Below are 1,153,433 nucleotides of genomic sequence, written 5' to 3'. Positions count from 1 at the left end.
ATATCTGTTATGATCTAATTTTTTTAAAAGGAAATAAGTAAATAAATATTGCAGATGTACTAGGTGGACATAGAAATTTTATCACACACTAAAAAATAAAATGTCAATAAAATCAATATTTTTGATTACAGATAATGCATTAGCAGGTAGTGCCATGTAGGTAATTTATTCATCTAAAACAAAAAAAATGAAATAATAATAATAATAATAATATCTAAACATTACCTTGGTTGCACATAATCTATACTCACTTCAAAAATTCATTTCGGGTCGTGTGCTTCAAAATTAGAATCCATGACAAAATAGAAGCGTACCAGTTTATAACAAAGATGTTACATTAACTTTTATAAAATTAAAGCCCCAAATAGCATCTTGAAATTAGGAATTTAATTCATGTTATAAGATGACAATATCCTTAAGAATGTTATAAAATTAATGAAGAATGGAGAATCATGTGCTTTTAGTTTGTTATTCTGAGTTTTCCCATTATGCTAAACAGATTATTTAAAATACAGTTTTCGTTAACTACAAAGAAAAGCTCCATAAAATAAATCTGTTTGGGATATGTAATTGGGTGTGGTGCTAAACAGCAGCTTTATGTCTTAGCATAAATTGTGAAATGGGTGGTAATGTCCACTGACCACACCAGTTGTACACAGAAGTTTTGAAAACTAGGATAAAAACATACGATTTCACTTTAGGTGGAGTACTATTCTTGACCCCGCAGGCAGGCTTTACCTTGCCTTTCATATTAGTATAACTTCCTGAACAGATAGTGTTTCAGGTAAATTATTTTTGTAAATAAAATGTAACATTCTTTAGATGAATCATTCTTGTATGCTGGACTTTCTTGAGAAGTTACGAAAAATTATATTTATAATTATTAGAAGGAAATTTTTCTTAAAATTCTGTGACTTAGTGGAAAGTAACACTCTTCATAATTTACAATCAAAGTGAAAATTTAGCTAAATTTATTTCCTTTGTGTAGTCTAAATGTCAACCCAGGAGGATCAGTAACAAGTACTGGATTGTTATAAGAAGATTACTGAAGAATTGGTATTTCAATAAAGTAATTCCAAATTTTGTTTTATAATAATAGCATGAATAATTATTATATATCCATAACACATACCAAATTCATATGTTAATACTTGGATTATATAAAAGCCTACCTGAGATTGTTGTCCTGTACTGTATATTGTGATCCTTCTTAGTCACTTATTTTATATTTGTTTATATAGTTTATGTAAATAATGTATTTGAAATATTTTTCATTTCTTTTGAGTTTATGGATTGTTACTTGTGTCAGGGTTGGAAGATTTCCTTTAAAGGTAAAATTATACTAAAACAAAAACAACGAAAAGACTATGTTAAAAAGTTAAGTCAATTGGCTTTTATCATTCTCACCTTTAAAAAGAATAGAATCTTGGAAACACAAATTTAAGATTCTCATAGAACAAAAGTCCCTCTTTATTTAGAGACTTACTCGAAGAACATTATGCAGTATCTATATATTTTTTTTCTGATATTTTCATGGAAATCTCTTGGGTAAAGTTTTTAACTTTTCCAATACCATTTTAGAATTAAGCCATTTTTGGAATAACCTTTTCTGTGAATACAGTGATACTTTAGTAACAAGTTAAGATCTCTAATTCTCTGTGTTTCTCTATGGCATGCACTTGTATGTAAATAGATTGGAAGTTTGGGGGATTGCATTTCTTTTTCTGATATTTCTCTCTTAAATAATATACTTATATGCGCTTTATCACCCATTCATACATTTAACCTTTGCTTATTGGACATCTGTTGCTTATTAGGCATGGTGCTCAATACTGGGTTTATAAGAGTACACGTGATAGACATGGTACCTGCTCATGAAATTTAGAGTATGCTATGAGAAGTAATGTGAATGAGGATGTATATGTTGTTCTGGAAGGACATGGGAGGGACACTGGCCTGGACTGGGAGGGTCATGGGAAAACCTTCTAGAGGAAATTATGTTAAAACCTAATGAACAGGATGATAAGGATTAGGGAACCAGGGAGGTTCAAAGAATGCTTTAGGAAAAAGAAAGATCCTATGTATTTGTGAAGACTAGAAGGCAAAAGACCTAGACTTTTTAGGGAACTCAGAGTATTTCATTGTGCTCAGTATACAGTTTGGAAGTGGCAATGTGGTAGGAGTTGAGGTTGGAAATGTAAGCAAGTGCCAGACTATACTGGATTGTTTAAATTGTGGGGTTTGGACTTTATCCTGAAGAGAATTAAAAACCATTAAAATAATTGAAGGGAAGGATTCCCACAATCATAGTTGTTTTACAAAATATATTGCTTGGTTGTGCTATGGAGGATGGATTGGTGGGTCCAAGGGACATTGTGAAATGTAATATCTGACTAAGGCAATCTGAGCATTTCTTTTTACTTTCCATGCTAAGTAAAAACAGGTACTGCCATGGGAACACTGTATCTCCCAGAGCCCTATCAGGTGGTGGCTTTTTTCTTCCATGTCAATTGAAACAGTGGGTCTAGGGGTGAAGTAAATGGTTTCTTTGCTTTTCACTGATGCCTGAAGTCCATTATCTCTGGTTCCTCCACTAACACACTCAACTTTGGATCTCATGCCATAAGACTATTTCAAACACTACTCCTCACAGTTGTCCTCCTATTGGCTACCAGGATATGCTCCCTCATTTCTTAATGATCTGTAGCTCCTGGCTATGTTCATTCTACCTACTACCACTCTTAATTAAATTCTGGACAATTTTGATATGCATGGATATGTTCTTTCCATATCTCTGGATTACTCTCCTCCAATGATCCAGCCCTGTAAACTACCTTGACGCTTACTCCCAGAGATATATCAAAGACCTTTGTCATTACCATCTAACTGGCACCTTCAAGTTCTCAGTTTTATACATTCCATTTTATGATCACCACCTGTTATTTTATGGGTTTACTACCTTCAGTATCTTAACTATAACAATATTTCCACTATACCATGGCAAAGAATTGGTGGACTATTTGGCCTATTCATTATCTTTATATCCTTGGTGTCCCCTTTTCCCTCCTTATATAGCTTAAATCTCATGGCCAACTGTTGTAATAACCATTTTATATGGTTTGTATTTTTAACTCTTTTACCTCCTTTACTTTGTCCTGGTGCCTTGCAAACCCCCAACCCTGGTTAATTCTGAGTCCTCACCTATTCCATGTCTGCACCTGATAGGAATATGTATAGAAAAAAAAGCAAAACAAAAACAAAACAAAACAAAACAAAAAACCCATGCCATCCTGGACTCATTTCACTTCATATTCATGATAAAGAAATGCAGGTCGGTTCTTCACCTTCCTCAGAAACCATTCTGCCTTTCCTATCCATTCTCTCTCCCATTCTTCCAGATGATTCTTTTATTACATCTAGCTTCTACTCAAACTGTAAATAGCACCTCTACATCTTCATTCCTAGACGATAGTCTTACTTTTGGTTTAATTGTCAAAATTGAAGCCATTAGGAAAAATGTTGGCAAACTCCTACATACCAGCATTGGTATATCCATTCCCTGCCACCTCTTTAGTCTGAGAAATGTACTTTCTTTGCTCCTACCCAGGCCTTTGCTTTTAAGAAGACCTCTCCCTTTCTAATTTACCCACATCTATCACTCCATCAATTCTCTTTCTATTCCACACTGTCTGTTTTCCTGTGTTACAGCTGTCATCTCAAAACTAATGACAACCTAATTTTTGTTCTTGGTCCCACAAATGACTGCACTTTTGTCACATTTAATATCACTGCTTTTCTAATCTGTTCTTACGAAATTGATCAATGACTTCTACTGAATCCAGTGACTCTCTATTTTATCTTTCTGTAGCATTTGACATAGTGGATCACATCCTTTTCCTGGAAACGTTCTCCCTACATGACTCTCTGTATGCCACAGTCTCTTGGTTTGTCTTCTAAGTTAGTGGTTCCCTCGTCTCATTCTCTGTTGCTGATTTTTTCTTTTCTTTAAACAACTTAAACTTGGAGTGTTCCAGCACTCAGCCCAAGGCCCCCTCCTGTCTCTACATTTGCATCTTTGATTGTCCTGTCCAGCCTCACAGTTTTAAACACCTAAGTGCCTGCTCTCTGAACTAATGATACCACAGGACTGATACAACACTTCCAGCTGGATGTCATGACATTTCAGGTGTCACGTGTCCTTGATTGAGTGTCTGATATTCACCCCCTTCTCACTAAAAAGCAAAACAAAGCAAAACAAAACAAACTACCCACCCCCACACAGGTTTCTCTATCTTGGTTGTTCCTGCCCAAACCCTTGTAGTTATCCTGAGCCTTCTTTTTCTTATACCCCATATATAATTAATCTGAAATTCCTGTTGGCTGAAGCTTCAAAACATAACCAGAATCCAACCACTACTCACCACTTACCCTATCACTCACTCTGATTCAAGTCACCGTCATCTCTCACCTAGATTATTGTAATAGCCTCCTAACTGGTCTCTTTTATTACTTATTTTGATCTCCCACCACTTATTCTCAACACACAAGCCAGTACAAAACTATTTAAATGTTAACCCTTAGCCTGTCACCTAGTGCAAACCCTCTAATTAATGTCTCTCCATTTCACTCAAAATCTCATAGGCCTTACAATAGCTTATAAGTTCTTAGGTAACTTTTTTCCCCCTCACTCTCTTCCTTGCACATTCAATTCGAGCTGTGCTGTCTCCTTGCTAGTCCTGGAACATTTTGGTTACCTTCCCACTTTAGGAATTTTTTTTTACTCTTTGCTTCTTGTGCCCCAAAGCCTCTTCACCCTGAGAACCACATGATCATGACTTTTGAACATCTTGTTAATCAGAGCTACATTGATGTTTTAGTTACCTGTTGCTGCACAACATTGTCACAAATTTAGCACCTTACAACAACACACATTTATTGTCTCAGTTTCTATGAGTCAAGAGTCTACCCATAGCATAGCTTTTGTGCCCTGCAAGATTGCAACAAAGTTGCCAGGGATGCAGTCACATCTGAAGCTTGACTGGGAAAGGATCTGTGTCCTTGTTCACATGGTTGATGACAGCAGTCAATTCTTGATGAACTGTTGTTCATGAGAACGAACAGTGAACTGTTGCTCATGAGAGAGACTCCGTTTCTTGACTGAAGTCTGCCTTCAGCTCCTTTCCACTTGGGCCTTCCAGACATGGCAATTGTCTTCCGCAAAACCAGAAGTAGAAAGCCATCATAATCATTTGTAATGTGATCACATAAATGACATCCTGCCATCTTTAGAATACTCCATTTATTATAAAGTCACAGATTCCACCCATACACAAAGAGAGGAGACACATCACAAGGTTTAGAGTATCAGAAAGTAGAGATCATGGGGTCTCTCTTAGAGTATGTATATCACACTTGAACACCATATTTAATGTTATAACCACCTTGACACATCTTCCCTTTATTCCTCCAACCTAGGGATGTAGTAGCTTCCTTTAGTATTGATTCACTTTCTCCCATTTGGCTTCATAGCTCTTTAATCACAAATGTGATGAACTTCCTGCATTAAATTCCCTTTGTTTTAACTACCCAGGATAGTTTTTATTTTCCTGGTTGATACCTGATTGCTACGTACCCCCAGTCTCTGATTGAGTTCAAATTTCCAACTTCCTTTGAGAGACTCGAATTGGCTCATATTTGTTTAAGTGTCCTTCCCTGAATTTGTCAGCTATAAGCAAAGAAACAGGGCCATACAGTATGAGAATGACTGAGGAGAGCAATGAAGGGCCATCTCAAAGAATTCATAATTCAGTTATGAATTGGGCAGGGGTATTTAATATTCTAACTGAGCTATCAAGTATCATATCAATATGGTCAAGTAAAACATACTTGGATCAAAGGCACATAGGTATACATATGAAAAAAACTCTCCTGGTTCAGAAACAATTTTTCTGGGTAAGGCATTCACACATAAATTTTTCATTTCCTCATCTGACTGTGCTTTGTCTGTTTGACCCTATAATAAAAATCAGAGGTGAAACTTCAAATGTTTTCAAATGGTCATCTCGAGAGTTTCTTCAACTTCAGATTTATATCTGCAAATCAATTCAGTGACATAAATCAGTGTGTATGTCATTCAATTTCCTTTTAGGCTCATTTCCGTCTGAGCCTTGTACTTACTGGAATATATTATCAAAGCATCAGACATTATGAATAATGCTTGAATGCTACCAGACTGTAGTTCTACCTATTACAAAATAAACAGATCGTTATTTTTTTTACATCTAGTGCATAGTTCACACATGCAGAATGACTCTTCTTTAACACTGTGTGCTTTAACTTTTCAAGTGTATGAGTCTGATTCCTTAACAAGAGAATCCTATTCCACTCCTTGAATGTCTTAGTGTTCTTTCTCTAATACTGGGAATATCCTAATAAATACTTTTTGGCAACCAACTTGATCATTTAGCAAAATTAGTAGATCATGATGGTTTAAAACATAATTTCACAGACATTGTTCCCCAGAGATCATCTAAAGGAGCCTGGGTCAGCCAAAGAATATGAATGTTGAACTTTAGTTAATAATCATTTTACAAAATGTGATAACTCAGCACAATGATATTAAACTGTTGAAAGCTTCAACTACAGTTACTAAAAGACTGAGCACTAACCTATGAGTGGAATACAATAACTTGTTTCCTAATCTGGAATAAATAGTGACAGATGCAAACTTGTAAAAAAGCTGTTTATCAAAATATATGTTCTAATTCAGAATTTAAAACCTTTCCTTTGGACATTTCCACAAGAGAAAATGTTATATAAGTCTAAAGTTTCTCAAGATAAAATTTAGAAACCATTAAACCTATGATAATAGATCATAATTCTTGCCTAATTTAACATCTGGAGAAAAAGTATGTAGAGAGGGACTTTCCCACCCCTTTCTCAGGCCCGAGTGTGGCTTTGGGAAATTTTGCAAAGTAGATGGAGCTTATCTCTTGCTTCCCTAACACTTCCTTTCTGTTCTCCCCTTCACATTTCCAAATTCTAAATATCCATGGGCTTCATACTAACCTAAGGTTTGTTCTAGCACATTGTACTCAGGTCTACTTTCAGCTGAGGATGGTGTTTCATGCAAAAATGTGTCCTGCTCTAGAATTACTTTTTGAAACGTACTTTCATCCTGATTAAAACTATCATCTCTTCCACACAAGAGGTACAGGCTGGCAGAAAAGCGATTACAAATTAGAATACTGTACATTTGACAGAACTAAATATTTTTGCATCTTTCTATGGGTATCCCAATCTTAAGGAGATCCTTATTAGGTCACATATTCTTACCCTACTATTTTTGTGTTCCTTTAGCTGCCATTATTCCTCTTACCATACCTTCATACAAGAATAAGAAGTCACCTACTCCTTCACTCCTAAACCCACTGCAATTTGAATTTCACTAATATGTCTTTATTGACGTTCTGCCATTAAGGCCAGCAAGAACTTTCCAAATGATGAATTCTGTGGCCATTACTCAGCTGTCTACATGACTATTCTGAAATTTTTGGCACAAGTACTAACTTTCCTAGAAACAGAATCTCTCTTCTCTTGATTTCTGTAACACCTAATGCTCATCTTATTTCTCTGAACAGTTCTTCATAGCATGTCCTAGTCTTCATAGTGTTAGAAGTTCCATGATGTCTTAGTTTTTTTTTTTCTTAAATGCTGGGAAAAAAACCCTCATCAAAACTCACTAAGTTGAACTTTTCAGTGAGGATACAGAGATGTATTTCTTTGTTATCAAAGAGCTTAGTCTAGTGACGAAATCAGACAATAACATAAGACCTTTTAATACAATATGTTGATTATTGTTATAGAAATGGGATTATCAACCTGTGCCCTTAAAGTTTTTTTAATGCCTCTGCGTTGTACTCAAGACTTCTGTGGGTAGCAGAAAGCACTTGCAGTAACATTTACCTATTCATTGAACATCATATCCTGCCACTCCCCCAAATTCAGCCTATGTTGTGGCCCAGAAACAGCTATAAGACAAGTCTTACTTGTCACCACTCTAAAATTCAACATCAGTAACAAGTATCACCAATTGCTTGCAGCCCTCAGTCCTTCTGAAACTGTGTCAGAAGCAGCTACAAAATTTCTCCATTTCGAGGTTGGAATTAAAAGCTCCCAAGCCACCCTTTGGCCCTACTATGTCTTTATGACATATTTAAGCTCTCTTTGTCCCCATATAAGCTAATGATTCCTGTCCAATCTTGCATGGGCTACATTCATACATAGGATGTTTTATGTTTGCAACATTTATATATTCTTTTGCTTGGATAATTCCTTCCTTCTTTTTAAGAGTTCATTCCTTCAGTTCCTCTAAGAAGTTTTCCTCAACCCATTCTCTGGCTAAGAAGGTAATTTATTCTCTGCCCACTTTATCCGCTCTTCTATTTAAGCACGTTTTGACTTGTCATTTATACCTGTGCCTCTACCACTAACCTCAATTTAACATATTTTGTCACTAGTGTCTAGTATAGTTTGGCTTAGGTAGAGATTTTTATTGAATGAAATAATGAGTAATTGAACTTTTAACTGACAATGTAAAAAGTAATAAAGTGACAATATTTGGTCAGGTTGGGAAAAATATTTTGCTATTTCTTTTCAGGATACACCCCTTTCTTTTTTTGTGTATACCTGATATATTCCACTTGCAATAGAAGTGTGTAAGTGTGGTTGTGTCAGTGTATTTTGAAGATAATTAGAATATGGCTTTGGTGGTGAATGGTAATGAGAGTGGCCATTCCCATGTGTGAAAGGGTAAATTGACAAAACGTAACTATAATTATAATTTGAGGACTATCATTGTTTTATCATATTTCATATTTTCAACATTTGAAATTTTAATGAATTTTAAAGAAAAATATTTTCCATTTCAACAAAAGGATATATAAAGGGATAATATTCTATCTAAATACTCTAATTGCCACTTACACTTTTCTGCTTTCTAAAATTGGGTCATATATCGGAATATATGGTAGTGGTATTTTCTCTCTAGATGTGATAGATATTAGGACAGATCACATAGTAATTAGGCACACAGACTCTGGAGTCAGATTAGGTTCAAGACCCAGTCAATTATCTGTATGACCTTGAATAAGTTAATTGATCTTTCCTTAGCTCCCTTTCATCATTTTTAAAATAGGGATAATGGTACTGACCTCAAAATTTGTTATGAAGAACATATAACTCATATTAAGGCTTTAGAACAATATTTTCACATATTGCTCAATTAATTTTAGCTAAATGTAACCCAAAGAATGTATACTTATGACCTTGACTGATAGCTCTCATAACCATGCTGTATTGATTTCTTTCCTCTACCATCTCTTGAAGACTGTGGTTCACAGTGTAAAATTTTCCAAGCCTTTCATTCCAAAACTTTTATTTTCAATTCTATTCAATATATAAATTAAGAATAAGAGAACATTATGAAACAACAACCTTCCCATATTTCATTAACTTTTGAATATCTGTATGAAGTGAGACAACAATCTGTATTCAAGTTAATAAGCTCAAAGTTCCAAATCAAACACTCACTACTGTGTTTAATTTATTCACATATGAACACTTTTGCAATTATTTTAATTATTTTTCTCATCTGGAAAAAATAATGCTTTCTCGTAGAATTTTTTTTAATTGAAACAGTCTTTAAAAATCATCTGTAGTTCCACCAACCAGATAAAACAGCAGTCAACACTTGTATGCACAACCTTCTAAGATTTTATGTGTTTGTACTTACACGTTTATAGACACTCATTTTATAAATAGTAAGATTATACTTGACATACGGTTTTATAATCTGGCTTTACAACTTGAAAATATGTTAAAAATATAGGTACATATAATTGCATCATTTTAAACAGTTGCCTATCATTTATTTAAGCTATATTTTGGGGCACTTGGGTGACTCAGTCGGTTAAGTGCCCGACTTTGGCTCAGGTCATGATTTCACAGTTCGTGAGTTCAAGCCCCGTGTCTGGCTTTGTGCTGACAGTTCAGAGCCTGGAGCCTGCTTTGGATTCTGTGTTTCCCTCTCTCTCTCTGCTCCTCCCCACTCGCATTCTGTCTCTCTCTCTCAAAAATAAATAAACATTAAAAATTTAAAAAAAAAAAGAAAAGAAATTTTAGAAAAATAAAATATAAGCTATATATATTTCTCTACTATTGGGCATTTAAATTGTTTACCAATTTCCTTAATATAACAAGTGCTAGGATATGAATATCCTGAAAATAAACTATTTTTTTTCTTAGCCTTTTCTTTCCCTTTTCTTTAGGCTTTTGAAACACTTTGCTAAATTTCCTTCTGGAAAGATTTTTTTCCCCACTAGCAATGTATGAATTCTTTTCCTTTTAAATTTTATAAGAAATACAATATAAATCATATTTTAATATGCATCTCTTTAATTACCAGTGAATTTGCTTTTTTTTTCTGAGAAAGAGAGAGCACAAGTGGGGGTGGAACTGAGGGAAAGAGAGAGAGAGGCAGAGAGAGAGAGAGAGAGAGAGAGAGAGAGAGAGAAAGAGAGAATCACAAGCAGGCTCCACACCTGGTATGTAGCCAGACACAAAAGCTTGATCCCATGATCCTGGGATCATGACCTGAGCTGAAATCTAGTGTTGGATGCTTACGTGACTGAGCCACCCAGGTGCCCTTAATTAGCCGTTTGTTTTTAAGTGTATATTTGCCCAAGAAGATTGTATCACAGAAACTAAGGGAATAAAGTTTCAAGGAGGATATTTTTAGAAGTCACATAGATAAGGATTGCAAGGTGACCAGGGGGCACTGGTGACACATCCAGGAGAAGTTTAGAGGAGTGATGGGAAAATATTCCTGTTTGGGGTTGAAGCAGGAATGAGAAGCCAGAAAGCAGGTCAATGAAAATGGAATAAATGTTTTAGAAGCTTGGCTTTCAAGGGTAGGGAAAGTTGTTAGCTAGGAGGTGGACAAAAGGGAAAGTTTAAAGAGTGTTAACCTATTTAAAGGTAGAATCAAAAATTACAAGCTCTAGACTAAAAAGAAAATAGAGACATTTGATATTCAAGTAGGTATGTAAAAGAGGAGTTGGATATTGGGTTCAAAATACAGGAGAGAACCCACCAACTAGAGATCACCATACCATGGAAAGTGGAAATACGACAGTAAAAATATAAAAATATAAAAAACATTAATATTATCGGTAGAGATGGGAGGCTGGAAGAATTTGAGAAAGGTCTGCTTTGTAGTTTTTACCTTCTGTTGGAGAAGAATGTAGCAAAATTTCTGCAGAGTGAACAAAACTTCAAGTTATCATCTATTAACTGATGTTTTAAAAAACCTATTAAAGAATGTAAGAAATAAGATTCCATTACTAGTTTTATATATAAAACTCAATATATAAAACATATTTTAGGGGCTGTTTTAATTAATGGCAGGTGGCATTTACTGCCACAGAAACAAATTTATTCGTTAGTTAAGCTTCTACTGAGTACCAAATGAAGCATACTTAGTTTTGAAATGCTTATCTATTTTAACCACTGGAAGCGGTTTTGTAAAACCAACATCCTTAGAGAGCTATTGCTAGAATATGTAATCATTTTGGCATCAAACTTAATCCCCAAAAATGCAGTTTGAATTATGGCATGATTTCTTTATCTTTAGTAAGGATTTGTGATGAAACAGATGAGCCATTTAATCAGCTTTTAAAAAATACTTTGTGATATGTTCTAGGGAAATGGCTCTATTTTCTATGGTAAGACATCTCTTAATCATACTGGACAGTTTCATTGTATCTGCAATAAAGGAAATGAACAATGGAAACATTTATGTAGTGTCTGATTGTCTGGGGATGATGATCTATAAGATGCAGACCTATTATTTAATGCTTTGGGGATTCTCTTCTCTTCCTTCATCATTCCTTTGAGCTCTGGTTTCTGTACTAACCTAGGGAGAAAACATAAGCATTTATGTTATTTCTGGATGGGAAAATTAGACTTGTAGTAAATGGTTAAATAATATTCTTAATTAACTAAAAATAGATTTGGTTAAATTGCCATGAGTAATCCTTGTGGCATTTTCCTCCTTTTTAGTAGAGAAAATGATCCGTAACTCTGGGCACTCAGGACATGTATATGAAACCCTTCCAACTTGTAGGTTTGTGATTCTAGGTTTTGAATATTTATGGTGCACTATACCTCTATGATGGTGATTTATTTTTACTGAGCCTCATGGGTTGCACATTGTCTTGCCAAGTTGGGGGAGGATCAGAAGAGGAAAGGACGGCTGCAATGCTATTTTGTTCCCTGTTGAGCTAATTAGGAATCTAGGGCTTATTTAGAAGGCTGCAAATCTCAGACTCCCTCTCAGTCAATTTGTTTAGCCCAGGCTCTAATTTAGACTATATTTAGTGTCTCCCCAGGTCAAAGGGGAAGTAGGGGCATATTCTAAAGTCTGAAACCTCAGATAAAAAAAAATTTTTTTAAAGATTAGGTAGTGGTGACACCGGGAATCTGGTGGAGTGGAAGACTAGTTGTGAGGGAGGACATCTTGCATTGTTGTAAAGTAAAAGGAAATGAAGGATTTGAAACAGAATGTGTCGTATGGTAATACAATATCCTGGTCTACTAGACAGCTAGAGCTTCCGTGTGATCAAAAATACTCAGATCACTTATTATTGACATTGCTGTTCTTGTAATCCACAGATTAACCTTTGTTTTCCATTTCCTAGACTCCAAGATGCCTTGTAAAATAGTCTAACAATGGTATATACGATTAGCTTCAAGATGTAAATAAATTAGAATTCGTTCTATTTTCATCTCTTTAAAATCAGTGAATAATTTGTTGTCTTTGACTCAAATAGGAAAGAAGTTCTGGTCCCATCATCAACACGTTAATGGTGTAACCTATTACATCCACAAAATGGGCAAATTTGGTTTCTTTGTGTCAAATTTTTATTTTATTTTTTAAAATTTTTTAACATTTATTTATTTTTGAGACAGAGAGAGACAGAGCATGAACAGGGGAGGGGCAGAGAGAGAGGGAGACACAGAATCTGAAACAGGCTCCAGGCTCTGAGCTGTCAGCACAGAGCCTGACGTGGGGCTCGAACTCACGGACCGCGAGATCGTGACCTGAGCCGAAGTCAGACGCTTAACCGACCAAGCCACCCAGGCGCCCCTCTTTGTGTCAAATTTTTACCAGCTTTTGTTTCGTGATAGCTTTTGCTCCTAATGGAGCAAGTTGGGAGGCAGGAGTCTAAGCAGTGCCCTCATGAATACATGATACAAGATCAGGTAAGAGATAAAACAGATGAACAATGTATAGCCTCTGTTCTAGGAGAACTTACCAGAAATAAGGAAGAGAATGTTCATAAACAGTGACAAAAGGTGATCTTTTTTATGTTTGAGTACCTCTTTGAACGTATAATCACCTGGTGCAAAAAATCAAGTTTATCGACAAAAGGACACATTGAAAATGTTTATTCCTTCTCACTTTTTGTGTTTCTTGTATATTCTTTTCACTATTTCCTTATGCAAACATAAATATGTGTGTTTCCTCCTTTCTTATATACATAATTTACTATTTACACCCCTTTGTTCCTTGTGCAAGATTTGCTAGGAGCTGTGAGCAAAATAGTTTAAGAGGGGGAAAAGAGGAAAATTTCTTTTGGCGAAGAAGAGTGGAAGGGGGTTTCAAAGATGAGTTTTTGTTTAATTTATGACCTAAAATACAGTGATGTTGGGTGAAAGCAATTTATAGATACATAGAATATCAAAATCCCAGCTGCCAGAAAGTGGGCGTTTAGGGAATGAGTAGGAAGTATCAAGCGTTGACTGCTGTGTAAGTTGTGAGAGTCGTGGAAGACAAAACCAGATGAACGGTTTGGGGGAATTGGTATGTTTGCCTGTTGTAGCCTTGAAATTATCCATGCTTTGGAAAATATAAACAGATCATGCATTCACGGAGTTGGTGTTTCTCTGGATTTTGGTGATTGCTAAAATCTCCACGTTTGAATAAACAATTCAATGGTTTTTATATTTAACTACTTAAAATATTTAAAAATCCAATTTAAAGTTTAATTGGCATATGTTTTGATAAGTATGCAGCTTCTCTCTTTGAAATTCTGCAGCCCCAGTCACTGCAGACTCTTCTCAGCCTAGTGTCAAATGTCGTTTATGCTCTTCACAGCTGTCTGTCACGGGCCAACACTGGAGAAGGAAACATTCTTTCAAGTCCCAAACAGAGAATAAAATAGATAGATCTGGATTGATTTAACTTTTTGCTTTATCTTCTTGGGAAAAATATAGCTCATAGCGTTTCTCTGTAGCCAGGGTCCATCTATTTTAACCAGATGCACTTCTGGGTCTCCAGATGATATCATAATGATAGGGTAGCTTAGAGAATAATAATGCTGTAGCTGCTTAGGAGAACAGAGAAACTTTGATGCATGTTTACCACCCAACTCTAAAAAGATACTTTGCTTAAAGACAGTTTGAAGATTACTCTCCTGATGATTTAGATCTAGTGAGTAGGATTGTAAAGGCAATCCCTTGAGATCTGACCATTCTATGCATATTAAGACTCAAGAGGTTTTTTTCATGTAAATTTCTATTTAAGTATATAAAAATGTAAATACTATATGTTAGAGTGGGCTTTTAAAGTGATAATAAATCATTTTCAGGTGCGCCTACATTCTCTCCCCACTCCCCCTCTTTCCAAACAATGCTTGTTTTGGGGTTTAAAGTTTTCCTTCCATCTTAGATTAGTGAATGGTAAAAGACTGTAGTAGTGTCTATCATCTTCAGCTACTGTCATTTACTTTATTTCTATAATTGGCAGATGAAATAATTTTTTTTAAAAATATAGGTAAGATAATATAATTGTCAGGTGATATATTTTCTGTTCATTATTTGACATATTTATCTTATACTGTACTTACTTGGCTTATCATGTATTTTTCCTTAAAGTTTTCTTATTCTACACTGGGGAAGGTAGTAATTATGTAAATATTTAGGTCCCTGTCTAATCCAAACTTAGTTTTATTTGTTAGTCACATAAATTCTTAACTCCCTTTATATGATGTAGGCTCTAACTCAGTTGGTCGATTAAGTTCTCTTTTCTGGTCTCTGGAACTAATATGCACCCAGGATAGAGATTAGATCTTTAGAACCATCAGTTAGCAATTCACTCTTTTTTTTTTTTTTAACATGTATTTATTTTTGAGATAGAGAGAGACAGAACATGAACGGGGGAGGGCCAGAGAGAGAGAGGGAGACACAGAATCTGAAACAGGCTCCAGGTTCTGAGCTGTCAGCACAGAACCTGACGTGGGGCTTGAACTCATGAACCGCAAGATCATGACCTGAGCGGAAGTCGGATGCTTAACTGACTGAGCCACCCAGGCACCCCAACAATTCAGTCTTATCAGTGTTTTGTATGCTTTCCTCCAGCATTTAATTTTAAGACTATTGGTATTACCAATTACTACATGATAATTTATTCTAAACACTGTGATCAAGAAATACATTAGTGCTAATATCTGATTTTATCCTTACATAAGTTTATGATGTAAAATATTTGTCTATAGACAGGGAATTTGAATCCTATTCTTCCTCTTTAAAAAAAATGCTTTCAAAATCACATGTGGTGATGAGACTGTAAATCAGCTAAGAGTGTTCATACCAAGACTAACACTTTTTCATCAAGTCTCACTTACAATCCAAAAGCTGCACCCAACAATCTAAAACAATTATTTCACATGAATTTTTCCCAATTCTAAATGTCCTCTGCCTTGACAGACTCATTTTAAAATCATCTGGCCTGGGCCAAAAGACCCTGTAAATATTCTTCTCTGATATTCCTTTTCTTGACACTGCTAAGATTCTTAGGTTTCTTTTGGTAGTTATAACCCTCCCTGAAGTACATCTGCTAAACTTAGTTTTGCTTGATCAACAAGTTTTTCTGATGATTTTCTGAGGGAACTGATAGTGAACAGATAAAGAGAAGAAAATTCTGTGAGTCCAGTTAACGCCTCCATCTTGGACCTATCATATGAGTTGTCTTGTTGTTGTTGTTGTTGTTGTTGTTCTTTTAGGGCGAAGGGAAGGGCACAGCAAAGTCAACAAAGTCTTGCTTTTCCCATGGATGTCATCCTTACCTAAACACTGTTCTCTTGACATCCATAAGGTTTACTTGCCTGCTACATGTTATCCTGGTGACTTGATACCAGGACCAGTCCTACCAGAGTGAGCACATTATGTCTCTAGGGGGGTGTATTTCCTGATGGGGACTCGTTGACCTTCCCTGGTATAGATGATTACGTTTTGGGGGGCACCATTTTTGGCAGTTAATTCAAGCTGATTGCAACCTAGATCCAGCTGGTATGCTGGACAAAATACGGTTAATAGATAAAGATATAGTTAGGGGCACCTGGGTGACTCAGTTGGTTAGGCATCCAACTCTTGATTTTGATTAGGTTATGATCTCACAGGTCATTGAGTTTGAGCCCTGCATTGTGCCCCATGCTGACAGTGTGGAGTCTGCTAGGCATCCTCTCTTTCCCTCTCTCTCTGCCCCTCCCCTGCTCGCTCTCTCTCTCTCTCTCTCTCAAAGTAAATAAATAAACTTAAAAAGTAGTTGTTTATTTCATTAAATTGTCTCTTCAAGGTAGTTTAATCATCTGTTTGGGGAAAACATGTTTTTTCTTTAAAAGTTTCTCTTGGAAGCAGCAGTTACTCCTTCATAATTGATTGAAACAATAAAAACAAAAGAAAAAAGGGAAAAAACCAACATACTTACAAGTGAAAATGTTAGTTTCAAAATGGATGCTTGAGAAATTACACATACGAAAACCACCCTGTTCTTCAATGTCCTAGACAAAAGTCTAAGGTTTGTTTTTAAGGCTCAAAACCAGTGGGGCTCATTAAACAGTTTTATTCAATTCAACAAGGTGTTCAAAATATGTTAATTTGTAGAAACATCTGCATAGAATTAAATGATAGCTAATTGCATGATTTATAAAACACTCTGATTAATTTACAGATCATCCTGATTGCTTTATTAACATAAATGGTGCCTTAAAATCATATTGATATGTTAATCTAAGAAAGTTAATTTATTTGACAGTATACTTCTTTCACAGAAAAACATAAAATGCTTTGGTGTTCTTTTAAATGATGTAGAGAACCTAAAATATATCTGCCCACCTCCAGCGTGGACAGTGAGGACCTATTACCCTAACTCTGGGGCTTACTGTGTACATTCACATGACTTTACTATTGCATTGCCGCCGCCTTCCTCCTCCTCCTCGTCCTCCTCGTCCTCCTCGTCCTCGTCCTCCTCCTCCTCCTCCTCCTCCTCCTCCTTCTTCTTTTTTGTATAAACCTATACATTAACAATTGCTTTCTATAGTCCAAGGGATGACATGTTGTTGTTTGTTTTTATTCCTTCTCCTGTTGGATTAGTTGTTACACAATAAATTTGAATTACAGGTGCATTTTTTTAATCAAAAGGAGGATACGGTGTTTTGAAATGAATTGCAGAATCTCCTCCAACCCAGTGTTTAATTTTAATATGCAAATATATTTGCCAGAACAAAAATATAATGTCTCTGTCATCTTTCTAACAACTTAGCTTGAAATGTTCTTTGAGATTCCCAAAAGCAAAAAGAATTATTATTCTGAAGTAGATCAAGTCTCCTTGATTTAAGTTTCCCTTTATATACAGAAAATAAGAAGAAAAAGAAATTATGCATACCATTTCATGGGAAGATCCACTCTACCTTATCAGTTTAGGTTTTACCAGTTACACTGCATCTGCTTGCTACTTGTGGAAAAATGAATTATTACATAGGGCTGTGATATATATACATTTTAATTTATACCCCCTTCACCCATTTCTCCCACACTCTGACTCTGGCAACCACAAATCTACAAGCTTGGTGTTTTACTTGTTTGTGTTGGATTCCACATATAAGACAGATCATAGATCATCTAGCATTTTTATTTCTCTGCTTTATTTTACTTACCCTAATGCCTTTGAGTTTCATTCATGTTGTAAATGAAAAAAATTTCATTCTTTTTAATAGTTAACTAATACTCCATTGTGTGTGTGAGTGTGTGTGTGTGTGTGTGTGTGCGTGAGTGTGTTTCTTAATCCATTCATCCATCAATAGTCATGTAGGTTCTCCTAATTCTTTTTTTTTTATTTTATTTAAATTTCTTTTTTTAATTTTATTTATTTTTGAGACAGGGAGATACAGAGCATGAACAGGGGAGAGGGAGACATAGAGAGGGAGAAACAGAATCTGAAGCAGGCTCCAGGCTCTGAGCTGTCAACACAGAGCCCGACGTGGGGCTCGAACTCAGGGACCGCGAGATCATGACCTGAGCCGAAGTCGGCCGCTTAACCGACTGAGCCACCCAGGTAGCCCTCCTAATTCTTTATCCATTCATCCATCTATGGCAATTTAGGTTGTTGTCATATCATGGCTATTGTAAATAATTCTGCAATAAATGTGGGGGTGCATGTATCTTTTCAAATTAGTGTTTTTATTTCCTTTAAGTAAATTTCCAAAACTGGAATTTCTAGATCATATGGTATATCTGTTTTTAATTTTTGGAGAAACCTCCATACGGTTTTCTATAGTGGCTGGACCAATTTACATTCCCACCAACAGCATGTAAGAGTTCCCTTTGCTCCACATCCTTGCCAGCACTTATTATTTCTTACCTTTTTTTTCTTACTTAAAGGTGCTTTTATTTCCAAAGGATAGTGTCCAAAGAATGAAATCAATCAAGTGATATGTGCACCTTCACTTGCAAATGCTTTTTTCCTATTCAGTAGGTTGTATTTTCATTTTGTTGATTGTTTCCTTGGCTCCTTTGCTGTACAGAGCTTTTTTATTTTGAGAGAAAGAGAGAGACAGAGACAGAGAGAGACAGAGAGAGACAGAGAGAGAGAACAAGTGGGGAAGAGGGACAGAGAGAGAGAGAGAGAATCTTAAGCAAGCTCCACACTCTCAGGCTCACCGTGGAGCCCAACACAGAGCCTGAACTGAAATCAAGAGCTGGACACTCAACCAACTGAACCACACAGGCACCCCAAGTGCAGAGCTTTTTAGTATGATGTAGTCCTACTTATTTAGTTTTGCTCTTGTTGCCTTTTCTTTGGTGTCAGATTCAAAAAATCATCACCAAGACCCATGTCAAGGATCTGTTTTCTTCTGGGAATTTTATGGTTTTAGGCATTTTATTCAAGTTTTTAATCCATTTGGAATTACTTTTTATGTAGGGTGGAAGATAGTGGTCCAGTTTCATTCTTTTGTTAATGGCTGCATAGTTTTCCCAAATAGCACTTACTGAAGAGACTGTCCTTTTCTCTCTGTATATTCTTTGCTCCATTGTCACAAATTAATTGACCAGGTATGTGTATGTATGTTTATTTCTGGGCTCTCTTTCTGTTCCATTGATCTTTGTGTCTGTTTTAATGCCAATAGCATACTGCTTTAAATGACAATACCATACTTTTTAAAAGAAGACTACTGTTTTCTTGAGCATGACTTTAACCTTGGCAAATCACTTAACATTTCATACACATCTAGATTGATCCATCTTCAACAGAAAGCAGTGACAGTTTGTGCCCTAAATTCATTAAGCCTTTTGTCTCAAATATCTTCAGCTTACATCCACCAATCCTACACTGTTGTATCTGGATCTTTATCCAATCCCAATTTAGTGGTAACCCCTTTGTAAGACCTGCCTTAAACTGGACTTGGAATTTTTAGTAAATTCTGGCCCTTGATTCTCTCAGGGACACCACTGAAATTCTGGAAGTGATGGTCTCCCTTAAGGCAGTAAGCAACAAACTCACCTTTGTCACATCAACAAATTATATCGGTGAGGTGCCTGGGTGGCTCAGTCAGTTAAACCTCTGACTCTTGATTTTGGTGAGGGTCATGATCTCAGAGTTGGTGGGATTGAGCCCCACGTAGGGCTCCACACTGACAGAGCAGAGTCTGCTTGAGGTTCTCTCTCTCCCTCTCTGCCCCCCCCTACATACACATTCACGTACACTTTCTCTCTCTCTCTCTCAAAATAAATAAAAGTAAACAAACAAATTATGTTGATGACATTGGGGGAGTTGGCCTACAATGTTAATGGCACAGATCTAGAACCAGACTTCCTGAGCTCAAATCTCAGTTTTGCTATTTATTACTTGTGTGAGCTTGGGCCAGTTATTTAACCTCTCTTCGTCTCAATTTCCTCATCTATGACACAGGGGATAATAATACCTATTTCATAAAGTCATCATGTAGATTAGTACATTTATATATGCAGATAACTTTAAACAGTATCTGGTATATAGTAATGCAGTTATATATTATGAAATTATTAATGTAATTGTTAGCATTTTATGTGGTTTAAATTAGTATAATACTAATTATTAATATTATCCAAGTAGTAGATATTTAAAAGATTTAAAAATGTGTATGTCTGTGCACATGTGTGTGTGTGTGTGTGTGTATTATAAAAGAAAAAAGTTCTAGATACTTAAAAATGGCAGAGGAGACTTTATTTAAGAATATTGCAGTCGAGGTCCATGCTACCTCAATAAGGAAGAGAAAGTGAACCTAACTACATTGAAACAAAAGGTGGGAGGATATTTCAGGGCTGGAGTGAGCTAATGGAAGAGTTTGTGAGGATGTTAGTAGGAAGGTTGGCTGGTGTGATTAGGATATCTGTGTTTGACAGTTGACTTTTATCAAAGTTGGGCTTCTATGCTCCCACAGAGGTTGAGAGACAGAGTCCTATCTGTCTTAATAATCATATTTATAAAGAGATGAATCCCAGTTCCTCAAGAAAGACATTTCTGGGTTTTAAAACTGATAAAAGGCGGGACGCCTGGGTGGCTCAGTTGGTTAAGCATCCAACTTCGGCTCAGGTCATGATCTCACAGTTCCTGAGATCAAGCCCCACGTCGGGCTCTGGGCTCACAGCTCAGAGCCTGGAGCCTGCTTCAGATTCTGTGTCCCCCCCTCTGTCTGCCCCATCCCCACTCATGCTCTATCTCTCTCTGTCTTAAAGTAAATAAAACATTTTAAAAAATTCAAACAATAAATAAAACTGATAAAAGCCCAAAAAATTTACATCTCAAAAGTGCAGAGAAATAGTTTACAATTGCAAGCTTTCTAAAGTAAATATTCTGGGGCACCTGGGTGGCTTGGTAGGTTAAGTATCCAACTTCAGCTCAGGTCATGATCTTGCAGTTTGTGGGTTCAAGCCCTATGTCAGGCTCTGTGCTGATAGCTTTGAGCCTAGAGTCTGCTTTGGATTCTGTGTCTCCCTGTCTCTTTGCCCCTCCCCCATCCATGCCATCTCTCTCTCAAAAAATGAATAAACATTAAAAAATAAGTAAGAAAAATAAATAAATAAATAAATAAATAAATAAATAAATAAAGATTCTATGAAAAGGGAAGTCAGAGGCCTGTGGTCACAAAGAAGTCTCTAAAGTTTAGTCAGATGAGGAAAGTCATCTGACTAAATGGCCATCCTGGTCACTAAATACATATATAACTATTATTTAAAGGACAACTATGGATATCCTACACCTGCAAGAAGAATTTCCATCCTAAGTTTTTCTTTTTATAATAGCATTTCTTTTAGTTTCCTCGCCTTCTCATATCCCATGTCCTGAAAGAGACTTTAAGTTGTGTAGACTTGTATGGTCAGATTTCAAATGTAAATTATTCTTTTTTTTCAATGTTTATTTACTTCTTTTGAGACAGAGTACATGCAAGCAGTCAGGTAAGGGGCAGAGAGAGAGCAGGAAAGAGGGAATCCCAAGCAGGCTTCATGCTGCCAGTGCAGAGCCCGATGTGGGACTCAAACTCATGAACTGTGAGATCGTGACCTGAACCAAAATCGAGAGCTGGATGCTTAACCAACTGAACCACCCTTTGCCCCTGTAAATTATTCTTCACGCAAGGAAAAAAATTTTCTCTAGAGCTAACCCAAATATGCTATACAGACATTGTCACAGAACTGTAGACAAGATGTTAAATACCAAGGAGATCTATTCCTTCATTTCACAAATGAAGAAAATACAGGAACAGTATAGGGGAAAGGAAGCTTCATGAGCATCTTCTCTCCCTTGATGTTACTTTCATCTTTTGTGTTGAAAATGTCTTTGAAAACTCTGACATAAGCCTGACCTTCTAAATTAGAAAGAACATGCAGCGTTGGTAGACACAATTTCTCCACCCACATGCTCTGGATCTCAGCTGCTGCTTCTGGAAGCTACTTCCCCTTGTTCTTTCTCCATTGTCTGGTATGAATATGTGCAGAAACAGAGCTTCATAGCAAAATAATCTTTCAGGAAGTCCCAAAACTTACCAGGCAAATTTGAGGTTGATTACACAATGTTTATGGAAGAAAAGCATTCAAAGACTCTTTCTTTGCCTTAACCATAAAGATCACTTCACTTTTTATACTGAAGGTTGTATATTTTATGTTTCTTAAATGACTATTTCTTAGTTGCTTAGGTTTCAGGTAATGGTTATGCTTATCATGCCCTTCAGTTTAGTTTGCTTGTAATTTTTTCATGTGGGGATTTTTTACATTAATTTTGGTGATAAAATAGGTTCAAAAATCTGAGGTATATAAAAAGGCTCAAGTCAACTTATTGCTACTAATCAGTCATTGGACTCCAATTTCTTTTTTAATTAGAGCAACTTTCAGGAGATAACAAGAGAGCAACACGCTGAATCTTTTAGTATTTAAATTACATATTCCTAACTCACATCTGGGCTGATTGTATCACTTCATTGCACCTGCCAATTATGTCTTCTATAGCTGCCCCTTTACACTTCCGAATTACACACTTCACTCCTGGGACTGATTATTGTTTTCATACATATTTCTTACATCCAAATCAAAGTAGAGATCTCAGACCAGCATTTCCATATTTAAGATCTGATATAAATAATTCAAGAATCTTTATCTCCTTTTGCCATACTTACCTATCAGAAGCTGTTTCCTTTTGTTCACTAATTTGTTAATAAACATATTCTCTATTCTCTAACTTTATGAAAAATACAGTAACAGGTTATTTATAAACAGCATACGAGCATAGATTTTAACAAGATCTATAAAATCATATCTTAGGACATGCACAACATCCTGCTAATTATATCCAGAGAGAATATTATCCTTAAAATCTTCATAATAATTGTTTTCAATTAAGGAATCACTTCAGTGTCTGTCTTTACATATTTATACACTGCTAATGTTTTACAATGTGTAGTAACTAAAATTCCTTAAACTTGCTCCGCTTGCTAATAACATAGAGAGAGTTATCTTATTGTCCCTTATTTAATATTTTCACTGTTTGGCAGCTGTTATGAAGTTGTTCTTTCAGGTTCCCATCCATTAATAATGCTTTTAGGAATTGTCTCCTAAAGAATACCATAAGGCAGAAAAGAATAAGTGACCTTTTTTGTGGAATTTCTTTACTATCTCCTGACTTCGCCTTGAGAAAATCACACAGATTTTTCATTCCAAAATTCAAAATTGCCTTGTTTACCAGTTTGTTAGTTTGTTTTTAAAAACAAATGTTTTAAGTTACTTTCCTCAGTGAATTATTTCCGCTTTTTATTCAAAGAGAGTGTAACTGACAAAAAGCCACCAGTGTCATTTCTCAGCATTTCATCTACAGGTCCCTAAGGGTCCATGGCTATTGGTGGTGACAGTGATCTCAACCTCTATTTTTCTTCGTTAGGATCTGTTTTCCAAAACAATAATTAATTCGTCTCTAGGAAAAACAAAACAAAGGAAAACAAGAGGGAACTTATTTCTGATTGTAGCTCTACTAACAGGAACCACCCCTCTCTAGTAATTGCAATAGTGGTCGGTGAGAGTCTCAAGAAGGGTCTCTTGGAGCAGGCGTTTGCAGAATTCACAGAAGAAAGAGAAGTCATCCCAGGCCAAGGAAAATTGTAGCAAATAGCATGACACACTCTGAGAACAGTAAGTAGCTCAGCCAACTAAACCATAGGTAAGAGTGGAGGATGCGGAGACATAAGATCAAAAATGAAAATGGGGGCCAGATCTTAGGCAACAGGTTTGTAACTCAGGGGTCTGCACTCTGCCTTTTTTTTTTTTAATGCCTGAAAGCTAATAAATGGTTTTTATATGCTTAAATAGTAGAATAATTGCCAAAGGAAGAATATTTTGTGACACCTGAAATTATATGAAATTTAAGTTTCAATGTACATAAATAAAGTTTTATTGGAACCTCGCCACTCCCATTTGATTACACACTGTCTATGGCTGCTTTTACATAGGGTGGCAAATTGAGTGGCTGTAACAGAGACCATATGGCCTGCAAAACCTAAAATATTTACTGTGTGTTCCCTTCCAGAAAAATTTTGCTGACCCTTGCTGTTGACCAAAGACTTTAAGAGTTTATGCTGTAAGAGAAAAAAAAAAAAAAAGCCATGGATGGGTTTTTAAAGGATAAAGTGTCTCATTATGAGCTGTTTTGTAAACTGTTTTCTTGGGTGGCATATTTTAAAAATGGGTTGAGTGCATACAAGACCAGTGTCCAACTAAGGCGTCAGCAGATTAGCAAATCAGGACATTTTTGGGTTCCTTACTGTGCTATGAAAATGAAGATATGAAGTATGATACTGACCTTGGGAGAGATAGATAGTCATAAAGAGTAAAATACTCCAAGATGGCAAGAAACCAACGCCATCCTCTGTGAGGCAGGAAGTAAGGAGACTCACATTGGAAGATTCAAGTCCTAATTTATTTGATAAATATAAATTCACCAGTGGTCTAAAAAAATAAATGGATGGAAGGACTGTTTTTAATCATTTTCCAGAGGTTGTTGTTAGTGGCTGAGTTTTAGGTAAAGATTTATTTTGACTTTTTTTCTCTAATAAGTTTTATAATTTGGTCAGCTCCTTGTAATATTTTTGATCAGATTCCTTTGAGATGTGCCCAGCTACACTGTTGGTGGTGCATGTTGTGTGTGGGTTGCTGGCCTGTTTCTCTCACATCCATTTCCTGCCTTTTCTTTGTTCTGCTCTGGATTACAAGGGACTGAATCCTGAAAAATTTTCTGGGCTCCTTAACCTCTGTCTTCCTCCTCCTTCTGGCCACTTAGGGCAGCAATAGGAAATTGACAGGAGGAAGGCAGAAACCAGAGTATTTCCTCCTCTGACCGTTTTGGGCAGCAACTTCAGCAGTGGTTGTGTCTCCCTTGTGATTCCAGTCCTGCTGGAACGCTGGCTGTCAGACTCTGGTGATCCCATTTTCCCTCCCCTGGGCTCTCCAGCCAAGGCAGCAAGGGCTTTTTGGTTCATCTGTTGCTCTTGTTAATCTCGAAATTGCTGCCCTATCTCCCTTTGGTTTTTATGCTCTACCATCAATTTTGGTTTTTGTGTTTTTGTTCTGGACTTGGTTTGGTTTAGTTTTGTGTCAGCTGCTTCATCACTTCTTTTATTTTTAATCATGGTAAAATATGCACAACTCAAAGTTTATCAATTTGACCATTTCTCAGTGTACAATTCAGGGTATATTAAGTCAGCATTTCAAGTGTAGATGAATTTCAGTGGCATCAGGTTACATCACAATGTTATGTAACCATCACCACTATCTATTTCCAAAACTTTTCCATCACCCCAAAACAGAAAATCTGTAATTATTAAGCAATGATTCCTTCTCCAGCCTCTGGAAACCTGCATTCTTTGTATCACTTTTGTAACAGGTTCTCCATACTCAAATCTTTCCTTCAAGCTCTTTTCTTGCCTGCACCTTCCCTAACACATGTTGTGATTCCAGGAAAAGTGTTTCCTGACATCCAGCCAGATAAGGGTGTACAATACCAAGGGTGGTGCATGGATTTATTTTACCTGATACATTTTACCATGCTTTCCATCAAACTTCTTCATAGTAGTCTAAAACTTAAAAGTCATATGTTTGTGTAAAAATCTGTAGATGTGGAGACCATCCTTGCCTTTTCTTTTTTCTTGATGTCCTCAATTTTTCTCTTTGAGTTCTTCTTCTTTTTTTTCTTTTTGAGAGAGTTGATATGAATAAAAAATAATGTTACAGGGGACAAAACATAAGAGACTCATAAATATGGAAAACAAACTGAGGGTTGCTGGAGGGGTTGTGGAAGGGGGGATGGGCTAAATGGGTAAGAGGCATTAAGGAATCTACTCCTGAAATCATTGTTTCACTATATGCTAACTAATTTGGATGTAAATTTTAAAAAATAAACAAAATTAGAAAAAGAAAAAAATAATGTTACTATTTCTTTAGAACAATAGTCTGACATTATAAGGATAGGAATTGTGATGTACAACTACATCCCTGCTACAATTTGCTTTTTCATGAACTCTATTTACTTTTAAAATGCTTTCTTCACTTTTATTTATTTATTTATTACTATTTTTAATGTTTATTTATTTTTGAGAAAGAGAAAGAGAACAGAGCATGAGCAGGGGAGAGGCAGAGAGAGAGGGAGACAGAATCTGAAGCAGGCTCCAGGCTCTGAGCTGTCAGGACAGAGCCCCACGTGGGGCTCAAACTCACAAGTTGTGAGATCCTGACCTGAGCCAAAGTCGGAAGCTTAACTTACTGAGCCACCCAGGTGTCCCTGTTCAATTTTCTTTTAGCACTTCTCTGTTCTTCCTTCTCCTCCTTCCATCCTGCCTTTAGATGCTGTTGCAAACACTGCCTACTTACTGAATCAGATGGAATTTTGGTAGATTGTGTGTGTGTGTATGTGTGTGTGCGTGCGCATGTGCGTGAGTGTGTGTATGTGTGGTTTGTACATTTAAAGCTAAATATTGGTGTAATTACTGTGTTTTTAAAGAGTACTGGAGTGTGGAGCTGTTTGGGCAATTTTTTTTTTATATAAAACTTCCTTTGATCTGGTTTCTACTCATTGGTAGATTTGTTTTTTCATTGCTCTGTAGCGCACATTCTTCAAATCATAGCAGAGACGTTCCAAGTTATAAAGGCAGAACTCTTCTCTCCACAAAAATACTTTGATATTCATTAACTAATCACTCCTAGCTCTTCCACAATCCTCTTGTCCATCAAGTGAGCAGTGGTGCAAGAATTGCTTTTATGCCTTGTGTATTGACATGTTGATGTGTGATTAAGGCTGTTTGGCTTATTAAAAGAGAGCACTGGGACAGGGATGGTGGGGAGGACTGAGGGAGAGAAGGAGGAGAAAAAAGTGAATGTTAAAAGTTTCATTTACAAAATCTGTGACCTTGTGCAAGTCATTTAGCTTTACAAATCTCATTCCCCAAAAGTATGCGGACTCTCAACATCTCCACCTCCCATGCTAATGGGGAGCAGTTGGTTATTACCAGCTAGAAGCTTAGGCAGTTGCTGCACTGAGTGAGCAAATGAGTACTGGGGAGGGTAGAATGCTTTTTGTTAAAGAGATCAGTCTGAAAGCTGAGGAAAGGAGAAGAAAACATTCAGCAGGTGGGAGGATGAAAAAGAAAAAAAAGAAAAATCACTTTGGAGATTTTTGTGAGGGAGATTGAGAGCAGATACACTTAACATGACAAATACGACTTCGGAGGGAAATGGTGAAAAGGATTTTAAAGACCTTTTTATTTTATGTGCATAACCCTCCCCCCTTTGGCATTTTTGTAAGAGTCTGCAATGAATATATGTATTACCTTTCCATCATTTTTGATTGCCATGGTGTTACTTTGGCCATGATGCCATGCTGTGTCTGGACCACAGCTTTTAAACCAATTACATGTGAAAAGAGGTGCAGAAGAAAGAGACAAAAACAGGCGTTGAAGACAACATTATTTCGTTTTATCCTCACAGAACCCTGCAAGAGCAGTGACATTATCCCCACAGATAATTCAGTAATGCCTGGAAGATCTAAGTTCCTAACCCAGATCTGACTGACTCCATTAGCTTTTGCTTTACAAAATGGAATATGCATATCCGTTAAGTTGGGTCATTTATTACGCAAAGCTATTGAATAAACATGGATATAGACTTTCTTCAATGACATGATGTTTAACACATTTTTACCTTTGAACAAACCAGCATCAGTAAATGTAACGCAAATTTTGCAGTATGTTAAATTCAAAATGGGAAAAAGAGAAAGCTCATGATGACAATTTGAAATATGTTTTCAGATAGGGTGGGAAAGGTTGAGGGCCAATACACTCGCTTGCATTGCTGGGGTCATGACAGATTAACACAGAAGCAGCGTCCTTCAAAGTGGCTTATTTAGAGATTTTGATTGTAAAACAAAAAGGACAAAAAAGGTATTAAAAGTTGAGCAAGCATCCCAGCGTGACAATGTAGCGGTAATCATACTCCCGTCCTTCTGTAAACTCTGCTTGCCCTGTTATAACCATCAAACTGATATATTCACGAATTAATGAGAACTTAAGGGGCTCACACTTCATATTTTGTGATGCTCTGAAAAGCCCCTTCTTATGATGTTTTAAGTTGTAAATGAGTGAATTTTGATCATTATTATTGTCTGCGACTGACTAGAGCTGGGAGCGAGCGAGCTGACCTGCCAGGTGCCAGAGTCACTGATTAAAGCTGCGAGCCAGATATGATGAGGCCTCTACTACTGCTTGGTATAAGCAGGGGTCTAAAACCAGAGGAAGCACCAACTCCTCCCATTCCATTTTCCCCACACAGGTGAAGGGTGAGGTACATCAGCACAGATGTGAGAGTCGCTTCTCACTGCCGAGGGAGCCCCAAAGAAAATGCTTCAGCAGTTTTATGGGCCCTGGGTTGGGGAAAGAGCGAGATGGAAGGGCTAGGAGTAGAAAAGTACTTTGTACTAAATCAGAGTAGAGTCTTCAAAGTTTCCCCTACTTTCCCCCTTGGTGGGAGGGAGTCTCAGTAGAGGCATCTGAAGAAGCCCTCTGCCCAAGGCTCAGATACAGAGGCAGCAATGAAGTTGCCCGGGCTAAGAATGTAAGTATGTGAAAGAGCGTCTCCGTATGTGAAAATACTGATCTCCCGACCGCACATCCCTCCAGACTGCAGCAAGGCTGGGGTGACGCCTGCCAGATCCGGCCTGGAAAATAGCATGTCAGATTTTAAGCAGGCACTAGACCCTCCCCCCATTGCCTTTATTGTGAACTTTATTGACCTTTAATTTTGCAGACTACCAATAAGCTTATAATTGTAAAGGGGAACACGTGAGAACGTTTGTACTCTTGCAAGAAAAAGGAAAACACTGCTCTAGCTATTAATTTTTTTTTTGCTCCTTTCTTGACACTGGCTCCTCAAAACTTGTGCAGCCACGCCACCCCTAAACTACTGCTATGCCACTGCTCCTTCTCTTCTCTCCTCCTCCTCCTGCTGCTTTTTGTCAACTTTTAATGAGAGGAATCATCATTTTGAAAAATTTGGTTTAAAATGGGCCTGTGTGTAGACAGTTTTTTCTAATGAGAAATGAGAAATGTATGGAAATTGTATAGCATTTTAAAATGTGAAATTAAGGTGAATTGTATAAATTAGAACATTAACTAGGGTTTCATGAATTAATAATGGGAAATGTGGTTTGTATTTAACCACGTATAGTGTCACTGGAGGCACAATACTCTTGTCAAGTATCAAGAGAATGTTTCTAATTCCCTTTTCAGGGTAGCATGTAGAATATTTTGGACTCGGCAGTAGTGAGTATCTTATTAGAAGACACGAGCACTACGGTTTGGTTTGCAAGACACACATAATGATTTGGTTCAAATCATGAGCAATGTATATATTAAATTTTTTAGAGTGCCTGGCTGGCTCAATCAGTAGAGCATTCTACTGTGGATCTTGGGGTCATGAGTTTGAGCCCCACATTGGGGGTAGAGTTTACGTAATAAATCTTTCATTTTTCCATAAGCATTGTCACAGTAGAATGCATTCTTTTCGATTTGACCTTGAAATGAGTGCAGGTATTGTAAAATTGGCAAAATTCTCACCATTTTGCCCCATGCTAGAACTACTGTTTCGAGGGTTGTTTGTCTTTTTTTCTTCCTTAATTTTTATTTTTGGAATCACAGGGAGAATGTGTCAATGAAGAGAAGGAGTGAGGCAGTAGCAAGACAAAAATTCCACTCTGCTGGGGCTAACCTTTCTTTTTTTTCCCTAAAATTCACCTTTAATTTTAAATATGTTATCTATACTGGAATGAACACTGTGTGAAGGAATTCTGCAAATTGAATGTGTGCCACGTTCACATACAGTGTCTCTCCTTGTAAACATGATGAGATTATCAATGAAACTCCCTGATTTGATCCTGAAGTGAAGGGATGTTATCCAATGAATCATTTGTGTTTGTAGCTAACAGTGCAGGAATGGGACCCAGATGTTTTCTAAAAAGTGGGTTGCACCAGAGGCAAGGAGCGTTACCTAAAGTGGAGGCGGCCATATGGAAGTGAAGGTTGGAAACATCCCATTACAAGTCATATATCACTGAGCTGACAGCAAGGGTTTCAGCTTGTTTTTATTTAAATCATGAAAGCAGCTGCTCAGCTGTCTAGCTGTATTAAATTTAACCCCTTTTCCTGGCAATTGAATTCAGTAATTTATGCAATTTTGATTGGACCACTGCATAAATATCATTTGGAGAGCGTTCAGTTATTCTTGTCCCTTAAATTCACATCCAGACCCATGATTGGCTAATTTTTCTCCTGAATGAACATGCTTACAGATAATGCACCTGGCTGAGTCTATTAAGGTGAATCGCAGAGGAATACTGTAATTTCGGCTTTGGCAGATAATGGCTATGGTAAAACATGAATAAATGCCAGATACTTTTTTTAAGTGATCTTTTCTAGCTCTTGGTGTCTTTTACTTATTTTCCTTTAGTTATTTTGCTTCCTTCCTCTTTTCCTCTTAGTGTCTTGCTCCTTCATTTCTCTGGCCAGCGTGCATTGTCAGTATGTGATTCTGCCTAACTCCTTAAGATTTTATTTTCTAGTTGTGCCTCTTGGCTGTTGGAGTTAACCCCTTCACAACTTCACCACCTTTTTTTCTTTAGTCTTTCTTTGCTTCTCCTTGCATGTGTTCCTCGTTCCTCAAACTCTGCCTTTCAAAAGCCCTTTCCCAGCTTTATAGCTTGCAGGGTTGGTTTTAATTACCTTTTCGTGAGCTCTATGGATCTTTTGGGATGTTCCTTGCCTTCCGTGAAGTGTGTTTTGTCAACATTTGGAAAGCCTTTAACTCAGATTTTGGCCACATGTGCCTCAAACTACCTGTTAATTTAAGATATATTTTATCACTTGCCCACCAAAGTAGAGACTTGTACTATTACCTGTTGGAAAAGTATAGACTTTAATTTCCTGTGCAAAGAAACACTATGGAAAGAAATACAAGTTTTACCCAAAACAATGGGAGAAACTAGCACAATAGGGATAAGCTGATTCTAGGAAAACAGATGAGATTAAGGCAAGAGTTTTGCATTTGTCTGGATTTTTAAGGTAATTACTCAGGTAATAATTCAACATTCTTCCCTAAATGTAATTAAAGCAACTTGCCTTTCCTCTGCTAGATGATATTTTGTTTGAGACACTTAATCTAAGGGATGCGTTTCTTAGTCTTCCGTTTTGTTGATTTTATAATGATGTTTTCTGTTTAATTATTTTTCATGGATATGAAACTCTTTAGAAAGTGACTACAATAGTGAGTTATATCCGCAATGATTATGATCCAATGTTTTTCCCCTAAAAATAAGTTGGAAATTAAGGTTTGAGAGTAACTTAGTGGGCTATTAGGTGCCAAAATGATTTGCTTTGGGTCAGTGAGCAAGCTGACATTCTCCTGGGTTGTTTTCTCAAGGGCTGATAATAAAGTAAAGGTCCTTAGTCCTATGCAGAGAGGATTTTTTTTTCTCTCAAAAGCCAACTCTGCCTGAACAGAAATTCTGACCCCATATTTCCACTCTTTAAAAATGTAGCTTGGCTCAATAAGTTAAACAATGAACCGGCACATCAAGGATCCTTTGTTAAAGTGGGGCCTGTAGAAAATTATGTTGTGATTAATATATTTCCCTTTTTTCTTTTTGAACATCAACTCAAAATGTCCTTCTCAGAATTGATGTCAGAAGCTAACTGCCATCTCACAGCTTAACTGAATATTCTAAGGTTACATCTGATATGGCCAAACAATGTAGTGTCCCTGTAATCGAAGAGTAAACTGGTCTTCCAAGGCAGATCATCTCTTTGGCATGTCAGCCGGAGTTAGACATGAACATAGTCCACTGATATTTAAAGAGTGCATTATCAGATATTATAAAGAGGTAACATAGAGCTCAAAGTTATGCTTTTTGGATATCCTCCAGACCCAGGTTTGATAAGTTGTTAGCCAATAAAATCTGATGTGAGAAAGGCTGGTTTTTATTAGGGTAGAGGATAAACAGGACTAGAGCAAGTAAAGCCAGGACAAACTTTGGTCATATTCACATATGTGAAACGCATACACAGAAGAGGCTGACTTGTTTCTTTCATTCATTTGATAAATATTTGTTGAGAATTTACCAAGATTTGAATAGTGAGAGGTGCCTAGATGCCCAGGTGAGAAGAGATCTGTGAAAAAAACTGTCAAGGAAAAGCCAAGTTTCACATAATGAATATAAGAATTTGGATAAATCCATTTAAACAGTACTCAAATAATTAAGAAGATGTCTTAGGATATTTGCTAGGTTTGTGCTTGTCCTCCCTGAATTTTTCATAAACCAAGACATACTTATTTACTCATTTGAACAAGAAATAGTCTTAGGGATTAGCACTGAGTTTTTATTCTGACCTAGTATGAGTAACAACTTTAATAGGAACTGAGTCACCTTAGCAATGGCTAAAAAAAACAAAAATCATTAAGCTGACTTTTCATCTCCCAGATTTACATGTTTGTTTAATGTTTTATTTTTGAGAGAGACAGAGCATGAGCAGGAGAGGGGCAGAGAGAGAGGGAGACACAAAATCCAAAGAGCCTCCAGGCTCTGAACTGTCAGCCCAGAACCCAACACAGGGCTCGAACTCACAAGCTGTGAGATCATGACCTGAGTCAAAGTCCACGCTTAACTGACTGTGCCACCCAGGTGCTCCTAACGCATATTTTTAAAAACATATAATACTAAGATTGATATGAGTATAATGAGATGCATATACTCAAACTTTGGGTAAGATTACATATTTTCAGACAATTTTACAAAGGGCTTTGGCAATATACTTGAAAAATTTAGAGTATTTGTAGTCTTTGACACAATAATTCCAACCACAACAACATGCCATAAGAAAATACAAAGATTAAGAGGTGAGGAAGGTATGAAAATCAGGAGGAAGAAAGGAAAGAAGAAGGAAGAGAGGGACAAAGACAGGGAGGGGGAAAAAAAAAAGAAAATACAAAGATTCGCTGAAGGATTATTGTAGAGAGATTACCATCACCTTATTATTTCTTAAGGCAAATTATCAAGAGCAAATGGAATGCTCAGTTTCAGGGGAATGGATAACAATTGTCAATAATAAAATGACACAACATTGAGAATCTTATTTTTGAAAAATATGTAATCACATAGAAAATGTTTACATTGTGTTAAATAAAATGCATATCAAAGTATTTAGTATGATTTTAGCATGCATTGAACAAAAACAGAAAAAGAGAGAAACAGAAAAAAATTGAAGGAGTTAGGCCAACTGTCGATAGTGTCTCCCCAATTATTGCCCCTTACTCGTCAATCAAGATTATTTTTATTTTCTTTATGATATCCCTACTTTCCAATATTTCTATGACTAATATATATTTTTATCACAAAAATTAAAGTTTAGATTCTTCCCAATATTTCTAGATGCATAATATGAAACAAAAGTAACTTTTTAAAAATGTTGTAGATATAATTGGACCCTGATACTAATACTGCCAAAACTGGTTTGATCCTATTCATGGCCCAAACCACTATGTCAGATTTCCTATGGGCAGTCCTATCTAATTACCTAGTGTTGGGAAAGGAAAGTGGTACTCAGACAAATAATCACGTACAGAGTTCCAGGGGCATGGGATGATGTCCTCATGTGTAAGATAATGAGAGGTCAAATATTTGGCCACAGTACATACACATAGTTCCAAAGAATAGTGAGTCTCTATGAAATCTTTTTCTTTTTTTCCTTTTAGATTGTTCTTTTTGTAGAACTTTTTGGAAGGACTTGATAGGGAGGTATACTATATACCTCCTTAGCAAGACCAGATCTCTGACTTCTGCAGTGAATTTAAATCTGTTTTATTCTCATTACCCGCATGTAATAATCCTGACACACATCAACAGGAGTAAATATTATATATCAAAGTTTCATCAAAATGTTACTTCAAATAATAGAGTTTCTATTTGACAGCCTGAAGGTGTGATTTTTCTACCATGTTTGCTTAGAGCATGTACTTGCAGTACATTTCCCAAAAAACTGCTAATGAAAATACTTTGCACACTTGCATGTTTATAGTTTATTTTATCCTTTATCAGGAATCAAGTAATTGTACAGATCTCAATAATACAAATGCCATAGCATTGCTGTTCCTTTGAAGTTAAATGTAGTCATCATCATAATAAATTCTAAATGGGAAGGGATAGGCATTAATCAAGGATATAGAAAAAATGTGTGCTTCAGTGAAAAACTATACATTGTCTAGACTCTTAGAAAAGACCTTTTCAGGTATCAGATTCTTATTCTAGGGAAGCTATTTTACAACCCTACAAATTATAGATAACTGATAGCAATGTAAAATAATTCTTATCTGTAGACATGTAAATTGTGTTCTGTCCAGTCTCTCTAACCCACATGACAAAAATAAATTTTGTCTCCTATTGCAATTCATTTTAATGCTTTGTAAATGTGCCTGTTTTTAACATTCTTCTTGAACCAGTTATAAGACCTGCATGGTTTCCTCACCAAATACGATCTCTTAAAAATGTCCAATTCTTCTATTTATTTGAGATTCACTTTTTTTCCTGAAAATTTTCTTTTTTATAAGGATAATAGAATAGCCACTTTCCACTTGAAAATTTTGTGATGAATTTCAGTATGACATAAAGGTATTACTGAAACTATAGTTTTTATCAAAATTCTTATCTTCTAATTGTATCATGGGTATCAAATAATAACATTTCTAGTAAACCTTAGTTTCAATACTAATTTGATCAGGAATAATGATCCAGTTAGAGATCCCACTTACTATGACATTTTAGATTTTCTTCACATCTTCTAGATTTTGAAAGAAACTGGATTTCAATATTTTCTTTAAACTTCCTTTTGGTCATTCATTTAAAATTTACAAGGTTATTGGATTCTAACAATTATGCTTCCTCTGCACCCTTAAGATCTTAAAGTGTACCTTGCATTAAATGTAAAATGTAATCAGATGCAATGCTTGATCCCTGAGTATTTATGGGTTCCATACAGACCCATGTGTGTGCATATGAAATTAATGAAATGGCACAATATACATTTAGCGATCACCTGCTAATTCATAGATCCTGCAGAAGAGGTAAAACTGTGTTCCTTGTGTGGAATTTCTCTCCCGAGGGAGGGCAAGTGGCTATTCCTTGAAGGAAGCAGATGCTGAAATTTAATTTTATGGATAGCATGTTTAACATTCAATTGCACAACAGTTTTATAAAAAAAGAGCTCCCATATGTTCGTTCTCCCTTTAAAAGGAGCTGTACAATTCCACTATGCCTGCAAACAAAGGCAAGGTAGCATATACAACTCCTCAGCAAGGCAAAAAAAAATATCAAAGTTGACTGCTATGAAATCAAGACTCCGTGCTTGATTTTTTTTGGGGGGAAAGAGAATTATGTGTATGGCTGCCACTATTGCCCTTTGTCTCAGCAAGGGAAATAAAGAATTCAAGAAGAAAAGCAAGGAGGAATCTTTTTTTTTTTTTTTTTTTTTTTTTTGATCATGACATTTCCCCCCTCTCTTTCTGTGATTATGATGCAGGTAAAGCTGTTATTTCATGAAAGTCACCTCTGCCGCAGTCAGCATTATCAGCCAGATCCAGAGATTTGATAGATGACTTATAAGAACTGAGCTCTGGCTCAAGGAATTGACAGATGAACGTTACTTCCAGAAGGGTTGGAATAGATTCATGGAAATCACCCTGTAACTCTGATCCGACACACATGTCCTCAATATCCAGAAGCCAAATAGAGGCCAAATGATTCTTTTACATTTTCTATTGGCCCAGTACCAACGAGGCACACTGATTCAGAAAAATAAAAAATAAGTTTATCCAATTTGCCTCTCTTTCCTTCTAATCTTGGGGGGGATAAATCAAAAATTTTAATGCCATTATTTTGTTTTTCCAAATGCTCTTATGGTTTTCATTATTTTATAAGATTTATGACTATCATCAGAGAGAATAGCATCATTATAAGCCCCCATATCACTTTGGGCACCTACTTTTTAAAAAAAGTAGACTGATTTTATTTCTTTCAAGGAACAGATATTAAAAACCACATATGATAATAATAACTATTATCATATATTGACATCAGTCAATAGCCAGTTTTAGACTTGGTTTTATAACCAGCTCTAAAATTTAAACACTTCTAAAATGAAATTAATTTTCTATTGAAATAAGTTATAAATCCATATTTAATGAATTATTTCTGGGTTAAGGTGACATGTTATTAATGTATTAATACATTGTAATGTATTACATTTAAAGACTAACTTTGATATGCACAAAATACTATGTCAAGTACTTTAGAGGAAAATAAATTGACTTTGGTATTTTCCCTTCCCTGAAAACACAGCCAGGTAGGTACCTAAGATATACAGTAGCCATCCTACCTAACAATATATAGTAAACACAATTAAGAGAAATAAGAAAACGAAATTGGTGGTTTAGAGGAAGTGGAGATTCTGTATTTTGGAGAAGAACTGCGATCACAGAAGATTCCATGAAGGAGGTGACACTGAGGCCCACCTTGACCATGGGATGTAAAAATCCAGGACTGGAGGAGAAGAGAGTCGGAGGGAGTGAGTGTTAAGAGCTGTACAACAGGAAAGATCTGGGCTGTATTCAGGAAACATGTAATGAGCTGTCTGGTTTGTCTGGAAATATATTAGGGGATTATCAGGAGAGCATAAAAATATTTTCTTATGTCTATGCTCCTTGGAGAACACATTCATTCTCATGGTTTAAACCCCTAAAATTCCTTAAATCCATCTTTTTCTGTCCTTCCCCATAGCCAATAGTACTGTAGTTCTGGCCACTGGCCGCTGTCATCATCAGCTTACTGAACAGTGTCCTAACAGCCCTCTTGTCCAGGTTGCCAGGCTCCATGCCACACCACAGCCAGGTGCTTATGAACAAATCTCTTCCTATCACCTGTGCTGAAAACCTCTTGGTTGCCTGTGCTGTCTCATGCAAGCCTCATCTCTGTGTATTCTCTTCTTGCACTTTTGCAGTTCGACCTCTCCGATCATCTCTTAATTCTTCCAGGGAGTCACTTTTTTTAACTCCCCTGATTGTTGTCTCTGTACCCAAAATTTTCCCTTTTTTCATCTAGCAAACTCTCCTTTATAACCTAATGTCTCATTTTAAAAATCTATTTGATTCAATCATGCATTCATTTATTCATAGCTACTTAGTTGAGGAGATACTGTGTTCCAGGCACTTTATTCTTTCAAAATACATTCCTTGTTCTCCTATATTGTATTGGGTGCCCCTGCTACACACAGCACCCTGTATTGTTATTATCTGTGCCGTTGTCTGTATTAGCTGTTCTAATTCAACCCTCATAAGGGTAGAAATGGCCTGGTTGATGATTGATTCAAGATTAATAATCATTTGCTGAATAAATGGTTTAGTTATCACCTTTATGTGGATGAATGTTATATAGATAACCCATGCACAGAGGTCATCAATAAAAATTTGATCAATAAATTAATGAATTTACTCTTTTCATATCAAACATTATTCTGCCAGATTTTCCTTTTTTTGTTTGTTTAGATTTTCCTGTTTTGATTAATCTCCTCAATTTATCGCACATTTTTAAAATTTTTGTAGTAGTATTTTACAAAAGCATCAAATGAGATCTTCCTACTTCAGTTTGGTTTTGAATAGACCCGTTCAATCTTAATTTAACTCTCAATTATGTTCAAAAAGAGTCTGGCTGGTCCCCTCTACGACAAGCTTGACTGTGAACCTCACACTTGAGTTGTGTTAGCCTTTCTTTATACTTCAGGTCCAATCCAGTACTTAAGCCAGCAGAAGTACCACCTCTGTCTACTCTGAAGCTACCCTGAGTTTGGATCTTGCTGCATCTCTCATTTTTTTTAATTAAAAAATTTTTACAGTACGATTAAAAAAATTTTTAATGTTTATTTATTTTTGAGATAGAGAGAGACAGAGCATGAGCAGGGGAGGGTCAGAGAGAGAGGGAGACACAGAATCTGAAGCAGTCTCCAGTCTCTGAGCTGTCAGCCCAGAGCCGGATATGGGGCTTGAACTCATGGACCATGAGATCATGACCTGAGCCAAAGTCAGACACTTAACTGACTGAGCAACCCAGGCCCGCCTCAATTTTGTATTTTAGATTGATCCACATTGGAATATAAAACTGTAATTAATTTTTTAATTCAGCTTTTACCTACTTTTTATCTACCTTACAGTATTTAATTGGCTGAATATATCAACCATATATTCTTTTTGATATATTTAAGTCTATTAATTCCTTTATATGATTTTAGATGCCTCTCACAAATTTGATACGCAGTATTTTTATTGTCGTTTAGAGGTATATGATAATTCCCCTTCTAAATTATATATATAACTGACAGATTACTTATCAATGTTATTTATATCCCAAATATTTGATTTTCAGTATATTTATTTATTCTATTTTTATTCCTTTTTGATCAGAAACTGTGGTCTGTATATAATTTTATTTTAATTTGTTATGAGACATCATATATATATTATTAGTAATGCTTAATCTTCTTATTAAAATTTTACTTGGTAATCTGTACATTTTTAAAAGAGAGATATTAAAATCTCCAGCTATATTTATGGACTTCAGTACTTCTTTTTAGTAATTCTATCATTTTTCTTTTTTGTGTTTTAAGATTAACTTGTTTGGTACATCCAGATTCAGCACTGATACATGTTTACAGTGAATTGTTCATTTTATAACATTAAGTAATACCTCTCTATCTTTAAAACACTTTCCCTTAAAGTTTACTATACCAAATGTCACTACTCTTAATCTTCTACTTAATCGACTTTATATATAGTGTACTATTTTTTTCTTTGAATCTTTCTGTATCAGCAAGTGTGAATATATATGCACACATAATAAACATAATGAGTGGATTAAAGTTTATCTCATCAGTTTTAATTTGTCATATATTCTCTATGCTTCTTTCATCCTGTTCTTGCCCCATAGTGTATATTACATTGACTATGATGTGTGTGTGTGTGTGTGTGTGTGTATGTGTGTGTTTTACAAAATTTATTTTACTATCTTGGGTATTATATGTTTCAGTTCTTTTAGTGCTTAGTCTTACATTGTAATGTTGGTTTAATAATGCTTTGAATCTTACCATTCTATCTCCAAAGTTGTTATTAACTAGGATTTAATTCTAACTAGTTTTAAACCTCTTATTTGTTATTGATGAATATTATTTAATTTATTGTAATAAGCCAGTGTTCACTTGCTTTTCCAAAATATACCTCCCTTGTTGGTCTTTCTTTTTCCCGTTTTAAGATTGCCTCCCATATTTCCTCCTTGCTTTAATTTGATTTTTTCTGAAGTATAAGATATAAATTTTGGGGATTTTATAACAATGGTTTATGATTAGTAAACATTTTTCTTTATTTGAAAATGATTTCACTTTACTTTCTTTTTTATTCTTTTTTTTTTTTTTTTTTTTTTTTTTTTTAGTCTACATCCAAGTTAGTTAGCATATAGTGCAACAATGATTTCAGGAGTAGATTCCTTAATGCCCCTTACCCATTTAGCTCATCCCCCCCCTCACAACCACTCCAGGAACCCTCTGTTCTCCATATTTAAGAGTCTCTTATGTTTTGTTCCCATCCCTGTTTTTATATTATTTTTGCTTCTCTTCCCTTATGTTCATCTGTTTTGTATCTTAAAGTCTTCACATGAGTGAAGTCATATGATATTTGTCTTTCTCTGACTGACTAATTTAGCTTAGCATAATACCCTCTCGTTCCATCCATGTAGTTGCAAATGGCAAGATTTCATTCTTTTTGATGGTCGAGTAATACTCCATTGTGTGTATACATATATATATATATATATATATATATATATATGTATATATATATATATATGTGTATGTATATGTATATATATGTATATACATATATATATACACACACACACATATATATATATACATATATATATATATACACACACCACATCTTCTTTATCCATTCATCCGTCGATGGACATTTGGGCTCTTTCCATACTTTGGCTAATGTTGATAGTGCTGCTATAAACACTGAGGTGCATGTGCCCCTTTGAAACAGCATACCTTGTATCCCTTGGATAAATACCTAGCAGTGCAATTGCTGGGTTGTAGGATAGTTCTATTTTTAATTTTTTGAGGATCCTTCACACTCTTGTCCAGAGTGGCTGTACCAGCTTGCATTCCCACCAACAATGCAAAAGAGCCCTCTTTCTCCGCATCCTCACCAACATCTGTTGTTGCCTGAGTTGTTCATGTTAGCTGTTCTGACAGGTGTAAGGTGGCATCTCATGGTGGTTTTGATTTGTATTTCCCTGATGATGAGTGATGTTGAGCAATTTTTCTTGTGTCTGTTGGCCATCTGGATGTCGTCTTTGGAGAAGTGTCTATTCATGTCTTTTGTCCATTTCTTCACTGGATTATTTGTTTTTTGGGTGTTGAGTTGGATAAGTTCCTCATAGATTTTGGATACTAACCCTTTATCTGATAGGTCATTTGCAAATATCTTCTCCCATCCAGTCGGTTGCCTTTTAGTTTTGCTGATTATATGCTTCACTGTGCAGAAATTTTTTATTTTTATGAGGCCCCAATAGTTCATTTTTGCTTTGGTTTCCCTTGCCTCTGGAGACATGTTGAGTAAGAAGTTGCTGCGGCCAAAGTCAAAGAGGTTTTTGCCTGCTTTCTCCTTGAGGATTTTGATGGCTTCCTGTCTTACATTTAGGTCTTTCACCCATTTTGAGTTTACTTTTGTGTATGGTGTAAGAAAGTGGTCCAGGTTCATTTTTCTGCATGCCTCTGTCCAGTTGTCTCAGCACCACTTGCTGAAGAGACTGTCTTTATTCCATTGGATATTCTTTCCTGCTTTGTCAAAGATTAGTTGGCCATACTTTTGTGGGTCCATTTCTGGGTTCTCTATTCAGTTCCATTGATCTGAGTGTCTGTTTTTGTGCCAGTACCAGACTGTCTTGATGATTACTGCTTTGTAGTACAGGTTGAAGTCCAGGATTCTTATGCCTCCTGCTTTGGTTTTCTTTTTCAAGATTGCTTTGGCTATTTGGGGTCTTTTCTGGTTCCATACACATTTTAGGATTGTTTGTTGTAGCTCTGTGAAGAATGTTGGTGTTATTTTGATATTTCATTGAATATGTGGATTGCTTTTGGTAGTATGGACATTTTAACAACATTTCTTCTTCCTTTACAGGAGCCTGGAATATTTTTCCTTTTGTGTGTGTGTGTGTGTGTCTTCTTCAGTTTCTTTCATAAGCTTTCTATAGTTTTTAGTGTATATAGATTTTTCACCTCTTTGGTTAGATTTATTCCTTGGTATTTTATGGGTTTTGGTGCAGTTGTAAATGGGATCAATTCCTTGATTTCTCTTTCTGCTGCTTCATTGTTGGTGTATAGGAATGCAACCAATTTCTATACATTGATTTTATAACCTGCCACTTTGCTGAATTCATGGATCAGTTCTAGCAGTTTTTAGGTGGATTCTTTTGGGTTTTCCATATAGAATATCATGTCATGTGCGAAGAATGAAAGTTCGACCTCCTCCTGGATGATTTGGATGCCTTTTATTTCTTTGTGTTGTCTGATTGCTGAGGCTAAGACTTCCAATACTATGTTGAATAACAGTGGCGAGAGAGGACATCCCTGTCTTTTTCCTGACCTTAGGGGGAAAGCTCTCAGCTGAGAGCTTTACCCATCACTTTACTTTCAATATTAAGTGACAGGTTAGCTGGCATAGGGCTATTGGTTGACAGCCAATATTTAGAGATTTGCTGAGATTTGAAAATAGTTCTTTACTGTTTGACCAAAAGTCTGATATATTTATATTTTTCCTCTTAACCTAATATATCTTTGTTTCTGGTTCCCATTAAGATTTTTGTTGTTGTCATTAGTCTTGTGCAGTTTCACTAAAATGGTATAGTTTGTTTCTTTGTTTCTCTTTACCTTTCATGGGCTTCATTGTGGTTTCTCAGTTGAGGGATGCAATGGCTTCTATTTTTCCTTCTCTCCTGAAATATTATCATCCATTACCACTTCTAGTGTCACCTCCTCACCATTCTTTTTATTTCCTCTTCCTTAACTCCAATTCTACATGTTAGATTTCCATGACACCAACTCTTTTTCATATTTTGTTTCCAAAACTCTGTCTATGGCATTTCCATCATCCAGTTTCCTAATTTTATTTTCTTCTCTATGTAATCATTTTTTTACCAGCTTCGTTAGATTTTTAAATTCAATAGCTATGTTTGTTTTAAGATGTTTTTATTTGCCTTATTTGTAAATTTATGTATTTTTTAGTCCCTTGCTTAAAAATTATTTATGCTATTTTTTTCAGTTCCTCTATTACTTCTTACATTTGTGATATAGATTTTCCATTTGCTGAATATGTTAAAATCTCCCTCAGAATTTTTTTTTGAAGTGTGTGTGTGTGTGTGTGTGTGTGCGTGCATGTGCGCGTGCGCACACACACACACACACACACACACACACACACATTTAAACTTTTACTAGGAACCCTTTATCAGTGAAGATTGTTATATCCCTGGGCTTCTCAGGTGCTTTGGCATTTGAAAGCATCTCTATGGTAGTCAACATGTCTTTATTTGGGGGGCTCAGCAATTTCATGTTATTTATGTTAAGTTCTCTTCTTTGGATATTTGAACCACATTCACTTGTAGAACAATTTTGGCTTTTCAGTTTCTTACAGAGCACTTTTATTTTCCTTCACCTCTAGAATAGAGGTGAATGGAATAGAATAGAAACCCCAGAACTAGACCCACAAACGTATGGCCAACTCATCTTTGACAAAGCAGGAAAGAACATCCAATGGAAAAAAGACAGTCTCTTTAACAAATGGTGCTGGGAGAACTGGACAGCAACATGCAGAAGGTTGAAACTAGACCACTTTCTCACACCATTCACAAAAATAAACTCAAAATGGATAAAGGACCTGAATGTGAGACAGGAAACCATCAAAACCTTAGAGGAGAAAGCAGGAAAAGACCTCTCTGACCTCAGCCGTAGCAATCTCTTACTCGGCACATCCCCAAAGGCAAGGGAATTAAAAGCAAAAGTGAATTACTGGGACCTTATGAAGATAAAAAGCTTCTGCACAGCAAAGGAAACAACCAACAAAACTAAAAGGCAACCAACGGAATGGGAAAAGATATTTGCAAATGACACATCGGACAAAGGGCTAGTATCCAAAATCTATAAAGAGCTCATCAAACTCCACACCCGAAAAACAAATAACCCAGTGAAGAAATGGGCAGAAAACATGAATAGACACTTCTCTAAAGAAGACATCCGGATGGCCAACAGGCACATGAAAAGATGTTCAACGTCGCTCCTTATCAGGGAAATACAAATCAAAACCACACTCAGATACCACCTCACGCCAGTCAGAGTGGCCAAAATGAAGAAATCAGGAGACTATAGATGCTGGAGAGGATGTGGAGAAACAGGAACCCTCTTGCACTGTTGGTGGGAATGCAAATTGGTGCAGCCGCTCTGGAAAGCAGTGTGGAGGTTCCTCAGAAAATTAAAAATAGACCTACCCTATGACCCAGCAATAGCACTGCTAGGAATTTATCCAAGGGATACAGGAGTACTGATGCATAGGGGCACCTGTACCCCAATGTTTATAGCGGCACTCTCAACAATAGCCAAATTATGGAAAGAGCCTAAATGTCCATCAACTGATGAATGGATAAAGAAATTGTGGTTTATATACACAATGGAATACTACGTGGCAATGAGAAAAAATGAAATATGGCCTTTTGTAGCAACATGGATGGAACTGGAGAGTGTGATGCTAAGTGAAATAAGCCATACAGAGAAAGACAGATACCATATGGTTTCACTCTTATGTGGATCCTGAGAAACATAACAGAAACCCATGGGGGAGGGGAAGGAAAAAAAAAAAAAAAAAAAGAGGTTAGAGTGGGAGAGAGCCAAAGCATAAGAGACTGTTAAAAACTGAGAACAAACTGAGGGTTGATGGGGGGTGGGAGGGAGGGCAGGGTGGGAGGGAGGGCAGGGTGGGTGATGGGTATTGAGGAGGGCACCTTTTGGGATGAGCACTGGGTGTTGTATGGAAACCAATTTGACAGTAAATTTCATATATTAAAAAAAATAAATAAAAAAAAAATAAAAAATAAAAAAAAAAAAAAAAAAAAAAAAAAATAAAATAGAATAGAGGTGAGATCCTTATATAAGGATATATATATATTAGCATATATAATCTAAGCTTATATAAGCATAGATCCTTAATCCTCTAGCATAGGATTAAATCTTCCTTGCCACTTCTCTGGGCTATTACTTATTTTTTCTAGTATCTTTTCATGGATTGGGCATCATTTAGAAGATTATCATTTCCAGCTCACAGCCCCCAGATTGAAGGCCACATTTCATGCCTTCATTCTACCTCTGGCCTTGTATTCCCTCCCTTTTCTGTTCTTTTCTCTTAACATTTAATCTTCTCTTTCTTTCTTTTGAGATAAGCTACATGTTAACTTTCTAAATGGTATATTTATCCAGAATTCTGTTGTATTCGTTGAAGAGAGTTCTGTATCTGTGTAATACGTCACTCTGCAGAAAGTCCCAATACCTTGTGTATTACATTCTATCTTCTCTGTATATTATTATCTTATATTATTTTTTATCACTTTGTTCTTACACATATATAGAATCATGATGTATGGTCAGCCAATATATGTTGATCTGTTGATCCTGACATTTCCAACTCTGTGGTGTAATAAGCAATTCTTAGTTTTATGTTTTATATTTTATGTAAAAAATGGCCTAAACAATAATATACTTGATTTTATCTGGCATATTCTGAATTCAATATGCAATTTGACCATTTTTTTATATTGTAACTTTTTTTTACCATTAAGAAAATTTATTATTATTGTTTAATCTTATTATTGCTACTATTTATAAGTGATGCATATAGAATTTCATTCCAAAGATTTGGCTTATTCTTTCACCATAAATGTATAATTGTTATGGTGTTAATGTCAAGGCTTCTGAAATTTAGAATTACTCACAAGTATGTTCATTCGTGGCTACAGTTAAAAAGGAAAGGGAAAGGGAAAGGGAAAGAAAAAAGAAAAAGAAAAAAGAAATCCTGTAAGTCATCACAGAGAAAGTATAGTTTTCTAACTCCCATTTAAAATTTCCTCAGGAGAGCAGGCAAGCCCTTCATGGACTTGAACAGAGTTGGGGTTTGATCACAAAGCCATAAATTCTCTTTCTGATTGCTATTTGGCCTGAGGGCTTGTTGGAAGCATCACCGTCCTAGTTAGACTGTTTTCCAGCTTTTAAATATACTAGAGTATGATCGTATTATGTGTTGACCCTGATTTATGTTGAAAACTCAGAACATTTTTTCCAGAAGAAGTGCTTTGTGTATGTGTGAGCCTTTGAGGCCTGGCCCCATCTGAGAGTTGACTGGCTCACCTCAGTGTACTGTTCATTTATTCAGATGGCTGGACTCTAAAGGAGGAATCTTTAAATATCCAGTGGTATTTCAGTGAAATAAATATTGTGAAGCAGATATGGGTTGTTTAAAACATATCACTATGATGTAATATGTCAATGCTCAATTATACATTTGCATGCACCTTAAAAAATTCTGTCTCCAGAGAAAAACTGATTGTCATAATACTGCATTTCAATTAAACCCACATCCTAGGCATTCTGAGGTCCAAATTCCTGCAACCCTCAAGTTAATGTGTTCCATGTTGTGGGGTTAATTTACATAAAGTTCTGGAGCTCCTGCTGCACTGTTTCAAATCTTGGTAGCTTTGATATTCTCCATAGTGCTATACACAAATATTGTAAACTAGTTTTCACAGAGACAAGTTATGATTATCAGCAGGAATTAGTTTCATACAGTGATCTCTAACCATATTGTACCAGAACATTACCCAGACCCCCTCACTTCTGAACTTCATTTTTCAGTCCCTATAAAACACATCTGTTCCACTGTGTGTGTTTTGAAAATTAAATATACTAATATCATCCTGACTGACCCGGCCACCAAACTCATGTGGGAGAAATCCGGTCCACAACCCAAGCTGTGTTGAGTCTTCAGGTCTTGTGGGAGCTTGTAACTCACTTCACCACAGCAAAGAAAAAAAAAGTAAAGCAAGAGAAAAAGAAAAAAAAAAGAAGCAAAACAAAGAAAAATAACATTTCTAAATATGCGTGCTTTCTTCTGATAAGAGCATAGAGAAACTTAGTCAATTACAAAGCAATTTAGCCAATATTCATATTCATCCTGGTGAAATTTTCAAGGTCACAACAGTCATCATATCCTAGGATTTTGTAAAGTTTCTCTGTAAAACTTTTACTTCATAACAAAAGGAATCCCAGTACTAAAAACTCTGGTGAACTAGTTCATTACAGAGGGTCAGAATTAGGTCAAGAGAAAAAGTAGTGTTGAAATCAAAATACAGTTTAATTATAACAGAAAAACTTAGTACTTAGTACAAATGAGTACATCTCATTTGTTGTGACAGAATTTATACTGGATTTATTCATTTGAAAGTTTGAAGTAAAACTGGGGCCTTTGGAGTTTTTATAGGATTATTGCTGTCAAAGATACAGTTAGAAATAGCAAAGGACACAAAAAGTTGAGGATAGTTAAAACATGTTAAAGCAAAATTTTTATGTCAGAAAACCAAACTAAATATTCTCCTGTATATTAACGTAAAGTGAAGTGATGTCATATGTACATTCAAGCTGGTTTTAGAATGTGGAATTTACTGCCAACTCCAAGATATACTCTGCTGTCTTATTTGATTCTCACAAAAGCAAACACATCCATTTAACATGTACTAGAGTGACAAAGGCTCAACATTAAAAATTAAAGGAGGTAAGGGGCCCCTGGGTGACTTCCTCATAAGCATAGGACTTTGGCTCAGGTTATGATATCGTAGTCAGTGACTTTGACCCCCCCACCCCCCCCTCCCACGCGTCAGGCTCTGTGCTGACAGCTCAGAGCCTGGAGCCTGCTTGGTATTCTGTGTCTTCCTTGCTCTCTGCCCCTCCCCCACTTGTGTGCGTGCACCCGTGCACTCTCCCTCTCTCTCTCTCTTTTTCACTCTCAAAAATAAGTAAAAATTAAAAAAAATTTTTTCAATTAAAGAAGGTAAACTTACAAATAACCAGAAACGATTTATACCTCATCATCATCTCTCTCTCTCCCTCCCTTTCTTCCTTTCTTTCTTTCCCTTTCTTCCTTCTTTTCTTCTATTCTTCTTTCTTTCTTTCTTTCTTTCTTTCTTTCTTCACTAAGTTTTGCCATTTAATCAAAGGGCAAGATTGGTTTAAATTATCAGACGTCTACCTAGAGACTTTCCTTTGTTAATTTCTTCAGTCTGGCAAAATAGTTCTCAAACATGAGCGTGTGAAAGAATTACCATTAAGGGTTTGAATACAGAAAACCATGTGTATTATACTACAGGGGTTATTTAAGGGATTTCCTAGAGTAATTTTAACTCTGGACAACTTTTGAAGCATGTGCTAACTTCAGAAGCTAACCAGGGAGGTTCTATTTGCCCTTATTTATGAGAATTAGTAACATATTTCTCCAGAATCCATAAAATATATCTTTTGACATAATTATAAACATATTGTAGATACAAAGATATTTTCTGAAAACTCATACTGTAATAAAGTGTAATTTTCCCCTTATCCAATATTTGATATTGGTTACAAGCTTCACCCTTAATTTTTATCATATAATAATTGTTTTTAAGGATCTTCCCTCTATCCTCATTCTCTCTCAATGAAGAGAGAAATAATCAACAATTAATTTTGGACTAGATAAAAACTAACAGTTTTGAAGTTTTTGTTTTATAACTCGATCTAGACAATAGAGTAGTGGCCAAACTGTATTTCTTCCCCCAACCCCAGACTTACTGAGATATAGTTGTATTTCTTGAACTATAAATGAAAACAGGCCAAGTATTTTGCCTCTGAAATTTCTTTTGCTCTTAAAACCCATCAAGATTTACCGATAATCCTGATTTGCCAATTTACACTTTGGTGATGTCCACTAAGTTATTTTTCAAAGATGAACCTAATGTGTATTAACATTAAAACTTTTATGTGTCAGAGTGCTGGGAGAACAGATTATGGCCAAGGTGAAGATAAGGGATTTTGATTTCGAGAAATGGATGTTTTGGGATCCATCTCTGCCATCCTTTGCCAGTATTTACATATATTTCACATGTGTGGAAAACAATTTGGTGGGGGGAGTGGCTATTTTATTTTATTTTATTTTATTTTATTTTATTATTTGAGTAGAGTCAGCACACAATGTTACATTAGTTTCAGGTACACGACATAGATATTCAACATCTCTGTGCCATGCTCACCACAAGTGTACCTACCATCTGTCACCATGCAACACTATTACAATATCATTCACTGTATTCCCTATCCTGTGCCTTTTATCCTCATGACTTACTCATTCAATTACCGGATGCCTGTTTCTCCCACTCCCTTCACCCATTTTGCCCCTTCCCTCTGGAACCATTAATTGGTTCTCTAGAAAACTGATATTTTTAAGGCTTTTCGCTTGTCATCCCCTCTGTTATTTCAATTACCTTATGGTGCTAGTAATTAGGGCAAGATGAAGAAGTATTTCTGATGTATACTTTTTATTAAAAACTTAATTATTTTGGGAGCTATCCTCAGACCTTTCTCGCATTACAATATTGTGTTGGCCAATTCTGTTATTTTTTTCAGATAATAGAACAGAATAGACCTTACAAATTTTCTATTTCCACCCTAATTGGACAGAAAACGAAGCTAACATCCAGAGAATATGAAGTATTTGATCATTTCATGACAAAAGGGACAAGAAATCAGGTTTAAAGTTTCTCAGTGTTTTTTCCAGGACACTGATTTGGAATTTTGAATGCTTCTTTTTCCCGTGATTGTGATTTTCAAAAGTGATAGATGAGGATACAATGGGATGAAAGAAGTAAAAATTAGAATTTCTATTTACAGTTGCTTTATCTCATCCTTCTTTTAAAAGAAATGCCTTTTTTATGAAGTTTATAATACACAAATAATAATTGAAAAATTTAAAGGCTAAATGAAATGGGGGGAAGAACTGTAATATTTTCATAGTAAATTTTAGAAAACATTGCTGTAGAAATTGACCTAATATCAGTAGTAGCAATAATAACAAAATAGCATCAACTTAAACTACTGATATTTGTTGAGCACTTGCATATATGAAACCCCAAGTTTTTATGTCCATTCTTTCATTTAATTATTTCAGCTACCTTGTAAGATAATCCATATTTTTCAGGTAAAGGTACTGAGATATAGCAGCACTAAATAACTTCCTCAAGATGGAATTATCATTGAAAGCCACTTCTTTTGTATTCAAACATACAATTTCAAAACACTGAGTTATGAGTACTTGAGGAAACACTCTATCTGCTGAATGAAGATGATTTATCTCTTATTCATATAAGAATCCTATAAGGTAGCTATGGCAAATAATCATTTTACAAATAAGCTAAGTCAGTGGGAAATTTAACATATCTCTGTGATTGACCTCATTTTAGTAAAACATTTATTTTATTTAAAATTTTTTTTTAACATTTATTCATTTTTGAGAGTGAGAGAGACAGAGTGTGAGCCAGGGAGGATCAAAAAGAGAGGGAAACAGAATCTGAAGCAAGCTTCAGGCTCTGAGCTGTCAGCACAGAGACCGACGTGGGGCTTGAACTCACGGACTACGAGATCATGACCTGAGGGGAAGTCCAACCCTTAACTGACTGAGCCACCCAGGCGCCCCAAACATTTTTTATATTTAACCACAACATTGTGAAGATAATTTTACCTGAAGATTTAAAAATAAGATACATACAAAAATACCAGTCCTTGGGGCGTCTGGGTGGCTCAGTCGGTTAAGCGGCCGACTTCAGCTCAGGTCATGATCTCGCGGTCCGTGAGTTCGAGCCCCACGTAAGGCTCTGTGCTGACAGCTCAGAGCCTGGAGCCTGTTTCAGATTCTGTGTCTCCCTCTCTCTGACCCTCCCCCGTTCATGCTCTGTCTCTGTCTCAAAAAAAAAAAAAAAAAAAAAAAAAAAAAATTAAAAAAAAAAAATACCAGTCCTTAATAGATACTTCACGAAAAACTGTGTAGATCTAAGTGTGGATTCAGGGGCTATATTGCTTACCAGTGAGTTCTGTCAGCAGTGGACTGCCTGACGTGAAACAAGAGTGTGATATATATGTGTATAATGAGTACAACCTAATGGGGACTGGCTCGATGCAATTTTTTGTGCTTGTGTTTGCCTTTGAGGTAGGTCCCATGCTATTTTTTCTTATGGGTGCCATACCTAGCACTAAATAAATAATGAATAGAATAATATGGGTATTTATTTTTAAAGACTATTATTTTAGTGGTTGTGACTTTAAGATACTAGATTTTACTAAATTGAATCTATACTGAAAATTTTGAAGGCTTTTCAATTGTTTTGATTGTCTAGCAGGATGCTTTACAATAAAGCAAAGGTATAGAACAGTAATTCCTTGCTGGCATTTTACTATTCTTCCTCCATTATGTCCTTTAAATTTGGCCCCTTCCTTTACATTATATTGTCAGTCTTAGTCAAAAAAAGTTATCATGCCATCAGCTTAGTTCCACTTAGGATTGTCTTGACTCAGTTTTGCTTAATATATATATATATATATATACATATATACACACACACATATATATATATATATATATACACACATATATATATATTTATTTGTCAAAGAATATTTCAAGAAATACTACTACTAAAAAATTGTGTCTATTGTAGAATTTTCATGGAAGACTATTTCCATTATATTGCTCAGCATCCCCCTGGAATAATATCTGTGTATTATTAAACAAGTATATAAAACAGTTATTTTTAACATAATTTTAGATATGAGTAGGAAATTGGGCACCTGGGTGGCCCAGTCGGTTGAGTGTCCAACTTTGGCTCAGGTCATGATGTCATAGCTTGTGGGTTCAAGACCCACATCAGGCTCTATGCTGACAGCTCAGAGCCTGGAGCCTGGTTTGGATTCTGTCTCCATGTCTCTCTGCCACTCCCCCACTTGTGCACGTGTACATGCTTGTTCTCTCTACCAAATACAAATATTAAAAAAAAGTAGATATGAGTAGGAAATTTAATTAAATATGAAGGATCAAAACAGTATTTTGGTGACAGAAGTGGGAATGAGGATCATTAGAAACTATTATTTAGTCTATATTTTTTGTCATAAAAAGGAATTAAAATTAAAAGTATTTTAAGACACAGAAAGATGTATTTGAAGGTTGGCATCATAAAAACTCATCAAGAACATTGAACTCCATGTTTCACAACAGAATAGAAATACTTCAAACAATGATCAATCTATAATTGTACTTACCCACTAAATTCTTACTCTACTTTGTAAGATAATTATATTTTCCCAACAATAATTATGTATTCACAGTTTTAAAAGCATCTTTATAACTTAGGACCATCCATCTGAGAAAGCTGGCATTATTGAAAACTGTCATGTTTCAAACTCTACCTATCATTTATATCTCCTTATCTGTCACTCTCTGTTGTCACCTTTAGTTTACTGAATCTTTTTAGCAAGAAAAATAGCACACTTTAATTGTCTATCCTATATCTTCATAGAACTTTATATTTAAAAAAATAGTGAATATTTATGATAAAGTTGTGAAAATTATGAAGCTATTATCCGTATTTTATAGAGGCAGAAACTGAAATTCTGAGTAACCTCTGGAGGCAAAAGAATTTGTGTTGACTTGGGACAATCTGATCCTCTCATTCTTTTTCCAGAGTTCTTCCAGTTTGACTAGGTTTCTGAACCTGATCTTAATATAAACAGAAGACCTTTTGCAATATTTTATTAATGTAATTTCTTGTATGTTTTACATAAAATTGACCATTGAATAATGTGGAGGTTAGAAGCACCAACCACCCATGCAGTTGAAAATCTTCATATAACTTTTGACTGCCCCAAACTTAACCACTAATAGCCTACAGTTGACCAGAAGCCTTACTGATAACATAAACAGTTGATCAAGACATATGTTGTATGTAATATTATTATATGCTGTATTTTTACAATAAAGGAACCTATGGAAAAGAAAGTATGATTAGGCAAATCATAAGTAAGAAAAATACATTTACGGTGCTGCACTGTGTTTATGGAAAAAAAAAACTGCACTCAAGTGGCTGAGTGCAGTTCCAAACTGTGTTGTTCAAAGTTCAACTTGTATATTAAGAGTTTAAAATAATATTTTTAAATATATGTGAATGAAAAGAAAAGTGTGCTATAATGCAAATGGATGATGTAACAGCTGATTGTTTTTTTCCTGACTTGTGGGAAAACTAAGACATCAAGTGAATCAATTACATATTTTGACCTCATTGTTTCCTAAGGGAAAAAAATATATTCTTGCCCATGAAATGTGGAAATTTCACATCTTTCCAATTCTTGTATAATTTGAGCTCTTTCCCAGCAGTTCAAGATATCATGTCTCCTTTAATAATCTTGGCTTTCATAATTAAAGCTCTAATTATCATCATCATCAGTATTGGTCATTATTGTAGTTATCACCCTGGTCAGCATTATCATTATTTGGAGAAGAGGAGATATAAGGTGTTGGTACAGGCTCACACCTTTTTTATAGCTTAAAAGCTAGAAAATATGCTCTTTGAATGTTTGTAGTGTTTATGTAATCAGTACCTACATTGCCAAGGCATATTGAAAACAGCTGGATGCCTGCTGCCTGCCTTCCTCTTTGTTGGAACTTTTGCCAGAACAGGTAGTCAGAAATGGAAAGTAAGGGAAAATTCAGGCATCTGGGGTGTCTCTCAGGAAGGCAGCTGTGGCTTCCTTAGGAAGCAGTCATTGTTTGCCATCAGCCAAGACTCTGTATACCCTTGGGTCCAGTTCTGGCATGGCTGGCCTAGTAGGATGCAGTTTATGACTTAGGACTTACGCGAGAAACCATTTGGGCAGTCCCATCTCTGGCAGAACTTTGAGAGAAATCCCCCAAGCTGCAAGCCATATGTGGGATGTTGGCCTTCTATTTAGCCTACTCTGGAAGGTTCCCATTTACTGGGGCTCTAATCATCCCTTTGACACAAGCAAAAACAATACAAAGAGATCTTTTCAAAACACATCCTTCCAAGATATACTGTTGTGTTTTAAAAACCAGACATCACTATTATTTCTGTAAACATGGCATTTTTTTCCTAAAAATAAACTCATTTGTTAAGAGACTTCCTTTGTTTCCTAGATAGTGGGCAAGTACAAAGAATTTCTTTTAACAGCACACTGGAAGTCCTGGACTAGCAGTGTTGGATGGTATTCTGCATTTGCGAGCATATGGTCTTTCATATATAAATTTTTGTACACCAAGTATTAAAATTTGCCTCCATGGGAGAAAACGTAGGCTCTGATTGATGTCTGGGAGATGCCAGGAGCTGGCCTTCGTTATGTACACTACACTGAAAATCAATCTGCTGTTGTGATGAGATTATTTGACAAGGTAAATAGGTAGGTAAACTAGGTAGGTAAATAGCAAGGTGAATATTGGTTATTATTTGGCAAACAAACCACCCCTCATTCACCATGAAAATTACATTTTGGTAAGCTAGACTTGAATGGTTGTCTTGATAATTTTTGTTAAAACAGAGTTTTGATTTTAGAATGTGAATGCCTTAAATTTCAGGAGTCAGAAATAAAAGGGAATTAGAAAGGTGTAGTACTTTGAATTTTAGATTAAGTGTCATGTTTTTCCCCATTACAAAGAGTTCTGTTAGGATACTTAAGGACCATGATTAATCCAGCAACATTTTATTAAAATATCCTCAGTTTTGGGGCGCCTGGGTGGCTCAGTTGGTTGAGTGACTGACTCCGGCTCAGGTCATGATCTCAAGGTTTGTGAGATCAAGCTCTGCATCCAGCTGTGTGCTGACAGCTCAGAGTCTGGAGCCTGCATCGGATTCTGTCTCCTTCTCTCTCTCTGCCCCTCCCCCGTTCACACTCTGTCTCTCTCTCTCTCTCTCTCTCTCTCTCTCTCTCAAAAATAAATAAATATTTTTTAAATATTTTTTAAAAATCTTCAGTTTCAAACATGCTGTATATGAACCAAATAATTTTGTGCCGATGTTAGGCATACTCAGGAAAATTAAATGAAATGTGGTTTTAGTTGTAACCGGAACTTATTTTCAGAAATATGAAGTTAAAAAAAGAAAGAATTTTTAAATTCCCTGAACTATCTTCTTTTTTAAAAAAAATTACAGTAATAGTTTTCAGGGCAGGGAATCAGGCTATTTTTTAAACTTTTTTAAAGTTTATTTATTTTTGCGAGAGAAAGAGCAAGCAGGTGAGGGGGCTGAGGGAGAGAGAGAGAGAGAGAGAGAGAGAATCCCAAGCAGGTTTCACACCATCAGCACAGAGACTGACACAGGGATTTAACCCATGAACTGTGAGATCATGACCTGAGCCGAAATTAAGAGTCAAACCCTTAACCAACTGAGCCACCCAGGTGCCCCAGCATCAGGTTATTTTTAATGCGTTGTCCATTACTAGTTTTAATATATAAGAATGTCTCAGGTCAGATTAGGTAATGTTCATCGAGTGACTTATTTTTCCTACTCTTGTTTTATTCCCAACTTCATAAAAACTAAAATAGACTATCCTTAGAATTTTTCACTGCTCTGATATTTTTTTTCATTCTCACACCTAAAAAGGTAAAGAATGTGAGGCTCCATTGTAAGTACAAGAAGAAGATTATGAGTGTAAACAGATGCTTTTTATAATGTACGCCTTTGCTAAGATATTTTTCTGAAAGAGTGGTCAACGTTTAACCTAACATTCATTCTTACAATTGATATTTGGTTCTTTATTAATTTGACCTTATTGTAACTTTCTCTCTGTATCTCCATATTGCTTTTTATCCAGCATTTCAAACTAAAAAGTTATAAAAAAATTTTTACCCTTCTTCATTAAGAATTTTGATGATTAGAAAAATATAAAGTCAGGTTTCAGTTTTGACAAGACACATGTTTTGACCATTTTATGAATATAAATCATATAATCAACTTTGGTTGTCTCTTTAATTTTTCTCCATGCTTTAATTGTGGTAAGCTTGACATTTCCTTTTACCTGTCATTTTGACAAACCTGAAGCTGGGGGCGGAGTACTAACCTGGAAAAAAACTAACTTGGAAAAAAAATTGAGAATGAAGGCTGTAAATCTAGACTATGTATATTAAAATATTTATAAGTTTTCCAGGAAATGAACATAAATTGAAGATGTATCATTGTGTATGAGGGAGAGCAAGAATGTAATAAGTAATCAAGGGCAATTTTAAAATCCCTATTACTGGATGGTAATACCCTCAGAACAAGGGTTGGTTATATTGAAAAATTTTAAAGTCTTGTATCTATAAAGACACTGTATTCATAATTTAGAATTCAAAGATGAAAAATCCACAGATGTTTTTGAGAAATGTAGCATCTATTTTCACTTTATGCTAATTACAGTTTATACAATTTTGACCAGATAGGTTTGCATACACAGTAGCTAATTCATGACAACTGTCTTCAAGTATATTCTCTGAATTGTAGGTAGGTCTTGGAGAACTCCAAGAGATCTCTAATGTTCTTATTGATATTTGTGGTTTTCACATGTTATCATGATAGCTCAAATGTGGTATACATGAACAGTAGATATTCCATAGGGGTATTGTTGAAAAGGATATACACTTTCTTGAGCTATGTGGACTCTTAGAATAGTGAATAAATTGTGATACCCAACAGGAGATAATCATCTCTGGGGAGCTGAAGAAATGGTTACAAATGAAGATTCTGTATTTGTTATCTAAATTAACTTAGTACTTTTTTGTCACTGAAATTAGAGTCCTTTGCCCCCACTGAATAGTAAAATGCCTGATTTTTAAGGTTTTCGAATTCAGCTTAATTATTTAAACTTCTGTTCTAATGTTTATTTTGAGTTTATTTTTTTTTATAAAAACATGATCATGGTATGTTTAATATGTTTGAAAATTTATGTCAGAATATATGTAATGATTGAAGGAAATATATATTCTTTTTAAATAAGGCATTGTTATCATGTGCATTCATATAAACTTTCTTTTTATATTGTTTTTCCCTCAGTTAAGAATTTTAATACATATTTAAAAACTAATGCAAAACAATAATGTTTGATTTAAATCTTGATAGTAGTAAATCCGATAAGACCACATATTAAAGATAGTGGTAATTGTATATGCTTTGAATAGGGTCAGAGAGAGAACACAAGACTTCCAAGTAATGGTTGCAAATAGTTGGAAATTATTTCTCTTAAGCCTTTATTTGTCTGTGCATGACTCCTAGTATTTTAGTCATATATAGAATGTACTGGAAGTTAAATCAGGAATTCCCAATTTCTCTGGAGTTGGCATTTGTCAAACTGTATCCTTAAAAATTCAAAGAAAAAAAATGTATCATTACCTATTATCTTTCTGATGTTTTCATTTCAGCAGGACTTTCAGTCTATTTGGCTCCAAATTCTGGTCTAGATTTGTTTGTATTTATTTGTCTCTTGCATTAATAGGAAATAGAGATACTTTTAAGCAATTTAGGTTTGAACTCTGTTTTAAGTTCTTATCTGTTTATCTGTAGAGCAGAAAATGGTCCTCTCTAAAAAACCAAAATATTATGTCAAAAAGTATATTTAACAAAGAATTAGTTTTATTTTATCCAAATAATTTAGTAAAAACTTCTGTATATTTAATGTGTTGCTCTTAAAACAAATGGTTGCTATTTTCATTGTTATAGTTGTGAATAAATAGTCAGTGAATTGTTATTTTATGAACCTCATCAATGTCAGAGAAATAATTTTTAGGTAAAAATATATTCTTCCATTTAGAGGCAGGATATAATTTTTTAGACATAAAACATAGGTATATCCATTCAAGGGGAATTTTAGGAAATCAAGACAAAAGTTGTACACAAAAATGTACACAGTGAAATAAAGAGTAATATATTTTTTTTAATTACGAAAAGTGAGTTTGTAATCACTCATCACAAAAATGCTACTTCAAGTTTCTTCCTTGTCAAGGTAGAATTTATCAGGCAGCTTTACCCATCATTTATAAAATGACTTAGATTTTCTAACTTGCTCGTGCAATTCTCTAGTGATTCTGTATACGTAATTACATTGCCACTGTGGATAAGCATAAAATTAAATGAGATGTTATCTCTCAGCATATTCTATTTAAGTATTTGTACCAATAGATACAAGTTTGAGAATCCAAGTAAATTTCAGCTATCTCAGAGATTTTGTTTCTCTTGTGGGTAATTTTTCAAGTACTTTAAAACTTTCTCTTTTTTTTGCAATTTATCTGAGAGTTCAATGTTTTGAGAAGTGTGGGGTGTTGCTGGCTAGTTCTAATGGAAATAGTCCACTACCTAAGATGATATTTTATTTGCTTCTCAGGTCATCTATTAATACATTTGGTAGGCGGATTCAAACCAACAGAGACAGATATGTACATAGGTGTAAGAATGATCCACTAGCTGTGTAATTTGAGGGATAGCAGTTTGAGGAGATGTCACATGCGCACAAGTACCTCTTCTGATACTATTCTGTCTCCTTTAAGATTAGATGCCTGATTTTCTCATAAGTAGAACCATTTTTAATAAGGCCTCTTAAAACACAGACATAACGGGGAGGGGCAGTAGAATAACTCATCGGTTCCCACTGGTGTTTTAGTATGGGTTAGTGGTTCAGATTAGCCACCTGTCAATTGATGCACTTTTTTGGAAAGAGTGAAGGAAACATGGAGAGCATCTGTACAGGCCAAAGTTCAGGCATCGGAGTCTAGGGCCCTGGGAAGTCAAGGAAATAGCCTGAAGACAAGGGCCACTAATGATGTGTTAGCTCAAGGAGGGCTTGACACCAGGAGTGAACTTCCTCTGTTTCATATTTTGAATCCAGCTGTTAAAATCTTGGGACTTGGATAAAATAAGTGTTCATTGAGTTTGTACATATCCAGAAACATCAGATCTGTGATTAGAGAAGTATGTTGCAAAAAACTGGCTTTGGTTGCCATTTAATCTTATACTAGCCTAAGTAGTAATTCTCCTGTCTTCCTTGAATAAATACTTGATTGAGAAATATGTTAATCAACAGTCATTTCAAAGGACACATTTAATCTAATCAATTATGGAGAACCAAAATGGACAGCTTGATAGAAAAATCAAGAGAAAGTTTGGACAAGAGAAAATTAAAATGGCATGACTCCAATCATCAACTGGTTTATTGAGTCCATGTTAAATAATTTTCCAGCCTAAAATTATATATTAAATATATATTTAGGATACATATGCATACACATTAAAAAGTACAAGAGAAAATCTTTTTTTTCCTACTTATTTTCTAATGCAATTGAGTGACTATTTCAAGGTCATGCATATTTTGAGAAGGGCACATTCATTGTATTAATTTTTATGATTCTGTGTCAATCTGGTTTTCATTATATATAAAAACTCCAATTTATGTTTAAAACATTGATTGTGAAAAGTGTCAGAAACCTAGCAGTTACTGACTCAAAAATCATTAGGCAAGTACAGATCACTACAAAAAAAGAGGAAAGAATTCACTACTGATGTACATATTCACTGAACTGACATCCTAGGATGTGTAGTTAGATTTTCTGAGAGATGCTATATAAACAAACACCCATATCCCAGCTCTGATATTTAGTAGTTTTGTGATTTCTTGTTAAACCACATAAATTCTAGGTTCCCATTGCCTCATGAGCAAATTGGGTACCAATCTGGCAAAGTTTGTGATGAGATTTAAACATCATAATCTAATAAGGCACCTAGGACAATGGCTAGTTTAATCAAGGGTCTCACTGCACATTAATACTGAATCTGAGTTGGATTTCTATGCATCATCAGTTCCTCACCCCATGTTTTGAAGAGATAATAAATGGGGCCAAAACCTGCCAAAGAAACAAAACAAAACTATAAATTGTTAAATATCTCATTTTTTTAAGGAGCTGAAAGCATTTTAGATAATTGGAAAAGATAAAATCCTCATGTTTTAGTTAAGGATGGGTCATTAAGGAAATAGGACTTGATTTATAGTTTCAAAAGCAGAAAGATTTAGTTGGGAAGTTATGGGTTAACAACAAAGGCATGAACTGAATTGAACTTTTTTTTCATTCTCTCATTAGGTCAGAAGTTGTTACTATTTCTAGGATCCCAGATGGAAGTATAGATAGTCTAGTGGGTGGGGAGTAGGGAAGAGGAGAATCATGACTTACCAGAAAAATTTTACATATAGTTTAGAGGTTTCCTTCTCCCTAACCTTCACCCTTGGAATCCTTGTGACCCGAAAAACTAAATTGAAAACCAATAAAAACTTCTTTTTTTGAGAGAGAGAGAGACAGAGAGAGGGAGAGTGAGAGAGGCAGAGGGAGAGAGAAAAATTTAAACAGGCTCTTCACCCAGCACGGAGCCTGATGCTGGGCTTGATCTCACAACCCTGAGATCATGACATGAGTGGAGATCAAGAGTCGGAAGCTCAATCAACTGAGTTACCCAGGCACCCTGAAAAACCAGTAAAAACTTCTATTGCCAAATATATTTCGGGTTCATAAATGTTATGGATCTGAATTAAACTGTTTATACTGATATTATGCATTTTTCATCTCTGTCCCATTTGAAAGTTCTCTTTACAGCTAGCCCTCTGTCAACATTACCCATCTTCGTAGACTAATTCAATTCATTGCACAAAGGGCTTTCATAAATACTCTTCACCTTGATATTATTTTGCTTGGCACCATCACAAGAAATCCCATGAGGTCATTTTTCTTGAATTAGAGTCAAAAGAAACAAAATCAAAACCAACCTCTAAATATATTGTATTTGATTTCTGAAGCAACTCCATAATGTTAATATTATTCTTGACTTCTGCTTCAACATAACTGTAGATTTCATTTTTGATATATATTTTTTTATATTGTGCATATTATAGGCTGAAAGGAATGCATGTATTGGAAGAAAACTGCAGAGTGACTAATGTGAAGGATCATGGTTCTCTAGAAAGAACATATGAAAGTTTCTATATGAAACAGAACAACCTAGCCGTGAATCTAATACCATGGTTTAGGAAGGTGTTGTTGTTGTTGTTGTTGTTGTTGTTGTTGTTGTTGTTTTCATATTCAGGCTTTCACAGCATAATAACCACAATTCAAGCTATTTTCTTTGAATTGATGGCTGGCCTCAGTTAATGGCCTTGGCTTCTCCCCAGTCCATCACCCCAGAATGTTTCCCATGCCTGCATCTTATTACTTAAATTTGCTCCTTTGTATATTTTTGTGGATCTTTCAGGAATAGTGGTTCTTCCTGGGGAGAAGAACTGGTCATATTTTAGTAGTTTGGAGAGGAGCTTTGCACAATTAAAAAAAAAACATATGGAGAGACTCTTGCATAAACCCATTTGTTTGGGCTTTACTCTTTTTTTTATCATCATACAAATAACACCTAAAATGGAGATCATAAAGCAACCTTGTAGCTTAATGTTAGTGTATAGGTAAGAGTAAAGGGAAAAGTTAGCTTAGGAGATCTCTGATGGTGTAACGACCATGACTAATGCTTGGATTTTACATCAAGAGAAGAGAAGATATGTGTGTTATGGCATTATGGCATTTAGATTACACATAATAAAAAATTCTGCAACCATGAGTTCTTACTGAATGACTATATAATCCTTATTGCTAGGATCATCAGAAATCAAGTTATTTTTGGCTAATTTGGAGTGATTTGTTGGGAATGTGTGATATTACTTGAAAGCAGAGAAGTAAACTCAATGAACTCTGATGGCTGCTTATTATGAGTTAGTTATGGCATGAATCTTAAAGAGAATTTTGCAGTACAGTTTTTCATACCTGTAAGATCACCAGAGTGAGAAGGTAAATCAGTAGTGATGTTTAACATTTAATTCGTGTTGGGTAAAGTTCATAACATGTTAGATCACATTGCCCCAGAGAGGAATGATTCTTTATAATGTTTTTATTTCTCCTTTTCCAAATGCTTCTTAAACTATATAAACAATGAGATCATTTCATACAGTACATTCCACATGCAAAATGCCCAGAGGCCAGAAGAAAGTTCTGTTTCATTCAGTATCTAAGTTTCATAGTCCCATCCCTAGAAATGACCCAGATTTGAGAGTATAAAAAATAAAAGGCAAACACTAACTAACTTGGATGTAAAATAAATAAATAAGTGAAATAAGTAGATAAATAAATAAATAAATAAAAATAAAATAAAAGCCAAAAAAACAAAGCGTTTTACTCCCATTCTTTTCTCCGACGTAATGTGTTTTAAGTTGGGTTGGCTAAATTCTATCAGTGAACAACTGCTAGATTCAATTTGATTAATTTATAGTGTCTAAAATGCTGATGTTCATTTTCCCCTTCAAAGACATTTTAACTCAGTTGAACAAAAGTATCGATTCAATTTTGAATTCTTTTTCCTCTTTGTGTTTTATTTCTTCAGATTTTTTATTCCATCTGCATTGCTTTCTGGGGAGTCAGAAGCATAAAACAACTTGCCTCCGGCCCTTGGAAATAAGTTTGTACTCAATTCTCTTGTTTTAATCAGTAGTCCACAACCACAGTATATTATGACTGTCTGTGGAAATATAATTATCTTATATAATGATTATATGAACCATTTTTTAATGAAAGTTGAATATGCTTATCTACTTTTGCTTGCTTTCCATATGTTATTTTCTATTAAAATTAAAGTGTGCTGCAATTACTTTCCTTTATTGATGGGTTTGAAAACAAGTGATATCAAATACAGTCATGTTATATTCACTTGTAGCATCTGAGTCAAAGAGTATGAGAAAAGGAAGGGAGGAAACTTAAAAAGAATGAAGATTTCATTTGCATTTTTTGACAACATTTTCTTTGCTGCATGCTAAAATTGTGCTTATATCAATATTTGTTGTCATAAACATGTGTTACATTAGTTGTCTGCATAAGGCTATATTTACCTTTGAAAACCACATAACCTAAGTAACTACATTACAGAAAAAGACATCATGGAAGTGAAAATGAGTAGAATTTACCAGAATTTGTTTATACAACAGATCAATACATATGTCTAATATGTTTGGTCAGTTTGTTTTGGCAATTTGAAGAGTATGCAGTCAGACATCCTTTGTTTTTTGAAAGCTTGTGTTATGCTTTGCTTTTACGTATTATGAAAGACCTCCATTAGTACCTATTTTTACTAACTGAAAGAAATGTTCACTTTTACAAAAAAAAAAAAAACAAAAACAAAACCTCAGGTCTTTCACAAACCTGTAATTTCAGAAACCTTTAATTCTCTGTTTTGGGTTTCCCCTGCCACCTGAAAGTAGAGCCTTCCTATGAAATCTTTCATCAGCCAAAATGGTACAAATTGAAGAAGCAATTACCATTAATTTATATGGAAAACATTAAAGCATTCCCAGACCACCCCCCCCAACCGTCCGAAACATCTCTCATAGGTTTTTCTGATACCGTAAGACATATCTTGCTAATGGATGAACAAAATAACTCAGAATAAAGCACAGATGCTCAGAGACACAGTTCAAAACCATGGCAGCTTGACACTGAGATGCTGAGTGTGGTTCCATGGGAAGGAGCCTGGCCCTGCAGCTCTTGCTGCTTGAGGTGTGCACAGCCTCTATAACTGCTCACTGTGAAACAAACGCTGAGTGTATTTTTGCTTTTCACCTTTTTTCATAGAAAGCAAAAATTCTCTTCATGTTTCTTACAGGTTAGGGAAAATGGGTACTAATTAATAGGTTTTTTGTAAAAGTGAAGTGGCTTCATTAATGCAAAACTTTGAAAAGTAGGAGATACTTGTATTTTAAATAGTCACAATAATGTTAATAAACATTTCTAAATAAATTTATCCTAAGTGTTGTGTGTACATTATTCATTGGGACTGTAAAAATCTGCCAAGTGTTTCTTATGTAGGAACTGACATGAAGTAGCCGGATACAGTTCAAAATGGCAGGAGAAGTTGAAAGTAGTTGGAATTTTTTCCTTCCCTCCTTCCAGTATTCCTTCAATTTAAACTTAGAATTTAAGTACAACAGCCCACGCTTATCCATAGTTTCGTTTTCCATGGTTTCAGTTACCTGCAGTCAACTGGGGTCTGGAAGCTGATGTACTGCCAGAAGGTCACTAGTAGCCTAATGCTATATCACAATGCTTAGGTCATTTGCCGATCTTCATCTCATCAGGTAGGCATTTTATCTTGTCACATCATCATAAGAAGAAGAAGGGTAAGTACAGTACAGTAAGATATTTTGAGAGAGAGACCATATTCACATAATTTCTGTCATAGTATATTGTTATAATTGTTCAATTTTATGATACTCTTGTTAATCTCTTACTGTGCCTAATTTATAAATTCAACCTTATCATGAGTATGTATGTAGAAGGCAAAACATAGTGTCTATATAGGACTTTGTACTGTTTGCAGTTCAGGCATCCACTGGGAGTCTTGGAATGTATCCCTTGCATATGAACGGGGACTACTGTAATCAAAATTATATGCACTAAAACAATTAATGTTCTTCTTCATTGAGCTTTGCCTATATACATCTCCAGGATTAAGACACTGATCAGTCCGTTAGTCTCATCTTTAAAATGTGTCAGTTAAGCTGTGAACAGAGAAAAATGTAGATCTATTAGAAAAATCAGACAGCAGGTGTCTATGTGGACTCATGATGCAAAATTGAAGCACATTTGGTTTTCAAACTAGTAAACCAGAGCAAGATTAAATTTTGCATGATGAAACAATTAACAAATTATATCTCTAGCGTCAGAAGCAGAGACTTGGCTTTGCTTCATTCATCTTTTTAAACTGCTTAATGTACCACAGTTAGAGCAAATACTTTAAGCCCATAACAAACATTAAACCCTGCTTTGGTTCCTTAACAGCAGTTCGTGCTGGACTTTGCATATATAGGATCATGTCAAAGCAGGGAGCCCTCTGCTGGCTTGAAATTGCTAAATTCATCGCATAAATATCCTGAATATTCATATTCTACATCTTCAAGACTTCAGTAAAAAGGTTATATCCTCATGGACTGGCAAAGAAAAGAGAGGTTTCACAAATCTTTAAGTAAGTTTTTGGTGTGTCCAAATAGTTAGTTTGTTTTCCCCATGGGTCGTGTGTGTGTGTGTGTGTGTGTGTGTGTGTGTGTATGTGTGTGTGTGTGTGTGTGTGTGTGTATATATGAATTTATAGGAATGACCTAAAAATGGGAATAAAAAATTCAAAAATGATAAAAGATATTTTCATGGGAAAACTCAGTTTTCTTGAAGTAAATGCAAATGTATCCATTCTCTCGTTTCTCTCTTAGCTACCCTCACCATCATTATAAATGATTCTCTTTTTAGAAATGCAAATGTTTTCAAGCTACAAATTTTCCAGATAAGTAGTGTTTCCAGGGCCTGTGTGTGTTACCTGGGGCACTTTATTCTTCGCCTTCAACCTTGCTAATTTTCCAGCCCAGTTTTCTCTTGCTGAGTACTAATACATGATGACAGATCATATAACTACTATAAATGTTGTGAATTAATCTTGAGTGATGCCATGTAATTTATGCTTACTCTTGACTGGAAGCCCTTTACCTCTCTCTCATTCTCTCAAGAGGAAAGGCACTAAAAATAGGACTCATCAATTACTTGCCACTTCCAATGGGGAGTTGTAAACCAACTTGGCAAATAATTATGAAGATTCTCAGATTTGCTAACGTACCATAATGAAGGATAGAGATATGGAAGCTACATTTGTTTGTTGAGTAGTACTCAGTTAGAACTATTTCATTTAGTCTCTAAAATCTTGGGACTTAAGCACTGTTAATACCATTTTACAGAAGAAAATTGTGAGGCTGACAGAGGTTTAAAAACTTGCTCTGGCCTGTGAAATAGAATGGGTGCCCCTGCCAAATTTAAAAACTCTCAATTCTGACAGTGAAGTCTGTGATGTTTCTCCTTTCCATGATGCCAGATATCCATGGCAAATCTTTAGAAGTATAGACTCAGGATTTTAAGTTCAGTGTAGCTCCTATTCAATTTGATGCTCCAAAGTACAAAGTAAAGTTTGGAGGGTAAGAGGCTTAGTTATAGGATTGATTCAGTGACTAAATGGATGACTGCAGAATTTCTAATCACTCTAAGAATGATAAGGCCATAGGTTTATTCATAGGATTGCCAAACGCCTAAAAGGAATCCATTCCTGTACTTGATTTTATTTGATGAAACTGCCCATTACTTTAGCTCTATTTTTTGTATCATTTACTTCCCCTTCATCTTGTTCTTCCTAATTAGTTTTGCTAAATTTAATCTAATCCTCTCATGGCCAAGATATTCAGCAATATATGGATTCGTAATTCTGTATCTGAAATTGAGTTAATCACCAAAGTATATGAACCCCTGCTATCTTTAACTTTAGCAGCTTGGATTATTGTTTCTTAGAGGTTCTTAAATTTTATTTTACTGGAACTATGCCTTTCTGTATGGAATTCTGTAAAATACAGTACACATTGTGGTGTAATGTCATTTAATAGAGCAACAGTGATTAGAAATGAGTTTCCTTTTTTATGACCCCCTCCTCTATTTTTTTTTTCTTATTTGTAGCCCAGAATCTCAAGGAAAGATAGTAAACATAGAGGCTATTTTGGTTTTCAGAATCTTGAAATATTTTTGATGTCATGATGGTCAGCAACACCAACTGGCCCTATCTCAAGCCTACCTCAGTAGAAGGAAACTTAACAATGTTTTTCTATTATTAGATTGTTTTTCCAAATCTCACTCCAGTCTGCCATCCTTTCTTCTCAACGGCATAATATATTAAACACCTTCTTCCCCAAAGACTCAATAAGGAAAAAAGTATTAGCAAATGAAGAAAATAAGCAAGCCTTGATGGTTTTCTCTCGTGAGCTGTCTTCTTTTGAAATTCCTCAACTCTAATTCCTCTGTGGTCAGACCTTCCAGTCATTCCAGATGCCTCAGTGTCCATCAATCATAAGTTTGTTCCTAGAGTTTGTTCTCCCTTTGATTTAGCAGCAAAAACTCCACAATTCGAACTTGCATAGATTTACACTACAGAAAACAAAAGGAAGTAAACTTTGTTTTTATGCATCAAGATTATCTGTGGATCTTTTTAAAAATGCAGATTCTTTGTGGGAACATTGGAATCCTGATTTAGTACAATTCAAGTAGTACCAGAGAAATTGCATTCTTCAAAATTCTGCCAATGATAGGGGTGCCTGGTGGCTCAGTAGGTTAAATGTCTGATTTCAGCTCAGGTCATGATTCCATGGCTCATGAGTTTGAGTCCTGTGTCAGGCTCTGTGCTGACATCTCAGAGTCTGGAGCCTGCTTCAGATTCTGTGTCTTCCTCTCTCTCTGCCCTACCCCAGTGACACTCTGTCTCTGTCTCTCTCTCTCTCTCTCTCTCTCTCTCTCTCTCTCTCAAAAATAAACATTAAAAAAAATTAAGGTACAGGGGCCATAACGAATCTAGAGTGAGGAAATATTTTCTAGACACTCCCCTTGAGTTTCAGAAATATACAGGACAGAGGCACTATGTCAGAGAATACTGTTCCTATAACAAAGCTTTTAATTTAAAGAAAGAGATACTAAGTAGGCATGGATATTTAAATGTGTCAAATATCAGTTTAACATGAGATTATTTTTACATATATTTTTAAAAGCCTGAAAGTTTAAAAACTAGGTTAGCATCAGTGAGATTGAAAGTACAAGGAGGTCTAGCAGGCAAAGGAGATATACTCAAAAAACATAGTTGCCATAGGCCCTGTCTGTTTGCCTCTGATTTTTCATCTTCGTTTGAAAATTTTTGTCCAGTTTATTTTATTTGTTCTTTTTTATTATTGAGGTATAGTTGATGTACAATGTCATATTAATTTCAGGTGTACAACTTAATGTTTCAAAAATTCTATATATTACTCAATATTCACCACAATAAGGGTAATTGCTGTCTGTCACATTATGATATTATTACAATATTTCTGACTACATTCCCTATGCTGTACTTTTCATCTCTGTGCCTTCTTTATTTTTTAATAGGAAGCTTGTGCCTCTTAATCCCCTTTACCTGTTTCGCCCATCCTCCAACCCTCTATCCCCACCCTGGGCCAGCAACAACCAGTTTGTTCTCTGTATTTATGACTCTGTTTATTTGTTTGTTCATTCTGGTTTTTTTTCTTTTTCTTTTTTTAGATTCCTCATATAACTAAAATGATACAGTATTTTTCTTTCTTTGTCTGATTTATTTCACTCAACATAATACCCTCTGGGGCCATCCATGTTGTCACAATGGGCAAGACCTAATTTTTTTTATTTGGCTGAGTAATATTTTATTGTATGTAGATTCCACATCTTCTTTATCCTTTCATCTATCAGCGGACCCTTAGATTGCTTTTATATTTAGGCTATCATAAATAATGCTGCGGTAAACAGAGAGTACATATATTTTTTGAATCAGTGTTTTGTTTTCTTTGGGTAAATACCCAGTTCTGGAGTTACTGGATCATATCATATTTCTATTTTTAACTTTTTGAGAAACTTCCATACAGTTTTACACAATAATCACCAAATTAAATTCCCACTAACATGTACAAGTTTCCTTTTTCTCCACGTCCTTCCCAACACTTGTTATTTCCTGTTATGTCTTTTTGCTACTAGCCAGTGTGACTGGTATAATGTGATATCTCATGTGGTTCTGAATTGTATTTCCTTAATGATTAGTGATGTTGAGCATATTTTCATGTGTCTCTTGGCCAACTGTTTGTCTGAAAAAAATGTCTACTCCTGTCCTCTGCCCATATTTAATCAGATTATTTGTTTTGATTTTTGGTTTTTCCTTTTTCCTATTTTTTTTATTTTCTTTTTCTTTTCTCTCTCTCTCTCTCTCTCTCTCTCTCTCTCTCTCTCTCTTTGGTGTTGAATTGTATAAGTTCTTTATATATTTTGGATATTAACCCCTTATTGGATATCTCATTTGCAAATATCTTCTCCCAGTCCATAGGTTGCCTGTTCATTTTGTTAATGGTTTCCTTTGCTGTGCAGAGGTTTTTAGTTTGGTGTAGTCCCAATAGTTTATTTTTGATTTTGTTTCCCTTGCCTCAGGGACAATAAATGGTGTAGGGAAAACTGGACAGCTACATAGCAAAGAATGAAACTGGACCATTATCTTGTACCATATATACGGAAATAAAGTCAAAATGAATTAAAGACCTAAATGTGAACCCTAAAAACGTGCAACTATTAAAATAAAACATAGGCAGCAGTCTTTTAGACATTGTCCTTAGCAACATTTTTCTAGATGTGTCTTTTCTGCATTGTATATTTTAGCCTCTTCTGTCCTAGATTAATTGACCATATAAGCATGTGTTTATTTCTGGGTTCTGTATCTCTTGTTCCATTGATCGGTGTGCTGCCAGATAGCCAAACAATTTTATAAATATGTGAGTCTTTGAAGAACAGTTTTGTAAGCCAATCTGTGTCCTCCAATAGTATTGAAGTACTTGGTAGAGTTTGTTAAACTTGGTTGCTTTTTGTTCAAGACTAGTTAGAAATCCTTAGGCAAATATCAATGAGTAAAGTGACACAACTTCAGCTATTGCTGCTATTAGCAAATCTCATTTATTGAAAACAGAGCTTGCAAACAGGGAAACATTGACATTTATTCCTAGGAAAGTAGGGACAACTGAACAAATTAAGTTTTAAGAGTTCAAACCTCATATGACATTTAATTTTGAAATCCTATGATTAAGGTCAAGAATATCTTTGTAGGGATTTAGAAAAATTATTAATGAAGCTCTTATTTTCTAATGGATAACTTTATATTATGTACCATAAAGGAGTAAAATAGAAAAAGCCTATAAGTTTATAGCATATAAACAATAAAAATGATGAAACAACAAAAATTAAAAAAAAGAAAGAAAAATTAGTGTGTTTAGTTTTGTAAAATACATCTCAAGCAGATCAGTCTGAATGGAAACAATAGTATAAAGTCTATCCTAATCATTCCACTTAAGCATTTATGTTTTTCAGTAAGAAAAAATACAGCAAAAAAGATTCATTTGCCATATCATATTTTTTTGAGCTCACTAGATACCTAATAAAGAACATTTTCATCATTAAAAATTTTTTACAGACAAGAGTCAAGACAATACAAGTTCAAACTATTAAGACTGTATTGGGAAAAAAATCTTCAGAGAAATACCAGTGACATGCTTACATATGGAAGCAGTTAAGAAACTAATTAGGGGTGCCTGGGTGGTTCAGTCGATTAAGCATCTGACTCTTGATTTTGGCTCAGGTCATGAATGATCTCACAGTTCGTGGGATCAAGCTCACGTCTGGCTCTGCACTGATTGCACAGAGCCTGCTTGGGATTCTCTCTGTACCTCCCTGAGTCACAAGCGTGCGTGCACTGGCTCTCTCTCTCTCTCTCTCTGAAAATAAATAAACATTAAAAAAAGAAACCGATTAAAGTATTTAATATGTATCAGGATAATTATTCTGTTTATGTTATTTTTAATATTCTAGAATCTATATAATCAGTATGGACGGTTTTTTGTTGTTAATTTGCTTTCTTCACATGGCTTTGTTATTTTTAGTTTTGAAAAAAAAATGTTATTTTTGAAATAGTTTTGAACATACTATTACATAAGTCTCCCAATATAATAAAATAGATTTTTGGTTGATACATAAGGGTGAGTGAGTGTGTGTGTGTGTGTGTGTGTGTGTGTGTATGAGAAAGAGGGAGAAGGAGAAATCATTTATATTTGGTCAGTAATTTAGACACTCTACCAATAAACACTACATAATCCATTCTTAAGTGTCCTAAAGACAGGAAATTTTTTCACATTCTTTATCCTAATGTGATCTATCCTTTGTTGAAATACTGGAAGTGGAGCTAAACCCTTTTCATATTTTAAATGCTAAACATACTAATTTACTAAATACAAGAACTAACATGTTAGTGCCTTAAAAGCCCTTACAAAGTGACAAAGATTTGATATGACGTATAAAGATCCTTGTGCTTTTGAACATTGATCACTTCAAGAGTCCATTCAGTGTGACTGAAGATTTATTTTGCAGCTCTTAGATCTAAGAGATTAGGTATTCATGCATGAAAAGGTATCTGACAAAAGCCTATATTGAGTGGCTTGATGGTAAATCTCATTTATGGTCTGACTAGGTTACTATTTCTCAGTTTGTGGGCTGACATTTATCTGCATCACAACACCCTGCTATTTCCAGGGCACCACTTCAGATATTAGGAATCTGGACCTCAGAAGATGGGTTCTGGCATCTGCATGAATAAATAGATCCCCAGTAGGATTATTTGCATTATAACATGTAAAACTCCCTGGTCTAAGGAAAGGAAGCTCGATATATTCTCTCCTATTTAGCAAGATGTCTTGTTCCCAGCAGTATTTCTGGCGACCAGAAGCTTCCTTTTAAGCTTGTGATCACTGGTCCTTGGCTGGTCTGAATTTTTTTTCCACTCTCTATAAATAAACGATTCTTTTTCTACTACTTTGAAATATGAATGTTTTGTAATATTTATAGGAGAATACCTGGGACCACATTTAAACTGTTAAAAATAACTTTTTTCACAAAAAAAAATGCCTTGATTGTTATACATGGAGATAGAAAGTGGCTGAGGAGCCTTTAGAACAAACGCCTCCAAACCCAGTCTGGCCATCTAGTGTCTCAGGCTCTTCACCACAAAAATATGAGCACTGGACCAGATCATGTCTATGGTCTTTTGTAGATCTGACCTTCCACTGAGCAGTCAGTCCAAGTTACTTCTATATCTTAAAATAATAAAACTACATTTCTTTTGAAACTCTGATCGAATTTGAACTTGAATCAATAATAAATTAATGAGGTTTTATTTCGGAGTATGTTCATTAACATCAAGTCAATGGGGACAACCTCCGAATGGAGTTATAATACAAGAAGTAAAATGCCCTTCATCCATTTAAGAATCCTAGAACAATTTACAACCTCTAATTCTTATTTTTCAAACATGATTCCCTTTATAATGCCTATTGTCTTTTCTTTGCTCTCTGTATTTTATTGTTCCTTCCGTTTCTTTCTCCTTCCTTATTTCTACTACAATTAAGTTAAAGCAATTGTGTATGAAGAGGCGTCTACCTTACCTTCTGTGTGCTTATTATGATCACCACATTTTGAATTATTACCTAATAAATTACTTCTTTGGCCTTCTTATCACTTTTTTTGGAGTGAAAAATCTCAGGGAGACCTTTAATAGGCATTTCACCTAAAATTAAAAATATATAAGCGACTGTTCACTGTGTACATAGTACTTGGGAGCCTTTAGTATAGGGACTCACAGACAGCTCAGGAAATTCAGGTCATACATGTGAGGGTGGTCAGCCCAGTGGAGCAGCAGGGAAAGTCCCAGGACACAAAAAGAAATTGCTTAGTGTATCAGGAAAATATTTGGGTTTTAAATTTATTATTAAATGTGAATGGTAAACAACATGTACTATGAAACTCTTAAAGTTTTTCAGAAATGTAACCTATCAGCTTAAAAAATGCAACAAGAAATAGCTTTTTCTGTCCTTGTATCTCTGTACTAGAACAAATATAGGATAGGCAAAGATAAAATATAAAAGTCAGCTTTATTTGGATTTATTGATAACTGGAATTCACTGCCACAACTGTGTCTCCTCATGAGACTCCAGGGTGGTATGGAAGGCAGGGAATTGAGAAAGATGCGGCCAGTAGAGAAGAGGTTGCCTGTTAACATTTTATTGGCTGACAAATTCAGCCAGCAGTGACGGCAGCACAAAGTTGGGTTCGCTTCCAGCTCTCTAATGGATTAGAGATTTGAAAATTTTATACAATGAGATCTTATTTCCATAGGTCTCTGAAAATTAAAAAAACAAAACAAAAAAACAACAATACTAAAGAAATGTCAGAATGAGTTGGCATCTTCTCTCATTTGTAAATCCTTTATGGGTCGATTTCCTCATGGCAGTTTTTACCACTCTGTGGATCTCTCCCCTAACTCCTTGAAGACTTTTACTGGTGGCTCACTGTCATTTTCTCCAATAGTCCTCTTGTAATTCCTGGCAATTCAATATCCACATAAATGATCTTCCTAGTATCCTGGCATCTCTATTCCTTGATCTCCTTGCCTGAATGACTGCCATCAGTCATATTGTCATTACCAATAACTGTAAGTCTGTCATCTTTTCAACTTCAAACATGTCATTCTCTGATCACTGCATCCTCTCTTTCCAGCTCACTACCTTGGGTAGTGAGGAATCCCTACCGCCTACTCCACTGAGGCCTAAGGCCTTCCTAGTACATTTCCTTTGTCTCTCCTTTCTTCATGTATTTACTTTGTTAGATGGTTGAATTTCATGATCAATCATTATAATCACCATTCTGGTCTTATTAATCATAAAAGGATTAAATCCAACCATAGGTCTCCTCTCTATCTGCACTCTTGTCATTGAATATGAATAAAGAAAAGCACACAGCTGTGAAACTAGTCTCACCTATCATGATTACATACCTCAGGTAAGCTCTTAATTGTGACCAGCAATGATACTATACTTCCCCAGTACTATTCATTCTTCCATTTTCCAAGATGACTATTTTATACTCTTCAAACTTTCAGCATGTTCTCAGTATGGGCTGATGATGTTCTTCCTTAGTTCACTGAAAACAAAAAAAAAAAATTAGAAGCTATCAAAGAGAGCTTCACTGACCTAGCACCACCTCCCAAATTTGTTCCCAATAATGAGCTGTTCATGTTCTTAAATAGTGCTAAACTCTGTGCTTGTATCTCAATTCCCATCTGCTTCAGTAATTCTCAGTTTTCCCCAGTCTACTGGATCATTCCTGTCAACATGCAAAAAAGCTGCTACTTTCCCCCCCAACTTTAAAAGTTTTTATTTCACTCCTCCTTTGCTTCCAGCTGGCCCTATTCATCTCCATTTACTTTACCTCAAATTCCCTTCAGAGTTGTCTATGTTTTTCTAATTTTTCTCTTCCCCTTCTCTCTTGGTCATACCCCAGCTGGGAGTCCCCCTTCCCCACTTCCCCCTCCCCCCCCCCCCATGCCCTGCCACCTCTACTCCACTGGAATTGCTCTTACCAAAGTCAGCACAATGCCCATGTTGTTAAATCCAGTGACCAGTTCATGGCCCCTACTTTATTGACTGCTCAGCAGCATATGACACCATCATCACACTGTTCCCCTTAAAATACTTTCCCCCTCTGTTTATAGAACACATAACTCACCTAGGTTTTCGCTGAAGTCATCATGGGCTCTTCTTGCTGGGGTTTTCTCATCTCCCCACTGTGCTCAGTGTTTCAGACTCAATCCTTGAATATTCTGTTTGCACTCATCCTTTAGGTACCCTTATCCAATCTCATAGTATTAACACCATCCTTAACACCATCTGTAGGCTTAACCCCCGACATGTGTATCTTTCTCTTGTAATTCTTCCCTTACTTACTTGTGTCTTATTGACTTTGCTTTTTCAATCATCACAATAGGAAAAAAAATTACACAGAGCTTACTGTGTTCCAGACACTCTTCTTAATATTTTATATGTATTAACTTATTCAATCCTTACAACACCCTTATGAGGTAGATGGTCTTATCCTCATTCTTCAGCCATGAAAACTGAAAGAGAGAGATTAACTGATTTATGCAAGGCCATACAAGCAGTAATGGTTCCAGAATCTATATTGTTATCCCCTATGACATGCTACACCTCCTCTCAAATTAGGCAGTTGAAAAGCACCCCTAAGATGGGGAGACATCATCCTTGTGAAGAATTTACCCAAGAGAGCCTAGCTGGTGGTTAGCCTTAAACACCACCAGTTTGTGGGTTAAAATGTATGAAAGCTTTTTCCTGACTCTTTTCCTCCCCTCTGCTTCAATTATGACTACACTCTAGGCTTCAGGAGAGAGAGAAGATGTGACAAAATCAAGAAAAACTAAGACTAAACCCCCGGTGCCCCTTCTACACACACACACACACACACACAGTCACTATATACTTCTCACCTACAGCAAGCCAAATTGGGATGGAGAGGGTTGCTGGAGCAGGAGAAACCCCGATTTTAGTGAAGTTCAGAGCTATTTTCAAACATAGTCATTGACATGTTAATTTTGATCTGAGAATATTTTTATGACTGAGATTACTAAAGGGGTTACCATTGCAAAGAGTACTCAAGTAAATTATGGATGCTTCACAAGATGTCAGTCAAAGACAAATGAAGAGTTGGTAGTACAGAGACAAGAGAAGGGGAGTGGGGAAAATGAAAGTGGTTCTTTTCTTTTGTTATCTATGAGCCCTGCTTTTTCAGCATATTGGTCCTATACTCTGCCATGCAAATAGGGAAGAGTATCTCTTTATGAAAATTATTTCAAATTTATGGGATACAATCTATAAAATGAATGCAGAATACACCAAAGATAACCTCATTTTCCAAGTGTTCAGTATTTTACTCCCATTTTAAAAACTATACAATTGAAATAAAATTATACAAAGTTTTCTAATACAGAATAGCCATCCCAAGACTTATGAAAGATGGCATGATGTGATTATTTGTTTATTTATTTGATTTTAAAAATTAAAATATCACTTTATATACCACCTTCCATAGCTAGCAGTGTGGGAAAGGTGAATAGGTCTAAAGTTACTTTCTTGTCTGTTTCAGCACTTTTGAAAGGCACAAAAGGAAATAAGACCAATCCAGAAATTTATTATTTCTTTCCAATTTTTCCTTTTCCCATATGAGCATAGCCTGGAAGTGCACAGACGCATTAGGGAATGATTCCACTGTGTGGGAGAGACATCTGCAGACTACGCCATGGACCACCAGACTTGGAGTGAGAAAGAAGTATGTGGGGGCGGAGGCGGCAGACAATAAAAGAAAAACTGGGAGCTGGTTGGGCCCAAACATTCAACTAAATCGCCTAACCTTCAGGTTACCTTTTGTGTTATATAAGACGTCTAAGAGCAATAACATTCATAGAAGAAACTTTTTTTTTTTTTGGGGTGGTGAAATAGAATTCATAGCTCACCCTTGAAAAAAATTTTTTTTCTGCAAGTATGGAAAATGTTAGCATTCTGCTTTAGGCATCACCCTCTGGAGAGCCTAAGCTGGGTGGTTTTCACGGGCTTCTCCCTCCTCATCCTTTGCAGCCATTTGTTAAGGTGGCTGTGCAAAAGCCCAGGAGCTACAGGCCTCTGCTGAAACCAGAGGGAAGCACAGTGAAGACAGATGAATTCTGAGTAAGTTTGTTGTAAAACATCAGGCGCAAAAAGGGTTCTGGAAATGCAAATGATTATCATTAGAAAGTAATATGCGACTACTGAAGAAACATTTGAAAGAATAATGTGGTTTCGCAAAACAGTCCTGCAGTCTGCATTCAATCAAAACTGACCAAAAATGCTTGCAATGGTTCTTTGTACAGTCGGGAGCCAAGTGCTTTCTGGAACTCATGAAGCAAGTTGTACCAAGTGGCACATTACCAACAGAATATTAGTGAAACAATAACCAGCCTTAGAGTTGACTTTTCAATAAAAGGGAGACTCTCCAACTGTAATGGCCAAGGTATTGGGAGTGACAAGAATATTGATATACCTGTAAATGCTCACAGATGAGTTTTATGCATTGGTTTGTTTTAGACCACAGCACGTGTGACTGGACATCTTGCCCACCAAATAGCTTACGCATGAGGAAAATTAAAATTCAGTATATAGAGTTTTGAAAATCATATGGGACAGGGCTATACTTAGAAAACTGGATTGGAAGTACACACACCACAAACTGTTGGAACCTGCTTAATTAATTTTGATTCTCAGCCAGTTTAATAAGTCTCTTAAGTGCAATGTTATTGAAATTCTATTAATCTTATTCTCATAGAAAACAAGACCATGTATTCTTTCTAGATTGCGGTTTTCGCTATTCACCTTTGGTTCAGAGCCTAAGGAAGGGAGCAAGCCTTTTGGGCTCTAATCTTGAAAAAGCAATTTCTAGCCCTGGCTATGATTAAATCTCTGACAAATCACCTGCCTTCACCCCTCCAGGTCCACACCTGGCCTACATGAAAAGGGCAGCCTCCTTGGGATGCAGACTGGCAGTCATAAGGCAGAAGCCCTGCTGTCTTTCATGAAAGAAATGCTTATCCTGGGGCCATATATCATATATAGCCAAAGTGCGTGGTTTAGGAGATGTCAAGCACACTCAGAAATCCTAGGCCTCATTCATTCACCTACCAGAAACAGACATATATTCACTGGTACTTTTTTTCCAACAAAATATCATCAAGTTAGAACAGTTGAGACCCAGTGTGCCTACTGCCATAAACCCGACCAAAACACTGAAAGACCATAGATTTTCTAATTTAAATACATCATGCCTTTAAGTTTGTATTTATTTTTCTAAGAGAGAGTCTGATAAAATTAGTTAAAATCAATACTCAACCAAAATGGTCCATTGAAGAATCATTGTAAATATGGTGATGAACTCTTTGAAGGTGTAAAACAGGTTGTATTACAATATGAATGTAAAAGACTTTCATGAATTTAATCTTACAGAAATATTTTCTCTTCTATATTCCAGAGAAAGCTTAAAAGAATAGATTTTATTTTATGATATAATGCCAGTACGGCACGTATAAAATGCAGTCACACATGAAACAATTTATTTGTAGCTCTCATGATTCCCTTAACCTTTGCTTCCTCCCTTCCTTCCTATCGTGCCTCCTCTTTTTTCTTTCTTTCCTTTTTCTCTGAAGAAAGATGTAATAATTCAAATGAACATGTACTAAACTAAATAAAGCAAGTCGAAACAAAACCACTACCATCAAAAAACAGATATCCAAAAGCCAGATTAAGTATAAAATAATTGTCAAAATATTCAGATTGGTGGTTATGATTAAAGACTATTTCCCCAGAAAGTGTTATTTTTAACAATGTTTTTAATTTATTAAAACATGGTTTTATGCCTAATTAAAATGTGCTTTACAACAATAATTACATTATAGAAAACTACTTGCAAAGGGGACAGTTATCTAATTTTATCAGTTTAATAGACTAAAATTATTAAAATCTCAATGTTGTCTCCATTGAGTCCCTCATGCCATTAAAGAGAATTGGATTTATACAGTTCTTCATTTGAATACAATTACTTGAGGCTGAAAGGCTTAATTCACTCTAATGTGACTGCAATTTGGCCCCCAAATGTCTCATAGAGGCTACAGAATAGCAATTTCCTGGCTAGTGGATTAACTCATTGGATTTTCACATTGTTCGTAGTAACAGCTATTATCTCCTTTTTTTCAAATTGAGGAGAGTGAGTCTTCAAGGAGCAAGCAACTTGCTAAAAGTAGTTAAACAGGAGAATCTGAAGGACAACTACGAGTGTTCAAATGTAAAATCTCATGTTTCTCACCTCTCACTGAACAAGGAGTAAGCCAGGAATAAAATCTAGACAAATAAAGGTATTTAAGTCAGGATGGTGTTGATAAAGTAGCCAGCTTTTTCAAGAAAAGTGATTCATCTAAAAGCGAGAAGTTAACATTTTACATATTGGAAATTAAAACATCAGAATTTCCTGACAGGTGATTAAAAAATATGAGCGCTTGCCAACTTCAAACACCTGGTCTGCTGTTCTCTTTCACCTGCAGAATAGATGGGCACTATGAAATGCATTCACTTGGATCTTGTTCCAACTCTGTGGGTTTTGGATATGAGAAATTTTATTTTCTCTGAAGTCAGGAAGGAACACAGGAAATATGTAAAGAGGAGAGAATACTCATCTAAAGGCAGGACCCTCCTCTACTGCTAATATATGCCATCGTGGAAAAAAAAAATAAAAATATATTTAAACTAAAGAAATACATTATCCAATATGTATTATCTTTATTCTGGTAAAACATACATAACATATATTGGCCATTTTAAGCATTTTAAGTGTGTCATTTAGTAGCATTACACTGTTGCTACATTCACACTGTTGTGTAACTATCACCACCATCCATCTCCAGAACTTTTCATCCAAAACCAAAACTATGTACTCGTTAAACACCAACTTTCCATTCCTCCCCTCCCTCCAGTCCTTGCAAATTTACCATTCTACTTTCTGTAGATTTCTGATTTTGAGTACCCTAGATATCTCATATAAATGGAGTCATTCCATATCACCATTTTGATGGGCTGATTACATTTAGCATGTTTTCAAAATTCATCCATGATGTAGCACTTTTTAGAATTTCCTACTTTTAAAGCTGAATATTCCATTGTATATATGTATCATATTTTGTTTATCCTCTCATCCACTGATGGACATTTGTTATGCTTCTACTTTTGGTCAGTATGAAAGTGCTACTGTGGATATGGGTGTACAATGGATGTTTCTATCTATAATTATAAATTTTTTTCTTTTTTTTTTTAATATATGAAATTTATTGTCAAATTGGTTTCTATACAACACCCAGGGCTCATCCCAAAAGATGCCCTCTTCGATACCCATCACCTACCCTCCCCTCCCTCCCACCCCCCATCAACCCTCAGTTTGTTCTCAGTTTTTAAGAGTATCTTATTCTTTGGCTCTCTCCCACTGTAACCTCTTTTTTTTTTTTCTTCCCCTCCCCCATGGGTTCCTGTTAAGTTTCTCAGGATCCACATAAGAGTGAAAACATATGGTATCTGTCTTTCTCTGTGTGGCTTATTTCACTTAGCATCACACTCTCCAGTTCCATCCACGTTGCTACAAAGGGCCATATTTCATTCTTTCTCATTGCTACGTAGTATTCCATTGTGTATATAAACCACAATTTCTTTATCCATTCATCAGTTGATGGACATTTAGGCTCTTTCCACAATTTGGCTATTGTTGAGAGTGCTGCTATAAACATTGGGGTACAAGTGCCCGTATGCATCAGTACTCCTGTATCCCTTGAGTAAATTCCTAGTAGTGCTACTGCTGGGATATACGGTAGGTCTATTTTTAATTTTTTGAGGAACCTCCACAGTGTTTTCCAGAGTGGCTGCACCAGTTTGCATTCCCACCAACAGTGCAAGAGGGTTTCTGTTTCTCCACATCCTCTCCAGCATCTGTACTCTCCTGATTTGTTCATTCTGGCCACTCTGACTGGCGTGAGATGATAACTGAGTGTGGTTTCGATTTGTATTTCCCTGATGAGGAGCGATGTTGAGCATCGTTTCATGTGCCTGTTGGCCATCTGGATGTCTCCTTTAGAGAAGTGTCTGTTCATGTTTTCTGTCCATTTCTTCACTGGATTATTTGTTTTTTGGGTGTGGAGTTTGGTGAGCTCTTTATAGATTTTGGATACTAGCCCTTTGTCCAGTATGTCATTTGCAAATATCTTTTCCCATTCCGTTGGTTGCCTTTTAGTTTTGTTGATTATTTCCTTTGCTGTGCAGAAGATTTTTATCTTCATGAGGTCCCAATAGTTCATTTTTGCTTTTAATTCCCTTGCCTTTGGGGATGTGTCAAGTAAGAAATTGCTGTGGCTGAGGTCAGAGTGTCTTTTCCTGCTTTCTCCTCTAGGGTTTTGATGGTTTCCTGTCTCACATTCAGGTCCTTTATCCATTTTGAGTTTATTTTTGTGAATGGTGTAAGAAAGTGGTCTAGTTTCATTCTTCTGCATGTTGCTGTCCAGTTCTCCCAGCACCATTTGTTAAAGAGACTGTCTTTTTCCCATTGGATATTCTTTCCTGCTTTGTCAAAGATTAGTTGGCTATGCTTTTGTGGTCTAGTTCTGGGGTTTCTATTCTATTCTATTGGTCTATGTGTCTGTTTTTGTGCCAATACCATGCTGTCTTGATGATTACAGCGTTGTAGTAGAGACTAAAGTCTGGGATTGTGATGTCTCCTGCTTTGGTCTTCTTCTTCAAAATTACTTTGGCTATTCAGGGCCTTTTGTGGTTCCATACAAATTTTAGGATTGCTTGTTCTGGCTTCAAGAAGAATGCTGGTGCAATTTTGATTGGGATTGCATTGATTATGTAGATTGCCTTGGGTAGTGTTGACATTTTAACAATATTTATTCTTCCAATCCATGAACACGGAATGTTTTTCCATTTCCTTACATCTTCTTCAATTTCCTTCATAAGCTTTCTATACTTTTCAGCCTACAGATCTTTTACATCTTTGGTTAGGTTTATTCCTAGGTATTTTATGCTTCTTGGTGCAATTGGGAATGGGATCAATTTCTTTATTTGTCTTTCTGTTGCTTCATTATTAGTGTATAAGAATGCAACTGATTTCTGGACATTGATTTTTGTATCCTGTGTCTTTGCTGAATTCATGTATCAATTCTAGCAGACTTTTGGTGGAGTCTATTGGATTTTCCATGTAGAATATCATGTCATCTGCAAAAAGCGAAAGCTTGACTTCATCTTTGCCAATTTTGATGCCTTTGATTTCCTTTTGTTGTCTGATTGCTGATGCTAGTACTTCCAACACTATGTTAAATGACAGTGGTGACAGTGGACATCCCTGTCATGGTCCTGATATCAGGGGGAAAGCTCTCAGTTTTTCCCCATTGAGGATGATGTAAGCTGTGGGTTTTTCATAAATGGCTTTTATGATGTTTAAGTATGTTCCTTCTATCCCGACTTTCTCGAGGGTTTTTATTAAGAAAGGGAGCTGAATTTTGTCAGATGCTTTTTCTGCATCGATTGACAGGATCATATGGTTCTTATCTTTTCTTTTATTAGTGTGATGTATCACGTTGATTGATTTGCGAATGTTGAACCAGCCCTGCAGGCCAGGAATGAATCCCACTTGATCATGGTGAATAATTCTTTCTATATGCTGTTGAATTCGATTTGCTAGTATCTTATTGAGAATTTTTGCATCCATATTCATCAGGGACATTGGCCTGTAGTTCTCTTTTTTTACTGGGTCTCTGTCTGGCTTAGGAATCAATGTAATGCTGGCTTCATAGAATGTGTCTGGAAGTTTTCCTTCCCTTTCTATTTTTTGGAATAGCTTGAGAAGGATAGGTATTATCTCTGCTTTAAATGTCTGGTAGAATTCCCCAGGGAAGCCATCTGGTCCTGGACTCTTATTTGTTGGGAGATTTTTGATAACTGATTCAATTTCTTCACTGGTTATGGGTCTGTTCAAGCTTTCTATTTCCTCCTGTTTGAGTTTTGGATGTGTGAGGGTGTTTAGGAATTTGTCCATTTCTTCCAGGTTGTCCAGTTTGTTGGCATATAATTTTTCATAGTATTCCCTGATAATTGCTTGTATTTCTGAGGGATTGGTTCTAAAAATTCCATTTTCATTCATGATTTTATCTATTTGGGTCCTCTCCCTTTTCTTTTTGAGAAGCCTGGCTAGAGGTTTATCAATTTTGTTTATTTTTTCAAAAAACCAACTCTTGGTTTCATTGATCTGCTCTACAGGTTTTTTTAGATTCTGATCTTTATTATTTCTCTTCTTCTGCTGGGTTTGGGGTGTCTTTGCTGCTCTGCTTCTAGTTCCTTTAGGTGTGCTGTTAGATTTTATGTTTGGGATTTTTCTTGTTTCTTGAGATAGGCCTGGATTGCAATGTATTTTCCTCTCAGGACTGCCTTTGCTGCATCCCAAAGCGTTTGGATTGTTGTATTTTGATTTTCGTTTGTTTCCATATATTTTTTAATTTCTTCTCTAATTGCCTGGTTGCCCCACTCATTCGTTAGTAGGGTGTTCTTTAACCTCCATGCTTTTGGAGGTTTTCCAGACTTTTTCCTGTGGTTGATTTCAAGCTTCATAGCATTGTGGTCTGAAAGTACGCATGGTATGATCTCAATTCTTGTATACTTGTGAAGGGCTGTTTTGTGGCCCAGTATGTGATCTATCTTGGAGAATGTTCCATGTGCACTTGAGAAGAAAGTATATTCTGTTGCTTTGGGATGCAGAGTTCTAAATATATCTGTCCAGTCCATCTGATCCAATGTTTCATTCAGGGCCCTTGTTTCTTTATTGGTCCTGTGTCTAGATGATCTATCCATTGTTGTAAGTGGAGTATTAAAGTCCCCTGCAATGACCACATTCTTATCAATAAGGTTGCTTATGTTTGTGAGTAATTGTTTTATATATTTGGGGGCTCCCGTATTCGGCGCATACACATTTATATTTGTTAGTTCTTCTTGATGGATAGACCCTGTGATTATTATATAATGCCCTTCTTCATCTCTTGTTACAACCTTTAATTTAAAGTCTAGTTTGTCTGATATAAGTATGGCTACTCCAGCTTTCTTTTGACTTCCAGTGGCATGATAAATAGTTCTCCATCCCCTCATTTTCAATCTGAAAGTGTCTTCAGGTCTAAAATGAGTCTCTTGTAGACAGCAAATAGATGGGTCTTGTTTTTTTATCCATTCTGATACCCTATGTCTTTTGGTTGGCGCATTTAGTCCATTTACATTCAGTGTTATTATAGAAAGATATGGGTTTAGAGTCATTGTGATGTCTGTAGGTTTCATGCTTGTAGTCATGTCTCTGGTACTTTGTCTCACAGGATCCCCCTTAGGATCTCTTGTAGGGCTGGTTTCGTGGTGACGAATTCCTTCAGTTTTTGTTTGGGAAGACCTTTATCTCTCCTTCTTTTCTAAATGACAGACTTGCTGGATAGAGGATTCTCGGCTGCATATTTCTTCTGTTCATCACATTGAAGATTTCCTGCCATTCCTTTCTGGCCTGCCAAGTTTCAGTAGAGAGGTCTGTCACTAGTCTTATCGGTCTCCGATTATATGTTAGAGCACGGTTATCCCTAGATGCTTTCAGAATGTTCTCTTTATCCTTGTATTTTGCCAGTTTCACTATGATATGTCATGCTGAAGATTGATTCAAGATACGTCTAAAGGGAGATCTCTGTGCATCTTGGATTTCAGTGCCTTTTTCCTTCCCCAGGTCAGGGAAGTTCTCAGCTATTATTTCTTCAGGTACACCTTCAGCACCTTTCCCTCTCTCTTCCTCCTCTGGAATACCAGTTATACGTAGATTATTTCTCTTTAGTGCATCACTTAGTTCTCTAATTTTCCCCTCATACTCCTGGATTTTTTTATCTCTCTTTTTCTCAGCTTCTTCTTTTTCCATAATTTTATTGTCTAGTTAACCTATTCTCTCCTCTGCCTCTTCAATCCGAGCTGTGGTCATCTTCATTTTATTTTGCAGCTCATTAATAGCATTTTTTAGCTCCTTCTGGCTGTTCCTTAGTCCCTTGATCTCTGTAGCAATAGATTCTCTGCTGTCCTCTATACTGTTTTCAAGCCCAGCGATTAATTTTATGACTATTATTCTAAGTTCACTTTCTGTTATATTGTTTAAATCATTTTTGATCAGTTTGTTAGCTGTCGTTATTTCTTGCAGGTTTTTTTGAGGGGAATACTTCCGTTTTGTCATTTTGGATAGTCCCTGGAGTGGTGTGGAACTGCAGGGCACTTCCCTGTGCTGTCTTGAATAACTTGCGTTGGTGGGTGGGGCCACAGTCAGACTGGTGTGTGCTTTGTCTTCCCCTCTCCTAGGGGCAGGATTCACTGTGGGGTGGGGTGGCCCATATGGGCTACTTGCACACTGCCAGGCTTGTGGTGCTGGGGATCTGGTGTATTAGCTGGGGTGGATCGGCAAGGTACACAGGGGCGGGACTACAATGATAAATTTTAACTACAACACCCTCAGGAGCTTTGGAAATCCCTGGGTTCTACATCATTCACCATTAACAATTTTTTATTTACTTTCTTAGGAGCTACATGTACTTGAACTAAATAAAGTGAATCGGAACAAAACCATCAGAAAACAGATATGCAATACCTGTAACTTCATTTTATAATGAGTATTAAAATAAAAGAAAAAATAAGGATTCTATTCCAATTTAACACAATATAATGAACCTACAGGTCTATCCCCGCCGCCACCAACCTAAAATTTATTGCATCAGAAGTAATGGAAGGGCACCTGGGTGGCTCAGTTGGTTAAGTGTCCGACTTCAGCTCAGGTCATGATCTCACGGTTCGTGGGTTCAAGACCCGCGTCAGACTCTGTACTGACAGCTCAGAGCCTGGAGCCTGCTTCAGATTCTGTGTCTTCCTCTTTCTCTACCCCACCCTTATCCACACCCTGTCTCTCTCTGTCTCTCAAAAATGAATAAAAACGTTAAAAAAAAAAAAGAAGTAATGGAATAAAGTATGTATCAATATAGAGAATGGGCCAGAGGGATTAGAAAGTCAGAAAGCCAATTCACGGATGAGTAATGACTGGTAAAATAGTACAACTTAGGGCCCAGTGAAGAATATGAGGAGAGGAAGATCTAGCTAAGGGAGAGGTGGGTTTGTCTCTGAAGAATTTCAAAAGATAGAAGTGGAAAGTAGGAATGAAATAAAGGAATTGACATAAGAATTCATTGAAATTTTATGTTGAAAACTTGTCTGCAGTTTGCATGAAATGCCAAGAGCCAGGCGATACCATTACTGAAAGGAAAAGATGAAAATTTTTCTCTAATAAACTTTGAATAATTCAGGAGTTGGTACCCAGGACAAAACCTCTTTCCTTTTAGTATTTAATGGTTTCAAAATGTAATACAAGACTCCTTGCTTATTCCCCTGAAAGCTAAGAATGAGAGTCAGGAATTTCTACTTGTGTACAAAGTACATACAGTCATTTTTACTACAGCCTCTTTCTCACATGAGAAGAGGCACCAAGAAGCACCAGATGTTGGAGGAAAATCAGGAAATCAAAAAAGAAACAACTTGTAAAAACAGGAACAATAACAACAACAACAACAACAGCAAGAGCAATAACAACGATAATCTGTAATCAAACACATCACCGTGAAATTACCAGGCACTGAAGGATGAAGTGTTTTTAGAAAGACAGGTCATGTAGGAAAGGGGTTTCAGACTTTTTCATAGCAATACTCTTGTGGAAGGTGGGTCTCTCTTTATACCTTCAAAGGTCTGAGTAAAAAGAAAGTTTAACCTAGAATTTTAAATTGGCCAAACCATCACTGAAGTGAGCACACAGAATAAAGGCTTTTAAACCTCGCAATGACTCAGAAAAGCTTTGCTAGGAAAATTTCTCTCTTAGAGAGTTCTTTTTTTTTGAGGAAGCACTCTGACAAAACAAGAAATAAACAAAGAAAGAAAATGGTGATCCAGGAAATAGTTTCAGCTCTTCCAAGAAGGTAGTGAGAGGATGTCCCACGATGAAGCTAACAGCCATGAGAAGATTGGAACAGGGAAGAGGTCTGCTGAGTAGGAAGTTGGGGGGAATGGAAGACATAAAGCTGATAATATGGTTAAGAACTGGAGAATAACTGAGAATTTTGGGGCATATAAAAATGAAAATTAATTTTAATTTGTGTCCCAAATATTTGCTATTCAGAGACATAGGAGTGGATACTGGACCCAAAACAGGAAGAAGTGTCATAATATAGTTAAAAAGTCTTTAGAGGCTGGGGGTACCTGAGTGGCTTAGTTAAGCCTCTGACTCTTGATTTCAGCTCAGGTCATGATTTCACAGTCATGAGTTTGAGCCCCCTGCAGAGCCTGCTTAGGATTCTCTATCTCTGTCCCTCCCCCCACCCCGCTCCGCCCCTTGTGGTTGCTCTCTGTCTCTCAAAATAAATAGATAAGCATTAAAAAATGTCTTTGTGGGGTTTTACTTCTAAGAATGGTTCTTAGGAATGGTGGACAATATATAACCATGGGTGTTGAATAAAATTTGTATGCCATCATTTTTAATTATAGAACTAGTGGTTCAGAAGACATGTAGGGAGGTGGAAAGGGATAAAGAAAAGTGGAGAGATTGGTGAAAGCTCTAATATCTTGTGTTTTACAGAGAGGGGTCAAGAGATGCTGTTAATGGAAAATGTATAAAAAATAGAGATTTAAGAAAGTCCTCTTGGGGCACCTGGGTGGCTCAGTCGGTTGAGCTTCCGACTTCAGCTCAGGTCATGATATCACAGTCCGTGAGTTCGAGCCCCACGTCAGGCTCTGTGCTGACCAGCGCCTGGAGCCTGCTTTGGAATCTGTGTCTCCCTCTCTCTCTGCCCTTCCCCTGCTCATGCTCTGTCTCTCTCTGTCTCAAAAGTAGATAAAAACATTGAAAAAATGTTTTTTAAAAGAAAGTCCTCTGAAACAGGGGGATAGATGTAAGCTAATTACTAGAAAGTAAGTGTCCATTGATCATAAGAAATCAGTAGACAATGTCTATGTTTTGTGAACCAATAAAGGGTTGTAAAAGAACATTTACATGTCAAGGTAACCATCAGTGGAATCTAAAAGCAGAATACAGAAAGATTTGCTTCAGAAGGAATAGAGCTGTTGTTGGGTTGGTAGGGGACTGTTTGTTTTTTCATGATTTTGTATTTTGCTTTTGTTATTATATAATACTTCTTACATTCTTTCACTTGTTTTTTGTTTTGTTTTCAGAGAGAGGGAGAGAGAGGGAGAGAGAAAGAGCTTGAGCAGGGAAGTGGCAGAGGGAAAGGGAGAGAGAGAATTGTAAGCAGGCTCCATGCCAAGTGCAGAGCCTGACTCGGGGCTCACCGAGGAGCTCGATCTCATGACTGTGAGATCACGACCGGAGCCGAAATCAAGAGTCGGACACTTATCTGACTGAGCTACTCAGGCACCCTACTCTTTGACTTTGTTTAAAAAACAACGTGAATATTTTTTATTATATAGAAGTACCAGTGTAGTTATATATAAATACCAGTGTATTTAAAGGAAAATAAATACCAGTGTAAAGAGATTTGTGCAAACTACAAATAACATATTTTTTTCTATTAACTCAGATATTATTTATTTATTTTTTTTACATGTTTCACTTTCATAGACCTCCCTCATTAAAAGCAATACCCTTATGCCCATTAGCCTCTAAGATTTTGGAGGGAGTTAATGGATTCCGTAAGTGCAAAAGTAACCTAGAGTCAACAAAAAATGGTTTAAAATCATTGTTTTTTTTTCCCATCACATCTGCATTATCTCTTAGTGTTTATGAAGCACTTTATCAATACCTTTACAATAAATCTAACCTGCTAGGCAAGTATGCGATGTCCAGTTGTGAAAGATTAAATGACATGTCTAAGTCATATTGTTAACAAGTGACAAGTAATAAGAGCCCATATCTCTTTGACTCAGGCAAAAAGACAAACAAAAGTGCCTCTGCATTTGTGTATGAATGCATAGCAGCCTGTAGATTCTATCAGAAACCTGTCATTTAATACAAAAACTGAATAGCAACGTGTGCTCTCTACACTCCTATATTGTGCAAAGTGTCATTTCTGATCATAAGCAAGAAATGGTCTCTCACATGTTCAGTTCTAAAGCTGAAAAATTCACACATTTATATGCTTACGAGCAAAACTGAATCTGGGGCAGATGAGAAACTTGCGCTTGGTCTGTCTCTTCACCCATCTGTGTTTCAGTCCTTGTCCTCATGCAGGACAGCAAAGCCTGAAGGAACAAGACGATGGACTTCTTTTTGATGCTTCAGCCACAGAAAAAGGAAATGTAAATAATAGAATGTATGAGATTCTTTTTCCATTTCTCTCTTGATCCCTAAAGTAGATATAAATAATGTAGTAGGCAATTAGACAAAGGTAAATTTAGGTGACTATAATGTAATGAAAGAAAATGGCAGGCATGTCATGAATTTTTTTAGCCTTTTCTCTTGATGTCATTACATCAGTTAGGACCCCATGCATACTGACAGTATAGGATTAAATATAAATTTCAGGGGGAATCCTTCCTGTTTTTAACAAAATTCCGAATTCCCAATTCTCCCCAGCCTTGAATTCTGCATATTGTTGGATGAATTAAATTGAAAACCATGTTAATCACTATTTCTTCTACATATGATGATTTGTTTAAAGTTCTACAATAGTGACAATGGAATGGATGATAAGGAATACTCATGTTATTATTACTTTAAAAATATATTGTGAATTTCAAAGATCAAAATGCCATAGGAACATAACTAAAGTCTTTTTTTTAACATAAAGTCATTTATGAACTAACACTGGGAAATGGAAACTCAAGATGAAGGTTAGATTTTATAGAGAGAAGAGAAGGAATAATAGAGCCACAAAGAAATAAAGAAACTAGGGACTGTTTTGAAATCAGTCAAATATTTCCTTATTATTCCCTTCCACTTCAAGCACTATAATCCCTACATATACTTGTCATTTAATTTACCCCACCCAAAAATATAACTATTCTGTATTTAAAAACTACGGTCCTTTGTTGCACTGCTTAGACTGGCTATAGCAATTCTAAGTACATGAAGCTGGGAAGAGGGGGTAAGAATATTCTCCTTTGTGCTACAAGACAGAGTAAACAACTATCTCTTTTCTTTTTTGATACTGACATCTATTGGAAAACAGGAGAATATGTGTATGTTGTTTTCTGAAATCAAATAAAACCAATTAAATTTAAGGCCCCAACTTAAATTAAAAATTGATTGTAAAATAGGTTAATCATCTTCCCCCAAACACAATTATATGTGTTTTCAATCGCACAAACCTCTTTTAAACCAGTAGTTGTTATTGAAAATATAATTACATATCCTTTAATACTCATGTACTCTGCGTAGATAATGTGCTCATGACTCAAACTAGTAATTGAACATTAGCTAGTGAAGGAAAAGAGTAAAGTTTAAGTTCAAATGTTCTCTATCAGGCTCTCTGAAGATTTTTCTTTCTACCATTATGAATTGATAACGCATAAAGAAAAGACAGTTATCTGAAATACTTTAATTGATTTAGTTTGTGGGCATCCCATATCCTTGAGAAATGATTTACCTAAGTTTTTCCAAATCTGTTCAGCACTTTGGCAAAAATATGTATGCCAAAAAAGCGTGTATGCTCACTGTGTAACTAGTACCTAATCTCTCTTCAAGTTAGATTGATCTACTTACTAGACCCACATGGAATGTTTCATGTCTAAAGGAACTCTCACGTATCTCCATGGAGTTACAAAACACAAAACCTGTTGGCTAAAACAGGCTATAAAATATACATTTTCTCTACATTGAGTTGGGTTGCAGACTTTGCCAAATATCCCATTATTTTTCTTTGAGCTTGTACCAATATAAAAAAAAATCAAGAATGTGATGGGGAAAAGTACTTTTCTTAAAATTTAACTTCCAAAATATAAATTTTTGTTTTATAAAATCATGAAGTATATGATTGTTGTGCAAATGCAAATAGTATATAGAGTAAAAAGTGATGATTCCTCTTTGCCCTCGTGTACAACTCTGTCCTCCTCCTAGGTAACATCTGTTAACTTTAAAAAACCTTAAAAAATTTAAAAAGGAAGCAACAGTCCCTTCACTGCTACTATCGAGGAACACTTGTCCTCAATATGAACATCATTTCAGACTTCTCACATTTATAAAGACAGATACAGGAAAGAAAGATAAAATATGGTCATACTCTTCACATTATTTCAAAGTTTCAAATGTGTTAACATGAACATGAAATTTACAGAATTAAAATAAATTGAAATAAAGCCAAAAGAGTCATTGAACTTTAAATAAAGGTTTCTTTACAGTAAAAAAAAAATAATTTGTAAAGATAGATCCCACTAACCATGCCAGGATAAATAAGAAGATAATATAATATAAATATAAATAAAAACGTAACTTTCCCTTAAACTACATTTTCAAGTTCATACAGTGTCTATTGACTCTTTGCTGTGCAAGATAAAGAATTTTGTAAACTTAAACTCCCAACTCCCTTTCCAACACTTATCCCATTTTTTTTAGCCTTATTAGTTGTACATGACCATGTTTCTATAATTTAAGTACTACAATTTAGCTGTTTTACATTTATCTATTTTGTATTTAATTTATATATTTTTATTATGTTATATTCATATTTCTTTGCCCATCACATTCATAATTTCCTTTTGAATCTCAGAGTGATGATCTATAGGCCAGATATATAGCGTAATTTCAACTTGTGTTACAGGGAAGAGATATTACTCATATTGATGTAAGAAATCAATATGACTTTAAAAAATTTTAGAGTTATTACTATAAAAGATGAAGAGATGTAACATGCCATAAAAAGAGATGACACTTTTGGTCTTCCTATAAAATGAGATATGCCAGGGGCACCTGGGTGGCTCAATGGGTTAAGCATCTGATTCCTGATTTCAGCTCAGGTCAAGACCCCAGGGTTGTGGGATTGAGCCCTACTGCAGTCTCTGCACTGAGCGTGGAGCCTTCTTAAGATTCTCTCTCTCACTCCCTCTGCCTCTCTACCTCTCTCTCTCTCTCTCTCTCTCTCTCTCAAAATAAAATAAAATAAAATAAAATAAAATAAGAAAATGATATATGCCATGATTTTTCTTTAAAAAAAATCTATACAGGGGTATCCTTTCAGTGAGCTCCTTTGCATGCACTTGGCCTTTCTGGAGACATACAAACAATTTTATTCAATAGAACTAAGCTGAAAAAAATAAAAGTCAGTAAAAAAATAAATAAATAGCCAAAGAGAAGCTATAAAGAAATATTTTACCTCTTAAGCTGATGCAATGGGACATAATTATTTCAGAAGTCCTTGTCTTTGTGATTTGCCACTCATCTAAGTTATGCATGTCTATCAATTGTGATGGTAAGATGTTTCAGATCTAAAATCTTTGCAAGATAGTGTTTGTATCTGAATGCAAAGGAGAGGAAGGCAACAGAGCACCAACCCTCTTTCCCAGTATGTCGCTAATCTGTTCCACTGCACCCATTCTGGATTCTGGATAAGTATCATTCTTCTCTCTGGTTTGTGCGGGCAGTGAGATGCTTAGCTGGCTGAGCCCTGAAAGTACGCTCCTACCATACTGGGACAAGGAATTGTGGAATTTTCCTGGATCTCTCACACTTTAAAATAAAATGTGTCTAACAACCAATGAAACTTTTAGGGTTGCAGCCTGTTAACAAATGTTGCTCTTCACTCCAACTAAGTCAAATGTATGGTTTTCTTTAGGTCTTGATATTTCAGTCAATGAAAGCACAATCAGTACATTTACCTTATTTTTTCCAAGACCTAAGAATGTCTATTGCAGTCTGACTTCTGGCACTCTCTGTAGGACTATAAGTAACCAAGTACAGTGTTCAACCTGACCCTGAAATACCTCTGGAAAAAACTTGAATTAGAATGGCTTAACCGACGCATCCCTACCCACTGATATTCACTTAGTGAGATTTGCTTGACGTTTGGCATATATCCACTGTGGACAGCTCTGTACCTCTGTCAGATGTTGGCAATCCTGTGCTCAAAGGGTAGCCACAGACACCTCCTACCTCCTCATTTCTGAGACTTGAATATCCTCAGGGCTACAATGGAGATTATAGTTTAGTTTAGGATTTCATAGCTACAAACAATTAACTAACAAATTTAATCTGCAACATCTGTGTCTCCAAGTCTTAATGTGGTAAATAGAACTCTCTGGTATGTCTTTGTGTTGGAACCAAAAAGAAGAGCACTCTTTATTGCCTTGTGAGATGTGTTATAAATTTGAGATCACCAGGCTTTCAATACTTGTTCCATATGTGGCCTCTTGTGCTTGGCCATAGAGATGATTACTTAGATATCTGGGTGTACCCCCATTTCTGAGATAGTGAATCTCTTCACTATTTCTGACATTCTTTAAATCCAATTCACAAATGTGGCATGACACTTTCCATGAATTTCTCAAGTTTCTTAATATTTATTTCAGGGTTTATAACAGAAAGCTTAAAAATTGACAAATCCCCCATGCAGAAGAATGCCAAAAAATTTATAATAGATATTCTGCCCTCAAAGAGATGGAGCGTAGCTCCCCACAACATAAATATAGGATAGTGACTTCCTTCCAAAGAGGGAAGGGAAAAGAATACAAACACTACTTCATCAAGTGAACAAGGTCAACATCAACAATGATAAGTCAAGTTAATAGTATATACCCTTGATATGCTGTGATGATGGCACTTTGCCTGTGTGATCTTCCTCCAAAATCCCCAGTCTCACTATGAGGAAAAAAAAAAGTTAGCCAAACCACACAGTGACATTATACAAAATACCTGACCAGTACTCTGCAAGACCATCAAGATCTTCAAAAACAAGGAAAGTCTAAGAAATTGTCATAGCCAAGAGCACATGACAGCTGCAGAAAATGTGATATCCTGGATGGGATCCTGAAACAGAAAAGCGACATAAGGTGAAAACTAAACAAAATAGCATACAGTTAAGGGCTTTAGTTAATAATGATATATCACGTCTGACACCCATTTTGAGTTAATTTTTGTGTGTGTTGTAAGATAGTGGTCCAATGTCATTCTTTTGTATGTGGCTGTCCAGTCTTTCAACACCATTTATTGAAGAGACTGTCCTTTCTCCATTGTATATTCTTGGCTATTTTGTGATAAATTAAATTAATTGACTGCATTTGTAGGGGGTTATTTCTGGGCTTTCTATTTTGTTCCATTTATGTATATATCATACTGGTTTCTTAATTGTGATAAATATACCATACTAATGTAACAAACTGGATATGGGTGGGGTATATGGAGAGACTGTATTTTTATGTACAACTTTTCTGTAAATCTATAACTACTTAAAATATTTCAAATGTTAAAAAATAAAAAGAAACATTGTGCTTGGTATGTCTTTGTTAATATAAAATATGTTTTCACCTATTTGTGTATATACCTAGCAAGATGTGTGGAATGACATTATAATGTGCTAACCTTGGTTGTTCCTTGAGGGTGGGCTTTCTTTTGGTTTATTTGTATTTTTCCTGTATTAGTAATTGATTGCTTATACAGTAAAATAATAAATGTAAAATCAACCTTCTGTCCCCTTGTCAGTAGCTCATTTTAGCTGTAAGCTAGAGAAATCTTATACAATACAGTGCTGTATTTTCTTTAAAAAGGAGATCCAGAGGTAAATTGGGTTCTCCTTATATATGCAAGAGAATGCTGGAAGTATTGCACTCTTTTGGCTCTGTGTCCTCAGCATGCCAACGGTGTCCTCAGGCTTGCTTCCCTCATGGCCATAAGATAGATGCCAGCATTAACTACTTGACAATATGCTTTGTTGCTCATATGCAGTGGAAGAGAGAAAAAACATCTCCTCCAACCTCGGAAAAAGATTTGAATCAACTCAGGTCACTGTGCCCACCCCTAACTAGTAGCCTTTGCCACAACATATTACTAATGTTCACTGTTTTAACCCATATTCCCTGAACCAGTCAATGTGAAGGGAGTTGGGAATCATGGTTAGGTCAAATCATGATCCATTTGGAACTGTTAAGGGAATCACTGTCTCCTGGATGCGTGGTTGCCCGGAGAGGACAAAACAGTCTATTACAGACTTCCTGCAGGAAAGTTTAAGTATGCAAATGAGATACATCTTCCCAGGTCATTGACTCCCACTGGCTAAGTGGTAAGAACAGACACCAACTATTCACAATCTACCTGCAATTGGGATCTTCAATAGCTTAGTCCTATCTACCTGATGGTATGAGCCACCAATCTGGTAAATCCATGTCCATGAAAAAAAATAAATAAATAAAGGGTGGAGCCAGAGGTCAGAAGTGCAGTTCTGACAGATGTCACTCATCAAAAAAGAAAACATCACAAGTGCGCAAAAGAAGCTCCCACCTTAACACACTAGGCTTACATTTTAACCAATACTGGGGTCAGCAATAGATGGTAGCCTACGGGCCATTCCAGCCTCTTGTAATGTTTTTGTACAGCCCAGGATATAAGAATGGGCTTCAGTGTTTTAAATTATAGAAAAAAAAATTTAAATGAATAATATTTTATAACACATGAAAAATAAATGGAATGCAAATTTCAGTGTCCATAAAGTTTCATTGGCCACAGCTACACTCATTTATTTACAGCTTGTGTATGGCTACTTTTACATTACATGTTAGAAGAGTTGGGCAATTGTGACAAAGACCATCTGGCCTGCAGAGGAAGTATTTACTTTGTGGCTCTTCACAGGAAAAGAGCCTGCCTCTGACCTGTAGTCAATCAGGGACTTTGCTACCTTCTTTAGTGGAGGTGATCAACAGTCTCTCCAGCCAGGTCTGTGCCCTCCTCCGTGAGGCTTCTCTCCCAGTATCAACCACTGCTCTTCTGGTTATCCTCCTATAATCACTGACAAGCAGATGGACTTTGACCCTAACACAACTCCCCCGGGGGCGGGTCTAAATTAGGTCAGGACAGTATATGTGTTAATCCAACTCCAAGACCACTGAAAGTGGTCTTTTTTCCCGGCGTCTAGTCCAAATAGTTTTCAACTATGTTGTTGCATACAGCCTATCAGAATTTCTGCAGAGAGTGGCATTAAAACATAAGCACCCTTGGGGTGCCTGGGTGGCTCGGTTAAGCGTCCAACTTCAGGTCAGGTCATGATCTCATGGTTCACGAGTTTGAGCCTTATGTCAGGCTCTGTGCTGACAGCTGAGAGTCTGGATCCTGCTTCGGATTCTGTGTGTCCCTCTCTCTCTGCCCCTCCCCTACTCATACTCTCTTTCTCTCTCAAAAATAAATAAACATTAAAAAAAAAAAAAAAGATGTAAGCATCCTCTTACAAGATTGGAAATTGGCTTGAAGATACTCTCAATCCCTGGGTTTATTTTAGGTGCCTTTCTTTCACATCCAACATATTTAAAGCATTTTAATTCTCCTGTTGCTTTCGAGTCATAGGTTTCAAACACCCCAAAACTGAATTGAGTGTGGGCTCCATCTAGTGACAGAGCATGCATAGTCTCCTATGAGTATTTTCAGTCCTGTGTCAGAGGAACTGTTTCCACTGCCTCTTGCTATGAAAACACTTAGGCCTAAAAATAGTCTGTCTCCTTGAGAAAGATAATTCTCTTAGGAAATTAACCAGTGAAGAGCCAAACGAAGACTACATGGTGGCGGTGATACTAATGCCTGAGGACAAGCCCTGGAATCCAAAGTTAACCCTCTGCCATTCCCTTCTTGCCTTTGTATGCATATTAACATTTGGGCAATATATGCTGACGAATCAGGTGATGTCCTGATTGAATTGAAGCTTAAGGCGTCATTAATTGCATTGCAGTTTAAAGACAGGAAAAATTGATCTAACCATCAATGTATAAAAGGCCTAAGGAGGCCCCTTTTTTAATTTTTTCTTTGCTTTTCCTAAATCCTTACTTCTGTTGTGCATGCTTATTATGGCCCTTGAGACCTGCTAGCATATGCTGACCATCTCCTCCCCCTGCAGTAGATATGCTGGGTGGAGTTTAAAGGTAAAGTCAAACTGCGCATATGTACCCTGAGGTTGCCAAAGCTAGCCAATAGCCTGTACCCTTACTGACACCAGTGCAGCTGGCATTGCTTGCTAATCCCCATGCAATGAGATCTGCAGTGAACGTCTCTGTCTCACATATGTATGTTTGCTGAGATATGTTTGGTGCCCACACCATTATTGAGACCTGTTTTGATTCAGTATGCTCCCTACATTTCTATAGAGACAGCCAGCTGCCTGTGGACAAGATCATCTTATGCTGCGATGAATGATGATGTCTACGTCTAAAATTTATTAAGATTTAGAACTGTTCCCCAGGACACAGCATTTGAACATCAGTTATACTTACATTTCTGGAACACCTTGAAAAACTATAGGATTTGGAATTTTGAATGCCTGTTATCCTGTTAAAAAGTACATCGGTTCATGGTGCCAAAACATTGATAATGCATGGTTTCTTTCTTGCCTTCTTAGTATTTAAGGTTGTAAAGGCCTTGTAAATACACAAACTTTAAAGCATGTGGTCTTTTTTTTTAATTGTACCCTTCAAGACTGGGCAGCTTATGTAAAAAAGTAATGTAGTTATAGTTTCTTTTCTCAGAATTTTCTTTTTAGCTCCTGCAGAATGTCAGTTACAATACACCTACTATCTTCCTTGATAAATCTTTTGAATAAAACATCTGAAGGAAAATTTTTACTCCTTAATTTTTAATAGACATTATATTTAATAACTGGCTTTATTAATAGAGCAATGTTTTAAGACAACATCTTATATGAGTTGTTCACCTTCAACACTGAATGTAACCAAGACTTATTAATCACTATTTCTAAATAGTGTTTTCCAACTCTCCTGAGAATATTCTTTCATATATTTCAGTGAAGGTGAAGTAACTCTTTTTTTTTAATGTTTTTTTATTCATTTTGGAAAGAGAGAGAGAGTACAACCTGGAAAGGGGCAGAGGGAGAGGGAGTCACCGAATCCAAAGCAGTTCCAGGCTTCGAGCTGTCAGCACAGAGCCCAACGCGGGTTTGAACCCACAGACTGCGAGATCATGACCAGGGCTGAAGTCAGATGCTTAACCGACCGAGCCACTCAGGTGTCCCTCTTTTTATTTATTAAATTACATTTGACATACAATATCCTATTAGTTTCAGGTATATATTGTAGAGATTTAATATTTTTGTACATGGCAAAATGATCCCCACAGTAAGTATAGTTACATCTGTCCCCCTTGTCAATGTAAATATCTCTAATAAAAGGGAAACTATTACTTAATTTCCAAAGTTTCCCCTATGCCTGCTGTTTCTCAAAAATAATCAGCTCAAGATATTCCTATGCCAAAGACACATTTTTGGGGTGGCAAATACTGCTCCCCTTCACAGGAAAATGTCATTCTTTTTCTAGGATGAGGCATAGAAGCTGAGGTAATCAGTGACTTACTATGTCTCTAGTCACATGGTGAGCCACAACAAGGACATAACTGATTCAAAATTAAGTCCTTAATCTTGGTGTATTTGTGTAGAGTGTATTCCAATACATTTCAGGAAATTTCTGGTTATTTGTATCTTTCTGTAAGAAATAACTTCAATAAGAATTAGGAGTAAAACATTACATAAACCAGGAATCAGTTCAAAATTAATTCACACCGTGACATCCGTATATATGTAACTCCTCTCATAAAGGTTTTGTTGGCTTAAAGGGCTATGGTCACTTTGTGAGTATGTGTCAAGGAATGGGTTAAGGAGAGAGGTGAATAAGAAGGAGAAAATGCGGATTTCATGACCCACTTGTGTTGACTCTTTCCATCATTGGAGGAAATGCAAACTCCTTTGCAAGGACAAAGTATAAAATTTACAGAGAATATATATTAAAATGATGGAGTTTGAGGCAGTTCACCTCAGAGTGTGCCATTTTTGCATGTGGATTATTGCGAGCTGAAGGCAATCAGGGCCCAAGGGACTCAGAAGGAACTCTTTGCCTCCCCTTTAATTGCTTAAAGGATTAAAAACAATTTTTAATTAAATTTGTAATTAAGTTTATTTATTTTGAGAGGGGGGAGGGACAGAGAGAGAGGGAGACAGAGAATCCCAAGCAGGCTCCACACTGTCAGTGCAGAGCCCAATGTGGGGCTGGAACCCATAATCTGTGAGATCATGACCTGAACCAAAATCAGGAGCACAATGCTTAACCAACTGAGCTACCCAGGTGCCCCTAATTGCCTAAAATCATTTAGATAGAGAGTCTGATTCAGGAAGAAAGCTACACCAGAGAGAAATTTCTATATCAGGGAGACATGGCAAACATTGATTCTTTCCATCTTCCTGTGGATTGTCTTCTTCCCCTTTGAAGTTCTAGATACTTCCCCCTTCTCCTTAGCTCAGGATGGCATATAAACCTCAATTGTCTGATTTTCAGAGAGCCTCTCCTGTCTTTGTGGGGCTCTCATCCATACCTAATTAAATTTGTTTTTCTCATGTTAATCTATCTTATGTCAGTTTAATTATTAGGCCAGCCAAAGAACCTAGAAGAAGGAGAAAGTTTTCCTCACCCAAAAAACAACCAACATTAGCATAATCATGAATGAGGAATGAAAGAATACTTCTGTCCCACAGAATTAAAGATCTCTAGGGCAACTTATGGCACTGTATTTTTCTTCACTTCTCCATTTTGGGAGTATGATGCAGAGCTCAAAGGGCATGTTATTTCATTCCTTCATATGAATATGCCATCTCTGTACATGCTTCTAGTGATGCTCCCAGATTCCCATGAGTTATTTTTTCTTCTGAATCACAAATTATAGTCACCATTGCATGTATATGTCAGACAAAATTGCTATTTCCTACAATTGTAGACTTTGGGAAAGGTTTTTTTCTTCTTTGTATTTTTTTCTTCCTAAAAATCAAGAAAATGTTGGCAAATATCTTTCTTTTGTTGATGAACAGCCTATTCGATAGCTTAAACACTTGCCGAAGAGATTCTAGAAATCCTTGCCATTACTGAGCGATGCATGCTTGATCACTTTGAAGAAAACTTTAGTTAAGCCTCAGTGTTTCCTATATATGAATTTTACTTCATCTACTTATATTTTTGTTCTGCTGAAAAGCAGTAAAACATAGGAAACATAAAAATACATTCAATTATGACCTTATATTGGGATAAGAACTTTTCTGGCTACACTTGCCCTAAACCAATGCTGCAGAAAACAACTTGGAAGGAGAAAAAGTACTAACAAGAATACAAAAAAAAAAAAAAAAAGAGGAAAATAACTGACATTAATTGTACTAGCCCTTGGCCCACTGATATCCTAGACAGTTCTTACACTTTTTGACTGGTCAGAATAGGGACCACCTTGCCATGTTAAGAGCATTCTCAACTTCTTAAATCCTGTGACTGCCTACCTCTCCCTGTGAAGCTGAAAGCGCCATATACATTATTTCCCAGCCTTCCTTGCATGTAGGGCACAGCTATAGGTGCTATGCTCTGCCAAACTATGATTTGGGTGCTACTGATGCAAAGAAACAAGAGCTATAGAATTCTCTCTGCAAGAGTGGTGGGCCTCCCTCTCTCTCTGCCCCTCCCCCGCTCATGCTCTGTCTCTCTGTCTCTCTCTCTCTCTCTCTTTCTGTCAAAAATAAATAAACATTTAAAAAAAATTAAAAGAAGAAAGAGTGGTGGGTGCAGGGAAGCATTTCTTGAGATAGAGTGCTGACTGTATTGACATGGTTGTATTGACAACCATGTAAAACATCTATGGCAGCCATTTTCAGCTGTGGGGGTAAAGCTTGTCCTCCCTATGGGGGCAGGCAGTGTCCTCACTAGATCAGTTCTCCAGCATAGTTCTGAGCATTATTCATTGCTATCTTTCTGACCTTAGTTCTTCATCCCTTCTCATGATGCTTTGTATCACTCAATATTCTGTGATAAATTCATTTTCTGTTTAATTTGGCCAGAGCTGATTTCTGTTACTTACAACTAAAAATACTGACTGACACAACAAGCAATTACCCTGCCTTACATAAGGAGAAATAACTTTGAAAGTCCATTCAAACCCTTTGGAATTACTTCCAAGTCAGAACACTAGAAGGATGATTACATTATGATGTGATGCCTTCAGAAAATTAGATGAAACCATTTGTATATTTAAACTTACCCCTTCTGAACATTTAAAAAAATTTGAATAGATCACCACTTTTCACATATCAGAAATAATCTGTTATTGAAAATGATGTGCTCTTTTTTTTTATTTTTATCTTTTTGTTTATTTTGAGAGAGAGGGAACACACAAGCTGGAGAGGGGCAAAGAGAGATGGAGACAGGGAATCTGAAGCAGTCTCTGTGCTGTCAGTATAGAGCCTAATGCGGGGCTCAAATTCACGAACCATGAGATCATGACCTGAGCTAAAGTTGGATGCTTAACCGACTGAGTCACCCAGGCACCCCAATGATACGTTCTTTCATGAATTGCATTATTTTCTTTTTGTATACCCCACAGCACCAAGTCCAATATTAAAAAAAGACATTTTGTACCAAATTAACTTTTCATTATTAATTTATTATTTGATTGATTGTTTTGGAAATGTGAGCAGGCAGCATGATCAGAAAATCACCATCATACCTGTGAACATGTAGTCTGTTATTCACACTTGTAAATGCCTCTCAATTTGGTATATTAGAATCATTAAATAGAAATAAAATAGAACATTTGCTATAAAATGGGTATTAAAATGTTTAAGAAATTTAGGTAACTTCTTTGGGGGCAGCACTGGCAACTGATAATGATGGGATAATGTCTTAGAGATATTTTGGCTTTATATTGTAGAAGATGCTTAGAACAAGTTTATGGAAAAAGTGAGAGATCTATTTTGAGGGTACAAAAGTATCTTATGAAAGCTAAGAATAAAAAAAATACACTGGAGGGGTGCCTGGGTGGCTTAATCAGTTAAGTGTCAGACTCTTGATTTCAGCTCAGGTCACGGTCTCATGGTTTGTGGGCTCCAGCCCTGTGTCAGGTTCTGTGCTGATAGCAGGAGCCTGCTGCACATCCTCTGTGCTCCCTCACCCTCTCTCTCTTCCCCTCCTCCACTTGCACTCTCTCTTTCTCAAAAATAAACATTAAAAAAAAAGGTACACTGGAGATTTATAATGCAAGTGAGGGAACTAGAGAATCCTGGTCATCATTCTTTTGTCTCTCTGTCTCTGTCTCTGTCTCTCTCTCTCTTTCTCGCTCTCGCGCGCGCGAGCGCTCTCTCTCTCTCTCTCTCTCTCGCGCGCGCGCGCCCGCGCTCTTTTCCTTTGGGACAATAGATTTTATTACAGCTATTCCTTTACATTTGTTACAATGTTATATCTCTAGTTCAGCTTTCCTTGTGTCTACACACAAGCTCCCCAGCTATGGAACTCTTATCTCCTCAGTACCAACTACATACAGACACCTGGTGCAAAATACCTGCTGATCTCACTTTCCATTTTACTGGAGGGAATTTGGTCAAAATTGAATCAAATGTCTATCATAAGCAACTGTGGCACAGAGAGTGCAGTCCCATGCACGGACAGCTTCCATGGACCCTTCCTCATGAGATCGTTGTTTTGGGGAATGTAGATGTCAGGAAGACAGTCACTGTGAAGTTGGGGGCTACGTCAAAGATTGTCTTCTACAGGTAATAAAAGCTTTTTCTCTTTGAGAAAAGTAAAAGACATTCCATTTTGTTCTATCAGTTGGGATTTTAAAATTTAAAATTTTTGAAGGCAAAATTACTCTTGTAATTCACAAGGCTTATGAAATAAACATAGAAATTGCATTTAACATACAACTGTCAACTTGTGCTACACTTTTTTACTTTACTGACTTCGTTTACACTTTAATCTTCCATTCAGGAACATCTTGGGAAGTAGTGGTGCAGAGGAAGTCATGGATCAATGTTTGCTTAGTTCAAATATTAGAAAAGTTTTATTGTCATTTCCCCAGGAATCAGGAAAACATCCAACTGTCCTCTGTCTCTATCATTTCAGGTTTCTATGCAAAATGTTCTTGATTTAAACATGCTAGATTAATGGGAAGTATGTTGTGATGTTGAAAATAGTCAATAAGCATTTATTACTCTAAAAATCAAAGAATATGGGTCGCCTAGGTAGCACCCTCGGTTAAACGTCCGACTTCAGCTCAGGTCATGATCTTGCGGTTTGTGAGTTCGATCCCCGCGTCGGGCTCTGTGCAGACAGCTTGGAGCCTGGAGCCTGCTTCAGATTCTGTGTCTCCCTGTCTCTCGACCCCTCCCCTGCTCATGCTGTGTCTCTCTTTGTCTCTCAATAATAAATAAATGTTAAAAAATATTAAAAAAATCAAAGAATGTGTCTTAAAGTACATAATACTATTTTCAATGCTTTTACCACCCTTATGAGATGGTAACCACATTCTAGGAGAAAAGCTGGCCTCAAGAACTGATGCATTGGGGCTGTTTTTAATGGACATGCTCTAGCAAGCCATCAACAGCTAAGCTTCTTAGAGCTCCAAAGTTCTCTGCATCATCCCACCAGAATAACCAATTAAATGACACTTAGACACACAGTCTCCTTTCCTGTATTGCTTTATTTTTGTGTATTCTGAAAATTCTATGCAGTAAATCTGATTTATAGTGTACTTTGCAGGTTTTTTTTTTTTTTTCTGAGAAGTCACAAATTAACAAAGTAATGTAACTGTACCATGAAAAACTTACAGTTGGGGTAATGGAAAAATCTCTAAAAGCACTGCCCTGCCCTGCCCCATTGTGTAGCATGTCAATATTCTATACCTGTTAGGACAGATGGAAAGTGACAGCTCTCAGATTGGTGTCCGGGACCATTTTTATATGTATTGTGCTTACTCCTTTACAGCTCTTTTGCTTCCTGTCTGGTTCCTGTTTTCCCCAGGAAAAGCAGAGATGGGATTTTTTTTTTTTTTTTTAACCGCATTCTAGCTGCGGATGAGCATAGGGAGAATGTACTAAACCTCTGTTCTTTTCAAATACTGGAAACGTGCCCTAGGAGCGTGTAGTGAGAAGAAACAGAAGAAGTAGAATCTCCACAGAAGAATGGAAAACAAAGCAATCAATCTCAAATGTTTCTCCTAGTCCTTCTTTAGACCTTAAACATTTTTTTCCAGAGTTCAACCTTTAGATATTTTGAAAAGTTTATTTCAAAAAAAAAAAAAAAAAAAAAAGAAAAGTTTATTTCAGCCAAAGTCTTCAAACTTTGATATCTTAGTTTATCCCATTTCCTAGCTCCCGCAAAAAATAACCAGAAATATATTTTAAAAATCTATCTCAAGATTTTTATTATCTCATTAAGTACAAAAAGTTATTTTTGAGGGATAACTACTTTCATAGAAATACACAGGTGCCATTGGGAATCAGACCAACAGAGAAAATATAGTCAAGAAACCATCTAATAATAGAGATAAGACATGCACATAGAAGTTATTAAGAGAATATAGTTTTGACAAAAAAAAAAAGCAACATGCAATTCTGAATATTTGCCTTTGCTCAGCATTTTGTATTTATTGTCAGGGCCAAAAAAAAATGCCTATTTACTTATATTCTTGACTTTTATCTGTAGTGTTTCTTCAGAGTCCACATTGATTAGAGCACCATTCTAAATGCTGAGATATATTATACAATTTATTTCCCTCCAGGAAGGAGATTAAAATTTAATTCAGACACAGGAAACAAATAAAAGCAAATCAATTTTATGCTAGAGCTTTATAAGCACAGCAGCCTGGGAAATTCTGCCTTATGAATGGACCTGGTTTGTCGTAACTTTCCTTTGCTTTTGGACCTTAATTCTCAGAGGGACTTGTAACAGAGATTCAGTGATTCATTGGGCTAGAACTATTTCCTACAGAAACAATGGTATTGTGATTCTACTGTAAGACCAATTCATGGAAATGTAACAAAACTTGAAAAGTCGGATGGGTCATAAGCATAAGGCATAGGGTGAGATATCTGTTGCTGTTTTGCAGGGCTAGGTTTTGTTGTTATACACTTTTTAAAAAGTGTTTCCCCACACATGTGTTCCCTTCCATTTGAAAGTTATTTTATGTTATTTACCCTTTAATGGTGTGATTACAGAGCTTCCTAGAAGTCCTGAAGTACGCATATTCTCCAGCAGTCCTTTTTGAACTTGCCTAATGACAAGAATCACCAAGAGAGGTTCCTAAAATTCATATTCCTGGCCCTTCTCCAAACCTAGTATCAGGGTTAGCTTCGATATTAGCCACAGTAGACACAGTGCCTAGGGTCCGCATACTTTTAGGATCCAAGATAGTGTTTACCTTCCTTTAAAGTTAGAAAACAGATATAATTCAGCTTAGATTGTATTTGTCTTTATACCAACACAGTTGTAAAACATGTTTAATGATTTATATGGATAAAAGGGTACAATGAAGTGAAAAGTGCCTAGGTCAGATGGAAGTCAGGATCTGGCCTGCCTAGCAATCAGAATATATATCTAAGATAGGATCCCAGAATCTGCATTTTAAGAAGCATGAACAGGGAGTTTTTGAAACACTGTTCTTGTGCAGTATTTTTTTTTTTTTTAAGTTTATTTATTTATTTTGAGGGCGTGGGGAGAGGCAAACAGATGGGGAGGGAGAATCGCAAGCAGGCTCCCTGTCGTCAATGCAGAGTACCGCCCAGAAACGATGAGATCATGACCCCAGCGAAAACCAAGAGGGAGCTTAACCGGCCGAGCCACCCAGGTGCCCCCGCAGTATACTTTGTATCACCTCTGGGTTCAGTCAGGGTTCAGTTAAGGATATGGAATCACTGCAGGCATTATGGAGTTAGACCATACATCATTGTGGAAGAAATAAGGTCTGGAAAGAGGATTTGGAGGCCAGCTCCTCTGAGTTTGAGCGTAGATGGAAGGGTAGACACTGGCAAGGGAAGCCAGGAAGGTGGGATTGTCCAGCCGAGGGAATAGGACAAGGATGGTGAAAGGAGCGGAAAAAATAATCTCAGCTGGGCTGTTGCCTCTGCATTCGGCGCGATGGGGAGTTGAGGCGGGAGTTACTGTTTGCCACTAGTACGGGAGAGTGGGACATCTAGCAAAGAACGAGGCAAGCCCGAATGCACTGGCAGGCACCTCTGTGTCGTATTCCTACCACAGCTAAATGGATGACTTTCAGGGAGTAATGGCTTCTTCCTCACTCCCACCTGCCAAATCTCCAGCAAATCTCTCCCTCTGCTGGCACTCTCCTGGGAAGCATGTGGGAGAGGGATTCTGGGAAATGTAGTTCCAGCTTAACCCAGTGGGCTGCCAATCACGCAACTTCTACATTTGTAAATAAGTTTCACCTGAGCAAGGGTGGTGTTACTTCCGCTGACCCCAGGCTGTTCTCGCCTCCCCTCTCACTCCTCGCAGTGTGACCTGGCACCGGTTGTCCGACTTCCCCAGTCTCATTCCAGTCTCGTTAGTTCCTCCTCGCACAAAACAGAGATAGGAAGAGTACCTACCAGTGAAAGACAACTGAATGAGATAAGGTGGAGTGTTTTTACCACAGTGTCTGACACAAGGTAAGTGCTAAATAAATGCTAGTTACTGCAGGCGGACCTGGTTTTACTGCCCTTTGCTTTAGTGCACTTTGCAGGTATTGCGTGTTTTACAAATTCAAGGTTTGTGGCAGCCCGCCTCTAGCAGGTCTCTCTGAACCTTTTTTTTTTTTTTTCAAAAGCATTTGTGTCGCCGTGTCACAATTTGCTAATTCTCACAATCTTTTAAACTTTTTTCATTTTCAGTATTTTTTTTTTTTTTGAGTCATAATCCTATTGCATACTTAATGGACTAAAGGATAGTATAAATACAACTTCTGTATGTACTGGGAAACTAAAAAAATTCATTTGACTCATTTTGTTTAAAGTGATGGTCTGGAATTCGATTTGCAGTATCTTGGAAGTATGCTTGTGTTATTATTAATTACACTATAAGTCACAGTTCAAGTGAGTGTAATAGAACTAAAAATTATCTCAAATCTGCATCAAATAACAGTGTTATTTGCGGTATTAAGAATTTAAGGGGCGCCTGGGTGGCTCAGTCGGTTGAACGTCCGACTTCAGCTCAGGTCATGGTCTGCAGTTCGTGAGTTCGAGCCCCCGTCAGGCACTGTGCTAACAAACAGCTCAGAGCCTGGAGCCTGCTTCAGATTCTGTATGTCTCTCTCTCTCCCCCTCCCCTGCTCATGCTCTGCCTCTCTCTGTCTTTCAAAATAAATAAATGTTAAAAAAATAAAATTAAAAAAAAAGGAATTTAATAACCCAGGGAGAAAATTCATACTACCTAAAATGAATGATCATTAGATGGTTGATTTTGTAACAGCAGTTTTTTTTTTTTTTACTTAAAAAAAATTAAAAATTTGAGTATAGTTGACACACAATGTTACATTGGTTTCAGGTGTACAACATAGTGATTCGACATTTCTATACATTATGCTATGCTCACAAGTATAGCTGCCATCTGTCATCATGCAAGACTGTTACAATACCACTGACTATATTCCCTAGCTGTACCTTTGATTCTCATGATCTATGCATTCAATTACTGGAAGTCTATCTCCCAATCCCCTTCACCCAATTTGTCCTTTCCCCTACCCCCTCCCCTCTGGCAATGGTCAGCTTGTTTCCTGTACTTGTTTGTAACAGCAACTTTGAAAGCCAATAGAAATTGAAGGAATAATATCTTTAAAATGTGCTGAGAGAAAATAACTGTTAACCTAGCACTGTGTATTCACAAAGTATCAAGAATAAAGGCAAGAAACATTTCACACATAAGAGGTCTTACCATGAAGAAATTATTTAATGGAAATTCTGAAATATGTATTTTAAGTGGAAATAAATAATTCTATAAAGAAGAATTGAAATATAAAAAGGAGCTGTAACCAAAGATGTAAAATGGATCTAAATCTAAATATTAACTGTTAGAATAATATTAAAACATACTTTTCGTAACTGATTTCCTTCTCTTACGCTTTCCCACTGAACAGGACTCAGAAGCGATTTTGTATTTGGTGTCTTTGCTGTAGCAAACAAAATTTACCTGCCTTATTTTAGTTGGTTCCTTCTTCTTACATTGGAAAGTTTGGAAATTTAGAAATCTTAAATTTGGAAAAGTTTCCAAAATTAGCTCGTGAATTTGATGCTATGAGAAGCATTCTATATTGAATAAAAGTCAAAATAATAATGTTCAATCTAGCACAAATAAAGTGTCTAAATTAAGAAAAGATTCAAAGTTTCAGGTTTTTTTAGCCATTAATTTTTTTCAAGGGGTAGACTTTTAGAATTTGTGGAAATATGACTATAGCAGAGGCTACTAGGTTTCTTCTAGTGTATATTCTTCCCTTCTTTGGTAGAGACAGTTCCTTATTTTTAATTGGTCCCATGGCCACTCAGAATAGAGACTACATTTTCTAGTCTCCCTGGTACCTAGCTGTAGCTCTGAGATTAAATTATGGCCAAGGAAATACATTACAAGGTAACGGGAGCAATTTCCAGGATGTACGGAAGGACCATACTCTGGACTGCCTGCCACACCCACTGTTTTAAGGCTAGGCTACGGAGGTGGGGGTGAGTCATTTTGCACCTAGAAGAAGGAACCCTCCTCCCCCTGCCCTGCCTGGGGATGGCAGAGCAACAGAGGGAAAGAGTCTCAGTGTCTGACACTGCAGAGCACCTTATCAGCCTGGACTTTTATACTTGTTTAAGCCACTGTCATTTTGTATCTCCTACTAAATTTTGCACACTGTAGATTTCTGTATACTGTATACGTTCCATACAAATGTATAGGTAATGTCAAGTAATAGCAAGAAGAATAGAGAATGGTCTTTTTTGGCTTTAATTTTAATGAAACTGTAATGGAGTCTCTGAACCAAGACAACTAACATATTAATAACTTTGTTTTAATGAAGAAAATTTTGTCACAGTAGCTGTTTCCTTTGTCTAGACAAAATTACTTTGTAGAATGTATAAAGTTGAGCTTCTCAAAATATTCAGAAACTATTTAGTTACATAGTATTTAAGCATAGCTTTCATGCAACTCTGAATAATTCTGTCAAGTCTTTCTTTAGTAATTGATTTGGGATTACAATATTTGAGCCACATATGCTGTTTCATGTTTCATATATAAATTGTTGACATTTTTCTCTTAAAGAAAGTGGTGTTTAAGATAGATTTATAATAAGAAAATACTGAACATTGAGATTTAAAGAATCAGTCACCAAAAGCCTGAAAATACCTATTTTTATTTGTTTAACTCGACAAGAAATGCTTATATTTTAAAAATTATATATCAGAATTAACAATGTGTTTGTATTAACTATTTATATTACACTTTTGTTATGTTTTTTCTTAAGTTTTTATTTCAGTTGAAGTGTAGTTAACATGCAGTGTTAGATTAGTTTCAGTTGTACAATGTAGGGATTCACCAATTCTGTACAACGCCCAGTGCTCATCACAAGTATACTCCTTAATCCCCTTAATCCCCTTAATCCCCATCACCTTTTTCACCCATCCTGCCACCCATCTCCCCTCTGGTAACCATCAATTTGTTTCTATAGTTCAGAGTCTGTTTCTTGGTTTTTCTCTCCGCCCTCTCTTTTTCTTTTTCGCCTTGCCCGTTTGTTTTGTTTCTTAAAAACTACATATGAGTGAAATCATATGGTATTTGTCTTTCTCTGACTGACTTATTTCACTTAGCATTATATTCTGTAGCATATTTATATATGCTTCTTCTTTATTCATTTTTTGATAGATTCTTGGGCTGCTTCCATACTTTGGCTATTGTAAATAATGCTGCTATAAACATGGGTCATATGTATCTCTTTGAATTAATGTTTATATATATATATATATATATATATATATATATATACATACATACATATATATATATATATATATATATATACATACATATATATATATATATATATATATATATATATATATATATATTTTAGGTAAATACCCACTAATGCAATTACTGGATCATAGGGTAGTTCTCTATTTAATTTTTTGAGTAGCCTCCAAGCTGGCTAAACCAGTTTGCCTTCCCACCATCAGTGCAGGAGGGTTTCTTTTTCTCCACATCCTCACCAACAGTTGTTTCCTGTGTTTTTGATTTTAGGCATTCTGACAGGTGTGAGGTGATATGTCATTGTATTTTTGATTTGCATTTCCCTGATAATGAGTGATGTGGAGCAACTTTTCATGTGTCTGTTGGACATGTGTGTGTCTTCTTTGGAGAAATGTGTGTTCATGTCTTCTGCCCATTTTTTCATTGGGTTATTTGTTTTTACGGTGTTGAGTTGAATCAGTTCTTTATATATTTTGACTCTAACCTTTTACAGGATATGTCATTTGCAAATATCTTCTTCCATTCTGTTGAGTGCCTGTTAGTTTTGTTGATTGTTTCCTTTGCTGTGCAGAAGCTTTTTATTTTGATGTAGTCCCAATAGTTTACTTTGGTTTTGTTTCCCTTGCCTCAGGAGACTTACCTAGAACGATGTTGTTGCAACTGGTATCAGAGACATTATTGGCTGTGCTTTCTTCTAGGATTTTTATGTTTCAGGTCTTATGTTTAGGTCTTTAATACATTTTGAATTTATTTATTTATTTATTTTTAATATATGAAATTTATTGTCAAATTGGTTTCCATACAACACCCAGTGCTCATCCCAAAAGGTGCCCTCCTCAATACCCATCACCCACCCTCCCCTCCCTCCCACCCCCCATCAACCCTCAGTTTGTTCTCAGTTTTTACCAGTCTCTTATGCTTTGGCTCTCTCCCACTCTAACCTCTTTTTTTTTTTTTTTCTTCCCCTCCTCCATGGGTTTCTGTTAAGTTTCTCAGGATCCACATAAGAGTGAAACCATATGGTATCTGTCTTCCTCTGTATGGCTTATTTCACTTAGCATCACACTCTCCAGTTCCATCCACGTTGCTACAAAAGACCATATTTCATTTTTTCTCATTGCCACGTAGTATTCCATTGTGTATATAAACCACAATTTCTTCATCCATTCATCAGTTGATGGACATTTAGGCTCTTTCCATAATTTGGCTATTGTTGAGAGTGCTGCTATAAACATTGGGGTACAAGTGCCCGTATGCATCAGTACTCCTGTATCCCTTGGATAAATTCCTAGCAGTGCTATTGCTGGGTCATAGGGTAGGTCTATTTTTAATTTTCTGAGGAACCTCCACACTGCTTTCCAGTGCGGCTGCACCAATTTGCATTCCCACCAACAGTGCAAGAGGGTTCCCGTTTCTCCACATCCTCTCCAGCATCCATAGTCTCCTGATGTGTTCATTTTGGCCACTCTGACTGGCGTGAGGTGATATCTGAGTGTGGTTTTGATTTGTATTTCCCTGATGAGGAGCGATGTTGAGCATCGTTTCATATGCCTGTTGGCCATCCGGATGTCTTCTTTAGAGAAGTGTCTATTCATGTTTTCTGCCCATTTCTTCACTGGGTTATTTGTTTTTCGGGTGTGGAGTTTGGTGAGCTCTTTATAGATTTTGGATACTAGCCCTTTGTCCGATATGTCATTTGCAAATATCTTTTCCCATTCCGTTGGTTGCCTTTTAGTTTTGTTGGTTGTTTCCTTTGCTGTGCAGAAGCTTTTTATCTTCATAAGGTCCCAGTAATTCACTTTTGCTTTTAATTCCCTTGCCTTTGGGGATGTGTCGAGTAAGAGATTGCTACGGCTGAGGTCAGAGAGGTCTTTTCCTGCTTTCTCCTCGAAGGTTTTGATGGTTTCCTGTCTCACATTCAGGTCCTTTATCCATTTTGAGTTTATTTTTGTGAATGGTGTGAGAAAGTGGTCTAGTTTCAACCTTCTGCCTGTTGCTGTCCAGTTCTCCCAGCACCATTTGTTAAAGAGACTGTCTTTTTTCCATTGGGTGTTCTTTCTTGCTTTGTCAAAGATGAGTTGGCCATACGTTTGTGGGTCTAGTTCTGGGGTTTCTATTCTCATTTTGAATTTATTTTGATGTATGGCATAAGAGAGTGGTCCGGTTTCATGATTTTGGATGTAGGTATCCAGTTTTCCCAATACTATTTATTGTGGAGATTGTCTTTTTCCCATTAGATATTCTTTCCTGCTTTGTTGAAGATTAACTGACCATGTAATTGTGGGTTTATTTTTGGGTTTTCTATTCTGTTCTATTGGTCTGTGTCTGCTTTTGTATCAGTATCATACTGTTTTGATCACTACAGCTTTGTAGTATAACTTGAATTCTGGAATTGTGATTCCAGGTTTGCTTTTGTTTTTTTCAAAATTGCTTTGGCTATTTGGGGTCTTTTGTGGTTCCATGAAAATTTTACAATTATTTGTTCTAGCACTGTGAAAAATGCTTGTAGTATTTTGATAGGGATTGCTTTAAATATATAGATTGCTTTGGATAATGTAGACATTTGAACAATATTCTTTCAGTTCATGAGTCTTTCCATTTATGTCATCTTCAATTTTTTTCGTCAGTGTTTTATAGTTTTCAGAGTAAAAGTCTTTCACCTATTTGATTAAGTTTATTCCTAGGCATTTTATTATAATTGGTGCAATGTAATTAGGACTGTTTTCTTAATTTCTCTTTCTACACCTTCATGATTAGTATATAGCAATGGAACAGATTTCTGTACATTGATTTTGTATCCTGAGACTTTACTGAATACATTTATCAATTATGGCAACTTTTTGGTGGAGTCTTTAGGGTTTTCTATATATATCATTATGTCATTTGCATATAGTAAACTTACTTCTTCCTTACCAATTTGGATGCCCTTTATTTCTTTTTGTTGTCTGATTGCTGTGCCTAGGACTTTCAGTACTATGTCGAATAAAGATGGTGAGAGTAGACGTACTTTACTTGTTCTTGACCTTAGAGGAAAAATTCTCAGTTTTCCTCATTGAGTATGATATTCACTGTGGATTTTTCAAAAAGGCCTCTATTATGTTGAGGTATGTTGCCTCTAAACCTAGTTTGTTGAGCTTTTTTATCATGAATTGATGTATACTTTGTCAAATGCTTTAGTTGCATCTCTTGAATTGATCATACAGTTATCATTTCTCTTATTGATGTGATATAATTTGCATTTGATGTAATTTGCAAATATTGAACCACCCTTGCATCCTGTGGCTAAATCCCACTTGACATAGTGAATGATTTTTTTGTATATTGTTACTTTGGTGTGGTAGTATTTTGTTGAGAATTTTTGCACCTGTTTTGTTGAGGATTGTTGCATCTATGTTCATCAGAGATAATGGCCTGTAGTTCTCTTTTTGGTGGGGTCTTTATCTGGTTTTGTTATCAGGGTAATGCTGTCCTCATAGAATGAATTGGGAAGGTTTCTTTCTTCTTCTATTTTTTTGGGAATAGTTTGAGAAGAATAGGTATTAATCCTACTTTATATGTTTGGTTGAATTCCCCTATGAAATCGTCTGGTCCTGGGCTTTTGTTTGTTGGGGGTTTTTTGATTAATGATTCAATTACCATGCTAGTAATTAGTCTGTTCAAATTTTCTGTTTCTTCCTACTTCAGTTTTGATAGGTAATATATTTCTAGGAATTTATCTCTTTCTTCTAGGTTGTCCAATATGTTGGCATATCATTTGTCATAATATTTTCTTATAAATGTTTGTACTTCTCTGGTGTTGGTTATTTCTCCTCTCTCATTTGTGATTTTGTTTATTTGAGTCCTTTCCCTTTTTTTGTTTGGTGACACTAGGTAGAGGTTTATAATTTTGATAACATTTTCAGGATATCTCCTGGTTTCTTTGATCTGTTCTCTTGGTTTTTTAGTTTCTGTACCATTTGTTTCTGCTCTACTTTTTATTATTTCTTCCTTCTGCTCTGTTGGGTTTTGTTTGTTGTTCTTTTTTAGCTCCTTAATGTGTGAGGTTATGTTGTTTACTTGAGATTTGTCTTGCTTCTTGAGGTAGTTCTGTATTGATATAAATTTTCCTCTTAGAAATGCATCTCACAGATTTTGGATCATTGTGTTTCCATATTCAGTTTCCATGTAATTTTTTAATTTTTTCATTGATTTATTGGTTGACCCATTTATTTTTAGTAGCATGTATTCAACATGGGTTTGTGGTCTTTTCAGATTTTTTCTTTTGGTTGATTTCTAATTTTATAGCATTGTAGTCAGAAAAGATGCTTGCTCTGGGTGTTGTATGGAAACCAATTTGACAGTAAATTTCATATATTAAAAAAAATAATAATAAATAAATAAATAAACATTAAAAAAAAAGAAAAGATGCTTGCTATGTCTTTGAACTTTTTTAATTTGTTGAGGTTTGTCTTGTGGCCTAATATCTGATTATTCTAGGGAATATTCCATGTATACTTGAAAAGAAAGTGTATTCTGCTGTTTTAGAATGAAATATTCTGAATATATCTGGTCCACTATGTTGTTCAAAGCCACTGTTTCTTTGTTGATTTTCTGTTTGGATGATCTGTCCATTGATGTCAGTGAGGTGTTAAAATCCCCTACCATTATGATATTACTATTGATTATTTCCTTTATGTTTATTTTTAACTGTTTTATGCATGTGGGTGCTTCCATACTGGGTGCATAACTATTTATGATTGTTATATCTTCTTGTTGGATTGCCCTCTTCATTTTTATATTGTATCCTTTTTTGTCTCTTGTTACAGTCTTTGTTTTAAAGTCTAGTCTGTCCAATAAATGTATTGGCACTCCAGCTTTCTTTTGGTACCCATTTACATGATAAATGTTTCTCCATTCCCTCACTTTTAATCTCCTGGTGTCTTTAGGTCTGAAATGAGACTTTTATAGCAGTGTATAGATGAGTCTTGTTTTTTTATCCACTCTGTCACCCCATGTCTTTTGATTGGAGCAGTTAGTCCATTTACATTCAAAGTAACTAGGGGTGCCTGGGTGGCTCAGTCGGTTAAGCGTCCGACTTCGGCTCAGGTCATGATCTCACAGTTCGTGAGTTCGAGCCCTGCGTCGGGCTCTGTGCTGACAGCTCAGAGTCTGGAGTCTGCTTCCGATTCTGTGTCTCCCTCTCTCTCTGCCCCTCCCCTGCTCATGCTCTGTCTGTCTCTCTGTCTCAAAAATAAATAAAACATCAAAGTAACTATTGATAGGTATTTATTGCCATTTTATTACTTGTTTTGTGGTTGTTTCTATAGTTTTTCTCTGATCCTTTCTTCTCTCGCTCTCTTTCATGGTTTCCTGGTTTTGTTTAGTGATATACTTGAATTCTTTTCTCTTTATTCTTAATATTACTGGCTTTGATTGATGGATACCATTTGGTTTGTACATAACATCTTCTGCATACAGAAGTCTCTATTAAGTTGATGGTTGCTTAAGTTTGAACTTATTCTTTACTTATCTCCCCCCATACACATTTTGGGTATATGGTGTCATATTTTACATCCTTTTATTTTGTGAATTCCTTGACTGATTTTTACAGATGTACTTGTTTTTCATACTCTCATTACTGTCTTTCCTTTCCACTCAAAGAGTCCCCTTTAATATTTCTTAGAGGGCTTGTTTAATGGTCATGGACTCCTTTAGTTTTTGTTTGTCTGAGAAACTTGTTATCTCTCCTTCTCTTCTGAATGATAGCCTTGCTGGATAGATTATTCTTGGCTGCAGATTTTTCTCCTTTAGCACTTCAAAGGTATCATACTACTCCCTTCTGGCCTGCAAAATTTCTGCTGAAAAATTCACTGATAGTCTTATGGGGTTTCCCTTCTGTCTAGCTATCTTCTTTCTTCTTGCTGTTTTTAAAGATTCTTTATCACTATTTTTTGCCATTTTAATACTATGTATCTTGGTGTGGATCTCCTTGGGTTGAATTTCTTGGGGGATCTCTGTGCCTCCTGGATCTGGATATAAATTTCCTTCTCCAGATTAGGGAAGTTTTTAGCTATTATTTCTTCAAATAAAATTTCTGCTCCCTTTTTTCTTCTTCATCTGGCGTCCCAATAATACAAATGTTATTATGCTTGATGGAATAAGTGAGTTCGCTAAGACTATTTTCTTTCATTTGCCCAGCTTCGTCAGTTTCCATTACTCTGTCTTCCAGGTCATTAATTCATTCCTCTGCTCATCTAGCCTGCTTTTTAGCCTGCTTTCCATCATGTGTATTCTTAATTTTATTTATTATGTTCTTCATCTCTGGTTCTTTTTTTTTTTAATCTTTTTATTAAGGATTTCACGGATGCCCTTCACTCTCTTCTCAGTCCCAGTAATATCTTTATGATCATTACTCTAAATTTTCTATTAGGCATATTACTTATATCCCTTTTGCTTAGGTCCCTTGCTGTAGTTTGGTTTTGTTCTTTTCTTTGGGATATATGTCTGTTTTCTCATTTTTTCTAACTCTCTCTGTCTACTTCTACATGTTAGGAAAGTTTGTTATGTCTCCTTCTATTAAAGGTAATGGCCTTATGAAGAAGAGATCCTGAAATTCCCTGCAGTGCAGTGTCCCTATTCCCCAGGACTTGGTGCTTCAGGGAGTATCTCCTATATGTGGCCTTGTGTTCTTGCCTGTTTTCCCTTCAGTTCAGTCGTCCACAGTGGCTCTCTTTGCCTGTTGTTGGAAGTGTTTGGTCCCCCGCAGGTTTAGGGTGCATTTTAAGTAGGTACACTCTGGTCTTCTTGTTAATTGAGAGCTGAAACTGCTGCTGTCAGAACTGGCCAGCCTAAGCAGATGTGCAAAGGGTGCTTCGATGGATCCTATGTTTTTAACAAGGTACTTCTCAGGCTTTTGCAGAACTCAACATTGCTGTGGCAGCTGCCAAGACATAGGCCCTGTAAAGGCACTGGTTGGGAGATACAGTGGTGGTAAGGTTTGTGTTGGTCTGCGGGAGGGGCTCTGCGGCACTGGTACTGATGCAGTCATGACTGGGGAGGGTTGATCTGCTCAGATGGTGGAGGGGGGTGGTGGTGCAGACAAAGTAGGTAGTGAGCCTGGGTGCAATGCTGGTTCCCACAGGTGGTTCTGTGTTTATGTTGAGGGGCAGGGAAGGAAATGGTGCTGGCCAGTTCCTTTGTTCCTGGAGGTCTCTCCATGATCCTTGTGTGTACAAGCCATGCTCTGTGATGAGTAAATTACTCTCCCTCCTGTCCCACCGGGTTTTTCAAACTGCTGATGTTATGAGGTTATCTCCTCAGGCTGCTTGTAGTGCTGCCTCCTTAAGGGCAGAGACTCAGCTTCCTAATGCCTTTAGGACTCTCCCAGAGCCAAACACTCCCATTTTAAGAATTTCAGGCTTTAAGTCCTGCTGTTTATAGGAATTCCCGACATTCAACCCCTTCTGCTTTCAAAGCCAATGTTATGGGGGTTTGACTTTCCTATGTGGGGTCACCACTGTGACTGTCTATTTGTAGCCTTTCACTGCAGTCCTGGCTCCCTCCTACAATGGCTACAATCCCTTTATGTCTCAAATCACTGCTCCATGTTTCTTAACTTAGTCAATGTGGTCTCTTCTCTGCTTTTGTTTGTGGAGTTCATTCTGCCAGTCTTTGGGTCTTTTTCTGAGATATTTAAGCTGATCCCAGTGTTATCTAGTTGTATCCATGGGAGGAGACCAGCTTAGAGACCTCCTTCTCCACCATCTTCCCAGTGGCCTATTTGTTAGTTATGTCCTGAGTGAAGGATTAGATTTGTGCTTTATGTTAGTTTTCATTATTTCATATATAATAAGTCAACTCTACATGAAAAATATAAAAATTTTAATATGTTGATTTTCATAAAAATGTGGGTATACAGATATTTTAACGAAAATACTTTATGCTTCTTTTCTAACATAAATTTTCCTTTGAAATCATATAATGAGTAGTACTTTAGACCATATTATCCCTAGAATTTGGAGATGAAATATAAATTTTATAATTTGTTCTACTTTGGAAGAAAGTGGATATAAGCCATAGCATTTGCTATATAGTGTAATCATGAAATAATCATTAAATTTCTCTGTTACAGAATATCCTAAACCAACAAAGGATAATAATCAGAGCATATTCTTTTGTGGGAATAATATCGTGAAGTACATGGAAAAACATGAACGGTAAGAATAGTTTAATCTGGGGGTGTCTGGGCGGCTCAGTCAGTTAAGGATCCGACTTTGGCTCAGGTCATAATCTCGCATTCTGTGAGTCTGAGCTGTCTCAGTGCTGACAGCTCGGAACCTGGAGCCTATTTCAGATTCTGTGTCTCCCTCTCTCTGTGCCTCTCTAGCTTGCATGCATGCACACGCTCTCTCTCTCTCTCTCAAATATAAATAAACATTAAAAAAAGTATTTAAAAAAAGAATAGTTTAATCTAAAATATGGTAAAAATAACACGTAATGTAGTTTTCCTTTTAAACACCACAGTTTATTGGTTTAAGAATATGGAAAATACAAGAAAGGCAATTACTCAAAATATCACTATTTAGAGATACTATCACTAATATTTTGATATATTTCTATTCTCTTATTTATTCTGAACATTTAAGCTTAGATATGTATAATATATCTACCATATAATTATAGTAGTAAACTTACATTGTATTCATACTTTGATAGACTGAGCACTTTCATATATTTTAAATAGAGTTTTTAATTTCATATATTTTATTTCATAAGATTTTTGTAAGCATTATTTTGGAGGCATTTAGGAAACAATTATATTTCAAATGCTATTAATATGAAGCAAATTGAAGATCTCAGTTAAAACAGTATTTATCTTACCTCATCTTTTTTCAAAAGTATACGGCAATAGTCATGTGATATTTTGACCCTGTTGATAAAAATAGTTATGCCATGTGTCGCATTCTCCTGAAAATAATATATAAAACTGATTCCAAACACCAGTGACTTTACACAGAACATCTTGGCACTTAAATTGTGATGATATCCAAAACTTTTTAGCCTGCCTTAAAGAAGCAGGTGCAGACAGGAATGTAAACACACCATTACAACTGAGGCATTGATGCTAGTGTAGGTAAGTACTTATTATTCCTTACTAAAAATATGCATTACCACTCCCCATGCACATATATACTAATTAGAACATTAGGGATTTTTAAGAATTAGGTACTTTTGTTTTTTGTTTTTTTGTTTGCATTTTCTTATGCTTTTATGGGTAACAGGTAAATAATCTTTTAAGGTATTTAATTAATTTTTAAAATCTTTAGTTTCTATTCTGTGAAATAGATTAGGAGGAAGCATTGTACTCTAATGTCATTTAACTAATTAAAATATAATTGTTTTTTATAAATTAAGGATTAGTGTAGACCACTGTTGAAAAAGTCAAATAGGGGCATTGGGTGGCTCAGTGCATTGAACGTCTGACTCTTGATTTTAGCTCAGGTCATGATCTCATAATCATGAGATCAAGCCCTGTGTCGGGCTCCATGCTAAGTGTGAAGCCTGCTTAGAATTCTCCCTTTACCCCTCTATTTCACTTGTACTTTCTCCCCCTCCCCTCAAAAAATGAAGTCACATAGATGCAAATCCCTTTGGATTATCTTACAAAATACTTGACTACATATTTGTGACATAGTCATCTACCTAATAACACCAATTTTAGCCCAAGTTTCCAGACTTTAAGAAAGCAGTATACATTTGCCTTTCTTCATCTGACAACAGTTTATGCATATGAAAGAGAATTATTCCTTTTAACTCTGATATTGATTTAACAATATTTTTTTATACAGGCCAAGCAATATAAACATGATTGTTCAATAGGTCAGTGATATAGCAAATACATATTTTATCATTATTTGTTTATACCATAAACTTTCCTATTGTAATATATAATTTATAGTGATACTACTTGTCAATTTTTTAAATATAGAATATTCTTGCTTTTTAATTCCTACATAATCTACCCTATTTAAGCATTTACAAAGTGAATAGTACTGGGATAGTGTTCTCCAGGATGATTAGACATTCTGAAAATCTTCTTATCGCTCCTTCCATTCTAAGAAACCATGAAATTTTAATGAGCAAGCTGTTCTATACCATCAGAAACTATCACTGTGTATGTTTTACACATTTTTAAGTTAAAGATAAATTCATGCCAATTCCCTTTTTAAGCTTTGCTTCACTAAATAGAATTGTATTTTTAAGTTACTTTAATTATACATATGGCACCAAAGACCAAATACTTATATAGTATAAATATTTACTCATTGACCAAAATGATTTTTACTGTTAAAGTACCTCTCAGTCGATTATAGACTACACATTCAATTAGTCATACCTTGACATCCAGTGGGTTGTGCTAGGTGTCTTGTAAGGGGGAGGAATGGGGAAGAGACAGGTATAGAACATAACCATATTGATGGCACTGACAAACCCCACATGCTGCTGCCACAGGCTTCTACCTCAGCTTGTCACATGTGAGTGTAGGGCAATAGCAGCAAGTTGTTCCAGCAGTTTGCAGAACATGACGTTAAGGTATTCTGGGGAATGGCTGTCTCTGATTAGGAGTTGGCCCTAGAGAAATCTGTCAACAAGAAGGTAGTGTGATTTCCATTCCTCAGTCTGAATGAAGTTCAATATTAGGAGGATTCCATATCCTTAGAGAAAACTGTCAGAAAAAAATATAGGCATCTAATACTAATTGGGATTCCTACGTGGGTAATTTAGGTAATTTTACTAGACGTGGATGTAGGAGCCTAATCAATGATCAAAGGCAGTACAATTTACATTGGGAGCATTGAGGTTTAAATCCTGGCTCTTTAGTTTCAGATCACGGGCTGTGATTTAAACTCTTTTTAGCCTTTCATAAAATAAAATAATAGTAGCTATTTCATAAAGTTGTTGTGAGAATTAAATGAGATAATTACTATAAAGTAAGTTTTTTAGTTTAGTATCGGGAATGTTCCCAGCATTCAAGAAAATATTAAATATTTGCACTAATTATCGTGGCAAGATAATCGCTTTTTTCTTTTTTCTCTGTAATTCCCTTCTCCCTCTACTCCATCGAGGGAGCCAAGATCTTTATGATTTCACAGCCTCAGGGAAAGTTGCATTGCTGGGCCAAGAGTAAAAGCAGTTTGGAAGACACATTATTTCTTGCCATTTGATGTCCTAAAAGCCTTGGGATGGAGTAATTAGGAAAAATGCTGATGAGTGTAAGTAGAGAAGAGAAGGAAAATTTGAAAGATCAAGAGAAAAGAGAGAGAGATTTCCTCTTACTTAGTAATAGGTGAGAAGGCACCAAAGGTAAAGGTTGTAAGGAGAGACTAGGGATGCTAACCATCAGAATTCCTACTCTGAGGCAGGATTCTTACTCCAAGCAAGCCATGAAAACAGTTTCTAGATCTTAAAAACCTCTTTACACATATACAGTAAATTTTTGGCTGTGACTACTATGGCTCAAATGTTAGTGGGTCTGGCTTCCTTTTCCAGACCATATTTCACTGAGAACTGGAAAGAGAATGGGGCCCTAGTTATGACTAAATGAGAATTTCCCACCAACCATGAGTGAAAGCTTAGAATCCATTTTCATTTATTTTTTTTTAAAAGATTAAAAACAGCTATTTCTTATATAATTGAGTTTGTGGATTGTGATTCACATGTTCTACGTTATAATCATTAGCGCCCCTGTGGGAGTAAGGACTCAGAGATTCGGAATATTATAAGGATTCTGAACCTTTATACTAAACTCCACTATCTACAGCGGAGCTAAGTGAATCCTTCATGGGTCAGGTAATATCTGACTATGGGGATTAGTATAAGGCAAAGAACACAGGCAAAGACACCAACCAACCTTATGGGAAGAAGAGAAATGCTGCCTGATGTGATTTTTCTTAAGAGCTTTTAACATGTCCTTTAAGGAGCTCTGTTACTTTGCAGAGAGTCCTTTCATAGTTCTAAGACTTTACAAAAACAAAAAACAAAAACAAAATGTAAAAATTACTTGGCACCAATATCAGTTTAATTTTCAAGGATGATTTTGTACTGTAGTTATCAATATTGAAATTAACCCAAATAATGTAACTACCATTTTTACTTGGAAATACATATGAGATGTTCTAACCTCCATAAAAGTCACATTTTTTGAATTTTCATTACCATTAGAATGGCTTTGAATGGCATTGGGAACACAAAACAAAACTAGATCTTGAATAACTCATAGTTTTATTATATTACTGGATTACTCAGAAGTTGGGGACATCTCCAAGGAGATAAACATAAAAAGACACAAAAAAGGAGATGGGAAGTAGAACTAGAGCCTGCCTTTAACACCCAAAGAGTGGGTTCCCCTAAGGTTAAATGCCATCAGTGCTGTAGTCCTGAGACTGGACCATGAGCTATTTGCAAGATTGAAATCCGTAGGGCTCTTTTTTTTTTAATTTTTTAAAATCGTTTATGTTTGAGAAATAGAGGCAGACCATGAGCTTCGGAGGGGCAGAGAGAAGGGGAGACACAGAATCTGAAGCAGGCTTCAGGCTCCAAGCTGTCAGCACAGAGCACAACGTGTGGCTTGAGCCCACAAACTGTGAGATCATGGCCCAAGCCAAAGTTGGACACCCAACCGACTGAGCCACCCAGGCACCCCAAAATCCTTAGGCTCTTTAATTAAGGCCAGGACTCTGGAAGGCAGATAAATTGGTGTCATTTGCTAGCTCCCCTGATTCCCAGGAGCAGGAAATATGTATCTACTCCAGAAGATCACTAACAACGTTCAACTAGCTATAGGCCTATCATCAAAGAGCATCCAACACACAAGGACACCAATGACCATGAATGAGAGTTAGCAGGAAAAAGGTATTAGTTTAGGAGCTCCAAGAACTTCAGCTACTAGAATTGTAGGAGAGGCAAAACTTAACCTTTTCCTTCTTGGGGTTTTCATCTCGGCCTGATAATTTAGTTGACATAAGACAGATTAACGGAAAAGTATACAAATAAAAGTTTTACATAACATAAGGAAAGGAAGACCCAGAGAATTGACACAAAACCTAAAACCTTTTATAGTATAGACAGTCCTTGACATATGATAGTTTGGGCTATGATTCTTCAACTTTACAGTGGTGTGAAAGTGATAGGCATTCAGTACAAACTATATTTTGAATTTTGAATTTTGTTCTTTTCCCAGGCTAGCAATAAGCTGTATAGTACTCTCTTGTGATGCTAAGCAGTGGCAGCCACAGCCCCAGTCAACCTTGTGATCACAGGGGTAAACACCTGATGAACTTAGAACAATTTTGAGCCCATACAACTATTCTGCTTTTCACTTTCAGTGCAGTATTCAATAAACTATATCATATATTCAACATTTCATTGTAAAATAGCCCTGTGTTAGGTAATTTTGCCCAACTGTAGACTAATGTAAGTGTACTAAGCACATTTAAGGTAGGCGAGGTTAAGCTGTGATGTTTGGTACATTAGGTGTATTAAATGCATTTGTGACTTAGAATATTTTCACCATGTGATAGCTTTATTAGATATAACTCCACTCTAGGTAAAGGAAGATATGTAGCTTGAACAAAGAGAAGCAATTGTGGAAAAGTTACTAAAATATATGGAGAGGCTATGGAAGATAAGAATTATTTTAACAAGGTCTGATTATACAGAATTCTCTAGGCTTTCGACTTCCCATCTTTTCCCCCTCATAGAAGGAGGCATTGTTCACATGAGAGTTTGATCTACTATTCTAAAAAGAAAAGGAGAGAAAGTATTTCCCGCATTTGCAGTTTTTTAGTACTTAAATTATTTTAGAGAGAGCACAAGCAGGGAAGAGGGGCAGAGGGAAAGAGAAAGAATCTTAAGCAGATTCCATGCTAAGCTTGGAGCCTCACATGGGTCTTGATCCCACAATCCTGGGATCCTGGGATCATGACCTAAGCTAAAATCAAGAGTCACATGCTCAATCAACTGAGCCCACCCAGGCGCCGTGTTTTTTAAGTACTTTTAACTTGAAATAATCCTTACGCCAGGGTAGCATGTCTTGGGGTGGCATATTCTGCCATTATTCAGAATCATCTTATATAAGATATAAAATAATCATACATGAATTGTTTGAATAAATTAATAAAATCATATAAAAGGAAAAATTAACAAGAAACTATTCAAAATGATCAGAAATTTGGAAGAACTAAAATAAACTTTTAGAAACAAAAACATAATTATCAAAATAATATATTTTTAATCAATGTATAGGTTGAACTATTGATTAGACAACACTGAAGACAGGGATGCATGGGTCTGGGTGGCTCAATTTTTTATTTCAGCTGAGGTCATGATCTCCTCGTTCTTGAGCTCGAGCCCCACGTTGGGCTCTGCACTGACAGCACACAGCCTACTTAGGATTCTCTCTCTTCCTTTGCTCCTCGGCAGTTTGTGTGCTCTATCTCTCTCAAAATAAGTAAATAATCATTAAAAAGACTGAAGAGAGACTGGTGAACTAAAAAATAGATCTGAAGAAATTGCAATATGGTACAGGAGAGCAAGAAAAGTGAAAAAATGAAAGCAAGATCAAGCTATTTTGAGAATAGAAGGCCTGGCATACATCTAATTTGAACCCATAAGGAAAGAATAAATGAAATGAAAGAGAGGAAATATCTCAGGAAATGATGACTGAATAGTTTCTGTTATTGCTGAAAGATGAAATAAAAGGTAACTAATACTTCAAACTAGGCAAACACAAAATGAAAAAAAATTCAATAGTAGACACAAAAGACAAATATCCTCAAAAGGTTATGACTTTCACTGACAATTGTTTTCCAACAGCAATAATGGATGTGACTGCTAATAGAAAATATCTCAAAATGCTGTTAAAATACATATAAATCTAGTTTTTTTTGTTAACCAAATCAATTTATTCATTATTACTTAATTCCTTCTACCTCAGTTTCAAGCACTGAGTGAATCACTTTTTGTTCATTTTTAGTTCTTTTTACTCTAAGTCCCTACTTTTCTTCTGTTCCCTATCATTCCCTGCCATATCCAGAGTCTAATGTAGTTAGTGAAATAATATTTAAGTGTATTTTGGTAAAATGTTAAATTAACCAATGGCAAGGATGTGAATCAAAGGCAACTCTTATACGTTGTTGGAATACACTTGAAATCATTTTAAAATATAAAATATTCATATACCAAATGATTCAACAATTCTCTTTCTAATCGGCGTCCATTCCCCACACCAAAAAGATTCCTGTACATGACCACCAGTAGACAAGAACACTCATAACAGTGTTAACAAAAATTTTTAAAAGTTGGAAGCAAATAAAATGACCATTTTCAGGACAATGAATATCATAAGCAATGAAAATAAATGAACAAAGCTGTAGATACCAATTTGTATTAAATTTAGAAAAAGGTGTGAATGGAAAAAGCAAGTCAAAGATACCAGCATACAGTATAATACCATTTTAGAAAACCAACACACAAAATGAAAAGTATATGTTGCCTAGAGTTGCATGTTATATGTGTTAAACATAAAAAAAATATGGCAAGGGAATGATAAATATAAAATTCTAGATGGTGGCTCCTTGATTGATGGTGTGCAGAGGAGCGGATAGCAAGACCCAGATAGAAGCGTGGGGTGTTGGAAATGCTCTAGATCCAGTGGTGAGTTCAGGGAGAGATTTTATTTTTTTAGTAAACTTTATAATTTACATATGTGATATGTATATAATATTTTCCTGTGTCAAATATTACCTAATAAAATTTTTAGGAATTTAATCAAAAAGTCAATTTATAATTTTTAAGATTTTATTTATAGAGTAAGCCTTTGTACTAAATTCAATTTTTAAATTATGGCTTCATGGACATTTGGTATTTATTAAAAGTGGTTTCATTTTCTGTTGATGAACTTCATTAAAGTTAACTGGCCAATTGTTATTTTACCATCCCAGGCTGTATGCTGTTTGCGAAGTCAAGTACTGAAACATTGGTATTTGGGTCACAGCAGTCTTCTCCTCTCTGCTTAACTAACTCTCAGTCGTATGTGCTATAATGTATCCCCCAGACAACCAAGTTGTTTTAAATGCTTTCAGATTAAGCATTTATTTATTTATTTATTTATTATTATTTATATGTATCTCTGCTTTTTTGCATACAATATATTTCTTACACAGGTAAATGAAATTTTATATTGTATGGCTAAGCTTAATGAATACTGATTCAACTGCTCATTGCCTCAGAATGTATAGAGTATTTAGGATGCCACGATTACAACTTATCTTGCCCAGTTGATGCAGTGGAATCAATTACAACTTATCTTTCCCAGTTGATGCAGTGGAATCCAATGACATGTTGTGTCTTTTACTCTTTGCATAAATCACACATGAGTAAGTGAAGTCATCCTATATGCAACATATACCTTGCTATTACTGCTTAACTTGGATTTCACAAAGCACATGAGTGAATGAAACAGAGTGCCCTCTCTCCAGGACTGTCTAGGGGAAGAGGGTCAGAAATAAGTAAATTTATGTAAAATAAAGGTACCAGTAATAGATATATACAAAAGAGACATACCATCAAAGGTCATTGTAACGATCAAAGGTCATTGTAACTAGATTTGGGGGACTGGTGTGGTAGCAAATGGAGAACTTGAGAGTTCAGCTGGAGTAGAAGAGGGTGTAAAATAATACCTGGTGAATAAAGAGGACAAGAACCTTAGACAGCAGGCTACAACCTGAGCAAACAGCAGGAGAGTGTGGGGGACTCAGAAGTGATGAGAAGACTGTAGTTCTCAGAAATCAAGCAAGAAAAGCACTTTTCTGAGTAAAGCCTTCTGTATTATTTCATTGCCTCTTACCTCATCTTTCTACTACCTCTTCTCCTCAAAATAGTCAGATTGGTCTTTTAAAAATACTTTGAATCATATCACTGACTCCCCAGTAAAAATATTCACTGACCTTGCCCCTCTTCATGGTAAAAGTATTTTCTGTTGTTTGAATTCAACGATCTGCTCAACATGACCATAATAGTTCTTTGAACCATTGTTCCTACTAATCTGCTATAAAACTGTTTCATCACATGGATCTGTCTACTATCTACAGTATTTTTTTATTTGCATGCTGGACTGTACTTGATTTTACATGTCTAGCACCAATACATTTCTACCCTTATGTGTCTATCTACTCCAGTACGTCACAGCTCTTGCCACCTGTTTCAAGGTACATGGCAAGTCCTCCTCCCTCCAAAATATTCCCTAAATCCCTGAAGAATTATTTTCTACTCTAGTTTCCTTACAGTCCAAACCCAATAACACAAAGCTATTAATTTAAATGACAGAAAATGGAGAATATAAGAAGGGAAAAAAGTCACAAAAATAAAAGAGAAATCTTCAGGGCTGAGTATCATGTCAGATCAAAACGATGTACCACTTTCCAAGTAAAATGTATAAAAAAATAATTGCTCCAGTATACATAATTCTGAAATTTCTGAACAGCATGGATAAAAAGTATATTCTCAAATTTTCTAGAGATCTAAGTCACTTGACAAATGGGCAAAAGTGATAAAAAAAAAATTGCTGCATACCTGCAGGCTGTGGAAGAAGGCCTCCAAGTTTTAAGAGAAAATAATGTTCAGCCTAAGATTCAAGACCTAGAAAGGTATCAACCATTTGAGGGATATGAATCATTGAATCATTCCCAATCATAATTTATTACAGCCTAACCTAATCCTGGAGCGAGGAAATGCCTACCATCATGACCTGATAACCAATAAGTTGCCGGTCTCTGACTCTATTTTGCAAGTAATTAAACACTTTTCTGCTCCCGAAAACATTGTTCTGTTGACCAGTGATAGAGACTGTTCCACAGATAAACAAGTCTCCATTTGTTGAGGGAACCACTGTTTAAGCTAAGACTCTTGGAAGGCTGTGGAAAGAAACTTCTCCTTCTGATACATCTTTCCAAAGTTGCCTCCTCTTTTATAAAAAAAAAAAAAAAAGTTTCAAGCAAAAATAATTGAAACAGAATGATATAACTAATGGCACTGAGAAGCTTAAGAGCTTTTGAAGCTTAATAAATGATTTTGATCTTTTAAAATTATTTCGCATGAACCAAGGTTCTGTGTTCAAGGAAGTTAAACATATTAAATAACACAATGGATGTGATACTCAGGAACGGAAAGCATTGCTCACTCCTGAGAAATATATGTATGTATTTAAAACTCCTACACAAAAGCCAGAAGTCATATCATTGAAGTTAAAGGATGTCATCATTTAGACTCCATTTGTTTTCATTTCTCTATTCCTCCAAGCAATATTTCAAACAAACACAAAATTCCCTTCACCATAAAACCAATGACCAGGTGTACTAATTCCAATAATTATATTTATTATATAGCTGGAATATTAATATCATGATCTGTTCCTTTGCCTTCAAGTACTCCTTTGCTTGTTCAAACCTTTTGCTATCATCTCCTGTATTACACTTAATAGCAATTAGATAATCTTTTTTTTTTATATTAGAGCATTTTTTTAAATTTCAGGCCTAATAATTTTCTTGAAAGATGAGGAAGAAATGGAGAAATGACATTGAAAATGTGGTACAATATTCATGAAAATGTTCCATTGTTCTAGACTATTATTTTTAGTCATAGGAGAGAAAACAAACAATAACAACTATAAAAAAAACAACAAAAAGATTTGACCATACACAGAAAAAAATTACAGACCATTTGTGAGTATAAAAGCCATCTCAGTTTAAACATGAGAAAAGAAAAAGAAAATAAATATTAACTGAAGAATTTCTTAAGAGTAGTTATGGTAATAAATTTGGGAATCATTGCCCAAACAATCTCAAGTGCTCATAGACCACATTAAATATTGTATGTATGCTATTTAAAAATATATGTAGTTCTAGTTTAATTCATGCACTAAATACAATAATATATTAAAATTGTAAAAGGGAGAGTCATTGTATGTACCATTTTATGATGTCCTGTTTCTAGAATGTTGTCCTAGACCCCCAACCTTTCTACAATTCAGATTTTCCAATTCTCTCATTAAATTAAACTTTTGGGATTACTCAAGCATGACTGATACACGTGGATACTATCAGGCATTCAATACACACTATGTGCCTTTGATTTACCTGACAAGTGACAACAAGGCTGTATTGAGTTAAGCACAGACACTATCACTAAATGAATATTTGCAAGACCTGCCTGTGGTTATTGTCATACCAGAACAGAGCTCTTGTTCAATATCCTGTCTAGGAAGCAACTCCTACCAGATGCTTCTAAAGAAGGGCAAACCACCCATAATGCAATTGGATGGATATGTAATTCTATACCCCTGAGGGAAAACACTTCATCTTGGTCCCAGGTGGTGAGCCTCTCCTACATACTCTGTTTGTATTCCTGTGAGGACTGGTCTTTTCAAATAATACACTTTTAAAGGACTTTTTTTAGTAGTAAAGACTTTTACCTTGGAAACACTAATAATGCATTAGTGATTTTCAGTCACTGCTGTAGAAAATCTTAAATTGGTCAAAATGGATTGCTCTTCCCCATTTTTCACAAATGTGATATGAAACATGTATCACCTTTCCCTATTTTATTCATTTCTTTATATCGTATATAAAAACTATGGTAAACTATGTAGTAGAAATACAATGAATCTATATGTAAATTGGGAGGCTGGATACAACTGAGCAATGAATGGACATTATTAAAAACAAACAAACAAACAAAAAAAAACAGAACTCTAACTCACATCTCTGTGGTAACCAGCTTGGGAAGCCAAACAATAAACTCTGCAGCAACCAATCAAAGAAGTCAAACAACACCTATGTAGCAGTCATTGTAAAATGATGACTTAGCCAAAGAATGACAGCTTCGCTCTCCTTTCCCCTTCCCTTGCCTGCCTCCAAAGCAGAATCAGCCTGAGAAAGCCAAATATGCTCTCCATATTAGCCACATAACACACCCCACTTCTAGTTGTTCCACCTCCTGCTTTCCCAGACAACCTTCGATTGGAGCATACTTCAACTTTTTCATTTTTCATTAGAAAGTTCTCCACTCCCTTGATTGCTTTTAAGTATCTGCCAAATGCAAGTGATAGTGACTGGCTCCCTAGCTAGAGCAAGTTTGAATAAACAACCACTGTTCGCATTTGGGTGGTGTCCATGTATTTCCATAACAAGTTAATGTTCTTAGAATGCGTACATGAATTTTTAAGATTTTAGGTTAATATTGGTTTTGAGATACACCTTAAACTGTTTTAAGTGGTTATGTCTGGGGAATAGATCAGATGTTATAGGTAAAAACTTCCATTTTTACTAAAAATATGCACACATATTTATATATTTTTATGTACTTGAGTAGAATTTCAAACTGATTACAAAATCATTTTAACTAGAATAAAACTTTTGTTTTCATTAGAGAACTAGATTTTATTTCATTTAAAGAGCTAAGACAAATCACGTTAAAAGGAATTATCAAGTTCCTAGTGGGTGTATGCATAAACAATAGTTTTACAGACATTATTAATTGACTACCAATAACAAAATAAAATTTGTAAAACAAATGAAGAAAAACAGAATTTACCCAAGAATAGCCTCTACTAGACTGGTGACTTTGATAACTGAATAGCTTCTTCAACTTCACTAAACTTATCCCTCCTTTTCTTTCTTTCCTTTTCCCTTAGGAATGCTCTCCCAACCCCCAGCTACATGGAGATATGGCCACATACGGCATCTCCTCTGTCTGCCCAGGGCACACTTATTATAACACATGCCATCAATCTTTAAGAAGGTTTGCCTGGGGAAAGAAGCAGTGTGAACCAGAGACAAATGACCGGGGGCAGTGTTGGGATTCGTAGTAGTACCATAAAACACAGAGGAAAAATAAATAATCAAGAAATTCATTTTAAACTCTTGTGGCATGTCTAAACTACAAGCAGTGGTTGAGAACAGGGAAGGGTAGACAAGACTATGGTTGGTAGGAATTGAAGGCTGAAGGCAGGAGTGTGTCTCCAAGGGAGAAAGGACTGAAGAGGGACGAAAACACTGTAAATTCTTGAAGATAAAACAGAAAGAAGAGAAATTACATGAATTATAATCAACCACTTTGACTACATTTCCAAGACTACAATTCCAGAAAATTAAGATCCTTAGTGGACAAATTTAAAACCACAGACCATCAGATTTAAAAGATTCTGTAGGAAAAAAATAAATGTGATTTCATTAAAATATTGACTTTAGGGGCGCCTGGGTGGCGCAGTGGGTTAAGCGTCCGACTTCAGCCAGGTCACGATCTCGCGGTCTGTGAGTTCGAGCCCCGCGTCGGGCTCTGGGCTGATGGCTCGGAGCCTGGAGCCTGTTTCCGATTCTGTGTCTCCCTCTCTCTCTGCCCCTCCCCCGTTCATGGTCTGTCTCTCTCTGTCCCAAAAATAAATAAAAAACGTTGAAAAAAAAATTTAAAAAAAAAAAAAATATTGACTTTAAAGTAGAAATACTTAAATACAAATATCAAACCTCATTGTAATTTTGAAAGAAACTATCCTTTGGAATAGTTAAAAATTAAGCCTTCAGTTTTACTTTAGCAATTTTACTTTGGGGCGATTTTTATTTTTGCCTCTAGACCAGCAAAAGTGGATTCTTACCACTCAGTCTTTTAAAAGGAGATTGTTTCCAGTCACTAGTTTGTTTACAAGACAGTCCTGTCAGTATCTCCCAATAGAGATGATTTAATAAACTTTTTCTTAATGTGAAAATATCCTCAAGACCCTGTTACATATACTGGAGAATAGGTTTTTGGCGGGATTTATTTACATGTTTTACTCATAATAATTGCCAAGGTTGAGAAAATGCCATTTCAGCACAAAAGGCCACCACAGTGCCACAACGAAAAGAGTATTTTGGAAAAGAATGTGTCTTAGAATCATCTATTTGTGTGTTTCTATTTCATTTTTAGATTTGATCACTTCAATTTTGTTTTCATATGGTATTTAGCAGGAGTACACATTCATTTATTTACCGTGATTATAAGCAGCAGCAGGCCAAAATAAGAGGCTATTACAGGAATTTAATAGATTTTGTACATGTGATTAGCCAAGCATCATGCTCTGTGAATCGTTTAAGTTTAGATATTGCATTTCTTATATCTTTGTTGCACTTCATAGCATACACTTTGTTTTATAAATATCATTCATAGGTATAGCGTTACTAAAGTTTATTACTATTTGTTTCATATCAGGAACACGTAAGCTCTAAGAGTTTAAGTATTTTTATGGGAACATACAGTTAGTAGATAAATAATGTCTAAATCAGAACTCATGGCTTCTAATTTCAAACTGATTGTAATTTCCATTACACTATTTATGTCTCACTAGAAGGGGGCTTACATGGGCCTAGTTCCCAGCTCTTTCTTATTATAGAATATAAAACTTCAGTGAGTGCTTGAACCTTGTTACAGGCAATTGTAGCATTTGCAGAACATTCATTGCTACTTAATATATTATAGAATACCTATTAAATGTCAGATACTGTATTTAGTGATTTGCAGATGTTCTCTTTCATGTTTCCAATATTTTATTTTTTAATGCTTATAATTTTAAAAAGTAGTTGATATTATCTCCATTTGTAGATAAGAAAATTGAGATTCAGAGAGATTAAATAACATATCTGAGGTCACCCAGTTGACGGAATTCACACCATGTCTATTTAATTTTATGCTTCTTCCAGGACTTCTGCTCTCTTAGAAAGAAGACACGTCTTTATTTTTATGTCACTCTATTGTTTAGTATTCTTACTTGGCTTCCCAAGGGCCTACCAGTTGGTTAATTTATATAGCCTGCCGATTTCTCTATATTATTTGTTATATATAATATATATATATTATATATATATATATATACATATATATATATAATATATATATATATGCATTGTGTGGAAGAGAAACACATGGCACCTGGTAAACATAAACATTATTACAAGAGTGTTTTAAAAAGGTTGCCTTGCCAAAAGAAGAGATTAATAACAGATACATCATTCTAGAGTTGAGGCCGAGACCAAAGATAAAATATGGCTGGGAGAGATCTTCACCAGCCATATATTCAGGGGCCCTCTTCTGTGTATGGTTCTTTATATCAAAAGCATCACTTCTTAGTAATAAGTCCTAGGTCTCTTGACAGTCTGATAACAAAAACTTACCTCTTGTTTCTGGCCCCAAACTGCAGAAACCACTCATTGCCACCCTACTCACTTGTTATTCTGTGAATAGGGCACAGTAGGAGGCCCAGGAGGCCCAGGAGTAGGAGGCACAGTGGAGGGAAGGCAACGTCTGGCCCCCAAGGGCTAGACCCAAGGCCCAACTTCCCAACCAGGGAAAAAGCTATTGAGTATGTTTTTAAAGATAAGCAAACTTCAGAGTTGTGTTTTTATAGATTGGAAAACAGATTTGAGCTTAAGCATAGAAATATCTTGGTCTTGGTGTAATGAAAATATTCCCAGTAGATGGTTCCCAGCTCATTTGTCAATTGTTTTCTGAAACCATCCTATTCAACAAATAGTTCTCTTTCCATTTTTTAGATTTCTATAGTACTTCATAATTTTATCATAACATTTAGCAAACCCTGTTTTCATGATTGATTTCTTTGCCCTTCTCTGTTCATCCTTAGCCATTACATAATGTTCTCCCTGACAGCAACTCTACTATTGACTTTCATGACTTAAGTGCTGCCGTGAGTTCAGGTTTTGTAAAAGACACTTCTCTTAGAACATTCACAGAATCTGAATCCAGTTACAAACAATTCTAGCATTTTCATAACATCTGCAGGAGTGGTTATTATTCAGAGCCTAATGTAAAATCTGATAAAGACTCTAATGTTAAAAAAATGTCTATAATTCGTTATATGTAAGAAATCCTATGATTTCTGAAGAGATGGAGAGGAAGAGAATGCCATCTCTGGCTCCTTTTTAAAGATCAGTGAATTGAACATTTTACAAGTGGGAAAATACTTTATCTGATTCCATTTAAGTGACTCTGGACTGAAAACTGTAAATTGCTCCTGTTTTTGACTAGCATCTTTCTACATCCTGGATCACATTAGGCCCAGAACAACACAGTGTAGACTGCTGGAAAATTCTGTTGTCATGATAATGGACAACCCAAACAAGCTATGGGAAAAGGTCTGAATTGTGTATATTGTATCAAACAAAAAGTGTTACCAAGGAAACACCATGGCTACCACAGAGACAAGTGGCTCATGTAAAAGACAGGGTAGGAGAAAAAGCTGGTCATTCACTAGTAGGCAAAGGATAGTACTGTTAGCTGGTTTGTTGGTTGGTTGGTTTGTTGATTGGTTGGTTTTGGTTTTCATTTTGTTCTGTCTGCCTATTATTGCCCATAACTATGTGTGTGAAACAGTGGCTTTGCAATCATTGCCTTTTCATTAGTGATACCGTATCTCTCAATATTCCAGAATATTTAACTTGTATGTAGTCAAAACCTGAACTAAATTCTTGTATCAAGCAGAATGAACAATAAATTCTAAGCAACTTGAAGATTATAGAATGATTGTTAATATATTTGTGATGTTTCCCTGATATATTTCCAAAACATAGTAAAATTGGTAGAAAAGACTATATTTAAATTTATCTTGAATTTTATAGTTAGAGCTAAAACAACAAAAGTTAAAATATTGTATTTCCCTTTAAGAGAATTGAATTACTAAGTTCATAATTTTAACATTTCCCTAATACAGCAAATTTTACAAGATCCAGTACTCTCCAAACCAATCACTATCTTTATACTTAAAAATAAACTACAGGGCACCTGGGTGGCTCAGTTGAGCATCTGACTCTTGATCAGGTCATGATCTCCCAGTTCGTGGGATCGAGCCCCATGACAGCACAGAGTCTGCTTGAGATTTTCCCTTTCTCTCTGCCCCTCTCCAGCTCCCGCTCACTCTCTCAAATAAATAAACTTGAAAAAAATAAAGTACAAAAAGAAGAATATAAACAAACCTAAAAAATGATAGAAAGCCTGCTTAGGACATTACAAATAGGACAAATAAAAGAAAAATAGGATATAAAGAAATTACATAGTGAACACAAAAACACATGAAATAAAAGTATTAAACTAATTTAAAGAGGGGAATCTAATTAAAAGTGGACTTGAATTGTTTCACATTTATCACCATAGCAGTTTTCATGGGTATGAAACAGACTTCACTTCTGGCTTAAATAGAATATTCAAATATGTGGATGACTGTCACTATTTAACATAGCTTTGCAAACACTTGGTATTTTTGTTAATTTTATTTGCATTTCATTTGGTGAATGTGTTTGAATGTCAGTAAACGTTTGAACATCATTCTTAGGCTTAAGGAGAGACTGTCTTTTACAATGGCCTTATCAGGAAAGTTAATTGGTTAAATTTAGAGAATGTATCTCTAAGGAAATTTCTGAGATATCTGTAGAAATAAGTTGTTAAGCCAAATACAGGTCTAGATTATTAACCTTAAAAATAAAACTGCCAGAGTGCCTGGGTGGCTCCATAGGTTTAACTCTTGGTTTAGGCTCAGGTCATGATCTCACAGTCCTGAGATTGTGCCCTGTGTGGGTTCTCTCCCTCTCTCTCTGCCCCTCCCCACACCCTCTTGTCTAAAAATAAATAAATAAACTTTAAAAAAATAAAATAAAATGAAACTGCCAGCTATTTTACCAGCAAAAATGGGTTTATTCAGGAATAGCAAAGAATTGCAATCTGAGACAAGCAAAGTACAACAAAACCATAGTCAAGTCTGCAAAACAAAGAAGAGATACACTCTTTTATAGAAGAAAAGGGAGAATTTGGGAGAGTGAGGTCTAAGTATAGTGGCTATTCATTGGCTGAGTTGTGACTATCTCTCATTGGCTAGACTATGGAGGGGGTGGAGTGAGAAACATTCTTCCTCCTGGTGAGGTAATAGAGTAGTATGTACTTGCAAGGTTCCTCTTTCCCTACTGGATCTACTAGGCTTGAGAGCTCCCCATCCTGGCCTTCCAACACTTCAATGGGATTACCTTTTATTAATCTTCACAAAATCAAATTGTGAGGTGTGAGAAATGGCCTTAATTTGTCCTTGGCCCACCAGGATAATAATCCCTCAGTGGGCCAGAGGCCATGTGTTTACCAAACATAGCCTCACTCAAAGTTTACCCTGAGGAGAACTCTAAAACTGTTTGCTTCATGTGGAGAGAAAATCTTGTATAAAAATTGGCTAATAATATACACATGAACAAAAAGTAGCAGAACCCAGCATGACTTCACATTTCAGAGGATCTCCTATAAAATGCATTTTTTAAACATGACCTAAACCTTAAATAAGCAAAATGAAACATTCTTTATTACTGAGAATTGAAGAATTATCCAAGAGAATTGGGTAGTTCTGCTTGTTTAGATCTGTTTGTTTGTTTGTTTGTTTGTTTGTTTGTTTTTAAGAGAGAGAGAGCACTTGTGCACTAGCAAGGCAAGGGCAGAGGAAAAGGGAGAAGAGAATCTTAAACAGGCTCCAAGTGCAGCTTGAAGTCCTACCTGGGGCTTTATCTCATGACCAGGAGATCATGACCTAAGTAAAATCAAGAGTTGGACACTTAACCTAACCGACTGAGCCACCTAGGCACCCCTACTTTTTATTTTGGATTTTAGAAGATCTGCACCAATATCTCTGAAATTTTACCATACAAATAAGGGGTTGTTCCACATATGGGTTTGACTGACTTGAGGAGTGGTCTCAAGTGTTCTCAGAAAATTTCCTAAAAATTCCAAAGGAAATACACTTTAGGAAAGAATCATATAATAGAGTTCCTTTAGATCAAAAGTATAATAGAAGATATAGGGGAGGGAAATTTTTCCTCTTCAAAGATGCTTCTCATTGGTCTAGGATTTGAATTGACACAAGACTGGAGAAAATCAAACTTAATTTTGTATACATACGGAAATGGCACACAAATGAGAGATTCAAAAGTAGAAAGGTAAAAATGAGGTATATATGCCATCCTGAGCTAAGGAATGTGATAGCCCCAGGCCCTCAAAGGAGACAAGGTTGAGTCATAGTGCAATGAGAAAGAGCTTTGGTTATTAGATGTTTGCCTGCCATACAGATGGGTCATTCAGATACAGTACATTTCTTTTAATAACTCCAATTCTGAGAAAGACTCCTAATTTAGATTCTTCTAGGTAGTTAAGGGAGGGGCAGTATTTTCTCCTGAGACTACAGAGTCTCATTTGCCTTTGGCTTAAAGTAGTCCACATGCCAAAGAACCACTTCAAAGAGTATACCCTTTGGCTTGTGTCTCACTTCATGGTCTCAGCCATTTAATGACACAGCATTTAATATGCGCCTGGCATATGGTATATAAATGCATGCTATCTATAGTGGATGTGAAAAACTCTATTTGAGGCACCTGGGTGGCTCATTTAAGCATCTAACTCTTGGTTTCAGCTCAGGTCATGATCTTGCGGTTTGTGAGTTTGAGCCCCACGTTGGACCCTGCGCTGTAGAGCCTGGTTGGGATTCTCTCTCTCCCTCTGTCTCTCTTTCTCTCTCTCTTTTCTCTGCCTTTCCCCCACTTGTGCTGTCTCTATCTAAAAATAAATAAACTTAAAAAATTGTATTTACCCCAAAGGAAAGATTAAAATGAATTTTCTTTAAAACATATCTATCACACAAGTTAAGTTTGCAGGTATGGCCTCAAAGTGATCAAGTAACTTCATAATACTTTTTTGGAAAGAAATAGTTATTTATAAAGAAAAACAGACTAATTACTTTTAGTAAGTTTACATCTGTGAAAATTAATTTTTTTACACCTGGAGAATATTGATGCCCAGCCCTTGTTTTAAGATAAAATTTTACTTTCTCAAAAAAAAATTCTCAAATCACATTATTTAAAGTTATATCAGTATTCAAGGAATATATGACTTAAAAGAACAGAGGTAATTTTTTAAAACAAAAAGTATTATTTCACAAGTATCAAAAGATTAGAAATCCTAAATTGAGTGACATCATTAAGAAGTAGTATGATTTTCTTCTTGAAGGCCCAATATGTTTGAATTGGTTCAAATAATGTATAAGACTTCTCTTTACAACATTCTGTAATCAATAAAGTTTTCATCTTGATGAGCCCGTATTTACAAATGGTCTCAGGTTTTCTAACTCCCAATCCAGGAACATTCATTCTAATATGCTGACAATGTATGACAATGTATGACAATGTCATAGATACATGACATCAAGTTAATTTCATTCCACTGAAGCATGAACCCTTGTCTTAGAGATCCATCAACTATTTTAATGTATACTTTTAAATAGAATCAATAATCTAGTTGCAAAGCAGATGTGAAGTTTAGTCACGATTTATGAGTAGTAAATGATACCTTGATTGCAAAATAATTTCATTCTGATACCCTTGATGAAAAACTACCACTAACAACAGAAAAATAAGATTATCGCATTATTAGAAAAATAAGTCAATATTATCAAAATGCCAAGAGAAAAAGCAAGAAAACATTCTACCCTTCTGAGTACAACACTAATAATACCTGAAGTATTTACATCAGCTTTGCAGTACTAAGCAAAGTTGCTTATCCTTTGTTTTCAATAAAATACATAATTAAAAACCATGCAGGGTTGAATTTGGTCTAAAGCACAATAACATTTTTGGCTTTTTTTTTTTTTTAGGTAAGGCTACATTAAGTATGTAGCTCATTTAAGCTGAAAAGTTAATAAAAACATAGGGTATATTCAGGATATATGAAAAACGGAAATCCTATGAGGATTCTTAAAAAAAAAAAAAGATACATTATGTAATTGTCATAGGAATAGAACAGTTGTGGTTGTTGCTGCTGTTGTTACCAGGTGGCGTGTGAGTTTGAATTGTACATCCTATTGGTAATATTTTTACCAGTCAAGTATTGGGAGTATGATCATTGCAATCTGAAGAAACAGTTAATAATAACCTAGGTTTGTGAGAGAGAGATGTTCAGAAAAGAGAGGAGGAAGGAGGTTTAGCTGGAAATATTGTGTATGGGTGGGCAATGGAAATTCAAATATAGATGTATATTGAAGCAAATGTGAGGAAAGCAGGGGAAAAACACGGATGAGGTGATGAGTCTGAGTCTGATCTGAGAGTAAATGTGCTTCCCCCTCTCCCTTTGGAAGATCCAAGGTAATATGGAGATGCACCAGATAAAGAAAAAATAGAGAATAAATAAATTGGAAGTTAATGGATATTAGTGAGTGGCAGGCAGTCGGAGGAATTGGGATTGGATGTATAAGTCACTGAGAAACTCTCTACAAGTTTTTTTAAACAATTTGATGGAGTGTGTTGGAGACAGTAAGATTAAGGACAATAAGAAGTCTTTATTTGCAAAAGGAATGCTGAAAAAAAAAAAGGTAGCATTCATTTTCCATCCATTTATGGTTCAGCTATGTGTGAGGTACTTCAGGGACTGGAGATCCAGAGGTACGTATAATGTATAGTCTCCGCAGTTATGAAGTAAAGCGTCTTAGAGAGGTGCACACATAACTGCAAGAGAGTGACTTGAGTGAGAGCAATATGAATGAGGTGCTTCGGAAGTACAGAAGCACACATCTAGACTAGGAGAATCAGAGTTTCCCAGGGGACAAGACAGCAGGCATTTTCCAGGTGAAGATGGGGTTGTGGTCAGATGGAATTTTGTGTTAAGCAATATTTAAACTTCTGAAACACCTGAAGTATAGTTTTCTTTCTTTCTTTCTTTCTTTCTTTCTTTCTTTCTTTCTTTCTTTCTTTCTTTCTTAACAAGTATTCATTTTTGAGAGACAGAGCATGAACAGGGGAGGGGTAGAGAGAGAGAGAGGAAGGCGCAGAATTCATAGCAGGCTCCGGGCTCTGAGCTGTCACCACAGAGCCCATGCAGGGCTCAAACCCACAAATATGAGAACACGACTTGAGCCGAAGTCGGACGCTTAATCGACTGAGCCACCCAGGCGCCCCTGATAAATGGATTCTGTTTAATGAGTTAGGTGAGGCAAATGACCCAAAGTTATATATTTATGTATTCAACTACAGAGATGTATTTTGCTGCAGATATGTTTTAAGCAGGAGAGAAACATCATCAGTTTTTGTTTAAAAATAACTACTTTTCAAAGAGTGGTAAGTCTGAAAACAGGAAGACCAGTTAGGAATGTATCATATCAGTGAAAGGTCATGAGCTGTGAATCTGATTAAGTCAGAGGAAGTGTGAATAAAGACGTAAGAATAGATTCAAAATGATGATTATGATAATGATGGTGCTGATGAGGATGGTGATGCTGTTACTGATGATGATAATTACAGGTAACAGTTTTGAGCACTTACTATTTGACAAGTACGGTGGAAAGTGTATTACATAAATTATATTGCATAATCCTTATGATAGCTCTGTAAGTTTAGGCCTATTTTTCTCTGCACTTGAAAAAAAGAGAAAGTTAATCCTTTAACAGTTTGAAGAACTTGTTAAAGATTGTGGAGGTACTAAAAATTGGAGATAAATTTTTAACCAGGCAATCCAGAGCCCCTGTTTTAGGTCCACTTTATTATTTTGTGCCTCAGTGAATATGTAGGAGTTAAAATGGTCAGCTGGATTGTGGAGGATAAGTTGAATTAGAAAAGAATTTAGAATTTCTCCTAACATGCTCATTTAGGTAAATAGGATAATGGTAGGCCCATTTATTAAGACTAAGAAGTCTAGGAAAGAATTACCTAGAGCAGATTTTCTGGAACGGTATTAGTTTGGGGGCAAAGAATAATCTAGTGAGACCTAAGCTACAAACATATTTGGTTATAGCTGCCTAGAGAGATAACCACACTACAAATTTTGTAAAGAGAGATTGTAAGATAAAAGTATTTTGCAAATATGCATAATAGGACCAGAAATAGACCATTATTACATTGAATACAACATGATATTCTTCTTATTCTCGTGGTGTATTTATTCTATTTTTTTTATTTTTCTTAATGTTTATTTTTGAGAGAGAGCCAGAGTGTGAGCGGGGAAGGGGCAGAGAGAGGGAGACACAGATTCCAAAGTAGGCTCCAGGCCTGTGCCAACAGCTCAGAGCCCTATGCGGGGCTCGAACTCACAAACTGTAAGATCATGACCTGAGCCTAAGTCAGCTGCTCAACCGGCTGAGCCACCCAGGTGCCCCTATTTGCGTATTTTTAAAATAATCTTAATTTAACTCAACATTGCTTTATGTGGAGCTGCAGAGTTAAGAACAAAATGTTATCTGAATCACAGAGACAAATATGTCTTCAAAGAACACATATTCTGAAGAAAAATGTTGTCAGCATAACAACAATAATGTCTCTTCATTCCATAATTCCACTTGAAATAAAAGAACCCTGCCCCTTCTCATCTAATTTGGATGTTCATCCATACTCTTATACTGATGAAACGTAATCACTGTGACATCTTTAACTTTCATGTGAGAGCATCTGGTCTGGTAATTACTACTCTATTTTGCTTCTTTGATGAGCACCACTTTTCATGCTTAAAAAACAAAAACAAAAACACTGAGAATATCCCTTGAAAATACCTGGAGTGCATACAATTTTCCCTGCAGCACAGTTGTAAATTATGATTTTTTTTATTGTTAAAAAATGGTGATTATTTTATAAAAGAAACAGGGCTCTATCAGATAACGTTTACATTATGTTAAAAAAAATATCGGGAGACTGATATTTAATATTAAAAGTTTCCACGGGAAAACCCATAACTCTGAAGTTTTACTTGAATGGTTTCTTGCATTTTCAGAAATTGTTCCTTTTTGGCAGTGTAGATAAAGAACTGTGCATCCCTGCAAATTTGATTATGACATTCTGTCACCAGAGAACATGCAGGTGAACCTCTCTGGTGGGGCGGGGAAGCGAAGAGAGTGTCTTATTCTAAATGGATAGCTAATGAGACACTTAAAAGCACATCCAGTTAAATGTATTACTGTAACAAGATCTATACACATTTGTTTGAGGCCTCCATTTCATTGATTTGTTTTTGGAGGTGTCTTAGATTTGTAATAGCTTTCACTGCTGTTGTGATATATACAAATTGAAGACATATTGAACACATCTTATTTGGTGAAAGTTCCTAGGGGGAATATCAAAATTAGCAGCCTCCATCAATAATACTTGAGGGTCTCTCGCTTGATTTTTTTTTTTTTTCAGGAGTAATTAATTTAATAGTAATTGCTTCTCTACTGTTGTTTACATTGCAGCCAATTCTGAATGTCAGTAATTTCCCCTGAAGAAACAAACACAAAACCCCCTGTCCTTAATGTTACCATGACTGTCCATCTCATTTATATGTAATTTAGCTAGGTCTAGACACAGAAAGCAAATAAAGAATTAGGCAGTTAAGGAGGGAATTTATATTCCACTAATCAGACTAAATCACAATACTTTTGTCAACTTTTCTCAATAATACCATTGATTCTTGGGTGCCTGGGTAGCTCATTGTGTTAAGCATCTGGCTTGGGCTCAGGTCATGATCTCACAGTTCATGAGTTTGAGCCCCACTTTGGGTGAGCACTGCTTGTCTCTCTCTCTCTCTCTCTCTCTCTCTCCATCCCTTCCAGGACTCACTCACTCTCTCTCTCTCTCTCTCTCTCTCTCTCTGCCCCTCACTCACTTGTGCCCTCTGTCTCTCTCTAAAAAAAAAAAAAAAAAAAAAAAGGAAAAAGGAAAAAAATGTAATTATGGAGTGCCTGGGTGGCTCAGTTGGTTAAGCATCTGACTTTGGCTCAGGTCATGATGTCGTCGTCTGTGAGTTCAAGCCCTGCGTCGGGCTCTGTGCTGACAGTTCAGAGCCTGGAGCCTTCTTCAGATTCTGTATCTCCCTCTCTCTCTGCCCCTCCTTCGCTCTCTCTCTCTCTCTTTCTCTCAAAAATCAACATGAAAAAATTTAAAAAAAATAATGTTGATTCTCCACTTCCATCTCCTATAAGTAAAAACACACATTAAATCTGAAGCATGAATTTATATGATATGTAATATTGTGTTTGAGCAGAGAGCTAATCAAGGTTAGAGTAGGCAAATGAAAACAACACTCCTAGTGTGGAATCAGTCAAGTTCAGCTCACATGTGTCTTTTAAATGGGGGAACTGTCAGAAAAACTGAAGGGTGTAAATATGAAAGTCACACTCCCGGTCCTGGAGGAGTGTATTATTGAGGAAAACTGACAGTTAAGCATGTATCTTCAATATAATTTTTCACTAAGTGCTAGGATGAAGACAAAAACATGCAAAAACACTCCAAAAAATTCAGTTAATTACAATGCCCCTAACGCCACTCTAAAATGAAAAGATAGAAAAATAGTAGGAAAACAATTACCTTTGCAAACCCATTTAAACACACTACATTGCTCCCTAACTGGTCAGCAAGAGAACATTTACTACATTTGCCACATCATATATATTCCACTGTAGTAGAAAATTATTAATGACAGAATAGATGAAAATTTCAGGGACTTCAAATTTTCTCCAACACATCACCATGTAATTTAACTATCACTGTGCTACCCCTTAGGTTAGGTGGCTAAAAATCTTAATGACTTGCAGTTTATAGCTGGGAGTTACAGATAAGAATAACATTAAAAAATAGAGTTATTTACAGTTATATAATCTCTGCTTCAGATTATATTGATGGAGAAAACTGGGCTACTACAGTGACTAAAAGAATGACACTGTGCCCATGCCAATCATGCTATTCTCACTTCACTCTCAGGGTCTTTGTGTTATCCTTATTATCGGATCAATTAAAGTATTTTAAAAAGAGAAATTAAAATATTTTATCCTTTATCTTAGCTATTTTCAACACAGGTATTGTGATGTCTAATTTTATGTCAATTTGACTGCACCCAAGGCTACCTAGATTAAACATTATTTCTGGGTGTGTCTGTGAGGGTGTTTCTGGAGGAGATTACCATCTGTTATTATCTGCTTTATTCTTTTTAGTTGTCTTAATTAGGGTTTTTTTTTTTTCTTAGTATTTGGTATTCAAGTAGTTTGTTACTATATTGGTTACTAATGTGAAAGATCTGAGGCTCGTCTCATTTTCTCACCCCCCTTCCTAATGTCTCTCCACTGTAGTTTTGTACATGGTGCCCTGAAAAGTCATCTCAAAAATATAGTATTTAACCAGGGTATGTCTTAATATGCATTTTTTTCCCAAAATAATCCAATAAAGATTTTAGTAATACAATATGACTTTTTAATATAGTAATTTAGTTTTTCCTTCATGTTCTTCCATTATTGTCCTTTAACATTTTTTTTCTATTCCATGTGTTGAAATAGACACAAATTATAGTGATGTTTGATCATCTTTATTTACCTTATCTGCTGTGTTCTTTTTAGTTGTCTTAATCTTTTTCCTGTATTTGGCTTTCACAGTAATTTCTTTTCTTTTCTTTAGGAGAGAGAGTACATGAGCAGGGTAGAGGGGCAGCGAGAAAGAGAGAATCTCAGCACCTCCTCCCCTCCTGCTGCCCCAATATGGGGCTCAATCGTACAACTATGATGTTATGACCTGAGCCAAAATCAAGATTGGGACACAGCCAACTGAGCTACCCAGGCATCCTTCACAGTAATTTCTTATGCCCTTTCTCTATGCCATTGATTTATTTCACCCATATTTATTCTCTTCCTTGTTTCAAACTCATTGCTTTTGTAACACTGTTGCTTAATTCATGATTTTGTTCTTCTAAGTCTGTAGACTTCCTATTCATGCAATTTTGTACTTTTGTCATTTCATATTTAATATTTGATTTCATTAAAAGTACGCTCTCTTTGGGGCACCTGGGTGGCTCAGTCAGTTAAGCAGTCGACTCTTGATTTTGGTTCAGGTCATGATCTCAGGGTTATGAGATTGAGCCCCATGTGGGCCTCTGAGCTGGGTGTGGAGCCAGCTTGAGGTTCTCTCTCTCTGCCTCTCCACCGCTCACTCACATGTGTGCATGCACTCTTTCTCTCTGAGAGGAGGATGGGAGGATGAAAGGAAGGAAGGATGGGAAGAAGGAAGGAAAGAAGGAAGGAATGTAAAATAACAGTATGCTCTCTTTGAATTCTTTGATGCAAACAACCAAACGCTAGTGTAGTTATTTTTCTGTGTCTTGAGTTTTATTTAATCTTGGAATTGAAAATTTTATCATTTTATGATTTTTACATTTTTAGTTTACCTTCTTATAGTGTCACAGATATATGCCATTCTGACTTCATTCCATTTATTTCTGACTCAAACAATTCTAACTCAAAAAGTGTGAACTATTTTGTTTTTCTGGGACAGTGTGGTTAATTTTTCTTAATTATTTGACTACATTGTCTAAGACATGTTTGTCTCCACATCTAAGATTTTACTTAAGAAATATAAATTATATGTTCGTTTTGGTTTTCTAAGAGTCTGAGAAAGAGCTTGTATTTATATATGTTTGGGGGAAATCTGGGAGTGGGTTAGGATTAAAAGTGCTAAGTCAGAAATACATTCAGTTTGAAAACTGGCAATTTGTCAGTAGTTCTGTTACAGAGTCTACACTACCTGGTTGGAATTTTTGTTACCATTTTTTGAGATACTTTTGAGCTTTGAATTTTTCCCTGGTACCTTTGGATCGGTTTGCTTCCAGAAGACACACAACCCTGATGCCTCAAATTTAATTTGTTAGTTTTTAAGAAAGGAAATGCCAAGGTCAACCATTCTTTATTCTGCCACGTCATTCAAGATGTTAGAAGGTATTATAAACATTTTAGCATTGTCAGTTCTTGAAATGCTTCAACTCATTTGGGAAGGAAGTAACATATAAATAATAAATGATAGAAATGCTAGCTCTCTATAGTGGATTCTCCCATATAAAATCTCCATCAGTAGTTTGCGAATGTGGTTTCAGTTATGTCCAACAAAATATTTTGAATGAAATTTAAAGAAAACCTATAAAACAGATTTCTAGTGTATTTTTTTCTTTCATAAGCATTTTCACTGCCTGGCAAGGATATTAGCTGGCAAGGTAATTTGTAACTATTATTGAGAGTTGAAAATTGAGTCCAACAGCTTTGGGTTCAATCTTGGGTTTGTTACTTATTAATTATGTGAGTGACTTTGAGGTATCACTTTACCTCTCTGAGCTCTAAATTCCTCTTTTATTATCTCCATCTTTGGGTTGTCATGACGTCAACTGTATGCGAAGTGCCTGGTATAGTCTATCATAGAATATGCCCAATAGCTTGTAATTATTATTATGAATTAACATTTCAGTGCTTTACTCCATTTTAATTAAGGTATAAAGTGACAGTTATATTGTGGCTTCGCTATACACATAAAAATACATAGATTTATATAAATGTTGTAGCTGCATCTTATACAGTTATGACATGAAAAATATTTTTTAAATTACAAATATTTGAAAACAAGTGCATAAATGTTTTTTAATGTTTTCTTTGTATAATACATCTGATAAGTTCAAGTAAATACCATTTTACATTAAAGGGTCAACAATTCTTTAATTTTCAGTTATTTTGAAGTTTATCTCCTAATGATGCTCATTTATTCTGTTTCTTTTCCATTTGGAGTAGTAATTTTAATTAAAAATCTCATAACAAATTTATATGCATTTTAATTTAGAAAACCAAAACATTAACACAGTTTGTCCTTTGGATACATATGCGTTCCAGCTTTTCTTCTTCTGTAATCAATTCTCTTACATCTTTTTTGGCGAGAGAAACCTCACATTGCATTTCAAAAAATGAGGAAGTAAAGTACATGAATTAATTCATGTAAATTACATTAACTCAGTAAGCTCTTCAAAACCCTTCAAGAAAATATTGAAAATAAACATATTTTGACAGACCAGTGTTTGCCTAAACAAAAAAAGTGTTTTTAATGTCATTACATTTTTCCTACTGTATTTGTTAGTTTCCTCTCAGGATAATCGGAAAAAAACATTTTTATCAACTGACTATGGGTGGTTCATGTTTTCTTTTTCACATTGATTTATAACTTCTACGTTTAAAAAAAATAAATAGAAAATATTTTTAAAACAAAAGCAAAACTAATTTAAAGCTATTTCTACAGGAAAAAAATGCTTAAAAATTACAACATTTGATTTACAGACCTTGAGAAATTTCTATCCAAAACTTTGAGTCTTGGAAAAAATGTTCTATAAATAAACCCATTGATTATATTGTTCATCTAGTGTATTATGTCAATGTTCATAGGAATTATGTCTGCCCATTATGCATTTATTGCTACATTTTGAATTGTTACTCTTTTTTTTGGATCTTCTTTCCACTTGCATATGTCAACAAATCCATTTTATATTCTTAGGCTATCCACTCAGTTATCTGCTAAACCAAATTTGAAAGAAAAACTGCTATGAAATTTTGGTGGATTTTGTTGAACTCAAACTGCCTTTTTAAAATGGCTGTGGGCCTGTGGCCTTCAGTTCATTGTGGAAACATAAATATCACTTTACATCCATGTTACACTTTTTCATAAATACTTTCCCTGAAAATAATTTATTTCTAATTAATTATGCACTCATAATGGCCTTATTTGTTATAAAGTATGATTGTATTCCATCATTTTACTGAGATACTTTTTCCCAGATTCTTATAAATGACTGTTTACATACAGAAAAGTTTTAATGGCAGTTCTTCCGTAAGTGCAGATTTCACAAAGCAAGACATCCTGTCTTTGAGTCTCGGAGAAACGATTCCATGTGATAATATTCCACCAATGCATATCACTTGTCTTCAAGCAATGAGTTTTATAAGGATGCTGTTATCTGTTGGCAAGTTTATTATTCATGGGGCAGTTGAGCTTTTCAAAAATGCAACTATTATGTGTTAAGTGGTATAAACAAAAGGATAATGCATACCTACAGATCAAGAAGGTCTTCAGACTTTTTCATTTCCTCTGACTTTGTCTCTTCCCTCAGTTTCCATAACTGTAACATGTTAAATGCTTTCTGTGGTGGAGAGATTATGAGCAGCATTCTCAACCGTTGCTCTTGACTTTAGACTTTGACACTAAGGATGAAGCTTCATTCAGTTCTTGTGGACTAAATATGATCTTTCATATCGTTTGTGTTCAGCTAAATAAACCCAAATGTATCATCAGAAAATTAATACTTGAGTAGTCCATTTTAATGCAAGAGCTGTTACCTTTTGAAGGATCAGCTAATAAGTACTTTCCTATTTCTCATCTTCCTCACGGGACAATTAAGATGTCACATGTGGAAAAACCAGACCCCTCTCTAAAATGGCATATGGCATTCAAAAATATAAATCTCTATTTTCAGGGCTTGCATGAGTCTGATGATTTTTTTTTCTTTCAAGCAGAGACTTTAATGTCTTCCTGGTGTGTTTTGCAGAGCACTGGATCAGCATCACACATGGAATATATTTGTAAAGAGACAGACAGAATTATGTCATACCCAGAGGGGATAATAATCAGGTAACAAGCCTGCATTTGCTGCATTAATCATATTTTTGTGACTAAGAGAATTAAGAATAGAGTTGGTTATTAGACTCATGATGACCTCGTTCTGAGTCTCCTGTTTTGGTGTGGCAAATCTGTTGACCTGTCTGCACATTGTGTCATTGGCAAAGTAAAGATAATAATGCATAATATGTCCTTATTGGCTCAGGGCTTTGGAAAGTGATTTCACATTTTGTTACTCGAAAATTTTTATATTATTCAGATGCTAATGGTTCTCGCTAGCAAAGAAAACTAAGGCATACTCTTTTATGATGATTTGAAGAGGATTTTAAATGAATAACTATATTAATATTTTAAGTAGATTACATATCACCTTTATATAATAGAATTTAGAGTTGTTAGCACGGGGTAAAAATTAAAATGTAGATATTAAGGGTATATTAGGATTGGAGAAAAATGATAAGATGGAATTTTTAAGAGAAGACCTGTTTTCAAGTAAGATAATGTTACATTACACCTTGTAAAAGATAACTTATAGCTAATTTTGCATATAGTTTAGCATCTATTTGCAGATGATAGTGATAGGAAATGTCAAGGTTGAATATAGGCATTTGGATAAATTTAATGGGGTAAATGTATAAAACGAGATGTGCAGGGATACTCATTTTCAATACACTATCAGTTGAACTAGAGTTACAAGCACTGCACTAATAAGATATTCATTAATATTTGTTAATTAGATCCTGTAACAGTGATGCTCATAACTGATAAAACAACAAAGAGTTTGAAAAGCAATGGCTGAAGTCTTCCTATTAAGGAGAAGGTTAGTTTCCTAAATGATACCTTGTTGCAAAGCAGATGCATGTCTGTCAGTGCCAGCTTGCATAGAGAGAAGAGTATGCAACTGGATAGAACCTTGGATAGAACCTACGTTTCTTTTTAAGTTAAATAAGGTAGACCTGACACCCATTTCTCATTTTTTGTTGTTGTTGTTGAGAGAACCCCAGTTCTACTCAGTTATTGGAAAGCCATATACTAAAGAGAAGGTCATATATTTTTAAAATGTACATCCCAGTAGCTAATTTTGATCAGCTAAGCCAATGATTGTAATTCAGTTTTCTGCCATTGGCTTTTCAAACTTATACCAATGACTGGTGTAAGTATAAGCATGTGATTGAATTCTGGCTTTACAGACATGAAGGAAAAACTGCAAGGGGGATTCTGGAAAAGACTATTATTCTCACTAATAACAAGGAAAAGCAGAAACAAAATAACAGTCTTCCCTTCTGGATTCTTTCATGAGAGTTGAAAATTTGGCAGTCATTCTGGGAACTTGAGTAATGCCAGTGTACAAGAATTAGTAAAGATACATGCAGGCCAAAAAAAAAAAAAAAAAAAAAGGAAGAAGAAGAAGAAACAAACCAAAACATAAAAAGAATAAGTCATTATGCTGTAATTTATCCACTCAGTTAACTAATCATTCTCTCTCTGAACTTCTTTTTACATGCAATATTGAATTTCTGTATTGCCAAGTTATTTTTATTTGGTTCTTCTCTTACCTGCATTATAGTTGATGCTTGAGTATTTCATACACTGAAGAACTTATTTGCATAAGACAATCTTTCTGAGTGGATTTGAAAGAACTGAGAGTCTCTATCAATGGTATAGGTATATAAGTTAGGATTTCATTTGTCTAAATTTGTCAGACTAGTTTTAGATAATACTACTAAAATTTAGAGCAGGAGAGGTCCTTAGGTAACTTTTCCACATTTTCTTTCTACCTCACCATTTTACAAAGAACACATTGAACTCCAGAAATGTTAATTGGAGGGGAAAAAAAAGAAATGTTAATTGGCTTACCAAAGATAGGCTAGCTATCTATACTTTGAAGAGCTTTATTTAAAGCTATATGTAAAACACTTGATTTGATTCCTCGTGTATTTTCCTTTCCATTATATTATGCTTTTCCTAGAAGAATTGAAACTAAATCAAATGTCTAATTTTAATTATTGCTTCAGAGCCTTGTTGTGTAGTTGACCCTTGTTTATAAAACTGGTGGTATTTATGAAATTTCCAGATTAACCAACAGATGGCCTAACAATTGGTGTTGGTGAGTCACTGTCCATGGTGCTATAGCAGTAGAAAGAAGAAAAGACATTTCTAATTATTATTTGACTCTTACTTTTTGGTAGTAGACAGTTATATCACCATGGTGTAATTTAAATAAAGTTTATATGGTAATTGTTGCTCATTTTAAAAATAATATATTCATCATATTTGCCTTCAAGTTAAGATCTTAAAATTTTCCTTATTTTTATATTATTCTGGTAATTGTTTAGATGAAAATCTTTTAGACTCTATATGGTCTGTAGTAGAATAGTTTGAAAATATAACAGGATAATATAGTCATTATGTGATTGATCTTTATTAGAAGACCCCACACAGGTGTAGAATTTGTGATTTAATATATTTTACTTAATTTTTTTTCATATATATGTCGATATCTTATAGTGCCATCACTCACCACTGTCCAGGTTAAGTCATAATGAAGAAAGATACTTTCCTCAAAGTAGAGCATTTTCCTTAATAAGTGATCTGGTGCTCCCTAACTCCTTTCATGTCCTGCTAGTCTCCTCTTTTACTTGTTGTAGCAACAGTTACCTTCTTGCTGTTCCTGGAATAAATCCAGAATGCTCCAATTTGTAGTCTTAGCTCAAATTGTTTCTCCTCCCTAGTTAACTTTTTCCCCCAGACATGTATGAACTCACTCACCTCCAGTATTGGTTAAAATACCACTTTCTCTGACTGGCAAAACAACAACAACAAATAAAATTGGTAAAAAATGTTGACAACATTATAATAATTTATAGCTGTAATAAGTATAATAAGTTATAATAAGTATATTAACAGATCCAATCAGTCCTATTCATAAGCCTCCCATATTGTTTGTATATCATTGATAATACATGCACATAAGCTTTTTTGACCCTGTTAGCGTAAAACAGCTCTTTGTAGTTGTTTATTTATCCTATGTACTGTGCTAAGAAATTTACATATAGTTTTCATTTGTACAACTTGATTTAAAGACTAATCTTTTCTCCACATTTTAGATGAAGAAAATAACCAGATAACTTTCCAAAGGTACCTGACTTATAAGTGATAGAACTGGAAGGATCCATAGTTTTAAATAACATATTTTTCAAGTCTTTAAAAATCACAATCTGCATATAAAATATTTATAAAAGTAATAATTTAATTTCCCTTCTCTTCAACAACTTTATGGGGTTTTGGTTTTGTTTTCTAAGAGCTTTCTATAGCTATTTAAAGACAGGTTACATTATTTTGCCTCAAATTTTTTTTTCTGTAAGTTATTTTCAAGAATCTCTATCCAATTACATGAAAAATTCAATAAATCATAACTTTCCCCAAAATGTAGACTTTTATATCAGCCAGATCTATAAAAATCTGTAGAATTTAAGCCAGTATTCTTGAGTCCCATGAACATTACAGCTCTCACCCTGATCCTGGACTCTAACTCAGTTTCAGATATGGTTCTCTTTCTTATAAAAGATTTGAACAAGACAATTACTTAAAAGAGAGTAGGTTGCAAGAAATCCTAGTAATCCTGAAAGTGAAGTTCAGTAAAACATGAAGATCATGTATGGGTATGACCCCAATGGATTCAAGCAAAGATTCATAGCAACATGGGAACTTTTGAGTATTTCTCTATATCATGAGCAAAGTGGTATCAGCCCAGCCAATTTAGAAACTTTCAGATGTATTGAATCAATAGACTTCTTTAAAATGGGACAAGTTAATATGTGATAACTCAACTTTGCCATTTAAATGACTTACATTAGTCTATGAGTAGGTACTATGCCCACAAATACAGTTATTTTAAACATTGTTATTTACTAATCCTGAAATGAACATTTAAAAAATCATAATTAAGAAAACTTAAGTGTTATTTTCCTAAATTCCATCATCATTTTCTCTGAGAGACAGTTAACAGTATTTTACCTATCCACCTACTTTAGTATGTTGTCTATTGAATAAGCAATTATGTGCCAAATAAGTGGTTTTCTGACCATGAACCTGATGACTTGGGTATAATTGCCCTGCCACAATTTGTTTTTACACTTCATGCGACTCTTTCGTTTTCCTGCTGTCTCTTAACCTTCCTGATGCAGTTTGTGATAGTTGCTGTCTAAAATGTCTGGCCCTAAGGACACGATCCTGAAATGAAATAAAACAGTAGGAGAATGATGCCATCAGGTAAATCAGACTCTTAATATTTGAATTGCCTCAGTCTAAATGTAATGAAGGTAGCAGCTTGTCTTATTATTTTTTTATTTAAAAACTTGTATTAAACTGACAAAAAAAAAGAAGAAAACAGCTTAAATATTCTGAGATACTGAAAGTTTGCACTAGGACATCATGATCTCTCTGTTTATTTGCATTGATGGCAAACTGACCTTCTCTTTGATGTAAGAGAGTTTTGTCGCTATTTGATGTTTCAGTTATTTATTTATTTTTTTTTTACCTGCTAACACTGAGCAGTATTCCCAGAATCTCCCAGCAATACTACAGTACTGTAGATGAGCTTGGGATAGTTACTGAAAGACAACTGACATTTTAGTAAATTCTTTAATATTGTTCAGACTTGGTTAAAAAACAAATTTTTCTATTCTTCTCTTTTCCTTTTTTTTTTTTTTTAAGTTTTACTTTGCCATGAGAAAAAGTTGAGATCACTTAAGCCCTTAAATACAAGAGCTTTCAGATGGCACTCTTGATAAAGTGGTATATACAACTGAGTGGTATATTGGAAAGACTTGAAATAAAAAATTCAGGAAATCATATTTCAAGCATGGAGTTCAGAATTCCTATAGAAAAGTACATTCTAGCTAACTGTACTTGAATTCTCTACTCTTTGTAAAGCATGTTCTTTTCACTTCCATCATCTGTCTTCCCCTGCTGCCACATATATTCCCCACGAAATACTCCACTTCCTCCACATTCTTAGTTACTAGAATTAGAACTCTTGTGTTTTGTGGTAGTTCCAAAGGAAAAAAAGAAGGGCATGGCTAGCTCACTGAATTCAAATTATATTGGCTTTTGCTGTGCAAGGAAAGAAAATGTAGAAGTAGGTTAGATTCCATTTTAACTTTTATTAAAAAAAAAAAAAAAAAAAAAAAACAAACTTCTGAGCAAATTTTCAAGATCTTATTCAGTCACACCATCATCTCTCCCCTGATTTCCATGACTATAGCTTGACACATTATATAGACACCTAGCATCTTTAAGTTGGAAGACAGATTAAGATTTATGATACTAACCTGCAAGGTCTTTTTTTGTTTTTTCTTTGATATTGACTACACATTCCACTGTCTGCATTCATCCTGTATTTCTAGAATCTCACAACATTTAAAATCTCTACGTGACTGCCAACGAACCACTCAGTACCCGTTCTTCAACAACGCCACTTTACCTAGGCCAAGACATTAGATAATTGGTTGATATATTGGAGACAGGCACTTATCTGTGGCAGGTTTTTTTATGTTCCATAGTGTTTCACCTTCTCCTCATCTCCTGTCATGTCTTCTATATTCTCTTTTCCAAAGTGGAGTAGTAATTACCACCTTCTTTTGGGTGTGGCTCCCATGAAGGTTAATGACTTTCCCTCATGATTGACATGATTGACCATTCCCTCTTTTTGCATCATTGACTTCTCTACCTTAAAGGACAGCTTTTCTGATTTTCTTTTTCTTGTACTTTTCTCTTTTACTTCAGAGTTTGCTGGTTGCTATTCCTCATTTTACCTTCTAATCTAAATATGGAATGTATTTGGAATGTTTTGGATCTTTGTCTTTTCTATATACATAATAATGCATACATGACAGTATATTTTCTCTCTGCATATAATGTATTTATATATAATGCATCTCTACATACATATCTTCTTATATACATGATAATGTATCAGTCATTAAAATGCTCCTGATAAAAGGAATATATAATTATATCAAATGGATTAGTGACATGAGTTTTAAAAAATTAGAAAACAGTTGTGATCAATTAGCATATTGTAAAATAAAGAATGTGTTCTGGGGCGCCTGGGTGGCTCAGTCGGTTAAGCGGCCGACTTCGGCTCAGGTCATGATCTCGCAGTCCGTGAGTTCAAGCCCCGCGTCGGGCTCTGTGCTGACAGCTCAGAGCCTGAAGCCTGTTTCGGATTCTGTGTCTCACTCTCTCTCTGACCCTCCCCCATTCATGCTCTGTCTCTCTCTGTCTCAAAAATAAATAAACGTTAAAAAATTAAAAAAAAAAAAAAAAAGAATGTGTTCTGTAATATTAAAATTGTTTACATTTGAGAGGTGGTGTTTTATGTATTTTACACTATATATGTATATAACATACAGTATTTATCATAATTAATATATATTTATAGACAGCAGAACAGCAAAATGTTATTCTTTTTAATATATTTTTTCTTTTCAAATTTTTATTTAAATTCTAGTTAGCTAACTTACAGTGCAATATTGGTTTCAAGAGTAAAGTGATTCGTCACTTACAAACAACACCCAGTGGCAAAATGTTCTTCTTAAAAACATATCAAATCAATGAATAAGGTAATTTTTAAATTACATATAACTTAATCCATTAATATTTACTAAATTTTTAAAGTGATTTTATTAGAGTTGGGGATATAATTATGGCATTTATGAGGGAAACATAAGAGATTAAAATATTTACCATATATATCATGTATTTATCATATAGGGTAGTTCAAATGACCAAAATTACTAACTTTAAAATATTATTTACTTCTCACTAAATAAGCTATTTCATCTATTCAACTATATTTTTCATAATTCTCTTACACTACTTTTGACTTTTCCAAAGAATTGTAATTGGAACTTTAATTGAAATCAAATCTAAATAATTTATTACTTAATATGGTGTATCAGCTCCCTTTTTTTTTTTTTTTTTTTGCACTAATGCTACATAACAAAACTCCTGAGATGGGGAGAAAGAACTCCTGAAAATGTAATGGCTTAAAACAACAAGCATTTTTGGCTTATGAGGCTGCAGTTAAGTGACTCAAACAGGGCTTTGCCTGGGCAATTCTGCTCCTTTTGACTGAGCTTACTCTCCAGTCTTGGCATTGCCTAGCTGCAGGCTGATGTAGGCTGGCTATGGGAAAACTGAGACACCCCTCTTTGCTCCATGTATCTTTAATTGTCTAGAATGTGCATATTCTCATAGTGGTGGCAGAGATTCAAAGACACAGATGAAAGCTTGCAAGTACTTTTTAAGCCTGTGTTTATAAAATTCTTGCCAGTGTTTCATTGGCCAGAGCAAGTCACATGCCAAAATCCACACTAAGAGTGGGAGAGTGCTATCTACCAAATCAGTATAACCACATTGAATGCTTCTCTAAGATGTCATAATCATCTATGGAGCATATTGTCCTTTCCATATAGAGCTTCTATCCCTTAAAAAAATCTTATTCAAAGTATATATGTGTTCAAATCCATACAGATGATTGAAATGTATAACCTGATTAAGAATCACTAACCTAATGCAATTAATACCAAAAGAAATGACATGGCAGTTTAATTGTCCTATGCAGAATATGCTTATATTTCAAAAATTGTCAAAAATGTTTACCAGGTTCAAGGCATCCGTAAAAATTTTGGGAGAGATGAGCCATGAATACAAGGGCAACTTTATTCCTTAGGTCCTGTAATTTATCTCCCTTGTACTTACTTTTCAGAATGTAAAAATTGTGAACACGAATTTATCTAGGGGTGCCTGGGTGGCTTAGTTGGTTAAGCATCTGTCCCTTGATTTTGACTCAGGTCATGATTTTGCAGTTGATGAGATCAAGCCCCATGTTGGCCTCTGCACTGAGAGCATGGAACCTATTTGGGTTTTTTTCTCTCACTCTTTCTCTGCCCCTCCCCTGTGTGCTCTCTCTTTCTCTCTCTCAAAATAAGTAAACATAAAAAATTAAAAAAGAAAAGAACAGTAATATATCTAACTTCAATAAAATGCTCCTCTTAGATTCCCTGTTTCACATTTTCACTTGGTTTTACTACCTACTGCATTTTATAATACAGTTTTTCCCCTTTATCCAGACTTCACAAAGGATCTAACTTCATTCTGTGACTTGCCATGACTCAGTGGATCATTCAAACAATAACTTAGTAATAAACACTGACTGAAGCATGTGTCACAAAATCATTTTTGTATTTAGTCTTTTAATTAGTCTTCTAATTAATAATATGAGAGCATGATTTTCCAGTTTCATCATGGGATTTTATTATAGTATAAATATCTTGGATTACCACAAATCAGGTTAAAATACAGAAATAAGAGAAATGTATACGGGGCACCTGGATGGCTCAGTCGGTTAAACATCTGACTTCAGCTCAGGTCATGATATCACAGTTTGTGAGTTTGAGCCCCATGTCAGGCTTTGTGCTGACAGCTCAGAGCCTGGAGCCTGTTTTATATTCTGTGTCGCCCTCTCTCTCTCTCTGCCTCTCCCCCGTTCACACACTTTGTCTCTCTATCTCCAAAAATAAACATTAAAAAAAGAAAAATATGTATGAAAATTGATTAATGGAAAGGCACAAATGCATACCAAGACTCTAAGTTTTAACGCAGGCAGAAATATGGCCTTACTTTTTCTCCATATTCAGTGTGCATTATTGACTGGCTTTAAAATAATTTCTCATCAAGAAACTTTAATTATTATGAAAAAATAAGTTCATTTTTGGTGGTCAAGAATATTATTGGTGTAGTCCCATTTGTCTGTTTTTGCTTTTATTGCCTATGGTTTTAATGTTATATCTATGAAATCATTGCCAAGGACCATGGCAGGAAGATTTCCTCCCTGGGTTTTCATTTAGAAGCTTTACAGTTTCAGGAGTTAAGTTTAAGTCTGTAATCACTCTTGAGTTGATTGTTGTGTATGGTGTAAGATCAGGGTCCAATTTCATCTTTATGTCTGAAGATATCCATTTTTCCTATTGCCAGTTTTTGATGAGACCATTCTTCTCCCATTGTGTTCTTGTCATCCTTGTCAAAGATCAGATGACTGTATAATGTCTGAATTTATTTCTAGGTTCTCTGTATTCTGTTCTTTTAGTCTAAAAGTCTGTTTATGCCACTACCTTACTGTTTTATTGCTGTATCTGTAGTATATTTTGAAATCAGGAAATGCAATGCCTCTAGCTTTATCCTTCCTTTTCAAGTTTGAGAATCGTTTGTGATTTGAGATCCTTTGTTATTCCATATGAATTTTAGAATTATTTTTTCTACTTCTATAAAAAATGCCATTAGAATTTTGTTAGGGATTGCATTCAATCTGTAGATTGCTTTGGGTAGTATAGACATTTTAACAATATTAAATCTCCAATCAAACAAAAAACTTCTCCACAGTAAATGAAACAATCATTAAAGTGAAAAGGCAACACACAGAATAGAGGAAAATATTTGAAAACCATATATCTGATAAGAGATTACCTCCCAAAATATATAAGGACCTCTTATAACTCGATAGGAGCAAAAACTAACAAACCTATTTAAGAATGGGCCAAGGACTTGAATAGACCTTTCTTCAAAAGATATACAAGTAGCTGACAGGTTTATGAAAAGATGCTCAACATGACTAATCATCAGGAAGATGTAAATCAGAACTATAATGAGGTATCACCTAACATCTGTTAGGATGGGTATTATAAAAAAAAATACTGTTGTCAAGAAATGGGAACCCTTGTACACTATTGGGAATGCAAAAATTGTGAAGCCTCTAAGAAAAACAGTATTGAGTTTCCTCAAAAAATTAAAAATAATTAATTTTTACTACCATGTGATCTAGTAATTATAATTCTAGATATTTATTTAAAATAACTGAAATTAAGAACTCAAAGTGAGATTAGCTGTCATGTTTATTGCAGCACTATTTGCCATAGCCAGATGTGGAAACAACCTAAATATCCATCAGTAGATGAATAGATTAGATGAAGGAGATGTGCACACACACACACACACAATAGACTGTTTTTCAGCCTTAAAAAATAAGGAAATCCTATAATATGTGAAAACATAGATGAACTCTAAGTATATTATGTTAAATGAAATAACACATCCACAGAAAGACAAATATTGCCTGATTCCACTTATGTGAAGTATTTAAAATAGTGAAACTCCTAGAGGTAGAGAGCAGAAAGGTGGTTACCAGGGGCAGCAGGGAAGGGAAATGGGTAGCTGCTCACCAATGGGTATAAAGTTCCAGTAATGATGAGCTAAATTGGTGAAAAGGATTAAGAGGTACAAATTTTCAGTTATAAAATAGATAAATTATGGGGATGAAAAGTACAGCCTAAAGAATATAGTCAGTAATATTGTAATAATTTGTATGCTAAAAGATGGTAAGTACACTTGTGATAAGTATATCATAAGTTTATAATGGTCAAATCACTATGTTGTACACCTAAAATTAATATATGTCAACTATACTTCAATAAATAAATAAAAATAGAAATAAAAGTTAAAAATGAAATTGTTTTAAAGTTCTAGTAATCCAAGTTGAATGCTGTAGTATATACTTAAAAGCTAAGTGGGTAGTTCTCTTGTTAAATGTTACCACAATACAATAAAAATTGAAAAAGAATATTATTGAGTAAATTTGAATTAAGTGCTATGTTTGAGGGAGCTATTAAAATGCATGATCTATCTATTGAAGAGTTCAGGCCTGGTTTCAGAAATTTGGGACAAAGAAACTCTGAAATGCTTGAGGCATGTTTCCTGGCACTGTGTTATATCACCTTTTTGGACTCTGAAGCCAAGACTCAGAGCTTAAAGAGTGGGATGTTGATTGTCAATGTGTTACTAATAAAAAGTTAAGCCCTCAGATTTCTAAACCAGACATATTTGCAAAAACCATTGCAATTCCTTATATTTCTTTCTGTATCGGTTATTCATCTCACACTCCTGAAAAGCAATGCATGACTTCATTCATTATGATCTATGCTTCAGTTTGAACGATTCAGGAATATTCGTCAAGATTTGCCATTAATCAGTTAAAGATGTTCATAAACAAAGCCAATGAATAATTCATATAAAATCGAGTACATGTGCTCTAATGATGAATAATCATGAACTGATCTGGAATTTGTTAATGACTTATGAATATTTATCTCTAGATGGAACTCCTGTGCAATTCATAATTCCATGAAAACTGTTTCCTTTTAGATTTCATCATGTACTTTTGCTGAAGATGCCTTTGGGACCATTAAGTATCTTTCCTAGAGGATTATGATACAATAAAAATTGTGAATGTAATGTCATCTGCAGACCTTACTAAACACACAAAAAATTTAATTTATTTCCACAGCCTGCATGTAGCAGATTTTTCTCAATAATATGGTCTTTCTCCATATGATCTTCTTACATGTGACAGGAAGATTGCTGTGTGAAGCTCCTTTAATGAGTCAGATGTGAAAATGTGAAAAAGTAAACCAAACTGAAAACCAAATGCCGGAGGTAACATTTTACTTAAGTAGTCCCTAATCTTATGCCAGGTGTGGAATGTGCTGCTCTTCTACAAATGTGTTCTTAGTGTGCCCTCCGGCCACTTGCACACTGGAAATTTCACAACAACTTTGGATTGAATATTTATATGACATGAGACACTTCAGCCTAGAATTGTCATCAGCTGGCCTTTCTCAGGATGAGGAGCATTAGCAAGCAACATTTTTGGAACTCTTCGAGTGTTCTAGTGCTTGGCAGTCATTTACCAGTTAATCCTCCTTTAAGGGAGGTCAGCCCTCTGCTTGAATTTTCACACGAAGTATTTCACACAGATGTGAAATAATCTCAAAAGGCCATTGTGCAGCAGTTGGGTGGTAATGAAATAATCATCAGATACATACCTGGACAAAATTGAGGGGCAAGTAATCTATCTCTTTGGTTGCCCACCTGGATGCTCTTTCTTAGTGCTGCTTCTAAGAAAAGCATAACTCTTACTCATTGAATCAGGAACTTTGCTACACATACTGGAGTGAATTTGTTTTTCACTATAATTCTAAGAAATGGGGACTATCATTGTCTCTATTTTACAGATGACACAACTAAAGCATACAGTGGGTAAATTAATTGTTTAGTACATAGCTAGTAAGTGACACAGCTTGGATTCAAATCCATCAGGGCTCCACACAGGACTTGTAAGCACTCTGATATGATATGCTTCCTCTGTTTCCCTGGGATGCCTCTGCTGCTCCAGTTTTGCCCTACCAATTATCATCATCTCGCCTAATATGTCTACTGCCCATAATTACCTGTAATGTACATGTCTGCCAAGTGTCTCCAGCAAAACTTGTTTTATGTCCTGTTAGTCACTGTTTTCCCCCTCTCTGGCAAGAAACTCCTAAATTATCCCTACATAATGTGTCTTCTTGATCACTGAAATATTTTGAAAGGGTAACTTTTGGAGATTAATTTAAAATACCTTGTAAGTAGATATATACTGTGTCCCTGTGTCCCTGCACAGGATCACCTGTGCATAAAAAATGTGGCGAATTTTTTTTATCACTGTTTTCTCCACAAGATTGTAAAATTTATCAGGCCTCTTAGAAAAGTGGGAAGCTTTTGCAATTAAACTCTGGAGGAGTTCGCCGCTAACCTGTTTATAGATAGTAATAAAGAGGGCAAGGTTGAACTGCAAAGTAAATCGCATGCTCTTTTAGACATTTTATTGTTTAGGCCAGGACATTTTCATAAGTACAAATGTTGTAGGGTTTTTGGAGAGGGCACAGCGCTAGTATTTGGGAAAATTACTTTGTGATTGTAAATTATATCGATGTCACTACACTGAGTGGTTAAATTCCTCAATTTATAAGGAAAGTTAATGGTTGCTATGAGGGTCAGTTTCTTTTTCTTTTTCGTTAATGTTTCTATGTTTATTATTTATTTGTTTATTTTTATTTATTTTTTAAAATATTAAATGTATTATCGAATTGGTTTCCATACAACACCCAGTGCTCATCCCAACAGGTGCCCTCTTCAATACACATCACCTACTCTCTCCTCCCTCCCACCCCCATCAACCCTTAGTTTGTTCTCAGTTTTTAAGAGTCTCTTAACTTTGGCTGTCTCCCTATCTAACCTCTTTTTTTTTCTTCCCCTCCCCCATGGACTTCTGTTAAGTTTCTCAGGATCCACATAAGAGTGAAAACATATGGTATCTGTCTTTCTCTCTATGGCTTATTTCACTTAGCATCACACTCTCCAGTTCCATCCACGTTGCTACAAAAGGCCATATTTCATTCTTTCTCATTGCTATGTAGTATTCCATTGTGTATATAAACCACAATTTCTTTATCCATTTGTCAGTTGATGCACATTTAGGCTCTTTCCATAATTCGGCTATTGTTGAAAGTGCTGCTATAAACTTTGGGGTACAAGTGCCCCTATGCATCAGCACTCCTGTATCCCTTGGGTAAATTCCTAGCAGTGCTATTGCTGGGTCAGAGGGTAGGTCTATTTTTAATTTTCTGAGGAACCTCCACAGTGTTTTCCAGAGTGGCTGCACCAGTTTGCATTCCCATCAACAGTGCAAGAGGGTTCCCGTTTCTCCACATCCTCTCCAGCATCTGTACTCTCCTGATTTGTTCATTTTGGCCGCTCTGACTGGCGTGAGGTGATATCTGAGTGTGGTTTTGATTTGTATTTCCCTGATGAGGAGCGACGTTGAACATCTTTTCATGTGCCTGTTGGCCATCCGGATGTCTTCTTTAGAGACGTGTCTATTCATGTTTTCTGCCCATTTCTTCACTGGATTATTTGTTTTTCGGGTGTGGAGTTTGGTGAGCTCTTTATAGATTTTGGATACTATCCCTTTGTCCAATATGTCATTTGCAAATATCTTTTCCCATTCCGTTGGTTGCCTTTTAGTTTTGTTGATTGTTTCCTTTGCTGTGCAGAAGCTTTTTATCTTCATGAGGTCCCAAAAGTTCATTTTTGCTTTTAATTCCCTTGCCTTTGGGGATGTATCGATTAAGAAATTGCTGCGGCTGAGGTCAGAGAGTTTTTTTCCTGCTTTCTCCTCTAGGGTTTTGATGGTTTCCTGTCTCACATTGAGGCCCTTTATCCATTTTGAGTTTGTTTTTGTGAATGGTGTAAGAAGTGGTCTAGTTTCATTTTTCTGCATGTTGCTGTCCAGTTCTCCCAGCACCATTTGTTAAAGAGACTGTCTTTTTCCCATTGGATATTCTTTCCTGCTTTGTCAAAGATTAGTTGGCCATACTTTTGTGGGTCTAGTTCTTGGGTTTCTATTCTATTCCATTGGTCTATGTGTCTGTTTTTGTGCCAATACCATGCTGTCTTGATGATTACAGCTTTTTAGTAGAGGCTAAAGACTGGGATTGTGATGCCTCCTGCTTTGGTCTTCTTCAAAATTACTTTGGCTCTTCGGGGCCTTTTGTGGTTCCATACAAATTGTAGGATTGCTTGTTCTAGCTTCGGGAAGAATGCTGGTGCAATTTTTATTGGGATTGCATTGAATGTGTAGATTGCTTTGGGTAGTATTGACATTTAACAATATTTATTCTTCCAATCCATGAACACGGAATGTTTTTTAATTTCTTTATATCTTCTTCAATTTCCTTCATAAGCTTTCTATACTTTTCAGCCTACAGATCTTTTACATCTTTGGTTAGGTTTATTCCTAGGTATTTTATGCTTCTTGGTGCAATTGGGAATGGGATCAATTTCTTTATTTGTCTTTCTGTTGCTTCATTATTAGTGTATAAGAATGCAACTGATTTCTGGACATTGATTTTGTATCCTGTGACTTTGCTGAATTCATGTATCAATTCTAGCAGACTTTTGGTGGAGTCTATTGGATTTTCCATGTATAATATCATGTCATCTGCAAAAAGTGAAAGCTTGACTTCATCTTTGCCAATTTTGATACCTTTGATTTCCTTTTGTTGTCTGATTGCTGATGCTAGTACTTCCAACACTATGTTAAACAACAGTGGTGACAGTGGACATCCCTGTCATGGTCCTGATATCAGGGAGGAAAGCTCTCAGTTTTTTCCCATAGAGGATGATATTAGCTGTGGGCTTTTCATAAATGGCTTTTATGATCTTTAAGTATGTTCCTTCTATCCCAACTCTCTCGAGGGTTTTTATTTAGAAAGGATGCTGAATTTTGTCAGATGCTTTTTCTGCATCGATTGACAGGATCATATGGTTCTTATCTTTTCTTTTATTAATGTGATGTATCACATTGATTGATTTGTGAATGTTGAACCAGCCCTGCAGCCCAGGAATGAATCCCACTTGATCATGGTGAATAATTCTGTCTATATGCTGTTGAATTCGATTTGCTAGTATCTTATTGAGAATTTTTGCATCCATATACATCAGGGATATGGCCTGTAGTTCTCTTTTTTTACTGTGTCTCTGTCTGGTTTAGGAATCAAGGTAATGCTGGCTTCATAGAATGAGTCTGGAAGTTTTCCTTCCCTTTCTATTTTTTGGAATAGCTTGAGAAGGATAGGTATTATCTCTGCTTTAAATGTCTGGTACAATTCCCCTGGGAAGCCATCTGGTCCTGGACTCTTATTTGTTGGGAGATTTTTGATAACTGATTCAATTTTTTTGCTGGGTATGGGTCTGTTCAAATTTTCTATTTCTTTCTGTTTGAGTTTTGGAAGTGTGTGGGTGTTTAGGAATTTGTCCATTTCTTCCAGGTTGTCCAGTTTGTTGGCATATAGTTTTTCATTTTATTCCCTGATAATTGCTTGTATTTCTGAGGGATTGGTTGTAATAATTCCATTTTCATTCATGATTTTATCTATTTGGTCATCTCCCCCCCCCTTTTTTTTTTTGAGAAGCCTGGCTAGAGGTTTATCAACTTTGTTTATTTAAAAAAAAACAAAAAAAAACAAAAAACAAACAACTTTTGGTTTCATTGATCTGCTCTACAGTTTTTTTAGATTCTATATTGTTTATTTCTGCTCTGATCTTTATTATTTCTCTCCTTCTGCTGGGTTGGGGGATGTCTTTGCTGTTCTGCTTCTAGTTCTTTTAGGTGTTCTGTTAGATTTTGTATTTGGGATTTTTCTTGCTTCTTGAGATAGGCCTGGATTGCAATGTATTTTCCTCCCAGGACTGCCTTCGCTGCATCCCAAAGCGTTTGGATTGTTGTATTTTCATTTTCATTTGTTTCCATATATTTTTAAATTTCTTCTCTAATTGCCTGGTTGACCCATTCATTCTTTAGTAGGGTATTCTTTAACCTCCATGCTTTTGGAGGTTTTCCAGACTTTTCCTGTGGTTGATTTCAAGCTTCATAGCATTTGGTCTGAAAGTATGCATGTTATGTTCTCAATTCTTGTATACTTATTAAGGGCTGTTTTGTGACCCAGTATGTGATCTATCTTTGAGAATGTTCCATGTGCACTCAAGAAGAAAGTACATTCTGTTGCTTTGGGATGCAGAGTTCTAAATATATCTGTCAAGTCCATCTGATCCAATGTTTCATTCAGGGCCCTTGTTTCTTTATTGGTCCTGTGTCTAGATGATCTATTCATTGTTGTAAGTGGAGTATTAAAGTCCCCTGCAATGACCACATTCTTATCAATAAGGTTGCTTATGTTTGTGATTGTTTTATGTATTTGGGGGCTCCCATATTCAGCACATAAACATTTATAATTGTTAGCTCTTCCTAATGGATAGACCCTGTAATTATTATATTAATATATTATTATTATATAATGCCCTTCTTCATCTCTTGTTACAGCCTTTAATTTAAAGTCTAGTTTGTCTGATATAAGTATGGCTACTGCAGCTTTCTTTTGAGTCTAGTAGCATGATAGATAGTTCTCCATCCTCTTGCTTTCAGTCTGAAGGTGTCCTCAGGTCTAAAATGAGTCTCTTGTAGACAGCAAATAGATGGGTCTTGTTTTTTTTTTTTATCCATTCTGATACCCTATGCATTTTGGTTGGAGCATTTAGTCCATTTACATTCAGTGTTATTATAGAAAGATATGGCTTTAGAGTCATTGTGATGTCTGTAGGTCATGCTTGTAGCGATGCTACATGCTACATGCTTGTAGCAATGTCTCTGGTAATTTGTCTCACAGGCTACCCCTTAAGATCTCTTATAGGGGTGGTTTAGTCATGATGAATTCCTTCAGTTTTTGTTTGGGAGGACCCTTATCTCTCCTTCTATTCTAAATGACAGACTTGCTGGATAGAGGATTCTCGGCTGCATATTTTTTTCTGTTCATCACATTGAAGATTTCCTGCCATTCCTTTCTGGCTTGCCAAGTTTCAGGAGATAGATCCATCACTAGTCTTATCAGTCTCCCTTTATATGTTACAGCATGTTTATTCCTAGCTGCTTTCAGAATTTTCTCTTTATCCTTGTATTTTGCCAGTTGGACTATGATATGTCATGCAGAAGATCGATTCAAGTAACATCTGAAGGGAGATCTCTGTGCATCTTGGATTTCAATGCCTTTTTCCTTCCCCAGATCAGGGAAGTTCTCAGCTATGATTTCTTCAAGTAAACCTTCAGCACCTTTCTCTCTCTCTTCCTCCTCTGGAATCCCTATTATACGTATATTATTGCGTTTCATCACATCACTTTGTTCTCTAATTTTCCCCTCATATTCCTCTATTTATCTTTTTCTCAGATTCCTCTTTTTCCATAATATTATCTTCTAGTTCACCTATTCTCTCCTCTGCCTCTTCAATCCGAGCTGTGGTCACCTCCATTTTATTTTGCAGCTCATATATAGCATTTTTTAGCTCCTCCTGACTGTTTCTTAGTCCCTTGATCTCTGTAGCAATAGATTCTCTGCTGTCCTTTGTACTTTTTTCATGCCCAGCGATTAATTTTATGACTATTATTCTAAATTCACTTTCTGTTATATTGCTTAAATCGTTTTTGATCAGTTCATTAGCTGTCGCTACTTCCTGGAGTTTCTTTTGAGGAGAATTCCTCCATTTCATCATTTTGGATAGTCCCTGGAGTGACGCAGAACTGCAGGGCTCTTCCCCTGTGCTGTCTGGAGTAACTTGTTTTGGTGGGTAGGGCTGCATTCAGACCTCCCCATTTGCATTTGGCGCTCAGATTTTTGGAGAACCAGTCTCTTCTGAGCCAGCCGGTGTTAAATAAATCTCCAATCCACCAAGATCTCCGAGTGCTGCTTGGTTTTTCTGCCAGCGTTCCAGCCTGGTTCTATAACAGTCTGGGACAGGGCTGGAATTTCCTCTGAGGAAACCCCTTTTCTTTCTCAGTCCAGATGCTTGGATCTTTCAGGTTGAGCCATCTAGAGGCTGGGAAGCCCAAGATGAAGGTGCCGACCAATTTGGTTCCCCGTGAGGCTTCTCTTCTTGGCTTGCAGATAGATGGCTGCCTTCACACTACATCCTCCAGAGAATATCCTGAAAATATTCATGTCTCAGCCCCTCTTCACTAACATTCTGAGCCACAGCTCATGAACTCAGGTTTGACTGACTCCATCACCCAAGCAGAAACCCTGTGAGTCGGTGGAGGGCTCAGCTGTGGTTAGCCACCTCTCCTTGGAGCCCTGCCACCTGGAGGAATCTTTAATGTTTTCATTTTTTGAGAGAGGGTGAGAGAAAGAGAGAGAGCACAAGCGGGGGAGGGGCAGAGAGAGAAGGGGCAGAGGATCTGAAGCAGGGTCTCTGCTGGCAGCAGCAAGCCTGATATGGGACTCGAATTCACGAACACAAGATCATGACCTAAGTTGAAGTCAGACGCTTAACCGCCTGAGCCACCAAGGCACCCTGAGGTCAATTTATATTCATAAAACCATTCCATTTTGGAGAAGAAGGGAAGGTTTACAAACTATTTTGCTTTCCTTACAGTTCAGACTATTTCATACACATTTAAGTTTTTATATCTGGACCAAGCTTGTGGGTGCATGTACATATTTTTAAAGCACTTCTCCATATACCCCTCCCCATTTCATCAAACGAATATTAAGGTTTGAAAAACCAATAATTGTTCATAAATATTAATGACACAATGGGAATTATATCTCATAGCTGCAGATAGACAATGATATATATGATACAGCAATGACAGAAAATATGAAGTCTTTTTAAAAGGCTGAATTGGAAAAAGTAGGTCCTTAGAAACATTGCTAAAATTACTCAAAATTCTGATGTTGTCAACACCTCTTTCTTTTATACATGAGCCTAGCATTTTTGCCCTAAGAGAAAATATCTAAGAGCCAATGGTCTTCTAAAAGTCTATCAAATTTCATGAAAATTACTTTAATCCTCTTCATAAATACCTTGTGTGAATTTATATCCAAATAAAATAGTCTTCTTCAATAGCATGGAAAACATAATTTATATTATTAGAATAATAACAATTTTAAATGGACTAAATGGACTAAATGATTTAATTTTCTGAATTTTTCAAATCAACTTGCTAACCCTTTGTATATGTCTTGTACATTACAATACAGATTACTTCTTTGTAATGTTATTGTGGGAGACACTTTTCTCATTTATATTTACTTTTAAAAATTGTAATGTTCCAACAACAAAGCAAAAAGGCAACCTACTAAATGGGAGAAGATATTTGCAAATGATATATATATGATAAAGTGTTACTTTCCAAAATACATAAAGAAATTATATAACTCAATACTTGAAAAATCCAATTAAAAATGGGCAGAGGACCTGAATAGCCCCTTTTTCCCCCAAAGAAGACCTATAGATGGCCAATGGACACATGAAAAGATGCTCAAAAAAATAAAGATACTCAACATCACTGATCATCAGGGAAATGCAAATCAAAATCACAACTAGATATGATCTCACACCATTCAGAATGACTAGTATCAAAAAGACAAGAAATAAATGTGGGCAAGGATATGGAAAAGAAGGAACCCTCATACACTGTTGATGGGGATGTAAGTTGGTAAAGCCAGTGTGGAAAGAAGTATGGAGATGCCTTAAAAAAAAATCAAAACAAATATCATATGATGCATTAGTTCCCGTACTGGGTATTGGCAGAGGACCTGAACAGATAGGTTTTTCCATAGACATGCAGATGGCCAGTGTACACTTGGAAAGATGCTCAGTGTCTCTAATCATCAGGGGAATGCAAATAAAAGCCACAATGAGATATTACCTCACATCCATCAGAATGACTAGTATCAAATAATAAGTCTTGATGAATATGTGGAGAAAAGGGAACCTTTGAGTACTGGTGGTGAGGTCAATTGGTGAAATCACTGTGGAAAACAGTATGGAGGTTTCTCAAAATTTAAAAACAGAATTACCATGTGATCCAATAGTTCCACTACTGGGTATTTACCCAGAGAAAATGAAAACCACTAATGCAAAAAGATGTATGCACTTCTATGTTTATTGCGGCATTATTTATAATAGCAAAGGTACAGAAGCAGCCCAGTCTATCAGGAGGTGAATTGATAAAGATGTGGTGTGTATGTGTATACACATACACACACACACACACACACACATACACACAATGGAATATTATTCAGCCATAAAAAAACAATGAGATCTTGCCATTTGTGACTATATAGATTGAACTAGAGGGTATTATGGTAAGTGAAATAAGTCAGACTGATGAAGACAAATACCATATGATTGTATATAGAACTCAAGGAACAAAACAAATAGCAGCAGGGGGGAAAGAGAGGAAACCAAGAAACAGACTCAGCTATAGAGAATAAACTGATGGTTACCAGAGAGGAAGTGGGGGGAATAGGTTTAATAGGCGATAAGGATTAAAGAGGGCACTTGTAATGAGTACCAGGTGTTGTATATAAATGATGTATCACAAAATTCTACACCTGAAACTAACATTACACTGTACATTAACTAACTGATATTTAAATAAAAACTTGGAAAGAAAAAAATAGTAATAATAAAAATTAAAATAAAATTGAAAAAAAATGATGGTTGCCAGAGGGGAGATGTATAGAAGATAGGTGAAATAGGTGAAAGAAATTAAGTAGTACAAACTTCAAGTTATAAAATAAGTCACAGAGACAAAAAGCACAGCACATGGAATATAGTTAATAATATTGTAAAAGAACCTATAGTTGCTATATAATTAAGTACCTTACATCTATTAGTGCATTCGCCATCTTTCATGCATCTTTTATCAGCTCTTTATTTTTTTTTTAAATTTTTAATGTTTTTATTTTTGAGAGGGAGAGAGCAGGGGAGGGGCAGAGAGAGGGAGACAGAGGATCCAAGGCAGGCTCTGTGCTGATAGCAGAGAGCCTGATTCGAGGCTTGAACTCAGGAACCATGAGATCATGAGCTGAGCTGAAGAGGGACGCTTAACCAGCTGAGCCACCCAGGCACCACTTTCATGCCTCTTTTAGATAGTTACCTCTATTATCTCTATTTTAAGAAGGAAAAAAAATTCAGACACATGGAAGTTTATTTAGTTACAGTTAGTAAATGGGTAAGTTCTGGTTATACATAGGCCTTTTAAATATAGAACCTGTGGCAGGTTCTCCTACACCAACTGCCTAAAAGCTGTGCTGGGATAAGTAGCAATCTCTCTTCTTCCTCTCCGCCATCTGCTTAATGGAGCAGCAGACATAAAGCAACAACCATGTGTGAGTACATCTCCAACCACATTGGCCAGGCTGATGTACAGATCGGCAATGCCTGCTGGGAGCTTTATTGCCTGGAAAACAACTTATGTTAACCTGAATAGGCTGATAAGCCAAACAGTGTCCTCCATCACTGCTTCTCTCAGATCAGATTTGATGGGCTCTGAATGTTGATATAACAGAATTCTAAACTAATCTGGTGCCCTATCCCCATATCCACTTCTCTCTGGCCACATATGCCCCTGCCTTCTCTCCTGAGAAGGCCTACTGTGAACAGCTTTCTATAGCAAAGATCACCAGTGAGTGTTTTGGGCCAGCCAAGTAAACGGTGAAATATGACCCTTGCCATGGTAATTACATGGCTTGCTGCCTATTGTATCATGGCAACATGGTTCCCAAATATGTCGGTGCTGCCATGGCCATCATTAAGACCAAACATACCATCCAGTTTGTAGACTGGAGCTCCAGTGGCTTCAGAGTTGGTATTAATTACCACCCTTCCCCTATGGTACCTGGTAGAGACCTGGCCAAAGTACAGTGAGATTGTGGATGCTGAACAATCACAGTCATTGCAGAGGACTGGGTTCACCTGGACCACAAGTTTGACAAAATGTGTGCCTAGCATGCCTTTGTTCCCTGGTATGTGGGTGAGATCATGGAGGAAGGAAAGTTTTCTAAGACCCATGAGGGTGTAGCTGCCCTTAAGAAGGATATGAAGAGGCTAGTGTGGACTCTGTTGAAGGAGAGGATGAGGAAGAAAGAGAGGAAAACTGAAGTTAAAAATGTCACAAAGGTACTGTTTTTACCTGGAAGCTTATTCTGTTTTAAACATTGAAAAGTTGTGATCTGATTATTTAATTTGTATGTAGCAGTGTATGGTCTCATATACAATTACTGACCTGTACTTTAAAATACAACAGTTGTTACAGACCTAAGCTGTCTCCATTTCTCTGATGGGTTTGAATAAAGTATTCTCTGTCTTGAAAGAAAGAGAGAAAAAGAGAGATGAAAGGGAGGGAAGGAAGGAAGGAAGGAAGGAAGGAAAGAAGGAAGAAGGAAGGAAGGAAGGAAGGAAGGAAGGAAGGAAGGAAGGAAGGAAGGAAGGAAGAAATTGCTTTGGTGTAATTGACCAATTCTTTCTTGTTTTTAAATATCCAGTGGTTCTATAAAGCTGATGATAAAAATGCCTTTTTTTGCCATCACTAGTTACTACTTTGCTTATACCTCCATCTTCCTCTTTCTTAAAAAGAAAACTATCTCTGCATCTGTAATATAACTTATAGAGCTATTTCTGGAGATTTCACTGTTGGGCATTACTTATTGACTCCTAGAAGAGGAGGATTTCACTCATACAGTTCTTCCTCCCTTTGTGACTCCACATCTATAGCCATTCTTCTAAAATACTAATACCCAGTTTCCTGGTTAACTCAAACTTCATTGTTTACATTTTTATGGTTTTTTAGATATTGCTGTCAGTTGGGCCATTGTCAGAACTTTCACACTTCATTTCTCTACTAAACACACTAACACTTCATTGCTTGTATGAGTTTTTCTTCATCCTGGAGTTACCTCATTCTCTTCAATTGCTTTTTTTCCCCTATTATTTATCAGTAACTCAAGCACCCAAATGTCCTGACAGAACTGCACAATTATTTTCGATACGGCCAGATACTCCATATGCATCTATAAGTTTCATTATTTCTCCCTTGATATATCCGGCCTAGACCTCTTTGTCCCCTGCTCCCATCTGGCCCATTTATTCACAAAGCCTACTGTACATACGGCTTTGGAAAATTACCATTTTTTTCACCATCCTGGGAATTATCTTCCCCTCTCTTCTCTGTCAGATCCTCTTTATCTCATGTCTTCTCTTTTTAGTATTTATTCTCTAATTTTGATGGAGTATATTCTCAAAGATCTCAGAAGTAAAAGATTTAAAGTCAAGCATGACTTGACTTTATACTGAATATATAGAGTGGAATTATTTTATCAGGTCTTTAGTTTCCTAAGTTGATCTTGAGGAATAAGATGCAAAATATTTTATGCATCCTTTTTTCTTCTTTGAAAGTTTCTAGGATCTGAATGTAGGTCTCAAGTGTTAATGTGATCATGTCTGGCCTGCTGTGATGGGTTTCTTCCTGTGTTATACAAAGTAATCAGTGAACCTGTGCAGTTTGGAAAACCATCTCCTTCAGGTCTGAGAAATTTTTTTCTCCCAGTATCTTTCTTTATTATCTCTTTATGGAACTCTTAATTGCTGGCTAAAATATTTTTATTATGAAATATTTATCTTTATCAAGGGTCAGTGCACATTTTCTGCAAAGGGCCAGATATTAAATATCTTAGGGTTTGGCAGACCATAGAGTACTTGACTCTACTCTACTCTACACAACTACTCATTTCTGTTCATAAAAGTTTTCATAGATTATACCTAAATGAATGGGCGTGGTTGTGCTCCGTTAAAATTTCACTTACAAAAATGATAGTGGACTGATTTGGTTAGCAGGTGGTAGTTTGCCAAACCTAATCATGATCCACATCCACTTTACTGAAATCAGTCATTAATTTTTATTGTATTCCAAATCATTGCTTTGGATTTCTACACAGAATAACTCAGATACATTATTTGCACCAATAAAAAAAACCAAAAATTTAGTTTCTTCCTTCCCATTGGTAACACACAGTTTTTATTCATTTATTTATTTGCCAGATGTTTCAAATGACTAAATAATACTATTGGCTAAAACCTTCTGATTTTAATGTGAACAAATCTATTACTATATTAGCTCTTAGTTTAAGGGGATTTCTTTTTTTTATTATTTCTAAATAACTTAATTAGGAACAGTGTGATTGAATTCCCTAATGACAATATGATTGAAATTACCAAATGGTAATTGTGAATAGTTTTTCCAGTTGCCTGGGACATAATGTAGTGATTTTATGATAATAATTATTTAATTGACAGGCTAAATCTCGTTCTTCATGATGTTTGATTTAAGTTGCTTAGAATTTATTTACAATTTTATTTAGATTTAAGATTTATATTTATTACTATATAATCTTTTTATTTATAAACTTTGGTGTATATATATGTGTAATTTTTGAGATATATAGGTATGTGCATATAAACTTATATTATTGATAGATTGAATATGTGCCCTGTGCATATGGAGCCTGTAGGGAAAAAAAAAAAAATACAAGTTCTATTCAATCTCGGTGACCAATAATGGATATTGACTTACCAAATTACTTTTTTTGTTTTGTCAGCTCTTCTCAAGAAGCATTTGAATTCAAAATTTACAAAGAGAGTGAAATTCATTAACACAAAAGTAGACTGGAAAAGCCATAAGTGGTTGGTATAAATAAGAGGTGCTAGATTAGGCAGCAGTCAATATCTGCCATGGATAGGTCAAAGTAAATGGGCCAGTAGTGCTGAATTTTATGCTGATTACCAGTTCTTATTCTTTTGTGAGGTTTGATTGTTTAGCTCTTTCATTTTTTTTAACTTCCTCGTATATTCATATAATAACTTTCTATTATCTGAATTAGGTTTTAGATGTCCTGGCAACTCAAATGAACTTTATTATTTTTTTAATGTTTATTTATTTTTGAGAGAGGGAGAGAGAGAGACAGGGTGTGAGCAGGGAAGGGGAAGAGAGAGAGGGAGGCACTGAATCCAGAGCAGGTTCCAGGCTTTGAGCTGTCAGCACAGAGCCCGATGCGGGGCTTGAACCCAAGAACTGTGAGATCATGACCTGAGCCGAAACCAGACGCTTAACCAACTGAGACACCCAGGCGCCCCATCAAAGGAACTTTAAAATGCATGCACAGATCAGAGGCATTTGAGTGGCTCAGTTGGTTAATTGTCTGACTTCAGCTCAGGTCATGATCTCCCCGTTGAAAGATATCACAATTAAGTTACTTAATCTAGAGCTTTATTTGGACTTAAGTTTTGAATTTTTCAGCATTTTTTATAGTTTTTGGTTTATTCATATTTTCTCTTTCTTAAATCAATTTTATATTTTAAATGTTCAGAAAGATCATTAACCTATTACAATTTCAAATTCATTAGCCTGTATGTAGACATAGTATTTTGTTAAGATATTCTGAATCTCCTTTACGTAATGTTGGAAATGTTCAACCATATACTCTTTTAAGTGTTGTAAGACTTGGAAATTGAGAATGACAGTTTTTATTGTCTCTGATAGTTAAAATATTCAGTCACCTGGAAACATTGGAAAACTCTTTTGAAGATTACCTGCTCCGATTACCTCAAACTTGAGGGTGGTTTCTCAATTGTTTCCTTGCAGATATAAATAGCACTTTGATACAAACCCAGACAGATATTATTTAATTGGCATAAGTACAAAGGCAATTATAGCATAAATTCACCTTGAAGACTCTTAGAGAATTCTGATGTTCCTCAACAATTTAGACATGTTTGGCAAAGTGAGCTAGGAGAGCCTTGATTTTGTTTTGTTTTGTTTTGTTTCCATGTATATTTCTGTTTCTGAATTTTCAGCACATATGGCCATAAGAATAAAGGAAACTGATTAAATAGAAACAATACGTTTCATTGCATTGTCATTCTCATACTCTTCCACATTTGCAAATACATATGTAAACTACATTTTAGCATATTCCTTTTGAAAACCACTTTTGAGTATAATTAAAATTTACTTTTGCTGTATTGTATACTTGTATTAATTTCCCCTTTCTTTTCTTAAATGGTAATCAGTTGTTTGATTTAAATTGTGCGTAAGAGAAATAAGCCTCTGTAATGCTATTTCTATATTATACATAAATAATAACTGAATTTCAAAGGAGTAAAACGTTTCACGAAAAATTTTGGGGCCTCGAAGATTATATGGCCTTTTTCCCCCCACGGGAGAATATTAATTATTAGATTCTCAAAGAAGAGTGACTCATGAAAAATTTTAGAATCACTGAATAACTTTGTGAGACTTTGGTAATGTCCATATTGCTTAAATATTTCAGCTTAGTTTGCTGTCTAGTCAATATTAGCTAACACTTTTGAGTAAATGGAAGTACTGTTAGTAGTAATTATTGCATTATTTTTTAATTAATAGAAATGTCTCTGGCTTTCACTATTTAGCATGATTTTATCATGATTACAAATTATATTAAGTAACATTCTTGTATTATATTTTACTAAGAGTTTTGTGTGTTTTGTAATCAGGAATGGATGGTGATTTCTATTATAAAAATTTGACAGTTCTCTAATTCATGATTTTTTTCCTCCTTTGAACTATGTAAAGACTGAATCATATTCATAGATTTCCCAATAAACATTCTTAAATTTCTAGGATAAAAAAATACAAAAGTCATCTTAAAGCAACCATAAAAAATGTTTTCATCAACAAAAAATAGCATCAGCAAAGGATTAGTTTTTATGCCTTTTTACATCACTCATAGTATAAAACAAACCAACCACCCACTGGCTAAATTGATCAAGAGAAAACAGAAGAGTTCATAAATATTCAAAATAAGAAATATAACAAGGAGGAATAACCATTGAAACATAAATTTAAAGAGACTCCTTCAGAAATCTCTATGCAAACAGACTTGAAAACCTAGATGAAATGGATAATTTCCCAGAGAAGGGCAGATTGCTGAAATTAACCCCAATAGAGTTAGACTGCTTTATCCAATTTCCTAATAAGGAAAATTATGGAGGAACCACCCTGGAAACACCAGTGTCATATGACATTATAGAGGAATTCTACCAAACCTTCAATAAACAAATAGTCTCATTGTTCCATAAATCATTTTAAAGCAATGAAACTGAGGGAAAACTCAAATTCCTTTAAGACAGGAAGTGTACACCAATACCATAGGATCTTCCTTCTGTCTTCCCACAGTTTTCCGTCATTTGCCTTTGTTGCCATAAACTTGTTGATGGGGTGGCAGTGACATGTTAGTGTGGAAGATCATATATTGCTAGTTGGTAGGTTATTTTTCTCTTTTACTCAAAGTTAAAGTCTCAGCATTCTCTGTGATCAAATTATAATGAGGGTGTAATTTGTGTAGAATGTAATTTTCCATTCGTACTGTATTGCTTGGTGATTTATTAGTAGATAGAGGTACATTGACTAGATTTGGGCTCATTTTCATTAGGCATATCATGTTATTTTTCCATTGTTGGCATGTGTTTTTAGTCCTTATGTCTTTTTAATACACATACGTGCTTACGTATAATGAGACTTCTTTTCTCATTTACTGCTTTTCACTTTGCTACTTTCCTTCATATTTATCATTCATCAATTTTATTTTTCATGATTTTCTTATATAGCTTTTTCTCTCCTTTTATTTTTAGGCTTTCTAGATCAGCATACCTATTTCATAAAGTTTGGTGAGGATTAAATGATTATATCTATCTATATCTATATCTATATCTATATCTATATCTGTAACTCACTTAAAATAGTAACTAACACAGGGATGCCTGAGTGGCTCAGTTGCTTAAGGGTCTGCCTTTGGCTCAGGTCATGATCCCATGGTTTGTGAGTTCCAGCCCCACATCAGCCTCTCTGCTGTGGGCGCAGACCTGCTTCAGATCCTCTGTCGCCTTCTCTCTCTGTCCCTCCCCTGCTTGTTTGTGTGTGCTCTCTCCCTCAAAAAAAAAAAAAAAAAAGTAATTAACACATAATAAGTACTTGATGTTATTATTTTCCTTCCAGTAAACAAAAAACTAATTAGATTTTAAAAGCCCTGTGTGAGATTTTTGAATTTTGTTATGGACATATCTGGACATATCTCATGCATGATGGGTGCCAGAACCCACTTGACTCCTGGTCTTTTAGCTGCTTGCTCTGCTACTGCTACCATGGCAACTAACTCCATGGGATCATGTCGTTCAGCCTGTCTGAGGCTGACACCGAGAGGCTTATGATTACCCCACCACTTCCAGATAAAATACCACACCACCTGGCAAGAAATGGACTTCCCCAATGGTTGTCAAAGGACCACATAATACAAGTTGAAAGTCAAGGATAGTAGCTTCCCATGTTGTGAAATTTGACTAGCAGGAGTTGGAGACAGAAATACAAAGAAGAAAATATATCTTTTCCATGCTTCCCAATGTAATTTTCTGAAACACAGTGTTTGCAAAGCTTGCTTAGAACTTTACAGCTTGGCTGAGCTAATGGACATGTGCCTTTATGAAACAGTGGCTCTTCATGTAAATGTCTTATGCTTTTTGAACCTCCTTGCATCCTGTCCTAATTGTATGATTTATGTTGCATGATGAATTCCTGAAACACCCATGACTTAGTACCATAATGACATGCAGCTCATAGATGGCAGTTTAGACTCATACTTACTCATTGCATGGTCAGATTATCTCCTTCTAGAAAAGGTCATGTACTGAGGGATGTTTTTTTCCAAGTCACATCTTTTCTCTATAACAATGGGCATGTTTTTGTTCCAGTGTGTCATAATCTGTAGACCGTGTGTGATGTTTTATGTCATATCAAGGAATATCAGTGTGTGGATATCTTATGACAGAAGAAAATTCACTTGAATTCTACATTGAAGCTTCACTACTGGCCTTAATGTATAAAGGCAAACTGCTTTTGGCCTCCTCATCATATTTCTCAAAAAAATTTTTTTTGCCAACTCAATTTCTGTGTTCTAATTGCTGGTGACTATGCTTATATGAGTCATTCCATATCATGTATGGCATTTTCAAGTGACATTACCATTTTGATAAGATTACGGTAGATCTTCATTATCTACATAATTTATAAGGTATTAGCCACAGGCCATGTTAGTGAATGGAAGGGGATGGAAGGGTAACTACCACTCTGAATTCTTCAATCGTTAAAAAAAAAAAAAAAAGTTTATTTATTTATTGTTGAGAGAGAGAAGAAGAGGGCAGAGAGAAAGGGAGACCGAAAATCCCAAGCAGGCACTGTCAGCACAGAGCCAGATGTGGGGCTCCAACTCATGTAGTGTGAGATCATGACCTGAGCCCAAATCAAGAGTTGGACACTTAACCGACTGAGCCACCCAGGTGCCCTTTGTTCAGTCTTTTTATGCAGGTGCACTACTAATTGATATGTTATATATTGATATATTTTATAAGTAAAACCAAATCCAGGCACATCACAACTGATTTTTACTTTAATTGTGAATGATAGTTATTTGGAAAAAAATCCTGTGACTTAAGAAGTTTGTCATATAGTTATCTCTGAAATAATAAGAGTTCTAAACAAATTGTTTTATACATTAATTTTTTGTAAGTATAATTCTTTTCAAAACATTTCATGTTTATTCTCTTGAAAGTGTTCAGAAGATAAGCTTTCATTTTTTTAAACCCTTGTCGAGTATAATATTCATCAGCAAATAACATATTCAAGTGTCGAACTTAGTGATTCACAAAACTAAATACACACAATGATGTGGTTGGCACCCAGGTCAAGAGATAGAGCATTACCAGAATACCAGAAATGTCCTTTAGCTACCTCAATACACTTAGTACTACCCCCATAAGAGTAATTGCTATCTCAGGAAAAGACCTCTCTGACCTCAGCCGTAGCAATCTCTTGCTCGACACATCCCCAAAGGCAAGGGAATTAAAAGCAAAAATGAATCACTGAGACCTTATGAAGATAAAAAGCTTCTGCACAGCAAAGGAAACAACCAACAAAACTAAAAGGCAACCAACGGAATGGGAAAAGATATTTGCAAATGACATATCGGACAAAGGGCTAGTATCCAAAATCTATAAAGAGCTCACCAAACTCCACACCCGAAAAACAAATAACCCAGTGAAGAAATGGGCAGAAAACATGAATAGACACTTCTCTAAAGAAGACATCCGGATGGCCAACAGGCACATGAAAAGATGTTCAACGTCGCTCCTCATCAGGGAAATACAAATCAAAACCACACTCAGATATCACTTCACGCCAGTCAGAGTGGCCAAAATGAACACATCAGGAGACTATGGATGCTGGAGAGGATGTGGAGAAACGGGAACCCTCTTGCACTGTTGGTGGGAATGCAAATTGGTGCAGCCGCTCTGGAAAACAGTGTGGAGGTTCCTCAGAAAATTAAAAATAGACCTACCCTATGACCCAGCAATAGCACTGCTAGGAATTTACCCAAGGGATACAGGAGTACTGATGCATAGGGGCACTTGTACCCCAATGTTTATAGCAGCACTCTCAACAATAGCCAAATTATGGAAAGAGCCTAAATGTCCATCAACTGATGAATGGATAAAGAAATTGTGGTTTATATACACAATGGAATACTACGTGGCAACGAGAAAGAATGAAATATGGCCTTTTGTAGCAATGTGGATGGAACTGGAGAGTGTGATGCTAAGTGAAATAAGCCATACAGAGAAAGACAGATACCATATGTGCCCACTCTTATGTGGATCCTGAGAAACTTAACAGAAACCCATGGGAGAGGGGAAGGAAAAAAAAAAAAAAGAGGTTAGAGTGGGAGAGAGCCAAAGCATAAGAGACTGTTAAAAACTGAGAACAAACTGAGGGTTGATGGGGGGTGGGAGGGAGGGGACGGTGGGTGATGGGTATTGAGGAGGGCACCTTTTGGGATGAGCACTGGATGTTGTATGGAAACCAATTTGACAATAAACTTCATATATTGAAAAAAAAAAAGTAATTGCTATCTGACTTCTAAGAGCTTAGATTAACTCTGCCTTCTTTTGTTAATCAATATAAATAGAATCATACATTATGTACACTTTTATATCTGTCTTTTTTGTCTCAGATTTTTCTTCTTAAACTTATCAGTCTGTTGCATATAATTGCAGATCATTTGTTCATTTTATTTAGTATCCCATTGTAAGGATATTTCATTTCAGTCTTCTAGTGATTTATAAGCGACAATAAGGAGTTGAATACCTTTTCAGATATTTATTGGCTTTTTAAATAGCTGGCATCTTCTGTGAAATGTCTGTGCAAATTTTTTTTGCATATTCTTTTCTTGGATTTTCTGTCTTTTATAATAATTTTATTTTGGATATCATTTCTTTCTTGGATGTGTATACTGCCAATATTTGCCCTATGGTTTGCTTTTGTCCTCTATTATTGGTGTATTTTGCCAAATATTAAGATGGTAATAAAAGTTTGATTAAGAGAGGAGCCCTAAAAATAATAATTACATGTACTCCCACCTCCCCTATTTATTTTCTCAAAGTTTTGATTTCATTCCTTGATATGAACATATACTTATTGTCAATTAATTTTTTAGGTTTATTTATTTACTTATTTATTTTGAGAGAGACAGAGAGAAAGAGCATGTGAGCTGGGGAGGGGTAGAGAAAGGGAGAGAGAGAGAGAATCCCAAGCAACCCCCTCACTGTCAGTGCACAGCCCCACCCAGGGGCTCAAACTCACAAACTGTGAGATCATGTCCTGAGCCGAAATCAAGAGTTGGATGCTTAACCAACTGAGCCACAAGGGCACCTCTTTACCAATTTCTTTTAAAAAGTTTTTCCAGCACTAAGTTTCCATTATCTGAATTATCAGACCAGACTGCTATGCTCAAGGAAGACTTATTTTCTTTTTTCCCATTAGGAAGACCATTTGAATACTAAGTACTTTTTTTACCAAATGGTTAAAAGTTCAAGTGTATCCATTTTTATTAAACTGGCATATTGTTGATATTGTAATCACTAATGATACCAACTAATTTCTAAATGTGAACACTTTTTGCAAATTATTTCACATCTTAAATTAGTCTTTCCAAGGGGTAATCTAATTATTTTAATTGTTTCTTCCCACTATTTTTAAATAGATGAGTTGTCAATTCTCTTTTTATTGGTAAATACATATACATATGTGTGTATCATGTAATAACACATATAACATACACATAATTTAAATAGTTATTTACTGAAAGAAAAGACACATGTTTCTGGCCTGAAGAATATTTAATTTCAGGGGTGAGTTTGACAGCATTTATTACTATGATTTGTACAAGCATGTAGGAGTAACATATAAAGGATGTTAAATTTCCTCTAAGCAAAGGCATTGATTTTAACACTCTTACTTCTATGCATACACATATAACTACGTTCCCCTTGACAAAATAAGCCAGAAAATTGTGCGAAGGGCCAACTAGAGCTATTTGCTATTAAATAGTTTAAAGCACCAACTTTTTTAAAGTTGCCTTAAGAATAACCATTATTAAACAAAATCATTTACTCATAAGTAGGAGTGAGAATAAAACAGAATAAGGGAAATAGTAATACCTGTATTATTATGATTTTGCAACCTTAAAATTCCTACAGTATTTCAAAATAGCCTAAGATTTTCTGCAGATTGCTTTGAAGTAGTTCTCCTTTGACTTCTTTTTTTAATGACTAAGTGGTTTAAGAGTAAAAATAAGCATTTCTTTGAATTAATTTTCAGTTTCAATTCATTCCTTAGAAAACATCCTTTTCTGAGACAACATCCTTCTTTTTCTTCCTCTGTTGTTTGAATTGGAAATTTTTAATTTAAAGCCAAATGTGTTCTCTAATGCATTAGTATCATATTTCCCCCCTATGTTTTTTAATTTTCTTAGATACAGATGATAAAGTCATTAAAGAATGGAGACATACTATATTTTTTTAGTATTGTCTGACGTTCAGCTACTTCTCTAAAATAGAGTAGTCCTTTCAAATAAAACTCTTATATAGCTGGAAGTAAATGGATTGCAGAAAATATACAACTTTTTATTGTCAAATTCATTCAAGTCAAATGGCCAAATGGAGCCAACAATCATCAAGAGAAATGATGGGAAGTGAAGGGGGCAGAATTAGCTATAACTCATTATGCAACAAAGCAATGGCAACAAATGGGAAATTCTGTTAGGGAGCTCCCTCTGGAGGTGAGTTAGGGGACTTGCTATCCCTCTTTTTACAAGAGATTGCAACTGGGCTTCAGTCAGGTCACGGTGCTTTTGCGGGTGGGTGTTCCCTGATTTCCATGATATAGAAATGTCTGTAATAGTGTCCTGCCAAGAAGAGCAAAGGTTTAAATGTCTAAATGATTATACCAATCTTGATATTTTTATACCTAAATATTTTTTGGACATTTCAATCTGGTTACAGGTGGCTTTATTCATTTAGTAAATGGAACAGCATATTTAAATTAATCTTAGTTTAATACCTTCTTTCTTGAAAGTTCCAAACAAGACTTTCTGCACCTAAAGGTGTATTTCGGAAACTGTATTCCTTTAGAGATAGACTAAGCTTCTTGGTGACACTGACATCTTTCAAATATCAGAACGTATTTATACTTCCAAAAACAACATCAGTGTATAACAATCTCATCATTCCACCCAGCCTACTTTTCTTTCCTAAGTCTATCCTTTGAAGATAGGATGCACAATTATTTTTTTTTCTTCAAATTCTTAAGTGCTACATAAAGACCCTTCCATAAAAGCCTGCTGGGCCCAAAACTACATTTTTTTGTAAATCTTTAAAACTTCTCTAATATCTGATACAGTTTGTGCAAACTACAAATATCAGCAAGGAAAAAAAGAATCACTGGAAAGAATTATAAACTCCTCAAAAACACAAAGCAACCTGCAATACAGTGTCTTAGTCTAAAAATTGTATTCTCTTTATTTTAACTAACAAATAACTTTGTTGCCCCAGAAAATTCATATACAAAAAAGTTCTCTTCAGTCTTACACTCACATCCCCAACAGGAATGTGGCAAAGAATAAGGTTTCTTTTCCGTTTAGTAAATCCATTCCCTGAAATAAAATTTTGATAAATCTGGTTTTAGCCATAGTTTTACTTTCTTTTCTGTCTCACCCAAAATAGCATCAAAATAAATGGCAAAGTTTCTTTCTAGGCAAATTTGGATTGATTTTATGCAACCAGGCTTCCATGGTAATATTATGGTATTTCATAGGACAAGGGCATGTGGTCCTTTCCTTTAAGAGAATTTCAGGGTATGGGTAGGAAAAGATGGGAAGAGTGGTGCTGAGTTTCTGTTTTTAGAAGTTGTGCCACTTAGCATTATTAGTCTGTTCTTCTCCATCACTCACTTGGCAGACTGCCACTATCCGACAGACCTAGTTCACATAACTTAGTAAGAGGGCATGGCCAACAGCATCAGGGAGGGTAAAAATACTTACAATTAATGCAAGAGAATAGTTGTGCCTCTGAGCACATACCTGAGATTGCTTCTGTCCACTGTATCTTGGCTCTGTATCTTAAACTTTTCAGATATATTTTGGAGGGACTTGATGCTCAATACTAAATAGCTGTGGCTGTTTTTAGATCTAAAAGAACAAAAAAAGTGAATTTCCTTGCCTTAAAATGTTACAAGTGATAATTAAAGGTACCAATCTCAAATAGCTTTGCTGTACCAGGCACAAAAATAATCTGTTTCTATTCTTTGTAACGTTTTTCTGATAACAAAGTAATATCAATGTATACTTTTAAAAAAATACAGAAATTAGAATGTCAAATTCACCTTCTGGAAAAAGTTTCTTAAATATAAAAACTTGACATATATATATACATATATATATACATATACATATATACGTATTTAATTTTCTTAGATACATGTATATGTATATATATATGGAATATATGGAATCAACATTTCAATGATTTCCTAATTCTTCAATGAAGGAACAAGTATCGGTGTTAAAGATGGTTGCCACTGCAACTAGGTGTTTTTAAGCATTTTTAAAAGCAAATGTTAGAATAAGAATTCCATTTTAGAGATAAAACTTGTTAATGTCTTATAGGACAATAACATTAAATTGGGCTTATTTTCTCTCCTGGACAGAAGTCTACAAGTTACTATGCCACTTTATAGTTTTTTGACCTTTAGTCAAACACCAAAAAGCAATGTCAAATAGAGGTATATTCTTCTAGAGAATTTAATAGCCCTTATCTGTGAAAACAGTGCTCCAATATCATATTGAAAGAACATCATGTACTTTTTTTGCCTCTTTTCCAGATTTTGAAATTTGTGTTAACAGTCCCCCCATTTTTATAAATAATCTCCAAAAAGCTTTCTTCATCACAAAGATTGAACACATTATGGTTGGATTGCTTGTTTGTATAGGTACAGGAAGAAGTATCGATTCACAGTCTGCACACAGTTTTGAACAACTACTGAGCATCTACCAACTAACCCTCGCTAGAAATTTTCATACAGACACTCAGTTTTGGGTTTTTACAAGCTCATATTATTTTTTCTTTTATACTCAGTCCAGGAAACCAAGGCCGAGAAATTCTCGCCTATAAATTTGGGGAATTTCTACTGTATGAGGTATGTAATATCTGTTAAGGTCTCTGGTCTGTCAGGAAGGGCCTTCCAGAATGAAGAAGCTGTAAGTGTGTAACAAGTACATGGGACAGTTTACCTGAGAAGCCTCTGTTAGCATAGGCACCCTGTGGACACTCGTTCCTTAAGAGTCCGCTTGGCATACTCTGATCAAATTAATAGCATTCTCATTGCGACCCTTTAGGTATGCTCTTGGGTTCACTGTTGATATCTCCAAATATATTTTAATAAGAAAACATTTTTATTTAACCTCTGCAAATAACTATATTTTCATTAAAAGTGCAGAAACTCAGTAGAAGTATTTGTTTCTGAAGCATGAGGGGTAAAAGAGACTAGTAAATTGACTTTTGACACAGATGAAGAGGAAGAGAATGAGTTTACTAACATACCCATCAGAAAATAGAACAATGAGATTAAATCCATAGTATTGCACATAAATAACCACAATTAAGTTTCCTCATTAGTTCTGTCCAAGGGATTAATTCTTTTACTGAGTCTTAGGTCATTTGTCGGTTTTTACATAAAACTTTCTACGTCTGGATTAAAAAACAAAAACAGGGGCACCTGGGTGGCTCAGTCAGTTAAGCATCTGACTCTTGATTTCAATTCAGGTTATCATCTCACAGTTCATGAATTAGAGCCCCACATGGGCTCTGCCCTGGCAGTGGGGAGCCTGCTTGAGATTCTCTCTTTCCCCTCTCTGCCCCTCCTCTGCTCTTTCTCTCTCTCTCTCAAAATAAAATAAATAAACTTTTAAAAAATGTAAATAAATTAAAAAAGAAAGAAAACTGCCAGATCACCTGATTGAGTCTCCTGGTAGGATCTGGCAGCTGTCTACATGATGTCAACTATAAGCTTCAAACTCTGTAACTGCAAGTCGACTTTTTGAAGTTATCAAGAGTTATCAGTAATTAAAAGCACCTGATATATTGCCTTCCATAAGCCTACCTTTCTTTGTTGAACACAAAAATTTATTCTATAGCCTATTAGACTTTAACAAGCATGAGAGAACAGCAAAAAACATCTGTTGATGATACTGAATGGCTGTGCTTAGTTTATCACAGAACCAATATCACTGTGGAGAGGAGTGAAGTTCTTTATTGGAGTCCAGTGAATAACCCGTTCCTAAGAATTTTTTTTCAGTGTTGTCTCTGAGAACATACTAAGGACAGCAAGGGCATTGACAAATCTTCAGGACCTTCAAATCCATTTTGCATACCGTAGAGTCTCTGATATATTTATATTATTCACTGTCAACTTGTATAAAATTATCCTTTAGTCTGAAATCTCTTCCCATGTATCTTTTATAACAGTGTTAAGTTAGATAAGAAATCTGAAGGATGTTAAATGAATCTATTATTTTCTCATATTTCTCTTTTGATAAGGTGAAAGAACAAGAGGACTTAGGATTTCCAAAAACCCTGTGAAGAATTCTAATCTTTGAGTTTAGGTGTAAAAGCCATGCAGTTTTTTCCCCCACTAAATTCAGAGCCTGATTTAGAGGAAGGCAAAATAAAAAAAGATTAGTGAAGATTTGTTCACTTGATTAAAACCAAATCTGGGTTCTTAAGAAAAAGTAATCAATGTGGCAATATAATATTTTAAATAATTCAAAGAGAAGAAACTTCAGCTCCTTTAGATACAGAAATAAATATCTTTTCATTGTTTAAAACTCAACCACATGATGAAGTCAAAACAAAGCACAGAAAATACGGAGTTCCTCTGACGAAGTATGAAACCTCAGCTGTTTGAGCATACCCATTGTTTAATACCTCTTGTTAACACATGACTAAATACTTGATTATTACCCTAATGAATAACAAATTCAGTTTTCCATTAACATATGTCACTAGAAAATTCATAAGCTTATTTTAAAATATATTATTAATCAGGTCCTCAGTACTAAAATAATACCAAATTTTTAACATATTTATTTTCTTCTCTCTACATGAATTATTTGCAAGTAGATCATTTCCAAGTTAAATAAAATTAACGTCTCTCAAGTCCTCTAAAACTTGCTAAATACACTCAAGCATTTCCCTTTATGTGACTTCTGTACACTCTGAAATGACCTGACACATTTATTTTAGGACAAAACTACTATCTTATTTTCTCTTAAAATCAGAAGCTTAATGTACAGACTTGTTTTTGCAGGCCATTAACATTCCTACTATAAGTGCAAACACCAATATTAACTATGACTTTTTTAAAGTCATATTGATTTTGAGAGAGAGAGAGAAAGAGAGCATGAGCAAGAGAGGGGCAGAGGGAAAGAGAGAGACAGCTCTCTGCCTTTGTTGGCAGCACAGAGCCTGGTACAGGGCTCCATCTCACAAACTGTGAGATCATGACCTGAGGCAAAATCAAGTCAGATGCTCAACCAAAAGAGACACTAGGCTCCCCTTAATTACAACTTTTAATCATAAAAACTCTATTGCAAGGAGAAAGCTGAGATGTAGTGATTGGCAGCTGACTGCCAATGCCAATCAGTTGACAGACCACAAAGGCTCATGAGCAAAACAGTGACCACCTACTAATACCCACATTCTTTTTATTCCTTTCTGAAGTGACTAAATAGAGATGTTGATTAATTTGACGCAAAGTATGGCCACTCTGTAACATACTACAGTAATAAGTAAAGGAATATATATATATGGTATATATCTATATAGATATATATATGTATTTGATATATATCTATATATGTATATGATATATATCTATATAGATATATATACATAAATGTATATATAAATAGAAATGCATATATATGCATGTATATATACATGTATATATTAATTAAAGTTTAGTATTCACTGTTTCTTAATGTTTCACCAGGCACCTAAATATTAGTTATCAATTACTTGGTTTAATATTAGTCTGTGTCTTTAAGGAAAGATATTGGCAGTTTTTTAAGTTCTCATGCCCAAATATCACAGAACACTTATGAATTCTTAATTAATAATTAATACATCTAAATTCATAATATACTAGCATATTTAAGGTTTCAGAAGTTTAGTTGTTTTGTTTTCCTAGGTTCCCTAATTGTTGGATTCCCTAATATATATATAACATAAATCCTAAAACAAAAATTACATAAATCCCTGATTTATGTTACCCTTGTCAGTCTCTATAGACTAATTGAACAAAGCTTATTCAGTTGAGAGATGTTATAATTCAATGTATTGATATACTACAAAGGAAAGATTTTGAACTCACAACAGTATAGGTGTTTCCCAATCAAAAACACACAGATGCATAGACAGCTAGCAGGTTTAGCTCTGGGGCGCAGCCACAAATTTAAAATAAATACAGAAGGGGCACCTGGGTGGCTGAGTCAGTTAAGTGACCGAGTCTTGATTTGGCTTCAGGTCATACTCTCATGGTCCCTGAGTTCGGGCCCTGCATCTGGCTCTGTGCTGATAGTGTCGAGCCTGCTTGGGATTCTCTTTCTCCCTCTCTCTCTGCTCCTCCCCTGCACATGTGCGCTCTCTTTCTCTCTCTCTCACTCAAAATCAATAAATAAACATTAAAAAAAATACAGAACAGCAACAAAGAAATCAGTATTGTAGATCTTAAAGCGTTGTCCCCCCCCCCGCCCCAGTGGGCAAGAAATGTTTTCTTCACTGAGTTAAGCTCACAAGTAGAAAAGGCACACAAAATAAAGAACTAAATAGCCAGATTTTGATCATCTCTTAGCTGACAAAAAAAATCTTCATTATCTCAATGGAGATTACCAAATGTTCAGGTCATAAAACCAGAATCCCAGTTATTACTGCCAGCCAGTCAGGAATGAGTTATTGGCCATATACAAATCAGAACCAGAACCAAACTTCATAAAAAACCTGAAACAAAACCAAAACAGAATTGAGAGAGAAATAAACTAAACTGATTACTAAATATTTGATGAATATCAATATTCTCATTGATTTCAGAAGCAAAGTAACTCAACAATTTATCATTGACGAATATAATAAAATGGATTTTTAAAATTTGAGCAATACAATTTATTGTTTTGAAAAATTGTAATTGAAGTATCATTAACATACAGTATTATATTCGTTTTAGGTCTACAATATAATTATTCAACACTTCTATATATTACTCAGTGCTCATCACGATCATGATCCCATTTGCATCGCAATACACCATTTATTTAAAACTGATAGACATGTTGAAGCTCACACCATCCTCATTCCAAACAATAAATGTCTTTTAATCCCCTTTATCTCACCCATTTTCCTATCCACCAGCCTCTGCTCTCTGTATTTAAGAGTGTTTTTTGTTTATTTCTGTTTTTCTTTATCTGTTTTGTTTCTTGAATTCCACATATGAATGAAATCATATGATATTTGTCTTTCTCTGTGTGACTTATTTCATGTAGGATTATACCCTCCAGGTCCATCCATGTTGTTGCAAATGGCAAGATCTCATTCTTTATGTGGCTGGGTAATACACACACACACACACACACACACACACACACACACACACACACGTCACATCACATCGCATCACATTTTTACCCAATCATCTAGACACGGTTGCTTCCATATCTTGGCTATTGCAAATAATGCTGCAATTAACGTAGGGATATATATAAATTTTCAAATTAGTGTTTCCATTTTCTTTGGGTTAATACCCAGTAGTGTAATTACTGAATCGTATGGTAATTCTGTTTTTAATTTTTGAGGAACCTCCATATTGTTTTCCACAGTAGCTGCACAAATTTGCATTCTCACCAACAGTGCACAAGGGTTCCTTTTTTGCTATATCCTGACCAACGCTTGTTATTTCTTGTCTTATTTATTCTAGGCATTCTGACAGGAGTGAGGTGATATCTCGTTGTTAGGTTTATAAAGTGATTTATTTTGGACCGAAACCAGAAAAACAAGTGCATATTAACCTGCTTCTGACTTTTGACTCCAAATTCAAGTCTTTTATCACAATAACTTTAGTTGCTTTTTTGGCACTATATTATTTATGCTGAAAAACTGTTGACGTATGCCTGGACTCAGTTCTCTTCTTCACCACCACTGCCATCTTTGTTCCCAGTTGAGAAGACATTGACCTGCTTGAGGGGCTGTGTGTGGTATATACTACACAGATATATGGAGTCCGAATTTCAGATTTGATTTTTTTCCACACTGATATTAAGAATTAGACAAGTGTTGGGGCGCCTGGGTGGCTCAGTCCGTTAAGCGTCCGACTTCGGCTCAGGTCATGATCTCGCCATCCGTGAGTTTGAGCCCCGTGTCAGGCTCTGTGCTGACTGCTCAGAGCCTGGAGCCTGTTTCAGATTCTGTGTCTCCCTCTCTGTCTGACCCTCCCCCATTCATGCTCTGTCTCTCTTTCTCAAAAATAAATAAACATTAAAACAAATTAAAAAAAAAAGAATTAGACAAGTGTCAATGTCTCTTGTCCCAATACTCTATAAAATGAAGAATTGTTCAACTACCTGTCTGTTCAGTTCCATCCCAGCTGGATTATTCTATTCTACAAATTAGTTATTACTCTACTATAAAATTGAATTTGGCAGCAAATTGATGGATCTCACTTGTCAACAGGGAGATTCCTAGTCATGGTTCATTATGGCTACCTCTTTATTCCTGCACGTTTTACTATGCAGGTAAATGTCTAAGATGTACTTAATAAAATGATAAATATTCAGCTTTGATGGGAGGTTTCAAAGGGGAAAATATTTTATAAAATCATAGCAATTAAATATGCTGGAGAATACCCTGAAATGTGTGTAGTTAGCCTAAAAGTCGTTGTTGACCTTTTGTACAAATACTATCTCCAAAACAATAAACAAGATAAATCATTTATGTGTAAACAGCTAATATGCCAAAATTACAGACTTTTATTATTTTTGTTACAAGTTTGAGATTAAAAATCCCTCAAATCTTACAAAGTTTATATTTTTAAAGTCTTGAATTGCTTGTGTTTTGGACAAGAGTATTTCTTTTCAAAAGACTCTCCTTGACATAGTGTTACATGACAAATCAAATAGAGTTAAAACATGCTTAGAAAGTTGCAGCATTTTAACTCTTCCAAAGCTTAGAAAAAAAGAGTGTCTCTCATAAAAACATAGATGTGCATATCTTAAATTTACTCATCTGTGATTTTTCACTAGACAGAAAAATAATCAATATGCCATAAATATATACACAAATCATATATAAATCGAGACATCATATTAACATTTTTTATCCGATTAAAAAAATCATCACTTACTGAGAAATTGTCCATATGATATATTTTTCATAGGAAATACAACATTTGGGAAAGGACCATTCGGGAAATTGAGTGTTTAGAAGAAAGCGTCATCAGCTGCATTCACAACATGTATACATTGTCAACAGGGATTAGTTTTCATTCCTGTTTGACAGCAAGTTAATTCTGTGGCCTCCTCAGTGCAGAGCAGTTCCATATGAAGCCAACAAAGAAATATATAAGCTTGCATTCACAAAAGATTTAGATATGATTACAATTTATTTGCCCATATTTCTAATTTATCTCACAAAGAAACTTCCATTTTGAGCCTGTATGTAGAACAGATTATATGCTCACTCTGTAACAATTCTTATTGTTTGAATATATATTTGTGATAGATTTGCTATGACCAGATTTTAGATTCCTAGAAACTCTTATCTATACTTAAGGACACAAGTTTGAAATTTGAGGACTGTTTCTAGAAATATAAAAAAGATAATATCTAAACACTTTTATAATCTTAAAGAATAAAGCAATAAGTCTTTTTAAATGTAGTTTTTAAATTTTTAAAAGAGGGAGTAAAAAGGTTCTTCTCACTACTTAACTTGTTCCTCTATAAAGCATTAGCTCCTCATGTCCTATAGTCTTGGTAACTCTGATGTCTTCAAACATTTTGAGATTTTTCAGCTTTGTCAATTTTTCTTGACAGGTAAATTGGCTTGATATTAGCTTTTCTCCCATAAAGGGTACATATGTCTCTTTTTTCAAACTTTAAACATAAAACAGTAATTATAAGATGACTTGAAGGTTTCAAATATGTCAATAAATGTGTACAGTCAAGACTTTTGTAATAATAATAGGCAAAAATGAGTAATTTATTTTTAAGTAGCTCAACTGTATTTCTAATGCACATATGGGAAAAAATATTTTTATTACTTAAAGCCACACCGTGTTTTTCTGCTCAAGGCATCTATGGATCGTAAGTGGAATACTTCATAATGGTAAAATGGAATTCATAACATTTTTGGATGTATATGCACATAGAAAAGTAATCTCAAGTACATAAATAATTTTCAAATGTTGAGTCAAATTTGAATACTTGGAATAAACCCTACTTGGTAGTGATGTAGAATTAGTTTTCAACATTGTTGGATTTCATTTGCTAATGTTTTCTTGAGGATTTTTGTATCCATGTTCATGAGAGATACTGGTCTGTAGTTTTCTTTTCTTGTAATGTCTTTGCCCAGTTTGGTTATTAGGGTAATTCTCAGCTCACAGAATAAGTTAGGAAATGTTCTCTCTACTTCTTTTTTTCTGGAATAGATGGAAAAGAATTAGTATAATTTCTCCTTTAAAGAGTTGGTAGAATTCGCCAGTAAATCTATCTCGGCATGATACTGTATATTTTGGAGAGTTATTATTGATTTAATTTTTTTAATCTATATAGGTCATGTTGAGATTATCTATTCTCCTGTGTGAGTTTTGGTTGATTGTATCTTTCAAGAAATAGATCAATTTCCTTTAAGTTATCAAATTTGTATGTGTCTTAACTTTCTCTCTCTTTTTTTAAATTAGCCTCTCTAGTGTTTTATCAAGTATATTGATCTTTTAAAAGAACTAGCTTTTAGTTTATTGATTTTATCTATCATATTCCTATTTTCAACTTCATTGATTTATGATCTAATTTTTACATTTCCTTTCTTCTGCTTACTTTGGATTCAGTTTGCTTTTCTTTTTCTAGTTTCGAGGGATGGAACCTTACATTATTGATTTTTTATTTTTCTTTTCTAATATAGGTAGTCAATACTATCAATTTCCATATAGCATTGCTTTTGCTGTATGGTTCAAAATTTATAAAGTGTATTTCATTTAATTTGAAATAATTTTTAAAATACTCTTGAGAATTGTAAAGATTGGCATGCTCAAAATCCAGGAGGAGGTGATGTTTCAGTTTGAGTCCAAAGGCGAGAAAAAACTAATATTTCGGCACAAAGATAGTCAGGCAAAGAGGAATTCCCTTTTATATGGAGAAGGATCAGACTTTTTGTTTTATTCACACCTTCAAACGATTGGGTGAGGCCCACCTACATTAGGGAGGAAAATCTGCTTTATTCAGTCTAACTATTTAAATATTAAACTCATCCCAAAACACCTTCACAGAAACACTCAGAATAATGTTTGGCCAATTATCTGGCACCCCAGATAATCCCAGTTAACATCATAATGTGCAAGTTACACTTTTTGTAATCCTCCCATAGGTCTTGGATATTCTATTCTTTTTCATTTTGTTTTTCTCTTTGTATTTCACTTTTGACAGTTTCCATTGACCTATTTTGAAGCTTACTGAATCTTTCCTTACATGTGTCCAGTTTACTGATGAAGCCATCAAAGGCATTCTTCATTCATTTCTGTTACAGTATTTTTGATATCTAGCATTTGCCTTTACTTCTTTGAGTCTTCATCTCTGCTTAAGTTACCTATCTCTTCTTGTGCGTTGTCCGTTTTTTTTTTCACTAGATACTGTAGCATATTAATCAGAGCTATCTTAAATTCCTAGTCTGATAATTCCAACATCTCTGCCATAACTAAATCTGAATCTGATGCTCGTTCTATTTCTTCAGACTGTTTTCTCGCTGTTAGCATGTCTTGTAAAATTTTGGTCAAAGGCCACATGTGCTGTATCAGGTAAAAGGAACTGCAGTAGGTAGGTTGTTAGTGCGTGGCTTTATGTTTAGCAGGCTAGGAGTTAGGCTGTATTTACTCTTCGCTTTGGCTTTGGTATCAGAGGCTAAAATGTCTTTTAATATCCTTGTTCTTATCTCCCATAATGTCTTTGGGTGTCCCTGGAGAGTCAAATAGTATTGAAACTTGTAGGGATTTTTTGTTATGTTGCAATCCCTTGTTATTATATGGGAGCCCAGTAGATGTGATATTAAGGTGTGGGAGAGGGGCATGCATTCTATAATCCTCTGACTAGGTCTCAGTCTTTTAGTGAGACTCAGTTGGATATTTCTCTTTCTCCATGTCAAAGACGAGAGAAGACTAGGTTTGTGTATTTCCCTTCCTCAAGGTAAGTTGAGGCTTGGTAAAATCGCAGTCAGTTAGGCTTCTGTAAAGTACATTCCCTTTAGGGCAGGTTTGTTAAGGAACACAGAGAGCCCTGGGTATATTTCAAAACTTACTTTTTCAGATATTTTCAACTTTTTTTCAGGTGTAAGGATAGACATGACAACTTCCAACTCCTTACATGTCGGAATCACAGCCGGAAGTCTTTGCCCAGTTTGTAATATGATTTCTCTCTGACAGTGTGCTCAGATGATAACCTGTCACTTCATTTGCTGTGCCCGGTGCTTTAACTATCAGGCCACTTGTTATTGTGAAAACCAGTTTCATTTGTTTTTGTCTGACTTTACATGTATTGTTTCCTTTACCTTGAAAACTCTATCCTCTGGTCACAGCATTAGAATTAGCTCCTACTTTTCCTTCAAAATTCACGTCATTGTAATTCTCCATGGTTCTGAGCTTTTGGTGCGCCTCCACTCCTCAACTTCTGTTCGTTGTGTATTTTTCCTAGGCTCGCACTCCCTTTTCCAAAGCACTTTCACACTATGTGGCAGTTGTCTTTCCAAGTGTCCCGTTTTAACTTGCTTGTCCCTGGCCAGACTGTTTCTGTAACGCTAGCACTTGTCACATAGTTGTTTCATCACTGATTTTAAATAACTGGGTTAATAACACATGGGACAAAAATAGACATTTTACTATTGCATTAAAAAGACAAAAAGAATAATGATAAAATTAGGGAACTTTTGAGCTTCATGGTCTGTGGATACTGTTTACCAATTCCTTTATTTTTACGGTGGAGGATGGGTGATCAGGCTGTCCACAGGAATATACACATATTTCTTACAAAACACTAAGCAATTTTGATTTAAAGTCTAATCCTGCACCTTAGTAGTAGCTGCAGTAGTGTCTTTGAACAAGCCATTTAACCTGCCTAAGCTTAAGCTCATCAATTAAAATACATTTAATAACTTGGTAGGATTTTTAACTTCATGGGATGGCCAACTTCATAGGTCAGTCAGGCTTACAGAAGACACTCCATAGGATGATGGTTCATGGTCTGCATTATTTTTATCATATTGTTTGTGATTTTTGAAGTCCTGGGTTATGAAGCTAATGAAATAAAAAGAGAACTGGAAGCTCATCTGAATCCACTTTTAGTCTTGTAGGTTTGGTTTTGGCATAGTTCTGCTTGGATCCCCATAGTTTCCTATGGGTCACAGCCTGTGGGCTGGTTGGTTTTCTCTGGCCGTAATCAAGTCTTTTCTTTTCCCCTGGCATATTACAAACAATAACCCTTTCTACTTGTGCAATAGCCAGAGCAAAGTTAAAGAGTACCACTTTATAAACTTGCCTACCCTCCTCACCCCACACTCCCAGTGATGTCCTTTCCGGGTAGTCAGAGATTTGTTTTCTTTTAACGAGGGAAAACTCAACAGGGTTCTAGGTGGGAAGTTGTGTCCCATAGGATGCTAGCCAGAGGCAGAGCTGCAGTGATCTCTTGAGCCACGGAGTCCCTCACCTACTAATGACCACAAAAATGTCTTTCCAGCTAATCCTGTGGCAGATGTGCAGGGCTCACATGGAGCTCTGAATTATAGACACCAGACTAAGATCTGCTTGATTTTTCCCTTGGAAATTTTGATATGTGGTATTTTGTTCATTTTTATTGTAAAAAGACTATAAGCTTTAAAGGGAAAAGATCTAGCCACGAGACTTGCTGCCTAAACTGAAGAGTCATATAAGGTCAGTGTGAAGATTGGACTCATAATAGATGCCTTTGAAGCATTCCACTTAGCCACAGCAGAGGCCAGGCTTCTTAAGTTACAAACTCTGTGTCTGGCAGCACTTGGTAAAGACACAAACAGGTCCACTCTTTCAGTGGTGAACAGGGTAGACCTTCTCAACCAAAATCAGAAGATTTAGTCCCCTAAACTTACATTTCATGATATGATGCTGGCAGGTCTTGAAAGACAAACATGGCCGCTCAAAAGAGGCATCAGAATCCCTGTAGTCCCAAGTGACTGAGGCCTGAAAAATCTTAAAGTAATTGCAGAAGAATATAGAGCAGAGTCAGAGGCAAACAGTTCATAGGTTTGATGAAAATGTTTAGTTTCAGAAAACCTTAAGGCTGCTTGCCCAAGAAGATGCTGAAAACAAGAGTACAAGAGTTGTAGGAACAGGAGAAAAAAACAAAGGATACGATATATCAACACACAAAGGAAATAAGAGATCACTTACAGAGAACCAGTTACAATGTCTGACTGGACTCTGTGTTGAAGATGATAAACTTCCCTGTTATCTTTAGATATGATTACACAGATAGTGAAAAGCTGGCAACACACAAAAAGGATGTCAAAATATGGAAACCAAGAGTGTCAGAGATCAATTTGAAGAAGCTCATTGATGCCGTTAAATGAAATGTTTTCTTTAAAAAAAAAAAAAAAAACTCAAAAAAGAGAAGCAAAGAGTATTTTAAAAGTTCCCAAACAGAGCAGGCATCTTTCTATGCAGTGAGAAAACGCACAGTTTGGAAGCGAGATTCAAAAGCTTCCTCTGAATCTCCAGACTTCCTGAGCTAAAACAAGAACATGAAATGCGATTTTGCAGAAAATCATTGGGGGAGGGAATTTACTGCTTAGAAATGGAGGAGACACTCCACAAAGTATATGAAAACATTAGCCTTGTATATCAAAACCTTGACTTCTACAGAAAGATGGCCAAAATCCTGGAGAAACATTTGGATATTCTGTTTCCTTCAATCCAAGATGGATCAATTCCTATGAGAAGTTAGCTTGAGAAAATTTGCCAGTTGTGATTGCAATCAAGAGAAAGCTTGATGATCTAAAGAAAGAACATGGTCACAACAGGCAAAAACTGGCTGAATTAGAGTTTGAGTTGTAACTTTTTCCAAGTGTCCCCTTTCTGCCTCCTATTTCCAGTGTCTCAAGGCAGGGTCCTAGAGAGTCAGAGCATGCCTCTCTCATCAGATCCCCGGGGCATCCAGGATGAGGTGGGAAGGTTTAAGGATCCTGGGTGATAGATACAAGTTTGGTTGAGGTTTGCAGCAGCCAACTCCCAAATATCTACAACCTCAGCAGGATATCTGATTTGTCTTCTCTCCTTAAATTAATTCTGATGGATGCCTTTTGGCTTAACTTGTTACCTAAGTGATGCAGTATTCACTCTTTTGTAGTTTTATATAATTGTAAACTCCAAAATATTGTTTCCATAATATATATTGTTTTACCATAACTTTTAAGAGTATATAATTTTACTTCATTGGAGCCTTCAGAATTAGGTAATATAATTATTATATTTTAATTTATTTAATTAGTGTACTATTACTTGAACTGTTACTGTAGTTGGACCTAACTAGTTGGACATTTGAAACGTTGAAAATCATTTCTACATGCTGTGAGGTGATGACAAATCTGTAAAAGTAATCTGATGTTTACGTTAATAAATGTTGATTGGTCTTAAAACACTGTAACAGAACAAAACAAATCAAACACAACCACATCCTCAGTTAAACTTAGTAGTATTTTTGTGTAGGCCTAATTCCATAAATTAATTTTGGGAAGTTACCATTTGGCAACCACTTGTTTCTTATTTTTTTCTTTATAATCGTTGATATATAAATTTGTATTTTGGATATTGTATCATTTACTGTTAAAACATTTCTAAATTTTATATAGTTAGAATAAAATTTGCTTCTATGGCTTCTGGGTTTCATTTTTGACTTGGAAACAGTTTCCTGAATGTAATTTAAATTTTCTCTTCCTCTCTCTGAATTTTATGGTTACAAGATTTTTACATTAAATGTTTGAACCTGCTCTGCTTTGCATAAGGAAAGATTAGAAATTTCACATCATTTTTCCCCCAAAATATCTATGCAGTTTTCCCATAGGACTCATGAGATTATCCAGGCTTTCTAACTATTTAAAATGTCACCTTTATCAAATATCAAATTCCCATATGTCTTTTAGGTCTACTAGCACTTTTTTTTTTTTAATAGTGCTCATGACAAAATCAAGAGAAATAGCAGCACAGAAGATGGTCTGGGCCACTAGTATTGCCTGAACAACATGACTCTTGTAGGACAACCTAGTACCATGCTTAATTCTCTCTGGGCTGGTCATCTTCTTCATTTGCACGAACTCCACAGTAAGCCATCCCCGGCCCATCTCCCCATGTCAGGGGTGCATGATGACAAAAACAAAAAGTCCTTATAGCTGCCCCAGGCTCACAGTAACAGCCAGTAGGTAGCTGCCATGACCAGAGAGCTCCAGCCTACTGGTTGGTAAGGAGGACTCAAGGACCAACAGGTTAAGGCACCATGTCTTCACTGCCTTTATGATGGGAACCTTACAGATGACCTGCCAAACACAGCGTGGACCTGACAGCACATCATGCTGGGGTGCAGTCAGTGAACAACAGTTCTTGTCTCAGAGATGAGAGTGTTTTAGGGTTAGAAGAGTAGGGCAACCCTTGAGACCAAGAGGAAAGTGTACACAGGCAAAAGTGCAAACCCTCCGACAGTGTCCCTGGTGGCTTGCACTCTATCTCAGAGCAGTCAGTGAGCCAGGAGCACTTACTGAAAGCTGACCAGGGCTCCTAGGATGTGGCTGAGCCATGCTATTTATTATGCCAGTTCTTTTTGTTTGCCTCACGTCCATCCCATTGGTGAGAAAGGGGTTCTACCTCAGGGTAAGGGGGGTGGCCAAATATATACCGCCTGACTCAGGACAGTTGGGATTTACAGCAGTTTATTTGGTCACATGTACTCATAGCCTGTGGGAGAACACTGCATACCATGTGGGACCACACAGAGTTTCCAGTTGGGGATGGAGGGAACAAGTAGGGATTAAGAGAGGGGACCTTTGTAGTATCAAGAAGGTAGGATGACTCCTTGTTCCAACGGATGATGTAATTGGCTCATTTGAATAATTCCATGGCCAGAGAGGGAACTGAAACTAGCTATTCAAAGATAGGTAGGAACTGTGGCTGATACCCTATCCAAGGGAACTTCTACATGGGAACAGTTAGGAGGGGAACTTGTAGTTAGGCCTTTCAAAGCCCTTTTGAATTCACCACTTATCTAGGCAGCACATAATACTGGCGTTTATTTTTAGGCGTTACACCATGTATGTGTTCTGTTTTTGCTGAATGTATTTTGAAACTCTGTTATAAGGTATATTAGCATTTAGTTCTCTTGCCTCTTCTTAGCATGGATCCCATTATCATAATATGAGCAAATCATATATTTGATCGGGGACTTGTGTCCAGAATATATAAAAAACCCTTACAACTCAACCAGAAAGACACATAACCAAATTGAAAAAGGAACAAAGGAATTGAATAGACATTATTCCAAAAAGTGGCCAATAAACACATGAAAAGACGCTCACCACCATTACTCATTAGGGAATTGTAAATCAAAACCACAAATTCAGTATCACTTGACACTCTAAGATGACTATAATCAAAACGACATATAATAACAAATGTTGTGGAGGATGTTGAGAAGTTGGAAGCCTCATGCACTGTTAGGATGTAAAATGGTGCAGCTGTTTTGGAAAACATTTTGGCAGTTATTTGAAAGGTTAAGCATAGAACCATCATATGACTCCACAAGTCCACTTGTAGGTAATAAACTCAAAAGAATTTGAAACATACGTCCAAACAAAAACTTGTATGTTAATGTTAATAGCAACATTACTCATGTTAATAAAAAATCAGAGACAACTCAAATACCTAACAATTGATGAATGATTAAATAAAATATATCCATATAATAAATATTATCTGTCAATAAAGAGAAATGACGTACTGATGCGTGCTACATTCAAGAACATTACAAACATTACACTAAACATAAGCCAGTCATGGCGCCCCTGAATGGTTCAGTTGGTTAAGTGCCTAACTCTTGATTTCATCTCAGGTCATGATCTCACAGTGGTGAGTTTGACCCCACATTGGGCTCTGTGCTTACAGTGTGGAGCCTCCTTGATATTCTCCCTCTGTCTCTGCCCCTTCCCTTCTTCCACTCTGTCTCTCTCAAAATAAATAAACCTAAAACAAAAGAAGCCAGTTATAAAAGATCATATATTTTATTATTTCATTTCTATGAAAAGTCTAGAATAGGATAATCTATATAGTTGGAAAGTAGATTAGTGGTTGTTTAGGTTTGGATGGTTGAGAATAAATGAGGAGTGACTGCTAATGGATATAGGGTTTCTGTTTATGGTGATAAATATGCGCTAAAATTGATTGAAGTGATGATTTTTCTGCTCTATGAATATACCAAACATGTTGAATTGTACACTTTAAATGAGTGAATTTTGGTGTGTGTTTTGTTTCCATAAAGCTATTTTACTATTTTTTAAAGATACAATAGAAAAAGCAGTAGACTGAAAGACTTCATTGGTGAATTCAGGAAATGATTTCTATCAAATTGACACTAGATAAAAAAAAAAAGAGGTGTTTTTCCCAACTTATTTTAGGTGGCCAGCCTAATATTGATACCAAAACCTAACAAAGACTTTATAAGAAAGGAAATTTGTAAGCTAATATTTCTCCTGACCATAAATGCTAAAATCCTAATAAACAAACCGACCCAGCAGTATATAAAAGGCATGAGACATCAGAACCAAGTTGGATTTATTTCGAGAATAAAGCCATGTGTAATAGTTGAAAATCAATTAAAGTACCTTACATTTTAGTAGGATAAAAAAGAGAAAATTTCATATAGTTTTGTTAATAGAACAAGCACTTGATAAAATTCAACAGTGAAACATAATTAAAAAAAATCCTCTTAACCAAGGAAAAAATAACCGTATGGTACAGCATACCCACAAATTTCTACAACCTGTGTACATACTGGTGAAATTTTGAAAACTTTTCCCTCCATATCTAGAAGAGTACAAGAATGTTCTCTCTTAGGGTACCTAGTGGCTAAGTTGTTTAAGTTGACTCTTGGTTTTGGCTCAGGTCATGATCTCAGGGTTGTGATCTCAGGGTCTTGAGATCAAGCCCTGCATCAGGCTCCGTACTGGGAGTGGAGCCTTCCTAAAATTCCCTCACCCTCTACCACTAATGCTCTCTCTCTAAAAAAAAAAAAAAAAAGTCACTCAACTTTCTGTACATCCTAATGTACAGATCTAGAGATCCTAATTCATTCATTAATTCCATAAAATATGTACAAATAGTAAATAAAAAGAAAGAACTCTCATAATATGTGGAAAATGTGTATATATAAAAAATTCAAAACAATCTACAGGTTATATAATTAATGTGTTAATTTGCAATTGCTACATAAACCAATATATACATTTCCAAATAATAGCAAGTAACATAAAACATTTTTAAATAACAATATTTAAATTAATATCAAAAATAGCAAATATTTTTGGATAAATATGAAAAATATGTATAAGAACTTTACAGTGGAAATCTACAAAATATTACAGAGATAAGTCAGAGAGAGCCTAAATAGGTGGCAGGACATATTATACTTCTGGTTAGAAAACTTTTACCAAAAAGGTGTAATTTCTCTCCTAATTTCTCTATATATTTATCCACTCCATATCCAAATCCTGGCAGGTTATTTTTGTGGAAATTAACCAAATATTTCTAAAATGGAAATATAAAATGAGACTGTTAGGACCAAGACCAGGTGAATTTTCATTTTATAGTCTCTTCTCTTACTATGGGGTCTTTTTTCTTTATGGCAGTACCTCATTTCCAAATCCCAGTACTTTTTTTTTTTTTTTTGGAATTTCCCACGTCAGAACATTTACATTTTATTTGGAGAGCCATACTCCATTTCTGAAGCCATGGCAAACCTAGAGCCAGCAGCTCTTAGACAAAGAAATAAGAATAGTTTTGTAACTCTTGGGAGACACCTAAGTTAACCTTTCAAGCTAGTTGCTAGTTTTGAGTTTCTTAGAATTATCAGCTCCTCAATTACCTTAAGTTTCACAATTACAGTGGACCCATTTAGTTCATAGTCCATTTCATTCACTGACTCCTTAGTCTTCTTGTTTGCTAAGTGTCTGTAACCTTGTGAGGTCACTATCACAGGTGTTCTTAATTAGTACCATGTTTATTTTTAGCATTTCAGTAGGTTTTTTTTTTTTTTTTAATTTTTTTAACGTTTATTTAGTTTTGAGACAGAGAGAGACAGAGCATGAATGGGGGAGGGTCACAGAGAGAGGGAGACACAGAATCTGAAACAGGCTCCAGGCTCTGAGCTGTCAGCTCAGAGCCCGACGCGGGGCTCAAACCCACGGACCGTGAGATCATGACCTGAGCCGAAGTCGGACGCTTAACCGACCGAGCCACCCAGGCGCCCCTCAGTAGGTTATTTTGAAAGGAGTAGAGAAAAACCTGAGTGTCCGATCACCCATTTTGACATGGATGTTTCTTTACTATGTAGGTGTTTTCCACCAGTGCTTTAACTACTATTCAAAATAATTTTAGAATAATAAGCGGGGGTGTCTGGGTGACTGAGTCAGTTAAGCATCTGACTCTTGGTTTCTGCTCAGGTCATGATCTCATGATTCATGAGATCAAGTGCCATGTAGGGCTCCCTGCTGCCAGGTCAGAGCCTGCTTGGGATTCTTTCTCTCCCCCTCCCTCTGCCCTTCCCATGCCTGCACACACTCTCTCTCACTCTTTCTCTAAATAAATAAATAAATAAATAAGAATCATAAGCAAATTCATGACACTCAACTCTTGACTAAAAGTCAATGGAGGGACAAAACAAAGAACAAAACAGCCTATGTCCTTCAAAAATCTTACTGATGATTTGTGATTGTTGAGTTTGTATAAGCCTCCCATTGAATTTTTTTCATGTTTAATAGAATTAAATATCTCATACTTTTTGAAAAGATTGTATAAAAACAAGACCTTTGATAAAAATACCTCCAATGTGTGTATCTATAGATTTAACCTCTGGACTTTATTATTAATACAGTCAAATGTAAGCGAGGCAATCCTGAACATTATGAAATGCATTTGTGCATTTTTATGAATTGGTTTATTTCTTAACTGGTTGCAGAGCCTTCCACGAAATTGAGTGCCTAAAGGATTTTAATACCAAATCATTGGCTTTCCATTCATTTACTACTAATACTACTCATTTCTATTTTCTTGGTTCTAAATAATCATAACCATAGCAGCATGTATTGTGTTGTTTTGACGTAAGTGGAAAATTGACATATTGTTTGCAGAAAGGGAGCATTAGACAGTTATATAAAAATATTGTGCTGTTTTACTATAGGTTAAATGTAAACTGTTGTATGTCCTAATTCAAACATCTTTTAATATTTTAATGTTCTTAGTTCCTTGTCTCAACTGTCACCACCTTAGTTCAGCTCCAGTTCTCTCCTTGCTAGATTCTTGCAAAGCTTCCCATCTCTTCCACCTGTATCTACCTTGCTCTTGTCCAGTTATTTTCCATGTACGAGCGGAGACATTCTAATAATGTGCAAAATAAATCGTGTCATTTTTCTGCTTAAAATTCTTCAATATTTGCTCATTTCTCTTAGCAAAAAGGACAAAATTCACCAACATAAAACACACAACATAAAACACAAGAGATTTGCAGAATCAAATCTCTTCCAAGCTTTCCACCCTCCTCGCTCTCCCTGTTCCACTCATTGTAGTTTTCTTTTAAATAGCTTCCTCATGCAGTTGAGATTCTGATGTATTCAGACTTTTTGTGTATGCTATGACCTCTTGCTTGGAAAATACTTGGTCTTTTGTTTTATAACAAGATTCATCTCATATTTACATTTTATTCTTCTATTCATTCAAGAAACGTCTACCTACAGTGTACTGTGATAATATTGCAGATAAACTTGTGAGCAAAGTTAGACACAGTCTTTGGCCCCATGGCTATTAGACTCCAAGTAGGAAAATAAACATGGAGCAAATACTTCCACAAATAACCACAAATAACAAGTAAGAAAGTACTTTGAAAGAAAAGCATGTGGCAGTAGAAAAGCATATAATAAGAGTATACTAAGGAGATTTCACCTAATTATAGAGATCAGAAGGTTTTTAGGAATGATGATTAGCTGAGCTGTGAATGAGTAACAATTAACTGGGCAAAGTGGAGCAGCATAAATGCACTAATGTGGGAGAGATCAAGCAAAAATAAAGAAGTGATTTTTACTCCCTGATTGCTATGTACTGACCTGTGCCCTCCCAAAATGTATACAGTAAAACCTTGGTTTGTGGGCATAATTTGTTCTGGAAACTTGCTTTAAATCCAGAGCATTCGTATATCAAAGAGAATTTTAAGAACCATTGGCTCAGGTGTGATCATGTGACATTCAGCATCACATACCACACACATTGCAAGATGTCGCTTGTTTATCAAGTTAAAATTTATTAGAAATGTTTGCTCGCCTTGTGAAACCCTCGCAGAAGAAGTTACTCACAATCCAAGGTATTACTGTATGTGGAAACCCTAATCCCCAGTGTGATTGTATCTCTACATGGGACTTTTAAAAGATAGCTAAACTTAAGTGAGGTCATGAGGCTCAGATACTAATCTGATAGGATTGGTGGTCATATAAGAAGGAGAAGAGGAAAGAAGGAAGAACATGGGCAAGAAGCTGGTTGTTTGCAAGCCAGGAAGAGAGATCTCATCAGAAATTGATTCTGCCAGCACCTTGATCTTGGGCTTCCCAGCTTCTGGGACTGTGAGAAACACATTTCTGTTGGTTAAGCCACCTGGTCTGTGGTATTTTGTTGTGGCAGCCCAAACAGACTAATCAACTGATGAAAGTCCTTTGTGACACGACAGATTACATGATTGTGCCCCTGTAAACTAGTTTCACTACAGCCTGCCCTTCTCTTGATCTCCTCCTCTATTTTTCAGCTCAGTTTTCCTTTTCGTGTTGCCTCCTTCCATGAACAATCTTCCACCTGTGGCTTGAGAAAAATGCTGTTCCGTATTTACTTTATGCAGGCTAACATCTAGAGCAGAAATTTCTTCCCCCTACACTCATTAAAATGTTCATAGGACACAGATTGGCCCTACTGGGTCACATGCCTGGGAATTACTGTGCAGTACTCTTGGGTGATGTGCTCACTCTGTTCCAGAGTTGGGGTCCATTGCCAGAAGGCATGTGGGAAAAAACATTTTGCAGAATTAGAAGCATTCTGCCCATGGGCATTCTGCCCATGACTGCCCAACACTATGTTTCCTCCACCACTTTTTTATTCTATCTTTTACTCACTTCCTTGAGGGTATTTTGCTTTGAAATGTGGCTCAGTCTTATTTAAATATTTAGAAAAACTTTGCACTTTAACAAAATTCTAAGAATACACTTACAATGTGAGTAGTGTAAACATTTTAAAACTTAATTTCAAGTATGTTACAATGAAATACCTGAAATTATATTGCATGTCAGAATTGAAAAGCATTTTCTATGTGCAAGAAAAACAGGAAATCAGAAGCCAGCCATTCCAGCTTTTATAAAAGCCAAACCTTTTTCTGGATTCACTAGTAAGATAAGAATTGATTGTATTAACTTTTCCATTTATATTGAAAATTATAATGTCATTTATGACATATCTCAATATCTGGCAAATTCCTCCCTTGAGAAAAGAGTATATCAAAATGAAAATACCATTCTTGACAAAATCTAAAATGGATTAAAATACAAATGAAGAAAATAAACAGTTTATAGTAAACTAGATAACTTTAGACAAGTCAGAATATTAACTGTGTTATTTTAAGAGCTGCCAATCTATGTTGCTTATAATAAATTCTAGAATCTAGAGAATGATGTTTTGCTTTATGCTTCAGGATCCCTATGAATCATTCAAGGGTACAAAGAATATAAATCCATAATCCCAAATTATCTATAGCTATATTCTTGTCTAAAATTTAAATTACACATGGCAACATTTTCATTTGATGACGGTGAGTTATTAACAACACATATTTATTGAGCACTTACTCCATGCTATGCATTGTTCTGTGGCACTTAAGATATATTGGTGAATGCAGCAAAGCTGCCTTCAGTCATTGAGTTTATGTTCTATGAGATTTTAGCAATCACTTATATTCATAGTTATGTAAAAACTTCGGATATCTCACAATGAATAAGGGAACTGGAATGGTGTGCCCATCAGACGGGCCTCTACAGATCGTCCTTTATCTTGGAGAAATCAGCTCATTTTATAGGCTAGCCTTAACCACTCACTAAAGAAAACTGATGTTGAGTATATACCAAATAGTGCTGCATCTATCACAGGTAGAATTCAGTTAACTTCACAGACACCAGTGTCTATAACAAAAGCACTGATTTACTGACCTATATTAAAATCTACAAAACCAGCTATACAGGGACTAAGCTCCTGTATACATTCTTCCTCTGAGGACAAAATCCAGGAAAGCCCATCTATAATCAGAGGATTGCTTGCAGAGCATAAAATCACGACATGGGAGTTAAAAAGAGGTTTCAAATGTTTGCAATATCAAATTGAAAAAAAAATCTGTTAAGGTCAGCCTTCTATGAAGTGTCTAACTCCAAGTTTTTGTGCAAATTATTTTGCCTTCTCTGGTATCACTCTAAAGTATACATACAGATAAAGAAAGAGAAACATGCTCATTTCTCCATGGCTGATTCTAAAACCAACTCTTTGATTGTCTAATGAGGTACATTATACCTCAGTCTTCCCATTGTTGTTCCCTCAGATCTATCTACGTGGGAAAAGAAATGGAAAAGGATATAGAAAATGTGCTGGTCTCTAGTTTACTCAGTTACATGATCTTCATTACTGTCTAGTGAACCTGCCTTAGCAAATATAATATAGGATTTCAACCTGGGAACTCACTCTTGCTTCTCTAAATATCTAGTTCATATCCTGTAATATCTAATGGATGTTTTGGGTTTTTCTTAATTATAAGCTCCCAATCTGTGATGCTCTGATTTCTGAGTTTACTCTCTGAAAGTGCATTTTGTGCAGTCTTAATAATAGTCCTCACTTTTTCTCCACCCACCACAAGTTTATTATTTCACAAAACACTCAACATCCCACTCACTGTCAACTCTACTTTAAAACTGTTGTTACATGTTCCCAGTACATTCCCTATAGAAGAGTTTATTATCTTCTCTACTGATTTCCTCATTTGCCTTGTCCTATGGCTCTGTGAACAGTTGGAGTCTGGTTTATACACATAACACAATAAACGATTCCCATAAAAGGCAATGTCATTTGTAAAAAGGTGGGGCTTTCAGTAAACTGCAATATTGGAAAAAGCATGTGTGATAGTTAATTATTTATGCATAATTCATATTCAACAAAATCAATGATGTATTTATCCTTAATGGATCCCTCTGAAAATGGTTTCTGATTCACAGGACAACCAAAGGTTCTTAAATTAACAGTAGGAGATGTGTTACTTATCCTTGTGCAAAGTTTTCATAGCATGGCCTCGAAGATACGCCTGAATTGACTTGTGATTATCAGTGTGTCGTGGATTTGACCAGGACATGCTGATTTACTAGTGGAATTATTATTGCTTCTAGAATATTTATTTATTTATTTATTTTTTAAATTCATTTGTACATTCAGTTAGTTGGTTATTTAGGTACTTAGGGGAGGCATAGAAATGCACCCCTAATATCTCCCTTCAAGCAAGGACTCTGCCTAACTGCAAACTGTTGTAACAGTGGAGACAACAGAGAGGTTAAGTAATAAATGGATCCTGATCAAAATTGGGCATATGATGGGTCCACTGGATCCATAAACCCAATTATTGGCCATTTCCACAACTTTGGGATATGTAATTGCCATATATGTATGTGATAGTTGGAGTAACTACCACTATAATGGGTCTTTAGCCTGTGCAATGTCATAGTAGGGAAAGGCAAGGAGAAGTCTCTGAATTACCCCTACAGCCATTATTTCTCTAAGGATAATAGCAGAGATATAAGCTATGCAGCGGTGGTAGCCTCTATCACATCCCCATTATATTAACAAGTATGGGTCCTTCACAAATTGGGTGGGTCCTGAAGTATGCATAGATGGCCAAAGTTCCTCCAAGTAATAAAGTTTCATCTCTGTGCTCATGTGGTATCATTGCTAGAGGCCTCAGGTACATAGTATGTAGATTCTGATTTGGTGAATGACTTCTGTCCTATCCCAATCAGGAAAGAAAATCAGTTTGTATTCACATGGAATAATCAAAGTCAGCCACTGACAACACTGTGTTACCAGTGGTTCAGAACTCTTTAGAAAGGGAGGTTTCTTCTAATTCCATGTCAGTGACCCAGGCTAGGGACATGATAACTGAGAGTTAAAGGGGATTTAGATATGAAAGTGAAAAAAGGAGGAGACATATACCAGTTTGGGTAAAACTATTAGAGTGAGTATTTTTAGTCCACATTACCATTATTCTTTTAAGTGTCCCCACACTAAGGCGGGCACACTCAAATTCTGGAGAAGGGATCCCCAAATGTGTATGGTCAAGTGGACTTACATGGTAAAAAGAATGGATGGTGACAGATATGGAGGTGTGCTGCTTGACTTTCTTCAAGAAAGGACTCACTGGCCAACTGCAAGTCTGTAGTTAGTTGACAGCCTCAGTTGCTAACTCCTTCAAGTCAACCTCCACTTTTCTACTAAGATCACACTCTTTCGGTGGCCCCAGTCACTGACTGAGAAGCACTGTGATGCCAAGGCCCAGTCATTTCCATACTAAGTACAACTCCTCTAACGGCTAATCCTTCCTCCACCTAGGAAGAATATGTAGGTTGGAATCTGCCAATTCGGTGTTATTATCTAAGGCTTCCCCTTTCCATTCCTGTTTCTACCTATTACCTTTCATTGGTATTACTTTCCAGTTAACTGTTGCACTCCTAGCTCTGTCTTGGGATGTACTTCACAGAGGACCCAATGCAAATAATTTTTTTATAAAGTGCCCAAAATTGCTTAGAAGGAAAATCAAGATTTGGTGTTTTTCTGCATTTTAGGTTGGTTTTACAGCTGGAACCGAAAATAAATAAATAAATAAATAAATAAATAAATAAATAAATAAATATTCTACTTAAACATCAAAATTAATTATACTTGGAATTTCTACTTGAAACTTTTCAAACTTTATGTACTCAGAGGAATTTCTAATTCTGGCTATGATATAGTAACTAGTGTCAGACTCACCTTTCTGCACTGAACAATTAAAAATGTATTATAGGGGCGCCTGGTTGGCTTAGTCAATTAAGCCTCTGACTTCAGTTCAGGTCATAATCTCATGGTTTGTGAATGTGAGCCCCATGTCCAGCTGTGTGCTGACAGCTCTGAGCCTGGAGCCTGCTTCAGATCCTGTGTCCCCACCACCCCCGCCCTTCCCTTGCTCTCTCTCTCTCTCTCTCTCCAAAAATAAACAAATACTAAAAATTAAATTTAAAAAAATAAAAAAATATATCAACCTTAAAATTTATATAGAATATATGCAAATGAAAAAAAAAAGAACTTTTAAATATTGGGCAATAGGCCAAGATGGGATATTTCTTACAGAGGGGAAATAAATATAATATGCTCCGTAACCACCACGGTTCCTGCCTGAAGGCACTTCTGGACCATGAAACATGGAAGGTATATTGGTTTGAATAGTGTCCTTCCAAAATTCATGTCATCTGGAACTTCACAATGTGACTGTATTTGGAAATAGGTTCTTTGTACTGAATAAGAATGAATATTAGATCCAATATATGCATATAGTATGATTCCATCTACATAAAATTTTGGAACTGAGAAAAGTGCAGTTGCCTTGGGACAATAAGGTTTTAGGGAGTAGGGGGAGAATGAGTAGAGATGTCTGGGAAGAGAAATGAGGAATCTTTCTGGGTGATAAAATTTTTCTGTATCTTGAAAGGGGTATGGGCTAACCTAACACACTGGGTGTGTGCATTTATTAAACCTCACTTAACTCTATAATCCACTGTACTTTCCAGTGTATGTAAATTATATCTCATTTTCACAAGTTTATTTAAAAATTTATAATAGAGTTTGAAAACAGAAAGCCTAAATACTGGAAATCAGCTTTTCAGGAAAGTGGGGGCTTGCTAAAGTTCTAAAACATCAGTACACTTGATTTTATCTAGGCAAATCTATCTCTTAACAGACGGACATCATGACTAATTTTTGTGTCAGCATGCATGCCAAAAATAAGTAAATAAACACAGTCAACAGGGACTATTTACAATTTCTTCATAGCTAAAGAGTTTCTTTAAAATTTGTGACATTTTTGGGGAATTTTTAAAACCTACACACATGCAGAGTTTTTTTCATGTACAGAGTTCTTATGTACAGCCAAAGAATGGTGTTTTGAGATTTGATGATTTGTAGATACTGGTTTTTACAGTTACTCTTAGAGGTGTCTTTAAAACCTCTAGAATATTGGCTGGGAAAATAGTAATACATGTACAGTTTTTCCAAGAAGACATACTTTAAGAGAGAAGTTGTGGTAAAGTTAAAATAACTCCAATCTCATCTTGGTAGATGATAGGTTTTACCATGCATTGAGGAGAAGGCACACGCTAACTCCTTTGTTCTCTCTGACCCTTTCTCTACTCCCATCCTTCTTAACATAGGATGAAGTTGCACTTTCTTCTACTACCTGCTTTTCTCTCTATTCCATCCAGTGACTTGTTCTTTACTTAACTTTTCAATCAATTTTAGATGACCCCAGTGCTCTATTTCTAAAATTGCTTTCATTAACACCAGAGAGTGAGTTCTATGTCTTCAATAATAGGCTAATGTAGTTTAAAAAATGAAAAAAATAAACTTCTAAATTAATTTTAAATTAATCATTGATTTTTTTTAAAATTCAGTCAGAATAATTTTACTGGACGGGCACCTGGATGGCTCAGTCGGTTAAGACTCCGACTTTGGCTCAGGTCATGATCTCGTAAGTTTGAGCCCAGCATCAAGCTGTGTGCTGACAGCTCGGAGCCTGGAGCCTGCTTTGGACTCTTTCTCTCTCTCTTTCTCACTCTCTCTCTGCCCCTCCCCTGCTCACGCTCTGTCTCTCCCTCTCTCAAAAATAAATAAACATTAAAAATTTTTTAATAATTTAAAAAATTTAACAAAAGAATATTTTTACAGGGTTGCTAACTATAGATAGAATTGTGAATGATTTCTTCAAACCTTCTATTTTTAGACTTTTATAATGTACTTACATTTTTGCACTTTTTGTTGATTTTTCATAGCTTATTGAATTTTCCATAATGTGCTTTTATACAGTTTAGAATTTAATAGTTAAATTTTAAATTGAACCATACATGGAAAGAAAAAGGATCAAACAGCCTTTTGAATAGATAGAAGAAATGACAGTTTTATAATTTATTGGTTACACTGTTTTAAAGAAAGAGAAACCTCAGTGCTTTGGCTGTTACTCTCAGAAACTGATAAGCAAACTTAAGATATAGAAAACTTTGATATGCAGGTTGACAAGGGATGATATAAGGAAATGGAGAAGGTTAAAAAATTCACATTAATTTGGTCTTGACATGGGAAAATGATGTCTTTTGTGTTTTCTGCATATATTTGTCTATCTATTGATTTTACCTACCAGTTCTAAACTACTCCAGTGTAATCTCATTGTATATCACCAAACTATCCTTGAATCATTGTATCAAACTTAATTTCCTTTTTAATTTTCTTTCCTTCTCTATCATTCCTAATATCCCTCTCACATTTTGTGTTTGGACCACGTATTTGACTTTCTCATCTCATTTATTCTGATCACTATAGATTTCCCTCTACAACTTAGTTTAGTTCCCTCAACACATGTGAGAAAATCTACAAAAATTAGCAGAAAATTACTGAAAATGTGGACATGTGAATCTTTTCTCTAAATTCTGGATATTCTATTTCTCTTTAGCATGTATTACTGAATACCACATAATAGTCCATAAGATTTTAATTATTTTGCATTATGCATTTTGTTTGCTATGTTTCCTTGGCCATGCCAGTCATAGGTGAAAATATTCAAGAGATAAAGTCCTTCCCTGTGATGTAGGAAATAACTTTCTAGTACTCACCACATATTTTTTATGAGGATATTATTGTGGAAGGCATACACATATTATAACTTACGTCTCTCAATGGTACGTATATTCCAACACTATTTAGGAATGTGTAATCATTGAAATGAGAATGGATAGTAAACAGAACATTTCCAAACACACTGTGAATAATTTGTTTCAGAATTTCTTGCTGTGGGAATATGCTAAACATTAAAAAGACTTGTGATAGAAGCTAAAAACAATAGAATGCATTTTTTAAAAAACAAGATTAGAGAGACCTTCGAAAATATCTTGAAATTTCATCCCTTTTTTCTTTGTTTTCTGAGAGCTGTTTGGCAATGGGAGATTTAAGCTAGACTGCAAATGTAGGCTTATCTAGTGATAAATACTGCTACGCCAGCAATCATATTAAAGTATATAAATGTACCAAAGTAACATGCTGTACACCTTGAACTTACACAATGTTATATGTTACATGTATTCAATAAAATATTTTTAAACTGTTTTAAAAATTCTGAAGCCATTTCTCATGAAAGAAATATAAAGGGAAAAATAATTACTTCCTAATGAGGATTGAAAATAAAAATGAGATATTTTGTAATTTAACAGCTAATCTTTCAAGAAATTTCAATTATTCAAATACCACTTATGATTACTTTCTTACTTTAGGTGGTTAGTTATATGGCAACTTAATTTAGAAGTTAAAAAAAAAGACTTGAGTTTAGTTGTCCCAAAGAGAATCAATTTCCTGAGCACACAGTTTTTAGAATTGTTTTTTTACAAGCTTTTCTGTACTTTAATGCACAGAAAGAATACTGCCCAATTTAGTTATTACAGCATTATTCTGTTCTTCCAAATATGTTGGTACTAATAATAACGTTTTGAACATGATATTTTTCTCTTTCATGTTTTTCTCTTTTCTCTCACCCAGTCATCCACTTGTATTCCTAATTCCCACATTGTCTGTCTCCTCCATGTCCTTCCACCTGAGACTCTCTTCTCTTTCTTGCTTATTTATTACTATTTGTTCTGCACACACTCACAGCCTCTACTGACATTTAGACTCCCTGCTCATTTAAAAATGATCCAGGTTTTTAGATTGACAGTCATATTCTGCTGGTTAATATATTACAGTGCCTTTTTTTTAAGGTCAAGTCTTCTATATCAGTGTAAGTTCTCCTGAAAGTTCAACATGAAATCTCAAGCACATTGAAGTTTGGATGAAGAAACAACACAACTCATGGTCTTTGGTGTATAATAGCTCCACATCAGGAATACCTCCCAGGGCCAGTTGTTAACTACTGCCATCACACCACAGAGTTGGTTAATGTTAACTTCCAGTTGTAGCTGAATATCTTCAAGATGATGACTCATGTGTGCCCTCTAGCCTTTGATCCATCAATGAGAACCTCACTAGCTATCTCATGAAGAAATAGTTCTATGAATTCCCGGTCTTCTTTCTTACAGAAGCAGAGTCTAAGAATTGTATACATCATCATCTCCATGTTCATCTACTCTTTCCACCCAACAACATGTACAAAGTTGGATAGTAGAGGAATAGAGAAGGTTTCTCCTCAATGCTAGCAGAAATCGAGCTACAGTTAAATTAGATATAGATTCAGTTTTTGTCTGTTTTCCACTGGACTTAAAACTCTTCTAGGAAAGAAAACTAGGTGGAGTGCTTGGGTGGCTCAGTCAGTTAAGCATCCAACTGAGGCTCAGGTCATGATCTTGCAGTTTATGTGTTCAAGCCCCACATTGGGCTCTGTGGTGAGAGCTCAGAACCTGGAGCCTGCTTTGGATTCTGTGTCTCCCTCTCTCTTTGCCCTCCCCCACTCATGTTCTGTCTCTCTCACTCTCTCTCTCTCACACTCAAAAATAAATGAGCATTAAAAAAAGAAAGCAAACTAGGATGTGTGATGCTTCACAATGACCATCAGAGCTCTGTGCTCATGTTACCCTTTTAAAATAATTTTTGATGTTGTTGACAAAAAAATTAACATACATACAGATGTCATTTGTACTTTTTACTTTGAATAAGTACAAAGATATCTTCTTTTATTTATTTATTTTTAATTTTTTAAATGTTTATTTATTTTTGAGAGAGAGAGAGAGCATGCGTGCACAAGTGGGGGAGGGGCAGAGAAAGAGGGAGACACAGAATCCAAAGCAGGCTCCAGGCTCCAAACTTGTCAGCACAGAGCCCAACACGGGGCTTGAACCCACAAACCGCGAGATCATGACCTGAGCTGAAGTTGGACACCTAACCAACTGAGCCACCCAGGCACCCCAAAGATATCTTCTTTTAAAAAATAAACCCAAGTTTTGCATCTGAAGATTAGATTTTTGTTCTTTTTTTTTTTTTTTTTTTAATTTTTTTTTTCAACGTTTTTTATTTATTTTTGGGACAGACAGAGAGAGACAGAGCATGAACGGGGGAGGGGCAGAGAGAGAGGGAGACACAGAATCGGAAACAGGCTCCAGGCTCCGAGCCATCAGCCCAGAGCCTGACTCGGGGCTCGAACTCACGGACCGCGAGATCGTGACCTGGCTGAAGTCGGACGCTTAACCGACTGCGCCACCCAGGCGCCCCAAGATTTTTGTTCTTATGAACACTTTCAAATAATAATTCAAAAACATATAGTTGATTTTCAAGAAATTCTTTCACTTGCATATAAGATATAATAATCAATGGATTGTTTTCCTTCAACAAAGGAAAAAGGGCATGATTTATATAAAAGATGAGAAAGAGAAGGAAAAATATATAGATGGCTTTGGTCCAAGTGATTTTTTTTCTTTCACATGAGCTAGCAGCCAACAAAGAAGCCAGTCAGGGTGTTCTGCCGTTGGCAGCTCAGTGGGTCATCAAAGAAAACAGTTTTAATTGTTTGTGGATTCTCAAGACAAACTTTGGCATAGACAGCATCTAACAGGCTCTCTCTGTATACTAGCTATCAAAGCCTTTGGTTAACACTTCTTTCCTAGATCTGAATGTGCTTCTTTTATCAGAATTCCCCAAACTAGAGCTGAGCATCTGATGACATAGCTAAAATTCCTTAATGAAAAGCTATACCATGTTTATAAATAACATACCCTCTCATTTATTTATTCCTTGACTCTATTTTATAAAATCAGGATGAGCTTTCCACTTCTATCAGTTTAAAGATATGGTGCCACTATGAATTCTTAGACATTTCAAACTCATGATTGCAAAACCAAGTATCTGAATGAAATCACCACCACCAATAATAATCTGCTCCTCTCTCTGTCTTTTCCATGTACAGTCTTGTTGTTGTTATTGTTGTCTCTGAAAAGAAACTTTAGAAATGTTGAATCTTTGAACTAATGGGCATATTCACTATACAGCAAGGAAGTCGGTGGACCTGAAGCTTATTTTAAATAGCAGAGCAGCAGACAAAACCCCTGCTTATGTAAGGTTTTTAGTTTTTAGGCCTTTTTTATTTTGTTTTTGTGGGGTTTTTTGTTTTGTTTTGCTTTTACTTTGGTTTTGCTTATGATAATGATGTTTGCTTTTACTTGGGTGGATTTGATATGGTTTACATTTTCACAGGATCCTTTTGCAGGGTATTGAGAACAGAAGAAAGCAAAGTAGAAAGGGTGGAGTAAGTGGAATCTTGTAGTAGGATTTATAATAATCCAGGCAGGAGTTGATTGTTGGATTAAGCACTGCTATAGAGGTGGTGAAAAGAGGTTAAATACTACATAAAGATCTACTGATAGAAAGGATGTAGAGTATGACAGAAAGATGGAAATCAAGACGGACTACCACCTTGTTATTTTGTGTGCTTTGAAGTTTCTCCTGAGCCACCTTTAATAGGATTGTGTGTCTGAACCTGGAAATATCCTAAAGACTTAGATTGACTGCGCTCAGTCAGATTTATTTTGGCCATCTAGATGTGGGGTGAATAGTGTCCTAAATAGTGACAGCATGCTCATTCTCACTTATGGTTAAATAAATGCAATTAAAGTAATATTTTTCTCTCATTGTTTTGGAAAAGCACAAAGTTTGATAGCACACAGTGGGAAGGGCATGGGAAAGCAGGAATTTTCGTATACACTATAAATGTGGAGAGTAATTTGGTAGGACCATGAAGGGTATGATATTGAAGTATCCATAAAAATTAGAAATTTGGGGTGCCTGGGTGGCTCAGTTGGTTAAGGTTCTGACTTCGGCTCAGGTCATGATCTCATGGTCTGTGGGTTCGTGCCCTGCATTGGGCTCTGTGCTGACAGCTCAGAGCCTGGAGCCTGCTTCGGATTCTGTGTCTCCCTCTCTCTCTGACTCTCCCACCTTGTACTCTGTGTTTCTCTCTCTCTCTCTCTCTCTCAAAAGTAAATAAACATTAAAAAATTTTTTTAATATGAAATGTATTGTCAAATTGGTTTCCATACAACACCCAGTGCTCATCCCAACAGGTGCCCTCTTCAATGCCCATCACCCACTTTCCCCTCCCTCTCACCCGCATCAACCCTTACTTTATTCTCAGTTTTTAAGAGTCTCTTATGGTTAGCCTCCTTCCCTCTCTGTAACTTTTTTTTCCTCTTCTGCTCCCCCATGGTCTTCTGTCAAGTTTGTCAGGATCCACATAAAAGTGAAAACATATGGTACCTGTCTTTCTCTGTATGACTTATTTCACTTAGCATAACACTCTCCAGTTCCATCCACGTTGCTACAAAAGGCCATATTTCATTGTTTCTCCTTGCTATGTAGTATTCCATTGTATATATAAACCACAACTTCTTTATCCATTCATCAGTTGGTGGACATTTAGGCTCTTTCCATAATTCGGCTATTGTTGAAAGTGCTGCTATAAACTTTGGGGTACAAGTGTCCCTTTGCATCAGCACTCCTGTATCCCTTGGGTAAAGTCCTAGCAGTGATATTTCTAGGTCATAGGGTAGGTCTATTTTTAATTTTTTTAGTAACCTCCACACTGTTTTCCAGACTGGCTGCACCAATTTACATTCCCACCCACAGTGCAAGAGGGTTCCCGTTTCTCCACATCCTCTCCAGCATCTATAGTCTTCTGATTTGTTCATTTTAGCCACTCTGACTGGCGTGAGGTGATATCTCAGTGTGTTTTTGATTTGTATTTCCCTGATGAGGAGGGATGTTGAGCATCGTTTCATGTGCCTGTTGGCCATCTAGATGTCTTCTTTAGAGAAGTGTCTATTCATATCTTCTGCTCATTTCTTCACTGGATTATTTGTTTTTCGGGTGTGTAGTTTGGTGAGTTTTTATAGATTTTGGATACTAGCCCTTTGTCCGATATGTCATTTGCAAATATCTTTTCCCATTCCGTTGGTTGCCTTTTAGTTTTGTTGATTGTTTCCTTTGCAGTGCAAAAGCTTTGTATCTTCATGAGGTCCCAATAGTTCATTTTTGCTTTTAATTCCCTTGCCTTTGGGGATGTGTCAAGTAAGAAATTGCTGCAGCTGAAGTCAGAAATGTTTTTTTCCTGCTTTCTCCTCTAGGGTTTTGATGGTTTCCTGTCTCACATTTAGGTCCTTCATCTATTTTGAGTTTATTTTTGTGAGTGGTGTAAGAAAGTGGTCTAGTTTAATTCTTCTGCATGTTGCTGTCCAGTTCTCCCAGCACCATTTGTTAAAGAGACTGTCTTTTTCCCATTGGATATTCTTTCTGCTTTGTCAAAGATTAGTTGGCCATACGTTTGTGGGTCCAATTCTGGAGTCTCTATTCTATTCCATTGGTCTATGTGTCTGTTTTTGTGCCAATACCATGCTGTCTTGATTACAGCTTTGTAGTAGAGGCTGAAGTCTGGGATTGTGATGCCTCCTGCTTTGGTCTTCTTCATCGAAATTACTTTGCGTATTCGGGGTCTTTTGTGGTTCCATACAAACTTTAGGATTGCTTGTTCTAGCTACAAGAAGAATGCTGGTGCAATTTTGGGATTGCATTGACTGTGTAGATTGCTTTGGGTAGTATTGACATTTTAACAATATTTATTCTTCCAATCCATGAGCACGGAATGTTTTTCCATTTCTTTGTATCTTCTTCAATTTCCTTCATAAGCTTTCTATAGTTTTCAGCCTACAGATCTTTTACATCTTTGGTTAGGTTTATTCCTAGGTATTTTATGCTTCTTGGTGCAATTGGGAATGGGATAAGTTTCTTTATTTGTCTTTCTGTTGCTTCATTATTAGTGTATAAGAATGCAACTGATTTCTGGACATTGATTTTGTATCCTGCAACTTTGCTGATTTCATGTATCAGTTCTAGCAGACTTTTGGTGGAGTCTATTGGATTTTCCCTGTATAATCTCATGTCATCTGCAAAAAGTGAAAGCTTGACTTCATCTTTGCCAATTTTGATGCCTTTGATTTCCTTTTGTTGTCTGATTGCTGATGCTAGAACTTCCAACACTATGTTAAACAACAGCAGTGACAGTGGACATCCCTGTCGTGTTCCTGATCTCAGGGGGAAAGCTGTCAGTTTTTACCCATTGAGGATGATATTAGCTGTGGGCTTTTCATAAATGGCTTTTATGATGTTTAAGTATGTTCCTTCTATCCCGACTTTCTCAAGGGTTTTTATTTAGAAAGGATGCTGAATTTTGTCAGATGCTTTTTCTGCATCCATTGACAGGATCATACGGTTCTTATCTTTTCTTTTATTAATGTGATGTATCACGTTGATCGATTTGTGAATGTTGAACCAGCCCTGCATCCCAGGAATGAATGCCACTTGATCATGGTGAATAATTCTTTTTATAAGCTGTTGAATTCGATTTGCTAGTATCTTGTTGAGAATTTTTGCATCCATATTCATCAGGGATATTCCCCTGTAGTTCTCTTTTTTTGCTGGGTCTCTGTCTGGTTTGGGAATCAAAGTAATGCTGGCTTCATAGAATGAGTCTGGAAGTTTTTCTTCCCTTTCTATTTTTTGGAACAGCTTGAGAAGGATAGGTATTATCTCTGCTTTAAATGTCTGGTAGAATTCCCCAGGGAAGCCATCTGGTCCTGGACTTTATTTGTTGGGAGATTTTTGATAACTGATTCAATTTTTTTGCTGGGTATGGGTCTGTTCAAATTTTCTATTTCTTCCTGTTTGAGTTTTGGAAGTGTGGGGGGTGGTTAGGAATTTGTCCATTTATTCCAGGTTGTCCAGTTTGTTGGCCTATAATTTTTCATTGTATTCCCTGATAATTGCTTTTATTTCTGAAGGATTGGTTGCAGTGAATCCATTTTCATTCATGATTTTATCTATTTGGGTCCTCTCCCTTTTCTTTTTGAGAAGCCTGGATAGAGTTTTATCAACTTTGTTTATTTTTTTATAAAAAACAACTCTTGGTTTCATTGATCTGCTGTACAGTTTTTTAGATTCTATATTGTTTATTTCTGCCTGATCTTTATTATTTCTCTTCTTCTGCTGGGTTTAGGCTGTCTTTGCTGTTCTGCTTCTATTTCCTTTAGGTGTGATGTTAGATTTTGTATTTGGGATTTTTCTTATTTCTTGAGATAGGCCTGGACTGCAATGTATTTTCCTCTCAGGACTGCCTTCCCTGCATCCCAAAGCGTTTGGATTGTTGTATTTTCATTTTCGTTTGTTTCCATATATTTTTTAATTTCTTCTCTAATTGCCTGGTTGACCCATTCATTCTTTAGTAGGGTGTTCTTTAACCTCCATGCTTTTGGAGGTTTTCCAGACTTTTTCCTGTGGTCAATTTCAAGTTTCATAGCATTCTGGTATGAAAGTGTGCATGGTATGATCTCAATTCTTGTATACTTATTAAGGGTTGTTTTGTGGCCCAGTATGTGATCTAGCTTGGAGAATGTTCCATGTGCACTGAAGAAGAAAGTACATTCTGTTGCTTTGGGATGCAGAGTTCTAAATATATCTGTCAAGTCCATCTGATCCAATGTTTCATTCAGGGCCCTTGTTTCTTTATTGATCCTGTGTCTAGATGATCTATCCATTGCTATAAGTGGAGTATTAAATTCCCTGCAATTACCACCTTCTTATCAATAAGGTTGCTTATGTTTGTGATTAATGTTTTATATATTTGGGGGCTTCTGTATTTGGTGCATAGACATTTATAATTGTTAGCTCTTCCTGATGGATAGACCCTGTAATTATTATATAATGCCTTTCCTCATGTCTTGTTACAGCCTTTAATTTAAAGTCTAGTTTGTCTGATATAAATATGGCTACCCCAGCTTTCTTTTGACTTCTAAAATTGTTTAAAATTAGAAATTCAAATCTAGCTTTTAAACAGAAATTACACTGCTCAACATTTAGAGACAATTTTAGATGTGTTTCACAGATGTATATTAGAATTTATTTTTTCTTAATAACAAAACACTGAAAGTGACCTAATTGACCTTTGGTCATTGGTTGAATAAATTATTTATCTAGTCTATGTATATCTGGTTAGTATACTACTGTGCAGTAACTTTTTAAAAGTATATCGTTTATATTTAAGTTATATTCTTAAAAAGTGAAAGGTAGAAAAATGTTTATAATTCATTCTTTTATTATAAAAATTACATATATGTATCAATATATATCTATATATATATGGTTTTAGATGCATAGAAAGTTTGTTGAAGAGTATAAAAATGGCTAACAGACCCAGCCTTTGTGAGGAGAATTTCTACCTCAGGAGAGATCCTTATGTTTGACATCTTTTGCAGTGCTGGAAGTTTCTTGGTGTGCACATATTTGTATTTAATTAATTTAGCTAAAAATGTAAAAGTTGACCATTTCAGAGAAGTGGTGTGATATATTATCGACCACATTAATCTGTAAGTGTCCATCTGTTAAATTTTGAATTATTTTAATTCTGTTTTTTCCGAAATATCTAGTATCTAACATATGTGGTCAAAATTACAGAGTAATTATTTTATTAAATATCTATTTTATATTTTGTATTTTGTTCTATTTTGTATTCCCAATGAGCATTGGGTTCTTCTCACATGTTTAGTAAGGACTGGAGTATTGCAATTTCATTGACTTCCCAATTGCTAAACTTATTGTTTGCTTTCCAACTTTGCTGTTTGATCTTATTCAAGCATTGTGTTACATTGACTACCACCTACTGGTAGATACTGCATTCCTCCTTGACTTCACAATGACTGACTACACTCTCTCTTGAATTTTTTTTCTCTCCTAACTCTTTTTTTTTCCCTATATTCTTTAGCTGGCAGCCTTTTGCCCTATGTGTCCTCCTTAATGATTAGTTCTCCCCAGGGTCCTGTCACTCCAAGTCAGGCAATCTTAGCTTGAGATTCTCAGACTTCAAAGTTCATAGAATTCAGATTGAATCTATGAACTTGGATAAGAGAGAGTTATAATTACATTTTTTTTATCTTTAGCTTAAATTTTGAATGTAAGCTGCAAACCCAAAGTATTAGCAATAGTACCTATATCTCTGTGACTAATGGAAATTGAGTATTTCATATCACATGACAGATATTACAGATACACGGCATATCATTTATACCCACCACTAGTTTGAAATTACAGTAGCTATTAGGTTTTCCACTAGAGCTTGTTATTGATTGTTGATTATTGCTGGTGAATAAGCAAATGTGTGACCATAACTCAAATATGCTTATGTTTTGATAATTATTTTAATAAATGGGTCTTTTTTGTGACCTTATATATTTACTTCTGCACATTTAATGACTTATCCAAGGGGGTCCTGGGTGGCTCAATTGATTGAGCGTCTGACTTCGCTTCAGGTTATGATCTCATGGTCTGTGAGTTTGAGCCCCGCGTTGGGCTCTGTGCTGACAGCTCAGAGCCTGGAGCCTCCTTCAGATTCTGTTTCTCCTTCTCTCTCTGCCCCCACCCACCCCCAGGTTCTGTCTCTCTCTCTCTCTCTCAAAAATAAACAAACATTAAAAAAAATTAAATGACTTACCAAAAAATGCTTTCATAGACTTTACCAGTCTATCAAAAGGGAGAATAACACAGAAAAGGTGAAGAAAGTTGAGTCTTCCCTTGGATAACCACATCACTTCCAAGACTTCAGTAATCATCAAGATCAAATGATCCTCAAATCTATATCTTCAAGAAAGCCTTCTCTCCTAACCTAGGTCATTAAGTTAGAGTCAATTCATTCTAATGAGAATTCACTCTTCCCCTTCCCCATCTCTACCTTCATATCTGGGTACCCCTGTATCCCCTGTATTTATTCATATTGCCCACATTTATGTAGTTTCACAAGCCAAATCATATAGTCATTCTTTATTCCTCTAGCTTAAATAAAGAAAAAAAATCCATCTGCCAATTTTTGTGCCAAAAGCTATTTGGGATTTGCATCCCAATTTGATTTTCTCTTCACAGCAATCCTACACACACAAAAAAGTTACTGAGCCCTTGGTAGACTGGAAAACACTAGCATGGAGAAATTAAATATTATTAAATGATCAAATGAAAAGTCAAGTCCAGTTTGTCTGATACAAAAGACCATACTTTCTATATCACATAAAGAGTCAATAGAATCCTTTATTACTTTCCTCATCTTACTAAAAACTCAAGGAAGTGGGAGCCATCCTTCCTTCCTTCCTTCCTTCCTTCCTTCCTTCCTTCCTTCCTTCCTAACTTTCTTCCTTCTTCAAACATTTACTGATTCCCTACCATACTTTAGAGGGTCTCAGTTCTGTATTAGGAAAAAAACAAAGTTGAATGAGACCTGACACCTACTCTCAGTCACCTTACAAATGATTTTTTTTTTTTTTGCAATTTAAACATCTTCAGGCAGAGTGACTTGCAAAAATTGGACAAAAGTTCCTTTAAGAATTGGATAGTGTAGTGACTAATAATACTAATTATTGGTAATGCCAACTGAAATTGTTAAGTACAGCTTCAAAACAGCAGTTACAGAATTTGTTCTACTATCTTGAATTTGATATCCAGGTACGTTCTTTTTTGTGAATACATTTTATTCAGTTTCCAGCACTGTCAGTGATAATAAATTTACTTACAAATGTGTAGACAACCAATGACAGACACTATATTTTATCATCAGTGATAAAGTCCAATTTCCCACATTTTTCTCACTGTGACCGAAACAAACAAAACTACCACACATTAGTAGGTCTTGGGAATTTCTATTATAACTGTTAAATCTATATTTAAATATTTGAATAGTGTTTTCAAAATGAACTTATTATTTTCTAAAAAAACAATGAATGCTTATTATCTAAAAACATACATGAAATCCAAAAGAAAAAAAAAAAGTAAAAGACTACTTACTATCTTATATACAAGGTAATATTAGAAATCAGATTAACCCTGGTGCCTGTGTGGCTCAGTCGGTTGAGCGTCTGACTTTGGCTGAGGTCATGATCTCACGGTTCATGAGTTCGAGCCCCACATAGGGCTCTGTGCTGACAGCTCGGAGACTGGAGCCTGCTTTGGATTCTGTGTGTGTCTCTCTCTCTCTCCTGTCCCCCCCACTCGTACTCTGTCTCTCTTTCTCTCAAAAGTAAATAGACATTAAAAAGAAATTTTAAAAAATCAGATTAACCCTGCTCCAGGCATTACTATTGTATTTATTAATAGAGGCTATATGGATAGGTAACCAGATATGTATGAATGGAATTTTTAAATAATAATTGGATTATACATGCCATTTTATTGCAAAGTATAATTTTAAAATATGAAATGTATTTTTCCTCTCTTGATGAAGTTTAATTTCTTATCTTTTCAGACAAAAATGGAAAACCTTGTTCTGAGCCTAAAAATGCATTTAATTTCTCAGTTGAGTTAAGAAAATCTGTCATAATTATTTGACAGTATTCAACATTGTTTATGAGCCATCCACTAACACCAATTAAAGAAGAAAACATTAGAATCGAGTTGGCCCTCAGTAATTGGGAGGAAGGAAAATTTTGTCTTTAGAAACAACCATAAGAGCTCTTCCATTTCAGTAACCGCCTTCAGGCCCTTCCCAGAGTCACTTTTGCTTTGAACCTGACCTTGTTAGAGGGTCTATCTCATTCTGTCTTTTACTGTGTTTACCTTCGACAATGAGGGCATGATTATCATTCCTCGATCTCTTTTCTCTTTGTGAAGACAGATGCTACCACTCGACAAGGGTCTGTCTTCTCCCTTAACTTCCTCCTCCCTTCACAGCCATGATAATTGCCTTTTGGTTAAGATATTTATCCAGAGTCTGAAAATTCACACGTGAAGAAATTAATGCATCTGTCTATCCATATACGTTATTTTCACAAACTGTATGTCCACCCTATACCAAAATGAGGCAGTTGTTGAACATAAGAAGTCCTATAAATTTTTAATGTGCTTTTTGTGCTTTGTTTCATTGGAGTTTACTAGTCTCACAAAAATTTTCAGAAGGAGATAAAGTATATGGCTCCTTTTTAAAAGACAGATAAATGTAAAGGGTGGCAGTTTAATGATTTACCAGAAGTCATAGAATGGATTATAATATAAGTGAAACTAGGAACCAGGTATCCTGGTTTCTAAAGCAGGACTTTCTCCACTACATCAAAACATACACTTTAGTAACTACTACCAGAGAAGATGTATGTGGTGTGAAATTCATAGAAGAGTACAGGGAGAATACTGCTTGTTGCATTTTAGTATATATGAACTACTGATGCTATTACAAATTTTTTTAAGCCCCAACAGATTATAGTTAATTTGATTTGGGAAAGACATTTTACTCAATTTTTTTTCATTCATTGCAGTCATTTCCTTTGACAAAGCTCATTAACTGAACTAAATATAGAAGAATAAGTTGTTCCATGTCATTTAAATTATTTGTAACGAGGTACAAATTTTTTTTCCACAGTTGATTCTTAATGGAACCAAATATTATTATGCCTGCTTAAAAAGAACTTTGAGTAGACCAATTAAGTATCTTTTTAAACGTTTTTTTAATGTTTATTTATTTTTGAGACAGAGAGGCACAGCATGTGTGGGGGAGGGACAGAGAGAGAGGGAGATGGAATCTGAAGCAGGCCCCAGGCTCTGAGCTGTCAGCACAGAGCCCGATGCAGGGTTCGAACTCAGGAACCGCGAGTATATGACCTGAGCCAAAGTCGGACGCTCATCCAACTGAGCCACCCAGGCACCCCAGTTTAAGGTCTTTAATTTGATTGACTACATTTTTATTTAAAGTTGCATTTTTCTTTCTGAGCTAAGACACTGATTTTAGAGACCTATAATTAAGTCAAAAGCTGAACAGTTTAAGTATCCATAACCTGGCAAATCATACATTCTTAGTCTGAACTCCCAATAATTAATGATTTGTCATTCCAGCATGTAAAAATAGGTTTAGAAATATTGTTCATGTAGGGAAATTATTTTATTTTTTTTAATTTTTTTTATTTTTTAAAAAATTTTTTTAACGTTTATTTATTTTTGCGACAGAGAGAGACAGAACATGAACGGGGGAGGGTCAGAGAGAGGGAGACACAGAATCTGAAACAGGCTCCAGGCTCTGAGCCATCAGCACAGAGCCCGACGCGGGGCTCGAACCCACGGACAGTGAGATCGTGACCTGAGCCGAAGTCGGACGCTTAGCCGACTGAGCCACCCAGGCGCCCCATGTAGGGAAATTATTTTAATGGAACTCCCATCTCTATTTCCTTGGTTATTTGCCTAGCTATTCTTATATGCGAGGACCTCTATGTCTGTGGTCTGGCTAACCTCCAAATTCCGTTAAGACCAAGTTATCCTCAAATGTGATGATGATTTATTTGAAAATCAGATCTATTGATTGACAGAACACATTTTCTTCTCCAGTTCTATTCATTGTGATTGCTGTGTTGAACCAATATATGAGCTAGAATAGTTCCTCATAGCTACTTAGCCTTTGGTACCTCCATACGTGGTTTGAAGCAGACTGTCGGATGAAATCTAGACTTAGGTTTCATGGCTTAATAAACTCAAAGGATTATCTCTGCACCATGGTTTTGTTTCAGGTTTATAATCCTTACAAAACTATAGACCACTCACTATTGCAGCTGAGGGACGAATCACTGGGTTTTATATAATGAATCCAGAGGATTGGAATGTCAGTGTGTGGCCTTGGCAGCAACTGGTCTTTTAATAATGGGATGAAAATGCTTCAGCAGCTCTAGCCTTAAATCTTTGGGGAAGTCATTTCACTGTAGGAATCTCACCATCGAAGTTTCTGATTTCACTGATCAAGGATGGGCCTCAGGAATTGGGAAAAGTTAAATGATCCTTAGGTGACTCTCATTTCCAGCCAAGATTAATTCCAGCCTAAACTGATATAGTCTCAGTAACGATAGATATACATCAGCTGGGTAGGAGACAGATGCCAAGTGATGCTCTAAGCTAAGACCAACTTGCTCTCTCTTTTGACAAGACCATAGCAAAGTGCACAGAGGATAAGGTAATCATATCTGCAAATGTTAGAAAAACAATTGGTGCTAGTTCTTTGACTTAGAATTATTTCTCTTGTGTTATGTTTAATTTCCCAATATAGTATGTATTCACTCCATTTACATAACCAGGATTTGGCTTGTTTTTCTGCAGATGAGGTTGGGTTTAGTGGCCATTGGTCTCAAGCACTCTTCTATACCAAAGACAGGAATAGGAATATAAATATAATAATATATAATATAATACAATATAATAATAATAATATATAAATACAATAATTTCTATTTTTTTCTGTCCTCATTTGTTTTAAGGATCAGACTACTACCAACTAATGTGAGCTTGGGCTATTTGGCTATAAGGAACTTAGTTTTGTTTATTTTACATATATATATATATATATATATATATATATATATGCATGTAAATTTTTATATGTAATATATTTTAATAGTATATTTTAATATTTATTACAAATAATATATTAATGTGCATTTCTATTATATATTAATATAATACTAATTATATTATATATTATATATAATTACTATAATACTAATTATATATGTGTGTGTGTACATATATATATATATAATGTGCATGAGAACAAAGACATGCTTTCCACGAGGTATTTTTTTTAAAGCCCCTTTTCTTATATTGGAGTTCTAGAGAATGAGATCATAAATTGAGGAAACAAATGAGAAGTTTTCAGATTTAAAGAACATTAGAAACTGGAATAATGGAAAAGATACCAAAGGGAGATAGGAAAGCAGTGGGAAAGCCAAAATGTGGTAAAGTATCTCAGTTCTCATTCTGGCTGTGCATGTGTGTGGGTTGGAAAGAAGGAAGGGGTGAATAAAGAAAGCTTTTCCAGAGAAGGAAAATATTTTGTTAAAAAGGTAATATATTATTTTAAAGTATTGGGTGAAGTATAATAATTTTGAGGGCAGCATATGGGTTGTATTAGCCCGATTTAATACAGTGAGTTATAAAATATATATTTTTGTTTAGTTAAACACAATGATCAAGTAACTGTAACTCATGTATCCTTAGAACAAAGCATTACACTCTTTTCAAATTGATATTATTGTTACTAATGCTAAATGTCTCCACCCTCCATCTCATTTCCCTAATTGGATGATACTTTATGCTAAAGAGAGGTCAACTTTTCTCTTAGTATTCAAAAGGTATAATAGTTACTGCTTTCAGTCATGTAAAAATACCTTCAACAACAACTTGTGATGATTTGCAATACTGTCCCTTATTGAAATATAATTTTAGAGAATTTTGACTAGTAAGTATACAGTTTTTCTGCATGAACTAAAAAGCTTCATATATATATTATAATGTATATTATAAGTTTGTGTGTATATTTGTGCATGATTCTCTCTCGGTGCTCCCCCCACCTCTGTCTTCCCACAAGAAGCGAGAGGAATTTCACTGATGATAGATACAACCTATATTATGATAGTGCCGTTACCTGGCATCTGGGTAGAATGATGTGAAACTAGAGAACTCTAAAGTGGTTGCTGTTATTTAGTAGTAATAGTATCGGGCATGTCATGACTATAGTAAATCCCAGCAGATGCCACTGATGAATATGTATTTGAGCATCTTTGGGTGAAGGGCCCAGTGGGGGACTAGTTTTGCCCTTGCCCATGTTAACGATTATTAGGCAACACTTTCAAGAAGTTTTAGAACAAGACTGAATACTATAGCTTAATAAACACACAATGAGAAAAAAGTACAATTTGTTCTTGAAAAACTTAACTGGATATAGATATACATGTGAATATATACATGTTCATAAATCTATTTACTTTTATTATACCTTAGGCATCATTGGTCCTAATTAGAAACTTGACTTGGTTTAAATCATATTTGTTGTGCCACAAAATGTATTACTCCAAAGAAGAAATTGTCTTTGATTTGCCCTCTATTTATCATGGAAATAGATGCTAACTCAGGAGCTTCATGAATTAATCATATGGTTGTTCCTGAGAAATCCTTTCCCTACAATGTAAAATCAGATACTGTACCAAAGGAAAGAGTTATGATTAGCTGTTTTTCTCCTTGTGTGTACAGTTCCATAGTCTAATCAATGCTGAGAAGAGAAAATTTTTTTTTTTTTCCTATTGGACAGCTGTGGATGAGCACCTGGCTTAGAATTGGAAGACCAGGTGCTATTTTTGGCGCACTATGTGGTGTCTTGGTCCCATCATTTATCTTCTTGGACTCTCTAAACGCTGATTTATAAAATGAAGGTGACAATTTGCCTCATAGAGGTATTTTAAAGGTTAAAATTTTAAAAAATCCTTTGTAATTGTAATGGACTATGCAAATAACTGCTACAATTTTTACTACAATTTATAAAGGATGTACATGGTATAAAATATGTAGCACTTCCTACATCTTACTTTGTTTTCTTTCCAAACAACTCCATTGAATAGTGTTCATGTTATCAATGACTACAAAGCAAACCATCCCACGTGAGTAGCTGAAGTCTTTCCACACAATTTTGTGCATCATGATTTTGAAAAGTCTGAGCTAGGAGGTGAGTCTCTGATCCACTGTGGTATCAGCTAGAACACCTAGGACCAGAAGATCCACTTCCAATATGGCTTCTTCACTCTCAGGTGTGTGCCTTGGTGCCCCTTAGCTTCTCTCTCTCTTTCCACCTTTAGAGCATATCCATGTGGCTTTGCCTTCTCACAGCCTGGTTATCTCAGAGTTGTCACTCTTCTGATATGGTGGCTGGCTTCCAAGAAAGAGGACCTATCAAGCCCAGTTAAGGGCTGTGCCCAGAAATGGCACAGCATCATCTCCACTGTATTCCACTGGTCGAAGCCATCAAAAGGACTGCATAGGTGCAAAGGGGAAGAAAAACAGACTCTATCCCTTCATAGGGTAATGGCCAGGTGAGCTGGGTTTTGAATCAGATCTGACTCATTGTCTTCTGTTTATGTTTTCAGATATGCATTTAATAAGTGAACACAGCTTCTTACACAACACACAAATACATACTATACACACAAAACATTATATGCAAAGCCAGCTATTACCTTAACATCTAGAAATATCCATTCACTTGACATTTGCTCTTGTTTTTGTTACATTCACAACTGATAGTTGTATAATCACCCTCAGGTGTTGAAAGTATATAGAACTACAAGGTGGAATATTTATATTTTATTTTCACTAAGCTACTTTCTGTCTGAGGAATAATAGAAGTTTAATGTCGAAGGCAGGGGATGATGAAAATATTTTAAGACATGGGTACTATGGAAGCAGCTACCTCCTCTGCATAAGACTAGTCATCTTTTTCTTAAGTTTGAAAGTGTGGAAATACATTTGTGGTATATATGATATATCAATGTGGGAGATATGACCACTTTATTCCTTAGAATAACAAGTATACCACAATCCTTCATTATGTCAGGACGGAGGGGATTTTTTTTTTCTAAAACTGTCGTGAGTTTTCCTATTAATGCTCACAGATGAATAGCATGAGCTCCACAATGGGTTTAGTAACCATGACAAAAATCTCACTGTGGCTGTCCTTCACTATTCTTAAATAGACATTGAGGCACCATTTGCTGTGTGTGTGTGTGTGTGTGTGTGTGTGTGTGTGTGTGTGTGTTACCTCATCATTTTCCATCCATTCTAGGGAAATTCCAGCATCAATTTTCCTTTGCTAACGATCCTTAGTTTTGCCTTCTTGATGCTCATATCTCTAGCTTTTTTTTTCATCTTCTGTTGACTCCCTTCCTGATAAGATCTGACCTTTCAGTACAATAAAATACACTTGGGGAAGACTCACATCATATGAAATTATCAGGACCTTGAGCCCTGTTATGGGGCCCCTTTTTGCTTCTGTCTATGTTCCCATTCTCTCCTATGCTATGAATCTGATTTATATGAAGGGGATCACAACCTCAAATACCTGTAAGTAACTCATAGTAAATCTAGATGAGTAAGATGAATAATGCAGACTAGATACAAACACAACAGGGTCTTCAAGGTTATCTTTTATTCCCTTATATCTGGTTCAGACATGAGTAAATAGAAATATTTTCGACTCTAAGAAAAAGTTTCATCAATAGCAACTGACACTCAGACTCGCTCTGGAAGAACGAGGGACAGGATGAGTAGGGAACAGTGGAGAATATGACAAATGGAAGGACAAAAGCTGTATAGAAGAGGTGCAGCCTTTACTCAGCTTCAGGTCCCTGGAGACACAAAAGAATACACAGCTAGCATTACCATATCTCATTTTATGCAAAGTCTCTTGAATTTTAAATGGTGGTGACTATTTAAAAACAAAATAAAGTTCTGTGTAAGTCAAGAAAATATTTCTGTGGGCCAGCTGTGGACCACTAGTTTATAAATCTATTCTTGGCTCTTGACTCTTTTCTTTCTTTTGGGCTCTAGATTCATACCCAGCTACTCCTATGAGATCTTTTATCAAATACCTAAATCTACATGTATTAACACATCCAAATCAGAGCTCTTACTATTTTTCCCTCAAATTTTCCTATCCTAGAAAAGCACCATCAGCTTAGCAATCTACCTTAATCATCTTATTTCTCTTCTTCCCCATAACTCAGCTTATCAACAAGTTAGGTCACTTCTGATCCCCAAAATATAGCTAGAACAACACATCTACCTCTCCCCATCTTCACTACCACTTTCTCAGTCTTTGCTCAATTTCACATTCCTGGACAACACAATAGCCTTTAGATTGGTCTCTCTGCTTCTCTTCTTCTCCCTTTTTAATCTATATTGTATCAGCACTGGAGAAATATCAAATGACAATAACAATAAAAGCATTATTCCTCCACTAGAATCTTTCAGTGACTTCCCATTGCAATTGGGGTAAAAGCCATGATCTTCTCCATGTCCTACCTCTTTATAACACCCCCACCTCATTCACTGTTCTTGGGCCATATTAGTCTTCCCGATGCCATTGAAGGGGGCAAGATCTTATCCATCTCAGGATCAGAGTGTTTGATTTGCACCTGGTGCTTTGAATAGTTGGCTTCTTCTCAATTTCGTGTCTCAGCTCAAATATCTCCTCAGAGACATTTCCTGACCATCTTATCTACAGGAGCTCCCTCCACTCAGTATCTCTGTATCACATCACCTACTTTATTTTCTTCATTAGTACACTGCTGTTATTTTATAGCTTTATATATTTCTTGACTAGCTATAACCTCCCCACTGGAATGTAAACTCTATGAAGGCACAGATTTCATGTGTCTTGTTTGCTTTAGTAGTCACAGTATGTAGCCTGGCATTTGCCAAATAAATATTTGAGGGAGCAAATGGTTTGAACACCTAGAGGGACACATTTGGCATGAAGACATCACCATTATGCAAAAAGCTTCAAGTTCTTAACATGTCCTGTGTTACCTGGGCCTACCTGCATCGATCACTACAGTTAGCACCAACTTGGCTAACTCTTTGGGAACCAGCCATGTAATTCCTCACTTAGTATTGTGATACATGCTGTTTCTTCTGCCCAGAGTGATCTTTCAACTCATATTGCTTTTAGCTATCTAGCTCTTATTTTGTTTGTCCTCACATTTCAACTGAATGTTGTTTCACAGTGAAGATTCCCCTGCCTGCCTCACATCCCACCTCCTGAGACCCCCACCTCAAATATGCTTTTATGTACTTCTCGTTTGTATCCCTTATTCCAATTGTAACCATCTCATTTTCTTATTACTTGTTTACCCTCTGTAAGGACCGAGTCTGTCTCATTTACTGCAACATCAATAGCTTTGTACAAACTTCCCAGAGCAGAGTTGCTGCTAAATAAATATGCCTTGACAAACATTTGTCAATGAGCAGCAAATGAAAATACAGAACTCACTTTTCTGCCATCTGTGTTCCCTCAGAGTACAAATTAATTAACATTAACAGAAATTAATTAACTTATCACCCTAAATTACTAATATAGGGCCTTCATTCCCTAAAAAAAGTCCTCCTCCATTATTTTTAGGAAATCTTGAGGGATTTTCATGTCTGCTCAAGAACTGCTGTCTGCGACCAGGAAGTCTGCTGTTTTCTCTCCTCCCTCCTGACCCACAGCTCTATTAATGTTTGCCATCAAAGGAGCTGTCTGAAGGTATTCTGACACTGTCCCCCAAGTTCTCAGCAAGGTAGACTTCCATTTGTTACCTTTTGGTACCACAGCTGATCTCTGCCACCCTATGTGCTACTGAGGCTCTAGAAATGTTGCGTGTTTTCAAACATTCTGTGTGGACCTACTCTGCTGAGTTACATCCAGAAAAGCGAAAAGGGCCCTCATTCTCTCTTGGATTACACCTCATAACAGTAATGACATCTTGTAGTCCAGTGCTCTTCAGATTTTTTGGAGAAGACTATGTTCGATTACTTATTTCCTTATGCTTTTTAAAGGATAGAGGTGGCCACCTCTCTTAGGGTTCAGGCACAAATTCCAATGAAGCCCTGATTCAGTGACTGTTCCATGACTTTCTCAGAGCCACTCTATCCTTCTGATAATTGAGGCTTCTGATGTGGCGCAGACACATCTTTTCATAAGAAGAGGGTCTTCTTATATCACTCACACACATAGATTCCTGGAGAACATGTCTCAGGCATTTTGCAGATTTGGAATACAGTGGAAGATCCTCAAAATCTGCTTCAAATTTTGTTTCAAGGAAGAAAACAAACAAACATAGAAGTCGGAATCTGGGATCTGTATTGAGGTCTAATGGAAAATGCTTTGCAATTCCAAGTGAGCAAAAATATTTTTTTCTCCCACCTGTCTAGGTTCTTGACTGAGACCTCCTTGTAATATAAGGCAGATTAACAGGAGAAAAATAAACAGAAATGTAATCAGATGCATATCTCCTGTATACATGGGAGGTACCCAGAAAAACTGAGTAACTTCCAGAAATAGCCCAAGCTACCACCTTAACATCTCCAACTAAAGACAAAGATGTTGAGGGTTGGGATCAGGAAGGAGGCCAGTTATGGGAGATTACTAGGAAAAGCACAGTAAAAAAGGTAAGGTTTTTATACAGATTTAAGTTCAAGCCTTCAGCATTGATAGGAATTTCTAGGGATTTAGGGGCACCTGGGTGGCTCAATTGGTTACGTGTCTGACTTCAGCTCAGGTCACTATCTCAAGGTTCCTGTGGTGGAGCCCCACATCCGGGCTCTCTGCTCTCAGCCTGCTTCAGATCCTCTGTCCCCATCTCTCTGCACCTCCCCAGGTTATGTGTTCTCTCTATCTCTCTCAAAAATAAATAAATTAATTAAAAAAAAAGAATTTCTAGAGATTTAGGGTCAGCCTTGTCTTCCTGGTACAGGGAGGCAGACACCCTTACAAATGGAGATTTTTTTTTTCCCTCACAAATGTAAATGTCTCTTACAAAAGGGTAACTTCTATTCAGTTTTCAAAGGTTTTCTAATTTCTGCTCTTTCTTAAAGATAATCCTTATACTAAAGGGGCATATTTTGAAGTCACAAATTCTCCCCTTTACAATTCTAGCATGATGAACCGCTCCATATCATGATGTATTGTGACACTTTACAAAGGCAAAATAATTAATATGGTTTCAGCATCACAGAGCCTGTAAAGGGCCTAGGTTTCAGATATATTTATAGCAAATCCATCATAATATTCAGGGATCCCAGCCAAAGCCTCTTTCCTTCTCCCTTTTCCCTTACCATCACGTAAGATAGCAAGGAATGCCATATGCATATAAAAGGGGAAAATGCTGATGTGAGACTAAAGACAGGGAATGCTATGGAACCTGCTCTTTGGCAGGGAATGTTTTTTCAATGTGTAGTGACTAAACTTTTCCTTAGAAAAATTTCTCCATTCCGATAAATCTGCCATGCTTTATGACCGAAATGCAAAACAGGATGATAGACACACGCTAGAGACGGCCTGACCTGCCTTTTACTGCCTTCCAGGAGCCAATTTGAGCTCTGAGCAGTGAAATGTGTCAATGCTTGAGAAATACAGAAACATCAGGTGACAATTCAGAAGAGGTCTGCTGTGAACAAAATAGAAATTTTACTCTTAGAAAATTAGTAGAGACAGAACAACCTGGGAGTGCAAAGGTTCAAAGCAAAAGGAATAAAACTAATTAAGAGAAGCAAAGATAGACTGAAGGAAGACTTGGCCAGTTCTTAGGCCGTGCTTGTAAAGAGAGATCAATGGGAAAGTTGAATATGATTGGAAAAAAAAAAAGCATTACTCTATACAACTTACTCTAGCACAAATTTCATATATATTACATTTGAAATATTTATATTGTGTGATTTATGAATGTGTCCACATCACGACTGACAAGAATTGACACTATGCTTTGTATGTTTTTGTTGATTTTCACTCCATACATGAAGTGATGGAAGCCAATACTTCATGCCAATGATGAGGGGGTTGTAAGGAAGTACTATTTTACAGAAGATATCTATCTGTGTATTCAGATGTGCTCGTTCTGATTCTTGTAATTAAATCAAACTCCCACCAGGGGGAGTAAGGGAATAAATCTCAAAGCCCTAAAGCCAGGCACCTTTCCAACTGAAGGTACACTGGATTCCACAGGGAACTGCTCAGTATTTTTTTCTTTTTTTTTTCTTGGTGAATCATTTGCAGCCTGCGTTTCACTGTGGGAAGTTTCTTTCAGATTTATTTTCTTTGGTTTTTCAGCTGCTTTTTTTAGTTGTAAATCCGTGCTGTGGTTGAGCAGTAAAGCAATATTCCAGCAAACTCCAGCAGGAAAATATTTTCTTACAGGATTTCTAAAACCTTGCATAATCAGTTACAACAGAGCCTTCCCCAGTGCCTTGCCAAAGGTAGCACTCTGGTAACTAAGCCTGGGGACTGGAAGAGGGAATAAAATTAGATGGGTAGGGGACCTACTGCATAGAGAAGCTCTGGGAACAGCTTAATGACTCAGAATGATGAACTGGGGAAGCAGGCAGGTCAGCACAATAGATGCAATTAGCAAATGCGATTAGCATCAGCATATAAATCCCTCCCCCTTGACATTCTCTTTTGTATTGCCACGGCAACTCTGGCAGCCTCCTCCTTTCCCACCTCCTCCATTTCAGCAGCCCCAGTCTCCCTCCCCTTCTCACTAACTGCCTCTGACCTTGGAGTTGATGTTAAACACAGTGCACCTGGATTAACATGTGTCTGGGGGTGGAGAAACAGAAAAAAACAAAAAACAAAACAAAAAAAAAACCCAAAAAACAGGCGGGGAGAGTGAGGACTTAGGCTTTGCAGTTGAGCTTTTTTGTTGTTGGTTCACACTCTGTTCAGGATATAGCCTGTGTCATTTGGGGAATGTTTTATTCCCGTTTGTTTTTAAAACTATGGGCATCAGCTGGCGTGAAACATACCTTTCTTTTCACCTCAACATGGGAGTTTGCAAACTGAGAGATGTGCATCCAAGCACTTCACTGTGTGCTCTCAGTATACCTTTTGCACATTTAAATCTTCTATGGAGCTAGTTTGTTGTAAGATAAGCAATGTATCAAGTTAATTTCATTGGTTGCTCTCAGCCAGAAATTGTGAAAAGCAGCATAGCAATTCAGGAAAATAAATGGGAATGGCTAAGTATAATATATGTGACTATATACTAGTAACATCTGAGAAGTGATATTAAAAGAAGATGGTGGGGCACTTTAATTTTCTGATTTAAACAGTTTTGGGGCACTTGGGTGGCTCAGTCAGTTGAGCATCTGACTCTTTATTTTGGCTCAGGTCATGATATCAGGGTCATGGGATCAAGCCCCTTGTTCCACTCCAGGCTCCATGCTAAGGGTGAAGCCTGTTTGGGATTCTCTCTGTCTCTCCCTTTGCCCCTCACCCCACTTGTGCACGTTCTCTCTCTCTCTCTCTCAAAAAAAAAAAAAAAAATTAAACAGTTTTGCTTTTTATTACCTAATTAAGCAAATATATAATAGTTTTAAAAATATGAAACTAACCCTCCATTTTTTAAGTCATTTAAAGATAAAGACATTCTGATCAGTTGGGGAAAAAGAAGACATAGAATTAAATGAGGCAAATATCTCCAATAATAGCAAAACCTTTACTGGCACTCTGCATGCCAGGCATATTCTAAGCACTCATGTGATTCTCACAACAACCCTAGGATGTAAGTATTTTTATCTCATATTTTTTTCAGATGAGGGAACTGAGGAATACAGCAATTTGGCCAACTTACTTCGCTCTGAAAACTACCATGCTATACTGCCTTTCATTTTCAGAATTCTCTGGCGGCACGATTTGTTTATGACAAAAGAGAGAGAGCAAAGGAAAGGTAGGCAGCTTGATAACACGAAACATATTAACCTTCATGTCAGCTTGACTTTGGTCTAGTAAAGAATCTTATAGATTTTGAAGTCAGCTAGAAATATGTGCACATTAAGACTTCACCATTTAGTATCTGGCAGGCCAGTGTCTCAGCCTCAGGATTGACAGGTAAAATCGATCTCCTGAAAGCAACCTCTCTTCCAACCTGCCCACTTTCCCTTAGATTGTCATCCTACCCTCCTGTGTCCCCTGCTAGTCTCCTCCCCCCCCCCCCCCAAGTTTTGGATACTCCCTTCCTTCCTGCCAGAGTAGAAAGGACTTGGTAAACTCCCTAAGATAGCAGCTTAGTTGCACAGTTCCTTTCCTTGCGGTATTGACCTTTTAAAAAAAAGGACCCATGTAGAAATGAAATGCTTTCTTCAAAGACAGTTTCCTTATGAAATAGTGTGGGGATGGAATTTTTACTGCAATACACTGACTTGTATTACTTGTATTACTTGCAATACAATGACTTGACCTGTCATTTGCATTTCCATTTAAGCCTCAAGTGTACTTTTCTCCACATAAGTCACAGGTATAGCACATACAGATATATAGAAATGTGGAGAGACTTTGTAAAAATACTTTGCTTACCTGCAGTGCCTCCCCATAAATGAGCTAAGGCAATGGAGCCCTGATGTACGCCTCTCAAATTTTCATGTGGCTTTCCCTTCAAGGGCCTTTTAATCAGAAAAAATAAAAGACAACTACTCATTTAGCTTTTTGTTTTCAGTTTTCTTGAACTATAATTGACATGGAAACACATGTACATTTAAGGTGTACTTAAAACGTGTCTATTAAACTATAAAATGATTACAACCATAGCATTAGATAACACCTCCATCACATCACCTAATTGCCATTTCTTTCGCGTGGCGAGAACATTTAATACTGCGTCTTTCCTACTTACTTCAAAGTTCAAGTGTATAATGCAGTATTACTAACTGTAACCACTATATTGTACTCTAGATCCCCAGAACTTATTCATTTTATAACTGGAAGTTTATACTCTTTGACTAACATCCCCCCATCCCCTCAACCCCCAGCCCCTGGTAATCACTGTTTACTATTTCTGTGAGTTCAGGTTTCTTTAGCTTCTACTCATAAGTGATATCATACAGTGTTTGCCTTTTTCTGTCTGACTTATTTCACTTATCATGATTCCTTCAAGGACCAACCATGTTATCACAAATGACAGGATGTCTTTCTTTCTCATAACTGCATAATCTGTTATATCCATCTATCTGCTTTTCATTCATGTGCTGACAGACACTCAGTTTGTTTCCATGTCCTGGCTGTTGTGAATAATGCTGCCATGAACATGGGGGTTTATATATCTCTTGAAGATCCCGTTTTTTGTTTTTTTGTTTTTGCTTTGTATATATACCCAGAAGGGAGATCACTGGATCACATGGTACTCCTATTTTTTTTAAACTTTTTGAGGAACCTCTATAGTGTTTTCCACAACAGCTGCCCTGATATACATTCCAACCCCAGTGCACAATGGTTCCTTTTTCCCTACATCTTCCCCAACACTTATTATTTCTAGTCTTTTTTAAAATTTTTATTTATTTAAGGAATCTTTACACCCCTCATGGGTCTCAAACTCATGACCCCAAGATTAAGAGTCACATGTTCTTCTGACTGATCCAGCCGGGAGCCCTTTATTTCTAGTCTTTTTCATGACAGTCATCCTAATAGGTGTGAAGTAATATCTCATTGTGGTTTTGATTTGCATTTTTCTGGTAACTAGTGATGTTGAGTACCTTTTCATGTACCTATAGGGTCTTTGTATATCTTTGGGGAAAAATGCCTCTTTGGTTCTTCTGCCTAGTTTTTAATCAAATTGTGTGTTTGTGTGTCTGTGTGTGACTGTGTGTTGCTATTGAGTTCTATGACTTCTTTATATATTTTGGGTATTAACCTCTTATAACATGCTTGATTTGTAAATATTTTCTCCCATTTCATAGGCTGCCTCTTGGCCATTTAATTTTAGATAACATACTTGAATGCATTGTTTACATGGTTCATCTCCCAGAAAAACCTGCTGCCCTTATTACAGACTCTGGGCTTGAGAGGTTGGCAACTATTATTTAAGACTAGACCATAGCTAGTTCATTGGCTAGAATGCTTGCTTTAAGCCCATGAGGATCTAAAACTTTCCTTGAGCTATATTCAGGCTACAACTTGTTAAACACTAGAGAAAAAAAAGAAAAACAAAAAAACAACAGTGGTACTCTTGTTCAGAAAGTGAATTTGGTTATATGTCCCAGCTGCTCTGTTGAGGCCATACGGTTTGACAACTTCCTGAGAACAGATTTGGGGGAGTGGAAATTTTGAATTTAGAAGAAAATCTCTCTCCCAACACACACGCATGCGCATACACACACACACACACACACACATCTCTATCTCTTTGGCTTGAATGTTTAGGGAATATTAACATTCCTAAAGGAAAGATATCTCCGCTCTGCTCTTAGGAAACATCAGCAAAATGGGAGGGGCATGGCTAGAGAGCTTCTGGCCAATGAGAATGACTTTGGCTTCACCTAAAAGAAAACCCCAACTTAAAATAGTTCAAAAAATTAATGCTTTATTATTTTTCCTTTATGAGGAGCCTGGAGATGAGCCACTCCCAGGGTGGGTTGAATTAGAGGATCAACAGTGTAATCAAGGATAGTCTCTGTCATGGTCATCACTCCCTCCTGCCAGACTCACAACTTTGGCTTTCATACTTGGAACTTTGTCCTTTGGTGAATGCAATATTATACCATACTTCCAAGAATAACATCTTCAAAGTACAACAACCAATGTCCCAAAGCAAGTAATGGTGTGTGGGGAAGAACATGTAACCTCCCTGTACACCTTTTGAACCACCCAGTAATCTTCCCAGGGGATACCTCAACCCATTTACCTCCAGCCTTCCATCGAGTTCCATGTTCTGGTTTCTGAATTTGTCACTAGCAAGAAGAATGCCAGTACCTTGATTGAAATAGATCCACCCCAGCTTAACCTGAGACAATTGCCATCAGAGGGATTTCATTAGCAAAGAAGTAATAGGGGAATGGCAGCCAATGTCTAGGCAGGAGCCTTTGAGCCAATTCAAGAGACAACCTAGGAAGCCAGTTGTAAATCATCTCTTTTCCTCTATCTCCTGTCTGTTAACCCTTGGCCTTGAGTGATGTCCTGAGAACCTCATTTAATTTTGTTGTGGGCTTCATAGACAAGGTGTGGCCAACCTGAGCCAGTGTAGTAAGTGGGAGAACATCATAACCTGGAGCCAGCAATGTTTTGGCAGCCACACTAGTAAGATCCACATGAGAAAGAAGAATCTGTGATCAGGAGTTGAGACTGTGCCATACATCTGCCCTTCCCCAAGTGTACATTTTCTGCTACCGTGTTCTCCTAGGAGGATTCACTAGGATTCACTCAATGCATTTTACCGGAGCCTGTAGCAAGGAGTCATTTTTCTAGGTACTAAGGATACATCATTGAAAAAAACAGACAGTATTTCACATCCACAGAGCTTATATTTTAGTGGAGCTGGTGAGGAAAGAAACACTAAAGACCAAAATAAATAAGTAAATCATTTAGTACATAGAAGGTCAGAGCCCTGTGAAAAAATAAAGCAGTGAAGGAGTAGGGAGGGCCAGGAACTGCCTTCAACAGAGTAGTCAGAAGTAACCTCACTGAGGGGCCCCTGGGTGGCTCAGTCGGTTAAGTGTCTGACTTCAGCTCAGGTCATGATCTCATAGCTCGTGAGTTCAAGCCCCACATCAGGTTCCGTGCTAACAGCCCAGAGTCTGGAGCCTGCCTTGGATTCTGTGTCTTCCTCTCTGCCCTCCCCTGCTCGTGTTCTCTCTCTGACTCTCTCTCTGTCTCAAAAATAAATAAAAATTTTTAAAAAAATTAAAAAAGAAGTAATCTCACTGAGAAATAACTTTTGAGAAAATACTTGAAAGAGGTCAGGTAGCCAATCATGAAAATATATTTGTGGGACAAGCTTTCCAGAGAAAAGGAGCAAGTACATAGACCCTGTAGTGTGAAGAAGCTGATATCCATGAAGGACACCAGTGAAGCCAGAGTGGGGTGATTGAGGGTAAAAGACAAAGTCAGACAGGAATCTGAGGAATGGGAACTCAGAGGTCGTAGTCGGGATTTGGGTTTAGATTCAGAGAAAGATGAGAAATTAGCAGAAGGTTGTCCCCATAGTAGAGACCTGTATTGATGTATCTTCTTTTGGAGAATGGACATAAGGAGGTAGGGTGAGAAGTACAGAGGCCAACTAGAATCAGGCTATGGCAATAAACAGGTGAACAATGATCACAGTTGGGATCAAGATGGTGGAAAAGAGGGATAACAAGGATGGTTTCTGCATAGACACACACACACACACACACACACACACACACACACACACGTAACCCCAAAAGAACTAGTTACAGGGTGAATGTGGCACTTGCAAAAAAGAGGAGCTGACTGCAGACTATATTCTTTTATTAAAGGGTTTTTTGCTTTCTTAATCATGATTAGTCAGCACTTAGCACAATGCTACATCTAAAGTGTTAAAATGGGTTAAATATAGAGAAAAACAAAGCACACCTGGTGGAGGGTCCAAACCATCACTATGAGTAGGGAAATAAAATAACCAAAGTCACAACAACAGAGAGGAAGTAACACTCTCCAAAAACACCTCTTGAAGGGCCAGGCCCTGGACAGTGTATGACCCCTCTTTAATATAGCAGTGCTCACAGGTGTAGAGCACAAAACAAGCTTTTAAAACATATAAGAGACAGAAAACTAGCCAAAGTGATGAAACGGAAGAATTCGCCTCAAAAGAAATTCCAGGAAAAAGTGACAGCTAAAGAATTGATCAAAACAGGTATAAGCAATATAACTGAACAGGAATTTAGAGTAATAGTCATAAGATTAATCGCTGGGCTTGAAAAAAGCATAGAAAACAGAGAATCTATTGCCACAGAGATCAAGGAACTAGAAATAACAGTGATGAATTAAAAAATGCTATAAATGAGGTGCAAAATAAAATGGAGGCAGTCACAATATGGATTGAAGAGGAAGAGGGGAGAATAGGTGAATTAGATAAAATTATGGAAAAAGAGGAAGCTGAGAAAAAGAGAGATGAAAAAATTCTGAATCACGAGGGGAGAGTTAGAGAACTAAGTAATTCAATGAAATGGAACAATATCCATATCATAGGAGTTCCAGAAGAAAAAGAGAGAAATGAGCCAAAGGTTTACTGGAACAAATCATAGCTGAGAACTTCCCCGATCTGGGGACAGAAACAGACATTGAAATGCAAGAGGCACAGAGAACTCCCTTCAGACGTAAATTGAATCGATCTTCTGCCTGACATAGCATAGTGAAACTGGCAAAATACAAGGATAAAGAGAGAATTCTGAAGCCAGCTAGAGATAAACTGGCCTTAACATACAAAGGTAGACACATTGGGGTAGTAGTAGACTTATCTAGTGAAACTTGACAGGCCAGAAAAGAATGGCAGGAAATCTTCAATATGATGAACAGGAAAAATATGCAGCCAAGAATCCTTTATCCAGCAAGCCTGAAAATGGATTCATTGCAACCAATTCTATAATTTTTTAAGGGACATGGTTAATAGTGATTGAGTTTTCTACTACAAAATGGGATGGGGTTCCACATTCCAATCCCTGCTCTTTTGGCATCTAATTTTGTTACCTTGGGCAAGTCACATCATCTTTCTAGATCTCATTCTGTTTCATGTGTAAAAGTAAAGTGGCTTTACCAAATCATCTGAGCTACATTTCAGATTCATCATTTTGTAGTTCTTTGTGTGTGTTATCTGGTGAGGCAAACAGTTCGTTCTTCATATGTAATTGAGAATAATTATAAACATGTCACACAGAAGATTATCAAATGACTTTCTGTCAAAATGAGCTTGAGAACTATTTTATTTCAGAAACAAAAAACAGGATTATTTTAAAACATCACTAGTCTATAAATTGTAGACATTTCTAAAGGTCTGATGATTGAGCCATAGAAATAAGATAATATCAACATTTACAAATAAGACAGTATCAATAATGTGTTTTGTAAGTTTGAATAAATTGCAATTTTTGCTTCCCCCAAGGAAAGATATATCTGTTGGTCTCTTTTGACCTAATTGTAAACCATCAAGAAGAAATGTCAGGTAAAATCAAAGGCATTAGTTTTGTTTTGCTTTTTTTCTTTCAGTATGTCTGAGCAGATTCCTATTTGTATCATCCATTAATTTAGTTCTATAATATTAATTAAAAAAATTTTTTTTGAAAGACTTAAATTTTCTGAATGTTCTGTGGTCAAAGTCAGCCCTCAATAAGTTAGTTTTCTTGTTTTTTTTTTTTTAATTTTTTTTTGACGTTTATTTATTTTTGAGACAGAGAGACAGAGCATGAATGGGGGAGGGGCAGAGAGAGAGGGAGACAGAATCGGAAGCAGGCTCCAGGCTCTGAGCCATCAGCCCAGAGCCCAACGCGGGGCTCGAACTCACGGACCGCGAGATCGTGACCTGGGCTGAAGTCGGACACTTAACCGACTGAGCCACCCAGGCGCCCCTCAATAAGTTAGTTTTAAGTAGTAGTTTTTTATCCTCCTACTTATAGAATCTGGTTACATATTTTCAAGAAACTATTTTTTTTTATAAATTATTGTTATAGGTGAGCTATTTAAATGCTATTCATTATTTCATCCATTCACTATACATCTAATGGGCCTACTATGGGTCAGACGCTCTTTTACCTGTTGAGGACAGAACTGCAAAGTCCCCAGAGCTATAGAACTTTGCTTATGGTCTACTTCATAGTCACTTTCTACATGTCAAATGGACTAACTTAGAAGAAGCTAGGGTATAATCTTGCCTAAGGGTGTTTAGAAATGTAATTCTGGTGCACCTGTGTGGCTTAGTCATTTAAGGAACCAACCCTTGATTTTGGCTCAGGTCATGATCTCATAGTCATGAAATTGAGCCCTGCATGGAGCTCTGTCTTGAGTAGAGAGTCTGCTTGGCATTCTCTTCTCTCTCTCTCTTTCCCTCTCTGCCCTTCCTCCACTGGCTCACATGCATGCATGCTCTCCCTCTCCCTCTCTCAAAATAAATTAATGGACTTAAAAAAAGAAAGAAATGTAATTCTTAAGCAAACATTGCCTCATATGTTTAAATCTAGTTATTAAGTAATATTTGTCATTTGTCATTCTTTAACTGTTAGTAGCCTTGCCTAGCACTGCTAAGTAAACTGGCATCTTTAATTTTCCATAGGCAAATGATTTTTCAGCTAGACCAATGGACCTCATTTGTGCATTTCAATAAACAAAGCTACGGTGGTTTTGAATAAAGAAAATGGATTGGGAATCAAGGCTCCAGCTCCAGCCCTGACAAGTACTGTAGAAGCAAGCAAGTTGTGCAACTTGTCTGAGCTGAGGCCTCATATGTAAAATAGAGTCTATAAATGAGTGCCTCTTAAGGTTTTCTTGAGGCTCTAGTGAAATAGTATATCATATTATTCTAAACTATTCTAAACTCTAAACGAGTATACTATCATGCTGAAGTCTAAAATACTATTCTTAGTTTTAAAAAACAACAATCAAATTTGTTGTAGAACTATAAATAATGCATCCACATTAAAGAGAGTAAAAAGATACATTGCTTCTAATTAACTTGAAAATTTTAATCCTCACATTATTTCATTCATTAAACATATCAAGTGAGAGAATTCCTGAAAATGGATCAGTTCATTTCTGTTTTCTTCAACTTGGTACTGGCAAATCAGAATAGCACACTCGAAACAGAGTGTGACAGAAAAGAAAGTGTGTTTAGCTCTGTTTATCCAAAAGAGAATAAGCAAGGGTAATCCATTTCAAAATGAGAGTTTAATGCATCCAAAACAACACAAATGACTTATGAGCATATTTTTTTTCTTATCTCTAGGGTTATAACACCCTTCAGAAATTTACTAAAGGTGACAAAGGTGTTCTGCAGGTACTATCGATTAACTGATCAATGAGATAATAAAATAAGGTACCCACTGATTTTTAGAATCTTAATAGAGAATGGAAAATGAATAGCACTAACCAAAAGTCTATTCCTACAGATAAGTTAAAATGGTCTTTTAACCTCCCACAATCAATTTAAAGACTCCAGTGGACAGAATATAAATAATGGCTATGCCCAATGTAGAATGAAGCATAGGTTAACTACTAAGTGCCTTATCACTCATCTCAAGCAGAACAAGCCATCATTTTTAACGGAATGTTAGCCTCATATTTTACTTTCTCTCTCTCTGATAACATCCTATTCTAGTGGCTTGCTAAGGAAGGTGTTTTCTTTTAAAATATAGACTTTAAATATTTACAGGGAAGCATTTTATCTTTACCTATGTAGCATTCCTCTAAATGGTTAAATACTTCATGATGATATCAGAGAAAGTAATGTCTGAAAGAAGAAAAAATATATAAATATGATGGAGTACATTATTAACTAGCATTTCTTCTTATTAAAGATCCTGGTGCCTAGTTATGTGATCCACATTAGAAAATAATTCACTAAATTCCCTTGTTTGCTTGATGAAGTACATAACCTTTATGGATCTGGGAATTGCAGCAAGAAATAGACTAACATATATCGACATTTAGGTGACATTCAAAAATTGAACAGAGGAAAAACAAACACCAGATACAAATATCATAAGTGGTTGACTTACATTATGTTATATCACCATTTAAATAAATTAATCACATAATAAGAGTCTTACATAGAAAACGAATGTATTTGGGGAAAGTTTCAGCTCATAAATTGGTATGTAATGTGTGTCTCACATAAACACCTCTAAAGCTGTTCCTTTCTTCCATACAATAGCAATTGAATATTTGATGGAAATTACTTAATAGCTGTGTTCCACTTGTCTCATGCAGCTTCCCACCAATTTTGAGTAAGGAAAAGATTGAAATTAGAACTAAATTGTTATGCCATTAACAAAATAATAGGTAAGAACTCCCCCCAAATACAGTGAAATAATAAAGACCTGAGCAAATCTGTACTGAACACATTCATTTCCACCACACAATAACCTAGGTCAATATTTCAAAAAGTAAATACAAGAGAAGAGAGGTGAAAATAATTGTTAAAATGCACCACGATTCTCTACATGCACAAAGGTGGGAGGTGATCATTTTAAGAAAGTCTTAATATTGGATTTGATAATATAGATTCATTAGAATTTCTTTCATAAATAAATCTTAAGTTAATTTACTTTGAGTATTTTCTCAAAGGTCAAATAGAAGATAATCAGATAATATGTCCTAACAGAAGTAGATAAAATTAGAAATTCACTGTAGTGGGTGCTGAGCTACACTAATCCAGGTGAGGACCAACATGCCAGTAGTTTTTCCAGTGCCTGGGAGTCTTGTCTGGCTCACAACTAAGACCCTCCCCAAGAACTGCTTTCTGCCAAAAGGAGCTATATCTCCACTGACTGGTCAAGGTGGGAGAGGGTGCAGAGGTGAATGCTTTTGCCTCAGTATGGGAAATCTCTAAAAGGAGCACCAACTCCAGAGCTTCGAAGGGATCACCTAAGTCCTCTGTGTACACTCTATTGCATTTCACCTTCTCCTTCTGCTCAGTCACACCTGCTTCCTTAACTGCCAGATGTTGTTCTGGAGAGCTCCAAATAAACCATGTTCATGCAAATGTCAGTCTTAGAGTCTGCCTCCTAGGGAATCTAACCTTGGCATTGGCCTCCTCCCTAATTAATTATATTTTGAAACTGCATACACTATAACAGGAAATTGGAAATACTCTGCATTTTATTATTACTCTACTGTAATTTTATTAAAATGCTTTGCTTATTTGTCTCAAAAATTCTTATAATGCTCTCCTTTTTTCCCTCTCCTATATTCTTCATCAAATTCTGATCACATCAAGAATATAGGACATTGACTTTTTTCTTTTCTAGATGCATGGTTTAATAAGGACAAAAATTTTGAAAGGTCATTGAATCCAGTTTTAGTTATAGTTTCAAAAGCCAATAGACTATGAACATTCTATTCAGTCCTCCAAATTAGCATTAGTCATCTCTATTTGAGACATCCCTGTCTGACAGCTCATTCAGATTTATATTCCCAGACTTGGGCTACTCTAAAAATGAAGCTTAAAAGACATAAACGAAGAGTTATATCAGGAACACTGCCAAATTTCTATTAGGTGCAATGCATATTTAAAAAAAGACACTTTAAATATACTAAAAAAAATTACCCACTATTTAATGATGCTTAGTATCTGCTATATACTACATTAGGCACTTTTCATATATCGTCCCTAAACCACACAATATATTATAAGACAGGTATTATGACTATTACATAAGGAAAAAGAAATTAGTTGACATTCATGATTTTCAGGTTCATGAAGTTCATGATTATTAAATAACTAGGTCAAAACCACATATTTAATTAGTGGTAGTTTTGAAGCTCCTTGGTGAAAGGTAGCCAGGGACATACCTGTGATCATACAATGTCAAGCTTATTTAAGTTGGTGTAGTCAAGGAAAACACTCCCCAAGCAAGCCTTCAGAGTTTCTCAAACTGAGGAAGTTATGACAGGCTTTTATAGGGTATTGAGGCTTGTTATGAATGCTTTTAAGGTGCAAAAACAGAGTATCCGTTAAGATTGATAGAAGCAGAAGATATATGCTGATTGGTTATGGACTCTCCGTAGAAATATTTTAACCAAGGAGAAATGTTTTGTATCATTTTCTTTGGCCCACATGTCTATTCGTGTGATTTATAAATTAATACCTTTAAGGGGGCCCATCAAGCAGTTTCTCAAAGGACTTAAACCCCATTGCCATTATCTGAACACCTCCAAGTATTTGGACCTGAGCCCATTTTACCTATTCAACCATATCATGCTACCTTTAACCAAGGCAAAAATTCTAGAACATAGATGGATTAGAATGTTATCTTTTACATTTGAAACTTCATTTACAGTAATATATGTCTGTCAGTATGATCCTCACCATCAGCTTTCTCTTTAACTGGGTAAGAATGTACATTTTTCCTCATTGTTTTTCCTTTTCAGGAATGGATATTGGCTACAGTTAGATCTGTAACCACCATTTTGAAGGAAAAATAAAAGAAGTAAGTTTGGGCATAGACAACAGAAAATGCTTTGATATTAATTTTATTTGTGCAATAATTAAAGATGGTCCTAACATCTAGAATCTGAGTGAGCACTTATCTCTTCCTTGAAGAGGAAAATCGAGTTGATCTACTTTAGACCAACTGAATTTGAAGTGGGTATATAGTGACAGATTTGCCCTTCTCAGTTTCTCCTAGACCTTGTGAAGCAGAACATGAATGATTTTGCTTGCTCATTATAACATTACATAGTTTTGATTTACTGTGTGAGATATTCATGTGCACAGTTCATCATTGTAGTCACTGCAGAATGATGGCAGAGGTGATATAAAGACACCCCATCCATTTTTGGAGTTGAATCTGTTGATGTGGCTTGACAAAGGAAATTTTCAAACATATGAAGTAACTGTGCTAAAGTTTCTAGATGACTTATTTAGGAGTTGTTCTGGTTACCTTATTGCTGCCTAACAAACTCCCCTAAAAGTTAGTGGCTTAAAATAACATCTACTTTAATATATCTTGTGATTTTAGGGTCATAAATTCAGGCAGTGCTCAGTTGAGCAGTCATTCTGCTCTACATGGAAATGATGAGGATCACTAGGTGGTATTCAGTTGGAGGCTAAGCTGAACTGGAAGGTTCGAGACTGCTTCACTCACATGTTTTGTGCCTTGCTGGAGGTTGCTGGAATGTTGGGTTCATCTGGGTTTCTTTTCTTTTCTTTTTTCATATTCTCTCATGGCCTTAACCTATGATTTCAATAGCAAGGTAGTTGGACTACTTAGGTGGAGGCTCAGGGCTCCCAGTGACCAAAATGGAAGCCACCCATGCTCTTAAAAGCTAAGCCCCAAACTCGAATATTTCACTGATTCCAAACCCTGTTGGTGGAAGTTGTCATAGGCCAGCCAAACTAAAATGGGCCAGGAGCACCCAACCCTTGATGGGAAGAGTACCAAAGCATTTGTGGTCATTTAATTTGCTATAGGAGTGTGAGAAGTTAGGTGATGCCTCTATCCACTGCTTATAACCTGACAGGCCCTCACCCTAAACAAGCAGAATCTGTTCACCATCTTCTGAGCACATCAACCCTAAAGAAAGCAGTGATACTTAAAATGCTGTCATCACCCATCCTGATGCCCTCTCATACTTTTTGTTAAAAAAATTTTTTTTTTAATTTATCGTGGGAAAATATATCTTGTAAACAGTTTGGAGGGCTCATACTCACCAATTCTCAAAATAACCAAGTTGAGTTATAATGTAGACTGTTGGAACTAGTAGAAATGTCTGAGATAGTGACAAACCTAAACTCTGCTTTTAATTTTTATAGATCAGGTAACCAATATATATTTTATGAAAACTGTTTGGATTTTATTTAGATAACTTATACCAACCTCAATTTTGAAAATAAATTAGATTCTTGAATAAGAATCTAAAAAGAGTAGTATTTTCCTGTTGAATATTGTTTACTTAAATGTATTTCCAAATCCAGAATCTCATTATTAACCAATGTGCACATATGAACAAAAAGGTGACTAATTTAACTGACAGGTAAATACCATATGTTCTTATTTTCAATCAACAGCTTATTAATAAGGACATCAGTTTAAATGACCAACATCTTGAAAACCATAAATTAACTGTTGTTGGTTTGTAAACATGTCACCAAGGTAAATTACCAATTATAACCTGTGTAATTGGAATTGAATTGCAGCTAGAATAAGTTGTATTTAAAGACTATAATTTCCTTTCATTTTTATAAACCTATATTTTAATGAATTATCTATATTGATTAGATGTAAAAATGCCACGGTTTAAACTGTTCACCCTAACTAGAATTGAAACGCTTTCTTATTTTCATAATTATGATAGGTCTATAAATATCTGAAATACTTTATGCTTCCTATCCTATGTATGGTAAAATTCTCTTTTGCGTACATTCTATAGATATTCAATTTTTAGAAAAAATTTTATTTTCAACAACTTTTTTCAAGTATAGAAAGTTTTGTGTAAGAGGTTTTTAAAATAAGTTATGTATATAGATTATCTTCTCACATTTTATTTATGGATTTGAGTTTCTCTCAGTCATTTATTTTCTGTCATAAATGTTGTAAAAAAAAAAAAGTATAAATTGCTGATAAGTAGTCACACCAATTCACCCCTGAGTTTTACTACAGTCTTTCAGTAGATGCTATGCATCCTTAAATATTTATTCATATATCTTTTTCAGTTAGATATGAATCAACTGTATATCTACTACTGTGTCTTAAAGAAGTATATAGAATTTTAGTATTGGTATTTAATGAAATTTATGTAGCCCCTTCATTCATTGGTAAACATTAATTGAGCTCCTACTCTTGTCACTCTTCTAGGATGACAAACAAGGCCAGCTTAACCCTCGGTGTCTTGAGGTTTTCACTGTATTAGAGGAAATGGCAATATAATAGTAAATAAATAAATATAATATTAGGTAGTCATTAGTGCCATAAAAATTTAAGTCAAGTAAAAAAGGTAGGGAATAATGGGAAAAATGGGTAGGAGGACTCTTTTAGTTCATGAAATCAGCCGAATAATTTATATGGGGGTGACATTTTTTTATGGGGGTGACATTTGACAGGTGCTACATAAAGGGAGAGTGGACCATGCATGATCCTGCCTGTGCACCCCATCATGCTACCTCTTCTTCCATAACTAAATTGTTTTATGGCACTAATTAATATTGCATATATATTATATATATGATATGTAATTATTATATATAAATGAATATGTTTTTTATTTTTATATATATGTAAAATTATTTTATTACCTGCTCCCTTAAGGACTTAAGGATGCCAGAGGTTATGTCACTTTTGCTCATCATTGAATCCCTAGAGGGAATATTATAAATATATTTAGCTTTATAGATGGGGCAGCAAAGGTCCTTCAGTGATCAGGTTTCTTAACCAAAATCATACAATCTAGTTAATAGGATGAGGAGGTAGGAAGAAGAAAATAAACATAAGTTGATGTTAATATGTGCCATGTATCATGTGTCATGATTGGTACTTTATATCTATTATCTAATTTAATTTTTTTGTTTGTTTTTAAATTTTTTTAAATTTTCTTTTTTTTTTTAATTTTCTTTTTTATTTTTTTAAATTTACATCCAAATTAGTTAGCATATAGTGCAACAATGATTTCTGGAGTGGATTCCTTAGTGCCCCTTACCCATTTAGCCCATCCGCCCTCCTACAACCCCTCCAGCAACCCTCAGTTTGTTCTCCATATTTATGAGTCTCTTCTGTTTTGTCCCCCTCCCTCTTTTTATATTATTTTTGTTTCCCTTCCCTTATGTTCATCTGTTTTGCCTCTTAAGGTCCTCATATGAGTGAAGTCATAGGATTTTTGTCTTTCTCTGACTGACTAATTTCACTTAGCATAATACCCTCCAGTTCCATCCACATAGTTGCAAATGGAAAGATTTCATTCTTTTTGATTGCCAAGTAATACTCCATCGTATATATATACATATATACCACATCTTCTTTATCTATTCATCCATCAGTGGATATTTGGGCTCTTTCCATACTTTGGCTATTGTTGATAGTGGTGCTATAAACACGGGGGTGCATGTATCCCTTCGAAACAGCACACTTGTATCCCTTGGATAAATGCCTAGTGGTAAAATTGCTGGGTTGTAAGGTAGTTCTATTTTTAGCTTTTTGAGGAACCTCCATACTGTTTTCCAGAGTGGCTGCACCAGCTTGCATTCCCATATCTAATTTAATTTTTAAAGCAACTGTTAATAGGCTGAATATTGGCCCCCTCAATATCCACATCCTCCTCCTCAGAACTTGTAAATGATACCTGATAACAAAAAGAGACTTTGCAGATGTAGTTTAGCCAAGGACTTTGAGATGAATTCAGGTGGGTCTGTGTAGTCAAAAGGGTTCTTATAAGAGGGAAATAGGAGATCAGAGAGAAAGCAGATGTGAATTTGGAAACAAGAGGTAAAAGTGGTGTGAGGAAGAGGCATGAGCCAATGAATGTAGGTGGCCTCTGGAAGTTTTTTAAAAAACAAGGAAATGGATAATCCCTGACAACCCCTAGAAGAAACCAGTCCTGTCAACATCTTGACTTTAGCGCAGTAAAACTGATTTGAGACTGATTTGGTCTCTAGAATTGAAGATAATACATTTGTGTTGTTTTAAGCCACCAAATTTGTGGTAATTTGTGACAGCACCTGTAGGAAATTCATACAGCAGCTCAGCTGGGGAACTCAGGTTAGGGTTAGGTAACTTGTTCAATAGCACAATACCTCTGTATTAGGAAGTTCAGTGTGGGGCACCTGGGTGGCTCAATTAAGAGTCCAGCTTCAGCTCAGGTCATGATCTCATGGTTCAGGAGTTCAAGCCCCACATCAGGCTCTGTGCTGACACCTCAGAGCCTGGAGCCTGTTACGGATTCTGTGTCTCCCTCTCTCTCTGCCCATCCCCCCACTTGTGTGCTCTCTCTCCCTCTCTCTCTCTCTCTCTTAAAAAATAAATAATCTTAAAAAAAAAGAAAGTTAAATGTTCTCTCCTATATTTGCAACCAGTATTCCAAAGCTTGTAATCAAGACAGAAATTGCTCCCATGTTTTAAATAGAATGTCAAGTAGCTACAAGCGACTCTATTTATAGTTCTTAATAAAATATGGCAGGGCAAGTTTTTTGCTTTGTTCTATTTTGTTGTTGTATTTGTATGGTTTGGTTTTGAAGGGAAAATATTTGTTCATTACAGGTTTTCACAAACTCAGCATCAAATACAGTTCTATATCAGAAACCAACTGCCCCAGTGGTCCAGCAGCCCTTTATTAATAAGACGTCCAGTAGCGTTCTTATCCCAAATGCTGTGTTTCTCTCTCTGCCAGACAGACCTAACACTTCCTAATCCTGCAATGATTGTATAGCAGTCACAACACTTACTGGGGCACCAAACCATTGCAAAGCCTTGTGCTTTAGGCTTGGAATGACTGAGTATTGGTGACATAGCTGAAAATACTGTGACAATTTTTAAGGGGCAGCTTAGCTGTTGTCACAGTGAAGATGTCCCTTGTCACACAAGATGGCCCACCAGTGCTGTCAGCCTCACAGGTCTTAGGTCATAAACTCACCTGCTTCAGAATTCCATGATTTGGCTTGATGGGAGGAACAGCAGAGCTGAGCTTAGCCAGGGAGCAAGAATCTTCCTGCCCAGAGCTGACTTGTGCTCCTCCTTTGTTTGCCATGGCCTAGTTCATCCTGCCATCCAAGTTTGTCATCTGTTTGAGAGACTGGTCTCCAAGATGAAAGACTTCCCCACTGTGAGGAGTCCATCAAGCAGACTTACAGCACCCAATCCACTTACATCTAGAGGTAAGTGAGGCCATGACCATAGCCCAGGGGTTTATATTTGTTGCGTCATCCTGAAATTGAACTCTTTGTCTAAGACGAACTAGCCTGTCCTGTGAATCTTCCTTGTCGCTGTTTTTGTTTGTTTGTTTGTTTTTGTTCGTTTTATCTGTTTTGTTTTGTCTTTTGGTGCTGAAATCCAGGGTTGGTTGTTTTAATTAAATAGAAGAAGCCGTACCACATGCTTCTTCATATTTCATTTCACACGGGTCTTTTGTAAATCATGCCCACAGCCCATTCAGCCTGGGTAAGCTGTAGAAGACTTTATGAAAATAGGGAATTCATCTGGGTTGTTGAACTGTGAGCTCAAAAAAAAAGGACTAGGACATGTGGGCTCTTTCTCTTCCAAGGCAAGATAATCTAAGAAAAGCGTACAGAGATTGGCAGTATCTTTACAAGAAGTAGACTGCGTCTCATACCATGATTGAATGCTTATGAGCGATAGAACCTCACAGTCTCATCTTGTGGCTTCCCTTGGAGTAGAGCACAAGACAGTGCTTAAATGAGTCTCTTGCAGGATGGAGGCATTTATGTACCTAAAGGCTTAAACCTGTTTATTGCCATCAGTTTTCTGTGGGTGGGAGTATGGCTAGAAAGGTCCACAACTGCAAAGAGACCTAAGGTGTTGAAGTGGCTTGCATCCCGCCATTGGATATGCAAGGATTCACGGGGCTGATAGATGCAGAATACAGTAGCCCAACTTAAGTCTTCCTTTATGTGCCTCACAAAACAGGAAAGCCTGCCAAGAAGAGTCCCCACAGCTTAACACCCACATTACAGTACTATGCATTGTGGAGATCTTCACCAACCCACTGGAAAAATTCACTCATATGCCCTAGGAGAGTGAGTCATAGTGATTGAAAAGGAAATAGACGTGACTTAGAGTTTATGAGATTTGCATAATGCATCATCAGGGGGCAGGGAAGCTTGATCCAAAAGGAATGTTTAAGAGGAATAGCTGGTGTAAAAGAAAGGGGCTTCCAGAATATGCTTCTATTGAATTTAGTTCACTCAATACCCCAGTTCCTGCACAAGTGTAGGACGGTGCAGCTAGAGCTTGGGACCAGACCTCCCCTATTGCTGTCAAGTTTTCTTCCTATGACAGTATATCAAGGTCTAATATCTATAGAAATCTAACATTAGAATTTAGTCTCCAGTGTCTGGTTTTCAGTGAATGTGCCTTTATGATACATTATACAGTGCACTGATGTTAGTGGTCATTACCAGTTAGTGAATCGACAAATTCTCTACAAAATTTTCCTGCCTTAAAACATCAGATAAACTTTAGATTTCCTAGATGAGTGTTTTTCATTTTTTCCTCTTAATTTTTGGTTTGCCTAACTTGCCACACTTTGTTCTTGCTTGGAAGTTTTTTCCCTTTTTTCATGTAATAGTCAAGTGGTAGAGAGACTTGAGAAGATAATACGTTAAAAGATACACTTCCAGGAGCAAATTTAGGATATTTTTGATAACCTAGGAACTATATTTTTGTGGTCTTTAGGGTTTATGATTTCAATTAAAGGAAAAGAGGGGGAAATGGAGAGCATTACTTTGTCTAAATGGTTTCTTGAGAAGTTCAGTCTCTTGAATGTCAACCATTAAAGATTGTCAATTTAAATAACTAAGTCCTTTATAGGAAATAGATGAAGAATAATAATGGGAAAGGAAAGACCTACCTTCAGTCATTAAATGACCTAAAGACATTTAGAAGATAATTAAATAAAAGCATCTCCTGAACTCAAGACCAATTGAAACACTCAGCAAAGATGTTACATAAAATTGTCTTTGAAGTGAGAAAGCTCTCTTTGTCCTGTACCACTTGGAAATTGCTAAGAACCAGCATTTCTCAATTTTTCATTTCATACTTCAGATTTTATTTAAAAAGAATAATAACCCAAGGCATTTAAGAGGAAATATGTCAGGTTTAAGGCTGGATATCTCTTTCTATTCTAATTAAATATCACATAAATATATATGTCCATCAAAAATGTTTTAAGTTTACAATAGATGTGTCTTAGAGGGCAGTAAAGGTATGTTCTTTGCACTGTTACAAAATAAAGAGTTCAGTAACAGAGTCACAGAGTTTCAGATCTGGTTGAGGTCTTAGGACTCATCTAGATGACTTCCCTCATGGTTGGATTCAGTTTTCCAAGGTTTCTCATCTAATCAGGGACAGAGTTTGAATTAGTTGCCATTTCTTCTGTCTCCTGTCCAGTGCACCCATCCTCTCTGAATAGCATTTGTAATTTTTTTTCTTGGTTCCAGTTAACACACACATTCATCCCCTTCCCATCCTCAGCTTCCCCACCTCCCCACCCAATGATACAAGATGAACTTTGGGACAAATTTTATTTTTATATTTCTTATGTTCAAAATCCAAAATCATGTTGTTTGTGAAGTACCTTTCCCCCTCCATTTTTGTCTACTTATTTTTTCTATTCGAAGTCTTGATTCCTTAATTTTTCACGCATTTGAGCCTCTTTGAACAGAGTACTGTGGGTAGGAGTTAAGGGTCAGTTTTAGGAGAATTGGGACAATCTGTATGAAGATGACAAACCAGAAATTTAGACAGTTTGACCCATTTTCTAATCACTCAACATGCTTACAGGATTTTGTTGTATTTTATGTCAAATTATATACTCGTACCAGTATGAAAACAAGATAATTCTGAACCAGTTTCCCTAATGTTTCTGCATGAGATAAAAGAGGCTACAGTGTATTAACAGTAGATTGAAAATGCAATGATGAAAAAAAAAAGGCATTTGTTTCTTTCAACCAATAGTGTAAGATAGTACTTCTCAAAATAGGAGAACGGTTAGAAAAGAAGATTCTGGAACCTGACTCTAGATCTCCTCAACCGGAAACTCTGGTACTGAGGACCAGCAATGCTTAAACAGATCCCTCAAGTGTGTCTGGTGCTCACTACACTTTGAAGTCTATGGGGCAATTTCCCAACCCAGAGAGATGTAGGTGTGTGCCGGTAAGAAGGGGTACCTCTGCTCCACCTCTTCATGCAGAGACCCAAACTGACTGTATCTCTTCCATTCTCAACATACCCACATGAAAAGGGTGAGTGCACAGAGCAGTATATTGCGAAGTTCCATAGGACAGTTATTTTGCTTCTTACATAATTTTTGAGGGAATTTCAGCACACTGTCATAGGCAACTGCAAGGGAGGCTGAGAAGTGTAAAATAGCTGATATATAAGTGTAATGTAGCTCATAATATTCCCAGTTACTACAAGAGAGGGGCAAAAGGGGTTTTGGTAGACATCTGACAGTCTCTGAAACAATTACATAATTATATTTGGACAAACAGGTTTACTGGTGATGTGTTTGGTCTCTCCTTTTCCTTACATTCCTATTGATTGTTGCCTTCAGTCGGACACTTTAATTCTAGCATTACACAAGCGGAGTGCATCTTGGAAGCTGAAGTAAGAGGGTAATTCAAGAGAGACAAAACAGTTTATAGTGTCACATGCTGCTGAGAAATCAATGAAATGAGCACTAAAAATGTCCCCTAGGGGCGCCTGGGTGGCGCAGTCGGTTAAGCGTCCGACTTCAGCCAGGTCACGATCTCGCGGTCCATGAGTTCGAGCCCCGCGTCAGGCTCTGGGCTGATGGCTCGGAGCCTGGAGCCTGTTTCCGATTCTGTGTCTCCCTCTCTCTCTGCCCCTCCCCCGTTCATGCTCTGTCTCTCTCTGTCCCAAAAATAAAAAAAAAAAAAAATGTTGAAAAGAAAAAAATAAATAAATAAATAAATAAAAAAAATAAAAATGTCCCCTAGATTCGGCAAAGTGGAGGCCATTGATCACCTTAGGAAGGATTATTCCATAAAATAATGGTACGTAAGCTGTGTTGGCATAGAGTACATAGTAAATGCATAGGAGGTGAGAAAATGAAGACTGCAAAATATAAATAACTATTTTAAGAAAGACTGACTGTGGAGTGGTGGAGAGATAGGGCTGTAAGTAAAGCCTGATATAGGATGGAGTCCTAGGAATGATTACTTATTGGTAGAAAAGATCCAGTTGAGGAGGTGTGGTTGAATACTCGGGTAAGGGGAGTTGGATAACATGGCTGAGACAGTCTAATGGGGTCCAAAAGCACAGATAGATGGGAGGAGTGACTTTTTTTAAAAAAAAAAAAATAATGTTAATTTATTTTTGAGAGAGAGAGACAGAGTGTGAGCTGGGGAAGGGGCAGAGAGAGGGAGACACAGACTCCGAAGCAGGCTCTAGGCTCTGAGCTGTCAGCACAGAGCTCGACGCAGGGCTCAAACTCACAAGCCGCAAGATCACAACCTGAGCCTGAGCCGAAGTCGGATGCTTAACCAACTGAGCCACCCAGGAGGCCCAGGAGGCATGACCTTTGATAGAAAAAAAGAAAGAAAAAAGAAATCTACTTCTAACGTTACAAAAAAAGAAGGAGATGTATAGGGAAAGGGGGGAAAATTGAGGTAATCACTGGGGAAATTGAGAGAGAAGTTTCTAAAGTAACATAGATGGATTACTGAGCAGTATTAGAGACCTATTTGAAGTCACTTTGCACAAATGTACATAAAATCGTAATAACATGTTAATGTTACATTGATTTGCTATATAATTTGAATGCTAACCAGCCCTAAAAATTACATTAATTAGTTTCTCTGTTATTTTTTTTTTCCTTTTTAAAAACTTTTAAAAACTGGCCGAGGGTAGAAAAACTATGATATTTTATTTCTGCCTAATCCTGTTTAACTAATCTGTATTGGGAATTCCCTAGTCAGTAGGTTTATTACAAATATAGCACTTTGTGAAATTCAGTAATTCTCTCAAGGCTTCACAATAAACACTTACATAAGAGGTTTTTAAAAGTTGCCATCATTTCTCTATATTTTATGGAAATTTTAGAAAATTCTGAACAGAAACTTACCAGATGAACCAGTGCAGTGCTTCCTGCTTATAAAAAATTAATTAAGGAAACTGAGTGCCTGGTTTCACATTCATTTCCTGTGTCCAGAAAACGGGCGGGGGGGGGGGGAAGGGAAATGGGCATTTCTTAATCATTAAATATACTTTTACAGGAAGTCTCTAGGTGCCTGTAAGTTGAAGTGACCCGGGTGTGTATCCAATGCCATGCTCTCACCCTTGTGGTCTATTTTGAGGCATCTGAGTGTACTGTGAACATTACTAAAACCTACCATGTTGCTCTGAAAAGTTAACATCCTTTATTAGGATCTTACCCTCTGCGCTATTTTGAACCATCCTAATTGCTCCAAGTACCAAACAATGAGGGATAGCCCCTATACTAATTATTCAAATTAGCCAATCCTCAGGGAGGCTGCAAAATCTAACTAACCCACCCTGATAGCCATAGCACCCCTACATAGCTGCCCCTACAACTCTGGTTTGCTTTTATCTATCCCTGGGTGCTCTGGTGGGCCCCATCTGGCAGCTATCTTTAGTTAGTAGATGTAACAACAACAATAACAACAACAACAACAACAACAACAACAACAACAATCAGCCTTGTATCTACAGGAGTGTCAGTATCTTGTATCCTACCATTAAAAGAATTCTTCAAATCGTAAAAAAAAACATTTGTTACTTTAGCGATAACCACTGACTTTTGTATAACTTCTTGGGAGACTGCTCTTGACTTACTAACTGGTTCCAGACCGCAGAGGAAGAGACATTTGGTGTGGAATTGAAGCTTGTGCTTTTTGTCTTGTGGCCTGCTGCTCTGTCTGCTAGTGGTTGCCAAGTCTCAGAATATTCAAAATGAGCCATGCTAATTGGCTCACCTCTGGGGGCTCACCTCTGTGGACACACCTTATACATAGAAGTGATAGGCCACGAGCTCTGCTTTATTGGGTCTTTGTTCTAGTGTGCTTCCAGTCACCCTGTGTTTGGCAGAAGCCTATTCCAGGGGTCTGTCACTTCTTTGACATTGTGTTTTTTTCATTATTCTTTGGGGCAGAACTCTCATTTGTCTATGTGTTTGATCAACTCCTATGCAGAAGATGTTGGTTGGCTCCCCCACGGTAGAGAAACTGCACCTGGGTCTCCCATTGCTGTTGCTTAGGTGGGAGTAACAGCTAACTGTTTTCTTTGCTGCTGCATACCTTGTTGCTGTCACCAGGGAACTTTACACTTTCTAGATGTTCAGGGGCCTCGTAGGCTGCATCCTTGGAGACCGGCCACACAACGTATAATCCAAAGGAGGCCTCTCAGGCAAGGAAACTAATATCTCATCCCAACAACCGCCTTTGGAATACCTGCCAATTACCCTATTAAGTATTACAAGAACCCTAGCCAGTATGCCTGGACGTTTGTAAGTGCCCCAACATAACATACAAAGGCACTGGTACTTCTGAGTGTTGCTTACTGCCCTGTCCCAAGGAGAGGCTGCTCTAGCTCTCAAGTGCAAACTCCACTCCTTTAGAGGTGGCCTGGGAAGGCTGGTGCAAGAGCCACCTGCCTACGAGGCAGGCCACTGGTCCCTTTTCCCTTTTCCCCATAATCACCTAGAAGTTTCACACTGTGAGTTATCACACAGAGACTGAAACTAAAATCACAACATTAGGTGGCCAGAAGCCCCAAAACAGGTAGAAAATAATGGAATACAAGGGAAAGAAATAAATGCAGATACAAGAAAAAAAATTAAACTATATGTATGTGTAACTAAATTCCAGCAAAGGTCCAGAATTTGACCCAGTTGGAAATCCAAAATTTACTGAAACAATGTTTGTAGCAACAAGATTTAAAAGATGCCGATTGCCTTTTTTGCCTCAATAACACAGTCTCTAAATTAACTTTGACAACTACTAAAATGTACCAATTGACAAAGCTTCAAGACTTAATCGTAGTGGGTCTCAAATTTCAGTTTTACCAGAAATCCCATTAAATTTAAACATAGAACCCCCTATAACCTTAGAAGAGTAACTAAATATAAAATAGAGGAAAAAATAGGTATTCCTCACTTGAGCTATAGCCTTGCCTAAATTTCCCATGGCCATAATATCCATTGTCCTAAAATATTCCATATTGGACATAAACACTAGGAAACCATGAGCAATTATTTGAAACTGAATAAAGACTTTGGTACTTACAAATTGGCTTGACAAAAATGAACCCCATTGACCTCCCAGTTAAAATAGTTAAGATGGCACAACGTAAGTAAAACAGCACCTTTAAGAAGTCACTAATTATATAAGACATAATTAATGAAGGAGTGATTATGCTCATTCCTTCTCCATAAAAGTCAAATTTTGCCTGTTCTTAAATTTTCAAAAATTAAAGAAAGAAAAAAGAATAGCACCTCACAGTGGATTATTGAATATTTAATACTGTGGTTCAATCTGCTAAGGTCCCCATACCCAATATCCAATATTATTAAAATTGCTGACCTCACGCAATCACCAGCCAATAAATATTTTGATAGCAGAGATTTAGCTAATATGCTGTCTTTAGTGTCTATTTCAACAGTTTCTTAGTGGCAGTTTTCCTTCACCTCTTTTTTTTTTTTTTTTTTCCTTTTGGAGAGAGAGAGAGAAAGAGGGTGAAAATGAGCGAAGAGGAGGAGGAGAGAGAGAGAGAGAGAGAGAGAGAGAGAGAAGAAGCGGGCTCACCTACAGCGGTGCTCATGTTTTTACCTGAAGCAGGGCTTGTGCTCACCCAGTGAGGAGTTTGCCTTCACCTCTATGGGAAGCAAGACATCTTTTCCAGGCCACTCTCCACAGTACTCAACAGCTTTGCCATTGTATAAAATATTTACAGACTATATCTTAACTGCATCCACCGTTCTCCATCAGCACGAGTATGACATTACAGTGGTGATATCCTCCTCCAAGGAGTTTTATTTAACACACTTATTTTTTTAAAGATACTTTTTTAAAAAGATTTTTTCCTAATTTTTAGGTAATTGCTACACCCACATGGGGCTCAAACTTACAACTCTGAGATCAAGAGTAGCATGTTCCACCAACTGAGCCAACCAGGCACCTCAACACCCTCATTAAGGACATAAAAGTCCAACGTGTTTTAGTTTAGTCCTTTTTTACATTCTGGAAGCAACATATTCCTCATTTAGAGATTCTACTTAATCTTTCTGATGCTGCTTCTTACAAATTAACCTACCTTAACTGGGATCCTCTCCAGCAAAAGGCTCTAAAATCTGCCCAAATTAAAATCAATAGGCCCCACAGGGGACAACTCCATAAAATGCAACTGGGTGACATATGGGGTTGAACCAGAATCATTCACTCTGGAAGAAGCTGTTACTGCCTGCACCTGGTCACCTCAAGTGGCGACACACATGGTTGTTTTCCTGTCCCTGCATGGGGATACCCAGGCCACTGTCTCTGACGTGGTGCCCTGTTTGATTATCAAGGATGCATTCAACTGCAAATGCCATTCACTGAGATAGTAAACAGCCCAACTCAGTCCTGTCGCAGATACCTTCACTCAGTCCTTTACTCCCATGCCCCACCCCCCCCAGGAGGCTTTTCTCACTTGACCAAACTGCAGAGCTGAATACAAGGCCTAAAAGCTAGATATGCACCTGTGCAAGGTCATAGACAAGTTCATTTGTGACAATGAAGAGTGGCCAAGCCTTCATCAGGGACTTCCATCTTTGTTGCCTCATCCTGATCTACATGGGGAAAAGGTCATTTATTTTTGTATCTAGTGGCTGTGATTAAGATTTAACACAAAATCAATTTAACACAAAGAAACATTTTGAATGCAAACATGAAAATCAGCAAAACAATATGAATGCCACTTTGAAAAGAAGGCCTTTAACCAACATCAGCAGCTGAAAATCCATCAGTGATGATAGAAAAATGAATCTGATATAATAGAATTCAAGTGAAACCATGAAAGATGTGTAAAGCACTCTGCTTCACCCAGTAGTCTAGAAGGACATGGGATGGTTCACAAGGGCTGCATGCATCAAAAGGGATGTTCCACTGTGGCAAAACATGTGAGACAAATCTACGAAAAAGGAACCAACATGGAAATAATGTGGAAAACATTCAAACCCAAGGATGAAGGTAAGCGACATACAGAAATTCATGCCCCAGAAAGAGAAATGTGTCAACACCCAAGAAAAGACTGCGGTAGAAGTTGTGCTTAGTCTCCAGATCCATGTTTTCTTTTTTTGTGAGGAAAAACACCTGTTTAAGTGTGAATTTGATGGCTATTGCAAAAGATTCGCAATGAAACACTGTCTCATGAGGCATGCTGTTGTGTATGATCGTGACAAGAAGAAAATGAAGATCAAAATAAGAACATTTCATGAGGAATCCAGTGAATATATCCCTTCTGAAAGAAAACACCAACAAAGCTTATCTTAGCCTACAAAATGAAGACGCTGAATGGTATTGATCTCAATAGTTGTAACACTTACTCTCAGCTAAATATTAGATCATATTGTTCAGAGAATGACAAACTGATGGAGCTCAGTTATTTTCTCTCAGAAGCCCATTTCTCTTCATTGAAATCCTGATTTAGAAAAATCAAAAAATTGCTGAGACTCTCCTTAGTGTCCCGAGACTCCTTCACTATAGAGGCTTATCAGCCTCTTCTCAGGCCTCCCTAGTATCAGAACATCTATGACAGCCATAGGTTGCTAGTGGGCTTTAGGTGGTAGCATCTAACCTTGGCTCTGTGCTCTACACCATTAGAGCAAAAATTGCCATCCACTTACTGGCCCTTCCTAAAAATAATGGCTCTCACAGATCTCTGAACCTATGACTCTCTACACCTAGTTGCCCATTATCCCTGGGTCATAAATGCATCATCTCTCAAGCCACACCTTGATACAAAACAGAGCCAAACCTGGGCCTTATGGCACATTATACCTAGAGGAGCATGTGATCTCTCCTGTCCTCAGTACCTTGTCAGATCTAGGATGCCGGATAAGATTATCGTTCTCCCAGACACCTTAACCACTTGGCATTCCCTTGGGATCAAATGAATGAATGACAGTGGGAATTCATACACTATATGGATGGCATTGCTACTACCAAATGGATGGAGCTCAGTTGTATGGTGTTGCTTTGTATCCCCTAACTGGTGTGTCCCTGATAAAGTACCCTGCTCAAAAGTCAGCAAATTTGCCAAACTTCAGACAGTCATCTTGCCTCTGAATGTCCTGGTCAGCAAAGTACCTCTACTATACAGTTTTTAAAGAAATTCTTGAGTCTTTGCCTAAGAGTTTTACCCTCTGTTCAGAGTATAGAACTCTGTGAGCCTGTAGTCTCACACATACCCAAAATATAAATCAAGGTCACATGTATTTCTACATATTCTGAAGCCAAATGCCTCGTCAAAACACTTCTTATCCCCTTTGGAGTTTCAGACACTTCTCAGAAAACAGTATAGGCCTACCTCTTTTTGTTGTGCTTTGCTTTATTGCAATTTGCTTATATTGCATTTATTTGTTTTTTGAAGATTCGTGGCAACCCTGTGTCAAGCAGGTCTAGCAGCACTATTTTTCCAGCAGCATTTGCTTACTTCATGTCTCTGTCATGTTTTGGTAATTCTCACAATATTTCAAACTTTTGCATTATTATTATTGTTATGGTGATCTTGATATTAGTATTGAAATTGTTTGGGGGCACCACAACCCCCCTCCCCAGGTAAGGTGGCAAATTTAGTTACCAAATGTGTGTGTTCTGAATGTTTCACTGCCTTGCCATTCCCCCATCTCTCTCCCTCTGTGGCCTCCCATTCCTTGAGACACGATATTGAAGTTAGGCCAATTAATAACCCTATAATCACGTCTCAGTGTTGAAGTGAAAGGAAGAGTCAATCGATATGGCAAACTTAAATGTTGTCTTACTTTAAGAAATTGCCACAGCCATCCCAGTCTTTAGCAACCACCACCCTGATCAGTCAAAAGCCATCAATATCCAGTCAAGACCCTCCTCCACAAAGATTACAACTTGCTGAAAGTTCAGATGAGATTTATTCTCTTTTAGCAATTAAGTATTTTTTAAATTGAATTTTAGTTAACCTACAGTTCAATATTGGTTTCAGGAGTAGAATTGAGTGATTTATGATTCACACCTCCCTCCATAAACCCTCAGTTTGTTTTCTATCACTAAGAGTCTCTTGTGGTTTGTTTCTGTCTCTTCTGTTTCTCCCCCTTTCCCATATATTCATCTGTTTTATTTCTTAATCTCCACATATGAGTGAAATTTATGGTATTTGTCTTTCTCTGGTTGACTTGTTTCACTTAGCATAATACATTCTAGCTCTATCCATGCTGTTGCAAATGGCAAGATTTCATTCTTTTTGATGGCTGTGTAATATCCCACTGTCTATATCCCACATCTTTATATCCATTCATCAGTTGGTAGACATTTGGACTCTCTCCATAGTTTGGCTATTGTTGATAATGTTTCTTTAAATATTGTGGTGCATGTACCCCTTCAAATCTGTATCTTTTTTTAATACTTTGTGTAAAAATCCAATAGTATAACTGCTGGATCATAGAGTAGTTCTGTTTTTAGTTTCTTGATGAACTTCCATACTGTTCTCCAGAGTGGCTGCACCACTTTGCATTCCTACCAGCAGTGCAAGAGGGTTCCCCTCTCTCCATGTCCTCGCCAACATCCGTTGTTTCTTGTGTTGTTAATTTTAGCCATTCTGATTGGTGTGAGGTGGTACTGCATTATGGTTTTGATTTGTATTTCTCTGACGATGAGTGATATTGAGCGTCTTTTCATGTCTGTTAGCCATCTGGATGTCTTCTTCGGAAAAATGTCTATTCATGTCTTCTGCCCATTTCTTAACTGGATTATTTGTGTTTTTTTGTTTGTTTGTTTGTTTGTTTTGAGTTTGATAAGTTCTTTATAGATTTTGAATACTAACCCTTTATCCGATATGTTGTTTGCAAATATTTTCTCCCATTCGGTAGGCTACCTTTTAGTTTTGTTGATTGTTTCCTTCGCTGCGCAGAGGCTTTTTATCTTGATGAAGTCCCAACAGTTCATGTTTCTTTTTCTCCTTGGCCTTTGGCAACATGTATCATAAGAAGTTGCTCTGGCCGAGGTCAAAGAGGTTACTGCCTGTGTTCTCCTCTCAGCTTCTGATGGTTTCTTGTCTCACATTTAGGTCTTTCATCCATTTTTAAATTTATTTTTGTGTATGGTGTAAGAAAGTGGTCCAGTTTCATTCTTCTGCATTTTGCTCTCTAGTTTTGCCAACACCATTTGTTGAAGACACCATCCTTTTTCCATTGGATATTCTTTCCTGCTTTGTCAAAGATTAGTTGACCATATATTTGTGGAAGCGATAAAATATTTTTTAATTAAAATATATTCAGTGTATTTAAACATAATGCTATTGCGCACTTAACAGAATTTGGTAGAGTATAAACATAACTTTTATATGCACTAGGAAACCAGAAATTCATTTGACCTTGCTTTTATTGTAGTACTTTATTGCTGTGATCTAGAACCAAACTTTCAGTATCTCCAAGGTATGACTATATTGGGCGCTTAAACCCATCTAATAAAACATTTCCCCAATAGATCCCAGAGGCCTAATGGGCTCCTCAAAAAACTCTCCTTTGAGTTACACAATAAGCTACTAAATGGTGTCTGTCTTACCCCAGGCGTTAGTCTGTCTCAACTCAAGGCCCTTTAGCCAATTCATACTAAACACCAATTAAAACAAAAATAAAAACAAAACAAACAAAAAACAAAACCTTCCTAAAGACCTTTCCCGTATTTAAAGGGGGAATATACCTGGCCTACATGTATATAAACACACCTTAATGGTGTCTTCTTCTATTATTTTTTATTCAGATTTTTAATTCTGCCACCATCCCATATTGCTGGAGGCCAGATCTGAGGTACATACTCTCCTGGAACCTGTTAACCGTAGGTTGTCCCATGGGCCAGGATTCTGTCCATCTGATACAGGATTCATTTGAGCCTAAATTTCTACCACTTTGAAAATCTATGTCAATATGCAGGTTATAAGGGGTGTATACTTAATTCCTACAATACTTTTTATTCCCTCCAGAAAATTAAAATTACTCTTTCAGAGCCTTTCCAACAGAGAGTGCACACTAACACAAAGGAGATAGAAAACTAGACTTCGTAAATAAGATAAAAATAACACTCAGAGATAAAATCAACACCATATCCCATAATGATAAAACAATACCTCATTGGTAATAATCAAGCCAGAGGAAAATCAACATCAGACAACAAAGGTCTGTCAAGTGCAGCTATACACCATTCTGTTGACTGTTGGTTTCATTGCTATCGGTCTGGAGGCTTCCATTGGTTTGCAATCCGGCTCAAACCCTCCAAGTAAACCACTGTTTCCTGGCTTGTCCATCACCAACCAAACCAAAAACTGAGTCAAAGCATCCATAGCAATTGGCTAAATTGGGGACCTGCCTACAGGAATAATGCTGGAGCTCCAAACACAGCCACAGATATTTTAATGGACAAACATGACATCCTATTAACTCCATGTGCCCAAATCTGGTCATATGATTTAAAACCTATCTGCAGTAGAATCTCCCTCATTACCCATCTAGACCAAACCTTGAACACTTGGGAGCCTTTAGATTTGACTACCCTTAGAGATTTAATTGTGCCAGTCAGTTTCTGGTACTTTAGTCCAGTCATGGCCATATCCTTGATACAAGCATCATCTTTGCTAGCTGTGTACCCACAAAGCCTTGACTTAGAAGATACTTATAATTCAAGCTTTCAAGCCCAACATTGCCTTCATTTTCAGATTATACAGAGATTTAGCCTTGCTATAATACCATAGATCCACAAAAACAAAGCCCCCATCAACTCAAGTGCTCATCCACTTAAAAAGGATACTCCAGTACCATATCCAAACCATATTGCCCTAGCTGGAAGCTTGCTCTTAGAGAAGACATCACTTCACATAACTTTGCATGGGACAAAGACCTCAGCATTGGAAATGACTTCGCATTCTGTGCCAGAGACAACTTCTCCCCAGACACTGAGACTACCATAACAGCAAAGCCCATGGGTTGCCTCTGTTATCCCCTAAGATGATGATAAATTGAACATGGGACACTTATTACTTTTTATTTTTTTATTTTGTATATTTTTTTAATTTTTTTTTAACGTTTTATTTATTTTTGAGACAGAGAGAGACAGAGCATGAACGGGGGAGGGGCAGAGAGAGAGGGAGACACAGAATCGGAAGCAGGCTCCAGGCTCTGAGCCATCAGCCCAGAGCCCGACGCGGGGCTCGAACTCACGGATCGCGAGATCGTGACCTGAGCCGAAGTCGGACGTTTAACCGACTGAGCCACCCAGGCGCCCCAGACTTTTTAAATTATTATTAGAAATTATATTATGTTTCCACAGCTTGCTGTTTGCTTTGTCCATGTTTATGTCCCTTGTGCTCTAACCATACTTTTATACCTGAAGGTAAATTTTATGGAGGTCCCTACTATCTGTGCCATTCTAAAGATTAATTCAGATTATTGATTCTCCCAGTAGGTAACTGCCTCACCCTTTGATTGGACCTCCTATTCCCCTCCAGAGCCTTCTCCTACTTCCCCCCTTCCTCCAGTCTGTCACCACAACCTCCCACTCACCACAGCCACCCCTTTATCCTAGTTACAAACAAATACTATTAACCTTTACACATACTTTACTGAACTATCAGCTTATAACCTCCAACAACAAAACTGCTGTACTTACCATCTTGACTCAAGAAATACACCAAGATATTATTATTATAAAAATATGTAATTCATACTTTAACAAACTTTACAATTCCACCATGATATTGTTAGAGACCCAAAAATTTCAGATCTAGGAAGATATATTATCTATTTTTTTTAACATGATGTGACTTATTTTTATTTGCTTTGGGGCAATTATAAGAAAACTATGTACAAGTAGTACCCCCTCATTATGCAGTTATGACAAACAACAGTGTCTCCAGATATTGGCAAAATCTCCTAGCCTGCATTTGGGAAGCCCTGGTCTATCATAATTTCTCAATTGGGATTGCAAAGGGACTGATAATGACTAAACCTAAATGATGCAATGCAAAATGTACGTTTTATTGAACAGTATAAATATGGCCATATATATGTTTCTATAGATGTAAATAAAACATATAAACATGCTACTGACTGTATTCATCCAATACTCCTTTTGGTCTCCAATCCCACACTTAATAAATTTGAGATGGTATGGCATAAAGTAAATATTCAGAACTTCAAATGTCAAGTCAGGGACTTGTGAAATTTTCTTAAATGGAAATAAAATCTTTTATTAACAATGAATCAAAATTAGCTCTATGAAAGCTATATTTGGGGAGGAAAAAATTCCCCTTCTACTTTGTAGGTTCTTTAGCTGGTCTAATAATCAAATTAACATAAAATAGATTAGTATCAGAAAAACAAATTCTATTATGTACGTGCAGGTGCATCATAAGGATAGAAGACCCAAAGATGAGCTGAGCAATTGAGGATTATATGCCATCTTGAGCTAAAGGATGGGAAAGGGGCCTGAGGCTTCCAAGGGGAGGAGGGCAATTAGCGCACATGACAAAGCAGCAGTTTTGGGAGACTTATTCTCACCCTGTCTTAATTAATAGAGCCCTGAATAAGCACATAATTTTTAATCAGCTGAAAGATAGTTCTTTCAATGCAGACAGATCATTACATTTGACCACATCTAAGTCACCATTTTTGAAGTAAAATTACAGGGTGACAAAGTAGCAATGCTACTTTTCAGAGTAACTAATGAGAATGATCACTGAAACAAATCTCTAAATGAAAAGTAATCCAGTTGTGATTTTCATAGTTTATCTTCCACAAACTGGTAGATTTTACACAAATCAGGTAAGTTCTGCTTTGCCCAGAGAGGCTTTATTTTAATTAGAATTAATTACTTTTAGATAAGGAATTTATCACTGGTCAGATTCACACCTTCATAAAAGGCATTAAAGTCTTCTCAAAATGAGGTTGCTCAATCAGTTGCAGTGTCCTGGATTGGAGGAGGGAGTAATTTTCTTCCAAATTTCGGCATGAGATCCCATACTTATCAACATCTATGGTTCATTATGAATTATTATTTTGAAATTCCTGTAATTTTGTATGAAAAACTCAATTATTATATCAGAGTTTGGTGTTAAAATAATATACTTATTAAAAGAAAACATTTTATTTTTTTAAATGTTTATTTATTTTTGAGAGAGAGACAAAGTGTGAGCAGGGGAGAGGCAGAGATAGAGGGAGACCCAGAATCTGAAGCAGGCTCCAGGTTCTGAGCTGTCAGCACAGAGCCCGATGTGGGGCTCCAACCCACGAACACTGAGATCATAACCTGAGCCAAAGTCTGATGCTTAACCAACTGAGCCACCCAGGCCCCAGAAAACATTTTAAATATACAAAAAGTAACCTTTTTTGTGTGTATATATTTTTCATTCTTAATGGGCTAGTGACCTAAAAATAGGGGTTCTCTGTTCAGCTCTAAGATGCTCTGACAGTGTTGTTCTCACTGCTTATTGTGAAGTCAGTCTACAAAGACATGGACGGAGAGATAATTGAACCACTAAATGTAACATCTGAAGTTTCAGTAACATCCCTTTGGCATGAAAGGTGATGCCTGAAAGTGTTTTGCCAAGACTGTGAGGGATTGAATCCAGAATTCAGGACTGTCACCCCCATATCACTCTGGGAGTCCAAAAAAAATTAAAAAGGATTTAACAAAATAATTAAACTGAGCTCATGACTTGAGGAGCTTTTGTATTTGGCAAAGGCACTTGGGAGCAGAATCTTCCTTAGCAACCGGTTAATCATGATCTCTTGGCTATGTTCACCATCATCCATTCACACACTTGTGTTTTTATCTACATTTCACAGATACATATATTCTTATGTTAGTCTATATTTTTGCATGCTTTATTTATGTAAAGCTCATTTACCTATAATATATTAAACAGTACATTGTACAGCATTTTGAAATGTAAAATGCACCAGGAATCAGCACTGATATTTTTCTCAGATAAATCGCTGCAGTGATTACCATGAAGTACATTGATGTCACTATCACTATGACAACATTATGACAAGAACTAGTCACTCTAAGCTACCTAGTAAAGGGAACTGTCATCTATATTTCTGAATAAAATATAATACATATTAGGACCTCTGCTTTCTTACATAAATTTGTACCTTAATGGTTAGGGAGTGTTGAATTACAATTGGATGAAGAAACAATTCATGTTAATGTCTCTCGAAAGGTAAGATTTGAATATTTGAAGAATGTATACTTTAACTTTTCAGTCAGTTAGAAAGGAAGCAATTGTTTTATCATTATGGTATAAGCCTATTTGATGCAATAAATGACTTCTTTTTACCTGCTTTTTTATATTTTTGCATTTAAAAAAACACAATGCAGTGATACCAACAAATATTCTAAATAGGTGAACTTTGGGATCTATTTGAAGGTTTTTACACGAAGCGATATTAGAATCTTTCAGGATACTGCATAGTTTTTAATTTTTAGCTTCTTATGAAAGAAGTGAGTCACCCTTTTGTACTGTTCCATTTTTAATTAAGCAAGGATTCAAACGCATTTCTCCTTTGTGAACTCTAAAAATCACTTGACTCTTATGTATTTTCTGTCTCCCTCCCCCTAGCCCCACCCAGGGTTGTCCTATAGAAAATAAATGAAGGCGGACTAGAACCCTAGGAAGAAAATATTAGTTGTCACAAACACCATTCATCTAGAAATGCACTGTTGCCAATATTTTTGGATCATTTATGCTCAATTTTATACTTGTTTTAGTTTGTACAGTACAGTGTCAGCATTCTGACATTTGCTGTTTAGAGAACTATATTACCACATGATATGACATGAAACAGTTGACAAATGGCAATTTTCCCAGTAATGTTTGCCTTTTTATTTGATCTGAGCCAAATCAGAAACTCTTTAGAGGAATTCCTTCCTTGTAAGATTTTATAGGTTTATAAAAAGAAAAAACAAAGGTATAATCTGTCTTGATTTTAAAAGCCTACTTTCCATTTGGGGCAATTAAGAAATATGTCTGTATTGGACATAATATGTATATATGGGCTGTAATCTTAGCGATGCACACTGTGTTCTCTTATAACTTCTTAATTGCAAAATTCTTAATGAACATGATTGAAAGGCTACTTCATTTTTTGTAATGCATCATTTGGTGCCAGAGACACTGAAAGAAAAGCAGAAACATTCTTGGTGCAGGGTATATTATTCCAAGTATATTATCTGATGCAAAACTCAATTATGTTTTTGGTGTTACTCAAGTACCTATTTAGAACAACTGAGGAAGACCAGCAATTCTTTAAAAAATTGAAAATGGATAATATTCATTATAAGCAGCCTGAGGTTTCTCTGAGAAATGATATGATTAGCTTAATATGCAATTCGTATTTTGTTGTATCAGTCTTTGTATTAGAACTCAGTTGTACCTATTCTGATTATACTATTTTTAACTAAATGTTTCTTGTTTTTCAAATTATGCTGACTGTAGGTGTTATACACCATCTAAACTAAGAAAAAAATTTCATTTCAATAGAAGACATTTTGAATATGCCTCAATTGCATTTTTGACCAAAAAATAAACATAAATAAACGTAAATATAAAGTGAAGGAATACAATAAATATTCTATTGGTAATTTAGAAGCATCAAGCAGAGAGGATGTCAACTTGTATTTTAATGAAAAAAAACTTTAAAATTGATTGCTTTAAGGGTTTTGTTTTCATAAGGCATAATTTCCTTGCAATTTGTAGTTTCTATTTTAAAATAAGCCTTTAGCTGAGCATATTGCATATCACTAAAAAAAAAATTGCTCGACACCATCCATCTAACCTATTTTTATCATGTAATAAGACAAGCATTAGATTTCCTGTGTCTTATATAAAGTTAACCTACTTTCTACAACCCCCCCCCAACCACCACATGTATACAAATGTACACTCACATGCTTTTGTGTTTATTTTTCTCTCTAATTCAAATTATATGTTTTACCATAATATCATTTTTTACATCTCTCATTTAAAATTCTTGCAGAAGTAAACAAATTTAAAATTTGGTTCCCTAAGAACAACTCTTTATTTGAAGATTTAAGCAACAGTAGATTTTTTAAAATCTTTCAGAGAACCAGGACATCAAAATCATATTCTTACAAAAGGAGTTCAAATATTAAGAAATAGTTTAGATCTAATAGAATATTAGTCAGATGTTAAATTAATCACTTTAATGTGATGATTATTCCCTCATCTAGTGTTTTAAATTTACTCAAGTTCAGTGATGTTATAGCAAGTCGGAAATAGAAGGCAGGAAGGTAATCTTTTTTCTTCTTTTGGATTAAAAAGAAATGTTTTAACATTTTGCTTTAAAAAGAAAATGTTTTTGTTAATCTGGAAATAAATAAAAATTGCTGCTTATAAATGTAGGACAAAAGGACAGCAATATCTCTTTGTCACATGGACTCTGAGTTACTCTAGTTTGTCAGTGTAATTTCAGGAGGCAGCTTTTAGAGTGCATAAGGAATCCTGACATTTCACAAGATACTTAATCTAAAATGGAAACCCTTTTTTAGTATGCATATTAAAGTAAGAGTATATATCAAGCCTTAATTTATTTGCAGTTCACTGTAAAAATGACATTTGTGAATAGAATGGCAGGGACTCCAGACACCGATTTCTATCATATCCAGATCCTAAGACAAAGTAGCTGTCATTATTTTACTAAAGCAATATCATCTTGATTTATCTTAAAATTACATTTAGTATTCTTTTATAAGCAAGTTTAGGCTGTGACTTTAAAAAAAATTGAAGGCTTTCATCAATCCAGGAATTTTTACACAGACAGTATTGTATTTGATAATGTTAATGAACTTATTTTTCCTTTCTTTTTCCTGAATAAACCTAATTTGTTTCCCAAATGTTTGTTTTAAATTTAGTTGATTCTGTGGTGCAGTTAAGATGTGGAAGATAAGCTAGATATTTTTATTCACCTACAAATCTTAACCCAAGTAATTGTTTAAAAAAGTACTATATTTAGTGTTCACAAAATATAGCTTGTGGCCAGAGTTTTTGGCCAAAAATATACCATAAACCTTTTGTTAGTATTTATGCCTAAGTGAGAAAGAAGGCAGGAAACTTTATTTTCTTCAATGTAAGTGAGGTTTTCCCCTCTCTATTATCTCAGAGTTCAGTACGCATAGGAGCCCCTTGGAATATATTTATTTATGATTACATTTTCCATGAGCCCAGTCATTCTCTAGCCTTTGAAATACACAGGCCTTATTTACTTATCTGTTAGGAAATATTTACTTATTCACTATCTGTCTGGAAATATTTTGAGTTGAACAGAAGCAGCAAAAGAATAGCTCCACCTGCAGATGCTGTTCCACTGAGAAATTAATCCTAACAATTGAAATCATCACTGAGGGAGCCCGGGCTTATATTTCTTCTCATTGTGATACGACAGTTTACCTTATTTGACTCCTTGGGATAAGGAAAGAAAAAGACTATTTTTCATTCAGATTTCCATTTAAAACTTCACTTTAGGGGTGTCTGGGTGGCTCAGTAGGTTGATTGTCCGAATCTTATTTTCAGCTCAGGTTACCCCAGGGTCATGGGATCGATCCCCATGTTAGCTTCTGTGCTGAGCATGTAGCCTGCTTAAGATTCTTTCTCTCTCTCCCTCTGCCCCCTCCCCCACTCCCACTCTGTCTATCTCTCTCTAAAATAAAAGGAATCTTTTTTTAATTTAATACTTCACTTTAGGACTTTACACAAAAATGGTTCAAGATTCCTCTACTCCCTGTCCTGTATTCTATTTCCATCCTAGTATATATGGTTGATCTGCACTCCAGACTGAGATCCATAAATGGTCTTCACGGCAGGGGGAGTTTAGGGCTACCTTTTGGAAGATAGACTCTAGGAATACTACACAGTATGTTATCAACAAGATTTGAACCCCCGTTAAAACAAGCTAAAATAAAAATATAGCCTTTTAAGGGACAATTTATAAAAAAGACAATCATGCAACTTTGGGGAATGGGCTGGAAAATTCGAGGGACAATTTTGTCTGCTTTTGTGTGTGTGTGATTGAAGATGTGTACATTTTGAGGATGATCTCTATGTATTTGCCTTTTTCTCCTCCAAATAATTCATTCATTTCCTTTTTCGCTTGTTTCAATTATTTTTTTTTCTTTTATTCATTCAACTAACATTTAGTGAGCATTGTAGCATTGTGGGCCATTTTATTTTTTATTTTATTTGCCAAACTTTTTTCCCATCTCCAGACTTTACCTTTTCCTATTATCCTAGTTGATTTCTTCACAACATTTGTCACTGCTTGAAACCATCTTATTTGTTTTTTGTTTTGCTACATTGTCTGTTTTCCTCTACCAAATATAAGCTTCCTGAGAAAAATAAGGTGTGTTGTTCAATGCTGAATTTCTCAGATCTAGAGACTTGCCTGGCATCTAGTGTTGATAGTAAATACTAGCAATAATAATACCAACAGCAACAATCAATAGGAGCTAACTTTTGCTAGAATTTTAACATGTTTGTTTAATAAATGAAAAGAATGAAAGATTGAAGTCATACCATAGGATTCCTTGAGATGAGTGAGGCCCAAATTATGTTACTGGACTTAATGTTCGATTGACCCCATAAATTTTCATTTTCAAATAACCTGGTTTCCTAAAGTCAAAGGGTATCTGCAGGCACTCATCATTATTCCTAGGGCACGTTTGTGTTGGACAGGAATTAGAATGGCATTTTGGGGGGCACCTGGGTGGCTCAGTCGGTTGGGCATCCGACTTTTAGTCAGGTCATGATCTCGCAGTCTGTGACTTCAAGCCCCATGTCAGGCTCTGCGCGGACATATCAGAGCCGGGAGCCTGCTTCAGATTCTGTCTCTGTCTGTCTCTGTCTGTCTCTGCCTTTCCCCCTCTCTCACTGTCTCTCTCTCTCTCAAAAATAAAATAAAAACATAAAAAAATTTTAGAATGGCATTTTTTGTGATATCTTAATAAAGTAATAAATGGATATTCCCTTGAGGCCTGGGCCTCTAATTATTATTCTTACATTTGCTTATGATACAAGAATCCTTAAGGAGAACTGATAGTAACACCAACATTCTACCTTTGGTTTGTCTCTGCTTCTGGTCTTGTTCCTGGTATTGTCGTTTTTGTTAACTCTTTTACAAATGGTGTTAACACTGTACAGGATAGTGAAAAGATTAGGTGAGGAACAAATGATCAAATTAATTTTGACAGTTGGAAAACAAGTCAAAATAAAGAGCTAAATTTTAACAAATATTAATGGAAACTGTTGTATTTAGGTTTAAAAACTAGTTAATACGTAATAAGAAAATGCCCAGAGTAATGGTGTTAGTGTGAAAACAAGACACATCACCTTCTTCGAATGTTGGAAATGTAAGGTGAATATGGTAAGAATGTGAAATCTCATGTGCTTTGATAAATGCGTATTCTCAAATAAAGGATACCATGGTCTGCATTTTAAGATTGATACTAAAAATTTACTTCCATTTGAAGAGGGTCAAATTAATTTATTCCATGATTTTCCAGAGCAATAAGGCCTGCATCTTGCCACAGGAAGTGTTTGGGTAAAGAATGAATGAGTCTCATTCAGTTGTAGAGAGAGTCCATGCATGGTTGGTACAAAGGGGTGGATGATATGTTTCTTCTAGGTCTGAGTTTTTTTTTTTTTGGAGTAAATTATTCAAGGCCAAAAAACAAACAAAAACGGAAAAGTGAAAAGAAAAAGAGGATCTTTTATTTCCAGTCATCAAATGTAGAACATACTAATTTTTTTAAAACGCTCTCTTGAGAACCTATTATTTTAATTTCACCTGCTCTGTTGAAAAGAGCTAAAAATGGGTAATTTATTATCGCAGATTTTTTTTTTTACTGTAAAAACAGCAGTACTACATTTAGCTTGATTCAATTAGCCACACACACAAACACAATAAATCAAAAATCTATCAAATAAAGTGTTCTAAAGCCTCAAGTTAAGAACTCTTTTGTAAATTGTTCATGCTCTAATTGAGAGCAAGCTTGTTATATTTAGTGTTTCTTGGCTAATATGACAGTAAAGTCAATGGAATGTTGTTTTTAATATCCTAATACTTTAGTGTTGAGTGGGGAAAAAAGAAGGGAGAAAAAAAGATCAAACTTGTCAAAGACAGAAAGATATAAGGAGCAGATTGTTTTTATTATCCTTAATACTTTAGTGGGTAAAAAAAAAAGAGGGATAAAAAAAGATCAAACTTATCTAAGACAGAAAAATATAAGGAAGATAATATAAATATTTATGACTTCTTTGCTACCAGAAACATTAAGCAGAAAGTGGCCAAAAGGATTTCAGTTCTGAGTTTCTCTAATATACGGAAAGTGGCTGAGTGGGCTATCACACTCCTCTCTGTGCCTTTGTCAGAAATAGGAATACTCACTGATCTCCAGAAATTATTAGAGTAGGTTATTTCTTTGGACTAAACTTCTGTTTTTCTGTCTCTGTCTCTGCATCTCTCTGTTTCTCTGTCTCTTTTTCTCATTCTCTTCCTGTTTCTTTAATACCTTTTGCTCTAATAATTTTTCTGACTAAAATTCTCCAGTAGAATTCATTAGTCTTATATACTTTACTGATTTTTAAACAAGATTGTTCACTAGCATTTTAATCAAGATTGTTCACTAGCAAGGATAATTCAAGTGTTTTAAGCCCTGCAATTACATTTATCTCCCAAATCAAGTCTGAAGTTATGCTAAAGATTTTTAAGTTTTGTTTTTAATTATGAAAGGCATTCTCCTTAAAAGAGTCAACCATGTGCCTATAAAGTTAGCAAGCATTTGTTGCTTAGAGTGTTCTGTGGATGAAACGCAGTTTGTTTACATTATGTAGGAGTTTTAAAATGCTCTTAGATTTTTCCCTGGCATATTTGGATTAATTTTGTCATCTAAATTTTTTTGTCTTTCATGTAAAAAAATCTGCAGCTAACCAGATGAAGTTGAAGTCTAAAACTAAACTTAATATTAATTCAGTAGTTTAACCAAACCGTACTTTTTATATATTATATTTTAACTTTTTTTTTGGTAATCAAATGGAAGTATTCCCTTCTCTAATTCTCAGTTATTTGTCTTTACAACATCTCTGCACTTAAGCTCACAGAAAAATAAAATTAACAATTCATTAGACTGCGTAAGGTTAATCATGGAATGGAACCAAGGAAAAACTCCAGGTAGATCTCTCACCTGCTCAGTTCTGTTGTAATAGAAGCAGCATAAGTTTAGGCAGTCAACAGTGAGGATTGAATAGCTCCTTTCAAAAGTCTACCATTCTTGGGCCCCTTTGATGGCTCAGTCTGTTGAGCATTCATCTTTGGCTCAGGTCATGACTTCACTGGTTCTCTGCATCGGGTTCTCTGCTATTAGTGCAGAGCCTGCTTCAGATCCTCTGTCCACTCAATCTCAGGAATCGTAAGCCTCAGTCATCAATCTTGGGCATCACTGATTTGGTTCAAGAAACTGTACTCTTGCCTCTTATCCATTTAATGGCCAACTGTCAATTCCTCATCAAACTTCTTTCCACACTGTTGCCAGCAAGATCTCTTTAATATAAAAATTTGATCCAAGTGGCTGGGTGGCTAAGTTGGTTAAGCATCCGAATTTGGCTCAGGTCATGATCTCACAGCTTGTGAATTCAAGCCCCGCATGGGGCTCTGCCCTGACAGTGTGGATCCTGCTTCAGATCCTCTGTCTCCCTCTCTCTCTGCTTCTCCCTCATTCGTGTGTGATCTCTCTCTCTCTCTCTCTCTCAAAATTAACCATTTCAAAAAAAGATGTGAAAATAAATAAATAAATAATAAAATAAAATAAAATAAAATAAAATAAAATAAAATAAAATAAAATAAAAGTTTGATCTTCTTACCACCCCCGGCTCACGAAAATCCTATTTAAAAATTTTGAATCATGTTAGAATAAATGCCAATATACATTGCATAATCTACAAGATCTTTCCCTTTTTGGCTTCAGCTATCCAACTCTTTGTATGTAAAAATTATCATACGCTTTACTCTGTCTGGAATATTTACAATTTTTCTAAGTACCATGTTATTCTATGAATCTCTGCCTTAACACTTCATATTCTTATTCGTAATTCAACTGTTAAACACATTAATTATTCCAAACATTTGTCAGGCATTACCTCCAGTGTCAAAATCTCTCTCTACCCCCGAATTTCCACCCCTTTCTGCAAAGGTCATCAATTTTTACTAATGAAGTTTTTTATGTAAATTTATTATGGCAAATATCATATAAATATCATAATATCATAATATGGGCATATTTAAATAAATTTATTTTACTTTTACCTCTTTTGTTTTCCTTATTGAATTATGTGCTACTACAAAGTAAGGTCTGTCCTGGATTTATCCACCTGTCACTGTTGTTGAACATAGCGCCTGCAGCATGGTAAGCTTTATTAATATTGGGTAACATAGAATATATTTCCCACCTACTGGAAATAAAACCGAAGAATATCTCAATAAATTTTAGTTGTAGAATGGGAATATAGGACACGTTAAAAACCAGGAGCTCTAGAACAAGCCCCTCTGGCAACGAAGTTTTATTCCATCACCCCCTAGTAATTGAGTCTCAAAAGGCAGATATACCACTGCTGCTCCAATGCAAATGTGAATTCAGAAACCATGCAAGCAGGCCAAGGGTTGCAAACATAAGAGAATGAGAGAGAGGTCCAGTGGACTATAAGGTCTTGATCCTGATTTCCCTGGGAACTGTAGTTTAATTCATGTGCCAGTATATTCTTTAAGGTCAACATCTTGCCCAGACTCATTTTATTTGTGTTCATATCACTTGCAATCAATAGAACCCTAAATAATATAATAGCTTATATATTTGCAGCCACGAGGGTTTGTAGGTTTGATGAAAATAATAAAATTGAAAATTAAAAATTAAATATCACTTGAAATAATCGTAGGAACATATATTAGTCTTGATGGTACTTTCTGGTTTTGCACATATGCACACACACACACACACACACACACACACACAAACATACTCACTCCTATAGCTACTTATAAAGAATTTCATAAACATTAAGGTATTCTGAGGAAGCATAGGGAGGTGTTTCATTATATACTGAAGGAGTGAAAAATAGACAAATTCTTGATTTACCAGGATCACGATAAAAGGTTTATGTTTTTTCATGTAAACACGTACTCTCTATCCCAGAATAAACCATTGTATTGCAAAACATAAAATGATAATGTGATTATGATCTTTGAAAAAGGCCTTGTTCTACTTTTGCTGGCATTGTTGCTCTTGTAGTTTTTAGATAAAAGTGTGATGTCCTTTAAAATTCTGCAACCAAAATAAAAACTGTCAATGAAGATAGCTATTCTGAAATTGGAAAGTGCCTTTTTTACTTCTAAAATTGGAAATATAGGAGAACTTAGATGTATGGATGGATGTATAGTGTTTTTTCTCCAACTTAAGGGTCTGGAAGTGCCTCATAAAAATATGTGAAACATCACACACTCAGTAATTAATTAAGCTGATGATAATTGAGGATTATAGGCTAGTGGCATATACTGTTCATACTGACAAATAATTTTTCATAGTTCTGGACAAATGGCTATATAGTTGGTAAAATTATAATTAGAAAGAACCCATAAGTATATTGCCCCACATGATATCGAGGCTGAGAGGATAAGAGTTTTTTTACTTAGTGGGTAGATATGATGATAAGTAATCAGCCTGCAGTAATTTTGTTTAGTGTATTATAATTTTTGTAATATATGAAATTTAGATCCTGTGAGAAGCAGATGCTGAGATTGAAGTTCAGAAGGGCTACCAAAGGTTATTGTGGAGTAAAACCTGTTTTAAAAAAAATAGAAGGGAGTGGAGTGGCAGGAAGGAAGAAACATGACTATGCAGCAAGAACTTTCAGACCATGTTTTGTATTTGATAAAATCTACCACCCCATCAGGGAGGCTTGGGAGAATGATTGCCTGTTAGAAGAGTCCTGCGTTAAGCAGAAATGGATCGTTAAGTATCATAGTTTGATCAGTTATCTGCTGTGTCCAAAGAGTGACCTTGGCTCAAAAGCTGTGATGAACTAGAAAGTGCTCTGAAGAGTGTGGTTGGGAATCAGGCTGCCGCTTCGTGTCACATGTCCATGACGGCCACATTAAGAAAGACAAAGTTATATCATGATGAGCTCTGAGTAATAGAATTGTTGAATCACTGTATTGTATACCTGAAACTAATATAACAGTCTATGTTCATTACACTGGGATTAAAGTTGAAAAAAACACATAAAGCTAATTAAAAAGCGTGCTCTTTGATCAACTGAGGTAACATAATTCATTGAGAGTTAGGACCATTGTCTAGAATTCCAAATTGTGTGTTTTTAATTTGGAAAGCGTTTGCTTACTAAAGAGTCTTGGGGTGCATGGATAACTCAGTGGTTAAGCATCCAACTTCAGCCTAGGTCGTGATCTCACGGTTAGTGAATTCAAGCCCCACATTGAGCTCTCTGCTGTCAGCACCGAGTCTGCTTAGGATCTTCTGTCCCACTCTCTCTCTGCACCTCCCCACCACTTACTCTCTCCCTCTCTCTCTCTCTCAAAAATGAAATAAAAACATTACAAAAAGAATCTGGGGGTTACCACAAGGGAGTGCCTGAATGGAAAATGGAGAAATGGAGACATCAAGTAAATGTTCTTTTCACTAAAACTTCATTATGTAAAAAAACAAAAAAAAAAAAGGTAATTTGCATGAACACAGATCTCCGAAACAAAGTGAACAAGATGCCAGGTTCAAAATATGGAAAAGAATTCAGAATAGAGGGAATAGAAAAGGAGTACAATTGGACACATGTCAAAAAAGAATGGGATAAGGAAGAACCTAGAAAAGATAATTTCCAGAGTGGAATACACATTAAAATAGGCTATATAATATTTGTTTTACTATTATTATTATTATTATTATTATTATTATTATTATTATTTAAAGTTTATTTATTTATTTTGAGAGAGACAGAGACAGTACAAGTGGGGAAAGAGCAGAGAAAAGGGAGAGAGAATCCCAAGCAGGTTTGGGCTGCCAGTAGGGAGTCCAATGTGGGGCTCAAACCAGTAAGCTGTGAGATCATGACCTGAGCCTAAATAGAGTCTGACTCAAACTCCGACTGGGGCACCCAGGCGCCCCCAGCTATACAATCTTTAGAGACCTCCATTCTGCATTGCTCTTAGAAAGCAGCTGTGCCTAGCCTAATTCCTGCCATAACTACCACCTCTAAGAATGAGATTGCCAGAATGTGCAAGAGAATTTGTAGTTTTATAAGATATAATATATCCTTAAATTGGGATGTTATGTTCTCTGGTAGTTGTCCTGTGCTTTTCAGCTTGAGATCTTGGGTAATGAAAAATTTATTAGTGGCATATATTTAATTTGATTTGACAGTAAGAGAAATATTTGTTGGTATAACTTATAAAATCTGGGAGGAGAAAATAAATGGATTCACAGTACTCAGTACACAGTTTTCACGTCAAGTTTAAATTGGATCAAAAAATTATGTGATTTGACACTGACAATGGCATCCCACTAGTCAGTAGCAAATGCAGTTTGGGGGAAAATCACCATTGTCATTGTCATTTTCATTCCTTGACTGGATTTGCTGTGACTTTATTATATAAAACGGTATTTGGAGAATGTATTTTCTCAAATTATAATATAAAGCTTACCTTCTTTCTACTTTTGTTTACCTTTACCATAATATGTTTCTATTGATAATACTTTTAAAATATATTTTTACATAATTAAATAATTAAAATAATACAGTTTTTAAGTCAATCTTATAAAACAAAAGAAAAAAATGAAGTCCAGGGATTGCTTATAGTTTTACTATCTAAGTGTAAGTATTGCTAATATTTTTCTTTCATTTTAAAATATAAGACAACTATTCTTTTTATAATCAAGTAGTACATACAAATTTGGGTTTCTTTTTCCTTTTACTACATCATAATGTTTCAAGCTGTTACATATTCTTTTTTAATTTTTTTTAATGTTTATTTATTTTTGAGAGACAGAGAGAGACAGAGTGTGAGCGTCTGAGAGACAGAGGGGCAAAGAGAGAGAGAAAGACACAGAATCTGAAGAGGCTCCGGGCTCTGAGCTGTCAGCACAGAGACCGACACGGGGCTGGCAGTCACAAGCCATGAGATCATGACCTGAGCCGAAGTCAGACGCTTAACCGACTGAGCCACCCAGGCGCCTCTGTTATACATTCTTTTAAGCACTATTTTGAATGGTAGCATAATATTTCATTTACTGAACCAAATGCATTTATCACATCTCAATACTTGAATCTTACTCTTCCACAAATTGACCTTTGGAGTCTGTAAGAGTCACAGATCAAAGTTAAGAGGCTGATCTTAATTATTACATATTTGTAATTTAAAGATTTTTTAATGTTTATTTATTTTTGAGAGAGAGAGAGATAGAGTATGAGCAGTGGAGGGGCAGAGAGAGAGGGAGACACAGAATGTGAAGCAGACTCCAGACTCTGAGCTGTCAGCACAGAACAGGACGCAGGACTTAAGAACTGTGAGATCATGGGGCTCCTGGGTGGCTCAGTCAATTAAGCATCCAACTTCAGCTCAGGTCATGATCTCACAGTTCATGAGTTCGAGCCCCACATCAGGCTCTGTGCTGACAGCTCAGAGCCTGGAGCCTGCTTTGGATTCTGTGTTTCCCTCTCTATCTCTGCCCCTCCCCTGCTCATGCTCTGTCTCTCTCTCTCTCTCTCAAAAAACAAAACAAAACAAAACAAAACAAAACAAAACAAAAAAAAACAAAAAAACGTGAGATCATGACCTGAACCAAATTCAGATGCTTAACTGACTGAGTCACTCAGGGACCCATCATATATTTGTAAGTTAGAAAGTAAATTAGTCTCCAAAAAACAGGCTGAGGTAGATTTCGAACTTGTAACTCATGTCTCTAGTCACAAAAGTGACTGATGATGGAGTTTGTCTTCACTTTATTTATTTTTTTTTAATTTTTTTTTTAATGTTTATTTATTTTTGAGACAGAGAGAGACAGAGCATGAACGGGGGAGGGCCACAGAGAGAAGGAGACACAGAATCCAAAACAGGCTCCAGGCTCTGAGCTGTCAGCACAGAGCCCGACACGGGGCTCGAACCCACGGACCGTGAGATCATGACCTGAGCCGAAGTCGGACGCTTAACCGACTGAGCCACCCAGGCGCCCCTGTCTTCACTTTAAAAATATAGGAAAACAGGACTCCTTGTTGAGAGGTCATGAGGAAAATGTTATGCTTTCACTCAGGGTTAAATATCAAAATCATTTTGCTTAAAGAAAGATATAGATATTTCTTAAGTATATGGTAAGTATAATAGGTGGATAGATGGATAGATAGATAGATAGATAGATAGATAGATAGATAGATAGACAGATCGACAGACACAGATATCCCTATATATACAGCTATTTTCATTGAAGTGAGAGAAAATATTTTGGGTAAATTGATTGAAAAAAGGAGAACTACTAGAAGAAACCAATGTTTTACTTTTTTGCTTTCAGTGATAAAATCTAATGTTATATGATAGAGCTTTACATTTTACCTCACAACAATGATTGTGTAGGAATTACAGTCCCCTCTCCAGACCTAAATGTTTAAATTACTGAGATTTCCAGTGACCTCTTTCAGGTTGACACACTGGAGCAGTTACTTAATCAGCTAGCCTGGCAAACATGTAATTTAGTGACAAAAATGGTTACTAGGTTACAAATGAGTTATGCTGTCTTTAGTGAACTGTAGAGCTTTGAATACACAAATTAGTTTCCTCTCCTCAAATTTAAAAATATTAAAGAAACTGGATCATGATGACAGATCGAATGAATAGAGGCATATAACTCCTCATCCATTTAAAACACCCTAAAAGTATGAAAAATATGTTTAAAAATTTGTTTACTATACTGTCAAGTGAGACAGTCATAAACTGGTTATGAAATCAGTTTGTCAAAATCAATAGCTTTCATATAAAGCAGCTATATACAGCCAGTTAGAAAATGTAACTGAAAAATATCTATAACCACCTAGAAATAAACCTATCAACAAATGCACACTCATTCTGTGAAGAAGTTTACAATATTTTAAAAGATAAAAAAGAACTGAGCAAGTGGAGACATATTCAATATTTTTAAATGTGAAGACATATTTGTAAAGATTTCAGGTTTTATCTAACTCTGCATCCTACTGACCTATAGCTCAATGCAGTCCCAAATAAAATACCAAATTAACATCAGTGATTTTTCAACCAAATGATAGAGATAAATTCCAGAAACAGTATCCAGAATGAAACTTAGGAATTATGCCGTTACATTCTTTTTTGGCTTCTGACATAAGAATCTAGATTATTTATTCAGATATGAACTGCAACATTTCCTTATGCCTAGGCTTTCAACCAACCAAAAAGATCCTTCCCCAGAGAAGCTCCAGTGGAGGAGGGAGGGACCACAGTATAACATGTGGGCACAGCACCCAGCTGTGTGTCCACCAGGTGGCAGAAACCATCATGGAAGCTCTTCCTTGCTCTGTAGTTATCAACCTTCCTCACATCAAGAGTAGGCAGGAAAAAGTCGTGCGTTCACATTTGACCTTGACTAGTTTTTCTGTTGTTTTCTACATTTTCCAGCAGTGAAATCAAACTGGGTCTTCAGCTTTTTTCCTGCTTCTTGCAGGGAAGACCGTTTTTACTATTGGACATGTTTTGTGTTTTTTTCTCATTGAGAATTTGAACCCTCTTTTGTGTTCTACAAAAATTTGGAAACATGTTTATTTTTACCTGCTTTTTATTTTTTACTTTACAGATAATATTTTTAATATTGCACTTGTGTGTCAAAATAACACCTCTCGGGGCGCCTGGGTGGCTCAGTCTGTTAAGCGTCCGACTTCGGCTCAGGTCATGATCTCACAGTCTGTGAGTTCGAGCCCCGAGTCGGGCTCTGTGCTGACAGCTCAGAGCCTGGAGCCTGTTTCAGATTCTGTGTCTCCCTCTCTCTCTGCGCCTCCCCTGTTCATGCTCTATCTCTCTCTGTCTCAAAAAATAAATAAACGTTAAAAAAAATTCAAAATAACACCTCTCACGTAAAAAATAAAAACAAAAATTTGGCCAGGGATATGCATAGTACTCTTGTGAAGATATTATACAAAGAGACTGGAGTTAAAAACTTTGACATAATGAAATAAAGTTTGCTTAAAAAAAAGGGGAAATGACATTTTTGGGAGATTTGGTCAAAACAGAAAAAAATCAGATGTTTTGGACTTAAAATACTTAGCAAGTTTGTAAAGCTTATATATTTTTTTCTATTTTATTCACATCTAGAAGAGGTGTGTGTGTGTGTGTGTGTGTGTGTGTGTGTGTGTGCACGCATGTTTAGAGGCATTGGTGGAGAGGGTGGTAATGTCATTAAACAAGAAGGCCATTAGGTTGAGGTGGCTTTAATGCCTTGGTAGCCTACCTAAGCAAATGAAAACCTAAGCCAGAGTCAGTGCAAGTGTATCTGAGAAAATTAAACGTAACAACAACCAACCACAAATAGCCAACTAGGTTTCCCCAAATAAGACAATTACTTAAGCTATAGCCAATCACATATTTCCTTGTTTTGCTTCTATACCTTCTCTGTGAAAAATTTTTTTCCCTAGCTCCTGTAGGCACAGCACTCCTAACCAGCTTTGGTTTGGCTCTGTGTTATTCAAATCAATGTATGCTCAAATAAACTCAAAAATTTTAATGTACCTAAATTTATCTTTAAAAAAAAAGCTATTTTGTTGAGTTAGGAATTGTTTGTTTTTGTTTTCAAGTAAGCTTTACACCCAACATGGGGCTTGAACTCACAACCCTGAGATCAAGAGTTCCATGCTCCACTGACTGAGCCTGCCAGGTACTTCTCAGTTGATCATTTAACAGAGGATACTTAACCATTTAGGATACCACCTAATTCAGTTTTATGTGTTCACCATCTACCATCTACTGTCTTGTCTAAAACAAAACTACCATGTCACATGTACACTTGCCTCAACTGACCACAAGACCACAAGACCTCAGCCTCATAAGACCACAAGAATCCCCTGGAAGCTTTCTTAGTTATACCACAGAGAACTTTGCAGATGGAAGGGAAACTAATGCCTATCACCACATGTATGGATGCTGACATATACAGTCATATGAGTGCCCCGGTTCACTGGATGTTGACTTAACTCTTGTGAACTGATATTGCCAAAATTGTTGGAAGACTAAAAGAACAACTTAGAATTTGCATAAGGGTTTCAAACTAATGCATTTAAATTACACATGTACAATATAACATATTCTACAGTGTAGCAAGTGCTGTAGAAGTGTTTATCAAATAATTATTTACTGCCCAAGATATATTTCTGATACAAATATTTTAAAGCAATATTCAGTTTTTGATTTTACAGTGCCATGGATGTGAATTAAATTTTGAGATTTTGCTGTGTTAGTATTGATTTCTATCATTCATTTCTAATTCTATAAACAAGATTACTTCATTTATTGTTCAATTATATATTTCAGACATTTTATATATATTTGGAGTAGGTGTTAAAAATTTGTAATATATAGAAATAGACATGGTAATAAATTGTGACAGTCTTATGTAAAACACACACACAATCAGATTTACAAGTATATATACATCAGTGCTTAGTAAAAGAAGAGAGAGTTTCAACACCATTGCTAGATGGATAAAAGCTAGTCTCAGAAAATACATTCATAATTCCTCACCAACTTTTAGGCACTTTTCTGTAGAGTCTTTCTCAATCTTCCTTAGTTGGAATTAATCTATTTCTTTTTTCTTATGCTCTTTTGTTCTTCAATGATCATTTTCAACATATTCAACTTTATGTTATAGTTGGTTGTGTAACAAACTGTCTCTAATACTAGACAACATTATTTTATCCCACCTCATGGTAGCACAGGAAAAAATAAATTTTTAAGTTGACCAAAACAACATTCTAAACCTTACTGCTTAGAACATTTCTAAGCTGCAGAAATGGTATAGTAAGAAAAATAAAGGAGAATCAGGAATTTTCAAATTCTGTCTGAGGATTGATTTCTAGAGGCATTGAACCAAGCTAAGAATTTTGTTTTGTTTTTGTGTCCTCTTTGTTAAAAAAAAAACATAAAGCCAAATACTTAATAAATAGTAAAATTAGAAACAGAAAATTTCAACTATGGAACTAGAAAACTAAAAAGCTTCACAAATTCAGATTTAGGCCTTTGATAGCCTCTGAAAAAGAGCAGCATCTGATTATAGGTTTCAGTTAGAGATTTCATTTCTTTGCAAATGAATTGTGAAGATTGCTTTAGAGCAAGGAAACCAGGAGAACAGGAAGGAAGGCTACAAGAATGTTTAACTTCATGTTAACTTCTCATTGGCCTTTTTTATACTGTTTTTTTTTTCTTTTCATGAAATGCCTTTTTCTCCCCACCCTCCACATTTTTTTTTTTTTTTTTTTTTTTTTTACCTAAGAGTAATGTCATTCTTCACACACAACCTAAAATCCTTAATGCTGATATTTCATGAGTTTCTACGTGTGTTTGCTGCACATATGGGTATGCTTCTCTTTTTCTTCTCTAAGACCCTATATAATTTTATGTAACTGAATTGGTTTGTGACATTATGATAATATCTCTTGTATACACACTGGTATGTTGCTAGAAGCTAAGAAGCTTAAGCTATAGCCAATCACATTTTCCTTGTTTTGCTTCTATACCTTCTCTGTGAAAAATTTTTTTCTGTATTTCTGTATTACTACACTACAGCAGATTTTGAATTTTAACAAAGGCTTCCTAAAATCTTTATAAATTTTGGGGAAAATTGTATCTATTTAAATCATTGCACATAGGTATGCTGGTAATGAACTTTACTGGGTACTCTTCCTTAGTCTCCACACAAATATACTAAGTCCTTTACTATGTAGATGTCAGAGTTACTGTGGGGGACAAAACTCATTCTGGTTTGGGGAAAATCTTGCTAAGTCAAGAACTGTGTTTGAAATTCTTTGGAAGGTGTAAAGTATCCTACACATGAATGGCAAAACAGTTATTTTAGTTAATCTCTCAATCCCTATTCAGTTTTATACTTCTGTCAAAGGAGTCATCTTTCTTAGAGTTACCTTTAAGAAACTGGATACACGGTTCTTAGCATACTTTGTATTTTTCCCCATATTTTGATACATCTTATTATCACTTAAGTTTTGCCGAACTTAGTTTTAAATTTCTCTTAGGACGATCATTTTGTCTCCATTATAGGTGTTATACTTCTCCAGAATACACACATCTCATACTTGCCTCTTCAGTTTAACTTCCCATAGTTCTTTCTAAATAGTGGCCTAAAAACAAATTAGGATCTGCCCACCCTTCAGAGATTTGTTCTACTTGTATTCTTTGTAGCAACAAACACTGACATGGTGATCACCTATATATTTATGATCCTATTTATGATATATTATGTAAACTCTAAAGAGAGTAGGTAAATTTATCATCTTAGCATGGTTTCAGTCAGACATTTTGACTGGCTCTCTTTATCATTGCCCTCCTGTTCCCATTGCGCATTAAAATTTTTAAGCATTTTTTTCTTTTTAAAAAGTGTTTTAATGTTTATTTTTGGAGAACGAGAGAGAGAGAGAGAGAGAGAGAGAGAGAGAGAGAGAGAGAATGGGTAAGGGGCAGGGAGGGAGAGAGACACAGAATCCAAAGCAGGCTCCAGGCTCTGAGCTGCCAGCACAGAACCTGATACAAGGCTAGAATTCATGGATTGGGAAATCATGACCTGAGCCAAAGTCTGGCGTTTAATGGACTGAGCCACTCAGGTGCCCCTTAAGTATTTTTTTTTTTCTGTTCCTTCAGCCCCTGCCTTGTTTCCTCCCAGTTGTCTCTTCTCAGACAAGCAGCTGTGGGATTTATTGAAGCTGAATATTTACATGAATATCATTAATTATTTTCCTCTAATGTCCTACATTCTTATGAAATGTTGTTAAGATATTTTTGGACGCAGTCACTTGGGACTGGAGAGATTTTGATGCCTCTTTGAGTGACCTTGACTATCCTTTAAGATAAGCCATCATCACTCCACGAAATGAAATTTTATGGGATTGGTTTTTCTGTTCTTGGCTGAGAAGGTCAACTCTATCCCCCAGGAAAAAGGTGAACCCATTCACATCATAAAGTTCTGCCAAACACAGAGTTTGTGACACCAGAGGACTATCCCCCCACTACAGGTGACTTCAGGGCTCCAAAGGCTTCCTTCATGAATCTGTTCTTCTCACTAGCTTTATGATTCTCTTCCATTGAGGTAGCAATTTTTTTGCTAGCTTATTTTCTCTCAAAGCATGTCTTTTTACTGTACATACATCAAAGCTGTACACATACCAAAATTTCCAAGGGAAACTGAAAAAGAATTGAGTCTCGTATTCATAATTCAGGCACCATCAGACTACCACACAACTGCCACAGGTTAGCTGGAAAGACATTTTTGTGGTCATCGGCAGGCCCTCATTGGCTCCCAAGGTCACTGCAGGTCTGTCTCTGGCCAGTTGCTTATGGATTGCAGCTGCCTTCCTGCAAACTCTGTGAGTGTTCTATATCAAAACCAAACAGTGCCTGGAAACCAAGACAGATAAGCTTAGAAAGGTTAAATGGCTCATTCAAGGACATGAACTATTAAATTGCAGTTAGATTTAGAATCAAAATAATCTGTCTCTGTCTATAATTGTTTTTTTTCTTTTGTAAACCATTCTATATTGCTCAATAATTTCACCCTGCTTTTAAAATAATGTTGTTATTAAACAATGTTTAATGTGCATGTATCTGTACAATTCTCTTTTCTCATCAGTATTCCTTTTGATTCTTAATCTAATAGAAAAGTGATCGTTTTTTTTGTCACATGTGCTGTTAACCCATTTAATTAACAAGCACTAATGGAACTACTCCTATACAGCAAGTACTAGGGTTACAGAGACAAGGAACTCACATTCTAGTCAAGGGGACAGACAAGCTAACACACAATTATATCTTGCTAAAAGAAGCTATACAAGCTTAGGGAGGATACCTAACCTGCAGGGCTTGGCAAGGGGATACGGCCCCAAAAGTCAGTTAATATGAGGAATTATATTGCATTGGAGTTTTGAGAGTTCAGTAGGAGTTAGTTCATGATGGTGTGGCCAAAAGATGTTTTTAAGAAAAAAACTAACAATTCATATAAAAGCAGAGATAAATAACACTGTGTTTTGGAACACTGGATGTTTTATGGTTTAAGAATTGGGCATGACAATGGAAATGACAGGATATCATCCAAACATTGTCAAGGGGCAGTGGTATTGGAAAAGTTGCACATTTGCCTATGAAATTGTGGATTTTCTCCTGGTTGCAGTGAGGAACCTTGAAGTGTTTCATGAGAGGCAGTAAGATGATCAAATTTGATTCAATAAATGCATTTAATGCAGAGAATGAGAAAGCTCCATAATGCAAGGGTGAGAGCACTGGCCTTGTCATATGGAGAAGAGATTGTGAGGGAAAGAGGCTGTGAGATTGGAAAAACAATTCAGGTAAGAAACTGCAATCATATGGATTGTACAAAACAGCCTTACATACTAATATAATACTTGGCAGAGTGGTGAGTTAGGCAAAAATCAACAGGGCATGTGCAGAATTGTATTTATCTATTGAGAAGAGTAGGAGGTCAAAGATAACTTAGGTGTTTCTGACTTTAGCGACTTAGTTGATGTTCATGCCATTATGATTACGAATATGCATGTGTGTTTGGGGTGAGATGAAGCTGAAGTATTTCAAAATACAATTCCATTTCCAGAATGGACTTAGATGAATATACCAAACCGTCTCTGAAGACAAAGTTTTGTTTAAAGAAAAGGGTATAGTTTAGATAATTTGTAAAAAAAAAAAAAAAGTGTGTAGAATGACATCTACAAAGAGGAATTCCAGTGTTTGTGAATTTAAAAGAGAATGAGATGCTTACAAAAGAGATTAAGCTTCACTAATTTTTGACAAGAATGACTCACCCACATTTTCTCGACTTCTCTTAATCACTCTGCAACTGAAAAACATCTGGTTTCTCTCCTAAACTTTTCCACTGGACCCGCTCTCCCACATGATCTTTTGTTAAGTCAAATGTGCATTTCCAAGTCCTATTTTTATTTGACATCTCAGCAATTTTTTCAATGTTGGTCTCTCCTTATTTCAGAAACTTTCTTTTTTGGCTGTTCCCAACCCCACAGCCTTCTGGGAGTTCTCCCTAACTCTTTACCTACTTTAGTCTCCTTTGTTAGCCACTCTTCTACCAGGTCTCTTAATGTTTCTTCAGGCTTATTAGTAGACTGTTTTATCTCTTTATACTCTTGCCACAGCTTTTCATGGATTTGGAAAATATCTACATACCAGTGACACTCAAATATGAACTTGAACCTCAACTTCTCTTCAGAGCTGCACACCTATATAGCCAAATATTTATTTGCTATCTCCACTTGACTATCTAGTAGCCATCTATAATTTTATGATTTCATTATACATATATCTGTTATTCATTTTTCCTTTTGGTTTTATCTCATATTCTATATCAAAAGAATTTCCTGTTATTCCTCCAGAATATATATCAAATATTTATCTTGTCACCATAACTGTAATAAAAAAAAAAAACACACCTATCTGGAGGATTCTAATAACCTCCTCAAAATATTCTAACTTGTAGTATTGCTTTCCTTGCAGTTGATTCTCAATTCAGTGGCTGATCTGATTTTTTTTTTTTTTCCTTTGAGTGATTTTTTAAAAATGCGTATCTGATTACATCTCTACACTGCTTTAGTCATTGATGACTGCCTTTAACCAAGGATAAAATTCAAGAGCCTCATGTCCCTTACAAGGCTCTGCATGATTTTACTGTGTATATTTTAGCCTCATTTCATTACACTCTACCTGACGTTTAATATATTTCTCCAAACTCTTTCATCCGCAATGCTTCCCCATCTGAAGTGCTCCCTACCCACTACTAATAGACCGGTCTCATGATCAGCACCATGGACATCAAATGCCAGCCTTTTAGAAATGCAGAATCTTAGCACATACTGCACAATTCACTTTGGTGGAGGAGTCAGAGATGACCCCCAGGTTTCTGACTTGAGCAAGTAGAGACTACATCTTCCTTCCTCTCCACATCTACTTAAATTTGAGATCTTAAAAGTAGATAAGAACTGCTGCAAAAAATCCTCCTCTGATCCTCTTAAATAGTGATTCTCCAATTTGAGAGCAACATCAAAGTCATCTGGCGAACTTAGTAAATCACAAATTGCTGGGCCCCACCACCGGAATTTCTTACTTAGTAGGACTGATGAGAAAGGGGTGAAATTCACCTGTCTAGTAAGTTCCCAGGTGATGCTAATGCTGCAGGCTTAGGCACCACTCTTTAGGAACCATGGCTCTGCTAAGTAGTCCTCAGCCTTAGCTGCATAGTAGAATCACCTGGGGAGAGTTTTTACAATCCTGATGCTGTTCCACACCGTAAGCTAATTAAATCAAAATTTCTAGGACCTTTCTTAAGGCCCTTACATTGGTGTGGCGGGTTTTACTTCAGCCTCTTCAGTTTCTTGAAGGACCTATACTGATTCTGTTTACTGATGTCTTAAGGTAAAGTGTTTTATGTTTTATATTTTCCTTGTTTCCTTTCGCTGCTAAAATTTCAACTTCATATTTGTGTGGTTGTTTTACAATTTTCAATTTCCTTTAAATTCTATTGAATCTAGTAGTGCATCAAATTCCCTGTATGTTGTAGTTATTACAGAGGCTTAATAATTTCAGCAAGGGAAGGGAAGTCTGGAGGGTGGATCTGCCAAACCATACCATACTGCTAAGTTTGAAAGACAAATTTCAGTAGAAAGTTAAGGAGGAAAAGTCAAGAATTTTCATAATAAATAAATTGAAAGTAAATTATTTTTTAGTCCATATTAGAAAAGGGGAATATTAAGACAGAAAGGGGCGGGATTAGAGTATTTGTAACCTCAATTTTGTTACTCTGATTCAGAAACTCTGATACATTCTTGTTCCTGAATCTCATTTTCTAGGCCCCATGGAAATTATTTTCCTTCTTGACAACTTTCTTTTCAGTTAAGGAAAATACAATAGTCAATATATTTTACTTAAGGTTTGTGAGCTACCTATTTAAAGAGTATTGGGGTGCCTGGGTGGCTCAGTGGGTTGAGCGTCTGACTTCAGCTCAGGTCATGATCTCATGGCTCGGGAATTTGAGCCCCACGTAGGGCTCTGTGCTGACAGCTCAAAGCCTGGAACCTGTTTCCTATTCTGTGTCTCTGTATCTCTGCCCTGTTCATACTTTATCTACCTCAAAAAATAAATAAACATTAAAAAATAATAATTAAAAAAAATAGAGGATTGCTTCAGGTGTGTTGGCTGAACAAATAACTTTATATCTTTGATTCTTTTGACCTGAGGTGTATGTGTGTGGATATTTTCTTTTTCCTTTCAATCCTCATAATATATTGGCTTTACATGGAAGCCAATAAATGGAAAAGAGTATGAATATGAAATGAATGAATATGAAAAAAAGGTGGACAAAGAAAGCAGTAGATTACTGATAAGTAGGATTACTGAGCCTATTGAAATGGAGAAAAAAATAGCAGATACTTGGACGAAAAGATTCAAAGGAACTGAGTATATATGGCTGTGTCTAGTGTAATTCTTTAACATGTGATTTTCCCCAACTTTTCATTGAACATACATGATAAAATATATATTCTATAAATTAAGATACATACACGCATGTTTTTTAGGGTTGTTTTTACAGCTCTTCATATATATAATAAACCTAAGAGTGTTTTCTTTTCTTCTATGGATATTATACAGTACACACTGTTATATGATCCTATAATTACATTAATTTGATTCCATTGTGGTCAATATAACTCATTACTTTATCTTAAAAATTTCACTTAAATATATACATAATTTCTGTATATGTCCCAAAAAGTTAATGATGCAGGGATAAATCTTATTCAGTAAAAATTTACATTTGAACAATAATTCATCCAGAAACAAGTGGAATGCCAGAAACAGAACTGAAAAGATTCATTACAGAACAGTTTTGTTTTCCATTTCTATATAAAGGCGTTTGTTTTACAAGCAAAGTAACAAATGGCTTAAAACAATCTTCTTGTTGCTAGGCTCTTAGATACCTAAACAGACCTTATACTTTTTAGGTTTGAACATAACAAACTGTAGCATTATAAAGATGCTTAGTAAAATAAGAAGGTGACTCATTACAAAAATTAGAATTTCTGTTTCCAACTAGAAGTTCTTGTATTGTGTACAACAGATACTAACTTCTTTGTTAGGTTTTCTCCCTTTTTTTCCTTAAACCTTATCTTAACAACAACCTGGCTATGTGAATTAATATTTTTTAAATAAAACTCTGTAAAATATTTTTAAATTACAGTTTATTATTGCCTGGTTGTTATAAATAGGCTGTTTTATTTTAAAACATTTTCAGTTATTGTTATCTGATAATAAATTTTTGTGAATATACAACAAATCAAGTATAATAAAAATAGATTAAGGAACTTGTTTCAAATGTTGGAAGAATCTTGCCAAGTAGTGTGGATACAATAATAAACAGTATTGAAAAGGGAGCTTGGAACTGGACTTTCAGAAGACTGAATGATATGCCTTTTGATGACTTTATGGCTGTTTGATTGTAGGCAAGTCCTGTCTCCTTTTGAGACTCCTCATCTTTCCCCTTTATATAATGTCATAGACTCCTTTGGGAGCAAAACATTGAGTAACTTGAGGGCATGATGTTGTGTGTGTATATGTGTGTAGTTTTGAAGACAGGGTGTGGATGTTGCTAATTAGCTACATCACATAAAAAGATACAGTATTAAGTACCAGCCTGTGAAATGTAGATTTAATTTTATATGCAGTATGTGTGTGTGTTGAAAGGGGAGGGAAATCAGTTTGAAGGAAAAATGATCAGTATCTGGATGGAGAGAAATAAATTAAGAAGCCAGTGTAAAAGCAAGTGGGAGTTTGGCCTAGATAAAGGTAGTAGTTAAGGAAATGGAAGGTTCTTTGATTTTTCTCTGCAATAATTGGTCCATTTTTTTTTTTCTTAAAACTATGTCAGTGTCAAACTTAAATTCTCCTGGAGATGTTTAATAGATCATGAAAAACTAAAGACACAATGCTGTAGAACCTGTATGGAAGTAAACTACAAAACCAACTGGGTAACAATATGGAAAACTTAACAAGAAAATTATTGATACTGGACAGTATATACATTCTCAAGAAATCAAAATTATAAGAGTAAGAATACCTATGTATTAACACTTTGTTAGTGGCATAATCTTATATTAGATGCTTAATACACCTTCATGCTGATACATTTGTTGGGAAAACAATTAATTCTACAGTGCCACATTAATATTAATACCAAAATATTTTCTTCTTGAAATTCAAGATTTTTCTCTCAATTTTTTAAGTTTATTTATTTTTAGAGGGAGAGAGAGAGAGAGAACATGAGTGGGGAAGAGAGAGAGAGAGAGAGAGAGAGAGAGAATCCCATGCAGGCTCCACACTGTCAGCACAGAGTCCAAATGAGGCGCTCAAACTCATGTACCGTAACATCATGACCTGAGCCAAAACCAAGAGTTGGATGCTTAACCAACTGAGCCACCCAGTTATGGATGTGGAAAACTGAAGGAAAAAGTTATAAATAGGTTACTGTAATTTGCTCACTTACCTGATACAGATGTATAACACATAGTATTGATAAGTCATCAGAGACTATGACTTCATTAATTCTTAATAATCACCAAGGTACAGGGTACCTGGGTGGCTCAGTTGGTTAAGAGACTGGCTTCAGCTCAGGTCATGATCTCATAGTCTGTGAGTTTGAGCCCAGTGATGGGCTCTGTGCTGACAGCTCAGAGCCTGGACCCTGCTTCAAATTGTGTGTCACCCTCTCTCTCTGCCGTTCCCCTGCTCACCCTCTGTCTCTCTGTCTGAAAAACAAATAAACATTAAAATAATAAGAATACCAAGGCATAAGAAATAAATATTGTAACTGGTAATTGGAATATTGATTTTTTTTAACACTACCTTGCTTTTGCATTTTTCTTCATCTATGTCTAAAATGGCTGGATTTGTATCAATAGAATATTTGTATTGCCTGTTACTTGAATCTAGAGTAGTGGAATGTTTTCAGGTTTAGTTCCTTTTAGGGTGTACATACTTCTGTTTGTGTGTGTGTTAGTGAGGTTATAAAGGAACAATCATTATAATTAATAATAATGGGTACATATAAAAGATCTGGTATGGTTATTCTTATTTGTAACCAGACTTGTTTTAGTTTTCTAAGTAATTTAGTCGATAACATAACAAGAAGGGAAAATCTTAAGTGTGTAAATCAAAACCTTGTTGAAAATTGAACACACAAATTACCAGAAAAGAATTTGAAAGCCAGGATGTTAGCAATATTTCTAAAGTTCTTCATATGCTCTCCTTCAGTTATTACCCTCTCCAGGAATAAGCATACTCCTGACATCTAACACTGTAGATTAATTTTGCCTGTTTTTTAATTATACATAAATGAAATTATGTGATCTAGACATTATTATATCTTTTTCAGTGTTAAGTTTGTGAGGATTTTCCCTGTTGTTTCACATAGTTATAGTTGACTATTTTTTATGGCTGCATAGTATCCACTATGTGATAATACAGTCTATTTTTCCATTTTTCTGTTCTGAACTGTTAAATTATTTCCATTTAGGTGGTATTATGTATGAGCTATTACAATCACGTGTGTACATATATTTTAGTAAACATATATAATCCATTTCTTCCATGTGTCTACCCCCAAAATTGTTAGGTTATTACTAGTTCTTTTCCCAGATGAGAGTGACAACATTTGGAAAAAAAAAATAGATGATGGTCATACTTCCTGAAATTTATACTTCAAACTGTATCTTCTGATAAAAGTTTTTGTTTTTACAAACAAAGAAGCAGATTTAATTTAGGTTATTCAAATCTTAGCATTATTGCCATTTTTGAATGGTAAAGTCAGTTACTGTGGGGATCTTTCCTCTGTACTTGATGATATTTAAAGGTATCCTATACTTCCATTTAAATGTATCCCTGAAATGGCAGTAGTGGCCTCCACATTGTCAACACTAACAAATGTATTAGATAATACGATGAAATATAATTTAAATGCTATTGAAAATGAGCTTGAATTCTTTATCAGCTCTCAGAAAAAACATTGTTGCAATATGGTAAGATTTAATAGCAGAATGAAGGACAGCCTTGTAGGGTGATGGGTGAATAGCCATCCACTGCTGAACAGAAAGCAGATAATACTGTGAAAGAAAATAAAGGGTCACGTGGGCCAGGAAAGAGCAAATTTGACTTAATAATGTAGTAAATGTAGTAAATCAATTAAGAAGTGATGAATCTTGAGTATTTATTATCTTTATATTTAATGTAACTTATTTAATTTCAAGTTAATTTGATTTTAATAATAGCTGTGTTTAACAACTAAATCCTAAGATTCTTGAAAATTCAACAATTGGGTCCCCTGAGTTGGTACAAACTGCCTTCAACAAATCACTGATGAACACTGAAAATACATGGAAATACATGAGTAATACATACAAATGTGCTTAGTTATCTCAAAAGCAGGCATTACAAATCAAAGTTATTTTCAACAAATGTTTGACCAAAAATATTTCTGTATTATCAAATATCTATACACCCAGGATTAAGACTCAATTTCATCATCCCATATAAATAAAAATAATGTGGATAATTTCTTCTGGCTTAGGAGTTCAAGCATTCCTTGAACACAAAAAATAGGTCTGTGAAATAACCACCTAGGATGTTCATTGTTATGAATTGTAGGCTACATTTGACTTACTGTAAGTCTGATTTTGATTTTGGATTTTTCTTTATGATGTATTTTGTATAGTGTTAGAATTCAGTAAAGAAACTAATTGGTGTACATGAACATATTTTTTCCAGTATTAAACTAGAACTATTCAACACACAAAAAAATCTGAGTAAAAAATGGGCAGAAGACCTGAATACACATGTTTCCAAACAAGACATATAAATGGTTATCAGATATATGAAAAGATGGTCAACATCACTATTCATGAGGGAAATGCAAATCAAAACCACAGTGAGATACCATCTTAAACCTGTCAGAATGGCTAATGTAAAAAACACAGGAAATAATGTTAGTGAGGATGTGAAGAAAAGGGAAACCCTGTATACTGTTGGTTGGAATGTAAATTGGTAGAGCCATTATGGAAAACAGTATGGTGGTTCTTCAAAAACTTAAAAATATAATTACTATATAATCCAGTAATTCTACTACCCAGAGAAGACAAAATACTAATTCAAAAAACATGTATGCATCCCTATGTTTATTGCAGCAGTGTTAACATATTGCCAAGATATGGAAGCAACCATATCTATAGTCTATATATGCCTATAGATAGTGTCTATAGATAGATGAATGGCGAAAGAAGAGGTGATGCACACACGCACACACACACACGAAATAGAGTATTATGCAACCGTCAAATGGATGAACTCTTGGTATTTGCAACAATATGGATGAACCTAGAAGGTATTAGGCCAAGAGAAATTACTCAGACTGAGAAAGACAAATGCCATGTGATTTCACTTATATGTGAAATCTAAAGAAAAAAAAATGAATAAGCAAAAACAGAATCAGACTTGTCAATACAGAAAACACATTGATGGTTGTCCAAGGGACGGTGGGTGGAGGATAGGTAAAATGGGTGAAGGGGAGTAGGAGATAGAGGCTTCCATTTATGGAATTAGTAAGTCATGAGAATAAAAGTCAAGTGGCACGTGGTATTTATACTTGTGGTGAGCATAGCATCAAATACAGACTTGTGAAATCACTATGCTGTGCACCTGAAACTAATGCAACATTGTGTGTTAAATACACTGAAATTTAAAAAGTAAAAAAATAAAATTAAATTAAAAACAAAATAAAAACTGAGACTTCATTAACTCTAATGATATCCACAGTTTTCTTCCATTTAAGAATATCTTATCTCAATTAAAGGAATGTGATCATGGTATTTTAAAAACACTTTTCTATATTAAATATAAAAATAAAGAAAATAAAACCAGGGTGCCTAGGTGGCTCAGTTAGGTAAGCATCCAACTCTTGATCTCAGCTCAGATCTTGATCTCACGTTTGTGAGTTGAAGCTCTGTGTTGGGCTCCACAGTGGGAATAAAAACTACCTATAAATAAATAAGCACACAAGCAAATAAATCCTACATATTTATCAGTATGCCAGCTGGTCATTCGCTCAGTATTGAGTGATCAATTCCAATGGGATCCTTCAATTATTCTAGGTATGAGTGACTTCTGGTACCAGGTACCTAGGTACCAGAAGCCTGGAGTTAGGCAGCTGTAGCATGGTTTCAAAGGCTCATTTCAGAATAGCACTAAATACCATGCAATTTTCCATTCTTTCTGATGGCCCAAGGACCACTTCTGCAGCAGTATATATAATGTCTTTGACCAGCCTAGAAAAGAAGTGGTTCTCAGTGCATGCCTCACTTCCTCATCTCTTGCTTTTTTGAATCAGGATAAAAGTATTCTATTCAAGTCCCAGTAGAAATTAGTCACTGGCAAAGAAGGACAGAATTACCCATTCTGGACATCGTTAATACAGGATCTGAGCTGGGGTAAAGCGCCCACCATACCTACACAAACAGCTTTGCCTAGTCTAAATTTTTTTAAAAATAAATCTGTGGTTTTCCTAATGAGGGAGTAGAGATTGAACAAAATTAATGATTGAGCAGGTGAACAATAATATCTGTTCACTTTATATTCCTCAATTTATTTGAACTGTTAAGTTTTTCACTCAATTGCAAAGGCAAATCTCTGAACTAAATTAGCATAAATGAGCGCAGCTCCAAAGAAACTATTACTAATCGGATTCTAAAATTGACCTCTACTAAAGTTGAGTTTGAAATAATTTAATAAACTATGAAATTATGTCTTCTTATACCTATACTGATTCTAAGTATACCTTTTCTTAAACTGTATCTTAACTATTTAGCATAATTTTTCAATATCTTTCCATTATACTGAAATCTGGAACCTATTGTAATTTTTAAATTTCTATGTTGTTTTTATTATAAGTGTTTAGGGATTGACACTTATTAGTCATGTACAGAGGGTTTTTCAGACTAAGTACCAAAAAACCCCCTAAGTTTGTATTTTATATTTTTCACCAGTATTTGAATCATTATTATTGTTTGAGGACCACTTTAAGAAATTTTATGTAAACAACAAATCATCTTCATGGTAGTTGTGTATATTTACAAATTAGGCGTAAAAATTCTAAAGTAAACACTCTCCATGGAATCGACTTAAGTAACCCATAAATCTGTGGACCATAGTTAAGATTTAAGTAAATATTTTTAAAAATCATCCATTTCTTAATTCCTCCAGCTAATTTTAAGTAGCTATATCCCATTAGGAAATAGTTTTATCCAAAATCACTTGCTGAATAATATTATGGGTAAGGTAGTCTTTTCCTAAAACATGCCACATACAATCTCAGACTAAGACTCTTTTTCATTATAAAGAGCACTTCTGTTTCAATAATTTATTATTTTTTGCAAGAGCTTGAAAAGATGTAATTTTTGTGACAGTATTAGTTCCATTTGTAATATTTCCCACTGTCAGTGCCCTACTGAGGCTATTTGACCTTTGCTTTGAGCAAGAATAAGTAATTCATCTCATAAATTTTCATTAAAAAATATATCTTCCTCACATCTAGTATTTAAATCATGGTCCCTACCATATCAAGAAATATGATCTGTATACTTTTGAGTATTCAATAATGCATTTATATTCTCACCCATCAAAGTCTTAATTCAGGCCTATGTTACTTTAAAAAAAAATCCTAAGGGATTATTAAAAATCAATTAATATCAGGCTACCAGAAAACAGAATACCTGGAATGTCATCTTACTGTCCAAAGATATACACCTAAACTGAAATAGGAATTATTGATGTCCTTAGTCTTTATAGAAAAGTAACATAAGAAATGTTAGATTTTGAATAGCAATTTTGTGTGCATGGCAAAATGTGTTTCCAGAAAAATGTGTCTTGTGGAAAAATATTTGTGTAGTTCCAGAAAAATATTTATGTACTTGTTTATACATTTTATTTTACGACAGATTAAAACAATATGGTGAAAAGGTTACTTCTTTTTGTTATGTGAAAAACTCCAGCCTCATTATGTGCTCACCTAATATAATCAGTCCATCTCAAATGTCTAACAAATGTCTAGGGGTTTTTCTTAATTTCTTTAGATTCTATTTTATCTCTTAAATACCATCTTTAAGTAGCATTTAGAAGCCCTTTTAAAACCTTTTGGAGCTGGGCAGCATGTGTATATTTTTTAAGCAGTTTGAAATTTTGTGTCTTCTGTAGAGTTCAAAATAACATGCAATATTTCCATAGTTTTCTAAGTAACTCTACATATGTGTGTGGGTGCAAACATATGTGCTGTTTGACTACTTGTGTGCTTGTATGTTCATGTTCATATACATGAAATATGGGCAGAGAAAGGCCACAAAAACAATAGAGAAAAGGAAAGAAAAGGAATAAGGTCTTATGTATTGCTTAGTATGTGTCAGGTACTGTCCAAGCATTTTATATACATTATTTCATTCAGTCTTTGCAACAGTGTTAGGAAGCTGGTATTAATCAGCTTCCCATTTTACCAATGAGATAACAGATTTTATATATATAATATAAATATAATATACATACATATAAACACACATATACAGTAATTTTCTAAAAGAAAAAGAGCAATGAACTTGGAGTTCAAAATCTACATCCATATGTACATATGACCATGGTTATCCAGTGGCTCTAGTTGATTTGTTTATATCATGCTAGGCATGTAATGTAGCTGGATTTTTGTAAAGACAGAGATGCATTATTGTCTCCTTCTTTTCAAAGGAGTATCTTTCCATTGCAGGTCTTCCCTCATATGAACTTATATTCAGTCAAGATTTGGATATACTTAAAAAATTAAGCTACGTGGGGGTGCCTGTGTGGCTCATTCAGTTGAGCATCTGACTCTTGATTTAGGCTCAGGTCATGATCCCAGTGTCGTGGGATCAAGCCCCATATCACGCTCCTTGCTCATGCTTAAGATTCTCTCTCTTTCCATCTGCCCCTCTCCCCAACTTGTGTTCTCTCTCTCTCTTTCTCTCTAAAATAAAGTAAAAAACAATTTTTTTAATTAAGCTACGTTTATAAGCATGTACAGGATTTTTTTTATTTCTTTTTATTTAAAGTTTATTAATTTTTTAAGAGAGAGACAGTGTGAGTGGGGGAGGGGGACGGAGAGAGAATCACAAGCAAGCTCTGTGCTGCCAGCACAGAGCCCAACATGAGGCCTGAACCCATGAAACTGAGATTTCGCCTAAGTCAAAACCAAGAGTCGGATGCTAAACCAAATGAGCCACCCAAGTGCCCCAGGACTTTTATTTCTATTAGTAATACATCAATAGATTTTTTTTTTCATTTCAGATATTTCAGTTTTATTTGGCAATGAAAAGCCTAAGAATGTTTTTAAAAACATATCCATAGGGAATACTCTAACCATAAAATCAATTTGTGTGATTTGGCAGGACAAATCTCAAATGTGTACTTTCAATGTATGTGACATTTTTATAATTACTATTAAAAAAAGATAACGTTAGTTGAAGTTATGTGATATACTAAAGTTGTGTGAAAGGTCTGGATGGACATATTATCTGGAATAATAACAATATGAAAAATGAGGAATAATTATAAACCTAATCCTAGAGATGTAATCAGGTTATTGCCATGACACTCAATAGTCTAAGGAAAAAGTCAAGTAAAGCTGATTTGAGATGAAAATCAATGAATCATATCAAAAGCAGTTTTTATAACACTTAAGCAGAAAGTCTATATAAGGGGATATTTAACAGTCTCCAGGGTAAATTTACATGTAAGTGGGATTCTGTTTTGTCAAATAGTCTTCTAAAACTACCTGAATTACAAAGTTGAGTGTCAGGTCATGAATTTTTGCAAACTGACACAAGAGACCCATCATTCTTGCTTGTGTTGCTCATTAATGAACATCATCCCTAATTTTAGAAAATAACTAAACCATGTATGTTACCTTTTTTTTAATCGCCCTATTACCAGCCAAAGATTTCTGAGCTATCAGGAATATTGATTGTGCTAAAATTTTCTTGAAAATTCTGAGTGTGTTAGCTTTGTCACTCTTTGAGGGGTCTCTGTTCCATTACCTTTATCCAGAATTTTTTTAATGTTTGTGTATTTTGAGAGAGACAGAGCATGAGTGGGGGAGGGATAAAGAGAGAAGGAGAGAGAACCTCAAGCAGGCTCCATGTAGGCGGTGCACAGAGCCTAATGCAGGACTCAAATTCAGAAAACTGAGAGATCAGGACCTGAGCCTAAATCAAGAGTAGGATGCTTAACCAACTGTGTGCCCCAGGTGCCCTTGCCCCTTTTTCAGAATGTGAGCATTGCATGCAGAAGAATTTGAATAAAGGAAAAATTTCTTAATGCCAAAGTTCAAAATAAAATTTTTATTTTTGGATGGGATCTTTTAACATTTCAAAACCCATTAAATATATCTTACAAATAAGTGCAAGTAGTTTTGCTATGGAGACCAATTCCATACATCATAAAGAAAAACAAGTCTGATCTATTACTATCTCTGTCACACTTTGGAAGAATATATCTTTATTGAGCAACTATGTGGTGATTGACACAGAATGAAATGCACAGGATGGAAATAAAGTTAAGATCTAGTCAAGTTTTGAAGAGCAAAAAATTGGGTGGGGAAGGTGTACATATAAATTAATTTAATGTGATTTAATGTACATACACACAATGCTAGAAGGACATTTAACTGTCGTTGGAGTCTTGAAATTACCTTTTTCAGAAGAATGAGTAAAGTACATTTCTCTATATTAAATGTGTCTCTTGGGACACCTGGGTGGCTCAGTCAGTTAAGCACCTGACTCTTGATATTGGCTCAAGTCATGATCTTACAATTTTGTGAGATCAAGCCTCCTGTCAGGCTCTGTGCTGATAATGTGAAGCTTGCTCAGGATTCTCTTTCTCCCTCTCTCTCTCTCTGACCCTCCCCGACTCACATGTACATGTGCATACACTGTCTCTCTCTCTCTCTCTCTCTCTCTCAAAAATAAATAAATAACTTAAAAATTAAAAAGTAAATAAATTATAAGAGACTGCCAAAAAAGATTGTCACTTCCACTACTTAATACTGTTTTAGTAAAGGTCCTTTTGTTGTGTAAGCAATTTTGTCCCGCTTACTTTAGAAGAAAAGGAGGATGAAAAGTAGAAGAAGTAAATTAGAATTGAAATCAAAGTTAGGGTACCTTGGTGGCTCAATCTTTGGAGCATCTGACTCTTGATTTTAGCACAGGTCATGATCCAGGGTTGTGGGATCAAGCCCCACATCAGGCTCTGTGTCGAGCATGGAGCCTGCTTGAAATTTTCTCTCTCTATCCCTCTGTCCTTGTGTCCTGCTCGGATGCTCTCACTCTCTCTTAAAAAAAAAATTGAAGGTGAGCATTCACACATTGGAAAGAAACCAAGAGCAGGGTGCTGGTGCCTCTAATTGTACCTTTGAGAAGCTTCCAGGGACTGTCTTCATCCTCTTCCTCCTTTCCATTATTCTCCTGATACAAGGGTTCCTCTTCTTTCGAGTGCAATATTTCCACTTGTGATTTTGATCCAATTTAGGCTTTTTTTTCACAAGGACTACTGCACATTGAAAGCTGTTATGCAATTTTCTTTATTCTTGTTTGTATAGTCTCTCCCTTTCCAGAGACCTCACTGGCCTCTAACAATACTCTGAAGCTTCTCAGTTGCAGAAAAAGCAGATCTTTCTTTCAACCTTGTTATCTCTCAGCCTCTTAATGCTTTTTATTTTAAAAATTACGCTCTACAGACTATGTTATTTACTCTTCCTTATTTCTTATGTACACTTTGGCATCTGATCCTGAACGCTTTACAAGTTGCTTTTAAAAAGATTTTTCTTGGGGCACCTGGGTGGCTCAGTCATTTAAATGACTGATTCTTGGTTGTGGCTCAGGTCATGATCTCTTGGTTCATGGGGTGGAGCCCCGCAATGGGCTCCATGCTGACAGTGCAGATCCTACTTGGGATTCTCTCTTTCTTTCTCTCTCTCTGCCCCTCCCCTGCATTCTCCTAGTCAAAATAAATAAATAAACTTTAAAAAAATACACAGATTTTTTTCTCTCCTTTTTTTCAGCCACTTAGTATCTGGTTGTCTTTCTGATAGCTCCTTCTCTAACTCTTCTGTGACACATTTCTTTCATTACCCACCTCCCAAATACTTACGTTGTCTGAACTCTGTTCCTCAACCATTTCCATTTCATGCCACTGTTTAGACACTGACTACATTGATAGGTATCACTCTTACTTCTAACTATTGATTAGGTATTGTCACCTATTGTCATGCTGATGCCTCAATATGGAACTCATTTTCCAGGTCAAATCCACGAATAATACTGACACCTCAATTTCTACTAATAATACTGTCTTTCTTGTCAACCGTGTTAAATACCTGCAGACATTCCTCATCCTTCAAACTCATGGCTCTGAAAAATCATTCCTTTCATTCTTACAGTGAACCTTCCCTGATCATATGACCATTATTTTTTGCATAGATTAGCATTTCTCAAAATGAGTTATTTTTTTAATATATGAAATTTTCATAAAATTGGTTTCCATATAACACCCAGTGCTCATCCCAAAAGATGCCCTCTTCAATGCCCATCACCTACCCTCCCCTTCCTCCCACCCCCCATCAACTCTCTGTTCTCAGTTTTCAAGAGTCTCTTATGCTTTGGCTCTCTTCCACTCTAACCTCTTTTTTTTTTCCAAAATGAGTTATTGAGTCTTCCTACTGAAAGTGTGGTTGACAAACCAGCAATATAGACATCGCCAGGGAATGTTTTAGAAACGAAGACGCCTCAGATCCTAGTGAATCAGAATTTACATTTTAACATGATCCTTTGTTTTGAAGTGACTTGCTTTGAGAACATGAGTTCCATGAGATTTTTTTGGAGAGGGAGAAACAGAGATAGGGACACCCAGACAGAAATGGAGAAGGAGGGAGGGAGAGAGGAAGAAGAGAGGAGGAGAGGGTAGAAGAGGGCAAAGAGAATGTAGACATGTTTCTCCTCTTGGATTTTCACAGTGCACGTAGCCTATTTCCTGCTTTATAGTGAAACAAAGAATCTTCTGCATGTAATATATATGAAAGTTCTTGTAAAGAGCATTATATATAGTACTTGTTCTATACTCACTGATTTCCTCATTTTTTTAATTTTTAAATGAAATTAGTGGTGTTACTTAAAGATTACTATAATCTTGTCATAATCAAAAGGTTGATTTCAATGCTTTTAGTCAAAATGCATATAATAATTTCATTGTATTATTTTTATCTAAACTTTTTTTGGTTAGGAATTATCTGGTGGGATGTTTTAAGAAAAATATCTTTAATAGACATTCTTATAATTGAAGTGTGTTACTGGGTCTTGGTGAGCATTTTGTATCCATTCAAAACCTATGGAGTTCATCCTGCTGTTGCCATAAGATAAATTTAACTTTGCTTCTTGATTAAAAAACAAAAACAAAAACAAAAAACAAAAACTCATTGTGACACCCCCAACCTTTCTGGCACATTTTCATAGTATACACTGTCTTCCATTTGGAAATTCCCTATTTAAAAAATGGCAATTTCACAGATCTCTAAGGCTGCCAAAGCCTCTTTACATCAGGGTCTCATTTGCAGGCTCATTAAAGCCCACACAGAGACAGCTGCTGGTCATCACTGATGTGTTGGCTGATAGGCTCAGGAAAAAGCAGGCACTTGAATGGTTTTTTGCCCAATAATACTCAAATTGGCTCTAAAGCTCGTCACAGCATTAATAACCTGCTTTTAGCACTGCAAGACTCCAAATTAGGCTGAGGTAAAATTATGACTGCAAAGAAATTCGGTTATGTGGGATCACTTTTATTTGCCTCAGCCACTGATAAAAATCATTGAATTAAAAAAGTTGGGCAGATGTCAAGTACAGATCAATATTCCACATGGGGTTTTAAATCACATTAAAGGGATTGATTGAAGCAGGCATCTGTCACCAAACACAAAGGATCCATTTCTTGGGGTGTGTCAGTCAATAGACCAGCCCAAGTCTTTTGTTTTGAGCAAAAAGTTTGTTTGTTTGTTTGTTTGATTACTGGCAACAGGTAAGTAGATAAAAAAAATAGTCGTCAAAGCCCTGTCTCCTTTTGGGTTTAGTGCAGGATGCTTTTATTCAGTGAGCTAGGGGGCAAAAGCAGGCAGCTTGATACACTGAGGAACACACATTTTGTAACTTAGGCTCTTAGGTTAGCTGTGCAGGCCTAGCATGTAACAAGCTAATACATATATTGTATGTTCAAAAAATGGCAAAAAAACAAAACAAACAAACAAAAAAAAACACCGTACTAGGAGATTTTAGGATTATAATGAGCTAAAGGTAATTTCAGGCCACTTCAGGGAGCTTTTGTGCAAGTCCTCATCTCTAGGCCCTTAGTTCCAGACTTGTTGAACTGGTTCCCGAGGGGATCTTGTGGAACACCTGGCTGTGTATCTCCTCAGTGGGAGCTGTTGTTCTGAAAAAGAGACACTTTACTGGGGGCCTGGATGGCTCAGTAGGTAAACCTCTGACTCTTGGTTTTAGCTCAGGTCAAGGTTTTCTAGTTTTGTATGCATCGGTTTTGCAAGTTCCATCAATTGATGAACACTTAACATCTGGGAACTGCATATGTGAGTAAGAAATCATTTCTACCCTGAGGGAACTTGTGAAGTGATACAGTGTTTACAACACTGTTTGGTTTTAAAAAACTCTGGGGCACCTGGTGGGTCAGTTGACTGAACATCTGGCTCTTGATTTTGGCTCAGGTCATGATCTCACAGTTTGTGCGATTGAGCCCTGCATCTGGCTCTGTGCTGACAGTGTGGAGCCTGCTTGGGACTCTCTCTCTTCCCCCTCTCTTTCTGCCCTCTCCTGCTCGTGTCCCCTCCATCTATCTGTCTGACTGTCCTCCCTCTCTCTCCCTCTGTTTCTCTGTCCCTCTCCCACCTCCCCAAGTAAATAAATAAACTTAAAAAAACAACCAGACCTATTCTTTTCCTGCTTTTGTCCCTTCCCCTTCTTCTCTTCTGTTGATAGCTTTCAGCCTCTGATCTGAGTATTCCCTACTATATCGTAGCTCATAATTCCTTATTTTAATTGCTTGACTTTCTCTGTTTTTCCTCTGCTAAATGAGCACTTATTTTGAAATATACCAAATTTGCATTATTTTTACATGATAAAATGTACTATATTAAGCATAATATATTTTGAGAGATATAAACAGTAAAAAATTATGGTGGAATATATTTAAATAGGTTTACTCTTGATTATTTTTAAAATTAGCATTTAATGATTTTTATTGCTTCCCTCTTCCTTACTTGGGAGTCCTCAATCAGCACATTCAGAAAGCAATAGTTTGATCTCACAACAATCTCACAAAAGTTAATAAATGAAAACGAATTTTTACTTCAGTGAGATTATAGATTGATGATTTATAGCATGCCAAGCACTCCTGTACTCAGAGGAGTGACAGTCCAGCAGATTCTTGACTAATTGCTCTATTTTACACATAGAATAATGTTTATTCCTATTATACATGCTTATTTAGAATATTGGTATACAAATAAATAAGGTTTGTCACTGAAATTTTAAAAAGTGGTTCTCCTCTCCTGTAAGCATTCTATTAAAATAGTAATTTTGAAGTTAGTGACGTCAAAAGAGAAAAGTAATATAAATTTTTTCTGTTGATCAAATGGAAGTTGAAATTATTCTTGATGTTGAAGCATGCACTGAAACCTTGTTTATCGAACACAGAACTAACAGGTTATTCAAATGCTTGCTTTTGCCTGAGGATATTGTTCATCTGCGGATAGAAAACAATGAAAGGGTATTCACAAAGGTTATCAGTTTTTTGCTACTGACAGTACATCCTTTTTCCACAGAGTCAAGTGGTGGATTCCAGAGTGGAATATAGTGAGATGTCGCATAGTTAGGTGGATACTCTTTCACAGTTCTTGACTTAGGTGTCATAACTGATAAAGGAAAAAATAGCAAAGTAATGCCTTGTAATTTTCAAACATCAACCTAATAGAGAAACTTTTGGGTGTTGAAAACTAAGTACATTGTATCTCTTAAATATTAATCATAATTAAATCTTAGCAAAGCATAAAATAGTAAAACTAAAGAAGTTTGTGTTCTGAAAAAGCTAAACTTTTTGCCCTCCTGAAATTAAAGTTCATATATTCATAAGGCCTTGAGTGCTTTTCTAGTTTTGTATGCATCAGTTTTGGAAATAGCATCAATTGATGAGCACTTAACATCTGGGAACTGCATGTGAGTAAGAAATCATTTCTACCCTGAAAGAACTTGTGAAATGATACAGTTTTTACAACACTATTTGGTTTTTAAAAGCTCCGGGGCACCTGGTGGGTCAGTTGATTGAGCATCTGGCTCTTGATTTTGGCTCAGGCCATGATCCCGCAGTTTGTGAGATGGAGCTCTGCATCAGGCTCTGTGCTGACAGTGTGGAGCCTGCTTGGGACCCTCTCTCTCCCTCCCCCTCTCCCCCACCAAACTGTGTGCATGCTCTGTCGTCTCTCTCAAAAATAATAAACATTTAAAAAATAAAAAATAACATAAAAAGCTAGAGTATAGTCTTTGAGGGATATACAAATGTAGATGAGACCCATAAAAATATAGATGGAAAATGTACTTCATTCTTTAGACACACAAAGTTCCCATAGAGTATGTGCCAGATAGTATGTTAAGAAAAATTTAAGTCTGGGGCTAAGGAATGAATATCTTTATAAGTAAACCAGATTTAAGAGGGGAACTAAAAGATGGATAGATACAATTTCCAGTGATGGAGGAAGAAGAGGAAATGTATTCTAGGGATACAAAAATGTATCTAGGGATACAGGGTATAATGGCCAGTTCAAGTGTGTTCAGCTGATAGAGTAATCTAATAAAGAATACGTACTGATACTTTAGTAGTAGATTAACATAGAAGCAGGGTTTATCATAAGTGGAATAAACTGTTGTGGTTATTGTCTTTCAGTGCCAGGCAACCAATTTTATAATGTGCTCTGTGATACTGGGGATGAGAGTCATTTCTATGTTTTCCTCACTGGCTGGGACGCAATGGTGTGTGACTAAAAGGTCAGAGTGGAGAAAGGACTCTGCCTCCAGCCTTCTGTCAGTCATTTCAGCATCAGCAGACAGCAGCAGCTCCAGTGCCATTTGCTTGCACTTTCCCAGGTGGCCCAACAATTAACCGTAAAGTTCCCACCATACTCCAACACCTCCTCTTTCTCCCCCCCTCCCCAGTCCCCAGCCATGTCATCTAAAATCTGCCTTGGTAGCCAACACATAGCTTTGCTGAACTCCTAGTTTCTGCTGACACTTCTGACCCTCTATTTCTCAAGACTTAGTGGCCATAACTGATTCTTATGGATCCCATTTTTACTTGAGACTTTTCATATCTGAGTAACCCATTATCTTTATTAAATGATCTGTGTCTGAAATGCCAAGCTTGTTTCCATTTCTTGAATATACCTTATTTAACTGATACAGAAAACATTTAAAGATTTTGCTCAGTGTATGTGGCATAAACAGTGATGTGCTTTTAAAAAGTATAATTTTATAGTTTGCAGGATTGATAGGATGTGTGCTAACTGGCAGTATGGCAATCATTTGGGAAGACTGTTAGTAATTCAGGTAAAGGGAAAAGAACTGTTAAGAAAAGATTGAGTGACATATTAACTATAGAATAGAAATACCAGTGGGTTGAGAACCTGAGGAAGTTAATCTAGCACATGTATATCACTATTAAAAAATATTTGGCCTTGAAAGAACACATAAATTCCATAACATCTGAAAAAATATGCGCAGTCTCTAGATTTTTTTTATTCTGACAGAGAAAATTACATACTCATTTATTTATTATTTTGAGATGCCAATGGATGAAGTAAAAATCCGAGGAAATTTTGATACAGTTAGAGTATTGCTAGGAAAACTAGGTATTGATATGGTTAACATTTTTCATGAATTTGTGAATCTTCATTTTGCTATAATTGCTACCAAATAAATTTCTACAAACTCACCCACTAGGATGGATGCAGATTTCGTGAGTTCAAGGCTGTATGTTCACTTTTGAATTACCAGTGCCTGGTAAATAATAGCTGCTCACTAAATATTTATTGAAAGAATTAATCTATATTTCAGTATATCTATTTTTATTTAACTTCTATACGAACCTAATTTAAAATAGTTTTTGTTCTAAAGTTCAAAGGTCTTCTGCAAGAAAATTTTACCTATTTAATTTCTCAAATTCCTAGCCTACTCCATTAGTTACTCTTGTTATATTATCTAGACTCTAGTACTACGAGGGATGTATTTGTAGTAACAATCTTGCCTTTTTATAAACTGGCTCAAAATTCACTGTGAATTGCCTTATAAACAAACTAGTAAACCATGTAATTTGTGTAAATTGAATCTGTACTGAGATCTTAAAATCAGGGATTTTAGAGGTTGATTTTGCAGATAAATATTTGGGAAAGAGGGAAATGCAAAATATAAACTGCTACTTAGAATTGGTAAAAATTGTTGGAAAATTTTTCTTTTTACTTTTTTTGGTTTTATTATCTGTGCTCTGACTTTTCTCTGTGAACACAGGATATAGCTTAGGGAGAAAAAGGGGGAAATTATTATTCAAAGTGATGTTGCTTTGCTTCATAGAAAGCAGGAAGCAATATACTTTTTCCAAGTAAATATAATCCTGTAGTTACATTAACCTTTATCTTAATATTTCTTAACCATGACTTCTGTGTATAATACTGCAGGAATTATGTAGGGGTTTGCCTGGAATTTTTTTATGCCTTTAAAAATTCTTATTTACAGAAGATAGAAAACAAAACAAAAAATCTAGCATGCATCCTCCTAGATTAGTATACATATTGTTTAAATTATAAGGATAGTGTATGGTGAAACAGATGTCATACTCATCTTCAGAAAACAAGAAAAAAAAGAATGTTTAAAAGTTTGTTTAAGGGTATAAATGAACTAAAAATAAAATAAACACTTAAGAGATTCAAACTGAGAGAAGGCAAGGACCAAATAGGTAAGCAGAACATTGACAAGAGCTTTCTCTGTCTTGACCACATTTAGCAAAACAGATGAACATGATTTTCAGTTTCACAGGAATACAGAAGAGAAAAGAAAAATGCCTAGGACCTGCTCATTGTGGAAGAGACCACTCAAATGGGAGAGGACTGTCCTCCCCATCCCTGCATAAAATTGGAATCCACAAAATTTAAATCATCGACACAGTGAAGTAGAAATGTTCGCCTCCCAATGACACTAGTAACAGGGAACTCTAAGAAAAAAATGCCTGTCCTGAAACTTTATGTTTGAAGTAGAGAGAAAAAAGAATCACTCCTGTGTGTTTTTATGATAAACACACTCCTTAATGAGTCTATGGCCCCATTTTTTACTAAATAGAAAGTTCAAAACCCTAAGCTCACAATTTACATTCAAATGGTCCTAGGTTGGATCTCCAATACCCTTCCAAACATATGGAAGCAAGTGCAAATATTCTATAGAGAATCACATTCAGCAAGATATCAAAGAATTCCTGTGATAAATTTTAAGGAAAATGAGCTGATTTCTAAAACTTAAAAAAACACCAACAGAAGCAGGCATTACTAGCTAGAATCAGAAGAAGTAATAGATCTCACATTCAGATGCAGAGACATTAAATACTGGCTATATCAAACATTAAATATAAAACACTTAGGATAAATATATTTAAAGTAATAAAATTAAGGATTAAAGATATGAGAATGAAGTACAAGACATGAAAAGTGACCAATCAGATGTGTCAAAATGAAACAAAAACATACAATAATGTAGAAATATGGGATTTTTTATTCCATAAAGATAGAGTAACCTTATTCTTCTCAAATCCTTCCACTTGGAACTAAAAAAAAAAAAAAATGCCTGAACATAATGCAACAAGAACAACAAAAAATAGAAAGATTCTGATAGGTGGAACAAAGGTCAGACTGTTTAGGAGCCATAGAACTTGAAAAATAAAACATTTAAACATACAATTGAAAATCATTCACACTAAGAACAAGGGAAACCACAAATTGAATGAGAAAAGAAAGTCAGCAGATGCCATCAGCAAAATAAATCATATGGTGTAGTTATCTGACCAGAATTTTAAAGCAGCCATAGTAAAAATGAAATTCACAAAGCAATTATATATCCTCTTAAAACAACTGAAAAAAATAATTCCAGCAAAGAAATAGAAATTATACAAATAATTCAATGTTAATTATAGAATTGAAAACTAAAATAAAATCACTAAAAACAGAACACAACTTGGGATGGTTTTAGTAGTAGACCAGACATGACAGCAGATAGATGCTATGAACTGAATGACAGATCAATGGGATTTACCCAGTCTGAAAACCAGAGAACATAATTTGAATAACAAAACAACAAAATTAGCATAGCCTCAGTAATCTGTAGGCCAATAACAAAAGAGCTATGTTTTGTATTCTTTCTAGAGATGGCCGCTCAAGTGTGGCCACAAAAGGAGACACAGGAGAGGCACAGGGAAACAAAGTTAATTATACTTACAGATCTTAGAGAAACAGTCACTGCATGCCCTGAGCAGTCCTTGGGGGAGTTAGCTCAACCAAACAGTTGCAAGCTGAAACAGAAGTGTAGGGTTTGTGGACAAGTGCCTTCATGGGGGTCAGGATGCAGTATACAAGCAAAAGGTGTGAGGGAAAGTCACTGACGCATTTGGATGTCACTGGGCCATAGTCAGGGGAGAGTAAGAATTTGACTCCTTGAAGCAGAGAAGAGAGAGCTGGGACTAGAAAACTATTCAAAGAAATAATGGCTGAAAACTTCCTAACTTGGTTAAATACATAAATCCTAACACTAAGGCAGGTGAATGAACTCTAAAAAGGAAAAATTCAAAGAAATCCAAATCCATACCAGGGCACATTATAATTGAACTTTTAAAAACTAAAGACAATAAAACAAACAAAAAACTCTCAAAAGTGGCCAGAGGAAAACAACCCATTGATTATAGAGGAACACCAATTTGAATCATGGCAGATTTCTTATGTGAAATTTATAGGGACCATAAGGAAGTGTATGATACTTTTCAAGTACTGGAACAAAAATGTAACCATAAAATGTTTATCCAGTGAAAATAAATATCATGGATGAAGGGGAAATAAACATATTCTCAGACAAAGGAAGACTAAGGAAATCTATTGCCAGTAAACCCACACTTGAGGAAATTTCTCTTTATTGGTAGAGAAGGTAAAGCACTTTAAAGAGAAAATTTCTAAACTTCAGTTGATGCAGTAAAACATAAATATGCAGTAGACTGTGCTAAGTTAAATGCGTATATTGTAATACTTAGAGCAACCACTAAGAAACATACACCAAGCAGTATATTGGGGGAGGGGAGCTAATTAGGTCAGGATGCAACCCTATCAAAAAAAATCAAGGCATTAACAGGAAAATGAGGAAAGAGAAAATGAGGAAACAAATTAAATACAGAAAATTGTGATATTTAACAAATGAATACTGAAAAACATATAGTTAAAAAATGGAATTAAAAGATGGAGGTTGGCAGAAAGGATTTAAAAAGGAAAAGCATAATCCTAAAATACCTAGGAATAAACCTAACCAAAGAAGTGAAAGATTTGTACTGTGAAAACTATGAAACACTGATGAAAGAAATTGAAGATGACACAAAAATATGGAAAAACATTCATTGCTCATGGATTGGAAGAAAAATATTGTTAAAATATCTCTATTACCCACAGAAATCTACACATCTAATGCAATCCCTATCAAAATACCCACAGTATTCTTCACAGAGCTAGAACAATCAATCCTAAAATTTATATTGAACCACAAAAGACCCCAAATAGCCAAAGGAATTTTGAAAAAGAAAAGCAAAGCTGGAGGCATCACAATTCTGGACTTACGATGTATTACAAAGCTGTAGTAATCAAGACAGTGTTGTACTGGCACAAAACAGACACACAGATCAACGGAACAGAATAGAAAACCCAGGGATGACCCACAACTATATGGTCAATTAATCTTTGACAAAGCAGGAAAGAATATCCAATGGAAAAAGACAGCCTCTTCAACAGATGGTGTTGGGAGAACTGGACAGCCACATGCAAAAGAATGAAACTGGACCACTTTCTTACACCATGCACAAAAATAAATTCAAAATGGATTAAAGTTCTAAAAGGGAGACAGGAAACCATCAAAATTCTAGAGGAGAAAACAGGCAGTAACTGCTTTGATATCAGTCATAACAACTTCTTACTAGATATGTCTCTTGAGGCAAGGGACACAAAAGCAAAAATAAACTATTGGGACTTCATCAAAATAAAAAGCTTCTGCACAGCGAAGAAAACAACCAACAAAACTAAAAAGCAAACTACAGAATGGGAGAAGATATTTGATAAAGGATTAGTATCCAAAGTCTATAAAGAACTTATCAAACTCAGCACCCTAAAACACATAATCCAGTTAAACATGGGCAGAAGACATGAATAGATATTTTTCCAAAGAAGACATAAGATAGATGGTCAATATACACATAAAAAGATGCTCAACATCACTCATCATTAGGGAAACACAGATCAAAACTGCAATGAGATATCACCTCACACCAGTCAGAATGGCTAACATTAACAACACAGAAAACAACAGATATTGGCGAAGATGTGAAGGAGGACCCCTCTTAGACTGCTGGTGGGAATAACAAGTGGTGCAACTACTCTGGAAAACAATGTGAAGGTTCCATGTTTTTATTTAACAAGTTAAAAACAGAACTATCATATGATCCAGCATTAAAATATTTACCCAAATGATAAAGAAAATACTAACTCAAAGGAATACATGCACCCAATGTGTATAGTAGCATTATCAATAATAGCCAAGTTATGGAAAGAGCCCAAATGTCCATTGGCTGATGAATGGATAAGGAAGATGGGATGAAATCTTGCCATTTGCAACATAGATGGAGCTAGAGACTATTGCGGTAGGCGAAATATGTCAGTCAGAGAAAAACATCTAGCATATGATATCACTCAGTATGTGGAGTTTAAGAAGCAAAACAAATGAATATAGGAGGGCAAAAAAAAAGATAGGAAAACTTCAAACAGACTCGTAATTACAGAGGACAAAGTGATGGTTATTACAGTGGAAGTGGGCAGGAAAGGTGGGCAGGGGGATGCACTAAGTAGGTGATAGGTGTTAAGGAGGGCATTTGTTGTGATGAACACTGGGTGTTGTATATAAGTGTTTAATCACTAAATTTATATACCTGAAACTAATACTGCCCTGTATGTTAACATACAGGGAATTGGAATTTAAGTAAAAACTTGCGAATAAAAGGAAAGAATCCAACAATACTCATCTACAAGAATTTTACTTCAAGGAGTAGAGGGGAGCTTCCTCAACCTGATAGAGAACATAGACAAAAACCTACAGCTAACATCATTACTTGATGGTAAAAGACTGAATGTTGAGGAATAGTCAATAATGTCTGTTGTTTCCACTCTCATTCAACAAAATACCTGAATTTCTAGCCACTGTAATAAGAAAAAGAAATAGAAGAATATATATTGGAAAGGAATACTAAAATGATCCCTTTTTGCCCTTAGCAAGATTGTCTACATAGAAAATGCCAAAAAATCTAAAAACTTTTTAACTAAAAATAATTAAGCAAATAACCTCCTAGAACAATAAGTGAGTTTTTTAATGTTGCAGGATACAAGATCAAAACACAAAATAAATTTCACTTTTATATATTAACAATGAACATATGGAGACTAAAATTTAAACACAATGCCATTTAAAATTTCTCCAAGGAAATACTACGTGGCAATGAGAAAAAATGAAATATGGCCTTTTGTAGCAACATGGATGGAACTGGAGAGTGTGATGCTAAGTGAAATAAGCCATACAGAGAAAGACAGATACCATATGGTTTCACTCTTATGTGGATCCTGAGAAACGTAACAGAAACCCATGGGGGAGGGGAAGGAAAAAAAAAAAAAAAAAAAAAAGAGGTTAGAGTGGGAGAGAGCCAAAGCATAAGAGACTGTTAAAAACTGAGAACAAACTGAGGGTTGATGGGGGGTGGGAGGGAGGGCAGGGTGGGTGATGGGTATTGAGGAGGGCACATTTTGGGATGAGCACTGGGTGTTGTATGGAAACCAATTTGACAGTAAATTTCATATATTAAAAAATAAAAAAATAAAATAAAATAAAATAAAATTTCTCCAAGGAAAAATGAAATAGTTAGGTACAAATCTAATAATGCATGCATAGGCTATGTATGCTGAAACATAAAAATGTTGAAATACAGGTGCCTTGGTGGCTCAGTCGATTAAGTGGCCAACTTGGTTCAGGTCATGATCTGGCAGTTCGTGAATTCAAGCCCTGAGTTTGGCTCTGCGCTGACAACTCAGAACCTGGACCCTGCTTCAGATTCTATCTCTCTCTGTCTCTGACCTTTCCCTGCTCATGTTCTTTATCTCTCTGTCTCTCAAAACATGAATAAATGTTAATTTATTTTAAAACATTGAAATAAATTTAAAAATACCTGAATAAATGCATACACATACCATGTTCATGTATTTGACAGTTCAGCATAGGAAACTTATAAATTCTCCACAAATTAATATATAAGTTTAATGATATTCCTACCAAAATCCAAACAAGGTCTTACATCTAGAATATATAAAGAACTCACAAAAGTAAACAATAAAAAATTAAAAACTGATTAGAAAAACATGCAAAAGACATGAAAGACATTTCATCAAAAAAGAGGCACCAATGGCAATTACTATATGACTCAGAAATTGTACTCTTAGGCAAAGAATGAAATGCATGTTCATACAAAAACTGATTCCTAAATGTCCATAGCTCCATTTAACTCTTATCGCCCGTTACCTTTTGGTCCAGTCGCTTCTGCCACCATTAAGCTGGACTCAGCTGTGGTTCTCTGTGTTTGCTTATCCCTCCAGCCTTTAGGTGACAGTTGCCCAGTGACTTCAAATTTCTGATTAATCTGAAAAAAAGTTACCGATTATCAGTTTGTTCAGCCATTTTTTAATGTGAGAATGACAGTGATGTCTTCTAATATCTTTATATGTCAGAGCTTAGAATATAAGTCAAGAAACTACCTGTTTTTCAACCAGCAAGTCATTCTTGAAAATTCTCCTCAAATGTCAACTATTCCCTGAAAAACTTCCCTGTAATTTACTTCCCATTTTTTCATGACTTACCTCAAACTCTTCTTTAGTATTTTAGCCCTACTTTTGTTAAGCTGTCACTTTTATCTGTAACCTTTAAATGGCTTTGTGGGATTTACCTATTTTAAAGTCCTTGATTTTGGAAAATAGAGGTCTTTCATCTTTGTATTTACAGTGCCCAGCACCATATCCAGCACATAAAACATGATATAAAACATGATTTTCTTGTGTAAGGATAATGGATATTACGAAGACTATAATGCCTAACCTTAAGATGTCACATGTTTTAGTAGGAGTACCAGAAAAACTCAGAGTAATTTTATATGCAGTGTGCAAAGTACAATAATTGCTGAGTGCATGGGTGCTATGAGGATCAGCAAGAAGAGAAATTACATGTTTTTCAGAGGAAAGGAGACCTCTTGTAAAAGAAAGAGTTGTTGTGAGCCAAGCAAAGCAAGAGATGGTCATAAGTGAATCAGATAGGGCATCTTGAGGAAGAGTGTGAAAGTGAGTGATAGCATGGGTTGGGTACAGATGTGCTGATCCATGTGCTGGCTGAAGCTGAGCAGAATTCTGGACATCATCACATTTCTTGATGAAGTGGAGGACCACATCATTTGCTCTGAGTGAGAAGGTTGAACAAAGTGGGAGAACCATGAAGTCTGAAGTATATTTAAAAAAAAAGAGTAAGAATAAAACTTTTTTACACAGTGAAGGAAACCACCAACAAATAAAAAGGCAATCTACTGAATGGGACAAGATATTTGCAAATGATAGATCACCTAAGGGGCTAATATCCCAAATAAAGAATGTAACATAGCTCAATACCAAAAAAAAATCTGATTTAAACATGGGAAGAGGACCTGAATAGACATTTTCCCAAAGAAGACATACAGATAGTTAACAGACACATGAAAAAATGTTCAACGCCACTAACCATCAGGGAAGTGCAAATCAGAACAACGAGATAATACCTTGCACCTGTCAGAATGGCTAGAATGAAAAAGGCAAGAAATAACAAGTATTTGTGAAGCTGCAAAGAAAAAGGATTGCTTGTGCACTGTTGATGGGAATGTAAACTGGTAAAGGCACTGTGGAAAATAGTATGGAAATGTCTCAAAAACTTAAAAAAATTACTAGGGGCGCCTGGGTGGCTCAGTCGGTTGAGCGTCCGACTTCGGCTCAGGTCATGATGTTGCAGTTCATGAGTTTGAGCCCCGCGTCGGGCTCTGTGCTCACAGCTCAGAGCCTGGAGCCTGCTTCAGATTCTGTGTCTCCCTCTCTCTCTGCCCCTCCCCCGCTCATGCTCTGTCTCTCTCTGTCTCAAAAATAAATAAAAACATTTAAAAAATGGCATTACTATATGATCTAGTAATTCCACTACTAGGCATCTATCTACCCAAAGAAAACAGAAATGCTAATTTGAAAAGATACATGCATCCCTATGTCTACTGCAACATTATTTACAATAGCTAGGATATGGAAGCAACCTAAGGATCCAGTGATAGATGAATGGATAAAGAAGAGGTGGTATAGATATACAATGGAATATTATGCGGCCATAAAACAGATATTACTAGCTTGCCATTTGTGACAACATGAATGGACCTAGAGGGTATTAAGCTAAGTCAAATAAGTAAGACTGTGAAAGACAAATACTGTATGATTTCACTTATATGTGGAATCCAGAAAAACAAAACAAATAAATAAACAAACAAATAGAAGAATAAGACTTATAAATGCAGAGAACAAACTGATGGTTGCCAGAGGCAAGGGAGTGGGGTGATTAGCAAAATGGGTGAAGGGATGTGGAGATGCAGGCTTCTAGTTATGGAATGAAGTAGTCACAGGAATAAAAGGTACAGCATAGGGAATATAGTCAGTGATATTGTAATAGTGTTGTGGCGGATGATAGCTATACTTGTGGTGAACGTAGCATAATATATAGAGATGTTGAATCACTTGAAACTAATGTAATACTGTGTGTCAACTCTACTCATTTTTTTTTTCAAAATTAGGATAATAAACTTTGACACAATAAGTAGGGGACAGTGGCTTAAAACAATGAGAGGCAACTTGAAAGGAACAGAGAAGAATTTCTTGCACAAGGCAACATGAGAGATGGTGTATAAGTAGGAAGAAGTTGTATATATGTGGGGCAATTATATGTGTGGGGCATACAGCACCCTACAGAAGAAACAGAGCCTTGAGTGGAATCATAATAAAGAGAATAGTGATGAAATAGACAACCTGACAGGTTTCCACTACAATATTTACTTTTGGCATTGGCGTTCACTTATCCTACTCAGTGGCAGCTAGGGTAAGAAACAATGATGAATTTTGTGGCTGAATCTACTTAACACTAAATACTTTTCATGTTAACTCCATTGAAACAATTCTGGCTTCTTAAGTAATCTTTTCAACAGCCTGCTGTTGGATCCTCCTGGTGTTTTTTCTCTTTTTATTCTGATACGTTCTAATCATGACCACCAGATGAATCACCCTAACCACTCCCTCGCAAAAAATTCATTCCTCTGATGAAAACTCAGAATGTTTCAACATTGCTTGATCTAGCTGCTGATGTTCTTGTTGCAGACAAGTTGAACTGACTCAAGCTACTTGATGCAAGATAGTATCATTCAAAAAATGTAAAGTGGTTCCTACACTAAAATAAGAGACAAAAGGACCAAGCTTAGAAAGGTTAGGAAATAAGTCAATTTTAATATCTATATAGAAACATATGAGGCTGTTTTTCTTGGAATTTTTCAAATCCATTAGCTTCACAGGGTTTGGGAATCTCAGCTTTCTAGGGAGAAAGTCTGGTTGGCTAAATTTAGATCCCCTTGGACTTGGGAACAAGGTGTTTTTATTTACATTGCAGCAAAATTGTATCCAAAGAAAAATTAGAGTTTGTTACAAGAAGATGGGGAACTGGACACTGAGTAGGAGTAAACAGAAGCTAAACAAGTCCAAAACAATAAAAAACTCAGGTGTGCTTTGAACATAGCCCAAAAATTTTAGCCTAATAGGCAAATTCTTTGTTGTTTTTTTCTGGTTTCTGTATACTCTTTTGGTGTCCTAAAAAGTTTCCAACATTTTGTATAAACAAGTCAGAAAATGTGTAACAAAAAATGGTCCATTAATTTAATTAATCACTTTCCTTTTTTTAAATTTTTACATCTTTGGTCTCCTATCTTGGGTAAAATGAAATATAGTGTTGCTGCAGTTTGACTTCCCTGGGTAATAGTATCCAGATGCTCTCTCTATAGCTTAAGGCTCTCATGAGAGCCTCAGGTGAACATGCACATCTTTCCCAGATGATTGAGACTTGGAAAAACCAACCTGGGTTTTGAAGGAAAACAAAGAAAAGAAAGAGGTTTGCCAACTCTTCCTGAATTTATTAATTTTATGTAGATGTGGATAATTGATCATTAAACTGGAGTGCCCATCTGCCAAGCTTCAGGCTAAGGGTTGGAGCTGTAGTGGCCAAATAAACATTTCAGAATCCTGCCCCTCATAGAGCTTACAAGTTAGTGAGATTGACAAAATACTAAGCAAATAAACAGCAAATATATTGTACAGTTAATAATTATCCTAAACCATAGGAAAGCAAACCAAAAATACTCAACAGCAGACTATTAAGTTTACATAAGGTAAGATCAACTGTTTAGAGTATTTTCAGCATTTGGACAGATCCCTATACAAACACATTTATTGATGTTGTGATAAATTTGGCAATGTTTCTTATTCCAAATATTTTTCAAAGAACTAAAGCTACAAAGGCAATTAAGATATAGCCCTTCCTTCATTGAGTTTATGGTCTAATGAGGGAGAGCCACAGAAAAACCAACCATAATAATATATCGTGTTTCACTATATATATATATATATATATATATATATATATATATATAGATAGATAGATATAGTGTATATATATGTGTATATATATATACACATTGTATAGTTATTAAAATGCATAAATTAATGCCTCTATTAATTATTCTTTACCTTGGCATGAAGTATATCTATTACAAACTATTAGTTGCAATAATTATGCAAATGCCAGAAATAGATTATAACATGAAACAATGAAAGGAATCTTGAATTTGTAGTTTAATGAGGATATTAAATTGTCAAGAATTCTACCTCTGTGTGATTTAAAGTTAATATAAATTATTGACATTTCAAGTGTTAGGTACATCAGTACTGATTAAACATAGATTAAGCAATTATCTGTCCTATTGCCATAGGCATTCTAATTTCATATCTTAAATGATATTTCTCTATGGAAAGTAGAGAGGCAGTATAGCAGAGCTGTTGAGAATATGAGGTCTGAAGTTAGCTTATGAAGATCCAATGCCTTTGCTATTCATCAGAGGTTTTGGTCCTTGAATAAATTAATTAACTGCTCTGTACTTCTGTTTCTTCATCTGAAGATTGGAAGTAACAACGGTATCTGCCTCATAAGATATTGTGACAAGTAAATAAGGTATCATTGTTTAGTAGACACTCTCAGATTAGTGGCTAACATAAAAATATTTGCTTTTCCTGAGAGTGAACATATTTTTGGTGGACAAAAAAAGGAAACATAAAGTTATTCTGAAGGTGTATGTTCTTCCAAGTTTTGGTTGTTGTATTTTTGGAATAAATCTTTCCAAGAAAAAAAAAGTATGCTACAGGCTTTAGTTTTTCTTCATTTTAAAGAATATATATTTTGTTTGCCTAAATTTTCGTGATATCACAGATTCCCAAGATTATCACAATGGGTGGCAATTTTTGCCTAACAGTTTTGACGTCAGTTCCTATTGACGTAAAAGTGCTAATGTGCCAGGGTTTCATGGAGCTATTAAACCTCAAAGTCATTTTTAGATAAATCATCCAGGGCAAATATGGTCTCTGAATTCAGGTCATGCCAACTGAGAAAAAAAGTGACTGATTTTTGAAAATATATTTAGTCATTGTCTGTTTTAATTATACAACTTATTTTTTTTCAACGTTTTTTATTTATTTTTGGGACAGAGAGAGACAGAGCATGAACGGGGGAGGGGCAGAGAGAGAGGGAGACACAGAATCGGAAACAGGCTCCAGGCTCCGAGCCATCAGCCCAGAGCCTGACGCGGGGCTCGAACTCACGGACCGCGAGATCGTGACCTGGCTGAAGTTGGACGCTTAACCGACTGCGCCACCCAGGCGCCCCATATACAACTTATTTTTAATTTGCAAGCTGACATGTAATGAAGTCCATTTGCAAAATAAAATTTTCATACTGTCTAAGAAAACTTAGTTTTAAACATTGGGCTGGGTATAGTTATAACTATTTAGAAAGTCTCCAATGAAAATTATTTTTCTTTCTATTTCTACAAATTATTAAAGTTCCTCTGAGTAATATTCTAAGAAGACCTACAAAGATGAATCTTAATAATGTAATACATACATGATATTTGCATAGATAAGAATGATGAGGGCACCTGGGTGGCTCAGTTGGTCAGACAGCTCAGGTCATGAACCCTCAGTTTGTGGGTTCAAGCCGCATGTTGGGCTCTGCGCTGACAGTGCGGAGCCTACGTGGGATTCTGTCTCCTTCTTTCTCTGTGCCTCCCCAGCTTGCTCTCTGTGTCCTTCTCAAAACAATAATAATAATAAAAAAGAATCATGAGACTATGAAAATATATAAAAAGGTTTAGAAAAAGGCAACATTAAGCAAAACACATCCTCTTTCAGGAGACCTTTCTTCATGCTGAGTTCCTTGAGAATCTGACTTTGAAAATATGGTTACAATAAGAAGACAAGGAATTATTCACTGTAGAGTGAATGAACTGGTTTTAATAGACATGTTTGGGGACGGTACAAAGTTTCATGTAGGATCACACTTTTCCTCCTTCGTACTCTTCATGCTGGATGTAGGATAATCAGTAACAAGCCACCACAAAAAAAAAAAATATATATATATATATGAGTTAAATTTTTAAGAAGTATTTACTGAGGCTTAGAAAAAGCTTCTCTACTTCGCAAACTCACTTTATTATTTTAATATTTATATTGATCTCTTAGCCCATACAGATGGAAAAGGTTAACTGAAGAAATGCATCGTCAGTTTTTCGAACTAACTTTAAGGACAAAAACCACACAGATTGCTGATTTCACAGCAGTGAATATAAAGATAATTAATCTTCCTATTAAATTTCCACAATCTTCTAGCACTTGCCTTTCCAATAAAATGGTTTGTTAAATCCACCCCAAACTAATCTCTGTGCATATGCTTTTTTAATGCATAGCGCAGGTAGCTATGATTCCTGTTACAAATTTTAATAAAGACTCTTTATTTCAGAGTACTTGCCATCCTAGAAGTTATACAACTCTATGTTTCAGTTTAATAAAAATTTACTTTAATGTTAAATCACATAAGATGTACTAGAAAGCCATTCAGCAACGCCCCACCCCCCCGCAAATAAACAAAGAAAATCCCTACCCTTTATCTTAAGGTAGTCTTGTCTAATATGTAGACAAGATGAAGCTTATTTAACCAGTTAAATAGCTTAAAGCAAAAATAACTATTTGCTTGAAATTTATAATCTGCTGTTCTAAATATTTAGCTATTAAGTGAAAATTAATTCTTCTCTTTTAAAAGACATTTAAAATGATTTTTGTTACAACTCCATATCAATGCAATCGAAAATCTTTGAATGCCTTCTCTTTGTGAAAAAAAAAAAGAAAGAAAGAGAAAAAAAAACCAAAATCTAAATTGACCTGTAAGTCCATTGAAGAGACAAACAAATGACCTCCAAAGTGTTAGGAAGAGTGATGGGATGTCATTCTAGGGTTAGAAAAATCTCAGAAGAAGAATTAATTAAATCTACCTATCTAGTTTCTTTGAAAAAAAAATAGAAAAGGTCACAACAGAATATATATGTTGTGTCTTAAAAGAAAAAAAAACAAAAAAAAAAACATTGGTCTAAATAGTAGTGAGGTCATACTATATAAATTATGGCCATTTTTAAGAATTTGTCCTGAAATTCACTATGTGGATGATCATTGCTAAATTAATTATGCTGTAATCCACATCCAACATGGAGACAGCAAATAAATGGCTGTGCTGTATCAGAGTCTGCTAATTTCCCACATAAAACTTCAACTTCAAAACTATAATTTCTCTGTCACAGACTCTGTGTTTCGTGCCTTAAACCATGTTTTGCTGCATTTTCTGTAGTTCCTTAAGTAGGTATATAGCTGTGGACTTCACATGTTGTAGATTGAACAAATGTAATTCAATAATTCGTGTGATTAATCACTGTTCAGTCAGACCTCTTTACAACACAAGTTACCTTCTTTGAAGTAGAGGGAAAATACTCTGATTGTAAAAATTGTCTCTTACTGTCAGCAGTATGCTTGCTGCCCCTAAGGGAAATCATGCAGATTCTGCCATCATCATTCAGTTTAAAAAATTAAATAACTGGAAAGTCAAGTACTTAAACATTAACCCCAGAAAGTATCACAATAATGAAGGGAAGACGTAATAGTCCTTTTGTACGTATGTGTGCACATGTGTGTGCATATGTGGATGGGAGCTTTGCTAGGCAGTGGGTTGTGTATTTTACATGTGCCGAATTCTTTGATTTTCTCAACTATTCGCTGGGGTGGATGCTATTATAGACATTTTGAGATATGGACAATTGCATTGCCTTCTTTCTCTGGCATGCTTTAAGGATAAAACCAGGTTGCCAACATTTCTCCAGAGGGAGCTTATGCACATGACTGGTGCCCCAGCTTTGATGGCTGCCGCCAAACAATGGGACACCAGATCACCTGGCTCTGATAGCCAACAGGGCTTGCTTTCATGATTCCAACAGGACTATAGTAAAGAAGTAGTTACATTTTCAAAAAATTGTATTAATTACAGCTTTATTGAGGTATACTTGACATGTAAAATGTTGAGATATTTTAAGTATACATTATGGTGATGGGACATATTGTACATTGTGAAAGGATGCCCCCCTCTAGTGAATTAACACATCTATCACCCCATTTATTTATTTCTTGAAAACATTTAAGCTCCACTCTCAGCAAATTTCAATGATAGAATATAATATTACCAACTGTAGTCATCATGTTTTACATACAATCTTCAGACCTTATTCATGTTATAGCTGAAAGTTTGTACTCTTTTATTTATTTATTTTAATTTTTTTTAACATTTATTTATTTTTGAGACAGAGAGAGACAGAGCATGAACGGGGGAGGGGCAGAGAGAGAGAGGGAGACACAGAATCGGAAGCAGGCTCCAGGCTCTGAGCCATCAGCCCAGAGCCCGACGCGGGGCTCGAACTCACAGACCGCGAGATCGTGACCTGAGTCCAAGTCGGACGCTCAACCGACTGAGCCACCCAGGCGCCCCAAGTTTGTACTCTTTTATCAACATTTATCAACATTTATCAACATTTCCCTATTTCCCCCACTTTGGCCCCTGTGAGCACTTTTCTGCTCTCTGTTTTATGGGTTTTTGTTTTTTGTTTTGTTTTGTGTTTTAGGTTTCACATATAAGTGATACTATGCAATAATTGGCTTTCTCTGGCATGTTTCACTTAATATATGTTTATATCATATATTCTTTATCCATTCACCCATTGACAGACACTTAGATTGTTTCCCTTTCTTAGCTATTGGGAATGATGCTGCAAAGAACATGAGAACGCAGATATCTCTTCAAGATTCTTATTCCATTTCCTCTGGATGTATATGTAGAAGTGGGACTATTGGACCAGACAATAGTTCTATTTTCAGTTTCTTGAGGAACCGCCATACTGTTTTCTATAGTGGCTGTACCAATAGTATATAAGGGTTCTCTTTTCGCCACATCCTCACCAACATTTATCTCTTGTATTTTTGATAATAAACACACTAACAAATGAATGGTTACACACACCTACACACGCGTGCGCACACACACACACACACACACATATATATATATATATATACACTCATATATATAGTGGAATAATAGCCTTAAAAGAGAAGTAAATTCTACCATTTGCCACTTGCAACAATATGGATAAAACTGGACTACGTTATGCTAAATGAAATAAACCAGACAGAGAAAAAATACTGCATGGTTTCATTTACATGTAGAATAAATAATTTTTGAACTTATACTAGTGGATCAGAATGGTTGTCGCCATGAGCTAGGGTGTGGGGAAATAGGAAGAGGTGGGTGAAATAATATGAACTTTGAGTTATAAGATGAATAGGGAAGATCTAGTGATTAACATAGTGAATATACTTGATAATACCATTTTCTATCATTGAAATTTACTGAGAGAGCAGAACTTAAGTGTTCTAGCAAAAAAAAAAAAATCAAATATGTGAAGTGATGGATATACATAAAATTAACTTTATATGGGAATCTTTGCACATAGTATATGCTCATCAAATCATCGCATTGTACATTTTGATTATATTCTATTTTTAGTTGTCAATTATACCTTAATAACACTGAAAAAATTATCCTTATTTTATCAATGTGAAACTAAAGTCTGGAAAGAGTTTTCCCAAGATCATAGCTAGCTATTGACACACCAAATCATAGCTAGCTATTGACCTTTTTGTGTGGGCCAAAACTTGCATATCTAACCCTGCTATTCCTAGTCAGATGGTCTAGTGGAGACTGGTAAATGACCTCAGCAATAAGCCATGGTGTTTTTGTCCATCCTATAAAATGTGAGAACTGGACTACATTAGGTCTAGCATCCTATTCAAACCCAATATTTTAAGATTTTTATTCATAATAAAATTTTTCATAAAAATTTTTTTCATAAAATTTCATATGAAAAATTTTTTTCATAATTCTTATTCATAAAAAATTTTTCTGGGCCTTTCACAATTTCTTAGCCTGCATCTACTTATTCATGGTTTGAAAGCCAGTGGAAAAGTTCCCATGTTATAATGTACTCAGTTTAAGAAGTAGCTGTGCTCTTATCATTTAAATCAAAGTTGGTGAAGATTTTAATCACATTTCATATAAATTAAGCTATTTATTTTTTTCTGAAACATAACAGTTAAATAAAAAAATGTTCAAATTATAAAGTAAGAATATGTTTTTTTTTGTGGGACCATATGTCCTTTAGAAGCAGATGCTATGGGTGATAGACTGTTTCTCTTTCCAATGCTTTGTATGTAATAAATGTTCAATAATTATTTGTTGAATAAAGTATCATGAGAAGGTGTTTTTAAGCCCCAGTTCACATAAAAGGCTTGATAAGTATGGATTTATATTTACTTTAAGTAATCTATGCTACATCGCTAATTAAGTCCCATCTTTCATAAATTGGTTTTAAGAATTATGTTGCTAAAATTCATAAAAGGTCAGTAAAGGTTACCTTGCTTATAATCCTTATTACAGGACTAAAATTTTAAGAACACATATACATAGCTGTGTAACAACTTATTTTTTTTTTCTTTCTCCTCTTCCTCCTCCTCCTTCCCTTCATCTTCTTTTGCATAAGCTTGTACTTCTTACAGATTTTTTTTCTAAGTTTTTATTTAAATTCCAGTTAGTTAACATACAATGTAATATTAGTTTCAGGTGTAGAATTTAGAGATTCAACACTTCCATGCCACACCTAATGCTCATCACAAAAAGTGCCCTCCTTAATCCCCATCACCTATTCAACCCATCTGCCCACCCACCTCTCCTTTGTTAACCATCAATTTGTTCTCTATACTTTAGAGCCTGTTTCTTAGCTATCCTCTCTTCCCACCCCCTGCCCATTTTCATTTGTTTTGTTTCTTAAATTCCACATAAGAGTGAAATCATATGGTATTTGTTTTTCTCTGACTGACTTATTTCACTTAGCATATATATATATATATATATATATATATATATATATATATATATATATTATTATGGTATTTTATATAGATAGATAGATAGGTAGATCTGGAGTACATTATTGCTAAATGAAATAAGCCAGAGAAAAACAAATACTGTATAGCTTCACTTACATGTGGAATAAAAAAAAATTGAACTTATAATGGAGAACCAGAATGGCTGTCGCCATGGACTAAGGAGTATGTGCGTGTGGGGGTGTGTGTGCACACGCGTATATGTGTGAACATTTGGGCTCTTTCCATAATTTGGCTATTGTTGATAATGCTGCTATAATCATCAGGGTACATGTATCCCTTTGAATTAGTAGTTGTGTATCGTTTCCATAAATACCTGTAGTGTAGTTGCTGGGTGATAGGATAGTCCTATTTTTAGCTTTTTAAGGAATTTCCCTACTGTTTTCCCAAGTGGCTGCACCAGGTGCATTCCTACTACCAGTGTAAGAGGTTTCCAGTTTGTACACATCCTTGCCAATACCTATTGTTTCCTGTGAACAACCTATTTTCTCAAACATCTAGCCAAGTACCCACTGAACTAGCTACAGATTTGGAAGTAAAAGTGGGAGAAACCACGCATTTCTTAGTGATGAATAGGTCTTGATGTTACTGGTTTGCAAAATTCTTAGAAAATGAGATTTTAGGGAATTAATGTTGATTGAATTCATATAGTAGAAAACCATTTTGGGCAAGTATTAGGGGCATTTATTATGAAGTTCTGTAAAGTCTATGAGATACTTTTTAGCAGTAAAGACTGGAAGAATTTAAACATCCATATTCCAAGTTCACCTATCTTCCCAATATCTTGCATCCAGAAATTAATTTATTTACTCATTCACTCATTTGTTAGAAAACTACTTACTGTACACATAGTACATTCTAAGCACATTGCTTAATGCTAGAGGCATAGGAAAGAACCAAACAGCCACGGCTTCTGCCACTGCAAAGCTTGCCATCTTTGGGCTTTTCTACAGCAAACACATATTTAGTTTGGGAATTACAGAATCTAGTTTGGGAATGCATGTTTTTTTTTTTTATTGTCTATTTATTTTTGAGAGACACAGAGAGAGCTTGGGTACATGTGCACAAGTGGGGGAGGGGCAGAGAGAGAGGGAGACACAGAATTCAAAGTGGGCTCCAGGCTCTGAGCTACCAGTTCAGAGCCAGTCATGGGGCTAGAACCCCTGAACCATGAGATCATGACCTGAGCCTAAGTCAGACACTCAACCAACTGAGACACCCAGGTACACCAGGCATACATGTTTTGATAATAAAGAGGTTTAGTTGGCAATTAAGATATTATTTATTTCTATAAACCCATAAATTGTTGGGTTTGTTGATTGATGGAAATTTATAGAACAAGTTTATTTCTCTGCCACTGTGTTTCTGAGGTTCATTAATTACACAATGATTCTTATGAATTACTAAAATCCACTGATGGATCTATGGATAAATTTGATCTTCTATATCAAATATATTTCTAAGTAGGGTGGACAACCTTTGCCTACCTCCTTACATGACATTAAATATAGGTTTGAATGTGAAGCTACTCTGGATTATTTTTTAAGATTTTTTTTAATGTTTATTTTTGAGAGAGAGAGAGAGAGCAGGAGAGGGGCATAGAGAGAGGGAGACAGAAAATATGAAGTGGTGTCCAGGCTCTCAGCTGTCAGCACAGAGCCCAGAGTCGGGCTTGAACCCACAAGCTGCGAGATCATGACCTGAGCCAAAGTCGGACACTTAACCGACTGAGCCATCCAGGCGCCCCTGGATTTTTAATAATGGTAACATATAAACAGAAATTGAAGAGGCAAAATTATGTGACTATTTGACCTTAAGTTTTATTAGGATTTTAACATTTAAATAATTCTATATACTCTTTGAATTTAGTACATTGTATGACTTTTAAAACAAAATATTAATCTATGTATTTTCTATAATAATTGTCATAAGGTTGGTTTTGGTAAATTGATAATTATTGGACAATTGATAAATGCTTTGCACATGAACTGGTCTTTTTTTTCGCTGAAAGCAGTGATTTTCTAATATAAACAGATCAGGAAAAGATGTATTACTTAATCCTTTTGGGTTCTTTTCCTCCTTTTGGATCTTCTGTTGTATTTCTGTTACGCTTCCTTCTTTTTGTATTAACATCCTCCAAATTAACCCTGATTACATAAGCCCTGGCAAGTGAGAAACTGTATGGCAAATATGAAAATTGCTCAGAGCAGAGCAGAAATAATTAATGGTGTGCATTACAAATAAAATTAAAAAGGAATTAAGTTTATTTTTAGCTTAGACAACTAAATGCTGAGAGTGGCTTAATACCACCACCAATTGGGGTGCCTGAGTGGCTCAGTTAGTTAACTGTCCAACTCTCTTGATTTCAGCCCCGATGATGATCTCATGGTTCCTGAGATCAAGCCCTGCACAGGGGTTTGTGCTGACAGCACAGAGCCTCCTTTGGATTCTGTGTCTGTCTGTCTCTCTGTCTCCCTTTCCCCCTCCCCTACTCATTCTCTCTCTCTCTCTCTCTCTCTCTCTCTCAAAATAAATAAATAAATAAATAAATAAATATTATCAATTAAGTGGTGTGCACGTGTGTGTGTGTGCGTGTGTGTGCGTGCATGCATGTGTGTCTATTTAGGAGGGGTTATTCATTGTTAGGCAGACTCTTACAGAGCAAGAACATGAAGACAAACTTGCTAGAGCAAATTAAGTTAGTTATTAAGAAGTATTCTTGTCTTTGGGGGTTTTGAGAACTTCCTTAACTTCTTAGTTCAGCTCAGCTTCACCTTATGTGAGAATAAGCTGGAGATAAATCAGGACAGAGAATGAGAAACCAATAAGGAGGGAAGGGGGAGTCCACAAACAGCAGTCACTGGTAGGTTTTCATCAGAATTTCTAGCTGACAGAAATAGTAATGCATTGAAATCAAGTGGATACTATGTACAGAAGACAGAGCCACCAAGGGATGTGTGTATATCAAGGTAGCCTGCACTTAAGCTTGTAAACACGCTCCTTAATTGTTTTTGCCCACATTTTATAAGATAGAGATGATTTGTACACAGGCTTACATTTGTATTACTCCAACGCATTATTTTACACACGTGACTCAAAATTATCCTTTTACCTGTGACCTGACCGATTACATACACAGTTTCCCTTCTAATATTCACCTGCTTTTCCCCTTGCCTTCCTAGTTTGTCGTCATCCATCCTCGAGTCACCTGCTCCCAGACTGGAATGCAGAAATAGAGTGTGCAGCTGTTAGAATTGCTAGAAGTGGGTTAGCAAGTGGTTGATGAACAATGACCCATCAAGGACTGTAGTTAGCAGAAGGGTGATGGGGAGACAGGTATCAAGTTTCCTGTTGAAGGGGAAATGTATCCTGAATGGTAGTAATTGCGGTGAATCAAGCCTAATGTCTCAGCCGCAGCCACTCATACCTGCACAGTCTCCACCCTCCTCTTATAACTGGTCCAGCAGTTAAATAGCTGTAAAGCACTGTCTCTTTCTGTCTCATTCTCCCTGAGCTCCAACAGCAATAGTAGCAACAGCAGCTGTGGAAGCGGCAGCTAGAGATAGGCAGGGCTGTTGCTCGCTGCCGCGCAGATTGCCTCCTCCTTACCACACACGCGCGCGCACACACACACAGACACACACGCACTGCACGGATTCCCAACATCACCGCGTCTTGATAGAAATGAAGGACTCAGAGAGATGAAACAAGAGCATGAGTCATGGACAACAGGTATTTCAAGCTCTGACAAATCCCGTTTCCCTCGCATGCCCCTTGGTATGGCTACCAAAATAACCGTTGGCGATGCCGGGCTTAACCGGGAGCCTGGAGGTGGCCGCGCATGGGAGGGGAAGCGGGAGTGCGAGGTGGGGAAGCGGGATGCCAAAGATGACTTTCAGGCTCTGGAAAGCCACATCGTTCAGCCTCCGCTGTTTGGGAGTTGCAAATTGTCAGGGACCGGTGGGCTGCAGGCCGCCTGTGTGTTGTGGACTGGAAGTCGATGTCCATCTCTCCGACACTAGTTAGAATGGGCCGCGCGTTGTGCAAGGGGGTGGAAGTGGAGGGGAGGAAAGGCTGCGAGCGGAGTTCTTGAAGCTCCACTCCTCTGGGGGAAGCCGAGCCGAGAGGCAACCTTCTTCCCGAGCGGAGAGCGTGCGAGCTGGAAGCGATCCCGAGGGCTGGCCGGTCCAGGCGCAGGTCCTCTCCGGAAAAGCGGTTGCCCTCGCTTGGGAGATGCGCCCAGCCTTCGCCTGCATCACACTGCAGTAAGTTAAACTCGACACGGTTGGCAGTTTGAGTGCCTTCTGGGTTTGTGCTGCGGGGGGAAGGGAAGCTGAGAAGAAATGGCGAGGAAAGTTAGAAAAGCATAGCTCTGATTCTCCTTGAGATGTTAAATCCTTTGGTCTCTCCGACTCCCGTCCTAGTTACGCTATAGTTGGTGTACTTGCTCGGCTATTTGCTGAAGGCTGTGGCTTTTTGGCGAGGTATGCATAAAGCGCTCAGTCCTTTGGGATTTTAGGCAACAAAACTGGTAAATGCGTCCTACATTTCGTTACCAGCGCGTGCTCCCGAAAGTTACCAATGGATGGCAGTTTGCCTTTGCAAAAGAAAATTCGTGAAGAGGCCAACTTGCACTTACAAATGCTCAGCTAATTGCTACAAATTTATTCCAGGCTCCTTCCTAATCTGCAAAATAAAGAAGCAATCCAGCAAACAAAATGAAGGGAAGGTCTTTGATTTACTTGGTTGAGTTAAAATGTGAAGTAGGGCTCTAGATAACTGCCAGGCAACAACAGCCTAGGCGACTCTGATGATAGGATAAATATGCAAATACTCTTTAGTGGATGGAAGTGCTGGATTCCCCCAGTTTCTTACTCCGGCAAAAAGCACCTCCACTTGCTAAGCAGTCCCTTCCTTGTGATTTCAAAGTGGTGGTTTTTACACAGATGGCTTTATACTCAGAACCAAGCAGCATTGTGGTCCCTGGCAAAATAAAATGAAGGCGAAAAAACTTTTGCAAAAGTACTTCAACTGGTTGCTCAAATTACAGATAACAAACTCTTAAAAGGAGGTAAAAACAGGTCAGTGACACAGCCAGCCCATTGTAAAGCAAATGACCAAATAAATGTGAATTCAGGCAGAATACTAAAGGTCTTTTTTAGAGAGAAGCCAGGAATAATTAATCTGGAAATGTTGGTGTATTTCTAACCAGTCCCTCTTTTACACTCACCAGAATTTTATAATGAAGAGAAAAAGAAGAACCACCATGTTTCACAAAAACTATTAGACTTAGTTACAGAATCACTGGAAAAAAATTATTCTATTACTATAGTTTTCTCCAAGAAAGATTAATGAAAAAACAGAGGTTCCCCAAAACGGAATCCAGGATTTTAAGCTGGTTTGTCTCATGTGCTGTCATAAATTCTTTAGGATAAAGAGGTGTCAAAACTTATGAAACAACTATTGTGAAATGCAAAATAATTCTAAAACTCTCCATCATTAGAAAGGAGAAAATAAGGATCACTCTTATCCAGTTATTGCAGTTTTTAATTGTGTTAAACTCCTCAAATCCACCTAATCTTCATTATCTTTTTAAGAAATAAAACATATCCCGAATGTAATTTGACTTACTTCACCTACTCATCCTAAGGATCTCCATATAATGTTCTTGTCATTATGGAAATACCCAGTTAGTTACAGGTAACCTGTTCCATATACACATATTTCTTGGTGCAAAACTCTACATATGACTTTGTAAATCACTGAGTAAAATATCATCCAGAGGACATATTGTGATAGTGCATGCATGAGGGTGGTTAAAAATTTTAGACGGCAACAAAAGGGAAAAGGAAGCATCTATACAAAGACTCAAAGAATATGGTTGGAGCCAGTTTGTAAACAACTCTAGAATAGATCGTTACTTGTATCCCAAGTATTGGCTAAAGACCAGAAACATCAGGCTGAGAGCCTGAATGGAATCACTAGGAGTTGTAGTTGAATAGGGATTTGTGAGACTATCTTTAAAGATAGAAACATAGGTGGGTGGAGTTGAGTTTGGGGAATACATTTGCTTCATATTTTGATTGTCCTCATGATAAACCTCAGGTTACACCTCATGGTATGTCCGAGGTGAAGATTTTCAAAACTGTTTTTGAAATCAATTATTTTAAGGTTTAAACCATTAGTAAGTTTTGCTGGGAAAAGCGTCTGAACTAAGCATGTATCCTATGACTCATGCTTTCCTTGAACACTATTGGAAGAAGGAAGAGTTGTAGCCAGACAAGCCAAAGATAACTGCTGGTCCCCGCTAATAATGACTATGATGTTGATGTATAGGCTTGAAATGACATTAAGAATATCCTTTCCTGGATGCTTCTCCTCCTGGCTGGCCTCAGGAACAGAACTTTACTTATGCATGCATCATACTGTTGTAATATTATCTTAAGGGTAATACTTCTAGCCTAGGAGCATCTGCCTGGAGGAAGATCTAGGCAAGAATTTAAAGAAGGCTCTTCCTGTTGCTCCTTTCCCATTCATGACATTTTCTCTCTCTTTTAAAAAGCCAACACAAAAATCAGACCTCGTAAGAATCTTATGGCTTTGTTCACCCTTGGGTATTGATTGTGAAGTAGATTCAAGCTCTTAATAGTTCTTTCATTTATGGGATAACAGCTACATTTTCTCCCATTTATCAGAAACTTAATCTCAGAGTAAATAAGCAAATTGCCTAAAGCAGTATATTCAGTAACTGGTGGGCTAGGATTAATCACTTTGCCACTTTGTTTTATTTAAATGGTACTCTACCATATCCTAGTGGAATGAGCTTGTTGTTCTATCGTTGAAGAATGTTGAGAGTGCTTGAGAAATCATCAGGAGAGAACTCCCTCCTGTACCAATAACCAAGATTGGATCCACTCAGTTTAGAATCTGAATTGACCCCAAATCCAAACTTAGCAGAATCAATGATTCCAAGTGAAGTGTCCTACTATGGTTTCATGATCCATGGGAATGAAGCTGGAAATATCTTTTCCAGGAAGGAAAATGATGGAGTTAATGTAGGAGGGAAAGAAGTTGGAAAGCCCCAAAACCAAGAGGGATAAAAGGGAACTAAGGGGAGATTGGCTTATCATGGTGGGAGACTTGTATGAGAACTTGTCCAGAGACTGTGTCCTGAGGGATGTTAAAAAACAAACTCTTTGGATGGTATGTGGGGTAGATAGATAAAGCACAGATTTAAAACAATTCTTTAAGTATTTATAAGGTCTAATTATAAAAATTAGATTAGGTTTGTCTTCAGATAATGTCCTTTACACATTTTTTAAAGAGTAAAAGTGATGATTCAAAGGAAAGTGGGGGAGAAAGGCCTGCTGATGACTGAAGAGGTAAAACAGTGGTTTGGAAATCTCACTGGTTTTTGCATAAGCACTTTCTGAAAATTTGCCAGGAAATGAAAGGCCATCTTTAACTGGTGAGGATAAAAAGAAAATGGTTCATTTAGGTAAAATCTGAAGTGTTAAGGAGAATAACATGATTACTGTCGCTTGTCTTCTTAACACAGAAGACAAACACTAACAAGGAAAAAAATGAAAATGTTGTGGGCATAATGCCAAACAATATTTTAAGATTGGTCTTTCTCAGCATGCTAAATTTAAACAGCTGAAATTCTTTTTTAAGTATTATCTGAGTCAACAATTTGAAATGAAGGATTTGCCTTTTAATAGAGAATCTGTATTGCATTGGAAGTTTGAAACAGTGTCCTTGAGTCAGTTACTTCTAATTGGCAATTTGCCAATCACTACAGATCAAGCAGCACCAAAAATAATACCTTCAAAATGAGAGTAAAAATACATATGCTGCAAAAGGAAAGTTGATGAACTTTGATGGAGCTTTGCAAATACATTTACATTATTAGCCCTGATTCTTTGTTTTGTATCTTGTCACTTGTGACACTGCAAATCAAGGTTAGAAATAGAGTTCCTGTCAAGAGTTGATTTTTGGATGTGGTGCTTTGGCTCTTTTCCCCTTAGGGTTTAAAAATAATGACAGGAACACTTACTGAGTGCTTACTACATACCATTTGCTTGTATGAATATCTTGCACATTTAATCTTGACAGTGTTACTCTTGTAGGATAATCCCATTATCGTCTGCATTCCCATTTTATAAAAGAGCACAGTGAGGCACAATAGGGTTAAGTGACTTACCCACAGTTAGAAATTAATAGTTACAGAGCTGGTGTATGAACGGGAAGTCTGGTTCTACAGCCTTTGCCTTTAACCCAAAGGCTACAAGTCTACTCTTAACTCTTACTGGCTTTTTATAACCCTTAACAGTTCATGCTATTTGTTTACCTCTTTCATCTCTGCTTACACCTGTCTCTGTCTGTAATTTCTTTCTTGACACGCAGATCCTTCTGTCCTTATTCCATTAGTGTTTTACCTTAGGATACATCTTTAAGCTTCTGCTGTAGCATCATGACCTTTCAGGATTCTATTTGGATTCCACGACTGGCCTAACTGTCCTTTTCTGTTGTTCCACTGAAACTTGTGCTTACCTTTATTATTGGATATGCCACTGAGGGTTGAAATAATCTATTTTCTAAATTGAGGAAGGAAATTAAGCTTTATTTATCTTTGGAACATTAGTGCTGAGTGTTATGTCTAATACAAAAGTAAAAATCAAAAACCATTGAATTCAAAGCTCTAATTCAATTCCCTGAAGGGATAGGTAGTTCCAATTCCAGTCTTTATCCCTGCAAAGTCTAGAAAATAATGTTTCAAATGCAAGTTACCACCTCTGAGCCAGATAGTATATTTTAATTAGTTGAACTCATAATTAGTATGAAATTACTCAAAAGATATTTGCCACCCTCTGTGGTATTATATATTTAGAATATAGGAGACAATATTTTGGAAGGTGACAGATGGCATATTCCAAATTGCAATATTGAAATTTACAATGATAACTAATTTCTGGTACTAATGTATCTGGGGGTGGGGGATATTAGAATAAATGGTTCAGCAAAAATGTTTTGCCGATAGAATGAAGTTGTGAGATGGCTCTTTTAAAAAATTGTTTCTTGAACTCATTTTCTTTGAGGAAAAGTCCTGAGAAGATTTTGATTTAGTCATAGCTGATAAATATTGAGTCATATCTGTGAGCAGATGTTAGAACCTTGACTACCACTAGAGAAAAATGAAAAAAAAAAAAAAAAAAAAGATAGTAGTGGGAAAATCAGTCCCCACTCTCCCTCCCCCAAAGAAGTATTTTCAGTTTATGGGATAAGTTGTATTTTACTTATTAATGATTTGTAAATTTCTTTCATTAAGTATTAAAACAACATAATGATGTGAACTGAATGGACATTGCCTAGGGCTGTCCAAATACAGCATTTTCATTAAAAATATCGTCTTAGGTCAAATAATTCTATTTTACTCTCCAAACCACACAAATCAGTTGTCAAATAAGAGTTATAACCAGAAGAAGAACAGATGTGATGAGATGTGTGGTAGGTATTTAAGATCCCTTTGGAGTTCCATCACCAAAGTTATCTCAGGATGAGATTACCTCAGTGAAATAGCTAGACCTTCCTTTATATTTCTTTTTTCTTTACAGAGTCTTGACTTATATCATATTTTGATTATTCATGATGATGGAATTGTGGTTTAAGGTGTGGGGAAATCGACTCCATGTAAAATTTCTCGGTATGCAAAGATGCCCATTTGAATTTCATTATTTCCTTCTTAGGCACTGTGATACAGGGGTTAACACTTACTCTTTGCATTCAAATTGCATGGCCTCAAATCTTTACTATGTGGATGACCTTGAGCAAGTAACTTAAAGTCTCTGGTTTAGATTTCTCTTTGTAAAATAGGGGTAATGAAAATGATATCCACTTTATTGAATTGAATTATTGAATTAATCCTGTGTGTAAGAGGCTTAGAACAGAAGGAACATAATAAATACTCAAAAATATTAGCTATTTGTTACTTCCTATTTACTTAGGATGTTGTCTCAGGTAAAAAGTAAAGTACTGATAGCAAAGAAAATGTTCTAAATAAAATTTAAATCTGAAAACCGTTTCCATTTTAGTTTTATATTAATAAAACATTTATGAAACTCATAAAATCTATTAAATGTTATAATAAACAGCCTCTCATTAGGGTCATCTTTACTTAGTATTTTGCCCAAAAGGTTTTTATTGAATTATAGGAAAAAAATGGCAACTGGTCACAAAGATAAATTAGATAGCACATGTAAATACTGCCAGGAGAGTGGCGGGCACATAATCAACCCTTAGAAATTTTAATTCTTAGGGTGCTTGGGTGGCTCAGTTGGTTGGGCGGCTGACTCTGGATTTTGACCCAGGTCAGGATCTCATAGTTCCTGGGTTTGAATCCCACGTTGGTCTTCATGCTGATGTTATGGAGCATGTTTGGGATTCTTTCTCTCCCCTTTCTCTACCCCTCCCTAGCTCAAGTTCATATTCTCTCTCAAAATAAAGGAAGAAACTTTAAAAAATTTAAAAACAAAGAAATTGTAGTTCTCTTCCCTGTAGCTAGAACCATGGTGAGAGGCCTTTCACTTTTCTTCCTCCACCATTCTTAAAAGGCAGTCACAGCTATCATCCATTTAATATGCAAACTGATGCTGTATTTTCATCCTTATCAACTATTCTATTTGTACCTATGCAGACTGGGAAAATTTCCTCTTGTGTGAGCAAATCTATTATTACATAAATGGACTCCTTTTGAATTATATGAACTGGAAAGGAGGAAGAAATAGAGGTACTATGGAAGAGCGTTACAGGATCCTTGACCTGAAAACAGAACTTCAAACACATAAGATGAGTTTGTATTTTATTCAGTAACTTGTTTTGCTGAGGCAGAGAATGTGAGGAAATGTTTTTTCCTGGGCTTTTGACCAAGGAATCCCTTCACTGGTTCCTTCATGAAAAGAAAGAAAGACTGGGGAATTCTCGCTTGCCTGCCTTTCATAACATTGTATTTTAGGGATTGTAAGTAACACACAGCTACCTCTGGGAAATTTTAAGGTTCATATAAATAAACACTGTTACTAAAACTATTACCTTAAGAAACAGAACTACTAACACCAGGATCCTGTGTTTTATTGTATTTCATACTTTTTTTTAAGTTTATTCTTTTATTTATTTTGAGAAAGAGAGAGAGCACATGAGCAGGGGGAGGGCAGGGAATGAGGAGAGAGAGAGAGAGAGAGAGAGAGAGAGAGAGAGAATCCCAAGCAGGCTCTGCACAATCAGTGCAGAGCCTGACACGGGGTTTGAACAAATAAATTGTGAGATCATGACCTGAGCTGAAATCAATAGTTGGACATTTCACCAGCTGAACCACCCAGGTGCCCTTATTTTATTTCATTCTTTAGTCATTGATGGGCTACTCTGTCAAGCAATATGCCAGCCTCAGGGAAGGAAGAATAAAATAAGGGACAAGTTCCTACAGTACTGAAGGTACTACAGTGAAAGAGAAAGACACAAGCCAATATAATAAACAAGGAAGCAAATACATGATTTATTGTTGTTATTGTTTTATTAAGTGCTATGAAAGAAAGAGTTGAAATAGAGAAGAACAGAGGTCCAACTTACTGAGGAACAAACTGGTTTCAAGATTTATAAGAACCATTTCCACACATCTCCCCCCATTATCATTTTTGTCATGATAGAACAAGTTTCTGGTGTTGACAGTGATGAGAGGAGGATTATGCACGTGAAGTAATCCTAAAACTAAGACTGATGAACTCATGGTGAATCAGAATTTTAGAATTATTGAGCAAAACATTTTCATTCAGTCAGAAACATGACTCCCACATTGCTTTTCCCTTTACCTTTATATTACAGGATTTTTCAGCTTGTGGCAGCTTTTAAGGATTAGAAAAACGCGAGTCCTTAATGTTGCTTAGTAACTTGTATTGCCTGTCATTTTGGGCTGCACATAAACAACTTGTAACTTCCCCACACTTGTCCCAAATTACTAGAATTGAGAAAGAGCACACAAGCTGATGAGTCACTTTGCTATCCTGTTGTTCTTAATAAGAGTTCTGGTTACCAAGATGCGTGCTTTATCGTTACATAATCTTATTTGCCACCCCATATGTCAGAACTTTCTATTTGGCAAATAGAGTTTCCTTCCCTGTCACACACTGAAAACAGTATAGCATAAAAACCATTCACGGTGGGACTATTGTTGTGTTTGGGTCCCTGGTTTTCAATGTACTGTAAACTCTATCAGAAAACATATTGTGAAGGTGAAGTGGTACAGGGTTTTCACCTTCATGTGGAAATTATATTTTGGAGCCACGGATGCTTCTGTCATTTAAGTTACTTGCATAACTGCTTGCTGGTATGTTTAGTATTCAGGTAACTATATTATCTTCGTAAGAACACTTTCAAAGCAAAGCAAAAGAAAACAATGATTTCAGTGTGGCTATAATATTGCTATTCTTTATGGTTAGACAGTGTTTTCTAATTCTTAAAATTAAATTCTTTTATAAATTCTTTTATAAAAAAGAAAACAACAAGATTCTGTTAGATTTGGTGTATATATCAATAATATGGGAGTACTATACTGATCAAAATTTCTTCTCCACTATGAACTGTCAAAGCTGTATCAAAGGAATTAGCCCCTGTGCCTTACCTTTGGGGAGAATCCTAGATAAAGAGAATGTGCATAATTTCTGTTTTTTTAACATCTGTTTTGCTGATTCTAATAAGTTAAAATCCAAATCCAAACTATGTTAAGACAAAAGGGAAAATTGTTTGGGGAATGCTAGTATGTGTGTTAAAAGAAGAAAAGGGCAAGAAAGCTTTCTTTATCCAAACATTAAACAAAATTAAATAGTTTTCTATTTTAAGGACTTCTTATAGTTCATCAGATGCAAGTGTGTGTTGGAATCTCTAGAAGTGGGATTTAGTACAAATTTCCCCGACTTTATTTAATCCCAGAATCTTTTCTTTTGGGAATATCTATTAATATCTCTTTGAAAACCCCAGAGAACAATTTATTGGTCTATTGGCACTCATTTGTTCATATAAAAATTTTTGAGCATCTCTCATACATCAGAGTAGAAAGTTCTGAGAAGAAATTTATGAATAGAACCTGGTCCTGTCATTAAGTGGCTCCTAATTTGGGGGTTAGAGGAAGACACATGAATATAGAAATTATAACACCATGGTGTCTGGGCAATGATAGAAGATAGATGGGCAGGAAGTACGTAGTAGGCTATAGTATAGGTAGATGAGAGTATATAGTAGATGAGAGTAAGATAATAAGTAATTCATTATAGATAACTTAGAATTTGAGTTGGATCTTGAGAAAAAGTAGGAATTTTTTCAAAACAAGGACAAAAAAACAAAACACAAAGTTATGTCTAGAGATCGTTATTCCTTTGCTCTCATGTGGAAACCAGTACTCTTTGCACTCATCCAAGCATAACTCTTGAGTGAATAGTGGCTACATAAATTAAGAGATACGAGCAGCAAACTGGGAAAAAGATATATAAATTTGGTGATACAGATAGTACTTGATTCCTTTGAAGTAGATAAGAATCCCTGGGAAAAGAATGTAGAGTGATAAAAAGATAATTGTAGGTTTCTTGGTCAATTTTTAGAGTATATTGGAATACACAGGATATACAGAGTGAAAATGAATTGTCACACAGGAGAAGACCAATAGCAGGAATCTATGGTATTCCAAAGACTAGGGGAAAATATCCTCTAAGAAAGACAGAATAATTATCCCTGTAGATGTTGCTGGGAGGTTGAGATGAGGAATGAAAAATATCCATTGGATTTGAACACTGGGAGATCATCAGTGATTTTAGCTAAAGATGTGTTGCCATGGTGATTGGGGTGAAACCCAGGTGAAAATGTGTTAAAGAGTGAGTAGGAGCCCAGGAAATGGAGATGGAGTGACTCATTCAAAAAGTTTGTCTGTGAAGATTTGAAAAAAAGAACTGTTTTTGCACAATAATGGAAATTTGAAGGAGCTTTTCTAAGATAGGAGTTTTTGAGCATGTTTAAATATCTATGAAAAGTCCCAGTGATCAAAAATATAAAAGTGTACTCTCCTGTTCTTGGTGGGGGTCAAGTGGGTGGTCCCCACCCCTGAAATGTATTGAGGCAGAGGAAAAGGGCTCCAACCTTCTCTGTACTATGTGTTTCAGTCCACCAGTTCAAGTGCCACAACATGGGTTCCAAAAACAAATACAAAACAAAATTTAGAAAAGTAAAGCAATGTTTGATGGGTACCTAAAAATGTGAAATTGAATAGGTTTTAAGACATGGAGTATGAGTTGACTTTGACTAGCAGTTAACACATTCTATAGAGAAAGAGGGAAGGAGGGAGAGAAAGGAACAATCTGAATAGGTATATAGGCTTTGTAGTGTTAAATTGAGGATATTTTTGGTATTTAACCTTTCTTGATAGAAATCTGAACAAAGTGAAGAAAGTTTGAAGTTTTTGAACGAGGTTGGAGGAGTTACTGACTGAGGCATTTGCTAGGATCTGGGTGATATTGGAGGAAGGGGCATTTGAGTAGGTGGTCATGACTTTACAATGATGGCATTTTATGTCAGTATGTGATTCTTTTCAACAGCTGGGAAGTGTGATGTTAAAAAATATAGAGCTCATCCAAGATGTATTGTTTTATTTCATTTTGTCTTTTATATTGTCATCGCCTACTCTCTCAGTATCTATCATCTTCTTTAGTACGTCTTCAGATTTAGAAATTTGGATCACAGTTTTCCTTTTTCTTACCTCCTGTTAGCATTATGATTGGTTTTTTAAATTTTTTTAAGTTTATTTATTTATTTTGAGAGAGAGAGATTGAGAGAGAGCGAGCGAGCACACACCGGCTGGGGAGGGGCGGAGAGTAGAGACAGAATCCCAAGCAGGCTCTACGCCATCAACACAGAGCCTGGTGCGGGGCTTGAAACCACACACTGTAAGATCATGACCTGAGCTGAGATCAAGAGTTAGATGCTTAACCAACTGCACCACCCAGGCACCCTGCATTACGATTGATTAAATTATATGGGTTGACAAGTCAATTAATAGCCTGTAGAAATTTTTAACCAAATTACCTTCATTGGTATTCTGCTCCCTTCCACGTTAACCATTGGCCAATGACTCTATTCTGAATCTTGATATTATCTGGAACTTTTCATCTTTAAAATCATCAATCACAAAGCAGTAATCTTCTTGTTCTGTCCACCTCCCACCAATCTCCAGCACCTTGACACACCTTGTTTTCTTCATGACTGTTTTCTCACTCACTTCTCCTTACCATGCAGCCAAGACCTAGTATACAACTTAAAGAATTCGTTTGCCCAAATCTTTTCTTTGTACTCTTTTCCTTCCACTTCACATCTGGCAAAATCCTTGCCCTTTCTCAATTGAGCAGTTTCGCTTTGCTTTTTCACTTGGGGTATTGAATGCTATCAGAAATCACAAAACTGTGAAAACTGGTGTCATAATAAATTTGTGATCTCCCATCTCGGTCTGACCCCAGTAATACTTCTAAGTGCCCGTGTTTTATTTACCTTTCCATTCTCTGCAACAGATATCTCATAAAACTCTGCCACACATGTACTTGGTAATTCCTTAAGAAAAGACTTAAATGTTATTACCTTCTTCCTCTTTGTGCTGTTTACAGCACAAAGAGGTATTGATATTTTGGTATTGATATTTAAACATTTTTAAAAATTTTAGATTTTAATTAAAAATTATCCATTTCCATAAATAAATCAACCTTCCTCCCCACTGTCTCCACCAACCCCCTATACCCTAGCTTTTAGATAGTTTCATAATTTGTCCCCTCTTTATCCTTGCAAGAATATATATTGCCACAGTATTCTCTTCCAATCCAATGTTTCTTTGACATTAAGCTGCTTAAAATATCCTTTCTGTCAGTGCTCCTTTCCTACCTTACTTGCACTCTCATTGTGTCTCTCATTCTTTGTTTTGTCTGTGATTACAACAGTAGCTGGTACAAAACAGGTACCAAAAAAAACCAAAAAACAGAAAACAAAAACAGAATAGCACTGAATAAATAAGTGGATTTTGAAAATGCCTCCTTTTTGATTGAGGGTGATGGATTGTCTCATAAAGCATTTCCCTCAGTCAACAATGTTTTTATCTTTCAGTTTACTCTGTTAGAATGCTAAGCGACCATCTCTGTTCTCTGAAATATACTGTCAATTTTTCAGTAAAGTTTTTTTTTTTATTCTAATCAAGTGCTTGTCTTCTATCACGTTTTCCCCTTGGTAAGTAGTAGTAATAAATACATTTGCTTATTCTGGAAATGATATTCAATCATGTTATTCTGTTTTGAGAGAATAAGATTATTCTTAATTTGACCAAATTCAGTAGTTGGCAATTTATTTTACAATATTAACTGTTTACGTTAGATTTAGGCACTTGTTTTATTTGTGACACATTTCATGAATTGATTATCAGCATTTGATTGTCAACCTGGATGAAGTGGAAGGTTCAGAGTTATTTTCAGTATCTGACAAGAATAAACACTGAGACTTTGAGGGCTTATCGGAAGTAAACAGTAGGCTAAGAGGTCACACATGTGGAGAGAATAGAAAATAATCTAGTCTACTTTCCCCACTGCTATGTCACTTTCTCAGAGTCCCATTTAAGTGATGATGTACCAATGACAACAGAAAGAAAATACTTTCCTCAGCCACATGAAACACTTACTTAAAAAAGTGTGAATAAACACAGAAGATTTTTATCATGATTTCTGAGTGTAATTCATGAGAGGATGGTCACTTGCTCAGTTTCTTGCTTTCCCATAGCCCTCTCTTCCCTCCATTCTTTCCACAGAATCAAATATCAACTAATAAAATGAATGAAGGCATTTTTAGGAGGGAAAACATGATTTATATCAAACCTTACTCTAAAAGTGAATTTATCCACAGCAGTATGCTAGTCTACTTTACAAGTGTGTGTTTTTCACTTACGTGTAGCTCTAGAAATTATAGAATAGGTTGGCTTTGGAATAGCTTTTGGATTTCTAATACAGTATTTCTTTTCTATATAGTTTTACTTAAGCAATATAAATAAGGTTAGCTGTGACCTAAAAAAAAAATACTCAGTCATTTTTCTTAGAACACAGTATGGTATGTGCCCTAATTAATTTTATTTGTGGTATAGTAAAAAGTATAACTTCAGAAGGAAATGAAAACTGTGTGGAAAGAGATGACTTTGAGGCAGGGACACTCTATTAGAGCTTATGATTGGGGAAATCCTGATAAGCTGATATATTGTTAACACTTTATATGTTTGATTTTTCCCTCTTTTTTATTTGTTCTAGACGTTACTAAAAGAGGTTAATGTATTGATGTATGATATTTTTTCCAGGCCAAACAGGAAAAAAAATGAAAATTTAATTTTTAATTTGCAGAAATGACTTTTATAGGTCTGGTTTGAAGAAATTGGAAGTCAACTTTCCCTTTGCTTTATGTTGTCCAGATTCCATTCATTCCACACTTTTTGTTTTTGTAGATTGAAGGTGGAATTTTATGTTCTTATTTCAGGACTCTTTTCTTTGTACTTCTTGCTTGAGTGTCAAGAGACTAAGTACAAAGGATTCATTGATACCTGTGAAGACTTTTTGTCTTTGTTTGTGTTTTATGATGAGCAAAACATTGGTGGCCTTTTGCTACCCAAAGAATACTCATTTTCTCTTAGCTAATAGGAATTTCTGTTTCTTAAACTGAGTACTGATTTGTGAAATGAGCTTCTTCTCCCATCTACTTAGGGCGTGGAGAAGATTTTCTAACCAGGGCTTGTGGTAGGCCATAGCCAAGCCAGTTGCACTGAAAGTTTTGTTGGTTTGATGAAGCACAAGAAATAGAGCACAGAAGTATGTATACATCTGTGGTGCAGCAAGGCTCTCACTGAAGGGAAGAGGACTGGCCCTTTCATTGTTGCTGTGGTCCCCCAACCAGATGGTTATAAAAGGCCAAATTCCTACATCTTGTACTGTGCTAACTGGGAGGATTCCTCCCTCTGCATGGGATTCTGGTAGTATTGAACTTTGGCTTTGCCTTTGTATGGAATAAAACAAAGCCTCAGGGAGCATCTACTGACTTACATTCTTAATCTTGTGTTTATTCTTTGCAAGGATTCTTTGCCAGTATAATTGTGAATCAAAGCAAAAGCTGAACGTAGTTGAGTCATGGCCCTAATTCTTGCCAATTCTAGAACCTGAACCAGCTTTTTTGTTCTTACCAGCTTAGAGTCAGTGGTGATAAAAATGGTTTTACTGGACGGACTCATAGATTCATGGCCACTTCCTGCATAGTATCAACACTTCCTGGCTTCCACAGTTGGAGGGTGTTCCTCTTTATCTGTATCTTACTTGCCAAGGTGCAATTATGTAGTCTTATCAAATGTTTTAAAAATCATTAACCTAGAAAAATTCTAACAGGCCAGTAAATATTACAGTTACCAGCTCTTACTTGTTTTTCTTCCCAATTTCAATTTCTAGATAAAAGGGCTCAAACATTACCCTCATGTAGCTGTCCTTGAAACTTAACTTCATAGCAATGTTTTGTGTTCTAAGCAATGACCTACTCTCATAACTTTCAGATATATGGCTCCTTATTCACACAGAGGTAAAAATAAAAGGTCCAGTTCTTTTAGATTTAAGGTACCCCATGGGGAAGTAGCCTCTTTAAGGGTAGGCAGATAGGTATTGAATACCTAGTTGATATAATGGTGCAGAAAATTTCAACATTGGCATATGGAGTGAAGGGAACTCAGATGTTAAGAAGAGTATCTACTCTATCATGTTTACCCTTAGGGCGTCTGTCTCTGTGCCTCCCACTTATTCTGTAGCCAATTATACTTTGCTATCAATATATACCTGTACTTAAATTGGCCTTAAAATTTATTAACAATTTCCTGGTTATCAAATTCATTTACTTTTTATCAGTTTTTTTGCTATCTTTAGCCTCTTTACAGAATTTGCCACCTTGGATAGCTTCACTCATTGTTGTAACTTTAGTCTTTGTCATTGGTAAGACTGCACTATTAGAATGTTACTTCTGTTTATTCAATGAGTCAAAAACTATTCAATGACTACCATTTACCAAGTACTTGGAAAAAATGCTAATAAAACACGTACATAGTTTTTGTGCCTAGTGAATTTATAGTTTAGTGAGCGATTGATAATAATTTATTATTTGATTTGTAAATATATTTTGAGTACCTACCTGATGCCAGGTTCTGTTCTAGGCATTAGAAATGCAGTGTAAAAACAGTACCTGGGGAAACACGTTTTCTTGGAGGAGATAGAAAGTAACAAGTACTTAATATCATTTTATATATAAGTGCCATGATGAAAAGTAAGTCCGGGCAAGAGGAAAGGAAGTGATAGAGAGTGGGTGCTATTTTTAATAATGTACTATTTTAGGGGCACCTGGGTGGCTCAGTCAGTTAAGCATCCAACTCTTGATTTCAGTCATGACCTCAAGGTCATGAGATCCAGCCCTGCACGGGGCATTAAGTTGGGCATAGAGCCTGCTTAAGATTCTCTCTCTCTCTCTCTCTCTCTCTCTCTCTCTGTCTTTCTCCTTCTGCCCCACCCTAGCTCTCTCTCTCTCTCTCTCTCTCTCAAAAAAAAAAAATAATGTACGATTTTAGATTTATTAAATATGTTCCATTCTTCCATGGACATATTACATTTGAAATGCCTTTAAATTATCTAATAGGTGCTGTTAAATAGGCAGTTGGGTACACGAGCCTGAAATTCAAGAAGTTATTGGAGGGGCACCTGGATGGCTCAGATTGTTGAGTGCCAGACTCTTGATTTCGGCTCAGGTCATGATCCCAGGGTTGTGGGATCTAGCACCACCTCAGACTCTACACTGAGCATTGAGCTTGCTTAATGTTCTCTGTGTGTGTGTGTGTGTGTGTGTGTGTTTGTGTGTGTGTGTGTCTCCCCCATGCTCTTCTCCCCTGCTTGTCGGAGACAAAAATGTGAGATTTGTGCATAGATCTAGGACCAGGAGTGATCATGTAGGGAATCAGATTAGAGAGAGAAGAATATACAATGATGAGCCTTGGAGAAAGTAAGAAAGAGCAGCAGGAGAAAGCCAGGAGAATTTCTCTGGATGCTCAGTAAGTTTGCAGTAAGAAAGAGCTGTTGAAATATGTGGCTTGTTACTGAGAGGACAAGCAAGAGGACCAGGTAGGTTAGCCACAGGATTGGGAAAGTCAGTCTTTGTTGACCTTGAAAAGGGAAATTTCAGTTGAATGGTGTAGCACAAGTTAGACCAAAGCAGACTGAAGTGAAAATTGTTGGTTTGACGTGGAGGGAAAACCAGTGAGAGAACAATACCAATAAATTGGAAATTGCACCTGAAATGAATGGCCCAAATATAACAGTATCATTTGAGTTCATCAAGAGGGTTTGAAAGGCTTCATGAAGAAATGATTTTAAACTGAGGTCAGAAAGATGAGTTGGTATTAACTAGACAATAAGGCAAAAGTAAAAAAGCTTGTAAAAAGACTAATACCGCAAGGTAAACTTGAAGACTGGAAGAAGCTCATACAGGTTGGCGTGGGTATGTATGAGTTTAATGATGGCATGAAACTGTTTTATCCTTTTTTCAAAAATTTTTAACTTTATTTACTTTTAAAGAGAGAGAAGGAAAGAGTTCACACACATGGCATGGGGTATGGAGGGGCAGAGAGAGGGGGAGAGAGAAAATCCCAAGCATGCTCCATGCAGTCAGTACAGAGGCCAATGTGGGGCTAGATCTCATGAACTGTGAGATCATGACCTCAGCTAAGATCAAGAGTCAGACAACTGACTCAGCTACCCAGGTGTCCCAAGACTGTTTTATCTTTTACCCTAGAGCATTGGGCATAATGATTAGAGGGAGATGGGGATATGTGGACAACATCATCTATCTTTTGATGAAGTTGTTCTAGCTGTACTGTGTATAGGGTATAGAGGTAGGTTGGCAAGATGGAAGTTGGATAGCTCACGAACAGGCCATCTTAGTAATTAAGGTGAGTCAAAATTGCAGCTTGCATTACAGCAGTAAAGGTGTAAAAATGGAGAGAAAGAGAAATCTGAGTGATATTTATGAAGTGAAATTGATAGTGCTTACAACAGTCTGGATAGGAGTATATGAGGAAATGTAGAGAAGTCAAGCATGACCCTTAAACTTCTGGCATTCACAGTAGAGAGGCAGTATCTTGGCATTAATTAGGAGAGAATTAGAGCAGAACTCCATTGGTTTGCCATTATTTTTGTGGGCCTTAATGGATTTAGGTTATGCATGTTGGATTAGAGGGACTTGTGAGCCATTCTCACCTGCCTATTAGACTTTTCTATCTATATATCCCACTGAGTTCTCAAAAATATTAAAACTGAGTCCATCTTGATCCCTTCAAAATTTCTCTTTCCCATCAACCCAGACTCAATCATCTTGTAATGATTTTTCTTCCTAGTACCCTCTCAGTTTCCATGTCAGGAGACTCTGATCTTTCTTGACTGTTCTCTTGCACATTTGCCCTTTTCCATTTTTACCCATACTATGCAATTTCAAACTCTTTAATTTCACTCCACTGTACTCTTAACCTGCTATGTGGTCTTTTTTTCCCCCAAATCATTCCTTGTCTGATACTTTTTTAAAAATTTTAAGTATCTATTTTCATATTTAAGATTCTGATTTTTCCCATGTCCCTACTTAAAATAATTCAGTGTCTTTCCTATTCCTTATAAATAAGCTGTAGATTGACTTTAGCTTGGAATTCAGGAAAAAAAAAATCTGTAGATTTTTCTTCCCCTGACACACTGTGGAACTCAGTAATTAGAAACTGCCTGGTTTAAATCCTGAGTTTAGTACTTACTAGTTGTGTGGTTTTGGCTGAGTTAATCACAATTTTCTATTTTTCAAATGGGATTAAAAATAGAAACTCATTTACATGGTTGTTTTAAAGTCTAAATCCATTAAATTCTCTTAGCACAGTCCCTGGCACAAAACTAGCACTCAATTAATGCAGTTTCTATTATTATTCTGTTAGCCTCCCACCAAGCCCCCTGTATGTATGCTGGCACATTTAACCACTTCGTGAGCATGCCTTTTATTTCTCTGATGTGCTGTTTTATACAACTTGCATTCTTCTGCCTAGAAGGCTTTCTCCTTCCTCTCTTGGCAGCCTTTCCCCACAACGCAATTTCTTCCTGTCTAAATTTGTTCATCTCTTCAAGTACCAGCCCTTTTCTATCCCCAGGAAACATTTCTGTCTTTCCCAGCTTGCCCCGTCCCTGGTTCTAGGTGCGGTTACCCAATATTTTTTTTTTTTTTTTTTTTTTTGTATTTTGACACCTATCTTATCAGCTCCTTGTATATAGTTAGGTATGTAGCTTTCTTGCATCTTCTACAGGGTAGGCCTTGAGTATAGGGCCATTTTTAGGATGCTATTTGCCTAATGTCTATAGTTTTTGCAATATTAGTGAACAAAAGATTGCCAGTGTTGGTGGGCAGTCCCCTCATTTGCCTGTGAATATTCTCTTGTTTTCCTTCCATGTAGACTGATTTTGGCTCTACTCCTCATCAAGAAACATCAAGTTACCTGTCCCAGATCTTTTCCTTAAGGACAAGAGCTTTCAAGTCAGCAATCCACTAAATCCGTCAGGGCTAATGTGTTTTCAGTGCTCTCAGGAACTCTAAGTGCATTTAACCAAGCTCTTCTGGCAACATTGGCCCTGTTTTTATGTTCCAAGTCGTTAGTTTTGTTTTGTTTTGTTTTTCTCAGTTACACATAATTTGAAGGAAGCAGTTTTAGGAGAGGTAACTGAGCACCAGCTTAATAGCGTTTTACTCAGAGATCTCTAATAATGGGCTTCTTTAAAATTAAAAAAAAAAGTGACATAAAAAACAATATTTAATATCTTTTCTGTTTCCTGCCTAATTGCCTCTGGTTCTGCTGGGCCATGGCCTTTGGATTACAAACTGCCACTTTTTAGGATGTTCCAAAAGCATGAATCAAGATTGATTCTTACTTTATCCATCGTTGTACTTGGTTGTAACTTACACAGCCTGAGATGAGGGTTTATTTTTCCCCTCCGAAGCTTTCAGGGATGTTTTTGTCGGGTTTTGGAAAATGTGCTCCAGAGTAATGATAAATTGAGTGCTGCCTCAGAAAGAGTCAGGCTGTCAGGGAACATATTTATCTCCACATTTGGAAAGCAGAGCAAAATAAGTACAGACCTTTCAAAAACCTGTGTGAAAACTTGCTATGGTAAGGGAGAAGGTCAATCTGACATGGCTTTATATCCACTTTATTTATAATTTATGGGCTTTATGGACATACGGAATAACCTAAAATCCATGATCATTCAAAGATGAACAATGTTTTTCCCTACAGTAATGTACTACTGAGGAAAACTTGATAGTTAAATGGTTCTGTTTCCTTCTGGTTCAAGAAAAGATATCATGATATAAGAGAAATAAATAATTGTATTTAAGAAATACTCTCCTACATTTGCCTAAAGTACAAATCTGCCTATTTTTGTACATAAAAAGTTATTGGAACATGGCTGAAGGAATTTATTACATGTTGCTTATGGCTGCTTTTGCACTACAACTAGAAGAGTTGTGTAGTTGCAACAGACACCTTTTGGCTCACAAAGCCTAACATAGTTACTCTCTGGTTCTTTACGAGAAAAGTTTGTTGTCCTCTGGCCTAGGAGGAAATTCTGTCACAAATGGAAGTTTCTGCTCTATTTTCTATAATGACATTAACAAGAAGTTTGCTTTAGTTGTAAGAGATGACAGGATTGTAATGGGAGCATCTGTTTTTTAATTGGTGGTCTTGTTCTATGGATTTATTTGTTTGTCAGGGATAACTGGGTTTAGTATAGGGCTAAAAATGAAAAGACAATAAATTAATAACTGCCTCATCCAACTAAAGCATTCATTAGGGTTTTAATTGGATATCACAGAGTTAAGTATTGTTTGCAGAGGTACTGAGTCTATTTTTGTGAGCAAAATGTCAAGTAAACCTCTAGTTTTAGGTCCCTATTCTTATAAGAGATTTCCAGAAAGGGACTCTCCAGTTTGTTCAGCATTATGAATAGTGACAGTAGTTAATGTAAAATAATACGGCTTTGAGTGTAGACTCCTTGCAAAAACTGTGAGGATTGTCTTTATCTCTACCTACCTCTATGATTTCTACCTCTATCTGTGTGTGAATATGTATGAGTGTGTATTTTTCCATCTTAAATATTTCTCTTTTTTTTAAAGTTTATTTACTTATTTTGAGAGAGAGTGAGCATGTTGTGTGTGAGTGGGGGAGGGGCAGAGAGAGAAGGAGAAAGAGAATCCCAAGTAAGCTCCATACTGTCAGTGCAGAGTCCATCGTGGGGCTCAATCTCATGAACCATGAGATCATGACCTGAGCTGAAATCAAGAGTCATATGTTCAACCAGTCGAGCCACCCAGGAACTCCCATCTTAAATATTTCTTAAAGAAATGGCAAAATCTGAATTTTTTAAATTTTTTTCATGGATCTACATGTTTTGTGTTCTAGCTATGTATCTGTGTATTGATCACTAGCACTCATTAATATTCATCCAATCAAATATTACCACTGTGCTAGGTACTAAAGGGGAGCAAAAAAGCATGTTCCCTAAGTTCATCAAGCCTTCATATTTGGTGTAGACAGACAGTTAATACAGGACAAACAAATTACATACATATTTTTATTACCTTTTTATTTGAAAAGAAAGGCACAAATAATAAATGTATGGTTTTGTGAAATGTTCACAAACTGCACAGACCCATGTAACCAGCACAGACCAAGATGCAGGACATGCCCAGCAATCCCGCTGATGTCCCTTCCTTGTCATGCCCACTCTCCAAAGAAAACCATGGCTTGACGTAAAGCCTCAGAGATTCAAACCTGAGGACTTTCTTTCTTTCTTTCTTTCTCTCTCTCTCTCTCTCTCTCTTTTTTCTTTCTTTGTTTCTTTAAGTTTATTTTTTTAGAAAGACAGCAGGGTAGGGGCAGAGAGAGGGGGGAGAGAGAGAATCCCAAGCAGGCTCTAAGTTGTTAGCGCAGAGCCTGACACAGGGCTTGATCCCTTGAACTGTGAGATCATGACCTGAGCTGAGATCAAGAGTTGGAGGCTTAACTGACTGAGCCACCTGGTGCCCCCAAACCTGAGGTTTCTAAAACATTGAGTTTCTGATATTTATAAGTCAGGCAATCTGCATTTCTGCCCTCCTTTGACAAATAATTTTTGGGGCTCTGAGCATGTGTACTCCTCCAGGCAGAGGCCTGCTGAAGCAGGAGCTGCTCCTGTCCCTGAGGGAGGGTGTGGCCTCCCAGGCCCACTTGGCTCACCTCATTTTGTTACTGGCCTGTCTGTTGATACGAGAGACACTTGCCTTTTTCTATCTCTTGATCCTAATTTTATGTCTGTATTTTTGGCCACTTCAAGCCTTTTGTACAAGATAGTATAATATTACATATAATTTTATATATAATTACATATATATAATATATAGTCCTTTTTGTTGTACTTATTTATTTATCTAACACATACAAATTTAACATGTGCCATATACAGGAGATAAAAACTGAGTTTATTACACGGGGCTGTGATATGGATAGACGAGCAACTGAAGCCTCCCCTAACAAAGTAACAATTTAGCTAAGATGAAAAGTGAGAAGTTAGGCAAAGAGGAGAAGAGAGAACATATCCTAGGAAGATACCTTTATACCATTCACAGTTACACTAAGTACTTCACTCTAACAATCTTGTCAATTGTTTTTCCTCTGTAAAGCTTGTTTTTATATGCTCAAAAATGACATTTAACTTTCCCATTCTTCTTAAAACTTCAGCCATCACCTTTTATTGAATTCGCAGATGGCCATGGCCCATATTTTATACAGATACATATGACAAAAGTACAAACCTTAAAATGGGATTCGGCACTGCCTGTCAGTCAATAAAACTATCCTGCCCACCCCTCCTTCTCTCTGCTGTTATGGGAGAGGAAGATTTGGTCCTCGGGTAGAATCTAGGAACTTAGTGTATACTCTGACCATCCAGCACTCCACCCTTCTCGTGGACTAGCTTTTCTGTTACCCATTTCATTCTTCCTCTTGCGTCTCATCCGTGATTCCTCTTTCTCCCTCATACTCTCAAATATACTCATATTTAGTTTCTTTTTACCTCCAAAGCCTACTACTCTTGATTTTCATCACTGCATTTGAGACCACCAAGGTTTCTTGCTTAGGAAACATCTGCTAAATTTGCAAATAAACTATGGAATGAATAAGTTACGGAAATAAAAGGCACAGCATGACGAATATAGTCAATGGTATTATAATGGCGTTGTATGATGACACTGGTAGCTGGACTAGTGGTGAGCACAGCATAGAATATAAAATTGTCAAATCATGATGTTCTGCACCTGAAACAAATGTAACATTTGTGTCAACTCTACTCAAATACAAAAATCGCTTTCATAAAAACACAAAATGAACACATTTCAAAGATTTTAGTCAACTCATTAATTAATGAAGGAACTATTAACATGTCAGGAATGATTCAAAAGAGAATTAGAAGATGTGATATTTATAGAGCTGATTAGTTAAAGGAATAAAGAAATGAATTTACTAAAAGATACTAAAGTGGTTGGGGCGCCTGGCTGGCTCAGTCAGTAGGACATGTGACTCTTGATCTCGGGGTCATGAGTTCAAACCCCACATTTAGGGTAGATTTCACATTTAAAAAATTGAATAAGCAAAATTGGAGGGAGGGAAGGTCCAAAGCTGCAATAAATAATAACATTTGGAGTATGGTATTAAAGTCATTGACGTCATTTCTTTTCAACAACATAATATAAAATTTTTTCAGAGAATGATCATTGGCATTTCACTCAGTTCTACAAGTTAACCTTTATTCTTAAATAGTTGCAACATATTCAAAGTAATAGTAAGTAGGAAGTTGAACAAAGATACGTGACCCTAGATATGTGACCCCCTTAAAATATCTTTTAAATAAGAAAATCTCCAGTTAGGGTGTGTCTGATACACAAATAGCCAGTTACTGTACTGAAATGGCACCTAGTAATTTCTGTTCCCAAATGCAGAGCCATGTTTATGACTTAATTGTTCTGCACACACTCTTAACCCTTAATATATTCTCTAGAAAACCAAGAATGTTCTTTTGCCAATTTTATTATATAAAAACTTAAAATGGGGGTGTCTGAGTGGCTCAGTCAGTTAAGCATTCAACTTGATTTCAGCTCAAGTCATGCTCTTGTGATTTGTAGGTTCGAGCCCCACATCAGGCTCTGTGCTGACAGTGCAGAGCCTGCTTGGGATTCTCCCTCCCTCTCTGCCCCTTCCTCTTTCTTTCTCTCTCTCTCAAAATAAATAAACTTAAAAAATAAAAACACCTTTATGAACTAAATATTTTAGTCACATTCAAATGTGAGCAATTTGTTGAGAGAAAATACTTTTTATTTATATAAATGGTAAAAGGTTAACTCCTCCAGGGTTCAAGTATATACAAAAAATTATTTTAAAAAAGATTTCAGAGTCATAGAAGCAAATCAGCAGGATGAGAACAATCAGTTTATAGAACCGATTCTAATGGGCAGTCCTGTGAAAAGATGCCCCATCTCAGTTGTCACGGAAATGAAGTGATGACCACTCACAGCCATATAATCCAAAGTTTGCCTATCAGACTGGTAACATTTAAAAGCATTTAATGGTATCCAGTATTGACAAGGCTGTAAAGAAATTACTCTCTTATAAACTATCAGCAGTTCTGTAAATGCTGTGGAATATTTTGAAAGCATTTTGCTATCACTTATTAAAATCCAAATTCCCCATCATTTTTTACCTTACAACGTCATTATTGTTTATTTATTCAATGAAGTAAAAATGCTAGAGTATAAAGATACATGATGGTGATTATTTTTATTGCAACATTATATATATAATTTATTATAGCATATATATAGTTATATGTAATATATTATAGCATACAATTGGAGAAATAATAGCAAATTAACATCATTAGGGATATGATTAAGTAAATTATACTTCCTTATTGTGTAATTCTCTGGCTATCATAAAGAATGAGTTATAATTGCCTTTATGCCTATTCTATTTTAAACTCATTAAATTATAGAAGGTGTAGCATATGATCATATCTTTAAAAAATAAAAAGTAATAGCAAAGTAATATTCTCTGTATCAAAGAGGTTGTATAAGCAGAGAGAAGTTATACACAAAGCTTTACCAGTGGGTAGTATAGGTTATGGGATTGAGATGAGGCTCCTAAAGACGTTGACAATTTTGATGCTGCACCATTTTGTTAAAAAGAACATTAATTTTACTGTTATACATATAAGTACATTACTATACCATATTATAACTGTCCATATGCTCAAAATCTCTCAAAGGGCTTATTATGGAGTTAGAGTGCAATCCAAATCTCTTACCCCCATCTGTAAGTCTCTTGGGGTTCAGTTCTTACTGCGCCAACTTGAACTTGGGCAACTCTAGCACTCCTGAGCTGCATCTGGAAACAACATCCAGCTTTTAGTTTATTTTGCAAAGTTAAAATTCTTTCTTACCTTAAAGCCTCCCCACTCACCACCATATCCCCTGTCTAGAACCACCTTTCCTGTACCCTGGCTGATTCAGTTTAAATGTCATTTCTCTAAAATTGCCACTTTGTTCCTCCAATAAAATTTAGGTCCCCCAGTTAAATAGAAACCAAGTTGATGACTTATGACTCTCAGAGTTGCTAAATGAAGTTTTTGAGTGTGCTGTGCAAAATGAGCTAGCTAAATATCGAGTAAATAAAATTTGTAAAACTAGAATTCTGTTATGAGAGAAAAGAAGGATCATGCATTCATTTGTCATTTATTAGTTACATGAAAGCATCTGGATTATTTCACATTAAAAGAATTTCAACTTGTCACACAAATATCTTATGGGATAAGATAATTTCAACATAAGGTTAACTTACCATGGAGAAAATTAATGCTCCTTCTTGATTTTTCTTCCTAGCTGTAGGAGCTGCCACTATGAAGGTTTTTGTTCGATAAAAGAAGAGTTTCACAAGTTTGTTTACTAACATACATATTTAGAATCATAGGCATATTCTTTGGACTTGATAGACCTAGGTGATTTCAGGTAGGAAAGAAAAAAGTTTTGGCCACTTGGATTAGAACCTTCCAAAGGCATAAATATTTAGATAGACTGCAAGGAGGTTCTGACAAGATTAAGTATAAAACATCCAAATAGCTTGGAAGAAGAGTTAAGTGTTTTATATTTAGGGAGCAAACTCCCAACTGAAGCAATAAAAACAGTCTATCTCTTTCAAGTGATATATTTAAGTGCATTCCTTTACTGAATACAGAGTGGAATTTTGCCACATTAAATTGTTTCAAAATTAGACTTGCCTAGCTAACAGAAACAAATCAGGTATCTAAACAGGATATCCTTTACGCCAGGTCATGAATATATTGAAAATCATTAAAATACAGATCATTTTGGTTTGTCATAATTTGGGAAGAGTTACACTACCTTGAATTGTGATGTGTCTTGATACACATTAGTTCTTTAACAATACATCAGGAATCTGTATGATATTTTGTTCTGTCTAGAACATGAGGCCAGGAGTTTATCATTGATTCTTATCAACTAAAAGCATGGGATTTTGAGAACTGAAATGTAACAATTTATAAAGCGGTAGCATTCATTTTGCTGGTGGCATTTAAATAGATGTTGTTGGCTTTTGATACAAAGTGGAATGGCCTGCGGCATATTTTTACAGTCCATAAACTAACACCTATGCAAGATTCATAATAAATTCAATAGGAGGAAAGCAAAGTTAGTTTGTGAGACATTTTAATAGATCACATGGTATAAATATTACATATCTATGTTTTTCAATTTTTTGTATCTGATAAAAATGTAGTTTGTAGGGACTTATCACCAACTTGCAAATTGGGCAGTAAAGTGCATAGTCATATAACTACTCTAGATCTGACATTCTTTTAGAGCTTCACTGAAGGGACATTAGTGCAATTAGAAAAGACAAAGATGTAGCAAAACATCATGGTAAGAGTTTTACTGCACATTACCATTATGAATGTAGATGAAATAAGGGGTGAAAGTGTTAATTTCTGGATTATTATTGGCATGATTTTTTTCTGGTTAGCTTGATGTATAGATTATATGTGAAAGGCTCAGACACAAGGAAATTTTGTTGACAGACTGTATTTGTATGTGTGTATATTTCACGGATAAAATATTGTGTGCTTTTCCCCTTCTTACGGGGCATTCCCAAAGTCACCATAAAGTAAGACAAATGAAAAATTTATTCTTGCCCTTCTGTAAAGCACAAATGTGGATTCCTTTTTGAGTACATAGTCATATAAACTAGGTACTAGAGACACAAAAAGTCATAAAATGATAATCAGTCCTCCTGTATATGATTTTCTTTAAATTCTCCTGTATATGATTTTCTCCAGAAACCAATCAGCATATTTTCTAATGCTTTAAGGGCCTACTGTTTGTACAACTCAGCACTATGGAGAGTTATTTATTTATTTCTTGGAAATAATTTGGAAAAAATTTAAAATGTGAAGTTAGCTGGAGCATCTGGGTGGCTCAATGGGTCAAGCGTCAGACTTAGGCTCAGGTCAGGATCTCACAGTTCTGGAGTTCGAGGCCCTCGTGTCTCAGAGCCTGGAGTCTGCTTGGGATTCTGTGTCTCTGTCTCTCTCTGCCCCTCCTCCGCTGATGCTCTGTCTCCTTGTCAAAAATAAATCAACATTAAAAAAATTATTTTAAAAAATGTGAAGTTACCTTAGTAAATAAACATTCATTAAGCATCTATCACAAACTTGGTTTTATGGGGAATACTCCAAAGCAAAACAAAAGTATATGTAAGTTATAAACTACTGTCATACGAAGCTGCACAAGTTGTGGGCAAGGGTGAGGGAAATGCAATCCCAGAGTTAGTGCCCCAAACGGATTGTTTCAAAAGAATATTTCAGTAATAATGAGACCAAAACTTTGACTGAATTTCAGCAGTAATATTGTAAAAGGTAAATTATACACGTGAAATCTCAGAGATTCCAGGACAATGTGTGGTACATAGTTACGAAACTTCCCCTAGCTCCCCGATACTGTTACATGAGAAAAAAAGTCTTAATGAACCATGATCATATAAGTCCTTTAATTTTTGTCACATGCAAGTGTAAAAATATTAATGTCTTTGTAATTATCTTCCCAGAACTAAGCATAGTTGTAAGCACATAAGTAGCATAGGAAGATTGAAATTGTAGACATTGAGTAATTTTTTCCCCCTGAAAACAGAATTTGGTGGTTGTTAGTAATCTGAATTAAATAACATACAGTTTATGGGGTGCATGGGTGACTCAGTTGGTTGAGTGTCCGACCTTGGCTCAGGTCATGATCTCACGGTTTTTGAATTTGAGCCCTGTTTGGCACTCTGTGCTTTCTCTCTTCCATTCCCTTTCTCTCTTCCATTCCCCTGCTCACTCGCTCGCGTGCTCTCTCTCTCTCAAAAGTAAATATTAAAAATGTTTTTAAAAATTACATACAGTTTATAAGAAAAGTAGTTTGGCATATGGGTTGAGTTTTTATTTATGATGTCATCCACTAGATTACAGACATTTATACTGAATGTACTACAGCAGTGAATTTTAAAAGATGATAGAGAGTAGATAGATAGATAGATAGATAGATTAAATAGTAGCCCAGCTAGCTGAGGAGATATGCTGTGTCAGTGAATGACAATAGAGAGAACATCATATGATTAGGGTCGAATATCAGTTGTGCAGGAAAAAAAAAAAAAAAAAAAAAGAACAAGCCCAGAAAGGCAGCTAAGTTATATTGAGTTGAATAAGTTGTAATTTATAATAACAACAACAATGTAGAACTGATATGATAGTGCTAATACTAAATAAACATTAAAACCTAAGAAACAGAAGAAAAACAGTTCAGGAAAGTTGGTTGAGTTCTAGCTTTGCTCTTCTTAGAGTTCAAGGCAAAAACGTAGACCTGATAGTTACGAGTCTTATTATTTACTCAAATGATGCACAATAGTGTGTTACGAAAGGTAGTTTCTTTTGCCCAATACTGGTCATTTTGAGATAAGATCATGTGTGCATGTGCATACACGTACAAATATACATACATACAAATCTAAGATATTTAGCATGTATGCACAGATTCATGAAAATTTCATAATGATCTTTACTGACAATTATTGAGCAGCAAGATTAAGTGGTCTTGATAGTTTCTCATAATTTATTTTTACAACTAGCTAAATAATGAGGCAAGCATAAGACATTATAACAACTTAAAATTAGCAAAAGCATTTTACAGAGGCGTACAAATTGGTATATTTCAGACTATAGTGTTAAATCATCTATATGGTTTGATTTTTTTAAAAGCATGATAACTTCTAAAAAGTGAACGTTGATTGTTTTCCTAGATTTTAACCTATAAGCAAATATGGGAAGCAGCATTTTGGTTATGAAGTAAAAGAAGTAACATTTGGCATTCATTGAGGGTGTTTGAAAAGAATAGATGGTCCTAGATGACAAATAGCTTTAGAGGAATGACATTTATTTTGTCTGTGGCTTGTAGTGGCTGCTTCCTTTCTCCGCAAACATTTCTTTTGATAGGATGTTGGTCAACTGTTATTAAATTATATTATTCTTTGTGTTCTGTCCCTGACTTTCAAGGAAATTCATCTTAACTCCATTATATCTACTTAACTTCTTAATGATACACCAAACTCCTCTCTAGAAAATAGGTATTATTTTTTAACACAGAAGAAAATCTGTTTTTTCATTAAGCTAGGAAGATGGAAAAAAAAAAGGTTTAGGAAGGGAAGATAGTATAAAGCTCTTTTTTTCTCCTACTTACTTGCGAGAAACAACCTGAAAATTTACATACAGGGGACTGTGCAATCTAAGACTTGATTTTATATCTAATAATTAAATCTATGTGGGGGGATTGATTTTGAATAATGCTTTGAAGCTCAGGATACAAAGGATTTTGCTGCAATTGCTGCTTTTTTCAGTAACAATTTAAAAAAGCAGTATTTCAGGGGCGCCTGGGTGGCGCAGTCGGTTAAGCGTCCGACTTCAGCCAGGTCACGATCTCGCGGTCCGTGAGTTCGAGCCCCGCGTCAGGCTCTGGGCTGATGGCTCGGAGCCTGGAGCCTGTTTCCGATTCTGTGTCTCCCTCTCTCTCTGCCCCTCCCCCCTTCATGCTCTGTCTCTCTCTGTCCCAAAAATAAATAAAAAAAAAAAAAAAAAAAAAAAACGTTGATAAAAAAGCAGTATTTCAGTTGACTTTAATCATTTGTATCAATACTCCTCCATTTTTGTCATGTATATGTAGTATTATATATTTTGTATTATTATTTAGTATGATATCTTAATAGCATCTTATTTACTGTACTATAAAGTAGCATAGCATTTTTTCCTCATAATTTCATGATGAGGCTTTGTAGATAAAATAATTGGCATTCTCATGGATTAAGTACATCTCCTATAGTCATATAAATGAATAAGAGCAATATATATTTATAGTATTTACCATCATGGATTTAATTTGAAATGTGGAAAATCTTTGCTGTTTCCAGTGCTAAACTATGTCAACTAATTTGCCTCCACAAAAACTGCATTATAGTAAATTTATTTCTACTGAAATGATCTATGAGTTCAATAAATCCTGAAAAAGGAAACTGGAGGAGACAACTAAAGACTCTGTGATAGATCAGAGAAACTCAGGTCCTACTTTTCTGAGGTCAAACTTTGTGATTAGTTTGTGTGTGTGTGTGTGTGTGTATGTTTAAGTGCTACCGCAGGATTAACTGAGTACACCTACCTGTTCATCTTCAATTAGAAAAATTCAACCTCTGATACATTGGCTGGACTAATAGAATATTATTCAAAGAAAGAGTACTGTTTCTAATAATGTTTAGAAATTGGGGTTGGTAGAGCATGTGACTTTTGATCTAGGAGTTGGGAGTTCAAGCCCAACATTTGTCCCATATTTTAGAAAACTCCAAAAAAGAAAAAAACAGTCTCAAGAAGTTAGTCCTATTCAATCCATTAAAAATGTTTAAGAATCACTACTGAATATTTTCATTTCACTCTTTAGGAATTCATTCTACTGTTTTTATATTTTGATTAATAAAATTATTGTTCCATATTTTTGTAATGACTGTCTATGTAATATGTTACAAATAAGTTACTGTGGAATACATAAATAGTGCCATTACTGAATTCTACCAATTAAATTTTCTTTAAAGGAAACAAATGTCTTTTTTTAAATAGAAGTATTGGTGACATACAGTATTACATTGTTTTTAGGTGTATAACAGTGATTCATCATCTCTATACATTATGCTGTTCTCACCACAGTGTACCTATCATCTATTATAATGCCGTTGACTACATTCCCTATGCTGTACCTTTTATCTCCATGACTTTTTCATTTCATAACTGGAAGGCTGTATTTTCCGGTCTCCTTCATCCATTTTGCCCATCCCCCAATTCCTTCCCCTCTGGAGACCACCATTCTGTTCTCTGTATTTATGGGTCTGATTCTGCTTTTTTGTTTGTTTGTTCATTTGCTTTGTTTTCCTTTAGATGCCAGATATAAGTAAAATCATATAGTATTGGTCTTTCTCTTATTTTTTTTTTTTTTCACTTAACACAATACCTTCTAGGTACATCTGTGTTGCTGTACATGGCAAGATTTTATTCTCTTTTATGGTTGAATAATGTCCCATTGTATATACATATACCACATCTTCTTTATCCATTCTTTTATGGATGGACATATATGTTGTTTCCATATCTTGACTATTGTAAATAATGCTGCAATAATCATAAGACTGCATATACCTTTTCAAATTAGTGTTTCCATTTTCTTTGGGTTAAATACCCAGTAGTGGTATAGTGGTTCACATGGTATTTCTATTTTTAATTTTTGAGAAAACTTCACACTGTTTTCCACTATAGTTGCACCAATTTACCTTTCCACCAGTAGTTCACAGTGGTCTCCTTGTCTCCCCATCCTCACCAACACTTGTCATTTCTTATCTTTTTGATTTCAGCCATTGTAACAGGTGTGAGGTGGTATCTCATTGTGGTTTTGATTTGCGTTTCCCTGATGATGAGTGAAGTTGAGCATCTTTTCATGTATCTGTTGGCCATTTGTATGTCTTTTTTGTTTTGTTTTTTTTTTTTCCTTTGATGTTTCTTTATTTTTGAGAGAGACGGACACAGCATGAGTGAGGGACGGGCAGTGTGAGAGGGAGACACAGAACCTGAAACAGGCTCCAGGCTATGAGCTGTCAGCACAGAGCCCAATGCAGGGCTCGAACCCAGGAACCATGAATTAATGACCTGAGCCGAAGTCAGACACTTAACCGTCTGAGCCACTCAGGCCCCCCTGTATGTCTTCATTGGAAAAGCATCTATTCGGGCCCTCTGCCCATTTTTAATCAGATTATTTGAGTTTTTTTGGCACTGAGTTGTTGAAGTTCTTTATTTTAGATATTAACCCCTTACTAGATATATCATTTGCAAATATCTTCTCCCATTCCCTATTTTTGTACTAATTTCATATGGAATATTTTACATATAAGTTACTAATAGAATACATAGGTAATGTCATTACCAGATTCTACCAGTTATATTTTTTAAAGAAACCAAATGACAAACAATTTTCATTCAGTTCAGAGACTTTCAGAAATGACTCTGTAGTTTTGGACTGTAAGGGTAACTGTCTAGAAATAATGGAACTCAGAATTAGCTATAAATTGTTGTGTATTTACTTGTCACTTAAAGCCTGTGTACACACGTATATATAAAGAATATTTATTTAGTATCTAATAAACTTACTAATATTTATTTGGTATCTACCGTAAATCAGGAGCTGTCCTAGGCATTTGAAGCATAACATAATATAAGACAGAAACTTTGTTGGTCTTTCAATAAATACTTATTCCAGAGCAGGTGATAAATAGGTTTCATTACCTATGCCAAAATTAATCAGTTGGTAGTATTTGCTTCTAGTACTGTGTAGAGACAGATTCTGAGACTGCCCCCAAGCTCAATAGGATGCTATTGTAATCCTTTATTTATGACTGAGTGTTGGGAGATCTGTGCTTAGTGGTATATTATATATATCCATATATAGAGAGATATATGTCCATATATCTGTATATACATATGTATATGTATATGTATATATATATGGATATATATCTATATACACATATGCATATAAATGGCTATATATCTATATATACATATCTCTATCTCTATCTCTATCTCTATCTCTATCTCTATCTCTATTTCTATCTCTATGCTGTACCTGCTATCCCTGTTCTAGTTTCTTATTTAGAGTCAGCATTTCATTGGAGAAATAGATGTACTCTAAAGGTAGCATAGTTATATAATGAACAATATGGACAGATGAATATATGATAAATTCTTATATTACGGTGTTCAATCTTTCATCCTTTATAAACTCATATTTATTTTTAGATCTCATGAATCACCATTTTCCCCTTTGCTTCACAAAGAGCTTAGGGGCATTAATGTTCTTGAGACTCTCAGGTTTGTCTCAATGATAGCTTTATTTCGGGCAAAGTGCCATATTGATGATAGAAGTTGTAGCAAAAAATATTAGAGAGTACTTACATTTCAAACTCAGAGGTTGTTTAAGATGAAAATATGAAAACTAAATGAGTAAACATTAAAATTTATTTTGACAATGATTGGTTAATGCCTGCATCGTGCCATCCATCTTTATATCTCCCCATAGGTAGCAATTAGCATAATAAATATGTTAATGTTTTTACCAATCTAAACAGTGCTGGCCACTTAGTAAAGGTACACTAAATGCCTGTTAATGATTTGATAAGTATGTGATCTGTGTGTTCCAAAAATTTTTTGTCAGCATTGTGCTATGAATGTTTTATAAGAAAGGAGAAGCCTAGTCCTTCTCAGTCCACATCCTAGGTAGTGTTAGCATACCAAACATCTGGGCATATTAACATTACCAAAAACAGAACAACAAGCATATTATAAATATGTGATAGGCTGTGTGAGACTGACCTTAAAGGGGGTAGATCAGAGTAGGGTGACTCATGGTAGCTAGAGATGAATATTCTCAAGATCAGTCTTAAGTTAGTCTTTGTCAGAATTTCTATGATGAGAGAAAATGAAAAAAGATTTTTATCAAAGACAGTAAGGGAAGTATTCTGCACAGAAGTCCAAGATATTTTCTAAAGAATTAACTCATTAATTCTCATATTTATTCATTTCATCTCACTCATTTACCCAGTGTGGAAAAAGAAGTTGCTTGTACACCTACGATGCAGGCTAGGAAGTTCCAAGTAGGTTAATCAGGGGAGGAAAGAGAGCATTTTATTTACAGTATCTGTAGGATACCTAGATGAAGATCCCTAGTTAATAGTTGACTCTGTAGGCTTGGATGTCAGGTGAGAATAATGGGCTGAGATAAGTTGTAGATGCATTTTCAACTGATTAACAGTGGAATGCAAAGATATGAGTGAGATCCCTCAAGGAAAGATGTGTAGGGCCAAGACTCTCAGTATACAACTTTGCGCCAAGGTGTTAAAGAAAGAAAGGTTGATAAAGGAAATTAGAAAATAGGTAGAAGAATAATCAAGAGAGAGTGTAACTAACAAAGTAAAGTGTTGGATTACAAAACATTAATATCGTCTCCTAAATCATAAACTAGATCTTCTGGTATAGTATGAACATGAGTGGGTCATCATTTGTTTGTTTATTAGTATGTCATGATCCTTTGATACTGACTAGACAGGAGTAAATTACTGTAAATGCAAAGCAGAATTAATTTAAATATATGAATATACATTGTGTATAAGATTGTTTCAAAAGACGAATTAGGCAAAGAACAGGGAAATACCATGAGTAATAAATGCTGTGATATATTCTTTATTTATGAGCTACTTTTACATAAGGAGGAATAAACTTTCAGAAAAGCTTTTATTTAGATAAGGTAGATCATACTTGTTTTTAGAAGTTAAGTGCTTAATGTTTGAAATGAATTAATTTACTTAAGAATGGGCGTTGGGGCGCCTGGGTGGCTCTGTCAGGTAAGTGTCCTGACTTCAGTTCAGGTCATGATCTTGCAGTTCTTTGAGTTCCGCTGCGTGGGGGCTCAGTGCTGACAGCTCACAGCCTGGAGCCTGCCTCGGCTTCTGTGACTACCACACTCTCTGCCTTTCCCCCACTCACTCTCCCTCTCTCTCTCTCTGTCTCTCTCTCAAAAATAAATAAGCATTAAATTTTTTTTGAAAAAAATGGGAATTAGTAATAATACTGTGATACAGCATTCAGCTTAAACATTTTCCTAAAAATGGAAAGAATATTCCCACTTTAGAGGAATGCTCTTTACAAAGTTGTAATAAAATGCATTACTTAAAAAAACTTTTAAACTTTAAAATGTACGGGAAAGTATGGATCCATTTAAACCTTAAGTGTTTAACCCTGTCAAAACATGACAGAATCTCATAGTCTCCATGAGAGGCACCAATGTGAAGTAAAATATCAATAGTAAATTTTTAATCGAGTTTCATTTTCCAAGAATTTACATAGGTTGTTTTGAGCGTTTCATTACTCATTTTGATGAGGAACATGATTTTTTTTCCTTTTTTTTTTTGTAGATAATATTCGCTTTGGCAAGATGCCATTGCTTATCTCTGTGGGCTTGGTTGTTTTAGTGATTGCCATCTCAACGTAGAATTTATAACCTTTAGTTATGAAGAATTCTGACAATGTTTAGCTTATAATATCTAGAGAGACTGTCCTTGGAGTTTGACATAAGTGTTCTATCTTTACCAATAAGACAATGAGTTCTTTTTTCTTAGGTCTTCATGGGGTGTTTTATGTCTTCATCTTCCCCGAGAAATTTAAAATTTGCATTTCTGTAAGGAAGCAAGGAACAAGCAATTTACTAACATGGATTGAGTGTTTAAATATACAACAGTAAATGTGCTAGATTCTTAGGCCTTTGATTTCACAGGCTAGATTCTTAGGCCCATTGAGGTAGGTACTGTTGTCTCTCATTATATTTAAGGGAGAAAATTCAGCCTTTTCCACTTCTACAGAGGGCGACTGGAAAGTAAAAAGAAAAAAAAAAATCAGAGAGGCTGGAGGGAAGAAAAATTGTTCAACAAAGCAAAATGGTGGGGAGAGTTAAAGGAAAGTAGGTAGGAAGGCATGAGGTTTGGGAGCAGAGCCAGAGCTATTGTGCGGAGGAAGTCTCTGAAGTCAGAATCTGTACAAGAGAAGAGAGGCCACCATGTGGGGCAGCTACTGAAGGGAGCAGGTATCGAGTGGAATTTTAAGGGGAAGTTTTGCTTTGGAACATGAGTGTAATATCTCTTTCTCCTGTATTTTACCACAAAACCTTCCATATAATCCACATTATGTTCAATGAAAGATGGAGGTTTCCACTGGGGGTTCTTGGTCTGATCAGAGCCAGGACAAGGTCCAGTTAGGTGGGGATTAGATGATGAGAGCGACACACAGATACAGAGATGTTAATTTGAATTAAAAGTCAAATCCAATCTGTCTCCAAATCTCTTACTTCTGTTACTACCTCACTTCTACAGTTTGAAATCAGCTCTAAATCCAAGGGAAATACTGCAAGAACACTGCTGTAGCTTTTGCTGATACTACCTTAGGTAATATTCCCTTTACAGTATCTACCTAGACAGCCGATTTGATTGTTTCAGCAGATACCTGTAAGGATTAGACGTCAGTCAAGGAATCGGTGCTAGTTGTTCTTACATATATATCCTGAGGATCTGTATTTCCTCCGCTCTGCTGGTAATATTTATAAAGGCAGTTCTCAAAGGAGAAAACAGAAATCTAAGTTAGTTTCACATTCTGTTAAGCGTATAGGAGAAAGTATGATTCATTTGAGATATTTATAGGGGTTAATTACATTTGCTTTTAAGAATTCATAAATATTTAGAGCTTTATTATTGTTTTCCACAAATACTGTTAAACAAATGAGTTTGAAAATTTAGTGCTCCAATTTGAGAAAACACAGTGCGTTTTTAAATTTAAAGAGTAATTTAACAAGTTCCATTTCAGTAAAAGGAAATAAAACATTTCAAGAATTTATTGTTATAAAAACATGTAAACAAACAAATGTTGGCCTTAATGTATTTTATGTGCTGCATTAAGAAGTTACTTCTGGGGCACCTGGGTGGCTCAGTCGGTTAAGCCTCTGACTTCACCTCAGGTCATGATCTCACAGTCTGTGAGTTCGAACCGCACATTGGCTCTGTGCTGACAGCTCGGAGCCTGGAGCCTGCTTCGGATTCTGTGTCTCCCTCTCTCTCTGCCCCTCCCCTGTTCATACTCTGTCTCTCTCTGTCTCAAAAATAAATAAACATTAAAAAAATAAAAATAATTAAAAAAAAGAAGTTACTTCTTTGGGGTTCCTGGGTGGCTTGGTCAGTTGAACGTCCAACTCTTGAATTCACCTCATGTTATAATCTCACGGTTTGTGGATTGAACCCTGCATCAAGCTCCCCACTCTCAGCCTGGAGACTGCTTGGGATTCTCACTCCTTTCTCTCTGTCCCTCCTTCTGCTCATGTTCTCTCTCTCAAAAATATAAGTAAATATTTAAAAAAGGAAGTTAGTTCTTTAAACCCCTTGAAACACAAAATGTATGACATTTCACAAAAACAGTTTAATTAGAAATGGGTTATTTTCTGTAACACTATTTAATGTATGTAGATGTATTAAGAAACAGGACTACTATCTTCAAATAATTAGATGACCTATGAAATAGTTACCAGCATCATAAAAATCTAATCCACCCAGGCTTATGCATAATAATATCTAAAAAGTGCCAGTTTCCATTGCAATGCTCCATAGGAGGGTTTCTCATTCTTGGCACTATTAATCTTTTGCTCCAGATAATTCTTTGGGGCTTGTCTTGGTCATTGCTGGATATGTAGCAGCATCCCTGACCTGTACCCACTAGATGTCAGCAGCGTCTCCCACACCCACCCCATGGTTGTGATCATCAGAACTCTGTCCCAGCATTGCCAAACGACTCCTACAGGGCATATAATTATCTCAGGTTGAGAACCACTGCTCTGTAGAAATTATAATTTACCTCCATTTTTTGAGGCTTAATATCTAGTTGTGTTATTCATAATTAATACAACTAATTAAAACATTTTATTTATGTTTCCTTTCTAGAAGCTTTGTATAATTGTGTAGCTCAAAAACTTAGTACTAGTACTTGATGCTATCTATCTCTGTCAATCAAAAAGATTATTTACTACGAATGAATGAATAAAAGTTGTTTTATTTTAAGAAACTCTTCAGAAGATTTAAAATAATGAGAAGTTGAGACATATCATTCGGCTGAAAACACACATTTTTGGAACTAAATACCATCCCTTTGGCCAACTCCGTACGGAGACTACACTTGAAAAAGTAATGAAGAGAGACAAAACTCATCCTTGAGGTTAATTAAAATCTGGGTGTGTTCAGTACAGAGTTCTGCATGGTCTTTGCTGGCTGTATTTGTAGAACACCCTGCCTGTGAATGGATTTATTTTGTCAATGACTGTCAAATTCAGTGACAGCTATTCTCATTTTACTTTTTAGAATGGAGTTATTATATCCAAGGAAAAGCCCAATAAATTAAAATATAACTGAAAAATTAGGTGCCATCTGTATTCTCAACTTTGTTGAAACTATTTCAAAAATATAAACCAGATTAGTTTTTCTTGGCTTTCTTGTATGAGCTAGTTTCTGTGTGGGAATTAAGATCTTGATAACAGAATACCAAAAGATAAATCCTGAATATTGATCCAAATAAAACATTTTTTTAAGTCTATTTTTCTCTAAGTCTGGACTTTTCAGTCCAGGAAGTAACCTTTCTCCACCATCACATCTCAACTCCTTCTGTCTTTATCTCTATATTTGTATTCATTTCTGTGCTTTTGCTTAAACAATTTATGTCACCAAGAAAGCCTTACTTTTCTACCCTAACTTGGGAAAATTTTTATCTTTTAATTTCACTTATTTCTGAGAGAAAGGATAAAAAAATGAAAAATAAATTTAGTGATTTTTGTGACCTGTATAATACATTTAATGCAGTTGACCTAAAGTGATTAAAATATATAAAAAAACTTATAAAGGCAAATGAGGAGTAATAACTGCATTATATGTTCATTAAAAACAAGGAGAAAAGAGGGAAAAAAAGAGGACCCTTTGTAAAGAGAAGTAATAAGACCTTTTAGTCTTTTCCAACTGATTCTTACACTTTTAAAAATATAGGGGTGCCTAGGTGGCTCAGTCACTTAAGCATCTGATTCTTGATCTTACCTCAGGTGTTGATCTCAGGGTCTTGAGTTCAAGCCCCACATTGGGCTCTACACTGGGCATGAAACCTACTTTTAAAAAGTTAAAATTAAATAAAATATTGGGGCACCTGTATGGCTCAGTTTGGCTAAGCATCTCATTCTTGGTTTCAGCTCAGGTCATGATCTTGTGTGCTATGGGATTCAGCCCTGCATTGGGCTCTGTGATGGTGCCTGCTTGGGATTCTCTCTCTCTCCCTGTCTCTCTGCCCCTCCCCTACTTGTGCTCTCCCTCTCTCTCAAAAATAAGTAAATACACATTAAAAATATATGTAAACATAAACTATTTAATCTGTGTAAGAGAAGTGACAGAACATCATAGTTACAATTCACTCAGAGTGGAATTTCCTCCATTGGACTTCGTGAGTTTGAATTCTGGCTCCATCGCTTGCAAACTGTGGTTCGAGGCAAATAACTTAAAACTCTGTATCTCAGTTTTCTTATTTGTAATATGCAAATAATAGTATTCCCTCACTCAGAAAGTTCTTATAACCACTAAATAAATATAAAAAGTTAAAAATGTACCTAGACGATAGAGTACTTAGTAATTGTTAGCTATTTTCCTGTTTTTGTATTTATTAATAAAAATTTGTTTTCGCTGTTTAAACCATATCACACATTTCTTAAATATGCATTACGCTGTAAGTCAAACATGTTAACACATATCTTTATATTATAAAATCTACTTAATATACACATTTCCTTTTTGAATGTATAACTGAGCAGAAATAACTTTGTACATTTTATTAGATGCCTCAGTGTCTGAGAAATATAAAAAATACAAATAGTGGAAAACCCAATCAGTTTATACAATTCATATACTCAGTCTGGTACTCAAATTTCAGAGGTCTAAATTTATTATACACATATGCCAACTACTTGGAAATAAAATGACTTTGTGTGAAATCATCCTGAATTTGAATTCTGAAGCTTACATTTCCCCTACGATGATGTCTTGTATCACTGCTATTAATCATTTTCTTGCTGGATATAGGTAAATATAGGGGTACAATGTGTCATTCACTGTTTATGAAGGAAATACATTTTAAATTCCCAGAAAAATCTATGATCTCAATATTTGGAATCATATAACCTTTAAAGATTGTCATGAAATTCATGAATTTCCTTTCCCAAGTGTGAATGCATATTCATGCAGTTTTGCATGTCATAAGAGGGTGCTGAAAGAGCTCCTGAGACTGTACATAAACAATTTAATATCCTGAGGGTGGAGGGGGGAACTCAAGGAAGGAGATTGTTTTATAAAATCCTGTAAATGTAAATCACATATAGCTGTACCAGTTAAAACTATAAAACTGATAAATAACTAACTGTGAAAGCATCTAATTAAAATTTTCTATACATTAATATTCTGTCGCTGAAATATTTCTCTCTCAGAATTTACATACCATCCAGTTTTACAGTGTGGTAGGAAGAGAATGGAATATCTATCTGTGGAAAATGACACCAAAATACCAATTTAAAATGATTTCCTTTTTCTTCCCAACTTATCTCAGTTTTTATCTGCCTTTCAGAAAACAATTTACTGAGAACCAATTTATTAGGCATTATGTACACATATAAAAGCAATAAACAGTGAGGGACAAATACAGATATATATGATTGTCATCAGATTTCAAATTTTGTCCAAGGAGCACTTTTGTTATGAGAGGCAATGAATTATCAAGAATGAATGACATTTGTCTTTTGAAAGAAAAGTCTTCTTTATAGATTTGAAATATAAAATATTTTTAAGTAAGTGCTATCTGTCATAAAAATTCACAATGTTTAAAGCATCAGAAATGATAGATTATATTTTAAGTATATATTATCCTGTCCTTTTTAGCCAGAGAAGTTATTTAACAAAGGAAATGCCTGGCACATTATTGTTAAAACCTATCACTTTAGGTACAAAAATATAGAACTGCTTTTTCCATTATTTCCATAGCTAGTGAAATTGTTGCTTGTTGTCACTTTGTTTGTGACAGAGAAAATAAGTAAGTAGATATTATAAACTTATTTCTTACTTCTTGGTACAGTTTTCTGATTACGTGGTTGTGTATTGAAATCACCAAAGTTTTTGCTACTAGGCCTTTGTTACGACTTTGGCTATATTGTAAGCCACATTATAATGTGGTTGGGAATCCTGGGATATAATACAACTGTCTTAAGAGGTGCATTTATTCATTCCCATTGTTTACATTTAGTTAGGAAATGATGGGAAAGGAGAAAGGAAAATATTTATTAAACAACATGAAGATTCCACAATTAAATGTCCAAAGGAAATGTTGCATCAAGAAAATATGGCAATACTTTTTAGTTGTTTGTTAGGAAGAGAATGGATTAGGAAATTTGTGAACTTGTAAAATAATAATGAAAAAAAAACCTGAAAAAGTCTTTCCTACCAGTCTTCTCTACTAGTGAACTTCTCTACTCTTGCATATTTTGAAGATTCAAATAGTCCCATGTACTTCAGCTCTCTTGGCTCACCTTCAAAGTCAAGCTTTCCTGTCTCCTTTTTGGCTTATTTAAATAGTCTGTTCCTGATTCTGGAAAAAAATTAATATTGAATGAAATAATGACAATATACTATATTTTCATGTATGACTGAGGAATCACAGTTCATCACCAAGAGTAATAAGGAGACTCTACTCGACTCGACTGTGTCTCCCTTTACCTTCTTCTTTCCTTGATATCCAGATCTCTTGTCCGAGTACAACCCTTTTTATGCAGACTCTAGTTTCTGTTCTTGACATCCACCCACAACCTGTACTCTCTGCCTGGATCACATCATGATTGCTGATGACAGTGTTTCTGCTGCCTGGAATGCCCTCTCCCAGTGAACATATAATTCAAAGTCTAACTTGGGTTGTACACCTCCTCTTTGTAGCTTTCCCTAATCTTCCCAGTCAGAATCATACTTGCACCTCTGTGCCTCTGAAGCACTCTGTCATTCACCAAACTGCCTCATAGAAAGATGAATGTATTTAAGTCCATCTTTTCAAATAGACTGGGAGATCGTTGAGCTCTGCAACCATGGGCTAATAATGTTTATTTCCCCCAGAAATTATGACAGTGAAATGTACTTGTCACTTGATGACAGTTGGATTTGAATATCTATACCTTATCTACTCTGGCTACTTTATGGAGTGACTCCCTGATCTGTTTTGTCTCTATCTCTTGGTCAATTACTGAGATTCCCTTTCCTACCTTTTGGCTCCATGCTATTCCAGTGGTGGTTCTTTCTCTTTCTCCTTACTCCTTAATCTGTTGCCATCTGACACTATTAGAACTTTATATCCCTCATGGTGCTCTGCTGCCTAACGATAATACACATCTTGCAGGCCAAGTAATTCTATTTCCTCCAAAGCTGCCACCTTGCTTAAATCTTATTTGTGTATCCAATGGAGTACTACCTGGCAATGAGAAAGAATGAAATATGGCCTTTTGTAGCAACGTGGATGGAACTGGAGAGTGTGATGCTAAGTGAAATAAGCCATACAGAGAAAGACAGATACCATATGGTTTCACTCTTATGTGGATCCTGAGAAACTTAACAGAAACCCATGGGGGAGGGGAAGGAGAAAAAAAAAAAAAAAGAGGTTAGAGTGGGAGAGAGCCAAAGCATAAGAGACTGTTAAAAACTGAGAACAAACTGAGGGTTGATGGGGGGTGGGAGGGAGGGGAGGGTGGGGGATGGGTATTGAGGAGGGCACCTTTTGGGATGAGCATTGGGTGTTGTATGGAAACCAATCTGACAATAAATTTCATATATTGGAAAATAAAATAAAATAAAATAAAATAAAATAAAATAAGTAGCTAATGTAATACATACTGGGAAAAGAGGAGGGCAATCAATTCATTGATCAGTATTATTGCAAAGTGTATTAAAGGGTATATGGAAATATTTGTCATCATTAATTTCATAACCATTCCATACTAAAGTAAAAATATAAAAAAATCTTATTTGTGTATCTCAGAGCAGGATTTTAATGTAGAGTTTATTGTCTTCTTTTTACATGCATCTTCCATTTCTTACATATATTCCTAAATCTATACATATTTTCTGTTTTTATTTTTCTCGGAAGAAATACATTTGTACCCTAAAATGAAGATGAGAAGAGTATAATCATGCTGATTTTTAGTGTTCTATTACTGCTGGTCATCAAAGTCCTTTTTATTGTAGTCATTTTTGAGCATAGAGATCTGCTGTGGGCAATCTGGCGATGGTAGTTAGACCCAAGAACAGGAACATACTGAAAAACTGGTTATTTCCAGTGAAACATGATCTCATTGACATGATTGAAAACAAAAGAAAAACGCTAAAGCATGGCTTCTGGGTATGTTTTTAAAGTGTTGTAAGTCAATATTGGAGAACAGTTTTACTTTCATATACTCATTCATCTCCTCAGTCTTGAATAGTTGTTTGTATTATGTTGAAAATGCTGTTATAGGTGACTGAGTATGAATCTTACTAATAGTTGAGAACTAGTATCCATTGAATATTGATTCTAATAGGTCAGGTCAAGTAAAACTTTATCCACATAGGAGAAGATTGATTCACTTTGGATGTTTATACTTTCTAGACTTTCTCTTTCTTGAGATACTTAGAATTGCAGGTAGTATTTAAAAGTGTGCAATAAATTATAAAAATTAGTATATTTAAACAAGGTAAAATTTAAAATTCTGACAGCAAAGATACCATCAATAACTGAAATATGCTTAAAGCAATAAATGTATATATGAAAAACTTCTATATATGGAAGAGAAAAAGAAAAAAAAAACCCAGTAGAAGCATGGGAAAAGGATATCAATGGGCAGTGCACTGAAAAAGATACCTAAATGGCCAAGGTACATGTGAAAAGGTACACTGTGTCCTAAAATCTAAAATCACAAATTAAGACAAAAATAAGGTAGCATCTTATCACCATTGTATTTTTTTCTATACCTCCTTAAATCACCACAGATGTTATAGTTTTAAACAATATTCCTTTATTATATCTTATTTGCTGTAGATAAAGAATGTGGGTGTGGTGTAGCTGAATTCTCTCTCAGGGTCTCACAAAGCTGAAATCAAGATGTCTGCAGAGCTGTCTTCCTGTTTGAAGATTTGACTAGGGAAGAATGTACTTTTGAGCTCCCTCTGGTTGTTGGCAGAATTTATTTCCCTGAGGCTGTAGACTTCATGGAAGCTTGCTTCTTCATATCTGGGAAGGGGGAAGGGCAGAGTGGGAGAGGCTTTGTTGCTTCAAGTCTCTGAGATCTAGACCCACTTTATCTATTTCTTTTAATGATTTATTTATTTTTGAGAGAGAGAGAGAGAGCAAGAGCAGGGGAGGGGCAGAGAGAGAGAGCAAGACATGGAATTCTAAGCAGGCTCCAGGTTCTGAGCTGTAAGCACAGAGCCCAAAGCTCGAACTCAAGGACTGGGAGACCATGACCTGCACTGAAGTGGGATGCTCAACCGGCTGAGCCACCCAGGCGCCCGATCTAGACCTACTTAAAAAATAATAATAATTCCAGTATAGTTGACATGAAGTGTTATATTAGTTTCAGGTGTACAATACAGGGATTTAACAATTCCATACATCACCCAGTGCTCATCAAGGCAAGTGCACTATGTAGTCACCTATTTCACCCATCCCCCACTCACAGACCCACTGTCAAAAGACTTGTTCATCTGACTAGATCAAGTCTACCAAGGTGATCCTCCTTTTGATTTACTTAAAGTCATCTAATTAGGAACTTTGATTATCTGCAAAATCTTTGTGCCTTTGCCATATAATGTAATCCGATCAAGGGAGTGACCATTGCCATATTCTACTATTTAAAAGCAAGTCGAGGGGCGCCTGGGTGGCTCAGTTGGTTAAGTGTCCGACTTCAGCTCAGGTCACAATCTCACAGTCGGTGAGTTTGAGCCCCGTCTCCGGCTCTGGGCTGATGGCTCAGAGCCTGGAGCCTGCTTCAGATTCTGTGTCTCCCTCTCTCTCTGCCCCTCCCCCGTTCATGCTCTGCCTCTCTCTCTGTCTCAAAAATAAATAAACGTTAAAAAAAAATAAAAAAAAAAATAAAATAAAAGCAAGTCGCAAGTCTTACCCACATTCAGGGGGAAAGGATTACCTGACAGTGTGACTCATTGGAGTTTACTGTTAAGAGTGTGTCTTCCACGTTCATTTTATGGGCAAAAGCTTAAGAAACTGACTAAAATAACTACATTGTAAAGAAGAATTTGGTAGCACAGAGCTAAGCATACTCTAAATTCCAACATTCTATGTATTGTTATATACCCCACAAACATATGCAAAAATGTCAATTGCATCATTATTTTTAATAATTAAAAATGACGCACAAAACCCAAGACCCATGAATAAAAGACGAGATGAATAACTTTGATACATTCATACAATGAAAACTTCTGCTCCACAGCACTGATAATGAATAAATCAGGGCCACATATGCTAATAGGTATACATCTGGAAAAAAAAAATGAGTGAAAAACAGAAGTTGCAGGAAAAAAAAGATGGGCAGTAGGATACAAATTAGGTAACATTTCAAACCATATAAAATAGTGCTATGCAGAGTTCATAATATATATTTATATGCTTATGACACTTGCAATAAAATAGTAAAGGAAACAGAAATAGCACTGTTATCATCTAGACTCTAAAAGGTATGAGTGTGTATGTGTGAGTCAAAAATATATGGTTATCAATAGGAAAAGGATCAATTGTAACTGTATACTTTTATATTTCCATTTCAATAAGAATATATCTTTTTCAAAAGATAGGTTGAGATCTCTATATTTATTCCACTGAGGCAGTATTCAAATTTTAATCTAGGATTTTTTCAACTCTTGGAAATAAGCCTCAGGAGGGTTATAATGATGAGTTCATAAATTGAAAGCTGTTCACTTATGAGTTCTTATATAAAACATATCTTGAGTGCTATTAGATTTTGTATTTGATGGAGGAATTATTTTTATCATTAAAATGGATAGAAATATATGCTTCAGAGATTCAAGTGCACTACAGTTTGAGGAAAATGTTAATTACCAATACATATATTTTCTAAATTAGTATATTTGTTATTGGTTGGAGAGTCGGTGGGGTGTGAATGGAGGTCTTAGTTCTTGGATTCCTCACAAAAAAAAAAAAAAAAAAAAAATTAAGAGAGGATCCATGCTGGAATAAAGACAGCCAGAAAGAAAGTAGCAATCACAAAGCAGTTTATTAAGGTGAAAGTACACTCTCAAGATGGGAGAATGGGCAGATTCTGGGAGGTGGACGCCATCCCGAGGGTTGTTTTGGGATTTGTTATTTCTTGTGTTTTTTTAGCCTGGGAGGAGCAGTGATGTTCAGTGGTGTGGTGTCTAATGGTGGCTGCTTCCAATCCTTTGGGGGAACCCCTCCCACAGTTTGGGACAGGGAGTTTTTGACCCTACATGGTTTATACCTGGAACCATCATGGCAGCCTTTCTCAGGGGGCGGGGTTATAACCCAGTGCAAACGCATTATAATGGGTCTAGGTGTTACCCCAGGGTAGAGGTGGAAGTGGAGAGTGCCCACTCAGCACCTGTGGCTCTCAGTCTTTAAGCCCCAAGATCTTGGAAGCCATAAGGTCAGGATGTTGTGCCCCCCAGGCTTCTAATGTGTAATCTGTTTATCCCTACCCTTGCCTCCAGTTTCTGTCTCTATCATCTCCCCATCAAGGATTTGAGACTCTACCTCAGGGTATTCCCTGAGGGTATTCCTCCAGGGCTCTTTCTAGCTTCTACCTAACATATTGACCCTTAATCCCATTACTATTACTATGAAACAATATATATATATATTATCTTTGCATACTGTACATTAAACTTTATGGTTTTTTTTATTATTTGTGCCTTATTAGGATAAAACATGTATTTTATTTATTTTATTGTTAACATTTATTTATTTATTTATTTTGAGAGAAGGAACACCCATGAGTAGGGAAGGAGGAGAGAGACACACACACACACAGAGAGAGAGAGAGAGAGAGAGAGAGAGAGAGAGAGACAGAGGGAGGAGGGAATCCCAAGCAGGCTGACTGGGGGCTCAATCTCATGAACTGTGAGATCATGACCTGAGTCATGAGTCAGTTGCTTAACTGACTGAGCCACCCAGGCGCCCCAGGGTAAAAAAAAAAAAAAAAAAAAAAAAAAAAAAAAAAAAATAGGCATCTGGTTCTTGGTTTCAGTTCAGATTATGATCTCATGGTTTCCTGTGTTCGAGCCCCACATCAGGCTCTTTGCTGGCCTGCTTGGGATTTTCTCTCTCTCCCTCTCTCTTTGCCCCTCGCCCACTCACACTGTTTTTGTCTCTCTTGAAAATAAACTTAAATACATTAAAATTTTTTTTTTAATGTTTATTTATTCTTGAGAGAGACAGAGACAGAGCATGAGCAGGAGAGAAGCAGAGAGGGAGGCAAACACAAAATCTGAAGCAGGGTGCAGGGTCTGAGCTGTCAGCACAGAGCCTGATGCGGGGCTCGAACTCACTAATTGCAAGATCATGACCTGAGCCGAAGTTGGATGCTTAACCAACTAAGCTACCCAGGTACCCCTTAAGTACAGTTTTTAATTTTTTTTTTAGAGTACACATGAGCTGCTCTTCAAAAGAGTAGAAAGGGAGTTGTATAAATAGTCATATCTAATCAACATCAAATAGGGTATTAATATTTAGAAACAAAAACAAGGACAACAAATTAAGTATGGAAAGAATCTGAGCTTTCCAAGAACATTGCGTTCAAAAAAATCTTGTGGTAAATACCTGAGACTTCACTTAAAGAGCTTAATCATTTATGACCCAAGAGGGCAAAATGCTCAATCCATCTCTGACAAAATGTGTGCATATGTGTTTTGTGTGGGTGTTCGTGTGAATGTATGCATGTGCGCTTGTGTGCGTATTTATCTGTGTTGGGTGTCAGCTATGTCTGATGTCCATGGAAATATAGGTTTACATAATCAAACTTTGAATTCTTTATGCTTTTCCATTATGTCATAGATACTTTTTTGTAACAATTATCTCAAGATTAAAACTATACTTACATGGAAGGGATATATATCCTGTCTCTGAAAGAACCTTGAAGGAATAATTTGTTAGTTCAAAGTATATCTCACAGGGTGATTGAGGCTTTCCTGGATTCCCAAGTGCTGCTCAATTTAGGCCATTCTAACCATGAGAGGCTGAGACGTGCTATTTCTCTGCTGATCTCCCAACAGCTGCTGTTCTTACTCATCTTTTTTGATGTAGACCTGATTTAAAATATTACAACCTCGTTTCACACCTTGAATTCTTAAAAAAAAAAAAAAAAAAGAATTTAATTTCAATTGCTTTTTTTTAGAAACCTACATTAAAACCTTTGTAATAATGTTTCACTTGTCAACATTTGTGTGTGTGTGTGTGTGTGTGTGTGTGTGTGTGTGTGTGTGTGTGTGTGTTTAAGGATGTCCTGCAGGCTCTCTTGAATGCATTACACCCCATTATGCTTCTGCTCAGCAATTGTTCCAGTTGAGAATTTGATTCATTTTTTTAATTCTAATTTGGTTATAAAAAACTTTTGAATGTTGTTGATGTTTTCTATAGGTCAAGTAACAAACACACTAGACTAATTTCATTAGTCAATTTGTTCTTTTGTAGTTCTATAAATAATCTTCTGCAGGAAAAGAATAAAAGCTTAACTTGTGAAAGAAGAAATTCTTTTTTCAGTTCAATATTTTCTCAAGCAGGGAAGGGCAACATTTTATACTTCAATGCTAGCAACAAATAAAGAAATCAAATGAGAAAATTACATTGTGTTTTTCTGTGGTGTTTTTGGTGAATCATGTGTACATGGAATGTTTAAGATAGTGGATTTTTCAGAGGGAAATAAAGCCTATATGACCAAAATACGTATTTTTCTATTGCTGATATCTGTCTCTGTGTCAATAAATTGAATATAGCTCTCTGGTTTTACTGTGGATTTACTGCAAGCATTACTTGTTTCTCAGAGCAGACATTGAATTTCATTTGGTAAAAAGGTCCCCAGTGTGCTGCTATAATGATTTTCCTTAGGCAGTTGTGTACTCTAACTTGAAGTTGAATAACAGCATTAGAGTTGATTATTCTCTTTTTTTTTTTAATTTTTTTTTAACGTTTATTTATTTTTGAGACAGAGAGAGACAGAGCATGAATGGGGGAGGGGCAGAGAGAGAGGGAGACAGAACCGGAAGCAGGCTCCAGGCTCCCAGCCATCAGCCCAGAGCCCGATGCGGGTCTTGAACTCATGGAAGGTGAGATCTGACCTGAGCTGAAGTCGGATGCTTAACCCGCTGAGCCACCCAGGCGCCCCTAGAGTTGATTATTTTCTAGAGATAAAAGGTTTGAAAGGTTCCTTACCAGCAATCATCAATTTCAAGGAAGTGCCTAAGACTGAATTTATTTTTTAATTAATAGAAAAAATTGTAAACACATGCATTCATAATACCGAGTCTGAATGTATCATATCAGTGGCCCTTTGGCAAAGAGTTGGGGAATTATTTTAGTGAATTTCTGCTTTCTTGAATTGGGCATGAGAAACAGTAGTGATAAACTTACAAACTTTTAATAATTAGCATTCTAGAAAACATGTTTCTTTTGAAAAAGTCCGAGGTCGAATAGATTGAAAACACTCAATGGTATTTTTCTTTAATCAGTATTTCCATATTCGGGGTGGGAGGAAGGAGTTTTCTTTTATCCTTTCACATTTTCTCTTCTTTATTCGGGATTATATTTATGTTTGGAAAATCTCTGTAAAAGACACAAACAGGCCCTTTCCCCTGATAAAACAGAACAAAACAATGGCCCACAAAATGGATCTTTTCTCTTTCTGGCTTTGAGATCTTTGCCTATTCTAAAGTATTACTCTCTTAGCCCCTTAGTTTTTTATTCCATGACTCTCATTCTCTCAACCATCCATCACTATAAAGTCCAAAGTTAGAAGGAAATCTATATTAAATATTTATACTCAACTCCCAAATACTTTATTCCTCAATTCAGAAGGAGATGGGAAATTCACAGCACTATGAGCCAGACAAGTAACGTAAGAAGGGTAAATTAAGAGTTACACACACACACACACACACACACACACACACAATTTATTCAGCATATAAAAATGCAATAAAAACAGTAAAATAATATTTTGGTACTTTTTATTTGGGTCAAATATTGTCCTAATATTTTTATTTTTACTTTTTAATAATAAAAACACAAAATAGTGCTATAACTCAACCATTTTATTGGGTTCTTGTATTCAGTGGGTCAGACTTTAGAATTTGCATAATGAGTTGGGTTGTCTCTGTTTGGCTCTATTTGGTAGCTCATCTGGGAAGACCTATAGCTTAGAGAATGGGGTTACTTGACAGCTTGGGCTGGAATCTGAAGGCATCTTCACACACATATTTGGGGGTTTATGCTGGCTGTTGACTGACACTTAAGCTGGGCTGTTGGCTGATGCACATATGCATGGTATGTCTTTGGTCTCTTCACATAGGCCAGTTTGACTTCCTTAGAATATGTTGATTAGCTTCCAAGAGCAAGTGTCCCAAGAAAGAAAGCAAGACTGAAGTGTGTGATAGTTTTATGATCTAGCCACAGAAGTCATGCTGCACCATTTCTGCTGAAATCTCTTGGTTAGAAGGTAACCACAAAGGCACTCAAAAGTATAAGGGGAGGAAACATAGATATCACTTGTTGACGGCGTTCAACAGGGTTCTACAATGGCATGTGGAATGAGTGATACTGTTGTGGCCATGGTTGGAAAGTAGATTCTTAGCATAGCACTTTACATTTAGTATTTCATATTGATAAAGGTTCTATCGCTGTACAGGATAGCCATTTCTACCTAACCCTCCCGTCTCCATTCTAAAGGGCATTCTCCTTAAAACCATGTATAAAAAGTGTAATTTTCTTAAAAAAAATGATAATCGAACTTTGAAATCATGACCTGAAAATACAGGTAATGCAGTTTGATGTATTTCCCTGTTTTGCATCACCAAAGATTTCCCTTGAATTTTTTATTTTAGATTTTTTGTGGCAGTAGAGTCCAAAGATAACACAATCATGAATCTTAGATTAAGCCCCCCACATAGTCTTCTCAAAGGTTTGTAGACTTCCAGTTTATTTCCCCTATATACATACTGTATATATGTTCACATCCTATACTGTAAATATACCTTAAATCCTTACTTGCAAAAACAAGGAAAGAATAATTTTTATTGAGAAGCTTTTATTTCTTTTGTATTATGCACTTGTTATTTCATTAGCTGTTAATACCTCTGGGAAGTGGGTGGTATTATCCACTTTTCATGTGAAAGGATTTGAAATTCAGATGGGTTAAGTGATTCACTTTACATAGGGAAGAGAGCTCAGAATTTCAATGAGAATACAGATCTATTTGATTCAGAAGTGGTGGGATAAGATTATGATTAATTGTCCTTTAGATGTTTAATTGTCCTTTAGATGTATAAGTTAATAATTTAAAACCAGGCTGTTTTAGTTCTAAATTTATGAATAGCAATGTCCCATTGGCTTTTAACTGTGTCTGCTGTTCTTACTACATGCCTTTAGTGAACTTGCTTTACAGTATTTGTAATTTTTTTGATTAAAAAAAATTCCTAAAGATTTTATTTTTTAATTTATTTTTTAAAAGTGTATTTTTATTTTTGAGAGAAAGAGACAGAGACAGAGACAGACAGAGAGAGAGGGAGGGAGGGGCAGAGATTGATGGAGACACAGAATCTGAAACAGGCTCCATGCTCGTGGATCTTGTGAACCCCGAGATCAGAACCTCAGCTGAAGTCAGATGCTTAACCCATTGAGCCACCTAGGCGCCCCAAGATTTTATTTTTAAGTAATCTCTATACCCAATGTAGAGCTCAGACTTAAAACCCTTACATCAATAGTGCTCTACCAACTGAGCCAGCCAGGCCTCCCACATTTGTATTTATTTATTTTTCGTATCTTCCCACCCTTATTTCTCTCTTCCCCCATCATTGCCTAAATAAACTCTCTGCTGATAACTACAATTTATATATCATTGAGAAAACAGAAGTCATCAGCCAAAAATCTTCCATTTTCTAACCACCAAATCTACAAAACTACTTGCATCGGTTCTCATTGTTATGATTAATTTTGGCTCTCATATATTTTCTGGAACTTATCTCCTCTTGCTAACAAGGGCTTTTATAATCCTTTTTAAAGACTGAAATACCTATCACTTCTTCTGATCCTTAAACCATTCTCGCTTTAAACCTTTCTCTTCAATTTTAAATTTTGTTGCAGTGATTCCTACAAACGAACAAACAAAAAAGCAAGCAAAATTCCTTGATTCCATATTCTTCTTGGATAGTTACTTCCAGCTTTCCACTCCTCACAATCATACATCTCTGAGAGTTAATGGCTTTCACAGCTATCCCAAGCTCAGTTCTACTCTGCAACCTGTTCCAATTTGAGTTGCTCAGCCTCAGAGAAATTGTTTTGCTAAGGTCACCAGTGACCATCATGTTGCCTTTGGGTGTTTCAGTCCTCATCTTTAAAAAATTTTTTTTAATGTTTATTCATTTTTGAGAGAGAGAGAGAGAGAGCACGTAAGGGTGCACGTGGGGCGATGGGGACGGGCAGAGAGAGAGACACACACACACACACACACGCAGACTTCGAAACAGGCTCCAGGCTCTGAGCTGTCAGCACAGAACCCGATGCCAGGCTCGAACCCACGAACCATGAGATCATGACCTCAGCCGAAGTCAGATGCTTAACTGATTGAGCCACCCAGGTGCCCCTCCTTATCTTATTTAATTGCCCAGAAACTTATGAAAAGTGCCTTCTACTCTATCCTTGAAGGATTCTTTTCTTCCTCTTTTGTTGTCTCTCTGGCACCATATTCTATTTGGGGGGGGGGGGGTCTTTGTCTACATTTTAAAATAATGTTTACTTACCCATTCATTAATTCATTTATTTTTGAGAGAGCCAGTGAGCACGTGTGCACATAGAGTGAGGGGGGAGAATTAGAGAGAGAGAGAGAGAGAGACAGAGAGAGAGAGAGAGAATCCCTAAAAGGCTCCATGCTCAGCACGGAGGCTGACATTGGACTTGATCTCATGACCGCCCTTGAGATCCTGACCTGAACTGATGTCAAAAGTTGGCCACTTAACCAACTAGCGGAGGCACCTAGGCACCCCTCTACTTCTAATCTCTAAATACAGGAACTCTTTGGAACTTTGTCCTGGGCCCTCTTTCTCACACCATATTCTTTCCTCAGATGTGCTTGATACTTCCTTATTTGCCCCTTGAGATTTCCCCTTTCCCCTTTCCCCTTTATCCCCTTCCATATTGAGCTGTGCTTCCTGAGGTTATTTCATACAGGTGGCATCAATTGTTGCCTTTGCCCTCTGACTTATGTTTGGGTTTGGTCATTGTGAGGCACTAGAGGAGATGGGAGAGTTGGAAGAGTACAAGGTTAGGGATGTCATTTCCCTCCACCTCCTGCCCAGCTAAGTCCTTTGAAAATAGGTGAATCCTGCTATCCAAGAACATGGCTCCTGTCAGATGACCCTGTATATATATAGCTACTCTGAGGTTTCTTACCTACAACATCCTTGTTCCGTTTAGGCTTAGGGTCAATAAGTTCCCAAGTTTTGCTAGATCAATATACTTCACCAGCCTCTATTAGCTCCCTAACCTTCGTCCATGTTCACTCAAAATCCTTTTATTAAATTCCTACTTACCCATTTTAAGTGTACCATCTGTTTCCTACTAGGGATCCTGACACATGGGATCCTTCACCAGGAAACAAACACCAAAATGGAGTTAGGGATACAAAGGCTTACCAGGAAATTATTCCTGTGAAAGATAAAGGGAGGAAAAGCAGGATTGGGCAGAGACAGCCTTCAAACAATGATGCAGATTTGATATCCAAGAAAAGAAAGGAGGTGGGGGTGCTGATTTGGTTATGAATAGCTTCAGATCACAATGCAGATCTAACAAAATCTCAACCGGTCCAATGGGTTGTTGTGGAGCAAATACGGATCATTACAGGAGCCCTCCATTGTACAAAAACCACATGGTCCTAGTACATCCATCATCTTTAGTCTTTGACCCCTGCCTGAGAAGAGTGTGACCTTGGTTCAAAAGCTGACTGTATTCTGAAAGCAATAAGAGCTAGAGGCTGTCAGCTACTACAGTCTTGCAGCTGAATGCACATTCTTTCTTAAAGGCAGAGCTTAGAGGCAAAGCTTTATGGCTGCTACATCAGGCAAATGTACACATGCTCGTAGCTTCAACAGTATTATCAATATCAGACAACTCACAAAATATGACCTCTATTTCTCTTTTATTAGCCCTAGGTGTATCTTACTATCTACTAGTCCTGTCAATTGAGATCTCCCTTCTCAAATTTCATACATTCCCAAACAGAATACTGATTCATCTCTTCTCATACCTGATACTCTTCCAGTAAATAGTAATTCTTTAAACTCCACCTTTCTCTATACTGTGCTCAAGCTCAAACTCTAGGAGTCATTCTTGGTTCCCTCATCCTACACACAATATATCCCATTCATTATAAAATCCTACTTCTAAAATATATCTTGAGTTTGGCCTTTTCCTTCATTTTTACTGCCATTTCCGTAGTGGAAGCCAACACCAGCTCTATCCAGTACTGGAGCAGACCTTCCACTTCGATGCTTGTCACCTTTCCATCCACTGTTTATAATGGACTTCTTAAAATATAAGTGGATCATGTTTATCTCCTGCTCAGAATATGTCAGTGGTTTCACACTTCAGTTATGATAAATCTTCAGTGTATCTTCTAAGAATCTACAAGATGTAGTTCTTATCTATTTCTCCAGTTATACCTGTCTTCTTTAGAGATCTGTTATTTTTTTTCTTCCCACTCTGAGGCTTCTGCTCATGTTTTTCTTCTCACCCAAGTTTTTAATTATTACTCAACTTTTATCATGCAGTATAAATAAAACTTCCTCTCTGAGTTGCTCTTTGAATCTCTTAATGAGGATACTGTGGTGCTCTCTCACAGAACTACATTGCCTTTTTTTTTCCATATAAGTTATTACAATTCAGAATGATTTATTTGTGTAGTTGGTTTGTAGTAATGTAGATCTTCTGCCAAAACAAAATCCAAGAACTCAGATACCATATATGTTTTGCTTTTAATATATCTCCAGCATCTGGCATAGTGTCTATCATGTTGTTCCTTTCATTAATAAATGAACAAGTACTTATAAATTACATGATAGCATTAATGTTCCATTTAGTTTCATCCTACTTTTCTTAAACACTTTTTTTTAAGAGGGAGAGAGAGAAAGACAGTGTGATCAGGGGATGGGGGCAGAGAGAGAGGGGGAAGAGGGAGAGAGATAATCTCTCAACAGTGAATGTTGATCTCTCAACAGTGAGGTCATGACCTGAGCCAAAATCCAGAGTCAGATGCTTAACCAATTGAGCCACCCAGGTGCCTCATCATCTTCTCTTTCATAAATTCTTCGGTTGATATTTTGACTCTTATATTTTTGCTATGATTTCTCCATCACTTATCTAATAATTTGGGGTTTATGAACGTTCAGACCCAGTCAATATTTTCAGTCATCATAATACCTTAAATTTGTATACATGTAATTTTCACTATGCCTTAATGTGTATTAACTTTATTCAATCATAGGAGTCATGACTTGTTGACTTTGAATAATTATCAAGAAACATACTCTGTGACTAATAAATAATGAATACAGTCCATCAAATTCATGCATCTAGATATTGCCTATAACTTCTTCATAGGAGATTGGTTTCCTTCCCTCATTGTAGAGAATATGTGTTAGCCCAAAGTAGGCCAAAGAGCCTTCTCCAATTCCTCCAACATAATTATTTCCTGCTAACGACTAAGTAAAATGGCCCATCCATTGAGTAGATGAGAATGCCAGCATTAGACTGCTTTCCAACAGCCAGCAAAGTGGATCCTCCCTGGCTTTCATTTTATGTACCTGAAGAAACCCCTTGCTTGGGAGCAGGAAATCTGTGAATGTACCATAGGGAATCTCAACTGAATATTGTCATTCTCTTTCTACACATTTATAAAGAGGCAGAGACTGTAAGAAAGTGTTGCGATCATGGGAATGCCTCTCCTGAGGCATGAATAGCTGTATGTCCTGGTTTAATATTATACATGCAACTTTTCTCTTTATAGAGAGCTGTGATACGTTAGTTCAACTAGTTTAAAATATTTGATTAGGAAAACTTTTCCATTTGCATCCCACCCTTATTTTTTCTTACTTTACCACATGTCACATCTCATTGTGAGAGTTAGCACTACCAGGATTGTAAGAAGACAAAGGCTTTACACTAGGAGAAGGATTAAGAGGAGGTTTTATTCAAGGTGTATTAGTTTTGGAAGAAACCAAATCCAAGAACCAAAGAGAATTTACTTGGAGTCCTTCAGGGCTGCCATTACTCTTTAACATCTTCTTAATAAAATGCAAATTGTATTAGATCAGTCCAGAGAAACTGTTTTTGATACAGAAAGTTGGGACTCTACCATCTGGCTGGCTCAGTTGGTTAAGAGTCCAACTCTTGATTTCCTCTCGGGTCATGATCTCACCATCATGGAGTCAAAGCCTTCATCAGGCTCTGTGCTGGGTATGGAGCCTGCTTCTGATTCTCTCTCTCTCTCTCTCTCTCTCTCTCTTTCTCTCTCTCTTCTCTCTCCCCACTCACAAGCACTCTCTCTGTCTTAAAAAAAAAAAAAAAAAAGACTAGGACTTGTGTTGATAAGATCATGCTAAATTAAAGAAAGCTATGTAATTTTTTTGTTAGATATAGAAAAATAATTTAAAGATAGTCCTGACGCTCATGTGTGTTATCATAAATTTGTAAACATTCCTTGGGAATAATGCTCATTTATATGGACTTAGTTATATTTGACAACAAAAACAATAATAAAGTACTCAAAAACTGTGTAAAATAAAATTTTTTAAAGTTCATTTATTTTATTTTTGAGAGAGAGAGTGAGAGAGAGGACACGTGTAAGCACGAGCATGGGAGGGACAGAGAGGGAGAGACAGAATCCCAAGCAAGCTCCACACACAGTGCAGAGCAGAGCCCATTGCAGGGTTCAGTCCCACAACCATGAGATCATGACTTAAGCTGTAACCGAGAGTTAGCTGCTTAATCCACTGAGCCACCCAGATGCCCCAGTCTTTTTCTTGTAAATGTAAAATTTTTGTACCTCTAACTACAACTTCTTTGCTTTATGTCTCTTGAGTTGAAGGAAACTGATGGCCCCTAGTAAGAGTGAAATCTGTAGTGACTTATATTCCTAACCCCTTTATGCCCCATTTTCTCTTTCTCAACTTGAGGAGCTCTTTCTACCTCTACTACCCAGGTCTTTCTTTATGAAAAAAGCATGTAAGTGAGTTCATACCATAATTATTTACTAATCAGCTACTACATACCAAGCATTCTTTTAAGTACTAGGAAAGTAGCAAACAGACAAAAATCACTGTCCTCATGGGACTTAGGTCTTAAAGCACAGGAGAGAATATGGTAACATAGAATCTAATACATGTGTTGGGGAGAAAGAATGTCATTTCCCCTTCAGTATTCTAACAGACTAAGAATCAAATTGACATGAGACAGATTAAGAGGAGAAAATCAAATTTAATAACATATGTATGGGGAACCTATACAGATACTGAAACTTCAAAGACAGGCAAAATGAGGCGTATATGTATCCTGAACTAAGGAGAAGGGGGGTAGTGCTCTGGGACGTCAGTGGAAAGGGATGTAATTCACAGGGTGATGAGAATAAGCAGAAGTTTGGTAATTAGATGTTTGCCCAGCCATAAAGATGGGTCACTCTGATCAAATTTATCTCTGCTAATAACTCTTATTCTGGAAAAGAGCACCCGGTGAGATTCTTCTATGTAGTTACTGGAGGGGCAAAATTGCCTTTCAGTCTATAGGGTCTCTATTGCTTTCAGTCAGAATAATTTCCATTCCAAAGTGGCCCATTTTGGGGTGGCCTGCCCTTGGCCCCTATACATACACCTGGATGAAAATCAAGGGAAAATGCAATAAGTATTTTTCCTTGTATTGTCCTTTTTGTGGAATCCTATGAGGGCTCAAAACCACTCATGTTGCCCCTAATTTGTAGCATGAGGAGCAAAGAATTACATAATATAAATAAATTAAACATTTGATAAGATATTATATTCAAAGCAAATAAAAGCATGATGGAGGGATGGTGTGTATGAAATGTGCAATTTTAAGTTGAATGACCAGGTAACATTTTACTGTGAAGACAGGATTCATGTAGAGATGTGAAGGATATCAGTTATCCAGTCATTTTAAATTTGAGTTTTTTAATATGTAAATAATTGAGGAATTTTAATGAATCTCCCAGCAAGTAACAAGGTAGAAAGCTATAATTAATTAACCAATTAATTACTATTCTCATATATTAATTAACTTTTTATTGCTAATTTATCAGACAGGCCTCTGGAATCACCTTAGTCTGTGACTGTCCATGAACTCAACAAACAGGCAACATTAAAGAAAGGTGAAGCTCAGGGGGCCAGTTAAGAAGCTATTGCCATAATACAGTGAGAGCAAGACACAAAATGAAGGCATTGGCATTTTTCTATAATGACATTTTCCCACAGGGATCAGGTTTCTGGTATTTTGGGATCTTCTACTGTTTATTACTGCCTTCAGAATAATTCCCCAAACTTTATTTAGCATTGAGATCCCTTCAAAAATTGGCCTCTTGCTGGTTCCAGTAAAACTTTATTCACAAAAAATAGGGGGATGGCCAAATCTTTCTGCAGTTAGCTGTTTGGCTTCCTGGCCTACTTTATAGGATTCTACTATTCTTTGCACATGCCTTCCATTTTATCTCAGAAGTACAAAAAAAAAAAAAAAAAACCTGCTGGATTTGCAGCCAATATGTTACCATTCCTGGTAGGAAGTTGGAGGAAGAGAAAAAAAGGTTAAAAGGTAATTTGCCAGCTGTTTTTCCCAGTAGAACCTTTCTATACACCTTATCCAACTTTATTTACATCTCACTGGTCATTTAATTATGCAAATAACCTGACGAATATAGTTTTTTAGATGGATATATTTTCATTCATTAAGATTAGAGTTCTGTTACCAAGGAAGCAAGGGAGAGGAGTAAATATTGTTTAAGTTTCTAGCAGTGTCTCTCATATTTAACCAGATTCTTATCATCCAGGGTCAGTTTCTTTGTTTGTTGAAGTCAGAGAACATTGGTTCCTCACAAAGTTATTTTGTGAAGACTGAATAATCTGACACACAAATACTGTGAGGAGAGTACCATGCATACTGTAAGCTCTCAGTAAAGCTGACACATTGTTGTAATTAACATTATTTTCATTTTGGGGGTATATTTTGATCTTTGTTGCATTTCTAGTGCCTAGAATGCTTTCTGGCACACAGAGGGGGTAAATAAACTTTCTTTAAAATGAATAAATGATCTTCCATTATCATCAGTTAAGATTTGCGGGTTGTAGGCAATAGAAACTGATTCTGATCTACTTAATGCTTAATTGAAAGAATGTTACTTGCTTCTTGAAATGACAAGATATCTGGACAGTCTAGTTCAAGCATGGACATGCAGCCAGTTATTGCTGTATCATTTAGGTACAACTATTTTCATCCTGTCCTTGAATAACTCCATTCAACATTTGAAGCCCCATGAGATGGTCTCATGTGCCAAATATGACTGAATCATCTGTCTCCCTCTAGATAGGAAAGAATAGGACACCTTGTTTTATAGTCCCCAAACTGCACGTAACTGGGAGAAGAAAGAATTAAGATGAAATCAGTGAGAAGGATGAAATCACAAAGAAGACACAAATAAATGTCCATCACATGTTCCTGTTCTTTTAGTTTGCATTATTTCCACAAAGTCATGGTTGTGATTTAAGAGCATTCCCTGGCAGGAAAAAGAGAGCTAGCAATTTGGCCTTTGTTAACACATCAGTATCTTCATTATTGCCAGTTAAATAGCAAACCATCATCCTGTAAAACTGAGTGCAGGAACTCTGAACAGATGAGACAGACAAGAATCTTTTTTAAGGCAAAGATGAAAGGATGTGACAGTGAGGTCCTGGGGTTGATAGGGAAACAAACAAACAAACAACAAAAACAGATGCTAAGAGAGGTTACACACTAATGCCAAATATAGATACTATGGCCTGAGATAATGACATCTGTATAAATAAGCTTTCCAAGCATACAGTTCCATAAACTTAAGTCATTGTTGCTAAATATTTCATTTTCTATAATGATCACAACGCCAGTCTGACTTTGAGCAGTTGATTACTGTCTTTGATAAAAAGTTGAAACCAGATGGTTTGTCATTTTGTTTGCCTTATAGATAAGGCAGTGAATGTAGGACCATGACAACCTAGGGATTTATTTTTAAGCATGATTCATAATAGTTATTCTACTATCATTACACAAGTCTGTCAGACATTTGGAATTGTCTTAATTTGGTAACTTTTATGGGTTTTACAAATTGTAAAATTAAAATATTCTGTTTATTTTATTTCTGGGAAAAATCTCTATATGACTCCCAAAATTGATTTGCCTGATTTCAAATATATGTGGTACAGTTGAGTGTCATTCCAAATCATTGTTAAAAATCTGTTATACCGGCTAATTGTATGTGTAGGGTTTAATTAGCCTCCTTTAATGATTTGCGTCTGGATTTTTATATAATAATTGCTTAAATATTAAAGGATTGATAAGTTCATAAAAATGACACCCTTGTTTGCTCTTAAAATGTGGAATTTATAAACGTGAACAACCAAAAAAATCTACTTTTATGAAACAGACTTCATAAAAGTTTCTTCATTTTATATTTTAATCATATTTATTCCTGTGATCTGGCATTAGGAAATATACATAAAAATGCAAATAAAGAATGCATAGACAATTACCAATTGAGTATTACACAAAATAGAATAACTTTGGAACACATTATTTAGAAATTAAAAATTCTTAACATTCTATAACTTGTCAATTTTTTCTTTGTGCAATAATGCTGATCTTTTCATTTTTATGTTTCTTTTTCTGCAGTGCTTTAATATATTATTGAAACTACAAACTCACATCCACATCGATTTCATGTTGACAGATTGCATATTTTGAAAGCTTGAGATATTTTGTAATGAAACATGCCATGTGGAAACTCTGAAGTATAGAATTCTGCCAAACACCTGAATAAAGAATTCCTCACCTGGTATGTAAGAGACATCACTACCACCATGACCAACCAGGAGAAGTGGGCCCACCTCAGCCCCTCAGAATTTTCCCAACTTCAGAAATATGCTGAGTGTAAGTATTCCTGTTGGTAGTATGATTTTATTTGGCATTCGTGTTAAATCAGATACTAATTATTTAGAGGTTTACAGATCCTGGTTAACGTTGGGATAGATGTAGGTATGTCTTTTGTGTTTGCAAGTAGGTCCACTTGGGACTACCTTTGGGTATGAGAATAAGGAAAAGGTAAACTTAAATATCATTTAAAAAAGAACTAGGATATTAGATGCAAAATGAAGCCTGGAAACCTTCCATCTGTACCAGAAGTAAAGCAAAAGGTAAGAGTTTGGGTTAATGGAAACTGGTGATTTGGCAACTGAGTAGAAGAACAAACAGAAGTAAAGGAGAAAAAAGGAGGGCTTTGTTGTTGTTTCCTTGTTGCTTCTTCTGTTAGTGTAACATTAGTAAAAGGACTGGGAGCAGGGAGTCACAGATCATTGTGGAGTTGGAATTAGAGGTTGTTAGAGAGACGGTATCAGGACCTTTAGCCAACTTTTCAAGTGTGTGTGATTATACAAAAGATAGACCATGGCAATCCAATTTATAGTAGGTTATTTCTAAATATGAAGTTTCTTTTCACATAAACAGTAAGATTTTATTTATAAGCAGTTTTATTTTTACCACACATTTTCAGGACCATGTTTCATGAAATGAGTTTCAACTATAAATATGAATAGCAGCTGGGTCAAGGTATTGAAGAGAGAAAAGGAAGTAACTAATAAGAGGCACCGCAAGTTGGGAAGATGATGAGTAAAGAAAAAAATAGCACATAGAGAGTGGAATAAGATTGGCAAGAATGGTGGGAATACTATGGCGATTGGAGGAAGAGAACGCAAAAAGCTTTAGAAAGAGAAAAACAATCACTAGACCCAAGAATGGAAGAGGAAGCTGGGGCTGCTTATGCAGAGAGCAGGTGTGGCATACAGGAGATACAATAAGACTTGGGAGGAGAGGCAGGGAAAAGAATTACACACAGAAGGGGAATTTGAAATAATAAGAAGTAGATAGGATAAATGAATACTAATATATTTATGGGGTACATATAAGTCAGGAACATTAATAAACAGTGCACGTTATCTGAAAAGGACAATTTCACAAATTTTCTAGAGCCTTCCTCACTTGAGGGCTGAAGTGTTCAGGGTGAGGTTGGGAGGATGTTGTTGGGTATTTTCAGTGAAGATGCAAAGCCATAAGAAAGCGTGCATTTTCTTAGTCAATAATAAAAATACAACAACTATCACTGGTCGGGGGCAGAAATTTCTGACATCGAAGTGTTCCTGATATTCGAAAACTGTTTTGAGCAGCTGAAAGCACAGATCATCCTCTTATCCCATTAAGGACATGAAGTCTAGAATGACTGCGTTCTGCATGCTCTTTGCTGTTGTGTTATATCTGATAATTAAGTAAATAGTTCTGAGCACTTTCTTTTGTTAGAGTATTCTGCTTGGTACTGAAGGAAATACAGATATGAACAGATGTGGACCCTCCCTTGAAGGATGTTTAATGAAGGCTAGAAACTAATGGATAAATGACTCTGTATCTAGGCAGAATATTTTAAGTGCCACAAAGTTGGGGGTTCTGTAGGACATTAGTATACATTTGGAGGTGGGAAAAGGGAAGTCTTCATGGAAGAAGTAGGATTTAAAATGAATCTTAAAAAATAGGTTTAAGGTAAATGGAGAAGAAAATAATATAGGTAAAAAGGAAAATTCAGCATATATTTGAGGCAGGAAGAGGAATCATATTTAGCCATACCACAAATTAAGACTGTAAGTGCTGTTAAAGATGTAAAAATGAGATGGAATTAAAATATATCATGCTAAACTTGAGTTAGACAGTGAGGAGTAACTGTAGGGTTTTAAGGGTAGAAAAACATGAAGAAAGAGTTTAATTTGGTAAAGATGAGGATGATATATGGTATGGAAAGAGGCTCGAATCTTGCCAGTGGGCTGTTAGAATAAGCTAAAAAACATGGATGACGAAAGACAACCAGAAAAGCATAGATTCAGATACTGTAGCATTAAAACTAACAGAGAGCTTGAGAAATAATGAAATTGAGAGAGAGAAAGAGAAATCCAGTTTAGTTCAAAAGATTTGAGTTGAGAGATAGGGGAATTTGGTGACATAATCACCCAGGTGAAGGAAACATTGAGTTTGGTTTAGCTTATATTGAATTTACATGGATCAGTAAAATATTTTAATGTTTCTGAAAGTACTGGCATAAAATAGGCAAATTATTGCCATAATAGCTAAATTATCACATATAATAACTTAATTCAGATATTAGAATTCCAACAGAATTTATTGTTAAAGTATTAAATATGTTATAAACTGTTACTTTCATTTTATTGACTAAGGAATATGGTGTAATAAAATGGTAATAAAAACTGTCATAAATGTAGAAGTTGTAACATATTGAGACAAAGATTAATGAGCATTCAATAAATTGGTAGTAAGAAGTGACACAGTGAGTATAAGAACATTTTAAAATTGATTTTATGGGGTCAAAAATTAACTGATTAACTGTAACAAATTAAATGATTAACTGAAAATAAAAAAATAGTGCAAATTCCATGATCTACGCTCTTTTTTAAATAAGCAAGACAATATGACTTAATCATCCATGAAGTTTCTTGTGTAATTAGGAAGCAAAGAATAACATGATTAGAATGTATCCTTGTGTAATAAATTGCCATTGTTAAATATAGCTGGAAACAAACATTATTCTGAAGATTATAAAAGTAGTATATTTTCCATGCTATTCAGTACATGTGATCGGTTTGTCATCAGCATTTAAGGATCCGGTTTTTCTTTAAAAAATGTTTTTTAATGTTTGTTTATTTTTGAGAGAGAGAGAGACAGAGACAGAGACGAATGGGGAGCAGGGTAGGGACAGAGAGACAGGGAGACACAAAATCTGAGGTAGGCTCTGGACTCTGAGCTGTCAGCACAGAGCCCGACACAGGACTTGAACTTACGAGCCTTGAGATCATGACCTGAGCCAAAGTCAGACGTTAACCGACGGAGCCCCCCAGGTGCCCCAAGGATCAGATTTTTCATGTTGCAGTGCAATGTGGACAAAGTGACATTCCTCCATAGTCGATTAGAAAATGGTATATTGGATTCACTTTCTTGACTTTGTTTTGTAGCTTTCAATAGGAAGCTGTTTATATGTATTAAATTAAAAAAAAAAAAGAGTTATTGATTTAAGTTTAAATTTGCAGCATGTTAAGATTATATGTGCTCTTATATGTGCTATATGTGCTATCAAATGAATGTTTCATATGCTTTTGGGGATGGGGTGGGGCTGTAGACCTCTTATCAAGATGAGAGAATTTGGTAAAACCAAATCACTCAATGAGAGGCCTAGATAGCACCATAAAGATCATTTCCTCAATTGATCTGATTTTGGGTTCCCTCCACAACTGCCACAATACACCCCATGTCTTGTTCTGTTTGGGCTGCTATAGCCAAGTACCACAGAGTGGGTGACTTATAAATACTGGAAACTTAACTTCTCACAGTTCTGTATGTTGGAAGTCTAAAGCCAGGGCTCCAGCATGGTCAGGTTCTGTAAGGGCTCCCTCCTGGGGTACAAACTACTACTTGTACCCTCACAGGTTGGAAAGAGTAAGAGAGGAGCAGTAAGCTTCCTAGGGACTCTTAATAAGGGCACTAATCCAACTGGGGCCACGCTGATGACTTCAGCTAGTTCTCATTACCTACCAAAGACCTTTCCTATTGGAGAGTAGTATAGCAACATGTGCATTTGGTGGGGACCCATTTAGTCCATTACACCCTGTAACAAGAAATCTTCTCTCAACTTCAAGGTTTCTCTTGTAATTAATCAAGGAAAATAGAGTGATATTGGCACAACATTCCTAGTTAGGCTGCTAGCACACCAGACAGCTTGTATTCAAATCCTGATCCTCCATATTTTAGATTTCCCATTTTGGGAAAATTACTCAACGTCACTGTGTCCCATTCTTTGCACCTATAAAATGCAGAAAACAATAAATCTGTCAAGGGTTGTAAGGATTAAATTGAATGAATTAATAATATATGTCAAATAATGATAGCAGTGTCTGGCAGGTGGTAAGTGATGTAACTTTACAATTATTATTTTAATAGGAAGGGAGTAGTGTATTATGTTGGCTGTTTTGAATATAGATGATCAGTAGAAAAGTGCCATATTTTAGAACACAGTCAGTGTCTTTTTTTTTCCTGCTGTAAGACTAGATTCTTCCCACAAGGTGGAAACTTCTGGTGTTATTGGCAGCCTCATTTCTGTGTTGTCCCCACAAATGCTGAAGGCAGCTAACGTGAAGCCTGCTGTGGCTGCCTACAGCCTGCTGAGACCATGCTCCTGTTTAGGGTTTCAGGCTGAGTCACTCCATGGGAAACATTTCCATTGATATGTGGGAGAGGAGTATAATTTTCTTTCCCACTCTTTATATAAAGTCATCCAAACAGTTGTTACAAGACAGAGAGCTCTCACTCCTGCCGTGTAGAGAATTGAGCTTATCACATTATTAGTTTGCCAGAGCTTCCTGCTGTGGTTTCATGGCAGAGCAAAGGGTTAAGATACTCCAGATCTTTTTATGGAGGACAATATTTTCTATGTAAAAGCTACACGATATTTCCAAGTGATTCATTATCTGCCCACATATTGTCACTTAGGATTAGCTTTTTATTTGCTATATATAAAGCATGTTATATAGCATGCAAATTATTTTTGAAAAATACTGTGTTATTATGGTGGGAACACTTCCAAATTTTCATAAATTTTATACTGTTTATAGCAGCTGGCATTGTTGAGAGTTACAAAATTATGATGAACTTGTTCTTTTCAACAAGGACCAATATGCCTAATGTTTAGACCTAATGTACAATTTCTTCCATGGAGAGAGGCAGGTGGCATGGCTTAGAGGAAGGAGCAAAGGATTTGCAGGTAGACTAATACTTGACAGTGTTGAGCCCCAGCCCCATTTTGTAGTTATTAGTGGTATGACCTTTAGAATATTACATAGACTACTTGTGCCTCAGCTTTTTCACCCAGGAAAGTAGAGTCCACCTCAAAGCATTGTTGTAGGATTTATTGAGACAGTAAGCATCATCATGATAAATAATACATTTTATTGTCTTACTCTACACAATGTGCAAGTGTAGAACACTTATTGTCTTATTCTACACAATGTGCAAGTGTGTTAACTCGTTTAACACAATACACCTTAGAGGGAGGCAGATGATCTCTTTCAGGCAGATTACCTAGCACACAGCCATGGCGTAATAAGTGATGAAGATCAAAACAATAATAATTTATATATGTTTCTTATGAAGATCAATATGTTAATAAATGGGTTGTTAATCATGTTTCCAAAATAGGGAAAGCTGGAATCTGGGATTCAGGTCCTCATATTTCCATCAGCCACAGCCATCTCTCAAAGGTTTTTGCATACAGGACAAAACAAAGAGACAAAGCTGCTCACTAAGGCTTTGGCCTCAATATGTCTTCCTGGTCTCTTATCATAGTCAATTGGATTGGATCATGTGTGAACCTCAATGGAGCTCTACCTAAAGAGAGACAGATTTCAATATTCCTCCTACACTCCCTCCTCCTGTCCCTGGAACCTCCCTCACGCTTTCTTTATTAAAAAAAAAAATGGGGAGAGAAAGACAGATAAGAAGAAAATCATGAAGCAATTGTAATAAAAATATGGCAAAGTTCTTTTCCATTTTAAGTTGCCTTACCCTCCTGAGAAACTGCACCCACTAGCATGATGATCTAATGTGTCTTTGAAATATGTTTTGTGTTTGATCCATACAAGATGGGACAAAGATAATGGAGGGGAGCTGACCTGACCTCTTCCCCTGTGGTTATTTAATTTATTGTTAAGCAAATTTAGATCACATATTAGCCCTCTTTCTAATTTGTCATGATGCATTTAGCTTTTGCTTTTGACCTATGCCATGTGTTAGACTGGCTTTGTGTTGGGAGGCCAAACCACTTAATGATGATTACTCTTGGTAAAATACAAAAGAATGAAGGGCAAAGGGTCATTTAGCACAGTGACTGAGAGAATGCAATTTTATGTTGCCTAAAATGAGGTAGGTTCTAGTGCTGTCACAGACCCCTCTGTTTTCTCACCCATGTCCTAGGATTGCAATGATGATTCAATGTGAAAATGCACGTAAAATACACAGGACTCAATCTGTTATTGTTATGATGAGGATTATGATGGTGACGCCTGAGGTAGTTTAATACCAAAAGAGAACTTTTTAAAGTAATTTTTTTAGGCCTATTCACCTATACTACTTAAGTGAAATGTCTTGACTTTGCCCTGATACTTGATCTGAAACTGGAATCTGCAACTCTATTTTGGATAATACATGTCTCTCATTTCCGACCCTGTTTCTTCTGATTCACATTGATTAACTCAGCAGTTCCTGGCTGTGACCCAGATTTTATTTCTGGAATGTATGTTGGCTGCATAATCTCTTTTGCCTCATTTCTGTCTCTGTTTTCTATTTGTTGTACTGTTTCAGACTGAATTTCTCCTTGGTAGCTTCTCTTGGTCCATACATGTCTTTAATGTTTTAATACACGAAGCTTGCAATGATAAAAGAAAGTAATAACTATGAGTGTCTAAATTTCTATTATTTTAGTGTTGTAATGGCACATAATTTTCAGTGATTTTTTTTTTTAGATATCTATTTTTTCAAACTTTTCAAACTTTACAAAAAAAAAAGTTTTATTAAGACTCACAGTCAAACAACCTTTAATATTGAAGTTAGGACTTTGAAGTATTGGCCATGGTGGGCCAAATTATGTCATAAAATCTTAGTGGCTTAAAGAAATAGGCACTGGTTTCTTGCTCATATTTTGTTTCCAAATCTGAGTCAGCAAATGGTTAATTTCACTTTGTCCCCACTCAAGTCCCAGTGACTTGGAATAGTCGTCAGCTTCAGAATTTGGCAGGTGCTGTGGTAGAGACAGAGAGCTTGAGAATTGGGTGCTGGCTCCTAAAGCTTCTCCCTGGCAATGATATTCTTAGATTTGTTTTGCCTAAGCAATCCGCATGACTACATCTAATTCTAAGTGAGTAGAGAAATGCATTATTTCTGTCTGCCCAGTGTCAGGGGAGCACCAAAATATTTGGTGAAAACTACTAACTGGCGAGTACACACAAGTAAAATATAATCAACCATTTACTTTGGAAACTTAGGCTTTATGCTTCTGTTTCTCAATGCTTTACGCTCTCATTTCTTTGCCTATAAAATGAGGATGATACCCCCTATCAAAAAATAACAACTGTTATTTTATCACTAATATTAATATGATAAATTTATAACAAAAGTTATCACTAAGAATCATACATATTGAATACATACTTCATCTTTAACTCGGTTATAGATTAAAAGTTGTCACTTGACAAAAGTTTCCTTTGTCATCACCATCCCCATTATAGCAAAAGTGCTATACACACACAAAAATGTGAGTACACAGACTAGAGGAACTTGCTTTTGCTCAGTGATCATTATTCACACAACAATGGTTAGTACCTTTTATTCTTAGGCATTATGTTTGGCTTTGGGTAATACAGAAGTGAATATTGTGGTGCTTTCAGTCAAAGGGTTTAGTCTATTCAGAGACTAATAATAAGGCAGATGATGATAAAGCAATGAAACACATTCTCTGAATGTTACATATATCAGAATGTTTTTTATTGAGATATAGCTACTTATAAGATTGTGTTTTTTTTAATGTATGTTTATTTTTGAGAGAGAAAGAACAGGGGAGGGGCAGAGAGAGAGGGAGACAGTGCAGGGCTTGAACTCACGAACCGTGAGATCATGACCTGAGCCAAAATCGAAGAGTCTGATGCTTAACTGACTGAGACACCCGGGTGCTCCTAAGATTATTTTAATTTTAGGTGTACAGCATAAGGATTTAATATGTATTGTAAAATGATCACGATGATGAGTTTAATTAGCATCTATCACCATACACAGTTACATTTTTTTCCTTATGGTGAGAACCTTTAAGATCTAGTCTCTTGGCAACTTTCAAATACACAATACAGTTTTATTAACTATAGTCACCATGTTGCACATTATATTCCAAGGACTTTTTTATCTTATAATTGGAAGTTTGTACCTTTTGACCTCCTTCAGTTATTTCACCAAACTCACATAATCACCCTCCATCTTGGGCAACCATCATTCTGTTTTCATATATTGGTAAGTTTATAGAGTTTTTTATATTCCACATATAAGTGAGATCATACTGCATTTGTCTTCTGTGTCTGACATATTTCACTTAGCATAATACCTCAGAGTCCATGAATGTTGTCACAAATGACAGGATATCCTTTTTCATGGCTGAATACTATTCCATTATATACTTTTGGCACATTTTCTTTATCCATTAATATGTCTATGGATACTTAGGTTGTTTCCATGGCTTGACTATTATAAATAATGCTTCAACAAACATGGGGTGCAAATATCTACTTGAGTTAGGGTTTTCTTTTCCTTTGGATATATTCTCAGAACTGGGATTGCTAGATCATATGGTAGTTCTATGTTTAATTTTTTGAGAAACTCCATGCTCTTTTTCATAATAGTTGTACCAGTTTACATTGCCACCAACAGTGTACAAAGTTTCCATTTTTTCACATCTTTTCCAACACTTAAGTTTTGTCTTTTTGATAATAGCCATTTTCATAGGTGTGAGGTAATATCTCATTCCAGTTTTGATTTGCATTTCTCTGATGATTAGTGATGTTGAACACCTTTTTATGTATGTATTGGTACATGATCTGCAAATATGCCTCTTTCTCACATACAATGGGAATTTTAGTCTGATACCTCTCCTTTGTACTCTGGGGTTAAGTCATTAAGAATGAATTCAATTTGCTATGGACCTGTGGAACCTGCAGACATAAGTCCTACTGGCCCCCAGAGCCAGACAGTCAAGGGATGCATCCTCTAGGCAGCAGCTACAGAAGCCTGGTACCAGTTGTGTGTACAAGTTCCTTTCTAATAGATACAAACAACTTGGAGTGAGGCAGAGGGAGAGTGCTAGCTTCCCTACCTCTGGGGAGTATTGCATTTGGCCCCTTAGATGTGTGTTAAGTTAGAAGGTTGTCTCTTGGGCCACAGCTTTTCCTTTTCTTCCAGTTTTATTGAGAAATAATTGATATACATCACTGTATCAGTTAAAAGCATACAGTGTGATGGTTTGATTTATATATATTGTGAAATGATTACCATAATAGGTTTAGCTAGCATCCATCTTCTCCTACAGATAAAATGAAACAAAAGAAAGGAAAAAAGAGAAAAAATGTGCTTTTTGTGATGACAACTTTTAGGATTAACTCTTTTAACAGCATTCTTATGTATCATATAGCAGTCATCATGTTATACATTATATCCCTAGTATTTATGTATCATAAAAGGGGAAAATTGTATCTTTTGGTCACTTTCTTCCAGCTCCCCCTCCCATGATCCTTCACCTTTGCTAACTAGAAGTCTTATCTCTTTTTCTATGGTTTTTGCTTTTGTTTGTTTGTTTTAGATGCCACGTATAAATGGGATCATATGGTATTTGTCTTTATTTATTTCACTTAGCATAATGCCTTCATATCCATCCATATTGTCACAAATGGATTTACTCATTTTCAATGGTCGAATAACATCACCACACACACACACACACACACACACACACAACTTATTTATCCAATCATCCATCAGTGGACACTTAGGTTGTTTCCATGTCTTGGCTATTGTAAATAATGCTGCTGTAAACATGGGGGTGCACATATCTTTTTGAGTTAGGGTTTTCATTTCCTTTGGTTATATTCCTAGAAGTGGAATTGCTGGATTATATGGTAGTTCTGTTTTCCATTTTATGAGGATCCTCCATACTGTTTTCCATAGTGGCGTCACCATTTTATAAACCCACCAACAGTATACAAGGTTTCCTTTTTCTTCACATCCACACCAACACTTGTTAATCCTTGCCTTTTTGATGGTGGCTATTCTAACAGGGATGAGATGATATTTCATTGTGATTTTAATTTCCATTTTCTTAATGACTAGTGATGGTTAGCATTTTCTCATGTACTTATTGTAATTGATATTTTTTTGGAGAAATGCCAATTCATGTCCTTCACCCACTTTTAAGTTGGGTTATTTGTGCTTTGGTATTGAGTTGTTCTGAGTTCCTTACATATTTTGGATATTAACACCTTCTCAGATAAGTGGTTTGAAAATATTTTTCCTCATCCCATTAGTTGTTTTTTTTTTTCACTTTGTTGATGGTTTATTTTTCTATGCAGAGCTTGATTAGTTTGATGTAGTCCCACTTGTTTATTTTTTTTTTATTTTGTTGTTTGTGCTTTAGGACTCATATCTAAAAATCTTGACAAGACCCATGTCAGGTAGCTTTATTTTCCTATGTTTTCTTCTAGAAGTTGCATGCCTTCAGTTCTTACATGTAAGTCCTTTTGTATTAATTTTTGTGACTGCTGTTGATATGGGCCCAGTTTCATTTTTTTTTTTACATGTGAATATCCAATTATCCCAGCATTATTTATTGAAAATACTGTCTTTTCTACATTGAGTGGCCTTGGCTTCTTTGTCAAATATATTAGTTAACTATATACATATATATTGGGTTTACATTTGGACTCTTGATACTGTTCCATCTGCTTTTACATCATTACCATGTTGTTTTGATAGTATAACTTGATAGTATAGCTCAAAATCAGGAATTCTGATACCTCCTGTTTTGTCTCAGGTTTCTTTGGCTATTCAGCATCTTTATGGTTCCTAATAAATTTTGGGAGTGTTTTTCTACTTCTATAAAAAATGTCATTGGCGTTGCATTGAATCTAATATTGCTTTTGGTATTGTTGACAGTTTAACAATAATCTTCCAATCTATAAACACCAGATACATTTATACTTATGTGTGTCTCCTTTGATCTATTTTATCAATATCTTTTAGTTTTCAAAGTAGAGATTGTTTATCTCTTTAGTTAAATTCAATCTTAAGTATTCTGTTGTTTCAATGCTATTGTAAATGGTATCAATTTCCTTATTCTTTTTTTTGAAATTGTTTTAATGTTTATTCATTTTTGAGAGAGAGAGTGAACAGGGGAGGAGCAGAGAGAGAGACACACACAGAATCCGAAGCAGGCTCCAGGCTCTGAGCTGTCAGTGCGGAGCCCCACACGGGGGCTCGAACTCACAAGCCGGGAGATCATGACCTGTGTTGAAGTCAGATGCTTAACCAACTGAGCCACCCAGGCGCCCCATCAGTTTCCTTATTCTTTTTCAGAAAAATTATTGTTATTAAGCCATAGCTTTTAAGATAAGCACATCGGCTTTTCTCATGGAAAGACTGAATGCTTTAGTCTGTTGCCTCTGAGCTATACCTGGGGCTTAGCCTCAGTGAGTCCAGGTGAGTACGTTAAGAACTGTTTCTCAGTTCACTATAGCCTGTTTCCTGGACATAAGCCCTGTTGGTTTTCAAAGCTCAATGTTTTGGGATCCATTTCTCAGGTGGAGGTAGTTAGAGTTGGGGAACTAGATGTGGGAGTCAACCCCTTTGCTTCTCAGGATGAAGCTAACAGTAATAAGTTTCCTTCTGATTCTGTGGCACTCTGGTGGGGGTGGAGTTTATGGTGATAGTGTGTGTCAGTTCCTTCTACCTGTTTCAATGTGGATTTTCTCATTTGCCTGATGTGTAGAAGTCACTGAAGTTTATGGACTTCTTTCATATGGAATTGTTCTATATGTAACTGTACATTTCTTGTGTCCATGGGTGGAGGTGAATTCAGGAGCCTCTTGGCATTGCCATCTTGAATCAAAATCTATGCAAGACACTTGGAGAGCTTTTAATTCTTCACGTAGATAGGAGTTGAGGGGGGAATGGGATTTTAATTTTAATTGAAATTATTGGATAAGAATAAGAGAAGTAGGGAAAATCTAAGCAGTTATCAAAGCATGTGCTGACACATAATATACTGTGACACATTAGGGACAGTTGGAAGTGTGTGTCGATGTATGTACACATTTGTGTAGGAGTATGTATGATGTGTGCACATTTGCATGCATATAAGCACTGAAGATAGGCTGATCAGCAATAGTAATAAAATATGGGTACATGAATGCTATTAATAAAAGATTGTCTATCAACATATACTCATCGGGAGACATGGAAGATACTAGTAGGAGGGATAGTGAAATGAAAAGATTATAATTTTTGAAAGAAGTATGTGTAGAATCACTTTGATTAAGGGAGACTACAAAAAAATATTTTTCTAGTTCAAGTTGTTGAATACTCAGGGTTAAATGAAGTTAAAGGTATTGTTAACAGAGAGGTAATTATTTATTAGAGAGTATCTAGAGGTAGAATAAACCAGATGTAATCACCATTAAGATATGAGGGCTAAGGAAGGAGGATGGTATACTCCAGCTTGAGTCAATGTGCTTTACTTAACCCAGGAAAGGAATACAAACAAACAAATTAATGCATTAATGACAGGTATAGAGAGAACTGATTTGATTTTGGACATAGTGAACCATAGTTTTGTATCCATGTTGTGATTGAAAATATGAATTAGATTCTTGGGCATACAGATCTGGAGCTCCCAAGAAATAAATCAGAACTGGATTTATATATAGAATCAGTGTGCTTTTGCATTGTGGGTGATAATCAAATCATGAGAATAGATTAGATGACCCATTGGGAGAAAATTGAACAAGAAGATGGAGATGGAATACTAGAGATCATTGTGTTTATAAGACATTTAAGATAAGATATCCATGAAAGCAATTGGAAAATAGTACCTAGAAATGAAGGAGGAAATAAGTGAATGACTAGTATTCTACAATCTAAAGAAAAGTGTTTTTAGAAGGTGAGATGTAACTTAATAACCAAAATGTACCCAGAGTTTTCATCATTTAGTGTCGCTGGTGATTTTAATGAAAATTCTTTTTTGCTTAGAATAGTAGATGCAGTGAGATGAGTGGAAAAGAAAGGCAGAGAGAATACATACACACTATTTTTTTTATAGTATCTTAGCCATGAAAAGAAAGAGAAAAATAATTATAGCTGAAATGAATACAGTAAAAAGAAGAAATTTGTTTTACATAGGAGAAAAGACAAGTTCATAGGTGCAAAAAAGGCATCATATAAAAGGAATAACTTGTGGTGGAAGCTTCTTAGCCTATGGCCAAATCTTAATTTTTGTTTTGGTTTTATTCAATTTTCTCAAGTTCATTTCTGTTTATTTTTTTAACATATTAGTTTTAGCCTTTAGCAAGTTACATAATCTTTCTAAACTTTAATTTTCTCAGCTGTGTAATTAAGAAAATACTAAAGCCTATCTCACAAGATCGCTGTAAGACTCAAATAAAATAATGTGTGGAAATGCTTTGTAAACTGCAAACCACCATATGTAAGTTAATTACCACTTTCATTGTAGTTACCATTAGAATGTTCTGAGTTATCTTTATACTATTTCTTTTCTTTTTCTGCAAGACAGTCTCTGTTTCTCCCAAATACACATTTATAATTTCATTATTTATTGAATTTTATCAGTTGATTCTATGGGATTATGTGAAAAATACCCACCTGCTCATTGTGACTTAATTTTTCATTTTAACCTCTTAGATCACAGTTTGTCTTCAAATCCTTCAGTCTCTTGCAAAGACTTTCCCAGGCATCTTCAGGAGCAAGGAATATTTTCTCATACCAAAAACTGTATTTTGTGGGGAGGAAAATTGTCAATATTGTGGTAGGTCTGAGAATTTACCCCACTCACAATTTAACAATTTAGCTTGCCACAGATTTATGATGCTGGAAGACGCAATACTCCTGGATCATAGGAAAAGGGCATTACTAACCATGTCACAGCAAACAGCATGCACTTCCTGTTCTATGTCCCCCAAGGGTTTTCACTACAAAATATCTGTGAAGTGATGGTCTGGAATCAAAGTAGTCTGTACCTCTGTTTGTAAGACCTACAGAAAACTGAAAGAAACATTGCAAATTATCCCCCAGTAAACATAAGCTTATAATAGTCATTACCACCATAGTCAGTATTCCAGAGGTTGATGAAAACACGTTTCCTATCTGGTTGCCTTTCAGTCCCTATGAGTCTCTTTGTCTTGGTTTCTGACCCTTTTTCTTTCCCTTCACTCTGCTTCTGGGTTTTCAGATTCATCCTATCAGAGCCCTACATTTTATTTATTTATTTATTTATTTATCTATTTATTTAATTAATTTTTTAATGTTTATTTATTTTTGAGAGCGGGGTGGGGGGCAGGACGAGCGGTGACCCAGAATCTGCAGCAAGCTCCAGGCTCTGAGCTGTCAGCACAGAGACTGACATGGGGCTTGAACTCACAAAGCATGAGATCATGAGCTGAGGTGAAGTCAGATGCTTAACCATCTGAGCCACCCAGATGTCCCTAGCGCCCTACATTTTAAAGGTGTCTTTCTCTCTCAAAAATAAATAAAAATTTTAAAAAATTAAAATAAATAAATAAATAAATAAATAAATAAATAAATAAATAAAATGTAGGACACTGATAGGATGAATCTGAAAACCTAGAAGCAGAGTGAAGGCAAAGAAGGAAGGTTGAGAGAAATCAGAGGTTATGAAGATCCAGGAAAAAACATAGAAATAGTTAAGATGTTGGTGGACATTTTGGATGGTTTGAATGGGAACTTTCAATCTTTCACTTTTATGAGTACTCTTTTCCCCATGGTCTGAATGTACAAAGTGGCCCCGGGCTGGCTACTGTGTGGAGCCCTTGAAGTTGCCAGAAGAGAATGAGGAGGTCAGAAAAATGGTGCATATGGACCCAGCACTTGTAACCAGACTAATGTTGCAATTCCATCTGTTTTAGGTATTGACCTGTTTTTTTATCTGATACAGGATTGACGAATTGGCATCTTATTCTTTCCTTTCTAGGAAATTGTGGACAGTAATGTCCAGAGATTGACTAAATAATAATAGTGCTGCACATTCCCCCAGACTGCACTAGTAGCAATAGGTAGGGTGTCTTTTTGAGGAAAATCCCATAGCTCCCACTACTCATAAAAGTGAGGATTGGAAGTTCCTTCCAAAATGTCCACCAACATCTTAACTTTCAGTCAGATACATTTCCTTGAGTTGGTAGAGGACCCTTGTATCTTCAGGTATTTCTGATTTTTTTCCTTGTTCTCCATAACCTCTGATTTCTCTTGACCCTCCTTGAGTTAATCGAAACCATAGGGATTTTCAGACATTTTAGGAAGATTGATGGCTGGCAGAACTTGGTCACATATTTGGGCCACATATTTCTCCTATCAGGTCTTTGACTGTGTACTGACCATCTTTTCCTAAGACCTCCTCTCTAGCATCTTGTGTAAAAACTTTCTAGTGCATCACAAAATTACCTATATTTTATCTTCTTTCCTCTAAGTGGTGAAGAAATTAGCATATATCTCTTGATACTTCCAAACCTAATGCAGATTTACTTTCTAAACTAATAGCACAGAGCTCAACAGAGGAACTGCAACTTTATCTACATTTATTCAGATTTTCCTCCATAAGCCACCTCAAAGATGACATTCTAACTTCCTTATGTTTTGCTTATATTTCAGTTTATTTTTCTGTTGTATAACTATGACTTATTTTTTTTTTTTAAAATAATGTTTATTTATTTTTGAAATAGAGAGACAGAGCAAGAGCAGGGGAGTGGGCAGAGAGAGACGGAGACACAGAATCTAAAGCAGGCTCCAGGCTCTGAACTGTCACCATACAGCCTGACACGGGGCTCAAACTCACAAGCTGTGAGATCATGACCTGAGCCGAAGTCGTATGCCCAACTGACTGAGCCACCCAGGTGCCCCAACTATGACTTCTTCAGTGGACAGTTCAAAGTTTCTTTCTCTGGAAATGTCCTAAGTATTTTGAGATTTATTGTCTAGAGATATCTTGCGGAAGCTGTGTAACTTATCTGTTATTGTCCATACAGGGTCTCTGTGTGAATGGCTGAGATGTGAAGTAGATGTCCTTAGCTATACCGTATTCCTCATGGGTCTTTATTCTCCATAAGGATCCTAATTTTCTTTCTAAATATTGTATAATAAATAGGGAATAAGTCATTCTATTGCAGGCTCTTTTACCCAGGATTTCCTTCAGGAAATTTCTTTGAGAGATCATCTTGATAAAGATACATAATATAGCTTGGTCCTGACTTTGGAGTTGAAACAATTTTCTCAAAGCTTGTCTTTCTTCAGCATGTTTACTACAGAGTCCATGTGTCTATTGTATCAGTGTCTCTCTTTCAAAATGATCTGTCCCTCTCTACTATCAGTTTAAAAGCTATTGTAGAAGCTTCTGGAATTTGCTATGATACGCTTGTATTTAGATGTGGCCATTCCACGAGTCAAAAATCCTAGGCAGCACCTTCTCTGACTGTTCCCATGCTAATACTCCATAGTGTTTTAAAGGGTGTTCAAATGCAGTCTGTCTTTCACACCAGATGTAATACTATGAGTTGCTGATAAAAAACATACATAGAGTTTAAAGCAAAACATTTGTTCATTTGTTCTATGCCTTTTTTTTCCCTCCTGTTTCCCTTTCTCTTTCTTTTTGTAGCCCTTTGTAGTGTCCTGGCCCCATCCTGCCTGAGTTCTACAAGGTCAGAGCTCATAAGACCATTATTTTGGTATCCTGTGTAGTCTAGGTCACCTGTTATTCATGGCTTCATCCCATGAGGGCAAAAGATATCTCATTGAAGAATTTGGGTCCCTTTTAGAGTGTTCAGAGTGATGTACTTTAAGGCAAGCTAAGTGTTTGCATGTTGGTATTTATTATCTCTCAGAACATATCTTGAATGTCAAATATAGTATAATATCTAACACATAAGGATCTTGTCATGAATTTATTACAGCTCATGTTTTCAAAGTATCTGTGCCTTAACTATATTGATATATTTAATAATAGCAACCCTATAATGCCAGCAATTATTATTATTGTTATTTTACAGATGAGGAAACTGAAGCCCAGACAATTTAAATTAACTTACATAAGATTATAGAGATATTAAATTATAGAGCCATAGTTCAAATCAGGTGCACTGTGTCTATAGTCTATGCATTTAATTACTGCTTTACTGACTTTTTGTTATCCCTTGGGTGATCATTAGCTTAAAAACAAAGCATAAGCCAGCAGAATTGTTTCCCAACAGTAATGAGAATAGTAAGGAGAAAATGAATAAAGGGACCAGGAAACTCCATTTTGCTACAAGTTCAAGTCATTCATAAAGGATATAAATGTTTTCTATGACTCAGACAAACTATAAAGCATGATATTTCTTGGAAGCTGCTGGGCTGAAAAATTGATGATTTCTAGTATATCCTTTAAGGTAGTTTTGAGATAGTTCTGATGGGCAGGCAGTTGAGAGTCACTTTGAGAGAGCAGTGACTCATGAGAAAATCAGAGATTAAACGGGCAGAAGCTTTGATGAAGAGATACATTTCTTCCAGCCAGAATCCATTTCCAGGCTTTAGTAGGAAGAAGCATGATGAGGTCAGCCAAGTTGTTGGAGTAAGCATTTAAGGCTTGTCTCATTTTTACTGCAAGTTTAACACTGCTGCTCTGGGTAGGCCCTGAGCAGCGTAGGCAAAATCAAATAGGCTGCCTCAGGGCAGGCAGCAGCAGTAACAAGAAATGTTGAAGGTATGATGCAATAAGTGGGCAAAAGGAAGTGTGCACTTGGAGACTTAATGCAACTGTTAAAACTGAAATGAATTACTCAGAAAGCCCAAGATGCCTCTGATTTTATGTTTCATTTAGTTCTCTACCTCACACTATGTCCTTTGTTGATAAAACATAGAGGTAAGAGTTCAGTTATGTTTTTGTTTTCAATAGGTAAGAATTCAGTTACACTTTTGTTTTGAATAGAGAGTTAATTTTAAGGAAAGGGGGAATTGCCTTGGTCATTTGTTTATATTGTGAACCTTTTTAAAAAATCTTTTTAACGTTTACTTATTTTAGAGAGAGAGCATGTGTGAGTTGGGGAGTGTTGTAAACTCTGGGTCTTAGGTTTTCTCTTGTCTAGCAAAAGAGTGGGATGCAGGATTGAAAGCGAAAGATGGCTCATGTCCAGGAAAAGGCAAGAGCCCCGAATAAGTGTCCTTGCCCCATTTTTATTAGGATCAGAAGGCTAACAAACATGGCAATGGAAGTGCACAGAGAGACAATGAATCTGTGAACATTAACTTGTGGATGTGAGGAAAAGGGTTCTTGAAGATACTTATGGTTAGGGGTTTGGGTTAATACAAAACAAAATCTGCACTCCGGGCAGTCCAGAGGAAGGTTGTTTATAGCGGACATGAGGCAGCACCTCTGTTTATCATAGCCAGCCTAGGGGATGAGACAGATAAGGGAAATAACCTCAGGGTTGACAAGGCACATTTTCTTTTGTTAACCATCTCCACTCTGGGATGCTTTGCCTGCAGTTCAGTGGTCTATAGTCCAATTCACCAATTTACCAAACCTGGCACTATTCTCCTGTGAAAGCAGCTTTCTGCTACAGTACTAAATTTTTGGGCGCTTTCACCCTGAATATCTAGGCTTGTTTGTTTCATATACCTATGTATTGGGCACCTTTGCACCATTTCTGTTTCAGGTCTTTGCCTGTCTCTATTTTGGGGGCTCTGCACCCCCTCTCTATTTTGGGGTGCCTTTGCACCTCCTTCCATTTCTGGCACCTTTGTGCCTCCCTATTCTCGGGGTGCCTTTGCACCCCCCTATTCTTGGGGTGCCAATCCGGTTTACCCAAACTCAGGTGTGAGCATTTTATGACTTTGTATTTCTTTATGCCTTGTCAACCCATTGGTGTAAGCCTGCGGATTCCTAAGCTTATCCCCCAGAGGGGAGTAGCAGAGAGGGGGAGACAGAAGATCCAAAGCAGACTCTGCACTGAAAACAGCACAGTGCAGGGCTTTAGTTCAGGAACCATGAGATCATGACCTGAGCTCAAGTCAGATGCTTATCTGACTGAGCCACCCAGGAGCCCTGTGAACCTTTTAAAATATATTTTTTGGGGGCACCTGGGTGGCTCAGTCAATTAAGCATCCAACTTTGTCTCAGGTCACAATCTCACAGTTTGTGGGTTCAAGCCCCACGTCGGGCTTTGTGCTGACAGCAAACAGCCTGGAGCCTGCTTCACATTCTGTGTCTCCCCCTTTTTCTACCCTTACCCCGCTCATGGTCTCTCTCTCTCTCTCTCTCTCTCTCTCTCTCTCTCTCTCAAAAATAAATAAACATTAAATAATTTAAAGTAAATGAAATACAATATGTTTTCAGAAAATCGTGGCATCTCCTTTTTAGCTACTAGCCAGCTAAACAGCTTAGTCCACCTGAAATTCAATCTTGCTGTAGAGAGGAACTCCTCAGTTCAAGCCTGTTGTGTACCACACCTTTCACAGCGTTTAGGAACACATACTGAACAAGAGTAAAAGGAATGCTCTTTAGTATCTCTGCCTACTGGTACACAATTTTGTCTCTAATTTAGACTCAACATGCTGTTTCTGTTGGGCCATTTATTATGAGAATCGAAAAGTGTAAAATTCTATAACTTTATAATTAATAAAAATAGACTGTTAAATGATGTTTTATTTACCTTTCTAATATGATCTTTAGTGACAAAGATGAGGCCAGTTTATAAAAGGGTAATTGTAAATGAAAACTCAGTATGTCTTCTAATCTCTGATGCAGCTCACTTTGGTTGTGACACAACGAACCATATACAATCATGTACAAAAATTTCTCCAAGTTGAGGCCAATTAAGGAACTTTTGAGAATTTTAATTTTCAGCTATATAATGTAACGTAGCTTTCTGAGTTCTGAACAGTAATACAGATACTTTGCTACTAATTTCCTTCTCCAGAGTGACTAAATTTGATGCACCTCTCACTCTCTCATTCTCAATTTGTATCTTTCTTCATTCTTTTTCTCTATTTCCCTCTATAAAACATTCTCTTTCCTTTCTTTATTATAATCCATATCCTGACTGGCATAAACAAAATACACTCTTTAACATAAAAACTGTTTATATATTGCCATTTGTTGACAGAGGGACACAAAAACAATGAGGAAAACATTATGTATCTAAAGGAAAAGTCGATGGTGATACAGGTTGTTTTAATATAGGTTGATGAGTAAGGCCAATTAAAGAAATTAAATTTTATTTTTAGAAGCCATATGTATTCATTGCAGGTAATCTGCAAAATGTGGAGAAGCTGGAAAAAAATTAATACTCTTAGTTTCACTTGCTTTTTGTTTGTTAATCATAATTTTATTGTGTTAACAAAAATTTACCTGCGTAAATTTAAAGATCAAATTGGCTTTATTTAGCAATTCATAAATTGGGAAGTATCCCATCTAGCAAATAGGAAGGACCTCCATGGAATCTAAAAAATAAAGATTTTTATGTCAAGAAGGGGGCAGTAAAAGGAAATCATTAGGAAAGAATGTAATATTTCAGGTAAGTTCTCCCTCCTAAGGGAAATTGAAGGGTTTATCTGGCAGATTATCTCACTAGTGCTAATCAGGTTGACTGGTTAAAGGTTACATACCTTGGGGGTTTAAACTGCAGTTAGGTTAGGTATTAAGTCTTGATTTGTCAATAAGATGGTTAGCACAAGTGACTCCATTTTGGGCCTCCTTGCCTCCTTTTAACAATTGTTTTGCTATTCAAGTGATTTTGGTGAGAGTTGTTTGAAGGGTAATTACTTTTTAAACATTGTGGATTTTTTTCTTAGTTTAAATATAATCGTATGTTTACGGCAGAGATACATTTTAAAATCTGACTTTATAAAGCATAGTCAACTTTAAGTTCTCTTAGTTGAAGTTAACGAAAATATACAATCTATGTCCTTGTTTCTTGTTTTTACTTTTAATAAGATACTATAATAACCATGTTTCCCTCCCAAAGGCTAATTTTTGAGAAAGCAAAAAGGTCCTATATCTAGTATACCACAGACATAAATTTCTAAAATTGAGAAAATATTTTAAATATCTGCTCACTTTAGGAATAAAAAGTAGCAATTGAAAACACAAGACATAAGAATTAATTAAAAATTATGTTATAACTTATCTACATATATTAATACTCTACCTGTTAATTGAGTCATTTTGTCTCTTACCTGTTTTAATTTTAGTTGGTACTTAGATTCCTCAATTACGGTTTTTTGACAATTTTTTGACTTAGTTTTGTTTTAATGTTTATTCATTTAGTTTGAGAGAGAAAGAATGTGATCAGGGGAGAGGGGCAGAGAGAGAGAGAGAGAGAGAGAGAGAGAGAATCCTAAGCAGGATCTGTACCGTCAGCACAGTGCCCTTGGTGGGGCTCAAAATCATGAACAATGGCATCATGACCTGAGTTGAAATCAAGAGTCAGATGCTTAACTGTCTGAGCCACCCAGACGCCTCTACTTAGTGTCCTTCTAATGTGAAAAGATACCTTGGGCTTTCTATAATTGTATGATATGAAAAAATTACATATAAATTTAATTCTTAAATTATAAAATCTATTGTTCAGAATAAAAAATATATAAACTGACTGAAATCTGTGGTGAATTCAATTGAAAATAGATGACATCATCCAACTGTGCCTAAGAAACTGAGTTGAGAAATATTATAGTTGAAGACATCCCTAATTCTTGACAAGAAAGAAAAATTTTCCCAGAAATAGATATTTATAATATGAAGTTCAAATCTTTAATATGTGGTTTTGTGCTTGTTAGAACAGTTGTGCAAGGATTGCTTTTATCTGTTATTTGGCAGTATTTTTGTTTTGTTTTGTCTTGTTTTGTTTTTTCTCATGAGCTCACTAACTTGCTTGTTCGTTGATATCAAAGACTTCTCCCATTCTGTAGTTTCTTACCTACTTTACTCTGAAGGGGAGCAGAATTTGCCACCCAAAATATGCCTCTTTGGTGTAAGAATTATCTTGAGCTAGTTATTTTTGAAAAACTGAATACACAGGAGAAATTCTAAAAACTGAGTAAAAGTTGCCCTTTTGTAAAGGACATTTCATTCATAAGAGAAATCTCCATTTGTAAGTGTGTCTCCTCCTCTATATCTGGAAGGGGAGGATGACCAAATCTCTAGAAACTCTTAACTGTGGAGAAGGCATTGAACGTAAATCTGTGTAATAACCATCCCCTTGTTTACTATGCGTTTCCTGGTAACCTCTCAACATTGGCCTCCCCCACTACATCTTTCTTTTGTCCCCAACTGGAAATGGTATGTAAGGTGGTGGCTTGGGTCATTTTGGAGAGTTAATCAGTTTTCTTGGGTGTCTCATGTATACAGGAGGTATATTAAACTTCCTTGTTTTTTCTTGTTAATCTCTCCCTTATTCTAGAACCTGGAAAGATAGAGGTAAAACTATTTTTCCTCCTTTACAACTCTTTTTATCAACCTACAAATCACCCTAGAATTGTCCATTCTATAAGAACTTTACTAAACATCTCTACATACTGTTCCATCTATCTGCCTTGAGTTTTACCATAATCAATTTGGAAACCTAAGGTTTTCATGGTCAGTATTCATTGTTTATTTTACCTGAACTCTCAAATTAATTCATTTGCATATTCAGTCATTTCTTCCTAAAGCCCACATGTCTCTTGCTTCCAGATCTGTAATTTCCTCTTTTTTGACTACCTCTGGAGTGTCCTTCTCAATCTCCTTTGTAGATTTTTCTTCTAAACCTGACCTCTAAATGTTTGCTGCTTTCAAGATTATGTTTCCTTCTAAAACTCAACTTTCATTCTTTTGTAATGATCTGTTTGAAGGCTTTAAATACCATGTATGTGACAATGACTTCCAAATGTATATTTCTAACCCAGTTCTCTTCTGTCAACTTTAGCTCTAAATATGCAATTCTCTAGTTGACATCTTCAATTGGATTCTCATTGACATTTCACATTTGACAGATCCAAAACTGAATTCTTGATTCCCTTCTGCTCCATCCAAATAAAATCAAAATTAAAACACAACTCTAACCCTCCTTTAGATTATGCATGTTGAATTTGTGCTATTATCATTCTATAACTTTGGAAGAAAAGTTAATACTCAAACTTGATATTCATCTTTCCCTCTCTCTCAACATATAAACTGTCAGCAAGTCAACCTCTAAGATAATTTCTCCATTTCTCTTGATTATGTTTCTTTCACTGTAAACCCAAACACCAATGTTTCTCTCCCAGATTACCATGGTACTCTTCTTCTTGGCTTTCCTGCATCCCCCCCAAATCCCTCTCCAAAATATTCTCTATGGAGAAGCCAGAGAAGTCTTTGGAAAATATAAATCCATCTATGCCATTCTCCTGCATAAAACTATGAAATGATACCCAATTGTACATTGAGTAAGATCCAGATTCCTTACTATTCAGTCTACGACTTGTATGAGCAGACTCTCATCTGATGTACTAAACCATCTGACACCACTCTCTTTTGCCCACTATGCTCAGCCACACTGTACTGTCATATGGTCTTCTTTTTGGGGATGTACTTCCCTTTGAATTTTTTTTCCAAGTGTGCTTCCTTTTTATCTTTCTGTTCTCAGTCTAAATGTCAACCACTCTATGAGGCCTCCTCTGGTCACTTGAAATTCTTCCTCCTTGATATTATCAACCCTGTTCATCTCCTGTTTCACAGTTAATGTGATTTGGGTTTATTCATTTGGTGTTGTTGCTGTTGTTTAAATTTTTTAAAAACTTTTTTTTTTTTTTAGTTTTTAAGTAGGCTCCACAACCAACATGGGGCTTAAACTCATTATCTACCAGCTGATAATAATTTTTTAATTATTTGTTTTTATCATTTCTAGTTTCTAAAGGTAGTTTACTTATTCACAAATATATATCCACATTGTAAACGTAGTATTTAGCACGCAGTGGATACTCAATAACTATGGATCTAATAAGTCAGTAAAACTTAAAGCAAATAAGGAAAATGGCCCTAGCCTATGTATATAGAAAGTGACATGGTAAGGTTTTCAAAGAGGCTTTAATACAAAAATGAACTTTTCTGACTTCAAGATTTCACTCTTCCTACTAATGGATATGTTACTAATTTAGATATGAGTAGCTTTTTTTTCTTTAATGTAATTAATTGTAGAGCAGAGACAAAGACTTTTCTGGAATCTGGTTGAACCTGTTCACAGAAAGGATAGAGAGCTCTAAGATTGTAAATACCTAAGATGTTTCTCAAAAGCCTGGTCTGAGATTGTAACTATGGATTTGGGTCAGAAAGTATTCAATGGACCCCCTGTAGTTCTCTAGATATAGCTTGATTTAAGTACAGAGACACACTTTGCTCCAGTTTTCAAAGTTCTAGCTCTGAGAGAAATCTCTGTGATAATTTTAGGTTAACTCTGTTAGAGTTTCTTGCCTTAAACCCAATAGAAAAGTATTATCATGGAAAGAACACTATATCCTCCATAACATTTCAGATATAATCCACTCACATTATCCCCTCTCCAATTATCCATCCAGTGATCAATTATAATTGCATTAAGAACATTTGCTTCTTTTTGTGCTTATCTTTGTTAAATTAAAACAGTATGGCTTTCAGTAAGCTTATTTCATATAATACTTTAGTTAATTGGAAACCGTAAATGATAAACACCATTTCATAATTATATGTGCAGTTAAAAATTTTTGAAATGCATTAAAATACCCAACCCAAGGAAATTTTTTCAAGTGTTATAATATCAGGCACTGCAAAACACCAATGCCAAGTTTTTTTTTTTTTTTTCTTTTTATGATGATTTTTTTTAGTGCTTGCTTAAGTAGATTATAGAAACAGCAACTATATGTTGAAATAAAGCATGGTATAAACATTTGGAAAACAATGAAATACTACTATATGTTAATGCTATATAAAGCAAAAATTACCTACATATTATTGTAGTAAAAGAGTAGGATTTTCTACATGATGTTTAAAAACAAGGGGGCACAGTTAAATTGGATTTAGGCAATTTTTTGTTGATGCAGAATCTCTATTGTTTACATAGCAGGTCACCAAGCATTTCTTAAAGCATAGAGAATCATCAGATGATTGATGATTGATTGTAACTAGGTAATTCCTTCAATGAGTTGATATCAGGCAATGTATGGAAAGAATGAAAACAAAGGTGACTTCTTGCTATATTCTTTCTACCTTCTCTTTTTTAATGAGTCTCTCTTCCCCACAAGATCCCAAACACATGGATGAGGAGAGAAGGTATTATAAAGATTTTTCTGAATATATGAACCTATACTGATCTCTAACTTTTTAGAATTTATTATATTCATTCATTATATTATTCATTTGACTCTTCATTTAGTTTTATGACTTAAATTAGTATGTTTATTTTGTGCATGTTTTTTAACTCATAAAGTGTATGATATACTAACCAGTATATCAGTATATCAGTATCTTAACCAGAACATGGGTTTAGAGGGATGCCTGTGTGGTTCCATTGGTTATGCATTTGACTCTTGATTTGGACTCAGCTCATGATCTCATGGTCATGAGATTGACCCTGAGTCCAGTGTTGGGCTCTGCACCAGGCAAGGAGCCTACATAAGATTCTCTCTCTCCCTCTCCCTCTGCTCCTCCCCTGCTCATGCCTGTGCACTCCTTCTCTCTTGAAAGAAAGAAAAAAGAAAGAAAGAAAGAAAGAAAGAAAGAAAGAAAGAAAGAAAGAAAGAGAAAGAAAGAAAGAGAACGAACGAACATGGGTTTAGAATTAAACTGCCTAGGTTTGAATTTGGATTCCACAAACGATGCAACTATGGGCAAGTTATTTCACCTCTGTGCAATGTAGAATCTGTAGAATATGCAGAATAATTACAGTATGTATGCTATAGGGATACAATGCTAGTAATTATGATTATTGTTGCCATTTGATTTTCCCTTTCCCCCAAAACAGGTTGGAACTACTGGGGAAGCCCTGTGCCTTTCCTTGGAAGTGTTTTCTGTGTTCTGTGCTGCAAAGCCAAACACTAAACCCAAGTTGCACTTTGGACAGCACCAGCTCTATTCAGTGGGCTGAGAATGCAGAAGCAGGAACTAAGTTCACAAATCCACTTCTCTGGGGTGTATCTCAAGAAGGGTCTTATGGGCTGGGGCAAAAATGGGAGAAATATGCATGAGTTTTTTCTGAATGAGTAGGTTTTTTCTAAGAATATGGTTGCCACCTCCTCTTTCTCCTTCCATGACTTTGGTTGGAACTGTTACAGTGTTGGCAGGTATGTCATCTGGCATCCTGATGTATTATAACCAGCCTATAATCAGATTTGGGGTTCTTCTATGGTCAAATCTGTTGCCATAGTCTAATTAGCTATGACTGGGTTTTTCCAGTCTCCTGCTGCCATCTTGGATCCAAACAGTTATGGCTAGTTCTTGTTTTGCCTGTAACTGAGAAGAAAAAAAGAGATAGAGCCATCTTCTGCTCAATGGGATGGGATGCAACCTTGGTAACATTACCTATTATTGTTATTGGTCAAGAGAACAATTGATTTATCCAAATGGTATACATCTGACTTAAAGGCAAGGCCTCTATGTCCATTTATCCCTTGGTATTATACACACTAGATTCCCTGTGTGTATTTAAAAAGTGGAATATATTGGGGAAAGTAAATTGAATATGGAAAGTGAATGAATCTGCGGCATGTGGAAATGACTGGGACATAAACTAAGGGAAACCAAGAGGAAGACAAAGTGGACAAAGATTAGCATAAAGGAAAAAACAAGTAGCCTAAAGACTAGATGCAATCAGTTCTTTTAATGTATAATTAAATATTGGTACCTTATATTAATGTTTAAATTGCATCTGAGTTATGCCTATTTTTGTAGTAGGGACTTATGTCTGACTGTGTTTCTCTGAACCTCCTTACAAATACCATCACCTCTAGTTGTTTTCTCTCTCGAATATTACCCTCCATGATATATAGATTTTGAGCATAGACTAACCCAAATACACTTTCCATAACAATTAATATGTTTTAATCATCGTTCTTTCTCCCCACTAGGAAAGTAGAATTAAAAGTTGAATTTCAAACCCTGATTGGTAATATAATTTGGAGGCCATTGTATTCTTTAGTTTTTCTTTTTCTTCTCCAAAGAGCCATTGCCTCTGCTTCTGTCTCCCTTACATTACAGCTATTTTATAGTTCCTTCATGACTTCTGCTTGGAGCCTTACTCAGAAGTTTTCTGACACTGTGGAAAGATGGTAGGAGGTAGAAGGGACAGGGATAATTGCAGTAGTCTAATGGGCTAAGTTTCTCCATGCTGCTGGGGAACATAGCAGGCCACCCTGCCTGCCTATTTATTGCTTTCCTTTTAGGTATGCAGGTTGGAATTCTCATCATAGCCTGCTGGTTCAAGATTGTAGAACCGCATGCATTAGAGGGGGCAGAGTTAAGTGTTTGAATTAATAAAGAATAGAAATTGGACCACCTCTGATTTAGCCATTTTATTTATATTTCTGGAAAACACCTTTAAAAGACTTTCAATAGTGCCATGTAGGAGGAGTGCGACAATGGCCCACTTTCTCTTGATATTTTTGAAACAAATGTTCTTAGTTGTTAAGGGCCCCCCTTCAATGAGCCTGTGGTGGTTTAAGTTTCTTAAGAATCCATGTTCTAATCTTCTGGAACATTGGTATTATCACAGTTTCCTAGCAGAAGTCACGATTTGTATACCTAAGAGAAAATCTGGAGTTTTTCCCAGTTGGTGTCTGGGTTGCTCTCTCGTATATCAGCACATAGTGCAGAAATTCAGAATTAGACTTGGCAGATATAGGAGACGCCTACTGATTTTTTGTTGTCGTTGTTACCAGAGTTGATTCTTGCTATCAGCATCATGCCATAATTTGTGTGCTTCTGGAAGCACATGTACTTTTGTATTATTATATTTCACTGGAAAATGATTAAAATAGACTTTACTTTGTAATATATTATTATTGTCAATATCTGTGGCAGGGATAAGGAAATAGACACTAAGCAGACAATTGGTTTTGACAATATAATCTAAACATTGTGTCATTTGTGCTTATTTTAGATGAAAACATGCATTTCCCTGTTAAGAAGGAGAAATGTATGTTAATTAAAATATCTAACTCTGATTCAGATTCTAAAAATGGGTAAACTACTGCAAAAGCATAGATATTAGATACCTTAAAAAAGAAAGTGTTTCTTAAGCTTTTCAAATTAAAATCCAACGTTTACTCAGTTTTTTATTACTATTTAGCCTCCCTTTGATAAGTTTCACTATAGTTATCCCTTAGAAGCTTTTATGTTTGTATTTCTTTTTTTTTGTTTGATTTAAAATTTTTTTTAATGTTTATTTATTTTTGAGAGAGAGACATGGCATGAGCAGGGGAGGGGCAGAGAGAGAGGGAGACACAGAACCCAAACCAGGCTCCAGGCTCTGAGCTGTCAGCACACAGCCCGACTCTGGCTTGAACTCATGAATCAGGAGATCATGTCCTGAGCAGAAGTCGGACACTTAAGCGGCTGAGCCACCCAGGCGCCCCTTTTGTTTGATTTTTAAAGATATAATGATGTCTGACTAGATTTCATCATTTTCTTTTCACATAAAAGCCAAATTTTGTACCTGGGCTTTTTGTAATTTAATTATTATAGTGGAACCTGACATGTGTTAGTATTATGATTGACAAATTAAAACTTGCAACATTTACCAGACTGTGAGATGCACTATTGGGGGCATATCACTTAAATTATCCCAATGGCATTTAGTCATATATATGTGCATGGTAGATGGAGCCATAAAGCAGTATCATCAGAAGTGAAGGTCATGGTCCCTGTGAGATTGTAATCAAATTACCATAAATTGGAGATGAACTTCATGATATCCTAAGCCATCAGTTATTTCCTGAAAGCTCAAACTGGAACTGGGTCTGAAGTTTAGCAAGGATTTGAAGGAAAATAAAAAGACAAATATTGATGCATGTTATGGGAAAGAGCATCTTATAGACAGAAAACTGTGTCAATAGTCTTTGGGCTTTTAAGTGTTAAGTGTTCCATCAGCAGCATAGAACATAAAAGCAAACTCCCCACCAGGAGTTCACACTTGAATAATATTGGCTTAGTATGTTGGGTACCTATAGGAAGCCATTGCTATTATCAGTGTATGTTGGTTCAGAGTTTTTTGTTTGTTTATTTTTGCTATTCCAGTAAAAGCATTTACAGAAAATGTAGGTGTTATCCTATCATAATAGTAGATACTTATCCACATATGTAATATTGTGCTGTATCCTTTGCCTGTATTACCTCATTTAGTCTTTATGCAAAATAAGTCTTTATGTGAAATAGCATTATTTAGGCAATATTTTAGAGCAATAAAATTAGGATATAGAGTCTTGGCATAGCTCTAACATGCTGTCAGTAGTGGAACCTGTGTGTGTCTGATTCCACAGTCCATGTTCTTTATTCACTTGCTGTTTTGACCACAATTCTTCCTGGTTAACAACAGCTAGAGTCTAATAAAAATGATCAATGACTATTTCAATAACTGCCAACCATCAACAGGGGTATGAGATCAGAAAAACCTGAGGCAAAATGGCAACTTAGTGGAGAATGAAAAGGAACAAAAAGGTAATTTCTAATAAACATGTAGAGGGATTTTGCGGCTATTTTCTACAAGTATACAATATAGGTATCTTCTATCAGCCTACAATGTAAGCCTTTCATATTTAAAATCTACATCTTTCTCCTTCAGTTTAACCTGAGGTTGTATTTTATCCATTCCCTGGTGCCCCATGTCTGGTCCAGGGAATTGTCTTTCACAATATATTCCTAATAGCTTGCTTTCTTTTTGTGATTTTGTAGTCTGTGATTTCATTACCTCTTGTTGTGCTGCTGTTGATAAAAGGAAATAACTAAGGGTTGGGGGGAGGAAAAGTTGAGCCTGCCTAGTGGGTAGTTCATGGGTGTGAAGTCCTCCCTTCCACAACACTAAAGCCAGGGACCAGGTCTCCAAGACACCACTCCGAGAGATGAATATGGCTAGAGGAAGAGAACGATACCTATTTCTCTGTTAGGATCTTGGATTAGACAATGGGCTCGGCACAGTGTCATATACCTACCTAAATAAGAGAAAAACAATCATGTGAAATAAGTGGGTGGAAAAATATGGGCAGACATCTGTTATTTTTTGTCATCACAAGGATAAGTGAGTTTCCCATGGGTTAAGTGAATTCAGTAAAACTGGCCAGGTTTGAACTCTTCCACAAGCATCACACCCTAGAGTGAGGCCTGGAAAGAGGACCTTGGAGCGAGAGGTCCACTAGCTTAGGGTCTAGAAGAGAGGATGAGGAGCCACGTTTCTGGTGTCAAAGGAATGTGCAGTGGGAGGCACTGAATGAAGATTTCATGTCTGCACATGAGACTGCTGGCATTGGCTGCCTGCCCCACAGTGAATAATGATAGCAGCAGTCCTAGTCAGATAAGAAGCCACGATCAAGATGGAAAGAAGGATAGGTGCCTGGGTGGCTCAGTTGGTTAAGTGTCTGACTTCAGGTCAGGTCATGATCTCACGGTTTGTGAGTTCAAGCCCCCTGTTGGGCTCTGTGCTGAGCCTGGAGCCTGGTTTGGATTCTGTGTCTACCTCTCTCTGCCCCTCCCTGCTTGCACTCTCTCTCTCTCTGTCTCACTCTCAAAAATAAATAAACATTAAAAAATTAAAAAAAAAAAGATGGAAAGAAGGAAACAACAAAGAAGCAAACAAAACAAAATTATCCACTTTTCTAATCTCTTAATTTTCTGTTTATAACCCTTTCTACTAATCTGTGGCTCATAAGATTTCATTTGTGTAATGTTTCATTTATAATAATATAGAACAGCAGCAAAATTTTTAATTATGAGAGAAAAGACAGTAAATATAAAGTATTTTTATATTTTTATATAAAATATAAAATATTTTTATATAAAAATATAAAAAAATATATATAAATATAAATATAAAAAATATATATATTTTAAAAAATATATATATAAATATAAATATAAAATATAAAAAACCATAAAATACTGTAATTGGAATGCCAGAATAAGGGAACAGAAGAAATCAATCATAAACACCAATTAATTATATATTAGAAGAGACTTTCTGAGCTGAAGAAGAATATGAGTCTGCTGACCCAAACAGTTAATTAAATAGAGCTAATTAAAAAAAAAAAAAACAACACTTAACATATAATACTGCCGTGATATTTTAAAACTTGAACGATAAGGAAAACATTTACAAGCCCTCAAGCAGGTGATCTCTAAAGTAAGAAAATTTGGTGTCCTTTTGGAATTTACCTCTTCAGAAAATTTACTAATTTTCGGAAGAAAATGAAGTCATCATGTTAGTTAAATGTTGGGTGGAAAATGACTCCAAAATTCCAAATCCAACCACATTTCCATTCATAAGAAAATACAACAGAGACTAATACCTAAGCTTTTATGTCAGAAATTGTGATCTTGAAAATTAAATAGTGCTTTATTAATAAAAAGTATTTCTTGAAAAATTCTTACTGTGGAGAGTATTTTCAGTCACAATAATGGAAATCCTGACTCAAAGTGGCTCCCCTCTCTTTATGTCTATTTTTCCCATGTCACATTTTTCTCACTGCTATTCATTTATGTGATAGTTTGATGTTCCCAAGAGCAGTCCTGCTTAGGGCAAATAAGAGAAATATGCCTGTGGGTATACTAAATATAAGAGTAGTTCTTCTAGTGCAATTGAAAAAAAATTAAATGTGCATTATTTACAACTGCTCATCTATATTCCTTTTCCTTTTCTACTAAGACTTGCTAAAGGAAATAGCTGGAAGTAAGGAGCACTGAACGTGTTAGAAATTCAGACAGTGAAGGTCTTTGGAAAAGTTCTGGTTATTAATAAAATTATCATGTGCTTCTCACAAGTCTTTGAACACTCTAAATACGGCGTTGAAAAAGTTAGAGAGCAGTCTACTTTTGCTGTGAACATCAGTGCTCAGGATTTCATGAGCTTTGTTTTCTTATTTTTAGATCATACTTGGTATATCACTGTTTATTTTTCTCCTTAGTTTGGATCTTGTTTCCTCAAAGCCGTATTTACTAGAGAGGCAGAAATTACAAGTGAAGGCAAGGCGAGTTGTGGATTGGGGATAAAAAGGAACTGGAGATAGAAGTACTTACTGATGTTGCAAAATTGCTAAGGTGCAATTTCACAAGGCTAAATTTAACCTAACCGAGCACACATGGTATTTTAGTTGTTGAAATTGTATTGCTTTCAAAATGAGTTTTTAATACCAAGAATAGTTCACATGTGGGAGCCGAGAGAAGAACTAATGGAGTGAAGAGGGTTGAAAGATTGAAGCCTGGAGTATGTGACAAGATAAATTCCAACAAAAATGTCAAACTGGGATAATGTATCTGAGACCCAGGTAGCTGAAGCTTAGAATCTTCTATCGATATTTTAAGAGAAATGTTAACATTTCTCCATGTAAAATAATTTAATATTACAGAGTGATGACCTTGGAAAAATATAGTAGAATAAGAAGTAGGAAATACGGGGTAGAAAAAAATTCAGGCTGTCAGGGCAATAAGTTTCTGTTCTGCTAGAAAGGAAGACTGTAGATACTGCCAGCACAAGGAGGAAAGATTTTTATTTCATTCTAAAGTGAAAGGAAAATCTGCTGCCAATTTAATGAAAAAAAAAAAAAAAGTAGAAATGATAAGGGCTTCTCAAACTCAGGACACTTAATAAGAGTGAAAACCTGTGACTTGAACAGGTGTTTGTACACCACGTTCATGGCAGCATTATTCACGGGGGCCCAAAGGTGGAAGCAACCCAAGGGTCCATCAAAGGATGCAAATATAAGCTAAATGCAGTTTATACATAGGAAGAAAAAAATGAGCCTTAACAAGAATAAAGTTCTGACACCAGCTGCTACTTAGATGAACCTTAAGGAAATTATGCTAAGTGAAATAAGGCTGTCTCAAAGGTGCAAATACTGTATGATTCCACTTATATGAGGTACCTCGAGTAGTCAAGTTCATAGGAACAGAGAGTAGAATGGTGGTTGCTGGGAACTGGGGGGAGAAGAGGATGGGGAGATAGTGTTTAATGGGTGCAGTGTATCAGTTAGGAAGAATGAAAAAGTTTTAGAGATGGATGCTGTGGATGGTTGCACAACAGTGTGAATGTACATTTAATACCACATAACTGTTCACTAAAAATGTTTAAAATGGTAATTTTATGTTCTATATATTTTATCAGACACAACAACAACAAAAAAGAGAAGGCCCTATTTTAGAAACTATGGTAACAGGAGAAAATGGTCAATTCATGGAACTTTAATTTTAGGGTATTTAAAAAAAATTTTTTTAATGTTTATTTATTTTTGAGACTGAGAGAGACAGAGCATGAATGGGGGAGGGCAGAGAGAGAGGGAGACACAGAATCGGAAGCAGGCTCCAGGCTCTGAGCCGTCAGCACAGAGCCCGACACGGGGCTCAAACTCATGGACCGTGAGATCGTGACCTGAGCTGAAGTCCGACGCTTAACTGACTGAGCCAACCAGGCGCCCCTAATTTTAGGGTATTTTAACCAATTACATAAATACTTTAAATATGTTCCCCTCAAAATAGATATGTTTTATTCATTCTCCATTTCCACTATTATCAAGAATAAATAAAAATATTAAATTTTTGAATAATAAGAATTTTATGAGAAGTATGGATTTTGATGTAAAAGACCCAAGGTTTAAAAGTGTGTACTATTCTTTATTTGATAACTCTTGGCTATAATTCTTTATCATTAAACACTGAAAACAATTTAAATGTTACTAAAATTGCCCTTACTACTTGGTTTTGAAGCGACACAATCTTGTAGTCATAGAGATTGAGAAATCTGGCTTACTTCAACTGGTCCTTTCTAGACCTCCAGAGTTCCAACTTTTAGTTAAGCCAGTAAAATCAAAGAGCATTTTAATAATCCTCAAGCTCATGGCACTTCACCTGGCACTATTTAAAGCATTTGAAACCTTAACAGTTCCAGAACTGCATTGTCTAATATGGTAGCCACTAGCCATGTGTGGCTCTTGACTATGTGAAATGTGGCAACTCCAAATTGAGACGTGTCATAAATGTAAACTGAACTCTGCATTTCTAAGCTTTCATAAGATAAAGACATTCATTAATGTTTTGAAAGGTTAAATGTTGAAATGTTAACATTTTGGAAATATTGAATTAAATAAATTATCAAAATTAATTTGACTTTTTTCTTTTTACTTGTTAAAATGTGGCTACTACAAAATTTTAGCTGGCTTTTGCAGCACACATTTGTGACTTGCATTATATTTAAATGACTGTGATTGCTGACCTAGAAAATTATAACGGAAATACAATTAAGACCAGCAATGAGAATACAAGTTCAGGATGATATACCTTCACTCAGAATATGGATTCATTGCCAGGAGTGACTTGAGGTTCACTCGATTACCAGAAACCAGACTACAGCACATTTATTTTGTTCTGAAACCATTGTGTTCTAATAATGGCCACACGGGTACTTCTACCATTTATCTCTGAGTCTAGCCTTTGCAGCCACATTTCCTAGTTTCAGACCAGTTTTTAAATATAAAAAAGAATTCATATTTGCAATATGGATACATTCTGTCAGGTCTCTAGGAAAGACTTAAATGTAAGACTAAAGGAAGTGGAATTCATGATCTCAAGGTGTTAATGTAGGATCTTAACAAGTTTAACAGTGATTTGCTTGTTCACCAGATTTACTGGAAAACAGGGAAATAAACACAGTCCTAGAAATTTTACATTGGAAATCCACAGAGAACATTTTGCAAGTTTTCATGTTAGCTTTCTCTCATTTTGCAAATGTGCCAGGGGATGCTGAATAAAGGATCTGTTGCTTACTTTCATACATGTGGCCTAAAGCAATAAGACTATACTTTTCTTGAGGAAAGATCTGCAGTGACTACTTTTAATGTTCCTCACTCCCTACTCTTGTAATACCCAAAATGCTGCTGTATTATTGACATTAAATTATTTTTTAATGTTTATTTGTTTTTGAGGGAGAGAGACAGAGACATAGTACGAGCAGGGGAGGGGCAGAGAGAGAAAGGGAGACACAGAATCCCAAGCAGGCTCCAGCCTCTGAACTGCCAGCACAGAGCCCGAAGCGGGGCTGAAACCCACAAACCATGAGATCATGACCTGAGCTGAAGTAGGATGCTCAACTGACGGAGCCACCCAGGGGCCTCGGCATTAAATTATTACATAGTTTTGATTTCAGATCTGTTTGTCAGGCATATATTCAAGTTGACTTTGGAAAAAGTATTAACTTAAAAATCTAAGAACAAAAATACTTTTTTCCAAAAAAAAAATTGCCTCGTGATGTGCATTCTTTCTTAATGAACACTCATTAGAAGATTCCAAATGTATTAGAATATTACTTTGAAAACCCTACATTTCTTACATGGGTGGAAGGTAAAATATCACCTCCATATTCTTGGGGATAATGACACTGCCCATATAATTCACAGGGTCTTTGCTTCAGCTTCAGTTGAACTTGAAGTCTTAAATCTGGTATTTCACTCACTTCTTTTGAAATGACTTTGAAAACATGGTCTCTGTTAGTATTTGACCTGGAATATTAAAAATGAAAACCACTGAACTCTAGCGGGAACTTAGTGCTTTTAGGTGAGTAGCTAATATCATTGTAAATTAAATCACAATTAAAATCATACATGTGAAAAAAATATATTTAAATGCCTAATATAAAAAATTTAGCCAGAATCCTTAAATATCTAGATAGATTTTCTTAGGAGATATTCAGATTGTATCTTTGCCTCATAAAGTAGTTTTATTACACTTTCCACAATAGTCAAAAAGAGAATGCTAGGAGAAAATTTGGCCTACATTAAAGTTATCACCTACTCAAATTTTGTTTCTAAAGTTTTCTTTAACCTCAGTTAAAAATAAATGTGTTTATGTCTGCATAATTTGAAAACTTCAAGCAACTTCCAGTACAAGTGGGGGATGGCCATTCCCAAATGAAGAGGAACATGGAGCTGGGCCTTTGTTGTCCTCTATTTTGCCCCCTTCCCTCAGTTTCCAGTGGAGGATTTTTTTTTTTCTTTTTTCAGTGGAGGATTTTGAGGACTGGGCATGTTTTCCAAGTTAACCAGTGTTACACAGCTAATTAGTGACAGGTCTGGGGTAAGGACCTGGTGTACCTGTAAGTGTAGTTATTTCCATTGTTTCTAAGGAGCCTCTTGGCCCTTTCCAACAAAATGAAACTATGAATTACAAGCAAACATTCTACCCTCATCAGTTTTCACCTGGGTTTCTGTAACAGCCTCTGTCCATGTTTTACTTCCTTTTTGCAGTCTCTTGTGCTCCATTCATTTTTTTTCTCAGTTATCATTTTCATCAAGCCTTTACCCTGTGTAAAATTCCTTCACTTTTTGCTGATTCAAGCTCAATGTGCTTTTACTATCCTTGAAATCCTTTATAGTGCAATGTCTCTTTTCTTATATTCAATTTTATTATACTTCTTTTGGATTCTTCATAGTTTTGGTGGTTGGTGATGAATATTTAGTGGGTATTAATGCTTACTTCTTGAATAGTCCAGAATCCTTCCGATAACTACCCAACACGCTAACCAGTGTGCCCTCTTCATGTAGCTAGTAACTTATTACTTTTGTGTAGGAATCCTTTTCCTTAAGAAATCATTTTCTTCATAATACTATTTTCTTTGTAGTAAATATCAACATTTTGGGGGAGCTATTTATTGAGTAATATTCAGGAAATGATAACTGATCTATTTGTTTATATAAACATCTCTCATAGAAATCTTGTTAGTCTAGAATAGAAGCTAAATAGTGATTTACAGTGCATGAGCGTAGTTTAAAAATGGAAGCTCTGAAGGGTATTCTTATGACAACTGGGGACATTTGGATATGGTTAGATACTAGATTAGGAATTGACAATTCCTTAGTAAGAGATAATCCATATTCCTAGGAGTTTCATGATGAAGAATGTATGAATAAGTGTCATGATGTCTATAACTTATTTAAAGTGACACCAAAAAATGTATATACCCAGACATATGAACAATAAACAAATATGTCATAATATTACAACTGTTGAAATTAGTCTGAAGTCACGTTTTTCATAATGTGTTTTTTGTAATTAAAACAAAGGGACCATTACTCTAAGAAGACGCTCTAAGCAGTAATGCTCAAACTTTTCCTACCATGACATATTTGTTTGATGGTGTAATTATAGACAACAGGAGTTCTTTGAAAGAGATGGGAGAATACATGTTATGAGGTATTTCCAAGACTTTCAACTCCATCCCTCTTTATGTCATTTGTATCATTTCTGATACACATCAATAGTGATCTTAGTGTAATTTGATGCCATGGTTGGTAACTTTTTTTCTAATCTCATGTTACATTTCTTCATAATGATCTCTTCTGAGGCAGAGCAGAGGGAAAATAATATTTATTTTGTGCCATTTCAAGACATTTACCTCAGAATTATAGACAAAATTATCCTTCAATTATTTTAAATTAAGGATAGCTGTAGTAATATAGCTATGAGAGCTAGTACTTACTCATTTGTGCATTCATTTTTTGTTTATTTTGAATTGGGCACTATGATAGGAAATAAATCTAAAATGATTAACGAGACATCATCATCTCTGTTCTCAAGAAACACAAATAGTGGGTAACGTAGAGGAGAGAATGGAAGGTTATAATATATGATCTGTGAGGTAAAACCTATATTCAGAGAGAAAATTAAACTCTAATTTGCTACTATGAGAGACAGAGAAAGAGAGACAGAAAAAAAAACAGACTTAACTAAAGAATTTCAGGACTGCTCTGCCTTTAGGTATAGCTTCGTTCCCTGAGGAGTTTATCACCATTTCTCAGTTCTGATTTTTCTTTCTAAGAGCTTCATTATGTTTCCTTCTTGAAGCTGGCTGACTCCAGCAGTGATGGATAAGAACCTTGCCAGTAAACAAACCTGGAAGAAAGAGCTGCCATTGTTTCTAATTGTTTAGGGAAAATCCTAGAGCTGCTGATGCTAGTGGTTTCTCAGCTCACTTGCTTATTGCTGCCACAATTGTCTGGGCCTAGGTTATATTGTCATTCTGATAGCCATGGAATAGGGAAGACCTTTGGTATAGCACAGTCTAAGAGTAGGAGCAAGGTGGATTTTTGAAAGAAATTGGTATGTTATCAGAAAGGAGAGGGCAGGAGTATCTGGGTGGCTCAGTTGGTTAAGCATCCTACTTTAGCTTAGGTCATGATCTCGTGGTTCGTGGGTTCAAGCCTCGTGTTGGGTCTGTGCCTACAGCTCGGAGCCTGAAGCCTGCTTCAGTTTCTGTGCCTCCCTCTCTCTCTGGCCCTCCCCCACTCATTCTCTGTCTGTCTGTCTCTCAAAAATAAATAAACACGGAATGAGGGAAGGAAGGAAGGGAGGGAAGGAAGAAGGGAAGGAGGGATGAAGGGAGGAAGGGAGGGCTGCTTATGAATACTAAGGAGGCAAATGTACCAGATAGTCATTATGGGAAATAAGATGTGACAATTGCAAGTACTGTGGGAAGGCATGGTGCAGACAGCATACACTAACAATGAAGATGCCTTGGGACTTAAGATCATGATCACAATGCCTTATTTTACAGTTTTCACTTTACAAACCATAGCAATGTAGGTGCTATTCATATGTTTTTATAAGGCATAGAACAATTATCAACTGTCCATTTGTGTTTACTCTTCCCTTTCTTCGGAGTCAGGTATTTACATGACTGGTAATGAAGGAATAGGTGCTGTGTTATGATCTTGACTACAAACACCCAGATAATTCTGAAAACTTAAATGTATGATCGGTAGCTGTAACATCAGTGCATATAGTATAGTGCCAGGCAATAATTCTTTATAGGATTATTTTCCAAGTGCAAATTGGAAAAAGAATATTTTCTGATCTTTCTGAACGTCATAATACAGTGTTGTGCATTAAAGGTAGCTCTTCAGGGAGGCTGCAAATTAAGCTCCAGTTACAAGAAGAATGGAAGCTAAAAGCTGCTGTGCATACCTCAGGTAGGGTAGTAGGGCACACTATGTCACTTTGTCATATAACTTTGTAAAAAAAATAAATTTTAACTATTATTGAAGTAAAATATGAGAATCTGCTTATCTTAATATCCTAGTGTATATAAAAATGATAATGGACCTATTACATGAAAAGAAAAGACTGGAAATTTGAGTAGGCTACACTGATTTGACTTGGTTTGAAGGTATTTTCTGAAATATAATTACAAATAAAGGATTCAGTTTAACTAAAAATAAATCAATATACTTTAGATTCAAATGTTATGAATTCTTGGGCACTGGCTGGCTCAGTTGATAGAGCATGTGACTGTTGATCTGGGGATTGTGAAGTTGAGCCCCATGTTGGATGTAGAGATTACTCAAAAATAAAATCTTAAAAAAAAACACCAATTTTATGAATTCTTGGTAAAATGACTTTGAGAGGAAGAGTTGTAGGCTTATAACATTGAGAATTAGAAAGAATCATGGATCATTTCCTTAGAATTCTTATCAAGATGGAATTATAACTTCATACTCTTTTATTACAGTCACTAGTGTTAATAAATTAGTTATTTCAAAACTGAAGACCAAATCATAGTTTATATAACATAATATATAGATCCCCATGGACTAAAAACTGGAGAGAAATATAAAAAATAGCATATGTAACTGAATCTATAGGCATGCTGGACTTTCCTTTTAGACTCAAACACAGGAGCTGAGATTTCACTTCCTATGTATCAAGAAGAACTAAAAGAACTCCACAAAAGGTGAGCTACCAGAAGTGTGTTCAAAGTTAGAAGCCAAGTGCTATGGTAAGTCCAACTAGTTAGTGAAAAGAAGCTTGAAAATGATGTACTTGCTGCCTTGAGCAGCATATACAGGGAAGAAGAACAAAGCAGCTGGTATCTTATAGTGATTCCACCCACTGGCTTATGACTTGTTCTGTGATATTCTCATTCCCACTCTTGGATGGTGTTTCCTAAGGCAGCGGGTTAGATGGGTTATACACAATTATATATTATATATTATTATATATATATTATATATATAACTATATACAGTTATATAGATGGGTTATTACACAATTATCAAGGAGTATCCAAATAAATGAGTCCACTGGAGTTGTGAGTGATAGCTCTATGCTAGCATTTCACCAACCTGAATCTTGTTTTTGGAAAGTGGGCTTTGGGACAGAATGGAGGTAACTATAAACTTCTTTGAAGAAATAAGAGAACCTAAAACAAGGAAGAAAATAACTTCTACTCAAAATTCACCTAAAAACTTAAAGAATGGTAACCAATAACAAGCCCAGTCAAAAGGAAAACCACCGATAAAAATTAGCTGTAAGAGAAGAATTATAATATTTTTATAATGACTAAAAATTATCAAAGAGAGAAAGAAATAGAATTTAGAAATATACAACAGCAGCAAGACATATTAAATTAAATGAAAGTGACACAAAAGCAGATGTACCTGAAAAGAGTTAAAGAAATCTTTGGAAAAGAGAATACAATCACTGAGAAGCTATAAACTCATGTAATCCATGTCAACATAATGCATTATTTCATGGAATAAATAACTATGATATTTTTATGGTTCAAAAGAAAGGACTAAAATTCTAGACACTAGTTACAAGGCAAGTGAAGAAGATATTCGCTTGTGACTAAAATATGCTAAGAGCAATTTTTGGAGCAATAATACAGATATTGAACCATAAACAAAAGAAAAATTATATTGATTATATTACACATATAAGAGTAATCACTTTTAAAAGTGGTATCTAGGGGCACTTAGGTGGCTCAGTCAGTTAAGCATCAGACTTCAGCTCAGATCATGATCTCATGGTTAGTAAGTTTGAGCCCTGTGTTGGGCTCTGTGCTGACAGCTCAGAGCAAAAGAAATGAGCAAAAAAAAATCATGGTAGACACCACGCACATGCGCGCACACACACACACACACACACACACACACACACCAGGTGATGGAAATAAATTCAATTAAAAAATTGTCATAATACATTCAAACAGATGAACTCAGTCATGAAGGGACAGTGCCTAACAAATGTGAAGGAATAAAAAACACCATTTGATGCTTTTAAATCAACCCAAAACATATAAATGAGAAACAGACAAGACAAAGTGAAAATAATAGAATGGCCGAAATATTTAGTTAAATTATAATCATTCTTCACACACACACACACACACACACACACACACACACACACAATTAGCTAGCATAGCAATATTAGATGAAAGGATTAAAAGCGAAAGCATTAATAAGGACAAAGAGGGCTCAATCCTTTTAGTGCAACATCTAAACACATGTAATAATAGATGCAGAAAATAAATCACTCTCTGTCTTCTTAAAATGTTGGCTCATGAAACTTTGTCCAAGAGGTCTACATTCATTCCTCTATTTGAATTGCAACCTACCCCCAACTCTTCCACTTCAAGCCTTCCTTATCAGCTTTATGTTTTTAGCACAATCACTTCGAAGTGTTTTCTTCATTATGTTTTCAGTTCATTTTTTATTCTATGAATGAAGATAACCTTAAGAATATGCCTGTGAGAATGAAAACTTGTACGCAAATATTAGAAAAATATTCTCTATACATTTATGGTTATATAAATGTGCAGCAAATGTATGAAAAATCAGTATGATGAAGATCCACTTCAGTTTTCAGATTGTGGTTATTTTCAGGTAGGATTGAGTGAAATGTACGCAGATTTTAGTAAATCTATAATTTTTATGTTGATTTTTATAAATGAGCTAAAGAAAACTATGACATTTTAGCAGTTGTTAAATCTACATGGTGGATTACACAGATGCTCATGATTTTACTCTCTAAACTTCTGTGCATATTTGAAATATTTCTAATAGAATGATAATTTCATCCATCATAATTTGACAAAACTTCAACATTGTTTTATAAAGTACTTATATTAAGAATGTTAACAAGTAAATCTTTTTTTAACAAATAAAGATTTTTTAAAAAATATTCATAGAAGTTCACAGAAATTAAAAAAAATATTTTGCAAAGTCTTTAAAAATAAGCTAAGAGAAGCCAAATAATACTATTGACCTTATTAATATTTAGTTGGCTAGATTTTAATGGGTCTCCCAACATAAATGCTATAGCCCCTACATTCCTAATGATTGCAATGGACTTTTGCAGAAAAATAACTGCATTTGTAAAATTAGTAACAAAAAGGAAAATGAGATAGGCAAAATAAATTATAGAAATGATTGCTCCTTAAAAATTAGATTGCCGTTACAGTAGTGGCAGTGACTTTGTAAATTAGAAATTAAGTCAAGTATAGAAATGATTAAAATGATCTTAATGGTCTTTACTTTGTAATAAAATAGAAAATTCTTGACTTAAAAGGACTATAAATCAGGGATGAAATCCTAGACCCTGACAGAAATTCTAACACTAGATGTCATGTAAGAATTTTTCATGAACATGGTTAATCTTCTAATTTTTTTTCATTTAAAGTCAAGTTATACATACACTCTCTATAAAAACTGAGGTGTCTGTATATTTCTCTGCTTTTGGCAAACAATGTTAATCATCCTCATAAAAACTCTAAAGTACTAATTAGACATAATACTTGAGTGATACTTTATGAACACTTTAATTTTTTAAAGTTTATTTATTTATTTTGAGGGAGAGAGGTAGAGGGACAGAGAGAGAGAGTGACAGGGAGAGACAGAGAGAGACAGAGAGAGACAGAACCAGAGAGAGGCAGAGAGAGAAAGGGAGAGAGAAAGAATCTCAAGCAGGCTCTGCATTATCAGCATGGTGTCCGATGCAGGGCCCAAACTCACAAACCTCAAGATCATGACCTGAACCTAAATCAAGAGTTGAACTTAACCAACTGATCTATCCAGGTACCCCTTGGGCAATATGAACACTCTTTTCTTTTTCCTAAAAAAAGTGTAAGTTTATTATTTGAGTGATACTTTAAAAAGTATATAATCTTCTCTGATTTCTCAAAGGTGAATATCCTAATGAGGCTCAGAAACCCAGACAGAGAAGGCAGAGCAGTGTCAATGTATCTGGGAAGCAGGAAAGAAATACAGTATTTGAATATCACAAGTGATAGTTGTGGGAGAAGAGGCAGGGATGTTTTCTTGGGATGGTAGTGGCGGAATGCCATGTCCCAATAAGGTAAGATAAGGAGAGGAATCCCATTTTAATAATTCTGTCTTTTCTGAATGTAAGAAGTTTCAAGTAACATTTCTTATAGAGTGAATTTCCAATACCCATTTACTAGAATGATTGCTGTTATTTTTCTTAAGATTCACCATTAATGTTCATGCAGAATCTCAATTGGTAATTTTGTCTCACATGACTTTTGTGTCTATGTGTATTTTCACATATCTGTGTTTTCCTTGTTTCCTTAATTAGGATGTTAGTGTTTCTACCAAAAGAACATTTTTCTTCAGATTTAATTTGTATCTTCTTCATCGACAAATTCAAGAAATTTAGTTTAAAGTGGAATGAATTGGCTATAAAATTTCTTTCTATAAGAGGAGTATTATGTTTCCATGTGGGAAGTTTCTCTAGTGGATTGAATTAAAAGTATCTCAACAGAAAAAGTATGAAAGGGTTAATGATAATACTATAGATATGGTGCCTTTTTCTTAAAGCTGTTTTGCAGAAAAAAACAATGAGGTGTGACTAGATTAAACAAACAAAAGTATTCTAATATTATACTTACAGTAACTTTCAAAGTTTGTTCAACAGGTGTTTAATTTCACGTACCCCTTTTGACCTGAGTATGCCCGCCTATTTTTATTATGAATATGAAGATAACTCAAGCCACCATGTGCTCATTTATAGAAACATTAGGAAAAGGTGGATTTTGCTCAGAGCATGAAACCCTTTCTTTAGTTCTGCCTATTATCATCATTGTATGACTACCTGATCTGAGACTTTCCTGGTCTCAGTGTCCTTCTTTGGGTGGCTTCCAAGAGGTATTGTTCACCCATTTCTTTCCTGCTTCTGTGATCAGAGTGGTAGAGTGAATGATGGAAATTCTTAATTCTCATCACATTTTCTATATCCAACTACTTTTTGTTCATTATTTTATTTAATTTTCACTATATTCTTTTGATGTCAGTACCATTATAATCGCAAATGATACAATTGAAATTCAGAGATGTTAAGTAACCTGCAAATATCACAGTTATAAAACAAGAAATCTAAAATTTCAACTGATAATTGTTTGACCCAGTGTCAAATCTAAGACTTTAAGCCTTCTGACCCTTTACTTGAACTGAACAATAAGTTATTGAGACCTTGTACTAGATTCCCTTTAAGATACCCTTTACCTACTACTGACCTAACTCTTCAGACTATCCAGATTGTGTTATCATCATTTTTCTCCTTAGATTAGTTTTGAATAGGTTAATTATGTATATAGTTTGAAGGTCAAAACCATCAAAAAGGGAATAATCTGAGGAGTCTCATTTCTGTAAGAATGAGAGGCTGTTCCCACCCCCTTCATCTCTTTCCTCACCTCTGGTTCGCTATTGCTATTTCTATTATTTTCTTATTTACCTTTCCATTGTCTCTTTCTGCAAAGAAAACCTAATGTATATTATTATCCTTTCACAAACAAAATTTCTCCAAGGTATATACATTCTCTTGCCTGCTGCCATTTTACTTAAACCCTGTAACGATTTTTTAGTAGTATTTAGTGAGCTTTCTCATTTTTATAAGTTTATTTATTTATTTTGACGAGAGACACCATGAATGGGGGAGGGGCAGAGAGAGAGAGAGAAAATCTTAAGCCTGTTCCACTTCCAGTGTTTTGCCAGACTCTCAGTCTCATGAACCAGTTTTCAATGTCATGCCGACTGTCACTGTCATGAACCATGAGATCATGACCTGAGACAAAATCAAGAGTCAGACACTTAGACTGAGCCACCCGGGCATCCCTCTCATCCTTTTTTTTTTTTAAGTTTATTTATTTTGAGAGAGCAAGAGGGGAGGGGTAGAGAGAGAGAGAAGGGGGACAGAGGATCCAAAGCAGACTCCCCATTATGGGGCTCAAACTCACACACCATGAGATTATGACTTGAGCCGAAGTCAGATGCTTAACTGACTGAACCACCTAGGTGCCTCCCTCTCCTTATTTCTTTATAGCTACATTGTATTCTTTATTACCTAATGAAATTTCTAACCATCCTTTGTTGACAATCCCCAAAGCTAGCTAGCAACCTAGCTAGCAGCTATACATATATTTGTTTTATTAATTGGGCAGTATCCTTCTTTCACTACTGGTAGTTAATCAAATTCATGTCATTTATCTATTATTATAAAATAAAATCTTTTAAATAGATAAAGATATAGCAAGGGGATTAAAAGAAAGTGTAGTTAATGAAAAGCTAACAAGATAACTGACACATTAAAAAATAGAGTTATATAATGATAGGTTTGGGGAAAAAATGATAGGTTTGGTAGAGAAAATTGTAGCTTGGGCTTGAGGATCAAGGACACCTCAATGTGTAGTCTTCTTTGCTGCTTACTGGACCTGTTAATGTGGATAAGTTGTTTAGTGTCTCTGATCTTCATTTCCCATCTTTGTAAAATGAGGAAAATGACATGTACCTCAGAAGACCATTATGAGAATGAATGAGGTAATTAATATAAATCTGAAGAGCATGTGGCATATAATAACCACAGTAATTATGTTTTCTTTCTTCTTTATATTGTATTGTTCAGGTTAACATTGTAAAAATAAGAATATTAACAAGTTTTCCAATTTCCTCCTCTAATTTTGTTAATGGATGGTTTAAGATGGAAATGTCTTTCTTGGCATATATCAATGTAGTTTTCTTTTGGACTATTATGTAGCCTCCACCCTTCTGTTGGGTCTCATTCTCTTTCTCTGCTAGGCTCCCAGTGATTTTATAAGAAGCATCTTAAGTGATCAAGGCCACCCACTGTTTTTAATCAGAGCCACAGCACTGAATGTAGCTGAAAAAGCATTAGAAGGGTAGCTACATGACAAGGCTGAATGCTAATTGGATTTGGGGATTAGAGTGGCATGTATAACTTGCTGTACTTCTTCATTCTCATATTTGGTGGCTGTTGGAACATTTTGCTCTGGGAAGGCAAAGCAAATGATAGGTCTAAAACAAGGTACATGACTGTACAACCATCAATCAGAATTCTGTCAAGGCTTCCTGCCTGCCATTTGTAATTAAATCTATTCCTAGAACAGTAATAACAACCCCACCCATCTAGTTGGCTATTTTAAGTAATACAGTACTGAAAACTGTCAGAATATTCTTTAGACAGTTTCAACTGGCAAGATGCCCTCCAATCTGTGATTCCTCTTACTGTTCGTTTTTGATCACTTTGGAACATTTGGCAAAGGAATAGCCGATAAGAAGATGGGGATGCTCATATTTAATCTCTAATGGAAACCATCAAATGCTTTATGTGAAGCTGAAAACAACTTCTGTGAGGCTTTCAGAAAAGCAGATTAAAGACGTAACTTTAAGATGCCAAAATAGTTTTTCTCTTTATTTAAAATATATTTGTGGATATCAGCAAAACAAAGCTAAACATTCTGCCTATACTGTGTTTCCCTTGTCTCTTTTCAAGCACTGGTTTGCACTTTCTCAGGCTCCTGAGTGTTAATCTCTCACCCTTTTGCTGTCATAACCACCCTTGTGAAGGTCATACTTCAAAACACATAGTTGCATTTTTTTCTTTATGTGTAACACGTACTCTACTTGAAGTATAAAGTTTTAAAAATCCTCTATTAGCATAGTATAGCGTATTTGTATGAGGAATATAGTAAAAGATATATGGAAAACTTATAATCAGTCCAATTGCTGCTTTACTGCCTCTTTCATACATGGCCTTGGGAAAACTCTGGTTCTCAGGGAGCCTCAGTCACATTCAGTTTAACAAAGAATAGCACTGCTACATGCAAGAGTTCATATGATGATTAAACTAGATAATGTATAAAAACATTCTGCAGAGTACTTTAGACATGTAGTAATGGATTAGCTTAGATGCTTTAAAACATTTGATTTGCAGTTTCCATCATCTCAGAGAGTTCCCTGTAACGCATTTTCAGTCAATTAACTCCTACCACACCCAACCCCTGGAAATACAGATTTAATTTTTGTCATTACAGTTTTATGTTGGCAAGAGTATCATAAAAACTGAGTCATTTAGTGTATATATTTTTTATTTTTATGTTGTTGTGTTGTTTTGTGTTTTTCCTTTTTCTGGCTCCTTTCACTTAGCATAATGCTTTTGAATGAATCCTTAGTGCATGTATTGATAATTTGTTCTTATTACTCCTATATTTCACTGTGTCAGTGTATCAAATTGTGTTTATGAATTCACCTAGTGAATTGAATGCCAGTTTTCAGCAATTATGAAAGATACTGCTTAAATATTTGAGTACAACTCTTTTTATCCATAAATATTTTTCTTTTTCTTGGCAAATAATTGTATATATACAGAAGAATATTTAAAACAACTATATCATTAATAAGGGAGGTAAATGGATGCAAAAAAGAGGTAAGTTTTCTATATTTCGCTTACTTTGAAAATGGTGAAGTGTATATTATGATAACTTATATGTATGTAGTATAATATGTAGAACAGTCATTAAAATCTGTTAAGGAGATAAACAAAAACACTAGAATAAATGAAAATGGAATTGTAAAAATATTCAAGTAATCCCCAAGAAGACAAGGAAAAGGAGAAACAAAACAGAGAGAACAAATATAAAACAAAACAGTTTGAGCCCCTAATATATGAATAACTGCACTAAATATGAATAGTCTAAGTAAGCCAGTTAAAAGATACATAGTGGCAGAGTGGATTGAAAATCATGGCCAACTCATTTCAAATATAAGGATACAGGCAGACTGAAAGTTAAAATGAGGAAAAAGAATGTAATGTGCAAATATTAATCAAAATAAAGTAGGGTGGAAAAATTAATATCATAATGTAGATTTCAGAGCAAAGAATATTTCCAGAAATAGAGACATTGTATAACAATGAGAGGGTCAATCTACTGATTAGGCAGAACAATCTTAATATATTTACACCCAACAAGAGTTTCAAAATATGTAAAACAATAGCTGAGAGAACTGAAAGTAGAAATACCCAAATCTACAATTAGAGTTGGAGCTTCCATACTCCTTTCTCAGTAATTGATAGACCACTTAAATATTTAAACAGCAAGGATATAAAAGAATTTAACAGCACTATCAACCAATAGGATCCGAACATTATTTATTTAATTGTCTACACAGCAACAGTAAAATACTTGTATGTTACTTTTCAGGTGCCCATAAAACATAAACCAAGATGGATGGTATCTTGGGCCATAAAACAGACTTTAACAAATCTCAAAGAATTGAAATCAAATAGAGTGTGTTCTTTGATCACAATGGAATCAAATTAGAGATCCATAAGAGGAAACCTCAAAATACTTGGGAATTAACATACTTCTAAATAAATAGTGGGTCAGAGAGGAAATCTCATGGGAAATAAAATATTAGTTTGAACTTACTGAAAATGCAAATATATCAGTATTTCTGGAACACAGCTAATAAAAACCGAGAGGGAAATTGACAGCAGTAAATGCGTGTAATAGAAAAGAGGAAACATCCAAGTCAATACTCTCATCTCCTCCCCCAAGAGATTAGAAAGATATGAGCAAACTAAATCTAAAGCAAGGAGTGCGCATGAAATACCAAAGATAGGTAGAAATCAACAAAATTGAAACAACAGAAACAATACATGACACAAAGAACTTGTTCTTTGAAAAGATGAATAAAATTCACAAGTCTCTGGGAAGAGTGACAAAGAAAAAAGAGAGACGCTACAAACTGGCAGTGTCAGGAATGAAATGGGATAGCACTGTAGATCCTGTACATGTCAAAGGAATAACAAGAGAATACCACAAACAACTCTATGCACAAAAGTATAATAACTTAGACCACTTCTTCAAAAAACAGAAAATGTCAAAACTGAATCAATATGAAATAGAATTGAATAGCTGTAATACTATTAAAGAAATTAAATTTATAATTGAATAGCTCGTGCAAAGAAATCTCTAGGCCCAGGTGGTTTTACTGGAATGCTACCAAACATTTAAGGAAGAAGTAATACCTATTGTACATATTCTCTTCCAGTAAACAAATAAACAAAACAAAACAGAAAGCGACAGACTAATATCCCCCCAAAATATAAAATCCTTATGAAAATATCAGCAAATAGCATATAAAAATGGAATATGGTGCTAAGCAAAGATTTTTTTAGACTGGATACCAAAAGCACATTCATAAAAGGAAAAATAGATAAATAAGATTCTATCAAAATAACATATTCTGTGCAATAGACCCTGTTAAGAGGAGAATATAAGCTACAGATGGGGAGAAAATATTTTCAAAACACATTCACTGTATGTTAGCCAACTTGACAATAAATTGTAGTAAAACAAAACAAAGCAAAAAAAAAGCAACAACAAAGTAAAGCAACAACAACAGTGACAACAAACACATTCAACAAAGGACTGCTATCTATATAATGAACTTGCAAAACTCAACAGTGAAGAACAAAACAAATATTCCTATTAGAACACAGGTAAAAGACATCAATAGGCATTTCCCTAAAGAAGATATACAGATGGTAAAGAAGCACATGGAAACCTGTTAACATTATTGCTCATTACGGAAAAGCAAATGAAAACCAAAGCAAGATAGCACTACTCACCTATTGGAATAGCTAAATAAAAAAGTGGTGACATCACCACATGCTGGAGAGGTTGTAGAGAAAGTGTCCATTGCTGGTGGGAATTCAAAATGGTGCAGCTACTCTAGCAGTCTGCTGGTTTCTTAATAAACTAAACATGTAACTACCATATGACACTGCAAATGTAATCCTGGGCGTTTGTCTTAGAGAAATGAAGCTATGTTCACACAAAAACCTGCATATAGGGGCGCCTGGGTGGCTCAGTCAGTTAAGTGTCCGACTTCAGCTCATGTCATGATCTCACAGTCCGTTGAGTTCGAGCCTCGCATTGGGCTCTGTGCTGACGGCTCAGAGCCTGGAGCCTGCTTCAGATTCTGTGTCTCCCTCTCTCTCTGCTCCTCCCCTGCTCATGCTCTGTCTCTCTCTGTCTCAAAAATAAATAGAAACATTAAAAAAAACCTGTATATAAATCTTTATTGAAGTGTTATTTATAATAATAGCCAAACACTGGAAACAATCCAGTTGTCCTTCAAATTGTGGTAGCTTCATACCATAGAATAGGATTCAGCAATAAAAATAAACAAAATAACAAATCATGCAACAAGCTGGATGAGTCTCCAGGAAATATTGCTGAAAAAACAGTCGGTCCGAAAATGTTACATAGTGTGTGATTCCATGTATGTAGTATTTTTGAAATGACAAAATTATGGGAATAAAGATGAGTGCTTGTCAGGGCTAAAGAAGGGTGGGAGCTGGAGGAAATTGGGTATGGCTATAAAAGGGCATGTGGAATCTTTGAGATGATGGAACTGTTCTGTACCTTCACTATCAATGTCACTGTTCCAGTTAGATATTGTACAATATTTTTGCAAGGTATTGCCGTTGAGGAAAACTGAAGAGAAGACAACATGAGATCTCTCTGTCATAGAGTTACTTGCATATGAATCCCATTATCATCTCAAACTTAAATATTCAATTAAAAAAATTCCTCCAGTGGGAAGCTGCAGCTGTATTGTTGTAAAGTCAGGTCTGGAATGCTGATGGATTTTTTCTCAGTATTCTTGCTGCACTGACATCATTTAGCAGACCGTCAATACCTGTGCCCTAGAGGAGACTCTGTGCTGCTTCACATCCTTCAGAAGTAGACACTGTTGTATGTTATTTTATGTAAGATGTTTTTCTATTTATTTTGAGAGAAAGAGAGAGAGGGAGAGAAATTGATGGAGTCAGGGAGGGGCGGAAGTGTTGGGGACAGAGGATTCAAAGCAGGCTGTATGCTGACAGCAGAAAGCCCAATGTGGGGCTGAAACACAAACTTTGAGATCATGAGCTGATCTGAAGTCAGATGTTTAACCAACTGAGGCACCTAGGCGACCTTGTAAGGTGCTTTTAAAAATAGCTTCTATTATTATTTAGGTATGGTCGTGTCAACAGATCATGGAGTGATTGCCATTGAGAAGGTACTTTGTTGTACTCACAGATCCTAAGAGAAGCGGCTCACCCTGCCATAGGGGACACAGGAGGGTCAGTCAGGAGGTAGACAAAGTAAGGAGAAAACATGAGCAAGGGCTTTTATTATGGTGTCTGTGTCAAAGAATGGGTGAGGCAGGATAAGCAGGCTTAGGATTTCTTAATTTAAGTAATTTCAGCAGTCTTTGGGTCATGGAAGCTGTCTCTAGTCATTTGATACCTGGCCCTGGAGTAACTGGAACAGATAAATAGTGGCTCAGGGTGTGAGAGCCTGATGAAGTGGGTGAGTGGGGTAGAAGATGTGTATTGATAATTTGTAGATGAAAAGCATGCTCAGAGGCAAGATTTTTGCTATCTTTAGAAATGAGCTAACCCTTGAAACTAGCAGTCCCTTCTGCTTGAGGCAAGGCCTCAAGGTATCAAAGCATCAGAATGCAGAAAACAAAAGGCATATTAACCTATGCATGGCTTTTGATGGGATGCAGATGGCAGTGGAGAATTTCATACTGTCTGCGGCATCCTCAGACTATGTTTCTGTAGACCTGGTCCTCATGGCTTGGGTTGTTCTCAATGTTCCTGATCTTCCTCCAAGGGTAACAGACCTCTGTTTTGTATTAGGTCAGTGCTCTGGCCATGAAAGCTTTATATGTTCCTCCTAACAACAGCAGCAAGCCTTTGCCTGGGATCAGGGTACCAGAGTCTGTGTCTTTCCCAACAGTGTCCTAATGAGACTTATTACTCAGTGCAGTGATGCTAAGAGCCCAGGGCATGTTTTCATTCTTCTTCCCCAGCTGCAGTCTTAGCCATCAACTTTTGCCAGATTTATAATATTTTAAGTGTGTGTGTGTGTGTGTGTGTGTGTGTGTGTGTCTGTCTGTCTGTCTGCATTTTCCTGGAAATTTTCTGACCTTTGCTTCCGATGAAGTTTATAACACAGGAGATCTCTGTACAATTGCTTAGAAATATCATGAAGGGAGAACGAAAGAACGAAAGAAAAGAGGAAGAGAGAGGAAGAGAGAGAGAGACAGGGAGGGAGAGACGGAAGGAAAGAAAGGGAGGGAGGGAGGAAGGAAGGAAGGAAGAAAGAAAGAAAGAAAGAAAGAAAGAAAGAAAGAAAGAAAAAGAAAGACAGAAAGAAAGACTCGCAAATGATTTCCTGCCAGAGTTCAAACACTGTTTTGTAAATAATTCTTTGAGCTGGTGGGATAATGAACTGTAATATGGCTTTCTTTTACCCTTAGATCTTTCAGCTGTTGCAAAAAAAGAAAAATCTTTCTTCTTTTCATATCTGAATGTTGTACTTTCCAATAATACTTGGATAAATTTGAATAATCCTAAATTTTGGAATGTGAAATGAATGTTTAACTTAATCTACTGTTTCAGAAATAGTCTTATTCATGACTTTGGAATGTACAATATATATATGTATTTTGAGGTTATGATTCAATACTTGATTTTCTATTTCAGAATTCAGCTTGGGAGAACAGGCTCAAGTTTCTTTGTGTCACAGTCTTCCTGTTATGTGCTTTTCCACACATGTTTTTGATGCAGGTGGCCTTCAATTTCTAGTTCAGTTCAAAGGAGACCTCTGTCCTATTTCTGATCTCCTGACAAAAAGTACAGCAGTCAATGGATTTAATATAATTTAATTGTGAATTGCAATAAGGTTTTTGCCATATATATATGCATGTGTATACATACATGTATACATGTATATATCCATGCATATATATACATATATATGTATATATACATATGCACATATATGCATACATATGTATACATATGCACATATAGACATATGTATATGTCTATATATGCAAAAGTTTTCAATGAACTACATGGAAGGAGTCAATATTTAGAGCCAAAATGTATTATTTAAAAATAAATTGAATGACAGGCAAGGTTATAAAAGGAAGAAGTGAAACCATTTATTACAGAGTTTGCTAGCCATTTTCTACACTTTTCTTGAGATACTGATAATAAAATACTCAAAATAATTTTCAGAAGCCACTTAGCTATTTCTAAACCTTTGAAATGTCATATTTTTATATCATATTACTTTTTACTTTATCTGTTTTTTCTGAGACCTTGAAAGTCTTACTTCATCATATGATGAAGTAAGTGTAAACTGCCAAGAGAAAATGGAAAATAAAGATAAAAGTCGGTCATAATACTAAGCTGACTCTTTCTTGTTCTTTTTCACGGAAAGTGCACATTTAGCTTCATCGTACAGGCCATAGGGATGTAGGACATGTTAGTCTGATGCAACCAGAACCTTAGTTTATGATGGCCATGCTCTGGTAAAAGAATGAGAGACTTTTCTTTCCTTTCTTTTAAATAACTTTTTATGTAAATTCTCCATCTAATGTGGGATTCAAACTCATGACTGCAAGATCAATAGCTGCATACTCTACTGACTGAGACAGCCAAGCACTTCTTTTTTTAATATGTATTTTTGACAGACTTTCTTTCTCATCAATGTGGCAGACTAGCCATATTGAAAAGCCTTTCAACAGTAAATATACATTAAAATATATTGTTGTTGAGCTCACAAGAAGTATGGAAAATTCTCAAAGGGCAAAAGAGAAAAAGAAAAGCTGACACAGGAGGGCTAAAGGAACAAAGAAGCCAGGTTGCCCTGAGGAAAAGGCTAATATCAGCAAACTAAAGCAATCTTAACTACATAAACAATTGTAAGAATTTCTTGTCATGACCAAAAAAGAAAAAAGAAAAAAAAAAGCTAAAATCTAATCAAAATAGCTTATGATTTGGGAGTTGAATATTGTTAAAATGTTCAATAGCTTTTTAATGGTTTAGATTTTACTAAAATTAATTTGAATAGTGTAAGTAAAATTAATTTGAATAGTGTAACCATTCAAAGAATAGATTACAGAGTGCAACACAATGGGCTGAGAGGGTGAATCCATAAGTATTAATAATTAAAAAAAATACAATGTATCTTACTCTCATTACATTTACTTCAGAAGATTTTTTAAAACTTAAAATGAAATTAATGCAATTTACAATAAAAGGTTCATGTTGAAAAAGGCATTAAGAACATTCAATAAAACTCAATGTATATTCATGATTAAAAATTCTTTGCAAACGAGAAAAAAAATGCTCAACTTGCTTAAAACTATTTAATAGGAAAGTATAATAAATACCATTTTCAATTACAAAATAGTGCAAGTATTCCCTCCAGAATTAGGAAATTGGCCGAGATGTTCATTGTCACTATTTCTATAAACATTATAATGGAGGTTCCTATAAGTAAAATAAGAAAAGAAAAAAATACATATATTAGGATTAGAATAGAAAGAACAAATGAATATGGATGGTGTAATTATCTATTTTTAACATTCACATATTGTGTGCACACATTTTGATAATTAATAGTTGAAGTAACCAGTTGCTGGTTGTAAGACCAATAAAAAAACTACTTCTGTAACTCTAAAACTAACAACTAGGAAATGTAAAAAGAAAATAAAAAGATGTTATTCAAAATAAATCTACCAAAATGTGTACAACAACCTAATGGAGAATGGTATAAAACTTGATGAAAACTTATTAAATCTGACATAAATAAAAGACACAGTATTTTATATTCATGACATGGCAGACCCAATTTTGAAAAAAAAAAGATCAATTCTCCACAAATTAAGCTTTGGGCTTAGTTAAAATTAAAAAAGCATTTTCAAGTATTATTGTTGGTGAGAGAGTTTAGAGAATGCTGTATCATAAAATAGGAAAAGTCTGTGATAAAACAAAAACAGAGATTAGCAAGACTTCTTTGAAATTAAAATAATGATGCCATCATTATAAAAAAAAAAGTTAATATTGGGATGCCTGGTGGTTTAGTAGGTTAAGCTTCCAGCTCTTGATTTTGGCTAAGGTCATGATCTGGTGGTCCTGAGATCAAGACCCAATGTCAGGGCTCCAAGCTGAATGTGGAGCCTGCTTGGGATTCTCTCTCTCCCTCCCTCTCTGCCCCTCCCCTGCTTGTGCTTGCTCTCTCTCTCTCTCCCTCTCAAAATAAATAAATAAACATTAAAAAAAAATGATTCTCAGGGTGCCTGGGTGGCTCAGTGGGTTGAGCGACTGACTTCGGTTCAGGTCATGATCTCAAGGTTCGTGAGTTTGAGCCCCGCTTTGGACTCTATGCTGACAGCTTAGAGCCTTGGGCCTGCTTCTGATTCTGTGCCTCCGTCTCTCTCTGCCCTTCCCCTGCTCAGGCTCTGTTCTCTTTCTCTCAAACATAAATAAACATTTTAAAAACATTAAAAAAAAAAGGTATTCTCACTACCTCTTTCTGCCCCTCCCCTTGGTCGCACGTGCACATTTATGCTCTCTATCTCCTTCTTAAAAAAAAGTCAATGCAATATATATAGTTAAGGAAGACCTTAATGATCTGACTGTAAACAGTGGCTCCATTTTGTACATAGGGCAAAATAACAAAGAATTGTTAGATCTAGTATTCATTTAGTAAATATCTCAGAAAAAATAAAGAAAGGCATTTAGCTACTGTGAAAAAAATCTTTGTAAGAATATCATGCTCTAAATACTATGCAAACTACAGTATGGCATGGTTTGAACTGTGGATTGACTATAAGAAAATAGAACCTAACATTCTTTTTAAATGACACAGGATTAATCTAGCTTTCAAGCTCCATCCCTCAGGGTCCAATCACACTATTTGGTTGAGCAGTAAATTATACCATTATATGCCTAGTGTTGTAAATGTTGCTATGTAGTTTTGATATTTTAGAAATCAACAAACAGACAAACTACTGAAGTGTATTTGTTAAGTGGATTAAGATGCTAAAACAGAGAGACCAGAATTTCCAAAATTTAAAGAAGATGTTTATATCCTTCCTGCAGAAAATAGTCATCTGGGGAATGTTCCACATTTGTGGATGGCTCTATATCCCATGGTCATTTGCTTTTACTTTGCTGCCCTGCCATTTACTGCACACTTAGGCTGTGTGTAGGTTTTCATCATTTTCCAGCCAGCATAAACAAGAAAGAGAAAGCGTAAAGAAGGCATATCCCCATTTAGTGACCCAACTTAGAATTAACACAGAGTACTTCCTTACATTCCATGCCCTGTTTCTACATCTAAGCTGGCCCTCTGCCCAGCTACAACATTCACTATAGAAAAAGAGGCATCTCCATCACAGAATAAAAATGTAGAAGGCAATGTGTAGTTCAGAAAAGTTGGAAAAAAGGTTAGTGAAGTAAAGAGAGTGTAGGGCAATTTTCCCAGGCTCCATAGAGAACAGAGAGCTGAAACTGAAGAATCAAGAACTATAACTAGTAATGTAAACAGTAAAATACTGAATGCATTTATGTGCACTTTGGGGGGAAGTGCATATGCAACATATGTTCTTTTATATCAGAATATCAGGTAATTAGTAAATATTATGATAATCAACAGAAATTGCTAAACAGCAGAAATGGCTAAAGTGGTCAGCTCTGGAATTTGTGGGAGCCTTTATTTTTCATTTTATATTTTTTGGTACTGATGGAATATTTTAATTAAGTTACTTCAACTGTATTACTCATAAGTGGTGATTATGATCATGGTACTTTTATAATTAAAAATGGATACTCTTTCCTGCTTTGTCAAAGATGAGTTGGCCATATATTTTTGGGTCCAATTCTGGGTTCTCTATTCTATTCCATCGGTCTATGTGTCTATTTTTGCACCAATACCATAATGCCTTGATGATTACAGCTTTGTAGTAGAGGCTAAAGTCTGGGAATGTGATGCCTCCCGTTTTGGCTTTCTTCTTCAACATTACTCTGGCTATTCAGGGTCTTTTGTGGTTCCATACAAATTTTAGGATTGTTTGTTCTAGCTTTGAGAAGAATACTGGTGCAATTTTGATTGGGATTGCATTGAAGGTGTAGATTGCTTTGGGTAGTATTGACATTTTAACAATATTTATTCTTCCAATCCATGAGCATGGAATGTGTTTTTCCATTTCTTTGTGTCTTCTTCAACTTCCTTCATAACTTTTTTATACTTTTCAGCCTACAGATCTTTTACATTTTTGGTTAGGTACATTCCTAGGTATTTTATGATTCTTGGTGCAATTGTAAATGGGATCAGTTTCTTGATTTTTCTTTCTCCTGCTTCATTATTGGTGTATAGAAATGCATCTGATTTCTGTACATTGATTTTGTACCCTGAGACTTTGTGGAATTCATGTATCTGTTCTAGCAGCCTTTTGGTGGAGTCTTTCAGGTTTTCCATGTAGAGTATCATGCCGTCTACAAAAAGTGAAAGTTAGACTTCTTCTTTCCCCATTTTGATGCCTTTTATTTCATTTTGTTGTATGATTGCTGATGTTAGCACTTCCAATGCTATGTTATACAACAGTGGTACGAGTGGATATCTCACAAATATATGGCCAACTAATCTTTAACAAAGTAGGAAAGAGTATCCAGTGGAAAAAGATAGACTCTTTAGCAAATGGTGTTGGGGAGAACTGGGCAGCAACATGTCGAAGAGTGAAACTAGACCACACACAAAAATAAACTCAAAATGGATGAAAGACCTAAATGTGAGACAGGAAGCCATCAAAACCTTAGAGGAGAAAGCAGGCAACGACCTCTTTGACCTCAGCCACAGCAGTTTCTTGGTCGACCCATCTCCAAAGGCAAGGGAATTAAAAGCAAAAATGAACTGTTGGGACCTCATCAAGATAAAAAGCTTGTGCACCGCAAAGGAAACAGTCAGAAAAACTAACAGGCAACCAATGGAATGGGAAAAGATATTTACAAGTGACATATCAGATAAAGGGTTAGTATCCAAAATCTATCAAGAAATTACCAAACTCAACACCTGGAAAACAAATAATTCAGTGAAGAAATGGGCAAAAGATATGAATCGACACTTTTCCAAAGAAGACATCCAGATGGCAAACAGACACATGAAAAGATGCTCAACGCCACTCATCATCACGGAAATACAAATCAAAACTACACTGAGATACCACCTCACATCAGTCAGAGTAGCTAAAATGAACAACTCAGGAAACTACAGATGCTGGTGAGGATGTGGAGAAATGGGAACCCTCTTGCACTATTGGTGGGAATGCAAACTGGTGCAACCACTCTGGAAAATAGTATGGAGTTTCCTCAAAAAATTAAAAATAAAACTTCCCTATGATGCAGCAATAATAGCCCTACTGGGAATTTATCCAAAGGATACAGAAATGCTGATTCATAGGGGCACATGTACCCCAATGTTTATAGCAGTGCTTTCAAAAATAGGCAAATTATGGAAAGAGCCTAAATGTCCATCAACTGATGAATGGATAAAGAATATATGGTTTATATATACAATGGAATACTACTTGGCAATGACAAAGAATGAAATCATGCCATTGGCAGCAATGTAGGTGGATCTGGAAGTGATTATGCTAAGTGAAATCAGTCAGAGAAAGACAGTTATCGTATGTTTTTCACTCATATGTGGAACTTGAGAAACTTAACAGAAGACCATGGGGGAAGGGGATGGGAAAAAAATAATTACAGAGAGGGAGGCAGGCAAACCATAAGAGATTCTTAAATACAGAGAACAAACTGAGGGTAGATGGAGGGTAGGGGGGTTGTGGGGAGAGGGGAAAATGCATGATGGGCATTGAGGAGAGCATTTGTTGGGATGAGAACTAGGTGTTGTATGTAAGCGATGAACCACTGGAATCCACCTCCAAAACCAAGAGCACACTGTACACACTGTATGTTAGCCAATTTGACAATAAATTATATTTTTTTAAAAAAAAGAATAAAGGTAAGACAGGGCATCCCTGTCTCTTAATTAAAGATGGCAAATCTCTCACAATTTCCCTCTGTTAATTTAAACAATTGGGATAAAAATAAGAACAAATGTATTCATTCTTTCCATTAAATAATTCATATTGTATTTAAAAGTTCCAAAAATTTAGTGATAGGTACATTTAAAATTCAGAGCTACCTATGTAAGAGCAAAAGTTAAAAGTCAACTCCTTCTTCACCTCTATTTTAGCTGAAGGCAAGAAGTATAAAACTGAGGTTTTCTTAGTTGACTGAATATTTCATATTAGTAAACTTTGTATGAGACCTCAATCAACTTTTTTCTCTTTACTTACTAAAAAAAATGAAGCAAATGGAAGAATGGTTTCATTTGCAGAGGGTTATAGAGCAATTAATACTGGAAAATCAATATTTCCTTTATTTTTATATGATCCTTTGAAATGAAAATGGATTAATAAGCAGCCTAGCATACTCATTTAAAAATATGTCTTAATATGATTCATGTAGCACATAAAAATGACTATTTTACACAAAGTACTTTACATGCTAGGTGCTGTGGAAAAAAAAACTAAGAAAATAAGTCATGGTCATTAGCTTAATGGAGCTTGCAGTATGGTATACGTGGTGTTTGACAACTTGAAAAGGCTTAGAAATTGCCCAATCTGTCATCTTTATTTACAGATTAAAAAAATCAGGTACAAGGAATATATTTGTTCAGCTAGTACAGGTCTCCTAACTAAATCTTGTCACATTTTCATTTCTGAGCACGTTTCTTGTTCAGTCTCTTTATCTTGATAATATTTAAGAGCATGACGCTTATATGTGTATATATGTATATGTATATACACACATGTGTATATATATATATATTTTTTTTAATTAATTAGTTTATTTTTAGAGAGTGAGAGAACAAGAGCAGGGGAGGGGCAGAGAGAGAGGGAGAGAGAGAATCCCAAGCAAGCTCTGTGCTGTCACCTCAGAGCCTTATGTGGGGCTCAAACTTATGAACAAACTGCAACATCATGACCTGACCCAAAATCAAGAGTCGGACACTTAACTGACAGAGCCACCCAGGCATGCCAAGAGCCTGATGATTATTAATTACTCTATAACAATAAAGGAAAAACAGAATTCACCAATAATACCTATGTTCACTTAATTTATTCACAGCAGTATGAAATGTGAATTAATGTGGATTTTTTTTTTACTTGAGTATATGATTATTGAGGCTAGAATACAAATATATTTGCATCATATTTGAATTATGTCCAGATTCTATACACAGCAAATACTTTCCTTATATACATTGTTATGACAAATTAAATTGGGTCAAACTTGCTGAACAGCAAATTGGCATAACGTAAAAATAGCCTTAAAACATATGAAACCTTCCATCCATCCATACTGCCTTTAGGAATTTATCCTATGGATAGAATCAAATATATTCCAGAGATGTGAGTATATTATATTTATTTACCTTTAATATCAATAAAAATTTAGCAATAATTTAAATAATTAAATAGACAAATAAATAAAATTATAGTACAACTATGGAAGGACACCTATTCAACCAATACTAACAATAATATGGATGTGTGTTTATTAACATAAAAACTTAAAAATATATATATTAGGGGCACCTGGGTGGCTCAGTCAGTTGAGTGTCTGACTTCGGCTCAGGTCCTGATCTTGTGGTCTGTGAGTTCAAGCCCCATGTCAGTCTCTCTGCTGACATCTCAAAGCCTGGAGCCTGCTTCAGATTCTGTGTCTTAATCTGTCTCTGCTCCTCCCCTGCTCACGCTTTGTCTCTTTCTCCCTCTTTCTCTCTCTCCCTCTCTCTCAAAAATAAAGATTAAAAAGTCAATAAATAAATTAATGAATTAAAATATATTAAATATAAGGGCAGCTTAAAAATATCATGTCCTCTCTCACCCCAGTTTTCATGATTTCTGATCCCAGTGTTCTAAATATGCATTTATATATACATATTACAGAAATTCTGGAAAGATGTCACTACAGTGATAATAGTGGTCATTTTCAGGTAGAGAAATTAAAGACAGTGATATCTTTTTATATTTGGGCAACTTCTGTTTTATGATTCTAATTTGTGGGCATTAAAAATACAGTCATCTTGTCACTTCCATCTCAGCAGCAGTGGAGCGCATACTATGCAATATGATGCCAATCTGGACAATAAGAGCCAGACAGATAAAGCAATCTGTGGTGGAAAGGAGACTTAGGAAAGGAGAGAAATTGGAGAATTCTAACACAAAAACAATTTTTTCTTACTCTCACAAATTTAAATAAATTTGCTGCTGGGGTGCCTGAATGGCTCAGTTGGTTAGGCATTCAACTTCAGCTCAGGTCATGATCTCACGGTTCATGGGTTTGAGCCCCACATCAGGCTCTCTGCTGACAACTCAGAGCCTGGAGCCTACTTCGGATTCTGTGTCTTCCTCTCTCTCTACCCCTACCCCGCTCATGTGCTGTCTCTGTCTGTCTCTCAAAAGTGAGTAAGTGTTGAAAATTTTTAAATAAATTTGCTGCCAATTTTACTGAGTTGTGCATCTGTCTTTAATTCGGACTTGCTTAGAAAATGTAATAGTTTGAAGAAGACCATTGCATATGACATATAGATACTTAGGTTGAAAAGAGATTATTGATATCCAATTATGATCTGATTAGATTTAAATAACACTCGCAAAGGGCCAGTTATTTAAAATGTCATAAAGCAGATCATCTAATTCAGAGCAACATTCAAGCAAAACCAGTATACTATAGCAAAATAGCAATAATAACACTATGCAAATAAGAGGAAAGCTACGATTTTTGACACTTTGTGCAGCACACTACCCCTTCTTAGCTTTTCTTTAGTTTCAGACTTTCAGTGGAACAAATATGCAGTCACTCTGAATCTCCTTTATTTTGTATGTGCTTGGATGATGTGTCTTAGGCAAAGCTCTTGCTAGGTATTAATTGGAATTTATTTTAATTTCTTGGAATTCTCTTTATTTAAAAAATTTTTCCCAGACCAATTTTGACTTTGGAAGAGATAATTTCTTATTTTTCTTGGGCTCTTCCTATGACAAAAATAACATCAAGATGATTTCTTCAAGGCTTGTCAATCTTTTCTGTGCAGTCACTCAGATACATTAAAAAAAAAAAAAATTAGAGTGTATAATCTAGGCTTCCCGACACCCCACCCCCGACACTTTGCACGGCATTCTACAAAAAACTTGTGAGGCAATACAGGTTCATGAAAATGTAACTTACATCAACACACTTTTATCATGATGTTGACAGGTCGCAATACAAAAGAATTCCTGACAACTGTTGGCCAGTATAATCATCTTTATTTATGGTCCATGTACACCTCCTGGTGATCTCATCTTTGGTCCACCTCAAAAGCTCTCCCATATTCCTTTCTAGCACTTTTAGTACAGTACAAGCATTTTGATTATGTGTTTCTTTGCTTCCATTATTGATTCTTTCACTATTTTTTTCAGAATGAACTTGAGGATATGACTCCTTATTTAGAGCAGCTGATGTTGAGGACTGTACTGTTCAGACTTATTTGGATCCTCTGATGTGCTTGGTTAAATTCCGATGCTATTTTTGGCTTTTCTCACTCTTGTCCTTTCTTCATTACCTTCTTTGTTATTCTTCAGTTACTTTCCCTGAATTCACTAACTATATACATTGTTTTTCTACTTAGAAAGTATAATGTGTGTCTCTTATAATCTGAATCTAATCTATTATTGAAAATGTGTTGACTACTGATTTTTTAATAGTAGTAGCTTCAATGCCATTATTTTTAATAGGGAAAAACGAATGCATTTGCTGCTTATGAAAACATCCAAGCAAAATTTCCCAAGTCATAATAAGTATTGAAAGACGTACATAAACCTCAACAAAGATTTTGTGTAATATAAAGCACTAAAGCACCAAATTACTTAATCATTAAACAATTACTTAGCACTTTATGAGCTTTTTGGTGCATAGGTGTGAAGTATGTAATGATACTGGTATATCAAGTATTAGATACAAATAACCTTCTGTTTCTAAGTAGAAACCTGAAGAATGAATAATATATTGGAGATTCAGTGAATGAAAATAGCCTTTAACAAAATAAAAAAAAAAGTTAAGAAACAGGGTAGTTTTTTTGTTTTGTTTTGTTTTTTAAAGTTTCATTTATTGTGAGAGAGAAAGAGAGAGAGAGTATGTGTGTGCACTTGAGTGGGGGCCAGAGAGAGAAGGAGAGAGAGAGAAAGAGAGAGAGAGAGAGAGAGAGAGAGAGAGAGAGAATGCCAAGCAGGCTCTGCACTGTTACATGGAACCCGACACAGGGCTTGATCCCATGACCCTGGGATCATGACCTGAGCTGAAATCAAGTCTGAAGAGTTGCTTGCTTAACCAACTGAACCACCCAAGTGCCCCAGGGTAGTTTTTAAAATTAAATAAACACTTGCAGACTTCCTGACTGAGGTTAATGGTGAAAAGGGAGGTGGAAGATGTAGTCAAAGCTGCTGCTGGCTGAATGGAAAAGATGAACGGGAGGTAACTGGTAAAGGGGTGAGAGAGGCAAGAATAAGTGCCTGAAGTTTGGCTGTGTCCAAGTACATGGCCATGTCCGAGTATATGGAACCAGTGGATAATTTCTCCTGTTGACTCTTTTGACTCTAGAAACAGATGGCTGTGAACTATCAACTGATGTTACAGACAGCAGTAATAGGCTCTGTAGAACTCAAATTCCACATCTATTTCCATTCATTTTGCTTGTGCCAGTATAACTGGTGATAAAGTGGTAATATGTGATGTTCATATTCATGTCTACATCACATACACTACCTACATGGTTTTTACATGAATGATCCAAAGCGTATTTGAAGATTTGCATCAGCCATCAATGCTTTCTCTTCTTCCAATTCACAATGATTAAATGAACAAATCCTTTGCTGAACTATTCTTCAATGTTTTCACTGTCCAAAGTGACAAATCTGGCTTCTATGCTGGATATAAGATGTCTGTTTGGTTAGCCCTCTTCATGAAAATTTTGGAAGTTTAGTTAAAAAAAAAGTATAGAACTGTGTAATTTTTTTCATATTTAATTTATTGTTAGGCATGAAATCTCTTTTGCAGCCCACTTGATCAATTTGAGTACCTTCTTGCTGTCAGGACCATTCGGATAGGCCTTCACAAGGGCAAAGTCATCTGCATCAGCCTCCCACTCCAGGTACTGCATCACCATAAAGTGATATGCCTTCAAGGTTGCCAGTACCCTTGGCTGTACTAATATTAGTGGTATTGAGAGACAAAAAATATCACTTGTGCATTATCTCATAATCAACAACCCTAGAAGGATATCTTAGGTATAAGTAAAGAGCTGTATTTACAAAAGTTTCCTTCTCGAACTCTTCTTGGAACTTTGATGAATGGTGACAGAAAACTTTTCAACTGAGCCTTGACCAGCTTCTCATCATTTATGCCTTACACTTGGGACTTAGTACACTGTTAATTCTGAGGCCATGCTCTCCCTGGACTGCTCCCAGGCAGTGACTAAGCCCAGTGGTGGTGAGAAACCCAAGTTCTAACAGCACTCTTTCAATGGGCAGTGTATGCTCAGGAGCTCCACATTGGCCTGAGGGAGGCTTTGTCAGAGCTTCCCGGTATCTGAAGCCTTGCGACCCAATTCTCTTCCTTCTTGTGTCTTTTTCCAAGTGTTAGATCTGTTTCATTGCCTGAAAGTTCTACCTTCTCCTGCTTCCCTTTGCCCTTCACAGATGTCTGTCCAGTTTCTTGTATATACTCCTCACAGGACCTGAACTGACATACCATTTAACCAAAAATAAACTTTACAAAATTCCATTAAGATTCTTGGGTTTTTCAGAGCAATGCATCAATACAAGTATTGGCTGAACACTGCCTTTAAAATTTCTACCTAAAACCAGTGTCTTGTGGGTGAATAGTGCCCACACCCTCCAAAAAGGTATGTCTGAGTTCTAATCCCTGGAATCTATGAAGATGACCTTATTTGTGAAAAGGATCTTTGCAGAAATAGTTAAGGATCTCAGGAGGAGTTCATCCTGGATTTAGGGTGGGCTTTAAATCCACTGGCCGATATCCTTATAAAAGACGGAAGGGAAGAACACACAGAAACAGAAGAGGAGAGCATGTGATGACAGTGGCAGGAATTAGTGTTATGTGTCAACAAGCCAAGGATTATCAAGGATTTACAGTAGCCTCCAGAAACTAAAGGAGAGGCATGGAAAGGATTCTTCCTTGGAGCCTCCAGATGGAACTAACCCTGTGGATGCCTTGCTTTCAGACGTCTGGCCTCTAGAACTGTGAAAGAATACGTTTCAGTCGTTTCAAGCCATCAGATTTGTGGTAATTTATTACAGCGGCAGTAAGAAACTAATGAACAGTGTTAGCTTATTTTTGGAGGCTTTATGTTCTTGGTAGGTTTTTGTTCTTTTGTTTTTTGTTTTCCAACATGACTGAGAATTTACTCTGTAGGAGAAGCACATTGATCAATGGACTTCCACAATTCATTTGGAGAGACTGCTGCAGCCTCACTCATTAGAATCTTCTCATTCCTGATTGTTACACTGTGCGATGTCACATGGTCCTTAAATCCCTCAAACCATTTCCGATTTGCTTTGTAACCACATTCCTTTACAAAATCATCACCTCTAATTGTTCCCTTCTTTTTTAGATCTTCAAAAATATTTAAGCAGTGTGGGACTAGCCTTTATCCTGATTACAGAAAAGGTGCATTAGAAATCCCTTCCCTCAGGATAGCCAACACATTTTGCTAGTATTTTAGAAGGTGGTTTTATTTGATGGCAAATTATGGCCAAATCTGTTGGAAGTTGTTATAGCAAATATTCCAATGTAAGAACGTAGATTGTGAGATACCATTTAATAAAATAACATCACCACTTAATTTCCTTCTGAACACCACCTAGTAGGGATATTTAGAAGAACTAAGTGACAATATCCATGTACATAATGTTTCATCTCTGGTCTACTCGCCACTCAATAATTTTTGAAAATATAAAGATGGATTGTCATTTTGTAGGTAAAGTTCTCCATTTAAAATTGTCAAGTTAAGCTTTAAGGGACCTTGATCAAAGTTTATCACTTTTCAAAGTAATAAGTATAAATCTTAATATATTTCTCATATATAATACTAGTAATATGATTAGAGGTTCAAATAACACTGGGGAATTTGACATGCCAGAAAAATCACCTCTCTGAACTGGAATTATTATTCCTCTCCTCCCTTTTCTGTTTATCAGGTTAGTGGGATTAGAAATTTCCAATTTCTTCATTCTGAACTTTATACTCCAGTGTTGGGTAAGAATTAAAGGAAGGGGAAGTATACCTGGGAATACTAGTGGGAGAATATTTAGAAGGTGTAGATCTATTTTTCTATGGCATCTGGAGATTCTTTTTTCATTTGGATCATAGAATGTCTTGGTTGGAAGAATTCTTCAATACTGGTTTTGTTTGCTTTTCTTCTGACTTCCTCAGTGTTGGAGGGAGAAATGGAGGTCCCTTTTATGAGAGGACTTTGATATACATCATCTAAGAGCCAAGGTCTGGAAGCAAATATTTCAACTAGTTTTAATTTCATGTAGAGCTAGAGGCTTCTTTTTCACAATAAAGCTTTCATGGCCCCTGGAGGCATGGTAGAGATGAGGAGATAAAGCCACAAGATAAATAGAACACATTTCCCTGCCTTGTGTTCTGAATTTAAGACCTGGGGACAGTGTTTTAGAGTTTTATGTTCTTTGAAATTATGTATGTAAGCAAATCCTATTCTTTGAAATATGTATGCCAGCAAAATAAATAGACTTCAGTTTTTCCACATTGCCTAATACTGTGTTGGTTGGTAAATATACACAGGGCTGAAAATTTTTATGGTCAGAAACAAATAGAAAACTTTGGTAGTTTTATGTTGTCTTAAAACAGGATGTCATTAGCAGTGCCACTAGAGAATACACAATTGTTGCCAGAATGTCTGGTTTCCCAGTTAAGTGTTTTGCAACCCACACAAAAAATAAATAAATAAACTTTCATCTTCTGAGCTAATGTGGGTTTAAAAGGTTTAAATAATGCACACATTCAAAATTGTAACTCATAGTTGCATTTCATTAAATATTTGATTGAAACACATAATGGCTATACTTAATTCTATTGTCCATAATAAAAAATAAAATTGATAATAAGTATAATTTTAATTTAAAACATTTTGTATTATATCCTGGTTATTGGTTTAAATAGGAAATTTAAAGCATCTAGTGAAAATGCAAAAGAAAATGAAGAAAATTGAGAATAACCTGAAATTAAGGTTATGGAACAAAAAAAATCTCAGGAGCACAGAGTCAATCTGACAGGACAGATGAGAAGAACTCATGTTGGTGAATAACTGTTATGTATCAGGTACTAAGCCCATAAAAATTACGAGGAAGATATAATTACTGTCCCCATTTACCTATAGCAGTAACATCATCACAAAAAGTTGGTAGGTAAGCAGCATTAATCAATATAAAATCTAGATATTTGGTTGAAAATGAGTTCATTAGTTTGGAGATTCTGCATGATATTTGTGAAGGATCTGCTTGAACAATACTGCATGAAGTGGCATTTCTTGCTTAATACATACTTTGAATATTTTATTTTTTAAAAAAATCTATTTTTGTGTGAGAGAGAGAGCGTGAGTGGGGGGGAGTGGGGGAGAGAGAGAGGGAGACAGGGACTCCCAAGCAGGCTTTGCACTGTCAGCGCAGAGCCTGACACAGAGTTCTTACTCCCAAACCGTGAGATCATGACCCGAGCCGAATTCAACAATCAGACCCTTAACCAGTGAGCCACCCAGGCACCACAATATATACCTTTTAAATCTTGCCTATCTTTCTGGGAAAATACAATGAGTACAATTTGTAAAGCCTCCTCCACCAAACCTAACAAATGACTCAAAATCACTTTTACAAAGAAAGAAAAAAAATATTGCGAATAAATGAGCAGTCTTTAAGCCAAAGGAACTGGAAAAAAATATGTAACTTCAACCATATAAGCTAGAAAGTGTTGTCAAGGGGCAGAAAGCCTTCAGAATCATCTCACTGTTATTTTTCAACCTCTCCAAAATGAATTAAGTGGGTGCGTGCTGAGGACGGTTAAAGCATCATCAGACAGGAAGGGAGGAGTAGCAAGCAGTGAAGTGAGGACAGGAGACTTAGAATGTGTCTCTAGAGAAATAACCTTTTTCACCACTGATAGTGATGGCTCCAGATAGAGCTAAGGTACTCGGGCTTTCTATTTTATTCTCTGGATAAGGGGGAAGGATGGAAAGACAATTTTAACAGAACTAATTGTGTCCAAATATAATTAGGTGCATTATAGAATAGAGAGAAAAAAATGAAGGAAGTGGGGGTGAAAAAAAAGCAAGAATGACTGGGGTACTGTTACCTCTTGGGGAACATATATAGAAAGCAATGTGAATTGTAGAGTTCTCTTTTCCATATCATTTTATGGATGGTAGAGAGGAGGCAGTCATCTGAGAAGGAGGTAAAGTTCTGAAAAGCACGATAATTGCCAGAAATGTTTCTCTCTCAAATGACTGGCAGAGTCACACAGTGGACTCTTCGTGAATTGAAGCCGTAATCCAAAACCCATATAACCCCCCAGAAAAAGTCATTAAAACCATCCCTCTGCTTCCTTCCTCAAGTTCCTTTCCTCCCCCTCACTGCAAATCACTTTGGCGAACAAACTATAATGGTAGTTAAATTTAACTCTCCACCTACGTTATAGTTGGCTGGCCTTCAGTGTGGCCTGGCAATCATCTCCCTTGGCCATTCCCCTTTTCTTTCTCCTGGATGGCTTTTCAAGACCTCCATATTCTCCTCAAATTTCTATAACTTCCCGTCTCCTATTTTCTCAATTGATGGTCTCTCTTCCTGCTTCACTGACTATAGTTGTCACGAGAACTTTATATATAATAGCTGGACATCTCCCTGCCCCTCAGCAAATGAACCCGTATACTCTGCCTCTCCCTTGGGTGAACTGTCCATGCCCCCCTCTGTTCTAAACCAGATCACCTGCTGTGAACAAGACTGCATTCTATTTTAGCCACTTAAAAAAGTGCCCATCTAGTGGTTTTCCATTCTTTTCCTTAATTGTTAATTTTTCCCTATCCACTGGATCATTTTTATCAGAGTGATGTTTCCTTTTCTCTTCTCTTAGGAAAGTCAGCCTGAGTCCATTTCTAGTAGTCCACCTACTGCTCAAATTGTGTGCTTCCATTGCAGCAAATCCGTTTGAATGAGCTGTCTCTATTGGCTGCTTTTGAATTCTTCCATTTTATTTTCTCTTAACTTACTCTGGTATTTTGTCCCAACTACTAAACTGAAACAGTTCTTGACAAGGACATGAATGGGTGTCTTACTAAATTTAATGATCAGTTTCTGCTCCTCATCCTACTCGACATTGTGTGACACTTTGCTTCCATGACCCATGTTTCTCCTGGTTTTCTTGCTATTTCACTAGATACTCATTCCTAGTCTCCTTGCAGATTCATCTATTTTTCTTAACATCTGAACATCTGAGAGTTCCATGTCTTAGTCCTTGGTATCTTCTCTATGTCATTCGTCCTGTGATGCTCAATTCTCTGGCTTTAAATATGAATTAAATACATAACACTAAAATCCAGTCCGTTAGCCTAGATCTTCTCCTGAATTCTACACCCATAAATAAATGCTTTCTTTTTTTACTAAAACATTCAATTGAAGTATAGTTGGCATGGAACATTAAATTAGTTTCTGTACAACATAATGATTCAACAATTATATACATGATGACATGCTCATCACAATAAGTGCACTGTCATATCATTGATTGCATTCCCTATGCCGTACTTTTCTTTCCCATTATAACCGCTTTCATAATGGCCATACTTGGATGTTTGGTAGATTTTTCAATTATAAAATGCCAAAAATGAAAGTTTTTGTCTCAAACCTGCTCTTTCTCAGTATCCCCCATTCCTCTTTGTGGCAACTTAATCCTTCCAGTTACTCAAACATAAGATCTTAGAATTTATTTGGTTTTTCAGTTTCAAAACCCACATCCTATCCGTCAGTAAATCTTTGGACTCCACTTTCAAAATGATCCAGGTTTCCTACTCTACTGCTAATACATTCATAAAAAGTCATCAAATCTCTGGACTGAATTAATGTAATAATTCCATAACTACTTCCCTGTTTTAACCTTTGTCTTCTAGAGTCTCTTTTCAATACAATAGCCAGAGCACTCCATTTAAAATATATTTTGAGGGGCGCCTGGGTGGCTCAGTCAATTAAGCGTCTGACTTCAGCTCAGGTCATGATCTCCCAGTCTGTGAGTTCAAGCCCCACTTTGGGCTCCATGCTGACACCTCAGAGCCTGGGGCTTGCTTCGGATTCTGTGTCTCCCTCTCTCTCTCTTTGCCCCTTCCTTGCCCGCACTCTGTCTCTCTCTCTCTCTAAAAAATAAAATAAAAACATAAAAAATAAAAATTAAAAAAATATTTTGAAAGAACTATAGATGCACAAGAGTTTATATTAAATATGTACAAGGAGCCCCCTTGTACCAGTTAGAGATGGTTACACATTAAATAACTACAGTGTGTACAATACCATCAGAATCAGAGAATAGACTTTGTTATAATCCCCAGAGTTTATTCAGATTTCATCAGTTGTACTCGAACAGAGTATTTCTTTTATAACTTAAATCAGATTGAAAGTTTTGCCCAAATGTCATCTGTTCACAGAAGTCTACTCTTGCTATTTAAAATTGCAGACTACATCCTGAAAGTTGATAATTTTCCTTATCATTGTTGTTCTTTCCATAGCAGTTGAAATCTTCTAATATACTACATTTGCTTATGTTTATTTTCTGTCCTCTTTCACTGGACTAAAAACCACATGAGCCAAGAATATTTTCTGTTTTGTGCCTTGATATATTCCAAGTACTTAGAACGATGCTTGTTCTAAACTCATTACATGCCTCTCAAATATTTTCAAGAATGATTGGGCAGTCACAACTGGGCCTTTTGTTCTTTCTCTTGATCTCTATTTGTTTCTAAAGATTTGTTCACTTTCCTTAAAATACATAAATATCTATGTTGATTAATTCATTAATTACTGCTCATGTGAGTGAAATATTAACATATATTCCCAACTCCACATTCATGATGCCATGCTGGAGGCTTGAAATGGCCAAGGTGGGAGGATGTTTACAACAGGTTAATCAACAAACACATAAGTCAGCACTCTGCATCCTCTATAGTAGGTAAATATTTAACAGTACACCACTGAATCATGCTAATCAATTTAGGTCCCAATTACAGTTCATTTTTGTCTTTAGGGAATCTTCATTTATTTTCAAAATAGAAAAAAAAAATTTAAATAACTGCAATTACTACCTGGGCATACACAAAACTCAGCCACAGAGAGAGAATACTAAAAAGCAATCAACTTTTATTTATAGTTGATAAAGTAAATTTTGATCCACAATAAATATTTTATCCTGTAAGCATAAATTAACAAGGTTCATAATCTACCTTCCTAGAAGAGGAAAAGAAATCTGAATGTTGATGCATTGTACTTTCTTTAGGCCTTTAATGTTTACTTATTTTTAACTACAATCTTCTCTTGCACCAAAAAGAAAATACTTTCATTAAAAATATTAAATATTAAGATGTCTTTGAAGGAGTTTTAATCTTTGGGAAATTATTTCTTTTTTGATTCCTTATGTTTTATTTGTTTACTTTCTTTTTTAAAAAATACCTTTATTTTATTTTTTAATTAATTTATTGTTTAATATACATCCAAGTTAGTTAGCATATAGTGCAACAATGATTTCAGGAGTAGATTCCTTAATGCCCCTTACGCATTTAGCCCATCCCCCCTCCTACAACCCCTCCAGCAACCTTCCGTTTGTTCTCTATATTTAAGAGTCTCTTATGTTTTGTCCCCCTTCCTGTTTTTATATTATTTTTGCTTCCCTTCCCTTATATTCATCTGTTTAGTATCTTAAATTCCTCATATGAGTGAAGTCATATGATATTTGTCTTTCTCTAATTTCGCTTAGCATAATATTCTCTGGTTCCCTCCATGTAGTAGCAAATGGCAAGATTTCATTCTTTTTGGTTGTCAAGTGATACCCCATTGTGTGTGTGTGTGTGTGTGTACACACACACACACACACACACACATATATATATATATATATATATATATATATATATATATATACACCATATCTTTATCCATTCATCCTAAAATGGACGTTTGGGCTCTTTCCATACTTTGGCTATTGTCAATAGCCCTGCTATAAACATTGGGGTGCATGTACCCCTTTGAAACAGCATACCTGTATCTCTTGAATAAATACCTAGTAGTGCAATTGCTGGGTCATATGGCAGTTGTGTTTTTAATTTTTTGAGAAAACTCCATGCTGTTTTCCAGAATGGCTGCACCAGTTTGCATTCCTGCCAGCAGTGCAAAAGAGATCCTCTTTCTCCACACCCTCGCCAACATCTCTTGTTGCCTAAGTTGTTAATGTTAGCCATTCTGACAAGTGTGAGGTGGTATCTCATGGTGGTTTTGATTTGTAATTCCCGGATGATGAGTGATGATGAACATTGTTTCATGTGTCTGTTAGCCATCTGGATGTCTTCTTTGGAGAAGTGTCTATTCATGTCTTTTGCCCATTTCTTCACTGGATTATTTGTTTTTTCAGTGTTGAGTTTGATAAGTTCTCTATAGCTTTTGGATACCAACCCTTTATCTGATATGTCATTTGCAAATATCTTCTCCCATTCTGTTGGTTGCCTTTTAGTTTTGCTGGTTGTTTCTTTCACTGTGCAGAAGCTTTTATTTTGATGAGGTCCCAGTAGTTCAGTTTTGCTTTTGTTTCCCTTACAGAGATGTGTCGAGTAAGAAGTTGCTGCGGCCAAGGTCAAAGAAGTTTTTGCCTGCTTTCTCCTCAAGGATTTTGACACCTTCATGTCTTACATTTAGGTCTTTCATCCATTTTGAGTTTATTTTTGTGTATGGTGTAAGAAAGTGGTCCAGGTTCATTCTTCTGCATGTCGCTGTCCAGTCTTCCCAGCACCATTTGCTGAAGACACTGTCTTATTCATTGGATATTCTTTCCTGCTTTGTCAAAGATTCATTGACCATATGTTTGTGGGTCTGTTTCTGGGCTCTCTATTCTGTTCCACTGATCTGAGTGTCTGTTTTTGTGCCAGTACCATACTGTCTTGATGATTACAGCTTTGTAATATGTCTTGACATCTGGGATTGTGAGGCCTCCAGTTTTAGTTTTCTTTTTCAGGATTGCTTTAGGTATTCGTGGTCTTTTCTGGTTCCATACAAATTTTAGGATTATTTGTTCTAGCTCTATGAAGAATGCTGGCGTTATTTTGATAGAGATTGCATTCAATATATAGATTGCTTTGGGTATTATTGACAATTTGACAATGTTTACTCTTCCAGTCCAGGAGCATGGAATCTTTTTCCAATCTTTTTCAATTTCTTTCATAAAGTTTCTATAGTTTTCAGTGTATAGATTTTTCACCTCTTGGGTTATGTGTATTCCTAGGTATTTGGGGGGTTTTGGTACAATTGTAAATGGGATCAATTCCTTGATTTCACCTTCTGTTGCTTCATTATTGGTGTATAGGAATGCAACCGATTTCTGTGCATTGATTTTATATTCTGTGACTTGGCTGAATTCATGGATAAGTTCTAGCCGTTTTTTTGGTAATCTTTTGGGTTTTCCATACAGAGTATCATGCCATCTGTGACAAGTGAAAGTTTGACTTCCTCCTGGCCAATTTGGATGCCTTTTACTCTTATGTGTTGTCTGATTGCTGAGGCTAAGACTTCCAATACTATGTTGAATAACAGGGGTGAGAGTGTACATCCCTGTCATGTTCCTGACCTTATGGGGAAAGTTCTTAGTTTTTTCCTATTGAGGATGATATTAGCTGTGAATCTTTCATATATGCCTTTTATGATCTTGAGTTCTGATCCTTCTATCCCTACTTTCTTGAGGGTTTTTATCAAGAAAGGTGCCATATTTTGTCAAATGCTTTCTCTGCATCTATTGAGAGGATCATGTCGTTCTTGTCCTTTCTTTTATTGTTGTAATGTATCACACTGATTGTTTTGCGGATATTGAACAAGATTTGCATCCTAGGTATAAATCCCAATTGGTCGTGGTGAATAATTCTTTTATTGTATTGTAGGATCTGGTTAGCTACATCTTGTTGAGGATTTTTACATCCACAGTCATCAGGGAAATTGGTCTGTAGTTCCTCTTTTTAGTGGGATCTTTGTCTGGTTTTGTAATCAAGGTAATATTGGCTTCATAGAAAGAGTTTGGAAGTTTTCCTTCCATTTCTATTTTTTTGTAACAACTTCAAGAGAATAGGTGTTAACTCTTCCTTAAATGTTTGGTAGAATTCCCCCGCAAACGATCCAGCCCTGGACTCTTGTTTTTTGGGAGATTTTTTATTACTAATTTGATTTCTTTGCTAGATATGGGTCTGTTCAAATTTTCTATTTCTTTATTTTTCAGTTTTTGTGGTTTATATGTTTCTAGGAATTTGTCCTTTTCTTCCAGAATCCCCATTTTATTGGTGTATAATTGCTCATAATATTGTCTTATTGTTTGTATTCCTGCAGTGTTGGTTGTGCTCTCTCCTTTTTCATTCTTGATTTTATTTATTTGGGTTCTTTCCTTTTTTGTTTTTGATCAAACTGGATAGAGGTTTATCAATTTTGTTAATTCTTTCAAAGAACCATCTCCTAGTTTCATTGATCTGTTCTGCTGGGTTTTGTTTGTTTATTGGTTCATTTGTTTGTTTTGTTTGTTTTGTTCTTTTTCAGTAGCATTGATTTCTGTTCTAATATTTATTATTTCCTGTCTTCTGCCAGTTTTGGTTTTTCTTTGCTGTTTTTTTTTTTTTCCAGCTCTTTAGATGTAAGGTTAGGGTGTGTATTGGAGACCTTTCTTCCTTCTTTAGGAAGGCATGGATTGCTATGTACCTCCTCTTCTGACTGCCTTTGCTGTGTCCCAGAGGTTTTGGGCTGTGGTGTTATCATTTCATTGGCTTCCATGTACTTTTTAATTTCCTCTTTATCTTCATGGGTTAGCCCAATCATTCTTTAGTAGCATATTCTGTAGTCTCCAAGTATTTGTTATCTTTCCAAATTTTTTCTTGTGGTTGATTTCGGGTTTCATAGCATTTGGTCTGAAAATATGCACCATATGATCATAGTCTTTTTGTACTTGTTAAGGGCTGATTTGTGTCCCAGTATGTGATCTATCCTAGGGAATGTTCCATTTTCACTCTAGATAAATGTGTATTCTGTTTCTTTAGGATGAAATGTTCTAAATATACCTATTAAGTCCATCTAGTCCAGTGTGTCATTCAAAGCCATAGTTTCCTTGTTGACTTTCTGCCCATTGCTGTAAGTGGGGTGTTGAAGTCCCCTACTATTATGGTATTATGATCAATGAGTTTCTTTATGTTGTGATTAATTGATTTATATGTTTGGATTCTCTCACGTTTGGATCATAAATGTTTACAATTGTTAGGTCTTCTCGGTGGATAGACCCCTTAATTATGATATAATGCTCTTCATCTCTTGTTACAGTCTTTATTTTAAAATCTAGATTGTCTGATATAAGTATGGCTACTTCAGCTTTCTTTAGGCAACCATTAGCATGATAGATGGTTCTCCATCCCCTTATTTTCCATCTGAAGGTGACTTTAGGCTTAGAATGGGTCTCTTGTAAATAGCATATAGATGGATCTTGTTTTCTTATCCGTTCCTTTACCCTCTGTCTTTTGATTGGAGCATTTACTCCATTAACATTTAGAGTGAGTACTGAAAAATGGAATTTATTGCCATTATGTTGCCTGTAGAATTGGAGTTTCTGGTGGTGTTCTCTGGTCCTTTTTGTCTTTGTTGCTTTGGTCTTTTTGGTTTGTTTTTGTTTTTTTGTTTTTTTCTCTCCTCAGAGTGTCCCCCTTAAAATTTCTTGCAGGGCTGGTTTCGTGGTCATAAACTCCTTTAATTTTTGTTTGAGGAAACTTTTTAAATCTCTCCTATTTTGAATAACAGCCTTGCTGGATAAAGAATTCTTGGCTGCATATTTTTCCAATTCAGCATGTTGAATATATCCTGCTGCTCCTTTCTGGCCTGCCAAATTTCTGTGGATAGGTCTGCTACAAACCTGATCTGTCTTCCCTTGTAGGTTAAGGAGTTTTTTCCCTTGCTACTTTCATGATTCTCTCCTTGCCTGAGTAGTTTGTGAATTTGACTATGATATGCCTTTTTGGTGGAAAGTTTTTGTTGAATCTAATGGGAGTTCTCTGTGCTTCCTGGATTTTGATGTCTGTGTCTTTCCCCAGGTTAGGAAAGTTTTCCGCTATGATTTGTTTACATAACTCTTCTACCCCTATTTCTCTCTCTTCCTCTCTGGGACTCCTATGATTCTGATGTTGTTCCTTTTTAATGAGTCGCTGAGTTCTTTAATTCTTATGTCGTGCTCTTTTGCCTTAGTCTGCCTCTTTTTTTCTGCTTCATTAATCTCCATAAGTTTGTCTTCTGTATCGCTGATTCACTGCTCTGCCTCATCCATCCTTACCGCCGTGGCATTCATTCCATATTGCAGCTCAGTTATAGAATTTTTTATTTCATCCTGACTAGTTTTTACTTCTTTTATCTCCACAGAAAGGGATTCTAATCTATTTTGAACCCCAGCTAGTATTCTTACTATCATGATTCTAAAGTTTTATTCTGACATCTTGCTTGTATCTGTGTTGAGTAAGTCCCTGGCTGTCATTTCTTCCTGTCTTTCTTTTGGGGTGAATTCATTCATTTTGTCATTTGGATGGAAGAAAAGGAATTAATAAAGTAAAAAAAAATTAAAAAGTTAAAAACAACACAAAGAAATCAAATAAAATATGCTAGAACCTAGGTGTGTTTTGGTCTTGTGGTTGATTGAATCTTGATAGATTAGGGAAAAAAGGAAAAGATAAGAAAAGGAAAAAAAGGGGGGGGAGGAAAACATTTGAAAGTTTGAAAAAATGAATAGAATGGTATAGAATAAAATGAAATGTTGTAAAATAGAATTTTAAAAAAATTACAAAAAAGTAAAAAAATATAGTAGAAAAAGTTAAAGAAAAATATTTTTAATAAAAATGGCAAATAATTTTTTTCCTCTTTATTCAATAATAAGAAAAGAAAAAGAAAAAAAAATTGAATGAAGGGACCAGCGAACAGAATGAAATATGATTGAAATGACATCTGGTATCCCTTAGAAGTCAAACTAAGAAGCACTTTATAGTCTGTAAACTAAGCAGGTGGAGGGACTAGTTGTGTTTCTTAAGAGTGTGGTTGGCCCATTTGGGTAGGGATTAGTGTAAGGACTCTGTTCTCCACTAGATCGTGCTGCTTAGCTTACTGGGGTGGATTGTTGTGGCACATGTAGGCATGTATATGCATGCATGGGAGGGGTGAAAATGGCATCTTTCAGCTTACACAGTCTCTAGTATTGGAACTCCATGTGCTCCCCGACCAGGAATCAAGTCCCCCTCCTTTGTGTCTGGATTTCATCCTCTCCCTGCTTCTACACTATTTATGAACAATGTGTCAGGCTGCCAGGCATCACCTCCATCCTGAGTTTTATCTCAGATGAGGCTGTGTTTCCCAATCCCTCATTTCTGAGGAACTGTGGCTTTGACACACTCAGACCATCTGGAGGAGGGTCTCGCTGAGCAATGGCCAGGTGCCAGCCTGCCCCCAGGAATGTTCACAAGATCATGGTGTTGCCAATTCCCAGAGACTGTGGTTGGGTGCCAGCCTGCCACAGAAAAAGTTTGTGTGATCGTGTAGAGGCAGCGCTTCAGCAATTATGGTAAATCACAACACATCTGGTACCAGGCTTCACCCTTTACATCCTTATTTCAACACCAGCAAATCTGGTTGTTCTCTGGGTCCACTGGGACATTTGCCTGTGGGGAGGCCTCACAGCCTCTCTCAAATGTCCTCCCAGCAGGGGAACTGCCACTCCCTGAGTGGCCCATGGAGCCCTTGGACCTTGCTCTTTGCTCCTTGGAATTTATCCTTCCCACGAGAGCACCTCCAGGTATCGAACTACGGAGTTTCAGACTCTGCACTGCCTCTGTTTGTAGAGTCTTAATAGTATTTAAATCCTCTCCTTTCTCCTTTCTCCCTTTTTTGTTCAGACACTTGTGGCTGTTGCCACTTTTGATTTTTCTCTCCAGCTGTTTTTGAAAGGGGGGGCGTGCTTTTCCTGTATTTCTCCCCCATCTCCATCCTCTCTCCACAAGCAAAAATAGCTCCCTGCCCTCTGCAGCTCCTCTCTCCCCCAGTTCACCTCTCTGTTCTGCTTACCTGCAGAGTTCTGTGGTTCAGGTTGTGAAGATTGTTGTCTTAATCCTCAAATCCGTTTTCTAGGTGTGCAAGATGGTCTGGCTACATTTCAGGGACAAGAAATGAAAAAAAAAAAACTTCCGTGCTGTTCTGCCATCTTGGCCTTTCCCTCTCAATTACAATTCTTAATTAAAATAATATTTTCAGTATCAATCCTTAGTTATTTTATAGAACAGTGGCTCAAATGCAAATGTGTATTTTCCTTAATGAATTTTCCATGTGAGAATATCTGTATGATATGCAGATCATTTCATGGGCATTTCAGACAGTATCCAGCTGGAAGACAGATTACCTGTCTTTCCAAGGAATCACTCTTATAAATATTTTGTCCAAGGCATTGAACAAGTGTACACCTCAAAAAGTTAAATATGAATAGATGAATAGGGAAAAAATAGCAAATGCAGAAAATAGTTTTAAGGATTGGTTATTTAAGAGTATTATCATCAAATAATGAATACCAAAAGGAGAAAGGGAATTTTCTCCATAGTCTCACATCAACAGTTATCTTGAAATTAAATAATTGTCTTTCCAGATAAATAGAAATAATTATTATACTTTACCTTGGAGCAAGGTGTGTAATAGTTTTCTCTAAGATAGTGTGACCATTATCTTTTCAAGTTACAAAGATCTCGAGAGCTTAGTAGAAATATGTAGAAAGGGAACTTACTCTCAGAACTACTTAATAGCTTTTTAAAACAACTCTTCCTAATGTAGCTGTACCATTAGAGTATCTTTGGGATGTTTTTAAAACTCCAGCTATATACATTTCACTTAGCATATAAACTGCTACAGTGTGACTTACTATTTTTAACAAGAGTTTCAGGTTTTTTTTCAATCTGTTTGTACATTTGTTATAATTCTCCCACAAGTAGATATGAACTTCAATGTTGGGGTGACTGGCTCTCCAAATATTTTATTCTATAATGTTGTAGGTGTTTATTTACTGCTGCTGACCACAACTTAAATAGGACATTTTTTATATCACCTTGGGATTTACATTAATAGCAATAGCAATTTCTGGATATTCTCTATTTCTAAAATACTATTTTTTGCTATTGTGACCTCAGATGCAGTTAAATCAGTTTTTAAGTAAAATGCTCTAATAAGTTTTTTTTCCCTAATAGAAGTCCCCTGAGCAACAGCTAGACTAAATATATACTTACTAAAGATTATATATAATCTTTACAATCAGGCTAAATATATATAAATTCAGATTAAAGGCTCTGTCAACCTCTTTGCGTCATCAGAGATTGTTTTTTTTTTTTCCTCCTGGAAATGCAATGTTCTCAGTGAAACAGGGACCCAGGTAGGAAGATGTAGCAGCAAAAATTTTGCTGATTAATTCTCAATTTCTTTATGCATCTCTTTAAGGATAAGAACAGTGGTTAATTCAACCTTAGCTGCATATAAAAATCATGTGAGGAGAATTTTAAAAGTTATCATGTCTAGTGGGATCCACTCTAGTGGATTCAATCATCATCACTGTGTTTTAAGCCCAGGTATCAGTATATTTTAAAAACTACCCACATGATTCTAAGATGGATCCCAGTTTGAGTATCACTGGGTTAGACACAAAGCTGTTTGGGTTATTTTGCTTATTTGAAATACTATATAGTTAAGGGAGACTTTAATTTTCACATTTAACTTTGTACTGAATACTAATATGTTATATGTGCATTAATGCTAGCTCAGTATTTAGACTAGAAAATTTTCATTTAAACAGTTGAAGCTACAAACCTTATTTCCTACAGGATTAAAATAGCCACTGCAAAGATGATTTAGATTGAGTGCATAAAAAGATTTCTAGGCCACAGATAACCTTTGTTATAAGGGGAAAATACCACGTGGGGAAGCTTAGACTTTGAAGAAAACTTTTGAAGCACTGAGTTGTGGAAGCCACCAGATGACTTTTCCATGGTCCCAAATTCAGATTACAGGCATTAGGAGCCCCTCTCACATTGTCAGAGCTGGATTATTCCTGGAAACCCAATGTCCTCACTGAAACAGGGTCCCATGGTGTTGTCTACTCAGGCACATAAAGGACTAGATGATTAATCTACAGTTGGTTATTTCAGAATTTGGTAGTTTTAAAAATAACAAATGTGCTTTGTAAGTTGGATAGTCTTGGTGTTAACAGTGGAATATGATAATCTTTTCATGGGAGTGAGAAGGCCTAGGACTACTGTTTGGATAGTAAAACTATTGGCCTTGACCTTTAAAGTATATTTACCTTGGAACAAATAAAAAAAGATTTTCTTAGGAGGTATAATGAGAATGTGTTATTTGCAAAACATTTTTAGGATTTTACTTCAGTAATTCTCTGCATTTGCTGTGACTTTCCCTTCTTAATGCACACAGGCAATTTTAATGTTTGAGATTGACTCAGTAATTATATGAAATACATACATTATGTCAAATTTACATATGTTTTAAGGTTTTCAAAAAGAATTGTATATATATTCTAATTCCATTATCAAAGAGAAATATAATCCTAAACAAAAATAAATATGCCAGAAAACACTTTAAAAATATCCATATAAGGGGCACCTGGGTGGCTCAGTCGGTTAAGCGTCCGACTTCAGCTCAGGTCACGATCTCGCGGTCCGTGGGTTCGAGCCCCGTGTCGGGCTCTGGGCTGATGGCTCAGAGCCTGGAGCCTGCTTCCGATTCTATGTCTCCCTCTCTCTCTGCCCCTCCCCCGTTCATGCTCTGTCTCTCTCTGTCTCAAAAATAAATAAACGTTAAAAGAAAATTTAAAAAAATATCCATATGACCTTTTTGTTTTGTTTTTTATATTATATATATATATAGATAGATAGATAGATAGATAGTATTCTTCACCTGTTAATTTAAGTTGGTAAAAAAGAAATAGAATGTTTCCATGTTCTAGAAAAATAGGTAATGAACTTCAGTGAACTAAATTAATGAAAACCATGGACTGCCAAGTTGATGCCTTGGCTATGATAGGAACTTCTATTTTTTTGTTTTGTTTTGCTTTGCTTTTACAAAATAAGGAAAACAGACTTGGGTCATATACCAAAGTTTGGATCACTACTTAAACCCCTTTGGGTTGTATGATTTTGAATAATTAATGGTTACTTTAACCTTGATGTCTTCATGCATTTGTGAGTCTTAAATGAAAGAATAAGATACAATGCTTAAAAAAAAGATACAACACTTTGCAATCTCTAAAACAATCTACCCATGCAAATGTTGATTAACAGTGTTAATTGTACTCAATGTGTAAATCAGGTGTAGATTCTAAGAAAGTTATTATAGGGTATTCCATAGAAGGTTAGTTGCTATCTACTGTTGTTGAAGGAAGTCTTGAGAGGTTTTATGAATAAGGTGACGGGTAAACTATGGCATGCATTATGTTTGAACTTCATTTGATATTGAAGAGAATCCCAGGCAAAGAGAACATCATGAGCAAAGGAGGGGCTCTAAAATCATGGGATATGTTACAATGAATATTAACTATAATAAGGAAGGCATGAAAAATAGCTGTTGGTAGGTAGGGTATGGATCATATTGTGACATAACTATTATGCCAAAAGGAGGAGTTTGTGCTTCAATCCAAACACAACAGGAAACTGTTGAAAGTAATGATATTTTTGAAGTCATATTTATGGTGGAACAAAGGAACAGGAATTTATTGGGCACTAGACACTCTGTTACATACAGTACTACAAGGTTTGTATCATTATTCCTATTTTCCATATTAGAAAACTGAGCCATGGAGACATTAAAAATATGCCCAAGGATATTCAACCACGAATTCTGGAGCCAGGACTCAAATCTAAAACTCTCTATCTTTTAATGTTTCCATAATTCCATGAGACCTTTGTGATTAATCTGAGAAGTGTGTGTTGAGTTTTTTGGAATGAAGAGTCAAAGAGACTGTGAAATCACAAAGGAAGTTCATTCAAGATGGAAATCACAAAGGAAGTTCATTCAAGATGTAGCAGACACTTAAGTAGATCATCAGTCCCCATATTCATTTCCTCTGTCCTTGCATATAACCAAAGCATTTGCTGAACAAAATGATCCCTCCCCTTTTTTGGTTCAGTAGCACCTTAGTGCTTAGATGATTCTGATGGTGGTAGAGCAAGTAATCTAAAATCCCATAGTCTTTGTTGTGTTTAGTAATATTAAATTGCTTCCTAGTAAAATGGATATGGTTTTACCAGGATATTACTTCCTGGTAAAATGGATATAGGGCAGTGATTTGCTTCTACTGTTCTTCTCCAAGTCTCCTGCCCTATTAGCTGAATCAAGCATCAGTGCCTCTGGAATTAGCCATGTATTTCATGTCATGACCCTCCTTTGCTTTCTAAGAGACCTTGTATTTGGTACTAAGCATCTGTCCTGATCCCTGATCCAAGGATGAAATCAGCTGTTTGAACCTGGCTGCCCTACACTTCAGTTGCCAGGCTTCTTTGATGCCAGACCTTTGTTTCATTACAGATATGTATTACCTGTGAATTGATCCCCCAGTTCACAGCTGGCTGCCTGGCTGCCTGCCTACCTAGATTTCTCAGTATTGCTCAGCCCAGAATCTGTCACTGTGCTCTCTTATTTGAAGCTCCAATATTAGCTGAAATGTGGTTGAGATTATGTCTTTCACTAACCATCTATTCACCCAGGCATCACTTATTTTATGTCTGTCTTATACTAGAGAGTAGGTCAGATTAAGTTATATGTCCTTTCTCCTCTCCACCACCCCAGTGCTGTTTGAACAGACGTGATTTAGAGTTGACATAATTAGAAAGATAAGAATGTTTATGGTGACAAGTAATAGGAGCAAATCCAGAAAAGCAGAATTATAAAATAAGTAAGTGACGTTTCGCCTTTGAAGGTCGGTAGAACACAACAGCAGGATCTTTACAATCTACTGCAGTTTGGGAATCCACACAGATATGTAGACTGTTCATATAAGGCAATTCTGATTAAAGATTAGGGGACCAAGTCAGGATATCTGGAACCCTTTGATGTTTCATACCAGAATCTTAATCTATAGAATATTGGCTGGGTAAGTCAAGGCCTCAGTGGTCAAGAGACTGGGCCCAAGAGAGGTTATTGGGACTGGAGTAGAACAACAAGATAATGTTCCAGTTCGTAAACTAGATTGTGAAGTGGAGATTGGATCATGAATATACTTTAGATATCAAGATTAAAAATGATATTTGACAATTGAAAAAGGGGTAAATAGAGTGAATGGTGATTGATCTAAATATGAATCATTGCTTGTTAAATTGTCCCTGAGCAGGATCATCATTGAAACACAGAGATTTTGCCTCTTAATTTGTTAAATTTATTCCTAGTGGTCTCCCACTAAGAACACTCTAATATAAACTATGACCAAGAAAATCCTAAAAAATGACATGAATAATTTTAAGGACTATTGCCCTCTCTGGAGCATTCATAAATGATTACTGAGTGTGTGTGTGTGTGTGTGTGTGTGTGTGTGTGTGTGTGTGTCGGGCGGAGGGGTTACTCCTATGGAAACCTGAAATGAAAAGCCTATCTTTAGGCAATGTCTTTAACGTTCTTCGGAAAGCCTAGGTATAAGAAAGCAAATTTTTTCCTCCCCCTTTCATTTTATCATGGGGCTCAGATATGGCTAAAATAGCCAGAGTCCTTGGGATATCTTATTCCAAAATTTGAATCTAGAAATGTGTACGTCTATGTAGTTGTATACAGAAGTATCTGCATCTACATCTATAAATTAGAAGAAGTAAAAGTTTTCTGCTAAGTTACAATAATGCCTTATTATTGACAAAGAAGGATTTGGGACAAAAGATTCAGCTTCATGTCTCTCTTTAGTTTTTTTAAAGTTTATTCATTTATTTTGAGAGAAAGGGAGAGAGATAGAGAGAAAGGGAGACGGCACTAGTGGCAGAGGAGCAGAGAGAAAGAGAGAGAAAATGAGAACCCCAAGCAGACTCTGTACTGTCAGTGGAGAAGCCAATCCTGGGCTCAGACTCATTAACTGGGAGATCATGACCTGAGCTACAATGAAAAGTCAGACACTTAACTGACTGAGCCACCCGGGTGCCCCTCATCTCTCTCTTTAATATAGAACCTGGTCTCTAAAGTAGTTTTAAGTTTCTGCCAAGGTAAATGTCAAAGCAATTACTGTAATTTGTTTTAATTAAGAAATAGCTTTGATCAATTGAATCACAATATTTATTGCAATTTCATTACTTCATCTTTGTAATAAATTTGAGTGCTATGTAAAAATAAAATGTACATTTTCTTCCCCAGAGCAACCTACAATCTAGCAGGAAGCAAGACGTAACAAATTAACTCTGATCACAGTACAGAAAGTGGTAGCAAAATATATACTGAAAAAGAAATATATAGGAAAGTGTAACCGTCTTCAAACATGTTACACCACACACACACACACACACACACACACACGCACACACACACACGCGCACACACACACACACACACACACACACACACACACACCAATCTCAACAGCAAAAAGATAAACAACCCCGTTAAAAAATAGTCAAAAGACTTGAATAGACATCTCTTCAAAAAAGATACACATATGGCCAATAAGCATTTGAAAAGATGTTCAGGGGCACCTGGGGGGCTCTGTCTGTTAAGCGTCTGACTTTGGCTCAGGTCACAATCTTGCAGTCTGTGAGTTCGAGCCTCACATAGGGCTCTGTGCTGACAGCTCGGAGCCTGGAGCCTGCTTCAAATTCTGTGTCTTCCTCTCTCTTTGCTCCTCTCCCACTCACACTCTGTCTCTCTATCTGTCTCTCTCGAAAATAAATAAACATGTTTTAAATTTTTTTAAAAATGAAAAGATGTTGAACATCATTAGCCATTAACAAATAACTAATGAAATACAAATCAAAAGCATTTCATTCCCTTTAAGGTGGCTCTGATAATAATTAAAAAAAAAACTAGGAAAGTATAGCAAAGATGTAGAGAAATTAGAATTCTTATACATTATTGATAGGAATGTGAAGTAGGATAGCACTGTGAAAATCTGTTTGGCAGTTCCACCAAATGTTCCACATGGAGTTTCCGTATGACCTAGCAGTTCTCCTCTTCAGTGTATACCCCTGAGAATTAAAATATGTATTTGCACAAAATCATGTATGCTTAAATGTTTGTTCATAGTGGCATTCTTCATAATAACTGAAACATGGAAACAACTCAAATGTACATGAGATGATGACTGGATAAACAAAATGTGGTATATCCATAAAATGGAATATTTTTTAGTTATAAAAAGGAATAAAGTACAGACACATACTGTAGCATATGTGAACCTTGAAGTAAAAGAAGCCAAACAAAGACAACAAATTATATAATTCCATTTTTATGGAATGTCCAGAATATGGAGGTTGTTTTTGGGGTGATGAAAATATTTTGGAATTATGTAGGGTGATGGTTGCCCAGCAATGTGAATACATTTTAAAAACCCACTGATTTGTATAGTTTAAAATGGTCAAAATAGAATCTATGTTATGTGGACTTTTTAATAATATAAAAACAATACAGTCACACAAAAAACCTCACAGAACTTACAACATAAACAAAATTGCACACTCTAAATGAAAGTATAATTCACAAAATATAGACATGATTCACTTGATGGGGATCTAAGAATTAATTTTCTGGCAGGATGCCTCAAAAGCTCATTTGTAAATTAGTATTTTTGGAACTGGGAATTATTTTATGTTACAAACATCACTGAATCTTGGGGAAATGAAAGGAGGATGATATTCAAATGCTAGGACCATACCCTTTTCCCTAATGGAAAATTAAACAGCTTCTGCTTATTTCCCACATTTCAGTTTCAGCCTTGTTTTATCACTATTAATCAAACTTGATTGAATGTTTAGATGGCTTATCGATATTAGTGGTTAGTTTTCTCTAAGTTAAGTATATTGTAAGTCTTAGATTGCCTTATCAAAATTATATTTTGATAACTATGAGAGCATTGTGTTAGTAGATTGATTGCATATATTTATATTCTACTTATTTATATTTTTCTAATATTTATTTTCTTTCATGACATTATTTCCATATTAACTCAGGATTCTTTTGTCACAATCTTAGTATGATGAACATCCTAAATTATTTCAAAATATTTCAAAATTGAAAAAGCAATTCAAAATTATTTTGGTAACATATCTAAACCTTTTTAAAAAATGTTTATTTATTTATTTTGAGAGAGACAGAGAGTAAGCTGGGGAGTGGAAGAGAGAGAGGGAAAGAAAGAATCCCAAGCAGACTCCGCACTGTCAGTATGGAGCCCAACCCAACATGGGCTCCATCTCATAAACCTTGAGGTCATGGCCTCAGCTGAAACCAAGAGTCAGATGTTTAACTGATTGAGCCCCCCCAGGTGCACTTAAACTTTTTTTTTTAAGTTTATTTATTCTGAGAGAAAGAGAGAAAGAGAACCAGTGAGGGAGGGGCAGAGAGAGAGAGGGAGGAAGAAGATCTGAAGTAGTCTCTGTGCTGACAGCAGAGAGCCTGATGAGGGGCTCAAACTCATGGACTGTGAGAGCATGACCTGAGCCAAAGTCGGACACTAAACCAACTGAGCCACCCAGGTGCCCCTAAACTTTTTTCGTGTGTTTTTTAAATTTGGAGCTATAAGTAGCTTTTCATTGAATGCTTCCTCAATGGGGCAGCATCCCTTCTGGCAAGTAGAGAGATACTTCTTCAACTTTGTTTCTTAATTTTTTTTCCTAAACTTTGTTTCTTAATTGAATTAAGCTTTAGTTTGTTCTTTGTGTATATTTAGAAAATTCCTTGTAAAACCATCTGCAAAATACTACAATGTGTACCTTGCCTCTGACTGGATTCACCATTGAGGCTTAACTACACATTTCATTCTGTTTATTTGTCCAGCAGGGTTATTCTTTGCTAATGGAGTAAAATATGTAAAATGTACTGTGTTAATTGTAAAGTTCAATAAAAAATGCCTATGTTTACTTTTTTTCTTTTTTAAATGTTTATTTATTTATTTTGAGAGAGAGAGACAGAGTGAGTGTGTGCACAAATGGGGGAGGGGAAGAAAGAGAGGGAGAGAGAGAATCCCAAGCAGGCCCTAAGCTCAGCACGGAACTTGATCTCATGACCTTGAGATCATGACCTGAACCAAAATCAAAAGTTGGAGGCTTAACCGACTGAGCCACCCAGGCACCCCCTATATTTTCTTTTTAAACTAAGCTTATTTCATGCATTTAGATGTTATGTTATCAAAATAAAGAGAAGAGATGCTACTTTTTTATATGTTTGCTCATTAATTTATGTAGTACATAGGTAATGGCCTTATTCTTGGGCAATACACTTGGAAAACATAGTATTTCTGTCCCTTTCTTTTTTGTGTGTGATTGCTTTGTTCAACCAAATAGCCTTTCGAAAATGATAAAGAACGTTTTACATGTTCATTTTAAAACTGAGTGTCTGTTGGTGATTATATTTTAATGGGTCTTTGTTTCTGAACTGGGTTATTTAACCACAATAGGCATCTACAAACAATTTGTGTGTTCTCTATTTCTTTATAGATTCCACAAAGAAATTAAAGGATGTTCTTGAAGAATTCCATGGTAATGGTGTGCTTGCAAAGTATAATCCTGAAGGGGTAAAACTTCTTTTTCATTTATATCAGTTTCATATATGTGATTGGAGAAGGGGTTTCTTAATGAAGAGTCCTTGGAAATATATGTACCATGTACCATACCATAAATGAAATAAAATTCATAATGAAATGCTATTTTGGAAAATACATAAAATAGTGTACTACTTTTTCCATTCAAAAAACGTTTGCCGATGAAAATAACATTTCTATATTGGGTGCTTGAAAGAGTATAGGTCACCTCTAATATGGTCTTAGGTTCTTTCCCTAGATGCTAAAGATACTGCAATTCTGAATTGGCTTGCTCAGGTAGGATCGGGTCAGGATTAGATAGAAGGGAAGACAAAGTGTGCTTGCCGCTCACTCTGTGACCTACACGTTTTAACCCCAGATCAAAATTCGTTGGGGACAGGAGAGTTACTCCTTTCAGAGAATGATTCCCTTGACTACAGAAAGATCTGTAATTGTAAAAGCCACTTTGGGTAAAAAAGAGGAATTTCTTCACCCTATCTTGTTTTAACCTACTACCAGTAAGCTGACAAGTCCCTGAAATTCCTTCCTTGTAAAAACTTCATGTCCCGTCGATTGCTTTTGGACACCTTGCTTGGATGAATGTCTTTCCTTTCCTAATTACTTGTTAAATAACCTTCCTTTTAATGCTACCTGAGTGATGCTACGTTTAAATGTTTGAGCACCTTTGCTGTGAGTTCTTTGGCAGTTTCTCTGAATGATAGTTGTGTTGTATGGGAGATAAAACAAATTACCCTTTGGAAAAGGCCCTTTCCCCTGGATGAATTATTTAGCCAGCTAGATAGATTTGTTTGCTGATTTAACTGCGATTTGTTTTTTGTTATCATTGTCATTACAGTTTTGAATGTTTATAAGAGCACGGTTCCTAGTTTTCCTTCAATATTACTTTTCTTAGGGATTTATAGAATTTGCGTTTTATCAAAACCAAATCTATATATTCTAACCTTAATTCATATTGTTTTATAATTTCCTTTCAGTATTTCCAATAGCTTTTTTTCATGTCATATTTTCTTATTTTGTCTATATTCTGATACATTACTGTGGCTTGTAAAGGTCTTTAATCTAAGATTTGTTTTCTTTTTCAAGTAAGTTAATATTTACAGCCTACCAATGATGGAGAAAATAAGGCAGTTTAAAGCCATTCCCATTTTCCTGTCCGAGGAACAAAAGCAGATATCCTGCGTACATTTCCCTCAGATTTTATTTTCCTGGATGCTATAGTATGAGAAAGAAAATGTTGGCAGAAAAGTTTGTAGAACTGAAAATCTCAAAGACCATAAAAACAGAGTGGGAAAGCTAAGAGGACAACTGTACAGAATTGCTGTAAGGCCCAAAAGTGTCATTAATATTTACATTTCTGACCATGCTTGAAAATGTACATGCTATCTGATCTACATACATAGATAAAACTAGGTTTGTTTTTCTCCCTAAAGATAGCTGGTAGCTATAAATTAAGTTGGAATGTAATTTTGTTTGCAAAATAGCCTTTTTGCTTCAATGATTTCTTATTTAAAAGACTCTCAAGACTTAGTCTTACTATTATATTTTTCATGAGGATTATCAGTCACTGTATACTGGATTTATTGAGGTAATTACTAGATTCATTCTTAGACACCCCTATGATGTCAGCCTATTCAGTAATGTAATAATTCTCCATAAACGTGCAGATCTGCTCTTGAAATGCATTATTAAAATAATGAATTGTTGAAAAACAAAAAGTTAGATCTCATTATGACCCCAAAGTAATTCTAATTTAAAAGCAAAACTACTCCTAATCTAACACTGATAGGTCTTTTCCCTTCAGGAAAAAAAATAAATAAAGTTTATATGACTCTTAAACACTAGTATGTATTTTACAAAAGTCAATAGGAGGTAATTAGGAATATTTAATGTTGAAAAAGAAATCTTTAAAGCCTTGAGGTTCTCTTCAGAACATGACTTCATCCAGTTTCTGAAAGGTTACTATAACAGTATGCAGAATTCACATGGGAAGTTATCACTCTCTATTGACTGGACAGGTTAATCCTAAAGTTCTTTGCCACAGATGACTACTTAATTGATGTCCCCTTATACAAGAAAATTTAGAAAAAATATTTAATCTACACTACTTTTAGAATAAATAATAAATCCTTTGTTTTCTAAAATGAACATTGCTTATGTCATCCATATAAAAGATATTTGCAAAGAAACAAAGAAAGAACAGCCTAAATACCTCTTACTTGCTTCTCCTCTTTTAAAGCTGCTTATATGGTAGGTGCACTGTATTTCTTATCACTCTTTTAATTACTGAGTTCTAAATCTTTGTATAAAGGCTTAATATAATGAATATGTGACCTGTTTAAGTGTATTTTAATGGAGAAGAAATACTAATTGCAATATATGGATGAATCTAATGGAGAATAAATACTAACTGCAATATACAGATGGATCAATTATTTTTAATTTGTGTCTTTTAAAGATCATGTAACAATCACTCTTTGAAAAAAATAAATAACCAAATCAAAAAAATATATTATTCTAAACAATGGCACTAAAGATTCCCTAAGAACAAAAATTTTAAAAAGGTCTTAAGTTTCCCAAACAGATAAGATTATCAAGTTTTTAGATAAAGTCATTATAAGAAAACTAAAATTACTTTCTCAAGATTCACAAGCTAGTTTCATGATAAGAGCCATAATTAAAACCTAATTATCTGGAATCCCAGATTAAGATTAATGCCCTTTCTTCTTCACTTTGTTGACTGGCCATAAAATGAGAAGGAAGGTTTTGGGAGATGAGAATAAGGGGAAAAGAAAGGTATGTCACGTACATTGAATGGCATTTCTTATGTAATGAGTATGGCATATTCCCATGCATGTAATTACTACTAACTCATACCTAACAAGGTAAGAGATTCTTATTAGTCTCCAACTAATCTTACATGAATGATATAATGTTAAGAGTATGATTACAGCTAGTTTTTAGTAGCCATCCAATCTCAGTGAGAAGACTCACAGTGAATATAGTCAGCATATCTCAGAAATAAATGATTCATGAAAGTAACGGAATTTGATAATATGAGAAAGAACCAGTTTGGCATAGCATTTTATACATATGTAAAATATACATAGAATATTATAGTATAAGTAATTGTGTGTGTGTGTGTGTGTGTGTATCTTTTTCCCTCCTGGATTTCAAATTCAATTCTATATTGTTCCATTGATGTTTAAAAACATGGGAAAAAATAAGTAGTACTGTATGTATGAGAAGATATTTTTCTTTAAAGGCATTGCAATGGGCTAGTTAAACATGTTATTCCAAAAGATGGAAACATTAGGAGTGAGAAATAAGTATTCATAATCTAATATATATTTATAATGCTGTTATATTTTCATAATTTTCTCTGGAAGGTTTTAAAAATCTTATATGTGTTGTTCATTATATTTATGTCTTATCAGTTAGAACTATTTGCTTATTACACTCAAAGATTGACCTAGTAAGTGATTCTCAAATTTTAGCTTGTATCAGAATCACTTGTGGGTCTTCTTAAAACACAGGTTTCTGCCTGTTCCCCTACCCTCTCAGTTTCTGTGTTTCTGGGGTAAGGCTCAAAAATGTATATTCCTATCAGTTTCCCAGTTTATGATAATGATGCTGTTTCAGGACCACATTTTGAGACCCATGGATCTAGGGTATGTTTTAAAATCAATCTGTAAAATTGACCTTTTAGTTTGTCAGCAATATGAGATAATGAGTATAAATTACCTTACATTAACACATGTATTCTTTCTTTCCTTGCATGCACAGAAACAAGACATTCTTAACCAAGTAAGACATTTTCTTTTCTATTGAAATCTGTCTTTTCTTTTTTTATTCTGATGTGAGCTATGAATTTCTCATCCATATCACTGACCTGTACTTCTGTACCATTAAGATTCATATAATATGCAAGTCTATCCATAATACTTAGTAGGTTATAATTGACTGACACTTGTTCACATCAAAGTCTCAAACGGAGGAGCAAATGTCTTAATGGATTCAAAGAAGGTCTAGAGGGTGGGCTTTAGTTTTATAGGCTCTTGAATTTAATTTTCTAATTTCACCAAAACATGGATCAGACTCCAATAAAATAATTCATTTAATGAAAGTCTTAATTTATTCTTTTACAATGGGAGGTTTATAATTGCATTTAAATGCAATTGATAGGGATTTCATTGTGGGGGGGCATCTACAGTGCTATTAGAATCTGTGAGAAAAATATAACTGAAAAGCTGTTGATCTTTGCCTTCCTGGGAAAAAAGAGTAAACCATCTGTTGTTTCAGTCACTCTCTCCTAGCAAAGCCTATTTTGTAAAGGAAGTTTGGGGTCCATAGTTCAGCTGGGTGCCTAGAATTACAACCCATTTTGGGAATCTCTAAATGGATTTTTCTATCATACTAGGAATATATCATACCAAAATGCATGAGATATTTAAAACCATAATATTGTCTCCCTTGAAAGTAATGGGTATGTATTAGCAGCTTTTTATTCACACGTTTCCCTATGGTCTCAATGACAGCAAACACTGTGATCTCATCCCCGACATATCACAGTGCAATTGGTTACATCAGAATGATCTTGATCGACTAGATACAGGTCCTCCATATTACAGTCTCCTAGGATGAGGTAGGACTGAAATGGCAACTTATTGACTGTGATGACTTTCACCAGTCTCTTTCAGAGGATAACACTTCCCTGATATTATCCCTGACCTCTATGGAAACCTACCAACCACCACCCCACCCAAGACGGACTAGATGGACTTTATGGTTTTAGGGGACAACTCTTCAGAGTAAATGGCTGCTTTTATATAGCATGCTTTAGCTATGAAAGGACATTTACTGAACACGTTGGTCAACAAACACACCTTTCTGCACAATCGGCATCCCTACCAGGGACTGTCTGAAAACTGGTGTCAAAGTGAGCCCTGCCCTTTTTAGGGTCAGTGGGATGAGTTTCTTCCTTTTCCTTGCTCAGTCTTTGTCCCATATGGAAATGTTTAGTAGGCAAGCGATTTCAGTTGCAGAATAGAAAGAATAGGTATAGCTGAGGTTAGCCAAAGGAACAAAACACAGCATGCATATTTATTGCTCTATATGAGTTCTTGGTGTATCAGTGCCTATGAGTGTAGGATTTTCTCTTTACATTTCCTGTTAGTAGATGATCCTTGGTGCAAGGCTGAGTTGTATTTCATAGTTCCCTAAGCTTCCCTTATCTTTTACTTGGTACTCTGTACTGTGGATTCTACTAATATAGAAGGTTACCCTTTACATTTAGATTAATGAGTTGCTTCATTCCTTTAAAAAGAAACCTGGGAATTCATAACTTACGTTTGGTAGTGCTGCTGCCTAATATTATATTTTAAGTGTCTTTAACAAGGATATTGACACTGATAGAATTGTTAGCAATGATATAAACACCCTTTTATTGTAAGCTATAATTGTCCTTCCAGAACCGAATTCAACCTTTGCCATTAAAGAAAGCATCTGGAAAGTATAACAGAGAAAATGTGGTCTTAGGAGTTCAACTGAACTGAGTTCAAATCCCACATCTGCCACATATTAGCAGTTCGTGTACAAATGATTAGCCTCCATTTGTTCAGCTGTCAAACAAGAGGAATACTGGCCTTATTGAGTTGTTAAAAGGGTTAAATTCTAAAGTATGTATAAAATACTTAGCTCTGTGCCTGACGTGTAGGTATTCCAGTGATGTTTAAAGACAGTGGCTGTTAGTCACACTTTAGCAACCAGCATGATTTCATACAAAATTTCTAGAATATATGTGAAAAAAGGTGGGAATATATGAGATACACCATCAGCCTATCCTATCACCTTTATTTTCTTAGAGCCTCACTTTTCTCAACTATAAAGTGAGAAAATATAACTCTGATGTCTTTTCCAACTCTAAATTGATTTCCTTCTACCATGAGGTACGAGTGGAGGACACAAGATGTGATTTGTTTCCCTGCCAAGCCTGGCGACCATCCAGAATGCTGTCCTGCTCCTAGAGTTATTGTGTCTGTTGTATCTGTTCTGCCTCCCACAACTGCATAAATGCCAGGGCAGTTAGCAAGGAATGGAAGGAACATGTCAACCAGTATTTCTGCTTCTCTTCCCTACTCCTGTCAACACAAAGGCAGCCATTTTCCTCTTATCATGCTACAACCAGAGAACAGTTTTGAAAATTTACCACCAAACTGAATAATAAAATGCCTTTGATAATTCTGTATTATTAACATCATATTCACTATGTGTTAATTATTGTTGAAATATTTGGTAACTTTCTTTTCATGATGGGGCTTGGCTTTTACACCTTGATACTCCGAGAATTGCTCTGCCCTACAAGGGAGCCATGTAAAAGTTTGAGAAGGTACTTACATAGATACTTATGAGTTTAATTAGTTACATTTTATCATAATTAAACACATAAATTTGAATAGCTTCTTACAGGTTTCTCATAAATGCACTGAGGATCCAATCTCAATATTGTAAAAAAAAATAGTATCTTGTATCTATCACAACATTTAGAATTTGTGAATGGACCATTTGCAGTACCATATCCTAAATTGAAACTTCAATGATCTATTTCAAGTGGTGAGTTGATACCTGTCACAGTTGATGTATTTCTCCCCTAATTTTCTATAATAGACATATGAGAATGTATTTTCTACTATTCGAGTCTTCCCTCACTCTTCTGCTCTCCTGCCCCTCCTCACTGGATTTTATATAAATTCCTTTAAAACAGGAACAATTTAATACCTCAGGACATTTGCACTACCTGTTTTGCCTATCTGATGTTCTCTCTCCAAATATGTGCAAAGCTATCTCCCTCATCTCCTTTATATCTGTATTCAAAGAACAGATTCTCATTTCTTCATCATAAGATTTCAAACTACATGTGCCCCTCCCAAATACATAACGATTTTTCTTCTTCATTTTCCTACAACACTTAACACTGTCAAACATTGTACATTTAACATATTTATTTCTCTATTTTCTTATATCCATTGTTAGAAGATTAGCCTCTAGTGGAAGGATTTTCGCATGTTGCAGTAGCATCTTCACCCAAACACCTGGGGCGGAGCCTCATATAAAGTGGGTGCACAGTGAACATTTGCTGAATATGAGAAAATCTCCATCCTGAAACCACCAGAATACATTAATGACAGAGCGATGACATTTATTTTCATTCACTCTGAATCTACTTGGATGAACACTAGTGTTATTTCTTTAGAATTAACTAGGACTTAAAAACAAAGGACCCAGATGGTCAGATATAATAATGAAAGGCATATAGAAATGTGTTTTGAATTCATGCCAACTTGGCAACAATATCTCAGCAGCTCCCTCAGTCTGAATTCTTTGCAGATTCTCTATGTTATCTCCCTAAATAGTCTGTGGCTGCTCCTTAAGAAAAAAAAAAAATGAAAAAGCAGCTCTCAAAATTTTCAACATCGTGTGGTCTGTGTATCTCCGAGTTTATAGCCAATTTGATTTTTGAACACTCATTCAGTTAAGTCCAACCCAACTTTTTTTTTATTAGTGTTTCCATTGATGTGCATATAAGTGATCTCATTCTATTTAAAGGTCACAATCTTCAAAAACCAATTCTAATGCTGCTACATGACAGCAGTAGAAAATAAAATACTTAAATTTGGCAATGTTCTACTGAATCACAAAATAAGGAAAATGTATATATTGAGAACAGTATGCACTTACAGATATTTTAGACAACATAGAATTTAAAAGATATTTGGAAATCTTTTACTAACAAGAAAATAAGGAGACAAGGGTAACCAGAAAAGGCATTGCAGAATAATTAGCTCTATGAATTGGAAAACTGAAACAGCTCAATTTTGGCTTTAAAGAAGTTTGAGTTTTATAACACTGTAAATTGTATGTAATGACCGAAATGTAAGGGAGGGGAAATTTGCTTCCACCAACACCGTAAAGAAGTTTGAAAGAAAAGTTTACATCAACAGTAAAACTTAAGTAATAAATGGGATGATGTCATCTCGTAGAAAACTTTCAAAACTGAGGAATTTATGATGATTCCAATAATAGACTTTTATTTTTTTAAAAGAAGATATTTGTTTATAAATGCTCACATTTTATTTTATTTAAAAAAAATTTAATGTTTATTTCTGAGACAGAGAGAGACAGAGCATGAGTGGGGGAGGGGCAGAGAGAGAGAGGGAGACACAGAATCGGAAGCAGGCTCCAGGCTCTGAGCTGTCAGCACAGAGCCCTTCGCGGGGCTTGAACTCACAAACCATGAGATCATGACCTGAGCCGAAGTCGGTCGCTCAACCTACTGAGCCACCCAGGCGCCCCTAAATGCTCACATTTTAAAAACAGTGATTTGTCAATGTTGCCTGATTCTGAACAATTATAGCAAAAGAGCTAAAACACAGAAACTGCAGGTTTGATTCGGGAAGATGTAGTGACTTTCCTGGTTTTCTGGACTAACAAAGAGGAGGGCAAATTAAGATAATAAAAAAATCCATTAAACCTCAAACCAGCACTTCCTTCTATTATTTTATTATTTCATTTATTTTATATGCCACGTGCCCAAGGGCATCTTAAGTGCTTTATGCTGATTTATTATTACATTCAGATGACAATCCTAAATGGTTGATCATATATATATATATATATATATATATATATATATATATATATCTCACTTTATATGAAAAAAAATTAAGGTTTAGAGCTGTCAGAATAAAACCAAGCTGCTTTTTGCTTACTGAGCACAGCAGAGCTGCAGCATTTAATTTTAGAATGTTTCCTGAGGACCAAGAAAGATGTACCAAGGAAGGATGCTATTCGTTTTGATTGATTATTTTTATGTATTTCATTATTAAATTACAGGCGCTAATTTCAAGGAGGGTCTACTTGGGTTATGTAAGGCTTTATAAAATACACCCACTTGAGATGTGGCAGATTTTTTCCTTAAACGAGCATATAGAGGCGCCTGAGTGGCTCAGTCAGTTAAGCGTCAAATGTCGGCTCAGGTCATGAGCTTACAGTTTGTGGGTTCCAGCTCCGCATTGGGCTTTGTGCTGACAGCTCAGAGCCTGGAGCCTGCTTCAGATTCTGTGTCTCCCTCTCTCTCTGCCCCTCCCCTACTCATGTCCTGTCTCTCTCTCTCTCTCAAAAATAAACATTAAAAGATAATTTAAAAAAATAATAAATAAATAAAAGAGCAGATAAATTCCTTGCCCCAGAACCCTCAAATAGCAAGTAGAGATATTAGAATATGACACAAAATTATTTTATTCTGAAGTTCTTCTTTCGTTTTTCTTGGTTGGTTGGTTGTTACTGTTTTCCTCTGTTATCATGTTAAACTCTTGCCTTGCAATAGTTAGGTTTTAAAATGTATTCATGTTCCAAAAGAAGATCCAGAGAATAAATGTCAATGATTCTAGTCCTTTGTTCATGTTTTGTTACCAGCTTTCTAAAACAAATATCCAAAAAGGATATTAAAATGCATACAAAAGGGGCGCCTGGGTGGCTCAGTCGGTTGAGCGTCCGACTTCGGCTCAGGTCACGATCTCGCGGTCCGTGAGTTCGAGCCCCGCGTCGGGCTCTGGGCTGATGGCCCAGAGCCTGGGGCCTGCTTCCGATTCCGTGTCTCCCTCTCTCTCTGCCCCTCCCCCGTTCATGCTGTGTCTCTCTCTGTCTCAAAAATAAATACACGTTAAAAAAAAAAATAAAAAAAAAAATAAAAAAAAAAAAATAAAAAAAAAATAAAAAAAAAAAATTTAAAAGAAAAAAAAAATGCATACAAAAACATTTAAGGTAATGTGGTTTTGAGGCTTATTCTTCAAAGACTATTTGAAATTGCTAATAGATCAAAAAGTAGGTATTATGTTATTCTTATCTAGAGATGGAAAAACTGAGGCATTGAGAGATTAGTAAATTGCCCACCTTGGCACAGCTAGAAAGTGTTGAATCTGAGAGCAGATCCAAGTAGTCTCACTTTAAAACTATGCTGTTGTCTTCTGTTATATTGGCAAACACAATGCTGACTACTTAAGGCTTAGGACACAGAAGCAAGAGTGAATATAAATAACCATGCTCCCGGCCACAGTGCCTATGAATATGTTATTTTTTTTTTACACAAAGTTCCTATATTTTTGTAATAAAATTAACTCCTAATGTCCCATGGGGCTTCACACATTTGAGGATTGTCTATCGATACTGCTCACTCATCCAGTTGAATGTGGATTGAATCTCTGACAATAGGCCATGCCTAAGGAACCCTGTTAGTAACAGTAGGTGTCTCTGCTCAAGAAAACTAATTTTGATACAGTGGCCTGGCTGTTAGCCTTATCAGTGTATTTGGAAACTTTGGTTTCGTTCATGGTAGCAAACTGCTTTTTGGAAGTAACGCTACCTGAGACTATTCTTTATATTTTTATATTATTCATGGATTTTCATTACGTGGTTCACTTCCTAGTAGAATGTGTAATATTTTGCAGTGGTGGTGATCTATTAAATATAGAAGAAAGTGAAGTCTTCTTTTTTTATTAAAAAAATTTATTAAATGTTTATTTATTTTTGAGAGACAGAGAGACAGAGCATGAATGGGGGAGGGGCAGAGAGAGAGGAGGACACAGAATCCGAAGCAGGCTCCAGGCTCTGAGCTGTCATGCTCTGAGCTGATGTCAGACGCTTAACCGACTGAGCCATCCAGGTACCCCGTGGAAGAAAGTGAAGTCTTTTTACTACCTCCAGTGTAAATGTCTGAAGTGCTCTTTATGAATAAGCACAGGAAGATTAAACTAACTAAAAATATCAGATTAAGGTGTATGCAGAGTTTTGCAACCATTAATAAACAACATGACATTTTTGTTTTGTTTCTATTGGCTTGAAATTATATTAGATACAGAAACATACTTAGTACATATTCTTAATTGGCACATGATCTAATCTTTAAAAATGCCCTTTCTGTAATGATATCCCTGTATGTCATATTCCATTTTAGGTTTATTCAAAATAATGTTACAATAAAATTGGTCATTCTGTACCATCTTATCCCAATATAATTACACAGAACAAATACTTTTTCTATCCAAAATGGTAGTTTAAGGAATTCATTTATTCTCATCTGCCAGAAGTTTGACCAAAATTAAGAGCATTTATCAGCCAAATTTAATTTTTACCCTATTTTTAGTTTCATCTCAATTACATTGAACTGGATAAGAAAAAACAGTGCCCTTCAAGGGCTTCTTCTGAGGACCATCGACCTTGCACTCTCTTGATCTGGACAGATGTGGCTTAATTCCAGCTACTTCTCAGTAGGTCTCTTAGTCCCTTCAAATCAACTACTGGCCTCTTCCATGTGGTCTACATTCATTTCCCAGGATATATTTGTGCCTTATTGTCCCTCCAGTCATGAGGGCATTGGCCAAACCCAATATAGTGCCATTGACTTGCCTTTGCCCTAAAGCACCTGCACTCTTATCCTCAGTTTTCAGACAAGAGTAAGATCCTGCCTGGATCTGTCCAGTCCACTGTCCTCATCTGTGTGGAGAAAGCAAGCTATCCAGGTGGCTCCTGGGAAATCCTCTCCTTAACTCAAGGATAGAAGGTGGTTCCCACCACTATTTCCCCAAGTCGACATGGAGACTGTCAATGTATCAATGGTTCTCTCCTAAGAAATAACTGTGTTTTTGTTTTGTTTTGTTTTTTTCTTATAGACCTGCAGTGAGTATAGTTGGGCAAAGTTCTTGAAATAGGTTTCTTTGAAAGTTTGCATAGGAACTTGTAGAATTTCACTTTGGAATTTCATATCACTTGATTTTTTGGTGCTAGGGTGAAATTTATAATTAACCCCTTTTTCCATTTGTCAAAAGCAAGACTCACCATTAGAGGCAGGGAAATGAGACAAGAGAAATTCCTTTATTTCACAGTATTCATGCTGTGTTCATGACTGAATTGGCCTGTTCATGTCAGTTGCCTGATTTAATCATAACAGCAACTCTGCAGGATTGGGAATATTATTCCCAATTTACAGAAAAGGAAACTGAGTTTCAAAGAGGAGATTTTTTTAAGGTGATAAGATACTCTGGAAATAGAAATGTGTGACTGGAAAGCTTCAGCCTTTCCTGCTGGAATCCAGCTCACCCACCACAGGTAAGATATATACTTATCTAATCGCCACTGTTAGCCTAGGACGGCTGCAACTATTTCTCAACTAGTCCCCTTCCTTTGGTAGACATGGATATAAGAATGTTTGCGGTCATTTCTACTACTGTTGATTCTGAATATAGCACATAAAAAATCTTAACATTGGCTGTGTCTGAAAATATATGTTTCAATTTTTTTTCAGACAATAGATTTTGAAGGTTTCAAGCTATTTATGAAGACATTCCTGGAAGCAGAGCTTCCTGATGATTTCACGGCACACCTTTTCATGTCATTTAGCAACAAATTTCCTCATTCTAGTCCAATGGTAAAAAGTAAGCCAGCTCTCCTTTCAGGCGGTAAGTCTAATTATTTATTTAAGTATGTATACACAGTAGAAACCTCAAAGGGAAAATCGGTATCAAGTTCTCTATAAGAGAAGAGATTATTTGCTTAGGAAATATCTTTGTTGCAAGACTTATACTGTCATATTAAGATTGTGCAAAATATTTAAAGTATCTCTGATATAATAATAGCTAAACATTAAAGAAAATATACTTTTTCATTATCCATCACTTGTCATTCACAGTCTTAGAAGTCTGTGTTTAGGTAATAATTTTAAGAGATACTTCCATCACATATGGAAAAGTGCTCCTTTAAATGACTAGATAAATATAGATCACTTTATATATGAAAATGTAGTCACAAAGCCATCATGTGTAGGAAACATAATATTTTTATCACTTGTGGAAATTTCCAATATGCTATCAAGGAAGACAGTTTTGATTTTTCTCTTGGACACTTTTTTAAAATTTAATGTCACCATAGAGATGATTGGTTCTGTCATAATAGGTAGCTTTTCAGAGATGTCTCATGCATTAATACCTGTTGCTAATTGTGTCCAGCTCCATCCAGTCAGGAGAACAGAAGTCTCACTCTATTACTCTAGAGAGTATAGAAGAGGTGATTGGTTAAACAGTGTTGGAAGGTTGAAAAAGCAATGAGAAATACTGAGGTTATGCAGAGGCAGAACCACAGGAAGTGTGTTGGTTGGAGTAATCAAAACTCAGAAGCTTGGAGAAAGGACGTCTTGGAACTGGGACACAAGGTTCTGCGGGGAAGGTGTTGCCTGGCAGATCTCACCCTGGGACTTCTGTGAAGGGGCTACTTCCTTCTGAGTTTTATAGCTCAGGAACTCAAGAGGAACCTGCAGCTTGGCAGTCAGACATCAGAGGAGCATCTCCGAGGTCTGTGCAGGACTGAGGTGCCAGAGGTCCCTCTGCCTTTCTCAATGTGGATGTAAGCTAGTGACTAGAGCCTCTTCTGCCCAGAACCATGTGCTGTGAGGGTGAGATACCTGAGAGATCTAACAGGAAGTGAAGGTAGATGAGCAGGAACCAGCCCCTTCTCCTTTCTTTCTTGTCATGTCTCTCTAGTGCCCCCTGTTAACTTGATAGGAATCCAGCTCACAACAGAGAAACGTAGTATACAGCGGAGTTTCTCAAACTCTTTGGTCTCAGGACACTTTCAGGACCCCAAAGAGCTTGGATGATACCTTTTGTAACCACATTAAAGATGAGACATTGTGAAAGTAACCATAATCAACCCATTACATGTTAACAAAAGTAACATTTTTTTTCTGAAAAATAATTTCAAGAGCAAAACAAAAAAATTGTGAGAAGAGTGGCATTGTTTTATATCGTTGCAAATCTCTTTAACCTCTGGCTTCATATCTGCTTCTGTGTTTCTTTCGCTGTATCCTATGTTTTGCAACCTCATAAAAGATCTACTGTACAGTCATGAGAAAATTATAGTGAAAAAAGCAAATGTGATATTTCACAATTATTACTGATAATCATTTGACCTTACAGATTCCCTGAAAGGGCCCAGGGATCCCAAGGGAGCCCCTGGTCTAGCAACTTCAAGCCCTTACATCACTAAATAGAATATCAAAATGTGAGTAAAGGGATAGATGTTTAATAACCGGCACTCCAATAAATAAAAATAAAAAAAAAAACCTGGAACATGTAATTAAGAAATAGGTGGTTGAGCCATAACTAAGACTTAGGCAGTGTGATGAAGAGTCCATGCTCCTTCCCCTTCTGTTAATGACACAATGTCTCTTCCTCAAGTGATTATATATATGTCGGTGTAAGATTTTTTTTCTTATTTTTTAAATTTACACCCAAGTTAGTTAGCATATAGTGCAATAATGATTTCAGGAGTAGAATCCAATGATTCATCCCCTACATAAAACACCCACTGCTGATCGCAGCAAGTGTCCTTCTTAGTGCCCCTCGCCCATTTAGCCCATGCCCCCACCCACAACCCCTCCAGCAACCCTCAGTTTGTTCTCTGTATTTAAGAGTCTTTTATGTTTTGTCCCCCTCCCTGTTTTTATATTATTTTTGCTTCCCTTCCGTTATGTTCATCTCTTTTGTATCTTGAATTTCACATATGATTGTAGTCATATGATATTTGTCTTTCTTGACTAATTTCCCTTAGCATAATACACTCTAGTTCCATCCACTAAATGGAAATGGCAAGATTTCATTCTTTTTTATTTTTTTTAACTTTTATTTATTTTTGAGAGACAGAGACTGAGACAGAGCACAAGCAGGGGTTGGGGGAGGGCAGAGAAAGAGACACGGAATCTGAAGGAGGCTCCAGGCTCTGAGCTGTCAGCACAGAGCCCAACACGGGACTTGAACCCACAAACTGTGAGATCATGACATGAGCCAAAGTCAGTTGCTTAACTGACTGAGCCACCCAAACTTCTCAAGATTTCATTCTTTTTGATTGCCGAGTAATATTCCGTTGTGTGTGTGTGTGTGTGTGTGTGTGTGTGTGTGTGTGTGCGTGCCACATCTTCTTTACCCATTCATCAGTCGATGGACATTTGGGCTCTTTCCTTCCTTTGGCTATTGTCAATAACACTGCTGTAAACATTGGGATGCATGTGCCTCTTTGAAACAGCACACCTTTATCCCTTGGATAAACACCTAGTAGTGCAATTGCTGGGTCGTAGGGTAGTTCTATTTTGAACTTTTTGAGGAACCTCCATACTGTTTCCCAGAGTGGCTGCACCAGCTTGCATTGCCACCAGCAGTGCAAAAGAGATCCTCTTTCTCTGCTTCCTCGCCAACATCTGTTGTTGCCTGAGTTGTTCATGTTGGCCATTCTGACAGGTGTGAGGTGGTATCTCCTTGTGGTTTTGATTTGTATTTCCCTGATGGTGAGTGATGTTGAGCATGTTTTCATGTGTCTGTCGGCCATCTGGATGTCTTCTTTGGAAAAGTGTCTTTTGCCCATTTCTTCACTGGATTATTTGTTTTTTGGGGTGTTGAGTTTGTTAAGTTCTTTATAGATTTGGATACTAAGTCTTTATCTGATGTGTTAGGTGTGGGTTTTTCTAAAAACAACTATACACCTTCCATATGATATATTTTGATCCCTTCAAACTGTATACCAAAGAGTACGTTTATTATAATCTTTAATTAACCTTAAAATATTTTAGTTACTTAAATAATTCCCTTTATATCATGAATTGGAAGGACTCCCCCTGCTTGTTTTTCTCTGAGTCTTATTTTGTGTGTTCTCACAGTGTGCTCTCAGAGCTTTCCAGTGTTTGGGGCTGAACATTTTAAAATGGGACAGTTGCTTACTTTGATCGAGAAATTAAAACTCTGTTCTCCATTTCATTCTATAAATAGGTTGTACATACCATAGACTAAATAAAATAAAAATTGTCTTTTTAATTTCAGATAAAGCAATACTGTTCTTGGGTTTTGAGAAAGAAGCAAGGGGAACATTTTTCAATCTGAGTAATTGTGTCAGACTTGGATGAAGGGGAGAGATTCTAATTAATTAGGCAGGCTTGTAACAAGTGAAAATCTCAAGCTCTCTTTTCTTCAAATAGCATGTAGTATTACACAGAAGATGCCAGATTTATAAGGAGTAGAAATCGAATCAGTTTCCAAAATGGAAAAAAAAAAAGGGTAACAGCTTGTACTTCATTTGGGACAGCCACATAATCTGCACAGATCTACTTGAAAAGGAATTGCAAGATGGGCTGTGTAACTCTCATGTAGCAAAAAAAATAAAACTGGAATTCCTTTTCAAAACTTGGTCTCCACATTTTAAAACATAAGTGCATGGTGTCCTTCATAGCACTGTTTTTAATGTCATATTCTTTGAAACTTACCACTGACAGTGAAAAATAAATGTATGTTTATTTTTAGAACCCTACTTTGCAATAATCTGTTATGTGCACAAGATGTATTTGTGGCTGAAAAATCACAAATTAATATTGAATACAAGAGAGCTATAATCTGTTTTGTTTATCGCTTCTTAGAGTTCACCATATTGCATTACTACAATATCAACAGGAATATGATCACTATTCTTGACTCTGTATATAAACTAAACAACAATGGTTTCTCAATAAAAAGCAAGACTAAATTGGGAAAAATGTTAATGTTAATGAACAATATTCAAGTATCGGAGATATGGTGAATGTAAAACATTTAGTTTTTATAGAATAAAAATGTTTAAATGAGTATAAAGAGGCATAAAGGGGTGTGTGTGTGTGTGTGTGTGTGTGTAGTTACTTTTTGTTGAACTTATAGTAGCTACTGATCCATCTGGTATTTTGTGTAGTGAATGATTTTTGGGGGGGCGTATATTTTGTTGCAGTATAAGTGCCTTTTGTCACCTACTTAAAATGTAAGCTGATTATTTTTCCTGTTCCCAGGTTAGACTTTTAATTTTTGAAGATATTCCTAACACTATATATTTCCAGATTTCTCACTTCTTCTGCTTCACCGTAAATGTCACGTCCCTAACTCTTCACCTCTTTGCTAGCCTAAGAGACTAACTTCTGATTTTACCTTCATCACTAGAGTCTATTACCTGAGCTATTCTCATTACAGGATTGTTAAGTCATGTGGAACCTTTGCTTTTTTGCAAGTGGCTCATATACCTTCGACCATGAATCGATATTATTATCTCATATTTCAGTCCGTACTCAAACAATAAGAATAACCCAAGAGAAATTTTATAAATATGCAGATTGTTGCCTACAAATTCTTACCATTCAATATTAACATGGCCTTAACACCTTTACACCTTTTTAAAAAATCTGTCTTAAAAAGTACTCATTTTTGGTCCTGTCTCCTAGCTCAATTAGGTTAAAATTTTCAGACATCCTTTAGCTTATTCATTTCTTTCTCCTCATTCTCAATAGGTGATTTTTTTCACATCGTACAAAATAACATAAAGTACCTCAATTATTCCCCATGCAACACAGAACTGTTTCTTCAGCTCTAAGAAAATATATATTAACTATATTCCAGATGGAACTCTTCATCTGGATATCCCATAGAAATTGAACTAAATGTGTCTGAAAGTCAAATAATTATATTCTACCCAAACCTGCTTCAATTCCTATCTCCTCTCTTGGTGAGTGGAACCCAAGTATCTATCAGTTTTCCAATCCTAAAATATTGGTCTCTTACACCCTCCACTGCTTCAGGCCTCATGTTTAATCACAAAATACTCTCTGTTGCTCACGATAACTTATTCTTTTCAAACATTCTTTGTCATTTTTATCCATCATTGTTTGTGTCTTCGGCTATCCCCTGGCATGGCTCCCAGCTGGACCCTGACTTGACATCTCCACAATGTGCTCCACACAGCAGCCTGGTTATTTTACTCTTGGGTTTCCGAGTTTCAGGCCTTCATCATCACCTTGTGGAAAGTTTTTAAATTTTTGTACAGGGAGTCCTAGTCATAGTCCTCCCCTATCTTTTGAGACACCTCCCCCTCCACAAGGTCCCCTTAATGGAACTCAGGGTCTGGGCAGTGCAGTTAAGAAGACGATGAAACCTGAGTTTCCTAGTAGTAAATACAATGTCATGTAGCTTGCGGATCTGCTTATAGTCCCAGTTCTGTGTCCTGCCCAATGCTCCCGCTCCTTTTCATATCTAAATGTTCACTCTGGCTTATGTCTGCTGTGGTTACTCAGAACTCTCATTTCCTGTGTAAGTCTTGCTCTGCCCTTAACTCACAGCAAAACCCAACTCTTTGAAGCCTCGGCTAATGTTTCATTGTAATTGAATAGCACATGCTGTGCTCCATGCTAAGAATGCAATGATCAGTAAGATGAGATACTTAGATTGTGCAACTGGAAGGCAAGCCTGGCACCCTTGTAAAGTCACACCATCTTCCTCCTGTAAGATAGCTGGTGCATCCCTGCTCCTCCCCGACTTCCACCTAGGCCAACTCTGCACAGCAGCACTGGGAATTAACTATCCTCCGCTAAATTACTGTTCTTATTGTATAGGATAGCACTTAGCAGTAGTCATTAGTAACTTCTGCTTTTTCTAAAAATATAGTAATTAAAAGAGAATGTAATTGATTTGTTACCTGCTTCAGACACTTATACTGTATATTTCCATTGGTTCCACAATGTCTAAAATGTTGACTCCACAATACTATCTGTTATTAGCTATAGGTCAGTATAAGTGCTTTTTGTTGTTATTATTAGTTTTATAGGACAGAAAGAGAAGATTTTCCTAGCACCCTTTATATCAGACCATGTAGTGAGTTGGCCAGGTGTGCCATTTAATTCTTTATCTGTTCATTTTATTACATTAATTCATGCATTCCACCATTCTTTTCTAAACCATATTATGTCCCAGGAATTCCACCAGAAAGCTGAAGATCCTTCAGACCCAAGCAGAAAAACAGACAATTAGGTAATCAAGTATATAATGAAATAAAAGTTGGCATCTATTTATCAAGATCATCTTTTTCACCATAAATTAAAATTATCTAATTTACATAGAGGTAGTGATAGGTACCAGTTGGAGAGGATGGAAGGGAGATTCAAGAAGAGAAAACATGTACTCAAATAAAAAATATTGCCTGGGCTTCCTGGGTGGCTTAGTCGTTTAAGTGTCCAACTTCAGCTCAGGTAATGATTGCATGATTCTTGGGTTGGAGTCCCACATCATGCTCTGTGCTGACAGCTCAGAGCCTGCAGCCTGCTTCGGGGATTCTGTGTCTCCCTCTTTCTCTGCCCCTCTCCCACTCATGCTCCGTCTATCTCTCTTTCTCTCTCTCTCTCTCAAAAGTAAACCTTTAAAAAATTAAATAAAAATGCCCTGTCAAAGGATAGTGTGTGAACTATATAAGACATTGAGTATTATTCCATTCATAAATATTTATCTTAAAAATTTTCTTTTATTTAAAAAAATTATTTTTATTTAGGTTTGAGAGAGGAACAGAGAGACAGAGAGTGAGTGGGGGAGGAACAGAGAGAGTGGGAGACACAGAATCCAAAGCAGGCTCCAGGTTCTGAGCTCTCAGTACAGAGCCTGATGCAGGGCTTGAACTCATGAACTGCGAGTTCATGACCTGAACTGAAGTTGGATGCTTAATCACCTGAGCCACCTTGGCACCCCTATTTTTAAGTTTTTAAATAAATTTTAAATACAGTATAGTCAACTTACAATACTGTAATAGTTTCAGGTGTACAATATAGTGATTCAACAGTTCCATATATTTCTCAGTGGTCATCACCACAAGTGCCCTTCTTCATCCGCATTACCTTTTTCACCCATCCATCCATCCACCTCCTCTCTGGTAACCATCAATTTGTTTTCTAGAGTAAAGAGTCTGTTTCTCGGTTTCTCTCTCTCTCTCTCTCTCTCTCTCTCTCTCTCTTTTTCCTTGCTGATTTGTTTTGTTTCTTACTTTTCACATCAGTCTAAAATCATATGTTATTTGTCTTTCCCTGACTTGTTTTGCTTAGCATTATACTCTCTAGATCCATATATGTTGTTGAAATTGGCAAGATTTCATTCTTTATGACTGAGTGATATTTTATATCATTCACAAATATTTATTAATCACTTACAATGTGCCCCCACACTATTCAAATTTCAGTGAGCAAAATGGAACTACTTCCCTTCCCCTATAGTTTTATTTATTTAATAAATAAATAAAAAAATATATATAGCATGTCATAAGGTAATGTGAGGAGCTCTCTTAGCAAACATTGATTAGATAGAAAGTACAAGTTGAAACTGAGGATGACTGGAAGTCCTGAGTTTTTCATGAAAGACTAAAACTGGGATGAGGATCACAAGGAGATCATTTTTGATTGTCCCAGAGCAGATGGTAGCCATGACCTTGGAAGTATTGGGCACAGCCTGGTGGTGGGGCTGCGGAACTGGTCCTGGTAGGATCAGAGTCCTATGGCCTTAGGAGTTAGAGGTAAGTGGGCTTGATGAGTAAGAGGAAGGTAGGCTTGCTCAGTACTGAGAGATCTGGGTCTATGCCTTGAGTTGTTGGGATGGGGCAGATGAAGTGACTGGAAGAGAGTGGCTGGAGAAGAGGCCAGGGAGGGAGCCAAGGGCCCATGGAGAAATTGGAGAGTTGATATATTGTCTTAAGTCAGAAAATAATCACACTGCTGGGGGCAATTGGGTGGCTTAGTTGGTTAAGCATGTGACTTTGGCTCAAGTCATGATCTCATGGTTGTGGGTTCAAGCCCCACATTGAGCTCTGTGCTGATAACTCAGAGCCTGGAACCTGCTTCGATTCTGTGTCTCCGTCTCTCTCTGTCCACCCCACCCCCCCACCACCTCTGCTTGCGCTCTCTCTCTCAAAAATAAAACATTAAAAATTTTCATAAAAAATAATCATACTGACAGCAGTGTGGAAGCTATCACGAAGGGACATGAGGCTAAAGGCACAAAAAAGTCAAGAAGATATTTAAGATTGAGAATAATAATAGCTACCAATGAAAGAGTTATAGTACTTTATCTTTGGCCCCTCTCTTTGCCCATCCAGTATGGCAATGGTTAATTGATTTATGCTGTTAAGCTACAATATCATTAGTGGAATGTAATTCTTTTTATGTTTTCTGTACAACCAGAGAGTCAGACCACAGGTAAAAATTTTAGGCAGAAAAGGAGAAAGAATTTATTGTTGTTCATAAGGAAGTTAATCAAATTAACAACAGAAAAATGTACAATGAAAATGAGGTACTTGAACCTTGGGGAAAATATTCTTTTGCCAAATGACCTTACTGGATGTTCTTGCCAAAAGACACACTTCATTAATTGTGCTGAGAAGAAATTATTACTCTTATCAGGACTGTCTTGAGGATATTAAAAATTTGTGTGCATGTATGTGTGTGTGTATGTGCATGTATATTTTCACCGTAGCTTCCTCTATAGGTCTTTTGTGTCTAATAAACTATTTCAGTTTCCATAATACAAAAAAGGGAAGACAGGGTCTTGCAGAGCACAAACTGAACAGAGTACAAGGCTTACATGACTATAAGATAGGGAACTTCTTGTCACATAGTAGACATTTAAGATATATCTGTGTCTTCGCTAATGTTGATATACTTACATACTTATATAGAAATGCTCTAGAAATAAAGATAAAATAATTCTTATCCATTGGCTAAGTAGCTTTTATTTACATCAACCATTACATATCTTATGCTTTTATAGTACCAAATTTCTCTTATAATTACTATTAGTGGCAGTAATCCACAAATTATTTTATTCCAATAAATATTTTATCTTGAAACCCTGAAAACTCTTAACTGAAACCACAGAAAAATCTACACTTCAAGGCACCATTTAGGATAAAATTACTGTCAGTACAGGAACAGTTCCCCTAAATCTCCCCTTTAATTACTAAATAGGTTTGAATATATTGAGTTTGATTACACAGGTTTCTTTATTCTCCTATCTGAATATTCTAAGTGAAATGTTGGTCTTCAGATTTGCCATTTTTACCATTAGATTTATTCACCAAATATAAATGGATTTTGTATTTGCACTTACATGTTAATGATTGCATATATAAGTGATAATATTATCTTAAGATTGTTGCATTGTGTATTCATGAATATCATTTATAGTTTTTTATTCAAATAAAGGCAAATAGGATATTTAGTACTTTTCAGAGTCCCAAATGAGTCATAACTTTATTTAACTTGTGATGTACTCTAAAATACCTAGGAATAGCTGTAAAAATGAGCATTGCCTTTGATCCATTAGAATGAAAACCCTATAAAAATGGGATTTTTCAAATTTTCTGTGGTCAATGCTATATCCTAGGACCTGGTTTTACGTGACTAATATGAAAGGTTCTTAATATCTATTTGGTTTATACTTATAAAGTGCATGCTAGTTGTACACCTATTAGATAACACAGATAAACAAAAAGAAAAGATATCCAGAATCCATTTCCCTATAAGAAAATGCTGGTAAAGATTTGGTAAATATGTAAATATGTATGTTTATTTCTATACATACAAAATATGTATATATATAAGAACATCTCACAACTGTATTTTATAATGAATGGCCCAAGAAATGATCTGAGTGCAAGAGTAACATTTAGAGCTCTCAGCCATGACTAGGATTTCGAATTTCATTCCAAAGGTTTATGAAATAATCAATGTACATACTCTTAAGAGTCCTGAAAATCAGACTCTTAATACAAAAGGTCATTTATTGAGAGTTAGGAGACAGATATCTCTGATTTATTTTTTCTCTCTAGCCCCACAGAATTATACTTAAAGCATAAAATCTCAATTCAGATTGCCTTTTGAATTGGAACCATACTACTTGCCTCTGCCTCTGTTCTCCCAAATATGAAATGGAGATAATACGTTCATGTATCTTACTGGGTACTGTGGGACTCAAACACATAATGTATTATGTATATTATAAGTGTTCAGTGAATGCCAGCTGTTACCATTATTCATTAAATAGGTTGTTTTCCAGCATTTTAGTTTGCAGACATAGGGAAAAATCAAATTCACTGTCTTTTTTTTTTTCCCTAAAATGTTGTTCATTCTGAAAGAGTACAGTAAATTTTATAGAGTATTAATTGGGATTTCTTTTTTTTTTGTTTTTTGTTTGTTTTATCAAGATATAATTCACACATATCGTACAAGTTTAAGGTGAACAGCATACTCGTTTGGCTTACATATATTGTGAAATGATGGCCACAATAAGTTTAGGTAGCATCCATCATCTTGTACAGACGCAATAAAGAACAAAGGCAAAAGCAAAAACAAAAACAATGTTCTTATAATGAGAACTATTAGAATCTACTGTTAATTTTTTTCTTTATAAGTGGAACTCTTAGGGTCTACTCTCTTAACAACTAGCATATACGATTATATCATATAATAGTGTTACTTATAGTCATCAGATATATTACATCATTGGTACTTATTTATCTTATAACTGGAAGTTTGTACCTTTTGACCATGTTCCTGCAATTCCCCTCCTCACACCCCATCTTCATAACTTGTACTTTTTTAATTGAAGTATAGTTGACATACAACATTACATTAGTTTCAGGTATACAGCAAAGTGATTCAACATTCTTATAGATTATGTGCTCTATGCTCACCCACAAGTGTACTACCATCTGTCACCATATAATGCTATTACACTATCATGGACTGTATATCCTATGTTGTACCTTTTATTCCTGTGACTTAGTGATTCTGTAACCGGAAGCCTGTATCTCTCACTCTGCCTCATTTATTTTGCTACTGTCACCCCAGCCATAAGGTTGTTTGTTTATGGGTCTCTTTGTGGGTTTTGTTTCTTTGTTTTTTGTTTTTCTTCTTGTTGTTGTTGTTCCAGAAGTGGAACTGGGATTTCTCTTTAATATAACAAAAATAAAAATTGTTATCATGACTTTTTTTTTAATACATGGTAGTTTTATTCTCTTACTTTCAGCAGACAGTATGTCACCAGTACTGTCAAATATGGTACCTATTTGATTTAAATTTAAATTAGTTAACAAGTTAATAAAATGAAAATTCAGTTCCTCAGTCATAACAGCCATATTTCATATGCATAACAGCCATGTGTGGTTAAAACTACCATATTGAACAGTACACCTACAGAATATTTCTATCATTGTAGAATATTCTCCTGTAAAGAACTGACATAGATCTTGTTTTTACTGATTTGGAAAGACCTTAATGTCAGGAATTAGATATCCTGTCTCCAGCCCTTGGCTCCCTGGATTGCTATGTGACCATCAGAGGTTTGCTTTACTCTCTGATTTTTCACCCTATTGTCTCTAAAATAAAATTGTAGCGTCAAATCAGTCCCTACCATTGTGTTTAAGTGTTGTTGGCACACAGCTAGGGATGTTATAATTACTGCTTCTTCACAGTACAGTACAGCACAGTACGGAATAGAAGCACAAATGTGCTTCTAGAACGTTACCCCCAAAGACCTGTGCTTTGAGCCCTTCTCCTTATAATTTCTTGTTTGGGGTTTTTGCCAATGTCCAAACAGATGAAATCCAGAGTATGTTGCTGCAGATACTTTGCTGACCCAGTCTCTTGTCAGGGAAGATATCCCACTGCCTGTCCTCACTTGATGCATATTTTACATTCCTTATTGATTTGTAACCCAGTCTATCTCATTTTGCTGCCAGTTTGTGTAAGCATAAAAAATAAAAAATATGTATATATAATACTGTCCTAAGACAAGCATAATTGGAAGGTTAACTCTGAAAATCATGAAATGTCTGACAATACGAAACAATTGTTCTTACTTTTTATTATCTATGCTACTAATCATGACTATTACTAAGGATAGTGGAAATATGATTATACTCTGACAATACTCTGACAATGATTATACTCTGACAAGGCTTGTGTCTAAGCCTGATAAATTTCTGAAAATTGAACCGGTATTAAAAAATAGAAAATCCAAATTGCCAGGTGGTTTTTTGCCTTGTAAGTTTAGAAATGTAATTCATGTTATTAGTTTTGAATATTCCATTTTAATAGATGAGGGGAAACACTGGATATAGTGATACCTTTTCATTATCTGAGCTACATGTGTTTCAAAATAAAACACAATGCAGCAGAGGCAATAATTGAACATGTACCCAAAACTTATTTGCTAATAATTGAACCTTGAAACTGGAGTTAAAAGTATCTGCTAAAACAAAACTTCTTAGGTTTTTGTTGCAGGAAATGGAGTGTCTAGTTTGAAGTACAATGAATATCATGTTCTTGAAGAATGTGATAATAGCAGGCAATACTCAACTTGACTAATGCGAACTATTTTTATAGTTAAAACTTTGAAGAATGTTTATATATTAGAAGATATATATATACAGACAGACAGACACACACTAAAATCATCATCAAACAAACAGAAAAATGCTCTCAAAGTACAAGATAATATTTTTCCTAATTGAACTAATACTCTCTAGTTACAGTGCATATTTTTTTCACTTTATTTTGTGCTTTGTTGTTCAGTGCAATAGATATACATTAGTATGTGGACATAAATGGTGTGTGTGTGTGTATACACTTGCTTCAGTTTTGTGACGCAGCATTCAAAGAAGCATAACCTTTGGCACATCAGCAAACCTGTAAAGTGGGTGTCAATTAATCACATTATCTTTAGAGCTAAATATTGACCACTCCAGGCAAAAGAAACACCACTGTTTTGCTTATCTTTGTGTTCAGTTCCAATTCTAAAGAGTTTTACCAAAGATCAGATGGATTAAAATGGCCTTCCTTAATGGAAAGTAGAATACTGAGGCATTTCATCAGAGGCTCTTGCTGCTGAAGAGGAATGTATGGTTCCATTTAGCATCTCCTTGAAAAGGAGTCAAGAAACAGGCTTGCAACTTCTTGTTTGCCACTTGTGTCATTTCCTGTGTGTTCTGCGTCAACCTTAGCCAGTCTTCTTGAAAGAAAAAGAAATATTTTAGAGCAATGAAGGAGTTAAGTTGTGGAAAAGACCTGAAGCCAGATTTAAGGAAGGGAAAACATATATATCAAGTATATATAAATGGTAGAGTAGGGTTGGAAAAGTCTCTATGAAGACGGATTGAGGCCCCAGGGCCTGCTTTCAGAAAATTAAATGAAAATATGAAGAAACATTTTCACCACATGAGAGAAAGTGAGCTGATCTTGGGGACGGGAGTAGGATCAGGAACAAACATAGGACATTTTTCATCAGTTCAGCACCTCAGGATTCTGTCAAGTCCTGCTCTACCCAATTTTTTGTCATGAAGCAATTGAGAAAAAGGTCTTTAACATTTTTTTTCTGTGACTTTATCTCTCACAAAGGAACAACAACAAAAATCTTTGTCTGGATTTGAGGAAAAGTTGATTAGTTCTCCAATGTGATTGCTAGATAAGCCCATATATTTTTTAAAAATAACCTTTAAATTCTTTTAAATATAAAACTGTGACATGAATGTGACAAAGCTTTTAGTTTACAACATGTCGTGAAATAGAAAGTGAAAAATATTTATTCATTTTGTCAAATAAAAATAATCTTAGTATAATAATATGTTTTTCCAAAAAGGTGGGGCTAAATGTAAATTATATGTGGATGTTTCTGTTCAATATGTACATTACTTAAAAGAAAGGCAAACAGAAAATTATGTGGTTTTCACATTCTCCATATTGTTTATATTATGAGAGCTGATAATGAAATACCAAGCACTTTAGTTTTATACAAACAAATGATCAGGAGGTGTTCTAAATCACTGAAAATGTATAATATGGTTGGCATTCTTTCAAATTAATGTCATAACATGTTCTTTTCCTTCTTTCTTGTTTTGTTATAAGTTTTTTGTGTAAGAGTTAAATCAAGCTGATTAAATCATTTCAGTACCATAATGGGAAAGCAGAGAAGAGAGGATTAGCTCATCATGCAGGATGAGTTAGGTCATAGTTTATCCGACCATAATTCAAATGCTGTGCTTTCCAAGTCTGGAAGTTATGGCTATGTCAAAGGTTAGTGCCAAAATGTCTTTTATCATAAAAGACAACTGCTTATTCCTACAGTTGGCCAAGCTTTCGTTGGTTAGGTAGAACCAGTAAGGTATATAGGTGTTTTAAAACTCAAGATTGTCTCAATCTCTGCCTTTTATTTTTAAAAATAACTATATTAGTTTGTATTAGACATACAGTGACATTTTTCTTAAGAAAAAATCAATTTATAATTATATCTCTCTTTTAATAGCTATAAACAGAAGTAGAATCAATGTGAAGCGTAGAATTGTATTTGAAATAAGACTTTGGTTAAAAGAAAATGAAGGAAAGATTTATAGCAGTGTTATTCAAAATGTGAGTTCTGACCCACTAATGGGTGGTGAATTCAATTTAGAGGGTCTTTGACAGAATTTTAAGAATGAAATAAAAGAGAAGACAATAGGTTAACATAGAAAAGAAAAATTGGGGCAATTATGGAACCTACTAGTAATGAGAAATGGGGTGGGGGGAATAAAAGGATTCTGCTGGATTAATATGTAAATTGTTTTTCTTATTTTTTCTTACTCTTGGCCTTGAGCAAAAGTAGTCTGTAATTCATTAGTGTAGATTAAAGGGGATGGATTTTCCAGCTGCAGAACTCTAAGCTCGTAAAGTGGGAATATTGTAATCTACCTCACAGAGTTAAGGTGGGAATTAAGTGAAATCATACATGTTAAAGCCTCCGGCTTGATTCCTGCCACATGTTAGACACTCAATAAATGAATGATAGAAGTAATTTCATAATCCATTAGATTATATGCATGGCTATCTTGAGATGGCTAGAGGAGAGGCCAGGTACTCCATCAAAGTTATTCATCAAAGGAAATAGACAAGAGCAAGAGATGTTAGGTTAGGTTCATAGAACTGTATTTGGATGGGATTATTCCCTCCATTCTAGTAACTCCTGGTTGATTAGGACTCTAGTACATTCAGTCCATTAACCATTTCACCCAAGCACCTCTTATTTGCCAAATTAACCTTAAAAGACAATTGGGACTTGCCTTCGGGCCATGTCAGATACACATGATCTGGTTTCACAGGCTTCTCTGTGGAACTAACCATTTATGTAAACGAGTTTCAGTACAATTATTACCGGCCAGATAATCTATAATCATCAGCTGTTGCAAACAGGCATTGAGTTCACTACCCTCGTCTTGGAATAAGCACAGTGAATGGGTTTCAGAAATAAAGTATGAACCATATTAAAACTAAAGTACAGTCATATGTTCCCACCTCTCTAATTAAATGTCTGTCGTGTTTAAGCAGATTTTTGTTTATGCTCCCTTTCTTACTCATGGGCAGATTTCTTGATAGGAAAAAGGATGTGTTGGAAAAAGGATGTTTTATTCACGGTGCTGGCAAATATTTGACATAAATATGAGTTTTTATGAGTGAATGAGTCCTGATTATCAACATATAAATCATATTGTGACAGACTCAAGTTTCTTCTTCAGTTTTTTGTGAAAGGCCAATTTTTTGTATCTCCTTCGCTGATTTATAGCTGTCACTTCCTAAAGCACAGAAAGATGGAAGAGGAAAGTAGTTATTCATGCATTCAAATACACCTACCAGCTTACCCTGGACAAGAGGATTTGACCCTAACACCCTCCTTTAGGCAGGCAGAGCAGTCCCCGTGTCCCTGAATCCTGAAGAACTCTGCACTATTTACAACAATCATAGAAAATGTCTGACTCTGCTATCCTAGAGTTCCAGAGAATTTGGTTATTATATAACCTAAAAATATATAGCTCTATCCATTGTCTTTGCATTATCTATTTTCTTAGTTGTTGTTTTTCTTTGAAAGCAGTGTGGATATTTTTATGAATATAAAGACAAATATGTTTTTTCCCCAGGTTTGAGAATGAATAAAGGTGCCATCACCCCACCCCGTACTTCTCCTGCAAATACATGTTCTCCAGAAGTAATTCATCTGAAGGACATTGTCTGTTACCTGTCTCTCCTTGAAAGAGGAAGACCTGAGGATAAACTTGAGTGTATGTGTTTCTTTATTTAGTTTACTTCTCACAATAGTGGGGAGGAGGAGGGACTAGATACTGATGAATTGAAAATTGTATTTACTATGGTTATCTAAATTTTCATTAAATGAAGTGGCCTTGGTTAAGAAATAAAAATTCTTTCAAGTGGGAATCAAAGGATATTGTGAATATATTAAGATTCTTATCAAATTCCATTTATTACAGAGTATTTCTTTAGCATGTTGGTCTGTCAGATGACTTGTTCTTGACTGTCCCTCAGTTTGGTAACATGATGATACTGGAAAGTGTCATTTGAATTGTTTTGAAAAAACACCTTTATTTCTAGGATATGAGGAGGTCTTCCTCTTAATCAGCACCAAGGTTCACTGGACACATACAACCTGAGCCTTTCTCTCATGGAAATCTTTCTTTAAAACTTCACCACTAACACTTTCTGTGCCAGGAATAAATGATTTCTCAGGTGCCAAACACCTGAAAGTTTCATATATAGGAGTTGACTGTGGATGTTGTAAATAAACATAGCTGTGTTTGTTTTTTTCTACAATGTGGCAGGTGTTTCAGATAGAGATTTTCTATTTAGGTGAAAAGGAGAGAATTGCTGTCTTTAATAAAGCACAGTGTGTGAGCTCTCTCTGGTGGCAAACTATACTCATTGCAATGCAAGAAATATTTTTTTCAAATATTTACAATAAGCCTGAACATTTAATAATCTGGTCTGTCTCCAAAGCCCCTGCTAAACATAGAGCTGGTAGTTTGTTCAATAATCCAATAACTTGATTATATTGGATAGTGTTAAAATAAATTAAAGTTCTTGCAACTGAAATGATAGTGAAGATAACAAATCCTAAATTTGATATTTTCAAGCAAATATAGACCATAGTGATGTTTCAGAATTATGATTTGAAAGCATGTTTAGTTAAATCTAATAGTAACATGTTGATAATATTTCTCTTACTAATAAAGAATTAACTATAATATGACTAAGTCATACCTAAGTTAGAAACTGTATTAGGAGTCTTTAAATACGTATTTATTATTCCTAAATGTGGAATATTTGCATTTCAAGATTTATTTGTATTCCTAAAGACATACATAAATCTTTCACATTCCAAAATAAATATTAATGTTCAGGCAATTTCTATTGAAGTGACAGCCAAGGAGAAAGTTTGCTCAGGTGTTGTCAGGTCCGTGTTTGGGATGATTTTAAAAATATACAGGCAAATCCTTTCTTCCAGGTCTGAGACTGAATGAAGGCACCATCATTCCTCTTCAACATGCTATTTGTGTTGGAGTTTAATTATTTTTATATCAACTGGAAGCATTTTGTTTTTAAGGTAGAATTCTTAAGAGGTGTGCTTTTAAGTTCTCACATTGAGTTTATGAATCAAACCGTCTTTGTCTACAACTGCAGTCAGAATGTTAACCCACAAGTCATTCAAAAACACTTGATGAATCAGGTCAAACCTGACCTGCCACTTACCTTTCTTCACTGTTTTCAACCTCCTTTACTCTGTTCTTTCTTCAAATTTTCCAGCTCTTTGTCAAGCATTTGTCAGATTCAGTTGCCTTTGCCTTTTTTCTTAACTGTTCCTTCAGACTCTTGTCATAGTGGGAATTTTTAGAGACTGGCTCTATCAGTATGATTTTCATCAGTCTCTTCGAAATAGATGAATGTCGATTTACGAATATATGAAGATTCTGCCTCTGTCCCTGCTACACTCAAGTTCTCTGCTCTACTCCTCTGATTTGGAGGAACTTAACTTGATCCTTAATTATCTGGAACTTGTTTTTTGTCTGTTTTTTGTTTGTTTGTTTGTTTGTTTTGCTTTGCTTTGTTTAGTTTTGTTTGTTTTTAATGCCAGTGCCTGGCCCTTTCCTACCTCTGTTAAGTCAGAATCTATTCCTCTTACCCACTTTCATATCAATGGACTGTACACTCTTTTCCTTCTACAATTAAACATTGACATATTCTCAATATTCATGTAGTCTTCTAGAGCTACAGGTTTGAAAAATATTTTCAGTAATACTTTAAAGAAATTTAATGGTGGTTAATTTAACATACACTTATTTCCAAAAGGGTTGTGACTTATTAAACACAATATAAACTAGAGGAAAGAAAAACTAAGTAAGTTGACAATAAATAAATATGGGCAAGCACCTAATATAATTCATTTTTGCTGGTAAATGCTGAACTTGGATCTTAATTTCTAAGTAGCTAAGCAGAAAGGAATACACGCACATTCACTTAGGCCAGAAGTTAAACTTTATCACACATAAGAATTACCTGTAGGACTTAGGAACATACAGCTTATTCCGAGCCCCAGATTCAGTGCAGGTGCTTCAGCAGGCTTGGTGTGCGCCCTTAGAATTTTCATGTATAACAAGGCTCCACATAGTGCTGATGTTGCTGCTTCAGGGACCACATTCTGAGGAACACTGGCTTATGCAATTCCTCCGTCCAATGAAGCATATACACACACACACTTTCTCTGAAGGAAGGACCGTTTCTCAGAACTGCTGAATGGTGACAGTATTTGGTAGGCTTCTTTCCCTGGGTTACTACATAAAATAATGACATGGTTGTAAATGTTTCTAAAAAAGATATTTTCCCCCAAAATACTGTTTTATAAATCTATCCATCACTTACTATCACCTCCCATCTTCCTACCTGTCTTTTTTTGCCAGGCATTTACACAATGTTTAGAATAAAGATTATTTTTTTCTTTGAAAGGAAATAGACAAAAGTCCCCGAACTTTCCACCGATTATGTCATTTCTTCAAATTACTTTGCCTAGTCCAATTATGTTTTCTCACTGAGAACTTTGCTTATTCTGAGGTCCTATCAAGTAGATGGCATTTATTCACCTGCTGCTGTAGAAGGTATATGTGCATGTGCACGTGTTTTTGTGTAAATGTGTTCAGGTTGTGGGGAATTCCATTTTTCTCTTTCCTTGTTGGTGCTACTTACCTGCCATCCTGATGTGTGGAATAGGAACATTGTACCACAGCTGTTTTGCCCTCCTCACCTTAAGTCAGATACAATACTTTGTGGAGAGCCATTCAGTATCTCCCTCTGTTAGTTTCTTTGCCTTCCTCGAATTCTGTGATTTCAACTCCATTTTATTTCAGTCTCCCACATCTGCTGCAATACCACACGACTTGTAATTTGTAAAGACTGGTTTTATTCTAAAATTTTAAGCTCTAACATTTTACTTTGACCCCAGACTATGATCACTTAACTTCCCCCTCTCCTACTTTTAATTTAAACATAGCATAGCACAGTACTGAAAAGCCTAGACTCTTGATTTCACTAACTGAATGCATCCTAGCTTTAACACTTATGACTGCCTGGGGCACATTTTGTGAAACAAAAACCTCTTGAGGCCTTAGTTTCTCCAACTATAAAATTGCAATCATAATAATATCTATCTCATATGTTTGCTATAAAGATTAAATTAACCAATATTTGCTCACATAAATTCCTTCACATTTATTGGTTCACATAAATGTTTGTTAAGTGCAATTTAAATAAGTATTCTTGTCTCTTAACCATTTCCCTTCCTCCTGAATTTGCCTGCTGCTTTTTTGGAAACCATCCCTCCATAATCTATGATGCCAGTCATTCTTTGACACTTAGTTTTGGGCACCCAATTTATTTGCTTATATATGGTGATGGCAGAGATTTAGTAAAATAAAACTATAATTCTACAGATTATAACTCTACTCAAAACTTCAGCTGGCCTACAGTGCCCTCAGTGTTTCTCTCATCATCAACTTCTTCTAGTTAAGTTAATCCAGATGCTTCATTTTTCCAACACCTACGTATTTAATCATCATCTTTACGTGTGAATTCCTATAACTTTGTTTCATCTTACGTAAAACTTGTCAACTTCTAGACATGTTCTTTCTTCTTCCTCTTCTTCTTCTGAATGTGTCCCTTTGACAGTTCCCCATTAAAAATACATAAACTTAAGCCCTAAACTTAGAGCTATAGACTGATTTGACTCTATAGTTTCATCCCAACCTAGTTGGCCAGTCTTGCATTTAGCTTTGACCTACATTTACATGCACAGACAACGTCCTAGTCACACAGATCTACTTTTCAATCACCAGACAAACCCAAACTTTTTCATATTTATACCTTTGCTTATAATGTGCATTTGCTGGGAGTGCTCTTTCTCAATGTATATCAGATCCACTACAGTATACACTTGAGGCCCAGCTCATGTTATGAATTCTCTGGCCAACTCCTAATTGGATTCATTTTGCTTGTACACTTATGCTGTGTAACTTCCTACCCTAGCACCTATTCTGTGTGTGTGAGTGTGTGTGTGTGTATTTCAACAGACAGATGATCAATAAATGATATTTAATTGGAATTGTGTTGAAGTCAATGGGTGTTTGAGAAGAGAAAAAAACGTGAATTATTTAAGTCATGGAATGATGCTAAATTCATTTATACTGCATTTTTAAGACACATTATATTTACATTAGGATTGGTATTTATAAATTGTTAATGACTTAAAGAATAATTTTTGTTAGCTTACATTTAATGAAAACGTATCACTGAAGAGAAATACAAAGTACAGATACAAAATACAAAAATAACCACAAAATAGATCATTGACACACAAATAATGAAGAATAACCTGTATGTTAAAGTTATTGCCATGTATAGTATTAATCTTAGAACGATTGGATTTAACACTGAAGAGACCCTAAAGATCAGTTAGTCATTCTCCCTATAGAGTCAATGAAAAAAATTAAAGCCCAGAGAGACTGGTTGTTAATTATAGCACTAGTTTTTTTCTGCCTGTGACTAACACCCATGATTTCTGAGTGACTGTATAAGTGCTCTTCATTTTGAAAAGCTTCCTTTCCTTGTCTTTGTTGTTTCTCTATAGGAAAAAAGGAGAAAATATTACTTCATTGCATTAGAGGTCACAAACTCCAAGCAGCTATTTTTTTTCACCTCTGCCCTGAAAGCTTACTAATATATAAAAAAGTAAAAAAAAAAAAAGTGAGTTAAAAAATTCCAGCTTACATGCCCTTTATAAACATACTTTCTAATGTTTAATAACAAACTAAATATTAATATTTTGATTAGCAAAATATGTTATCCCAAGTATAATAACACCAGAGTATATTTAGTAGGATGATGAGGAGAAAGTAGATTAAAAACTTGCAAATCTTTTGGAAGAGAAAAAATTGTAGATATAAAGAATGAACCTTATATTGCATAATGTGCCTTTGCCCTGATCTTTTAACCAAATTCATGTGTGGGTGCATAATTGTTTCTATATAAAGGGAAATTGCATGAGCATAAAAATAGAAAAAAAGTGGGTTAAACTAGCTTGTAACTTTGTAACAGGTACCCACATTTGGAACTTATCATGTTGACAGAGTTATTTTAATATTGAGCTTAAATTATGTTTGCACCTAAAAATCTATATCCTTATTATGTTAGTTTTAAGAATATATTTTTTTCAATGATTCACTTGACCTTGGAGCCTAATTTAGTTTTAAATTCTAAGAAGAATATTAATTTTATCAATATTATTCAATGTAGTTTTAAAAGGGAAAGATTATATAGACTTACCAAGCCAAACAATTTTTATTTTCCATAGTTTTAATAACTGCCCTTTAAAAAAATAACTACCTCTTAAAAAAGTTTCATTAGTTTCTCTATCTCTGTACAACTGAAGAATTTTCAAATCCTCCACCACAAATTCTAGTTTAAAAATTTGTGCCCTTCATTTTTTCTTTAATCTTTTCATTCTTAGTTACTTTCTCCATTATTTTACTTGTTCTGTCTTTCTGGAACTATTATTTTTGGATATTGATACTCCAAGACAGAAATTTGAATTTGTTTTTTTTTCAGTATTTTCCTTTTCCAACATATTTTCTCCTATGTCTTTTTTTTTTTCATCTGTAATATCTTCTACATCTGTGATAAGTCTTTGTTTTCTTTTTCTGTCATGCTTTTAACTTCACAGAGGATTCATTTTGTTCTCAGCATAATTCTTATTTGTTTCTCGTTTTATGGATTGCAACTTTCCTCTTACAAGATTTTATTCTGTCTCCCTGCCTTGCTGTTTGTTTGTTTTTTTTTTTTTTCCCTTCCCAATTACTTGTTTTGGAAGGACTCCTTGGTGTGGTGGGTGGGTGGGTATGTGGGTGAGGTTTAAGTGTGACTCACTGGAGATAAGGAAGGGGGCTTATACTCTTAATATTCAATGTGTAGATTTTCACATAAACACCCTGATTTTGGTGTAGTGCCCCTCCCATCAACAGTCCTAAGCAGCCTGAGCTCAGCATCCTCTTGGTTTGCATGCTATAGAGCGTCCATTCTTCTCCTGGGGTAGGGAGCTGGCATATTGTTAGGTGGATGGTATGAAGGGTAGTATTTGAGGGTCTAATTTCTTTTCATGAAGATTATCACTTAATTTTCCATCTCATCACCCTTTCTTTGCAAATCTTTGCTGCTTCTTCACTTATGTTTATATTCTCTGGGTTCCAAGTCACTCAACATGTGTTTTCCAGCTTCCATTTTTTTTTTTCCTCTTACATTTTCCTTGTACTTGTTGATTCATGCCAATTTCCTTTTTTCTTTTTTTAGATGCTTATTTATTTCTTTTGGTGGAGGGGGTGGCGGAGACAACAAGAGAGGGAGAAAATCTCAAGCAGGCTCTGCAGTGTCAGCACAGAGCCAGATGTGGGGCTTGTTCTCAAGAACTGTGAGATCACGACCTGAGCCAAAATCAAGAGTCAGACACTTAACCACCTGAGCCACCCAGGCACCCTGATTTATGTCTATTTCATACATTACTATTACCACAGTCACACTTCAATACACAGCCAATGTAGACAAATGTGTTTAATACTTCATATTTTGCATGACACTAGTATAATTTTAAATTAGGAAAATAGACTTGTCTCTGAAAACTAAAATCCTAGAATTTCTCTCTCTTATTAAGGAGGAAGGAAGGAAGGAAGGAAGGAAGGAAGGAAGGAAGAAAAAAAGAAAGAGGCAGGGAGGGAGGGAGGAAGGAAAGAAGGAAGGAAGGAAGGAAGGAAGGAAGGAAGGAAAGAAGAAATTCTTGATTTAGACTTGGTCAGATTTAGAGTATGTTAGATTTACTGTTTAATATATGCATGCTGTTTATATGATTGCTATTCTTATTGACTAGAACTTTTATTTTTCCACCTTTTCCTTGATGAAATAAAGAGAATTCGTAAGCAACCATTAACCGCTGTCAGTGTGTTTAGAAATTATTCAAAAGATGTCAGGACTTCTACTTTAGACAATAATGAAAAAACTTTCAGACCAACATCTCTACTGGGAACACATAGAAAATTTGGACATAGTATTTTTTTTAATTTGTTTGAATTTGTTCATTTAATTTTTTTGAATTCCAGAGTCTTCTTAATAGGTGTATGGTGGTCTCTGTGGCTTAAATTTTTATTTTGTTTATGATTGATGATCTTGAACACTTTATTTTGACTGACTATTCATGTATCTTCCATTTTTGAGATACATGAATTCATGTATCTCAATACAATTCATGTACTGACATGAGAGTCAATATTTTTTGACTCTCTTATTTGGGTTGTTTGTCATTTTATTACTAAGCTATAGAGTTTGTTAATATATTTTAGAAATAAGCCCTTTATCAGACATCTGTGTTTTCAAAAGTTCTTTAATTTGTGGCTGGATTATTTTGTTCTTATTTTTCTTTTTCCGTTTTCCTTTCTTTCTTTCCTTTTTTCCCCTTTCTTTCTCTTATTTATCTTTTGATGAACAGGAGTTCTAATCCTGATGAAGCTTAATTTACCTATTATTTATTTTTTTAACGTTTTTTTTTTTAATTTATTTTTGAGACAGAGAGAGACAGAGCATGAATGGGGGAGGGTCAGAGAGAGGGAGACACAGAATCTGAAACAGGCTCCAGGCTCCGAGCGGTCAGCACAGAGCCTGACGCGGGGCTCGAACTCACGACCATGAGATCATGACCTGAGCGGAAGTCGGACGCTTAACCGACTGAGCCACCCAGGTGCCCCTACCTATTTTTTTTTTAAAAAATAATTGATGGTCCATATTGGCTTACCTTAAGGTTGTAAAGATATTTTCCTGTATTTTCTTCTAGAAGCTTTATAATTTAGCTTTAGTGTTAAAATTAAAGTCACATTTTTTTTAAGTTCAATTTAAACTTAAATTTTATCTTGATCTAACCTTTATGTCTGATGTGAACTAAGTACCAATGTTGAGTGCACAATATCACTGGGCAAGACAGAAAAACAGGTTAGTTTTTAATTAATTAAATTTAACTTTTAAAAAAATATCCTATGTTTAGGATTTTTGTAAGGTTTATTTATTTTTGAGAGAGAGAAAGAGAGAACACATAAGGGGGGGGGGGGGGGGATGGCAGACAGGAGGACAGAGCATCCTAAGCATGCTCCGTGCTGACAGCATAGAGCCGATGCAGGACTGGAACCCATGAAAGGCGAGATCATGACTGGAGCCGAAGTGTGACGCTCAACCGACCAAGCCACCAAGGCACCCTAATTAATTTGATTTTTAATAAAGCTGGTTATTGTTTTTTAATGATATCGAGGAACACAGAGAATCATTAGTAGAGGCAGAGAACCAGATCTGGAGGATACTTTTCTAGGATCAGTGGTGAACTTAAGTACAAAATTGGACCGGGGAAAAATCCCATTGCTGCCGCTCCGTGCACAGGGAGAGCACTGTTCATTGCCAACAGTCCTGACACATCCAGGACTCCGAATGCGCTCTCTCTGATACTGCTACTCCTGCCTCACATCACCGGAATGAATTTGTATAGCACATTTTTTCTTGGGTCACTAGCATCTGATCGATTAACAAGGTTTTTCTTCTGAATAGTAGAGCCGACGTCATGTGCAAAACTCTCCCTTCAAGTCATCTGTTACTGTGTTTCGTAACGTGTGGCTTTAAGAACATAGAAGTTGCAGACGGTGCCAAAAATAAATGGCAGATACCCCCGCACAGAGTCCACTTGTGTGTGTATTTTTGAGGTTATGTTTCCAACAGGGTTTACCAAGAAGTATAGAGCTCCATATATCTGACCATGTGAAAATGGTTTCATAGTCATTTATTACAATAAGGATTACTACAATAAGATAGGATTAATAGAGTCACCAGTACCCCTCATTCTAAAATGCAGTTAGGCTTGGTGCCTCGGTGGATTAAGCTATCTGACTTCCGCTCAGGTCATGATCTCACGGTTTAGGAGTTCCAGCTCTGAATCGGCTCTGTGCTTACAGCAGGGAGCCTACTTGAGTCAGTCTCTCTCTCTCTCTCTCTCTCTCTCTCTCTTTCTGTGTGTGTGTGTGTGTCTGCCCCACTTTTCTAAAAAATAAACAAACTTAAATAAATAAATAAATAAATAAAGATAAATAAATAAATAAAGTTAGGCTTTTGTAAGTCTTTTCCTTGTTCCCTGCACTGAAACCGTTCTTTGGGCGATGTGTGAATGAATTCCTGCCGCTTAACAAGTGATTTTTATTTTCTGCTTTTTTCACGAAAATCTTAGTATCCATGTTGTGGCAGGTTTTTTTCTTTGTGAATTTTTGTCATTTATTGAGTACATGAGAGAGAGTAATCATCATGGTTTGCAAACAAAGATATTTACATCATTAGCCAGCCTAACGTTATGTTCCTTAATTCAATAGATACACACTTTCCCCTTAACATTTTAACATCTTTAAAGTCTTTTCGCGTTTTACAATAAATAGTATATGATAGTTACATTGCAAGCATTTTTTCCAGTTCGTTGTATGCAGACCGGCTATACATCTTATAAATAAATAATCATATCTTAGATGGGTGAAGTATAATGATTGTTTTTAAATACAAAAAATAATAATTACAGATATATGATCAAGGCCATTGCATAATTATGCCCCCTTGTTATCAATGTCTTTATTTAATATGATAGACCTCAGACATCAAGATTCTCCCAGAAATTATGCAAACCCAACAAAAACTCTCACTTCCACTCCTCTGTTTTAACAGCTGTGTCAGTCTTCTCTGTTTATCTCAAAAAGGCACCTGCAGCCTCTTCTGTGGTCTCCTGGTGGTATGTGAATTTATGAGGGAATCCTCAGGCCATTGAGACCCACTGTCCTCTGGCTTTCCTGTGCTGGCTAGCACAGAGACAGCACTTCCCTTTTCCTCACTCATTAGTTCAAAGAGTGGGTACCCTATGAAACTACCTCTCAGACTGCAACAAATACACCATTATAACCGTGGTAGTAATGCATTTTGTGTCTTGTTGTCCTCTGTCAGAAAAATTCCCTTGTTTTGCACTAATCCTTTCCCATACTGCTTAGGGATCAATCAAAACAAGGGCTTACATTTGTGTACTGACCGACAGCTTTGGATATGCATTTATGTGTATCACCTCACTTAACTTTCACAAGTGTGTTTTATGACAGGGTAGTTATTCTCATTTTACAGAGAAGAAAACAGTGTTTGACTATGCTCATGTACTAGAGGATCGCACGTTCCGAATTTGGGTTACACACCTCCAAATCAGATCTTTCTTCTTATTCACTCTGCCCTTTAATATCTGCATTCTGAATGTCTAAACTCCTTCTTTCATTTTTGAGTTTTCATTTAATGATCTTGTAATAAAAAAATGAGCAAAGAATAGTACCTCTTAGTGCTTTCTAGATACATAACAAAAGTTGATAGACCTTGCATCTGATATTTCATATTTTTGTTAACTGATGAATTCATTCGCAAATTAGTTTGAGAAATGATCCCATAGATCAATTGCTTTGAGTAGGAGAGGATTGAATATTTGCTTTCAACAGAAAATAAATTTTGAAGAATCTGTCTTATCCTAACATTGATCTCACTCACCTATAATATTTTTTTCAACACCTCTTTTATTTCTAGTTATGTTTCGCCTCTATGACACAGATGGGAATGGCTTCCTGGACAGCTCGGTAATTTTTTTTCTTCAAATTTTCTGTGAAAATTTCAAAGCAGTTTGTTCTGAAAAATGCAATGAATAAATTTATAGCTATTACCACAGAAGACACACTTAATATAATTTCCATGCACTCACACAGCATTTTTATCATCTGAATTTTTGAAAGAGAATGATCTGAAAAGGCTGTTAGGATTACAATTGTTCTATTGAATTATTTTACTAGAAAAAAGTGACTTTTATGCATGGGACGATAAAAAAAGACCCCAACCTTGTTTGAATAATACATGAGAAAGTTGAGATCATTGATCTAGAAAGAAAAAAAAAATCTGAGGTTTGACACTAAGGAAATTATCGAGAATACGAGTAGAATTAAAAGAAATTATAAAGTCAATTCAATCATGTTATCATTTGCCACATTTTAAAGTCTTTTGGTCATATATATGCTGTTAAAATACATACATATATTTAAAAATTGATTTGACCAACTCTCCTTTTTAAAATGTCTCATCTAATATAAATGCAAACTGTATTCTTTATCATTTTAGTCATAAAAAGCAATAGGAAAAAAATACAATCTCCGTATGACTTAATTGAAATGAATAATTAAATGTTTATTTTATTTGTAATATACACAAATAAGTGTTAGTTTTCAGAGTAGTTAGATTCTTAATTTTACTGCACGAATCAGTGCCTCAAGTGAAAATCCATTTCAGGTTCCATCCAATAATGCATTTATATTTCCTAATCATATATTTTTCATATTATATCATTGCCTATTCCATAAAGGAAATATAAGAATATTAATAAAATAATAAATGTCAGGTTGTGGAAATTTTGAAGTATGCAGGTACATTAAAAAACAAATGTTTTGATATTTTTAAAGTGATTAAAATGAGCATTACTTCTGATAATGAGTGAGTTTCTCTCATCATCTGATACACCTCCCTCTAACAGAACCAAACAGAATTCTACAGGCAAAGCAATGAAGTTGGATACATATTTATGTAATGCTGAGTACGATAATGGCACATTAGCTTCTCCAGAGAGAGATAATAACGTATAATTCCTAATTTAGGAAATGACCACCCATCTAAATTGATGCTGTGATTGTAGGATTTCTTATTTAAGTCCCTCCAGTTTTTCAAATGCTATCATTTTTAAGTGCCTGGTAGTGTGCAGTTTTCCATTTAGGAATATTAAGCTACACGATACATTTGCTCATTTTCTGGTGGCACTTCACAGCTAGGAGTTTAGACTTTTCTAGATATTTCCATATGCTTATTGTAGCACTTCTGACTATATTGATACAAATTATATTTTAATGCAAATTTGTTTTATTTAATGTTTCTGTTTAATTAAATTAAAAAGATGTTTCTTTACTAGACTTTTAGCCATGGTTTGGCAGCTGATTTGAAAATTAAATTAAATGCTTTTTTTGGTCTCTGGCCATTTTTGTTGTTGTTGTTAACATACAGTATATTTCCAACAATATTTATAACTATACATACAATATTAAACAATGAATTGGGGATAAATAAATTTATTTATAATTCAAGTAGTCTGTTTTGTAATTAAGGGTCTGAATTTTGTTTCTATGGTGTTCTCCATACAACCTACTACAACAGTATATTGCCTTCACTGTCAGGTTGAAATTGCACATGCTGATGTCATTTGTCTTGGAATTGTAAAGGTATAACACTTCACATAGTGGAGGCAAGGCATAGGAAAATTGATACTTTGAAAAATGACCACTATGTGTAATAATGCTAGTTAATATTTATTGATCCCTCGCACTATGCCAGGTGACATAAATGTATTTCATATCATAGCATGTTTACTCTTTGCAGCAACTCTACAAACTAGGTAAGATTAGAATAGTCATTTTACTGATGAGGAAACCGAGTCTTAGGTTAGTTGACTTATCTGATGTCAATTAAACATGCCTACATAGTAGTCCACTAGAAATAGTTTCTGTTCCTAAAAACATATCCAGGGACGTTTAACCTTTCTAAACCATTAAGGCATATATATGTAGGCAAAGACAGAGTAACACACACACACACACACACACACACACACACGCACAATTCTAGCCTATAATTCCAAGGTACACTAGTTTAAAATTTTTCTTATCTGTATTAAGTAAACACATTCATATTTGTATGTTTTTCTGGGGCAACCTGTGTTACACAAACAACATTTTCATGATTACATTTTTCTAGAGAATGGTAGGGTAGCTTCCATCAGTTTTTTATAGGGATCCATTATCTCCCAAAGAAAACCTCTTTTACCATATTTCCTTCTTCACTTTATGAATGTTAAGTACATATATTAGATCAGAGATTGAGATTAGTAGATTAGAGATTAGATTGAGTAGAGTTATCGTTGATTAATATGCTTTCAAACCTTATGCTTTTATACTATAAGAAGTATAAAGTTTTACATTATTATACTGTAACAACAATTTTAATTACGTCATTGACTACATTTAAAATTACTAGCATTTACAAAGCATATTTAATCTATTCTGGAGACAGGGAACAATTAAAGCATTAAATAAATAGTTATGAGCAAATGTTTAAATTTGTTTAGTCAAGTCATATGTATTAACTAGCCGCTGTTCAAAGAGTTGACAGTTGAGCAGAATAATATGAAGATTCTAACTAAAATTCTATTTCCTCATAAAATAAACTTTACATGTACTTAGCCTCTAAACTTTGACCCTTGAACGCACCTCTAGCAGAGCAAATTATACCACTTAATGACTAGAACAGTCAATATACATTCTCAGTGTATCAGAATAAAAATAAACTTCTCAGTTGCCCTCAAACACTTCCCTTCATCCTTCCACACCTGTTTCCAAGCCATAGGGTCAGGATGCTTGGTGACTTAAACATCACATCTTGTGAAAATATGCATGTCTCTTCTTTGATCAGATGTTCTTTCCCAAGACAGATTTTCTTCCTTAAAAAAATCTTCTATTGGAAGAAAATCTTTTTTTGTGCAGTTGGTGCCCTCTCCTGGTGAAGATTTTTAGACAAAGTACAAAATGAATTTGTATTCAAGTGCATCTTTTATGTATAGTTAATCAGACTGTTAAAAGGATATATTACATGTGTGTATAAATTACTATATATATATAAATTTTATATAATAGGTATAAATTAATCATGTAACTCCTTTAGTTTTTGAGCTACATGTTAAAGAAAACAATTCTCGTAAGTAAAAGTTTGAAAAATTTACGAAGACCTTGTATTCATATCCATTCTCTCTCTCTCTCTCTCTCTCTCTCTCTCTCTCTCTCTCTCTCCCCCTCTCTCCCCCTCTCCCTCTCCCTCTCCCTCTCACTCTCTTCTCTCCAGGAACTAGAAAATATCATCAGTCAGATGATGCATGTTGCAGAGTACCTTGAATGGGATGTCACTGAACTGAATCCAGTAGGTATATGAATGGTTTAACTGTTGGCTACATTCTAAAAGACCCCTTTGTCTTTTGGGTTTGGTTTTGTTCTGTTTTGTTTGTTTGTTTTTGGAACTTGAAGATACTCCTGTCATTTGATATTTTCCTTTGATAACTCTAAGTTACTCTTTCTATTCAGTGCTGAAAATGGATTCTGAACAAGAAAATGTATATGTGCTGTTCTGGAGTTCTAAACAGTAACTTTTCCTTTTCTTCTTCATGGAAATTAATTTGAATCGTGGCCTCAAATATCTGTCGGTAAACAGGCTGCTGATGAACACTGCCAAAGTTGTGCCATGCCATAAAAAAGTCAGAAATGATGTGTGTTTTTCATGATCTCTATGATTTTCCTCGTATGGAAATAGCTAAATATTGATTCTAAAAGAAGGTGAACTCAATCAAGAAGATGATAGTTTACTGTGTATGACATTGTATTATTCCCTGTATATATGTTATTCAACACTTGCAACTCTCTGAAGTAGATACTACTGTTTTATTCATTTTACAGATGAGGAATTGAGACCTCAGAATGTTAAAGTAACTTCCCTGTAGCACTTAAGCTGGTTAAAGATAGAGCTAGAAAATTATAATCTATTGTTTAAAGAAATGGTATCTAACGATGCTTGTAAGAACATTAAAAAAAACCTTATTGGGGCGCCTGGATGGCTCAGTTGGTTAAGCGGCCGACTTCGGCTCAGGTCATGATCTCACGGTCCGTGAGTTCGAGCCCCGCGTCGGGCTCTGTGCTCACAGCTCAGAGCCTGGAGCCTGTTTCAGATTCTGTGTCTCCCTCTCTCTGACCCTCCCCTGTTCATGCTCTGTCTGTCCCTGTCTCAAAAATAAATAAAATGTTTAAAAAAATTTAAAAAACCCTTATTTTTACAGCATTATTCAAATGTATATTAAAACATACTTGATTAGAATCTGTGACTTTTGCTACAAGTAATATTTTGAGGAGAGTTGATAAGTATGTTATTGACTTTAGTTTATTCTTGAAACCAACTAAGTCGAGCAAATTATAAATGAGTTAAGCAAATAGACATCAATTTATTTTAATGGCTTGCATTTTATATGAATTTTAAAAGCCTTATAGCGGCATGATAATGACATGATTATGTGATAGGAGAGCTGAGATAGCATTCCCTTTGCTTTGGAAACTAACGCCAGTAAATTACAACAAAATTATATGCAATGTCACCTATAAAGGAGGGCACCATTCTTACTGGGATTGAGGTTTCCAAGTTTTAAGTCAACTGGTTTTTCTTTTTTGAGGGATGTGGAAATACACATGCTGTGCATATGATGCATAGCAGATATCATGAACAAGGTTGCAGTTTTTATATTCAATAATAAAATAATGGTATTTAATTCTAAGAATACTGCTTGATTCATCTTAGTACTATTTTCACTGAAATTAAGGGACTTTTAAGTTCTTTTGTCCTTTGGGGTTATGTTCATCTAAAACAGCTTTCTCCATCCTACTCACCTTAATACCTGTAAATATTGTACATCTTTCAGTCAAGTCTCTTGTCCTCACTGGAGCCATGGAAAGAAGGAAGATGTTTTTTATATTAGATTTTAAAGCTGAAGGCGACACTACTGCTTTCTCTCCCCCAAAATATTGGCAGGCTGTACATTTGAGTAAAAGGGAGATGTGGATGATTTGAGGAAGGGAACAGTTGGTGGCTGGGCCGTCTAATTATGACAGATCCCTACTGGAAAATATAAATAATAAACTGTATGGCATTATTTGTCATTTGCAGCACACACTGATAAATCTGTCACCTCTGTGAGTAGTATAAATAGTAGAAAGTGAAGATAAAATGACTTACCTTGTGCAGTGTGTTTGCCATCATGGGGAACGGCATGCCTCATCCTGCCTAATGATTCGGCAACTCTGCCTGTTTTAAACCAGTGTGTACATTTGTACACGTTGTCAGACACCTGATTCAGATACACATATGAATAAAAACAATTGAACATTTGAGGTTCATGGCAGCTAATGGGGAATATTGAGACGTCCTCGGAAAAGGTTTTTAAAAAATGAACCCAGGCTCTAACATTAGATATGTTAGGTACAACCACCTGAAACAATGCTCTGTGTTTTAGTTTTCTTCTTATTTATTCTTTCTACTAGTTCATCAAAGTACATTCAAAGGGCAGGAGATTTTAACAGTATCTTCTACCTTTTTGCTAAATTCTAAATAATTTCCCCTGTTTTTCATTTGGAGAATAATAAAATGATTATTTCAGCACAATTTGTTCCAAAAAGTCTCTTGTTTCTCAATACCTACCTTTAGGTGTGTATGAAGGAAAATAACCTGATTTTCAAATACTTCATGAGGAACCACACCAATCAACTAAATTCAGGAGTTTTTAGGCAAACAACACTGTATCAACATATCAAGTATTTCATTTATTGCATCTTTTCAAATTTTTGTTCTAATGCTCTCCGTGTATCTTTTTTTTTTTTTTTCTGAATCGATTAAAATTTCTGTATTAGCATTTTGGTGCTATTAGATGGAAATACTTCATCTCCCCAGAAAGCAAGGGTAATATGTTTGGAACACACATATACTTTCTACTAACGTAATATTAACAGCCCCTATGTGATACTTAGTATACATTCTGGATGCTCTTTGAAAAAGCTTACAGTATATTAACATACTTATTAAACACATTGGATTAAATACTGATATTACCACTGTAAAAGAGATAGTTGTATTACCAACAAACACTGTAGAGAACATTTTGAGACACTCTATACAAGTCAACTTTAGAAAAGAAACCTAATCAAAAATGACTTGATGGTTTAACTTCTTGGATTTATTAAGTTCTGATAGACAATTAAAAGCAACTTAATTCCTCCACCCCTTACCACTTAGCAAAGAATTACTTCAGCTCTTTGCCATGAAGTTAATTTGTTCAGACATTTTCTGGCATATACATGAATTTTAAAAATCTAGAGAAAGCAATTAAAGACCACTTTCACCCTTAAATTAAAGATACCTTCTTATTTTAGCTGTATCATTCGCTGAGAAAGTATTAAAAAGTTAAGCAGTTATTCCTACAAGTTGAACATCATAGGTGGTCAAGTTCCAGAAATCATAACAAAGCCACGATATCCACAGTTTTTGGATTAACGTTGTACCAACTTACCTAGATATTTATCTCTACTCTGCAACTAGTTGCTGGTCAGTTTGTTTTAGCCAATTCATTGCAATGCTTTATTCTTTCTTTTGAAATTTATTTTATTGATTCACTGCAAGCTTTCCCTCATCTCTTCTACTCCAGATCCTCCATGAAATGATGGAAGAAATAGACTATGATCATGATGGAACAGTCTCTCTGGAGGAATGGATCCAAGGAGGAATGACAACAATTCCCCTTCTTGTGCTCCTGGGCTTGGAAAATGTAAGCATTTACACAAAGAGGGTGGCCTGGTGGTAAGTCAGTGGGGTGCTCCATTACACATTTTGATTATAAATTGATTTGGCCATTTTCTGTCATTAAGTAGTGAGTGCCTGGACCTTTTAATAAGTATACCACAGTGCAGTGTCATAATAAGTTGTGATTAATACTTGCCACAAACACATTGATTCATTTTAGGTATTGCTTTATTATTTAATACATAATTTCTTTTTTTCTCTATTTAAAATATGATCTAGTTTGAAAAAAAATATTGACCTTCTCATTTTATTTACTGCAAGAAACTCCCCAATATTATTACAGTCTGTGGTTCTTGTGGTGCTCCTTCTCATTCCATAATCACCATCCCCATGAAGAAAATCTATTTTATTGATAACCAATACTTGGAGAAGCCAATTATATACTGAGGTAGTTAAGAGTATATATGAAACATAATTTTTTCTTACGTATCATCAGAGCAGCCAGCTTTTCATTCTAAGCCTATCAAAAGTTTTCTTATATCATTGCTTCCAGTGGTAATTAAAAAGTGGTTTGCCAGAAAATAAATGAACCTAAGTTTAGAATGGGATATAACAGTGAGTTTGAAACTGAATCTTGCTGCCGGGTGTTGATGTCAATTTCAGTAATCAAAGTCAATCAGTCACTATTGGATTTTTGTATGTAGCATTAATAAAAAGAATTAATTCTAATGTGCATATAATAAAATGTATACTAAGATTTAAAGAACATTACTTATGGAAACCACCATAACACATAAAATATTTAGAATTTTGAAATGCAAGAACATCACATCCACCGCTTTGCTGCTGACTCCAAAACTTTTCATACTTATTTGTTACCAGAGCTGACAATGTTGCAGTTCAAGACTATACCAGTTACTCAAGAGTTACTCAAATTTTTTTTAAATTTTATTTTTTTAAAAATTTACACCCTAATTAGTTAGCATGTAGTGCAACAATGATTTCAGGAGTAGATTCCTTAATGCCCCTTACCCATATAGCTCATCCCCCCTCCCATATACCCTCTAGTAACCCTCTGTTTGTTCTCCATATTTATGAGAAGAGACCAAATTTTTTAAAGCCCTCGTGAAATCTTACAGTCTGTATTTGTAAGACCTATGAGAATATACACAAATATGTTTGTACACTTTTACATATGGGTGTGGGAATATATATGTGGGCTTTAGGAAAGTAGCATTTCTCTCTTTTTCACCTGAATGTTCAAATTCTTTCACATTTAGGTTAAGCTTACCCCTCATGAGGCCCATAGGATTTTAGATATGGTCATAGGAAGGCAAAGAAAAATTGCTAATAGATGATATACAAGGAAGTTATCCTTAAAGTAAATAATATATTAAAACAAAGTAGATCTTATTGTTAATAGATATATATTTCTACATTTTGAAAATTAATGAGGGAGTTTTTTCTTATATCTGATGTTCTCATACAATACATAACCTGATATCTTTTGGTAAGAACCTGTTGTATATCTCTATATTTTAAATATTTGTTTAATTGTTTAATACACCTGATTAAACTATACGTAAATATATCAGGAGAAAACAAAAAGAAAATTAACAAAAGTTAACATTTTAAGGAGTAAGGTATACTTTAAACAGAAAAAGTTGTCATATGCTAGTCAAGAAGTTCTGATAATAACATTTCCCTCAAAGAGAATTTTATATTTTTAAAGCTACAATTACATTTATTCTAAATATTTATGGAAATTTTAGTATGAGAGAATGTATGGGAATGAGTAAGTACACTATTTGGTATGCTGGACAGCAAAACGCAGAAATGCACACTTAGTCATCTATTTTTAAAATATTACATAAAGATTTTGAAATGATGTTCTTCTAAGGAAACAGTTGTTTAGATTTTTTATGATTTTATATATATATATATATATATACATATATTATTTATAAGGTTGTGAAAATAGCATGGGTAAATACAATCCACAAAGTCCTGATAGATTTAATTCAAATTATTTTAAACAAATACAATACTTCATCAGTTTCTAATGTAGCAGTAAATTTATTTCAACTGAATGAAAATTCTTTGTCATGAATTTCTATCAGGCTAAGCATACCTAATATACTTTATAATCATGTTCTTAAATTTATATTTTGTGTTTTTAGTAATATGAGATGTTTTTGGAGTTTAACAGGAGAAATCCATTTAGGGTTTCAAAGTAGTAACCAGACCTATGTTCCAAAATTGTGTTTCCAGTAAAAGCCACTAGATGGCGTGGCTACATCGTTTAACATTTACTGATCAACTTAAATAGGAGATGGAATTTTTCCTCTATAAAGAATTCTGAGAGTAATATCCCTTTTCCTTTGCTTTTTTAAAAAAGAATAAGCCAATAATGTTTTAAATTGTCTTTTAATAAAATGTATAAGCCATGTAATTATGATCACAAAACAGAGCATTTATTTGTTAGAAACAGCTTTTTAATTCCGAAGCATGGAAAGTGTTATACAAAGCAGGAATGACACAATGACAACTGAGTGATGAGGGCCTTTTTTTAGTAATTGAGATTTATTTCCTTTTCTGTAGGCAGTTAATGTGTTATGTTATTACCTGTAGAGAATTTGATTCATGATGCCATTTCCCCCTTCCACCCCCCAACCCCCCCCTTTTGCTAATCAAATTGGAAATCTAGAAGCTTTAGGTTGAATCCAGCCATTTATTGTGCAGCCAGTCTTGTTATGTTGTCCTATACATTCTTGTCTTCTGTCAATTATGAGCTCAGGGAGTAGATTCTAATTGATAGTGCTTGTTAAATACCACAGTGCATTTGAAAGTGACTGTGGTGTACTAGCCAAATTACACAGATAAGAACATTGTCCTGGGAGAGAAATCCTTACTTCTAATGCAAAGCAGAACAGTTGTGATTTCATGGTAGTTTATTTTTCTCCATCAATAGACTTTAAATATTTACTCTATTTCAAGTACTATCTGTTTTGGCAGCAAAATCACAAATGTAGTTTATCAGAACCTGATTCTATATCAAATGCTAGAGAGTAAGAGTCATTTCTTTTCTATTATAAGAAGTCCATGAGGGGCACCTGGGTGGCTCAGTTAGTTAAGCATCTGACTTCGGCTTAGGTCATGATCTCACAGCTTTTGAGTTCGAGTCACGCATCAGGCTCTGTGCTGACAGCTCAGAGCCTGGAGCCTGCTTCGGATTCTGTGTCTCCCTCTCTCTCTGTCCCTCCCCCGCTTGTGCTCTGTCTCTCTCTGTCTCTCAAAAATGAATAAATGTAAAAAAAAATTAAAAATTAAAAAAAAAAAAGAAGGCCATGAAACTTAGCAAACCCAGTATGAAATGGTACAGTCTGTTACATCTGAAGGAAAACTGAGAGTTTGGGTGGCACTTGTGATTTTTATTATACCTGAAGCAGAGTCATTTATTTATAAGGTCTTTGTTGCAGTTGTTCATTTCCACCATATGGCTGGCACAGAAGTAATCACAGGAACTAAGTAAAGGAAAGAGCAAAGCTGTGTTCCAGGAAAACCTTATTTACAAAAACAGCTTGCTAGTCAGATTTTACCCACAGGCCATAGTTTTCTGACCCATGATTTATTCTGTCGCTTATCTGTCATATTAGAAACAGAAAGAGTATTAATTTATATTTACTCATTTAGGAGAAAGGAATCTAATATCTTTTTATTTAGCTCAGTTAGACAACCCCAACAAGACATGTGGACTAATGAAGAGATAGTACGGTAGCAGTGAACTTCATCAAATTGATCTTTACCTTGGCTCTGTTACTAACTAACTAGGTCATTTTTGTGCCAGCCAGTCATTCTCTCTAGATACATAAAAAGATACTAGACAACAATATCCCTTTCCTTTTCAAATATTCTTTCAACTCAATTATTCTTTTTTTTTTTTTTTTTTTTTTTTTTTTGGATAAACAAGATAATTCATAGTGCTCCAATTCCTAAAATCTGTAATCTTGGATCATTATTAGGTTTTTCAAAGAAAATTCCTGAATTCATATTATCGTAAAAACAGAAATACACATTTAAGTAGGAGTGTGGCTTAAGATAAGAATACCTTAACTTCTTAGTCTTGGATTGTAGTGCCCACATCTGGCATGTATGGCTTTTGAGTGGATATATGTTTTCATTTCATTTTATGTGTTCTCAGAATCCTGGACTTTAAATACTATACATCATTCAAACTTTGCTGTTGATCAGAATGTCTTAGGACACATATTTTCAGCTGACTCAGCAAAGTAAAAGTAACCACTTGGTGTGCCTCCTGATTTCTGATGAAGTCTATTTCCTGATGAAATTTCTGAGTATAATGGAGAGCCGAAGATGATGCATTCTTAATAGACTAAGCTATATTTGGAAAACTAATGCTTCACACTCTATTTTTTAAATTTAATTTGGTTGAGCTGTTGTTCTGCTGTTTATACATTGCTCAATCTAGAAAGGAATTATGAAGCTGGATAAATGCAACAATTCTTGAGATTCCAAGTTGGGTCGTTCAAGGACACCAGCTCGGTGCTGTGATGTGCTCTTGGATTTGCATTTGAACCCAAGAATGGCAGGTCCTGAGCCTGGCTTTTAAAAATGGGATCTGGAGATAAGCAGTTGATTGCAACTCCACTCAGAATTTTAAACTGTCTCTCTGCATTCTCTTTGCTCAGATCTGATGTAACTCATCTTTCTGTCTTAAAGAGCATTTTCTTACATATGGTTATATCTTTTTGGAGACCTTGAGCAGAAAAGGAAGGTAATTGAATGGTCATTATTATTTAATGAGTTGGAATTAATTTGCAACATTTGCTCTTAAAAGTGTCTTAAATGAAGTCAGCTGAAACAGACAGGGATGTGGCCCGGTATGGGGATTAGGGGCATTTTGGCTATGGCATTAGTAAATTTTCTCCTTCAGGTCTTTTGAAAAAATGAGATTATTTATAGTAGCCCTAGTTCACTTGAACATGATATGTGATCTTGGATGCATTTAGGGAAAAACTAAAACTTTAGAAATCATTAGGGTCATGAAATAGCTTCCAAAAATTTCCAAGGGGCATTCTTGCCTTTGAAACCTCCTTTTGACTTCTAGGGAGTAAAAAGGGAGGAGGAACTTAGGGCTCTTTCTCTGTGTGAACTTGCCTCTGTTTCATTAAGTAGTTCTCTGTCATAATCAGTTCACAGAACTGAACCACTTCACTTATAAAATACAGTGTTTTGTAAATATCAGGAGGAAATTTCTACTAAAAGTGATGTCTGGTAATGAAAAACAGAACAGATTTTTTATGAAACAAAGTATAGTAAACCTACAAACATCCTTCTCAAGTCTTTTGGCTAAAACATTGGGATGTTACAACTCAACCCAATGATAGTAATAATATTTGCTGTTTATATAACACCAATCTTCTGAGGAGCTAAATTGACTTCACAGGTATTGTGTAATGAAACCTCACACCACAGCCTGGGAGAGGAAAGTAGGTGTTTCCATTTTATTAGAGAGGAAAATAGGAAGAGAGGTGAAATGGCTTATCCACATTTTCATATTAGGCCAGGAATCAAGCCTTCTGGATTTTTCTCTTCATTTCTTGTTTAAAAAGATGAATTCCTTTCTATGACAATAAATATTTATTTGCAAGAGAAGTACTATTAGGGACATGCTCTACTGGCTGATAGAATATAATAAGGGACAGATTCTCCCTGTCCCCCACTAAGTTTAATAAGACAAACAAGACAAGACATGAAAATACAGAGGGCTGGAGTATAATTTGCACTGCTGAGAAATAGTTGGCTCCTGGTTTCAATTTCTTCTCTTGAAGTCACATACATATTTCATCCTTTGCATATTTTGGCAATGTATCCGGTTAAGAGCTATAAAGCTATTTAATTTGTTTTTTGGTAAAGTATTTTATGTCTGGGTAATGGATTTGTACATCAGTTACAGCCTGTAACATGGCTAAGTGTTCTGATTGACAGAACACCCACGTTCAGACTTGTTTATTTTTTGATAAGGAAAATGCCAGCTAACTTAGTCCATATGTGCTCTTCAACAAGATGAGGCTTATTCACATGTAATGGACATTCATTTAAAAATCAAATGACAAGGATTATAAGAACGGTAATACATATGAAAATTCCATATTTTTTCTTTCCTCTTTTCACTTAAGAATGTTTGTTTAACCTGATTTTATCTATATCTATGTGTTATTTCTATCTACCTATCTATACCTATATGTCTATATCTATATCTATATCTGTATCTATATCTATCTATTAAATTAACAACCCCCTCACTTAAACTTTTCACTCAGGATGTTTTATTCTTATTTTAAGAAACAGAAATTTTAAAATACAGACAGTTTGAAAAACATAGCAATGCTAAACAAATATATAAAATGTTCCTTTCATATAATAACAACACTAGAAATCTCATGGCTCAAACAAATTAGAACTGGATTCAGAAAGTACTATAAACACTATTTCTTATTTTATTTTATTTATTTTGAGAGAGACAGAGAGAGCATGAGCCGGGAGGGGCAGAGAGAGAATCTCAATCTCCACTCTCAGTGCAGAGCACCACACAGGGCTTGAGCTCATGAAACCATGGGATCATGACCTGAGCCGAAATCAAGAGTTGGGCACTTAACCGACTGAGCCACTCAGGCACCACTATAAAAACTATTTCTTAAGTTGTGGAAGAAAATTAAAACACCAGTGTTTTCTGATGTCCTCTCCACAACACCCTTAGCATAACTGCTTTTGTTGAGAGCTTGTTTGTCAAAACAAACAAACAAAAAACAAAAAAACTAAACATTGTCCAGAACTGTGAAGGGCCTAAGAAGTTCCCTACTTGCACATTAGCAAGTTAGCTTGTTCAAGTTTCATGTATGCTGGCAGAGGACATGAGACACCTGGGTCAGAAACAAAAGGACATTTATTTATAGCACAGCAAGAGGTAGGAGCTGCATGTTTGAGCCAGTTCTCTTGGCCTATAGTCTCACACAGGTGATGGAGCATGTCACAAGGAATCACTGTGCACAGCCTCAGAGCTTGGATCCCCTGGCTCGGGGAAACTAAATCTTTTATAATGTGCAATAAACAAACCTGCTTAACCTTTTCTTAGAAGAGAGAGATTATTTTTATTATACTGGACAGTAAGTAAAACTGCCCTCTGCTCTGTAGGGAGATCCATCTCTATTGTCCAAGGCTACCTGTTTTTCAAATATCTTTAAAAAGATAACCTGGAAAAAATGACAGTTCTTCTGCTTACAAAATGTGCAGAAATTCAAGACACCCATGGAGAATTATCTCCCAGGAAACATTTTCATTAATGTTTCATATTATGATGCAAATTTGACATTTCTGGTTCTAATGTAAGAGTTAGTTACTATGGATTTAATCAAGTATTTTAAATCTGGTGGTTTATCTCATCACTGGAAATAAAAAAAGGTGGTCAGGAAGCATTATTATTAATATTTTAGTATAAAGAAAAATGAAACGATCTGGACATGTTTATATTGTCCCACCACTATGGAAAATGTTTTCCTGTCACAGCACACAGTAGGTGATCAAAAAGTTTTATTAGGTGAATGTGTTCTGAAAAATATAATAACTAGGCTAATGTGAAAAATCGTGTCCTATAATGGTTGCTATTGAATAAGTGATGTCTAAAATTAATCTCAGTTTGATAGAATTTGGTGAACATGGTCTACATGGTCTACAAGGACAGAAAATGATAGTAACAACAGTAATGGTATTTAATAATTTCATTTAGTATCTTGACCTTCTTGTAAAGAATTCAAGAGATTCAGGAGCATCTTACTATTTCATTTTACTTCAATCTGAACAATATAGATGTAATTAAATACCTATTAGAGAAATAGCTATTATGATATTATATAGTTTTACTTAGAAGAATAAATCATAATTATAATTGTTATGAAAAATGTGATTTAACTTAAACTTAAGATTATTATAGCAAATAACTATAGTGCTTGTTATAAATAAATACCATAATACAGTTTTAATATTTTAGCACCTTTCTATGAGATCAAAATCACTCATACTTTATGGAAGAGGAATAAACAAGATGATAATATAATTAAGTCCGATGATAATATAATTAAGTCCTTAAAAAAGTTTATCTTTTAAATTTTGCTAGCTGTGACATACAAAAATACACTAATGTAAATTATAAGGTGTAAGTAGTCCTCAACTGAAGTCTTAAAATAACACCAATAACTTACCTTTAAGTAATTGTTCTTTCCCACCTCACTCCATCTCATTCCTCTGCCTCCTTTAAGACCCCCTCTCATGAAATTTGAATATTCCTACTACTAAGCAAGGGTTAACATTCTTTCCAAGTTTGTATTTGTCAGGCTTTTCCACTCAAGAAGAGCGTTTTCTCTTTATTTATTCATTTACTTCTTTCTGGAATTGTTCTAAGGATAAAATTTTCAAAGGCGAGGCAAGCATGTCCCCTTTCTTAGGGAGTGCTCGGTTTGCCAGGTCATTATGATGGTTTGGGACATGCTGTTGAACTGTTGACATTAGACAAGAATGTGTGCGTTGCTATAGTATCCGAGATGTGTTAGCGGATCTCATTCCACTAGAGCACATGTGTTTTTCTAGACTCTTGGGCGATCTTGGAGAAAGTCAGGGATGAAATAACAGATTGTCTTCAAATGCCTCAGTCCAGCTCTGAATTTTATTGGCACTTGCATATTCCACTGTTTATTTCATTAAGTGAAATCTGTTTCTTTTGCGTCCTGCGCAGAACGTGAAGGATGACGGACAGCATGTGTGGCGACTCAAACACTTTAACAAACCTGCTTACTGCAATCTTTGCCTGAACATGCTGATTGGTGTGGGGAAGCAGGGGCTCTGCTGTTCCTGTGAGTATATTTACTTTGCCTGGACGTCATCACCTGGAGGAAAGGTTGATTTCATGGAATAGTCCTATTTGTAGATGGAGACCTAAGAAATGATTCTGACCTTTCCTGTACCTAGGGTTCATGTTTCCCTGCAATATGTTCCTAAATGTTTAGGTCTCTCTGGTTTTATCTTTCTTCACTTTTGAGAAACCTTCCCCTTGGAAAAGAACAAAGGACATTTTCCAATTGAGTAGCCATTTTCTTTCCATTGTAGTTTGATTTATGTATGATTCCCATTTCTTCTGGGACTATTATGAAAATTCCCACTGGTTTCTCATATTTTTATCTTACTCATATTTGCCCTTTTTTTCCAAGTTAGCCACTTAATTCACATTGTCTTCCTATCATGAGACATTTCTTTTAGGTCTTTTAAAAACAATTAAATTAATCGATTACTAATTTGCATTCAAATTAAGGATACAAACTAATCTTAAAGCTCAGGCAAGTAATTTTTAATGCTAGCATGAGGAAAACCTTCATATATGATTAATGGATATTGGGAACCAAAGGGTTGCCACTTCATGAGTTGTGGCCATTATTTCCATTTCAGTACACTTACCCTTACAATTTCCGTTTTTTTCTGTTGAGTGAGTACTGCCCATTAGAGTTTTCTGGTAGTATAGATAAGAATTTATTAACAAGTCACCTAAGTATTTTTAAATACACAATATTTATGCCTGAGAAATGTTTACATTTTCTTCTGTCCCCGTTAAAACAGAGGAATATTGTGTCCTAATCAATAAATACGCTATTCTCTTAGTCCAACAATTTGTCCAACCATCTCCTTTTCTGCTATGTACAGAGTTACTGAAAACTGTCAAGTATTTTTTTATGTTTATTTATTTATTTTTGAGAGAGAGATCCAGAGAGAGAGAGCTAGCATGTGACCAGGGATGGGGGAACAGAGTGAGAGAGGGAGAGAGAGAATCCCAAGCAGGCTCCATGCTGTCAGTGCAGAGCCCAATATGGGGCTTGAACCCATTAACAGCGAGATCATGACCTGAACCAAAATCAGGAGTTGGATGCTTAACCAACTGAGCCACACAGGTATCCCAGAAACTGTCAAGTTTATTAAACACATCCCATTTTTTGGTGCATTTACATTAAATCTAATTTCTTACTTGGCTTCCATACAGCCCTGCAGGCTTCCGATAACATTTTTAGGTAGCAGCATCTTTGGTACTATATCTGAGAACTGACTTCCTCTTACGTGTACCATTTGACATAAAAACCATGTTTTAATGCCACGTTTAAGTGATATTAATAAAGTTATGTGAAATTGGCTTATGTCACTTCAGAGGGCAGTTTCTAGTGGCCACATTTGAGAGGCTAGTTATGCTATAACATACTTTATGTACAAAGGAAGTAATCTGTTTTTAAACTTTATTTTTTTAAAGTTCACTTATTTGCTTTGAGAGAGAGAGAGAGCATGAGTGGTGGAGAGGAAGAGAGAGGAGACAGACTGAATCCCAAGGAGGCTCCACACTGTCAGTGTGGAGCCCGATACGGGGCTCTCAAACTCATGAACTGTGAGATCATGACCTGAGTCGAAGTCAAGAGCCTGATGCTTAACTGACTGAACCAACAGAGTGCCCCTAAACTTTGTTACTTTTAAGGAAAAGGATTTTTCATGGTAGATTCTACTGATGGGAGCATATGAAACAAAATGATAATTCATTGTGAGTGCTGTCAAAGAGAGAGTGAGAATTTGCTCACAAATTTTAACTGAGCAGTGTGACAAATGTAATACTCAACATTGTTACCAATATGGAAAAGAAGAAAAAGTATAATTTCGTCTTCAAAGTCACCAAAGGAAATAAAAATTGTGGATATTTTAAAAACAGTTTTACTATATAAATATGTGAATTTAGTATTGTTCATTCCAATTCTACGTAGTGGTTTGTTTTTGCCTTATTGAGAGGACTACACAGTAATTTTTTATTTAGTTTTTATTCTATATATTTATACATTTAGAGCTCTTTTAGAATAGGTTGTTCCTTTTGGACAAGCAGTGCCATGATGGCAAGTGAGGGATAAACTTATTCTGAAGGCCTGGCATGTATGATGAAATCTATTCTCTGGAAATGGACTAATCAGCCATTTAAGGTTTAGATAAATCAATAGAGAAAATAGCATAAACTCGTGGGCTTTTATTTCCATGCCCTCCAGCTGCTCTCATGCCTATACTTTGTAAAATATAGATCTCTTCCTTCTAGCAAATGACACCAAGCCATTTGGCAGTCATCAATTTGTCTTTAATATTTCTGTCATCTGGGAATTATTGTGAAAAATTTGAGTGAGGCCTGATTTAATTAAGCATTTCCTGCTATGCCATGACAGAGGAGTCTTGGTTTTTCACATGCATAATATTTCCTGTACTAATTGGCCTTTTGTATTCCATGGTAAAAACAGTCAACTTAGACTTTTTCTTGATGTAGCTGATTGGATTGATTAGGGGGCAGTGGATGTAGAATGAGGTTCTGTTAATGTCATTCTTTCCCTATACAATTGCAATTGGGACCAGCATTAACTCTGAATGTGTATACGTGTTTCTTTTCAGTTTGCAAGTACACAGTGCATGAGCGTTGTGTGGCTAGAGCGCCGCCTTCTTGCATCAAGACGTATGTGAAGTCCAAGAAGAACACTGATGTAAGTGTGTAGCTGTACTTGCTCTCTTAGGGTGATGTTGAGGTATGCCTCCTCTTAATCACAATGTTCTTTTCTTCTTCTAGGTCATGCACCATTACTGGGTTGAAGGTAACTGCCCAACCAAGTGTGATAAGTGCCACAAGACGGTTAAATGTTACCAGGGTCTGACAGGACTGCATTGTGTTTGGTGTCAGATCACAGTGAGTAACATCGGAAAACAAATCTCTAGCATTCACTCAAAATGACGACACTCCAAGAATTGTATCCTGGATGATGATCCAGAATTTTAGACTAACTTAGCATAAAACCATGGAAGCTTCTTATCCCATGTGGTTCTCAAAGGGATAAGTGTCAGAGTCACATTTGTCCTCATAGAATCCAGAATTTTAGAACTACTGACATTCTTAGAGAATTTACCATTATGTAGATTCCAGCTATGTTCCAGGGAGCTCTGGGGGTTACCAGAAAGGTAATGAAAAGCCATGGTTAGGGGTGGGCACTGTGTGTTGGGTATAGTCTGTGTAGAACTCCGCTCTCCCTCCATCCCTAGTGTTATTTTGGAAGAAATTTCTGTTTTACATGTTGTAAATGTATTTTAATTACAGAATCTATGGGCTTAAAAAGGGTAGAAAGATGAAAAAAACTTAATTATATAATGAAGATCCTAAGACCAAGAAACATAGCAAATTGATGTTGACCACATGGCTAGGTAGACATGCAAGTGGGTTGATATTTTAGTTCTTGATGCTTCTAAGAACTTATTTCGTGCTTCTTCACAACATGTTGTTGCCTTGTTTCTTCACTTATATCATGATTTGAGGGATACAGTTTTACATGTGGCATTTACATATAATATTTATAGATGTAAACTCTAGTCATTATAATGATACTGAGAGTTGACAAAGAAGAGGTAAATTGGTCTTTTTTGGGAACTTTTAGGATTCTACTTGGTTTGTATAATTATGAAAACCTGGTTCAAATAAATTCTGGAATAAATGATTTTAGATTATATTGATACTATTTTTTTGCTTAATTTTTGGAAATTAGTGGGGTACCTAGGTGGCTCAGTCATTTAAGCATCCGACTTGATTTCTCACAATTCGTGAGATCAAGTCCCACACTGGGTTCTCTGCTGACAGTGAAAAGACTGCTTGGGACTCTGTCTCTCTCTCCCTGTCTCTCTGCCCCTCCCCAGCTTACACTCGTGAGTGCTCTTTCTCTCTCTCAAAATAAATAAATAAATAAATAAATAAATAAATAAATAAATAAATAAACAAACATTAAAACATGATTTCTGAGAATTAGATAGAATGCCATTTTTATGGCATAGTACAAAAATATTTACGGAATTGTTTCCCCTCCCACACATAACATTTTGATTTTGTTTTTCCAGCTAATGCATGAGTGCTCTTGTTAGAGGAGAAATCGTTCTTGCTTTTGTGTGACTAAAACAGTAGAGGGCACTGTTCCAGTTAAGTACATTTTTCTGTAGTGCCCCTGATCACCATACCCCACAAACCATTTATGATTTTTCTTAAGCACACATATGCATAACACACAGGATAATGAGAAAAACAAACTGTGACTTGCATTTCAAAAATACAATTACGTACTTTTTTTAAATGAACACATTTTCTTCAATCATTTTCAGCTATTACTCAGTTAAATTACATTTACATTTGAAATTTCCTCAATTATGAAAGACAGTTTTATACTTTTGAAGTGTTTGGTTATTATAATAAAATGTGTAACAATGATTTAAATTACTCATATGGATTACTTAAACATGTTAAATCCTCAGTTTTAAGAAGACCACACTATTTCGTTTTAGAAAATTTGTGCACATTATATAATAATTTTTGTTTGCTAAGCATCTATAAAATATGCATTTTTTGGTTCAGATCTTATAGAAGCCTGTTTTGATTATTTTTCCCTTAATAGTGCATCTTTCATTAGTTATATCTTGACTTAAACTGAATTAGGGGTGCCTGAGTGGCCTAGTCGGTTGAGCGTCCGACTTCGGCTCGGGTCATCATCTCACAGCTCGTGAGTTTGAGCCCCACGTTGGGCTCTGTGCTGACAGCTCAGAGCTTGGAGCCTGCTTTGGATTCTGTGTCTCCCTCTCTCTCTTCCCCTAACCCACTTGCATTCTGTCTCTCTCTCCAAAATAAATAAACATTAAAAAAAATTTTTTAATATATAAAAAAAATAAAATAAACTGAATTGGGACAATATCAGAATTTATTTCTTCTTTATATTTCAAGTTATTTCCTCATTCTTCATAAATTTCAAATGTAATGTCTTAGGTTTATTTTTCTTCTCTTTTTTAATTTATTTAAATTAGTATCTTTTAAATGTGTACTCATCTTAAACATGCATTGCTAAATATAAAATATGCATTGCTAATACAAAAGCTTTTGAGCTTCCAGAATTTTCTTTATTTAACTCATTTCTTCCTTTCATTTTTTAATCTCCGTGAAGTGTCCTCTCCTTTCCATTCTATGGAAATGACTCATATCAAAGTTACCATTGGAAATAGTCTGTTATTTCTGTTTCATGAATCTTGAAATTATTTTCTTGTTTTATATCCCATTTTGTTTCCCTACCTTTCTTCCTTATGTTTTAATGTCCCTCTCATCAATGGCTCCACAAATCTGCATTGCTACCCCAACCACTTATTAGTCACACATTTACATTTGATCTGAATCTTGGCCCCAATCTTGGAAGAAATTGGGCCTTGCTTTTGTAGGAAAGAGGGTGTTACCTCTGAAGAAACTATATACTTTTTCAAGTCTCAGGATTTCGTGTCCAAATCAATTCAGACAATAAACCCCTGACATCTTAAGTAAAGATCAGTGCATATATGAAGATTACTTTGTCACTATGGCAGGGCACAATATAACCTATAAATGTCTTCAAATCCTTTAATTCTGGGTCACTTGGGTGTCTCAATAGGTTGAGTGTCCCACTCTTGATTTTGGCTCAGGTTGTGGTCCCAGGGTCATGGGATCAGACCCGGAGTCGGGCTCTGTGCTGAGCATAGAACCTGCTTGGGATTCTCTCTCTCTCTCCTTTCGCCCCTCTCCCCCTGATCTCTATCTCTCTAAAATAAATAAAATGAAAAAAAAAAATCCTTTAGTTCTACTTAAGAAATAAAGGAGCAGTGAGGGGTTAAAGGCAGAGTAAAAAAAAAAAAAAAAAAAAAAAAATGGCTGTCCTGTTATTAAGCTCTGCTAAGTCCTGAGGCTTCTGGAGAACCTCAGCCTTATTTTTCACACACCATGATCTCTAAAGGTCATTCGGGTATTTGGTTTATGAAACAAAATTCCACATTTTTTTATAAAAAGTTGTCATCTATCCAAAAGAATATGTAGCCCTCTCAAAAGTAAGTTCAGCCTTTTCTGCACTTTTGGATTTTTAATTATGAGCAATTTTAAGGACATATTTATTAATTTAATGATGCTATACCTAGGTTAAACAGAATATATTTACCTCAGAATGTTTATATATTTACTGCAATCTATAGTTTCTTCTTGAACCATTGTATAAAGATTTTAGTATAAAATTGATTTTATACCAGTTCTTAACTGGTGCTTACCTAGTACTACTCATTGCCTTTAAACAGACTGAATCTACTTTCTTATGTCTATGCTTCCCAGAAAGTTCTATTAATATAGCACATAGCTAGCAGAAGTTGTGAAAGAGATGGGTTGTGGCCTCATCAATGCTGAGTTTTAGGGAGACTTACCTGAATGGAGTGTGTGGGAAATAGATTGCAGAGAGAAACAAAGAGCACAAAACTTCATTTTACAGGTTTCCCAAATGCCATTATTTCTTTTATGTTTACTTTTAGAAATGGGTTGAGTCTTCTAAGGCCTATCAGATAGATTCTTAACATGGTCACTGTCCAACAACTAAGATAGCAGTTGTATAATCTTGGGCTAGATATATAAGAAGTTGTGGGCAGTTTCCTAATTTGTAAAATGGAGTTAACGGATATGCACCTTATAGGATTGTTGTAAGAATTAAATGAGTAAAAAAAAAAATCTCTGTAGGTGTGTTTAGGGCAAGACCTCACACATAATAAGTGCTCAGTAATTGACAATTATTAACATAATGAAATCTTGGCAAAATACCATAGGGTCACAAAATCCAACCCCTGGTTCACAAAGGGCACTCCATGATTATTACTCATGCCCTTTCTCTTTCACCTCTGGAAGGATCTAGTTGCCCAGACTAAATCAGACTAGTATCTGCATATTCTAAAATCATCCAGAACCATGTGGTCCTGAATCTCACTAAATCCTAGACTAAGCTGATTTATTTATATTCACAAAAAGCACCAATTCCAGCTCTCTCTTTTCTGTCAGCCATGGCATCATCATGCTTGCAGTCATTGGAAATAAAGTTAGAAATCAGTTTCTTTTATTCTTGTCTTTCACCTTTCTCTCATATAGTCAACCTATCACTGAGCCTTGACATTTTTTCCTTAAAATATCTCTCTCGGATTTGAGTTTTTGTATCCATCATTCACAGCCCAAGTGCAAACTCTTAGCACCTCTCAACTAGATTAGAGTCAGAATCTCTTGGCTTATCTCCCTAACAGAAGGTACTTTTCCTATAATGCAGGCTGCAAACCACCTCCAGAATCATCTTCTGAAAATACTAGTTTGTTATCATATGCCACCTTCAGCACCCTATAATAGTTCTGTGATAATAAATGCAGCCCTCACTTCCTTTTACCCGACCTGGTTTTCATTTCCTCAAATATCAGCCCCAAACCCAAGCACATGACGTATATGTTATTCCTTTCTACACACAGCCCCTGCTGTAGTCGTGCATAGCTGTGGGCAGTCCCTTGGGAGGGCCATGCTCCCCCCCTTACCTCCTTACCTGTTATTTTGCTTACTCTATTCCCTTGACTGTACCCACCTTGAATTCTAATTGCCCCTCAAAAACCAAATTAAGTTCCATATCTTCCTTGAAATTTCCCTTGACACTAATCATTCTCTCTCTCCTTTTTAAAAATACTTTCTATACATTGAGTCAATACCAAAATGAAAGACTAAATGCTCTCCAGTGGTTTCAGGTCTACGTACTGAAGTTGTACACACTGCCAGACTACAATGTGATTGAGCTCTTGGTCAAAAATAGACACTTTTACCTAATCACCTAAAGTACTTAACAGAGTATTGAGGTTAGAGAAGGTCCTCAGTAAGTTAACTTAATCACTGATATACTCGTCTTCTTAATGTTAAATATTGAATTTTAAGTGCACATCCTAAATTCTGTTTTTTTTAAAAGATCATCCTATAATACCTAAATCTGCATCAACTATGCAAGTAAGTTTACACAAATACTAAAGGTAAAAACTCATTTTAATACTTCCTTTTTAGTCAGCACTTGTGGCTTCTTGAAGTGATACTTTTTGCCATATTGTAGATTGTAAACTCTTAGAAAATAGAGTTTTATCTCCTGTTGCAAACCTTACGTGAAAAAATAAAAACAGAAAACTCCTAAGTAGGAATAGTGTAAACTATCTTCTAGCATTTATGAAACTGTTTTATTACATTTTTATAATTCAATCAGTCATACTAAATATGTTCATTAATTCTCTCTTCCTTCTCTTGTTTACATTCTCTGATCCCAAGATCCCACTATTTATATGTTTTCATTTCTGTTGAGAGTTTATTTCCTTGACATTCTATTTAAAACAAGTTGTAATTTGCTCCTCATTGTAGTTAAATGTCCCTGGTCAGGTAGAGCTCCCCAGGATAGGAGGGTGATATATTTCATTTGAACTTGACTAAAGAAAGCCTATATTGTGGCTATGAATTATTTACTTTTGGTATCATGAGTGCTACTACATTATTAGAATATTAGGCCACCAGCAGTAGTGTTTAAAGGTTTCCAATACCTTTCCAACAGGAATATTTATGCTTTAGCAAAAGCTTGCATTAAAGCAGCAACCTGCACTTGCAAAATGTTAGAGGTAAAAGGGTGTATAAACCAACAGTGTTTTTGTAAATCAGGTCCCTTAGTTTTGCTTTGGAAGAATGACTTACTTCTCTTCTTTTCCTCCAAATTAAAATGAAAATATATTTTCTATTTTTCCTCCTTTGACTTCTTAAATTCCAACGCTTTCTTTTCAATAGAGTACCCCAACTCTTTTCTCAACTCTTCCCTGTAAATACACACACACACACACACACACACACACACACACACACACACGTGCATACACACTCACACACACATACAAACTCTCACGTTTTCTTTTTCTTCCTAACTTGAGACAGCTTTTCCTAATAAACATAGATCTGGCTGTAAATTAGGTGCTATTGGAAATTGTCATAAACTCTAAAATTATTTCCAAATCTTTAATTCGCTTCCAGGAAAAGCTGGTTCGTATTTTATGAATTTTGTAGATAAAGGTCTGATTCCCTTAACTCAAATGGGAACTTCTGTACATATGATAAAATGACCTATGCGTTACTCTTAAAAAAAATTGCAAACACAACCATAAGCACACATAAAAACATTTAAAAGAAGGTAACAGTTTCCTATCTCTGGGCTCTATTGGCCATTTTATTGAAGACCTGGGATTCATCAATGCTCTAGTTTATTTGTATTCTTGATGAGGATTTTTGTATTTACACTTTCGGTGATTTGGGATCTGGGTTATCTTTAAGACAATTTTCAGTCTTCAGCAACTTATTGACACTGAAAAGGACTCAGCTGTGTCTTTTACTGATATGCTTGTCTGTAAAATGTCATGGTGACAAGTTTAAGCAAATTGTTTTTGTTGCTGATTATGTTTGCTTTTTTCATTTTTAAGATTGTATTGAAAAATAACATACATGCAGGAGAGTTTAAATGTCCTAAGGGTAGAGCTCAATGAATTTTGCACAAACGAACGCTCCATGTAACAAGAATCTGATCAAGAAATAGAACATTACCAGTAACCTAAGATTTTGTGTGAAGGGAAGGAAGGAAATTTTAAATTCTTTCATATCCTATTTTCTGGACATTTGCTGTTTTTTAATAGACTTTTTATTTTTAGAGTAGTTTAAGGTTCACAGCAAAAAAAAAAAAATGTTCACTTTTAATCTTGATAAATAGTGCTGAGAACTATGTATTATTATTATTATTATTATTATTATTATATTTGGCTTTCACATTTTATCCCTTGTCCTCAAGTGTATCTCTGAGCAATAAAGTGAATAAACTAGATCTGCTGTACAAATTTGACTTACAGCTTTTAGAATGATGAGAATGATCAGCAGTTCCAACACGGTGTCCTCAGTTTTGACACTTTTGGCTTCATACAATGTCATGGTGTCTATGGCCACCCAAATATATTTAGCAGCTATAGGATTCCAGTCTTTAAAAAAGGTGTAAGGCATCATTGCACATTATTAGTTAATATAGACTTTTGGGGTAGGAGAATTTTCTTGCACTCTCTGTCCCTGTTTCACTGACGATCATATAGTTACCAACTTTCTCATAGTGTCTGTTACTGGCCTATGTTCCTGCAGGATTCTACCTCACAGCTGACTCGATAAACCTCAATGATATGAGCCATGTGACAGGCAAACTGAAAAAAAAAACCCTTACTAGCTTTATTTAGCACTTCTACCCTGAAATCTCCAACCCCAGATATGAAGATATGAAGAGTTATTCCCTGTACACACATTCTGTTGAGCTAATCAACTGTGATTCTACTGGAGTCCTTAGTTCTTTCTTTTTGGATGGAAAACAGGTGAGAGAGAGAGAGAGAGAGAGAGAGAGAGAGAGAGAGAGAAAGAAAGAAAGAAAGAAAGAAAGAAAGAAAGAAAGAAAGAAAGAAAAAGAAAGGAAAGAAAAAAGGTGGCATTAAGTTTATGTTTGCCATCTCTTCTTACATCTGGTAACCCTCAAATAATTATACAGAAAGCTCACTTGTCCTTTACCAGATCAGTTGCAAATTGTTGGAAGCACATGGAATGCAGGTATGGAGGAGGCTGAGGCCCTCAGATAGCACATCTGTTTTCAGTGCTGGCAAGAGATTAGGAGTGCCCTGCCCCTCTGTCCTTCACAGTCACGTGTGAGGCTTTACAAACTTCAGTCAAGAGTAAAAATTCAGTGCTTTCTCATTCTGTACACACAAGGATTTTTATTATAGATCTTATCTCTACAAAATAGAGGCTTCTGAGAGTCTGCATTCTCAGTTTTAAAGAGGTTGTGCAGGATCAAAACACAAGAGCTTTTTTGCTGTGACACCCTACTAACACATGAGCGTTAAGACTCATCGTTTGTGTTTGGTTTGGGTTCAGTTTTCATAGTGTTGGATATATTAGTTTCCTAAGACTGCCATAACAAAATGCCACAAAATGAGTAGCGTAAAACAACAGAAATTTATTCTCTCATAGAGGCTAGAAATTTGAAATCAAGATGTCAGCAGAGTAATACTTCCTGTGAAGGCTGTTTGGGAGAATGCTTTCTTGCCTCTTCCTAGCTTCTGGTGATTGCCTTCCATCCTTGGTGTTCCTCGGTTTATAACTGCATCACCAAATTTCTACCTCTCTTGCCACATGACCTCTTCCCTCCATCGCTGTCCCTCTATGTCCAGATTTTTCTCTCCTTATGAAGTCACCAGTTACTGGATGAAGGCTACTCTTACTCCATTAAACTTCATCTGACCTTGAATACATCTACAGAGATCTCTCCAAATAAGCTCACATTCACAGGTATCAAGAATTAGGACTTCAACACATCTTTTGAGGAAACCATTGTCCATTAAGTCCACATCCAAAATTCCAGGGCCATGATTTATTCCAAGGAAATTGATTAAGTCCAATAATTTAATAATATATTTCACCAGTCACTAGTTCTAATTTGAAGTAACTATGCATTTTCATTTGCCAAATTAGAATACCCATTTATTTAGTTCTATTTTACATGTAGCTTGACCTTCTTTATCTTCAACATCTCTTACTTTTTGACAGAGATCCACAATGCTTGTTAAGAAGATTAAACCACTTTTTGGGAAGGGGTTTACATGTCACTGAGAAACAGAGCTGCTAATGATGGATGAATGTATAAAGGGTCTTTCATTTCATATAATGTGGCCTGATGTGCAGTACTTATAGTCCAAGTAGTCTTAAGTCAGGCAAGGAGGTAGTATGACAGATATTTTAGATTCAAGGGCAACAGAAATACACCTTCAGTAGATTTCTGTCACCGACTGTAAATCAATACTCTTTAGTTGTTTATGTTTGATTGCTAGTTAACTGCTTACAAGGGTAAGTTTGTTTTTGAAATTAATGTAGCTATGACTTAAATGGAGTGACTTTTGGTCCAAAACTGAACAAGTGATGCAGCTCTGCTTTTATTTTGAACTAGGCATGTTGCTTTATTAACATGTATAATTGTTCCAAAGTATTAATATTTTATATTAAATTTTATATTTTAATAATTTTATATTAACTTTGTATGGTGTGGGAGAGGGAGGAATCCCTAGATGCCTTTAGCAAATTTGTATGATTCCAATGATAACTACCACCTCAATTTTAAAAATCACTATTTAATGCACTATGTTATAACCTTAACTTAAACCTGTGACCAAGATGGATAAAAATATCAGTTTCGTTTCATACATGTTGAAAAGTAAATAACACATTATGTGATTATACACTAATTTAATGTAGAGCTGATAGATACAATATAAAGATAAATTTTTATCATCATAATCATCTTCTTATATTTATATCCTGCTCCTACTGAGATGAATCTCTGGTTACATTTACATATTGAATTACAAAGTTAAAACTAATGATGGGATCAATTATGCCCCATACTGAGCTGTGCACTTTGGAATGACTTTGAGAAAACAGGAGGGTCAAAAAAAAAAAAAAAAAAAAAAAAAGCATCCACAGCACACAGTGGTTTCAAGATTATGCTAACAGATAAGCAAAGGAAGGACCGTAGTAGACAACAATTTGTGTTTGTCAGAGAAATCAGGTCTTTATTGGTGTAAAGCCTAAAGTATATTTTGAATATAAATATTTCTGAGAATTAGAAAATATATAGGCTGGTCACAGAAGTTGCTAAATGGTTTATTTAAGGTAGATGTATAAAAGCAAATGTAATATGAATCGCTTTATGGTCATCTTAATTGTTCTTGTAATTCCTTTGATGTATTGTTAGTGTATTTGCTGTATCTCAGTTGAAATACCTGCTGTACGTTTGCTCTTGTCATGCCAGAGTTGATAGTGTCCTCTTTCTACTTTCCTAGCTGCATAATAAATGTGCTTCTCATCTCAAACCTGAATGTGACTGCGGACCTCTGAAGGACCATATTTTACCACCCACAACAATCTGTCCAGTAGTACTGGTGAGTTTTTCCTTCTCATCATCCTGCTATAACTTGGGGTCTCTATGACTGACTGGTACACTATACCACTAAATGCTTCCAGAGCTAATTTTCCATTGATCAAGGCAGAGCTCTATAGATCTAAAAGACCTCATTACTGCGGAGTAGACACCTTTGCCCACTATATTTCCTTTTCTCTTCATGGCACAATAAACGTTTTAGTAAGGTATGCTCTAACTGAAGCTGACTAAGGCTTTATCACTTAGTCATGCTGTACTTACCAGAAATTGTATAGGCAGAACACTTCTACATTTTACATGTTTTATAGATCTAGCTTCCCAGAATAATGAAGTTATTCTTATGGGCAATTTTGCTGGGGATGCACATTATATATCTGCAACGTTGAGTTCTCTTATCTAGGTCAGAGGCTACCTAGAATGAGGACACATACGCTGAAGAAAGTTATGCACTGCCATTAGGTGTATTTTATTTTTTATTAGTGAACAATAAATTTAACTATCTGCAAAATACTTAATTAAATAAATGTGCAAGTGGAAAATGTGTTAAGTGAGGTAACCCAGAAAAAAAGCAAACCTTGATAGAGAAGCAGATATTTAAAGATAATATTCATTTTACATTTCAAAATCCAAATTGTGTCTAAAGTTTAACACTTATTTTACAAAACAAACTATTTTTTTTGTATATAATGCAATCTGTATTTTTTAAAAACTATGGAAATTAAGTGGCTGGAACTTCAGCTTGATATAATAAAAATACAACAACTAAAAATGTTAGACAAATACTTTTCTAAAGGTCAATCTAGAAATTAATCAAATTACTCAATTTGCACCCACTTATGATTCATTTTGTAATTATCTGTAAAATACTGGTTGTATTTTAAATGTCTTTATTTAAAAAAATTATTTAAAACTCCTAATTTTCTCAAACTACAATATAGAGCAAAAGAAAATACCTCCACCTTGCTGAGGATAGCAATAACCAATTCTCAATTTCCTTTCTTTGTGTGTGATTTATTAGACATCCTGTAGCAAATAAGATTAATTAAAAATAATGAATGCCATATAAATATACTTTACATTTTTAGATGAATTGGGGTGTCATTTTATTCTTTTAGAGTGTTATCTTAAAGAGAAAGGACTTGTAGAATTTTTACATGTTTTCATCCTTTTTAAAAAGTATAGTAATTTTACTGGTTTTGTTGCAGATCTCAGATTTTAATTCTGAGAAGAAATTCATTATGTCATCCTACCTTCTAGCTACCTATGTAAAACCCATTCAATTTATTGAAACAGTGGACTACTTCTTTGGTCCACTTATATCAGCCTCTGGTCACATAAAGTTAAGCATGAGATGTATTCTTTTTACCCTCTCTTTTCTTTCTTTGAGAGAATCAAAGGTAAAGAACGTGTGTTACACAAATATTCTTGTCTTTTAGCAATCTTACAAACCCTCTCATTATTTCGTTGTTTTTTTTTTTAGATACTCTTGATTCTGAAGATTTAATTTCAGTCATGAAATCTTCCTACAGTTTTAATCATCAGTTGTATCTCAACATTTACCATTTTCTCATTTCCTTGGTACTCTCTACTCTGAAATACGTGGGCACTATTGACCTCTTCATCCTTCATGAATGCCTACCTTTCACTGACTTCCATTATACCACATTCTCCTGGTCTTTCTTCTCCTGGTTTCCCTGGAGACTTCCTTTTTTATCTTTCCTGGCTTTCATAACTTCCTCCTGCTTCGTGTTGGTGCATCCCGTGCTCAACCGTCATATGTCACAGCTTTTCACTCTTAACATTCTTCCCAGTGGGATCTTGTTTATTTAGTTGACTTCATTACCATGTTAATTTATATATAGTTCATCCTCCATCCATAGGTTTGAATCTCAAATCTATGAGGCTGCAACTTGAAGGTCCCATATTGTTTTACATGCCCAATATATTATTATTATTTAATGTAATAATGATAATTCATATATATTGAACATATATACCATACCAGCTACTATGCTAAACAGGTTAATTCATTAATTCAATAAGTATTTATTGAGTGTCTAGTTGATGCCACATAGTATTATAGGCAGGGGGGTAAAACAGTAAAAGCTAAATTAAATCTTTGCTTTTGTGGGGTTTTCATTCCAGCAATAAACAATGAAATGAGAAAATTATTTCCTACCTGGTTGTATGTTAAATGTAAAAGACAAAACTGAAACAGGAAAAAAAGAGAAGAAATGTTGGTGCTGCAGTTACGAAAGGGGTGGTCAAGAAAGAGTTCAGTAAGGGGATAGTTGAATGAAGAGTTGAAGAATGTGAGGGAGTCACCCAGGTGGCTAACTGGGGATGGAATTTCACAGAGGAGTCACCAAGGAAGAACGAGGAAAGGCTTAGAGGCAGGAGAAAATGGTCATATTTGAAGGGCATCAAGATTAGTGGCTGGGCCTAAGTGAGAAAGAAGAATAGTAGAGGACAAGCTCACAAGTATCACAAAAATTTTCATGTCCTGTGGGGCAATTTAGGCCATTTTAAGATCTTTAGTTTTTATTTCAAGTGAGGTTGGAAGCCATTAGAGGATTTTTGACCAGAAATATGATTTATATTTTAAAAAGAACAATCAAACTGGTGAGGGGGAAGTAGTGAATGAAAACATATGTGATACTTCTCTCTTCTCAGAGAAATAGGAAGCTGGGTCATTGCTGAGAGCAAGGAAGGTATAAACTGTATGAGAAGTTTGTGGATTGGGAAGAAGTTACACAACAGGCACCTAGAAATGTGGGAGCTTAATGGATCAAGGAAATGCCATTTGATTGGCAGGGAACAATGAGCAGCCACTTGTTAATCATCATAGATTTAGAGTAAGACCAGTAAGCTTGGATGAGTATACTTCTCTGGTCACATTCAGTCATATTTCTTTAGTTTCAATCTAGCTCCAGGAGTAGAATAGGTATAACCTAGCCTCAACAAGACTGTTTTGCTAAATACGATCCAAATAGAGAGTAACCAAGGAATTGAGACTATATGCAATGGAATGCTTATAAGGATTGGTCATGGAAGTTAAGCTGGGAGGTAAGGGAAGTAAGAACATGAAGAATGAGGCACAGTAATGGGTGTTAGGAAGAATATCTTATGGATCATAATTGAATCAAAGATTGTTGAAGTCAAGGGTACTGGTGTGAGGGTGTGGGAGCGAGTGGGGTCACAAATGGAGATTATGAAGGGGTTGTGGTTACTGGTAGTGATATGTATGAGTTTGTTTAATCCTCATAGTGACACCGTGAGATCAGTATTATAACTATCTCCATTTTGTATGTGAGGAAATTGGGAAACAGAGTTTAAGTAAATTTCCTATGTCACATGGCAACGAAGTGGCAAACCAGAACTGGAACCCAAGAGTGTCACTCCAGAGCTTGTGCACGGAACTCATCATTCTTACCCTTTTCCAAATCCCGAAATAGGCCTTCTTGTATTTATCTTATCTTGGCAACTAGAACATTCATATCCCAACTTTCCTAAGACAGAAACCTTAGAATTATCATTGCTTCATCTTGAATATCAGGTTGGTCATTGGGCAGCCTATTCTAATATTCTTAATCCTTTTCCTTTTCTTCAGCCTAGCCATAACGGCCTCACATGCCACTATCACAAATTGTTCTCCAGGATTGTCCTAATGGCATCTTTACTGAATTGCCTCCCATACATTCTTCATTCTGCTTCCCGAATCCACTTGTGAAAATGCAGTATAATATTTTAATTCCAAACTATCTAGCATGGTGAGCAAGGCTTTAACTAGATCAATTCATCCAGTGCCTCATATGCCAATTACTCACTAGAAATCAAGGATGATTTGAACTACTGTAGTTCTCTTAAGTACACCTGCTCTTTAAAGCCTTTGAAGTTTTGTGTATCTTAATAAACCAGCCTGAATCACTTTGCTTTAAAATTTCCCCCAACTTGCTAAGTGGAAATTAAAGGTTACGTTCTTGTCATGGAATAGATCCTATTAAACCCAGTAACTATCAAAATACTGATACTTTAAACAAATTAATGCAGTTGTTCTGCCCATAAAATTGCTTAATTTTTTCTGACTGATGGGCTTTGAGACTTTTCAGTTTTTAAGCTCTCATTTTATATCCCAGGATAATTCCACACCACGTCACCTGTTGTAAAATTATAAACTTTTACTTAAAGGAAATCATTAGTCTTTTTTAATGTTTACTTATTTATTTTGAGAAAGAGAGCACAAGTGGTGGGGGGGAGCAGAGAGAAAGAGGGGGAGAAAGAGAGAGAACCGTAAGCAGGTTCCATGCTCAGTGTGGAGCCTGATGTGGGGCTTGATCCCACAACCACGAGATCATGACCTGAGCCAAAATCAAGAGTTGGGTGCTTAACCAACTGAGCCACGCAAGTGCCCCCCAAATCATTAGTTTTTCAAAAATAATAGAATCTTTTTTTTGTCTTTTTTTCAATAACAATTTCCTTCTTAAAAAATTATGAGACCCATTTTCTCATGCTAATGTCCTCAAAGAAGAACAGGTGAGGTTCAGAATCACTTATTGCAAAATGGCTGTGAATATCTTCTCTATCACATTCCAGGAAATATAAAATGAGGAACTTAAGATACCTATTTTTGTTGAGGTATTTTTTTTTCCTTTTCCTTGACTGTATGGTCAGGAATTGGTTATTGAATGAGTGGTATAAACAATATGGAGCCCTGATTCCTGGTTGAAACATCTTAATAATATAAGTTCAAGGTCTATAGCAGCAGTTTTTTGATATTTTATAATGTCTTTTTAGGTTTTTTTTTTTTATCTCTTAAAAAATCCTACAACAAATTTCTCAGCCCACCAATTACTCCTCAACACTTGTTACTAACTTTAAGTTAATGATTCAATTGAAATGTGTTCACCTCTTTTGCAGATTAGCAAGGTAAGCATCTTTTTTTCACTGGTGGTACGTTTTTATTAGCATATACTACAAATGGCCTCCACACATAATTGGTCTTGATAGTGCCTATTGCCGTAAAAATGGATTAAAACCAACTACTCTGAAATTAAAATTGAAATGTAACCAGTAACTCTATACATCAGATATAATCACTGTTTTCTGAGATTGAAATTGGTATCAGGCATATTTTGAAAGTATTATAAAAAAACATAGCTTAAAATTTATATAATTTCGAGATTTTGTCAAGATATTCTATGGCTGTGTTTGCATACTGATAATGCTTTCTTGGAAAAAATTTTCCAGCAAAAATGATGACATTCGTGGGCCATTTATTGCCATATTGAAGAAAATTCAGAACTGTTTACAACAGCAGATTTCTTGAAGGCCTTCCTTCATCCTACCTCCAAGTGATTCTATTCAGTGGAGACTCTTGATAAGCAACTTAATTTCCATAAAAAGCCATTAATTCTTCCCAATTGATTGTTAAAATGAGTATTTCTCCTTTGAATAAAATCCTTTAAAAATTCATTCTTGATTCTTGCTATAGATTGCACTCAGAAATTTCTGTTGTCCAACCTCATAGTGACAATGCAAAATAGAATTGTAATAATTGCATATAGAACATGGCTTGATAAGCTTGAAATCTATCTTTTATGTTCTAAATTTAACCTCCAACCAAAGACAGACTTGGTCCATTTGTTTTAGTCCCTTACTGATTTGCTATAATTAAATGTGAACTCACCATTATGGCTTCAGCCTATATTGGAAGACATTTTAAAAATCATACAGAACTCCTTATTGTCACAAAAAAAGCTATATTTTTAGAGATGCCTTCATTACCTAACAGAAATCCTTCTCAGTTCTCTTTATCATGGTTTTCTTATCTTTTGGACACTGTCAGTCTTATTACTGTCATGATTTATTTTCTATCCTTAGGATGCACTAGAGTTAAATGCATGGCCACATTTAACAATGATACACATTTTTATGTTACTTACTTCTATGTGCTAATCCATAACTTTATTGCTAGTTTATCAAATTATAATGGCCTCAGTTAGTACTTTTATTTTTTTAATTATTTTTGATAGTACATAAGTTTGTTAGATCACGGAAATCCATGAAATAGGCTAGAGTCCCTTTGATTCTTAGAGTAATTTTATAGAGTCAGCTATAAATGTTCTTAAATTTTTTTATAAAATTTATTTTAAGAGAGAGAGAGTGAGAGAGCACAAGTGGGGGAGGGGAAGAGACAGAGGGAGAGAAAAAGAATTCCAGAGAAACTCTGCACTGTCAGCGCTGAGACCAACTTGGGCTTGAACTCACAAAATCTAAGATCAGGACCTGAGCCAAAATCAAGAGTCAGATGCTTAACCGACTGAGCCACTCAGGTGCCCCGAAGGAGCTATAAATTTGACCAACTTCTCTAAAACTGTGGTATAATCCATACATTCATTCCAAGTTTTATATTATTCTTTTATGATCAGGCAAATTGGGTCTCTAGGAGTATACCTGTTTTCCTAGTGATTCTTCAGTTTGAGGGAGGCTGTTATGAAATTGATTCACTCTCAACAAAAGAAGACTTAAGTTGTCTCATGAGGAAATCTCATTTTAAACTTTATGTTTGAACAGTGAAATGAAGCAGATCATCATAAAAATCATTTTTATTATATTTAGCTCCATGATTAAATTTAGTTTTCTGTATGCATAAAATGATTATTATATATTATTACTTAAAAGCAAGATTTTTATTTTCTTTTTGTAAGACTTTTATTTTCTAAATAAGGGGTTGATTAGTCATTTTCTGTATCTATATATCTATATATATGCTAGTAAAGCTGATAAATTAAAATATAAGAATGATATGGCATTGATTACTTTAAACATGAGTTTATATTAGAAATAAGTATCTGCCCTTTCTATACTATTTTGACTATGTCTTTATTTTAAAATCATTACTGATAATCTATGTGCATTATTTTCATATACAATAGCTATAGTGCTTGATTCTTTTATGTCTTATCATCCATCTTTTTCTCTCTACTTCCTTCTTTCCATTGCCTTTTTAGGTTACAGAGCTAAAAATTCAGATAAGAATATTTATCTTATTTCCTACAAATTAGACTCCACTGGTCAAGGCAGAAAAGCAGATTACATATCATGGTGTGATAAATATTGACTAATAGGGGCTCTAGAGGACAGACTCTTAATTCATCAGGAGGGTAATTCGAAGAGTAAATGAAAACTTTCTTGAAGAAATGATGCCTGAATCCTGAAGAATAAGCAGGGATTTAGCTATCAAATTCAAAGTGAACTCCATCTGAGTAGTCTCAGCAACAAGAGTACAGAGTGAGCTCTTGAAGCTAAGAAATGTTTATTAAGGGTTATGTGTAAAGGTGAGACTTGGAAAGATGGACAAGACAAAGTCTGAGATAGTGAAAAGTCTGGCCTGTCTCATCAAGGAGTTGGGTTTATCTAGTATATATTGGAGACCACAAGATCAGGTTTTAGAAGGAAAATTGTGGTAGCAATGTGATCACAAATAAATATAAACTGGGAGCAGAGGAGATACAATAGAGTACGGGATTATGATACGAACAATCATAAAACACCAACAAAGTAAGAAATTGAGAGAATCAGGAGAGAAAATTTTAGCAGAAAGTGGAATTAGAGGGTTTAATTTGATTTCAGAGTGGATTAGTTCCAGAGGATGGTAAAATCCAGTTTGCAGCCATGGATCTGAGAGGCTCACCTGGTGCAGAAGAGAGGTTCACTAGATATCAAGAGGTCAAGTAACTCTTAGGATAGCTTATTGTATGTTGTCCTGAAAATGTCCCAGGGTAATTAAGGGGTCTTGGTGAAATGGTCTTGCTGTATAAGAGTAATGAATACTAATGGTGGGGAGAGGTATTAGATTCCATGAGTTTCAAATGATAAGAGATAGTCTACTCTGGGTCTGAAGGAATGATGATTTGAATGGAAAACCAAGAGATTTCTATAAAAACTATACAACAAAGCACTGGTTGAGAGAATGAGCAACCTCTTTACAGAAATATAGCAGGGAAAATGGCAGCGACTTGGAAAGAAAAAAAGATAATTTGTTTATTTGAAAGGTTCAGAGAGCCCAGCAAAGGTTTTAAAAATGAGGTGAGATATGGAAAATCAATTTAGGAGAAAGAAAGCAGAAATAAGCATGGGATAGTGATGACCAGAAAGGATAGAGACTAGAAACTTAAGTTTCTAACATGAACTTTGGATCTGTGGGCAAGTTGTTTCCTTCATAGGATTACAGAAGAAGAAATGACTTGTGTCCAGAATATAAAAATAATTTATGTATATAAATAATAGGTAACAAACAATGCAATTTAAGAGGGCGAAAGACCTAAATAGGTTTTGAACAAAATATATACACACAAATCACCTACAAACATAAATATATGCACACTAGCTTTACTCATTAGGAAAGCACATATTTAAATCTCAGTAGAGAATACTACACATCCATCAGAATTATTAAGACAATTAAAAATCCTAAGCTTTGCAAAGGGTAAGAAACAACTGGATTGTTCATACAATGCATATGGGAGAGTAAATTTGTTCAGCCACTTTTGGATACTGTTTGGTAATATATTCTCTGTATTTGAATCCTGGCGTTTTCACTAATTTTGTGACATGAGGCAAGTTATTAATATTTTACACATCTGTATTCCATTTAAAAAATGGAATTAAATTAATTAATTCATGAAAATTACTTAAAAGTATGGTCAGTATAGTTCCTTTGATATCACATAATATTACTGTTACGAGAAGTATTGTGTTGGAATACTGTGGTTAAAAAGTAAATTGTAACCAAGGCGCCTGGGTGGCTCAGTCAGTTGAGCATCCAACTTCAGCTCAGGTCATGATATCACAGTTTGTGAGTCCGAGCCCCACGTCAGGCTCTGTGCTGACGACTCAGAGCCTGGAGCCTGCTTCAGATTCTTTGTCTCCCTCTCTCTGCCTCTCCTCCACTTGTGCTCTCTCAAAAATAAATAAACGTAAAAAAAATTAAGAAGTAAATCGTAACCTTTTACTATAAAAGAACTATGTATTTGTTAAAATTTATAAAAGCAACTTAAAAATGAAGAGAAAATATTTAAAAATTGTAATATAAATGCAAGAGCTATTAAAAATTTCCTCTTGATCCTTAGATATATATTTTTGACATTTTTGTAACTAAACTAGGTAAATCATGTGGCACTTTATTTTTTTTTAAGTCTATTTATTTATTTTGAGAGAGAGAAAGCACGAGCTGGGGGGAGTGTTAGAGAGAGAGGAGAGAGAGATAATCCCAAGCAGGCCCCACACCAACAGCACAGAACCCCATGTGGGGTCCAGTCCCATGAACCGTGAGATCGTGACCTGAGCCAAAGTCGGATGCTCAACTGACAGAGCTATGTAGGCTCCCCAAGCTTTCATTTTGAACACCTTGTTTTATACTTAAACTAATACCATTAAATGTTTATGTTTCTATATACTATGTAACATTGCTATTAACGGCTGTATAATAACTTATTAAATGAAGATACCATAATTTAGTTATAACAATGTTTATGTTTAGTATGTTTCCAATTATTTATTTTGTTTTTATATATAACACCTTAGGGAACACCTTTATGAACCATGGCTTTTCCTGGTCACTGTGTAATCAAAGTATCCTTTTCTTCTCATACTTAGTATTTTGTTTCACAGGTGAATCAGATTTCACAGTTGTTTAGTTTTTTTATGTACTATAAACATGATTCTTTATTTATTTATTTATTTTAAGAAAAAGAGAGATCACAGAGGAACAGAGAGAGAGGGAGAGAGATAATCCCCAGCAGGCTCCATGCTGTCAGCGGGGAGCCCAATGTGAGGCTCAGTCTCACGAACCATGGGATCATGACCTGAGCCAAAATTAAAAGTCACATGCTTAACTGACTGCCCCACCCAGGCATCCCTATAGTATAAGCATATTTCTAAATCAGGAACATAATGATTGGAATGATTTTCCTAAAACCTAAAAAACATATTTTTTGAATAAACTATTAATTTAAACATTTAAACAGTTAATTTGAGATGATTGTTTTATTTTTCAAGAACATATTATTATCAGAATATATGGTCAAAGTAGTATTCATTGGCAAAAGGTGATATGATAAAAAATTAAGTATATGTTCAGTAGTGTGCCCCTTTTGGACCAATTGTGGTCTTTTCTCCCCAGAATACTTTATACTTTTGCTATAATATCCTATATTACCTTAAATAAACTTTTAAGAATGCCAACAAAATAACCAATGAAGCTCGTTAGCTCAGAGACAGGAAAATAAAGGTATTTGGAAAATATAAATTCTAGACATGTTCTTAGACTTAATTCAGACTTTTCCAAGTACCCCTCTTCTTTGTTGTGACTAAAAACTTGGACAACGTGGTGTTGCTAAAGTACCAATCCACGTATCTCTGCATATATCATGCTTGGAGAACCATATGCCTCTGTTACCTTCTCCTCTTCCAATCTTGTTTGCTCTTCTACAATTATAAGAATTCTACTAAATTATGCATTGTAGATACAGTGATTACGTCTTGTGTAGCAGAGAGTATGTTAAATCTGTCCTTAAAGCACGTGTTTAATCAAGTGTTCACTCCTCAGCAGTGTCAAAAGTTCTTTTAGAGACTGGAAGTATGGTGTGTGTGTTTTATCCTTACATTCCAACTATTAAGGGTTCTTTCCATACTGTATCTGTCATTTAACCAGAAACAATCAATAATGACAATTTCAGTAGTAAACATTAGCCAGTTAAAAAGGGAGGGAGATTTTTGAATTCTCTGTGATTCTGAAATTTGGATTTTGAATGCTCTGTAAACTTACTTCCTTTACTAGTTGTAGAGCTCCCAGAAATCTGGTGGGGAAGTGTGAACAGTTGGCTAGGGATGTGACTTGCTGCACTGAGCTTCAGTTTTTATTTAACATCTTTTCAGCTGCTTCTCCCTTCTTTGCATTTACCTCTTTAACCTTTAACCACACTTACTGAAGTCATCTATTTTCTTGAAATTCTTTATGCAATGTACCATGGGTTTGTGCCTGTGCAATTTTCTTTTTTGTCTAAAGAGTGGGGACAAAGCCCATTGTCAGTGCTCAATAAATGTTTCATCAATGTCATTACTTAATATTCATTTAATTAATATTCATTATAGATCAATTCATAATTGTCATCATAGTAATGATAGGTCAAAAAGAATCTAATTTTTCCATACTTTGAAAATCTAACTCAGACTCAATTTTGTGGTATTATTCATATAAGATAGCTGCTTTTTTTTAATTTATTTTTAAAAATATGTAGAATTAAATTCTGAATATTCCCACATTTTTTTGCCAATGTTTTTTTGATTCAATTCCATGGAGGAAAACATTTAAGCACTAAAAATCTGAAATGTTTATAAAATATATGTACATCCATTTGGGTTGGACATAGTCTTCATGTATTTATATTTTAAAGGGACATAGTACAAGAGGACTCTGCATCACTAAGTGATGATTCCATCATCGACACTTAAGAGATGAACCATTTGTCTGTTACACTGTCTTAGATTGATTCTAGTGGTTTCTGAAGAACCCATTTTTACAGTAGCTTAGGCTATATAATGTATAATATGTGTGATTAAAAGTAAGGGCTAACCTAGAAGAAAAAGTTAATTATGTCGTGGCAAATTATATTTGTTTCTACATAAATGAATATGGTAGATTCTATTTTTAGGATTCTAAAAATATTATTTTTATTTTTTTAAATAGGACTACAAATTTATTCCTACACATTTCTATATTTTATGCCTAACATGTAGCTGTACCTTGATCAAGTTATGATTTTTTAAGGAGACAAACCTGTACTCTGTTAATTTTGTCACGATTTGTAGAAAAGCAAAACAAAAGACTAATATGACATAAACAGGAAGTTCAATTAATTGAAAACTGATGGAAATCTAAAACTTGTAGCCAAAAGTGGGTATTATCTAAAGAAGGAACAAAAAAAAATACTTAAAAGGTAAAAATCTAGGTAATAGACTAACACAAAATAAAGAATATTTTCTATGTGTCTGATTCAAAAGTGAGGCTATGAGATTATGAATTAAGTTATTCTACAACGTATTACCAGTAACATTCAAAGTCAGCCTATTTAAGTATATATTAAGCAGCATTATAAAGCAATAAATTTATGCCAAAATCAAAGTAGACTTAGAAATTCATGTCGCTAATATCTTTAAAAAGTTGACAGAGGTAGTTTTCAGATTTGTCCCAGAGTTTCTTAGTAGCCTTATGAAAAAGGGGGAAATAAAGTGTTGACAATCTTCACAACATAAAACCAAACCATTCACTTAGCGGAAACGCTTTTTATTGTTATTGTTGTTACTGAGATCTGAGATTAATTTCTTCCATATGAAATTGTATCAGGCAGGGACTACGCCTCAACAATATTGCTGTAATCATTTAGTAGAGTTTGTTTCCTTTGGTTTTGCTTTTTTATAACAACTGTCAATGCAGAGTGATGGCTTATGGCCAAAGTGCATTTTAGTATAAAGAAGTCTACCTGTTGCAAAAATAAAATAGTAGTAATTCTGCCATAAGAAAAAAGAAACAGGCATAGTAGTTAAAAGTTAGATGGATGTCATACATGAAAATTTATTGTACTGAACGGAAGAAAATGTTAATAGCAATTGTTTTACCTGATAAAGAATACTAAAGAAAACATTTACTTTATAATATACTGATTTAAAAGGAATACCTGAAACTTTAAAAAAAGACATAGAGAAAAATAATACCTTAGCAGAAACTAAAATACATCAGTGTCTACCTAGGGAAAAATCAACATTGAGGACAACTGAATCAGTAATTTGAAGGAGAGGATTAAGACAACCCCCTTTAGTGCAAAGGAGAATGGCAACAAGGTGCTATCCCTAAACAAAAAATTAAAATATTTTCTTAAAGTCTAAATATGCTGAATAAAATCAAATTGAACTAAAAAGAACCTACATTTCTTCAAGTTCACTCATCCACTTAATGCAATTTCCAGGTATTATTACTATTATCCATGTTTTTCTTGGCAAAATGACTCTACAGTTTGCCTGGAAGAATAAACATGAACAAATACATTATAAATTCTAGGAAAGAATAGTAATAAGGAAAGACCTGTTTGAAGAGACCTTAAGAATATGCTTATTAAAGTTACAGTGATCAAAATAATGTAATACTGGTTCTAGAAGATACTTGGCAGAGAGTCTAAAACTTATTAAATGATATGTCACAGTGTAATATATGATGACACTCTCATATTAAATCTGTAGGGGGATGGCAGGGGTGCATGATGTTGAGATGACTACATATGTATGGGACACTAAATTAATTCCACTTTATACCTGTTCTAAAATACATCAAACATGGATTAACGGTTTAGTTTTTGCCTGTAAAATGCCTTTTTCCATTTTATCTTAAAACACAAAGGTGGGAGAAAATGTTGACAGACTTGACAAATCAAAAATTTTTTGAAAAATGGTAAAGAAAGACCAAAACTCACAAATCAAGATAGATGTAAACATTTTAACAAAAAAGCCTTGTTTTGTAAAATTAATACAAATACCTAAAACAATAATTGAAAATTTTAATTCTTATAAATAACTGAGAAAAACAAATTAAAACAAAAGCCAGAGATACTCATTTTCTATCCAGTGAGACAATATTGCCACGAAGTGGGGCATAAATATACTCCCAAATATGTGAACTCTATGTTGGTATTTTTGCTTGTGCCCTCCAGAGGAAGTTTGGGGTTGGGGCAGGGCAGATATCCAGAACTAATTGCATTACAGTAGAAATAAATACTTTATATTGTTTCTGTCTGCTCACTTTTAAATTTTGAGTGCAATAAAAATCGGATCCCTTCACCACTAGACATTGAAGGATAAATTCCACCTTGCAAAGGTAACCTGTGGTTTTAATGATTCCAGATGAAGTAGTGGTGATCATAAAGTATTTATATACATGCTTTTCTCTGTTTTACTATTAAATATAACTTGTCTATTCTCAGCTTTCAACTTGAAACCTGAGTAAGAATTGAGTCATGTAAAACTTTTGGTCTGGACACCAGTTTCATGCACAGTGAAATGATTTTTGACTCAATTTTGTCTTTTTTTATTAGCTTGCTCTATGTTTCCTCTTTTTTGTAGAATAAAGATTGCTTAGTTCTTTTGAGACTGCCACACCTACCCCTTCCAGTCTAGATGGTAAAATCTATCATTTCAAATTCTCTTACTAATACTCACAGGAGCTTTGACTAATTTGGATTCATTCGCCCAAGGGAACTCAAATCCTGGAGGAATACAGCTCTCCATTCCTCTTTTTTCCCAACCTGAAATATTCTTGAATTCTTCCATTTGGTTACCATTACTCCAACATCCTTGAGTCATCCAATACCTCTTTCCCTCCAGTTTCTTTCATTCTAGCATTTTCTGCCTCTCTTTCTCCCCATTTTGCTCCTGTCATGGCATGTGCCACAGTATGTAATAATACACTGACTCACTAATTTACAGTTGGAAAACTCAGATAAGGTGTAACCTAACATCTTACGACAGGTAGCACTTGACAGCACGGTGATCTGAGTGGTGGAACTTCTTTGTTTCTACTTTCAGTGATATGTCTGCCTTTGAGCCCGTACTAGAGGGATAGCTGTTCTTTTTGCTGTCTTCCATATTTGTTTATGGATGTGACTTTTCTCTGCTTCTTAATGTAGCTATAAATCTATGCAGCTGTGAAGATGTACTCACTGTGTCAAATTTCCCTCCTCCTCCCACCTCAACCCACATTATTCTCATTCCTGACAGTATAATAGGTGGAAACCTGCTCTTGCTATTCATCCCAAATCCAGCGGCACTCTTTTTGGTTGGATTCCCAAGGAGCAGAGAGTGAAGGGGATTTTGCTGTTTGTGATTTATAGAAGGAGGAATGTTCCTTTTTTTTTAAATTATTAAATGATTACTTTTGAGAGAGAGAGAGGGAGACAGACAGAGTGTGAGTGGGGGAGGGTCAGAGAGAGAGGGAGACACAGAATCTGTAGCAGGCTCCAGGCTCTGAGCTGTCAGCACACAGCCCGACGCGGGGCTCGAACTCATGAACCCTGAGATCATGACCTGAGATGAAGTCAGATGCTTAACGGACTGAGCCACCCAGGTGCCCTTGAAGGAGGAATGTTTCTTTACAAAATCATCTGTAAGGAAGGAGAGGAAGGGGGCTTTGAGCAAGGAAGGAGTCACAGGGAGAGTTCAAGACTTAGCCTGAACCTTGGCATCTCTAGCATAAAATCCCACCATATGATTGTTCTTAAGATAAGGGGGTTGGCTTTTTCTAACTTGTATAAGTGTTTCATTAGCTGTGGCTTCCTGTAGGATAGAAGGTATTTGCCACCCTGGAAAGCCTGCTCCTGAAATAAAGAATAATTCTTCAGAAAATGGGACACTTGGGAATTCTCATCAGTCAACCCTCACAGCAGTTGGGGATAGGTACTCTGGCCAGGTGACAAAGGATCTGCTTGGGGCTACCAACAACATCTACTAGACCCCCTTTCCAAGAGTCCTCATTTTTTAATCCCCTGCTGCGTTGGCAGTATTTAAAGTGCTCTGTTATAATGTAGCACTCATCTAACACGTTTCTACTAGTTTTTCTTCTACCCCTCTAACCACACTTTATCTACATTGCTAAATTCCTCGTCCTCCTGTTCTTGAATATGTATGTCTCCATTTTTAACTGTATTCTCATGTCATTATGCTCTCTATAGATTATCTCATCCAGTGTCTTATGACTACAACTCCCACTTTTGAATACAGCTGTGTAAGCTTCTTCTCCCTGACCCCTCAAGATCCAAATCCTCAGCTTCAGCTTGCAAATTTCCTCTTGATGTCCCATCGAGGGCTCAGTTTCCAAACACCAGGAACTGAACTGAAAACTTCTCTTGTGGAGCTGTTGCCTCTGCTCACTGACCAGTGCTGCCAACACTTATCACAGACACGAAAAGGGTGGATCTCTTTGTCTCAAGTACCTAATTCAGTAGGCAACTAGTCAACAAATATTTGCCGAATTAATGAATAACAATCAGTTGTCTCTTTGTGTCCCCATCAGTTACTCCCTCTCCTGAGTCAAGAAGAAAATATATCAGACAGTGACATACATAGCAAATGAAAAATTAAAATGAATATGTGACAGGGAGGTTTCTTTTTTAAAATCATTCAAGACACATAATAATTAAATTTTATTGTTATAAGCTAATACACTCGAGTTCAAAGTATGTGATGATGAAGTAATCTTAGGGGCTGTCAAATAAGCATTGTGTTTAGTTTCTAGAGTGACACAGGAAGTATTTTACAGTTATTACTAAATCTCAAAAAACCCTGTGATTGTTATGTTGTTGTAGTTATATCAGATATCCAATAGATGGTACTGTGAAATGCCTAATATTTAAAATAAAGTGGTATTGCAGGTAGAAGGCTAAGAGGGAATATTTCAGAATTCTGAGGAGAATCAAGACCTTTTTCTCTGACTGTCAAATTATATTTACAATCTGATTTTTTTTAAATATAGCTTAAGCAATACAGTAGTCCATGTAAAATATCACAAACATTCATTCTTAGTATAGCTCAGAAAATGAATATTGATGTTTTACTACTAAACAGAACTTTAAAATTATTCATATTCTATTAGTAGGATTTTTTATGTGGTGATTATTACTCTTAGTGTTATTCAAATCACCACGTTTTCAGCAAGAAATTATAGCAACATGTCTTTGTCACTGAAATTCAACAGGAAATTTCATGTTAAAAATAAAGCAAGCCTGTGTGAGACCATCTCCTTTCTTGTTTAGAAAGAGAGAGTTCATTATTTATTTCATGTTTTGGCCTCTACCAAAGCCAGTCTAATATCTGAATGGAACATTAGACCATTTTGTAAATATACATTCAGAACATTTAAAAATATATATAAGCTTATGGATTTAATTCTTTTTTTTACAAAAGCAATGATTTAAAAACTGGTTAGAGTTTGTTCCTGAAGAGCATGTAAAAAGTAGCAATTTATAAATGGCCTTATTTATCTTAGTTCTCGTCAGTATTTCCATTTTAAAACGATGCTTATCTACGTGTAAGAATGAATGTGAAGTATTGAATACCAGAACTAAGTGTTACGAAACCTATTACTAAAGCTAAAAATGTCTGAGGGATTATGTCATAACAGAAAGCTTCAAAATCTCTGTGTATCTTATTTTAAATATTACAGGGAGCTTTTTAAAATTTTTGCTTCTGTTGATGATACTTTTCTTGGGTATTAGTCAGTATTCCTTTGTATTAGGGTTATTTATTTGTTAGTTTATTCAATCATCTTTTATTTCATATGACAATATGCTAGGTTCTAGCAAAACCAAGATAAATAGCTTTTAGGAAGAATGTTTTTGCATGAATCAACAGCTTCATGTGGTATAGGAAGTATATGTCCTTTGGTTTCTTTATGCATTTACTATTTTTTCCATGTTTTATATAATCGGAATATGTTACATTATGCATAACCTCTTAAAAAGAATATAGTTTTAGGTGCTTATGAATTTTCTGCTTAAAGAAAATATGCTATTGAAATACCTTGAGCTAGCTTAAGTAATTGAGGTTATTTTCTTTATTGAAAAAAAAAACAAAAATAGTTAGTGTTTTGGTAAGTCTAGGCTTTTCTGTTATCTCCTAAGCCATATCAAAACAAATATGCCACATTTGTAATAGAAAAGTGTGGGATGAATAACTATTTTCCTGGATACTTCAAGATAAAAATAATTTCTATCCACCGCTATGTAATGATACACCTTTATGGATTCATCAGGGAATGAAAGGTCCTCTAGAATCCTACTCAGGTCCTTTAAGATTTTCTGTGTATTGTGTATTATGTTCTTTTCAAAAACACTACCACACACTGATTCATTTTCAGATTTCCTAGCATACTGCATGTATATAACATTACATGGCCAAGTTCCTACTTGAGCTAAATGGGTTTAAATATGAACTGTGCATGCAGATCTCAAGTGATAGTCTCTTAATAGATGTCAGATACTCTTTATTGCTGCCCTCTTTTATTTCAGTAACATTTTAATTAATTCACACTGATTGAATAAATGTACATTGAGACTTGTTTCCTAATGAGGGCGCATTTAGAGGAAAGGTTTTGCATCATTCTGATATCCTGTGGGTAATTATATTCTAATTATATGGTCGGGGGAAAAGAGTCTATAACTCAGTACTGATATTGTTCGTTGGACCCAATTAATTACATGCACATAATGAAAGTTCATGATAAGGTTGACTGGCAGTCAATGTAAAATTTTAACTCAATTGAATCTTAGCCTAATGTGAATGCAGAATTGGACTTTAACCTGGTTAGAAAATGCTTTGGTGTGAGATCAGTGGATATTTAGAGAGGCAAAGGATAGGAACAAATTTCATTATAACTTGTTTGTTTTTAAATTTGGGTTTTTTTTCCTAGATTGATGAAAAGGAAAACTTAGCAGCCTAATGCTTTAATTCTAAATATTATTATCCATATTCTTTCACTACTTAACAGTGTTTTTCTATATTTTAGAAAGCCACAGTGTTACGTTTTGAGAATGGGATCATGTTGAGAAAAAGAATAGGCATAACAGGAAGTAGTTTTGATGGATTTTATTTACATAAAATTCAATAGGTATTCATCTGTTTTATTAGATGTAGTTTCTTGAGGATGCTTTAAAAAAAAGTTTATTTTCAGAAAGAGAAAGAGAGAAAGAAAACCAGCGGAAGAGGGGCAGAGAGAGGGTACATGAGACCTCAGTGGACTCTGTGCTGAGAGCAGAGAGCCTGATGTGGGGCTCAGACTCACCAACTGCAAGATCATGACTTGAGGGGCACCTGCGTGGCTCAGTCGGTTGAGTGTCCAAATTCAGCTCAGGTCATGATCTCACAGTTGGTGAGTTTGAGCCCTACATTGGGCTCTGTTGTGACAGCTCGGAGCCTGGAGCCTGCTTCAGATTCTGTGTCTCCTTCTCTCTGACCCTCCCCTGTTCATGCTCTGTCTCTCTCTCTCTGTCAAAAATAAATAAAACTTTAAAAAAAAAATAAAGATCATGACCTGAGCCGAATTCCTATGCTTAACCGACTGGGCCACCCAGGTGTCCCTTGAATGTACTTTTTTTAATTTAAAACTACCAACTGCAGTCAAATCCCCTGCCCCAAAAATCACAAGCATAATCATGCATATGTATACATACACGTAAATAGCTATCTCTTAATTATTATTATGTAAAGTAAGACTTGTCAAGAATTATTTGACACAAATAAATAATAAGGCATGTGCATTGTATTTTGAAATATATTTTGTAGATGGTTGAATCTGATGTTTAAGAATTTTTCAATACTTGAATCAAAAGCAAAAGCCACACTCTAAATATCAGCCCCCATCCCTCCTTTACTCAATTTCATTGTTTTCTTTGAATGAAAGGACATTTATTTCTGAAATGGTAGATGTAGTTATGATGCCCATGGTACATGTGAGGATTGAGGAGAATAGCAAGGAGGACTCTGTTCTTTTATTTTTCTTAGCCTCTCCTGTCTCCCTCTCCTTTTTTCACTATTGCTTTCTCTTTTTGATCTCTTGTCTCCCCTTCTGCATCTTTCCTTCTTTTTCTCTACTGTAATAGCCCTAACATCGATGTTTCATTAAAAAAAATATTCTGTTGGTTCACATATACTTGTAAGCAACAAAAATAGTTTCAGATGAAGAAAGTGTGATTAGTCCTTTTTTGCTGAGCTACAGGCAGGCAGTGGAAACTGAAGAACGCTTCTTCAACCATCTGGGCTTCTGATGATTTTATGGGACCTGGCCAAGTTATGATAACATTACTAATGATTTCATTTCACTAGTTAATCAGGATGGCAAGACAGTAACAATAACATTGGGAAGGGTTTAGTTCTTGCTGGTTGCTTTTATATGTAGAAATCTATGTTCGAAATGATTTGGGTATCTCTATAAAGATATGTTTTTAATATTCTTATTGAAAACAGTGCCTCTTAAGTTTCCAAATATCCACTGCATTAGGTGTATTTTCCCTGAAGGTTCAGGGTGTTTCCTTTCTAGACACAAACATGCACACATACTGAGGGAACCATAAAGGACGGAGCCTTCCAATTCCTTCTGTGCAGTATCTTCTGAGCAAAACTCTGCAAATATGTGTAAATGATCACATTTACAAGAGTAAGAATAGACATTTTTGTGAACAATTAAAATTATGAAACACTGAGATTATCTGTTAAACATATTTTTACCATTAAATTCATGTTGTTGCAAACTTAAAAATTTGGCTCAAACATCCCTTGGTTAGTCAAGGGATCTTGAATAAGATTGTAATATGTATATCTTCTAGGGGCGCCTGGGTGGCTCACTCGGTTAAGCGGCCGACTTCCGCTCAGGTCATGATTTCGTGGTCCGTGAGTTCGAGCCCCGCGTCGGGCTCTGTGCTGACAGCTCAGAGCCTGGAGCCTGTTTCAGATTCTGTGTCTCCCTCTCTCTGACCCTCCCCTGTTCATGCTCTGTCTCTCTCTGTCTCAAAAATAAATAAACGTTAAAAAAAATTAAAAAAATATGTATATCTTCTAAAATATTTTACTTTTGATAGTTTCATTTTAATTAGATATGTCAATGTGCTGCTGGAAAAGAAAAAAAAATAATGACCTAATTTGTCTAATGTCTAATTGACATACTTGCCATACATTGAAATAATCATTGGTTATAAAAATTATTTATAGTATACAAATTATTTCGGTCTCACTTCCTTTTTTAAAATTTGTATTGTGTTTACATGTGTGAGTATACTCACTTAGGGACCTGCAAAATCATAAAAGGTTAAACAAATTATGAATCTGGAAGGTGACAATAAAATTTAGCGAAACCAAATGTGTTTAGTTTCTATACAATAGAGATGCCCTTGATACATTTTACCATCAAGGATGATAGAACAACTTCTCTTTAAGGCTGAGACACTGTACCACTTTAGAAAGTCAGTTGTTCTTTTCCCAGACTTGCTTTTTATTTTCTCACTTCTTTTTTGATGCCAGAGATATCAACTTGCATATAAGGAAAGCAGCTATTTAAAATAGTTTTGTTTAGGGGTGCCTCAGTGACTCATTCGGTTAAGTGTCCTACTCTTGATCTCAGCTCAGGTCATGATCTTATGGTTTGTGAGCAGAGCCTGCTTTGGATTCTCTCTTTCTCTCCCTCTCTCTCTCTCTCTCTCTCTCTCTCTCTGTCTCTGTCTCTCTCTCTGCTCCTCCCCCCTCAAAATAAATAAATAAACATTTTAAGAAATACAAAAATAAAATCATTTTATTTGGCCACCTTAATTTACCACCGTACTAGAAGTTATAAGGTTAAATTAATCCATATTGATATTCAAGCCACTTCTTTCAGGCAGAACATATATATTGTGGTCTCTAAATACTTCGCAGGGTTCAATGTTTTAAAATAATGGTATTTTCATATCACTTAAAAAATAGAGACATAGCTAAAAATAGACTTAGGAAAAAATTCTTATTGAACTTGTATGAAAAAAAATAGAGCCTGGGACAGAGAAGCACTGTATTTGGATCTATCGTTAACTTTATTTTCTTAGGCTAATTATCTAACCTTTCTGATTTCCAGTTTCTCAGTCTGAGAAGTGAAGTATCTTGGCTTACATGGAGGATTAAATGAGACAATAAACATAAAAGCGATTTTTCAAAAATTTGAACATTCCTATATAGGTAGAGCATAGAGTTCTGTTAATTTTACTTTAGTCTTGAAATAACTGATGACCCTTTTAATCTGAGTACTATGTTCTTATTATATTTTTAACTCAAACCTCCAACAATCTCTCTACCAAAGATTTTTCCTTATCCTATGACAATTTGGATTAAATTGTCAATTTAAAATGATTACATGTTAGAAACTATGAAGACAAGAGATATCTCTATACTTTAGAATAATAGAATTTTTAAAAATTCTTTGATATTACGTTGAACTTAGTAAGTGCCCTGAAGACAAATGCATCTTTTAAACTAATTATCTGCACTGTGTATTCTATTTAATATTAAAATGATACTGATTAAATAAAATCAATCACATTCCTCTGTAGTCACACCTCACGTTTGATTAAATACAAATATACAGTTCCTATATTAATTCTGATTAAAAATATATTACATTTAGAATTATACAGTCATGATAATTTTCAAAAAGCTAAAACATTTACTCTGTTAATCCTTGATGTTTAGAAATCATATACAGAAGAGTATAATTGAAATAATATAATATCTGAATTTGTTCTCTAAAAAGTTTCTTGTTTGTCTTTTACCTGGATATCATAGTTTTCTTATTGTAACTCAAGGGTAAACCACTGATGGTCATGTTAGTTTAATATACCGTCTTTGCCTACACACCTTGATTATAAGTGAGCTTTTGTATACATTGTTTCATCCCTCTTATTCTTGAAAAGAATTTTTAGTGTTGCTGTCAGATACTTGAGTGTTGCTAGAGATAAGTCTCTGAGTAGGTGGCTTTCTCTCTTACACATTTATGACTTTTTGACCTGCTGTGCTCTCAATTTTGTTTGATCCTGTTACTTATTCTTAGTCAACTGCTTTCACATTCTCAGAGAGGTAGTGACAAACTTTCTACTATTTCCTTACTCTCTTGTCACTACTTCTCTGCCAACATCACTCACTCTCAGTAGATGACCCATAATCCCACTACCTTAAGAAGGAAGAAGCCTGTAACATGAATATCCATAAATTACCAATTCTCCACACAAGTGGTAGCAAAGTGCCAGCTATGGGTTAATTTCATCCTACAGTGTGTTTTGGGGAAAGAATGCCTTAAAACAGGGTCTTCATAACCCAAATTGGCATAATTTTTGCTTTTTGTGTCATCGAGCCATATGATTCAAATATATCCCCAGCCTCTATTATTATTTTTCCATTATATATGCAGAAATAGATATATTTTACTAAGTTGAATCTTTTATATATAAATTGCAGGTAGTATGACATTACATCGCTAAATATGTCAGCAGGCATCTTGTAAGATTAAGGACAATTTTTTATACAATTTCCATACTATTATCACACATAGGAATATTAACGATAATTCCATAATATTAATCACTATCCTGTCTATTCAAATGCTTAAATATATCTCAAAAATGTCTTTTATAGGGTTTTTTTTTTTTTTTTTTTTTTTGGTGCTTGTGGTGGGGTGGACCATATCCATTTAAGATTTGTGCATCACACTTGCTGTTACTCTAAACCATTTTGACAACTATAATCTTTTCACTTGGCTTTCCAGTGCCTTACTCTTTACAGATGGGTAAGGTGAACATAGACTCTTCCAAAGATAGAAGGCATCTGTGACCTATGTCCTGGAGACTGTTTGATGGGCATCCTAATTTTTGCTTGAGAGTCTCTGGGACTTTCCTTGGCCCATGACATAGGATAAGATAAGGAATCACAGGACAAGGAGCTTAATCTGGATTAGAGGGAGAGCAAACATAGACTATAATAAAGATGGAACAATTACACTCATGTCTTAAAATGTTTATTCAGATCTAAGCTTGAACTAAGAGCTGAGAAGAAAAAAAATAGGAAAGCTGACAAAAAAAATTGAGGTGACGTAGATTGAAATTAGCACATTTTTCCCACCCCCCGTTATCTCAAGTGTTATATAGACTGATTTGGGCTCAAAAGTCAAGAATATTACTGAAGTCAGAAAGCTTTCTTTGAAAGTTCTGTGAAATCTGTTTTCAGTCCATCTGAGAAATGGCAATTACTTCCATAGGGTTTTGCTGTTCATGGGATAGTTAACCCAAGTTCATCCTTTCAGACTTCATGACTTAATTTGATGAAAAATCTGCAGCTGAAACATTTTTTACTTACATGATAAAAATATCTTCTAAGTAGAGTTGTATTCCTGGACACTTCAAATTCCTCTGTGGCTTCTCTAGACGCCTTCTTCTGATGCACTTCTGTGTGCACTGGATCCTTCTAGTCCTCTATGCTGAGTAGCTGGGAAGTCGCTTCTGTTGCATTAACCTCATGTAGCTATTTATTCTTCTGTTTCTTGCTGCCTTCTTGGACTTACACTGCATCAGGGAGTAAACTAATGTCTATGTTCTCAGATTTTTCAGACCCATCTTGGATATTCATTTAGAGTCGCTTTCACATAGCCCAGTCCTGGGGGTAAATTGGAATATACCGACCACTCCCTCCTTTTCAGAGACACACAAATGTCTAAGACCTCCTAACCTGACATCCAGCTTCATACTTAGCCCCACCACACACACACCCCACCATTAGAAAACTTTATCTAGTATTACTTGTGTGATTTGTCAACAATTCTTCCAAATTTGCCCTGAGTCCCATAGGGCATAGACTTTTGGAATTGTTAACCTTTTATTCTGTTTTTTGCCGGAAACAAAGCTCCTTACTGTGACTCAGAAAAGGAGGGCAGGTGAATAATTGAAGATGCACTGTCATGAGGACCAGTTTCAGTGTGTTTAACTTCATCTTTTTTTTTTTTAAGTTACTCTCAAGTAAAATTTTTCTACCTACTTAATAATATTTTCACTTTTTACTGATGCTAATGGAATATTTTTTCTTATTTCCAGAAAAATCCCAAAATAAAATCCACACCATAAGCTATGTCTCCATCAAAAAGATACTGAGTGTTTTAGCAAGGAATGAGAATTGGACTGGAAAATGGGAAAGTGGGCCGGGTAAATGGGCAACTCAAAAAATTAGTAGGGATGGTTTATGAGGGATAATGGAACTTAGAGATGAGTTCTTATTGCAAAACCTGAATGTAATATATCAGTATTATTTCAGAGAGGTATACGAAGCAGGTCAACAATATTGACCAATCTCCTTTGGGTGGATGAAGTTGCATTTTGGACAAGTAATTCACAACCCAACCCACTCTCCATTAGAGTATTCCTTATTAATTTATTTAATGGAATTAAGCAGAAAAAATATGACAAGGAAATGCATTTTATATTTATTCATTTATTTCACAGAAGAAGAGTGGTATAAGAACCTTTGTTGGCATTTGTTTTCAGTTTGACTTTTGTTTTTTTCAGCTTTAATATGAACTTCTCTTTTTCAGCAGACTCTGTCCACTTCAGGAGTTTCAGTCCCTGAGGTGCGTAAGCAAAAAAGGTTTTCACATTTGGCCATATAGGTCATTATACATCTTTTCATTGTTATAAAGAACATTTGGGGCTATCTCAGTGACCTACTAATATCAATTTGTTAGTTCATTTTGTCTCATATTCTGATATTTGGAATTGGGGATCTTTATATTTTATTTTTTTTAAAGTTTATTACTATTATTATTTTATTTACTGTGAGAGAGAGACAGAGAGTGAGTGTTGGAGAGGCAGAGAGAGAGGGAGAGACGGAATCTCAAGCAGGCTCTGCACCATCAGCACAGAGCCTGACACGGGGCTAGAACTCAAACACCACGAGATCACGAACCCAGCCAAAATCAAGAGTCAGAAGCTGACTGAGCCACCCAGGCACCCCAAGGAGATTTATATTTTCATGATAGGATTGACTTGAAACTGTTTCAATCTACTTTTGTGACAAACATTAGGAAAGCAAAGTTATATGAAACAAATTATACAGAGAAAAATAAAAGTTATTTTGCAAAGAGTTTTGACCTGTGTATAAGAATAGCATCATTCCTATTTGTCATGTTAAAATGTAAATACCTTACAGAAAACCCAAACGATGCAAAGTTCTATACCATTAAAATGTAGTTTTAAGTGATAGTAGATTGAGAAACTCTTGCTCACTTTGAAGTGCCCATCATTTTAAAAAAGAATGTATCTGCATTAATCAGTTAGCATATGACATTATCTAGGAATGTCACTGGAATAAAATATAGTCACAGAAAAAATGACTTCTATTTTGAAAATAAATATAGGTATTCCCATACCATTTATTTTCAGTAAAGTGTTAGCTTTGTCTTTGCATTAATAAAGGAAAGCCTCCACATTTTTCTGTGACCCTATTCTATTCAGTTGTTTCTATCTTTTTTTAAATGTTTATTTATTCTGAGAGAGAGGGAGGGAGGGAGGGAGGGAGGGAGGGGCAGAGAGACAGGGAGACAGAGAATCCCAAACAGGCTCTGTGCTGTTAGTGCAAAGCATGACGTGGGGCTCGATCCCACAGATCGTGATGTCATGACCTGAAGTGAAGGCAAGACCCAGATGCTCAACTGACTGAGCCATGCAGGAGCCCCTCAGTTATTTTTATCTTTAAAGGATATGATCAGATGGTATTATTTCCCCTAAATTATAATTTGAATTGGCCTCCTTAGGAAAAATATTATTTATAATATATGAATACTACATAAGGATATGAGTTTCTTTAGAGGAAAGCATAATTGTACAAAAATGTAGTAACCTCTCTTCCCTACCCACCCCTGCAAAAAAGTTTTCCAATTAGTGTAGACTGCTTCATGAGACTTTTAAAACTTTGATTTTGTAACCAGACATATACTTTAAAAGATACTGGAAATATGTTTGAAAAAGTAATGTTTCTAATCTAAGAGAAATATTAAATTGTTTTTGTATTCTTTAAGTCAATTGATACCATTATTATCTTGATGGTTATAAAATAGAAATATTGAATTACAGACTTAAGTGACAAACGTTCTCAGAAAGTTTATCACTTAGTTCAGTTATTTAAGTGTAAGAGAACTGATTTTGTATATTCAGGTGTTTGAGTTTATTTTTGCCCGTGAATATAGGCACTGCATTTGAGATTTAAAATTTTCTCCTTAGACTTGATAATTTCCACAGATCTCCCATATTAAACTGCATAATCTATATCATATAAATAGAATAAATAGACCAAACTGCACTTTTCATAATACACTTTTCTCATTTAAAAACAAACAAACAAACAATTTCTTCTTCTGTAAAGTTATTAAAAGTCTTCATACATTGCCTTTTATTTTCTGGCAAGATATATTGGTTTATATTAATTTAGACTTTTCACCATTGTCTGAAATCATCATATGAGTTTTTTTCAACTATGTTGTTCCAAAAATTTTCTTAAGCCCATATGTGGATGTTTACACTGGTGAGTGTATGAACACACACACACACACACACACACACACACACACACGTATCCCTTTGTTCAACTATCAGAAACAATTGCTTGTTAGGTAATTGTTAGGTTAAGATGTATGTGGGGGAACTTATGGAAGGATATAGACATACCTTAAACATTTAATGTGAAATACGTACATGTATATTTGTTGGCTACACTTTTGATGTAGGTTAAAGGGCTTTTCTATGAGGCCATATCTCTTGTTTGGAAATTGTATATAGGCTTTCTTACATATATCACAGTCTTATCACCCATGGTAAGTTTCAGTTATCAATTGTTGTGAAGCAAAAGTAAAGCATTCCCTATTTCATGAAAAGATATTCATTTATTTATGAAAATAATTGTCTTCAATTATTTTCAATTTTTTAAAGTATAACAAAAATTCAAGGATCTGTAAAGCAATTTGAGTGTAAAATAACTCTTAATATTTTTTAAAGTTTATTTGTTTTGAGAGATAGAGCATGAGCAGGGGAGGGGCAGAAAGAGAGAGAGAGGGACAATCCCAAGTAAGTCCCATCCTGTCAGTGCAGAGCCTGACATGGGACTCAATCTCACAACCATGAGATCATGATCTGAGCCGAAATTGAGTCAATCACTTAACTGAATGAGACACTCAGGCACCCCAGTAATTCTCAATTTTTATTAATTTTCAAAGCTTTTACAGTCATTGTGTCTTAATCCAACTGGACCACTCCTTCTACACACACACACACACACACACACACACACACACACATACATCATGTATTATTGTGGTTCCAAAGAATGCAAGTTATTTTCACAGAAACAACTTATTTTACACTCAGGATTCAATGGTTTGAGTAATAATTAAATCACATGGTTATAATAATAAGATAACAAATTCTACTTGGAGCTGGTATAAACAGATTGGGGGCAGCATAGTAATCACTATGTGGAGCATTTAACTCAGCTGGTTGAAAGACATGATGAGTATGAACAAACAAGAGTGCTACCTCCTTGCTTTTAAACTTTGGCTCAACATGTCTGTGGTGACAGTTACAGAGAGAGGAAATTGAGAGTGAGTGAGGTACGTATGCACACACATACTTTTATAAAGTCACAACCATATACTGGCAAACAGTCCAAAGCAAAAGATTTTGGCATGGGCCTTCTCATTCCTAAATTTCATTGCTTCCAATCAGTATTTCTTGAACAGAAATTTTGTATGTGGTTTGCACCCAATATGAAATTACCCCAAGATAAAATAGTCACATTGTGTGTGATGTGTGAAAACCGGGACTTGGGGACCAAGTTGTAAATTGTACCTCCGGGTTTTGTGGGTGAGTAGCACCTCTAGGTCGTTTAAGACTAGCTTTCATTCTAATTGTTTGCCTCTCGTCTGCCCCAAAAGACCCCACCTGGATCACGGCACCACTTATCCCCAGAAATGGGGACTCAGCAGACAAATAAAGTACTACCAAGTAAATGAAGTACTTCTTCACAACACCCATCTTCCACTCCTGCAGTGTAAGCAGCATACATGTGATAAGTTAAATGAGAAAATATAGCAATATACTTTTTTGTATTTTAAAAATTTTGCCATTTGCTAAGTGCCTATTTTATGCTGGTATCTTTATCCACATTTTCTTAATTTATCATCACAAAAATCTTCTCATTTTATAGATGAACTCAGTGGTGGCTTAGAGATAGCAAATAACTTGCCCAAGTTTGCATGGCAAATAAAATACAAATCTGGGATTTGGCCTCCAAGCCCATACTTAGGACTTTTCCCAAAGTAGTTTTAGTTTTTTAATAAGTCCTTACTTAACTAAATTAAGAAAGAAATGAAAACTTTTATAATATATCAATTATTATATCTATGTTTAAAGCTTTCTAGACTTTTTTTTCTAAATCAAGACTGCTTTGCTACTCAGCCATAATAAATTTTGCTGCAACTTCCAAGGATCCCTAGTAGATTTAGAGCTTTTGTTACTTTCCGAGTGAATTTGTTTCTCTCGGCAGGGAACGGCTCCAGTTTCACAATAAGGTCACAATAATTAAAAGTGCAGTTCTGCAGCTGTCAGCCTTGCTTTCATGGAACCCATAACCCTTCTAAGCACCAATGAATTTGTTGGCACGTCTGCTTCCACGAGACCTTTTATATTGGGGATATCTAAGTGTTACCTTGGGTTCAAATTCTAGAGCTCCTGAGAAATTTCTGTGGCCTAGCTCCAGTGGCAGAAAGGACTAAGTCTCCCCTAAGGCAGGTAACTGAGAAAGCAAGTTCCAGGACTAGCCAGAAGGATGCTGTTGCAACAGTGCACCAGCCCACCCTTTTGTGGCTTTGTACCAATGGAGGTACTTTGCTGCTGCCTGTTTCTCATGCTGAGATTGGACAAAAAGAAGAAAGCCCTGTGCTCGAGGTAATCATCACTTGCTGCTTGTAGTTTGTGAGTGATCGATAACAGCAGGCTCAAGTATTGTGGTAAACATCCCTTTTGTGAAAGTGGTTTTCAGCAATGCACAAATACTCTACCTCTGAGAATCAGCATGATATAAAAAAAATTTTTTTTAAAGCACAGGTTTGAAGGGAGGTCTTTTTATTTCATTTATTTCATCTTTCTGTTTTCTGTGAATGGTCCTTTCGGCTTTTTTTGTTGGTTAATTATGGTGATTATTCTTTTGGAATTCTATTACAATGTATTCCCCAGTTAAGATCTGTTGTACTACTTAGAGAGTCTGAGGATCACAAAACACTGAATTCTATATTCAAAATGTCTGCATAACGAACACAAATGGCTGATATTTGAAAATCCTGAAATATCAATAACTATATTTTATTTTTTGTAGTCATATTTTCTATATTTTGGGGGATAGAGTAGCTCTTTTCAGTGTTTGAATAATTTCTATTGATTAAAGCAATAATTTTCCAACTCTTTTTATATCTTGGATAATTTATCTGGCAGAACAAAATTTGTCTTGATTATAATAAGGTAATTTATTTTGTTATTTAAAGCCCAAAAACTTAAAAAAAAAAAAAAGCAGAAGGTGAAGTGGTGAGCACTGACCTCTATTACCAGAAATCAATATTATCCTGAATAATGATGCAAAATAAGGTTGGTGAGTTCTTCTTGAAACTTTTCAGTAACTTCAATACTGGGAGTAATTCTCTTAAATATCACAATAGAGATCTGCCATTCAGAGTTAACCCCCACAACAGGCTAATGAAATTTCTGTGGACAGCAGATCTTTGAAAGATGCAATTGCTTCCCCTTTCTGTCCCTCATATGAAATGAAAGAAGTAAAGATTTTTGTAGTGGAAATAGGAAAAAGCATCCAACTATCATTCTGTGAGCTAATGCTGCTTAACTAAAGTATAGTGGATATTTCATGGAGATTGCTCTACAATTTGGAAATAAAGATGAAACAAATGAGTACAATAAAATGATAACTGTGGGGAAAAGTAAATGCTTATGAGTTTCTCCTGTTTACAATTTTCGGCCTTGAGTAATTCCACGCATTCTACCCACTAGACATATTTCCCTTAACCAAAGAAACCATTTGGTTTCTTTGGGGTGTGTGTATGAGTTCGTGTGTGTGTGTTTAAACAAATGTTTACTATTTTAGCATTATCTGGATTATATAATAAAATTCACATGCAGGTGGAGGTACTGAGGATTTTTCTATTAACTTGTTGTATACCTCATTCTTATAATTTTAGATTTCAAAAATAAAATCTTAGTTGAACACTCAATGTAGGATTTACATTTTTTTTGTATCTTACAAAGGTTACTATAAAGCATTTGTTTCATCTACTCCAGTTTACTCAGAAAGATGACTCCCTGGAGAGACCTGAAGCTACTTAATTAACTGCTTTTTGCTAGTTGGAGGGTCTTACCAGCAATGGAATTTCCCCAGCTATGTGCATGGCTAAGAATAAAATCAAGTTAATAGATAATTTGGTAGCTCTTTACAGACATACACTTACATGTATTCAATTTCCAGCATTATGTATATAAATAGTTTGGTCACAAATATTCAGTTCCAATATGACTAACCAACTTAAATTTTATTTAATTCTTGTAACCTAAGAATTTTAGGAATTAAATGTAAAATAACAATTGTTGGATTGTATGTCAGAATACAAGGTATTTAAGGTATGATAAGATATTAGATATATAAGATATTAGGTACATAAGTATCTTCTACACTATAGATTTTTATAGAGCATTTTATAGAGCGTTGTATGTTTTACATACCTGTATGCAAGCATCCAGAAAGAAATTATTCCCATACCTACCTCAGCATTTTATTTTTGAACTCCTAATATAAGTTATGTATTTTCAAATGTAATCACTGAGACTTGCTTATTTAATATACTTAATGTAACTAAGTGTAATTTTTCATACATATATGCACTTGGAAATAGAACAAACACTTTGCATAATACTAATGAGCACCCTAATGAGACAGCCACACTTTCTTATTCATAATAACTTTCATTTATTGAGCACATATTCTAATATAAGCACAATGTTAGGAATTTGTGTGTTTTCTATTAAATTTTGCACAACTCTGAGGAATATGTATTGCTAACTCCATTTTGAATAAGAGTTAAGTGCTCCAAGGTTACATGACATTTAAGTAACAGAGATGGGATTCAGCTCAGGCTTTCTGACTCCAAACCTCATCCTATAATCCACTCTTTCTATGCATTATACTCTTAACTCTCTAGGGACAAAATTGTAATTTGTAAGTTTAGAAAGAATGATCTATCTTTAAAAAAAATCAATATTTTTGCCAGAAATTATGCTTATGTGAAAGTACATCGTTTTCCAAAGAATGTGAATTTCAGGAATCCTATTACACCATCCATTTTTAGTCACACAAAAAATATATTCAGTGATTTTACACCATGAAATTGCAAGGTAAATGGACTGTATTGATTAGCATCTATTTTGGTCTCAGAAATTTTCTGATCCATCTGGCCCTAATATAGTTAAAAAGAGCTTTACTTGTAAGTCCAGTTAAAATATGTTCCAAAATTACAGAAATTGAAATGATGCTCTAAGAAGCAAATATAGGGACTAGAAAATATGTGTCACTCAAATATTTAAGCATACATGCCAGACATTGCTTTTTGATCGGAACAACTTTTCACTCCAAGCCTAGACATGGCCCAAGAATCCCTCTTAATACAATACTATTAAAACATTAGAAATCGTTTGACTCTTGATTCATCTATTTCTCCATTCATTTATCCTGACTTTTGTCAGACACTGATTGGGGATCTGATGTTGAACAGTGAAGCAAACCAAGCACTTTTTCTTCTGAAGCTTTGACTAAAAGTGGGGATAGACCAGCATTAAACTAATTAAACAGAACACATTTCAGGTTCTAATAAATTATATATTATATTTGTATATAATATGCATATATATGTATATAATATATATGTATAATATGTATATATACACATATATGTATAATACATATTATATATGTATGTATAATATGTATATATACACATATGTATAATATATATGTGTATAATATGTATATTATATATGTATATAATTATATATAATATATATAGTTTTATGTGTAAATATATTATTATTTCTATAAAAGGAGGCTAAAGGGAATAGAGAAGTCAATTTGACATTTGAACAGAAACCTGAAATAAGTGAGGAACATGCCCAAAAGAAAGCTTTGCAGCAGAGAGAAGAATGATGGCCAAAGCTCTGAATTAAGAGCTTACTCGTGATCAAAGCATAAAGAGGAGGTGGGGATAGCTGGAATGGAGTGAAATAGGACGAGTGTGGCTGTTGTATAGAGAATTGACTGTAGGGAGACAAAGATGGAAGCAGATTGATCCCTCAGTTGATGATTACAATAATCCAGGTAAAGAAGATGGCAGAGGCTTAAGATATGTAATGTTGGAAGTGGTGAGTAATCATCCAGTTTGGGATTTATTTTTAATGAGAGTAGGCAGGAAATTCAAGAAAAAATAGCTTTGGATATTTGAGGACTAATGTGTGTTTTAGACACACATGGACAGATAGAAAGGGCATTTGTATGTAGGAAGTAAAGTTTAAGGGAGAAATCTGAACAGGAACTATAAATTTAGAAGTCTTCCTCATAAAATTGAAATTCAAAGCCTTGGGATTTAATGAAGTTGCCTAGGAAGTGAGTGTAGATAGTGAAGAGGAGCCATTCAAGGAAGAGGTTAAGTGTTATGGACACTAAACCTGGGAGGGAGAATCAAAGAAAGAGACTCTGAGGAAGCAATTAGTGAAGTAGGAAGAGAGCAAAGAGTAAGAGAAAGACGTGTCCAGAAGCCCAAGTGAGGCAAGTGTTCAGGAGGCAGGAAGAGATCAGTCTTCTCAAATGTCACTAAAAAGTGGAAAAGATGAAGCTGATCAATAGGTGTGGTAATGAGAAGGTCATTGGTGATTTTAAGAAGAGCAGATTTGGTTGATTAACGGTGATAAAATTCATTGGGTTGGGTTGAAGAGAGAGTGGGGGTGGGGGTGGGATAGAAACAGGAAGCAGCCAACTCCAAGAAATGTTTCCACTATGATGAACAGAGGAATTAGCTGGGATGGAATGTGTGTTTTAACTCTCATGCCATCCTTGATATAAATAGCAGCTTAAAAGTCCGTCATGGCTTCATTTGCAGTATTGCCTGCATGTATAAGCCTTGTTTTTAGTGCTCAGTAACAAATTTCTTAAATTGTAAGTCCATATTACTTATTCCTACCATTCCTTATGAAAATAATTAGTCTTACTGGTCCTTGATAACTTCTGGTGAAGAGTCCTGATTGGGCACATAGGGGGAATACCATCTGGCTTTCTTTAAGTGATAATTAATTTCTTTAAGATAATTAAAGAAAATAATATTTCTTCTTGTGCCTGTATCATGTGGACTGTTGCAAGCAACAGATTTCTTAGTAGTCATTAAGATACTCCAAATTAGGAGCATGGGCCCAAGTCTGTAGCCAATAAAGTCTTTGTGTTCCCCTTTTTATGAAAACAATATTCTTATAAAAGATTGTCTCCTTACAGGAAAGACAAGCAACAGTGAAAAAGGAAAAAGGTGGTTCCCAACAGTCAAATAAAGTGACTGACAAAAACAAAATGCAAAGAGCCAACTCCGTGACCGTGGATGGCCAAGGCCTACAGGTAGGACTTTTTTGATCAAATTTTAGTGGCTTTCATATTTGTTCCTTCTATGCTCTTACAGGCACATATGTCCAGCTGTCAACACATTTATTTAATGTGCGATTAGCTCAGCAGAGGACTTCAGAAAGATCTTTGTTAATTTATCAAGATGACGGTTTTATATTTGATTGACAGAGTGACACTCTGATTATATTAATCTCTTACGACGTTATCTGCATTTGAAACTAAATGGTAAGAGATCTTTTGCAATTCCATAGGTTTTGCAAATCATTACTAAATGTACCATTTGTTACAGGCATACATGTTATTTATTTACAAGTTTACTTTCTCCATATATGTTTATATATTTGGAAGAATCATTTTGGTGGCAAAAAAAATGTTTAGGAAAAAAATAAAATGAATTTCATGTGTGTGGATATTTTTATTGCTAAGAAATAATAACATAAAGGGTGTTTATGATTTATTCATATATTCCTTTAGTTTTAATTCAAAATTAAAACTCCATATATATTTCTAGTTTGAATAAACACAGGTAACTCAAAATCTGTTTTTAGCACCCTAGTATCTCGGACATCAGCAGTAAGATTACTTTCAACCTACATTTTTAGACATCCTAGAGATTGTGTGGATTGTATTTATTTGCCTTTATTTTTCACTCCAACCAACATGTGAAGTTGGCTAAATCTTTGTGACATTGTGCATTCATTTTTTTTTTGCTTTTTTACCTATATATTTCTCTCTTCTAATTTTCATTTCCTTTTCTTACAACAATATGCTTCAAGTTTCATGTTCTCCAAAAAAAATTACCAACCACTTACCAAACAAAAGTATATTTTGTCACATTCTTGCCTTCAATATACAGAACTTTGTATCTTCACTTTTCATTAATTATTTTATCTATGATATTATGGATTATGTGTTTTATATTTCCCTATATTGGAAGCACAGTCCAGAGCACATAGTAGTTGCCTCAATGCATGTTTCTTCATTATTTTGAAGATCTCATTAAAAATTTAATAGTAATTGCTTAAATACTGATAACCAGATTGCTGATTTGTTTTTGATCTAATAAAACACATTGTGAACAGAAATTTTTTAAGTGTTATTAAACTCAAATATAAAAAGAAGAAATTCTAAATGATGAAATTGTTACATTGGTTAGAAAGTTTAAAAATTAAAAGAGTAAAATTAAAAGTATTAAAAGAGTACTAAAAGAGTAAATCAGGATCTACACTTTTTGGTAGTCATCTTTATATGTTTAGCAATCTCATTGAAAGACTCAAATATGAAGTCTGTCTACTTGGATAAAAAAAAAAAACTTAAGTGATCCTATTAAATTTTTGTGAAAAATATCAACATTTACAAATCTAATACACCAGCTGCAAATGTTGATTAATTACATCTTTAGTCATTCTGGGTTCCAGTGATGAAAATATCAGAATGGAGAATTAATTTAAAAATCAAGTACATTTCACACATGGCTAGATACATACTTCTCAACATGAAAGTTAAACGTGCACCATTTGTCAAACAGTATATGGTAGACACTGTGATAATATCTTATGCCTACTAAGAGAATCTTCTCAATAAACATATGAGATAACTATCCTTAATTTTCGCAATAAACATATAATGCATATCATCATTATTATCATGACTTTCAAAATGAGGATACTGATGTTCAAAGGCAAAGTTATTTCCAGGGCCTCCCACTTAGTCAGTGGTAAAGCCAAAGTTTGATAAGGACAGTCTGACTCAGAGTTTATGTGTTTAACTCCTAAGATACCTGGCCTCCTTGGTTAACAAAGTTTAACAGGTATATAAATGCTAACTTCTTGACCAACTTGTTCTGACTACCTGCCTTTCTCTGTGGACATATTGCATCTCACAAAACAGATAATAACTTTTCTAAATTTTCTTTAGAGTGTGAATTTATCAGGTAAAGTTGTTAGTCAGGACAGGGTAGACGCCAGCCTTATAAAACAGGAGTAAATAAATACCTTAATTATTGTCATAATAATTTTTTGAATTTTAAATGTTGGTATATAAATCATGTGCAATAGTCTTTCACCTCAGCAGTGTGGACTAAAATTAATACACATGGGTATTCACATAATTTGGGGGAAAATAGAAAAAAAAATGAAAGAATAAATTATTGGATAGCTAATGCAAAGTAGAAAAATAAACTTTGTTGTAAGAATCAACTTAAAAATAATAACATGGTTATTCTTTATCAGGAAAGATAAAAAGATATGCCAGAAAGTTAATTTTTCTGTGAGTTTTAAAAAATGTGTATCACGAAAAAGCATTGAGTTGCAGGCCAGTTTGCATAGAAGTCCATGACAGAAGAGATCTACCCTGCTTAAAGAAGACTATTAATCATAGTTAAGCACATTCATCTTACTTCTTTCCAGCTAACCAGCATAATGATCAGGATTATTATTTCTAATTAGAGGAAGTAATAGATCATGTATAACCTTAGGATGAGTCTCATTAATTAACCCGGGTCCTAGGGGACTTCAAATAGAGGTGGTTAGGCACTCTGTCTTTGTCATCGCTCATACCATAGGTTTACACTTAATACATATGATCGAATGTAATTGAAACTACAATTTCTAACACGCACGAGATGTAAAAATGCAGTAAGTCTTCGCATGTGAACAAATAAGTGAAACAGAAGCATGGTTTAAACTGTATTCAACTGAAGTTTCCTTGTCCCTAATTATTGTCTGAGAAGAATTTCCAAATTAAAGGGTCACTTGAGAACCAAAAAGTCCAGTTTGTGATACTCTTAACACTAGAAAGAACAGGGAACCTTTATATTTAAACATGTAAAACTGAGCCAGTGCCATCCCCTGCCACAGTGCTTCTCCCTGTCCCTATTGTTTTTCTTATTTGCAATATCTCATTCTTTTAATTACCAAGACTGTAAACATATATATATATATATATATATATATATATATATATACATATATACACACACACACGCACACACACACACACACATACACACACATCCATGTGTAGTATAAATGACTTTATAGTGTGTGTATACAATTAATTTCCCGTTATTTGATTGGACTGTGTGTGTGTGTGTGTGTGTGTGTCCGCGCGCGCACATGCGCATGCACCCCTTGACTACTTTAGGAACCTCAAGCCACTTGGCTCTTCCATAATTAGCTCTTCATTGTCATTTTAACTCCCTAAGTCCAGAATTATTACTCTACACTTTAAGTAATGCAACAACCTTTAAACTGAGTTCCTGTTCCCATAGTTGTAATGTGCTAGCTTATCAATAATATGGAAAAAATGGAGTTCCATATGAAGTGTCAGGACTGAGAGTTAGAATTGTCTCTAATATTAAGTAACATGGCCAGATTTGGCCTCATTAAAGTGTGATATTTGAGTAAAGACTTAGGTGAGGTCTTTAGTCTGTGGATATCCAGCGATGGGCAGCCCTAAGGCAAGTGCATGCCTGGCAAGTTCTAGAATCAACAAGAACAACTGCCTGGTTGGAGCAGGGTGAGCAACATGGAAACTGGTGAAGACTACTTTAGAGAAGCAAGAGGAGCTAGACGTACAGAGCCCCCAAGGCCTGTATAAGAATTCTGACTTTCCCTCTGAGAGAGATGGAAAAATAGAACATGATCTTGACTTAACTGTTGAAAGGCTTACTCTCGTTGAGAATGTTAGGGACCAAAGAGTCTAGGTTGGAGATTTTAACTAGCTATTTCGGGTTTGTAGGATAGAGGTATGTCCAGAGTAGAGCAGGAGAGGTGAAGAGATGGATTCTCCATATATTTTGAAGACACAGGCAACAGGATATGCTGATAGATGTGTGTAGGGTTTATTGCGAAGTAGAAATTAAGTACATCTTTTAGATGATTGGCCCATTCACCTGAAATGATGGAGTTGCCAGTGACTTACATGGAGAAGGGTCTGTGTCAATAGGTTTTAGACAGAAATTTCTGATACTGTTGGACATCTAAGTGGAGATGTTAAGTCGGCAGGCAAATAAGTGAATCTAGAATCAGAGCAGAGGATAGATGCACATTTGGAAGTGAAAGTCATATTGATGGTACTTAAAACCATGAATATGAAATGAGATTACCAAGAGGGAGAATAGAGAGAGAAAGGAGTCATTAAACTGGGACCCAAAACCAGTCTGAGTCAAGTCATGCCCTTTAATATTTACTATATGAAATGACCCCATTATGTGAGTAAGATTTCATGGGATCAGCTCTCTTCTCTATAGAGAAGAATCCAGTATAAACTTTCACATCCTGGAATGCCCTTTATCCAATTTATAACCATTCTTCAAGATTTCAGTTATCTTGAGCATTTCCTCCCTTTGTAAATATTGTCTTTGTTATACCATATTTCCTACTGCATTGTATCTTCAAACCTTGTCTGAAAAGCCCAGGGTTCTGTAGAGAGATGCCTCAAGCACAATGGTGGGACAATGGAAGGCTGAGGATAGGGTCAGGGTTCTTCTGAGCTTCAAACAGAGCAACTGGCTTTTCACCTGTCTTATCTATTCTTCCACTTAAGATTACTGCAAATGCTATAGAAATATTTACTTCCAAGAACAAATCAGTTTAGGCTGACAATTTTTTTATGTATGTATATTTTGGTTTTCCCTCCCCTTCCACCAAAATTTGTTAGAAAAGGGTACAATATTTTAGGATGGTAGTAAATCAGTATGTGAAATAACTTGGGGCACCTGGGTGGTTCAGTCACTTAAGCATCTGACTTTGGCTCAGGTCATGATCTCCCAGTTCTTGGGTTCAAGCTCCACATTACACTCTGTGCTGACACCTCAGAGCCTGGTTCAGATTCTGTGTCTCCCTCTCTCTCTGTCCCACCCCTCACTCACTCTCTCTCTGTCAAAAATGAATAAACATTAAAAAAATTAAAGAATTAAAATAACTGAATTTTACATCTTTAAAATTTTGTATGAAATAAAAATTGAAAATTCATGACATTAAAAACTATATTAGATATAGTTCAAAGAGAATTAGTAAACTAAAGATTGATATATTAGTGCTATCTAATTCTTGGATTCCATTCAGGTTTTACCAGTTGTCCAGTAATGGCTTTTATAACAAAAGCAGCTAGTACAGAATCATGTTAACTTCCCGTTTTTGACAGACAGTTGTGTTATGTTCATGTTCTTGTGTAAAGTCAAATCTAAAGTAAACAAGAGTGATAAAATATCATCTTATCAACTTAGTCTCAATTGGTTCAGGAAAAAATGTTATTTGAATAGTCCTTTTAATTTTTCTGTAAATTTGGAATTATTTTAAAGTATAAAAATAAAAATATCACTTCAAAATATACAAAATTAGTGTAAGATATTTCCATAAAACTTTATTCATCAAAATCAGATGTATTGAGTTTCAGAAACAAAGAAAAACTTTGTATTCTTTTAATCTGCTTAAATTATTTTAAGTATATATGATTTACATTTCAATACAAATTAGTTCCTCTAGTCTGAATTCTGAATTTGATAAGTTAGTTCTTACCTGAAATTGACCTCCCAGGAAAATAAAATGTGGAATCAAATAGATCGGATTAAGTAATTAAAATGTCACATCTAGTAATTCCTGTATTTTTTCCCTCGTTTCATACTCTTCAAGTTACAAAAGGATTAACTGATAATGAGTATCCCCATTCTCAATAAGGAGAATAACATAATGTAAAATAAAATAAGATACAGATTCTCTTCAAGAATTTTGATATCAAGTCTCTGTTCTTCACTTAGGGTCTAGAAATATTAACAAGTTTGATGAAGTATGAAGTTTCTATGCCTGGTTCCATCTATATTCAATTCTGTGCCCTTGTGGATCTTTCATACCAGTGACAATTAGGTTCTGCAGCACATAATGGAGAAAGAGCAAAAACAAAAACGAATAAAACATAACAGTAGTTTAGAGAAGTTAACCATCAATTTTTCTTTACTGTAAATAAAGTCTAGAAGAAGGATCTCCAGAAGTATGGCTAATAAGACAGTTCCACATTTTTATCAGGGCTGGTTCTATCTTTCCTGTCCTCCATCTGTGGCATCATCAAGGTCACCTCATTAGCAAAGATGGCTGCTGGTCCTTGGAATATCACATTTCATGCTGGCATCCAGAGGAAGATGACTAGAAGCTGTTACGCTTCCTTTTTAAAGAGTGTATCTTGAGTTTCCACAAAACACTTCTGTATCAGTCGCCTTGGGCTGCTGTAATGAAGTATCATAGATGGGTGGCTTAAATAAGAGACATTTATTTATCACGGTTCTAAAGGCTGAACAGTTCAAGATCAGGGTGACAAGTTATATTTCATTCTGAGGCTTCTTTTCTTGGTTTATTGGTGGCTGCCATCTCCCTTTGTCCTCACGTTACCTCTTTGTGTGTGCAGAGGCAGGGGTAGATCTTCCTTTTTTAAGGGTACTAGTTCCATCATGAAGCTCCCACTCTCATCTAACCTTCCTTGCATCCCAAAGGTTCTCTCCAAATACCACCACACTGTGGGGTAGGGCTTCAACATAAAATTGGGGGAAACAAAATTCGATCCATAGCAACTTCCAATTATAGACGAAACATAGACACATTTTTTTCTACTTAGACTATTTGCATGCTTATATGGCAAGACACCAAAAGTTACACCTTCCTAAAACTCTTCAAAAGAAATACGTATTTAAATTCTGCAAACAGCAGCAATAGCTTCCAAGGTACAGGTATGATGGGAAGGGCCAGTCTTTCAAAATTTTGCCCAGGCCTCTTTCGATAAAGATGAAGAGAAGTAGGAGAAGTAAATGACAGTGGCAGTCTTTGACAGTAAGATGCTGCTCCTTCTTCCAGGAGTATTAGTGCACAAAGTAGTTGTTATTTTTAACATGTCAGACCTGAAAATGATCATGCAGGACTACAGTTTTGGTGCTCTCAAATTTAGGAATTCTATCTTTGGTCTTCTGGCTCCCAAATTTACTCTGGTGGGTTGGTATTCTTATAGTAACAAAGTGTAGCCAGATTTTAAAGCTTTTTGAATAGGGGCTTGAAAAACATGCTAGATTTGCTTAAAACCTTGACCTTTCCAGTGTAACACCATTAAATGATCCCTTCACACCAGTGTCTTTGTGGTGCTGGTGTTTAATCACATATTATCCCTTAAATGTAGATTGTGTTACGTCAGGAGTTTATCTGACATCATTATCAAAGAAGCCGTGTTCCGGGGCGCCTGGGTGGCTCAGTCGGTTAAGCGGCCGACTTCGGCTCAGGTCATGATCTCGTAGTCCGTGAGTTCAAGCCCCGCGTTGGGCTCTGTGCTGACTGCTCAGAGCCTGGAGCCTGTTTCAGATTCTGTGTTTCCCTCTCTCTCTGCCCCTCCCCTGTTCATGCTCTGTCTCTCTCTGTCTCAAAAATAAATAAATGTTAAAAAAAAAAAAAAAAGAAGAAGAAGAAGCCATGTTCCACAGTGCCAGGTAACTTATAAATAGATATCTCAAGTTTTCAGTGTTTTATTTGTATTTAGTCTTATTTCATAAGCCTACTTTGTGATACGAATATATACGAGGAAAAGACTGCTAAGTGATTTTATTCTTCCTGTATTTCCATTTGGCATATTTGACTTTTGTGCTTACAGAGCATCCCTGTTCTTCTAAATTTGTTCTTTATCTATATTATCTTCTATTTTCTAATCCATTTGACCTATTTATCCATTTACCCACCTCTAAAAATAACATCTACATTTTTTTTTTGTATTTTGAGATCTTATAGACTGTATTCTAGCGGGATATTTATTTGATGGTAATAATGTGCACCTTAGAACACAGTTGTTCTATAGCTTGCTACTAACCTTTATTTGATAAATGGTTATGATGCCTTTAAGTATTCCATTATACACGTATTTCTGAAAGGCATTCAAAACATATTTAAAAATACATTGTAAATATTTGACCCAGTGTGAATTTAATATAATCTAATTTATTTTAATAGAATTGTAAGCTGAATGTTGAGTTTGGAGAAGATCATCTTAATGAGTGTTTGGGTTCAGACTTAATGTTGTGCTTGAAAACCTTTATTTACCTTGAGATTCTCACCCTTATTTAAAAATAAGAAGTAACAATTCAAATTAGGTGCAAAAATAAAAATCCACATCTGTTACCATTACTTTTTTTGAATGTGCAAACTTCAGGAGTTCTTTCTAATTCTATAATAGGATAAAAAAAATAAAGGAAATTGAATATAAGTCTTTAGATAAAGTTGTATTTGTGTAGTTTCTTTTTTCTAGCTTTTAAATGAGGGGAGAAGAGCACACATTGCAACCTAGGAGGCACTGTCTATATGTTAATTGATTGAACACGTTTGCTACAGGAAAGTTACTACAAATCCACTTTATATGTCTTATCTCCTACCTAAATTAGAACCAAACCAGGAACAAGGAACCCTTGTCCTCTTTACAGAGGAAAGCAAAACAGAGACAGATACAATAGATGAAAGTGACAAGTTGAGTAAGAGTAGAAGAATTAAGAATATTTTACTCAGCCTTCTGTAACTAATGTGAAGATTTTAACATTTTTCCAGTGCCTATAATCACTGGAAAAATTACAGTTCACTTAAGATTGGAGGAAAGTGTATTAGAAGAATATTTTAATTTCTGTTGTTTGAACAAAAAGGAAGAAAGGATATCATATGGTAAAATGGTTGTTTTTAAGTGTCTCATTACATATTTTAGAATACCTTCTGAGATAGAAAAAAAAAAGAGCAATAAAGGATAGCCTGAATCTACTTTCAAAAAGTAAAACTGATCAAGAACTTTTCAATTTAATATTAAGAGGGCTCCAGTAGTTGCATATCTTGTTACTAAATATTTTTTGTCAAACTGTATTTAGACAGAATTTTTATAGTGGTAGATTGAATAGGAACACATGCATTTAAGAGTCTACCTATTAACATTGAAGTCAGGCAAAATGCAAGAATTCTTCCTCACCATCCTATCAAAAAACAGCTTTACCCCCTTCACACCAATAAAGTGCTATCATTTTATTTGATTTATTTCTCTTCATGGTATGTTTTACTGCTAACTACATATTTGTTTGCTTATTGTCTATGTCTCGACTAGAATATAAGCTGCACTAGGACAGGCAATATTTTCTTGTTCAACCAAGAAATCAGTATCAGTAGATAGTAGGAGCACAGTCAGTTTGCGGATTCCTGATTAGCAAACAGACTTGATTCACTGGTCTTCTACTCCCCAGGCAGGGAAAGAAAACATTGAGGAAAAATTGTGTACAGGGGAGCGGTTAGGCTGAAGGAGACCTCAAACTATCTTATTGAGATTCTAGTTGGCAAGAGATTGGGTAGATGGATTCCACACATGCCACAAACCTCTAAAGAAGCTGTCATCTATAAAGTCAGGCCTGTCTATAATTTAATCCCTTTATTTTCTTCTAATCGTTTTCCTCCCACTATCTTCTGTTTCATTCTGTCTGGTTTACTCACTGTCCTGCAAATTGTACCTTTTGTTTTCATCTCATGGCTATTCAATCACCATTCCTTCTTCATAGCTACTTTCCTCTCTGCCCTATACCTAGCTGGACCCTACCTGTCTCTGTGGTGTGGATATGCCTGTTTGATATAGTAAAAACATAGGGTTCAATTGAGTTGTTAAACAGATCTATCTATCCACCCAAATTACATAACTGAAGAGCCATATTCTTAAAATTGCTAATTGATATTTCATGAAATAGAAATTACAAGGGTCCTTTTCATACATAATGCGAATAATTTGACCATCTATCCAAATTTCTTCTAGATTACTCCTGTTCCTGGTACTCATCCACTTCTAGTTTTTGTGAACCCCAAAAGTGGTGGAAAACAAGGAGAAAGGTATGTTTTTAAAAATCAGGTTCCTTTTCTATGTCATATGTATGTAAAAGATAAACTAGAATTGGAGTGTAAAGACATTTTATTTACTTTTATCTATTTTTAATTTTTTTAATATTTATTCATTTTTGAGAGAGAGAAAGACAGAGTATGAGCGGGGGAAGGGCAGAGAGAGAGGGAGACACAGAATCCGAAGCATGCTCCAGGCTCTGAGCTGTCAGCAGAGAGCCTGATGCGGGGCTGGAACCCATGAACCGTGAGATCATGACCTGAGCTGAAGTCGAATGCTTAACGGACTATGCCACCAAAGTGCCCCATAGAATTACAGTGTAAAGACATTTTAAAGCATTATTCACTATGGTTTGCGAATTTTAATGTGAAATAAATCATTCTAGAGTCGATGTATAATATATTGATATGATCTCTCCTTATTCTTATATAGTTCAAATTAATATAATAATGGCTTTTTATAAATATTTTTATTATCAATCTTGGGTATCTGAGTTCTCTCTACCCTATCACCCCTAGCCCTTAACAAAGAGCTTTGCATACAACATGGCTCCATAAATAGTGTTGAATGAAAATTGGTTCTCTAAGTGGTCAACAAGGTGACTTCAGGTAAATCATCACTAAGTAGTGAGGAACAGAATTTATATTCAGCTTCTAGATAAATTGTATTAAAATGATTTTCTACATGTGAGTTTTTGTAGTACGTGATGCCATATATCCTTAAGGAAAACAATCTGAATTATAATCTGAATTATAATAAGGTTCATTATCAGGTGTCTCAGCATTCTGGCAGACAATGCAGAAGTTTCATTTTTGTAATACATTAATGATTAAATCATAATAATTAATAAATATCTGAAAATCCCATTGAAGAGTAAATCTTATGTCCTTATAAAAAGGCACGTCATAAACAAAAATGCAGTTGCGTCTGCTATAATTTCCAGAAGTCTTTACTTATCTCAACAAAAAAATGAGATGAAAGCATCCATACAAACACTATGATAATAAAACAGAAATTTGCATTGTGATTCTCATGGTAAGTGGAATTGTTTTCATGGTAAATGGAATTTTATAATTTCTTTTCTTGCCATATAACTTTCCAGCTTTATGTTAGTGAAAAGAAGAGTGCTATTCTTTTTCCAATCAACAAAATATTATTTCTGCTTAGAAAGTTTTGTTTCCTTTATCAACATGTAGTTGTATATTTTTTTACTCTGCTAAACATGATAGAAATTATTTTCAATTACTAGTGGCTTCATAATTAAAAGTGGATTCATTAAAGAGAACAGTTACCTCACTTTTAGAGATACAAAATCGCAATTAAATGATAACTAAAATTATTTTCTCCTTTACTACATACAGTCTGTCAGCTTTATATATTATGGATGTTTGCAAAAAAAAAAAAAAACTCTTTATATGGAATTAGGTAAGCGTTAAATTCATGTTGGAAAGTAGAGATAAATGAAGTATGAAGAGAAAGAAAGAAAAGGTATATTTTCAAAGGGAAAGCATTCCTTTCAAATTAGGAGAATATGGATCATGCATGATGACCTTAAGAGAGTATCTGACTCCCCCTTATCCCATTAAGAAAAAAACTACATAGATAGACTAAAGTCAGAAGTAAATTAAACTTAATGGCAAGAGGGATGATACTGCAATGCTCCTAATTTTTGTGAATGAAGAAGAATCATCTTTCAGAAATAATGATCTTCCATTCAGGGTTTCCTTTAAAAATAATTGGTTTTTAACTTTGATATGTTAGATAACTCGCAAAAGGTTACAAAATTATATATTTACACAAAGTGTTCCATACCAGTCAACAGGTGTGAAAATGTTCACATACCATTCATTCATTCATTCAAACAACAAAACCTTAGTGAATCCAAACTCTACTAGGAAGTGGGGAGAAAAGACCCACAATATAGCCACGTAAGGAGGCAGGCACAAACAGATAAACTGCAGTACCCCAAGATGAATGACCACCTAAAAATGTTTAAAATAAAAATGCTGTTGAAGTTCAAAGGGAGAAATAACTATCTCTGAAGACTGAGAAGTTTCTTTGGACAGGAAGTAGCTTTTGAGTTGCTGGTGATATAGTAGATGTTTGCCAGGTGAAAAAAGGAGAACCTTTTTTTAGGGAACGAGGAGATAATCACTGAGATTAAAGTTTCAGGGAAATGAGGGGAAAGGTAAGGTGTAACCTATTTTAAATATAATAAAATATTCTGTATTATAAATAACTTGACACTTGCAGAAACTTTTCATCATGGAAACAACATGACTGTACTTAACCAGCGCTATGTAAGAAGGATGGATAAGCAAGAATTTTATGGAGCTGGTGAGACAGCTTGCAATCTTGAGCTAAGGTAGTGACAGAGAAAAACCAGGTTTGATTGACATTACTGATAGCAGGTGCCAAATTGCTCTCTCATTGGGTTCAGGTGCTGGGGAAAAAGAAGTACCAGAAGTACCAAGAATGAATCTTAAGGTCTTTCTTGAGACACTAGATCATGTAATTAATCAAGATCTAGAATGTGAGATTATTGCAGATTTAGAAGTGGAGTGATAAAAACAGATATTACATAGTGATTTTGAAGAGTTTCTATCAGGAAACATAGTATGAATGTGTTTATAAAATATATGGTAAAATTTTCCCATGTATGTGAAATCTAACTTTAAAAAACTAAATTATGCTTTCAATTTCAGTATTTCATTTAAGAATACCAATATGGGATGTGTATCTACTTAGAAATGTTTGTACTGCATTTGTTTTACGATGATTGATTTCTTTTAGAAAAAAATTATTTAATATGTGCCTGTTGAGGGGGATCCGGGTGGCTCAGTAGGTTGAGCGTCCGACTTTGGCTAGTTCATGAACTCGCAGTTTGTGAGTTTGAGCCCTGCACTGAGCTCTGTGCTGACAGCTCGGAGCCTGGAGCCTGCTTCAGATTTTGTGTCTCCCTCTCTCTCTGGTCCTCCACCACTCACCCTCTGTCTCTCAAAAATAAATAAACATTTAAAAAATAAACAAAAAAAATACGTGCTTGTTGAAACAGTTTAGCAATTGTGTGAGCTGACTGATCAAGATGATTCTTTATGTGGCATAATTAAGCAGATGAGGTCACATTCTTTGATTACCTATACACATACAGCATGCCCAGTCCCATTTTATATGTGGGATAGTTTTCATATTGATTAGCTTGGCCCAATAACCTGTAAATTTCATAGGGCTCCATTAGGAGAAGGTATGTTAGTAATTTTATTCTGATATTCTTAAAAAATATATTTCAAATCTAATTAGCCAAATAATATTCAAAAGCAGGATGGAGAATATTCTAAATGCATATGCATATTTAGAATGCAAATATCATTTTTTCTATTATAAACTATATTACTTGTATATTGGCTACTAAGCCTCTTTTCAAAGAACCCTAAGTTCTTATAAAAAACTGTATGTCTAATATTATTAATGTAAAATTTTCAAATATATTTAGTTACAACCATCTATATAACTATTTAAACATTGGGGAGTGTCACTCAATGTCTTTTTTTTTTCCATATTTTCCTTTTTATAGAATTTACAGAAAATTCCAGTATCTACTAAATCCTCGTCAGGTTTACAGTCTTTCTGGAAACGGACCAATGCCAGGGTAAGTCCAAGGAAAATATTGTTACCGTTAACTCGTTTAATAGTAATTAATACATTACGCAGCCTGATGTACCTAGAGACAGTGTTATTTGAATACACAGCCAGATTAGTATACAAAACAACAACAACAACAACAACAACAACAACATTGAATATCAACTCTATAACAGTAAGCAGTGCAGATGCTATTTTTCAAAATAGTCTGTTTCCAGCACATATTTTTCCCTTTTAAGTACCGTGGAGTACTGTTACTATCACCGCTAATCGCATACACTCGCTTGCTGGCTGCCTAAATATCCAGACCATCTGTCTGAAGAACTACCGCCTCTTCCTTTCCTTGTTACATAGCGAATGAAGATCTACCATAAAGAAGAAGCTAGCTCACAAAGAATATAAATCATAACATGATTGTTTCCTTTACCACTTGCAAAATCTAGTGACTATCACTCTTTTCCAAGATCCTTTATTCATAGGTAAGGGGTAGTAAAATACGTTTATTTTTTCCAACAGAGCCATGTGGTTTTGATACACTGAAGTCACTCATCATTAATTTGGCCTAGTTTACTAGTAACTTCCACTGACCTGTTTTCTCTCCCAACATGAGAGTAAACCTTAGACCAGATGAGGTGGTAAGAGGCTTTATCACGCTTACATGAGCTTCTTTTGAAAAAAACAAGAACAACAGCAATAAAAATACATCAGTGTGATTGGAATAAGTCTTCCAGGTTTTCCTCGGAAACCAGAAACCAAATATTGAAATTGGATGGTTTTAAATGCTCAGAAGAAAATGTATACCGTTGTGTCTTATGTTAAATAAAGGTAAATAATACACAGCTAATTAGCACAGGCACCCTTAATATATTCATCTCTTTCTTCCACTCCCTGCTACCTGTTGTCCAATGCCAGCTGAGCAGTGATCTGTAGAACCTCCTTGCTGTCAAAGGCAGGATCATCATAAGCATTTAGTTCAGAACAGTGTCTTTGTCAAGATCCAGACTCCAGGATCTACAATATCATGATCAGATTTTTGGCTGCCTGAGCCACATACAGGAAGTCCCAATCGAAAGAAAGCGAAGCAAAGTCTTGCTATTAACAAGGAAGCTTAGTCAGGCGTGGCTCTTTTTCTCGTTCTTCAATATTCTCTAAATTTTGAAGCAGTAGCTCTTATTCTGCAAGATTAAGCAGTGATGTATTCAAAAATTTAGCCATTCCAGGACCTCTTTAGTTCTATCTAGATCAGTAAGTCCAGGATTTTCCCGTATTTCATAATTAAATGCAACGCCCACTGACTGCTAATTACAAACCTCTGTGTCTTCATTGCCTTTTTCTCTAAAATGAGTACCTGCCTCATAGAATAATTATAAAGTGAAATGGGATGATGCTTATGAAGCATATAAGACTAGGCTTACTACATATATCCTCAACTAATGTTATTTATTATCAGTACTATTTACAGTAATTAGTTAATAATTACATGTTTGAAGCTCCATATCAATGCACGGCAGTAATAATGATTTTAGCCTTGTTTCCTCATTTCATTTTTTCCTATTCCACTTTAAACATGTACAACATGTTTCCTTTCACTCTTTCAGTTTTAGCCATCATATTATCCTGCACTCTATTTTAATATATTGAAAAAATAAAAAATAATGTATGTACTTCTGAAAATCTACACTCAATAAATATTACTTAGAAAATATGTTAAAGGCCCCACTTCAAGCACTAATACTCCTCACATATTACCACTTCAAATTGTGTGTATCCTCCCAAAACTTCTTATGGGAACATAAAACCTAATGTATATATGTGATGTATTTACATATAATATATTCATATATATAATGTATTCATACACATATGTGTTTTATAGATGAATAGATTTTTTATGTAACTTGAATATAGGTCTTTTATTGCTCTGCAGCTTGCTTATTTTTTACTCAAAAGCATACGATGGATGTTGTTCAAGTTGAACAGATATTCATCAGTTTCATTATTTTGAAGAGATGTACAGTATTCCGTAGTTTTGTTCGCTGTCCCATTATTGATAAACATTCAGATTGTCTGTGCTTTTATTACCAAATATGTTAAGTTGACATTATTACCAAATATGTTTATTACCAAATATGTTAACATTATTACCAAATATGTTAGGTTAACATTTATCAGTTTATTTATGTTTTTGAAAGCATATTAAAATATTTTCATAGAATAGGTTGATAGTAGGTAGAATTGCTTTGTTGAGAATATTTTCCATTTTAATTGTGTAAGGTTCTGCCAAGGTTCTATACAAAAAGCTTGTATTGGATGATAATCCCAGAAGTAGTATATAAGGCTTATTTCCCACCATGTTCTTTAAATTGACTATCTTCAGTAATTTCTATTTTTGCCCAATGTGACAGGTGAAGATATATTTGTGTAATTTTTATTTGCATGCCTTTGATCAATTACAAAGTTGGGCATGGCATTAATTAGATTGCTTTTCTATGAACAACAGAATGAAGTTACTCCTAGAATTAATTGAAAAATAAAAGAACTCTGTTTTGTTAAAGATAGGGATCAGGACAATTTGAGGGCACGGAGAAGCATGGATAAAGGACAAAGTCTGTGGGAATTATTGCTGAGAGGAATTGGTTGCAGTTGCTTTTGGTATTCTTATATCTCTGCTCAAGATTCATATACCATGGAGAAGTATATTTATTGGTTTCTCTTGTTTCCCAAGGCACAGCCTTGACTTGTTTAGGATGGGCCATCTTGACTCACAGCCCTGTCAAGGTTCTATCTAAATGGCTTATTCCCTCAAAGATATAGGAGGATGCTATAACCTGAGGATGACAGGTGAATTCTCAGAGGGAATAAGCAGTAGGTGTTCAGCACAATCCAGTCATTGGGTTGTCCAATATCCCTTCTTTTGTGAACATATTTATTGAAAAACAAAATTATGCCATTCAGTATATTGCCTTTACTAAATATACAACTGAAAACACACATTCTCCTAAAATGTAGACAATGCAGAGTCTCATATATCCCACTCTCCATCCTGGTTTGCTGGAAACATCTGTGGAGATGACTATTTTCTCCTCTCTTTCTCTACATTTGCACTTAACATACAAAAATGTAAGGGGAAAGTTAAAATGTTTAATATGAATTTAATGGAATGATGCTTTTAATAATAAAAGGAATGGGACACATGTAAAGTCTCTGTCCCTGGTTTTGTAACTGGTTGAAAGTTGTAGTTGAAACTTAAAACATTTTTCCTGCCTATATGTTTTTACCCAGTGCAGTTACCTGTTTTTCCCTTATAGTTTTGAGACATTGGTAGTATTGTTTCTATAGGACTGAATTAGTCTTTCATTGACCCTTACTGAAAGACATGGGGATATATGACAGTATTTATGTTAGCTATCAAATATTTCCAGGTTTCTTCCCAGGCATTGATTTTAGTGTACTTCCTTTTCCCTTGCTATTTAGAATGTCCATATGGGTCTCTCACAATAAACTGTGGCAGAAAGTAGATATTCCATGCTTTCTTTTCCTTTGCCAGAGCAACCAGCAGTATTCTAGATATTGGCTCTTTTGTTAGCTTGTATCACGGAGTAAAGAGAGGGAGAAAGAAGAGAGGGAGACACACACACATCACCTTACTCATGATCCCCATTGAATGGAGGATAAATAAGCCTCTGTAAGGTGATGTCTCTAAGATTTTGGGTTATTTGTTATTATATGTAACCTGGCCTTTCATGACAAACCAGTGATAGAGGAGAGATCTTATTAGTACTCTCTATTCCCATTGTGCAGCCACAAACCTATTTCTCCTTGAGAATCAGAGTCAACTACATCAGTTGACACCATATCTTTTTTGTTTGTTTGTTTGTTTGTTTTTTGTTTTGTTTTGTTTTTGCTTGTTTGTCTAGTGGTGTGAAAAGCCTCAAAATGTTCAGGTGTCAATCTTAGCTTCTAATTCACTGAAAACTGTATTGTCTCATATGGCAGCATTCTTCGCTGAGGTGTTAAAACATCTACATGGGGGCGCCTGGGTGGCTCAGTCGGTTGGACGTCCGACTTCAGCTCAGGTCACGATCTCGCGGTCCATGAGTTCGAGCCCCGCGTCGGGCTCTGGGCTGATGGCTCAGAGCCTGGAGCCTGTTTCCGATTCTGTGTCTCCCTCTCTCTCTGCCCCTCCCCCGTTCATGCTCTGTCTCTCTCTGTCCCCAAAATAAATAAACGTTAAAAAAAAATTAAAAAAAAAAAAAACAAACATCTACATGATGATAGTTCAAAACCAAGGGGATGGGAAGCAAAATTTTTAAAATGTATGTACGAGTCAGTGTTCTTCAGAGACAGAACCAATAGGTTATATATAGAGAGATTTATTATAAGGAATTGGATTACCTGCCATGGGAGACTGACAAGTACAAAATCTAGAGTTGATGTTTCAGTCTGAATCTAAAGGCTGGCAAGATGCTTTAGAACCAGGAAGAGCCAATGTCCTAGGTTGAAGGCCACCAGCCTGGTGAGTTCTCTCTTTTATTCTGCCTTTTATTCTAATTTGACCTTTACTTAATTGGATGAGGCCCACCCACCTTATGGAGGGCAATCTCCTTTACATAGTCTACAGTTTAAGTATTAAGCTCATCCAAAACTCTCTCACAGAAACATCCAGAATTATGTTTGATAAACTATCTGGGTACCCCATGGCCCAACCAAGTTGACCATAAAATTAACCATCACAGTGAGTCTTAAATATAATTGTAAGTTTAATCACGTAGGTTTAATCACTTAAGTTTAATCACCCTTTGGCCCCAGACCATGTTTTTTTTTGCAACATGAGTAAGCATTGTCATATAGTTTAGACCATGTGCTACATCAGTTTCTAGTACACCATTTAAGTGTCCCCACTGATTCAGTGACTGAGTCTTTAGTAGGATATTTCACTGTTCTGTTGACCAACTGCTTCTGCCCAATAAAACACAAGATAAGGATTTCAAGTCTTAGGGGCATCAGCCTACAGTCTTTCCTCTTTCTCTGTGAAAGGAATTTTTTGAGAGGAGATAGCAGTATGTGACACACTATGGTAGTGTGTGAGGCATTCAGTAACTCAATTGCTATAACCATTGACAGAAACATAATGGGAAGGAAAAGTAAATCCAGTTGCTAGAATAAATGTCTAGTACAGTGAGGCAAAAGGCTGCAGTACCATTATGGAAGGAGTCAGATGAATTTAGGCTACTCCTAAGTAGTTGTTTGAGTCCATTGAAGTAAATCAACACATTGGAATTCACTCATCGGTTTCTTTGATGACAACTTAGCACTCCTGAGTCTAACTACCCTTCTTGTTTAAGATAAATTAATGTTGTTTATCTCTTCCATCACCTCCACTTCTACCAACATGAACATGAATCTTTTTCTGCATACTCATTGGGAATAACTAAGATTCCTTTGGGTCATTTAAAGTCCCAACTATGGGTTCATTCTGAGAAGTTCACTTATATAAGTTTTCTTGCATTACTAATTCTCCATTATTATCCTTTCCAAGTCCTTTATCATGTAAGACATCTTATCAGCAGGGCTGTTGAATTGTTGTATTTCATAAACTTTGGTCAACATTCTGTCCAGAAAAGGTAGACTACAAATTTTATTGTTTAAAATACTGCCCTCTGGTCAGCTGGCTTTCTTTTCTGTTCCCAGATTATTCCCCCTTCCACAGGAGTCTACTTCATGTTACTTCTGATATATCATGGAGAGGCCCTGGCAAACCAGTTTATTTTATCCTTAAAGAATGAGAATTAAAAACATGCCTCTGAAGGTGGGGGGGGGGGGGCGGGGGGTGTTGAGGCAGTGCCTGGGTGGCTGATTTGGTTAACTTTCCAACTCTTGATCTCAGCTCATGTTTTGATCTCAGGGTTGTGAGTTCAAGCCCCATGTTGGGCTCCACACCCAGCCTGGGGCCCACTTAAACAGAATCCCTATGAGGACACAGATATGGGACACTCCTTTAGAGTGGTGCAGAGTTTAGGCAGATTCTGATTATCTGGGGGTGATATCAAGCATTTGAATCTCTTAAAATCTCCCCAGTTGATTCTTTGCAGGCAGCATGGAGAATCATTGAATAAATAGATCAGTTGCTGTATAATAGGTATTATAGTCCAGACTGATATGGTACAATTGGGGTAATTTCCCAATTAAATTATAATAGTAGTACATTCTTAGTAATAAGCCTTGTGCATTACCATGTTTGCAGGTTGTCGCATATGGATGAATCAGTAACCCATAATTATCTCTTTAGATCAAAGTTCAAGTTCAAATTTCAGAGAAAAATTGTCTCATTGGCCTGGCTTTGGTCACATGCCTATTGTTTGATTCAATACAGTCGGTTTCCTTGTTTGGTGTATCTACCAAAACCATTCCCAGCAGTATGTTTCCCCATAATCAAATAAGGCCAAAAGAACAGATGCTCCAAACAAGTTTTTTTTTTTCTTATGTATACCAAAGTGTTATATTTCTTGTGTAAAGCATATGCTCTTTTATTTGCCCATTTTCCTTTTGATTTATTTGTCTTTTTTACGTTCATTTTAAGATCTCATTGCATAAATATTAACACCATCATTTTATATGTGTTGCAGATGCTTTCTTCTAGTTTGCTCTGTGTGCTTTCATTTTTTTTTATTTTCTTCTTTTTTTTGTCCATATAAATATTCAAAATTTTATCTACTAATTCTATGCAGAACGATGTCTCTATTTTATAAGCTTTAGAAAACTCTTTCCTCAAGTTGAGATTATGAAATGTTCCTGTATATCTTCTTTTATTACTTTTACATTTTGTTTAAGGTTCTGACCTTTAATCTTTAAAGATTGAATTTTCTCTTAGAAATGCATTGAAAGATATGGATTATATAGACATGGAGCACATTTTCCACCTCAAAATGAAATGTAATTGTCTCAACCAAAGCTGTTCATTAGTCCAACTCTTTCACCAGTGCTTTGACATAATTTCACATATGATGAAATAATATATATGTTAGAGTATTGCTGCCCTTTGCTCTGCTTTGTTGGTGTTTTGATGCTAAGGATAGAACATTTTATACACTCTATCTCCCTAAATATTCTCTCAAAATTTAGTGACATTTACTCTTCCTAGTTATTGCCTCAAGTAAAAAAAATAAAAATAAAAATAAGGGCACCTGAGTGGCTCAGTCAGTTAAGCATCTGACTTTGGCTCAGGTCATGATCTCATGGTTCAATGGCTCAAGCCCTGTGTTGGGCTCTGTGCTGACAGCTCAGAGCCTGGAGCCTGCTTTGGATTCTGTGGCTCCCTCTCTCTCTCTGCCCCTCTTCTGCTCTCTCTCTCTCTCTCTCAAAAATAAATATTTAAAAAATTTTTTAAAAATAAAATAAAATAAAAAGGTTTGAATGAAATTGCATTGAATTTCTAGTTTCTTTTGGATCACTTTTGAGAACGCTCTGTTTCTATACATACCAATGCCCGCACTGTGTCCCCAGTGGCAGACCAGTACTTCCATGGAAGAACTGTTTCTCTGTTATTATCCTGGAGGCAAATGCCACTGGTAACTGCTCTTGATGGGGACGCTGAGCAGGCTATGACTGACCTGCTCACTTGTTGTAACTCCTGCCCCTCCTATTTCTAGCTGTGCTATCCCTGATCATGGCTTTGTTACCAGAGCTGCTTTTGCAGAGGTTCCCTTTCACTGTTTTACGTTGGGAACTGTTCCATTCTGTAAGGTCTCTCTACTAATCTAATATTCCTTTTGATTTAGACTCAACTTTGTTTTTGGTGCATTACTTTCCAACTGGTATCATAGATGTACTTAAAGTAAATTTATTTTGTCTGCCACCATGAGCTTGCAGTTATTCATTCTTTTAATTCCCTTTCTTCCCCATTTTTTCCTCCTTACCACACCAGTCTGTAAAATCTTTATGTATGCATCTCTTCTCTCATCCTATCTTTATTTATTTTTTCTTTTCTAAAACTTCGTTTATAGAGTTGAAACTTTTCTTGATGTATTGGAGCTCTGCTAATCCTTAGTGTGAGTTATTTAGTAAATATCAAACTCTTTGGACATTTCCCTTTTTATCTTAAATTGTTTTCAAGACAGAAGTGGATATTTGTTTGTTTCCATTATATCTCCTTATATAAATTCTCTCTGATTCTATTCTATTAGTGGTCTCTAAAATTAGTATCTATGTCATAAAAAAGGTTTCTTCCTGATAATGCATGTTGTTATCTGATTGAAAACATTATTTGCAGGTGTAAACTAGTTGGAAAAGATGAAATATACACTATATATATTGCTTTCTGGTCAGAGAATGAGGAGGTGTTTTTTTCCTTCACAACACTGAAATAAATATGCTCATCTTGAGCTGTTACAACAACTGCATATGCTAATGTGGCCTATATAAAGTCAATATCAAGTTTTTGTGTACTTGTGACATGGGTTTTTCCTTTATAACTCTAAAGCTTTGTGAAAGTACAAATGGTTTATTTTAGTCTCATATCATCCCTAAAATATTCTAGGAAAAAAATCAAGTATTTATTGAAATGAAATAAAATAGAAGATAAATCTTTTAAAATCATGTAAATTATTTTCCAGATTGTTAGAATAATTAGGTATAATGATTTTTTTTATGAAAGTGCTATATATAGAAATGTTTGGTTTCACCTACCTGAACTAAATGCAAAACATATACAATATTAAAAGTAAAAGTTAACAGTCTACAGATTCTCATATTCCAAGTATGCATACTTGCATAGTGAAAAATTTTAATATATTTTCCTATTACAATAAATGTGTAACTTAGGAAAGATTAACAGATTCCACGAATTGTATTTACTACTTTCATAATTTAAGATATAATTTTATATAACAAAATTTCTACCATATTTTATGTAAATAAAATCCATCTTGAATCAGAACCGATGACCTACTACATATGTCTCTTGTTATGAAACCTTGTTATGTCAGGGAGCTAAACAAAAATCCTCAGAAGGCTGAGAAAAAGATCATAAAAATTCAATCCAACTCTACTGGAAATATCCAGAAAAATAATGTTGCTGGTTGTAAAAAATTGTTGGCAAAGTAAAAATAAAGCCCTTCTCTCACCCTTCCAATTCTTATGATTAACCCTATTTTATGATGATTTTGTGAGCTACAACCCATCAATTAAATGTGTGAGCTTAATGCTGTCTTTATCACTAGAGTAAATGAGTTTGAAGTCGATTTTTTATTAAAAATCTATGGGTAGTAAAGGTAACAAAACAATGTGCTCCTACAATTAACAAAGTCATATAATCACCTGCCTTAAAGAAGAACTCCCCAATTTGGGGTATTACAACTTTATAGTCACTTTCCACATATATCAGCAAATGAATTATGACTTGAAAGATGTTGAAAATACTGAACTTTTGTTATCCATCTCACAAAGAAAGCAATACTCGTTGGCTGAATAGCAGTTATACTAGAGACCCATGTGATTCTAAATTACTTGAACACTCTAAAAAGAACAGTTTCACATGAATTGGCTATTAGAAATAACCAATTCATTTATCTATATGCCTTAACCTGTTTTTTATTTTATCCCATGAAAGAAAAGTTTCTAATAATTACCAAACTAGTTTATTTGAGTATTCACAATTTGCTAACCTGCCCAGTGTCTTTTCTGGTACAACTTTTCCCATCCACCCCAGGCAGTTAAAGGACACGTCCCTACTAATGAGTGAAAATGAGATAACTCTCAGTGGGCAGTGTAATCCATACCAAAAATAGAATAACGATGCAACAGCTAAGTAAAAAGTAAAACATAGCTCACTAATCACAACAATGATAGTGACATAAATTGATTCAGTATATATTTATTAAATGGCTAACAGATGTGAGGAACAAGTCTTAGAAGTGCCAGTCCAGTTTGAACAAAGAGATAACAGTTTCTACTCACATGGCTTTATGTTTCAGTGGAGGAAGACAAATTAAACTAGCAAAATATACATTACGTCAGCAGAGAAAGTAAAGGGAATATACATGGGTAGTGAGTGGTCTGTTCTTTTATATAAGCTGAGCAGGGAAGAAGTCACCGAGTATAGACATGAAGGAGATGAGGGAGCAAGCCATTTGCCCATCTCATAGAAGATCATTTAAGGTAGATGGAGGACCAAGGAGAAGAGCATCAGGATGGGACAGTATTGACATGCTTGGGGGAGATTAGCAAGATGGCCATGGTGGCTGAACCAGAAAGGATAGAAATAGCATAGGAAAATGTTACTGAGGGGCCAAATCACATAGGGTCCTACAGTTATAGTGAGTATGATAATTAGATTTACCCAGGACTCTTCTGGTCTATTCCTGGTTTTCTAGCATCCATCCCAATTTAGTATTTGCCCAGGAATTTTGCATTTTTAATTTAAATATTATCATTAATCAGTACATTATAGTAAACTCTGATGATGATGAGTTTGGGAGCTCTACTGTATATCCAGTCTCTGCCATGTTTTCCTCTAGTAGGGTAAAAGATACATACCTGTCCAGTGAATGGTGTTCACGCTTCAGTATGTAATCATTACTTCTGAAACATTACCAGAAAAAAAAACCCTCTCTTTTCCTGGTCTTTCCCACACACAAAGACAAGCAACAATTTCTTCTGAAGTACAGTATGCAGTGAGTTCAAAAATAAAATTAAATGTTCAGTAAACACCCTGTTGGCTAACTGGTCTACCAGCCCCTTATGCCTTGGCCACTGCCTCCTATCCCCTTGTGAGATGCAAAGGAGAAGAAATGTACCAATCAGCAATGTCAGTGGAAATTGGGGGAAATCGTTGGTTAGATGTGTATTAAATAAATGTGAAGAAGAGAAGTTGAGCAGCCCTGCCAAGAATTTTAGTGAATAGTTTGAATACTCTTCTTCAGTATTTTCTTTAACTAAATATGTAGTCTGGGGGCACCTGGGTGGCTCAGTCAGTTAAGCGTCAGACTTTGGCTGAAGTCATGATCTCCCATTTCATGGGTTCAAGCCCTGGGTCAAGCTCTGTGCTGTTAGCTCAGAGTTTGGAGTCTGCTTCAGATTCTGTGTCTCCCTCTCTCTCTGTCCCTCCCATGCTCATGCCCTGTCTCTCTGTGTCTCTCAAAAATGAATAAATGTTAAAAAAAATAAACATATAGTTTATAAATATTTGTTTGTAATAGTTTTCTTATTTTGTAATAAAACTTTTAAACAAAAAGTAGCTAAAAAATCAATACAAATATTAAATGAAAAATTCAGGTCTGAGTTTCTATTTTCTCAGAAATAATTGATTATGAATACATAATTTTTATGGAATACTTACCAATATATACCATCGACAATGGGAGCTCTAGTGATATCATTGACCATATTTAAACTGTAAGCACAAATACACTGTAGAAGCATCAGTATCTGCTTCAAAATTAATAGCTAATTATCTTCTCAAAACAACCATTTAAACTACAGAAAATCTCTTTGCCTATCACTCTTTGAAGCATGACTTTTCATTTAGATCAAATGATTTTCCATATTATTGTTCATGTACAATTCCACGTTTTCTTGTGTGTGTTATAAAGGAAGTTATTAACTTAATATTTTGGCAGAACTTTAAATGATTAAGCAATGCCTGTGTGAACTTTTTTTCCACTTTTCCATTTCCTCTTCAGTGTAGTTGGGAGACTCTCTATGGAGACTGCTATTGTCAATAATAAACTTCTAGATGTTAAATAAAGCCCTGTTTATTTTTAAAAGTCTCCTCTCCCTTGGATATTAGGAAATAATTGTATCCAATTTCTACAGTTGCTGCTTATGTAACTGGATACATCCTTCCTGGTTCATCCCTTGAAAATTATATCTTCCTAGAATTTCATATTCAGAACTCTGTTTCATGCATATATGCTTCCTTAACTTTATAATAATAAAATAATGGTGATTTGTTGGGCATAGGTCAGGAATAGGTAGGTCAAAATACAACAAACTTATCACTTGGGCATTTTCTCCATTTACAGATAAGGAAGCTCATGATCAGACGATTTAAATAATTTGCTCAAGGTTTTAATCCCAAAAAAGAGAAAATCTTTGTCTGCTGTATTCCATCACAACCCTTTTAACCTTTATTGTATGTTCCCTCTTCTTACTTCCTTTCTTGATTTTGATCATCAAAATATATTTGGATTGTTTCTGAATATTGCCTTCCATCTCAAATTTCTTTCTGCAGTCCCATATAGATTTGTACAACTTCTAGACAACATTTCCAGGTTAGTATCCTGTAGATGTCTCAAATTTTGCATGTCTAATATGAAACTATTTTTTCCCCTTTCTCAAACTTGCTCACTGACTTCTATTCCATAATATGATGAATAGCACTGTCCCTTCTCTTCTGACAATGCATTATTTCACACTGTCCAGAATTTCTGATCTAATCACTTTCCTGGTATCCTTTATTCACCCTTCTTCTTATATATTAATCCTTCGCTCACATCCTGTTCCCAGTTCATCAGAGAATTAACTTACCTTGATATACTCCTCAATTTAATCTGCATCAACTGCTCCCAGAGAACTTTCTATTGTGACCTTTACTGTGTGTTATTTTGTCTACTTTCTCAACTAAAACAGTCAGATACTGGAGGCAAGGACTCTATCTTGCTTTTTGGTCTCTGGAATCTAACTCCGTTCCTGGCACAGAGTTGTAGTTAATAAATGCATATTAAATAAAGGGATCAATGCAGGTGCTGTGTCATTCATAAAAGTTACTTTTCTCAGTGTATAAATATTCTATTAAATGTAAATCTCTTAGACATTTCTAACTATTCATTTGTATTTGATCCCTGTCAAAGTATTTTTTTTCCTCCATAGAAGTTCAGATGTATTTCATAATTCACAATACCTTCTTACTTCACATTCTAAAATTAACTTGGTGGAATGATCTAATGCATATAAAAAACTCATCCTAATTACTACTAATAAAAGCATTAAAATGACAAAATGGATTTGAGTAGATTTGCCAAAAAGACCTAAGCAACCTAATCATTTTTGGTGTTACATTTTAGGAGTTAATTTTAGATAATGTCCTTTGGACCACAGATGATACCTTTGTGCTTTCCAACTGGAAGTATTAGGAATGAATTCTTCCAAGTTAACTTCTTTGAACGATCAGGAAATATGTGTGATTTCTGGCTAAATTAAAACTCTTCATCATATTTTTCTCTTCATTCTTCACTTCAAAATTTTCAGTCTTTTCTACTCATGTTGTAGTCATATAATTATAAACTTAGAAGAAATATTTAAATTACATTTTCAAACATATGCATATAAGTAGGCAAACTGTATGTGTGTATATATTTATGTATATATGTATTTAAACATGCACACATACACACACACACACACACACACACACACACACACAAACACATTAGGATTTTGAGGGATGAAGACACACGTACCTGGCCATAATGTTCATTGCATATTTACAGTACTAAATATAGTTAGATAAATACTGAGTCAAATCACCTACCTCCCATTCTAATGCAGAAAACTCTTAACATGTAGAGATGAGAGGAAATGTCTAAAAAAAAATCTAAAAAAAAAAAAAAGGTTGTTTTATGTTCCTCAGCTACTTGGTCCTTAAATACTAATTTATGTTTATATATATTTAAGAAATCCTAAATCAGTTGCTATTTTCTACATACCAGAATAAGTATATTTTAAAGTAAGATCTTTGTAGAAGTACTTTATTATACAAATGAAATCATGAATAGTTTCAGTAAAAGGCCAAAACCATTTTAGCTAACTATTTGTTTTTATTCATTGAAAAATGATCTGAGAGAGTTTGATATTTTTAACACACTAATTTTCCAAGAATTATGTGCATTAGTGAAAAAGGAACCGAATGTTTGGACCACATTACAGAGCCGATTGTTTGCTGATTTATCCTCTCTAACTCATGTGAGGAAGAACATTAAGGTTATTTAATAAGATAACAGAGGTTTCCCAGGAAAAATATTCTCTCATTTTCTGTCTCTCATTATCTCTGTCATTTCTCACTGCCTTTCTCCTGTACTCTTTCTCTCCTTCTCTTGTAAAATACATATGCATAAAAAATGTTTTTGATTTTTCCAGAGATAATAAAATTAATGTTTCAGTTATTAATGGTTCATTGGGATACATGTTTTCTCCAATACTCTGGAAGTTATTTCTAGCTGTGGTGATAACAGCATTTATACTGGGTTCATCATGAGGAGTTCAAGTTACATTTTGTATGACTATCCCACTTATCTACATGAAATGCCCTCTTGCCAAAACAGTATAAATCCATCTTTCATACAGTATCCTTGAAAGACTAGCCAAATTTGTTAAAACAGGTGCATTTGCTAGTTTACTTAACCTTTATATTTTCTTAGTAAAAGAGAATACATAAGATATGAGATGGCAGGACATGGTTATAAGTAGTTTTACTTTAAGCTGAAATGATGGGAGAGGCATATTACAGTTGATGGGTAATCACTTGGAAGCTGACATTATCAAGATCCACAGAAAAGGACACTATATAAGAATGTATTTTGTAGACAAAATTTTTTAACGTTTACTTATTTTTGAGAGACAGAGTGAGACAGACCATGAGTAGGGGAGGGACAGAGAGAGAAGGAGACACAGAACCCGAAGCAGGCTCCAGGATCCCAGCTGTCAGTAGAGCACAATGCGGGGCTTGAACTCACAAACCATGAGATCATGACCTGAGCAGAGGTAGGATGCTGAACCGACTGAGCCACCCAGGTGCCATGGAATATATTTTGTTAATTGGCAATATACAGTAGAGAGGAGACTTTGGGGAACACAATCGCTTCATGCATAGGTTTTCCAATGTGACTGCGGCAGCAATAATAGTATCCAGTGATACCAAGGTATGTATAGATGCGGTCTGGGTGTTAGGAAATGAAGTGGAAGATATCAAACATTATTTTTCTAGACTAGCAATATGGTTTCAAAAACAATAGCAACATCACAAATCAGAAGATTCAATCTGATTTTAGTGAGGCCATTGTGAAGCCATTTAATCTTATAACCATAAGAGTAATATTTAACTGTGTACCTGAAGGTATGACTATGAATTGAGCTAAATAATAAGAGGTAAGTATGCTTGTTTCTGGCTCAAAATGCCTAAATCAAAATGCAGACCTTTCTTAAGGCAAGCTCTTGATACATTTTTTCTGAGCAAAGAAGAGGAAAAGGAAGAGTTGAGGACATATAACAAAGTCATTTTGGATCCTTCAACCTTGTGTTTCTTTAATGCTAAGAAATATGAATAGTATTTACTAATGAGAGCTCATCCTGCATTATTATTCCGACAATATTTATGAATCTCATACTGATTTCTTGTAAATATCAAAGAATATAATTTTATAATATATGCATTGTTTAATAGCTATACACATATATTTTCCAAGATTATGGAATCCATACTATAGCTTTTCTTTTCTCTTTTTAAAAAAAGTTTTCCTTGTGTGCGTTTTAAATATTATTGTCAGGTAACTATTAAAACTTCCTCAATCTTCTTTGTCAGTTTTATCCTAACACTTCTTAGCAATGGAAAGTAGACTTCTAAATCTTAGATGCAATATCTTGATTTACTTTTAGTGGTATTAAGCTTGAAGATCTCACCACCCTTTTTTACAGTGTGTGCTGTAGTGTTGGCTGTTGAGTAAATGTGGTAGGAAAGCAGCCGACACAGAGCTACTAAAGCTGTACATTAATATTAGATCTCCTTCACATGTAGCTATTGCGGCTGAATAGTAACTGTCCTAGGAGAGCACTGATGACCAACCCTGGAAACTCAGCAATTATTAATCCACTTCATAAATCACCTTAAGTTTTAATTTCAGTACATTTCCATAAACGTAACCTAAATAAATTCCGGAGCCACACATGATTACTTGATTGAGAAATATTAATATGTATTAATTCTGCAAGTGGACCTCTGAAATTGGTAGGTGAAAGTATAGTACACAGCACTAAAGTTTCCACAAACACGCATTTTTGCAGACACTCCTTATTCCCTCATCCTTCTTATGGTTAGGATGTCATGTGAAGTGGGATCCTCATATCTGCTGGCCTTTACAGCTTAATGAGTAAAAAGTTAGTGCCCATGCAGGGCCATGCAGTTTGGTTCTTGCCAAGTCTCTTGGATTTATTTGTTCTCACTCAGACCTGTTTTTCTCTGCATGTTCTGGCCGTAATGCCATAAGTAGGCCTCCCAGTAGTTCACTGGCCACAGTTTCAGATTGGAGGTAGGAAAACTTCTCATTGTCCATCCAGGTTTGCTTGGTAGTAAGTTCTCCCTGTGATTTTACCAGAACACTGAGGGAGAGGGAGGAGTGGAAATAAAGGCATGACACTCTGACCTATAAAACATATATACTACTTTTAATGAAGGGAAAATGATTGAATCAGTAATAACCCGTGGATAGTACAATGTAATTTACATATACATGTGGTTTGTTTCTTAAGACAGCCCAATGAAGCAAATGTTATTAACTTCATTTTAAAGAAAAGGAAACTGAGGCTCAGAATGATTAAATAATTTTCCAAGGCCACTATTCAGTGAATGAATGAAATAAGGAATGAGTGAATCTCTAGGGAAAACAGCATGGATTGAGTGGAATAAGAAGCTGAGATAGAGAGGTCAATTTTTCAATCCATTTAGCAATCTATTTACAGAGAGTAAGCTGGTCTGACAGTCACATGGGGTTTATGTTTGGGGGTAGGATGCTGCTGAAGAACCAATGATGACAATTTTAAAAGAAACAAGAATGAATAACAGATGAAACATCATCATGGAGTAGAAGAACAATGGTGAGTCAAATGGATGGTTAGGCTTTCACCAGAAACAATTAGCTCTACGGTAAACTTTTCATCTGCCAGCATATTTTGAAAAACTTTTCTACACTTCAGTGAGTCAATGTTTGAAAATTTAGGAGATAAACAAATTAATAGGATATATTATGGCAAAAACTGATTTAGGGAGTATTAAAAATAGAAATTTTGTTCAATAATTATTAAAGGAATTGAAAAAATTATATAAAAAAAGAAAGAGATAAAGACTCACCAGAAATTGGATAGTTTATATGCAAGTGCTACCTTCCAAAAATTGTACAGATGCTTCCAAAAAAATGAAAATGAAGGCATATTCTAGAATTAATTTTATGAGTTATGAATAATTTTGACAAAAATTAGACAGAGAGGGTAGGAGGAAGAAAAATAGTAAGTCTGTTTTGATCAATATAGATTCAAAATGTCTAAGGAAAATATTAGCAAACTAAATCCAGTTCTCTACAAAATAGTAATAAACAATATCCAATTTGGGTATGTAAAGTACTGTAAGGGTATTTTAATAATGCAAAAATATCTAAATGTGTATCCCTACATTACTGATTAAATGAGATCAACCATATCAATATCTCAAAAGATGCAGAAAAAATTTAAACATTTACTCATAATAAAAAACCCCTACTATAACAGGAATAGAAGGAAATTTTATGAACCTTATAAAAGGTGTCATTCAAAAAAGAAGAAAATAAGAAAATCTGTACAAAAACATCATATTAAGTGGGGGAAAATACAGAAATATTCCACTTAAATTTAGGAAAAAATTATGGGTGTTCTCTATGAATATCCCAGTTCAGTGATATATTAGAGCTCTGGACAGCATGAAAAGAAACAACAATTAGAAAAATTGGAGATCACTAATAGTACCATTATTATCATCATATCATACAATTATTTACATAGAAATCCAAGTGAATCTACAAAATATGGGCAATAGAAACCACACGAGTAATGTGGCTCTTTGCAAGATCAAAATATAAAAGTCAAATATATTTTCTTATACCCGCAACAAAACATCAATAATAAACTATTTTAGTAATATTAGTATACCAACACAAACTATAAAACAACCAAGAATAAACCTAATAACACATATGCAAGACCTGGAAGCAGAAAATTAAAAGCTTTATTGAAGGACACTAAGCAATATCTAAAATAAATCAAACATGCTGTATCGTGGATGAGGAAACTTCACTACATTATACAAACTTTAATTCTCCCAAAATTGATCTATAGGCTGAATGTTACTTTGTTCAAAATCATAATTGGTTTTGTTTGTTATTTTGTGTGTGTGGAATAGGATAAGTTAACTTTAAAATGTATATAGAAAAGCAAAGAAGGGATAATAGCCTAGATTCTTTACACTGTATGAGATACAGACTTATTATAAAATTACTTAAGGAATTAATGTGGTACTGGTTGAGGGATGGACAAATTTATGAATAAAATAAAACAGTTCAAAAAGAAATGTACTCATGTATAGAAATCTGATTTATGGTGGAGCTAGGAAGTGGAATTATTCAATAAATAAAAAGAACAAAGAAGAGAGAAAAATTGGTGCACAAGAGCCACAAGGAAAGATAGAGGGAAGGAAGGGAGAAAGAAAGAAACAAAAAGAAAGAGAGGATGGAGGGAGGGAGAAAGGGAGAGAACAGGAAGTGAATAAAGGGATCCCTACCTCGTACCACCACAAAGAATCGTCAAAAGCAAAACTGAAATTTTAAAAAAGATTATATATGAATTATCTTCAGACCTCCAAGTAAGCAAGCTTTTGTTACACAATATAGGCCAAAGGGCTAACCACTTATGAAAAGATTGATGAATTTGAATTCATTAAAATCTTGTGTATTAAAATACACATTAAAGTAAAAAAAAAAAACAACTTATAGAAGATAGTTGCAGAAAAAAGCATTAAAATTAAGAACAATTAAAGACTTTTTTTTTACAAATCAACAAGAGACAAGGGAGTAAAGAAATAAAAGTCATGAATAACCATTTCACAAAAGAGGAAATGCATGAAATTAAGAAGTGTGACATTGTAAGTGTTAGAGTGGGTTCAGCCAAATTTTATCTATACTGTGAATGGATGCATGCACTGGTAAGACTTCTTTGGGAAACTAGAGTTGCATATAAGTATATCCTACTCTGAAAGTAGCAACTGTCCACGAAACCTAGGAATATGTCCAATACAGTTTTTGTAAGAACATAAATGAGCCAATCCAAATGTCCACCGACGTGGATTTCAAAAGACACATTCACCTAAATGATATTTACCAATAGAAATTGAGTAATTTCAACTATACATGGAGATAACTTCAGCTATCACATGAATGAATCTTAGTAATAATGCTATGTGGAAAAAGCAAAAAGCGAACAATATGTTGTCTATGGCATGCACATAATGACTAAGAATTCAGAATAGTGCTCACCTTTGTGTATGAGGAAGAGAGAAAGACCACAGAGGTCTATGTAAGTTATTAGGAATGTTCTTCCCTTGGGGTGGGCAATTAGTACACAGGTGCTTAAATTATGCATAATATTATGCTATACATAATATGAGCAAACAAATGGGAAATAGTCTCTAAGAAAATATTGCAACATGTCTAACATTATATCCACAATAAAGTACCTAAGAAAATACTTGGAAGTTTCATGTTCTAAATATTAATGGCTCTAATTATCCGATGGTGGGGTTTTAGTAAATTTTTATACATTTCTATTATATTTACGCACTGTTTGTATTACTTTAACAAACTGTTTTTGTAATAATGCTAATTTGAATGAGACACAGCATTCATAATATGTAGAGTTCATAAGACAATAGTAAAAGACGACTCAGTGGAAAAGATGACGAGGGTTTGAAGATGCAGTCCACAGAAGAGATCACACACGTGTAAACCTACAGAAATATGCTCAATCCACTAGCAAGCAGGGATATGTGATTTGACAATAATAGCATAATTCTATTTTTCACTATTACTGAAGAAATATCCTCAAGTTGTTTACCTGCAGTGTTTTGAAGTTGAAGGAAATCGATATTCACATCTTTCATAGTGGGAGCTGTTCAGAGAGTAATATGATGGTATACTGGAACATTTCTCTTCTAGAAGATTAGCCTTCCAAAACATGCACATGTTCTCATAAACGTACTTCAAATAGTATTAAGTATAATACCTATTTTTTGTATTAGTGAAACACTAGAAATAGTTTAAAAGTACATGAAGGGAAATGGTTTCTTCGATCATGGAGTGTATACCTTATATAATGCATTCACTTATTATAAGTCATGATGCAACCCTATATGAGCTGACATGGCAGGATCTCTTGCACATTTTTAAATAAAAAATGGACACAAATACATTAACAGGATGTATAGCATAATCCCATTCACGTTAAAAATATGTGAATAATAATGCTCATATGTGTACATTCACATATGTAAATATATAGAAAAATTTCCTGGAGGATTGAATATTATATTACTACCAGTTGGTTACCCCTGGGTAAGGGAGATAAACAGACACATTCCACATATTTCTGTCTTGTTTCAGTTATTTATTTATTTATTTTTGTTGCAAGAAAATAGGCATATACAATTGTATAACTGCCTGCGATACCTGCCTTTTTAGCTTTCCCCAAGGTGGGTTTCTTTAACAAGCAGATGCTCTTTGCATTAGCAACAGAAGCTATGGTCATGTATTGCAGCCCACCCAGCAATTCGGCTTGAGTGTTCCTAGTAGCAAACACAGAGGGTCGTCAATAGCCGAGGGGAAGCCTCTATTTGCAAATTCTAAGTCAAAGGAAACAGAACCCCAAAAGCAATGTGATCAATTTCTTCCAGTGGTGGAAAGGCTGAAAACTCTCAAAAATATATTTGCTGGCATAATAGTTATATTTATATAATGATTCAAAAGAGCATTTTTGATTAATGAAAATTATTGAATTAAATACTACAATGTCACTTTGGATTATTTGTGAGTTGCAGATCAAATATGATAGGATATTAATGTCTTAGTTTTGTTTTTGTAAACTTAAGAGTTGATGAATCTAGAATATATAATTAAAATATGTTTAAATCGAGATGTTCTTTTATTTTAGAATTTTATTCTAGATAGTTATTGAATATTTTTCAATAAGATCATTGATGTTATCTGACAGTTTTCATAAACTAAAAATGTCTGTCATTAGACAAAATGCTAAGAATACAAAACTTTACAAGTCCTAATTTTAAAGTTTCAATCATGTGCCATTACATGCTTATTTTTCAGGTTAAACTTTTTCCGTGATGTTCCTGATTTCAGAGTGTTAGCCTGTGGTGGAGATGGAACCGTGGGATGGATTTTGGACTGCATAGGTAATGAAGACACATATTTAATGTCGCTGGGGTGAGACTGGCAACCAAAAATTCTTTATATTTTATTTATGTTATTTAATGCATTGATATCTTTGAGTGCTACGGTGGTATAATCGGACATCTGGCATGTTGCACGTTATTTACTGGCTTAATGTATTTTCTACATTTAGAAATTTTAATTGGTAAAATAATTTGCAATTTCTATATAGAAATCCTTCTTTTTTAAATCCATTTCTCTTGGAATTTCCTAAATCCTCAGAGCTATTTTCAAATCAGGCTTTACAAATTCCATTTCTTTCTTTGCCCCGAAGAGGGAGCCAAAGAGCATCTTAGCATTTGTGATAATGTGTGCCAAATAGATGTACTTATTTCATTGAAGCATGGAGCCTCGAAACCTTACCCTCTGTTTACATTCATATCACATGCATCAATCATTATTATTAACATAGCTATTTTTTATTTATCATGAACTATCTCATAGACCTTGTGCTAATATTTTTACCCCATCCATCCTCATTCTCACAACTTTTTGACATAGTATTGATAATCCCATTTTATAGAGAGAGGCTTTAATATATGGAGAAGTTAAATAATTAGAACAACGTTTTAAGAGCTGTGAATTGATAGACCTAGGATTCGAGCTCATGCCTAACCTTATTTTATATTGCTTCTCTATTTAAACTTTTAAAACATTTTTTTTAAAATAAGCAAACAAAGCAGATACATGACTGAGGATCAAAAGCAGACATGTATCACAAAAGCTTGATGGTTGAGAAAAATTATCTAGTTTTTCAGAGACAGATGTCACAACTCATTACAAGTCAGTAAAATGATCATGCACCGGCCTTTAACAGGAGATAAATGCCAAACAAATATCCATTTCTTTAGTTCTCATTTCAGCTACTACATTGAACAATTCTTTGTTAAAAACGGACCCTTCACCAAAGGGAAATAGTTGGTTCAAAAGAAGTTTTGCTGTCTATGTAAATTGAAGCAAACTTTGATTTAGTTAATGCAGGTGAAAATATTCTATCTTTTCATACACACAAAAGTATTCAAATTAAAAGTGAATGCATGTTGTCAATACACTTTTGGTAAACATCTTATGACTTTAGTCCATTTTTTTTTTAAGAAACACTGAAAACTGTGTTCTTGGGCCTTTCAATAAAAGATGTAAATAGGATAATGTGCATTATCTAAAGAGAAAATCAGAAACAAACTGCAGAAATTAGAGCTGCTTGAATAGAGCCGGAGATCTTGTAAGAATGTTAGTGAAAACAGTACGATATTGTGAGTTTGTTTTAGCCTCCCAAATCTAAGCCTCACTGACTACACTGGGGCATATCCATCCCTAAATAATCTGTTGTCTCCACATTCTTCACACAGATGCATACTCACTTTGAGGGCTGAGCAGGTAGAAAAAATAAAGAAAAGTAATATATGTTTGTGAGAGTCATCAAAGGCATATGATGGTTTACACAAAACTATGTGGAATTTTGATGGCAGAGATCTTTACTGTTCTGAACCCAAAGCACTATGTTCTGTAAACCTTAATCTCAAAGAACCCTGCTGATCTCAGAATTACCCAGTTCTTCTGTTGTTTGCTCTGACCCAAAGCAGCACCATGGGTAGGAACAACACAGTGAAACACTTTTAACATTTTACTAGCTTCTAGAGTTTGATTTTTTGAAACATTTTATTCCTTAAAGTGAAATATACCTAGAGTTGGTGTGCAAAAGGACTTTTTACAGGAATGCTCACCTCCACTCTGATGATAGCCGTCTAGTATATTCCTATGATGCATATACCTGAATCCTTGAGAATTTCAATGATGTTAAATCAAACCCACCATAATTTTTAACTGAGTTAAAATTTTAAAAGGCTTTATTCGGGCATAAGTCCTGAAAATTCCCACCACTTTGTAAATTATGGTATTTGTTTGTGTTTCATAAAGTGCTATAAATACACACAAATTAATCTTAATTTATAATTGTATATAGCTATAAAACATCACTTTTCCTGCTTGTAAGTACCTAGTGGGAAGCCTCATGCCAAGCTGTCTTATTTACTGTTTTTCCATCTGTGATGAAAATTTTATTTTATCTTAATTTTTCTATTCCACAGAAAAGGCTAATGTTGTCAAGCATCCTCCAGTTGCTATTCTGCCTCTTGGGACCGGCAATGACTTAGCAAGATGCCTGCGATGGGGAGGAGGTAAAACATAACACAATAGTGAAAATCTTAAAAAACAGAAATACAGTGTAGAACATCCCCCCCCTCAAAAAAAACAAAAACAAAAACACCTAAGCCCATCATTTTTTATATGTGATAACTGCCATGTGAAGTTAGTAAATATAATTGCTATGAGAGACACAGTATCTAGTTTTGAACAATAATTTAGGGTAAGGGAACAAATAATGGACCAATCGCTAGACTGTGAGTGCTGGGCTTTAATATGATACCAATTATAGACTTTATGGGGCATGGCAAGTTTCTAAGCCTGATTGGTTTGGGGTTTCTAACTTAAGAAATGAGATAAGCATGGGTTAACTTTAAAGTAATGTTCAGATTTTTGATCTCTGAGTTGTGTAGCAAAATCACAAACAAAGGAAAAAAAATAGAAAGGCTAATGAATGATTTGTCCAGGAATGAATACATTAAGTAATACTTACTTTTTGAGACCCGCTTTATACCAGGCAGTGTGTTCTGTACTTGGGATACAACGTTAGTAATAGAAAACAAGATCTACCTTCAAAGGGGCCTTGAATTCCAGCAGCATGTAAAGTCATATGTAAATTTTGAGACTTCCTACTAACAAGCACACCTATAACCAACAGAACAAAAGGCCTCATGGAGGAAATGAAAAGATAACATAGGGAGAACCCTAATTGGTGGATAATGACAGCCATATAGAACTGAGGGTAGACTTTATAGGCAAGAAAGAATCTCAATTTCAGAGACCCAGAAGGAGAAAGGGACTTGATACACTCAAGGAATTCAAAGTGGAATATTGTGTATGAAATAGGATAAGGGGGGAATATTTCAAAAGGTCTTAAAATAATTTGAAGTATCATTAATAGGCTCTACTTACCTGAAGATGAGAAAGAAAATAAAACCAGATTTTGCTAAAAAAAAGCCAGAATTTAAACCTAATTTTATCTTCTAAATTCACTTAGAAAAGTTTAAAAAGTGTCTGCTAAAACAATGTGAATCAAAAAGCCCTTGTGTAGCTTGTTAAAAATACAGTGGCCTGACCTCACCCCAAATATGCTGAATGGAAATCTCTGGGGGTGACCTAGGCAGATGATTTTCTTTTTAAACAAACTCCATAAGTGACTCTGATTTACCATAAAAATTTGAGAACAATTGTTCTGTGAGTATTTGGCCTACTGGTAAACTCTAAGTCATGTGTATATTATGTATGTGTATATGTATATGTGTATGTATATGTATATGTATATGTATATGTATATGTATATGTATATGTCAGAATTGGAGACTAAGTTAAAAACTCGGTATATTATATATTTGTGAGTTTCATTAGGGATATAATTTAGTAAAAGGATATCATGAAACACTGAGTTAAATCTCATAGAATCTACAGACCAACAGACAGATAGAATGAACCATTACTTATAAGATGCTAGTGTTTGCCAGCACTTACACATGCATATTGATTAAAAGGAAGAGAATCACACATGTGGCTTCTTGTGTATTCTTTCAAAAAATATTTTTGATGTTTGAAAATTAATGATTTTGTTTAGATTCTAAACTTATAAATGCCTTCAATCTCAAAATCAAATAGAAGTTACATTTGAACATTTTCTAATGATTTTCTTATAAAACAATTTTAAGTATTATTATCAGTGGTCAAAGACACATGAATTGTAGATATGGAATATATGGAGTATATGTCAAAGCTCTGAAAGACTCAAACATATTTAGAGAATAATGGGGGGAAAGTATCCAGCTAGACGGTCAGGAACACCTCTCTGAGGAAGTAACATTTAAACTGGATTTAAAATATAGGGAAGGAGAATTAGCCTCCTAAACTGTAAGGGCTGAAGGAAGGCTGATGTGACTCTTGAATCAGTCGAGAGATAGTGGATAGCAGTGGAGTGGGGGAGATTGGAGAGATAATCAAGAGCCAAAATAATGCTGGGGCTTGGTGGTCTTGTTAAGAACTTTATTAGATTGAATTTGAAGCACAAAGTGAAACTTGGAAAGAGTTTCAAAAGCAGCGTAACACAATGAAATTTATGTTTTCAAAAATAGGTTAATTGAGGGTTATAACATAAACTTAAGAAGAAATTGTGAAAATGTAGACAATCACAGTTTTCCAAATAAGAACTTGTACTATAAGTACAAGTACTTGTACTTGTTTTCATAATTAGAGAATAAAAGTACTGGGCCAGGGTGATGATAAAGCATTATTTCCAAATGATAAAGCCTTATTTTCCAAATAAGAACTTGTACTATAAGTATAAGTACTTGTACTTGTTTTCATAATTAGAGAATAAAAGGACTGGGCCAGGGTGATGATAAAGCATTATTTCCAAATGATAAAGCCTTATTTTCCAAATAAGAACTTGTACTATAAGTATAAGTACTTGTACTTGTTTTCATAATTAGAGAATAAAAGGACTGGGCCAGGGTGATGATAAAGCAAATGAAGACAAGTAGACAAACTGGAGTTGTGTTTTCAGGGAAGGACTGATAGAACCTGCCAGTGGAGTGGATAGGAGCTTTGTGGAAGGCAAGGTATTAAGGGAAACAGCAAGATGCCTAAGTGGAGTGATTAGGAAAATAGAGATACCATTTGGTAAAGCAACGTGCTCTGAAGTGTGATTATTTCTCACCAGGTGTGTAGCTAACTTCGAGCAAGTAAGTTGCTTAACAACTGCATACTGCCGATTCCTCATCAGATTTGAAAAAATGGTAGTGTCTGCCTTGTGGGTTCTGATACCAAGCTATCAAATTGTTTGCCTAATGTTTGTTCTGAGTACTTTAGGTAGTTGTAGTAATTATCATCATGCTTAGCATTTGGGAAAGAAAATAATCACTTGGTTAATTATTGGTTAACTTTTGGTCACTGTAATATGTTGACTTTAAGCTTATTGTTTGATAAGAATATATTTGGGAAAATGTAACACTGGAAGAATGTAGGAGGTCCTAGGGCATTTGAAAATACTTAGTTTACATTCTCTTTGCAGTTTTTCTGGCAATAATTAGTCTAACAAAAATTTAAGATTATGGCAGGGAAAATGTTTCGTGAGAGTGAGGGGATAAGAGAGTTTTAGACGGGGCACACACTTACAAATATATGTTATTGCTTTCCTTTATGTGACTTTCCTTTATAAAAATTTCTATGACTATTTTTTTTAAATTTAAAAAAGTTTTATTTATTTATTTTGAGAGAGAGACAGAAAGTGTGAGGGACAGAGTGTGAAGGAGAGAGAGAATCTCAAACTGGCTCAGTGCTGTCAGCATAGAGTCTGATGCGGGGCTCGATTCCATGACCGTGGGATCATGATCTCAGCCAAAATCAAAAGTCAGACAACCAACAGCCCCCCAGTCACCCCTGTGGCTTTTCAGATACATTTGGTCATAATATTGCATCATTAAATGGAAAATAAATATTAATTATGCTTTTATTTTGTTTCTTAGCCTAGAGGGATTATACGTTTTAAATCAAAATAATGGAAGCAAAATAACATCATTCTTTTCTAGAAATAGGCTTTTACTTATATATTTAGTGATTTTGATAAGTATTTTTTTAAAAAAAAGTATGACCTTCTTGAGTTTTGGAATCCTGTTTATAGTTACACATCATTATTTAACAAGCTTGTTCATAGATAAACAGAAACAAGTAGGGTGTAGACACTTGTTAAATTGGGGACTACAATTTGGAATTCTTCACCTTTGAAAATTAGCTCTCAACTGCAGATGTTGTGATTCTCAAAATAGATTTACTGCCTGTCTCTTTCCATTTTTATTTGGCAGAAGGTTGATTGGCATTAGACTTTTTCATACTTATCCATAAAAACTTTGAGAAAATAACCAATGGTAAAGATTTTAAGGTGAACAACACTACTAGAATCTAGCTCTAATAGTTAAATTTCACTAAATCCATTTCTACTTTGTTCTCTCCTGGTCAGTTGCTCTTCCTACATTTTTCTAGCATTATATTGAACCATGCTGCTGTTAACCTGAGATGTAGCTGAGGACAAGCTTAATATTTTATTTAAAGCATTATTATTTATCCATGTATCTGCTGAATATATGTAATACAAAATATATTATATATTATATTATATTATATTATATTATATTATATTATATATTTATATTATATATATTGTACTATACTTCCATGCTATATTGTACCATACTATATTACATTAGTATATGTAAATTGATTTACACCTGAAAACCATCATATTTATTTTCAAATGAGTAGAATTTGCACAATAGGTGAAGATACTTAACTTTTTTATTCAGTTCAACTGTGAAAATATATAAAATTCATTTGCGGGATAATATTTATTATCTTTATAAGAAATTAAAAATTTAGGAGACATTCAACATTAAGAATGAGGGCAGAACTATTAAAAATATGAAATTTATGTAAGTTTAAATATTTTTTTTTAGCAGCAGACAAAACTTTTTTAGAGTATAAGATGAGAAAGGAAGAATAGTATGAAAGATCTTTTTACAGAGAGGGGACACTCGAAAGTGACTATAGGCAAAGGGCTTTGTTTTATAAGGTTCTGATTAGCCCTCCCTCCCCTTCCCCCTTGTTCCTTCTCAGGTTCTACCTTACTAGCTGGATAACTCTAGGTGCTGGGTCCATTCCTGATTAGTTCACTTCCATTGTATGAGGGGTAGTCTAAGGCCACACCACTCCTTGTGGGTCATAGGTTTTGTGTTCAAGTCTGCCAGGTCTTTTGTCAAATTCCTAAGGGGAACTTAAGGGGGAGTAGGTGGTGTCTGTTGTATTCAAAAGAGAGACCTTAAGCCTGAGGGGGTTTGCTATGGTCAGACCCTTCCAGCCTTGTTAAAAAATATGTGTTTTTTCCCACTCAGGGACCTCAGCTCCTAATCTTTCCCTCTGCCTACTGAATCCTATCCTTTTCCTATCATATTCCCACCCTCTGAACACATGATTCCTAACTGCCATTAGGAACTGGGACAAAGCCTGATCTTAACTGCTTCCTGCTGAGCAGGGGCAATGACAGGAGAACATTAGTCAGGGCAAGTTTAGAGGTCGATCCATGGTCCGATATAGTGGGCAGGTGTTTGGAAAATCTGGACTAGCAAAATTTTCTTGGATGTCTTATTTTCTGGCATGTGCAACAACTTCTACAAATGACATACAAAGAGAATGTTAGGCCAACAAGCATTAATATTCCAAAATGCAATGCCTCTTTTGTGTGTGTGTGTGTGTGTGTGTGTGTGTGTGTATCAGGATTTGACTATACTCCCTTTTATTTTTTTTATTTTTTTTCAGTATATGAAATTTATTGTCAAATTGGTTTCCATACAACACCTAGTGCTCATCCCAAAAGGTGCCCTCCTCAGTACCCATCACCCACCCTCCCCTCCCTCCCACCCCCCATCAACCCTCAGTTTGTTCTCAGTTTTTAACAGTCTCTTATGCTTTGGCTCTCTCCCACTCTAACCTCTTTTTTTTTTTTTTTTCCTTCCCCTCCCCCATGGGTTTCTGTTAAGTTTCTCAGGATCCACATAAGAGTGAACCATATGGTATCTGTCTTTCTCTGTATGGCTTATTTCACTTAGCATCACACTCTCCAGTTCCATCCACGTTGCTACAAAAGGCCATATTTCATTCTTTCTCATTGCCACGTAGTATTCCATTGTGTATATAAACCACAATTTCTTTATCCATTCATCAGTTGATGGACATTTAGGCTCTTTCCATAATTTGGCTATTGTTGAGAGTGCCGCTATAAACATTGGGGTACAAGTGCCCCTGTGCATCAGTACTCCTGTATCCCTTGGATAAATTCCTAGCAGTGCTATTGCTGGGTCATAGGGTAGGTCTATTTTTAATTTTCTGAGGAACCTCCACACTGCTTTCCAGAGCGGCTGCACCAATTTGCATTCCCACCAACAGTGCAAGAGGGTTCCCGTTTCTCCACATCCTCTCCAGCATCTATAGTCTCCTGATTTCTTCATTTTGGCCACTCTGACTAGTGTGAGGTGATATCTGAGTGTGGTTTTGATTTGTATTTCCCTGATAAGGAGCGACGTTGAACATCTTTTCATGTGCCTGTTGGCCATCCAGATGTCTTCTTTAGAGAAGTGTCTATTCATGTTTTCTGCCCATTTCTTCACTGGGTTATTTGTTTTTCGGGTGTGGAGTTTGATGAGCTCTTTATAGATTTTGGATACTAGCCCTTTGTCCGATATATCATTTGCAAATATCTTTTCCCATTCTGTTGGTTGCCTTTTAGTTTTGTTGGTTGTTTCCTTTGCTGTGCAGAAGCGTTTAATCTTCATAAGGTCCCAGTAATTCACTTTTGCTTTTAATTCCCTTGCCTTTGGGGATGTGTCGAGTAAGAGATTGCTACGGCTGAGGTCAGAGAGGTCTTTTCCTGCTTTCTCCTCTAAGGTTTTGATGGTTTCCTGTCTCACATTCAGGTCCTTTATCCATTTTGAGTTTATTTTTGTGAATGGTGTGAGAAAGTGGTCTAGTTTCAACCTTCTGCATGTTGCTGTCCAGTTCTCCCAGCACCATTTGTTAAAGAGACTGTCTTTTTTCCATTGGATGTTCTTTCCTGCTTTGTCAAAGATGAGTTGGCCATACGTTTGTGGGTCTCGTTCTGGGGTTTCTATTCTATTCCATTGGTCTATGTGTCTGTTTTTGTGCCAATACCATGCTGTCTTGATGATGACAGCTTTGTAGTAGAGGCTAAAGTCTGGGATTGTGATGCCTCCTGCTTTGGTCTTCTTCTTCAAAATTACTTTGGCTATTCGGGGCCTTCTGTGGTTCCATATGAATTTTAGGATTGCTTGTTCTAGTTTCGAGAAGAATGCTGGTGCAATTTTGATTGGGATTGCATTGAATGTGTAGATAGCTTTGGGTAGTATTGACATTTTGACAATATTTATTCTTCCAATCCATGAGCAGGGAATGTCTTTCCATTTCTTTATATCTTCGTCAATTACCTTCATAAGCTTTCTATAGTTTTCAGCATACAGATCTTTTACATCTTTGGTTAGATTTATTCCTAGGTATTTTATGCTTCTTGGCAAAATGCAATGCCTCTTAAGGAGGAGGCCTAACCATAGGAAGGAAAGACCCATTGTAGCCATCCAAGAAATTCCTCACATGTCTGGTCATTTTTTAAACCAATTTGACTGTAGTTTTCTTCCTTCCTCCATACTTATTTGGATCCTGTGATATCATTAGTTAGAATAATTAAGTACCTGAACTAGTTTATGGTTCTCAATCCTCAGATCTTCTTCTGGCTGTCCAGTTTCCATAGGAACAACTCCATGAGGGGTATTTAAATTTACCTCAAGGAAAGATTGTTCTTTGATATCCAGATTGCTGTTAGTTTAGGCAATTGTGTATCTATCCTGGAGCTAGTAGCACTATAGCTCTATAGCACTATAGCACTATAGCACTATAGCTCCCTAATTTGGTCATAATATCTCTTTCTAGCAAGGGAGTGGAGCTCTCTGGCATTATCAAAAAAGAATATGAAAAAATTTAGGATGCCTGGGTGGCTCAGTTAGTTGGGTGTCCAACTTCAGCTCAGGTCATGATCTCACAATTTGTGAGTTCGAGCCCTGCATCAGGCTCTGTACTGACAGCTCAGAGCCTGGAGCCCACTTCAGATTCTGTCTCCCTCTCTCTCTGCCTCTCCCCTGCTCACACACTCTTTCTCCTTCAAAATAGATAAACATTAAAAAAAATAGAATATGAAAAAATCAAGTCTCGCATATGCACCCTGGTAGCTGAGAGAAAAATTTTTCAGAGATGCCTCTCATCATTATGCAGTGTTCAGATAGTTGGCCGGGAGTGGAAAGGAAGACAGAAAAGATGGTTCCAGTGTCAGGAAGGAAATCAACTGGTTTACCTTGTATATCCAGAGTTACCAGAGGCTTTGGGTTTACGATAGCTAGTTGGTTTTGTGGAGCCATTTTAAAGAGCCTTGGACTATATCACTCTCTTTCAGGGACATTGGTTATTCAAGCCCTCATAGACAGAGGTCCCTGAAGGCATTCAGACTCCCAGTGCCCGGAATGGACAAGTAAATGGCACTTGGTTCCGGACCTAGGGAAATCCAGTGTGACATAGTGTGGAAAGCCACAACCAAGGCCTCAGATTTTTTCTTAAGCCTCCTTTTCTGTTCCTTACTCTCCTCATGATCTCAGTTGTAATGTACCCATTTGACAGCTCCAAAGAACTCCTCCAGGGTCCCTTCCAGGCCAACAGCCAACTTTTTGCAGCTTTCTCCAAATATCTGAGGCTGGTTGAGTGACAAATTTGTCCTTTAGGATCCTCGCAGCTTTGGGGGGTGTCAGGGAGATACCCATATATTTAACCTCAACCTTTCCAGGAAGGCCACCAGGTTTTCATCTTGTTTTTGCGTAATAGTGGCTAATTTAGCATAATTTAAAGGTTTAACTTGGGACCTCATTAATTTTTCCAAAAACAAAAGCCATCCATTCCTCAATGAGATGGTCATAGTCCCAATTAGGATCTTGGAGCAGGACTGCCTGGGTCCTTTCTGGTTCCCTATAGGACCTCTAGTCCCATGATAATTAATGAGTTGCTTTATGAGTCCCCGTATCTCTCAGCTGCTGCCAGAACCCTATGTTTCTCTGTCTCATTAAGAGTCTGAATCAGCAAAAGCATTATATCTTTCCAGAATATTCTAGAAAGCCCCTATATGTCTATCTGGATCATCAGAAAATTTACCTAGGTCTCCTTTTATCTGTCTTAAATCTTGTAATGAAAAAAGTACTTGTAATCTTATCACAGTGGTGCCTCCTTGTGTCCTCCCTTCCAGCACTTGAGCTTCTTGTAGGGGAAATATGCCTGTTGCATTATGGGGAGGGCCTGGATAACATGGGCAGAAGGGAGCAGAAGTGTATGTTTTTAAGTCTGAATGTACAGATCGAGGACCTGAGGAGGAAGAGGCTGAGATGGAAGACTTCCCTTTCTCCTTTTCTAGGTCTGCTTTGGGTACAGGCAAAGGTTCTTATGAACTCTTGGAAAGCATTGCCAACAGGCCAGAATGGACCTTATATATAACTCGATTCTCTCTTAAGGCCCCCAAAACACTGAACATAGGGGACTTCTCCTCAATTCCTCCTCACATTTGTAAAACAGTCCAATTGGAGGATAGTATCATAATTGGTATTTTCCTCTGGTGACCTGTTTTCCTCCTCTAATTTGTACTGGGGCCAAGACTTGGTGCAAAAGAAAACGAGTCGCTTTTCTTTCAGGGTATGTGGATCAAAATTATCCCAATTTGTAATAATGCATCCAAAAGGAGGATTGGACTTGGTTGGGGAATTGCCAATTGCCTATAGAATTCCAATTTCTACAGGAAAAAGGAGGAATAGGCATCCCTTATCTCAATTTCCTATTTCTGTCCAGAAGAAACCTTATCTCCTAACCACTGTACTTAGCCTGGCTATGCAACTGGCAGCCAAAAGCCCTGTCAGTCTTGTGAGGTGCTGGCAGTAGTCGCTTTTACCCGCACTTGACCCTACCTCCAAGAACGACCTTGTCTTCCTGATTGCTCACACCCCTCCATTTCCCACCTGTGGGACTTTGGGGGTATCAGCTGTGACTAAGCAAGACTTCCCTGGATGTAGAGGATGTGCTAATTTTATTTTTGGCTGTACAGTAATTTATGTATTGATCATAATAAAAACTGTTCCTCTTTACAAATACATGTCAAAAGGCTGGTGAAAAACCTTTTTTGTAATGATAAAATTGGCCATTGAGGGGGGCTAAAAGCGTCAAAATTGAGGTCTATTCCCCTGCCTTTTCCAGCATTGCCCACATAAATACATTCCAGCCATGTGGGTATCCATTTTACAATATAGAGGTTGTTGCACATTGGCAGACACTGGGTTAAGTGTAGCAAAATGGCTCCCATGTATCTCAGTAAAAAACCCTCTATATATCATAGCCATCCATCCATCCCTCATATGGCACAGGCCATATTCATCTGCCTTGCAGAAACACAAATGTAGAGTATTTGGAGGCCAGCAACGAGGGTATTGCCACCCTTTTCCCAGTCTTTGGCTCAAAGGAGGGGGAATTTTAATCTTATACCAGGGTACTTTTAAAATCTGTTCATTTTAATCTTAGTCTCCCTGACCACACATAAAATTCCTTTCCAAAGATTTCCCTGCACGAACCTTCTACAATTTTCCTTTGCATTCAGATTTTGTCCCAAGCCATTTCTCTTCAAACTACCAGTCTTGTTTAGGACAAAATTCCTTTTTTTTTTTTTTTTTTTTTTTTTTACTGTCAACAAAAATGTATTTCCTTTCCTTATAACTTAAACATCTACTTTTCTACAAACATATTTGCTTTTACTTATTTCCTTGCTTCCTTATTTCCTTATTTGTACCAGTGTTAACTACATTAAGCAGAATTTTAATGGTTAGAAACCTTAGTCTCCAGTGAAAGCTAAGCAGTAACCAATTGTGAATTGTTACATCAGAATTCCTTAGATGGGAAACTTATGAATCAATTAGGCACAAAGCATGTTTTCCAACAGACCCAAATATCGTTAGTTTTTCTGCTATAAGTCAAAAGCATAGGGGCACCTGGGTGGCTCAGTTGATTGGATGTCTGACTTTGGCTCAGGTCAATGATCTGGCGGTTTGTGGCTTTGAGCCCCACGTCTGTACTGACAGCTCAGAGCTGGGAGCCTGCACCAGAATCTGTGTCTCCCTCTCTCTCGGATGCTCCCTGCTCATGCTCTGTCTCTCTCTCTCAAAAATAAATAAACAATAAAAAAAAAAAAGTCAAAAGCATAAACCTATGTTTAGTTAGCACTGCTTTAGCATTCCACCTGATTTAGAAAAGTCCTAAATGTCCAGTGAATTTAACCCAGTTTATCATCCAAGCAAAACTTCAAAGGTTCAGGGTATCAAAGACCCTGAAAGCCATCTTAACAATCACCCAAGAACATTTTGAAACAAACAAATTGCAACAGAGATAGCATGAGCTTATTTGACCTTTAGTAAACCTAAGTAGACAAATTTTTATATATTTAATGCTGATGACCCTAAAGATGTGCATATCTTAATGAAACCAACAAACTTAAATTTGTTTAAATACCAAATATGTTCCATCTGTGCCTATTTAAAAGTCAATTAATTTGTTCCCCATTGTTACTTCTTCCCTGGGGGACCTGAGGGGAAATCTGAAGTGAGTGGCTACTTGCTGCCCCTTGACCAGAGGGTGGGAGGAGGAGCCGGTGGTGCCTGAGGCCCTGGGGATGGTATAGGAACCAGTTTCTAGGCGGCACCCAAGGTGGTGCGGAAACAGGCAGAGGGAGGGCAAGGCTGAAGGGATGAGCTTTGGTAAGAAGTCCAGAGGCAGATAAAAGCCCAGAGGGCAGACAAAAAGAGGTCTCCTGGTCCTAAAACCAGTCAGCTTGACTAGATGAGCAGATGTGGATTTTTTTTTTTTTTTTTTCACCAACAAGCAGAAATGGGCAGTCCATGTTGGGCCAGAGAAGATAGGGAAGTTCCCCGAAACAAAAGGAGTTTTTGCAGCTGCTTGGGAATGTTCCTTAAAGTTCCCATCGTGAGGAAGACTAACCAGAGATAGTTGGCTCTTATTATAATCTGCACATTGTGGGAGCCTGCCAAATGTCTGAGTACAATTGTATGCAAATTATTATATATATTCAAAGTTTTTGAATTTTACTGCAAAAATATGATGTAACATCTACGAAAATAATATGTGATACTTCTAATGTTTCTATGTGTCTAATCATTGTTTGTTGTACTCTTTGCTGTATGTATTAATTAGTACATAATTATTTTACCTGTGTAAGAAAAATGTAATGGTAGGCGCCGAAATAGGCCTTCCTAGTTTCTGTCTGTCTTACCTTCTAATAGTTAATTCAACAAATACACCATAATTACACTTATTTATTTTTAAAGAATATTGGCATATTACAGTGCCTATTCTTCTTTCTTTTAATCCAATTAATTCCAATGTTATATGTGCGAACACCTCTGATCAGGCCTCATAGCCTCAGGCAGTTACTTGTTCAATGAATACATTATTAAAATATAGACCAAAGTTGGACACAGAAAATCTATGAAAATCTTGTTTCAATTCAAAATATACTCTCAAGAATGTGTGTGTGTATGTGTGTGCAGAGTTAGAGAGGGAGATATTATTTAACTTAATACAATATTTCTAATTCTATTATCATTAGTAGTATTATACAGTTGAGAAATTCCTATTCTTATGCCTCATATACTAAGACCTTGTATGCATTTTCTCATTTAATTCTCACAATAAATCTAAGTTTTTACTTAGGAGGAGGACGCTATTTAGGGAGGTTAACAGCAAATATTAAATTACACAACCGGGATTAGGATGTCTGAACTATAAGGTTATATAGATACAAATACATTTAAGAGAAAATATCATAGTAAGCAATAATTGTAGTTTCAGGCCATGTTGACTATCTGCAGTAGACTCATTAAAACAAGACTTGTTGAGCATCTGCTCCCGGGAAGCCCTGGTAAAGGACACTTGCAGTGAGAACAATGCAAATAACTATAATGCAATGTAGTGGTTCTAAGGTGCCACTAGTTTGGAGAGCTGTGTGCTGTGGCACTGTATAGAAGCCATTTATTTTGGGAGGGTGGCTTCTGGAAAGAAGCGCTATCAAATATAAAACCTGCAACGGGAGCAGAAGCAAGGCAACCAAAAGAAAAGGGTACTCTGGATATATAGAATAAGGCAATATAGTGCACAAAATGAGAAAGAGAAGGACCTTCTTCTACTCAAACTGAAAGTTGTTCCATATCAGCAGAGAGCAAAGTGTGAAGATAAAGGAGGATTGTAAAGGGTCAAGTCTAAAATTGCATCCAGGATTTTTACTTCAGCAACTGGGTCAAGGCTGTTGCCTGTCTGAAAGAGAGTTAAAGCAGGCATTAATTTCATTCTGAATTCAATGATATAGGTTTGAGGGGATAAGCAGTGGAGATATTCATTTGTTCTTGGACTATACTGAGAATTGGCACCCTAGGAGAGGAATGTGAGTTGCAAATTAAAGCTAAAGGTAAAATATTTTTATGAGCTGAACGATTACAGTTAATTCTTCATCTTGTATTAGACTTTGCTTTAAAATGCATTGTTTAGCTTTAGAGTGATGTATCCACATGCACACACTCAGACACACATAAATACAGCTTTTGTTATTTGGTTATTTTTTTTTTCTCAAGATAATTTTTGTTTCATTAGGTTATGAAGGTGAGAATCTGATGAAAATCCTAAAAGACATTGAAAACAGCACAGAAATCATGTTGGACAGGTGGAAGTTTGAAGTCATACCTAATGACAAAGATGAGAAGGGAGACCCAGTGCCTTACAGTATCATCAATAATTACTTTTCCATTGGCGTGGTAAGATTTTGCGTTAAATGTTCTTTTTTACCAGTCTGGAATAATCACTGTGTATAAACTCTTACACCGTGAAGATTTACTGATTATAAATAATTTATTTTATCTCTGTGTCAGCAAAACACCTCTTTTAATGGGCTATAATAAAACTTACGAATTTATTCAAAGTCAAAGAATCAGCAATAGATAAATTTTTCATGTGTTAAACAAAGGAAAGAAACTTTTTGTTTTCCCCAGTTGATTTGACTATTTGGGTTACTAAAATAAAGGGTAGAATGGTTTGTAAGATAGTTATGTTTTTGAATATAGACTGAAGCTCCACAGTTAAAATGTGAAGATGATGCATCAAATTTTATCTTACTTTGAGATATGTATCAAAATATTATAACCTATTAGGTTTTTACGCTTAGGTCTGAAGTCTAAGAAAAATGCTACTATCATTCTCAAGTGGTTAAAACGTCAAAAGGCTAACTTTTTACTTAATTTCTTGAAAAATCTTAGATGGAAAGTAAAATATCATTGTAATTCTAATCCCTAAGGAATTAATATTTTTAATAGTGATTTTATACACACATATATGTTACTTGGTAATTATTAATTCTTAAGATATATTATGTACATTACATTTCATTTAACATACACTGTTTAATATTAATCTCATGTCATGCTACATACTGTCTCATGTGCCTGCACACACACACACACACACACACACACACACACACACACACACAAGCACCCACACACACTGCTCTCGTAGATTATAGAATTCATTGATTGAATCCGTGAATTTAGGAAGTTAAGCTACCTGAGCAAGGTTCCTTTAGCGATATTTTTTCTGAGTGTCTATTTATTTATCTGTACTCTCATTGTTACAAATAATGTCGTTATACATTTAAAGAGCCTCAAACAATGGTACATAATGAAAGGTAAATATACAATCATTAATAATACTATTACACTATTATTATTTGCAACAAAAGTGTAATGCATTTGATCCAAAAAGTCCTACTTATATTTGATATGAAGTATGCATAATAATGTTTTTAACAGTTTTATGGGCATGTAACTTACACACAACCTAATTCACACATTTTAAGTGAACTATGATTTTACTAAATTCATCCAATTTTACAAGATTTTCATTACCTAAACAAGAAGCTTCATGCCCATTTGTAGTCAATTCTGGCTTCTTCCCCTAACTCTAAACAACTAATTTTTCTGTATATAGATATTTCATATAAAAGAAATCGTACAATATGTAGTCCTTTGCATCTGGCTTGTTTCACTTCACATAATATCTTTGAAGTTCACCCATATGAACTGCATGAATACTGTATTCCATTTTATTGCTGAGTAGTATCCCATTGTGTGGGCATGCCACATATTGTTTAGTCATTCACCAGTTGAGTGGCATTTAGATTGTTTTGATTCTTTGGATGTTATGAATAATGCCATTCTCTTGAGTTCCTTAAGTGTATTTTTTGTTTGTTTTGGTTAATGTAGTTTTTAACTCCAGAATTTCCATTTGTTTCTCCTTTTATAATTTCTCCATTTCTAATTGGTATTTTTTATTTGAAGAGTCATTGTTGTTATGCTTTCCTTTATTCTTTAAATATAGTTTACTTTAGTTCCTTTGACATGTTTAAAATAGCTGTTGTGAAGTCATTTTCTGCTAAGTTCAACATCTGGTGCTCATCAGAGAATTTAATAACATCTTGACCACATCCAAGACTATTTTTCCCAAAACATGTGCCACATTTTGCTCTTCCTCTGCATGTCTTCTAATTTTTTGCTGGTAACTGGATATTATATACAATTTATTGTAGTAAGTTTGGATTTGGATCTGCTCACAGTGGTTATAGTTCCTGTGTTTGTTTAGTGACTTGCCCACACTTACCATGCGGAGCATTTCTCTCCTGTGGTGTATGGTGTATGGCTGCTGATGACTCAGTTTTGTTTTGTTTTCTCTTTTTAATTCTTGTGTTTATTTTAATCGTGGCTTCCTGGAGATCACCTCTGTGTCAGCATGATTGATCAGAGTTTGTGCTCAGTAAGTTTGTGGCAATAAATCTTCACCCCTTTGCCATTGGATCTGTGTGTTCGCTGAGGAACAAACATACACTTCAGGCAATTTTTAATCCTACTTCAGCTTTTAATATCTGCCATCCCTACTTCTGTCTCTTTTGCCCATGCATAAAAATTCTCACTAGTCAAGGATGTATAGTCAACTAGGGCTCTTTTTGGTCTTTCCTGAACATGTTTGCAGCCTTGCACGTGCATACAGCCTTTCAGACAGCCAATCAAGGCCCATTATGGCTATCTCATTCCTCAGGTCTCCTGTTGAATTTCCTGTTAGCTGGCTCCTTAGTTGTTTGCCTTAATCAGTTTTGCAAACTCAAGCCAGCTGGGACACTGGCCTTCCTTACCCACTTGCTACTGAGATTACTCTTGTTTTAGATAACTCTTTGGGTCATGGAGTTTTTCTATCTTCCACTCCAAATCCAATCAGTTCCCCTGCCAGTAAAGTTGCTTGCTTTCATGGCTTGCTCACACTTTAGAAGTAGAACACTGATGGAGCTGGAGGATAAGGGAGTATTCCAAAGCTGAATCATGACCGATTGCCACTGCTCTTATCTGAGCTTAAGTAGTTTTTCTTGGATAAACACTTCTCAGTTTTTATATGCTTTTGGTCAGTTTCCAGTGGCCCTCAAAAGCATATAATTTTTTTCCCACCACAGGAGACACTTGGCAATGTTTGCACACACATTTGATTGTCATGAATGAGAGGGGATGGCTATTGGCAGCTAGTGGGTAGAGGCTAGGAATGCTGCTAAGCACTCCCAGTGCACAAAACAAGCCCCCAGACACACAAGAAAGAATTACATAGCTCAAAATGTCAGTAGTGCTGAGGTTGAGAAACCCTGGTATCCAGAAACAGACATATTAAATACAAAACTCAAGGTGCTGGGAAAGGAGAAATAGCTAAAACCCAAAGAAATGAGAAAGGAAACTAATAAAAATAAGATGGGAAATATAGCAAAGATTAACAACAACAGGAAAAAAATATATATATAGAATGCTGGCACAACAAAATACTGGATAATTGAAAAGAATTAATCAGTTCTATTGCAAAATTGATTTTATAAAATTACAGTGGAGAGAATTACAAATAAACAATGTAGAATTAAAAAGACCAGAAAAACAAACAAATAAAAAAAAACCCATAAACACAAAATGTAATATCCCAATTGAAAATATATTAGAACTAAATATGGGAGAGTAGCAAAGTTGCCAAACTGAAAACCAACTTAAATATTCAAAGTATAAGCTATCTGCGTGGCTTAGTCGGTTGAGCATCCAACTGTTGATTTTGGCTCAGGTCATGATCCCAGGGTTGTAGGTTGTAGGCCTATGCCAGGCCCCCTGCTGAGTGGAGCCTGTTTAAGATATTCTCTCTCTCTCTCTCTCTCTCTCTCTCTCTTCCCTCTCTCTCACTGTCTCTCACTCTCTCTCTCTTTCTCTCCTCCTGCCCCTCTCCCCCACTCATGTTTGTTTTTTCTCTCTCTCTAATATATATATTCACTAATACTCCATTATATCAGTGATAATCAATGAATTTACAAAAACAGCAGTAAAAAACAGAAAACATCTAATAATTAATAAAGTATATACAAGACCTATGTATAGAAAATGTTAAAACTCTCTACAAAGACATGAGGGATCAGAACAGAGACATTTTGGGGCGCCTGGGTGGCTCAGTCGGTTAAGCGTTTGACTTCGGCTCAGGTCACGATCTCGCAGTCCGTGAGTTCGAGTCCCGCGTCGGGCTCTGGGCTGATGGCTCAGAGCCTGGAGCCTGCTTCCGATTCTGTGTCTCCCTCTCTCTCTGACCCTCCCCCGTTCATGCTCTGTCTCACTCTGTCTCAAAAATAAATAAAAAAAACTTAAAAAAAAAAAAGAACAGAGACATTTCCTATTCTTAGATGAGATAGCTTAATATAATATGCAAATTAATTTATACATTTATCTGTAACTAATGAAGATTAGCGCTGGATTTATGACAAATTCGAAAAACCTATTTTAAACTATATATCCCAAAGTAAGTCAATTTCAATACAAAGAAAAGATGGAGAACTGTTTGACCAAATTAGACATACTGCAAGTGGCCTGGAAATGATAATAGAATGGTGCTGTGAAATGAAAAGATGGATGAATCAGAGAGGTAGAGGGACATATAATGACACTCAGTATAGACATGGCACAAAGACTCATTGGCGAAATGACAGATTGTATAGTTCAGATTGCAAATCACTTAATGTTCAAAAATTAGCTTCCTAAGGAAAGAAAATTTTGTTAGAAGTCTACCTCACATTACATAGGTAATTGCTAGATGTATTTAAGTACTAAATTTGAAATGCCAAGTTTAGTACCTAATAAAAGAATATATCAAATATATTTGTGATTTTGAAGTAGAACAGAACTAACTAAACAAGGTGGATTTTGAGTGAGGTCACTTTAGAAGGGTCTTTGTCCGTTTGACTTGGAGCCTCTTTCAGTGAGTAAAACATGGGAAGGTGGGGTAGGAAGAAAGGAGAAAATCCCTCCCTGAAATATTTGCTTCTGCCCCAGCAAGCCAAAGGCTCAACACTCAGGATCGGAATCAGAGCAATCAGAGTTCAAGCTTTGGCTGTCCCTCAGCAAGGCCACCTTCTACTTAGCAATTTGTATTCTCCTGTCTCAGTGGATCCAAAAAACAATAAAATGAAATGAATGATCTATCTCAAGCTATTCCTGAATATATAAGAAGCAGACCAGTTGGAATATTGAAAGGATGGGGGGGTGGATTTCAGCTTTTTTTTTTTTTATTTTTTTATTTTTTTATTTTTTTTATTTTATTTTTTTTTTTTAATTTTTTTTTTTTTTTAACGTTTATTTATTTTGGGGACAGAGAGAGACAGAGCATGAACAGGGGAGGGGCAGAGAGAGAGGGAGACACAGAATCAGAAGCAGGCTCCAGGCTCTGAGCCGTCAGCCCAGAGCCCAATGCGGGGCTCGAACTCACGGACCGCGAGATCGTGACCTGAGCTGAAGTCAGATGCTTAACTGACTGAGCCACCCAGGCGCCCCTCAGCTTTTTGATATCACCAGCATGGGACACATGAAGATGGCATACAATTTGTACTGGAAACTATCTCTTAGAACTTTATACCTCCTAGTTACAAGGAGATCTCAAAGTTTGACTGTATTATCAGTAGAGTTTTCAGGATTTCACGTATTGCCCTTCATTGGCTGGCCATAAGCGTTTTATACTTTATGTAGAACTTGCTTCAAACTTTTAGAAAAACCTGTGATGGTCAGAAACATATAAATATCATCTTCATATGCACTGTGGAATACCCCTTGTATTAGTCAGAGTGGGTTGAGTACTGGCACAAACAACCCCAGAATAACAGTGGTCTGACAACAACTAAGAATTAGTTCTTCCCTTGGGGTGCCTGGGTGGCTCAGTTGGTTAGGTGTCCAACTTCGGCTTAGGTCAGGATCTCACGGTTTGTGGGTTTGAGCCCCGCATCGGGCTCTGTGCCGACAGCTCAGAGTCTGGAGCCTGCTTTGGATCCTGTGCCTCTCTCTCTGCTCCTCCCCCACTCATGCTCTGTCTCTCTCTGTCTCTCAAAGATAAACATTTAAAAAAAAAAAAAAAAAAAGAATGAGTTCCGTCACCTAGCAGACAGCATGGGTTAACATTTGGAGAGAGGTTCTAGTCCACTTGGTCACTCAGTGGCCCAGGCTCAAGAAAATAGAGGACTTTTGAAAGAAGGGCTTTTATGGGCCAGGCTTGGAAAATGTTTCACTCAAAACCACTGTCCCTATCTGAATCATTTGCTGCACCTAATTTTAAGGAAGCTGCAGAAGGAAATCTTTCTGTGCAGGAAGAAAAGGGAAATGGGTAAATAACCAGCCCATTTCTGCTAATTCCTTCTGCGTAATGCTTTTCAGTTTTAGCCAGAACAACTGGAAATAATCCCGAAATCATAATTAACTCTAAAAATAGATATTGTTGTCCAGTGGTGGTCCTTCAATAAAAGCATAATTATATAGCACTTACTGTGTGCCAGATACTGTTTGAGGAATGGCAGTGAACAAGATAGAAGGAATCTATGTGATCACTAAGCGTACATTATAGTAAGGCGAGAGAATTGTCATGAAAAGCTGAACAATCACATTAGAGGCACAGATATATAAATTAATGAAAAACAACTGGTATGTGTCACCTTTCACTCTTACTTTACACTTGAAAATAACTATAGATAATCTCGATAATCGCAGGAAGAAAACTTTCCATACCACCAGATTCACATATGCCATTAATTTTGTCCTCATAGTTGATTCTTCATCCATTTGTTTAATAAACAAACAAAACTAAGTCCCCCTTATTTTTGGCCAGGCCTTACTGTTCTAGGAACGAGTTAAACAGATCAAGTCATTATCAGAGCTTAGAGTTTAATGGTAGAATCATTAAAAAACAAATCCACAAGTACAAAATTTTTTGGAAATTGTTATAAATTCAATGAACAGAAACTAAAGTTATCATGAGCTAGAATAAGGAATTTTAGATCTGATGGTCAGGGAAAGACTAGAAAAGAAGATGTATTTAAGCAAAGATCTGAGGAGTACAAAAATGGACTGGTCACTAAAGAGATGGACAGAGCAGGGCAAACAGGTGTAACTCTATGTAAAGAAATTGAGGTAAGAAAACATTTGATGTGTTCCAGTCCATGAGCTTGGAACATAGAGAAGGTGGAGACATATGGCAAAAAAAAAAAAAAAAAAAAAAGGCTGTTGCCATGTTGCCACTTCCATATCTTGAAGAATCTTGGAAGCCAGGTGTGGTGTTTGCCTTTCAAGAGGGGCCATGAAATGATTGAATGCTTATAATCAGGAAGTTAAGTAGTCCAATATGTGCAACAGGAGTGCTTCTGCCAGGAGTGACAGCTACATATTAACCGAAAGATGAAGTGTCATAAAAATGATACACAGAATTTTGAATATTTTAACCTAACTTATAAATACAATAGAATTGGTCAATCTTCCCTTATAGGTCCATCTAATACCATTTGTTCGAATGTGGATCTGAGGTTCTACAAAGTCAGTCTTGCGTAAATCACATTCCATAATAAACCATCTAATGATTTCCATTTGCAGTTTCTGTTAAGTGGACTAAAAACTCAGAAGACACTTAGGATGCAATCTGAGTATAAAACCCTCCTAGATTTTTACAATCCTTAAATCTTCTATAATGATTTTCCTTATAGGTAATTCTATAGCAAAAAAGATATAATTCTATAGCAGTTTCAGCATTGCATTTATATCAGATCTTCGTTTCGATATAAAACAAAAAATTTTGTCTGTAATCATATTTTTATTTTATATAGTATGAAATTAAATTAGTAATTATAATAAAAACTAAAATTGGTATAAACAGTGTTGGAAACAACAAAAATGATTCTTGGTAAGTGTAAAGCTCATAATGTGGCAATACAAACGAGCAGGTTTACTAAAAAGTAGTGGCTGATCAGCGCTGGAGGTGAATTACCGGACTGCTTCAGTCTCCGCAGTAGGAGGGATGTTGGCAAGCTGCTGGTGGGAGCACGGATGGGATGAGCATGACCCCTGTGGGTTTCTGAGCAGGCAGGACCACTCCCAGATCACTGCTAAGGGTCTTGAGCAGGCAGGACCACTCCCAGATCACTGCTAAGGGTCTTGAGCAGGCAGGACCACTCCCAGATCACTGGAACCAGATAACAGCGCTGCTTTCAAATCCACAGACTGCACTTGAAGAAGCATTCAACTCCAACTCCCTACTCACTGGCTTCAGTCAGCTCAGTTAGGGAGTCTGAAACTGTCCCAGAGCTTTTCTGTAGATGCACCTCTTCCCCATATCTTGGGACGGGGACATGGGGGGAGGGGTAAATTTTTAAGAATGGATGATTTCTCTCGATCCTCAAAGCCTGGGTGGGTGTTGAGAGGCTCCTGTGTGTTTTCTCCAGAGCAGTGCTCGGGAAAGCTGAAGTTTCCTGGCCTGCCTGCAATCCTGCAGAGTTGACCCGGCAGTCTGCACATGCTCAGAAGCAGGCGGCCAAGCTTGCCCTCCCACTCACAAGGGTGCTCCGGGGCGGGGCGCGCTCTGGGGCCTGTTCTCGGTCGGGGACGTGGGGGTAGTCTAGGCAGGGCGGGTGGCCGTGGGGCAGTGGGGTTTTAACAAGGTGCTGTGGGCAGGCCTGATGCAGTTCGTGGTTTGAAGGTTCCATCATCCTCTGTTGAGTTCGAAACCTTTTTGGCCGTGAGTCCTCGCGTCTGCTGCCTGCTCCCAGCCTCTCCTTACCACTCAGCTGTGCTGATGCCCTCAGTATTCTGGGTGAGGCAAAAAAAAAAAAAAAAAAAAAAAAAAAAAAAAAAGGTTCTGTCCGGCAGTGTGCAGCAAAGTAGCAAAGTTTAGGAAGATGCGCACTCAACAACACTCAGGGTCTTCCGTGAGAGAAATCTCTCAGCTGAGGGTCATTGCCTTTGTCAGTGAGCTGCGCCACCTTGGGAAGGGGCGTCGCAGGTGAAGTGAGAGTGTTCTTGCCCTCCACCTTGCATCTGTTGTCGGATCTTTTGCTCCAGTGGTGTGCCAGAGCTTCGCTGGACCCTCTGACTCCCACAAAGGTAATGTGATCTGTGAGTGGTCACTTTTATGGCTCTTTGAGGGGGATTATAGCCGAAAACTCTTATTCTGCCATCTTGGTGATGTTCCTCTCCAAGAATATATATATATATATATATAATATATAATATATTATATATATTATACATATGTGTATATATGTATATATACATTAACAGAAATTAAATATGCAGCATAATTAGTTTAAGGCTATAACTACAGCTATGGAAAATATTTAATTACAAAAGTATGTGGTTTGCATGTTTATGTCATTAAACTTTATCATATGGAAGAAACGGAATATTTTGCATTCTAAAATAAGTAGCTGAAATTTGCTTAAGAGGAGGGAGTAGTAAATCTAAGCCAGTAGTTCTCAAATTTAAGTATATATTATAATCACCTGAAGGGCATGTTGAACTCCAGTTTGATGATCCTTATATCCTTTCTCTTTCATTAGGTCTGAGATGGGGCACCCAAATTTATGGTTGTAATAAGTTTCCAGGTGATTCCAGTATGGCTTTTCTAGGATCATGCTTTGAGAACCACTGCTCTAAGCATATAACAAAGATGAAAAAATAGCATGTAGTGAGAAAACCAGTTTGGTAGTTATGGTGTCATGTAAGATGGTCTTTCACAGCACAAATAATTCTTATATATTAGAAGTTATTTCAGAATATAGATTAAAATGGAATGTTTTCCCATTCATTTTGCATAGCTTGCAAATGTCAATATCATTACCTCATGAACGACCCCAAAAAGAAAATACACATAGGAATATAAATGCTACAGTTTCAAACAATATAATTAGCAAATAAATTTAAGTATTATATTTAAGGACTAAAATCTGTTGACCAGGTAAAGTTTTAAGAAAGCCATAGTGGTAAATATTAGTGTAATGATTAAAACAAACAAACAAACAAACAAACAGGTTTGGGCACCTGGGTGTCTCAGTCCCTTAAGGCTCTGACTTTGGCTCAGGCCATTACCTGAGCCCCACATGGGGCTCTCTGCTGTCCATGCAGAACCCATTTCAGATCTTCTGACTCTCTCTCTCTCTCTCTCTCTCTCTCTGTCTCTGTCTCTCTGTCCCTTCCCTGCTCAAGCTCTCTCTAGTTCAAAAATAAACAAACATTAAAAAGAAAAAAAAAAAGGTTTGCCATTTTTCAAAATTAAAAACTATTGAAAATATGTAAAACCTTTTCTACAAATGCATAGTTAATATCATATTAATAATGGCATATTAAAAGCATTCAAAATATTAGGAAGAATACAGGGATTTTTCTATCACTACTTAATACTTTTAGAAAAGTAAGGTAATATAATGGTAACAAATTTAAGTAAGTCATAAATATTGAAAATTTCAGTAAGAGACAACATTATTTGAAAGTTATATCATGACCTGTAGTAAATTTTGCATAAGCTAAACAGTAAATGAATATAAGGTGCCAAATACTAGATAAATGTATAAAAAATGACCATCTAGCTTTCCTTTATGAAATTACCAGTTAATATATTAATATATATAATTTAATTAACAGTATCAGAAAACGATAAAATACCAAAGTTTACATTTAATACGAAAGATACCCAGGGGCACCTGGGTGGCTCAGTCGGTTAAGCATCTGACTTCAGCTCAGGTCATGATCTCAAAGTTTGGAGTTCCAGCCCCGCGTCGAGCTCTGTGCTGACAGCTCAGAGCGTGGAGACCACTCGGATTCTGTGTCTCCCTCTTTCTCTGTTCCTCCCCTTCTTAAGCTCTCTCTTTCTCTCAAAAATAAATAAATATTAAAAAAAATTTTAAATATGAGAAAGATATCCAGCCTATATGGAGAAAACTAATTTTATACAAAGTTATGAAATAGGAACTTAATAATAAGTCATTTCATGTTCCTACATGGGACTATTTAATATTATTAAGAAATCAAGTGTCCTCAAATTATTTTATACCTTTAGTCTATTGCTACTGAGAATTCTTATAAGATCTAGTAGTTATTTTGATAAATGGTAATTTATAATTGGAAATATTCTCTTTTATAATTTTTAAAAATAATGTCCTATAATGGTCAATTTCCTTGCTATGTAGAAAATACTACTAAGTTACTGTAACTAAAATATGGTAGCACAAAAACAGATGAATAGAATGGAATATAAAATTAGACCAAAATAATTACATTACTCCATTGCAGGGGATTTAATATTTGTTTAGTGTTGAATTTTCAGATAATTGGGTAAGATTGAAATGCATAGTAAATTAAGTTACAGAATTGGTTACTAATTTGAATGAAAATAAATTTATATTCCCATTCAGATCCTTGTGAAATATACATCAAATAGATTTAAAATGCAAATTGATGTAATAGATTAAAAATATATTAGAAGAAAATATGCAAGTATATTGCTTAGGATAGGAGAAACCTGTCTCAGGCAAACAGGAAACTTAGAGTCCGTCAAGTGAAAGGAAATTACAATTACTTTTCATAACCTTTTATTAAAAAAAATGTTAAGGGGCGCCTGGGTGGCTCAGTTGGTTAAGCATCTGACTTTGGTTCATGTCATGATCTCACAGTTCGTGGGTTTGAGCCTCACGTTTGTCTCTGTGCTAACAGCATGTTCAGATCAGAGCCTGGAGCCTGCTTCAGATTCTGTGTCTCCTTCTCTCTCTACCCTTCCCCTGTTCGTGCTGTCTCTCTTGGTCTCTCAAAAACAGGTAAATGTTAAAATAAATTTTTTTTTAATGTTAAAGTTCATTAACAGTTAAAAGTCAAAAATAATTTCAGCACAAGTAATAAATGTGGGGTTAATAAAAATAGTAATTCTTAATAAAAATAAGCATCTAATAGGAAAATGGACTAAGACTATAAGAATTATAATCAATAACCAGATGAAAAGATTCCAAATACTGTTAGTTTACAAGGAAATGCAGCATTATGCAGTAGATATCATATTTTGTCTTTCAGACTATTCAAATTCACCAAGATTGATAATATCTGTCTAAGGTCAGTAAGTATGCACAAAAATAAGGACATTTGTAATTGTGTGATCTTTAAATTTAAATAGTCTTTTGGAGAATAATTTGATTTCATTTGTTAAAATTTTAAATGTGAATAACTTTTGGGATGTCTGGGTGGCTCAGTTAAGCTCAGATCATGATCTCACGGTTTCATGAGTTCAAGCTCCACATCTGGCTCTGCACTGGCAGCCAGAAGCTGGCTTGAGATTCTCTCTCTCCCTCTGTCTCTGCACCTCACCACTCTCACTGTCTCTGTCTCTCTCAAAATAAACGCTCTTAAAAAAATTTTTAATGTGAATAACTTTTGGCCCATCAATCCCATTTCTTAGAATCCATTTTACAGAAATAAATAATAGAGAAGCCTAAGCTGCATTGGTTATGTTTAATGGCATAAAATTGTGAACAGCCTACAAGTCTATCAGTTTTTAAGTGATACACAACAGGAAAAGAGGTCCCAAAATTATAATGTTCAATCGCAAAAGCAAATTGCCCATAAATAAGCACTGTTTCTTCTATTATTTTGTGAATGGGGATAATATAGAAACTTTCTTAAGAAGCTCTTAAAGCAACATGTAGCACTGGTGCGTAATAAATATTGGGAATGATGATGGTGATAAAATATGAATGGTTTTATATAGCTCTAGGTCTAAGAACTTATGAAAGAGTATATATATGTTCACAATATTAACCTCTGGAGTGTGGAGGTATGGAAAGGGAAATGAAACTTTATCTTCTTAATATAATTCAAAAATATTGTGGAACAATGGGTAATCTTTAAAATTTCACAGGATTATTCAAATGTATTTAAATGTTTTTAAACATACCACCATGATACTTAAATTCACATTCAAATAGTCACTTTTAACCTGCTTCATAGCCCTGCCTTTTAAAGAATTTAATAGTGTTGGAGATTTGATGTGGTTTGATTTGGTTAGATCACATTTTAAGTAGTTAGACTTTACTAAACTTTAGTTCCTGTTCTGTTGATCTCTTTTACTTTTGTACATTCTCATGTCTTTTCCTTTCATTAATTTGTGCAGTGATTTAATTTTGTTTATATGAGCAGCTATTATGTTCTGGACACAATTCTAAACATTGGATGATATAATGGAAATCAGTATAGGACACTAGGACAGGCAAAACTTTAGTTCTCATTTAGTTGCCGTTTTCATAGGGAGTGAGACAAAAATGTGTGAATTTTCAATAGTGGTAAGTGTTATGAAGGAAAAGATGCAGATACTATGATGGAAAGTGACTTAGTATCTTTATTTCACTGCTGAATGGGAAATACTTTTCCTTTTGGACTACATTATTTCGTGCACTTTGCAGAATGAAGTCATCTGTATGGAGTTCCCTGTACCAGACCATGACAAATTCTTTTATTTCATATGTTGTTCTTTGCTTCTTTTTTTTTATTGAGGTATAATTGACCTATGGCTTTATATTAGTTTCAGATGTACAACTAAGTGATTCATATTTGTATACATTGGGAAATGATCACCACAATAAGTCTGGTTAACAACTGTACCATAAATATAGATTATTTTTTTCTTTTTCTTGTGAGGTGGACTTTTAAAATCTACTTTCTTAGCAACATTTATTTAAAAAAAAAATTTTAACGTTTATTTATTTTTGAGACAGAGAGAGACAGAGCATGAACGGGGGAGAGGCAGAGAGAGAGGGAGACACAGAACCGGAAGCAAGCTCCAGGCTCTGAGCCATCGGCCCAGAGCCCAACGCGGGGCTCAAACTCACGGAATGTGAGATCGTGACCTGAGCTGAAGTCAGACGCTTAACTGACTGAGCCACCCAGGCGCCCCTCTTAGCAACATTTAAATGTACAATACATTATTATTAATTGGTAGTCACCATGCTGTACACTATATCACCACTACTGTTTTATAGCTGGAAGTTTATATTTTTTGAACCCCTTCACCCATTTGTCTCCCCCAACAACCACCAATCTATTCTATTTATGAGCTTGTTTTTTGTTTGTTTGTTTGTTTGTTTTGGGTTTTTTTGTTTTGTTTTTTTTAGTTTCCAGATAAAAGTGAGATCATGTGGTATTTTTCTCTTTTCGATTTATTTCACATAGCGTAATGCCATCACAGTCCATCTATATTGTTGCAAATGGCAAGATTCCAGCCTTTTTTTATTGCCGAATAGTATGTTATATATGCGCTACAAGTTCTTTATCCATTCGTCCACTGATGCTCTCTTAGGTTGTTTCCATATCTTGGCTATTGTAAATAATGCTGCAGTGAACATGGGGGTGCTATATATGTCTTTTTGAATTAGCATTTTTTTTTCCCTTTGCTTCTTACAGTTCCATTTTCTCTTTGGCTGTCTCCCCTTTGAGGATTAGGCCTTATACATCCCAAGGACCTCAAGGCCCTTAGATTTAGCCTTAAGACAATGGCTCATTAATTTTATTTTCCAGCTTTCTGATTTTGTTGATAGCTATGATTTTCTCAGTTCATTACAACACTGACCCTGACTTCTCATGCTTTTGTCCTTTTGGCTTTGGGCTGGAGTGTGAATTTATACATAAAATGCGGATGGGAAACTCACACATCTGGGGAAAATAGAATCCATACTCCATGACTGCTCCCTGTTCAAAAATACTCACTTTTCCCAACAGCACAGAAAGCAAGAGAGATTATCTATTCAATATGCAAGGGGTGTAGTTCAAATTAATGGCAGATGCCACACACACACACACACACACACCCCACACACACAGTTTTAAGTCCTTTTGTGCATTAATTTTTTGCTGCCTTGTGATGTTATTGTTCACCCAAGCAACACGAAGTTTTAAAGTAAGGAGAGTATTACATGCAGCATCCAGGAGAGGAGTGTTAGTACTCAAAAGTATTCCAAATGAAAGATCCAGTTCAACAGATCAGCAAAATATTCCTTTGATGAGCCTATTACTAGGATTTGTAAACCGTTTTGTTTAATAAACATATCTTAACCTCTGACGGTGTATGCTTTACTTATGTTAATATAAAAAATCTAAAATGCTGAGTTATCATTTAATGCCCTAGTGCTGCTTAGTATTTTAGTCTCAACGGAGTTTATTCATTAGTTCATTCCACAAATACTGACAAACTGCCCGCTCTAACTCTTGGGGTAAGCATTATAGTGGATACAAAGATGAATATTGTGCCAGAAAAGAGGTGTTAATTCCAGTGTATTGGAGGCAGAATATTAGACATATGTATCTTTGCTTGAATGTGTCTAGAAGAAATAAAAAAATTCAGAGAATTTTTCTCTTTAAACGGTTAGCATATCTATCTTGTTATTGTAAAATTAAGTTATAATATTAAGTTACTGTAAGCAGTATGATACTTTATTGTAAAAATTTATTTAGCCCTACAGAAATATAAAGGAATTTTAGGGCATATGTGAACATCAGTGTATCATAAACCAAAACACAAATGTCTGAATTATTTTTCAATTTAGTTTGTGCAGGAAAAAATTGAAGACTCATTTTGAGGCAGATTGCAGTAGCAATAATAGTATGACTTAGTGTTTCAACCATAATAAATGTTAAAATAATGAAAGATTTAAGTAAATCCATTTCTTACTAAGTGTAACAGTGATCATTTTTGCAACTGAGAATATGCGTAATTATGCATAATTAAAACCTATGAATTATCTTCCTCACCCCCTAGGTCTCTGAGGTTGAATCTGAAAAGTCCATGGATTATATCCATGGAAATGCTTCCACCAACATAAATTATATTTGGCTTGCTGACATAGATAGATATTCTGCCACAGAATAGTGCTCATGTAAGACCATCTTAGCCCAATTCTGTTTTCCCGCCATGGAGTATTGATTTTGTAGCAGCTGTTAATCATCCCAGTAAGTTCCAATTTGGACACTCTTCAACACAGAAGTCAGCACTGTGAGCAGAAACAAGCAAGGCAATAAGAATTTCAAAGGCTTCTGGAAGGGTCCTCCAGTTTTTGTAGAACACATCCAGAAACAAATTAGTATCGCACACTGTGTAAGAAGCGAAAGCCAATATGAAAATGAAAACCTTATCCATGTTAGTACGCCTGAAATTGGAAATGGGTCTATACTTGCTGTGGAATTACTTTCCGAGTCTTGAAGAAATCTGACAAAGACAAGTGGACTTTTAGTGCACCATATATATCACCACCCAAATGTTCTATCAAATAGATATTTGCATGGTTATGATTTAATATCCTTCAGCCTCACTCAGTCACTAAGAGCCTCTTATTCCGCCAGTGTAGGAAAAATATGACTGCTTAATTCTCATAACCATAAATTTCAAGTTAGTGGAATAGTAACCAGTCAGAATTCCTTTAGCCATAAGCCATTTCTTACATTATATATTTTCCTATGCCTTTACTGAAAATACAAAGGAAATATCTTAACTGTAGAAATTTGGTTATGATCACAGACTGTATAGGAACGTAGAGTTCTTTGGTCTTGATATCAATAAAATTGGGTCTGAACATGATCAAAATCTGTTTTTATAAGTTTTATTTTCTTTGATTTGACCACTTCATCTACCTTTTTATTACAAGCATTATATAATTTTAAAGGTACCACCTTTTAATTTGTTTTGGCCAATTCTATTGGTCTAAAGATAATCCCATTGTCATGCAGGCAACAATAATTGTTAGGTGATTCCTTAATGAGGAACATGGATTCTATTTTTGAGAAATTGGCAAGGTAATCAAATGAAGACTATCATTCTCATTATAGAAAGATATTGTTTTGAAATGCATTTTTCCCATTTTATGACAAGAAGAAATTTAGAATGACATTAATGCTGTACTGGTGTAGAATGTTCTTCCTGTAAAGTCAACTTCATAGTTTTCTTGGAAGATGCTGCCTCCAAGGACATTTGTTTCTGAAGTAGGTTATTTATCCCAAGAAAGATATACATTGTTTGACTGAATGGTCAACCACAAAAAGATCAATAATCTCAAGTACTTGATAGTTTTATCTTAAAATACTTTATTTTACATACAAAATTTGAATGCAAGTTTAATTCCAACCATTTTCTTACAATTACATAGTATTTTCTCTTTTATTGGCCAAGCCACATTAAACTCTTTAGTAAATTATTTTTGGAAAAATGAGTAACTTAGAGTACCTGGGTGGCTTAGTCATGTTAGCCTTCACCTCTTGATTTCCGCTCAGATCATGATCTCAGAGTCATGGGATCCAGCTCCACTTTGGGCTGTGTGCTCAGCAGGGAGCCTGGTCAAGATGCTTTCTCTCTTTCCACCCATCTCCCCCACTTACGCACACTCTGTAAAATAAAAAAATAATAAAAAATTAAAAAATTAAAACAAGAGAAATGAGTAACTTATTCTATACTGAATGATAAATAAATTATTCGTTAAGCATCAAACAGAAAATATTGGTATTTTTTTCCAAGCAGCTCCATCAGTTAAAAACCAATAGTGGATCCTATGATTTGATTTTACCCCATGAACTAAAAACCCTGAACTAAAATATTGAATCAGAGGCTGAAAACAAGATTGTTGTTCATATTTTATTAATAAATTTGCAAAAATTTTTTCTTAAGCAACTGATTGTTATATTTTTCAGTTATTTTTTTCACCATGTAAATTTTTCTTAAATGCTGAGACTTCTTACTTTGGAGTTATTTTTCCTGCATTTTTTTTATCACTTAAAAGTTTACAGTGGGTTTTCATTATTGACAAGAATGCCAGATTTTTGAAGATGGTATAATGCAATGTTTAATTTAAAATAGTAAAATAAAATACAAAATTTTAACAGACTATTTTAAAATAAATATATAAAATACTTGGGGAAAGAAGAAAATGGAAAACCCATTAATTTTTTAAAAATAAATCTTTATTCCTATATAATTTCTGAGTATAAAACAATTTTTTTAATGTTTATTTATTTTTGAGACAGAGAGAGACAAAGCATGAACGAGGAAGGGTCAGAGAGAGAGGGAGACACAGAATCTGAAGTAGGCTCCAGGCTCTGAGCTGTCAGCACAGAGCCTGACGCAGGGCACGAACTCACAGACTGTGAGATCATGACCTGAGCCGAAGTTGGCTGCCCAACCAAATGAGCCACCTAGGCGCCCCTAAAACAATTATTTTTAGTTGCCACTACCTCATCACCCTTTGCTGAACCGTGAGTGGCTCTGCTGTCTCTTTACTCTCTCACATACCACTTTGCTAAAACTTCTCTGCCTTGTCACTCCTGACCTTCAAATTTTTCCTTCCAATAGTACTGTCTTTGTCAAGATTTTGCTGCACATAACCTTGAATCATTTTCTATTTCCTCAGTTTCTTTTCTTCTTTGGGCTTCCTCACCTCCATACCCTCTCGAGTCCTAAAATTCTCTGACCACCTTGCTGGATATATGTCACCTTCATGTGCTTTTCTAACTTCATCTGTCTTTTCATTGTTGATGGTCACCAGGATTATTGTTCTGTGCTGCTCTTTTCTCTTCCCATCTACCTGAGCTCTTTCATTTCTCCTCAGGGTTTCAGCCATTGTCTGTGCAGATGACAGTTTTCTCTGTGTCATCCATCTTAGATTTCCTGGAGTTACACAAATCTCCACAATGGTCAAAGAATGCTGATGATTCTATATCTGAACATCCTCCAAATGATTTCTCTCTTTACCCCCACGGCCACTTCCCTCCCCCGCCACCCCCAAGCTCATAAGTAGCTCAGACCTCTTATTTTCACAATTTCAGTGTTCTCATTTGGTCTCTCTCTGATTGGTCAGATTGATTGCTGACCAATCTTTGCCCAGATAGCCTTGCCTTGGCCGGCCCACTATTTCATACAGAAGAATTTATATGCTTTACCATGTTCTGGCCCTTTTTAATCTCCATTTTGGAAACTGCCTTTACTTTCCAAAATACTTTTTCTTGATTCTCTTGCTTGCTCCTGTCATCAACTCCTGGATGAAACTGACCACTGTCACCTTCCCCTCCTCTAATTTGCCTCAAATATATCTGCCCTTTCCATCAGGTTATAAGGCTAGGTGCTGTCTGTATTTGGGCAATTACCTCGGACTACTCTTCTCTAAAAAAAGAGTCTTTGCTAAGCTACCAGATTGGGTTTGCCACTCCTCTTTGGTAACTTGTGTTTCTTTTCACATATCTTTTTTTAATATTAATCACATTTCTACATTATTTTTTTATAGTAATCTGTTTGTAGTTTTTCCCCTAGTATCTGAGCTCTTTGAGATCAGGAATGTAAGTTTTCAAGTATGCCTACTCTTTGCATATTCATTTGCATATAGCAGTTCTCAGCAGATATTAAATGATCATTTATTATGAATAAATTTCCTACTCGATTCCAACCTACAGAAAGATTTATTTGGTTCTTTCTCTTGCTCATATTAAATTAACAACATTTTCATTGTCAGAGGAAAGCAAAATATAAAATCCCTATCATAATTCAAACATTCTTTAGGTATATAAAAGTAAGCATATTATTCTTTTGAATATTTCTAACAATTTTAGAAAATGGGAATATTAAAAAGCTACCTAATGTGCACAAATTGAATCATAATGTGCCATACATATTCTATACATACATTTCAAAGCATAGGATTTTCTTAAAAAAATGTTGTAAAAAATAGAAGAGGCCTTTGTCTGACTTGAATGATTTTAACAGAATTATTATTTTCTTAGAGTCATTGAATTTCTGGGACATGAACTTTCCTAATGTTCCATAGCTAATTTAATCTTACCTGGTTTTAGCTGTCATGTGCTTTTAATGAGTAAACTTACAAAATGTATCACAGCTAAGGAATTTTTTTTTTTACATTAAAAAAAGCACTACACTCTTGCTAAGAGCCATAATGCTGCAAGTGACAATGATAAATGAGAGTGTATTCCTGAAGATGTAATTAATCTGCAACAGGGTCAGAACAGCTCCTTAGGTAGATGAAACTAAATCAGCTGTGTAGTCTATAATTAACTTACAACCGTATTAGTCCAAGTGTAATATTATTCATTATATATGTAAGGTATTATTTTCTCCATATGAAAGTTGTAATTTGCTAAGTAATGATTAACAATTCATCTTAGTACTTTAGTCATATTATCATAATGTAATTGTCATATATTTTCATTTAATTCCATTTGCCATTTGTATTTGAGAAGCAGAAGTAAATTTGTATTCTTTACATGGTATGTACAGAAATGGATAATTTAAAGATAAAGTCTGATTTCTTGTGATCAGATTGGCACTTGATTTGGCAGGTTTATTGTGGATTCTCTGAGAATGTTGGAGGTGTATTTATTAAAAATTACTTCAAAGTAGAGGTATAACATTTGGTCTGCTTTGAGTACCTGTTAGTAAGAAAAATTCCAAGAAATAGATAAGGATCTATTGACCTTTCAAACCTCTGTCCATTTTTTCTCTTCCATTCTGATCATTCCGTATTGAGGACTGAGTCTGTAACAGGTTCAGGCATTCAGTGATTAGTTAACCAGGAAAGATCTTATTTTATGCAAAGTGTGGTGCTTTTCTAGACGTATCCAAGAACATTTTAGGGAAGAAGGAAAACAAATGAGACCCAGAACAAAAATAAAACATGTTTTGGTGAAAACCCCAGAACCCTGCTCCTGCTAATTTAAGCTGAAATTGGAGGATATGGACTCACTTAGCTGATCCAGTAGTGTTTCAGGCTTTAGGCTGGGATTAGAGGCTTGACAGCATTGTCAGTACCATACTACTTTTTCTTTCTTTTTGGTTCTGTTGATCATTGACTTCATTTCTAGCAGGGTCCAATTTGGATTCAATTTCTGGATTTAATTTCTCTCTCCATTTTTGGGTTTGGTTACCTCAGTCTCTTGTCATCAATAGAAAAACTACTTCCTGGGGTGCCTGGGTGGCTCAGTTGGTTGGGTGACTGACTTCAGCTCAGGTCATGATCTCACAGTTTGTGAGTTCGAGCCCCACATCGGGCTCTGTGCTGACAGCTCAGAGCCTGGAGCCTGTTTCGGATTCTGTGTCTCCCTCTCTCTCTGCCCCTCCCCTGCTCATGCTCTGTCTCTCTCTGTCTCTCAATAATAAACAAATGTTAAAAAAAAAAAAAAAAAGAAAAACTACTTCCTTAAACTCTGGATCCTTGGTACAAAGATATAATCTTATTCCATACTTCCAGCAGCAAACCCTAAAGAGATATTTGCTTGAAAATGTTTTGAACATGTACTCAGACTACATAATTTACAGGGCCCATTGCAAAGTGAAAATGAAGAATGTTTTGCTCAGAAGTTACTAAGAATTTCAAGAATGTAGCAGTAAAACATTAAACTAACTGAGAGACTCTCCTGAGTTGAGGGTGGGGCTCTCTTTGACTACATGATTCCTATGCCCCTGATGCCAACCCTGCATGGATTTGTTCCTGAAGTAATCACTGTGTTCTATTACACCACAAAAGAGAAGTGCTTATGGTGATGAGTTTATTTCTACTTGAGCCACAAAGAAGAAGTTACCTGTTGTAAGTCGAGATTTTATTATGAGAAGGGAGAGAAGGAGTACTTGATAGGCAAGCCAAAAAGATACCCACCAGAAGTCATTTAACGCCTTGGGAAGTCACTTAAGAAAAAACTGAAAGATTAATTTAAGTAAAATTTAATCCAAATAGTTGGGTCCCATATACATGCAAGTAACTTTTTGTTGGTGTTCTTTCTATGTACCATAATAAATGCTACTTACTGTAAAGAATCTTGTAATCTAGAAGAGAAGATTTAAAAACTTAGGAAAAAGCAATTTTAGACTTGCTAGTATTTTTACAGATACATTTACTAGATAAAAGGCAGAGTAACAAGTTAAATGAAAGTAATATGTGCATTTGCCCAAATAAGCTAGGTTATGCTGAGATGACAAACTCTGAAGATTTTAGGGCTTAAAAAATACCAAAAGTCTGTTTCTTAGTAATGTGCATTCATCACAGTCCAGAAGGGACTATATTCCAGGTGTGTTAATTTGGGGACTCAGGCTGATAGATCCATCCCCATCTTGAATATCATTCGCTATGGCAGGGGCATGCAGAAATGGTGAATTCAACCCTGGATTTAAAGGCTTTTACCCAAAGTTGACACAAATCACTTCTACTTACATTTTATTGCAAAGGAAGTCTGCAGCCACAGATGACTTCAAGGCAGCAGAAGAGTTTACTTTTTCCATGCATCCATTAGAAGAACCAGAATGTCAAATGAATATCAGAATGAACTCCCCTGGTTAGAAAAGTTTCAATTTAATCTCTGTCCCACACCCAGTACGCTCATGGCGCTGATCAAGGAAGTTACCCTCTAGTCCCAGTTACTCATATCTAGATTTTTCAAAGTTCAGACTCTGCCTTAATCATATTTGTCTGTTCTTCAGGAGGTAAGGAAAATAGTCTACCTTAGTTCTTCGTGTGGCCTCTTATGAGCTAAAGACCTAGAATTAAAAATAACAGTTTTCTGCCCTCGTTCTCACCTCATATGATGATGGGTTAGGAACACAATAACCAAAATACCTGCTCCCAGAAAGGAAAAGAATGGGAGTCATGCAGCTGACCTTGGTTGGTAACAGTTCTTACAGGCTGTTGAATGTATAACTGTGAGCTTTCCAGCTCTGGAAGGGTGTGATGGAAGCTAAAGGAGCCTTTTTTTTTTCCTGCTTTCTAGAGGCCCCATTGAACATTGTTCATAGTTCTTTTGCCCTAATCTTTATTACCTTCTTGGACCACATCTAATAGAGGCATTTTGTAATATGTCTTTTTTGAGAGAGATTTTTTTCAGTATATTTTCTGTTCATAGATTCTTGGGGCCTCAACAATCTATTGTTGGGCCATCACAAGTCTTGTAGACTCAGTCTGATTTAGGCCAAGCTTTGGAAGTATATTCTGACTACTTATTTGGGCTGTTAACTATTTGTTTCCAGTCAGCAGCATGGTTCAGTACCCACACCCACAATTCCTTTTAATTGAGGATATTTTAGTTATATAAACTTAAGCTGGAGACACTCTCTCGTAATCTTTTTTTTTACCCCTTGGGTCATCTTTTACCATTGAAAGAATATTCTGTGCCATGCATATTAGCCTAACTTTTCTCCAGTGCATCTTAATCTTTCAGAGGTTCTAACAGTGGAAATGACGGGCAGAAATTTAATCACATCCTTGTCTTGAGTCAGTTTAATGAATTGCTAGTTTTAAAAACAATTATGAATATTTTTTCTTTATTAAATCTGAGTTTTAATCTACTTTTGTTTCTCTAAAACTGTCCCAATTGTCTTGTTTATCGGACTAAGGAGAAGTATCTCCTTCCAGCTCTAGTAAATTCTCTCTGGTTTTAAAATTCCTGATTGCACACTCTTCAGTCCTTTTCTGTGCTCACCTCTTTCTTGGAATACCCTGCCCACTACCACTAATAGGAATGGCCACATGCTACTTACATTTTTTTTTTAAAAAACCTTTTCTCCTAGAGCCCGGGATATTTAAACACATGGTCTCCTTTTATTTCACCAAGGCAGAAGATGAATTACCACTTTCTTTCCAACTACCTCTGACAAGTTTCCTCACTGTTCTATTCTAGACCTAACTCCTAAGCCATTGTCATATATTTTATTTCTTCTTCCTCCTCCTCCTCCTCCTTCCTTTTAATCATGGTAACATCCTGCATTTTGTAACGATTTCTGCTGGAATGTAGTGACCGAAAACAGTTTAAATTTCAGTGAATTAAAGTTTATTTTCATTCATGCTATGTATCCAGCATGTGTTGCCAGAATTCTCTGATCCATATCATCCTCATTCATGGATCCATAATTGGATGTTGTCTCCACAACTTGGAAAGTTGATGTTGTCTTGGCAGCAGAAAAGATACATAGTGAATCACCCTCTGGCTCCTCAAGGCATCTGACTTTCAGTGACATGTATCACTTTGGTTCACTCTTTTTTATCCCCATAAAACAAGCTACAAAGCCACTCCTAAGCTAAAAGCATCCAGAAAGAGGAGAACTGAAATATGAAATGAAATTTTGACAACAGCCGTGATGGCTATCTTAGCATGCATGCACAGAGAGGAGTAGAAAAAGTAAATGCAATTTTAGAAAAATGTGACAAAAGATAAAACATTTAGCAATAGAGGAAAGTTGGAAAGGATGGTGATAGGAAGGATAAAATAGTTGTAGGTATAAAGGAAATGGGAGGTTTTCAAAAGCTGAATTAAAAAAATACATATTTTGGCATCGACATGAAGAAGCATCTGACAGTCGAAATACAAGTGGGAGTGAATGAGAGGGAAAATTGACATTTGGGAGCAAGCCTAGAAAGCAGAGAAAGAGAAAGAACTGACTTACAGAGGGGAGGGGGAAACCCAGCATGCTGGGACTAAAAGCAAAAATGGATTTCTATAAAAGAGAAAACACCACCACTAAGGAATTTAACACCTTGTTCTAGAAGAATATTCCTGTCAAAAAACATCATGTGAAGCTTTTATCGTTACTATTACTCATGTCCCAGTAGTTTTGATTAGCCATATTATAAATGTGCCTGATTTAATTTAGATATTCTTTCTTTGAAAAATCATCTGAATTGTTTTTCATTAGAGTCAAAAATTTGACTTGCATATTAGCAATGTGAGAGACCCATGGTAATAAAAGATGTTATTAACATTTTTTAGGCACAAAAAATAAGTGAATCTTCAAATATGTGTTAATGATTTTTAAATTCCTAAAATGAAGATTTTTCACTATTGAATGATTCTGAATTTTAGGTTTATTTGTTCTATATGTATATATCTTTTGATAAATGTCTTCAAGGTTGATTAAAATCACTGCTCTTCTACAGCACATTTGGAAATACGAAATCAGAGTTTTTTCGTCCATCTTTATTGAGAGATAATTGCCCTGTAGCACTGTATACATTTAAAATGTGCAGCATGTTAATTTGATACATTTATATATTGTAAAAGGATTATCATGATAGTGTTAGCTAACACGTGCACTGCATCATATAATTACCATTTGTTTTTTGTAGTGAGAAAATTTAAAATTTACTCTCCTAGCAATCTGTAAGTATACAATATTGTTAAATGTAATCACTATGCTATACATTACATCCCCAGAACTTACTCATCTTACAGCAGAAAACGTGTATTCTTTGACACATATGGCCCCTGGGCCCCGTTTCATCCACAGCCCCTGGTAACCATCCTTTTAGGCTCTGTTTCTAGGAGCTTGACTTTTTAGATAAATATAAGTTATGCAGTATTTGTCTTTCTTAGACTTGTTTCTCTTAGCATAATGCTCTCAAGGTCTATCAAGTTTTCATGAACAGCAGGCTGTTCATCTTTTTTTGTGGTTGAGTAATATTCCTGTGTGTGTGTGTGTGTGTGTGTGTGTGTGTGTGTACACATGTATATGTATACCACATTTTTATCCATTTATCCATAGATGGGCATTTGGATTATTTTCACATTCTAGCTATTGTTAATGATGCTGCCTTGAATGTGGACATGCAAATATGTCTTTGAGATCCTGTTTTCATTTCCTTTGGTTATACACCCCCCAAATGGGGTTGATGGACCATATAGTAGTTTTACTTGTAACTTCTTCAGGAACCTCCATATTGTTTTCCATAGTTACTGCACTGATTTATATTCCCACCAATTAAACATTTACAAATACAAAATCATGAAAAATTATATTGCGTAATTTTTATTTAATGAAATTAGTTGATTCTTATTCTCAGTGACTGTACCTAGTTCAGTAGTAAGGGATTACATATAGAGGTTTTTTTTTTCTTTCATTATTACAACCTTTACCATCTCAAGGCTTTCTTCTGGTGTACTGTTAAAATTTTCTAAATATATGGAATTTTCATATATTTGATGATTGCCTTAACAATTGTTAAGAATATATTTAATTATGTTAAGGTCATTTTAAATTTCAGAATTAATGACTGCATTATAGAGAAGTAAAAGCTATGGCCTTAAAGCCATGTAATACTTTTAATAATACATGAAAATGAAATTTTAATATGTTTATTTTTATCAAAATGAAATTATTTTTTTAAAATGTACCTGATACCCTACATTTTTAAATATTCCTTTTTGTCTTTGAAATTACTGAGATATAAGAGATTTCTGGAAAGGATTTATGAAGTTTCTTCTCTATCTTCTGAGCTAGTAAGTCTTGTTTGTTTGTTTTTTTTTAATTCATAGCTATAGCAGTGAGCTATTATTTACCAAACTTCTGCTTACTAGAATTACTTTGTACTAAATGCTCTACAATGTCGTTTCATTTAATAATCTCCATATCATTATGAAATGGTGGCTTCTATTTTTTTCCTCATTCCATTGATAAGAAAACCGAGGTTCATATGGGTAAAATTTCCCAAGCGTATGAAGCTAATAAGAGGGAGGGTAATATAAATATTCAGACTTTTTTTTATGTAGATCTTCTAACACTATTGTAATTAGTTATTGCTTTATAAACATATTCTTTTTATACACTGTAGCACTGACAAAATGGAAATCAGTTCATTATATATTTAGAAATTATTTTAATGTCTGACATTTTTAAGACAGAATAAAACATGACATAGACCAGAAATGTGTTCCAGCCCAAAGTGTGAAACTATGAAAATTAATCTTTATCTCAAAATCTTTAAATGGTCCTCCTGGACGTATCTACTTTTTTTTCCCCCAAAGCCATTACAGCAAAGTCAGCTAATACACAATTCTCTAGAGTCTCTGTAAACATATTTGGGGGTAGTATGGTTATAGATAGAGGGCATTTCTTTGTGCGCTAAACTTGCCTGAACGCCTCTCGCCAAGGTGGTAACAGAGCGGGCAGTCTTCTGGGCCTGGTTGAAGTCTCAGGAATATATTCCTATGGAGAATCATCCCCTCCAGAGGACCCTTGAATTTTATGATTGGACCACTGACAAGCAGAAGTGTTATATTTCAGTGTCTGAATCTTTTGCCTTTGCCAGGGAGAGGGAGCTATCCATTGGTTTAGGGGACAAGGCAAAGTAGTGAAATTTAAAACTTGTAAGGTTATACAGAAAATCTTCTTGAGGATCATTTCAGGGAGTGTAGGGATTAAATAGGAAAATAAAGTGTGGAAGAGTTTTCTGGATAAGAAGGATGATAACAAAGTTTTGAAGTAGAGAATCCAGTTAGTATAAGCCATATGTAGGGGAGAATGATCACTGTGACTGGACAGAGGTTCTTGCAGGGGAGAAGTAGATGATCATAAGAGAGTTCAAAAACAGTGGTATGGTCCATGTTCAAAAATTGATATGGAGTTGAAGGTTAAGATGTAGTTATGCTATAAGGGACCATCAGTTAATTTTGAAGAAACAGTTGATCATTTGAAAGGAAAGGTGTTTTAGGAAGAATGATATCACTGCAGCCAAGAAAATGAATTTAAAAATGGAGGCAGTGAGGCCAACAAGTTCATAGGCTAGTACAGCTTCCATGGTATGAGGTAATTAATGAACTGGAAAAGGATTGTTAGAATGGGCAAATTAAATCAAAATGTGCTAAGGACAAAACGAATGGTTGACAGAATTTGGTAATGGATTTGGTTTGACGTGTCCATTAAAATGTTACAAGTTCAAAAACATCCTCTGACATACTGATGTCCATTGATGTCCAATTGGAAACTCTTTCAGGTTTGTAACACAGAAAAAAAGGTATAGTGATAAAAATTTAGGAGTAGATTGATATAGATATGATTGCTGGAAAAATCCTGTGGAATATAAAAGAAAGTAGTCTAAGATTGAGTAAGAGAATAAGTCAATTAATTGTGTTCTTTGGGAAATTAAAAAAAAAATATTTAGAATAGGTTGCTTCTATATAGCTCTCTACAAATATCTATCAGTCTATTATTTCTTAATAAGATCTCTAAAACACAAATAATTACTTTAAAATGTTATTATAGACATGTACTTATAGGGAAATCTCAGTAATATTTTATCTTTTATTGAATATCCTCAGTGGGCTCAGTTCATTCCTGTTTCATTTGTCATGTTTAATAAATAGCAGAATATATTGCCCATGATTCTACTTTTTCATTTGGAATGTAAGGCATTGCCAAATTTTTATCCAGTGTAGAAGCACTTCAGTGTACCTTATATGAAATGGTACTATAATTGACCTATGTTCGTGAATGATTTTCATTTTAATTTTTATTACCATAGAATCCTAGTCATGATACTACCTGCAGCTGCCATTCTCCTGGCAGCTTCTGTAAATGAAAGGGTATCACAGATCTTTGGATAGGGCATCACTTGTTACATGAGTGTATCTGGAAAAAAACAAACCAAAAAAAAGAAAGACAACATGGGACAACTGGGTGCCTCAGTCGGTTAAGCGTCTGACTTCGACTCAGGTCATGATCTTAGGTTTTGTGGGTTCAAGCTCCACATCAGGCTCTGTGCTTACAGCTCAGAACCTGGAGCATGCTTTGGATTCTGTGCCTCCCTCTATCTCTGCCCCTTCCCTGCTCATGCTCTGTCTCTGTCTCTCAAAAATAAATAAATGGTAAATAAATATATATATATATATATATATATATATATATATATATATATATATATATATATATATATAAAGACAACATTTTTAATGCAGTTTTTCCTAAAGTGTAAACCATGGACCTCTAGTGGATCTTTAAATTCTATCAGATATCAGTGAGCAGTCTGATGGCTTCAGATGAAACCCAATGAAATAGTTTTGTTCATAAAAATTGCAAAAATTTGAAAAGTAGGGTTTGGGTGCCCACATGGCTCAGTAAGTTAAGTATCCAACTCTTGGTTTTGGCTCATGTCACAGTCTCATGGTTTCATGAATTTGAGCCTGCTTGGGATTCTCTCTCCTTCTCTCTGCCCCTTCCCCACTTGTGCTGTCTCTGTCTGTGTCAAGTAAAGAAATAAACTTTTTTTTAAGTAGGATTAATTACTATTTTTATAGATACTCTATGATGCTGTTAAACATCACTGCATTTGAAAGGTTATATCCATGCTAAAAAGACAGTGTTGATCAGTTTGTCTCAGACCATGTTCAGACAACAGACTAAATTTCCTCTCACCTAATATTTTCATATTATTTGGATTTATTGCTTGTGTGTTTTAAGTATGCAGTTTCCATTGTTACTGTTACTGTGAGTTGTACTACTGAAAGTGCACCCAAGCCTCAAAATAAACCATAGAATATGAATGTAATGATAAAATTAGTCATGAAGTTGTAACTCAAATTGTGAACCAGACCTTATTACAAGGGTGGAATTGTGTATTCTCACAAAGCGAATTAGTAAGTGTTAGGACAAGTAGCCACAACAGAAAATGATAAGATGGGAAATATGAAGATAAAAATCTTTTAAAATGAGATATTATTGGATTGGTTTTATGTATGTATGTATGTATGTATGTATGTATGTTTTCCTTACCCAGAGCTTTTCAGGTTAGAGATGTCTGCCAGTTTGGGACATGAACTTTTGCTTAATTTTCATACAAAATACAGTAATCTCTCTAGTAAACCGATTGAGTTATTTCAGAAATATCGTAATATACTTTCAAAACTGATTACTATTACTTTTGCCAGAGGCAAGGACAAGAGCAACACTTCAAAAGCGTTGTTAAAGTCACTTTTTCATTGTAATATGTAACATGGTTGCAGGGAGTATCATAACAACAAATGCAAGGTTAATAATGAATATTAAAAAAAAACCAAAAATGATGTATAGCAAAATTCCTTTCTCAGATGATACTGTTGATTCTGGCATATCATTGGCCTACATCTTGGAAGACAAACAGAGCGTATGTGCATGCTATTAAATATTTCACTTACGTAAGACCACTGATGTGGTAAGTCCACAAATGAGTGGTAGCTTACGGAAATAGTTTTGATGCCATTTTTTCTCTTTGTCACATGAAAATTCACGCTACAGGAGATTAGTCAAAGTTATTTTGCCAGTTACTACTGGGGAATTAATGAGGCATATTGTGATCAATAATGAAAAAGATTGAGTATTATATCCTAAAGTGTTTACCCCTAAAAGTTCATCTACATGTGGTCAAATATATGTCTCTGGATCTTAAGTATTGAAGCAAATCAATTTTATGAAAGCATGCAAAGGATATGTACTAATAATAAACCTTTTTAGTGTGCTGTTTGAGGAATTGGATAGCACCTCTAAGACTGTGTTTTTTATTACTGAATTACCATGGCTTTTAAGAAGAATGCGCATTACATGAGTTTTTTGAAATTGAAGATGAAAATTTTATGCTTGAATTTTAAAAATTGAGTATAGTTGACCTGTAGTATTACATTAGTTTCAGGTGGACAGCATAGTGATTCAGTATCTCTATACATTAGGCTGTGTTTACCACAAGTTTAACTACCATCTGTCACCATACAATGCTATTTACAGTATCATTGACTTTATTCCTTATGCTGTACCTTTTAGTCCACATGACTTATTCATTCCATAACTGGAAGTCTTTGTCTTCCACTCCTCTTCATCCTTTTTGCCCATCTCCCCATCCTCTTTCCCATGGACAACCAGCAGTTTGTTCTCTGTATTTATGAGTCTGCTTCTGCTTTTTGTTTCTTTGTTCTTTTGTGTGTGTGTGTGTGTGTGTGTGTGTGTGTGTGTGTGTGTGTCCACATATGAGTGAACTCATATCGTATTTGTCTTTCTCAGTCTGACTTACTTTACTTAGCGTAATACCCTCTAGGACAATTCATGTTGTCACAGCTGACAAGATCTCATTATTTTTTTTATGGTTGTGTAACATTCCATTGTGTGCGTTTATCCACACTACTAGTGGACACTTAGGTTGCTTCCATATCTTAGCTATTGTAAACAATGCTGCAGTAAACGTAGTGGTTCATAGATCTTTTCAAATTAGTATTTTTGTTTTCTTTAGATAGATACGCTAGTGGAATTATTGGGTCACATGGTATTTCTGTTTTTACTTTTTTGAGGAACCTCCATACTGTTTTCCACAGTTGCTAAACCAGTTTTCATTCCCACCAACAGTGCACAAGAGACCCTTCTTTTTTCCCACATCCTCACCAACACTAGTTACTTCTTGTCTTTTTAATTTTAACCATTCTGACAGGTGTAATGTTTGATTGTGGTCTTGATTTGCATTTCTGTGATGATTAGTGATGTTGAGCATCTTTTCATGTGCCTGTTGACCCTCTGTATGTCTTCTCTGTAAAAATGTATATTCAGGTTATCTGTCCATTTTTTAATTGGATTGCTTTTTGGTGTTAAGTTGTATAGTTCTTTGTATATATTGCATATTACCCCTTTATCGGACATATCATTTGCAAATATCTTTTCCCATTCAGTATGTTGCTTTTTTGTTTTGCTGATTATTTGGTTTGCTGTATAACAGCTTATTTTTCATGTAGTCCTAATAGCTTATTTTTGCTTTTGTTTCCCTTGCATTAGAAGACCTATCTAGAAAAATGCTGCTATGATGAATGTCAGATAAATTATTGCCTTTGTTTTCTCCTAGGATTTTTATGGCTTCAGGTCTCAAATTTAGGTCCTTTATTAATTTTAAGCTCATTTTTGTGTATAGTGTTAGAAAGCAATCTCATTCCTTTTTTTTTTTTTTTTTCATGTAGCTGTCAAGTTAAAATGAAAATTAAGAAAAATTCTTGCAGGCAAAACTTGTAAGTAACTTGTTCAAGTTTTGTATCTCAGCAATATTTTGGAAACAAAACTCAGAAACATAATTTACATGCCATAGAATTAACCCATTATAAGGGTATGATTCAGTGATTTTTTTGTAAATTTAAACAATTGTGCAACCATCTCCATAAAACAGTTTTAGAACTGTTTTATCATCCCAAAAAGTTCTCCTAATGTTCCTTTGCATTCAGTCCCTGCCCCCTCCTCCGACATTAGGCAGCCACCAATCTCCTTTGTTTTAAAAATTTTTTTTGTTTATTTATCTCTTTTGAGTGGGGGGGGCACAGAGAAAGAAAGAGGAGAGAGAGACTCCCAAGCAGGTTCTGCGCTGTCAGTACAGAGCCTGTTGGGGGCTTGAACCGTCGAACTGTGAGATCATGACCCAAGCCAAAATCAAGAGTCAGATGCTTAACCAACTGAGCCACCCAGGTGCCCCAACCACCAATCTCCCTTTTGTCTCTTTTCCTTTCCTTACTTTTTTGCACTGGCTAGACATGCCAATGGGCAGGTCCGCCTTCCTTTCGCAATCTTAAGGAAAAGGCATTCAGTTTTATAACATTTAATGTGAAGTTATCTTTTTATGAGTATCTTTTGTAAAGCTGAGGAAGTTCACTTTTTTTTTAAAGTTTTATTTATTTAATTAATCTCTACACCCAACATGGGGCTCAAATTCACAACTCTGAAATCAAAAGTCATATGCTCTTCTGACTGAGCCCGCCAGACACCCTGTGAGGAAGTTCACTTTTATTTTTATATATTTTATTTTATTCATTTTTGTTTTTTTAAGGATATCAAAAGATTTTATTTCACATAAAGTCACACACAATTTCTTTGGGAATTGGCACATTGTGAATATTACATAAACAAAAAGTGGAAAGAAATTAAGCATAATTTTACAAATTATATCCTATTGGATGATATCCTAAAACTAACTATTTGTGAGGCTTCTAACATGCTATACAAATTCATTAGGAACAATGCATAAACACATTTATTTCATAAAACTTAATTAGACACACCCTAAATATATCTTTGACATTAGTTATCCATACAGAATCTCATTGATACTTAATTTCCTACACCAAAGTCTAAGTCATTTGATTGTGTTCACCCAGGTATAGCATACTCAATGATAAAGAACTCTCTCATTAGAAAAGAAGAGGGAATTCAAGAAATTAGAAGACAAGAGGTTGCATATTTCATTGAAAAAAACAAACATTTTAGGAAAAGCAAGTGCTTAAGTGATTATATAAAAGGCCCATTTAAAACTAATTTAGCTTTGTCTTTTAGGTCTTTTAAACCTATACTTTTGAGCATTGAACTGAGTTGACAGGACCAAGTTATCCTTAATTATTCTTGTTTAACTTGACCAATTAATTCCTATTAGAGTAGTGAATTATTTCACTTATATGTGAGGTAACCTGAACATATACTGGGTTTTTTAATTTATTCTAAAAAATTTATTTATTTATTTGTCTATCTATTTATCTCTCTATTTTCAGTGTACATCCAAGTTAGTCAGCATGTAGTGTAATAATGATTTCAGGAGTAGAATCCAGTGATTTATCCCCTATGGGATGCTAATCCCAGCAAGTGTCCTTCTTAATGCCTGTTGCCCATTTAGCCTATGCCCCCTACCCAAAACCCATCCAGCAACCCTCGGTTTGTTCTCTGTATTTCAGTCTCTTATGTTTTGTCCCCCTCCCTGTTTTTATTTATTTTTGCTTCCCTTCCCATGTGCTCATCAGTTTTGTATATTAAATTGCACATGAGTGAAGTCATGATATTTGTCTTTCTCTGACTAAATTCGCTTAGCACAGTACACTAGTTCCATATACATTGTTGCAAATGGCAAGATTTCATTCTTTTTGATCAGTGTATAATATTCCATGGTATATATACACCACATCTTCCTTATCCATTTAGCAGCCAATGGACATTTGGGCTGTTTTCATACTTTGGCTGTTATCAATATTGCTGCTGTAAACATTGGGATGCATGTGCCCCATTGAAACCGCACACCTGTATCCCTTAGATAAATACCTAATGGTGCAATTGGTAGGTCTTTGAGTACTTCTGTCTTTGATTTTTTGAGAAACCAAGGAAGTTCACTTTTAATGTTAGATTGTTGATACTGTCTTGTCAGGATGAGTTTTATTAGATTTTATAAAATTATTTTTCCATGTCTACCAAAATTAAAACATTTTAAAGTTATCAGTTTACCTCTGTGCAGTACTTGAACCAACCCATACATTTTATTATGTTTTGATATACCTTCAGTTTAGAAATTTTGTAACTTTTTTCATGATTTCCTTTATGACCAGTGGATATTTGGAAGTGCATTATTCAACAAATATTTGGGGATTTCTCATTTTTTTTCCCTATGGTTGATTTAGTTGTGGTTTGAGGTTCATCCTTTGGATGATTATAATAAATTTTGATTATTGATACTTTTTAGTGGCCTAATATAAGATCTATCCTGGGAATACTCCACTGCACTTTGAAAGAATGTGTAGCTCCTGTAGTTGGGTGGAGTGTTAGAAATATATGTGCTTAGTCCATTTTGTTGGTTGCGTGTTTCATTTGTTCATGTCTTCATTGATTTTCTAATTGTTTTATAATGTATCAAGAGTAGGATATTTAAGTCTCCGAATGTAATTGTTAACTTGTCTTTTTTTTCTTTTACTTTTGTCACTTTTTGTATCTTCTATCTTGGGATCTATTTTTATGTGTGTACATTTATGATTATTATATCTTCTTTATGTTTGGCCATTTGTATATGAAACTTTATCCTTTGTCTCTAACTGTATTTCATGTTTCAAAGTTCATTTTCTTAAATATTACTGTGTGTACTCCATCTCTGGTGGTTGCTGTGTACCTCATATAGCTGTTTTCCACCCATTTGCTTTTAGCCTATTTATGTCTTTGAATTTAAAGCTTGTAGACAGAATATAAGTGGATCTTGTTTTGTATTTAGGCTGACAATTTCTGCTATTTGATGCAAGTGGTAGTCCTTTAATATTTCCATTGTTATTGATATGGTTATTTTTACATTCACCATTTTGTTTTTGTTTTCTGTATCAAATTTTGTTCCTTTGTCATTTACTGCTTTCTGTGGGTGTTGAGCAAATTTTTGTTCTGTATAATTTATATTCCTCTGATTTTTTGACAGCAGTTGAGATATAATTTAGTCTAAAATTGATTCATTTCAAGGGTACAATTCAGTGTTTTTTTTAGTGTTCATTTGTAGTTAATACCAACTCTCATCTTTAGTCACAGACAACCACTGATATATTTTCCATAAAAATTTTTTTACTAGACACTTGATATAAAGGGAATCATACATCATGCAGTCTTTTGCATTTAGTTTCTTTCACTTAGCATGTTTTATTTATTTATTTTAAAATATTTTTTGTTTATCTATTTTGAGGGAGGGAGAGAGAGTGAGAGGGGGAAGGAAAGAGGGAAAGGGAGAGAAACTTCCAAGCAGACTTCATGCTGTCAGCACAGAGCCCCACGTAGGGATCAATCTCAGGAACCATGAGATCATGACCTAAGCCGAAATCAAGAGTTGGATATTTAAGCAACTGTGCCCCCCCAGACACCTTTCACTTAGCATGTTTTAAGTCGATTAATAATTAGAGGATGTATCAGTAGTTTTTTGAAAATGTTATTTGATGCTATTTCATTGTATGGTTATATCATATATTGCATAACCTTTTATTAATTAATGTGTATTTAGATTATTCCCATTTTGGGCTGTTATAAACTGTGCAGCTTTCACATACATGTCTGTGTATGGACAAGTATCTTCATTTTTCTTGGATAGGTTTCTAAAAATAGAATTGTTAAGTTGTTTGGCAAGTAACTGTTTGATAATTTAAGAAACTTATTTTTTTCAAAAGGGGCTGCATCATTTTATATTCCCACTGTAATTGATATGACCCTTCCAGTTCCTCTGTATCATCCCCTTCTCTTGATACAGTTTTTCTTTTTTATTATAGCTATTATAGTAGGTATGTAGTGGAATCTCATTATGATTTTGATTTGTAATTCCCTAATGACTACGGATGATGATCATTTATTCTCATGCATAATTGCCATGATATATCTTCTTTGATGAATTATCTATTCACATTTTTGGCCCATTTTTAAAAATTGGATCTTTTGTCTTCTCATTGTTGATCGTAAGAATTCTTTACATATTCTAGATACAATCCTGCTATCAGATATATTTTATCAAATATTTTCCTCCAGTGTGACTTGACTTTTACATTTCTTAATGGTGTCTTTTGATGTATTTTTCATAAAAATTTTTAAAAATACTTATTTGTTTTTGAGAGAGACAGAGACAGAGACAGAGAGCAAGTGGGGGAGAGACAAACAGAGAGAGAGGGAGACAGAATCCCAAGCAGACTCCAGTCTCTGAGCTGTCATCACAGAGCCCAATGCGGGGCTCAAACCCATGAACCGTGAGATCATGAACTGAACCAAAGTTGGACCCCCAAACAACTGAGCCACCCAGGTGCCCCGATGTACAGTAGTTTTGACTTCATTTGTGAAGTCCATTGAGGATTATTCTTTTCATATTTAAGACCTCTTTTCCCAATTCAGTTTCATAAAGATTTTCTCTTGCATTTTCTTCTAGAAATTCTGCACATTAAACCCATCTGTATAGATGCTGGATCCACTTTGAATTAATTTTTGTGTGTTGTTCAAAGGTTTTTTGTTTTTTATTTATTTATTTTTTTGTTTATTGATAACCAATTATCCCATTGCCAATTGCTAAAACTTTTTCTCCACGGAATTAACTTGATATCTTTGTCAAACACCAGTTGATCATAAATGTCAGGGTTTATTTAGGGACTCTTAACTATGTTCTGTTGGTCTACGTGCATTACGTGCATATCGTAATGCCAATACCACCCTCCTGATTGCTATAACTTTATAGGAAGTTTGAAATCAGATAGTTTCACTCCTCCAATTTTGTTCTTCTTTTTCAACATTGTTTTGACTATTCTGGGTCCTTTGTATTTTCCATATATTGAAGTTGGTTTCATCACTTTCTCCAAAATATCCTACAGGCATTATGATAAGGATTTCATTAAATCTATTTCATTTCTACAGAATTCTATCTTGATAATATTCATTTTTCCCATAAAATATCTCTCACTTTATGTAGAGCCTTTTCACTTCTCAAGTGTTTTGTAGTTTTCATTGTACAAGTCTTTTCCTTTTATAAATGTATTCCTAAATATTTTAATTTTAGGAATCATTATAAATGAAATTATTTTCATGATCTTTAAGATTTTTCAGTGCTAGTATATAGAAAAACAGTTTTTTCTGTATATATTTTTGTATCCTGTTACCATGCTGTCCACGTGACCTTTCTTTATTAGTTCTAATAATGTTTTTGTTGGGATCAAGTTGTTTCTTTCTTCCAATTTACATGTTGTAAATTTATTTTTATTGCGCTAGCTATAACCTCCAGTGGAATATAGAATACAAGAGGTCAAAGTGGTTATTCCTTTTGGTGTAGCAGTCTTTCAAGGGATAGATTCAAGTATATCTGGGGGACATATGTTTCTCTTAATATGTTTGTCAATATAGAGATGTAGAAATTACTGCAAAATATTTGTGACAACACTGGTATTATTAAACAGATTAAAATTACTTTCTTTTTACTCCTTATTTATTGTTATATAAGTGTTCATATGTTTTCCTTTAGATTTAGGTTATTTAGCTATATTATATATTTCCTCAAATTATCTTAGAGAGGAAACAACCCAGATAAAATGAACTGGGAAACTTCATTTATATTCATTTATGATATTTTTTGGCTAGTTTTTTTTTTTTTTATTGTAAGAGTGAGGTCATCATATACAAGAACACTGAATATGTAGTGAAAAAGAAACACAAAGGAGAGGTTCAGTTTAATGGCAGATTATATAGACGGTTCATGGTGAGATTAAGTCAGTTTGAACCTCCTTGCTATATATTGTGTGATGGCACATTTCTTCTTAGGAAGTTAATATAATAGGTAGGTTGATCTCATCTGTGTTTTCATGAGACACCCCATATTGTGCAGTAAACTCATTTTAAGCATCTTTTCACATTTTATATATGCCATTCACTTTTCAAATTTCATCCATCTATGCAAAAGACAGGAATTTTAAATTGTAGCCTATATCAACTAAGAAGTGATCAAGAGAAGAGCCAACCTGAAATGAGTTGTTTATACAGAATGGCAAGCCATGTTAATTACCTGCTAACTCCTTTCCTCAGCTGACCAAAGGCATTACTTAACACGTGATCTTTATTCATTACCTCCCAAATTTTATACTTCATAAAACAGTGTATAGTAATTTATTTTAAAAATCAAAAGTATAAAGATTTACTTTTGGGAAGCAATTGTAAATAATTTTTAGTTACTGCATTAGAAAATATAGTCTTAATAAAATGGTATGCCTGTCTTAGAAAGATTATTGACATTTTGATATAAGGCAGAGACCTTTAATGAGATCTCAATCAAAGGAAATACTTCAGTAATGATACATGAATTAATCGATGGTGATCATATAAATCTACTTCAGTCCATTTTGGATTTCGCTTTATATGAGTAGCTGCTCAGGTCAAAAGATTAACAAGTTTGTAAGTGACTACTAATAGCATTCCACTTGACTGTGCATTTGTGTCTAGCTAATTATACAAGACAATATTTGAAAGTCCTGGAGATTATAATTTATTGTAGTATAGAATTCCATGGAGAAGGAACGTAGCAAGCAAAATGTTATAAATGAGGGCTTAACCTAAAGTAGTCCATGAAAAAATCCTTGAAGGTATGTTGTGTTGCATGGAACTATGGGAGAAAATAAATGCTAAAAAAATAATTATATTAAGCTTATGTTGAAAAACGTTAGAAAGAATTTAAAAGTTACCAAATCGTATTCTGATAGCATTATCATTTCTTTGGATGCTGTCAAATCACCCTTACTCCTTAGGTAAGGAATTTTTATCTGTTGTACAGACATTTTTCATGCAGAGCGATGATAATAACACATTCCAGAGCTCCGTGCCATTATTTACACAAAATATCGTCATAATTACTTTGTAGTGGAATCAATAAGATCTTCATTTCAGGGCTCCTATTATTGTTGTTTCTAATGATATTACCAAAGACATAGTTACTCAATTAAATAGACTTTGCAGATTATTAATTTTAGCACCATGGCACAACAGAAGTAGTCGATGGTCACCTTTAATAGCAAACGCATGTAAACCAATACATGCCACCCCAACAAGTCCTTGCCCTGCTGCCATCTTCACCACGCCACAATTTCTGTATTTATTTGGGAAGTATCTACATTCAGCCTGTATCAGGTAAAATTTCAGGAAATAATTTTTTACCAACTTTCAAACTTAAGGTAATAGCTTTAAAAATAATTTTAATATCTTTAGGGGCACCTGGGTGGCTCAGTCGGTTAAGCATCTGACTTTGGCTCAGGTCATGATTTCATGGTTTGTGGGTTTGATCCCTGTGTCCAACTTTGTGCTGACAGTTTGGAGCCTGGAGCTTGCTTTGGATTCTGTGTCTCCCTCTCTCTCTGCTCCTTCCCCGCTTGTGCTGTCTGTCTGTCTCTCTCTCAAAAATAAATAAACACTTAAAAACTTTTTAAAATAATTTTAATATATTTAGAGTATTTCAGCATGATTGTAAATAGTTATTCAAACAGTTCTCATGTCAGTCATTTCAGGAGGAAGAAAGTAAGAGTTTGGAAATGACTCTGAGCTGTGTTTCACCAGTTAGTAATGAAATTAAGTTAAACTCTTGATCTGGATTTAGCCACTACACCCCAGTGCAGTTGACAAGTTTCTGAACTCCATCTCTTTTGACCTTACAGTATTAATTCTACCTCTCTTTCCCTGTTATTTGCCTTATCACAGGTTTTTATGGGATATGTATGGAAATTTCATAAGACTACTAAATGATATAATAGCACTTTTCTACTTCATGGGCATACTGTAACAGTCCTTATTTCAGATACTGATTACCTGTGTTGCAAAATAAATATCCCCATTCACATGCTTGTTTAATGAATTGTCTAATATTTTTGGTATTAATATATTTATGCTCTATTAGTGCAATGTATTGATGATTTTTCTGTTATCACTTGATACAAAGCGTATTCCAATATAACTACTCTACAATTACTGTTCAGAAGAACCACAATACAAATACAATTTCTCCAGATTACTTCATAATTATACTTCAAGTTACCACGTAGTTCAATGACTAATCACCATGTTACTTGCAATTTTTATATCTTGTAAGCCTGCAGTTTAAAAGACAGAAATAATCAGATAATTAGTCTTTGATTACATAGTACTCACCCTGTTCTTAAATGTACTTAAATGGTCAATAATTACCATGTAATTACCAAGCAATTATTGTAGTGCATTCACACCACCATATGTAAGGCACTGCCAGTGATTTCATCCCCTATGTTTAGGGACTTATGACTCAGTCATAGAAAGGTCACTGCAGGCTGTGTCGGGGAAAAATTGCCCAAGAAAGCTGGCCATTTTGTAAAGGTGAGAATATATGGCAATACAGTGGAAAAGCCTACTAAAGGGAAGTTATGATAACTGGATTTTAAGATTTTTTTATATGGTTAATACATACAAAAGACATGCAGAAAGAGAATATGTAGAGTTTATACTGACTGTTGACATTTTCAAAAATCTATCAACTTGTTCTTTTCAGTAAGTTATTTTCTCTAAAGTATCTCTTTTCACTTGACCCAAAGATGCCTTTTTGGAGGGGCTACTGATCATTTTAGTATAAGGTTCACACACTAAAAATTTCTATCTCATTTCCATCTAGTGAGAAATTTTAAGTGCCAGCACCTGGTACCTCAACAAAAGATCATATTTAGCCCATTTTCTTTTTATTGAGATTTGCATGACAAGAATCGATAATTTTCCACTCTGAGAGTTTCATAAAAGTTGCTGCTTTAGACATAGTTTTACATGGTTGTATTTTCCTACTTAATTATGTAATTTAATTAATTCTATAATGTTTTATTTTCTACATGTTTATCTTCTTACATTCAGGTTTGTTAAATGAAATTAGAATTATTTCTGTTAACAAAGAAAAATACATCTAAAGCCAATGAGAGTTATAGCACTTCCTGGTAACATTGTCCTGCACTTTCTTTGAAACTTCCAAAGGCGATTCAGACAGAGTTAAGCATATAAAGGAATCCTAGGAGAACTTTGAATTGAAATACATTCAAACCTTACTGTTTTTAGCGCCTTCTCTAGTGCCAGAATTTGTGAGGTTGGTAGTTTGATAGCACTTTGGAGGTTTAATTTTACTATTTTTAAATTTTGGCCTGTCTAATGGAGATGCTAAAGCTCATATGGCCACAAAACAGAACAAAACAATCTCTCAATTTAAGCGTTCAAATATTTATTCAGGTTTTATTCTGTCTTCGGTGCTATTCGTATACAGTGGGCAGTGCTAAAATTAGCTATCCTATGTACCTGTAGTTGTAGAGAGGAGATCATTGGCTAAGCTATGCAAGCAAACTGAGGGTAGTTTTAAAATAAGATAAAAATCCTTGAAAACTAAATAAATGGCTATGTTATTGTACACTTTGTAAGCACGTAAGAGTAATGTATTAACTCGATTTAACATTATCATTTGACTTAAGAAAAAGGAGAGAGGGAAAAATAGGTGAACTGGTTAAGTAAAAGGTGGTGTTTACTCATATCAAAATGTGGTGTGTGTGTGTGTGTGTGCGCACGCGCATGTTTATATCTGACCCATTTTGGTATTCATGTATGACGGTTTAGAATTCTTCTTCTATGATGAACCACTCTAGATGAAGAAAGATCAACACAGTTGGATGAGAACTGCTTTGTGTGTCACCCTACCCCTTCCCCAGGCTTAACAAGCAACCTGAGTTTTTCAATCCCATCTCATTGGGCTGCTCTCTCACAGATCCTCACATTAAGCACACGGTATTTAAATTATTTAGTTTAAAAAAAGTTTGTAGTTGAAAAACTTTCTCTTATACTGCTCCCTTTCTCCTCCTCATCATTTCTTTTTCTTGTTTGACTCTTCCCACTACTTGTGTTATAATCCTTTGAGAGTAATTGGAATTTAGGCAGGTGTAAAGCAAAACTCACTTTAAAGCATTGGTTCTTAATTGGGACAGGAGGGTGATTTTGCCTCCCTGGGGATATCTGGCAGTGTCTGGAGACATTTTTGGGTTTGTCACAGCTTGGTAAAGGGGATCCTAATATCATCTGTTAAGTAGAGAACCGTGATATTACCAAACATCCTGTAGTATACACTATAGCCCTCTACAGCAAAGAATTTCTCAGCTCCAATTCCATAGGCTGAAGTTGGAAAACTTTGCTTTAAAGAATGAACATAAATTGACCTTGATAGTTTGTAATTAATCATATGAAATTTTAGAAGAATGTTTATTTTTCCGCAACATTAATTAAAACATAGACAAATGCAGAAAAATATTTTCTTGTAACTGAGTTTGAAAAATATATTAAACATAAAGCAAAAATTAGTTTGTCTAGCTGGGAGTGGGCACATACTTTTAGCATATGTAAAAAGCTATCCTACATCATTAATTTCAATGATTTAAAAATTCTAAAACTTTCTCTTAATGTTATTTTTTCTTCAAATGTTATTCCTTTACTTTATAACTCAACTGTGGACCTAATTGTTATGATGCTACTAATACAGATTAATAAGTCCTGGAATAAGTTGACATAGGTAGTTAGCTTAATAAATAATAAAAAAAAAACTAAAATATTTTCCTATTTTACAAATGAAATTATTTTACTCTCTTTTTTTTATTATCCATGTTTAAAGCCATTAGAGCAATTGGATTATGTCTTGCTTACAATCAACAATGTTATGATTCTAATTTAAAGGTCACTAGACTAAGTCACTTAAGTGACCTACCAAGGACATGTACCCAATCATTAGCCAAATGAGAGAGAGTTCTTTGTTGGACAGAATGATTTTTCCTCTGCTGACTAATGAAGACAACTTGATAACACTCTTTTCAAGACATGGTATAAATGGAGCAAAAGAGTGTAATTTCCAGAACATTCATTCTCTTTTCCAGAAAAGTCTAACTTGAAACACTTAGAATGTCTTCTTTTTCATCTGGGACACATGTACATCTTAGAGTTGCCCTGGAACAGCTGAAGATGAAGTTTGGGGTCAAGCACAAACACGTTTTTAACTGGAGTGAAAAGTGTTACCTAGACCAGGGCTACAGAATGGACAAAAGAAGAAAAAAAAATATCAAAGGGATTCAAAGTATCAGTAATAAATAAATTTAACTCTTTACTATTGAAACCTTTGACACTACCACAAGATAGAAAGAAGAATATAAGGAAGGCAATGTACTTTCCACACAGCTACAATGATTACCAACATCTTGTCAATCTTAATTTACCTATAAATAAATATTTTAGTACGTGTGTCTAACTTACAGCCATTTCATTTATTGGATAGCTACCATGATTTTATCATATTTAAGATAATTAACAATTTCCTAATATTTTCACAATTCCAACAGGATCCCACATTGAAGGTGGGATCCTTTAAAGCAGAATTTAGTACATGAACTATTTCAGAAGATGTAGCCAGGTTTTAGGGATAACAAATGACAAGGGGTAATTCAGTAGCCTGGCTTTTATCTGTTGGAAAAGTGTTCCTTTCTACAGTCTCCTGGCCTGAATTCAGTGAGGAGTGAGAGCAGTTACCTAAACTCAGAGAAAGGGACTATAACCACTTCACTGGTAATGCTATTTTCCAGTAACTTTCGATTTTTTTCATGTTACAATTTAAACTGTTAATGTATCTCCTAAGAAATTGTTTTAGAACCAAGAATTGTATAGAGAAGTATGAGAAGTCAGAAAGTAAAAGGCTGAGCAGATTTGAAAACATAGTCCAAAGTATTAGTGTACTGTCTGGGTCACCAATAAATCCATCAGCAGAAAATGAAGCATTAAATGCGTAAGACAGTTGAGGATAAACTCTAACCAATCTTTGGGGAAACACTAAGCTATATGGTCACATAGGTGTCCCCTAGGATGCCAGGCTTAAAAATAAAAACAAAGAAACTGAGCAGAAATATACCTTGTGGAAGATGCTGCATTGCTAGACAGATAGATGTAACAGATGGAGTCCAGGCAAAGTAACTAAACAAGAACAACAAAAAAAACAAAAAAAAAAACAAAAAAAACCCCAAAAAAACCCATCAGTCTTAAGGCGGGAGAGTCATAATCCAGAGTTGCTGAAATATCTGAAAACTCCATTATTCAAAAATTTAGAGATATGCAAAGAAATAAGAAAGTGTGACTCAGAAAAAAAAAAATCACTGGAAACTTTCTTTTCCAGATTTTGAAAGTAGTAAAAAGTTTTCACAGCAGCTTTGTAAATATGTTGAAAATAAAAGAAATTGTTTTGAAAGAAATAAAACCATATACAAAAACAGTAAATCAGTGAATAATCTCAAAAAAGAAAAGATAAAAGTATTAAGTAAATGGAAATTTTGGAAGTGATAAGTACAATAACTGAAAACTGAAGAAAAAATGCACTAGAAGGGCTCAATTGCAATTCTATAAAACAAAAAGAAAAAAGAACCAGCAGACATGAATCCAGATAAGTAAAATATTCTTTTTTTTGAAGTTTTTTTTTTTAATGATTGTTTATTTTTGAGACAAAGAGACAGAGCACAAGCTAGGGAGGGCCAGAGAGAGAGGGAGACACAGAATCTGAAGCAGGCTCCAGGCTGTAAGCTGTCAGCACAGAGCCTGACTCAGGGCTCAAATTGATGACCCTGAGATCATGACCTGAACCAGAGTACATATGACACTTCACCAACTGAGCCCAGTCCCCACACTGAGCCCAGGTTTCCCCACATAAGTAAAATGTTCTTACTGGAAGAACGTGCAGAAAAAAAACTTGAGGACCAATTAAAAGTACAAAACTTGTGGGCTGGTATCATGTACACCAACATACAAATTAATGAGTCTCAGAAGGAGAAGAGAGAGTGAAAACATAGAAAAGTTTGAAACATAATGGTTGAAAACTTCCCAAACTGTATGAAAAATTGTAAATCTACAGATTCCAGAAATCAACAGACTGTAAGATAAATACTGTGTGATTCATATAGAGACACACCATACTCAAACTGTTGAAAAACAAAGTGAAAATCTAGAAAGCAGGAAAGAAACAACTATTCACATAGAAGGGAATGACAGTATAGCACATAGCTGACATTTCATCAGACAAGGAAGGCCCAAAGAGAGTGGAACAACATATTCAAAATGCTGCAAGAAAAAAAAATCTCGTCAAACAAAAATTTTATATTTTAATAAAGAAGGTAAATAAAGATCTTTTCAGAAAAAAAAAGCCTGAAAGATTTCATATAGGATTTCTTGCCATATAAGAAATACTACAGGAAGTCTTTCAGGATAAGGGAAATTACTACTAGTAAATAATTCAAATTCACAGAAATAAATTAACTACTAGAAATGGTAAATATATGAGTAAATATAAAATATACTGTAATACTTTTCTTATTTTTTCTCTTAATTTAAAATGCATAATATGCTTTATGGCAATGATTATAACATGGTATATGTATGTGTGTGTGTGTGTGTGTGTGTGTACAGTAACATTTATGATAACATATAAAGACATATAGCAATGATAGCATAAAATTGAGGAAGGAAAAGGTGATATACTGGAGCAAAGGTTCTGTATTTTACCAGAATTATGTTAAATTAGCTTTATGACTAGCAAAATCACTAAGAAAATAGCCCTAATACTAAAAATCAGCAGAGATTAAATCGATAAACCAAGAATATCACAAAAGCAAGCAGTAGATATAGAAGAGCAAAATTTTATGAGACAATAGGTAACATCAACAAAATGCAGACATAAATCCAATCATATAAATACTTATATTAAATAAGAATGGACTAAATACCCAACACAAAACAAGAGTTTTTTTCAGACTGAATAAAAAAAATCCAACTGTATGTTGCATATAAGAGACTCATACTAATTCAGATTCCTGAGTAGGCTAATGGTAAAGTAAATAGCCTGCATAGAGTAACCCCAAGAGAACTTCAGTGCTTAAAGATGAGATTTATTGCAAAGAGGAATATTTCAAAATAACAAATGTCCGTGCATCAGGAAGGTATAATAGTTATTTATAAATGTATATGCACCTATGGAGTATAAGTTATAAACATAAATTCGTTTTTGAATAGTCCCTAAAATATGTTATACAAAAACTGAAAGATTAAAAGGAGAAATGAAAAGTTTTACAATATTTCCTAATCTTTCAGTCTTCCACTCATAGAAATTTATAGGAAGGCCAGACTGAAAATATCAAATATATATGAATCTTGAACAACACTATCAACTACCTTGATTTAATTGACCTATATAGAACACTCTACCAATGACTATGGAATACACATTCTGTTCAAACACTTACATTTGCGAAATATTTTTCAATAGAAAACATTTGCTGTACCATAAAACAAGTCTCAGTGAATGTAAAAATATTGACATCATAGAAGGTGTTGCTTTGACCATGGCTAAATTATATTAAAAATCCACACTAGAAAGGAATCTTGGAAAATCCCAAATAGTGGATATTAAACAAGGCATTTGTAATCACCTGTGATCAAAGAAAGAAATCATGAAGGAAATTGTAAATATTTTTTTAAGTTTACTTATTTTGAGAGAGAGAGAGAGGACACATGTGAGTACAAGCAGAGGAAAGAGAGAGGGAGAGAGTGGATCCCAAGCCGACTCCTTGCTGTCAGGGCAGAGCCCATGAAGAATTGTGAGATCGTAACCAGAGTAGAGATCAAGAGTTGGATGCCTAACCAAATGAGGTACTCAGGTGCCCCTGAAGATATTTTTATTTTTATTTTTTATTTTTTTTATTTTTTATTTATTAAAAATTTTTAATGTTTTTTTATTTTTTTTCCAATATATAAAATTTATTGTCAAATTGGTTTCCATACAACACCCAGTGCTCATCCCAAAAGGTGCCCTCCTCAATACCCATCCCCCACCCTCCCCTCCCTCCCACCCCCCATCAACCCTCAGTTTGTTCTCAGTTTTTGACAGTCTCTTATGCTTTGGCTCTCTCCCACTCTAACCTCTTTTTTTTTTTTTTCCTTCCCCTCCCCCATGGGTTTCTGTTAAGTTTCTCAGGATCCACATAAGAGTGAAACCATATGGTATCTGTCTTTCTCTGTATGGCTTATTTCACTTAGCATCACACTCTCCAGTTCCATCCACGTTGCTACAAAAGGCCATATTTCATTCTTTCTCATTGCCACGTAGTATTCCATTGCGTATATAAACCACAATTTCTTTATCCATTCATCAGTTGATGGACATTTAGGCTCTTTCCATAATTTGGCTATTGTTGAGAGTGCTGCTATAAACATTGGGGTACAAGTGCCCCTATGCATCAGTACTCCTGTATCCCTTGGGTAAATTCCTAGCAGTGCTATTGCTGGGTCATAGGGTAGGTCTATTTTTAATTTTCTGAGGAACCTCCACACTGCTTTCCAGAGCGGCTGCACCAATTTGCATTCCCACCAACAGTGCAAGAGGGTTCCCGTTTCTCCACATCCTCTCCAGCATCTATAGTCTCCTGATGTGTTCATTTTGGCCACTCTGACTGGCGTGAGGTGATATCTGAGTGTGGTTTTGATTTGTATTTCCCTGATAAGGAGCGACATTGAACATCTTTTCATGTGCCTGTTGGCCATCCGGATGTCTTCTTTAGAGAAGTGTCTAATCATGTTTTCTGCCCATTTCTTCACTGGGTTATTTGTTTTTCGGGTGTGGAGTTTGATGAACTCTTCATAGATTTAGGATACTAGCCCTTTGTCCGATATGTCATTTGCAGATATCTTTTCCCATTCCGTTGGTTGCCTTTTAGTTTTGTTGGTTGTTTCCTTTGCTGTGCAGAAGCGTTTAATCTTCATAAAGTCCCAGTAATTCATTTTTGCTTTTAATTCCCTTGCCTTTGGGAATGTGTGGAGTAAGTGATTGCTATGGCTGAGGTCAGAGAGGTCTTTTCCTGCTTTCTCCTCTAGGGTTTTGATGGTTTCCTGTCTCACATTCAGGTCCTTTATCCATTTTGAGTTTATTTTTGTGAATGGTGTGAGAAAGTGGTCTAGTTTCAACCTTCTGCATGTTGCTGTCCAGTTCTCCCAGCACCATTTGTTAAAGAGACTGTCTTTTTTCCATTGGATGTTCTTTCCTGCTTTGTCAAAGATGAGTTGGCCATACGTTTGTGGGTCTCGTTCTGGGGTTTCTATTCTATTCCATTGGTCTATGTGTCTGTTTTTGTGCCAATACCATGCTGTCTTGATGATGACAGCTTTGTAGTAGAGGCTAAAGTCTGGGATTGTGATGCCTCCTGCTTTGGTCTTCTTCTTCAAAATTACTTTGGCTATTCGGGGCCTTTTGTGGTTCCATATGAATTTTAGGATGGCTTGTTCTAGTTTCGAGAAGAATGCTGGTGCAATTTTGATTGGGATTGCATTGAATGTGTAGATAGCTTTGGGTAGTATTGACATTTTGACAATATTTATTCTTCCAATTCATGAGCAGGGAATGTCTTTCCATTTCTTTATATCTTCTTCAATTACCTTCATAAGCTTTCTATAGTTTTCAGCATACAGATCTTTTACATCTTTGGTGAGATTTATTCCTAGGTATTTTATGCTTCTTGGTGCAATTGTGAATGGGATCAGTTTCTTTATTTGTCTTTCTGTTGCTTCATTGTTAGTGTATAAGAATGCAACTGATTTCTGTACATTGATTTTGTATCCTGCAACTTTGCTGAATTCATGTATCAGTTCTAGCAGACTTTTGGTGGAGTCTATTGGATTTTCCATGTATAATATCATGTCATCTGCAAAAAGCGAAAGATTGACTTCATCTTTGCCAATTTTGATGCCTTTGATTTCCTTTTGTTGTCTGATTGCTGATGCTAAAACTTACAATGCTATATTAAACAACAGCAGTGAGAGTGGGCATCCCTGTCGTGTTCCTGATCTCAGGGAAAAAGCTCTCAGTTTTTCCCCATTGAGGATGATGTTAGCTGTGGGCTTTTCATAAATGGCTTTTATGATCTTTAAGTATGTTCCTTCTATCCCGACTTTCTCAAGGGTTTTTATTAAGAAAGGTGCTGGATTTTGTCAAAGGCCTTTTCTGCATCGATTGACAGGATCATATGGTTCTTCTCTTTTCTTTTATTAGTGTGATGTATCACATTGATTGATTTGCGAATGTTGAACCAGCCCTGCATCCCAGGAATGAATCCCACTTGATCATGGTGAATAATTCTTTTTATATGCCATTGAATTCGATTTGCTGGTATCTTATTGAGAATTTTTGCATCCATATTCATCAGGGATATTGGCCTATAGTTCTCTTTTTTTACTGGGTCTCTGTCTGGTTTAGGAACCAAAGTAATACTGGCTTCATAGAATGAGTCTGGAAGTTTTCCTTCCCTTTCTATTTCTTGGAATAATTGAGAAGGATAGGTATTATCTCTGCTTTAAACGTCTGGTAGAACTCCCCTGGGAAGCTATCTGGTCCTGGACTCTTATTTGTTGGGAGATTTTTGATAACCGATTCAATTTCTTCGCTGGTTATGGGTCTGTTCAAGCTTTCTATTTCCTCCTGATTGAGTGTTGGAAGAGTGTGGGTGTTTAGGAATTTGTCCATTTCTTCCAGCTTGTCCAATTTGTTGGCATATAATTTTTCATAGTATTCCCTGATAATTGTTTGTATCTCTGAGGGATTGGTTGTAATAATTCCATTTTCATTCATGATTTTATCTATTTGGGTCATCTCCCTTTTCTTTTTGAGAAGCCTGGCTAGAGGTTTGTCAATTTTGTTTATTTTTTCAAAAAACCAACTCTTGGTTTCGTTGATCTGCTCTACAGTTTTTTTAGATTCGATATTGTTTATTTCTGCTCTGATCTTTATTATTTCTCTTCTTCTGCTGGGTTTAGGCTGCCTTTGCTGTTCTGCTTCTGTTTCCTTTAGGTGTGCTGTTAGATTTTGTATTTGGGATTTTTCTTGTTTCTTGAGATAGGCCTGGACTGCAATGTATTTTCCTCTCAGGACTGCCTTCGCTGCGTCCCAAAGCGTTTGGATTGTTGTATTTTCATTTTGGTTTGTTTCCATATATTTTTAAATTTCTTCTCTAATTGCCTGGTTGACCCACTCATTCATTAGTAGGGTGTTCTTTAACCTCCATGCTTTTGGAGGTTTTTCCAGACTTTTTCCTGTGGTTGATTTCAAGCTTCATAGCATTGTGGTCTGAAAGTATACATGGTATAATTTCAATTCTTGTAAACTTATGAAGGGCTGTTTTGTGACCCAGTATATGATCTATCTTGGAGAATGTTCCATGTGCACTCGAGAAGAAAGTATATTCTGTTGCTTTGGGATGCAGAGTTCTAACTATATCTGTCAAGTCCATGTGATCCAATGTATCATTCAGGGCCCTTGTTTCTTTATTGACCGTGTGTCTTGATGATCTATCCATTTCTGTAAGTGGAGTGTTAAAGTCCCCTGCAATGACCACATTCTTATCAATAAGGTTGCTTATGTTTATGAGTAATTGTTTTATATATTTGGGGGCTCCGGTATTCGGCGCATAGACATTTATAATTGTTAGCTCTTCCTGATGGATAGACCCTGTGATTATTATATAATGCCCTTGTTCATCTCTTGTTACAGCCTTTAATTTAAAGTCTAGTTTGTCTGATATAAGTATGGCTACTCCAGCTTTCTTTTGGCTTCCAGGAGCATGATAAATAGTTCTCCATCCCCTCACTCTCAATCTAAAGGTGTCCTCAGGTCTAAAATGAGTCTCTTGTAGACAGCAGATAGATGGGTCTTGTTTTTTTATCCATTCTGATACCCTATGTCTTTTGGTTGGCGCATTTAATCCATTTACATTCAGTGTTATTATGGAAAGATACAGGTTTAGAGTCATTATGATGTCTGTATATTTTATGCTTGTAGTGATGTCTCTGGTACTTTGTCTCACAGGATCCCCCTTAGGATCTCTTGTAGGGCTGGTTTAGTGGTGACAAATTCCATCAGTTTTTGTTTGTTTGGGAAGACCTTTATCTCTCCTTCTATTCTGAATGACAGACTTGCTGGATAAAGGATTCTCGGCTGCATATTTTTTCTGTTTAGCACACTGAAGATATCGTGCCAAGCCTTTCTGGCCTGCCAAGTTTCAAAAGAGAGATCAGTCACGAGTCTTATAGGTCTCCCTTTATATGTGAGGGCACGTTTATCCCTTGCTGCTTTCAGAATTTTCTCTTTATCCTTGTTTTTTGCCAGTTTCACTATGATATGTCGTGCAGAAGATCGATTCAAGTTATGTCTGAAGGGAGTTCTCTGTGCCTCTTGGATTTCAATGCCTTTTTCCTTCCCCAGTTCAGGGAAGTTCTCAGCTATAATTTCTTCAAGTACCCCTTCAGCCCCTTTCCCTCTCTCTTCCTCCTCTGGGATACCAATTATGCGTATATTATTTCTTTTTAGTGTATCACTTAGTTCTCTAATTTTCTCCTCATACTCCTGGATTTTTTTATCTCTCTTTTTCTCAGCTTCCTCTTTTTCCATAACTTTATCTTCTAGTTCACCTATTCTCTCCTCTGCCTCTTCAATCCGAGCCGTGTTCATTTCCATTTTATTTTGCATCTCGTTTAAAGTGTTTTTCAGCTCCTCCTGACTGTTCCTTAGTCCATTGATCTCTGTAGCAATAGATTCTCTGCTGTCCTCTACACTGTTTTCAAGACCAGCGATTAATTTTATGACTATTATTCTAAATTCACTTTCTGTTATATTATTTAAATCCTTTTTGATCAGTTCATTAGCTGTTGTTATTTCCTGGAGATTCTTCTGAGGGGAATTCTTTCGTTTGGTCATTTTGGATAGTCCCTGGAGTGGTGGCGGACCTGCAGGGCACTTCCCCTGTGCTGTGGTGTATAACTGGAGTTGGTGGGTGGGGCTGCAGTGCGACCTGATATCTGCCCCCAGCCCACCGCTGGGGCCACAGTCAGACTGGTGTGTGCCTTCTCTTCCCCTCTCCTAGGGGCGGGATTCACTGTGGGGTGGCGTGGCCCGTCTGGGCTACTTGCACAGTGCCAGGCTTGTGGTGCTGGGGATCTGGCGTATTAGCTGGGGTGGGTAGGCAAGGTGCACGGGGGCAGGAGGGGCAGGCTTAGCTCGCTTCTCCTTAGGTGATCCACTTCAGGAGGGGCCCTGTGGCAGCAGGAGGGAGTCAGATCCGCTGCCGGAGGTTTGGCTCCGCAGAAGCACAGAGTTGGGTGTTTGTGCGGAGCGAGCAAGTTCTCTGGCAGGAACTGGTTCCCTTTGGGATTTTGGCTGGGGGATGGGCGGGGGAGATGGCACTGGCGAGCACCTTTGTTCCCCACCAAACTGAGCTCTGTCGTCCGGGGGCTCAGCAGCTCTCCCTCCCTTTGTCCTCCAGCCTTCCCGCTTTCCGAGCAGAGCTGTTAACTTATGACCTCCCAGACGCTAAATCGCGCTTGCTGTCACAACACACTCAGTCCGGCCCCTCCGCTTTTGCCACCCAGAGTCGGGGGCTCTGCTAGGCCGGCGGGCCGCCCCTCCGCCCCGGCTCCCTCCCACCAGTCCTTGGAGCACGCACAGCCTCGCCGCCCTTCCTACCCTCTTCTGTGGGCCTCTCGTCTGCGCTTGGCTCTGGAGACTCCGTTCTGCTAATCCTCTGGCGGCTTTCTGGGTTATTTAGGCAGGTGTAGGTGGAATCTAAGTGATCATTAGGACGCGCGGTGAGCCCAGTGTCCTCCTACGCCGCCATCTTCCTATCCTCCTGAAGATATTTTTAAATGAAAATTAAACCCCAACTTATACAAATTTATGATATGCTGCTAAAGTGATGTTTAGAGGGAGATTTATAGATTTCAACATCTGTATCAGAGGGTAACAAATGTCTTAAATCAGTAACCTAAGTTTCCACCTTACGAAACCAGGAAACAAAAAGCAAATTAAATTCAAAAGCAAACAGAAGGAATGAAATAATAGACACTCGAATGAAACTCAGTGACATATCAAGTAGAAAATAATAGATAAAATCAATTAAACCAATCAAAGCTTTGTTCCTTGAAAAGATGAACGTAATTGAGACAACTTATACCAAGAGATAATGATAAAAAGAACAAGTTAACAAAGTCCTGAACAATAAGAACTAAAACTGTAAAGTTCTGAAAAAAAGCAGGTGAAATCTTTGTGACTTTAGGTTACATAGAATGTGCTTAAAAACAATAGTGAAAGCACAACCTAAGTATTAAAAAATGATTAGTTGCACTCCAATAAAATTTAAAATGTTTGCCCTTTAAAAGACATCATTAAAGATATGACAAGTTAGAGTAGGACATTAAAGACAAGCTAGAGTAAGACACATATTTACAAATCATATATCTTATAAATGACTTATATCCAGATTATAGAAATAAATTGTATACAAGAATTATGAGGAAAAAAAACAATTTAAGAAAGTAAATTAAAAAAAAAAAAGAAAAGAAAAGTGAAGCGTGAGTGGCTCATTCAGTTAAGCATCCGACTTTGGCTCAGGTCATGATCTCATGGTTTGTGGGTTCGAGCCTCGTGTTGGGCTTTGTGCTGACCAGCCCAGAGCCTGAAGCCTGCTTCGGATTCCTTGTCTCCCTCTCTCTGCCCCTCACCCGCTCCTGCTTTGTCTCTGTCTCTCAATAAATAAATAAATAAATAAATAAGAGATTAAATTCTTTTTTAAATGGAAAAAAAATGGTTTGAATAGACATTTCACCAAAGAAGATATTTTAAAAATGCTAATAAGCACATAAATAACACATTATTATCGTTAGGGAAATGCAAAATTAAAATTACCATGAGATACCACACATATGCAGTAGGAAGGACTATAAGCAAAAGCCAAATAATACGAAGTGATGGAGGGGATGTGCAAAACCTGGAACCCTCCTTAATTTTTGGCAGGTAAAGTAAAATAGCCACTTAGAATAAAAGTTTGGCAGTTTCTTAAATAGTTCATTCCACACCTACAAAGACACACAAAAGAAAATTCATGTCCAGGCAGATACTTATGTCTCTTATACCTAAGTAATGTTTAAAAAGTTCATGGAGGCTCATGATTTGTTTCTTGTCATTAAAAGAGAAGACCCAGCATGAAAGTCAGTTGGAGCAGCAGCAGCACCTAGGAACTTAGAAGTACAAGTTCTGAAACCCTAACTCAGACCCACTGAATCACAAACTCTTGGCACAGGGCCCAGCAATCTGTCTTTCAAAACCTAAGTGATTCTGGTAAATGCTAAAATTTGAGTGCTACGTATCTTTAAATTCCTGTAGTAGTGTGGTTCTCTCTCTTCTTGAGAGAAAGCTTAGATATCCTAAATCCCTATAAATCAAATGCTTTAAAAAATGTTTTTAAAACTGTAGAATAGACAAATATTTTTATTTTATTTTCAAGTTCTTATTTAAATTTCAGTTAACATGTAGTGTAATATTAGTTTCAGGGGTAGAATTTATGGATTCATCACTTACATGTTAACACTCAGTGCTCATCACAGGTGCCTTCCTTAATGCCCATTTCCCATTTGCCCCATCTCCCCACCCACTTCCGCTACAGTAACCAATAGTTTGTTCTATTTAAGAGTCTGTTTTATGGTTTGCCTTTCTCTCTCTCCCCTGCCCGGTTCATCTTAAAATTCCACATATGAGTGATATCCTATGGTATATTTGTCTTTCTCTGGCTGACTGACTTCATGCAGCATAATACACTCACACTGTAGCTCCATCCATATCACTGCAAATGGCAAGATTTCATTCTTTTTGATGGCTGAGTAATATTTCATTGTATTTTTATATACTGCATGTTATTTATCCATTCATCAGTTGATGGACACTTGGACTCTTTCTGTAATTTGGCTGTTGTTGATAATGCTGCTGTAAGCATGGGGGGTTGCTTATGTCTCTTCAAATAAGTATTTTTGTATCACATGGGTAAATACCTAGTGTTGCAATTGGTGGGTCATAGGGTCATTCTATTTTTAACTTTCTGAGGAACCTCCATACAGTTTTCCAGAGTGATCGTTTCAGTTTACATTCCCACCAATAGTGTAAAAGGCCTCTCCTTTCTCTGCATCCATGCCAACACCTTTTATTTCCTGTGTTGTTAATTTTAGCCATATTGACGGGTGTGAGGTGATATCTTATTGTAGTTTGGATTTGTATTTCCCTGATGATGAGTGATGTTGAGCATCTTTCCATGTGTGTGTTAGCCATATGGGTATCTTCTTTGGAAAAAATGTTTATTTGTGTCTTCTACCCAGTTCTTAACTGCATTATTTAGTTTTTGGTTATTGCGTTTGGTAAGTTCTTTATAGATTTTGGATACTAACCCTTAATGAGATACATCATTTGCAAATATCTTCTCCCATTCTGGAGGTTGCCTCTTAGTTTTGTTGATTGTTTCCTTCACTGTGCAGAAGCCTTTTATCTTGATGAGGTCCCAATAGTTGATGTTTGCTTTTGTTTCCCTTGCCTCTGGATATGTGTCTAGTAAGAAGTTGCTGTGGCCGAAGTCAGAGAGGTTGCTGCCTGTGTTCTCCTCTAGGCAAATATTTTTAAGTGGTAGTATTACCTATAAAATTCTAAACATCACTTTTCTCTTGAAAAATTATAAGACAAGGCAATAGTTCTCTCATCTTCCTTACATGGCAGTATTGAGCAAGAGCAGACTCTAGGCATCCCTTGAGACAGCATGGGCTCTTCAATGTGCCTCTGTTCCACACAGCTTTCTTCACTCATCTCCACTGTTTGTTATGGACCTTCTAGATCTGATTTGTTTACTCCGATCTTTAATGCAATTCCAGACTATTTGATTGCAAATTAAAGAATTTGTAAAGAACATTGAATTCTTCAAAGGATATAGGAGAAAATATTTTAAAGAGTATTGCTATAATGGTCCTGAGGGAGAGTGTATAGAGTTTGATTTTATTGCCATATTTTTAATTAGTTCAGTGATTTGTTCAAATGGTGCACTTCTTGGTTTATTTTGTATTCACTTTTCTGGTTTACTTTTCTGTTTCATCTGCTGGGAGTTCCAACCATAGTTTACTCATGCCTAGAGTAATGGATTGCTTCGTTTACTTCTACTCTGAAACAATGGTTTTCTTCTAAGAAAAATCTAACTTCAATGCTAGCAATTTGGAATGAGAAGTCTTCTTGCATTTCTGTAATAACCATGACACTTTCTTTACAATTCAAGTAGTTTTAACAAAAAAATGACCGAGGTGATTATTCATATAATTTAATGATAAAGTTCTTATTTCTAGTTGAAAAGGCATAACGTTGAGTATGTTGGCTAGATTGTAGCAATGTTGTGTGAATACTTTGGTATTAGACACTTGAAATTTGAAATTTATTGATTTTTTTCTCCCCCTGACTCATACATTTTTGGATGAGATACCTAAATTCTTTTTTAAACCAGTTGATATGCAAGTTAATAGATAAATGAAAAGATAGTTTAATAAAATTTAATTATTAAACACGTTAGATTGTTTGAATCATTTTTTGATTTATTCATCATAACAGAGGGGGAAAAGTGTTTGGTCTGGCTGTCAGGAACACCTAAGAGACAATCCATCTCAAAGCAAACAACTTATTTTCTTATTATGGGACCTTGAACACTGCCATCACTGATTTCATTATTTTCCTGGCAAATAATCACAAAACCCTCTATAATCAGTTTTCTCAAAGATGTTGAGTAGTTTCCTTGCAATTGCTAATGGAATATAAATAATGAAACAATATATTTACATACTGATGAATGTTTCCATTTTTTATTTTTGTAATTTGATTTTGATATTTGTTAACTGACTTTCTAATGCTATAAACATGAGAATTGTTACATAAGAAAGTTTTATTACTGAATGTCCCAGCTGTATATGGGGGATCTTGAGGTCACTAACTTTTAGTCTACTTATCTTTTAAGTGGGAAATTAATAGTACCTTTCTCTAATGCTGTGGTAAAAAATCAAGAACACTCATTTTATCACTATAGTTGATACAGGGTAGGTTTAAAAATAATGTTCATTTGATCTAAAATAAGATCTGAATGTATGTTAAATAATATCTTTGTGATTCTGATACACATCTGTCTTGCTAATAGAAATGTTTAATCACTGCTTGTTTTATAATTAGATCACTAATACATAATAAATTTTATATTCAAGTGTTTAGATAGGGATTATTTGCAGTTACAATAAAATTCTACAAAGTGCAAGTAAATAGTTGGAAATGTGTACGTATTGTCCAAACAATGTAATCAGTATTTCTAGAGTTCTGCTTGTGTGTAGCTTTTTAAGAAAGTCAAGTTAATAGCCTATTTTTAAAAGTTGTTTTGAGGTGGGATTGTGATCCTCATATATATATTTTCATTTATTAATTCTAAACTAAAATTTTGGAAAATAGCCCTCCCCTCTCTTTTTTTAACATGGGGCAGGGGAGTACCTGCATGATTCAATAAGATCAAAGTTTAGTTTACTATTTATATCATAATTTATATCTATTACTCTAGGCATGAATAAATTATTGTTGGAATTCCGAGCAGATGAAATAGAAAAATAAACCAGAAAAGTGAACAAAAAGTAAACCAAGAAGTGCACCATTTAAACAAATTATTGAACTAATTAAAAATATGGTGATAAAATCAAACTCTATCCACTCTCCGTCAGTACCATTAAAATAATATTTTCTCATATATCCTCTGAAGAATTTACATCACAATTACATAATTTAACTCATATTATACAAAGAGTTTCTTTGGCTAGAACTATTGAAGCCTTGTGATTTAAGTGGTACCCAAAATATAATCAGTTCTCGGTTAATTAGTGTAGTTTTCATTGGCATTTTATACATGTTTAACATTTATCATGGATTTAAAGAATTTAATTTACATGGGGAATAAATGAAACTTTAAAAAGAGAATCAGAGTGCTTTTTCAGTAATTAACTGCTTAGAAATGTCTGTAGACCAAAAGCAATGCCAGCAAATTTAGGTACAAAATAGCAGGTAGAAGATTTTAGCCACTAGTAAGCAGTAGAACATAGTAACTACGTAGAGTACTTTTATATTTAGAAAACCACCCATATGTTCACCATTTTAAATTTGTTCTAACTCTTTCATTAAATGAAACGTTAGGCTGGTTCCTGGGGGGTAGTATACAAAGATGAACAACATATAGTTCTACCTGTAAAAACACTTATAACCTAGTAAAGAATTGTCCTTAATTTGTATGTCAATTTAAATATTTATAATAAGAGTCCTTCCACTACAGTATTTAAAATCCTAACAATATAAAATTAAGTATAAAACCCTGTAGATAGATGGAAAAAATCTTATTTTAATAAAAAATGCTGTTAGTATATAAGAAGATATAGGTAATAATTATGAGTCTTAATCACTCCCATAATTAGTTCAAGTGTGACACTGCGTTAAAGTCAGATGAATAAACTCTCAAAGATCTTCCCATCATCATGCTAACATAGCTAACTCATTTTAATTAATTTTTTTGTAAGAAAGTAGAAAATACACAACAAATTTACATTCATTAAAAGCACAAAAAGCTGTTGATGTAACATGATTATTTTAAATGGACACAACCATCTACTATCTCTCATATGTATTTTAAAAAAACCTAAAAACTTTTTAGTTTTATTCTTAATTATATGTAATACCCCCAAATGTGGTTAAACCTACTTAATACATGTAGAAGATAGAATAATAAAGTATGGATTCCGTCTTAATCACTCTGCTCTATTAAATATTAAAGGGCTGTTATTAATAGCACTTTTATAATGGATTTCATTTTCTACCTTGAATGAAAACCTAATCTCCTTTCATGTATTCATTGCAGAAGTTATATAATCTTTTCAATTCCGAATCTTCTACCAAAGGAATTTTTTTTTTTTACTACATGCCATATCTTCTTTGTATCTGCCCTAGTTCTTGATGTGTAATAAATGTTCAACAATTACTTCGTGAATGAATAAGTGACCACATTATTGAATGAAGGCACGAATAAAAAAGAATAAATGAATTGTCACAGAGCAAAACCTCTTTGTTTAGTTCAAATAGGCTGTCTCATTTTTGCGGTTTAAACTTTTGCTGTCAGGGAATTTTTATGAGTTGTGGTGTTTTGCAACTTAGTAATGATGGCTTGTGTTATAATTGAGTTTTGCAATATATTAATAGATAGGGAATCAGTTCATTTAGTAGGGAAAAATTGATAAAACAGTAAGTTTTTACAAGTTGTATATCTTAATTATAATTTGAGAAACCCACATAGTACTATGGTAGCTTCTTTGTTTCAGGAATGGCTATGACCACTTTCTAAAGCCTGAGCTGTCTGTATGAATGTTTTAAGATAAATTAAAAATAAAAGAGAGTTATCAGGATGAGATTTTAGAAAGAAGATTCCAGTAAGCTAAGGGTATTCTAATCATGTCTCATTTCCAAGTTAAATTTCAAGGGTAAGCCTATTTCTTAACATTTTAGTGTCTTTCAAGAGAAACTGTTACAATAGAGAAACTTTACTGAGTAGTCTTTGAATATATGCATCAGCTATTAAAATCCTTCTTTGTAATCAAAGCAAGGCAAATCATTGCATATAAGAAGATAAAGATAATGTGAACTTCTCAAATATCAGTTTCTGTGATTGTGTTTGATGTTCTGCAAACATGAATGTGTTTTGGAAGTATGTATGCAGCATTTGATGAGCAAGATAGATACATCCATAGGAAATGGACGTAAATTGACCATGAATCAAGACTAAAGTGGTTGTGTGCTCTCTGATCATAGAAGAGACTAGATGTCTGTGTGTACTAAGTGCTGTAGAATTTGAGGGAATTACAGAATATAACATGATTTAACCACCCACTTAGGGCAACTTCTTTTCTCGATGCTAGATTGAAATCCTGAACTTACATGCCAGTGGTCATATAAGAGATGCTCACTTGAGAACTGAATGTAATATTTTTTGCTCACATCTTAAACTATAAAAGTTATATAGATGAACTAGTTCAACTCTGTAAAGTGGCAGGATGATAGGATAATAATAGTGCTGGATATCAGGGTCAAGAGCTTGGGTTCAATAAATATGACTCACTGAGTTACTTTGGATCTATTAATTTGGACATATTAACTTGGTTACTTAGGTCTCAAATTAATTTTCTAAGTATTTTCAGCTTTAAGAAGGTCAGTGTCAGCTTCTCTAATAGACACTGTACCTAAAACCAATTTAATAGCTATTGTCCTTACTAAAGCTTGTATGTACGGTGAAGATATTCTCAGGGTCTTTCACAGCAGCTCCAAAAACCTTTGCTGACTAATTCTGCCTCATCCTTCCCAAGAATTCAAAATCTACTTGTTTTTCTTTCCCTAGTAAAATATTTTTCTTTCTAATAGGCACCTTCAGAAGATAGAATAGCTTAACCTAACTAAAGTGGCTCAATAATTTAAGAAATTTCAGGCAAACTGCCAGAACAGCTGGGAGGGGATTCTTTAAGTGGGTGATCCATTTAAAGATCCTCAAATCATATACTGTCCATTTTATGTGCTCAGATGTTCATTCCTGATAATAAAGTTTACTAGTTTATAAAACAATATATTTTTTGAACATACAGGCAGAAGGGTCAAAGATGAATATTTAATAGAGCCCCGATTTGAAGCCTGCAGTGCAAACTGTTCATCCTTGAATATATTTTTTTTGACATTTGTCTTCAGGTTTTATTATACAGTTTAGATGAATAAAGCCAAAATCCCCCATTTCTCTTTATTTATTACTGATTTAGTTAGAAATATAAATTTTTTAAATACGCTGCCTGATTGTTTTTTGAAGAGTCACCTGGGTAAAGACAAAAGCCTAAACATCAACCTTTGTAAAATAATTACCCAGTAACTATCCTCTGCAGCCAAAGGTAGCTTTTTAAAAAAATATTTTGAAAGATTTATCTGTCAGTGCTAGAATATTGTTGACAAATCTGTGTATCTGTAAGTAAGTACTATAAGCTTAGGATGGACAAGTGTTTGGACCTCCATGTCTGGGAATTATGCCATCAGAACCCACAGTTGATTCACATGTTTTTTTTGGCTCTTTCCCCTCATGCCATCTGCGTGTTTGGCATTGTGCCTCCTAGCAAGTTGGGCAGACCTGTGCCAACATAATGGAATGTCGATGGATGGTACATAGAATGCTGCAAAATATAGCATTTTAAAAAGGAGAACCTGCTGCAGGGGGCACCACATTGGTTCAACATATGGCCTTCTGTGGATACCTGAGGAGAAAGGGTGAACAAAGACATGGAATCCACAGATACTTCCGAATGGCAACAAAGATAAGAGCACTGTGAAAATCTCTGTGCAAAGTACAAAATGAGAACATCCTCACACACTTATGGCTTGACATATTTAACATTAAATCATATGTGGATTCTCCATGAAAGTGATTAGTAAGATGTCATTAAGATTTTTACATGCATATTTAATATTTCAGGAACATCACTGACAGTGTGCTCTGGGGAGTTAAGTATTTCATTAAAATTGACACTATTCCTTAGAGAAAATATCAGAGCTTCAGTGCTACTGTTGAGTTTTGAGGGCCAGAGAATAAGATGCTAGATTTTGGCATTGTCATGAAAAGTACTGAAAACTATACTTGATCTTAAATTTTTATGTCAGTGACTGAGGCTTAATAATTTGTAGTTGTTTGAATTAAGCATCCTATGCTAGGTTGTGCTGCAACAACAAACAGGCATCCAAATCTCTAGGGCTTAACACACTAACTATATCTTGTCCAGGGGTCAGGCAGCTTAAATTAACCTCTAACTTATCCAAGCACCAGGCACTTGCAACGAGTACTTCTGTCGCACTGTAAGTACAGTGTCACCTTGGCATCATCCAGCCTACAGATGGAATGGGAAAGAGGACAAAAAGAAGGAATCCTGGACACTTACAGTCTACTGGCTAGAGCTGGTCAGTGGCCAACCTGCTGGGAAATACTGCAGAGCACAGATTATCAGGGGATGTCAACGAGCTCAGAGGCTGTCAGCAGTAAATCTTTTTTTGTGTATGGAAAATCCCAGGAGGTAACGATACCTCCACCCATTCACCTACTTACAGAATCTTGCATTGCTAGGGATTCTAGGGATGTTAGATAGGATCTCCTCTGTGTACGGCTTTGTACTTCTGGGTTCCCAGTGGCTTGCTAAGTCTCTGGCACAACTTTGTTTTGTGAATGACTGGATATAATCTAAATTCCCATTTTATAGATGAGGTCAACAGAGATTAAATGACTCTCATAATTTCCCAGAGTTCTCTGGATCATCTGTCTCCTGGTGCATCTCTTTGCCAATCTTGGAAAACTTTATTTACATGCTGTCCATCTTTTTCACATAAATATTTTAAAGCTAGGCACCCTAATTGTTCCCTTTAAGAAATTTGAAAAGCTGGGGTGCCTGGGTGGCTCAGTCAGTTAATCGTCCGACTTCGGCTCAGGTCATGATCTCACAGTTCGTGAGTTTGAGCCCCACATCAGGCTCTGTGCTGACAGCTTAGAGCCTGAAACCTGCTTAGGATTCTGTTTCTGGCCCTCCCCCACTTGTCCTCTGTGTCTCATTCTCTATCAAAAATAAATAAAGATTTAAAAAATTTGAAAAAAATTTTGAAAAACTGTTTAGAAGGTAGTTTTTGACTACAGGAATTTGCCATTTTTGCCTCCCCAAAAATGTACTTCACGCAAAGCTCTGGACTTGCTCTGTGGAGTCAGGACAACATCCTTCATGTGGGTGAGTTTACAATTATGGGTTTGTAGGAGGCCTGGAATTTTGTTCTTCTCTAATAAGAAGATTCTGCCAAAATCTTTATTCTGAGTTACCAGTAAGTGTGGTTAGTCATAATGTAGTGCACACTGTGAGCTAGAGATATATATTTAATAATACCATAAATCCTGCATTTTATAGGCTCTGGATATGACTATAACAACAGGCAAATTCAGGTTGCATATTTGAGTAGTGAAACTTACAGTCATGGGTCATACAAAATGGAACCTGTACAGCTGCTAGTTCCATGGAAAGCATAAAATGGGGCGGTGGGGATGGGTGGATAACAAGATTCTGATGAAATTAAGGGGCAGAACATATGGTAGAATCCCCCAAGGCAAATACCTAAGCCACAGGTGATATTGATCCACAGGGGCCAAACCATGACCATGTAGTTGCTAAATGAACATTTGCCACATTTATTGCCTGTAAACAGTTGTTTTATCACTCCTAGCCTTTTGTTGCTAATATTCCTTCCTGTTGAAAGGAAGGGACACTTGAAAATATTAGGCAGATCTCCAGAATTATCAGGTCATAGCTAAAAGTGAAAGCATTTTGAATTTCATTACTAGCAAGGGAAGAATGTTGCTCTGTCTTTATTATCAGCAGTAAATAGACCTGGAAATCAAGTCTGTTGTAGATTGAGAGAGGAGATAGAGCATTTTCATGAGGACAGTGTACAGAAGTGAATACTGTGGGTATTTGAGCAACATTTGCACTGTGCGAGCACCTTTTACTTACATATTTTCTTGAAGAAGATCTGCTAAAATTTGTTTTCTGTTTCAAGAAGAGTAAGAAATCAAAAGGATATTTAATCATAGTCTAAGGCAAATAATTATATACGTATTCAGTTAGGAGACAATTTTCCATTGATTTTTGAAAGCAAAAGTGGACAATGTAGAGTAATAAGCATTTTCAAAACCTTCCCAAAGCAGTAACCTTGTGACAAGTAGAAGCTCATGTATAAGATAAGGGAGGATGAGGATGAGTATGGGAAATACAGTTAGGAAATCTTGAAACTAAATAGAACAAAAAATAATGTTTAAGTACATGAAATTAATAGGGTATGAGTACAAGAAAATGACATTATATTCAAGCTCTCCGCTTTGCAGCATGGGGTACAAGGAGAGCATTGGAGAGCTTCACCATAAAGTGAAGGCTTGCTCTCTGCTTCTAACCTTTAGAGAGTAACAGGCATTGAATTCTAGTCCTTGTTTGAAGATTTGGAAAAGTTTGACCATGTTCACTGGATGGTTATAGGATTAACTAAGTCACCACTGACTGCACTTTACCTAATTGGTTGGTTGAGAGAAAATTTAGTTTTTAGTGGTCTATTGACCACTGCAGGTGAATTCAGATCTTGGAAATTATCCACTCAAATGCTTACAGGTGAGTTTCTAAAATAAAAAGTAAATGTCAAGTCAACTGTCAGCTTTTTGTGGAAATCATGTCTTTTTCTATTTGATTTAAAGAAAAAGCAGTACTTTTGGTAATTGTCTTGTTTTCATATATCGATAGCTTCTTAGTGATGCATGTGACTGCTTGCTTCAGAGCAATTGTTTACTTTAAAACCATAAATGGAAGAGTGCTTAAAAATTTTACAGTACATTAGTAATCGCACATCTCAAATAGATGAATGATACTGTGTGAATCATAAAGATAAAGCTGTAGAAAAAAAAAAGTCAACAAGTTCATTTCTAGATGCCTCTTAGCTGTAAACCTCTAGCCACTCTTCATTTGTCAATACTGAACTTTAATGAGTCCGGATAAGAAGCTAGTCAATGGATATCCATTTAGCTAGTGATAATCTGAACTCCAGCTGATTGTCCTAGCAGCTGTGTGACTTCATTACCATTAGAAAGGCATACAGCCAAGCCAGCTGGTACCCAAACCGGCTACTCAATACACAGAGCATATCTATTTGTTGGTTTACACATCAGAATTGCACGAGTCTCCATGAAAAGTTTGGAGTATAAAATAGAATCTGCATAAAGATTTAATTTAAAGGGCTTATCATTACTATGCCAAGTACAGCTAGTTTGTTTTGTTTCTACTATGATATAGTATATTGTGGTTGCTTTCAGTTCTTCCATAAATGCAGCCTACATGCACAATTTGCATTTAGATACCAAACATAACTGCACATCATAATTTCCCAGTTAAGAAAACATCTTTTTGGTTGTGTTTGTTTTAGTGCTTACAACAGTGCATTTTCATTTTCTAAGGCAGCTTTAATAGAAAGCAGTTTCAGGAACTTGTTAATAGCTAGTTTAGTTTCCATCTGTCCCCTCCTTTCTATCCCCATTGCTACTGTCTAGATCAGGCCTCTGGTAGCTCTCCTTTGCACTTTTGTAAAGTTTTTCTAACTAGACTTGTTCCTCTAGTGTCTCACTGCCCTACATTCCTATTAGAAAATGGTCTTGAATTACATCCCCATTGCATACACCTGTGTTTTATATTTTGGTCTCAACCCATCTGTGCAAGAATCAGCTGGAATCCAGAAGTAATTGGAGGCAGATTTTTAGCTCCATTCCAGACCCGCTGAATAAGTCTATGAGTTAATTTCATTTATACTGATCTCTGAAAATTACTTCTGTGATAAAGATGCCACAGATAATAATTTAATTCTTGCCTTGAAGTCACCCCCAATTTAACAAAATGATTAACACTTTTACATAAAATGAGCCAAAATATAGATCATGATATAAGTTCAAAATATGTGAAAATTAGATTATATAAGTAACACATGCAGTGTTGTAAGAGAGTAAAAACAGTTTGTTAAAACCACTGTCTTCTCTTCAGGACAAGACAATAGTTAAGGATTGATAAAAGTCTAGAAAAGATTGTCACATAAATACGGAGTTTGTTTTTGCAAGGAATTTTAAGAAGCATATTTTACCAAATAAGTCTCTGCATAAGAATCGTTAATATTAGGTAGGTTCAGCAGTGGATCTTACACAGACGTCGAAGTACATAAGAAGCTTTTTGTTCTTGTTGTTTTTGAGAAGTTGAGCCGCTAAAAATGGCAGAAGTATAGGCGCGATGAGGTTTCTGAAGCAAGGACTCAGGGCAACATACAGTTACTTAACATTAGATCCTGGAGAGGCATGTAATCACCCGAGATAAGAACTTCGTTACTGGAGTGTCAGTAAAACAGTCAACGAAGGACAGAGCATGGCCTTTGTAATGTTAAGCTGTCCACTTGTGCTTTCATTGAGTCCAGTTTTCTCTGTGTAAACTAATCCTTGAAGGGCCGATTAGAAAGAGTTAAAGCTGAAGGTAGTGTAAAGCTCTTAGGTGAAGGAGAAGAGAAAGCAAGTCTAAGACCATAGAAATCGTGCTGCTCTTTGATCAGTGCTACCAGCAGGAGGGGTTTTGCAGTTGGGATATACTGTGCTGAGAGTGGTGGTATAGAATAGGTCATATTTTCAAAAAGTGTTTATTGACATTTTAACTGGAATTACAAGACCCAAGATGGTCAAAATCAAACCTCAAATGAAGCTGTCAACCCAGTGTCAAAATTTGTGATCGTTATATTTCTGTCAACTATATTTAAGGTTCTGACTTTTGTAATTACCAGAAAAATAGCTATTACCAAAAGTATTTCCAATCATAAATGAATACTGAAATGGCAGTATAGGTATGCTTGGCTTGCTTAAGAGTTATCTATTGCACTCTGTTACAAACTGCTTCAAAATATAATGGTTTAAAACAACCATTTGTTTTGCTCAAAGTTTTGTAGGACAGGAATTTGGAAATTGATGAGTGAGTGAGTTATCTCTGATTCATGTACTTCGGCTTTCATAGCTGCAGGATCCACTTAAGCCACATGTGTGATACCTTGGTTCTGTTTGGTCCTTTCTCTCTCTGAAGAATGGGAAACCTCTTTTTCTTATCACAGCATGGAGGTCTTGGGTTGGTTGGGCTTCATACATGGAGCCTGGCTCCCTCCAGAGCAGATGTTTTAATTAATTAATTTGTTTTTTAAATACTTATTTATTTATTTTTAGAGAGTATGTGTGTGCACTCATAGGCAAGTGGTGGAGAGGGAGAGAGAGAATCCCAAACAGGCTCTATGCTCAGCATGAAGCCCGGCATAGGGCTTGAATCAGGGGCTTGATCTCATGACCTGAGTCAGAATAGAGGTGGGTGCTTAACTGAATGAGCCACCCAGATGCCCCTAAAGCAAACATTTTAAAAGCACGCTTTCTGAGAGACAGAGGTGGAAGACTTACGACATAACATGTCATTTTAACTGCATTCCTGTTAGTTAGGTCCAGACTGCAGAAGAGACAAATAGCCTGCACTTTTCCTTGGAATATGAGTTGTGTGATTAGATAGGAGTGGAATTAATGATAGTTATTGAGATCAACTACAGCATCCACCCACATTTATGACCATCCCATATGTAAAATAAAACCACTGACTCCCAACACTGCAAAAGCCTTATTCCATTATGGCATCAGTTCAAAGTGCAGAACCTCATTATTTAAATTAGATCCAGAAGAGGTTCCTGAGTGTACTTCCTCAGGTACAGCTCCTCGAGTATGATTCATCTTGAAATAAAAGCCTATTCACTAAAGAGACAAGTTATCTACACTCCATATGCACACCTGACATAATATGGCCTAGGATAACAGCATTATATACTCCTATTCAAAAAGGGAGGAAATGAAAACTACATAGAACTTACGTGATTCATCACAGGTCTGAAATCAGGCAGAGCGTACCTTGCCAGTTTCTTGGTTAGTACCTAGTTCGGTTTCTTGGAGATGATTCTCTAAACTCTTCTTTCTGCCATCTGAATCACTATGTCTTTTCCAGAAAAACCCAATCCATGTATTCTTTTTTAAAATATAATTGTATTTCTTTTTTTTAATGTTTGTTTATTTTGAGAGAGAGAGAGAGACAGAGCACAAGTTGGGGAGAGGCAGAAAGAGACGGAGACCCAAAATCTGAAGCAGGCTTCAGGCTCTGAGCTGTCAGCACAGAGCCCGATGCAGGGCTTGAACTCATGAAACGTGAGATCATGACCTGAGCCAAAGTCAGATGCTTAATCGACTGAGCCACCCAAGTGCCCCCGTGTATTCTTTTAAGCAGTTTACTCTGCCTGCTACCTTGCCACAGTAGGTTGGGGCTTCAGCAACCTCTTTTCAGTTTGTCTAGTTTCTTTCCCTTTCTGCCCATCTGGAAGAGCTCCTTTAAAAACTTTGTGTGCTTCTTAAGTGTCAAAGTATAAATCCATTCCATTAGGCAACAGTGATGCCCATATATCTCTTCCTGATAGACTTTTCTCTAGCTTGGGTTCCCTAAGAGGCTAGGGTAGGTAATGCCCTTAAGATTCTTACAAATTCTATTAACTGAAAAGAGTCTATAAAACATACTCTGCAGAGTCTTAGAAGTTCTACTAGACAGGAACTTAAGTATTTTTGAGGTCTTTTTTTTTTTTTTAAGTAAACTCTGTACCTAACTTGGGGCTTGTACTCATGGCCCCGTGATCAAAAGTTGCTTGCTCTACTGACTGAGTCAGTCAGTACATTTTTGAGGTCTTAACAAAGAATCCTAGTCACAACTTTGTGATGTTAACTCTGATTCCATGTGTTATTTGTAGTGCCTGGATTTGATCTTTTCCCTGAAGCCAATTTTAATGAATTTTTTGATGGGAAAGACTGAGGATGAGAAACCATTTTATTTTCAAACCATTAAATCCTGGCTCATTAATTCTTTTCTTAAATTTAGCCTTAAAACTTGGTTAAGTTCCTTTGTTATTTAGTATTTCTCTTTTGTATTTTATTTTTTTTTTTTTTTTTTTTTTTAACGTTTTTTATTTATTTTTGGGACAGAGAGAGACAGAGCATGAACAGGGGAGGGGCAGAGAGAGAGGGAGACACAGAATCGGAAACAGGCTCCAGGCTCCGAGCCATCAGCCCAGAGCCTGACGCGGGGCTCGAACTCACGGACCGCGAGATCGTGACCTGGCTGAAGTCGGACGCTTAACCGACTGCGCCACCCAGGCGCCCCTCTCTTTTGTATTTTATGATAAGCATCTAGAAAATATGAGTAGGCACTCTTCTACATTTTGCCTAGGAATTTTTGCAGCCATATTCATAAGATCATTATATCCCATCCCTGTCTTCCTTGTAATAAGATGGAAGAATGTCACTAAGCATTTCACCACCGTGTAACAAGGGTCCCTTCTCTCCAGCTCCCATTAGTGTTGTCTCCAGGTCCCAGTAACATTCTTCCAGCCATTTCTCCAGCTTCCAGTAACATTGTCCTCACTGTAGTTCACATCTTCACCAGTAGACTCCCTGAAGCTCTTTGAGCTTCTGCTCATCAGCTGTCCCCAAACCAACACTATACCCTACTTCCAGGTACCATAATTACACTACCACTAGATTGCTTAAGTTTAGGAGTGGTTTATGTCACTTAGGCTTTATATTTATTATTGTTAAAAATGATTGTTTACAAAGCATATGGAAATGATACTAGAGATACCCTTGTACTTCTGCTTATTTCACTTTAGGAAAGTTACAACAGCAACAGGGAAACAAGGATCTTTAGGAAAGTTACAACAGCAACAGGGTAACAGTCATGTGTTTTCTTAAGCCCTTACTCCATTACTCCAGTACCAAACATATATTAAGGCCTCAGTGATAAATTAATTACTTAATAGTAACAGCTGAGCAATTTTAAATGCAGTCAAAGTTAAAAAAAATTATTTGAAAGGCTGATCAATAAAAACAATATGAAAACCTAATGGATATTGACATTAAAAAAGATGAAGCTTAAGATAACTTCTAGTCTTTTTCAATAGAGTTATACAGGCCAAGGTGTTAATCAAATTAAAAATATAAGAAAAGGGGTCATTGTTTGATTTTTAAAAGTTAAATTTAGTTTATAGCAAATGAAAACTCAGTCAAAAATATCTTTTATGGAACATCAAGTTGGGGAACAGAAAAATATATAAAAAATGTAAAAGTCACAAAATTAATTAATAATAACTCTGTAAAGGTAAACAAGCTATTGAGTTATAGTTTTGATTCAACTTACTTTATTTTCTAATTTTGAGGGTGACCTGTGGGAGAAGAAATGTGCCTTCTTCTCATTGCCACCGCCAGAGAAAAATACTGAGTGTGATTCATTATGACAGTTCTTGGGTTTTCTCTTTTCAGTTGGTGGGAAAATACTTAATTGTTCTATCCTTTATCTTACTATACTGGGCCATGCTTTGAGCAGCTTCTGCCATTCACTTTCCAGAAGGTATGTCATTCCTTTATTACTTGGCATTAAAGTTAGATTTATGTAGTATAAAGGGTATATAATAGGAATCAAGAGACCCACCACCAACACATTAACTATTTACAAATCGTTGTACTTAAAATGCTTACTTCACTTTTCTTGCTTGTCAGAGAATTTTTCAAAGATGATTTGGGATATTGTAAATTTTTAGTTTTATGATTATGTTAGTCTATCCCTGATTTGGGAGGTCTTGATTTTCATTTTTGGTATTGAGGAACACTTGGACCAGAAGAGAGAGTGGACAAGCCAAAATGAATCTTTGGGGAGTGATATTGATAGCCAATAAAAATTACATTATAGATTAGAGTAGCAAAGAACTTGCCTACGTTTCTTTTGAAGAGTTCCAAATGAGCAAAACATACTGAAAAATCGAAACATAAATTTTTTGGGAAGCCTTGCTTCCCACCAAAGTTGGTAATTCTCTGCCCCAAACAACTCCAAGATGCCAACCCATACCAGACTTACATTCCTGGGTAAAAACCAATAAAAAGGACAGAAAATAAGTTTGAACATAAGTATGTTTGTGGCATCATTTGCTACATTTTACCACTTTAAAAACCTGTGTGAAACCTTTCTCTTATGCAGTGATTGTGTAAGCTCCCTGAAACAGAATTATAGTTATCTTCTTAGAAGGAGGACCGTCTCTAAGAAATACCTTCCCCCGCCCAGGTCAAGAATTTATGCGTAGGATTCAGTTGTCAATCACATCAAATTAAAACTCTTTACTTTTACATTCTGGGGCCTTCATGTTTACACACAATGTCTTTCATCCTCTTCAAAACCCACTTTAACTGGCTGCATCTCTAAGTGATGACTCTACTTCCCTACCAATTATAATCTACTTTCCACATTCAAACCATTAGTAAACTTAAGGCAAATAAGTATACTATATCCCTGCATGAAGTAATTAGTTTTGACATTTTCAGTCTGTTGAGATGAGTATTTCCAGTGGTAGAATCTAGATTAGTTTGGTCCTATTTGTCCTTGCTAGCAAAGATCTGAGAAGTGCTTATGGATAAATCCTAGTGCTCATTGATATAATAGCACACATTTTGAGGGGGAAAAAAACACAAAAAAATCTAACAAAATGGGCAATTCTCTGAAATTACTTTCAATAGACCTTAATTTGGATAATTTATCATAAAATGAAAAGGACACCTGCATTTTAATTTTCAAGACTTTTGTTTGCCTCCTGTTTCAGTGCTAGTATTTAGACAGGTTATTTTACTCTTAGAATCTCTGAGCTTGAATCTCTAAAAACCATTCCATGTTTTTAAAACTCCATGGCTTATTACCTGTGCTGTTTTTCTTTTAAATTTGTTTTGCTATGATTTTGTGATACTGTGTGTTAATTAAGTTGGCAAGTTGGCTGTATTAATGTATCCTTAGCAGAGCAGTTTTAAAACATGGAGCACTTAAGTTTGTGAATATATTTTAATGAGATTTAAAGACATTTAAGCAAGGTAAGCATCTTTAACAAATGCTACTAAGGAGAATGTGTAAGGTGGCAATTTGCTTCACTAAGACAATGTTTGTTTGCTTTAAAAGATCTTTTTCACAAATTAAAAGTAATAAATTTCAATTACTTACTTTTCTGACATATTAAAGTGGAAAATATGCCTATTTTGGACTTAAACCCTTCAGAAAGAATAAATCAGGATTATTTACCGTATGCATTTTAAAAATTATAAGAATTTAACTCAATACAAATACAACCTAAAAATCTAAAACAAGTCAAGACATATTAAGTATATGTTTTGTTACTGAAGTTAAATGTGCAACATTTGAGTTTTATCAGTGCCAAAATATCAGTAGTCCTTTTTTGAGTGGCACTCGGTGATACACAGCAAATCTTTCAGCATTCAGTGATATTGGAGAAATAAGATAACCAGCCATCTCCTGGGAGAGAGGGAGGCATTTGAACTGGGTTTAATTAAATATCAGTTGAAACCAGATACGCTTTTGTAATATTGCGCAACTTACCTAATATTAGTGAATCTCACTTTGCTCAATTATATATATAATAACCCCCAAACTTTGATAACTTCAGTAAGTTATTAATACTCCAGATGATCCAGCCAAGTTCTGATTGTTGCCTACTAGCTCCGGGTCATTTGGTAATCACGTAAAGGTGATTAGCAGATGCTCTGTACGCTCACTTGCACCTGACTGGATGTGTAGTGAGGAATATAGTGATGCCTTCTGTTCACTGCCCTGTTTCAAGAACCTAGAAAGATACTTTCTGTGATGTGGGGAATGGAGATGAGAGCTTGATGTAGTTTTCCCAAAAGTCTAATGCAGTGTTATTATGGAGGGCTAGTGTTGGAAACTAAAGGTACTCACTTTTCTTACCACTCTCCTTCCTTGTACAATCTACACCTTGAAGCATCCTCACATATTTTTAGAAATACATTCCTATTACGTGTATTGATTTTTGGCATCTTACCTGAAAATGAGACTGCACACTCACCAATATAATTTTAATAGTAATTATATTACTGTAAATACCTAAACAACTTTATCCTCTCCTTCTATTTTTAGCTTTATTGAAAGAAAAATACTGCTTCTTCTGTTGGCAAGAACTTCAGTATATTGTTTCTGCCTCTTTATCACTGATGCATACCCAGTAAGGTTCAATGAGAAAAGATTTACACATAGGATTTTTCCGACATGCAGGTCTTTGTTTTATTTAATTTTGTCAGCTTGGGACCCAGCACAATGTTTGGCACATATTGGTGCTCAAAAGATATTTATTCAGGTAATGACTTTGTAAGTTAGTGGGATGAAAGTGGTTATTTGAACAAAGTATACTATTATTCCACTGCACCTTTTCTTTGGTTTTTTGAACCCCTGTCTGAATAAAAGAACCCCAAAGGTGCCAGGTTTGTAAAGAAATAACAGCCATTTGTAACTAAGAAATTAATACTCATCAATCTTACTATCTTGTCACCTTTTATGTTTTTAATATTTCACTGAGGTTTATCTTTAAAAATCCAAGAACAAATTGCTTCAGGCAGTTATTATAAGTTTGACCATATGGGCATTGCTTCTGCAATCTACATTTGAAATGGAAAAAACAAATCTTATGTGCATGTTTGATAAAACATGGACTATTTATTTATTAAAGGTAAGGCAAGAAAATGTTACTTCAATAAATTTTAAAAATGCAAGTCAGTAGGTTAAATATTAATTTGAATGTCTACAATAATGGGTACTTCTGCTATTTAAGGAAGTCATTATTCCACTGTGTAGTCAACAAGCATATTGATTAGAATTAATTCACTACAAAAAGTCTCCAATCATTTTTAACATAAGTTTTTCCTCTTTAACAGTAGCCTGAAGCTTGTCTTTTTTTTTTTTTTTCTTTCTCCTTTTGTGGTCAATTTAGCAACAAATTTGCAATTAATCATTTGCTGATTGCAATGAATGGTCTGTCAATAATATGCAACTCACATTGCTAAAAGGGTTATACTGAGCTTTATTGTTTTCCTTTTGTCTTGGGAATGCTTTGTCTAGCCTTATTTCCTAGAATGGATTTTGAATAGTTGTTTGGAGGTAATGCATGCCAGTTTTAAAGAGACACTACAGGCTGCTTTGAGGGTATTAATCAAGATATGCCCTAACTTTCTTTTGGCATTACAATATTTGGACATCTGTTCTGACTCCTTATATGTGAAATAAAACTCATACCAGATAGTAGAATAAATGAAGGGTTTCATTATCTTAAATGTCATAACATTTGTTTGAATTATCATGTGTAGATTTTAAATGCTGAAATTGTCATCTTGGTTTTGTTTCATCTATTTTGCTGTCCTTTCCAAAGACTATAAGCCTGAAGATTTTTTCTATTGCATTAATAATTTAAAAGAAATAATTTACAATTTTATGCAATAACAGTGAAATTGTTGTGGATGAGCTCTATAGTCTGGTAATTTCTAAAAACATAAATATTTTACTGAGAGAAACATACCCTTTTAAAGCACAAAAGGTTTCTTGTTATAATGGCAGTGTATTTAGTGACAAATAGTGCATTTTTAAAGAGCCATTTCTTGACCATCACTGTAGTTCTCTTTGTGTAATGGTATTCTAGGTTCTTAGGTGTTCACTTATTAAAGTCTTTTCCATTGTGTGTATCAGGAAGGATTTGTCTCTGAATTCCATGGTGCCACTAATTAGTGGTGACTGCATTTACAGACTCATGGGTCAACCTGAAATATAATAGGAGTGTATTTGGACTTTTCATTTAAAAAACAAAATAAATGATTTGATTGTGATAGATATAAATAATACTTTCAAATTTGACTTATACTACCTCAATACCTTTGCTTTTCTCAAGACCTTTTTTTTCCTTTTCTTTTTTTTTTTTTTTTAACCAGTATTGTTAATCTTGGGAAGATAACTGTTTATCATGAAGCCATATCACATACATCCACTGGTTTAGTGTCTATATATATTTTTTCACTTCACATTACTGCAAAAGAATAGCATATAATTTGACATACATAAAATTATTTAACTAAATCCTAGAAACAAAGTAGTGTTTTACAAATGTATAATTTTGAATATCTTTACAAACCCACAGGAGCTCTCATCCTTGTATTCACTTTGCATATTTGATGTGAGAGTCAGTGATGTTTTGCCTACCAAAACATTTCAGTCCAAGGTGCCCCATACTACTTTGTTTGTGAGACTAAGCTTGGTTCTAATTCTTCACAAGTGAAAATCATTTTTATAAGTGTTGCTTACTTGAAGGGATGAGCCAAAGTTTTTATTAAATGTATACTCTTATATTTGCAATAACTGAATGATTCTGTGACCCTTTTGGATAGTTGGGGTTTGGAATTAGGTTCAGCATAAAGCAGAAACAAATGATCCCATTTGAAGTACTGAATATAACTTGTGTCAAGCTGTTCACACATTTTATGTTAGATATCTAAAATCTGGTCATATTATAAAACATTAAACTAAAATATGACATTAACATATAGAATGAAAAGGCAAATGGTAAATGAGATAAAATACTAAACTAATGTAATAGAAAATATACTTTTTTAAGGAAAACTTCCATAAGACAATACATATCAGTTATATCTATCTATCTATCTATCTATCTATCTATATATCTGCTCTAAGCAGGGGGGCTTGATAATCTCAGGTGAACAGCATTTTCATACATTTTAAATCTTCAGAGCCCTTAAGAGATTGAAGCTGATATATTGGTACCAGAATAAATAGAATTCATGTATTTATTGATTTTATATTAAATTATAGCTTTTAAGTTTGTATTTGCTTAATTGCTCTGATATATACATATCCATGATAGGTAATTCTGTGATAGTTTTTCTTTTCTTCCTAGATTTAAAAGTAATAGTTTGTTATGTGAGAGGTCTTCATGGTGAGTAAGTCCAGAATCATAGAAGGCTGTGAATTGATTTATCCAGCATTAGTGTCTCTCCTTTTTTTAGCCTTCAGATAGCAATAGGGACATGAAACTCCATTTGTAACCCATAATTTATTCAAATAAACATACTCAAACTTATTCTGTGCCCAATCATAGAACCATTTTTCCTGAAAACATTAATATAAGATTATTTTATCAGAAATAGGAACATTACACAAATATGCCTCTGAAATAATTTGCATAGGTTAGGCATTCAAAGTAGATGTATTGAAAAAATGGTTATATCTGTGTAAGTGTATGTGGATAGTTTTACCTTTTGCAAAATTTGACTATGATTATTACTACTTAACAACTATAATAGTTTAGCTGTGTTATTTCTGTATACTATAAACACATAATTTTTGTTTTGATTTTTGTAGCTGTTGAATGTGATATGAAGATGATTGAAATTCTTCACAGCTATTACTTTTTAGGGTGACCTATGTATCTTAATTTTTCAAGTTCACTAATCACAAGGGGTGGTCAAAGAGTTTTTGTATTTGTGAAATTGCTTTAATGGCAGATTGTATTTAAATGCTTGCTAATTAGAAACAGGTAAATTATGAAATAGATGTACACAGGCTATATTTTAAATATATGTAAATATTAGAATAGAATTCTAGAAGCAGGTAAGTTGTGAATAGTAGAGTAGTCAGAGGGTGGCAGGCCTTGAAAGCCAAGCCTCAGATTTGAAACTTAGATGGCCCAGAGTAATTATCATGTAGTGTGCCAGATTATTAGAAGAAAAAAGCACTTGGAGCACTTTTTAAGCAGTTTAGCTGGGATGTGATTGAACCTGGACTAAGGCAAGGGCATGAAGGTGAAAAGAAACAAGTAGAATTGACGGGACAGGTTATAGAGAAGTTGTAGGAGTAAAGGGAGGAATCAGAAACTCTAACCCTGAATCCAGGGAGCCAGAAGCATGATAATGGCAGGACTGATGGAAGTAACAGTTTTGAGAGTAAGAGCCACTTTTGGGGAAAAGATAATGCTGAGTTTGAATAATCAGCATGGTACCTGCATGACAGTATAAAACATAGATTTGGAAAATTGGAACTGTATATCAAGAGAGCAGTCAGGGCTGCAAATACTGAACTAGACTTTACTTAAACAGTTGAAAGCTTATAGAAGAGAGTGTAACCAAAAATGTGGAGATTTTAAGATTATGGGTTTGGAAGAAATGGAGGGCAGTGCTGAATATTGCAGGGATCCAGAGAACAATCCTAAAAAAAGTCTTTGGAGTTCAGTGATTTGGGTTATTTTCTCATGCTGTGAACTTTCTAGTAACTTTAATCTATCTCATGAAAACTGTCAATGAAATAAATATGTCCCAGTATTACTCAGCAAAGGTCTTGAAACAAATGTATGACATATTTTTAAATGCTGAAATTTTAAGAATTGTTGGAAAGATAAGGAAAATCCAGGAACAAATTTTCATGTGTGAAGTTGCTTTACTAAAGAAAATGTTCTATTTCTTATTTTTTTTAATTGGGTCAATTTATTGTACGTGTCTTTCAAGCAAAGATTATTTTCTTTCGATTGATATATTTAAAAGATAATATTTGTAGGTTTTTTAAAATGTCACAACTTATGAAGTCAGAAATCTGATACTTTTCTTATAAATTTCCAGTGATGACTTTTATGTTAGGAATGCAAATACAATGAAAAAAAGAATAATTATCATTGTTAAATATTTTCTATCTGGTAGATATTAGTTGGACTTTTGTACCAAACTATTTTCTTGCTTATTCTTTACCATAACCTCAAAGAGTGAAAGCAATTTTCCCAGAATCCCACTGTTTGCAAATGACAGAGAAAGGATTCAAAATCCAAATCTCTAATTTGTGTGGTTGTTTCACACTGAAAGATTGAATACTTGTTTTAAACTATATCAAATAAAATAAGAAATCAACATTATTGGGGTGCCTAGGTGGCTCAGTTGGTTGGGTGTCTGACTTAGGCTCAGGTCACGATCTCGCAGCATGTGAGTTGGAGCCCTGTATTGGGCTATGTGCTGATGGCTCGGGGCCTGGAGCCTGCTTTGGATTCTGTGTCTCCCTCTGTCTCTGCCCCTCCCTCAATCACACTCTGTCTCCCTCTGTCTCTCAAAAATGAATAAATGTTAAAAAAATTAAACAAAAGAAATCATTATTGAAAAATGATGTAGCACAATTGAATTTTTCATCATCATATATAAATATCCCATAATTTTTTTTTACAATTTAAGTTTTTATCTAAATATTGATAATAATTGGCAATTTTCAAAGGAAAGATAAATTCTGGAAATGACTGTTATAGCAATATATCACATAAGTTCTTATTTGAGATTCTAATATTCTTTATAAGTATTTTCTTGTTAATAGTCTTTTTAAGTATTCTTGTAATCATCAATCTATTCTATTTGTTTAATTAGTTGAAAGCTATTAACACCCACCATCACATAATTATAAATACACATAAGTTTATGCATTCCAGAAATAACTTTAAATAGGTTTTTAATCATTCACCTTTTTAAAGATATAGGCAGTGACTGGAGTCAAATGTCATATTTACCATAATAATTGGGTGAAGGCAATTGTGTGTGTGTGTGTGTGTGTGTGTGTGTGTGTGTGTGTGTGTGTAGTTTTTATATATGGTCTACACTTGACTCTGAGACTAACATTCAACTTCTCTTAATGGGAACTGGACTTTTGGAGACCATACAAATGTGCTGTTTGTTTATTTATTTATTTATTTACTTACTTACTTACTTTTTAAAAATTATTATTCTGGATGTAGTTAACACAGTTTATCCATTTATTCATTGTGTACACTTTTAAAAACTAGATATTGATTTCGATAGAAAGTTAAACAAGCAAAAAGTTTCAGTGTGACTAAAGAATGCCATCATCTCTGCTGAACTTCCTATTCTTTTTCTATTTCAGTTGGAGGCACCATATCAATGCAGTTACCCAAGCCAAAAACCAGAAAGTCATTTCTGATCCTTTCCTCCCTCTTACATCTCAATCATTCAGTGTCTAATCAATCATCAAGATCAGTATTTACCACTTAAATATTTAATGAACAAGAACCTTCCTTTACATCCATCCTTCTAGTGTTCTAATTCAGCACTTATTCTATTGTTCCCCAATTTTGTCCCCACCAAATAAATCATCCATACAGCTTCCAAATGATTACTCTAAAATGCAAATATGATGCCCTGTTTAAAACATTTCTGTGGTTTCTTATTTTTGCAATCATGTTTAATCTCCTTAATATGATTACATGCTTTTCCTTTTCAGACCCACTTGTGTAGAGTTAGAAAAAAGACTATGAGGACAGAATCCCAAGAAATATCGCTATTAAAGATGGAGACAAAGGAGTAGCCTGCCAAATAAACTGAGGTCGATGGCCTGGAAAATAAGAGAAAAACCAGGACTTTGTCTTATTCAAGTCCAGGCAAAAGAGCATAGGAAAGAAGGACAAGAAATAGAGTCAAAATTGCCAAGAGGTCAGAGATGTGATTTATAATGGATTGATAAATGACATGCCAGACTACAGTAGAATAGGGAGTGAAAGTTAGTAGAGGAAGCAGAGACATGGTTGATAATTTTAAGTAGTGAAGTGGACAGTCAGACTGTAGTGGATTAGAGAGTCAGAGGTGGAAGTGAAGTTAGAGATTCTAGTCAGTGTTCTTAAGAAGTTTGGGTAAAAAGTGGAAAGCAGAGTGCCAGTATTTTGCAGGCACAGAGGTTAGGAGGTTTTCGTTTACATTATTGATGTAATAATAAAACTATGCAGTTTTAGTGTTAAGGAAAAAGAGCCTACTGAGAGGGAGGGGATGGAATACAGGAGGGAAAAGACATCAACTCCTAATGTATTATGGTTTGTCAGAGATTGAGGAAGAATGGGATCTGAGCACAGGTCAGGAGACTGGTCTTAAAATGGAGGAAGGGAACCTCTGCTGTAACTAACGGAAGAAAGAACAGGGTGTGTTTGAAAACAGTTATGTGTTAAGTTTGGTGACAGGAGTTTGGCAGGTTCCTTGGTGTATGTGTGTATATATAGGAAATAGGGTCACCTAAACTGGTGTGAGAAGAGTGAGAATGTCCAGTATGCCAACTAGTGTGGAGAGGGCTTGAGCAGATTCCAAACCCAAATCAGAACCCAGTAAGATGCCATCAATCAAAGATCAGACATGGAAAGATATCAGGGTTAAAACCTCAGGCAATTGGCCCACATATTTGTCAAGGACAGGTTTGATTAGCATTCCCAAACAATAAAGTTATAAATACTCAGTTCTCTTCAGAGGAGAATCCTTTTATATTCTTTTCCACTGAGGAAATTTCGTCATGAAAAATAAGTGTTCATGAAAGAAAGATTTCACAGAACAACAGTTTTAACTATTTCCAAACTACTTAAAAAAATAAAATAGGAGCACCTGGGTGGTTCAGTTGGTTCAGCGGCCAGGTTTGGCTCAGGTCATGATTTAGTGGTTGGTGAAATCAAGTCCTGCGCTGTGCTCTGTGCTGACAGCTCAGTGCCTGGAGCCTGCTTTGGGAGCCTCTCTCTCTCTCTCTCTCTCTCTCTCTCTCTCTCTCTCTCTCTCTCTCCCTCCCTCCCTCCTCCTTGCCTGCCCATGTGATCGCGTGCTCGCGCTCTCTCTCTGTCTCTCTCTCTCTCCCCGTCTCTCAAAAATAAACATTTAAAAAACTAAAATGCTTGAATTGTTTATAAAGAAATCACCTCTGAAGTCCTGTTTTGGAACAGAGCTGAATATAGAGGATGACTAAAACAGAATCTTTCATCTGTACTCATATTTGCCTTGCACACAGCAAGTCATATAAACTTTGTTGGTCCTCCCTTAACCCTTAGTACCTCTAAACTCTTCGCTTTAAACAAAACTCACTACTTTCCCTTTATGTTAGCATTATGTTAACATGTTTATCTTTTCACTCTTTTTCTGACACAGCCCCACAAAGAGTTCCCTGGATAAATTACATTCCCTTTCTGTAAATAGCCTTCTGGGGATTATAATCCTTTTTTAGTTTAGTTTAGTTTGTTTTAGTTTTATTTGTGTGTGTGTGTGTGTGTGTGTGTGTGTGTGTGTGTGTGAATAGGCAAACAACACTAACATGAGACCTACCCTCTTAACAAAATTTCAAGTGCACATTATATTATTGACTCTCGGTACAATGTTGTATAGTAGAACTCTAGAGTTAATTCATCTTGTTGGACTGAAACTTTATGGCCTTTGATTAGTAACTCCCCATGAAGCCCCTTTCCCAGCCCTTGGCACTCACCGTTCCACTCTTGGATTCTGTGAATTTGCCTTTTTTTTTAAGATACCTTATATGAGAAGGTAAGTCCTTTTCTTATAGTGCTTTCCTTCAGAAAAATCAGACCAAAAGACATCTGAACTTTTATGTAAGGATTAAATGGGCAAAGAGAGAAGGAAGAAGTTGTGAGTCCTGTGTGTTAGCAGTTGGTTTTCTGTCACAAATATGGTTGTATGTGTTATAACATTTAAGGGTTGTATATCTTAACATCTTGCTTCTATGATAAATCTTTTGCAGAACACACAATACTGAATCATGTATAATTTGATATTTTGATATTTGTAATTCGATGATATTTAAGAGTTTCAGATTTTATTACTATTAGTATTGTGGACTTTGCAGGAACACTTCACAGGGGCCCATGATTTGTTTGAGGCAGAAAGTAATGTTTCTCATATCCATTACTTCGTACCTCTGTGTGATCTGTGTTAACAAATGTGACCACTGGATTTACTTACCTTCAAATGAGCCACAATGCAAGATACTTTTCCTTCATAAGGATTAGGCCTTTACTTTTAAGTTGGAAAACATGAGTAAATGTTACTGAAGCAGTGCCTGATATATGCTCTTTCATCGTTATTTAGGGATTTTCCCCCAGAGCTTTGAAAGAACTAGAGCCAGCACCTCTGCCCAAGACTGTTGCATACCCGTCACTCCCCAACAGGACTGTTTCCTTGTCTGGTACATGATTGTTCATTTCTCTGTTGCCCATAGGAAGATTCTTAATACACTAGATAAAGCCTTGTTTGGGGAGAGTAAAAAGTAGACTAACAGGGACAACTTCTCCTTATAAGTTTAATTTTTTCTAGATAGTGAGCAGATTTAAATTTTCTTTTACCTTAGAAGCAATGTAATTTTCTATCTGGAATCTGCTGCAAATTCACTTACCAGTATTATTCATTCATGAGTATGATATCATAGCTCCTTATCCTCTTTAAAGCCCTAGTTTACTGATGTGGGAGTTCTCTGCGGTCACTTTGTATGATGTTCTTTGTAGCAGCATTAAGGCATGGGATTATTTTTGCTGAAGAATTCTGAACTCAAGGTCTTCTGACTTAAATAAATAAATTAGTCTGATTATGGTCTCAAGCTACTGACTTACTGATTTCATTTTCTTTAAGGACTGTGATTACAGGAAAGAATTGTCAAAGTTGTATTTATTCTGGAGAACAAAGAATAGGCACACTGCTGTTTATTATTTAATGAGGACCAATCAACATTATTTTGTTTTCTAGTATTACCTAGGAAATACATCATTAATTAAATGAAACCTACCATTAAATTATGAACAGAATTATGGGCACAAGCAGCTTCTCCTGATTTTCTGAATATTATTAGTTGTTTTAGGAAATCTGGAATGTTAATGGTACAAACAGCAATTAATGTTGGAATACCTTAAAGACAAGACCATCATTGGAGTGAATATCAAGTGAACGGTCTATATTTCAGGGATAAATAAGGAAGGCACACCTTGAGTTACAGATTAAGGGACAAAAGACAAACTCATCTGTCCTTTGGATAAGCTCATAACCTCAGGAAAATCCCTTAAATCCAGATAGACTTTTTTTTCCTAAAATAAAGATATCTTAATCTTAATCATAATATGTTAATAATCTTAATATCTGCTCTGTTTCTTTCAAAAAGGTAAATAATTTAGCAAAAGTAATGAGGTCAAAATATATAATTTGGAAGAAAACTCTTTAGAAATCACAGAGCTCTGTACAAAAATACAAAGTTTTGTAATTTTAACCATAAAAAAATAATTGAGTGAACTCTTTCTCACAAATCACCATTACAGGATTTGCAGACTTCATATCTTAATGTTTCCAGAGGAATGAGATGCTAGGGAAGGGATCACCCGTGTTTCAGTTAAGATTGTGTTTGGCTGCATGGGACAGTACAGAGTTAACAGGTCAGGGGCTTCTTTTCTCTGCTTTTCTCATCTGGAGGAAGTCATCTTGATCATCAAGGTACTTTAGGGTCTTCTCGGTGGCTCATTCACTTAAGCATCTGACTCTTGATTTCAGCTCAGATCATGATCTCACGGTTCATGGGTTCAAGCCCCACTTGGGGCTCTGTGCTGCCTGCTGGGATTCTCTCTCTCTTTCTGCCCCCGCCTCAAAAATAAATAAATAAATAAATAAATAAATAAATAAATAAACAAACAAACATTAAACAAACAAGCAAAAAAGATGTTTGAAAGGACCATGCTTCTTTTTTTGCCCCCAGCAGTTCTCAACAATAGCTGTTATCCTTATGTTTTCAAGTTATTTGCTATTCCTTTTAGTAATCACACCCATATGCTTGCAAGTATGGCAGTGACCTTGGTGGTGGAATGTGGAAAGGAATTGTATCTAAATCACCACTCCTAGCTACAAAATAATCCGCAGAATTTGGGGTTTGGTTTCTCCATTGCTTGCTTTTATATGCTTAGTACATGGCTTCCCAGATGAAATAAGAGCTTTGTTGGTTAGAAAGAGGTGGGAAATAGGTATTGGAGCTTAACAAGCAGCATCTGCCATGGCCCAGTTTTACCCTGTAAATGTCTTTGGTGGGTATACAGTTCTGGGAAAGGAATAGTTTCTAGAAAAAAAAGATGATGAACTCTTCCTGAGGGACTTTCCTATGTGTATATTTAGGAGGACAGAGAGTGAAGACAGATAGCAAGGAAGAAGGTGGAGTGATGGAAAGAGAGGAAAGGACAGGAGAATGAAGTATAGTGCAGTATTCCTCAGTGAATTTCTTCCTTAAGATGAAGAAGCAAATAAATAGAATATATGCTATCACTTTGAGCAATCTTATTGAAATCAACCAAACTATTAGTACCAATTATTTTTCAGATACAAAGAATGCAGTCGTATTTGGAAACCATTCTTGAGTCATTTTGGAAGGAATTTTCAAGATACAGCCTTTAGAGCACTGGACAATATGACTATAAACTATTTACATGTAGACACATACATTCTGGTTTATGTTTTGGCTACTCCAACTTGATGACTTATGCCAACTTATATAAACTGAATGACCCTCAGTTTTTTTTCTTTACAGTAGTACTTATCGTACACACTTAACTGGGATAAAGGTGATATAATTATACCTTGTACTTAATGCCAATCATCAGTCTATTGGCATTCATTGGTTTTATCGATATTCTATAGAAAGCCTTACTTTTATACTTTTTCTATACAAATTATCCTAGTTTGGGTTCTAATAAACTGTTCACACTCCTGCCCCAATGTGGTGTTCCAGTCTCTGTCCTCCCCCCTGACCCAGTCTCACATAGTCAGGCTTGTTTACACTCGTCACTTTTGAGACCTACTCCCATTTCTGCTTACAGAGAGTAAAAAGAAATTATTTTATTCAATCTCCATTTTCTTCCTCCTCTGCTCTACCTCAGCCTCCATTCCTACTTGTTTCACTAGTCTTCCTCCACACTATCTAATTCCAATTTGCTGGTGCCACTCTTACCACCATGGTCATTACCACCCCAGTTTAATGACTGGCAATCACACAGCAGGTGTCTATTTTATTTTGCAAATGCAAGAATTATGCCTAGTTTGAGATATTATGAAAAATGCTGTTCACATTTAACCCCCCCCCCCCCCCCGGGTATTTAAAGACAACAAGACTTTCTTTGCAGATTTGCTGAAATTACATCAAAGCAGTGAATACATTTGTAGCTTTATCAGATTGAGTGAATACTATAATGACCAAGTCAACCCCAGAAATAAATGGAGTTGATGGCTCCAACCTTTCTGTTTTAACTGAAAAAGATAACTTTATTATTAAAGGTAGTAGATATCCACAAAATACTTTAGGTTTGTAGAAATTAAAACAGCTAAGGATCTAGTTTACTATGAAAAGAAAGAAATATATGACATTGACTTGGTTTTTCTCAATTCAGCGTCTCAGACAAGTTTATGATAAATAAATATTTTAGTATTTAAATTTATATACTTTTTTTTTCCCAATTTTGGAAATAATAATGCAAACTCTAAGAATTCTGCTATGGAGAGATACAAAACTTTTGAAAACCAACACATTATCCAATATTCAGTGGACGCTAGCAGAGCTTGTGATATATTCTAAGCCTGTGATCATCTTTGCAGAGTGTTTTTGTAAACATTTTCTATTCAGGTGATACATAAGGAAGGGGATTGGTTCTTTGTTAAGACGCCACCAACTTGTTTCTTCTTTTCTCAGACTAATACTTTTTATTTGCCCAGTACCTGAGCAGTGTAATAATAGCTTTCTTGTTCTGTTTATTGTCAGGCTTTATGCCAACGGATAAAGATACGTTCAAAAATGATCTTAGTATTGACCTGATGAGGTAGATAAGGGCTATTTTCATTTTTTAGATGAGGAAACATCATTGTAGCGATGGCCTAAGTATAGGAACTATTGGTCAGGTGGTAAGGTGTTCTTAATTGCTGCACTGCCTGGCTGTGAGCAAGCCACTGCCTTCCTTTGTTTCAGTAATTTGGACCCTGTTTTTTGTCCTTATGCCTTAACATCAAGGGCAGCCTTCCGATTCCTTGTTCCCTGGAGCCCTGGCCTGCTTTCGTTTACTTTGGGCCTGTCCCAGACCTTAAATGTGAGAAGGGTATGTAGACTTCTCTCTTGTTAGGCACGGACAGAATATCTTCCCATACTGAGTGATGTCCTCCTCTCCAGACCCAAAGCAGGACATTTTCATATGGGTTTGTTTCCCTCTGAAGGGGAAGGCCTGGGGTTTCCCTTTCCAGGATTATTCTGTGACTCTAATTTTCTTGAGATCTTCAGATTTGCATCATGGTTTGAGTTGAATTTTACTATATATAGGGTTTTACTATAGACTAATTTAATCACCACAGCACCCAAACTATGAAATTAAAAAGAAGAACCTAAATTTTATTCTACCATGTTTTTAGTAACAATTTTGATTTAAATATTGCCTTTGCTACTTACGTACCAAGTTCTGTATATATTACTATCTACTTTCTTTAGTTTTGACCTCAGCCTGTATAGAAAGGGAGCTCCTGATCTAATGATTAATTGCTACTAAAACTCTTATAAATTTGGCTTTCATGTATTTTTGTTTAATTAAGATGTTCTTGGGTCGTTCCACATTAGGAATGAAACAAATTATGAAGCAATTATTTAGATTACAATTCAGTCACTAATTATGTACTGTATAATGTTTGCTTCATTTGAGATTTCTAGGCCTCCAAATTTATGATTTCTTAATCAAAAGAAGCACTTTGAGAGGAATTTAGTCTTTTTAATTGAATAAAAAAATCAAATTTGCTTAGTACAACAAAATTTGTATTTAAAGGAGCATTTTGATCATAGAAATTATATAGTTGTGATAATCGTATGTGTATACTAAGTTTATTATTCTTTTGACAAGTTTGTTCACAGAGCTTAAAGTTAACGTGAAGAAACCGTTCTGGAAGTTTTCTGGCAGTGCTATGTGTTGTATGTGATAGAGCAAACGTGGGATTTATGATTTAGGGCTAATTGGAATATTTTTTTCCTCACAACCTAAACTAATCTGCTTGGTTTCATGATCTTGTCTGCTTAAAATTTATGTAAACAATGGGAATTTTTAATGAGATTATGAAAATGAAGTCTCTCTCTCTCTCTCTCTCTCTCTCTCTCTATATATATATATAATTTTAATTATATAAAATTAAATGATTTTTACTGTATAATTTTAAGTATGGGTTTTTTGTTTGAGAACTGAAACTCAAACTAATCATTTGTACTTCTCCTGTCACTCTTAACATAGTCTCTTAAAATTTTAACAAATGTTTATAAGAGGTGAAAAATACAATATTTAAATCCCAATAATGTTTATTTATAAAAGATAATGGTGCTACTAACTTTGGTTTTTTGGAGTAAAATGGCCACCTAGGAATTATGTAAAATAAAATGCTTAGGTTAGAATGATTATCTCAAAGTTGATGCGCAAAATTTCTGAAATTCACTTATAGGAGAACCTATAGACTATTTTAGCCTCTTTTCTGCTTATTGGCTGTGTTGCAGACTTGTGTAAGCTTTGTTTAGTCCACTTTGTTAGAGCAGGCTATGAGCAGTAGTTGTGTTCAATTCTAGGTTTCAAATTCTGTGGTTCCCTTTTTTTCAAAGTATGAAAATTTACATCAGTGAAGCAGGAGGAAACTGCTAAGGAAAGACATTTTCTTTACAGCAAGAAGTGAAAGATAGGGGTTTGATATGATGGAATAGGAAAGGATTTAAAAAAACCTTAAAACTAGAAAACAGCATAATAGTCTGAAGTGATTCCGTGTAGAGCCAACAGCCCTACATACACTGAGGCCCACACTGTGTCACTGTACAAGGTTTATAATATGTAAAAAGATAGCCCTAGCCATTAAGAGTAGCTTAAAGGTTATGCTGTATATCAATTTTATTGAGACAAGGGGTTAATTTATTAACTAAATTTAATTAAGGTAACTCTATAGGTATAATAATATATTTTTCCCAAATTAGCAAAATTTATATTTAAAAATTTAGTGTGTAGCACATAGTGGAAATATATTTACATGGGATATATAACTATTTGCTAAAGCTGGAAAAGTTTCTGTGTGTACACTTTATTCTTAATGCACATATGTAAACTTACAGGTGCTCTTAGGTAATAATGGCAACTTTGGTTTCATTTTCTGAAATAACTCAAATTATTTCAGGTGTTTTGCTCTTTTAAAATGAGAAAGTTTAGTATTTATTTCCGGGTACCATGTAATAAGTATTCATTAAAAATTTTAAATGCATATTTTATATACACACATGTACATATATACTTATATATTATAGTTATTTGATACTTTTGTTGATACAACGGTAGCCCCCTTAACTGTCAGTACTTTTCCATATATTTGGTGCTTATGCTTCTTAGACTTCTGTGTTCTTGCACGTAGCTTTCTGTTCTGCTATGAGCATTGACTCTTAAGGACTGTAATTCCTCTATTCTGGATTGCTTCCGTTTGCCTGCCTAGATCCCCTCTCTGTCCTTCTCCATCGTGCTGTCTGACCAGGCAGTGTCCTATGTAACTATCACATTCCTCTCGTCCTTTTGCTTCTGATCGACTTTTCTAGTTGAGGGCCCCAGCAAGAGATGAGAAGGAGGAAAGTGGGTAGGGTGATTATATCCCTGTCTATCTCAATGAAAAGTCAGTTGTGAGTGGAGGTCTTTTTCTCTCAAGGCCATGTTCTGCCTGTCACTCTATTCCTTCTGAGTGGTAACTGCCTTTTCAAGTTACCCAAAAGGATTTAGATGTGGAAACCCTTTCCTTCTACTTTCCCAGTATTCTGTATGACCCTATTGGTTTCTCAGCTTCTTTGCATTTAGGATAATGCACTTCCTCAGATTGGAGTATATCATCTATTTTTTATGGAACACTGATGATGCCGCTTCCCTCAGTGTAAAGCTACCAGCTTCCTAAGGGTTTCTTGAAAAATGAGAAAAGGAGAGCGGGAAGATGCTGAGGTGGGGACAGGCTTCATCTCACAGACAACCCCAAGTCATACTTCTCTCTGTAACGTGGACACACAGAGCGAGTGACACGTACTCTCTAACTTTACTGAGTAATTGGGGGGGGGGGCGGGAAACTAAAACTAAAGAGGATTATAAAATCTGAGAGTAATAATTTAAACTGAAAATTATAACTTTTGCCATCTTCCTAGAGAAAGTGTTTTAAAGAAATTTCTTAATTTAAGAAATGCGTGGCTTCACGAAGCCACCTCTTGGCGCAAGTCTCCTCATCGAAAACTCTGCTTCTGAGTCTGCTTCTACCATTCAGCAAAGCTCATATCCTTCCCTGGGGACTGGCTCTAAATGACTAACACCTGTCATCTTCCTCTCAGGAATGTATTTCTCTAAGTCTGAATTTGCAATTTTAGAAAAATTCTCTGATTGTCCCAGGAATGTAATCAGAAGCTAACTAACACAAGTCTGCACTGGGTTGCATCTGAAGTATTCATAGCAGGATAAATTGCAGGTGTGCAACCTGAAGCCTCTGAAATCCTGTGGAATCACATACACTCTCACACACACAACCCGTTCAAAGAGACAGTAAATACAATACAATAGAGAAAAGTCCTTGTACTTCCATTGATGCTCAAGTCCAGAAGAAACTGTACCACCCCTTGCATCCTCCAACTCCTTAAATCATTGTGCCTCAGGATGGTATGTATCTCCATTGATTGGCTCTTCTGTGTCTTTCAGTAACTATCATTTTCTTCTGTAGGACTCACATTGGTAGTTTTTATAATTGTTGTTATTGTGAGTGGGATAATTTTCTGTCACTTTGTCTTAATGTGGTTAATTTTGCTAATTTTATATGCTAATTATATATCCGGACAACTCATTAAACTCTTAATTTATGTGGATTTCATTTGATTCCTTTGGATTTTCTATACAGAATATTTATGTCATCCATAAATAATGATAGTTTTTCTCTTCCTTTATAATGCATATACTTCTTTTTTATCTGTTCTATTTCTAAAGACCCCTAACGCAATCAATGTTAAATAGATACTCAGCAGGAGGATCTGGGGTTGACTTAAGTCTTTCTCATAAAGACAAGAAGTTCTGCCTTTCTTTTTATTTGGAATTTATTTATTTATTTTGAGAGAAAGAGAGGGAGAGAGAATGCGTGGGGGAGAGGCAGAGACAGAGGCAGAGAATTCCAAGCAGGCTCTGCACTCTCAGTGCAGAGCTCAATGTGGGGCTTGAACTCAGGAACTGTGACATCATGACCTGAGGTGAAATCAAGAGTCAGATGCTTAACCCGCTGAGCTACCCAGGAGCCCCAAGTAGTAATATGCTAAATTACACATTCAAAACATCATGCTAAATACACAAAATAATGCAATTTGAATTGATAGAATGAAATAAGGATTCAGAAAAGTTAAGATAATGCTTTCTTCAAACAACCTGTAGGGATAGATGATGTATAAATTTTCTTTGCCTGCTGTAACAAGTTACCACAAACTTGGTGGCTTAAAACAGTAGAGATGTATTCCTTCATGGTTCAAGAGTCTGAAAGTCCAAATTTTGTATTCCTGGGCAGAAATCACGGTGTCACTAGGTTCATGGTCCTTCACGAGGCTGTAGGGGAGAATCCCTTCTTTGCCGCTTCTGGCTTCTGGCAGCTGCCAGTGTTCCTTGACTTCTGGCCGCATCAGTCCATTCTCTGCCTCTCCTGTCACCTTGCCTCCTCCTCTTCTGTCTGTCAAATTTCCCTCTGTCTCTCTTTATTATAAGGACACTTGTAAAGGCATTTAGGTCCTACTTGGATAATTCAGATAATCTTCTCATTTCAAGATCCTTAATTCAATCACATTTGTAAAAAGTTCACCATATAAGATGACATTTTCAGGTTCCGGGGATTTGGGACAGATATATTCAGGGGTTGCCATTCATTCCACTACTGTCTACCTGCTGGCCCTCAAAGATTTATTCCGTCCCACATACAAAATACTTAAACCTCATTTCAGTGTCTCCAATGTCTCATTCTGTTAAATCAAGTCAAGTCAAAAGGCTCATCTAGGGTGTCTGAATTCGGCTCAGTCAATTGAGTGCCCTAACTAGGCTCAGTTGATAAGTTCACACTTGGTAAGTTCAAGCCCAGCATCAGGCTTGCTTCTGTCAGCTTAGAGTCTAGAAGCTGCTTTGGATTTTGTGTCTCCCCCTCTCTCTCTGCCCCACCTCCACTGTGTGTGTGTGCTCACACATGCTCTCTTTCTGTCTCAGAAATAAACGTTTAAAAATGCTCATCTAAATGTCATCAGCTCAAAGTCCACATCTTATCATATAAATTATCAAAATTAGTTATAGGTGAGACTCAGATGATTCACCGTGGGGCAGACTTCTCTATTGTGCACCTGTGAAACTAGAAAGCAAGTTATCTGCTTTCAAAATACAGTGATGGAACAAGCATAGGAGAATGGTTAGACATTCCTATTCCAAAAGAGAGACAGTGCGAGGCAGAAAGGAGTCACTGGTCCCAAGCAATATTAATCTGTAGCTTGATCAACATCTGCAAAAACTTCACCAAGTTCTAGGAATTAGGTTCTAATATCTTTGGGGACCACTTTTCAGTCCAGTCACTACAGATGACTTCATGAAAAATATTATTTTAATTATGTAGAGAGAAAAAAACCTAAATAGATCACAGAACTTAAGAAATGTTATAAAAACTCCCCAAACTACAAGGCTGGCAACTCACAAATGATTTTTAAAGGCTTTGAAGAGCAAATAATTCTCATGTATTGTCAGCTGTTTCAGAACATAAAGATGGAAATATTCCGATGCTCCTTATTAGCCAGCAGTTATCAATATCTCATAAAATCTGCCTATGAAACAGTCTCACTTATAGTTGTTGGTGCGATTTTCTTAAATAAAATATTTTAACAGATAGTGTATTGTATAATTAGTACATTAGGTAAAGGTTGTCAGGAGAGCAAAGACTGCTAATTGTAGATAGGAAATAAATTCTGAACTATAATCTTTTATCTAAAATTTCAGAGTCCACAAAGCTCTGAAAATCAAAATTTCTTCATTGTTTATTTGGTGAAATACAGAATATGAATGGACATGGCCATTGTAATGTTAATTTATCCTTCTTTGAGTCATTATTTATATGTGCTAGTGCAGAAATATTTATATGAATTTAAATTATGGTGTGCTATTCCTGACCCTTTGGGTTTGTTGATTAATTTACCATATATGCACTGAATAATCTTTTTAAGACCCACAAAACTTTGCATACCAAAGCATGATTGTCCCCAGATACTTCATCTAATGCATTATAGATTTTATTTAAGATATCAATGAACCAAAGGAAAAATGATATGAACCTCAAAACACTAAATATATTTCAGTAATAATAATAAGAGCTAACGTATTTGATTGCTTTGTATGTACCAAGTCCTGTCTTAACTACCTCCAGGTACTAGAATATCACGTCCTTGTAGGAAAGCAGGTACTGTTAATATCATTTCTATTTTAAAGATAGGAACATGGCAGGACTGAAACCTAAGCATACTTTTCAAGGTCAAAGATCCAGTTAATTTTAGAGCCAGGTCTTGAACCCAGGTTGTTTAAATCCACAGCTCATGTTTTTGATCTCTCTACTCTAGTGAATGTCAATAGGTATCTGGTGGTTATTAAAAACATTTGGTCATTCACCCATTCATTCAGTCAACCACAACTTGATGGTTAATCTTTCTCAGGCTATACTCTAGTTCTAAGATACAGAAGGGCATAAATCAAGTGGAAGAAAACAAAACAAAATAAAACAAAACAAAACAAAAAACTGAAACAACCTCTCCCTATTCTCATAGAACCTACATAAGCTTACATAGAGTTTACCTGTTAGGTTAACATGCTACATGTAAGATGGTCATAGTTATGGAAAAAAATATATCAAGAAAGGGAGTCAAACTCTTAATGAAATATAACTGGATGAATCTTTCCAAGCATGGTAAAGACTTAGGATCTCAAAAGAAAAGGCAGCATCATATGAAATGATAATGTAGTATAGTATACATATTTTCACTAAATTGAGTTTGCAACAAATGTACTAGCATTTCCATTTGGTACTGTTTTGAATGTACTCAGTAAGCAATTAGATAAGAAAAAAGGAATTGGGGAAGGAGGTGTTTGAAAGAAGGCAGAGCATATATCATTATTTGTAGATAATAGGACTATATGTCCCCCAAAAATGAATCACCTGAAAGGAATGATATATGGCAACAGCATTATAAGGTGTCTGTGGAAAAGATTAATAATAAATGATCAAATTATTTTTTAAAAAATATAACCAGCTCAAACAGATAATGTAAGAAGGGGTTCTATTATAATAAAAAAGAAATGGGTAAGTATTTATGAAATAAATATAAATATATTACACTTAATGTGAAGGAAACTTTGGGCCCTACTAAGAATTATAGGAAAAAACCTAATAAGTAGGAAAACACATTTTTGAAAGATAGGCCTGATATTATAAAATATTCCAGTTCTCCCAAAATTTGTCTATCGTGTAAGATCCGATTACAATACCAAAAGATTTTGGCCAGGTTCTCAAAAGCAAAGGTAACTCGAAAATTATTTCAAATTTTATCCAAAAATATGAATCTTGTAGGTAAACAACAAATTTTTTAAAACAGTGTAAGCAGAGAATTGATTCTAGCCCAACCAAATATGAACATTTAGTACAGAACTAGAATAATTAAAATAGTTGGGTACAGTTCAGAGGTAACATAGAGATATAGAGGTGGAAATTTATTATAGAATTACCTGTGTCTTTCAAACAAGGAGGAAAAATTAGATTATTAAGCACATTCTATTAATATATATATTAATATGTATAAATCTGAAATGATTGAAACACTACAGTGTAAAATATGAAGTCAGGGAAAAAACAAAAAGTATTCTGCTGAATTATGGAGAAAGGAAGGATCTTTCTAAGCATGACTCAAAAGACTGAAAGAAAAGGTTAATATATCTGAAATATAAAAATTTAACACTACAAGGTAAAAAAAAAAGTGGGAAAAAAAGAAATTTGGAAAATATTTGCAATGCATGACTTTCTCATTACTAGCAAAAAATATAAAAGGCTTGAAGGCAGTTACCTGTATTTAGCTGTTAATTTCACAGCTTCTTCCTGTATGGTCTGGAACAATTCTAAACTCCATAGTCCTCAGTTTCCTCAATCATAAAATGTAGGTAGCAGTAGCTAGCTCATAAAATGTTTATGAAGATTAAATGAAATATTACATGCAAAGCTCTTAAAGTAGTGCTTTAAGAAAGAGTAGTGAATATTTAATTACTGCTAATTATCATCATTATGGTTATTAATGTGAATATTTTTAATGTGCATAGAATGGATAAAGTACTTGACTAGGTACTCCACATAAGAAAAAGTTGAGGCAAAAGCATATGAAAAGATAATCAACTTCAATCAACAATAAGAAAAATTTATTTTAACAATTGTGATACATTGCATTTTTCAACTTACTACTTTTATTTTAAGTATAGTTTAACCAAAGAAAAAAATTGTAATCAGTTTGAGAGCTTAAAGTTCTTCAAAGGAGACTTTAAGCATATATCCTCTGAAATATCTTTTGGAGAAATTTAATAAAAAAGGACGAATCCTTTAAAACACGTGAGGCTCTTTGTGGGGTGATTTTGAGGCAGAAACCACAAGTGGAATTGTGGAGTGAGTGCTCTTTGCTGAGATAGTACAAGAACTGCCAGAATGAATGCATTGTGGTAGAGCTGGAAGCATCTAGTAAGTCTGCCCCAGAACATTCAAATCTTCTATTTTCGTCAGAATTGGCCGACCCCTCTAGTGAAGCAGCTGGTGTTGGCTCACATGTTTAAGGTTGCAAGCAACAACACCATTGCAAATTTATTAGAATGGTGAAATTCAAGACTGCCAAGGGTTGGTGTTGCTGTGGAATGTTAGTAAAGATGGGGAGTAACTGGAACTCTCAAATGTTACTGGTAGAAGTGCAAAATGGTACAATGGTACAATGGTACAATCTTTATCAATACAATGGGGCAGTCTCAATCCTAGGTATTTACTCAGAAGATACAATCACATATGTCTATGAAAAGAGTTGTGCTCAAAAGTTCATAGCAGCTTTATTCATAAAAAGTCAAATGCCAGCAATCAGTGAGTAAATGAACTGTGGTCTATCTTTTCATTTGAATACTATTTAGTAATAAAAGGTGACAAACCACTGATACGGGAACAAATGGTAGAATCTCGTTAAGTATTACAATAACTCTAGGGTGCCTGGGTGGCTCAGTCAGTTGAGCGTCCAACTTCGGCTCAGGTCACGATCTCGCGGTCCGTGAGTTCGAGCCCCGCGTCGGGCTCTGGGCTGATGGCCCAGAGCCTGGAGCCTGCTTCCGATTCTGTGTCTCCCTCTCTCTCTGCCCCTCCCCCGTTCATGCTTTGTCTCTCTCTGTCTCAAAAATAAATAAACGTTAAAAAAAAATTAAAAAAAAAGTATTACAATAACTGAAGGAAGCCTGATGTAAAAGAGTACTTTTAAATTCCATTTATAGGAAATTTTAGAAAATGCAATTACAGTGACAGAAAGCAGACCAATGTCTTTTAAGGGGGGTAGTGGGGATATATGCCAGTGTAAAAGTATATAAATGCAAAAGGGAACTTTTTTGGGGTAATGGAAAATTTCTCTATCATGTTTGTGAAACTAGTTATTATATACCTTTGTCAAAACTCTTTGAATGGTACACTTAAAATTGATGAATTTTGAATTAATAACTTAAAATGCAACTTTGGAGATTTAGGTTAACTGTATTTTTAAAAATAAAAATGTAATAACCCCTTACAGGAAAAGAGAAATCACTTCTCAGAAAAGTATCAGTGACAGAGTATTAAAGACAGCTATGACTAAGAAGCTGATTCTCTGATATATGAATATTTCTATGTACTGTGTGTGTGTTACTACTTTCTGCTGCTTATAAAATTTACATATTTAAATTTGTCTTGCCTTAATAAAGATGGGTATATTTTATTTTTACTTCTTAGATCTAACTTTAAGTTTTAATTAATTTAAAGTATTTTATAATTTCAGGAAATAACACCAATTTCAGAGTCAGTAAACACATATTCCAAAATTATATAGTTTAACTATGGTTTAGCATCCCCTTTTACTTTCAGTGTAATTCTGATGTGGATATAATATATATGAACATCCCAACTATACAAAATTATCTAAAAAAAATCTTCACCAAAATATTATAATGGAGTATGAGTATCCTCTTTTAAAGAAAAGAAAGCTGTGACTTAACAATAAATAAGTCATTTGCTCAAAGTTACAAGTCTTGGAAGTAAAAGTCTGTCTGAATTTACAGTTTGTCCATTCTAGAATGTGGAAGTAATGTTGATTAATTTATGTTTCTCAAGAGTGGAGTACATAGAGACAGAAACAGCAAAATTTATATAAAAAAAAAACGACACTATTATAGCTTTTTCTTATTTGGTCTCCTTTTACAGAGTCTTCGGTGTCTCTGAAATATGGCTGCTGGATAAGTTTACAGTGTTTGGCAGTTCTCTTTTAAGTCTCTTGGGGTTACGCCAAAGGGACAGTGTCCCATGGGAATTCAGTCTGAATTCTCATCCAAATGAACACCTGCTGTCATTGTTTCTTATCAGTCCTGTAGTTAGCAAATGCCAACTCCCATGAAAGCCATTCAACACATGGAAAAGGCATCCCAGTGTTCCTCACTAGTTTTAATTTATCCCTGCTTTTACTACATGATCCATTGCCCCAGTATCTTGGAGATAGAGCTAACATTAAGTTTGTCCTTGGCTATTTGGTGATCTATATGCCTAGGAGTTTACCCAGTTATAGTCCAGTCTAATTAAATGGTCTTCTTTTGATACTCTTTCTCCTTTCTTCTCCTTTCCCCTTTTCTCTCCTTTCCTCTTGCCCTCTCTCTGACCTGTTTATGTTGCTTTGGAAAGGAAGAGATTTGTTATTGCAAAAATAATATGCTTGTAAAGCAAATTATACTACACAATCTATTTTTAAAAGTCTCAGTTCTCTACGTTAGCAGGAACAAATAATTCACGCAGAAGCAAATTCAATGATAGTCTCCCTATGGATAACCAATATTGATCATCCATTCTTAGTACTTGAATCATATTTCTTTTCTTTTTGTTCAGCTGGTCTGCTGGATGTATGCATTTAATTATAAAGTATTACAAATTGATTTTGAACCAGATTAGGGATAAAGTCAAAATAAATGATTTTAAAAAAATTAATGATCATGTCATATAATATACCCTTAATAGCCTAGCTACATTTTTATCTATAATTTCATACCACATAAGACAACATTCTAAGATGTATTTATGACTTATTAGTAAGAATTTAAAAAAAAAAGAAGAAACTCTCTGACTGTATTTGAGAGCTATTAAACCAATAAAAGTGAACCATCTTGACATTACTACTTCTTAGCAAACCAGGAAGTTGACCATGTATGTATAACAAAGACATCCTAGAATACCAAACCACAGAGGGTTTTGGGGTAACTTTTTAATAAGTGTTTCTATGTATACCTGTCTATATCTTTGTGTCCTTTTCTCTTGCAGATTAATTTAATTACTTAATGATTTTTAGAGGATAAAATGTACAGAAAAACTAACAGTGCTATTACAGCTTTATCTTGTAGGGAAAAGCTACTGGGCCTGCCATCTGCAGCGGGCTTTGGTCCCTCTCTTGTTGTGCCTCATGCTTTGTTATGCATGAGTAAGCACATTAGCCTTTTCATTTCATTCATTAGACTTTTAATCCTTGATTAGTGTTTTCAAGATTCTCTCAAATACACAACTTCTTTATTTCCTTTGTGTATGCTTTTTTTTTTTATCTGCACTATGAAACAAAATTAAGTTAATCACAACAGTAGACCCGTTTCTTTTGAGATGACTGGTAAATATATTAGTTTCTCATTGGAGTGATTAATCATGTGTAGATGAAGAATGGGGAAATATCTTCTTGCTTGGAATAACAGGGGCAACTGTTTAAAGTCAGCAAGAACAGTCTGTTTGAAAAGCTTGAATCACAATGTTCTACCAATCTCACATGCTCAGTGTGATTCTGTCTCATAGAAACTCTGAATGGATTTCTTAAAAGAAAGAAACATCCATTAGGGTTCAGAACTGATATGTTTGGGGTCTCAGAGCTTAGTTATAATTACACCAATTCTCCAAAAATAATTTTCTCTCTTTAGTGCTTTCTTTTCTCGATTGAGCAAGATATGTGAGAAGGTTGCTTGTGACTGAACAGTTAATAGTTACACATGCAAGACACTCTTAGCAAACTTTGAAGTCATGTATTATACTCATTTACCTTTATTAAATACGCACTTTCACACTATCATTTTACTCATAATTAATCTCAAAGGACTAGAAACTACTATCGCTCCACTTAGGCCATCCTTCCAGCTATGCATTACAATATTTTCAACCAGTTTTTAACATTTATGTTCATGTACACTATTTAAACATACTTCGATCATGAGACCAAAACCAGTTATTAAAGGAGATACATAAATTAAATAGAAATCGGTTTCCAGAAGTCAATATAACAAGTAACCAACGGTGAAATGATGGCATAAAACACACTTGTACTGAATTTTTGTAGGTTACTCATTTTTGCCTAATTTCAGAGTGTCTTCTTGGCAATATTGTTAAGAAAGAGTAATTTAAAAATATTACTCATTAACTTTTCTCTTTTGATCTTTGCACAAAATAGTAGGATCATAAACTGTCTCATTTTTCTTTTCTGTTTCTCTACCTAGGATGCTTCCATTGCACACAGATTCCACATCATGAGAGAAAAACACCCAGAAAAATTCAACAGTAGGTAAGATAACATATGATAAAATTATAATTATGGTTACTGTTGATGAATTATGTCATGAAAAGGATCACTCTGTGCTCTAAAACATTTTATGTATAATGGCTGAATAAGATTGGGTATGTATGTGTGAGTATTGAGACACAAGTGTAAATGAATTTAATTTTTCTTCTTTGGTTTTAATGAGACTATAATGAGGAGTGCAGTGGTCATCTGTAGTCCATTCTCATGTGTTAAAAAGAATTTCAAGTATAAGGTAAAACTAATATTTTATTAAGATATAGTGGAAGTCTTTATATGGCTAAGGATATGAGGGTGATTATACCAAGTCCCAAAGAGAAAACATGGGACTGTGATTTGGTAATGCTGAGTAACTCTGTATTACAAAGGTATCATGGAAGGCCTCTCATCTTTCTACTGTTCATCCAGTATTGGCCTCAGGTAAATGGAAAATAAACCAGAAAAATAATCAATGCTAACATAAACTACTTTTAAAGATACATTCTTCAAGGAGAAGATCCTTGACAATGAGAATTTGTTTTGCTAATATAGTAATACATATTTCTTTTTCAAATGTAGATATTGACTTTTTCTGATATTTAGGGAAATAGAGAAAGCTTTGGTTTTGTATCTTCCCCACTTGTAGATGGAAATAGGCTGTCTCCAACCCTTTCCCTAGGAAAAATGGGACGGAAGTGAATCATCTTTGCTTCAATTACATACATTTCTACTTTGATCATTTCACAAAGTTACAAAATCATAACCAGCATTTCTGTGCATATATTTAAGTATATATTCAATATTAATATTAATATTCAAAGCCCAAGGATCTGTGGTCTCCATATTTGTATAGTTAACAACCCTGGAAATCATAAAATCATGATATTATGGTTTGCCTTTTCTCTTATAATTCAGCTAGGTACAATTTTTGTTTAAGGAAAGTGGAAGAAATGTATGTATGAATATGTACATGTGCCCATAGTGTCTTTGGAGGGATTCACAAAAATCTCTTAATTCTGGTTCTTTCTGGAAAAGGGAACTAAACGGTTGGGATGAAAACTAAATTTTTATTATATACTTTTTTGTGTGAATCTTGTGACATGTGTATTATAAAATTTAGTAGAAATCTAATTAAACGTTGCACCTATAAATTTTCTTTGTATGTAGAATAGCCGTTTTCATTTTATAAAATTTAATTTTATTTTATAAAATATATGCAAATAAATTGATGTAACAATGAAATCATATTCACTTTATAGCAACTTTTAACACATGGTAATTTACCTTGAATGTCCTGGCCATGAATATACTTGTTAATGTACATAAAACCATATTATAAAATCTAGCTTGTGCTTACTCAAATACCATTCTGTGTAGCAGTCATGTGTTGATATTCATATATTGAAATAGATTTCAAGCAAAAAAATAAATGCTATTTGAGAATGAGGCATGCAGTGACCCCATTCAGGAGTTTCACAATTTAAAAACCCAGTAAAGACTGTAAGAAATACATGGAAAAAAAAGTTTGATGATGTTTAAGGCATTTTTATCCCAAAGTTATTCAGCAGAGAGAAAGAGAATGATAGGGGAGAGGGGGAAGAAAGGAGAATTAAAAGTATAGAGAAAGTGTATCAATATATTTATGTAATACTCAAATTGACATACTACATATAAGAATGCCAATATATATGATCCTCTCTCAAGTGTCAGAGGTTAATGAATTCTGTTCTCCGGAATAATTTTAATTCTTCTTAATAAGACTTCTATTATTCACATATATCTCCTTAATTTTTTATTATCAATTGCAGTGTTAATTTATGACATTCCTCACTGCCCAATATGTGGTTAGATACTATTTACAGCAATGCGTTTGTATAGCCCAATGTATTTATAAAGTGTAAAAATACATTTGGAAGGCTAATAACATAGAAAACACCTTCTAGATTGACACAGGTCACATGTTTCTACTGTGAGTTCAAAGAATGTCAGGTATATAGTAGATACTCAGTGTATAATCACCTACTATTTTTTTTTTTAAGTTAAGAGCTCTAACATTGCATATATTACCAAGTCAGGCACATACATTTCAATCTATATTTTTTACAGATTGTCTTCACTCAGAATTACAAGCTTTTAGATAATTTGCTAAACTATAATTTAACTTACTCAGAATATGAAAATTTTCTAATAAATTTTTATGAGGAAGACATGCCACATATTGTGCATAAACAATTTCATACTTATAAGGACAGATTTTCAGATTTCAACTTTGAGACACATTCAGCCATAGCACTCTTTGGTATTTTCAGGAATTTGCAAATGGATTTTTTTAAATACTCATAATAATGGTGTTTCAGATCAGATCTCTTGTCACAATCAATCATATGCCATTAATATTATCCTCTAGCGTGCTCACCTTGAAATTCATTTATATTTTAAAGAACTTGATGTTTCTAACATTATCTTAAGGAAATTAATTACCAAAATATATAGTTCTCTCTATGCTTCTTCTGACAGAAATTGAAAGAACTGGGAAAGATAATGATTTTTCCGGTGCTTAAGAGAGTGCTGGTTGAGAGGTTTATATCATATTCTTTTCCAAATTTTTGTATAAATCTAAGTTAACTATTAAAAGGAATTGTTGTTTAACTTTCTAAACTCAAGACATTCTTCATACTTAATATATATATTTTTTATTATTTTAGACTCAAATAATCCTTAAAGTATTGAGGAAACTATTATTTAAAACCATTATTGTACAATATTATTATTTAAAATATTGACTTGACTATTATTATTAATAATCACATTCGTGTTCTTAGAATTCACATACATTACTAATTCTCCTGATTTTATTGAGAATAGAGCATGATATTACTTCTTGGCCTTTTGACTTAGATCAAGTGTAGAACAGAGCAATATAAGTTCTTACTTTAAAAAATGAGACTAATAATTGTACACTTACAGTATTTAAAATATGCATCCATTAAAGTGATAATTATGAAGGGCTGTAATAATTTTGAAAAAAAAAAAACCTCTTTAATTCCATGAATAAAATCTTGCAACATTGACAAAGACTTACAAGTAATATGTGAAATGGAACCAACTATAAAAAAAATATTGGTCATCTTACAAAGATTTATTAATACTGTAGTTATAGCTTGTTACAGCTTGTTTTAAAAAACTAATTTTTTTTTAACATCACTTGATACCATTTGCTAGCAAACCCTGATAGCCAGCGATACTCCACAAAGATACTAGTTCAGTAAGTCTACAAGTAAGTCCTTATTTAAAAGAATCCAGGTCTCTAATGCACTGAATGAGATACAGATTGTTTTCTTAGCCTCCTGTTCAGAGGAATATACTTCATTCTTGTTCTGCATTCTGCTTTTTATGAAGAAATCTACAACTAGGAAACTGAAATTGGTGTATGAATTTAAATAAAGCCGTTTAACTCATCTGTGTAGTGATATCGGATACGTCAGAGGGTCTTACTGGCCAAATGTGTGAAAGGAAGAAACAAAAGTAACAAGTTGGAACACCACACTTATACTTTATCACTATATTAATAAACCCTAATATAAAAAAGAAGCTCGGGGCGCCTGGGTGGCGCAGTCGGTTAAGCGTCCGACTTCAGCCAGGTCACGATCTCGCGGTCCGTGAGTTCGAGCCCCGCATCAGGCTCTGGGCTGATGGCTCAGAGCCTGGAGCCTGTTTCCAATTCTGTGTCTCCCTCTCTCTCTGACCCTCCCCCGTTCATGCTCTGTCTCTCTCTGTCCCAAAAATAAATAAAAAACGTTGAAAAAAAAATTAAAAAAAAAAAAAAAAAAAAAAAGCTCTGTACTCCAAATTACCCAAGAAATTAATAGCATACAGGAACATAGAAAATTTGCGTATGACTTTAAAATCACACTGGTTCTGTGGAATGATGCTTGATTTTTTGTTTGTTTGTTTGTTTTTTCCTCTAAAGTAGGCTTGGTGAGATACTGGAATAAGACTCTTTCTGGGACTTTAGTATCTATAAAGAGCATGGAACATAATGCTCAGTTAGTACATACTTCATGTACTTAATCTCCAAAGCCCCCAACAATGTTAAAAAACAAGCAAAAATTCTTCAGTTATAATCTCTGACCATTGTGGATGTCTTGCTAATGAATAATACAAGCTTACTTACACATTTGTTTAGCACTTATTATCAACTTTATAGATCAGCAATATGTAATTATCAACCAGTTATTAATATTTACCTGGTGATGGTGAACTGAAGACTTAAGTATTAAAAATTTGTTTTTATATCTCTTTTTCTGTGTCTCTAATTTTGTAAGTTGCAAATCATTTGATATAAAGCTAAAGACAATAAAATCAATTTTGTATAAAGTATAACAGGAGGCGTTAATTTACTGAAGCAAATATTTTTATTGGTCAAAACTGTTCATGAAATATTTTTATTGATCTTGAAGTACCAATTTTATACCTGTTTTTTTTATTTTAAACTGTGCATGTGTATATCTATTCTGAATTTGGAAATTATATTTTCCATATATTCCATACTCTGCTGTATGGGAGATAGTACAATTTCCAAGTTAAAGAAATAAAACCTATGAATCTTTTTTTTTTTTTTAAACTTTCCACCTTGGTGTTGTAGCAGATAGACAAGAATAATTATATAAAATTATCAATTGTTATCTACACAGAAAAGATCCAGCTGAAGTTCTAGAATAAAATGTAGAGTTACGAATTAAGTAATATTTCAATAATGATGACAAAATGCTGTATCATAACTAGATTTTTCTATTTATCATTTAAATAACATTGAGAAGGTTTTTCTCTAAATTCAGTAAAATAAATTTTTAAAGCTTCAAAATCAGTGCTTAAATTGTGTTTAATAACATTATTATATATTAATATATCTAATTTTATTCATATACTGTAAATATTTTTAATGTATGTTTAATAAAAGCCAATTAACACTATTTTTCAATAAACTTCATGATATAGCCTCTTACATATATATCTTATATATATTTTTTAAGGCACTTAACCTATTTTTATTTTTATAAAATCTAATATATTCAAAGATTACACATTTTAGTGACTGTAATAAGTTAAAATCATTGTGGATAAACTAAGATTTTGGGGGTTTTTTTGCTTTTTGTTTTTTTTTAATTTATTTTTTTAATTTACATTGAAGTTAACATGTAGTGCAACAATGATTTCAGGAGTAGCTTCCTTAATGACCCTTACCCATTTGACCATTCCCCCTCACAACCCCTCCAGTAGCCCTCTGTTCTCCATATTTAAGAGTCTCTTATGTTTTGTCCCCCTCCCTGTTTTTATATTATTTTGCTTCCCTTCCCTTATTTCATGTGTTTTGTATCTTAAAGTCCTCATATGAGTGAAGTCATATGATATTTGTCTTTCTCTGACTAATTTCGTTTAGCATAATACCCTCTAGTTCCATCCATGTAGTTGGAAATGGGAAGATTTCATTCTTTCTCATTGCCAAGTAATATTCCATTGTACATATATACCACATCTTATTTATCCATTCAACCATCGATGGACATTTGGGCTCTTTCCATGCTTTGGCTATTGTTGATAATGCTGCTATAAACATTGGAATGCATGTGCCCCTTTGAAACAGCATACCTGTATCCCTTGGATAAATACCTAGTGGTGCAATTGCTGGGTTGTAGGGTAGTTCTATTTTTAATTTTTGAGGAACCTCCATACTGTTTTCCAGAGTGGCTGTACCAGTTTGCATTCCCACCAGCAGTGCAAAAGAGGTCCTTCTTCTCCACATCCTCGCCAACATCTATTGTGGCCTGAGTTGTTAATGTTAGCCATTTTGACAGGTGTGAGATGGTATCTCATGGTGGTTTGGATGTCTGTATGTCTTCTTTGGAGAAGTGTCTATTCATGTCTTTTGCCCATTTCTTCACTGGGTTATTTGTTTTTTGGGTGTTGAGTTTGATACTAACCCTTTATCTGGTATTTCGTTTGCAAATATCTTCTCCCATTCTGTCAGTTTCCTTTTAGTTTTGCCGATTATTTCCTTCTCTGTGCAGAAGCTTTTTATTTTGATGAGGTCTCAATAGTTCATTTTTGCTTTTGTTTCCCTTGCCTCTGGGGACATGTTGAGTAAGAAGTTGCTGCGGCCAAAGCCAAAGAGATTTTTGCCTGCTTTCTCTTTGAGGATTTTGATGGCTTCCTGTCTTCCATTTAGGTCTTTCATCCATTTTGAATTTATTTTTGTGTATGGTGTAAGAAAGTGGTCCAGGTTCATTTTTCTTCAACTTACATGTATTTCTGAGTCAGTTACAACACAGCAAGTAAAATAAAGAAGACATTCCTTTTGTTTTCTCTGAAGCTTTTTAGTATATATATTTGTAGGAATTCAGCTTTTCTTGCACTTTGAAATTATGAAATTAAAATTTTTTATATGACTTATTTATATAAATTTATTTACATAAGTATTTGTATCTAATTTATTTATATTTTATATAAATTCTATTTATTATGTATTCTTAAAATATGTAGAATAATTTATTTTTATACTATTGACACATTCACAAACTATTGAAAACAATGAAAGGGAAGACAGAATGGAGTCTGCATGGCATTGTCTTTAAGGCATTTGACCTCAGTTTTGCAACCACCATTATTGTATAGTGAAACCTTTTTATCTATTTAAGAACGTACATACATACCTTTTAATGTAAACTTCCATATTATGTAAGTGGTACCATCTTTTATAAACTAGGGAAATTGTGCTACTGATATTAAAAGTTAAACATTTTGATTTTTAGTATTTTGAATAAAATCCATATTCATTAGAAATGGCACTTGTTGGGGCGCCTGGGTGGCTCAGTCGGTTGAGCGTCCAACTTCAGCTCAGGTCATGATCTCGTGGTCCGTGAGTTCGAGCCCCGCGTCGGGCTCTGGGCTGATGGCTCAGAGCCTGGAGCCTGCTTCCAATTCTGTGTCTCCCTCTCTCTCTGCCCCTCCCCCGTTCATGCTCTGTCTCTCTCTGTCTCAAAAATAAATAAATGTTAAAAAAAATTTAAAAAAATTAAAAAGGAAATGTCACTTGTTGGGACAAGCACTGGGTATCATATGTAAGTGATGAATTACTGAGTTCTACTTCTGAAAACAATACTACAGTATATGATAACTAACTTGAATTTAAATAAATACATTTAAAAATAATAAAACAAAGGAATGTTAGCACTTTATAGGGATTTTTTTGGATAAAATTATATGTTAATGAGAATTTCATATCCTATAGCATTTGTTATGTCTTCACTTTCTGTGTACATAATCAATTTTGTTATTTTTTAAAAATAGAAACATACTCCTTTTTCATTTTCACTTAGAATGACTCTTCAGTTATATCTTTTAAATAACATTTCTTGACATTTTTTGTGTCAGAACTATTGTTAAATCAGTTTTCCGAGGTGCCTAGGTGGCTCAGTCAGTTGAGTGTCCTACTCTTGGTTTCGGCTCATGTCATGATCTCATGGTTTGTGGGTTTGAGCCCTGTGGCAGGCTCTGTGCAGACAGTTTAGAGGCCCCTTGGGATCCTCTCTCTCTCCCTCTTTCTCTGCCCCACCCTTGCTTGTGCTCTCTCCCTTTTAAAATAAATATATAAACTTATGATCTGTGTATAAGCCATATAGTGCTTAGATGAATATGTGGATTGATAATATATAGATGTATATGCATGTATACATACATGGTGTATGATTTATATATATGTGTGTACATACATATATTTTAAGAAAAGTGAAACTTTTTCTTATATTTATGCAAATTTTTCATAATTATGTGTATTCTTACTGTACATGTATTTATAATATAAGCCTTTTAAAATAATTTACCAGTAGCTGTGGTATTATATTCATATATTTTCATTTGTGTGTTGAAATACATTTAAATACTTCATCTGAGGAGGTAAAAACGTGAATGGGTAAATTAGTCACAGTTGTGTTCACACTGATGCAAGGGATTCGATTCACCTGAATCTTCCTGCATCGTTTCTAGATATCATTAAACCAGAATACTCACTTTTGTGTCCAAGCTGTTCAAAATCATGTGTATAAGATAGTTCTTTGGAATGGAAGGAGAACTGGAGGATAAACAAGGAAGAGATACAGTAACTTCTTCCTTTCTTCTGCCTCTCACTGATTTCTTTGTTCTCTCCTAAGTTCTTATTTCTGCTTTTTTTATATTCTTTACTTTTGCACTGCCATGGAGTAACAAAAGGATCAATGAAGGTCTTGAATTTTGGATAACATAGCTCCTGTTATTGATTTGGTTGATTATTTATTCTGCAGACACTTACTAAAGGAGACCCTGTTATATGATGGATATCCATCTAGACAACTGAATCTTTCAAATCTCTAAGGCAAGTGAAGAAAATGAATTTGAAGTTACATAGAAACCTTAGATAATGATAGGTTCTGCAGAAAAATGTAAACAGGAAGAAAAGTTTTCATGGTAGTAATACAGAAAGAAGGATATTTTCTGGGGCTCCCAAGTTAAGGTGACCATTGAGCTTTAAAGGATGTATATTGAAGTAGGGGCTGCTTGTATGTTCTCAGATTTATTGAAGAAGAGACATTTATTTCTAGTTTCTGTTTGCAGGGTACTTACATTTTATTAGTATAACTTCCATGCAAATATTTTCAAAATTTTCTTCATTGATTTTGCCTTTCTTTTCCTAGGATTTGTGTTTGTGCTTTACATGAATTTGCATGTGTTTTATGCAGAAGTTTTACACACACACACACACACACAATCATTTCCTAGAGTTCCAAATTAAGAAACAAGATTTGTGAAGTTACAGTAGTTAATTCAGAGATGTCTACAAGATCACAACTGAAAAATCTAAGATACAGAGTATTTTTTAATAGGAAAGAGTACTAAACAGTAACAAAGGAGATTAGGAACAACATTTCTATTCATTATTACAGATTCTGTGCCTACATGGAAACTTTTGGGAAATATTTATGAAATTAAAACACTTAAAATTATTTCTTGTTTGTTACAAGCTGACAGCATATACATACACACACACACACACACACGTATATATATATATATATATATATATATATATATATATATATAATTGCATGTTTTATTTTTTATATTTCTATATAGAATAAATGTAGATGTAGGATATGTATGTATATAGAATATATGTAGAGTTAATAATACACACACACATATGTATACATTTCAATTAGTTCACAGTAAATGAATGATCAGTTTTTAGGCAAAAACCAAAGATAGGCTTAGCCAGTAGTTAAAGCTACTGTTTCTGGGAACCCTATCCCTAGTTTATGACCTGCTTTTGTGTTAAAAATACTAAAGATCCCATTTCCTTTGTATTCAGATTAGTCTACTGAATCCTTTATATAGATCCCTACTCCTTTGTTCAGATTAGTCTAACTGTAACAAGAACCAGTTGTGCTCTCGGGACTGAGGGATGCGCTAAACTAATTAGACAGTGGACAGCCGACTTTGGGGAATGAGCCTTTGACATTGATCAATGTCAATGACAGATTTTTTTGTTTGTTTGTTTGATATTCTTAGATATTCTATAGACTAACATTCGGAATTGAATATCATTCAATTATTATATTCTTTAGTATATAGTACATGCCATGTAAATTAGTTAATCTGACATGAACTTTTAATATCTAAAAGTGTTTTGTGGTTCTTATAGAATAACATCTGTTGATTTGGAGTAGAAATCATCCCTGGGAACAATTTTGAGAACCCTTATTATGTCACCTTTTTATAGGCCATATTAAGTAGAAAGTAAGTCTATCTTAAACTCTTTCAAAAGAGGTTAATCACCTCATTATAAGGTAATTTTACCTAGAATAATCCTATGGCATGGCTAATTGGAACTAATTTGGTGATCTCCATTGTCTCTTGCTCTACCTGAGCATTAGTTACTAATTCCTTTCCTTTTGGAATACATGTTCTTCAACAGATAGGTTCAGCATTATATTCTGGCCGAACATAATAATCCTAATATATTAGCTTCAAATGACGGATAGAATTTTTTTAAAAGAGTTCCCTGATTCACATTTTTCTTTGAAGAGAAAAATAATATTCTCACTTAAGCAACACTGTTAAGTTTCTATTTTCTGTTTTACATTTCTACATGACTGGTGTTGTCACAAAGTAGAGAATCTTTTTTTTTTTAATTTTTTTTTAATGTTTATTTATTTTTGAGACAGAGAGAGACAGAGCATGAATGGGGGAGGATCAGAGAGAGGGAGACACAGAATCCAAACAGGCTCCAGGCTCTGAGCTGTCAGCACAGAGCCCGACGCGGGGCTTGAACTCACGGACCGTGAGATCATGACCTGAGCCGAAGTTGGCCACCCAACCGACTGAGCCACCCAGGCACCCCACAAAGTAGAGAATCTTAGGCAACCCTTCTATATATTGATATACCCTAGCCCTAAAATATGAAGAGATTATTTCCCTAATGGGTAAAATTTGTGAAAAAAATTAGATAGAAAGTAGAGGTAAAAAATCTTGATTTATTATGACTTTTAATTCTAATTTCTCTGAAGCTTCTTCCTTCCCATTTCTACTTCTCACACACACACACACACACATACACACACACACACACACACACAAAACAGAAATGCTATATAACTTTATTACATTTATTTGGTAAATACTTATAAGGGGCAAAAATAGGCTGAGATTTGCCTGTTACTGTTGTTTCGTAACAAACTGCCACCATATAACTAGCGTTCAGTTTCCTTTTCCCATTAACATTATTCTGTATTGTCACTGCCCTCACTAATGGTTTCCGAAGGCCATTCATTGTCTCCCTTTACCTTCTAGGTTCTGTTCATCTTTCAGTTCCAAAGCAAATGTCGCATGTTTTCTGTTTTGTTGTGGCAACACTCCACTTCCTCATGTCAAAGTCTCTTCTGTTTATTGTGGTTACATAACAAACCACTTGAAAGCTAGGCAGTATAAAACAACCATTTTATTACCTGCATAGCTTCTGTAGCTCAGCCATTCAAACACGGCAAAGCAGGGATGGCTTGTCTCTAGTCATGGCATCTTTACCTGGGAAGATTGGAAATGATTGGATTTGGTGGGAAATGGAATTGACTGGAGGCATGGTTACTCTCATGTCTGGTAGCTGGTTGTTGGTTGAGACCTTACCTGGAGCAACTGTGTTAGTCAGGGTCCTCTCCTTCCTCAGTGTTTTGTTCCATTCAGGTCCTGATCAGTTTAGATGATGGCTACCCACCTTGGGGAGGGCCGTCTACTTTACTGAGTCCACCAATTTAATGTTAATCTCATCTAGAAACTTTAACAAACACATATACACAGAAATAATGTTTAATCTGGGCACCCTAGGTCAGTCAAGTTGTCACATAAAATTAACTATCACAGCACCTACAGCACCTTTTTGTCACCTGAATTTTCTTGCAGTGTGATGGCCTAGGATAGCCATACTTGTCAATGACAGCTCAGGCCTTCACAAGTGAGTGTCCCAATAGAACAGGAAGAAGCTATATGCCATTCCTTCACTTAGCTTTAGAAGTCTTACAGTTTCATGTTCTCTGTACTTTTGTTGACAGATTATCATGATTGCCAAATTTATCAGACTATTCAGCCCTGAATATTAATCCTGCATGTATTTCCTTATCCCATTCCTTCTCTCCATCTTTACGACACCCATTTCCAACATCCCCCATTCGTTTTTAAACCTTCTTTACACTTAGAGGTGACCCTGATTTATACTTCAATAAGAAAAAAGTAACACCAAATAGTGATTAACATAACTTCTAATAACAAAGGAACAATTTTTCTGCATCCACATCCCTCTTTCCCTCATCCTTCTAACCTAGCAGGTAAGTTAGCCATCCGTTAATCTAGGGCCACTTTACCTGTGTCCATATCTGTCACATACCACCACCATCCTCTGTTTCCCTAGATCTTGAAGCATACTTCATCCTTCTCGCGGAGATCTTTCCTGTCCTACAACTGCAAGGTCCTTTCTAACGTCTTACAAACAAGCTCTACCTAGCTTCATTCTTCATCATTAAAAAATCAGATTCCTGATCTTGCTTTTCTTCAGTTATGCCTCATATACCTTATTGTCTTCACAAATAAATCCTGGATAAATTTTGTACTCACCCATTGCTCACTCATTTTCTTCTGCAAAACCATTCTAATTGGATTCTTTTACATGTAAATGAAGCTTTTCTCATTAAGGTCACAAAAGATCTCTAAGTCACTAAATCCAATATTTTTAGGGCTTTTTTGATCCCTACAAACATTGAATTTGCATTTGTCATTTACTCTGTCTTCCTGAAACTTCTCTTGCCTGGGTCCATAAAATATACCATCGTAACTATTCCTGCTCGGTTTTGAGTTTTATTTGTGACTTGTCTAATCAGTTTGTAACTGTTAGTGGCCCTCAGAATTCTGAGATAGACTCTTCCCTCAGTTTACCTTCTCTTCTCTAATCTCTTGAAGCTTCATCAACAGTGATCCTTTTAAAGTGCTGAACCACCGTCCTTTATTAAACTCTTTAATTTCTCAAGTCTTTACCAGGCCCTCCATGATCTGGTTCCTGGCCTGACTTTTGACTTTTCCTGTCTTTTGATGCGTCTCCCCTTGCCAGAATTTTAGATTGGTGATTGCTTTTCATTAGACTGATGATAACTGCTTAGATGCTACTTCTGAAAGGATAATCCTTTCTTGTCCCACCTGACTAGGTTAGGCTCCCAAACCACCCTGTGTTTTCTTTTGTAGAATTTGTAGAGGATTTATGCTTTTAATTCCTTGATGTGTTTTGATTTAACTATCTGGCCCTTTCTTTTCCCAAACTGTGCTTTAATGCATTTATTATTTCATGATTGGGTCAGGAATAAAGAGATCACAGTTCTGAGTTGTTAAATTTCAAGAGACTTGAAATTCACATCAGGGATAAAATTTTGAGAATAGTTTTGGAAATTTCTTAATTCTGACTTGTGACTATCATAAGTAGAGGCCTGAAGGACTCAGAGTAGGGGATTTATGTTAGAATCATGATTCTGATGTTACAGAGTCCTTGAAAATTACATGCATTTTTTTATGGCACTTCAAAGGAGTTTGGCAAAAAAGAGTTAAATACTTCGGAAATTAATGTTGGGATTGGTGGTACATTGGAAAGAATGACAATTCAACGAGGCCATTAAAAATAGGGGAAGAATTTACTGATTGCTATTTCTGATGTTCTAATTGTTACAATTTCTCATTTTTATTTTTTAAAATTCGATTATAGTTTTATAACATTTTTAAATTTTCAAAATTCAGTTTTAAATATAGGCCTCATTACCATACTAAACCTAACAAATTTATAGAATTGTTTATGCAGAACAAAGTTTATTTTTGTTTATGCAGATATATGTATGCTGCTTTTATTAAAGTTATAGGAATGAAGTCAGATGTTTATTTTGTTATTAGAAATTTTTTTGCATTATGGTGTTTTGTATTTTTAATACTATTTTTTTTTCTTTTTTATTGTGAGAAAATATATATAACACAAAATGTTTCACTTTCATTATTTTTATGTGTACATTTCAGTGGCATTAGGTACATTCACTTTGTTGTGCAACCGTTACCACCATCCATCTGCCAAACATTTTTATCTTCCCAAACTAAAGCTCTACAAATGTGGCTATTTTAGATACCTCCTATAAATGGAACATTGCAATATTTGTCCTTTTTTGGCTTCTTTCATTTAACATATTGTCTTGAAGTTTAGTCCATTTTGTGGTATGTATCACAATTTCCTCCTGCCTTCCTAAGGCTGGATATTGGTTCCACTGTATGTATATACTTCATTTTGTTTATCCATCTGCTGATGGGCATTTGAATTGTTTGCATGTTTTGGCTCTTGTGAATAAGACTGCTGTGAATAGTGGTGTACAAATATCTGTCCAAGTCCTAAGCTAATTTATGAAGGCATTTTAAACTCCTTGAAATCAACTTTAAAAAGAGTTGTAATCTACATTGCAACAATTTTATTCTAGAAAGGACATTAGATAGAGCCTAGGGCTTTTGGGTCTTACAATAAATAGTTGTGTATTTTCTGAGATTCATTCCTTCTCTCCTTCCCTCCTTTCCTTCTTTCCTTCCTTGCTTTCTCCCTTCCTTGCTTTCTTCCTTCCATCCTGACACATCAAAAGACAGAGGAAAGGTCAAAAGTCAGGCCAGGAACCAGATCATGGAGGGCCTGTTAAAGATTTGAGAAATTAATGAGTTTAATAAAGGAGGGTAGTTCAGCATTTTAAAAGGATCACTCTTGCTGAAGCTTCAGGAGATTAGAGAAGAGAGGATAAACTGAGGAAAGAGTCTATCTTCCTTCCTTCCTTCCTTCCTTCTTCCTTCCCTCTCTCTCTCCCCTTCCCCCCAATCTTTGGAGTATAACAGGGAGAGGAGTATTTGTTTAACAATGATTTTTCTTTATAGCCTATTTATGGGTCTCTTACTTTATTTTAGTATTTCTTTGGCTTGCTGTATAATGTGTCTTTTTAAAACTAGGTCACTGCTCTTCTCTGAAAAGTTTTATAAGTGCTGAGAGAAAGCTGAGTATAAGTATTCAAGAAAATAAGTAATCACCAAATAGGAGATGTATGCCATAACCAAAATTTGAATGTTTTATGTACATACATAAAATATATATAATTTTCTTAGCTAAATACTGACTCATAAGAATTTAATTACTTCTCATTTTATGGCCTCATGTTCTAATGGTCTAAGAATACTCATTTACATATTATTTATTCAGTAAAGAAGTAAAGATTTATACATTTATACTCGTATCATTATGAAAACAAAATGATGAATACTAAATTTTGAAAACACAAAGCCCACAACTTTAACACAAGCACCCATAATGTGATTTTATATTTTTTCCATTATTTTTAATGTGTAACTTGAGAAGTATTTATTACAATAGGAAAGTGCTTAGAAAATAAGTTAAGGTTCATAATTAAATATTCTCCCTGCCCTTGGGGAAGACAAACCAAACATGTACTCACAATAAAATGTGGTAAAGACTGTCACTGAGGTTAAGTGCAAAATTAAGTGCGGCGTGCTGCCAGGAGGAAATGTCTATTTCTGTCAGAGGTAAGAAGGAAAGAAGACATCCCTCCAAAAGGTACTCTTACATCCATGCCCACTGCTGATAACACTGTCACCAAGTTCCTCCACCACAAGTCACGCTTGTCGCTTCTCACATTATGCCTCGTATTGCAAGGCACCTACACTAAAAGGGAGGAGTTGTTCAGGAAAATGTCATCTTCTGCTGCAGGGTCCTGTACCCACCTAAAGTGTAGGAGGTATTAGTATACACAGAAAGAAAGGAAAGTGGATAATGAGGGTCAATCAGCAGTGTCTGCCCAAATTTTCGTATGTTGTAATATATTTCATATATTGGGCTTTTCATAGACTTCAGTTTTCTTAGTTCATTTTCTCAGCTTTAAGCAAGTCACATCTAAATCTCTGAGGTTCTCATTTTCTGTTGGGTCTGTTTAATGATGTAATCAAATTACTTACAGGTACTATGAGAAAACCTTATGTAATAAAACCTGTTTGTAGTGTAGACAGTCAGCCCCACATATTTATGCTGTTCTGCTTTATAAGTTTAAATCTTTACATGTCCATTTATCTCTAAGCAGAGCACATGTCACTTAGGCCATCCTTGTAACTTACTGAGAAGCTTATTACTCACTGAGATGGCATAATTCATTTTGTTTTGTTTTTTACACATAGAAATATTTATATATACAAGTTGGGTTTTTTGTTTTGTTTTGTTTTACCTATTTTCACTTTACTGTCATTAACTCTTTTTTTAATTCATTCTGTTTTTTTTAAGACATGTTCAAATTAAGAAGGTCATTTGGAATTTCGGTAATAATGTCTAAGGCACAGAAACATTCATACGCTGTGATTCATGTGATCTGTGAATTTATGAATATGAAATCTGTGTTCACACTCAATTATTTTAATTTTGTTGGCTTTTTTACATTTCAAACTAGGTGCTTTAGTCTGTTTTGTATTCACCCAATGATCTAAGCCATATTCAAATATATTTAAATTAACTGAAACTATTATGTGACATAAAGGAAAGAATGCAAATTCTTGTAAAAATTTTTCTTTTACTTTCTTTATATCTATTAACTTTGTCTTTTTTTTATTGAAATTATTTCAGAAAGAAAAAAAGGGCTTTGTTTACCATGAAAACTTAAAATAATGCCACAAGACCTAGTACCCATCTTATTTTTATTGTGAATTCTTATAGCCTTTTATACAGAGTTACCGATCTAGTAGTTATACCAGTATACTATATTAGAACTCACCATTAATACCTCTTGAAGCCTGGGGTATATTCCAGATTGTCTTACAAATGGTTCTTCTGGTTTATTTTATTAAACAACATACAACCCTAGGATATGGTTACTATTATCCCTACTTTACATATTAGAAAACAGAAGTATAAGTTACTTACCCTAGTTTATCTATTTAGCAAGTATTAACCATTTTGTCTAGATAAATAGTTAAAAGATATTTGCTAACCAGAAAAGATTTTCATTGCTTAGAATAAAAGGTGAGTTTGATACCTTTGCAACCTCTGAGTTTATGGCTTGATATGGGGAAACATGCATGAAAGCAAACGCATACAGTGTTGTGAGATGGATGCATTAATTGAAGTACCACACATAAAGATAAAAGGGAGAAAATAATTCTCATGTAGTCGTGGTGCAGTGGTGCTAGGAAGTCTTTATAGAAGACATAATGCCTGGGGCAGCTGGGTGGCTCAGTCGGTTAAACGCCTGACTTCTGTTCAGGTCATCATCGCACGACTTGTGAGACCAAGCCCCGCATCGGGCTCTGTGCTGACAGCTGGGAGTCTGCAGCCTGCTTCAGATTCTTTGCCTCGCTCTCTCTCTGCCTCTCCCCGCTCACACTCTGTCTCTCTATCTCTCCCAAAAAGAAAATAAACATTAAAAAAATTTAATTATAAAAGAAAACATAATGCCTGGATATTGCTCTAAAAGGTGAATAGGTACTTTATAAAAGACTAGCATAAGTGAAGGAATATCATGTGTAAGATAAAGTGGAATAAAACATAATAATGTGTGGTAGGGACCAAGAAGGAAGGAGGGAAGGGTGGAAGTTAGTTTCAAATGTGAAAAATGGAAGATTGAAGGGGATTTGTTGATATACTGGTATTACAGGGAATTTGGGTAGTCCTATTGGAAACGACTCCTTTATCTTTGAGGTAATATGAAACAATTACAGGGTTTTAAACAAGAACATAATACTTTTAGAAGAGAAACATGGTTACTGTCCCCAAGCTTAGTAATTGATATAGGTATGAATGCAGATGCAAAGGAAAGATGAATAGTAGCAATACAAATTTAAGAGGTGAATGTAGGAAGAAGAGACGTGTGGGAGGAAGGTTATGAGTTTGGTTCTGTGTCTGTTGGGAGGTGTGTGTGGGATAGCCAGGTCAGTTACACAGACAGTAGATTATTTTACTGGCCTAGGATTAGGTGAGATGTCTGGGATGGAACTCAAGAGCTAGTACAATAAAGGAGCCATTCTTGTTCCATCATCTGTAAACTGGAGCATTGGTGAAATCCACAGTTGTGATTACTGGGTTATTTGACTGGATTTGAACTTTATATACTTGTTATGATAAATACTCATTTTGATTTTTGAAGACACTGACTTAAAATCAATGGTGAATAATATTGCCATGTATTATCAAATGTAATTATATATAATTATAAAGTATTATATATAATTATGTAGATATTATTAATTGTTAGTTTTGTCAGAAGCATTTATTTAGGATTTATTTAAATCATTTTGTTTATTTTTTTAGACTATTAGAATTATTTATTTAGGCATAAGAAGTTATTAAATTATTCCTTTAATTTTTAGTACAATTTAAGAATCTAACTTCATGACCCTCACAGAAAATCCATGTTGTTAGAATGCCTATTATTCATTTCAAAATCCAAATTCTTACATACAGTTTTCATACATTCTTAATTCCAGAAAGAAAGAAGCTGTAAGTCATCCTTTGTATAAGCCAGGTTTGAAAATATTTTCTAAATTAATGAATTTGAAGAATCCAGCCAGCAGAGGGCAGTGGCTCACATGAGCACAGGTTTTGCTACGATCCTTATGATCCAGAGAACACTGGAAGACTCTTTTCTTAATAAGCAGACTGGAAAAGCAGTTGTTTTTCTTGAGTGTTGTGTTGATGTCTGAACTTAGATATTTATCCCAGTAGTCCTTCTCTTGTGGAATTACGCATCTCTCTTAGCAAAACGTACTTTGAGTTACATTTGAATGCCACTCAGCACACATGAGAGTATGAAATAAAATGCCAAAATCTGAGCACCTGTGGTGAGAGATCAAAGGCCATTTGTTACCTTAGTCCTGCTGACTAATTAAGGAGCTTTCGATCACATTTGATGAAGAAGACCAGTGTTAATCTCATGTGGAAGGGGCTTTACTTCAGTGGAACTAAAAGTCAGAGTGTTGAACTCCTTTGTAATTGTAGCATTACTAATTAAATAAATGCCAAAATGTCTGAAACAATTTTCTAATTTGAACTGAGGGCATTCTAAGAAAAGATTCTTATTTAAAAGAATTCTTAGATAACTTAATTTGGGAATATTAGCATTACTATGGTATAATGTGTAGATCATTTAAAGGATTTTTTCCACATACATATCTGGCGTAGAAGTATTTAATGATCTTTCAACTATATTTTATAAATACTTCAAAAATGCAAGTAATCCTATATTTATTTTAAAGGCATTTTAACAAATCCCATACTTCACATACATTTATGATTAAAAGTTTTCTTGCACTTCTCATTAAGATAGAAGCAGATAAAGAATACATTTATTTTTTCAAGCATATAGTAGATTTTTAATGTAAAGAAATTCTTGGCAGCTGCGTATTTTAGACGATTACTTAATATCGACTCGTTTTTAATGATGCACGCCCTTTTACTTATCTGTTTACAAGTACATCATTTCTTGTTATTATGACACAGCATGCTTATAAACTTGTGTACAATCAAATATATGATATATCTGTGTAATGTCAGAAATACGTTTACTTTTAAAAGCTAATATGAAACATATTTGCTTTTATGTCTTAAAGAGAAGTTAATGCTGTCATTTCTACTGTAATATCCAACACCGTGAAAGTGTAGTAAACTGTTTAAAAACCTGTGTGAAGTTAATTTTAACGTGTAATAGTGTGATGGGGTCCTATCTCTTGTCTTCATTCGATGAAGCTTAGAATAATTTTATTTGCCAAGATGATGATTATTTAATAAAGTGACAAACTGTCCCACTGATAGGATACATTAATTTGCCTCTAAAGCTGTTCCTTGTCCTCCATAAAAAGGTGATAATTAGGTTTTCAGGTTATAATAAAATAATCATGTCACTTATGTAGATGCCTGTTAAAATATATTTAATCTTCCATATAAACCTGAAACAATTAAAAGCTGTAAAATATTTTTCTATGTGAACGTTTAGATGAATGCAGCCAATACACTAAGTTAATTTTAAGTTAGCATGATGCTTTGAAAAGTTAACAATTTGAAAAATAATATAAGAAGTGATTAACTTTTCAGGTAAAGCAGTGGTATTAAGCTGTGCTAGAACATCGACCTAATAAAATAGCACTCATTCATATCCTGATTTAATTTCTTCTTTTGTCCATGCAGGGTGTGCAATTTAATCTTTGAAAAGTCACGTAGAATCATTTTGTGCATGTGTATTAACACCCTCAATTTCTAATGTTGTCGAGAGCTTAAATTATTGTTAGACACTGCAAATGATTGCATTTCAGTTTTAGCCTTATATTATGCAACATTAACTAGTTCCCACATCTGAGTGCCTAGAAAAGTACTATATGGTGTTTGAATTTCCAGCAGTGAAAACACTTTTAAAAACAAACCACTAAGTGACTTGCTATAAAGAAAGACTCTTTCATTGCCTTGGGGTTGATGATAGCACATTGTCTTAAAGTTATAAAGCCCAATCTTCTCTAGCTTTAAATAACCAAAGGCAATTTCCTTTTCTTAAAGTTTGCAGAGTTTTAAAAACTTCCCTAAATCTATTTCCTGAACCAAGTTGGAGAATGTTGAGTGCACATTCATTTAAAATATCTTTAAGCATTCTGACTCAATTACCTTTAATAGAGTGGAGAATGTTTGGTGAAGCTTTGAGTGCACAGCATGAAAGGTTGGGTTTTAGTTAGAAAACATACAAAATTAGTTCCTGTGCAAAGGTAATCTCTAGAGAAATAGAAGTAACCAGAAAACCTTATTTAAGACTATTACATGTATGGAGAATGTCATGTACTTTCTTTGCACATGTTGTGTACAGAATTATGACATAAATGAAGTTATGGTAAGACATTGGCAAGATAAAAAAGAGATTTTTGTTGATAATATGCAAAAAAGCCACATCTGTTTTTATTCATTCTGTACTTATTTCTTTGAAGAAGCTTTTATACAGCTGTGAAAACCTAGGGAGTTTTGTACAAAACAATTTTGACAAATGTTCATGGTTCTACACCAGTGAAATGCATTTTAATTTCATTCAGAATGTTCCAAGCTCTCTAGGACATAAACAGTAATAAAACTCATATTGAAACTATTTCTGTGATTTTTACCTTCACTGTTCAAATGATAGAAGCAAGTTTTCTGGTCCTCATTAAGACATACAGAGAATTCTAAGCAGAGTTTACACAAGAAAAAGTACACTGGTGATTAGGAGTTTGGACCTGATACTGGGTTCCATAAATAACTTAACCATGAAACACGATATGATGTCATACAAAGTACACGAATCTTTAGTTCTATTTATGTCTAGATTCTGCTTCTGCTTCTGCTTCTTACCAGCTCTATAACCTTGGGTAAATTATTTAGAATTTATGATGCTCCATTTCATTACCTATAGCATCAGAATAGCAATTACTGATTACTAGTTCTCAGGGTTGTTATAAGATTAAGTTAAATTTAATAATTCATATAATGTAGCTAATGTAATACCATTTCCTTTCATTTTTATCCCTGTCAGAATTTACTATCAAAGCTATCATATGACTTCTGTTCATGAGGAACATTGATATCATGATGCAGGGGGTCAGTAATTGTCTGGAATTTAGGAAGGCATGTCAGAAATACTAAATAATTTGTGTGAAGTGGGAAATGGAGTTGGAAGTTTTTGAAAAATTTACTATTTAAGAGGTAACATGCATCTGATAGCAATCACATGTGATTTTTCTATGTAACACAAAAATTTTGTTATTAGTAACAAAGGCACAGGATTGGGAATAAGAAGCCATTTTATAATCACTGCGGAAGTTACCTCTTCTGCAAATTGGAATGATTTTGGTTAAATAACTCACAGGATTATTATGGCTGTTGAGTGTGATAACGTTTCTAAAAACACAGACTGTGAAAGAATTGGCTCAAGATGGTTTTCCAGTCAAAACTGTGGTCAAGAAGAAAATACAGGTTCGATAGAGACACACAGAGATGGCTGTAGAATTAAGTGACTTTTCTAAATGGGAGAACATTTTAAAATCACACTTCCCTTACAAAAGGCAGAGCAAAGTATAAACATTTCCCAGTGTGATGTAATAAGAGAGATCAGGGATTAAAAACTATGGCACACGTACCAACTGTAGTCCTATGCTTGCTTTGTACAAATACATATATACGTATGTACGTACATACGTACATACATACACACATACATACATATGGTTTCATTGGGACACAGCCAAGCTCATTGGTTTTCCTGCTGTCTATGGCTGCCTTTTAACCACAAGGGCAGAGTTGAGTTGTGACAGAGACCATATGATCCACATAGCCTAAAATATTTACTATCTGGGTTTTTACATAAGAAGTTTACCCCCTGCTGTAGATGAAAAATTGCAACTATGAGAGAAAGTGTTCAGAAGAGTGTGGATAGATTTCAGAGCATATGAAATGAGTGGAAACCTCAAGTTTTGTAATTTGGGGGCCGACACCATAGAGACAATTGAGAAATGCAGTGAATGAAGAATTTTAGTAGAAATCTAATCTTAAGTAGGGTGTGAATTTTGAGTAATGTAGAGAAACAGATTCTCTGTAAAATGTAATGCATTTTAGTTCAGATTCGTATGTGCTACACAAGGTAGTGACCCAGGACAATATATTAAATAGAAACTCTTGAGTAGACAGTCCTGTATCTGTGTCAGCCTTTTCTTACTTGTTTTCTAGGAAAGGCAACGCATACCAGAACCATGCAATTTGATCTTTGAAATGGCTGTAGTGGTGATGAGCACACACTCTGAAACCTAATAGCCTAAATCCAAATCCAAACACCTTGCTTAACAACTGGGTGACCCTGGACAAGTGGCTTAAGCATTCTCTGTGCCTCAGTTTTCTTCTATGTAAAAAGACATAGCAATAGTTCCTACCCTAAAGTGTGTAAGGGATATATGAGTTAATACATATAAAACTCAAAGAACATTTCCTGGCATGTAGCAATCATATGTATAAATCTTTGCTATTTCCATTTCCATGCAAATGCATATATTAGCTGTCCATTTATATATTATCTGATCTTAAGTGCATAGTGTGAATTCAGTCAGTAGTCTCGTCTGATTCACTTTTTGTCTTTATAGGGCTCTGATTTAAACTTAACTTCATATAGGAGCGCCTGGGTGGCTCAGTCTGTTGAGTGTCCAACTTTGGCTCAGGTCATGATCTTACAGTTTTTGAGTTCGAGCCCCAAATCAGGCTTGCTGCTGTCAGTGCAGAGTCCACTTGGATCCTCTCTGCCCTTCCCCGCTCATTCATTCTCTTCTCTCTCTCTCTCTCTCTCTCTCTCTCTCTCTCTCTCTCTCTCACACACACACACACACACACACACACACACAAACATTAAAAAAAAATAAAGTTAACTTAAGATAGATTTATCTGTTTGGACAAATGGAATCTTATATTTAAGTTTTTTTAATGTTTATTTATTTTGAAAGAGGAGAGAGAGAGAGAGAGAGGGGGGGGGGGAAGGGCAGAGAGAGAGGGAGACAGTCCCAAGCAGGCTCCACACTCAGTGCAGACCCTGAGGAGGGGCTCAGTTTCACATCTGTGAGATCAGGATCTGAGCCGAAATCAAGTCAGACAGTCAACTGACTGAGCCACCCAGGTGCCCCTCTTATCTTTAAGTTTAAGTCAAGTAACTGTATTACAAAATGATTGGTAAATAATAGTTATCCAAATGTTAGCTGCTATATAAATATTTCTTTGGGGCCTTAACAGATAAAGTGAAGCATAAAAACTTTGGTACTAAAAGGACAAAATTTATAATTCTAGGGTCACAAGTTTTTCCTTACATTCAAAGTAAGTATTATTTTAAAATATATAGTTGAATACTTTTTAATTCATATGAGAAAAAAGTTGTTAACAGATTCTAGATAACTACCTGGTTGTTTTTAGATTCTAAGAAGATTTTTTTTGCCATTATGGTTAAAATAAGAAAATATGTGCATATACTAATGTACAGTTTTAAATTTTGCTTTTATATGCATTACTTTATGTGATATTGAGATGCGTAGGCACAGAAATGTATGCCATGCATGCTCTTTTCTATTTGGCAGGAAATATTGCAAGCATATTGATGATGATAATTAATATTTTCTAAACAGTCAAAAACAGGTGTACCTTTCCAAATAAGTCCACATAAATTTCAAAACAAACTTGTTGAATGTCTTCAAAAAGAATTCATACAAAATAAAGTAGAAATTGTCTTCAAAGCCTCCAGATTAGGAATATTGTTAGAAATAATTATTACATTAAATTTTTAATAAGAATCATGCTTTATTCATCCTTGTATTTTCATTGCTCAAGTACCTAGCACAAGTAGGCATTCAGTGTGCATTACATGCTACACATTTTAAACTGGTCTAGTTGTCTTTTCAAGGAGGTTTTAATGACCTTTTTCATTTTTTATCTAAGTATTTATGGATTAGAGTTAATGGTAAGAGTAGCTAAGTTAATTTCACATTATTACATAAAACTTACTAGCCTTGGCAATAAACACATTAATATAAGCAATCAAATATAAAGCAATCAAAAGTCACACTGAAAAGTGTGCTTTGTTTTATTCCTTTGGTTGTTCTTATCTGATTCTTGAGTCACCAATCTCACTGATGGAATAAATAACTGGTTTTGTCATTTAAAATGCTTATAGGTCACTTTGTGACAATTGAGCATCCAACTCTTGATTTGGGCTCAGGTCATGACCTCACGGTCTGTGAGTTCAAGATCTGTATCACGCTCTGTGTTGAGAAAATGGAGCTTGCTTGGGATTCTCTCTCTCCTCTCTTTCTGCCCCCCCACCCCCCGTACACACACACACTCCCTCTCTCTCTCTCTCTCAAAAATAAATTTATTAAAAAAAAATAAAATACTTCAGTCTTTTCCAATTTAAAATTTATTTTCTTTCATTTAATTACCAGTGTTTCTAGGTGTTTATCTCTCTCTACTCATTAGCTTTGCTTTTTCTCTCATTCTTCACAGAAAATACTTGGGTACAAAGGGCATATTACATTTTCCCTCAACATGGGGGGAAGATACTATCTCCGTTCTCTATCTCTACTGAAATGTCACAGAAAGTCACATGGTCATTGTGCATCTTCCACTGGTATCCTCTGTAGAGACCCCCCTCATATTTTTGGCATCTGGCTTATACCTTATTCTGATGACTGCGGACCATGTAATAGCCTTCATTGTCAGTGTTCCACACCTACCACCTACTTGTCCTGAACATATTTCATTCCTATTTTGAGTCCACATTCTGAGATGGCCTTGTAGTTCTGAGGTGCTCTTTTTCACCATAATAAGGTCTACGTGACCCTGCAAGGGCTTTCTTCAAATTCACTTAACTGGACACCTCCTTCAGCCACTGCTGCTTCACTGCTCCAATGCCATTTGGACACAGAATTATGAAAACAGCAGTGTTCTTCTCACTCACACATAGGGTCTGCCAGAGGTTACTTCTAGGATTCTTTGATTGCCTTGCCTTATGTGGATATTTTCCTTTTCCACCAGAGGAATGAGGAGGCCAATATATCTAATCTTGTGTCTTTGCTTCCGGTGTTTTGGCTTTTATCTTCCCACCCACCACCTTCACCAAGCAACAGCAGGGCTTCTAGTATGGCAGAAATCTCCCACCCTGCTTCCTTATTCTATAGCTTCAGTGAATTAATTCTTCTGTTCTCCATCGTCTGGTACCTGTCTGTTGATCAGTAGATCCTTGCTATGAAACTATAAAGAAAGGTCCTTTATTTTTCAGTGAGGAGGGACTTTTGCAAAATTAAAAAATGCATGTTTTCAGATTATTACCTGGCTAATGCCATCCCGGTGAAGATATGCATGTTACTGGTACAATTAGTAGGGGTTTCATGAGCATTCAGGATTCTGGTGTTAAGCAGCATGAGAGTACATGGATTTAATATCTCAAAACTCGTAACAATATTGTTATTTTGCATAACAATAGAAGGTGTTTTGTTATATGTTTTTTTATTCCCTGGAATAGTCTCTTCAAAGTATCATAAGATCAAAATTAGTTGTCACCTAGAAAGTAATCTATAATGAACTCTGAAAATCAGAGTCTAACAATTTAAAAACAATTCACTATATTGTTTACTTTCTACACTAGAGTATCTTCATAAAGTATCCAATTAGATAGTTTCACTGAACATTCTCCGTGAGAGTTTGGCACAAAATTCAAATCAGAATAACTAACTGGCTTGGCTAAACATTTTGATCCAAGAGTCACAAACAAATTAAATGTTAATTCTCTACTCTTTTGAGACTGATATTTTCTTAATCTGTCATGAAAGAAAAGCTCACAAGAATATGCTTTTACATTAAGGGAATGTAGATGTTTGAGGGGAGGTTAAGTATCACTATAAGATATTTAGAAAATGACTTGTCTTATGGATTTTTTAATGATAAAATATGTCAGCAGTGCTCAAGAAAGTGGATGTAGATATTATAGGCAATTGAAAGTAGTAGGTGGTTATTGTAGTTGGAATGACTCCCAGAACAGATGGTTTTATAGGAGTTTTTGAAGGAGAAGAGCAAGGTGGCCTGCCTGGCGTATATTAACTTAGTGCCTGTTCCAAGTGTAGGGGGTGGTTGGAAGAATGTGTGATGTCTTGAGTGGGCGAATGATACAAACAGGCATAACTTCAAAATAACCTGGAATTTTTGTCTCTGAAAGCTTACAGACAATTTCACAAAGACACAGTTTTGTCTGTAAGGAATCAGTAAAATGCAAAATTATACAAACAGAGAGCTAACGCCACATAAAATAGAACTAAGCCAACCACAGCCAGTATTTTCACATTTAACAATTGTCCCTTGCTCATGAACAAAAAATAATAATTTCCTAATTAAGAAAAACTATACCAAAGCTACTTCTGATTAAACACACACACACACACCAGATTTTATTAAGCGTTTAAAAGATAGGAGTTTTGAAGCTCTTGGGAGGCTCAGTAAGTTAAGTGTCTGAATTCGACTCAGGTCATGATCTGATAGTTCATGAGTTCAAGCCCCACGTTGGGCTCTGTGCTGACTGCTCAGAACGTGGAGCCTGCTTCAGATTTGGTGTCTCCTTCTCTCTCTGCCCCTCTCCCTCTCTCACTGTCTCTCTCTCTCTCTCTCTCTCAAAAATAAATATTAAATTGTTTTTAAAGATATGAGTCTTAAACTATAATACTTTATATGTATATTTGGGAGGCATAGATTCTTTGAAAAATGACATAGTTTAACTTATATTCATTATAAGTCATTGTATTTAAGTTGAAAATGGACTCCTGAATCTATCCTATCCAATCTGTTTCTTACAGCCACCATTCTGGTTTAAATAACATTACCTCATGTTCATACTAATGAAGGTTCTTCTAATTGACTTCGTTTCTCAGTCTTGTCAGTTCTTTAAACACCCATATATGGTGTTTTCAGATTTATTTATTTTAAAATTTGATTTTGCTCATTGACTTGATAGTGTCATGAGTGAGAACACAGAATCTGGAAACTGACTGCTTACATTTGAATCCCAGCTTTGCCACTTCCTGGTTGTGACCTTGGGCTTAACTTCGCCATTTCTCAGCATTCCGAGTCTAAAATGCTTGAATAATAAAATTATCTGCCTTAGAATGTTGTTATGAAGATAAATTAGTTATTATTTGAAAAATATTTTAAACAGTACTGGACACATTGCAAGTGAACTGTAAGTGTTTAATTAATGGTCATGATCATGCTCAGGAAACTTTAGGACTCCCTGTTGTACAACAGAAAGTTCACAATTCTTAGTTAGTCATTCAGTCTTTTCAGCCATCTGCCTCCATTTTCCAGTCTTTCCCAACTTTATTTCTAGAGGCAAGTGTTCTACTTAATCAGTATTCCATTTGTTTTGTGCTTTCTTGCTTGCATCTTTTAACTCCTAGCTTTCCACACACTAGGATGCTGATTGACATTCCAATACCACACCCATCTCTGAACCCTTAACCTATATATTACGTCAGGTACTACTTTCAGAGTCCTCCTTTACTCTTTCCTCCCTTGTAATCATTACATTTTCCTTTTTCACATTTTTCCTATCTTCTCCTTCCAAGTTCCTCGGCACTACTAGCCTAAGCCATGTGTATAACATTATGTTGTTATTGTTTCTGTAATTCATGATATCTCTCCAACTAAGGCGCTAAATTCTTAGAGAACATAGCACCCGCACTCAGTGTATGGCCTTGCACACAGAAAGTGCTCAACATGTATATGATGAATGAGAAAATGACTGAGCACAGAAGTAAATGGATATATTAAAAAAAAAAAAAAAAGAAGTAAATGCATGCATAAACTGGACTATCCATCAAAAGGATTTGTTGTGGTTTAGAGAGATTGAAAGGTCTAAGGTTCTTGGAATGTCAGCATTACTCTGTCAAGTTGTAGGTAATATCTCTAAAAATTAGATAAACAGTCTAAAATTCCCAATAAGAGCACAGAATTTTTGTCTCACGAGATCGCTTAAGTTAGGGAAATGTTCTGTTATATAAAGAAGCTTAGAAACAGCTGATGAGTTATAACTTTCTGATTGCCAGTGGGTGTGCTATGACAAAGGCAGCGGTGGTAGCCATTGTGTGATTATTACTGTAGGTCTGTTGGTATCTGGAAGAAGAGTTTTCAGTGTTTTAGGTCTGAGATTTAGACATGTTGATAGTTGTACTTTTAGCGCTCATTGAGAAAATATAAAGTGACACAAAGTAACATAAATATACCAATGCTTCAAAATAAGCAAATTTTATAATCTAATGAAAAAAGTATTTTGAAAAATTATCAGTGTATATAAATGCAAAATAGTATTTCTACTCTTGTCTTTCTGCATATGTGAATTTGCAGACTGCTTGTAATATGTCTGTGTATCCTACCCATGATCCACATTTTGGGAGCTATTGGAAGCAAACTTGGCAATAATGAAGCCGAATTTATGAGATTGTAGTTATGTGAGCCTCTGTGCATCCATAGACAAAACTCTTACCCTAGATCAACTTCTTTAAATATGTCCCTAGATACAAATAGAGCAAATGCTGATCTGGGTAGGAGAGAAAATCAGAGAGCTCTTAGAATACATGGCATACAAGTTGGTGTTTTATCATATTTTGTTGGACTTACTATTTTTTATTTTTTATTTTTTATTTTTTTTTATTTTTAAAAAAAAATTTTTTTTAACGTTTATTTATTTTTGAGACAGAGAGAGACAGAGCATGAATGGGGGAGGGTCAGAGAGAGGGAGACACAGAATCCGAAACAGGCTCCAGGCTCCGAACTGTCAGCACAGAGCCCGACGCGGGGCTTGAACTCATGGACCGTGAGATCATGACCTGAGCCGAAGTCGGCCGCTCAACCGACTGAGCCACCCAGGCGCCCCATGACTTACTATTTTTTAAATGTTTATTTATTTTGAGAGAAAAATAGAGAGCATGTGTGTGAGTGAGGGAGGGGCAGAGAGAGGGAGAGAGACAATTCCAAGCAGGCTCCATGCTCCGTGCAGAGCCCAACACAGAGCTCGATCTCACGACTGTGAGATCATGACCTGAACCAAAATCAAAGAGTTGGATGCTTAACCAACTGAGCCACCCATAACCCCTTGTTGAATTTATTGTTATTCAGAAGCTTAATCATTTGTCAATATTTAATTGAATTATTTTCACTTGCCGTTTATAACACTCAATTTCTGGGTACATGCCCTGTGTTAAAGTAATATGTGGAGTGTGTAAAAGCTAAGGAGGCAAGTTTCAACGGAAAAAAAACTATGACTTTAAGGAGTTAATAGAACAATTGGATAAAAAACTAAGTAAACCAAATTGTGTAATTTCTCAGGAAGGTTTAACAAGGTTCTTAGAAGAGTTTATAAGGATTTGCAAATAACCATTCTAAAAAAAAGGGTACATTCTGTTTGAGTGAATTTTAGTTAAGTAGCTGCTTTTCAAAACACACACAAAAAATTTGTAAGGCTCTTGGGTCCATTATTGATAGGATTGACTCCATGCCTCTCAGAACACAAATTGACTTCAAAGGGAATTGCTTTCCTGAAATATGGGGTAAATATATACATGGACTAAACAGGAGATTGCAAGAAGTGTTTGGAGAAACTTTGATTGTAATGTGAATGAAAGAGAGACCAACTGGCCAAGAAAGTCAGTGAAACATGGCTTTTCCTCATGTTGCAAATTGTAGTGATTTAAATTTAATTTATGACCAAAGCAATGCCTCTGAACAATTCCATGTAGACATTTTCTTCTGGTAGGATTTGGAGTTCTAGGGAATTACTGCAGCAGAAACTATTTGAGTTTCATGGAAGGCAGTACTTTAGGACTTGCTCTTGGCAAAACATGATTCTCGAAAAAAAATAACATTTCTATAGATGCCATGGTTTATAAGAAACATGAAACTTGTGGCTATGTTTAATGTATGCATGTCATTAGGGACACTTTTCTTTTTAAGATGCAAGGTTTTCTTTATGATCCTTGGAAACAGTTTCTACCTGTTAAGATTGCAAAGGGTTTCATTAATCTTATAGTCATGGTTAATTACAGCCAAAGTTCACCTTATGCATTTTAGCTTTATTTTGGGATCCATTTTTATGGCTATCTTTCCATTATCTCTTTTTGGCTAATTCTTCTTACTCAAGTCTGTGTGTGTGTGTGTGTGTGTGTGTGTGTGTGTGTGTGTGTATGTATGTATGTATTTATTTATTTATTTAGAGAGTGAGCGAGACAGAGATAGAACAGAGGAGGGGCAGAGGGATAGAGAAAGAATACCAAGCAGGCTCTGCACCTGCAGCATGAAGCCCATCATGGGGATGGAGCCCACAAACGAGTGAGATCATGACCTGAGCCAAAAACCCGAGTCCAATGCTTAACCAACTGACCCATCCAGGCCCTCGTTATTCAAGTACATTTTCAAATTTATTTGTTCTAGTAAACATTTCTTTTGCTTCTCAGCTTTTTAAAACAAATTTTAAATTATTTATATTTGAGAGAGAGAGAGAGAGAGAGACAGCGTGTGAGCAGGGGAGGGGCAGAGAGAGAGAGAGGGAGACACAAGAATCCTAAGCAGGCTACAGGCTCTGAGCTGTCAGCCCATAGCCTCGAACCCAAGAACTGAGAGATCATGACCTGAGCTGAAGTAGGATGCTCAACTGACTGAGCCACCCAGGGTGTCTGCTAGTAAACATTTTTAAATAATTTGGGAAAATAAAAATAAATATAATTAACAAACTAATTATAAAGACTATTGCAAATTTTGGGTAATATTTCTATTTGCAATTTTTTTCTTAGTATTGATTGACTTTTGCTTGATAATAATTACTAGTTGGACCTTACACACAATAATGCAGTTGAACGTGGGCAGTCTTTGAGCTGATATATCTAAAATATATAGTGGAAATAGAAGAAATCAAAAGATTAGAAGCTTTGCTTCGTCACTTCCTTCAGTGTTTGTCATGCAGGTTTTAAAGTATATGTCATGCCAGGGAGACACAAAGAGGAGAAACAGAAAATATATTTAAAGTATTTAATGAGTTGATTTGAATTTAAACAGAGTTTTGCATACACCTGAGGCATTAGTACATAACCCCAACTTTATTTTCCACTAAATATCTCTACAGAATGGTCATCACCTAGAAGATGTTGCTAAAATTTATCCTCACAAATTTTTCATGTGAATGTTTAATTGATTTTTGTTATTAACTTGGCCAAAGCAACCTTTAAATCCTCATTGATCTTGGAACAATTACTTGCAAATAATCTTAATGAAGATCCAATTTCAATTGTAAGAAATTAAAGTGAGGTATCATTTAGGAAATGATATTATGAATGACTGTTGGTAGTTACTTTTCTGTGATATTGTGTTTTTAATATTTAAATTCTTCACACATATGATCCTATAAGTCTTCCAAATTACAAATTTTATTTTATTTTGTCTCTGTGTTTTATAGTTTCCATGCCGCCATTTTAAAACCAGTATGTATATATGTATTTTAATATACTTTATAATAGTTCATTCAGTGGAGAAAGATAAACCTAATCGTTTTTCATTTCTAACAGAAAATATGGTAAACGATCTTTCATAAAAATCATCATAATTTATAGAACCTATAATTTAGAAAAATAAAATTAACTTCTCGTTTTTTATTATTTTGACCTTAAAAAATACACCACTGTGCACTTTTTTTTTCAGTATATGAAATTTATTGTCAAATTGGTTTCCATACAACACCCAGTGCTCATCCCAAAAGGTGCCCTCCTCAATACCCATCACCCACCCTCCCCTCCCTCCCACCCCCCATCAACCCTCAGTTTGTTCTCAGTTTTTGACAGTCTCTTATGCATTGGCTCTCTCCCACTCTAACCTCTTTTTTTTTTTTTTTTCCTTCCCCTCCTCCATGGGTTCCTGTTAAGTTTCTCAGGATCCACATAAGAGTGAAAACATATGGTATCTGTCTTTCTCTGTATGGCTTATTTCACTTAGCATCACACTCTCCATTTCCATCCACGTTGCTACAAAGGGCCGTAATTCGTTCTTTCTCATTGCCGTGTAGCACTCCATTGTGTATATAAACCACAATTTCTTTATCCATTCATCAGTTGATGGACATTTAGGCTCTTTCCATAATTTGGCTATTGTTGAGAGTGCTGCTATAAACATTGGGGTACAAGTGCCCCTATGCATCAGTACTCCTGTATTCCTTGGGTAAATTCCTAGCAGTGCTATTGCTGGGTCATAGGGTAGGTCTATTTTTAATTTTCTGAGGAACCTCCACACTGCTTTCCAGAGTGGCTGACTGTGCACTTTTTAATAGAATAATGAAAGCTAGGATTTTGTATCAGGTAACTATAATGACCAGAAAAAAATTCAGCCTTGGATGCTATAGACAAATAAAGGAACCATCATGATAGCTACTAAAAAAAGAATGAACTGTATACAAACGACAGAGGTGGGGAACAGTAGTGGTACTGGTAGATAGCCAGAAATATATTAAGAATTAATGTCATTCTTCTTTCAGTCATTAATTGAAAAATAATGATTTTTAATTAGTAACCAAATAATTGTAATAATCCTTAACAGGCTACAGGGAATAAATAGATATATTCATTAGTGGTTCAAGGCATTTCAGATGTGATAGTATGTTATTAATTTACTTTATGCCTTTTTCATACCCTTCTTAAGAGCACAATATTCATGAGTTTATGAAATTATAGGGTGTTATAATAATACTAGCAACTTATATTTAGGGCATTTAAAATATAATAGGTGCTATGCTAAGACCTTTATATGCATCACATATATTTGTAAAGTAGGGATAATAATAGGATGTACCTTATACTCTTCTGTGGAGATGAAAATGTCTGATCAGTACTAAATGCTTAGACCATTGTTTAATGAATGTCCGATGTTATCTATTTTGTTTTTGTTATCATCATTGTCGTCATCGTCATTATTGTTACTTTAACAATGCTATAGTATTTACTACCCAAATTTTCCAAAATAAGAAACTAAAGACGAGAGGTCAAATCTTTCCTTAAACTTGTAATTGCCGAACACCATGTTTGAATTCTTATCCATACACCTTCAAAGTCCATGCATTTGGCAGCCATGCTATAATGTTAATGAATACATAGCTTATCTTTTTATCACATACAACATTGCTATAACACTAAATTATATTGTACTAAGAAAAATGATATGCAATTATTATTAGGATAAAATAGTGCTCATACATACCAACTGAATAATACTAAAACTAGTAACTAACATATAATATCAAAATCTGACACAAAAAAATTTAAAATTTTTCAGGAAAAAATAATCCTCATGTGATTTATTTTACAGATTACCAATCTGATTAATATTGTTGACAACCATTATTATCAAATTACTACAGTTGTAGATACAAAATTGTTTTATAAAATTCAGGTAATTTTGTTGGCAATGTCATCCAACATGTATGTATATGGAAAAGAGTATATTTGCAATGAAATTAACTATTTTTAAGATGTATACAGTGTGATTATTTTCATAGAAAACCCACTGTTTACTTGTAAATTTATTTTCCAAAGTCAAAAATGCAAATAATTAAATGTGGTCTTTTATTTCTTGACATTTTGGTGGGTTGGTATTATGAAAAAACTCAACCCAAACATTAAAAATGTCAGATACAATTTAAGTACATGGATATGATGAAATGGTAAAATATAAAATAGCACTGTATGGCTATATTGCAAATAAGAGGGAATTTGCAACTGTCTATAAACTAAGAGAGAGAGAAAACTAAAGATGTAAGTTTAACTGGAAGCAAATATATAAAATTAGCATTTTCAAAAGGTTAATAGTAAAAAGGGGCTGTGTTTACTGGGTAGCTCAGTCGATTAAATACCCAACTTAGGATCAGTTCATGATCTCACAGTTTGTGAGTTCAAGCTCTGCATTGGGCTCTCTGCTTTCAGCACAAGAGCTCACTTCAGATCCTCTGTCCCCCTCTCTCTTTGCCCCTTCCCTTCTTGTGCACATTCTCTCTGTATGTCTCTCTCTCTCTCTAAAAAATAAATAAACATTGAAAAATATTAAAAAGGTTAACAGTAAAAAAAAATCAAAATTTGAGAAAGGAACATGATTATTTTTAAAAATACCAATCAGTTATGAAAACAACCCAACTCTAATGTCTATAAGTGCAAAATAAGACTACTGAAAATTGAAAAAAAATAATAAATCCTCAATATAGGATTAGCAAGAATATTAGAACACAGCAGAAGAGAGTGTTAGTGAAATGGATGGTAGAGTAACATATGAGGAAAAGAGATTTAAAAAAAAATGAGAAGATTAAGCATCCAATTCTTGATTTTGGTTCAGGTTGTGTTCCCAGGGTTGTGGGATCAAGTCCCACTTCAGGCTCCATGCTCAGCATGGAGCCCACTTGTGATTCTCTCTCTCTCTCTCTCTCTCTCTCTCTCTCTCTCTCCCTCCTTTGCCCCTCTCCCCCACTTATACAATCTCTCTTTCTCAAAAAAAAAAAAAGTTAAAAGTAAAAAAAATTTCTGAGGGGCACCTGGGTGGCTGAGTTGGCTAAACGTCTGACTCTTGGTTTTGGCTCAAGTCATTATATTGTGGTTGGTGGGACTGAGGCCTGAATTGGGCTCTGCCCTGACAACTCAGAGCCTGGCTGGAATTCTCTCTCTCTCCCTCTCCATTTGCCCCTCCCCCACTTACTCTCACTTCCTCTCAAAATAAATTAAAAAATTAAAAATAAAATTGTAAATGAGAATAAAAGCCGGGTTAAGTAGAGAAGTATGTGATTGGATTCCAGAAGTAGATAATAAACAAATGGTGAGAACACTTATATTGCAAATAGTAGTGCATAAAAATTTTGTAGCATTAACAAAGATTATAAATTCTGAATCCAGGAATCATAATATATCCTATGCAGGATAACAACAACACAGAAACAAAAAAAAAAAAAAAAAAAACAGGCAAAACCTGCAGAATCAATAATAGAGAGTACCAGAGAAAGCAAGAGAGAGAGAGAGAAAGGGTAGGGGAAACTTCAGAGTGTCAGAGAGAAAGGACAGATTACCATCAAAAGAACACAACAAGGGCTTCTGGGTGGCTCATGATTTTGCAATTCCTGATATTTGAGTCCCCCTCTTTGGGCTCTGTGCTGACAGCTCAGAGCCTGCAGCCTGCTTCATATTCTGTGTCTCCCCCGTCTCTGTCCTTCCCCCGCTCACGCTCTCTCAAAAATAAACTTTAAAATTAAAAAAAAAAAACAAAAACAAAAAACACAACAAAAGAGATAATTTATTATTCAACATCAGCCGTAGAAGCCCAAGTGCTGTCTTCAAAGTTCTGAGAAAGTATTTATCAGCACGTGATTTGAAAGTTAGCTAACATCATTTGGGGACCAAAAGTCAAAAAACAGTATGTTCCTACAAAAAGTAAGAAAGCTTACCTTCCTGAAACCTTTACTTCAGGGCTTCCTAAAATTTATTTCTTATCAGAATAAAAGATTTAGTATATAAGAAGTTTGGATAAAAGTAGATACATAAACATTGGCTGAATAAATAATGTTTAACTGAGAGGTAAATTTGAACATGTGAGTTGTGTGAGAAATGAAGTTTAAAGGTTGTAAGTTCATTTTATGCTTCAGGAATAGGACCCTACTTCCAAACCACTAAAGAAAACAATAAGGAAATAAATATCAGGTAAGGCAAAGGAAGGTAGGACAGGATTTCTAAAAGGTCTATAGGAAAGGCGATAAAGTAAAAAAACACACAATAAAGGCATATCCAGCATATCATTTTTGGATTAACTTTGACAGGTATTAAAACAGAGTTTATTAGTTCAGAGTTATGAATTTGACCAATATGTAAATGATGCTATGTGTTCAAGAATTATTATCACGTAAGTGATATTTTCATACCAAAGGCCAATTAATATCAATATCAATTATCATTATCAATAACTGAAAGGAAATATCTAAAACCTTTATTTAGAAATTCAAAATCACACACAAATTATAGAACAAAGAAAACAATCACATGTATATTAGAAATAAAATATTTAGAAATAAAGTGTAATGAAAATACTGTATATTAAAATTTTTATAATAGAGTTGATAAATAATTACAGGAAAGTTATAGCTGTAAACATGCAGTTTTAGGAAATAAAAAGCCAAAAGATTAATAGCCAGTTAACTTAAGAATTAAACGAAAAGAAATATGAAGAGATTTAAAAATTTAACAATATTAAAGGAATAGAATAAAAACCTAAATTTGAGAGGAGAAAGAAAATTAATATTTGCTTGTTGAAATGACAAAATTGTAGCAAGATAGATCACAACAGCAAAAATGATAAAGAATTTTAGGCATATGATTTGCAAATTAAAATTCAGAAATCAGAATAATGAAAATAAAAGAATTTTATTTCAGTACATTTGGAAACTAGAACAGTGTTCAAGAAAATACAATTTATAACACCGGCTAAAGAGAATAAAAAGTTATTAGGTGAAAGATATTAAAGAGATTGAGGCAGTAGTTAAAAATTAATGCATTCCTTCATTCACTGATTTTTTAAAAGACAACTTTGAACAAACAGTGAAGGAAGAATTAATTTAAACATCATCCTTACCAACTAGGGGGTAAAAAGATGGAAACCTTTCCCACTCATTTCATGAAGTTTGACTATATCAGTAAAAATAATCCAGGACAGGGGTGCCTAGGTGTCGCAGTGGGTTAAGCGTCTGACTCTTTTTTTTTTTTTTTTTTTTTTTTTTTTAAATTTTTCTTAACGTTTATTTATTTTCGAGACAGAGAGAGACACAGCATGAATGGGGGAAGGGCAGAGAGAGAGAGGGAGACACAGAATCGGAAGCAAGCTCCAGGCTCTGAGCCATCAGCCCAGAGCCCGACGCGGGGCTCGAACTCGCGGACCGCGAGATCGCGACCTGAGCTGAAGTCGGACGCTTAACCGACTGAGCCACTCAGGCGCCCCAAGCGTCTGACTCTTGATTTTTGCTCAGGTTCTGATCTCAGTCACGAGATTGAGCCCTATATTGGCTCTGTACTGGGTATGGAACCTGCTTGGGATTCTCTCCCTTTCTCTTTGCCTCTGTCTGTCTGTCTCTCTTTTTCTCTCTCTTTCTCTCAAATAAATATATGAACAAACAAAAATAATCCAAGACAGAATGAGGAAGGAAAATTAAAATCTAATTTCAAATAATAACATAGATGCAAAAATTTAAGCAAATACTAGAAAATCACATCCTGAGACATATATGTTTAAAAATATCCATTGCATCATGACCTAGTTGGATTATCTCACAAATACAAGTGTGGCTCAACATTAGGATATTTATTATAGAAGATATATATCAAAAGAGAATATGTTTAGAAATAGTTTATTAAAGTTCTTATTGAAATAAAAAAGGAAAGGCCGTAAATGAAATTAAATACCCACTCCTAATTAAAGTTCTTATTACCATACTGTCAATAAAAGATGAAGATGTTCACAATCATTATTTCTGTAGAAATATCACCCGAACAGTAAGTAAAAAACGTGAAATGAAACAATAAAATCCATAATGACTGAGAAGGAAGCTCGATTATCCTTATTTGTTTTAGACTATATGGAAAACACTCAGTAGTCTTCTTTCAAATTACTGCAGATGGCCTAAGTCATCGTGATGTCAGGTTGAAGCCCCGAGAGAGGGCCACAGGCCTGTTGCCAAGAGGGTTCTTAGCTTTGTGATAGAAAGAATTCAGGAGCAGGCCATTTAGAGAAAGGAACAAAGATTAAGTATAGAAGTAAGAAAGGAGCTGCTTCACAAAGTAGCAGTCTCCCCTCCCAGGTGAAGAATAGGACCCATTTTGCCTTTAAGGCAGTGTTTTGTAAGTTTTTTGTTTGTTAGTTTTAACTAACTGTGTAGTAAGCAGCTTATTCTTTAACTTTCAGTTTATCATTCACATTGGGCAGCTAGTTTTTCCATTGTTGTAGAATTGTGGAATTACCCACAGGGAGCAATTTTAAGAAAGTCCAGCCTTTGTGGCTCTTATTGCCAGAGGGAGTGGGGCCTTGTGATTTTCCATAAGTAGGATCTTGTGACTATTTTAGGAATTGCTGACTTTTAGGTTAAGGGTCAGCCTGAAATCAAAAATAGCTTTACTTGGTCAACTTGTCTCCCTCGTCTCCCTCCCTTCCCCCTGCCTCAATTGGATACTTAACAGGTAGTTATGAAATATAATTGAAAAGAAAAAGAAGCTAGATCCTATTTACTAATATGTCAGAAATTACAAATTATACTGGAATAAATTAAACAAAGTTCCACAAGAACTTTAAGGACAAAAAGAAAAAAATAATGCATTTGTGGGAAGGCATTAAAGTAGAATGAATTAAATTAATTAAATGAGTTCAAAACCCTATTCATTAGTCAGAAGACTATCATAAAAATGTCAGTTCTTCTCAATTCCTAATTCCATGCACAGTTTTAGAAGAGTATTTTTTAAAGGAGTGAACAATGAGGTACCTGGGTGGTTCAGTTTAAGCGTCCGACTCTTGATTTCGGCTCAGGTCATGATCTCATGGTTCAGGGGATCAAGCCCGTCATGTGGCTTTGTGCTGACATCAGAGAGCCTACTTGGGCTTCTCTCCCTCTCTTTCTGCCCCTCCCATCTGCACGTGTGTGCATGTGTGGGCACGATCTCAAATAAATAAGCATTTAAAGGAACTGGACAAGCTTATCTTAAAATGTGTTGTATAGAAGGCAAATGTTTAATAATCATCAAAATAGAGTTTGCCTTACCAAATATCAATATTTATTATGAACCAATGATAATTAGGACAATATGGAATTTGTTATTGGTGCAAGTAGCAAAAAGTACCATTTCAAAAGAATGCCTGGAAACATATCTACACACATAGGAAAGAATGATACGTGAGATAGGTGACATTGCAAACCAGAGGAGATTATTATTATCTTTTAATGTATGTTTATTGTGAAAGAGAGAGGGAGAGAAAGAATTCCAAGCAGACTCTGTGCTGTCAGTGCAGAACCCGACACCTGGCTCAATCTCACAAATCATGTGTTCAAGCAGACACAACCAACTCCTCCACTCAGGTGCCCCAGAGATTATTTAAATTGTATTGGGAAATGAGTTATCCATTTGGAAAACAATAAATAAATTGGATCTCTATTTAATGTCACACACACAGACACACATAGGAATTCTTATTGCATTGAGGATTGAAGTTAAAAAAGTTGACTTTATAAAAGTGAGAATCTTCTGTTTATCAACAGCAAAACAAAAGATCTACTACAGCTAGGGAGAAGGTTGAGTGTAATGTCTGTAACTGACAAAGGATTATTATTTAGAATATGAAAAGGACTTCTTTGATTATAAAGAGAAAATGAGGCACTTTATTTTAAAATGGGCAAAAGATATGAAAAAAAAAGCAATTCTAAAAGAGGAAAAAATGAATACCCAGTATACACAAGAAAAGCTATTCAAGTACATTCTGTTAAGAAAAAGCAAATGAAAAGCTTCCCTTTCTTTCGTAGCTATCAAAATAATTAATATTAAAACCCTGACAATACCAAGTGTTTGCATGCATGAGGAACAAAGGCAGATGATGAACACTGTCATATTGATAGAAACACTTTGAAGAGCACCTTATCAGCAGATGTAAATTTCAAGATGTGCATATACTAAGACCCACAACTTCTATTTCTATATATTGTAGAGAAATCCTCACATGTGTACCATGAAACTTGCTTGAGAATGTTAAATCCTCTTTTCATTGATTATACTTGCAAATTGGAGTCAACCTATGGTGCTATCAACAATGGATCAATAATAAACTGTGTTAGCAAATTCAAACAACAGAATATCAATCAGCAGTGATAAGAATTTAATGTGTATCTGTCAACTTGAATATATCTCACAAATTCAAATGATGGGTTTTAAAAGAGCCAAGTAAGGAAAGTATGTATCTTTGATAGCATATTCAAAAAGTTTTAAAACCTGCAAAAATTGTTATATGTTTTAGAGATTCAGGCATACATAGAGAAAGCAAAAAATGGAAATGGAAATGCCGAACTGTAGAAAGTGGTTATCTGTGTGGAGAGAGGTGGGTTGAATGAGTGAAGAGGAGATCATGGAGAGCTTCACTTATATTTGTTATATTTTATTTTTTCAGTATATGAAGGAAGCACAGGTGTTTTTGTATTTTTATTCATTTAATATCTAAAATATTTTTAATAGTATTCACTAGAAATAAAAATATTTATTGCCTATATATGGAAATTCTGCTGAAACACACATTTACAAATATCATAAGAAGCCTTGTTTTCTATCCTACTGAAATAGAAGTAATATTGACAATATATCAGGTTGTATTCAGGGGTGAGTATGATGAAGAAAAAATGTAAAGAGGCAGTTTGGGTATAAGTACCTGTAATAAAAGCAAGTCCTCCTTAAGAAAACCATACTCCCCTTTAATATTTGTTTGTTTCCCTTGAACATATTTTTACCTGTTTCCATAAAATACAAGACACTCTTAGAAAGAGACTGGAATTAAAAAAAAAAAAAAGTAAGCTTTTCTCATTATTATATAATTTCTCCATTATTTTAGGATTTGAAATGTTAAAAACATTCTCGAAATTTTTAAAGGTTAAAGAATATACTTAGGTCATTCTATAGAGAATATATTAAGTCATTTCTTATTACTTAGATCTTAAATTTTGGAAAGGTTAACCTCTCCTTTCAATAGTTATGGAGAAGATAATTATGAGATACCTAATTGTCTCTTTCTTTAAGGACTGCATTGCTTGACTGAAACCTATTCTTGCTGCCAACACTTACTAAGATTGCTAGGACATCTTGCTTCACAATGTTGGGTCTAATTTGAGATGAAATAATGCATCTAACTATGCTGTCATCTGTAATTCATGGCCACTCATAAGTGCAGTTCATTGAAGTCTCACCACTGCTCCAACCTCTGTCACTGCAGCAAGCAAGATTCATTGCATTTTTATTTCTTTTCTTATCTAAATTATTTTGCTAACCATTTAGAGGGTTTGAGCAGTAAATTGTTCTCAATAAACAATAAAAGTTCTAACTTGATGATATCCCTTTAAAGTGAGAGTTTGGATTTACTTATCTTTTTCTTACCCTTTTTAGAACGTGGCTATAAAACTAACGAAATGTTTCTGATAGTTTCTTAACTGAGTCCTCTTCCAAATGTCATATGTTTGGTTGGACTGTTTTATTTTATTTTTTTCATTTTTTTTAAATGACTAGCTTTTCTCTCTGCACGTACTAGTGCAACCCCATCAGCCTCACTTAACAAACCACTAACGAGGCAGAGCTTGAGCCTTGTTTTCTTAATCCTGGCTATTCTGGCTTTACACTGGAAGTTGCATGAGCAATGTATCAAGTCTGAATTAATTTGTTCTAGTATCCCTGAGTTGTGTTTTTGGGTTTTGTTTTGTTTTTGTTTGTTTTTTGTTTGTTTTTGTTTTTGTTTTTTGTTTGTTTTTGATTTAGATAGATACTTGCCAGAGGGAATAAAAGTTCTGTTTGGAAACTTTGAAACATACCATACTTTAGGATTGATTACAAAGACTTTGTCATCTAGATATTATGACACATTAATAGTTTTGTCATTTTGTAATCTTGCAAAAAAGAATGCGTTTTTTAAAATTTCATCCTTTTTATGCCAAGGGGGAAATATTAAACTCTCAGCTTCTTTTTTGTCTTATAATTCACCTACTTAAAGGCCAGTAAATTCTGCCTTTAAAATACTTTCCCTGAATTCTCTAAGGCAAAATCTTACTATTATTTCCTAAGAAGGTTTAAAAGAGAACTCGGGGGGATAATTTGGGGGTTAAAGAGTAAGGGGGGAATTAACTTAAAAAACTCATAAATTATTGAAAATAGTTTTTTTAGCTCTCCAGAGGTTATTAAAGACAACTCTCTGTCTTGAAAGGCTTACTTTCAAGATGCAAATTAACACAATTATCTTAGTTGAAAACATATTTAGGAGGTATGTAATCAAAATAATAAACCAGTTAAATAAAGCTGACATGTGCAATCACATTTGGTAAGTAAATAATTTCTAATGAGAAACTTTAAGGAATATGTTTAGCATACTTTTAAGAGTGGAGCACATTTTCTGCAGAGTCATTACTGCTCCTCAGCTTATGCTAAATTTTACATTTCTAACCCAGGAACTAATAAAGTAACAGGTAAATGTGTAGGAAGCTCAAATAAATACAAAAACATGAATAGATTTAGAATTATCAAAGTAATTTTATGTTAATTCTGCATTACTAACTGAGATAAAAGCAGCCTCTGGACTCTCATGGATTGGTTACTGAATTAATCAACTCCAGCTTAATTTTTAATTATAATCACTGTTTTTAGTTCTTGAAGTGCAGTTCTGGGGTGGCTGGGTGGCTCAGTAGGTTAAGTGTCTGACTTTGGCTCAGGTCATGATCTCGCGGTTCCTGAGTTTGAGCCCTGCATCAGGCTCTGTGCTGACAGCTCAGAGCCTGGAGCCTGCTTTGGATTCTGTGTCTCCCTCTCTCTCTCTGCCCCTCCCCGACTCATGCTCTGTCTCTCTCTGTCTCTCAAAAACGAATAAACATTAAAAAAAATTAAAATGAAATGCATTTCCATAAATCATTAAGTCTTGGGTCCCAGAAAAATATTTTGTATATAAAAAATAAAGTTTATGGTTTGCTGAAGTTGCAATTCCTTACTGCAGGAATACACAAATAAGTAAAAAAAAAAAAAAAAAAAAAAAAAAAGTAAAAGAAAGAAAGAAAAGAAATCTAAACAGAGAATGAAAAGCCCAAATACCAAATGAGTTTAGCTCATTAAGGAAGGTGAAATTAGTTGTCTTACTTATTAAATACCATGAAAGCATTTTAACAATGCTATAGTTTTAGTAGTTCATCTAAGTAATTTAACTCTGAGGTTCATTAGAATATTTTCAAGGTTCATACCTGCTTTTTTTAGTTACAATATTTCTTGTAATATGATACTGTAAACTAGAAGACAAAGTCTGGGCTCCAATAATTTGAGCTAAAGCTAGACTATCTTGAATGAATTTATGATAGAAATAGGTGTAAAACTTGTAAATGAATCACTGGGAAGTCACACAGAGTGAAATGCAAAATGAAATGAAATGAAAAAGCAAAAGAACGTCTAATAGCATTTAAGTATCTAATTATTGAATTTAGGTTAAAAACAAAATACTGCATTTTAGAAGAGTGGGTTCTTTGGCAGGAGGCCAGAGAGTAGGCTGGGCTCTCCCAACCTGTCCCCAGGTGAATGGCATGCCAAGACTGTTGTCCAGGGAGTCAGAAGTGCTTTTGAATAGAAGGAGCAAGAAGTTCCAGTCCTTAGCTGTGGCCCACAGGAGGAGCAATGTCTGTAGTGTCAGCAAATGAATCCAAGTCTTGTAATAAATGTTAGTTTATTTAATTTAATATCTAGCTTTTATTTATTTAGTGGTATTTGTTCAAAGAGCTATTAAAAATAAATAGAGGGGTGCCTGGGTGGCTCAGTCAGTTGAGCATCTGACTCTTTTTTTTTTTTTAATTTGTTTTAATGTTTATTTATTTCTGAGAGATAGAGACAAGTGTGAACAGGAGAGGGGCAGAAAGAGGGAGACACAGAATCCGAAGCAGGCTCCAGGCTCTGAGATTTCAGCGCAGAGCCTGACGCGGAGCTTGAACCCATGAACTGGGAGATCATGACCTGAGCCAAAGTCAGATGCTTAACTGACTGAGCCACCCAGGCGCCCCTCAGTTGAGCATCTGACTCTTGATTTTTGCTCAGGTCATGACCTCACCGCTCATGGGATTGAGCCCCATGTCAAGAGCCTGCTTGAGATTCTCTCTTTCCCTCTCTGTCTGCCCCTCCACTGCTTGCACTCATGTATGCGTGCTCTCTCAAGATAAATAAATAAAAATATTTAAAACAGTAAACATTCAAAAGATAAATAGAAAATGATCACTGATATTGGGAATTAATTTTTTTAATTTATATAATTCTAAATTAATATGCTAATACCTATAATTGGTAAATTAGGCATTAAATTCCACTTGAAGTGTTTGGCTCCTGGAGAACAGTGATGATTCTTGTTCATCTTTACTTGGATATTGTTCTAAATCATAATCTGTTAGAGTACCCATTTGTCCTATATTTCCAGAAAAGAAATAGTAGTACAATATATACCAAAATTCAGTAACTACACAGGACTGTTGGAAGCTCAGAAAGCATTTCCATAGAGAGCTTTCATAAGTAAACTAACAAAACTTGCTTTATATCATTATACACAGTAGACAAATATTATTTGTAAAGATAAAGTTTCAAATTGGTAAAAATCAATTAATTTCACTTTTCTCTTGCATGAGAGAAGGAACATAAATTAGAACAGTGTGTAGACATGAGCAAATAGACCACTGAAGATAATATGACATTGCATAGGATGTTGAAAGCTTTGCCAGTGCATTTTTTATTAATGTCATTGATTCTTGAAATAAAAATAATTAACATTTACTGAAAGTTTATTTTTCTATTTACTTGCCACATTGCTTTATGTGTATACTCAAAACCACCCTGTTGGGTCAGCACAACTCAGCTTTTCAAAGGAGAGAACTGTGATTTAGAGATTTAAATATTTTTGACATCTAATACTGACCAAATGGGAAGCAGAGACTGAACTCGGCTTTCTGTAACTTCCTTTAGTCCTCTACATATTGCCCTTTTATCTTGAATTTTTTTGTGTGTCCAAATCTCATAAAGCTCAGAGATTTGCCTTTTATTCTGATGAATCATTTTATGGTTAGTCATGATTATACTTTCTCTTTATACACATCAACAGCAAAAAAGCCAGCGAGAGAAGTGCTTATTTGTCAAGAAGTAGGAAAATAGGTTAAGTTAGGTAGAGGTTGAAAAGAGTTAAAAATCTAAATCAAGAGCTAGTTTGAATTGACTAGCTATTAATATTAGGCACACAAGGAATACTAATATAAAAGTAGAGAAATAAACTTTCCTAATGTAATAGTTTACAGATTGGAAACACCATGATTTTCTGAATTTCAGGGGAGGAGGGAAAGAGAGAGCACATTCGAGCGCAGGAAAATGCAACTGGCAAAAGAGTGAAAAAAGTATGATATAGATGTTATATACACTCAACCAATGGCAAACAGTCCCCCACTCATGATGGTTTGATTTAGGATTTTTTGACTGTATGAGAAAGTGGTATGCATTCAGTAGAAACTTTGCTTTCGATTTTGACTTTTGGCATTTTCCGAGGCTAGAAATAGGTGTTACGTTACTTTTACGATGCTGTGTAGTGGCAGTGTCCTGCACAGGTCCCAGTCAGCCACGTGATCTTGAGGGTAAACAACCAACTGACATATTTACAACCATTCTGTACCCATACAGAAATTCTTATTTTCAATTTCAATATTGTATTCAGCAAACAATATAAGATATAAATGCTTAATTAGAAAATAGGCCTTGTATTAGATGATTTTGCCCACCTTTAAACTAATGTTAGTATTCTGAACACATTTAAGGAAAGTTAGGCTAAGCACTGATCTCTGTTAGGTTCAATGCATTTTCGGCTTAAAATATTTTCAAGTAAAATAGGTTTATCTGGACATGATCTCATCATAAGTCAAGGAAGATCTGTTATCAAATATATTTTAATCAAATGATTTATGTCATGTTCTCACTGGTTTCCCAAACTTGGTCCCTTCTTTTCCACATGGTTGAGCCTTTTGGTCTCTGCATGTAAACCCTACACCTGCTCTCATGGTTGTGAACCTTCCCATGAGTCATGAAGAGGGACTGGCTTTGTTTTGCTGCAGTAACAAATCCCCTGAAGCCTAGTAGCCTAAAACAACACAAAACATTCTTAAATGTATTATCTTACAGTTCTGTAGGTTAGAAATTTGGCACACTGGATTAAAAGTAAGATATTGACCAGGTTGCATTCCTCTCTATAGGCGCTGGGCATATGGGCTCTAAGGGAGAATCCGTTTCTAGGTGTTTTCCAGCATAGCCTCCTTTTCTCTATATTCAAAGACAGCGATGACAGGCGTAGTTCTCACATTATATTACTCTAGCCTCTTTTGTAGTCCTATGTCCATCTGATTCTCTTCTGCCTCCAACTTTTAAGGACTTCTGTGATCACTTTAGCCTTTTCCAGATATCCAAGATAGCCTCCTGATCTTGAAGTCCTAGACTTAATCAAATCTGCAAAGTCCTCTTTACCATGTAGAGTAATATATTCATAGGTTCTTGAAGGTTAGGACGAAAAAAAAATCTTTGAAGAAAGTAGATTACTCTGCCTATTACAAAGCATTTAAGATTTGCAGGCCAAAATAATGATAACTCAGCAGTGTCAAATAGTTTGCTTATTTAGTTTTAATTATTTTTTTGTCCAATTAAAGTGAGAATCTTTTTGATTCTGAGATGACTAGATTATATAATACTTTAAACATGGTAATTAGATATTTTTAGTTATTTATGCTTGATTACCTACTCATTTTTCTCAAACTCCCCAAAGTTAAAAAATGAAAGATAAAATTTATTTAGCATCTACTCTGCAAAATGTGGTTTAAATATATTATCACAAAAGAAAGTGATGTTACTTTTTTCTTTAAGTATCTAGCTAATTTTTGTAGTTGGATTATTGATAATATAAAATTCCACTGCTGGTTTTATTAGATCATAAATATCCCTAAGGAAAGGCTCTAGTTGCAGGGCTGGATAATCACTGTATAAGAAGGAATGTCTATTAAAACTACAAGACTATGTATATATGTATATATATATATGTGCAATAACTTAACCAGACTTTTAATCTCAGTTCTGTTATTTTCTAAGCACCTCCCACCACACACACAAGTAATATTTAATTTTTCACTGAAGTAATTTTTTTAGGGAATCATGTTACACAGCTTCAGTGATGTCATTCTCATATAACACAGTATCATTGCCCTCATATTACCATTTTTTTGCTTACAGATGCTGAAGAGACTAAAGAACTCAGGGTTACACAGCATGTTAAAGTGATCAAATTCAAACTCAGATCTGTCTGACCCCAAAGCCTATTGTTTCACATTAAGTTCCCTGGGCGGGGGGGGGGGGGGGGGGGGGGGGGGGGGCGGGAATTGTGATATGGAGGTTTGCATGCAAGAAGTTTCCTGGAATCAGCATCAGTGAGGGGCCAAAGGATATTGGATTGAGAAGATTTCAATTTAAATAAAATCTCAAAAAGGGCTTCAGCTGATTCCATGGTGAGCTCTGGAACTGTAATGGCCCTTGAGAGTAATCCTTACACCAAAGGACCAAGTCTTTTATCTTTGCTTGACCAGTTAATGCATATGAGCTGCTCCTTGGGAGAAGTTGTGACCTCACACAAAGAGGCTCTCCCCTGCACAACTGTTGTCAACTGTCAGTATTTCCAGCAGCTAGAAGAATGAGTAGAGCGGTTTACAAGGAGGGGTCTGGGGAGATCACCAGAGTGTCTACTATACCTGTGCTCTTGCCATGTGTGCTCTTTCCATGTGTGGAAAGTATCATTTGAGAAAGAACAGTGACTCTATATTAGCTTGAAGTGAGGAGGAGTAGAGAAGGATGCATGAAGTGAAGGGAGGGAGGAAATGAAATCAGGACTGGGACAAGGCTAAGAAAATCAGGCAGAGGCAGAGACATGCATAAGAACCACTCCTCAAATGTACTTCTTGGGATTATGACTAATGGATTGCCTGTTAGAGGTCCATTTCTGTGTATAAATTATAAAATGTAGTGGCAAACCAGGGAATCTAAGGGATAGCATTGAAGCCAGAGGCCATGAAGGGAAATTGAAAGTCACTATACAAAGAAATAAGAGCCAGACACTGCGGAAGTAGAAGTAGAATTATAAATAAGGAACCGGAGAATTGGAAATAGGGGCATTGGGTGTCTCAGCTGGTTGAGTGTCCGACTTAAGCTCAGGTCTTGATCTCATGGTTCATGGGTTCAAGTCCCACGTTGGGCTTTGTGTTGATAGTGCAGAACCTGCCTCATATTCTGTCTCCCTGTCTCTCTTCTCCTCCCCTGCTCTCTCTCTCCCTCTCAAAACAACAACAACAACAACAACAACAACAACAACATTAAAAAAGAAGAGTTGGAAATAGATTGAAGCTGAGTCAATTTAGGAGTGTATCTTGAAAGAGCAAAGATATTTGGAAAAGGAAGCTATAGACATTGGTAGTGTTTGCACCCCTTTTTTTTTCTTTCTTTCTCTCTTTCTTTATTTTTTTTTTTTCACCAAAAGAAGTGGTGGTGGTACCTGAGCTCTAGAAAGATTATGATGTCTTCTTCTCATTACTTTATGTTCTGCACATTTGGATCAATTCTTAGAGTGACAAAGAGGACCCTTTATAGGGAGGATAGGGCAACAGCAAGTCACAAAGGGATATATTTTTGATTTGATGGTAGCAGTTTCTATCTTACCAATGAGAGCCCAATAATTGTAAAGTATTTTGTAAGCCAGAAATTTTGCATGTACAGATGAAAGCATATTTTTTTTTTCAATATACGAAGTTTACTGTCAAATTGGTTTCCATACAACACCCAGTGCTCATCCCAAAAGGTGCCCTCCTCAATACCCATCACCCACCCTCCCCTCCCTCCCACCCCCCATCAACCCTCAGTTTGTTCTCAGTTTTTAAGAGTCTCTTATGCTTTGGCTCTCTTCCACTCTAACCTCTTTTTTTTTTTTTTTCCTTCCCCTCCCCCATGGGTTTCTGTTAAGTTTCTCAGGATCCACATAAGAGTGAAAACATATGGTATCTGTCTTTCTCTGTATGGCTTATTTCACTTAGCATCACACTCTCCAGTTCCATCCATGTTGCTACAAAAGGCCATATTTCGTTCTTTCTCATTGCCACGTACTATTCCATTGTGTATATAAACCACACTTTCTTCATCCATTCATCAGTTGATGGACATTTAGGCTCTTTCCATAATTTGGCTATTGTTGAGAGTGTTGCTATAAACATTGGGGTACAAGTGCCCCTATGCCTCAGTACTCCTGTATCCCTTAGGTAAATTCCTAGCAGTGCTACAGCTGGGTCATAGGGTAGGTCTATTTTTAATTTTTTGAAGAACCTCCACACTGTTTTCCAGAGTGGCTGCACCAATTTGCATTCCCACCAAGAGTGCAACAGGGTTCCCGTTTCTCCACATCCTCTCCAGCATCTATAGTCTCCTGATTTGTTCATTTTGGACACTCTGACTGGCGTGAGGTGATATCTGAGTGTGGTTTTGATTTCTATTTCCCTGATGAGGAGTGATGTTGAGCTCTTTTCATGTGCCTGTTGGCCATCCAGATGTCTTCTTTAGAGAAGTGTCCATTCATGTTTTCTGCCCATTTCTTCACTGGGTTATTTGTTTTCTGGGTGTGGAGTTTGGTGAGCTCTTCATAGATTTTGGATACTAGCCCTTTGTCCAATATGTCATTTGCAAATATCATTTCCCATTCCGTTGGTTGCCTTTTAGTTTTGTTGGTTGTTTCCTTTCCTGTGCAGAAGCTTTTTATCTTCATAAGGTCCCAGTAGTTCATTTTTGCTTTTAATTCCCTTGCCTTTGGGGATGTGTCAAGTAAGAAATTGCTACGGCTAAGGTCAGAGAGGTCTTTTCCTGTTTCTCCTCTAGGGTTTTGATGGTTTCCTGTCTCACATTCAGGTCCTTTATCCATTTTGAATTTATTTTTGTGAATGGTGTGAGAAAGTGGTCTAGTTTCAACCTTCTGCATGTTGCTGTCCAGTTCTCCCAGCACCATTTGTTAAAGAGACTGTCTTTTTTCCATTGGATGTTCTTTCCTGCTTTGTCAAAGATTAGTTGGCCATACGTTTGTGGGTCTAGTTCTGGGGTTTCTATTCTATGCCATTGGTCTATGGGTCTGTTTTTGTGCCAATACCATGCTGTCTTGATGATGACAGCTTTGTAGTAGAGGATAAAGTCTGGGATTGTGATGCCTCCTGCTTTGGTCTTCTTCTTCAAAATTACGTTGGCTATTCAGGGCCTTTTGTGGTTCCATATGAATTTTAGGATTGTTTGTTCTAGTTTCGAGAAGAATGCTGGTGCAATTTTGATTGGGATTGCATTGAATGTGTAGATAGCTTTGGGTAGTATTGACATTTTGACAATATTTATTCTTCCAATCCATGAGCAGGGAATGTCTTTACATTTCTTTATAACTTCTTCAATTTCCTTCATAAGATTTCTATAGTTTTCAGCATACAGATCTTTTACATCTTTGGTGAGATTTATTCCTAGGTATTTTATGCTTCTTGGTGCAATTGTGAATGGGATCAGTTTCTTTATTTGTCTTTCTGTTGCTTCATTGTTAGTGTATAAGAATGCAACTGATTTCTGTACATTGATTTTGTATCCTGCAACTTTGCTGAATTCATGTATCAGTTCTAGCAGACTTCTGGTGGAGTCTATCGGATGTTCCATGTATAATATCATGTCATCTGCAAAAAGTGAAAGCTTAACTTCATCTTTGCCAATTTTGATGCCTTTGATTTCCTTTTGTTGTCTGATTGCTGATGCTAGAACTTCCAACACTATGTTAAACAACAGCGGTGAGAGTGGGCATCCCTGTCGTGTTCCTGATCTCAGGGAAAAAGCTCTCAGTTTTTCCCCGTTGAGGATGATGTTAGCTGTGGGCTTTTCATAAATGGCTTTTATGATGTTTAAGTATGTTCCTTCTATCCCGACTTTCTCGAGGGTTTTTATTAAGAAACGTTGCTGAGTTTTGTCGAAGGCCTTTTCTGCATCGATTGACAGGATCATATGGTTCTTATCTTTTCTTTTATTAGTGTGATGTATCACATTGATTGATTTGCGAATGTTGAACCATCCCTGCAGGCCAGGAATGAATCCCACTTGATCATGGTGAATAATTCTTTTTATATGCTGTTGAATTCGATTTGTTAGTATCTTATTGAGAATGTTTGCTTTCATATTCATCAGGGATATTGGCCTGTATTTCTCTTTTTTTACTGGGTCTCTGTCTGGTTTAGGAATCAAAGTAATACTGGCTTCATAGAATGAGTCTGAAAGTTTTCCTTCCCTTTCTATTTTTTGGAATAGCTTGAGAAGGATAGGTATTATCTCTGCTTTAAACGTCTGGTAGAACTCCCCTGGGAAGCCATCTGGTCCTGGACTCTTATTTGTTGGGAGATTTTTGATGACTGATTCAATTTCTTCGCTGGTTATGGGTCTGTTCAATTTTTCTATTTCCTCCTGATTGAGTTTTGGAAGCGTGTGGGTGGTTAGGAATTTGTCCATTTCTTCCATGTTGTCCAGTTTGTTGGCATGTAATTTTTCATAGTATTCCCTGATAATTGTTTGTATCTCTGAGGGATTGGTTGTAATAATTTCATTTTCATTCATGATTTTTATCTATTTGGGTCATCTCCCTTTTCTTTTTGAGAAGCCTGGCTAGAGGTTTATCAATTTTGTTTATTTTTTCAAAAAACCAACTCTTGGTTTCGTTGATCTGCTCTACAGTTTTTTTGGATTCTATATTGTTTATTTCTGCTCTGATCTTTATTATTTCTTTTCTTCTGCTGGGTTTAGGCTGTCTTTGCTGTTCTGCTTCTATTTCCTTTAGGTGTGCTGTTAGATTTTGTATTTGGGATTTTTCTTGTTTCTTGAGATAAGCCTGGATTGCAGTGTATTTTCCTCTCAGGGCTGCCTTCACTGCATCCCAAAGCGTTTGGATTGTTGTATTTTCATTTTTGTTTGTTTCCATATATTTTTAAATTTCTTCTCTAATTGCCTGGTTGACCCACTCATTCTTTAGTAGGGTGTTCTTTAACCTCCATGCTTTTGGAGGTTTCCCAGACTTCTTCCTGTGGTTGATTTCAAGCTTCATAGCATTATGGTCTGAAAGTATGCATGGTATGATTTCAATTCTTGTATACTTATGAAGGGCTGTTTTGTGACCCAGTATGTGATCTATCTTGGAGAATGTTCCATGTGCACTCGAGAAGAAAGTATATTCTGTTGCTTTGGGATGCAGAGTTCTAACTATATCTGTCAAGTCCATGTGATCCAATGTATCATTCAGGGCCCTTGTTTCTTTATTGACCATGTGTCCAGATGATCTATCCATTTCTGAAAGTGGAGTGTTAAAGTCCCCTGCAATGACCACATTCTTATCAATAAGTTTGCTTATGTTTGTGAGTAATTGTTTTATATATTTGGGGGCTCCCGTATTCGGCGCATAGACATTTATAATTGTTAGCTCTTCCTGATGGATAGACCCTGTGATTATTATATAATGCCCTTCTTCATCTCTTGTTACAGCCTTTAATTTAAAGTCTAGTTTGTCTGATATAAGTATGGCTACTCCAGCTTTCTTTTGGCTTCCAGTGGCATGATAAATAGTTCTCCATCTCCTCACTCTCACTCTGAAGGTGTCCTCAGGTCTAAAATGAGTCTCTTGTAGACAGCAAATAGATGGGTCTTGTTTTTTTATCCATTCTGATACCCTATGTCTTTTGGTTGACGCATTTAGTCCATTTACATTCAGTGTTATAGAAAGATATGGGTTTAGAGTCATTGTGATATCCGTAGGTTTCATGCTTGTAGCAATGTCTCTGGTACTTTGTCTCACAGGATCCCCCTTAGGATCTCTTGTAGGGCTGGTTTAGTGGTGACGAATTCCTTCAGGTTTTGTTTGTTTGGGAAGACCTTTATCTCTCCTTCTATTCTAAATGACAGACTTGCTGGATAAAGGATTCTCGGCTGCATTTTTTTTTTCTGTGCATCACATTGAAGATCTCCTGCCATTCCTTTCTGGCCTGTCAAGTTTCGGTAGAGAGATCGGTCACTAGTCTTATAGGTCTCCCTTTATATGTTAGAACACGTTTATCTCTAGCCGCTTTCAGAATTTTCTCTTTATCCTTTTATTTTGCCAGTTTCACTATGATATGTCATGCAGAAGATCGATTCAAGTTACGTCTGAAGAGAGTTCTCTGTGCCTCTTGGATTTCAATGCCTTTTTCCTTCCCCAGATCCGAGAAGTTCTCAGCTATGATTTCTTCAAGTACACCTTCAGCACCTTTCCCTCTCTCTTCCTCCTCTGTAATACCAATTTTGCGTATATTATTTCTTTTTAGTGCATCACTTAGTTCTCTAATTTTCCCCTCATACTCCTGGATTTTTTTATCTCTCTTTTTCTCAGCTTCTTCTTTTTCCATAAGTTAATCTTCTAGTTCACCTATTCTCTCCTCTGCCTCTTCAATCCAAGCGGTAGTTGTCTCCATTTTATTTTGCAGCTCATTGATAGCCTTTTTTAGCTCCTCCTGGCTGTTCCTTAGTCCCTTGATCTCTATAGCAAGAGATTCTCTGCTGTACTTTATACTGTTTTCAAGCCCAGCGATTAATTTTATGACTATTATTCTAAATTCACTTTCTTTTATATTGTTTAAATCATTTTTGATCAGTTCGTTAGCTGTTGTTATTTTGTGTACATTTTTCTGAGGGGAATTCTTCCATTTCATCATTTTGGATAGTCCCTGGACTGGTGCGGGAATGCGGGGCACTTCCCCTGTGCTGTCTTGAATAACTTGCGTTGGTGGGCGGGGCCGCAGTCAGACCTGATGTCTGTCCCCAGCCCACCACTGGGGCCACAGTCAGACTGGTGTGTGCCTTCTCTTCCCCTCTCCTAGGGGTGGGATTCACTGTGGGGTGGTGTGGCCCGTCTGGGCAACTTGCACACTGCCAGGCTTGTGGTGCTGGGGATCTGGTGTATTAGCTGGGGTGGATTGGCAAGGTGCACAGGGGTGGGAGGGACAGGCTCAGCTCGCTTTTCCTTAGGTGATCTGCTTCGGGAGGGGCCCTGCGGCACCGGGAGGGAGTCAGACCCGCGGAGGGATCGATCCGAAGAAGCACAGCGTTGGGTGTTTGTGCGGTACAAGCAAGTTCCCTGGCAGGAACTGGTTCCCTTTGGGATTTTGGCTGGGGGATGGGCGAGGGAGATGGTGTTGGCAAGCGCCTTTGTTCCCCGCCAAGCTGCACTCTGTCGTCCAGGGCTCAACAACTCTCCCTCCCGTTGTCCTCCAGCCCTCCCGTTCTCCTGGCAGAGCTGTTAGCTTATAACCTTCCAGATGTCAAGTCCCGCTCACTGTCGGAACACACTCCATCCGGCCCCCCTGCTTTTGCCAGCCAGACTCGGGGGCTCTGCTTGCCGGTGGGCCGCCCCTCCGCCCCGGCTCCCTCCCGCCAGTCCCTGGAGCTCTCACCGCCTCTCCACCCTTCCTACACTCTTCCGTGGGCCTCTCGTCTGCGCTTGGCTCTGGAAACTCTGTTCTGCTAGTCTTCTGGCGGTTTTCTGGGTTATTTAGGCAGGTGTAGGTGGAATCTAAGTGATCAGCAGGACGTGCGGTGAGCCCAGCGTCCTCCTATGCCACCATCTTCCCCTAATTCCTCCAGATGAAAGCATATTGAGCTCTGTTTGTATCAACAGAAATGCAGATGGGTAAATTTTAGAAGAGACATCATCATTCTGATGTTTCTCAGCAAGCACATTCAGTTTCCACTGAAGAATATCTAGCATAACCTTTCACAGTTAATAAATGTCAAGACATTGCAAAGCGTATAGTTATAGATAACTGTATAAATGTGCAAGTGAAGATAATAATCACATGCTCTCTTATGCCATAGCTACACTGTGTGTTCACGTGGCTTTCCTATGGTAACATACAAGTATTTTATTTTGGTTTAGTATAGTTTTTATGAGAAATGTCATATAAATCAATATGTACATCTTTTTCTGAAGAATCAATTCTTTAGTAATATCGATACAACTTAATTATTGTATTAAATGCAAAACTATTTAAATATTGTCAGAAGATTTTTGTTTAGTACTTAATTACACATAAAGTTTAATGACTAAAGATCCTGGAGCATTGCCTTAAAGAAAGTCAGCATTTAATGTTGTTCCTTTCAGTTCATGAAGTGGTATCAAAGCTCTGAAGGAGAGAATTAGAATTTCCAAACATTTTCCTCAGCAAAATTTATGCCTACCCGTAGGATTAGTTTGAACCAATTAAATTGCTGTTATTCAACCACTTTTTCACTTATACCAACAGATCATTTGTTTCAAGTGTCAGCCTGTCAACAAAGAGCTTGGCACCGTCCTCGATCTCAAGAACCATGAGATCTGACGCAGGTCGAAATCAAGAGTTGGTTGCTTAACTGACTCAGCCACTCAGGTGCCCCTAAAGAAATATAGTTCTGGTTGGTCTGGTTGGTCTGACTTCTCACAAACAATTCTAGATGGTAGTAGGAAAAATTTACCAGTAAAATTATTAAATATATAAAGGGTAACCCCCTAAATTTATAATCAGCCAAAATATTATTTGGGCACAAACCTATCAATATTAAACAAATATTTTTGAACATGCAAAAAAAAAAAAAATACTGGGGGTGGGGTGCCTGGGTGGCTCAGTTAGTTAAGCGTCCGACTTCGGCTAAGGTCATGATCTCATGGTTTGTCAGTTCGAGCCCCGCCTTAGTCTCTGTGCAGATAGCGTGGGGCCTGTTTTGGATTTTCTGTCCTTCTGTATGTCCCTCTGCCTCTCCCCCCCAAAATTTTTTTTAAAACCTTACTGGGGATGCTATAATGAAAGAATTGCAAGTTGGATACAAATAATTTAACTAGGCAAAGAATAAAAAATTCTTAAGAAATTCTGTACCCATTGTTTACAAAAAAAAAAAAACAATATAAGAAAACAAATAGAAACTGAACAGTTAATAGATTTGTTTCAAAATAATGAAGAAATAAAGGTCACAGTATATTTTAACTTATAAAATTTGTTTATTATAATGCATTTATTTTAAACTTAACTATTTTAGGTTACCTTAGTTAAAAGTTTGGTTGAAATCATAAGCAAGTCAGAAAGGTATACAGAGATTTCAAGAATGTTGTTCAAGTAAGTGCTTGTTGCAAACTGGAACACTAAGTCCCCTTGTCTGTCTCATCCAGCTATATTTACTCCATCTTTAATAGAGAAGAACTGGATGTAAGACATCAAGATTCAAATAAATATGCATAATAAAATAATTTAGAAAGTCAGCTTTATCCTCATAAACAGTAAAGTGGTCATCTATTTATATTACCATTTTTTTAGCATTTATATGAACATTATGGTCAGTTTTAATTTTCACACTGGAGAAATGTGAGTTATTTAAACCCAACAGGCAAATAGAAATAAAATATTATAACTGAATTAATGGAGCATCTTGGTGGCTCAGTTGGTTAAGCATCCAACCCTTGGTTTCAGCTCAGGTCATGATCTCTTGGTTCATGGGTTTGAGGGCAGAGACAGGCTCTGTGCTAACAGCATGGAGCCTACTTGGGATTCTCTCTCCCCTTCTCTTCTGCCCCTCCAACACTCATGCTCTTTCTCTCTCTCAAAATAAATAAATGTAAAATAAGATAAAATAAAATAAACTGAATTAAAGAAAATAAAAGCAAGTTAATTGAAACTTGTATATATATATATGTATTTTTTTTAATTTAAAGTAAAATAAATAGAATAAGGAAATGGCTTAAATACCTCAATTTGAGAAGACTTTTGTTTGTTTGTTCATTTATTTTGAGATTGAGAAAGAAGTGGGAGAGGGGCAGAGACAAAGGGAGAGAGAGAATCCCAAGCAGGCTCCTCTCAGCACGGAGTATCACAATGGGGCTCAATCCCATGACTGTGAGGTCACAACTTGGGTTAATACCAAGAGCTGGACCCTTAACCAACTGAGCTACCCAGGTGCTCCAAGTTGAAAAGACTCTTAGGTAATACTTTTTAGTCATATAAGAATATTTAATTATTTTAGGCTTTGAATCCTTACATTATCCTGCAGATATACTTGTTTCAAATCACTTATTAAAAAAATTTTTAACTTTTCACTTATTGAACAATAACAAAACAAATGGAATTAGATATATGACTGTCTTTTTAAGTAAAAAAAAAATACTACTAGTTACCATAGTAGTATTGCTTAATACAGAGTTAGTGAAACTGATTATACTAGATTCAACAAACTTCAAACTCAAGGCTCAGATACAGCTTTCTAGCCTGCTTAAGAGTTTGTTTTTCCTCTACTCACAATTTTAGCAGAGATGACTGGAATACTTCATTATCAAGAAATCACTTAAATCTCAAGCACAGTAGATGGTTAGTGGGGTGAGGTTAATGATGTTTTAATCCAGTGGCTTTGTAAAAGCCTATTTCTTTCAATGCCCCTTAACTTTTGTGATGCATGGCTTTCTTGTACAGTGAAGCCACTCCATCCATTCGTACATTCATTCAACAAACACTTACTGATCTCCCACTGTATGCTACACACACACGAATGTTACTTCCACAGCAATTTCACATTACAACAAAGCATCAGGTTTTGATTTCATATCTCTCAGATGCACTTTGTATGACTATAAATCACTTAGCCTAGTTACTTTACAAATTTGTAATTCTGGTTTTACCCTTTAATGTGGAGGTAGCAAATTTTTACTGTTTGTACTGTCAGTAGTAGACTCAACCACTTTTCTCATCCCTACAGATAATTTGACTAGGAAATTCATGAAACTGTGTTGACTACGCATAAAACTAGTCTGTGGTATATTTCAGTTCAAGTACATATCCCTTTTCTCTTAACTCATGTAAATGGTAGCTGTGGTGACAATAATATCTTAAATCTGGATTCTTAAAAAAGTACAGGAGTTTGAGGTTTATTAGATAAAAGTCAAATCACAGTAATACTAAATACTAGTGGTATTTCAAACTATTTGCAAAATGTTATTTAATTTGAGATGGCTTTGAGGGGAATGGAATAAAACTTTTATTAGTAATACTGACTTAAAATTATGTACAATATTCCTTTTTGTGTATGCTGACATGGGACTATACTAATTAGACACCAGAGACACTCCTAATTATCTTTAATGCAAGTCTGATTATAAAATAATATCGATAATACAGAATTTTGTCAAAATAGAACTTTTTCTTTTTCCTACTACTGGATAAATGCTAAGACAAACTGAAACATTTATACTCAGAGCAGGAGATATTAATCTTGTAACCAAGTTCTAGTTAAACGACTGTCTAATACTATCAAATTATTGCTTGTGGTTGATTGGTTCTTTGTGTTGGATATAGATTTACCAGCAGTAGCTCAGTAAATTTATGCCTTTTGTGTTAGTTTATATTTGATTCCATCATATAAAGGGCATTTTCACCCATGACAATTATTAAATAAAGTTAAACATGGAAGGGCTGATTTACATATAAAGCAAATGTATAATTTGGCAGTTGATCTTCATCTTTCACTAAATACACAAACAGTAAAAGAGAAGTTATGTTACGCCTTTAGTGCAATGGTTCATTACAAAGATTCTAAAACAATATGCTCTGTATCATAGTTAAAAGTATATGTAAAGGATATCTGAGTTATTATTTAATAGGGATTTTAATTTAATAGTATAGTATGAACACTTGTATAGTATAGTATAGTATAGTATAGTATAGTATAGTATGAACACTAATTAGAGCAGTTATGCTGTTAAGAGGATAGAATATTAGGAAATAAATGAAGGAAAAATCAATAGAAATAATAAATCTCAATGTAAGTAATTTCAGGATAAAATTAATGTTGGTAATATTCTATTTCATACATATACTTACATTTATACACCAGCCAAATTATGGAGTAGAATGGACATTTACTCACATGACCTTGGATAAGGAAAGACAAAACCCAGAATTCATGCAGAGTGAACAAATGCCTTCTCTTCGGCACTTGATTGGCAACATGTCTTCCTTAAGAACACAGAGTGATGCAGGGGAGTAGTCACCAGATTTGATTGACCTGTGTTTAAATCTCTGTTCTACCACTTACTTTCTATGTGTTCTTGGAAAATTATCTTAAACTCTTGACCCTCACACCCCTGTTTGTAAAATTGGGAGAGTCCTAAAGAATAAATGGGACGAGGTGGATGGTAAAGAACAAGAGCTGAAGAATCTAGAGATCCAGTTCGAATCTTAGCCATGTGTCTAGGTGTGTTGTGTAAAGCTTAGTAAGTTACTTAAGTTCTCTAGCCTCCAGTATAAATGAGAAAAAATAAAACCTAATTCTTACAAATATTTTGAGGATTATGAAATCACGAATATAATATGTGTAACAGAATGCCTAGAGTAGTAATATATAATAAAGCTTTCAGTTGGAATGTGATGATGCTAACTTGTATAAGGGAGGTCAGAGAACGCTTTTTGCTAAGTGACATTTGAACAGAGACTTAGAAAAAGTGTGACATGCAGAAATCTGTAGGAAGAGTATTTTGAGCATGGAGGAGACCTGGCATGAAGACCCAGGAACAGATCCAGGCTTAGTGTATTCAAAGTGAGAAGACAGAGTGGAGGAACAGTGATCAAATGGAAAAATGGGGACAGGGAGAATGAGGACAGAAGAGCAGGGCTCCAGGCCACATATGGACTTAGAGATAGGGATGAGGGTTAAGTTTTACTGAATGGTGGAGTTTGGCAAGTTTTAAACAGGGCAGCTTTGATTTCTGCATGGGAGACTGACTGAATGGGGTGAGGATTTAAGTGGCAAGAGCTGTAAGGTGACTCTTGGTCAACTACAGGCAGGGAGTGACATTGGTTGCACAAATGTGATGGTTGTGAATGAAGTGGGTAAATTTTGGAACATTTTGAAAGTGATATTAATGAGGTCTGCTGATTGATTTAAATGGGATGTGAAAGAGAATTACGAAATTTAAATATTTGAGTCTGAGCAAAGTAGGTTTAGTAAAGTTACCATTTAATTTATTAAGAGGAGAATATTGTAGGAGAGACAGTGATAAGAGGAATTCAAGAGTTTTATTTTTAGGGTATTTCCATGTAGCGAATTCAAAAATTGGAGGCGTTATAAATGCATGTCAGTGGTTTTAATATAATCATCATTGTAGGAAATACCACTGATTTCAGTTCACTTTTTTTCAGAAATTCTCCTTGATGAATTTTAGTCCACCTTGAAATGGAATCACAGTCTCAGGAGTTAAAAGATGTAGAGCTCTTTCTAAGTCTTTCAAAATATTCCAAACCAATTTTATGAACTGTTAGGAGTAATTACACAGTTACATAAAAAATTATCCATAACTAGAGTCATTGGCTTTCATATACTAATTATGGACCACATGATATTTGAGCACCTATTTTTATAATATTTAGAAGTGTGAGAGTTATGAAGCCATTTACAACTTCTTAAATGCCAGATAATTTTATCAGTTTTCATGTAATTAATATTCTATTCCTCATTTCAAAAGATAAACAGCACTATTCTTTATGACTTATTTTAACGATAGGCCTTACTTTTCATCTTACATTTCAGACTAGAATACCAAGGTTTGTAATACGTTTAAAGACTAATTTCTAGGGTGACAAAAAATGTATTCTGAGTTTGAAAAAAAAAAAAGAGATATTCTATAGTTTTGTTTACACTCGAGCCATGTGACTATCTTACCATCTAGTTATTCATCTATTACTTGGGTCTGCTGTACTGGTTCCGTTGTCAGAACCCTTAGTTTACAAAAGCGTAATGGTCTTCTTCTAGAATAGAGAGATATGTAGAGCATGATCATCAAACATAGGTTTTATCTTCAGAATAAAATTTGAGTCCCAGCACTGCCAGTGATTGGCTATGTAATATTGTATCAGTCATTTTGTTCTTTAGAGAGTAGTTTTCCCATCAAAATATGCACTGATCTTTTCGAGTAATTTGGGGGATTTAATGACATAATGCATACAAAGAACATTATACCCTACCAGAGATAGAGAAAGTAATCAGTAAAGGGTGCTTGCTGTTAGTATTTATTACAATATTACTGCTGCTGCTATTACTACTACTTCTCCAACAACAACTCCTCCTCCTCTTTCTCCTTCATCATCTCTTCTTCTTCTTCTTCTTCTTCTTCTTCTTCTTCTTCTTCTTCTTCTTCTTATTATTATATTTTGAGGAGAATTCTATTTATAGCACTTTTAATGACAGACTCATACAGAAACATCACAGGAGTAAGCACTTTAAATGCCTTAATGGGGAGAAATTCTCAGCAGTTAAGATTCAAAATATCCTGTGAGAGAATTAGAATCTTAAGACTACATTATCAAATAAAATATAATAAAGGTATTTTCTTTGCAAGAGAATCCTTTGATATTTGAAATACAGCCTAAGAGGTGTGTGCTGTATGTGATTAACTGCAGAAAAAAAAAAAAAATTGGATGGTCTTTTACCTGAATAAACCATTCATGGGTTTCAAGCCTTCTTGATTCTAAAGAAATCATCCAAAGACAACATATATACTTCTTATTAACTCTCTAAATTTCTTTAATACAATAGGATTTTTTATTGCACACAATTTTTATAATAGCAATTCTCATCAATAATAACATAAAAATAAACTTCAGAAAAATAAATATGAGGTTTTTTTTACCATTGAAGGGGATTGGCTCTTTTCTTGATTTTATTTATTTATTTCTTTTAGAGGCCAGGAAGCAAATTTTGAATTACGGTGATACTTTGTTGACACGAGATTAATCGTATTTAGAAACAATTGAAAAGACACTGAATTTAATTGTATTTCTCCTTTTAGGTTAATGGAACTAAAGAAGGTAATATGATTCAGCAAATTGATAAAGGAGATTAGTTGTCACAAGTGCATTTTTAAAAATAGGTAAACACAATATATCAATATTTATTCTATAAATATGCTCATTATTCTATACTCTATAAATGTGCTTATTATTTTCTCAGGAGGCTGTAATAGCTTTTTTGGATGCTAAGGAGTGCCTGAAGTGACTTTTTATGGCCGTTATAAACTCCTAAAAGAGGGGTTTATAATGGAAACATGGTGAGACATTTAATATCAGCACGGAAATAGGTATTTTTGAGTCCCATATTTGTTTGAAAATAGTAACAGCAGTTCGAGTTTGTCCCAGAGGTATATTTTCTTTAGCTACATGTCTAAGTATGTCTAATTATGGAAGTGCTGTTTGTGCCTATTCAGTGTTGATACTCAACATTGTTTTCCATTACCACCATATTCTTATTTTAGAACTTTTAAAAAGTATCCTACCCAATAAAATATCTGTGGAAATTATATTTTGAGATTGAGTGAAATGTTTTCCATTGATAACTGTTGAAAAGCAAAATGTTTCCTTCTTTTTTAATTATAAATTCAAGAGGCAGTTGACCCAAGACATTTGAATAACTTATTTTAAAAGAAATACCTACTTTCTACTTTATCTGACTAGAAAAAAAAATAGTAACAACTGATATCTTCCATTATAGTTTAGTTTCCTAAACACTTTTAAAATAAATTATTTTATTTAAGCCTGAGCAACACCTTGTGAGATATCTTTATTATATCTATCTATCTATCAATCTATCTATCTATATCTATCAATGGATTGATGGAAGTTATTTGTTGGTGGTCAGACAGCTAGTTAATGGCAGATACAATGCTTGACTGAAACCCTTTGGGCATCAAAGTCCCTGTTCTTCAGAGTTGTATTAATATTTCCAAAATACTGTGGGACTTATAACTGAGCAAGTGAATTCCAAAAAATTATTTTAAAAATTAAAAATTTTAGGGGCGCCTGGGTGGCTCGGTCGGTTGAGCGTCTGACTTCGGCTCAGGTCATGATCTCATGGTCCGTGAGTTCAAGCCCCGCGTCGGGCTCTGTGCTGACAGCTCGGAGCCTGGAGCCTGTTTCAGATTCTGTGTCCCCCTCTCTCTCTGCCCCTCCCCTGTTCATGCTCTGTCTCTCTGTCTCAAAAATAAACGTTAAAAAAAATTAAAAATTAAAAATTTTAAATTAAAATGAGAATATATGTGTGTGAAGCGTGAGCGATTTGTTTCTTTTTTTATCTCCAAATTTTTGTTTAAATTTCAGTTAGTTAACACACAGTATGATATTAGTTTCAGGTGTCGAATTGAGTGATTCGTGACTTACATGTGCTCATCAACAAGTGCCCTCCTTGATACCCATCACCTATTTAACCCATCTCCCTGGCCACCTCCCTTCCAACAACCCTCAGTTTGTTCTCTATAGTGAAGAGTTCATTTCTTGGTTTGCCTCTCTTTTTTCCCCCATGTTCATGTGTTTCTTTCTCATCAGCTAGAGAATGATTTAATTACCTAGTTGTATGAATTGAAATAAATCAGTATCTCAGTCATATATCATTGAAACTTAAATTTTCATTTTAAAGTAAATCCAGCTACGTACAGTAGTTGTTACCTTTAAGAATTTCCAAGTGAACTGAGTCTTCTGAGTTTATATCATGGATCAGGTAGAAGATTAGGGACAGTGCAGTCCCTTTCACATGCAAATCTACCATGATGATTCATTTTTCATTTCAGAAGTACAGAGGAAAAAAAAAAAAACATTCTGAAAGCTATATTGATACAAATGGGCAGAGACCCAAAAAGTCTGCTTACTAAATTTATAGTAAGCAGGGAGACATTTTACCCAGATTTTCTCTAAAGTGATTTTCTAGAAGTTATATTGGCAAATGAATGGAAACTGAAATCTGAAAACCCTCCTGCAGATTATTTTTAAAAGATTGAAGATCAGTGAGAAAAGGATTTCCTCACACGATTCAAAATATTGTTCAGTCTTATCACAATGAAAATATTCCCCCTAAATTCATCTTTAATATAGACTGGATAATATTTGATCCCCCCTGCTGTTTTGCTCATAAAGTCATTTTTAGGGGCTTTATTCTCATTTAGCAAGCCTAAAATACAAACATTTTTTAAACATCAGTTTTCCATGCCAATGACTGCATTTTAGTTTGAATTTTAAAAATATATAAAATAAGCAAAAATATTGATGCTTGTCCCTTGAAGTTTCAGGTTGGATATATTTAAAGTGGCAAATATATCTGCCAAGTGAAAGTGCTGCTATACAAGTTGACATTACTTAAGAATTTGGATAGCCTCCTTCCTTCTTCCGCACCTCTTCCATGTCCAAAATACCTGTTTGGCTCTTTGGTCTGGCCGAAATATTACATTTTGGCAACCTATAGACCAGAGTATGGAATGAAGGGCCTTTGGGACTATTATTTGGTATTTAACATTAATTTTTTCACATAATTTGTGTCTTGATAAGGGAGAGGGGCATTTTTTACAGGTAATTAGGAGTCTCTAAACCTAATTCAATAACTTGTTACTGAACAATATTCAAGCTCATAGTTTCATTCAAATTTATTGGAATACCATCAATATCACTTATTTTTTTAAATTAAGTGACTCTGTTTTGCATAATCTCATTACAGTTTAAAAAAGAGAGCATTGAGTTTGGTGATTATCACCAAGACCTGGCAAAATGACTTTTTTTTTTAACATAGCCTTGAGCTAGGTAGCCAGTAGCAACAAACAGATGACCACAGTTTCCTTCAAGGTTACAAAAGGAATGGTGACTTGAGCTTTTGCCAAAACAAAGTTTCTATCTATGAAACTTAAGAAGTCTCATAAATGATGAGAATTGAATAAGAATATTTTGGGATGTCTTTACATATGTAACCCTAGTAAGGTTTTGGTCATGGTATAACTTCACTTATGTTTGTAATAGGTTCTTGACTGATAAATGTGTTATATATCATATTAACTGTAGAATTCGAACTACTTTCTCACTGTATTTTCTTTTCCTTTTCCCATAGGAGAGGTAAACTTTGCAGATGTTTATTTTGTATCTGCTTTATTAACTATAATGATTTTTTTAAATATGGAAATTTATTATAATTATGCAAAGAGTTTTTTCAGTAGTGCAGCACACTCTCCTGACCCCAGGTAAATATTCTAGTACACTCTCTCTTCTGCTTTCTCAGTTACAGTAAACACATTCACTGATGAGTTTCTTAGTGGGATTTGGTCCTATTTCTGTGATGAGCGATGTAGAACATATGGCCTGGAATATCACAAATATTTACAGATGTTTGTGTTTCAAGATGCAACCTTTTATTATTATTGTTATTTCAGGTTCAGCTAGCTCTTATTGAGTGCCTTCTATGCGACAGTCCAATTCACATACTTTTATCAAGTTGATTTTCTTTCATGTTAGCTTTATTTTTCTCATCATGGTAAGTATACTCTTTAATCTTCATCCCCGTTTCCCCTTTTTCCCCCACACACCTCCCCTCTGGTAATCATCATGTTGTTCTCTTATTTTAATTGTTCTCAAATTGATTTTTAATTTACTTCTAATAAATCTTTGAGGTACATATTATTTTTTGTACTTGATATGTAAGGCAAGCTCAGAGGGATAACAAAACTAATGAAATTAACACAACAATTGAGTAACATATCCAGGACTAAACCCACGATTTTTTTTTACTTCAAACCTAATCATTTCAACATAGTTCAAATTGTTTGCTTATTATTATTTTTTTTTACAACAGAACAATAGCATGTTAAAAAGAAATAAGTGGATCAGTATAAGCTGTCAGGCTTTCTATAGTTATTAAATAGTACTAGGGGCGCCTGGGTGACTCAGTCAGTTAAGTGCCAGACTTCAGCTCAGGTCATGATCTGATAATTCTTGGGTTAGAGCCCCATGTCGTGGTCTGTGCTGACAGGTCAGAGCTTGGAACCTGCTTCGGATTCTCTGTCTCCCTCTCTCTCTGCCCCTCCCCCACGCGTGCTGTCTCTCTCACTCTCTCTCAAAAATAAATAAACATCATTTTTTTTTTAGATAGTAGTAATGATAACTAACATCTATAGAGTAGCTTTCATTTTGCCTTGTATGCTTGTTGATTTCAATTAGAGGGAATTGATATTTTATACTCTATTGTAAAGCGAAGGTATATATCTGCATAGATGTATATAGATCTATAGATAGTAGAGTGTTATATATATGACATATATAATACAGATCTATTTCAGGGAAAAAATCTAGAAGCATTATAATCTAAGGGTACTTAATGCAGAGACGTAAGCATCTATAGAGTCCTTAGAACACCTTCATGATGCAGAAAGCTTGTAGTCATTGATAAAGAAATAATGACTTGGCATAAGTAAGCCCAAGTTTACTAATGTTTGTGACTCCCTGATTTTTCTAAAAGTACCAAATGAGTACCTGATATATTCAAGAAGGCTTCCATTCAAACTCAGTGAAAAAATTTTTGTTTTCTCTCCTTTGTTGCTGAATGTTACATACATTCAAATATCTAGAAGACATAGCTATTCAAACATCCTACTCATCCAAAATTCCAGAGAAGATGGCTTTAATGAAATTGTTTCTGATTGCTTTCCAGTATTCTTAGTAGGATAAATGTGTAGTCTGCAAATAAAAGAGTAAAATAATTACAAGAAATAATTTATTATACTTTTCTAGTTTTCACAGGTCAGTATAAAAAATTAACCACAAGTGAATTGTAGATCATTATCTATAGAGTTTCTTAAATGGGGTGTATGATTTTTAATTATTTTAAATATTATTTATCAAATCTCTATTGAAGTTAAATAATAATTTTCCCAGATGAAGTAAAAGAAACCATTAAGAAACTATATCGTATATTTTATATTCTGAATTAGTGGATGCTTCATAATTCCCCCAGTTCTTGCTACTCAAAAATTTTATAGCTTAACTCACTGAACCAGGGTAACTTCACCTTTTGCTATGTTTTTTGAAGTATTTTATGTGAACATTGAAGCTGCTGGTTATTTCATAGATTTTGTTTTATTCTAATACAGTGTCCGTATTTAACACTGCCAAAATAAGTATAAACACTAAAACCCTTTGATATCATGGAATTAATCATCATAATTACAATATACTACAAAATGTAGAACTCTAGAACTTGAGAGGGAAAGGGATTTTAGAAAACGTTTAATCTATACTAAAACCAGTAGGGGAGCAGAGAACTTAACGGTCTTCCAAAGGTCAAAGAGTGAGTTAATGGGAAAACTAAAATATAATATATCTTCCTATGGTCTGAGTTCTCCTCATTAGAAATATGAATTAAATTAAATAAATTTAAAGAAATTAAAATCGATATTCATGGTAACTTAGAACGTGATACAGGAGTGTTTACACAAAGGAAGAAAATTATCTAATGAGTAATGCCTGGTAAGCAGCATGCAGTCTTGTCCCCTGAAGGCATGGTTTACAACTTTGAAAAGTTTTGAGTGGGTCAACAAGCAAAAGAAATGTTGAGTAAATTTACCTGGAGTTATAGGTAGGAACTAAAAATAAACAAACAAACAAACAGACAAACAAATCAATAAAACCAGAGGCTGGTTCTTTGAAAAGATCAACAAAATTGATAAACCCCTATCCAGATGCCTCAAAAAACAAAAATAAAAACAAAACAGAGAGAGAGAGAGAGAGAGAGAGGACTCAAATAATAAAATCCAATGACAAAGGCCAAGACCAGACAGCTTCACAGGTGAATTCCACCAAACATTTAAAGAAGAGTTAATAGCTATTCTTCTCAAACTATTCCAGAAAATAGAAGAGGAAGGAAACTTCCCAACCCCTGCTGTGAGTCAGTATTACCCTGATACCACAGCCAGATAAAGAGAACCACCACAAAAAAAGAGAACTGCAGGCCAGTATCTCTGATGAACATAGATGCAAAAATCCTCAACAAAATATTAGTAAACTGAATTTAACAATCCATTAAGAAAATCATTCCCCATGATCAAGTGGAATTTATTCCTGAGATGCAAGGTGATTCAATATTCTCAAATCAATGTGATATATCACATCAATAAGAGAAAGGATAAAAATCATATGATTGTTTCAGTACATTCAGAAAAAGCATTTGGCAGAGTACAACATCCATTCATGATAAAACCCCTCCACAAAGTAGGTTTAGAGGGAACATACTTTAGCATAATAAAGACCTATATGAAAAACCCTCAGCTAACATCATGCTCAATGGTAACAAACTGAGAGCTTTTCCCCTAAGGTCAGGAACATGATAAGGATGCCCATCTCACCAATTTTATTCAACATAGTACTGGAAGTCTTAGCCACAGCAATCAGACAACAAAAAGAAATAAGGCCTCTAAATTTTTTTTTTTTAATTTTTATTTTTGAGGGGGAGAGAAAGAGAACCCAATCAGGGAAAGGGCAGAAAGAGACAGAGACCCAGAGTCCAAAGCAGGCTCCAGGGTCTGAGCTGTCCACACAGGACTTGACACAGGGCTCCACGTCACAAGCCATGAGATCATGACCTGAGCCAAAGTCAGACGTCCAAACAACTGAGCCACCCAGGTGCCCCAGAAATAAAAGGCATCTACATTGGTAAGGAAGAAGTAAAATTTTCATTATTTGCAGGTGACATAATATGTATAGAAAATCCCAAAGGCTCTACCAAAGAAACTACTAGAACAGATAAATACATTACTGTTGCAGCATACAAAATCAATATACAGAAATTGGTGGCACTTGTATACACTAATTATGCAGCAGCAGAAAGAGAAATTAAGAAAACAATCCCATTTACAACAGCACCAAAAATAATGAAATACCTAGGAATAAATTTAAAGAGGTGAAAGACCTCTACTCTGCAAAGTATTAAACAGTGAAAGAAAGTGAAGACGACACAAAGAAATGGAAAGATATTCCATCCTCATGGATTGGAGAAACAAATACTATCAGAATGTCCTTATGACCCAAAGCAATGTACACATTTAATGCAATCCCTGGGAAAATACCAATAGCATTTTTCACAGAGCTAGAACAAACAGTCCTAAAATTTCTGTGGAACCACCAAAGACTCCTGAAGAGCCAAAGCAATCTTGAAGAAGAAGAACAAAGCTGCAGGTATCACAATTCTAGATTTCAAGTCGTGTTACACATCTGTAGTAGTCAAAACAGTATGGTACTGGCAAAAAATAGACATATAGATCAATGGAACAGAATAGAAAGCCTGGAAATAAACCTAAGTGTTATGGTCAATGAAGCTTCAACAAAGGAGGGATAAATATACAATGGGAAAAGTCTCTTCCACAAATGATGTTGGGAAAACTGGCCTCTACATGCAAAAGAGTGAAACAGAACCACTGTCATAGGCTATACACAAAAATAAACTCAAAACAAATTAGGATGTAAATGTGAGACCTGAAACTATAAAAATCCTAGAAGGGAACATAGGCAGTAATTTCTCTGATATCAGCTGTAATAATATTTTTCTAGATATGTCTCCTGAGGCAAGGGGAAAAAACAGAAATGAATTAGTGAGACTATATCAAAATAAAAAGCTTCTGCACAGCAAAGGAGATAACCAACAAAACTAAAAGATAGCCTACAGAATGCAGTCGCAAATGACATAATCCGCATGTGAAAAAAAGCACATAATGTAAAAAAAAAAAAAATGGGCAGAAGACATTTCTCAAAGACAACAGACACATGAAAAGATGCTTAACATCACTCATTACCAGGGAAATGAAATTCAAAACCATAGTGACATATCACTTCCAACCTATCAGAATGGCTAAGATTAAAACTCAAGAAATAAGTGTTGGTGAGGATGCGGAGAAAAAGGAAATTTTGTGCATTGTTGGTGGGAATGCAAACTGGTGCAGCCACTGTGCAAGATTGTATGGAGATTCCTCAAAAACTTAAAAATAGAATTACCATATAATTCAGTAATTGCATTACTGGTTATTTACCCGAAGAATGTGAAACACTAATTTGAAGGGATATAATACACCCCTTTGTTTATTGCAGCATTATTTACAATAACCAAATTATGGAGGTAGCTCAAGTGTCCATCAGCAGATGAATGGATAAGGAAGATGTGGTATATGGGTATGCCTGGGTGACTCAGTCGGTTAAGTGTCTGACTGCAGCTCAGGTTACAATCTCACAATTCATGGATTCAATCCCCATGTCATGCTTTGTGCTGACAGCTCAGAGCCTGGAGCCTGCTTCAAATTCGGTGTCTTCCTCTCTCTCTCTCTGTCCATTCCCCACTTACACTCTGTCTCTCTCTTAAAAATAAGACATTAAAAAAGAAGATGGGGTATATGTATATACAGTGGAATATTACTCAGCCATAAAAAAGAATGAAATCTTCCCATTTGCAACTACACAGATGGATCTAGAGAATATAATGTTAAGTGAAATAAGCCAGTCAGAGAAAGACAGATACACTATGCTTTAACTCATATACAAATGAACAAAGACAAAAGAGACAAACCTAAAAACAGATTCTTAACTGTAGAGAACAAACTGGTAGTTACCAGATGAGACGTGGGTGGGGGATGGGTGAAATAGGTGAAGGGAATTAAGAGTATCCTTGCTTATCTTGATGAGCCCTGCATAATCTATGGAATTTTTGAATCACTGTAATGTACACCTGAAATTAATACTGTTTGTTGACTACAGTGGAATTAAAAATTAAAAAAAAAAAAATACTTGGAGTTACAGAAATGAACTAATTTAAGTTCTTCAGGAAAGGATTTGAGGCCAAGAAGATTTTGGTCCTGATCCGTAATGTCAGTAAATTTTAAAGTATATGGTTTTAAATAGCATATATTTTTACAAAGAGTCACTGGTTAAGAATGGTAGTAAGTTCTTCTTATCTAGATTCTATAAACCATTGTTGAAAGGAGACACCATAGAATTTTATTCTCTTAGAATGGAATCAAAACAAAATCTTATTTAAGAAATACATGAATAGCATTTGACTCAATAATGTTAATCATTAATTTGATGCATAAAACCAAACCTATTTTAATATTCACTGGAAAGTATGAATTCTGAAAGGGAACTGAAAAATTTAAATGTAATCACTTCATATGTGATATATTCATTATTTTATATGTTTGTTTAATGTTTACATCTAGAAATCTGTTTTCACTTCTAAACTTATTATTTTATGATACTCTTCAATAGTTGTTTTTTTTTTTTGTTTTTTTCGTTTGAATAGAGATCACATAAAATCTCAAAAATGACTGGGTGCTTTATTCAAATTATTAAAATTTTATGTAGTTAAAAATTATGTGCACAAGAGATAAGATTTTAATGGATAAGTTGCATAGGGAATAATGTCAAATGATTCAGCTTGTCAGAAACATGAAGTACCCTACACATCCCTAAGGCTGGAGAATGTCAGTTCACACCCCTGCCAACCTATTAGAATCAAGTCAAGGAATGTGTAGAGCTTTTATCTTCATTTACACGGGGACCTATAATAAAAGTTCTGATAATAAATATCATGCTCTACAGATGTAATTTTTTTTCTTGTAGCATATCTTTCCTCTTGTTTTACTAACAGAAGTAAATAATTTTAATGTTGTAAAAGATATAGATAATAGAGGGAAACTAATTAATTACACATATTAAGAAACGAAGGCTTAGATTAATTAAATGACTTATCCAAAGTACCTCTCTTTTTTATTGGCAGAGATGAGAGGACGCCCTTGTTCCTGAATCCTAGGGAAGAGCTTTTGTTACTGTACTGTACCTCTGCAGAACAATTTATGTGTCACAGAATACTGACATGGCCTTCTTAATATCATGGGATTCTTTTCATATCGCTCTCTTTTTTTAATTGCTCAAGTAAGTTTCTAAATCTTCCCAAAGACTGCTCTCTTCTGCTTTCAGAGAATAAACTTTTCTTAACCCCCTTTCAGATACCTTACACTCACTTATGTTTCATCTGTCCCATCCCAGTCACTTGGAGTGCTCCCTTTCTAAGCTCTAGACATTTGAAAAGGATACACAGTGGTCCCCAATTCATCTCCTTCATCTTTGTATTGCTAAATATCTTACTGGAATATGTTTATTCTTTCTTTATCTTGAATTACCTATGAAAGATTATAACTCTGTAAACTTAAAAGATGTAGTCTATTGAAAACAACATGGATATTGTTGAAAATAGACAGTAGATATTTTTGAATATTGAAAAGTCATATATATATATATATATATATATATATATATATATATATATACCCTTTAAGTTCTAAGAGCAAATCTCTATTCTAAATGTTCTCGAATCTGCCCCACTAAAAAACAAATTCCACTTTAATTTGCTTTCACTTTCATTTGCTTCATGCCTTTCTGGTTAATACCCTTTATTTTCACTACTCAGTGTGATCCAGTCTTGTTTACACATCCATCACTCTTGCCGTTGGCACCAATGACTTCTATCTCACTTTCTTCAATGAAACATCTGTTAACTACATTTCACATGAGCTGTCTGCACGTTTCATGTATTTGGGTTCTTCTTGAAGCACTTTACCTCTTGGCTTCTATAGTACCGTATCTCTGGCCACTCCTGCCCTGTCTCCTTCAAGATAATTCTTTATCTAGAATAGCCCAAGATCTTTTACAAGCCCTTTTACCTTTAACTTTATTGACTCCTGTACGTAACTCCTAAATTTGGTATATAATTCAGAACACTCTTCAGATCCAGGCTAATTTTTCCAGTTACCTCATTGGCATTTCCTCTTGTATATTTTGAAGATGATTCAGGTCAGGATATGTAAACCTGAATTTAAGATTTTCCTCCTTAAACTTGGTGCTGTTCTAGCATTTTCCATGTGGTGAGTGGCAATACTATCCATTTCATTGTACTAGTTAGGATCCTGTAAACCAACTTAATTGGCTCTTTCTCACTTAATATCGATCAGAAGTTACCTGGACCTATACTGACTGCTTAAGTGACTTTTTAAAATTCTCATAACCATATGAGGAAGATATTATTATTGTGTCTACACTGCACCCTCTATACCCAATCCATTATTATATCATTTTATTTTTCTTTTTTTTTAAGTTTATTTTAAGAGAGAAACAGGCAGCCTGAGTGGGGGAGGGGCAGCTAGAGAGGGAGAGAGAGAATCTCAAACAGCCTCTGCACTGCCAGTGCAGAGCCTGATGCAGGACTTGAACCCATGAAGCCATGAGATCATGATCTGAGCCAAAACCAAGAGTTGGACGCTTAACCAACTGAGCCACCCAGGCACCCCTACTTTTATTTATTTAAAGAATTTTTTTTAAATATTTTATTTATTTTTGATAGAGATAGAGCACAAGTCGGGGAGGGGCAGAGACAGAGGAGACAGAATCCAAAGCAGGCTCTAGGCTCCAAGCTGTCAGCACAGAGCCTGATGCGGGGCTCTAACTCACAAATTGCGAGATCATGACCTGAGCCGAAGTCAGACGCTCAACCGGCTGAGCCACCCAGGCACCCCTACTTTTATTTCTTAAGTAGCTCCTAGATCCATCACTTCACTTTATTTCTACCAACTTTTTTTTTTTTTTCAAATCCAGGCTTCTGTAATCTGTCACTTGTATTACACACATAACTTCCAGCACTCTTCGTTGATTATTGCTCATCTTCAGTCTGTAGCCAGAGTGATGGTTTTCGAACAGGTTTCTCATTATTTCACCTATGTGACTATCTCCTTAAATTTCTTTAATAATGCCCTATAATTGTAATAATTTAATAATATATATAATATATAATATATATATGTAATTATATATATATATATATGCATATATATATAGATGATGATCCCCATTATATAGTAGGGTAGGCTAAGATTCAGAGAATGAGTAAATTACTGAGATTATATAACAGGCAAGTGGAAAGACCAACTTGAGCCCTGGACTATATGATTATGCTAGACTTGATAATAATAAACTGTACTCATTTATTGTATTTATTATTTATTTCTTTTACTTTAGGATAGTGATTTATTCTTTACAAAGTACTTGTATGTACATTTCATTTTTTACAACTCTACCACCCAAATATAATCTGTTAACATTCGTATATATATTTCTTTCCAATATTTTTCATGCACTGAAATGTAATCTTTATATTTGTAGAAAACCATGATCGTATTTTGTAGATAATTTTATTTTTTGTAAGTTTTTATTTAAATTTCAGTTAGCGTACAGTAATGTTAGTTTCTGGTGTACAATATAGTGATTCAACAATTCCATACATCACCTGGTGCTCATCACAACAAATGTACTCCTTAATCGCCATTGCCTCTTTAACCTATCACTCTCCCTTCTGGTAAATATCAGTTTGTTCTCTACAGCTAAGAGTCTGTTTTTTGGTTTGACTCCCTCTCTCTTTTTATTTTCCCTTTGCTCACTTGTTAGTGTTCTTTGAATGATGAATGGATAAAGAAGATGTGGTGTATGTATACAATGGAATATTACTCAGCCATAAAAAAGAATGAAATCTTGCCATTTGCAACAACTTGGATAGAGCTAGAGAGGACTATGCTAAGCAAAATAAGTCAGTAAGAGAAAGACAGATACCATATGATTTCACTCATATGTGGAATTTAATGAAGTGTACTCCTTTAAATTTCTTGATTTTATTGTCAGTTGCCCTCCAGAGTTTTTTATTAGCCTGTATTTCTATAGATCTCTATACGTGCTATCACTGTTATTGTTGTGACCATTATTGTGACTAAGGAAAAATATTTTGGCATTTAAAAATGTAGGAATTCATTTTTAATACATTTTATGTGTGAATACAAGTAAGATCAATACATTTGTATTTTTCTATACATTGATTTTAGCTTTCTCATTTTTATTGGTAAACTTTTTTAATATAATTGATTCATCAGAGCTCTTTCTATATCAAGAACATTAACTGTGTACCTCATATATTGCAAATGTTTTCCCATTTTGTCAATTCACTTTTAATTTTTTATGGGATATATATTGCATTTGTGTGTGTATTTTCAACAACACACTCATTTTAACTCTTTTGTGTAGCCAAATAATTCAAAGATATAATCTTTTACCATATTCAAGATTTTCAAGATTTGACTTTTAAAAAATATTTTATTGATGGATAAAGGTTAAATAATTCTTGAAAGAAATGTTCTTGGAAATAAAAATTATAAATATGGTTAGTTATATGAGTGAATGTAGATGAAATCTATTTTAGACATGTCTTTCTGAATAAAAATGTCTTAGTGATAGGAATAGCAAAAGGTTTTAGAAATAGAATGAGTGTACACATTAGATGAATTTGGAGCAACATGATAAAAATTTACCCAGAACCAGACTTTATGAAAATATACAGCTACATTATAAATTTTAAAATATGTTAAAGGCTTCTTCTGGAGATTATTTTTAAAAGTGAGTGTATATATTATTGGTGTAAACAGGCTTAGTGTGATTAAAAGGTCATAAAAATTGATGGAAAATATCTAAGAGATTTGAGTATGAATAGAATTTTTGTTAATTGTGGTACCCCAGTTTTATTTATGGAAATCCAATGACTATTGCTGTAATGAACACAAAAATATGAAATTTTTAAAAACATAAAATTAAAAAAAAATCAGTGAACTAGAATAGAATAATAAAATAAGTCAGAAACAGTATTTGTTCCATGAATTTGGAAGGATTTTCCAAATTTCCTACATTTTCTCTCATAAGTATCAGCATCTTGTTTAACTAAATTTTCTGCTCAGTACAGAACCTACAGTTCCTCACTTGATTATATTCTCAACCAGTCCATTATTCTTTCATTTGCTTCCCTGAAAACTGCCAAGTGTGGATCCATCCCAGAATTTATACTCTTCACTCCTTGATCCAGACTAGTATTAGCACTATAGCACTTGGGAATATTGTAAATAACTTAACTCCACAAACTGAGATGTAAAAATGAGTATATTTCATACCATACTAATTAATCATTCATGATACCATTAAACAGAAATAATAGCAGAATAGTAACAGAAAGTTTAGAATCTTCTAGAGGTTTCTCTTACTCTGTACATTTTCTAAGATCCTGAGGTTTAGACTTTCGCAAAGTGGGCCAGTTGTCTTCAACCTAAGAGCCATTTTTGTTTTGTTTGCTTGTTTGTTTTGTTTTGTTTTTAAGAAGTGATGGTCACCATCAAAACTTCTTTCTGGTTTTACATACACAGCCATCTTTCTCGAAGTCAACCAGATAGGACCAGTAAATGTGGTCTTGAGTAGGAGTATACCAACTCATAGACCCAAATCTTTTGTCTGATTCTTCATTTCCTTACAGAAGGGCCAGGCAATGTTTTTCTTTATATCCCTAAGAATATCACATTTCTGAGTTTTCCCAAAATGTTGAAGTAACCCTTGATAATCTGAAGGATCTTCTAGTTCTGAGCCAACTTGCTTTCAGATCAATTCTTTGTCCTTTGCTTTCTCTCCTGGCAGAAAGGGGGCCGGATTCTTGGTTTGCATTTTCAAGGCAGGTTGTGTCATCTGGCATCTGACTTGGTTCAGCCACTGAATGTTATTGATAATGGAGACTTTTACTGATAATGAAGGAAGGATGAAGGAGGATTTAATTTTCTTTCTTTTTTACATGTTTATTTATTTTGAGAGAAGAGAGAACATGAGTGGGTGAGAGGGACAGAGGGAGAAAGAGAGAAAATCTTAAGCAGTCTCTACATTCAGCATGGAGTTGGACATGGGGCTCAATCCCAAGAACCATGAGATCATGACCTAGTGGATTATCAAAAGTTGGACACTTAACCGACTGACCTACCCAGGCACCCCAAGACGAAGAGGAATTTTAAAGTTATCTCTCCTTTCTTCTCTCTAGGCCAGCATCTCTCATAATGGCTATATCTCCTCATTGGTTCCAACTTCCCTTGGGGAGACCACCTAAAATTTCATCTTTTTCTGGCTGACCCTTCTCCTGGGCTTTGGTCTCACCACCTTCCTTTTTGGCCCTGGCCGGTTAGTGGTAGTAGTGGCTTCCTGCTCTTGCTAGTCTTGTGTTGTCTCCCCAGCCCCCATTTGGAGTCACATCTATTCCTGAAAGGCACTGGGTTCTTTCTTGCCATAGTTCCTTTGCCCTTTCTAGTGCCTGTGATGTAGAATGACTTTTTCTCACTTTGTGAATGAAGAGCTGCTTCTCCTTTAGGTCTCATCCTGAGTGTCATCTCCTTGCAAAGATGTACCTTGCTTCTGTTGTTCTCTGTCACATGGAATCCTTTGATTCAATGTGTCACAGTCTTTTTAGCTTACGTGATTATTGTTTAACTTGCATGTTGACTTTCTTCTCCAACTGGATTATAGTTCCATGATGGCTAAAACTTTGTCTGTCTTGATTATCTATCTTTAACACCTAGAATGGAATATAGTAAACTTATAATATGTATTTCTTGAATGAGTCACTGAACAAATGAGTGAGTAAAATCTGATTATGGACTTTACGAAGCCGATCTTGTTTAATTCTTACTGCGAGCCAAAGTCATAATTACTATTATTATCCAGTTTAACAGGTGAGGACCCTGACATTTATAAAGATTAAGTAGCTTGTCATGAGTTATTTCAGAAGTTATAAGATTAAGTAATTTATTAAAAAGCTAATAAATGGTGAAATCTGTATTAAAAGACAGGTTTTTGTGATTCCCTAATTAATACTCCTCACCAGAGTTATTTTTTTTTAAATCATCTAAAATAAAAATATTGACAAGGCCACGTAAGAGAATTTTTCTTTTTTTCCCCATATATAATGTCTTAGCTATGCAGATGTTCAATAATGGATTCAATTACTGGTTTTGAAAAGCTGTAGGTAGAGTTGAAATGTGAAGATTAAGAATTTTGGCCTACACACATTAGATATGAGATCTGAATGGTGATATCAAGTAACCTGTTGGGGTTCGGTGCTTTAAATATGAATCTTGGAATATCAACTTCTCTCTGATGCTTTAAGCCTCAGAACTGTATGAGATTATCCAGAGACTATCCAGGGAGAGAATGTGGGCTCAGAGCACTTGACTGAAAGTTGGGTCACACCAGCATTTGTCTGAAGTGGGAAAGGGGAATGAACAAAAGGAACTGAGAAGTAACAGCAAAGTAAAAGGAAAATGATGGAGGTATAGATCCATAGACATGAACAAGAAAGAATGATTCAAGAAAAATAAATTTTGATGAAGGTGAGGCAAGATAAGAGCAGAGCATAAAAGAACACTTATGGTATGGTAAAGACTGAAGGGATAGGTTTGAGTGAGAATTGGGATGAGGTAGTAGAAAAAGTGGTTAGAGACCACTGCATTGGGAAGTTTTGTGACAAAATAAGGCTGCAGCTGTATTTTCATCACTGGGCTCAGTTTCTGGCACATAGTGACTACCTAGCAAATGTTAATTTCACACAACAGGATTGAATTGAATATTGAATTGAAATTTGATTTGAAGAATTATAGCAGAGTGACCAGTTGAGTATACATACGAATTTGCTGTTAGGGTGAATGAACAGTGAAGAAACATCCATTTGTGGATTTGCCCTTTTAACACTTGGTTCCATCAGTTTGGCAAATGTGAATGAGATAGCAAAGCAAGCATAGCATTCAAAAAAGAGAAGGTATGGATGACATTCTGTTTCAGAAGTTTAAGGAGGAAGGAAGGGCATTGCATCTGAAGGAAACAGTAGATTAAATGGAGATAACCTAGGACATGTGTGATACATCTCATGATGTCAGCACGAACAGCTTCTAACGTACTTACTTTTGGTCTACTATGTGTTTGCCTATAAGAGACTAGATATTCATTCTTTCTAAATCAACTTTGCATAATTCACTAAGCACGCCTTTGGTTGAAAAGCCACCCATTTCTCTCTGACATGATAAATATGTGAACTTTCTGAAAACTATCTTCCTCAAAGGAATCTTTCACTTCTGTCAAAGAAGGAGGTTTCGTTCTGCTAGCTTAGGAATTGGAATAATTAGGTAAGTGAGACATTATTGTAATGTGTTCTTACTTTTACATAAAAAAAAACAAAAAAACTAAAGAACATAATCACTGGGCAAATTTACAAAACTCAGATGAATATCACTGATTTTAGGTATCTTTATTCTGACAGAGTCCATGATTCATGGAGGGTTGAGTGGTTTCAATGACAATCCTTATCAAAAGATACTTGAAGAGAGCAAATCAGTGTGGTGGTGAGATAGATGGCAAAGCAGTTATATGTAAATAGTGTCCAAGGTCTTTACATGAGAAGTTTACTTCCTTATTGAAAACTAATGCATACTGTGGGATGCTAATTAGTGTTCTCTAAGAGTTCTCCAAGAGGAGCCACATTGGAGTTGATGTGAATTGGCAGAAAGCAGCATAAATTGATTTGATCACTAAAAGGCCTTGCATTTGGGGCTTCTTTTCAAGTGGAAAATGGTTCCCCAATGAAAACATATATCATAGGAGAATGAGAGGAAGAGAAGATAAAGAAAATTGAATGTTCGTCACTGATCAATTATTCAGAATCAATTATGGTTTGCTAGGGAAAGCATGCTGTGCCAAAGCCAAACCAAAGTCAAATAAGCATGAGAATTAATTACTTTCATGCCTGCATAAGGCTAGAGGAGGGAGAAGGTGGTATCTTTTGGCAGAAAAATACTGCTGTCTAGGAGCAGAAAATGATTATGACACAACGAGAGACCTTAGTCTAGAATGCATTGCATTTTGCTATTTAAGGAAGATATTCTGAATTCACTTTATGAGAGGGGGTATGTAAATATATGTAATTTCTTCTGCAAACAATGTATTAGGGTTCTTCAAAGAAACAGAACCAATAGGATAGGTGTGTGTATATGATATATACATACACACATACACACATATATGTAAAAATATATACTTTGTAATATATATTAACATATATACATATTTATATTATACACACACACATAAAGAAAGAGGTAGGGGGATTTATTTTAAGGAATTGGCTTTATGCAGTTGAATTGTGGGTGCTGGCACAACGGAAATCCACAGGGCAAGCTGGCAGGCTATAAATTTTGGCTAAAGTTGGTATTGCACTCATGAATCCAAAAGCTAGAAACTGAGGTTGAATTTCTATGTAGCAATCTGCAGAGCAGAATTCCTTCTTCTACAGGGACCTCTGTATTTTCTTAAGACTGATTTTCTTAAGACCTTCTTCCACTGATTGGATGAGGCCCACCCACATTATGGAGAATTATCTGCTTTATTCAGAGTGTACTGATTTCATCATTAATCACATCTAAAAAAATCTTCACAGCAGCATGTAGACCTAGTGTTTGTTCAAACAACTAGACATCATAGACTAGCCAAGTTGACACAACAAATTAACCATCACACTTACTATACCTCCTTATGACCCAGCTCTGTGCCATGGTTAGTAATCTCTCATATTTTGGTGACTGCTTTTATGCACTGTCATAGTCATAAATTTCATATTCTCATGATGGAATTGGAGGTTAAGCAAGGCAGACATTTGATTCCAGTGACATAACTGGGAAAACAGAATCACTAAAAATATATAGTTCTTTTTATTTTAGTTTTATTTTTGTCAAAGCGATGTACTTTTAAAAAGAAATTTTAAGAGCTTAAAGAGTTAGTAATAGGCTTGTTTAGAAAAAGATCAGTTTCCTGTTTTCTCTTCATTTCATATTCTTCAGAGGCAGTTATTTCTACCGCTTTACCTAATTCCTTGGTATGTCTCTCCAGATTTCTAAGTAACTGTGTATATTTCCACTTCTTGGTTTTTCAATCTGATACATTTTCTCTTGACTTTCACTAGGGGAATTGAGGATTTTACTCTGTCACCATACCTACCCACCACATGCATATACTTCCTGTTCCCCCATCCTACCAATATTCAGTGAATACATGATCATGACCAAGTGAACTTACTCACATAAGCTATGTGTTATACATGATAAGTTTTCCACCATATACAACTTTTTGGTTTTCTAAAAGTTAATTTTGTCTTCTTTTTGGAAAAACGTGTAGGCCTTTAATTATAGATTGAATTCCACATCCAATATCATAAAGAATCCTCCTAGCAGCCGGTGAAGGAAAAAAAAATGTTAGTAAGAAAATACATTCTTGGAATTAAAATTAGGCATTATTTGGTATAGGTGGAAGTCTTTATCATTAAATTAGAATTATTATGTGAATTTCAAAATGTAAGCAACTTTAAATTAGCTATTTGAGTATTTTCACCCAATAGTAAGAGGTAAAATGTGATAAAAAAATTTTAATGCTATGAGTGATACTGTCTTCTTTTTTATATAAAAGAAACATTGAAATCATATAGAAATGAAATAAGTATGCTTTTCTCATATAATCTTTATATTTAGAGAGAAAGAGAGAGAGAATTAAAGAAAGAGTGGTAAATATCAGTCCCTGCCAAAGAATGTGAAGTACACATCCTACTGCGAAAGACTCAAAAGTTTGTTTTGTTTTTTTTTTTCCCTCACATCTTAAAAAATGGGGAGGACAGGGATTCATATTAGTTGAATAGGATGTCTTTGCTTGTGTGTATGTGCTTATGTGTGTGTGTGTGTGTGCATGTGCATACAAATTATTGTGTTTTTTTCTTGACACAAATTCTTGCCCCTGTGGAATCACTCTTATTCACAGGTGTCATACATAAGGGAATTAAAAATCCTATCAGTATTTCAAAAGTCTCCCCCAGTGAGGCAGCATTTCCCTTTCACTGCCGTTGAGTGGAATCCTTTTGAGCTGAGAAAGATTGAAGAGTCTCTCTCATTTTTAGAGAGTGAGTTGAGTTGGTTAACTAATAGTGCTAGAAAGGGGCTATTATACCAGTTATTTGAAACATTTAAAAACTGGCCTAATGCAAGCGATTATGTTTGGAGTTAATGAAGCACCGATTCCCCTAACATAGTTGAGTAAAGGAAAGAAAGATCTTTTGCCAATAAAAATCTCATCAGGTGATGGCCTTGACAGAACATCCCACTATTCCTGTCAGCCAGAGCTGTCATAAACAAACCACTGATGAGACAATGACAATAATTAACACTGTGTTAATGGGATATGGAGCCTCACAGTTATTTTTTCAGCTACAGTGAACTGAATGAATGCCAAGCAGTGCACATGGCTTAACATCATAACATGTTTCTCTTTTATTTACTGTGGTTATGTTGGCTCCCTTGTATTACAGATATGCTTTCTCGGATTCATGGGATGGTAGCTAAGGAAACTAGATGCCGGAAATCCAACAACTATGTTCACATTACCATTAAAGGTTGGGAGTGAAGAAATTGGCTTAATCTGGACTTTGTTTAGATAACACTGTGGCAATTTGGCCCCACACAGCGGAAGACATTTTGATTATGGTCATAACTCAAAGGAAGAACATTCTTTTAAAAGTCAGAAGTTGGTACCAAAAGTTAAAATAATCAGAGGCAGTGGATTTGCTTAGAGATGTTGTCACTGGTACAATCAGGTTCCTAAGGTCAGGAGAGGTGCTGGCTGCTGCTGCTCTCAGCAGGCATATTTGGTGCTAATTTTGTAAGTAAGAAGACATCACTTCTAGTACAGGGTAGCATATTGAACTGGGAAGCAGTCAAGGATAGCTTGGCACATGGTTCCCTGAAACTCTCTCTCCACTATAAATTTCTAGACTCATCATTGCAGTCTGACCTGCTTACGCCCCACTGTTTTCAAGCGTCTTTCTGAGAGGACTCTCCCTCTTGGAATTACTACTTTTCAAAATAAGATATTTATGGAACACATGAATACTTCCTTAAGCCACATTTCAGACTTAATAAATTTCATCTTATACAAGGAACAAACATGGTACGTCTAGACAGATTTTTTTTTTCGTTTTAGCTTCCCTGCTTGAACTCAAATCAAAGGAAATAGCTGTATTACATAAAATGCATTCACTTGTAGAAATGGAAATGTTTTGATCTCTATTAAAATACTGGAAATTTAAAAAAAAAAGTTTGAATGTACTCTGAAAAGTGGGATTATTTTTATCATCCTGAATGACAAATCTTTCTTAACAGGCTTTCCAGCAATTAGTCTTGCTCTAATGCTATTTCTACACTGGCAAGATGAAGTCTGTTACTTGCCAGATCTCTGGAGAATATGGTGCTTTCTCCATAGGCACCGGTATTTGTCCAAATGCCAGGGTATATGCTTGTATTTGGCCAGTGCAGAAACAGCAGAAGAGGCCTGAAATACTCAAAATTTTGATTGGATTACATGGATGATTTCTCTAAGGAATCTCTGCTTAACTTTTCTGAGAGTCACAAATTATTAAACAAAATGCAAGGAAATCTGTGGGTTATTCTATTTACTGAGTATGCATTATGTTTGGCATTACTGAGAGTAGGAAGGAAGTAAAATCATGGTTCTGATTCTAAGGCAGACCGTAAAGGGTGTTTTCACCCTAGACTCCCATTTTAATCAAAAAGATTTATATGGTACTTCAAAATGGATTTTTAGACAAATATTTTTGTACACACTTCAGTATACAAATGCATGTTTGTTTTTTGAGTCTGTTAAATACTTATATAGAAATTCCCTTAAAATGCTTTGAAAAGAAATTCTATTGTTTTTGCCAAAATTCATGGTGGTTTCTATAATAATCTAAAACTTTTATTAATATTATCTTGATGTATCTCTTCTATCAAAAGGGAAATATCTGGCAGTCTGAAGATTGTTAAATTTTTTTTTCATTTTATTATTTTCAAAGGCCTCAGAATAGTCTGTTCCCTGTTCTGTCTTTTTTGAGAACTTCAAGAGAAATGGCTCATTCAAAGAACACCCTGTTGAAGTAGATTTTCTCTGCCATTCTAGAAACACATAATTTGGATGTCATCCCATAGTCTGTCTCAGTTAAAGCATGGTAAACTTTAAGTTTTCTTTTTTCTTAGGCCAAAATCAAAGGTCACTTTTTCATGGAAGTAACCATATAGGACAATCACTGTACATGGGAATCATCTCACCTATTCCTTCAAACCTTAGTGCTTGGCTCTAGAATTAGTTAAAGGTTATAATGTGGTTCAGTTTGGATTTTAAGTGTTCATCTTTGTTTTTATGATAGAAATATCTTTTTTTCGTAATTGAAGGTACTATGAATAATCTTGTGTTACTGACAAAATATAATTATTCTTATTTTAACTAATGTTAGATAAATACTTCTGTCTAATTAATATTTAGGTTTTGGTCGTAAACAGAGCTATAGATAATTCTTGGAGAACAGAATACTCAGGTGGAGTGTTTTTTGGTTTTTTTAAAAAATTAGTTCCATATCCAAAATCATTGTGGATGTATAATTATTCTTAATTATTTATAATAATAGATACTAATATATTGTTTTGTGTACCAAAATGTTTTCAGATCTATTCTGTAAATATTCTTAAAAGCTTAAGATGATTTTTTAAAGAATGGTAGCGATAAGGGGCGCCTGGGTGGCTCAGTCGGTTAAGCGGCCGACTTCGGCTCAGGTCATGATCTCGCGGTCCGTGAGTTCGAGCCCCGCGTCGGGCTCTGTGCTGACAGCTCGGAGCCTGGAGCCTGTTTCAGATTCTGTGTCTCCCTCTCTCTGACCCTCCCTCATTCATGCTCTGTCTCTCTCTGTCTCAAAAATAAATAAACGTTAAAAAAAAAAAAGAATGGTAGCGATAATAATAGTTGTACTCCCATTTTGCCAGTAAGAAAATTGATTGAAGAAGTTAAAATATTCATTCAGATTCTTATGTTTTGTACATTACAGAGCAAACTCATGGATTCATATCTCTTGAGTCCAAATGTTTTACTAATTTCACCATACCTTTCCTCTATGTCCACCAGGTGTAATTGGGAGTAAGATTTCCAGATATGCAGGATTTGCAGGCATATTTCATCTCAGGTGACATGCTGAAGGTTCACTCAAACAGCCTTAGATCTTCTTCCCTAGGCTTGGACTGGTCTCACGACAGACAACCAACTGAATACCTTAAATGGCTTTCAAAATCATGGCTTTCCGTAGACAAATACCTTGCTTCATCTGTCATGCATTTTTTCACCTTCCCTCATTTTTTTCAGTCATAGACTATGGGTTTAGAATCTCAGCTCACATTGCTTTATAGATGACTCCAGATAGTAAATGTCAACCACTGTTCACTCTAATTCCATTTCCATGATACTTTTACCTATTATTCTGGCTATCCCCTCATTCTAGCTCATCAGAAATAAACTACTACTAAATTGCTACTAAGTAGATTTGGTCATTTGAGAACAACAAACTGAAAATAAAAGCTGAGTCTCAGATTTTACTTTCACACATGCCAGTTAGTTTTCCTTTTTGTAAAGGTAGTTGTAGCTTTGCCTAACTATTCATTTTCAAAAAAATAGTGTAAATTTGTCAAAATCATAATGTGAATTTGTGCTTAAAGCATTGATTGCCAGTTGCTCAGCCTTTTGAGTGAATTATGCATTTAGAATCATATCCCAATCATACCGATATTCATTATAAAGTTTTCTGTTTTCCGAATTACTCATTTTTTGTTTACAAGGACATTTTCAAGGCCTCAGTTCATAAGAAACATAAGAGACTATTTATTGGTAAATGTGGTTTAGCATAATGTTTCACAATGGGTACTATAAAACTTGGCATTTTTTCATTTTTACCATCTTTAATCTTTTCAACCAGTCATTATCATTGATCAAAATCATTCAGGAAGATGAGATCAAAGCAGACAGCTAGGTAGTTGCAGTAGGTGAGCATTTATGGTGCCTATGTCACATTTTCTCCAATGTGTAAAGCATTCTTTGAAGTAAATCCAATATGTATATCAATGTTAAGTGTTCAGAGATTGCAGTAAAATTTTGGCTATCTAAAATCAGATTTCTTCCACCTTCATTCATCTGAAACAAATATGAGCACAAAGGAAGGCTCCCAATTTTTTTAAACAATGTCTGATTGTTAGGCACCCATTTATCTAAAAGAAATGGGAGATCCAAAGATTTCACTTGATGTAAGAAAGCAACCAAACAATAAATGTTCTGAGTAGCTGATAAGAACAAATCAGTTTTTTCACATGAAAGTTAAAGAGCATAAGAGAGGCAACATTAAACAAAATGCAACTAAACAAAAGTATAAATGTGTAATGAAACGAGAGAACAGAGCAAGGATAGGTCCATTGGAACATGGTGGTAATGATACAGGTCAACTGTAGGGATGGAAAGAGCGAATGAGATTGTGATGCTGAAGAAAATGAACAGTGAAGAACAGTAAGACAGTAGCTTTGTTGGTAGAAGGACACAGCAGTTCTAGGCTACGAACCTTGCAGAAAGCATAAATTAGAGGTGATCATTACTACCTAAAGGGGAGAGAAAAAGCAAAGAGTTAACTAACCGCAATAAAACCTAAAGATACGCTCAGAGTATTTCCAGTGACTGGGTCATAGAAAAGAGGAAAGATGTAAATACACACTGATATTTCTGTATCCCTCAGCTAACCCCAGCAGAGTTAAATAGTCTAGGGGTAGCAAATATCCACATCTCAGTGCATGAACCGTTTTTTACCAATTACACTGACATTTGTAACTTCAGCTTTTCCTATAATATAGCCCAAGTACAAATGTTAATCTTCTGTCATCAAGAAAGTTTAAATCGTGTCCTGTCTACCCTATGTGAACTTGCAAGGAAACCTGCAACTCTTGCTGAGATTTCCATGCCCCAGTCTATATCCATAAAAACAAAACAAAACAAAACAAAACAAAACACAAAGCTCTTCTCAGAAAACTTGAAAAATACCTTGTCCAGAGAATTTTGTCCCTTTGGTGTTTACATATAACATAATTTTTAATAATATTTATGAGAATTAGACAGTTTCTTAGTCCAGTTCAGAGTTGGGAATTCTCCTTTCTCTGAACCAGCAACATATTCTCCTTCTTTTATTTGGTGAAAACCTGTATGTTTTCATTCTGGTCCTGGTCTTTAGAGTTTTGTGACTCTGTAAACTTAGTAGATATGTACAAGCATGGCAGCTGCAGCTATGGGAGACCTGCGTGTGGATGGAAGCATATTGTCACCCTAGTATGAAATACACCCAGAAGCATTATAAAACACAGTGTAGCATTTTTTTAAATAAAACACTGATTCTGTTTAAATATGTTACCAACTTTGATCTACATGTCATGAGTACTGTTATATATTATGCTATTTAAAGATGCCCCATAAACAAACAGAAGCTCACAACGCTTAATAGTTGTTTTTTTTTTTTTTTTTTTTTTTTTTTCTCCCTGGGAGAGCAAGCGAGAGAGAGAGAGGACACTCTGAGTGAGCGGGGATGGACAAAAGGGGGGAGAGAGAGAGAGAGAGAGAGAGAGAGAGAGAGAGAGAGAGAGAGAAAATCTTAAGCAGGCTCCATATTCAGCATGAGCCCGACACAGGACTCGATCTCATAATGGTGAGATCATGACCTGAGCCCAAATCAATAGGCAGACGGTTAACTGCCTGAGCCATCCAGGTGCACCATCACAACAGTTTTTTGTTCAGGGCCACATAAAGTTGGGGTTTATCATGCTTTGATGTGAGTTTGAGTATTTTCTTTGTATTAAATCTTAACTATATAAGGTTTGACGAATAGGTCTGCGTATCCGTAACTAATGGTAAACCAACATACTTTCCTTTTCTTGAAAATATAATCTTCTAATGATTTAGATACATGGCCTAAAATATTTGTTCTATGTTAAGTTTTGATCATTTAATCATCATGCAAAAGTAGACTTCTGTGCCCTTTGTTTTCCTACAAGATAAACTGTTGCTTTTCTACTTTGCCACTAATTGCTGTTTGCAAACAAATAAGTCTTCAGTATTTGGGAGTTCTCCAGTAACACTTTGCAAGCAATCTAGACTCTGGGATTTTGCATTTACTAACAGTTAGTCATATTTAAAATATATTATTTCTGGAGCGCCTGGGTGGCTCGGTCGGTTAAGCGTCTGACTTCTGCTCAGGTCATGATCTCACTGGTCTGTGAGTTCGAGCCCCGCGTCCGGCTCTGTGCTGATAGCTCAGAGCCTGGAGCCTGTTTCAGATTCTGTGTTTCCCTCTCTCTACCCCTCCCCTGTTCACGCTCTGTCTCTCTCTGTCTCAAAAATAAATAAACGTTAAAAAAAAATTTTTTTTTAATAAAAAAAATAAAAATAAATAAAATATATTATTTCCTACTCAGTAATCTTACTCTTTCATAAAAAGAAATAGATTCATTATATATAAGTAAGGTTAACCTGCTGTACCATTCTCTGGTGACATGGTCACATAATTACAGTCTGGGAGAGCAAATTTTAATTCACATATTGATGTTTCACAATGGGAAAACTTATATTGAAGGCAGTTTTTCAAATGCATACTTTATAACAACGAAATTTTATGTCACTGAAGTGATATATAGAGTAGCTTGTGTTGCTTACAACGAAGTCATTTTCAGAGGACAAAAATACCCTTCTTCTTGGAGAAATCAGCAATTCTCAATAGGTTAGGCCTAGGTGTTCAAGGGTTTTACTTAAATTCACTGAGTTTATTTTATTACCAGTTAAATAATTTATATATTGGTTTCCTCAGAGTAAAATAATGTGAATAATATATTAATTGAAACTAGAATGAACTTAATAGGTTCAAGAATCTAAAATATTGTATATTTGTTATTTATACATATTTATATATATGGTAAAGTACACATGATAAGATATTATTTAAACATATTGTTCTCTAAATGCTTTGTACTTATCTGGATTTTAGAATGCTAGACTTCTTAAATCTTATCATAATATATGGTAAGTTTGGATGTCAGTAATTTATAATAAGATACTTTAAATTTTTTCCTGGATCTTTAATTATAAAATGGAATTTTTTTCTTACATTTATTGCAAAGATAATTTGAAACTACTGAATAACAGATTGTCTACTGAAAATAAAGAAAACATAGTAATAAAATTAACCAAAATTCATTTTGAATTACAAAGGTTAGATTTTTCTAATGTATGAGCAAGAAAAAGGGGAAAAAGTGGGATGAGAGTGAATGTGAGATATGGGTGAAAATATTTCATCATTGTATTCATTACCATAAATCAAAGGCAGTGTAAGATTTGCCTTTATGTTTGGAAGAACAAGCTTTTTATTGACTGTCTTTCATAATTAATAGCATTTACTCTTTAAATCAAATTAGTCCACTTTTCCTATTAAAGCCATACTGTAGAATCATTTTTTAAAGCACAAAATGACCTTGACAAAAATGAAGAATCGATAATATGTTGATTAGGAGTCTATTTGCTCTAATAGCAAATGTTTCCTTGTCGTTAGTTCCTGTTGGAACACTCTCAGAGGTTGTAGTTCATTACTATCTCCTGGCAGTGGTATTTTCTACATACAGAAAAAGTTGACCCTACTGAGCAAAACACTGATGGATTGACTTAGTCATATATATGGATTTTCTTAATACTTCTTTAATCAGCTCATTTTTGGATTCAAGATTGCGTTACAGGATATCCATCAATTGGGCAGGAAGAGAGAACAATATGCTGTTGAACCTAGCATCCTTAGAATTTCTTGAGTTAGTCTTAATCAATGAGAGGTAAGGGAGCTATGCTTTATTGCAGAAAAAAGAAAAGCTTAATGTGATTGAGGTTTTAGAAAATCAAAATGTGAGCATTGATGGGGAAATGGATAGCAGGAAGAAAATGCACATATAATAGCAGATTATATGAGTGTTCATGGCTTGATGTGTTGAAAAATGAAGCTAGAAAGGGCTGTGCATAAGTCACTGGAATCCTTGCTGAATTTAAGAAATGTTCCTATGAAATGTAGTAATTTTTAATATAAAGAGATGTCCTTTCCACACTAGTTTGAGCAAAGGAACACAGATATTTAAAAACAACACATTCAATAAACAGAAACTGTTAGTGATAGATTCTTTATCAGTAATACATGTGGACTTGCTGGTCTAAAATAAATCTAGTGTGAGGAAAAAAAGTTTGCTTTGGGTAGCCAAGGGGAATAAAGGACAAATGAGATGCAATTAAGCAGAGAACAATTTAGTACAATTCTAATAGCAAAGTCTTTAATGATGCTTTGGTACAGACAAATTTGATTTAGAAATATATCCCAAGTTAAGTTGTGGAAACCCATCTCTTCAGTCACTTAAATTTGGACAGGCCAAAGTTATTATGCTGAATGAGAAAATTGGACCCTAGGAAAGGAACTAAATGACCTAATTGATCTTCTTTTCCATCACCGATTTTAGATACTAGTGTGAATTAAATGAAAAAAGGTTAATTTTTTGCTGTTTAAGATAAAAAGAAATGAACTGAACTTGTAAGTGGTTACATTTTTTTTTTTTTTAATTCAGCATAAGGCTGTGTCTGTAGTCTCCTTTCTCTTTTTGCCTGTGTCATCACACACATTGTTCCTAGTCATGTGTCCCTGAGGTGATGGACACAATCTTCATGTTAAATAAGTCAGTTCAGAGAGATTGCTTACAGTATTTCTGGAACAAAATAGTAGACACAGAGTTTCTTGTCCTGATTTAGAAACGAGTGCGTCATTAGAAATTGTAAAAGTTATCATAATTAGTTACCCTTGGCTGCTCCGTAGCAAGTGTTAGAGCAGCAAGATAGGTAAATAAATGGTGAGGGAAGGAAAGAGAAAGGCCAAAAATGTTGTATCAGCTAAATTAGTAATGTAAATGTTTTCTGATCTTTAGCCAGCAGTGCACCATCCTGCCTACAACAGGGGTTGACACACGTTTTCTGTAAAGGTCAAAGAGTGATACTTCGTATTTGCAGGCCAAGATGCAAAATTAAGAGTATTATATATAAGATGATTACAGAACAGGAAAGAAAACAAATGTCCTTAGTTTTTATTGATAACATAAAATATTAATATTAATTGAATGCTTCTTTGGTAATACATGTTAACTAATGGGAAGTACAGATTTCTGTTTGAGGACAGTAACATTTTGCTTGATTAGGGTTCATAGTTGGTGATCTTTGCCGTCAAATCAATTGCAAATGTAAAGGCTGTAGAGAAACAGACCTGTTTTGGCCTCTAGGCCATAGTTTGCCAAGTCCTTTCTTAAAACACTTTTGACCTGGGGTGGAGATATTTTTGTAGAGGTTTTATTCTCATGTATAGGAAAATATTAGGGAAATTCTTAGCTCAAGTTATCTAGAATATCTAATTCTGTATCTGTATTCCAAAGGATATCTATACTGCACGGTATAGAAGAAAGGTTGTCTAGTCAACTAAGTGTGACTAATCAAATATCCTTAAATTCTTGTTTCTTAGTTGTAATTGTGATTCAGAACTCCCATTTGCCAATGGGATCTGGAATTTCCAATGGCATTTGACCAAACTCATTTATGTTCAACTGTTCACTTTCTGAGTGCAGGTGGCAACACCAAATCTGCTTCACTCAGTGAACTCTCTTTGCCAGTGCCTCTGCATGCCCTAATGAGATCGGAGGGACCCACTGATAAATGGTCTAAACTTATGCTGCAGACACAATAACAGTGTTAATTTATTCATATGCATTATTTACTTAATTTAGTTGTATATTTATTTGACAGTCCAACAATCATATGTTCAATACTGGCTGTTTCGACTCACTGAAAATTTTGAGGGCACAGAAATATTTTATGAATATTTTTCTCAGACAGGTGATTACATCGTGATAGTAACTGGAAAACAAAGTAAACTAGATTCTTGCTCCTTTATTTATTTATTTATTTATTTATTTATTTATTTATTAGCAGCTTTTAGTAGTGACAGTTTCTGGATAAAGGCTATATAAGCTTATGATCTTAAAGCTATTCTTAAAAGGTTTTTTTTTTTTTAATGTATTTTTGAGAGAGAGAGAGATAGAGTGCAAGTGGGGGAGGGGCAGGGAGAGAGAGGGAGATACAGAATAGAGTTTTGACTGGCAAATTCAATGTATTGATATAATGGTGTTTTCAAACATCAGAATAAAAAGGAAGCAAATAAAAAATAGCAAATTTCTTTGCATTAAAATTTCCCAATGAGTCAATGTCAGAAGTGCAGATAGAAGTTTCTTCACACACAAAAAATGGGCAGGTACTCTGTTGCTGTCAAGCTATTCATGCGATATTCTTTTGGGAAGCACATGAATTTATATTATAATATACTAGGAGTTATTGCTCTTATGTACATTTTTCAAACAATTTTAGTTAAGGTTCTTTTAATGGGGGGGGGGGTGTTCAAATATAATCAAAGAAAAAAAACCTCAGTTTTCTAAACAAATTCAAGTATTTGCCTAATTCTCATTTATATGATTAGTAGATTCTCTTAGTATTATATAGTTCCAATCCAGTGATGCAATGAGAATATAGTTAACATTTGCAATCATTTTATCTTTGACATGTGTACATTACTGAAGAATTAACAGTACAAGAATTTCATGTTTTCATATATTTTATACGAAAGACAATAGCCCCTTTGCAATATTTTTCAGGTTACCTTCTCTCCTCCTTAGAACCTCACCCAGGTTGGGGTAGGATTGGAGAACATGAAAGGTTGGGGAGAGAAAAAAAGGGGCTTGGTTTGCAAGTAGCAAGATACGACACAGACTCTCACTATAGACTTATCCAAAATAGAGCGAAAAACAAAGTAGATAAAGCTATACAATTCCATACAAAATTAATTGTAACTGAATTCTTAAAAGTGAATTAATATAATACTGTTACTAAAGCTATTCTTAAAAGGTTTTTTTTAATGTATTTTTGAGAGAGAGAGACAGAGTGCAAGTGGGGGAGGGGCAGGGAGACAGAGGGAGACACAGAATCCGAAGCAGGTTCCAGGCTCTGAACTGTCAACACAGAGCCCTACGTGGGCCTCAAACTCAAAAACTGTGAGATCATGACCTGAGCCAAATTCAGGCATTCAACCGACTGACCCACCCAGGCACCCCAAAAAGCTATTCTCTTCATCACAAAAATACCTCTAACTAGCAAGTAGGTAATAAGTGAGTTGAATTGCATATATACTAGTTTTATGTTGATTTTTCCTGAATTATATTTTTTCCAAAAATGAATTCCAAAGAATTAAATATTTTTTCTAACTTAAGATCTAATTTATTTGAAGCTGAAAAAAACTTCCTCTACATTGAAGAGGTGAATCCACAAAGAAGGAAACAACAAAAATCTCTCCAGAAAACAAGTCATTTTACCTACTCTAAATACCAGTTCACTAATACACTTCCTTTCCTAAATGAACATATTTTGGAACATATTTCATCTTGTAAATTCTGTTGTGGTATTATACTTTAAATAATTACATTTCCCCCTCTCTGTTCTGCTGTAATAATTTTATTTAAATAAAATTGTGAAGAAGATCTCTGAATGAAACCAGATCAAGGCATAGTGAAAGAAACTCTCATAGAGAGAAAAATAGCCCCACATTTCCCCCGTTTTTATTGTTGTGGTGGTGGTTGTTTTGTTGAAGAAATGTCTTGTGAACTATAAACATCTGTATTTGAAAGTCTTGCTTGTTCAGAATTTATCTTCTTCTTTGTGGTTCTTATCAAGACATCGGTAGAGTGACATAAGGATTAAGTGTATAAAGTAGTTCAAAGACAAATTATTCCTTCATGATAACATTCTCATATTAAGCCCAGAAATCCAGGAAACGTGAATGGCATTGAAAGAAGGAAGTTGAAAAAGCAAGTAAAAATTAATTCTTTTAAGGAATTAACTTTTTTCCCCAAGATTCTCTTCTTCCAAAATCCCTAAGAACTTTATCATCAAGTTATTACAACAAATTATTAATGTGAAATTCATAAGAACATGAGCGACTTTCATTTGCTGCCATGGACATAGGAGACTTTTTGGTTGGCCGCATCAGATGAGAAGGAAGTTCTGACTGGCTTTTGCTGTTTGGAATCATACCAATATTTAAATAGAAATAGTAAAGATGGATTAGTAGGCAGAGTGAAAGATTCTGTGGCCTATAGCTTCATGAGTGCACCATAGGTTGCTCAGAAATAGGTAAGTAGTATTTACTGTCTTGAAACACCACTGATACATGCCTCTTCCCACTCACATTACTGCCTGCACCCCTACTTAGAGTTTTTAGGTTATTTGCCAATCAGTACAACTTTGAGTTATAATACCCCCTCACTATGTTGGAAGTGTTTCACTCTAAAGGAGCTTCAATGGGATGCCCTCATCTTTTAAGTTTAACAAGGGCCGCTGATGGATGTGGTCCATTTAAATGTACAACAGAGAGCTGAACTAGATAACGAACTTATTATTCCTCTCGGAGGATTATAGGTTAGTCCCAAAGGAGTGCAGTAAGCCAGAGCAAATCTATATCTACTGGCTAAACAATAGCCAGAAGGCTGACTAGAAATATTGATTTACTTTCTAGGCCATTTAGGCCTTAATGGCAGAGAAAAGCTGAAGTGCTGTTTACTTTTCTGCCAGAATCGACCAAACAACCAGTCCATTTTTTACAGGTTTTTGATTGATTTCGCTTAGAGGAATTAGAGGTGATTTATTTTTAAGCTGAAAGCAACTCGTAAATATCTTCAACTGCATGGGTTCCCTGAGAGGAAATGTTAAGTGGAAATACTTATTGAGAAAGACTTTGTTGCAAATCAATGGGAACAGGTATCATGCCTCACTATGAGCAGTCAGATGTCAGACACCTTTCCAGAGCACTGTCAGGACTATAATCTCATCCCTTCAGCTCCTCTCCTTTTGAAAGCTCTCAAGTTCACCAAGCTTGAATAAATTTAATCGCCTGACTGAATTTCAGCCAGATGCACCCTGCTGACTTTCAAAGGGTCCTAGATGGGACAACATAATGGTGTGCAAGGCTCGTATGGAGCATTTTCGATGTTTGATGGGTGAAAACAGTAATTTATCACACAAGTGGCAATTTTCCATGATTCCTCAATCCCACACACAGAAAATGTGGAACTCCAACAAAGGAATGAAACAGACACACAAAAGAAGACTCATCCCAAATGCTATCATGTTAGTCTGCCTTTCAAAAAGACATCAACTCTTAAATCAGTGATAATATGGAAAGATATGCTTTAACAATAACAACAAAAAATGATTTGTGATTTACTGTTCATGCTGGCAAGATGTGAAGAGGCTTTGAAGAAAGGGCAGTTAGTGTTTTAAATGATCTTTCCAAGAGTGTTTGCCTTCATGTTTAGAATGAGTTAACAAAGGAGTAAAGGACAGCACTTGAAATTCTATATAAAAGGTGTGTATCCCATGTTGGCAGGAGAGGGAGAAGGGAGTTGGGCAAGCTTCTGATTTCATCTCTTCTCTTTTATGCTGCTATCCCTGCATCCGCCATCTTGTAAGTTTTGTGAAAGGGTGCTGTTCAGAAAAGTTCTCAATGTTCTTTATCTTCTTCAGTCTAAAGAAAAAAGAGTTTTAAAAATCACATCATCAGTAAAAATCAGTTTGGAATTTTGCATTCATTAATATACCTATTCTTACACTTTTCCAAGGTATACAGTCATTTTTATTTCATAATATTTTTTCCTGAAGGTAAAACTATAGTTGAATATTGTGGAAAATGTCGATAATACATAAAATTTTAAATAGTGAAAAGAGCACCTATATTCCCTTTAGCTGCTTTTTTAGTATTCTTTCCTTCAGTCTTTCTTTCTCTCTCTCTCTCTTTTTTTTTTTTTTTTTTTTTTTTTGCTTAGGTGTTTATATATATTTGCTTGATGTTAAACAAACAAAAAAAATGGAACAACTACATATTGTTTTACTTAATGCTGTTTCAGGAGGAATTTACTTAATCGGTAATAAGAGTCTTCCTTCAAATCATGGTACCACCATTTCCTAGCAATGAGAGCCTAAAAAGGACACTTTTCCAGTTGACAATACTAACCTGTAAAATGGGAATAATAGTAGAGCACCTATTTCATGTGATTTTTGAGAAGACAAAGATATAAAAAGAAGTAACGGGAATGATGATCATCATTAATTCAGAAGTTGTTTACATGTGTCTCTCATGTGTTTTGTTTGCACAGTATAAAATTTAGCTCCCTGCTTTCTGTCATGCCTGTTCATTGTCATTAAAATGGTAAGCACCACTTAGAGAAATCATAAAACGGATAGAAGGTTCCTATGAGATAGACCTTTTAAATATAATAAGTGTGTAAGTTAGGTGGATATTTCTCGGTCTCCCCCCAACCCCTCATTGTCCTTTATTTCTCCCATCAAAATGTTTGATCACTTAGAAAAGGCCAGCCCTCCTGGGAGAGGCGTTGTACATGTATATGCTGATAAGCCTGAAAGACCTGTTTGCTGCAGTTCACCAGAGGGACAGTTAGCTACAGCTTTGCTGTAATTACTGTAGACTGAGGGCAGCAGTAATTTATGGGCTGACAATTTACACTTTCTTTCTCGCTTATCTCTTGCTTTTCACTAAAATCTGTGCAACTATTTCAGCAACTGGCACATGGTTGTATCATGATTCCTGTGTCAAAAATACCTCATCAGCACAGATCTTTCTTGATAAATGAGGTTACTAAATGAGAAGGGGATTATACTTGAGACTGAGTCACGTGTTAGGACAAAAGTTCACAATCAGCCTAGATTCCCTAAGCATAGAGGTGTGAGACAACTCATTTTTCCTCTCATCCTTGGAATTTAAGTGGAGATACTTGCTAGGAACAAGTATGAAGTTCAAAGAAAAAAAAATGATTTCTGAAAGTGAAATACATCAGTAAAGAAAACAACAGCTGTTATCATGGAGCTAAACTGGATTTGAAAATGTAGCTTAAAACAATGATTATAAATGCAATACTACATCATGACATTAGAAGCTTCCAGGCCTAAAGCACTAGTTCACAGCAGAATTTCCCACATGCCATGTGAAACGGTATTTCCAAAATAAATCAATAGTTCCCAAATTCAACTAAGTTCAGCTAAGTCCCACAACCCTCACTCTTAGAAATTCACAATCAACATAACATTTTTAAAGGCTCTGTGATATTTTATAGCTTAGCTTTTACTAACCTCTTGCTGGCATTATTTCCTTCAGTTTGAATGAAGACAGGCTCCAGTAATAATAGCAGTGACCTCAGACTTTGTCACCATGAAAAGTCACATGTTTTTTTTGTTTGTTTTTTAATGTTTTTATTTCTTTTTGAGACAGAGAGAGACAGAGCATGAGCAGGGGAGGGGCAGAGAGAGAGGGAGACACAGAATCTGAACCAGGCTCCAGGCTCTGAGCGGTCAGCACAGAGCCCGACACGGGGCTCGAACTCACAGAGTGTGAGATTATGACCTGAGATGAAGTTAGACGCTTAACCAACTGAGCCACCCAGGTGCCCCAAAAGTCACATGTTTTTATATGACATTACATTTACTGTAACTTTTGTGAAGTATTATTTATACTCATCACTATTTTGAAATTACGGTAGTTATTGGACCTACTACTAGATCTTATTATTTAATGTCTCAATGAAGAAATGCTTGCATTAATATGCTACATATTTGTTTTTATATTTTGATAATTGTATTTCCTTACTCTTTATTTCCTTTAAACCCTATACATTTTGTTTTATGTATTTTATAACATTATTTTGAGAAGGGATCTATGGCTATCTATCTTCCCACAGGAGAATGGTTAAAAACCCTCTCCATAAATAAACTCATTAAACTCTGCATAGTCTAGAACTCTTCCAACTTATTTATTTAGGAATCCTTGTATCTTTCCATTTAATCACCATGTTTGAATGAGTCATTTAGGGAATGCTGAATGGAAAGTTTTGGCAGGACCTTTGCTCTATTGACCTAATGTATTTACCCTAGAAGTTTGTAACTGGCTGCCTCCCCAGGATCATCAAGCCCACAGTTCACAGATTTCTTTACCAGCAGACTTTTAATATCCTTGTTCACAGTGAATCTCCAGGATGGTGATGTTATAGGCATCCTCTCCCCAGTTCATTTGTCCAGGGAGCCCTTTTCTCTTTCAGAAGTGAGCTTAGGGGCACCTGGCTGGCTCAGTCAGTTGAGTGACTGATTTCACCTCAGGTCATGATTTCACCGTCTGTGAGTTCAAGCCCCGAGGCAGGCTCTGTGCTGACAGCTCAGAGCCTAGAGCCTGCTTGGGATTCTGTGTCTCCCTCTCTCTCTGCCCCTCCCCCACTCATGGTCTGTGTCTTTCTGTCTCAGAAATAAGTAAACATTAAAAAAAATTAAAAAAAAAAAAGTGAGCTTAGTAGGTACCCTTTAGCATGACACCCGTGTGTGAAAGACTATGTCAGTACATTTTACATGATTGGTGGAAAACTTTGAGTTGTTTAGTGCAGATAAAAATGGTGTTTTTATTTAGAGAAAAAAAGATGAGGCAATATGGCAAAGATATTACCCCTGAGATAGAATACCAGAAGACACGTTTCTTTCAAAGAAGGTGGTTGGTTTTTGGCAACCACCTGTTCAGTCCTGGGCGAGTTCTTACTTGCCATAAGGTTTCTCAACATTGGCACTTTTGACAGTTTGAACCAGATAGTTCTTTATGGCGGATGGTTGTGCTTTGTAGGATGGTTAGCCGCACTCCTGGCATCTCCTTACCGGATGCCAGTGGCAGCTGCTTCCCCTTCTTCTTGCCCTGGTTATGACAAGTAAATATGTCCCTGGATATTGCCACATGTCCCCTGGCAAGAAAAATCTGCCCTATTTGAGAACCATTAAAATAAATGTTTAGTTTATAAGAGGAAGGAATTTGTCATTCTGTAGGAATAAGTCAGAGACAAGATAAAAACTGATTAATTTGCTATGTAATTTAAAAATATAGCTATACTATTTTTCCAAGAAAGTTCTGTAGACCCTTTCAAATACGATGAAAATGTAATATGTCTTGTATTTATATTGTTATACCTTACATTGTTATATCAGCAAACTTTTTCGATATGAATCTAGATAGTAAATATTTTAGGCTTTGTGGCAAGACTGTCTGACACAGCTACTCAAATCTGCCATTATATGGTGAAAGCAGCCACTGACAATATATAAACATTTAAGAGTGGCTGTGTTTAATAAAACTTTATTTACACAGAAACATGGCAGGCCAAACTTGGTCAGCAGCCTGTATTTGCCAATCCTTGCCTTAAGTACAATTTGTTAATTTTAGGTCTAGAATAAGGAAAGGTGTTTTCTAAGAAAATATGATTTTATGTATTCGATATACATTTAGCTAATCATTAAACCATGCTAATTTTCAAAATTGACATTGCTTTTTATCTAAGAGTTTGTTTACATAAATTAATGAATCAGCTTGGCCTATCTTCACAAATTTAACATTTTGGTATCTTGTGTCTGAAATTAACTTGGAAATGACTAAGTGGGTTTTTACAGAAATGTGCATACCTCATCTTTAAAAGCCTTTCAGTCCATGATTGATGATGACCGAAGACAGCCACAAATTCGAGTCGATCTTGATTCTTATATACAAACTACATGCTTTAGTAAAACATCGGTATGAATGCCAATTAACATGTCCTTTATAGACAGGCTATGTGAAATGATACCACTCAATAGCCGTGCTCCCCTTCATCCTTAGAATTATAACCTTGGGTTTAAGTCAGGTGATAGTACATTCAGCTAAAAGACTGTACTTCCCAGCCTCCTCTGAAACTTCATTTGGCTGTGTGACTAAGAGAGCCTGTGTCCTATGAGACACCTGAAAATGTGTTGTATAGGACATCCAGGAAGAATGCTTTAAAAAAATGTTTATTCAAGAAGGAGCCTCCTTCCTCCTTCATTCTGCTTCCCTGGCACATTTATATATGAGGACCGAAGGAATGGGCCATTTTGAACCGTGAGCATAGAAACCACACACTGAGGATGGCAGAGGAAAAGATAGGAATTTGGGTCCCTGATTACATCAATAAGCCAACATACAGGACTGTGTACCACCTGATGCCATCTAAATGGAAAATGAGTAAACTCCCATCTTCTTTAAGTTAATGTGATTTTGGATTTAATGTTATGTACTATAAAATATCATAATTGATGGATCAGTTATGTTTCAAAGTAACTCTAATGCTCATTTGATGATCATATGAAGTCCTGAGGTACTAAGCATTGCCTCAGGAACTGCAGTACCTCAGACAAAATACCAAGGCATCAGTTCTGAAAGAAAAGAGGTGAAGAGGCATGGAATAGTACTCGAGGACCTCATGTTCTCCTCATATGTTCTTTCCTGAGAGTGAGATGAGCCATTATAAATCTTTTTTTTAAGTTTATTTTAATTTTGAGAGAGAGAGAATATGGACAGAGGAGGAGCACAGAGAGAGAGAGAGAGAGAGAGAGAGAATCCCAAGCAGGCTCCATGCTGTGAGCGCAGAGCCAGATGCAGGGCTCAAACTCACCAACCATTAGATCATGACCTGAGCTGAAATCAAGAGTCAGATGCTTAATGGACTAAGCCACCCAGGTGCCTCGAGATGATCCATTATAAATAGGAAATGTCACTAGGAAAAAAAAAAAAAAATGTTTCCGCTGGATTGTGTTTTTATCACAGATCTTCTCTTTATTCTACTCCAGAACAAAAGGAGAAGGAATTTGTTTTTGCTCAGAACTATCAAAATATTACCAAGTTGACAATCAGGAGAGGAAATGACATTATTTGTTTTTTTGCCTGATCATCAAATTTTTGTCGTATTTTTCAGTATTTCAGCTTCCTAAAAGATCCCCTCTTGGCTCTTGCTCACTCTGTATTCTGCTGTCACTGTCCACTGGGCTCTGTCACTGCTGCACCCTTGGCCTCACTGAGACTTACTACCGCCACCCATTCCAAGACTCAATGTTGTCTCAACCAAGTCCTCATTTCAGCTCCCAGGCATCTTCTGTTATTTCCTTTTGATCTGTAGCTACAGGGAAAAGCCCATGGCAATAAAAACTCATAAGCTTCATGGCACTTCATCTTGTAAACACTACTCTTTTGAAAGCTATCTTTTGGGTGCTCTGAAATGCTTCATTTCCTAAGCGTTGCTATTCTGGCCTTTGATTCTCCCTCCGTAGGTTTCCTAACTAGTCATGTCTATCAGAAGGGTGTATAGGAGTTATTCCTGTGAGCGGGATCAAGCCTTGTCCTTCTATAAGGTCACCTATGGTTTATGTTTTACAAACTTTGTGATGTGTGTGCATGTGTGTGCATGTGTGCATGTATATGCAAGATCTAAAGAGATTGGGAGTGGATAATGAGAAATGTAAAAGGAAAGCATATATGAATGTGAATGAATAGGCGTTTTCCTTTGTATTTTGTATGTGCTTTATTGAGTAACACTTCGGTGGACAAAAATGCTGCCTTTTATATATCTTTGCATAAGAACTCTGTTAATTGTGGGTAAGAAGTTTATAGAAGGCATACTCTCACTGTCTGTTTCTAAGTTGGTCATTCCTGCTGCATCCACATAGAGCCCCATGCTCCTTATTGGCAGAACCATCCAGGCAGCTGCTATCATCCTATCAGAGGTGAAATCTGAGATGAAAACTATTTGAGTCCTAAGAATAAATCGTCTTGTAAAAATAAGATGTAGAAGAAAGATGGCTGAATTTGAACATGTGTGAAACATACACCTCAAGATCGAAAAAAAAAATCACTGACAAAATGAAAATATTGTATTATTACAAAGAGTTTGCAAAATCAGTAACCAAAGCCATGGGTTGCCAAGTTTTGAGTGCTATTCCACTTTAAGCAGAGATGGAAACTGAAACTGGCAAATGTTATCACCATTCCTCTAAGACCAATAGAATTTAGGAAAAAAATTGTGATTAGGATATGGCTAAAAACAAGAAGAAATTGTATGGATGCCCACTTCCTGAATGTCAAAGAGAGAAGCCTTCCTATAAACTCTGTGTGACTGAAAGGAGAATCGCTTAGTGGGATCACTCTACCCCTCTCATTCCCATTTTCTCATCTCTAGAATGTGCAACATGAATTGTTTCTACATTAAAGGGTTGTTAAATGAATTAAATAAAATAGTGGATGCAAAGCTTTTTATGTAGTACTTTCCATATAGAAGCCACTCCATAAATCTCAGTCACTAGAATTATTATCCTCGATTATTATCCTGCACCTGAGGTTTTCAGGACCTGGAGCAAAGTACAAATGGTGGTCCCCACATTATGTATCTAAATATTTAAAAGTTTTAAATTGGTCTAATCAGCTTGCTTATTGTTAAATAAAATAGGCTCTTTCCATTACATTGGTGTAACAACAGAGAAGGCCAGTTTCCAACTCTTTGGAGTTTCTCACTTGGAAGTGACAGCACAAAGGGAATGAGGCCCTGGCCTCAGCTCTCAACAATGATCTTTTCTCGTCTTTTTCCACCCGCTGCTCCATCATACATTTGAGGAGCTTCACTTTTATCTATAGCACAGTCTGCTCCCATCTCTTGCACATAGCTGCCTCTTGGCCAACCTTGGACCTCAGATACACACCAGAATATTCTGTAATCAGAAAATAGGACTTTCCAGGCTCTAGAAGTATGTACGCATCTATTTGGGCAGAGATTAAAGGAGGAATTATTGTATTTGAAACAATTGCTTAAAGCCAACTAAACTCATCAACATTTGACATCAGTCAGGATTCCTGCCATCCTGAAAGTTTCTCAAGCACAGACTAGAACCAGAAAGTGGGGAAAAATATAATTTCTTTGAGGCACCTAATGAAGGATTTCATTGTACAATTTCTGTTAACAGTGGTGTGTGAACTGGAAAGTTGGTTCAACAAAAAATGATTCTGTACATGGTTAAGTACTTACAGATGATGAAAGAAATGGGAGCTCGTATTTTAAAGAGGGTTCCAAAACAAACACTCACTGAATTCAGCATAATGAGATAAGAAAACATAGCCAAGGAAATGAATTAGATTTACAAATAACAAATTTAGAAAATGAAGAAATCTTGTGTGATGGGGGAAAAAAGTCTTAAAATGTATACGTGACATAATTGTCTACAGTATTTTTTAAAAAAGGATTTTGGTAAAAACTAAGAATTTTTTTAAATTTTTTCTTCAGATGACATTCCCTAGTCTCATTATGCCTTACTTTATTTCTCTATTTTTAATGAAAATTTCCTCCTATCCTTCCAAATTGGTTTTGATAACAACTTCTTTTGTACTTCACAGAAATGTGTAAATATTTATAATGGACAAGAGCAAAAACATGGATTTAAATTTTTCCCTTCTTAATTCTATATGCATAATCACCTAGTAAAAGGAGGTCTAAAGAAAATGAGTAGGTAAATGCTTTCAGGTACCTAGTTTATTTAAAATAAGGGATCTTTTTGGTCCCTTTGAGTTTTTAAGATTTCAGTATATACCTTACCGTATACATTTCCCTAAATCTGATAGTGTTTTGTACAGAAGCACATTGGTTGAGGTATTTGATGTTAGTTTTTTGATGAAAATAATCAGTGTTTCTAGAATATATATTAAGTAATTTTCCATCCTTTATAAAGACTAGTTATATCATTCCCTAGGGTATATTTAGCTTTTTGAATTACTGGTGATTTCCTCTACCACAAATTTTTTAAACAGATTTGGGGTACTTTTACATTTACAAAAATGTTACAAATATGGTATAGAGAATTTCCATAAACCTTTTATCTAGTTTCCCCTTAACGTATTACTTAGTCATGATACATTTACCAAACTAAAAAGTGAACACTCAAAACTAAGAAATTAACAATAATATATATTTTTACTCTGTTTATATAGGCAGATGGATTAGAATGCCATCTTCTCTTCCCCTAGAAATGACTGAATCTCCAAAGAGAATCAGGGTTCATAAAGAAGTCAGCTTCAAAGTTAGTGAGGCCTCATCAGCCAGAATTAAATTCATTTGTTGTTCATTATTTCCTGCTTTCAGTAAAAATCTTTCTCTTGCAGCCCCACAATGTACACAGTTTTTGCCGGGCCAGCTGGGTAAAGTCTAAACTATCCCAAGAGTGTCTGACTGAGTGACTCTGATGTACTTCACCTTCAATGCAGAATCATAGGGGACAGTTAGTAGCCTGGCAGATCCAAGAATTACCCATTCCGGGAAAACCTTTTGTGAATTAGAAAGACTGGCATTTTAGACAATCATCAAAAAAGCACTCTGGGGAAGGAATAGCACTGTGCTATCTATGAAGACATTTCAGAGGGAAAATCCCAAGGCCTGGCTGTGAACACTTTCACATACTGCCAAGGGGAGCAAAACTCACCTGGGATCTGGAGACTTGATTTAGTAGGGAGTCTCGGGAGGGGCCGAGGGATCAGGAGAGGGCCCAGCTGACACAAGGTGCATTATTGTCGGTGGAGAACACAGATCTTCATTGTTACACAGATAATTTGGGGTCCTGGCTAGTTATTTATATATATATATATATATATATATATATATATATATATATATATATATACACACACATACATACACACTGTTTTAGTACGAATATCTTTTGGGACCGCATTTGTTACCAAGTTTTAAGTACATATTACCAGTTTTATTAAAATCACTTAAGTGTTTTCATACCTGTCCTAGAAAGATAAGAATGTTCAGTGAGGAGTTTTAAAATAGAAGACAAAAGCATGGGCCTCAAGAAAAGAAAGTCTATCCTTTAAATCATAAAGCAAATCAAGAAAGTTTAACAAGGCTACCATCAATGCAATTTTTCATTTTTCATTTTAAATTAAATCATGAGAATAAAACAATTCTTTTTTTTCTTTCTCTTAAGAGCTTAGTACATTATAATAGATATGACATTGAATGATTGCTAAATTAATGAAACCATTGTTAGAGTTCTCTACAAGCTAAGAGATAGATTTATAAAAGGTACATTTGGCTGGCTGGCTGGCTGCTCAGCCCTATTTTTGTCCCTTTAGCTTTGAAACGGCCTAATCAGGAAACAATTCTGCACAGTGGGGCAAAGGATAAAATCCCTTGAGACAGAACTCAGAATATTGTGAAACAAAAGTGCCTCAAATTTAGAGGTTCTCATGGTTCTGAACCCCATATCCTATAACCTGAGTTCTGTAACATCACAACCTGGCCTACAAAACACAGAGACAGTCCTGTACTTCCACTTTCTAAATATTGCCTGAAGTTTCAAAGGCCACATGGAGCCTTGGGCTATGGGGTCTCCCAGAAATTTTCCCCATGGCTTTGGTGGTGAGGGAGGGGCCCCGAACTCTCAACACTGTCTTCAAAATTTCCACGTTTGGCCATTTATAGAAAGACTACTTTTGCTTCAAGGAATAAGACTACACTCTGAATGTTTGATCAACTTCGCAAATCTGTCTGTATGGAAATATCTGGGTATTCCTTAATCACCTTAGAAAATTAGTGCGAAAGTATTCATACAATGGCTTTCCGTGGATTTCGTATTTAAATAAGCAATGCACGTGCTACTGAAGGGGCAGGGGAGGGGCACAGTCATGATTTTATAAGGCTTTTATAATTCTCTTCCCTAAAGTTTAGAGCACTGTAACAATGGTTTCATTAATTTGTGAATCCTTCAATGTCATCTCTGCTATAAAATACCAGACTTCTAATGGGTTTAGGGAGAGAGGAAAATTATTCCTATGATTTAATTTAAGATGAAAAATTGCATAGTTAGTAACTTCGTTAATTTTTGGTGGGGGGGGTTGCTGGTAAAATCTTCATCTGGTATAAGGTTATTTTTGTGATAAGAGTAAGCATCTGTTTTCATGGTCTCTGTGACAAGAAGGATAGAAAATATATTTAAAATATTGCATGATGAATTAGGTTAGTTAGGAAATTAAAGAGAGTTTTGAGAAACACAAAAGGTTACTATGGCGGATTGTCACAGCAGGTGACTTTGAGCCTCATGAAGAATCCTTTCAAGCTACCTCTGAATTCAGCCACAGCTGTCTTGGGTGTTCTGTGCCAGCTTGAGCTCACCTGATGCTGGCAGCTCCCTGCAGGAATAGGCTGGGTGTTCACCTGCTTTCTGCCTCGGGGCTTTGCTTTCTGAGAAGAAACTAGAGAGGCATGAGAGGGCCACTTGTATGCTCTTGTGTCCTGGAATATCTGTGTAACATTTCCACTGCTGGTATCCTTATTTGTAGAAAACTAAAATGAAATTGTGCTTGAAACAAATTTGAGCCAACATTTCAAGCCAGGTCTCTGTGCTGTCTTGGGTTGACTCAAATACTAAGACCCCCATGTTGAGGCTGGAAATGTATTCAATTTATCCAAAAAATATTTTGGAGAACTTACCAAATTTGAAGCATGTTCTATAGGCATTGAGGATATAGCCGTGAAACAAGATCATTGTCTTGAAGGAATTTTTAATCTTTTGGGGGAAACATAACCGACAATTAAAACATCAATATTTTGAAAGGTAGGAAGTTCTATGGAAGAAAACATGGCAGGGAATGCCAGGATGGGGCAAGGGTTGAATTTTAAATAGAGTAGTCAAGAAGTTCTCTGTGAGAAGGAGACATTTGAATACACTCCTGAAAGGCATACGGTTATTTTGGGGAAGAAAATTCCAGACAGAGACAACAGTAAGTATGAAGACTGAAGACAGGTTTGTGCCTGGCCTTAGCAAAGTACAGTCAGTAGTGAAGCCAATACCTGGCCTTGAACTAATAATTTATTCTCTCTGTGTCTCACTTTTGTCTCTTGTAAAACAAGGGTAACTCCAGTGGCAAATGCACTGTGAGGAGGGAACCTGTCATTTGATGTAGGGCACATAGTATATGTTCAATAAATAAAAACTCTTATTACTCATTTAGTTTCATCTATTCCACTCTCAGCGGAAACATCAGTGAAGTCTTTGGATTCAGCAAACTGCATATAGAAGAGAAAATTAAAACTGTTTTTCTGCCTGGAAAGTTTTCCCAACAGAGACGTGGCTTTTTCCTCACCCTTCATTTGTATTATCAATGGCTTCATTTTGTTGTTCTGGCCTTAGTGTGTGCAATGTCCCAACACAGCTACCAGCCTTCAAAAAGTATCTCTTTGGAGAGGAAGGGGAGGAGATTGTTAAAAACCTGTCTATTCACAATGGAAAAGTGAGGTACAGGATGCTTTGTAGTAAAAAAAAAAAAAAAAAAAAAAAAAAAAAAACAAAACACAACAACAACAACAACAAAAAACTGATTTAGTTTGATCATCCAGAGCTAAAGATAAGTAAAAATTTTCTAAGAATGAGAAAGAGAAATTTGTAGGGAATGGGAGTATCATATGAAGTTTTTAAGGCAGTAAGTGGATGATTTGCCCTCTCAACAGGGTATTTGGCAGTGTCTAGAAACTTTTTTTTTATAAGTTTATTTATTTATTCTCAGAGAGACAGAGAGAGAGAGCAGAAGATGCAGACAGAGAGGGGTAGAGAGAGAGGATCCCACGCCCCCTGCTGACAGCAGTGAGCCCATGTGGGGCTCAAATTCACGAATCATGACATCATGACCTGAGCTGAAACCAAGAGTCGGATGCTTAACTGACTGAGTCACCCAGGCACCCCTGGAAGCATTCTTGATTGTCACAAGGCAGAAGTACAAATGGCAGATAGTATGTAGAGGAGTGGTATACTGCTAAGCATCCTGCAATTCACAGGACAGCCCTTAACAACAGAGAAGTATCTGACAGTTAAATATCAGTAGTCCTGAGATTGAGAAATGTTGTTCTAAGGCAAGAATGTTCTTTCATATAAGAATCAAAGAAGACTTCCGAGACTGGGTCTTATTATCACAGGGTTGTTAAAACAGGTAAGTTCTAGATCATATGGACTTTATAGGCTTAATTCCATTGTATCCTCAATTCAAATAAAGTCACTGAAGGACTTTAGTAAGGATGTGGGTGAGACCCTGGGGGACAGGTGGGGTTGCTAAAACTTGACTTATATTTGGAACAGATTATTATAATGGGAGTTTCAGTTGAGGCATATTCCAAAGAGAGGTGCTAATACAGAACCAGTTTTAAGACCATTAAAACACTTCACCACACCAAAAGTATAAAACAGCCAATGAGTATAGGTTGGAAGATTGTTGAAGAGGATTTCTCTGGAAGGAGATAGGCTATCGGGTTCTCTTCAGCCCTCCCAGTGAAGTCAGTCCCTGCGAACCCCACCTAAACCAAAATTAGGAGAGGACGTTTCCAAAATTCACTTAGAGATCTGTATACGTGTCCACTTGCCCTGCAGCATATTATGCATGAGTTGGGTCTGAGTGAGATAAAGGGTGGGATGCTGACTAAAGTAGCTATTGACAGTAGAGCAGAAGACTGCAGGGTGTGGTCTCTGAGTTCATCAGGCAAACTTGGAGCCTGAAGGCTGGATCTGTGAGCTCTGCAGGGAGGGGGGGAAGGCCATGAGCTGCTTTGGGATTGTGTTACATCCTTCAGAACAAACAAAGTCGCCTCAGCAGAAGGAAATGGAAGTTAGATTGGCAGCTGCCCAGAGGATGTGGAGGAGGTCAAAACGAGGAGTGGCAGAGCACCTGACCATGTCAAGGATTGTGGCACAAATATCTTCAGTGGTAGAGGTAAAGGGAGTACAGTACAGGGAGGAATCTCTAAAAGAAAAATGAAAACAACGGCTCAAGAGTACAGTCAATGTTAAAAATAAGACAGAAGTAAAAAGCATGAGTGAAGTTTTCCACTGTGATACAAATCAAGAACTGTCTCACTCTCCTTCCCTCTTATCATACCTGGTGCTCCAAATTGGCAAGGTCAGAGAACATGGTTTGTAAGATGGATCGGGGAGAGAAGTCCTAGGTGAAAAATGAGTGAAGAACTTCCCCCTCTCCCTTACTATCGACTTTCTTCTTTCATCAGCCATTAGCCAGGATAGGAAAGACATTTCAACTTTAGGTTAAGAGTTTTGATGACACTAGCATTTTAATTAATGAAGTGAAACTTTATTTTGATCAAAAACTAACTAGAGTAAAAATAAAGACAAATTTCAGAAATGATTTAGTACCAGATAACATCATTTCATTCAGTTTAAATCAACAGAACAGTAACTGTTTCACAAATTGAAACAGTGAACAAAACCTGGATCCTCTTTGGAGAATAGTTTGGGAGTGAAGCAGCAGTGTTTGAAAAGGTGTGTTAGAGCATGTTTGAACAGGATAGGAAGTGTTCTGCCAATATAATATCCCCAAAGTAAGGGTGACTGAAAACCACAAAATATCATTCTCTCAAGTTCTTTGCAAGGGTAAGGGAGCCTTGTTTACTCTGTTCGGTTAAGAATCTAAGTTGAGGGGCACCTGTATGGCTTAACCAGTTAAGCATCTGACCCTTAATTTCGGCTCAGGTCCTGATCTCACGATTTTTTTTTTTTTTTTTTTTTTTTTTTTTTTATTTTTGGGACAGAGAGAGACAGAGCATGAACTGGGGAGGGGCAGAGAGAGACGGAGACACAGAATCGGAGGAAACAGGCTCCAGGCTCTGAGCCATCAGCCCAGAGCCTGACGCGGGGCTCGAACTCACGGACCGCGAGATCGTGACCTGGCTGAAGTCGGACGCTTAACCGACTGCGCCACCCAGGTGCCCCTGATCTCACGATTTTTGAGTTCAAGCCCAGGTTCTTGCTTTGTACTGACAGCACTGAGCCTGTTTGGGGTCTCTATCTCCCTCTGTCTCTGCCCCTTCCCTGTTCTCTCTCTCTCTCTCTCTCTCTCTCTCTCTCTCTCTCTCACTCAAAATAAATAAATAAACATAAAAAAGAAATCCAAGTTGATACCACAGCCACATACTTGACCCTTGCCATTCAGTGCACAAGAACAGAAGTCCAGAGAAGCTCACTTTGGCTATTAACTGTTCCAGTCCTAAAATGACTCACACCATATTTCTTAACATCTTATTGGTCAGAAGTAGCCACATGGCCCCCTACCACCATAAGGGGGCCAAGAGGTGTAAATCCCATATGGTTTCCTAAAGGAAGAAAGTAAAAATATTTGTCAAATTGTGGTGATCCCATAATCAAAGGCAAGTGATGATAATGATTTGGACTAATGTAGTAAAAATGTATATGGACAAAACTAAATGGGCAGATTCAAAGGATATACTTGAATGAATTCTCTGAGAGTCATCCTTTTTTTCCCTCATATTTTTAATTTAAACTCCAGTATAGTTAACATACAGTGTAATATTAGTTTCAGGTGTACAATATAGTGAGTCAGCAATTCCATACATCACCTGGTGCTCCTCCATCCCAACAAATGCACTCCTTAATCCCCATCACCTATTTACCCATCCTCCTCCCCTCCCCCACTTCCCCTCTGGTGACCATCAGTTTGTTTTCTGTAGTTAAGAGTCTGTTTCTTGGTTCCTCTCTTTTTTTTCTTCGCCCATTTGTTTCTTAAATGCCACATATGTCTTTCTCTGACTTCGCTTAGCAAATGGCAAGATGCCATTCTCTTTTATGGCTGAATAATATCCAGGGTCAAAAATAGGCACCATTTCTGTGTTTTCCAAGAAAGCACATGAGTTCCTAACACAATATGTAAAGTGATAGGTAAATGCATATAAACATGATTTGATACCTGCTAATTGCTCTAGGAAATGCTAAGAAACCGTCATTATCTGTAACCTCTCCTGTTATACACACCTCTCATTGTGGTCAAGATACCACAAAACAAGTCACACCCGAGTCTCAAGGATGAAGACACTCTGGATGGCACTGCTTACACATGTGTTGCTCTGACTCACCTGCTGCTTGTGGGCATAGTTGCCTTGCACTTGCATTACAGGCTACATTGCTGATTGTTCCTTCACATTTTGTTTTTAAAGTATTTCTATTATTTCTTAACACAATATGGAATATAATTATGAATGTATATTCCTTTCTAGAGGAAACCTTTGAAGAAAACTTCAAGTTTAACTTTAATATTTAGCTTTTAAATCTGTCTTTAGTTATAATTTGTTATTTGAAAATATGCTTAATTGCAACATATAATCCCCTTTCAGTTTAAATTTTTATGGAACTGAAAATAGACTAGTATTTGGTTTCAGGTAAAATACTTTGTATTATGAAACAGAGGTTAGTCAGTGCTTTGCCATGTATGAAGAGAAATGAGAGGGAAAAACAGTAAACATGAAAATATATACAAACGTTCTTCTTCCCAACAGCAAATTAGATTTCCATAAGTCATAACGCTAACGTATTTGGGATACAGCAATGTAAATTTGCTAGAGGCAAAAGTATGGACTGAGGGTTAAAACCCACTCATAAAATGTAATCAATTCCAACTTTATGAATTCTTGTTAGAATAGCAAAGTTAGTATATGGCTATAGCTCTATGTATTTTGTTTTCATCGTATCATATCTATTGTATGGTAAAATGTTCCTTTCTTCTCAATTCTAAGTGGAAACAGTTATTTTATTTCACATGGATTTCATAGAGATATATGAAAACACAGTTGAAAATTGCATTTGTGATCTCACACGATACATGCTGGTACCAAATAACTTTGAAAAGAAATAAAAATAATTTACATTCAGGATCTGTCATTTATGACACATACCACCTTGAGGATTTTTGTTAATCCTCGACTTTGCAAATACCGCCATAGTTAAGACTTTTAACCTGGATTTATATAGTTCTAGGCACTATCAGTAGATTTCAAGGAGACTGTATAACTTCTGAAATTTTAGGCATGGTCCTTTTACATATGTGTCATGTGTATACTTTAGGAAATGAGGTTCATGACTCTTACCAAAGTCTCAAAGTATCATGACCCACTGTCAATTAAGAATGGCTGCTCCGTTTGCTTCATATAATTCATGAAGCTAATTACAGACTAATTGGCTCTAGTGTCTAGATATTTTTTAGTATTTTACAGGTTTATTTTTACAAAAATGGAGGAAAAAAACTTTTTAGCCCTTCACTAGGATTTCTGCATAAGTTAGGGCTGACTGAGGAATTCAGGTTGATTCAAGTGTTAATAGAAATCTCATACCTCATCTTTACCTGTGATTTCAGGTCCTTGCTTTTGTATTGTTTGCAGATGGTTAAAATGCAATCGTTAATAATCATGGGGATAGATATAATCCATGTTGCAATGACAGAGACTTAAGTCTTAGAAAACATAGTCATATTGACTGATGCTCAGAAGTCTTGAGTCCGATCTCGTGTCTGACATAACTTCCAACAAATATAGATTTGGCTTCTTCATCCACTGGAGAAAAACACTTCTGTGATGCTTTTCTGCTCTAAAAGTGGGAGCCCACAATTAATAGTTTTATTCCCATCATTTATTCTTCAAATATTGAGTGCTTATAAGTCTAAGGCACTATGAAAGACATTAAAATGAAACTGACAGGTAGAGCCCCTACCCTCAAGATGTTGACTGTCTAAGAGGACAGCAAAATGTTCATAATATTTTAAAGTGGTAAGTTTTGAAAGAAGGATATATATTTAATGTTTACAGTCAGTGTCATAAAGTGGTATTAGGACTACCAAATATATTCATTTATGTGACACATTTGCAGATGGTGACCTTCTGTATGATAATCTTGGTACATTTCCTTAGAAAATTCTGTTTTTCTGAAGTCTGTTTCTCCACGACTTTTGGTTCTTGAGATTTATGCTCCCGTGCAGTCTGGTCCTGAGCTTCATTAGCACCTGATTTACCATGAGTGCAGATGGTTATTGGAAATAAAAAGTCAGCCATTTCCTATGATTAAATCTCTCCTGGGCTGCATCTCTCTCTTAGCTATTTCCTTACTATTGCATATGATTCATTTGCAAGCAGAACAGTGATTATTATATGATTGTTAAATCTAAAGTGGAAAGGAAAGTAGATTATTAGAAAAAGTCTAGTAGCTTATTAATATATATGATGTGCTACAATGAAATGATTTTACTGAAGTATTAGCTAGATGATAGATTTATGGATGATGAGAGAAAATTACTCTATTTTGACAATTGAATGTAACAAAAAGAATTTAGAATTTTTTTTTCTTTCTTTTCTCTATTTGTTTGCCTTTCTTTCAGGGGTTGCTTAAATCAGTAATCCCTCAAAATGCTTCTTCATCCTGGTCACTTGCCAGTCTTTGGGCAATAATAATATTGAGAGTCTAGTAGGCAAAGGAAGCGAACTCCAGGATTGTTAGTTAATTGCAGCCTATATTTTTTGAGCTGAGAGAAAAGCAAAACTTTGTTTCCAACAGAAATATTTCACTAGTTATATCAGATTGGAAATAATCGTTACTTTTTCACAGTGACACTTTTATTTTGTGAAAACAATAAGAGTTTGGAAATCTTTTCACTCTTTCAGAATTTTGCACATACTCTATATTATACTGAATTAATAAAGTTGATGACCACATGTTACAAAGCCATAAAATATAAAGAAACTAGTTGATTTGCCTGGTTATTACTATATTTATTTGCCCTATCATATTCCTCTACTTCAAAGTAAACGTCTAAGTATTCAGTTGAAAGACAAATACAGACACAGTCACTAGAACTCTTTTCTTTCACATCCATTTCCATTATTACATTTATTTAGGTTACCAAGTTTCAACTCTGAAGGCTTGAATATACAAGGATTCTGAATAAAATTTGAATATTGCTTTGGTGATTTTTTTGTTAAGTGCTTTGTTGTCATTTCATAAATGTTCATACAGCCAGTAATTGCATCAAAAGGAAATACACAGACTGCAGAAATATAAATTTTGTATACACACTGCTACTAACAGTATTCTTCATAAGACACATAAACTGTACAGCTAAATATGTGCCCCTACTGTGCTCGTACAATCTCAGTGAGCTACCTTTGTATCTCTTCTAGGATCTTTGACCTTTTTTCAAGAAGTTTTAGGTACCTGCTTTCTACCACCGGGCCTTTGTGCCAGAAATGTGCTGCCTTTCCACTAATTGTAACCTCTCATGAAGTATCTTTGCTTTTCTTTCTTTCTCATATTACCACAGCAATTTCACAGTGTGTATTTGAGAATTCCTATCTTCCTCACTACACTGTAGGGCAAGCACTAGAGGCAGAGCTATGGAAAGCTTTACTGGCTTTTGTATATGTTGTGCTTAGCACATTTTGAGATATGTAACATGTTTTTGTGTCTTTCCCATTTCTAGTTAGCAACACACTAAACTCAATGGGTTAAAACAAGAGTAATTTATTATTTCTCATACTTCTGTGGGTTGGATAGGCAGCTCTTCAGCTTCAGGAAACCAATGGATAAGCAGGGTTCAGCTCGTATATTAGAGCTTCATCTTCACATCATTTTCCATCCTGGGCTTCTTCTCAACATGGAGTCCATGGCACAGAGCTCCAAGAGGGGGAAAGTGGCATTTACAACTTGCACGGTGTTCCTTCTGCCACATTCAGTTGGTCAAAGTAATTCCCTAAGGCTAGTGACCCGCAGATTCAAGGTGGTGGAGAAAGAGATTGAGCTCTGGAAGGGAAAAGTGACATAGTCCCACTGCATAGGGGCTTACATGCAGGACCGGAAAGAATTTGTGGACATTAAATAATACCATTAGTTATTCAATTGTAATCAAATTTTGAAGTCCAGGAATTGGCTGATTAAAATGTGTATATTTTGTTATATATTGTTTGTGATCTTATTTTATACATATTCTGTTCTAAGAATGAAAAGAGATGGAGAGAGTGGTTTATTAATTCTAAGGGGTCATAGGCAAACTAATCTCACATTTAGATACATAATGGCTATAAGCAATATGAGAGTAGAAACTTTATTTAATCATTGATGACTTTTTAGCAGCTACGACAGTACTTGGCACGTAAGAGATTTTTAATACATCTTTGTTGAATGAATGACTAAACACAACTAACGGACATTTATTTGGTCTTTCTTTCATGTTCCTAAAGAAGTTGCTTTTTGTTTTCATCCATCTCAAACGATTGGGTTCTAAATTTTTAGAGAAATAGTTGAATGGGAAATAGAGTTCTTACATATGTGATTTCGTGAATCTATAATAATTAACTCTGGCAAGATTCAGTGACACTAAAGCATTTTATATAATTATGAATAATCTTATGATAATTTTATGAATATTTGACCATTCACTAAAGAGTGCCTCCAAGAAATTTTCTTTTCATATTGATTGATACAAAATGACAATGAGCTATTCTCTCTAATCTGTATAATCTGTTCAGACTAGGAAACATCTCTAAATTAGTCATTAACCTAAATGAGTGACTATAAATATCCAATAATATTCAGGATGTAATGATTTCAACACTATATCTGGGTTCACACTGTAGTACTACTTGTGTGGACAAAGTATATCATTTGGCTCGGCCTTGATTGAAGTATGCAGGTGACTTTTTATTTAAATTCTGGAAATAGTGGAACATGTGCCTAAGTACTTTAATATAGCAAAGAATGGTGATTTTTTATTTGTTTATGGTAATGTAAATTGAAAATAGTTTTATCTTATAAAATATTTCCAACTGGATTTCATCTTCATTTATTATACGTTTATATGGGTATGATTTCAAATACAAGGAAACAGTATATAGGCTAGGCATATTTTTAAAATAAAACAGTAGATGATACGAGAGAGAAAAAGAGGAAAAATGTTTCTTTCACATCTGTCTTAGAATTATCTAACATGTACTTGAATATACCAGCACAATGATTAATCCCCAAACTGTAATGTCTCCTTCTGTCAATTAGTTTATATACGAGTCAGCCTGAATATTTTATATAAATTAGAGCATATTTACTATCAACAAAAACAGATCATGATATTTCAGGGAGTCATCTGGGTCCCTTAAGATATGAATCAGTGACAAAAAATGTAATCTAAATAAGAATGGATTTACTGACTCACATGTTAGACTGTATAATTCTTCAATTTGATTAAAAATACCAATATTTTCAATATAATTCTAGTATCTGATTCCTGTCCATATCATTTTTATACACAACAATTAATGTGTTTGTAAAACCACTCCTCTGTAACATTGGAAAAAAGAGAGTTATCCCATTCTTCAGTTGTAGTGTGAGCAGAGTTTTAATGTGAACCGCATTTTCAAAATGCAAAGTTATGCTTCTTGTTGCAGAATTGGAAAGGGCTTCTAGTGTGTGAAGAAAAACCAAAGGTAAAAAACACTTAACTAATTTTCAGAGAATAGAAACAAGTTTTATTAGAAGTATTTTTTTACAGTGGTGACACTGTGGCAGTCTTCACAGAATAAAGGTAAGGGAAATAAGGTGTGAAGGAGCTAGAGAGGTGTAATTTTTTTTTCATTATTTTTTCAAGTTTTACAAAACAGAGCATCTAAAAATTGGTCAAGAGAAACATTAAAATGCAGCAAGGTATAATATGTTCTAATGAACAGAATTCCTAATTTAAAATTATTCTGTAATACTGAGGATAGTCATAGAGGATTTAATTGGACTTTCAGTGATGGAAAGTAAATGTGTTTTATGAAAATATTTACATAATATCTTTTTTCTCGTGTTGAACTCCTTATGTTGTATCAGAAACTGCTTCATCTCCTGATTTCAGATGTCATTCATATTTTAATATGCAAAGCAAATGTCATTAAACAGAGTTACTCAGTTTAATGTGAAGTCCTTTGTGTAGTTCTTAACTGTACAAAGTTATCAATCAATTTATATTCTGGTTAGAAAGAGTTGCCCACAAGGCAGGACAGAAAAAAACAGGAGCTGTGTTTACTTTAAGTTTAGTGAAACTATCTCATTTAATTAACTTCCCTGAAACTAAGTAGATATTTTTTAAGTATCTGTTGAACTATATTAACACTGTGTTCTCATAATTGGTGCTTAAATAATTGACTGGTTTAGAATATTCGGTAAAAGAAAATACGGCAGACAAAAAGGGTGACAGAGTCAGAGAGACAGAAAAAGAGAAGAGGAGGAAGGGAAGTCAAATGGTGAATGTCAGAAACAGAGGTGTGGCAGGCAATTCTTTCCCTAACTAGCTCAACACATTCAATTCATATTATCCAGCTGGTTGTCCCTGCTGCCACTAACGGCCATTTGGTCTTCCTAGGAGTACTTCCAGCGGGCAATATTGTAAGTGTGTAATTATAGTCTCATCATCATTTTGGTAAGAGCAAAAACATAATTGTATCATGGTCCTCAGAAGTGACCAGGCTCTTACTCAATTTGCTCAAGTTTACCAAGTAATAAAATTTATATACCACTTAAAATAGAGGGAAGGAGGTGGTAATTCCTTTCTAGGGATTGGAATACAGTTCTTTCATTCAAGACACCATATCCATGGTATCACAATCCACAAAAACCATATTAACTCCCAGACTGCTTGATAATCATGGAATTAGAGCAAGGGAAAAGGGAGGGTTTGAGGAGCTGTGTTAGAGGGAAAACCTGACCAATTTCCTTCCTTAAGTAAGTCTTGCAATTCCCTTTTACTGTGCACATGCCTACAGCATCTCGTAAACCTTTAACACTTACAATTAATATGAAATAATTTAATGTAGTTCCCTGACTAGGTATTAAGTGTTGCACAAGCAGAAACTTCTTTTATTCTATGTACAAATGTAATCCCAATGTGTGTTGTGGTACCTGTCTCGATGAGGTGTACAGAACATTGAATAATTTCTGTCCCACCAGAGAGAAGAGCAGTCTAGTTTCCCTTGATGTCCAGAGTTATACATGGAGACCTGCTAATTCTCACATTTGTAGTGCCTTCCTCTTTTTTTGCTTTTAAATACAGTGAAGGCATGTTCATGTAGTAGTCACTTTCTAGTTATGAATAAAATAATCCATTTAAATAAATTATAACTTTCTTTTATAAAGAGGCATACAGAGCTTAATTACATTTTCACCATCCATTTTGGCTTGGCTCAACATATTCCTGTTTATCTTAGTGGGAAATACTATCTCTACCTTAAATATTTCTGCAGATGATCTCAGACATCATGATGTATTTCATCAATTCACGTTTCACTAGGTGACTCTGTTCCTAAGTTATTGGATACATAGGAAGGTAATTTGATATATGGGAAGTTTCTGGATATGGGTGATGGTAAGAAGTATGAATTTACTAGCTGCTTAGTAGTCATTACAGACTTCATTGACTATAATGTAAGCAACAGATGCAAATTAGAGATACTTCAAAAAGGGATGTTTTACGAAGTTTCTTACAAGATTGTTTCAAATATATATACATGGAAATAATTCTTAGAAAATTCAGGGGGATAGCAAGTCATGACAAAAGTAAGTGTAGTTATATTGGCATGTCTAGTCAAAATATAAGCACAAGTAATTATGCTGAATAGAAATCCTCCACCTTAACTCCTTTCTTTGTTACCACTGAGTTTCACATCTAGAAAACTTGTATGACAAATAAATCACCTCATTTAGATTTTCTAAATATCTCATTCATAATAATATATGTGAAAATTCTCTTAAAAACTATAATGAGCAGTGTGTCAGCTGCTGGTAACAGAATACACAAAATAAATAAAAGTTTATTTATAAATCTCCCATGAATAGAAATCCAAAGACAGACTGTTTCACAGTTGGCTGATAAGGCAGGGATCTGGGTTAGCATGTCTAGGTTTCCCATGCCTTTTCCTTCATAGTGGCAAGATGGCCGCTCCATCTCCAATTATAATCTTACATGACAACATGCAAAAACAGGAAAGGAGGGGCAGAGCTTTCATTTTGCATGTGTCTCTTTACCAGAGAGGAAAATCTTTCATAGAAACCCACAGTATACTCCCATCAGGTCCCATCGGTCAGCTCTAGATTACATTGTTATCTTTAGTTGGCTTATTTCAGGAGAGGGGAATAGAAGTTCTTTTAAAATAGAAATATGAACAAAGGAGTCATCTAATGATGACCTATATGACCTATAACATTTCCCTTTTGGCTTAGGGAGAAGTTTCAGGTGATGCTGCATTCATTATTACATTTAATGAGAGACAGTATAGGAAAAAAGCTAGAATTTCTTGAGTTAGGTTATGCTCCTTCCCATATGATGTTAGGAGAATGAGTTTGCAGCCTCATTGGGTTCACCTGTGACAGTGTCTTGCTCAATAACAGCAGCAATTATTGCTATCACAATTTTGTTTCATCTTTCAAACAGTTTTCTTAGGGAAGCTTTCATGATTGTGAAATACTTAATAGTAAAGATCTAATTATTATGGGAAGATACTCAATTGTAAGCATGCCTGGACATCATTTATACATTTTATAGGTTTAGTTTTACATTTCATATAAGTATTAATTTATCACTGCTCTTGGGACCTTACCATGTAGATACTTCTTTAGCATGGACTTGGCAATGTGGCATCACTACTGCTTTTATTCTTTTCCATTCTCACTCTCCTAATTATTTCTAATAAAAAGTGGAGAAAACATTTAAGAAAGAAATGGTTGATTAGCATGTACAGTAGAAAGTTCTTATATACAAAAACACTCATATATAACCACATATTCTTTTTCTTTTATAAAGAGAATTTAAAAAAATAATTGAAAAGTCATACTGAAACTTTTTGATCTTTGGATGCATCCTTTTGTAGGGGAAATTTCTTTACTCATGTCAGAGCAGTTCAGGTTAAAAATTGTACTTTTAGAATATCCATCTTTTTTTACACACTAAGACAGAACATTGTGTGATTCTGTCTGAAGTTTCTGTAGCTTGTTTCATTGTCTCCTGGGGACTTACCATGCATATCTTATGAATGAGCATTAGATACAAGCACTTTTATATGTCATTAGAAAGAATTATATCTGTACCTATTGTTTGGAGATATGAAAAATGTTTTCTCTCTTTGGCGTGAATATAAAATATCCCCACTATGGTCATTACAGCTGTGTTTCTTCCTTATGAAATAATATTATCAACATTATTCACTTGCTGTGAAAGGATTATAAATTACTAGTTACAAAACAACAACATGGGTTTCAGGGTATCAGTAAAATGTGTAGTATTTGACAATACAGAATATAGGGTCCCTTCTGCCACTAGTACGTTCCTGTGGGTAGTAATTGCCATAAAACTATAGTTTCAAATTTCTGTAAGCAAATGTATAACTCTTTGTGCACTTCAGTGTTTAATACTGTGATTTTTATAAACTGGAGTAAGAGTGCCCATTCATTCCCAAATCTCAAACTTTAAGCAGCCTTTTTCATAACCATTTATTCGTGTATTTACAGTTGCCAGTGAAAAGAAAAAATTAAATTGCAAATCTCATTTGGTTGGGTATAGACTTCATTCTTAACAAATGCCTGCTACTGTAGGTAGTCCATACAGATGACAGTTTGCAGATGTCAAGAGGTGACAGCCTAAGCTACAAGTGTCCCCAGCCTTGCCCCCTTATGTTAACCTATGGTTGCTGCATTGTCAAGGCCCCGCTGCCCTGCCCGCTCTGTTTGCCGCCCTCCCCCCGTAGGAGCTTCTCCTGCCTGGGGCTGCAGCTCTTAGATGCTGCTGGTCTGCCCAGGAATCAGGTCCCACCACGGCATTACCACTAGGCTTGTGTATTTTTACCTCACTAAGTTTGGTAAGAAGCGAGTAACCCTATAACCAGTGTTTAGTGTCATGGCTTTTGATACTGAAAGATAAATAAAACTGAATTGATTGTATGACATAAATGCACCTCTTGAAACACTTAGCCTATTGCTGTGAGCCAAGAGTGCTGCCTGCATCTTCTAACACTGATACTGTTAGCCAAGTTCAAAATTCCTGCTGTGTTCCTAGCATGTTCTGTAGAGTTGTGAGACTGAGTCTTACCATTAAAGTTAGTGAATCGTTAGAAACATTGTTCTTCATGAGAAAATGATTTTCAAGCCAGAATTGAAATAACTGTTGAAATACTTTCATAACAGGACAAAAGTGAAAGAAAGCTAGTGAAAAAAAATGAGATTTTTGAAACATCCCTAATGGATAGAAAAACATACTGGTTTTAAATCCTTTCTAACTAAGCTACTTAAGGCATTGTTTTTACTTTCATATTGAAAAGCAATGATCAAAAGAGTTTTATTTTCTTATCTCATGAGCATGTTATCCATAAAATATAGGTAGAATTGCTTAGTTAAGGATGCTTGAAAAGGGGAGTCAAGTGTCTAATAGAAGGCTTTTCAGATGTTTGCATATTAAGTAGTAATATCTTAATAATTTTATATATATATTTATAATAGAATAAAAAAGACATCTGTGAGAAAAAAAGCTGACCCTTAATTTTAAGAGTAATTTCACTGAATTAACAACTCTCTGTGTTTATGACTTCTGAGCTTTCTACATAAGATAAATGAACCAGTTTGACCCTTCTCTTTACGTTTCAACTTCATTAGAAATGATCTTAATATCTAATTAGGCTCTTTGTTATTCTTTGTGGGAAATGCACTAGCAATGCATGTTCCGTTTGTTTGTTTTATGTTTGCTGCATTTACAATACGTAGCAGACAAAAGCCAAATCAAAAAACATGTATACCAGGAAGAAAAAAAATCCAAGGAAAGTATATTGAGATTAAATGACCTGTTTGTAAGTTCCGAACTTGGAGAACAAAATATTACCTACATTTTATAATGACAAGTATGATTCTTTGCTTGAACAAAATATCTGGTAGTTTACATTTCCCTGAGGATATGTAAAAAAGACAAAGTGGCCGTTGGGAAGAAAATCTTGACAAATGTGAGCTCATTTTTAAAAGTTTTTACCTGAACATCTGGTAGCCACGCACGTTAAATATTAAACCAAAACCTGTGACTTACAATTAAATTCATTGAAATAGGATTTAATATATTAATGAATTAAAATTATGATAATATGGGTCACTTCTTGTAGGACATTTGTCATCATACCTGGAGTCACAAAACCTGTCTAAGAATACAATAAATTTGAATTTGGTGTGGATGTTTCACAGTGTGTTAAATGTCCAGTTACCTTATTATTCTTAAAGTCCAAAGCTACATGTTTTCTCTGGCAAATTTGAGTTTGAATTATTTGGATCATTTTCTAATGTTAGCTGTAAAAGTAAATAGCATACATGCTTAAATGTGCTTTTTTGCATTTCTACAACCTAAAGACCAGTTTGGTTGAAAAAATAAAATTTAACAGCTTTTAATTTGTCATGTGGAATCTGATTCTATGTGTTTTTTATTACCTCCATATATTTATCTAAGTGAAACATAAAATGGTTGTAATAATGGAGAATTTAAAGCAGCTTTTGCACATGAGCAGTAATGCTAACTAATATGGGGAATAAAGACTGAATGTAAATTCTCAGAGTTTCTTTTTTTGGGGGATGTATTTCCTAAAGTTGGTATATTTTGGTTAGCTGATACAAGCCCTCCATCATCCTAATTAAGCTATGAAGAGTTTTGATGGACAGAATGGGAAAAAAAGTAGGGAGTAACCATTGATAAGGAATATAAGCAGTCTCATGTATGTATATGTATGTGTGTGTATGTGTGTACATCTATATATATTTAATTTTCAAACTACCATGCAATATACATTAGATCACAGAACCTGTCATAATATAAACACACATCCTTCTTTTGCTGGAGTAATGTTCTGGTATTTCTACATGTATATCCAGAAATAATAACCTTGGTATGACAGAAATCTATATAATCTAATATCATGAGTTCCTACTGATACTACTTAATTTACGCCCCTTATATTGAGCCTCTTTTCTCCCTTTCCCTTGCCACTCGGTTTAGCCCTTCATTTATATTTCATTTGTACTATTCCAATAGCCACATTTCTGTTCACATGACTAGCATTTCAACACTTTAGCCCCCTTATTCATTTCGGCTAAACTTACTGCTCATAAACCAGAGCTGGCCATGTCACTCAACTGGTAATAAAGGTCTGTCAGCATCCTATTAATCTAGAATGTCAACTCCAAACCTCCTAGCTTGACATATATGTTCTGAAACAGACCTTTGTTAGCCCCTACCCTGTATTCTCTTAAGTCATTCTGCATACCTAAACTGCCCAGAACTTGTTTTTCTTCCTTGTTCGCCACCTTCTACTGACCTATTAAAGTGTCGCCTTATCTTCTGAAGCTCTCTGGCCTCTCCCAGGAATAAGCGGTTGACTCACTGAAATGTTTCCCCATAACATTTTGTTCATATATTATATAAAGAATTAACTTTTTAATCATTTCATATGTCCATAATCTTACAACATTCTGCGCTCCTTGGAAACAAAGCAATGTGTTCATATTTATATATTTACAACTTAACACAATAGCATATGGAAGTTAATGTCCTTACTGAATATTTGTTGAATGAATGAATGGATGAATAAATGAGTCCAAGAAGGTCTGGATAAAATGCTAACACAAGTGTTATTAGAAAACTTGCTGAACATAGAGAGACAGTTCCAAAACGTCATAAAACATCTACTTGTTATTATCCTAAGATTGTCTTGAAACTACTGCATAAAATCATTATTTCCCTCTCAGTTTATTGAATGCCATGTTTTCATCAGAATGATGAATCAATAGGAAAATATTTTTAATTTGTGTAACTTCAGCCATTGTGTAAATTTGTAAACTTACATATATTGAATGAAGTAGATATTTACATTAATTTAATATAAATTTGCCTGTAGGCTCAGGCCCACAGATCTTGGTGTTAAACCTATTCTATCTAATTAGCTATCATCTCTTTCTAACTACTCACATATATGAAGTCAGGCCATAACTCGAGGAAAATATTCTCCAAAAAAGAGTAAGGATTCATGGTACTAGAATCCTAGGCATAGGACACTTTCAGATTACTGGCCTGAATATGGTGATTGATACAACAAGAGCTAGTGAAAATTTTGTAAGTAAATAAGTCCTTGTATGAGGCTATTATTGGACATGTCTAGATAGATGAAATTAGTTTTATAATTCCTAATTTCATATTAGAGAACTCTATTCAACACACTGTAATAATAAACGTTGTATTAGGCTCCATGTAATTTTCCATAACTGATCATAGGGCTGAATTAAGTAAGGTCCTCGCCAAATGTATTTTTAATTGTTGAAATGTTTTACCTTCTAATGTGAAAAGCCCATATCAATATTTATAAGCCAAAAAGAATAATTTGTTATGAGAGATATATTTGAATATGGCAAAAATTTTTGTTTTGCCTTTATGTGCAAAAATGTATCTTATTTTACCTGCTTTTCTTCTAATTGAGAGCATAATACCTTGTTAAAATACGTGTAATTAAAAATTGCGGGTTTTTTTTCATGAGAATGAACTTTTAAATTCAATATTGGGTAATACACTATTACCTAATGTAATTAAGTTACATTAAATGATCATAAATTTATTTACCTGGCACAAAGAAAGATAGGGTTACTGGATCATGGGAGAAAATAAATTTTGAGCATCTTACTTCCAGATAATATACTAAAATATTTTAAACTATATTTTTTGCAACTTTTGTTATACTGATAAAATACTACTACTTCTTTTGTTCTTCCATATGGTATCATAGTTTTTCACTACTATTCACAGAAAAGAGGCTACTGTCTGAAAAAAATAATGGTTATCCCAAAGTTACTAAATTTTATCTTTATGGATAACCACTATTTTTTTTTCTTTTCAATATGCTATTCAATCATGTCAATCTCTGATGAATACCTAACCATCTAGAAATATTTAGCATTGTTAGCTTAGTCTCATTTTTCTCATAAAAAGCTCCAATTGTTTTTTTTCCCTTTATGATTATAGAGTTGCTGGTCTAAATCAAGTTGTCTCTGAACAAGCTAAGAATTATAAGCACTAAAATCATATTTTAAAACCTGAGCAACCAATATATATAAAAGTCAAAGATATACTTGTATCTATCAGATCAACATATTCTTCTAATTCCCTCAGAGGCAATCATATAATTTGACACCAACATTTAAGCTTTGAAAATTATGTGACCATCTATTATGTTATAGATGGTATATGTCCTCAAACCTTTTTTATGACTTATAATACAAGAAAGGACTGCTCAATTAAAAAAAAAATCCCTTCTGTTATTGATAATTGCCTAAGCTGCTTCTTCCTTTCCTTTTTCAGAATGAAGAACAAATTTTGGTATTTTGAGTTTGGCACATCTGAAACTTTCTCAGCCACCTGCAAGAAGCTACATGAATCTGTAGAAATAGAAGTAAGAAACATGAATTATATTTTATAATACAATGAAATGGCTTGAGTTTGGTTATTAATGTTTGTGACAGCCCATGTGAGGAGTTATACTTTGAGCAATCCATATAACTTTAACCCACAATCCTAAAATTTCATTTCTGTCACTCATTGCGACTCCAACACTATCTGAATTATTAGTATAAAGTTAAGTTTTGAGTATAAGTTGTTTTAATACACTATAAAAGGATGAGAGGTGGGACACAACTTTAGAAATCATTGGAGAAGTTGCTAGGCATAGTGTGGTTAGAAAAATGTAAAATGAAGGAAAGTACTTGAAAAGAAAGGAAAAAAAGTTGCAAGATACATTAAAGAATACTTTATTTTCAGGTCTCAATATCTTACAATCTTTAAAACACAGTTAACTAAAATTGTACTTGATTTTGTGAATAAAACTTAAAATATATACTTTTCCATTCCATTCCCATTCATTAACTAGATTTTTCTCAGTTCCCGAGGTTGCCATTTCCCCATTACATTTATAGGAAGCGGAAAAACCAAAAAAGAGAGCAAAGATAGCAAGAAAGACAAACTTTGAAAAGATTTGGAGCAAATAGGTCCTCCAAAAGAATATAGCTACTGTGGGACTAAAATTTTTGGAGATGGGTTATAATATAAAATGACTTAGTTTTGTTGAGAGATTTTAGGGGGTTAAGAAAAAGGAAAAGTTATATTTTGTTGAGTGGTAAAGACAAACCAAAGGAACATAATTATGAAACAAGAACATCTAATGACTAGCTGATAAGAATTGTGAAATATTGGCTTTAGCACTTTTTATTTTAAAAATGAATGCATAACTTACCTACTAAGACCTAATCATTAGTGGTATATATTCAGGTAATGAGTTTGATAAACAAAATTAGTTATGAATCCATTGGATCATAATGGCCTGCCTAAATTCTTCATTATTCTAGATTTCTCGTTTACTGTTAATGATTGTGACAGCAAAAGTGGTCCTATTTCAGAATGTGAACTTTTTGGGGTTTTTTGGCGGATAAATTCAAGTATTAGAAGTACAATTGGTGATCATGGAATGGAAAATACCCTCCGTGACCGAATCAGATCATAACCTGAAAAGGAATATAATCCCAAAAGATGAAGGATTTGGGTTCGACATGGGCTTTCTGTAATTACTGTTCATCAAGATTTATATATGTATATATTTCATATACATATGTAGAGAGTGATATATTTAGATAGTTATATATATATACATATATACACATATATATTTATAAAAAATAAAAAGCAATATTTCTTTACCTTTAAAATAATTATTTTAAGAAATTCTCAATAAAGTGGATTTTGAGCATTGTTTTACCCTCAGAAACCTATGCTCAAAGAAAATCCATAGAAGGCAAAAATGAAAAAAATAAAAGTATGACTTCTGGTTGAACTTAGGGTGAATACTCTGAAGCCTCTTGCACTTCTCCTTGCTTTATCCTACCACTGAACACTGACTGAAAAAAATGTTGAACTAGGAGAGAGAATTCATGGATAGGAAAACTCAGTATTGTCAGGATGTCAATTCTTCCCACCTTGATCAATTGGTTCACTACAATCACAGTCAAAATCCCAGCAGATTTGTGGGTGAGTGAGTACTAACAAAATGATTATAAAGTTCCTATGGGGAGTCAAAAGAGCCAGGATGTCCAACACAATATTGCAGGAGAAGAATAAAGCTGGAGGACTGACACTACCTGACTTCACGGCTTACTATAAAGCCACAGTAATCAAGACAGTGTCGTACTGATGAAAGAAGAGGCAAACAGATCAATGGAATAGAATAGAGGGCCTAGAAATAGACCCACCCCATAAATATACTCAAGCTTCTTTGACAAAGGAAGAAAGCCAATGCAATGCAGCAAAGGAAGTGTTTTTTTTGTTTGTTTGTTTTTGTTTTTCAACGTTTTTTTTAATTTTTATTTTTGGGACAGAGAGAGACAGAGCATGAATGGGGGAGGGGCAGAGAGAGAGGGAGACACAGAATCGGAAACAGGCTCCAGGCTCCGAGCCATCAGCCCAGAGCCTGACGCGGGGCTCGAACTCACGGACCGCGAGATGGTGACCTGGCTGAAGTCGGATGCTTAACCGACTGCGCCACCCAGGCGCCCCAGGAAGTGTTTTTTTACTAATGGTGCTAGAATAACTGGATGTCCACTAACAAACAAAAAAACAATCTAAAAGAAATGAATTCACTCTTAACAAAAGTGAACTCAAAATGTATCAAGAACCTAAATGTAAAACATGCGACTATAAAACTTCTAGAAGATAACATAGGAGGAAATCTAGATGGCCTTGAGTGTGGTGATGCCTTTTAGATACAACACCAAAGGCGCACAAACAGTAGAAGAAATAATTGATAAGCTGAACTTCACTGAAATTAAAAACTTCTTCTCTGTGAAAGACGTTGTCAAAAGAATGAGAAAATAAGCCACAGACAGAAAATAATTGCAGAAGATATATCTGATAAGAGACTGTTAACCCAAAATATACAGACTCTTAAAACTTAATAAGGAAATAAACCACTCCACTGAAAAAAATGGGCCAAAGACTTTCACAGATACCTCACCAAAAAAAGACATACAGGTGGCAAATCACCACATGAGATGATGCTCCATATCACATCATCAGAGAAATTTAAATTAAAACATTAATGAGATACAGCACTACACCAAAACACCAAATGCTTGTGAAGAGGTGCAGCAGTAGGAACTCTCATTTATTGCTTGTGGGAATGCAAAATGGTACAGCCACTTTGAAAGACAGTTTGGTGGTTTGTTACAAAACTAAACATATTCTTACCATATGATCCAGCAATCATCTTCCTTGGTATTTACCTAAAGGAGCTGGAAAGTTATATCAACACAAAAACGTGCACACGGTTGTTTACAAGTTTAATAATTGCAAAACTTGGAAGAAAACAAGAGATCCTTCAGTAGGTGAATGGATAAAAAGACTATGGTACATTCAAACAATGGAATATTATTTAGTGCTAAAAAGAAATTAGCTATCAAGCCTTCAAAACACATGGAGGAAACTGAAATGTGTTTTCCTAAGTGAAAGAAGCCAATCTGAAAAAGCTGCATACTGTATGATGCCAACATATGACCTTCTGGAAAAGTAAAACTGTAAGACAGTAAAAAGATCAATGGTTTTCAGGGGTTGTGGGGAGAAGGAGAGATGAACAGGCAGAGCAAAGAGAGGATGTTAGGGCAGTTATAATACTCTGTAAAATATAACAATGGTAGAAAACTTCCTTGGTTTGTTCAAACCCAAGGAATGAACAGTTGGAGTGAACCCTAATGCAAACTATGGGCTTTAGATGATTGTGATGTGTCAATGTAGGTTCATCAGTTGTAACAAATTTACCATTCAATCCAGGACGCTGATAAATGGGGATGCTGTGCCTGTCTGTTAGATAGATGGGAAATCTCTGTACGTCCCCTTGAATTCTGTGGTGAACCTTAAGCTGCATGAGAGAAACAGAGAAAACGTGAGTGGGGAAGGGGCAGATAGAGAGGGAGACAATTCTAAACAGGCTCCACACTGTCAGCGAGGAGCCTGATGCGGGACTCAAACCCACAAAACTGTGAGATCATGACGTGAGCCGAGATCAAGAGTTAGACGGTTAACCAACTCCAGGCACCACCCCCCCAAAAAATAAAGTCTTAATTTAATAATATGTTGATCTAGAATATAACATTATATGTCAAAAAGGTAAAAAAAAAAAAAAAAGAGAGATTTAGAAAACATAACAAAGGACATTCATTTGAATGAAAATGAAAATAAAGCACATTTTATGAAAAAAAAAGTTTTAATGATAAAATTGTATGGTTTTGTTTCACACAGCTTTATATTCTACAGAAAATTGATTTAGAATGCCCCCCCCCCGCAAGAAATATGGGCACCTAGAATAAGTTATTCTTCCTGGTGTCTTACTTTTACAAGCCCTCCAAATCTGGCTTCCTAGCTCTGCATTTACCGGCATATTTGGGGTCACATTGCAATATCATGTATAAATCAGAACCAGTGCCATGCCCTCACCACTTTCTTGTTGCATATCCTGAATACTGTTATAATGTTATGTATTTATCTCAGTTCTAAAACTTGAGGGGTGTGTGTGTGTGTGTGTGTGTTTGTGTGTATAGATGGTAACGCAAAACCGGCTTTTCTACTCACTTTTTAATGAATCCAGTCTATCATAGTAGCAAAATATGCCTTTCTACCCTCAAGGTTACTTTATAATTTAATATAACAAAAACGGTAATTTGGAAATTGGATTCTGTTTGCTGTTGCTCCCTACTTGGCCTAAAACTGTACCAACCATGATTTGAAAATACATAACTAAAGATAAAAATACAAGAGTACCTCAAGTAGATACATGCTTTATCAGCAGCTTCTTCAAAACAAACTGTTTGCTCTGTGACACTTTATTTCACTTTTCTTTTTCATAGAGGAAACTTTTCCCAAAAGGGATGAATATTTGGAAAAATATGAATACCATGGTATAAGAGTTGATAATAATAGCTAATTTTTATCTCTTATTAACTATACTGTCTTCTTGGTGCTAAGCAGTGTGTATACATTGTCTGATTTAAGTCTTTGTCAATCAATTAGAGAGGTTCCCATATATTTCCACTACAGAGATGAGCAAATGAGCATGTTATTTAATAATTTAAGAGAAACAAGAATTGTGTTGCTGACAAAATGTGTAAATCTAAGGAAATAAATAAATTGGAAATTATATATAGAATAGGAAAATATATATGATATATATAACATGTGTAATATATATAGCATGCAGGCATATATATGACGTGAAAGAGAGATGAACAAAGGTGAAATTTTTAATTTTAAAAATTTAAATTATTCTCTTTGTTACAAAAGATAAATAATACAATGAAAAGTCTTAAAATTAGAAGATATGTTAAAAGCAAAGTTTGTGTTAAACTATTTGGGGCATAGATGTGCACCTAAGAGTCATAGGTCAACATCTGGAAATGAAGCTCTAAAGTTGGTGGACTTTTAATTTGTTCCATGTACCAGGCAACATTCATGAGAAAGTAGAATAGTCCATTTTCCAAAGTTTTTCAGTCTTTTGGTTAATTTCTGAGACTAAGAAAGATGGTATGTTTTGAGGGTTAGAATTTCCATTCCAAAGCGCTAAGATTTGTTTTAGTGATTAAGTACTTCTATAAAAACCAAAATGATCTCCAGGATTAACAAAGGGCAAGAAGCCTCAGGGACACAAAATAAATTCAGAAGGATTCTACAGTGAAGATTCTTCCTACCCAGTAATCTGCAAAACACTGAGCTTTTAAAGACAATGGGGCAAACTTTTATAGCTCAGCCTCTGTCCCATCTGTATCACAATTACCTTGGATACTCCTTCAACACATATATAGAGCACCTTAGCTGGGTCTCAGCCATACCAAACCACAGTCTTGGGACGGTGAAATAAAATTTGTGGACAGACATTTTTTAACAACTTTATTGAGGCATGTTTGACATACCAAAAACTGTACATACTTAATATATACAACTTGATGAGTTTGGGGATAAATGTGTACCCATGAATCCATCACCACAATCAATGCCATCAGCATACCCATCACCTTCCCTCTTTGTGAAGTGTGTGTGTGTGTGTATGTGTGTGTGTGTCTGTGTGTGTGTGTTTATGTGTGTGTGTGTGTGTCAGAGACAGAGAGAGAGAGAGAGAGAGAGAGAGAAGGACACTTACAAGATCTATCCTCTCTTCTAAAGCTTTCTAGGTGATTTTTTTTTTTTTTTTTTTGCTAATGAAATTCTAAAAGCAGTAAGAAAGGAGACTATAAAAGTGTGGACCTCAACAAATGTCACTAAAAACAAAAGTTGGACTCGTTAAATCCAAAACATAAACAACTTCTTATTCCACAAGAGAGTAAGAAATGTGGTAGGGGTGGGGCATAGTGTTATTTTATTAAGATAAAACATCATAATTTTTCTTAGGAGAATGAAGAAGAAATGAGACAAGTAAAAACAGAGTGAATGACCAAGAGATGAATGAATATTCTCTTCTGTTTAGCAGAAGTTATTTTTAATGAGATAACTTCTGGTAAGAATTCTAATATCCCAGCAATAATTTTTAGCCTTCGCAGTATCTATTAAAAAAGAAAAATATGTAAAACGCAACTGATTTTCTGCTGATACTTATGGCTAATGCTGGATATCTTGAGCCAGTGATATTATCATCAACATGTTTAGCAACTGTGTGTGTGCATGCGTGGTACAGGCCTCAAAGTTTCCTGTTTTCGGGTTTGCCTCCATCTTTCTCTCGCTTGCCTACCAGCTCCCATTCTTCTCTGAAAGTCGTCTTGCGATTATCCACAATGAAGACTTCTATCACTACCACTGGACTGCCAGCTAATACTAAAATCACTTAAAAGGCATGCCCTGGGCCCCTATACCACACTGTCTTTTGTAGATAGAAGTCATAAAATGCATTTCAAAAAACAATGAGCTTACCCACGGGAAAGTATAGAGTACCCCAGCCTTCAAACATCAGGAGAGATGCTGTTAGGCCATTTATGTGTACAGGAGTGTTTTATTTTTTTAATTTTTTTTAAATTTTATTTTAAAAAAATTTTAGTGTTTTTTTTATGTCTGAGAGACACAGAGAGACATGGCACGAGAGGGAGAGGGAGACACAGAATCCAAAGCAGACTCCATGAGACTCGAACTCACGAACCGTGAGATCATGACCTGAGCCAAAGTTGGATGCTGAACCATTTGAGCCACCCAGGCACCCCTGTACTGGTGTGTTTTAATTAGTGGATTTGCTGTTGTTCTCTGCAAATACATACATAGTTGGGTGTTACGAATCCATATGAATTTGAAGAAACTCTTCTAAAAGTACACATAAGCTATTTTACTCCAGGCTACTTTATATAATGAACAAAGCAATGTCTGTATGCTTGATTAAATCAAATTATGGATAATTTTTATTTGACCTGGGCAAAGAATTAGACTCCAATGGAAAAATATTTACAGGGTATCATTAATTATATCTCATCAAATCTATCCACACTTACAAATCTCCTAAGTTCCTCACATTCTGAATTTTCCTATCAAATGACATGTTAACTGAATCTCAAACAATACATTTATTTATAAAAGTTTGTCTTTAACATCTCTGCATAATTTGGTGCAAGGTATGTTTGTTTGTAAGCAAGGATTAAACTACACTGGCAGAAAAAAATTAAACCATCTTCATTTCTTCTAGGTAAATTTGTGTCTGGATAAGATCTTCCAAATTAAAACTGAAAAGAATGGACAGTGGCCTCATAGCATCACAGTCTGCAAATAGCTCCCATAGTACTATATGTTAACGACCTTTTTTCTACATAATAAAAATATTCAGGATTTATTGACTAACTGAGGCTGTTAGCTTTTAAGCTTTTATATTCTTTCCTCTGTAGCTACCTTTTTAAGAATCATAAATCTTCAAAGCGGATGAAAATATTATGTGACACAGTATTATAACTTGTTTATATTTCATAGCCTTCACGTCAGCTTTTATTTCCATGCACTCAATTGGTGTGCTACAATTCCTGGTCTCCATCTGAACTAGCCCCGAAATTTTCCAGACTAATGAACAAAATGTTAAAGCAAACAGAGGAAGGTAACCTGGGGTCAAGAACTAGTGGAAACAAATCATTAATAAATAGCAATTTATGTAAGTACGTTGTCCTGCTCTCATCGAAAACTCAGTGTTCTTCATTAGTCCTTCTATGGGACTCCTTGAGGATTTTTTTTTTTTTTTTCATTTTTCCGAAAGCTGCTTGCTCTGTTTCCTTGAAACTACACGTGACGAGACTTGGAAAAGTGAAAACATGAATAATAGTATACACTGGTATTTTTCAATTGTCACATGTAACTCCCCTAGTTCAATTAAAACGAAAAAGCCTGTTTGCAACCGCTCTCCTTTTCTGCAGATGAACAAAGGAATACTCCTTCACTAATTCTGAAAGTAACTTGTCACAGTGGGGTTCTAAGGCCTAGTCAAATAATTGTCTTAGTGTACTACCTGCTGTGTTCAATATTGAGTGAAAATGGAAGCCAGGCCCTAACTCTAGCTTATTTCACAATTCTTCTGTTATTTAAATGATTTTAGTCAGTTTGGGGAAAGCCAGACCTTTATAAATTAACAGCAGGGAAATACCAAAGGTGTCAGATTGCATATTTATCATCTTTTTCGTGTAATACTTAAATATGTATTAAGAAGTGACTGACATAAATTAGGCAGATTTCAGAAGCCACAGGCCGTGGCTTGTAGAGGACCCCCTTCTGCTTGACATTTCATCCTTGTCAAAGATCAAATTATTTTAATTTAGGCTGCAAATTATAAGGAATGAAGACTTCTTTGTGGGAATTCCCTGTGGTAATCTGACTTTTGTTGTTACTGCTGCTTGTCAGTGTGCAAAAGATATAATATGCATGCAAATAAGGTTAAAAAATATGTACTATCTAATTATCCAGCCAGTACATTCCACTTGAAGACAGTGGGAGGGCTGACACACAGTATGTGTTTGATTCATTGAGGCCTGCAGGGTATTTACACAAGATTACTTTTAATTATGAAATTAATATCTGTTTATCTAGAATATATAGCAGTAAGTGAGTATACACATGAGCAGAATTCTTTAGTAAAAAGAAATCATCTTAATTTAATACATGAAAAGGAGGAAAAAAAAATCGCTTGTTTCTAGGGGGGAAAAAAGGCATCATCCAGACCTTGGTTTCACCCCCTTTGAAACAAATTGAATGAAAACTTGGCACCTTCGCTAGAATTTGTTTCTAGCCCTGCCAAGTAGACTCAAGATGTGTTGCTTTATTTCACAGTTTTTATATTTTAGCGAACAAGATGCAGGATTAGATTCGGCACGAAGACACAAATGTGGAAAAAAGAGAGATTTCTTGTTTGTTTTTTGTCTTTTCATTTAGGTGGAGCATTATCTCTTCTAGGTTCAAAAATTCATCCTTTCCATGAGAGACAGATGAAGTCAGTATCAGTGTTGTTTGTTTCTGAAATAACGCGTGGCAAATAAAACAGCCCCACTGCAGATAGACTTCAGTTTAGGAAATGCATATCCCTAACAAAGTTCCTTGTAAAACAAAGTGTTACATATTTGCATCTCTTCTCATATCAGCTCATATCAGCTGACGAAGGGAAAACAGTATCTGGGATAAATTCACAGTAAGTGCCATTTTAGAAACCTCAAAGTGAACGAACAAATAAATAATAATTCCAAAAATACAGCATGGCCTTGCCACTCTCCACACGTGTCCCTCAGTAAAAATGAACAGAAAAATCAAAGAATTAAAAAGTGACCACTCTGAATATCACAGAGCCTGGTCTGTTAGCAAGTTTCATATTTTTCATAATCAAAAGGGTTGTTTTGTCACCAGGTGAACAAAAAACTGTGGCTGATTAATTATTTTTATTCTTCCATTTGTTGTTAAAGCAGCTATAAAGTAATGGTGGGTTGGAGATTGCTTTTACTGCTGTTCTTGGCATTGCTCTCACTCAGCCTGCCTGGTCCTGCTCCTCCATATTCCTTCGGACAACAGTGCCTCTCACTGCCTTTTGACACTGTGCTTGGAACTTAACCTAGTGCCAGAAACCATCCTTGGCCCCTGTGACGTAATTCAGGTCTCTGAACTGCTGTTTTTTTTTTTACTTTTTTTCCCCCCAAAGTCTATTAAGCTGCTTCTTTCTCTGATCAACCAAGTGAGATCACAAATATGAATTGCTTCCTTATTTTCCTTCAATAGTGGCTTGCAGCGTGTTCTAAGTAGGAGGCGGTCACAAAAAGTTCTGCCTGACTCGTGAGTTCAAGTCCCACATGGGGCTCTGTGCTGGCAGCTCAGAGCCTGGAGCCTGCTTCGGATTCTGTGTCTCCCTCTCTCTCTGCCCTTACCCCATTTATGTTCTGTCTCTCTCTCTCTTTCTCTCAAAAATAAATAAACATTTAAAAAAATTTCTGCCTGAGTGTTGACCAGGTTTCCTAGACTCAACTTCTTTGCAGCACGTCGGAAATTGCTAGCTGGACACACAGACACTAATGTGTGTCCTTCCCAATGGGTTTCTCTAAATAAAGATAGACTGATGATTTAATTTGATCATGTTTAAAGATATGTTTAATTGATAGCTGGTTAATGTTAATGTCTCCTTTACCTTTCATATTGACATTTAGTGTAGTCATTTAAGTGTTCTTGAATGGTTTATTTAAATAGGACAAGATTGTGGACTTAAAAGCTGCTATTGAAAGATAAGGAATTGCAAAAGAAGAAATCAAGGAAAGGATGATCAAATATCTTACTGTTTTTTTTTTCTTTGTTCTTTTTACTGATCAGTGTGATGGAGTACAAATAGATTTAATAAACATCTCTCTGGAAGGAATTGCTATTTTGAATATACCGAGCATGCATGGTGGATCCAATCTTTGGGGAGAGTCTAAGAAAAGACGAAGCCACCGCCGAATAGAGAAAAAAGGGTCTGACAAAAGGACTACACTCACAGATGCTAAGGAGTTGAAGTTTGCAAGTCAAGGTTAGTTTTCTCTCATTTAATTGTGTTAACTTGCTTCTTAACCTGCTTTTGAGGCTACGTTAAAATTAAGGACTTTTCCATTGCACTATAGTCTACGTATATATGCAGTTATATTTTTCATACTATCAGATATGTATGTGTAATTTAATTATATCATAATATATTCTAAAATCACATATACACTGGTTGTATTTTTCATTGATTTTTTTCCTTCTTTGGATCTCATTTTTTTTATTCTCCTTCCCCACAGAAAATTGAATACATGTGGGTATTAAGTGGATAAGATTATAGGATATATTGCACATTAAGTTCTGAAATGTGATCATCTTAGTCAAGATGTTTGAGTTGTTATAACAAGAGCCTTGTTAAGACTTTTCTAACGTTGTGTTACAAGATTTTTTATTTTTGGCTTTGTTCAGTCAGGCTATTACATCCAAGCTATCTTACATTTAGGTGTTGCTCTATAATGACATGTTTAAATATCCCACAAAAAATTTTGGTTAGCTGCTGTTATTTTTCCAGAAATTTTATAACAACAATTGGGAGACCTGGGAAACAGATCGTAAAAGACTTAAAAAAATGGGGTAGAATAGCTGTGGATCAGAATTTTCAATTTCGTGGTAATGTCTTGTGGGACAAGACAACTAATTCTTGTTGATAGATTTTATAGACAAAGATACTAAATTGGTAGTATTCTCATAATCGTGCTTCAGTAATTTTGTTCATTTCTTTGACTTTCCAGAATCTAATTAATACCATTGATGGCATTCAGATGGCCATCAGAAAGCATATTGGCTTGCTCAGTGTAGCAAAGACAGAATATGGAGAGGTTACAGGCTTATAGACCCAAGAAAAATAAATAAATATATTTAAAAAATAAGTAACACAGTAACATGTGAAGATGGTTGGTAGGCTTTATGGTGGTAGGAAATAGCTTTATCATTCCTTGTCTTCAGGTATCTGATTCAAGTTTCGGTACCTGGCAGTTACTTATGTTATATGGAATATGGTGACCATGAGGGTGACAAAGATTAACAGAGAAAATATTAGGTACTATTCTCTTGAAAGGAGTGCTTATTACAACCTGTCAATGACAAAAGCTTTTGAAGCCCCTTAAACATGTAGGTAATCCTAAAGAGGTAAATCCTGAAGAGTCATGTAATTTAGTACAAGCAAATATACGCCAAGTTAATATAAATGCTTCATACTCGGAGTTAATATTACTATATGAAAACATCGAGAAAAGTGTTTTTTTGGAGGAGACACATATAGAAGAAGTGACTAGGTTTGTACCATATGAATCATAAAATGAAGGGAATTAGATATAATTATTTCTGTAGGGGTTGTTGACATTAATATTGTATCTATATTTAAATATAAGGTTAATATTCTAAGAAAATTAGTAAAAAATCTCCTACGTATTAAAATTAGTTCAAGGACCGTACTAAGATCCGACTTAAAAATCTCTGCTTCTCTTTCTAGGGAAGCACTGAGTACATATATATTAGTAATATAATCCATATAATTTAAAAAAGTTATATATATATAATATTTATAATAATTTCCAATATTTATGTGGTTACTACATACCAATACTTGACATGTCCTTTGCATGTTGATATTCCTGATAGAAATCTGAATTATTCTCAGTGTTTGGCTGCCAGCTACATTCACCTCTCAAGCTGTTAAAGTTTGTCAAACTCGTGACTGTGCTCGACCGGGACGAGTGTCTATACAACCCCTATTGCGCTGGTCTCCCTGGCCAGCCTCTGCTGGCCTCACTCTCGCCCCTCTGTATGCTTTTTATCAGGATACACACCTGAAATAAAGCACAGAAAAATCAGCCAGAAATACTGCCAGAGACTGTCATTGCCCATTAACTGTACAAGAACTTCTTTCTTCCCACTGTCTTCTTACTTACTGTTGTGGAACTATTAGGGCCAAGTTTTCGTAAGTTCGGGAAAGAAGAAACTACAAACCTGTAGGGTTTGTGACTTCAAATACATTTTTTTCTCACCACAAAGGGAAAAACAGTAGAAATCAGTGTTTCCGAAGGTCACTGTATGAGCAGTAACCAAAGTATGTTCATAACCGATTTGGCTCAACTTTTTTGTTCCCTCTCTTGAAACCCATGATGCTAAGTTGTTTGAGTTTAATCTTCAGACAAGAACAATTCCCTTATTAAAAATGACCTTATCAGCTGAATATTAAATAATATACTAACCTGTATTTCCTTTTTATTAACTTTATCTAGATTTTTTTCCATTTTGATATATTTGACAACAAAATAGCTAGAAGTATTTCAAAATGCCTCTAAGATTTGATTGCAGATTTATTCTGCAATTTACAGTACAACAGTAAATGTACTCAGTACTCAAGAAGCGAAAGTTATTACTTAGTAGACCCTTTTTCTAAGTGGTACATATTTCTATCATTTGATTTTGTTTTTAGTATCTTGACACAAAAACAATAGTATTAAATGTTAGATCAATCGGTATTTTAAGTCTAAATATATTTTCAATTTCACATAAAATGATTATAAGTCTTGACTTTAGCTTGAAATATGAAAAATGTAATTCTAGTTGAAAACATTTCTTTAGCTCAGATCCAAGTTAATATTTTTTACTCTTAGAAAATATGTAAGTAAAGAACTAAAAAAAAAATTTAGTACTATAACTTCCTTTTTAGGAAATACCTTCTTGAAATATTAACAAACAACTTTTCTGATATGCCTCTGCAAAAAGTTTATAATTTAAACTAACTTTTAGTATATTGGAAGGATGTTTGTTTTCATAAAGTGTAAGAATGCTTTTGATGGGGACGGAGAGTAGAGGCAGCATACGTATCTAGATTCTTATAATAAAGAAAGATTATTTTATCTGATAGGAGGGTTTAAATTAAGAAAGAGTTTACTTATTTTTTCTTCACTTTGAAACTGTCATAAACCAAAGGTATGGGACCAGGTTTTAGAGCATTAAATCCTCATCTGTGTTATGCTGTCTCTGATCTGGGACTCCTGCACAATTAATTTGCTTGCAATCTTTGAGGACACTCACAGCATAGGATCAGAGTATCTTCAGTTAATAATTTCACTGGTTGGAAATTTTATGCTTGGTTTAATTCAAGTTGATCAAAATTATAAGTAATTCATTTAATTACATTATTGTTCCAGCAGAACATTTTAGAACAGTTGGATGCAATTCTGAAACATATTCACACTCATCCAACTCAGTAGATATTTTCTTTGTGGGTTTGTCTTTTGTGTTTTGTTTTTGGAAATATAAGTAAGCGTGTTAAGTATAGACACCATGGTCTTTAAGCAAAATTGTAAAGTAGGCCAAGTAGTTCTTCAGTACTCCTACCCCTAATATTAACTCAGTCTTTCCCACTACTTTCAGTTACTGAGTTTATCTTTGCTTCCTTCTCTTCTGAAGTAAATCCAAGCCTCAGAAGGATGTCTAATAAATTCACTCACATTAATGTAGAAATGACTGATTGCAGATGAAAGTAGAGGTATTTGCATTTTAAAAGAAATAAAGGCCTTCAGCTAAACCATTATTTTTCAAACTTTGTTCCATTGAGTTATAACTGTAATTTTTCAGAGGTTCTGTGAAACCTTGGTTCAAACCAATTATTGCCATATTTTGGAAATATAAGAAAAAAAAACTATAATGAAAACACGGTAAGGTGTGTTCTATAAAACATTTTATCATATTAATGACTCTAAAATCATTAAATTCTGCTACCACAAAATAACTTCCTCTCCTCCTCCTGTTTCTTATCCTCTTCTTCTTTCTCAGTAGATAGATAAAAAGACAGATATGCATATCTATACACACACACACACACACACACACACGTACACACACACACACACACACGTGTGTACGTGTGTGTGTGTGTATGCACAGATAAAAAGAGTAAAAACTGTGCCATTAATTGGAAAATCTGTAGTTTTGTAACGGACTTAAAAAAATTTATGTAATGGGCCATGTGGGTGGCTTGGTCAGCCGAGCGTCTGATTCTTGGTTTCAGCTAGGTCATGATCCCAGGGCCATGGGATGAGGTCCTATGTCAGGCTCTGTGCTGAGCTTGGATACTGCTCGAGGTTCTTTCCCTCCCTTTGCCCCTCTCCCCGGCTCATGTGCTATCTCTCTCTTAATGTCTTTGTATATTTAATAGGATAATTGCACATAAGGGTACATTACCACCACAGTGTATATGATCACATTCAATTAAAAGGCCCACAAACTTCAGTACTTTTACTTGGCATAAGCAATAAACAGTACATAACAATCAATGGAAGTGAAAACAAAGTGATAATAATACTATTTTAAATGAAAATGGAAATAAATTTTTAGGAAGCATTTTTGTCATAAAGAAATTGCATTAAGTACATCACAAAAATACTAGGCTTGTAGTAGCTTAAACATCAAGTGCGCTTTTATGAGAGATTTGTGGTATAAACATGCTCACAACTGCAACCAAAGAGCCTGCAATGAAATTGAAACAAAATTTCAGCTAAGTATGTGGAGTAAGATGAATTTGACTAACTGAAACTTCCAGTGAACATCTAAACCAAATAACAAGTAGCATCTTACAGTAATTTGTATTGACAAAGTTGAAAAACTGTGTTTTTTTGGATTGGGCACTGTTTGTTAATATTTTTTAAATATGTATGATACACTAGTATGTTTTTTTGTAAATGATTTTAGCAATAATTCACTTCTTACTCTGCAAACAGAGTAAAAAACGACTAGGGTTGTTGGCAAACTCTGGCCTAGGGGCCAAATCAATCATACAGAATTTTTGCAAACGAAGTTTTACAGGAACACAGCCATGCCCTTTCAGTTGTATTCCTGCTATAATTGTTTATAATAGCTTTCGTGTTACAGCAGTATAGTTAAATAGTTGTTTCTTAAAGACTGGATGGCCACAAAGTTGAAAATATTTGTCTGGCCCTTACAGAAGTAAGGTTTAGAATATGGACTCCAGGTTTAGAATATGGACTCTCTGCCTTTTTCTACCAGCCATGTTCTTATATACCAGGCATGTTCACAGACTCTATTTTTTGTGCACATAAGTGAGATTGTACCATATACATTGTTCTGATACTTGCCTTTTTTTTTTTTTATTATATATCTTAGGAATCATTCCATGGCAGAATATCATTTTAGTCATTTATTTAAAAAAATTTTAATGTGTTTACTTATTTTTGAGACAGAGACAGAGACAGAGCATGAGCAGGGGAGGGGCAGAGAGAGAGGGAGACACAGAATCCGAAGTAGGCTCCAGGCTCTGAGCCATCAGCACAGAGCCTGACGTAGGGCTCAAACTCATGAAGACAGTGAGATCATGACCTGAGCTGAAGTCGGATGCTTAACCGATGGAGCCACCCAGGCGCCCCTCATTTTAATCATTTATATTTTGTGGCTACAAAGTAATCTATAATGTGAATATCTTATAAATTATTTATGCTTTCTTTTTTGTGTTTCAGTCAGTTATCTTCACCAGCATTTTACTTTGTAAGTCTTTATTTTAATTCCAGTTAGTTAATATATAGTGTTATATTAGTTTTAGGTACACATTGTAGTGATTCAACAGTTCCACACATCTCCTGGTACTCATCACAGCAGGTGCACTCCTTAATCCTCATCACCTACTTAACCCATCCCCCATGCACCCCCCTTCTAGTAACCATCAGTTTGTGCTCCATAGTTAAGAGTCTGTTTCTTAGTTTGTCTCTCTCTTTTTTTCCCCTTTGCTCATTTGTTTTTAGTTTCCACATATGTGTGTTATCTTATGGTATGTTTTTCTCTGACTAACCTATTTCACTTAGTGTTATAACCTCTCTAGCTCCATCCATGCCATTGCCAATAGCAAAATTTCCTCCTTTTTAGTGACTGAATAATATTGCATTTTCTCTATATATCACATTTTATTTATCCATTCATCAATCATTGGACACCTGGGCTGCTTCCATATCTTGGCTTTTGTAAATAACGCTGCTGTAATCATAGGGGTCCATGTATCCTAAAAAAACATCTTTCAAAGTATTTTTTAGGCAAACAGTGAGGACTTGTCAAGTAATGTGAGCAGTTTTCAGCTATGCTAATGGTCTTAGCTTTGAAGGTACAAGTCCAACTATTTCACTTCCCAGAAATGGTATAAGACCACCACGTGAGTTGCAAAACATTCCTAGCATTTACTGTCACATGCTGTTTGGTTCAGGATATTTTCAATGCCACACAACTGAAATAAAATGCAGAAATCAGTGAAAATAAGATGACTGTGATACTGCAACTGTTGATCAGAAAAAGTCCATTATTCTCATGGATTGACTATTCAAAGTGAACCTCTAAAATATATTTGTACAAATAAAATCTAAATTTTCTCTTCCATTTCCTGATCTTTAAAATGTTGCTTAATCTGAATAAAATTTAAAAAAAAAAAGGTTGACTGCTTGAAAAGGTTTGAAACCACTCAGCCAAAGTAATTCAAGCCAAAGAGTTTTAAACATTTGCCAGAAGCTACTGGAAACACTGTGGGGAGCCGCTGGGACTTCCTGCTTGAAACCTCATCAGCCAGGTGACTGTTCACCACACGTGTGGATACAAGTATCCAGGTACCAGTCATATGGAAGTTTATTTAAAAAAAAAATTAAATGTTTATTTATTATTGAAAGACAGAGAAAGAGCACGGCAGGGGCAGAGAGAGAGAGAGGGAGACACAGAACCCGAAGTAGGCTCTAGGCTCTGAGCTGTCAGCGCAGAGCCTAACACGAGCTTGAACTCACAAACTGCGATATCATGACCTGAGCCAAAGTCGGACGCCTAACCGACTGAGCCACCCAGGCACCCCCCCAGAAGTTTATTTTATAAACTAATTGGCATGTGATATTATCCAAGAAATTTTCAGTGATTTCATTCCCATTCAACAATGCGGATTCTTTTATTTGGGCAGCATTTCCCAGAATTGCAGCATGCATTCCGCTGATGGAAAATCAAAATGGTTCAAGCTGTATGCAGATGGATATTTTAAAGTTTAGTAGTTTTTATATCTATTGTTATAGTTGTTTATGGTAAGGGATGCTGCTTTTTTTTAACTTACAATTTTAACCTCAGTTTTATTCTTGAAGTAAATCTGTTTGAGCAAAGATAGGGTAAAAACCAAAATTGAATAATAATATAGGAGGTATTTGAGTAAGGCAAAGATTGTGTAGGTGGGACAAGAAAGACTGAAGTTTAGAAGTTACAGGTCTCCTCTCTTCCTGTCATTCACACAGCTCTAATTTTGAACACTTAGTGTAAACATTCTTCCTCTTTTTCATCATCTTGCTTAAAGTTTACTATGTATCAGTCCCCCAAGAGTAAGCTCTTCTATGGACTTTACACCACATACACTCCCACCCCACCCTATGTGTGATGTGTGTGCTCTGTGCTAGGAAAGACTAAAACCCTGATTCTTCTTAGAAGCCAGAGAAGAGAGACCGTGCACCTGACTATCAAGGAATCTCTCTATATCAGATGTCTTTATTATTTTGTTTTTGAAAACTCCCAGGAAGTAGGAAGAAGAAGAAATCAATCCAGACCAAACTGATCAAAGAGAATAAGCAAATTGGTATCTCTGAAAGCAGCAAAACTTGAATTTATTTTGCCTCTGAAGATAAATAAGATTATTGGCTCTTGTGTCTCCATCTTTAAAATGGGGATCGTAGGCTCTGAAAGAGTTGAGATTAATCTGTGTGTGCTGTGCATTGTATCGCCTGGGCAACTGCACAGGCATTTACATCGTAAGACCCTAATACTTTCTATGCCTTGTACAGGTTATACTTATCTGAAAGCTGATGGTAAGGACACCTGACATCCATTATTATCAGTTTTTCTAGACATTTCTGTGGGTTATTTGGGGTAATTTAGAAGGCAATGTTTTAAGTTGTCTAAATATAAACTGCAACATTCATTTTAGAACTGTAGATGATGTATTTGGCATTCAAATATCGGCAAGCAGAACAATTTCCAAGCATTTAAATCCAGTGATTAAATCAATTAAATTTAGAAACAAGAAAGGATTTTATGCTGCATTATTTTACCTGGATCTTAAAATTGTGGAAAAAAGATTATGGCATTTGAGATATTACATTTCACAAAAAACATATACTAATTCCATGATAATTTTATTCGTTGAAAATAGATCCAAACATTTGCTATCTAGTAACCTTTAAGGAGATGTCTCAAATGAGTTCCTAATTGTATATTTTTAAACTGCCTCCAGCAGTGGGTAATGTAAATAATATCACATATTTAGTAAAACTATCTAAATCTCGAAGTTTCTGTTTACCCCTGAATATTGAATCATACACCTAGATATCCTATATGATAGCTCTCTATATTTTTATGAAAGGCATGCTTTTAGAGTTTATAAAACAGTAATAAAAACTTAAGGAATATAAAACATATTTCTTACATGTAAAAGTAGAAATGTATTTTCACAATACAAGACTGGGTATTCTTATCTTTGACCTAGCCGTCCTATAAAAGCATATATATTATGAAGAAGCATTTATGAAATTTCTATTTGTCATGTCACTATAAAAGTACAGAGAATGTGCTAGCCTCATAGAAATTTGGAAAACAAAAACCATAAATATGAGTAAATTATTATTTATGAACAATTGAAACATCAGTTGGCAGTCTTTCTAACTAGCATTATTGCCCTTTTCTCCCATGTTCAACAGTCAAATTTTCAAAATCTGACACACAGTATTCTAGAAACAAAGTCTGGCACATAGTATAATTCTGGGAATAAAATCTGACATGCACGATAGATAATTCTAGAACTTCTTATAGTAAAATGGTAAGTCCATGAAATCATTTTGATACAACAGATAAATAATAATTTAAAGAGGGAAGTGGTATTTTCTAATACATAAATGAGATCATTACTATTAAGACCCTATTCTTAAAAACAAACTGAAATAGGAAAATGGAGAAAATCCAAGTAACACAGAGGTAGGGAAAGGCAGAACAAGGGGTAATTTGCTTCAACACAATGAGTCTGGGAAAACTTGAAACAAATTAGATTTTTGTAGCAGTTGCATTTTGAAAAATATATGATCTGGCAATCAATCTAGTCAATGCAAAAGCAGAAGGAAAGGGATTTGTTTATTTGAGGGTTTGAATTAAAACTCAGCTGTTACCTTCTCGGACTTCTGAGGCAGAATACCTTCTTTATTTCCAGTTGTTCCCCTTCTACTTTTCCAGCTATTGATTTTAATTGTGACTTCAGAGAAAGATGGAAAATATAAACGCTTTAATGGATCATTTTCTCTATGATGTTGGTGTCTAACATCAGTGATAAAACGACTACCTGACGTGTTTCTGTGACATAGTATTCAATCCTGAGTCTGTAGAAAACAATGGCAGGTCCTCCACCCAGGCTAAGGATGCATTATAAGTCTAAGTAAATTTAACTTATGCAGTGGTGAAAATATAAAATATATTTCCAAGTTAAATAAATATTGACTAATTATATAAGCCTCAACTAATTGAATAACACTTGTAGATCTTGGTTTCAAATTATAGTCACATAAAGCTCCCAAATATGAGATCATTCTTATAAGTTTCCTAAATGGAAAACTCTACTGTAATCTTGCCATTTGAGGATGGTAATTTAAAGCTCATATAATAGATGTGCCCCGGGAAGCTTAAAATAATTTTTCCTATAATCAAGATATGACAAGAAGTTAGGGAGGATTAAAAAAATAGTAAACATGAAAGAACTTTCAAAACGACATGAAACCAACTACAAAAATTGTTAAACATGAGTCCTAGTTCCTTTTTATTCTGTTGGTATTAAAAAGTGTTCTCTCTTCCATCAAGATAGGAAATAATAACAAAGAAAAACTAATCTCCTTGAGGATGAAACTTCAATTGCACCATCTTGTGGAATGACGTCTTATTTAAAGATTTCAAGTCATACCAGGAGAGATATTAGACTTTTATTTCACCTCTCTTTCATTTATAAGTATTTTCTTCTAGTTACCTTAATGGATGTGAGGAAACCACAACAATCTATCACCTGATTCTGTTTGCAGTCATTTGTCTAACTACCAAAGGGTGCCATTGGGAGTCCATTAGGGAGCAAAGAGACTTCTTTTTTTTTTTTTTTTTAAGTTTATTTATTTATTTTTAGAGAGAGTGAGACAGAGACAGAGAGAGTAGAAAGAGAATACCAAGCAGGCTCCGCACTATCAACATGAAGCCCAATGGGCCCTGGAACTCACGAACCATGAGATCATGACCTGAACCAAAGTCAAGAGTTGGATGCTTAACTAGCCACCCAGGTGCCCCAATACCTCTTTCTTGAAAAGAGTCAGATTCCACCACCTACTTAATTAGCTGTGAGCCATGTGAATTTGAGACAACCAAGGCAACCAACCACTAGAGTTCCATTGCCATGAATTTAGTTTTCATGAATAAGGTTTTTATTATATAGAAGTAGTTAACATATCACTTGTAGTTTGTTGGACAGTATCCAGCCAACTGTTTGTAAATTGATAGAGATTCATATAGATCATCATTCCCTCCATTCTGGATAATTATTCTCCAGGCTTAATAAAAATAGTTCTATTGTTTTTTTTTTTTTTTTCTTGGTAAACTGTAGATTTATAAATTCAGGGGTTTCTTGGTGTCTCTTTCAGGCAGCATCTGTTGGCTGCTATACAAGTACAACCATTAATCAGAGTAAGGTAAAGATTGAGGCCTCAGTGTTGTAAGGTGACAGTCATTTGAAATAAGACTAAAAATCTCAGTGGATAAATATGACCAATTTAAATGAGCCCTAGGGAATTTTTTTAGAAAGTTCAAATGCCTGATGAATGCTGCACTGTTATTCTAATTATCCCGTAATATGGCATAAAATAACAATCTCATTTCATCCTTTTATTTACAAAGCTTCTCCCATTATCATTATATTTTACCTGTTCAGGCTCTGAAAGATTGCTCCTCGTTGAGAGATTCATTAAAAGAGAATAATTATATTATATTTCACAGATTGGCTGAAAGAAAATGTATCTGTGAACACTTCCATTTCCCTGAACAGTTGTTCATTTCAGGGTGGAAGACAGGTCTATTAAGTACCTTCTACCCTTTTTAAACATGTCAAAGCTAACCATTAATACTGAAATTAGTAATTTGGTTCTGATTTAATAAAATAATCTGCTGCTATTTGTAGAACTCAATTTCTGTGGCTGAGAAAACCATAGCATTTTCAACATAGTGAATAACAAAAAAATATTTAAGAATCTTTTTTCTGCATATTGATTTAAATTCATGTCTTTTCTGATAGTTAAAGTCCTTAGCATACTGACTTTTTCCCTACTGATGATGCTTGAGAATATGTATCTCTCCCTCCAAAAACTACATATGACATTTTCTTTCTAAGTCTGTGGTGTTCACATTTGCAGAGTATCTTGTTAGACAAAGAGTAAGGGGAAAAAAAATGAACAAATACCAAAGAACATTTAGTTATTAAATTTCCTGCAAGAAAGGTTCATGGGATCTGTGATTAAATGTCTTTTCAAAATTAAAAAGAGAGTCATGTGCACAAAAATGTGACTTCAATAAAAAAAAAATAGATGACACAATTCACTTCATATTTAAACATGTTGGTGCTGTGGAACTTTTAACTCTTAAATCTCTTTGGTAAATAATTAAGCAGTAACGAAATAATATATTAATCATTGATAGTTTTGCCAAGCTTTCTATAGTTGATTATAAGCACTTTCTTCCCTCGGAGCCCTTACATTATGCTGGGTTTTTTTTTTTTAAGTTTTTAAAGTTTTTTTATCTTGATAGCATAAGCAGGGTAGAGCACAGAGAGAGGGATGAGATAGAATCCCAGATAGGCTCCACTCTGTCAGTGCAGAGTCCATTGCAGGGTTTAAACCCACAAACCATGAGATTGTGACCTGAGCCAAAACTAAGAGTCGGATGCTTATCAGACTGAGCCACTCAGGTGCCCCACATTGTAGTATTTTTTTTTTAACATTGCCCTGCCACTCCCTAGAATGGAAGTACCAAGATATTTAGTGTGCCAAGTGGGTAGCAAGGAAAGGAGTCAATTCATCTTTAACCCAGTATAAAAGTATAAAAAATGTTGTTTGATTTTTAAAAGATAGTAATTGTATCATATTGAAATAGCAATTTTAAATGTGTTGTAGGATTTGAGTAACTCCCAGAGATATGAAATGGTGTTACTAATATATGCTAACATATAAGCAGTGCTGTTTTGAGTCTGAGGTTTTGTACATTATTGTAGTTAGGTATTATTTCTAAATTCTTCATCAATATGTGTTCTGTCTTTTTATTAATGAAACCCATTTCTTCTAATTCTATAAGGTCTTTATCTTATTTGTCATGTTAAAATAGATTAGTTTAGATTTCTGTTGCATTTTTTGTTTTTTTCATTTTTGCTGTTTGGTTTCTGAATATTTTATATATCTTACCTTTGTAAACTTTTCATCCAAATGTTCATACAGCAGTCAGCAATTAACAAGGAAATATAACAGTTGATTTCATTCTTGAGGAAGGGAGTGACTATGGTAAGGTAGATTTATGGTACATCCTGAAATTTAACTTCTTTTGCAAGTCAAGAAACTATGCAGTTATCCAAAATATTGCAAACAAAAATTAAGTAAATGCATCAGTTTAGGCTTAAAAGTTGAATTAGCTGTGCAGTTAACAAAATGGGAGAAGATATTTGCAAATCAGATAAAGGGTTAGTAATCAAAATCTATAAAGAACTTACCAAATTCAACATCCCAAAACAAATAATCCAGTGACGAAATAGGCAAAAGACATGAATAGACACTTTTCCAAAGAAGACATCCAAATGGCTAAGAGACACATGAAAAGATGCTCAACATCACTCATCATCAGGGAAATACGAATCAAAGCCACCATGAGATCACCTCACACCTGTCAGAATGGCTAACATGAACAACTCAGGAAACAACAGATGTTGTCTAGGGTACAGAGAAAGGGGAACCTTTCTGCCCTGTTCCTGGAAATGCAAACTGGTACAGTTGCTCTGGAAAACAGTATGGAGACTCCTCAAACAATTAAAAATAGAACTACCCTATGACCCAGCACTTGCACTACTAGGAAGTTATCCAAAGGATGCAAAACTGCTAATTTGAAGTAGTACATGCACCCCAATGTTTATAGCAGCACTATCAGCAATAGCTAAATTATGGAAAGAGCCCAGATGCCCATCGATTGATAAAACGATAAAGAAGATGTAGTATGTGTGTGTATATATGTATATATATATATATATATATATATATATATATATATATATATGTGTATGTATATATATGTGTATATATATACATATATACACACACAATGGAATACTACTCTGTGATGAAAAAGAATGAAATCTTTCCATCTACAACAATATGGGTGGAACTGGGCTAAGCGAAATAGGTCACTTAGAAAAAGACACATATCATATAATTTCACTCGTATGTAGAATTTGAGGAACACAACAGATGAACACAGGGGAAGGGAAGGAAAAGTAATATTAAAGAAAAGAGAGAGGCAAACCATAGGAGACTCTTAAATATAGAGAACCAAAGGGTTGCCAGAGGGGAGTGTGTAGAGGGATGGGTTAAATGGGTGATGGGCATGAAGGCGGGAACTTACCAGGATGAGCACTGGTTGTCATATGTCAGAGATGAATCACTGGGTTCTATTCCTGAATCCAAGACTACACTGTATATTATCTAACTTGAATTTAATTTAAAAAAAAAAAAGTTGAATTAAACTAAAAATTATCTGACATTTTAAATCTTTCTCATGGGGGACAGGGGTTAATAAATCTGGATATTTACTAGTGAGTACTCACAGAAAAGGCCTTTATCAGGTATATGTTGTTACAGAGTTTGTGTGTATAAGTGCATATGTGTTTATGGGGTGTGTGTGTGTGTGTGTGTGTGTGTGTGTGTGTGTGTATACATATATATTGAATTTATTTATGGGGAAAGAGTAATGGACAGTGCAGATTACACAATGATGCATGGCAGAAAAACATTTCTTGAACACAGATTATTTTGGAAGTTCTAGTCAAAAAACCAGGGAACCAAACAAAGCATTGCTTTAGGAGAAAGGAAGGTAAGTTTTATTTTTGTTTTAATAGCAGAAGTGAGATTGATAATACAAAATGTTTGCTAAGCATTTTCCTGAGGGAAATACAGATCATTATTCCCAGGGAAAAGGAGGATTAAAACAGGTGGAAAGGAATTCCCTTTTTTTTTTTTTTTTTTTTTGGTCTTCCTTTTCTTTTCTTCTACTAGATGTCATCCTTGGAGAAGAATGCCATCTTCAGATTTCATCATTCTCCCTCCCCCATGAGAAGGCTCATCCTAGCCATCCTAGAATGATCCTGCCCCATTAGCTAAACAACTTCCTCTTTTAATGGTCCCTTGTAGCACATTTACACCTACTCCTCGATTAGAAGGTGGCGGCTTCTGAAGGTCTCTAGGGAAATTTTGTTCAGCTACTATAATGACTTTGTGTGTGTGATACTTTTTTTTGCATTCTTAAAATTGCAATACACTTGATATGTAATATGGTGTAAGTTTAAGTTATACATTGTGTTGATTTGATGCATTTAGATGTTGCATTATGATTACCGCCAAATAGCTAACCTCTCTGTCCCATTAAATAATTAAGATCTAGTTTCTTAGCAACTTTGAAGTTTAAAGTGCAGTATTGTTGACTGTGCTGTAGTGATTTGTCTTTCTGTTTTGTTTTTCTGTCTTCCTATGATAAAACTAAGTTATATTTCATGAAAAGAAAAGAAACACACCAATGGTTGGTCTTACACAGAATTCTCATCTTAATTTAGGCTATCTTCTTCCTATTTTTTCAAGTGAGCAACCTCTGAGGGAAAAGACCTTTGACATGGACATTGAGGGCCAGTGAATTTCTTACAGACCAGGTTTAGTCTTTAGTTTTCAGTTTCTTAAGTGAATGGCTGTAACAGATTCTGTGATAAAAAAAGAGAGAAATTCATGAACTCAGAACCATTATCTTGGCCAAATCTGTATCCTCACCTGTATAAATGGAGACAACAATTTCTCATTTTGTTTTTACCTACAGGATGAAATTATTTATTTCAATAATTTTAAGTAACTTACTATAGAAATGTAAGATGTCCTTATTATTATTTCATCCACTAAAATATGCACAAGATTATCACTGGAATTCGTGTGAAGCCCTTATAACATTTGGCCCACATTTGTGAGAGAGGAGGCAAAGGTTAAGAGGTCATTCTCCATCTATCAACCAGCACACTTCTAAGAATGAAACCTGACACCACAAAATTATAAAATGAATACCATTCTTACTTCAGATTTACAATGTATGCTTCCTTTTCTGAAAAACTGCATTATGATTAAGCAGTGGAGTTTTCAGTATTTGAAATATTTAAATGAGATCTGATGAGAAATAAGGTGCCGAGTGCATTCTGAGCCACCTTTGAATTACAAGCTCTTCATCCTTCCTGCCCAGGAAAGGCGCAATTCCTATTAGAATGTTTGCACCAATAGAAGTTGACTAGAATACAGCTGACTCTTTCCAGGATTTTGGAATGATTGGAATGTTTAGTTTATCCCTGTCAGAATACCTGTTAGATTAGTTTCTTCGCTTCTTCTTTGTTACTTTCTTCCTCCTGGTGAATCATGGAATACTGGTTTATTTTCTGCATTCCCTTTGGCCATACATCTTTCATCTCTCACTTTCTTACAGAGCTTGTAAAATTGTGGTGGCCACCGTCCTGATTCCTTGGGAGCCTCATCACCCAATTGCCCATGACCATCTCCCATTGGTTTTGTAGCAGAGATCAAGTCTCCTGAGCAACCAGTTCAGATTGTGCTTGCTGCTCTTAGATTTCTGTTTCCCTCTTGGTGGTACAAAATATTACTGTGGTTCACCAAGATGTTTGTAAGAGCCCTCTCTAAAGTAGGCTGTATTGGAAAGCACAAGCTGTCTAGCAAATTAATGACCTTGTAAGGTGCTGCCTGCTGGGGTGAAAATAAATTGTAAGAGAGGACGAGGGACAGGTAATGGGCCCTAGCTAGGCTGCAAAACTCTTTTCAAACTGGCACTGACTGTGTGCCAATAGATGTGGCAATAACTGACAACAAAATTTATGGCCCTTTAACATAGACTCAGTAAAAAGGGAAAATGGAAGGAGTTCTGTGATTTCAAGTCCAGTGCGTACTGTTTTTGAACAACTCTTTCTAGACATCAGGGATGCAGTCCCATTGAAGGTCATTCACAATTCTCAAGGAAGCTTTTTTGCATGGTCTCAAGATTTTGAATTTTTATTTTATTGTTCTTGCATGTGTTGTGTTATTGTTGCGGGGAATGTGAATGCTGCTACTTTTAAATTAAAAAGGAAAAATTCTCACAGAGTTAGAGTGTGGGTTGTCTAGGTTCTCATAAAATGTGGAAAGTATAATCATTGTTCATATTCTTTTGCTATCTGAGAATAAGTTTCAGTTACCTCACATGTCATTGGCTGCCTTTCCTGGGCAACCTAGGTAGCTTTTGTTTCTGAGAGCACTATGTCCCTTTAAAACGTGATTTTTTTTATTGTTCTATTTCCATTGTTGCTAGTGTCATGTCTTAAATCTAGCATCATCTCTCTGTAAACCTTTCATGTTTATATATGAAATATGCCTGTAACTCTTTTTCATAAATGATCAGTGAATAAACAGATTATGCTTTATTAACACTTTTTTTTCCTTCAACCTATTTTCTTGATTAACTGATGGTTTCTGTCTTCATTAAGAATTGCGTAGGATGGGCAAAACTTTAAAGATTGAACCAAATGATACTCAGCTCTTAAACTGAGCAAGTTGATTACCCTCAATTTAAGTCTTATTTTCCTAAGGATAGTAGATAGTGTATTCTAAACCAGTTTACCGTGTGCTGTATGTATTTAATGGACTGGTCGTGTTAAGACAGAAAGTCAACATGAATATAAGTCATTCATTCAGGAGTTTAATATGTGCCCAGCCAATCTGATATGTGTCTGCCTTCCTCATTCCACTCAAGTCCAGTCAGCCTTTTTATTGTTCATCAAATACACCAAGCATGATACCACCTCAGAGCCTTTCCAGTGAAATTCCCTCTGTTTGGAATGTTTTTATCTCAGATCTTCACATGGTTTCACATAGCTTCTTCTTTGCTTCTTTCAAGTCACTGCAAAAATATGTTCTCCTGGGAGAGGCTTTCCCGGATCATTTATCTAAAATGTCATGCATTCCCTCCCATCCCCTAATCCCTCTCCAACTAGATGTTACAATTTTTAAAACCTTGAACGCTTTAATGAACTCTAACGTTTGCACAGAAAAGCTGAACACTTTAATGAACTCTAACATTTGCACAGAAAAGTGCACACTTCATATATGTACAGTAGATGAATTTTGACAAAATGGACACGTCTATTTAACCAGTCTTCTCCATCAAGAAAAGGAATACCAATACCACAGAAGCACCATCCCACAACACATGCCCTACTCAGTATTCTGAGTTCTATTACTATGAATAAGTTTTGCTGGGTTTTGAATTTTATAAAAATAGAATCATATAGCATATATTCATTTATGTCTGGGTTCTTTAATTTCATATTTTCATCACTTGATATTATCCATTATATGAATGTAGGTTCTTTTTTTACCATCCTGGGGCTATTATAACTTCTACCATTGTGAGCATTATTGTACAGGTCTTTGGACGTGTGTATGTATTTCTTCTGGGTATCGAGTGAAGACAGAAAATTTCTGGGTCATAGAGCATATGGATGTCCAGTTTTGTTAGATACTGCTAAAAGTGGTTGTACCGATTTACACTCCAGCCAGGGGTAGAAGAGGCTTCCAGTTCCTCCATAACCTCAGCAATGCTTTGGATGATGAGTCTTTTAAATGTATCCATTCTAGTTTATTGTCTTTTAAATATGCATTCAAGTGATAGTTGATGATGTGGACTACCATTTTATGTAACTAGGTTATTTGTTTTTTGTTTTTTGTTTTTTTTATTTTTTTTTTTTTTAACATTTATTTATTTTTGAGACAGAGAGAGACAGAGCATGAACGGGGGAGGGTCAGAGAGAGAGGGAGACACAGAATCAGAAGCAGTCTCCAGGCTCTGAGCCATCAGCCCAGAGCCCAACGCGGGGCTCGAACTCACGGACCACGAGATCGTGACCTGAGCTGAAGTCGGACGCTTAACCGACTGAGCCACCCAGGCGCCCCTGTAACTAGGTTATTGGGATATCTTCCTTTATGAAATGTCTGTCAAAGTCTTTTGCTTATTTTTAAAATTAAAAAAATGTAAAAATTGTTTTTACTGCTATCTAACCATTCATCTTTGAAAAACTTAGAGTCTTTTGTTGGCTCTGTGGTTTGCAACTATATTCTCCAACTTTGGCTTGCCCGTTTACTTTATTAATGGCATGGCATCTTTTGAAGGTCACATCTTAATTTTATTGATGTCCAGTTTATCAATTTATTCCTTTTTGATTATTGATTTTAAGGCTGTGGTTAGTTTTTTTTCTTTTAAAAACATTTAACATCTTCTGTGTTATTTTTGAGAAGCTTTATTTGTTTCACTTTAGCTTTTAGATGAAATTTTTTTTTTTGGTCATGTCTTAAGATCCAAGCCCGGATTTTTTTTTTTTCTTTTTTTTTTTTTTTCATAGCATTCAATTTACATAGCACTGTTTACTGAAAAGGGTCCTAATCCACTTATCAGTGATAACATAATATTGATTCATATGTCCATTTATGTGTTGATTTATTTCTGGATTCTCTATTCTGCACTTAAATTAGGCAAACGTTTTCTATATTGTTAGTTAGCAAATATTTTAAGCTTTGTGGGTCATATGCTCTGTATTGTACCTAGTCAACTCTGTCACATTACAAAAAGCAGTCTAAGCAAATGGTATAATCCTTTTATCACTATGATATATCCCTCTTTATAGTAATGCTTCTTACCTTAAGACTTTTTTACCTTATATTAGCATAGCTGGACCAACTTTATTATCCTTGCATTGTAAATCCTTTTCTATCCTTTATTCTTAATTAATATTTTTATGCTGGGTTAAGGTATGTCTTTTATAAGCTTCATACAGTTAGGTATGTTTTCCCAACAAGACTGACAGTACTATTATTAAGTATTTATTCCATTCGTATTTAATATAATTACTGATATATCTACTGTCTTTTAGTATTTGTTTCTGTCTTATCTTTTGTATGTTGCTTTTCCTCTCCTGTTTCATCTTCTTTTGGATTAAGAAAGTATTTTTAATTATTCCATTTTTCACTTTTATCTTTCTTTTTTAATGTTTATGTATTTTTTTTGAGAGAGAGAGAGAGAAAGAGAGAGTAAGCAAGTGCACAAGTGGGGGAGGGGAAGAGAGAAAGAGGGAGAGAGAGAATCTCAAGCAGTCTCTGTGTTGTCACTGTAAAGCCTGTTATCTTCCTTAATCATACATTATTTGGCAACATTGACGTCCTTGATTTATAAAAGTCTAAAATATATTAGTATATTTTTACTATCACCTGACTTGTATGATAGTTTTGTCACATTAATATTCATATAGCTTTAATCCCATAAAACACTAGTATTATTATCAATGTCCCTATACTTTTATCAGCATATTTCCTGGAATGAGGTGTTCTATGTCTTAGATGGGATCTCTTGGAAACTCTGAGGCAGTTTTATGCAAAAAGTTTATTGGGAAAGAGTTTCAGAAGTAACACCTGCAAGGAGTGAGGAAATCAAGTTTGGAAAGATGGAGAAACAGATCCACAGGGCATTGCAACTGAGGCCTCAAACTGATCCTTCTGGACTCCAGACGGCCCTTTAGAGTTGTCCTAAATTGAGTCAAGGTGGTTGGGCTTTTGAGTATTTTCTTTTTACTTCTCTTTCTTTTTTTTAATTTTCCCCTGTAATATGTGGTACTCTTAAGAACACACTTTTCTAATTATAGGTATTTAATTTCTCATTAAAATTTAGTCACACAGGGGCACATAGGGGGCTCAGTCTGTTAAGTGTCCGACTCTTGATTGTGGCTCAGGTCATGATCTCCTGGTCATGGTATCCGGCCCCTCCCTGAGGTCCATGCTTTGTGCAAAGCCCATTTAAGATTCTCTCTCTTCCTCTCTCTTTGCCCCTCCCCTGCTTGCACACACATGTGTGTGCTTTCTTTCTCAAAAAAAAAAAAAAAAAAATTTAGTCATGCAGATCTTAGGCCTTCCAGTCATTAAAATGATACACTGACTGAAGTAAGGGGAGGAGAAGGGAAGATATACTTTCAGTATTTACTTAATTCCAAACACTGTGCTAGGTGTTAGTCTCCCTATGAGACAGGCATACCCATCTTCATATTAAAGATTTGAGATTAAATTTAAGTGTGAAAGGAAATGCATCCATTAGGAAGGATATAAGGTGCTATAACAAGGAGGCCCCAAAATGTAGGGTTTCCAACAGGTTAGAACTTTATTTCTCTCTCACATAACTGTCCATAAGTAGGAAGTTTAGGATTAGTGGATGGCTCTGTCATCTTCAAGATGATGCTTTCATTTCCAAGTCCAAGATGGCTGCTCCCTCTGCTGTCACTGTGTTTGAATCCCAGACAGCAAAGTCAGGGAAGGGCAAGGTGATCTTTGCTTTTAATGGTGTAATCTAGAAGTGATACACATCATTTTTGCTCATGTCCCTAAAAGAGCAATGATTTAAATAATATGGAAATTTACTTCTCTTTCAAGTAATGGTGTGAGGGTAAGGAGCCCAAGGACCTCAACAGTGTCAAGAACCACATTTCTTTTTGTTATTCTGCTATCCCCCAGAGTTTGCCGTCTATTACATGGCAGAAGGTAGAAGGCCCACATGGGTTCACATGTCAGTGAACAGAATTAGCGGAAAGGAGAAGGAGAGGACACCTCTTTTCTTGTCAAGAGCATACTCCTAGAAATGTTAATATTACTTCGACTCTTACGCTTTTGGCCAGAATTTGGTTACATGGCCAAATCTGGCTGCAAGAGAAGTTGGGAGCTGTGCCTAGCTACACCTGGGTAAGTCTATCAGCAGAGGAAGAAGAATAAATGTTTTTTTGGCAGACAATAACATTCTCTGTCATGGGGAACCATTGTAGGGATTTGTACAAGGCAGTGACACAATCTCATTTTTCAGAAGCTAATGTGGATGCTTGAGAAAAGTAGACCCAGAAGAGTTGGCACAAGAGTAGAAGCAGAAAAACCAGTTAAGATAAAGGCCTCTTTGTCTAGGGTGGTAGCAGCGGAAGTGGTGAGGAGTGATCTGGTTCTCTGATTCAAGATATGTTTTGAAATCTGTGTTCACAAATCCTCAGCAGGGTTTTGTGAGGTGTTCTATGTGAAGTATGACAAAGAAAGAGGAGTTGAAGATCTCTGGATGAATGGCTTCTTCAGGTCATTTGGGGTTCAGCTCAAACACTGTAGTTGTCCTTGATCCACTGCTTCGTGACATTCACACTGTTACATCTTCCTGGTTTTTCTTCCTGAGAAAATAGCTCTAGGTGAAATTATTTTGTCTTCTATTTGCTTAATTATTTTCTGCCTCTTCCCACTAAAGGATATGCTCTGTGGACTGTAATTTTGCCTATGCTATTCATTACTGTTGGCATATGAAACAACGTGCAGCCCATAGTGATATTGACAGGTAGCCAACATTTATTTAATATTTTTGAATGAAGGAATAAGTTAAGATAGATAGTATTTCTGAAGATGATAATAGAATAAAAATATTAAATGATATAAAATAAAATGATAGAGGTCAAAAATCTACATGTTGAACAGTCTACAGTGTTATTTTTGAATGATTACATATTGAACATTGCTGTTCTAACTTTTCTGAAGTTGTTATTCTAAAGTTTACAGTCCATAAGTGCCCTAGTAGAAGAATCTGGTTACTTTAAAAGAAGAAAGAATCAGGCTGATCTCAAACCTCCCAGTAGCCCAGTAGATAGCAACAACAACAAAAATAAAGTAAAATAAAAATAAATAATAAGCAATCCACAGAGACTTAAGAAGGGAAGGAATTGATTCAAGAATTATAAAAACAAATTGTCATTCCAATGTGAAGAAATTTTGGAATCACCCATATTCCTCTTATGGAATGATAAAAGATCATCAGAGCCACTGAGCATGATTAGAATGAAGTATTTATGAAAAGGGTGATGTTGAGGCGTATAAGGACTATTGACAAGCGCTGAAATATATTGAACAAAAAAAGGTGAACTTTTAAATAATTGTGGTTATAAAATATAGGTATGTAAATTCTTGAAAGAGGCTACACAAGGTAAAATATTGATGGAATATTAATTTATCAGCTTTAACAGATACCACATTAACAGTGCTTACAACCAGGTAGAAATTGGTTTCCCTCTCCTATAACAGTCTCATTGCTAATGCCCCAAGCTGATCTGGGACTCCATTATGCTAGGAATATATAGATATATATATAAGAGACTGCCACCTCTATCTTCTTTAAATGATTGTGTGTGGCAAGAATTGATATCTTTAATATACAGGACAAGAAACCAATGTGAGGGATTTGCCACATATTAAGGATATATAATTCCTTGAGCGATCTTGACAAAGTCTACCCATTGGGTCTGTGGACTACCATGAGCCAGATGCAGGCCAAAACTCTGTTTATTATCTGGCTCCTCAGATGCCTTCATTTTACTAGGGAGGATTGTTGGATCAATTTGGTTCTCAGAGTCTCAATTTCAGTTTTGACTCAAATTCAGCAATCCATAAAAAGTTCTGTATGTTCTCCTTTATTTTGTGCATAGTCACTTGAGTGTATGACCTAAGGCCCCTGTGAAAAAGGACTGGGGAAATTGCTGCTTCATCCTCTCATAGGGTAACTGAGTCCTTCCTCTTAGAGATCTGCTCTCTCCTTTAATCAAGAGTCTTCCATCAAATATCTGCAAATCAGTACAGGTCTATAAACTGGGCAAAAGATGGTGTCCTTCAGGTGGCAAGAAAGGAGAGAGAGGAGAGAAACCCATCCTTAGACTCCTAATCATCCATTCGTGATTTTTTTTTCATTGTTTAAATTAAGCAACACCCTCAGTGGCTGCCCATCTATGTTGCCTATTGGAACTCCATATTCTATGTATTTACTCTTATCTTTTTTCTAATGTTCATACCCTATGATTGCTGCTTTTACCTTCCTGTTCATTGCAATAATCATGCAAATCTTTCTTCTAGCCATTAAGTGCCACCTCTTGGTTTCTATTATTTAGAGATTCTATCATTCCCATTTTTATCAGGAATCTCAGTTCTATAATAACATCTCCTGCCCTGATTACAGAACTGGCTACTGCTGAGCTTCTCAGTGATACTGATATCCCTTCTCATAGAATATTCCTTACTGTTTGGTAAGTGGAGTGCTAAATTGTCTATCCTATAAATTATAGCTAGCTGCGTGGGTTTCTAGCCTTACATATGTATTTTTTTTTCCCCTCAGGCATACCCAGCAAACTGTGTCTTTTGATCCTTTTCTCCTTCATCTTCCATGGCAGTTCTGGGATTTCTACCCCACTTAGTATGGGTAATAAATTTTCCAAGCTTCTTAGCAGCTATTAACACTATCTCCCAGGGTATATGCCAGGTAAATCCTATATCACAGGAGAGTGCTCCATATCAATTAAGTACTGTATCAAATTGTCTATTCTGTCCCCTGTTGTTGTGGATCTTTAGCATCTATGCTATGCATCATCTCCCAGCTCCTGCAGATCCTTTAGGAACTTCAATGATGGTCCTTCTCTCTTAACAGTCCCACTGCATCCCTATTCTGGTTTACTGGTATGTGACCTTTAATATTTGTCTGGCTATCAAGGCAAGTGATGGCAGTAAGTCCTGACAAAGGGCAAAGATTATCTATGAGAAATCTGCCTCTTGTAGGTTGCTCCATGATCTTTAGGAGTAGATGGGAAGGGTAACATCTTGTAAATAGAAGGATTGGGTCATTTTTGCAGGCCCAGAGAGAATCTAGGAGATCTTATTTCTAAATTGGACCTACCCAGATATCCACTTATCAGTATTGCAGCTCTCAAGGTTCTGATCTTAGAATAGGAGACTAGACTTCTCTGAAGTCTCCTGCTTTTATGATTCAGTACCTGGCGTTGTCTTTTGGTCTTCTTGTTCTCTGACTGCAGAAGATTAGATTTCCTTAAATCTTACAAAAGAATCCCTCTAGCTTCCACTTTTTGCCTAGAATTGGTGATTAATCAGTTTTGTATTTGCTTTCATAGAGAGCCATTAAAAAAACAAACCCTCAAATTCTATTGAAGATCTACTATGTGCTGGCTCCTACAAACACACAGTGACCAAGAGAGACAGTGCTCTGCCTCTAGCAGATTATTTCATTTAATCCTAACAACAGTACTGCCAAGGAAGCAGTATGTTGCCAATTTTAAGATGAAAAAACTCAGAACATTTATCTCAAATAGTAAGATAAAGAACACTGAGACTGTTAGAGATTTACTTGTGAAACTGAGGAAAATGTGTCCCAAATTTTTACTGTATTTGACAGACAAGACTGCATTCTCCTCTAGCAGAGTCTTCCAAGGGCTTTTTTCCCTTAAGCTTACCACCATGTTTAATAGCCCCCAGTCCTTTTCTCATGACCCTAGTGTGGCCCATACATTTCCCTTCCTTCCATGTATCTTAATCCTTGCAGTTTCACTCTTGTTTCTAGATTTACATACCTTTTAAATTAATGTTTGTGGTCTTGCAGCTGATTGATTCTCTATCCTTACCTGGTCACACCACACATTAAATAAGATGTTTATTATGCCTCATTATTATTTTCCTTGTAGTTATAAGGTTTGGCAAAGATATTTGTAATTAAAATAAAAATTATATTCATAATTTGACTATCATTTTGAGCATATATTTTATACCATTAAATGATATTTTAATATTAGAAATATTAATGTAAGAAAGTTTAGGTCATATAATTTAGTAAATATTATTAAAGAAATCTATTATGTTAATGAGTATAAAAAAGATGTATATTTAAATATATTTATTGCATCAAGATAAATTGTGTGTGTCCAAATGTAAGGGAATTATTAAATTAATCATGATGTAGCCATTATAAATTATAGGTTTCAAAGCACTGTTTTGTTTTGATCTTACTTTTTTTTCATGTTTGTACTTTTTTAATTTATTTATTGAAATAAATTGACATATACCATTTTGTAAGTTTAAAGTATACAACATGTTGATTTGTTTCATTTATATGTAGCAATATGATTGAAGAATTTTAATAGCATTTGAAAATATTTATGATCTGGAATTACATTAAGAAAGGCTGCATAAAACTACTCCATACAGTATTATTATTATTTCATTTTTAGTATATACACATGTACGAGGTATATAAAAAGAGATTATTTCTCAAAATGAGATAATAGATTATTTGTTATGTTATCTTTCTTTTCTAGATTTTCTAAAAGTAGTTTGTATTACTTTTAGAATAAGGAAAATGTGTTATTTCAAAAACCTTTTTTTTAGAGAGATAGCGGGGAGTGGGGCATAGGGAGAGAAAGGGAAAGAATCTCAAGTAGGCCCCATGTTCAGTGTGGAACCCAATGTGGGGCTCAGTCCCACAGGCCTGTGATCATGACCTGAGCTGAAGTCAAGAGTCAGATGCTCAATCAAGTGAGCTACGCAGGTGCCCCCAAAAATTCTTTTTTTAAAAAAAAATCTTTAAAAAAAACTAAAGATCTCATATAAGATTTTGAGTTAGATACTGTGATTTTAAAAGAAAAAGAAAAAGTAAGTCATTGATTCAATATTTAGGGAAAAGCACAGTGGATAGTTAGCAAAGCATAAGTGAAACAAATTACTTAATTTAAATATGCCAACATTACTGTTTTTCATATTAACTACTGATTCTGTGTTTTTGTTTTCAGATTAGCTCATTTATAAGTTGGAACTAAATAAGGTACCTGGTAAAGATTTATATTTTAGTTGTACACATAAGGCCACCTTTCTTTAATCCTAAGAAAATTCCAGCTTTCTTTTTCTATATGCAAATATAACACCTAACTGTTCATCTTTCATTTAGAACAAACTCCAGTCTTTAACCTTTACCGTTATTTGACTGTTCAATTAATATTCCTAGTCATACATTAGAAATAGGTTAAAACTAGAATTAAATGTCTTGTATGAAAGCTTATAACACCACATCTTTTTCCATAGAAGACTTTAATTAATTGAAGTCTGAAATATCAAATGACTATAAGCATTTTTTTATACTATCAAAAGTCTCCTGTTTTGGAAATTAGAGAGAGGTATAGTTTGAGATGGTGGTAATAGTTGTTACGTATTGGATTCCTATTATGCTCTAAACACATAATTAAACACATTACTCAATTATATAACTTTTCTGCTAATATCATTGTTCTAATATGTGCCAAGCAATGTGGTAGATTTAAATAGAAAGAAGGTGTAAAAAAAATTAAACCATAAATATTATATGTATAGTTACTGCTATGATGGGGAAGTACTGGTGATATAGAAATACATACTAGGACCACCAAATCTTGGTGAGGAGATTAAGGAAGTTAGAAAAATATGTGAGAATAAGTTGATATTTGAAGAATGAGAATGAATTAGGTACACAAAGACAAAGAGGAATGTTCATATTTTTCCAGGTTTCTGGCAGGATAAGAGGACACATGTGAAGGATCAGAAGCATCTCAGTATGAAATCACAATAGAGGGGAGCCTGAGTGGTTCAGTTGTTTAAACCTCTGACTCTTGATTTAGGGTCAGGTCATGATCTCACCATTGCACAATCCAGCCCTGTGTCTGACTCAACAATGGGTGTGGAGCCTGCCTAAGATTCTTTCTCTCCTTCTGCTGTTCCCCTACCCACGCATGCACGCACATGCTCTGTCTTAAAAAAAAAAAAAAAAAAAAAAAAAAAAAAGGAAAAGAAAAGAAAGGAAAAAAGAAAAAAATCACGGTGGAATTGGAGTTAGTTAATTATTGAACTAAATACTTAGGTTTTATTCCCTTCTCTCCCACTTAACTGTAAACATCATGGCAAGGAACATGTCTGTTTTGCTTCCTTTTTATTTCCTTGACTGAACTTGGTTTCTGGCACACCTGGGTGCCCTAATGATTATTTCTGGGAAAAAAAAAAAAAGGGACAATAGGAAAGCCATGAGGCTGAAGAAGAACTTTGTGCACATCACAGGGATATATTAATGCTAATCTTTACAACAACCAACCTATCACAGGTGAGGAATCTGACTCAGCTTTTAAAACAGTGCTCAAAGTCACAAAATAGGTAGAGTGAAGTGAGGGTAAGAACCAAAGCCAATGTGATTTCCAATATACATGATGATTCTTTATTTTTTCTTTTCACCTCAGTGTGATTCCTGGGAAATATATGTGATTCTTGAAAGAAAAACCATAGGCCTAATTCTGAAGCATAGAACCAAAGGATCTAGGGAACTTTTTACTTCATTTCTCTAATCTGTCAACCTAGCTATTCAAACACTCTGAGAAAAGACATCACTTCATGAAGGCCCAAGTGTGAACACAGAGTACCCATTTAATGGCTGATATTCTACCAGCGTCTGTATTCTTACCAGTATTGGCCAAAAACAAAAAATAAAAACGTGTTCAAAAAGCAGCCAAATTTTTGTAGCATTAATTAGCAGCCCCTTCTTAGAAATCAAATGTCAAGTCATTAAACCCTCCATTAACTTTTCTGCTTTTCCCAGTATATTTGTGACTTCCTTCTTGCTCACTTTTAGTTTTATATGTTATCAAGCCTTTGTTGATTGCAGTATATTTAACTTCATTATCTTGCTTTACTGATAATAACCATGTCCATCTGTCTGTCTGTTTGCTATCTATCTACCTATCCATCTATCTGAGACTCAGTGTCCCTGGGATAGAACTGAATAATTCCAAGTAAGTTAAGAGTTTATCAACATTTTTAACTGCTTTAGGATTAATTTAAAAAATTCTGCTTAGGACTATCTGTCAACCTTAAGAATAAATAAATAAATAAATAAATAAATAAATAAATAAAATATCGCTTAGATTTCAGGCCAACTCGATCAAGTCTAATCTCCAAAATTAAGTTCTAAACTGTGTCTCATGTATTTTTTAACCCTTGAAAGTTCATATTTGCTATTTTCACACAAACTGACATTAATCATTTAGGTTAAAGTTTAAATATAGGCCTCTGGAAAAACAGAGTCAAGCAGACTAACTCTCTAGTCATCTTGTGTATTAAGAACTGCTCAAACTAAGGCAAATACTATGGAACCTTTTGCTTTCCTAACATTTGTCTTATAAAACAAGAAACCTGCAAACACTACAGTGATTACGTCTATAAGATCCTTGGCAAATCAACCTCAAACCAAACTACCAGAGATTGGAGCTCTATGTAATATCATCAGAAATGAGATAAGAAAAAGATGACAACAACAAAAAAATCCAATCCCCTTCCCGCCCCCACCCCAAGAAAACCCTGAAACCCCTCAAGTAGATAAAGTTAACAAATAATAGTGGCCAACCAAAAAAAGAAAGAAAGAAATGAAGTAAAAATCTCAAATGGTATTTTTTATGAGCTATGTATCTGTTTTGAGTGAAAAATCACAGATAATATGGTCATAAACCATAGTAAACTTCAAAACTGGAAGCTGCCCCTATCATTGACATAGTTCTGTAATGCTGCCTAAAATAATCAATATAAATAATATAAATACCTTAACATGTCTCATTAGGCTTAAAACAGGCCTACCATGTCAGAAATAGACAAATTTTTACTTTTTTGAGAAGATGAAAAAATTCACATAATTTCCATTCAAATTCACAGAACATTGAAATAGACATTTTCTTTCTCGTTTTAAAAATTGAAAATCAGATGACATTTATGAACTGTAAGCTCACTACTGGGCACTAAACTAGCAGTGATTACTTACCAGACGAAATAGCTGTGAACTGAACTTTTGTTAGCAATTGAAGAGAAAACAATCTACTAGGTCTCTAATGTAAAAAACTAAACCAGCAATTTCTTTTTTTAAAACTCAGCTTATTACCTGGCTTTCTGAGGCAGAAAACCAAATGTGAGTGAATTCTGTGAGGCTGAGCACAAAGTGGGACTGTAGGATGTTGTGTATTATGACAAGAAAATCTGAGAATATTGCAGAAATCAAAATGCTCTTAATGGTGTAATAAAAAAAAATCTATAAGACACCACATTATAAAAATAAGTTACAATAACTGGGTGCAATGATGCCAAATGTAGAACCTTGACAACATAGGTGGGTCTCTAAATAAGTAAATAATAAAAAATAAAAATAAAAAATAATTCATTTGAAAGGTAGTCATTTTAACTTGAAGCAAATATATATACATTACATATCATGCAGTGGATTTTAGGTTGATTTGTTATTTTGGAAAAAGAAAATTGCATTCTCTTCCTTTGCTTTAGGCATATATGGTGTGTGTGTGTGTGTGTGTGTGTGTGTGTGTGTGTGTGTGTGTGTGTTGTGATGTTAGTTTTCAGAAAGGAAGTTGTCTAGACCAGCAGACAGATAATAAAAAAAATAATAATAAGGCAAAATAGGAGTGAAGAAGCCTATTTTCCAAGGCAGAGCTTTATAAAAACATTAAGTTATCTGTATACCTGATAAATTTCCTTCTCTAAAACTTGATAGATTTTTCAATCCCCAGGTGGCTTTCATGGTGGCAAAAGTATTGTTTGCAAGCAAAGTGCATGAAAACTCTGCAAGTAAGCACTAAGTCACCTGCACTATAAAGGTCCCTGGGCCACATCACTCTTCATATGAAATGGCTAAGTGTTTACCTGGAGCTAGTGTTCCAGCATAAGTGGAAATTAACCTTTGGAATTTCTATCCCTTTCCTGGCTGACTTTCTTTGATGCTTGTAAGTTAAGAGAAAGTGCCGCCATGATTCAGTGGATGTATTTGAACTGGAACATGAGCATGGTGCAGCTGGATCAAGACCAGATTTGATATGAGCAGAGCAATGTCAAACAGCAAAGAAATTAAATGGGAAAGTAAAGTGTTCAAATAGTAAATATGGCAGGTAAGTTGTTTCATGAAGTTGAAAGAGGCACAGTTTCAAATGATCAATAATGAATAAGAAAAACATAGTTTATCAATTCAGGCTAAATATCCAGTTAGTATTGGGGGAGGGTGAATATGATTTCATGTGAAACGTACTTTCTAAATTAAAAGCTAAATACAGAGGGTGGAAATAGTCATAACGATAAGGGCTAATTTCCTTAAAAGGACATGCAATTTATGAAATAAAAATGAAACACAATAATGTTTTTATTACATTACATTGCAAATTAGCTTTGTCATTAAGAAAAATAACTGTCATTGCTACCTAAAGTAAGACATTTCCTTTACTTTTTTATAATGTCTCTAAGTAAATACTTCACCCAGATATAGCAAACAAACAAACGAAGGGAGGGGGGAGGATTTCAAAAATTGGAACTGGATACATAATATTTTTCTAAGATAATTCTAGATAGTTAGGGCAAATAAGTATTTCCTGATTGCCTAGCAGCATAGCTACAATGATCAGATTATATAATTAGATCTTAGGTTTCTCCTTCTATCCATAGCATAGTAGACTAATCTTTAGAATTTCCACAAAGTCCCTTCTGAAAATAATTTTCTTGGACACTGATCCATTCAGTGCATCCAGAGGTGTACTTGTCCTCATAAATCTTACATTATAATGAAGATTTTACATTAAGTCAAAGCTATTTACTAAAACTTACAAATTTACTTCATCATGTGGAGCTTCCCAAGATGAAGGAAATAAACACGTGATAAGGAGTAATTGGTGGATGGCTTTCAGTTTAGAATGAGTGGTCAAGGAATGCATCCCTGAGAAAATTACAATTATTTTGAGGCTCAAGAATGAGGAAACATTTATGTGACAACCCAATAAAAGTGTATTGCAAGAAGAGAAGGAAATTCAAATGCAGACGCTAGAGTGAACTCCATAAAGTTGTCTTCTTGAGCAAAAGCAAGAAACTCTGCCTACATTGAAATGGACAGGGAAAGCAAGCTATTTCCAGACGAGAGTAGGAGAAAAACAATGGCAGGTTATTGGAAGGTTTTCAGTAGGCTGCAACATGATCTATTAAACACTTCAATAGTTTTAGAATAAAATATAGTATATATATACACAAATGTCAAACAAAAAAATACACTTAGCAATTTACCACAAAGTGATCACCTGTGTGAACATCCCCCCAAAATAGAATGTTGGCAGCAACCAGGAGAATTTCCTAACGCCTTGTCTTCAGTTGCAATTCTCTGTCCACCATAGGAAATATTATCCTGACTTTGATTACAAATGCTTTCTTGATTTTGCCATCTGATTTTAGCACCTAAGAATGCATTTCTAAGCAATGTAATTTGTGTGTTAAAATAAATATGTTCTTTTAGTATTCTTTTGTATTTCATTCCTTTACTGAACTAATATGTTTATGGAATTTGCTCATTTTGTTTTTGGCTTTAGTTTGTATTTTTTGCTATATAGTATCACAGAGACAGAGAATCAAACAAAACTGCACTCCCTGTGGATGTTTGCTTAATTTTCGTTGACTCTTATTGCTAGGGCACTGGCATTTGTGGTCGCAACCCAAGAGAAGTGCTATTTCCCAAGTCACCTACTTTGGTGGCCCTAAATTCAATCCCATGAGTCTAACAACTGTACTCTTCACTCTACCAGCCACAATTCCTAGGATGTATGAAAACCCACAGGGCAAAAGGAGTCCACCTCCCTGGAAGGTCTCTGTTGTTAGTCAGATGGTGGCCCAGTTTCTTTACTTTCTTATTAACTTTATAAACCTTCAAATATATGGATATAGACATTGATACACACACACACACACACACACACACACACACACACGCATCCGTGCATGTATATGTATATAAATTTGTTAATTTATATGCATGTATATACTTAGGATTTTTTTTGTAGGTTTGGCTCAAGTCACCTAGTTCTTATTACAATACATAGTCTCCCTGATTGATATTTTAAAAAGATTACTGACTGCCTTGAGGAGAATGGATTTAAGTGGTAAGAGTTGAAGACAGGATGTAAATTAGATCAATACTGCTATTGTCTTCACAATAGATGAAGATGTCTTTGAGTATGATTGCTGTGAAGAGAGATTTTTTTTTTCTTTTGGTAAAATCTCAGGACTTGCTAATTGTTAGGATTTGTAGTATATGGGAAACAGAGGCGTTAAGGAGGCTGATATCCAAGGGAAAATTATCCAGGAATATCTAGGATCCACTATTCCTATTTTATTGTTACTAGGTGTCCTAGTAAAATGAGATTTTGTTCTTTGTTTTTATTGTTTAACATTTTATTTTAAAATATCTTCTCAAACTTTAAGTTTGCAAAGTGTATTTAAAAGATGATGCATGTGTTTAAACAAATAAAATGTCAAATACCATAAATGGAATAAAGGAAAAGTACAATTTTTTATTTTCAAAGCCATAGCTATTTAAATCATGTCAACTGTATACAAATATATTGCAGGCTGTGTGTGCCATATGAAACTCTGATATCTAATAGTGTAGGAAAACTAAAATCCCATCAAATCTGCATCACATTAAAGGATTTTCTCAAGAAAACCCATCTGGCTCAAAACAAATGTCATTTTTGACTGATAAACCAATGTCGAATAAATTTCTGTGCTGAATGAATCATTGAATTTAAGGACCATTTGCTCTAGTTGAAATGAGGTACCTTAAAGTTCATTGTTGATGATAGAAATAAGACTGTTAAAAACTAGGAAACTGAAAGAGTAGAGCCACAGAAGACATGTCTTTATGAATGATACATAAACTAGATTGTGGATGTCTTTAATAAAGTCAGTATGCTTAAGATTAAAATCCAGAATGGCAACTCTTTAGAACAAGTTTCTAAAGTAGGAAGGAAGTAGGTAAGAGTCTGTTTGTTGGTTTTCTTCTCTCTCTCTCTCTCTTTATTCTCTCTTTGCATGTTTGCTTTGTTTCTTGAATTCCACATATGAATGAAATTGTATGGTATTTGTCTTTGACTGGTTTAGCTTAGCATAATATTCTTTAGCTCCATCCACATCATTGCAAATGGCAAGATTTCATTATTTTTTTAGGACTGAGTAATATTCCAGTGTGTGTGTGTGTGTGTGTGTGTGTGTACCACATATACAACATCTTCTTGTGGATGGGGAGATGGGTTAGGTGATGGAGATTAAGTGGGGCTTGTATGATGAGCACCAGGTGTTGTATAGAAGTGCTGAATCACAGTATTGTGTACCTGAAACTAATTTTACACTGTGTATTAACTAACTGGAATTTGAATAATAAAATATAAAAATTATGGAGGAAATATAAGGTTAAGAGAATATTATAGACTTGACTGAAAGTATTCAGAGATTTATTGAATAATTAACTTCATCAGGTGGGTTTATAATTATTAATTACTAATAAAAATAAGTGACCATTTTCACACATTTTTAATTTTATTTTTTACCTTTAACATTTTATTCCCAAAGCAATACAGCTAATTGTGCTTTCAGTTTTTTCTGCAGCATATTTGAATACTATACATGGTTGATAACTTCAAAATGGTTACTGGCTTATTTATTCCTTCCTTCCTTCCTGAACATCAGCTATGTACCTGTAACTGCTGCATGCTATTTTGCAACCATCAAATGTTATTATTCAGTTGTGAAGTTTTTTTTTTTTTTAATTTAAATCCGAGTTAGTTAACATATAGTGTAATAATAATTTTGTGAGTGGAATTTAGTGATTCAGCACTTCCATACAACACCCAGTGTTAATCCGAACAAGCATCTTCCTTAATGCCCCTTGCCCATTTAGCTCATCCCCCAACCCAACACCTCTCCAGCAACCCTCAGTTTGTTTTCTGTATTTAAGAGTCTCTATTATTTTTGCTTCCCTTCCTTTATGTTCATCTGTTTTCTATCTTAAATTCCACATATGAGTGAAGTTGTATGATATTTGTCTTTCTCTGGCTAACTTATTTCGCTTAGCATAATACAGTCTAGTTCTATCCACATTGTTACAAATGGCAAGATTTCATTTGTTTTGAATGCTGAGTAATACTCCATTATGTATATATACCACATCTTCTTTATCCATTCATCCATCGATGGACATTTGGGCTCTTTCCATACTTTGGCCATACAAAAGCCAAAGTATGGAAAGAGCCCAAATGTCCGTCAACTGATGAATGGATAAAGAAATTGTGGTTTATATACACAATGGAGTACTACGTGGCAATGAGAAAGAATGAAATATGGCCCTTTGTAGCAACGTGGATGGAACTGGAGAGTGTGATGCTAAGTGAAATAAGCCATACAGAGAAAGACAGATACCATATGTTTTCACTCTTATGTGAATCCTAAGAAACTTAACAGAAACCCATGGGGGAGGGGAAGGAAAAAAAAAAAAGAGGTTACAGTGGGAGAGAGCCAAAGAATAAGAGACTCTTAAAAACTGAGAACAAACTGAGGGTTGATGGGGGTGGGAGGGAGGGAAGGGTGGGTGATGGGTGCTATAAATATTCCGGTGCATGTGCCACTTTGAAACAGCACTTGTCTATCCTTTGGATAAATACCTAGTAGTGCAATTGCTGGGTCATAGGGTAGTTCTATTTTTAATTTTTTTTGAGGAACCTCTATATTGTTTTCCACAGTGACTGCACCAGTTTGCATTCCCACCAGCAATGCAAAAGGGTCCCCCTTTCTCCGCATCCTCGCCAACAACCAACATCTCTTGTTGCCTGCATTAATTTTAGCCATTCTGAGAGGTGTGAGGTAGTATCTCATTTTAGTTTTGATTTGTATCTCCCTGGTGATGAGTGATGTTGAGCATTTTTTCATGTGTCTACTAGCCACCTGGATGTCTTCTTTGGAGAAGTGTCTATTCGTGTCTTTTGTCCATTTCTTCAGTGGATTATTTGTTTTTTGGGTGTTGAGTTTGATAAGTTCATCATAGATTTTGGATACTAACCCTTTATCTGATATGCCATTTGCAAATATCTTCTCCCATTCAGTCCATTGCCTTTTAGTTTTGCTGATTGTTTCCTTCACCATGCAGAAGCTTTTTATCTTGATGAGGTCCCAGTAGTTCATTTTTGCTTTTGTTCCCCTTGCCCCCAGAGACATGTTGAGTAAGAAGTTGCTGCATCTGAGGTTAAAGACATTTTTGCCTGCTTTCTCCTCTAGGATTTTTTTTTAATGTTTATTTATTTTTGACACAGAGAGGCAGAGCATGAGCGGGGGAAGGGCAGAGAGAGAGGGAGACACAGAATCCGAAGCAGGCTCCAGGCTCTGAGCTGTCAGCACAGAGCCCGACACGGGGCTCAAACTCACAGACCGCGAGATCATGACCTGAGCCAAAGTCGGATGCTCAATCGACTGAGCCACCCAGGCGCCCCTCTCCTCTAGGATTTTGATGGCTTCCTGTCTTGCATTTAGGTCTTTCATCCATTTTGAGTTTATTTTTGTGTTTGGTATAAGAAAGTGGTCCAGGTTCATTCTTCTGCATGTCACTGTCCAGTTTTCCCAACACCATTTGCTGAAGAGATTGACTTCATTACTTTGGATATTCTTTCCTGCTTTGTCAAAAATTCTAAGCCATATGTTTGTGGGTCCATTTCTGGGTTCTCTATTCTGTTCCATTGACCTATGTGTTTGTTTTTGTGCTAGTACCATACTGTCTTGATGATTATAGCTTGGTAATACATCTTGAAGTCTGGAATTGTGATGCCTCCAGCTCAGATTTTCCTTTTTCAGGATTGCTTTGGCTATGTGGGGTCTTTTCTGGTTCCATACAAATTGTTTGTTCTAGCTCTGTGAAGAAGGCTGGTGTTATTTTGATAGCGATTGCATTGAAAATGTAGATTGCTTTGGATAGTATCGACATTTTAACAATATTCTTTCAGTCCATGAGCATGGAATGTTTTTCCATTTTTTGTGTCATCTTCAGTTTCTTTCATAAGTTTTCTGTACTTTTCAATGTATAGACTTTTCACCTCTTTGGTAAGATTAATTCCTAGGTATTTTATGGTTTTTAGTGCAATCATAAATGGAATTGATTCCTTGATTTCTCATTCTGTTGCTTCATTTTTGGTGTATAGAAATGCATATGATTTCTGTACATTGATTTTGTATTCTGTGACTTTGCTAATTCATGTATCAGTTCTAGCAGCTTTTTGGTGAAGTCTTTTAGGTTTTCCACCTTGAGTATTATGTCATCTGCAAAGAGTGAAGGTTTGACTTCCTCCTTGCTGATTTGGATGCCTTTTATTTCTTTGTGTTGTCTGATTGCTGAGGCTAAGACTCCAATACTATGTTGAATAACAGTGGCGAGAGTGGACATCCCTGTCTTGTTCCTGACCTTAGGGGGAAAGCCTTCAGTTTTTCCCCACTGAGGATGATATTAAAGGTGGGTCTTTCATATATGGCTTTTAGCATCTTGAGGTATGATCCTTCTATCCCTACTTTCTTGAGGGTTTTTATCAAGAAATGGTGCTGTATTTTGCCAAATGTTTTCTCTGCATCTCTTGAGAGGACTATGTCGTCCTTATCTTTTCTTTCATTAATGTAATGTATCACATTGATTTGTGGATATTGAAGCAGCCCTACATACCAGAAATAAATCCCACTTGATTCTGGTGAATAATTCCTTTAATGTATTGTTGGATCCAGTTGGCTAGTATCTGGTTGAGAATTTTTGCATTCATGTTCATCAGGGAAATTGGTCTGTAGTTCTCCTTTTTAGTGGAGTCTTTGTCTGTTTTTGCAATCAAGATAATACTGGCCTTGTAGAATGAGTTTGGAAAATTTCCTTCCACTTCTGTTTTTTGGAACAGCTTCAAAAGAATAGGTGTTAACTATTCTTTAAATGTTTGGTAGAATTCCTTTGGAAAGCCATCTGGCCCTGGACTCTTGGTTTGGGGAGATTTTTGATTACTGATTCAATTTCTTTACTGGTTATGGGTCTGTTCAAACTTCCTATTTCTTCCAGTTTCAGTTTTGGTAGTTTATATGTTTCTAGGAATTTGTCCATTTCTTCCTCATTGCTCAATTTGTTGGCATATAATTGCACATAATATTCTCTTATTCTTGTTTGTATTTCTGCTATGTTCGTTGTGAACTCTCCTCTTTCTTTTGTGATTTGATTTGGGTCCTTTCCTTTTTGTTTTTGATCATTCTGGCTAGGGGGTTATCAATTCTGTTAATTCTTTCAAAGAAACAGCTCCTGGTTTCATTGATCTGTTCTCTTTTTTTGATTTCAATATCATTGATTTCTGCTCTAATCTTTATTATTTCCCTTCTTCTGCTGGTTTTGGGCTTTATTTCTGGTTCTCATTTCAGCTCTTTTAGGTATAATGTTAGGTTGTGTATTTGAGACCTTTCTTCCTGCTTTAGGAAAGCCTGGATTTCTATATACTTCCCTCTTATGCCATATACTTCCCCTGCATCCCAGAGGTTTTGGGCTGCCGTGTTTTTATTTTCATTAACTTCCATGTACTTTTTAATTTCCTCTTTAATTTCTTGGTTAACCCATCATTTCCTTAGTAGGATGTTCTTTAATGTCCAAGTATTCACGGCCTTTCCAAATTCTTTTCTTGTGATTGATTTCGAATTTCATATTATTGTGGTCTGAAATATGCAAGTATCATCTCAGTCTTTTTGTACTTTTTGAGGACTGATTTGGTTCCAGTATGTGATCTATTCTGGAGAATATTCTGTGTGCACTCACGAAAAATGCTTATTCTGCTGCTTCAGGATGAAATGTTCTGAATATAACTGTTAAGTCCACCTGGTCCAGTGTGTCATTCAAAGCCACTGTTTCCTTGTTGATTTTCTACTTAAAAGATCCGTCTATTGCTGTAAGTGGGGTGTTGAAGTCCCCTACTATTATGGTATTGTTGTCAATTAATTTATTTATGTTTGTAACCAATTGACTTATATGTTTTGGTGTTTCTACATTGGGAGCATAGATATTTACTTGGTCGATAGACCCCTTAATTATGATGTAATGTTGTTCTTCCTTGTTGCAGTCTTCATTTTAAAATCTAGTTTGTCTGATATAAGTATGGCTACTCCAACTTTCTTTTGACAACCATTAGCAGATAGATGTTTCTCCATCCCCTTACTTTAAATATGCAGGTGTCTTTAGGTCTAAAATGGGTCTCTTGTAACCAGCATATAGATGGGTCTTATTTTCTTATCCATTTTGATACCCTATTTTCACAGTCATTTTAAATGTAGACTAAATGTTACACTGGATGAGTATAATAGTATCATTGTGTATACCAATCCATGAATCACTAGCCATTTAAGAAATATCATAATCGGGGTGCCTGGGTTGCTCAGTGGTTAAGCGTCCAACTTTGGCCCAGGTCATGATCTTGCGGTTTGTGAGTTTGAGCCCCATGTCAGGCTCTGTGCTGACAGGTCAGAGCCTGAAGCCTGCTTCAGATTCTGTGTCTCCTTCTGTCTCTGCCCCTCCCCCACTCACACAGTCTCTCTCTCTCTCTCTCTCTCTCTCTCTCTCTGTCTCTCTCTCTCTCAAAAATAAATAAACATTAAAAATTTTTTTTTAAAATGTTATAATAATCATTTGTGGAGAAAGAAGTGAAATAGGATGAAAAAGATACACTTTGCTGTTACATGGCAATCTATGAAACAATGGTGACATCTAACATAGGAATAATCATTTATTGAGTTAATTTTGTTAGGAAATTGTTACATCATATAGGATTTCAAAATATTGATGGACTTTGGAAATTACACTAGAGCTATTTTGTAGTTTTTGGTAGATTTCTTTCAGCAGTCATAAAAGTCTAATTACACAGTCTTCTAAGTGTGTTGCAACTAGTTGTTATACTAATATAATAAACCATATGTCCCATATTATAGATAATTATGCCATTTCAAATGTTTTGTCCCTATGGTTCTAACAATAGGGACTTTTTTTGGTGTTTTGTTTTAATTTAGCTTTTCTTTTGGCTCAGTAGTCTTCACAAATACAACACAAATTATTAATAGTTGCTCAGTAGACAACACTTCTGAAATGAGGAGTAGAATGTATGCTCCTTAGGAAAGTGTGACACAATATTAGAGAGGTGACTGGTGTAAAAGGATCTCTAATATAGAAAGGCCTGCTTAAAGAAGCATTTATTTGGGATTGAATTGTCAAAATGTGATCAGACAATGATAGTGACATATTTATAACTGAAAGCAAAATATGCTACCAAAAAGTTCGTTCACTATTGTCTTTTTAATAAAGAAAACTGCATCTTTTATAAGCATATGATCATTCCTATATACATTAGATATGTGTGTAGAACCTACTGGGTACCAGCAACTAGTCTACATGCTGAGGAAACCATGATGATCAAGAGAAATAAGATTATTTCTCTCATGAAGCTCTTGGGAGTAAAATGACAACAACAAAAAAGGAATACCCTTTGACAGCTTTCCCTTCATCAGAATTCCTCCCTTAACAGCTGGTCATCTCCATTTGGAAAGATAGCTGGAACCTCCCTGATCCAGAGGTTAGGTGTCCTGGTTAAATTCTTGAATTTCAGTAAGAACCTCTGAAACTTATGTGAAAGTTCTTACTTAGTGATCACCTGTGCGATCCCCTCATTAAACTGGTGAAAGCTAGTCCTGGGTCTTATTCGTTACCATATTCCCAGGGCCGTTCCATAATAGATTTTCATTCATCTTTGACCAGCTGTGTTGACAGCCATGAAACCACTTCCCAAGTGCCAATAAAACATATCACCTGTTTCCCAAGATATTATATGCAAATAAAAGAAAAATAAACAGTGCCTATTTAGTAAATCAAAGTAAATGGGTGTCGGTACCATGAAACAAGTCTTTTTATTATCCCTTATAAACCTTAGCTGAATGTCCTTCTCACCGCTTATACTTTCTCATTTGCAGTATTCCACCATTTCCAAATTCTCAGTTAATTCATTGGGCACACAGTATGGCACTCTTTACATCACAGTGTCTATCACTGGGCCACCATGATCTGCATGCTTGATGATATTGGAGGTATCGATGAGTTTTCTTTGACTCTCCATGGAATGTTTGGAAGTATAGCAAACAGAATACCACACTCTACCCCCTCTACACAAGATGTCCACATCCTAATCTTCAGAATCTATGAATATGTTGCTACATAGCAAGGAAGAATTATGGGTATAGATGGAATTAAGGTTGCTAATGAACTGATTTTAAAGAGATTATCTTGGGTTGTCTGGGTGGGTCCAGTGTAGTCCCAAGTGTCCTTATAATTGGAAGATGGAAGTAGAAAAGAGAAAGTCAGAGGGATGATAGCCTAAGAAAGTTTGGCCAATGTTTCTGGTCTTGAAGAGGGCCATGAGCCAACCAATGCAGATGGTGTCTAGAAACAGGAAAAGGCAGGGAATTGATTCTCTCCGAGGGCCTCCAGAAAGGAACCCACACTGTCAGCACTTTGGTTTTAGCTCAATGAGACCCATTTTACATTTTGCCCTCCAGAAGTGGAAAATTTAAAAAAAAAAAAAAAAAAAAAAAAGGTGTTGTTTTAAGTCACTAAGGCTGTGTAAATTATCGCTGAAACAAATTGTTTTTGCAATAGAAAATTGATGAAAGGGAAGAGAGAAGACAAACCAGACTGTACAAAGTCATATAGAAGGAAAAACTCCACGAGAACATCATAAGGACTTTGAAATTTATTCAAATTGCAGTAGGAAGCCATGGAAGATTTTAAACCGGAGAGTTTTTAAAAGTACACAAGGGTGATATCACTTAGAAGAAGTATGCAGATAGGAAAGAGAAGGGAGCCTAGGTAGAGATGAGGAATAGACCTAGAAAAATCACCGGAGGGCCAAACCATATGTTATCATCAGCTATTTTGGGTGGTGAAATGACAGATAATTGATGTGTTCTCTTTTTATTTTTTTCTTTCTGTTCCATAAGTTTCTTTGTTGAACACACCTTACATAGTATTTTTTTAAATAACAATAGTGGCACCACCATATGGAGAAACCATCAGCCAAAGGCATAAGATATTAGTTCCTATTCTGTGAAGAAAGAAGGGTGACCAAAGATGGAAGAAAACACAGAAACCATGGGAATATTTCACAGTTTTACCTGTTTGCCTTCATCTTGGCAGGTACAAATAGAAGCTGGGCACTGGGATATTTTTATCATGCACCTGCAAACTCAGGTAAACTGTTTTTCTTGACATGATTTCTGAGGAGTTTTCCTATATTTATGTGAACAAATTTATAAAAGAAGCCTTATTTCCAAACTACTCAATAATGGCAGTTTTGCTAAGCATACTGTATATATTAAAATATAATATGCATATTCAATAAACCACAATGTCTCCAATAAAATATAAAGAAAAATATTTTTAAACATATTTAAAGAACATGTCAGTAGGTATCCCCTGAAGTTTTGGGTTTTTTTTTTTCTTTTTTTCTCTTTCTCATCCTAAGAATGATTTACAAACGATTACTTGAGTTTTCTCAGTCTCTAATTTAGCCATCTGAAAGCCCAGAACACTGGATGCTTCAAAACCAGAAGCCTCTCATTTCAGAAAGGTTAAATGGCTTTCTTGGGATGACAACACAATTCATCCATAAGTAAGACCACTCAGGATCTGAATTGGAATGATCCATTTAATAAAATGTACTCTCACCTGCTATTTTAAGGATTGATACCCCCAAAGAGGGGATGGTATAGATCTGTCTAAAAATTGGCTTCCTATTTAGGGGTCCCAAACCACTACTGAAATATGCCTTTCATTTTGTGACAGTTTATAAAAAACGAAAAACCAACAAACAAAAAAAAAACAAATAGCCAGGTTTAAATTATAGTCAATTCAAGATATGAATATGAGCAAATAGAGTTCGGCTGACACAGAATAGGAGTATTGCCGTGACACTTTTCACAGCTTGAACACACATAAATACTGTGGGAAAGGCAGCTTCATCATGTTCCTCATTCTGAGTCATTGCTGATGGTGCAGCGCCATTTTGCGAGGGAAGACCCAGCAGGAGGGAAAAAAGACAACATAAATGAATCATGTCGTATCCACCATAGATGAAAATGCAGTGAATGAGAACTTCTCACAGAGAGGGATTCTTGAATTTAAACACTGTAATTAATATCTGTCCCCAAAACATTAACAATTATTTCTTTAAAACAAAAAATACTCGACTAAAATGACTTTTCAGAAACAGAACAGATAAATTGTCATAATTTCCACTGCCTTCTGTAGCACTGATAAACATAACATTCAAACTTCTGAAGTGAGCACTTGGCCCTCAGAGATTATGCCTCTTTTGTAAAAAAATTGAAAAGGAGGTAAATGGTAGATGCTACTAACAATTTCCAGAAGTTATTCTATCTGAAACTCCTGAGATTAGCTCTTGCATTTCTATGCCAATGTTTGCTTTGTTGTCTAAAATGACATTATGGCCTACTGCTTAGAAAAGCAAAATGTTTAGGGCAACAGGATCTTTGTTGCCTACTTATAAGGTTTGTGATTTTTACTAGTGACGGCAGAATTTTCTGCTTACATTGAATAATTCACCTGGAAGTGTTCCTACTATTTACTATTTCAAAATCTATAAAAATTTTCTGAGAATTAAATTTTTAAATTGGACCTTTTATCTGGGTCTGGCAAAAGTGATTACACTGAAATATTTTCTCATTAAAACAAAAGTGGCAGAGAAAGAGTTTCAAGCTTCCATTAGGCTTAGGTCTTTGGGTCCCCAAAACTATGGATTCCTTATAAAACTGTTTGGAGAATTTACTCTGAGGAAGTTTCAGGATTCCTGAACCAACCTGAATATAAGATTAGGAAGAAAAGGGCCCAAATCTGAGAAGATACATTTTAGGAGACATTTCACTTCAAGCTTATGGCTATTTGAGACATAAATTCTTTTCCATACCTAGGCCAATAATAAAGAACTTTCTTGAATTTACAAGTTAGGAAATTACTTATTGTTTCATTGCTCTATGCTTAACAATGGACATCATTTGTCTACTTTTAGATAACGTGATATTTTGGCACTTCTTCCCTGATACTTAAGGGTTGGTACAATGAATCTGGTTTTGTGGTCATTTTGCTTAACCAGGAGGTCACAGTACATCCAAATGCCTGTCAATCCAACATTCTCTACTTTAGTCCATAGTAAGGGCAATTCCTTTATGTTACTCCTGGGAATTATGTTCCCTGATTTTGTCTCTAGTAAGCTGAACTATTGTTTATAAATACTTTCTTCTGATGAGAGAAAGGATTATATTTCCTCATTTAACTTATTGACCTCCAGTGTGCCACGAAGACTTTCTTTGCCCAATAGCATGTGAGCAGAAGTAGTTGGCATCTCCTTTGGGCAGAACCTTTAGGAGCCAGTGGGTAATTGGTGTGTCCCTTTCCTCCCCTTGTCAAAAGAACTAGCATTGTTCCAGATAGACTAAAGGAAATGTGTAGCCAGCTTACACCTCATCTTGGGTATGTGCATGAATGAAAAATACAACTTTATGATTGTAAGCCACCAAGACACTGGGTTGTTTGTTAAACAGAAATAGCCTAGCCTTTCTTGACTGACAGAACATTCATCTCACAGTTTATAGGTTTTCTAAGGCCAAAAGTAAAGTTTGAGGAGTCATTCTTACACTATTCAAATTGCAGATTAAATAATAAACTTTCAGTCTATGGGATTCATTTTCTTTGCCTTCACAAAGAGGAATGAGATTTAATTTTCACTCATGTTTTCCAAAATACTTTCCCAGAATGCAATGCATTAAAAATATTTGCCTGCTTGGAATAAGGCATAGACCTTTTCACCTACACCCTTTGGGCTTTAAGGTTAGGCCAGGGTCTTCCTTTCTTGCAGTGTGCCTGTGAGAATGAGCAAGGAGGTAGTTCCAAATCATCCACACTGGTGGTTCCATGTTGGTTGCAGTTTATGCCTGATTTTTAAAAAGGGCTATATACATTTTGCACCAGGAAATAGCATTTGTTTTTATATATTTCTTGAGTGTCAATTAATGAGTTTGTAGTTTAGGTGAACCATCCTAGAGTAACAAACATAAAGGACAGAAAAATACAGCTGTGTTTTCTTGACAAAAATCGTATCAGATAAATAAAGTCTCATTGCCTCTCAAGATACTTGCTTAGAAGAGGGGCACCCAGGGGCACCTGGGTGGCTCAATGGGTTAAGTGTCTGATTTCAGCTCAGGTCATGATCTCACAGTCTGTGAGTTTGAGCCCCGCATCGGGCTCTGTGCTGACAGCTCAGAGCCTGGAGCCTTTTTCAGATTCTGTGTCTCCCTCTGTCTCTGCCCCTCCCCGCTCGCTCTCTCTCTCTCTCTCTTTCTCTCTCGTCTCTCAAAAATAAATAAACATTTAAAAATTGAAGAAGAAGAAGACGACGAAGAAGGGGTGCCTGGGTGGCTCACTGGGTTGAGCTTCAGACTTCAGCTCAGGTCATGATCTCGTGGTTCATGAGTTCAAGCCCCACATTGGGCTCTCTGCTGACAGCTGAGAGCCTGGAACCCGCTTTGTATTCTGTGTCTCCCTCTCTCTCTGCCCCTCCCTTGCTCACAGTCACTCTGTCTCTCAAAAATAAATTTAAAAATGTTAAATTAAAAAAATGATATTTGCTTAGAAGAAACTAAAGATCTGTTTCTCTAATAACACTAACCTTACAGAACTTCTTATGATAATTTTGTAGCCATTTTCATATTTATTTTTGCATCATTTTATTTTCAAAGTACAGTGTTAAGCAAAGGAAGGGATATTTTTTATTTTTTTTTAATTTTTTTTTAATTTTTTTAAACGTTTATTTATTTTTGAGACAGAGAGAGACAGAGCATGAGCAGGGGAGGGTCAGAGAGAGAGGGAGACACAGAATCTGAAACAGGCTCCAGGCCCTGAGCGGTCAGCACAGAGCCCGACGCGGGGCTCGAATTCACTGACCATGAGATCATGACCCGAGCCGAAGTCGGACGCTTAACTGACTGAGCCACCCAGGCACCCCAGGAAGGGATATTTTTTAAACCTAAGCTAAGACAGTGATTTCTTAATGGTATTATCCTTCTTTGTTATGGCATATTCCTGTGACTTAGGAATTTGTGATTACTCTTTCAAATCACTTATAACAAAAATATTTAATGATTTAATGTGTTACTAGCCCATATCTACCATAATCAAAATAGAGTATATAAGTGACATGAAGTATTTAATTTTTAAACAGGATTTTATGTGTAATATAAATGGATACTTATGCAAAAACATTTTTGCTCAAACTGCCTGTGTTTGTGAAGTGTATTTAAATATATTTGCTTCAGTTCTTAAGCAACTTACTTTTACGGATAGATCTTCACTGTTTTTACCTAATTAGAGTCAAGGATTATTGTATTTATCCCATTGCTAATATTCCTTTCACCCCACTCTGAAAAAATACTATATATTAGGTGGGTTTTTTTCGAGCATGAGTCTCTGTTGCAACATTTTAAAACAATTTCCAAAACATCTACAATAAATATTGAGTTTAATATTGAGTTGATCAATTGCCTTCAAATCCATAATCATCTTAAAAGTCTGATTTCTATAATAAACAGTGTGACTTGGGACAATTAGGAAAAATCTGTTCTTAGATTCTGAAGAACTGTGCCAAAGAACAGCATGCTATAAACAGTATTCCAAAACTCTGTCACTGTCACATCTTTTGGTATCACTGTATGTGCTAAAGGCTAAGTTTTGGCTGAGACCCAGCCCATGTGGATGCTAATGTAGGCCCTGCATTCAGGAGCAACAGTGCATATGGGTGTAGGCTGTTCTTTCTGGTAGCAGAACAGGACCGACCTACCAGAAGACATCCAGAAACCTCCTGTTTGGATGCGTCTGTCGGTGGGGAGGTTTCAAGCTGGTGTATTTGCTATACATTTGGATGCTTCTGTGTAAACAATGAAAACATTGAGGGAATTGCCCATGGAGTCTGACTAACAACCAAATCCAGCCTTTACTGCTCTACAAGGACAAAATGATGAAGGTAAAGAGATTTGAAAGAAGGGTGTGAATAAGGTGGATGCAGATAAGGAGAATACAGAAAAGAAGGAAAGAAGTTACAAGGAAGAAAATAGAAGAGGATAGTGAATAACAGTGCAAAGGGCACTTTATTCCTGGGAATGTATAATTGGTCAAAAGTAAATTACAGCAATTACCAATTAGGCCTAACTACTAAAATACATATTTGCAATCAATACCTGAGTGAGTTCTTTTCAAATTAGGAATTTGAATTCGTATATGAACTCAGTGTATAAAATGTGCCATAGTCGTGGGAACAAAATTTACTGCAGAAATAAATATCTCATAATCTCTATCTCCCAAGCCACAGCATTCTAGAGCTATATAAAAACTCAGAGATTGGCCTCACTTACGGAATGTCAAGAATTCTAACACACTCAAATTGTTCCCAACCAGTTGAGGAAGTTCAAGGTACCATTTCTTATAAGCTTGCAAATATGACCTTCTCTAACATACTATTTGACACTTCTCTTTCTGATCCCAATAACGTAAGAATCATAAGAACCTTAAGAAAATTCCTTGAAAAGGAAACCATTATTATTTCTGAAGTGACATAGCCTCAGTTGCCTCTGCATTTTCTTTCCATTATATGCTTCAGTGTATCCCAGTAAGACCTGTGTGGAAGTGAGATAATACCGTGGGGTATAATTAAATCTAAAATTCTCATCTTTTAAATATACCTCACAGTAGCTTCTGTGAGTACAGGATACCCATCTGTTGAATTAAAACTTTTAAGATGACTTTTACCTAAGCATATTAGTGCCATATTAAACAACAATTTGACGCTAAGTTCTAGATGGTCCTGTTCCAGGACTGTGATGTGTTCAAAGATTCCTGTGCTCACCATTCTCTGTTCTACTCACACTACTACTCCATCTCCTAATTTAAGAAGGTGTTTCTCTTAAAAGCTCTGATTGAGCCTAGCAGTTGTCAGCATATTCCATTTGAAAGTGTAATACGACATTAACCATGGACACTAACCAGGTGCTTATAGTGACTCAGTTTCTTCTCTTAAAAGCTCTGATTGAGTCTAGCAGTTGTCAGCATATTCCATTTGAAAGTGTAATACCACATTAACCATGGACACTAACCAGGTTTTTATAGTGACTCGGTTTCTTTATCAGTCATATAAACCATGCAATAGAAATAGGTAAAAGCCAACCACAGGCAAATAAATATTATTCAACAAATTTTCACTGTGCATCTACTGGATGCCAACCATGGTGACAGACCTTTAGAACAACTTACAAGTTCCCATAGATTTGCTGTTAAAAAATTAACTAAAGGTGGCATCACAAACCCTACTCTGTTGAGTTCAGCCTAACCGTAACAGAAGAGAAATACGGAAATGTAGAACTCAAGAAACCATTAAAACATCTAAAAAGAACAGGTGGTAGAGGAACTAATATAGCCTTAAACCTACAGTTTCCCCTTTTTATTTTGTTAGACATAGCATAACATACTCAAAAGCTACCTTTTATTCTATGGCATATTTGAATTTCAGAGTCTGAGTAGTATATTCTACCATAAGGAGAAGTTAATAAAATCTGTTTTGGTATTTCCAGATATCCTGTTTCATCCACCATAATTATTTTGAAATTCATTAATGTAGCATGCATCAGTAGTTTATTTTATTGCTGTAGAGTAATTCCATTGTATGGACTTATCTAAGTTTGTTTACCCATTTGTTTGCTTTTTAAAATTTTTTAAATTTGAATATGCTTGAACCACAATGTTACCTTCGTTTCAGGTATACAACTTGGTGATTTGACAAATGTATACATTATGCTGTTAATCTTAAGTATACCTGCCATCTGTCCCATTACATCACTATTATAATATCATTGACTGTATTCCTTATGCCTACCTAGCCTTTTATTCTCATGATTTATTCATCCAATAACTGGAAACCTGTATTTCCCACTTCCCTTCACCCATTTTGACAACCCCCCTCCCCCAGCAACCACCAGATTGTTTTCTATATGGGTCTGATTCTGCTTTTTGTTTGAATATTTTTTTAGATTCTACATATAAGAGAAATCATATGGTATTTATCTTTCTCATTCTGACTTATTTCACTCTGCATAATATCCTCTAAATTTATCCATGTTGTCTCAAATGGCACAATTTTGTCCTTTTATGTTGCTGCATAATATTCCCGTGTGTGTGTGTGTGTGTGTGTGTGTGTGTGTGTGTGTATGTTCACACTACATTTTCCTTATTCATTTGTCTTCTGATGGACACACGTTGCTTCTGTATCTGGGCTATTGTAAATAAGGCTGCAATAAATATAGGGGTGCATATATCTTTTTGAATTAGTGTTTTCATTTTCTTTGGGTAAATACCCTGTAGTGCAATTACTGAATCACATGGTATTTCTGTATTTAATTTTTTTGAGGAACTTTCATACTCTTCTCACAGTGGCTGTACTAATTTACATTCCCACCAATAGTGCATGGGGGTTCCTTTTTCTCCACATACTTACCAACACTTACTTCTTGTCATTTTGATTTTAGCCGTTTTAACTGGTGTAAGGTGATACCACATTGTAGTTTTGATTTTCATTTTCCTGATGATGAGTGATGTTGAACTTGTTTTCATGTGTCTGTTGGCCACCAGTATGTCATCTTTGGAAAAATGTCTTTTCAGGTCCTCTGCTCATTTTTTAAATCAGATTGAGTCTTTTGCTGTTTAGTTGTAGAAGTTCTTTATGTATTTGGATATTAACCCTTTATCAGATACGTCATTTGCAAATATCTTCTCCCGTTCAGTATGTTGTACTCTTGTTTTGTTGGTAGTTTCCTTTGCTGTGCAAAAGCTTTTTATTTTGGTGTAGTCCCAGTAGTTTATTTTTGCTTTTGTTTCTCTTGCCTTAGGAGACATCTAAAAAAAAAAAAACAAACGTTGCTATGGCCAATGTCAGAAAAATTACTGCTTGTGCTGTCATCTGGGATTTTTATGGTTTCAGGTCTCACATTTAGGCCCTTAATCCATTTTGAAGTGTGTGTGTGTGTGTGTGTGTGTGTGTGTGTGTGTGTGTGTAGTGTTAGAAAATGGTGCAGTTTTATTCTTTTATCCCACCACGATTCATTGAAAAGACTGTCTTTTCCCCATTGTATTTGCCTCCTTTGTTATAGATTAATTGACCATATATATGTGGGTGTATTTTTGTGGTCTTTCTTCTGTTCCATTGATTTAGATGTCTATTTTCATACCCAGAATTTTTTAATGGGCAAAAATGTCATATTTTAGACCATAGTCACAGAATTTTATTGCTGAAAGAGATGGTAGAGATCACATGGTCCTACTTTTCTCTCACCCCCCACATTCCAAAAATAAACATGTTTTTTAAATGTTCTTCTGTGAATATGTCACTTTATATGCAGAGATGTGATGAGTAGGAGAAGTAATATATGGGCACAAGTGGCTAATATGTTGGTTGCAGATGAAGAAAAATTTACATTGGTCGTGTCTTTTTGTCCATTAAAACATTTTTCTAACATTGTCTTAAGTTTTTGGCACATTATTTTGTAATTCTAATAATAACTAAAATATGTTAAGTTATAATATGCTTATGTATTTATAACTGCAGTTATTGAAACACAGTCTGGAATCTCAGAAATTATCCAGGCATTTAATGTTTATTGAACTTATGAACAGTTCCTACCAGAAACATCTGAAAAAAATTGTTTTAAACATACTTAAAGGACTGCAAAAAAGGGGAATTTAGGGCAATGAAATATGTAAGTGGTTTAAGTCAGGTATAAGCAGACTTTTTCAGGTATGAACGTTTACCCAATTCCAAATTCAGACATCTTTCCCTTTTTGAAGATCAGTAGTTACCCTAGGAGATTCTGAAATCCAGTTCCAAGTCCTGGTTACTCTCATGTTTCGTGCAAGACATTAGCTCTCAAGCAATGCTTTCTCATTATTCTTTCATTTTCCAAGGCCTGGTTACCATAAAGTTCATATCGTCACCATGCCAGCATGTAAAGCTATATTGTTTCCTCAGTTTGCCCTTTTACATGTACTCTGTCCTTCCAAAGTATTATGCCTCAACGCTCATTGAAGTACACTTTTTGGATGGATAGAAGTAATACCACACAGCTCTGGGAAAAGCTTGCTCACAGGTGTTGTGGGTTATATAAGATAGATTTCATGAAGAGCTTCCCACAGTGGATGTAGAGAATGCTCGGCTGTGCCCTGGCACTAATTATAAATAATGATTTCTGACATTGCAGACTTTGTGGGTCAGTAGGCAAGGAGGTCTCCAGCATCTAATTGCTGTCACCTTCTAAAGGGAATTTTAAAAAAAGAACAACAGCAAAAACCTATACTAGTCCATTGATGCATAGAATTACTAGTAATACAGAAAAGGAATTTTCAAACATAAAGTCTCCTTTAAAAATTTTTTTAAACACAAAGATGTGATATTTAAGTATTTGAAACTGCCCCACAAATGCTGACAACTATTAGGGCTGTTAAGTTCAAAGATTTCTCAAACATACTAAATGTGAATTTGTCTCATTAATATGTTCTTTGTTTCTCTAAATTATTTATGTAACATCTTCCCACATATATAAATGTACCTTCCAGAAATATGTATCATCATTGATTTCCAAAATAAAAAAGCATTTAATATTTGCCCTTTGGCACATATTGATGTCTACTTAATATACAATATGAATTATAAGATGCGCTGTGGTACAACCATCAGTGAGCCCAGCCAACTGATATGTCATCCTCAAAGTGGTCTGTGAGACTTTCTCCTTTGAAAATAGCATTTCCCTGCTAACCCCTTGTACATTTAATTTTAGTTCTTGTTCTTATTCAGTCTCTTGTACTTAGAATGCCTTCAAGAAAGATGAATAGGATGAGTAGCTTAAACACCCAGCCGGTAGAAAGGGACTTTTCTCTGAAATATTTACTTACTACATCCTTCCCCCACTAGTTTGCTCCATTAGCACTTTTTAGCCCCTCTATTTTGGCAGTAATTGTGATCCAATCTATCATTGATTTGCCTTTTGACAAGCTAGTAAGTTTCATGTCTTGTTCAATCTTGTGGCACCTGTGCAATGGCAATACATTTTAGGAACTCATTGAGGACAGGGTGAACATATATGGGTGAATCAATAAAATGCATATATTAGGAACTAGGGCTAAATCAAGTTATTCTTGATTCACTATAAAGCAATAATGGTCTGTGTGGGTGCAAAATGAGAAGGTGTGGGCTAAGTAATGTTTAGGAGTAGAACCTTCCAATTTATTTTTTTTCAAATTTGTAAACTCTAGGGGCACCTGGTTCAGTTGATTAAGCATCTGACTTTGGCTCAGGTCATGATCTCATGGTTTGTGAGTTCAGGCCCTGCTTCAGGTGAGCTCAAGCCCCGCATCAGGCTCCTCTCCTCTCTCTCTCTCTCTCTCTCTCTCTCTCTCTCTGCACCTTGCTCGCTTGCATGCTATCTCAAAAGTAAATGATTAAAGGGGCGCCTGGGTGGCTCATTCAGTTAAGTGTCTCACTTTGGCTCAGGTCATGATCTCATAGTTTGTGGGTTCAAGCCCCACGTCAGGCTGTATGCTGAGAGCTCAGAGCCTGGAACCTGCTTCAGATTCTGTCTCATTCTCTCTCTGCCCCTCCCCCACTTGTGCTCTGTTTATCTCTCAAAAATAAATAAATGTTAAAATTTTGTTTAAATTATTAAAAAAAGTTCAAAATAGTAAACTGTAAAAAAGATAAATATTATGTTTGTCCATGTGTAAAATGGATATTATAATAGTGCTTACATCATTTGGTTGTTGCATCAACTGAGATAATCAGGAAAGTTTTTAAAAAGTGACCAGCATATAATACTCTCCAAATGTTAATGATTAATATTTGTATAATACTGGAAATTACCAAAGAAAAGTTATGAACAATTTATGGTAAAGTGATCTGGACATAAACCTTCTAATAATTTAATGTGTATTTTTTAGTAATGTTTCTGTTAATGTATACACATAGATATATATAGCACAAATTTGGAATGATAGTTTGTATATAATATTGCAAAACTACAATTTTCACTTAAAATTTACCTTGGGGTTTACCTCATGCCATGGATATATTTTTAAGATAGGATTTCTGTATTATTTAACATTATATCATGTGGATCTGCTATAATTCATTCAGCTCATGCTGCATTGTGTCTTGATTAACCAAAAAATACTTTTTGATAAAAAGTAGAAATATCAAGAAATGTTACCTAAGATGTTCATTTGATTGGAGTGGAAGGGATTTAAGAAAACATGTAGTTCTACAATTCAACAAGAATGATGACCAGGTTTACTTGCCTTTATTATATAGACAATGTAGAAGCTGTGTGATATCATCGATGGAAAAAAATTCTGTCACCAAATAGTGATTCTTAGTGATTCTTAGTGATTCCCTGTAGTTCTTAGCAGGGATAGATTACATATAATAGTGCTAAGTTAAAAAAAAATAAAGTTTCACCTATCAATTTTACAGTAATATCAACTTTATATCATCTAATTTTTGAATATTAAAAAACAAAATATTTTTGTATACTAATAGGTATAGCACTGTAGATGAGGCTAGGAACTAAAACTGTGAATAAGATTTCAGAACTTCTTGCATTTATATTTATAAAAAATGAAGAAATTACTTTCTATGAATGAAAAATTAGATATTCACATACCATAAAAGACATGATGAAATGACAATTTATTTTGTTACTTAAAATTTATGTTGTCCTAAAATCTGATTAGCCTCATCATCATTATGAACTAGCTTTGGAGATGTGTTTCCAAACTTGTGGAATTATTCTAATCTGTTACTGGCAGGACATCATTGGCATTTTAGATTTGTTAAGTGCTATTAAGAATTGCCTGGGGGTGTCTGGGTGGCTCAGAGTTGGTTAAGCGTACAATTCTCAGTTTCAGCTCAGGTCATGATCTCGCAGTTTCTTGAGTTTGAGCCCTGTGTTTGGCTCTGCACTGACGGTGCAGAGCATGCTTGGGATTCTGTCTCTCTCTCCCTCTCTCTCTACCCCTTCCCCACTTTCTCTGTCTCCAAATAAATAAACTTAAAAATAAAAGAATTGCTAAATTCTTTTTTTAAGTTCATTTGTTTATTTTGAGACCAAGAGAGAGAATCCCAAGCAAACTCCATGCTGATAGCTTTTGCCCCTGATTTTTAAACAATGAAGAGAAATTAATCTAGGCCAGTGGAGAAGGCCATTTGAAGTAGAAGAAACTGCATTTGTCACACACACACACACACACACACACACACACACACACACACACACACACACACACCCCTCCAGGCAGAAACAGTAATGAGGGAGAAATTGAGGTAATGAGCAAAAGTATCAAGTGATAAAGACAATAAAAGGCAGGTAGAGACGAATCAGTTCATAATGAATCTTTTATGCCATGCCAGAAAATCTGAATTTTGGATAAGTAGGAATCACTGAAGACTTTTTGTAAGAAGGGACTTGAGTTTTGCATTTTAGTAGGAAAATTCTGATTGGGTATATGAAGGTAAGATTAGACATTATCAAGAGGAAAGGTCCCATCCAAAAGAGACGTAGCTGCTCAAGTCTAGTAGAGTCTTCCATAAAATCATGAAATATAAATATGCTTTCAGTAATGTAAATCACCCTGAAAAATAATTCTGAAAGTAATTTTTTTAAATAATTCTCGATATTGTCATATTTATTATCTGTGGGTGCAGTGAGAAATTACTAATAGTTTTGAATACATACACACATACTCACCTCCATATGAATAGATGAAAGAGAACAAGAGCAAGAAGGAAAGAAAGAAAGGATTAGAGCCATTTACTAGCAACATGTCTGTACAATTTTAAAACATACCTTTTCAAAACAAGAGGGATGAGCTTAGCCAGTGGATACATCTGCAGCATTTGTTTATAGAGTTGTCATTCAATTAAAATCTATTCTCTGAAACCATATCACATGAAGACCCACCATTAAACTATGCTAACCAGAATAGTAAGATCCTAAATCATTCTTAAACTTAGCATTCCAGCCTATAGTCATTACAACAGTATGATAAACCAGAGACCCCATGTTTTTGATATACATGCATTGGCTATGAGTATAAAGCAATCAATCTGAATACATAAAATACACATGCACATCACTTTCATGCCCTTACTCTGCCATTACATCTGAAGTGATGCCAACACATCATTACATGTAGTGTTGAGGAAAATTGTGGCCCTTGTTATGGATTTAGAACTCATAGTGGGGCAGACATTGGGTTACAACACCTTCACTTCTGGTCCTGCTACACCAGATATCCTGACTATTATCACAGACATTCTTTTGTTCAGCTATTCCATTTACCCCTGCAAATATCCTTCCTCAATACTACAATCTGCAAACTTTATATCCTTCTTTCTTGTTTAAATCCTTGATTATTCAGATGGGATTTGCAGTTGGAACCTATTGTCTTTAGGGCAATTTCTGTGAAGTAAGTCAAATTGTTGAATAGTTAAAATCAACAGTCTACATTATGAACATTTCCTGATTCTTATGGGATTGCTTTTGTTATATGAAGACACTAATGGATCAGAGAGAAATTGTTTGTAGTCACGGATGACATCTGATTTAAACAACAAAGTGGATCGACAATGACAAAAGGTATAGTTAAGGAGGTTCTAACGCTATGGTAGAGGAAGCTAACTCTTACACAATGTAATTGTCAAGTAATTGAGTGTATAGCTTCTTCAAGGACATAAATCTCAACAGAAAAGTGGTCAGAAAATGTTTTTCTGACCTAAGTCTTTAAATGTTCTTTCATAGTTTATACAGATTTAGAAAACACATTCCTCTTTTATCACATGAGATATTTCTTCCAAGATATAATTTATATATAAATATATATATATATATATATATATATATATATATATATATGGTGTGTGTGTGTGTGTATATATATATATATACATATATATATATATATATATATATACATATACATATATATATATATGTATATGTGTATATATATATATAGTAATGGTAATGCCTGGTGTGTGTATAGAATTTTTCACAATTAAACACCTTTAACATTGAGAATCTGTGAACAAACACCTTTCCAATCTGATCCCATTACTAAAAGGTTACTTGCACAAATGTCTTTTTTAGTTCTTTAAATTGACAGACCACTAATTCAGGTAATTCTTCAAATAAACATACTATCATCATGTGTTGTTTATGAGAGATAATACATAATGACATAATTGATTACTAAGTTATTTGGTTTGTAGTCTTATTGCTGCCCTTCGAATCAGATTAAATTAGATCACCTCAACCTATAGCACTGTATACTTATTTACTTGTTTTAAATCAAAGTATCAAGGAAAGTAGAGGATGGAAGATACATAACTGCATCACTAACACACGAACAAATATGGTTGTAGGCATGATCTTTCAATAACCAAAATAGGTAAGAGCTCAAGAATATCTCTTCTGCTTTCTTTAGCCTCACAGAAAAATGTTGGGATTTTGTTCCAGATACGAAACAGAATATTGTTAGATTTTGGAAACTCATAGTTTGCCTTTACTCCATCCCCTTGGCACCAGAACACACACAAAAGGATACTGGTGAAACCCATTTATTGGGAGCTATTTTCTTTTTCCCTTATAAGTCCCAACCAAAAGCTTTTATGTTTGGGGCCTTTAAGCCAAGAATACCTTTTGTGTAGTGCTCTCTTTCAAAGCACTCAGGCCATGTGCTCTGCCATTATTTTAGAATGGTAATGCTTTCTTTTTAAATGATGCTTCCTTTGCCCCTCAAAGGCACCATTGTCTGCCTGGTTTCCTCAGTTTGGTTGCTTTTAGTCCCTGATAAATTAGTAATGGAACAGAATAGGAGGCTTTGCGGCTCTTGTGCCCTGTTATTAAATTGTGGTTTGGTGCTAAAATGTATATACCACAGCCTCTGTAATGACAGGTAACTGTTTGACTAATTGGACCAAACTCAATAGAATCACAAAGCTACAAGGATCTTCAAATTATTTGGTCTGCTCAATTCATGTTTTCAAGGAAGACTGAGTCCTTGGCAATTAAAAGATTTGCATAAGAACATAACAGCAAGTAACATAGTTTGGACCAGAGAACATTCTGTTTCCCATGGTATTTCTCTTTGAATAGAATTTCTGATATCTATTGAAATAATTTTACATTTGGCCACAAACATTTTTGGAAAAGTCTGAGAGTTTTGTTAAAATATTTTAAATAATTTGAGGCAGCTTTTAAAAATTTTTTGGTCACTTATCAATTTGTAAATTATTGCTGACTCATAAAAGAGCCTATGTTCCCATAGGACTGTATTACTTTCAAAACATGTCCCTACAAGCTCTTCCCTTCAAAATTTGTACCCATGTTATATCAGTTAATGTAATACCAGTTCTGTGAGGTAGTGAAAGAAAGTATTATTATTTCTGATTTACCTAATCTGAACTCCAATAGCTATATATTTAAACTCTGGGTTTTTTTTTTTAATTTTTTTTTTTGTGAGAGAGAGAGAGAACAATTGAATGGGGGGTGCAGAGAAAGGGCAACAGAGAGTATCCAAAGCAGGCTCCATAAGGGCAGTGCAGAGCCTGACGTGGGGCTTGAACTCATGAACTGTGAAATCATGACCTGAGCCAAAATCAAGAGTCGGATGTTTAACCGACTGAGCCACCCAGGCGGCCCTCAACTCTATTTTTAAAAATCACTTTCTGGGCGCCTGGGTGGCTCAGTCGGTTGAGCATCCGACTTCGGCTCAGGTCATGATCTCACAGCTTGTGGATTCGAGCCCCGCGTCGGGCTCTGTGCTGACTGCTCAGAGCCTGGAGCCTGTTTCAGATTCTGTGTCTCCCTCTCTCTCTGACCCTCCCCCGTTCATGCTCTGTCTCTCTCTGTCTCAAAAATAAATAAACGTTAAAAAAAATTTAAAAAAAATCACTTTCCACTTCATATTTTCCTTATTTGCTTGAAAGCTTCATCCCTTCTATTAATTACTAAAAGCTTTTGAAGGTAAGGAAACTTTTAAAGCATCTTTCTAGACCTCACAAGTTCTACCACAAGGCTTCACAGAAATAGGCCTTCAATGTGTCTATTTAGTAAATAAATAAATGAATACCTCTTTGACAGATAAGAAAATGTCTATATATACCAATATTTTCTCAGGGTCATATAGGAAATTAGAAGAGATAGGACTAAAATATTGCATTCATTTTATCACCTATTTATTTAATATTGTACTACTCGGGCAAGGATTCAGAATGCTTACATCCCCAACAACCCCCTTCCTAGAGAAACAGCTTTGCCATAGGCCTTCCTGAAGAAGTACTGCTTCCCAGCTGTCCTCCCCAACCGGAGCTCATAGGTTGAATGGGTGGGCAGAACTGCAACCCAAATTACATGGAACAGAACACGGGCTGACCAGTGACTTAGAAACTGAAAGGCGTGAGATGCAAAGGGGTGGGAGAGACTGCCATAGGTCGCACACCAGCTAAAGGTGTGAGGATGTAGAAACTGTGAGTAAGCAGAGGAACCTGGTTCGGAGGGAGAAGAGGAGAAAAACGTAGCATATGTGCAGGAGAAAGTGGAAATGCCATGAAAGACAGAATATGCAGCCTGTTAGAGAAAAGACAGTGAGAACAGCCTGAAGCTGAATCTGTGTCACCTTTGAAAGCTTTACTTTTCTGTTTTCACTACTGTCCACATGCATCCTGAAACTGAAACCTCTCATGAGGTAAATTGAGGAATATCCTTCTCTTGTAATAATAATAATAATAATAATAATAATAATAATAATAATAATAAACAACTTAGTGAAAGGCATAGGAATTCATGTCCTCTGATTCAGGAAGGTTAGTATATTTCCACCTTTCCATGATGCCTACTTATTGATTATCTTATGGATTGTTACAGGACTTTTAGCACAGATAATTAAATTTTTGCCACCTGTTTAAAGATATATTATAGGCTCTCCTCTATGTAGTTGATTTCCAGATTTATTTTGGATTCAAATCACGTTACAATATTTCTCAGTGCTGAAAACAAAACTTCCCTAACAAAATAAAGAAGGCAAATGGATTGCATCTCAATAGGAAGTTTCTAAACCCATAGACTACAGTTCAGTGCTGGCTATTTTCAACCAAGCACTATTTTTCCTCTGAACAGGCTAACACCTTGACCTGGATTGCTCCCATGCTGCCAGAATATGAAGTTGCATTTTGATAGAATGTATTTGATTTTTGTGAGACTCAGAGGCGGAGGTGGAGAAATGATGGATTCAGTAAAAGCTCCTATAAGAATGTAGTCCTCACAAATACACACGAGCTATTGTCCATAGCTATGAAATGTACGGTAGTTAGGCTGTCACCTCTAATTCGGGGCCAAACCAAGGAAGTTGATTCTTGTTAAGTCTTTGAGACTGCCGCTTGTGGTTTTAAAATATGTCCAGGGGGCGCCTGGGTGGCTCAGTCAGTTAAGCGTCTGACTTCAGCTCGGGTCATGCTCTCACAGCTCGTGGGTTCAAGCCCTGTGTCAGGCTCTGTGCTGACAGCTCAGAGCCTGGAGCCTGCTTTGGATTCTGTGTCTCCCTCTCTCTCTGCCCCTCCCCAGCTCATGCTCTGTCTCTCTCCCTCTCTCAAAAATAAATACACATTAATTTTTTTTTTAATTTTAAATATGTCCAGAAATTCTTTGATAGTGCTCCCATTAAGCGGTGGAGCCAAATCGTCTCCTCTTGAGTGGGGGTGGACTCAGTGGCTCACTTCTCATAAATCAAGTGCTAGTGGTGGTGTGTGATGGCAGAAAATAGGCCCTAAAAACATTGCAGCTCCCTCCTCTCTTTCTGGTCCCTCATCTGCCATTCCATGAGGGCGCTCAGATAATCCTACAGAGAGATCCACATGGCAAGGAACTAAGACCTTTGCCAAACACCAGTGAGGGACCAAGGCCTCGAGCCAGTAGCCTGTGAGTGAGCCATCACAGAAGCAGATCAGCCCCAGGTAAACCTTCAGACACTCGGTGATGACTTTAGCTGGAGCCTCATGAAAGACTCTAAGCCAGAATGACCCTGTGAAGCCACTCCCAACTTCAGGACTTACAGAAACTGTGACATAATACATATTTGCTCTTTTAAGCTGCTAAATTTAAAGGTCATTTGTTACCCATAATAATTAATACACTGCCTTCACATCACGCACAGACACACCCTCAAAGTGAAAGTTAATGTTCTTACATTCAAATTATTTTTCAACAACTTCTTCTTGATCAAAAGTGGTACATAAAATAACATATTCTCAAAATGTTCAACGTGTGTTCTACATATGTTATGCTTTGTAGATGTTAAATGGATTAAACTGTTCAATCAACAGAAGATTTACGTGTTTTTCTTAAAAGAAAAGCAAAATTAACTCTCTAAAACTGATTAGTAATGCTAGGAATCCCCAAAGATTCTGCATCCTCTAACATATTTTTTATTCATTTCTTAAATTTCACTAGTTTCAATTTTAAATTTTAAAAGAAACCAAATGGAAGAAGAATTTTTTATATGTTTTTACATTGTTATTTTGAGAATTCTTTGGGCACCTCTTCATGCTGAATTCTAAATCAATAACCTTGCATATGCTTGAAGTGTCTCTCTGTATTTATGCACATAGATATGAATACTAAAGTGCATATGTTGTTTTTCATTCCATTTTTATTTTATTTATTTATTTATTGCTGTTGTAGATTAGTTCCTACCCAGAAGCAGCTGCCTGTGGGTGGTGGGTAAATTCACTGCTTATCTCAGAATCTTTTTAAGATGACTTATAAAGCACTTTATAATCTAGCGATATGAAAGAAATATTTTGAGTGTGTTTGTGCCTGTGTGTATGTGTGTGTGTGTTAATGTATAAGGTACATGCTTAAAATCTAAACATCACATAGCTCTACTCATTGGTTAGATCAGTGGGCTGGAAGCTACCAGACCTGATTTTATCTCTAAAACAAATATAATAATTGGGTAATATGTGGCTGGCACCCCTGATTTTCTTCATTAGTCCTAGATTGCAGACTTAATAGTTTCAATATTTCCATTTACCCTTGTGAATCATTTTCCGATTGTCCTATTGTAGTCTTGTTAGTAGAATGGTTCTGACATTCTTTTAGAAAGGGAAGCACAAAATGGAGTATCAGCCCAGAGAATCACCCCATTTACCCTCTGTTATGGTTATTTATTATTGTGTAACAAACCACTCAAAACTTAGTGACTTAAAACAGCAACCATGTATTACAGCTGACGGTTCTGTGGGTGAGTAATTTGGCAGGTAATTCTTGTGCCCCATGTGGTATGACTGACATCACGTGGTGGTGTTCATCTTGGCACCTTCGCATGGAAGGCTGAGGGGTGGGTTGATCTGGAGTCTTCTAGTTCTCCATCTAGTTGCAAGAGATGGAAGATGAATGCTGCCAATCTCTTTTACGGGCTGTCCCAGGAATTCCCCCAGTATTCCCACTTCTGCCATTGTCTTTTGATTAAAACAGTTACAGAACCTTCTCAGACTTGATAGAAAAATCATCAAAAAATGTGTGACATCCTTAATCTGCCACACCCTAAAAGACACACAAAGGTACACACTTATATACAAATATGTCACTTGAGAGAAACTAGAATTGTCAGTCATCTACATTTCAAATGCCATTGGCTTTCAAATGTTAGGTTATGTTCATATGACAAATTAAAACAAAAAAAATTTGATTACACTAAGGCATATGAATTTGCTTAAGTATTCATGTGTTTTTAATGCCAATATTGACCATTAATACCAAGGAAATTATTAGACAAACAACAGTCATTTTAAATTATGAGGCTGTATTAAAATGAACAGTATTGTACATTTAGTTAAATCAATGTATATTCCTTTGTGTATCAAAAGGCAGTTGAACCGCTAAAATAACCAGAGTAAAAATATACAAGGATACAAATTGATACAGTGGAATGTTGTGATTTTACTTTGAGTCTTGTTGAATAAATAGTGGTAGATATATTTTGGTACATTGGTATTTAGAATCTCAATAGAAATACTTAAAAGGTCAAACACACAGAAGCCTCTTTACCTGTAGCAGCAAAATGACATCATCTGTAGCCTTTATAGCTGCAAACATTTTTCAAAGACAGCAATTTATGGATGCTCTTCTAAGAATTAGTCGATATATTAGCTTTCTTTAAAATATACAACTACAGCAGCAAGCCACATATATTTTATTTGGCCTTGCTAATATTCTCTGAGTTCTAGGAGCTATGAATTTTTCAGATATTTGGCTGAAACTCAAAATGAAAAATCATTTTAAAAAATAGAAAAGCATTTCATTCTTCAAAAATGCTAAAAATATATGATGCAAAATGTCATAGTTTGGCTGTAATAGCAAAATTCTTAGAATCAATCAGTCAAAAATAACTGTGTTATTTAGGCGCAATTTGAAGGCATACAAACTAAAAACAGTATTTTAAAACCATCTATAAGAGCTTGATGGCTTCTTTACACACTGATAGCTATTTGCCTTGTAAAAATAACAATTGAATGAGCACAGAGAATAGACTACCATAGAAAAGGTTGCCTTTTATGAAGAACCAACATGCACTCAGTAACATTTACCTATTTAGTCTGGGCCAAGGGCAAGAGGGTCCTTCAACAACGACCCAGACCCCCCTAGTTTATACCACCATCCACACTATATAATCCTCTCACACTAAAAGCAAGGAGCAAACTAAAACTCACATAAATACCTCAAATTGGGAGATGTCTTATGTATGTTTACTTTGCCAGAATAAAAGTGTATTTGGGAGAAAGTACTTGGCCCAATCATTTATTTATTTTTTATTCATTAATTTATTTAGAACACGTTTATAAAGAGCCTACTTGTGGGTCAGATACTTTTCTCAATCCTGGTGGTAGAGAGAAATATACACAGCTCTTGCTTTCAATATACTGAGAATCTAAAGGGAAAGATAGGAGGATAGACCTAAAGAGGTAGTTACAGTATAATTTGAAAAAAAAAAACAAAAAACAAAAAACAAAACAAAACATAATCACTGGGGTAAGGATAGGACACTATGGGATATGGGATCCATAGGTGGGATATGGGATATCTAACTCAGTCTTGGAAAAATGGGAAGCAATGAAGCAATTTCCCAAAATAAGTACCTGAAAGGCATTTGGGAATTAGAGTGGCAAAAAAAAAAAAAAAAAAAAAAAAAAAAAAAAAATATATATATATATATATATATATATATATATATATATATATATATATATACATGGAAAGCAGGATAGAAAGAAAGGAATATGAAAATGTCAGGAGATTAGAAAAAAATGTGTGAGTTGGAGCAGTTAGCACGGTATGGGGAGGGTAGCAGAGGCGTATGGAGATTTAAGTGGTAAGATGAGTAATATCTGAAGTGACACTACTAAGCAAAAAATTTTTAAACAGGGAGTGCAAGAGAAAGGGAAGCATTCCAAAAAAATGTTTTTAAAGCCAAAATGGATATGCTAACCATTAGGACCAGAGGGTTAAATGTGAACCAGATCATGAAGCCCACAGTATGAAAATGAAAAATATTATCCAATGCTTAGTAGAGTGTCTTTGAAGGTTTTTGAATTTGACATCATCATATTTGGTTTCAGAATGACCTCTGACTTGGAAAAAATGGATTGGAGACCGGAAGATCAAGAGACTATTACATAAATTCAAGTGGGGGATGGAAAACAGAAAAAAAATTAGCTTTTTCTAGCTCATACTAACAGTCTCCTCAGAGTTCTTCCAGATTCTTCCCAGTCTTTATCACAAAGCCAATGCCAGATATTTTTGCTTTATCTTCCAGAAAAACACTACTTCTGATGAAGTTTCAGTTTTAGTTACTTTTGTTGTGTGATAAACTATCCCAAATTTAAGTGGCTTAAAACAACAACAACCATTTTTTTCTCACGATTTTGTGCATTAACTGAGCTCCGCTTGGCAATTTTTCCGTTCCTAGTGGGGTAGGCTGGTGCTAAAACATCTTTTGTGCACAAATGGGCTGCAGTGTTAAGGATGGCTCGCTCACACAGTTGTACCCACGCTGGGATACCTGGACAGCTTGGCCTCTATTTCCATGTAGTCTCAGACACTCACGCTGCATGTGGCCTCTTTAATGGTCATTCTAGAAGAATAGCCAGAGTTCCAAAAAGTGACTCAGAGTTCCAGAAAGTGCCAGCAACTCCTCTGCTTCTTTAGATTTAGACCGTGTTCGTTGATGATTCCTACCACTCACAAAATTTGAGCCTATATTCTGAGTGAGATCCTTGATTATGATTAGGACTTAAGGATATTTTCTTAGGATCCCTGCTTGAAAAGCAAAGCAACCAGAGCATCATTAGAAACCTCATAATCAGACCACTGAGGTCCCCAGAAGCAGGTGTTTTCATTTGACTTCTGATATTTAATGTAGAAACCAAGACTAACCTGAGAGCATGTGATATGGCTACTTTAGAGATATTTCTGATAAAATTCATGAATACTAAAAAGTCTTTTCATGGTCCCCTCCTTCACCTGGATGTAGGATATGTCATCACACAATGAAGAACATAAAACCACAATAATGCTACCTGCTTTTTTGGAAGATTGCCACTCAGTCCAGTTTACTCAGGTGTACAGAAAACCTTTATTTTATCAATGATTAATCAAGTCGAATTTATTATCATTTAAGTATGAGGAAAGGAAAACATAGTATTGTCCTGTTTTAAATGTGCTTGTTCTGATGCTTACTGAGTCTTTTTATGTAATGCTCAGTCATTCTAAGATAAAATGTGTACCCTCTCAGAGTTTAAGCCACCTGTCCTCCTTTTCAGATTTTTTTTAAGTTTATTTATTTTTGAGGAAGAGAGCGTGCATGCATGCAAGCACAGAGAGAGGGGGGAGAGAGAGAATCCTAAGCAGGTTCTGCACCATCAGCACAGAACCCACCTCGGACGGGGCTTGAACCCACAAACTGGGAGATCATGACCTGAGACGAAATCGAAAGTTGGCCGCCTAACCAACTGAACCACCCATGTGCCCTCTGTTCTCGTATGTATTCCAATATGTGTGAATATATTATCTTAATGTGTGATGGCGGGGGGGTGGGGGCGGTATGGCCTAAGTCACCTCATTATGGGAATAGAAAATTGAACTTGTTGAATAAGATATCCTCTGGATTCCTTTGTTCCTGGGGCAATAACCCTTGTCTAGTTTATTGCTGCTGGCCAAGTTTGTTCTGAGCTGATTTGTGAGAACTCTGTCATTCCACATCCACTCCTAAGTGCTTTCTCTTAATTTGCTTTAACTGTCCTTTGCAATAGCCCTGTGGCAGGTCCCTGACTCTGAGCCCTAGAGTCTTCCAAGCCATTCCACCAGGCACAGTGAATACATCTGAGTTTCTTCCACCCATGCTACAGTAAGGTAGAAGAGACAGCTAAAAATTGTGAACTCTTCTACCCAACACTGTTGGACTACTGAGTTTCTTTTGCTAGACTGAAAATTCAACTGCTATATTATTATCTGGGGAGCTATACTCTCCAGAGGGTTCCCTCTGCCCTCAGTACATCCTCTCCTAACCCAAGGCCAGAGATGATAAATCCATTTTATTAATTACTCACCACAGAACCCAGGATTTATTGAAGATCTTCTCTCATATATAAAGTACATTTCACTTAACTTATTCTCATTCTCGCAGTTTGTTCCTAAAGTGCTTAATTAGGAAGCTTTATAGGTAGAATTTATTTCTGTTTTGTGTTCTTAAGGGCATTTATTGCCGATTGCTTATCAGGAAAGAATATAGAGGGGTGCCTGGGTGGCTCAGTCTGTTAAGCATCCAACTTCAGCTCAGGTCATGATGTCATGGCTGCTGAATTTGAGCCCCATATTGATGCTGTGTGCTCACAGTGGAGCCTGCTTGGGATTCTCTCTCTCTCTCCCAGTCTCTCTACTCCCCCCTACCACTCTCTTTCTCTTAAAATAAATAAAGTTTAAAAAAAGAATATAAAATATAAGCTTTTGGAATATTGTGTGTCTAGTTGAAAAAGTATCACAGCAACAGATACAAATATTAAATTCTGGCATATAATTTTTTTAAAATACCACCAGATCATCATTTCCCTTTTAAAATATCAAAATTGTATTTCATGTTTTTTCCTAAGAATAAAATATAGACTATATAAAATATCTTTTGTTTTTTTTTTTTTCTATACTCACTTTAAGGAAGATCTTAATTAATCTTACTTGCATTTGGCTGTGTGTATACCACATACTAAATTATTATTGGATTAATTGAATCTGAATATAATGTCTATTTTTATCCCTAGTGGAACATGTCAAATCAATCACTGAAAAGGCAAAATTACCAACTCAACTCTAGGTGTTTTTGAACATATGTGTCCAAAAGTTCTGTCCTTCATTATTCACTGTAGGGTATATAATACCTAAAGTTTGTAAAGGGAAAATATTATGTTTGCCTGGAGAAATCCGTGCCAGCACTTAGATATTTCTGCATAAAAATATGAAAGGAATGAGCTATACATTATTAAAACTGCTGCTTGAAAAGCAACATAATTAGCCTAAGCTCTAGTTGTTTTATTTCTGTGATACCAAAACACTTATATTTGACTTTACTTTTATTTACTTTTTTAAATGTTTTAAAAATCTTTTTGCTGAAATGACAAATTGTCGCTACTGTCATAGTTGTCTTAATTATTTTGGCACTGTGGGACCCAACATGTTGAAGAAGAGTGTGAAAATAATTGCATGTGTAATAATTTAAGGCAGTTAAAACATGGTTAAGAGCATATAGCAATTGTTTGGTTCATTTAGTTAATTTTCTTATATTCTGCATGTGTAAATACAGCCATTCTGAAGAGGCTTTGTCATTTGTTTAGTTAATGTGATTGAGGAATTCACTAGTTATACTTAGTGAATAAAGTCTAGGCTTTCTAAATCTTTAAAGATTTTCTTGATTTGTTTTTAAATATATAATTGTATAATTAACAATATTCCCCTTCTTCTGTGTAGACAAAAATCTTAATGAGCAATATTTTATCTTCTTTGGGGGGCAAGTTTTCATAACCTTACCCAAGTTCAGTGTTAACATTTTGGTTAGTAGCAAAGTTCACTAAAAATGAAATGTTACTGTAATTTCTTGCATTAAGTGGCCATACTTAGGCCAAAAACTTGCTAAATTTTAGTAAAAATGCCTAGTTTCCTGAACTTTAATGAGCCAGAGTCTCATTCTTAATTATATTGGTTGAAAGTTCCTAATGTAACTGATGTAAAAAGAAATGGAAGCTAGAGAGACTGCCTTATTTTATTAGTTGTAATGATGCCTATTGTTTTAATAATGAAAATGTCTAAAAGTTCTTATAAAATCTTGAATATCATGAAAACAACAGCCTCATGTAGCTCTGAGCCCATTGGCTTGTCTTGCTGGATGATCACCAGCAGCGTTTAATTTTAAACTTGCTAACATAAAATAGTAACTGGAAAGCAATTTGTTTCACTTTTTTTTCTTAGTAAAAATGTGATGGAAAACTGTTCACCTGGGAAAATCCAAATTCATATCATAAACATAATGCTGCTTATAAGGAGTACTAATGATATACTTTATGAATTTTAATTTCTGTTTGGAAGTCAGCAAGTGTGCATTCTATAAATGTAAACCATCTGTTGGCACCTTCTAAAAGACTAGATTTCAGTCCATCCCAACATGAATTATTTATTTTGATGGATTTCTTTCCTAAGCAAATTCAAGGTTGTGTGTATGTGAATGTGTGTGTGTGTGTGTGTGTGTGTTCATCTGTTTTTAATCTACAATAAAGTTTCAAAGTCAGGACATGCATAATTGCAAACCTAGAAGATAAAAGTCCTCAACAATTTGAAATGTGTTTATTTGCCATAACAAGTTGCTGGTAAAGTTAAGAAACACCATTTAACATTAGATCAAAGGTGAAAAAAAAGTGGGAAGCAACACAATGAGAAGTTTTTGTAATTTTAATGTTTCAGTGACAATATCATAAATTCCTATTACTTACCAAAAAAGAGAAATCCATAGCTAATCCATTGGCAATTTCAGATGCTTCACAGTTATAAGGTAACTGCAGTGGCAATGAACATTTTAATATATTCACTTCACTAGAAATGTTCTCTGAGTGAATGCAAAAAAATTCTTATTGGGGTTAACTTAACAAGCCTTACTACATTGCCAGTATTGAATTTTTTTACAAATAACTCTTGCTGATACATATATAACATGGTCCTTATAAGTCAAAACTCACTGCACCTACTTGTACCTTCCTCTTGTGAGTTTGTATTTATTTATATATTTTTTTGTCTTTTAATGAAACATCTTATTAGGTCAGACAGAGACAGTCAATGCACATTAGTGAATCTATACTTAAGGTAGAAAAGAAATTGGTGTCCAAGGGATTTTTTAAATCATGTTCAACAGGCAATGGTGCAGAGTTAAAAAAAAAAAGAAAGAAAAGGAAGTCGTTGCTATAGGATGGTTGCTTCAAAACCATTGAACAAATTTCATAGACAAATACCTCAAAGTCTACATTACAAATTAGAGCAAGATTTAAACAAGGCTTTAAGAATCAAAATTTTCTTGGTTTAAAAAAATTTCCTCCCAATAATGATTTAAAAGCTGCGCATTTTCCTAGGGCTAATCACGTATTTTTAAAAGAGTGGGCCCTAGTTGAAGCAAGATACTTACCCTAGAGCTACAGATTCTTTTTTTATTCCTTTATATGGTCATTATTCCGTTTTGTAACATGAGCAAATTAAATCAACTGTGAAAAGTCTGTTCCTGTCTGCACCAAAGACCAAGTTTCTGCTGTACATAGACTTGATTGTGCTTATGTGTATTTCCATAACACTTGTTGCCATTGGAGAGCTCCAGCTGCAGTCACCATCTCTGGGTTGTTCCCTCCCATCCCTTTCACCCTCCAGCAATTTTTGTTCTCTTCCATTCAGGCAAATTTGAACTGATTAAATGTTCTCAGATTATGCAAGGACACTATAGGACAGAGTGACAGTGAATGCCCGATTGCATTTCACTCTAATTTCAACTGCCGATAAATTTTTTCTGGGTCTTGGAAAATGCATCAGTCTTCTAGGCAACAAATCCAAATATTATTTAATTCAGACTAGTGATTGATTCTTGACTGTGAAAAAAAAAATCTTAATGCCCCAACAAAAAGAATCTGTATGCCTCTTCTTGTCCAGAGTACCTTCCCCAAGCATTATCCTCCCTACCCCTAACACACACATGAAGTCTTATTCTAGGTGACCATTAAAGATTAAATGCAGCCAGATATATTGAATAAATGGTATTACAAATTCATATTGGCTTACAAAAAAGTGAACATTGAACAGGATTCATGTTAAGCCTTTTCACAGTTAAGCAAAAGTTTTCTTACTATAATTTCTGTCACCTTTCGCTCATCACATTCCTTTAGTTCACTTGTTTATTCTACTCGGAATCCCTTCTAAATAAAAAATGTCATTATTTTGTATTGATATCATTTGAAGTCTGTTTACTAAGTTCCTAATAAATGCCACATCTGTGTTTTTGTTAACCGTGGAAATCAGGAGTGTAATCACGGCTCAGATACCTTAAAGCCTAGACCCAATAAGAGTTATTCCTCTTATTTAATTAGAGGGGGCAGACATAGACGAAGTAGAGAGAGGGTACTTGTTCCTTCCTAGTCCTTGCTCCGCTCACCCTTCACTCACTTTTTCTTAATACTTTTCATTATGCTACTACTTGTGCACTGTACCTTCAATTTTGTATGTATCTGCTTCTTCTCTACCTTCACCATGAATATCTTTTTTTTATTTTATTTTTTTTTAATGTTTTATTTATTTTTGAGACGGAGAGAGACAGAGCATGAACGGGGGAGGGTCAGAGAGAGAGGGAGACACAGAATCTGAAGCAGGCTCCAGGCTCTGAGCTGTCAGCATAGAGCCCGACCCGGGACTCGAACTCACGGACCGTGAGATCATGACCTGAGCCAAAGTCGGACGCTTAACTGACTGAGCCACCCAGGCGCCCCTCACCATGAATATCTTTTTTTTTTTTTTTTTTTTTTTTTTTTTTTTAATTTTTTTTTTTTCAACGTTTTTTATTTATTTTTGGGACAGAGAGAGACAGAGCATGAACGGGGGAGGGGCAGAGAGAGAGGGAGACACAGAATCGGAAACAGGCTCCAGGCTCCGAGCCATCAGCCCAGAGCCTGACGCGGGGCTCGAACTCACGGACCGCGAGATCGTGACCTGGCTGAAGTCGGACGCTTAACCGACTGCGCCACCCAGGTGCCCCATGAATATCTTAAGAAGAGCATCATTCTCTCTCATACTGCTGCAATAAGCTCCAGTTTACCTCCCAGCTACGACTTTGACCTTATTCTATTCACTCTCATCACAAAAGCCAGAGGAATCTTTTGAAACACATAAAGAAGATTCTTTCATTCTCCAACTTAAAATATTTTTTTTTATAAAATACAGAACAGTTGCATTTCCAATATCTGTACGTTTGAAAATTTAACACATCAAAATGAAAGTTTAAAATATTGGAATGGAATTCAATATAAAATACTATAGATCAACTTTAAGACTACCTGCTTAAGTGGTATGTAGAGGAAAAATTATACACCTGTAGTATAAAAGACTAGGAAAAATGAAAGACTGAAAATTAAGGAGCTAAGAAATCAACTCACAAAATTAGGGAAATAGAGCAAATGCAAAAAAATATGAAAAGAGAAATAATATAAAATGAGAGAGTAAAAAAATAGTAGTAAACAAAGATTCAGTAGGTAAGCAAATAAAACAAACTGGTTTTTGGAAAGTCTAATAAAATGGACAAAATGCTGCTAAGATTTAAAAGGAATGATCAAGGGGTGCCTAGGTGGCTCAGTCGGCTAAGCTTTTGACTTCAACTCAGGTCATGATCTCATGATCCATGAGTTCAAGCCCTGCGTCAGGCTCTGTTATGACAGCTCAGAGCCTGGAGCCTGCTTCTTCAACAAATAAATAAATAAATAAATAAATAAATAAATAAATAAATGTTAAAAAAAATTAAAAGGAATGATCAATAAGGAGTGAAGAGAATCATAAGAGAACATTATCATAAAGATACTGGGATTTCTGGATTATAGTTTTGGTTCACAAGTCTCCAAAAGGTAAAGAGAAGAGGGACTGAAATATATGTGCATTTCATCTCATACTTAGTAGGTGCTGGGTGATCTTTGCCAACTCAGTTCAACACGGTTACAGCTTGAATGCAGTTTACAGAAGAGTGAATGGCAGTTGAGGACTTGTAGAAAATAAAGGGCAAATTAACTATGCTAAAAGCTTAGCTGTGAAGGGAAGAGGAGGAAAAGAAAAAAAATTCTGGGAGGATAGTACAAAGCAAATCAAGGGGCTTTTCACAAACTACAGAGAAGGAATCATTGGAAGAAGTAAGTTCGGAATTTAGGAGTAGGAACCCGTAATATTATGTATGTGTGAAAGTCTGTATCAAGGATATTATCTTACGTCTCTCTTTTTTTTTCTTCACTCTCACATTTACAGCAGCCTAGTGGTCTCCAAATAAGCTCTGGATATGCTTCCTGTTTTACAGTTCTTTGAAATTATTTCAAGAAGTCTTTATATATTTTTTTCTTTCTTCTCACTTAATTAAGGGCCCAGGGAGATGCTTCGAGTCAAGTGAAATGTCTTTAATTGAATTCTGTGTCTTGATCTTTATCATCATGAGTATACACGTATTGACTCTGCTGATTGCATTATGTGTAGTAGCAATAGGAGGGTGATGAATATTAAAATATTTTAATCATTAAAACACCTCTAATTAAATTATTTTATTTTTTCCAAGGCTTAATATGGGAATGTTTTCATTTTTATTGCACCGTTTACATCTATCTTTTTCAAGTTTGTTGATTGCAAATAATTCTTAGCTAGGCAATGGGAGTCAGTTTTAAGAGAAGCTTAATTTAGTTGGTTTGACACCACACTTACACTTCATCACCTTGTCCTCCACATCTGTCTTTTCTTTCATAACCTTCTATCCTGGTGTAACTCATTCTTTACCTGAAAATTTTGTGATTTTTTTTATATTAAGTTTAACTAATGAATCAAATGTGGTACTCCATCAGCTTCCATTGGCTGCCCTGCCAAATAGAAGAGAAAAGCCCAATTATTTACACTGGTAGGTACTAAGGAACATTTTTCATTCTAGGGAAATGTTCATTATTTCTAAATACCTATAGTAGAAAGAATTCTTTGTGAGTTTTTTCTAATGATTATTTATTATTTTTGAGAGACAGAGAGACAAAGAGACAGAGCGTGAGTACGGGAGAGGCAGAGAGAGAGAAAGAGAGACACAGAATCCAGAGCAGGCTCCAGGTTCTGAGCTATCAGCACAGAGCCTGATGCGGGGCTCAAACTCAGGAGCTGTGAGATCATGACCTGAGCCAAATTCAGATGCTCAACCAACTGAGCCACCCAGGCACCCCCTCTTTATGAGAAAAGTTTGAGATGGGGTAAAAATAGGGATTCTATTTTTCTATATTTTCTATTTTATTAAATTCCTCTATTCTGTTAGGTTTTATTTTTTTAGTTCTTATTTTTTAGGATAAACTTGAGAACATACCATTCATTGTGTTTGCTCTGGAGGAACAGGAAGACAAAGAAAGAAGCACAATTTTGGTTATTTAGAAAAAGTTTTAAAATATTTAGAAATAGCTTAAAAATAGTAATAATTGGGGCGCCTGGGTGGCTCAGTCAATTAAGCGTCCGACTTCAGCTCAGGTCATGATCTGGCGGTCCTTGAGTTTGAGCCCCGCATCGGGCTCTGGGCTGATGGCTCAGAGCCTGGAGCCTGCTTCCCATTCTATGTCTCCCTCTCTCTCTGCCCCTCCACCGTTCATGCTCTGTCTCTCTCTGTCTCAAAAATAAATAAAAAAGAACATTATTTTTTTTTTTAAATAGTAATAATTGAAATATGAAGTACTGTGTGTGTGTGTGTGTGTGTGTGTGCGCGCGCGCGCGCGTGCGCGTGCACGCACGTGGGAGAGAGACAGAGAGAGAGAAGGAAAAAGAGAGAGCTGATAAAACATATGGAGAATACAAGGATGTGGAGAGGAACTTTAATAAAGAACCTGAAATCTACTCTAGGACTCAGTGTAATAATAATATAAGACAGGCATCCATGCTTTCAATTCAAATTTTGTTTCTTTTCATATCCTGGGAAAAGTTACTCATCCCCTCTGTATTTGAAATTTTGTATCTGTGAAATGTTGTTCTTTTTCTCCTCCCTTCCCCCTTCCTCCCCTTTCTTCCTCTTCTTCCTCCTTCATAAATGATAGTAAAACCCACGTGTTATTGAGTCTCAACAACTTGTTGTCAGGAAAATGATTAATAGTTACATTGTATAACCGTAAATAACTCAAGAACTTTATGCACATAACCCTCAGGAGTTTAGCAGCTGCACTTAGTTGTCTGAATATAAAATATCTTTTTCCCCCCACATGATCCTTATACCTTGGTCAGAACTGACCCTGGTGACTTGAAACAAAGTCACATATCGGCACACCCCATATTTTAAAGAACAGTGAACCCTGGCAGCAACATAACACAAGATACTGCCTAATAGAGGTGTCCACCTCAGAAGGTGACTGACTGACTGGATGTTTCTGTGTGTGTGGAATTGAAATGGAGGAGGAGGAGGGAAGGCAGACAAAGGAGAACAAGAGGAGGTGAGTCCTGATTGTGGAAGAGTCAGATTGCCTTCATAGAATAGACACACAGTTTTGATATAACAAAAGAAGGGGAGAGTTATTTTAATTTACAACTACAAAGAGAAGAAGATTTTACTGAATACGTTTAAAAATTCGTCCTCATCACGTATTGAAAACTCTTGACCACAGGAGAGGAAAAAACGTTGGATGCCAGAGAGACTTCAGACCTAAGAGCATTAAGGATAGAGAAATAGGGAGGTATAGCTATTTCAGTAGCTAACCATCAGTTATTAAGACTAGGTAATATGGGCCTTCAAGGAAATGGTAGACAATCCAGTACCCACAGACTGGGGCCAGACAGCTAGAGACCCAGAGAAGGGCATAGACCCATGACTGAGGGAACTCATCTCTGTGCCACTCTTGTGAAAGTTACTCCCAGTTCCTTAGCCAAAAAAAAAAAGGTACAGCTTGATATTAGAAGCTACTGGATATTATTTAAAATTATGATTTGTTGTGGAGTGCCTGGGTGGCTCACTCGATTAAGGGTCCAACTCTTGATTTGAGTTCAGGTCATGATCTCATGGTTCCTGAGATTGAGCCCCATGTCAGGCTCTGTGCTGACAGCAGGAACCCTGCTTGGAATTTTCTCTCTCCCTCTCTCTCTCAGTGTCCCCCCGCTTGCCCCCTCTCTCTCTCTCAAATAAACACTTGAAAATAAATAAAAAATAAAAGGAATCATAATTTGTTATGTACCTTTATAGTGAATTGTATGCCCTTCTTAGCACAGAAGGCAGATATAGACATTTTCTTTACAGTCGGATAAAGTTTGATACAGTTTGGCATGGTTATTAAGAATGTGGCTACAGAAATTAGATTATCTGCTTCTCAATTCTAACTCCTACATTTGGCAACTGTGTGATGTTGGGCAAGATACTTCACATGTCTGTCCTTCAGTCCCCTCATCTGTAAAAAGGGATTCATTTTTAAATGCATAGCATAAGGTTTTTGTCAAGATTAAATGTGAAACACTTAGAGAAGTATATGACAAGTGATCATTATCTAATAAACATTAGTCATTACACTTAGAATTAATTTTTTTATCCTGGCGGGGGTGGCTCAGTTGGTAAAGCATCCAACTTCGGCTCTGGTCATGACCTCACTGTTTTTTAGTTCAAGCCCTGCATGGGGCTCTGTGCTGACAACTCAGAGCCTGGAGCCTGCTTCAGATTCTGTGTGTGTGTGTGTCTCTCTCTGCCCTTTCCCTGCTGTCTCTCTCTCTCAAAAATAAATAAACATTAAAAAAAAATAATTGCCTATGTATAAATGTATAAATAAATAAAATATTTAAAATATTTTAAAATAAATGTTTAAAACAAATATTTATTTTAAACATTTAAAATATTCATCCAGGGTTACCTATAGATCCCTGGGCTAACTTATGCCTTCAAGAACATTCCAAAAAAACCAACTAAGAAATGTCCCTTAAGTCTCTCTTTTTATAGAGAAAGCCAATTTATAACCAGAATACTAGTTATTTGCAATAAGATACAATTGTCAAATAAACCTTTGCACTATGATATAGCCAATACATTCTCTTCATGAGGACGTGTTAAATGAAGGGTCAAATTATTATAAATTTTGTTGGTAAACTTGTCCCTTAGTTAAAATAGCCTGAAGTACTCTTACTCATTATACCATTAGTCTTACCAAAGGAACCACAATGTTTAGAAGTTGGGGGCCACTTAGGCTCCCTACCTTTTGGGCAGCACCTACTTTTACAATTTCCATTTTCCTAAATTACCTGGCTTACTCAGCTTCTTTGTTTTAGTTTGTGACATCTTTTTCCAGACAGGAATGTAACTAAACATGGCATGTTTTCTGTGTTTCGGCTTAATCAATTCCAGTCAAATTCCAATCTTCTTTACGTGACATTTCCCCTAAATAATCATATGTAATCATAATTAGAGGTCGAGGGGCGCTCGGGTTGCTCGGTCGATTACACATCTGACTTCAGCTCAGGTCATGATCTCACAGTTAGGTTCCTGAGTTTGAGCCTACATTGGGCTCTCTGCTGTCAGAGCAGAGCCTGCTTCAAATCCTCTGTCCCTTCCCCCTCCCTGCCGCACCCCTGATATAACACTCTCTCTCTTTCAAAGGTAAATAAATATTTAAAAAACTTTTTAAATAAATAAATAAAATCAAAAATCACTAACGTAAATATCAGTAAAGTTTCCAGACATTGCAATAATAGGGGTGCCTGGGTGGCTCAGTCATTCAAGCGTCCAACTTCAGCCCAGGTCATGATCTAGTGGTTGGTGAGTTCAAGCCCCGCATCGGGCTCTGTGCTGACAGCTCAGAGCCTGTAGCCTGCTTCAGATTCTGTGTCTCCCTAGTATAAATAAATGTGATGGCTAAATTATTTTCAAATTTGGGGAAGACTCTTCTGTGACATTTCCCTGAATCGTATTCCTCTTTTCACTCAGAAATTACTTCATATGTGGCTCTCTCTCTACAGATGAGATATAAAGAATAAAGGTAATAAGAATTGTGGAGTCATAAGCATGACTGGTATTTAGTGACATGGTGCTACATTTTATTAAAAAAAAACAGATTTTGAGAAACCTGTTAATGGGAACAATGGAAGTGGATAAATTCATTCTTACTCCCCTCTCCTCTAGCTTTTTAACATTCTTATTATTCCAGGCCTGATGCATGTTCTGTCTTCTCTTTATGTCTTCCCCAATCTTTCTCATTTTGCCAGAAGTCACTTTATTCTCTTTATATGATAATAAGCACCTGGAAAGTACCCCCACATGCTGCACACAGAATCTCTCAAAATACCTTAGGCATATAGAAGAAAAATATCAATATAAAATTAGATTTAATAGTCTTCAATCTTAATATTTAGAGAATAAAGGTAGAGGATTTTGCCAATATGAAGTAGTAGAAATTGGGCTAAAAGTTAGTTATTATGATCCCACTTTAGTTTCAAACGTTTGCAGTAACTATAGGAATAAAAAGGACAAAGTGAGGGTCATTTTGAAGAAAGAATTGACAGTGTCATGGAGTAATTTGAGCAGGAAGCTGTAATCAAAGGCAATTGTAGTCTCAGCTTTATTGGGAGAACAGTGGTCATATTAAGAGGGGAGATTTTTATTTATCAGCTACACTGCACTGAGGAAATAATCCAACTTAAATATTTTATCTCTGAATACGGGATTTGAATGGTGATGTGCTTTGGTATACTGATGCTTCAAAAGACATTCCTAAATATTTGTTTTGGAAACTGAAATGCCATACTATGCTCTAAAAGTGTGGTTTCCCTATTTTGAATACTTTCTTAGGTATGAAATGTTGGGGATTTCAGCATATATAATCTTGACTTATTTATTTATTTATTTATTTATTTATTTATTTAGAGACAGAGAGAGAGAATGGGGGAGGGGCAGAGAGAGAGGGAGACATAGAATCCGAAGTGGGCTCCAGGCTCCCAGCTGTTAGCACAGAGCCTGATGCAGAGCTCAAACCCAGGAACTGTGAGATCATGACCTGAGCCAAAGTTGGACACGTACCAACTGAGCCACCAAGGCACCCCTGACCTTCACTTTTAAATATGAAATCAAGATATTTGAGTTAGTTATTCAGTATTAAAATCTAATAATTAAGATCCAAATCCCTGTATTTCTTATCACGACCACTTTCTATTCCTTGTTCACCTTCTTTGTTTTGCCTGCTGCTTGAGGGAACTAGCAATAGGCTTCCACACTTTTGAGTCGCATTTGCACAATACCTTGTTACATGCCAGTTCTGATTCCCACACTTAGTAGGCACTGGGTATACCTTTGGCAACATTTGTACAGCCCCAGAGCAATAAGCAAATTTCCCCATAAGTCTCTACTTTTCCATTTTGCTTGTTTTTTTTCATTTTCAACTCTCTTGGTCTAAGAAAAGGTAAATCCCCTAAAAATAGGCTTAATGCATTTGCTTGTGGACTTTCTCATTTTTTTTTTGCATTTGATATCTGAAACTGCTTTTAAAAAATTCTTCTATTACCGCGATTCTCTCCTCCTTTCCTATCTTCTTCGAATCTCCAGTCTTCATAATGTCACCTCTATTAAGAAATATGCTTATACTCCCTATTTGCATCAAGTCCAAATTGTAAACATATGCAGTATTTTAGGTACACCCAGAAAGCTTCGAATACTTTGAAAAAAAAAAGCCTTCCTATATTTGGATGTGGTTCTTGTATATTTACTGCTGCTGACACTTCTATAGAACTTAGAAACACTAACATCATCTTCACTTATTATTATTGACTTGGAAGTTATGAAGGGTATAGTTGAATTTAAGGACTATGACCTTTCTCTGAGGTCACCAATTAAATTTTATGACTTATCTTATGAAAAGCTGGAGTCAAAAAAGGGACAGAATAACTTTTTCTCCCTTCAGGTTGTAATATAATTTATGAACAACCGTCCAGATTCACTCAAAGTATTTCCACAATGTAAGATATTGCTTTGAAGGGCCTGGGTGGCATTACTGGATGAATTCTGACCTAGATTCCTGAGAGAAGCAGGCCTCACGGCTCTCCGCTCCTTCTCAGACAAACAGTAATCTGATTCTTGAGCACAGAAAGCTGTCACGATTTGTGACCTTTACTGTGAGTGATATAAGCTAAGCCAAAGTAGAGACAGAATTACCTCTTACCTTGCAGAAAGTCACTCTTGAGGTCACCTTCAGGACAATATAAGGACAGTTGCCCTACTGTTTTTTTGCCCTGTTGGGCCTTTCTGTTTGGCTGATTTATCCATCCTAGCACACACCCTGCTCCAGTAATTCAAAGAGAACTCATCCCACAGTGGGTGAGATCAAGACTGGTAACCACCGGAGACTGGTTTCTGTGAAGGAAAATTATGTCAGCCTGCAGGCAGGTCAGGGACTGACGGAATCAAATGAAATCGGCTTAGGTTTTCTCATTCATTGGGCATCATCTGCCTAATAAGTATGGGCTAAAGAATGTCAATTTGCTTCACACTAGCCTTTTTATATAGATGTGTTGAAATATATAAATTACTGCAGGTCAGTAAGTAACCTAATGCAATTTGTCCTATTATTTCAACTAGTTATTTTATATATGTTGTTTCTAAAAGTAATTTACTGCAAGGAATTTTCTTTATACTTTATTATTTAATCATTAGTTTGCAGTCATTTTATAATATTTGTAAATTTTTTTCTTGTTCTTAATAATGTCCCTGGACTTTGCATTTTATCTTTCTAATGCTTACCTCCTTTCTGTTCTTATGTCTACAGAAATATTCTCATGATATAATTATATGTTTCTTAGAGTTCAGGTAAATCAATTTTACTCATTCATTTTACTTTGCTTTCCTACTTTTGGGTAAAAGCCAACCAGATAAGACAAAATATTTTCAAATTTAATTAAAATTTTAAAAGCCTTTAATTTGCACTCTTTCTTGTTAAGTATGTATAAGCTGCTTAAAAAGCTTATTTCTTCAGGACAATTTTAGGACACACAAAAGTGCTATAGAATATTACTTATATATGTCATTTTTCATAAGCTGTATGAGTTGGGTTTAGGAACATAACATTCAGATCTTTAATTTAATATATCAGGATTTATGTAGGACCGTTCTTCCCATGGTCAACGTACTGAGAATTTTGATAACCTTTATAAAGAATTATGGATTGCCATGGAAGAGAATACTAAGAAAAAAGTCTTAGGTAGGGGAAAATGTATGTTTGAACGACTAAGTGAAAATAAAGCTACTGATTGTTTTATATCATGAACCTTCATCCAATATGCAGTATACACAGGAGTTATTAATATTATGATTTATAACAATAATAATTAATTAAACAACCATGGAGCTAGGTTAGAAGGATATATTTAATAATCCATTGAAAGAGTAAGTCAGAACACAATTAAGTCACACTTCCAGACCATATCTTGATGGTGCTTGTGTTTCTAACCAGTGGTAGGCGTTTATTAGTGAGAATCAAAAAAAGAGGACAGAGGTCACATGGACATGAAGGCCACATATGACCATAGCTGCTTGAAGGAGAGTTGGAGAGACCCTCTCCAAAAAGTTTATGAAATGATTAAATCACAGTTCCTGCAAATTCAATAAGGAGCACATTCAAAAATTTTCAACTACCTTTGTGGCTTAAGTTCACTTGTTTTAATAGCACATTCTGTGAATCTTTCTACTCTGTTACCATTTACTGGAAATGTCAGTTAGGGTATTAAGAGTTAATTACTCATTGACTGAAAGGCAGCAATGGAGAGCAAGATGTCAGCACAGAGAGGCAGCCCCTTCTAGCTTCATGTTTTTGTTTTTTTTTTCTCTTTCTTTATGCTATAAGTAAATAGGAGACCCAAATGGCAGAAGCTAAGCCCTTTCACTGAGAAGCTTTCTTTTGGGGAGGGAACAAAGGGTAAGGGGGCACTTTCTGACATTTCTGCCTGAGGGTATTGAAAGAAGTAGGTAGTTTATTTTCCCTTATGAGTTGTATTATGCCACAGTGAGAGCCTGGTAATACGAAAGCACAAATGTAGGTTTCTTTGGAGAATCCTGGATGACATGGGCCAAAATAAAATCATTTGGTCATGTATCACTTAATGATAGATTACTCACTCCAAAGATAATAGCTTTTAAAATAATTAAACAGTTGTTTAAACATTGATACTTCTTACTGTTTTGGTACCAATTCTTTTATGATTTTTCATAAGTACTAGATAGATATCAAAGAAAATTTACTGTAAGTGGAAGCTAGGCTTTGGAAGATTGCTTTGGTGTTATTTTACAACTATGGGACTTAGGATGTTGAAAGAATTTAATGAGGAGAGTTAATGAAATCTCTATAGCAGAAATGTGTTTTCTGGTTAATTGTCAATATTTTGGCAATATGTAATTGGTGAGGGAGGATTTAAGACATCTGTGTAATTGTACTATTTTCTCTTTGCTTGTGAGCTATGTCCTCACTTTTTCTTTTGTTGGAAATAAAACTTAGTGTACAGTGACCAGTAAGGTAATAGAATCAAATTGTGTTTTAGTTATATCTACGTGTCAACATTTAAACCTAACATGAGTTCAATAGGGTCTATAAACCATAATATGGCAAAGTACATATATCTCTATAGATTTATTTTTAGATAAATCCTGTCCCATATTAATCCCCTATGCCAACTAAACTTCAATCAAATAATAATCAGACCAACTGGAGAGATGATCTCATCACCAGAGACCCTAATTTCATGTTATTTTAGAAACCATAACCTATATTAATAGGCTACAGTGGAAGTTTTTAATGAAAGTAGATTTTAATGAAAGAATAGTGCTGCTTTAAATATGAAAGGTCTAGGCTTTCCAAACCATGGAATCTTTTGCATTGTTCAGATAAAAGTCCCCATCCTAACCAGAACCAATTCTGCAGGTCGTTTTCAACATTTAAAACTTAACCAAACCTAAATAGTGCACGAGAACTTTGTCATGATTCTTGTTGTTTCTTTTATTTTGCTTATCAAAATTGAAAGAATTTCTTACTGTCATGATTCACATGTCTTGCATTTGAAGGGATGACATTGTGGTTGATTTTGATGGTTCTTTATGTTCCTAATAGTTATCATACCTCATTGAACAAATTAACAAGTGTCTGAATAAGGAAAATAGCTATTATTCCCAAAGTCTACAAATCATCTGATGTGAAGATTTCACCAAGAAACAAATATAGGCATATTTTCTCCCTCCCTCTCTCTCTCTCTCTCTCTCTCTCTTCTCTGAGTTTATTTATTTTTTTGGGGAGAGAGAGAGAGAAAGAGCGAGCAGAGGAAGGAGCAGAGAGAGAATCCAAGCAGGCTCTGCGCTGTCAGCATGGAGCCAGATGCCAGGCTTGAACTCACAAACGGTGAGCCAAAATCAAGATTTGGATGCTAATCAACTGAGCCACCTAGGTGCCCTGTAGCTTATTCTCAGTGCATGAGCTAATGCAAATGTTTTGCCTTTGATTCTTTGAATTACTTTCATGTAACTTCTTTTTTTTTTTTCCTGAAAATAACCTAAGAAGTATTCTCTGGGCCCAGACTAGCATGTTGAATCAGACACTTAAGAAATACTATAGTTTGAGAAGACCAAATTAATCATGCAAAATTGAAGTTTTTATTCCAGGGTGTTTGGAAGGGCTTCAGAGAATCCATGAACCCTCTGATATAGAAGGCAAATTTTTTGTATTCTGGAGTGATAGACTTTAATTACCAACAAAATCATACTGGCTTTAGGAACACATTAATAATTAAAAATCACATACAGAGCTAGACTTACATAGTCTAATATTCCCAGTTTATATTTTACCGCCTTGGGCCTATAGAAAGTCTGGGGCAAATCTGCTTTGTGAGGATTCTTCTAGCACACACCAGGCTGAATGGGTGTCAGGTAAATGTAGATTCTGGTCTAGGCTCAGAGACTCATTGACCTTTTGACCTTAGCACATAATTTAATATAGTTACTTTCCTTTTTTTATTCTTAAAATGAAAATGCTAATTATCTACCTAGGAAGATCAGAGGACATAATGAATGAGTAAACACATAATAAAATTACGAAGTGTTATATAAATGTAAGGAATTACGGTGACTGCATTGCTTGAGATTTTGGTATTAAAATGTACAGTCTACAGAAAATTGCACAAGGCAGTCTGCCATGTAAAGATCAAAAAGTAGTGAGCTATTTTAGAAAACACTTTTTAAATTCCATTCTCTCAAATTTTCAAATTTATCATACCTAGGAGCTTTAAACTTTGCCGAATACATTTTAACATTTTTTTTAAACTTTTTGAAATCAGCAATAATGTTCCTGGAGCTGTAAAAACATGATGTTCCAACTGCACTTTTTTATAAGCTTTGTACCCTTTTCTTGGTTTTATTGCCAAAACAACCCATGGAAACAAAAGATGCAGAAAAGATATGAAAGGAAGTAACGACTGCTGAGCAGTTATCCTGTAGATGAATAATAGACAAGTACATAAACAGATGCAAGCCTAACACGGATGCAAAATGAATGAGAGGAAACAAACAGCAAAAGCAGTTACAAAGTTAGGTTTTGGGAGTGGGCATTCATCTATCTCCCTTGGAAGACGCTCTATTGCTGACAAAACAAAATCCTTCTTCACTGTAATGTAATCATTGCTTTATATGTCTCTCTCTCCTTTTGACAAGTTTAAAAAAAAAAGAAAAAAATTTAAGACTGAATACAAAACATGCTAACTTTCTTAGGCTGTATTCCCTGTGATACTTCAACCAGCTTCTAAAAATTAAATGGTATATGTAGATATAATATGTAGTTTATCAACTAATATTTTCTTCATATAGTACTCAACTGCTGCTTGGATGTATGTTCTTACTAGCAATTACACTGTCTTGAGTCACATATTCTATGTTTAATTTTCCATAAACCTATATAATTCTGATTTTATTCAACTAATAATAGCTATAATAATCATTTTGTGATACCTACTGTGTGCAGTTCTCTTGGATTTTCTCCTTCTCCTCTCCCACAAGGTCTCTGATTAGTATAATAGTTCAGGCATTGTTAAGCTTATTGTATGTGAATTTAGACCATACCCATTTCCAAAGATTTTCAAGATTTACAGTAAAAAATACAGATGTAATACAGTTGAAAAACTTTAAACTAGGAATAAAGAGACCATAATGAAAGATAAAATGGCAGAGAGTTGAGAAGGGGGGAAAACTGTTAATTCCCACCATTATATGATGAATCCACTTCCGTAAACTATAGCGTTGTATCATTGTGAAATTAATTAGGTGATTTTGGGGGCTTCTATACAGCTACCCATCAGGGAAAACCACAGGTGTAGGTATATACTTTCTTCATCTTACTGTGACTGAGTTGAGTTTGACATATGGAGATACTTGTCTCCTCTAGTTTAATATCAGCAGGGATCGTACATGTCTCGTGGGTCACAAGGACTTCCTAGCCAGTATCAGTAATGTTAAGAATGTCCTCACCCATCAGCCTAATCCAGGGAGATTGGGCAAGGAGACTCTGGAGGACATGGGGATCGACCCACCGCTGTCCAGATACCCAACATAGAGAATGTTGCCTGTAACTTCCCTGACTGGGTTCAAGTTCACCTCCATTTCTCTGCTCCCCCAGAAGATAAAATTTTGACACATCGTCCTATACTATTTTAAGAATGTTTATTTGAGGTAGCATTACTAAGTTTCATTCTTAATAAATTAAAACATGCACTCCAAGAAAACTTATTGTAGTTAAGCCCTTGGACAAGGCAAAAATAACACAATTTTTATTAAGCTTTTTTTCTGATAAAAGGAAGTTCATGGGTTTAAGAGAAACTTTTTTCTTTTACCAACCTCTGAGATGTATTTATCATATGGTTGTATATAGAGGATGCTAATCAATGTAATAGATACATTCAGAATGTGTTAACATCAAAATCATTTTGTTAGGTTTTGGTGACATATGTAGCAATAAAAATAACCTGTAATACTTATAAACTCTAGTAGGGACCACAGAATTCTTGATTGCGTTTTGTGTTTAAATTAATTTTGAATGAATGATTAACATTCACTAAAGTCTACAAAGATTATCAAGAAAAATAAATAGGTGAGAGAAAAAAAAAACTTGTTTTTATATCATCTTAAAAGGGTGAACCTAAAATGGTGATAATTTCTAATTTTTGTTGCCAAGTTATTGATGCTTTTAATGGCTTGTTCCTTATCTCAGGTAACCAAATGGTTGATTCCTCCCTGCAAATGATTTAGTTTTATCAGACCTATTTCTGACTTTTATTCAAAATACCTTAGGTAGGGGCACCTGGGTGGCTCAGTTGGTTAAGCATCCGACTTCAGCTCAGGTGATGATCTCCCAGTTCATGAGTTTGAGCCCCAGGTTGGGCTTTGTGCTGACAGCTCAGAGCCTGGAACCTGCTTCAGATTCTGTGTCTCCCTCTCTCTCTGCCCCTCCCCCACTCATGTTCTGTCTCTCTCTCTCTGTCTCTCAAAAAATGAATAAATGTTAATTTTTTTTAAATATCTGAGGTAAATTGCTATGAATCCTATATGAATTAAAATTCAAATGGAATTTTTAAAAATTATCTTGAATAATTATAAAATATTAGGAGAAGTGAATTATATATTACTTACACCTATTCAAGATAACATTTTCTCATATTCATGGCTACTTACCTACTCAGGCATATTAGTGGTTGAAACATACTATCTTAAAAAAAAAGTGCCTCATTTGTTAGCACTTTCACAGCTGCCACTTGAAGGAAACAACAAAAAATAAGACCATACACAAACCAGAAGGTAATCAAAAATAATAGGAAGGAAGGAAAGTAGGAAGGAAAGAAGAAGAAAAGCATGAACAAATCGAGCATGCCATTCATATCTGTGTTCTTTGTTTCAGTGCAGTTCAACTTATTTTTTACTTATACGTATGTCATCATATATGTGTGTATATATATATATATATATATATATATATATATATATATATATACAATATTTTCATTTATATACATATATATTTGAAACATAGCAAAGATTGTGAATGATTAATGTAGGAAAGTGTTAGTTAAGTGCAATGCTAGACTGTAGGATGTGACTTATGGCTTAAAAATGAACATTATTTATGAGAAGAGAATACATGTAAGAAATCTCAGTAAGATATTTCTTTGTATTCCAGACTGATTCCTAGGGCTAGCACACCTTACTGATTTATTCATTCTCTATAATATTGCCAAAAAATTAAGAAAAGGAGGATAAATGGAGGAAAAATATTACATTAAGACTTAAGAAAAGAAAAGACAACAGAGGTCAGAAGAAAAAATGTTAAATTCTGAAAGTATTTAATATTATTCATGCTTGTTTTCACTAAAAATTTTTTTTCCATTTAATTTCAATTTTTTGAGATTTGATCAAGCTACTTGTACTGTTAGTAAAAGCATTGAATTGGCTTAAGTGTTTCAACTCACTGGTTGATATGTCTTTTGATAAGTGTCAGAAAAGAAAAATTTAGAATTTGTTTCTTTCTCATATATAATTCATAGTTGGGAAAAGTGTAATTGCTTTGGTTTTTAGAAATTTTTTAGAACTTAAAGTTTGTTTCTTTCAGATGAAGATTTTCCAACATTTCTAAAATTATTTGGCTAAAATAAGAGCACTATGTTATATCGATCAGCCATATAAAATTTACTTCTCAATTTGATTTTTATTGAAGACTCAAAATTGTCCTTTTATCATAATGTATATGTTTTTCTTTTTTTCTTATTTATAATCATTATGATAAGTTTTATGTTCTGAAAGACATTGCTGTTCAAAGAGCCTTTGTTTTCTTCTAGCTGTGCTACTATTTTCCCCATGTGGGGGAAAGAAATAATAATTTATTATTCCTTTTCTTTCTTAATTGAATTGAATACTTTCTTCATTTAAAAAAAAAAACTTCTCTGTTTTTCTTGCTTATTTGGGAAATGATAAGCTGCCTTTTCTGTTGTTAATTACTTATTCTGATGCTTGGGTGTATTGCAAAAATTGTAATTCACTTTAAATGATGAATATGAAGTATTACTGGTTCTTTCAAATCACCTATAATTTGAGAAGTCTATAACTGCAAAACAGGTGTATCATTCTTTAAATTCTATTTTAAATAAGGATTCAAATGCATATTTTGCAGTAACTTTTAAGAAAAAAAATATCAGATAAGTAAATGAGCTTATTTTTTATGTATCCCATTTCGAACATCCGTCTGCATTAATAGTATCACAAATTGTGTGTGTGTGTGTGTGTGTGTTGGGTGCAGTGTGTGTATCCATCTATGTGTGCACATGCAAGAAATAAACATGCCAGAAATGTGATTTGCTATTTATACATATTACTTATATTGCCACAAAACTTTATAGCTTCATATAACAGTCAAATTAGCTTCAGGAAGCTAAATATTAATACATTGTCTTTTAAGTACAATAGGATAGGTTAGCTTTTTAGAAGAGAAGTTGAAGCAGGGTTAGATAAAAAAAAAATAGTTGGCATTTTCAAATATGCTTAACTATTTAGTGATGTTTTACTTCACATGTGTCCTGATTACACTTTTAGCAACTATCATTTACAATATGCTGCAATGATTTTTAGTTATGAAATTTTATTTATAAAATTATAAGCCACTAATTTTCCAAAAGGAATAATCAGATATCAGCATTCTGCTTCACCAGTGGTGGTGAAGCCTCTGATAAAATTGATATTCACTCTTGCATCCTGAAATAGGTTCTCATTTCTGAAGCCCTTCTCTGCTGTACAGCATGACAGTTTACTTTCTTAATATCAAATTCTTTTGCCTGTTCCAAGCAAAACAGATGGTTAAGATAATTATAATGGAAATGGCATGCTGAGAAAACTGTGGAGAGACCATTCCATTCTTTTATCTCCTTTTTCCTTTTCCTAAGTGCAGTGGGACAGCGAACAAAATATGTAAGTTAGAAAAAAGTGGGGCTCTAACTTGGACTGTGGAGATGGCCTGTGTTGTACTCAGATCAAGTCAGCTGACTTCTGTGGGTCTCAGTCTCTTCTGTAAAATCAAGAGCAGAGGATTCTTTACCTTGGGCCTTGAGTACTCAGAATCTCAACGTTCACCTGGCACAAGGCTCCTGGAAGAAGAGGAGAAGAACAGGGCTTGAGCCAGAGAAGACATAGTTCTTTCCAAATCACACCCAAGCTACTTTTTTGTTGACCAAAAGAATTTTTATGCAAAAGGCATTTCAAATGAGTTTAAAACACAGAGCAGAAATGAATCTGAAATGCCTAACGTATGCTTTTTCAGCACTTTCTAGCAATTATGACAATTTAGGTGGTTATGTAAATTACACAATTCTTGTAAAATGACATAATTATGAAATGTTGGGGCAGAAACAGAAAAGGATTACATTGCTTTAAAGTGAATACTGCAGTGATACAAGATTGGGCATACACCCCCTCCATCACCTTTTCTAAGTCCCTTGGGATTTTACTGTTGCTAGTGGAAAAGTATTAATAGGAAGTAACTTTCCATGGGCATAAGTGTTGATAAAAACTGAATAGGGTGGTATAATATAATGAGGATATTTTAGACTGGTTTATATTGTTTGGATTCAGATTATTAAATCTATGCTTGCATAAACAATCCATTCACATGAAACTATTTTCAAAATATTATCTTTATTCCTAGAAATCTATTTGGCATTTGGAGCATTTATATCACTGGAAAAAATATTTATAGTAAGTACTTGACTTAGCAACGCATGGTTCATGTTTTCAAGACAAGGCTATTTTAGCAGGGGAGGTATTGCTAAGATAGGGCCAAGTAGTTTAAGAATCATAAAATACATCTGTGTATTTGCAAATATTAGACTTCACACTCACAAGCAGGCTCCTCACTGCCAGCACAGAGCCTGATGGAGGGCTCGAACTCATGACCCTGGGATCAGGACCTGAGCCAAAATCAAGAGTTGGGAGCTTAACCCACTTAGCCACCCAGGCACCATGAAATTTAGTTCTTAATTATATAGATAATTTTCTTCTGAGACTACTTGCCTCCCTCCCACCTCACCATAACTTTGACTTAGTGTTCTTAGATAGTGATCATCATCCATAGGCCACTTATAGAGTACCAGAGAACATTTATTTCAGTGGATGTAAATGCATTCCTACCTTATTACCTTCACCTCAGGGATTCAGGCACCGTACTCCTAAGAATAGTTAATAGTGAGCAGTATGGACCTCTGCTGGGGAAGGATTTTCCCCAGTCACACCCTGTCACCCTTGCTGAGAAAACAGAAGGAGGAAGCGAGAGCATTTACCTTGCTAAGTTTGGAACTCAGAGTGATGAAAAATGAGGCCTGAGGCTCAAAGGGACATCAAGAAGAAAATTTTGTGACTCAATTTATGTGAAAGAAGAAACCACATTCTTGCTTTACAAAATAGCAAATGTGAACATCCTCCTTGGCTAAGATACAAAGTACCAAGAAAAAAGAAGGACACAGAGAGAATTTTACACAGCTCTGTACTCAGAGTCTCTTCAGATAGTTCCACTTGTCATTGGCTAACCAGACTAGGGTGGAGAATTGTCTGAAAAAACCATTTCCCCACTATTTCCTTTTTATGTCCTTTTGCTTCTTTCTTTGCTTGCACATAGCTTAAGGCAAGTCTTTTTTCATACACAGGCTTGCAGTGTCTTGAGTGTCCTTCATGTACACCCCCCGTCTTCCGACTCTAGCCAAGACACCTCGAGAAATCACTCTTCCTTTTTGCAACCATTAAGGCGCATTATCAAGTATGAATAATAAACTTGAGTTGTCTTTGTGCAGCAAGGACAAAATGCTATTTTAAAGTGGCCAGCAGATTCTTCCTGTTGCTCTGGATGTAGTCTAGATCTTAAAATTGTTGGAGGTTTGGAAATTGATCTCTTAGGGCTTCTAAAGAACTTTTCCTTACAAGATAAAGCCAGGAATTTAGCCTTCAAGCAGACACAATGATCATTCTGGGAGTTGCCACTTTAATCAAAGTGCCTTTTAGTCTTAGAGGTACCTCTGTATGGCTTTGAGATAAACCTTCCAACTAGTAAAATAATTAGACAATTTACAGTAAATATTGTTTTCTTAATGTATTTCACCTGCTTCCTTAGCAGCACTATGCCCTTAAAGAAGCTAGGTTTTTGCTTTCCAAATTAGGAAGTTGAGCTGGCCCTGTCATATTGATGCTACATGCCAGGTAGGATAAGATTGAGTCACACATTTTAAAAAGCATCTGGTCTACTTTAAAGATTATCTTGCCTCTGTGTCCATGGTCTGGATCACCTTATATGGTGGACTTGGACTACTGAGGGGAAGAACTCTTCTTTTCTCCCAAGCTTCTTCTGGATTTAGAAAGGAAGGAATTTTGAGCAGTCGTTTGTCTACTGAGGACACATGGCTCTTAAAACTCCAAAGCACTGAAGCATTGAGCATAAAGAGAACCCATACACAGGGGGTTCCTGGAAAGGCAAAGCTGATAAGGGAATATCTCATATCCACTTTAAACTTTTACTTTTCCTCTTTTAATTCCCTTCTCTTAAATACTTATTTCATTTTATCATACATGGGAGGTAATCCAAGGAAAAGCAAACTGATACAGAGAGAGTACAACAGTCTGAATAAGTGGTCCAGAGCTAGGTGGAATGGACCAGAAGAAGAATTTGGGCAGTGGTCTACAGGAAATAAGCACCTGGCAGATTGGTGTGGCATGAAAACAATCCTAGGATCTCAGAATAGAAACACTAATAGAAAAGTCAATAAAAGTCAATAACTTCTCTCAAACTCATAGAATGGAGCTTAGGCTAAGTTGAACATTAAAAGGCAGACTTGATAAATCTAAGATATTTTAATAATATCAATATACTTCGAACACTGTATACTCTTTTCCTTAGAAACTTTAAAATTGCACATCAACTAGACTTTTCCCTTTCCTCTTTCAAAACCAGTAAACATCATTGTTTTTGATAAATATCACAATATAGTGAATTTTCAGGCATTGTCAGGGAATATAATACAGTAATTAGTTTTAAGCAACTTTTTTTCCTGGATAGCAGAAAATTACCTTCCATTCTATACCAAGATACTATATGTGCGTGTGTGGGGGGAGGGGGGCGGTGTATGCAAACACACACATATATTCACAACATATGTACAAATATATACACAATACATGTACAAATATATATACACATAACAAAATTTAATTAATTTTACAATATGCTGAACTATTCTATAGCAGTTTTTTTATGAAGTTTTGATATAGTCACTTCTTTGACGTGCTGATTAAGTACTTTTTTATTGAGTAGTTTTGTTAATAAAATATTATCAGGAAATATGGCGTCACCTGAATAGTAATTCAACAATAGATTCTCGCTTAATCTAATTTGTCAACCTAGAATGAACAAAAGAGACTAGACAGGGGTCCTCTAGGAAGATTACAACATAGTAATGAAGATACAAATAATTACATAGTAATTATTTAATTGCTGTAAAGATACTTATAATACACCTACATGTTGGAGAAATATCTCATCTGGTGGGAGAGGAAGGAAAACTGCCCTGAGGTATTTGGAACTAGCAGTAATTATGGACAGCATCATTTTCCAGACATATAAAATAACATTTGTGAGTTGCAATGCATAGAGGAGATTGGTTCTTTAGAGGAACTGAAATAAGGAAAATAAACATCAAAGAGAATAAAAAGAGATAATACTAGTGAGGGTGACATACTGATGTAACAAATTCGTTCTGAAGTTTAACATTTTAAAATACTTGTGAATTTGTGTTGCTATAATAAAATGTAACAAAGTTGTTAATGTTACAGTAATTCTTTGGCTATACCCATTTTTCACTTGAAATCATTTTGTTATTGCTCTAGCTTAACTGGATGTCATTAATTTCTACTCCTTTTTCTTAATTTGTGGAGGACCTTTGACTTTACAGATTACCTCACATAATAATTCTTCCATTAATGACTTTTTATCATAACTTTTGAAAATATATACCATTTTTCAGACAAGATTTCCTTTCTTTTCTAGATGAAATAACTTTTTCCCAAAAAATTCACCAAGTAACTAGACCATAAGAAGTATTATCTTGACATTAGTATTTTAGGCAAAAATGCACTTAACCAATTTTGTCACAATGTTTTAAAAAAAATTTTTAATGTTTATTTTTGAGAGAGAGAGAAAGTGCGCAAGTGCGTGCAAGAGTGGGAGAGGGGCACAGAGAGAATCTGAAGCATGCTCCACACTGTCAGGGCAAAGCCTGGTGTGGGGTTTGAACCCACAAACCACAAGATCATAATCTGAGCCAAAGCTGGAGTCTCAACCAACTGAGCCACTCAGGCGCCCTGAGAAGTCACATTTTCTAATAAATCATATGAAATAAATTTGAATTGTGTGAATTTGCCAAGTGAGAAAATGAAGAGGAAGCGTCTCTTACAACACTTCAGTCTAGTCCTTCAGTTTCAGGGCAGTCATGTGTTATACATTTGTTTTGTCTTAATAATGTTTTCTGGCCTAATAATATTTTCTTTAAGCATTTAGTGCAGTTTTAATGAAGGTTTACACCAAAATTGAGAGGAAGATACAGAGATTTTCCATGTCCCCCATTCTCTCTACACATGCAGAACCTTTCCCATTATCAATATCTCCCATCAGGGGTGCCTGGAAGGCTCAGTCAATTAAGCATCTCTTGATTTTGGCTGAGGTCGCGATCTCATAGTTTCGTGAGTTCGAACTTGGGATTCTCCCTCTTTCTCTGCCCCTCCCCTGCTCCCGTTCTCTTTCTCTTTAAAAATAAATTTTACAAAAAGGCATTCACTATTAAAAAAAATCCTCCCTCACAGTGGTTTGTTCAATAGATAACCCTACACTGACACATCGTAATTACTCAACATCCCTAACTTACATTAGGGTTCATCTTGGTATTGTATGTTCTGTGAGTTTGGACAAGTATATAATGACATGTATTCACCATTATAGTATTGCACAGATGTTTTCACAGATGTTTTTACTGTCTCCATACTTTTGCCTTTTCCATAACATCATACTAGTTAGAATCCTCTGGTATGTAGCCTTTCAGATTGTCTTCTTTCACTTAGTAATATCCATTAAGTTTCTCCTATATCATTTCATGATTTGATAGCTTATTTGTTTCTAGTATGAATAATTATCCATAGTCTAGAAGTACCAGAGTTTGTTTATCCATTCACCTACAGGAGGACATCTTGCTTGCTTCCAAGTTTTGGCACTTATGAATAAGGCTGCTAGAAACATCCATGTGCAGACATAAGCTTTCAACTCCTTTTGACAAATGCCTAGAAGCATTATTGCTGCATTGTATGGGAAGGGTATGTTTAGTTTTATAAGAAACTGATAAACTCTCTTCCAAAGTGGCAAATCATTTTGCGCTCCCACCAGCAATGTATGTGAGTTCCTGTTCCACTTTCTTATCAGCATTTATGTTGTCATTATTTCAGATTTTGGTATCTCATTGTTGTTTTAATTTTCATTTGCTTGATAACATAAAAAGTGGAGCATCTTCCCATAGGCTTATTTATTATGGGAGTATTTTTATTTATGTATTTATTTATTTATTTATTTATTTATTTATTTATTATTTATTTATTATGGGAGTATTTTTGTTGTTGTTGTGGAGGGGTTTGTTAAGATCTTTGGCCCATTTCTTCATCAGATTTTTTTCTTATTGTTGAGTTTTAAGAGTTTTTGTGCATTTTGGGTAATAGTCCTTTATCAGATATATCTTTTGCAAATAGATTCTCCCCAGTCTGTGGTGATCTTCTAATTCTCTTGATACTCACTTTAATGAAGCCCAGCTTTTTCAGTTACTTATTTCATGGATCACATCCTTGGGATTGTGTCTGAAAAGTATCACCATTCTCAAGGTCATTTCGTGGATCGTGTCTTTGGGGTTGTGTCTGAAAGGTACCACCATTCCCAAGGTCATCTAGGTTTTCTCCTATGCTACCTTCTAGAAGTTTTATAATTGTGCATCTTACATTTAGGTCTATGATCTATCTTGAGCTAATTTTTGTGAAGAGTATATGATCTCTGTCTAGATTTTTTTTTTTTTTTTGGATGTGGTTGTCCAGTTCCAGCACCATTTATTAAAAATATCTTCTCAGGGTGCCTGGGTGGCTCAGTCAGTTAAGAGTCCTGCTCTTGGTTTCATATCTGGCTATGATCTCACGGCTTCGTGGGTGCAAGTCCCGCATCAGGTCTGTACCAGTAGTGCAGAGCCTGCTTGGGATCCTCTCTCTCTCCCTCTCTCTGCCCCCCTCCCCCCACTCATGCTGTTTTTTGTGAAATCTTTCAGATTCTCTCTGTAGATGATCATATAATCTGAAAACAAAGACAGTTTTATGTCTTCCTTTCCCATCTGTATACCATTTATTTTCCTTTTCTTGTCTTATTTCATTAGGAAAGACTTTCGGTATTATGTTGACAAGGAGTAGTGAAAGTGGACACCCTTGTCTTGTACCTGATCTTTGACAGAAAGTTCTGAGTTCCCACCTTTAAATTTGATGTTTGCTGTAGGTTTTTTGTAGATAGTCTTTATTAAGTTGAGAAAGTTCCCTTCTGTTCCTAGTGTACCAAGCATTCTTACCAGGAATGTGTGTCAGATTTTGTCACATGCTTTTTCTGAATCTATTGATATGGTCATGAGATTTTCTTTTTTTTTGAATACAGTAATTGATTTTCAAATGTTAAACCACCCCTTCATAACTGGGATAAATCCTATTTGGTCATATTGCATAATTTTTTCATAATTTTTTGGATTCAGTTTGCTAGCATTTTGTTAAAGTTTTTTTTTTTTAAATCTAAGTTCATGAGATATCATGGTCTATAGTTTTCTTGTAATGTCTTTGTCTAGCTTTGGTGTTAGAGTAATGCTGGCCTCATAGAATGAGTTAGGAAATATTCTCTCTGCTTCTATCTTGTGAAAGAAACTGGAGAGAATTGATATATTTCTCTCTTAAATATTTGGTTAAATTCACTGTTGAACCATTCTGGGCCTTTTGTGTTTTGGAAGATTGTTAATTATAATTTCAATATATTTATTAGATATAAATTGTTTATTCTTGTGTGAGTTTTGACAGATACTGTATTAAAGGAACTGGTACATTTCACTTATGTTATCAAATTTGGGAGCACAGAGTTGTTTATAGTATTCCTTTATGATCTTTTTAATTTCTATGGCATCTGTAGGATGCCCCTTTTTCATTTTCTAATATTAGTAATTTGTATCCTCTCTTCTTTTTTCTTAGTTAGCTTTGCTAGAAGCTTATCTATTTTATTGATCTTTTCAAAGAAACAGCTTTTGATTTCATTGATTTTTCTCTGTTGATTTCCTGTTTTCAATTTCACTGGTTTTTTTTTTTTTTGCTTCAACTCATATTAGTTGTTTTCTTCTGCTTATTTTCGATTTAATTTGCTCCTATTTTTCTTTTTTTTTTAATTTTTAAATGTTTTATTTATTTTTGAAAGACAGAGAGAGAGAGTGCAGAGAGGGAGGGGCACAGAGAGAGGGAGACACAGAACCCCAATAGGGTCCAGGCACTGAGCTGTCAGCACAGAGTTTCTGAGTTTCTTACCTATATTAGTTTCCTTTTCTCTAAACCACTTCTCTTTTAACATTTCTTGCAAGGCAGGTGTAGTGGCAACAAATTCCCTCAATTTTCATTTGTGTAAGAAAGTCTTTATTTTCCCCTCATTTCTGAAGGGTAATTTTTCAGGATACAGAATCCTAGCTTGGTATTTTTTTCCGCTCTCTCTCAGCACATTAAATATTATATTCACTCTTTTCTTGCTTACATGGTTTCTTAGGAAAAGTCAGGTATAATTCTTATATTTGTTCCTCTGTAGGTAAGGTATTTTTTTTTCCTCGGCCTTCTTTCAGGATTTTTTTGTCTTTGATTTTCTATAATTTGAAAATGACATCTGTTGGTATACTTTCTTTGGCATTTATCCTACTTAGTGTTCTGTGAGCTCTCTGTATCTTTGATTTGGTCTCTGGCATTAACTTGGAAAATTATCAGTCTTCCAATATCTCTTTGGCTCCTTTCTCCCTTTTCTTCCCTTTCTGATATTACCATTACATGTATGTTGCACCTTGTGTAGTTGTCCTATAGTCTTTATATATTGTTCTGTGTTTTTCAGTCTTTGCTCAGAGATTCTTTTCTCAACCATATCCAGTCCACTAATAAACTCAAAAAAGGCATTCTTCAAATCTGTTACAGTGGGTTTTGTTTAATCTCTAGCATTTCTTATCTCTTCTTTATTAGGATTTTCATTTTTTCTGCTTAAATTCTTGGTTCTTGCATGCTGTCTACATTGCAGTACTAACATATTAATCATAGTTGTTTTAAATTCCTGTTCTGATCATTTCTACATCCCTGAATATCTGGTCCTGATCCTTCCTCTGTGTCTTCACATTTTGTTTTTTGCTTTTTGCTCTGCCGTAACGACAAGTGAAAAGCTGTACAGACTGAAAAATCAACAACTCTTCTTGGATCCATGAGAGAGAAACAGGATAAACTGTGGCCTTCTTGTAAATTTTTCTTGAGAGCAGGACATGATATGCCACTTAAAATGAACTGCTATAAATAGGCCTTTAGCAATGTGGTGGTGGGGTATAGTGGAAAGGGAGCATTCTATGGTCCTATAATTATGTCTCCATCTTTTAGTGAGCCTATGCCTCTGGACTGTGAATTTCAATAGTATTTCTTAGGGGTGTGTGTGTGTGTGTGTGTGTTGTGTGTGTGTGTGTGTTTACTCTTCATCTAGAATTGGCTGGAATTGGGTATTTCTCTTCCCCAGGTCAGTTAGGCTCTGATAATATTGTAGCAGGGTTAGGCTGTTGTTGTCTTCCCCTGAAGGCACGCCTTGTTAAAAGGAACAGAATGCTCTGGTATATTTTTAAATGGTTCATCCCCCGCCCCCAGTATGCAAGAAGGCTGAGGGAATTTTTCTGATATTTACTGCAGGAATCTGATCAAGCACCTGGAAGTAAATCTCACATTATTGTGGTGACTCCCTCTGACTGTCTCTCCTTGAAGCTTTTTTAACTCTGAGGCTTGTCTGCATTGAACTCTAGCAGTTCATCAGTTACAGTTCAGGCTTACCCCAGCTCTGGTACCCACAGTAGGTTTGCTTGTAAATCGAGCCAGCCTAGGTAAGCCTAGATTCCCTATATTTGCCTGTCTTTGTCTCCAGTCTTGAAGGACATACTTTGCCCTGTGTTTTCCCTCACATGGATCCAAGAAGCGTTGTTGATTTTTCAGTCTGTTCAGCTTTTTACTTGTTGTTAGGACAGAGTGATGGCTTCCAAGCTCCTCACAGATAGAACCAAAAATCTCCAACCTCTATGACTGCATTTTAATTCCAGTTTTAGTATAGGAGAAGCATGAACCCACATATGTTAAGTATATATATACTGAAAAAAACTGGTGTAGCAAGAATGAACTTTTCAAGAATCAATTCACTTTATACCTGCTCCACCAGCTATGTCTCACAATGAAGTTGTATTGTTTTTTGGCAAAGAAAAATAAAACCTCAGTACCTTACATTTTATATGCATACTATATTTATTTACTTTTGAATGATCATTTATTACATATAAACCTTTACGGTTATTTTATTTTGTCTAATAATGAAAATTATTTGGTTATCTTGGCTTGGGATGGAATACATATACTTTATTCCACTACAATTAATTCTTAAAATTTTTAAACAACTTTTCATTTAGAGATGGTTTTCTCAGGAATGAATGACAGTCATTGAAATTGAACATCGAAGATAAAAGCATTTTTTAGTTAGTTACTTATGAAGAAATAGTCGCTAAAAATTAACCCAAAGAATATTCCTGGATGACTTGATTTTCTTGCATTTCTATTGTGGTGTAAATTCCATAGAATGAAAGGAATAAATGAGATATCTATAAATCTGTATAATATATGTGTATATATATGCATATCCATGTATCAGTAGTAACAAACAATTTTATAAACAAGTAAATTTATAAACAAGTCAAATAGTGTAGAATGAGTAAAAGTAGTATCTTTAGTAAATACATAATCAAATTTGGTTTTTAAAGAAGATAATTAAGTGTATGGCGTAATATAAAATGTGTTCTTGCCCCTGTTTTGTGAAGTATAAAGTTATACTTTTACACTATGCATCTTGGTTTTCTCCTTTATAAAATATAAGAATGAGTATAAATGATTTTTAAGGCTTCTCTCAAGTCTTAATTACTATTCTAAAACATTTATATGCATGTCTGTATATATATCTATATATATCTATATATATATATACACTCAAATATAAAAATCGTATTATATATGTATTTCCATATATGTATAGGTATATATATGTAATCCTAAATGTTTTTCTTTTGAATTCATTGTCATCATTCATAGGAAAATATTTTAAAACACACATAGAAACAAACAAAAAAAAAAAAAACGGATGCCGAGCAGTTTTAAACTGTAGTCCTCTTTGTTAATGACAGAATAATGAGTTTTCAGACAGAAGGGAAGTTGGATTTTTTTAATGTTTATTTATTTTGAGAGAGAGAGAGAGAGCGAGAGAGCACACATGCACACGAGCAGGGGACGGGGCAGAGAAAGAAGAGAATCCTAAGCAGGCTGCACACTGCCAGCTGTGAGCCCAATGTGGAGCTCAATCTCATGAACCGTTAGATCATGACTTGAGCTGAAACCAAGAGGCAGAGGCAGTAGCACCCTCTGGATCGCCCTCATCGTGATGCACCCAGTGTAGTAGTGTACTGTGTGTGTGCGTGTTTATATTTGTACACATGCACTTGTATGCTGTCAACATAGCCCTGAAGATGTTTTCAGACTATTCATACTAAATGCAATGCCTTTTCAAATTAGAGTCTGGTTTTACAAAACAATAATGAGGTGAAACTCCCCATTACAGCATGTGGGCCACTTCTGAATGTTATAGTATTAAAATTACAGTAATATAAAATAATTTTTTGCATTAATTTAGAGCATGTTGCAATAGGAATTGACCCATGTGCCCAGAGTATATCCAGCAACAACTTAGTCTTTGTCCTTAGTGTTGTCAGCCTCTATCTTTAGTTCTTTCAAGTTGAGAAAATAGTTGGTAGCATGCTCTTCTGTTGTTTCTGTCCTGTGGTCCACAAGGCATACAGGCATCAGTTATAAAATAAAATGAAAATAAATTACAAAGAACCATGTCGTCACTGGAATTAGTGAGCCCCAGAAGCTGATGACATAATAACCTTTGTCTTTAAAGCCAGAACTTCTCTATTCTGCTGAAATTCAGTTCCCTGAGCCTAAAGAATGAGAGTGATTAAACCATTCTGTACCATAGCTAGTTCAGCATAAACAGTGGCTTTATAAATGTTGTCTTAGTCGATAGTATTCTTGGCAGGCACACCGTAACAGCAGCAAATGCACTTTGCAAAACCATTTTAATGTTTTCCAGTGGCACACATAGTCATCCAGAATTCAGAAGACAGATGTGCTCTTGTATGTAAAAGGTGAAAGAGTAGCTCAAACTTTACAGAACTTCAAGTTTTTAAGTGTTCCATTATTTTTCTGCTGCTTTGTTTTAATAAAATGATGGCTATATTGTACATAGCTATATGTGAAATGTATATGTAACTATATACCCTTTCCCATACTTTTAGTATTTGCACATTTTTCTTATATAGCCCAGCATAAAGGATTGGACTGATAAACAAGTTTGCTGACTTGCCTTCTTTTCTGCTTCCTTCATTCTCTCCTCTCCTCCTTGTGTAATTTTACCAAGGTAGAGCCCAATGAACCTTAGTTGTCCCATATTTGAAATGGAAATTTGATTGACTCTTATTTCCTAGTGAATTGACCTCGGAAAATTCTTTATTTTTTATTCTTTATTCTAATTCTTTATTACATTCTGTTTTGTTTTGTTTTTTGAATTGGGTAGTTTTGTCTGGCTGTTTGATCATAGATTTCTCTAGTAGCTTGCACATTTGGGAAATGTTTTGAGACTCAAATGCTTAGCCAGTATGATTATTTGGATAAAAATTTCACAAAAAGAAAACTTCTGAATCTATGACCCTAGTTTCAGTTTCCAGTGTGCATGAGGATGGGGTAACTCTATAATACCTAAGACCTTCCAAAGTGAGATTTTTCTGGACAGTAGTAGTTCATCATATTTGTAAAGGAAGCACAGTAGAGTCCAAAGTAGAACGGACCACAAGTTTAGCAACCTATAGTCTGACCCTGAACTTCTCATTAAAGGATGGTAGGCCCTTAGATAAGTTATATAAACCTTCTAGACCTCAGCCATCTTATCTTTAACGTTCAAGTTTTTCACCCTAGGACCCATTAGCTACTAGTTTTAAAAGTTTATGATTACAAGTAAATGTTAAAAATGGAAGAAATGCCTCACCTAAAAGAGTAATCATAGACTGATTCCAATGCCATATTATATTTTTCACATATGATTCCCTCATGTATTATAAGTAAAATACAGTATACTGATAAATATTTGCTATTATATGGAAAATTTAGCCAACATAGATTTGGTGAACTGTGTGACTCAGTTTGACATGTGTTTGACATCCAAGGGTAAATATAAAAATATTTACTTTACCATTTGGTCTGTGGAGTCTCTTTAAAATCTTGTTCAAGAAAAATAATCATGAGGCTAAAATTTTAGTGAAATTACAGAATGCCAATTAAAATATTTAAATGTATAATTGCTTTAATTTAAAAAAATATAAACTAAATAACATCTTTTCTCTTTATCAGTTTTGTTCTAATTCACATTTCCAAGATAAATGATCAGCATGCCTTTAAAAAGTCTTATAGTCAGAAAGAGAAAAAATATCTATTTTGCTTACATATAATCCTCTTAACATGCACATGCCAGATGGTGTTTCATATCAGGTCAGAAATAATGAAGGAATCTGGCTTTAAATCTAAGAATCTGGGGGAAAATGAGTAACTAGGGATTATGTATTTGTAATAGCATTTTTCCCTGAAATTCAACCATTTGTAATAATTTTTGATATGCTTCTGTCTGTGTGTGTGGATTTATTTTTACTTATATCATTTCTATTATACCTTATTGGGATTCTGAAAGGTTATTTATGATGGGATTAGACATTTTCTCAATCCTTGGTTCTCTGTAGCCAAGTAATAATTTGACCTTCAGATATTTCAGACTGAAAGTAACTAGTCTAGAAACTAGAAAATCAATGACTCGTGAGGAGAGAAAAAATAAATAGAAATTCTGTTACGTATGGAGGGCAGTAATATTTTTCTAATTAATTTTAAGAAACTAATTATAAGGTTAAATAGTCTGAATTCTTTTGCTAAAAAGAAATAAATTCACTTTCTGTAAAAATAGTACATTTCATAAGCATCAACCTTGCTGACTTTGAAGAATAAAGTTAGGCCTTTATATTTTAGGGAAAGCAGAAAATTGTACTCTTAATTAACTCACTGCTACTATTATCTTGATTTCTTTGGCTTTTTCTTAAAAGATCTTGTAATAATCTATGTCATTAGCTAACCAGATCCAAATTAATTTATGACAGTATACCAGTCACTCTTTTTTTAATGTCTTTAAATAATAATTATTTGGTTCTGTGACCTTCACTGCATCCAAGCTTTAAAAAAAAGAGTAAAAACATTTCATTTAATAATATGGCTGAATTTTGTAAATCAGGCCTCCAACTCCCTGCCAAAATAAACCTGAAAAAGCAAACAAGAAAGAAATAAAAGTTGAAAGTAAAACTTTCAGGATGATGACACAAGGAGTTCTGTGGACCCACTCCCTAGTGAAACTAGGAAGAAGTGTAAAACACAACAACACACAAAAAAACATTAAGTTTCTAGAAATTGTCCTAGTGAAACATTCAAAGTCTCTAAAATGGTTCTAGGGAAAGCAAACATTAGTCATATATTGAAAAAATTAAGAAACATTCCAGAAAACCTGATAAAACTGCCTTGCCCTCTCCCATCAATTCAACATTCAACTCCTAAATTGGAGGTCTTACTCAGAGAGAAGTGTACTGTTATCCCCACCCTTTGCTCCAGAGCTGTAGCTCACAGATTTTGCAGTAGGAAAAAAAAATGGACTGTAATATAGAAAGCTTCACATTTCTTTCCATAATGACTGATTTCATTTGCAATAGAATGTGGAGAAGTTCAAGATGAAGGATGCCATCAAAAAAAGTGTTGATTATGGTGAAAGGCAATTAGTAGGAGATGGGTAGATTCATTGGAGATACACTCTAAAGTACAAGTAGGCTACTTGGCTGGCGAGAACCGGGCGCATCTGCAGCTGGGAAGCGTACTCCTAGGGCCAGAAAAAATCTCAAACTAGGACTTCAGGAACTATACATTCAAATGATCCCAAATGTGGTTGTATCAGCCAGTCAAGCAGTTTATGCCCCAGGGCATTGTTGAAAATAAGTAGTGGACCTGAGTGTGCTTAGGAGACAAAGAAAGCCCTGCAAAAATCGTTGTCATCTCAGAGTGATTGGGGGCTTATCCAAGCTTGTATTGTCTGAGGAGCAACAAACAGAGGCTTCTTGCTACAGGGGGTGAGAGAGAGGGGTTGGTAACTGTGGCAAAGTAGACTTCACTAAAGTAAGCAGTAAGCAAATAAATAATAACCAGCCCATAGGGTTAGGGGAGGTACACAGAGTAGCTAAAAACATGTAATCTAAAGTATCAAGGTTCCAGTTAACAAAATACTGGAACTGCAGAAAAACAGAAAAATATGCTCTATACACAAGGGGTAAAAAGTGGACAACAGAGGGGCGCCTGCGTGGCTCAGTTGGTTAAGCGTCAGACTTTGGCTTGGGTCATGATCTCATGGTTTGTGAGTTCAAGGCCCGCATTGGGCTCTGTGCTGACAGTGCAGAGCCTGCTTCAGACCCTCTGTCTCCCTCTCTCTCTGTCCCCTTCCATGGCTTGCGCTCTCTCTCTCTCTCTCTCTCACTCAAAAATAAATAAACATTTAAAAAATTAAAATTTTAAAAAAGTGGACAACAGAATCTGCCTGTGATTGCAGCACATGTAGGATTCAACAAAGTCTTCAAAGTAACCATTATAAATATGTTCAAAGAAGTAACGAAACCATGACTAAAGAATTAAAGAAAGGTTTGATAACAATGCTGCATCATATAGACAATATCAATACAAAATCAAAAAAGACAGAGAAATTATGAAAAAGAACCAAAGTTTAATTCTGAGATTGAAAAGTACAGTAACCAAAGTGAATAAGTCAGTAGACTTGAACTAAATTAGTGACTTCAAAATTGATTGATAAAGATTATGCAGAATTAAGAAAATTATAAGAATTAAGAAGAAAAGGAATAAAGAAAAATGCAATGCAGATAAATATGAGATATTGTCAAGTACACCAAGATACGCATAATGGGAGTACCATAAGGAAAAGGAAGAAAGAAAGGGTTAGAAAAACTATTTTAAAACTAATGTCTAAAAACTCCCCATATTTATTGAAAACATTAACCTGCAAATCCAGGAAGCTCAGCAAACTCCAAGTGGAAGAAGCACAAGGAGATTCACAATGAGACACATCTTAGAAAAAGTGTTGAAAACCAAAGATAAGGAGAAAATCTTGCAAACAGAGAAAAAAAATATTCTAATTTACATGGAAATTAAAATAAGATTAATTGGTGCTGCCCCTCAGAAACAGTGGAGGCTGGAAAGAAGTAGGATAAAACACTAAAAGTGCTCAAAGAAAAAAAATGTCAATCAAGGACACTGTATTTGAGCAAAACCGTGTGTCATAACTAAAAACAAAATAAACTTACCCCCAAATAAACAAAACCGTGAGAATTCATTGCTAACAAACCCACTTTACATGAAATACTAAAGAAAAATCTTCAGGCTAAAAGCAATGGACACCAGATAGTAACTTGAATCCATGTGAAATTATAAGGAGTGCTGGTAAAGATAATAATGTAACTGTACAATATAAGTGCATATTTCTCCTCCTCCCTTGCTCTCTTTTTAAATATTTATTTATTTACTTTGGGAGAGACAGTACGTGAGTGGGGGAGGGACAGAGATGGAGAGGGAGAGAGAATCGCAAGCAGGCTCCATGCTGTCAGCATGGAGGCCAAAGCAGGGCTCAATCCCATGAACCGTAGATCGTGACATGAGCCAAAATCAAGAGTTGGATGCTCAACTGACTGAGCCCCCAGGCACCCATCTTCCTTTATCTTTTAACTGATTTAAAATGCTATTACATAAAACATTATGCATATTATGTATTATTAGGCCTATAACATATAGATATGTAATATATCTGGTAATAACAACACAAAGGAGGAGAGTGAAATAGAAGCTGTTTTAGCTAAGGAGTTGATTCCAAATAGTAACTAGAGCCACAGGAACAAATGAGAATATCCAGATGTGATAAATAAGGTTAATTGGAAAAAGTTATTATTTCCTACCCTGTCTTCTCTTAGCTTCTTTAAAAAATATTTTTAATGTTTATTTATTTTTGAGAGAAAGAGAGACAGAATGTGAGCAGGGGAGGAGCAGAGAGAGAGGGAGACCAGAATCTGAAGCTGGCTCCAGGCTCCAAGCTGTCAGCATAGAGCGGGGCTTGAACTCAAATAGTAAGATCATGACCTGAGCCCAACTGACTGAGCCACCCAGGCGCCCCTCTCTTAGCTTCTTTAAAGACATAAAATTATATAAGGTAATAATTATAAATGCAGTGTTAAAATGTTTTTAACATTTATAGATAAAATAATCATAAAAATAACGTAACAAAAGATAGAAAACAGAATAGTTGTAATCATAACATTTTTTTATCTTACTGGAATTCAGGTAGTATAATCTGAAGCTGATTCTGATAAATTAAGATGTATTTGGTAGGCCTTAGAGCCAACCCTGACATTGCTTACAAAAATATAGTGAAAATATCATTACAGTAATTAAATCATTTAAGTAATTAAAATACTACATTAGAAAAATATTCACTCACAAAAAAAAAAATTAAAGCGGTACCAAAAACTTGACATACAGAACACAAAAAATGAAATGCCACACATAAATTCAACTATATAATAAATATCCTAAAATGTGAATGAATAAAACAGTCCAGTAGAGATTGTAAGAATGGGACAAGCAAAACAATATAAAACAAAATCCAACTATATACTGTCTACAGGAGACACCCTTTATATTCAAAGATAACAATAATTGAGGAGCCTGGATGTCTCATTCGGTTGAGTGTCCCAGCTTGATTTTGGCTCAGGTCATGATCCCAGGGTTGTGGGATTCTAGCCCTGCTTTGGGCTCTGCACTGAGCATGGTACCTGCTTGAAATTCTCTCTCTTCTTCTGCCCTTCTCCTGCTTGCTCTCTCTCGCTCTCAAAAAAAAAAAAAAAAAAAAAAAAAAAAAAAAAAAGAATAGATTGAAAATAAAAAACTGAGAAAGGATATTGTATACAAATGGCAATCACAAGAAAGCTGTTGTGGCTATAGTAATGTCACATAAAAAATAGACTTTAAAACCAAAATACTACTATAAGTAAGAAGGGACATTGAATAATGATAAAGTGTTAACCCATCAATAGGATATAAATATTATAAACATATATGTACTTACAGCACAATACAAAAGTACGTGAAGCAAAAACTGACAGAGATAAAGGGAGAAATATACAATCCACTATTAAAGACTTCTGTATCTCACTTTCAATAATGGTAGAATGAGAAAGAATATCAAAAAGGAAATAGAAAATTTGAACAACATTGTAAACCACTGTATAACATCTGTACAAACACCTACTTAAACATCTATAGAACATCTATATAATACCTATACAAAACTACAGCAAGAGTACAATACACATTCTTCTCAAGAGCACATGGAATATTCTCCATTATAAACCACACACTAGGCCATAAAATAATCTTTGCTAAGTTTTAAAAGATAGAAATAATACAAAGTAAAAGAAGATAGGAAGGAAAGAAGGAAGGAGGGAAGGAAGGAAGGAGACAGAGGAACAAAGCATATTTTCTAACCAGTGGAGCAAAATTAGAAACCAATAGCAAAAGAAATTTGAAAACTCACTAATAAATGAATTAAGCAACACACTCCAAAATAATCAGTGGGTCAAAAGAAATAAAAGGGAAATTTAGGGAATTAAGGGAATAAAGAGAAAAAAGGGAATGAAAATAAAAATACAAAATACAAACTTTATGGGATGCAATGCTTAGAAGGAAATTTGTAGCACTGAATACATATTTTAAAAAAGAAGAGGAAACATGTTACGTTAACAATCTAACCTTCCATCTTAAGACAATGGTAAAACGAAGAGCATACTAAACTTAAAGCAAGCAAAAGGAATGAAAAAAGTAAATATTAGAGAAGAAATTAGTGAAATAGAGTATAGAAAAACAATAGAGAAGGAGAAAAACAACAATTAACTAAAGGATAGAAAAATAATGGAGAAAATCAATGAAACCAAAACCTGGTTCTTTAAAAAGATCAACAAAATTAATCAACCCTTATCTAGATTGACCAAGAAAGAGAGAAGACTCACATTACTAGAACCAGAAATGAAAGAGGGAATATTACTATGGATCTTACAGGGGGGAAAAAGAGAATGCTATGAAAAAGTATATGCCAATAAATCAGATTAATTAGATGAAATAGATAAATTCCCAAAAAGACACAAACTACTGAAATCAACTCCAAAGAAATAAACAAATCTGAATTGATAGGTAAAGAAATTGAAGGAGTAATCAAAATCTGCCTATAAAGAAAAGTACAGGCCCAGATGGCCTCACAGGTGAATTCTGTCCAACAGTTAATGAAAAATTAATATCAGTTATTCACAAACTCTTCCAAAAAGTAAAAGAGGAGGAAATATTTTCTAACTTACACTGTGAGGGCAGTTTGGCTATGACACCAGAATTGCACAATAACAAGAAACTACAAACACTACAAACCAATATTTTATATGAATACAAATGCAAAAATCCTCACAAAATACTAGCAAACCAATTCAACTAACCTATAAGATGAACTATGCACCATGCTAACTAACTGGTGTTTATCTCAAGAATGTGAGTTGGTTTAGGGGCACCTGGGTGGCTTAACATCTGAAAACCCATTAAAGTAATACATGCAAATCAAGACTAAAAACCAAAAAGCATATGATCTTCTCAGTAAACAGAAAAAAATCTTCAAAAAAGTCCAGCATTTTTTTCAAAATAAAAACGTGACAAAGTAGGATAAAAATCCTCAAGCTGATAAACAGCATCTGTGAAAAATCCACAGCTAATATCATACTTAATGATGACAGACTAGATTAGATACTTTCCCCCTAAGATCAGAAGACAAGGATATCCATTCTCCTCATTTCTCTTGAATATTGTACTGGAGTTACCAACAAGGACAATTAGGAAAGAAAAACAAATAGAAGACCCTCAGGTTGGAAAGGAAAAAGTAAAACTATATCCGCTCTCGTATAACATGATTTTATGTATAAAATTTTAGGGAGTCTAATAAAATATTATTAGAATTGATAAATGAGTTCAGTATGCTTGTAAGAAGATACAAGATCAATATATAAAAGCCAGTTATATTTCTACACATTTCTAACTAATAAAAATGAAATTGAATTTTTTTTGTTTATAATAGCATCAGAAAATAATAAAACGAAGGAATAAACAAAATTCAGAACTCATACTCTGAAAATCCCAGGAGACTGTTGAAAGAAATTAAAGATCTAAGTCAACATCTCATGTGCATGGATTAGAAAACTTAAAATTGCTAAGATGGCCAAACTCTACAGATTTATCTAGTACTCAACATAGTCACCATCAGATTCCCAGCTAGCCTCTTGGTGGAAATTGATAAGCTGATTCTAAAATCCAGACGGAATTGTATGAAATCCAGGATGGCCAAAGCAGTGAAGAAAAAGATGAATAAAATTAGAATACTCACACTTCACAATTTCAAAACCTAGTACAAAGCACCAGTTATCTAGGCAGTGTGGTGCTCAGATAAGTATAGACCTAAAGATTGTACACTTTAAATGTGTGAATTATATGGTATGTAAACTATATTACAATAAATCTGCAAAATAAAGTCTCTGTCCCAGGAATTGTGGTTTAACTTCTTAAGAGGATCTAATATGATATTTTAGTCTAGAAATTCCATAAATGGGCAAAATTGTGATTAACTTCCCACTATCTTCCTTTGAGCCATCTCTTATTGATTATGAGAAAGAGCTACTTTCAGAACAAATCAGGTCTTTATTTCCATTAGCATTTGGCCTTTGGTCACTTCACAACGCAAAAAAATATTTTGTTGGCAGACATCTTAGACCACCAACAAATTCACCTAAGAAGTTGAGCAAATATTGTGGGTTTTACTACTTTTTAGTGAAGGGATATTTTTACTTAACTATCAAGTGCTTTTGAAAGATGGAGTTAGGAATGAGCCCCACAGAGTAATCTTGCTGACATTTATAATTTTTAAGTCTGTGAACTTATTAATATGACTTTAAGTATCACAGATAATTTAGGCTACATCTTAAATTTATTATCTATTTGGAAAAGATTTTAAATTCTTTCTCCGTTTCCTGTAAATAAACCAGTACATTCGTTTTTCTATTATCTATTTGAAAACATTTATATTAGAATACCTCATATTGAAATGATTATTATTTTTGCTCAGATTCTTTTTGAAGGCTGAAGTCTTATGAACATGAAGGTGTGTCTGGTAGGTGTATCTGGGTGTTTATATGAATCTACCCTAGCAAATAAAACTTTGTTTCAAAGCCAAATGAAATCTATTATTTGCTTATTAGTAAAGGTCTTAATAGAAAACAGGTTAAACACTCAAGTTAGGATAACTTGAGGAGGGTTTACTTACAAAGGAACTTATTACAAGGGTCTGGGCAGGAACATGGAGTTATATCCAGTAGAGATGTCACCACCTATACCTCAGTGGGTGAAGGAAGAAAAAAAGAAAAGGAAAATGAAAAAAAAAAAAAAAAAAAAAGATGGTACACAATCCTTTGCCTTGAAAGATATATAACTTTCTGTCAAAGGGGTAGATAGTTTGAGCCCTATGTGGAACATTTCATACAAGTCTATATGTGGAAGAGTGATCCCATCATTTTTTTACTTGCATCTCTCATGCTTTTAGCTTGTTTTAAGATCTCTTCTTCTGTTGTCCATAATTGTTCTAAATAAGTCTTTGGAATTCCCACTATGACTATTCACCATAGACTTGTATATAATCTAACATGATTAATCATTGTCAGTGATCACAAAAGTTTGTAATACTTTAGAATGCTTGTCCAGATTAGCTACTAAGAATATTGTTGATGATTGCTTTTCCTAAAGGTTAATGAAACTGGTAAAAGGTAAAATTACGAGAATTGCAGCTAGAGTACTAGCTTCAGAGATGTGATATCTAGAAAAACATCCATGTATCAAGGAAGAAAACAAAAGTCTAACCATTGGATTCAGTAAAAGGCAGAGAAAATTAGTTGACAGTTATAATTATTAAAATTATTACTAGAAAATGTATCATTTATAAATAAAAGTTTGTATTGCATTTACCTTTTAAAATCCAATGTACAAATAACACTTCAGATTTATCAGTTTTATCTTTTCAAAGAATAAGCTCCTGGTTTCATTTAGCCAGACTCATCAAGAAAAGGAGAGGACTCGAATGAATAAAATTAGAAATAAAAGAGGAGAAATAAAAAACCAACACCATGGAAATACAAAAGGCTATAAGAAAGTATTATTAAAAATTATATACCAATTAATTGGGCAGCCTAGAAGTGAATAAATTGCTAAAAACATACAACTTTGGAAAATGTATTAAGAAGAAATAGAAAATTTGAAGACTGATTACTAGCAGCGAAATTGAATCAGTAATCAAAAAACTCTGAACAAATGAAAGTCCAGTAACAAATGGCTTCACAAATGAAATCTACCAAATATTTAAAGAAAAGTTAATACGTATTCTCCTCAAACTATTCTAAAAAATAGAAGAGAAAAAAAATCTTCTAAATTCATTCTGTGAGACCAGCATTACCCTGATACCAAAACCAGATAAAGACACTACAAAAAAAAGAGAAAACTACAGACCAATATCTCTGTTGAACATACGTGCAAAAATCCTCACAAAAATATTAGCAAACCAAACTCAGCAATACTTTTTAAAAAATCATTCACCCTGATCAAGTAGGATTTCTTTCTGAGATGCAAGGATGGTTCCATATTCACGAATAAATCAACATGATACAAGAGAGAGGATAAAAAACATATGACCATCTCAACAGATGCAGAAAAAGCGCTTGACAATCTACAACATCTATTCATGATAAAAACTCTCACCAAAGTAGGTTTTGAAAGAACATTCCTCAACACTATAAGGCCATATATGAAAAACCACAGCTAACATCATACTCAAGAAAAACTAAGAGCTTTTCTTCTAAGATCAAGAACAAAACAAGGATGTCCACTCTCACCAATTTTATTTAACACAGCAGTGAAAGCCCTAGCCACCGAAATCAGACAGGTAAAAGAAAGAAAAGGCATCCAAAAGGGTAAAGAAGAAGTAAAATTTTCACTATTTACAGATGACATGATACTGTATATAGAAAACCTGATAGGCTCCACCAAAAAAAAAAAAAAAAAAAAAAAACTGCTAGAACTGGTAAACAAATTCAGTAAAGTTGCAGGATACAAAATTAATGGACAGAAATTGGCTGCATTTCTACAGACTATTAATGAAGTAGCAGAAAGAAAATTTAAGGAAACAATCCCATTTGCAAGCAACAAAAATAATTAAATGCCTAGGAATAAATTTAACCAAGGAAAGACAAGTTGAAAGACCTGTACTCCAAAAACTAAGTCATTGATGAAAGAAATTCATGACACAAACAAATGGAAAAATATTCCATGCTGGGTTGAAAGAAACAATATTGTTAAAACATTTATACTACTCAAAGCATTCTACAGTTTTAATGCAATCCCTGTCAAATTACCATCAACATTCTTCACAGAACTATACCAAATAATCCTAAAATTTGTATGGAACCATAAAAGACCCCCAAATAGCCAAAAAATCTCAAAAAAAGGAGAACAAATCTGGAGGTATCACAGTCCCAGTTATTAAAGTATACTACAGATTTACAGTAATCAAATCAGTATAAAATGACACAAAAATACACACATAGATCAATGGAACAGAATGGAGATCCCAGAAATAAACCCATTCTTGCAAGGTCAATTAACTTACAACAGAAGAGGCAAGAATGTACAATGGGGAAAAGACAGTCTCTTCAACAAATGGTGCTGATAAAAGTGGACAGCTACATGCAGAAGAATGGACCACTTTCTTATACAATACTAAACAAATACAAACTTAAAATGGATTAAGGACCTAAATGTGAGACCTGAAACTATAAAATTGCTAGAAGGGAACACAGGCAGTAATTTCTTTGACATTGACTGTAGAAACATTTTTTTTTAGGTATGTCTCCTCTGGCAAGAGAAACAAAAGAAAAATTAAACTTTTGGGACTACACCAAACTTAAAAGCTTTTGCACAGTGAAGGAAACCACCAACAAAACAAGGCAGCCCACTGAATAGGAGAGGATATTTGCAAATGATATATCCAATAAGGAGTTCATATCCAAAATACATGAGGAACTTCTATAACTCAACAGGAAGAAAGCAACAATAATCCTATTAAAAATGGGCACACAATATAAATAGATATCTTTCCAAAGAATACATACAAATGGGCAACAGACACATGAAAAAATTCTTGACATCACTAATCATCGAGGAAATGCAAATCAAAACACAATATAACCTTATATCTGTCAAACTGGCTAAAATAAAAAAAGAAAGAAATAGCAAGTGTTGGTGAGGATGTGGAGAAAAAGGAACCTTCATGCACTGTTGGTGGGAATGCAAATCGTTGCAGCCATTGTGGAAAGCAGTATGGAAGTTCGTCAAAAAAAAAAAAATAGAAATACCGTATGATCTAGTAATTTCACTACTGGGTATTTACACAAATAAAACAAAAATGCTAATTCAGAAAGATATGTGTATTCCTTTTTTTATCACAGCATTATTAACAATAGCCAACATAAAGATGCAACCCAAGTACCCATCCATAGATGAATAGATGAAGAAAATGTGGTGTGTGTGTGTGTGTGTGTGTGTGTGTAATATACAAAAAGAATGAAATATTGCCATTTGCAACAACATGGATGGACCTAGAGGATATAATGCTAATTGATATGAGTCAGTCAGAGAAAGACACATACCATATGATTTCATTCAAGTGGAATTTAAGAAACAAAGCAGATAAACAAACAAAGAAAAAAAAAAAAAAAGAGAGAGAGAAACAACCAGAGTCTTAAATACAGTGACCAGACTTGTGGTTGCGGGGGGTGGGGGAATGGGTGAAATAGGTAAAGGGTATTAGGAGTACACTTACCTTGATGAGCACTGAGAAATGTACAGAATTTTTGAATGATGGTATTATTTACTTTAACATAACACTTTATGTTAATTATACTTAAATCAAAAAAAAAAAAAATGTGCTACCCTAGAGACCCATAGTCTGAAAATAAGGCATCATCATGCCCATTATCCAGCCCCACAAGAACCTGTGCTAATGGAGAACAAGGGTCCATGTCATGAATTTAACACATTTATATTTAGGAGAAATGTGTTGATTATATAATATTCAGTGTCATGCCAAAGTAACAAACAAAATCTTATAAATTGAAAAAAGGCATTTCAGAATCCTCATGTATATCCTTTAAATATATAATATACTTTGGACTCATAAGGGACCTTAGAAGCCCTCTAGCCCTTTCTCTCATCATTTGATGTATAAGTTGGAATGTGAAGAAAAAGTGACTTTGTAAATCCATTCAAGTTCTCATCCAATGGGCAAATGAAATAAGCCAGGTTAGAGGTTCAGAAGAATTTTTTAATGTACTTTTGTGTGGTTTTATTATTAAATATAATATATAAGACTAATTAAATAGAAAATATATAGTGTTGAAAAGGAACAAAATATCATTCATGATTCCATATTTCAGAGATAACTATGCCCAGTATATTCTTCAAGATGCAAACCTTGCATTTTATTTTCTGAACACACACATCACCCTCCCCAAATCCCTTCCCCACATATTGATTGATACAGGTGGTAACTTACCATATGTATTTTCATATCCTCATCTTTCCTTCTATAATTCGAGTTTATAATAATATTTTAAACAAAATTTATCACTTATGGCATAACAATACACTAGTGTGGACTTGAGATGTCCAAAAAACTTCGGCGTTACTGAGATTTAAGCATTTTAACATCTTACCAGTGCCGTTTTACTTCTTCCTGCTCACATTCCTTACCTCCAGTTTCTGGTGAGGTTAACAAGATTAAGAAAGAACTATCAGGGCGCCTAAGGGGCTCAGTCGATTAAGTGCCCTGCTTTGGCTCAGATCATGATCTCACAGTTTGTGGGTTCAGCCCCACGTAGGGCTCTATGCTGACAACTCAGAGCCTGGAGCCTGCTTCAAATTCTGTGTCTCCCTCTCTCCCTGCCGGTCCCCTGCTCACACTCTGTCTCTCAAAAATAAATAAACATTAAAAAAAAATTAAAGAAAGAGATTTATCAAAATTATCTTTCCTTATTATTTGTTCTCATCATGGCATTATTTTTCATTTCCTTCATAGTATTCATTATAATTTACAATTTTATACCTTAGTTTCTGTTCTAAATCTGTTATCCTTATTGGACAGCAAACTCCAGGAAGGCAAAAATAGTATCTACTTGCTTTCAACCCTTTAAAGTCCTAGCATAGGGTTAACACATAATAAGAGCTTGGTAATTATTTGTGAATGAATCTGCAAATCAGTCTGCTTAAAGAAATAGTATCCAGGCCATATGTACAGAGTGGCACACACATAGAGGGAAATAAGCTTAAAATTATATAAACAAATATGTTTGAAAATGTTTGACTTTAGTGAATAAAATGCATGCCTTTCAAGCCTTTTTATGTACATATTTTTCAGTCCACAGAGAAGTAACATTTCTAGTAATTTAATCAAAATAAGAGCTTGAATTCAAAATCAGAATGTTTTCTTTCAAACCCTAGTTCCACTATTAATTAAATCAGTTAATTAGCTCTGTGTCTCTTCTGTAAAATGGGGATAATACTAGTATCCACCTTGTGGGTCTATTTGAGGAGTAAATGAGATTAAACATATAAAACTATTGTACACTAACTGCCCTTATTAAATGCTCAACATATTTGTGATAATTATTTTTGATTTACCATCATTATTATTCTGGGCTCATTTTCACAAATAGACTGGTAGGAAATTTGAGAGAAAGGGAATTTTCATATGAGACATAGAAGAGGGAAAATAACTAAGGTATATTATTACACTGGGACCCTTTACTTTGTGAGATGCTTTTAATATACTGCCTATATTTTACCCTTGAGGAAAGGGTAAAACCCAGGTTTGTCATTAACCACCTTGTCATACATGCATCCCAATATTATAGGTAACTCTCCTGTGAAATTGTTTACATTTGCCCTAACTTGAAATTCTCTTCTTGTTTACCCTGTATGAAAAATCTCACTGCATCCCTCAGCAACCAAGCAAGTGTCTACATTTTCCTCAAGACTCTACTCAAATGCTACCTCTAATTACAGTCATTGCCTTCATGTTTTTTCCTATCATTTGCCATCATGATGAGAATAGGTCTTTATAGATGAACTCCTCCATTTCACCATGAACTCCTTTGACTTGTTTAGCAGCATCCTGGCTCTCAGATAGTGCGTATTAAATGTTGAGTGGGAGGAGGAGAAAAGGACAGTGATAGAGAGGGAGACATAAATGGAAGCCAAAACAGTACCATGGGACTCTAAAACCTGAGAAGCCATCAGTGGAATTTCCTCTCAGTTCAATGCCTTATTTCCTCACAGCTTCTTGATTCAAAGTTAATTTAAGTGAGAATAAAGCAGTTCATTCCCTTTATCTTCTCTTGATATTTTCAAAATTGTGCTACCTTCTTATGGGAAGAATCAGATGCTGCATCGGAAACTTTATTATTTGTTTTGTTGCAATTATGTGCTAGAGCAAAATACAAAGAGGCAAGTTTTTAGAAATATGTTTTCTTTTTTTTTTTTTTTTTTTTTTATTTTTGGGACAGAGAGAGACAGAGCATGAACAGGGGAGGGTCAGAGAGAGAGGGAGACACAGAATCGGAAACAGGCTCCAGGCTCCGAGCCATCAGCCCAGAGCCTGACGCGGGGCTCGAACTCACAGACCGCGAGATCGTGGCCTGGCTGAAGTCGGACGCTTAACCGACTGCGCCACCCAGGCGCCCCTAGAAATATGTTTTCTAATAGAGCAAAGTGTTTGTTGCAGAAAAGGGAGGAATATGGAAAACAACTAAATGAGAAATATTTATGTATACCACTACCCAGAAATAACTTCCCATAACATGTCTCTATATTTTCTTCCTATACTTTTTCTTTTATCTGTGATACAATATGCAACCCAAATACATGGGTTTTTAAAAATTTATTTTCACAACCTGAAATTGTAACAAATTTCTTTGAAAGCATGAATGTCAAATAGGACATGACATGAAATTTGATTTGTAACTGGATGAACATCCTGAAAACAAGAGTGAGACATATTCAAGAAAGTGAACAGTTAAGTTTTCTGCCAAAATGAAGACAGGAATGGCAAGAGTCAGACCTAGGGAGGTGAGCAGGGTGAAGATAATCTGGGTTTGGGGTTTTATCCTAAGTGTAATCTCAAAGACTAAGTGTTATTAAGCAGAGAAATGGTGTGATCAGGTCTGCATTTGAGGGAGACTAAGTAGATGTGGGGCAACCAGTTGGGAAGCTATTACAATTACTTTAAACTAGGATGATGATATCAGAGATGAACAAATGGAAGTAAGTAAGAGGAGTCCTTGGGAAGAAGCAAATCAAAGTGAAGGAAGAAAGAAATGTGTAACCTCATTATACTGATCACCAGGGAAATTCAGACTAAACAGTGAGGTATCATTTTTTTCTTCCATTTTACTGGACATAAAAAAGAAAAATTTGCTCCTATCAATTATGGGCTATAATGTGGGGAATATTATATCCTGCATACTCTTATGGTTAGAATATAAACTGCGTGGCCATTGTCAGTTTCATGAATGCTGGCAGAAGGCACACAACTTCTGAGTTAGAGATGAAGTATAGTGTATTACTCATAACAATAGCAGTAATCAGACTATCAGCCTTTTGGCACTGGTTCCCAAATTGTAATTGCCACAGGACAACATGAACGGGGCCAGATAACATCTGTCTATGCAATGTGTGGTGTTGCAGAACTTTTCTGAGCATGGGGAAAGCATTACTATAGAGTAAGCTTGCCTCCCTTTTGCTCCACAAAGAGACATGTTATTTTTCAAGACTTTTCACTATTCAACTTTGAAAAGATAATGCAGAAAAAGGACCAAGCCTTACACCCCAGATATACCAAAATGTGACAAATCCATGCAGAATAGTTTTACAGGGCTACTTGTGAGAGTATAACCTGCCAGTAGCTTTCAAACCTGTATTCTTCAACCTTGAAAAACACTCATATAAGAAGCTCTGCATAAATATATTCATTGCAGCATTGTAATAGAAAAGATAAAGCCTAACTTTAAATAAAAGAAAGTCTAACAGTAGAATGTTCATATTGTGGTACTTTATGCATTAATTAAAATGAAACAAATTTAGTGGCACCTGGGTGACTCAGTTGGTTAAACGTTCAACTCTTGGTTTCTGCTCAGGTCGTGATCTCACAGTTTGTGAATTCTAGCCCCACATTGGGCTCTGCACTGACAGTATGGAACCTGCTTGGGATTCTCTCTTTGTCCCTCTCTGTCTGCCCCTCCCCCACTCATGCCCTTGTGTGCTTGCTCTCTCTCTCTCTCTCTCAACATAAAATAAAATAAAGTAAAATAAAATAACATAAAATAAAATGAGACAAATCTATATAAATCTATATATACAAAAATACCTCCCTAGGACATGTTTTTGTCTGAATAAACCCAATTACAGAGTATGCTACCTTTTGCCTTTTTTTAACTGACATACAAATTAATCCATATATTTGAAATTGAACCAATACATATATGAGTACATAGAAGAGGGAGAAGATATGTGGATGAATATACACCCAATTCATAATTAATTTTACCTCTGGATAGAGACAGAGATGGACAAATGATTGGGAGTGATGGTGAAAGTTGCCATTTTGTGTAAAGTACATATTTGTGCATAACTTGTTTAATTTCTCAAAGTTAATTGGGGGCACCTGGGTGGCTCAGTAGGTTAAACATCCGACTTTGGCTCAGGTCATAATCTCACAGTTCATGTGTTCGAGCCCCACATCAAGTTCTTTGCTGACAGCTCAGAGCCTGCAGCCTGCTTCAGATTCTGTCTCTCCCTCTGTCTCTGCCCCTCTCCCAGTTGCACTCTGTCTCTCTCTCTCTCAAAAATGTTAACAAATTTTTTTAATAAAAAAATAAGAAATAAGTAAAAGTTAATTGGGAATTCTTGACCATTGATAGATTTGAGAAAGGAGAAAGAAAAGTGTCACAGTTGACCTAGGTTACCTGGCTTAATCATTTGGGTGGATGGTAGTGAAATTTGAAAGGATGAGAACCTTTAAAATGTTTTAAATTTTTTTAATTTATTTTTGAGAGAGAGAGAGAGAGAGAAGCAGAGCATGAGCAGTGGAGGAACAGAGAGAGATCGAGACAGAGAATCTGAGGCAGGCTCCTCAGTGCTCCTCTGTGCTGACAGCTCAGAGCCTGACGTAGGGCTCAGACTCATGAGCCACGAGATCATGACCTGAGCTGAAGTCGACCACCCAACCGACTGAGCCACCCAGGTGCCCCAAGATTGAGAACTTTAAAAATGAATAGGTATTGAGGTGCTTCGGTTGCTCATTCATTTAAGCATCTGACTTCAGCAGAGGAGATAGTAAATAGCAGGAATAAGCAAAACCAAATAAAACATGGGAGTGAATGTCACAAAAGCAGGGGCTAAGGAAAGAGACTTCGTGAGGAAGCAGTGGTCACACATCCAAATGCTGCTGAAGTATCTTATTAAGATAATGAAGTCCTTTGATTTTAGCAGCACGAAGAGATGTGACTTACAAAATGAATGATGAATTTTAATGGAATGTTGAGGAAAGAAGCCAGATTTTAATGGTTTGAGAGGTGAGTAGGAGGGGAGCAAAGTCAGAAACTTGAAAAGATGTTTGGTTGAGAAAGAGGAGAGCAGTGGTGAAGGTGACTGTTGTAGGGGAATAGGCCATCCAGAGGTTTTCTTCTAAGCAAGTGGCTTAAAAGCAGCTTGAGATTCGGATGGGAAGGAACCCGGGGAGAGGGAGAGTGCGTAAAAAATCAGTAAAATTAAGGATATAAAGCAGAAGGAGGTGGGCTTGCTTTGTAAAGGTCAAGAACCCATAAATCTCTTCCAGCATGAAGCAGAGGCAAAGGGGAAAGGGCAGGTGGTGATGTGTGCAGCTCTATGCTGATAGAATGTTGAAGTCAGGCTGATCTGGTGACTTCTACTTTCTCTGCTGTAGGTGGCATGGACATATATTAGAGATAAGGGTGATTTGCAGATTTGAAGAAAGAGACATAATCTTTGTGTAAAATGGGTTGTTGGTCATGTGAAGCTTCATTATGTGGAGACCACTGGATGGAGGATGTCCACCATTCTCATACCTACCATAGTTATTGATTCTGAAAATTAGATGTATGTTGGGACGTTAGACTGAGCCAAGTCACATTAAAACTCTGTTATGATTCTTGCAGTACATTAAAACTCTGTTTTAATTATTATTTCCTAGAAATAATACTTAAAGACATAATTTAAAAGCGAAGAATTAACCTTCTCCACCTTATGCACATGGATATATATCTGACTAAACTGAAAAGCCAGAGTAGCCATATTTTTGGAGTGCCGTCTGCTAATCAGTCTTGTAGAATTGGCTGGCTGCCCTGGACCTGAAAAGAATTCCTGTTTGCCTTTATGTTGAGTTAAAGAGTGGGGCATTTGCCCCCAGTAATGGAGGCATCGCTACTTCTTGCTTGGCCATTGCACCACCAGATGTATCTTATAAATACTCTAATGGATAGTGGTGGACTAGGAACGTAGGAGATAATCTGATGCAGGCAGATGCTAGCAGTCAAGATTACTCAAGCTGTATTGAAATTTCCTTTGCACCTGGCACTGGAGGTGTTAGCCATGCCAGTTCAATCCCCCCAACACAGATGTTCTTGTTGTACCACTTTGTGTGTATAACATTTAGGTTTCTGTTCAGCTTTGCCATCGTGCACATAAATACTGTAATCCAAAGACCACCCATTTATTAGTGCACCTGCGTCTTCAACCAGATCTCTTTTATTCTTTTCGATGAATGCGCAACATTTTTTTTTAAATGAGACAGCCATAGGGTGAATAACCTTTTGTATCTGTCAGATAGCTTAACAATGATGATGATGACAAAAATAATACCAGATCCAAAAAAAAAAAAAAAAAACAACCAATATTATGAAAACATGGAGCTAAACTGAACTATGTTTCAGCAAAAGATATATTATTAACTTCTGTTGTAAGCTTTTATTTCTTAATAGTGAAGAAGACAGATTATATAAATAGATTTTTTTTCTCAAAGTTATATTCTCATTTTTTTCTTCAAATAGGATTTTGATAGAGCTTACCTCTTAAGAAGCAGGTTTTCCTGTATGTGAACCTCTGAAACCCCCATTTTAAATTAATAGGACTGGAGCTTTGTGCAGCTGAAGACTGGATATGACCTCCTGAATATGGGATAAAAAAAACCCTTGGAGGGAGGGAAGATCATTACTCTAGAGAATAGCCTTGTGTAGTTGCTGTCCTACTGAAGTGGGAAAAGGGCATCAAAATGTTTTGATCTTGTTTTTATAGTTGCAAGCAGTATCTGTATCTTTCCAAATACCTAATTTTGAAATATATCACTCTATGAAAAGAAATTTCATTGCTACTTAATTTTGGTTTGGGGAAGATAGAACTGCCTTTCATTATTCATTTGAAACAAATAAATGTTTAAACATGCACTACATTTTAAAAATTGATGAGTGGTGATGGTTTTTAAAGTTTTTTTTTTTCATCAGTAGTAATAGTTTTCCAGGTTTATACTCATGTCCTGCTTGTTTCCACTCTGCATATAGCCATGGTTGTATTCTGTTTGGGAGTTACACATGCACCCCACAGAGAAAAGAGAAACGAGGAGGGCCATTGTATCAATATTACTCTGCTAATTTAGTAATCCATTGTGTAAAACACATAGGCTACCAAGAAGCCAGCTACTTAGGGATGGAGTAGAGAGAAGAGACTACAAAAGAAAGAATGAAGAAGCAAAGAGGTAAATGAAAAAACAAAAAAAAAAAAAAAAAAACAAAAAAAAAAAAACAATAAAAACTAGCTATACCCACGTGGCTTTGAATGGCCTTTTGTTTATTTCAGACAATTCTTGGAGCCCTAGGATAGGACTGAGCAAATATTAGTAGTGAATTCAGTGAGTAATTAGAGAATGTAGTTAGCCTCCGAGGCTACTTGTACTCCTGTATTCCAAAATTAAATGCATAAGGTTCGAATGAAGAAAAATGAAGAAAGAAATAAAAGCCCGCTTCCAAAGATACTCTAAAATTAATGCAACAGTTTGAACTCTTCATTTTGAACTCTTATGTTCAATACAGAAATACTAGCATTTGTGTACACACAGGCACAAAGAAACATTAATTAATAACTTCAAAGGGAGAGGGAAGGAGAAAATTTATAAAGAGGGGGAAATTGGGGCTGTCTGGCAATGCCTGGCAGTCAGTAAAATGGGTAGAAGCTATTTGTGGTAGAACTTGAACTCCCATTAATAGTTCCTGCCTCCTATTTCAAATGTGAATGTTAAGTAGAATATACTTGTTTATCCTAGACTAGCCTGTGTTCTTTTCAAGTTTTTAAGGAGTTCTAATACTGCATTCTCATCACAGTTCAAGAATCCAGACTACCAGTACTCAATACACTTGTTCCATCCTTGTAGAACTTTCCTAGTTCTACAAAATGTTATTGTTTATGATGTTAATAAGCAACTATTGAATGTCTGTCCTGTACCAAGCATGGCATAAAGAGTCTTGAAAATATTTACACTGGGTATTTTGTTTTAATTTTTGTTTACATTTATTCATTTTTGAGAGACAGAGAGAGACAGAGCACAAGTAGGGGAAGTGCAGAGAGAGAGAGGGAGACACAGAATCCGAAGTAGGCTCCAGGCCCGAGCTGTCAGCACGGAGCCCGACACGGGGCTCGAACTCACAAACCACAAGATTATGATCTGAGCCAAAGTCGGATGCTTAACTGGCGGAGCCACCCAGGCACCCCATCTCACTGGGTATTTTTATTTCATTTTATAGGGAAAGGGACAGGTGCTCGCAAAGATAAAATATTTTTTTTTAAGATCACACAATTAACAACTTAAGGAGTAGCAATCTGGACTCAGACGCCTATTTTAAAGCTTGCACGTTTACTCACTGCAAAACCTTCCTGAGAAGATTATAGTGTTTACAAACAAAATGTTCAAGGGTCACATGAGAAATTATGTTAATAAGTCCTACTAAGTTTTTAAGGTTGTTAATTTTTAGAAAATCTGTTTTACTTTGAGGATATAGCATTGGGATCCAGTTCTTTCTTTTGTCCCACATTTATACTCTCACCCTTGCTGTGTTCATGTCCTAGTTCCCAAGTACAATAAGGGAGTAGAACTAAAAAGTTTGCCATTTCAGGATAAATATCATAGTTTTGCTTTGACACAGATATCAGTCAGGGTTTTTAGTTGCAAACAACAGAATCATGTCTCGCTTGTGTAAGAAAAAAAGAAATGTATTTAATAGGAGCCCCAGGACCTCTTCAAAGGACAGAAAATTAGGCTTAAAAGCCACTCGGCCAGAAACCACACACGGACTACATCACCTGACTTGTCCATTGGAAACTTTACGGTCATTGCTTCTGTGCACAACTATAACACCTCAATGTAGAGATGTTGGAGACAGGATGCTACTCCAGGGCCTCTGACACTACTCTGTCAGAGAACAGAATAACTCCGTGCCATCCTGGTCGAAGTCTTTCTTCCTGGCACCTCCTCCTTCACCACTGACTTCCAAACTAAAGTTTTGCACTAGTGCACCTGATTGGCAAAGCATAGGTCACATGCAGATGAATTACTGTCTAATGGGTCACACTCTGAAGGGTCACCTACTGATGCATCACACACTGATGGTTCACATGCTGTTAGATCACATGCTGACCCCAAAGGAGGCAAAGGGAGTGAGCTTCTGCCTTTTCCTGAAGGCAGAATTTATGTTCATGAAACAGAGGGAGGTTGCTTAAAAAATATTGGGCAGAATTTGCAATGACGTACATATAGCTAGAGAGTATTATGCTAAGTGAAATAAGACAGAGAAAGACAAATGCCGTATGATTTCATTCATATGTGGAATTTAAGACACACAAATAAATGAGCAAAGGGGAAAAGAGAGAGGCAAACCAAGAAACAGACTTTTGATTATAGAGAACAAATTGATGGTTACTAGAGGGGAGGTGGGTGGGAGGGTGGGTGAAATAGGTGATGGGGATTAAGGAGGGAATTTATTGTGATGAGCACCGGGTGATGTATGGAAGGATTGAATCACTATATTGTACACCTGAAACTAATATTACACTGTATGTTACCTGACTGGTATTTAAGTTAAAACTTAAAGTATTAGGCAGAAAGAGGGACAAACGTCTTCAACACCTTAAATAAGAGTAACAATATAATAAGAGAAAAGGTAAATTAAAAGTTATTTGCAACATCTATAACCTCTATCTCATTTTTTACTCTAACGCTCATTTTTCCTATCATATTGTCTTTCTCCTAATTGACTAGATGGTAGTAACTTATTTACATTGTATTTTACTGCTAGTGTTCTATATAATACAATTTACTTATCTATCAGGAATCTTGCTCACCTGCCTCATGCCAAAACAGTTAACGCATTAAATAAATTTTAACCAATATAAGGTTTACTTATATCTTAGAGTTTGTCAGGCTTTTGCATATATCATTAATTGATCTTTGCAACAATCCAATGAAGCCAGAAGAGTATATGATATTATTTCCACTTTACAGTTAAAGAAACTAGACTTTGAAGGAGCCATATGATTTCTCAGCACCAAAAATCTGATTATGTTGTGTATTGTATTCAGTATTTCAATGGGGGGGGGGAGCAATAGCCCTTCATATAAGTCCAAACTCTTTAATGTGATTTATAAAATTCTGTATACATGCACGTGTTTGCTCTTTGACCCTACTTGCTGTTTCCTTCATACCCCATGAAATTCTCTGCTCCAGCCAAATTGAACAATTTCTAGGTCATTTTAAGCATCAGGGTTTATCTCACCTTTACTGTTTTTTTGCACATGCTATTCCCCTGCCTGAAACCACCATTGCCTACCTGTTCACCCGGCTCAGACTCATTCTTTCGGTTTTTGCTGACACATAGCTTCCTCTGAGAAACTTTTCTATAAGGTTGGTTAATTTCCTTTCCTAAAAACAACCTAGCATCTTGAGCTTAGCATTATTATAACCCCTATCACATTTTTCAGTGTGTGTTTTAATGAACTGCTTGCCTATATGTATTCTATACACCACCTGCTCTTTTTATGAGACTAGTATCTCTATGAGGATATATGCCGTGTAATTCATCTCAGTAATATCAATTCTGTAAAGATTTGATGGCTTGTAGTTAGCACATAACTTTTTTTTTCTTTTGAATATGTGCATTATTAAATTATCATCTGGTTAGTGTTCTATATCAGAAATGATCTTATTCAGTCTATAGATTTCTTTGCTTATATTTATCCATCTGTCTGCATCTCTGTCTAAAATATAATATGTATGTGTACATTTTGTTATTATTCATTTTGTTTGATATTCATTTTGTTATTATTGTCTACCTATAGTCTGCCATTCTAAGTTTTATGGATGTGGTAAGGATTTTCCATATTTTGGCTCTGGGACTTTTTGCAGTTAGTATTCTAAGCTCGGAAGACAAAATCATAAATGCTTGGTGCAGCCAGAAGTGAAATATTCTAGGCAGGGACTTTGTTGAATTGTAAAGGGCATTGCTTTGCCTAAGATGAGGAGATTTGCAAGGAGAGCAAATTGGCTCAATGTTGCCAGATCCTCTAGTCTTTCAAGAGACTCAGAAGTACATGTTTATGTGGAAATCTACTTATTTTTTAACGTGTTAACCATAATGTGAGAAAATACTTGTGTGTATATATATATATACATATATTTGTATATATATGTATGTATATTTGTATATATTTTGTACATATATATTTGTATATATATCTGATAAGGAATGAATATCCAAAATTTATAAAGAACTCCTGCAACTCCTTAACATAAACAAACCCCCAGATAACCTGATTTAAAAAAAAAAGGACCCGAATAGATATTTCTCAAAAGAAGACATACAATGACCAATAAATGTATGAAAAAGTACTCAGTACCACTAATAAAGCCACAGTGAGATACCACCTCACACCTGTTACCATGGCTATTACTTAAAAAAAAAAGTGGTGGCAAGAATATAGAGAAAATGGAACCCTTGTACACTGTTGGTGGGAATGTAGATTGATATAACCAGTGTGGAAAATAGTATGGAGGTACCTCAAAAAATGAAAAAAATAAATAAACTTTTATATGATATAGCAATCCCACTTCTTGGTATAGATCCAGAGTAATTGAAATCAGGATCTTGATGAGATACATGTACTCATTTGTTCATTGCAGCATTATTTCTGATAAGTAAGATGTGGCAACAACCTGTATGTCCATCAACAGTTAAATGGATAAAGTACATATATGTAGGTTATTCATGCAATGGAATATTATCCAGTTTTAAAAAAGAAGGAAGTCTTGCCATGTGTGACAACATGGATGAAGGAAGACATTATGCTAAAGGAAATAAGCCAGGCACAGAAGAACAAATATCCCATGATCCCACTTATGTGAGGAATCTAAAATAGTCAGACTCACAGAAACACAGAATAGAATGGTAGTTATCAAGGGCTCTGAACAGGGGCAACAGGGGAGTGTTGGTCACAGGTACAAAGTTTCAGTTGCATAAGAACTCAGAGGGGCACCTGGGTGGCTCAGTCATTTGAGCATCTGACTTCAGCTCAGGTCATGATCTCACGGTCAGTGAGTTAGAGCTCTGGTGTAGGGCTCTCTGCTGACAACTCAGAGCCTGGAGCCTGCTTCTGATTCTCTCTCTCTCTCTCTCTCTCTCTCTCTCTCTGCCCCTTCCCTGCTAACACTCTTGTGTCTCAAAAATAAATAAAAACATTAAAAAAAAAGAACTCACAGATACATAGTGTAAAGCATAGAGCCTATAGTTAATAACACTGTATTGTATCCCTAAAATTTGCTAGGGGAGTACATCTTTTAAGAAGTGTTCTTATTGGCAAAAAAAAGAAGGGAGGAAGCTTTTGGAGGTGAAAGATATATTTATGACATAGATTATGATGATGGTTCTATAGGTATATACTTCTCTTCAAACTTGTCAAATTCTATGTATTAAATATATACAGCTTTTTGTATAACAATCATACCTCAATGAAGTTTTTTTTTTCAAAGAAAAAATTGACAGAATAAACAAAGTTAGCAACAACTTAAAATTTTATAACACAGTGGGGTATAAGTCAAACAATCCTGTGGACCATATTCGGCCATCTGGCCAAGTATTTGTGACTCTTGCTCCCTGAAGAGATGTTCTGAGACTCCAAACAAAGTGGAAGATTTTACGAATGAAGAAAGAGAAAAGAGAGGTTCTGCTGGACCAGGCAGGGGAAAGGGTTACTATGGTGGGTCCCGAGAACAGAGTAGAACCATAATCGGCTCCTGGAAGAGTTCCAAGGAGGTGGTGGTATGACATCCTCAAATGGATGGGCTGTGAAGGTATTGTCCACCTCCAATGAAGAGCTGGGAGGCCGCCTCCAAGGCTCAGGAAGGTTCCCTCAGTCCCACAGGTGCATCAGGAGACCAGCTTGTATACTGTAATTAACACTGACAATGTAACAGACTAAGAATGAGAGGCTATTGTCAAATTGCCCCGGCTTTTATACAAACTTCAGAGAGGAAATGGGCCTTTAAAATATCTCAGATGGAATTTACTGATAAGATAGAGTCATGGGAACATAGAAGCAGAATTAAGTTGATTATCAGGAATTAAAATTATGATATTTTTGTTGACACCTCATCTTGTGGGTGTACATTTTCCCACACATATAAACATACAATGAAAACATGTTCAGGTTTTTCCAAATAAAAATTTCCCAATTTCAAAGAATTCCATGCACATAACTACCAGAGATAGAGCTAGGAAACAACTCATAGCAATATATTTCTTTTCCTCCTTGAATTGAACCACCTGAGCATATATGTTCCTCTCCCATACCCATGACACTATTATTAACATTCTTTATTTTTGTACAGAAAATAATCGCCATCCTAATGGTCTATCATGGGTCTTGGCTATTTCATAATGTTCCAGAAACATTCACTCTAAACTTCCTTTTAGTCAGTTGACTAAGAACTTGAACCACTTAGTTCTCATGGGCAAAGAGCCAATGAAGATTTTCATGAGACAATTTAAGTCATATTAACTCCTTACCAAATCATAAGCCCTGTATTTTCTCAGCCGTTTTATATTTCCCAATTTAAAATCTATGTGGAGAGTCAGTCTTATGGAATGAGGTATGGTCAGTGACTTAACCAGAGACCTCAGGCTAATCATCTCCTCATTCACATGTATCTAGTTAGACACACATACAGACACACTTAGAAGGTTCAGTTCACCAAGGCTTACTTGTAGAACTGTGTAGGAGAGCTGCAGTCAATCAGAACAATTGATGCTCTGGGTCATGTCATAGTTGAACATGGATGTGTACATTAAGCCTCTCTATTCAAGTTTCCATGTGTTAAAATTTCATCCATTATAGCACAAAATGTTGAGATTTGTGAAGAAAAGCATTCTCCTTGTTTTTATGTGATTTAATATAATGTATATCAATGATTTCTGTGAAAGTTAATTAGTTAAAAAACATTAATAGACAATATGTTTAAGTACAATTACTTCAACTCATTTTCCTCTTATTTAGGAATACCCTTGTCAGTTAGTGACGTTTCGTTTTATGTTTTCTTAAATAGATGGTACTGCAATGCTCTGTTAAAATGATGAAGAGACAAATATCTGCCATTTCCTTGGAGCGGGGGTCGCGGGTGATGGTGGTAGAGAACAGGATGACACTTAAGTAACTTTTATGGCTGTTATTTGACCAGAAGCTTCAGATTGTCTAAATATTTCAGATTGTCACTTGACACTTCAAGTTACTCTTTGTTCCACACCTACTGAAGTAGATGAAGACTGGGCATTCTTCCAGTGGCCACCACACTATACCTCCTAGAAACATAAATGAAGCTTTATGAAGCACTTTGACCTCATTTATCCCATGCAAAAGAATTCTCTTCACATGTCCTACAACCTCATGATATTGGTCATGGCTCCAGTGTATGTGAATGCAGAGGACCTGCTCTGTAAAATTTAAGGAGGTGCCATTCCTTTCACTAGAATGTGAATTGTGAAGCTAGAGTTGTGTGGTTTACAATCTGGACAACGGCATACACTGGCCAGGTCCTATAGGATCATAAGCTATTCTTTTTGTTACTGTATCCTAGCTGACTAATTCCTATTTAAATGCTTTAATGCTAAATATTGTGGTTAGATACATATGAACTTTCTCTGAATGTGGGGGGATCATTGCTATTTTTGAAATGTATCCATTATCAGGACAGAAGAGTGTGAGAATGAGGCAAAATCAAAATATGTATCCATCTCCAAGAGCTATTGCTGATTTTGTAGGTTATTATCTGCTCCTCACTCCAATTTGTTATTGGCTAATCCAATTATCATCATAGGGGGAAATTGTGATTGTTTTTGTGCATGTCCTTTTACATGGGTGCAGAAAAACTTCGGAGTATAGAAAGAATATGAGTTGGAACCTTTTTTTTTTTTTTTTTTTTTTTTGGCTACTGTTCTTTTTGATACTAATCCCCAAGCAGAGATTATTCGCACATCTGTTGATTTTTTTTCACGTTGCACACATTTGCACCTTTTTTTTAATGTTGACTGAATCACTTAATTGTAGAGGAGCGTTCATTTTAATGTAAATTTTACAGTATTACATGAGTGAATGTATGAAAATAGCTTGGAACAGTTTAAATTGGGCAGAATTCTGCTTTGATCATAATGTGCCTCTTCAGCATTAAAATAAACTTGCAACATATGCTGAAAAACGTGTAATAAGTAAGTGCCTCTTGCATGGTGACTTATCTGGAAAAAATAAATCATCATTTAATAGAATTCAAAATTCATAAAATACTTCTAACAACTAACAGTGTAATGGTATGATTAGCATCTTATGACAAATAAGTAACACACTATTTCTGATTTAAAGAATTTTTAGATATTAAAAATGCTATCAAATTATAATTATTTTTGGAGAGATTTGAAAATAAAAAATTCAGTAGGCAGTTATATAATACTTTATTATATTGTTACAGACGTAATCCTAACTTCTTTACACTATTGAAAAGATAACAAAGAATGAGCAAATTGATGTCAACTTTTACAGCGGTCAGTAAAAATTAAATTACCAACATTCTTGAATCACAATGAGAATAGAGAAGAATTAATAATGACAAAGGAGTTTCCAACAAATAGAATGGCTAGATAACAACATTTTTGCCTTTTAAATTTACCTTGACAAGATATTTTTAATTAATGGCAGTTTTCCAAAGAATCTTTCCATCAGCATCCTTGAGAGACAGAAAGGAACTCTCATATCATGAGCAGAACTCTAGATGCTCACTGAATAACTGTTGACAAATAGCTTATATTCTCTGCTTTTCCCCATCTGTAAAATCATATACATAAGAAATGTTATTGGTTGCAAGTTTAAAAAAATAAACATATCTAACAATGGCCTAAGCATAGTTCTTAATTACTATGAGTATAGTTAGGTCATGAAAAACCCTGGGAAACTAAATAGGGCCAGATTAATAAAAGAAATACTTCCACATAAAAGATGATCCATCAATGTTTACCTTTAATCAAAAGGAATACATTTGTCCCTTCAAAAAACTGTCTCTGAAATCATAGGCCATTCTCTCAACCCTGCCCCTCCTCACCAGCTAGGTAAAACAAATTCAAAGGTGAGTCTGTCTTTTGGCAACAGTTACAGAACACTATCAGGAAAACTTCAAGTGTACTTAATACAGTACATTATTACTAATTCAACATTTGCTTATTGATTGTCTGTTCTATGCCAGATTGTGCATTTGGGGATATAAAAACAAACAAAACAACAACAAATTGTAAAGCAACACAATGTATGATTCTTACCCTTAAAGATTTTAAGTGAATTTGGAGATAGTGGTAATATACAGACATGTGTTCTCCAAGCAGTCCTCTCTGTGGCGTTTCAGAGAGCTCTGTGTGAATGTCCCCCAGAGCCCATAATATCAGCACATCCTAAACCACACCCATCATGTTTTCTACTTCCCCACTTGTCCTTTCCCCCAACCCCCCCCCCCCCATTTTGATTTGGTGGCATGGCCATCGGTTTGTCTCCCAAGCCTGAGCGTGAGTGTCACCATGCCTTCTAACATTTCCCACCTCCCAGGTGCTGATACTGCCAGTTCTGCCTCATAAACAAATTTCTCTCTCCTGCACATGGCTCCAGCCTTCCTTACCTCCTTGTTATCTCTCACAGGATTCTTTCAGCACTTCTCTCAAAGTGATCGCCCTGCTTCTTAACCTCACTTCCTTACAAGCCATCTTCCACATGACTCCCAAAATGTTCTTTTTAAAATGTAATCTAATCACTTATCTGCTTCACTTAGAAATCTTAACTGGCCTCCAGTAAACTACAAGGAAAATTCAAGCAACCAAGCACGGTTTATAAGGCCCTTCCTGATGGAGTCCCCATTATGTCATTTCTCACAGCTTTTCTCCCTGCTATTTGGAAGCCAGAACATGGAGATTTGTGTAGTTCACTGGACATAGCGTGTGATTTAAATGTTATTTTATTTTCATGCATGTTTCTCATCCTTGAAGAGCTTCACTCACCCTGACATCAGATAACTAAAATTTACCTTCAGTGTCATCAATTCCAGAAAGATTTTGCCTAAAATCTTAATATCCCAACTCTCCCCACCCCAGCCACCATCCATACTGTTAAACAGTCTCCTTTTTTCGCACTTATACTTTGAATATTTCTACTGTAGCATGATGTATACTACATTACATTATTTACACATCAGTTCTCTTAAAGATAAAAAGCTCTTTGAGATTAGAGACTATACCTTCATTCACACACATCTCAGGTAGCTTCCATGCTACCAGGCCTGTATTGATCTACTGAGCATCTATTTTGTGCTTTGTGTAACTGTGCTGTGTGAAGTAAATGGATAAATGAATGAATGGAAGTTAGGTAATATTATGAAACAATATGTATAACATAACAAAATAAATATGGAGATGAGACTTAAGCCAGGAAAATAAAAATTCTTGCCAAAATCCCTAATCATGATGAAACAAAATGAGATAATTGGAAATTCATAATAGTTATGTCAAAATGGGGACTGCTTTTGTGAGTGGTGTGGAGGAAAAAACAGACTTGGACCAAAATATTGATAATGATCAAGGTCAACAGTAAGGAGTCTCATGTAGACCATTAGGCAATGAGATGACCAAAATGCAAAGTGATGTGTGCCATTTTTTTAACTGCTAGGTCTTACGCTCTGGGAGCCACACTGTGTGACTCTTTGATTCTGTGATTGTTGCCTCCCAGTGTAGGTTGAGTGCCAAAGGGTCATAATTGATACCGTGTTTTTGCAACATTTAGCAAAGGGTGATGACATAAGAGAAAGCATTACAGAAAAGATGTTGTTAGCTGAGCCTTAAAGAACTGACAGAGTTTAAATAGGAGAGGACGAAAAAACTTTCATATTTGAGGGGAGCAGAGTAGTGACAGTCAAGCCTACTTAAAGGAACAGAAAATAGTAGTCTGGACAGGGGCTTAGCATTTGCATAAAAGAGTATTGGAAATAAAGATTATGGGTAGCTAAATGCCAAGGTTCTTGTTTGAGGAATATAAATCACTTAAAGGTGACAGTGACGGAGAATGACACTACCAAGTATATTGAGGACTATGAATCTGGCAATAGAACCGGAAGTAATGTCACTCACTTATCATTTAGTTGCGAGTGAGAAAAACCCAATTCAACTGGCTAAACAAAACTAGTTTGTCTTAGTTTAAACATTTAAATGTAAAATGATTGTAAAAGAGACAAAGTGGATATATTCGCTCACGTAATGGAAAAATCTATGACTGTATTCAGAAATGCCCGAATCCAAGTGTTCAAACCTTTCAGGAACCATAATATCTCCTACCATGCAGTAGCAAGTTGCCTCTCAGGAGCTCCAGACAGATGCCCGGTTCTGAATGTGCAGTAAAATGTGATCCTCTCCTTTCCAATGATTGTATTAAGAGTCTCTGTTTAGTCTTGCTTACTACTATATACCCAGCACCGAGCCTAGCAACTGAAATATATGTTTTTAGTATTTTTCTCCTTTTTTTTGTTTTGACATTCTTGTCTTTGTTATTTCTGAGATTATAAGGATGTAGTGAAGGACAAGTGTCTTTTTTGGTAATATTGCTGTCCAGAGTTCTGAGATACTGCGCACTTTGTCATCACTACTGCTTTTACTTCGGAAATCATCAAGCAATGGCATAGTACAATCGTTGTGTTAATTTAGTAGCCTAATAAAGAACTTTATTCCAGTGGGCTGCCACTGGTCCAGTCATATTATAGCTTGGTTCTGCTTACCAATTCAATCCCACTGAATTTTGGTTCTACCATGCCTTGCACCTAGAGCACCTGAGCATCGTCTCTCCATCCCCATTACTTGTGGAAATAAGAGCAGTCTCTGTCCTATTTCCGCCCATAGGTTCACAGTGAACCTAACACTTTGCTGAGAAGCCTGCAGAATGCTGGCCTAGTTTCTCTATGCCCCTTCGATTCCATGATTTAAATGCTCTTTGCTTCACCCTATGTAAATTGGGGTTCGGAAGACTGACATAAATGTTGTAGGTAATAAAGTCTTGGGTTTGTGACCTCAGAGATTTCTGTCTTGTGCAACCCATCCCAAAACTGTGGAAGGCTAATATGTTAGCTTTCAAAAAAAAAGTAAAATCTCAGATGTTTCACCTCTTGACAACGATGTTCATTTCCATAATGAAAGCTTCTTTTCTCACCTATGTTCTCCCTAGACCTCTGCTTGCTAATTCTTTCTTACTGCTCTCATCTCCTGGCTTCAAAAATCTTCTCTTTTTTATTGATGATCCATATGGAACAGATTCTTCTTACTTAGAACTCAAATTAGCATTCCTTTATGAATCTGTTTAGTCCCAAATGCTAGTTTCTATTATTTGTTGAGGAAAAAGAAAAGAACTGGATAGATGGAGAATAGGGGTCAGAAACTCTACTAATAATTCACTTCTTTGACCCTATTCCCGTACACTTGGAGCCCAAAGATAAAAATTCCTCAGTCCAAAATGAGTTTCCATAGTCATTTTCCTTGGGTACCTTGGTTTGTTTCACACCTGGTGACCTTTGGTTAGGTGGCCTGCATCCAAGAGAAGTTGTGATTCCATTTGCAGCTTTTGCTCCATAATACCTACCTTTCTACGGGATCGATGCATACCAGCTAACTTGTTGAACAGAAACCACTGGTAATATTCTTTGAAATATGTATCTCAATTATATGGGTACTATTTGAGAAATAGGACCTTTCTAATAATATTTTTCCAATGAACTTGATGCTCATTTTGCATTTTTACCTAAAATTAACAAAAAAAAAAGTTACTAGGAAGATTCTGTACAGAAGCTTTAAACTATGTGGCAAAAGTGGCGATCAGTCTAAACACATTAAAATTCTATTTTCCTTTACAAGTGTTTGCTGCAGATGACCCCCACTGATCTTAAATATATTTCTGTATCTGTAACTGAATAGAGGTTTTCCGTACAGCATGTTCTAATGGCACTCTGGCCTTTAGCCAACAAGGCACTGAATAAGGCTATTTTTAAAATACAGAAACTGGGAACAGCTGCAGCAATCAAATTTGATAAAAACAGAGAGGAACTTTGCTTTTTTTTTTTTTTTACGGTTTGTCCAAGTTTAGACTTCTTTCATAGAACCGCTTTTGTTCTGTTGTATGAAGGGCTACAAGACTAATACAGTGAAGCCCTTTTAAACAAATAACTTTTAAAAGAATACAACTAAATAGAATAATTTTTCACTATACAACATTATCAGTGCAAAAGCGTTTTAAACTCTTTTAAGAAGAATATATCTCTTATAAGAAGAGGTAGGAAAAGAATGAATTATATTAACAAAGTTTGGACTATAAAAGAGGTTTGGGCTCTCCCTACCCACAAAGCAACTCCTTGAAAGGGGAGATAAAGTCCTTAGTTTTTCAGTGTTGGAAATCTGAAAGTTTGCATTTGAACTTCTCCTATGTACTCAAGTGCTGTTGGGGGCAAAGGTACTTCGAATGTTCCATTTCTACTTTTCACATAACTATTAGTCACAAATGTTGCTGTATTTTCTGAAAGTTGGATTAATATCAGTGCAGTTCTTTTATAAAGATAAAATGACATGTTTCTTAACATGTAAAGGAAAACTTTCTCACAGAGACCTTTTGTGCTTATCTGAATCCCTCAACATGTCCATGTACAAGGGCTTATTCTTTATTTTTTTTTTAAATCCAAGCTCTTTGGAAACGTGTCAGTACATGATTAATAAGTATGGTGAGGTGACTAGATACTGAAAATTTCCTATACAGTAGTAGATTGCAAGTTCTCTCTTCTAAGTGATTTCATGTGTTGAAAGGATTTCTTTGCTAACTTTATAATTGACATGACAAAGGATATTTATTTCTTACAAGTATTTACAAGTGGGATTAATTTTAAAATCCCATCCAAATAAAACTACTTGTGTCAACATTAATTCAATTTAGTAATCCAAGATGTAATTTAATTCTTTTTCTGTAACCATAAAGTTATAAAATAAGGTTTTCTTACTACAGAAGAAAGAAAAAAAAGGAAGGATCTATATGAAATAAAAGAATCTAGGTATACACCAAGTTGTACTAACATGTTAACAAGTAGCCTTTTAGATAGGATGGTTCATCTGTCTACAATCTATTATAAGCCTTAAAAAATGAAGGGAAAAAAAAGCAGAATCTTCTGACTCAAATCATTCTTTACTAGAGGCACTGATGAGTCAAGAACAGCTCATCTTTAAACCATGAGGCAATGATGCTATTAGGGTGTTGTTAGAACTTGAGACCATAAGAGTTCCTGTCTCAGTTCTGCTCTGACGTCCTGTGCTCAGTTGAGCGGGGGGGGGGGGGGGGGGGGGGGGGGGGGGGGGGGTCCTCAGTTCTGTAAAACAACAAAACCCCTTAAACATACACACTATTCTAACCAGCAACTGTGGCATTCCTGTTGTGCAGAGCCCTGAAGTCAGCAGATTTTCAAGGATTCTCTGGCCAGACACCAGATTTGAGGATATAATTCTATATTTGATGAATACCAAAAAATTCCAAATGAAGGTTGCTGGGATTTAATTATATTTAGTCATGGAGCCTCTTTTCTGAAGAAATACTATTCTGAAGTATGATTTACTTCTGACCAGCAGGGTTTTATACAAATGGTCTGAAAAAGCACAGTCAATCCAATATAATGGAATCTTTCAATCCCTTGTTAAGAGTACACTATTTGTATGTAACCAGGATAAACTGGACATAAAAACCAGCTCTGTTATTCAGTAAATGACTATGTGTCATTATTATGTTTTGTTCTTATTTTAATTTTCAGTATTAATTTATAAATGAGATCAAATTCATTACCATGTTCTTAAAACGTTACTGTTTTTCCTAAGTGTTTTTCATACATCATTGAAACTAAAATAAGGGGACAATAAAACATTGTATTTTGTAATCTATGTCAAGAAAATAACATTTTCATATTGCTGCTGGATACTGAATGCAAAACTACAAAGTCATATCTAAAGTAATATTGGCACTGCCTTCTAATAAATTGATTTGAATTGGGGTGTTTTCTTTTTTAATTGTTGGAACTGCTTAATTCGTAGGAGAAGACAGTTGGTCGTCTCCCTGATGACTTCACCCTTTTAGCAGGCATCAGTGTTGGGGCTCAGGATGCCCCTCCAGAAGCTATTCAGAATTTGCTGACATCAGCCATCATTCATGAGCACTTGCTTTGTTTAGTGATGGTGCTAATATGAGGAGACACGTGAGGTAGCTTGGTTTATGGAAGAGGGCAGCAGAGGCATGGTGCTGTGAAAACATCCCCACACACACTAATGGCTCATTCACACAGAAAACAAGCGACGGCCTTCAGTCCCTCCACAAAGCTTAACAAGAACAAACTGACTCAAGAACCCAGAAGCACAGCGTTCAGAATCACTGCTAGCTTGTGCTCACAAACTCTCTGTTTACATTTAGTCATAATACACATTGTCAGTTGCAGCAATAGATTGCTGTGGGAAGTCCTTAAGCTGATTCTCTATGGGCCTTGTGAAAGAAATGCTTATGATTTCTTGGATTGTGTGCCCCGGGGTGAAGATCGCTTTTCAAGTATGCCACGTAAGAAAGTGATTTGCAGGCCCTGAATCACTTTGGTCCCAATAAGAGAGGTTGTTGACAATATGCCACGCTGTGATTTCTGGTCTTTACTTTTTTTGGATCCATTTAGAGAAGTTCAGAATTTTAGAATGAAAATACATAAAGTTATAGTCAGCTCTGGCTGGTTGTTTTCAAAAACCAGATGGCTTTCAAAGACATGATCAAATCCATTCTTTAAAAGTCATTTTTAAAAGCAGGCATGTGATGAACCATGGGATTCTACCCCAAAAACCAAGAGCACACTTTACACACTGTATGTTAGCCAATTTGACAATAAATTATATTTAAAAAAATTAAAATAAATAAATTTTTCTTTACAATTAAAAATAAAATAAAATTGGTGGTATCTCACTTTAAAAAAAAGAAACAAATAAATTAAATGAAATAAAAGCAGGCACGTGGCGGGGCGGGGACGGCGCCTGGGGGGCTCAGTCCGTTAAGCTTCCGACTTCAGCTCAGGTCATGATCTTGCAGTTGGGTTTGTGAGTTTGAGCCCTGGATCGAGCTCTGTGCTGACAGCTCAGAGCCTGGAGCCTGCTTTGGATTCTGTATCTCCTTCTCTGCACCTCCCCTGCTTGTGCTCTGTCTCTCTCTCTCTCTCTCTCCCAAAAATAAATAAACAAAAAAAAGCAGGCATGTGATTTATAAATATATATATATATATATATATACACACACACACACACACACACATACACATATATATACATAATATATGTATATATATATATATATATATATATATATATATATCTCTTGTGTGTGTGTGTGTGTGTATATATATATATATTTATAAAATTTCGGTATGTGTAGCTTAACCCCTTATTTTTCAGATTTTGAAAATAGAATGGGTTATTTCATACTGCTCAATTTTCCAAATAATTCTAGTTAATCCATTTATGTACCGGACTCTAATTTTCTAGTGTTTTCATTTTAACCATTTTGGATATAAATTATTCCAAAAAGTATTTTGCATTTCATAGCCTCCTTGCAGGATTCTGCAGAGTATAATGCACACATGACCTGGAGTAGTTGTTGTGAATGAGAGTTTTATTCTATATTTTCATTTAATGACATCTGAAATGATTTAGCAGTAAGAAAATTAGTGGTATTAGTGGTACTATTAGTGTTGTTTTTTTTTTCTCTTCCATCAGTGATAACATTTAATGGTTACTTCTTACTGTGTCAGTATGTATAGTAACATGGAATTTGGAGTCAAGCATATGTAGTTTGAAAACCAGATTTTCAACTACATGTGAAGACTTGCACAAGTAACATAGTTTTCTCATCAATAAAATGAGGAGAATAATATCAGTTTGTAAGGATTACTGGGAGTCTTAAATGAAAAAATGCCTATAAATTCCTGAGCAGAGAGCAGAGAGGCTGCCCATAGTAGGCATAGAGTATATATCTATATATAGAGTATATAGATATATACTCTCCCCACTTCCTTGATAGACCTATAATTGCATGGTATATCGCCTTAGGTGCTAAAAGTCGTCTTTTTTTTTTTAATTTTTTTTAACGTTTATTTATTTTTGAGACAGAGAGAGACAGAGAATGAACGAGGGAGGGTCAGAGAGAGAGGGAGACACAGAATCTGAAATGGGCTCCAGGCTCTGAGCAGTCAGCACAGAGCCCGACGCGGGGCTCGAACTCACGGACCGTGAGATCGTGACCTGAGCCGAAGTTGGACACTTAACCGACTGAGCCACCCAGACGCCCCAAAGTCTTCTTTAATGTTTACATACTTGGGCTGTGAAACAAAGTCCATATGAATAAACAGTGGCTTTAGTTCTCTCCAATCACCTTCTTTTATTTGCATTTTCTAATTTAGGAGGTAAGGGAAAATGGCCATTGGTGTGTGTGAGGAGCCATCTAAATAAAGAATCAATGGACAATAGATGCACATCTGAAGGAAAAATCCTCAAAGATTCACCTACGTGGATGAATTTCATACATACCTTGGCTTTTTACAAGTTTATTCTGGATCTCCAGGCATGTTTCCAATAATTGCTAGATAAATGAAACATCACTAGAAGGCATACAATCTGCCCACCCTCAAAGGTACAACTCCATAGATATCCTGCACACATCATGGCCAAATAAAGACATAATAGACATTGATATAATTAGCAATTTATGGTGAATACAAAATGTCCCTGCTGAGTCAGTGAGTATAGCCCAGGATATGGCCTCCCCCCATGTCACAGCATGTTGCTGGACACCAGTCACAAAGAAGCATGCCCTGCCTTGCCCCTCCTTCCCCTCACTTCAGTACACATTATATTCTACGAGATGTAAAATGCTGCAACCCACATTCAGTCTGTGTTTGTAATGCGTCCTTTTCTCTTCCCTCACATATGGCATTTTGAAACAATTACATAATGAGACATATTATCAGGGCATAACTGTCAAAAATGAAGAGACTGAGCTGTGAATAAATATTACCCACTTATTAGCTGTGCTGCTCCTGTGTTCTCAAATCTGTACTTTATCCCTGACTCTTGGGGGTATACTTTACCCCCTGATTGCCTGTGTAACAAAATGGCCCTGCACTAAAAGTATTCAGAAAAACATTTACAACGTCCGCGGCAAATTAAACTCTAAAGTAGTGTTTCTTGTCATATGTCTGTCACAGTCTGGTGAAATCTACTGAATATCTTCAGAGCATGTTTTAAAATTCATAAAAACATATAGGATAATGAAGGACACCAATTATATTGAAATACTGTTGAAGAGTCACCTGACCCTGTGTTAAGAATGTTGCTCCAGGGGTGCCTGGGTGGCTCAGTCGGTTAAGCGTCTTACTCTTGATTTTGGCTCAGGTCATGATCCCAGTGGTTCCTGGGTTTGAGCCCTGTGTCAGACTCTGTGCTGACAGTGTGCAGCTTGCTTGGGATTATCTCTCTCCCTGTCTCTGCCTCTCCTGTGTGCTCTCTCTCTCTCTCAAAATAAATTAATTAATTAAAAAAAAAAGAATGTCGCTCTAATATGACTCAGTTTTTGGTTGTTTCATCAAGTTCCTTCCCTCTGACGCACCTTTTCTGGACTTTCTGTTTTAAATATGAAAAAAAATCAAATATGGCAGATTCTCTTAACTCTGTTACCCCCATAGAGCCATTTGGAAAGACATTTAACTCTTTAGAAATGTAGTTTTTCCCACTGAGTGAAAGCAGTATCTTCCTCAGGATCAACACATACTTCCAAATACCAGGATGTCAGGAGGTCTCAGTACTCAGTGGGTGACGCTCACAGGTGGAGCTAGCTCTTCTGGATCTACAGGTCTGGTTGTGATTCATGCCTAGCTGTGTATCATCTCCCTTTTTTTTTCTCACGCTCAAAAGTCCAACCAGGATGCAATGACTGCGCGTAATGTTGAACATTAAGCCTCTCGTTTTTTTGTAACAAAGTTATTTGGAAACTTTGGTATTTCACGATGCAATAACAAATTGATTATGAGAATCCTCACAGTACAAAAAGGTGGTGAGACTCCATGGTTGAGAAAAACTGTTTTACTCAGGGGCACATACACTGAGGAAGGAAGGATGTTCTGCCTTTCATTCAGGTCACTGTGTTGTCATTTAGCATTTATAGTGGCAGTACTGAAGTGAAAATCTCAATGGCCTAATTAATTATATGTTTCTCTTGACTAGAGGTTGACACTTTTCTCTAAAGGTTCAGATAGTATATGTTTCAGGCTTTTCAGGCTGTATGGTCTCTGTTGCAAATACTCTGCCATTGCAGTGTGAAAGCAGACATAGACAAAAACAAACAAACAAACAAACCCTAAAAGAAAGAATGTAGCTGCGCTACAATCAAAGCTTAATTATGGGGATGCCTGAGTGACTCAGTCCGTTGAGCATCTGACTCTTGATTTCATCTCAGGTCATGTTCCCACGGTCATGGGATTGAGCTCCACGTTGGGCCCCACACTGGGGGTGGAGCCTGCTTGAGAGTCTGTCTGCTCCCTGTCTCTCTACCCCTCTCAAAAAAAAAAAAGACAAAAAGGACCTAAATTATGAACACTAAAATTTTGATTTCATATGATCTTCAGATGTCACGGTATATTATTCTTTTTAAATGTTTTCACTTTGTTAATGGATAAAAACCATTCTTAATTAGCAACCCACACAAAAACAAGCAGCAGGCCAGACTTGGTTCTTGGGCTGTAGTTCGCTACTTCAACTTTTATGTATGAAATCAATAGCCAGGTAGCAAACCAATTCAGTAGGTTTATTTGGTTGGTTGTGACATCCCAGCGGGACCTGCATGTAAACTAATTTTAGCTAGACTGTGAAGTGAGGAAGTCTTTGATGTTTTTAGATGATACTACATATAGAAACAAAATTCAAAATGGCATAGATAGAAACGATCTTTGTCTGAAATCAGTCAAGATCCAACCCCCAAAGACAATAAGTAAGAAGCCTCAATTTTGCACAGACATTGCAGACTACTGTATTTACAAAATGTGGAAGTGTAATAGAAGCAAATTTGTTCAGCACAAATTTAGAGCTTCTTTTTTTTTCCTGAACGTTATTGGTATTAACCTGAAATAAATGGTATCAGTTTCCTTTTACTGGAGTTAGTAAATATTCCACTATTTCTATGCAGTTCTTTGTGTTACGAAGAACATGAAAATTTGAAAGCCTGTCTTCTAAATCTGTAAGAAATATCTTCATTACTGATTATTAATGGTAGAATTGATTTTCAGGGTATTTTTTCAGGGAGGAAAAACAAAGACAAATTAAAGAAAAAAATCAGAAGGAGGGTGGTAGACAGCAGCAATATGGTGTGGGTTAGACAATCCCTGTGATTCATGGAAAAGTTAGGGCTCACAGATTAACTGTCATGAGAAAGTGTTTTATTTCTTGTAGAATAGTTCCCATCAACCAGATCATTGCAAGATTAGCACAAAATTTCCCTTATTTAGGAATCAGACAGTTGCAAAATACATAATACTTCATATGAACTTCAATGTTGTTGTTGTTGTTGTTGTTTTATAAATATCACCAGACACACATCTGGGGTTTTAGTGCTTGCCACAGTGTAGTTTTCTGGTTGACATATATCTAAGAAATGCGTATATTAACACCCAGGCTATAGAGCCAAGTACATTTTAGTGCGGGCTACAGCTGAAAGAATATGTTTCCATTCCTTGTCCATCTGTTCTTGGCAACATAAATTTAAACTAGAAACACAGAATAAGTTTCATGAGAAATAAGTCTAAATAGGGTTTAGAACAGCAAGGTGAATGAATGTATGACTTCTTAACATTTGATTTTGTAGCTGGAATGTTGTGTTGACTTGGTGAAATCTCAGCTTCAGCTATAGCTTAAAGTTTAAAAAAAATAATTGGTTTTTTTTGATCAGTTCATTTAAAGAAAAATCCAGTGGCTTGGTCACACTTTCTGTTTTAAGGGTTTATATTTGCCAATGATCATGAGCCTAACAAATTTTGAGATTTCAGAGTGTTTAGTTGCCATACCCTTGAACTACACTAAAATGTATTATCTACTTTTATGAACTCTGTGCTACAGTGGATCCGTAGTGCGGGAAGAGGGTTTCCCATGCAAAATGGAGTTCGTACAGAACACACTTGTTTTTCTGCACGTCCAACCTCAGTTATGACCAGCTTTTACGTTATTATCTTGTAAAATAATCCTGCCCTCCCACTCTGTGCTCCAATCTCCAGCTTGTTCTGCTACTAAAATAATATTAAACTATTCACATTTGACAGAAACATGAGAATGTTAAAATATAAAAGGACCATATATATGCACCTGGAATCTTGCCTCCCTCTCAGGGATCCAGGCACTCTGAGCTCAATAAGTAAGCTGTGTAGGGGCTGTGTGTCAGGGCTGGGCTTGGTGGGATTCTCCTGATGTGAGGGCACCCTCTGCCTCTGGCTGAGCCAAAGTCTTCAGATTGGAAAGGGACCTTGAAGCTTATACAGTCCAACCTCTTTCCCTATGTAAGAAGCATTTCTATAATTTTTAAGACTCTCTGTTTTATATGGTTGATTTATCAAGTGCACGGTGGTTATGCATCAGAGTAGTTGGGTTCAGATTTTGGCTCTGTCACTTCCTAGGTATGTTAATATGAATAAATTAGTTAACTTCTCTAGTGTTCAGCTTCTCTGTCTATGAATGGGAATAATCATATTTACCCACAATTTGTTTTAAGGGGAACCAAAGGAGTCCAGCGACAGGCACTTAGTAAACACTCAACAAGCAAGAGCTATTACTATTAGCCTCTTTCTACTGTCCTCTGTTAAAAAAAAATAATAATTGCACTGTGCTAATTATCTAGTGGTGTCCAAATAGTATTTTAGTAGCATATCGTCAGAAAAAAACATTTCAAGAAATTAATATTGTTTCTTGAACTTCTGCACAAAGTCACCCATCACTAAGGACAAGTCACTCAATGATTCAGAGACTCAATCTTCTTATCTCTAAATGAGAGACTCGAATTCCGTGATCTCTAGGGTCTTTTGTTCGAGTAATGTAACAAAATCATGTTTGACAGCATATCCTCATACTTTATTTATAGTGTTGAAATGTATATTTGCTGCCAAATGTATAAACGTTCCATATATACATGTGGAATAACATTAAGTTTGTTGATGTTAAAAACTACTGGTATATTCTTTGGCATTATTTGGCTCCAAATTGATTCTTCCCATTTTGTTTTAGACCAAGCTGACAGCAGATCTTTTCCCACAGCATCTCGGGGTTTAGTTAAACTGAGAGCTTTAGACGTAGGCCATCTTTTCATTACTTTCAGAATCCAAGACAAGCTTTCTTTGTCAAGTAGCTTTCATTTTTCATCTTCATAATATCTAAGGGCATTAAATTGTGCACATATGGATCTACACCGTAACTTACAAGGCTTCTGTTTTCTTTCAGATCTGAGTGATCAGCTGCTAGAGGTAGTTGGCTTGGAAGGAGCCATGGAGATGGGACAAATATACACGGGACTGAAGAGTGCTGGGCGGCGGCTGGCTCAGTGCTCCTCTGTGGTCATCAGGTAGCTGTTTCTCTGTAATTGAGACAAGGGGTTGAGATGATATAAATAAAAGTTAATTGAAAGTATGCAGGACTCTGATAACAACATTTGTCTTATTTGTGCCTCAAATTATCAATAATTAACACTGATATATTTGAAAATGATGGAAATTGGCAGATTTTACCAAGTTTTGGTTAACTGTTACTTATCAGGTTTATTGGAATTCGATACCCTCGTGTTCAGACCATGGATACAATTCTAACGTACAAATTTCGTCTCCACTAGCATGATTCCCATACAGTTTAGTTTGCAGAGACATGGAAGTATCTACCAGGCATAATACCCAATGGAAACACTAGTGAAGCACCATTAACTTAAAGTCCTTCATGAACTAAAGTACACCATCATTTCTACAAAATTAAATAATCAATTATTGTAAAGTAAGATCTTATATATGTATTAAATTTAAACCTTTTTAAGAAGCATTTTTCCAGAACTTTACCTTTAGGGAAAAAAAAAAAGTATTTTTGACCCTAAGGTGAAACCATGGGTCATAGCACAGGTATAATTGGTGTTATTTGTATAAAAATGTTGATATTGGAAAATCTGAGACATCAAACACCTTTCCTCCAGGTCTGAGATGTAGGTTTTCATGAAAACAAGGAGGCTTTATTTTCAGCTATAGGAATTCTGACTGTATCATTAACCATAAACCCTACATTTTTCTGTTGGTATCCATAATTTGTTTTATATCATCACATTTACCAGGAAGCTCTTCATATTCCTGTTACCAAGGTACCTTTTCAGGGTATTCATTAATAGTCAAGACTTAAAGTCTCCTTCAGAAGAGTTAAATTTAGAGCCAGATATTGCCATATTTGCATTTTCTGGTCTCATCATCTTATATCTTACATATAGTCTATTATATAAAATATTTCATTGTTATACTTAAAATGAAATATTTTCCTCCAGGACTAGCAAGTCTCTGCCAATGCAGATCGATGGGGAACCATGGATGCAGACCCCATGTACGGTGAGTACCGAGTAGTTGAAATGCTATATCACTTCATATTTGCTTTTCAGATGTCATGTACTTCTATAACTAACTAATCACATAATCCTATAACTGAATAATCACAATATTTAAGCTTTGGATCTATTACCAAGTACCTTTTTCTATTTATTATTGATGTGTCAGGACTATTGCATTCAGGTTTGTGGGATTATATGCCCTTGGCAGTGGTTTGACTTTTGAATGTTTGTATTAGTGTAAGTACAACCTTTAGATACCATAGATCGATTATATTTTAAACTCTGGAACTAAAGAAAATTGATAAAATTTTTCTTAATTTTTATTGTACTTATTTCAGAGCACCACGTGAGAAGATTATTTGTAGGGCCTTCAGACATAAATCTCCCTGAATTTTAACCCATCTGTTTTGTTATTTTTTTACCTCCATTTGGGGATTTGAGGGCATCCTTCTCTGTAGAACACTCTCCCTGTTGTTGTTTTCTCCATAATGAGATATTATTTAAGTTAGACATTTAGACCTCCCACAAAATTTCAGTTTACATTTTTTATAGTGAATATTTTATTATATTTCAAAAATATGTTAGGCAATGCCCTTGGTACTAAGAATAGAAACATGATCAGTGATATATATCATGATCAATAATACAACAGGATCAATAATATAATTATCTTCAAGGAACTCTTTGGATAAGACACTAAATGTTAAATATAAACAGATTAATCACAAACATAACTTCAGATTACAAGAGTTATGACAACAAGTATGGTGAAATGATAAGGAGGAACAGGGTACAATATGGAGGATACTACTTTAGATTAGTCGACATAGGAGGCCTTTTTTGAAAGAAGAAATAAAAATTCAATATGTTAGACAAACAGTAAGGAGGGTTTTGATGACCGAAACTAGTTTGTAGAGATAGGGGGAGAACAGAAAGAGATAAAGTATAGAAGATGAACAGGGGACAGACCATGTAGAAAAAATGATAGCAAAGAGTTAGCATTTGATTCTGTGTCCATTGGGAACCTTTTGAAGGCTTTAAGCATCATCTGATTTACATGTTAAAAGGTCACCTTGGCCACTGGGTGGAGATTGGATTGGACTGAGTAGCAGCTGGGAGAGAGTCTATCAGAGTAGTCTGGGCTCAGGCATGGATAGTGACAGGGAAGTAGATGGATTTAAGCAACATTCGAGAGGTGGGACAAGAAGAATTTGCTAATGAGTTCCCTGGGGGCTAAGAGAAAGCGATGAATCCAGGTTAGCTCTTACATGTGATTGATGATGTATTTACTGTTTAGTTAAGATTGGGGGGGTAACCAGTTGGGAGTGGCAGAGGAGGTCTTAATCTTAGATTAGTATAGCATTGTGCTAAGTGCTGGTGTTATATTTAAGTATATTTTAAATTGAGATATAATTAATACACAACATTGTACTAGTATGTATTAAATATTCACCTAAACATTAAATAATGGATATCATCATTTTTCAGATGGAAAAAATGGAGGCTTTGGAAGGTTGAATAACTTATTCAAGGTCAGATACGTAGTAGAACTCAAACCCAGGCTCTTTGATTAAGGCCCCTTCTCTTAACCACTAGTTTAAACACATTTAGCTACAGATTCCAAACAGTCCAGCTTACCATGTAAAAGGGAAGTGTTAATTTTACCTTTCCAGTGGTTTTACTCTAAACTTATTATCTTTACTCTTTGTGTACAGCAGATAAATATGATCTTTTGTTTATTCCTGATATATTCTTTTTAGCCACTTTGAACCCCAAGTTTGTGCATCAGTTTATTCTCTAAAAATAATGTAAAAACAAAAAGCCTGTTTAAAAATCTCGGTAGATTGGCTACTTCCTATACTTTCTGCTCTCTTTGTACTTGGTTCCAAATATCCTTAAAAGACTTCCTGTTCTCCCTTTACCAGCATGTATGCACTTGCATCTTGTCTGGTACTCTTCACTCTTCCCACACTTCTAAGGTGACATTTATACTCACGGAGATGTTAAAGGTGTTGCCACAAGTGATGGTGGTAGTGATGTGCTAAGGTGCTGGTGATACAGTGGTGGTAGTGATGCGCTAAGGTGCTGGTGATGCATGGCTGGTGATGGTGGTCGGGATGAACTGGTGGACGTGCTACCACCGATGCTGGTGATGGTAGTTGTGGTGGTGGCGGTGACAGTGGTTGTGATGTGGGATGATAGTGGTGCTGGTAGTAACAGTCTTCTTGTCTTTAATGGAAGGCCAGTTTTCATCCGCTTGCTTCACAAGATAATAGATGAAAAACAGTGAAACACCAAATGCCTTCCACAAGGACTCTGTAATTTTTGGATTCTTTTCAGGGAGAAGGAATGTTTACTCCTTACTCCATGCCTAAAATCCAAAAGAGTTAATAGTCATAATAATAATATCTAACATTTACTAAGCTCTTAATTTATGCCATGTACAGTTTGAGACATTTGACCTGTACTGACCTGTACATTTAATTTTCACAAAAGCCCTATAATTAGTTTCATTTTATAGATAAAGTAACTGAAGCACAGGTCAAATTGTTTGCTTGATTCCACACAGATAAAAAGTGTTAGAGTAGAGCGGCACCTGGGTGGTTCAGTGGGATTAAGTGTCCGACTCTTGATTTTGGCTCAGGTCACGATCTCATAATTCATGAGCCCCAGGCTCCTGCTGAGCATACAGCCTGCGTGAGATTCTCTCTCCCTCTCTCTCTCTCTCTCTCTGCCCCTCTCCACTGCTCACATGCCCTCCCTCAAAATAAATGAACATTTTTTTTAAGTGGTAGAATAGTAATTAAAACCAGTGGTCTGGCTCCACTGTCCTCACTCACCATGGTTATTTCCCATCATGGATCTCAATCCAAAAAGGCCCTACACCATCCTTGTGACTCCCCCTCCAGAGCATGAGGTAAATCACTTACTTTAAAAAGTCTATGTCTGGGGCACCTGGGTGGCTCAGTCGGTTAAGTGTCCGACTTCGGCTCAGGTCATGATCTCGCGGTTCATGAGTTCAAGCCCCGCATCAGGCGCTCTGTGCTGATGGCTCAGAGCCTGGAGCCTGTTTCAGATTCTGTGTCTCCCTCTCTCTCTGACCCTCCCCCCTTCATACTCTGTATCTCTCTGTCTCAAAAATAAATAAACGTTAAAAAAAAATTTTAAATAATAAATAAAATAAATAGTCTATGTCTATGAAAATCTAAATAGTGTTTCAGAATAATTTTAGCTTATTTTACATAGCCTGAGCACTTCAAAAGATACTTTTGTTAACTTATATTTCAGTTACTAACTGAATATTTATTTTGCCTATTAATTATCATGATCTATACAATTGTTAAATTAATAATAATTTTATATAACTTATATTTAATTTTCTCTCCTTTATTTTTTTTCAAAGTTTATTTATTTATTTTGAGAGACACAGAGACAGCATGAATGGGGGAGGGGCAGAAAGAGGGAGACAGAGAGAGAGAGAGAGAGAGAGAGAGAGAGAATGAATTCCAAGGAGGCTCTGCACTGTCAGCACAGAGTCCCATCTGAGTGTTGAACTCACGAACTTTGAGTTCATGACCTGAACCAAAACCAAGAGTTGGATGCTTAACTGACTGAGCCATCCAGGTGCCCCTAATTTTCTCTCCTTTAAACTCTCTTGTTCTTTAATTTTTTTAGATTTTTTTAGTGTTTATGTATTACTAAGACAGAGCATGAGCAGGGGAAGGGCAGAGAGAGAGGAAGACACAGAATCCGAAGCAGTCTCCAGGCTCTGAGCTGTCAGCAGAGTCGGACGCAGGGCTCAAACTCACGGACCCCAAGATAATGACCTGAGCCCAAGTCGGATGCTTAACCCAGGCACCCCAAATCTCTTATTCTTTTAGAATATTCCAGTCTTTAGCGGGCCAAGAGCTGTACTAGACTATGGCTCATTTTTGTCATTTCATATTCTGGCATATTCTACTTTTCCTAGAACCACATGGAGTTCTGAACTTTAAATTTCACTTTAAATGAAGAGACTATTTAAATAGTCTTCATAGCATTGGTATGGTTTAACTAAAGAGTCTTCTTTGTTTCAATTGAATAACAAAATGTTTTTCATACAGAACATAAAAATTGATAGAATGTAAAAACTCTTTGATGATTGAGCTGATATTTAATTTATGAAGGATTTGCTCTAGATATATAGAGCACAGCAGAAGCCTGGTTTTCTCTAAGTGGAATATATAAAATGGAAAGGCAGGTGATAAGTGGGTCTTGATTCTGATTTTAATGATTTTTTTTAAAACATCAAAGTAATATAAGTTCTGCGGATAAGCGGTGGTGGTGGTTCTACAGCAAGGGGGATGTACATAATGCCATCAAACTGTATACTTTAAAAATGGTGAAAATGTGAAATTTTCTGTTACTTACATTTTACCACAATAAGGAGAGAATTAAAAAAAATAAGATAATATTTGCTTAGAAATTTCACCAGTCCAGAATTAAAGTATCAGGAAAAGCAAAACTAAGAACGCTTAAAACTAAAGCTTTTCCACTATATACTTAATAATTACATTTATGACCTTTTAAAATATCTCACTATAAAGTAGTCATTAGAAATGTGTCAAATACTCCTCAGTTCACAGTTTTATAATAGTCACTAACAGAGTATGGATTCTAGCCATATAACAATCGGCCATATTCACAAGCCTATCAAACTGAAGAGACAGTTAGTTTCAGAAGACTTTGTATTGAAATAGTTCCAGAAGAGCCTTTCTTTAGGCAGGACTCCAGAGCTTATTTTCCCCCTTTTGTCTTCTTCCTCCCCAGTCCTTCTCCCTAAGCACATCAAACGTACTGTTTGTGTTGTCAGTATGCTCCTATTGTGGAGAGAACAAACAGAATAGCTTGGGGAGGAGGAGAGAGCATAGTAAGATATGGGGGATCATAGATGAGGTCAGATTTCATTTTGTATCCATTCATAACAAGTGATGAGTGCCCGCTAAAGTTCTGTTAAGTTAGGAGTCATACCAAGCCACAAATTCAATATAGCTAAAATGGACTCATCATCTGTCTCCCTTCATTTCCTCCCCACAAACAAATACTGACTTCTTACATTCCAAAACACTTACTCCTCCTTTTACCATATTGAGTTAGTGAAACCATTATGTTGTACCTACTGTTTCCCAAGCTAGAACCATGAATGCACTCCTATATTTCTCTCCATACCCCCAAACTCAAATACCATGTCCACCTACCAATATGACATATTTCTGGGATCTTTTTCTTTTTTCCATCCCTACTACTCTTGTCCTAGATTTGGCCCACTTCATTTCTCTTTCATGCCTGGCACTAACCACATCAGTCTTTCCCCATCTCCATTTTGTCCCCCATTTTAACCCATCCTGTAACTTTCTACCAGAATGATCACTCTAAAATACTAATCTCACCATGATACTCTTCTGCTTAAAATCATGTAATTACTTTCTTTCTGATGAAATATAATTTGAATCAGGCTTCCTATTTCACCAGTATCATTTACCTTACTTCTTTTTAATCTCTTCATGTGCTTCCCTTGTGTCCCAAATAATTTTTTCTTCTTCTTTAGTTGAGTTACACAACTCAGCTTGAGAGTCATTTCATGCTGCCCCTCCTCCATGAAGCCTTTGTTGAGCATTGCCATTTCTTGCACCCCATCCCTGACCCCAGCTAGTTGGAAAGCCCGGCCTCAGTGCTTCATAGCTTTATCCAAGCACTAATGATATTATATCAAAATTATCAGCTTGTCTGTCTAGTTCCTTGATAGACATAAGCTTATTGAGGTCATACACCATGATTTTGATCATCTTTATACCCAGAGAGCATAGCACTGTGCCTTATACATAATTATGCTGCCAATGCCAAGTGCATTTTGAGTTTGTGAATTTCTTAAATACTTCTTGAGGTAGTATAACATTTTTAAAAAAATGCTTTCTACTAAATCTTCTTTCACTGAACATAATGTAGGTTGGCTAGCAATTCATTCACATATTTTTCATATATAAATACATGTAAAAGTTATTTTGAGTTAACTTTATTCATTACATTCTCAAAGCAAAGAATTTTAATGTATCAAAGAAAAAATACATCCTTAACCTTCAGAATTTTAATTTCTTTCTGTTTCTTGGTATGGTACAGTTAAATTTCTTTGGGCCACTTCCCTTTGCATTATCAATTATGTTAATAATTCTGCTAATACTTTGAAATATTAATCATCATGTATTAGTTGTTACTTATGATACTTTTATGAAAATAATGCCAAAGAGGTTGTAATGCGGTATTATCCTGAGCGCTTTTCCTGTGATTAAAATGAAGGGAGTTCCTGGAACTTTCTTCTGTGTGGTGGCAAATGGGAAGGAAGTCATGAACAGATCATAAGCTAACTGGAGAAATGACCACAGATTAAATATAAAGACTTCTCAAAGGGGTAGCTGAAGTAAACGCAACTTCTAGAAAGCACTTACATGTCTTTTGATCTCTCTTTGCCTTTTTTATTTACCTCTCAGGACCCTGAACCCACTTCCCCAATGTCTACTTCCAAAGTTAGACACCATCAACACACAAGTCAGCCCTGACTTGGTACTCAGCCAATTTCTGCCAAACCTGGTTGTCTTGCTGCCTTAGGTTTGATCCCTGTTATTCCTGGGGCAGATACTTGGTCATCTAGTGACCTAAGAGCAATTGTCTCCTCCTTCCCCATTTCTAATGTGTAGGCTGTTCTATGAGATACTGTCTTCTGACTTGAATGCCAGTTTCTTTCCCTGGTACTAGTATCTCCTTGATTCAGACACTGGCTACATTCCTAGCCTTTGCTTTCACCCTCACTTGGGAAGACTGGATCTTTTTCTGATTGCTCTAGATGATGCAGTGATCTGGAGCTTATCTTAATTTTGACTTGTGTTTGCAAAGAGAATATATCCAGCCCAGCTTTAAAATGCAAAGTCTTTAAAAAAGAGGAGCAGTGTTCTGTGGTCTGTTAAATCTTTATTTATATGTTTGCTTAATTATTAAAAATAAGCATAACCTAAAGGTATTATTTATTCTGAAATGATTTGCTAAATACATATTCATCTCAGACTATTAAGATAGAAAATTAAAATTTTTAATTTGTAAAATTTAGTGCCATTTAGGTGAAGGCTGATTGAATTTTGGGATATTTGGATGTACCAGATAGATATGTTTGGAGGTATCCACTATTACAATGCCTAACATTTTTTGAGTGTTGACCATGAACCAGTTTCTGTTTATATTTATTACTTATTTAATCCTTACAAAAACCCTAACAAGTCAGTAAGGTTATTATAATCCCCATATCATACACTGAAAACAAACAAACAAATGAAAATAATCCAGATAAATTAAGCAGGTTTTCCAAGGCCACAAGGTAGGAAATAGAGCAGGTCGCTCTAATGCCTTTTTCCATTTTTTCATAATTATAATGCTTTGCTGTCTCACTCAGTTACTCTTCAGGCCCTTACTGTATCTCTAATATTAGTAATCAGTTACAACTCTATCATTTATAACAGAATTGAAATAGTTTTCAGCTTATTTACATTTTTCTCTTTTATATGTCATGGGGTTTTTTTGTTTGTTTGTTTTTGGGGTTTTTTGGGGTTTTTTTTTGGTTTTTTTTTTCTTCCCAGTATAGCCAAACCCATCCATCACGTTGCTGCCAAAATTACTACTGAACAACAATAATCATTTTACTCCCAGATCTCAAAGTTCAATGCCTCCTTGTTTCACACAAAATAAGTTTAGAATCCTTGTGATGGCATTAAATAATTCTCCCAAAGCTGCCATGCTTCATAGGGATCACTTTCCAGGGGCTTTCTACTCATGCCTATTAATTTTGTGTCTAAAATCCCAATTTGCTATTTGGTGTTTTAGAAATAAACTAATTCTTCTGGCCTTCAAGCAGCCAACCAACAAATCTGTGGTTTCTTCCAGCAATCCTATAGGACCCATGGTTGGATTTCTTTCATTGAACCTATGGTTTATTATTTTGATATGCTTTATTTTCCCTTTTATTCATATTGCCTGAATTAATTATCCTATCCTGTTGGGATATATGTATTTTTGTAATTTACTACAAAATCTTTTTGAAAGGCAATGAGATATATAAATACATGTATACTAAAAATAAAATAAAATTCCTTCTTTCAAAGCCAAGCTTAGCAGCAATTTCCTCATGAAGCCTTTTTAACTCCCCATCTGTTTGAAATATTTGCCTTATCCTTTGTATTTCTGTGGCTCTCTGTTGATACCTTCTTGAAGCCATTGCAGTGCACAGTCTTGTATTTCGGCTATGTGTATATGTATCCAGCTCTTCTGACTTAATTGTAAGCATTTTAAGATTCATCCTCAATTCCCCTTCATATATCACGTAGTGGCTTTTACATAATGTGGTTTCTGATGAGATATCTAGTCATTTGAATCATTGCTTCACAATGTGTAATGCATCATTTTCTCAGGCTGCTTTCAAGATTTTTTCTTTGTCCTCAGTTTCCAGTAATTTGATTCCGATGAGCCTGGGCATGGATTTCTTTGAGCTCATTCTGTTTTAGTTTTTCTGAGCTTCATGAGTCTTTAGCATTATGTCTTTGCCAAATTAGAAAGTTTTCAGCCATTATTTCTTCAGATATTAATTTAGATACCATACTCATTCTCTTCTCCTTTTAAAATTCTGATGACATGTATTAGATACTTGAAGTAGTATCTCACAGATCTCTGAGTCTCCATAATTTTTTTTTCTTTCCTCTTTGTTCTTTCTGTTGTTCGTACTAGATAATGTTTATTCATCTTTATTCAAGATCACTGACTTTTTCCTCTTTTTTTGTCTGTTGGATTCTTGAGCCCATCCAAGTAATTTTTTTTAATTGCAGTCATTGTATTTTTTAATTGTAAAATTTCTAATTTCTTTTTTTTAATTTCCTCTATTTTTCAGCCAATAGTTTCAAGATTTCCTTTCATTTTAGGAATATCTATCATTACTTTTTGGAGCATGGTTGCAGTAACTGCTCTAAAGCCCTTGTGTGGTAACTCTAACACTTGTGTCATCTTAGGATTTACATTATTGACTGTCTTTCCCTTTGTGAGTTTTTGAGATTTTCCTGGATCTTCATATGTTGAGAAATTTTGAATTGTATTTTGAACATTTTAGATACCATCTTATGAAACTCTTGTGTATTTTTTTTTAATTCTTATGAGGAATGTTGATTTGTCATTGTTGTGGTTATTTTAGCAAGTAATTGATCCAGTTAGTTTCAGGTCACAAATCCTGAGCTGCTTCCTGTGAGTTGGGTTTCCAATGTCAGTTCAACTTTCAAAGTCTTTGCAGTTTATTCAGAATCATTCTATATGTATAATATCCATAGGCTTGTGTGGAATCTGGATAGTAGTCTAACCCCTATTTTGGTTCTTTAAGTTGTCAGTATGCTTCTGATGGACAAAGCATCCATACACAGCTCAAGGGTAAACATGGGAGATTGTATACAATGTTAAGGAATAGGTTTTTGTGTTCCTCCTCTATTCCAAGATCTCTGGCTAGGAAATGAGAGGAGGAAGAGAAAACAGGAAACCCATCGCTGGTTTAGTGACACGTTATGTTCTGATTTCCTTCTCCATTCTGCCTGCTGTCATTTGCTTTCAGCATCCTCAGAAAGCTGCTCTATGTATTCTATGTAGGATCTGTACTTGTTGTTAGGGTGAAGTTTGCTTATTCCTACTTGAGTAGAACTGAAAATGTCACCACTCTCCTTAAATGTTACTGTGTTTGGCTATTTTGAGATCTGTCTGCATTATCCCCATCAGGTTGAAGTATTAGTAGCCAGAAGTGCTTATCTGCCAACTTGGAGACTTCACAGCATAATTCCCCATTTCTCTATTTTTTAAAACAACAACAACAGCAACTACGTAAGACGAAGAAATTCACTAAACCTTGAATCTCAAATCTTACTCATTTTGAGAAAACCTCATGAATTATTTTTCCATTCTTGTGTCCTGCATATAAGTAGTTGAGAGCTTGTTTGAGTGAAAATAATGGATCAAAATGGCATAGTTTTTATACTCAACTGTAATGTTTTAGGTATTTCTCTAAGCCAGTAATGATGTGGATCACTACATGAGATGTGGTTTTTAGATTACTCTGTCTATAAGAAAACATATATTAAGACTATTCCAAGTAAGTTATGTGATTGTATGAGAGGTTTTTCGACAATGGAGGTATGGTTAGTTCAGTGTCCAAGGTCACCAAGCAAAGAGTTATAAGACTGGGTCTGTCCCTAACTTGGTTTTCTACTCCCAAACTGGTCATCAGTTGATTAAGCTTGTTTGCCGAAGGGTAAAAAGTTCAGAGAGGAGGTAATACAGTGTCTCTGAAGCTTTCTGTAATGCATAGTGTTGTGTAAAGGAGCTCAAGTGTAAAACAAACAGTGAGGCAGTGGGTCTTCTTGGCACTTGGACTTTCTCTAGCACCTTAACCACAGCAAACTCAGTGTAGGTCACTTATGCTGAAAAGCAAGATAAACTGTATTAAGAAAAGATTGTTTTAGTGGCCCTTTCAGCCCACTCACAAAGTTGAATACCATGACAATCTTTTTCTAGTTGGAAATACCATTGAAATGAGCATTTCACATAATATCATATTAGAAAATATAATAGTAGTGGATGGATTGCTTTTCTCTATAGTTTATGTGTCTACATCTTTCTCGATTGCTAGATACAACAAATACGACTATAGGCAAATTGTGGATGAAGCTGTGTTTCCTGACAAGAAGTTACTAAAGCCTAACTATAAACATACATGACAGTATTTATAATAAGAGTAGAAGAAGAGGGAAATAGCTAGAATTTTTTTTATATTTATGGTAGGTGGCTCCCCTTATACGTACTACCTAAATTAACTGATCTCAGACCTGGGAACTAAAAACAGACTTGAAACCAAATAGCTTTACCATTCTTTTATTACAGAATCTCAACCATTTTATTAAAACTTCTGTATATCAGCTTTTTATTTGAAACCTATTCTAGCTTAATATTTTAAAAGTTATTTTGAGCAAGCTAATATCTACAACTGAAATAGTAAACTTTTCTAGCACTTTAGCTGAAATTCCATGTAGTCTAGGGTTAAAAATGTTTTTCACTCTTTGAAAGCAATGTTTTATGGGATTTCAATAAGGAAAGAGGGAAAAAACTGTTTAGGAAGATTACCGTGCAAAATAAATGTATCCCAATGGATAGAAAACAAGGAAAGAGGCCAGAGGCCAGTGTTTTTTTTTTTTTTATTTGTTATATCAGTGACCTCTGGACTTTAGAGAATTACTTAATCTTCTTGAAACTATTTCCTTATTCCTAAAACCAGCTACCTACAAATCACAAGGAAGTATTGAAGAGTTGCAAAAAATTATTGTACATCACATTTTGCAACACTGAGAAAGTATTAGTTATTTTATGCTTTATATTAAGTATTGTTATATTTAATATCTAGTGTTCCCATTATCTAAGTCATACAGGAAAAAAAGTTAAACCAACATTATTTTAGGGTGACAAAATTTGGTATCTTTTTGAGATTTGGCCATAGTGTTACAGAAGATGTAGCTGTAACTTTTTTGTTTGTTTTCCCATAATCATTTACAGATAAACTAATATTGGAAAAGGACATCATTTCATCATAACATTTAATATTTTAATAATTATCTAAAGGGAAAATTATATTAAAACTCATCCAAATGGAATAGTGCTGTGAAAGTTATCTGCAAGTTTACCTCTCTTGACTCTCCCAAGATTCTTGCATTAAATTGATTAACTTTATTTTTTTTTAACGTTTATTTATTTATTTTGAGAGACAGAGACAGCATGAGTGGGGAAGGGACAGAGGGAAAGGGAGACAGAGAATCCCAAGCAGGCTTCATACTGCACAGATCCCAACACAGAGCCCAACACGGGGCTCAATCTAATAAACCCAGAGACCATGACCCGTGCCGAAATCCAGAGTCGGATGCTTAACCCACTGAGCCACCCAGATGCCCCTAAACTGATTAAATAGCATTCAGTAATATTTAATATACCAGTGTTTTTTAGAAATTATTCTTGTTTTGAAAATTTAATAAAATATTATTTTCTCACTAAAAGTTATGCAGCTATTGTAACAACACTTGCTGACTTTGTAGACACACTATTTTTAAGGAATCTTAATCTGCTCTAATGGCTTACTTTAGAAAGGACTGGGCAAAGGAGACAAGGGGACATGTGTATTTTTAGTGATGGAAGAAAAAGAGTAACACATAAAATATTAGTAGGAAAATGCTTAACAGGTATATGTAGATAATGCATATTTTCTTGATGTGCCTGGAAATTGTATTTTGCCTAATATTTAAATAGAGAAGAGGGATAAAGGTTAAAGAAGGAAATTCCACCATTTTTTATTTAATGAGTCTAAATGTGGATACTTGGAAAACTAGAAAATTAACTAACATTGTTCTGCCATCTTGAAATATATTTGAGTAAGCAGACTGCTGTTCTAGTAGGTATATATTTTTTAAGGTGTGAGTGGTAGTAAGACTCCAAATGCAGTTAAATAAAACATAAACTAGAAGTATCTTTTACTTAAGACTTCAATGGTAAATTCTTTTGCATAAATTTGCATTTCTAAGCCTTTATTTTTTTCCAAAGACTGGCTTGCTAATGTTTAGTTGGGCGTTATTTTTTGTGTTCCCCTGTTACTTATGCATTAATTAATTTTGTTTACCTGTGCATAATTTTTCCTAATTTCACAACAGTTGTTGTTTTTGTAATTGACAATGCAATTTACTGCATGTGTGCATTCTGGCCCCCAAACAAGAATGTTAAGGTGTAAAGCACCAATCTCTTCATTTCAGATTGTTAAAAAAAAGGATTGGTTGTGACTAATTTCCAATTAATTTGCAGTGGTTACAGGGAACAAAACAATTGCACCTACTAATTAAATTTTAAAATATTCCAAAGTGTCATCTTTAGGTGTCTGTGGAATATATAATTTCCATTTTGGTTCATTGCTGGATCTGTAACACCCATGAGCTTGACAGCTCTATTAATTTAAAGGCTCAGTAATACCTATTAGTACAAAACATGAAAAAAAAATACCATTAATCATTTATTTTAATTTTGCAGCTCTGTCATTTTCTCAGTATGTTTTAAAATTATGATGACACCATAATGTGCACAAATCGACCTGGATGAAGGGGAAACGGATCACACTACTTAGGAGAGATACTGAAGTACATTATTAGAGCTTAATTAATGCCAAACTGATTAGATTTGATTGCATTTTGCACTAAAATATTTTAAAGAATTTTTTCTTACTATATTATATTTTAAAAGTTATCCCAAACCTTATGTTTACAATTAGACTTACCTTTTTTGTACTTTTTCTCTTGAACACATTCAACCTAAATACTGTGAAATAAACCTAAATCATTCGTATTCTTCATGTTGAAAATTAATATAGTTATCCGTTTAAATTTAGACAAGTTTATTTCATTTCAGTTGATAGTGTCTCTAATATTCATATTCTTTGATAATAACTCCTACCCAAATTGGACACAATGTCCAAAAACATAAAAGATCAAAAATTTAAATGAGACATCTACTAAGTATGTAATACCTTTTGCATTTCTACTGATGTGATCCAGGATTGTTAAACATGTTAAAAATGATCAAACTACATGCACTTAGACTGTTGTTATTAGGTTTCAAGAGGACCCATAGTTATTTTATTTATACTTATGTCTGTTCAAAATGAAGATACTCCTTTAAAATGGGTAGTTATTAGTGTCTCCTAGTTGATGGGCATCATCAAATTAATACGTAGATTTGATTTCTTTTCTACCAGAACACTTAAAGGTCACCCTTCTGGTAGATCCAAACTATAGAATCACAGGGCCTAACTTTTCTCCCACATTTGCCTTGTGATCCTATCTTATCTAGCTATTCATTTCCTCTGACTTTATGTATTAAAATTAGAAAATATTCTAAGTCTTACCTCAGAAGGCAATATACTGCAATGTTGAAAGTTTTAAGAGTAGTAAGGCTTCTTATCCACTAACAAAGAATTGGGTCCAGTGTTGCATAGAGATATTCCCTGGATGGCTTTCTAATTTCAAACAAAAATTTGAATTAAAAAAGCTCATAATAAAAATACACTAAGAAGAATATAATAATATGTTTTTATTTTCTTGAATATTCAGAGCAGAGTTGCACATGTTTCATTTAAGAAGATTTGGGAAAAATTTTTTTTAAACTTTGAAGATCATTTTATCTTTTTTTTTAATATTAAATTTATTGTCAAATTGGTTTCCATACAACGCCCAGTGCTCATCCCAACAGGTGCCCTCCTCAATGCCCATCACCCACTTTCCCCTCCCTCCCATCCCCATCAACCCTCAGTTTGTTCTCTGTATTTAAGAGTCTCTTAAGGTTTGCCTCCCTCCCTCTCTATAATTATTTCCCCCCCTTCACTCCCCACCATGGTCTTTTGTTAAGTTTCTCAAGATCTGCATGTGAGTGAAAACATGATATCTGTTCTTCTCTGACTTATTTCACTCAGCATAATACTTTCCAGTTCCATACATGTTGCTGCAAATGGCATGATTTCATTCTTTCTCATTGCCAAGTAGTATTCCATTGTATATATAAACCACATCTTCTTTATCTATTCATCAGTTGATGGGCATTTAGGCTCTTTCCATAATTTGGCTATTGTTGAAAGTGCTGCTATAAACATTGGGGTACATGTGCCCCTATGAATCAGCACTCCTGTATCCTTTGATAAATTCCTAATAGTGCTGTTGCTGGATAGTAGGGTAGTTCTGTTTTTAATTTTTTGAGGAACCTCCACACAGTTTTCCAGAGCGGCTTTACCAGTTTGCATTCCCACCAATAGTGCAAGAAGGTTCCCATTTCTCCACATCCTCGCCAGAATATGTAGTTTCCTGATTTGTTCATTTCAGTCACTCTGACCAGTGTGAGGTATTATCTCATTGTGGTTTTGATTTGTATTTCCCTTATGATGAGTGACATTGAACATCTTTTCATGAGTCTGTTGGCCATCCGAATGTCTTCTTTGGAAAAGTGCCTATTCATGTCCTCTGCCCCTTTCTTCACCAGATTATTTGTTTTTCAGGTGTTGAATTTGGTAAGTTCTTTATGGATTTTGGATAGTAACCCTTTATCTGATGTATCATTTGTAAATATCTTTTCCTATTCAATTGGTTGCCTTTTGGTTTTGTTGATTGGTTCCTTTGTAGTGCAGGAGCTTTTTGTTTTGATGAGGTCCCAATAGTTCCATTTTGCTTTTAATTCCCTTGTCTTTGGAGATGTGTCAAGCAAGTAGTTGCTGTGGCTGAGGTCAAAGAAGTTGTTGCCTGCTTTCTCCTCTAGAGTTTTTACTGTTTCCTGTCTCACATTTAGGTCTTTGATCCAGAATTTTTTTTTTTAATTTTAATGTATTACATTGTTTTCTACACATGACAATTCCATGGGAAGAATTAGATAGATATTATTATCTTTTTTTTAATGTTTCATTTATTTTGAGAGAGAGACAGTGTGTGTGTGTGTGTGTGTGTGTGTGTGTGTGTGTGTGTGTATGAGCAGGGGAGGGGCAGAGAGAGAGGGAGACACAGAATCCAAAGTAGGCTCCAGGATCTGAGCTGTCAGGACACAGCCCGATGCGGGGTTTGAATTCATGAGCCGTGAGATCATGACCTGAGCCAAAGTCAGACGCTCAACCCACTGAGCCACACAGGTGCCCCATTAAATAGATACTATTAAAGACGATTTTCAAATCAGAAAATAAAATTAAGGAAAGAATACAACTATTTAAGTCAAGTCAAGAATGTCAGTAACTTATTTTTTTCATTTCTTCAACAAATGTTTACCTAATTCCTTCTCTATGAAGGTACTGATATTTTGCCTTAGAATTTTACAATGGAGAGGAAACACAATAAAACAAACAAGCGCATGGTTTCTGAATTCAGTATGGGTATACATTACTCAAAGAATCACACAAATACAGTACTTTAGTAATGATGCAAGGTCTCTGAGTGAACGGTTCATGGTACTTTGAGTTGTGATACTATGGCATTATGAGAGGGTATAATAGAGGGATTTGACCTCATTAAAGAAGGTCTAAGAAGACTTTCAAAGAAACTCAAAATAGGCCTGACAACTAAAGGATGGGGAACATAACTAAACATATAAGGAGGGAAGAGTGTCCTTTACAGAGGGAACTGCAGAAGGTGGGAGGAGTCTGAAAGAGGACATGATGAATGTGGAACAGAAGGAAAGGAGGTGTGAGGCGAGGCAGGAGATTCAGTGGGAATCAGAGCTGCAGGACCTTGACACCCAAAGGAAGGATGATTAGCTTTAGCTTAAGAGTCAAGTGGAACTATAAGTAGAGTTTAAGCAGGAGAGTGATGTGATCAAATTTGCATGGTGATAAGATCATTCTGGATGGGAAATGGATTGGAAAGGAAGGCCATAACCAGTTGGGAGACTTCTGTAATTGTTCAGGCTTTATAATGGTGGAAGCAGAAAGACAAAAGTCAAGAGATACAGAAAATATTTGAGGGATAAAATTAGTAATCAGATAAGAAAAGATGCCAAAGATGATCCAGATTTCTGGCTTGAACAACTGAATAAATGATGGAACAATTTGGTATAATAGGAGAGTCTGGAAAATAATCAGGTTACTTCCTCTCTACTCCAGTTTAACTCAACTAAATGATGGTCTCTTACCAATGTCCTAGGCACATTGTTGGGAATGTCAATTATCATTTTACCATGCAACAATTTTTTATGAATGTCAAAATGTTTGTTGGATTACTATACAATGCTTTAACATCGATAAGAAACTCTCTCAGATCAGTTCCCTGATCCTCCCGGTAGCAAAGGGTATATATATAGCTGAGTCTAGGAGTTGGGTCATTAAAAAAATTTGTTCTCACATATTGTTAGTATGAGATTATTGGTCTCCCTTAGTTTAAAAAAAAACTTTCTGTGGATTGGTAAATTTCTCACATGGATTTTTTTCTGGTATTTTCTTTGGGTGGAAGTGGAGCCTGGAATGTGGCTGGAATCCTATCAGGTGCTTCTGGTCTCTTCAGAGAGAAGGCAAATGTCTGTAATATGCCATCTCATAATGTCACCTAAGGAATCCCAAAAGCATTGTTCCAGATAGAAGAGGGGATAGAGAAGAACAAAATGTGATTTCTACTGGGCTAAACTAAAATAATAGGTAATGTTTATTAAGCACATAATATGACATGCATAGCCTCATTTGGTACTTGTAGTGCTGTTAGAAAGTAGATGCACTGTTATTCTCCTTTAGAAAGTAGAGACTGAGGCTCAAAATGTGATATCCTTTTGCCAGTGGCTAAGTTGGCACTCAAACTCTTGCCTCTTTTCCCAAGTCCATGATTTTAACTCCTAACCTATGTAAAAAGACCACATAAGAAAGGACATACAAAATATTATTCATTAAGAAAAGTATAGTTACAAGTTGTGAATATAATGAATATTCCTGGTTGTAGTAAAAGAGGGGAATTTTTTGTGTTGTTCTGTTTTTACTTTTATATATTTTTTATTTGTTTTTTTTGTTTTGTTTTGTTTTTCGTTTTTTCCATATGACCAAAGATTTGAGAGGCCCTGGGGAAAGAAAACCAGTTAGTAGGTTAATGTTGTGGGTATAATTTCTCTATAGAGACATGGAAATATTATAAAAAGGTTTTTTAAAATGTTGTTGACCTTCCCTGGCAACCAACTTATAACCATAAAATATTTTGGAAAGGAGAGCCAAATTTATATCTTAAAAGAGATTTCAAATCCACATATAAGTATTTCCTTTCCAGTGTAGCCAGAGCCTGTCACTTTCAAGAAAAAGTTTCTCTTTCCTCATTACCATATATATTTAAAATTTCTGTGAATTTCATCAGTGGGTAAACCTCCTAAACCCATTTTTTGAACTTTTTATTGTAAATTTTCACACTAATTTATCTGAATTTGATATTAGATCAAAGACTTTAACATTAACCTTGGAAATTACTACCATCCCAGAAAATAATGACTGGAATCATAAAGAAGCTGGCACAGGGATTTTAGAAAATTGTTATGTTTCCATTGCTTTGCTTTTTGGCAGTTATGGATCTGAAAAATTTAGCATGCTCTTTATTCCTGCTGTCATATGTCTCAGCTACATGCATGAATTCAAAATGGTTTCCATTATTGGAAAGACACCATCTTATTCCAGAACCAAGCTAGGTAACTTTTAATGTTCCAGATAATTGCTAAATGAGGCTCTCCCCAGAGATATTTTATAGCATTTATTTTGCTCTGAGAACTCCATTCATTTCCAAGGTAGCTAAATAAATCCAGTGATAATAAACTCTTAAAGAAAAGAGGCAGGAAAAGAACATTTTGACTAGATACAGGGAGAAATTTTTAAAAGGAAAATACTACCTGCTGAGGTGTTTTCTAAGAACCACAATATTATTAAGACCACCCTAGTAGAAAGCACTAAAGATATTGTACATTTGAGCTAAACATTATCGTTGATACTTTACAAAAATTGGGAAAGTTCATATGTATTCTAATTCAGAACTTATAGAATGATTTCTGAGTGGTGGCACTCAGAATATCAAAGACATGCCCTATGAAATTATGTCCATTTTTATCCATCTTCTAGGCATGGACCCATTAAATCATAATTTTACATTAAAATCTCTTTCACTTTGTGCCTCATAATTCTAGATGTAATTATATTTGACTGTAATTACATCAGGGGTCAGCAAGTTATGGCCTTTAGGCCAAATCTGGACAACTGCCTATTTTTGTAGAGTGAAAGAGTTAATTTTTTTTTTTTACTTTTTTAAATAGTTGTAAAAATCAAAAGAAGAATAATATTTAATAATATTAAAATTATTATATAAAATTCCAATTTTAGTTTTCAGACATAAGGTTTTCGTGGAGCACAATCACAGCTGTTTTTTTCACATGTGGTCAATGGATATTTAAGTGTGACAATGGCAGAGTGAGTAGTTACAGAGACCCCACAGCCCACAAAACCTGAAATATTTACCATCTAGCAGAAGCTGCTTTACAGGAAATACTTGCCAACCCTCAAGTTACATAAGCAACTACTTAAACATCCTACCGTATAAAACTCTAAAATATAATTATTTTTAGATTTAGAATTAGTATAACAATTTAGGAGTTTACATCACTTATATGGAAACCATTGTGATAATCTGGGCCATGACTAGCCTAGATAGATATGATTAATTGGAAGGCCTTGCCGAGGAATCGGCCACATTGAAGATTGACTGGTGGGAATGTTTATATCACGGTGCTTCGTTGTACTTCTCCTGTCACCCCTCAGGCTACTAGGACTCATATTCCTTCATAGGATATCATTCTCCTGCTTCACCTTTAAATGTCAGCATTCCACAGTTCCATGGTCTAATATCTGATATTTGTATTTGCCACACATCCTTCAGTAATCTATTCTTGATGAATGACATTATTATAGGTTCATGACACCCAAATCTGTCTCAAGAGCTGTTCTCCCTTCTGAACATCAGACTTACACATCCAAAAGACACTGAACCTCACCTTAGGAATGTCACATTCAACACAGAGTTCGCCAACTTCTTAGTTCCCACCGTTGCCAAACATGCAACTCTTCCTATTAAAAAGCATCACCATACATGTAGCAAACAAAGCGAAAAGCACAGGAGTCATACTAAAACCTTACCCTTTTCCAGTACTCCACATGTTCATCCATGTCCTATAGGTTGTGGCTCCTTGATACCTCTTGAGTTTGCCCTCTGCTCCATTCCCATTGCTACTGCCACAATTAAAATCCATTTCATTTCTTTTCCACATTATTATATTAACCTCCCATTTCATCTCCCTGCCCCTGGTATGGCATCCAGCCTCTAATCTATGCTTCCAGAGTGATATTGTTAAGACTTGCATTTAATTGTATCGTGTCTTTACACCATGATCTAAATGGCATTGTTTTGTGTCCCCTTTGCACCCTGAGAATATCTCCATAGCACAATGCATATCACATTCTGCCACTGCATATGCTATCATCAATAGAATATAAGCACCTTAATTATGTTTAAAAAAAATGTCTATTCAACTTGGAAGTCCAAGCATTAAGCTGAAGTAAGCTTGTACCTAGTAAATTAACAATAGAGCTAATTAAAGTTGGATAAGTTAGGTTATTTCTTAGCCATAGGTTTTGGGGGTTAGTATAAGAAGGTAAAGGCCAGTCCACCAGTCGGTCAACAGATTCTTCTTGGTCTTACCGGTCAGAAGAGAAGTGACGTGACAACAGTAAATAGATAGGACTTCTCAAAGTTAACTGTGCATAAGAATCACATGGGGGAATCTTGTTAAAAGTAGAACCTGATTCAGAAATTCCTAGGGGCACCTGGATGGCTCAGCCCGTTAAGCATCTGATGGCAGCTCAGGTTGTGATCTCATAGCTTGTGAGTTCAAGCCCCCCAGTGGGCTCTGTGGTGACAACTCAGACCCTGGAGCCAGTTTCAGAATCTGTGTCACCCTCCCCCACTAATGCTCCATCTTTCTCTCTCTCGCTCTCAAAAAAATAATGCTAATTTTTTTTAATTTAATAAAAAAGAAAGTCTGGTCTGGGACTGAGGAGTCTGCGTTTCTAACAATGATGTCAGTTCTCCTAGTTTTTAGACCACATTTGAAAACCAGAACACTAGGGATTTTTGTTATTGTTAATTTTGTAAATGTTCATACCAAAATAATATATGCACATTGAAGAAAGCAGAATGTATAGACTTGCAAGAAAACAGGAAGCCTCTGTCCTATCATTTGTATGTCACCAGGTCTGTTCTTTGAATTATTTGGGATTTTTTTCTTATCATTTACTCTACATCTATAAAAAAAATGCTTTGCTCTTTATTTCACCTATTAGTTTTAGGTGTATTCTATTTACTTTATGCATAGAAAAGTGGTTTTTAACACTCTTACATCACTCCATTTAACTCTCTTACTAGTAGTGAATATGTACTGAGTGATTTTTATGTACCAGGTAACATTCTAATTTTTTTGTGTGCATTGATTCATTTACTCCTAACAAGAAACCAATGAAACAGACACTATTTCAGGCAGTTTGATTTTGAACTGTTAGGCTCTTCTGCTTGAGGGAAAAAAAATGATTTTATTTAAACCAAAACAAATATATAATCATTGAGATTATAAAAATGTTGTCAATTGCAGAGCCAAGTACTGATACAATTATATTTTCTTTCCTACAAATGTTTTAGAATCTCTTTTTTTCTCTCTTTGAAAATCTCAATTATAATATTTCTCCTTTTTTAAAATAGATATCAATTGATTGTCCCCACTCTTTTTCTTTTTTTTTCTTTTTTTCCTTTTTTTAATTAATTAATTTATTTTTTTAATATATGAAATTTATTGTCAAATTGGTTTCCATACAACACCCAGTTCTCATCCCAAAAGGTGCCCTCCTCAATACCCATCACCCACCCTCCCCTCCCTCCCACCCCCCATCAACCCTCAGTTTGTTCTCAGTTTTTAACAGTCTCTTATGCTTTGGCTCTCTCCCACTCTAACCTCTTTTTTTTTTTTTCCTTCCCCTCCCCCATGGGTTTCTGTTAAGTTTCTCAGGATCCACATAAGAGTGAAACCATATGGTGTCTGTCTTTCTCTGTATGGCTTATTTCACTTAGCATAACACTCTCCATTTCCATCCATGTTGCTACAAAGGGCCATATTTCATTCTTTCTCATTGCCACGTACTATTCCATTGTGTATATAAACCACAATTTCTTTATCCATTCATCAGTTGATGGACATTTAGGCTCTTTGCATAATTTGGCTATTGTTGAGCCCACTCTTTTTCTTTATATGGCACAAGCCCTTCTCTAGGTGTTTCTTTCTAGGTTGTTTGTTTGTTTGCAAATCTGTCATACTATGTCTCAGTTGAATCTCCTGGGTTTTTTTTGTTTGTTTGTTTTTGTTGTTGTTGTTGTTGTTGTTTTTAATAGACTTAATTTTTTAGAGGACTTTTAAGTTCACCCCCTGCCTACACATGTGCATAACCTCCTTCACCAAAATGTTACAATTGTTACAATCACTGAACCTATACTGACAGGTAAATCACCCAGAGTCCATAGTTTATATTAGGGTTCCCTCTTACTGTTGCACAGTTTATGGGTTTGGACACATGGGCAATAACAAGTGTCTATCAATATTATATCATACAGAATATTTTCACTGCCTAAAAGTTCTGTGTATTCCATCTTTTCATCCCTCTTCCCCATAATGCCTGGTAACCACTTATTTTTTTCTACTTCTCTGTAGTTTTGCCTTTTCCAGAATGTAATAGGTTGGAATCATACAGTATGTAGTCTTTCCAGATTGGCTTCTTTCACTTAGTAATATATATTTGAGGTTCCTCTATGTCTTTTCATGTCTTGACAGCTCATTTCTTTCTTAGCATTGGATACTGTTCCATTGTCTGGAACTACTATAATTGATGTATCCATTCACCTACTGAAGGACATATTGGTTGCTTCCAAGTTTTGGCAATTATGTATAAAGCTGCTATAAACATCCATGTGCAAGTTTTTGTGCAGACATGTTTTCAAATCATTTGATTGATATCAAGGAGTGTGAACTCTGGGCTCTATGATAAGAGTATGTTTAGTTTTACAGGAAACTACCAAACTGTCTTCCAAAGTGGCTGTACCATTTTGACTTCCCACCTGTAATGTATGAGAGTTCCTGTTGATATACATCCTTGCCAGCATCTGGTGCTGGCAATGTGATCCTCTGTGTTTTGAACCTCTTTCTTAGGCCATGCATTTGTTTTGCTACAGAATACCCTCATACAGAAACCCTATGTTTTAAAGGGCATATAAAAGGTAAACTCAATCATTTCATGACTGAAAATGTTTCCGTTGTACCCTTATATTTAATCAATATATTAAGTATAGAATTCTATAGTAAAATTAACTTTTTCTCTTGGGTTTGAGGTGTAGCTCCATTTTCTTCTAACACTAATGTTTTTGAAAAACCTGATGCCATGCTGACTTGTATTTTTTGGTAAGTCACCTGTTTTTCCTCTGAAAGGGCATTTGGAATATTTTTATCCCTGTGCTTTGAAATTTCACAATAATACATGATTTGAGATGGGCAGGACAGGAATCTAAGTTTCATTAGCAGGAAGAAGAGGGAAGTTTCTCCAGGCCAATAGCTGGCACAAAGGCACAGATGCAGGAATTAAGGAGGAATACTTCGGAGGCTGGAGAGTCATCTCCCAAACCCAGTTCTTGGACTCACCAGCATGAGCTGTGTAACACCACTTAAAGAACCCAAACTTTTGTCATATATTGAAAACTAAGGATATTGACACAGATGTCCAAGAATTGCTGGAGGATAAAATTAGATAATATAAAAATTATGGAAAAAGTTATGCATTTATTTCAGCAGATCTGAGAACTCCTTGAAGAGAGAATAAATTCACCTCTGTTTTTGTTTTTTATGTGTTGAGGTATAATTGAGATATATTATATTAGTTTCAGGTGTACAACATAATGATTTGACATTGGTATATACTGGAAAATGGTCACCATGATATCTAGTTATGTCTGTCTCCTTACAAAGTTAATACAGTGTTGTTGACTGTGTTCCCCATGCTGCACATTACATTTCTATGAATTATTTATTTTATAACTGAAGGTCTTGTACTTCTTAATCCCCACCCAAGCACTCTCCAGTCTGACAACCACCAATCTATTCTCTGTATATATGAGTCCTGGATTTTTTTTTGTTTTGTTTGTTTTGTTTTTTTATATTCTACATATAGGTGAAATCATGTGGTCTTTGTCTTTCTCTAACTTATTTCACTTAGCATAACACCCTCAAGGTACATCCATTTTGTCACAAAAGGCAAGATTTCATTTTTTCTTTAACCTGAGCAGTGTCCCATTGTGTGTGTGTATAATAATATATATGTATGTATATATATTTTTTATATGTACAAATATTTTTTATCCATCCATTTGTCAATGGACACTTAAGTTGTTCCCCTATCTTGGCTATTAAAAATGAACATAGGGCCGCATATGTCTTTTCAGTTTAGTGTTTTTATTTTTCTCAGATAGATATCCAGTAATGGAATTGCTGGATCATGTGGTAGTTGTAGTTTTAATTTTTTGAGGAAACTCCATCCTGTTTTTCAGAGTGACTGCATCGATTTTCCTATCACCAACAATACATGAGGGTTCCTTTTCTCCACATCCTCACCAACATTTGTTATTTTTTGTCTTTTAATAATAGTCATTCTGACAGGTGTAAGGTGTTTTCTCATTGTGGTTTTGATTCCTATTTACTTGATAATTATTGAGCATCGTTTCATCAGCCTGTTGACCATCTGTATGTCTTTGGAAAAATGTCTACTCACATCCTCTGCTCATTTTTTTAAAGCGTTTATTATTTATTTTTGAGAGAGAGAGAGAGAGGCGGAGTGAGAACGGGGGAGGGACAGAGGGAAAGGGAGACAGAGAATCTGAAGCGGGCTCCACACTCTGAGCTGTCAGCACAGAGCCTGATGCAGAGCTCAAACCCACATACTGAGATCCTGACCTGAGCCAAATTCAGACCCTTAACCTGTGCCACCCAGGTGTCCCATCCTCTGCTCATTTTTTAATCAGACTGTTGGTTTGCTTGCTATTACTGAGTTTTATAAGTGCTTTATATATTTTGGATATTAGCTCCTTGTCAGATATATGATTTGCAAATGTCTTCTCCCATTCAGTGGGTTGCATTTTTGTTTTGTTTCCTAATAGTTTCCTTTGCTTGCAGAAGCTTTTTAGTTTGATGCCATACATGTGTTTATTTGGTTTATTTGGCTTATTTTGGTGTTTTTTTTTTGGGGGGGGGGTTGTTTTGTTTTGTTTGCTTTTCTTTCCCTTGCTTTTGGAGTCAGATCCAAAAAGGCATTGCTAAAACTAATGTCAAGGAGTTTACTGCCTATGTTTTCTTCTTAGGCATTTCATGGTCAGATTTTACATTCAAGTCCTTAATCCATTTTGAGTTTGTTTTTGTATATGGTATAAGATGGTGGTCCAGTTTTATTATTTTGCATGTGGCTGTCCAGTTTTCCCAACAGCATTTATTGAACAAACTGTCCCTTCCCCATTGTGTATTCTTGCCTCCTTTGTTGTAAATTCATGGTCATATAGGTATGAATTTATTTCTGGGCTCTCTTTTCTGTTCCATTGACCCTGTGTGTCAGTTTTTCTACCAATACCATAACATTTGGTGTACCTTCGCTTTGTAAATATTTGAAATCAGGGAACGTCATACCTGTGGTTTGTTCTTATCTCTTAAGATTGTTTTGACTATTTGTGATCTTTTGTAGTTCCATACAAATTTTACAATTGTTTTTTTGTCTGCTTCTGTGAAAAATGCTATGGAATATTGATAGGAATCACAGTGAATCTGTAGATTGCTTTAGGTAATATGGACATTTTTAACAATATTAATTCTTCCAGTTCATAAGCATGCAATATCTTTTCATTTATTGTGTTTTCTTCAATATCTTTCATTAGTGTCTTCTAGTTTTTACTGTTCAAGTCTTTCACCTAATTGGTTAAATTTGTTCCTAGATATTTTATTCTTTTTGATACTATTGTAAATGAGATCATTTTCTTTTTTTTTTTTGATAGTTCATCATTAGTGTTTAGAAATACTGCAAAATTTTGTATATTAATTTTGTATCCTGTACCTCTACTGAATTCATTTCTTCAATTGTAACAGGTTTTTTTGTTGTTGTTGTTGTTGAAAACTTTAAGGTTTTCTATCTGTAGTATCATGTTATCTGCAAATAGCGACACTTTCACTTCTCTTCCTTGCCAACTTGGATGCCTTTTATTTCTTTTTCTTGCCTAATTGCACCATCTAGGACTTCTAATACTTTGTTGAATGAAAGCAGGGATAATGGGCATCCTTGTCTTATTCTGGATCTTAGAGGAAAGTTTTCAGCTTTTTACTATTGAGTCTGATGTAAGCTGTGGTTCAGCTTGAATTTTGAATTTTGTCAGGTGCCTTTCTGTATCTATTGGAATAATTACATGTTAATCATTTTGTTCATGTAGTGCATCATATTGATTCATTTGCAGATATTGAGCCATCCTTGCATCCCTAAATCCCAGTTGATCACAGTGTATGACTTTTTCAATATAGTATTGAATTTAGTTTGCTAATATTTGATTAAGGATTTTGTGCATCTGTATTCATCAGTAATTTGTGTGTGTGGTGTCTCTCTTTGGTTTTGGTATCAGGGTAGTTAATTTTAGCTTCTTAAAATAAATTTGGAAGCATTCCTTCTATTCAGCTTTTGGAAGAGTTTAAGAAACATAGGTATTAAATCTTCTTTAAATATTTGGTAGAATTCACCAGTGAAGCCACCTGGACTATTCAGATTTTCTATTTCTTCATGATTCAGTTTGGAAGATTATAAGTTTTTAGGAATTTATCTATTTCTTCTAGGTTGTCCAATATGTTGGTGTATAATTGTTCCAAGTAGTCTCATGATACTTTGTATTTCTGTGGTAACAGTTATAAATTTTCCTGTTTTATTTTTTCAATTTTTTTTTTACATTTATTTATTTTTGATAGAGAGAGACAGAGCACAGGTGGGGGAGGGGCAGAGAGAGAAGGAGACCCAGAATCCGAAGCAGGCTCCAGACTCTGAGCTGTCAGCACAGAGCCCAACACAGGGCTCGAACTCACAAACCACGAGATCATGACCTGAGCCGAAGTCGGACGCTTCACTGACTGAGCCACCCAGGCGCCCCTCCTCTTTTATTTCTGATTTTGTTTGAGTCCTCTGTATTTTTTTCTTGGTGAGTCTAGCTAAATGTTGGTGAATTTTGTTTATCTTTCCAAAGAAGCAGCTCTTAATTTCATTTATATTTTTCTATTTCCTTTTTAGTCCCTATTTCATTTATTTGCAGTTTGATCTTTATTATTTCCTTCCTTCTAGTAACTTTAGGCATCATTTTTTCTTCTTTTTTCTAATTCATTTAGGGGTAAAATTATATCATTTATTTTAGATTTTTCTTATGTTTTGATGTAGGCCTGCATTGCTATGAACTTCCCTCTTAGAACCATTTTTGCTGCATCCCATAGATTTAGTTATATCATATTTCTGTTTTTATTTGTCTTTAGGTATTTTTTTTTATTTCTCCTTTGATTTCTTCTGTGACCCAATATTTGTCAGTAACATGTTTTATCTCCATGTGTAAGTAGTGTTTTCCAGCTTTCTTCTTGTAATCAATACCTAGTTCTATACCATTGTGATCTGAAAAGATACTTGACATGATTTCACTCTTTTTGAATTTATTGAGACTTGTTTGTGGCCTAACGTGACTTTTGCTGGAGGATATTCTATGTGCACTTGAGAAGAATGTGTATTCTGTGGCCTTTCGATGGAACGTTCTGTATGTCTACTAAGTCCATTCTGGTCTAATGTGTCCTTTATGACCAAAGTCTCCTTATTCATTTTCTGTCTGGATGATCTATTCACTGATGTGAGTGAGGGTATTAAAATCCCCTACTATTATTGTATTGCTATTAATTTCTCCCTTTAGGTTTGTTAATATTTGCTTTATATATTTAGGTGTTTCTATTTTGTGTGCATATACATTTATAAATGTTATGTATCTCCTTTCTGGATTGACCCTTATATCTTTATGCAGTCTGTTACAGTCTTTGTTTTAAAGTATGTTTTGTTTCATATGAGTAGAGCTACACTGGTTTTCTTTTCAGTTTTTATGGAAGATATTTTTCCATTTCTTCACTTACAGTGTGTGTGTCCTTACTTCTGAATTGAGTCTATTGTAGGCAGTACTTAAGTGTGTCTTGTTTTTTATTTTGTTTTGTTTTGTTTTTTAATCTCTCCAGTCACTCTGTATCTTTTTATTGGTGAATTTAGTCAATTTACATTTAGAGTCATTATTGATTGGTATGTATGTATTGCCATTTTCTTCATTATTTCTGGCTGTTTTTGTAGGTACTCTCTGTTTCTCTCTTTTCTTTTTCTCTTTCCTTGTGGTTTGATGACTTTGGTGTTATGTTTAGATTCCTTTCTCATTTACTTTTATGTTTACTGTAAGTCTTTGTTTCATGGTTACCATGAGATTCACATATATACCATACTATGTATGTAACAGTTTATTTTTAAGTTGATAGCAACTTAAATTCGAACACATTCAAAAACTCTATATTTGTACCCTGCCCCCCACATTTTATGTTTTTATGTCACTTCTTGCATCTTTTTATTTTATATAACTACTATAGTTTTAGTTAATTTTACTGCTTTTGTCTTTTAATCTTAGTAGCTTTATAACTGAATCATCTACTACCTTTATATTTACTTTTTACAGTGAGAATTTTACTTTTGTTGTTTTCCTGTTATTAACTAATATCCTTTTCTTTCAGCTTAAATAAGCCCCTCTAATATTTCTTGTAAGGGCAGTTTAATAGTGATAAACTCTTTTAGCTTTGTCTTTTCTGGAAAACTCTATCTCTCCTGAAAATATGAATGATAACTTTGCTGAGTACAGTATTCTTGGTTGGAAGGTTTCTCCTTTTAGCATTTTGTATATGTCATGTCACCTCCTTCTGGCTTGCAAAGTTTCTGCTAAGAAATCTCTTGATGGTTTTATGGGATTTCCTTTGTGTATAACAAGGTTGATTTTTGTTTTTGTTTTTTTCTTTCCTTGCTGTTTTTAAGGTTGTCTCTTTAACTTTTGAGATTTTAATTATAATTTGTCTTAGCTTGGCTCTTTGGGGATACATCTTATTTGGAACTTTCTGTTCTTCTTTGACCTAATGTCTTTTTCCTTCTCTAACTTAGGGAAGTTTTCAGGCATTATTTTTTAAATAACTTTTCTGTCCCTTTCTCCTGGGATTGCTATAAATGCAAATATTATCACTTGATGCGGTTCCATAGGTCCCTTAAGCTACCTTCACTTTTAAAATTCTTTTTTCTTTCTGTTGTTCCAAGTTGAGTTCCATTGCTTTATCTTCTTACTTGCTAACTTTCTTCTGCTTCACTCAGTTGCTGTTGAACCCCTTAACGTATTTTTCAGTTCAGTTACTGTATTCTTCAACTCTGTAACTTCCGTTTGTTATTTTTTTCCATGCAATTTTATTTGTCTGTTTGTTGAAGTTTTTGTATGGTCATCCTTTCTTCTTTCAAGTTCCATCGGAATCTTTGTGATCACCATTGAATTCTTTATCAAGTAAATTACTTATCTTTGCAATATTAAGGTATTTTTTTTTCCTGGGGTTTTGTCTTGTTCTTTCATCTTAAACATATTTCTCTGTTTTCTCATTTTGTTCGACTCTGTGTTTGTTTCTATATTTTAAGTGAAAACAACTACCTCTCCCCATCTTGAAGGAGTGGCCTTGTGTAGGTGATGATCCTTCTTATTTAACCTTGCCCTAGATTTTGGTTGTCTCTTGAACCTTTGTGATTTTCTAAACCACAAAATTTATTCTTGGTATGTCTCAATTGTTGAGTGTGTGCCAAGACCTGTCAGCAGTCCAAGAGGAGGAATCTCATTTAGCATCTACTTTCAGGAAACAGCTTTTAAAGGATGCAAATGTTTAAAGTCAGTGGGGCCCCATATGTAATCCTTGCTGGTCTGTAGACCAGGAGATCTGGAGGTGTCCCCTGGGTGACAGTTGCATAACTGGGGTTTTCAGATTACAAGCTCCTTTCTGGGAAGTTTTGTGGAACTGTAGCAAGGCCACGGTGGTGCTCAAGGATGGTGTCTTCCCACTTACATTTCCTGGGAGTACTTCTTAGCCTCTAGATATAGGCGTTTGTCACAGGAAGACTAGGGTTGTGTTTCAGTCTGCTGTCTGTGCAGTGCCCTGGGGGTGGTGGACTGCCAAGAACTGTCTTTCCAATTGTCACAGTGCTGTGGAGCTCTGGAATGCTAGGCCTCCTGGCCACCAGGGCCAAGTGTGCAAGGGGTGTCCAAATGTGTGGATTGTGTGTGCCCACTGTTTTCGGCAAGGCAGCTGGAGAGTGCCAAGTCTGTGCATGTACTGGAATGGGAGAATGCTGGGATCACTCATACTCACCAGCCCCAGCCCGAGCGCTGGGAAGTGTTGCAGTCCCCCCTTCTCCCAGACTTTAGCTAGTGAGCATGAGGACTCCATGACCATTTGTGCTTGCCTGCCCTAGTCAGAGAGAAGGGGAGCACTGTAACCACCAATGCCCTCCCGTGTCAGCAACTACCGCAACCACTTGCCCCTGTCCATCTCAGCAAGGCAGCAAGAGGGTGCCATATCCAAGGTCATCCACCTGTGCTAGTAGGCTATGGGGAAAGTGCAACAGTGACATCTATTTTCCAGTGCCTCTGTCTCCAGAGAGCATTTCAGCTATCCCCTGCCCCTCCAGCCAATGCCCCTAGATCAGCAAATGAATCTTCCTCACATATAGTGTAGGTGCTTTTTAGTGCTGTTGTTTTGCTGGGTCCCAAGGCAAGGAAGACAGCGTGCCAGCCCTTTAAGAGGGGAATCTCAGTTTTCTTTAACTTTGGGAACTATAAACGTCAACCCCGTTGGTTTTCCAAGCCATACATTCTGGGATTCATCTCTTTGGTTCAGATCCCAGGAGCTAGAGTACCCAATGTGGGGAACCAATCCCTGCCTCCCGCTTCTCCAGGAGAAACGCTTGTCTGGTGACACCCCTCCCTTCTGTGTGTTGCTGTGCCAGGGGTGGGGCTTTTCCTACCAGTCTCAATGTGGTTCTTTTATCCTCTATTGTGGAGAGCAGTTTATCTCATTCTCAGATATATTTCAGAGGGAAATGGTCCTCATGTGGTAGCAAATCTAGTATCTCTATGGGAGAAGGTAAGTTCAGGATCTTCCTACACTGCCAACCTGGATGCTTTTTTGTGAGAAAGCTTGATGAGCACTTAGGTGAGTCGCCAGGGCCTCCAGGGACTCAGTGTTGAACAAAGTGTTCATATAACCTGAGGAAAAGAAACATTACTCTTTATAATAAAGGGTATCAAGAATAGTCAGTGATAGAAAACAGTGAACTAGAAAAGAAAATACCAGTGAGTCACTCTAAACTTGCCTGGAGAATGAGTCAGGAAAACTTTGCTCTGTTCCCTCAATTTTAGTTGGGCTACAGAAGGTCCTTTATGGAGAACATAAATGTCTAGTAGGCATAGACACCATTTACTACTATGATATATAAGCCCGCTATTCTATTCTATCATTTTAATGAAATGATACTTCACTTCTATACTCTTCAACAATAATACTTTTTATGGGAATAGACTTTTGTTTAGGGCAACTCAAAGAGATGGATGAAACAGGTAGCATCTGGGGCGCCTGGGTGGCGCAGTCGGTTAAGCCTCCGACTTCAGCCAGGTCACGATCTCGCGGTCCGTGAGTTCGAGCCCCGCGTCGGGCTCTGGGCTGATGACTCAGAGCCTGGAGCCTGTTTCCGATTCTGTGTCTCCCTCTCTCTCTGCCCCTCCCCCTTTCATGCTCTGTCTCTCTCTGTCCCAAAAATAAATAAAAAACATTGAAAAAAAATTAAAAAAAAAAAAAAAAAAAAAAGAAACAGGTAGCATCTGAATAACTTGTGTAAAACTATTAGCATAATGCTCAGCACACAGTAAGAGCCAAATCTTACTATTTCTTAATCTTGTTATCACTCAATATTGTAATTATGAAGTGAAACTCTCACACTATGCAACACTGATAATACAGTAGAAACAAAACTGCCTTGTAATCCTAGATCTGGTTTCAATGTGTGCATCTTTATTTTGTGTTGAATATTTCTAAAACTGAAACTGCAATCAAATTTTCTCATGTTTATCTTTTTAGATGTCCCCAATCTTAATACGTTATAGGAAGATAGAAGTAGAAAGAGTCACAGAACAGTAGAACAGTAGAAGGTCCTCTCTTGTGGCACCGTTGCTTTGCAAAGGAATAGGTAATATGTAGAAGTGAAGAGTTTATATAGGAGGGTGCTCTTCTATTAGTGACAATATTTATCTTGCATTTTTAAAAATTTTTTTCAACGTTTATTTATTTTTGAGACAGAGAGAGACAGAGCATGAACAGGGGAGGAGCAGAGAAAGAGGGAGACACAGAATCTGAAACAGGCTCCAGGCTCTGAGCTGTCAGCTCAGAGCCCGACCGGGGCTCGAACTCACAGACCGTGAGATCATGACCTGAGCCAAAGTTGGACACTTAACCAACCAAGCCACCCAGGCGCCCCTATCTTGCATTTTTAAAGCAGTGTTCTTCTACCTTCATGCAGCCATCCCAGCTTCTAGAAGCCCCATCACCACTGCTTATGAGTGCCCACAATTTTAAATTTCAGATTCTCTTCCAAACGAATCAAAATCAAGTTGCAGATTGCCTTGCTTATAGCTGGTGCTTGATAAATATTTGACATGTTAAGAAACAGCTAAGAAGTAACTGCCTGGTTGTTGAAAGATGGAAGCAGTCAAAGATTGCCAAATATATGGCTCATGTCTTCAGATTGCTGAAACTTAATATATTCTAATGTCTTTAGAGATAAGATCTGCTCCTTATTGTTGTTTTCCTACTAGGTATCAGGTTCTCAAAAAAATAAAAATAATAACACAAGAGTGTGGAATGTATACAAAACAGGCATGTGAGTCATTCTTTCAGTCCCACAGAGGTCGTTTATTTTATTTACTTTTTTTTTTTTTTTTCAAGTAGACTTCACATCCAGCATCGAGCCCAACATAGGGCCTTAACTTGCAATCTAAGATTAGGACCCGAGCTGAGATCAAAAGTTGGATGTTGAACTGACTGAGCCAGCTGCCCAGGCGCCCTGCAGAGGCCCTCTTAACCAGGTTCTCTGACATGGGCAATCTGAACTTAAACTAACTCTTAAGTCTCTACAGCTTTCTGGAGACTACAGTTAGACTTTCTGTGACTACACACAGAACTCACCTGGACTGGAATCATTCTCATCCTTAATAGAGTACTTTTTGCTTCTGTTCAAATATACAAAGACATTTAATTATCCAATGATATAACCTATGTATAGAGCTTAGATACATAATAGACATTTTATGAATGCTAGTTTAATTCACGTTATCTCCCCTCAAAGGAAAACATAGCCAGTTGTTTTTCATTTCCATAAACAATAGACAATTAATATATAGATTTATTTTTTATGGAAATAATGTTAGATTAAAGAAAGAAATGTGTACTTAGACCATAGGAATGATCAAACAACCAAAACAATGGGTTTTAGATAATTTTAAAAATCAGAGTGGCCAATATCCTGCTTGTTAAATTTCTTTTTCCTACTTGACTAGAATTTCTTGGAGTAGAGATTGTGCATTGTTCATTAAAAGTTCCTGGTATAGTATCTGAAGCATAGTAGGGGTAAAACAAAGTTTACAAAATGAATAAATGAAGGAATGATGTTGCATTAGATACTGTATAAAGGTACGGTCCAGGGGGATTTAAAAAATCAATGTCATAATCTAAAACAATTATTAAGAGAGACAACCTGGGAGAGATCTTTTTCAGTCTACATAGATGTGTGCAGTCTGGGATCACAAGCATATTGCTGTCAATTCCATAGTTCATAAGATAACAAAAATAAAATAAAATCATATATCCAGAAAGTTTGGGGCTGACTTAGCCTACTGGCCTTTTACAGGTGCAATTTATTTTTACAGTAAAGGGAAGAACACTGAATCTTCCCAGAATAACCTGATTCCTACAGACTGAAATAAAGTTGTTCATTTTTCCAGGTTTTTGGCATACTTCTGTCTTTCTAGACTGTGAAGTGAATCTCCATTTCCCAAAAGCCCCAGTGCTGATTTTAATGATCCTGTCCATGTGACGTACTTTTTTTTGTTTTGTTTTATTGCTATTAGTGAATGACAAGTGAAGGATATTCATTTTAACTTGAAAATGTCAGGGATGCACTTTAAGAGATATATTTTTGGAGCTTTTAATGAGGTGGTGTTTCTTTTTGAAAGAAATACTCATCTCTGATGCGGGTGCTGTGCAGGTGACAACTGATATTTAATAAGCGATGGTTCTTGTATTAGTCACAGTTCTCTAAAGAAAATGTCTCCGATTGCTTTTGAAAAACTCTTAGCGTTACTAGCCCAAAGGCAAGATGTGACCTTTTTATTACATAATGAGAATCATTTATTATCTTACAATGTATCTTAAAGTCACAGACAAAATGCCACTTTGATAATTGCTTTCAATTAGCTTTGAGCATAGCATATATTCATAAAATGTCTTCTCTAATTTAGACTTGAATTAGAGAAAATTGCAGACATAATCTACTTTAAGGTTGTCTCATTTAAGGTGATTCGTAGTTTTACATCAAAGAAATCAAAACGAGTAGCTTTAGAACTGTCTCTCAAAGTGTTTGAAGCAGGCTTTTCAATATTTGATTCCATTCTATTACCAATTAATTAACAAATTAGAAAGCTAGTTCATCATTTCTGACCTTTTACGCACGTTAACTTTTGACTTTCATTCCTAATGATTGTTTTGAAATTAAACCTTGCAGTTCGTGTTGAAAGAGAGAAACAATCTGATTAGCAAGATAAATAAGGCTTGCCTTGATACCCTGTGTATCTTGATGTTGGGCTGTAACTGGACTTGTGAATGCTGTCATGGTACATCCTTTCCTGCTTTAAATGGTCATTGAATTATACTGGATAATCATGTCACTGAAACAAAGAGTTTTGGGGGTGTTACTACAAGTGAGGGTGGAGGTAATGATATTTAAAATGTGATTTTGGTTAATTTTTATGTTTTCATTGAAACCGAGCACTGGAATTTGGTTTAAAGGCAAATTTTTATCTCCCTTAAAATTATTTTTGAAATAACAAACACCCTGAAACTACATTTTACACTTGTGGTGTTCTGGTAACTCGTGGAATATTATTAACCTTAACAGAGATTCTCTGAAAATGGTACTCTGTCTGGAAATTACTCTCTTTCTCTTTCTTTTCCTAGATAAAAATTACACACAAGAACCAAGCCCCAATGCTGATGGGTCCTCCTCCAAAAACTGGGCTGTTCTGCTCTCTCGTCAAAAGAACAAGAAACCGAAGCAAGGAATAAACCTGTTTCATTTTATTCTTAGAGATCTAATTAGCATAATTGGGCCATGGAAACTTATGCTGGAAACCTTTCAACCATTTCAGTTCTCTTGCTCATGCAAAATCATGGAATTGGTTAACAGTTTTTGTTACCGAGCTAATGTAATATTCAGCTATTAGAAAATTTGTCTCCGTTTTTATAGGCATCTTTGCATGAAGAAGGCAGAAGTGTACATGAAGTGATCCTGCATATTTTTGTTGCACGTGTTCCCATAGATTTTTATGTCTTTCATCCACCCCTCTCCCAATTCCATTTACTAACCTGTGAGACAAATATGTGAAACATAAAAGGAAATATCATGGGAAATGTGATTCTGCGTGTGATTCAAATTATTGGTAAGCACTAATCAGTAATGCTATGATGATCATCACTGTAGATTGCTATATTTTTCCCTTATAGAATCAGTGCATCAATGATCTTTGAACTATGACTTGAAAAGAAACTTTTAATTGGACGATTTTATTAAATAGTTGTCTGTGATAACCTTGCTGTACCTAAATAGTTTTTCTTCAACATCTTAATGCTTCTGAGTGGAATTTAAAATATCAGATATATAAAGTTTTCTTGTGCTAAAAAAAAATAGAAAGTGATTTTTATTTTGTTCCATTTTGTTTTTAATTCCAGAAATAAGTGAAAACAGAAATAAGTTAGTTGGCAGTGAAGTGTGATAATATGACAAGCCTTACTCCTTTTTGCATGTGGATCTAGAAGAAAATTCATAACCACACCAATAACCAAATAGATGTTTTAAACTATGTGCCTAATATACTATTTCCCACCAAAGAGTCAGAAAAAGATGCTTGAGAGAAATGGGTTAATGTATAATTAATTAGCTTTGTGGAGTAAATTTATGGTTCTTATGATTAATTTTCTGATGACTTAAACTCGAAGAGAGTGCATTACCCATTAATTATAATTAAAATTCTCACCTTACATAGACAATAGGCCAAACAACACAATCAAAGCTCAAATGCTGATTTCTTGCTTTTTTGGTCATTTATAAATATAGGTATGTGTAATTTTTAATGGGTCAGTTAAGTACACTTGAGATAGTAAATGATTGTATCAGTTTTGCTCTGGAATAAATTGATACCTGCAATGCTATTAAGCTCATTGAAGCAAATCGTGCATGCAGTTAGCCCTCTTCCATCAGCCTACACCACTCCCATCTCTGTGACATTTCAAATGTTTATTTGGAAATAATGACCCAGATCGTTGTTTACGGTGTTCATGGGATGGTTGGAGTGTCCATTTAAAGAAATCACGGCATAGTACTTTCCTTGGTGTTTCATTAAATCTATGATATAAAATGAAATGCTTTTCTGAGCAGTTTGGGTATTTTTCAGTCATATTGACCTGCATCCCATCATTGCATGTTTTCTGTTTTTAAACATGCCATGAGGAAAACAAGTGCTTGAAATGCATGATTTATTAGTTTTTCTCTCCACTCAGCATTAAAGTACTAATGATTTATCAGTTCTGTTTTTCTATTGATTCATTCATCTTTGAATAACAAATAGCATTTAGTGCTTCTGTTGAACACAATCCTGTGCATGGATTTATGGATTTCAAGTGAAATTGCTATAATTTTTGTTCTTCAGTTTGAAAACTCAACTGAATGCCGTTATATCAAATAGCTACTCTCAAGCAATGTACTATAATGGAAGATTATGTATAAAGCGTATTATTTTAGTGTTCCAGGAACATTAGATGGTAAATATCAATCAACAATAAGTTTAATTGCTTTGAAAATAAAAGCTTTTGAATAAAATTAAGACATAATTTAGCAGTCCCAGGAAAATGATCATTACAATTGCAAATGTAGCACAGCAATCACTTGCCCTAGTATAATAATAATAATAAAAAAAAAAGTTATTTGGCAGAGCGTAATCTGGAGCAAAAGAAATCTCTCAAAACAGTAACAAATGCATTACTGACATGATGTTACATAACAAACACACTGATTTTGTGTATCTTTGGTTACAGGTAGTAAATATTTCTACATAAATTGACAAAGTTTTGTACAATGGGCAGGCAGGCTTTGTATCAAAATATATTCTGAAGCCACAGATGATTTTATGTGCAGTACACATACAGTTATGTTTTGGCTGCCTTTTAGAGTATGTAGTTTGAAGGCAGCAACAGTTGATGAATCATTCTTAACAATCTGTGTGGTGGCGAGCTCTTGAAGAGACAGCGGCTTGAGACAGTTCAAACAACCTGCCTGTCAGATTCCCTGAGTTCTAGTAAAAGCATGCAGCTTTACTTCCGGGGTAGCCATGTAACTCTCATTAGTGCTGATAGTAGTTACATCTTCAGTTACAATCCATTGGTACAAATAATACATGTTCAAGCAGGAATCAAATGTTACTGTCTTCGACTCATTTCCTAAAGTTCCTGACATGCTTGCCCTCCTACTACACTACTCCTGGGGTTTGGAAAGTAGTTTTAAAAGAGCAACTTTGATGGTTTTGAAATCAGAGAAGATAGTCTCCATTTTTATGACAGCTGCAGGTGAAGAATATATATTTTCAAGAAAATTCTAAACTGAAAGTTCTATGGTTTAGTCAAATACTGAATAATGAATGTTAGCTTTTCAAGATGGAATGTGTTCTTCTGTGTGTGGGGGTGAGTGCCTGAGTGGTTGAGTCAACCTCTTTTAAACAGAGTAGATCTAGTTTTTCTACAGAGTTTTAAGCAAAAGTTAATATTGGGCTGGCAGGAGTCAGATTAATAGGGGAAAAGAGATAGGCATGTTGCCAAACAGTGCCATACACCGAGTTGACAAACAGACATTCCCGAAGAAACCTGGATATTCATGCTTCCCATTGGGAATAGAGGTGTCTACGTGACCCAGAAATTTTAGAGGACATAAATGTATTTTTCCACACTCATCTGTATACCATGTGTACTCGATGCAAAAAGTCCTAGTCAGTTTATTGTGGAAGAAGATGATATCTTGTAGAAAGTGGAGAAAATAAACTTTTAATACAGTTTTTTTTTTATGTTTAGACTATGTGATTATAGCCATAACGAAGCAGAAGGCTCAGATGTTTAGTGTAGTCTACTGCAGGTAGAAATGTAAATTTGATTAAGAGCTAATGAATCGCCTGTATGTTTCCGCATTTTGTTCTTTTTTTTTTTTTTTTCTTTTTTAGGGGGATGGGAAATAAGCAATTTTCAAGGAAGAATCTGTTTTGAATCCCAGGTTGTATTCTACTTGAACGAGACAAAACTTTTAAATGGTTCCATGTCTTTTTGTGTCAGTTTGTTGTTTATTGATTATAAAAAGAAAAATGTACCTTTCATGGCACATATAACCCACAAACGATTATTCAAATACAGTATGTATATTCTAAACTAAACGATGAAGCCCTTGTAATATATGTTGAGGATGTAAAATTTAAATAAATGAATAAATAAATAAATAAATAAACAAGCAAAACCCACAAAAGAGCTTCTGTTTTGTGACAGGCAGACATTACCCCTTAAGTCTCCCGACTGAATTGCATTCTATTTAAATAAAGTTTGAATAAATGCACATTTCAAGGATTCTGTACATCCTTACTGTGTTTAAAAACATGGAAGTCGTTTAATTACAGTGTCTTAATTATTTTTCAGAAAGTGTTACATACAGTATCCTGCTTTTTGAAATAAAAATGTTAACCACTCATTAGGTGTCATTCCTTCCTGCCATTTTGGCCAGATTTTGTGTGTACGTGAACTTGTCGAGCATTTGCCATCAGGGTGCCACACTGAATATCTGGTGAATACCAGGCCAGCCCCCCCTCGTCCTTTGTGAGGGAGGAAGGAGTTGGGGCATTTGGCAACTGAATTCTGTGTCATTAAGAACTGTACCATTCTATTTTGTGCTGCTTTGGCCCCAGACTGCCACTGTGAATATAAAACCAACAATCTCAGAGATCCCATGAATAGCAACAGACTGGATGATAGAGCTGTCTGGACTAAAAGATTAGGTCAGGGGTTCTTTGAGGGCTTATACCGAATTATCTGGATGAAACCCATGTCTACCTTCATTTTGTGTAACTGACTTCAGCGGACCTCTCATGGGCACTGACTAGGCACAGGATATTTTGCAAAGGGGTTGAAGCAATAAAATATTGCAATTCTTTGGGTTCCTTCTTACTTGAGATCAAGATTGGCTACCCAGGGTGTTCTCTGGTGTCCTGGTGGATGTGGTGGCCCCCAGATCCGGGATAGCACTCTCCGACTCTGCCACGTGATTGACCAGGCTGCTGCCTCCTCCTTGTATTCCTCAAGTTTTGGAATGGGCCGATGCCAGTAAGATAACTAGGAGGTAACTTCAAGGTAAATCCGCTTCTGGGAGCTGTAAGAAGGTTCTGACGACAGGGGTGTAAATTTTATTCCTAGCTGCACGGTTTATAGAACATAGGTTAGGGGAAAGTTACTCAATCTGTCTAAGCCTCAGTTTTCTCATCTGTACAATAGGGATAAACATAGAACCTATTTCAGGGTTGTTGTGAGGATTAAATACAGTCAATTTTCTAAATAATTTGTGTTCGAAAATGGGCAGATTCTATTTTCTGGCTGCAGTGGAAACGTAATCCTAGGAGCAACAGCAGCAGAATTCTCTTTGTCGCCACTTCCATCCTTCCTCTACAATACCAACTCTGTTTTTTTAGAAATTGACGATATTCCATGTTTTACGTGATAAAGGTACAAACTCCGCAGGCAAACAAGAGATTTCATGAGCTGGATCTTCTCAACCTTTCCTGTATCCACTTTTCTCTTTACCCCATGTGCAAACTTAGCTCTAGCCACACCATTCTACCTGCATTTTACCAGATACGCCATGTTTTCATGACTGCACTTTGGCAAAAGTTATGCTCACTGGTGCATTCCCTTGCTCAAGGGTTGGTTCACTTGTGTTTGGGAGGGTTTCTGGACTCACCCTTGTCTGGAATGCATTAGAGTGATTCTGGTGAGTTTCTGTTGTGCTCCTTTAAGACTCTGATACGTGTGGTAAAGTTTTGTTTTGTTTTAATGTTTATTCAGTTTTTAACAGAGAGAGAGACACACAGAGCCTGAGCACGAGAAGGGCAGAGAGAGAGGGAGACACAGAATCTGAAGCAGACTCCAGGCTCTGAGCTGTCAGGCGACCTGAGCCAAAGTTGGACACTTAAATGACAGAGCCACCAAGGTGCCCCTAAAGATTTTTACTCTGTATTTTAAATGGTTATTTGTCTGATTCTCTCATTAAACTGGTAAGTCCTTTGAAAACCAGCCCTGGGGTCTAGCCACTGCTATTTCCCTGGGGCCAGCCTATATTATATATCCAATAATCTTTGAGTAAATAAATAAGAGACAGCTAACAAAACTACCAAGTTCCCATAAAGTATGTATTACTTCTTTCAGAAGAAATTATATAAAAATTGATATTCAACAAATCATAAAAATAACACTTTGGGGGTGCCTGGGTGGCTCAGTCGTTTAAGTGTCTGACTCTTGATTTAGTCTCAGGTCATGGTCTTGTGGTTCAGTTCATGAGTTCAAGCTCTGCATCAGTGCAGAGCCTGCTTGGGATTCTCTCTCTTTCTGCCCCTCTCCCATTCTCTCTCTCTCTCCAAATAAATTTAAAAAAAAATTTTTAAACGTGACTTGGTTTTTTACAGTTTCTTTTATTATCCCTTATAAACTTTGGCTGAATAAACTTACATTTCATTCTTATGTCCTTCTCACCTTTTGTCCCATAGGCAATAGTAAAACATTTCCAACTTTTTAGTTAATTCAGTAGCCGATATGCCATGCTTTAACACACAGGTGGTTATCATTGAGCCAGTGCAGGGTCTGCATGCCTGATGGGGCTGGGGGTAGCACACAGCTGTCTTCTGTTCTCCAAGGAATGTTGGGGAGGTAGAATACAGGATAATGGTCCCCAAAAAGATGTCTACACTCTGATATTTAGAACCTTTGAATATGTAATGTCACAAAGCAAAAGGGAATTAAGGTTACAATTAGAATTAAGGATGGTAATCAGCTGACTTCAAGATAGAGAGTAGCCTGGATTCTCCAGGTGTGCTCAATGTAATCTCAACCGTCCTTTAAAGTGAAGAGAGAGGTGGAAGAGGTCAGAGTTGGCGAGAGATGGCACCTACTTGCTTTGAAGATGGTGGAAGGGAAGATACAAGCCACAGAATGCAGAGGCCTCTAGATGCTGCAGAAGGTAAGAACAAGAATTTTCTTCCAGAGCCTCCACAAGGAACAAAAAACTTTAATTTTACCCTACTGAGACCTGTTTTGGACTTCTCAGCTGTGGTACTATGATGGTAAATTTGTGTTTTTTTAAGCCACTAAATTAGTGGTCATTTGTTACAGCAGCAATAAGAAACGAATATTGGGAGGTAGGAAGGTAGACAATCCATGTTTAGAGCTGTTGGGAAACATTGATGCCTTTTAAAATAGAATAAAAGTGCTGTTGCTGAATCTTTAATGTATTTGAATTGCTTAGTCCTCTCTTAAATGCATTTGCATTGCTAGAATCCAGTACACGTGTCTTGCCTTTGACCCTATGTAGATAAATTGAGGAGGGGTGGAGAAAGGGAGAGAGATTTTATTTCCTAGTTCATTAGTTTTTGAATGATAGCACTCTAATCAGGGAAAAGAGAAAATGTAAGGCCTCTGTTGTGATGAGATTTATTTCGGTGAAGACAACAATCTTAATCATCAATTTTTTCAGATTATATGTTTAATCCTGGTTTTAGTTACTGGGAAGTTTGCATTATGTTAATCCTTTTTACCCTTCTTGGGATACCTAAGATACTTACTACTTTAGTCTATAGGAATAAGAAGATAATAAAAGGTGAATGTAAATGAGAGGTTTAGAGTACTCCTCTCAAGTTAAATTATTTATGTAGGTCTGCCCCACATTTTCCTGCACATTCGTTTCCCAAATTCAGCTTCAGCTAAAGCAGTCGCCGAACAGAGTCAGCTAATGAAGCTGTCCCTACCTGCTGGGTCATAGTCCTCCTTTTGCATTTGGATTGGATCTCTGAAGCTTTTGAAGAGGAGTGTGCTTGGCAAATACTAATGGGTTTCAACTGGCCTGTGTGTAAATTTCTGGGTGTTGGGAGGGGAAAATTAAAGTACTTTGCAAATATTTTATAGAGCAAAAGATTTTCTGGCTCTTACCTTGTTTATAGATGAGAATTTCGTGAGTCATAGACCAGTTGCCGGCCAGATGAAAACTTAGCATGTCTTTAACTTGAGACCTTTAATTCGAGTCCTTTCCTTTTTCTACACCCTTCTATTGTGAGTGAGTTTAATGTATCATTAGAGACTCCATGGCCATCCATACACATGGGATAAATTAATCAATTCAGGGTTTTTTCAGTACTTTTGGGTCACAAAGATTCTGTCCTTGACTTCACTCTACCAATCTCCCCTGAGCTCTGTTTAATCTAGGCTTCACCTTTTGGACTTGTATGTCTTTGCGTTGTACAATATGAGCAGGAATGCTAAGTTAATTCGGTGGGAATCCCCCATCCTCCATAACTGATTACCTTTGGCATCTAGCTAATTAGGCTGTTCAGCTTCCATCATCCCCAGGTGATAACAGGTTACCCTTGACCTTGATGTTTCTCTTAGTAATTTGGGATTCACTGACCCCCTACCCTGACTTTAGCTATCAATTTCCACTTGCCCATGCTGTGTTCAGGGTTGAAACCACTCTCTCTTAGTGTAAAATTCCATTTCATTGGTCACTATACCTGTTGTGTTAACTGCCCCTCCCCTCCTTCAATAAGTCTTTGTTGCCATATTTTAGCAAGTGTGATTGAAGAATTTTTCTTTGACTTAAGTCTGTGGTATAATGGAAAACCAATATATTGGTAGCATACTAGCAGAGGTTTAAGGACTGTTTTAAAATTCCAGCCATATAAAATAATAAGGGAATTTATCTCATATTCCAAATGATAGGGACAAAAAACAAACATTTTTTAAAATGAGAATGTAGGAGTAATTGTTAATGCCCATGCAAAGCTTTAAAAAATTGATGATTTGCAATTCTATGACGTAGTTGGTTGTAAGAAAGCCATATCCCTCCAGATCCCACCTTGAGTTAACCTGAAGCCATGGAAAGTTACTGCACAAAGAACACTTGCCTGCCTAAGAAAACTCTTAGAAAGAAGCAAACATGCTTAGAAGAAAGGCACTAACATGTGCCTAGGCTTAATCCTGAAATGGAGGAGAATGGTATCTCCCCTGTCAACCCTCAATGAACTGGGGATGGGAGTCCACTGACAGATGTCCCAATCTCCCGTAGTCTTGTGGGTTTGACAATACAGAGTTGTGGTCTCCTGAAATTTTTGGAGGCTTCCTAGTGAGACTCAGCTGCAGTAGCCCAGTTGTTATTGTGGCCTTTATTGAGTTGTCTTGGATCTCTGTCTCACTTTCACCTCCTGGCATTATCTTCCAAATGAACTACCAATAGCCAAATCCGTGTCTCAGGCTCTGCTTTTGAGGGAGCTTTGTTTGAACCCAAAGACTGTATTAGTGTACTACCTGTCGGTTGCTCTTTCAAAGAGACCTGTGTCATAGGTTAAAGAAAAGGTTGCAAATCAAATGCTTGAAAAGACCAAGAGGGTAAGAAAGACAAACTGAGACTCATTAAAAATTTAAGAGTGTATTTGAGCAAAAATTGATTAGAATTAAGCCGCATCCAATTTAGCAGATAGAAAGGAGCTTGAGGAGTTGTACAGAATGACAGACTTTGATAGGCAGAAGGGAGTGGGAACAAGGAAATTATATGAGGCAAAAAAAAGCAGGTTGGTTGTTGCAAAGTTACTTCACTTTACAGGCTGGCAGCGGTCTGTCAGGCAGATTACCTAACCAGTGCTGATCAGATGATGGCTGATGAAGATTACATTTCTGGGAGAGCTGAAACTATCTATTTCAGTGATGTGGGCCTTAGCCTAAGTGACTGCATTCCCTACCCGATATCTTGCTGATGAGGATTGTTGGGAGTAGGCTTAAATATGCCGAAACACGGAGACAGGAGTACTAGGCATCTCCTATTGATTGAGTGCCTGTGAGTTAAGGAAACATCCATGGATAAAACAGTGTGTTGTCTTCATTGGATTATATACTAACATAAAATGACCATTAAATCATCTTTGTAAACCATTTAAAGTGGCAATATTTAGGAGTTTTAATTAACAATTTTCATGAGGCTATACCATAGTTGGGAGGCTTAAAAATAAGTATTTTTATAACAGGAGTCACTTTCATATTACTGATAAGTTTGGAATATTTTTTTTTCTTTTTCTTTTTTTTTTTTTTTTTTTGCTTTCTTCTTGGTCTACTTAGTTTCCCTAATCAAATGCCACTTAACTCAAGACTGATATTACTTCACACTGAAAGGAAAAGCATAACCAGTCCGTGTGGTACATGATGTATTTATATATTGATATGTTGCTGTTGTTTATTGGTGCTGAAGATAATCTCTTCACTGTCAGCTATAAACAAGGAATTGAATACAGGTTTGACTCTATATAAAGTCCTTCTCACCATTCACTGTCTATGTGACCCCTAAGATAGGGTAGGTGACAATCTATCAGGGACTTCTTTTGGGGGGCCCACATTTGACAAAGGATTGGGGGGAAAAATAATGCAAAAACCACCACAAATCCATGTACATGTTTAAGATGGAACAAATAGTAAAGTGAAACAGCAGATTTGCAATAGATGCCTTAAAATAGTATCCAAAGCTTCCTGGCTCCTGCAGTCAGAACTCTGGAAGATGCTTTGACAAAAGCGCTGCCTCACACTCAGGTCTTGACAACAGACTAGACCTCATTTCTGAACTGCAGACCTGCATCTAACTGTCTAGTGGAAACTGTCCCTGGATCTTCCAGGCATCACAAATGCAATGTGCTTGACCAATGACCCATCCACATTTTCCCATGACAACCTGCTCCCTGTTATTTGGTTTTCACATGATGGAAGCATGACCCGCTCTTTCTTAGCTAATCACTTACCAAGTCTTTTCTATTCAGTTTATTTCATGAATTTTCTTTCACCTTCTTCTACCCTACTGCTGTTGACTAGTTTTTGGTTTGTATCTGTGATTGGAAATTGGTCAGTAACTACCTAACTGACCTATCTGCTTCGAGTTTGTTCTACTTTAACTTGATTGAGTCACATGAAATATTTTTTTTTTCTAAAACAGAGCTATTACTAACAGACTCCAATACATACTGAAGAATGGTTATAATATATACTGAATAAAGTGAATTATTCCTATGGGTGGACTTGCTTCAAAATTGTTACATGAGAATGTGCTCTTGCTCTCCTGCATTAACATAAGCTATTTTGAGTGAGGGAAGAAAGGACAAGAATGACAGAAATGCACTTAACAATATCTCAGCAAAACGACAGTCCAGATTTGAGTTAGGCGTGTGGTAGTGATACATGGACCTTCATTACCAAATTGATAGAGAAAGGTGTTGAATGACAGCTGACCTACAAGACTTTCTGCACAACTCACAGCTTTCCAAGGACTTCCAAGGCCTCTGCCTTCATATTTCCTTTATCCTCTAAAACCCTTCCAATCTCAGAAAAATACATGGCTTTGAATATCTCCTTGTTTAGTGGAGAACTTGATGCCTTCAAAGCTTGTTTCACCGCATCCAGTTATTAAACAAATTGTTACTTATAATGGAGTTGGCGTAAGAAATAATGGATAAAATAGTAGTTTGAGGCACTTAGCATTTATAAAGATCTGCAGATGGGCTAAATAATATTTTCAAAATATTTATACATGATTGTAACTTTTCTATGCTCTCTAGTAACTACATGCTGTGAGCTCTGTTTTCACTTCTGTGAAGAATTAGTTGGGCTTTGGCTTGTAATATTTTAGATCACCTTAACATAAGTATTCGAAATACCTGGTACGTCTTGTAAAGTTGTTCTATCATAGATTGTTTTTCTTGTCCTCAATATGTGTATTCTGTCTTTTAAGACACCTTTTTTGGAAAAAGTTCTGTCTCATTTATCCACATACATGTACATGGAGCCTCACATAATTTGGCAAAGCAAATTTAATCGAATAGCAGAGTCATGTTTAGCCTATATTAATTTCAAGACATTAAAATTTATATTAAAAGGAATTTAAAACATTGGACAATGCTCATTCGATTGTCATACTGTATATTTCTTTTCATTTGCATTTAAGAAAACACATAGGCAGGGGTGCAAGTTGGCTTAGTTTGTTGAGTGTCCAACTCTTGATTTCAGCTTAGATGATGATTTTGCCATTGGTGAGTTTGAGCCCTACATTGGGCTCTGTGCAGTGTAGTGCTAGCTTAGGATTCTCTCTCTTTGTCTAAATAAATAAATTAAACTTCAGGGGGAAAAGAAAACTCATAGACATTACAGGTTCCTTTTGTTCAGGCAACTGAAGGATGAGTGGTGACAGGTAAAAATGTTTTGTTACTTAATTACTGTATAAGTTAAGTTTCTAAATGATCCTTTGGTTTCACACAGATTTAATATTTGCTGCCAAACACATAGTATAAACTTTGAGAAAATGAAAACTTATAAATTCAGGAATAAACTCTGAGGTCTTTGTTGGTCCATTGTTGGGTGTTATTCTCCTAGTTTCTAAGTGCTCTTACACTGAAAACCCTTGTCAAGCTTACAGAAGGGAAAATAGGTACTTAATGCCTTCCTGGCTCTTCTTCCTAGAACTCAATCTTCCATTGGTTTCTAATTTGTTAGTGTATCTTTGGACAAGCATAAGAGCCTCTGATTTTGTAATTACTTTAAAATGAGCAGAATTTCCATTTCATTTTAGAGCTATTTTGGAATTTGACTTTTTCAAATTTGAAAAAAAAATAATAGATTTTCTTATTTTAATTTTTAAATTATTTACTTGTTTTTGTGTCTTGAGGATGGATATTTTGTATATCTGAATATGGTCCTCAATTTCTGGTATCTTTATCGGCACACAAGTATTTTCTGTCCTATTTTTAATTTCTCTAAATGAGTTCCGGTAACATTTTGTACATTTGAGAATCAAAAAATGTTAGGAGCTATAAGAACCCCCCCATTATTTTTTTTTTTTAAATTAGGCCTGCATAGCTTACGTTCTTTGGGCACATTCTCTCAGTTAACTAGGAATAGAACACCCACGTATTCCAGAACTACTCTGATCTCCATAAATAATTCAAATTGGCAAAAAAAAAAATTCTGTAATACTTTTAAAAATAAAGAACCATATTCAAATCTGAATTAACCCACAAAAATACATGTAGGATAGAATAGTTATTTCCAAAATATTGAGTATTTGAGAAAACTATTTAATTTTAGAGGCATTTGTATAATTGTTTTAGTAGGCAAATATTAGAGTAATTTTGCTTCTCCTGAATAAACAATGCCTGATAGGGATAATTGAGGAGTGGAGTTGATAGGAGTTGGCAAATTTTTTTTTCAGAGTTTTAATATATGTCTTGGCTGAAATACAGAATGCCAAATCACATAGGTGATTGAAAATTAAAATTGAAATAACTAAAAATAACAATAAAACCTAATCACGGATATACTTAAATTTGTTGAATTATTTGTTATTTTGAAAGTTTATGCTCCCAGATTCCTTCAGGGTTTTTTTTTTTTTTGTTTGTTTGTTTGTTTGTTTGGTCTGAAAACCTTGATATACAAACATTACAGTAAGGTATAATGCTATCTAGCCATAATGGTCTAAAAAATAAGACTATAGTTTTAACACCATTATATTATAGGCAAAAAGAACATACTTCTCTTCCTTAATTTTAATAAAAACAAATTTAAAACTGAGTTGAAGTTTCTTTTATCAATAAAATAGTTAGCTCCACACCTAAGAGTAAATACCTCAAATATTTTGTGATGTATTTACTCACTTTTAGCCGTTATCTACCAAGATAACATGGATTTTACATTAATGTCAAAAGTCTTCCATAAAGCTTGTCTTCCTTCAACCTTTGGTTTTTGCATGGAAATAACAGGGAAGCATTTTCTTCTCTGTTAGGCCCATTACTTGGGCTTACACACTCACTCTGTACTTGACTTCTCTTCTGATGTGTCCATACCACTTGCCGGTGTGCCTTCAGTGGATTAGGAGTCCTATTCTGGCAAAGAAGGCAGGGGGCATGTGTTTAATTTTTGGCCTTCTCCTCAACTCAGAATCCAAATATAGTCGCATTCTATTTTTACAGTTGATGGCTCACGTACTCACCTTTTCTGTTAGCACAGAAACCAATTCAGAGCTGCTTCTGGAAAAGGAATCACCAGGACCCTGAGGGATGAGAAGTTAGGGGAGGTTAGGGGATGGTGCAGAGAGAGGCCAAGATGAGTTTTGACTCGTAAAATCAAGCAGTTATTTGTTGCAGCCACTAGGTGACACCATGGAAAGTTGTCAACAAAGTAATGATGCGCGTGCTGGTGCAGGTTCCTGAGCGTGTTACTGAGGGTGACCACACTCAAGCATAGCTTCTAATGTTAGCCATCTCTTGATTTGCTCATGGCTCTTGGCCTTTTTCTCCCCAAAATATAATGCCATGCTGTACTTGGTCTGTTGGGATAGGCCGCTTCCTTCAGTTTAAGTGGTGCTCTTACCAGCTCACCTTCCCTATTGTTTAGACCTTTTCTTAAGCCTAAACACCAGTTTAGACCTCCCTTTCCTCACAGACACTTTATTTTAGGTGTCAGATTTCCTTTCCATGATAGTAGATCCCTGTGAAAGCGTCCTGTTCTACTGTGGTCTCTTTACCTTTAAATCTCAGGGAACTATAGGTCAAAATTTCTGTTTAATCTCCTACAATTACATCTGTTATTTCTGTCTTATTTCCTGTGATGAGTGAGAAAAGGCAAAAACCTCAAGAAATAAATCATGGTGTCATCACCAGACGTTCTGTCAAACACTCTGGCAGGTTTTCTGCCCTCACCAGTTCCTCCCTTTAACATTCCATAATTTGTGTCTACTTACCTGTGTTTCTCCTGAAGAGTAAAAACATGGACACATAGATGCATATATACGTCCTGCCAGGTTAAGCACCTTTTTATACTTTTATGTGTATAGTGGTCTGGCCTTAGTCAAAAATTGCAAATTCAGTAAAATTATATTACATCAATATTTTTTATCTTTCTTCAGGGTCCCCTTGACAACTATAAATGGTTGCCTTCTACCAAAAATGGTTAATGTTTGCCACTAAAACAGATTTCATTGTCTCAAAGATAAAGAGATTGATGTAATCCATGATTGTAGGGAAGACATAACCAGATCTTTCAAGTTTATGGGTTTAGTTTGTACAAAGTGCTTCCTTTGGGTCACAGACTTGGGTGGCAGAATACTCACTGGGTTTACAGTCAGCCTGACTCTATTCCAAAATTATGAGAAAACAAAAATTAAAAGAGGGAACAGAATAAATGTGCAATGATGAATGAGGATAGAAGTAGAAGCTGGACCAGGTCTCCCGGTTACTTGGACTCTACCACTTGGAGACTGAAATGAATGATGTGGTATTTACATTTAATGGGAGTATGCCAGGAGCTTGAACAATACAAATACTGAATTTTTAAAAAGGTATGCATAGTGAAATTTTAAGGGAAATTCCAGGAAAAAAGTATTGCAACTTCAACCTTTTTAAAAAAGGAAATGTGTTACATAACAAATAAACCAGATGTCATCAGGAGCAGGTGCCAGTGAAAGGTTTTACTACTGAATTCAGTGGAAGGAAGCATGCTCTGATCATTTCTTTCTGTAAAAAAGAGGCCAACCAGATACCTGGATTATAAGTCCATGGAGTCTGAAGTAAAATCCACAAGTAGAAGCGATTTAAAGCAACGGAAACTCGTCAAGTACTAAAATAAAACACTGGAAAAAGTAGGGATAATTATTTGCATATCCTAGAGAAGACTGTAATGCATTAAATGAAAGATAGTTCAAGAGTTCAATTTTTCTATAACTCTAACTTGATTTGCAGTAAATGCTCTAATTTACCATAGTTTGAAAAACTGATGTTTGGTTTTCATGGCTTTTTTTGTTTGTTTGTTTTTTGTTTTTTAGAGTAACTTCTCACATTCTTTACATACATTCATACACAGGCACATACACATGCACACATGTGAAAGCACATACATACATACATACACATTTGTACACACTTACACACTAACACATCTCTAGATTTCCAACTTTACTGTGGTTGTTTACTGCCATAGTGGTGACAAATCATCTTTCATAGACACATGTCATTAATTTATACTGAAATAAGCTTGGGTATTAAATGTTCAGGTCTAAAAAATAAATATTTCCAGATTCCTCACAGCTGTATACAATTGGTTTTAATACCCAATCAGAAGGATTATTTGTGACGTTTTTAGCGATTTGCTAATAGTCTAATTTATTTTTTTTCTTTAGAATGTAACTATTGTTTAGGAAGTAATTCAGAGTAGATAAATCACCAGTCTTGGGTTTGGGTAACCCAAGTGTTAAAATGAACAAATACCGCAATCTGTGTTTGATTTCTATGCTTTTCCTGTTATTTACCAAGTGTCTACTTCTGTGCCATAAACAATTTAGAGTTCAGAGTGAACTATGCCATTAAGTGCTAAAAAGGTCCAAATCACGTTTATTTTATTTGTTAATGTTTCTCTCATATAATCAAAATCTAAAACCATTCCACTTGCCCTCTAATAAACAAAAGTGTGCCTAAAATGCTATTGTATGCTTTCTTGTGGCAAAGGGTAGAAGAATAAATTAAATATCCAGTATGATTGATTATAGAAGACTTTTTATGTGTATTCCTACTAGTGACAATGTAAAATTCTTGGTACATTCTATTCATAGAAGACAAACTATGTTTAATATATTTTTAATATATATTTAATACTCATATGTATTTTGAGTCAACTATATGTTGACTCAACTACATACCTTATACATAAGCCAACTACAATCCTTGAAAGAGTGAAATTTCAACTGAGTATTTCTTCTAACAGTGTCTTGGTAATAATTTTAAGTGTTCACTCTAGCACGTGGTGAAAAAGACCTAGCAGATTCCTCACTGTAATGGGAAACATTTTGTTCTTTTTTGTGGTGATTTTCTTATGCCAAAAAGCAGTCATGTCAAATGGTTTTGTTAGTTGTATTTATATGACCTTAAAACAATTGTCAGAGTAAAAAGACGGAATATGTAGACCACACCCGCATCTTAGTGACTGGGCAAATTGAGGTTCAAAAAGCTTTCATTTAACCCAAGTTATAAAGTAGACTTTAGCAGGTCAAGAATCAAAACATCAGGATTCTGATGGGGTGTCCTGGCCTTTCTCCTTTGTTTCCTCTTACAGAGAGGGTTTGTGAAATTCTAAAACACTTCCCAAAAAAATACACTACAGACAAGTTTAAGATGTTAGTAAATGTGGATTAAAAACAGGTTTCTCTTTTGAAGTACTACTTACCAGTCAGTTAAATATCCTATACATTGGAAACACAATAGGAGAAATTCTTAAATTTCTTTGTTCAGACCGGAAACTAATTGAGAGGTTTAAAACAAATAGAGCTAGAACTTAGTCATTTATGTACGTGGGTTTATATTTGCTTTTGGTTTTTCCTCTGTATGTAACTAAAATAATTCACACCATTACAAAATCCTTGCTTGTTTGCCCTTTGGTTATATGTAGGTAATTACATATGATAGGGCTTTTGTGAGGGAATAACTAATGTTGCAGGGCTGTGATGATATATATAAGAAATTAATCTAGTCGCTGGCATATAGTAAGAGTTTAATAAACTACTTTTTAGTTAGTGTTATTTAGTGATTGAATTTACTGAATCATCATGTTCTAATATTACCTGATTCACTTGGATGGGTTACATGGAAAACCTTTTCTCATTCATATGATAAGGTCATTACTAAAGAGAAAGAGACTTCTATACTATATGTGAACCATTTCTGTGCTAAGTAAGCCAAACACTATTGTAGGTGTTCTATATATTATTCCCTGTAATGCTCCCAAGGACCCTATAAGGGTATTAGTCACCCCCACTCCCCACCGTGTAAGCATGGACACTCAGTTCAGAGAGATAGACTCGAGGAGAACTCCACAGAAATATGAGAAAAGCTGATTTCAAACTTAGGTGTGCCCTCTCTAGAAGTCCATCTATTTTCTAGTCTATCAGGCAACCTTAAAATCCAACAGATCATGCAACTTTACAATTAAAAGAAGCATACTTTACTTATTGTAGAAAAACAAATTTTGTGTAAATGACACACTATTCCATTTCCATATGTCAACCAATATCAGTGAAAAACAACTAGTTTCTAAATGCTAAGTCTGCTGGACCGTATAATAGGAGGTAGGACTTAGGAGTTCTTTTGGCCATAGCTACATGCTTTTGTACTCCTGTCTCCCAGTCAGAAGCCAAAAGCAACCCGCGTGCGTGCGCGCACACACACACACACACACACACACACAGCACCATCTGCTTAATTCTCTGACAGAATAGAGCTTTCTTCATATGATGAGAATCATGCTTCCCTCTGCAACATGGCCCGGTCTCTCACTGAGGCCTTTTTAAGGATGACTGAAGAATGCATTTCAGCCTTCAGCACATTTCCTCAGGCCTTTCATGAGCCCTGCTCAGATAAGTCCAAATGTCCAAATGTCGAAAATCACTTCATAAAGAAATGTCTTTAGCTTTTACACGAGTGACATGATTAATATTCTCCCTTTAATAGTATGTGCCAGGTAATAACGCTAAGCACTTTGCACACATTATATTATCTAACAGTAATAATAGCAGAATGCAATAGGTGCTATTCCTCATCCCTATTTTTCAAGTGTATAATTGCAAAGGTAAAGTAACAGAGTTAGAAGAAGATGATCCAGAATTAGAATGTGATAACACCCCTACTAATTTTGTTCTATCTTAGAAAGTTTGTGTAGGATAAGCAAACTGCTGAGCTGTTCAGAGGTGAGTCTAGGATCATCACCTTAAAGAATCTCCTCTAGAAACACCAGGAGTATTTTCTCCTTCTACGTTCTCCAAACTTCTCCAAACAAGAACACAGGCAATCAGATACCCTGAAAATAGGAATGTGTGATGTAATTATTTCTTTGAAACTGTTAGCGTAAGACATTCATAATACTGAACATGGTTTCATGAAAGAAGATACTTGGTTTCATGAAAGAAACTCTGTTGGCATTTTCATTCCCATTTATTAAATGTGATATCTTTTGAGACCATAATGTTTGTGTAAAACAAAGGGAATAAAAATCTCCACAATCTTTATACTCTAAAATTTACTATACATACTGTCAGAAACTTTGTAACTGATGATATAAAAACCTTTCTAAACTTTAGTTATGATACATGTTGTTTGGGAAATTTTGGGCTTGTTCTATTAGTGCTCAGATGGTTGTAATGAAGACAGCTGCTGGGGAGATTTGGCAGGTGTACAAATGAACTTAGAAACGTACGTGTTTATCACTTAGAAGCTGCACACACCTACTGTTCTTCTTCGCCAAAAGATAACAATTCCACATTTTATAGGCAATTGTCTTTCCTTTTTTGTCCCAGAGGCTCACCAAAATTCAATAAGTTTATTTTAGTGAAAACCACCTTGCTGCACTCAGCATCTTGCCTAAGCAAATTTCCTTAAAATAAAATGAACAGGAGCCATTACTGCACAGTGAACAAAGCCAAAATGATCACAAGCCCATTTTTTTCCAAATGAGCTCATTACTATTAATTTCTCCTGTCCTTAGAGAATATTTGGAAAAGCAAGTTCATCAGGAGAGGGAAATAAATGTAAAAGCAAAGTTGGTAAAAATATCTCTCACCTTCAAAATTGCATCTGAAGTAAGGCAATCCCATAGGACACTAACTCTCCATGGCATAGGCTCTGAATAGATAATTCAGAAGATTAGCTGTGCCTGATTCTCAGAGCATACATGGATGTTTTGACACTGGTATCAAAGAGAAGCTAGATGTTTGTAGAACGACCTCAGTAAATATGCATAATGCAACAGATTTCATTCTCAAGAAACCTAAGAGTTTCCCTCCTTGGAAATCTAGAGAAACTCTGCAATTAGGACTATCACAATAAAAGCCAAATGTTTAAAATAAATGAAAACATTTAAAGATTGGCTCTCTTGGAGCCAAGTTCTTGAGCTGTCCCTACCAAGATGGGGAAGACTTTATAGACTACCTGATGGGACATGGGGCTGGAAGGCAAGACATTATGTGAGAAGAGTGAGGTGATTAAAGCATTTCATCTCTGATAACTCCTCACACTTTTCTTTTGAACTTCAGCTCCTCCACTTAATAGCTGTATGACATTGTAATTCTATTCAACACATAATAGTCTCCATTTTTAAATGAAAAGATCATTACAGTTACTACTTTATAAGGAATAAAATATTAAATGTGAATAGCCTAGGACAGTATCTGGTGCACAATCAGATACAAAACATGTTGGTAATTATATAATGGTATGAATTTGAACTTTATTTTCTGTCATCTCTACGTTCCCTCCCAAATGGAGAGTATAGTAAGTTACACATAAATGTGCTTCTCTGCCTTCGAAAAGACTAAGCAGGACCAGGTGGGGTTTGGAGCCACAAAGTGGGTCAGGAGGCAGGCTGTGCACACAAGTTTTTGAAGGAGATTGTTCTTCTTTTTCTATGAGCTAAAATCTTCCACACTTTCTCAACGTACAGGGATAGTAAATCACCTAATCTAAGATCAGGAAAATGAATAAGATTGTTTGGCTTGACTTTATCTGAGACATGGTTCATGAAGCAAAAAAGGATTTTATCAGCTTCTACACGGTCTGACCTTTTTCACTAAGATGGAAGAACAAATAGCGATTTGGGGCTATTTACACCATGTTTAGGCAAGTGAGTGCATGAGCAGGGGGTGGGGACAGAGAGAGAAGGAGACCCTCAAGCAGGCTCCATGCTCAGCAGGAGCCCAAGGCGGTGCTCAGTATCACCCCCTTGAGGTGATGACCCGAGCCAAAATCAAGAGTCATACCTTTAACTGACTGAGCCATGCAGGCCCCCCATACCCTCTTTTACTTTATACTTCTGTTAGCCTGCAACAACAGGAAGCCACTGAAAATGGGGGGGTTGTGGTCTCTGGTTATGACTTACACATGGCACTTCAATTCCATTAATATTGTCCCCTCTCCTCCTCCTCTTCACTTGACTCCACCTCTCCTTCTCCTCTCCCATTATTTGTCTTTCCCTCCTTTTCTCTCCCCCTCCCATCCCTCTCATTTTCTTTAGTCTCCTCCTCCCTTTCCCCCTCTCACCTCCCCATGACCCTCCTCCCTCTCCATCATCTGTCCGTTTGTGATTATTTCTTTGCCAGCAGAGGTAATTTTATCATTATCAAAACTTCTTGTGGCCCTTTTTCCTGGTGAGTTGACTTAATGATAGGCCAGAAAAAAAAACCATACACCCAAAACTAGAACCATTGGTGTTGAGTTGTGTCTGAGTAATGCTGTCAATTCTTTAAGAATGGAAATACACTTTGCAAAGAAATGGTGGCTACTTTTCAATAGGATTCAAGCTGTGAAAGTTAATAGAAAATGAAAAGCTGGAAAGTATTACTTGATTTAAAAGCCACTGATGCTCAAGTATTAAGAGAATGTCCACTGAGGACCCAAGTGTTGAATTCCTAGGTAGAAAATTGTCATTTTAACATTTGACTTAGAGTGCTTGAAATTAGAGTTTAAATGTTTATATACCTAGACATCGCTAATTTCAGAATTTCAAAGCAAATCAAATGCCCTCCACCAAACAAAGATGTGGTGATACTTCGAATATATTTACACTTATCTTTATTTTGTAATACTTAAAATTTGAAGATCACAAATGACCTTCTTAGCCTGTCTGACAATGATTGCATTACCAATAATATCAAATGTTAAGCATGAAATACAAATATCTATCCTGTGCTGCACACTTCCTTAACATGTCTGGCAGTTCCCTTAAGAAGGCCATGAAGAACACCTTGCTGGAAAAACCTTTGTTCCTCACCAACCAAAACATAAAGGAGGTTCTGAATAATTGATGTAAAGCTGTCAATTCATATACCCTAATGTACTCTATAAACAAGAATGCCATAATAGTTAAAAGATTGAACTCACTGGCTTTTCTTTAGGCTCAAACATTTTACCTTGGCAAAATATCCCAGCAGTAGCCAAAAACCATTGCGTGAAGGAAGATATCCGAGATCATGTAATAATCAAAACTCAGAAGTTTTTTTTAAAGATTATTCCTCATATGTAAGCCTTCTAAACATTAATTTGCTTGCATTTTCTCCTTGGACATCAAAAATATACATAAAATGGGAACCTTTTCAAAGAAACAGATTTCAAACTACAAAAATCTAGTTTTTTAAAAATTCAATTCATTGCCACACTAGTTGGTTTTTCTTGCATTAGTGTATTTCAAAGGGCAGCCATTGTTCCTCAGCTATAAGCAAAGTACAATATATAGCTTTTGCCTAACTTCCTGGGTAAACCACATTCAAGTCCCAATAATACTTCTACCTGATTCAAGATATTCAAACAACAAAGTCTTAGTAATAATATTAGAAGAAAGCTGAACAGTGTTGAGGAAATGTTCAGTGTGGTAAGATTTTGTTTATTGGAGATTATTATGGTTCAATACAAAGTGATCAGAGGAAGTGGGAGAAAAATATGGGTTCTAAAGAGGAAGTCAAGGTAGAGCAGTATGTACATGAGTAGGAAGAAATGTGGGTTTCAAGCTTTTGACCACAGAACAGAGCCAAGAAATACATTCTACTTTATCATCTAGTAACACCAGTATGAGCACACACATGTGTGCATGGGAAGAGCAAGAACTAAAATGTGTATGAAATAACATGAAATATATGAGCTATAATCATGAAATAACACCATTTTTATATGAGACCTATTCTGGTATTTCCTAATGTGTTCTAATCAACGTCCTTTTCTGTCGTCCTTTTCTCCATCACTTGTGTTGGGGCAAATTTTGTCTTCTAAATTTTAGCTGTAACCTGTGCTATATATTCCAGAGGGTAGTATATGCTGCATCTGGGATTTCTTGGTTTCTGCTCTGGGGCTTTTGAACCACCCCTGCTTGAGAATAGATAGAAATGCCATCAACCTTTGTGAGAAGCATAAAAAACAAAAACAAAAACAAAAAACCCTATAAGGTAACACATTTTTGGAGTAACCCTTGACCGGGGGCAGGAACCAGTGGAAAAAGCACTCTTATCTTTCATTCCTCTTCTAAGCACATGACTCATAATGTTCTAGAACTACACTAGAGGAATTTACCCCTAGATGCCTATAGTGATGATGAGAATACCAGTTCTGTGGGTTGGTTTGTTCTTCTTTCCTGTTGGACTACTCTCAGTCTCTGACAACTATTTCTTGGGATCAGATTACAAATAAACGACTTGCTGGTATATTCTAACTTGAACTTCCACTTTTTTGGGGGGTTAGAGGAGAGGTACCCAGGCTAACTTACCACTTGATTAAAATATTGCTGGTCATAAATTGGTTTAATATTAATTTGAAAAACAGTGATCTGGACCTTGGGAAACAGGAGAACCCAAGTGCAAAGAAGGACTCCTCGGTGATGGTGTAGGCAAAGAATTCTTAGATCGATTAGAGAAATCTTGTGAAATACCCAATGATGAATGGTATTCAAAAGTCCAAGTGTAACATGTCTAATAGGAAAGTATTCTCTCTTTGGTGTATATCAACACCGTCCTCTGATGCCTCCTTTTGTTATTTCATAGAAACCTAAAATGTACGTTGTGTCTTTAAATTTAATTCATCAAATATTTCTTGAGTTGCTACAATGATAAAGGGTGGAATGTTTGTAGAAAAGGACCAGAATGTATCTTACGCCTTTCAGTGTTAATAAGGAATTGAAGTCATGTGGGCATAGCTGATGGCTTCAAACTTGTTTTACGGGAAATTAGGATTTTGGAAAGGAAATAGAGAAATTAGCACTGCATATTTCGGGTTAGAGAAGAGATTTAAACAAAATTAGATGGCTAAAGTAAAAATTTACAGAAAAGTAAATACACAGAAAAAAGGGGAAAACCAGAAACAGACTAACCAGAAATAGCAGAGCAAGTGTCAGGAACACAAATTTTAGCGTGAGATTCTTAGACACAAATACCTAGGGAGTGAGAAATAAGTTTACCGTGAGATGTTATGATAACAGTGCATATCCACATAGTTGTTACCAGGCTTCCCTCATCACTCAGAAGGTGTGCTGGCTGTGCAGAATTCCCTTCTATGAACTGATAGCCTTACCCTTATTGCCATATAGTCAATCTGATGCTTCATTCTTTTCTATGGATCTGTAGAAATTATTTTTACATATTTTGAAGAGTAATCTGTCAGTTATGTGTGTTACAGATGAAGGAGCCTTACTTCATTAGTATTCCAAAAGAGTTCCAGTAGCATCTGACAAACTCTTCATTTGCCAGGCTGAATTTAAGTCAAAAATAGATAAGGACCCTTAAAGGGGGCACTATTTTAAGACATTTTATCTCCTGTTGGTCAAAGGGTACAAATTTCCCATTTTAAGATGAATAAGTTCTGGGAATCTAATGTACAGAATAGTGAGTATAATTATCAATATTATAATACTTCAAAGTAACTAAGAGAATAAATCTTAATTGTTCTCACCACAAAAAAAAAGAAGTAGTAATTATGCATTGTGATGAAGTTCTTAGCCAACACTATGGCATGTAACTGTTTGGCAATATGTAAGTGTATCACATCAACATATTATACACCTGAAACTTAAATAATGTTATATATTCCACTATATTTCCATGAAGCAAAAAAAAAAAAAAAGAAAAAAGAAAGAAAGAAAGAAAGAAAGAAAAAAAAGTTGTATCTCTTGTCCAGAAACAAAACATCCAAGAGTTAGCTACACAATATGCTAGATACTAGGATACAAAAGCACACAAGACACCATAGCAGTTCTCATAGGGTTTTCAATCAGGTAGAAGAAATCAATATTTATAAAATTAAAATTAATAAGGTGTGATAAATTAATACAATATACTAAGCGAGTACAGAGGATGTGGTGACTAATTTGTTTAAATGTGTTCAACTGGTTAATGAGTTACCTTGAGAAGTACTGAGATCCCAAGCAGAGAAGCAATTCAAGCCAAATATGATTTGGAATCCAATGCTTTTGGACGTGTACCATAAAAACAATTGTTTAAAAGCTCAGTGAGTTTGAAACAGCAGAGTCTAAGATAGTTGGATTTCCAAGAACATGTTTGCTTTAATGCATTTCATTCTTGAAGTCCAAAAAAACACCCCAAACCATGGACTCAATAGCAATTAAAGTAAACAATTATCTTGTTCATATTATGCCTTGTTTGTCAGTATGATTGATCTTCTAAACCAGGAGTTGGAAAACAATGGCTCATTGGTCAAATCCAGCTAGCTGCCTTTTTTTTTTTTTTTTTTTTTTTTGTAAATAAAGTTGTATCATAACACAACCATGCTCCTTAATTTACATATGTTTTATGACTGTTTTCACAACACAAGGCCAGATTTGAAGAACTGATTAAGACTGGCCCACAGATCTAAAATATTTACTACTGTGTTTTTTACAGAAAAAGTTTGCTGAATGTTACATCTAAATGATCACCTGTTGCTCATGTGGAAGGGGCATTATTGGGTCAAATGTTGGAATAGATTATTTTGGGTCAAATGTTGGAATAGATTATTGTGCACTTTATATCATACTTTAAAATTTTGTATTTTTTTTCATTTTGAGCAAATTGTTTTATAATGTAGATAAGCATATTCTTACCTATTAACAAATAACTGATAAAATTCTCAGTGTAATCCAATTCAATTGGATCGTGTATGTTTTTTCTTCCAACCTAAAAATTATGTTATAAATCTACATATTACTTGGCTTTCACCACTTGTTCCACTCAAAAATACATTTAAATGGATTAGGAACAAGAAGTGACATTGCTATAGCAACAGAACCTATATGATGAGGTAATGCTTGCTAGATATTTAATGTTACATTAATGAGAATTCTGCAACATTATTACTCTTGGAGGGTCAGTAATAAATTTTTTATTATCATATGAGTAGAGAGATACTATCTTCTCTTTTGCTCTTATACTGATTGATCTGGCCAAGCTTTGTGAACAATTAAATTCTGGGGTGTATTTTGAAGGTGGAGAAGAAAGTATGAATTGGAAACTCTTTTTTAGCAAAATAGCTAAGCTAAAATAACTCTTTCTAATATTAGAAAAGTCCATTTATCTAAGCCTCAGCATTCACACAAATTCTCTCAAAACAAAATGTTTTTCCTAGAAATGAGAGACCTGGATCTCTGGTGGGCAGCTGCAATAGTCAGCCTTCCAAATGGGTTCTGATTATTCTTATCTGATGGCATTCACACCCTTGTGTTGTGCCCTCTGCACTAAATAGGGCAGACTCAGGTTAGTAATAAAAGACATTGAAACTTCTACCTTACTCTCACTTCACCGGGTAAGGCAAGTTGGAAGAGCAACCTTAGAGGAAGATCCTTGAGCTCCAATGAAGTGTTCAGATAATTACAGATAATTTGACTAGAATCTCATGAAAGGCTTTAGGCCAGAACCACTCAATTATGCTGTTCCCAAATACATAAAAAACAGCAACTAGAAGAGGATGTTGATATTATTGATGATATACCATATTAGCCACTATGTTCAGGGATACATTGTGAGACACAATAGATAATTAATGCAGCAGCAATACCCCATCTTGAACAGTTGTCGAGCCCTACCTCACTGAGAGAATCTGCCCATCAGCCTTTGGCAACCCTTGGAACAGAAAGTCCCAAACCAAAGATTTTACAGTAACATCATTCTACCTAGATAGAAGCCCCCTTCAGCACAGATTTAACCCAACCAGAGTGCCTAGCTAAATGCCTGAACTGATGCAGTGGGAAATGTTTTCATGTGGGAGACTGACAAAGAATGTTTACTCATTTGAAACCATGTGACATTGGGCATGACACATAACTTCCAAACATGATTTCTACAAAATTGAAATGAATATTTGCCTTTTTCAAAGTGTTATGAGGGGCAAGTAAGGGAAGGAAACACATGTGATAATGTTTGAAAACAGTGAAAATAGCCCACATCAGTAATTGCTAGTCCTTGACATCTCATTTATAAGGTAATAGTTCCTACTTGTTTATTTGTAAATATCAATAAGATGGCCCTTTTTCAATGGTTTGAATTACTGGAAATATGTGGAGCTCAGAAAATACTCTTCCATTCTTGATGCTTCTTACTCTGTGAGTACTTGATTTTATTCAGTCTCAGCTTTAACTCTGAAGACACAGAAAGGATGCTTTCCTTTCCTATACCAATTGTCCTCATGTTTCTCCTCCTAACCACTTTTATGCTGGCCTGCCATATTTATCCAGTGTGAGAAGATCCTGTACTTCCTGTTCTTATTCATCTGTGCTATGAACCACCCACGTTAAACACCCCTAAAGGATAAAAGGAACACTCTTTTTTAGTATATATTACTCATACCATCACGAATATAAAAGAAATTTAACTCTTAGTAGCATTAATTCAACTACTTTATTATTTTATGTAATATAATAATATAAATACCACTAACATTTATACTTGGTACCAGACCAGATTCCAAGTGTTGGGAGCATAGCTGTGAGTAAAGCAAAATCCCTACTTTTATAGGGTTTTTAGTTTGTAGTGACAGGTTGTAAATGAACTGTATAAAGTATACAGTATAATATATGATGCTATTGATAAAAAGAAAAAAAGGGAAGATTTATAGGGGTACCTAGAAGGTGCAGTTTTAGATAGAGTTACCAAAAGTCTTCATAGAAGGGTGACATTTGAGCAAAGATTTGGCGGAAGTAAGAAGTGACCTGTGGTTCTCAAAGTAAGGGTGTTGCCATCACAGAAACTACCAGCATATAGACCATCATGTGGAAACGTGTGTGATTTGTTTGGAAAGAGAAAGAAGGTCAATGTGACTGAAACAAAATAAGAAAGGGGGGATTGTAACAGGTGACACCAGAGCTTTTAACCGGAGTCAACATTTTCCAGTAATTTGGCTTGTGCATGGAATGGTGTGGAAAGTCACAGAGGGACGGAGCAGATAGTAGTTCTAACCTGATTCGTGTTTTATAAGATGGACTCTAGTGGTTTTAATAAAAATAGAGTGGTGGGGCCCATGACAGATGCGGAGTGATAGGTGAGTAGACTTGGGCATTAATATGGGTAAGTAATGATGACCACTGGGACTAGGGTGGTACAAAAATTTTTAAAGGGGCAGTGAAAAAAATGGTCAGATACCAGATGTATTTTGAATGTAGAGCTGAAAAGACTTACTGATTGATTGAATTAGTGTAGGAGAGAAAGAGGATGCTTAAAGATTTTTGGCATGAGAAACTGAAGGAATGGGATTGCCTTTAAGTGATAAGTAGGATGTCAGGAAAATCTACTTTGGGAAGACTGAAAATAAGAAGTTCATTTTGTAATAGGTCACTTTTAAAGTGCCCATTAGACTATTAGATAACCATGTAAAAATGTCAGGTAGACAGTCGTCCATGTTGGGAATTAATGGATTAGGTACGGATTAAAGATATTTCTTTATAATTTACCAAGATTTAAATAATCTTTAAAGTTGACATTTCATTGTTAAAAGGTGTGGAATAAAAAGATAAAAGGTCTAAAATTGAGTTCAAAACACTCGTATTTCAGAAATAGGCAAGTGGAGAAGATACTGGCAAAAAAGCTTGAGAATGAGCAACTTGTTACTCAGAAGAAAAATCAAGACAGAAAGGCATCTTGGAAGCCAAGTGAAGACAGTGTTCTAAAGGTGAGAGACCCATGAGTTGTCAAATGCTTTCAATAGTTCAGTAGATGGAGGCATAAGAAAAGGAAGGCAAGGGTAATTGGTGACATTTACAACAGTAATTTCAGTGGAATTCAAAGCACAAAAACCTCAATGTGGTGTTTTGAAGGTTGAATAAAGGAAAATAATTTAGGTGCTGGTGAGGACAACTGTTGTGAGAAGGTTTGCTTTAAAGTAAAGGCAAAAATCCGATACAGTGACTGGGGAGAGGATAGAGATCCAAGGAGAATTGTTGTAGCATAGGAGATACTTGAGAATTTTTTATGTTTATGAGACAATCTCAGAGAAAAAGACCATGACAGACCAGAGAGAGATTTGTGGAAACAATGTGCTTGAGTGGTTTAGAAACAGGCACACAAATGGAAGAGTTGGTCACTGGTCAGAGTACCGATAGTTGATAGCAACAGACATAGTTCAAGCCTAGGTGTAGAGAGGTGGGTGGATATATTTGTTGGAACATTTTGAGGTTCTCTTCTTAATACTTTGGCTTTCTCAGAAAAATAGTATATTAAGTCATGGATGGAGAATGAGCTTGAGAGTGTAGGTGTTTAAGATTTGAGGAGAGAGAAGATGATTTGAAATAGCATCACGGAAAAGGAGAGAGAAGGTGCATTGTGCATCATTAAAAGCTCACTTGATCTTTGTGATCATATTTCAAGTGATAGGTTGTATTTTTCTCCAGCATGTTCAACTGCACATCTGGGCAGGAGTGGAAAGGGAGACAAGTTGGAAGCAAACAAGCTGCACTCTGGCACTGCCAAAAGAATAGAGCAGAGTGAGTGAAAGGCAGAGGTAGGGGTCAGGAGTGGTTATAATGACTGAACATGGAATTCAAGAAGGATAAGGAGGGAAATAGAAATTTGAGCATGGATGAGGGTTAATATGAGGTGGTACATACAGTCAATGGATTGTAGAACCCATGAGTTAGAGATTCTTGCAGTTGGGATTTTAGACCAAGTGAACTGGAAAGATGGGATATAGTTGTTGAGAGAAAGGATGCTTGTAAATGAAATTTGGAGTGATTGTAGTTACTGGTAATGACATTGTAGGATATGACCTTGGGAGTAAGTAGGTGGTGACACAAGCATTAAAGGGGAAAAGATCAAAGAAATGTAGGTAAAAATATTGAAAGAATCATCTAAGCAAATATTAATTTTTTTTAGGAATTCTGGCAGGAGTAGTGGTGGGCAGTGACCTTGAACCAGGAGGTAAGCTTCTCTAGGAATGAAAGATTATACCAGGAAAGCCAGGTAGCAACTATAGGAAGCCAGGGTACTAGAGAGGATAGTCTCATGACTAGGGATCAGAAGATATTTTTTAAAGAGTAAAGAACAGGAATTTTCTTTAAACCATAATGGACAAGAAGAAGGCCTAATACAACTCTGAGAGAAATATGCAGTGTGTTGAGAAGAAAATCTGTGCCATGTATGTGGCACTATGATCAGGGAAGAGGCACAATTCAGTATAGAGCAAGGAAATGAAGGATGTGATTTTTTGCTAATGATTGTGAATGGAACAATCAATTAAATATTTTCATATTTTGTGCCTTAGTAATTGCATTACATTTCCAAGAAAATTGATAGAGAAGAGAAATAACCTGTACACATGTAGGTATTGCTGAACCAGACCATAATTCAATTGTATTAATGATTCACCTCAAGCTATGCACTAGTGATCCAGGTGATGGATTCAAGGTCAGATGGTCAGAACAGCCTCTGGGCTTTATGAACCACTTGTATTTCTGTAGCTCCAGGATGTCTTTATGATAAAGTAAAGCCTGTGTTCCATTAGCCTAGTCAGATGGGAAATAAAACAATGGTATTAGATTTTGAGAACAAGACAGTTGCTCTGGTATCAAGTGTATATTTGGCAAGTTGTTAAAAATATATCCAAAGCAAGCAGTAGGAAGATTAAATAGAAAGAACACTCCTCTAGACTTGGGTTATAGGGTTACTCCGGCACTATTGATTCAAACTTGTTGGGCTTTGATTTTTCCTATATATAAACTGAGAGGGTCAGACCAGTAAATCTTATGGTCCTGGCTCTAAAATTCTAATATCTTAATCTAATGACAAGCCAAATAATAAAACTTCTTATGTAATAACTTGCCTTTATACTTTGCATTAAAGTATTTGAAAATAATTATTTATGTAGTTGGAAATTGGAAAGCCCAGTAAATAATAGTAAGTAAACATTGTTTTTGCTGTAGAAAGCAAATGAAAGATGGAAATAAAAGGCTGTACCAAACAAAAAGAATAAAATTTATTATCTTTTCCCAAACCCAGGTGAAGTATGGCCTTTTTCCAGATATTTATCTTTCCCAACCATTTTCAAGATAATCAGTAATCAGCCTTATAACAGATTGCCTAATACTGAACTGATACAAATCCTAGGAAAGAATGATAGAAGAAATAATAGACAATATAAATGAAACAAAAATGTTAAGTTTTTATTTTATTTTTTTTAATTTTTTTTTAATGTTTATTTTTGACAGAGAGCGAGAGAGAGAGAGAGAGAGAGAGAGAGAGACAGGGCATGAGCAGGGGAGGGGCAGAGAGAGAGGGAGACAAAGAATCCAAAGCAGGCTCCAGGCTATGAGCTGTCAGCACAGAGCCTGAAGCGGGGCTCGAACTCACAGGACCGCGAGATCATGACCTGAGCCGAAGTCGGACACTCAACCGACTGAGCCACCCAGGTGCCCCGAAAAAATGTTAAGTTTTTAAACACAATAAAAAAGCCACAACCATTTCTGGGAAAAAAAAAAAAAATGTGGTTACAAGATCTTACTCCATCCACTGTATGTAGCAGGTATGAAATAAACACTATTCTTGAGAATTCTTACTCCATCACATTTGAAAGCTTTCTTTAATATTAGTATTTGTTTCCATTACGTTTTTTCAATGTAGAGAAATATAAAAAGACCCAAGTTTGTAGTAGAATATTAAAAAATGGCATTTATGTCCATTTTTAATTTGAAGAGTAGATGCTAAAGAATGAAAATTAATAATATCATGACTATATATTATCTATTGCTGTTACTGGGAATTCCAATACTATGTTGAATAAATGTGTTGAGAGTAGACATCCTTGTCTTGTTTCTGATCTTAGAGGAAAAGCTTTCAGCTTTTCACCATTGAGTACGAGGTTAGCTATAAGCTTGTCATCATGGCCTTTATTTTTTTGAACTATATTTCCTCTATACCAAGTTTGCTAAGAATTCTTATTTTAAAAGATGTTAAATTTTGTTAAATGTTTTTTCTGCATCTATTGAGATCACGTACTATCTTTGCTTTTGTTAATATAGTATATCACATTCATTTTAAAGATTTTGAACCATCCTTGCATCCCTGAAATAAATCCCACTTGATCATAGTGTATGTTCCTTTTGATGTACTATTGAATTGAGTTTGCTAGTATTTTATTGAAGAGTTTTCATCTATGTTCATCAGGGATATTGATGTGTAGTTTTCTTTGCTTGGAATGGCCTTGGCGGGTTCTTCCAAATGTTAATGACTAAAGAGTAATAGCCATTTTTTATCTCACAGTGTGTATGAACCACAAATTTAAGAGCAGTTTGGGTAGGCAATTTTGGCTTGAAGTTTCTCATGATGTTATAAGGTGACGTTGGTCAAGCCTCAAATCATCTGGACTCTTAACTGAGGCAGAAGTGATGCTGACTCTTGTGGAGAGGCCTCCGAATTCCATACACACCTTTCTCGGGGCTGCTTGAGTGTTCTTAGAATATGGTAATTGGCTCACCTAGGAGTGACAAAAGAGATAGAACCAGACAAAAGCTATCCTTGTGTCTAAACCTTGATTTTTGCCACATTCTATTTATTAAAAATGGGTCACAAGTCCAGCCTTTAGTCAAGGGAAGGGACATTTGGCTCCTCCTTTTAAAGAAAGAAATGTCAGTGAATTTTCAAAAATATTTTTAAATCACCAAAGACTATGTGGAAGATAAAGATTTGCCCATTTCTTAATAAAGACTCATTATTTTAGTTTAATACCTACTAAATTCACTAATACATAATTGACTTTTCGAGTAAATTGATTTTATTCCATCTTTCTCCTTTTTTTTTTCTTCTTTATTTTTCTTCTAACATTCGGTGTTTTGCTCAACTGACCACCTCAGTTGTCTACTTGGGAATCTAGTAACTAGCTTAAGTGTTTGTTTCAAGGTCGACCAACAAAACGTGGAACTCAGTCTAAGTTTTCCAAGTGACAGATTTACTCATAGTATTTTCAGTTATTTTGAAATAACCCATTAATGACAGCAGCTTTACTTTATTGCAAGTCTTTGTGATTGTGAATCTAAGATTGAGGGAAATGTGTTTCTGGCAAATATGAGACTGGTAACTGGGGAGGGGGGATTTATGAAAACTTAAAGTGACAAGGTCATAGAGAGAATTTTGTCACCCACATAGTATAAGTCGAGGTGCCTGATGTGGTAAAAGGAATTGATGACAAGATAATGTACTACAGACCTTTCAAATAGCGGGAGCAAAACTCATTTTTTTCTTTTATTTTTTATTTATTTTAATTAATAATGTATGATGATGATCTCAGCAGTTCAGCACAGCAAGTTCCAATTCTCTCATTTTCTATCTGCAGAACAGAGATGTGACTCTGCTGTCAATATAGGTTGTGACATTTGTTATATAATAAAAACCAAAATCTGATTTAGTGTGGTACCTTCTTGAATCTCTATGCAACAGAAGAATACAATGTTGTCTTATGCAAAGAGATGAAGTCATGTCATGTCTTGTTTGAGTTAAGAGGGTAAAGTTAGGTAGTGGGCAGAGACAGGAGTTAAGAAGTTATTCTCTGTATATAGTGAAACAGAGCAAAAAAAATAATAGCACTTAGGAGTTTCATACACTGTCATAGCTGAGCTATATTAAAGAAGTATAAAATACAGTCAACCTTCTATACTACATGTACTACTAACAAAGTTCATTTTCAATTTTTGGTAAATTAGATTTTGACAGCTAAAATGTTTAGCCAAGAATAGCAAAACTTTTCACAATTAAAATATCATTGCTACTCTCAGGCTAGGTTTATGCTTTACTTTCCATCTGAATTTCACTGCTTATGGATCAAAGACTGGCATCAAGAGAACTTTCTCTGACATTGAAGGTCAGAAACTTCAAAAACAGTGCTAATAGAATAAGAAATAACAGAAAGGTGCTATCCAAGAATGTCCGTGTTTACTGTACATGCAGACAGCTAAATAATTTTCTCAAAGTTTAGTTATACACTAGACGATCTCATCTCTTTCAACTGGAAGAATTTTTAAGTGGTTTCTTAAGAAAAATAACTCCAGTCTCAACTGCTGGAAAGCCATATTATTGTCACTGTTCTATGCAATTACAAAAATAGGAATGGCGTGTGAGCCTGAAAGCTGTGCTAACCTGGGTGATAGGGTAGTACATTCTAATGGAAGACAGTTTCAGGTAACGGTTTTGTGACTCACAGGAAAGAAATTATCAATTGATAATTGACTTTCAGATTGAGCGTTCCTTTTAGGACTCTACCTTCTTAAGGACCACAGAGAAATTGAAAAGTTTCTTTTAAACATTTCTAAAGAATAAAAGAATAGTAGCCCCTTTGAGTAGATAGCTAGAGCAAACTATTGATAGGAGTGTGCCATTGAGTTTATACTTAAGCATTTGCCAGAAGACAGATTTTAGTGCAAAACTGTATGGAAGAAAATATTATCTGAAGTAAATGATAATTTACTCACCCAGAACACTATTCTAGTGTAAAAACCAAAAATTGCATAGTTTGAGATAATTCCTAAAAATCCCCAGGAGATAAATTCCATTGCTTCCTTCTCCTATTTTTCCCCTAACATGGAAGAATGAAAAACCTAAGAATAGGTGACATAAGACAGACAATAGAAGCCCTACCTGAGTTTTTTCAGACTAACTAAGGGCTCAGTCCATGGCTAACAGGAGACATTGCCATCAGCTTTTTATATACATACAAAGAAAACAGAATCAGCTAATGAAATGAAGCTTTCCTTGATGAGTCTAAGTTTCTAATTAAAATCTTTTCATGATTTGGCTGCATTTGGAAGCATGCTAGAATCTATCGATGTAGCCCACAGGCAAGTGGGCAGGAAACAGGCTGTCAAGTTTTGTGCCATTTCAGATGCGGTGGAGAATGGAGATGCTGTTTGATATTGCAGTTCAAGAAGTATCAAAGGAGGCTTGGGGTCAAAGTCAACCTGAAAGCTTCTTTCTTTCGTTTAAAAAGAGAGGTCAAACCATACTACTCCTCCCATTATTTTTTTTTTCCTGAGAAGAAGAAAACCATAGAAAAGAGCAAAGAAAACATTCAAAGTGAAGACATAGGCAGGCAAAGAGAAAGAACCTTATGCTTTCCAAGGGCAAAAGACAGGAGCATTTCAAGCAAAGTGCACAATGAAGGAGCAGATGGGGTCACTAATTCCAATAGTGTCCAGAACAGCTAGAACTGTAGAAATATAGGTGATAACATCTGAGCAATTGCAGAAATAAAATGTCCTGGAACATGGGCACCGAGAGCCACATAAATGGATTGGCCAGTAGTGCAGCATTAGGAGACAAAATGAAAGATTCAGAGAGACTATCAGTCACTTGTGTTTATGTACAAGTTTTTCCTTAAGATGTTGATTTTACTGAAGTTAAGAGACTGAAAGAAGGAAAAGTGTGGTATTTTAGTTGCTGGATTTTTTTTTTTACCTTCTTTTCTTAGGAGTTAATATTTTGTCTTTCAGGAATCCAGACAGTAGATCTTTTACCTGTGAGGCAATTCTCCATCATCTGAATTTCCATATTGTGTGGGTGGTGGGGGGAGGGGACTGAATTGTGCAGAGGCTATATAGAGCATAGTTGGTAGACCTGAAAGGCAGCACCTTAAATCTTCACTGAGACTAGGAAAGCAAGAGGGTTTTGTGGTGTTGGCACAGTTTCTTCAGCCGCTGTTGATTCTCAGCATGCCAGAAGGGAGGTGGAGACTTCACAGGACACTTAGAAAGTCTGGCTGTTAAACAAACACAAGCCCTTGACAGTCACAAGTGTCTTTTTTGTGGCTAACTCTGCTATGAGTGAGATTCATATTTGAGCCTCTGCAAAGCATCATTCATTGACGGAAATGGCAAGGGAAGGCAGCCATTGGCTGTGCACTGGAAGGAGACAGACCAACGATGGGATTTCCCATGGAAGAAGAAGCAAGGTCTCCTGTGTTCCAAGCACGGTGTAAACCTCAAGGATTCTTCTGTAGAATGACAGAGAGATCCAAACTTCTTAAAACTGGGAATCTGAGTAAACTTTAATTTTCTTGTAAATAAAAATGATGTGATACATCTTGCTCTTTGGTGTTGAGGAGAAAATACCTAAAACCATTAGAAGGCACTGTAAAAAGTTTGCTGAGTATGGCATGGGTTTATCTGTACATGAAAACAGCCTTAAAAGTTTGGAGACTCTAAGTCAACAATTGTACTGAAGTTTCTCTTCTGAGGGGGGAAAAGTATAAAATGACAATATACGAAGAAAAGTATACCAGAAATAAACAAGATTTCTGAGAACTGCCATAGAATAAAAAAAAAAAAAAAAAACAGTGATAGTTAATGATTCTGTCCCTCAGGTCTCCAAAAAGAAGATGGAGATGATAAAATAAATAGCAGATCAAATTATACCCAAGGGAGCTGGACAACCTGCAAAAATATTTCAATTATACACATTCGTGTCTCTTTCTGCTGCTTTTTACCTTTTTTTATTCTCTGTTCACTCTTAACTCCATTTCCTTAAAATGTTAAACTTAATTTTTTGGCTATCAGATTTATCTTAACATTTGCTCATTTAAAAAAAAAATATCATTTATCTTACCTTTAATGTTTTATTCTAATGTATTAAGTGCTTAGTCTTAATTTTCCAAATTTTAGTATCAGGTTACAATTTTTTGGCCATGTCTTTCTCATTTGAATCAATTTTACTTGGTATAAAACTTCAGTTTTGGTTTAAGGTTTCCCTTTTTTATACGGATATTTCTCTTTTTAAATTTATGGGATCTTTGTATTGATGACTTACCTTCATCATAGCTGGACAATGAAGAGACTGGTCACCATGTGTAAGAGGATGACATCTTTCTTTGATCTTCCTATTCTGATGTAGGCCACCTGTATTTCCCAAGCCTTGTTTTATATATATATATATATATATATATATATATATATATATATATATATATTTAAAGCAACTGTTCTTTGTGGAGTGCTGTAGGAGTCTAATTTTTACATACGCATAATGAATTGTCCTGGTGACATTTATTCAGTAGTTTTGTCCTAATGATCTCTAATACTACCTCTGTTAGGTATCGTATTTCTGTATAGATGTCAGTCAGTTTCAGAACTCACTATTGTATTTTTGATCAATTTTTCTAAAAAAATAAATATATATACTGTATAATATATAAATACCTAGAATTTTATAAATATTTAATTACAAATATATAAATATGTATGTAAAATTATACAATTATACTCAAATACCTACATATATGCAATAACCATACGGAAAGTCAAGAGAAGTCATGCCTACCAAGAGGTGGGAAGGAAACACATCTGAGAGGGGGCACACACAGGATTTCAAAGCTACTAATACAGACCTATTTCTTAGGCTCAGTAGTGCATTTATGTATTTTCATTAATATCTATTGTACATATTTTATCTATTATACATACACTTTCTTAATGAAACGTAAATAGATAAACACAAATCATTTAAATTTACCAAAATGTAAAATCCATATAGGAACAAGATAGAGATTTGAGAAGGGAAAAGTAAAATTCTTTTTGTTTACTTAAGTTGCAGATAGCCGTAAAGGATTCAGCTGCAAATATACATTCATTTCTGGAGCTCAAAGTAGAAGTTCATCCTGTAGGTTTAATATTAGAAATCTTCAGTCGGTAATTGGTATTAAGGCCAGAGAATGGAGGAAAAAAAAGATCCCTCAAGACTACACGCTGCGGAGAAATTTCCTTCAGAAATAAAGAAGAATCTACTCAAGAGACAACAAAATAGCTTCCAATGAATTAGGAAAAGGTTGTTTCAGGGAAGCCCAGGGGAGATAATCTTTCAAGAAAAGCCAGTGGAAAATCTTAGTCAATTATGTTGAGAGACCAATAAAGATATGTTTAAAGAAGTGTTTGTCTTTTTCCACAAGGAGTTCACTGTAGCCTTGACAGGAGTGGAGAAGTTATGGGAGAAGCTGGAAGAATTGAGGAGTAAATGGAGAATTCTACTCTAAGAAATTACTCAGAAAACTTACCTCTTTCTCCTCAAATAAAGTAAAACCCACATCAGAATTTATAAACAGTCTCCAAACAAGCAATAATAACCTTAATCAGTAAACTGTGAAAAGGAAAAACTGTAGGACATTACACCTAAAAAGAGAAGGAACATGGCATGCCTCCTAACCCTCCCTGTGATAGTTAGTTTTACCTGTCACTTTGGGCCAAGCGATGCCCAGGGACTAGGCAAAACATTATTTCAGGGTCTGTGAGGATGTTCTTGGAAGAGATTAGCATTTGAATCAGTAGACACAATAAAGATATATGCTCACCAATGTAGGCAGGCATCAACCAATCTACTGAGGACTGGAACAGAATAAAAAGGTAGAGAAGGGTGAATTCCTGTTGTTTCTTGAGCTGGGACATCCATCTTCTGTTCTCAGACATTGGACATCCTAGTTCTCAGGCCTTCAGACTCTAGCACTTAAACCAGAAAACTCCCCAGTTCTCAGGCCTTTGTACTAAATTGAATTATTCCAGTGTTTTTCATCATCCTCCAGCTTACATATGACAGATCTTAGGACTTTTCATCTTTCATAATGCCGTGACCCAATTCCTATATATATAGGAATGTATATACTCATACATACTCTCTCTCATATATATATACACACACACACACACACACACACACACACTTTCACATCTTTTGTCATATATCCACATATATCTTCTCATATACATATATGAACAATGTGTATACATCTACATATATATGTACATATACAGTGTGTATATATAATTCCTATGTATTGTATGTATGTATTATATGTACATATGTATGCATATGTATTATATGCAATACATATACAATGTGTGTATATATAATATATATATAACATATATATATATATATACTTCTGTTTCTCTAGAGAACTCTGGCCAATTTATGCTGGTATTTTGCACAAACAGTCCTGAGCAGTATCACAAAACATGGATTAAACAACCCAAAGCAGCATATTCTTTTTCTTGTTGTGACCATGAAGCAAAGGAAGTAACATCGAGAAAGAAGGCTGTAAAGTGGGGAATGAAAAGAAAGAAGGCAACTTTGATAGAAAGGAAGACATGAGGACTATAAATTGCCTAAGAAAAATAATCTTGACTCACATGAGTACAAAATGCACCTCATTAAGGCAGATTTAGTGGAGGCTAATAAAGCTTAAGTCTCAGGTTTCCCTTACTTACATGAATCCCTTCTAAGGCACTAAACCTAATGTAATAGTCAAAATTTTGTATTCTTTAACAAAGCCCTACAGTTTGTGTACTCTCACTAAACCTCAATTTACCTTTGCCTAAAACTAGAAAGAGTAAACCTTAGTAGTTTACATAAAAAATTCATAAAGGAAAAAGTGGAGACTCTGCTACGAATGATACCACACCTCCACTCTCCGGGCTGCTTCCTAGCCCACAAAAAAAAAAAAAAATGCATCCAGGCCATTTATCCAGGCTTCGCACCATATCTCTGGGAAAAAATAAAGCAAAGCTGGCTTCGAAACTGTAGGAAGATAGTAAATGGAATGTCTAGACAGGGACAACCAGAAATGGGGAAGGAGAAAAAAAAAAACAACACAACAATGTAGCAAACATACTGTGGTAAAATAACTTAAGATATCAAAGCATGGGAAAAAAAGAAAAAGAGCTCATCCAATAGAAAATTATCACTGGAACAAAAGGCAATTATTCACAATCGCTTCACATTGTAGAGCAAATTAAGAAATATTATTTCTGTAAAATAAGAGCTCCAAGTTCAAATGTAAGATAAAAAGTACTTTGAAAGTAATTGTGACTCTAAGGGGAAATGAGGATTAAATCGTTGTAATAGAATTAATACATTAATTAGAAGCGAAGAACAAAAATGACACAACTAAAAATAAAATTGCTGACATAGAGGAAGTGTTTGAAAAAAATCACAGTAGATATAAAAGAGCTTAAAGAAACAGAATGAAACAATTGGACATGGATGATAGAGCAAGATAAGCTAACATAAATACAATATTGTGCTTAAGGTAGAAAACCCTAACAATGGAATGGAAGGTTATTTTAAAACTTAATATAAGAGAAGTTCCCTAAAATAAAGAAAGAAATCTACAAATGGAAAGAAAACCTTACTTCTTAGATATAGAAACCTCAAAAACAAATTATATGCTGAGTCAGATATTTAAGTGTTATTTTAAAGAAGTCTTTTTTGGGGCCTCTAGAATTCAAATCACCTACAACAGGGAAATAGCAGGTTCACATCAAAGTTCTCAACTTTAAAAGCCAGAGTACAATGAAGCTGTTTCCACAATGTTCTTAGCAAAGTGTGACCCAGTAATATTATGCCCAGCCAATTCAGTGAAGTATAAAGGCAATGGGGATATGTGAAAAGTATCAGAAACAACACAATCTACACATACTTCTTGGGAGGAAAAATGTTTGACAAATTCAGAAATGATGAAGAAGATAAAAATGAAGAATACAAAAGAAGCACAAAATGATCAGTGGTAAACATTAACTAAATGAAACAAAACTGTTGGCAACAACACTGGGAATTAATCTTTTTACAGAAGTAAGTCATAATTTGCCCAAGTTTATAGAGGGTAAAATAATAGTACAATTCAAATAAAATATTTAAAATAGTATATGCAGTATTCCACTTTTATAAAAATATTTCTATCAATTGTGCATCTGTTTGCATGTATAGAATGATATTTGCATTTGCTTTGTGTTAATGAAGACAATTTCAGGGAATTGGTATTTGGATATTTAAAAAAAATTATATCTTTATGTCTGCAAAATTTTCAAAATATTTAAAGCTGTTTTTTTTAATGCTAATTTTTGAGAGACAGAGCATGAGCAGGGGAGGGGCAGAGAGAGAGGGAGAATCTGAAGCAGGCTTTAGGCTCTGAGCTGTCAGGACAGAGCCCAACATGGGGCTCAAAATCAAGAACCACAAAATCATGACCTGAACCAAAGTCAGATGCTTAACTAACTGAGCCACCCAGGTGCCTTGAAAATATTTATTATTTATATTTATCACTTTGCAGAAACAAAGTGATTTAAAAATATATATAATAAAACTGAAAAGCAGTAATTTTTTAACCAGCATTAATTAAGGATAGTAGACATGTGAATGATTATTCTTCTTTGTGTTTTTTCAGATATGTTATGATTCCCTCACCCCACTCTATTGCCAAAAAATTACAAAATATACATGGAAGTAAAGTTGTAGAGAGTAAATAAAGAAAACCATTCGAAAATATTTGGTTCGATGAGGCCTAGAAAAGACTATAATGGGAAGGAAATGTGGATTAACAGCAGGGTTTTTATTAAAATAGAAGAAACGAGAACATCTTTGTATGTTGTTATGGAAGATCCTATGTAGCTAGGAAATCAATGCTGCAGGTAATAGCAGAGAGAACTAAGTGAAGGATCATAGTTCTTTGAAGAGGTTATAAATGGTGGAACCCAAAGGACTGGCTGAGTGATTGTCCTTGGACAAAAAAGGGCTAGTCATTCATTGTAACAGAAGAAGGAAAAATACGGATACAAACGTAAGCAGGTTGTATGTTTAGGGACAGAAAATGGAGGGGATATGATTCTAGTGGTTTCCACTTTCCTAATGAATTATGTCACAAGAGCATTACCTGAGAATAAAGTTGAAGGAGAGACTATTGCATTAATTAAAAAATACCAGTTAGTGTAACAAAACAAAGCCCAAATTCTCAGCAGCTGAGAGCAATAAATATATTTTTATTACGTATATAAAACCAATATGAGTATTCCTGATAGACAACCTGTCTTCAATAGTCACTCATGACCCATTTTCTTTCCACTTGTGACTTCGGCATCTGCCAGATCCCTCTAGTGCTTTTCCATTCAACCAGGTGACGAGGTAAGAGAAAATGATTTGGAGGAAGCTAACCAATTTCTGCCTCAAGACAGTGGTATGAAATAATTTCAGATAGAGGGGAAATCAGTGTATTTGAAATGTAGTATGATTATTGGGCCACAAAAAATCTTAATGTTGAATTTTTAATAAATAATACATAGCATAAACTACTGTGATCAGTTGGGTACTTCTATATATGTTATATATATTATTAACCAGTCCAGTTATTAACCAGTTATTAACCAATCCAATTTAGATACAGAAAAGGGGGATGGTACATCTCATGCAGACCTATTTTCCCCAAGTGAGTAAATTAGGGGGAGTTAAATAACCAATTGAGAATATTTACAAAAGAGAAATGTTATCTATGGACCATGGTAACATGGCTGATCTCAGAAGCAGATGGATATGGAGAAAATAATGGAATTAACACACTGGGAATATCAAATAAATCAAAGATTTGTAGCAAGACACATATTTGATAAAAATGTTATAAAAATGAAGTATGTCAGTAGATTGCTTTAAATATCTATTTTTAAAGTTTCTGGTAATAACAGGGTTTCTGCATATTTTCATAAGAAGGAATGGCAGAAACAGAATGGATGAAAGGTCATTGGAAAAAACAACAGCAGAAAACTGAAAGGCCAGTGGATAGGATTTGTACATATTGAAGTTCTAAAAAGGAATGAGATTAGGGAGGAAAATAATTAGCTGTAGGTTCTAGCCTTTAATGAATAAGTTGGGTGAGGAGAAAATTGTTAGATGACAGCATGAATGTGAAGGAAAATGTATTTTATCCAAAGGAATGACTCTCAAAATACAAAGTTGAGTAATTGGTTGTAAGTAATAATGGAAAGTAAAGAATTGTAGGTAGTCCACCTAGACCTTGTGATAAGTGAAAAATGAAGTAACTTCAAGAAAGGAAGAAATTGTGCCAGTAGATATCTGGGATTTACCTAAGGCCAGGAGAAGAGAAGAATACTCCAAGAGGAGGTTAAAGAAACTCAGGAACTTTCTGATCATAGAGTGGGTGATCTAGTTGTTGGGAAAGATTTTGTGAGGATGGGTGTGTGGGTGCTTAGATCAGATGAGTGGCTGTCAAGGGTAGTATGGAGAGAACAGTAGAGTAGCAACGTATAACCTTGAGGCTTATACATTGAGTAGCAATGTATAACCTTGAGGTAAACCAGGAGGCTTACCTCGTGCTGATTGCAGTGAGCAGAAATAGCAACTTGGATACGCTTGTAGGCTTGCAAGAAAGGAGTACTCTTAGTAATACTCTGAATTCTTCTGTAAGGAAACAGCCCCTAGAGTAAAGGGAGAACACAGAGGAAATAAAAGAAATGGGACAGATGTGAGACTATTTGGAGAATAGAATATAAAATTATTGTGGATTGATTAGAAAAGAAGGGTGTCTGGGTGGCTTAGTCAATTGAGTGTCCAACTCCTGATCTTGGCTCAAGTCACGATCTCACAATTCGTGGGTTTGAGCCCTGCATTGGACTCTGCTCTGATGGTGTGGACCCTGCTTGGGATTCTTTTTCTCCCTCTCTCTGCCCCTCCCCCACTCATGCTGTCTGTTTCAAAATAAATAAATAAACTTAAAAAATAATTTCTGTCTGATATAGTAAATTAAATACTATTATCAGATAATTTTAAGAAGTAACATATCAGACTCTGCTAATGCCATTTTCAGCATAGATACTAGTTCTATTTTTTAGAATATACTCTAGTCATCAGTAGTGGAAAAATAATTTGAAAAGTGGAATAATCCATCACAGATGATCATTGTGCAGCACAGCATCTGGATGAAATACATTATCTGTGGGAAATTTAGTATATAAGTTTTTGGGTTAGTAATATAAATTTCCATTTTCTAATAAAAATTAATTTTACAAATAATAAATACACCTTAAGTGACTGTATCTACTCAAAAGCTAGAAAAATGTATGAAGTGATAAAAATGCAACTCATTCACTAAAAATGATTTAACTTAAAAATACCGTTGATCCTGTTATGTCCTCAGATACTAGTTTACAATAATCAGAGTTTACCAAAGAGAAGCTAAAGTTGAAGCAACAGGAAATCCTTTGACAATTTAGAAAATGTCTGTCTGAAGTTTGAGAGCTTTACTAACATGACTTTTTTGTTCCAATGGAAATTAAAGCACAAATGCATATTCATTATTTGCTCCATACAGTAATGACTTGTGAACTCAGCAAATTCAAATTTTGTTTTAAAATGAAGGCCTTGAGGCCAGGTATATATCTACTTTTAGCCTTTTCCCCCCACATTTTTTCCATTTCTTACCAGCTTTAGATTCATAATATATTTATCCCACTGCTGAAATGTAATAGAACAATCTGATTGTGTGGATTCCAGGGAGTACCGGATACTAGCTTTTTAAGACTATTTGTCCAGATTGGTTTTTGTTTTTCAACCACAGAAATCTACATTATCATAATTTTACTGTTCTTATTTTAGCAAGGATCATTAGGCAGTCAATAAAGAATTGGAAGATCAATGAGGCAATGTGTTGAAAAACAAAAATCATAAGTGGCCAGCCATATAGAAATCTGTAAAGTTTCTTCAAGTTTGTGCATTGGTTCAACAAACTTAGCTACAATAGAACTACGTGACAGAACTGTAGTACACGCTCTGAGATTTACAGGCCCAAGTCAATGCCAAGAGATTTTTTGCAAAATCAGTCTTTTTCTAAATGGGACAACCCTTTACATATATCCTATTGAGCTAATTATTTATTTTTAAATAACCAAAACAACACCAAAGGGAATGTTTTTAACTGCTATAGTTGACTAAGGACTCCTTGACTTCTTTCCAATCTGAATTAACTGAGTTAGCTTTGTTAATTTGAAAAACAGGGTCTTACATGGTTGAAAATGGAATATAGTTCCAGGGAATCAGCATAATGGCCAAGACGTGAACATTACAATAGGACTGAATGACTTTGAATTCTGGCTTTGCCAGTGTCTCTGTGACTTAGATGAAATTACTTAGACTTTCTCTGCCTCATTTGTAAAAAGGAGATAATAATGACATCTTGCATATGTGGTTAAATAAGGACTAAATTAGTTAATATATGAAAAGAATTAAGCACTCTCTCCTTGTGTGTTTCCTTCTGTGCTCCTCTATTTCTCACCCTGCTCCATGACCACAGCTCTCTCCCTTCTGTGGCACCCACAATCCGCTTCTCGCCTAAAGCACATCTCCACACTTTCTACTTTCTTCAGTGTGGCCTTTTCTCTCCCTTTGCTTGTGGTGTTTGTTGTGTCAGTCTTCAGATTGATTTATGGGGTATTTAGGATGATAGTATTTAGTTGTGTTTGTAGGACAAGACAAGCCTCGGGTACTCTTCTCTGCCACCATCTCCCTTTTCTCTCTTGAAAACGTTCAATTGCCAAATTGTGGACACAGTCCAAGTGCCATTGACTGATAAATGGATAAAGAAGATGTGGTATATATATATATATATATATATATATATATATATATATATATATACAGACACACATACACACACACACTGGAATATTACTCAGCTATAAAAAAGAATTAAATCTTGCCATTTGCAATGACACGAATGAAGGTAGAGAGTATTATGCTAAGTGAAATCAGTCAGAGAAAGACAAATACCATATGATTTCACTCATGTGGAATTTGAGAAAACAAACGTGAAATGGAAGAGAGGCAAACTAAGAAACAGACTCTTAACTAGAGAGAATAAACTGATGGTTATCAGAAAGAAGTAGATGGGTGAGTGGGGGGAGCGGTGTGATGCGTTAAAACAGGTTATGTGGATTAAAAAGTACACTTGCTGTGATAAACACCAGGTGATCTATGGAATTGTTGAATCACTATATTGAATACCTGAAACTAAGATTACTCTGTATGGAATTTAAATAAAAACTTGAAAAAAAAATAATTTAAGATAGAGCTTGGCATGAATTAAACTCTATTTTATTTTTTTTTAATTTTTTTTTTAACGTTTATTTATTTTTGAGATGGAGAGAGACAGAGCATGAACAGGGGAGGGGCAGAGAGAGAGGGAGACACAGAATCTGAAACAGGCTCCAGGCTCTGAGCTGTCAGCCCAGAGCCTGACACGGGGCTCGAACTCACAGAGTGTGAGATCATGACCTGAGCTGAAGTCAGACGCTTAACCGACCAAGCCACCCAGGCGCCCCAAATTAAACTCTATTTTAATATTAACTGAATAGAGGCGCCTGGGTGGCTCAGTTGGTTAAGCATCCGACTTCGGTTCAGGTCATGATCTCATGGTTAGTGAGTTCAAGCCCTGGGTCAAGCTTTCTGCTGACAGCTCACAACCTCGAACCTGCTTCAGATTCTGTGTCTCCCTCTCTCTCTACCTCTTGCCCGCTCACACTCTGTCTCTCTATTGATCAAAAATAAATAGACTTTAAATACATATACATACATACATACACACTAACTGAATAAATATTACCTAAAATAAATGTTTTCTATTTTGGAAAGGTAACCCCACTTCCTCATGAATTTAAGCAATTAATTTGTTGGGCAAAGCTTTACCATTATAAATTGCAGAACTTCTGGCCAATGAATTTCAGAGTATAAAACTATACTCTGGGGAACATGACTGATAGGTCTACTCAACAAGTATTTATTGGGGTGCCTGGGTGGCTCAGTTGGTTAAGCATCTAACTCTTGATTTCGGCTCAGGTCGTGATCTTAAGGTCATGAGACTGAGTCCCGCATCAGGCTCCATCTGGGTATGGAGCCTACTTAAGATTATCTCTCTCCCTCTCCCTCTGCCCCTCCCTGGCTCATGTGTGTGCATGCACACAACTGCATGCTCTCTCTCAAAATAAACAAACATAAAAAAAAAAGAACTTACTAAGTGCAGAATCACTGTATGCCAGGTGTGTCCACATTTCTAAGGTAGAAAAAAATGAGCAAGTCTTGTCTTAATGATTGTTCTATCATATTTACAAAAGATGATAGATAGACAAGAGCATTACAAAGTGATGGGTGCTAAGATGCATGTATGCTACATGGGCTACCAAGCAGAGAGCAGAGCCTTTGAAGTTGCTCTCTGAAGGCAGGTTAGGTTCACAGACCAGGTCAAGTCTGAATAGACCCTGAAGCCTGACCAAAAACCCCAGCCTATTTCAGTGATTAAACATTTTAGCTATTAAGGAGCCTTATACGTCTTTGCATTTTAAAAATAAATTTATAATAGGGCACCTGGGTGGCTCAGTCAGTTAAGCTTCCAACTTTGGCTCAAGTCATGATCTCACAGCTCATGAGTTCAAGCCCCACATTGGACTCTGTGCTGACAGCTCAGAGCCTGGAGCCTGCTTTGGATTCTGTGGTTCCCTCTCTCTCTTTCTCTCTCTCAAAAATGAACATCAAAAATTTTAATAAATTTATCATGGATCTTGATGTCTCCCTTGCTATTTTAGGTAGACACATGACATTCACACCACCTCTAGAGGACTTTCTCCTTTTTAATTCTAGTGAACAAAAGTCACGGATAAATATAGAGCCTAAGGGATTTGTGTCATGAAACTCATTATCTCCTCCTTCTTACCTTTATTCACAGATAAAATGCCACAAATATTACTCTCAAGGATAAAAGGATGAGGGGAGGAAAGCTACAGAAATACCTGCATACCAAAATGCATTTAAGTGATATAATCCCATCAATGAATACTTAGTTGAAGGGTAAATGGAACCAGTGACAGCTGTAATCACATATAACTTTTTCTGTATTTTAGGCTAATGCCAAAATCCATAGTTCTATCATGTTTGGCTTGGCAGTCCATCCCACCCCTTCTGAGGGCATGTGGCAGAGACAAGAACAACCAGGACGCTTATGGAATAGATGGGTCCCAATTTCATAATCATCTCACGGCAGAAAGGCTATTTTTTCACTTGCACCGCTGCCAACATGTTAAGTGATGAGCAGCTAAGTGCCTTCTAGTCATCTGCAGACACTTGAGGACATTGATTTTTTATTTTTATTTTTGTTTTTATTTTGTGGACAGAGAAACTCAGAAAGCATGGCAGCTCAGAGTTAGTAGTGACTCATCTGGATTTACTACTCGACTCCCAACCCTCCATGGGCTTAGAAAGGATCCAAACCCTGGAAAGATCAAATGTCTTGAACGAAATCAAACATCTTCCTGGTATGAAAATCAAGGCTAGAATCCAGATGTTTTTGGATTTCAATCACATTTTATTTCTATTACATCATGAGTTCTTCTTGATAATTATAACTGAACCACAGTAGAGCCTCCATATTCTGGTAAAGTGCTTTCTGAGACCTTCTCAGATTCAAGAGTATGGTCTAAGTATATATTTTGTTCTTTCAAATACAATAGAGTATAACTGGGAAACACCAATTCTAATGCATCTGTAACATGGGACTATAATTTGTTTATATAGCTATAAAAATAAATGTCTCCAAAAGCATATTTCCTTCCAACATTACATGTTTCATACTATGAGTTAATTGCTTTTTCAGATTCTACTAAAGTTTTTTTTTTTTTTCTTTCAGAGTAAGAACAAATTTTGGACTATTTAGAACATTGCTGAATCAGATTCACAAATCACTTTTTCTTGTCTTCACATAGAACTTAGGGTGGGCTTTAAAACTTCAAATTTTCAAGCTGCCGTATCATTTAAAAATACATTTTAAATTTATCTAAAATGTTAATTTCTGGATAAGAACATTAATAAATATCGACCAGGAGCCGTTGCATTCCTTTCCAAAGTCATTTTTCATAAAGAAACACAGTTTTGTCACACTTGTGTAGAATTTTATATACTATAAATGTGAGGCGAGAATGCAAAGCCACGGTGAAATGTGAGGGCGTGGCAGCTTCCCAACTTGCTAGAAAATGCTCATTCCTCCCCCCCCCCCCCCCCGCCCTGGTGCTGTGCGCCACTCGTGTTCACAATTAACACAACTATATATTACTATATAATACAGACCCACAACTTATCTCCAAAATCATCTAAAGCAGTATGTTAAATCTGTGGGTTAAAGTATGTTGTGAGTATCTTATATCTTTATCATATTCATCTTGTAGCCAGCCCCTCAGAAAGTGCAGAGTTTTCCCCCAGTTCACAGGTAAAAACTACGTTAGTGTTGGCTCTAAATACATATTGTGTCCTCCACACTGTTCTTAATCTGTTTATATATGGAGTGGACATTTGAAGACCTGTAAAAGTTTCCAAATCAAGCATAGCATATTATGTAACAGAACTCTTTCTTCTCCCTTTTCCAACTAAAGAACTTTTAGATGTTAGATTAACTCTCTAAAGAAACCCTTTAATGATGTATTCAAAGTATTTTTTGAATGATGCAACACAATTTCAGCAAGTTCATTCCAGGAGGAGAGGACTTATTTCTGTGATCACCTCCAAAAATTTTCCTTTTACACTTATTCCCTCTGTTGTTAGGGCTTTGATCGTTTTCTGAAATAGGCTTTTTTATCTCTGGGTTACCAGTCTTCAATGCAATTGTCTCAGGTTCATGCTGATCTTCACGGTTCTTTATTCTACTTCTCACTAGTTGGTAGTGATCTCTTTGTACTGAAAATATTCCTCTTTCCAATAGTGCAGTCCTCCTATCCTATATCAATACAATTTAATCTATGACTCTATTGGTGTTTTGAACTTTGGAAAATTTATAGATTTGGTAGTACATGGAGTACATTGTGCAGAATAGCATTTCTTGGATTTCATAAGTTATATGCAATATTTTTAAATTTACAGGACTCAAAGTAAACCCCATAATAAAAATAAGCTTATGAACCAACTGTAGTGAAAAATAATTGGCCCTTAAAGTTTGCATTCTATATTTGCTCCAATATTTCATATATGTTCGCAAATCAAGTTTAAAGGATGTTAAGAAACATTAACATTTTGCATTTTCATGGGATCTCACCCTTTTGTTTGTGTTCCACCCAGACAGCTGTCTAATGTCTTGATATTTCTTCTGAAAGAATATAAGCTTCCTTATGATTTCATAATATATCAAAAGACAGAATTTTAAAGCCTTTAGTTACATGTGAAAGAGTGACAGTAATTTGAAAAAAAATTGCTTTCAAATCTCATTGCAAAAAATAAATGATTGACTTCATATAACCCAAAACTTGGAGAGAAAAAAAAATCTTATAAGCTATCTTAAAGTTTGAAATAAGACTGGGAAGTCTATTTTTAAAAAGAATATTATTTTTGATTTAAGATTGAAATGTGTTGTAATTAACATATATTTTCTTGGTAATCCTTCAAAAATTGACTTATGGCATGTGATCTACATAAAGCTAAAAAGATTATTTTCTGGGGCATTTGCTGAAATTTTCAAAACCAAAGCTAGTGTTTTGGGGTCACAGATGGTATTATTTTACCCTGGAATTGTTGTGACTCTCTCTACTAGAAAATCATTGTCTGTAAATAAGAATCTATGAGGAAACATAGATTAGAAATGGAAGACAGAGATCTTATTTCAACATGCCTGATCATTCCTAGATGTTTCCTTTATGAAAGTCTATATATTCCATTTATTGTTTAGGCAAAAATAAACAGATTAAGGTTTATCTGTCATGGAAAATCAGCAGGAAAGGAGACAAAAAATGAATAAATAGAACAGTTAATCCTGTAAAAAGATATTATATAAGAAATAAAAGAGAAGTTAAGAATTATATTTTCAAAATGGTTTGATAAGTTACTCCAATTATAAAAATAAAAAAAGAAAATGGGATCATAGGAAAGAATCAATATACAAATAAGAAACAGTTAAAATAGCATTGCCAAAACAAAAATGTAATGAATGAAATCATAAAAGAAATGAAAATAAATCACACTATGGAAGGTTAATCAAATTTCTAGAACATAAAACAGAAAAATACAAAAAAAAATTATAGGTGTCAACATAAAAGACATAAAACGTGTTTTCAGAGACTCCAGCATCTCACCGGCAGAGGACTAGAAGGAAAAAAGTGAAAAGGGAAAAATTCTAAGAGGAAAAAAAGAGGGAGAGAGAAAGGCTGAAGAACATTTCCCCAAATTAAAGACTCAAGTCTTAAAATGGAAAGAAAATTTCCAAGGACAAATCCGAATATAGGAAAGACTTATATATAGTTACCTTAGTATTGAGGTACAGGGTAAAAAGCATAAGGGTAAAAGGGAGTTTTAAAATCTTAAACATGAATAGCACATGATATTTTCAAAAAGTAAATAAAACCAATTAAGACTTTTCACCACAACCAAGGAAATCAGATGAAAGTTGAAAAAAACATGTCTTCATATTTTGGAGTAGAAAATACTTTCAATTTATAAGTCTCTAAATGAAAATGATTGAATGGTTTGGATAGGTAAAGTAAATGTTTTTTTATAGATACATAAAATCTGTATCATCACCACCTCTTTTTCATGTATTTTTGGTGGTCCTAGTCAATACGTATGGTAAGAAAAGGGAAAATGTAGTGTTTTACCCTCTGTTCCCTAAGAAACTAGGCAAAAGTTCTTGTGTTACTAATTTTTTTTAGAAGTACAACCTCAGGAAAGCAGGAGTGAGACAGAGAAGAAAAAAATAACAAAAGGTTGCATTACTGAGCTGGTACCAAGCACAATTGGTTGCAGTTTCATAGAGCTATTTTCAACAAGTTTGGTCTGGAAGGAAAATGGAATAGGATTTAACCAATGAATCCTATGTTTCATTGGTCTCCCATAGAGAGTTAACACACCCAATCTTTTTGTTTTCACATTCTTGGGAATCAACAGTGTTTCATGTTCTCAAGAAGGAAAACCTAAAGTGTGAGGTATGGGGTGAGCGACGGGAGCATTCAACAAAACTGGATGTGGGTGAACAAAACAGGATCTAAATTACCATACAGTTTGCCTAATGCAGGTGTTATAAATATTAGGAAGAGATAAAATTAGTGTTGTTTGCAGAATGTATGATTGCCTACTTAGAAATATAAAGTACAATGGACTCTGATATGAGGTTACCTCTGAAAAGAAAATGACAATTGGTGGATACCAAAGTAGGATTTTTATATTTTATTACAAGTATGTGGGTTTATTTTCTACAAGGAATGATTTCACTATATAATCATCATTGAATTTGAAAAATTTTTATTCTACCTTTTTAAAAGAGCACAGTCTTAGGGGCATTGGCCACATTTTTCCAGAGTTGTACCTCTAGGAGCTCCACCAGGTTCTCATGGTAAAGATCAGAGGAAAGTCCCGTTGTGTTCCATGAATAGGGAAGGAGGAAAACAACCATTTCAAATACAGCTAGGGTAAAGGTAACCATTTCAAAATAGGCCCAGAGCACTCAGGTCTCAATATCAATGGCCCATCTTTAAAGAAAACTACTTTCTTAGAACCTGTTCTAACCCGGAGGAAGTGCCGTTAGTGTACTTGGACCACACCAGCCTTCCTGTCTCACATAAAGAGAGAAAAACAAAACAAAAGGCCAACAAACTCTGCTGAAAGCCACATCCCAGGAATAAAGGCCCCCTAAAAACATGAGATTTAAAGAAAATATCATAAGAATGCTCTGCTTCCCGATGCCTACCACACCATCGACAGAGCCCAATATAATAACTGAAAGGTGAGTGACTGAGACTCGGAAGGTATTTCTATGGAAATCCAAAGACAAAAACAAGAACACTAGAAAAAGCTTATGGCAGTTATAGCAAACATTAAACACAGCCCAACTCCTAGCCAGATAAACACAAAACCATATAGTAAAGATCTGTGCATTTCACTTTCTATTACCTGATACATCTTGTCTGGCTTTAAACAAAAATAAATTTGAACAGTTTGGAGAGACAGAGCAAGCATCAGAACCAGATGCAGATATGACAGAGGTTTTGAAATTATCAGACTAGGAATTTAAAACAATTATGACTCATGTGCTAAAGGCTGTAGTGGGAAGAAGTGCCAATGAACAAGAACAGATGGGTAATGTAAGCAGAGAGATAGAAATACTAGCAAAGAATCAAGATGGAATGATAGAAATAAAAATTACTGTAAGAGAAATGATGAATATCTTTGACGGCCTGATTAGTAGAATGAACACAGCAGAGGAATGAATCAGTGAGCTTGAAGATATGTGAATAGAAAGTTTTCAAACTGAGAAGTAAAGAGAAAAAAAGAAGAACAAAGTAATAGAAGATCCAAAACTATGGGACAATTACAAAAGGTACAACATACACACAGTGGAAATACCAGAAGGAGAAGAAAGCAGAAAAGATACTTGAAATAATAATGGCTGAACATTTTCCAACCTTAATCACAGCCACCAAACCACAGATCCCGGAAGCCTAAAAAATATCAAGCAAGTTACATGCCAGAAAACTTACACCTAGGCATACCACATTGAAACCACAGACACCAAGACAAACAAAAATTCTTGAAAGAAGCTAGAGGGAGAAAATACTACTTTACCTACACAGGTATAGGCTAAGAATTACATCAAAGTCCTCAGAAATGCAAGCAAGAAGAGAGTGGAGTAAATTTTTGAAAGTGTTGAAAGAAAAAAAGAAAAGGTATGTCTGGTTGAATTTGAGTTGTAGTCAGATTTTCATCTTGATTGCGATCAAGAACCAGGGAGATCTCTGCTTCCTTGGCCCTGAAACATGAGGGGTTAATTTCCATCATTTTTAGTTGTTCAGCTTATCTATTTAACCTTCTACTCCTTGGAGGTTCAAAATCGGACATATATCTTGAAACCGAGATTACTATGAGATTGAAGCAATCCCTCTAGGAGAAATTTGTCTCTTTCTGTGCTTTGTTTTTAAAGTTTATTTATCTTGAGAGAGGGAGCGCGTGAGCACATGAACTCTGTCAGCACAGAGCCCATTGCAGGGCTTGAACTCATGAACTGTGAGATCATGACCAGAGGCGAAGTTAAGAGTCAGAAGCTTAACTGACTGATCCACCCAGGTGCTTCTAGAACTTTGTCTCTGAAGTCCCATAGAACTACCTAATCTGCTTTACTTTTAAAGTATTTCCAACCCAGTCTACACCTTCCCAAATCATCCCAAGACATCAGCAAATACCCCAGAATAAAAGCTGGCCATGCATTTGAGATTCCTGAGATATCAATTCATAATTTAAGACTGCACATTTATTAACAGCTCTCCTGATTTTCTTTTCCCCCAGCAGTGAACCTCTATCTAAACCAAGCTCATATCCATATGTGGTAAATGCTCCCAGAAAGAAAACGAGAGCTCCAGAGGTCTGTAGCTCTCCTGAGGGCCCTTTCATTTCTAGAATATTATTTCACCTCATCTTCACTATTCCAGAGTAGACTGATGTTCTAAAAATGACAGTTGTATTCATATTAGCTTTTCTTATTTTTAGTTATTCTGGCAGGACTACTGGCCTACTACAGTGTATTATATCCAACACAGCAGGCATCCTTTTAAAATATTTTTAAATATATTTTACAATGTAGTTTAAAAGTTAAAATAGCAGTACAAGTATATTCTTTATTACCAAAATTAATACACACAATTAATATACTGAGTGTACTTACCCAAAAATGTTTCACAGATACTTGTAAGTGATCATCAATGTTTGAAGATCACAGTTTACAAAAATTACCTTTTTACACTGCTCCAGAAGCCACCCATATTTGATTTCTTAGCATGTTCACAAATCGGCTACAGGTGAAATCATATTTTCAAAGGCCCATGCTGAGAAATATTTATGCGTATGTAGAATGCAATTACTATAGGATTTCTCTATCCACAAAAATTTGCAACGGTCCTTAAATAAAGGTATAGGAACAATATGTGTTGGAGGAGTTATTTTTGTAAGAATGATGAACTATAGGGGCGCTTAAAACAAAAGATCATCTTCGTTTTGCCAAGAATCATTGTACTTATTTAAAGAAGAACCAACACACTAAGTTAATTTTCTTCTGGTTGAATTCCTAACATTCACAACTAATGACCTAGTAAATGAAGGATATTATATTTCACTATTCAAGTCAAATAAATTATCGTGGGCTTTATCTTCCCTAAAATGAGCCTAAACTGGTTGTTCTATTTTCTAGTGTGTCTTCTACGTATCTTCCAGATGTTCCCATTACCAAGACTTTTTTGAATATTCACTCCTTTATGGTGGTATCATATTTCTCAAACTTCAGTAGTTTTTTGATCTCTTGTCTTATTTTACTTTCTTGGAGCTATTCTGTCAAGCTTTTTGTGCTGTCTGAAAAGCACTCAGCTATCTGAACATCTGGAAATAAAACTTTGCAATTAACAGTCACATTTTCATCACTGGAAGTCTGTTAGTTTGTGAACATCTTCTTCTTGCCTTTCTACTGGGTATGTTGAGAAACTGCACCATCTGGGCCTAATGAAACAGAAACAAAAACTGAGTGTCAAAATACTCATGGCATGGTTGCCCTGAGCATCCCTCTACCTTATTTCACCTATGTGTTTTACCTTTCTTGGACAGAGTGCATTTATACTCCCTATTGCTGAATTGCCATTGACACCAAGTGACAATCAATGTCCTTTCAGCAATTATGTAAAATGTAAATGCTTTGGTGGGGCTGAGGTTCTTTTACATGAGTCTGAATTTTAATAACACATTTCTTTTGTGTATCTAGTCTTGTTTTGACTTGAGTGAAACACAGTGATTTAGGAATCTCATACTTTCTCTTGGCTGTCATACAAAAAAGGTTCTACTTTAATTTATGAGGCTTTAGGTTGACTCCCTTGCTACAAAAATATAAAACAACTTATTGCTGTATTTTTATGTTACTTTGTTTTGGAACCTTGCAGGGACAAAACATAAATGATATTTAATTCCTTTAAATGATTAGAAATTTGCTCATTTTAGACTGGTTTTTGATGAATCATTTAAATGTAAACTAGGTTTTGTACTTGGAGCTTTAGGTCAATAAATGCAATTGGATATAATTGAATCCACACATTTTCAAACTGAGCTAAGTGGATTCTTGGTAATTTCAGAGTCCCTTTGGCTGGGTTTTTGATGTAGACAAGGGTGTGGGATTGTGGAAAATATAGTATCTTAGGTTCCTATGGGCCTTCCCACCATGATCAGAGAAGCTTAATTTTCATCTGTTTTACATGTTAATCTTCTTTGTAGGATTTGATTTGAATAAACTTTCCTGTGACCTTAAAAAAAAAAAATGAAGTCGTTGACACTGTCAGTGCCTCACTCTAGAGATTCAAGAGACCTTGAGATGATGCGTCTTTTTCAGAGGCTAATTCACATCTAATTCATGGGAGAATTAAGATAGTTTCTCCTAACTTTAAGTTTTACTGTCTTTTAAATGGAAGAACTAGAGAACTGAAGAAATTACGTAAATACCTAAAGAAATACAGGAAAGCACTAAATTTATAACATCATTTAAAGTAATAAGGAGTTTTCAGAGACATTTATAAAATTCACCATTTTTGAAGAAAAGATGGGTTGATGACTACAGACAACTATAGCTTCAGTTCTAAAAGTGTGTGTGTGTGTGTGTCTGTCTGTCTTCTTTAGAACTGGCTAGATAATTAGATATGTAGTGACATAGTTAGGATAGCTGGTAGACATATTTACAGCACTTATTCCTTTTTGTCAGAATCATTCTGAGAATCTCTAATATGCTAAATAAGCATTTTATGAATTAAAAAAACATGTTAGTCAATATTAAAGATTCAATATGGTACTAGCTATTATAACTTGGGATAAATATTTCAAAACTGTAAAGGCAACGGAACAGTGGGACTATAGAAAAGGCAACAATAATTGAATACTGAAATTCTACCTTTGATGTTGTAAAAATTACACAGTAGATGTAAAGGATTATCAGATGTAAAAAAAAATTGTTTATTTTTGAGAAAGAGAGATAGGAAAGACCAGGGGAAGGGCAGAGACAGGGAGACACAGAATTGAAAGCAGATTCCAGGGTCTGAGCTGTCAGTGCAGAGCCTAACATGAGGCATGAAATCATAGACCACGAGATCATGACCTGAGCCGAAATTGGCCACTTAACCATTTGAGCCACCCAGGTACCCCAAGAGTTACCAGATTTTTAAAATCACTTTGATGCCTGTTTTGATCATTGAGTATGAATAAAACAATAGACCTTTTCCCCCATACACCTTAAAATCTAACAAGTTTTTAGCAAATCAGCTAGTATCCACTGTTATTAAAAGGAAGAATAGAACTACAACTTAGAAATCTATTTGGTATAGGGATATGGGCCACAAATGACAGTTACTTTTTGTGTACATGTCATTTCACAAAACATATGAGTACACGGAAACAAAGTATGCAATTTTGATTCAAATGTGCATTTATTATAGTGAAATAACAGATCTAGAAGTGATAGTGATTCCATCAAATACACAAGATGCCCTATGGAGTATATATTGCACTTTTATAGTAGCACCGTGGAGTTTGTATGGATTTAAACAGCTGGATTATCCAATAACATCTGCAAAAACTTTCCTGTATTTTTGTACTAACGTCACAATTCTTTTGCATATCTGATCTTCAGCTGTCTCTACTTTATAGTATACATAGCCTGAGTGATTAAGAACTACAGTGCATCTAACAAGTATATCATTAATCAACTCTGAATCTTCTTCAGACCAATTTTTCCCTGTAAGTGAAATGACCTAGGGAGGTTTTAATTTACCAATGCAGGGGCTCCTGAGTGGCTCAGTTTGTGGAACGTCCAACTTGGGCTCAGGTCATGATCTTGCAGTTCATGAATTCGAGCCTCGCGTCAGGCTCTGTGCTTACAGCTCAGAGTCTGGAGTCTGCTTTGGATTCTGTGTCTCCCTCTCTATGCCCCTCCCACCCTCATGCTCATGCTTGCGCGCACTCTCTCTCTCTCTCTCCCTCTCTCTCTCTCTCAAAAATAAACATTTTTAAAAATTGTACTAATTTACCAATGCATTTGACATCAATATCAATATGTTATATTTTCTCATTTGTGGTAAAAACACATAAAATTCGCCCTTTTAATCACTGTTAAATGTACAGTTTAGTAGTATTAACTTTAGTAGTGTTAACTATATTCAGTTGTTGTACAACAGATTTTTAGAACTTTTTCATCTTTTAAAACTGAAACTCTATATCCATTGAACAACAAGTCCCATTTCCCCTCCCTATCCAACCCCTTTTGTAAGGATTGGTGTATTTTATTTCATATAGTGGCTGCAAGATTCATAAAAATTACAGCATGTGACAGGATTTCCTTGGGTTTTAAGGCTGAATTATATTCCATTGTGTGTGTATACTACATTTTCTTTACTCATCTGTTGATGGATATTTGGGCTTCTTCCATTTCTTGGCTATCATGAATAATGCTGCAATAAACATGAAAGTAAGATACCTCTTTAATATCCCATTTGGATATACATATATAGCCAGAAGTGGGATTGCAGGATAATGCGGTATTTCTATTTTTTTTTTTTTTTTGAGGACCTACCGTACTGTTTACCATAGTAGTTGTACCATTTTCAATTCCCACCAACAGTGAACCGCCATTCCAATTTCTTTCTGTGCTCATCAACATTTTTTTTATAGTGGTCATAATTGGTGGAAATGATATCTCACTGTGGTTTTGATTTGCATTTCTGTAATGTTTAGAGAAGATAAGCTTCTTCTCGTAGAGTTGATGGTCATTTGTATCTTTTTTTTTTTTTTTAACGTTTATTTATTTTTGAGACAGAGAGAGACAGAGTATGAACAGGGGAGGGTCAGAGAGAGGGAGACAGAGAATCTGAAACAGGCTCCAGGCTCTGAGCTGTCAACACAGAGCCTGACGTGGGGCTCGAACTCTCGGACCGCGAGATCATGACCTGAGCCGAAGTCGGCCGCTTAACCGACTGAGCCACCCAGGCGCCCCTGTATCTGTTTTGGAGAGTGTCTATTCTGGTCTTTTGCCCATTTTATAATCATATTATTTTTATTGTTAAGTTGCATCAATATCAGTTTTACCATAAGTTGTATTAGCTTTTATGATATTAATATTTACCCACAAAAACAGGACAAATAGCTATATATTATATGATATGTTATATTATGTTATGTTATATTATTATATTGTATTGTATTGTATTATATTATATTATATTATATTATATATTTATTATAACAGATGAGACATGCAGCAGATAATCTTATATGATCAAATCCCAGCACCTTGTTTATACTTTTACCATCACCGGGACACCGGTGTGGCTCAGTCAGTTGAGCGCCTAACTTAGGCTCAGGTCGTGAGCTCTTCACTCATGAGTTCAAGCCCCATATCAGGCTCACTGTTGTCAGTACAGAGCCCACTTCAGATTCTCTGTCACCCTCTCTCTCTGCCCCTACCACACTCACAATTTTTCTCTCAAAACTAAATACAACATTAAAATAAATAAATTAATAAATAAACTTTACCATAACAATTAATGACTACACAATGTTCGTTCAGATTATTATGAATTTCTGTTCTCCAGATTCCACTTGGTATATATTCCCTGTAAATTGCTTTCTTTCATGATTCCTTGGTAACAGACACATCTCAGAAAATGAGAGTCAAGTACATAACCATATTAATATTGTTTCATGTGGTCACAGTCAGAGGTCCCAACATAGTATCTATTTTGAGGACATAGCTCCTGAATGTGTGTTTTTTGGAATGGCTGTCATCCAGCTCATTTCTTGGTTCTTTTAAAAAGAAGGTTTCAGGGGTGCCTGTGTGGCTCAGTCAGTTGGGAGACTGACTCTGGATTTGGGCTCAGGCCATAATTCCAAGGTTGTGGGAATGAGCCCCATGTCGGGCTTTGCACTGAGTGTGGAGCCTGCTTGAGATTCTCTATCTCTCTCCCTCTGCTCCTCACCCTAGCTTGCACTTCCTCCCTCTCTCTCAAATGAATACGTAGATAGACAAACAGAAATTTTTAGCAGAAAGTTTCACTCCAAGTGCCTTTGAGTGAAAGGTAAGGGAGCTTTGATTGTTTTTCTTCAAGGCTTTCTCAGGCACCCAAATTATATTATAATTTCCCTTTTTTTGTAACATATAACATTCTTTGACCTCTTCTGCCTATGTACCAATCTCACTGTTCCTTCATTTACCATTATTTTTTATGTAAACCTATCCCTCTCAGATAGGTTCAGGAATTGATCAAGTACATATTGCTGGTAGGAAGGTGAAACATACCAGAACTTCTCCTTTTCTTTCATTTCTTGTTACAGGGCATTAGATTGGGCAATTGTACAGAAATGGGACTATCACATTTATGAGGTGACAAAATACTTGCTGCTGTCAACTCCAACTTGGCAAAGTACGGGGAAGAAATAATCCATCCCATCAATTCCTTTGTAATTCTTTCAGTTAGGCTCTAATTAATAGACATACTTTATTTTTTCAGAATATTAGCAGGCTATGGAATAGTGGCTGTAGTCTAGGGACCTCTGGGTCTGGTATTGAAGGAAAAAAATTGTGGTTACATGCAAAGAAGACTTGTAGGTAAGCTTCTGTATCATACCTCATACTGTAATTCCCAATTTTAATGCAAAAACATAGCAATTTATCTAACAGAGACACATCATTAGTTCTCTTGATATTCGCTTGCAAAACATAAGGCAGGAAATTTGTAGACTCGCCCTTCAATCCCTTGTCACTCTCCATCATTTTAAACAGGTATTTTAATTGACCATGTCAGTTACTAACCCCCTATCTTAACGATGACAAGGAATATGTAAAGTCAGTTGTGAGTGCTGTTCCTGTTTTGGCGCCCATTGTTGCTCTAGGAGAGTGGAGAAGTGAAGGCTTTGATGTGATGGCCTGTAACTAGGAGGGCCAAACTGGTACAGTATTTCTTGTTTGTCCTAGCTCTTTTATGGTATTAGCAGAACTGACTTACTTTTATTCAGTATTTTGATAGTATTAGCATTACTGGCTTCAGTAACTGGGTATGCCAGCCCAGACCTAGAATATGGATGAAGTGCTGTCACTGTTCATTTAAGTACCTTCCCTCTCCTTCCAGCAATAGGTAAAGAGTCAAAGTAATGTATTTGGCAACTACTTGCTGGCAAGGGTGAAGTGTACACTTTGCTTTTTCTGTATTATTAAGTTTGACTTTGGTAGGGGCCACTAGTACATGGCACGATTTGGTAGATCATTGAATGGCTTGAATTCCCCTATGTCCATTCATGTCATGGACATAAGTTGCCACTTCAAGAGATCAAATCTGAGCATTAGCATCTTGATTGCAATTGCCTTCAGCTCCTGGCATAGGATTGTTTTGATAAGCACCAATATGCCTTACTTTGATCTTACCTTAGAATTTCCATAGCGATTTTTTAAGAGCAGTATCATATATAAGGATCTTTTCATGATCCATTTGGTCCATTTTGCAGAACAGATTATATGCCCAAGAGTCATTATACCCAAATAGTAGGCCTTTGGTTTTTAGTTTTTGTATTGCAGAAAACAGCCTGTAATTTAGCTATTCCATGAGAATTTTACTACTTGCTAGATTGAGAGTAACTGAATTTTACCCTGAATCATGGACATTGCTTCTGGAATTGCCCTCTGTGAAGCAGACAAAATGCCTGACCTCTTCAGGCACTTGTCCGAAGCAGGCCCTTTCAGCAATAGCAGCAGGCAAGTCCTTGAGCAGTTCTACAATTGATCGTAGGAGGAAAGGGACTAGTTGTTTAGGAATTCAATGACTCGTTCTTGTAAATCCCTGGCAGGATGTTCTTGAATATAACATTTCTATTTAATCTTATGAGAGAACTACTTGGGCACCACCCTTTTTTGTTGGAATGGCTTTCTGGAACCACTAATAGTGATAGGTATTTCAAGTCTTGCTGTAGTCCTCAGTCTTTACATACTTCAGCTGTCTGCATAGGTAAACAATGAGAAGCCAGTAACTGTCTTTCCAAAGTGGTATACCAGAGAGCCACATCTGATAATTTTCTCATCCAAAAGACAAAAGTCACTATTAAGTAGTAGTAGGTATGAGATTTTGTAAAAGACTCCAGTTGCTGTGTGTGTAGGTGGCCGACACTTCTAATACCATTTCAACATTAGGACTATGTGGTCATAAAAGAATAGCTTGGCTTTAGCCTTCTATAGTTCTAAGAAGACTTATTTTTGTTCAGGCCCCCAATTAAATATTATCTCTTTTCAATTACTTTAAGGATTCTAGTCATCCCCAAAGTCAGGGATATGATTTCCCCAAAAGTCAAGAAATTTCAGTGGGTATTGTTCACACCGAGAGACAGGCAATGAAAATAATTTACTTTTAGTGGTCTTTGGTAAGTCCCAGGTTGCTTCAGTCTTTGTAATTCTTAAAACCTTAACCGTCTTCATGGGATTCTGGATTTTTATAGGGTTAATTGGTAATCCCTGATTACCATCATAAAATTGCTTTAAGTTTAATCCTCGGTTTCAGAAATAATTATTTCATCAGTATAGTGTGTTATAATACTGCAAGTTGTATTAGATCTAAGTCCCACCTTATTAGATTGTGACAGTATAAGGGAGGGTTCAAATATCCTTGTAATAATACAGTAAATATATACTAGGGACAGTTTCACATAAATTTAAATCATTGTCAATTCTTCATAGCAACTGATATTGAGAAAAACACATTAACCAGATTAATTACAGAATACCAGTCACCATTATATTTTGTTGTATCAGTTGAATAATATATCATATCACAAACTGAGGCTATTGGGAATACTGTTTTACTGAGTCTCATAATTTTCTGTCTGCCTCTGAATTCCATCAGCCTTCTTCACTGTCTATACCAGGCTTTTGAACAATGAGTTTCTGAATGCTAATATATTTGAATCTAACATTTCCTTAATTAAGGCATAATTTCTGATTGTCTTCTAGGTATATGATACTGTTTTTGACCATTTGAGATCTCTTAGGTAACTCTAAAGGCTTCAGTTACCATTTGACAAAAGTTATATCTTTTTTCATTAGTACCTGGTTAAGAGGAAGAATTTCCATTAAAATATTATATCCATACTAATTACATGTTCAAGTAATGTAGATGCCACCAGGACATATTTTTTTTCATGAATTCCAAAATTTAAACAGACATTTTTATCCTACTGCAGTAGTATATCCATATCCCTGCAAATTAATTCTGTCATCCCCAAGAGGCTTATTAGCAGGTCTAAACAGTACTATATGCTGTGCCCTTTTATCCAATAAGTGTAAAAGAGTTTCTCTTTAATACCCAAGCCATATCATCTAATATTAGGGTACCTTATTGGATACCGAGTGAAGAGACCCTGAATTTCATGTCAGGTTTATTCTATGGCAAACATAATGTTAAAGACAGTATTTTGGCATCCACTACTGGAGACTCATCAGAACTTTTGTTAGTAATTAGTCTGACGTCAGATAAACTGAATATATATAGTTTTTTTGATATCCTAGAAATTTTGAGGAAAGGTAGTTGTAAGTTTTTGAATTTCCTGTATAGTCCAACCAAGGTTTTGATAAGCTCACTGTTAATTTTCTCCTTTTGTATACATTTATAATTAACCATCTTAAGACTGGTTAGTCTTCACCTAAGTGATTAGGTTTTGAATAGTTGTCCTCTTTCATTATCTGGAAGTCCCATATGAGCAAGCTGGGATAAAAGATCTATGACTTGGGGTGCCTGGATGGCTCAGTCATTTGAGCTTCTGACTTCAGCTCAGGTCATGATCTCACAGTTTGTGAGTTCAAGCCCTGTGTGGGGCTCTTTGATGGCAGCTCAGAACCTGGAGCCTGCTTAGCATTTTGTGTCTCCCTCTCTCTCTGCCCCTCCCTCAATCACACCCTGTCTGTCTCTCTCAAAAATAAACATTAAATTTTTTTAAAAAAATTTGTTAAGTTCCTTTTATATCTTCCCTTGATCTCAACAGCCAAGTCACTTTCTGTGCCTTGCTAATGGGACTTTTTTTATTACAGTATAATCATAAGCTGGGTGAGGGACAGGCATCTCATTAGGGAGTTTATTTCCATAGGAGAGTCACTAGCAGGGATCTTTGAGCCTACCCCAATGAGTAACATCAGGCAGGTTGGCCTAGTTAAATCCCAATTTTTCCATTGCCTTAGGCAGTACCAACAAGGAGCAGTGAGAGCCTCAGTAGCACACATAAACCAAGCAGACAAAAATAAAACCACACAGCTCAAAAAACAGAAAATGAAGAAGCTATCATTGGAAGGATAGGTTAAGACAAAATGAGGTTAGTACCTGTGTGCTAAAGCTAAACACAGTCACTGACTGATGAAATAAAAATATAAATTGGAACCAGAGTTTCTTAATATATTAAACTTCCACGATACAATAGTCATTCATCATACTAAAATCTAGGAAAATCAAAACTTGAATGAAAAACAAATCAACTGATGGAAATATGGAGGTAAATTAGATATTAGAATTTTTGAAGATCCAATTTTAAAGCAGTTGTCATAAAAACACTTCAACATCAATTATACATTCTTTTATATAAAAAAAGAAAACTCAGGAAACAGAAGTTATAAAAAATAACCATTGGAAGCAAATGTAAATATTGAAAGTAGAAAAATTTAATATCAGAAATAAAAAATTGCTGGATTACTTTAATAATAGTCTGGAGATGATAGAAAATAGAATCGATGTACTTAAGAATAATCAACAGAGTATACCTTATCTAAATAACAGGTCCCAGGTACCTGTGTAATAATAACAAATATCCAACATTAATATCATTGAAGTGCTAGAAAGAGAGGAGAAAGTAAAACTGAAAGAGTAGTCAAAGAAATAATTATTGAAAAATTTCCAAACTTGGCAAAAGACACAAACCTTCAGATCTAAGAGATCAAACAAATCTCAAGCTGGTGAAAAGTAGAGAAATCTCCACCAAGGCACATCATAATTAACTTTTTTTAAAACAACCAGAGAGAAGCAACATAATACCTTCAGGTAACCATCAATTCAAGTAATTGTTCATCTGTAATCACAAAGTCCAGGAGTCGGTGGCACAAAATTTTGCAAGTGTTAAGAAAGGAGCTGCGAACTCAGGATTCCAAATCCAAAAAATTATCCTTCAGGAATTAAAGGTAAATGAAAACATTCTTGGAGGAAAGAAAAGTAAAGAAATTTTTCACTAGCAGATCTATCCTTAAAAATGATCTATAGAAAGCCCTTCAAACGAATGAAATGATAAAAGAGAAAATCTTGAGGCATTAGGACTGAAGAAAGAAAAACAGAAAAAGCAAAAATATGAACACATATAATAGACTTTGTCTTATGAATCTTATAAATGACATCGGATTATTGAAACAAGAATTTTAAAACCATCTGATATTCTAGATAGTGATATTTAAAGTAAGGAAAGTGGGGCACCTAGGTGGCTCAGTCAGTTAGGTGTCTGACTTTGGTTCAGGTCGTGATCTCACAGTTCGTGAATTCGAGCCCTGGCTTGGGCTCTGTGCTGACAGCTCAGAGCCTGGAGCGTGCTTGCGATTCTGTGTCTCCTTCCCTCTGCCCCTCCCCCTCTCACGCTCTGTCTCTGTCTCTCAAAACTGAATAAAAGTTAAAAAAAATTAAAAAAGAATAAAGTATGGAAAATAAAGGAATCTACAAGAAAGTGAAGATTCCACACTTGACGGTAAGTGGTATATGTTTATATTAGTAGACATGATGAATAACATTTGTATATTATAATACCTGAAATAACCACCATGAAAGCTATTCAAAGAAAACAAAAACAAACAAACAAAAACAACTACAAATAAATCAAGACGAAATACTAAAAATTGTTCAGGCAATCCATAGGAAGAAAGGAAAAGAGAAACAGAGGAATGAGAATCAGTTAACAAATAATAAATGATAGCCTTAACATATGAATAATTACCTGAAATGTGAATAATTACCAGAAATGTCAACCAAAAGAGAGTTTGATGGGAAGTATTTAAGACATGGCCTGAATACCTGTTGTTTACAAGAAAATGATTTCAAATTCAAAGGTGCAGTTAGGTTAAAACTAAAAGGATGGAAGACAACACCCTGTGCAAACATTTATCCAAAACAAGGAGGAAGGAATATATAAATATCCAGTAATATAGAGGTCAGAACAAAGAAAATTACTAAAGACAAATAGGGACAAGATACATTAGGTAAAAAAATCACTTTACGAGGAAGACCTATGATCCTAAATACATAGGCACCAAACAACCATGCCTTCCAAATACATGAAGTACAAACTAATGAAGTTGAGAGGAGAAGTAGCCAAATCCAAAATCATAGCTGAGGACTTGAATCTCCTCTCAGCAACTGATAGAACTACTAGACAGAAAATCAGCAAGGACATAGAACTGAACAACACAATTAATCAAGAAGTTTAAATTTATGTAGATAGTTTAACACCAAACCCAACAACAGCATACTACATATTTTTTCAAGCACCAAGGAAAAATTCATCATGATAGGCCATATCCTAGGACATAAAACAAACCTTAAGAAATTTAATAGAGTTGAAATCATACAGAGTGTGTTCTCTGACTATACTGATGTTTAGCTAGAAAGAATTACCAGAAAGATAATAGGAAAATCTGTAAACATGGAAATTAAACAAATTCCTATATAAAAATTCGATGAATGAAAGAGGAATACTCAAAGTAAATTTTAAAACAATGTATAGAACTGAATGAAAATAAAAATACAAATAGGAAAATATGTGAGATACATCTACAACTGTGTGAGAAAAATATGTATAGACTAAATCTTAGATTAGAAATGAGGACAGGTCTCAAATCCATTTAAGTTCCCATGTGAAAAATGTGAAAAAAGACTAGAGCAAAATGAACCCAAAGAAAGTACAAAGAAGAAAAAATAATGAGCAGAGATCAATGAAATAAAAAATAGAACAATAGAGAAAATCAAATAAAATCTGGTTATTCAAAAGAAATTAATAAAATTGGCAATCTCTCTAGCAAGACTGACAACAATAAAAACAATGAGACACCAACCACAATATCAGGGATAAAATAGGGTATATCACCACATATCCTGCAGTCATTAAAAAATTATAAGGGAAAATGACAAAAAAAAAAGTTTACGATCACAAATTTGACAGCCTAGAAAAAACAGTTTCTCCAAAACTAAAAACTTACACCTAAACTGAACCAAGGTAAAATATAGATCATCTGAGTAAGTCCTATAACTATTAAATCAAATTCATATTTTTAAAGCTCCCCAAATGGAAATCTCTAGCTCCAGCTGGTTTCACTGGAGAATTGTACCAAACATTTAAAGAAAAATTTAACACCAATTTTTACAAATTTTACACTATCTATTTCAGAAATAGAAGAGGAAGGGACATTTCCCAACTCCTTATATGATGCCAGAATTACTCTGATACTCAAATCAGACAGTAAAAAAAAAAAAAAAAAAAAATACAGACCAATTTTTCTCAAGAATTTACACATAAAAATTCTGAAGAAAAGTATTAGTGAGCCCAATTCAGTAATATATTAAAAGAACTACTATGAACAAGTGGTATTTATTCCAGGTATTCAAGACTAGTTAAATATTTAATATCAGTCATTGTATTCCATTATATTAGTAGATTGAAAAAGAAATAATATGATCCTATCAATAGGCCTGGAAGAAAAATTTACAAAATCCAACACCATTTCAGGATAAAAGTTTTCAGCAAATTACAAATAGAGGATAATCACCTCAGTTAGCTAAAAAGCCTCTCCAAAATTGACTACAGCCAACATCACACTTAATGGTGAAAGACTGAATCCTTTCCTCTTAAAATCAGGAAACACAAGAATATCTACTCTCATCACTCAGATTCAACATTACTGGAAGTTTTAGTTACTAACAATAGGGACAAAAATGAAACGGAAGGCATACAGTTTGGAAATAAAAAAATAAAATTGGCCTACTTGCATCAAAATGGGTATAGCAATTCCAGACTTTGATGTTTGTGCACCACCCTGTCCAGAGCAAGAGAGATCTTTCCTTACCTTTCATATATTCGACTCTGAGTCGTGTGGTTGAGGTCAGGAGGATGTCTTGAACTGATGGCTTAGGCCTAGGTTATTGCCCCCTTTTCTGGCCAATGCACTTTGGAAGGATGAAGAAATGATTCTGATATATTTGTGCCAACCGGGGCCCACACTGGAGCTGAGCAGTATCGATGCCAAACAACCACATTACTAATATCAGTGGACAGCTGGGGGAGAAGAGGCGCCTATGCAACTCTCCTATTCACAAGTAAATCCACCTATGGGAAAGATACCTTCAGATAATAGTAAATGCTATAAAGCAAATTCAACAGGTCATGTGACACTGTAGGTAGAACAGGCGGTGTTTTAGATAAAACAGAGAAGGTAATATGGGAAGTGAGGCCTGCATAACGAGAAGAAACTGGTCTTGTGAAGAGCTTGGAAAGGAACAATCTGGGCAGACCTGTTATGATCTGGTTGCTTATTTCATTGTCCATCTCCTTCACAAATGTGTAATGTCAATGTGATAGGCAGCCATGCTGGCTAACTCCATGCTGTAAACTTGGCAGGGCCTAGTAAAGATTAGATAGCCAAATAAATTTCTAGGGGAAAAAAAATAGTCAAATAGATTTCTGATTGAAGGGTGAAGGGGAAGGAAATCCCAAGCCCAAACCCTCCTCATTAAAATGCTTTGGAACCATCTTTGAAGGAATGGAAAGAGAGAAGCTGTCTTAGGCCAGTAGGACAGATGAACAAAGGCATGGCACATGGAGGAAAGTATGAGCAATCTCATGTGAGACAAGTGGGAAATAATGGGGGGTAAAAAGGAAGGGAGCCCACATAATTAAATTGGTGTTAGTTACAGTTTCAGAATACGGGTAGACTTGCATCTGATGGCCTAGGCTGTAGGGAAGCATTATTAGTTTTTGAACCATGAAGTAAAATGATGAAAAAGAATTTAAATAAAGTATTCCGGAATGAGTGACTTGACTGATTAAATTGACTATTACCATCTTTTTAATTATCACTGTGTCAAGTATATACAAAAACTAATGCTGTTTTGAAAGGACATCAAATAAACCAGATTGTAGTCTAATAATATTTGAATGGTTACTATGAGTTAAACACCATTCTATGTATTTTGTATGTACTTAGGTAATGATTCCATAACCTTATGAGATAGATACTATTTCCCCATTTGATAGGCAGTAACTGAGGTACAGAGAGCTAAGAAATTATCCATTCATTCAGGTAATAGGATGTGGAGCTGAGTGCAACTTTACTCTTAACCAATACTTGATGCTACTCTTCGATGGTACTGCGGAAATAAAAGGGTTCTAGAGTTTTCAAAAGGGCAGGAATGGATAACATTTGGACTCATATACAGAATACTTCAAATTCTGGTTCAACATTTCTAGAGAATATTTGAGTTTTTTTTCCCCCAAATGTCATGTACTAGCTCTTGAACGATTCTCCAGGAATCAATTCCTGGAACAATTCTCCAGGAACTCAATTATAAAAAAGCAAGGCTTAGGAACTACAATTTTCTGTGTATATTTTCATGGTGTTCTTTCCACAAATTCCTTTTTACCTAGAGCCTGAGTTAGATACTAGTATTTCCTCCTAATATTTTTTTTCGTTTTGTTTTCAGGTATTTTTCACTAGTAATTTACAATGCTTACCCTTTGGGGAATTTTCTCCCAATATTTTCTGTGTATTGCACTTTTATTGAACTCTTAAAATTTCTGAACATACCTGATTTATATAGACTATAAATATATAATTCTACTTACAAATAATATGTTGAAGTTTGGAAAACCCACGAAATATTGTTTAAAAACATGTTCTTTAAGAATACTCACTTCAGTAATTTGTTCATATATTCATAAAGTACATAGTTGAATAATATTTATATCCTGAATTCAGGAGAAATCATTTCTGTGGTGGTCTAAATTGGTTCTCCACTTCTCCTCACCAAAAGCACTCATGCTTTTATTCTTTTCACCTCAAAATAGTAGAAGTGTTGATCTCAGTTGAATGCTATTTCAAGAATATATCTTAAAGCATTTTAAAAGCTTTTCTTTACATTTTATATTTTTATTTATAATCTAGTCTCATACTTTTCAACTATAAAAAAGTAAATTATTCAGAAAAACATTTTTTAGTGTCTTCTTTCAATGTCACTCTCTAATGTGGCATGACCTAGCCATAATTTTCTTTGAGGAGGTTAATATTTAGGTACTAATTTTTGATGTTCTGCAAATACCATATTGATTGCACACTAGAATGTTTAATCAGCTTTCCTAAGCAGAAATGCTCTTTATCTTTTCATATTCTGTAAGATGTTTTATGTGTAATTAAAGAGTCAGCTATACTGAACATCATTGTACTCTGCTCTTTCCAGTATTATTGCATAATTATTGATTGTTGGACTGCTTTTAATTCTCTCTTATTAGCATAGACTACATCATTTAAAAATACTTATTATATTAAAAATCTCAAAAAAGGTTGCATTATAACCATTAAATCATTTTCAATTCCATTCAATATTTTTATATTGATGCTTATCAAAAAAAATTATGTAGCAAATTTGTAGCCTGTTAATGATGTAAGTAATGACTAAGCGTATTTAAATGTAGAAAGAGTTGAGACATTTGAGAGCTTCATTCCTGCTCTCCATTTTTTTAAGTGTTTTGTGCCAGAGTGGACTAACAGCTGTTAAAGTAATGTTGGAAAAATTTATTAGGCACACACCTTAATGAAATCAATTATTAAATAACCAGTGAAGTTATTTTGTGACCTTTTTCTTAAATGAAGGAATTGACTTGCAGCCCCAGAGCATATGGGTATATCAGAAAAATTACATGCTTTCTCAAAGGATAAATTAACCTGCATGACTAATGATCCATTTGGGGAAGCTCAAGCAACTCCTGCTTGGATATTTATTCTTTTTACATATCTTTGTTCTAAGCCATTGATTCATGAGCCTGAGAAGAGTTAAAATAGAAATGGGGACACATTAGGCTTCTCTGAGTCAGTTATTCCATAAACCCTAAACCTTAATTATATTGGTTTGCTCTTCTCCAGTGGCTGGTAAATATTATAGTATGCAAAACTATTCCTGGTACTATTGACAAATTATGTCAAGCCTTGTGTTCATCAAAACTGACCTGAGTGTTCTGCACCTCGGTATGTACAGTCAGATCTAGGCCTTGATGTCAGTTTCATGAAATTCTGTGGGAGTCAAATGACAAGGACAGAAGCATCTGAATCTCCAAGAGAAAAATCAATGGTGTGTCCTGGCTATTTGAATCCATCTTTTGTGATCACAAGAAACAAAAATCCATCCAAGTTAGTTCAAAAGAAATGGAATTTATTATAAAGGAAGTGTATCCGTCTGAGTACAGTAAGTAGAAAAAAAGTCATAGCAACTTGAACAGGAAAATTTTAGGATAAAGCATTAGAAAGTTATGAGAGGGGAGTAATTCTAAGGATGGAAAGAGAACTCTACAGATTCCCCTGGGGCTGAAGGAAAGTATTCATTGAAGGACAGGGTTGGAATAGAGGATGCTCAGGTGACCTTAGATTTTGTTGGAGAAGGTGTTGCTGCCAATCCCTGAAAAGTTTGCTAGTTCATGTGTCTGGGCAAGCAGGAACTAATGTGTTAGTTGGCCAATGTAGGTAAACAGGTATGTATAGAGGAAGTGGGGTAGTATTCTGTGGTATCCACTAAGAGAGGGAGCTGCAATACTGCCCTTGCCTGTGCACGGATGAGTTGAGCCTGGGGCAGGTGCAAAGAGCCTGGGGCATGGTGTTCCAAGAGGAAGGGCCATGCAAAGTAGTCACCAGTGGGCTAGAGCTTCAAGATGGCTGAGGAACTGTGTGTTCTGGGGGCACAACAGGAACAAAGTGCCAGTGGATGTCCCTATACACCAACTGTTCACAAAATGTGCAGCAAGAGCAAAAAATTAAATACAAAATAAAATGCAGCACCCCAAAATCAGAAGTCTTCTTCCTCCCTCAATGTTTCTCCCATGTTCTCTATTGAAACAACTTAAGATGTGTTCACTTTGACGGAAAAATGTTTGAAGTCCAATCCATTATTCCAAAGCAGGTACTGAGGGGTGAGTCTGGAGCTGAGTGGTAGTAAAGTGACAGTTGGCACAAATGAGAATGGAATTAACTTGGAACTAACACAAGATAATCAAAAGGAATCAAATCTGCCCTAAGAGACCAGTCCTTCTTCTTCTGTCTTTGTCCTATGTCTTTTTTCAACTTATCTCTCAGTAAGCCTCCCCTTCTCTCCTCATCTTAAATTCCTTCCTTATCATTTTAACTTGTATATGGCCATCACAGTCTGTCTAACTGTGCTCTGTGTAAGACATTTTAGCTTCAACTTCCACTTCTAACAGGTGCATTCTTTCAGGACATAATGTATTAAGTCCGGGAAACAGGGAGTCTATTTGGCAAAGTTCATTGTTTTGCACAGACCTTGTTAAATGTGTAGTGGTCCTTGGGACCACTCCTAGTCTGGTTAGTTTTGTACCTGGAGATAGAGTCACATGGTATAAAACATGGCTCTCAGGGAAGACTCTTCACCAGGAGTCAGAAATAGTTCCCCACTATGTGTGATGGGACCACAGACTCTGACACACAATTAACGGTGTCTGTATTGGATTTGGGTGATATGTATATGTATGTGTATATATATACATATATATATATATATATATATATATATGTATATATATGGCAAAATTTTTCATAGGAAGCAGTCAATTATATCTAAGCAGTTTTATATTTTATACCTTCTAGATATTTTATATACTTATTTTGAAGTTCCTTTTGTCTGAACAGAAAACGGTTTCTTTTTTCACTGGATCATCTTCAATTATTTTCATAAATTCTTTTTTTGGAACTTAGAAGCAAATGGAAATCAAATAATTCAAAATAGATCTTAGAAACATAATCCATAGGGGCAGTTGTGTGGCTCAGTAGGTTAAGCAGCAAACTTTGGATTTTGGCTCAGGTCGTGATCTCACAGTTCTTGGAATTGAATCCCACATTGGGCTCCATGCTGACAGCGTAGAGCCTGCTTGGGATTCTCTCTCTCCCTCTCCCTCTGCCCTCTCTCACTCATGTGTGCATGCTAGCTTGTGCGTGCTCTCTCTCTCTCTCAATATGAATAAATAAACTTAAATATTATTTATAATGGAAGAATTATATCCTGATTCTTTTTATTAGACCTTTCTGCATTGCTCAAGATTATTATAGTTTATTATAGAGCAAAGTCCAACTCAAATCACTTTACATAAAAAAAAGAAATTCTGCTAGGTTCTCACACTCAGATAGTGATACCCATTTCTCAACTCCTTCCTCTGTAATGGCCTCATTCTCTGTAGTTTCTCTCTCTGTGATGGCCTTCACTACAAATTTACATTATTTTTAACAGATGTCCAGTCAGTTTAGGCAATGGGCACTGCCCATAAGATGGTGATCAGCAGTGGAAACCTAGGAGGACAAATGTCAAGTTGCCTGTATGAAAGCATCAGACATGTAAAATATTTTTTGCTCACTTACTTTTATGTAGATTTCTTTTGGTTGTATGTAGATATGCGACCATCTTTTTAACACTTCAAATGATCTGAATTGAGTTGAAAATCATCTCATTTACTTGCTGCCACTTTATCATCTATTGCAAATACCTTGGACCAGTGGCCTTCAACCAAAGGTAATTTTGCCCCTCAAGGAGCATTTAGCAATGTCTGGAGACATTTTTAGTTGTCACGATTGGGTGGGTAGTGCTGCTAGTATCCAGTAATAGAGACTAAAATCCTATTCAACATCCTGCTATGAAAACAGCAGCCCACGAAAAAGGATTTCTGGCTCAAAATGTCATCTGTGCTGAGGTTGAGAAGACTTTTTCTATGTAATGATGCCCTCTGTGCTCTCCCTTCTCCCATGCCTCCCTCTCTACTATGTATACCTTACACTGCCTGTCAACCCAATAGCCCAGGTAGCCAACACCAGTGGGACTACTGTTGGCATATTCTCAATGAAACCTCTTTGCTGTCTAGAACTTGTTGGGGAGAAAGTAATTTTATTAGGCTGGACTGTTTTTCATTGCAAGTGACAGAGGTCCGATTTCATCACTCATGATCAACAACAAAGATGATTAATATAAGATACTGTGTCTCATGGAACTCAAGAATAGAAGTGTGCTTGGGTTCGAGAAACCACTAGGAAAGAGAGGTAAATGCCCACAGGACATCTTCTGCATCTCTTGGTTTTGCTCTTCTCTCCATGTCGGCTTTCTTCCTTGCCTTTCAGTCAGATCAGCCAAAACCACCTCCCAGTTTGTATCTTCTATTTGTCATTCAAAATAAACAAACTTAGTGTTCTGGGTGGCAATTGTAAAAGTCCTGAACCTGGATTCTGACTAGCCAGACTTAATGTCCACCGTTGGATTAATAAATGGTAAGAGCAGTGGAGAGATGCTATCCAGAGCGGCTCAGCTCTTCCCCTACAACCGTATGTATGAGGGTATTCTTCTTTTCCAAAGAAGAGAGTATTGGACATCAGTCTCAAAGATGTCCATTGTAGTCTTGTGGAGAGAAATCAAACATTTGGATAAATTATACATATGCTTTCTCATCCCCATGTGCTATCACTTGACTAAAAAACTACCTGATATCTTGGGTGCAAATCCTTCTTACAAAGCTTGGGTAATTACTCTCCTCAGCATGTTACCTCTTTTCTACCATCTCCTCCCATATGCAAAAGAGTTGAGAAATAAAAAATATTCTGTGAATTCAAATTAATTGGAGAAGGCCTATTTGAACTACTATAAAACCTGAATACTCGCCTGTTTTGAAAAGATCAATGTAATCATTTTTAACACAAAAACATTCTCAACCAAATAACTTAGATATTTTGTTCTAGTGGGTGGAAAGTAATTTGAAATAACTATGGCAAAAACACCAACCTAAACGGAACAGTACTTTTCTAGGTCTAACATTATTTGGGGTATAATGAAGGTTATAATTCAGATTACTGGAAAATTTATCAGGAATTTAAAGCAGCTAATTCTTTTAAGTACTTTCCTCTGTAACATAATGCATAATGCTCACTTGTTTAGCAAGTCCCCCCCCCTTTTCTTTCCTTTGGAGAATAAAAATAAAGTTCTATCTAGCTATATTTGTCCGACTTATCACAAATTCTGAAAGAGAACTTCATTAGCAACTATAGAAGAATTTTCTTCCCAATATAGAATTTTGTAAGTTGATATAAGCTTGGCTGATATATGAAAAAATGAAAAATGATATGGCAAAAATTTCCCCAGCTATATCAATTTCACATATAAAGAAGGAATATCTCAGACAAGTATTGTGTTCTACATACATTAATTGACACAGGCATCTATTAAGCCTGGTGGAACTACTGAAGGTAAAATATTTCAATCATTATCTTGATGATAATTATCTTAATGATAATCATTATCATATAATTTTATTAGAAAGGAAAAAGGTCTCCAATCTAAATCTTATGACTATTTAATAAAGTGGCAAAGTCAATTCAGGGGAGGATACTTGGTAAGAGGTAGACTTGAGTGAATGAATGAGTAAGTTGGGATTGGGGGAATGTGGGCACTCATCTATGTAAGCCCTGGGCAATTTGTCAAAAATTGACTTAGAAACTAGAAATAAGACATGTATTACATGAAGGATCCTTATTCCTGGTCTGGAGCTCAAATCCTTCCACACTGGTCAAGCTGTGTCCAACCAGATTTCTTGACATGATAATGCTGCCAGGGAGGGCCTTATTTACATTTGAAGACCTGTTTGTTATACTTGCTTTTAAGTATGTTCAAATAAATAGCAACTGAGTCATAGTTTAAAATAGGAAATAAGTGATAAACTGTCACAGGAAAATACATGTGTAACTAATAAATCTTTGGGGAATAGGTACATAAATAAAGTGCCCAATTTGGAAAAGGTATAACAATTAATATATTATTTTGAACACGCATAACCCCTCAAAGACTAATAATACCTTTTATTTTTCTGAGAAAGATTTGTTTCTTTTATTATACAAAATAAAGTAACTTTTTACAAACTGAATTAATACAGGTACACAAACGCTTAAATATACATATCTTCCTAGCATCATTTTAAGGAATCAACCCTTTCTCATGTTACAAGAATCCTCTTCAGTCCAAACGGGTGGAGTGAGACATACATAGTGATGTTCAGTCCATGTGGCTGGGGAGGGATGCACACCACTCTGTCTAGTCTGTATGATTGCGGCAAGGACAGTGCTGTTCCGTCTGTGTAATTGCGATGAGCTGGAATATCTGCTCTCTGGACTCCCTGGAGAGACACAGGAGTTCGGCCTAGTCATTCACAGCTTTCTGGTCAGCCATTCATAGTGAATGATTAAAAGCTGGGTATGTGACTCAAGCCATATTACGTCAAGTCTTCCTTAGACTTCTTTGAATGTTATTAGGGAGAGAGTTAATTTTTTTATGTAGTAGTCACAATAGTAGGATCTGAGTAGGATCAGCCATGCTGATAACCATGGCTTTTTCTATATGGAGAAAGGCTAAATAAGAAAGAAGCCCATACAAAGGAAAAAAGAACTAAAAGATGAAGGAAGAGTCATTGTGACCTCATATGAGCCATTAGAACTAACCATACCTGAAACGTCTGCTGGTCTTTTATTCAAATGGTAATAAATTCCCCTCTGTTACTTAAGCCAGTTCCACCTGAACTTCCATTGTGCGTAAATCTTCTAAAAACAAAAATCACTATTTCAGGTGATCAAAACTTAGGCTTCGACAAAATCTGCTCAATGTGATGTGTTCAATTATTTAATACATGGCTAAAAGCAACTTAAGGGGAATAAAAACTTTTACCCATTGTGTCTACTTCATGTTATGTTTATTCTCTCAGCAAATATTTATTGTTTGCCTACTATGTTTCTAACACTACAGTGTGGGTATAGCAGTGAACATCATCTTCTAACCTTGGTTTGTAAGCCATTATAGTCATTAAATGTTTGTGGGGGTTTTGTGTGCTGCCGCAGATACCCCTCAGGGTGATCGTACCACTCTCAACTTGCAGGAATTTTAGTTACTAAAGGCTCAGACCTCAGTCTCTCTCTAAAAACTGCCTTTAGTTTAAGGGGGTTGCCTTTTTAAAGGTCTAGCCCCACTCGCAGCTTTGCAAATGTCTAGTTGATGGGGCAGAACAAAGGCCTTGGCATTGCCTCAAAGGGGACTATTCTAATGGCCTCATGGCTTCCAGATTTCCTTCTTGGAGTAGCTGAGTCCTCTGTCATCATTTTGTCACAGCTCAACCTTGCTCTTTGCCCATTCTAGTTAGTCCCATCCCTCATAGGTGTTGTCCCCAAAAATCTCAGAGTCTCAGTCTGCTTCCCAGGGAATCTGACCCACAGTAATCACTAAATTCATAATAATTAGAAGTTTTATGTAAAATACTTTAAAATTTTTAGATTTATTCTGGAATTATCCAGGAAAAGTTGGATTACATAAAAATATAAATGTGAAAGGTAAAATTGTACAATTTTTGTAAGGAAGTATAAGATAATTATTATAAACCTGAGATAAGAGGGATTTCTTCACAAGACTCCAAACTCACTAATACTAAAATAATTGATTTTGATTACATTACAGTAAGAACGTCTCTTCATCTAGAGATACTACAAAGAAAGTGAAAATAGGGGCGCCTGGGTGGCTTGGTCGGTTAAGCGTCGGACTTCGGCTCAGGTCATGATCTCACGGTCTGTGAGTTCGAGCCCCGCGTTGGGCTCTATGCTGACAGCTCAGAGCCTTGAGCCTGTTTCAGATTCTGTGTCTCCCTCTCTCTCTGCCCCTCCCCTGTTCATGCTCTGTCTCTCTCTGTCTCAAAGATAAATAAACGTTAAAAAAAAATTTAAAAAAAAAAAAAGAAAGTGAAAATAGAAACTACAACCTGGAAATATTTCAAATCATGTTAATAGTAAAGGATTACTATCCATAATACAAATGTCTTTAATAATTTTAAAAATATCAATCCATAAGAAGACACAAAAATAGAGGGGCTCCTAGGTGGTTCAGCTGTTTCAGTGCCAGCTCTTGATCTCAGCTCAGGTCTTGATCTCAGGGTCACGAAATCAAGCCCAGCATTGGGCTTTGTGCTGGATATGAAGCCTGCTTAAAAAAAGAAATTACAAAAATAGAAAATCAGCCACTTCATGGAAGAGTTTGATGGTAAACAGTCACATAAAAAATTGTTCAACCTTACTAGTAGTCAGAAAAATACATATTAAACCAAGACTTGGGGCACCTGGGTGGCTCACTCGGTGAAGCATCAGAATTCAGCTCAGGTCATGATCTCACTCTTCCTGGGTTCGAGCCCTACATTGGACTCTGTGCTGATAGCTCAGAGCCTGGAGCCTGCTTTGGATTCTGTGTCTCCCTCTCTCTCTTCCACTCTCCCACTGGCACTCTGTCTCTCTGTCTCTCTGTCAAAATTAATACACCTTAAAAATTTATTTTAAACCAAGACTTGATAAGAAATCTAAAAAAATTATTAATTTGGTAAAGGTGTGCTACAATGAGGATTCTAATACAGTGCTAGTGGGAATGTTAATTGGTATGATTACTTTGGAACATAATTTGGCATGATTCTGCAAAGTTGAACATGACAGTAACCTAAGGCCTAGCAATTCCATTGCTTCGCATTGTAGATCTTTTGTACATGTTTAATAGGAGCTATAGTGTTCACAGAAAATGTTCATACTAGAAAAAAACTAGACACAGACAAAATATCTATGAACAGGAAAAGAGGAAGTAAACAATGATCGTCACTCTATGAAAGATTATACTGCAGAGAAAAAAAATGAACTTCAGTTACACAGAACAACATAGACGAACCTTAGAAACATGATTAGTAGGAGGGAAAAAGCAAATGACAGTATATGATGTTTTTCTAAAGACTAAGAACAAGTAAAACTAAACCACGTATTAAGAACACATATATATGTGGCAAAACTTTTTTTTTAAGGAAAAAACAAGGAAGTAATGAATAGAAGGCCCAGAATAGTACTAAGTTGATAAAATGGTACAGGGTGTGAATAGTGGAGAGGTGACAGGTAGATTCATCACTATTGATACATTATAGTTCTAGACCTGGGACTTGGGATTCTTAAGACTTGTTTTATTAATTGCTTTACGTTTTACATATGTGATATACATATACTCTTTTGTGAATGTTAGTATTACATACTGTTTTTAAAAGATAGTTAAACTCAAATAAACCAGTAACAAAATGTTATGAGAACATTAAGGGAATTTGAACTCTGACTAAAGAGTGAATGGGCTTATTGTTAATTTTTAGGTGTGTATTGTATTATGGATGTTTTTTAGAGTTCTCTTTTAGAGATATATACTAAAATATTTACATATTAGAAGATGATATAAATTATTAAATGATAGAATGGGATTTGCACGAAGACATGTCTTAATCACTGTTGAAGTGGGTATTAGAAACAAAAAGTTTTATCATGTTATACTAATTTGAAATATGTTTGGAGTTTTCATAAGACAAAAATAGCAAGAAATAAACATCTTTCCAAGTAAAATTTTTATTAAATGTCATTTAATTAATTATTGAACTGATTTGTTTTAATACAGAATTATGTTGTGCAAAGATATAATTCAAAGGCAGTGCAAAAAGAAAAGAAAAAGAAAAAGGAAAAGCTACCTTTACAGAAAAGGTAGCATCAGTTCCCTCTATTAACCTCCCTTTTCATCAGTATAATCAGCTCAACATAAAACCCCAAAAAGGGCCTATTTTATGTCAATATTTAATGTCATTGCAGCCTACTAAATGTCTTCCATTGAAATCTTTTTGCTTGTATAGATACTATTTTAAAACAAAGTCTTTTTGATTAACTCATCTAATTTTTTCAATGGCCTTATCATTTTAGAATTTTCACCAACTCCAAAATCTCTAATAGCTCTCATGTTATTTTTTTATACTCTCTTTCCCACCCCTCCCACTCCATGTACAAAGACCCACATGCATTAACACTTCTGTTACCATGCTCAAACTCTTCTTGCTGTATTCAATAACCATCTAAAAAGTCATTCCTTCTTAATCTGAAGTAAATTCACCTTTCAGGTCCCCTCATCCGCAGTTAAACCTTCCCTGGCTGTTCTAGCCTACAGTGACCTCCTTTGTTGAAACAGTTTCTTCCCTTGTCATTCGTAATGCCATACCTACTTAAATTTACTTCTCATTCATTGACCTCTCTTGCCTGGTATTCTTTCCTGACTCCTTTTTTTAGATTATATATTTTTTTAAACTCCAGTGTAGATAACATACAGTGTTATATTACATTCAGGTGTACAGTATAGTGATTTGACACTTTCATACATGACAGTGCTCATCAAGATAAGTCTACTCTTAATTCCCTTCATCAATTTCACCCATCCTTCCACCCACCTCCCCCTTTGAGAACCATCTGTCTCTATGGTTAAGAGTCTCTTTTTTCATTTATCTCTTCTCCCCCACCCTTTCATTTACTTGTTTGTTTCTTAAATTCCACACATGAGTGAAATCACATGGTATTTGTCTTTCTCTGACTGGCTTATTTTGCTAAACATTATACTCTCTAGATCCATCCATATTGTTGTAAATGGCCAGATTTCATTCTGGTTTATGTCTAAATAATATTACAGTGTGTGTGTGTGTGTGTGTATACATGCACCACATCTTCTTTATTCATCTATTGATGTATACTTGTAGTGCTTCCATAATTTGGCTATTTTAGATAATGCTGGAATAAACACAAGGGTACATAGATCGCCTAGTATTTTGATATTCTTTGAGTAAATACCCAGTAGTGCGATTACTGGATCATAGGGTAGTTCTATTTTTAATTTTGGGTGGGTTATTTCCATACTATCTTCAACAGTGGCTGCACCAGTTTGCATTCCCACCAGCAGTGTACAAGGGTTCCTTTTTCTCCCGATCTTCACGGATACTTGTTTTTTGTGTTTTTGTTTTAACCATTTGACAAATGTGAGGTGTTATCTCACTGTGGTTTTGATTTGCATTTCCCTGATAATGAATGATGAGCATTTTCCTATATGTCAGTTGTCCATCTAGATGTTTTCTTTAAAGAAATGTCTACTCATATCTTTTTCCCATTTTTAATTGTATTATTTGGTTTTGGGGTGTTGAATTGTATAAGTTCTTTATATATTTTGGATACTAACCCTTTATTGGATATGTCATTTCCAAATATCCTCTCCCATTCACTAGGTTGTCTTTTAGTTGTATTGGTTGTTTCCTTTGCCATGCAGAAGCTTTTTATTTTGATGTAGTCCCAATAACTTATTTTAGCTTTTATTTCCCATGCCTCAGAGACTTATATAGAAGGATACAAGCAATGTCAGAGAATGCTATGACCAATGTCAGAGAAGTTACTGCCTGTGCTCTCTTCTAGGATTTTTATGGTTTCAGGTCTTACATTTAGGTCCTTAATCCATTTTCAGTTTATTTTTGTGTATGGTATAAGGAAGTGGTCCAGTTTCATTCTTTTGTTCTGACTTCTTTTTTATTTAACTTCAAAAGGTTTGAACCCACAGGATTCTCTCCTGCCCCATTTATTTTATCTGCAAAGAAACTTCATCCTGTCCCATGTTTATTATCTAAACACCAATGATTCCAAAATCTATATCTCCAGCTCTGACCTCTCTCTTTTGAATCCAGAAAGCAGAATAATAATTATTCTCCCTTTATTAGTCACAGTTTGTTCAGGAAAATATTAACTAGTCTAAGCATTTCATACAGGAAATAACTTAGGGAACCAGAGAATTGTACAATTATTAGCAAGTCTGGGGAAGCCCCAACTAGGGACAAACCAAGATAGGCAGGAAACTCAGAAACTATACTTTCTAGTCTTAGTTACGTGTAACATTGAAGTGGGTGACTCTTGGGAGGACAATTGGAGGCCACTGGGGAAAATCCTTTATCTGTCATCTGTAATGCCCATGCAGCCCCCACAGAAGAAATGCCTTCTCCTTGTTTCCTCCACATCTCTAACAAGAGTGCCTCGTAGGAAAAAACAAAACCAGTAACTGTTGACAAATGAGTTTGATAAATGTAGATTGCATGTTTTAACCACCGTAATACACAGGACAATTTAAAAGAGTGGAGGTGGTTTTGAGAAGATAAACAATATTAAGATAAAACCCAGCTTATTACACTCCAGTCTTGGTAATTTGGCAAATAATAATACAATACATCCAGTTGTTCAAGCCAAATTCTAGGGTTTACAACTGATTTTCTTTCTTTCCTATATAATTTTCACCCAATCCATCAGCAAGTTCTATCAATCTGTGAAACTATCCTGTGTCTCCCCTTTTGGCCGTGTGCACTGACATCTTCCTTGTCTAGGCCACCATCACCTCTCACCTGGATAATTGCTGATTGCAGTAGTCTACTAATTTATAGCCCATCTTCCATTTTTGTCTACCTACAACAGATGTAACCAAAATGAACTTTAAGAATCTAAATAAGATCGTGCTATTGCCCTCAAGAACTTTTTCTCTTGTTTTCTATCCCTCCTCACCTGAAAAGTCCTTCTCTGGAACATTTATGCTCCAATCATTACACTCATCTCAATCATTATGCTCCACACTATCATTAATTTTCTTCAAATTTACTCAGTTTATTACACTGACCCACAATGTTATTGCCCCAATATTCATATGGTGTATCATTCTGTCATTCATATCTCAGCTTAATACCTATCTGAGAGAGACTTCATTTCTCAATCTAATAGCAACTGGAACCTTATTTTAATTCTCTACAAAGCGCTTACTGAAATCAAACCTTGTTTTTTTTTTTTTAATTATGTATTGTTCATCTCATCCTCCAGCATTAAGTACCATACAAGCAAGGACCTTGTGTATTTCCTTCACTGTATATGGCATAATGCCTAGAACAATGTGTGGAGATAAAAATTACTTAATACTATAAACAACTATATGCCAACAACCTGGACAACTTAGAAAAAAAATAGGAAAATTCTTAGAAATATACAACTTACCAAAACTGAATCAGGAAGAAATAGGAAATTTAAGTAGACCAATTGCTAGTAAGGAAATTGAATCGCTAATCAAAAATCTTCCAGGGAAGAAAAGCCCAGCACCAGATGGCTTCCCTGGTAAATTTTAACAAACATTTAAATAAGAATTAACACCAATCCTTCTCACACTCTTAAACACACACACACACACACACACACACACACAAATTAAAAAGGAAAAAACACTCCCAAAACTCATTTTAAGGGATAAGAATTATCATGATACCAGAGAAGGAAATAAGTATTAGAAAAGAAAACTGCAGGCCAATATCCTGATGAATATAAATGCAAAAATGATCAATAACATTTTAGCAAACCAAATTCATTACATTGAAAGGATCATTCACCATGACCAAGTGGGATTTATACCTGGGATACAAAGAATGCTCTACATATGCAAATCATTCATGTGATACATAAGCTCAATAGAATTAAAGAAAAGAATCATATCATCTCAATGGATTCCAAAAAAGGATTCGACAAAATTCAACATCTGTTTGTAAAAACAAATGCTGGTGTGGATGTGGAAAAAGGGAACACTTTGCAAAGCTGGTCGAATTGTAAATGGATAAAACTATAACAAACAATATGGAGGATCATCAGAAACCAAAAACTTCGGCACCTGGATGCCTCAATTGATTTAGCTTATGGTTCCTGTCTGCAGCTCAGGTCAGGTTCTCACAGTTTGTGGGATGGAGCCCCATGTTGAACTCTGTGCTGACAGCACGGAGCTGCTTGGGATTCTCTTTCTCCCTCTTTCTCTGCCTCTCCCCTGCTCACACACTCTCTTTCTCAAAATAAATAAACATTAGAAAAAAGACCTGGAATTATCATGGGATGTAGCAAATCCACTTCTGAGAATATATCCAAAAGGCATGAAATACTATTTTAAAGAGATATTTATATGCTTAGGGTTCCTACCAGCATTATTTATAGCAGCCAAGACGTGGAAACCTAAGTGCCTATTGATGAATGAGTGGATAAAGATGTTGTGATATATAGACCTATATCTGTCCATATCTATCTGTCTATCTAATAGAATATTATTTGGCCATAAAAAAGAAGTCCTATCATTTGCAACCACATGAATGGGCTTTAAAGGAATCATGCTAAGTGAAATAAGTCAGACAGAAAAAGAAAAATAGTGCATAATATCACATGTAGAATCTAAAAAATGAAGAAAAAAAGAAACTCAGAAAAAGAGATAAGATTTATGGTTACCAAGATTCTGGGAGAAGATGCCAGTTTAGGAGGACGCTGGACTCACCACGTCCTGCTGATAGCTTAGATTCCACCCACATCTGCCTAATTTACCCTGATAACAACCAGAAGACTAGCAGAGCGGACTCTCTGGAGCCAAGTGTAGACGAGAGGCCCAAAGAAGGGGGAAGGAAGGGTGGAGAGGCGGTGGTCGCTAAATGGACTGGTGGGAGGGAGCCAGGGTGGTGAAGGGGCAGCCCGCCCGGCAAGACAGAGCCCCCAAGTCTGGCTTGCAAAAGCAGAGGGGCCGGATGGAGTGTGTTTTGACAGCCAGTGGGACTTAACATCTGGAATGTTATAAGTCAACAGCTCTGCTCAGAGAGCAGGAGGGAGAGTTGTTTAGCCCCCGAGGACAGAGCTCAGCTTGGTGGGGAACAAAGGTGCTGGGAAGCACCATCCGCCTCACCCATCCCCCAGCTAAATTCCTAAAGGGAACCAGTTCGCTTCAGGGAACTTGCTTGCACCTCGCAAACACCCAATGCTGTGCTTCTGCAGATCCACACTTCCGATGGGTCTGCCTGCCTCCCTCCCAGGGCCGCAGAGCCCCTCCCGAAGTGGACCACTGCAGACAGAGCGAGCTGAGCCTGCCCCTCCCGCCCCTGTGCACCTTGCAGATCCACCCCAGTAATACACCAGATCCCATCAAAGTAGTACCACAAGACTGGCTGTGTGCAAGTAGTCCAGACAGAGGCCACACCACTCCACAGTGAGTCCTGCCCCTGGGAGAGGGGAAGATAAGGTACAAACCAGTCTGACTGTGGCCCCAGCAGTGGACTGGGGGCAGACATCAGGTCTGACTGTGGCCCCGCTCATCAACGCAAGTTACTCCAGACAGCACAAGGGAAGAGCCCTGCAGTTCTGTGCCACTCCAGGGACTATCAAAAACAACAAAATGGAGGAATTCTCCTCAAAAGAAACTCCAGGAAGTAGCGACAGCTAATGAACTGATCAATAATGATTTAAGCAATATAGCAGAAAGTGAATTTAAAATAAGAGTCATAAAATTAATCGCTGGGCTCGAAAAATGTACAGAGGACAGCAGAGAATCTATTACTACAGAGATCAGGGACTAAGAAACAGTCAGGAGGAGCTAAAAAATGCTATAAATGAGGTGCAAAATAAAATGGAGGTGACCACAGCTCGATTGAAGAGGCAGAGGAGAGAATAGGTGAATTAGAAGATAAAATTATGGAAAAAGAAGGAGCTGAGAAAAAGAGAGATAAAAAAAAAAAAACCAGGAGTTCAAGGGGAGACTTAGAGAACTAAGTGACATAATTAAATGAAATAATGTATGCATAATTGGGATTCCAGAGGAAGAGGAGAGAGGGAAAGGTGCTGAAGGTGTACTTGAAGAAATAATAGCTGAGAACTTCCCTGATCTGGGGAAGGAAAAAGGCATTGAAATCCAAGAGGCACAGAGAACTACCTTCAGACGTAACTTGAATCGATCTTCTGAACGACGTAGCATAGTGCAACTGGCAAAATACAAGGATAAAGAGAAGATTCTGAAAGCAGCTAGGGCTAAACATGCTCTAACATATAAAGGGAGACCAATAAGACTTGTGACGGATCTGTCTACTGAAACTTGGCAGACCAGGAAGGAATGGCAGGAAATCTTCAATGTGATGAACAGAAAAAATATGCAGCCGAGAATCCTTTATCCAGCAAGTCTGTGATATAGAATAGAAGGAGAGATAAGGGTCCTCCCAAACAAACAAAAACTGAAGGAATTCATCACCACTAAATCAGCCTTACAAGAGATCCTAAGGGGGATCCTGTGAGACAAAGTACCAGAGACATGACTACAAACATGAAACCTACGGACATAACAATGACTCTAAACCCATATCTTTCAATAATAACACTGAATGTAAATGGACTCAATGCGCCATAGTCCTATGGACTAAATGTACCAAAAGACATAGGGTATCAGAATGGATAAAAAAAACAAGACCCATCTATTTGCTGTCTACAAGAGACTCATTTTAGACCTGAGGACACCTTCAGATTGAAAGTGAGGGGATGGAGAACTATCTATCATGCTACTGGAAATCAAAAGAAAGCTGGAGTAGCCATACTTATATCAGACAAACTAGACTTCAAATTAAAGGCTGTAACAAGAGATAAAGAAGGGCATTATATAATAATTACAGGGTCTATCCATCAGGAAGAGGTAACAATTATAAATGTCTATGTACCAAATACAGAAGCCCTCAAATATATAAAATGATTAATCACAAACATAAGCAACCTTATTGATAAGAATGTGGTAATTGCAGGGACTTTAATACTCCACTTACAACATTGGAAAGATCATCTAGACACAGGATCAATAAAGAAACAAGGGCCCTGAATGATACACTGGATCAGATGGTCTTGATAGATATATTTAGAACTCTGCATCCCAAACCAACAGAATATACTTTCTTCTTGAATGCACATGGAACCTTCTCCAAGATAGATCACATACTGGTTCACAAAACAGCCCTTCATAAGTATACAAGAAATGAGATCATACCATGCATAGTTTCAGACCACAATGCAATGAAGCTTGAAATCCACTACAAGAAAAAGTCTGGAAAACCTCCAAAAGCATGGAAGTTAAAGAACACCCTACTAAAGAATGAATGGGTCAACCAGGCAATTGGAGAAGAAATTAAAAAATATATGGAAACAAATGAAAATGAAAATACAACAATCCACATGCTTTGGGATGCAACAAAGGCAGTCCTGAGAGGAAAATACACTGCAATCCAGGCCTATCTCAAGAAAGAAGAAAAATCCCACATACAAAATCTAACAGCACACCTAAAGGAACTAGAAGCAGAACAGCAAAGGCACCCCAAATCCAGCAGAAGAAGAGAAATAATAACGACCAGAGCAGAAATAAACAATATAGAATCTAAAAAACCTGTAGAGCAGATCAATGAAACCAAGAGTTGTTTTTTTGAAAAAATAAACAAAATTGATAAACCTCTAGCCAGGCTTCTCAGAAAGAAAGGGAGATGACCCAAGTAGATAAAATCATGAATGAAAAGGGAATTATTACAACCAATCCCTCAGAAATACAAGCAATTATCAGGGAATACTATGAATAATTATATGCCAACAAACTGGACAACCTGGAAGAAACGGAAAATTCCTAAGCACCCACACACTTCCAAAACTCAAACAGGAAGAAATAGAAAGCTTGACCAGACCCATAACCAGAGAAGAAATTGAATCAGTCATCAAAAATCTCCCAACAAATAAGAGTCCAGCACCAGATGGCTCCCAGGGGAATTCTACCAGACATTTAAAGCAGAGATAATACCTATCCTTCTCAAGCTATTCCAAAAAAATAGAAAGGGAAGGAAAACTTCCAGTATTACTTTGATTCTATGAAGTCAGTATTACTTTGATTCCTAAACCAGACAGAGACCCAGTAAAAAAAGAGAACTACAGGCCAATATCCCTGAGGAATATGGATGCAAAAATCCTCAATAAGATACTAGCAAATTGAATTCAACAGCATATAAAAAGAATTATTCACCATGATCAAGTGGGATTCATTCCTGGCCTACAGGGCTGGTTCAACATTCGCAAATCAATCAACGTGATACATCACATTAATAAAAAAAAGATAAGAACCATATGATCCTGTCAGTCAATTGATGCAGAAAAAGCATTTGACAAAATTCAGCATCCTTTCTTAATAAAAACCCTCGAGAAAGTCAGGATAGAAGGAATATACTTAAACATCATAAAAGCCATTTATGAAAAGCCCACAGCTAATATCATCCTCAATGGGGAAAAACTGAGAGCTTTCTCCTTGAGATCAGAAACACAACAGGGATGTCCACTCTCACCACTGTTGTTTAACATAGTATTGGAAGTGCTAGCATCAGCAATCAGACAACAAAAGGAAATCAAAGGCATCAAAATTGGCAAAGATGAAGTTAAGCTTTCACTTTTTTGCAGATGACATGATATTATACATGGAAAACCCGATAGACTCCACCAAAAGTCTGCTAGAACAGATACATGAATTCAGCAAAGTCACAGGATATAAAAATCAATGTACAGAAATCAGTTGCATTCTTATACACTAATAATGAAGCAACAGAAAGACAAATAAAGAAACTGATCCCATTCACAATTGCACCAAGAAGAATAAAATACCTAGGAATAAACCTGACCAAAGATGTAAAAGATCTGTATGCTGAAAACTATAGAAAGCTTATGAAGGTAATTGAAGAACATATAAATGGAAAAACATTACATGCTCATGGATTGGAAGAATAAATATTGTTAAAATGTCAATACTACCCCAAACTATCTACACATTCAATGCAATCCCAATCAAAATTGCACCAGCATTCTTCTCGAAGCTAGAACAAGAAATCCTAAAATTTGTATGGAACCACAAAAGGCCCCAAATAGCCAAAATAATTTTGAAGAAGAAGACCAAAGCAGGAGGCATCACAATCTCAGACTTTAGCCTCTACTACAAAGCTGTAATCATCAAGACAGCATGGTATTGGCACAAAAACAGACACATAGACCAATGGAATAAAGTAGAAACCCCAGAACTAGACCCACAAAAGTGTGGCCAACTAATCTCTGACAAAGCAGGAAAGAATATGCAAGGGAAAAAGACAGTCTCTTTAACAAATGGTGCTGGGAGAACTGGACAGCAACATGCAGAACGATGAAACTAGACCACTTTCTCACACCATTCACAAAAATAAACTCAAAATGGATAAGGGACCTGAATGTGAGACAGGAAACCATCAAAACCCTAGAGGAGAAAGCAGAAAAAAACCTCTCTGACCTCAGCCGTAGCAATTTCTTACTTGACACATCCCCAAAGGCAAGGGAATTAAAAGCAAAAATGAACTATTGGGACCTCATGAAGATAAAAAGCTTCTGCACTGCAAAGAAAACAATCAACAAAACTAAAAGCCAACCGACGGAATGGGAAAAGATATTTGCAAATGACATACCGGACATAGGGCTATATCCAAAATCTGTAAAGAGCTCACCAAACTCCACACGCGAAAAAGAAGTAATCCAGTGAAGAAATGGGCAGAAAACATGAATAGACACTTCTGTAAAGATGACCTCCAGATGGCCAACAGGCACATGAAAAGATGCTCAATGTCACTCCTCATCAGGGAAATACAAATCAAAACCACACTCTGATACCACCTCAAGCCAGTCAGAGTGGCCAAAATGAACAAAACAGGAGGCTATAGATGCTGGAGAGGATGTGGAGAAATGGAAACCCTCTTGCACTGTTGGTGGGAATGCAAACTGGTGCACCTGCTCTGGAAAACTGTGGAGGTTCCTCAAAAAATTAAAAATAGACCTACCCTATGACCCAGCAGTAGCACTGCTAGGAATTTACCCAAGGGATACAGGAGTACTGATGCATAGGGGCACTTGTACCCCAATGTTTATAGCAGCACTCTCAACAATAGCTAATTATGGAAAGAGCCTAAATGTCCATCAACTGACAAATGGATAAAGAAATTGTGGTTTATATACACAACGGAATACTACGTGACAATGAGAAAGAATGAAATATGGCCTTTTGTAGCAACATGGATGGAACTGGAGAGTGTTATGCTAAGTGAAATAAGTCATACAGAGAAGGACAGATTCCATATGTTTTCACTTCTATGTGGATCGTGAGAAACTTAACAGAAGACCATGGGGGAGGGAAGAAAAAAAATGGGTAGAGAGGGAGGGAGCCAAAACATAAGAGACTCCTAAAAACTGAGAACAGGGGAGCCTGGGTGGCTCAGTCAGTTAAGCGTCCGACTTTGGCTCAGGTCATGATCTTGCGGTTCATGAGTTCAAGCCCCGCGTCGGGCTCTGTGCTGACAGCTCAGAGCCTGGAGACTGTTTCAGATTCTGTGTCTCCCTCTCTCTCTCTGACCCTCCCCCGTTCATGCTCTGTCTCTCTCTGTCTCAAAAATAAATAAACGTTAAAAAAATTAAAAAAAAAACCGAGAACAAACTGAGGATTTATGGGGGGTGGGAGGGAGGAGTGGGTGGGTGATGGGTATTGAGGAGGGCACCTGTTGGGATGAGCACTGGGTGTTGTATGGAAACCAATTTGACAGTAAATTTCATAATATAAATAAATAAATAAAATTGTGATCATATCTGAAAAAAAAAAGACTTATGGTTACCAGAGATGGAGGATAGGAAGAGGAAATTGGACAAAGGTGGCCAAAAGGGACACACTTCCATTTGAAAGATAAATTAATCATACTATACAGTACACCTTAACCTTACAAAGTGATACATGTCAATCATTTCTCAATAAAACTGGAAAAAGTGCCTAATAAATATGTGTTAAATGACTAACCCCTCAGGCATGCATTGTGATATTATATTTTTAAGGTAACTGTGATGTTTCTTATCTTATTGCAATCTACTGAATACAGTTGTCTTAATGCGATGGTTGGCCAGTAACTCTTTTAAGTAACCATGCCTTGTTGAATGCCTCTGCTAAAGAGTTAATCCTTAGAATGTTGTCTCATTCCTCAGTATATCCCGTTTCTTTTCATAAGTACTGGTAAATATTTTCAATGAAATGAATTAACCAAATATTATTATAAGGTGTACAGAAGGTTTTCTGCCATTATTTTATAAAAGTAACGTATCATAAGGAAAATATTAAATCCAAATTGCTACTAGTAGTCAGTAATCCTGAGGTAGAAATTTGTTGAGAGAGTCAATGGAATATTATTTTTGTCTTAATTAAAATTTTACACATGTTAAACATTCAAATAAAAAAGTCCTTAAGAAATCATTTTGTTCTATAGGACACCTAGTGCCATCGTGCTGCGTGATATCATGGTAGTATTACTGAAGCAAGACAGACAATTCTTAGACTGGCCAGTTACTTAAGTTGTAAAAATATTTGCTTTTAAGATTTTTTTCTCTTACAATTTCCATATAAGAGATAGAAAACAGTGAAAAGTTAGCAGTGGGAACTGAAGCTGAAAGTTCATGATAGAAAAAGCTGGTATTGGGGAGGGAGAGTGGGGAGTGGTCATGGGCTATGTTCAAGTCAAGGCCTAAGATAATAAAAACTATGCAATACAGAAAAGATATATTGTTGGAAAATCAGTTTGGCGGGGGGTGGGGGGCGGGGTGCGGAAAAAGTGAGACCTGCCCAGAGTTGCTGAATCAGTTTAACAGTTCAGCTCTAGAATGAAGATCTACAAACTCTTACTGCCCCAGTGCCCTGAATTGATTTAGAATGAACTCATAATAAACCTGAAAATCCTTACCTTCCTGGGCGTGTATACTCAAAATCACTTCCTCATTATTTGGAGAAACTTGACTGAGTTTTCTTTCTTTAAACCATTATAAGCCTAAGTAGATCATTCATTGCTCCAATTTCTATATTTTTTTTCTGTCATTTCATCTTTTGTTCAACAAATATTTATTTAGCAACATGCATTGGACACTGTTCTAGGTTTTAGGATAGGATATTGAACAAAAAGAGAAAAAAGTCCTTTATCCAAAATTTACATTTGAAAAAAGGAGAAACCATAAAGAGGATAAATAAGTTAAATATGCCTTATATGACAGAGATAATCCTAAGAAAAAAAAGTCAGAAAGGGAATAAGAAAGATGAAGGATTGAATTTCAGATAAGGTAGGCTTACCTAAAGGATAAGGTAATGGGGCACCTGGGTGGCTCAGTTGGTTAAGCGGCCGACTTCAGCTCAGGTCATGATCTCACGGTCCGTGAGTTCGAGCCCCGCATTGGGCTCTGTGCTGACAGCTCAGAGCCTGGAGCCTGTTTCAGATTCTGTGTCTCCCTCTCTCTGACCCTGCCCCATTCATGCTCTGTCTCTCTCTGTCTCAAAAATAAATAAATGTTAAAAAAAATTTAAAAAAAAAATTAAAGGATAAGGGAAGGCTACAGGGAGACAGGTTTGAGTAAAACAAGACATTTAAGAAAAAAAAGAACATTACTATGAGCATGCTTGGAAAATCGTAGGCCGAGGGAAGAATAAATACAGACGCCCGGTGTTAAGAAAGTGCCGGAGGTATTCAGAGAATAGCAGAATAAGCAAAGGGAGCAATACAAGGATATGAGATCAGAGAGCCATGGGAAGGTAGAAGATGAGACGAGACGGTACAGATCAGGATGAGCCTTCCTATCATAACACAGATTTTGGCTTTTATTCTAAGTGAGATGAGTTAGCCATTGGACAGGTATATCAGGTTTTGAGCAGAAAAGTGGCCTGTTTTGACAAGTTTTAACCGAATCATTTAGGTTACTGTGTTGGTAACTACAGGTGCCTCATAGAAGAAGAAGTTAGATGAGTTAAAAGGCTATTGCTGTAACCAATGTAGGAACTGAACAGTCACTTCAGACCAAGGTAATGGCCATGGTGTGTTGACGGGCTAACAAATTATGCAAATGTTTTGAAAATAGCCCTGAAAGAATTTGCTTTCAGATGGATTTGGGGTGTGAGTAAAGGAAAGTAGTCAAGATTTGGGGCCCGCCATGAGAAGACTATAGGAGAATCTGATGGAGGGTTAGGTAGGAAACAGGTATATCAGGAGCTCCGTGTTAAGCTTAAGACATGTTAAGTTTGAGATGCTTATTGGACTTCTAAGTGGAAATGTCAAACAGGCCAGTGACAGAGATCTGAAGTTCTGGAGAGCTTTCTGGAATGAAGATACGTATATCTAATACACAGACAGTCAAAAAAGCAGATAGATAGACAGATGGACAGGTTACAAATCTATTAAACATGATAAGATCCCCTATTTGCAGTCCAGTGTTGAGAGGCCAGTGAGATGAGAAGGAAGCAAATGAGACATTTCTGTAAGAAAGGCGAAAAGAAAAACTAGTACGTGGTGATAGCATGGAATCCCAGAGAAGAAAGAGTTTGTTTGAAACACAAGTAATCCTCACCAGCAAATGATGCCAATAAATCACCTAAGACGGGGGGCAAATACAAGCAGGTAGATCAAACATGGTTGAAGAAACGTGAAATTCTCCCCTGAGAGTTTCTATTTGTTTTGTGCAGTGGAAAGCAAAGTCAGCAGTGAGAAAACAGACAGTGTTAGGCTTTCACTGTAAATCTCCAATTATAATGCCTTTCACTTAGCAAGCACTCAGTATTTGTTCACTTCGGAACTGACCCCCCCCCCAAAAAAAAAGAGAGAGGGAGAGAGACAGCGTAGATACTCACTGAAGACCCTACTCTCTAGTGCCTACAATGTCAAGTGACTTCGACTGTTCTTAGGATTCAGTTAGTGAAGTTAGCAATTAGTAGTGGATTCTCATTAGTAAAATTAAGCTAGTAATAGTTAGTGGAGGCAAACGAGCTCGTATTAATAGGATCTGTGGTAAAGAAATTTGGAAATGTATCTTAGGTATTTAGTGCCTTTTTTCCAAATACAGTTTATGTATCCATAAGTTTACATAATTTAAAATTTCACTTTGTTAAACTTACAAATTTAACAGCTCTCAGGAGCTGAAGCAGTTAGCTCTAGGGCATCATTGTATCTACTCCTAAATTTTAGAAAGGATTAAGTAAAATAATGTATGAGGGAGAGTTTAAATTTGTTAAAAAGCTATATAAAGGTTTCAAAGTGTTTAGAGGAAGAAAAGCAAAAGATACAGTTCCTGCCTCATTTGTGTTGGAATTGACCATGTAGCCTCAAATAGAGAATGATTAACAAGTTAATGCACAGCTTAAATTTCCACTTCGGTGAGGCAGACAAAATGCCTTCTGACCATAAAAATGAACATTTTAACATTTTTTTCATTAAAGATCTAAAAAAGTTGGTCAGTTTAATCTCTTTCTGTTTGTAACTTTGCTGCTTAAATATACTTCTCTTTGTAGGTAGGACAAACTATAACACCTCTAAAAGATTCCTTTTAAGTTATGAGTCAGTTATTTTTAGAATATTGGAAGCAGTCAGTATTAAGACTCTTTTGCAATATGTTTAAAATGTTATTTATTTGTTTGTTTGTTTGTTGATTTGTTGAGAGAGCACGAGCAGGTGAGAGAGAGGGAGACACAGAATCCGAAGCAAGCTCCAGGCTCCAAGCTGTCAGCACAGAGTCCAACGCAGGCTCAAACTCCTGAGCCACGAGATCATGACCTGAGTAGAAGTAAGATGATCACCCAACTAAGCCACCCAGGTATCCCCAGAGTCTTTTTAATTTAGTGATAAGGAATATGGTGAAAAAGAACGAATTACTAATACTTCAAAGTGACATCTTTTCACTTTGCACACATTTTGGTGAACTCCTGGTATTTTACTGTCAGCTTGTGGTTCATTTGTTAGTGGTTATTTAGTACATGTGGCTTTAGTTTCATAATTTCTAAATGTATTTACACTATTTTTAATGGGAGTATTTATTTCTAGTTTCACCTCTCTTAAGTTGCATCTTTAAAAAATTCCTATGGGGGCACCTGGGTGGCTCAGTTGGTTAAGTGGCCGACTTCGGCTCAGGTCATGATCTTACGGTCCGTGAGTTCGAGCCCCGCGTCGGGCTCTGTGCTGACAGCTCAGAGCCTGGAGCCTGTTTCAGGTTCTGTGTCTCCCTCTCTCTGACCCTCCCCCATTCATGCTCTGTCTCCCTCTGTCTCAAAAATAAATAAACGTTAAAAAAAATTAAAAAAAAATTCCTATGAAGAGTATCTGATTTTGATATATAGATTATTGCCAGAAGACATGGTGTCTGCTGTATCATAAACTTTTCAAGCAGGACTAAAGAGAATTTTAAGAATATCTCATTATTTTCCCTTTTTCATCTTTTTACTCCTTTAAAAGTGATAAATGTAGAGAAAAAGAAATTTAGAGGAACTCAGGGTCAAATTCGTGCACAAATCATGACCAATATGCAAGTGACTTAGTGACAAAATACGTTTTTTAAATTTTTTAGTTGATTTATTTTTTAGAGACAGAGACAGAGGGAGAGAGCGTATGTGTGTGCATGAGTAGAAAAGATACAGAAAGACAGGGAGAATCTTAGGCAGGCTCCACACTCAGCGCTAAGTCGGTGTGGAGCCCAATACAGGACTCAATCGCACCACCCAGGGATCATGACCTGAGCCTAAATCAATTGGGACGCTCAACCAGCTGAACCACCAAGGTACCCAGAATATGGCTTTTCTAAAACGAATTACGTTCATTTACTCTATTTTTAAGCCCAGTATATTTTTTTTGAATTGTTACTCATTCCTCTGTCACCCACTTTTGTGACTGATGTTGGGGTTTATTTTTGTCTGCCAACATGCTTCCCTGTCAGGTTCAGAACCAGTGTGGTGATTTCTCAGTGTCTGCAGAGCTTTTCTATACATAATGGTAACATAAAATGCATTGTACCTCTATCCACTTAAAAAAAACTGAACTCACGGAAAGAAACAAGAACCCAGTAATTTCTCAGAAATTAAAAAAAGAAAATGAAAAATTGTCAGTCCTTTCAGAAGTCAGGATGCCCTTCAAAGTAGAGATTGATAGCAATCATTTTATAAAAACCAAATTTTTAAAGTTTAATTTACATTCTTTTCAATAGGGTTTTTTGTATTGACCTCAATATACCATTTTTATGAAGTGGGGCATCATTTTCATTTTTATTCTACCACCTAAATTGATTTAAAAGACAAACCTTAGCAGATATTACTAATTTAAACAAAATAACAACCTATCAGAGATTCTTAATCTTTTGTGTGTCTGTGTGTGTGCTATGAAGATTTTTGGTAGTCACTTAAAGACTAAGTTCTCAGAATGATGTTTTGAAATGCATGAAACAAAACATTTAGGATTATAAACAGAACCAATTATATTGAAATACTGTTACTTACATATTTTCTTAAAATTACATGACTTAACAACACATTAGGGGCCAGGGTGGCTCAGTTGGTTGAGCGTCCGACTTCGGCTCAGGTCATGATGTCACAGTTTGTGGGTTCGAGCCCCGCATCAGGCTCTGTGCTGACTGCTTGCTCAGAGACTGGAGCCTGCCTCAGATCCTGTGTCTCCTTCTCTCTGCCCCTCCCCCGCTCACGCTTTGTCTCACTCTGTTTCTCAAAAAAGAAATAAATGTAAAAAAAAAAAAAAAACTAACTAAAAAAACCCCAACACATTAAATAATAAGATCCAGCAATATGTAAAATAACTATCAAAGCAGTGATGAGGATAAACAGTAATTTGTGATATCACCAACTGTAATGTGATTTTAAAATATTTCTGATTCCTATTAATGATTAAATTTTAGGTAGTACTGTTTCTGTTGCCTACCTTCATAATTGGAGGAAATGTTAAATTTCAGTAGAAGGCAAGCAGAAATAAAGATGCAATCGTTCCCCATACAAGTTGATACAGCCCTTAAAATCTATTTCTGGACCCTGAGGTTGGTAGATGTGAGCTTATGAACCACTGATGTAGAATTTTATTAAAACGTGCCTTTCCTTATAGTAGTTGCAATTTAGAGTATCTTACACTAAATCATTTAGTCATTTAGTGTACTCTTATAGTGGATGAAGCTTTGATTCCTTCCTTATTTTTTTCCTCTTCCCATCCCTTTAGTAATATGTTTGACTCAACTGGAAAATTGTCTGAATGCTTGTCACGTGGCCAGTTGGAAAGGGAGGAAAAATGTCTGGTTTTTTTTCCACTTTATAAAGCCTGAAGAACACATAATAGGTGAGGAAGCCATAGCTCAGTTTCCCTACTGTGTACCAGTTACATGTCTGCTTAACTTTACATTTTAGAAAGGTCTACAGTTTCTCCACACTAGATGTGCCATGAATTTTTGCTTTTTAAAAAAGGGCTCAGGACACCTGGGTGGCTCAGTCAGTTGAATGTCCAACTGGATATCTGCTCAGGTCATGATCTCTTATTCTGAGGGTTTGAGCCCCACGGTGAGCTTATTTGGGATTCTTTCTCTCCCTCTCCTTTTGACCCTCCCCTACTCGTGAATGCATATTCTCTCTCTCTCTCTCTCTCTCTCTCTTTCTCTCAAAAATAAATAAATCACCTTTTTTTTTGAAAAGGGCTTAATCCTTCCATGCAAATATGAATAAACACCTTGTTAAAATAAGAGAAAAATAAGGCTCCCCATTTCATTTAGTTTGATGAGCTATTTTGAAGATAGTGTATAAGGAAGAAAACTAAGATGCTTAGAATTTAAACCATTTGGTTCTAAATCACAATTGTTATGCAGTTAAATGTCAATCTGATTTTCTGAAATTCAGTCTGGGGGATTTTATGCTCATATTATGTAAAAGATTTTCTAAAATATTTCCCCTAATTATAAACATTTCAGTGAAACTGTGTATTTTCCTCCTTCTCCAAAAAGTGATCACTACATGCCATCTATATGGTATCAAAAGCCTAGGTTATCATGATTTCCATTTGTCTCTAATGAACAAAATTATAATGATTAGCCAAAATGAATCCACAAGAGATTCTATTCTATTTCTTAATTATATATAACTTATCTACTCCATTTCTAGGAGAATTATGGAGATGTACTTTTTGTCTGTACCAGAGTAGTCCCAGGTAAGAAAACCTCTTTTCTACAGACCTGAAATGTGTTCTCTCATGTGGATATCATACAATTAATAGTACAGCATGTTGGAACTGAAAACATAATATGAAAAATAACATAGAAAAGTAAAATAAAATGTGATAGCAAAAAAGGTAAAGACTAAATTCAGAAGTTCAAGAGATTGACTCTAATACCTAACAGCACAGTGATCCAAGGTTTGAAACAGGACATGATGCTTATGCATGGAATTGAGACCTCCATATGAAAATAGATTCAACAAGTAGTTTTTGGAAACCTATACTTAAGACAGAGTATCAGATCATTGGTGATATAAAAAAGGAATGTGAAATGATGCCCACCTTTGAAAAGCTTGAGAGCATTTATTGACTCATTTACTCAGCAATAATTGTGGCAGACCTACTGTGTGACTCTTCTTAATGCTGACAGTACAGAGACTGAGTAAAATAAGCAATATCCCTTCTTTCTCAGAGCCTACATTCTAGTAACACAGACAAACAATAAACAGGCAATAAACATAATATTAGCTCATGGTAAGAGCTATGAACAGCAAAATAAGTAAAGCAGGATATAGGATAAAAAGTAAAGCACAATGCTATTTTCAATAACGTTGCCAATAAAGGCCTCTGAGAGAATGGTTATTGTGTAGAGACTTGAATGAGAAAAGTCATGGTAATATCTGGGAGAAACAAGTTCACAGATGCCTTAAAATCTATCCATAGATTTAAGGCCAAAGGAATAGCAGGTCAAAAGCCCTGAAATATCAATGTGCTTAGTATGTCACCAAATAGCCAGAAGGCCATTTTGGCTTGATTTGAGTGAGACAGCAGAAATAAGTGAAATGAGGCAAGGACTTGAGGAGTTTGCTGAAGACTTTGGGTTTTATTCTAGGTGTGATGGACACAATTATAGGTTTCTTCTGAGCAGGGAGTCCTTTTGGTCATTCTTTCATAAATATATGCGTGAGGCACCATATTTGGTAAAACAAATAAGACATAAATCCTTCCCATGAATTAAGGGGACATGAGAAGGTAGACAAACACACCGAGCAAGTGAATGCTATGGAGTATTCTGGTGCCATACTGGAAATATACACCAGCTACAGGCTCCAAACCAGGCACAAGAGAAAAATTTGAACAAGGAGGAAGGTCAGGATGACAACTGAGGGTGATTGTCCAATAGGACATGTTGGAAGGAGAAAATGCTCACACTAATTAATAGGTGGGAGGAAGACAAGAATCCAGAAGAAAGATGAAGAGTGTGGGCACAGAGAAAGGAGAAGAGGCCAGGGCACCATGCCATGGGAAAGGTACTTTTAGGAAGAATTGTCCAATTGCTTGAATCAGAGCCCAAACAAAATGACAGTTGAAATAAATGAGAGGCACTTCGCACTTAGGGTCATTTATTCATCCATTCTTTCAATCTTTTAAGTATTACTTACATACCAGACACTGAACTAGTCACCAGGGACACTGTGAGTAAAAAATTTGAAGTTGTAATTCCCTCATGACATTTACAGAATAGTGAAGAAAACAATGTTAATAAAGACCAAAAAATTACACAGGCTTTTTAAAAATTAATATCTATAGAAGAACAGGGCATGGTACTATGACATAATGTGGACATTGATCTCACGTGGGAGGTCAAGGAAGCATTTTCTGAGAAAACAAAGATTTAGTTCATTTAGGTCATCGTTGGGACTGAAGAAAAGTAAAGATTTCCCAGTGGTTTTTAAGGGAGCCTTTACTTTGTGCTGGAAATTATAAGCGTAGTGAATATTGGCTGGTCTAAAGGTAGTGAGTTATCTTGATTGATTGTTCACAGGCAGTCACAGATCTAATTCCTTGTTCTACTCTTTCCCCTACCTTCTCACCACTGCACTTGAATAGTTTTTAAAAAAAGCATTAGTTAATGTATATATCATTAGTTAATGTATATATCATTCAGTTCATGAAAATTTGTGGGTTTTTTTTTTTTTTAGAATTTTCAATCTGTATGATATTTAAAAAATAATTTAATTTCACCTAAACTTAAATCACAATGAGAGGCAGGAGCTTAGGTTAATTGAGATAGAGAAAGCAGTCTTGGTAATCTGATTACTAAAATCATATTATAGGATAACACAGCCCACACAAAGAAATATAAGCGTATTTCAGTTACTGAGAGAATAGATGAAATTCTAGAATGTATAACAATTGCAAAATTGGAAAAGCTTCACAAAGGAACAGTCACATTACCATCAGGGTTCTCACTTTGGAGACACAGAAATGTGCTCAATTCCCCTCCCCCACTACCCATGGACTCTTTGGGAATCTACTCATCACTTTCAGTAGCAGCTTCCTCTTCTGTAAATAAGTTAACAACTATGTGCACAGGTCTTATGAAAATGAAATGGGATGATGAATGTGCCTTGCTTGGATCAGGACAGTGTAATAGTTGATCAGTAAATGGTAGCTATATTAACAGTGTTGACTGATGGTGATGGCGATCATTATGACAGTAACAACAGCAGGATGTGGATACATTTATTCACTCTGCTGGGTTATGGGGAGCTAAAAGACATATGTCCCGACGTCGAAGGGTTTATCAACTACATGATCTAGGATATATGTTAAAATAGTAACACAAATTGCATTATGCTTTAAAAAAAAATGAGGACTGAAAATCAGGATCAGGGAAGAGGGAAGGAGGGCCTTATTGCTCAAAACCTGGGAATTCAAGGAAAGATTGAGAGTGTCATAGATTTTAACCTCTTTCTCATAGGCTGTATTCGTTTCCTAGGGTTTCTATAACAAATTATTACAGATGGAGTGACTTAAAACAGTGGGAATGTGTTGTCTCATAGTTCTCAGTGCTAGAAGTCTAAAATCAAGGGTGTGGGCACCGAAATGGGAGAATCAAGGCCCTATTTCCTCTAAAACACATAGAGGAATCCTTCCTTGCTTCTTCCCAACTTCTGATAGTTTGCCAGCTATCTTGGGACTTCCTCTGTTGTCAGTGCATCACTCCAGTCTCACCTTCCATCTTTGCCTGGCCCTCTCCGCATGTGTGTGTGTCTCTGTGTCTTCCTATGGCTATCTTCTTTTAAGACCACAAATCGTACTGGATTAGGCACTTACCCTACTATAGTATAACCTGATCTTAACTCATTAGAATTTGCAATCCCCATTTGCAATAAGGTCACATTCTGAGGTACTGAAGATTAGTACTTCAAAATATATGGTGGGGGGACACACAGTTTGGCCCATAAGATATCAACTCTTTTGATCTAAAGATTATTTTTTCCTCATGGAACCACATGTTCAATTTTATAACAAAAATCAAAGGAATGGCCAGGACTTTTTTTTTCTTTCTTTTTTTTTTTTTCGCTAAAGATAACTGCAACCCAACTTAAAAAGAAAAATTTTTGCAGGGAACCTCACAAAATTAAAAAGAGTTGCTGAACCAAAGGGCAGCTCTGAGACTCTCTGTCTCTGCCTCTCACCTTTGCTTCTCTCTGGGTTCCTGCTATGTCCTCTCAGGCTATCCTTCCCTCAGCAGCTATGGTTACCAGAAGCTCTAGAATCAAAGTCTTAAGTGAAGAATTAGAGAACCATCCACCCTTCTTCAGCAAAAGAAAAAAAAAAGGCCTACAGAAGGACTTTAAGTGATGCTGTTTGGGGCCTGGGCAAGTGATTATGGCTGTTAAAAGGTGCTATGATCATGGCCCAGCCTTATGATAAGGTCAGCCCTTTTGTCCAATGCAGTCGGATTTGTTTCCAGAACAAGAGAAGTTTTTTGTTTTTTGTTTTTTTTCCTGGGGAGACATACTAGTTTTCTAGCACTACCATAACAAAATACCATAGACTTAAACAACGCACGTTATGGGGCGCCTGGGTGGCTCAGTCGGTTAAGCGTCCGACTTCAGCTCAGGCCACGATCTCGCGGTCCGCGAGTTCGAGCCCCGCGTCCGGCTCTGGGCTGACGGCTCAGAGCCTGGAGCCTGCTTCCCATTCTGTGTCTCCCTCTCTCTCGGCCCCTCCCCCGTTCACGCTGTGTCTCTCTCTGTCTCAAAAATAAATAAAAGTTAAAAAAAAAAAAAAAAAAAAAAAAAAAAAAAAAAAAAACAACGCACGTTTATTTTTTTGTGGGCCTGCAAGCCAGAAATCCAAGGTCAAGGTGCCATCAGGATTGGTTTCTTGTGAAGTCTCGTCACTTGTCTTGTGGGTAGCTGACTGTTCATTCTTTTTCTCCACTCACTGGCATCTCTGTCCACATCTCACAATTCTTGTGAAGACATCAGTCATACTAGAGTAGGGGCCACCCATATGTCCTCAATTTACTTTAGTCACCTCTTTAAATAAAGGCCCTGTCTCCAAATACGTTTATATTCTGAGGTCCTGGGGATTAGAACTTCAACAGAGGACTTGGGGGGAACATTCAGCACATAAGAGTAGACTAAGTTTGATAAGGGCCAACAAGCATTTGCCTGCTAACTACCATCCCCTGTGTGTTGGTGCTCTGCTAAGCCAACTATATCATAGAATCTTCCCAAGAATCCTAAAAGGTTGACACAATCATTATTTGAAATTTTACAAGTGAAATTAAAGCTTCAGGAAAGCTAATATTTTGTCTGAAGTAATACAAGAAAGCTGAGATTCAAATCTAAGTTTACCTGGTTCCAAATTCCATATGCTCAACAAGGACATTAGAGTTGCAGAATTTGTTTTGAGTTTTTAACTTTGAGGTTTTGTATTTGTTTTATTTTTTATAAAAACTGGGGAGTGATGGTGAAACAGAACAAATTTTTAAAAGAACACATTTAAGTCCTGAGTATTTTGCATTTCAGACTTTTGGGGGCCTTAAAGAAACTTAAGAATCTTCAAATTGTCTCTTTACTATATTGGTTCATAGCTGCAAATGAGACAGATTAATTTAGGGGAAAGCTGATAAAATTATTTCTTAAAAAAACATCAAAAGTTTAAAGAACACATTCAACTGATGCTGTGGAGAAGACTGATTTTAACTGTTAGCTTCTCTTAGCCTACACGTTGTTACTTAGAGAACTGTGAAAGTGGCAAGATGTACTCCTTATCTTAAGGCCAGTGAATAACTAAAGATCATTTTAGTTCAGTGACATCAGTAAAATGGCCTTACACTTCAAAGGCCAAAACACAGTACATTATATTTCAGTCAAACCATTTCTTACTGTTGATACTTGTAATTCCCAAGCAGAACTACAGGAAACCTTTTTGAAAAAGTAATTTTAGAATCCCATCACAAAAATAAACTATACATTAATAATATACAATAATAAAAAACACATAAATTATTGCTTCTTTGTAGTGCACCTGCACTAATCTTTCAGGAGGCAGAGAGAAGTTTGTGGCTGGCTATTATACCAAGCTGCTTCTTTATAGAGAATAAAGGGGAGAAAGAGGGCCACATTCACTTATTTTCTTGTTGATGATGTATGCTCCAGATCAATAACTGAAACCTCACATAACGCAAAAATACAAAGCAATTTTATTTCATAATAGGTTGTGGAAAGTGACCACACTTTGCATTTCCTGACTTTGTGGTAGTTTGGGGCTTTCAGTGGCTCTATCAATATAAAGAAAATGGGAGTCTAGTGATCTTCACCTTCATGGTACTGCAAAAATACATGAAAAAACTACAATCATGAAGTAGCAGACAAATCTATACAGTAGTTCAAGTTCTAGTCCAAACTCCATCTCCACATATGCTTTCACCTTATTTCAAAGTATTTAAAACTTTTAAATGTTATGTAGACCAAACAAACTGTTAGTGCCTGAAACCTGTTCTCTAAGAACTAATGATGCCACACTGTTTTGAGCAGAGGGAATGTTCTTTTGAATTCTGTTTGTTAAACTACCTTGTCTGTCATTTCACTGAAGGTCATCATTTAACATTATTAAACAAGCTTTACTTATTGAGGACAGTGAAATTCAGAGCTAATAACTGGATCACATTTTCAGCTCAACCTTTTGAAAGAATGGGATTGACCTAGTCAAAGTATGTCTCATCCTTTTTTTTTTTTCAGCCTTAAAATTGACAAATAAAATGGTTGTTTTATTTAAAGTGTCTAGTGTGATGATTTGACATACATACACATTGTGAAAGGATTCCCACCATTGAGTTAGTTAACACATCCATCACCTCATATACTTACCTATATTTTCTATTGAGAGAAATTTAAGGTTCTACTTTATTAGCCAATTTCACTTACACAGTACAGTGTTGGTAACTATAGTCACCATGTTATACATTAGATGCTTAGATCGTATTCATCTTACAGTGGAAAGTTGGCATCCTTTTATGAGTCTCTCCCTATTTCTCCCAGTCTCCAACCCCTGGTAACTACCATTCTAGTCTGTGTTTCCATGAGTTTGACGACAACGACGATGACGACGACTACTTCTTTGTCGTCTTCTTCTTCTTCTTCTTTTCTTTTTAGATCCCACAAAGAAGTGATACCATGCACTACTTATTTTTCTCTGTCTGGCCACTTAGCATAACGCCATCCAAATGGATCCATGTTGTCCACAATGGCAGGATTTCTGTCTTTTTTAAAGTCTTAATAATATTCTTGTGTGTGTGTGTGTGTGTGTGTGTGTGTGTGTGTGTGTGTGTGTAGAGATTCTTCAAGATGATGATTTCATTTCTTTTGGATATATAGCCAGAAGTGGAATTGCTGGATTACATGGTAGTTCTATTTTTAGTTCTTGAGGAAACTCCCTACTGTTTTTCATAATGGCTGCAGCAGTTTACATTTGCAATAGTGTAACTAGCATTCCGTTTTTTCCACATCCTCACTAGCATTTGTTTTCTCTTGGTGTTTTTTAACAACATCCTAACAGGTGTGAGGTAATATCTCATTGTGGTTTTGATTTACATTTCCCTGGTGATTAGTGAGGTTGAGCACATGTTCGGGTAACTGTTGGCTATTTGGATGTCTTTTGGGAAAAATACATGTTCAGATCCTTTGCCCATTTTTAATTGGATTGTTTGGATTTTCTTTTGGTTTGTTTTGTTGCCATTGAGTTGTAGGAGTTCAATATATTTTAGGTATTAACTCCTTATCAGATTTGTGGTTTGCAGATATTTCCTTCCATTCTGTAGTGTTCCTTGTCATTGTCTTCGTGGTTTGTTTCCTTTGCTGTGCATAAAGTTTTCAATTTGATGAAGTCCCACCTTTTGGTCACCTATGCTCTTTGTATCAAAAACAAAAAAATCATTGTGAAGACCAATGTCAAGGAGCTTACCCACTGTTTTCTTCTAAGAATTTTATGGTTTTAGGTCTTATGTTCTAGCCTTTAATCAAACACCATGAGTTGGTTTTTGTGTATACTGTAAAGTTGGGGGCCCACTTTTACTCTTTTGCAAGTGGCTGTCCGTTTTTTTTTGGCATCATTTACTGAAAAGCCAATCCTTTTCCCATTGTATACTCTTGGCTTCTTTGTTGATAACTAAAATTAAAGGCATGGATGTATTCTGGATTCTGTATTATGTTCCATTGATCTTTGTGTCTGTTTTTGTAAAACTATCCAATTTTGATCACTGTATGTTCAAATATACTTTGAAATCAGGAAATGTGATGGCTCTAACTTTGTTCTTCTCAATATTGCTTGGGTATCCCAGATCTTTGGTGGTTCCATACAAAGTCTGATCATTCTTAATATTCTAACAGTCCAAGATTCTAATTAAGCCAAAAGAAGTGGCAGCCAGAATGTCATTCATTCATATATATATATATATATATATATATATATATATATATGTGTGTGTGTGTGTGTGTGTGTGTGTGTGTGTGTGTGTATGGTGTTGGAAAATTAGAAAGTTGCTAGTAAAATAGTAAGACCCTTAAAACTTAAGATTAAAGTGTTAACATGTAGATATATATTACACACCAAAATAAGGTAACTAGTATTTGATTTTTATTTTACTGATATAATATCTAAGATGGCAGAAGAAATTCTGGACTCTGCCTACAATATAAAAATAACAGAAGGGAATGAAATGCCAGCACACTGCATAGAACTACACAAAGCATAACATTTTAAGGGCCTTGAAGTGATTATACTTGATAATCCTTATGTCTGGCTGCTTACTAGTAACATAACCTTGTAGGCAAAAAAAAAAAGGAAGAAAATTCTCCTTTGGGGTTCTTTTATTTGGTCTCTGGCTAAAACAGTTTCTAGCTCTATGTGGCCACAAAAGTTCTAGTTACATTCTTATCCTGACTTGAAAGCAGCATTTAGCATTGCTACTAATATGAAAAAATGGAAAACATTTGGATCATCAATGATCAAACTTGGCTAGTGGCAAAAACTTTGAGGTCTACGTAATGAAGGTGATACATACTTATTTTATTTTCTGGTGCTACATGGTAGTATAGTAACACATGCATTTAAAGTATACCTCAAGTAAATCTTAGAATCTACTGAAATTTAATATGGCCCTAGGTGAACTTTATATACGACCTTTGGTCTATACCATGCCCATGCATAAGCAATAAAAGGGCTTATTTCAGTCTGTTTTAATACTGTTTCATGATTTCATCTCAGAAAGGTTTAAACCATATTTAAATGCCTGATGTTCATAACCCTATATTATTTTGATTAATATGTTGGCAGTTTTACAAAATGTTTGTTTTTAATTACCAAAGGAACAAATCCATATTAAAAATTAAATGGTTGCATTTTTTTTTTTTAAACTCTGGCTCCTTATTAAGCTAGAGTTAGCCATAAAAAATGTTTTTGGCTCTCCTACAACAGAAAAGAGATTTATCTAAGCTACACTATTAAAAAATCCATTTAGGCTGTCAACAAGTATGTCAGATATCAACCAAAGATGATTTAGAGATTCAGAGCCATAAAAGGAAAATATTCCTTGGACTCTTGCAGAATCCACATGATTTCAAAGAATCAGAGGAGAGTGACAGGCTGGCACAGGGTCCAGAGAAAGATG

The 1,153,433-nt window shown here is 35.5% G+C and overlaps 1 protein-coding gene, 1 non-coding gene and 1 pseudogene across 14 annotated transcripts; all 3 read left to right on the top strand.

Annotated features, from left to right (window-relative positions):
* The first annotated feature begins 169,107 nt into the window (after positions 1-169,107).
* On the top strand, positions 169,108-169,830 carry LOC122213185 (annotated as a pseudogene).
* Positions 169,831-332,316: 162,486 nt separating this feature from the next.
* DGKB (diacylglycerol kinase beta) lies at positions 332,317-1,047,623 on the top strand. 13 transcript variants are annotated; one of them, XM_042919223.1, is made up of 26 exons: positions 332,317-332,368; positions 393,343-393,600; positions 481,860-481,936; positions 494,319-494,472; positions 510,818-510,958; positions 521,907-521,956; positions 525,306-525,380; positions 528,697-528,816; positions 537,601-537,718; positions 540,318-540,406; positions 540,490-540,606; positions 550,683-550,781; positions 575,973-576,005; positions 585,017-585,133; positions 594,938-595,011; positions 598,593-598,667; positions 619,825-619,910; positions 622,035-622,124; positions 635,404-635,564; positions 733,421-733,485; positions 858,496-858,586; positions 869,020-869,215; positions 910,576-910,629; positions 1,010,901-1,011,021; positions 1,011,973-1,012,033; positions 1,047,166-1,047,623. In XM_042919223.1, exons 2-26 carry the CDS (start codon positions 393,531-393,533, stop codon positions 1,047,271-1,047,273), a joined length of 2,442 nt encoding a protein of 813 aa, XP_042775157.1. In that variant the 5' UTR covers positions 332,317-332,368; positions 393,343-393,530; the 3' UTR covers positions 1,047,274-1,047,623. The 13 variants fall into 13 exon arrangements, with proteins under 13 accessions (XP_042775157.1, XP_042775146.1, XP_042775191.1 ...); XM_042919212.1 differs by having other exon boundaries at positions 575,970-576,005; XM_042919257.1 differs by lacking the exon at positions 1,047,166-1,047,623 and adding an exon at positions 1,013,521-1,013,562 and having other exon boundaries at positions 575,970-576,005.
* LOC122214684 lies at positions 342,735-342,861 on the top strand. The gene has a single exon (XR_006200058.1). It is a non-coding gene; the product is annotated as a small nucleolar RNA SNORA57 (small nucleolar RNA).
* Positions 1,047,624-1,153,433: the final 105,810 nt, after the last annotated feature.

This window comes from Panthera leo, chromosome A2, assembly GCF_018350215.1.
Source record: "Panthera leo isolate Ple1 chromosome A2, P.leo_Ple1_pat1.1, whole genome shotgun sequence".
Taxonomy (NCBI): domain Eukaryota; kingdom Metazoa; phylum Chordata; class Mammalia; order Carnivora; family Felidae; genus Panthera; species Panthera leo.
Note: the sequence above shows the minus strand (reverse complement) of the source record. Positions and strands in the feature narration are given on the sequence as shown.

Bases quoted from the DNA above. Each gene is read 5' to 3' on its own strand.
- DGKB (XM_042919212.1), top strand. From the start codon at position 393,531: ATGACCAACCAGGAGAAGTGGGCCCACCTCAGCCCCTCAGAATTTTCC. The intron at 598,668-619,824 runs GTAAGTCCAAGG...CTTATTTTTCAG, and splicing joins GGAAACGGACCAATGCCAGG to GTTAAACTTTTTCCGTGATG. The intron at 1,011,022-1,011,972 runs GTAGCTGTTTCT...ATTTTCCTCCAG, and splicing joins TGCTCCTCTGTGGTCATCAG to GACTAGCAAGTCTCTGCCAA.